Source organism: Lissotriton vulgaris, chromosome 6 (genome assembly GCF_964263255.1).
Source record: "Lissotriton vulgaris chromosome 6, aLisVul1.2, whole genome shotgun sequence".
NCBI classification, from domain to species: Eukaryota; Metazoa; Chordata; class Amphibia; order Caudata; family Salamandridae; genus Lissotriton; species Lissotriton vulgaris.
The window spans coordinates 204819718-205973150 of record NC_141694.1 but is presented as its reverse complement, the minus strand read 5'-3'; the positions used below and the strand labels follow the sequence as shown (position 1 = coordinate 205973150).

Genomic DNA, 1153433 nt, shown 5'->3' with positions numbered 1-1153433 from the left:
CGGATTATCACTAGTACTAATGAATCTATCCCCTAACATTTGTTTATAAGCCCTGATCTAAGGAAAAGGGTACGAAAGTGCATTACTGTGCCCTGTGCATAGGCCCTGTCTATGGTTCTAATCCTTGCACTAGAATGATAATAGACTGGAGTCACCTCCAATCATCCTCCCTCAAAGGAGGGCCGAAAAAGTCGGTCAGAACACATATGTGTTGCTTTATTCTGCCAAGAATTCACAAATGGGTCTAAGTATTTACTTGGAGATCGTCAACAGTCTCAGGTGTATAGTTTTACTCATGAAAAATGAAAATAAATTCAATTTTTGCATGACCAACCATACACATGCATATATTTGCTTGTGCAGAAATCTGGTGCAAATGCAGTTGCAAACAAATTTTCTCTTTGTGGGAGCTACTCCACCCCCCAGAAAACTGCTTCCCTTATACTTGGACCAGTTTTGTGGCCATACTGGAAACGAAAAGATTCCTAATGAGCAAATTCTTACCCAAGTGGGTTAGACTCACGGGATCGGGTGACTTTTGCTATTATTACAAGGGTACCTTCATTTGATACAGATCTTCTACTATGCAGATTACTGCCCCCGCTCATGGCCCGCTAACTCCTGTTTATTATATGATCTTCGTTTTTTACTATGCATATTATTGCCCCACTTATGGCCCGCTTACTTCTGTTTATTGTATGATCCCTGTCTTTTACTAATTTGTTGTTGTCATTACACTCTTGGTCTCTCTTGTAAAGCACTCTGATATCCTGCAGGATCTAGTTTGCGCTATATAAAACTTTTTAAATAAAAAATAAATACAGATCCTCTTTTCACTTTGCTCTTGAATTGTGTTCATTTCTGATCTTTTTAGGATGGGGAGGAATCTGTGTATTCCCACAAATGTACACTTCTGTGAGGATTCACCAACTCACAACACCATGCAGTGCATTTTCCTCATTGCTTGTTAGTAGATATACTCACACAGACATCTGTTTACACATAATATATAAATACACTTCCCATTTTTTGATTTGGAAATAACATATAAATACGTGTCTGGTCTGTTTACATGTAGTACCTAATGCCCATATCTTTCCCATTTCTAGGTACTACAGGGGACAAGTTAAGTATAGCTGTAGAGGGTTTTTAGAAACTTCAGATGGTGTGGGCGCTCTACCTAGATTCAATGTTAAAAAAATTCACTGAACAATTCGTAAGAGAGTGGTGCGTAAAGAGCGAACGGAGAAGCCCTTAACCGTTCACACAGAAAATCAGAAGACTTTCACAAACATCAAACAGCAATGCTCTCGCACACACAAATATAGTGTAACTTCAATTTTCAAGTACAGTAAGACAGTATCTTTGTAAAATAAACAGATGCAGATCTTTGTGTTTTCTCTTTTTAGGTGGGTTGTTTAATCAGTCCACAAACGTAGCAATGGTCCACAATCAGCCAACACGTGTTTCGTAGTGTTTGAATTGAGTCAACACGACTCTTCAGGGCTCGTGGTATGACCCACAAATCAGAAGGTCAAAAGTAATAAATACTTGTGCTTCGGGTAGAACGTTCAGTGTTTAGAGTTAGACGAATTCTAAACAGGAATCATATTTCCTATTTCTTAGCTCTGAGTCTAGAGCAGAGGAGAGGTTCATCTGTGTGTAGTTAAACCGCCAGGTATAGCGGAAGTTCACACGAGTTTTACTTAATACGTGTGTGTATTAAGCTGTACCGGGAGGGGATCCAAACCTTATGGTAAAGAGCAGTAGTTACGTTTAAGTCATTCTATGGTTTACGAACGAAGATATGGAATCCCTCCTCTTGTGTGTTCCTGGTCGCCGTGTTTCGAAAGACGGACCCTCTCCTCTGCTCTAGAATCAGAGCTAAGAAATAAGAAATAAGATTCCTGTTTAGAATTCGTCTAACTCTAAATACTGAACTTTCTACCCGAAGCACAAGTATTTATTAATTTCGACCTACTTATTTGTGGGTCATACCGCGAGCCCTGAAGAGTCGTGTTGACTCAATTCAAACACGACGAAACACGTGTCGGCTGATTGTGGACCATTGCTACGTTTGTGGACTGATTAAACAACCCACCTAAAAAGAGAAAACACAAAGATCTGCATCTGTTCATTTTACAAAGATACTGTCTTACTGTACTTGAAAATTGAAGTTACACTTTATTTGTGTGTGCGAGAGCATTGCTGTTTAATACAGGGGACAAGTTGTTAGACCTGACATCCATGATGTGGTCTTCTCCCAAACCTTTTACCTTTACCCATCCTGTTTTCTGAATTAGTGTTCTCTTGGCACTAGGTCTCTGTGCACTTTACCACTGCTAACCAGTGCTATGGTGCTTGTGCTTTCTCCCTAAAACATAGTAAAATTGTTCTACATCTGATTGGAACATTTAATTTAATTATAAGTCCCTAGTCTACTCAAGTCCTGTAAATTAAATGCTAATAGCAGCCTGCAGCACCCATTGTGCAACACATAAAAATAGCCTTTTATGACATCCCAGGCTTGCCATTGCAGCCTGTGAAGCAGTTTTAAGCTGCCAATTTCGACCTGGCATAGGAAATCTTTGGCCAGGCATAAAGCTTCCTGTTTAATACATATAAGTTACCCAGAAGATAAGCCCTAAACAGCCCCTAGAGCAGAGTGCATTGTATTTAAAATTAGGAGATGTCTTTTCAAGTTGTATTTGTCCTGGTAGTGAAAGACTCTTACATTAATTTTCTAGTACTGTAAGGCATTTATCTCCTATTGTATAACATTGAGTTACATTATTACAATGAATAAATACCGAGTTTTGGCTGGGAACAGTTGGTGAGGTCGAATTTGGACTCAAATTAGTTATACTTTGTTTGTGATCTTCTTTCATGATAACATCAGATTTAAGTCACAATTCTGAAAATGCCAATTTTAGAAAGTTGTCAATTTCTTGTCCAAACCATTTGTTGCCTGCTGCCAGTGTCCTGAGTCACATGACTGTGAATAGCTAAGTTGCTGGGTTTAGTGTATTGGGGGACCACTCAGAGCAAATGCAGATGGCGACATTTGAAAGTGATGGGGCGTAAAAGTTGGGCATTACTTTTATGTAGTGAGCGAAGTGAGCAAGCTTAATTAACAAACGTGAGTTACATCTGGGTTCTCCTCCCAAGGAAAAAAACTGAAAAAGATTGGCAAATTATGCATTTTAAAACAAATTAATTTAGTGAGAAAGCACGGTTTTTAAGGCAGTGGGAAGGTATAGTCCTGAAATATTAAACACATTAAAAATTGCTCCATACCTTATTGCATTAATTTGTTCACCAGTTACTGTAATGTGTAAATTTTTCAATGCAATAATTGTACCTTTTAAAGTATGTGCTTACCCAGTGTCTTGCAATACAAGCATGCCGTATCAACTTTGAAAAAAATGCCCCGAACAGGCTGCGGGAAGCACCCTCAGCTGCTGGCTGCAATCAGTCATATTGAAATATGTGTAGACAGGTCTTTTAGTGGGACTGAAAAGACGGGGCTCTCTAAAGGGGAATATTTATTTTTTAACTGCCTGAACGTCTTTTCTTCTTATCTTTTCAGAGCCTGAGTGGAAATAGGCAATTAGATAGACAGCAAGTGTAAATGGCTTTGAACAAGTGTGATAATTATGCTGGTACAGTGTTTAAAGTCAACCAACCTATTCAAAGTATATAGGAAGGAAAGATTCCAGGCTTGTGACAAGCAAGTGTTCAGGAAGAGACGCTTCTGCAGGAACACCAAAGGCTTACTCAAGCATAGGCAGATACTAAACGTAACAACATTGCTATAATATGACAACGCTTAAAATAACATAGAAACGTGAAAAGAGAATATGATGACATTAATTAATAACAATAAACCCTAAATATGAAGGAATGCACGTGGAACTCACCACAGCCTCCAACTGTGTAAACCACCCATGGGGTTAGGGTGGGAGCAGCGCATTGCAATCAATGGTGCAGCACCTATGATAACATCAGGGCCTAGGATCGTACTGGGTGAGGGGGCAGTGTATCCCAGGAATGGCTGTCTTTTACTATTCAGCTGAGGGGAGGGAGGGCAGTTTACATTTCGCTGCCTTAAGGCTCACAGCATCCTGGCTATGCCACTGCGTTTGGACGCTCTTCACTAGTTGTTTTGCTTGCCTAGGGCTGATGTTTCTCAAAGGCCGGTAGGACTGGGGCCAAAACCTGATGCGGCTGTCTCTGCAGCAGTCCTGTGGCTCTGCTTCAGATACATGTGACTGGCACTGCCCCGTTACAGACGGGGACATTAAGAGGTTTCTCTCGCTCTTCTCATGAAATATATAATCACTGGAATGTCAGAGAAAGCAATTAGCTTCTCAGAATCGAAGTAGCATTAAAGCCACAGTGCAATCGGGCCAGCAGCATGAGGACGTCTGTTGTGTCAGGGCAGTGGACAGGCCGGATGATTGTGACCTCTCAGCAGGCATCCGGTGTCGTCTTCATTCAGCTCTCCTCTCACATGATGAGGGCTCTCCATGATGCGTTGTGCCTCCGGTGTTAGTATCTTCCATTCCTCCTTGGCCCGGTGCCAGTTGCCGCTCTGAAGCGCCATTCGGGCCCTTTGTAGGCAGTCGTCCTTCCGGGTGGCATCCGCAATGCTCGCCAGTGGAATGGGCCTCGGGCATGATCAGGCCGTGACACATCTCACGTATGCTTCGGTGTCTGCCGCATCCTCCATTTCTACTTGAGTGGCGGCTCGCGGGTGTCGTGAAAGGTAATCTGTGGGATTCCTGGACCCGGGTTGGTACTCCACTTGGCAGTTGTAGTCCTCGAGTTGGAGCATCCACTTCTCAATGCAAGGTGGAGGTTTCGTGGAGGTCCCTGAGAATAGAGCAACCAATGGCTTGTGATCGGTGGCGACCACGAACGGCTTCCTGTACACATGTAGGTGGAAGTGCCGGCACCCCCAGTGTATGGCTATCGCCTCTTTCTCAATCTGAGAGTATCGTTGTTCAGTCTCAGTAAGAGAGCAGCTGGCGAAGGCCACCGGGGTTCAATCTTCATAGGCTCGCTGCCATTGCATCCAGACAGCTCCTAGTCCTACCGAACCAGCGTCCACGGCCACGAGTGTTAATTTCTGAGGATCAAAGAACGCCAGTGTGGTGGCGTCTGACAGAGCTCCCTTGATTTCTTGGAACACTTTCGCCTGCTCCGGCCCCCATCTCCAGGGTGTGGTGTCCTTTGTGAGTTCTCTCAGTGGGAGTGGGAGGTTGGCGAGATCCCGGATGAACTTCCAACAGTAGTTTACCATCCACAGAAAACTGCGGACCTCTGTGACTGTGGTGGGTGGAGCAGCTTCCTTAATGTCCTTTACCTTGTCCGGATCGGGGTTGATTCCCTCCGCTGAAAAGGTGTACCCAAAGAACTGCAGTTTTCGTTTCAGAAATTCACATTTTCCCGATGTAGGGTGACAACGGCTGTCCTTAGTTTCCGGAATACCTGCGCTAGCCAGTTGTTGTGCTCCTGTATGGTGCGGGCGTGTATCATGATGTCATCACTGACGTTGATTACACCAGGTATGTCCGCGATCAGGTCTTGTATGAAATTCTGGAATACCTCGGCCGCGCTGGACACACCAAAGCTGAGACGGGTGTACCTCCGGAGTCCCACGTGGGTCGAGAAAGTCGTGATGTTACGTGACTCTTCATTGAGCACCAGTTGGTGATATCCGGAGCGCAGATCTAGTTTTGAGAACCAGCTGGCTCCCGCAATTTCTCCTATGAGGTCATCAATTGTAGGTGTTATATGGCGCTCCCTCTTGATGGCGGCGTTAGGGAGGCACATATCCACACAAATTCGGACGGCTCCTGGTTGCTTCGGTTTCCTTGAGACCACTATGGGTGAGGCCCAGGGAGTAGGGCCCGTCACCTTTTCTATTATTCCTGCCGCTTCTAGCTTCTTGAGCTCCTCTTCTACGAGTGGCCTGAGATGGAATGCAATGCGGAGATGCCTCAATGCTACCGGCTGAAAGGTGTGGTCGACGTGGAGATGTACCTTGCTCCCTGTGAATTTTCCAATGCCCTAGAAGATGTCGGAGAATTCCGTTATGAGTTGTTGAATCGATTCCTGGTGCACCCCAAACGCAAATGTGACTACTCCCAGGTCTTCCGCTGCCCGACACCCGAGCAGCATGCCTTGCCCATCTTCTGACATGAAGATGTTGATGGTGATGGATCGGTCGCCATGCGAGATAGATGTCCTGGACTTCCCTCGGATCCTGAGAGGTGTGTCCTGTCCATATGCAAATACAGTGATGGGTGACGGACTCAGGATCGGTGGCGGGTCCAGCGTTTGATGGAGGGTGGCAGCCATGAGGTTAATGGTCGCGCCTGTGTGTACCACGGCCATGAGCTCTTGTTCACCCTGCGCTGATGCCACACTGAGGCAGTCGTCTAGCTCGGCGGGCCACGGTGCCAATCATGTGCACTTTGTGCACGGTCCTCTCCTCCTCCTCGTCATCGTCCATGTCGCTCTGGCTGGGGTCGCCTTAGGGCACAGCATTCACCACCTGCCGAGGTTTGCGATATTTCTTGGACCGGCATACCTTCTCGAAATGGTTGAAACGACCACACCGGGAGCACCTCTTCCCCCTGGCCGGGCACTCCGCTGCCTGATGGGGTGGTCCCCCGCAGTATCCATAGGTCTTCCCCGTTTTCCCCGCGGCGACCCCCGTGTTTTTCTTGTTCCACTTCGTTGGTGAATTTACTGTTACCTTATTGACTGGTTCAGCCTTCACCGGCGCCTGGAGGGTGGCTTCCATATGGGCTGCTCGGGCCTTCGACAATTATTTGGTTCGACCTAAGGTTAAGATGTCCGCCAGGGGTTTCCCCGACTCTTCCAGGATGCGTTCTCGGAGTTTGGCAGAGGCGCATCCTTGGATGATCTGTCCCCTTATTTCTTCAGTGGCGTCCGCAAACCCACAGGTGGATACCAAGCTCTTCAACCGTGCGTGGTACGTGTCCAGCGATGCTTGCCGGAATATGAATCTCTCATAGTGCTGGTTGGCCTTGGGCTCGAAGTAGGCATTCAGGACGTTTATGAATGAGTGGTGATTTTTTGGCGGAACCTCTACTAGGGTTTTGGCAATATTGTGGACATCCTTTCCCCCTAGCTGAAGAACCATGGCCCATTTCTGGTCCTTGTGGACCTTGGTGGCGTCGAAGAAAATCGACCGCCGGTCTACCCAGTCCTTCCACTTCGGGGCCAGCGACGACGGCGATCCTTCCACCAGGAATGGCTCAATCAGGGGTATCGTGGCCATGCTTGTGGTGATGGTATGCAGTGCAGTAAGTGCAGGCAGCACCCTTGTGATCGCTCCCTGGTTCTCCTGTCTGCAGTAGGAATTGCAAGTGCCAGTGCTTGTTGGCAGTCCCAGACTGCTAGGTCTAACGGTGATGGACGCACTGATCCGGCGTGTGGAGATAGCCTCCTTGTTCTCGTGCCACAGTGAAATGCCTTACTGTGGGCCCCTGTGTGCTTTCCCTTTTGTGCAGTGCTCTGGTGCTCATGGGCCTTTCCCCCGTCTTCAGGGTCGTCTCCCACAATGTGGGACTCTTCTCCTTCCTTTTCGGGACACTCGGCACCTCCCCTGCGGTGTTGGGGGCTTGAGGACGGAGCTCGAGGCTCAGGATGCTTCGCGCGGCCTGCGCGGGGTCAAGGGGGCGTGGCCAGGGCCTTGCTGTATCGCGGATCCTTCCCTGCGTCTTCGCCCAGCAGCGCACTTCACGCATCGGCTGCCTGACGGTATGTGGCGCTGCACAGGACTCGGGCTGCAAGGCCCGAGGGCAGTCGGTGAGAGCACCGGAGGACCTTACTCCTGGGGCTCTGCCGCGAAAGGAGGCGCGGTAATGAGGGAGCAGCTCACCTGACGTCAACGCCGCCACCGGAGTCCCCGATTCAGTTCCCAGTTGTGTTGCCGCACCGCGTGCGGGTCTGCAGGGCACGAGCGCCGCGAGCCGATGGCAGAGCTCGCGGCCTACCCGGCAGAGCAGATACGACCCACACAGCGAGGGTACGCCCACCCTCGTCACCAGCTGTTGTGTCGGGGCAGTGGACAGGCTGGATGATTGTGGGACACCCTACACTCAGGGGGCACCTGGGGTTGTATAGGCCTGACACGTGGCCCCCGCTATAAATGAATCACACGGACACTGGGGAACTGTTGGTGGCTCTGCACGTCTTTGTCAACTGGCGTACTTGCGTGCGGAGACCCCTTTTATTAGGCAGGTCACGTGAGGGTTAAGCTGCACGCTTGTTGCGCCACAGGCGTAAGTAAGCTGGAACACAACAGACATCTGCCGTGGCCGTGCAAGAGGCGTCTGTGCGCAGCGTGGAGATCAGTGGGAGCGCCGCTTTGCAAGCCGAGGGGGAAAGTGATTGGAGAGTGCAGCCCGGTTATTGACATTGCCGGGACCCGCAGCACCGCCGTGCACACAGGGCAAGCCAAGGAGAGACAGCAGTAGCGCCACGCCAGCTGCTGTTTGACCTCCGCAAAAGCTCCCAGGTCCGGGACTAAGCGAAACTGTCCACCGGGAGGAGCTCGCAGTGCCACCTGGCAAAGTTAGGCCTTCACTACACTCTGCTCGCAAAGCCCCGCAGCCAGGTGGTAACAGCCCCATGCTACCTCTTGTATTTTGTTTGCTCACAATTGTCACTTTTGCCTCATGTAACTTAACGTTTGCTGTTGCGTAATTTATTCTCATGTAGTTTTCTCCTCATGTATCATTACTGTTCCTATTGTGAAGCGCTCTGACACCTTCGGGTAAAGTCCGCGTTATATAAAAATGCATAAAATAAAATAAATAAAAATAAAATATGATAACCAAAGGAAATCTCCACACCAGCAGCAACAAGTAAGCTGCTAAGGAAAAAAAAAACAACAACCCTGCAGTGTCACCTGGTGGATTTTACGTGTACCACACCAGCTGGAAAACCATCACTGGCACTGTCTCCCCAGCATGGAATTTCTGGGGAAGGGTCACAGCCCCGGTGGTCAGACTGTCTTGTGAAAAGGGCAGTGGCAGAAGTGGGCGGGGACGGAAGGGCACAGCATGCCCCTACTTCTAAAAATTATTCCAGTACGTTCCCCTACTTCTTACTTTCAAAAAGCATCCCAGGACGGCAAGAATAGTCCTACTTAATAAAAAACGATAACTTTTTCCTTTCAGCTTTCAGGGGCGGCTCGCACTTCTTTGTTGATCTCCAGAGGCTGCAGCAGCCCCTCCCTGAGCTCTCACAGACTGAGGCCCTGCAGCAGCCCCTCCCTGAGCTCTCACAGGCTGAGGGCAGGCCCATTGTCATTCCGATTGAGGCAGATTATCCCCTTTCGAATGACAATGCGCCCGCCCTCTGCCTTTAGCATGTCATGTGCCAGTGAGTTTGGAGTTAGCGATTACAGAGGAGCTTTCCCCGAAAGAGCGCTTTGACACCTCGTTGGGGGTAGTAAGCACTATTTAAGTGCAATTACAATACAATACAATGATTGTATCATGTTACGTGGGAAGGCCTGCAAAAATGCCTTTTCGGTGTATAGTGTTACTCAAGGAGACATTTTTTTTTCACTGCACTAACATTTTTTGCATTGTTCCTCAGGAAGGCAACCCAGTACAATCAAAAGAGACTGAGAAAAACTATTTGTCTCAATTCCCTCTATGCTGACTTTGTTTGTCTGAGACTGCAATGGCTGCACATCTGATTGAAATCGTTAAGCAGCGCAGATCAGTATAGCTTTGTATCTCCTCGTAAAGAGCCTGTGTGCTGGGGAATCTCTTGTTGTGACGCTACAGTGGCTCTGACAATATAATCCCCCTTGACACCGATTTTACCAACTTTTCATGACCTTCCATCACTCACAGCACAATTGGGGCAGGGCTTTAAGTGGGCTGAAAAAACTGGGGGGCTCTCAAAGGGACGTGGCCGATATAATTAAGGATGTGGCTTAAAACATTTATGCTAAAAATATGTGCCCAGCGTAATATGCTGCCTGACTTGTATATTGCTGCTTCTGTTATTGTCCCACATATATAATACAACAAGTAACATTACACCTACAACAAGCCAGGACTATTGTCTTTGTCAAAGGTTCTTGGTTGGAAAAGATAAATATACTACATTCATACAACTATTGCTTTTTTGTATATAATATTGAAAATGCTTTAACTTCCGATTGAAAATTCTTTAGTTTCCGATTGAGGCTGATTACCCCCTTTTGAATGACAATGCGCCCGCTGTCTGCCTCTAGCATGTCATGTGTCAGTGAGATTGGAGTTAGTGATTACAGAGGAGCTTTCCCCAAACAGAGTATTGTGGGGAATTTGCCACCTTGTGTAATTTGTCAATGTTGTACACAGAGTGAACTGGGCAGGAGCAGTGACGGGACAGAAGAGGCGACAGGAAAGGAGAGGTAATAGGGCAGGAGAGGTGACTGGGCAGGAGAAGTAACGTGCAAGAGAAGTGACAGGACAGGAGTAGTGACGGGCAGGAGAAGTAACGGATAGGAGAAGTGGCGGGCAGGAGAGGTGACATGTCAGGAGCAGTGATGGGACAGGAGAGGCGATAGGAAAGGAAAGGTGAAGGGGCTGGAGAAGTGATTGGGCAGGAGAAGTGAAGGGGCAGGAGGGGTGATTAGGAATGGGCAGGAGCGGTAACCAGCAGGAGCAGTGAACGGATACTGGCAGTGAACGGATAAAAGCAGTGAACGGGGCTGGAAAAGTGATGGGACAAGAGAAGTGATGGAGCTGAAGTGGTGATCGGGCAGGAGTGCTGACCGAACAGGAGCAGGGAACGGGCAGGAGCAGTGAACGGGCAGGAGCGGTGATGGGGCAGGAAAAGTGACGGGCCAGGAGCAGTGACGGGGCACAAGAGGCAACAGGAAAGGAGAGGTGACTGGGCCGGAGAGGTAACTGGGCAGGAGAGGTGACCGGGCGGGAGACGTGACGGGCAGGAGAAGTGACAGGGCAGGAGAAGTTACGGGGCAGGAGAGGTGATGGGGCAGGAGAGGTGACGGGGCAGGAGAGGTGACGGGGCAGGAGAGATAACAGGGCAGGAGAGGTGACGGGGCAGGAGAGGTGACGGGGCAGGAGAGGTGACGGGGCAGGAGAGGTGATGGGGCAGGAGCGGTGAAAGGACAGGAGCAGTGAACGGGGCAGGAGCAGTGAACGGGGCAGGAGCAGTGAACGGGGCAGGAGCAATGAACGGGGCAGGAGCAGTGAATGGGGCAGGAACAGTGAACTGGGCAGGAGCAGTGAACGAGACAGGAGCATTGGCGGGGCAGGAGAAGTGATGGGCCAGGAGAAGTGACGGGCCAGGAGAAGTGACGGGCCAGGAGAAGTGACAGGGCAGGACAGGTGACCGGGCAGGAGAAGTGACCGGGCAGAAGAAGTGACGGGCAGGTGACATGACAGGCAGGTGACATGACGGGCAGGTGACATGACAGGGCAGGAGAGGAGAGGTGACGGGGCAGGAGAGGAGACGGGGCAGGAGAGGTGACGGGGCAGGAGAGGTCACGAAGCAGGTGAAGTGATGGGGCAGGAGCAGTGATTAGGCATGAGCAAAAGCGGTAACCGGGCAGGAGCGGTGAACGGGGCAGGAGCAGTGAATGGGCAGGAGCAGTAAACACGGCAGGAGCAGTGAACGCGACAGGAGCAGTGAACGGGACAGGAGCAGTGAACGGGGCAGGAGTAGTGAACAGGGCAGGAGTAGTGAACGGGGCAGAAGTGGCGGGGCAGGAGCAGTAAATGGGGCTGGAGCAGTGAACGGGGCTGGAGCAGTGAACGGGGCTGGAGAAGTGACGGGCCAGGAGAAGTGACGGGCCGGGAGAAGTGATGGGGCAGGAGAAGGGAGGGGGCAGGGGAATTGGTGTTGATCGAGCATGAGCAGGAGTACTGACTGGACAGGAGCAGTGAAGGGCAGGAGCAGGTATTCCCAGGGCGATTGGAAGGGTAGGGGGCCAGTTTAGTTTGGGGGGGACCGTATTTGTACAAGTGCAGGAGTTTTAATAACACTGCAAAGTTATTTGTATATTCAGAAGGTTTCGGTCAACAATACAAGTGCCAAGATAACTTTGGAACTTTGGTGATCAATGTACCTGCTGGAGAGAGATTGGAGCATGTTTTGTCTAGTGGCTGTTTTACTCATCTAAGGTAGCGCAGAAGGGAATATGCCTGCTGTAAAGAACATGTACCATGCATATCAAAGAGCAATATTTTATGTGCATAGTTCAGTGGGTACTGCTTTGTGTTCACTTCCCGAATGAAAGGACAATTGAATACATATGGCCTGGCAGTTCGGGCTGGACTGTTCACATTGGGTGCAGGATCAGGAATGATTTGCACATGGCTGGGTCCAAACTGGAATGGCATGGTGAGCAAAAAACAATGGAATTACGCCCAGATCTCTGTACTGGGGTGAATGTATGATATTGTTCTGCATTCTGTCCGCTAGTTGTTCTTTTTGCAATATTATGGTTGAGCAGCTAGCTGGCTGACATGAATATAAAGGAGCCTTTGTGGGTTTCCATGAGTCTAGATTCTCCTGATGAGTCCCTTTCTCTTCTGAGCCCTGCTTAACACATGTGTACATGAGAAGCCCTGTATTCATGACCTCAATGTTTGAGACAAAAAATATCATGGATTTCTGAACAATGAGAGTAAAAGAATTAATACCTTAACCGCGGCAGCAATTCCGCCGTGGTGCGGGCGTTCTGATGAGTAGGCAGGGCCACGTCGGCCAACGGACAAAGGTAGTGCTCACGACGGCTGTTGGCGGACGGCAGCAACGAAAGGGTTAAGGTAACATGTTGTTCCTGCTTATATTTCACACGCTTTACATAAACCTGTATTCCCTATAAGTGTTTGCTTTTTCCTGAATTAAACCTCAAATAAACATGTTTATCCATTGTTTTAATTAAATAACGTTATAAGCTGTAACTGGTCAGTGAAATGCTAAACGTACAAAAAATTGGTATGTTTTGCTATTTCTAGCCACACCCCTGACTCCGCCCACTGATTCAATCTTTGGTTATTCCTGCCCCTGATTCTCCACCCACAGTTACCCTACTTTTTATTTCCCACTTCGACAACTGGAAAAGGGAGATAATGTAAGGAACACTCAGATGCAGTAAAGAGGCTGGCACTCAGCAGATCAACCCACCAGATCAAGAGCTGAGGTTAAACCACAATCCCGTAGACATCTTACCTACGCAAGCTCAACAGTGTACTCGAAGACACACCACAAAATGGTTAAATGAGTGCCAAACACACTCCTGCAAGCTGCCCAGTGTATGAGGGGACAGACTGTAAACCTTTCCTACACAGAGACCCAATATGCCCAAAGTAGTCCAGTCAACTTAATAAAATCAAAGGCAGCACAGCATAAAGCAAAGCAGATCCCCAGCAAAACACAGAACTGCTGCCAAGTGCCCGAGCAGCAAGGCTGTGCATGAAGTAACACAACACTGCACACAGAATTGGATAAGTAGAAAAGAGAGCAGGCGCCTGCACTCCCGGACTGATCACTTTGCAGCCCAACCACAAGAAGAGTAAAATGGGAGGCTCTGAGCACTGCTCCAGACGTCACAGTTATAGACAGATCAAAATAGTGCCTCCTGCACCAATGGGGTGCCTGTCAGATTGACAGAGAGTGACTGCTAACTTGGCCGAGAGCCTGCATTACACGCGCACATGCGCCACCACGCAAAATCCAGCCAAAACAGGAGCATCAAAGGCCCAAAGCAGCAACGCCAACGACCTCTACCACCCACAAGGACAGAAGACACCAACGTCTCAAGGGGGCCATCCCTGCCAAAGAGAAAAGAAATACTGGTGCAGAGAGCATGTCATCAGCGGCGGCCCACCGCCACCACAAGTGTGAAGAGAGGGCCACATGCCCTGGCGGTGAATGATCACCACCGCAAGAAAGAAGAGCAGGCACGCCAAGTGCCAGAAAAGGGCATCCTAGAGTAAGCCGCACAGCCTGCGTGAACTGATTCTCAAGCCTTACGTTTCTCAGTGTGTTCATCACTTCTCCATCATAAAAGTCCTAACAGCCCAAGAAGTACAAGTACATGGATGCAAGTGCCTCCCCAGAGAACGTGGAGGTACCTGGCCACTCCCTGCCTCAGGTGATCGACTCAAGACTAGACGCCTGCATCCATCAAAGCAAGTCGTCACCCGCCGTTGTCCAGATTCCCCACACGGCTGGCAATGCTACCACGCCAGTCCTCACCACGTGCGTCAACTGACACTATCTCAAACACACATGGAGTGGAGTCCTACGCTATTGCCAAACGAGCCAATAAGAAAACTCAGAGGCTACCTGCTAACCTGGTCTGCACCTGAACTGTGGCAGAGAGAGCGTGTCCTGACCAAGACCCATACACCCTTGAGGTTTGTGCTAGAGACTGGCTACTTGCTCACCGGTAGTTTGCAGCTGCATCCAGCTGGCTCACATGCAGCCCCATCGCAGCCTACCAGCAGTCCCGTGGCAAGCCTGACGAAGATCCTCCCCAGGCGGGAGATCTGGAAGAGACATTGCCCCACCGACAGGTCTCCAGACACTGCAAGACAGTCTAAGAGAGACTTCCGGTGATCCCGAAGTAATCCAGTAAACTTTCACCATGGACTCCAACCATGATCTTGGCGCACCCAGTTAATCACCACATACCATCCTAAATGTCAGCAAAAGGAAGCCACCTGGGACCAAAGGGCATGCATCCACCGGCATGTTACTAGAGTGCAGCGGACATCTCCAAGCAAGCGTTCGTGTCCTGAATCATGCAGGTTAAATGATGAGGGCCGGCCGAGATCGTCCTGCTACCGTCTGAGTCACCTGCCCTAGTCTGCTGTCTTCTGGAGGCCTGACCCGAGAAGCTGATGGACCACGTGGTGTATATTTCATTGTTATTTCTTCCTACAGGTCAAACTATTGAGCTTTTGTTTTCTTTAAAATTTTGGAGGAATGTTATGTCCTGCGAGACACGTTCAAATGTCTCGACAGACACTGAATTAGTAGCCACTCCCCTTTGGAAGTGGGCACATTAGCACCCCCACACACACCCCTCACAGGCATCACGAGTGACGTGAGCCTGCTAATAAAAAGAACCCGAGCGCACGAGCTCGTGGTCAGTTGATTAACCATATCCAGTGTGTTGGCGTCAGTCCTTTAGCAGTATGTGGGCCTAGAGCCCACAACACAACCCCGGCTACCTTTTAGCTGCACTTAGTTCGCAACCTCTGAAATGGTTTCAAATCCTTTTGGTGCACATTCTGTCTCTGCAGTGCTCGGGGGCAGTCACTGTACTTAAAAGATAGTGTCACTCACTCAAGTGCAGGAAAATGAAGCTCAGGACAAAGAGGAAGTACGACAATTCATGAGGAGTTCTCTATCAAGGAAAGTGTGGTTGAACTGTACTTTAATTGCCACGGTGTGCACAGCAGAAGGGGCTCATTCCAAGAAGTGAATCCGCTATCCCTCTATCAGAGGAAAATGGATCGACAAGCACCCCTGCTTCCACAAGGGCCACACATGATGATGAACATGCAATTCTCAAGCCGGTCAACAGAATAAAAACTAAAGATTCATACTTACCTGCTGTTGACTGCCTCCTCGGTGCTCTTCTCCTCCGGTCCCGAGTCTTGACAGTCCATGAGAGTGCACTGCAAAGGCTGCCAGACTCCCCTAGGCCAATCGAGATGCTGCTTTCATGCTAGCATTGCTATTATTAGCCTATGAAAGGCACCGGGATTGGTGTGAGTAGTTGGCTGGTTCTCCGCCTTCACAGGGACTGGAAGCCTGTCTTTTCTCACCCTGGCTGTGCAACACAGCTCGGGTTGGAGGCTCCTAAGTGCGCATGTCAGTTTGGATGGCCTAAGAGAGCCGGCCAGGCTGACCTGCGCACTAAGAGTAAGCATGGGCGGAAAATCAGTTCCGCTCGCAGATTTTGCCGATTTTCGGTAAATTCGCAATCCGCGAACGCTTGCGAATTTACCGAAAATCCGCAAATTCGCACGGAGCGTTTTTTTTTTCTTGGTGATACAATTTTGCGGCGTGCGGCGTAAGTTTGCAATTGTGAACATGTAGGTGTGGTGTGCAGCAACAATCTCGCACTCGCAAAATTACAAAATTTGCAATTCTGCACAAGAAATCCACTAGCAAGCAGCATAGACCTTCTGAAAATGATGATTTTTATCAGAATAACTCCTCAGGTTGACATTTGCTGCACTTTTTTGGATTTGAGGACTTTTGACTTTCTTTGGATCACTTTTGGATTAGAAATCAACTTTCACAAGTAAGTTTGTTAGGGGCATTACAGTTGCTGTTCTGCAGAAAAACGAGTTTTGCTAAACTGAAAGCACTCAGCAGGTGCAAAAGTTCAAATTCATCATTAGTAACCATTCCCTGTAGTGCTTCCTGACTGGGGCCCCTCCAGAGTTCAGTTGCTAGTTGCAACAATTGTATGACCCTGCTCTGACCCTCAGGATCATAGAATAGCTACAAGTAGGCCACAAAGGTACTGGGAAAAAAAATTGCACTGCAACAGAAAGCAAATTACAGATAAGGAAGCAGGTGCCAGACTGGTATTTTAAAACAGTGACACATTAATAAATCAACCCCAAATTAATTCATGTCAGTTGAAGCAGGGCAGGTGTGCTTGCTTTCCCCCCCCCATAATCTACAGTGATGATGATGAACCAGAGGGTGGCATTGATGTACCAGAGGGTGGCATGGGTGAAACAGAGGGTGACAGTGACGAAACAGGGTGCTGTGAACCTGTGATGATGAACCAGACGTAGAAACAACATAGTCGCGACCGTTGCGTGCCGACAAGTAAGTTCGCAATTGCGAACTGGTACAAAATTCTCGCGAACTGGCAGAAACCCTTGCGAACACTATAAAAACAAAAAAATCCGCAAATTCGCGAGAATTCGCGGATTTTGCGGATTGCGAGTTCGCAAATACGCAAATTCGCGAACGCCAGATTCGCAAAATTCGCCCATGCTTAACTAAGAGTGCCCACCACTCCTCCTTCCCCTGTTGCAGCTGCTGTGTGGCAGGATGACCCACCCTACTGGCTCAGCAGCCTACAGTATACAAAATAAAGTGATAATAACATGCTTTTATTATCATTTTATTTTTCATGCTTGAATTTCCTCGCTCTCAGCCAGTGAGGTAACTTGCCTCCATCCTAATGGAGGAGCCTCCGCCGACTCAGAGATTACACTTAGTTGAGCCGCTTTGAAATAAAGTGGCTAGTCCCCCTGTATCCCTAGGGAGTGCCAACACTTTATGCAGTAGTCGAGCCCAGTTGTCTTGACAGATGACGTGCATGATCATCATGCGGATAGAGGCAAAGAATTCCTGTTGATGTTAATGGGGGGTCCCTGAAAGAGAGATAGGAGTTGTGGCAGCACAGTCATCTTTACATCACTCATGTGGCCAAGCCAATTTAAGTACAGTGGGCCCAGTGTTTAGCTTACGCAGTAAAGGGGGGTAGTTTGCTTTGTCAGTCATTTTTGGAGTAATTTTTATCCACAGGAAAGTAATGTCTTTCTTGACCCATTCAAAGGTGAGGAGGATGCTAACGCTTCCATGTCTCTCATAGGAACAGTCAGGTTAAGTAAAAAGGACTTAGGAAGGTTGATAAAGAACCCCGCAACTGATTCATATGTTTGGGGTTCCGTTTGCAGGGCTGCCAGTGATGCTCGTGGAGAGGTAAGAGACAACAAAACATCATCTGCAAACATGGAGATTTTATGTTCAACTGAACTGAAGGCCAGCCTATGGATTGAGGATTCTGCTAATTTTCTGGCTACTAGGGGCTCAATACTGAAAGCAAATAAAAGTGGAGATAAACAGCATGTTGCATGCCCTTCTCCAAATTGAAGTGATCGGAGGCCGTCCCATTTACCAACACTCTAGAATGTGGATGGGTGTAACTTGCTTGGACCATGGCTTTGAAGTGGTCCCCGATCCAAAGCGTCCCAGTGTGAGGGAGAGGAAGTGCCAGTTCACCCAGTTGAATGCTTTTTCTGTATCTAGTCCCAAGAGCACGGTCGGTATAGTTTTTTAGTAGCTTTTTCGACCAGGTGTACCACCCATCTCAAGTTCTCATGAGTCTGTATCATTTTGATGAACCCAAACTGATCTGGGGGGTTCAGTTTGAGCACAAAGTCTTCCAACCTGTTAGCTAATATTTTGGGGTACAAGTGGCAACGAGGTTAAGCATAGTGAATGGTTTGTAAGACGCTGAGAATCAATAATCCCCTCCCGGGTTTTAGGATGGTGGATATCAGAGCTTCTTTCATTGTTGTCTGCATTTCCGTCTCATAATTAAACAGGGCTGCCAGCTGGGGTGCCAGGTCAGAGTCAAAGGTTTTGTAAAATTGAGTGGTAAACCCATTGGGGCCAGGTAACTTGTGCAGTTTCAGTCAAGTCAAGTCAAGTCAGGATATTTATATAGCGCGCTACATACCCATAGGGTCTCAAGGCGCTTGAGGACGGGTGGGGAGTTACTTGTCGAATATCCAAGTTTTAAGTTGCTTTCTGAATGCTAGGTGGTTCTGAGTAAGGCGAAGGTGAGTGGGAAGTGAATTCCAGGTTTTAGCTGCCAGGTAGGAGAAGGATCTACCTCCCATGGTGGTTTTGTTGATGCGAGGTATAGTGGCAAGGGCTTGGTTGGAGGATCGTAGCTGACGGGAGGGGGTGTAGAAGGATAGTCGTGTGTTGAGGCATTCGGGTCCAAGTCCGTAAAGTGCTTTGTGTGCGTGGGTTAGGAGGCGGAAAGTAATCCTCTTATTTACGGGGAGCCAGTGGAGGTTTTTCAGGTGACCAGAGATGTGTGCTTTACGTGGGATGTCAAGTATAAGCCTGGCTGAAGCGTTCTGGATGCGTTAGTGTTTTTTCTGGAGTTTTGCGGTGGTACCGGCGTATAGGGTGTTTCCGTAGTCCAGGCGGCTCGTGACCAGTGCGTGGGTGACCGTTTTTCTAGTTTCGGTGGGCATCCAGCGAAATGTTTTTTTTGAGCATGCGAAGAATGTTGAAGCAAGATGATGAAACGGCGTTGACTTGTCTGGTCATCGAGAGTGAGGAGTCCAGGATGACGCCCAGGTTCCGTGCGTGGTCCGTCGGGATGGGTGCTTTTCCAAGGGCCTCTGGCCACCAAGAGTCATCCCAGTCGGAGGGGGAGGTGCCTAAGATGAGGACTTCTGTTTTGTCTGAGTTCAGTTTCAGACGGCTGTGCTTCATCCACTCGGCTACTTCTTTCATTCCTTCATGTAGGTTGGTTTTGGCGGTGTTAGGGTCTTTGGTGAGTGAGAGGATCAGTTGAGTGTCGTCAGCGTAGGAGATGATGTTGAGATTGTGTTGGCGAGCGATGGCCGCGAGGGGGCTCATGTATACGTTGAAGAGGGTGGGGCTGAGTGACGACCCTTGTGGCACGCCGCAGATGACTTCAGAGGCCTCTGACTTGAATGGTGGGAGGCGGACTCTCTGGGTTCTTCCGGTGAGAAACGAGGTGATCCATTCCAGTGCTTTTCCTTGGATTCCGACGTTTCTGAGGCGCTGTAGAAGGGTGCTATGACAGACTGTGTCGAAGGCAGCGGAGAGGTCGAGGAGGATGAGGGCGTCTGTGTCTCCATTGTCCAGTAGAGTTCGAATGTCGTCTGTTGCTGCGATGAGTGTGGTCTCCGTGCTGTGTTTGGCTCGGAAGCCGGATTGAGAGGAGTCGAGGGATTTGTTGGTTTCGAGGAAGGCGGCGAGCTGGTTGTTGACAGCTTTCTCGATGACTTTGGCCGGGAATGGAAGAAGCCAGATGGGGCGGTAGTTTTTGAGTTCGGTGGGGTCAGCTGTGGGTTTTTTCAGAAGGGCGCTGAGTTCTGCGTGTTTCCAGCTTTCCGGGAAGGTGGCGGAGTTGAGAGAGCTGTTGATGACGTCTCGGAGGTGTGGTGCTATGATGGAGTCTGCTTTGTTGAAGATGTGGTGAGGGCAAGGGTCTGTGGGGGATCCTGAGTGGATGGAGTTTATTAGGCGGATGGTGTCCTCAGTGGAGATTGAGTTCCAGTCGTTAAGGATGTTCAAGGGGGGTGAAGGTTCTGCAGGAGGATGGGTGGGTTGGTCTCCGGGTTGGTTGTCGATGCTGTTGTGGATGTCTGCGATTTTGTTGTGGAAGAAGGAAGCTAGGGAGTCGCAGAGGGCTTGGGAGGGCGTGATGTCGTTGGAGTTGGCTGATGGGTTGGTAAATTCTTTGACGATGTTGAATAATTCCTTGCTGTTGTGGGCGTTGTTATCTAGACGGTCTTTGAATGCGGCTTTCTTGGCAGATCAGATTAGTTGGTGGTGTATGCGGGTGGCGTTTTTGAAGGCGTCCCTGGTGCTGGTGTTTGGGTCTTTTTTCCAGGCCTTCTCGAGGGAGCGACAGTGTTTCTTCGATTTCTTAAGATCATCGTTGAACCAGGAGGCGTTTTTGCTGCCTAGATTGATTTGGCGTTTTTTCAACGGTGCTAGGATGTCGGCGCTGTTGGATAGCCATTGGGTGAGGTTAATGGCTGCTTGGTCTGGGTTTGAGGAGTGGGCGGGGGGGTTTAGAAGAAGCGATGAGGAGATCTGGTCGATGGTGATTTTGTTCCAGTTTCTTAGCAGGGTGGGTTGAGGAAGGTTGTGGATTGTGGTCTTATTGTAGGTAAAGTGAACACAGCTGTGGTTCGTCCAATGAAGAGTTGTGGTGTGACTGAATGAGACATGTTTGCTGGAGGTGAACATGGGGTCGAGTGTGTGACCTGCAATGTGGGTGGGGGTATTAACAAGTTGTTTGAGTCCGAGGTTGGCGAGATTGTCCAGAAGGGTGGTGGTGTTGCTGTCGTAGCTCTTTTCCAGGTGAAAATTGAGGTCTCCCAATAGGATGTAGTCCTCGGAGGGGAGGGCGTGTGGGGTGATAAAGTCAGTGATGTCGTCACTGAATTGTGCACGGGGTCCTGGAGGCCGGTAGAGGAGGGTGCCTCTGAGTGTGGTCTTGGGGTCGGTGTGGATCTGGAAGAGGAGGTGTTCGGCGTTGGCAAGGTTGACGTCTGAGCTGGTTGAGATGCGGATGGAGTTCTTGTGGACGATGGCAATGCCTCCTCCTGTTTGCTCGATGCGGTCCTTGCGGATGATCTTATATCCTTCCGGGATGGCAATGGCGATGTCTGGGGCTGAAGAGGCGTTCATCCATGTTTCTGTTAGGTAGGCGACGTCTGGAGAGATGGTCTCTAGTAGATTCCAGAGGTCGATGGCGTGACTGTGGACCGAGCGGGTGTTGAGCAGGATGCATTTTAGGTGGTTGGTGTCAGGTCTCTGATTGGTGTTCGTGGATGAGGAGTTGGTTTTGGTGCCGTCGAACTTGCAGGAGTTGCAAGAGAAGGGTCCATGGGTGTGTCCAGGAGCGGCTTGGACGCAGTTGGGGGAACGGCCGGGGTTGAGGGCTAGGATGGTGGTGGCATCGTAAGTGATGCGGGTGAGATGGGCATTGCGTGGACCAGGGGGTATGGCGCTGGGTGCGGTCCAGGCGCGGACGGGCGTAGACGGGCTTACCTTTGGCGCACCTTCGGCGCGGCCGTAGCGCGTGGACGCTGCACGTGGGACCATCTGTCCATAAATGGAGAGTGGAGGGGGCGGAGGGTGGGAGGGGCAGCAGGGAGGCGGTAGCGGGGATGAGGGGCGGGTCAGGGGATATCCACAACAAAATGGAGGGTCAAAGGTGAAAGCGAGGCAGGGGCAGCGCCGAGTGAGCAGTCCAATTAAATTAAATAAATAAATATATGCGCAACAGACACAGCGATGCAGACAGTACAGACAATGAGCAAGGCAGCCAGAGCAAGGTCGCGCTAGTATGTCCGTCGGGTAGTGCGGCGCTATGCGTGTACAGCGCTAGAATGCGAATTGTAGTGAGAACGATACTAGAGATGCGTGTGAATCACCGAGCGATGTAGCTGCAGGTGAGCAGGAGCGTGAGGAAGCGACCGTTCTGAGGAAGGTCCAGGCGGTCACAGTTGGGCTGGGGGAGTGGGAGGCTCAGTAAACGTGGGTAGGAGGGGCAGCAGGGAGGCGATAGCGGGGATGAGGGGCGGGTCACGGGATATCCACAACAAAATGGAGGGTCAAAGGTGAAAGCGAGGCAGGGGCAGCGCCGAGTGAGCAGTCCAATTAAATTAAATAAATAAATATATGCGCAACAGACACAGCGATGCAGACAGCACAGGCAATGAGCAAGACAGCCAGAGCAAGGTTGCGCTAGTATGTCCGTCCGGTAGTGCGGCGCTATGCGTGTACAGCACTAGAATGCGAATTGCAGTGAGAACGATACCAGAGATGCGTGTGAATCACCGAGCGATGTAGCTGCAGGTGAGCAGGAGCGTGAGGGAGCGACCGTTCTGAGGAAGGTCCAGGCGGTCACAGTTGGGCTGGGGGAGTGGGAGGCTAAGTAAACGTGGGTGGGAGGGGCAGCAGGGAGGCGGTAGCGGGGATGAGGGGCGGGTCAGGGGATATCCACAACAAAATAGAGGGTCAAAGGTGAAAGCGAGGCAGGGGCAGTGCCGAGTGAGCAGTCCAATTAAATTAAATAAATAAATATATGCGCAACAGACACAGCGATGCAGACAGTACAGACAATGAGCAAGGCAGCCAGAGCAAGGTCGCGCTAGTATGTCCGTCGGGTAGTGCGGCGCTATGCGTGTACAGCGCTAGAATGCGAATTGCAGTGAGAACGATACCAGAGATGCGTGAGAATCACCGAGCGATGTAGCTGCAGGGGAGCAGGAGCGTGAGGGAGCGACCGTTCTGAGGAAGGTCCAGGCGGTCACAGTTGGGCTGGGGGAGTGGGAGGCTCAGTAAACGTGGGTGGGAGGGGCAGCAGGGAGGCGGTAGCGGGGATGAGGGGCGGGTCAGGTGATATCCACAACAAAATGGAGGGTCAAAGGTGAAAGCGAGGCAGGGGCAGCGCCGAGTGAGCAGTCCAATTAAATTAAATAAATAAATATATGGGCAACAGACACAGCGATGCAGACAGTACAGACAATGAGCAAGGCAGCCAGAGCAAGGTCGCGTTAGTATGTCCGTCGGGTAGTGCGGCGCTATGCGTGTACAGCGCTAGAATGCGAATTGTAGTGAGAACGATACCAGAGATGCGTGTGAATCACCGAGCGATGTAGCTGCAGGTGAGCAGGAGCGTGAGGGAGCGACCGTTCTGAGGAAGGTCCAGGCGGTCACAGTTGGGCTGGGGGAGTGGGAGGCTCAGTAAACGTGGGTGGGAGGGGCAGCAGGGAGGCGGTAGCGGGGATGAGGGGCGGGTCAGGGGATATCCACAACAAAATGGAGGGTCAAAGGTGAAAGCGAGGCAGGGGCAGCGCCGAGTGAGCAGTCCAATTAAATTAAATAAATAAATATATGCGCAACAGACACAGCGATGCAGACAGTAAAGACAATGAGCAAGGCAGCCAGAGCAAGGTCGCGCTAGTATGTCCGTCGGGTAGTGCGGCGCTATGCGTGTACAGCGCTAGAATGCGAATTGCAGTGAGAACGATACCAGAGATGTGTGAGAATCACCGAGCGATGTAGCTGCAGGTGAGCAGGAGCGTGAGGGAGCGACCGTTCTGAGGAAGGTCCAGGCGGTCACAGTTGGGCTGGGGGAGTGGGAGGCTCAGTAAACGTGGGTGGGAGGGGCAGCAGGGTGGCGGTAGCGGGGATGAGGGGCGGGTCAGGTGATATCCACAACAAAATGGAGGGTCAAAGGTGAAAGCGAGGCAGGGGCAGCGCCGAGTGAGCAGTCCAATTAAATTAAATAAATAAATATATGCGCAACAGACACAGCGATGCAGACAGTACAGACAATGAGCAAGGCAGCCAGAGCAAGGTCGCACTAGTATGTCCGTCGGGTAGTGCGGCGCTATGCGTGTACAGCGCTAGAATGCGAATTGCAGTGAGAACGATACCAGAGATGCGTGAGAATCACCGAGCGATGTAGCTGCAGGGGAGCAGGAGCGTGAGGGAGCGACCGTTCTGAGGAAGGTCCAGGCGGTCACAGTTGGGCTGGGGGAGTGGGAGGCTCAGTAAGTGTGGGTAGGAGGGGCAGCAGGGAGGCGATAGCGGGGATGAGGGGCGGGTCACGGGATATCCACAACAAAATGGAGGGTCAAAGGTGAAAGCGAGGCAGGGGCAGCGCCGAGTGAGCAGTCCAATTAAATTAAATAAATAAATATATGCGCAACAGACACAGCGATGCAGACAGCACAGGCAATGAGCAAGACAGCCAGAGCAAGGTTGCGCTAGTATGTCCGTCCGGTAGTGCGGCGCTATGCGTGTACAGCACTAGAATGCGAATTGCAGTGAGAACGATACCAGAGATGCGTGTGAATCACCGAGCGATGTAGCTGCAGGTGAGCAGGAGCGTGAGGGAGCGACCGTTCTGAGGAAGGTCCAGGCGGTCACAGTTGGGCTGGGGGAGTGAGAGGCTAAGTAAACGTTGGTGGGAGGGGCAGCAGGGAGGGGGTAGCGGGGATGAGGGGCGGGTCAGGGGATATCCACAACAAAATAGAGGGTCAAAGGTGAAAGCGAGGCAGGGGCAGCGCCGAGTGAGCAGTCCAATTAAATTAAATAAATAAATATATGCGCAACAGACACAGCGATGCAGACAGTACAGACAATGAGCAAGGCAGCCAGAGCAAGGTCGCTCTAGTATGTCCGTCGGGTAGTGCGGCGCTATGCGTGTACAGCGCTAGAATGCGAATTGCAGTGAGAACGATACCAGAGATGCGTGAGAATCACCGAGCGATGTAGCTGCAGGGGAGCAGGAGCGTGAGGGAGCGACCGTTCTGAGGAAGGTCCAGGCGGTCACAGTTGGGCTGGGGGAGTGGGAGGCTCAGTAAACGTGGGTGGGAGGGGCAGCAGGGAGGCGGTAGCGGGGATGAGGGGCGGGTCAGGTGATATCCACAAAAAAATGGAGGGTCAAAGGTGAAAGCGAGGCAGGGGCAGCGCCGAGTGAGCAGTCCAATTAAATTAAATAAATAAATATATGCGCAACAGACACAGCGATGCAGACAGTACAGACAATGAGCAAGGCAGCCAGAGCAAAGTCGCGCTAGTATGTCCGTCGGGTAGTGCGGCGCTATGCGTGTACAGCGCTAGAATGCGAATTGCAGTGAGAACGATACCAGAGATGCGTGTGAATCACCGAGCGATGTAGCTGCAGGTGAGCAGGAGCGTGAGGGAGCGACCGTTCTGAGGAAGGTCCAGGCGGTCACAGTTGGGCTGGGGGAGTGGGAGGCTAAGTAAACGTGGGTGGGAGGGGCAGCAGGGAGGCGATAGCGGGGATGAGGGGCGGGTCAGGGGATATCCACAACAAAATGGAGGGTCAAAGGTGAAAGCGAGGCAGGGGCAGCGCCGAGTGAGCAGTCCAATTAAATTAAATAAATAAATATATGCGCAACAGACACAGCGATGCAGACAGTACAGACAATGAGCAAGGCAGCCAGAGCAAGGTCGCGTTAGTATGTCCGTCGGGTAGTGCGGCGCTATGCGTGTACAGCGCTAGAATGCGAATTGTAGTGAGAACGATACCAGAGATGCGTGTGAATCACCGAGCGATGTAGCTGCAGGTGAGCAGGAGCGTGAGGGAGCGACCGTTCTGAGGAAGGTCCAGGCGGTCACAGTTGGGCTGGGGGAGTGGGAGGCTCAGTAAACGTGGGTGGGAGGGGCAGCAGGGAGGCGGTAGCGGGGATGAGGGGCGGGTCAGGGGATATCCACAACAAAATGGAGGGTCAAAGGTGAAAGCGAGGCAGGGGCAGCGCCGAGTGAGCAGTCCAATTAAATTAAATAAATAAATATATGCGCAACAGACACAGCGATGCAGACAGTACAGACAATGAGCAAGGCAGCCTTGGCAAGGTCGCGCTAGTATGTCCGTCGGGTAGTGCGGCGCTATGCGTGTACAGCGCTAGAATGCGAATTGCAGTGAGAACGATACCAGAGATGCATGTGAATCACCGAGCGATGTAGCTGCAGGTGAGCAGGAGCGTGAGGGAGCGACCGTTCTGAGGAAGGTCCAGGCGGTCACAGTTGGGCTGGGGGAGTGGGAGGCTAAGTAAACGTGGGTGGGAGGGGCAGCAGGGAGGCGGTAGCGGGGATGAGGGGCGGGTCAGGGGATATCCACAACAAAATGGAGGGTCAAAGGTGAAAGCGAGGCAGGGGCAGCGCCGAGTGAGCAGTCCAATTAAATTAAATAAATAAATATATGCGCAACAGACACAGCGATGCAGACAGTAAAGACAATGAGCAAGGCAGCCAGAGCAAGGTCGCGCTAGTATGTCCGTCGGGTAGTGCGGCGCTATGCGTGTACAGCGCTAGAATGCGAATTGCAGTGAGAACGATACCAGAGATGTGTGAGAATCACCGAGCGATGTAGCTGCAGGTGAGCAGGAGCGTGAGGGAGCGACCGTTCTGAGGAAGGTCCAGGCGGTCACAGTTGGGCTGGGGGAGTGGGAGGCTCAGTAAACGTGGGTGGGAGGGGCAGCAGGGAGGCGGTAGCGGGGATGAGGGGCGGGTCAGGTGATATCCACAACAAAATGGAGGGTCAAAGGTGAAAGCGAGGCAGGGGCAGCGCCGAGTGAGCAGTCCAATTAAATTAAATAAATAAATATATGCGCAACAGACACAGCGATGCAGACAGTACAGACAATGAGCAAGGCAGCCAGAGCAAGGTCGCGCTAGTATGTCCGTCGGGTAGTGCGGCGCTATGCGTGTACAGCGCTAGAATGCGAATTGCAGTGAGAACGATACCAGAGATGCGTGTGAATCACCGAGCGATGTAGCTGCAGGTGAGCAGGAGCGTGAGGGAGCGACCGTTCTGAGGAAGGTCCAGGCGTCTTCGGTCGTTATGGGGTCTTCAAAGAGTTCATTTTGGATCACAGACACCCGAGGCAAGTTCACCCCCTCTAAGTCTGCAATTTGCTCTGTAGTATCTGTTGGTTCTGAAGTATAGAATTGTTTATAGAAGTCGCAGAATGCTCGAGTTTTCCCCTCTTCTATATGAGCTATTTCCCCTGAGTCTCCCTGTTTTGACCTATATATTTTTTTTCTTGTTTGGCCCTTGTCTCAACAGGTGCGCACCAACTTTGTTACCTTGCTCATATGTGGTCTTTTTAAGATGCAGAGCAGTGAGTTCTGCTCTATTCCTGTAAATGGCATCAATTTTCCCATGCACAGCCGAGACTTTCCTCTGTAGAGCCAAGGCAGCTGAAGCTTTATGGGCCTTCTCAGCCAGTTAGAGTTCAGCCTCAAGTTCCCGACTTTCCCGAGCCTTCTGTTGAGTAAGAGTGGTCATCAGCTAAATGCATTTCCCCCTGATTTCCTCTTTGAAGGCGTCCCATTTGGTTGATGGGTTAGTGTCTTGGGGATTGTTTATTTGAAAGTAGTCTCTAATTTTTTCATGGCGCTCATCTTAGAACAGACAATCTCGTATGAGGGGGCTTGGAAAGAACCATTTACAGTAACTGGACTTCCGCGCATGCCATTCCAAGATAATCTCTAATAGGGCATGACCTGATATGGTAATGGGGTGAATAGTGCTGGCTAATGAAGATGTGATCTAGTCTGGAATACGTTAAGTGGGAGTTGGAGAAGAAGGTGCAATCTCGTGTGGTGGGGTGAACAGATCTCCAGGCATCCAACAATCCCAGTTGTCGAAGATCTTGTTTCGAGATTTTTAGCGAAAGTGCCTGCATGTGTTCTGTGAGGGTGAATACTATGTGAGTTCTAGATCCCATACAACATTGAAATCACCCATCAGTATAATGGCCTCTTCAGCAAAGCTCCCCAGCAAGGAGAGGAAGGAGAGGAGAAAGTCAGACTGTCCCGAATTGGGTGCTTAAATCACAGCTACTCTGCATTTGCGTCCCTTGATGTTTCCCATGACCCTTATTATCCTCTCTTCTTTGTCGGATTTTCTAACTGTGATTAGGAATTACAGAGAGGAGTGAAAAAGGAGGACTACTCCATTATGTTTAGTGGTGGCCGAAGATTTGTATATTAGGGGATATGACTTGTGGCGCAACCGGTTGTCTTTCTTGTAATACTATGATGTTGAATACTTGGTCAAGGACATACTTCTAGAACTTGTGACGTTTAGCTGAGGAGCTAGGCCCCTTAATGTTCCATGATATGGCATTCAGTACCATGGATGGTTTAGATATGGGTATGTTGCTATAGGGGAACCCCAGTAAAAGTCAGGCCTGTGTCCCCATGTCATATGACAATCCACCGGTCCTGCCCCCTCCCATATTTTCCTGAATCCCTCCATCCCTCTCAGAACATTGTGTCCAGCCATGCAACATATTCAATAACAAAAAACTATTACAACATGAGAATCCAGCCTACCTACAAAAGTACAAACTGAGTCCAAACCTAATTAGCTATGGCAATTTGGACACAAATACGCTGCTGTTCAGCAGCAAAATAGTTTGACAACTGGCTACTAATTAGTCCTAGGTAGTTGCATCATATGATTGGAAGGCAAGTTGACACTATACAGCACTTGACACTATACAGCATTGGCCAATGGCTTAGCCCACTTCAGGCATTGGATCGTGCAAATGGAAAGGGGAGACCACTCGGTCCCCCCGAACGTATGGTTGGGTGCCCCGATCCTCCCGGGAAACCATTTTGGGCGGGGGGCGTGTTTCGGCTGGTATGCCCGAAGCGGCGAAGCCGGGGCGCGCCTTTTCCCGCCCAAGAGGGGTTGTCCTAGACACATACACCGATGGCCACGCCCAGTAGGCGTACCGGAGGAGGGTACCCGCCCTCCTGAAGAAGAATAAATAGAGCGGGAATCCGAAGAAGCGTCCTCTTGTTCCTGTGCTCTGAAGGCTGCACCCACTCATTGCTCGTGAGCCCTCGACGGAACAAGGAGTAATTTTGAGAACTTGTAATTCTTGTGTTTCTCTTTCAGTGACTTTAAAGCGGATCCAGGACCGTGTTGATCGACTGGCAAGAAGGCAGGAAAGGGTTCCGAGACAGACAAGGTGCTACGCATGTTGGTGAACAGAATAGCGGGCATGGAACGAAAAGTCGGACAAGTCCCAGCGCTTGGTCGAGATTTGGCGGTCGTCAAGAAGCAACTGGTCGCAATGAACAAGCCTGGTAACCCTAAGAAGGTAATAGGCCCGGCCTTGCCGGGAATCGTCCCTGAGGGTAGAGGGAAACGGGTCAAGAGGAGGGCGGTTGCAGGGGAGGTTCCGGTCCCTGAGGTGCCCCCGGTCACCCCTCTCACACCAGCTAATGACCCGGTACCAATCCCAGACGCGGGTCAACCGATCCCGGTTGTGATTACGCCCGCTAACGATGAGGATATGCCTCCTGAATTGACCACCCAGTTGGCCGCATGGCTCAATAAAAAGGCAGGGGGTGCTGCGGCGCCTGGAGACACTGCCGAAGAGGCCAAGTTATTAATCCAGCAGTTGCGGCAGTCACGAGATGCCGCGAAGGCGAATCTTCCTCTTGTTTCCCCACAGGTGATACCGGAAGGACCGGCGGCTGGTCGCGAGAAAACGGCGGGAACATCGACCGAACCGGGTAAGCTCGCTTTGCCACTGGCGGGGGAGGGCTCATTACCCTCAAGACGGGAGAGGGTGGTACAACATATCCCGATTGCCACAAAAGAATTGATATGGGCAGACAAGTATGTCAATATGTTTTCGTTATTAACTGACCATCGCGAGATGGAATATGCTAAAACACAGAAAGATTTGTGGCACCCGAGCGCCTGGCGCGCCAAGATGGCGGAGTTCAGGGTGGAGGAGACAATAACGAATTGGGCGAAGGCCTTTGCAATGTTTACTGCGATTATTGGTGAACGTAAGCCCGAGGTATTGACTGAACTGTCTTGTTATCAAACTCGTATAATGGATTTTTATGAAATGTATGAGGGGGACGAATGGAAAGGTTACGACATGAAATTCCGTAAAGCGAAAGATTATGATTCCTCTCTGACATGGGACTGCCTCGACTCAATTTCTTGGCATAAGCAGCTCCTGCCTGGGACGGCAGGGACATCCTCGCCAGGCGGGAGTGGGTCGGGGGTTTCCCGCCAAAGGCCCGCGGTGCCCTTTCGAGCAGGCGCCGGTGGTGATCACCAGCCGAAAACCGGCGGGAATGGTGGAAAGCGGGGGGTCTGTTGGGGCCTCAATCAAGGCAACTGTAAAAGACCGCAGGGAACATGTAGGTTCAAACATGTGTGTGCGGGCTGTGGGAATTCCTCACACCCGGAGAGTTCATGTAGATCGAAAAATAACGGGGCGGGAGGTAAAGGAGGGTCCAAGCAGGACTGAGGTGGATCATTGTGAACAATTGCCTACCCCCGTTGATCTCATGGCTATGACTCCTTGGTTAAACAAATACCCTGATCATGTCTCCGCTGGGGTGCTGAGGAAGGGATTCTTATATGGCTTCTACATCCCGGCGGGGGGATTTTCGTGGGGAACCTTTTTGTAAAAACCAGCTATCAGCGCAGCATAATCCAAGTGTGGCAGAGAGAAAAATTGCAAAAGAAGTGAGTCTAGGGCGAGTGGCAGGGCCTTTTCAGCGCCCGCCAGTGGCGGATTTCATCTGTTCCCCATTAGGGGTGGTCCCGAAGAAGGACCCGGGGGAGTTTAGGCTGATCCATAATCTGTCTGCTCCAAGGGGTTTCTCGGTAAACGATGCTATTGACCCAGAAGTTTGTTCGGTGCGGTACGCATCATTCAATGATGCCGTCACCATGTTAAATTGCCTGGGCCCCGGGGCGCTGATGGCAAAATCAGATATCGAATCAGCGTTCCGGTTGCTCCCGGTACACCCACAGGATCAGCGTTTGCTAGGTTTTGCATTCCAAGGGATTTATTACATGGATAAATGCATGCCGATGGGTTGCTCCATTTCTTGTGCCTATTTTGAAAAATTCAGCTGTTTTTAGAGTGGGCATTCACCGAGGCCACAGGGCATAGGCATGTTATGCATTATCTAGATGACTTTCTGTTCTTGGGAGCAGCCGGCGACACGAAATGTGCGCAGGCGCTACAGGACTTTTGCATCCTCATGAGGGAGTTTGGAGTGCCATTGGCACCAGGTAAGACGGTTGGACCATCTACTTCACTAGAGTTTCTGGGAATTGAGCTCGATTCTGTGGAGGGATGTTTCCGTTTGCCGGTGGGAAAGGTAGCTAAATTTAGGGCTTCCCTGGGACTTTGCCTTAGTAAGGAGAAAGTGACCCTGCGCCAGTTACAGCAAACAGTGGGTCAGCTTAACTTTGCCTTGAGAGTTATACCAATGGCCCGCCCCTTTTCACGCTCTGTTGCACAAGCTATGGTTGGTCTCAAAGAGGGACACCACCGCACGAGACTGTCTGCAGAGGTTCGCCAGGATATGCGCATTTGGTTGGCATTTCTGGCGGACTTCAACGGTCGAGTAGTGTGGAACAAGCCGCCAGCGTCTTCGGACGAGCTGGGTTTGTGGACTGACTCGGCGGGGAGCGTGGGATTTGGCGCCATCTTTGGTAACCGATGGTCGGCGCATACATGGCCGGCGTGGTGGCACTACTGCTGTCTCACAAGTAACATTGGGTTCCTGGAGCTATTCCCTATTTTTGTTGCTCTGATGGCATGGCCGGACGACTTCAGAGACCGCTCTGTGGTATTTTGGTCTGATAATATGACCGTTGTTGAATGCATTAACAATCAGGCAGCACGCTGCAAATGGATCTTGAGATTGTTGAAGGAAATTGTGCTGCTTTGCATGAGACTGAATGTACAGTTCAGGGCGAAACATGTGCCGGGCGTACTGAATCATGCAGCTGATGCACTCTCTCGTTCACATATGCAGGCGTTCAGGGGTTATCTACCTACAGCGGACCTAGTGGCGGCACCATTTCCTGAGGCGCTTTGGGACCCAACGGGTTCCTTTTTTTTGGTGAAAAAAGTCCTTCGCGGCTGGCAGCACCTCGAGGGTCGCAAGCAAGATGAGAGGCGCCCGATTGGATTAGAAAGGTTGTCCCTACTCATGGCGAAACTAGTCGAGACATGCTCCTCCCAATTCGAGGCGGTTTTGTTCCAGGCAGCTTTCCCGTTAGCGTTCCATGGGGCGATGCGGGTGAGCGAACTGGTCACTAGGAATAAAAAAGACGTTGAGGGAGTCCTGTGCAGGAATCACATCCTAATTAGGGGTGATTCGATGGTAGTGACGATAGCCAGGTCCAAAACCGACCAGGGGGCTACGGGAAACAGTGTTATTGTGCAGCGCATGCGAGGGTCCCCACGTGCCCAATACTGTGTGTAGAATAATACTTGGCACTGAGGGCTGCTACGTGGGGGGCAAGTTTGCTGAGGCACAGGGATGGCACACCACTGACGAGGTTCCAGTTTCAGAGGGTGCTGGCGCTGACAATCGCTGCCGCAGGCATGGACCCGAGCGATTTTGGGACCCACTCCTTTAGGATAGGGGCTGCTACTGAGGCTACAGCCAGGGGTCAGAGTGCGGATGAAGTAAAACAGTTGGGACGATGGTCCTCGAATTGCTTCAAGAGGTATGTGCGATTGCACATGTTGTAAGTCAATTGCAATGCACTCACGCTTCTTGTCTTTTGTTTGAATTACAGTTTCACGAGCATTTCATGCGGGGCGGAATTGGCAGTCGACCCAGTACCAGGAGACCAGGAGACCAGCGGTCATGATCACCGTCTGAGGAGAGAGTGGTGTGGGTCGTGTGCCACTCATACGTGAGACGGGCCGGGGACGTATTCAAAGCAGGTGACGCGACTCGCGCAGCTGGGGAATATGGGTACAGATTGGCCTTCCACAGAAGGGGCGGGCTCTGTATTGACCAATTCGGATCTTTTGTTGAGGGTCTCTTAGGGCGGCAGAGGTCACCGCCATCCGTAGTCATAGTACACTTGGGGGGCAATGACTTGGTGACACTGGGTAGACGAGTATTGTTCGAGCAAGTTTTGTCTGCCGTTAGCTGGTTGGCAAAAAGAATCCCGGGGTGCACGATTGCCTGGTCCCACATGATACCCAGGAAGATATGGCGGGGGGGCCTTTCGGTGTCAGCACTGAACCATTCAGTGAAGAAAGTTAACAATAAAATTGGTAGATTGTTTTGCTCTGCGCAGTTGCATAGTATTCCTCATGGGTGTATTTGGGGTGATCACATGTATCTGAATGATGGGGTTCACCTGTCCCGGGAGGGGAATGTTTTACTCATAGGAGACTTCATAGCATGGCTAAGGGGTTTGAGGAAGCATGACCTTTAGGAGGAGTTTGGGGGGGGGCGGATAGCCGGTCAACTATCCGGCCTGTGGCGGTAAGGTCATGATCGGTGAGCAGTAATTTCAAGGTCCCTAGAGGGGGCGCCACCCACTATGGATGGGAGCGCCTAAGGGGAGACGGCCATAGGCCCCTTCCAGGGGAGGAGGCGGCTATATGCCCCTCCTACGAATTTCCTGGGGCCCGGATATCCGCGACGGCGGATAGAGAGTGTGGGGATGGGGGGGGAGTCCACGCTGTCCTTCCTACAGATACCTCACACGGGAGCTCGGACGACCTTTAAGATGGCGTCGAGCGGAAAGGGGGGCCCCCAACAAGACAAGGGAAATTACAGTTTGCAATGAGGGTACAGTCCTCTGCGCATGCCGCAACTCACACCGTGAGGGCGAGGATTTTGGTAGTAGGGATCTGACACCGGTTAAGACCTTGCCGTTGGCCCTTAATGCTAGGATGTACAATTTTAATTTAGAATGTATGTATTTGCAGGATGTTAGACTCGGCTAGGAAACCTTTGTATTAGAGATTTGTTAAGGTTAGCCAATGAACATGTCTTCATCGAAATGTAATAAATGTAAAATTGTACATGATTATGAAACTTTTATTTAATGTTTTAAATTTTGTTTCATATTTTAATAAATACGGCCGGGAGGGTGACTCCCTCCCGCCTTCCAAAAGTTCAGATCTGCGTCCGACTTCCCATCCTTGGGGATTGTGTTGGGAGGGGGTGACGGGCATCCCGGCCATATGGAAAGGGGCGACCACTCGGTCCCCCCGAACGTATGGTTGGGTGCCCCGATCCTCCCGGGAAACCATTTTGGGCGGGGGGGCATGTCTAGGCTGGTATGCCCGAAGCGGCGTAGCCGGGGCGCGCCTTTTCCCGCCCAAGAGGGGTTGTCCTAGACACCTACACCGATGGCCACGCCCAGTAGGCGTACCGGAGAAGGGTACCCACCCTCCCGAAGAAGAATAAATAGAGCGGGAATCCGAAGAAGCGTCCTCTTGTTCCTGTGCTCTGAAGGCTGCACCCACTCGTTGCTCGTGAGCCCTCAACGGAACAAGGAGCAATTTTGTCCCACCCACCAGCCCCTTATGGCGATGTTTGTTTTGCAATAAAGTTTGCTGTGATAGGCCCTTTTTTCCTCTGTATAAAAGTAAATGAATGTTTAGGTTGAGGATGTGCCTTCTGTTTGTAGGATTCTGTTTTTTCTTTTTAGGAGTAAAACAGGCTTGATGCAATTAGACATGCTGATATTTGCTTCCTTAGTAGGTGAACAACTGTCGTATTTTTTTTGGTTGGGCGGTAAGGTCATGATCGGTGAGCAGTAATTTCAAGGTCCCTAGAGGGGGCGCCACCCACTATGGATGGGAGCGCCCGGGGGGAGGTGGCCATTGGCCCCTCCCACTGGGAGGCGGCACCCACTAAGGATGGGTCGCCTAAGGGGAGACGGCCATTGCACCCTTCCAGGGGAGGAGGCGGCTATATGCCCCTTCTACGAATTTCCCGGGGCCCGGATATCCGCGACGGCGGATAGAGAGTGTGGAGATGGGAGATAGTCCACGCTGTCCTTCCTACAGATACCTCACACGGGAGCTCGGACGACCTTTAAGATGGCGTCGAGCGGAAAGGGGGGCCCCAAACAAGACAAGGGAAATTACAGTTGGCAATGAGGGTACAGTCCTCTGCGCATGCCGCAACTCACACCGTGAGGGCGAGAGTTTTGGTATTAGGGATCTGACACCGGTTAAGACCTTGCCGTTGGCCCTTAATGCTAGGATGTACAATTTCAATTTAGAATGTATGCATTTGCAGGATGTTAGACTCGGCTAGGAAACCTTTGTATTAGAGATTTGTTAAGGTTAGCCAATGAACATGTCTTCCTCGAAATGTAATAAATGTAAAATTGTACATGATTATGAAACTTTTATTTAATGTTTTAAATTTTGTTTCATATTTTAATAAATACGGCCGGGAGGGTGACTCCCTCCCGCCTTCCAAAAGTTCAGATCTGCGTCCGACTTCCCATCCTTGGGGATTGTGTTGGGAGGGGGTGACGGGCATCCCGGCCATATGGAAAGGGGCGACCACTCGGTCCCCCCGAACGTATGGTTGGGTGCCCCGATCCTCCCGGGAAACCATTTTGGGCGGGGGGGCATGTCTAGGCTGGTATGCCCGAAGCGGCGTAGCCGGAGCGCGCCTTTTCCCGCCCAAGAGGGGTTGTCCTAGACACCTACACCGATGGCCACGCCCAGTAGGCGTACCGGAGGAGGGTACCCGCCCTCCCGAAGAAGAATAAATAGAGCGGGAATCCGAAGAAGCGTCCTCTTGTTCCTGTGCTCTGAAGGCTGCACCCACTCGTTGCTCGTGAGCCCTAAACGGAACAAGGAGCAATTTTGTCCCACCCACCAGCCCCTTATGGCGATGTTTGTTTTGCAATAAAGTTTGCTGTGATAGGCCCTTTTTTCCTCTGTATAAAAGTAAATGAATGTTTAGGTTGAGGATGTGCCTTCTGTTTGTAGGATTCTGTTTTTTCTTTTTAGGAGTAAAACAGGCTTGATGCAATTAGACATGCTGATATTTGCTTCCTTAGTAGGTGAACAACTGTCGTATTTTTTTTGGTTGGGCGGTAAGGTCATGATCGGTGAGCAGTAATTTCAAGGTCCGTAGAGGGGGCGCCACCCACTATGGATGGGAGCGCCCGGGGGGAGGTGGCCATTGGCCCCTCCCACTGGGAGGCGGCACCCACTAAGGATGGGTCGCCTAAGGGGAGACGGCCATAGCACCCTTCCAGGGGAGGAGGCGGCTATATGCCCCTTCTACGAATTTCCCGGGGCCCGGATATCCGCGACGGCGGATAGAGAGTGTGGAGATGGGAGATAGTCCACGCTGTCCTTCCTACAGATACCTCACACGGGAGCTCGGACGACCTTTAAGATGGCGTCGAGCGGAAAGGGGGGCCCCCAACAAGACAAGGGAAATTACAGTTGGCAATGAGGGTACAGTCCTCTGCGCATGCCGCAACTCACACCGTGAGGGCGAGAGTTTTGGTAGTAGGGATCTGACACCGGTTAAGACCTTGCCGTTGGCCCTTAATGCTAGGATGTACAATTTCAATTTAGAATGTATGCATTTGCAGGATGTTAGACTCGGCTAGGAAACCTTTGTATTAGAGATTTGTTAAGGTTAGCCAATGAACATGTCTTCATCGAAATGTAATAAATGTAAAATTGTACATGATTATGAAACTTTTATTTAATGTTTTAAATTTTGTTTCATATTTTAATAAATACGGCCGGGAGGGTGACTCCCTCCCGCCTTCCAAAAGTTCAGATCTGCGTCCGACTTCCCATCCTTGGGGATTGTGTTGGGAGGGGGTGACGGGCATCCCGGCCATATGCGAGTGATGCCATTGTTCTTGATCATTTTCACATCCACCCAAAAAGAAGCGTATATCAATGCCGGGGCTAGTTGGTCAGTACCTTATTTTTGGCAGTGTTCTTTTGTTTCCATTATTTCTTTTTTATTTTTGTCATCCTTATGTGTCTTCAGGTTACAGTATTTCAAATTGAAAAGTAAACTGTCTTGCTCCAACGAGAATCATATTTTTCAATGATGTACACCAAAACTTAAAAGGATTTCTATGCCTGTTCTAGGTACATTTACCTCCTAGGAAGCCTATTGGATGATATGTGAGGATTACATTTTTTTTATTGAAAAGTTTTAAGGTTAAGGTTTCTTCCAGGATTGGTTTGTTACCTTATGTCCAATTCATTTAATGGTATTCATTATTCTTGTACAGATTATCGTTGATGTTGTTTAGGAAATAATGTACATGTTGTGTAACGAGTTGCTTTTCCCTTTCATGCAGTGATATAAAAGGAGAAGAAAAATGAAATCATGTTGGATAGTCATTCTCTGTCCTTTATTTCTTTTCTTCAATGCATCTTCTGCAAATGCACCAGGATGGAGTGTAAATACACTGTCTTCTGCAGACGTAAGTCTAAGTGAATTATCTTTTTATGTTCTTAGTGTGTTCATATACTTAACTGATCTTGATTACAAGCATGGTAACACACAGGTAAACACTCTGTGAATCTGGTTTTGTATTGCGGAAACCTAGCTAGATGGCAGCAGAGCACCGGATAGGGTCAGAGGCAGTGGAACAATCAACAACTGATTTGAGGCATAGCAGAATTCTGAGAGTGAAAGCAAAGAGTGACTATTTCCACATTGTCACTGATGACATTCCTCAATGCTGAATTCTGCCATATTTCTTATACAAGTCTATGGTAGCTTTAAAACAGTATAACCATAGTTGAGTTCTCTGCAGGACTTGGCATCATTATTATCTCATTCTTGCAGTGGCTATGCTAAATCTGTTTTGATTGGTGGCCTTAGTCATTTGGCTGTCTTTTTTGCCACCATATATTTGGTGAGGTAGAGTGATGTCTGACAGATGCAAGGTTTTGTAAAGAAAACAAACCTTGTTGGTTGATAGAAAATGAGGTTCTGTCAGTACATTCTGTGCATTTCAGACTCAGATTGAGTGGTTATGTATCATTTTGCACTTGTAACTTGGAATTCAGTCTGGCTGGTAGGCCTTGATCGAAGTCCCTTATTAGAACGGGGATGATGCATTGCAGCTGATGCACAAAAGCAAGATTCTGCGGAGGATGCAAAGTTTGTAGAACCCATTGTTAGTAAAGCTAATGTCTGCATCAAGTTTTGATCATTGGCTGAAGATATTTTGGGACAAATATTTCTGAGCCCTGAAGAAGACCCAAGAGGGACGAAACCCGTTGGCTGTATTGTCGAATGTGCATCTGTATTTTAAAGCATGAAGTTTGTGGATTAAAGGAATAAAGAGAACGTTTTTCTACAATCAAAAGTCAACCGTTTTCTTTTTCAATTGGGAAGCAATCTGTTATACTTTGTTCTGTTGTATACTATGGTCTATAATTGCCTTCATAAATAGTCCACTTGTATGTTTCGAGTGCAGGGTCACTTGTGTTTATTTGTTTGTGGTGGTATATATACCGCCTTTATGGGATGCATGTAGGTCACATTCCAGACCCAGTGCACCAATTTGCTATAGGAACACTAAGGCCACACCATGTTGTAACGTCTGGTGCTAGACCTCTATGCTCTGACCTTCTCTTTGTGCCTAATTGTCACAAAACTAGTTGTGATTCACCCTATGCTAAATCTGAAATACTCAGTGGATTTGCCACATATATCCAGGCTACTCAAGTACTGCGGTGTGCATCTGGGTATCATTGTTCTTATATGGTAATCCAGGTTATAGTTGTTGAGGAGAATGTGATAGTGTACATTTTTATAGGAATACAAAGGATATTTTAATGGAAATAGTTTGACCTGGTGAGATTCGTTGGATAGGAAAATCATTTGACTCTACTCCCAAGCAGGGTACATATACAACAGGAGGCAAGTATGGTCACACACAATTAGCTCAGTAGGTCCAACTTTGATTTAACTTTGACAAGTACATATTAACCCCAGGTGCTTGAGGGGACCCGCTCCCACAAGCAGACTTCATGTTGATGAATCTAAGAATACATGGCATCGCACTGCTATTCACCACTGATACCCAAAAGACAATCCTATTGCACCCTATTTATCCAATCATTTGAACTGGGAATGCTCTGTTCTCCAAAATGGATGTTGCTCTCATTTTCTGTAGTGGACACCATTTGCAGTGATCAATGGCTATCATATTGTTCAAAATGTAGCAGCACACAAATTGTCTAAGGCTCTTAACTTCAACACACAACTTTGTCTAAATTAGGCATTTTCTAATGGAAGCTTTTGTAAATTACATAGAAAAGACAAGAAACAAAAGCTGCCAACAGTCATGAAAGAGTAAACAAATCATGAAGATTAATTTTGGTAGAGTACTCAAAAGACTTGCATGAAATATTGAAAGCAAGAAATTCAATATTTCATCAATACAAGAAATTGGAATAGCATGTTAACGAAGAGAAATGTTTGGTAAGGAAAATACATTTTAATATGTATGTTAAAGAGTTGTGGCCCAGTGCACAACAAGAGGATAGTGCACTAAAGTGCTCCTTGCTTTTTTGTGAATTCCTTTAATTTACATACTGTGCACATCCTGATGAAGTGCTGAGCCTTAAGCATTCCTGAGTTGGTATCTGTCACAGAGGTGTGTGTAGTATAGGGGTTGACTCCAGAGTTTTAATCATAAATTTCTGATTGTTGTCAGACTTCCTTCTCCACGCTGCTGATGGCCTTGCCGGACAACCAGGTATGTTGGAGTGTGATTCATTGCAGTAGGTCGGTAAGCCCTGCGAGGTACCCCTTCACTGTGTGTCCTGGTTGAGAATCAGATTGCTAGCAGGGGAAAGAAAACAGCTAAAGCGTGTTACAGTTATGCGGATGCAATATTTTATTTTCCACACTCCCCCTCATGCTGTTTATTTGTGTAATCTTAAGACACGTCAGTATTCATTAGGCGTTTCACTTTCAGTTCCATAGTTCCATCATAATATTACAAAAAAATAAGCAGACTCCCTGTCAGTATTTAACAAGAATTTAGGCTCCATAACTTTGTCTGACCATAATACTGTGGTCGAAATATGTGATTACAAAAATATTGAAGTTAAATATATTGTTTTTGTAGTATATTAAAGTAATATCAAAGTTTAAATTATTGTTTACCATCATTTTTAAATATCGTAGTGTATTGTGTTATGTTTTTATTTCTTTGCTTACTTTATTGTGGTATTTATTTTCTATGTTTTAATTAAAAGGGTGATACTGTCTAATCCATTTTATGTTTGATAGTTAGGGTTTATTGCAGGATTGAATGGTTAGTACTATCTGACTGATATCACTTTATCATTATATTTATTAAGTTGATTGGTAATTATTTACATATTTATCTTTATTTATTGAAAAGGAATATTGATTAATATTATATTTAAAAAAGTGGTCATTATTTTTAGAATATTGTATCAGTTCTCCTATTCTTTTGAAATTGTGTGATTTTGAGGATTTGGGAATAGTGGGCATTTTTAAATAATGGTTTATTAATTTGAAATTGTTATTTACATGTATGTGTCATATATATATATATATATAATTTAATGTTGTATTTTGTCTAATTATGTGTTTTGTCCAAAAATTCCTAATGGGTATTTTTAATATTCCAGGTATTTTAAAATATATTTGTTTAAAACATATCACTTTTTTCAATGTCACATAATAGCAACATAATTCGTTAATAAACAAAACATTTAATTCTTTTAACTAATATGTATAATTTGTAAATTATTTTTACTTTGTGGAAGTTAGATAGTTACACCACCTAAACCCCCCCAACCCCAAAAACATATTTGCACTGTTCGTTGAGACTGGATTTGAAATTAATTCCTACAACCTTCAAGAATACTTTTCAGCTATGATCAAACACGTTTGAATGTAGTGATGTCATTAAATGTGTGTAATATCTCTAAATCTTGTGTAAAATGTCAATGTGTTTATGCATGCCTGGGGAAACAAGTACCTACAATTACACACATTCCTCCTTTGGCACCCAGGACAAATTAAGGTGTCCTTTTATTTGGAAAAGAAAATGTTGTGTGCATCTAATCGATCAGAGCTGAAATCTAAGGTGTGTAAGTTTGCTACCTACTCTAGTACTTTACCAACTTGAAGTATCTCATAGACTGATGTCCCATTCCAGAAATAGAGAACTAATAGCAAATAATTCAGCAGGCTCAGAAATGTCTCTGGACAGTCTCTTGCACAAAGGAGGAGGTCTTGAATAAAGAGTGTCTATTAGCAGACAAAACATAGGCATGATAATAGGCACTCTTGGGGTTTCTGGTTGGCTAGGATATGCACTTAAGCCAGGCAGAATCCACCACTCAAGTCAGGGTAAAGGAGTTACACACACAAGATATCCCCTGCTCACCCCCTTATTAGCTTGGCAGAGCAGTCATGCTTATCCCAGAGGCAATGTGTAAAGCGTTTGCCTAACACACACACACCAGTGACACACTAGGCACACTACAAAAAGAGACTCCACACAAGGTTATAGAAAAATATCCTTTGTATTATGCATAAAAACACATTAGACCACAATCACATAATTCATTTTGTCAACTAGGCTATTGTCATGACATCACTTAGATCACAAATCACTTTGCCATAAGGCAATGGTCATAACATCGCATTTAGTGCAATGAAGTAGATACTCATAAGTTGTACATATCATAGAAATATAATTACTGGACATTTACACAGCCACTTTCTATGTTACATGTTATCTTGGCTGTCCATGGCATAACTAACATCTAACCATGAGTCTGACATGCAGCCCGTAGTCAACGACAAGCACATACATCACTTAAGCTACTAAAACATGTAGGATGCAGCACACTTGCACTCCTACTACATGCTAGGCTGTAATTTAGGCACCAAAGGCAGGGCATAACCGCACCTGCTTGTCTATTACTTTTGAAACGGTAATTGCTTCTGCTATGAAGTGTGGACCTCCTTCAAGGTCTTACCCGGTTCTTTACCACCAGATACTGTGCTTCCTGGGAGGGTACCCGCACTTTCCATGTTGGCGGGGGACCTCCACTCCCCAAGAGGCTGCCTCCCCGTGACCTCAAGGTGCTGGTACACCCAGGGGAATCAATGGGGCTGTCCTCGACCTCGCAGGACAATTGAGGCCCGTAGTGGTACTCCCTCCCCAACTCAGACTTACCTGAGGCTGTTGGGGGCACTTCTGTCCTCAGCGCGATTCCCAAGCAGCTTTCTTTTAGTATGACCGGGCCATGCCAGGACGGGCTCTGTTGTGGCTCTCTGGTTGCCTACGGAAACCCAAAGGGGGTCACTTTGTGGTGTCTTTTCCCCGGCGCAGCCTTCCTGGCCTATTCCAGAGAATAACCCCCTTTCTCCCCTGCACCTGTCTCGTTCGAGGTGGGGGGGAGCAGAGCTACTTTCTCCAGCCAACGTTGTGACTCCTCTCTTGGCTAGGGTGCAGCATGGCTGGACTGCCTTACTGGACTTGTTCCTGCCCACGGTAATGCTTCCTGGGTGGGTGCCGGGCAACACCGGGGGACTCCTTCCGTCCATACCTTTGTCTGCAGGCCCATCCTGCTTGCGCCTTTGCTCTTCAGTGGGTGGGGCTCAGTTTAGAACCCGGGCAGGTCAGGCTGTAAACAGAGAGGCAGCACACAAGCCTTCAAACAGCATAAGAGGTCCCAACCAGCCCAGTAACTGCCCTGGGGAATCTTCCCATACTGCCAAGCACAGAACACTTTCAGTTGGTCCAAGATAAAGGGCTTCACCATGTGCTATAGTTTTCAATAAACAAGGGGCATAACTGCACTCCTTGGAGAGCACTGGAGGTACCAGAACAGGACGGCAGGCAATGATCCAGCACTCAGGGTCCTTTTGGGCAGGTCAGCTCAACGAACAACAACCCCTGGTGTTTCCTCCTGGCAGCACAACAGCTCTTCCTGGCAATATGCAATTTGTAGAGCCAGCAGTGTCTGCTTACAAGTCCACGCAGTGTCTAAAATAATGGGGTCACAGCCCCAAGTCCTGGCTCCAGACACACTACAGGGGTACCGAGACAGCATTGTGAGAGTCAGGCACAGCCCTATTCAGGTGCAGGTACAACTCCTCCCAATTCAGACCAGGCCTATTCAGGAGAAACGGAAACTCCTCCTACCACTCTAAATGCAGCCAAGGCCTATTTAGCCCAGTGCTTAGTCACCCAAGAAAGGCAGGACACATCTCAACCCCCTCTTGTGACTGTCTTGAGTGACTGCACATCCTCTTTTCCTGTCAGTCTAAACCAGATGTTGAATACACAACTAGGCAGGGCATAAAGAATCATGAGCACACAGAAATGCCTAGAATTGTACGGGGAACTTATACGGTGGTGTCCTTCTGCTCAGAAAAGCAATCATACAGTGCTCGCCCAGAATTGTACGGGCACTTATACGGTGGTGTCCTTCTGCTCAGAAAATCAATCATACAGTCATGCCCAGAATTGTACGGGCACTTATACGGCGGTGTCCTTCTGCTCAGAAAAGCAATCATACAGTTCACAGACCTGAAAGGAAAAAATAGGTTTCACTAAGCATTAACAATGAAATGAACAAATAGAACATTAGGGATATATTATTTATTTATTTAGCCGATCCCTAATATTATAATATTAGGGATCGGCTGATCTCTAAATAAACATTGATTTGGTTCTGAGGAGAACCCCAAAATTAAAATAGGGGTACGAAACGTGTCAACCGTTTTTTCTTTCAAGCAGTGTACATAAAAATTGAAATCATCCGTAAGTGTTTCTCACAATAATCTTATTGTTTAAAAAAATTGTATGTAATATGAAACAGTTTGAGTTTGTTCTATACACAATACACTGTTTGTACTTGCTCTAAACAGAAGGTTGAAAAGTTGTAAATAGAAATTACCTGTCTAGGCTTGTTGTTTTGTCATGTCTTAAATGTTTTGTGTTAGTCTTAAACGATATGTTGTAGGTCATTTAATGTGTTTAGTTTATTGTATGTTAACTGTTTGTAAAATGATGTCGTTCGTTTTCTTTTAGGCTGTGACATTTGAGACATTTAAAAAAAATCAAAAAATTATGAACAATGAAAAGAAAAAAGTTTTCTATGGAAAAAATAAAGAGAACAAGAAATAATGATTTCGGGGTACATTTAATAGCTTTTTGTATCCCTTTTTTAAATATTATAGTGAACAAACATCAGTATTGGCAAACTTTATGTTATTTTCACTTCTAAAATTGGCATTTCTAAAATAGTAATAACAAGTCCACTTTCAGTAGTATGGCCATGTCTGAACTGGGGTGGCAGAGTGGGCTAAAGAACTGTGATGGATTAAACCCAGATCTTTTGACTGGGTGTGAGTTTTTGATTGGTTCAGATGCTCCGTCCATCACCACCCCCTTTTGTACCGCACTTTCAGTAGTAAGCAGGATTTATTACTATTATTCCAAACACACCAAACATGGCCACGCTACCACTTTCATATCAGAAATTACCACTGAAGCACATATCCGGGAATTTCCAATGCAAACCTATGAGAGGGCATCACCCACAGCAGTGAGAAACCAAATAGGATGTTTGTCACTAGCAGGACAAGGCACAAGTCCTACCTTTTACCTACACAGCATCCTGCATCCTGCCCATAGGGCTACCTAGGGCCCACATCACTGCTGCAATAAACTGCGCAGACAAGCCCTGCAGAGGCCGGAGACAGGTGTGAAAGGCTACCTCTGTGGGTGGCGCAAGCATTGCTGCAGGCTCACTAGTAGCATATATTTTACAAGCCCTGGGTATATGAGATAGCACTGTACAAGGGACTTACAGGTGAATTAAATATACCAAACATGTGTAGACTAATCTTACCAAGTTTACAAGAGACAGCACATGCACTTTAGCACTGATCAGCAGTGGTAAAGTGCCCGGAGTCATAAAACCAACCAAAACAGGTCAGACAAAATACAGGAGGAAGGCAACAGGTTTAGGGTTACCCCTGCAAAAAAGAGCCAATTCCAGCACAACCCCCTTTCAGCTTCAAGCCAGGGTAGACTAATCAATACCTTGGTGGGCTTCTCTCTTGGGTGATAGAACATGGACCCTGACCCGCAACTGCAGGGGCACATTCCCGTTCTACGCCAATCTGAGCCCATGTGGCTCCCTGTAAAATTAAGACAGTGACTTTAATAAAGAAGAATCACTATTGTTGAAGAGGAAGGAAGTTTAATCCAAGAAGGAAAATGGTCCCATCCATCCTGTGGGTTGAGTCAGGTGCAAATGATCAACTTCACAAACCCTCTGTAGCCACAGGTTCTATTGCCATGGTGCTACTCAAATATCCACAAATGAACACAAACATGGAATTACAAAGGTTATATACTCTACAGTAAATGCCAAGGAGCGTTCATGCATTACAATGCATTAGTACTTACTTTATACATTACTACACACCTTCCCCCTTTACATGAAATGAGGCAAACTAAGTACATGAATAAAAACAAAAACAAATAACCAAAACAATGAAGAGCTCTGTGAAAGCATTATGACATAACATATTCTTTGAATCTAGAGGGTCATTTAGAAACTCTTCTTTCTCTTTGGCATGTCAGTATCTTGTCATCTTTACACAATGCAGACTACTCTGCACCGAATGGCAATTTTAAAGACAATCTATTACTCTGACTCTTTGCAATTGTTTTGTTTTTTATAACTACAACTCTGTTTAAATTCCATACATGTGAGGCTTCAGTCCTAATAGCATTGGTTAGGACCTGAACTACTCTATGCGGTCTCTGAAATAAACTAGACCCCATTCTGCCAGAAGGAGCTCTAGTCATGACAATATCTCCAACTTCGATTGGATTAACTTTTGCACCTTTCTTGGAGTCAAAAGTTAACTTTAATTTCTCAATCTTTTCACATTCTTTTGTTTTCCACTTACCATCTGAAATTGACATACCTCTCCTTGATTCAGCTTCATTAACTCAGAAAGGAGCAATCAAGGTGCTGGGACACCACTGATGTAGGAGGAACCCGCCGTCTGATTCTGGCGGGCCGTAAAAAATGTGCAATCACTTATTTGTCACCTTTTCTTCCAGACCTGGGAGCGTGGATTTAAAATGCTAGGAATTACTGCATATCCATCTATCCTTTGAAGGACTGGGTTTTCTTAAGACCCAGCGGTGCCAGGGATAACCCCTAAAACCTTCGTGGGTAACCTGTTCCGGCGTACAAATGACAGAGACACGGGACACTTCCATCGGCGTCAAAGATTCGAGGTTTATTACTGCAGGGAACACAGAAGTCACAGGAAGTACAACACGTGTAGGTTTGAGGAGTCTGATTCGACTTGCCTCTGTGGATCGCTCCTTTTATACAGTTCTAATGCATTGAATATCATAGTACACAAAGGTTTACAACTCGGTTCCCATCGTAAAGACCATAAGGGGTTACTTTCATGTATTCAAGGCCCGGAACATAAGTACAGAAACGTTTGGTGGTTCCCAACTGTAAAAACCCATCTTCCCACCATTAGTACATTCCAATCAGCAGTAAACAGATTGAGGAAGGGACAGAAACAGGTGCAGAGGAAGACAGAAACAGTGGGGAGATCGGAAAGGGTGTAAAAGGGGTGGTATCGGGAAACACGAGCTGCAGGCATCAAAGGGGACGTGCTTAATGAATGCACAACTAAGACAATAGACCGGCACGGCAAGATGAGCCTCGAGCGGGGCCATCTGCCTCACAGTGCCGTCCCCCTTATCATAAAGACACTTTCAAAGGAAACGTGTCTTCCGCAAGAGTTTGAGAATCCCAGGGTCGCGAAGCGGACAACCGTCCGTTCGCTGGCTACTTGAGGGCAAGAGACAAAATGGATGCCGCATCTAAGATGGAACCCGTGGGCTCGGATGTAGAAACCCACGAAACAAACGAACGGTTTAGGCTAGCACAACGAAAACGCGTACACCCACTAAACTCGTCATTTGCGGTTCATAGATACCAGACTCGACCATATTCGTGCGAGTCGAAAACACCACTGACGATCGTCACGGAACCTCAGACGCTCCTTTTGCCCTCATGTAGGCAAGCACTAGTCGGAATCATATTCGATATTCATCAGACCATCTAGATGTTTCTGTAACATAATTCTATCCATCAGAGTACCTTTGGTAACAGGCGGCTGTCTTATACACGTCGTAGCGCAGAGGCCACATAAGGCAGGACCACACTGCACACAAAGGCAACACTTGAACAGGAATGCTACAACAGCCCCGATGATCATCAGAATTTTCCAACCCCAAGTCGACATCAGGCCCCAAAACCACCCAAGTAGCGTCCAATCCCCTACGTCCACGTGTATGTACTCAGAGATCTTATGCAACTTTTAGATGGCTTGATAGACAGTCGGAGCGTTATCTGGAATGAAAATACAGCAGCTCGAATGGATCACCTTACATACTCCACCTTGATCTGCTAAAACAACGTCTAAAACCATACGATTTTGTAACGTCATAAGCCTATCCGCCTGAAGCTCTGCTGTAATATTACCAAGGGCACTGGCAGTGATATTAGCTGTCGATTCCACCACTCGGGTCAACTGTCTCAGGTTCCTACTATTGACCATAGGTCCCCAAAACGGAAAGAAACCCTTGAAAAAGTCTCCTGCCTCTTGACCGGCAGTGTCCTCTTCGCTAATCACGCCCCTCACAATTCGAGTCTTGTGGTAATCGGAGGCGACTGTAAAAGTCGGCGGTAACAAGTTTGCAATATACCATGTGCCCGCAAAGTCAGAGGGCAACCACGTATATGCACGATCATGACAAACAAAGTACTTACCCTTGGCAGTCAGAAACACAGGGGAAGAGAGCATCGGTAAGACATACGTCTCGGAGCAAGCACTCTCTCCAGGATGAGCTCTCGGGCGTCGGCCACGACCTTTTAGACAGAAATTACCAAGGTGGGGTACGATCCATATTGGAGACGAGCTTTTAAGCTGTCTTTCACCCACGAGCGCACTATACTCAGCCTCACTCAGATCCCTGTAGGCTCGCACCTCTTCCTCTGGGATGAGCGACGGCTCATAGATATCCCTATCTAAATCAGCGATCGCTATAGCCAAAGGCTTGTGGTACGGACCGGGACCAAAGTGCGGAGGACGTGGCTCTCGATTGGGGAAGGAATCTAGTGCACTTCGAAACATTGTTTGGAATGCTCGAGCTGAACCCTGGGAACTATAAGGAAGGACCAAGTACGGAATTCCCTTATCAGTGGTATTTGGCATTAACCCACACACCCAACAATTGGTAGTGTTAACCACCAACTGATGCTGATGAAGGAGCTGAATGAAATAATTATTCATAAATTCCGCACGTCTGACCTGCTCGTGTTGGGATAAGATGTGGAAGGAATGAGGAGAAACAGTGGATGTAGTTTTAGGTTCAGGAGAAGGGGTAGGTGAGGCAGAAGGCAAGAACGTCAATATCAGGTAATACACCCCACCCACCAATAACGAAGAAACAGTTAAGAACAGAAGGAACACTTGAATCATGAAGCATTTTGTACGAGTAATTTGCTGCAACTTGAATCTTTGGGCCTGATCTTTTTCCAAATCCACCAGCTTAGAGAACGGCATCCTCTAAAACCGTCCGCAACGTTTCTTGACGCACTTCGTTCTGTGTAGCAGTAGTCAATCCCCAGGAGTTCCCAGGAACCGACGGCCTTTGACCTAGTGTCAAGACCTACTAACCAGAAGGAAGTACACGCGCGGCCCTACGGTCCACCCGGATGTAAGGTATTTTATTTACAAATATATACAAAATCTCCTAGCTGTGGAAGCAAAAACATATATCTGGAAACAAACTCACAATATTTAAAAAAAACAAAATTATACGAGTGTGTTCAGACTGAATGGTGTCAATGGGGTAACGTGGATGCCAAGGGAGAAAGCAAAAAGCTTTTTATTAGTCTTTGATATTGGATCGCAAAAAGTATCGGCTTCTCCCAGGACGTGTCTGTTCGTCAAACAACTGATCCGATGGTGGGACAGAGTTCTGTTGATCAGTCAATTGTTCAGATCTTGAGTTTTGCGATGGCAAGTGTTCAACAATGTCGTTCTGCTGCACTGAGGGCTCTCCAACAGGCTGAGCGTCGCTAAAAGGGACAAAGGTCTGTGCAGTTTCCGTTTCTGACGAAGCAATGCCCTTCCTCACCCACGAGTCTGTTGGTAAAGGTATCGGTACCTTTTTAGTATGAGTGGCATGCACCCAATTCTTTCGTCCTTCCAAACGAACAGCAGTCCTCGTGGCAAGAAGTACTTGGTAGGGTCCAGTGAAACGTGGCTCAAGGTTGCGTTTTCGTCCGAAGTTCCGCGTTACCACCCAGTCTCCAGGCTGGAGCTGGTGGCCTGGACCCTCCGTCTGCGTCGGCAGTGCTTCAAAGACCTGTTGGTGAATTAACCTCAGTTTAGCAGTCAGATCATGCAGATAATCGATCAACATTGGGTACTCAAGATCAGAGAACACACTCGGTCTAGGGACCCCCCAAACATTTGCAGGGCGGCCGAACACAATCTCGTAGGGACTAAGCCCTACTCGGGAGTGTACAGTCGCCCTAGTGGACAGAAGGGCTAGAGGTAAAGCATCAGGCCACGAGAGACCAGTCGTAGCCTGAATCTTCGCCAACTTCAATTTAAGGGTGCCATTATACCCTTCAACCAAACCTGCTGACTGGGGATGATTGGCGCTGTGGAATTTCTGGGTAATTTCAAGGCCCTTACACACACTCTTCATCACACTCCCCACAAACTCACTTCCGTTATCAGACCATACAATTCGTGGCATTCCATACCGAGGAAAGTATTCCTTCAGTAGGATTTTCGCAGTGGACAGAGCAGTGTTATCTTTGAGAGGGTATGCTTCGATCCATCGGGAGAACGCGCAAACCACAACTGAAACGTATTTCAGGTTATTGCATCGCTCCATATGGATGAAGTCTAGCTGAATCACTTCAAAGGGACATGAAGGGGGAGCAAAATGGCCAGGAGGGGTTGGGGTTCCCTTTCCAGGATTGTACCTCATACATATCATACAATTCTTAACCAATCTCTCAGCACACTTCGTGATACCATCATTCTTCCATACAGGGGACAACAACTTACAAATACCTTTCGCGCTAATATGTGCCAAACCGTGTGCCATTGTCACAACAGCTAGCACATATGCATCCGGCAACATCCACCTCTTATTCTCTGTCAAATCAATCCAACAGCCATTCGCATCCAACTTTCCAGTACTCTCCTTCCACTTCGTCTTTTCAGACTCCGTGGCCTCGTTCTGAATCACTTTCACACTCTCGATGGTATCCTCACACATACCAGTGTCTGTAGGCCACCTAACCGAACTCGTCACATACATTCTAGTACTAAGATTCCGAGCAGTCTCCTTAGCAATTTCATCAGCAAACGCATTGCCACGACCAACATCATCCGTCACCTTACGGTGTGCACTACATTTAATAATTGCCACCTGCTTGGGCAATGAAAGTGCATCCAAAAGATCATTCACGAGCTGTCCGTGTTGGATCTTCGTACCATGCGATGTCATAAAACCTCTCTCTCTCCACAAACGTCCAAAGCTATGTGCCACGCCAAATGCGTATTGGCTGTCGGTAAACACATTCACCTGTTTCCCTTTCGACAACACGCACGCTCTAGTCAAAGCAATCAGCTCTGCAGCCTGAGCAGAATTCGGATTCAATCTCGCAGTCTCCACAACAGTATTCAATGTCACCACAGCATACGCAGTCGTTACATCGCCATTCGGCAACTTAAAATATGAACCATCCACATACAAGGTCCCATCGGGATCGTCTAATGGAGTATTTTTCAGATCAACACGACCTTTTGTTTCCTCTTCCGTTCGCAAGTAGCAATCATGAGGTGCTACTTCATCTGATTCCATACTGATTGGCAACAAAGTCGCCGGGTTCAGGACGTTGCAACGTTTTATTTGAATGTGACTGAGTTTTCGTACGATTAAAGAGAGTGTCAACTGCATGCGGAACCATTACCGTAAGCATATTATCCATGACCAATCCTGCAGATTGTCGGATGGACACCGCAGCTGCCGCTGTTGCTCTCAAACAACTTGGCAATGCTCTAGCTACTGGGTCCAAGGTCGAGGAAAAATATGCACATGGACGTTGCTTACCACCGAATTGTTGCGTCAAAACACTCAACGCACAACCTTCTCTCTCGTGAACGTATAGTGTAAACGGTTTACTGTAGTCAGGAGTCCCTAACTCAGGAGCCGAACACAACGCGTCACACAGTTCAGAAAAACTTTTCTGACATTCTTCCGTCCATGGTAAAGGAGTTGGAACATCCTTGCACGTAAGAGCTACCAATGGTTTCGCTAGCAATGAAAAATTAGGAATCCATTGCCTGCAGTATGACGTGATACCTAAAAAGGCACGCACATCTCTCTGAGTTGTTGGCACAGTCATTCGAGCAATCGCTGCAATTCTCTCTGGGGTCAACCTTCTCCCCTCCTTTGACAATAAGTGACCTAGATAGGTTACTTCTTGACAACAATATTGTAGTTTAGAAGGTGACACCTTGTGATGTAAGTCACAGAGATGCTGCAACAACGACACCGTTGCAAGTTTGCAAATGTTCTGAGTATCTGCAGCCACCAATAAGTCATCGACATATTGGATCAAGGCCGCACCGGCCGGCAACACAAACGCATCAAGTTGGCCCTTCAAGGCTTGACTGTATATCGATGGACTCGCACAGTAGCCCTGAGGAGCACGTTTAAACCTGAAGCTGCGACCACCAAGAGAGAAACCGAAAAGGTCTCTACTTTCCTCAGCAATCGGAATGCTGAAGAAAGCATTCTTCAGATCGATCACTGAGAACCAAGATGCAGAGGCTGGAATCAGAGTCAGTAGCGCCGTGATGTCAGGCACCACAGGGAACTGAGGAATCACAATTTTATTCACCTCCCGTAAATCGATGACAAAACGATAAGCAGGGGGTTTGGATGGATCAGTGCGCTTCAAAATGGGCAGTACAGGGCTATTGCACACGTTTCCCCGAGTCTCCTCGATAACATCTTTCTCAATCAAATCGGAGATGATAGCTAACAACGCTCGTTCACCATCAAGGGAGATACGATACTGGGGAATACGTGGCAGTCGCACATTAGATTTCAAGTGAACAACATAAGGGGAGATGTCAAGCAGGCCCACGTCATTGGGACCTGTTGCCCACAAAGATGCAGGAAGAGAACTCAATTCCGGTGGAAGCTTATCGATGGATAAGTACATAGGAGAGACGACTCTCTCACCTAACGTAAGCTTTACTCCCGCAGGAGAACAATACAAAGTCACATACAAACGTTTTAGCAAATCCAGGCCCAAAAGAGGCAAAGGGCACGAAACCGGATTGCTAACAGGGGCGCCAGAGAATCCAACAGAAACATTTGTTAAGCCAGTCAAAGGTGCGCCAGGGAGTTTCGAATGCATGATGGAACTTTTCGCTGCACCAGTGTCCAACAGAAAAGGCTCAACAACGCCCGAGGTGGCAACTGCGACGTAAGGCCCTCTCTGATCAACCGGAACTGATACTACTCCCTCTCCTTGTCTATGGCTGTCCTAGTAATTACCGTCGTCAGCATCCTGATCGACGTGATAATCGTCCACATTGTACTGAGCAGATCGCCCTTGCGACGAACCGCGCTGATCGAAACAATTATTAGAGTCAGAAGTATTAGTGGAACGTTCGTTTTGAGCACCGCGACCTCTACCACGTGATGTCTGTTGAGGACCACCACGACCTCCTCTAGACGAGTTACCACTATTACAATCATTCAAAACTGGACAATCGAATTTTAAATGACCCTCTCCTCTACAATAGGCACACTGATTGTACCCCAACGAAGATCTCTGCGAAGAGGAATCATTTTGTGATTGTGACCTATTCGACTGAGACTGCGGTCGATTCCGTTGTAGCGAATTATTCTGATTCGAACGTGTGGGATACGCTTGCTGCAACAACACTTTAGTTTTGAGTTCTTTCGTCTTCTTATCGGCACGATCATTCTCCTCTTTCTCTCTATTCTCATAGTATTGGGCCGTGGCCAATATTTGAGCAGAAGTGGAAACAGCCCATGCACTTTCTGAATTTCGCAATTTGTTGCTTAAGTCGGGCAACAAATTTGAGACAAACTTATCCACAAACAATCGCTGACCTCCCTCAGTACCCATATCTTGACCACTATGATCAATGAATGCCTCCTCAAATCTCGTAAAGAAATCAGAAACAGTCTCATCCTTCTTTTGCTTGCAAGCGGACAGTTTGTCCCAATTCACCTTCATGGCTGGCATAAGCGTTTTCATCAGAGCAATAATTCTCTGGTGCAAAGCCGTAATTAATTGGTCAGGCTTGGCCCCAGCGACTTGCAAAGCGTCAGCAGCCCGCAATGCATTCCAATCACCGCCTAGTTCTCCCGCATGATCTTCCTGACGAATCTTTGCCCATACCGGTTGCGGTACGACATTGCCGAACAACATATCGATATCGGCAAGATTCATCACCGTCGCATCCACTAATTGAGACAATTCCTTATAATACCCTGCAGGATTTTTGCGAGGGTCAGGCAAAGACTGCTTTACCTGCAAAACTTCGGATCGTTTCCACGGGAGGTGTATCCACACTCTCTGGAAGAATGGTAAAACCGGAGGATTAGCACCAGGGTTACCTGGCATATACACTGGAGAAACCTCGCGCATGGGGTACTGACCAGGCGCTGCAAGCGGTCCCTCGATGTCCTCTACAAACAATGCCCGAGGCATTATAGAAGGACAAAAAGACAACAACTGTTCGACAGCACGTTGAACATTGGTGCCCACCAACATTCCGCTCGAAAACTGAAGCTGGAGATCAGTCAAAGCAGTCAAAACCTCGTCAGATGCATCAGCCGATATTTGGTCACGTAGAACCTTACACATTTCTTCAAAAACGTATCTTTGTGTCGGTATGTTGAATTGACAAAACGTATCCAACACCGCACGTGGAGGATTTCTAAGGGGGTATTTCATCCCTCCCATCGCCATATTATACAGTGCGGCACGTTCCCGATTACCGGGAAGCTGACTTTGTCTTTGAGGACCGTCCAAACCAGCGGACTCAAGAATAGGTCCAAGAGAATAGAAAAAGTTAGCAGCAAAAGAAGGGGTACGACGTCGGGCAGATGGAGAAGAATAACACAACGGGGTAACCAGAGAAGTACCAGGAACAGAAGAAACAGCAGAAGTAACCAGAACAGCAGGAGCAGCGGAAACAGGAGTATGAGGAAGTACAGGCGGAGGAGCAGTAGGGACAGAAGTTGGTAGAGGAGCAGGAACGGGTTGAGGGACAGGTTGTGGAACAGGAGCAGGAGGAACAGGGGCAGGAGGAACCACAGGAACTACAGTACCCTGTGCATACGGAGGTGGTGACTTCAAGAGATAGGACAACAAGGGGTCCTCTACTGATTCCTCCTTCTTATCCGTACCCGTTGGTAAAGCGGGGTAACACTTATCTACAGACATACGCTGTAGTCTATCGAAAACTTCCTTTTCCTTTTCCGCCTTATCTCGCTGAAACTGCTCTGCCTTTCTTACCATGGTAACAACTCCTTCTCTCTGATTCTGTTTAATCTGTCTGATTTCTCTCTGTTTGGCTTCTTTACGCCACAACCGAAAGGAATCAAACATGGCCGGCCTTGATTTTCTCTTAAACAATTTAGCTTCAAGATTGTCTAGAATCGGGGTCTCAAAACTACCATGAGGTGGCCAACTAAGGACACCATCCTTTTTAGTATAGCGAATCCAACACTCATTGAAGGTAATCGGGCCTAACCCGTGTTTGCTGTACAACTGTACTGTACAACTCATAAGTTGGAGTTCCAACCGGAGGTATCGGACACGAGTCCTCCAGTCGGGAGTCCGCACCACAACGTCTAAAACAACTGAACAAAGTACTACGGCCAGGCATCTTGCACACTAACCGAGTTTCACAAACGTCAAGGGTTATAGGATTAACACTGTCCCTGCAAAGAGCAAAAACCCTCGGTTTTTGGCGACTGCAGACGTCAAATATCACAACAAAGAACCAAGTACTAAGAACCACAAATGCAATGGAACCATGCAATAACTAAGCACCCACAACTAAGGACTCTGGGAGCGACCCACAAATACTTAACTCAAAGATCGATGGCATCACCAGGAAGGCCCGTCAATCGTCTCGCTGTACCAAGGTCTACGCCAGGCGCCAAAACAGGTCTACAGTCAGGGCAGCAGTCCGTCGCAGCCGTCAGGAGGCGGGGATCTTCGCGGGAAAAGTCGTCGGGCCACTTGTTTCGACAACAGGATCGATGAAGCGGGGTGCATCTTCCCTCGGAGATTTCACACGAAGTTCCTCACGATCGTCGGGCTTGGACCGGTACCACTGCTGCAGCCCTACGTTGGGCGCCAACTGAAGGACTGGGTTTTCTTAAGACCCAGCGGTGCCAGGGATAACACCTAAAACCTTCGTGGGTAACCTGTTCCGGCCTACAAATGACAGAAACACGGGACACTTCCTTCGGCGTCAAAGATTCGAGGTTTATTACTGCAGGGAACACAGAAGTCACAGGAAGTACAACACGTGTAGGTTCGAGGAGTCTGATTCGACTTGCCTCTGTGGATCGCTCCTTTTATACAGTTCTAATGCATTGAATATCATAGTACACAAAGGTTTACAACTCGGTTCCCATCGTAAAGACCATAAGGGGTTACTTTCATGTATTCAAGGCCTGGAACATAAGTACAGAAACGTTTGGTGGTTCCCAACTGTAAAAACCCATCTTCCCACCATTAGTACATTCCAATCAGCAGTAAACAGATTGAGGAAGGGACAGAAACAGGTGCAGAGGAAGACAGAAACAGTGGGGAGATCGGAAAGGGTGTAAAAGGGGTGCTTAATGAATACACAACTAAGACAATAGACCGGCACGGAAAGATGAGCCTCGAGCGGGGCCATCTGCCTTACAGTGCCGCCCCCCTTATCATAAAGACACTTTCAAAGGAAACGTGTCTTCCGCAAGAGTTTGAGAATCCCAGGGTCGCGAAGCGGACAACCGTCCGTTCGCTGGCTACTTGAGGGCAAGAGACAAAATGGATGCCGCATCTAAGATGGAACCCGTGGGCTCGGATGTAGAAACCCACGAAACAAACGAACGGTTTAGGCTAGCACAACGAAAACGCGTACACCCACTAAACTCGTCATTTGCGGTTCATAGATACCAGACTCGACCATATTCGTGCGAGTCGAAAACACCACTGACGATCGTCACGGAACCTCACCTTCATCCATGTAAATTCTCATATTTACCCTGAAGAAGTCCTTCTGATAAGGACACAATGCATTAGCTGTGCTTTTGATCATCTTTATCAAGTATAAAAAAAAAAACTTCATTGAATTGAAGGAAGAATTCGGAAGAACACTTGTTGACATGGATTATATTTAATTATTTGTATAAATCAATTTGTGGTGCACCTGCGCTGTTTGTTTATGCTGGGACACCTACCTTTAAGCAATTCAAAAGGAGTGCGCCCAGTTGTGGCAAAGTGGGGAAATCCTGTATATTAAAGCCTTTTTGATAATTTCCTTCTTCCAATCTAGACAATTCTACTTAGCCATGGAGATGGTTTCCTTAAAAACACGATTAAAGCTTACTACTAAACCATTTGCATCGGGATGATATAGCACACATAGTTTGTGTTTAATAGAACAAATTAGTAAAAATGCATCCAACTCTTTTGAAACTAATTGGACTCCGTTATCTGTAAGTATGACTTCAGGTAAACCTTCTCGTCCAAATACATCTCTGAGGAATTAAATAACATGTTTGAAATCTATCCCCTTGGTAATCTTGATTTCCGGCCATCTGGAGTACATATCAGTGAGAACAAAAACATAGTTCTTGCAACCATTCCCTTGTATGGGCCCCAAGATATCAAATGCCAATTCTTCCCAAGGCCCTTGGGACGTTCTCTGACAACCATAGGTTGTACTCTAGGTTTGAGGCTCTTTTCACTCAAACTACACGGCACACACTCACTAAACAATTGTTCAACCTGCAGATCCATACCAGGCCACCAATAATTCACTCTCAGTCTTTCTTTTGTTTTGGACACACGTTGATGACCTTGATGTGCCAAATCCAGGAGTTCTTGACGAAGAGAAACAGGTGGAACTAATCTGGTACCTCGAAATATGAGCCGTTCACATTCAGAAAGTTCATCCCTCGCATTCCAATAATTCGTACAGTCCCGCTTGACTTTGTTAATCCACCCTTCTTTGAGTAACACAGTCAGTTCAGTAAGTTCTTTGTCCAATCCACAATGCTCACGCCCCCTGCTTTCCTTCATGCCGTCACTCTCAATCCTACAAACCCATTCATTGACTTTGTCACTCTCTACATTCATATCACAATCATTGCGTGAAACAAGTCTCAAAAGCGTTTCAGCAACCTTGTTTTTTGTGCCTGGCAAATATTTAACTTCAAAGTCATATCCCTGAAGTGCGACAACCCATTTAGATATCCTACTTGAAATAGCATCAATGCCTTTCTTATTAAACACTTGACAAAGTGGCTTGTGATCAGTTCTCAACACAAATCTCAGACCCCATAGAAGATTTTTTATCTTTTTGACAGCCCAATGCACCGAAAGGGCCTCCCTTTCAATAACTGAATAGCGTAGTTCAGCTCTACCAAGGCTACGTGACAAAAACAGAATCACATTTTCATTGTTACCATCTCTTTGTTGTAGGACAGCCCCCAAACCTTTCATACTGGCATCTGTGATAAGTGTGGACTTTCTAGATGGATCAAAACTCTTCAATTTAGGGGTGTTTCTAAGCAACTTCTTGACTTCTATAAACTCTGCCTCGGAAGCATCAGACCAAACAAAATCAACCCCTTTGCACAATAACTTTCTCATGTTAACACAGTTCACAGCAACATCCTTATTGAATTTGCTGTAATACTCAGCCATACCTAAAAATGTCATGAGTTATTCTTTGTCAACCTTAGAAGCTAAGTTTTGTATAGTACTAATCAAATCACTCATGGGCTCAACACCTTGACCTGAGATAGTGTAACCTAGATAATCGATAGAAGACTTCCTGAATTTACATTTATCTAACCTAACTGCAAGGTTATTGTATGGAACCTTTCAAGCACTTCTTTGAGTCTTCTATCATGTTCAGGCTCATCCTTCCCATAAATTAATACATCAACTTGATAGATTTTAACCCCTGATTGGCCTTTTAACTCCAATGCTCCAATGCTCTCTGGAATACTGATGCTGTACACCAAGCCAAAAGGAAGCCTTATAAATCTAAAGGTCCCAAAGTGTGTAATAAAAGTAGTAAGGTCTTTGGATTCTTCATCCAATTTAGTTGTATGATATGCGGACTTTAAGTCCACAGTGGAAAATACCTTAGCCCCTTGTAACAACATCAACATGTCTGAGATTTTGGGAAGGGGATATTTATCCACAATGACATTTTTATTGAGTTCCCTCAAATCAATGCATAGACGAAGACTGCCATTGGCTTTTCTGGCAGCAACCACGGCGGCCAACCACTGGGTACCTCAATTTCTTCAATTAGACCATCAGCTTTGAGTTTTTCTAATTCGCCTTTCATTTCTTCTCTCACTGCGACAGGGGACTCCACGCACTTTACTAGATATGGGAATAGCTCCTGCAACTAATCTGATTTTGTGAACATAACCATGTAGATATCCTAACTCTTTCCTGAAAACACTGGGGACCTCTTCCTTGAGGTATGAGGTAAAATCACTATTACTATCATTAGATAACACATTTTTTGCACAACAAAATTATCCTTTAACATGATGGGTGGTTCACTGTTAGGATTTAGCATTACACCTAAATCTCTCTGGTGAAACCAACTCAAAATGCTATCACCTTTCTGTGAGACATGAATTTTCCCTGATGTATATCTTCCTTTGTATTCGATCAAACCAGAAGAATATCCCATAAGTTTTATAGGCCATAGGATTGATGTCAGCCTTCAAGATCTTCACATTGTTTACCAAATTGGGCAAATAAAATTGTTTAGACACAATAGTAATTTTAGCACCTGAATCAAAAAGTACTCTTGTTGTTTTTTTCCTTCAACACAGATGGTATCCAAAGGGCCTTTATTAGAGTTGTCACAAATCTGAGAGACAACTTGACCACAGTCAATCTCTGAACAAGTATCAATGTCACTATTACTGTCACATGCAATAGTGTAAATCTTCTCCTTTCCTTTCTTTGCCTTGCAAACAGAAGTGAAATTACCTATTGTAATAGATTTAAGAGCTGGGCACTTCGTGTCATTTGCAAAATGACCATCATGACCACACCTGTAACACTTAAGTTGAAAATTGCGGTGAGCTTTCATTTGCGGTTTAAGATATGTTTTTGCATCAGGTTTAACGTATTGACTTTTCTTCATATTTTTGTCTTTTACATGTCCCTTTACAGAATGAACACTAACATCTTGTGCTTCACGCTTAGTAATGACTTCTACACATTTCAAAAGGTGTTCTATTTGCTGAGCAATAGTGATGAACTCTTCAAGTGATGGCTCATCTTTTTGCCATAAATCACTCCTAACTTTTCTACATTGCACCTTAGCATAAATTGATCTCTAATTCTTTCCTCCAGTAAAGCCCAAAATTTGCATGACGAAGATAATTTTCTTAAAGCAGTAATGTCGTTTTCTACAGATTCACCATCATTTTGCATCCTTCGACCAAAATGATAACATTCTAAGATGGTGCTCACCTTGAGTAAATAGTGTTTGTCTAATCTCAAAATGCATATTTCATACTCATTTAAGCTTTGATCATCAACGTCAGGTAAATGATCAAAAACTTCTTGACCTTCTGAGCCAAGACAATGTAGAAGGAGAGCAGTTCTCCTTTTTGCACTGGGATTAGTACCACAAACTTTGGCATATCTTTCAAAAACTTTCTTCCACTTTTGCCATTGTTTTGGGGGATAACCAGAAGAGGAAAGAAAGAAAGGTGGTGTTGCAACATTTTGCATAGTTCTTCCCACAAGAACCAAAATATTATCTTGAGTACAGGGTAAGGTTAGTCAAACAGTCTCGTTAACGACCACTTACACTAGAAATTTAGTCAAAATCTCATAGAAATGAAAGTGGCCATTAAAATAAAATTAAGGATGAAAACACTTCACATGAATGGAAATGTAGAGGTAATTGTACAAGCAACTAGCCACACCCAGGGTACCATCTGAAAATGAAAATGAATGTTTAGAAAATGTGCATACAAAAGCAAAACAGATTTTGAAAGTAGATGTGGAAATAATTCAACAGTCAACTTCAGTAGAGATGAAGTACTCCTTGACAGATGACAATGAATATTTATTTCGTTAATATAGGTACTGTGGCATGGAAGTTCCTCCAAAGAGTCGCCTTTCATTTACAACAGAGTTTCCACAGAAAAGAGAATAAGCCTGGAAATTTCATCAATAGTAAAGAAAAAATAATATATATATTTTTTATTATCTTACGCGTTCTTGGAAACAGAGCAGCATTCACAGTTAAGGCAGTTACACCAAGTTACACCAAGTTGTTTAACGGGTGTTAAACCAAGTTGTTTAAAGCAGCTGGTATTAGAAATGATGGAAGAATTCACCGGTGTGACAGCTATGCTGTGATGTTCAACACAATGAAGTAAGGTGCAGCAAGATGGCTGCCACGTTATGCACGTACCGTACGTCACGTGGGGTGATGACAAAGGTTGAGTCAGGCACGCAGTATTTGAATTCCTTTCCGTGAGAGCAGCAACTACCGAACAGGGTTCGGCGAGTCGTCACTGAAATTCCTCAAGATCACCACGAAGCGCAACATTGAAGTAAAAACTTGGTTTGTATTCAAATATACACAGCTACCAACGTAGATGTGTTTTCCGCTACTTGTGGCAGAAGATGCAACAAACAAAAATAGTAACGAGCAGAGCCTGTAAGCATTCCCCTCTGAAATTAAGCACACACTTTCACCAACTTTGTGAGTCAGATAGTAGCGTCTTGGAAGTCACTCGAATATGATGAGAAACACTCTGAATTAAACACTTCATGAATGTACAGTGACCTCCCAGCTGCAAGGTGTACTTGTTAATAAATTGTCTTAAGTCAAAAAAGCCAGCACCGGAACCTCCTAACCCTAAAAGTACAGCAAGGGTGAGTTGTGCGGTGGTTGCTTTTGGAAAGACACTCACAGGTGTGTGACAATAGCTTAAAGTTTAAATTAAGGAGGTTATAATAAAAATAAACTTATAGGATGCTCAAAGTTCAATCGTAAGTTCGGGTTGTTGAGACCACTGCCTCTTGTAGATGAAAAAAATAAATAAATTAGAGCGCTTCAAGAAGCTGGAGAAATGGGTTGGTTAGAATCACTACTGTTGAAGAGGAAGGAAGTTTAATCCAAGAAAGAAAATGGTCCCATCCATCCCGTGGGTTGAGTCAGGTGCAACTGATCAACTTTACAAATCCTCTGTAGCCCACAGGTTATATTGCCATGGTGCTACTCAAATATCCTCAAATAAAAACAGACAAGGAATTACAAAGGCTATACATTCTACAGTAAATGCCAAGGAGCATTCATGCCTTACAATGCATTACTACTTACTTTATACATTACTACACTCCCCCTGTTGACACTCTCAGGACCAACTGAGCAAAACCATTGGGACTAACTAGCTATCCATGGCCAGAACTAGGCCTCAGGCCATCCAGGGGTTTCTGGCCCCTGTCATCTCAGAGAGTGGGGGGCGATAGCCCAAGGGACATAGTATCCTTGCTCCACTCTACCTCACACCAGGGCAAGCGTTCTACTCTGCCACTTGTCTTCCAGCCTATGGTCTAGACCCTCAGGCTGGCCAGAGGTCACTTGTGAGATTCTCTTCCCTATCTATTCTTCTGGGGTTCTGCATCCTCCTCCTAGGAGAGGTACTCCCAGAACCTAGAACCGTCAGGGTGCTGCTATCAGCCATCCCACACAATTCTGCCACCAGTTCAGGTGTTCTTCCCTGCAACAGGTCTCCCAACCCAGGGTCCATACCCTCGGGTTGAACTGGGGCCAGGGGTGAGTGCTTCATCCCCCTGCACCCCCATGTAGAGTTCTGCACCCTCCCACCTGGAGTGGTACCCCCAGAAGACAACATGGTAGGGGCACAGTTAGCAGTTGCCCCTCCCTACACTTCAGGGGTTACAGCCTGAACCTCGCCTCCCTAACCAAGGACTACACATTGCGGCTGAGCCTGTGCCTGGCAAGCCGAGACTTCCTGGGGGGCACACTCCCCCCCAAGGGTAACACATTCTTCATGTGTTGCATGACAGTCTGCATTGCACTGATCTTCTGGCTCCTACCTATCTGACAGTGCACGAAGAACCCCCACACCTCAAGCGATGTTATCAGCTTCATTCCTGGGGAACTCTACCCTTAGAGCTGGCCCCTGACCCACTGATTCCCCTACTGGGGACTGCCTCCCTCTCTCACCCCTCCATCTGGGCTTCTGCACCCTCCACTCAGGAGAACTGGTGGGATGCTGGCAACAGACTCTCCCCTAAGTTCTCTTGACACTAGGGGATCCCCCTCAGTGGATGGCCTTCTAGTTCAAACTAGGCCTCCCTCCTGGTATTCACTCATGGAACCAATCAGGCTCTGGGGCTGGGCTTTGTGCAACCTGGGACTCCACCCACCCCCACCCCTCCTCCTCACCTGAGAAGGGACATGGGACCCTCTACCCATCCCACAACACTGGGACCTGTCTGGGCTACCATGAACCTTTCCCACCTCCCTTGGTTGGTAAATACTTGAGCCACTCCATTTAGGATCACTTCAAAATGCCTTTTCAGATCCTCTGGCACTCACCAGAGGTCTGCCTCCTGTGCACGTTCCCTGGGATCAGAGAACTTACACTTGAACAGGTGTTGGCGGAGCCCTAGAAAACAACAACGGAACACGTGCTCTCAGACAATCAGATTGAACAGCCCTTCCAAATTGTTTGCTGTGCTACCCTTCACCAAACCCTCCAGTGCATTACAACAATCCTCCACAAACTCCCCTCAAGACTAGTGAGACAGTTTCCTACTGCCCCTGAACCTCAACCTATACCCTTCAGGTGTGACACTCTCTTCCTGGTAATTAGGTACCATGCTCTGGGATCTGGGAGTTGAAGTTTCTACACAGGACACAACATTCCTGCAACCACTGGACTCCACCCTCACTGGTGAGTCCAGAACACTGAAACTACCATCAGGGGACAACCTATCCTCAAGAGCTAGTTTCTCTCTGGTGAAGACCCTCTCTGCCAGAGCCATCCTCTCCTGCACTAAGGCTTTTCCAACATCAGCCTTTCTTTCCTCCACAACCAGCTGCGCTAACTCCTTGGCATGTTCAAATATGAGCCTTTCCAATGCTAGCTGGTGCTCCCTTTCTTCCCTCCTGTCCGCAGACTCCTCTGGGGACAAAGAAAGGGAGATGACACTACTTCTGGAGAGCACTGGGGCCACCAGAACAGGAGGGCAGGCAGAAATGCAGCACACAAGGTCCTTTTGGGAAGGTCGGCACAACAAACAAACTCCTATGGTTGTTCCTCCTGGCAATGTGCAATTTGTAGAGACAGCAGCGTCTGGTTACAAGTCCACACAGTGCCTACAATCATAGGGTCACAATCCCTGTTCTTATAGTCCAAAGTCTTTGTTTTGGGGGCACTTTAAACAACTTTCAGAAGTGCACAACACCCCCATTCAATCCCAAGCACTGGCTCCAGAAACACTACAAAAGGGCGGAGACAGCAATTGTGAAAGTCAGACACGGCCCTATTTAGGTGCAGGTGCAACTCTTCCTACCACTCTAAATTCAGACCAGGTCTATTCAGGTACAAGGCAAACTCCTCCCACCACTCTAAATACAGCCAAGGTCTATTCAGCCCAGCGCTGAGCCACCCATAAAAGGCAGGACACACCGCAACCAGCTTTGTGAATGTCTCGAGCGAATGCAGATCCCCTTCTCCTGTCATTTTGACCCCTTGCATGCTATTGGTGGCCGGGAGCCGTCACGTGTCACGGTGGGCGTATGCGGAGGACGGCCCCCGGCTGCCCGAATCCCGCCCACTAATAAAACTCCCACACAGCGTGAAAATTTTAAGTGCACGTAAGGGGTTAAACCACAGAGTAAATACACAACCAGGCAGGGCACAAAGAATCATAAGCACACATAAATGCTCACTTCTAAAAGTGGCATTTCTAAAATAGTAATAACAAATCCACTTTTACCAGTAAGGATGATTTATTACTACTATTCCAAGCATACCAAACATGGGCACGCTACCTCTTTCATATCAGAAATTACCACTGAACCACATATCAGGGAATTCCTGATGCAAACCTATGAGAGGGTAGCCTCACAGCAGTGGGAAACCAAATAGGCTGTTTGTCACTACCAGATCATGCCACACTGTAAAGGCACATGTCCTTCTTTTTACCTACACAGGACCCTTCCCTTTAGGCTCCCTAGCCATACTTTAGTGGTGGCCTATATGTAGTAAAAGGGGTGTTTCAGATGTGGCAAACATTTTACATCCCACACCACTGCTGCAGTAAACTGTGCAGGTTGGCCCTGCAGCGGCAGAGTCCTGAGACAGGTTTGAATGGCTACTTCTGTGGGGGGCACATGCAGCACTGCAGGCCCACTAGTACCATTACATTTACAGGCCCTGGGTATATGAGCTACCAATGTACAAGGGACTTACAGGTAAATTAAAAATGCCAAACAGGTGTAGACCAATCTTACCAAGCTTAGAAGGTAGAGCACATGCACTTTAGCACTGATCAGCAGTGGTAAAGTCCCCAGAGTTATAAAACCAACCAAAACAGGTCACAAAAAATACAGGAGGAAGGCAAAAAGTTTGGGGATAGCCCTGCAAAAACGGCCAGTTCCAACAGGGACAGATAACTCTATGGGTCGGGACTTGCTGACATAAAAGATTCCAGGTTGACACATAGATTGTGGCACGACAGGTGAACATTTCCCTGCACAGAAGTTCAACATAGGAGAAGGAAGATTCAATTATAACAGATTGAATATTCACTTTGTCCCATACAGTTTCTGCACTTTCTGATTTCACTTGCCAGTCCATAAGCAGTAGCAGCAACTTAGCTCAGGACTAAGGGCCCGATGTAGGTAAATGGCATTTACCGATTCGTAAATACCGAATTTTACCAATTCGTTATTTACAAATCGGTAAATGCAATGTAGGTATATTTACCGAATTTTTTACAGAGTCTGTAACATTCGGTAATTACCGAATCAGTATTTACCGATTCGGTAAAATAACCGAATTTACAAGGGGGACAGGGTGTCACTTTGACACCATGTTGCACCCCTCATTCAGGCTTGTGTGCCATGTGGCACACATACATGCCCTCAGGGCATGTATGTGTGCCACATGGCACAGGTGTACATGCACAGATGTGCATGTACACAGAAATTCGTTATTTACCATGCAATAGTATTACATGGTAAATAACGAATTCTTAGGGGCCTGTGGCACTGTTTCCAGTGCCAGTGCCACCTACATATAGTTTGACCCATTCGGTAAATATACCGAATCGGTAAATTTACAGATTCTGTAAAATATAGGCCCCCTACATCTCAATCACCAAATACCGGTCGGTAACGGCCGAAATTGGCCGTTACCGACCGGTATTTGGTGACCTACATCTGGCCCTAAATGACTAGTTCTAGTTAGTTCTTTTATGTTTTGACACTCTATAATTTGGTGATATTGGTGCACTAATAAAATGCGCCTTACACCAGAACTCTCAGCTCTTCAGATTTAGGGCATGGTTAGCATTTCCATTCCTCTCTTTCCCGTTTCATTGTATTGCTTATACACCTGCAGTTGTAATGGCAAAATCAAAACCATAAGCATCAGAAGGCAGTGAAGAAACTGATGCTGGATATGATGCTCATTGCTGGCTTGTGGAGCACGAGAGCTTTTGTTACATACAGCTGTCTCTCACTGAAGCTTTGAATACCTCACCTATAGATTACACTCACATATCTCAGCAACAGATAAATAAACCCATTTAGCTATTTTTCTGCAGCTTCAGTTGTGTTGCGCTTTCTTCTTTGTCCACAGCAATATCCAGAACAGTCTAACTTCCCATCAAACATTTGACTCGATTAATAAGCAAAAGGAATCAGGAAAGCAAATCAGAAATCCAAGCACTTTAGTTTTTCTTGTAGAGTGCCCATTTATGTTAAACCTTTAGTGGATTTTCAACGTTTGGTGTTGTATGCCTGGACATTCGAATACATCATAAATGCTGAAGCCTTCTTCTGATACCATGCAAGTAGTCCTGAGGTTAGGAAGAAGACATTCTGATGGAGTAAATATGGTTATACCTCGGTGATATTTTTCGTTTAAACCTTGAACCACCTGAATTTGCAGGTGATTGTGTGTTTTTGATGGTGGCTAAATCTACCAAAAGTTCAGTAGGCTGATTTAAAAAATATATTATTTCTTGGTTACGGTCCCAGTGGTTGAGGGCAGGTGCCACAAGGCTTTGAATAGGGTCAGATTGCACCAACTCACAGATGCCACCTGCTTTGGCACCACCACACCGCACTGGAATGGAATGTCTGTCAAAGTAAAGGCAGAAGATAGTCCATGTATTATGCCCATGCAGCTATGGACAAAACACAAATGCTTTGTGTTATATGGCAGCGAGAGAATCAGGAGAAATGACAATAACTGAAGTATCTCAGCTCGAATTAAGGTGCCAGATAGACTCCTTGGGAGAGTGAAGTATTCATAATGTTGAAGATATCTGTGGTGAATAAATCAGAATTTTCAATGACAAACGATAGGCCTTCTCTTATGACTGCGGCTTAATAGACATTTCACTTTCTGCAGCATGAGGTGGCAGTGGTAAATTTGGAGGTTTACAGGCGTACGAGAGAGCACACAAAATAACAATTACAGTTAATATTATGTGCAGCAATGAAGTGTGATAATTTGAGGCAAAAATTGGCCAGCGAATTATCTTTATTTAGCTGATCTAGGAGCAAAGCTACATGCGCAAATGGGGTGGGGAAAAACGTTATCACTTTTTAAGGTATTTTTGAGGTCAGAGTTTTGCAAGACGGTGGAGTGCGTTAGGTCGTGCAGATTTTTAGCACTGGGTGTTTGTCCAAAGCTGGAAAATCATCAAAAACTGCACCATGCTCAGTGCAAGAGGGCGCTGCTTCTTTCTGCCGCTCGAGTAGATTTTCTACTTGAGCGGTAGCTTCCTCCAACGTGAGCAGTCGTGAACATCTGCAACTGCCCATGTTGAGCAATCTCAAGGATAGGTGGTCTACCATTGGATTTTCCTCACTTGCCAACTTAACTTTGGTGAGGGCAAGCAAGGAATAAACTCCCCTCTTCAACTTTTTTGGAACTCCGCGTGCTTCGTGGAGCGCAGAAAACTCTGCAAACTCCACAAACGGAGTTGAGTTCACTGCCCAGGCCTAGTATTTTTTGCCTTCACAAAAGCCATTTACAGTACTTCCCTCGGAATGCTTATGTTTTGAATCATATCTCTGCATTTCTGTGGATTGAGAATTAGTTTCTGATAGGATATTTTGCTTATGTGCGCACCTGTGTGACACCTGTGCAAACAATGTGAGTGGAATTCTTTTATCCTGCCCCCTAATACTTTCCTCCATATCCAACTAAGTTTAGGTTTTCTTTCAAGCTCATGGCCCAGACGTGAGTCCCTTGCTCACTTTGCCACAGGATTCAAGAAAGCCTGGCTGATGATGGCTGAAATGCCAGAAACCGGTCCTAGGATGCTTGTTTCCGGTCCAGGGAAGTCATGGCTTAGCAGTTTGGGCTGGACTGTTCCCATGAGGCACAGGGTCAGACTGATTTGCATATGGCATGTCTGAACTGGGGTGGCAGAGTAGGCTAAAGAACGGTGATGGATTAAACCCAGATCTGTTGACTGGGTGTGAGTGTTTGATTGGCTCAGATGCTCCGTCCATCACCACCCCCTTTTGTACCGCTTTGTTCGCCATAAGTTGGCAGGGTTTGCTCAGTCGTGAGTCCCTTGCTCACTTTGCCACTGGATTCAAGCAAGCCTGGCTTATGACGGCTGAAGTGCCAGAAACCGGCCCTATGATGCTTGTTTCCAGTCCAGGGAAGACATGGCTTGGCAGTTTGGGCTGGACTGTACCCATGAGGCACAGGGTCAGACTGATTTGCATATGGCCATGTCAGAACTGGGGTGGCAGAGTGGGCTAAAGAACGGTGATGGATTAAACCCAGATCTGTTGACTGGGTGTGAGTGTTTGATTGGTTCAGATGCTCCGTCCATCACCACCCCCTTTTGTACCGCCAAATTCAAATGAGACCAGCTTATTACCCAGATCTTTCTGCGAGGTTTGCCAAAATTTCTAGGTAATATTTGTGAATGTTTGCTCAATCTGGGCTAAGGCCTTACAGAAGCAAATAATCAGAGCTGCAGTGATTATATGTCCTATTATTTTGAACCAATCAGCCATGTAGGACCAGAGTCAAATGTGTATCTCTGTTTTCTATTTGGCACCATATTTACTACTTTATTGAGACTGAGTTTTTTGAAAAATTATTGGGACTTTAGAAATTGGCATTATATCAAAGATTGCTTGGGCACTAGCTTTTTATTAGGCGCAAGAATGTGTGTACGTTGTATACGTCCTTATAGAATGTATCATTCCATTGAATGAACAAAAAACTAACTACAACCATTTATTTTATTTTAGACACAATCCAAAGTGATTCACAGCTCCTTCAAAAGTAGATTGAGACAGAAACGTGAAGGTGAGTAAATCAAAGTTTACTATGCCACGCATTTTCGTCTTTCACGTTGTCAGATTTAGAAATCTTAATTTACACATGTATAGGAAAGCTTTCTCGTATTTTCCTCCACTGGCCCCCAAATTACCCAATACTCAAAATCAGTTTCTTAAAGTTTATCTCAGCAACCGGAAGCTAGTGCTGCCAAATGCCGGGGTTTTTGGATAAGAAGGCTACCGAGTCTTGATCCCTCTTGATACCTCTTCCCTCCCGACCCGCCACATCCTGTCTCCTTATCTCATTCTACCAGTTTGGGTTCCTACCCAAATTCTCCTCTTGTCAAGGTTTTCCTATCTTTATTTTCCTTTGCCTGCCGTTCCTTGTGGGTTAAAGTCAAATATAAAAAAACACAAGTCACTGTCTCCAAAACCACTGGCACAAATTAAACACTGCCCATGGTAAAAGTGCAGGTAATTCAGTTATGACAAATAATATAACTGAGGTTAGGAGTGAAAAAGTTATAATTAGTATGTCATATAATAAAACAAAGCACCCCTTGTACCGGTCTGTCCACTCTACTAAATTCAATTGTAAGCAATGCCCGCACAAAATACCATATGTAAAAAAAAACATTTTCAACTCTCACTCGATTGAAGCACACAAAAATAATTACTTATTTGTCGTCTTGGCCACTTAAACACTGTGTGGCTGTGCATTGGCAGGCTTCTAAAAAAATCTCACTTCCCTACCAACAATGCTGGATCCTAATGACCTGCTCAGACAGGGACCCAACATTAAAGGATGTTATGAATGCCATCTCAGGAGTGCGCTCATCACTAGAAAAAAGGATGGACACTATCACGTCTGAAGTGATGCTGATCAGGGCTGACCTGACTAAAATTGGGGAGAAGGTGAAAGAAATGGAAATCATCACCTCTAGTCTCAAGGGAGATGCAACACAAATGCAACAGGATATCAAAGACCTACAGTTTTTTTCATCAAATTAGCAGAGGATCAGTTAGATAACTATGAAGGTCCCACCAGAAGGAATAACATAAGGATAATTGGCATGCTTGAGAGGGCGGTGGGCCCTGCCGCCGACCTTTTGTGGAGGAACTCATACTTAAGCATCTTCAGACTAAGGGGTTATCAAACTTTTTGTGGTAGAAAGGGCACATAGAGTCTCCCGGGGACAATCGAAACCTTGAGCACCTCCCCGACCAATGTTGGAGAGACTTTTAAACTTTAGAGACAGAGACCTTATACTACATACTTCACGAGTGCCCCCTCTCCAAGGTACGAGAACTCGGAGATCTCCTTTATTCCGGATTTCACCTTAAATGTGCAGCGCAAATGTCGGTAATTTATGGAGCTGAAAAAGAGGCTTCAAGACAAAGAGCTTAAGTATGCTATGCTATGCTATTTCCGGCCCGGCTCCGCGTAGAAGCTGAGGGCAAGGCCTGTTTTTTTTTTATACCCCTGAGGCATCTGCAGACTGGCTGGAGGGTTGGAGAGCGACAAAGGACCATAATGCGTTGAGTGGTGGGCCTGGGCGGTTCGACTGATGGCTTAGTTTGGAACGGGCATGGCGCCTGAGACCAACTCTGAACGTTTAACCAAGCAATGATTCCGATTTGAAGCACTGACAGAACTCATACGACGGACAATGGTTTGGATAATAGCATTGATTGTTTCAGGAATCCTCATGGGTATTATGTGGGTCCCTCTAACAGGGCACAATGTCTTCGGTTCTGAAAAGGGGTTGGGAAGACGGAGCTTTCACACCCCACTATATTCTACTTTTAGTTCAAGTTTGGGCGACAAGCACTCTGCATAGTTTGATTCTTGGCCAGTTTTAGGCCCAGAGTGCAGGGGAGGAGTGTGGGGGGGTGGGGGGGGGGGGGGTTGTTGGGTTGGGGTTGGGCTGTTTCATGTTTTTTAAGAGAGAGAAACATTGAAGATTGCTAGACAAGGGATGGGATATGTAATCTATAATCACACAAATGGGGACACACTAGGATAAGAATTTTAAGCTCCTAAGTTGGAATGTAAATGGACTCGGGGACAATTTAAAACATAGTATCGTATTACAGTATGTTAAGTGGCACACCCCGGATGTGGTGCTCCTTCAGGAGACGCACTTAGTAGGCAATTCCTGCAAAGCCAGGAGTAGATGGGGCTACCAGTTGGTGGCTCACTATGGTTTTACCATGGGCTCCAGGGGAGCGGACATCATGTTAAAAATTCCTTCCTGCTGTCAATGCAACACACCTGGACTGGCGGGATGGAAAGATACATAGCAATTTCAGGACAGTGGAAGGGAAAGACATTTAAGTTAGCATCAGTGTATGTCCCGCCAGGGTTCAGGGCCAATCCTATCAGGACCTAAGTAAAATCTTGCTATCATTCCCTAAGAGCTACCTGGTCATTGGAGGAAATTTTAATTCCGTGATATCTGTCTCCCTTGACAGGTGTCCTCCCCATAATATAAGCCCCTCTCATAGATGTCTCCCAGAGTTCCAAGACGCATAGGGCCTCGTAGACACTTAGAAAGCATATCACCCGGAAAGCATCCAGCATACTTTCCATTCTGGAGCACACAATAGTTTATCTCGCATAGACTACCTTCTCAGTCCAGCCTCCCAAGCAGGAAATAATAGGGAAATTAGACATCTCACTCAAGGCATATTTGATCATTCCCCATTGAGGGCAGAGGTGGTAATGGGTGAGAAAAGGGTGCGGAGAATAGCGCCTATTAACTCCTGGTATTGCCAGAACCCAGTGGTAAAAGACAAACTGTTAACAGCTATTGAAAATTTCTTTCTACAAAATGGGAGTCAGTGCAGTCATCCCAAACCCTGTGGGAAGCCTTTAAAACTGTAATGAGGGGTCAAGCAATCTCACTTATAGCCGGGGTGCGGAAAGAACATTCAAAAGACCTAACTCGCTTAGAAGATGTAATCCTCCTCATGGAGGAAGAAAATGAGGGACTAGGGACTCCAGATAGACTTCATGCCTTGAAGCTTAATAGAGAATAATATAAATCCATTGCAACTAACATGGCCAAATCATTGAGCAGAGACAAAGAAGGTAGGCTGTATGACATGGTGGATAAGGCAGGAAAGTTACTGGCTCGGCTGGATAAAAATGAGCTGGCGAGCAGACTGGTCCCAGAACTACTGAAGGGGTCAGGGGAAGCAATAGTGGATCCGCAAGAGATCGCTAACGAGTTTGCAAATTACTATCGCTCTATTTATCAAGCGGGTTTTTCTTCCACAGAAGAGGACTCAAAAGCCCTGCTCTCAGACATGAAGCCCCCTCTCAGATGAAAGAGACATGCTAGATAGTGACTTTACTAATGACGAAGTCGCCCACACCTCCAGTCAGGTAAAGCACTGGGCCCCAACGGGCTGCCAATCGAGCTCTATAAGCTGAAGCCGGATATAATTGCTCCGCACTTGCGGGCCATGTTTATAGAAAGCTGTGAATCGGGCTTGCTCCCTCAAGAAAGGATTGTCACATTGGTCACTATACACAATACGTGAACGGGTTAAGTTAAAAGTTTGCTGTACCATTCATAAGGCTCTCTTCAATTTCGGCCCGCCTGTCTTGCCGAGAAAGTTACACCGTATCTGCCTTCTAGGTCCCGACGCTCTGGATCTAAGTCTCTTCTTGTGGTCCCCCGAGTTAGGAAAGCCAGGCTGGGTGGGAAGGCTCTCTCTCACCTGGGCCCTCTCTATTGGAATAAGCTCCCTCTACATCTGAGACAATGCCCCAACCACTTACAATTCAGAAAGCAGCTTAAGACTATTATTTTCTGTCTCTGATTATGTTGTAGAAGCTTAGCTTTTCCTGTTGACCGTTCGAAACGCAGAGATACCCTTACAAGGGACAATTCAGGTGCTATATATAAATAAATAAATAAATAGAACCGAGAAACGCATGCTCGTCCTATAGGCCCATCTCTTTATTAAATGCTGAGCCAAAAAAACTTGCAAAACTACTAGCCGGTTATCTGGTTCAAGTGATAGGCAAACTAGTGCACCCAGATCAGGTCGGACTTCATACCTCACCGAAACACTGCAGTACATTTTGAGGAGACTGCATGGTGTGCTGGGGCACCAGGACACGATCCAAGAAGCAGCAATATTGATGTCGCTAGATGACACGATGGCCTTCGACACCATAGGGTGACCATATCTGTTTACAGTCTTGGCTAAGATGGGATTCGGCCCCAACTTCATCGGGTGGGTGTGCCTTTTTTATGCAGAGCCCTTAGCGCAAGTGGTCATCAACAATAAGAAATTGGAAGTATTCGCGATGAGCCGTGGGACTCGACAGGGTTGTCCACTGTTCCCCTTACTTTTTGCTCTTACGCTGGAGCCATTGGGGGCGTGGATTCGTAGAGACCCAGTAATCCGGGGACTGAAGTGGGCATTTCTCTTTATGCAGACAAAATATTGCTTTACCTTGCATCCCCCAAGACATCGATCCACAGAGTACTTAACATATTCACAACTTTGGGAAATACTCTGGGTACACAATTAACCCCTTCTCTGCTCATGACAGAATGGTTCCGTCATGAGCACCAGTGCACCTGTGCTCATGACGGAACCATTCCGTCATGAGGACAGGGGCACGAAATCCCTCTGCTGCAGACAGCAGAGGGATTTTTCTCCCCAATGCCTCGGGAGCTGGGGAAGAGCTTCCCCAGCTTCCGAGGCCCCGCACCCCACCTTTCTGTGAATTGACGATCAGCGCACACGTCACGCTGACGTCATTTCACAGAAACTGAAATGAGCCTTTAGGCTCATTTCAGTTTCCCTTTCTACGTGCTCAGGGGGCTATCTCAGCTCCCTGGGCACATAGAAAGACGGGAGATGTATCATTGGAAAGGGGAGAATCTCCCTTTTCCAATGCTACCCCTCCCAGGAGGGCGATCCCCTAACAGGGATCCACCCCCCTAGACACCAGGGAGGGGGGAGCGGCCCCTTGGACAAAGGCCTTTGCCCCCTCCCTCCCCACAAAATTGGACATTTTCAGTCTTTCTGCCCCCTCTGGAGGTCAGATGAGGGCAGTAGCCCACAATCTGCCCTCAGCCCGGTGATGCCACAACTTTCCTACACAAAAATGTGTGAAAAAAGTGATTTTGTCAGCTAATTTTGAAGTTTGCAGGGGATTCTGGGTAAGAAAACGTTGGGAGATCCATGTAAGCCATACCCCCCTGGAATCCCCTGGGTATCTAGTTTTCAGAAACGCGTGGGTTTGTAGGTTTTCCTAGATGGCCGCCGAGCACGGGGCCAAAAACCCAGGTAACCCTCCTTTTAAAACCTGGTCGTATTGTGATAGGCAATTGTGAAGTTGCCTCAATACGTTTCGCGCCCTTGCCTGTTGCCGGTACTTGGGCCTCCTTCATGAGCGAGGCACCATTTTTATCGGCAGACCCAGAGGAATGCAGGGTGGTAGGAAATTTGTGTCAGCTCGGTGATGCCACAACTTTCCCACACAAAAATGTGTGAAAAAAGTGATGATTTTTTCAGATAAATTTGAGGTTTGCAAGGGATTCTGGTAAGAAAACATTGGGGGATCCACGCAAGCCATACCTCCCTAGAATCCCCAGGGAGCCTAGTTTTCAGAAATGTGTGGGTTTGGTAGGTTTCCCTAGAAGGCCACTGAGTAAGGGGCCAAAGACCCTAGTGACCCCCCCCCCCTCTTGCAAGACCAGGTCGTTTTGTGATAGGCAATTTTGATGTCACCTCAATACGTTTTGGGCCCTTGCCTGTTGCGGGTACTTGGGCCTCCTACACGAGTGAGGCACCATTTTTATCAATAGAGCCAGGAGAATGTTGGGTGGCAGGAAATCTGCGTCAGCCCAGTGATGCCACAACTTTCCCACACAAAAATGTGTGGAAAAAGTGATTTTTCACTACATTTGAGGTTTGCAGGGAATTCTGGGTAGGAAAACGTTTGAGATCAACGCAGGCCATACCTCCCTGGAATCCCCCAGGTGTCTAGCTTTCAGAAATGTGTGGATTTAGTAGGTTTCCCTTGATGGCCGCCGAGCACAGGGCCAAAAACCCAGGTGACCCACTTGTAAAAAAAACAGGTTGTTTTGTGATAGGCAATTGTGATGTTGCCTCAATACGCCTTGGGCTCTTGCCTGACGTGGGTACTTGGGCCTCCTACACGAGTGAGGCACCATTTTTATTTGGAGACCCAGGGGAACGCTGGGTGGTAGGAAATATGTGTCAGCCTGGTGATGCCACAACTTTCCCACACAAAAATGTGTGAAAAAAGTGATTTTTTTCATCTAAATTTGAAGTTTGCAGAGGATTCTGGGTAAGAAGACTTTGGGGAAACCATGCAAAGCCGTACCTCCCTAGAATTGCCTGGGTGTCTAGTTTTCAGAAAAGTATAGGTTTGCTAGGTTTCCTTAGGTGCCGGCAGAGTTAGGGTTCAAAAAGTACAGCTAGGCACTTTGCAAAAAAACTGTCATTTTTCACTGTGACAATGTGGTGTGTCTACCTTGCATTTTGGGCCGCTTCCCATCACGGGCACTAGGCCTACCCACACAAGTGAGGTACCATTTTTCTTGAAAGACTTTGGGGAATGTGGGGTGTGTGGAATTTTGTGGATCCACGCAGATTCCAGAACTTTCCACCACAGAAATATGAGGAAAATGTGTTTCTTTTGACAATGTTTTAGGCTTGCAAGGGATTCTGGGTAACAGAACCTGGTGAGAGCCTATCAAGCCACCCTATCCTTGATTTCCCTTGGTGTCTAGTTTCTAAAAATGCATAGGTTTGCTAGGTTTCCTTAGGTGCCGGCGGCTTAACAAACTACAGCGAGGCACTTTGCAAGAAAAGGGTCATTTTTCACTGTGAAAATGTGGTGTGTCCACCTTGCTGTTTGGGCTGCTTCCTGTTACGGGCACTAGGCCAAACCACACAAGTGAGGTGCCATTTTTCTCAGAGGATTTTGGGGAACGCGTGGTGGGTAGAATTTTGTGGATCCACGCAGATTTTAGAACTTTCTACCGGAGAAATGTGAGGAAAATGTCTTTTTTTAAAAATGTATTAGGTTTGCAAGGGATTCTTGGTAACAGAACCTGGTGAAAGCCTATCAAGTCACCCTATCCTCGATTCCCCATGGTGTCTAGTTTCCAAAAATGTATAGGTTTGCTAGGTTTCCTTAGGTGCCGGCAGAGCTAGGGTTAAAAAACTGCAGCTAGGCACTTTCCGAAAAAAGGGTAATTTTTTACTGTGAAAATGTGGCGTGTCCACCTCGCATTTTGGGCCATTTCCTGTTGCGGGCACTGGGCCTACCCACACAAGTGAGGTACCACTTTTCTCTGAAGACTTTGGGGAACGCGGGGTAGGTGTAATTTTGTGGATCCACGCAGATTCCAGAACTTTCCACCAGAGAAATGTGAGGAAAATCTGTTGTTTTTAACAATTATTTTAGGTTTGCAAGGGATTCTGTGTAACAGAACCTGGTGAGAGCAGAGCCAGTCAAGTCACCACATCCTGGATTTCCCTAGGTGTATAGTTTTTAAAAATGTATAGGTTTGCTAGGTTTCCTTAGGTGCCGGCATAGCTAGGGTTCAAAGACTACAGCTAGGCACTTTGCAAAAAAAGGGTCATTTTTCATTGTGAAAATGAGGTGTGTCCACGTTGCGTTTTGAGTCATTTCCTGTCGTGGACACAAGGCCTACCCACACAAGTAAGGTGCCATTTTTATTGGGAGACTTAGGGTAACATAGAATTGTAGAACAACTGTTATTACCTATTGACTTTCGATGCATTTCTGCCTTCCAAATTAAAGTCAATGTGTAAAAAAGAAGTTCTTTTGAAAATTTACCTATAATTTTCATGCTAGTATAGGTACTCCCAATTTTGGAAATGTGCAAAAATCTACTGTTTCTAAACTCTATATTTTGTTCCCATTTCAGAAATACACAGGTGTCTTTCATACCAATTTTTTCATGTATACATTTTTCCAAAATATTTGCTATATACCCGGTACATAATAAAAAACCACTGCAAGGTGCTGCTCAGTTATTGGCTCTGGGTTCGTCCGGTTCTTGGTGAAGCTATAAGTCCTATATATCCCCACAATCAGAAAGGTCCAGCAAATGCAACGGTATATTGCTTTCAAACAGCTGTCATAATTAAAAGAAGTTACAGGTGAAAACGTTGACACAAATGGCTGTTTTTTTCAACTGGTTTTCAATTTTTCCTATATTTAACTGTTAGTTTCTATGAAGAAACCTTGAAGGATCTACTTAAATTCAGAATTCAGAATTTTGTCAACGTTTCTAAAATGTATAGCTTTCCAGGATCCATTATTGCTTTCATACCCATTTCTACCATTAACTGAAAGTAGGTTGAAAGCACAAAATATAGCAAAAATAGGCTATGTCCCAGAAAAATGCCAAAACTGTGTAAAAGATTTGGTTTTCAGACCAAAGTCTGCTTGTCTCTGAAATCTGGGAAGATGGTTATTTTATCACCACAACCCCTTTTTTGATACCACTTGCAGGAAAAAAACAGACACTTTCATCTAAAGCCCTTTTTTCCACTAAAGAAACAAAATGTAGCTGTATTTTGGCTAATTTCTGGGTCCCCTCAAAGGGAATCCACAAATCAGGGTACCTGTAGAATCCCCACGATGATGGAAAAAAGGACGCAAATTTGGCGTGGATACCTTATGTGGTCAAAAGTTTACAGGGGCTTAAGCGCGAACTACCCCAAATATCCAAAAAAGGCTTAGCACAGGGGGGAAAAGGCCTAGCAGCGAAGGGGGCAAATCCCTAATATATGTCCTCAGTGGCAAGCTGCCTCCCCTACCGAGAGGGTGTCCCATGTAAGAAGCAAAAGAGAGCTTCCAATATTTGGGAATTTTTATCACTGTAGACCCCAAAACTAGGTATGAACGCAACCTGCTCCTCCCGCTGCAGAGATTGAAGCCAGATGTGGCCAATTGGAAGACTCTCCCACTCTCATTGTTGGTAAGGGCTGCGCTGTTCAAAATGATGTCACTGCCATGCTTTCCCTATGCGCTTCAAAATTTCCCAGATCCAGTCCCGGCAAAATATTTCAAAGAGGCTCTGGGATGGTCGCCCTCGTATAGCATTTCCAAAACTAGTCTTGAGTTGGTATGACGGGGAGATAGGACTACCAGACATTAGGAAATACTATTGGGCGGCTCATCTGGCAGCTATAAGTCAATGCATGTACCGTCACTGGGATGACCCAGGTTACAAGATGGATACATGGCTGCTACCAGGAGGTAACTATAACATCCCCTCAAGAAGTAGCAATCTCCTCCAGGCTAAACTGATCCAATTGAAGATTCTCCATAGAATTTACATCACAGGGTCTCAGCTTGTCAGCATGGACAGGACAGATGAGGGCATGTGCAGAAGGCAATGTGGTCAGGCTGGTACCTTTATGCATATCTTGTTAGAATGCGTGTACATCCATAGATATTGGAAGTGAGTACATGGCTGTCTTGTTGAGGTCCTTGAACCAGTGATAGGAATTGAGGCTAAAAGATGTCTTTCGAATGTCTGGGAACACACTGATTTAAGCAGAGAATATCAAATATGTGTTACACTGGGCCTGATGGTAGCGAATAGGAACCTGGCTAGGGTGTAGGGGTGGGAACACCGCCAAAAGTGGAGGCGTGGAAAGCTGACATGAACTGGTGTATGCTCAGGGAAAAAACTGTGTATGTTGCAAGAGGATGCCTCAAAAAATGGACTGATATATGGAGCAAGTGGATCAACTATCGCAGTAACATATGTCTCCCTCCGATTGTCCCCTCTTTAGAAGATCCCATCACGCCATAACGATTGTCACACCAGCATACCATGTATTATACTGTATATCGGTGATATATGAAAATAACAGTGAAATGCGATTTACCCTATCGAATTGTGATTAGAAATGTCCTCTTTTTGTTGTTTAATAAAAAGAATTATAAAAAAAATAATTTAAAAAATACAATGCTGGATCCTGTAACTTATAAGATCAGCCTCAGTGTAGGTCAGTGAGCATGTTTGTTTCACTGGCACTCAATCCTGAACCCACAGGGTTATAGGTGGAAGCTTTTTCAATCCCAAGATGTAGAGATATTTAAAGAAAGGTCCTTCAAACTCCGAATCCTAAATAAATGCAGGTGCCCGTCAATTCTCAGAACACCCAAAAACTCAAGTGACTCGATTAATAGTAGTTTCACATTACCCTAAAAGACGGCGCTCAGTGATAAAATTCAGGAGGGCACTGGGAGCCGAGGGGGAGGTGTACCTCATGGTTATGTGCCCTTGGCAATAACCGTCGCACGAGTAATGGTTGAGGCATCTTAGAAGTGCACAGGATGAAAGAGAAGAGACTCACTGCACCTTTGCCAGGATCTGAACTTCTTCATTAAAGGGACTTCAGCGGTGACTGGGTTTCTTTTAAATGGTGCACAATTGAAAACAAAAGTTGGAAATGGAATTATATTGTGCAGAAGTTGATCTCCTTTCTGGACATGGCGTTAGAATCTCGATCGCTTGTTTAATCAGGTGTTTTTTAAATTTGCAAAATAATTTGTCATTTCAGTTGTATAAAACACATGTGCCAAACATGTAGGATGTTGCCCTTCACTAAGTGATGCATTCATCAAATATATTGTAAATTAGTTGTGTAAACGCAGTCATTTTTAAATTTTGATCTGTCTTGTCTTTCTAAAGTGCACGAATGCAGTGCATGTTTTATTACCAAACATAAGAAATGTATTTTAAAATGACTCTCATCCATTTCACAGAACACAGCTAGTAAGCATTTCTATTAGTTTTAGGTTTCATGTTCAATTTTCGTAGGTAGATATACTTTGCTCCTAACCAGTGTGGTGAGACACAGAGTGAGCAGGGTTTCTACATCACCCAGTAACAGCGACATTTAATTGGGTGGTACAAACAGCAAAGGGAATATGTGGCAGTGCTGACAAGGATCAGAATTTGGCTAAAGACTACAAAGACCAAGATGCTCAGCCCACATACGCCTGGGTGGTACAAACAGCAAAGGGAATAAATATGTGGCAGTGCTGACAAGGATCAGAATTTGGCTAAAGACTACAAAGACCAAGATGCTTAGCCCACATACGCCCACAGGGGCTGGACTTTATCAATGTTTAAAAGAGTGATACCTGTGTTGCTGTTATTCCCACCAAACCAGTGATTAAGGGCTGTGCCTGAAACGCGTATGGTGTAATTTGGCATCGCGCAATCACCACTCCACGCTGTATGTTAGCGTTAAAAGGCCATTTTATTAGGACAGGGTTGACAACAGCAATTTAAACTAAACATCAATAACATATACCAATTCCCAACTCAAAACTTTCATCCATCCGCCATTCACCCACTCAAGATACTCTTTCACAATTCACTCTGCAACCTCTTCCCTACTTCCATTAGCTTCCTCAGTTATCTTTCAACCTCCTTCAGCATCTGCAGCCATCACACTCTTGCATGCCGCACCCCCATCATACACCCGCATCCCCCTCCCCGGAGGGGTGAGTATGCCCGTCATAGACTCACCACCCCTCCAAAGTACTGCTCGCATCACACTCAACTCGTCCTAAACTGGCACATTTATTCCGGGCACATACCCGTTCCCACTCCTGAACATGTAGCATGGTCAAAACTAACTCAACCCTTTCCTAATGGTGCTGAGGGCAGAAAGAGGCTGGAACTTCCTCTCCTGCCCTCCATTAACCCTAACTATGACCCCCACCCCTAAACCCACCCCCTAACCCCCTAACTAACTCCCTGTTCTTGTTATCGCACGAATACCCCAGGGACAGACTTGTCTGCCGACCTCGATTCCCCGCGAGGAGGATGTTTGTAAACCTTGCTGTCTACCGCCATAAAAAGGACCTTATCACGCCGTGTGTGGTACTTTCAGCTTTCCAATGACTCATACGGAATATATATATACCCTGATATATGCTTAGGTCAATTGGCTACCTCATGTAATGTTCAATTTTCGTAGGTAGATATACTTTGCTCATAACCAGAGAGCGGAAGAGGAACAGTAGTCTATCATGTATTGCCACGTTGTGGGTGTAATGAGATTTACACTTATTCAATCACTTTTTGGTTTCAGCTGCACATGGCTTTTTTACTTTACTTGCGGAGTCTTTTGTAAACATAAATTAATAGGGGGTGAGAACCTACCCATTACTTACATGAACTTACCATTTGTATAGCCATGGAAGATCTTCGCATGCGTGCAGACAGGGGCCAGCCAGTGGCTTTGATACTGCTGGACCTGTCTGCCGCATTCGACACGGTCAACCATGGTACGCTGCTGCAGAGACTCGGTGAAGTAGGAGTGGAGGGCACCGCGCTGCTCTGGTTTCACTCTTATCTGCGGGACAGAAGACAGTCTGTCTCCCTCCCCCCATTCCAATCCACCTTTGCACCAGTGCCCCAGGGAGTTCCCCAGGGCTCCTCCATCAGCCCCATTCTTTTCAACGTGTACCTTATCCCGCTAATCAAGTTAATCAAGTCCTTTGGGATAAAAACAATAAATTACGCTGATGACACGCAGCTCACTCTCTCTTGGGAAGGAGAAGACTCCATTCCTTTTTCCACCTTCCACGACTGCTTAAGAGAGACGGCTGGGTGGCTGCACAGAAACTCCCTCCAATTTAATTCCTCTAAAACAGAGGTTCTGTTTTGTGCTGGCACCAACATACCCCGCCAGTTCCCGAGTGAATTCTGGCCTCCAGAGTCTAGAGACAAACCTCTGCCAGTCTCCTCGGTCCGCAACCTGGGAGCCATGCTCGATAACAAGCTGAGTATGGAAACCCAGGTAGCAAAAACAGTGGGGATCTGCACAGCCCTGCTACGCTCCCTGCGTAAAATAATGCCACTTCTCCCTGCACAAGCCCGGGCGTCGATAGTCAGGTGTACGATACTTAGTCGCCTCGACTATTGTAACGCCCTGCTCCTTGAGTCTCCAGTCACGCTGATGGACCGACTACAACGAATCCAATCTGCCGCCGCCAAGCTGGCTCTTGGCTGGACGAGGAGGTCTTCGGCCACAGCAGCTCTGGCCGAGCTACATTGGCTACCCTTAAAACAGCGTGTGGCTTTCAAGTCCCTCTGCATTGTCTTTAAGGCTCTGCATGGACTCGGGCCCAAACCTCTGCAAGCCTTGTTTCTGTGGTACACTCCCACCAGAGACTTACGCTCATCTTCGGCCTGTCTGGTAAAGGTGCCCAGATTTAATAAATCCAGAACCGGGGGCAGATCCTTCAGGGTTGCAGCGGCCAAGTTATGGAACAGCCTGCCCATTGACATACGCCAGATCTCACAACTTCTTCCATTTAGGAAACGCATTAAGACCTGGCTTTTCCCCTAATAAATGCCCGTCCGATAGTTATTCCGGTCATCCGTCAGCAGAGTATTCTCCAGCGCCAGGAAGCCTGCAAGGTATCAGCCGCGCTTTACAAATACTCAAAATAAAAATAATAATAAATAGTCCTTCATCATTCTAATTTACGTGTTTCTTATTGCCCACCACGCCATCCGCTGGCTGTTCCGCTCTTGCTTTGCAGACCTTGCTTGGCATGGACCTTGGACCAAGTACAGCTTCCTGGTTCTGTCCACTGGCCAGGGTCCTTAAGATGCCTACACTCCCTGAAAGTACTTTTTAAATTATTTTCCTTAGAGCACTCCATGTTAGTCTGGGATTTCAGTGGGATGAAAAAACTGGGGGTCTCTTGAAGGGGCGTGGCCGATGTAATTAAGGGTGCAGCTTAAAAACACATAAGCCAAACACCTGTGCTTAGCATAGTGTGCCACCCCACTGGTATTTTGCTGTTTCTGCCATTGCATCCAAATAATATAATACAACAAGTAGCATTACACCTACAAGAAGTCAGGGCTATTGGCTTTGTCAATGGTTGTTAGTTGCATAAGATAAATAGGCAACAACTATGGCTTTGTTGTATATAATATTGAAAGTGCTTTGATTCTAAAATGTTAAGACTGTGAAGAACTATAATGAGTCTCTTTGAAGTTACATCAAAAGCAATGTAAGATGGGACTGGTGCAGAGATAATATTTATTTTTCACACTGAGGGTGAGGGCAAAAATGGAGAGCCGATATGGACCTGCCTCAGCACCCGCTTTTTAGAACTAACGGTGCTAAGCATCGTCATGACCCGGCCCACTTAAGCCCTGATGCCCTTCGCCCTGGTTCTCTTCCCAAGTCGCATAATTCCAGGTGCCCTGACAGAGGCGGTTCCTCCATAATGGAGGAGGAGCGTCGGCCCACATGTCAAAGTCAGCCAGCGAAAAATAAAACGATAATAAAACAATATTATCATTGTATTTTCTGCTGACTGTTAGATCTGGGGGTCTCTAGTTGGCATTGGTATTCACCTTTGTGCAAATAGGGACTCTTACTTCTAAGTCAGGATAAGGGGATTACACTCCTAAATAACCCTTGCTCAACCCCTTGGTAGCTTGGCACGAGCAGTCAGGCTTATCTCAGAGGCAGTGTGTTAAGCATTTCTGAATATACACTGTAATACAGTGAAAACACAACACAGGTTTTATAAAAATAAGTATTCTTTATATAAACTTAACACAAGACCACAAACAACAAAAATTCACAATACTGTACGCAAGATTGACTTAAAAGATGGTAAAAGTTACTTAGTTCAAGTTGGTCATAAATGCGACACAGTTCTCAACAAAGTACCTGGATGCGTAACGCAAAATGAACAAAAGGCTCACAAAAGGGGAGATGTGTCTGTTCCGTGATCCGGGGGAGATGATGCGTCCCGCCTCAATGCTTGCGCAGAGTTGGGGATGCATCGTGATCCTTACCGGTGCAGGGTTGATGCTTAGATTCTCGGCTTGCGGTCCGGTTGCGATGCGCACAATGGCGCCTCGATGCAATGCGATAATCCTAGTGCGATCCGAGAAGATGGTGCCCTTGATGTGACAATGCAACGATGATGCGTAGACGCCCTGGCAGCCTTGCGACGACTCTGTACTTTGGAGCCGCAACAGGCCCTGCGACACGCTCCTCCGGTGATGCGATGACGACTCTCTCGATGGCGTCACATTTCTCCGGTGATAAGACAGCAAGCAGATTTGACGATGACACGCTTTCTGGGAGATGAGGCGGCGGCACGCTTCTCTGGCGGTGTGACGATTTCAGCTACGGTGGCGACACGCTTCTTCTCGTTGAGTCACGCTTCCAGCTCCCAGCGGCACGCAGGTTTCTGCAGTTAGAATTCCCAGCAAGGAAGTTCAGGGGGGAGCTGGAGGTGAAGTCTTTTGTCCCTGAGACTTCAGCAGGAGGCAAGCACAAATTCAAGCCCTTGGAGGATATTATGTAGATGATGAAAGTCCTTAAAATGTTCCTTCTTCTTTTCCTTGGCAATGAAGAAACCACTGCAGGCCAACCCAGCAAACAGCACACTGGCACTGGACATTTCAAAAACTGCTGCAGCTTGCTTGGTTCTTCTCCTTGGCAAAAGGTTTCTTGTTCCCAGAAGTGATCTAAAGTTCTTGGGTCTGAGTCCCACTATTTACACTACTTTTCTCTTTGTTCTCTGAAGCCAGAGGGGCCTTTGCCCAGTCCAAACCAGTTCTTGAGCACTTTGTTTACAGGACTCCTTCTTTCCTTTCACAGTGCAGGGCAGAAACATCAGACCCCCCACAGGAGGTGGGCCAGCATTGTGGAGGGAAAGCACAGCCCTGGAGCACTTTGTTGACATGGTTCCTTCTCTTCTTTCACAGTGCAGGGCAGAGACATCAGCCGCACACCAGGAGGTGGAGCCAGCATTGTGGAGGGAAGGCCCAGCCCTATTCAGGTCCCAGGTGCAACTCCTCCCTCCCATCTAGATGCAGCTCTCCCTATTCACCACTGGGCTGACTCATTCTATCTCTTGGAATCCCTCAGCACTGTCACTCAAACTCCGGACAAGGAATACACAACCTAGCAGAGGCAGGCTTTGAATAGTTAGACAAGAAAATACCTACTTTCTAAAAGTGCTATTTTCAAACACAGAATGTTAAAACCAACTTTACTAAAAGGTGTATTTTATCATTCTGAGCTCAGGCATACTAAATTCGATTTTCTACCATGTTCTTTGAGTCAGTTAGAATTATAAGATGTAATAATCTAACTACCCATTCTGGCCTATGAAAAACTTGTAGCCTTGCAATAGCGAAAAACGAAATGGCTGTAATTCACTATTAGGACATGCTACACACACCAGGGCATGTCCTACCTTATGCTTACAATGCACCCTGCCCCTGGGCCTACCTTAGGGGTGTCTGATATGAAGAAAAGGGAAGGTTTAGGGACTGGCAAGTGAGTGCACTTGCCAAATCGACATGGCAGTCACAGACTGCACACACATGCCTGCCAAGTATCATGCATCAGGCGTGACTCTAATGCATTTCAGTGTGGTGTTACCTCATCACCGCACTAAAATTCATTGTCACTCATTTTTGCCACTCACTGACCGCACTCTTCTGACTGCTGACAGAGCTGAAACAGGCTGCCTACGCCAGGTACTTGTGCGGCCAGGCGCCTCTGACACCTGTGTGCACCCCCGGCCGCAGGCAGAGCAGAAACTGTTAATTTTAAGATCTGCTCAGTGCTGCTCAGAGCTGCTTCAATGTACTCTGAACAAAACTGTCAGTGGTCCCCGCTAATCACCGCTTGGGGCTGGTTCAGCTGCGCTAGCAAGCTCTGGATACATTCACCCGGCGTAGCATTCTGAATCACGGGCACAGGTCACAGGAGAGTGCAGTCATTTGTCCAATGGCTGGGCAACTGAGACTGGGCACTTCAAGGCGTGCTGGGTTGGCGGTAACTATGTGCCGTTTGAGACAGCCACAAGCGACGGAGCCCAGAGCTAAGTACACATGACCAGCCGCCCAGAAGAATCATGATTGGCGGGGCATTTCCATTCATTCCCATTCATTGCCATCGGCCTTCTGGCCGGTCTAGTGGGCTTCACCGAATTGTTCTTCTCGTCTCGCTTGGTGCTAAGAAGTAAGTGCCTCCTGTGTGAGAATAAATTACTTTTTTTTTAATAACAGTAAGTTGCTGCTTGTTGTGCTATAAATTAATTTGCTCCCTTTACTTAAGTTGAGCAGAGACGACCCAGCAGCTCTGTGAGCCAGTGGCTTCTGGCGGAACCGTGCGCGCGGCTTGTGTGATCTGGTGCAGTTGTGGCCGGGACTCTCAGTGACAGGCTGGCTGCCTGTGCAGTGCATCCATGAGCTGTAAACATTAAACAACGTTGGTGTTTTTTTAAATACAGCCAGCCTGAGGTTGTCTGGCTGTGACCTATAATGTGACTCACAAGTTGATTAGCCTGTCTTAGCCTTGTGAACACAGATTCTCAATACTTAATGTCCGGTGTCGTCTGTGGCACCGAGCGGCTCGAGTGAGTCCGCTGACTTAGTCTGACTCTCTAGGCAGCAGCTGATAATGAGATCTGACCGTATTTGTGCCTTTCACATCCTCTTGGAAACTCGAGTTGCAGTCTGGCCCCCCTGCTCCTGTCCTATGTGTGACACGGAGCGGCCTGGAATTCAAAGGGCTGTAATGGATCAGGCGAATATTATTGATTACCAATGGCAGGGTAGGAGCCAGGGGCCCCAGTCGGCGTAGGCTGGCTAGAAGGAAGGATGGCCTCATTGTTTTTCTGCCGGCCTGCAGGCAACACACGTGTCAAACTAGCGCAGATCCGATGTTTTATTTCCTGCTTCAGCCTGTCCTGTGCAGTGAGCAGGAGCACTGATGCCGAAGTTAAAGGACAGCAGTCGAGTGTAATGTATGCCACAACTCTCTGCAGCACTGAGCCCCTGACAGATGACAGTGTGATCACCTTAGCTAGGGGCAGGAGGTTAGTAAACTTCTTTTTCAGGTATTTTGTAGCAGTTTCAATATCTTTTTAGAGCGCCTTATTGCTCGCAAGTGTGTAATTTCTGATATTTATTTCTGTCAATGCACTCATTGCTTGGTTTGACTTGCAAAAAAAGTGGCAATCTAAGTAAGTAAATTTTTATTGTATATAGTTAATTGAAACCTTTACAATTTTTTGCATAAATTAAAATTATTAAAAATTAAAAAAGAGAATGTTCAGACTGGCAAGTAGATAAAAGAAAAAGAAAACATTCTGTAATGTCTATGTGGGTAATATTTTTAAAAGCGGGAATTCATTGTCTCTGTTCATGGCGCTTCACTCCTTCGATTTTGTACCGTTGATCTCCTTTTTCTCAGTTTTCAGTATTAAGTGCGTGGCCTTTTGAAAAAAGCTAGCGGAAACTGTTCAATGCTAACATGACCGCCGGGCGGCATGTTCTAATTTGAAATAAACGAAATATGTGCAGTAGATAGTAGCGTCTCTGGATTGTCAAAGATGCACAGATACACAATATATGAATCAGTGTTTCTTCCGCGTGGCCGCATAGTCTGCAGTCCGAAGTCGGCCAAGTTTGCTTCCATGCGGGAGTCTGGTCTTTTAAAGTATAGGTTCCCAGCCGTAAACTGAGTAGTGTTTTTTGGATGGCTGGTGTTATATGATTGACTAAGTAGGGTTGCGGCACCCTTTTCTCATACGTGGCCAACACCATCCAACCGTGTTTTTTTTCGCTATTGTGACTTTGTCTATTAGCCAGGATTTTTTCTTTGCAGCACCGTTGGCTGATTTTTTTAAAACCGCGAAAGTTTGGTCGGTGTTCCATGCCTTTTCCATGTTAAGGTTTAACAGTGCATCTTCCAATACTGTTTTCCAGGCGTTTTTTGCCTTTGTATGATTGTTCATTTCAATCCAACAGAGACCCAGCAGCGCTTCTTCTTGTGCTGCTCTTAATTTCCAACATGTTTTTAATATGGCCGCTTGTCTGACTTGATGCTGATTTAGTAGCCCGAATTCCAGGCGAACTTGAGCTTGTGATGCGAACCTCGGAAACTGAAAGATGTATTTAAACAGCTCTGATTGTTGTAAATTCAAGAAGTTTGCATCTTTTCCGCTGTATAACTCTGACCCGTATGCAAGGGATGGTAAAAACTTCGCAGCAATCACCTTCAACAGGTGTGAATTGTATGGACATTTTAGTTTCGTTTTTAATAAATTTATGGTGAACCGTAGTTTGTTAGCCTGCGTCTTTCTGTATAATTGGTGATCTTTTAGAGTCCACCTCGAGTCAACCACTACGCCCAGATATTTGTAAGAGAGGGTCTGTTCTATTGTATTGCCTGCAATGTGCCATTTGAAAGATTGCCGCCCCGGCCGCGATGCAAAGCAGATGATCTTCGTTTTCTTGTAGTTAATTTGCAACCCTTGTGCACTGATGTAGTCATGCAACTTAATGATGGAACGTTGTAGGCCCAAAGAGGTCTGGCTGCAAAGTACGATGTCGTCTGTGTACTGTATGCTCCTGATTTTATAGTGGGCTAACTTCGGGGGGTCGCTTTGTATCTCCGAGATGCACTTATCCAAATCCGCGGTGAAGATGTTAAAGAGGGTCGGTGCCAACACACATCCCTGCTTGAGGCCAACATGGGTAGGGTTTTTTTCTGTTGTACTGTTGCTGTCGCCTAATTTTATCCTAACCCAGGTGGATGAATATAAATTTATGATGGCCCGCAGCAGCTTCAATGGTATTCCCCAATTGGCCATCTTTTGCCATAGAGCCTCTCTCGGAACTGTGTTGAACGCCGCTTTGAGGTCTACAAAGCAGGTGTACAGCTTGGTGGACTTTTCCCTTGCTTTATCTACCAAAAGGTTTAACGCCAGCTGGTTGCATGATGTATTGGTTCCGGGCCTGAAACCCGTCTGGGTGATCGGAAGAATCTTATTCGCACTGACCCAGTCTTGCAGAGCCCTCAAAAGATTTGAGGCATATATTTTGGCCTCAACGTCTATGAGCGCGATAAGTCTATAATTTGCTGGATCAGACCTTGTGCCTGCCTTAAAGATTGGATGTAAAACGCTGCCTCTCCATGATGGAGGTATGCTTCCAGTTTGAAATGCATTGTTGTATAATGGATTAAGATATTCTGCCCAAAAATGTTGGTCTTGTTGAAAAGTCGGTTTGGTAAACCATTTGAGCCTGGCGCCCCTTTTGAGCTCAGTTTTTTTAGTACCATTAGTACTTGGGATAGCGTTATCCAGCTTTCATCGAATTGTTGATCTGCTGCTTGATTTTCGTTTTGATGATGGGTCTGATGGTCTGGCTTCCATGCTGGGAAGTTATTTTTTTGAGATTGCTCTAAGTGCTGGATCCAATCTTCCTGTAGAATGTTTGCATTGAAAACCTGGGCAGCTCCGTTTGCTACTTTATTGATTTCTGCCCAAAATTTCCTGTTGTTATTAGATTTACTAGCTTCTAGTAATAATTGGCAAGTTTCTGTTTGGTGTTTTGATTGTTCCGCCCAAACATCTTTTTATAGTTTTGTCTTAGTTTATAGATTTGTCGCGCTGAGTCTTCTCCCTTAGTTTTGGCTATTGCTTGTAGCTTTCTAATTTCTTGATTTAAAATACTTTTCTTGCACACTATTGAGCCCAGTTGCGCCTCGGGTACTTTGCATGATTTTCTTTTGTAACTGCAAGTTTGATGGCCAAATCTATCTGTTAGGCTAATAATCAATTTTTCCCAATTATCCTGGTGTGCTGATGGATCTTCACCGGTGATTTCTGTTGGACTCTTTTCACATGTATCATTATCTCTTTTACGTTCTTTCCGTTCCATGCTAGTCGCTTAAAATTGTAGAGACTTGGAGATTCGGTCAAAGCTTTACATGCGGGGGCCCTTGTGTGTTGGACGCTAAATTTGAATGATTGAAGACTGTGATCGCTCTCCAATTTGTGGATTATTTTATAGGTGGCGATAGTTTGTAAAACCTCTAGGTCCACTATGGTGTAGTCTAGGACAGCTTGAGCCTGTTTGGCTATTCTAGTTGAGGATGCTGGCTGATCTTGTGAAAAACGGCCATTCAAGGCAATCATTCCGACCTCTGCAACCATTTGGGCACACTGTTGACCGATCTTGTCCTTTTTTCAATGATTTGTTATCATAGGAGGGATGGGTTTACTATTCCATTTGTTTTGATTCATGTTTTGTGCATGGTCCTTTTGTAGTAAGAACATATTCAAGTCGCCTGACACAACCAACTCCGCCTGTGGGTAGATGGATTGCATTGATTTAATGAGTTCTTTCAAGGTCAGGATTTTCTCTGATTTGCTCTTAGAATCAGGGTGTATATAAATATTGCAGAATATTATTGACCAAGCCTCTCAGGCCCTCTGCGGTCCTTTGCCGGATTCTTGCATCAGCTCAATTTTGATACACTGGATCCATGGTTGTGCTGTTTCGATGGTAACATAGGTCCAAGGGATACCGGTGTTCAAGTAAATCGATAAGCCTCCAGCAGCCCTTACTGAAAGGCCTCTTATGATGGCATGTAGTTGGATTTCTTTGAAGCCATCTATATGCTGGGATAGTTAGCCAAGTTTCTTGGAGTAGAATGATGTCGAATTGTTTTAAAAATGCCATTAATTCTGCGTCGTTTGTTTTACCCCCCAATCCATTTATGTTCCACGAGCATGCTTTCAAAGTCGGTGTTCATACTTCCACCCTCCTTATTTCCGGTGGATTTAGCGTTAGGGGTAGGATTTTCCGGCACTCTTTGGATCCTCCTGACGGGCCATGATGGATGATGCGTAAATTGGACCATCCTCCCTTACTGCTGTCCTTACCACCAACGGCCCCCCTGAGTATTCCGCCGTCTGGTTTGGATCTTTCTTCCACCAACATGGAGAGTGGGCCCGGGTATCTATCTAGTGGCACTGGTCTGATTTCGATTCCCCATTTGGCGAATTCTTCTCTGTGTAGCCAAACTTCTTTGGCTATTTCGGGGTCCTTCCATGTCGCCACTGTCATTTCTCTCCCGTTTATGTTAGGGATTGGTTTGAATTCAATGCTTTCTATGTGGTTTGTGTTCACATGTTTTAAAGTTTCAAACAGATTAGAGAGTTTTAAAATGGCACTCCGGTTAAAAATGTCATGCTTCCCCCCTGGAACTATAATGTGGGATTATTTTGTGTGTTATTGAGCCAGCTGGGTAGGTTGAATCTAGCTCCTCTTTCTGATCCTCGGACCAGATTATTTTTGATGTCCTGGCTGGTCTGCCCTGGTTTGGGACATTCAACTGGATTACAGGCTTGATGTCAAAAGCGAGCTGCTCGAGTCTTGGTCACTCTGGGCCTTGTGTGGCGAATCTGTGCTGCTGCTCAGTTGCTGGAGATTTTTCTTTTTGTACCATTACCATTTTCGGAAAGTAGTGTGAGATACTTTTCTGTTCTGCGTGCAGCTTCTGCGCCGGTGGGCCGACCGCCAGTTGAGTTGCTGTATGATATTGCATTAGATTCAAGGCTCTTTGGTTACTGACGTTTTCTGTTGATGTGACTTCCAGGAGCGGAATCACAGGCGGGGGAATCTGCCCGCAGTCCCCTTGCTCTTCCTGGTCCATATTGAGCAGCTCTTTACGATTCGGTCCTTGCGATGTTGTACCTATGGTCATATTTGGGTTAATGATTTTTTTAAGATCTTGATCCTGGCGCCTATTATATGGGGCTATTTCTTTTTTACCCTGGTGCTTTTTATGTCTGGCTTTCCTCAGTCTCTTACGTTCACGCTTTGTTAAGGGGTTGGTATGTTTTTGTGGCCCGTTGGGTGGTATCCCTGGGTCTTCTCTCCCCAGATTTTCCAGATGTTCCGTACCTCTGTTGAATTGTTTCCCTTTTTTTGTGATTGCCCGAAATCTTCTCTCCCTGTGTTGGCTGGATCCTCATATACTTTACGATGAGCTGTTGTGGTTTTGGTAATTTCTAGCTGGACAATTGAGGGATGGTGTATTGGACTGCATTCCGTTTGGTCAGCCCTTGTGTCCTCACGATATAATGTAGCGCTACTGGTTGCACTTATCAAGCGTTCAGGAGGGGTTCCTATAACCGGGATTTCAGAAGAATTGTGGACTTCATTTGTTTTGTGTTGTACTTCTGACAAAATGTCAGTTAAGATGGCCGGTAAAACTTTGAGCTGGTTCATTGTTTCAGAGCACTGACATTCATGATACGTTGTGTGCGGGTCTTTCTGTACCCGTTCAATGAAGGAATTTAGCTCAAGTATCTTTTTGTCTATACCCACAACGTGAGATGCTAAGATTTGCAGAATGTCTATCTGTGATTCCAACTTTTCGGAGTGTTGGAGAAGGGCTGAAGAGATGGTTTCCATGCTGCTTATGAGTGGCAGCCATAATGGTGCCTGAGCAGGTAAGCTGTTATCTATAAGATATCTGGATTCATGGGGGCTACTCCGAGCTGTTTCCCTTAGTTTGGGCCTTGCTGAGCCTCGTGGGTCTCGTGGATCTCGTATTTTTGATGTCCTGGCTGGTCTGCCCTGGTTTGGGACATTCAACTGGATTACAGGCTTGATGTCAAAAGCGAGCTGCTCGAGTCTTGGTCACTCTGGGCCTTGTGTGGCGAATCTGTGCTGCTGCTCAGTTGCTGGAGATTTTTCTTTTTGTACCGTTACCATTTTCGGAAAGTAGTGTGAGATACTTTTCTGTTCTGCGTGCAGCTTCTGCGCCGGTGGGCCGACCGCCAGTTGAGTTGCTGTATGATATTGCATTAGATTCAAGGCTCTTTGGTTACTGACGTTTTCTGTTGATGTGACTTCCAGGAGCGGAATCACAGGCGGGGGAATCTGCCCGCAGTCCCCTTGCTCTTCCTGGTCCATATTGAGCAGCTCTTTACGATTCGGTCCTTGCGATGTTGTACCTATGGTCATATTTGGGTTAATGATTTTTTTAAGATCTTGATCCTGGCGCCTATTATATGGGGCTATTTCTTTTTTACCCTGGTGCTTTTTATGTCTGGCTTTCCTCAGTCTCTTACGTTCACGCTTTGTTAAGGGGTTGGTATGTTTTTGTGGCCCGTTGGGTGGTATCCCTGGGTCTTCTCTCCCCAGATTTTCCAGATGTTCCGTACCTCTGTTGAATTGTTTCCCTTTTTTGTGATTGCCCGAAATCTTCTCTCCCTGTGTTGGCTGGATCCTCATATACTTTACGATGAGCTGTTGTGGTTTTGGTAATTTCTAGCTGGACAATTGAGGGATGGTGTATTGGACTGCATTCCGTTTGGTCAGCCCTTGTGTCCTCACGATATAATGTAGCGCTACTGGTTGCACTTATCAAGCGTTCAGGAGGGGTTCCTATAACCGGGATTTCAGAAGAATTGTGGACTTCATTTGTTTTGTGTTGTACTTCTGACAAAATGTCAGTTAAGATGGCCGGTAAAACTTTGAGCTGGTTCATTGTTTCAGAGCACTGACATTCATGATACGTTGTGTGCGGGTCTTTCTGTACCCGTTCAATGAAGGAATTTAGCTCAAGTATCTTTTTGTCTATACCCACAACGTGAGATGCTAAGATTTGCAGAATGTCTATCTGTGATTCCAACTTTTCGGAGTGTTGGAGAAGGGCTGAAGAGATGGTTTCCATGATGCTTATGAGTGGCAGCCATAATGGTGCCTGAGCAGGTAAGCTGTTATCTATAAGATATCTGGATTCATGGGGGCTACTCAGAGCTGTTTCCCTTAGTTTGGGCCTTGCTGAGCCTCGTGGATCTCGTGGATTTCCACCCGGACCCGTGTCTGGTGTAAGTGTTTGGTTTTCCGTTCTGTTCCTGGGCATGGTGCCCTTTGGCGAAGTTGTTTTGATCGGTGAAGAAATGGTGAAGTGGAGAGGAAATAGCCCAAACGGGCCATTTGATTTTTTACTGTTAGCCATTTGGCTGGTTATTGGAATGCCAACACCAGAGTGGTTGGATACTTCCTGCCTTTCTGGATGTGCTGTGTGTTTTGGTGTAATGTTATACTTTTTTGTTTCCTCTGTGCTTGGCGGGCATTCCTTTGGATGTGTTTGGTCATTGGGTTTCATCTGTTCACCTATTAGCTGATCCATATTTTCATTGTCTGTAGTGACTTTGTCCAATGAGTCCTTATTATCCGTTTTTGGGGTTGATCGAGTGTCTGCCCCATAGTCATGAGCCACTGAACCAAAGTATGAACCTAGACTTAATGAGCGCCGCATCTCTGGTGCGTTTGGTGCGTTTAATAATTCCATTGTGCCATCTGAGTGCTCTGCGCATAAATCAACGTGGGTATTGCTCTCGTTATCTTCCTCCCTTGTATTTATTTGCGCTCTCACTGTGTATTGGTTCATCCTTTTGATTGAATTTCTTCGGAGATTTTCCCAAGGACTTTGTGTGGTCTCTTGTAGAATATTACTCTGGGTATGGTTCTGGAGCTGCAAGGCTTTTGTTAACGAAGTCAACGACTGAGACATTCTCTTGATGCCGAAGGAGCTAATGATGTAGATGGGATTAAAAAGTCTGTGATCTTAGAGTTTCTAAGGCCTGCGATTTTCTGTGGCCTCTTGGCGGTGAAGGCGCTAACAGCAGTGTCTGGCTCCTCTAGTGTATCCTCTTCAGATGAGTGGGTTATTTCTTCACTCATTTTCCTGCGATGTGGTTGTTTTCTTTTGTTTGGTTTGGCTGTGGGGTCTGTTCTAGCTCTCCCTGACCTCATAATAGGGAGAGAATATGGATGTTTGCTGCACCCCTTCTCCTTTCGGCCGCGCAAAGCCCAACACCAGTGTCAGTTACCGTAGTGTTAGGTTATCGGCTAGGGTCACAAATTGAGATGGTGGAAGGATCTTTAGTGGGATAGTAGGGGGTCTGTTGTCAGCTTGTGTAGATTTGGAATGTCGACTTGCAGAGGGCAGTGAGCAGAAAAACGTTGGACTGCACGCTCTTGTAACTTAGTTATTATCAGACCGTCCACCCTACTGCTGCTGCTCCGGTTCTGGTCTCCCGCGACTATTTATTCTATTTACTCTATATTACTCTATATTCTCTGCACTGTTCTCTAATCGGCTCAGCTCGGCGTCGGCAGTGCTCTGTCCTTTGCCCTGAGTCCCAGCAAGTACCACAGGGGAGCCGCCCCACTGCCTGCCTTCTACCTTCTGCCTACTGCCCGTTAGACAAAAAATTGCCTCCTCTTCTGAGCCCGTTCACTCGTTCACTCAGCTCGGCATGAGTCTGCACTGGGACTGTCTCTCTCCTGATGTATGGACACTCTTTCCTCCACTTCCCCCCCCTCCGCACTCTGCTTCTTACGGTTCTTATGGTTCTTGTGCGGGCGAGCGGGGGTGGGGGCGGGTGTGCTGTACGCTATGTGCTGTGAGCCACGGGACGTTGGGAGGAGCACAAATAGACAGAGAGCCGGGAGCGGCCGCGAGGGGGGTACAGGAGGGGCACGGGATCACACCAACCTGCACGATATGCTCAGGTCCCGCGATGGCCCCACAGCCCCCGACACCCGGCACTGACTTTCAGACTTCAGACTTCCAGATGAGTCCTCTGCCCTGCTTTGCTCTGCTCTATTCTCGGCCCTCGGCTCTGCTCTGCTCCGCTACACTCCACTCCGCTCAAAACGCTGGCTGCTGCTGACGGGGCTCCACCTTCTCTGGAAATGACGAATCTGTGATCAGAACCAAAGCAGCGATATGGGTGGCAATCTAAGTGTTATTCATGTTGTCATTGAATGCCCCTTCTAAGTACACTGAAATCATGAAAATGTGATACATAAGAAGTCTGAAATTTTGGCAGCAATGTGTAAGTGCCTGCGTGATGGTATAATATCCTAGTTGTACTGGCTTTGTAATTGCTATGCTATAAAATGTTCTTTTTCAGGCTAGCGCACAGTCATGAATCATCAGATTAATTAGATCATCTTCAGACCAGCTGCAGTGCCTGCCTGCCCTCTTTAAGTGAGAACGGCAGTTATGGTTAGTGCCCTTCCATTTCTTGTGCATTTCAGTGGTTTTAGGATCTTCTTAGAGTTTTTTGTTGCTGAAATGGGTGCAATTGCTGCTATTTATATGTTACCCTTGTCTCCATTGCTTGATATTGCTCGGGAGAAAGTGTCACTCATAGTCGTTGACCCTGCCCCTCCCCCCGCCCACGTCACCACCCTACAGAAACACCTACTGCTGTTATGGGCACTAAAAGTATACACCATGCACGGACACTGGAGGGAAAAGGGCGTGTGCCTCATCTGGGCCTGGCTGCCAGGGTGTGAAGGGTGATACCATGCCCAGCAGGGGATGATTTGGAAGAAGCTGAGTGAGAGAGCTGCTCTCAGACGAACATAACAGTAGTAATAAATGTGCCCTGCTTCCGTCACTTGCATGCGTATATGAGGCACAACCTTGGGCTCTCGTATCATATTTCACAAAATGTCATCCATACTTCAGCTATGTATGTAAATAGGCAAATGAGGTTTTGAATTTAGCGGGCATCAGGGCATCGAGGAGATACTTAAGTGTTTTGTCGTGCCTGTGATGCTACAGGCATGCCAGGCACGCTATGTTGGGTCAGGTGACCCTAAACTAATAAACAAGTGGTGCGTGGGCATAAGGCCGGTAGGGGCCACCAGCATAGCACTCAAGCCTCCGAATCATTATTTGCAGTGCACCCGGTCCCTGAACGATCCAGGATCACCCTCGGCAAGGTCACAGCAAGTTGCAACCCGCCGACATATCATCTGGCGACGAGGGTGGGTGTGCCTCGTGTGCACCCGTCCCAGGGCTGCGTGGTGGCCGCAGTGGTGTCGCCCGGACCCTTGGCGCTCACGCCACAGCGCATCTGAGACCCTGGTGAACTGCCACCTCCCCCGGCAGGTGGACTTGTGTCCCGCTGCGGTGGCTGTGCATGCCAGCGCTTCCCCGGTGAGTGGCGGCCGAAACGCTGCGGCGCTTCCCCTGCCACGTGTTCAAGCCTCAGGGGGGTGCGCAACTGCATTGGGGGTGGGGCGCGCCCTGGGGAAGTCACGAGCGCCCATCCAGCCCTGAGTACATACACCTGCAGATTCTGGTGGCCACGGTGCACCAGGAGCACACAAGTGCTTAATTTGTGCAGGAGCTTTCAGGTGCTAAGCACCGGCACTTTTTTAACAGGGCCAGGGCTATTGAATTATTCTCCCCAGTGAGATGAGCCCAATATTAATTAAAAAGAAATGTAGATACCTGTCCTGTGTCCTGTGTCGTCCTCCTTCCTGTAGGATGGCCCACCCAGGTCCAGGCTGATGAGTGCATCACGTTAGTGATGTCAGTAGTGCATGCCTACCTTTAAAGGAGCATTTTCTTTCACATTGGTTAATTATTACAGTTGAGGACGGGCTAATGGGTGAGCTGCGGCAAGGCAGACTGGGTCCTAGAAAGTTCCGGTCTCGGTAATAACCTTAATACAACATCGCCAAAGTGATAAAAAAGTGCTTAGCTGCTGTCTGTTAACAACTTGCATGTACTGAAATGAAAAACCAGCAGAAGCAGGCCATAAATTAGTCCTTTTGACTTGTCATTTGCATTACATGCTGATGCTCTTGGCCTGGGCAGGGGGCCCACCAAATACATTTTTTGACAGCGATATAATGGAGCCAGTGCCAAGGAGACTGCAGATCACATGTAAGAGAGTAGTAGATAGTACTACAACAAGTCACTGTAATTAGCCTGGAACAGATTTACTATTGTTTTTCCTCTTCACCAATTTCTTTGCAGCAAATAAATGTATAAGTTAACTGTCAACTCTGCTTTTTCAAGCTCAGCACCTCGTGACTCGGCGGCCCCTTTCCTCTGCCACACTTGACCTCCCAATTTATGGGTTACCAGAGAAAATTGCCAGTGCAAGTGATTTTCCACATATGTAAACTTGCATGTTTTTCTTTTTGCAGAATCTACAAATGAAAAATGGCAGGTTACAACACTTGTCTGCAGCTGCCGTACAAGTTTTAGGCAGAACCCACTGACACACGTATTGACAGAAGTTCCTGCAGGTTATCTATGTTTGTGTTTCTAGGGCAAATTGGTCCACTGTAGGACCCCAGGCTTTAGCATCTCTATTCTTGTAGTAACCTTAGATGTAAACCATGCAGTTGAATGATTTTTAGACAGGCCTTGTGTGTGAACATTCACAGATATTTTAAATTTGCGCATTTGTCTCAAAGGCCCAGACTGTGCCATGTTTCATGTGGCAGTTTCCGTCTGCACTGCTTCCCTGCCAACACAAGGCAACATCAAATGAATACTACACTCTTCAGGGAAGCTGCTTGGAGAACCTCCAGGCTCAATGGCTCATGGCGACTGATGGAGTTAAAATGAAATTTACTTTTTCCAAAAACAAGGGGTAGTTTCACATTCAAAAATTGTTCTTTTGAGCTTGAACCTAATTAAAACAGCAGAATGCATGCTATATTATTTGTGTTTTGGCCCAATAAAAAAGTACTGTTAGATCTGGGGGTCTCTAGTTGGCAGAGGTAAGTACCTTTGTCCAAGTAGGGACCCTTATTTCTAGTCAGGGCAAGGGGGCACACACTGTTGATAACCCCCGCTCACCCCCTTGGTAGCTTGGCACGAGCAGACAGGCTTATCCCCAAGGCAATGTGTAAAGTATTTGTACTAACATGCACAGTAACCAAGTAAACACCACAAATATACTCCACACAAGCTGCTTATAAAAATAACAATATCTTTATCTGTAATGTAGATCAGATCATCAGCAAAAAATACACATACATATAAATAGGTAGATTTTGCAGTCCTTAAAAATAGTTCTTGTTTAATTGTCCTCGCAAAAGCTCATTTCAGGAATGCACCTTTGCTTCCAGGTTGTCTTAGTCCAAAACGCAGGGACTCAACAGTTCAGTTTTTAAATGGGGCCCGGGAGTTCTGTTCCCGCAATTAGCGTGTGAAAACTGCACTTGGTATCACCCCGGGTACTTGGGTCTTTGATATGGCCCCGCTGCCGCTTTCTTTAAGTGAATGGGACGGGCCGTGTCCGTGTTCCCCCTATGGGCAGGTCCTAGTGTGGGACTTTTACGAGCCACCCACGGCCCAACAACAGCGTGCTGGGAGATCCCTGCAGGAGGCTAGAGCTCCCGTAGGAGAACCGTAGCGAGTTACCTGTCAGGCGGGTACCGGGTCATCTGTGAGGTGCGCTGCGTCCTTCCAGCGGGCCAGGTCCCTCCTTCGAGATTCTCCCCGGTCCCGGTGTAGCTCCGCTTCCTGGCCTGCAAGCGGGGAAGCCCTCCAGGCTGGGACAATCCCAGCGCGGCAGGTGGATGACGTGGTAGAAATCCCTTGAGCGGGTACCAATCCAGACGCGGCACACTGATGACGACAAGGGAATCCCTGACAGCTAGGGCCAATCCCAGCGAGGCACAGCGTGACATCAGCGGCTTCTCTCTTCATCTTGAATTCAGCCTCGGGCACTCACTCGCGGTGCAGCAGGGACCGTTTTGGGACACAGAACGGTGATAGTTTTATAAGCACTTCTCCCCACAGTCGTCCTGGGCCATCAGCGTTGATTCTGGCCCCTTTTTGATGACGGGCTCGGGCACTGCACTCTCGAGCACCGGAATAACCAATTAAAGGCGCGATAGTCCTCCACGAGCCTCACTGTGTGCTGATCATACACCAAGTCCCAGGGTCAGACGGGCAGACAAATTTAGCTGGGAATCCAGGCTGTGCACAGAGATATGCACGCAGTCACTTGTAGAATGTTGCCTTGGGAACCTTGGAGTCCAGCTCTTCCCAGGCCCATGGAGACTCTTTTAAGACACAGCACACAGCAAAGTCTTTACCTCAAGAAGGTGGGGAAAAGCACAGCACACGGAAAAGACCCCTTCTCTCCTCGCGCCAGAACACACAGCAAGGGCAGTCTTCCTTAGTCTCTTAAGCTGATTTTCTTAGCAGAGATTTCTCTTGATTGCAGAAGTAGTCTAGTTTTACTGGGGTCTTAGGTCTTGCTTTTATACCCCAAAAGTCTTTGTTCTTCATGTCAGTGGGGTCTAGGATCCAGTCTTAACCAGTTTTGGGTGCCCTATGCCAGGGCAGGTCTTCTTCCTTTGTGAGGGGTGGCTAGGGCCATCAGACACACTGCAGGAGGTGGAGCCAGCATTGTGGAAGGCAGGCACAGTCCTATTCAGGCCCAGGTGCAACTCCTCCCACCACTCTAAATGTAGATAGGTCTATTCAGCCTAGGGCTAACTACCCCAGCCTCCTGCAGCCGCCGCCAGCCCCTGTCACTCACAAACCAGACCGTCAATACACAAACAGGCAGAGGCACACAGGAAAGTTGAACAGGAATATATCCACTTTCTAAAAAGTGCTATTTTCAAACACAGAATTTAAAAACCATCTTTCCTCAAAGATGCACTATTAAATTCTGAGTTCAGGAATACCAGACTCCATGTGCCTATCTTGCCGCTATGGGAAGATATGCAGGTAAATATGATACACAGCTTTCCCCATGTTAGCCTATGGGCAAGATAGCCTTCCAATAATGAAAAAACGAATTTGGCAGTATTTCACTATCAGGACATGTCACCCACATTAGTCTATGTCCTACCTTTCACATACACTGCACCCTGCCCAGGGGGGTACCTTTGGCCCACCATAGGGGTGCCCAATGTGTAAGAAAAGGGAAGGGTCAGGCCAGTGTAAACTGGCGAGGACAACAGGGCAGTCCACAGACTGCGCACAGGCACTGCGGTGGCAGGCCTGAGACACCATTTTAGTGCTACTCATGTGGCTGGCACAATCGGTGCTGCAGGCCCACTAGTAGTATTTGAATTGCCAGCCCTGGCACCCTCAGTGCCCTTTACTGGGGACTGACAGGTAAAACAAATATGCCAATCATGAATAACCAATTACAGTAATAATTTAACCAGGGAGCACTTGCACTTTGGCACTGATCAGCAGTGGCCAAGTGTCCAAAGCATCTAAACCAGCAAATCAAAATCCAGCACAGTGTAAATTAAAACAGGAGGCAGAGGCAAAAAGTCAGGTGAAACCACGCCAAGGATGCCAGGTCTTGTTGTGAATGTATCTAGGACCCTATTTAAATATTCCCGATTTATGCCCTTATGTGGTTATAACAAATCATATCCTTATAAAGGCATAACAATCATATCCATATTTAGTCATAGCCAATGCAGTCCAAATACCGCAAGGCTACTCCCATAGACTCCTAGAAAGTACAATGCGTTCTTAAACAAACAAAGCCTCCAGCTGCCCGGGAATTTCCCCTGCTTCTGTTTTGATTTGTCCAAGAACTCCTGGAGTCCTGAAAGAACTTCGAGTTCTTAGTGACGTCTTATGTCCAACCTTTTGTCAAACCCGGCACCTTCCAGGTATAAATATACCAACAGCTACCCTAGCAAACACACGGTGGTTTGGAGCAGATCGACTATCTACTTGCCCGACGCCCTGCTGTGGCAAGTGCCGAAGGAAGCCGACCCGCCCATTGACTCACTGGGAGAGACGCTGTCTTTTCTCCTGCTGAGAAATCCAGCTCCAGTGTTTCCAGTCACCCTTGCAGGTTGCTGGGAGATCGAGTCCTGTGAACGAGATACAAGACCTCCTTCATTCTATAAACAAGGTATGGAGCTGAGTAGAGGGGGCGCTAGAGGGCGCACTGCTGCATGGCCGCACTGCCGTGAGGCTCCTGCAGCCCGGAGCTTTCATCCGTCTAACTATCCTGTTAATCATCACCCTACCCTACCCTGATCCTGGATTATCCCTTGGTAGGCTACGGACTGCACTCAATCCAAATCCTGTTCCGATCGGAGGTTCCTGGCCGGAGTTAGAAGGTCCGGAAGATTCACCACCGAGCACTCTGGAGAGCGAGCGCTCCGCGGCCCGGCGTCTCGGCCCACTTTAGTCCGCTGCTGCACACGTGGGTGGAGGCCCGATCCCCTCCCCCTCAGTGTCTCTCCGTGACTGCCCGCCTGGACGCGGCCGGCAATTGTCCCTGGGGCTCGTGACCGGCGCGCGGGGGGTGAAGCGCCACCGCAGGTGTTGCCAAGGACTGTGGCGGCGGAGCTGTGGTGGGGGCTCCAATCTACCCCCTGATTTGGAAGCGGCCATTGCACAGAGAGGAGTGGCGGGGCATATACGCCTGCTCGTGCCCCCGTCTGTTGTGCTGTCCTGACCGACTGGAATCTGCCAGGTACGAGCGGAGGTGTACTACGTTCGGGGAAAAGGCTTATATGTGACATTGCTAATCACCCTGCTGGGAGGTCGATCTTTCTGCATTTGACGCCTTTTTCATCGCAGCGGTTGCTGTATGGCGGAGCCTGCCGAGCTGGATATCGCGACGGACTTCTCCGCTGTTTATGGTGGCTCCTGTCCCATCTGACTGCGCTACCCACTGTTACCCCCTGCTGTGCCTCATTTGCCACACGGTCTTGGATTGTACCACCCTGGTCCTTGTGAGACGACATTGGTGCTGATTCCTGCGCACTGTCCCTGTCGCACTTTGTGTGTGGCGCGGCCTTTACTACTCTGTGGTGTACTGTGGCGGGCCGCTGCAGCGTCCCATCGGGCTGCCTCCTTTCGCTATCATGGTGGCTGACCTTTGCCATGCTGGTGGCGACAGCGTGCTGTGACTGATTTGAGGGTGCTGGCAGCGCTGCGTGGTAGTGAGCATCATACACCCCACTTTTGCATTTTGTTGAGCTGCGTTGTCTGTTGGGTGCATAACCTTGGTGGCCGTGAACTTGTACCCGAGGACCCCCTCGCCCCTCTTTGCACGTTACTGTGAGAACTGCTGCAAGCTGTGTGTGTATAATTATGGGTAAACCGGACAATAAGCAACCTAAGCTCTCCTTTGACTCTACGGCTTCTAGGAGGGGCGCTCGCCTGGTACAGGATGCAGGGAGCTCAAGATCCCCCCTCCGCGTGTCGCTGATGCTATTCCGCAGCCCACCACCCCGGATTTCCAGCAGATGATGCAGGAGATGCGACAGGGTTACGCCACCATTGTGGACAAAGTGGACAAACTATCCTCGCGCATGGACGCAGTGGTACAAAAACTTGATGTCCATGAGGAGCGCCTGACCACGGCGGAGCAGCGTATCTCGGATCATGACGACACTGCGGCCACTCATACCACTCAATTGGCGAGGATGGACAATATCCTGAGAGTGATAGCTGCCAAGAATGAGGAGTTGGAGGCGAGAAGTCGGCGTAACAACATTCGCGTGGTAGGTGTGCCGGAGACGACGTATGTTGGGAAAATGGAGACGTATGTGGAAAGACTACTGGTTGGTGCGGTTGGAGCGGAAGCTTTTTCTACTCAGTTTATTGTGGAGCGGGCACACCGATCACTTGGACCGCGGCCGGCCCCTGGCGCGGCTCCGCGTCCTATCATTGCGCGCCTCCTGAACTATCGGGATCGTGACGCGGCTCTTCGTGGAGCTCGCACTACCTGCTCACTTTCCTTTGAGGGGGTCAATTTCACCATATATCCGGACTTCACCCCCATGGTGCAGGAGCAGCGACATAAATTACTGGCGGTCAAGAAAAATCTTAGGGACCTGCAGGTGGACTACGCCTTGCTATACCCTGCGATGCTAAGGGTGACTCATCAGGCGAAGCAGACTTTCTTCACGAATCCGCAGCAGGCGGAGGACTTTGTGAAGCGTCTCAGGAAGAGCGAGCTGCTGCTGGACGGCAGGACGAGATGGGACAGAAAGACCACCAATCGGCGGGAGAAGAGGAGGACGCCTGACCAGGTTTCTAGAAGTGGGATGGCTATGCTGCACACTTCGCACTGATACTTATATGTCTGCCCTTAGAGGCTGGGTTTCCACAGTCATGTACTGTTGAGGGCGGTTGGGTGAATCGCCGGACTACTCCGAGCGTCCACTAGTTGAGACTGTTATGGAGGCGATGGTTGGTGATAATATTTTGCTCCGGGCACCCACTCCCGCACTGTGCCTGAGTAGGATCTTCGCCCTGCGGCTGGAGGAACGGCATAGTGTTAGGGGGTGGTGAAGTGCAGGACACTCCCAACGGGAATACCCCACCAATGCTAAGAGTTATTTTTGTGCAACTGACTTTCTGGATGGTTGGATGGATGAATGAAGTGTGGGGAGTGGGGGTGGTAGGGGGTCCTGACAGTTTGGGGATGGTCAGGTGGGCGGAGGGAGGAGGGAATGCAATGGTAGTTTCTCTTTCACTTGCTGGTTGTGACGGATGCGCGATGATATCTGGCTGTACCGCGTGCCTGTTGCACAGTTGTGTTTTGTTTGGTTCTGGGAGGGGGGGTTTGGTTCTGTGGATGGAAGACGGTATGGATGACTGTGGTGTGCGTTACGCGAGGTGGAAGGTGTATGCAGCGGTTACGGTCCACTGCATCTGCTCGGGTAGTGTGCCTGGTGCAGGGTTTCAGAGTTCCCTATCATACATTCCTTATGAGTAATGTCAGTCGAGATGTTAGATAGGATATCGATTTTGTCTTGGAATGTGCGTGGGCTTAATGATGCCAGGAAATGTCGTAATGTACTGCACTATCTGGATCGACATGCTATACAGGTGGCTTTTCTGCAGGAAACGCATTTGCGCCGGGCGCCTGCACATGCGTTCGGAGGCCACAGTGAGGAAATTTTCATCGTACTCCTCTTACGCGAGGGGTGTTGCTATACTGATCAAGAAGTCACTTACCTTCCAGGAGTTGGGATCATGCATAGACTCAGACGGGAGATATGTGCTGTTGTGGGGGAGGATTGGGCAGATCACTGTGCTGTTCGTGAATTGTTATGCCCCGAATGTTGATACACCTGCCTTTTTTCTTGCACTATGGGGCCATATTATTGCGGTGGACGCCTCACATATTTAATGGGGGGGGATTTTAATCTGGCAATGAGGGCTCTTGAAGACAGGTCGGAGGGAAGCTCTCAGTACAACGTCCAGGCCAGGGATGTCTTGCGGGGCATTGTGGAGGAGGCAGGCTTGATAGACAGTTGGCGATATGTACACCCCACTGCTAAGGAGGGCACGCATTTCACAGCACAGGCCCGTACCTGGGCGAGATTGGACTATATCTTCCTTTCTAGGGGACTTTTAGCAGGGTTACATGATGTGACACACCTCCCCAGAACATACTCAGACCACTGTCCAGTTAGGGTTGTATTATCGGTGCCTGGACTGCACAGACCACGACCACCTTGGAGGCTTTTCCCTTCTGCCCTGTTGGATCCCATCTTTAAGGCGGAGCTAGGCGAGGAAGTGGAGGCTTTTTTCCCGAGGAATAGGGGTTCTGTAGAAAGTGTGGAAGTGATATGGGAGGCATTTAAAGTTACAATCCGGGGGGTCACAATCTCCAAGAGCTGTGGGGTACTCAGGACTATTGTTCGCACGCTTACGGGCTTAGAGGCTGACCTACGACAACTAGAGCGTGGGTTGCTGGCTGGCCCTGACCCTGATCTCATGCACCAGCTTAGGGATAAACTCTCGGAGTACGAGGAGGAGGCGGCCAGGGAAGCGAAGCATAGGGGGAAATACTGGATGGCTAGGAGGTATTTTGAAGGTGAGAGGCCGGGGAAGGTGCTTGCCACACTTACGAGACACCAAAGGCATAGTTCGGATATGTTGGAATTGGTCTTGCCTGATGGCACACGCTGTACAGACACGAAGGATATTCAGGACACGTTTATAAATCATTACGCACACTTATACACTACCCAGCAATCAGGAGACGTGAGGTATGGGGGGTTTCTGGACGAGCTGTCGCTCTGTTGGCTATCCGACGATCATAGGGCTTTTCTGGGTAGGCCCCTGGAGGTGGATGAAATCAGAAGCGCCATTATGTTTCATTAATAATGGCAAGGCTACGGGTCTGGATGGTCTCCCCGCCGAATTCTATAAATGTTACGTGGATATTATGGCTCCGGTGCTTCGGGAGGTGTTCGAGGAATCTCTTGAGGTGGGGAGACTGCCGGGGTCTATGAGGGAAGTTGCTATCACCTCTTTGCTCAAACCTGGAAAGATCCCCTAGACGTGGGGTCCTATAGGCCTCTTTCATTGCTTAACTGCGATGTTAAAATTTTGGCTAAAGTATTGGCGACGCGTCTCTCTGAGCTAATGTCCGTTATAGTCCTACCTGACCAGTCGGGATTTGTGCAACATCTCATAATCTTCGAACATTATTCTCCTTGATTCCGACCATAGCTCCAGAGCTCCCGGTGGCTGCTGTTTTTTTAGATGCAACGAAAGCGTTTGACTCAGTGGAGTGAGGTTATTTGATATAGGTTTTGTGCAGAATGGGCTTTCCCCGGATATTTATCTCATGGGTCAAATTGCTTTACACTGACCCGGTGGCAAGGGTGGTTGTGAATGGTGTACTGTCCTCCCCTTTTCCGATCACGAGGGGGACCAGGCAGGGGTGTCCTCTCTCTCCCCTCCTGTTTGCCTTTGCCATAGAGCCTCTTGCATGTAGGGTTCGGCAATTGCATCAACAGAGTGCGTTTAATTGTTTTCAGCGACAAATTGGGATATCTCTGTACGCGGATGATGTTACACTTTATGTGAAAGATCCGCAGCTGAACCTTAATGCGATTCTGCGTGGGTTTGTTGCCTTTGGCGGTGTTTCTGGAGTACATATCAATTGGCAGAAATCCCAATTCTTTCCGCTCACTGCAGCGGTTCATCGTTTTCCACTTAACTACCCCCTGGAGTGGTGTGACTCGGAGCTACGGTATCTTGGTATTGTTGTGACTTTGCACAAGGAGGAGACGCTCAGGCTTAATTACGGCGTCGCTATAACCAAGCTAGCAGATAACATAACGAGATGGATGTCTTTGCCACTGTCTATGGCGGGTAGAGCATCTCTGATAAAAATGGTGGTGTTACCCCGCTTCCTGTACTTGTTTCAGAATATTCCATATCACCCTGGGGCGTATTTTTTCACACGTCTCCGTTCGGAGCTGATTCGACTGTTTTGGGGAGGCAAACAACCGCGAGTGGCGTGGTCTACATTGACGCTGCCTTATGTCGATGGGGGCTTCGACGTCCCTGATTTTGAACTATATTATGTCAGCGCCCAGGCACACTACGCCTACCACTGGATGCGCCCCACACCGTTTATGCCTCAGGTGGCTGCTGAACAGTGGGTTGCTCATCCTCTCCCATTGGAGGGCATGGTCCTGGGGAATGTTGGGGACATAGATACTCACCAGACGACGGTCACTTGTACGGTTGATGCCTGGACACGAGTCGCAAGGGTGCTGGATCTTGCGTTCCTCTACTCACCTGCATTACCTCTGGTGTATCACCCTGCTCTGTCTTTGCTGCAGGAGACGGGGTTCCAACGCCAGTGCAAACGTCTTGCGATACTCACCTGGGGGAACCTTTTTCGTGAGGGCACCTTCCGCACCCTTGAACACTTCTTTAGGGGTGGAGCATACTCCCCACTGGAAATGTTCTATTATGTCCGGCTAAGACAAGGCCTGAGGGCGCTGCTGCCTGAGTTCCCCGGTGAGCCGGGCATGGCTTTACCGCTTCACGTGATGTTACTCTCTGATGGGTGTCATTTGGTGTCTAGGTTGTATGGTGCCATCAGGAAACAACGAGTAGCGTCGCCTGGTCGGGTACGTGAACAGTGGAATGCTGAGCTCGGAATTTCTATCTCTGATGACCAGTGGGCATATTGTTGTGGTGTGACTGCCAATATCTCCTCTAGCTGCCGCTTAAAGATCATACACTATAAATTCATACAACGATTTTATTACACACCAGCTAGGAAACTCAGGTTCCGGTTAGCGGAAGACGATAGATGTGCTCGTTGTCATGCGCTGGGTGCCGATTTTCTTCACTTGGCGTGGGAGTGTGGGGCTATTTCAGAGTACTGGGTGCAGGTTCATGACGCCCTTCAGGTCATGACTGAAGATGGGGTGTTATTCGACCCTATGGTCCTATTGCTGGGATATACCAAGGAAGTGCCGGCACTCTATCGTAGATTTGTGGATGTGGCTTTACTGCTGGCGAAGAGGCATGCGGCCTGTTGCTGGGGGCGCGGCAGGGTACCGCAATTGGGGGACTGGCTGAAGGATGTCCTTTATTGTCAAGACCAATATAATATTTACGCAGAAATGATGCCTGTGCGCTGTAGACCTAAGGACTTTTGGAGCCCACTGCAGGTGTACCTACTTACCAGGGCTGTGCAGGATTCTGATTCGGATAGTGCAGATCGAGTTGGGGTGGGTTGATGTAGTTCCATTTGTTGGGACTACACGTCTGTTTACCACATGCCATATGACACAGTGATCGGGAAGTTCTCTTTACACTACAGCTTGTTTACTTACATGAGGTACGCTGTATGATCATCGGGGGGAGGCGGGGATTCACTGCCCTCCCCCTTGTGGTGCTGCTTAGGATGCCTTGACTCAGGGACTGCTGTGCTGTGAGTGCACACCCACTGTGCTGCTGTTAATCTCCTCCCTGTAGGGGTGTATGCTTGTTATCCACATTACTGATGTACTTATATGCTCTGTACAGCTGTGTAACACCTCATGTATTTGCTGGTATCGTGACCCTATTACTGCCTGCCTTGTTCCCCGTTTGGACCTGACGCCTGGACTGTCCATGTACGCTGCTGCATTGCACTATACCTGAATCTTTATATGCTTTGTATATGCGTCACTACTGTCTTTTGATTGTCTTCCAATACCAATAAAAAAAGGTTAAAAAAAAAAGGTATGGAGCTGAGTAGACCCTTAGAAAATTCTTGATTCAGATTCTTGGCAAAACTATTTTAACTTAACTTACTCCTTCCCACGTACTAGGCTTAGGCTAGGTACACCGGGGTAGGCGTATTTTAGAAGCACCAGTTGAGTATGTTTAGTCAATGATTGTATGTATATATATTTTATCCATTTTAAACACGGTATGGCTTAGAAACTGTACCATGCTTTTACAGTATTATTTCATAATACTCCTTTTACTGTACGCACTTTACTTTATGACAAGTATTGCAATTGTGGCAACTCACTTCTCTTGCATGAGAAAGAAGACCGTTCAATAAATAACCACTTTTATTGAAAACGCCCGTCTCTCTATTTCTCTGCGCTTCTGGTAAAACTAAGTATGCACAATTGACTGAGTAAAATAGTTATCTATTGTTTCCGCGACTCTGGAGATATACTCCTTATACTGGAGGGAGCAAAGTTGTCATGTTTATGCGGTTGTCAGAAACTAATCCCTTCTTGTCTATTCAGGAAAGTTAACACCTTCTTGTTTACTCGAGAAAGTTTCTAGTGACCTCTGAGCTAGCTGGCATTCATAATTAAGTCTAACATATTCAATAGAGACCTAGTCGACATCAGTCCTATGTCTAAACTATCGTTTATGTTAATCAAATGTGCAGAGCCTATTGGGAATATAGGAACTACGCTACAGTCTAACAAATACCACTATCACTCTCGCACACACATTTTTGGCACACACTTTGTGCCCCTTTCACGTAATTTACACTGGCGCACCCAGTTATCTTCTGACTGCCTGGTCACTTCATGGTTTGGCAAAGGGATGAATTAGCACTGTTTCTGTTTGAAGTAATTTGTAGCTGCTTGACTTGGTAATTTCTCAGGATGCTGGAAAGGAGAGAGTTGGTTTGCTGATACCTTGAACATTCATCTACACTTTTTCTCACAGTTTACCCAATTTGAAGCTTGGAATGGTTAGAGGGGACTAGAATGTTTTGTTTATGTTCATATGGAGTAATGCTAAACAAAACCGAACATTTCGTGGCGATAAACATCTTAGAGGACCTTATTAAGCAGGAAATTAAATATGAACAGCAAATGTAAAAAGAGCTCAACTGCAACTTTTGTCTGTGAAATATTGGTGCAGCTCACCTAAAAATCATTGATTGTATAAATATTATACATCATATCACATTGAATCACATCTTGTTCTCTGTGATAGGGCCAAGGCTGCTGCTGTATTTAGGGTCCATCGGTTGCGAGACATTACATTATGATCAGATATTGCGAATGCGAGCCTGCGTTCCTACAAGTGCATTGCATTGATTGATGCTTCTGTTTTCGAGGGTCAGGTCTGGTTGCAGCTAGGGAGAAGGGGTGGGGTAGTCAGGTGTGAATAAGTGACATTCCAGAATAAGCACCATCAGAAAGGAACAGCAGGGCTTTAATTTCAGAGTTTACAAGGGTCCGCTCGCTGCAGCACTGGACTCCAGACAGGAGCTCTGTCCTTCGCATGGCTCTCTACCCACTGCCGAGCACCTGCAGGGGTTCTGCAAGTCAGATCTTGACAACCTGTATAAACAGGAGCTAATGGGGCCTTGATGGGCTTCCTGTGGGCTAGGGATGTGGAGGTGAGACGTCATGGGTGTGTGGTGCTCAGTCTTCCACCTCTCTGGGTGGATGTGTGGTGTTTTCAGACTTACACCCTTGTGGGTGACAGGCACTGTAGTGTAGTTCCTATATTCCCAATAGGCTCTGCGCATTGGAATAATATATTCAGCAGTGTAGACGTAGGACTGAGGTTATCTAGGTCTCTACTGACTATATTAGACTTAAGGTTTGCCAGCTAGCTCAGAGGTCACTAGAAACTTTCTCGAATAAACTAGGAGGAGTTTAACCTCCCTGGATAGACAAGCAGGGATTAGCTTCTGACAACCATAAAACATGACAACTTTGCTCTCCCTGAATAAGAGTGTATCTCTAGAGTCGTGTGAATACAAAAGACAGCTATTTCACTCAGTCAAGATGTGCGTACTTAGTTTCACCAGAATGCAGAGAAAAGAGAGACGGGCGTTTTCAATAAAAGGTGTTATTTATTGAGCAGTCTTTTTCCTCACACAAGAGAAATGAATTGCCACGATTGTAATGCTCATGGTAAAGTAAAGTGCGTACAGTAAAAGGAGAAGTATAAAATAATACTGTAAAAGCATTGATATGGTTTCTAAGACATATGATACTTTAAAATAGATAAAATATATACATACATATATACATTGACTAATCGTACTCAACTGGTGCTTCTAAATACGCCTACCCCGGTGTACCTGACCTAAGCCTAATACGTGGGAAGGAGTAAGTAAGTAGCAGCTTAAGTTAAGTTTGTTTTGCCAAGAATCTGACTCAAGAATTCTCTTTAAGGGTTTAGTGAGCTGGGTAATAGAAAGCAGGAGGTCCGGTATCTCTCTTTCAGGACTCGATATCCCAGCAACCCGCAAGGGTAGGCTGGAAACGCCGGAGCTGGATTTCTCAGCAGGAGAAAAGACAGCGTCTTTCCCAGCGCGTCAAGGAGGAGGGGCAGTGTCCATGGGCTCTCGCATAAGCTGGGCTTTCGGAAGTAGATAGCTGCTCTGCTCCAGAATTACCACTGTGTATTTTCTTAAGGCAACGTTGGTATATTTAAAGCTGAATGGTGCCTGGGTTTGACGTAAGGTTGGACATAAGACGTCAATAAAGATGTCACTAAGAACTGGCCGTTCTTACAGTGCTTTACTGGAGTTCTAGGACGAAATCAAAACAAAAGCGAGGGGGATTTCCCAGGTTGCTGGAGGCTCGGTTTTGTTTAGAGAACTCGGTGTGCTTACTAGGGGGCCGGAGAAGTAGCCTTGCTTAATGTGACAGCACGTGCTACGACTGAATTATGGATATGATTATTATGCCGTTGTATGGACATTATTGAATATAACCGGACAAGGGCATAAAATAGGAATATTGATTCAGATTTCCTTGATAACACACTACACCCCCTCCACAAATTAATGTCCATCATTACTAAAATGTAAGCAATAGTAAACATAAAAGGTGCACGTGTATACCAACCCACCCCAAAATACATTTTTGCATTTGAAATGGTGTATGCGAAATACATGAAAATAATTATAGTTACTGTACGCGTTTTAAGCAGTGTAATCATTCATAAAAAAGTATGCATATATATATATCAGCATGAATGATTTGCGAAATTTACACATGAAATGGCTCTTAATACAGAAAAAAGGTGCGAGACCATTCCATCACATATAAATACAGTTGCTGTAAATGTGCTAGAGGTTGACGTGATATATTGTCTTTAAGAGTTCCTAAAATAGAAGCTCTGTTTTCTAAGAATAGTTCTACTTCAAGCAGAGTACATGTGCCAGAAAAAGGGTAAATATTTTGGAATCGGGAAAAATGTTCAGTAGCTTTTGTTTATCAAAGCCGAAGGCCGAATTCAGAGTTCAGGGAACGCTGTGTACTAGTTTGCTTTAAAGTTATTCTTTTTGTTCGGGGGGAAAACATAATTTCAGACAGACTTTCAAAAAAGTGGTTTACCGCTTCAGGTGAAAGTTCGACCAAGTTGGAAAATGCCGCAACTGTGCAGTCGTGAGCATGATTGCTATCATCGAGGCCAGGATCAGCAGTGCTCACACAAGGTCGTACCTGGGTGATGTTGCTTTCCTCTCGTACTTCACTACCCTCTAATCGCAGTGGTGATGTCAGGATTATTAGGGCGGCTTGCGGTCTAGGGCCCGCCCCACGCCACGTGCCATGTCCACGGCACTTGTGTGGTAAAGTGCATGGCTTTCCCTCAAGGAGATGGTGGTTTAATTGTCCATTAAGATGTACTGTACTCCTTATGTTCTCTGTAAGTCCCCCTTGTCCGCCTAATGAGTGAGATTTGGCATTCTACACATGTCCACGAGATGCGTGAGGTTTGGCAACCTCAACGCGTCCGCGACATGCGTGAGAAACGGCAAGCGGCCTTAACGCGTCCGCGAGATGCGTGGTATTTGGCAAGCGGTCGCATCCGCGAGATGCGTAGGCATTTCCAATGGACGCCTGTAAGACAAAATCACCGGGCGTGATCACGTCAATGTACGCGACCACGCCCAGACCCCTTTGCTCACTATTCTGGGGATTTCTATGGTGCAGCAGCTTCCTCCTGATGCTCTTACCTGGAAGAAGAGCTTTGGAGGGTTTTTTGGATCTTTTGCAGAGTTCGAGTAGGTGCCAGCAAAAGGATTGTTTTGGATTGGTGTTAACAGTTGAAGGTTACTGAAAAGAAGCTTGGAGTAGCAGTTCTTTGTGGATTTTGGAGTTCCAGCAGCCACGCCCTTTTCTCAATGTATAGAGTAGGTCGTACTCTATAGGTAGGATCAGCCTAATTATTTTAAGTACAAATTTGGCGCTATTTATGTAAAAGGTTGGCGCTATTTATGTTAAAGGAATAGAAAGTTAAACCTCTGCTTTTAAGGAATAATGTGTTCTTTGGAATATTTTTATAATGTGTTCTTTGGAATGTTTTTGAACAGCTAATTTTGCAGTGATTTCAATGTGAAGAGGCAAAAGAACTTATTTTGCTGTAGTTATTTGAAACGCCAAAAGGATATGTACAAGGTGCAAAGAATTAATACTGATGAAAAGAGAATATTTACATTGTGCAAAGAATTAGTATTGGTGTAAAGAGAATATTTACAATTGCGCAAAGAGTTATACTGATGTAAAAGGGAACTTACAACGCACAAAGTGTCATAGAGTTTTCTTATTGTTTAAAGGCTATTGAGTCTGAGAATACCAATTCAAGATTATACTTGCTTTTGATGACGTTTGAATAATTGTCTAAATAGTCTTTAGTTTTGAGAGTTTATCATTGTTTTTTATTTGCTGTAGAGTTTTCAGGTATCATTAGGAAAAAACTTGCAGCACTAACTTTTCCTTTTCAGATCTCCCTCCCCGCAGTTCCTTTCCCAACACCCTTTTCCCCCCGCTTGATCACTTCAATATTCTGTGTATTTAATACAATCAGAATTGGAGGTATCGAGAGGTGGGCCCTTATATTGACTCAACAGATCCTCAGGAAGACTTCATCTGACAGGTGAAGTCTCAACGAATGCCGTCATCAGGATTGGTAACCTCTGGGGACAACACGATGCATGAGCCGTTACAGGACTTAGCAAAGTATCTGTATCCAATGGTACTGCTGATTGTAGTGTAAGACAGACGTCCAACACGCATTCTTCTCCGCATAGCATACATCGAAGCACAGGTAAGATACAATTCTGCCAGATGGGTCTGAATGAAAGAAACCAGGTCATATTCAGATCTCTGAGCCGGGCTAATCCAAGGACTTTAGTTATGCGGTCCCGATAACGTATAGCTAGGATCGTTTCTTCCATTGTTGCTGCAGTCTTGTCTGCGTTTTGGCTTGCCATAACGAGGTAGGAGAATCAAAAATGAAATTCCTGCTACGAGTCCCAACAGGAGTGGTAGGCCCCCAAAGACAGAATGGACACAATTAGGAGAAATGCCCAGAACTGTTGTGAAGGGTGTTAACAGTCCCGAAAAAATTGTCTTAAATACATGTGGGATACCTCCAGTATCAGACATATTTAGGATTTGGCTTAACATTTCTGCAAAATGTAGGGGGCAATTTGCTGATAAAAGGCTATGTATCTCTGCCGTTGTCCTTGCGACTTGCAGATCATACGTTTCTTTTGATGACGTCAAGGGCACAGATGTCTGCAAAAGGACAGACTTTATTCTGCTTAAAGTATCAATTCGAATAGAAGAGATATTCAAAAATGGCCAAATGTTTTCCTCCCTGTCTGGAGTGCTCTTTGGAAACAATACTTGCATACAGCAAGTGACCATGGAACTAACGCTAACTAGATAAGCTTTTCCTGGCACCATGCCACAACATCTGTGGTCCACTATTAGAATATAGCTCCCTTTAGAAAGCCGTCTAAAGAATGGCTCTATTCGAGTTACAGGTGTGCAATGCTGGTGACATGAAAGGTTATTTGAATCCCCTCACAGGACCCATGGAGGTTAATACCTTGACACAGAAGTATACCACTTAGTGATCTTTTACAATTATTACCACTGAGAAATACATTCTGTTCTTTTTCACTATAACATGTGTGTGTGTAAGGTAATTTCCATGATGACTTATTGTACCCTTTACCCAACCTTTCATACTGGCCGTTCTGGTATATATTCTTGACAGAATTTAAATTTGAAAGTTGTTATCGGAATAGTTATTATTCCGTGTATTATCCATTCAATGACAGGTCGTTCTGACATTGTCAATGGAAATCTCTCTAGTTTTTCAATGCTCAGAATTGTATACTCTGCTCCTTTCTGTGCCAAGCTGATTTGTGTATCAGTAAGGTTAAAGATAGAGAATAATGATGTTGTGTTGATTAAACGCCAAGGCATGTAGCCTGAACGTAGATTTTGTAACGTCCAGCCAAGCTATACAATAGAACGTAATTGGGAATGACCATGTTGTAGCATTAGCAAGTCCTGCTCTATTATATCTATAGCAGATGATACAATACTGTCCAGTGAATATATTCTGGAAGACAGAGTCATTAACCCATTGTCCACAACAGAAAGTGATTTTTCCAAATAATACGGTCAATTTCCCGTATTTTTTCTGCTGTTTCAATTTGCATTATTTTCCAAGCTTCGTTGTAAGCTGCATATATATCGGCTGCTATGAAACCTTTTTGTCGCTGTTTGCGTGGTCCCATTATGAAATCACGCAAGTCAGCACTGTCTTTAAGTAAAGTCAAGTGTTGCTTAATTTCTGCCAGTGTGGATGTGTGTAGCCATTCGAGGCAGAGTTTTCCTACACTGTATGTTGTAACTATCCCTGGATGTTGTCTCTGGGAGTATCTATGGTCTGGCCTGGTCAATTTGAACCCCTGTACTTTGTTCAGGAATCTATCTTGATAGTTATTTGTGTCTGTGGGCCAGATCAACCATTTTTTCCAATCAGGAGGTGTTCTGTTTCGGTTAAAAATATGGGATACGTCTATCTCAACATCCGTAGTGCTATTACTGTCAGGTGTTGGCTTTGGAATAGACGGTTTGTTCAAGTCTTTAATTTTGGCTAGGCCAAGACAGGTTGTCTGTTGAATGGTATCATTCAAGAATATAATTTGTTCTGGGATCATGCAGGCTCTAAATAAAGATTCTATACCTTGGACCTGCCAATCTTTGGTACCCCAGATGGTTTTTGTTTCAATATTGTTTTTCCAAAAATCAAAACCAAATGTAGTCATTTGTTCATAAAATGCTTCTGAATAGATTAATTTAGTGTTTGTCAGCATTGTTTTAATTCCTGTCTTATTTAACATTTTGAAATAAAAGGCGTCTGCTTCACTTGTATTAAACCCTGAGAAGTATGGGAATTTCTCATAAAATGTTTTAGAACTGCCTTTTGGTGTAGTTGCACAATGTTCCCATTGATTATAATTTAAAACATTTCTAGGTTGAGCAGATTTATGCAAATAGTGATGTGCAAAGTGGTTGTAGCAGTACAATTCTTCATAATTAGATGAACCCTGCAAGTAATCATGTTCTGTAAATTTTGCTGACATTACTAAATCTGACATCATATCATTAATACTTTCAAAGTCCCAATCATCAGAAAAACTGCTCGGTTTTACAAAGTCACTCAATGAAATCTTAAACTGGTGTGGATACTTCAAGAGCTCGACCGGGCCATAAATATCGTAATCTGTTTTGTCCCAAGCTACCCCACCGGGTATTGGATTGGCTGTGAGATTCATGGATGATAGTTCTCTTTTTTCGATGTGAGATGACTTGTGTGGCTTTAGGACCAAGTTGATGTTCTGACTTGCTGTGTCCATTGTTCTATATTTTCCCTCAATGAATTTTCCCAAACAAAGAACCATGATGAGCCAAAGCAGGAGGAAAAGTACACCTAACACAATCCAAAATTCAATCCATGGAGAAATCAGATAGGTTTCTTTGAGTTGATGAAAGAGTCCTGTTACTTTGTTTTTAAAAGATTCAGTTGTTGGCCGTTCTTCAGGCTCGCTTGGATCCTCAGAAAAGTCATCGAAATTGATGAAGTAGCCAGATGCAGTTCTATCAATTGTTGGAATCGCTTCTGGATTTTTATTTGCTTTTGGAATTTTCTTTGTTTTATTAGCATAGTCTGTGGCTACATTGTTGTAGACGGGTGTTTCTTGATGAACTGTTTCAATTTGGGTTTCAAGAGGCACAAGTTCCATGGCATTATTGCATAGTCCTTTTTTAATCACTGCAGGTTTATCAAATGTGATTAGTATCTCAGTTTGAACCTCTTGTTTTGTAGCAAACGTTGGTGTTCTGCTATTTCTTGGGAGTCCACTGGGCCTACTACTTATTATCAGCCACATGATTGTGGTTTTACCAGGTCGATGGATACGACTCGGTTCTCCTTTTTACCAGCAAGGGGCGATAGTACAATTGACCTTGTTCCGTTGACAGATAAGACAGGTGCTGCTTTTCTGTAAGAAGGCCCAAATTCCTTCTTCACCGCGATCTTCTCTCTGACCAGCATTTTTCTTCTACCACTGAAGTCTGACTATCGAGGTCCTGAATATGCATTCTTGTCCCGAACAATAGTTCATACGGAGTGAAACCTTTTAGAGAATTTCTTGGCAGATTGTTAAGACTACGTTGGACACTTGTTAAATGTCGGACCCACCCAGTACCCGTACCTAATACCCTCACCGTTATAGATTGCTTTATGTCTCGGGTTTTTCTTTCGACAATCCTGTTTCCCTCAGGATGGAAGGGACAAGAATACCACAATGCAATGCCCATGCTGGTCATGGCCTCCTTATAAGCTCGAGAGCTAAAAGCAGGACCATGATCAGAATGTAGCATGCCAATTGCGTATATATGCCGATATAGACTCGCAAATCTTTTATAACAGTTCTGGCGTCAGCCGAGCGCTGGTGTCTACATTTTAAGTGAATGTAGTCTTAAATAATATACATAGGGACGCATGTTTCCTGTTTAATCATGCGAAAAGATCGCCTTATGCTTTCTATTAGGTGTTCTTGCACTATTTCGGCCGGTTCGCCACCGCGATCTCTGTCGCAGTTTTCACAATTTTGGGGAAATTTGTGATTATCCAAGCTCATTCCCGGCCACCAGTATTCCGATTGTAATTCTGTCAGAGATTCTTTGATCATCTGATGCCTTAGACCTAATCCCATATGTGCTTCGTGTATTAAGAAGATTCTCCTGTTCGTGTTTGGAATTACTCTATCCCCCACCCCATGGATTCGAGCAAAAGGAACGGAGTTTGCATCGATTATGTATGTATAATTGAGTGGATAGTTCACGGTTAATGCTGCACAGTCGCCTTTTGAAGACGTTTTTACTGCCAGCATGGTTTCCCCCTCTATGTATTTTTCTGATTGCTTTTTTGTGGCTACCGAAGCCGGATTAGTTGCTTCCGCTGTGGCTGTCTCAGCCAATGAATTCCCTGCAGCGTGAACGCCATCACGCTGATGACTCAGTGTATGGATCACGTGAGTCTTTTGTAGTTCTTTCTTTACAAGAACTACTTGTTCCCAAAGCGATTTTTGCTTAATTGTGGCACCTGTGTCATCTTTGTAACCGTTTTGAACCCATTTCTGCAAGTCAATATTTCATGATTTGACGCAGGAATGCAAATCGCACACTATTAGTGTCGGGAATTCGCGATCGGCAATGTCGAGCGCCATTTTTAAAGCTATTAATTCAGTTTGTTGACCTGAATTGTCTTTTACAGATTGTGACATTGTTACAAGTGGCATCAATTTACCTCTGCGCCACCGGCATTTGACAACCTCGCACGTAGCGTTATAAGCTTGTTTTCCCCAAACTGAGGGTTCTGCATAACTGTTTGTGTATATTACGCAGGCGTACTGTTGTAGGAGCAAAATGTGGTTAGGCAGAGGATATTCTTTTTCATGTGTTAGCTATTTCAATTTTTTCATTTCCGGGTCAAAATAGTGTTTCACTTTTTCTGTAGCAAGAGAATTTTCCAATTGTATCCATTTTGGATCTAATGTCACAGTAGTTAAATGGGCTTGTTAATGCCTCGAAGGCTGATTCTGCTGTTAAAACAGTTATCCTTTTGCCTTCGGCTTGGGCTCTTTCTTTTGCTACCGCTGTTTGAACCGCATTTAAAATGTTTTCTGTAATACTGAATGTTTTTTCAGCTTGTGAGTACAAGTGTGATTTGCATGCTATTGGTACCTTTTCTCCCTCCTTAGAGGTCAGGTACGTGAATCCGCATCTTCCTGGGATGACTCGGATTACAAGGTTGCGTGTATTATCCCGAGTTTGCAATTTTGTTTTTGCTAACATGTCTGTTTGCAATGATCTCAAAATTTCTGTGTGTTTTTGAGTCCAATTGATTGGTTTAAAATCAGGTTTTATTAATTCATAGAGAGGTTTAACCCTCTCTGCATAATTTAGAATGTAAGTTCTTCCGTAATTCAGGAAACCTAGTATTGATTGTAAGTTCCTCAGCGTCAGTCAGATGGGCAATTCGTGACTTTTTAAAGTTGAATTTGTAACCCTCTGCTGCGAACCCAAGTATTATGGTGTTCACTCTTTTCAAGTGAGTATCCAAGTCATCATCTGTCAGATAGGTGTCATCGACATAAGATAATGCCTCATCATCATACATTTGTAGTAACTCTGTTACTCTTGCTGAGAATAATCCTGGGCTATTCTTGAACCCCTGTGGGAGTCGACAGAAATTTTTTCTGCGAGCCCATTATTGAGAAAGTGGTCAAATACCTGCTTTCAGGTGCAATGTTTTGACAAAAGAATCCTTTAGAGATGTGTAATGTTGTTTTGTATTTTTTGCGCATGATGTTATTCATTAGTGCTGCACTGTGTGAGTTTTGTACTGCAAATGTCTTGCAACATGAGTTAAGGTGCCTAGAGTCCAAAACTAGACGATAAAAATCGTCTGGCTTGGAGATAGGAAACAAAGGATTGTTCATTTGTGAGGGTTATGTTTCAATCACCCCCTGGTATTCAAGTTGATCTAAGATCTCCCTGACCTGTTTTTTAGCTTATTGCTTAATTGGTTACTGCCTTTGTGCAGTTGGTTGACATTTTAATTGGATTTTGTGAGGAGGAGAGTCCTCATCCCATCCTACATGATTTTTATATAATGCAGGAGCTTGGGCTACTGCCCACTTTCTTGCAAGTGTATGTTTTTTATGAATTGGAATGTGATTTGAGAAGGCAGGCATAATCATTCTTCGCTATGAGGGCACTCCCTGACAAACTCTGGTGGCCAGTCTTTTTCAGCTAAAAGGATGTCATAGCCTTTGGAAAGGTAATCCCAAAATAGACCCCTTACTTTCCTAGTCTTATCTCCCTCTATACGTAATGTTATCTCGTATATTTTATGAGGTTTGCTAACTCTGCTGTCTGCAGTTTCCACTTGAATGTATTCATTCGTGTCCACTGTCTCCAGATGATTCATCAGGATCTTGCGAGCTATGGTCACTTCTGCTGCGCTGTCTAGCACTGTCTGGGCCCACTCTCCGTTTTTCAGCTGTGTCCTCAGTATCCTCGGCATGTTTGACTATTTTAATGCTGGCTACCTTCTTTCTTGGAAATTGTAATTTTTACTTTGATGAGCAGGTTCCTTGTCTTTGGACTTGACATGCTCTTCCCTTTGTTCTGACGTCCTCTTCTTTCCGATTTCTGCGAGGAAGTCTGAAAAGATCGAGAGGGACGTATATCAATATCTTGATATCTATCAGGTTTCTTTAGATTATTCCTATTTCTAAGGTTGTATCTTTTCTCAGAGGGCTCCCTCTGGGGAGACTTGTGTCCTTGGTCTGGAGATCTTTCTCTCCGCCGAGGAGACCTTCCTCTGGACTGGAATCTTTTTTTCTTTGGGAGTGGATTGTTTATTTCCATCCCAGCTCTTTTTTGGAGTGTTTAGATTATTTTTAATAAATATATTTTCAGGATTTTCAGTTAGTTGGGGTTTTGCTGGTTTCCCACGCAAACTATCTCTTCCTAGTTCTTCATAGGATTTTTCTATGATTCTGGCAAGTTCAAATGGCTGTTCTGCTATATCTGTTTCTTTCAATTTCTAGCGGATCGCCACAGATGCGGCTTCCCCTTTTATGTTGGCTAATAATATAGCCGAGACCTGCTTGAAGTCTTTTAGTAATTTCATACCCAGAGTTAAAGCAGGTTCTGGACCGTATTCATTTTGAATCTGTCTTAGCACATCGGGCATTACCGCCATGGACGGAACACCATGTGTTTTTGTGTAAATGGAAGCAAAGACTGTGCCCCAAGTGTCACAGCCCTCCACATGTGGTGCGATCCCCATTGGAAGACAGATAGTCAGAATTCTCTGTTTCTCAGTAGGGGTAGTATCCGGAAATACTGCCTCTATTTGAGTGATTTTTTGTGCTAACCAGAATGGAATTTGTTCCTGTTTTATGGGTACTTTACCCAGACATGATTGTATGTTCTGTGGTGTTATTTTATTTGTATTCCCCTGATGAGGGGTCAGCTGTGGAATGTTAATAGCTGGTTGGACTGTTGAAGTCCGCATTACATATTGGACTAATTGTCTATGAATTTTAATCAGTTGTTTTAGCTGTGCTAAAAGTTCTGGTATTGACATTTTTTCAATGTCTGGATGTGGTGTGTAGCTGGCTAGAACCGGCCAAGTTGCTCCTGGTCTACCTAGTGGACCGAGCCTGGTGATGTGATTATTATGTTTTAGGGCGCCTTTAAACCAGAGCAGGTGCTCTTGGTATTTTAATGGGATTTCCACCTCCTTGAAAAGAGTGTATTCATCATGAGTTTCCTCTATTTTGTAATAGTGGAACTCGTGTGTGACAGCATTTGCTGCTGGAAAGTTTACCCCATGAATAGAATACCTCTGTCTGCTGATATTCATGTGCCTCAATAATGAATACGACTATACCACCTCTCGATGTTAGTCCATTCTCTATAAGTTTAAGAGTTATAGTTTTTCTTATGTTGACCGGAATGAGTATAGCATTCGGGTCGGTCGGTAGGAGACTAGGGTCATCCTCTAGGAGCTGAGCTGCTATTCTAGCTGTCTCCCTTTCTTCTTCACTTTCTGTCATTTTTACTGACAGAAAGGTTTTTGTTGCAGATCAGGTTACAAGGAAACAAAGATTAGGGGCACAATATTTTTGGAACACTGTATCCTTCAACGTTGACTAAACCAAAAACTATACATAGAAATCTCTTCCTACTTAGTTCCGGCGGATTTCAACCTTTGACCCACTCCAGACGTCTTTTGGAGTATTTACGGGAAAAAGGATCTGTGTGAAAAAGCACGACTGAGTTACTCTAACGTCTTGCGTTAGATTTATCGCCTTACCAAACGTTGGGCGCCATGTAGTGTAGTTCCTATATTCTCAATAGGCTCTGCGCATTGGAATAATATATTCAGCAGTGTAGACGTAGGACTGAGGTTATCTAGGTCTCTACTGACTATATTAGACTTAAGGTTTGCCAGCTAGCTCAGAGGACACTAGAAACTTTCTCGAATAAACGAGGAGGAGTTTAACCTCCCTGGATAGACAAGAAGGGATTAGCTTCTGACAACCATAAAACATGACACCTTTGCTCTCCCTGAATAAGAGTGTATCTCTAGAGTTGTGTGAAAACAAAAGACAGCTATTTCACTCAGTCAAGATGTGCGTACTTAGTTTCACCAGAATGCAGAGAAAAGAGAGACGGGCGTTTTCAATAAAAGGTGTTATTTATTGAGCAGTCTTCTTCCTCATACATGAGAAATGAATTGCCACAATTGTAATGCTCATGGTAAAGTAAAGTGCGTACAGTAAATGGAGAAGTATAAAATAATACTGTAAAAGCATTGAGATGGTTTCTAAGCCATATGATACTTTAAAATAGATAAAATATATACATACATATATACATTGACTAATCGTACTCAACTGGTGCTTTTAAATACGCCTACCCCGGTGTACCTGACCTAAGCCTAATACGTGGGAAGGAGTAAGTAAGTAGCAGTTTAAGTTAAGTTTGTTTTGCCAAGAATCTGACTCAAGAATTCTCTTTAAGGGTTTAGTCAGCTCCGTGCCTGGGTAATAGAAAGCAGGAGGTCTGGTATCTCTCTTTCAGGACTCGATATCCCAGCAACCCGCAAGGGTAGGCTGGAAACGCCGGAGCTGGATTTCTCGGCAGGAGAAAATACAGCGTCTTTCTCAGCGCGTCAAGGAGGAGGGGCAGCGTCCGTGGGCTCTCGCATCAGCTGGGCTTTCGGAAGTAGATAGCTGCTCTGCTCCAGAATTACCACTGTGTGTTTGCTTAAGGCAAAGTTGGTATATTTATACCTGAAAGGTGCCTGATTTTGACGTAAGGTTGGACATAAGACGTCAATAAAGATGTCACTAAGAACTGGCCGTTCTTACAATGCTTTACTGGAGTTCTAGGACGAAATCAAAACAAAAGCAAGGGGGATTTCCCAGGTTGCTGGAGGCTCGGTTTTGTTTAGAGAACTCGGTGTGCTTACTAGGGGGCCGGAGAAGTAGCCTTGCTTAATGTGACAGCACGTGCTACCACTGAATTGTGGATATGATTATTATGCCGTTGTAGGGACATTATTGATTATAACCGTACAAGAGCATAAAATAGGAATATTGATTCAGGTTTCCTAGATAACACACTACAGCACCTCCTCAAGATCTTGCTGTGCCACAGCTTGGCTCATCTGTGCTTTGATGACACATGGCTAGTGACTGACCCTCATCCACATGTGCACAGTAGAGGGTATAGACTGTCCTGTAGTGCATCCTTATGGCTATGCACATGGCTCATTTCCTGACCTTTCAACCTGTAGATTTTGGTCTAACCCTTGTTATGGCACGTTCAGCATTACTTGTTCTGGGTGTGGGTGGGTGGAGCCAATAGAAGAATTAGTGGAGTCAGTGGAGTGAGTGGGTGGAGCCAGGGGTGTGTGGGTGTGGCCTCCTTAAAACATCTGACCACCTGTACTTAATATTTTAAAAATTAAGCACTGGAGCACACCCTGCTGCATCTTGACCCTGGGAGGAAGTTAGTAGCTCTGGGAGGCCCAGAAATCGGGGCAAAAGCTACGAGGGAGCAGCCCATTAGCCCCTGGCAACTCTCAGGCAGCCTAAAACAAAGTGCAGGTCCCTGCCCCTGCCCAAACCAGCCAAAACAAGCCAGTGCAGCGAAGGGACATCTGCCCAAGGCCTGAAAAGCACTGCACAACTGCGCCATTGCGATTCCCTGGGCCACCGCGCCTGGAACACGGAAGCAGGTACCGCAGCAAGGAACTGTCATGTCCACCATTCCCCCCCATTGAACCCTTCGTGGTAGAGGGTTCCCCAGCAGCCCTTGTGCCGAAATGGAAGGACTGGGTTGAACGGCTACTTATATTTTTCGAAGCTACGAAGGCCCATAAGGACCAGAAGAGGGCCATGCTACTGCACCTAGGAGGCAAGGATATTCACAACATAACAAAGATGCTTGCTGAAACTTTGCCTAAGACCCATCACACATTAATCAATGCTCTCAACGAATACTTTGAACCAATGGCTAATCAAGAATACGAAAGGTTCATATTTTGGCAGGAGCACCAGCTTCCCGAGGAGTCCCTTGACACATTCCATTCCTGGCTCAAGAACCTAGCAGCCACGTGTGGATTCCGAGACGAAACGGAAGAGATACGAGAGCAAATCATTCAAGGCTGCGCATCAGCGAAACTCAGCAAAAGGATCCTAGAGGAGTCCGGTAAACCCCTTGCAGACATACTAACACTTGGTCGCACCAAGGAGCTGCCCTCCAAGCCCCAGTCAAGCTGGAACCAGTAAACGCTGTCACGACAAAGCCAACACTGCGGTAGAACAAGAAGGGAACAGGAAATGCATCTCCTGGACAGGCGAAGACCTGCGGATACTATGGTGGACCATCCCACACAACGTCGGAGTGCCCGGCCAAGGGCAAGCTGTGCTCAGGATGTGGACGGTATAATCATTTCTAAAAGGTCTGCAGATCGAAACGATACCGAAAGCCCAGGCAAGTAGTGAACCCAGTCCCAGGAGGCGGTGGAGAGCCCAGTGATATGGACGATGATGACGAAGAAGATAGGGTGGTGCACAAAGTGCACGTAATTGGAACTGCCACTCAGAAAGCCAGACGACTACCTCAATGTCACGTCAAGGCGGGCTTGCATGACGTCACAGCTGTGGTGGACACAGGTGCCACGATCAGCATCATGGCTGCCGCCTTGTATGAAATGATGGACCCTGCCCTGTCCTACAACCCACCTCCATTACGGTCTTTGCCTATGGCCAGGATACACCATTGAAGATACGAGGCCGGTTCAAGACCCCCCATCTCTCATGGCGCTCACTTCATCACCACTAATGTGTATGTCACAGAAGATGGACAAGGCTTGCTATTGGGTTGCCGTGCTGCCGAAGACCTGGGGTTAGTAACCTTTCCCTTTGGCGTGCACCAGGAGTTTGTTCAACACATCCTGGTGGAATTTGCAATGACATTTGAAGGGATTGGGAGGTTCAACGGCAAGGAAGTGCATCTCCATATCGACCCTACGGTGCAACCTGTAGCCTTGCACCATCGGCGCATGGCTTTTCACTTGCGCCCACAAGTGGGCGCAAGTCGAGCAAGTGGAGACAGGTGGAGCGACCCTCCTGGTCGCTCCACCTGTTGCACGGTCCCCGTGTACCAGGGCCCCCTGCTGCCTGACGCCTGCCTGCCAGGTCTCCCTGCTGCCTACCTCCTGCCCGTGCCTCGCACGTTCCCACGTGCCAGGTCTCCCTGCTGCCGGCTGCCTGACCCCCGACCCTGCTATATGGTCTCCGGGGGCCAGGTCACCCTGCTGCCTGTCTTATCCCTACCCCTGCCTCTTGCCCGCTGCCTGCTAGGGACTGCCCTCAGGCCTCCCCCTCGCCGCTCCGCAGTTTTCTTCCCGCCTCTCCTTTCCCACCACCCCTCCTCCTCCCGCCGTTCTCTTCCCTCCCTCCCCACCGCTGCCCCCCTGCGGCCCGCCCCCTTCCTTTCCTCGACCCTCATTCGCCGCCCCGCTCCCGCCTCCCAGATGCCCCTCCCTCACTCCGCCCCCCCACTCTCCACATATGGCAGAGTGGCAAACGCGCAGCGGGCGCACCCTAAGCGCACCAAAGGCACGCCAAAGGTAAGCCCGTCTGCGCCCGTCCGCGCCTGGACCGCGCCCAGTGCCAGGACCCTTGGCCCCCACAGACACCAGCCCACCCACCGGACCTACAACACCACCGAGCTCAAGCACTCATTGCCGGCCGGATCCCTGGATGCTACCGAGCCACCCCGAGGCTCACCCACGGACCTTTCTGCTGCCACTCCTGCAAGTTCACCTGCATCCGGACCTGCACTACACCAGCACCGACCAAGACGAGCACCAGCAGCAGCCACCTGAAGTGCATCCTGCTCAACACCCGCTCCGTCCACAGACACGCTGTCGAGCTCTGGAACCTGCTCGATACCACAGCCCCTGACGTCACCATCTTCACGGAAACCTGGATGAACGCCTCCTCAGCGCCCAACATCGCCATCGCCATCCCGGACGGCTACAAGATCATCCGGAGGGACCGCGTCAACCAGACAGGAGGAGGCATCGCCATCCTCCACAGGAACACCCCCGCATCACGACCAACACCGACGACACCCTCGCACCCGCCGAACACCTGCACTTCCAGATCCACATCAACCCCAAGACCACGCTCAGAGGCACCCTCATCTACAGACCCCCGGGACCACGCACATAATTCAGAGAAGACATCGCTGACTTCATCAGCCCGCACGCCCTCCCCTCCGCTGACTACATCCTCCTCGGGGACCTCAACTTCTACCTGGAGAACAACAACGACCGCAACACCACCACCCTGCTGGACAACCTCGCCAACCTCGGACTCAAGCAGCTGGTGACCACCCCCACCCACTACGCCGGACACACACTCGACCCCGTGTTCTCATCCAGCAAGGACATCACCTTCAGCCACGCCACCGGACTCCACTGGACGGACCACAGCTGCGTCCACTTCAGCTTCAGAAGGACCACGATCCACCACCACCGGCAACAGGTTGCACGCAGAAGCTGGAACAAGATCACAGCCGACCAGCTCGCGACTTACCTGAGCAAGAACCCTCCCACCGGCGCAACGAACCCCAGCCAGGCAGCCACCAACCTCACAAAGTGGATCAGCAACTGTGCAGACGACCTCGCCCCTCTGAGGACCCCACCCAGCAGACCCGGCAGCAAGAAAGCCCCATGGTTCACCAACTAACTCAAGAGCTCCAAGAGGAACTGCCGAGCCCTCGAGAAAGCCTGGCGCAGAGACCCAACACCGGACAACATGACTGCCCTCAAGCTCGCCACCCGAAAACACCACCAACTGATTCACGCCACCAAGAAAACTGTATTCAAGGAACGACTGGACAACAACGCACACAACAGCAAGGAACTCTTCAACATCGTTAAAGAGGTCTCCAACCCCAATGCCAGAAACAACGACATCACCCCTTCAAAAGACCTCTGCAACTCCCTCGCCTCCTACTTCTACAACAAGATCGCGGACATACACAACAGCTTCAAAACTCAACCGACGCACGCCACGACCGAACCACCGCCCCCCACCACCACCCTCCAGGCCTGGACCCCGATCAGCACCGAAGACACCGTCCGCACGATGAACTCCATCCACTCCGGATCTCCGACCGACCCCTGCCCTCACCACGTCTTCAACAAGGCCGACCCTGTCATCGCACCCCACCTGCGGGACATCATCAACACCCCCTTCGACATCGCTACCTTCCCGGAGAGCTGGAAGCAGGCCGAACTCAGAGCTCTACTTAAGAAGCCATCAGCCGACCCCACCTACCTGAAGAACTACCACCCCATCTCGCTGCTCCCGTTTCCTGCAAAAGTCATCGAGAAGACCGTCAACAAGCAGCTGGCCGCCTTCCTCGAGACAAACGGATCCTTGACCTCTCGCAGTCTGGATTCCGGGCCAACCACAGCACCGAGACTGCCCTGATCGCAGCCACCGATGACATCCGAGCCCTGCTCGACAACGGAGGAACAGCGGCCCTCATCCTCCTAGACCTCTCCGCGGCTTTCGACACTGTCTGCCACCGCACCATAGTGCAGCGCCTCAGCAACGTCGGAATCCAGGAGAAGGCACTGGAGTGGATCATCTCCTTCCTCGTCGGAAGGACACAGAAAGTCCGCCTCCCCCCGTTCAGGTCAGAAGCCACCGAAGTCATCTGCGGCGTTCCTCAAGGCTCCTCGCTCAGCCCAACCCTCTTCAACGTCTACATGCGCCCCCTCACAGCCATCGCACGCCAACACAACCTCAACATCATCTCCTATGCCGACGACACCCAGCTGATCCTCTCCCTCACCAACGACCCCACCGCCGCCAGAGCCAACCTACACGAAGGGATGACAGACGTAGCCAAGTGGATGATGAACAGCTGTCTGAAACTGAACTCGAACAAGACGGAAGTCCTCATCCTGGGATCTTCACCCTCCGCCTGGAACGACTCCTGGTGGCCCCCCACCCTGGGCAGCGCACCCAAACCTACAGACCACGCACGCAACCTGGGCTTCATCCTGGACTCCTCCCTCTCCATGACCAGACAAATCAACGCCGTCTCCTCGTCATACTTCAACATCCTGCGCATGCTACGTAGATCTTCCGGTGGATCCCCACCGAGACCAGGAAGACGGTCACCCAGACCCTCGTCACCAGCCGTCTGGACTACTGCAACTCCCTCTACGCCGGTACCACCGCCAAACTCCAGAAGAGACTCCAGCGGATCCAGAATGCCTCAGCACGACTCATCCTGGACATCCCCCGTCGCAGCTACATCTCCGGACACCTGAGAGACCTGCACTGGCTCCCGGTCAACAAGAGAATCACCTTCCGGCTCCTCACCCACGCACACAAAGCCCTACACAACCAAGACCCAGGATACCTCAACAGCCGCCTCAACTTCTACACTCCCACACGCCAGCTTCGATCGACCGGCCACGCCCTCGCCACCGTCCCTCGCTTCCGAAGAGCCACCAGAGGGGAAGGTTCTTCTCCTACCTGGCCGCCAAGACTTGGAACTCCCTCCCGACCCACCTCGGCCTGACCCAGTACCACCTCGCCTTCAGGAAGCAGCTCAAGACCTGGCTGTTCGAGCAGTAGCGGACTCCCCCCCCCCCCCCCCAGCGCCTTGAGAGCCTCTGGGTGAGTAGTGCGCTATATAAATGCTTTGATTGATTGATTGATTGAAGAGGAACTAAAGAAATTAGAGGTGGCAGGCATCATTGAAAAGGTGACGGGCCCGCTCCATGGGTCTCCCCAATCGTAGTCACCCGAAAACCTAAACAACCTCGAGCAGTGAGAGCAAGGTGTCATACAAATTGGAATACTACGCCCTCGCCAGTTCTGGCGACGGGGGTAGCATTCCACCCTTCTAGAGGGACACAACATGTACCTAACCTGAACCCCGGTTAAAGTTAAACTAGAGCCTCAGCATCACAAAATGGATGCTGCCACCACAGACACAAGTCTGACCTCCGGCTGCTGGGAGTCCTTCCAGCAAGGGCGGCTTGGACAAAGGGTTTCCTGCCTTGGGAGGTGCTAGCACCACCCCAGACAGGATTTTGTGTATTGGGTAGGACAGGGCTGAATATAATGAGACATGCCTGGGGCACACAAGGTGTCCCTGTGCATATGCCAGTTCAAACCGGTGCTGGGGCTCTCCAGCCCCAGTCCTGGCACCAAACTGGACAAAGGAAAGGGGGTGTAACCACCCCCCTTCCTGGTCCCACCCAGAGGCGCTGTGTCCCAAGACTTCAGATCATCCTGAACTCGACTTGAAACTAAGAAGAAAACTGGACTTCGACATTCTGCTGCACAGAAGACTGAAGAGAATCTCCCTTGTGGCCAAGGAGTGACCACCCTGTGAATACAGGCACCAACCAGCAACTCAAGGTCTGCTTTGCCGCTGCCTCCTGCCGGAGCCCGAGCCCAGAGCCCAACAAGACCTGGATTCCCAGACATCTCACAGCCCGATCCACAGTCCCTGCAAAGAAGAGACCCGTGGAGGCATCGAGAGACGTGGGACCGGCCATCTTGATATACCCCTGAGAAGCTGACTGCGCAGCACCCGAGGCTCCCTCAATGCTGTGCTTTGGGGTTTAAGAAGCCCCATCACCGAGCAGCATCTGCACCGAAGATCAGCCCCCCAGCATCTCCACGATCTACGTGGGGCCCTTTTGCACTTTGCCACTCGACGTGCCATCTCGGCCACTTGCCACGTGGCTAGCGGCCATCTTGGCGACGAAATCTACAAACAACACCGCTGGTCTGGTTGCTCCAGACTGGCCCTTGCTCCTCTGAAAAGGATCACCCGCTCTGACCTTGCTGGTCCGAGTAACAAGCTTTTTCCACTTCCTGCGTGGCTTGCATTAGCCAAGGCCTGTTTGCTTCAATCAAGTTGCTGACACCACCATCAGCTAGAGTCTTTGTGGGACAGCTCGTGATCGACTCCTAGACATCCTTGACCTCTTCATGTCCACGTGGCTCCGGAGACAAGCTACACCTCTTCAACTGTTTGCACCCAACATCGCCTGGTTCCATCCTGGTTCCACGGTAGTCACTGGCTAGTGACTTTGAACATTTTCCCCTCTGCTTTCAGGTCTTCACATCCTCATATCCATCCTTGGATCCACCGGAACTCTCCTCGATGACCCGCCTGCAGCATCTTCATCTCCAGGCACCATTGACCTGCGTGACGAAACCCGACACGACTTGGCACCTGTGCACCCGCTTCCTCTGGGTGAGGTAACTCAGCAACGCCGGTGTTCCTACACTGGTACAAACCTCTAGTGCCTAGCTCTAAAGTTTTTCCTTCTAGGTCAGTCGGAAGATTCCTAAAACACTAACTTTGTAACTTTTACGCACCATTGACATTGCATTGGTGCATACGTGCACTTTAAGCACTGCACCCGAGTCCCGCGGGCCTTTCCCGACTTCTTCACTGTTAGTCCCGAACAGCTCCAGCGATTCCCCAGGCCCTAGGCCTCTTTCCTTTCAGATTAGTGGTTCTTATACCACTATTTTAGTATATGGTTTAGGTGGCCCCTAGGGCTCACCCATATTGTGCAACTTTTGTATATTTTAACTGTGTTTTGTTTTAACAGATTTGCTTCTGTGCTCATAAAGAGTTTAGGGGATATTTGTAGTAAATAAATATATATATATATTTTCAATATATATCTGTGTGGTGTCCTTTCATTTGGTATTCAAGGGGATTGTGTATGGTAAAACAGCTTGCTTCACGTGCCTTTACAGAGTTTAGCCTAAGACTGCTTTGTCCACGCTACAGGATAGCTGGTCTATCAAGGTTGACTTACAACCAATCATCATAAGGGTTGCTTGGCATGGTACAAGGTGATCACTAGTGAGCATCATATACCAGGCCACCTTCTCACAGATGCTGAGTACAGTGGTTACTAGTGATTACTGGTTGTACGTTTATGATATGTCTTACTTTTACTAAGTTCACTTTGTGATGGTTCTGACATTGGTCCAGTGGACCCTGTCAGGTGTATATAATCCCCTTTAGATATTACCGAGTGCCAGGTGGCACAATTTATATTATGTGATTACTATTCTAATGTGTTATGAGAATACAAATGCTATTTTTGATATAACCTTGTGTGGAGTTCCTTTTGTGGTGAACCTGGGATGTTGTTGCTGCGTGCGTGCTCAAACGCTTTACACATGACCTCCAGGATAAGCCTGACTGCTCCTGCCAAGCTACCACGGGGTTGAGCAGGGGTTTTCTTTGGCGTGTAACTCCCTTGCCCTGACTAGAGTGGTGGTCTCTGCCTGGATTTTGCCCAAGCCTTAGCCAACCAGAGATCCCATTTCTAACATTGGTGGTCAGCGGTGAAGATAGGTCTTGCATTTGGCTGCACTACAAAACTCAGCATTTTAGATGGCCCCATGTTCGGAATTATTGTTTCTGATTTTGATTTCTCCTCAAGAGTGTCATTTTTAAATGGAGTTTTCTGCACTTTTATGTTTGGTGGCAGAAGAGAGAAAATGACCAGGCAGGGATGCCGGTAGGTGGGGAGGTTCCCATAGATGGGGAGTCCCTCGCTGGGTCCAGTTCCCCATCCCTTTTCCTGTCCCAAGAAGTGTGGGTGGATAGGAGAAAAGAGAAGGTGGGTGGAGGAGAAAAAGCTAGCTCTGGAGGTTGGTTATCCCATGAGTGTAGTTGGAGTTGTTTGGATTCACCTGTAAGGGTTGGATGCAGTGGTGGCAGCAGAAGTGAGTCCAGTGCATGAAGTCCCATTCCCAGTTCCCAGAGGATGGTACCTGGTTCCCGGTTAAGAGGGGGACAGGATGAAATTCAGGGGCAGTAAGATACTGTCTCTCCGTATGTGGATGAGTGGGGTGTTGCACTGGATGATTGGGTGTGAGTTCTTTTGGTTATAAGGAGCTTGCATGGGGGAGTGACCCTAGTGGAATGGTGCAGGTGTCTCCAAACCCGCATGGCGGAGATGGTTCAGAGGAACTGTTAGACCTGGCATCATTAGCGTGGGTCTCCCTTCCTCTTTTCGCTTCCTATCTTTTATGTTGGCTGGATTTAGATGCTCTGGGCGCCGTGCCACTGCTAATCAGTGCCACAGCTGCTCTCATTCTGAACAACAACACAGACGTAGCCATTCTAAAAGAATCATGGCTTAATGACCCATCATCCCCATGCCTCGATCTCTTAATCCCCCCCAACTTTGACATTACCAGACTAGACAGATCACATAACAAAAAAGGTGGCTGAATCGCCTGCATCCATCGCTCTAACCTCCTTGTCACAGAGCTTCTAACAGACTCCACTGGTTCCTGCGAATACCTAGCCCTCTCAGTCTGCAGTAACACCACCCACCTATGTAACCCACACATTTTTTACCACCCCCAGGCACTAACGAATCCTTCATCGACTACCTTATGGAAGTCATCATGACCAAGTACTCCCCAACACCAAAGACATTTTCCTTGGCGACTTCAACCTGCACTGGAATGACCCCAACGACCCTCATGTCAACACCATCAAAGACCTCATGACTGATCTTGCCCTAACCCAAGCTGGCCCCTCCCAACCTCCTCGAAAGGGGCCATTCTAGACGGGATCATCTCCAAGGAGACAACCGTCAAACTCATATCGATCGACCCTTGCGACTGGTCAGACCACCATGCCATCACCTTCCTGCTACCTGGCACAAGCAGGACATGGACACCACAACCGGTGCTCCCTAAACGCTGGGCCAGAGACACTAAAAACCCTAACCTCAATGAACTTGAGATTCGCTGCAAATCCGACCGACCTCCCCCCCACCATATCACCTCGGTCAGTGACCTAAATGATCACTACTCTGTTACAATGTTGAACATCTTGGATGACCTAGCCCCTCTTAAACTAAAAAGAACTCAAGTCAAAGTTAGAAACCCATGGTTCACTGGTTCCCTCAACGACGAGAGGAGAATCTGGAGATAGCACCCCTCGGCAGATCACTCAAAACTTCTTCGCCAGGCCAGAAATACTTACAACAAGAATATCATCAACTCAAAAAAGGAGTTTTTCAGAGCGGAATTAGGAAATGCCCAGAACAGACCTTGCAAACTCTTTGAGATGGCCAAACTTTAATCGAAAAAACTGTCCAAAACAACGAAAGAAACCCCAAGTCTCTCATCTCCTTCGAGGATTTCTCCTCGTTTTTCGCAAACAAAATTAAAGCCCTAGATATCGAACTCAAGGCTGCCTCAGCCCCCCCTCCGAACCTTGACCTTCCAATGTCTCTCCCCTTGCCGCCATGGTCCGCACCAAAGAATCTAGCACACTGGTCCGAATTCACACCCTAAGATAAAGACGCTGTCGCTAAAATCCTCTCAACCCTGAACCCTAACAACCATTTCAACGACCCGCTCCCCTCGAACTGTCTCGCGACCGTTGCCAAATCCATTATTCCCAGCTGGACTGCGATAATCAACGCCTCTCTCCAACAGGGATCAATACCGGCCTCACTGAAAGCTGGCCAAGTCCTCCCCATTCTGAAAAAGCCGTTATTGGACTCAGCTTCCCCAGACAACTTTAGACCAATTTCCAACATTCCTCTCTTGGCCAAAGTGCTGGAAAAGTGTGTCCAAACACAGCTAAGTCACCACATCAACAACTTCCATCTACTCGACGACTGCCAATCCGGATTCAGACCGGGTCACAGCACTGAAACCACCATGCTCCACATTGTCGATGATGCTCTTCTAGCCCTTGACCAAGATAAAACCTGTCTCCTGATCCTCCTCGATCTATCCTCCGCCTTCGACACGGTCAACCAAGAGATGCTACTCGAACGCCTTAAACTGAGAATGGGATTAGATGGTACAGTCCTCGACTGGTTTAATTCCTACCTTCAAATGAGATCTCAGAGATTCTTAATCAACGGTGAACTGTCTGCCCCTTCCATGGTCACGGAGGGAGTCCCGCAAGGATCAACATTGTCCCCCACCCTCTTCAATCTCTATCTTGAACCCCTTGCCGAAGTCCTTCGCACTGCAAATATCTCCTTCCATATGTACGCTGATGACACTCAGATCTACATAAAAATCTCTCCCCTTGCGGAGATCCTCACCTTGAAAGAGGCCCTGAAGCTGACCGTCTGATGGCTCTCCTCAAACCAACTTAAACTCAATGCTAAGAAAACGGAGTTCCTTTTAATCTCCCCGCCCAAGAACAACCCTGAGATCCAGACATGGATTAAAGCCATCACTGCCTTAAACTGTTCTCCAACCATTGTGGATTCGGCCAAATCTCTGGGAATTACCTTGGACCACAACTTGAACATGCGAGACCATGTCAACTCAATGGCCAAATCTGCCAGATTCCACTCGAGCTATCTATGGAAATTGAAACCCTTTCTTGACGCTCCTGACCTAAAACTAGCAGTCCAATCATTAGTTATTTCTCGATTGGAATATGGTTGCTCCACCCTCTCCGGCTTACCTAAGATCTCGCTGGCTCCCTTAAAAGCCTGCCTCAATGCAGCCGCCAGACTACTTACAGGCTCGAGAAAATTCGAACACACCACTCCTCACTTGAAAGCTTTGAACTGGCTTCCCGTAGAGGCTAGGATCCACCTCAAACTGGCATGCATCATGCACAAGGCCTTACACTCTAACTCCCCTGCGTATCTTGCACAGAAGCTTGTGATATCTGGAGGAAGCAGAAACTCACGATCGGCTAACACCCTCCTCCTCCAGCCTGCACGCTTTAGGAAAACAAAAACCTACAATCGAGCCTTCGCAGGATCTGCACCAAGAATATGGAACTCCCTCCCTCCTGACATCAGAACAATCCCCTCCCTTGCACGCTTCAAAAAAGAGGCTAAATCCTTCCTCATGGGTAAATTTCTTGGCTAAACCTGCTCCTCAGCTACCTTAGAGACTATTGCCGCATCCTGCGACCCTGTACAGTACACGTGTTGATTTCCTGCCTATCGTATGACTCGTGTCTCTGTAAAATACCCCGATGTATAGTTTTTCCTTTCTCAAATGTACAGTATTTGTTGGAATCTCCTGCCTACCTTATGACCCTGCAATTCTGTAAGCTCCATGATGTACAGGTCCTGTGATATACTGCGCTCTACACTACCCTTTGAATACGTAGAGCGCTCTGATACCCTCACGGGTCAAGTTCATGCTCCATAAAACCTTAAAATAAATAAATAAATAAAAGATGGCTGTATGAATTAGGATAACCCTAATGCCTAGGTCTGTGTAGTACGTTCTAATAGCGAGATACCCTTCATTTCATTGTTACTATTCCGTTCTCATAGGCCAGAATGGGTAGGTTGAGGATTACCTTCTATAATCCTATCTGACCCCAGGAACCTGATAGGAACTTCGAGTTTGATAAGTGTTATTCTCAGGACATTGAGATACACCTTTAAGTTAGGACCATTTATATATCCCATGTTCAAAATGCCTCTTCTGGAAACATGGTATTTTCTTGCCTAAGCTTTCCTGTAGGCTTTGCTAGTTTGTGTATTGGCCGTCTGGTTTTGGAGTAGCAGGTCCAGCTTGGTCAAACCTGGCTGGAGAGAGAGATCGGTATTCAGAGCATGGGGAGGGGTGACTCTTTGATCTGAGCAAGGCTGTACCTGGCAAGGTGAATGATGGCTCCCCCTCCCACTGGGCATCTGATAGCAGACCCCCTGATTCTGAAAGGGCAGGATGTCGCCTCGTAAACCAAGTGCTCCCTGACCCCACCAAACTGGTTCTGACTGGATTCTGTGATTTGTGTCAAGACAAAATTCTATCTGAGTGAACAGAGGAAAGGACTTTGAAACGTTCACCAAGCTTGCTGAAGAAACTACCAGCGGGTCTGAATCGAGAGTGCCTCCTGCTAAAGTCTCAGGGACATTAGACTTCAACCCGTCAGCCATCGGAATTCCTGTGCAAGGAATTCTGCTTATAGGTGAGGCGTCCGTCGGGTAATCTGGAGCCTCTAGTTCTACTATGAGGAACACGGACTGGGAATCTTCGCTGAATCTGTGTCTGCCGCTGCAGCTAAGAGAGAGCTGCCGCTGCTGAGAGCCTGCCCGAATTTGGACCTTCAGAACCTTCGTTGAATCTGTGTGGGCCACTGCAGATAAGAGAGAGCTGCCACCGCTGAGAGCCCACCTGAATTTGAACCTTCGGAACCTTCACTGAATCTGTGTGGGCCGCTACAGCTAAGAGAGAGCTGTTGCCGCTGAGTGCCCACCATTGTGCCAGCCTGGGTGAGATCATCATTTGTCCTGTGGCCCATCGCAGTTAAGAGAGAGCTGCTGCTGCAGAGTGCCCTCACCTTCGCCAACTTTGCATCATCGTGAATCGGCCTGTGGGTCGCCGCAGCTTAGAGAGTGCTACTGCCGCTGAGTGCCCACACTTTAGCCACCTTTGCATCATTGTGATCTGTCCTGTGGGGCGTTGCAGCTAAGGGAGAGCTGCCGCTGCTGTGTACACACATCTTGTTCACCATTGTCGAGGATTGTTGCTATCGTCTCATGGGCCCCCACAGCTAAGAGAGAGCTGCTGCCACTGTGAGCCCACCACGGAGCTGCAAGACGAGAGTCATCGCCACCACCAGCCTGGGCTGCCGCATGCTGCTGCCACTAAGAGCCCGCCTTTCTCCGAGTGCCCGAATCATTGTGGGTTCACGCAGCTAACCCCTGCAGCCAAGACTTGTGGTCGCTGGGAGTCCGCCTGTCACTGTCTCCGCCTCTTCGAGAAGCTGCCTGCTGTGTCCCCTTTCAACAGCAGGTATCTGGTGTGCAACGGTTCGTAGGCCCCGGCCTTGAACTCATTCAGTGTCAGATTCTGGTGAATACGTTATTGCCTTTTTCAGTCCCTACTGGTTTACGTGCATTGTAGCTTGTTAAAACGCTTTGAGAGTCTTGAGTTAAACCTTAGATAAAGATATTATTTTTCGATACCTACTTGAGTTGTGTCCTTTTGTGGTGTTGTTTCTGCCTTATTGTGCATGGTCATAAATGCTTCACACACTGCTTCTGAGATAGGCCTAACTGCTCGTGCTACGTTACCACATGGTTGAGCAGGGGTTGTCGAAGGGAGTAGCCCACTGGCCCTGACTTAAGAGGAAGGGTCCCTATTTGGGCATTGGCACTAGCCATTGCCAACTAGAGACTCCCATTTCTAACAGGAACCCAACTAGGTGCCTTAGAGTTAGAAGGTTACAAGGCCTCACATCATGTCCTTAGAGGAAGGTGTGAGACTGGGCCGTGATCTGTGCCTCAACCGCAGTTTACAGTACTGGATGGTTCTTAGAGGAAACACCAGGTAAGAAGCCTAGTCTGTCCTGTTGGACTGTTCTTGGTGGGGGATCTCCCCATGGTAGGTGAGCTGAGAGTGATCTTACAAGGAGTGGCTGAGGTGTCTTCCAGCCCAGAGTGGTGGAAGAGGGTCAGAGTATCCCAGCTAGGTCCCGGTGTAGTGGAAGGGGTGTAGGGACTCACGTCCTGTCTCAGAGGAGAAGTATTGAGTGTGGGGCTGCGTGTCTCAAGGTACCCGAAACCCCGTCTCAGGACCTGGATGGTTCCAGAGGATAACACCAGGTTGGGATCCTAGGCTGTATTGATAGGCCATTTGTGGGGGATCTCCCAGTGTCTAGAGGACGTGGAGTGTCTGTAACCAGAGCTCCAGCTGTCCTGGTGTCTTGCAGTACCGCTCCCGTTGGGAGGGTGCAGAAGTACAGAGTGAGGGGTGATAGGGGGAAAGAGTTCCCAGTGGAAGAACCAGTGGGTCAGGGGCCAGCCAGAATGGCTTAGTCACCAATGATTGGCCATGGTAACACCACTTCTGTCCTGGGGGATCTGCACGCACTGTCAGATGGACAGGAGGCCGTGAGATCTGCGCCAGGCAGACTGTCACACAACACATTAGTTATGTATCACCCTCCGGGGGGGGGGGGCATGTGTGCTCCCCGTGAAGTCCTGGTTCGCAGGGCATTTAACCAAATGGTACCATCCCTGGTTTGGGGAGCCAGGAGTAGGTGTTTCCTGACCTGGACCGTAGGGCGACTGTTTTCAGTGTTTGCCTTCTAGGAGTACCACTCTGAACACAGGTGGGGACCATCTTAAGTGAAGGGACCACGTGTTTCCCAGAAGGGGTGGTGAAGGTCTAGCCCGGATCTTTAGGGTCCCTGGCTGAGTGTGGTAGTGCTACCCTGAGAGCAGTGAAGGGACCCTGCTCTTCAAAAGGGAGGGTGCAGAACTCTGGAAGGGGGTGCAGAGGGTGGGAGTCCTTGCCTTTGACCCCAGTGCAGCTGGTGAATGATGTGGATCCCAGGTGGTAGACCAGTTGATGAAAAGAGGTCCTGAACTGGTGTGAGAGTTCTGTTCTGGTGGGTTCTACTCTTGGGAGAGCGCGTAACCCCAGACGCAGAGGTAGGGTGAGAAGATGTTTCAGCAGTGACTTCTGGTCAGCCTGAGGGTGTGGACACTAGGTTGGAGGATCAGTGGTAGTTTGGAACTACAATGAGAGGGAGAGTGGAGAATGGCTATTGTGTCCAGGGGTTGCTGCCCCCACTCGGTGGATTTGCAAGAACCAGTGATGTCTGGGTGGCCTAGTGCCTGGTCCTGGCCGTGGACAACTATGGAGTACCAGTGGGGTAGCCTAGTTGGGCCTGAGAGTTCTTTGTCAAAGGGAACCACGTGGGTTCAGAGTGGCATAGCACCGGAGGGTCTCCCGGCAGTGAGGGCCCTCGTCCGTGTTCTATCACCCGAAGCAGGGAAGTTCATCAAGGTACTGATTAAAAGGATGAGTTTGGGTTAATGGACAGGAAGATCTGGCTCTCTAGCATGTACGATTCTGAGTAATACTTGTGAATCCAAGATGCACGGTGCCAACAGGTCAGGGGCAACAAACCTAGACAGCAAACAACCCCTGTAGAGGTGCAAGACAAGCCTCACACCATACAAGTAAGTCCAAGTCCTGTGCACAAGTATTAGAGTAATAGGTCCTAGTGTCAGAACCAAACAATTGGAACAATGTTTATGAAAGCATAAATAATGTAGGTCAAACTCCAGATTTGCGAAGAGATAAGATTTATAATTCAATCTTGATCAGTACATATGACATAAACCAGCCGACACGTGTTTTGTCACACCGTTTAGAAGATGTGACTCTTCAGGGCTGGGAAGGACATAAAAGAATATAGATAAATAATAATAAAGGGCAGAAATGAAATAAACCTGTTATCAAATCACTAAAAATTATGGATTTAAATGGGTGATGAGGTGAAAATGAGAGCCACCTATCTAACTGTGGAAACCCTATGGTGTGGAAAAACATGGTAAAGTGACATCATTAAACATAGAGACAACCAAAATTTTGTGTGGTGATGTTGTGTGTCAAAAATTTTCAACGGAAAGCAAAGGTGAACAGTGTATAAGGAACACGGTAGTTAAATCACTTGTATAATAGCCCATTGTTCCAGGGCTTGCTCTAAGAGAAGACAAAATGATATGCAGAGAATCGCAAAATGTAACAAAGTGCTGGAATGTAGAGCAGTTGAGAGGTACTAGACACAAGATTTACTGTTTGCCCGGTGTTGGGTTAGGAAAAGAAATCTCAACAGTAGAAAATTCTATGGCACAAAATCACGGATGATACCCTTGACATCATTCAGAACAGGTCCCAATTGACAGTAAGACAGCAATATCATTTGTCCAAATGGCAATAGTGCGAAAGAACAGGTTCAAACAGCATAATATGCAGTTGTTGTATGTTGGTGCGCACAAAGCACCAAAGCAGTCCTGCTGGGCCAGGCAGTCCCGCGAGAGAGCGGGCCGCCCTACGATCGGGGCACAGTGTTGGTGCCCATTCCATGAGCGGCCCGCCTGATAGATGGCTGCTCCAACGGGTGGCATGTCTTTGTTTCAGAGCCCGTGCGGCTCCAGCGAGGGGAGCACCCGATTGGCGAAGGCCCAGAGGGGCCCGGGTCCCCCAGAATAGAGAGGCACATTCTCGGTGCCTAAGTGGGTCCCGCAAGGGAGTGGGCCACTCCAACATTGGGCATTTTGGTGGCAGAGTCCTTTGGGGGGACAGAAGCAGCACAGTGGTGCCAGGCCTTCACTGGAGTTACAGCTGCACAGTACTTAGTGCCAGCTCCTACGTTTAGGCCACAGTTCTTTGGGGGGCATGTCTTGTAAGATGGGAGTGAAATGCACTCCTCTGCCCCAGCGCAATGGCCCCTTTGAAAAGGCCAGTTGGCCAGGTGGTCAGTTATTTGTGTGATATTAGGAAATGTGATGCTCTACAATGATTCATGCCTCTAAATGCATTTGTGGATAAGGTTATTTGCATACTGTGATTATGCTGGTGAGATTATTTCCTACTGCGAGTAATACCTCTAATGTGAGTGATGCTTAGGAGGTTAGGGTCTAATATGTTAGACTGATGAGATTGGCGTGCAAAGTATTTGGTGCCTAATGTGATACTGTGCATAATAGGGTTTATGTTACAGGATGATGCTGAGTACAGTGGTTACCAGTGATTACTGGTTGTACATTTATGATATGTCTTACTTTTACTAAGTTCACTTTGTGATGGTTTTGACAGTGGTCCAATGGGCCCTGTCAGGTGCATATAATCCCCTGTAGATATTACCTAGTGCCTGGTGGCACAATGTATATTATGTGATTACTATTCTAATGTGTTATGAGAGTACAAAGGCTATTTTTGAAATAACCTTGTGTGGAGTTCCTTTTGCGGTGTGCCTGGGATGTTGCTGCTTACGTGCGCAAACGCTTTACACTTGGCCTCCGGGTTAAGCCTGACTGCTTTTGCCAGGCTACCAAGGGGGTGAGCAGGGGTTATCTTTGGTGTGTAAGAAAGAAAGAAGAAACTTTAAACTTTATTGGGTTTTTCAAAATAGCAAACCATAAAAGCAATATTTCAGCAATAAAAAACTGCAATTATATATAAAAAGATATGTACATTAAACATTTGCAGATAATAAAATGTTACAACCCAATTTGAAAATTAATCATATATAAAACGTTTAGGCCCTTTAGAATGTACAAACCTTAAACTGCAATTTGATTAAAATCTTAATTAAAGGGCGAAGTTCCATTAGTTCAAAAGGCTTTTTCTCAGTCTCAATGCGTTTTTTAAGAAGCCAACCACATATAGAGCACTTTCTGGACTCAACATTTGCAAAAAGCAAAGAGCCGGGTGAACCTGAGTAAAATTCATCTTTTTTAACAAAGGTTTTAAGAAGAATCTACAGGGAGCCTCATAATAGTGGCAAAAAAACATAAAATGCATGAAGTCCTGTGGAGATGAAGCATCGCAGCTACAGGGCGACAATGCCTGTCCTTTATGGCTTCCCTTTGGGACAGCAAGTAAAAGGTCATAATGGTTAAACCTAAATCTCGTTAACAAAAACCGTTCATGGGACGAGATGTACCACGTGAGGTATGGTTCCAGCGTAGGGACAGTTTTGAGCATCATGAAGCTACGTACGCTGGGTTTAGCCAGTTCCATCCCCTCTCTGTTACATTTTTGACATAGGGAGAAGTACTTTTTAATGTAGGCCACATACCCAATGGGAATTGTATCAGGATTTAGGAAAAGTTCCGGACGTCCAAGTTCATTGAAACTGGATTTCAGATATTTTAGCCAGGCGATTTTAAGCATGTTATCCATGGTCAGGATCTCTTTAAGTAGCTGATGGTTGAGGGGAAGATCTTGATTTAACCAGCATTTCAACCAAAAAAGTAAAGGCCGCATGGCTATGTTGTCACTAATAAATGGGAGTCCCAATTCTTCATGAATACCTTGGTTTGAAGTACCCTTGGTGACCCCCAATAGTTTTTTTAAGAAGTTGTTCTCTGCCACCTGAATACCCTTAACTGGTGCATATCACCATAGCTCACTGCCATAGCTACCAATTGCAACAATTTTCGCCTGGTATAGCTTCAACATTGCAGCAATTGGGCGCTTGCCCAGTTTGCTAGCAAAGTTGAAGATAGCGGCGTTCGCCCGTGTGATCTCCCCTCTTTTCCTCTCGACTAAGGGGTCCCAGTTTAAATGGTCGTCGAACAGAACTCCTAAATAAGAAAATGATGTAGTTATGGGCACTTTTTCATTATTTATGATGAAGGGGTAGCTACGTTTTGAACAGGCCCCGACCTGCAGTATAAAGGACTTAGAGTTGTTAATGGCTAAATCCCGTTCAGCCATGAAACTACGGAAGGTGTTCAAAAGAGATTGCAGGCCTCTGGCCGCTCTGGCCAAGAGGACGGCATTGTCCGCATAGAGGAGGACGGGAAGGCCCCTACGCCCCACGTAAGGGAAATCCACCCCAGTTTCAATCAGGGTCCGCTCTAGATCATTGGTACATAGGTTGAAAAGAAAGGGTGCTAAAATGCACCCTTGCCTTACGCCCCAGTTGACTGTGAAATCCCTCGATACTCCAAGGTCTTGGGAGAATCTAATGTTTGCCCTGGTGTCCCTGTGTAGGTCCCTTAAGAAGGTAACTAGGGTAACATCCACCCCCATGGCGTCCATGGACTGCCACAGTCTCCCCCGATTGACGCAGTCAAATGCGGAGGAGAGATCCATGAACGCCATGTAGATGACACCCTTACGGGCGACCGAGTACTTTCAAAGGATCAGGTACAAGTTGAGACATTGTGCCAGGGTAGAATGCCCGGGCCGGAACCCATACTGAATATCAGAAATGGCTCTATTTTCTTCAGCCCCGGCAGTAAGTCTATTCAGGACTACCCCTCCCACTACCTTGACAACGGAATCAATTAAGGAGAGAGGTCTGTAGCAGCCAGTACTATTATGGTCTCCCTTCTTAAAGTCTGGGACAATCGTGGAGGTGCCCCACGATGCTGGGCAACCTTCCAACAGCGCCGCATTAAGTACCGCAGTGAGGACTGGTGTCCAGAGAGGCTGATTTGATTTAAAGAGATCTGGGGGCAAACCATCCGGCCCTGGAGCCTTGTTACAGGTCAGGCCGGAGATGCCCTTCTCAACCTCCCCCAGTGTAAACGGAGACAGTATTTCATTGCTGCCTCTCGATTTCGAGTATGTCTTTAATGTAGTGCTAGTGAATATGGACCCAAAATGATGTACCCATTCATCTTCTGTGATGTTTGTACCAATAGTGTCAGCCTCTTCTCCTGCGGAAACGGGTTTGTTGATTATTCCCCAGAATTTCGAGCTGTTACTTAGCATGTCAGGTTCGAGGAGCTTTTTCCACATAGTATCCTTGATTACACATTTCCGAGCTGCAAGTGCCTGTTTGTAATTAAGGCGGAGAAGCCTAATTCTGGGTTGGTCTCTTGGGCTGGACCTCAGACCCACCTTTAACTCTCTCGTTGCTCTCGTGCAAGAACTATCAAACCACTTAGGATATTTAGATAGTGTTTTTTTGGCGCGAGTAGTCAGCCGGGTTCCCGCCTTGTTAGTGATGGACTCAAAAGCATGGAGTACAGCCTCTGGGGAGGAGTCAGATGACATACATACTGCGAAGTCAGGGGCGCAGGATTCCTGGATGTTATCATAGAATGCCATGGGGTCCACCTGGGACCACTTGATTCGGCGCCTACCGTCCGTTAATTTCAGCACACCAGACGTTGCCTTTTCCCCTTGTCGAGACAGTAGGTCACCATCAAGGCGGACACAGACAGGATTGTGGTCACTAAAGATACTGCATTTAATTTTAAAATCCATAGAGAGAGATTGTAGGCCAGTAGATATAAGTATTTGGTCAATAAAGGAGCCCCCGTTGTGACCTTTAAAGGTAGGAACAGGCTGTTTGCTAGAGACAACTACCAATGACATAGCTGAGGTCAAATCTAGCTCATAAAGTAAATTATTATGGACATCTCCCTGTACTGAGTGCTCAAAATGGAGACCCTCCCATCTTTGCACAACCCAGTTCTCCCGTACATGTCGAGAACGGGTCGCCACAGGGTCGCAAGTTGAAATCACTCAGTACTATGAGGCAATAAGATGAAGAACCGCAATGTAGTTTGGCAAATTCCCCCAATAGGGTGATCTTGCAGGGTCCCTCAGAATACACTGCATTATAAAAGTTGATCACACATAAATTTACGTTCCCTTGCTTTAGAGTGATTGCTTGGAGATCAGGATAAGGGGAAGAGGTTTCTTTTATTTTGCATTTCAGGGCTAGTGATGTATAAATAACCAAGCCGCCCTTAGCTCTGCCCCTTGAAGAGGGTAATGCGGGAACAAAAAAAGCTTTATAACCCTCTAGAAATAAATTGCATTCCACGACCACGTCTCCTGTAGACAGATCACTGGAAATTGCTTATTAAACAGAACCCACTCATTCCGACTGTATGCGTTGTCGAGCTGGATTTCCTATTGTCCTTCCTTATATGCTGCTGTTTTTCCATTGCTGTATCTATTAATTGCTGTGCTGCCGCCAATGAATTCTTCTTGTTGTTTTAAAAATGCCAATAAAGTTGATTATCAAAAGAAAAGATGTAGAGCTGCATGTGGGTTCTCGTTGTTCAACTTCTGAGTATGTCGAGGATTTAAACCATGACAATTAACGTTTCTAGTTGGCACGGGGTTGTAAAAAAAGCCTAGAGGGAGAATCTGAATGTTTGATCCCCTATACAGCTGGTCCGGGCGGGATTCCCTCAGAATTCTCTCTGCAATCATACGATCGTTAAAGTTTATGATGATACAGTCCCCCTTCCCTAGTTTTTTAGAGTTGCCCACCCAACCCACACGGCGGAGCATTAGCCCTGTGGCTACGGCGGCATTTAAGATTCTTGTTAAAATTGGGGCCCAAAGGTCTATCTTATTTAAGTATAGGTCCGGTGGAATCCCGTCTGGTCCTGGTGCCTTATTTTTAGTAAGGCCCTGAATACCAGCGGTAACCTCCTCTAAGGAAAATTGTAGTATTACATTCCACCGACCGGCCCCCTCACCCTTTTGTAACTGGTCCTTATGCCTTCTATTGTAAAGAGCTCCGAAGTGCGCTACCCACTGTTCTGGTAGAACAATGGAACCTATCTGCGAGCTATTGGCCTCTTGGAAACAAGGGTTATTAATTATATTCCAGAAAGCTGTTGTATCCTTCAGCTCTGCCGCCTCTCTAAGGTCCTCCCATGTTTGCATTTGGAGGGCTTTTCTACGTCGCTTAAGAAGCTGTTTATATTTTTCCCTACATGGTCGACCCTTTGTTTATCCCTAGGGTAACCCTTCAGGGCAGCTCTCAACTTTCTTTGTGCAAGGGAACAGGCTTTATCAAACCAACGCGGGTCTTTTGTTAATTTTACTTATCCTGATGTTTTTATAAGGGCATCTATTATTTGGCCCATTTCTTTAAAGGCAGCCGGTAAATCTGTCCCTTCCAGTGATAGGTCAAAACATTTCTCTAAAAAATGTCCGCCCTTATTTACAAGTGAGCTATAGAAATTTTCCCCATTAATTCTTGTTGACTTCAGGTGCCTGCCCTGATCTATAATTTTTACCATATTTGAGCCCCCCTCCCTCGTGTTTACCCTACTTCCATTTGGTACTGATAAAGACAATACTAGGGGGTTATGGTTGTTACGTTACGTTACGTTAAAAGTATTTATACCGCGCACGTTCACCAAAAGGTTTCATGGCGCTCCTGACAAAACGGTGACCAGAGCGGAGGATTTACTTAAATGCTGACTGGAACAGAAGGGTTTTTACCAGTCTGCGAAAGCAGTCGTAGCTGGGGCAAAGACGAAGTGCTGTTGGAAGGGAGTTCCAAGTGGTGGGGGCCATGACAGAGAAACTCAGCCCTCCATGCTTTTTCCGTCTGTTTTTGGGAACCACAAGAAAATTAAGAGATGCTGAGCGGAGATCTCTGTGGGGAACATAACGTGTCAGGCAAGAGGAGATAAAGTCAGGGGCTAAATCTGATAAGGCTTTGAAGATGGTACATCCAAGCTTGAAAGTGCAGCGTTTGGTGACAGGGAGCCAATGGAGGCAACGCAGAAGGGGGGTGACGTGCTGATGTTTATGCTGGTGGAAGATCAGGCGGGCTGCCTGGTTCTGCACCAGTTGCAGCCGGTGGGGGTGGAATGCTGGAATCCCGACATACAGAGTGTTAGCGTAGTCGAGTCTGGAGGTAATAAGAGCAAGGATGACTAGAATCAGGGCATCTCTGGTGAGGAACCTGCTGATTTTGCGAATCCGCCTTAGATGGAAAAAACAGGATGAGGTGACTGAGTTGATTTGTGGCCTCATAGAGAGGTCTTCAGAGATGATCACCCCCAGACTCTTCACAGTGCTAACAGGACTGGGCGGCGCCCCCTGGGATGAAGGCCAGAAGGTGGAATTCCACGGATTAGAGGGACCCCCCACCAGTACAAGCTCTGTTTTTGTGGGATTCAGTTTCAATTGGCTGTGAAACATCCACTCTGCAATGGCAAGCATGGTAGACTGAAAGTTAGAACAGGAGGAGGGAAGAGAATCAATGGGAAAGATTAACTGAAGATCATCCGCATAGTTGAAAATAGTGACCGGGGTATTGCGGAGGGAAGCTAAAAGGGGCTGTAGATACAAATTAAATAATAGGGGTGATAGCGCAGAGCCCTGAGGGACCCCGCAAGTTAGAGACGAGTAGGGTGCAAAGAAAGTAGACAGGTGAACTGCCTGAGACCGGTGGTCCAAGAAGGATCTGAGCCAATCGAGGGCCACCCCCTGGATGCCAGCATTGTTGACACGGTCGATCAAGATAGTATGATCGACCGTGTCAAAAGCTGCCGACAGGTCCAGAAGGACAAGGGCCTGTGAGATGTTTTTGTCGGCACCTTTCCTGAGGGCATCCATGACGGCTACTATGACCGCCTCGGTGGAGTGAAGGGGTCTAAAGCCCGCTTGTTGGGCATCCAGGAAGGAGAAGTTCTCGATAAAGGTGCTCAGACAGCGGGTGACATATGTCTCCAAGATTTTTCCCAGATAGGGAAGGAGGGAAATGGGTCGGTAATTGCTTAAGGTAGTGGGGTCAGCATTAGTTTTTTTAAGGATAGGTATGACAGCTGCCTTATGGTTGCTGAAACTGCTTGATTCTATGGCAAAATCTTTTACCCTGTCCGTCCCCTCCCTTTAAAAGTTAGAGTTGCCCGCTTGTTGGGATTTACGGCCAATTGATCCATTGTGTGTTCGAGCGCCTGTTTACCCCTCAGCCTACTCAATTCCCTGCCATCCAGCATGTGCTCGAAATGTGGTCCATCCTCGACGTTACAATAGGACCAGACTTCGTTAATCAGTAGCAGGTTTGGGAACAAATGGCAGTTGTAATCCCCCGTAACCAAGAGCATTGGTACCATTAGGCCCTGCTTCTGCTCCTTCAAGTGGGTTAATCTCTTCTCTAATTCTCTAACTCTTGTGCTTCACGAATTATAAAAATTGACCAAGTTTATGTTAAAATCCCTACTTTTAAATCCCCAACAGGTCTTTCGAGTTCCATTTTAGATCGACCCATTTCCCCCCAACGACACATCTACAAAAATTGAGAGACCACCTCTCGCTCTTGCGGCTGTCGAAGTGCATGCAGTTATCGAGAATGATTTATACCCCACTATAGGGTACTCCGTGCAATCAACAGCCCAGGTTTCTTGGAAGCACATTATTTGGAACTTTCTAATGTATTCCAGCCACTCCACATTCTGTAACCTTCAAGTGTTTCAGCTTCATGGAATATGAAGTGACTTTTCTTCCCGCAGTATAGCAAACCTATAATGCAAACTCCCTTGCAGATGGCATGTGAACTTCTGCGAACAGCTAAAGGCAGGATGAAAAATTAAACACAAGATAAGCTTTATTTTTTAATTTTGCTACTGTTTCTTAGAAGAAGCAAGTATGTTTTATGCAGTGGGAAAGGACTCCAGTTAGTTAATCTGGCAGGCATTCATCTTCTGAAACACACTTATTTCACTCTTCTTATCCAGTGAGTGATGCACCTGAGAACCTTTCATGCTTCTTAAACATAATTGCCCTTATAACGTTGTGTGACAACTTTAACCAGTTCTATATCTTCATCTAACAGCATGTTGCATTCTCGGGCTTGTAGTTTCACTTTTGAAAATTGTAAGTTTGGGGTTCAGAATTCAAAGCATGCAAAGTTACAAACATGGCATGGGGCTCAGGGTTAGCTGTTCGTCTATCTTGGAATGTATGGATCTGACAAATGGCCCCTTTGTAAAGGGCCCCATGTTGGGAGAGACGCAGCGGGATGTGTCTCGAACTTTGAAAATCGGAATGGATGATGCTTCACAAAGGCAGGTGTTAGCATTTGAAACTTGAATTGCGTGGCATGTGTTTCTTTGTTCCATGCGTCTTTCTCAAGAAGGACAAATGAAGGCTATCTTGTTTTGGAGACGCTTTGTTTCTGTAAGTCTTTAGTTACATTTTTTGTTTTGTTATTTCTCATCTCATTGTTTCAGTATCCTGCTCTGTGTGGCTTCTACCCTAATGCAGTAATTTAGGCTATCTCTGAGAATAACTAACTTCTACGATTCTTTGAACAGTAAATATGAAAGAAATGTGTTTAAAAAAAAATATCAGATTTTTTTATCGGTATATCAATCACGATAACAAAGTGTTTTATGTACATTTACAGATACTAGCTGTTTTAAAGTAACAAATGCTTGTGGCTTGATTCCATGCACAACAGATGCTGAGAGAGCTCGGAGGGTTCTATTACCACTGCAATGAGATTTTTATTCCAAGAGGCCTAATTTACTTTATGATTAAATAGCAACACAACCTGTTATTCATCCTTCCGAGGTCAACAACCTTGGTGCTCTTAATTTGTGTAATAACACTTCTGATGAAAGCACATTTGACTGGCCACTGAGCGCAGTGTTAGTGGTCGACCACACACACACATCACCCCCCCCCCCCTATCAGCTTGAAGCTCTCAGCAGAATATATCACATTTCTCTTTTTTGGGGCCAAGTTTAGCATGTATATGTGGGTGTAGCTTCAGGCGATATCCAAGCATTTTTTCACTCCCTGCTGCCCCAAGCCTGGAAGTTGCTGCCGGTTCTGCTCCTGTGAACTCTCGTCCCAAACCCTCTGTCGCAGCCCTAGGTGCGAGGATTGTCCCCCCTCCTTCGCCTACAGCATGAAACGCCGGGAATCAACGGTGGTGGAAAGACCAATTTAAACAAGTTTAGCACGTAGATGTGGATGTAGTTTTAGGCAAAATCCGAGCAGCCACTGCGACCCAGAGGAGCAGCATTTCTTTCTGGAAGAAGCTACCACTATTGTAAAGGAGGGGGGTGTCAGGGCATGGAATGTGTGATAAGGAATGTTTCCTGACACAGATCACACCCCCCTGCTGCCCCCAGGCTGGAAGTTGCTGCTGGTCCTGCTCCTGTGAACTCTCGTCCCAAACCCTCCATCCCAGCCCTAGGTGCAAGCCGAGCCCCCCGCCCTTCGCCTACAGAGCGAAACGCCAGGAAAGAGCAGTGGCGAAAAGCCACAATAAAAAAAATCACTGGCTTTGTCAACTGAAAACTGAAGTCTCACTGACGCGCTGCTTTAAAAAAAACTATAATATTGACATGCGCATAAAGAATATAAATGCACATGGCTGCTATTGTTTACCTCCTATATTAACTGTAAATCAGCATGCTGGACTGCAAAAAACTTAAAAGAAAGTTCCCCTCAAACACATATCAAACACAAAAGCAGACAAAAACAGTAGTTAGGTGCTGCTGCTTCCAGACTAAACAGAAGTCAGTATAGGATCAACAGCCAGTAAAAAAACAGCTAACAAGAGGTATGCCAACATTAAACAAATGGCGAGCAGCAGGAGATATTACCCGGCATTAGGCGGAGTTTCACCCAACATATAGATTACATGATGTCTCGGAGAGACAGCGCATGCGCTGCTTAGGAGAGACCTAAACATGGGAGTCCTCCAGGATAAGAAGGCCCATCAGATCATACAGTAACTGATCAATGCCAAAAATCTTGCCACATAATTGGAACCTTAGATCCTAAGAGAATGTTGGTAAATGACCCTCGATTGGAGAGTCAGAGTTCAGAAAGCGAAATGGCAAATGACCCCTGGCGGGAATCAGTACCTGGATTACAAATTAAGTAACAAAGAGAGAGACAGCCCAGTCATCCCAGATGAATGAACATTATCATAATGCTCATGCACCCAGGGAAACTTTCCTTGTGAGGTGGACCTTAACCCCCAAGAGAAAGTCTTTACCGTCTGCCTTGCTCAGATCAGTGTTTCTAATTCAGTGCAAATTCAATTATACCTTTTGACACAGTTTTCAGCTAAGACGCTAGTCCAAGGTGCTTTAAAATGCCCTGAAAATTCCTTCTGTCATTTCATCTAAAATGCCCTTCAAAACTTTCTTTAAATGATATCAAGTCCTATTGAGTATTACTGAAATGCCCCAGGATTCCCACAAATGTCCCATGGGAGAGCATGAAGTCCAATTGTAAAGTTACTTGTCAGTCTATTCCAGTAAGAGCTCAACCAATTGAGAATTCCTGGCTACACCCTTGAAGAGGACACATCAAAATGTATTAGTTTAAGAGCTATATGTATGTATGCACATGATATTTCTATATAGAAAACTGAGTGAAATACAGAGGCGTGTTGTACATGGTCAAAGACCATCATAAAGTCAACAAGTAATAGTAGAGGAAGCTGAGCTGTGGACAGCCAATGTATTCTGATGAAGTGTTGTTTTAAGACGTTTGTCATCAACTTTTCCGTAAATCAGAGATGCGTTGGGGTGGTCCTGATGAATATTAGGATTTATAACGCGTGGCACAGTGAAAAAGGTTTTTTGGGCTAATTAGGGCAGAGTGTGTAACATTTATACCATGCACTGATACAGTTCTAAAATCTCGCTTTTGTAAGACTGAATTTTGGCCCATATCAACACCAGGTCCTCCGACAGATCGGAGAGTTGATGGGGATTTGACAACATATTTAGATGAATATCCCCCTCATGAGGACCTAGAACGAAGGCACTCAGTTTCTCTATTACTTTGCTTTTATCTATTTTCTTTGAAAGCATATGAAATGGTCAAACAAAGGTACAGCATTGTATTATAACCTTCACACTAGAGAACGCAAATTCAATAATTCACAATAACATCTCAATTATGGAGCCTGAGTTGAGTGGATAGTGCAAGAGACAAAAGAGCATTTTAAAGATCAATGCAAGTACAGAATTTCATACGAACCTACGAAAATTATAGGACAGCGTGCTAATAGCTGGAAATGCTTACTCTCCGGCCAGAAGGGAAATCTGGGGTAATCCTCACAAAAGTATGAGGAGCAAAGTTAAGGAGTCAGCTTACAGACAGCATCAGCTAAAGGAGCTCAAAGAAACAGCTCACAAAAATGCCACACCTCGCCTCGTCTATCGGCAAAGGTCATTTGTTCTGATCTGACCAAAAATTATTGATTCTATGACTAATAGTTATACCCTAAAGTTAAAAAGTCCATCCCTACTCTTGTATTCACATCTGGGAAAGTCTCTGTCCTTATTGGTCTAGAAGTATGGGGTGTTAAGTCACACCACTTCCGTTGCTCTTTTCTTTTAAAAGTTCTTTGTTTAGATTCACGCTATCATGTTCGTCCTTCAGCAAAGGAAATCAAAATCTTCTACTTCCTCGACACACGCGCATTCGAACAAATGATGTAATATTTTATTAGCACAATTATCTACAAAGCTGAATATTTCCTCAGAGAAAAGGAAGTTTTGCTTATACACGTAGCAGACATCGACAAAAAAGAACACAATAGTCAACTATGAAGAATAAAACACATTTTTCTGCATTTCTACGTTTTGCAGCAAAATTAACCCCAATAACAGCGGCCTTCTTTGTTAAAGTGTGCAGTTTTCTCTAGGAGAAATAAACAGATTCTGTTATTTGCTCAAAATAAAAGCTCTATTTCATAAATCAGTTCAATCTTTCACTAGTCTAATATAAACGCCATAATTTGAACTAATATTCTATGTGATTAATATTGTTTAATTAAACGATAGTCGATAAATTATAAACAATAAACACGTTTTCATACCACATTTGCTCATGAAAATAACATTTGCTCTTTGTTTGCTGTCTTTCGTGCAGAAATAAATTGTGGCCTACTTAAACCAATTGTCTTTTCCGCACCTTTCTTATTTTCTTTTCAAAAACAAAATATGATAATAATTTGTCGGTCATTTTTAAAACTTTGTTAATAATTTTTCACACCATAGAAGGTTTAATCTGAGCAGGTTTTATTTACGGAAATTCCTTCTCCATCAATCCCCCTTTGATGGCTGCTTAAGCATTTGATTTGGTCCCTCGAACCAAAATGTGGAGCGCTTTTGTGGATATGGGGAACTGCTGGCCATTTTAGTTAAATTACATGAGTTTAACTATGCACAGGTACGCTGGGGTATGCACAGGAATTTTACGGACAGGTTCTCTGTCACTAAGGGGGTAAGACAAGGGTGCGTTTTGGCACCTACCCTGCTTTCTTTATTTATCAACAGGGTGGTTCAGTATTTTTTACTTATCATGCAGATGCCCCTACATTAGCTGTATGAAGATACCCCTGCTCATGTTCATGGATGATACCTTGATCCTTTCAAAAACACAGAGAGGGTTGCAGTCCGCCCTGTTTAGATTTGAGGTGTTTTGCCGCGATAATGAGCTAGTGGTAAACATGGAGAAAACCAAGTTTATGGTTTTCCACAAACACAAAGCTACAATTGGGAGAGTCTTTATGAACAACGTCCTCCTGGAGCAGACAGACGTATTTACTTATCTTGGGATTACATTAGGCAGGAGATTGAATTGTAAACCCCAGATCGATATGCTGGTCCTCAAGCACGCTCAACTAGCTCATGCACTCATTAAAGAACATAGGCTTTCACAGACTGAGCCCATTACCCTGCCTTAAAGATTTATAATTCTAATATTAGCTCCTCAGTATTGTATGTTGCTGAGCTTTGGGGCTTTGAGGATTCATCATCTCTCACTGCTCCTCAAAATAAATTTATGAGAGCTCTTGTAGGCCTCCCGCAATCAACTTCACTCACGCCCTTATATTTAGATCTGGGTTGCAACACCATTGAGGCTACAGCGCGTTTTAGACCCATAGCATTTTGGAGAAGGCTCTGGACTACTCCAGAGCTATCCTTGTATGCTAAAGCACTCTATGAAGTACGGGGCAGATTGCCCACGTAGGATTTCTTGGTTAAATTAAGTAAAAATTACTTTACTTGACATGGGGATGAGCAGTCTGTGGGAGGACCCCGACAACAACCTATTTCTGCCCAAAAAAGAGTTTAAGGCAGCATATTGGAAAATGGTTAAGATTAAGCGCTTCTCAACCGTAACAATATCCATTTTGTCAAGGGGATTTTTGTAGCTCAAACATGATACTGAGTTTGAAGCTTATTGGGATTTCATTACTAAACCTAGTGACAGCAAGTTGTACCATCAATTCAGGGTGGGTTCCCTCCCTAAAAAAGCTTTCACAAGTAGTTGGCATCCCCCGTCAGATGACAAATGCATCACATGTCTAGCACAGATTGAAACATTAGCTCACATTTTCTTTGTATGCCCAGCCTATAAGATTCCTAGTAAAAAATGGCTCAAACCAATTTGTTCTAATTTGGGAGCAAGATCAGGCATGTAGGCATTAAGGATCTTGAAGACAAACACAGGGATCCTTAGATTGCAGTTGCTTCGTTTTTGAGCTGGATGTGGGTCATCCGCGTTAAAATGATGAGGGTATACCAATCCTGTTAGATTTAATTAATGTCTTAGTCCCAATGCTTGGAACTGTAGTCCTACTTCTCTCAAGACATATGTATTTGTACTGTTAATGTGTGTTCATCTTATTTTTTCTTATTGTTTAAAGAGGGGTCTACAGTGTCGAATAACAGCAAAATAGTGCGAAAAGTATTTGCTAGTTATGCTCCTGTGTTGTTCTATGTATTTTATTATAGATTTATTAATGTTTAAATCATGTTTTTAAGGAATACATGTTTATCCTATTGTGGGACGTTTATAGCTATAAGTCGGTCATGGAATCTTATATATTTTTGTTATTATGTATTTAAATTGTAGTAATATTATGTCTTTTATGATTGTTATAATCGAAATAAAGACTAACTGAACTGAACTGAACTGACTACAATCTGATTTTTTTTGAAGCACAGAGATGCAACATATTCTTGTACATATGTTGCATCCTTGTGCTTCGGAAGTGCCGCAGAGTGAGGCATCCAAAGGGCTTGCGGTGCCACTCTGCAGCACTAATCAGCTCTCTCAAGTCACTCACCTACTAGAAGCATGCTTCCCCGGTCCGCCGCGGCAAGTGCCATTTGAGCGGAGGGAGCCAAGCATCGCCATTTGTAATCCTCCTACCAGCGCAGACAACGGAGGTCAGCGCCATTCTCGATACGGCAGTCCCGCCCACTTCCTGCCTCACATAAGGAAGTGCGCCGAGTGGAGGCTCGTAGCGGCGCGCCAGCAGTGTGCCGAAGGTGCGTCAAAGGCAAGCCCGTCTGCGCCTGTCCACGCCTGACAACCGCCAGGCGCCGGCCACGCTGCTCGTTTGGGGAGTTATCTCCCCAGGGCTATCATACAATACTCTAGTCAGGAGTTGTATTCCCTAAACACAGCACTTGATCATAGCAAGTTAGCCCTTTGCCCCGCATTAATTAATGATGGCACTCCCTTCCTTAAATCCCCCCTTAACAGCAATCTCTTGTCGGCCAGAGATGTCACCAAACTCAACCAATTTAACCAGGCAGCATCCAATAATAAACATCTGACAGGGCTCTATTGTAATGCCTGTTCTCTTCCAAAGCATGCCATAGAAATACGGTCCTTATTGGACATTGAGAAGCCTAACTTCTTTCTCATCACTGAGACCTGGCTACACGAAACTTCACAACCTGATATAGCCATCGCCATCCCTCAGGAGTATCAACTGTCCAGACTGGACAGAAAGGATAAAAGAGGGGGTGGGTTTGCCATTGCTTTCAGGCCCAATATTAAAATCCACATTGTAGAGACGTCTCAGGCAGAATGGGGCGAGATTTGCATTTTCTCAATATAGAGTACCAACTACAAATCTTGGTGGGGTGTTCTTATTTATCGACCCCCTGGCAACAGAGCTCATTTTTCCTGCAATCTTATAGAGGCTATTGCCCCTCAGGTCCCGGCTGTAGACAGTTTCCTTTTAGTAGCGGATTTTAACTTTCATGCGGAGCTTCTATCCGACCCCCACTCAAGTGACCTTATATATCTTAATACCCTAGGACTCTCCCAACGAGTTATGGGCCTACCCACTCGGCAGGACATACTCTGGACCTGCTTTTGACCAATTCCCCCCTACTAGAAATCAACCAACCTTTCCCTATTCTATGGTTGGACCATTATGTGATAAGGATCCGTCTGCAGGGTTCATTAATTGTACCCCTCTCTTGAATAAAACCAAATTAAGTCAACCTTGAAACAAGATCAATCCAGAGTCCTTTGCTGCCAATTTTTTCTCCATCCCTCTGTCTGAACTGGCCAATCCCAATCATGCCGCCAGAGGTCTCGATCTCCCCATCGCCACTACCCTTGATCTCATTGCCCCAAGAAACAAACCAAATGTGCCATTAAATTCTCCTCCTGGTTCTCCCCTAAACTTAATACTGACAAACTTGTCGTCACGAAGGCGGAACATAAGTGGAGGCGCACTAAAGATAGTAGTGACAAACAGCACTATAAAACTATTCATCGGCTATACATGAATCACATAGCCGCAGCCAAAAAAGAATATTTAGGTAACAGAATCACCCTTGCAGGTAATTCGCAGAAGGAGCTTTACATTATTGTTAAGGAATTCACCAACCCTCCCTCATGTCAACAACCGCAATTTGCTTCCCAGGAGTGGGTGAATTCCCTCTCCACCTTTTTTGTCGAAAAGAATAATGACATTCACTGGCTATTTCCCCAATCACCAGAAATCACACCTAGCGGGAGTAATCTTGACTCCCTATCTCTCCACACTGTCCCCCTCACTGATTTCCGTGCTGTTTCAGAGGACGAAGTACTGTACACTCTTAATCGTACCAAATCAGGCTCACCTACCGATCCCGCCTCTGCACAAGTCCTATCCAAAATTGGCCCTGTTCTCCTCCTCTACCTTACTGCATTATTCAACCACTCTCTGTTGCAGTCCACGCTCCCCACCATCTGGAAAGAGGCTATTATCAGACCTATTTAAAAAAAAACTCTGCTTATCCCAATTACCAACCAATATAACTTTTGCCATTTTTCGGCAACATTCTGGAGTCTTTGGTTAATAGCCAACTCACCCATCACTTGGAAAACAATAAACTACTGGACCTCTCCCTGTCAGGATTTAGGGCATTCCACAGCACCAAAACAGCCCTACTCGAATAGGTCGACAATATCAGCCTTTCGCTGGACGCCAGACAATCAGCCATAGGTATACAGCAAGGAGATTTTTACGTTTACCAGAGAGATTGGGCGCACACCTGTATGTCCGCAAAGTAGAGAGTACTGTGAAGTAGCTAGTAAAGGCAAAAGGGCGAGCGGTAATCTCACACAACCGCTCAAGGTTGGACCAAGAAGATCCACACAAATAACAATAGAACAACAATGCCCTTGCACTATACAAAATTTTTAGAACATTTTAGTAATGTTAGTGTTTAAAGAAATAATCAGTTTGTGTACATCCACATTTTCGGAATGACTTTAAGAGAATCAATCATCCAAGTTGAGCTATAAAAGTTCAAAAACGACGTTCTGTTCTTGGTGTTAAGTGCCTGTTTATTGTTCCTTTAGTTATGCCAACACGTGTTTCATCGCAGGGAACACACTGCGAATCTTCAGGGCCTTAATAAAGAACGTGTGACAATTGTGCTGGAAATGTTCGGTTTAGGGCACTGCTTTGGTTAGTATAGTTTCCGGGTGATTCGGAAATCCGTGAACACGCTGACTGCGTAGTTGAGGGATCTTGATCAGTAGTGGCGTGCGTAGTTACCGGGAGGAGTCGACAAGTGTCATGGAGAGTAAAAAATATATAATAACGCTCTGTTTTCTTTAAAGGCGGGTACACCTTATACGTGCTAGGCTCCCTCTTGAGGTTCCCGGTGCCGTTTTCCAGTGACGGTCCTCAACTTGGATGATTGATTCTCTTAAAGTCATTCCGAAAATGTGGATGTACACAAACTGATTATTTCTTTAAACACTAACATTACTAAAATGTTCTAAAAATTTTGTATAGTGCAAGGGCATTGTTGTTCTATAGACAATCAGCCATACTGATATTACTTGACCTGTTGGCTGCCTTCGACACCATTTTGCACAGCATCCTTGTTGATCTTTTTTGTGTATCTGGTGTCGAGGGCACAGCCCTGAACTGGCTCAGGAGCTATCTGACAGACCGCTCCTCCAAAGTTCAAATAGGAGACTTCTCCTGGGATAGCCAAGCTATCGACAAAGGTGTTCCACACAATTCCATCCTGAGCCCTACGCTTTTCAATCTGTACGTGTCACCCTTAGCCAAACCTATTAAATCCTTTGGGTCTCAGCGTCTTACGCAGATGACACGCAGCTGTTAATCACCGTGGGACCTGATGTCCCCAAGAAGCGTTTCAAACTCTGTATGGTAGCCATAAACAACTGGATGACGAACAACCACCTTCTCCTTAATGCCAACAAAACAGAGATTGTGCTCTTTCGGGACGCAGCCAAATTATGCAACAATGACTGGTGGTCCTCTATCCTGGCATCATGTCCTCCACCCACAACAGCTGCGCGCAACCTTGGTGTAATTTTAGACTCAAAACTTTCTATCTCAGATCACATCAACAATCTGGTCCGCATTTGCTACGGACTCATGCGTAGTCTCGGAAAAATATTCAAGTGGATCCCACTGTCCTCCCGCATGCCCCTAATACTGGGACTAATTATTAGTCGCCTGGATTACGGTAACTCTATTCTTGCCTCTACTAATGTAGATCTCCTGGCCAAGCTCCAGGTCATGCAGAACACGGCGGCCAGTTTGGTCCTTAATCTGCCCCCTTGTCCTCCGTCTGCGCCTAGTCTAAGCACACTTGACTGGCTTCCTATCAAAAAGAGGATCCATTTCAAACTTTGCTGTCTGGTTCATAAGACGCTTAACAACATAGGAACTTATTACCTAGCTAAAAAACTCTCTATACACCAACAGGCAAGAACCCTTAGGTCCAATAGCAAATACTTTCTAACAGTGCCGAAGGTCCTTACCATCAGATATGGTGGTGGATCTAAGTATGGGCTGAAAATTCGTTCCACTTGCGGAATTTGCGGATTTTTGGCAATTTCGCGATCTGCACAAAAATCCGCAATTCGCGAATTGGCAGATTTTTTTTTCTTGTTCGCTCTTCAAAAATGCAATCTCACGAAACGCGGCATTGACTTACCATGATTCTGCGTTCGCTGAGGAGTTTTTCTCCCTGTTCGCGTGCGCTGCGAGATTTTGGTAGCTGGCAGAGCGACGCAGCGATTGCGAACACGTCATTGCGACCCGAAACAGGAAATTGCGAACGTGAACACGTCATTGCGACCCGAAACAGGAAAAGGGCATCGCGAGCAGGCTGGTTAAGTAGAAACAATATGTTCACGACCGTTGCGATCGCATGCGCAAGTTCGCGTTCCTGAACATATAAAAAAATCTCGCGAACTCGCAAAAAATAAAACTGGTAGCAAGCTCGCGGAATTTGGCGGATTTTGGGAATCGCGATTACGAATTCGCGTATCGCAAATTCGCAAATTCCGCCCATGCTTAGGTGGATCCTTTTCCCAGATAGCACCCGAAATTTGGAATAAACTGCCTATAACCCTCCGCTTGGAAACAGATCACAAGAAGTTTCCCAGACTCCTCAAAACATGGCTATTCTAGCACAGTCCTTTCCAACTGGCTTTCGCGTTAACCTGTCTGTCCTGAGTATTAGCTAGAGCTATGAGACCTTTGTGGTGACATATGCGCTCTATAAATACCAAATACATACAAATACAAATACTTCTTTGTAGATCTGCCCCAACATCGTCAGCCTTCGTATGGAATGCTATTCCTACTTGTGTACAGTAGATAGTGCAATATATTTTGCACAAGTCTCTCCCCAAAAGGTTAACTGGACTTGGATCACACACCACAAATTGATGTACATCTCTGAAATCTGCTATTTGCACTTTAATTGGCTTTATTACTGGAGTTTCAATCAATTGATTTTAAACACCTACAACTTGGATAATATCTCCAGAGAGGGGTAGGATAGATATTGCCACAATTCTCACAGTGTAACAGGTAGCACCAGTGTCTACAAGGAATGTTATCACATTACCTTGTACTTCTCCATTCACAAAAGGACCACACCTATCGCCCTTTAGGGTTGCGCCAGGCAGGCACTCCTCCCCCCTCAGGCACCGTCATAGAGATTTATCTGAATCACTCTCTTGGGTCTGTGACCAATATTGTGAAGCTATATGTATAAGAGGTTGAGGTATTTGAGGTTGAGGAATTTGTAAACTTTGTCCTCTCCCATCTGGTATTAAATTCCGATTTTGCACGTGTTTTTGCATCTGATTTAACTGATTCTGATTAATATCATTAACTCCTGAACCACCACCAGTATTTGTGAATAAACTCCTACACTCGTGTTTCCAATGTCCAAATTTACCGCAAGCATGACACGAATATTTCTTCTACATATCCTCTTTATTATTTTTACCTCTTGCAATACCACCCTTTGTAACAGTAGCATCCTGAGTATCTTGAGCAACCTGATTTTTGCCCTGAAAATCTGATTGAGAAAAATCCACATTTCTGTGCTGTTTTCATCTAAGCCCACATTAGTTTCTCTTTCAACTTGTTATGTCTTGTTTCAAAATCATCACTACAGTATTTTGCATAACACAATATCTCATCAATCGACTTGTTTTGCTAACAGATTAAATGCTGTTGAATCATCATGCTAATCTCTGGTCTCAATCCAATCACAAACCTATAAAAAAAATGACCCATTTCCTTGTCAGTAATATTCTCAATGCCACTCTACTATTTAAACATTTTAAGAAGTCTTTCATAGTAAGCATGCATTGTCTCTTTAGTTTCCTGTGTATTTCTATCTATTTTAACCCAATCTGTCTCTGTTAGCAAAATCTTCCCCTTCAAATAGATAATGACCTGATTATACTTTTTCATAATTTTATCAGCTGGTACTCCAGTTTTTCCATCACTTGGGTATTCTTCTTTTGGGCAATCTACTGCAATTTTCCACAAATCCGCTGGAACCACAATATCAAAAAAAAATCCAAGTCTTTCCAGAAAACTTTTGAAACTTTCACAAACCTCTCTACTTGTTTGTACTATTCTACTGGTTTTTCTCTCAATCTGGGAAATTAATTTGCGAAAGACAATATACCCTGTCTTAACCATGGGACATGAACATATCCACCTCCAGGTACCTCTCTCATGGGATATATCATTTCAGTCGCTTCTGTAACCGTTTCTCTCACTGGAAACATTGATAAAGCACCTGTATTTACAGCTGTTACTTCCTTCCTTTTAGCCCATCTTCCTTTCCAACAATCTAATTCACCCCATTGTCTCAATGTGTTAATTAACTCCTTAATCTGCAATCACTTCCCTGAAGCATTCAAACTTTCCAGATCTTTGTCACTGAAATCCAATCTGTATGTTTTTGATAAGGCATTTGACTTTTCTATATCTACTCCATACATCTGTGCAACTTCAGAACATTTTTCATGAAGATCTCCTGTTCTCTTTTTTTTTAATTAAAAAAGCCAGGTATGTACAAAAAAGGATATTACTTTCATAGAATAAAGGCAATAAATACAGTACATTACAAAATTCAAATTGCGGATTAAATTGTTTACACAGTTAAATAGAGAACTAGATGCTAAGATACATCAATATATACATACATTATTTCAGTGTGCAGTTTTAAAGATCAATACCAACACCTATATATATAGTAAGCGGTGAAGCCACAGCTGGTATGTGGGTGGGTCTGTATCTTTACATACAGTGGCAATCAGCAACCAGGCCACAGCTACAGTTATAAGTATAAAATCTCTTTAGGATGGGTCTAAGTTGGCATTATATTCATACCCTAGTAGCATGAAAGCTGGACAGATGTTAGTTGCCTTATTAATTGTTTGGAACCAAAAGGCCTCTATGCCTTCTTTCTTATGTATGAGTTTAGTGCAAGAATAAAACATATGTATGCTGTCTGCTGGATCTGTTTGGCAGCTGGGGCAGTTGTCATTCTCCCTCTTCTCCCACCCATATAGCTTGGCCAACGTATAATACAGATTAAATACGGTTTTGTAGTGCTGGGCCTTTAAATTAGCTGACAGGCATATCTTTATCTCCAGTTCAATCAACATATCCAAGTCAACATCCCCTTCATCCAGCTTTTCTGCCCATTTTGCCACAGTTTTTTCTATAACATCAGTAAGGGTCTCAATTAGATCTTGATAATAATCTTTAATCCTGCTATCTTGGCAATTTACAGTTTACAAGATTTGAATTTTAGCAAGATTGAGAGCTGCTGAAAAGGTGCTTGAGACACTCCTGAATCTGTTTATATTTAAATTGTGTTCTATTGTTAACACCATATCTTTGTACAAGCCCAAAAAATGGAATGTTCTCAGTATTATTAAACAGATTTGTAATCCTGTCTATCTATTCCAGTCGGCTCCCAATTCATACCCCTACCATCATACAGTGCAACTTGAAGTAGAGAGGAGCGCCATATGGGCATATACCTGATATATCTGGGGACCTTCAGCAATCTGATGACCTTTTTCCAGATCTTCCAAACTGCCTTAACACACTTGAACCGCATCTTCTTATAGTAGCTTGGTTCAAGTTGTCAGAGGTAGAGCCCTTCCGCATCTTTCCCAATGGATTTGTCGTATATTGAGGGTAGATCAGACTCATAATTACTCATCTGATGGGGTAGTAAAAGAGCAGATTCGGAACTCCCTACCTCCTCATTTACGAAGAAGTGTCACAGTTTTCAACGCATGTCGTGTTTTCTGGTTGCTTCAAATATAATTTGAGAACATATTATTTATTATATTTATAGCTGCTTCTGCAAGTTCAAGGGGATTGAGCGTAATAACAATAATACCTTGGGAAAAAATTTAATTTTCAGTATGTTAGACCCTCCTACTATCATTAGTTGTAGCTTATCTAATCGTCTGAGTTCTAGATGTATTTTGTCTAGTTCTGGGTCAAGATTAATTGCCCATAAAGTATCCATGTTAGATGTTATATTAACCCCTAGGTATGTTGCAGAATCAACTTTATGGGGATCTTGGGTATGGCATTGGGGAGAGCAGATTATTTGTGTCTTGCCCTTATCCAGCAGATACCCAGATTTCTTTCTAAAGTCCTCTGCCATACTTTCAACTTCTCTATTTGCCTTATCTGGTTCTCTGGTGATTACTGTAATATCGTCTTCATGTGCTAGAATCTTGGTGCTATACCCTTTACTAATTGCAGGTTTGATTGTAGAGTTGTGCATAATATGGTTAATAAAGGGGTCTAAATATATGGCGATTAGAATTGGGGAATAGGGGCACCCCTTTCTTGTCCCTCCAGCTATCTCAATTCTCCCCGATGTGTTACCCATCACCTGCAATTGAGCGTACGGTTTGTAGTACATGCCTCGAATAGCAGTTAATAGACATGGTCCTAGCCCACTCTCTGACAGAGCTTCCCAGAGATATTGCCATGATACCCGATCAAAGGCTTTTTTAGCATCCAGGAGGACCACAGCCAGCTCACTATCTTCTGCTTTCGCTATATCTAGTATTTAGATAACAGGCCTAATGTGGTCTGTGGTCCCCCTTCCCGGTACAAAGCCATGTTGCCATGGTGATACTGATGTCGCTATGATTCTCTATAGCAGATTAGTTATGATTTTTGAGTAGATTTTGACATCAGAGTTCATCAGCAAGATGGGGCTGGTAGTGCTGGTGGTTTGTCCTTTTTAGCAAATATCACTATGTCCGTTCCCTGCCATGATGAGGACGGGATGCCACTATATTGCACATCTATAAAGAGGTCATGCATAATCAGGGCAAACTCATGTGCTAGTATTTCATAGAGTTCCAGAGGGATTTTATCTGGACCGGCTGTTTGCCATGAGGGGAGAGAGCCGATTGCTTCCTGAATTTCTTCCAGTACAAACTCTTTCAGCTCTCAAAATGTTGTCTCATCTATTGCCTTCAGTTGTTAAGTTTGCTCCCGGAGAGTCTGCTTTGTATAGCTTTCTATAAAAGTGCCCAAAGACACCAACAATCGTTGCAGGCCTCGTCTCATACTGTCCATTGCTGCTCTTAATTTTAGTTATGGTATTTCTAGCATTTGTTTATCTTGTACGTAGTGCTAGCAACCTCCCTGCTGTCTCTCCATACTCATACATCTCTCCCCTGTATACCTCATATATTTGTGCCACTTTTTCCTGAAAATAGCTGTTAATCTCTGCTTTTGTTATAGCTAGTTTTGCCATATGTTCCTTTATTATCTCATCCTGCTCCCCCATGGTGATCAAGTTCACATGCTCTACCTCTAGTTTGGCCAGTCTCTCTATTAGTGAGTTAACCTCATCCTTCTGGTGTTTTCGACGTTGTCTCACATAGCTAACAACCTCTCCTCTCAGACAAGCTTTAGGAGTATCCCAAACTATTCTGCGTGAATCGCTATATCTGTTCGCATCTAAATATTCTATGATCCAGTGTTTAATATGTGCAAGGAACTCTTCATTTGCTAGCAGTTTCCTGTCAAATGACTAGGTACTAGTAACTTCTAGCAGTAGTGGGTTGTGGTCTGAGAAGAGTTTCGGACGTTTCTTAATCTCAACTTCATTCAGTATTTTATTTGTGGCAAGAAAGCCATCCAGGCGAGCGTATTTTCTATGAGGGTGATAGAAATAGGTGAACCCAGGATCGTTCGTATTTTTTTTTGCCCAAACATCTGCCAGCCCGCAGCCGTCTTTACATGTAGCGCGTGCCCTGAATACTTGGGGTTTCCTCCAGCTATATTTTTCGGCATGATCCCTAGTGCCTTCTAAGTGCATATCTAGGTCACAGATTATCAGAGGTATGGAACAGGAGGCCATGTTCATTTCCAGTTCTTCCCAAATTCTGGATTGACCCGTATATAGTCCCTATCGTCAATCCTGTAGTTAGTGAGACTACCGCCTAATGCCCCCATTTGTCCACCAGTGCATGCTTCAGGGTCCAAGCATGGAGCTTAATATAAATAGCTACCCTTCTGATCATGCAAGTCTGAGTTGAGCATACAGCCAGAGTGAAAGCAAGATGGCAGTGGGCTAAGGCGACCACTGAGGCTCGCAACACCATGACTCAGCAAGACCCATTGTAACGAATAACGGCAGGGAAAAAAATATGCTGTCACCCTTACAAGCCTTACTAGATGCCCTGCAGAGACTACTGGGAAAAACAACAGGAGTATAACCCGTAAACCAGATTGAGATCTGGTTGTACATATGCATAAAACAACAATATCGTAATTGGATTCACTAAAGTATATTTGTATGTACCAGACATTACAAAGAACCTGAACGACAAAGGAAGAGAGACTCTGAATTTTCAGCTTTTAGAAGTGCATATAGGATCATATATATTTAAAGACATATTTTATACAAAGTAGTCAAAAAACAGCACTGGAGGCATAAATTGCGGTGGCAACCCAAGGGCTTTGTACAGTAAGTGGGAGTGAAACAAAAAGTGACGGTGCGAATGACATGTGGGTAAACACAGCGAAAGACACAAAGTGACACAGTGAAAAAATATTATATATACAAGTGGTGGTTCGTCCTCTGTAAATGAGTAATTATTGTTTGATTGGGAAAAAAGAAGATGATAAGCCATGAGCCGCACTGTATTGGGGGTCAACGGCGTTTCAATCCTATCGATTTAGGATCTTCATCAGGACTGGGTTACCGGATTGGGTCAGTGCTGTAAGGAAAGGAAGGGACAAGTCAGGGGTAGGAGGGGGGGTCAGGTACGTGGTGCAGGGGCATGGAGGGAGAGAAGGGCATATGATCGGTGGGATTAGTCACGGTGGGAGGGGGGAACACGCGGTGGGCCGATAGACCACAAGGGGTCGGGTGAAGGAAGGTCAATGTACCTAAATGCAGAGGTGTATGGCCGGTTCTAGAACAGTCTCTGGAGAGTAGTGGGCGGAGTCCTTGAGAAAGAAAGGGGGATTAGGCTAAAGTTGAAGGTGGCTGAAACAAGTCTAGCGTCGGGTATCTGGGGAGACGGTGGAGAATTTACAGATTAAGGGGGTATAAAGGTGGTTGAGGAAGTAACAAGAGGGGTACGCAAGAGGCACTTACAGGGGCGTAAAGGCCCAGAGATGGAGCCCCTCTCTGGTTACAAGGAATTGGCGTGAAAGTGCTGGGTTTTGGACGCTGCAGTGGCTGACCTGTTGAGGGGATCAAAGAGGCAGGCCGGCAACTTAGGGAACAAAGGAATGACATCAGGCACTGGCATCCTCGGTGAGAATGTGGAGGAGAGCGGCAGGAGCAAAGAGCTAAGTAAAGACCGGGACGCAGACAACCAATACTCAACAGCTCCAAGAGATCACCGGAGCAGCGCAGACATTAGGTAATGTGGAAATGGCAGCTGTGAACCTTTTTAAGGAAATAAATACCAATACGGGGGGAATGAGAGAGAAATGGCAAAGGATAAAGCAATAAGCAGTAATCCCACCCAAACTGCTATCCATAAGAGCAACAATGGAAAGGAGGGGGTGCAAGAGATGTTGGAAACTACCTTAGAAAAATTGCAGCAACCCACACAATGTGATCATGATACCCTAGAAAGGTCAGAACAACAGCTAATACAGCAAACACGGAGCAGTGAGGAAAACAGTCGGTACCTGCTCTGCGGACGAGTCAATCACACTTATAGACTCAAGCGAAAGTGAAAGTCCATTGGATACTAGCGGGATGGACTTTGCTGCAACTTTGCTCAAAGCAAATAGAAAATCAAGGCAATTAGAGGACGCTGCAAGAACGAAAAAGGAGGGAAAGAAGATTTAAAATGGGACTACTCTCCAGCTAATCAACTGGTGGGGGCTGCTGGAGGTGCAGCAAAGTAACCCTGAAAATATTGCTGTCTCAGCATTGGATGCCATTCTACAGTCCATTATGTCGCACCGCAGGAAACAAGACAGGAATGTCTCTGCTCCCAATTCGCTCTCTATAAGATGCAAGGCACTGTCTAAAAATTTGCTAAAGTATGCAACAGCATCAGCAAACCTTTAAAAGAGTTGGAACTAGATCCAGAGATCTGAAAGGCTGGAACTGGCCACAAGAGATTCAACGTGCCCACCGAGTTACTTTCAACCTAAAAAAACAGATGGGCCCGATGCCAAGCCTAGGGCCATTCTAGTGTAGTTCGGGAACTACCTACTCTGGCAGAACATCTCTGAAAAGGTGGTAGATGTTGCCTTCTTCACCCACCTTGCTTTTTGTCATGTCACAGTTGAAAGGAGCTGGAGACTGTGACAAATGATCACTCCATTTCAGGCAAAGTGCGCCCAGGCATATTTGATGAACCCTGCAAAACTAAAAGTTGTAATTGGTGACCGGACATGCTTCTATACTTCAGAGATTTAAGTAAAAGAAGCTCTGGAGGAATGTGGGGTAGTAATGGCCCGCTATATGGCAAATGTGATTACAATATGGGGACATGGCCTAAACAGAGCTAGAGTCATAATAGAATCAGGAAAGCTGGGGGGAAAGATGAACTTAAGCGAATGTAAATTATCAATATGGTCAACCTGTGATGCAGGCTAATTCTTAGCCAAATATCTCTATATAGTATTTCTCTGCCATTTTCTGTTTGTTTTTACTTTTTTTCACCTTGGGTGCTATTAGGAGGATCTCACTGATCATGGTGCTATGCTGCTTCATCATGTTCAGACCATCAGTCTGGAAGCTTCCACGGTGGGGAGGGGGCTGGGGGGTGTAGGGGCAGTTCAGGGCTAAGGGTTGGGAGGAGGCGGGGAGGGTCAAGATGGGGGCTGGGGTGTGGGACCAGAATAAAGAAGAAAAAAAAGACAGGAATAGGTAACAAAAAGAGAAAAATTGGAGCAAGAAATGCTAGTACAGCATGGATCAGATGGATAGACTTAAAGATCTGCTCAGTCAATGTTGGGGGGCTACCTGACAAAAGTAAGAGAGACAAAGTCTGTGAAATACTAAAGGCTATTAACCCAGATTTAATCTGTCTGCAAGAAACGCATATTCCATGGCATAATGAAGATGTTCTCCCTCTAAGGGGCTAGGATCTGGCTGTGTGCTCAAGATTTCTTGCTATCATTGTGATATTTTTACACAAGAATAGCAACTCTTCTTCGTGATACCTACTCAATCTTTCTCATCTAATCGTACCCAATATAATTTCTTCCAAATCCTCTTTTAATCTACCTACATCAATGTTCACTTTATTAGATGTCATCCCTCTAATCCTATTTTCCGGTGAAGGCCATATAGACACTCCTGATGTAGGTGTCACTGCCACGCCCTTCATATTCTGTAACAATCTCCTTGGATCAATCTGTACACCACGTTTTGGAGTTTCTCCTGATCTTTCAGATAAATCAATCAAAGATTCTGATTCACTTGTTCCATTACTAATCCTGTCATTTAGAACTGTAGGAACTGTTAGAGCATGCACCTGTGAAACATTGTGTTCATTATTATATAATGAAACTATAGGACCAATAGTTACTGGAACTGTCAGCATCTGCATTCAAACTGGAGAGGGAGAGTGAGTGCAGACACTCCCTCACAAAACCCTCACAGCTCACCTTTCCGCCACTGGTGGTGTGTCTCCAACTACATGTCCGGACATACTGCCGCCCTCCAGCTCACTCATCTGAAACATAGTATAGAATCTGTAATGGCAGAGTAAATAGGACTGCACATGCTTTTATCGCTGTCCTACCCCTGTGCACCCAGACTTCTGCACACCATCCACTCCCACCACCCAGAGGTGTCTGCCTGCCCCTCTGCACCCAGGCTGCTGCACCCCATCCACTCCCACCACCCAGAGGTGTCTGCTTGCCCTTGCGCACCCAGGCTGCTGCACACCACCCACCCCCACCACCCAGAGGAGGCTGCCCATCCCTGCGCACCCAGGCCTCACTGCTCACCTTTAGCCACCGCCGTGTGTCAAAGATACAATTTCCTTAGCCGTGGCGTACACACAGTCTAGACAAGCTCACAATTCAAATGGGGTCTTGATTGCTAGGATGGTGTATCGAGGCCACGCATCCTCGCAGCCTGCACACCCGCTCAGCTCTTGCTGTGGCACTCTGTGACCAGCGAGTGCATGCCACGTGGCGGTAGGCCCCCGCTGTTTAATGGCTTAGGCCTACACTGCCATCCAGCAGTTCACACAAAAGCTGACCTGTCTGGACCGCCGGGGCATACTCGCAGACTGCTCAGGGCTTACGGTGCCCCTACCTCAGTGGACTGAAAGTCACCTTCCCGTGGTGGTGTTCCTCTGCCGGCCGCAGTGCATCTGGTGCCAGCAAGTCTGAAATGGCGTAGAGCACGTGCCCCTGGTCTTTTTTATTGGCATAATCACGTGTACTGTCATGCCTGTGCTGGATGGGTGTGGTGTGGGTGTATACCAGCCATGAGGGAGTGGCTGTGGCGTACTGACAACTAGGCCTGTGACCAGCAGATCACTGCAATGAAAACGTGGGCCATGTAGCGTTGTCGTTCCTCCCTGTAAGCGTAAGTGGAGTGGGCTGGCCTGGTTTATGCCAGTGCTGCTTTATAAGGCTGTGAAGAATGACTTTGGAGTTATGGGTGTTGTTCCGTCCTGAGTTGTATGAGGAATCTCCTGATGCAGGTGTCCCTGTTGTAGTGCCGCCGTCACCCGGGTCGCAAGCGTCAATTGGACCCAAGTCCCACAACGTGGCCAACATGAAAGGTATGGGGAATCAGTGCCCCTACATTCATCCATACTTCCACACATGAAAGATGGTCGACATGACACATCTGTGTGGATATGAATGTTTATTGCACATTCAGTGGAGTGTTGCAGCTGTAGCAATACAAGGCCATTAAAAGTTGAAGTTTCAGTTTTTGGCACATGGAGGGCTGGCAATACAGGCAAGTTCGTGCTCGGGGGTTATGCTGTGCCAACTTATGTACTTATGCAATCTCTCTGCCAATCCCCAAGTACTTATAAATTGACTATACACTCGTGTTGCAGTACTCTAATGATCAAGTCTCTACCTACGTACTTATACAATGATGAGACAAAGTTAAATAACTAAAGTTTTCCACACTGCCAGAGGTAACATGGTTGCATACGGTGTCCACGGCACAATGTAATGTGGTAGGGCCCAGGACATCATCATGCATACATAATGAACACACGGACACAGTTAGATAGATAGTGGAACTGGGTACGGCACATGTGCTTAACTCCTTTTTATTACCAGGGTCACATATCCAGTGACGTCCGTGCTGGATGCGTGTGGGGGGAATGTAAGCCAGCCCTCAGGGAATGGTTGGTGCTGGCAACAAGTACAACAGTAATCATCGGATCACACACAGAGATTAAATCATAAAGGGTCAATGATTTGTGCTGCACTAAGGTAGGGGCACCAGATGTGAAATAATACACAAAAGATTCTATTGTAAAGGGTCCATGACTTGTGGTACACTGAGGTAGGGGTAGCAGATCTGAAATTATACTCAAAAGATTGTATTATAAAGGGTTCATGAGTTGTGGTGCTCTGAGATAGGGGTATCAGAAGCATTGTGCACAGCCAGCGATGATGCGTGCTCCGAGAGGGCCGCACTGGTAGCAATGTCTGTTGCCTAGTGGACTACGTCATCTGCTATCGCAACGCAATCAGAATTGTAAGCCCTGCTGTCCACAGTGTAGATCGAAGCCAGTAGTCAACACATACATCAAGGAATGCTTTTTGTCACTTCCTCTTGACAAAATTTGAGGAAATAGAGTACAATTCTCTCTGCAATAAATACAGCGTGTCTCAATTTAAATTGTGAGCTCTGCTGACCGCAGTGTAGGTGTATGGAACAAAAGATGAAACATTTATGGTATACACTGTCGTAATATGTAGATTTCAGGGACGTTATAGTTAGTTGCCTACTGGACTCTGAAATTAATAAATGAAGACTGAATTTGATTTGTGAGCCCTTCTGAGCACAGTGTAGGCTGGAGTCAGCGATCAGCAAAGGGCCACAGCAATGGGGTGTTCATTTGAGCTGCACAGGTTGGGAGCATTTGGTTTTCTTAACCGAGTATAGTGTCTTACACAATTTTCATCAGTACTAATTTTGAAATGTGAGCACTGCTGACCGCAGTGTAGGCCGGAGGCAGCGGTCAGGAAGGGCCCACAGTCACGTGGCATTGATTTGAGCTGCATAGAGTTAGTGGTAGGTGTGGCGTTCAGTGTGTGCGCATCCAGCGATGATGTGTGGTGCGGGTAGGCCGCACTGGGAGCAATGTCTCTTGCCTACTGGACTGCGTCATCTACAATCGCGACTCGATCTGAATTGTGAGCCTTGCTGTCCTCAGTGTAGATCGAAGGCAGTAGTCAGCACAGACATCAAGGAATGCTTTTTGTCACTTTCTCTTGAGAAAATCCAACGACAGAGTACAGTTCACTCTGCAATAAATAAATCAAAACTGTATTTGAATTGCTAGCTTTGCTGTCCACAGTGTAGACTGCCAATCAGTGTTCTTTTGGACTTTCAAGATGTATTTGGTCATTGTACTAGAGCTATAATTGATATCAAAAAAGTTCTTGAAGCAAGGATACTAAAAGGATATTATGTAGGTTTTAGGGATGTTGTAGTTAGTTGCTTACTGGACTCTGTAGTTAATGAATCAAGACTCGATCTGAATTGTGAGCCCTACTGTGCGCAGTGTAGGCCGGAGGCAGCGGTCTTCAAGGTCCGACGGCCACGTGGCGTTAAGTTGAGCTGCACAGTTAGTGGCACCTGAAGGAACCAGCGTGTGCGGAGCATGCGATGATGGGTGGTCCGGGCAGGCAACACTGGGAGCAATGTCTTTTTTATAATGAATCCTGCCTTAATAAGGCTACGTGGCCATGACTTGTGGTGCACTGAGTTAGTGGCACCTGAAGCACTCAGCGTGTGCGTAACCTGCGATGATGCAAGCTCTGGGTAGGTCGCACTGGGAGCAATGTCTTTTGCCTACTGGACTGCGTAATCTGCAAGTGCAACTCGATCTGAATTGTGAGTCCTGCTGTCCGCACTGTACCTCGAAGGCAGTAGTCTGTACAGACGTAACTCTGTGGTGCTGTGCCACTGGGTTCGCAGGGGGCCTGTGTCGAGGAGGTCCGCGATCTTGGCGGTGGCCACGTGGCAGGGTGAGGGCTGCTGCTCTGGCAGACGGGTTGGCCTTCACAGAAGTGAACCACATCCAGGACCCCGGCCTATTTAGTCACACTTCTACGCTGGAGTGGCGTACCTTGGACCAGCCCACTGCGCTTCCACTTACAGGGAACAATGACACAGGTACATGACCGAGATCTTCCCCACTGCCTGAGGTAACATGGTTGCTACTACTGTCCACAACACTACAAGCACCAGCAATACATGTCCACATGGAGAAGTTTGTGCTCTGCATAGTGAGGTCTGTCCAGCACATCACCGCTACAGTTGGTATTGTGTGCATTATTATTGGTGGGCGACTTGTGTCCTTCACACATGTTTGGTTGCCACATCTCCCAACATTCAGAGATTGTGTGGCTGAAGGGCCGTGCCGTTTTTGGAAGGTCCGCTTTCCTGTTTTTCGCTAACTTGCTGGTAGTAGGAAGGGGGTGGCCCGGGGGGGAGGTCCTGAGGGTGGGGGCAGTGGTTGTTGTGGCCTTCTTGCGTGTCAGAAGTGTGTGATCAGTAGCTCTATGACATGTGTTGGTCTTCAGATGTGATTCTGGGCTGGGCTCCCTTTCACACTGTAGGTAGTTGTCCTGCTTTACACCAATAAAAGGCAGATGTTAGATTCCTATTGCTAACGCGGATTATTGCCTGTTTTTGGATCACACCGCAGATTTGGCAGCTAGTTAAAAATATCGGGAAGTGGTGTTTTCATGTTATTTTTGCATGGGAACGCCTACTCTGCATATTATTAGCGTTAATTGTTGCTCTCATTTGTGGCGATTTTTTTTGCGGAGGCTATTGCTGGAAAACTGGCGATATCGGCTGTTTTCACCATGTTGAGAATAGAATGATAGTTTCAAATCACTGAAAAAACTGTGGGGCATATTAGCAACGCTTTGCGATAAATATCGCAAAGCGTGCTTAGCGAGTATTTTTACATCGCCGGCTATCGCTGGATTTTATCACTGAGATGGCACGTTATTAGCAACGGCTACCTCCACGGCGATGTAAAACCCAGCAATAGAGGTGAAAAGTGGGATTATCGCATGCATTACAGCGATAGTGACCCATCGTTAGAAGGGTGGTTGCTGATAGGCCATGGTGGTCTCAGCCACACAATCCACCCCCCCCCCCCCCCATTGAGTTGAATGGACAAGTCAGGTTTTGAGCAGGTGTAAAAAACTTGTGATAACGGCGGTTAGCACAAATTTCATCGTCCCTAACCGGGTCCCACGGTCACATTGCTGATAGGAGTTAGGTGTGTTTGAGAGTGGATTCCTGTTGTTTTCGTGGGGCATGCCTACTTTGCATGTCATTAGCAATAAATATCGCTGACATGCAAAGTGGCAAGGGAAACGGTCCCTGTCACCGGAAAGCTGTCGCTAACAGCTGTTAGCGACAGCTTGTTAATTGGGCGATAATAATATCGCCGCTTTAGCAGCAGAAAGGGCCGCTAAAGCAGCGTAAATGCTGTTGCTAATATGCCCCTATAGGTTTAATGAACATTATAATGAAAAATTAGCATTTAAAAAACTATTGGAATTCACTGAAATACCATAGGTTTCAGGGACGTTACAGTTAGTTGGGCATTTCACTAGTACAAAACCAGAGAAATTCAACGATTATAGTTAGTAGAGCTAACTATAACTCGCACCCTCGCAATGCACTGCTGATGACGTCACATATTACATCACTCATGACATGGTCAGTGACATCACTGATGACATCTCAAATGACATCACCGACAACATCACTGATGACATCATCCTCATGATAATCTGATGCACCTCCTCGCACCCTAATATAACCTTTGGTACACCCACTCTAAAATTCAGGCTACCATTTTTGAAACCATAGAGAAACCAATACCAGTTACTATTTACCCACTGACTAATTCCTAGCTATACACACACATTCATTCATTCACCCATACAGTTACTCATACATGCAGTCACTCAAAAAATACAGCACATATGTACTCATACACCTATAGAAACACTCATACACCGTCACTCACCCATAGAGTTATTGACACACCTAGCTAGTCTTGTAAAGAATCAATAACACTGCCATTTACTCACCTATACAGTTATACTTTCACTATCTAACCTATTCATACAGATACTAACATATACTTACTCACTTATACAGTTACTGACACAATTACACACTCATTTATACAGCCACTCTCACAAATAATCACTCTCACATATAGTCATTTATATACTCCAATACTCACATATACTGCCTTTCATATATGTAGTTACTCACACATATACCACTGAGACATACATTCACTCTCCAACACACTGATACACACACTCACTCACCTATACAGCTATTTCCGCTTGCACTATTGAACCCATACACCAAGTAAATTATCCACTCACACATGTAGGCAGAAAGTCACACACCCCCACCCACCCACACACACAAACACAGAAGCACCCAAACAGATACTCATGCAACCAATAGGTAACCCACATAGACAGTCATGTACCTACTTATAAACTCATGCAGCAGCTTACACAACAACAGAGACTGATACAGACATTCACACAGTTTAGACACTAACCCATGCATTCAGTAAGACACAATTAATCACTCACTTATACAGTCAGTCACACACCTATTAAATCCTCCACCCACACACTTATACACCAACTCATTCTTCAATACACCTTGGCATTAATATATATAAAATATATTTAAACTTTACAGAAACACATATTCACTGGATGATGTCATCAGTGATGTCATTTGAGATGTCATCAGTGATGTCATCAGTGATGTCACTGACCATGTCATCAGTGATGTAGTATGTGACGTCATCAGCAGTGCATTTGGGGGCGCGAGTTATAGTTAGCACTACTAACTATAACGTTTGAGTTTCTCTGGTCTTGTACGATTGAAATATCCAACTATCTATAACATCCCTGAAACCTATGTTTTTTTGGGGAATTTCTAAAGTTTTTTAAATGCTAACTTCTAACTATAACGTCCCTGAAACCTATGTTTTTTTCAGTATATATATCCATAATCTATACTACTATTATAAAGAGAGAACTGGGAACCTTTGAGGCGGGTAAACTCCAGAAGTACACCACCAATCACGACACCCAATACAGCGTTGTAAAGGGGAGTTCCAGGAGATGGACATAGGCTATACATATGCCCACCATATACATTACGAAGTGCAAACATTAGGGGTAAAGTAGTTCCTTGTGGGCGTTGTTCTGCTGTTAGGGAGTAGCATGGGCGTGTCAAAGTAAACATGTTCGCGGCACCAACTTCACTCTGTTACATGGGCTGCTACTTCAAGCACACAGAAATGGGCTGCTACTTCAGGAACACAGAATACATTGCCAAACCACTCGGCGCTACAGAAAAGATTGCCAAACCACTCGGCGCTACATTCACAGCTTTCTCCAACATAAACAGCATTGTTCTGCTTTTACTCAGTAGCGTGGGCATGTGTAACTAAAAAGGTCGGCGGAAACATTGTCACAGGAGCACGGCACAAAACACAACTAATGCCATGCGACTTGCATGGGCAGTGACTTCAGGCACAAGATCACTAAAACACTCGCGGATATATCACAGGGGCCGTCAATGCCATAAACAAAGGGGCGCGGCTTTTTACAGGGGCGGCAACAAGTAAAAGAGGCACGGCACCATTGCTCACACATGCACGCTGTCATAAGGGGCAGGCACAAGTAAAAGAGGCGCGGCCTTATGAACACAAAAAAACCATCGCCACAAACATTTAAAACACTTTACTTTCAACACTCACAATAATTTTTGCCCATCATCAGTTCCAAAATATGGTAAAAAGTTGCGCACATAAAGGCCTTTCGCTTTCTAAAACATATGCGTTCGTTCATCAGTGGGGTCAGGGTTAAAAAAGGGTCGCGGCTTCCAAAAACAACCAATCACGCTATATTTCACACATTTTGCTATGCAAACCCTTAATGTATTTGGCAAACAACCACGTTCCAAATAGGGGGCTAGACGAGGGAAACAACGCTTCTGAAGGTACAAACACACTCGCATTCTCATTCATAACATTTACCCAACAACACAATCATTACTGAGTGCGGACAGTATTTCGGAATTACGGAAAAAGGCATTCTCTGTACAATTGCTGCGCAAAATAAAACAGACTTTCACCCTTTGGAGTACATCAAACCTTCTCACAGGAGGCTGCCATTACAAAACACATGCCGATTTCTGTACTATCATTTTACACATTTCTTTTATTCCCTGGACAACGTCGGGATGGGCTGCTTGTGCTATTATAAAGAGAGGGCTGAAACCTTTGAGGCAGGTAAGCTCAAGAAGTACAGCACCAATCACAACATCCAATACAACATTATAAAGGGGAGTTGCAGCAGATGGACATAGGCTATACAGCTGCCCACCATATACATAACAAAGGTGAAAGATCCTTAGGGGTAAAGTAGTCCCTTGTGGGCGGTTGCGTTGTGCTGTCAGGGATGGGCGTGTCAAAGAACACTTAACATTAGTCCTTTGTGGGGGTCAGCGTTGTCAGAGGGGCCTGGCCAAAAAAAATCAAAACAAATAGGCGCAGCTTTCACAAGCGCAGCATTCACTGGGCGCGCCATTCACACTCCATTACTATTAATAGTCACAGTACTTGTTTTGGCACGTTCGGACAGGAGCGTCTCCAAACACCAAGGTGCGCCTCATTCACGGCCCTTGCCATTGAGGCGGCATTACTGCTATATGGTGCGGCGAACATTTTCAACAAAAACAAAGCTTTACAAGAATCCCTTGTGGGCGTGTGCCTTCTGCAAAAAAAAGTCACGCCTTTACATATTGCTCCACGGCTCCCGCGGAGGATGAAGCGAGGCATCGTACCAGCCGAAATACCAGAGTTCACTATTTAAATTTAGTACGGGGCTCAGGCGGGGCCTCAAAGCAGTCCCAATACCAGCGTGAATCACACACGTCCAGCCCTCGCAAGCACACTGTCACGCAGGGCACTGGCAGCGTACACAGATTAACGTCAAAGACAACGATCTTGGGGATTCCATAACAAGCCACTCCACAACACCCACAGGCTGCAAAGGTTACCGCTCAGATCATGAACGCTCTTCATATACGGTACAGCTAAGGAGGCACTTATCATGAGCGCTCTTACTAACAGTGCATGAAGATGACGACAAAGAAATTCCACAAACATTACAAAGTGACGTTAGTCTATATGAACAACTTCTCAGGACAGGTAAAAGATGACGTGCAAGATCAATGTTAAACAACGCATAAAATTCGGCTTGCCTTTTCCCAGACTTACGTAATTAATACAATAAATTGTGATTTACTATTACAAACAGTGCACACAGTAGATTTCATCCCCGGACAACGTCGGGACGGGCTGCTAATGTATGTGTATATATATATATATATATATATATATATATATATATATATATATATATATATATATATACACATGTGTGTACATTGAAGATAACCAGATGCATACCACCCTGCACAGAAAGGACACTGCTGGCAACTCAACACTCTTTGCCAGCAGTAGCCATCCCACCCAGTTAAAGAACAGCATTCCCTACGGAGAGCTGCTAAGGATCCGTAGGAACTGCTCAAGGGACTCTGATTTTGAGGCGGCCGCTTCAGAATGCATCAATAGATTTTCCATGAGGGGGTATGGCACCACCTTACTAACAAACACCCTAAAAAAAGTAAGGAAGATGCAAAGATCTCAACTCTTGGCAACTGAGAATACTGTAGTTGGAAGGAACAGAAACTCGAACAAGACTGAGGGCAAATTCAGACTCATTACTCCTTATTCAAAAGGAGCAGGGAATCTGAAAGACATGCTCAAAAAAAACTGGAACATTTTGAAAACGGACAGTGTAATTGCAGACAACCTACCTGCTTACCCTTTAATCACCTTTAGCAGAGCAAGGTCACTTAGTGATATGCTTGTCTCAAGTCACCTAGCTAAATTACCACCAAAAACTAATTCCTTGAAACAGATGGCGGGCTTCTTTCCCTGCGGCCACTGCAAGGCCTGCAGTGGGAGCAAACGGGTGTTATCATTTGATATACCTGATACCGGTAAAAAGGTGCCGATCAAGCACTTTATTACATGCAGCTCCCAGTTTGTGGTCTATTGCTTAGTCTGCCCATGTGGCTTACGCTACATAGGCAGTACTATCAAGGAACTCAAGCTGAGGATCCTGGAGCACCAACAGGCGATCGAGAAAGTAGACAGCTCATATCCGGTCGCCCGGCACTTGGCGGAGGAGCATAGCAAAGATCGCAAACAACTCCGATTCTTTGAATTGGACATCGTCCCAACCAATGTAAGAGGAGGTGACAGGTTAAGGAGACTCCGCAGACTCGAGTCCAGATATATTGTAGATCTTTCAACGAAACAACCTGGTGGGCTCAATAGCGGGGAGGAATTAGCATACCATCTGGGAAGATAATACCACAGGAGGAGTAGATCTCCTTCCCTTTAGGAAATTTGGTACACTAAAATGTCAATCCAACTAGAAAGTGTACATTCCTTGAGGGTTACAGTAATTCTAAAACTGCAAGACCATCATATATACTCTTTCAAATACGTTCCTTCAGTATGTCTTTGATACATACGTCCATGATCTTGATCTATGAATTTCTGTATCCTGAATTTGAACCTCGACTTTGATAATAATGTCAACTGAGAATATATTCCTCTTTTTTCCCCCCTACAGTTGATGACAGATTACCATAGATGTGTAAATATGTAAATAGATATATAATCCAGCTTGAACATATATGTATAGAACATGATATGCATTTAGTCTATCATGTACATGTGTGGAACGCAATATCATTCAGTGCATGAGGGACGATGTGAACATTAATATATTTTTGAACTAATATCTCTGAACTATGTTTGTCCATATCATCATGGATGATACTGTATTACAGTGGAACCAGGACTTTGATGTAGATACTGGAATTTAGATATTTACAATAATTTGTGTCCTGGAAGTATCCGTCTTGACATTCAAAGTTTTGTAGTTTATTCCAATACACACCAGATGGTAGTTCAGGTTCATCTGACTTTTTTTGAACATTGTACATACATTTTTCATTTGTGGGTTCCCTGAACTAAATGAGTATCCTTCTGCTACATATCCCATGAAATAGCAATGTATACTGATTATGACAAATTATGACGAAACATTTTGGTTCATCTTTGTTTGAAGGATAGGAACACCTTTTTCATGTGCCTGATGATCTCCTCTAACTTCCTATGTTTTTTGCACTATTTTTGATTATGTTAGCATTGTACATAATGCCATAGGACACTAGCCGATCCACGGCTTTATTTCTTGACGTGAAAACTTCACGTACAAATCAGATAAAGACCCCTATCTGGATAGAACACCATTCCAAGATGGCGCCCACAGTGGCCAAAAGGGGTATAGTCCTATGTCGATGACAATGCTCACGAATTGTTTGTTTATTTAATGGGTCGCATGATATTGATGAATGACACACTGACGAAGGCTAACGCCGAAACGCATCTGTGCTTTTCTTTTCCCTTTGATTAAAACTCTGGTTCAACGTTGGTCTGCGAGTGCTGCCTCTTTCTTGTGCAAGTGAAGGAGAGTCCGAGCGACAATATATATATATATATATATATATATATATATATTATATATATATATATATATATATATATATATATATACCAAAAATAACGAGTCACCCCATTTAGAAGAGCCACAAAATAGGAAGGTTTAAATCCGTTTATTCCGTGCAAGTGACAGCACACAGGAAGGAAGACTGTCCATAAATCTGCCAGCCTGACGCGTTTCATGCTCCATTGAGCATTTCTTCAGAGGCTTTGATCCAGCAAGGCACGAAGCATCAGCATTACTTGTAACTCCCACCACCTGCCTCAGTGGGCGTCGGCTCTCCCCTGAGCCTGATGGTCAATGTAGTGCTTTCGATAGTACTCCAGTGAGCTGCTTCACTGCGATGCAAACTTTGGAAAAATTGAGACCCCAGTGGGTTTGGAAAGTGTCCCATTACCTTTGCGCTGCAAGTGCCTTCTTGCACTAAACAACCTTCCTGTCCAGTACGCTGCTCTTCAGTTTCAAAGCAGCTTGGTCCACAAACACTCGTGGTAGTGGTCCAAGCTGCAGCTATTGTGCGGACAGCGTGATTTGGAAAGGAAGGTCGTTTTGCAGGTGATTATTCACGGCGCAGGAATGAGGAGTGCAATTTCCTGGCCCACTGGGGTTTGAATATGTGAAAAGAATTGAACATTGTGAGAGCAGCGCACTGCAGCGTGACATTATGACTACATGCACCAGCAAGCACTGGGAGTGCTAACGCCCACCATGGCAGGTGCAAGTGATTAAATAAACTGTTATGCTCTGCGCAGTGTTGAACAGCCTCTGAGGAAGTGCTCATCTGAGCATGAAACGCGTCAGGCATCCAAGATACACAGGACTTTTGCTCGTCCCTCTCTGCACTGTAAAACCTGCAAATAAAACGGAGATTGAAACCTACCTGATTGTTGGCTCTTCGAAATGGGGTAACCTTTATTTTTGGATATATATGTGTGTGTGTGTGTGTGTGTGTGTGTGTGTGTGTGTATGTATATATATATATAGTTGTACATAGTGTATATATATATATATATATATTCACAGAAAAAAACATAGGTTATAGTGGATATATAGTTAGGAATTTGCATTTACAAAACCTTGAAAATTCAATGAAAAAACCATTGGTTTTAGGCCATATATAGTTAGGGATTTGCATTTACAAAACCTTATTTTACTCGCATAAAACCATTGAAATTCCATATATAGTTATAAGCGCTAACTATATATCGCGCACCCGCAATCCACTGCTGATGATGTCACATATTACATCATTCATGACATGGTTAGTGACATCACTGATGACATCACTGATGACATCTCAAATGACATCACTGATGACATCACTGATGACAACATCCAGTGACTGTATGTTTCTGTAAAGTTAAAATATCTCTTACATATTGAAGAATGAGTGGATATATAAGTGTCTGGATGAAGGATTTAGTAGGTGCATGACTGACTGTATGAGTGAGTGATTAAATGTGTCTCACTGAGTGCATGGGTTAGTGACTAAACTGTCTTAATTTGTGCATCATTATGTCTGTTGTTCTGTAAACTGTTGCATGTGTTGATAAGTAGCTATATGAGTAACTATATGGGTTATTGATTGGTTGCCCAAGTATTTGAATGGGATACTGAGTGTGTGTGTGGGAGGCTGGGAGGTGTGTGACTCTGTGCATAGATGTGTGAGCAGTTGATTCACTAGATGTATGGTTTCAAAAGTGCATGTGGAAACAGCTGTATGGGCGGTTGACTGTGTGCATGAGTGTATTGGTGAGTGAATGGATATCTCAGTGCTACATGTCAAAGTAAGTACATATGTAAAACACAGTACATGTGAGAGTTGACATATATAAATAACTGTGCATAAGAGCCAGTGAATGTGTGAGTGGCTGTATGGATCATTGTGAACTTGTATCAGGGATTGTATAATAGAGTAAATATGTGTTAGTATATGTTTGAATAAGTAAAGTTTGTATAACTGTATAGTTGAGGAAATGGAAGTGTGATTGATTCTTTGCATGACTGACTAGGTGTGTGAGTAACTCCATGGATGAGTGACAGTCTGTGAGTGTCTGTTTACACTGATTGTATCTAAGGTTATATTAGAGTCTGAAGAGGTTCATCGTATTATCACATGAATGATATCATCAGTGATGTTATCAGTCATGTCAAATGAGATGTTTTCAGTGATGTCATCAGTGATGTCATTTGAGATGTCATCAGTGATGTCACTAACCATGTCATGAATGATGTAATATGTGACATCATCAGCAGTGGATTGCGGGTGCGCGATATATAGTTAGCGCTTATAACTATATATGGAATTTCAATGGTTTTATGCGAGTAAAATAAGGTTTTGTAAATGCAAATCCCTAACTATATATGGCCTAAAACCAATTGTTTTTTCATTGAATTTTCAAGGTTTTGTAAATGCAAATTCCTAACTATATATCCACTATAACCTATGGTTTTTTCTGTGAATTTCATTGGTTTTTTAATAGCAAATATGAAAAGCTTTAAAATGTCAAGTACGTGATAGATAAAAACATTTTCGTATTTATGCACGCTGATGTGCTTTGAACGCTGCACCCCCCCCCCTCTTTTGTCTTAGTAGTACTCTCTCTTTGCAGATACTGAAGGGTAGTTAACGCAGGCCTTTACCCCCGTTGTAATCCGTCGTGCCTGCTTGTCTCTCCATTTGATTGATTGTTGTCCAAGCATTTACTGTTTTAGAATTGGTTCTCTTTGGATCATTCTCTATATACAAACAAGCACAAAGTCGCAATACTCTGTTTAGTCTTTGAAGATAGTGAAAAATCGTGTAAAAAAATAAAAGTAATCGAGCAAAATCAGTAGGCCACTAATTGGATCTCTTTTTGACCTCGCTAAAATAGAAATATTAGGAACAACCCTTCATGAGAAATACGAAAATAGTGAGATGAACTGAGCTCCACACCATGAGGGCTGCAAGACAGCTCGACTCCATCACCCATCCCGCACAAAATAACGACAAACCCTATGCAAATATTAAAAATATAGACAACACACCAGCAAAGAAACAGGGTAAAACATTTTATTAAAAAACTATTTACATAACGTTGGTTTATAAGATGATGTCAGTAGTGGACCGATGTGTGAATAGGTCGAAAGCAGCACAAGGCTCCAAGATCCGGATGGCAACCTCCTGGATGTTGGGTGCCATAGTTCAGAGTTCTGAGTTTGAGCCTTTTTCAATGCCTGTGCTTTGTTGAATCAAAATGGCGGCTTGACACAAAGCTGACTCAAGCGTTGCTACTGATGCTATGCAGACCAAAACTGGTTTTCAGTTTGTATATTTTTCTAGATTTTTCAATCCAAGTTTGGTTGACTTTGTAGAACGATGGCTTCAAATTTTCAACATACGGTGTGGTGGCGCTGACTGGGAGGGGGCGCTTCGCTCCTGCCCCCTCCCCAAGTAAGATTTTCATACGTGAAAGTACGTTAATGGTTTTGGTCCCTGAGTTGCTTCGATGTCACTGCCATTTTCAAATGTCATAAGTTCTGGATGTTGGGTGCCATAGTTAAGAGTTCTGAGCAGTGCTTGTAACACTGTCTGAAGCTTATTTCCACCTACTGCAGCTTCACTATTCTCAAAGTAAGTGAGTGTCGTTTGTGGACCTGACTGCATTAGAAAACAATGTGATATGTTACCTTCCTAAACAGCTTGACGGAGGCCCCTGAGGGGCGGTGTGATGGCCATGGACTCGGAGAAGACGCTTGGCTCCGACACCCTCCCCAAGTCTTATAGCACTGGTGTAGCCTGAGATCGCCCCCGACATAGGCGGCCGGCTCCCGGGGTCCGGCAGAACTTTTTGCCTTTTGATGACTCTTCAATTCTGAACCTTGTCCCACAATCCGTTTGACCTGAAGACACGCTGTAGTGCGGCGCCCCTTTACCGTTTCAGTTGCCATTCCGCCCGCTTTTGCTACACTGTGCCTCTTCCGCCATTCAGCTGTTTACCGCAAGCTCTTGCGACTACAGCATCTCGCTCATCATGTAGTTGAGTTGCTCCTGCTCTTGCGGTGCAGCGATAGGCGGCTGCCACAGGACTCTCAAAATGGCGGCCGGCTCTTCGGTTTTGTGCCTGGTCCACTAAAATGGCCCTGGGACACCTTTGAACTCGGACGCTTCCCTGATAGGGCTTGGGTCCCATTCTCGAAAAACATCCCCTCAGCCGTGAAGATTCTACAAAAGTCTTGGGGGCCTCCGACTCCCGCAGGCTTCTGGTGGGGAGCGGCTGCCATGATTGCTCGTGGAATGGCCACGACGGAGCTACGAGATGGTAGCGGTCTCATGCTGACGCCAGCTTTAGTCTGAAACATCCAGAAACACTGTAGACTACCAATTCGATCAGTTCCGGTAGCGCCCCAACATGACCCGGAAGAGAAGAACTTGCCCTCCCCTCTTTGACTGATGGTTCTTGTTGCCTGTCCCCTCTGTTGTCATTTAACAGAACTTTTTGGACTGCTGAAAGGGGTTGTGTTCCGAACGCTGGTTGGTGGAGACATTTTGACTATATTCTTGACCTACGTTGTCGCGTAATGCGTTATATGACACGCCGCGTTAGCGCACCCGGAAGTGATCCGAGGCGCGGCGCGCAGCGCGTAACGTAAGCATAACAGGTCATGTGACTTGTTAATAAAACTTTTCATTGGTTCATTTTACTTTTGTTAATTTAATGATGAAAAGCTTGATCATATGACCTAAAAATTACGCTTTTTATTGTTTTCGAACAATATTTTTTTTTCAAACATATGTTATAATATTCCAGGCTAATGTACTTTCCCGGAAAATTTACAACTGTCTTGCAAGTAAAATATATTCCTTTTTCGAGAAAAAGGGCGTTTCTTCCTTCCATGACGGAGCCGTTGAGTAAAAGAGATTCGGCCTGCTGTCTTAGTCGCCGATACGCCTGATTATCAGATTCTTATCGATCACTTTATGTTGCAGACATGAAAAACACAACTGCCCTTGACCATTTATCTTTACTGCGTTCCTACATATTATACCTTTTATCCGTCATGTAATTGGACTGCTTTATTTCACTTGCCTTTTACTGATTCGAAAACAGTGACTAAAAGTAAAAACTTTACCAATGTAAATACTACTACCGTGTTTTGTTTTAAAAACCTTTATTGTGAAAATGTCAGTATACAAATACGGGCCTATAACCACGTGGGCCGGCCACGGAGCAAACTGAAATCGTATATGATGAGGAGACATTTACACTGTAGAAGAACGTAACGAGCGGGCCATTAGGTTGCAAGAACAAAGGTGTCTAACAGTTGCGGAATCGGTGGACGTACATTTTGTAATTAAAATACGACAGGGCCACTTACAATAACATTTTCTAGATATACATTTGCGGGCAAGGAGTTACGAGTCCCATTTATACCGGCGCCATTTTGGGCGAGGCCGGGCAGGTCCAAGATATAGTCAAAATGTCTCCACCAACCATCGGCCAGACCAGAACCCCTTTCGGCCCTTTATGCTACAAGATGGTGTCTTCCATTCAGAAAATATTGTTGGCAGCATTTTGAAAGGAAACAGAAACAGCCGTTCTCCTAGTGAGTTTCACATTGTTACATTTAGGAAGAATGTTGAAGAGTAGTATGTGGAAAATCTGAAGCCATTTTTCTACAAACTCTCAATCAGACTTGGATGGAAAAAAAAAACCTGAAGAATGTACAAACTGAAAACCAATTTTTGTCTGTATAGCATCAACAGTAACGCTTGAGTCAGCTTTGTGTCAAGCCGCCATTTTCATTCAATCAATAGCGTCCCCCTGCACACATTCAGGGACCTGGTCGTGTCTTCAGATGAAACGGATTGTAGGAAAAGAAGCAGAAAGGAAAAGGAAAAAAGTTCAGCCGGACCTCGGGAGCCGGCCGCCTATGTCATGTGCGACCTTTGGCCACACCAGGGCAATAGTGAAGCTGCAGCAGGTGCAAATAAGCTTCAGACAGTCTTACAAGCACTGCTCAGAACTCTCAACTGAGGCACTCAACATCCAGGACTTGCCATTCGGATCTTGGCGCCTTGTGCTGGTTCCGACCTATTCACACATAGGTCCACTACTGACATCACCTCATAAGCCAACGGGGCACCCCACGCCGACTTTCGGCGCAGCATTGTAGGATGGCCACACCAGTGCGGCAACTTGCTGGACACAACATCGGGGCCATCCAGATCTCGGCGCGTTCGACTCACTGTACCGCAAGAGTGACCGCAACTCAGCTGGACACGCCGTCTTTCGGCGCAGCATTGTAGGATGGCCACACCAGTGCGGCAATTTGCTGGACACCACCTCGGTGCCATCCGGATCTCGGCGCGTTCGAGTCACTGTACCGCAACAGTGACCGCAACTCAGCTGGACACGCCGTCTTTCGGCGCAGCATTGTAGGATGGCCACACCAGTGCCGCAATTTGCTGGACACCACCTCAGTGCCATCCGGATCTCGGCGCGTTGTGCTGCCTTCGGCCTATTCGCACATCGGTCCGCTACTGACGCCGCCTCACGTGCCAACGGATTTTCTACGCTTTTTGTAGCCCTATGCCTCATAACAGGTCATGTGACTTGTTTATAAAACTTTTCATTGGTTCATTTTACTTTTGGTTTCCTAAAGATGGAAGTCTTGGTCATATGACCTAAAAATAACACTTTTCATTGGTTTAGAACATTTTTTTTTCCCAAACGATGAAAGCCCCACCTTGTTTCTGGATCATTCAGACTGAAGCTGGCGTCAGCATGAGAGCACCACCATCTCGTGGCTCCGTCGTGGTCATTCCGCGAGCAATCATGGCAGCCGCTCCCCACCGGAAGCCTGCGGGAGTCGGGGGCCCCCAAGACTTTTGTAGAATCTTCACGGCTGAGGGGGCGCTTTTCGAGAATGGAGCCCAAGCCCTAGCAGGCAAGCGTCCGAGTTCCAAGGTGTCCCAGGGCCATTTCAGTGGACCAGGCCCAAAACCGAGGAGCCGTCCGCCATTTTAAGAGCCATGTGGCAGCCGCCTATCGCTGCACTGCAAGAGTGGGAGCAACTCAACAACATGGTGAGCGATACGCTGTAGCCGCAAGAGCGGGCGCAACTCAGCTAGATGACCGCCACCTGGGGAGGCCCGTTCACGCCGCCTCCCCCACGCCCCCCCCACCCCCGGGCCGCCGCACGCCAATTTTCGAAGCAGCATTGTAGGATACCAAAACCAGTGCGGCAGTTTACTGGACATCACCTGGGTGCCTGTCGTACATGTTGTGTCAGCCATGGGACACTGGACACAGTCCCATCAACATCTCAACGCGTTCTGCTGCCTTGGGACTATTCGCACAACAGACCGCTACTGACGAGGCCTCCCCCCGCACCACCCGGGACGCCCCACGCCAATTTTCGGAGCAGCATTGTAGGATCCCAAAACCAGTGCGGCACCCAGGCGACATCACCTGGGTGCCGTCCAGAACTCTGCACGTTGTGCTGCCTTGGGACTATTCGCACAAAAGACAGCTTCTAACCATTGTTGCTTTTTGAGTTGAAAAATGTTTAAATGTTTTTAGTTTTTGTTCCGTTCATTATAGTTAAAAGTTAATAAAGTTTTATAATCTTACTTTGTTGGAGTGTTATCTATTTTTTTAAAAACGGGTGAATAGGGCCTTGAATCGGGTTATTGTCATGTGTGGGCTTTGGAAGTGTGCTGCTGCAGGATCGGACATTTCAAACTCAAATGCACGTTCTTTTTCTTACCTTTCCGAAGCATGGAGCGCAATAGCAGGCAGAGAAAGGGTGATGCACGTGTTGAACACTACCTGACCTGGCAAGTTGCTGGCAGTGCCCCCCCGCCCGCTCCTGAAAGAGGGCACACACACACCGCCGCCCCGAGTACTTCACAAATCTTTAAAAGACCATGCGCTTGTTCATGAGGCTTAAATGGTTTATCACCTCTTCTAGAACCCCTGCATCGACCCTCTGACGTTTCCTGGAAAAATTACCATGTAACACAATACCAAGCCCTGTCAGCTGAAACCCCCAAGGAATCGTGGGGCATATTATCAAGGGGGTTTATCTCCGCTTTTTTGGCTTTAAAAGCCATGAAAGCGGAGATAAAATTATCTCCCTATTACCAAGCTGTCGCTAACACCAGTTAGTGACAGCTAAAAGGAGATAGCGACCATCTTGGGCCCCGCTTTGCATGTCAGTGATACTTATCACTAATAACATGCAAAGTGGCGTGCCAAGATGTTAGCGACTGGAAACAGTCCCTAACATCGCTTTCTCCTATTACCAACTTTTGGAGATATTCGCGCTAAGCGCGAATATCTCCAAAATCTAACACCTGCCCTGAGCAGTTCTTAGCCATGTTATCCAATGGGAGGTGGATAACATGGCTAAGAGCATTTGCTCGATAATACATGAATATCGCTGACTTTTCTGCGATAATAGCAAGGTTTATCTGCAATAAAAATCGCCGATGTGCGGCGATAATTTTTGTCTCTAAACAAGTTAGAGACAAAAATTATCGCTAGTTGTTCGTAATATGCCCCCGGGTTTTTGCTTCCAGAAATCGGGAGGCGGGAGACTAGCACTGAAATCAGTAGTCACACGCCTGAATCGGGAGGGTTGGCATGTCTGAATTCTCTACAGCTGGGGCCATAAACTACATCCGCAGGGGTAGGTGATAGCCTGGGACCAGCCTGGCATCTAAAATGGCTGCCGTGCACGACAAAATTGTGGCATTGGAAAAAAGGCAAGATGGCGCAGCCGCTGGAAGAGATGTATCAACATATATCAGCCTCCTCAGCCACCCTCAGGAAACATAGGGGATTAGGATACGTCTCCCGCACCCCCTTATACCTAGTAATTTAATTAACGAAGCACAAAATGGCGAATTCCCGTTTCGCTACCAGTTTGCGGCCCAGTTCGCGGCCCGTGAAGCGCTTCTACCGTGAAAAATCATTTTTTTTTTCTTTTCCCCACGGGACCCTTTAATAACCCCAACAACATTCCTAGGGGGTCAAGAGGAGGATACCTTGCCCCCTTTCATTAAATTCCCCCTTCGTTTTTCACCTCTTCTTCTCTCTCGATCCTACCGAGAGACAAGATGGCGGCCGCTCCGGACTGTTTAGAATGTTGACAGACACCGGAGAGCCAATCAGCTTTCTGCGCGCAAAGTTCCGAAACGCGAAAAGTAAGCGGACCGGATCGCTGCCCGGAGCACTGTTACAGATATATATCTTGATTTAAACGTTAATTTCTCAAAATCCACTGGAGCACATATATTGAGACCTAGCAAAGGCACATCGGGCTAACAGTCCCTACAATTTTGCCAAGTTTCGTGCAAATCCATACAGCCGTTCGAGCTAAAAGTGAGTCCAACCGCCCTATGGAAAACTCAATGTAAAAAACGCGTTTTGGGACCCCCCTTTTTTCTCAGCCCCCCCTTGACGAAACCCCACCAAATTTTCAGAAACAAAATGTGCCATTTTCCTGAAAATTTCAGCCGATTCCGTCCACAAACGCCAAAGTTATTAGACATAGAATTTTCAAAAATCCCATAGGGAATTTATCCTAACTATATATACCTACTGGCGATAGCCAGTAGGTAATATATATATATATATATATATATATATATATATATATATATATATATATTTACTTACATTAATCAATAATGACAGACTCAGTTTCTCTATTACTTACCTTTTATAATTTTTTTTTTTAAAGCATGTGAAGTGGTCTAACAAAGATACAGCATCGAATTAGAACCATCACTTTAGAGAACACAAATCCAATAATCAATAATAGATCAAAGCAAGTACAGAATTTCATTCGAACCTACGAATATTAGGGCACAGCATGCTAAGAGCTGGAAATGCTAACTTTCCGACTGGAAGGGAAAGCTGGGGTAAACCTCACAAAAGTATTAGGAGCAAAGTTAAGGAGTCAGCTTACAGACAGCATCAGCTAAAGTATCTCAAAGAAACTGCTCACTTAAACGCCACACCTCACCTCTCGGCAAAGGTCATCTTGTTCTGACCTGACCAAAGAAACAAAGATTCTATCACTAATAGTTATATCCTAAAGTTAAAAAGTCGATCCCTACTCTTGTATCAAAAGCTTGGAAAGTCTCTCTCCTTATTGGTCTAGAAGCATGGGGTGTTAAGTATCACCACTTCCGTCACACTTTTCTTTCAAAAGTTCTTTGTTTAGATTCACGCTGTCATCATTGTCCATCAGCAAAGGAAATCAAAATCTTCTCCTTCCTCAACACATGCACATTCAAACTAATGTTGTAACATTTTACTAGCACAGTTATCCACAAAGCAAAATATTTCCTCGGACAAAAGGAAGTTACGCTGATACTCCGAACACGTAGCAGCCATCAACAAGAAAGAACACAATAGTGATCTATGAAGAATAAAACACATTTTTCTGCATTTCTACGTTTTACAGCAAAATTAACCCCAATAACAGCGGCCTTCTTTGTTAAAGCCTGCAGTTTACTGTAGGAGAAATAAACAGATTCATTTATTTGCTCAAAATAAAAGCTCTATTGTAGAATTCATTTCAATCTTTCATTAGTCCAATATAAATGCAATCATGTAAACTATTATTCTATGTAATTAATATTGCTTAATTAAACAATAGTCGATACATTCTAAACAATAAACTAGTTTTCATTCCACATTTGCTCATGAAAATAAAATGTGCTCCTTCTTTGCTGTCTTTCGTGTAGAAATTCTTTGTGGCCTACTTAAACCAATTGTGATTGTACAGCACCTTTCTTATTTTCTTTCCCAAAACAAAAAGTTAATAATACTTTTTCGGTTAATTTCAAAACGTAGTTGATAATTTTCACACAATGGAAGGTTTAATCCGAGCAGGATTTATTTATGGAAAACTCTGCTCCATCAGGATGTATTTCCAGTTCCTGGGTACAAGGATGTAAAGGGCCTCCTACCTTGTTTTTTTACACTGCTTAGTCTACAGTTTGATGGGCTCCTGGCTGTGGGAAAAATCGCCAAAGATGGTAGGCTTATGTGCAAGATGAGCAGGATGCTGGTCGTGAAGACTTTGTAAATTATGCTGCTGGTGTTGAAGATAGTGTTGCCTGGAAAGGGGTGCCTAGCAAGTTTTATCAGGATGGGGTTGATGTGATCATATTTCTTCATGCCCTGGATGACACTTTCTGCGGTGTGTAGGATGCCCTAATACCTTCAATATGTTGCACACTGATGTAGACACCTTTTTGAAAGTTTTTGAAAGTCTGTATTTGTGTGCCAAAAATGTCAATTTTATTAAAAGTTGAATAGCGTTCAATTGAGAAGTCAATTTTTCCTTTTGTTTTGCAGGATACAGAATAACCACTCCGACAGAGACTTCTAGTACAGAGACCCCGAAGGGTGAGCTAATAAAACCATTACTTGCATAATGTGTGACTTCTAAGAAAGGAAATGCCTGCTAGCCTTTTTTATGAAATGGATTTATCCTGTGAAGATTGATTTCCAGAGGAATTAAATCCAACTTTATTTTGAGAGAGAAAACAATTAGAGGGACAGGAAAAAAATTGTCCAATTGTCAACAAGATTAGTTAATTTCATCTTATTCATAAGGCTCCTATAAAGCCTTGCTTTTATTCCTGATTTGACCCCCAGTCATCCGCTGAAATGCTTTACTTAATTTGACTGGTAGGTGGCTCTTCCCCATTTGCATAAGTGGGATTGCTGAGACGCCATTTTACTCATTAATACACTACAGTCCCTTCACATTCATCTTGTTTAAGGGCAGAAGCACAAACACAATCTGCGTCTTACTCTAAGTCATGTTTATTCTCTATATAGCGAACTTATTTCAATTTGAGAACATTCTACAGTAACTCATTCCATGAATATTCACCTGTGTGGTTTGATCTCACACAGTTTACTGTTGCCCTATTCTATTTTGTATATTAAAGGCTCATTTTCCAAAGGATACCAAGAATTAGGAATGACAGTTCATTTGTGCTTTCCGTCTACTGCATATGTTCAGTGTCCTTATTTGAGGATGAATAGTGCACATCTACTTGATGTCACTACATTGCCTAGAGTAAGTTTCTCCATGCTAAAAAAGTTACCTCTCATAACAGAGCTACAGTATGATCCCTAGTGGTTAATTTATGCCAGTTTGCGGGTGCTCGCCACTAGCACTTATCCCTAAACACCAACTCTTATTTAAGACAGCCTACCATATGGTGGCGCTGTGTGACTATGTTTTAGCAGTGCTCTTCACTAAAGTATTGCTACTATGGTGATGCTCATTCTTGAGAAATGCAACAGAGCTACCATGGTGAAGCCCTTACTTGGGGAATCCTGTCAATGTGTATTTAAAATGGATGGGTAATTGTAAAGGCCATTGTATCCTTGCACCCAAAGTCATGCCTTTGACAGGTAGGAGTAATATATTTTCAAGATAATCCTGAATCAGAGAAGGTTTTAACAGCTTCCTTTCGGGAGCATGGGGCCTGGCAGTTCAGGCTGTACTGTCCCCATGAGTAGCAGCCTCCAGACATATTTGCATATGTCTGGGTCCAAACTGAGGTGGCATGGCGAGCAAAAAACAATGTATTGGGATGGGCCCGAGCGATTACCAGTGGCTGAGATGAATTCAAGCATTGCATCCATCACCTTGTTGGTTTGGGATTGTGTATATAAACATTGCTGCTACGTTTTGGGGCAGGATAGCTTTATAAATATAATATAAAACATGGACAGCATAGTAAATATAGATAATATAATCCTACTGATTTCAATGGTATTCTCATACTAGATGACCTACACCTTAACAATGTGAAGTTTATGGTTTCTTCGTAAAAGGTGTAAGACATGTATTTTATTCATGTTATACTTTTAAAAGCAGGCCTTGCAGCCTACTGCAGACAACATGTGTTTTTGTCATGTTATGTATTACATATTCCCTTCAAGCTTATGTTCCATAATAGAACTGTGCAATTTCTGAAAACATTTACACAGAAACGAAGTTGTATTTTTACCAATGTATCTGATATGGCAACTTTACAGCTAATATATATTAATATATATGTTTATATCTGGGTACATGTAGTTCAGGTCTATTCTAAAAGCCTCAAATACTCCAGAGATTAAATATCAGATGTCCCCAGCAAATACATTATGATTGTGATGAAAAACGGATTTCCTCACAGGGATTTAAGAGGGGTGATAAGGTTGGGGAAGGTTACAGCTGGAGAGAAGTGATCAGACTTCGATTTGCTATCTTACTGTGAGGTGCAGTCATCCTTGTAATTGCACTGATGTCTAAGTATTTGAGGGTTATTTTCAGATACTAGGGGCTTATATAGAAGAGCCCTGCATCACCTTTGCACCACAGAAGGTGGTACATATGTGACACAGGGTTCTGAATCAGATTTATGAAGCCACAGAAAACCACCCTGCACCTACTGATATAGATTGTTTGCCACATTAGCATGTAGAAGTGAGGTCAAACATGCACGTTTTTAGTTTATCACATTTGACAGATGCCTTTGGGTGGTTACAATGAAAGCTGCAATAATAGTAATAAAAAAAACCTTTAGGGGCAAATACATCAGAATTTCTGTTTGAAAAAGTAATTACAGGCCTGATTTAGTAATTGGCAGAAAGGTTCCTCCTTCACAAACATGACTGATATCCTGTCCTCCGTATTGCGAGTGCGTTGTATCCTACTGCCTATGTACAAAGCAGATGGAATACCTGTCTAACGGTGTAACCATCCGCCCAACTTTAATAAGGCCCTAGTGCTCCACAGTGGTGAGAAATGGTGACATGACTTGCTGGGAATTCTGGCACAGAGAGGCTCAAAGTTTCCAATGGTAGTTGAACTCGTATTTGTATCACAAGCCTAGAGAACAATTCATGCATCTGGTTTCCATCAGCAGCTGTGACCTATCCTTGGAAATTCAGAAGTAGGTGCAACTCACACCAATGCCCTTTTAAATGTTTGTGATGCAGGTCAACACTTATACTAGGAGGCTGTGTAGATGATCATTTATGGCTTCAAATGATCTTCGATCCTATTAGTGTTTCCATCATCAGTAAAGTGGAAAACAAGTGTAGGGCCATGATTTAGTGACCAGTGAGGTCCAAAGATCTTAACAAGATTCCAATTACCCTTTGCCTACTGCTTCCCTCGAGCAAATGAAACTGCAGGTCATTTTCAAGCTGCCAGGCTCCCAGTGCAAGTGAGATCCCGGCAATGAGCTCCACGTTCAGATTTGAGCAGGATGTCTACTCTTAAAAACCAAAGTGATGGAGTGTTGAGACATCACCACGTTATAGTGCTAGGAAATGAGATGTGGGGCTAGAAGTAATGCTTCTATTGTGCTTCAGTACTAAAAACATATTGCAAAATATTACATGCACCATTGTTCCTATATCACATTTTTTTACCCGGTTGTAATTTGATTGCTCTGTGAGTACATTTAGCAGTATAACTTGTACTCATATCATATCATCCCATTTCTAAATATCAAATGTTTCTTTCTGTGGTGTAAATATTGTTGAACCTTTTTTTACCACTAACATAAATGGGTATATATACTAAGATTTTATGTAGGGTTGCTATCATAAAAGTGATGCAAAACGGCACAATTGTTTTTCTAATTTACCTTCCAGTGCAAAGCTTATTTTGCATTGGAAATTAGCCCAAAAGTAACATAAAGCAATGCCTAGCAGTGGTTTGCATTATTTAGCATTAATGATGCGTTCCATGGGTGAAACGTGACTGTTCCCATTCAGCCACCCATTTTTGATGACAAACCTGATCTACTAAAAAAAAGTAGACAGGATTTTGCAGCAAAAAAGAACACCTTTTTTAAAATAGGCGCTATCAATGAAAAATGCTTTTGTTTCACCTTTCATTTCCCACTTTACCTGTGTGCTGAACTGTGCAACACAGATACAACGTAGGAAAAGTTTCAAATATAGTCTAAGCACACTAGAATGGTGCCCTTTTAGTACAAAACCTATGGCAGACACTATGTACTATGGTGAAAAGGTGTGTGCACCAATTTTAGGGGCAGGGAAGGATAGTACCATATCTCTTTGGATATTTTGCTATTCTGCTCTCCCTTTCAAGCAACACAGCATTTTTGGTTGCTGAGATGTGTTGCCTGAGCCTTTAGTAAATATACCCCACACTTTTCGATCGAGCCAAAGTAGGGCTAATAGACCTCAGGACACATGAAAAGTGGAAGACTAGCGGTACTTAAAACTTCTTATCTAGCTTACATTTATGTTTTTGTTATCATTATGCACCTTTTTGTCAAGAAACAAATATTTCATATTGAAAGGTCTAACATTAAAAAATGTTGTTTTTTGTTTCGTTTCATCCTTTCTGACTATATAGGAAGAAGTTTTATAGTAGCCTTCACCGACAATTATGACTCTCTAGGCGACCTTGCACTGGAGCTGAGCAGTTATGATGAGCCATGCATGGTGCAGGTCACAGTCCCCTCTCCACCCTACAATAAGACTGTGCTCTTGGAGAAGAACAGCACAACAGAGGTGGTCCTATCTTCAGTCTACATACTCACTGCAGGTGAAAGATCAAGGAAGCTAGTGACGGTGAATTCAGATGCAGATATTTCAGTCATTGCATTTAACACACAAGCCTACACTGCTGATGCCTTCACCTGCCTCTCCAAACAAGACTTGAGCACAGAGTACTTCGTTTTCACATCCGGAATGGGGTATGAAAACTATTTTGCTATTGGCAATGGCGAAGATGTTGAGACTCAGGTTAGTATTACAGTGTCCGGCTCCTTACTCGTTGATGGAACCAGATATGAAGACAAACAGATGGCCACCATTACCTTGGCTCCACAGGAGGTCATTCTGCTCAGTGACACTAATGACCTGACTGGCACCAGAGTTGTTTCTTCAACACCTGTGGCTGTTTTCAGTGGAAATAAATGTTACTACTCATGGTTTAGCGCCTGTGACGCTGTAATCGAACAGCTATATCCGGTGGAAAGCTGGGGGCAACAATTTGTTGTATTCCCCCTGATGAGTAAAGGTAATACAGACCGGATTAGTGTCATCGCTGCAAGACCAAACACCACAGTCATTCTTCGCGCTGAAAACACCACACTACAGTACAGCCTTCAGCCTGGTTCTCAGTTCAGCATGGACTTAGAAACCGGGATGCTTGTGGATGCGTCTGAGCCAATCATGGTCGGATATCTCTTCCAGGGGGGCTACAGTCCATTAGGATTCACATGCGATCCTTTTATAATAACCGTTCTACCCAACAGCTTCTCCTGGAGATACTACAAGTTTGTTACCCAAGATTTTTATTACAACTACCTAATTATCGTGTCTCGCTCTTCCTCCTCGTCATCTGATTTTCAGCTCGACTACAGACCACTGAGTTATTATGTACCGACCGCACGGCACCTGGAAGGCTTTACTGGGTGGGAAGTGAATTTAGGAAAAATCGGTGGACAGCATGAAATTTCCCATCAGTCTGAGACATTTGGAATTTACGTGTATGGAGTTGAACATTATATATCTTATGGATATTCACTTGGCCAAGCGTCATTTTCAGGTATTGAACTGTTCTATTTTCATATTGCCATTTAAAAAAAAATTCTGATGAAGTTTCATCTGTGAAAATATTGTTTTTGTAAGCACAACGTATGTACGTGTATTTGTAAAGCGCAGAGCTATCCAGAAAGCAAATGAGTGCTGATTTAAGGTCAGAGCCCCCAACATTATTCGGTATTTTTTTACAAGAAGCAGAATGTAGCGGGAGGTCATGGACGTCAATTCACCAAAATGCCTGGGGTAGCGAAAGTGACTTCACATGCCCCTTGACCCTCACTTTCACTCACACATATGTTTATACATATACACACATTCACATATGCACACACACACATACACACACTGACTTCACATGCACACATATTCACACACACACACGCTCTCTTACATAAACACACTCAAAACTGAAAGCACGCACACATCATACAACCATTTGGAAAAAAATGTTTTACTTACCTCAGCTGTCAAGAAAAGTCACATGCCAGCTATTTTTAATACACTAATGTCTAATAATGTAATAGTTTTTACTATTAGCATATAAAAAATGTGCTAAAAGAAAGGTGAGCGTAGCCCCCTGTGACGTCCATAATGATGAGCTGCTTCAAGTTGCTGCCACTGATGTTACCACTGCTGATGCTAGGAGTTGCAAAAGCAGTGGGTCACAAGGGACATGTCAGGGGTCACAGCAGCGACCTCTAAATAACGTCTAAATAACGTCCATGTGGGAGATGATATCACCATTCCACAACTAGGTTCTTTAAGTAGGAGGTTGGGGCTATTTTGATGTTGACAGAGAAGTTATTCCAGATTCTGAGAGCATAGGAAAGGAAGGGCTGTTATTTGATGTTCTCGTTTTACAGTACTTTGAATATAAGCCATGATGTCTTATCTCCTGCATGTCAGCCCGATGTGATGATCGGGTAAACGGGAGGGCCATTTCTGCCGTCTTGCTCTGTGATCTCCTGGTCTTGATGTTATGTTATTTCATTTCAGCAGTGTTTTTACAGCATGCTAATCACCTGTAAGGGTATCTGGGAGCACTTTAGCAGGTGTGTGAGGCCAGCTCAAGAGGGTTCACTTGAAAAGCCAGGTCATTAGCTTCTGGTAAAAGTCAAGAAGAGAGGAGAAGGCTCTAATGTCTTCTGGGAGGTAGTTCCAAGCTTTAGGAGCCAGATATGAGAAGGGAAGGCTGCTGTGTACGTTGGGTGTGTGCTAGTGAGGGACCAGCAGAGTGGAGTTGTCTAGGTGATTAGTGTAAATGTACATGGCTACTCAGGTAGGCAGGGCCTGTGTTGTGTAGTTCTTTTTAGGTGTGTGTGAGGAGTTTGAAGTGTGTGCTTGTGTATTGTATTGTGTTGTATTGTTATTTATATAGCGCGGTTGCTGCCCAATGGGCGTCCAAGCACTGAAGTGTGGAGACAGAACTCAGAAGACAGAACTGGGAGTGACGGAGGGTTATGATTTGATGGATTTGGCAAACAAGTAGGTTTTCAATTGTATCTGGAGCCAGTGAAGTTACCCACAGTGTGAGCTCAACGTGGGAGGTTGAGGACTAGTCTGGCTGCTGCATTGTGGACAGTATTAGATATTCTTGTGAGCTGGTTGGCTATCCCTGCGTACAGGGTGTTTCCATAGTCTGCTTGTGATGAGGGCTTGGATGATCCTATCCTTTTCCTGGTGTCAATGAGTCCGAGGGCTTTGGTGAGGTACGTTTTGAGTCATCAAATGTCACAATCAGTCGAGCAGCGACTGTCTTCACCCTCAACTCCAGAGTTGAGTTGTGCCATCATTAACACCAGTCTACTTCCTAAACTCAACTGACACCCAGAGACAGTTCGGTATTCAGGATGCGCTAGAGACGAATCATGTTGCATGAAAACCCAAAACCACTAGAAATACAGCATATGGGAAAAGAAAACACAAGGAATAAGGAGACATACCACAAGTACCATGAAAGGTGTAACATGTGACAAAATGACTGAAGTCCTAACATGAATTTCCAAAATGTTCTTGCACTCATTGTTGAGAAGAAAAATCCTTCTGTTTACTTGTAAAGTTAAGGACTTGAAAGACCTATATCAAAATCTGACCTTCAACGCTGAGTACCCACCCCACTAAAGCTCTGACTGACACACACTATCACTGGCATTTGATTTCTATCTATCTTTGCCTCTTTATCATGCTGCAGCTACAGAAAAAAATACTGATTTTCTAAGTTGAGCGCCAGTACAGGCACCAGCACAAATTAACAGGCATTAATAGGAAATCTAAAACATTTTGTACGCTGTACTAAAGCCTGAGAACTCTCAGCTGATGGAATTCTCTCTATCATAGTGATAGAATCCACAATCAATCCACCATCAAATGTTGCTGATGCATTAAACTTCCAGATTTAGCATCTGTCTGGAATCATTAAAGACAGGCAACTCTGGGTACGGAAGATTAAGGTAGCCAAACTTGTCCAGCTTTATCACAGTGCTCACATACATCACTTCTGTCTGTTTAGTTGCTGTCACGTCATCTCACGCCTCCAGCGATGCAAAAGAGACCTCCGGAGTATTTAATGGGGTCTGCAGTGAATTATGTGACAATACACATCAAACCTCAAACAACATCATCACACATACCAAATATTATATTGTGCCTATTGTTGGCGATTGTTAGAAATGCAAGGCTGGGTGAAGAGGACTGCTTTTTTTTCTCTCTTCTGGATGGCCATTTTAAGGTGTACATATGTCATTGTTTCCTTCTTCAGTAAAGTGTGGGTCTCCCGCCCACAGTTTCAGGACACCCATACATTGTCCTAACAATCTCTTTAGAAAACCTAGAGGGACGACCAAGGCAAAAATGGATAATGCAGTTGTAAAATTCCACATCTGTTACTTGTTACTTCCCTAACCAGAGACTAAGGGCCTGAATTACAGTTCGGAGGACGGTAACCTCTGTCACAAATGTGACAGATATCTAGTCTGCTATATTGCAAGTGCTATGGCACTTATAACAGGGCACACCAAACACACAGCAGTTGATGGGAGGAATGTCTGTAATTAGTCTAACCACTGGCAGTCACTCTGGTAGTATTCAAACCGATTGTCCTTTTGCGCCCTGGACCACCTCTGTTATGACCCAGCCATATGCAAATGAGTCTTCACCCTGCTCCAGTACGAACAGTCCAGACCAAACTGTCAGGCCAGGTCCTGCTGAACTGGAACATAAGCAACCCAAGACCAGTTTTGCCCTTATTGGGGCTTGTCCATCGGGTGTAGTTTGGTTCTGTTGATACTGTGAGCAAATGACTAACTTCTGGGCATACCCTGCCATTTAGGATGTGCATCAAATACATAGAAGGTGATATGAAAATTGTCTGCACTGCACCTAACACCTGGCAGACAATCGGGGTAGTATTCCAGCCCATCGTTCCTATGCCGTCCATGGCACTTTGAGTTTTGACCCAGCAACATGCAAATCTGTCTTAACTCTGTTCCAATAGGAACAGTCAAGCCTGAACGGCCAGGCCAGGTCACAAGCAACCCAAGACCATGTTTGCCCTGACTGGTGTCCGTCAGTCGGGTGTAGCTTTGTTTCAGTCTCACAGTGAGCAAATGACCCATGTCTGGGCATACCCTTGCCACTTAGGACGATACATCAAACATGCAGGGATATAAGAGGAATGTTTGCAATAAGTTTAACCATCAGCAATATTTCAGCTTTCCTTCACGCTTGCTGCTTCCTTCACGGCTCCCGTTCTCCCTGCACAGCGGCCGGGCTTGGCTCCGCCTTCTCACTGCAGCAACCGACCGGCCGGGCTTGGCTCCGCCGGCCGGACCACATCTCCCAGCATCCTCAGGGGTCAGCGATGACGCCATTAACCAGCGCGCCAGGAGGCGCATAAAGCACCGGCAGGGGCTGAGTCCCCTGTCTTTCTTTCCTTCACGCTTGCTGCTTCCTTCACGGCTCCCGTTCTCCCTGCACAGCGGCCGGGCTTGGCTCCGCCTTCTCACTGGAGCAACCGACCGGCCGGGCTTGGCTCCGCCGGCCAGACCACATCTCCCAGCATCCTCAGGGGTCAGCAACGACGCCATTAACCAGCGCGCCAGGAGGCGCATAAAGCACCGGCAGGGGCTGAGTCTCCTGTCTTTCTTTCCTTCATGCTTGCTGCTTCCTTCACGGCTCCCGTTCTCCCTGCAAAGCGGCCGGGCTTGGCTCCGCCTTCTCACTGCAGCAACCGATCGGCCGGGCTTGGCTCCTCCGGCCGGACCACATCTCCCAGCATCCTCAGGGGTCAGCGCCGACGCCATTAACCAGCGCGCCAGGAGGCGCATAAAGCACCGGTAGGGGCTGAGTCCCCTGTCTTTCTTTCCTTCACGCTTTCTGCTTCCTTCACGGCTCCCGTTCTCCCTGCAACGCGGCCGGGCTTGGCTCCGCCTTCTCACTGCAGCAACCGACCGGCCGGGCTTGGCTCCGCCGGCCGGACCACATCTCCCAGCATCCTCAGGGGTCAGCGACGACGCCATTAACCAGCGCGCCAGGAGGCGCATAAAGCACCGGCAGGGGCTGAGTCCCCTGTTTTTCTTTCCTTCACGCTTGCTGCTTCCTTCACGGCTCCCGTTCTCCCTGCACAGCGGCCGGGCTTGGCTCCGCCTTCTCACTGCAGCAACCGACCGGCCGGGCTTGGCTCCGCCGGCCAGACCACATCTCCCAGCATCCTCAGGGGTCAGCAACGACGCCATTAACCAGCGCGCCAGGAGGCGCATAAAGCACCGGCAGGGGCTGAGTCTCCTGTCTTTCTTTCCTTCACGCTTGCTGCTTCCTTCACGGCTCCCGTTCTCACTGCACAGCGGCCGGGCTTGGCTCCGCCTTCTCACTGCAGCAACCGATCGGCCGGGCTTGGCTCCTCCGGCCGGACCACATCTCCCAGCATCCTCAGGGGTCAGCGACGACGCCATTAACCAGCGCGCCAGGAGGCGCATAAAGCACCGGCAGGGGCTGAGTCCCCTGTCTTTCTTTCCTTCACGCTTGCTGCTTCCTTCACGGCTCCCGTTCTCCCTGCACAGCGGCCGGGCTTGGCTCCGCCTTCTCACTGCAGCAACCGACCGGCCGGGCTTGGCTCCGCCGGCCGGACCACATCTCCCAGCATCCTCAGGGGTCAGCGACGACGCCATTAACCAGCGCGCCAGGAGGCGCATAAAGCACCAGCAGGTCCCTCGTCCCGCGAGGACGCGCGCGGGACGTGCCGGACGAAGCCCGGATTAAGGGCGGACAGTCTAAGACAGTCCAAGACTGTAGAGATTGGACTGGGCCAGTTACTCTGCCCGAACTCTGGAGGTGAGACTTTGACATTGCCAGGGGTTATTCAGATCACTATTATTACTGTGCCTGTCCTATTGTGGATGAGTTGTGCTGTGGGCTTGTGACTTTTTCTGCTGACGTATCCACAAAAGGCTTCCGGGAGGGCATTGTACATTGGTCTGCGGTGCGTTATGTCTAGCAAAAAGATATCCCCTGCTAAAAACACCATGGACAACTATCTATTCCAGGTAGTTGCCAAAATCAACAGTGACAGGAGATCCTCACGTGGGCTGTGTCCATCACCTAATTCAATTACACTGACTTTGTCGGTACCAGACTTGGCCCAATTCCTTGAGCTAGACAACACCAGCAGCAGTATAGTTGCTATACCTGACCATGTTGATAACACCACAACGAGTCAGTTAGTCTGTGTAGCGTCGGACAGTGAAAATGAGGAGGAGGTTGGCCAACATCTATCCGTGGAAAAAGCCCCCACTCCAGTGCCTGCACCACGTACCACCAGAGGTGCCAGAAAGGCTCAGCCCAAGCGGGGTGGGTTAAGATCAGGCCGGAAAAAGACTGCTTCCCCTCCCAGTAAGACCTTGGTGGAGGACGATGGATCAATAGATGATGTTTGTATGTCTATAACTTATGATAAATTTTAGAATCTGATGGACATGATAGACACCAAGCTACAGGGAATTGTAAAGCCGTTGGTAGGCAGAATAGAGAAGCTTACTAAAGAGGTCAATCGTTTAGGGGATTTATTGAATAACACCTTAGCTGAAGTAGGTAAATTACCTGATGAAGTTGCTAACAAGGTTGAGCTAAAGAAGGGCCCCTCTATGCCGGTGGGTGGCGGGGTTTTCCCTTTATATGATCAACTGGTGGCTCCCCTGGCATCCACATTGGATGGTGTACAAGAGAAAGATGTCCCTCCTGCTGTATCTTCTGCTCCAGAACCTGCGAATGGCTCGGTTGAGCTGATAGTCGAGGCTTCTCCTTTGGTCTTGGTTCTAGCTAACGTTCCCTTATTGGCTCCTGGGCAGGAAGAATCTACTTCATCCCTGCGGTCTAAAGCCTTATACTGGCTGTCAAATAATATGGTAATAACTCCCTGGGGTAAGCAACAGTTGGCAGAAGAACTAGTTAAGGCCAGGAGGGTGGAGTGGATAGGAAATAGAGTAAAAAAATTCCGGCGCGATTGTGTTGTTTTACATTTCTCAGATCCAGAGGTATTAGCCAACATTTTGCCCAATCTTCTACCCCCACAGCGAAGATCCACCGAGATTATCCCACTCACTTTAGATTTCTTTTACCATCGTAATGGGAGGAATTCTAACAAGAGTATGCTAAGGACGAAGTGGAATGTTGTTTCAAAGAAAGGGAGGAGGGTAGCGCAGCCCACAGAGTGGGGACTAAATCTGGAAAATAGGTTCTCAGCTCTTTCTAACTTAAATGACTGCGACTGACTCCCGAAGGGCAAAAGTGTAGCACCCCTAGTTAGTGTTGATCAAAGCTTATCTAGCTTGCCCGCCCAGAATACTAATTGCCATAGTAATGGGATGATGTCTAACTCGGTAGAGATATTAGCAGGCGAGATTTGTACACAGAACCTTACATATGAAGCGCTAGTTGGGTGCGAGGCTGGGGTAGCTAACTTAATCTCCTGGAATTTGGCTGGGCTGTCCTCTAAACTAGATTGTGGGGACTGGCTTGGCTTTGTTACTCTATTTGATATTTGCATATTCCAGGAGACTTGGGCATGTGAACCTGTCTTTGTGTTAGGATACTTGAATTTCTCTATGCCAGCTGTAAAGGGCCCGAAGGGTAGACCAATGGGAGGGCTTACTATTTGGATTCGACAGTCCCTAAACCTTACAATTAAAAGTATAGGTAACTAGTCATAATGATATTCAGTTGGTCAGGATAACTACTGACACTCTTGGGTCACTTGACATTTATAACATATACGTTAGGAGTGCTAAAGGTGGCCGATCTGAAGTACTATCAGCCTTGGATAACTTTCTTGATGAACACTCCTATGAGAACAACATTGTTATAGCAGGTGACCTTAATCGGATGTTTGAGCCTTTGGTTGTTGGGGAGGCCTCCACCGGAGCTGAAGAGGACTCTCTCTGGGGCATTCCTGAGTTACAACTGAAGCCAGTTACTCGCTGGTCTGAGGACATAATAGCCATCAATGCAATGTGTCTCGAAAAAGGTCTGAGAGCTATGAATGGAAGAACATTGCGGGATAAAAATGGCTCCATGACTTTTGATAATGGGAGGCACAAAAGTAGAATTGACAATGTAATTTGTAGTTTGCCGTTGTGGTCAACTCTCTGTGATATGGAGGTTGTCGTGAGGCCAGAGAGTGACCATAACCCTGTATGTGTGACACACAAATGGTGGTCTGCTGAGATAAATTCTACCTGTATGAATGCTCTTGTTCCACCGCTGATTATCCCAGAGAACAATATGCGAAGGCTCAGATGGGATACTGTAGTTAACAACCAACAGGCTATTGATACTATCAATAATGAAACTGACCGAGCTATTTCTGCTATGGAATTGATTAGTGACTCTTCTTCTGGCTTGGGGGACGTGGTTAATATTCATGGCACCCTCTTCGCCAAGATCAAGGCGCACTTTTTAAAACCTGTCAAGCGAAATGAGGCAATGGTCCGCAAAGATGCAAGATGGTATAACACCGATTGTAGGAAGGCACGACTTGTCCTTGGTCATGCCATTAAGAGGAGAGAGCCTGTATCTATCGGTCTTGCCAGAAAGGCTTACAAAGCATGCATAGCAATAGCCAAGAGAGAATGGGACGAGAAACATTGGTGCAAATTGAAAAAGGCTAGCGATAGGAAGCATTCCAGAGCATTCTGGAATATTGTTAAATGGGGCACCGAGAGAGCTGAAGAGTCTCCAAATAACAATGTATCACAAGAGGCCTGGGTAGAATTTTTTAGTTCACAATACACTCTTAACACCCAGGCTATAGATGAGGATAGTTTTATTATGACTTTTTCCCAAGGTAGCCTCTTTACTTATAAAGAGATTATGTCTGCTATTTCTGCAGTAAATAGAGGGCGTGCTCCTGGCTTAGATGGAGTACCCGCTGACATTTTTTTAAATGATAGGGAACGTTGGTGCAAATATATCTATTTGCTTATCATTTTTATTGCTAAGGGAGCTGAGGTCCCTGCTTCATGGAGAGGCGCAGTGATCATCCCTGTGTTCAAAAAGGGTGACCGTGCTCAGCCATGTAATTATAGGCCTATTCGCCTCATCGATACTGTGCAAAAAATTGTCGGTCGTGTGGTCGTAAATAGGCTCCTCGAATGGGCAGAGGATAATAACATCTTATCTCTCTTCCAAGCGGGTTTTCGAAGGGCAACAAGCACGGTTGACCAAGTGTTTTGCTTTCAATTGCTACAGTGGAAGACCGTGGTGCTGGGGGGCAGCCTGTATGCGGCTTTCGTCGATTTGCGGGCTGCCTTCGACCTCGTCCCGCGGGCCAAACTGTGGCAAGTTTTGCATAGTTTGGGGGTCCCGAAGGAACTACTAACCCTGATAATACGCCTTCACGAGTTTAATTTTGCTAAAATCCAGTGGGGCGGCTACGGGATGGTCACAGCTGATTTTCCCGTTTTGCGAGGAGTTAGACAAGGGTGTTCAATGGCTCCAACCTTGTTCACTTTGTTCATAAACGGTGTCGTTTCCCGTTTGGTACCTGCGCCAGTTGACGCTCCTTCTCGTTCAGGCCTAAAAATCCCCATATTAATGTTTGCGGATGACACGCTAATCTTATCTAAAACCCCCAGTGGTCTGCAGCGTGCTCTGTCGATTTTTGAGAATTTTTGTGGGAGCATGGTCTTGAGGTGAACACTACTAAAACTAAACTCATGATTTTTAAGCCGCATCGCAGCTTTAAATCCAAAATTATGATGAGCGGTCGGCCTCTAGAGATAGTCAACTCATTTACATACTTGGGTATCCATATCGCTAACAATAACAGGTGGACCCAGCACTTAAATATTGCTATACTGAGGCATAAGCAATTAGCGGGCGCCATCAACTCAGAACATAGGAAGTCCCTGACTAAACCAGTTAAACCAGCCTTGTTAGTTTACGAAGCTAAGGCAATTGAGTCTGCACTTTACGGTGCAGAAATGTGGGGCTTTGAAAATCTTAACTCTTTGCAAGCCTCAGAAAATAAATTTTTACGGGCACTTACTGGTACACCTAAAAGCACTCCGCTGTTACCTCTCCGATATGGCCTCGGCAGGAAACAAATCAAGGATCTGGCCAGCTTACGCCCGATTTTGTACTGGCGTAGACTCTGGACTACTCCGGAGCTCTCACCTTATGCCGCAGGTTTTGTGGATGTCATCAAGGCTGATGGCTTCCATAAAATTAGCTGGCTTAAATCACTGAAAGCTATTTTGTTTGAGCTCGGGTTGAGTTCTTTATGGCTGGATCCTGCTGGTGCATTATTCCCCTCAAAGATTGTCTTAAAAAATATTTTCTGGGAAAATGTTGCTAGCAGGAATTTTAGCATCTCTAGCATCGGGTCTATGTCCAGGTGCTTCCTTGAGGCCAAATTGTATCCTGCCTTGGAATCATATTGGGATACCATCTCAAAGCCGGGTGACAGGAAGCTCTTATTTCAACTGGGAGCTGGAGCACTCCCCATAAGAGCATTGACTGCTAAATGGGGTCCAGGGGGAAGTGACATCTGCCCAGCTTGTGGAGTGGGGAAGGAAACATTGGGCCATTTTTTGTTTTCCTGTAAAGTTTATTGTGTACCAAGGCGCGTCTGGTTAGCACCTATGTGCAGGAACCTTGGGACCACATGTAATTCTGTAGCTATGCGTATCATATGTACGAGCTCCCTTACTTGGATTTTGATAGCTACAGCAAAATATGTCGGTTGGGCATGGGCGATCAGACAGAGACTGCTAGTTAAATAACTATTCTCTGTCTGAAAAATTGGTCCCCATGAATTTGATACCATTACTTTTTTAACCATTAATGATCTTGTATTCAGCCAGAGACTGCTAGTTGATAACTATTCTCTGTCTGTAATATTTGTTTTTCTGAATTTTTTATCCCTGTTTTTTAAATCACCAACGTTCTACATCTTTAAAAAACTTTTTATCAAATGTATTAATCTCTTTTTATCAAATTTATTAATCTCCTTTTAATCATTCAGCAATTGTTGTAATGTAAATTTTAACTGAATGTATTTTTATAGATCCAATAGTGCTGTGTCATTGTGATTGACTGAAAAATTTAATTCAATTTTAATTTTTTGTGTGTATTTTGCTTTTATGAGTAATTACTCGAATAAAGCACTATTTGACTTTGACTTTGAATATTTCAGCTTAGCTTTCCAACCTATGGTTGTTTTTGCCCATCATGCCACATAACATTGGACCCAGCTTCAATAAGAAAAGTCCAGCGCAAACTGCCAGGCTCGGTCATCCCATCAGGATGAAATTAGTCTTGGGTTGTGTGTGTTCCGGTTCAGGAAGGACCTGGCTTGAAAGTTTGGGCCATTTTAGTAAAAAAAAAAAACTTTGTTAATACACAGATATGAAAGGAAAAAAATAATCTTCTTAAGGAGTGCAATTGTGCGAAGGTCTGACTACTCTGCAATGCAATTTGTCTCACAACGGCAATAAGCAGTATCATCGCCTGTGCAACACAGAGTGGATACCATTTTAAAAATTCATTTTCCACTGATCAAGAAACAAGTCTTCACCCACTACACATGCTGGTGCTATCTCACATATTAACAAAAATGCTGCCTTCTTACATCCTGGTCCATAAGTAATAAAAGGGGGACAGTATTTCACAGGCAAAGTGTGCTATAGCCACATCGGAACATTAGGAATCTTTCCATTCACTTAAAAGCAAGCAAAGGCAAATCTAATGGGTCTGGCGCTGGCCACCATACTTTTTTGGCTTTGTCAGTGCTTACTTTGTCTTGTTATAGTTTTTGGAAAACTTTATTGTGAGGGAAGCTACCTCATTAATCTTAGCAGTCCAAATCCCAAAATAGCATTTTGGCCTGAAAAAAAGCAATTTCTACCATAGTAGTGCATGCCACTTAATGGAATGTGTGTGGATGTGTTCCTTGTGAAAGGGCAGAATATTGTATTCCACAATGAAGTCAGTCATTGACTGACCCATTGTCGCCATCAAGTATGCTGTACTCGAAGGAAGAAAAATGTGAATGCCAATTTAACAGACCAATAGATAAAGAAGGTGGGTGGAAAGCACTTATAAGCAAGCTTATCATACATATAAGTTTTGTCAAATGTAATTGCCTTGGTTAACACCTGATCTAGAACTGAGGAATTAAAATATTTATCCAAATGTGTTGTGCTTAAGAATCATATAAAGTTGATTCGTGTAGCCATAATACCATCTTTGGCTGTCTTGGCATCAATTTATGTAAAATTATGTATCTAGCTACGATGGTTTGCCAGTCTTATTTTTACAAGGGATTACTTTTTAGGGCGAGGTGGAAATGTTCCAATTTGAATGGAAGCCTTCCAATATTTGTACATAATAATCGCTTGGTGCAATATCCCAAAGGAGCTTAGGACCTATCCATCTGTCAGAAAGAAGCTAGTTTGCATATTTTATTTGATTGTTTTCATTTTACTAAGTTGAGGAATGTTATTATAGCACCCTGCATTTGTCGTACAGGCGTTGCTGTTGAGATACCCAGTACCTTGGCATTATAGCCCTTTTATGAACTACACAAATTTGACAGATTGTTCTAACATGTTTATTTTTAGCCACTGACGCTTTGTGGTGATGTTAGAGACCTTTGGAGATCCCACCTTCTCAATATTGTGTTGTTGCGATGCAGTTACTTCACACATTTTTACAACACTATGATCAGTTGATTATAAGTGTGATCTCGCATATTAACCAAGCAGGCAAAGAGTTTATTAATGGACCCCCTTGTGGCAAACCCTTGGGGTAGAAGATTTGCACTTTGAGAATCCTTGTAATAGCGGTTTAGTAACGGTTTTACTTTTTTTTTTTGTCGAAGTAGATTCTTCATGCCTGTGTTACGTTCAATATTTATTTATTATTATTTTTTTTAAAACCTTTATTTACAGTTGCAATAATACATTTGCGGGCCTACAACAACAGGGGCCGGCCGTCGCTAAAACGCGACAGTAACATAATATTACACTGATACACAGCTCTTCAGCCGACAACCCGGGGGTCCGGCAGCGATTCAGCATATTGTTCTTGAAAGCATATGATATTGCGCAGGATGAAATTAAGGTTTTACATTTTAAACATATATAAATAAACAATAAAAATAAAGCAAAAGAAAGCGAGGCAAAAAAGACTATATGGTGAGTGTCCTTCCCAAGAAGGGAAGAGCCGTATCAAGAGAAATATATACAAATGTCAGTAGTTGAAGCCATGGGAAGGGGGAAGGGGGGCCGGGAGCAGGCAATCACAACATCTGTAGGAATCTACACAGTACAAGGAATGTTGGGCTATGGGGACTGCGACATTTCCGGGATATCTACAAAATGAGGAGTACAGATCTCCCCACGATATAGGTTTCACTGATTCCATATTCTCCCCCACTTCTTGAGTCTGCCACGTGCGACATACACAGTTTTTTCCCTAAACATGCCCCAATCAATGTTTTCTTTCCAAGCTAAGATCGTAGGTGCTCTTTGATTACCCCCACAGTTGCGCTATGTCCCTTTTAGCCACCATATTCCCAAGGGTAGCCCATTGCGTCTGTGCCACATTATAATCATTTGGTTCCCACACATTCAGTAAACAGCGTCGGGCTTCGGGCAACAACGAGACTCCTGTAACTTCCTCCATGACAGCATGCACACGATTCCAAAATAACACCACATCCGGGCACTCCCATATGATATGGAGGAAGGTACCCATCCTACCACACCCACGCTTACACAACCCATTGACAGAATAACCCATACGCAGCAGCCGGGGACCTGTTATATAGATACAGTGTAGGATCTTCAATTGCACCAGCCGGAGACGGGCTGGAATCGCGACCTCTTTAGGAGAAGATATCGCAGCCTGCCAGTCCTCATCATCAAGCTCCAGTCCATCACCGGTCCAAGCTTCCCGAAGCTGCAGGAGCAGATCCGTCCGATCATTAATACGTTTTTTATATATTAGGGAAATAGTGCTATCCGGGACGTGTCCGTCAAGCACCCTATCTTCAAGAGGAGAAGATTCTGGGATCAAGGTTCCCGCCGGGAAAACCGAACCAAGTGCGTGTCGGATCTGTATATAACGGAAATATTCCCTATCGCTGAGCGCGTATTCCGCTTGCAGTTCCTCAAAGGTCTTGATCCTATCTTTGACCCAGAGATCCCCAACCTTACTGATGCCAATGAGGTCCCACTTCTTGAGGCCCTTAGTTGTCCACAAACTACCCAATCTATCAGCAACGTAGAGCGGGTCGCTCGAGTCAATCTGTCCGACCACCCCATAGCTGCGTTCACGCTACACCACACCCGCACCGCAACCCTGGTGGGTCCCGTTAATTTTCTGCCAGTCGATTTGGAGTATAGCGCCCTGTTGTAGTTCCCTCCCGGGAGCAGCCATTTATCCATTTCGAATGCAGGGTTTGACATAGGGCCGTACATGGCATGGTTGATTGCACTCAATTGGGATGCCCAGTAATAATGTTTGATGTCCGGTAACGCGATGCCCCCATCGTACCAGGGCAATGTCAATTTCGCTAGGGCAATGCGAGGACGCCCGCCCCATATCAGCTGCCTCTGTAGGCTCTCTATCTCGCGAAAATAGCTGGCAGGTACGAGGTCGAGCGTATTTTGGAGAGCATATAAAAATCAGGGCAGGGACATCATCTTGAATAAAGCTGCCCGCCCAACCGGGGACAACGGCAGGCCACACCAAGCCGCTAGGTCTGATTTAAGCCGAAGAAGCGGAGGAAGCAGGTTGCGTTCATACCGAACCGCGGGATCTAGCGATATGTAAATCCCCAAGTATTTAATGCCGGTTTGCGATACCTGTATCGGGCATATACGCGGCAAGGGTGGTACCTCCCCAGTGAGCGAGTAAACACTAGATTTAGCCCAGTTAATCACTAGGCCGGAGTTCTTTCAGAATGAGCTAAGTACGTCAAACAGTACCCCCAGTGACTTCCGAGGGGAAGTGAGGTATAGGAGGATATCGTCCGCATATAGTGATATGCGGTCTTCAAAGTCCGGGGCCCATCTAATGCCTTTAAGCGACGGTTCCCACCGCAGCCAAGCAGTTAGGGGTTCTAAGGCAAGCGCCAAGAGCAGTGGAGATAAAGGGCATCCCTGTCGCGTGCCCCTCCCGAGAACAATGGATTCCGAGACCCTGCCGTTAACCACCACCTGAGCCAGCGGATCCTCGTAAAGGAGTTTGACCCAACCGATGAACCCTGGGCCAAAACAGAACTTCGTGAGAGCCGGCCACAAATATGGCCATTCCACGGTGTCGAAGGCCATCGTGACATCCAAGGAGACCAAGATGGCCGGCTCATGTAATGACTCTGCTCTCGCGAGGACGCCATGAAGACGACACAGGTTCAGTGCGGTATTGCGATGAGGAATGAATCCGGACCGATCCGGGTGTATCAGGTCGCCAATCACCTTTATTAGCCGGTTTGCTAGCAGTTTTTCCAAGACCTTAGGTTCGGCATTCAAAAGTGATATCGGTCTGTAGTACGCACATAGGTCCCGGGGTTTCCCTTCTTTATGAATTACAACAATGGACGCAAGTCTCTGGTCTCAGGAAGGGACCCGACATCTTGCGACTCCAGAAACATCTCACGGAGATACGGCGCCATTTTGTCAGGACACAGCTTATACAATTCAATGGGAATACCGTTTGGGCCCGTAGCTTTTCCCGAGCGGATGGAGCGAATAGCGAGCGCTATTTCATCGTTGGAAAATCCCACCTCCATAAGCTCTCTGTCGGAATCAGACAAGCAAGGCAATGCGATATCTCTAAGCAATAAGTGCGAGTCCTCCTCCGGTCTGTCTGAGACTGGCGCATACACCGTTTGGAAATGGAGTGCGAAACCCTCCACTATCTCCACAGGATCAACAATACGCACTCCATCCGCTCTCTCAATAACAGGCACAACGCGGTTCAGTCTTTCGTTTTAGTCCAACCAGGCAATCAACTTCCCCGCTTTATCTCCCACATCATACAGTCGCCCCTGTTGCTCACGACTCATGGCCTTGGCAGCATCAGTCACCAGGGCTCTATAGTCAAACTGTTTGAGGTTTAAAGCATGCAGCTTATCCTGCGTGGCACCAGACTCCAACTCTCCCTCCAAGGCAGCGACTTCAGCCTCCCGTCGTACAACCTCCTCATTCTTGCTTTTCTTAGCACAGGCAATCAACGACAGAGTTTGACCCCGGATTACCGTATTGAAGGCTTCCCATAGTGAAATGGAGGAGGACACCGACCTCACATTTTCAGCGAAATAATGATCAATGGAGCCGACCACGCCCGCCCGGGTTTTAGGATTACGGAGATGCCAGGGATTAATCAGGGCCACTAGACCCCCGGTTCCCAGCTGAATATCAATGGAAAGCCACAGTGGGGGGTGGTCCGAAATACCCCTGGCCAAGTGTCTAACCTCTCTCACCGAGACGGTCTGCGCCGCCGGCATAAGGACATAATCAAGCCTAGCGAGGCTCCCGTGTGCACCCAAATGGAAAGTGTATTGTGCCTGTCCAGGGTGCATCAGCCTCCAACAATCAACCAGACCCAGTGTCTCCAGGAAGTTACCCAGCCAAAATTGCGATCTCGCAAGATCCCTAGGGGGGCTGCGATCCTCTCTACCACAGACAACAGAGTTGAAGTCTCCACCCACAACCAAAATCCCTTCGGGGAACCCCAACACCACTTTCCCCAAGTCAGCAAACGTCGTAGTTTGTAAACCTGGGGGAACATACACGGAGAGTATGGAAATCGTCTTCCCCTCCCATCTGCCAGTAATAGCGGCATATCGTCCCCTATCATCTAGGATAGTACCAGCTATTTCCAAGGGGAGGGAGTTCCTAACAAGGACACCAGCCCCCCTCGACTCAGTGGTGAATCCCGAGTGCGCGACTAGACGATAACCTCGCCTATTCATTGCGTGGTATGTGTTCCCTATCAAATGCGTTTCCTGTAACAACACTACATCAGGGGAAAGACGCTTCAAAAGCTGTAGCACTATCCCCCGTTTTATGCTGTCTCCCAAGCCGTTGACATTCCAACTTAGTACCCTCAGCCCCCTACCCCCCACCCCAATAATGAAGGCGGATTTCCCCCAACAGCGAAAAGGACACAAAAGTCAAAATATGCAGTGATACATTGCCTCTGAAACAATACAAAATAAAGCTAAGTTCCCCCCGCCACCCCCAAGAAAATCCCGGAACACATCCCCCCACCCTGCACCCCTGCGTTAGTCCAAAAACCCACCCCAACTTGCAGTGTGCCTGTCGCCCTAACCTAAAACTAGCCTACAAAAAGAGAGAAAAACACCCCGGCAGGAGGAAGAGTCCCGTCTTCCCTGCCGCCTCTGGGTATATACCATTATATTTACAAACACAAAAAGTCAACAAACCACTGCTGCAAAGTCCATGTAGAGCACGCGCCGGTCATCACTCACTCCTCCTGTTCCAATGGGCCACCATCTGCGCCTCCAGATTGCTCTGTGCGGTCTCGATGCGTCCGTAGAGTATCCAGCCAGTCACTAACGACATCAGGCCGATCAAAAAAGAGCGCTAGTTCATTATATTCAATGCGTAGTCGGGCAGGGAAGAGCATAGCGTATTTCAAGCCCATGTCTCTCAATCTCCGTTTCATCCCCATAAATCCCATCCTCTGCTTCTGTACAGATTGAGTGAAGTCTGGGTAAAAGCTGACAGTCACATTCTCGAATTTCGTGGGGTCATTGGCCCTCGATGCCTGCAGGATGACATCTCTATCCCTGAAATTGAAAGTTCTGGCTATTATGGGCCGTGGTGGGGCGCCTGGTTTGTATTTCTCGCCTGGAACTCTGTGGGCACGCTCCACCGCAAAAAAGTTACTGAGGCCCTTAGGGGCGAGATGATTAAGTATCAGGTCCTCCACAAGGAGATCCGTCGTCAATTCAGTGGACTTCTCCGGAACTCCGATGATACATACATTGTTGCGCCTTGCACGACTTTCGAAGTCCTCCAGCCGGCGGGCAAACAGATCATTCGAGGTTCGTAGATTACGAACCTCGGTTTGGAGATCGGACATGTCGGTTGTAAGACTGGCGGTCCTGATATCCAAAGACTTGACCCGTTTATTGGTCTTCGCCAGATCAGTCCTGATCAAGTTGACATCAATAGCCACTGTGTCAAGCTTTAAGGCCAATGTCTCGTTCTGCTGGCCCATGGATGTTTTCATGCTCGCAATGGCGCCCATCACATCTCGTAAAGTCAACTCCTCCGTCACTGGGGAGCCATCTCCAAGCTCGTCCGAGGTTTTACCAATACCACTGGGGGATCCTTTAGGGCGAGTGTAGCGATCCATGATATTGGATTGAATGGCACCCCCTCGGTGCGTGGTCTTGGTTGTCTGTTTCTCACTTTCAGGCTTGTTCGCCATGTTGAACGACGCGCCCCGAAGGGGCCTTTGGGACCTGGTGTGAATGGCTCCTCGCGAATCAAGCTGAGAAAAGTCAGAAGACGAGGCGCAGCATGCAAGCGTACAATCCAATTAGACTATGGGCCAACAAAGTCAGAGGGCAGCCGGTTTTGGTAAACAAGAACCAGAAAACGAAACCGAAAGTACGTCAAGGGCATCAGTCGACTTCCACTGGCCATTGTTGTTCAATTGCCTCCAGGGTATCTCGGGGACTCGAGTCCCGGGCTGCTCCTTGGTGTAGGCCTTCAACTATCGGAGTAGAGTGAGTCCGGTTTCCGGCATCCAAATCGATTCCTGAAAAGAGCTTTTATGTCAGCAGGGTCATGTCCGTAATAACCCGTCGTCTGTATCAGGATTTGTGACAGGATATATGCGGGAGGCGGCTAGGGTCCCGGGAGCCCTTTGCTCACGCGACCATCTTGGATGCGCGCTAAGCTCCTCCGTTACGTTCAATATTAAGTTAAATATAGAAGGATTTATAACTGTGTCGAAAGAGTATGTGCACATTTTATAACATTTATGGACATATATACAAGGACTTAACGCCACCAGAATGTCATTTATAACTGAGTTCTGGTGGCATTAAGGCCTTGGCCTTATATACAAGGCGGTGTTAAGCCACTTAATATGCCTTGTAATAAGGCCCCCTTACATGCAGCACTTAGCGTTAAAGGGGCAGGCAATATGTTTTATGGTGGGCGTTCTGTTGCAACAAAATTTGCTTTTTAACGCTGCCCCCTATTTACAAGGGTGGCATAAATAGGAGGAAGCGCCAAAAATAAGACCAGGGAAAACCTGGTCTTCACCTAGCGAAATTAGGGGAAATATTTAATTTCTCCTTGTTTTTTGCTGTTTCTATGTGCACAGCATTGTGCAGCAAGCATAGAAACAACAAATCGCCATGAATGATTGTTTATGTGCAGTAAGCTGTCCCTTCCTGAATATAAACTATCATTTAAAAAACTACGATTTGCAACTTCTATGTATGCTGCTTTAGCACACATAGAAGATACAAATCACCATCATGGATTGTTTATGTGCAGGAAGGGACACCTTGCTGTATATGAACAATCATCCTCTACAACACCAACACCCTGGCACTGTTTTGCAAGGGTGCCTACATTAGTGCTAAACAGCTAAATTAAGCGCCAGCGCCAGGGGAAGCGCAGGGGTACACTGCATTCTTGTGAATACGGTGCATCAGCATTCTTTTGTACATATGCCCCTAAAATTTCTCCTTGTTTCTCTCAAGGTTGAGACCAGGTTTTCCCTGGTCTTGTTTTTGGCGCTGACTCCTATTTACACCGCCTTTGTAAACAGGTGGCAGTGTCAAAATGCAATAGTTCAAGCTCAAGTTAAGGGATTTATATAGCGCACTACTCACCCAGAGGGTCTCAAGGCGCTTGGGGAGGGGGGGTTAATTTTTTGTTGAATAGCCAGGTTTTAAGTTCTTTTCTGAAGGAGATGTGGTTTTGAGTAAGGCGGAGGTGAGTGGGGAGTGAGTTCCAGGTCTTGGCCGCCAGGAAGGAGAAGGATCTGCCACCCATGGTGGATTTTCGGATGCGCGGGATTGCGGCGAGGGCTTGATTGGACGATCTAAGTTGGCGGGTGGGTGTGTAGAAGGACAGTCGAGTGTTGAGGCATTTGGGTCCTAGTTTGTAGAGGGCCTTGTGTGCGAGGGTGAGAAGACGGAACGTAATTCTCTTGTTGACGGGAAGCCGGTGGAGGTCTTTTAGGTGTCCGGTGATGTGATCTTGGCGAGGTATGTCCAATATGAGTCTCGCTGATGCGTTTTGGATGCGTTGGAGTTTTTTCTGTAATTTTACTGTGATTCCGGCGTATAGTGTGTTACCATAATCCAGTCGACTCATGACCAGTGCGCGGGTGACAGTCTTTCTTGTCTCGAGGGGGATCCAGCGGAAGATCTTTTTGAGAATTCGAAGCAGGAGGATGAGACTGCATTGACTTGTCTGGACATCGAGAGAGAGGAGTCAAGGATGAAGCCAAGGTTACGTGCGTGGTCTGTGGGTATGGGTGCTGAATAAGCATGGGCGAATTTTGCGAATCTCGCGTTCGCGAATTTTGCGGATTTGCGAACTCGCAATCCGCAAAATCCGCGAATTCTCGCGAATTTGCAGATTTTTTTTTGTGTTCGCACGGGTTTCTGCCAGTTCGCGAGGGTTTTGTACAATTTCGCAAAAGCGAACTTACCTGTCGGGTCGCAAGTTTTGCGAACTTGTTATTTCTACGTGTCCAGCCTGTTTGGGACACTCTTCTTCATCACTGCCACTCTCTGTCACCACTGCCACTCTCTGACTACTCATGCCACCCTCTGGCCCACCCATGCCACCCTCTGTTTCATCACAGCACCCTCTGGTTGTCCAGTGTACATTATTGTGGGAAAGCAAAGCACACCTTCCCTGCCTCAAGTGACCTGAATTAATTTGGGGCTGATTAATGTGTCACAGAATATTTTTTTAGCTGGCACCTGCTTCCTTAGTGCTTCCTGATTAGTGATCTTTTGCACTTGCTAAGTGATTTCATTGTTGCAAAATTAGTTACAACACCTGCCCTGCCCCAACTGACAATAATGAATTAGGGGCTGATTAATGTGTCACTGGATTTGAACTTCCAGCCTGGCTCCTGCTTGTCTCGCTGTAATTCAGGACCTTTGTGGCATATGTGTAACTATTCTGAGGGTCAGAGCAGGGTCACATAATAGTTGCAAGTAGGCAACTGAACTCTGGAGGGGCCCCTCGGGAAGCACTACAGGAAATGGCTACTAATGATGAGCTTGAACTTTTGAACCTGGTAAGTAGTTTCAGTTTTGCTAAGATCGTATTTCTGCAATTTAGCTCTTATTCGCGGGGCGCGAAGTTGAACTGGGAAGCCGCGAACTCACGCGAACAGTGCGAGCAAGCCATAAAATCCGCTGCTCGCGGATTTGCGGATTTTGCGGGAAATTCGCGAATCGCGAATTTACGGAAAATCCGCAAAATCCGCGAGCGGAACGGATTTTCCGCCCATACTTAGTGCTGAGCCCAGGGCCGATGGCCACCAAGAGTCGTCCCAGGCAGAGGGTGAAGATCCTAGGATGAGCACCTCCGTTTTGTCTGAGTTGAGTTTTAGGCGGCTATGTTTCATCCATTCGGCTACTTCTTTCATGCCTTCATGAAGATTGGTTTTGGCGGTGTTAGGGTCTTTGGTAAGGGAAAGGATTAGCTGGGTGTCGTCGGCATAAGAGATGATGTTAAGGTTGTGTTGGCGCGCGATGGATGCGAGTGGGCTCATGTAAACGTTGAAGAGGGTGGGACTGAGTGATGATCTTTGTGGTACGCCGCAGATGACTTCAGTGGCCTCTGAGTTGAATGGGGGAAGTCAGACTCTTTGAGTTCTCCCGGTGAGGAATGAGATGATCCAGCCCAAGGCTTTTCCTTGTATGCCGATGTTGCTGAGGCGTTGTATAAGGGTGCTGTGGCAGACTGTGTCGAAAGCGGCGGAGAGGTCGAGTAGAATGAGGGCCGCTGTTTCTCCTTTATCCAGTAGTGTTCGGATGTCGTCTGTCGCTGCAATGAGGGCCGTTTTGGTGCTGTGTTTGGCTCGAAATCCGGACTGAGAGGGATCGAGGGAGTTGTTGGATTCAAGGAAGGCGGCGAGCTGGCTGTTGACGGCTTTCTCAATGACTTTGGCGGGGAAAGGGAGGAGGGATATGGGTCGATAGTTTTTAAGTTCAGAGGGGTCTGCTGTGGGTTTCTTCAAGAGGGCGCTGAGTTTGGCGTGTTTCCAGATTTCTGGGAAGGTGGCAGAGTTGAACGAGCAGTTGATGACATCACGGAGATGGGGTGCGATGATGGAGTCAGCTTTGTTGAAGATGTGGTGGGGGCAGGGGTCGGTTGGCGAGCCAGAGTGGATTGAGTTCATTAGGCTGATAGTGTCTTCAGTGGTGATTGGGTTCCAGGCGCTGAGGTTGTTAGTTGGCGGTGTAGGATCTGAGTGGGGTGGGGAGGTTTGTTCGCAGGGAGTGTTATCGAAGCTGTTGTGAATGTCGGCAATTTTGTTGTAGAAGAAGGAGGATAACGCATCGCAGAGGTCTTGGGAGGGAGTGATATCGTTGGATGCTGCGGTGGGGTTGGTGAATTCTTTGACGATGTTGAAAAGTTCCTTGCTGTTGTGGGCGTTGTTGTCGAGACGATCCTTTAATGCTGATTTCTTGGTGGATCGAATCAGTTGGTGGTGTTTGCGGGTGGCTGCCTTGAGGGTGGCCATGTTGTCGGTGGTTGGGTTTTTTCTCCATGTTTTCTCTAGGGTGCGGCATAGCTTCTTTGATTTTTTAAGGTCATCATTGAACCAGGGAGCCTTTTTGCTGCCTGATTTGATCTGGTGCTTTTTCAGGGGTGCTAATTCGTCAGCGCTGTGGGTGATCCATTGCTTGAGTTTGGTGGCCACTTGGTTTGGGTCCAATGGGAGGGTGGGAGGGTTTTGGTTCAGTGATGTGAGGAGTTGGTCGGAGGTGATTTTGTTCCAGTTTCTCCGAGGAATAGGTTGTGAGCGGTTGTGGGTCAAGGTGGTTTTGTAGCTGAAGTGAACACAGCTGTGGTCCGTCCAATGGAGACCTGTGGTGCGATCGAAGGAAATGTGCTTGCTGGAGGTGAAGATAGGGTCGAGCGTGTGTCTGGCTACATGGGTGGGGGTGTCAACAAGTTGTTTGAGTCAGAGATTGGCCAGGTTGTCCAGAAGGGAGGTGGTGTTACTGTCGTGTTTGTTTTCAAGGTGGAAGTTGAGGTCTCCTAATAGAATGTAGTTCTCGGAGGCGAGGGCATGTGAGCTGATGAAGTCAGTGATGTCATCGCTGAATTGAGGGCGGGTTCCTGGAGGCCTGTAGATGAGGGTGCCTCTAAATGTGGTCCTAGGGTCGGTGTGGATCTGGAAGTGGAGATGTTCGGCGGTTGCAAGATTATCGTCGGAGCTGATCGTGATTTTGATGGTGTTGTGGGGGCCCACCACAACACCCATTGCCACCCGTTTCACACTAAGTGCTGCTTGAAAGGGGGCCTTATTTACGAGGTGGCGTTAAGGTACTTAATGTGGCTTAACGCCGCCTTGTAAATAAGAGAAAGGACTTAACTCCACTAGAACGTCACTAAAAGTGACGTTCTGGTGGCGTTAAGTCCCTGTAGATATGTATCAATTAGGAGAGTATTTGTATGGCTTACTAAAAACGACTCTTAACTAATAATAAACTAAGTGAGTGTGTGATTCCTACACCCGTATTTACACAACTACTCAAAACTCAGAACTGCTGACAATCTGCTCTGGGGGTGGATTTTCCTGGATGTAAATATATATGCGTGCCAGTCTTCTGGTCAGGATCTCTGTACTTCCGCCTGCAGACTTTTTTTTAAAGACCTGAATTTAATTTTAGTGAGCAAAGACATTTGTGAAAGGGGTGCTTGGAGAGTAAGTTGGTGTGAGTCTGATGTGATCTCGGGCGTTGCTGACTGTCAGGAGGTTATGAGATGCACTGCACACCCAGGGGCCACAGAAAGGCTGAGCATCATCTACCGTGGAATATCTGATCTCATCATGTCAGTGTGTGTTCTTTCATTTACAGCTACGCCGCAAGATTATGTCGCCGATATGGAGATTAGGTTTCGGAATTCATCGTTCCTAGAACCTCTCAAAATGTTTCTGAAAAAGCTAAATGATGCCAATGCATTCCCCGCCTCAGATGTGATTAATATAACGGGCATCACGGTTACGACAGGTAAGTGTCTATGAATTATACAAATATGGGTTGTCACTTTTTTAATCAGACTACTATTTTGCATAACTTGTGGAACACAGACTGCAGATAGCAAACTGCCAAATTGAAATGGAAATTAAATACATGTGGATATTTTAAAATTGCGTTTTGGAGCTTTTAAACGCGTTAATCGTGTCTTCCCTTTTGTATGGTATTTTTAAAAAATGTTTGTAGGATATTAAAATGTGCTTTGCGTGGTGGAATAACAAATGAACATGTTTCCATTAAATAACTCATAATTAAAATTGTTTGGCTGCTTTTATGAAAAGCTGTGAAATATGTCAGCAGGCATAAGACATTGTTCAAAAACCCTGTGAACGTAAAGTAATGTAGATCTTCACTGAATGTCACATTACATTTACAATAATTGTTTTTTAAGCAGGTCTCTGGGGTTATAGAGACTCTCATAAGTAAATATCGGAATTTGCTCACAACGGGGGTTGAAGAGGGAGGTTTTATGACTTCAATTGATTTCATAGTGTCCTTCTCCTTAAAGATCAGAATATTGTTAAATTTCATATTGTCCTACAGGAATATCGTAGCCAAAATGTCAACTCTCATATCATGAAGTATATACAAAGGTTAGTATAGACTTCTATTCTTAAGTCCTCAACAACGTATATTGAACGTTGATATGTATATTGTCAAAGGAGCTAAGTTTAGAAAATCTATATATAGAGTGACTCTGACAATATTTTTCCAGTCGATATTCTTGTGGCAGTATATCTGCAAGACAATATTAAATCCACTACAGTCTAGTACTGTATCTGGAGAGAGCCTGATAAATGACAATGCCTATTCTTCTAATAAGGTCTTCCAAGGCTCCGTCTAGATACCTGTAGGAGGCTGGCTTAGTATATCGTGCACATTTATTTAAGTGAAGCACCCTGGACTAATCCCCACAACTCTTATGGTGATTTTCGTGGTCTTAGACCACCATAGAAAGCGCTCTAAATGGGAGCTGTGGAGATCAGCCTTCAGGGTTATCCAGAAGGAGTGCTAAGCAGCGTTTTATTTGACCAGATCTAATCATGTAGTGTAGGTTAAACGCAAAAGAACCACGTTTTGTGTATATCTGAATATGTCAATTTATTACACTGCACTCACTAACACATTTGAACATCTCCTACCCGAAGATATAAACACTAATACACAAAAATACTTAAATTGTAAATAGGTAAGTATGCACAATACACAGTGCTCTCCAGGGGGAGACCAAACCATATACTAAAAAAAAGCGGAATGTGAACTGTAACCGAAGTTGGGACTTGGACCAGGAGACAATAGAAGTCAACGGGAAAGTCACGGTTGCAGTTTTGAAGAAGAAGGACACTTCCCAGTGGACCCTGAAGAAACCCTGTGGAAGACAGAAGGAGGGAGAATCATCCCACCTGTGGCTACCCCAGGAGCCAGGATACCTACACCAGGAAAGCCGGTTGCATAGGTGCAAAGTGACTTCAGAAACCGCCTTAGACCACAGTGGAGGACTTCAGGAAAGATGCTGCTGGCGAAGCCTGTGCAAGAGACCGGTTGAATTCAAGGGTGGATTCTTGAAGTGAAGAACCTGCAAGCAGAGGGTACAGAATTCATGCACTCAGAAATTACCAGGAGGTACGGAAGAGCAATGCCCACCGATGTTGGAAGATGTAGGAGGAATGACAGTGACATTGTTACTACAGCTGTGAGGACCAGGCAATGCTAAGGAAGACCAGGAGCTGCACATGATTTGTCCAATGTTGGAAGTGGAGAACCAGGGGAGTCGGTGTTCAGCGGGAGAACCAACAAGCCTTGGCAGCTGCAACAGGCGTGGAAGGAGAAGAAGGAGCAGCGCTGGGACCAGCAAGGTCCAGGGGACTCACCACAATCAGAGGAGTTAGAGCAGGCCTCAAGCAAGCAAGGGAGCCCACTGAAGCAAAAGAAGACCCTTGAGAGGACCCACAGGCCCAGGGTGTAGGAGTAGCAAGAGGACTTCGAGCAGCTCACCAAAAATGAAGGCCCACGGTGTAGGGAATATGGTTAGGATGCTGATCTTTGCAGGAAAAGATGCTGGAGGCTGGAGCTTCCTGTAGCCAAAGATCTCTGGAGTGCAGAGCCTACAAGCCTTGGCAGCGGCAAGTCAATGCGATGCACTGGGGTTCAGTCCCCACAGTTCCAACGAGGGATACTGGCCTCAAAATTGCAGAGAGGACAGGTCAGTCCTTGAGGGAGTTGCCGAACCACCACCTGTGTTGCTGAGCCTTTCGAAGTCCATGAGACGTCAGGAGCACCGGACCAGTCAGGTTTTTCTCGGTGCCTGCAGATGCAGGGGAGTGACTACTTTACTCCAAGGGAGATTACTTTGGGTGTCCTTGATGCCCACAGTCCATTGAAGATCCTGGAAAAAGCACAGACAATGAAGAAGATTTGCAGAACAGCAAGACCAGGAGCAGCAAGAGTCTTCCGTGATGCAGTCTTGGTGCCAGACTAAGTCCAGCGAAGACCAAGTGTCCATACTGTCAAAGAGTGATGTGGTTTCAGGCTTGAGTCTTGCCCCACGACACATCTGAGGACCCACCCACAGGTAAGCCCTTAAATACCGTAGGAAAGGGGTTAGGATGCCTCAGGGGTCCCTCTCAGGGGAAGGGCTGGACAGAGGGGAGGATATTCCCATGTCCTTTGCCCAGTTTTGGCGCCATAGCAGGAGCCAAGGCCTCCTGGAACTGGCTCAAGCTGGAGTATGCAAGGATGGCATCAAATATGCCCTTCAAAGCAGTCTGTTGGCACTGGCCAGCGCCCCCACCCTGGCCCAAAACACTAAGTCCTGTCTGGGAGGTGTGCACAACTCCCTGTGACAGGAACCTATTGTTCTACATTCCCCTGTTCAAGCTCAGCTCAAGCAGGATAGCAGAATCATGTCTGTGGTCGGCAGCAGAACTAGTTTGCTAGCAGACCCTGAAAGCCATTTCGGAATTTGGAAGACACTATGCTCAGGGGCCATTTTGACAGATCTTGCTGTAAAAAGAGTTGAGAAGCTGAAGATAAATGCTGAAAATCATAATTGCTTAAGTTGCTAAACACCCCATGCTTCAAACCTCTGTGATTTCGATATTTATTGTTCTACTTCCTTCTAGTACAATTCCCGGGACTCCTGTCCCTGTCCCTTCCTAATGGAAGACCATGCTTCCGGCCGCTTTTCACTTCCTGGAGCTATACCTTGCTCCACTCTGACCGCTCCAATTTCTGAATATACCTCTGTGCAAGTGGCACTTCTTCCATCATCATGTGTTGACTTCCCTTCAGATCCATAACGTATTCTTCTACGGCGTTGAAGGTTTTCATTTGTTCCTTTTCTAATAGGCAGCTGGTGGAATTTGAAAATGGATTTGAAAATGGTGAGGCGTAAGAGCAATAATGAATTATTGCGAGCAAGTGAAGCGAACCGGTCATTTAGGAGACGGGTTCGGGAGTGATGTGCCTTTGGTTAACTAAGAGACAAGACAGTAGGCATCTGAACCCTGTATGTGGCCCAGATTCAAATAGAGAAACATTATAGTCTTGTAAATAAAACAAAATATGTTTCTGTACAGCTTGCATTCTAAATTAAGTATCTGAAGCTGCCATAGTGAAGAAAAATTCAGATCAATAAAATAAACGTTCTGCCTAAGATCACACACTTTGGAGTGGGGTAGCCACAATTCATACAAATCAGCCACTAAATTGAACTCTTCTGTTGGCCCCTCATTGTTACCTTAAATGTTAATGTTTTCTCCTCTGTACATGATACTGGTGAACCAAAAATAAATATCCTAGCTGGCTGCTTTTGGCTTCTTCCAACTTACTTTTTTCCCCAAAAAAATTGGCGTACAAGTTCGCTTTTTACTGCTTTGTTCTGTTATAGGAACATTTATTGCTTTACCTTTAACATGCGTTATTTAAAATGTCAAAACAAAAGCGTTTTTCACTCTCCTCTACCAATAGCTCCCATTATCTATGCAAAAGGCCTGTACAAGACTGCAAAGATTCACTCTTGCATGCTTGCATTGCACTCTGACACGCACGTATATAAAGACAATGGGCCTTATTTATGAAGGCCTTGCGCCACCGGTGCGTGTCTTTTTCCCATTTTAAAAGTCACGTAACAGTGGCGCAAGTCCTTCATAAATAAGGCCCAATGTGTCTTTAAATATATTTTAAATACGTGCGTGTCAGGGTGCAATGCAAGCATGCAAGGGTGAATCATCAGTTGTGTACAGTCCTCTTGAATTACGACTGCTAAGATTCACCCTTGCATACTTGCATTGCACTCTGCCACGCACATATTTAAAGACAATGTATCTGTGGAGAGTTGTACTGGAAATAAAAGCAGATAGGAGCTCCAAAGAGAGATGTACGAGGCCGTGGGGGGAATTAGGAGCAATGGCAATCCCTGAAATCAAATCAGATGAGGTCGGGCGGAGACTCAGGCCTCTAAGGCAGCTTGACAGAGGAGGCAAAGAATAACTGTACTCACGCTTTCGGCTGACAGGTGCAATGGCGTTGTTCCGAGAGATGTCCCTCACTTGCAGCTGGTGAAGGAAGAAGGAACATAAGTCACCAAATGCTTCCAGCATCAATGCAGGTGAGTCAGAAGTCGATGAACCGGCCTGAGTGAGAAGACAGGGGACTGCAGAGGCTGAAGGGTGACCAGGTGGCAAAAGACTTCAGCAACGGTTAAGAATTTAGGCACAAGTGAAATAGTTTTCCCCACCATAATCTCGCCTCCTATTCTCATAGGCTGACAGTATCTAGGGTAAGGCAGTCAGAAGAGGAGGCGAGATCCTGGAAGGACATTAAACTATGTAGCAGAGCCGGAAAAACTGATTTCTCAACTGAAGCCCTAGAAATACTGCTGCTTTTAGGCAGCTCCTGACTGCCTTCACCTGTGCCTCACAAACACACATTGCGCATGCGGGATTTGGATGATATTGAAGTCATTCACCTCACATGTGCAGTGTGTGTTTGTATGCTGCTGTGGTGCACTGCTACTTACAGGCTGGTCAGTTTGACTGCCTCAGACCGTCATCCACTCTCCTTCTTCTCCTTCCTCCATGACTAGCGGAGCTCCACCCCCAACACCCTCCTGCAGGAACTGCTGCTGCATAACGGTCTATGGTTGGTATGAGAACTGTATGACTAAATCATGTCCTTTCACGTTTCATCTCGGGCTTATCCCATCAACACTGTTATCGACCTTCAATACAAGCCGTCTTTTCTTGTGGTCCATAACCTTAGATTTCCCTATCTTCCACTATGTATAGATCATTTGGTATTGATAATTGTGGAGCAAAGGGCAGTTAGTCTGATGACATATGTTTTTCAGCCAGATACACACTGGATTTCCAACAAGAAGTCACTATAGCAACACAGACAAATAAACTACAAGCCAGCTCAAGTTTGAGACACGTTTTGCTGTACATCCTCTTTGAGAGGTTTTGTGGTAGGCGATCACTAGAGCAGGACGTACAAGCCACTCCATCCCATCTATCAGCATGGCACATAGATTAACTATTGCAACAGAAGGGAGAAAGGCATGGCTTAGCAAAAGAAGCCATCTAAGCACAAGAGATGGCTTTGATTCCAGGAGATACAGTTTGGCATTTCCCAGTAGTTTTTGTGGCATGTGATTTTCCAGGTATCAGGACATAGTGAATGAGCAGGATCCAAGCACTACATTTTGCGTTAATGCAGCATTAAATACATCTTGAATGCTCCCATGTTATCTAGATCATTGTTCCAGACATTCATATAACTCCTTGAGCTTTATGACGTCCCATTAAAAACCTTGCTTCCAGTCACGTTCTGATGAGAAAACAATGATTGTGTTGGCACCTGCCCCATTATTGTTGTATGGCGTTTTAGGTTCCGATTGAATTTTCCTGATTAATGCTCCTATATAGGTACAATTCATGTTGCCCTTATGTAGGCATAGAATTCAAGCCCTTATTTGGGCATAACCCATGCTACTCAAATACAGGCATGGCTACTTCCACTCGTTCACCAAACGTCACAACGATTTCTTATAAAACCAGACTCTTAAGCAGAAGGGACTTCCTCCAATCTGGATATTGATTTCTCCAAGACCTCTTTTATTATGCATAAACAGCTATTCCTTAGGGGTTCATCCATGACGTTCATATACCCGACTGTACGTCAAAGCTGGCATTCCTAAACACCTTCAAGGTATAAATATACCTTGAAGGGACGCTCACGGGCAGCCATGCGCTCTACAAATCTGTAATAATAATAACTTGCTATGGCAAAGCACAGTGTGGTTCGGTGCAGTTCGACGAACAACTTGCCCGAAGCAGCTCGCTACAGCAAGTGCAAAAGGAAGCCGACGCTCCAGCTGACACACTGAGAAGTAGCTGTCCTCCTCTGCGGAGAAATCCAGCTCCAGTGTTTCTGACTCCCCTTGCGGGGTGTTGGGAAATCGAGTCTGAGACAGACATACCAAACCTCCTTCATTCTAAGGTATGGAGCTGATTAGAACCTAGGGAAACCTTTGGCAATTCTTGGCAGAACTAAACTTTTGCTAAAGACCATACTAACTTCTTCCGTCGTATTAGACCTAGGTTAGGTATATTGGGGTAGGCGTATTTTAGAAGGACCAGTTGAGTATTCTAGCCTATGTTATTTATGTATGTATTTTTATATGGCTTAGAAACCATACAATGCTATTACAGTATTAGTTTATAATACTTATCTCGCTGTACACATTATACTTTGCATTCTGTCTAACGATTGTAGCAGTTCATATGTCTTGTATGAGAAATAAGGCTGTTCAATAAACCCCTTTTATTGAAATGCCTGTCTCTCTATTTTGCCTGCAAACTCTGTAGAAACGAAGCATTCACGATTGACTGAGTAAAATAGTTATCTATTGTTTCCACAACTCTGAAGATATCTGTTCCAGTCCTAGGGAAACAAAGTTGTCATGTTTATGTGGTTGTCAGAAATAATCTCTTCTTGTGTATCTGAGAAAGTTTCTAGTGCCCTCTGAGCTAGCTAGCACTCACTATTAAGTCTAGTATATTCGATAGAGACCTACTGACCTACGTCCTATGTCATATCTATATGATATATTATTCCAATGCGCAGAGCCTATTGGGAATATAGGAACTACACTGCATTATAACTCACATCCAGATGTGAGTTTTCCAGATTACAAAATCCCCCATCCACAAAAGAGTCAGGCCTTGATGCTGAAATCCAGCTTCACACCAATCCCTTCCTCCTTCTGCTGCACTACTGTTGGAAAGTGGTTTATTAGGAGTGATAGGTAGTGACTAACCACTAGTAATAAGGCCACAAACACAATAAAGGGTTCAGTTAGGGTCTCAATAAATTAAATTCTTGCTCAATCCCTGGTAGCTGGCAGTGAGCAGACTGGCTAAATTTAGAAGACAGGTGTGCAAATCATTTTAAAAACACTGATCCATTAAATAAGTAAGACGCAACACTCAACAAAAATACAACACCAGTTTACAAAAATGGGAACTATTTTATATTTTAAATGACATCAAAATGATAAAAATCCAATGTAAGGAACCTGAGATAATAATTTTTAAAGAATAAACGCTTTCTAGTGCTTGAAAGCCAGTAGTGCAAATTTGGGACTTCTGGTCACGCTTGACCGGGACAAAGTCAAACTTTGAGGCCAACCATGGAGGCCGTGGTCAAAATTGAACTTTCGCACTTAGAAAAATTTTCAGGAGATTTTCTATCAACATCGAGAGAGGCTCCTCTTCAGCCAGATTCATGTTGACATCGTCGGCATGATTCAGCGCTAGATTTTGGTCAACTCCTGGAAGTCTTGAACTCTGGACCTTTCAGCGTAATGAACCTGAAATCCAGGCCAGGTCGCCGTAGGAGATCGCCGCTTGACTCTCGTTATTGAGTCGGTCATTTTATGGAGCTTTTTTCCAAAAGTTGCTTTAAAATTCTCCAAACTTCTGGAACGTCTTCCTGAAGTTCTTCTTGTGGTTTCAAAGTGTCCAACACACCAATACCAGGGTCTAGAAGCTCTGAGATGGTACTTGGGATGTTGGGACTACAATCCCCACAATGCACCTGGCCAAATCCTTAAAAGTTCTCTGGACACATTTCAGGATCAGCACTTCTTGGTGGAGATAATGCAGATGAGCTGTGTTAGCTTGTAGCATGCAGTTTGTCTACTCCTTAATCCTTATGAAGCCAGTCAAAGTCCTTAGGCTTGTAATTCCAGATTGTGCAGCATGTGCATTCCTTTGAGTCCAGATCAGTGTTCCAGCAGGACAGTAATTATTCTCCTTGTAGTTTCAGGCAGTAGATGTGAAGTTGACATGCAGCTCTCACATATTTATTCTGTGTTCTTGGGCGGAAAGCTGGAGGTACTCCTGGCGAATGGGATGCAGGGTGCCCCCCAGGGGTATGACCATTTCCTCCAAAGTGTGGCATATTCCTGTACCAGAAAGCACTATTCTTCCAAAATCCAAAATGGAGTAAGTCTCTCCTGAAGAGTTAGATGTGGCTAAGCCAATGTATTGGCGTGGCTAAGATTTTCTAACACTCCCCTTCCAGCCCCTTTACTAATCTAATTACAGGGGCTCCTGTTTTGCTCGGGTGTCGGATGTTGGGGTGAACCTGTGCTGTCCTAAAGTGTCATTCTCTATTTGAGGACCAGTGTGGCTTCTCCATCTCATCCTGCCATTTGCTTCCGCAGCTGCAGTTCTCCACCCACAGGAAATCCTTTTTCTATCCAGCAGGCCACTTCACACCTCATTAAGACAGCTTGGCTCAGCCTGGCAGAGGCTGGCCAATCAGGAGAGGGAAGCGTTAAGGCTGGGTTTGGGTTTATAGAAAACATTTTTATAACTTTTGTTGTAATAGTATAAATCTAACAGTGACAAGTTGTTGGATTTATAATAACATTCATTTTGAGTCTTTGAATTAACTTTTTAGCTCGCTCATGTCAATATTGATACTTAAAAAAATACTCACATGTTAGCCAACAGAGCTTGTTTTCTACAATAGGAAAAACCAAATTGGCAGTTTTTCCCTCACCAGAACCTATAAAACATATTTTGCAATTGTATGTAATGGTCATGCAAACCACTGATGTTATGATTTTTCTATGTATAATTGTTTTTTGAATTATGATTTATGTGTTAACCCTTTCGATGCTGATGACGAGCTCAGCTCGTCATGATGCACAGTTGAGCTGTGCTGATGACGAGCTGAGCTCGTCATGAATACAGCAGAAGAGTAATTTCCAGCACAGGGGGGGAAAACACCTAGCAGCCAAGGTGTTAAAACTACTTTAGGTCGTGTTACAACCTCTTACTGCAAATGTATAAGTAAGATAAACACTTGAAATGAGTTAATTAAGAATGAGTCTCTAAAACCAAATAAAGAGCTCACACTTGCTGATAAATAATAAACAGCGTTGAACCCGAGACCAGGCAATCTTTATTTCCTATTATGAATTTGTCCTGCCTGGTCCTGTAGGACAAAACCCCTCTAGCTAATATATACTAGGGGCATACAGGTAGGCTGTCAGCACCAATTGTAATTAAACCTAATGACCATACATCTTATAATCGGAGCACTGACCCTGGGTCTGGTAAGCAGAGCCCAGGGCACAGTCACAATCAGTTACCACCAGTATCAATCAAAAATGGGGGTGATCAGTGCAAAAAGGATAATTTTCTCAGAAATACCTATTGTTGTCCTTCCATCATATGTAACTCTCTGCTGCATGGTACCTGGTAACATACATAATTATATACCACGTTATCTATATGAATCTCACCATCTGGATTTACTCCAATGTTGTCTCTGTTACATTTCTTTCTCCCACAGAGTTTTAATACATCCAGGGCCAACAGTAATAGTCACCATCGCCATACTGAGTAAATGTTCTAGCAGTCACAATATCAACAGGCAACGGAGGATACAGTGTGCCAGTTAAATGGCCTCATATATGGAATAAGGCAAGGCTGCTCAAATCACTGAGTTGCCTTACTCTACACTCGGGAGGCATTCCATGGGTGTTGCAGTGAGTTTTCCCATACAGCCCTATGGATTTTGACACTTCACTAGATTTAAAAGAGCATATAAATCTTGGAAAACACCAAAACCTTACGGCTCCCGAGGTGAGGTGTAATGATGAGAAATATGTTTATTTCTCCTCGATCTTTCTTCTTTCCTTGTGCGCTGCATTTTGCTGCACACATGGAAAGAGGAAAAAACCTCTTAGGATTGTTTGTAGATGCCTTGCTGCACTTCAATACACCAAATCCGCAGAAATGAGGGCCTATCTGTGCTGCAGGAGCAGTACACATGGAAAGAGGAAAAAACAAGGAGAAATAAACATATTTCTCCTCATTAAGGTTTTGGCATTTCCCAGATTCACATGCTCTCATAAATGTGGGAGAGTGTCAAAATCTGTGTGTTTTGTGTGGGAAAACCCACTGCAATACCCATGGAATGCCTTCCGAGCGCAGGGTGAGGCAACATAGCAATTTGCAATGCCTCTCCTTACTCAATAGCTATGAGGTTGTTCATAGCAACGCATTGTGGCTTTGCGTGGCCTCATAGATGTGAGTTTGTGATTTGTGCCGCCGTAGCATCACAAAAAGGGGCTTGTAAATACGCCCCTCTATATGTAGATCCCGAGCAGAACAAAAATACCCTAAAACTTAGTGGTAGCAGGCTTGCTGTAGCAAAACAAAGAGTGCAGACAGACAAACTTTCACTATGAAGTTGCTAAAAATAAGGGGTGCCGTTGCATAATATCAACATGAGGCACCACAGAATTGAACTCAGAAGGAGCGGACAGCTTTGGAATGTGCCAAAAAGAAAGAAGTCAGCAAAGCATGTGCAGGATAGTACATGGTCACTGAAGGATATCAGATGTGTGGCCATTAAGGTGCTGGCAGTGCACTTTGAGCCATTCGTTGCAAATTGTGACCTCTGCATACATGGATCATTATTGGAATAATGGTGGGCATTATGGGGATATTTTCAGCATGCTGGTGTGCACCCTTGTATTTTTTTAAACAGCTTTAATTAGAATACATTTTCATAATAAAGAAATGAAAGAGAAATTTATTAAAAAAATACAAATTATGAACATCACAGTCACCATAATGTCTGTTCATGTACACAGAGATAACCTAGCAGGTGGGAGGTACAAAAAAAGAAGGAAATGGAGAATGGAAAAAGAAAAGTAAAGCAAAATAGATCTCCCCTCCCTCCACCCTTCACCCCCAGAATCAGACAGCTCTCCCAGCCTTATCATGGCAGGCCCATGTGTTTCACTTTCCATGCACTGGCGTGTACATGCACATTCATGTCTCCTCCTGAACCTCAGTGCTCCTTTCGAGGTATTTTCTAGCACAGAATCACCTCCCTGATCTTCTATGAATTACATTAGATGGTAGTAGACAATTTCACCTGTCTGTTTATTTATTGCATCCTCCCATCCCTATTTGATAGCAATGGGGTTTTAATTAAACCACAAGCCTCTGGGTCTTTTTATGGTTTCAGAATGACACAAGGATGAATTTCATCATGCTACATAAAATTGATCTCGTTTCCAGGAAAGAATGAAATACCTCTGTTAAAGAGGGCGATAATACATGGCTAAATTCTTTGTAGAGGTCAGAAGGTCAGAAACCCATCCTAGTGCCTTATTATATGGAGAACCTTTATAGCTTACCGCACCGTGTCTTCTTTAATTACTTCATCCAGTTTATTTAGTCTTTTGAGTGAAATATCCGAAATGGACACATCCTACAAATATTCATCTTGTCATGTGCAGACTCAGGATCCGCCTTGTAAAGGTCCATGTAAAAGTCTACATATGTCTCTAGTACATCTTACTATGTTGTTTGGGCAATTCTCTCCTTATCTTTAATTCCTTGTATATAATTTCTGATTCTCGCCTTTCCGTATCTTGTATAATAGGAGCCTCTCTGTCTTATCCCCTTAGGTTGCTGTGTTGTTAATAGTTTCTAAGTAGGGCTCCTGGTTTTATGGTATTTTTGTTTTTGACATTTCTGTCTGTATTGATCCATATTTATATTTTGCTAATGTTATCTGTAGTTATCCATATTTATTTTGGGTTTTATAAAAACATTTGAAACCGGTATATTTCCACATTTATGTAACCGATAAATGTGCCTTCATGCTTGAACACCTGATAGGGTTTCAGCGATATGAACACCCACAGATGATAGATTAATACACGTATATGAAAATATGTACATTTTAGTGTCAAGGTTGTCGGTATCTCCTGTTGTTGAACGCTCTTTAGTAACTATACCTGTCAATTCGCAGAACTATTGACCAAGTAGTCATATCTGATAGTATTTAGAATCTGACAAAGATAATCGAATTTCTGTTTTTATCCACATTTAAAAACAGGACAAAGCAAGACAGCTAAATAAAAATTTTCTCTTTATATTTATCTGTAAAAACAGAAAACGTAGCTTTATTTATGAGTAGAGTCCTTAGACAACAGAGACTCTAATTCACCCAAGCTCTCCTCAGCTCCCTATATGTTAATCTTCAGCCACAACCAAATATAATAATAATGCGAAAGATAAATAATCTCCCCTAAGCACAGAGGAGCTTGTCAGAATCTTTGATCAGACAGAATTTAGAGTCTTTCTGATATAAGATAGCACAGGTATATAATCCATTGTGACACTAGATGTCTGCATCTGTCTCGCTTTCATTGCCCTCGTCTTTTTCTTTGGTGTAAACCATTCTCTATTATTCCACAGGCCTGCAAAGCATAATGGGATCGGTGTTGATTAATAGGTAGTCAGTACATAGATTTCTAAAATTGTGTTCTCTTTAATCCTCTCTATTACCCACTATACTATAGATAATTTAATGTAGGATATTGCTAATAAAAGATTTATGTTTTCTTATACTAGTCTTTGTAAAAAATGATTGAATGTTATTATTATGTATCCTACTCTACTCTATGCTGCTTTTCCTTTTAAATGTCATATTAGGAATCATGCTTATACTTACTAATGTGTTGAAAGCTCAAATCAAATCAATCAAACAAAGCTTTATTTGATTTCTGTTTAGAGAATCATAAGGGCGCATAAAATCATATATGTGTTGCACCCGATATCACAGCAAAAAAACATGTATTAAGTAAACGTCATACATTAAGTCATACAGTGTTCTGACATTAAAGGTCATTTGTTTGGAGCCTCTTTACATGTTTAAATTATTGGTCAACAAGACAGTCACATTAATATCAATTTCCTACATGTTACTACACTTTTTAAAAAAATTAATAAAATCAAAACTATACAATCATTTTCTAAAAACAGCAATACTAAAACGGTGGGATTACATTTTCTAAGACAAAGCTTTTTTTGAAAGGGTAAAATCTATTTTTTCCTTTGGACAGTATGAAATTTAAGGAATAGAACAACGGGGAGTGTTGTTTGCTCTGAACAATCATCAAAAGGGCACATTTGCATAACTCTTGAATAATCATTCATATTTGGGAAGCTTATTTTCTATGCAGTGTCCCAAGTCTAAATCTTGTCAATAGTAATCTTTCATAAGTACAGCAGAAAAGAGTGAGATAGGTTTGAATGCTATCTGTGATTAAGATTGTTTTGGTATACAATACTGTGGGCTTCGATATTTCCACTGTTAGTCTAAGTTATTCAAGGAGAGAAAATAATTTTTACTTTCAACACTTTTCTTGACCAACTGGTCATTGTGCTCGGCTCAGTGTACACCTCTGGGTGGCCTAAATCTTGCTTAGAGTCCCACAAATACTTTAGTCATGCAATTCTTAAGGCACCCTCCAGTTCAAAAATATCGTTTCAAATGTCCCTGTTAAGGTTGGTATTTACAGATGTCCACATCCTGTGCCACAGTAAGATTGGCTCCCCTTTTATAAGATCTGTGATGTATGAGCCCCCCGATTCAGAGGAACAGACATATGAAGAGCTACTGGCTGGGACTAGCAAAATATATCTTAAAAACATGTTTTCGACAACTTGCAGGGCCTGAAGATCGGAATATCCCCTGACCCCTGCGCCATCCATAGCCGTCGAGACCCACTTTGCCCTGTATATCTGTAGTAACTCGAGCGGCGGCCTCCTGTCCAGCTTTTTCACAAAATTAACTAGGGCGGCAGAGATTTTCATAAAAGCCAGTTTTCTGGCTTGCAAAGTTTGGGTCCATGGAACATTTTGGTAGAATAGAATGCCCAGGTAGCTAAATCTTTTCGTGAAATCTATTTTCTGTTTATTAATGTACATATCTCTACATTTATGGCATCCAGTGCCACATCTCATAATAAAGGTTTTTGATGTGTTTACCCTCTACCCCAGGTCATGCATAAAAGCCAAAAAACGATTTCATATTCTTTGTAGACCCACTTGAGTGCGAGACGTCAGGGCGGCGTCATCTGTGTACAATAAGGCGAGTATGGGTTGTCCTTCTACTTAGGGGAGGTCTTGGCACTTGGTCGCCAATGCTTGGCCTAAACTATTTATGTAAAGGTTAAAAAAAAGGGGGCCAACACGCAGCCTTACCTTACTCTCATCTTGATTTGGAACTGGTCTGTACATTCTCTGTTAGCCCGTATTGCACTCTTGCCTTGGCGTTGCTATGTCGTTTTCTTAAAAAGAAGATGATTGCGGACTCCACCCCTAGTTCCTGAAGAACCCTCCAGAGCTTATCGTGCCTCACACAGTCAAAGGCTGCAGTGAGGTTGACAAAGGAACAACCTGCCCTTCTTTCCAAGCGTATATCTCCCTATAATAATATTCATGTTTAAGTTTTGTTCCACAGTTCCTAGCCCCTTGCGAAACCCAAACTCTAACTTATTTTCCTCCGCCCAAGTCTTTCGAGCACGATACGCCTGACTACTTTTACCAAGGAATCTAGTAGTGATAATGGCCAATAAAAAGCAAGTCTTGACGATTCCCTTTTTGAAATATTACCACTAACAAGACACCGAAGCTTCACCACCCCACGCAATAAGAAACTGATGCATCACCTCCTCTCTGGTAAGGACCCGACGCATCAACTCCCCTAGGCAACAGTAAGGAACTGACGCATCACCTCCCCCGGCACTAGGAACCAACGCATCACCTTCTCTGAGTGCAAGAAACCAACGCATCACCTTCCCTGTGGCCCATGTTGTTTGTTTGCATGACGCATCCCAGGTACTTTTTGTGAAAGGTGTCGCATCTGCAATTTGCTTTTATACTAAACTATTTCCACCATCTGAAAGTCATATTTTTATTACTGTATTGTGGATTTTTGTCTTGTTTTGGTTTAGATAAATATCACTTATTTTTTTAAACGGGTGTGGTGTCCATTTGTAGATTTTTCACTGTATTGCAGTATGTGTGTGAGCAGGAATTATTTTAGAATAGTATCCCCCTTACACTGACTAGAAGCAAGGGTTCCTATTTGGATAAAGGTACCTACCTCTGCCAACTATAGACCCCCTTTTCTAACAGACACTCTTTGTTATATGCCTGTGCCTGTGGCTCAGGCTGATAAATTGGGTTCAAGGCTTTTAACAACCAGTATATCTGAGGTTGAAGGGATAAATGGTAATTGTAGGAGGCCTTGTGCTGCTTCATTTCACTGTTTGCCATTCTATTGAACTTTATTTCATTTAGAGCATTCTATACTTTTTGGATGGCATGTTTTGATAACATTGTATCCCTCTGTCTTGCACTACGCCACAACTGAAAGGTTGTCTGCCTAGTAGAGGCCCTTGCGGCAGCTCAGACCTGAACTTGAGCCTTTAATGGCCAGCACAGTGTTCGGCAGCAGTCTGTAAAGCTATAGAAAGTAATGGTGGAGGTATTTCAACTCTCAGACTTAGTTCACAAACAATTTTCTTTGTGCTGCTTTAGGAGCACCAAGCTTATCTGAATTGTGCCCTCTGAATAAAGCAAATCAGTTTCACGTGAAAAGGTGTACTTGAATCATAAATGAAACAGAGTAAAGACAATACACATAAGCATGTTCATAAAAGTTCCACTTTAGTGAGGAATAGATCTTATGTTGTTGAGTGTGCCTTTAATTAATTAATTGTAGTGCTTACATTCTAATGTTAAGTATGACACATTGGAAATATAGTTGGGCAGCACATCCTAGTAATTTGGATTATCTAAAATGTATCAGATGTCCTAGGCATATCTTGCTTAACTCCTTTTTTATTTTCTACAGAGTGCTCCCTAAATGCGACTACAATTCAGTGTTCATGCGAAGAGGGATACAACTGGCCCTTTGACACTTGTGTCGCAAGGCCCAACTGTTTCAGCTCACCAGAGGGCTGCAACTGTGTCGAATCATTTCCTTCAAAGGGGGCGTATTGTCTACCGGTACCTGCTACAACTCTGATGACAACAATGAAAAGTACCACTTCATTTACAACAGTAAGATCTGCAATGCCAATAACAACAGTGACCACTACACCAGTACTAACAGTGACCATTGCAACACCAGTAACAACAGTGACTACTACACCAGTAACAACAGTGACTACTACACCAGTAACAACAGTAACTACTACTAGACCAGTAACAACTGTGACTACTACAACAGCAATAACAACAGTGACCACTACAACACCAGTAACCGCAGTGACCGCTATAACACCAGTAACAACTGTGACTACTACAACAGCAATAAAAACAGTGGACACTACAACACCAGTAACAGCAGTGACCGCTATAACACCAGTAACAGCAGTGGCCGCTATAACACCAGTAACAACTGTGACTTCTACAAAAGCAATAACAACAGTGGACACTACAACACCAGTAACAGCAGTGACCGCTATAACACCAGTAACAGCAGTGACCGCTATAACACCAGTAACAGCAGTGACCGCTATAACACCAGTAACAACTGTGACCTCTACAACTGCAATAACAACAGTGGACACTACAATACCAGTAACAGCAGTGACCGCTATAACACCAGTAACAACTGTGACTACTTCAACAGCAATAACAACAGTGGACACTACAACACCAGTAACAGCAGTGACCGCTATAACACCAGTAACAACTGTGACTTCTACAACAGCAATAACAACAGTGGACACTACAACACCAGTAACAGCAGTGACCGCTATAACACCAGTAACAGCAGTGACCGCTATAACACCAGTAGCAGCAGTGACCGCTATAACACCAGTAACAACTGTGACTACTACAACAGCAATAACAACAGTGAACACTACAACACCAGTAACAGCAGTGACCACTATAACACCAGTAACAACTGTGACTTCTACAACAGCAATAACAACAGTGGACACTACAACACCAGTAACAGCAGTGACCGCTATAACACCAGTAACAACTGTGACTACTACAACAGCAATAACAACAGTGGACACTACAACACCAGTAACAGCAGTGACCGCTATAACACCAGTAACAGCAGTGGCCGCTATAACACCAGTAACAACTGTGACTTCTACAACAGCAATAACAACAGTGGACACTACAACACCAGTATCAGCAGTGACCGCTATAACACCAGTAACAGCAGTGACCGCTATAACACCAGTAACAGCAGTGACCGCTATAACACCAGTAACAACTGTGACTACTACAACAGCAATAACAACAGTGAACACTACAACACCAGTAACAGCAGTGACCACTATAACACCAGTAACAACTGTGACTTCTACAACAGCAATAACAACAGAGGACACTACAACACCAGTAGCAGCAGTGACCGCTATAACACCAGTAACAGCAGTGACAGCTATAACACCAGTAACAGCAGTGACCGCTATAACACCGGAAACAACTGTGACTTCTTCAACAGCAATAACAACAGTGGACACTACAACACCAGTAACAGCAGTGACCGCTATAACACCAGTAACAACTGTGACTACTACAACAGAAATAACAACAGTGGACACTACAACACCAGTAACAGCAGTGACCGCTATAACACCAGTAACAGCAGTGGCCGCTATAACACCAGTAACAACTGTGACTTCTACAACAGCAATAACAACAGTGGACACTACAACACCAGTAACAGCAGTGACCGCTATAACACCAGTAACAGCAGTGACCGCTATAACACCAGTAACAGCAGTGACCGCTATAACACCAGTAACAACTGTGACTACTACAACAGCAATAACAACAGTGGACACTACAACACCAGTAACAGCAGTGACCGCTATAACACCAGTAACAGCAGTGGCCGCTATAACACCAGTAACAACTGTGACTTCTACAACAGCAATAACAACAGTGGACACTACAACACCAGTAGCAGCATTGACCGCTATGACACCAGTAACAGCAGTGACAGCTATAACACCAGTAACAGCAGTGACCGCTATAACACCAGAAACAACTGTGACTACTACAACAGCAATAACAACAGTGACCACTACAACACCAGTAACAGCAGTGAGCGCTATAACACCAGTAACAACTATAACAACTACAAAACCGAAAACAACAGTAACAACTACAACGCCACTTACAACAGCAACAACAACAACAACACATGTACCTTTACCTGTTAAAGGTATGTAAAAAAAGTTAACATTTTTTAATTATACAATGTGGGTTTAACAAAGAACTGGAAAGATTTTTTTGCAAAAAACAATTGTTTGCATTGAAGTCCTCTTCTATTATTTGGGTGTGACAAAAGTTAATGAAACTCACAAGTTTTTGCCATCATCCTATTGCTTTTCTTGTCACTTTAAAAGCAAGCATGCCTTGAGGTCCACAGCCTTCCTGCTGCATTCCACTTTGAAGCTGCTGTGCTCCACATTATGTAATGCACACCTGCCCTCTTGGACTCTCCTTAACCTTTCAGGCAAGTTACAATGAGTAGGTCAGATGAACATGAAAACCCACAGATGTGTAAGTCTAAAATATCCCTCAAAGGACAAATCCTGAGGCAGCCTCTGGTTACTCTTGAGTACATGTTAACGAATGAAAATGATGGCTATTTCAAGGTATTTTTTACAATTTAGAGTGTTAAATATATTATACATATATTTCAGGGTTCTCATACTATTATAGGGTATTTTTCTTGCTATCATGTGCTTGTTAATCAATAGGAGATAAATGACACACACTCTTCAAATGTTCACTACAAAAATCATTCCCCTACACCGTGTATTATTGGGCTAGCTAGCATTGTCTGACGACCATTACTAGACACATCCTCAATCTGAGAGAAACTTGGTTTCCTGTTCTTTCTAACCAATGGTTTGAAAATGGATGGCAATGGGTTTCCGTTCATCCCTGCTGCACGTCAGATGTCATTCCAATGATTACAGCATGGTCTATGGCCACTCTATAGGCCTGGGCAGAGCTCACGGAGTTTCACTCTGTGGAATCCCACAGTTACAGAAAAACTCAGTGGAATTCCCCTGCATTGCTTGGGCTGGTGGAGTAAGGCTTCTTAACTGTGTCAAGCAGGACTAAACAACTTATACTGTTGTTACGGTGGGATTTTTGATCTCTTATCAGATCACTATAGATCTAGATCCATACTCAGGTTGACTGAACCTTTGTTACCTGTCATAGAGTAAAAAGCAATCCACTACTAGGTTAATCAGTTTAAGACTTTACACTACTCTGAAGAACAACTTACCACGAATAAGTTTTAAAAGTTTTATTATAAAGCCAAAGATAACTGGAGATACAAACATCTCAATATAAGGTTCAAAAGATACACTGACATTAGTACAAACATGAATTCTCTAAATGCTCTTAGGCGACAGAAGAATATCACCAAAACTAATTCAAAGATCATCAAGGTTGCAAGAATAGACACAAGTTGTAACTTGTGCGACATTTACAAAAGGGAAGGAAAATCCAAATTAGACTGTCCCTACACTAGACTAAGTGACATCCCTACTTAGCGAGATCTTAACCTAAAAAGGTGTCAGCCGTGGTGACTTCAAAAGAAGATCACTCACTTTCCCTTAGTCTTTGTTGTAAATCTGTGTATCGCAGTTATGCGCTATCTGCCTACCCATCCGCTCTCTTAGGTTCCTCAGGTCATCTGCTCTAACTCCACCCAGGGGTGCTGTCCCTAATACAAAATCACAATTACAGTAGAAACGCCCCTCAGAGACGCCCCTCACGTACACCCCTCACGTGGTGTCGGTTCTGGCTTTTTCCATGCTGATACTCCTCTGGGCTCATTGTTAGCGTTGACCTTGCTTCTCAGGCTCTTCTCCGGCAAGACGGTACCCCCCAGGAAATTGATTGGAACCCCCTCGCACCTGCAAACAGACACCCATGAAGTGGGCCCCAAATTCCGGCCTCCAGCTTATCTCCTAAGTCGTAAACCTTCGAGCATGGTCCACGGTTTATGCTTAACACAACCTAATTCTAACTAGCACATGCAGATCAAAAGAATCGACCTTATCTCTTCAGGCCTACTAGAATTACATGAAACAGGCCTGTGCACACTATGAACCCTTATTTCTCAGCCTAAACAGTATTCTAACTTATTACACACACTGGTTATAGGGAACACTTCTATAAAACGTATATTTTCAGTTCTATGATCAATAATACTTTGAATTATGACAACAGTAATCCATATCATGTGAAATTGTAAAGGCATGTATTCTTTCTCAGTGAACTGCCATGAGGCCTACACATGTCTACGTTTAGCAGCATTACATTCTCCTCTGCAACAGCCACATAACATGGAATTTAATATCATTCTAACATCTCTAAACACTCCTACATTAGGTTTTCATACTGATATATGCATTCTGTATTAATTAAACACTCTTATATGTATGCACTCTATAAATTCGACACTCTTATATGTTTCTTTAACTAGACTGGTGCAAGGTTCTTGTAAATATGGTGCACCTCTACATTTTACTTAATTTGCGCTCTCTCACTGTGATGTGGCCAGTTCTGAAAAGAATAAACATGATATAAATATATGCAGAAGAGCATAATTCGCATGTTTTGCTCAGCTATGCGTTTTTCTTTTCACTTCAGCTGGACTCATGGAAATGGTTAAGGGATATCGCTAACTCTCTACACAAACACTTTATGACAAGGAGGCGGGGCAGGCTGACGCTACTTGGCTCAACCGCCTGATTTCATTGCACACTGAACCACTTTCCCTGGGTGTTTAGAATCTGTCCCACTTGGGGTGCCGTCAGTCCTCTTACGTTGACCATTCCCAAGAACTCTCCCTGTACAGAAGTTCCCCTTTGTCATGTATTACCCACACTCAACAGCCCACCTGTGGCACGACTCACCTCGCGAGTACAGGCACTGTGGCGAGTCGAGGTCCAGGCCAGAGCTGACCAGAGAGATGAAGTCCAAGAGCATCGCAAACCAACCTCCAACTTTACCCATTCCATGACCCACTTTTTCCCACACATTCACCTGTGTCAGATCCTCAATCTCATGATGAATTTCAGTGATGTTCTGTATATATTTTTCAAGAGGTTTTGAATTGTCTGGAATGTAAGTGCAACATTCCTGGACCTTCAAAGCCTTACAGACTCCTCCCTCTTTGGCTAACAGAATGTCTAGAGCAAGTCGGTTCTGGATAACCATTGCCCTTATCGATTGCATCTCTCCCTCCACCAGCATTAGTGATCTAGCAGTACTGGCAGACAACCTATCTACAACTGTTGCCAATCTCCTAATCTTGACATCATTCAGTATTAACCCTAAAAGAGGGAACATAGCACCAAATACGTCTCCAATTACCTCATCATTGCTTACATCCCTTCTCCCTCTGGCTTGAGTTCCTCCCTCTATGATTTCTAGATCCTTAATATGGTATATTTTGGGGAAGACAATTGCCAAATAACATGATCCGTACCAATTATCCGGTAATTTCACGTATGCATTTCTTCCACAGACAAAATATACATTCGGGATCACCTGCATTCCCTTCAAGAAATCCTTTGTATAGTATTCTATTTGGAAAGCATGTTCACAACTTTCTTCTCCCACAAACACATTCTCATAGTAGGTTTTACCCCTGTATATACATAGTTTCCCTCTTTGCACTCGATCTAAAGCTATTGGACCATTACTACCCTTCCTTTTGTGTGACTTTTCCTCCTCGGTCCAATCTGTTTTCCATTGGCCCGAAGCCTTTAGGATCTTCTGCCTCCTATATCGATCATCCAGCTGCCCTATAAACTTTTTCTCAATTTCTGACACTTTACAAGTCAAATTATTTCTTCGGGCATATAAAGTTCCAGAGTTCTCCAAGGAATGAAAAATGTCCTTAATCGATCTTCACTATTATAATAATCCCACTTGTTCATATGCTTGTAGGCCGGGACCTCTGGTAAAACACCGTCAAAGTTTGAAAAATAACACTCAAAGCTATCGCGTCCATAAAATATACCATTCAGAAAAGTGGGTGGTGATGAACAGAGTGTCTGAATTAAGCAGACCACTCTTACCCTGTCCAAAGATCAGGGCTTGATCCATCACCGTTATTTATCTCACTGCACCATCCCAGCTCAGAACCTGGCTATATGCAAATCAGTCTGTCCCTGGCCCAGTACATCATGGGAACAGGGCAGACTAAACTACCAAGCCAATTCTTCACCAGAAAGGAGACAAGCTACCGGGAACCGGTTTCTGGCATTTCAGCCTTCTTCGGCCCGGCTTGCTTGAATCCTGATGGTGCAGTGAGAAAGGGACTCATGTCTGAGTATACCCTGCCACACCTATAGTGGCCAAAAACGATTCAGAAAAGGGGGTGGTGATGAACAGAGTGTCTGAATTAAGTAGACCACTCTTACCCTGTCCAAAGATCAGGGCTTGATCCATCACCGTTATTTATCTCACTGCACCATCCCAGCTCAGAACCTGGCTATATGCAAATCAGTCTGTCCCTGGCCCAGTACATCATGGGAACAGGGCAGACTAAACTACCAAGCCAATTCTTCACCAGAAAGGAGACAAGCTACCGGGAACCGGTTTCTGGCATTTCAGCCTTCTTCGGCCCGGCTTGCTTGAATCCTGATGGTGCAGTGAGAAAGGGACTCATGTCTGAGTATACCCTGCCACACCTATAGTGGCCAAAAACGATTCAGAAAAGGGGGTGGTGATGAACAGAGTGTCTGAATTAAGCAGACCACTCTTACCCTGTCCAAAGATCAGGGCTTGATCCATCACCGTTATTTATCTCACTGCACCATCCCAGCTCAGAACCTGGCTATATGCAAATCAGTCTGTCCCTGGCCCAGTACATCATGGGAACAGGGCAGACTAAACTACCAAGCCAATTCTTCACCAGAAAGGAGACAAGCTACCGGGAACCGGTTTCTGGCATTTCAGCCTTCTTCGGCCCGGCTTGCTTGAATCCTGATGGTGCAGTGAGAAAGGGACTCATGTCTGAGTATACCCTGCCACACCTATAGTGGCCAAAAACGATTCAGAAAAGGGGGTGGTGATGAACAGAGTGTCTGAATTAAGCAGACCACTCTTACCCTGTCCAAAGATCAGGGCTTGATCCATCACCGTTATTTATCTCACTGCACCATCCCAGCTCAGAACCTGGCTATATGCAAATCAGTCTGTCCCTGGCCCAGTACATCATGGGAACAGGGCAGACTAAACTACCAAGCCAATTCTTCACCAGAAAGGGGACAAGCTACCGGGAACCGGTTTCTGGCATTTCAGCCTTCTTCGGCCCGGCTTGCTTGAATACTGATGGTGCAGTGAGAAAGGGACTCATGTCTGAGTATACCCTGCCACACCTATAGTGGCCAAAAACGATTCAGAAAAGGGGGTGGTGATGAACAGAGTGTCTGAATTAAGCAGACCACTCTTACCCTGTCCAAAGATCAGGGCTTGATCCATCACCGTTATTTATCTCACTGCACCATCCCAGCTCAGAACCTGGCTATATGCAAATCAGTCTGTCCCTGGCCCAGTACATCATGGGAACAGGGCAGACTAAACTACCAAGCCAATTCTTCACCAGAAAGGAGACAAGCTACCGGGAACCGGTTTCTGGCATTTCAGCCTTCTTCGGCCCGGCTTGCTTGAATCCTGATGGTGCAGTGAGAAAGGGACTCATGTCTGAGTATACCCTGCCACACCTATAGTGGCCAAAAACGATTCAGAAAAGGGGGTGGTGATGAACAGAGTGTATCTAAGCAACAAACTACATGTGATTCCATAAGTCAATGGAAGATGATGATACCTAATAACTTCGTCTACAGAGGCTGGCAATTGCATGCAGACATAGCAGTACTTCGCATCCATAGCATCAATGTATTCATAAAGTAATTTATCATATGCATTTGATTTGAAATTTCCTTGTGATTCATCTACGTGCAACCTACGAGTTTCTGCTGCTAGCAAAGCTTTATCTTTCTCTGTATTGTAACCCCCTTTGACCAGCAGTAGTATGTTTCGGTGTCACTACAACTTTTGCTTCTTTTGTTGCCTTCTCTTCATTTTCATGTCCCACTATATATGATACAGTAACTACTAAAACTATAAGAAAAATTACTCCCACTAAAAGTGTGCCTACTATGCATTTTGCCTTGCGGTTCGGGTTGCCGGCCTCCATGATCTCAAGACAGTGTAGTTCTATTTTTCTGCCACAACTCAAAGTCTCTTTTCATTGCTCCTTCAACTGTGTTTTCTTTGCTTATTCGGTCTTTTCAAACCATACCTGGAAGCTGATAATCCCTTTTGCAAGATCAGTCTTTTGAATTATAGCAACAGACAACCCTAGCCCTTCTCCGTCCACTAAATGGAAAAGTCCCTAAATTTCTTCTTCTTCCACTTGGCGCTAGGTTATCTCTCAATCTGTTTATTTACAAAGTATTTAGCAGTCTGTAATCATGTGGGTTCCAGCGGCTCTAATCACGTATTCTAAAATTTCTAAGCGAAGAATGATCTCCTCGAGTGCTGGTATCATTGGACCAAAAGTCGGAAATTCTACTCTGTTTAAAACCAGTTCTCTTATTCTGCTCAGATAAGGAGGATTGGGGACAGTGAGTGTCAGCAACCCTTCGATCTCAAGTCCAGGTACCAACAACACCACTTCCAATGTTATGATTGGGTCAGTACTGGTCACTGTCACTTCCCTCACCCTCCCAGATCACCGTGCACTGGACATCTGTTGCTAGGTAGGTCCACTCAGGAGTGGCGTATCTTCTGCAGGGCACTCGCACCCTCCTTGATCTTCTTGGACCCTCCTGTTCTTGATTCTGTGCACATTCGTCCAGATCTGAGTCATCAGATATAGGAGCAAGAGTTCTCTCTGGAGTTGGCTTCAAGCTCAGCCTCTTCTTACTTTCAGGCCAACTAGCTTCTCCACGCCTTGTTCTCCTATTTCTTGTCCTCACACTCGGTTCTTGATCACTTTTGACTTGATCAGTGTCTGAGCCGTATTCACAGCAACTTTCTCCTTCTGTGGCAACTTCAGTTTCACTGTCGTCTTGTCTTTCTTCTGCTTGATCTGAAGCACTCCCAGCTTCCTCCGACACCCCCACAGCTTGACTGATCCCCTCTAGTGGTTCGCCGTCCACAGCTGGATTTTCATCTGTGAGAGGAGCTGTTTCTTCCAGGGGTGCTGGAACTCTTCGAGTATGGGAGGCGTGAATCCAATTTGGCAGCCCTCCACACTTTACGGCAGTATTCGTTGTCAGAATTATCTGGTAGGGCCCCTTCCAGCGCACGTCTAGGCAGTTCTTCCGGACGTGCTTCTTGACCAGCACCCAGTCACCGGGGCACAGGTCGTGACATGGGTCTCTGGAATATGGAATTTCAGCAGCCTGCACCTGAAGAGACACAGAATGAATGACATCAGAAAGTCCCTTGCAATAATCCAGGATCACATCATCTGTGATATTCAACAAAGCTGTAGTTGGAACAGATGGAAGTCTCATTGCCCTCCCCATTAGAACCTTGTGTGGAGAGATGCCTGTTCTCCTGTCTGGTGCGCTACGCATACTCATGAGTACCAAGGGCAGGGCATCAGGTCAGCTTAAGGACGTCGATGAACACACTTTGGCCATTCGGGATTTTATAGTTCCATTTATCTGCTCCACGATCCCCGAAGCCTCTGGTCGATAGCTACAGTGCAACTTCTGATCAATATTTAATGCAGAGCAAAGCATCTTCACAACTTCACTGTTGAAATGTGTCCCTCTATCTGATTCCAAAGAGGTCGGCACCCCGAAGCGTGGTATTAACTCTCTAAGCAACAACTTTGCTACTGTGAGTGTATCGCACATGCGTGTAGGGTATGCCTCGACCCATCTGGAAAATATGCATACAACCACCAGAACATACCTGAGGTGGTTGCTTTTTGGCATCTCAATAAAGTCTAATTGCATTCGGTTGAAAGGCCCACCAGACCTCCCAATGTGACTCAATGTAACTGGTGTCCTTTTCCCTACGTTCAATTGCTGACATGTTACACACCTTTGACACACTGCTTCTGCGGCAACTATGAACTTTGGGTTATACCAAGTCTGCCTAAATACCTGCAGCATGGCATCTCTTCCTAAATGTACTGGACCATGTATCTGTCGTGCCATTGGACTCACTAACTCATTTGGTAATACTGCCCTTCCATCTGCTGAAATCCACAAATCCATTTCACTTTTTACACAACCTGCAGTTTCCCATGTCTTTTTCTCAAAATCTGATGCGTTTTCTTGCATGTCTTTTAAATCATCCCAAGTATCAACTGTTTCTAGCATCATGTTTAACTCTGTCTTTTCCTGTGTCCCACCCACTTCCACTTCCGTGAAAGAGTATCCTTGCTCCGCACAGTAGCGAGCAACCTCATCGGCATAACGATTTCCTTGGGACACAAAATCTGTACCTTTGGTGTGTGCTGCAAATTTAACAATGGCAATTGCTGCCGGACCTTGTAACGCTTCTAACAATAGTCGCACAAACTCCCCATTTCGAATAGGCGAACCTGAAGAAGTCATGTAACCTCTCTGAGACCACAATTGCCCAAAGTCATGAACTACACCGAAACCATATTGGCTATCTGTGTAAATGGTGACTCGAATTTTGCTACCTGCTAAACAGGCACGTGTCAATGCAATGATTTCGGCTACCTGAGCGGAGTGTACTCCTTCCAGGTAAGCGGCTTCCACAACTCCAGTAATGGTGCAAACAGCATAAGCTGCTCTCAACTGACCAGTATTGTCTCTTACACATGAGCCATCAACAAAGAAAATTTCATCAGGGTCAGTCAACGGCTCATCCACAATATCTGGTCTTGGCTTGGTGCATAGTTCAGTCACATCAAGGCAATCGTGATCTTCACATTCTTCGTCTTCTATATCATTAGGGAGTGGCATCAAAGTGGCAGGATTCAAAACAGAGCACCTCTTAAGGGTCACGTTCTCCGCAGCAAGAATAACTTGCTCGTAGCGCGTGAGCCTATTATTGGTCAAGTGCTGTGTCTTGGTCCTGGTCATTAACAGTTCTACAGAATGAGGTACATACACCACTAATTGATGTCCCATCACAATGCTTTCACACCTTTCAATGCTGACACCCGTTGCAGCAACGGATTTGAGACACCCGGGCAACGCTGCAACTACTGGGTCTAAAGTAGCCGAAAAATATGCAACTGGTCTACGGGCATTTCCATGAATTTGTGCTATGACTGACAAAGCACAACCTTCTCTTTCGCAACAGTATAGTGAAAATGGTTTTTCGTAATCTGGCATTCTCAAAGTTGGAGCACGGCACAAGTCCTCTCTCAGCTGTAGGAACGACATCAAACAATCCTTGTCCCATGGTACCGGATCACTCACCTCCTTGTGCATTTTTGTAAGGGTTTTGCTTTCAGGGAAAAGTTAGCTATCCACTGTCAGCAATAACCAACCATTCCTAGGAACATCCTGACCTCTCTTTGTGTCGTAGGCGAATTTATCTTCATGATCGCCTCTATCCTGTCTGGTGACACCTTCACCTTTCCTTTTTCAATTCGGTGACCCAAGTACTGTACTTCTGTCAGACAGTACTGCAATTTGCTCGGAGACACCTTATGCCCATTTTCAGCTAAATGGTTCAGCAAGGCGATGGTGTCTATCTTACAAGCTTCTTCTGTTCCTGACGCAACAAGTAGGTCGTCTATGTACTGAACTAGAACTGAGTTCTGTGGTAGTACTAGACTTTCAAGATTTTTCTTCAGGAGCTGGTTGAAAATCGATGGGCTTTCTGTATACCCCTGTGGGATACGACACCAGGTTAGGGCACGATTTTCCAGCTTAAATGCAAAAAGAAACTGGCTCTCCTCATCTAATGGAATTGAAAAGAAAGCCTGGCAAAGATCTATCACTGTGAACCACTCAGCTTGGAATGGTATCTGAAACAATATCACTGATGGATTCGGTACCACTGGACAACATGAAACAACTATGTTATTAACCCTTCGGAGATCCTGTACTATTCTAAATTTCCCGCTAGGTTTCTGCAAACCCATAATCGGGGAGTTGCACGGACTACCCACGATTTCCTTCAGTATTCCCTGCTTACTCATGGAGTCGATCACGGGTTTTATTCCTGCAATCGTCTCCGGGGTCAATTTGTATTGAGGCGTTCTTGGATATTCAACATTTGGTTTTATCATGATTTTCACTGGTTCTACTCCTTTAATCAATCCTATCGCTTCTCCAGTGAAATCCCATACTTCAGATGACCCAGTATCTCTTAAGTTCCAAGGGAGCTCTTCCACCGTCAGGGTAGGATACAGTTCTACGCATACTCTTGAATTTGCAACTTTAAAGGTGGCGTCATCATCGTTCGTCTGTACCTCTACTCCCTGAGGCGTGCAGGATATTGTGCAATTTAGTTTGCACAATAAGTCTCTTCCTAACAGACACACAGGGCTAGAATCACATACTACAAACTGATGTTCATCGCTATAGTTTCCTATTCTCACTAGCACTGGTTCCGTCAAAGGGTTAGTCATTCTCCTATTTGCAACTCCTACCACTTGAATTGTTTCCCCCGACATTGGCAGATCCGGAACCTCGGCTGATCTCAAAGTTGATCGAGTAGCTCCGGTATCTACTAAGAATGTTGTAGGACACCCCGCCACCTCAGCCTCAACAAACGGTCCTCTTTGGTCCACCTCTAGAACTACCCCGAGGGTACAGTCCTCCTCTCTTCTCACACGCCGTCCAGTCAATGGATCAACGTAGTAACACTCTTCTCCTCCTACTAAAAGAGGCATTTGTCTATAGGTCTTGCCCCCTGTCGTAATCTTTGGTGGTTGCGGGAACTGAGCTCGAGGAGCCGAAGTCCCCCCTTTGGCCACCTTACCCTTTGGTACTGTCACCCCTTGGACTGGAACGGTCTGAACTTCCTCCTCCTCTACTTCCAGTTCTCCGTTTTCAGGGTTATAGGGACACTCGCGTTTCCAATGTCCCACCTGGTGACACTGGTGACACTTTGTCGTCTTTTTCAATGTAGCAAAGTCTATTCTAGGTCTCGGATTTTCCTTGTTGTCCCTATTGTGACTATTTGATCTCCTTCCCATCGTCCCTGTTCCCTGTTGCTGCTGTCCACCCTTTCCAGCCGACTGCATCTGAACCATCATCAACTTCTCCTTAAGTTTCTTTGCTTCGGAATCTATTTCATCACTGCAATACCTTGCGTATCTAAAAATGTCATGCAATGGTTTGTTTTGCCAGCAAATTAAGTGTTGCTGAATCATCAAACAAATATCTGGTCTCAACCCCAAAACGAACTTCGATACAAACTGTCCTATGTCTTTGGGTTCCATTACATCTAATCCACTGTATTGTTTGAACGTTTTCAGCAATCGCTCATAAAATTCAGGGACTGTCTCCTTGGGTTCCTGTCTAGTTCGGTCTATTTTCACCCAATCTATATCCTGCGGTGGCACCTTATCTTTCAGCCATGTCATCACCTTTTCATATTTTATCATTACTCTTTCTGACGGACCATTAGTATGAGCATCTCTTTCTGGTTCTGCTGTGGGCCATTCGACACTAACTTTGCATGCTGTCCACAAGTCTCCTGGGACCACAATGTCGAATAAAGTGTTCAAATCAATCCACAGTACTTTTGAAATCTTGACAAACCTCTCTACCTGTTTGTACCATTCTACCGGATTCTCTCTTAACTTCGGAAATGAATTGGTAAACGCAGCCAAATCTCCCCTACTCCAGGGCACATGTACATAACTCCCATTCGCTATTTCTCGCAAAGGGAATGCCTCCATCCGCAGTGGCCCTCCCTCCGGGGACATCACAACCGCGCTCCGCCTGACAGCCTCTTTCTTGGACCACCTTTCTTCCCATTTATCCAGATCTCTCCATGCTCTTATTCCTGTGATCAGTTCCCTTATGTGTGTTTTTAATCCAGTTGTCCTCCTCTCATCCAGGTCCTGATCTGAATAATGCAACCTATGGTTACCCTGTAATGCCTTTGTTCTCGACAAGTCTACCATATACTTGTCTGCCAGTTCAGATAATTTCTCGTGAGTTGCTCTTGCCTTTCGAGTAATATCCTTTGCTATAAACAGCAGCTCATCTTGCTCGTACATGTCAATCCTTTCTAAAGGCAACGCACCATCTATTATCTCGTCCAGGTCAGATTTTAAACTGGTCACATCGAGCCTTTTTGCCTTTATCACAGCTTTCAGTGTCCTGTCTCTAGAGAGCCCATTTATGTCTCTCCCATCACAGCTCTGAGTCCTACGTCTGGGCTCAGGCGTGTTATGGGGAGTCCTCCCATGCTCCCATCTCTCCAGGTCCCATGCAGTTCTATCCTCTCTTGGTGTATGGTGAAACACTTCTCTATTCCCTATAGTCCCACATTTCCCATTCTGCCTGGTTTCTCTAGGTGCATGGTAAGACACTCCATTATTCCCCATGCTTTCGCAATTCCCCTGCTGTCCATGATCGCTCGACGCATGGCAAGGCCCTTCACGGCTCCCCATGTTCCCGCGATCCCGCTCCTGCCCATGATCGCTTGACGCATGGTGAGACCCTTTGCGGCTCCCCATGTTCCAGCGATTCCAATGCTGTATGTTATCGCCAGGTGCATGGAGAGTGCACTTAAAGGTATCCCTGTACTCTTGCGTCCTTCGGTCTCCCTCACTGTGAATGAGACGAGACGCCCCTCCACACTCTGTACTTCTACCTTCTCGCTCCTGCCTACTTCCACCGTGGATATGACGGGTAGCTCCTCTACTCTCCTGACTCTTACCGTCTCACTCCTGACCGCTTTCGCTAGCCCCGCAGTGAGACAATGTCCCATTGTCTCGACTTCCCCATTCAGCTTCCGCTCTTGACCTGTTACTCTGTGTTTCTGTGGCAGCATCCCATTCCCTCAAGTCAGCCCTCAACTCCTTAAAGGATTTCGGCCGTGGTCCTCTCAGATCCATCGGTCCTCTCTGACCCCCCTGTTCTGTTAATGGATCCACTGCTGAATTCAATGGGGTGCTCCATTTTATCGATCCTGGCAATTGCCTCCAGGCATTTGTCATGTTGTTCCTTCTTTCCATTTCAGCTCTTTCTCTGTCTAGCCGTACCTGTTCCTCCTCTCGCACTTTCTCTGGGTTATAAACTGACACTATAGGACCTATGGTAACGGGTACTTGAAGAGCATCTGGCAATTCATGAGACTCAACACGCTCCATTGCTGGCACCTTCTGCACCACAAACCTTCCGACTACCCTCTGTACAGGACTAGGTTGAGGTGTTTCCTCACCTTTGGTAGGTACCCGATCCGTTATAGGGAGTGGTCTATTCTCCTCTATGCCAAACCTATCTTCCCTTGGGAGCTCGATACCTTCCATCTCCCTATTGTACGGAGGCGGTCTATCTATCAACAACCTACTTATTAGGTCATCCTCTGACTCGCTCTTGTCGTCCTCCTCTGGGGTTCCCTTTTCTCTTGTAACCTCTCTCACTGGGTACAACTTATCCACTTCAATAGTCTGTACCCTCCATTACTTGGTTTCCGCATCCCATTTGGCATCTTGTACTGCTCTTACTGATCGTCTCACCCTTTCTTGACGCCTGTTCTGATTCCTGTCGTGCGCCGCCCTAATCCACGCATTAAGGGCCTCAAACTGTGTTGGTCTAGGCAAAGGTCTCAATGAAGACATAACTGCTTTTAGCTGGTGCAACACTTCTAATCTAAACGTTCCGTATTTCGGAAAAGTCAGTTCCTCGTTCCCTTCTGTAATCTTACTCCAAGTACCAAGCCACAGTATAGTATGCAACCCAACATTTGTAGCCATATAATGAGCTGGTGTACCCTCTGGCGGGGCCTCTTCCCCGTAATAAGATTCTCTCCTTTTTTCTCCTAAAGATCGCTCTCAAGCATTTAAAACACTTCATGTTCAAAATCTACAATTTTTTCCCTATTTCCCTGCGTTCGTTTATTTCCTGATGACAATCCACCAATCCCAGCGCGGCTCTCGCTAACCGGCCTATCCCAGCGCGGCTTCACACCAACCGGCCTATCACAGCGCGGTTCGCCTCAACCGGCCTATCACAGCGTGGCTTCACACCAACCGGCCTATCACAGCGCGGTTCGCGTCAACCGGCCTATCCCAGCGCGGCTCTCTCTGACGTCACTCGTCTCCCCTTCGCAGCAGTTCCCCTCCTCTCTCAGCTCGTCTCACGGTCATGCATGCGTCTCATTCATACCCTGAAAAATGATTACTTCCGACCAAGCGATCACTTTCCTTGACTGTACGCCCACAGTCTAACTGTAATTGTCACCTTAACTGACGAAATGTCTTTCCGTGAACGTCCAGACAATCGCCTTGACTGATAGGTTACTTACACACAGTAACTTCCGACCTGCGTCCGTTACCCATACTCTCACTCTTGCGTTCCCCCTATCACGGTCCTGCGGGCGATCAATGGTACCTCATGACCCCCTTTACAATGGTCGACAATTACTCTGGATTTCCGATACACCCGAACCACTTAAGCTCTTCTCTGAACTTAAGATTTTCACCAGATTGCGCGCGCTCACAACCCTCCCTCAATCACACTACAGGCATTCAACTCCGCATGATATTACAATACAGATACAACACAAAACACCGCAATCTGACAAAGCATGACCCTTATTATACTCACTCTCGTCCGACTCTGCTGCTTTTCTCTCGCACCGTCAGCACCTTCTTCGGCAGGCGATTCTTCTGCTGCTCATCACTCGATCTCTAGGGGCCTCGGGGTAATCTTAACCTAGTCTAGATCACCTTCCTCTAGAAGGTAACCATCCTTATCTGCTACCAACTGTTACAGTGGGATTTTTGATCTCTTTTCACATCACTATAGATCTAGATCCCAACTCAGGTCGACTGAACCTTTGTTACCTGTCATAGAGTAAAATGCAATCCACTTCTAGGTTAATCAGTTTAAGACTTTACACTACTCTGAAGAACCACTTACCACGAATAAGTTTTAAAAGTTTTAATATAAAGCCAAAGATAACTGGAGATACAAACATCTCAATATAAGGTTCAAAAGATACACTGACATTAGTACAAACATGAATTCTCTAAATGCTCTTAGGCGACAGAAGAATATCACCAAAACTAATTCAAAGATCATCAAGGTTGCAAGAATAGACACAAGTTGTAACTTGTGCGACATTTACAAAAGGGAAGGAAAATCCAAATTAGACTGTCCCTCCACTAGACTAAGTGACATCCCTACTTAGCGAGATCTTAACCTAAAAAGGTGTCAGCCGTGGTGACTTCCAAAGAAGATCACTCACTTTCCCTTAGTCTTTGTTGTAAATCTGTGCATCGCAGTTATGCACTATCTGCCTACCCATCCGCTCTCTTAGGTTTCTCAGGCCATCTGCTCTAACTCCACCCAGGGGTGCTGTCCCTAATACAAAATCACAATTACAGTAGAAACGCCCCTCAGAGACGCCCCTCATGTACACCCCTCATGTGGTGTCGGTTCTGGCTTTTTCCATGCTGATACTCCTCTGGGCTCATTGTTAGCGTTGACCTTGCTTCTCAGGCTCTTCTCCGGCAAGACGGTACCCCCCAGGAAATTCCTGAACCCTCCTATAGGCCTGTGCCTGTCTCCCAGACCAGAGCTCTATTCATCACTCTCTTGATTGGAACCCCCTCGCACCTGCAAACCGACACCCATGAAGTGGGCCCCAAATTCCGACCTCCAGCTTATCTCCTAAGTCGTAAACCTTCGAGCATGGACCACGATTTATGCTTAACAAGACCTAATTCTAACTAGCACATGCAGATCAAAAGAAACGACCTTATCTCTTCAGGCCTACTAGAATTACATGAAACAGGCCTGTGCACACTATGAACCCTTATTTCTCAGCCTAAACAGTATTCTAACTTATTACACACACTGGTTATAGGGAACACTTCTATAAAACGTATATTTTCAGTTCTATGATCAATAATACTTTGAATTATGACAACAGTAATCCATATCATGTGAAATTGTAAAGGCATGTATTCTTTCTCAGTGAACTGCCATGAGGCCTACACATTTCTACGTTTAGCAGCATTACATTCTCCTCTGCAACAGCCACATAACATGGAATTTAATATCATTCTAACATCTCTAAACACTCCTACATTAGGTTTTCATACTGATATATGCATTCTGTATTAATTAAACACTCTTATATGTATGCACTCTATAAATTCGACACTCTTATATGTTCCTTTAACTAGACTGGTGCAACGTGCTTGTAAATATGGTGCACCTCTACATTTTACTTAATTTGCGCTCTCTCACTGTGATGTGGCCAGTTCTGAAAAGAATAAACATTATATAAATATATGCAGAAGAGCATAATTCGCATGTTTTGCTCAGCTATGCGTGTGTCTTTTCACTTCAGCTGGACTCGTGGAAATGGTTAAGGGATATCGCTAACTCTCTACACAAACACATTATGACAAGGAGGCCGGGCAGGCTGACGCTACTTGGCTCAACCGCCTGCTTTCACTGCACACTGAACCACTTTCCCTAGGTGTTTAGAATCTGTCCCACTTGGGGTGCCAATATGTGAAAAAACAAGGACCCCCTGGGTAGTGATAGCTAGAGACTCCTAGGGCAGGGTAAACAAGTTGTGTGTACAAAAACGTCCTAGGCAATCTATAAGCCAGACCACAGATAATTAGACCAAGTAAGACTAGGCAGAGGCAACCAATAAAAAATAAAACATTAATAAAAATGAATCATGATTTTAATAAACATATTAAAAATCATATAAAGAACAGAATGTTCAAGTTATATGACATACACACCACTTGGGGTGCCGTCAGTCCTCTTACGTTGACCGTTCCCAAGAACTCTCCCTGTACAGAAGTTCCCCTTTGTCATGTATTACCCACACTCAACAGCCCACCTGTGGCACGACTCACCTCGCGAGTACAGGCACTGTGGCGACTCGAGGTCCAGGCCAGAGCTGACCAGAGAGATGAAGTCCGAGGGCATCGCAGCACAGTCCAGTGGGAGGAACACCACCTCGGGCCCTGGGGCAGTGGTGCGAAGTGCCGGGGAGTCCTCCACACGTCACCAGCGTGAGACCATGAGAGCTCGACCATGCATGAAGTTCTGGAACAAGAGAGCAGGGTGAAAGACAGAGAACAATTTCCCGGCTATTGGCGGTTATCTGGGGATCAACATAGCTTGGGGGACAGGATCCGGGGAGCGTGTGCTGGCTCAGAATGAAGATTGAAGAGCCACTTTTCATCTGCTTTGAAATGCAGACATGCGCATGCACTGTTGCCAGGGCTGAAATACAATACAAAACAAGCACAATCCACTTTCAAACGTAGCCCAAAATATTCTCCAACCCAGTTTCCTTAATTCTAGAAAAAAAACACAAAAGCAGCTCATTGTGCTCAGAAATGTCATAGAGGTTTAACATTTGCTGCCTGCAAATAGTGCTGATTCTAAATGCAGGCACGTAATTACTGCATTGTTGTATTGCCCATGAGTAAGCCATGCATGTACTCAAACAACTGCTTTTCTTGCGTTTGCCCTATAAATATCATCCTCTTGCCTTTCAAAGCAGTCTTCTTTGGTGGGTTCTATTTTGGCACAACCTCCTTCTTGCACACAGCCTGGCTCTGTAAGTTAATACTTTCTCCATCATGATGCTTCACAAGTGATGTGATCTGGCTCTGAGGACTTGTGATTGTGTTGGTGGGCAATCTGTGCTGATTCGTAGGTGTTCTACAAAAGAGGTGGCACTGTACGTAGGAGGGACCTGGGCCCATGCATGTCCCGGAGGGCCGGGCCACTTTGGGGGCATGGGCGCACAGTTTTGTTATGACATCCAGGGACTCGCGTGTCGGCTCAGTTACCCTGGCTCAGACTGTGGCCTGCCCCCGGGCACCATGGTACAGCCGCACTTTGAGTGGCATGCATACTGTGTGCAGAGCAGTAGGACCTAACAGGCAGGTGTTCAGCGGAAACTGGGAATAGAAACCGTTCAGGGAACCACGCAGTTAGAGATTGCACGTGAAGCCCACCTTGTTGCAGAACATGAGTCAGTATGGATGCTACCGGGTGCGTTCACGTCGTGTGTGCTACTGCACACATCAGCCTATTCCTTTGACTATAGATAAAAGAACAGGGCCACCTTAAAATATGTGTGCGATCATCGGTACAAGCTCTGAACTGCTTGCCATGTGGAGCACACAGCAGAGGTAACAGGCCACGGGTTACAGGTGATGTAAGGAAGTCAGCTGGCGGCAGACAGGCGAGAAGCGTCCTGTTTAGAACTATTGTTTGTACTCTGCAGACATGTGCTAGCACACTGTGCAGACATGTGGTAAAGTGCTTTTCAAGTTGGGGTGGGTGCCGGCTAACTACGTACAAGAAGAGCATGGAGTAGGCAAAAATCCGTAAACTTTGCCGGCGGAGATGACAACCCACTCCTCATTATAAGACCGTACAGTGGCTGTTCTTTCCTCTATTGAACTTGTGCCTTTGTTTTGTTCCTCACTACCAAGTTATTGTTTGCCATTCATCTCATGTATTACCCAACATGCAAATGTGATGTTTTAGATGCATTTTCTTAATTTAGATTTTTGCAAGAGGAGGTATCAATCAGTCTTGTATAGCGTGACTTATCAACCAGCGGGGTTGATGGTGGGGGAGGTCTCCAGGTGCTGGGGTTCAGTAAGCCTTGGTTGAAAATCCATGTCTTGAGCTTCTTCCTGAAGTCTTGCAGTGAAGGGGCAGTCCGCAAGTGGAAGGGGAGGTCGTTTCAGGGTAAGGAACGACCTCCGCAGCAGATCCGAAGGATGCAGGGGATGCGTGCCAAGGCAAGGGAGGTGGAGCGTAACTCCCTGGTAGGTGGGTGGAGTGTCAGGTGGTGGTTGATGTAGGAGGGTCCGGAGTTGTGGAGGGCTTTTTAGGGGTGTCTCAGGAGATTTAAGAGGTGTCTTTTCCGGATGGGGAGCCAGTGCAGGGTTTTCAGGTGGAGAGTGGTGCTGGATTTTCTGGGAAGGTTGCGGGTGCAGTGTTCTGGACTGTCTGGAGGCAGTTGAGGAGCTGTTTGGTGGCTCCGACGGAGTCAAGGCAGCTAGATATGAGGTCTTGGGTGACTATTTTCCTGGTGGAGGTAGGGAATCCATTGGAAAATCTTGCAGAGCATGCAGATTGTAAGGAAGAAGGAAGAGGATATGGCATTAAGCTGTCGCTTCATGGTCAGTTGGCTGTCTAGGATGACTCCAAGGCTGCCTGTGTGGTCGGTGGGGGTTGTGTGGGCCGATTTTGGTGGGTCACCAGGTGTCGGCCCAAGGAGAGGGCTTTTTCATGAAGATGAGCACTTCGGTTTTGTCCAAATTGAGCTTTAGACAGTTGAACTTCATCCAGGTGGCAACGTCGGACATGGTGTTTTGGAAGTTGGCTCTGGTGGTGTCAGGTTCTTCTGTGAGAGATAGGATGAGCTGCATATCATTGGAGTATGAGATCAAGTTGAGTCCGTGGGTGCAGAAGATGTGTGCTAGTGGCGCCATGTAGGTGTTGAAGAGGGTGGGGCTGACGGAAGAGCCCTGGGGTATGATTCAGATGATGTTTTTGTGTACAGAGGAGAAGGAAGGTAGATGGATCCTCTGAATTTAACCAGAGAGGAAGGATTCTGATTTGGTGGAGTCTGGTAATGAGGGTGTAGTGGGAGATAGTGTGGAAGGCTGCCAAAAGGTCAAGGAGGATGAGTGCTGCTGTTTCACCATGGCAGAGGAGGCATCTGATTTTGTCTGCTGCTGCGATCAAGTTGATCTCAATGCTGTGGCTGGATTGGTAATCGAAATGGGAGGCGTCAAGCAGTTTTTTTTCTTCGAAGTACTTTGTGAGCTTGCGGTTGATGGCGTCCTTAAGACCCTGGTGGGGAAAGCGAGTAGCAAGATGGAGTGGTAATTCTTGAGCTTGCTAGGGTCAGTGGAGGGTTTCTTCAGGATCTGCTTGACCTCTGCGTGTTTCCATGCATCAGGGACGGTGGCATGGTGATCTCTGTGAGGCTGCTGCTAATTGTAGGAAAGTGCCCCTTTTTGCTTGGTTGCCCCCCACTTTTTGACTAGTGTTGATGTAGTGTGTCCTGGGTTCCTGCTGACCAGACAGATACTCACCCTTTACCCAGAGCTGATGAGTTGATAGACAAATTGTGTGCAGCCATGTTTCTTAGTACCTTTGACTTAACTGCAGGGTACTGGCATATTGACATGGCACCAGGAGGCAAAGAAAAACTGCATTCTCCACACCTGATGAGCATTATCAGCTTACTGTTATGCTCTTTGGTTTAAAGAATGCCCCTGCCACCTCCCAAAGGTTGATGAACAAAGTCCTTGCTGGATTGGAGGCCTTTAGTACAGCATATCCTTATAATATGGCTGTCTTTAGCTCCACCTGTCAGGATCACCTGATCCACCTGGGGAAGGTTTTAAAAGCCCTGCAAACCGCAGGCCTAACTCTCAAGGCATCCAAATGCCAGATAGAGCCGGGAACAGTTGTACACCTGGGCCACCTTGTTGGTGGAGGCAAAGTACAACCTTTACAACCCAAGATCCAGGCCATACTGGACTGGGAAGCTCCAACCACCCAGACTCAAGTCAGGGCATTCCTTGGCTTGACTGGGTACTACAGGAGGTTTGTGAAAGGGTATGGGTCCATAGTGACACCCCTCACAGAACTCACCTCCAAGAAGATGCCCAAAAAGGTAAACTGAACAGTTAGCTGTCAAAAGGTGATAGCCAGCTGTATGGCAATCATTCGCCCTCTGAGAAAAATCCTGCCCTTGTTACCACCTACGGCACGGATAGAGGTGGTACGCTGCAGTGTGCTAAGCAGGTTAGGTTACAGCAACGCCCTTTTGCTGGAGTCCCAGAGCTATCTTTTGGATAGGCTTCAGAGACTTCAGTCTGCAGCTGCCAAACTGGCCTTAGGTTGGCCCCCAAGATTCTCTTCTGCTACGGCTTTGGCGCAGCTACACTGGTTCCCAGTGAAGGAGAGCGTGACCTTTAAGTCCTTGTGTTTGACCTTTAAAGCCCTTCATGGGTTGGGGCCGGTGTGCCTCCAACGGATGTTTTCATGGTATGTACCAGCCCGTAATCTGTGCTCCTCCCTGGCCAGGGTGGTGGCTGTACCCAGGTTTAAAAGATCTAGAGCTGGAGGCAGATCATTTAGGATGGCTGCGGCTAAGCTGTGGAATTCCTTGCCCATGGAACTCAGGCATATTGAAGATCTGCCAGTTTTCAGAAGGCAGCTAAAAACGTGGCTTTTTCCATGCGTGCCTTAATCCTCAGCCGCCTCCAACTGCCCTTCCTCTCTGCTTTTTGCCACTGCCAGCGCCAGGATGCCTCTTGAGGTGATAGCGCGCTTTATAAGTGCAATAAATAAATAAATAATAAATAAAAGGCCCTCTAAAAGAGGCAATGTGCTCAACATCAATTCTAAAAGCTCCAGACTATATATCAAGCAGTTCATTTTGCAGACTGATGCCTCTGAATTAGGGATAGGAGCGGTCTTAACCCACACCAATAATAAAAGCCAAGACCAGCCTGTCGCCTTTATAAGCAGGAGGTTACTCCCCAGGGGAAGCGCTGGAGTGCCTTTCGGAGGGAGGCCTTTGCTGTAGTTTGGTCCCTGAAGAAGTTGAGACCATACTTCTTTGGAACTCACTTCACAGTTCAAACTGACCACAGAAATCTGAAATGGTTATTGCAAATGAAAGGGGAAAATGCTAAACTTTTGAGGTGGTCTATCTCCCTACAGGGAATGGACTTTACAGTGGAACATAGACATGCGACTGCCCACGCCAATGAAGATGGACTTTCTAGGTTCTTCCATTTAGACAATGAATACTCTCTAGGGAAAGGATAATCTCATCCTCTTTCATTTGGGGGGTTATCTAGGAAAGTACCCCTCTTGCATGGTTGTCCCCCACATTTTGCATAGTGTTGATGTACTTTGACTGAGTGTCCCCTGGGTTCCTGCCAACCAGGTACTCAGGGCCTATGTTCTTTCCCTAAACTGTACAGTTGAAAACCCCATTTGGCAACTCTACGGCCACAGGTACGTCCCTTGTAAAAGGTACCATAGAAGCCAAGGGATTTGTGACCAGGGAAGAGGAGACGACCTTTACAATGCGGGCGTTTCACTGCGGTAGGTTTACAAGGCGGGCTTTATAACGGAAGTTGTTGCAACAACTTGCGCTGAATGGCGCTGTAAGCTAAGGAATAGTATGGTTTACTATTCCAACACCTTCCCTACTGTACATAGACTGGTGTTGGAATAGTAAATCATACTATCCCTAAGTCCAGCGCCCTCCAGCACAAGTCGTTGAAACGACTTGCGTTGTAAAACCTGCGTTGTAACATACCGCGATCAACATGATCGCATAGTAACATCATACATTCCCAGGGAAGGCTTCTAAGGCCTGCAGAACTTATTGTGCCACTCTTAGAGGGCCTGGACCTTCACACACACACAATGCAGCCTCCGTGATTTGGAGCAGAACAAATTGAAGAGTCAACATGGCACACTTCCCTATGTGAATAAAGATATAAATCCTGTGTCACAAGATGCATTCCATCCATGCATTCCTTGTACCTTTTCATTAAATTTTCAAGAGATCTTTTTTCGTTGTTCTGTAATTTATTTATTGGTAAGGAAGATTTTCAGTATTTGCATATTTCTTGTGAATATTTTATATCATATTCCAAAATATGTTTGTTGCCCAATGCATTTTAAGCATATAGCCTTTCTTCAGGGGACTTCAGTTATATATAGAAACAGTGTGATATGTCAGTCATAGGTACCATGAATTTACAAAGAAAACAAAACAGTACATAATGTATTACATTGCATAAACGTCAATAGGCATATAATGTGTCATTTGAAGCATTTTATGTCAGTTGAAACAATTTGAATGAGTGATTATTCCTTATATCCCCTTGTGAATTCGTGGTATCAAGAACGTGGTTCACAAAATCAACGTGATTCACAAAAATAATGGTAAGAATTGCCGTGGACTGACCTTGATTGGGTTAACGCATGAAGACCAACCAGAAGCACTAAAAGTATTCCTTATGGAATTATTACACTTCACGCTATATCATAGCTACTTTAAATGGGAGGATAACTTTTTTGTGCAAATGTCGGGCACTTCCATGGCAATTGTGCCGCACCGACCTACGCAAACACGTTCATGCACAGATATGAGTTGGACCATATACTAAACAACGAAGAATGGACCAGGAATTTAATATTGTATAAAAGATACATCAATGACATCTTCATATTATGGAAAGGGAACAAAGAAAGTCTCATTAACGTCTTAAATCAACTCAACCAGATTAACAACAGGATACAATTCACATTCACCATCGACAAAGAAAAACTAGTATCTTGGATGTACAATTGATCAACAATAATGGAATCATTACCACAAGCGTATTCACAAAAACCACAGATAGAAACAACTTACTCCATTACTGAAGTCCCCTGAAGAAGGGCTATATGCTTGAAATGCATTGGGCAACAAACATATTTTGGAATATGATATAAAATATTCACAAAAAATATGCAAATACTGAAAATCTTTGTTACCAATAAATAAATTACAGAACAACGAAATAAGATCTCTTGAAAATTTAATGAAAAGGTAAAAGGAGTGCATGGATGGAATGCATCTTGTGACACAGGATTCATATCTATATTCATTTACTTATTAATCTTGGCAGCCCAGCAAGATTACCACCTCATGCACCAACGAAACATAATAACACAAAGGATAAACGTATTACTTTATTCACATTGGAGTGCGGAACCAAATTCAATTCATTTGTATAACACATCCCTATGTGCCATCCCTGCAACCCACTGCCCTGGCCTGGGTATGCCACTCCTCTAGCTAGGTGCACTATACCAGTGGGGAGGGTACAGGTGCATGAGCCCAGTACCCCTACAGTGTCTAAGTCAATTCTCCAGAGCACCATAATGGCTTTAATGAGAACTGGGAAGTTTGGTATCAAACTTCCCAGCACATTAAGCCCACACTGATTCCAGTGTGGGATTTAAAGAAAAATTCACTCACAGGGCGTCTTAGAGATGCCCCCTGAATAACGACCTAACTCTAGTGTCCTGGCTGAGTGACTGCTCGACAGCTGCCACCGCCAGACTTGTTTCTCGATCCCTGGGTCGAGAGCCCGCCACTCTTGGGGTTCTGAAACCAAGACACATCCTGGGACTAGGTCCCTAGCCTCCTCCCCAGGATGGGCAGGGTCCACAAAGGGGAAGCTTCAGAGGCCTGCTGCCTTTGTCATCTTCTCCAGCCACTTGTTGCTCCCAGTAACTGGCCCCTACCAGTTCTTACCCCCACTTTGGGCGGGAGAGTCATTGGGAAAGCCAAGATAGGAAGAGAGGTGGGCTCACCTTTGCCAACCCCACCCCTCAGGTGGCAGGGATCCATTGGTCCTGACTTGTACCTACCTGTAACACTGCTAAATTCAGTATTTAGAGGAAACCTGAACCTTGCCTCCGCATGCCAGAGCCGAAAAGAAGAAGCAAGAAGAAGAAGGATTGAACAGCCGTGCAGAGAGAAGAAGATGGCCCCAAATGACTTGGCTCCAGCCCTACTGGCCTGTTCCGACCTCAGACTCCTCCAACAGAATCTCGGCTTGTCCAGCAGTCAGCAGTCCTCGAAATCCCAGAGAACCTGCCCTGCCTTTGCACTAAAAAGGACATTGTCTCCCATGAGTACCAGACGTGCTCAAAACAACCAACTCTGACCCCGGTCGACCCCGTGAGTCTCCACCACTCCACTCCAGTGCCCCAAGCTTGAGTGACTCAATACCATAAAGAAGTCCCCCGGTGATCCTAGCCTGGATCCCAGTGAGCCCTGAACCTCCATAAGTTCCTAAGTCAAACCTGCAGCCAACAACTGGAAGGTCCCCTCAACCGCAACTGTCCGACCGACTCTGTCACAGCACGCTTGCGGTCCCCGGACGGCGACTCCCAAAACCCCCATTTGCCTCAACAACAGCTGACCGACTCCGAGGGAACCGCAACTGAATCTGCAGCATCAGCCAATGGTCACCTCCTACACCCGGCCGCCCCTGTGGCACTGGTGGTGTTGGCCATTGGGACTTAAGTGCTGACCTCGACCCCAGGAGCTGTGTGTTCCCCAATCTGGTGGCCTGCTCGACACAGTCCCCCAACCCACGACCGTGCTGACTCCATTGGCTAAAGTGTGGTCCCTGCTCTCTGCCCCCAGCCCCCTCTGTGCCACTGGTGGTGGGACTCGAGTGCCCATTTGGCCAAATCTTACCCGCGGACCTGTAAATTCAGTTCTGCCCTCTCAGGACTAAATGTGGCTAGTGAGTAATACTGTAAACCTGTATGAAGTTGGCAAAACGCATTGACTAATTTTTCTTTCCCTCAGGAAATGCAAAGGCCTAGTATCTAGAGATACTTGGCTTTGTAAGAAAAGTAATTGCAAAGTAACTCTGACTGGTGATGAATACAAAGTATTTATACTGTAACTAATTCATTGTATTCAATCTGCATTTAAACGGCATATGCTTGCAATGTATTTCTATACTGACCTGTACCAGGCCTGGCTAGGCTCTAGAAAAAAAATATAACTAAATTATATTTTTATACATGCAAATTGGTCGGAGGTCAGTCCTTGAGTGTGTGAAATCATCTCTTGCCTGAGTTGTACAATAAATGCTTAGCACTACCCTCTGATAAGGCATTACTGTTTGCCCACACTACCACAAAATAGAGAGTAAGGTACTGTCTACTTTTACCTCTGCCAACCTTTGGGGATCCACTAGACTCTGTGCACACTATACCTTACTTTGGTATAGTATATACAGAGCCTGCTTCCTACACTGATTTTTTTCCTTCCTAGGCTGTAGATGTGGTGCAGACAGGGGTCTGTGGATGCCCCAGAATGGATTGAATTCATGATGTTGGTGGTTCTTGGATCAAGATCTGTTTCCAGTCAGTAAGCCAGTGGCTGAGAGTAGCATTGGTTGGTGTGCAGAGGTGGTTGAGCTTGGTGGGTTGTAGGTTGATGTTGCTGTTGATGTCTGTGATCTTATTGTAGAAATAGTCCACCAAGCTTTCACAGAGGGCCTGGGAGGGGTGGATTGTGGGGAGGAGAACTCTCTGACAATGCTGAAGAATTCCTTGGCATGGTTCATGCTCGCTTCAATGTGGTTGGTGAGGGAATCCTTCAGGGCCTCCATGAGGTGGTAATTGTTGAGGGTGGACCTGAAGGTGCTGAGGGTGGTGGGGTTCTTGTTGGAGCATCGAAGTCTTTCCATTCTCTTGCAGACGCTTTTGGGGGTCAGTTGTGCAGGAGTGAACCAGCTGGTGTGCTTGATGGGTCTGTTGTTAGTGCTGTTCCTCATGTGGGCGATGAAGTCTGCAGTGGTGGAAATACAATTAGAAAATCTCTGGACACTGTGTTCAATGGGTGTCACAGAAGTCAAGCTTGGTTTCTTTGAGGGCGGAGCTCCAAAGAGGTTCTGTGACGCTGCTCCATTTTCAGCAAGGCTGGGTAGGTGGTTTGGGAGGAATTTCTGGAGAGCCAGCGTTGGTGAAGTGGACGATGCTGTGGTCTATCCAGGTTACCTTGGTTGCATGGGAGAGTGTGATTCTGTCACTGGTGAAGAAGATGGGGTCCAATGTGTGTCCTGGGACGTGTGTATGTATGTATGTATTGGCATTTATATAGCGCACTACTTACCCGTAGGGTCCCAAGGCGCTTCGACCGCTGCAAAACCCTTCCTGGCTTCCCTGAGAGATGGTCCCTTAATGGGTATCTCCAGGGTGAGACCAGGCATCCCCGGCAGTCTGGTGGGGCCGTTAGTGAAGATGAGGCAAGCTAATGCCCAGAGTTGCCGAGTGTGATCGCTGATCAGAGTGGGCACCGAGGCGAGAGAATTATCGAGTCCGCTGACCCTGGTCCAGAAACCTGCCGCGCCGGGAATCGAACCCTGGTCCCGGGCCGTCCTCTGCTCTCGGGTCTGCCGCCTCTAACCAGTGAGCCACACTACTTCACTTGTGTGAGGGTGGTGGCCAGATGTGAGAGGCCGATGTTGATCATGTACTCCAGGAGAATGGCCGAATTAGTATCGTTGAGGTGGAAGTTCAGGTCTTTCGGGAGGGTGTAGTGTTTGGAGTCTATCACCAGGGGGGCGATGAAGTCTGGGATGGCGTTGCAGAAATTTGCAAGTAATCAAAGGAGAATGAATTACTCGTCTAGTTTATAGCCAGGGTCTAGGGTTCTTACCATCTTTAAAAACCCTCATTCATGTGAAAGCCGTAAGTGCGGTATATCTTGGTTTTCCGGAAGGATTGTTATGTGAAAAGCATCATCATCGGGTCTTTGTAATGCTTTCCTCCACCTGGAGAGAAACCAACTGGTATTCACAGTAGTGATCAGAGATGGTGTGGGTAAGAGTGAAGTGCGTTTGAAATTACTTCCATCTATCAAGGCTAGTTTTTATTGTGTTGATGATGGGGTACAGCTAAAAAGGGATATGATGCATGAGCAGAAAAGTCACAAGCACATGCTGAAAAAAAATGAGTGGTCGACATGTTTCATCCCTTGTGTGCTCAACAGAGGTACTGCTCCCGATTTCGAGGTGTGCACACTTTTCCATGGACCAAAAACGGTCCTATTCTTTCAATCATCATTGTTCAGTAAAAAAATCCATGATAACTTTTTCCTTGTACCATCTTTCTGTTCAATATTTTTAATGATAGTTTCTCATTAAACTCGTTTTTCCAAATATTAGCAGATTTCATTTTTTAACGCATTTCACATCAACCCAATGCATTTCGGGTACAGATGGACCCTTCGTCGGGGGTCTCTATGGAAAGAGCAAAAAACAATTTTGAGCCCAAAGCTATGTGCATCATTATATACAACGTATTTACTTCGAAATAAACCAGTATCACAAGTCACATGAAACACACGTAATTATCCATCTGGGATTCAAAGAATATAACTGCCAATTTCGTGTAATATATATACACACTGTATCAGCAACACTCAAAAGGTTACACTATCCACTTTTCCAAAAAAAACTTTGCCAACATAGTCTCTTTACAACGAGTGACAATGCATTTATACATTTCACAGTTGATTATAAATCGGAACGACCAGCGTTTCGTGTCAGTTACTCACAGAAATGCTGTCTTTCAAACCGCCTCTCTTTTCCTCCAATGACTGCCAGGTTAAGATCACGTACTGAATTCTGGTCTTATATCTATTTTTATTGGTTGGTTTCACGGTCACATGATCGCCACAGTTTCAAAATATCAGCATTTACATGTCTATAAATCAGCTAATGTAATGACTATAAAATAAAAATAACACTCCTGAATTGCGTGTACATTGCTTCCAGACATGCTCTGTTTCATACCGCTATTCAAACTACGTACATGATTCTATCGTATTTTACCTGCCTCGTGAGTTGGTTTCACAGTCAATGAACGTCAAAATTCGAAATAGGTAAAATAAAATCTAGACATTCTATCTAAACAGCATGTCTCAACATCTAGTGGCAAACAACTTAAATCACAGTCATAATGTGTCGGCCATATTTGAAATGAAATGTAACCACGATATTCAATGCATATTATTGTGATCACTAACTTGTAAGTTATGAGTGTCGGACATGTTCAAATGGAATGTAACCCTGATGCACAATGCATACTATTCAAAACAGTGAGTTATATTGTGACGTTCAGTATTGCCCCAGGTAAACACTGTTCACCGAGGTTATAACAGGGCAAATCAAATGTCTTTCTCATAAATTATAAAAAACATGCTAGTTCCAGTCTGTCATTAAGCCCATCCGGCTGAAGACTCCCCATCTTTTTTATCCAAAAATATTCTGATCTAAGTCTCATTTTGTGTGTGTCCAAGTCTGGGCGTGCTTCAACCACTTCTAGCATGGTAAAGCGTAGCTGGGAAATGTTATGTCCTGTTTCTGTCCAGTGTGCTGCCACTGTGGATTTCATATTCTTTTGCCAAATGTTACTCTTATGTTCTGTTATTCTTACCTTGACTTTACGTACCGTTTGCCCAACGTATAATTTACCACAAGGGCATTTGATACCATAAATCACTCCTTTGGTATCGCACGTGCTTGAATGTTTTAATTGAATAGTTTGTCCGGTTCTAGGATGTGTGAAGGACGATCCTGTTATTACATTATTGCAGTGCGTGCAGTTCAATCAATCAATCAATCAGTGACACTTATAGAGCGCGCTACATACCCGTAGGGTCTCAAGGCGCTGGGGGGGGGGGGGGGGAGGGGGGGGTGCCGCTACTGCTCGAACAGCCAGGTCTTCAGCTTCTTCCTGAAGGAGAGGTGGTCTTGGGTCAGGCGCAGGTCGGTCGGGAGGGAGTTCCAGGTCTTGGCGGCCAGGTAGGAGAAGGACCTTCCTCCTGTAGTCGCTCTTCGGATGCGGGGGACGGCGGCGAGGGCGTGGTTGGCTGATCGGAGGTGGCGTTTGGGAGCGTAGAAGTTGATCCAGCTGTTGAGGTAGCTCGGGCCTTGGTCGTGTAGGGCTTTGTGTGCGTGGGTGAGGAGGCGGAAGGTGATTCTTTTGTTGACGGGGAGCCAGTGAAGGTCTCTCAGATGTCCGGTGATGTGGCTGGTTCGTGGGATGTCGAGGATGAGTCTGGCTGAGGCGTTCTGGATCCGCTGGAGTCTCTTCTGGAGCTTGGCGGTGGTACCGGCGTAGAGGGCGTTGCCGTAGTCCAGTCGGCTGGTGACGCGGGCCTGGGTGACGGTCTTCCTGGTCTCGGTGGGGATCCACCGGAAGATCTTCCGTAGCATGCGTAGGATGTTGAAGCACGCCGAGGAGACGTTGTTGACTTGCCTGGTCATGGAGAGGGAGGAGTCCAGGATGAAGCCCAGGTTGCGTGCATGGTCTGTCGGTTTGGGTGCGGTGCCCAGGGCGGGAGGCCACCAGGAGTCGTCCCAGGCGGAGGGGGAAGAGCCCAGGATGAGGACCTCCGTCTTGTCAGAGTTCAGTTTCAGGCGGCTGGTCGTCATCCACTCGGCTACCTCTTTCATCCCTTCGTGCAGGTTGGCTCTGGCGGAGGCGGGTCGTTGGTCAGGGAGAGGATCAGCTGGGTGTCGTCGGCGTAGGAGATTTTGCTGAGGTTGTGTTTGCGTACGATGGCTGCGAGGGGGCTCATGTAGACGTTGAAGAGGGTGGGGCTCAGATGATCCTTGAGGGACGCCGCAGATGACTTCGGAGGCCTCTGACTTGTACGGTGGTAGGCGGACTCTCTGTGTTCTTCCGTCGAGGAAGGAGATGATCCATTCCAGCGCTTTGTCCTGGATTCCGATGTTGCTGAGGCGCTGTACTAGGGTGCGGTGGCAGACCGTGTCGAATGCCGCGGAGAGGTCTAGGAGGATGAGGGACGCTGTTTCTCCATTGTCCATCAGGGCTCGGATGTCATCGGTGGCGGCGATGAGGGCGGTCTCGGTGCTGTGATTGGCTCGGAAGCCGGACTGTGAGGGGTCGAGGGATCCGTTCATCTCGAGGAAGGCGGCCATCTGCTTGTTGACGGTCTTCTCGATGAATTTGGCTGGAAACGGGAGGAGCGAGATGGGGCGGTAGTTCTTGAGTTCGGTGGGGTCCGCTGTTGGTTTCTTGAGCAGGGCGCTGAGTTCGGCGTGTTTCCAGCTCTCAGGGAAGGTGGCGGTGTCGAATGATGTGTTGATGATGTCTCGCAGGTGGGGTGCGATGACAGCGTCGGCCTTGTTGAAGACGTGGTGAGGGCAGGGGTCGGTCGGTGATCCGGAGTGGATGGAGTTCATTGTGCGGATGGTGTCTTCGGTGCTGATCGGGGTCCAGGCGTGGAGGGTGGTGGTGGGGGGTGATTGTTCGGTCCTGGTGTGCGTTGGTTGGTTGTTGAAGCTGTTGTGTATGTCCGCAATCTTGTTGTGGAAGTATGAAGCGAGGGAGTTGCAGAGGTCTTGCGATGGGGTGATGTCGTTGTTTCCTGCGCTGGGGTTGGAAAGCTCTTTCACGATGTTGAAGAGTTCCTTGCAGTTGTGTGCGTTGTTGTCCAACCGTTCCTTGAATGCTGTTTTCTTGGCGGCGCGGATCAGCTGGTGGTGCTTCCGGGTGGCAAGCTTGAAGGAGGTCCTGTTGTCCGGTGTGGGTTCCCTTCTCCAGACTTTCTCGAGGGCTCGGCAGTTCTTCTTGGAGCTCTTGAGTTCGTCGGTGAACCACAGGGCTTTCTTGCTTCCGGGTCTGCTGGGCAGGGTCGTCAGCGGGGCGAGCTCGTCCGCGCAGATGCTGATCCACTTCGTGAGGTTGTCGGCGGCCTGGCTGGGGTTCGCTGAGCTGGCAGGAGGGTGCTGGCTCAGGGAGGTGGCGAGCTGGTCTGCTGTGATCTTGTTCCAGCTTCTGCGGGCGGCCTGTTGCTGGTGGTGGTGGGTCGTCGTTCTCTTGAAGGTGAAGTGGACGCAGCTGTGGTCCGTCCATTGAAGCTCTGTGGCGTGGCTGAAGTCGATGTCTGTGCTGGAAGAGAAGACTGCGTCGAGTGTGTGTCCGGCGAGGTGGGTGGGGGTGGACACCAGTTGCTTGAGTCCCAGGTTGGCGAGGTTGTCCAGCAGGGTGGTGGTGTTGCGGTCGTTGTTGTTCTCCAGGTGGAAGTTGAGGTCCCCCAGGAGGATGTAGTCAGCGGAGGGGAGGACATGCGGGCTGACGAAGTCGGCGATGTCCTCGCTGAATTGTGTGCGTGGTCCAGGGGGTCGGTAGATCAGGGTGCCTCTGAGGGTGGTGTTCGGGTTGGTGTGGATCTGGAAATGCAGGTGTTCGGCGGTGGTCAGGGTGTTGTCGGTGCTGGTCGTGAGACGGATGGTGTTCTTGTGGATGATGGCGATGCCTCCTCCCATCTGGTTGGCGTTGCGGTCCCTCCGGACGATCTTGTAGCCCTCTGGGATAGCGATGGCGATGTCGGGAGCTGAAGAGGCGTTCATCCAGGTCTCCGTGAGGAAGGCAACGTCAGGGGCTGTGGCGTCTAGGAGGTTCCAGAGTTCGATGGCGTGTCTGTGGACGGAGCGGGTGTTGAGCAGGATGCACTTGAGGTGGGTGCTGCTGGTGTTCGACTTGGCGGGTGCTGGTGTGAGGCAGGTCCGGATGCAGGTGAATTTGCAGGCGTGGCAGCTGAAAGGTCCGTGGGTGCGTCGTGGTGTGGCTTGATGGCATTCTGGGAGTCGGCCGGAGTTGAGAGCGATGAGGGTGGCGGCGGAGTATGTCAGGCGGGTCGGTCGGGGTCTTCGGGGGCCAGGGGTCCTGGCGCTGGTCGCGATCCGGTCGCGGACGGGCGCAGACGGGCTTACCTTTGGCGCGCCTTCGGCGCACAATCGGCGCGCCCGCTGCGCGTGACCGCTGCACGTTCGCACGGTCGCCATATAAAGGCGAAGTGCGCGGGTGGGCGGAGCAGCTGGGAGGCGGCAGCGGGGAGGAACAGAAGGAAAAAAGGGGCGGGGCCTGCGGTGGTGGCGGGAAGCGGGGAGCGGGGAGGGAAGACGGAGGGCGGCGAGGTAGGCGGGCAAACAGGAAGGACGCAAGCTGAAAAATAAACAGGCACTAATGGGAAACAAAAAACGCTAACACGGGCAAGAATACAGTTGAACAAGCACAAATGGTGGACAAAACAAAAACAAAACAAACGGCAACAGAGTCAGCCGGCGGCGAGGCAGGCAGCGCGGCAGGGACAAGGCTAAGGGGCACACGCAGCAGCTGGTGGCCGTGCGGCGCGGGGGTGTCCCACAATTGCGCATTCCTTTGTACATTATCTTATTAGAATCCTTTTCTTTCCGCTTCAACAATTCTTTTAAGTTCTTTGATCTGTTGTAAGCAAATGTTATCCGTTCTGCAAACAAAGGTTGGAGATCAGGTTCCTGAGTTATAATGGCCCAATGTTTCCTCATAATGTTGGTAATTTGCGATGACTGCATGGAATATTTAAGAACACACACTGTGAGTTTTTGGTCAGCTTTATCTTTTTTTGTTAATAGAGACTCTCTTGTCATGGCCATGACTTTGGTTTTTGACTCTTGTAATAGTTTGTTTGGATATCCTCTTTTTTCATATTTTTTGATCTGTCTGTCGATAGTGTCAGAAGCATCCATGGCATCCAATGTAATCCTTTTGTAGCGGATAAATTGAGACATTGGTAGATGTTGCTTCAAAGCTTGATGATGAAAGCTTGAGTAATGTAACCCACTATTGCTGTCCGTTTCTTTAATATGCACATTTGTGCATATTCGACCATGTTTTATGGATACTTTTACATCCAAAAGAGATAATTGATGCTGATCAATCTCATGTGTAAACTTGATTCTTTCATGTATCAAGTTTAACCTCTCGATGTTTACTTCCAATTCTTCTTTCTTACCTCTCCACATGATGAATATGTCGTCTATAAAACGTTTATAGACCAACAGTCCTCTCTTCCAATCTGGATTGTCCATAATGTAATCGTTCTCAAATTTGGACATAAATATGTTCGCATACGACGGTGCTCCAGCAAAGCCCATGCTGGTCCCACTGCATTGCACATAGTACTCTTTTTCGCGCAAAATGTAAAATTTCCATCAGGAAAATTTTCTCTGGACCCTCAATCTCATTCTTTAATAGGCACCACTCCATTGCTTCGAGTCCCTCATTGTGAGGGATCGAAGTATATAGTGCGGTGACATCAATTGAACTCAACCAGATTTCTTCATTTTCTGGAATTTTAACATCCTGTAGAATAGTCAAGAATGCTGTAGTGTCTTTTATGTGGGTGCACCAATTTTGGACTAGTGGTTGTAGAAACCAGTCCAAATATTGTCCAATAGGTTCAGAAAGAGATCCGCAAGCTGATACGATAGGCCTAAACGGTGGTCGTGTTGGGTGCTTGTGCACCTTCGGCAACATGTAGAACTGTGGCCTCCTAGGATGTTTTATGTTCAAGAATTGATAAGTTTTGTTGGTGATCCATTTAATCTCTAGAGCTTTATCTAACATCTCTTTGAGTGTAGCAGCAAAAATTTCTGTTGGATCTCGTTCAAGTTTGTGATAAATGTTTGTGTCTTGTAAATGTTGATTGACACTTTCCTTGTAAAAGGTCGAATTCATTACCACAAGGGCTCCCCCTTTATCCACTTTCTGAATGGTTATTTCAGTCTTTTCTTTCAAGGTTTTTAATGTGTTCCATTCTTTCTTTGAGAAATTACTTTTGGTACCACTCTTGTAATTGATGTTCTTGATTTCTGTATTGACTACTCGTTCATAGGCATCAATTGTCTTATGTGATATAGGGGCACAGAATGTGCTCTTAACTCTGAATTCTTTGCTTGTGCTTTCCCCTTTCTCTGTGGGCGGAAGAGTGTTGAAGAAGTTTTTTAACCTCAAGGTGCGAAAGAATTTAAATAAGGATATTTCAGTCTCTTCAGGGTTAGATTTGTACACTGGGACAAATGTAATTCCTTTATTCAATATGATATGATATGATATGAATTGGCTTTTATAGAGCGCAACTTACACTCCATGGAGCATCTTTGCGCTAGTCATCACGTGTCACAGATGAGAAAGAGGGAGAGCTACCTAAACAGACCGGGGGAGGGGGAGAGGGGTGAGAGTCGGGAGTAAAGAGTGAAATTAAATTAACGCTAGGCAGAGTGTGTCAGTGGCCTTGAAAATCCATGTTTTGAGGGCTTTTCGAAATAGGTTCTCTGAATGGATCAGACGCATCTGGGGTGGGAGCTTGTTCCAGGCTCTGGCTCCTAGCACTCCGATGGATTTTCCACCTTTTGTGATTAGTCTGAATTTGGGGACTGTCAATAGGTTTAGGTTGGATGATCTGAGTGACCGGGAGGGAATATATCTTCCAAACCTTTGAGCCAGGTATGTGGGGCCCGACTGGTGGAAAGCTCTGAAAGTGATGAGCAGGATTTTGAATAGCACTCTCTTGTGGATGGGTAACCAATGCAGGGTTTTAAGTGCTGTTGAGGCAGATGATTTCCTGGGTAGTCTTAGCACTAGGCGGGCGGCAGCGTTCTGAACCATCTGCAATTTGTGCAGAACAGCTTTGTTGGAACCTGCATAGATGCTGTTACAGTAATCTAGACGGGATGTGATGAGGGCCACTGCTACCGTCTTTCTGGCTGTCAGGGGGAGAAAGTCAAAGAACCTTCTGAGGCCTTTGATGATGTTGAAGCAGGACCCTGCCACAGTGCCTGCTTGTTGTTTGAAGGATAGGGCTTCATCAAACCTTATCCCGAGGTTGCGGGCCGACGTGATGGTGTTGGGTGGGACTTCGGCGTCTTGGGGCCACCATTTATTAGGGGAAAAAAGGTTGTTTTGGCCAAAAGGGAGGATTTCAGTTTTGCCTGAATTGCATTTAAGGTGGTGAGTCCTCATCCATTCAAAGGTTGCAGTGAGACAGTCTCTCAGATTTTCTTCTGCTTTCGTTGAGTTGTTGTCCAATACCAGGATGAGCTGGGTGTCATCCGCGTAGGATATCGTACTGATGTTGAAGGATGTGATGAGTTCAATCAAAGGGGTCATATAAAGGTTAAAGAGAACCGGGCTCAAGCTTGAGCCTTGTGGTACTCCTGTTTTTAGTGTTTTTTCATCTGAGCAGTGGTTTCCTAATATGGTGACTTGTTTCCTATTGCTTAGGAAGGTTTTCAGCCATTTGAAGGCGGTTCCTGCTAGCCCCGATTCTGCCAGGCGGCCAATTAATACGGGGTGTGAGACCGTATCAAAGGCCGCCGACAGATCGAGCAGGATCAGGACGGCCTTTTTTCCTTGATCCAGTGCCATCTTAAGTGTCTCTACTGTATGTAGAAGGGCCGACTCCGTGGAGTGTTTTGCCCTGAAACCTGCCTGGTTGGGATGTAGGAGGTGGTTTTCCTCCAGATGTTTAGTCAGCTGTTTGTTTACTGCTGCTTCAGTAAGTTTGAACAGCAGTGGAAGCAGCGAAATTGGGCGAAGGTTGGAGAGCGTGGTGGGATCAGCTAGGGGCTTTTTCTGCAGTGGTTTTACAGCAGCTAGCTTCCATTCAGATGGGATGGCGGCAGTGGCCAGAGAGGAGTTTATGATGGAATTTATAGTTAGATTGACCGTGTCTACCAAAGTGTGGTACAGCAGTGGGGGGCACGGGTCAAAAGGGGAGCCTGATTTGCTGGAGAGGATGGCTTGTCGAGTTTCGTCGAGGCTGATGGGGGTAAAGTTTTTTAGCTGAGGTTTACTGTTGGTTAGTCCTAAATTATCATACGGGGGGGTTCTGGAGAGTCTGGGAAGTCTTTGGTGAGGTTCAGTATTTTCTGTTCGAAGTAGTTTGCTATGGAGTTACAGAGTGCCAGTGAAGGCGGTATCTCTTGCCTGAGGATTCTGGGGTTCATGAACTCATCAACTATTTTGAAAATTTCTTTCTGTTTGTTGTTGGACTGATTGATGACTTCTAGGAAATGGTCTTTTTTGGCGCTTTTTATCATAGAATGATATTGTTTCCTAGCGGTTTTATAGGCAAGAACTTCCGTTGTATCATAGTTATGGCGCCATTTCTTTTCAAGGGTTCTGACTTCTGTACGTTTGATTTTTAGAGCGGGGGAGAACCAGGGTGCCGACTTTTTATTCTGTTTTTTCCTTACTTTTTCTGAGTTAGCAGGACCACAGAAGTCTGTGACCCATTTACAGAAGTTGTTATAGTCAGTTTCAGTACACCCGGTCAGGGACGGTTTAGATTCCTCTGCGATGAGGTGCAGATTGGGTGAGTTGGCAAGTTTTTTCCAGTCTTTCTGTATCGAAACATCGATTTTTAGGTTGGCAGTATTAGGTCTTTTCTTTTTGGTGGTTAGTTTGAAGGGGATTAACCAATGGTCGGTCCAGGTTTGGATCAGGGGAGTTTCGACGGTTAGAGTTTTGATGTTGGTACAGATGCAGTCTAATATATGGCCTGCTTTGTGTGTGGGCATTTTAGTCAGTATTTCCAGCCCCAGGATATCAGCTAAGTCGTTAAGCCATATTGCATTGGGGTAGTTTGGTTTATCTAGGTTCAGTTGAGCTTTAGACAATGTACTATCTGAGATGTTTATTACAAGTTCATTTTCTTTTTCTTGTATCTCAGCTCCCGTTCCGCTTCTGACTCCTTTACTTTTTCTTTTTCCCCTCCTGGTTTTGAAGGTTCTATAGTTGCGGATGTTGTTGGTACATTGTTGGCTGCTGGACTTGTATCTAAAAAAGCCTTGTCTGTTTGAGATTTCTGTCCTGCTTGTGCACTCTTCTCTATTGGTCTTCTGTTTTGAGTTGTATCTGACTCTGATACAACACTCTCCTGAGAGGAACTGATATTTGTGGATGGTTTTTGCCATTTTCTTTGATTGTAAACCTCTGCCCAACTATATACCTCCTCCAGCTTATAATCCACTGTGTCTCTTTTGTATTTTTTTACTTTTCTGTCTTCTATTTCTTTCGCATATTTGTCCAATTTTTTATTATTTATAATAAAAAATGTTATATAAAGCTCTAGATATAAAATGGATCACCAACAAAACGTATCAATTCTTGAACATAAAACATCCTAGGAGGCCACAGTTCTACATGTTGCCGAAGGTGCACAAGCACCCAACACGACCACCGTTTAGGCCTATCGTATCAGCTTGCGGATCTCTTTCTGAACCTATTGGAGAATATTTGGACTGGTTTCTACAACCACTAGTCCAAAATTGGTGCACCCACATAAAAGACACTACAGCATTCTTGACTATTCTACAGGATGTTAAAATTCCAGAAAATGAAGAAATCTGGTTGAGTTCAATTGATGTCACCGCACTATATACTTCGATCCCTCACAATGAGGGACTCGAAGCAATGGAGTGGTGCCTATTAAAGAATGAGATTGAGGGTCCAGAGAAAATTTTCCTGATGGAAATTTTACATTTTGCGCTGTTCCATAGTTATCTAGAATGGGAAAAAGAGTACTATGCACAATGCAGTGGGACCAGCATGGGCTTTTCTGGAGCACCGTCATATGCGAACATTTTTATGTCCAAATTTGAGAACGATTACATTCTGGACAATCCAGATTGGAAGAGAGGACAGTTGGTCTATAAACGTTTTATAGACGACATATTCATCATGTGGAGAGGTAAGAAAGAAGAATTGGAAGTAAACATCGAGAGGTTAAACTTGATACATGAAAGAATCAAGTTTACACATGAGATTGATCAGCATCAATTATCTTTTTTGGATGTAAAAGTATCCATAAAACATGGTCGAATATGCACAAATGTGCATATTAAAGAAACGGACCGCAATAGTGGGTTACATTACTCAAGCTTTCATCATCAAGCTTTGAAGCAACATCTACCAATGTCTCAATTTATCCGCTACAAAAGGATTACATCGGATGCCATGGATGCTTCTGACACTATCGACAGACAGATCAAAAAATATGAAAAAAAGAGGATATCCAAACAAACTATTACAAGAGTCAAAAACCAAAGTCATGGCGATGACAAGAGAGTCTCTATTAACAAAAAAAGATAAAGCTGACCAAAACCTCACAGTGTGTGTTCTTAAATATTCCATGCAGTCATCGCAAATTACCAACATTATGAGGAAACATTGGGCCATTATAACTCAGGAACCTGATCTCCAACCTTTGTTTGCAGAACGGATAACATTTGCTTACAACAGATCAAAGAACTTAAAAGAATTGTTGAAGCGGAAAGAAAAGGATTCTAATAAGATAATGTACAAAGGAATGCGCAAATGTGAGAACTGCACGCACTGCAATAATGTAATAACAGGATCGTCCTTCACACATCCTAGTACCGGTCAAACTATTCAATTAAAACATTCAAGCACGTGCGATACCAAAGGAGTGATTTATGGTATCAAATGCCCTTGTGGTAAATTATACGTTGGGCAAACGGAACGTAAAGTCAAGGTAAGAATAACAGAACATAAGAGTAACATTCGGCAAAAGAATATGAAATCCACAGTGGCAGCACACTGGACAGAAACAGGACATAACATTTCCCAGCTACGCTTTACCATACTAGAAAAGGTTGAAGCACGCCCAGACTTGGACACACACAAAATGAGACTTAGATCAGAATATTTTGGGATAAAAAAGATGGGGAGTCTTCAGCCGGATGGGCTTAATGACAGACTGGAACTAGCATGTTTTTTATAATTTATGAGAAAGACATTTGATTTGCCCTGTTATAACCTCGGTGAACAGTGTTTACCTGGGGCAATACTGAACGTCACAATATAACTCACTGTTTTGAATAGTATGCATTGTGCATCAGGGTTACATTCCATTTGAACATGGCCGACACTCATAACTTACAAGTTAGTGATCACAATAATATGCATTGAATATCGTGGTTACATTTCATTTCAAATATGCCTGACACATTATGACTGTGATTTAAGTTGTTTGCCACTAGATGTTGAGACATGCTGTTTAGATAGAATGTCTAGATTTTATTTTACCTATTTCGAATTTTGACGTTCCTTGACTGTGAAACCAACTCACGAGGCAGGTAAAATACGATAGAATCATGTACGTAGTTTGAATAGCGGTATGAAACAGAGCAAGTCTGGAAGCAATGTACACGCAATTCAGGAGTGTTATTTTGATTTTATAGTCATTACATTAGCTGATTTATAGACATGTAAATGCCGATATTTTGAAACTGTGGCGATCATGTGACCGCGAAACCAACCAATAAGAATAGATATAAGACCAGAATTCAGTACGTGATCTTAACCTGGCAGTCATTGGAGGAAAAGAGAGGCGGTTTGAAAGACAGCATTTCTGTGAGTAACTGACACGGAACGCTGGTCGTTCCGATTTATAATCAACTGTGAAATGTATAAATGCATCGTCACTCGTTGTAAAGAGACTATGTTGGCAAAGTTTTTTTTGGCAAAGTCGATAGTGTAACCTTTTGAGTGTCGCTGATACAGTGTGTATATATATTACACAAAATTGGCAGTTATATTCTTTGAATCCCAGATGGATAATTACGTGTGTTTCATGTGACTTGTGATACTGGTTTATTTCGAAGTGAATACGTTGTATATAATGATGAACATAGCTTTGGGCTCAAAATTGTTTTTTGCTCTTTCCATAGAGACCCCCGACGAAGGGTCCATCTGTACCCGAAATGCATTGGGTTGATGTGAAATGCGTTAAAAAATGAAATCTGCTAATATTTGGAAAAACGAGTTTAATGAGAAACTATCATTAAAAATATTGAACAAAAAGATGGTACAAGGAAAAAGTTTTCATGGATTTTTTTACTGAACAATGATGATTGAAAGAATAGGACCGTTTTTGGTCCATGGAAAAGTGTGCACACCTCGAAATCGGGAGCAGTACCTCTGCTCTCATCCATGTTGAATTATTGAATAGTGTTCCTAGACAAAACACTTAGTGAGGAAGTTGCACAAAATTAAGAGAATTTGTAAACATTGGCTATAACAAACAGAAAAAGTGTGCAACTGTTGGAAATTAAAAGATTCATCCCTTGTGTGCCCAGTCTAGTCGTTTGGCTTTCTTCAGGACCAAGTGGTTGCACGTTTACTGTTTCGTAACCTGCATAGGTAAGTGATGCACTTATCCTTCTTCTTACGTGCGTTTAATAGCACAATGACTGGTTATAGGTTAATTGTACCTGTAACTGGAAAGGAAAAAAAACATAAAGACAGAAAACAGGAATCGTTCTCTTAAGATCTCACACTGTAACATGTGATGCTGAAAATAATACGCAAACCATGTGCTGAAAATAGTTCACAAACTACATGCCGCTATGCTCTGGATGATCATGTGGAAATTGTAAGTATGCACATCATGATGGTATAAGCAACATTACAGTAAGTGATTCTCAATGGGAGTAGGTTAATACCATTGTGTTGTCAAAGTAGCTAGAAATTATGCTTAGGAGAGGAGGCAGTAAGCTGTTTGTGTGCCTTGTTATTGGTGCGTATTCTTTAAGAAGAATGGTATCTTCGAGCGATTGACTTGTGCAACTATAAGCATAAAATAGGCTTTTATTGAATTAACAGTTGTTGTGTGTCCATTTTAAGCAGAATGTTCGTTATGTGCCCTGCTGTAGGTGCTGTCAGCGTCAGGCCGTGTATCTGATAGAGACTACTAGCTGCAGATTCCTTCACGTAAAATTATCCCCAGGCGTGACACTGAATCCTGAATCTTTTTTGCCACATCATCCCTGCGCGGCGGGGGCAGGGCGACACCTCGTGACTCGGTACTGGCGTCGTCCGCGTACGTGACATTAGCGAGGTCACAAAAGTCCCACCCCGGCGTGCCTGCATCAGTTTTTTCCTCGGGCAGGCGAAGGCCTCGTCCAAGGCTGAGCTGACGCTGCCAGGCACCGGTGTCTGCTTCGGGCAGCGCCACAGGGGTCGGTGACCTCTCCTCATCCCGCTCTAGGCCGAGATGGGATAGGGACTCCTTGTCTCCATCCAGGCCCTTCTCATCCCTCCCCGTGGGCAGGCTGCCTCATCGAAGGGTGAGTGGGAGGTTGAGTCGTCCTTGGCGCCACCACATGGGTCGCCCGGCCGCCTCTGCAACATTCTGGGCCGAGGCTGGCGGAGGACTTCGGGTCACTCCCCCGGTCCCTCTCATCCCTTCAAGCAGCTGGGTCGAGTCTGCGCCGTTCTGGCGCAGCCCCTTGTCCACTCCGGTCCCCTCTCCAGTCCCTGGTGCGGTATGACTTAGAGGAGCCCTGTCCGGTCTCTCCTCTGCACTAGATGGTGCTTGTGTCCTACCTCAGGGTGCAGACTCCACAGCTCCACACAGAGGTCATGCCGCGGATTCTTCCTTGGACGCTCTCTCTTCTCCGGAGGCTGGCTGCATATTGGTGTCTTCTTCTTTGGAGACTGGCCACCGCGTGGTGTGTTTTTCACCGGCATCGTCGAAAGGTGGCTCCCCGCCTTTTCTGCAGCCGAGGTGCTCGTCAGAGGAGCGGCAGGTTCCTCATTCTTCAGTGCCTTCTGACTTCCAGGACTGGCCTTTGCCAGTCCCGCTTGGCTTCGGGGACGGCCGACTTAGTCTGCAGCCGCCACCCATGGAGGAGATGATTTCTTTTCTGCTGGGCCGTACGGAGGCGAGTGAGGCTTTCGCTCACTTGGTGTCCACAGCTGTGGGCATTCTGCGCATGGGGGACCCGATTGCTCATTTCCCGGTGGACCATCTTTCGGAAGTTCTCCACCAGGGCTCTGGTGGTGAGGGAGATCTTGCTCCCCTTTGAGGCTTCGCTCCTTTCATCCCTGACAGGAGCTTGGGGGTGTCCCACCTCGGGGGATCCGGTGCCTCAACACCTTCTGCACCGGCACCATGCAGACCGCCTTCCCCTCCATGCCGCCACTGTTGACTCCGCCGTCCCGGGAGGCCTGCTGGCTGGACTCTTGGTGGCACAACATGTTTACCTCAACCAATGCTGCCCTGTGGACCCTTAACACCTTGTGTTTATTGGGAAGGGCCTCCTCTTGTCTGTGGGACTCTGGGATCCGCAGCTTCCCAGGAAACTGTTCAGTTGGACTTACAGCATCATGCTTTGGATGGCCAGGAGCTCGCGGCCTTTATTCTACGCTCCGCTCTGGACATCTCAGAGGTGTTGGGCCCGGCCATGGCTTCCTCAGTCGCCCTCTGTCGCCACGCTTGGCTTCGGGACGGCGTGTTCCCTGAGAATATTCAGGAGCAGCTCATTGATTTTCCGTTTGATGGTAGCCTGTTTTTCCATGCTCTGGCTGATTCTGCCATCCAGAGGTTCCTGGTGGGGCTCCGCCGTCCTCCACCTCCTACTCCTCCTCCATTTCTTGGCCATTGAGTCCTCCTTGATGGGACTTTGGCCTTGTTGGCTGCTGGACGGCCCTTGTTCCCTGTGTGTGTGTGTTTTTGCTGGAGTAGTTACACAGAATTAGCCCTGAGATTAGGCCTTCTGTTTTTTTCTTTGGGCTGATGTCAAGCCTTCCGCAGGGTTGTTTTTTTCTCTGTGACGCTTTTGCTTTCTCCTCTGCTGCAGAAGTTCTTCCAAAGATGGTTCCCGTGTTTTTGGACTTACCTTACCCTATGTGGGGTAGTCGTAGCTGTTATATAGCTCTGCTCTGCTATGGAGCGCTGATTGCCTTCGGGTGCCGGTTCTCCATGGCGTCTCTGTATGTTGCTATTGCTTCTTGAGGTTGTGTGTGCAGCCCTTGTAGTGCTAGGTCCGGCCATTGCTCTCCTTCCTGCTCTTGTGCTGAGAGCTGGGATGCTTCAGTGTCCTTCATGCTTCTGGCGGCTTGTGGTTATGGCTGGCATTATGGCTGGCCTGTTGCCTTCCCTCTGGGTGGGCTCACCTCTTCCTGGGTTTCTTCTTTTTCCTCTGTCTGTCCTGGTGTTGGGTGGTGGCTTGGTTGCCCTGGGGGTTGAGTGGGGTGCTTCGGCCTATCTGGCTTTGCCCTTGGTTCCTCTGTTGTGAGTGTATGGGCCTCCGCTCTTCCTTCATCCTCCTTCATCCCTTCTGGGGATGCTGGCGTTTGACTGGTGGGGGTCCTCTTGCCTGGTAGGGACGAGGTTGCCTCCCTGGTCTACAGGGCTGGTACCCTGGGGCCTTCTGTCCTGTCCACACTGGTGGGGTCCTTCGCAGAGCCTCGCTAGGGTATCTATTCTACGTGAAGCATTCTGCAGCTAGTAGTCTCTATCAGATGTACGAGTTACTTACCTTCGGTAACGATGTATCTGGTAGAGACGATTCTAGCCACAGATTCCTTCATGGCTCGCCCTTCCTCTTCGTTCTGCGAGGACCCCTGGGATGGTCCTTGGTACTCGCCTCCAGGTGGGGGGCCATGTCCTCTGTGGGTACCTTCCTTTTCTCTTGATGGTGGTGCCATCTGGTGGCTGCTCTTCCCTCCTCTTGGTTCTAGGAATGTGAGGTTCTGGTGCTCATATGCCCCGCGGCTTGGTTACTCTGGGTCGGGGAGGTTGCCTCCGATCACTCCCTTCCTCTTGCTGCTAGTGGCCTGGGTCATCTACCACCTCTGAGTTGGGGCCCTCTGGTCATGCCTTACCCTTGTTTCTAGGGGGTTGGGTGCCCTCTTGGCTAGGTTGGCTAGAGGTTGGTTGTTCCTGCCTGTTGGGACTGTCTTCCCGTCCTTGTTTTGGCGTGTGGTCATGGGCGTCCGCAGGGGGGGGCAAGGGGGGGCACTTGCCCCCCCCTGGATCACCCGGCCAATGTCTGGTGCTGAGCCGAGTCAGTGGCATTTTTATTTTCCTCTTTAATTCCCCAGCATTGTTTGTTATATATATATATTAAAGAATGGATGATGATTGTCGATCGGAATTTTTAATTTTGTGAGCAGGCAGGCCTCTTTTTTGTATAATCGGCAGCAGCACCATGGAAATCCCTATGACATCATTGTGGCAGACGGAGAGTGCTGCGCCACCTATCTTACGCTGCATGCGCAGCTCCTACGCTGCAAAGTACCGCGCCCGCGCCCACGCGTAAGGTCACACAGCCCCCACCCCCATAGTGGAGTGCAGTGGTGGTGTTTGTTTCCAGGCCAGGGCCGCCCGTGACACCGTAGGAGCAGGAATTCGGGAAAACGGGCGGCAAGAATACAGCGCGATTGAAGGCCCGGGCGTGCCTGCTCCCACTCACGGCTTGAAGTTGAAAGTAAGTGAGTCATCCTCCTGTTAATTTTTGAAAATGTCTCCAGTATCCCTGTGCGCCTTTGCTACCAGGGTCGATTTGAAACAATGACCTTCAATCAAACACGGTAGAGCCAGCAGCGGTGCGTCCATTGGGGCATAGGGGCGTAGCCCCACAAGCCCCATGGACGCTGCTGCAATAAAATAAACACACACACTGACTGTTGTTGTAAAAGTTAATCGCCGAGCAAGCGCCGCCAGGAATCTGGGAAGCACCCGAGTTATCCGGGAGTGCAGGGGGGGCTGGTCTAGACTGCTGTGCAGCTTGAGTGACAGTCCACGTGACGCACTCACTCAGCTGCAGCAGCAGACAGCCAAGGTATCTTCTAGCACGCAAGTGACAGGGGGGCAGAAACTTCCTCGAGCATGCGCATTAGTGTTCCCCCCGAATCCCCCATAGAGAGTGACCAGGGGGGTGTTTGTTTAAGCTGGCCGGCTTTTCAAAGGCGACACAGGGCGAGCAGTCAGTGGGCCCTCCTAGCCAATCCTGGTGCTGCTTGCAGCACCAGGATTGGCTGGTCACCGCGCAGCAGGGCAGGGCAATCCATTATTGGATGCCGCGCGTGGGTGGTGCACACACACTGCATAATGGCCAATCACTGTGTGTGACTTCATGTAGTCATGCAGTGATTGGCCATTTTGCGGTGCTGCTGACTGGTCTGATCCTCTCTCTACTACTCTCCACCAGTCGCCTCGTGTGGACCGTGTGCGGGAGCCAGCCTGTGTGTGCCCTTTCTCTTGACTCGAGAGTGAGTACTTACTTACTTTACTTGATCAGGTATATTTTCATTTACTACTGCACTGCACTACTACTGAAGTGATCAGCATGTTACGAGCAAAGGAGCTGCTTCTGTGTATGAAACAAAGTGTACAACTTAGCTTTTGGAACATGTACTAGGCCACTGCAGCACCAAACTAAACACTTTACAGCTTACTGTTATGCACTTCCTTCAAATGAAATGTATGGAAATTGAGCCGCTCCGAGAGATGTTTTTAAGAATGAAATTTTGAAAAATAGGTTGCCTCTCGTGATCTTTTTTTTATAAATACCGAACAGTGTATCTTTTAAGCATATTTTCGTTAATACTATAGGTAGATGCCTGGCACGTATTTCGAACACGCATTGGCAAAGCCATTGTGTTATGCGTTTTAGAAATGTATGCCCTTTTCTTTTTAAATGTCTGCGCATTGTTGTGTGGTATGGGTTAGAATGCACAAACAGATATCACACTCGTAGGATCGCAAATGAAACACAGGTAGTACACAAATACACAGCATACACTCAGTCACATGTGCATTCAGTCAACACATATGGAGACAGGAAGATACGTGTAAATTGGAGGGATGCATGGATAGAGTGCTGGCTTCATGGGAATATTGTAGATGAAAAGTTGCTGGACACGCTGGGCGCAAGCAACCATTGAAACATGGGTAGATAGATGTTATAGGAGAATAGCAGGGTGGGTGCATGGGTAGATGTGATTGGATGAATGAATGCACAGTCATTTTACATTTGCTAATATTACCTGCTGGCTACGTTTGTTTATTCTATTTGAAAGCTGCCTCTGTGCACCTCCGATTGCATAGTAACCCGACCTTCAACTCGAAAACAGGATCTATTCCTGTTTTACTAGAAAAAACAGTACGGCTATCCTTTATCTAGCAAACCTTGAGCACATGGCTTCGGATGGCAGTTCATCTGTAAGTGCCAGGTGTTTGGTAATGTGTGTTATGCAGCCTGGAAACATTATGTGCACTCCCTATAAAAAGGTTGTCACTATTTCACTCAGTACTGTTGTCAGGGTCCATCCGTAAGGCACTCCGTATGTTCACACAATAATGTATGTGTTGTCTGGGACAACACAAAAAACAGCAACTTTGAATTGTTCGTGTTCTTGTGTGCAACAAGGAAAGTGTACAGCACCACGCTACACACACACACATATATAACGCCTTCTAGTCGCCTTTACGGGAAACGGAATAGTATGATCGGTGTATTTTTCATAAAGCACATAAAGTCCTTCAGCCGCTTCTAGGCACTCCGAATTTTCCGAGAAAGAGGAACGATGGTACACAGGGAGTTAAAGTGAGGTTCACAGCAGCACTCAAATTACACAGAAGGGGACACCAGCAACCCTCCCCCCTTCTCAGCCCCAGTTCTATAAGGGGCAATTTAGACACGAGTATATTTTTCCTTCCAGAGTTTTTGTTTTGTGTATTTTTGGTTACCAGGTGAAAGTCTCAGGAAAAAGCTTTCCTTGCCAAGCAGGTGGCGTTGATTTAGTTGGAAATATCTGCATGAAGTCAACGGTAGGGGGAAAGGAGCACTAATGCTTGTGGGGCGGATTGATGCCCCTCGAGCACGGGGTGAAGGTCACCCTTGCTCGGGGGACTTCCCTGTGTGAAGTGCTGGTCCAAGATACTGCAGGTGTTTGTCGAAGCACGTTAAAAGCGATGCTGGTGATACATTTAGGAATGTTAAGATGATCCTTACTTAGTACATACATATTGTAAAGACAGTGGTTCTTAACCTTTTATTCCTGTGGACGCCCAATTAATTAATCCCCCCTCGATGTATCATTACTGGAAACTGGGAATTCCTTCCCCCCCCCCCCCCCCCCCCCCCCCCCTCACACACACACACACTTAGTCATGACTGCTGGCCGAGGGCTCCAGTCTAAGGATTGTCGACAATTTGAACCGCAAAACAATACAAAAAATACAGGAAAAAACATTCACACAAATGATGACACATTTTATTTAATTCGCTAGCACATATAAATGAAAGAATATATACATTTTAATATGAAGGTTGGAGCTTTTCTAAATTCAATTGAGTTCACTCATCATCATCTCTATTCTGTTTGATGCACTCAGGAATCAATCTGAGGATACATATTTAATTCTTAGTCTCCCATTTTAAATTCCTTCGCATTTACAGTACATTTCAAAATTTTCAGTTGTACATGTAACTTAGTTATTTTTATGAACTTTTATAATCTGTTAATGTTATTTAATTTTCTAAGTAGTCGTGGACTGCCTAAGAAGGCTTTGAAGATCCACAGGGGTCCCCAGACCACAGGTTGGGAGCCACTATGTACGATATATTTGCACAAGTAATACATTTTAGAGTGGGGGGAAAAGACCCAGCTCATCAGAAGACAGGTATTTGGGAAAGCACTGAACCTCAAAGGTGGTTTCTCTGAACTTATCAGGAGAGGCTGTTGTAGCATCTTTTATTGAGTTATACTGTGTGCTGTATCTTGCATTGCATTGTATTATTTTAATATCGTGCTTAGCACTTCTTTGTGGGACACTTAAGCACTTACGCCACATGTAACACGCTACACAGCGTGGTTGGATGGTTGGTTTGAAGTGTGTTATCGTTGCTTGGAGCCTCGATGCCGCGTGTGATCACCACAAAGTCATCATGGTATGTGGCGCAGTGGTTGTCAGCAAGAGGACAGGTGCGTAGATATTGATGGCAGACGGGCACCACCAGTGCCATCAGTCTGATCGCTGCCCAACATGTTTCACCCTGTGCACCCTGCTTAGCTTGATTTTGGTGTAGGCACTACAGTTTGAGCAGTCTTGGCCAAACACGTTTTACATAATGTGAATCTCTCACACACAGTCTGGCTCAGAGAAGTAACCCAGAAATGAGACCTCACCCAGAAGACTGATTTCATCGGCCATTGGGTTTATTTACTATTGCTGCCTTTTGGCTAGGTTCATCCTATAGAAATATAATTTACATACATACATACATTATACTTATATGAGTACAGTACTCATGCCATGTCACTTGTGATATTTGGGGTAGATCAATACAGTGTCTGTCTGCATTTAATTTGTTCATTTAGCCACAACACCGACCACAAGTTGATTGGCCAGTGTTGAACTCTTTCCTTCAAGGGGCTTCAGTTACTACACCAACCACCATCAGGACCACTGCCAAACAGCCCTAGAGATCATGGTTGTCAAAACACCTTTGCAGTGATTTTCTTGTTACACCAAATACCCATACCATTTTATTTCTCCAGAAGCAGAACAAGGAAACAATCTGTCCAGCATCAGATTTCCTGTACCGTATGCACTTAAGGCAGAGGGAGAGTTGGCAATTGTGCAGGTTTCCCACCTCCCAAGGGGCCCATGTGAAAGTGAATTCTTTCTCTAGCTTACTTCTGTCTGCTTCTTTATCTCAACCTTTGGCATATGATTCAATATTGTTTGGCACAATAGGGCTCGAAATAAAAGAAAACAAGCAATAACATTCAGAGTTGTTTTGAAAAGAGGCCCCAAAACACTTTCTTACCCAGGGCCCCAAAAATCTCAAATCTGACATTGCTGAACTGTGCTTTCTGTAGTAACCCTGACTCCTGAGTAACATTTGAATGTGAAAAGTAAATATTTATGAAGCCACTATGCAGTTGTAGATCGAATGTAGACTAGGGCCCAATTCACAAAGGTAAACTTAGACCTGAAGTCTAAGGGCCGAATTCACAAAGGCAAACTTAGACCTGAAGTCTAATGGCCCAATTCACAAAGGCAAACTTAGAACCTAAATTCTAAGGTTACTATTATAAAGTGGGTCCAAAGTAGTTATTACATTTTTGGTATCAACAACATTGTCATGTTTCTTATTGAACACAAGTAAGGCTATGTACAATAAAAGTGTAGCATGCACAACTATTACCTAGAGATCACTGAAAACTCCCACCTCCAGCTCTGCCTTCGCTCTCCATTCATATATGTACCACAAATGTCCTTAGAACTTAGCGCACTTCGTGGTGTGAAAGGAATAGTAAAGTATTTGTGTGAACAGTTATTTTTATGGAGTGGCCAAATATTCCCGTATTAACTTTATGGTATGGATACCGGTATTTCTCCGTTGGGTTCATTGATGTTAGGTTTGAATAGGCCTAAAATACAATTTCTGTCAAGAGCAGAACATGGGGCGGCACAGTAACCACCTGTCCCTTTACCCAGAAGGGCATCTACGGAAACCCTCTGAGTCCATAATTCCTTGTTTGTAGCTCTAATAATGAGTCTTTGTTGAATTAAACATGTCCAATGCAGGCGTGGCCATTGTCCTACCATAATGTGCCTGGTAACAGAAAGAGAGGCATTTCGATAGCAAATTAATTCACATTACTAATAATACCTTGGTTTTGTTTGTTATTGTTTAGTGGCTTTCGTACATTTGTACACACCTGGAAGTGCAGAGTGTACTTTGTGCAGTTCACAGCATATGAAACCTCAAGCCTCCACACTCAACAAAACCTTAGTCAATCAAGTGCATGCAGCGTGCTATAATCTATAATTGGGAAGGTGGTGGGAGGTAATCACACTTTATTGAGCATCAGCCAAACAGCGGAATTAGCGGTGTGCGTCAGAGTCTGAGCTTCAGCCAAACAGCAGAATTAGCAGTGTGCTTCAGAGTTAGGGGCAACTTTGCATGTTATTATACATTTTTAGCTAATTCAAGCCCAATGTTGCCTAAAAATCTTGAATTATAAGTTAAGGTGTATAAATACACAGACAGGGCTGGACTGGCCACAGTGGGCACCGTGCGTTTCCCTGTGGGCTGCCAGGGGGAACGTGTCCATAACAATAGCACAAGGCACATTTTGTATTTTGTTCACTACCTGTGGACCATTGCCACGTAAGAAGACTTAGTGACACTTAACCTGTCATGCCAGAAAAGTTGGCGAGGCTGGAATGAAATAAAACTTTTTGGGACCATTAAAGAGTGTCCTTTCACACACGTTGTCACATCAAGCATCATCCATCCATCCACCACCCAACCACCCACTCATCCATCCACCCATCCATCATTCATGCATCCATCTACCCATCCACCCATCCATCCATCCATCATGCATCCACTCATCATGCATGCATCCATCCACCCACCCATCACGCATCCATCCATGAACCACCCAGCCGGCCACCAGGGTTGGATTAAGAAATATCGAGGGTTGAATTAAGAAATAGAGCCACTCGTGAGTGTCATAAAAAAGCTTTAGCTAGATACGGGGCTCAAACCTTGTTTTCCAGCACCAAAGTCGGCCACGCTAGCCGTCAGACCACACCCTCTCCCCTTTTGTGTGGCCCTGCAGTTTTCACATCTTATGATTTCTGCGAGGCTGCAGACTTATTACAGACGGTATTCTTTAGAATAACTTGTTATTGCGAGGCTGGAATGAAAAAAACCTTTTCCGGGCCATTAAACAGTGTCCTGTCAGTGTCATACATGTTGCCATCACTATAGCCGCAGTTTCTGCGGGGCTACAATGAAAATACTACTTGTTATTGCGAGAGACATCTGAACCATCGAAAGCAGGGGAGTTGAGTTTTTCGGCATAAAGCAGAGTAGCATCAAATTTGTTTTCACGAAGGATGCTAACTGGCCAAAGGTGAGTGCTGAATGGGTGAATCATTACCACCAAGCATGACAGAGGTTGTAGAACACTTCGACATCCTGCCACAAATATAAAGGGACACGTTACGAAGTATAGGATGTGTGTTCTCTCCCAGCTCATGTAAAGCGCTCTGATACCTTTAGGTCGAGTTCGCACTATATAAAACTGCAATTTGGAGAAAGAGAGCGAGGGAGAGGGTGAGGGAGAGGGCGAGAGAAAGAGAGAGACAGAGAGAGACAGAGAGAGACTGAGAGAGACTGAGAGAGACTGAGAGAGACAGAGACAGACAGAGACAGACAGAGACAGACACAGACAGAGACAGACAGAGACAGACAGAGACAGACAGAGACAGAGAGAGACAGAGAGAGACAGACAGAGAGAGAGAGAGAGACACACACATCTGGTGGCCAAATCTCAAAACGTAAAATCAGATAACGTGCAATACCGGCTTCCCTGCTTATCCAAACTGTGTAATCCTAGGCAAACATTTTATTCCACAGAGCCTCATTTTTAGGTTGAAGCCTACCAGACGGTGCAGCTATTTGGTTTGCTCATGACATCGTGGGTAAATTCTGAAAGCTTCTCTGTGAATACATTTCACCTATTGCTTACCATTGTCTTTGTAGTTTGTAACTCACAGTTGCCTGCTTTTTATTTTCTGGTTTTTGTTGCTTTGGGCTGTCCAGCTTGAGTACAAGCGTGGTTCCCAATGCTTTGTGAAGGCTGTTTCCCAACTGCTGTGCAACTTCTTCTACTCTTAGAGCTGAGATTTCCATGAAAGTCTTATAGTCTGAATTCAGCACCTGAGCATAATAGGACGGAATGTATGAAGCTCTGTGGTTATACTGAACAAGCAGCTACCTATGTTATGCCATCTATTGATGTAATAACTGCACTTTCACAATTGCTTTATTAACCTTCCTGCTTTCTCAAATTTGCTTGAAAATGCATGATTTTTCTTCTTTTTTTCAAAATTTTCTTGGGGGGGGGAATCCCCCCAAACCCCCCTTTTGGGTTTCGGGCTCGCTCGCTACGCTCGCTCGCTACGCGTTGTATGCAAATCACTTTGCGCCCCACCATTTGCAAATGTCACCCACCGCCCCTGGGTAGAGCTAGCCTATTAACAAACTACATTTTTTAGTAAATATCGTAGCACTACAGTAGTACTATTCTTGTACGTGTATTGTACCACAAAATGACATTCACAAACCTATCACTGGAGACCTCCGCCTCTCTTTTCTGTGTGAAGAGATCTGCATATATGTAGGATTATACTTTTTGTCGCCTATGTAGGCGGGACAAGGGGGAGTAAATGGAAAATGGGGAACACTTACTCAGGCCCGGTTCTAGAGGGTGGGCCCTTGGCCCTCCTGGTGAATCTGCCACCGATGTACAGCAACAATAAAAAAATGTTCAGACAACTGCGGTGACTCTGTGTGGTAGTTTCTCCATTCTTACAGTGGCAGCAAGCACACTGATGAAAGGCGGTTCTTATTCTTAGACTTGGTATTGACTCGCGTTTTGATGCTTTTCATTCCGTACTTTCACTCTCTCTGACACCTCTTTGTATGCCTCTGGGCCCGAGGTACAGCGTCACGGGCTACTCTCTTTCACAGACATGCATTAAAGAGTTGTTATTGCCCTAGGGCATCGGTGGTCTTGTTTGCCAAATAAACGCATCCGTTTTTGCACCGCTATCAGAGGGTCCCTGCTCCAGGTCCAAGGGGCGGATTCTTTTGGGCAGTTCTCAGATGTTTTTTCCAAAACTATTATTATTATGGGTTCTGGAGGACTTTCTGCGTGCTGGTTGTTCCCTGCTAAGGCAACGTGCACGACAATAAATAGGGGGGGAATTTCAATTATTTCAGTGTGAAGGCACTCCTGGAATTTTGCCGTAGACTGGGCTCATTTTTAATTACATATAGAGGATGCAAACACGTTTTAACAATTATGATTTAAAGCTGTTTTTGTCTTTTCTTCAGACTGTAATGTAATACAAACTGTGTTTGAACATGTAAGCTATTTTGGAAAGCCAACCTTCCCTAACTTGCACAACCTCCTCTCTCTCTCTCTCTCTCTCTCTCTCTCTCTCTCTCTCTCTCTCTCTCTCTCTCTCAAATCTACACACACCTCTATATACACTCACACCCAAAAATCTTAGTCACACGCACTGACTCTTCTTTACACACATAGATAAAACGTCTCTTTTTCTTACCTACCACATACACTTTACTCTACACACCCTCTCTCTAACGCAAACACAGCGCACTGTCTTGTGTTAATTACACGCTCTCACACACACAAGCGTACTATTTCGCACACTCCCATAGTTATTCTCTATCTCTTGCTTAGATGCACACGCATTCTCACTTTACACCCCCCTCTAACAAGCGCATACAATGTTCACTGTCTTTCAAATTAACAATCTCCTACTCTTTTGTGCGTGTGTACAAAAACACCATGCAAAAACTCATCCACATGATCACATGTAGTCTTATCCTGCAAATTGTTTTGTAAACAGTTGCAGAATCCCATTTCAATCCTCAGCAAGTTTCTCTGCACATTACTTTTGAACCTTTTTTTTAATTAGCGTGGAATTTGTCCCACACATCACTGCATGCAAAATGTACTGAAATGACAAAATGCAGCAGTCACTATAGCAATCATACCATGATATAAAAAATATATAAGCTACTGAGCTGGCTAGAAATCATGAAGGGAAGATGCTGTCCCTGAACATTTTGCAAACATCTGAACTTCTGGCATTGTGTTGTATCGGCATGGGCATCTCTATCTGACTTTAGATTTATGTGCTCTCTGTCCTCTCCGCAGATGGCACCATCGCCCAAACCAGATGTAATTCTCAGCAAACTGTACTGTTACATAGTTATTTACCAAAAAAGTACTAAGTCGACTGTACCTGAGAGAATTCGCTTTTCGGAGCAGCGCTCTGGCACAGAGGCGCAACTAGAGCCAATTTTTTTGGGGGGGGGCTACTAAACATTTCAGGGGTTGGGGGTGCTGACTCTTCCTCCAATATGCAGAGTGGAGCTGCAAAGGCTCTAAAAAGGGGTGAAAACACAACAAAGCCTCGTTAGCAAGTGAATGGTCTTTTAAAGACCCGTGAAGTACGTAGGTGCGGCTGTGTGTGTGCCCAAGAAGCTGTCTCAGCCGGGGCTGACCCACACGACGGGGGGGGGGGGGGCTGAAGCCCTTTGAGCCCAATGGGTGTTGCGCGCCTGCTCTGGCATCTATACACTAACGATTTATATGACTCTTTGCTTCCAGTTTTAATGCTGACCGTTACATTTAGTTACACAATGCAGTTGTCTTGTTTTAGCTTTTGATCAACGTTCTAGTGTACATGATTACTGGCATCCGAAATAATGACTACAGAGTCGAACCAGCTTTTGGCAATAACGCCACAGCAAGAATCTATTTCTGGTCAGGCAGGGGCATCTTTACCGCTTAAATGGAGTACCTGGTGATCTAAGTGTCTTCTTTTAAAAGTACAAACAAAGCTGCACACAGTTCAGTTTGTGGTTGAATGCAAATACAGGAGCCTTTTAATTCTATAATTGCTCCAATATATTTTCTAAATGTAGCTGACAAACAATGTGTTCCGTTTTGAATCATATAATTTCTGGTCCTCCAAAAATGGCGTTGGGACTAATTTGGAGAAAACCTGAAAAAGGCATGCAAGGAACGTTCGTGTCACTGCTTGCTCCCGATGCAATACTCCAGGGGAGTGAACTCATGAGTAAAGGTGGGACAGGCAGCCACCATTAGCCATTTGCAGGCTATGATTTTTAAAGGACAACCGGAAAAGCCAATCCAGAGCGTGGGAGGAGTCATCCCCCACAAAGTAAAGATAACAGATCACCTACAGCACAAGTGCTGTTTAGACTCGACCTAAAAACGTTCAGATAACGGGTAATTTTATATATGATCCTGCTGGAGACCAATCATTTGTCTGTTGGTAGTTTTAAAATGCAGATAAACGGAATTGTGTGTGGATAGCTCAGTAGGTTACTGCCTTTGTCACAGAGATCCTTGTGTTACTTGCTGTTCAGAAATTATTATTCTAACATAGGACAGTGACCTATGAACTGTAATCCAAGAGCTGCAAACAAACTTTGCTTTTTTGTTTTGTGATATAGTTAGAACTTCCTCAGTCTTTCATTATTCTAATGTTTTCTAATGTTTCTAAAAAGAGTGTGTTTGGGCAGTTATACATTTTTATCAGTAATGCCAACCCCCAACCACTGGAGTACTCTTTAAATCCTGAGTTTGTGCTTCTCCAGAACAAACCATCATAAAATATACTGCCCACCAGTATGGATGATGTGAATTCTACACCTTGTAATCCTAATTGGCTTATGTGACATTCCTTGTAGACTGATTTATTGTCTCTGTGTAATGTGTGCGTGAAGTAAAGTACTGTGGCACGCTACACTGATATGAGTAGCACTATACAACAAGTGAAATGCATATGAGACAACGGCAACAGAGAGATGAGGGGCACTGATGGAGGGGGGTAGTGAGGGACTCTGAGGAGGAGGTCATGAGGGGGAGTGGCTGCAGAGATATGAAGGGCACTGTTGGAGGGAGTAAGTAAAGATATCTACGGAGAAAGAGGTCATTGGTGGGGCCCATAAAAAGTATTTTGCACCAGCACTAAATCCGGCCCTGTCATGGCCTTTCTATTTTTGTTTATTTAATTATCAGTCTGGTGATTAGGACAACTGTGGAGCATAATTTAAAGTGCATGATAATTAAAATGTACTGCTATATTCAATGTTTAAAGGGGATTTTACAACGTTTTTTTACCAGGACTAATGAAAGTGGAGCCGGATGGTGACTGATATGGGGCTTGGGACCAAGGTCAGCTGCGAGATAAGTTGCACTTGAGAGGGGTGGTAGAGAAGTGGATAATCTGGTCTGAAAGAGAGTGCGCTGCAGAGTCCGGGGTCAGGTGGAGGTAGTAATGAGGGATTTTCTCTGAAGGCTTGCACAGAGGGAGCCCGAGTAGTGTAACTTGCCTTATACTCCCACCTCAGAAACCCCCTTTTCCCACAATTACATGGAAAAAAACACTTTACTGAGAGAGTGATGACATTTAGAAAGAGTTTGGGAAAACAGTGTGTCTTACTGGGCCTTGTAAGACTTAGAACTGATAAAGGAGGGTCCTGAAGCAGGCCTGGGTAGACATATAAGCGCCAAATTGGGCTTGCAGTGGCCCACCCGAATGCACCCTTGGCCCACCCAAATAAAGTTTCCTGGAGCCGGGCCTGGACTTACTCCTAAATGAGAGGGCTTTAGGGCAATTTAATGAGGAATTTCGGAACAGGCATGCTAATACAAACACATCTACAAAAAGTCCACAGCGTCCATCTTAGAGGTAGTACAGGCTCTGGGCAACCCTGTGAAATCAGAAAAGCCTTGCTAGAATCTGTCAAATTTTAATATAGCTTGTTTTTATTATCCAGCTCCACCAATTCCTACTGAGTGTGCACTAAGCTCCAGACTCCTCAGAAAATGTTGACCACAAGGGTAGATTCCGAAGCCAGGATTCTTCCCTTCGACCCAAACACCTAACCATAACCAATGAGTTTAGCACCCTGAGCTTCTCAGGAAACTAGCCTGAAATGTTATTTACTGAAATCTTCCAAGGAAATGTTGCACCTAGGTCCTGAGTACCAGAAGACCGTTTATTCTGATGGACAAACTAGCATGAGTGACTGGGCCATCAAAATTATGAGGTCTGCGTAAACACAGCAGATCTGTCTTGTTTCCCACTGAGTTTTCGGATGTTAAGTATATAAAATATTTCAGGGGAATATGCAGGCAAGAACAGAGCGTTACTAGGTGAATTAAACTCAAATTTACTGATTCACCTGGGCAGACCCATTTCTCATTGGAACCTCTGAGTTCCACTGAGAATAGCCATTACGTCAGCACTCCCACAATTAATACGATCACCAGTAACCTTAACGTTTGGTGAGCTAACTTATAACGTGTGGCTCCAGAGCACTCGTACCGAGGACCCTAGTGTTACAGATAAAGAAAATTTGTTTCATCCAGCACTACAGTTAAACGATAGCATGTCCTATAAACTGCACAAGAGATATCCTTGTGCAAGCCGCGTGGAGCTATCCACACCCTCATATCCATATGCATGTTCCAAAGGTAGCTCAGTTTGAATGCCTGTGCTTTTTCACTTTTGGCCAAGAGCCTCTCCTGTCTGTAGCTGAGCTCTGCTCTTTGCCAGCTTCTAGAAGGTGTGAATGATATCTACCAAAGGCCACAATAGAAAGAGATGTCTGTGGCACAATAACCCTATGGTGTATGAGATCATATGCGGCCTGCTTCCTGCTCCTCCTGCGCCCCAGTTTTTCTTGTGCCCCACCTGGCACACATCATGTCCGAGGATGGTAATGATGTTAACATTTTGCCCCCCCCCCTGGAAAAAATTCTGCGGACGCCCATGCGTGTGGTTGTAGGCCTGCTGCATGTGACATGACTTTTATGCAGGTTCCCTGTCTCCGGGGGAGAGGTGGGGGGTTGCTGTCTATGTATTGGCGGGGTGGCTGTTCAGGGCTCTGCTCTGTTCTTCCTCTCTTTCTCTGCCCTTGGACACTGCCGTGTTGCACTGTTTCTATGGGGTTTCTTTTTTGTATACTCTTTCGCACACTGTTCCTATGCTCCCATAGGTTTTTATTTGGTGGCTCTGCGTTGAGGTGCGGAAAAGTTCTCCAAAGAAAATTGATGTAGGCGCGCCAGGGTGGGGCTTATGTGACCTCGCTGATGTCACGTACGCGGACGACGCCAGGGGGGAGTCGCGTAGTGTCGCCCCGTCCCCGGCACGCAGGGATGCTGTGGCAAAAAAGTTTCCGGATCCAGTCTCACACCTGGGGATAATTCTACGTGAAGGAATCTGCATCTAGAATCGTCTCTACCAGATACATTGTTACCAAAGGTAAGTAACTTGTACGTTAAGGGCGATGTTTTAAATTGAAAACAATGTCTTAAAATTGTTAAGCAGAGCGTTTGCTATGTGCCCCGCTGTTGGTGCCATCAAAATGAGGCAGTGTGTTAAGAGCGGTGACTTGAGTTGAAACCAAACTTGGTGATAACCATATCCAGCTGTATTTGTTTTGCTGCAACTCCCATTTAATATAATTTTGCCATTGTGTGACGATGTGGTTTGGTAAGTCTTGGCAGCATGATGTACATCCCGTTGCCATCGCTGCTGGAAAATACATAAGTATGGGTAGTACGTTTAGGCAGTGATTGCATCAAGTTGTTAGCACGTGCAGTGCTTCGTTAAATGTGAGTGCCGCTGATGGCGCATACTGCTATTCTTTAGAGTATTTGACATAATCATTACTTCTTTTATGTGGCATGTCAGCTCTGTCGGGGAACGGGGGGAGAAAGGCTCCCTCTTTGAGGATGTAAAAATAATAAGAAGAGAGAGGTTACAGCGATGAGGTGCGTTGTGCTGTGGCTGTGTGCGTTCCTCCCGTCTGCCTTGACATACCTCTGAAACGTCTTCCCAGCGACTTGTGCTAGCTCCATCTGTCATGCCCCGGTGACGCAGGCTGGCAGAGGATCCCATTAATAGCAAGGAGCAGAGAGTCGGCATAGTAAGTAGACTCAGGTTTAATGGTAGAGATATTATTTTCTACTTCTGGTATTACTTTTTTTCTGTAGAAATACTAAAAACGCCTCAGCTATGTTGGGCAAGATTAATGTGCCCAGATGTAAAGATTATATCTGGTGTCTCTTATATTGGATGGGTTTTTAAGATTGGCATTGTAGAAAGACTTACTTGATGTTAATGAGGGTTCATTCATGTTTTTGTCAGAAAATTACGTTTGACTCTATATTTGTCAATGGAGTCTACATTCTGTCTATCCAAGGATGGGAAGTGGTATTCTCTGGGCAAATCTTCACACATAAAAGTAGTCTAGTACCTTTCCTGCATTGCAATTATTTTTGAGTCAGTGTGGGAATGTGTGGCAAGGTATATTGTCATTTAACCCTACATCATAAGTTTTCAGATGGTGAACCCATCTCAGTTCCTTTTCAAACAGAATACGTTCTGCATTTTAATTTTTGGTGGTTAGGATTTCTAGGACCACCCAGTTTATTTCTTCAATCATATGTTTTATTTCAATGAAATGGGTGCTTATTTTTGTCGTAATTTTTTAGCACTTGTTGTTGATCCTGTGTTCAACGATTCTCTGTTTGATCTTCCGACAGGACATGCCTATGTATTTAAGGCTGCACGAGCATTTGATTATATAGATAACATGGGTTGTGTTGCTATTCGTTGGGTGTCTTTATGTCAATTTGAGGCCAGGTTTGAGTTGTAGAGTCTTACAGCCTGATTCATCATAGTGCCGTTTTGCGAGTTTGAAATAGCGAATCATAGGGAATCGCTATTTCAGACTCGCAAAACGGCATTTATGTAGGAATCGCAAAAATAAAAGCGATTCCTACATATTCCTTATTTGCGATTAGCAAATTGCTAATCGCAAATAAGGAATACCTCCCCATTCATTCCTATGGGCCAAAAGGCCCATAGGAATGAATGGGGAGTATTCCTTATTTGCGATTAGCAATTTGCTAATCGCAAATAAGATTGCGATTGAAAGGGTGCCAGGGGTGTCCAAAGGACACCCTGTAGCACCCCTTAACAGTAAATACGAAAAGATGTTGCGCATACACATGTCCAAAGGACATGTGTGTGTGTAACATGTAACTTAGAAAAATGCTTTTAAAAGCATTTTTCTAAGTTTTCGCTATTTACCACGAGGTTTGACCTCGCGGTAAATAGCGGGCCGAAATTGAGAATTCGCAATTTTAAAATGAATGATGAATTGCATTTAAGGAATCTCAAATTGAGATTCCTTAAATGTAAATCATCGCAAAATAGCGAAATCGCTATTACCGATTTTTGCATTTGGGATGATGAATCCCAAATGCAAAAATAGAGCTCGCAAAGGGCCAGATTCTCAGAATCTGGCCCTTTGCGAGCCCATTTCGCCTTCATGAATCAGGCTGTTAGTGACTTTTGTTAGTTTGCAATTAGAGAAGGGCCTGCAGGGACAGTGACCAATAATTGGCGCAAGGTTCCATGTGTTTGTTATTGATTCTGTTCTGGGTGAGTTCATGTGAGGTCTTGTGTGGACCAGCCGATCACAGATGCTCTTTGTTCTTCTGTTGGAGGATCTTGGTTTTGGTCATTTAAGGGTCCCTGACAGGAGACAATGGCAGTTCCTGTTTACAATTTTTTTTACTGTGTTGGACGCTGTATTGTATGTTGTTAAGCATGTGAGTATATCTTCTGTGGTGGTATTTGTGGTGGTTTCTAAGAGATTGTGTCTGTGTTGGTTTCTTGCTCTCTTTTGGCACTTCTGTATTACTCTGTCTGGGTAATTTCTCGCTTTCAGTTTTAAGGTCTAGCTTGAGTTTTATAGGCATGGGTTTTGCTGAAGTTTCGTCTGATCCGCAGACTTTGACTGTATGGTAGGTTTTCTCTAAGGGGACGTTGGTGAAAGCTGTTAAAAGAGAGGAGACTGTTCTTTGCACTTGGTTTGTAAAATGTTTTTGTTTTGATGTTTTTGTTTTCTTTGTATATTGTGATGTCCAGAAAATCCAATTCTGGTAGGCTGGCTGGACTGTCATTCCAGATCATGATGATGTAGTTGATGTACCGTTTCCAGAAGAGTATCTTGGCTCTGTAGGGATTTGTGGCATTGAGAATATGTTTTGTTTCAAAATTGCTTACATATAGCCCTGCTGTACTGGGGGCAAAAGAGCTGCCCATTGAAGTGCTGTGGGTCTGTAAAAAAATTTAAGACATCGCCCTTAACACACTGCTTCACACTGATTGCACCTATGGCGAACGTTCTGCTTAACAATACAGACATGCAACAACAGTTAATTAGAAAAAGCATATATTATGCCTATAGTTGCACAAGTCAATCGCTTGAAGATACCATTCTTCTTAAAGAATACAGCACCAATAATAAGGCACGCAACCGGCTTACTGCCTCCTCTGCTAAGTGTAATTTCTAGCTTTTTTGACAACACATTGGTATTCACCTACTGCCACTGAGAATCCCTTACTGTAATGTTTCTTATAAAATCATGATGTGTATACTTACTATTCCCACATGATCATCTAGAGCATAGTGGCACGTAGTTTGTGAACTTTTTTCAGCACATGGGTTGCGTATTATTTTCGGCATCACATGGTACAGGATGAGATCAAAAGAGAACGATTCCTGTTTTCTGTCTTAATGGTCTTTTTCTTTCTCCAGTTACAGGTACAACTTACCTATAACCAGTCATTGTGCTATTAAGCACATGCAAGAAGAAGGGTAAGTGCATCACTTACGTATGCATGTTACAAAACAGTAAACGTGCAACCACTTGGTCCTTAAGAAAGCCCAACGGTACCCGACTGGGCGCACAAGGACTGAAACATGTCGACCACCAAAGTTTTTTTAAGCAGGTACTGCAGAATAGTGACTCTTCTATTCACGCACCATCTCCCTTTTTAGCTTTACCCCATAATCAACACAATAAAAACTAGCCTTGATAGATGGAGGTAATTTTAAACACACTTCACTCCCACCCTGACCATCACTGATCACTACTGTGAATGCCAGTTGGTCTCCCTCCAGGTGGAGGAAAGCATAACAAAGACAGATGATGATGCTCTTCACGTAACAATCCTTGCGGAAAACTAAGATATACCGCACTGACGGCTTTCACATGAATGAGGGTTTTTAAAGACGATAAGAACCCTAGACCCTGGCTATAAACAGGAAGAGTGCTTAATTCTCCTTTGATTACATGCTTATCGGATGGAAGCTGAATTAATCTTAGCGTCTCTCCCTCATTTGATTATAAAAAAAGTTGCAGAAATTTGGTCAGAGGCCCGTGGATCTGTAAGCAAGGGTTTCTTTGATGGTAATTTTAGCATCTATTGAAAGTTGAGGTGTTCCATGATCAGGATACTAAGGTCCTCCGTGGGGGTGCATTGCAGGGTGTCCTTGTGAACGATGGTGATGCCCAGGCCATGTCTGCCTTCATGGGCACTCAAGAATCTTTTAGCCGGGGGGCGTTGCAGTGGCTATGTTGGGCGTCGATGAGGTGGGACCCATGTTTTTGTGATGAACATCATGTCTGGGTGAGGGTGGTAATGATGTCCCAGATTTCCGTGGCATGCTTGCAGAAGTACCGTACATTGAGCAGTGTACAGAGGAGTGTTGAACTGTGAACAGGTGTCGGCTGGGTCAGAATCACGCTGGTTGTGACGTTGCAAGTGAAGCGACAGTGATGGCAAGCAAAATGTCCTACTGTGCTTCTTGTGAGGCATTGCAGCAATTGGTGTCCCTTCCCTGGTAGAGGGCATAGGGACCAGGGTTCCAGGAGCTGGGTGTGGTCCAGGCACTGATGGGAGCAAACAAGCTTGCCTTTGGTGCACCAGCAGTGAGCGTCCACTGCGTAGTCACGCTGCAGCCTCCATAAAGTAGGACCTGTGGTTAAGATGGGCTTTGGGAGGTGTCGTCAGAAAGTGACAGGAAAATTGCAGCATGGTGGGGGCTGACTGTTTACAACAGGAACAGGCTGAATAGCGAGGGGAGGCCAGCAACAATAATTCAATAACCAGGACCTTGAGGGGGGAATCACAAAGCAAAATCACAGAAAAACAATGGCACAGAGAGAGAAGGGGAGGCGAGAATACCATTGTGAGCACCGGAGAAAGCTCAGGACATCAGAGGTGTCGTTGAGAGCTGGTGCAGAACATGTTCAATGGTGTCGTGCTGCAGCCTTCATTAAGTAGGTCCTGTGGTTGGGAGGGGCTCAGGGAAGCGGGAGGCTTCAGCAGAAAACGGGGGTAAAAGTGAAGCCTGGTGGGGGCTGACTGGTTACAACAGGAACAGGTTGACTAGTGAAGGGAGGGCAGCAGCAGTAATACAAGACGTGTGTGGTAATCACAAAGGACAAGCACACAAAAGCAATGGCACAGCGTGGAAAGGGGAGGCGAGAATACCGAGTCGAGCGCTGGAGAGAGCTCAGGATGGCGGAGGCGTCATGGGGAGCTGGGGCAGGACCTGCTCAATGGGGTCGAGCTTTGGCCTCCATTAAGTTGGTCCTGGGGAGTGGGAGGGGCTCTCGAGGCAGGAGGCGTTGGCGGAAAACGGTGGGCTGACTGGCTACAACAGGAACAGGCTGACTAGCGAGAGGACAGCAACAATAATACAATAATACAAGACCTGTGGGTGAATCACAAAGCAAAAGCACAGAAAAAAAGATGGCACCGAGCAGGATGGGGAGGCTGGAATACAGCCTTGATCACTTAAGAGAGCTCAACACTGCAGAGGTATTAGGCCGAGCTGGTGCATCATTGCTAAACGTATTAGCGTTTCCCTATGATGGCAATGACTCTTAACCTGTTTAGGCATATTGTGGGTTAAAGCCACATCTTTTCAGATTGGCTTTGCTTCACACCTTCTAGTCGAGAACCTTGCTTCTGATACCCTAGTGTAGATTCTGCCAACAAAAATGTCCCAAGTCCAAAGGTGTGGAATCCCCCTTCTAAGTCTAAAGTCTTTCTCATTACAGATAATATGTATGTTAACTGGACATTGTACCACCCTAACACAGCAGGATTAATGATGAAGTTGGTGTAGTGAGCCAGCCTAACCACCATACTGAGTCACCATTCATCTCAGGTGCTCTTTGATGTCTTGGAGCACCCTCAATCAGTGTCATGTGGGCGGCAGTGAGAACTACAAGGTTTTGTGCCTCGGTCTCTGAGCTCTTTGGCTGGCTGCAGGCAGCAACAGCAGCAGTAAAGCAAGCCTGCAGATCTTTAACAGGAGCCTTCAAGGATGTTTCGACATAATATGAAATTGACAGCACTCAGATTCACATTCCACAAGCATTAACAGCAGCACTCTTCATGCAGGTACATACATGATGTTTCACTGTATATTTCTAAGTTCAGGCTTTTAGAAAATACCTAACTATAAGAAAGCATCAACACATCATCCAGTTTCAATGGATCAGATCAACAAGTCACCGTTTTCCTTCTCTGGCAGCAGTTTGAGAAATGTGGCTACCCAAAAAAGCATTGCAGCATTAACTCTAAGTGTGCAGACAGCCATGAGCACCATCCAGGGTGAAAATCCTTGTGTGTTTCTTTAGGACAATCCTAAATTAAAGAACTGCATAGAGAGAGTGGAGGCAAGGTTGGAAGCCTCCATCTTGCAAATATATTTTTTACAAACGAAAGAGTTTGAGAGTAGCCATGGGTAGCCCTAAGCATTTAGTTTACACACATTCTAATACCTGTAATCAGTTGCTGCAAAATCCATACTCATGATGTTTATGGTCAACTTATACATACAAAATAGTTATGAGGATCTTATATCCGAAGGGGCCTCTGTCTGCATCAAAACTCTGGACATAATTTACATAAGGAGACAGTAGGCAGCTTCCCCAGTGGCAGCAATGCACACCAAAAAGTATGATTATGTCTCCAACAGCAGGGCTTGTGAAGACTTGGCAAAGTATTGCCTGGTCCCTTAAGATCAAGATTACTGGGTAGAGAGACTAATTTAGCGCTTCCTTCACTCAAAATAGCCGGGGGAGTTCATGGAGCCCACACGTTGTTGATAGGGATGGCACAGAGTATTTGTTTTTTATTTTGTCATTATTCTGAAACAGCTGCCAAATTAACTAATTCACACATTTATGTGCTGTTCATGATGACAGAGCCAGCTCTGAAATTTAGAAACGTTATGACACCATTGCCAAATTGGACAGTGTCTCATTTTGATTGAGGTGTTTCATTCTTAAGTGGAAAACAAACATAATAAAAACATAATGTCCCCTTGAAAGTGTGCAGTTTTTTCGAAGCCCAATCTACACCCCCTTGTTCACAATTTTGCCTTGTATACTGTATTTAATCAGAAAATCGCCCATGTTTCCTGTTCCTCTTTTCTCCTAAAGAGAATCTTAAATGACTAGTATTCATGACCTTCTGCGGTATGTCTTCATTTGCTTTTTGGCATCCTTTCCGCAACATTCTTATCAACACAGTGCCATTTTATCGCATTCCTTTCTGTCAGAGGATGTTTTTTCCTGCTTTACTCAAAGTTCTAAAAATGTCCCCCATGCTTAGGAGTGGCAGTTAAAATATGCAACCTTTGGCCATCAATGAAGCAGACGTGTTTTTTTCTAAATGTATATTTATGTGCAGTAGTGAATAATATTATTTTGATTTTAGATGTAATATGTAAATGACAACCAATTGTTCAAGTTTAAACACATTTAATATGAGGTTTTGAAGAATGTTTATTAATATAGGTTTGTTCTGCCACAGTTATGTGAAACGCCATATTGGATAAAATGGATGCTGTTTCAGTCATTCACTCCTGTACACGTCCCCTCCCATCCTGTTCCTCTGCACTTTTTCTCTCCTCACAAGCTCCTCAGAGTGAAGGTAGTTGATGTAATCTTCTTTTTCACTGTTATGAATTCAAAGCTTTGAATGAACATTCCATGTTTCCTAACCTGTTGCAACTTCAAGACCCTTCCACCTTTGTTCCACTGTGTAGATGGGTCATATTCATTTGTATGAAATTATATTGTAGAAATGTTTCATATTTTGTTTGAAACTCTGTGGGTGCCAGTAGCAAGAAAGATACTCTGGGCCTCATTTATGAAAAGTGAGGCATCTCTGTGTGAAAACAGTGATGCGTCACTTTTCATTGTGCCCTCCTTGCGACATGATGGATGCTTCATATTTACATTACGAAGCATCATGTCGCAAGGAGTTACAGATATGTCAGTATTTATGACTTATCTGTAGGTGCATAAATGACGCATTGCTTGAGTGTGTCACATCAATGGGTCATTTCACATGTGCCTGCGTCAGTCTCACACCTGCTGTGAGGCAGGGGTAAGATATTGACGCATTTGCATCCTAGAAGTGACGCAGTGAAATCTGATAGATTTCACTGCGTCACTTCTACGAGGCTTACTTGCGTCGAAACGCCCACCCTGCATATATTATATCTGGCGCAAGTATAATGTGGCGCACAGCTTTACAAAGTGACGCATCTACCTAGACGCGTCACTTTGTAAATATGACGCAACATGGCACATTTTTTTACCCTGCTGATGCGTCACAAAAAGTGACGCACCTGCGGTGCAAAAGTGACGCAAGGGCTCGTAAATAAGCCCCTCTATGCTTTCTGAAAATGGGATGGCACATATGTGTTAAGGTAACGACTGTCATATTCTTGATTTGCTAAAGAGATGTTACATACGATCAGACCATGATGATTTCCTTGTTTTGCAATTTTTTTATGCGAGAATTGTGTTTAAGAACCCCTTGATTATGGTGGTGAGCCAGATTATTAGAGATATTACTTTAGCTTAACTTGATTCTACTAGGGATGCTGGCCAAACCTTTCTTGATTGTACTCCTCATTCAGGACTTAAAATGGGTTTCTGATTCTGACTTTGCAGTTGAGCCTTTTTGGCATTTATTCTGTTTTGCTTGATTTTGAGATTTTTGTAATAAAACCCTTTAACCTTTCCTTGATCTAGAACTCAGTTATGAGTGGTCCCAGTTACTTGTTTTTGGTACTCTGCTACATTGATGTTGGGGAAGGTGCCTTTTCGTGCAATTTCTTAAGTGGGAAAACCATTTAAGGTATTATTTTTTTATTTTAATTTTGGGGTGTTGTGAATATTGAGATATGATTTTAGCTCCCACAAATTGGTAGAAGAAGATGGTTGCCGTATAAAGATCACCTCTTCATTTTTAAAGGGGTCAGAAAAGTGTTTACCCAGTCACTAATGCACATTCTGAGAGAATATTGGATTTTCTGGAACTCCACCAGTGGTACCGGCATCACAGTTTCTCAGAATGTCTCACTTGCAGTGAGTTCCTGAACGATTTTGCAGTGTAAATATGAAACAGCATGAACTGATGTATGGATGGTGTGTGTATTTCCGGTCTGTATTATTGTTGAAATATGACTTTGAAAAATTGTTATGCATTCTCCGATATATTTGAATATGTAATGCTGATTGTAGGTTCAATTGGTGGATTGATCACAGTAAAGTTGGTGTATTATTCATATTTTTGAATTGATTTTGTTTATTATTGTTTGGTTTGATTATCAGATTCATAGAAATCCAAGATGGCGAGGTATTTTTGTTACACGTATGCATATGGTAGTGTGCCGTGTGAGGTGCCGCTTGCACACCAACAGTAGTTTAAAAATTACTAAGATTTCTTTTGTGGGATTGTGTATCTAATCTATGTTGATTTACTTTGCTACTTAGTACATATGAGTAAGCACAGTGACGAGAGAGGATTGCAGCTGGACTGGGGCTTATCTAATGTGAACTGACATTTTAAAACAATACTGTAAAAGAGTACTGTTGCTCTTTTACTATTGATTGATTAATGGCAGTGCCGTGCAGTGATAGGTTGACCTTTGACAGAGTCACGCTGGGATTGGTTGTTGTTCGCTAGTTTGTGGTGATTTGTCTGAACATTTTTAATTAACAATAATGGTAAATGTCCTGAAAAAGCCTAAGATTTCAGTTGTACCTTTTACCGGGAGTTAGAAAATACCTTAAGCCAAGTAAGCAACACTGCCCCAGAGGCCAACAACGCAACCGCCACTGAGGCAAGAGCCAGGGAGGAGGTGGTGGCCATCAGTATAAAAGAGAACTTCTTAAAATAACAGTCCAGAAAAGAGACACATGGGGAGTAACAGCAGTGCACAAAGAAAGAAGGGACACCTAGCCAATCTACGACAGGGAATCCCACTATAGATGAGAGACCAATGATTGTAGGGAGAGTCCACGTAAGAACCAAAGCCTCAAACCTTAGACCTAAGGACGAAATCCAAGGGTAGAAATTAACCCCTCAAAGGGGGCCATACTTAATCCATGGAAACGGCCCAGATTCAGCACAAGCTGGATCATGGAATTCTCACAAACCCAGAGAAAGAGCACAACAAGCAGTAACCTCTGAAGGGCTGTAGACACAACCTAAAACATGTGCTACCCTGTTCTATCTGGAATACAAGAGCAAAGGCCAGGAAGACATACTAAACCGGGGGAACATCTTACAGCTTCAACCGCCAATCAGCGGTTTGGAGAATTTAAGCTCATGCGACCTGGAATCAATAGAATTTGTGGAGCCTAATAATCACATAGGCAATGAGGCAACTAAAGTGATCTGGGGATTTTCTGGTATAGCTAAGAGGATTTTGAATGAGTAGGAACAACTAAGCGCTTGGGGAATCAAATTGTTGCCCATCTATAAAACAATATATTCGCAGCCCCTGTTAACTAGGCATAAGGACCATCTTAAACTCCACCATGACCATGCAATGGTGCTGTCATACTCCATGCAAAGGGGGGATGGAAGCACAACCAGAGGCACAAGGAGGAAATCACTCATCTAGGTCCTGGGAAATATGCAACAGGAATCCCAGTACCGCAATACTTGCTTTGGCTAGCTAGGACAATAAACGCCTGAAGCCATAATCCCTGGCAAAGTAAGACTGCTTCATCTAAACAAAAACATCCTATGTCTCTGCCCCTGGAATATGAACAGTGTGGTAAATAAGATAACAGAGCTGGATCTGCTGCTAAACCTACAAATGTTCAATCTTATCCTTTTACAAGAGACAGGGCTTGATTAACCAACTCACCCACAAGGATTTAAGTTACACCAACTCCAGCTACCAGAAGTGCCAAATTCGGACAAGTTAAGGGAGGACGGGCAATCTATACCTCAACAAAGCGCATATAAGGAGTCAATGAGCTATCTACCAAGCTAGCACTGCTTAATGCACTACCAGCTCTTGGAGTAATGCTAAAAGGTGCATCTAAAAACCTACATCTTGTACTAATTAATGTTTATTTGTACCCACGAGGCAAGGCCAAGGGAATCAACCAGATGGGAGAGGAACTAACCATAATACTAATGAAAGAGCAAAAATCCAACTTTATAATATCTGGTGATTTTAACATGCACATGTTAGGCACATAGGTTATTTCGCCACAGGATGGGAATAACTGGGGATGACAAATAAAGCTAGCCAAGAAACTCTTAGGGATCCTTAAACACCTCAATTTCCATGCACTAAACTGCCAAATTCTGGGAGATCGATCCCAGCTGCCACTTTCCAAAACACGGCAACCACCACCACAATTGACTACACTTATGAATCATTCCCACTGTTCTGCAAAGTTTCGGATTATCACATAGGAGTAATAGACCACAGCGACCACCTGCCACAAGAGATTACAATGTCCATGCAGTTTACAATACCAATGCAGCCAGTAAACATGTCTAGCACGCTCAACAACATAGGGCTTAAATGCAAACTCTATGACCCAGAAAGGCTGCTTGATTCAGCAAACATTCTCCTGCAGGAAAAATAAAACGCAGAACTTGATGCATTAGCAGGATGGGAAAGCCTTACAAAGGCAGTACGAGCAGCACATACAGTTGGAAATGAACCATGACCAAGGGGAATAGAAGATCCTCGAAATGAGTAGCCCTCCATCTCAAAGAATGTGATGGAAAAGCAGCTTAGGAAATCAATAAATCAAGCAATATGGAGACTCTAAAGATGGCAAAATCCAAAGTGAAGTGAGGCAATTAAAAGCAACGCATAAAAGCTTAATCTGAGGACTCCAAAAAGAATCAGGAGAGAGTTTGTGGGCCAGGCTTCTATACGACATCAAGAGCAACAATATTGCACGATTTTGTAACGTGATCAGCACACAACAAAATCCAACAGCCTAGGAGATCAGTTCACATCTGACTGAAGAGACCTGTGCAAAGTTTCTCGATAGTCACTTCAAGAAGGAACCTGGTGGCAATACTGGCCCAAAGGCTAGGAAACACACAATAACCAGGCATCCACCACAATTACAATCTCTGCCAACCAAATTTCCAAGAAAATAGCCATGGAAGAAGAGAGGGCATGCCGGCCCTAATGGAATTCCATAAATCTTGTTCAAACTAGATCGGGACTACTGGGTGAAAGTGCTGAAAGCAGTCTTTAAATGAACTCTTCAATCAGAAAAAATTCAAGCCCCATGGTGAGGCTAATAGTTATCTCCCCAATCTACAAAAAGGGCGACAGGAATGAGGCCAAAAACTACAGATTGGTAGTCCTGATAGACAATGATGCTAAATGTTATGTCAGGCTCATCTTGCATGACTTGTCAAACTGGGTAAGATAAAATGCAGTTATCCCTCTTAACCAAACAGGCTTCCGTAGACACTTGGGGACTACCACTAATATTTTAACTCTGCTGATTGATGCCATAACAGCAGCCAGGGCAACAAGGGAGGTTTGGGTCCTATCTCTGACCGGCTTGGACAACTCCAATATACCAAACAGAACAAATAGCCAGACAGGTTTACTTTTTTGTCATTTGATCACACCCAGCCTATGAGTAGTGATCTACTATTTTATTTTAGTTTTTTGTCTTATTTTAATTTTTCATTTAATTTTTTGTATGTCATCAAAAGAACAGTTATCAACCAATAAAGAATGCATTCAGAAAACAATGTGCGCAATATATACAAGTGTTCAATATGTACAGAATCAATACTTAATTTCAAAGACACCAAAAATAAGGAAGGAAATGTTGGCGTCATGAGGAACACACCAACTGCAAGACTAAAAATGCAGTATATGCCATCCAGTGTCCATGTGAGAAAGTTTACATTGGAAAGACAACACAGGAGGTGCAACAAAGGATTATACAACATCGTTCTCGAATCAACAATAAAACCCTGACAGCACCATTGGTGTCCCATTTTTTACAACACAATCACTCGGTGAATGATCTGAGATGGACTGTGTTGGCAGTGATCAAAAGCGGCAGTGGGGATCCAGAAACACGCTACTTGCTCTGCCAAGCAGCCTCTGTATGTCTTCTTTATCAAATATTGCTCAGCTTTCAATCGCTTAAAACTTACTAAATGAAATATTCTGCCTCTCTCATTGAAACACTGAGGGGCATATCATCAAGGGATTTATCTCTGCTTTTTTGGCTTTAAAAGCCAAGAAAGCGGAGATAAAATTATCTCCCTATCAGCAACAGGGTGCTAACACGCAAATGTGCATGTTAGCACCCTTTTTCTCTACGCTTCCCCTTGCATCTCTAATGAGATGCAAAGGGGACGTTCCAGAGAAAAATAATAGGAGAAATGTTGTTAAGCGACATTTCTCCTATTATCAAGGATATTGGTAACCCTGTTAGTGATAAAAAAAAGCAGCGCTAACCGCGGTTAGCGCTGCTTTTTTTACACCTGGTATTTTCCTGACTTAGCCATGACATCCTATGGAAGGTAGATATCATGGCTACGTTTGTGAGCCCCTATCATCAAGCTAACGCCAAATTTCGAGAGATTATCGTTGGTTTTCCAGCGATAATCACTCATTTGGCAGTTAGCGCGAGGATTTTTATCACTTCTGAGATAAGCGTTGCTGATAGCACGCTATCTCAGTGATAAAAATCCACGCTACCCGGCGATAATTATCCTAGCGCTAAGTGCGCTTAGCTATAATTATCGCTGGGGCTTGATGATATGCTCCCTAATTCTCCTACGCTCAAACACATGGATACAAACACATGGGTTAAAGTAAAGTTAGGGGCCGGAGACCACCTGACAAGAAAGATTCGAACCACAATTGGGCTGAAACAAGGCTGTGTACTAGTTCCAATCCGAGTCAACCTCTTCATGGTAGTCCTGTCAACCAGGCTAAACAAATGTAATTCCCATGCCCCTCAGATGGGGTGGGGGTCTTGTCCTATCAAACCTACAATAACCTGACAATCTCGTACTCACCAGTCGAACACCAATCGGCCTCCATCGCTTACGAGACACAACACAAAGCTACTCAGATGAAAATGGCTTGAGCATAAATCTGGGCAAATCCAAAGTCATGCATTTGAATCAATTGAGGGCTAAAGGAGCCTACTGCTGACACTTGGCCCAACAACAGTTGGTAGCCATCCATGAATACAAATATCTGGGAGTTATTATAGATAGTGAAGGAACCTTCACTGCCCAAAAGGAAGCAATATAGAGGATAGGCACAGCAACAGCAGTGGCACTGAGGAACCTTAAGAACAAGATTGCTAGCAGAATCTTCTCTTATCTACTTGGAAGACTCCATAGAACAGCTTGGCCTATTGAGGCAGAGCACTGCTGAGGCCACTTTTCAACCTTAAAAGAATACAGACATGCAGGCAGGCAGTAATAGTGTGCTTTTCGGGTGAGGGTGTACAATTAAGCTACCACCAGGTAAGGTTTCTGAGCATAGCCGAACAAATTCTAAATAGCAGAGATGTAGCTGAAGGACTCAGTGATCACCCAGTAGGAACTGTGGATGTTACCTAAAAATAAACTATAACACCCCAGCAGCACTCAAATAATTGTTGGTTCCAAATCTTAAGAGCGCAATAATGATCTTACATCGAATACAATGTGATTTACAGCTTTTGTGTGGCCCTTTTTGCACATGAGCTGCTTAATTTGCACAGATATAATGTAACATAATTTTAACATTTGCGAATTTGCACATCATTGTGCAATTTGCACTTTCTTGCCAAACTCAATCAATAGGAGTCCAAGAGATTAGCCCAACTAGCCGGTTTTGACACAGCTGTTTTATCTTACTTTATCTTAAAACTTAGGTTGGGGTCCCAAATTTTGCTTAGGGGAGAAGTGAATGGCTGTCTTCACATATTGTCAGCTGACACATAACATTTTTATTTTTTATTAGCATATAATGCATGTTGGGAAGCATGCCTTAATGAATCGCTGTCTATTTAGCAATTCTTAATCTTGTTTTATCCACTTTTTTATATATGTTGTTGCAGCTGTTTTAATTTATCATGCAAATAAACGTACTTAGTTACCCTCTGATCCCCCTGTGATTAACTCTTAACAAGTTAATCCTATGTCTCCCAGGTCCCATGATCCAAGAGCGCTGTTTTTTTCTAAGCAAGGAGCTGTGTTATGGCTCCATGGGGTATTTTATTTGTGCATTGATCTGTTTTTAACGTAAAGTGCACTTTACTTGCTGCTTCTGATCCCTTCCAATCAGCGTTTGACGGTACCCGTATGTCATAGCAGGCCGCCATCTTGGTTAGTGTACTACTTGTTGGCCGCATTTTACTAAAAAATGAGCACGCGAATGCACCGAGGCTGTCTGCATCCGTCCATGGCCGGAATGCGCCGAGCGCCAAAACCCTGCTCAAAATCCCATTATAACCTATTCAAAAGAGACACTGTTGAACATGGGAGCTAGAAGTAAGCAAAAAGAATGTAAGCAATTTCATTTTTATAAGGATTTTACTGTACAAGACTGTCCATTTGTAAGTTTGCTAACCATACGAATCATGTCAGTATTCTTAACAACAACACTAGGTCTATTAACCCGACTGTTGCTCGCATGTATGAGTTAAAGGAGACCGCTTTAACATGTGTCCTACTTAATACCAGGCCACACTCCAAACATAAATATGAACTTACTGATTTCTTTGAGCAACATAACCCTGACATAATGTTCCTTACAGTGACCTGGACTAACAGTTCCTCCGAGCCGGACTTTAACACGTCAATACCAAAGGGGTATGATATGTTTAGAATTGATAGAGAAGGACAAAGGGGTGGGGTACTGCTTTTGTTCATCGCACCAACATTAAGGCATCATTTGCTGCCATCCCTCGACTTGAGGAAGAAGCTATTCGGTTTACCCTTAAATGCAATAACATGGTAGCTTTCAATGGGATTCTAATCTATTGACCACCTGGTCCTCCATACAGACCGTCATGGAATCGTGTATGGAATATCCCAATTTCTCCCTTTTGGGGATTTTATTTTCCACCTAGAATCCACGGAATGTCGAGATATCATCAACTTGATCGATGGTCTGAAGAGCTTTGACGTTACAGAACCAACTCACATAGGTAATCATACTCTTGATGGCATTTTTACCAACCATGCCCAGATAAAATCAACAGAGCCCTACCTATGACTTGGACAGATCACAGCGCGGTTTTCTTTGAGTTATCACTTCTTGGACAGCCCCTTAACAAAATCAAACAACAATAGAAGGGTTACAGCACGATCCTGGAGGAAAATAAACACTCCAGATCTTGAATTCGCCTTAGGTGCCCAAAATCCCTGTCTAAATACAGACCTTGATTCTGCAGCCCTAAACTTTGACGGCTGGATTGATTCTGCTGTTGTAAATTACCCCAGAGAGGCATATGCATAAGCACAGAGAATTTGGCAAATGCAAACAATTCAGCCCTGACACTGAATTTTGTAACAAATTAGCTGAGTTCTTCCACAACAAAGTAAATAAGGTTTATGAGGAGTTTGCTAGTTGCCACGTGGGGGACAACCAGGATATGTCAAACAAAGGCGAGGCTACTTTGCAAGCCCGCTTACATAAGTTTAATCACAAAAAATCAGAACAACTTGAGAGGCTCATACTGGCAACAAAATCGGGACCTCCACTGGACCCCTATCCAGCCATGGTCCTTCATACGCAGAACATTTAGCACCCCTCCTTAACAATATTCTGGGTGCTGGATGTTTCCCTAACATCTGGAAAAACTCCTTAGTTAGGCGCATACCGAAAAAACCTTCACATGATCCGATGGAGGTTAGCAATTACCGATCTAGCTCCTGTTTGCAATTTCCTTCACAAATTCTGGAAAAGGCTCTTAATGAAGAGCTGCTTTTTTTAGAGTCTAATAATAAACTAGACCCTGTGCAACATGGATTTTGACCCCTACATAGCACTGAGTCTGCATTGATTGCTGCCACCGAGAAAATTTGGGTCCAATTGGACGGCGGAGGGATGGCTATACTGATTTTGCTTGACCTCTCTGCTGCGTTCGATACGGTTAATCATCAAATACTCATCCATTGCCTGTCAGAAATAGGAATCACAGGCAAAGCTTCTAACATACTCGGATCCTACCTATAGATAGAGAACAGACTAAAGTGATGGGCGAACATAATTCCCAACCCTATGCTCTGCCTTGCAGGGTGCCTCAGGGATCGTCGTTATCCCTAACTTTGTTCAAAGTCTATGTTACCCCATTTGCAAAACTCATTCGATCTTATGGCTTTACTGCCATCTGCTATGCAGATGGCACTCAAATAGTTGTAACTCTATCCTCAAAGCCTGAGGTCGTGGCAGTTAAATTTAATGATTGTATGGTTCATACCATTAGGTGGATGCGGGATAACTGCTTGAAGTTGAACACCGACAAAACCAAAGTGGTTTTGTTTGGCAAGTATACTTCCTTTTGGAACTTATCTTGGTGGCCATAAGCAGCGGGGTCTTGCCCATCCCAAGTAAATAAGGTAAAGAATATTGCTGTCATTTTAGATGACCATTTAGCATTATCTGATCAGGTCAATGGTATTACATCATCATGTTCCTTTACGCTGAAGATCCTACGAACATTTTTACCTTTCATTCCCATGAAATTTAGGAAAACAGTTATCGTTGCTTTGGTGTTATCAAAAATTTACTATTGCAAGCCCTCTACTTAGGGGCAAACAAGAGGACTGTTCGCAAACTGTAATCGTTACAAAATGCAGCCGCATGATTACTACTTAAAATTCCCAAATTCAGTTCTGTATCCCAAAGTATTCAAGAACTGCACTGGCTTCCGGTTCAGGCAATGATTCAATTTAAGTCAATGTGTATTGTGCACAAGATACTTCATTATGCTGGACCTGCCTACTTTACTAAGTGCATCATATGGCATATTCCACAACACAATCTCGGGTCGTCGACGGTCTCCCTACTTGTTGTTCCCAGTGTGAAGACTGTAAAATGGGGTGGCAGAAGCTTTTTTCATCTGGGCCCCAAAGTCTGGAACTCACTACCAATTAGTCTGAGAAGTCAAACCAATAGAAAATCACTAAAAACATGGCTTTTCACATTGAACCCATATCCTTACCAAATTTCCCTCCGGCTTAGCTTAAATTACAGCCAGACGCCTCGGCATACATGCGTTTTATAAAACTTTCATTTCATTTCATCTGGGGAGACTTTTTATTTATTTTCAAGCACTTCCTAGGCTGGAGTTTTTGCTTTACACCTTGGAGTGCGGGGCCTTCTGGTGGCTGGTTCTGTAGCTGCATTCTACGAGGCCTAAAGTGTTGCAAGAAAAACTCACATGGCATGTTGATTTTAATACTTTACTGACAGCATACTGCTGACGGTGGTTTTTGATAAACACTGCTGTGCTGTCTTGACAATAGTGATTACATTTAAACACAATTAATGATTTCAATGATATAATGGTGATTTTAGAACTTGTGGTTATTAGTCTTTTAATTTGGGGACTACTGGACAAAGGCAATAGACATGCCTTATATTTTGATTTGATGACCACTTGAAAAAGACAATTGGCTTGTCTCATATTTTAATGTGGCAACCCACTCCTGCTTTACTTAAAGTAAACCCCCCTTATATTTTGTGTTTTGTTATCTGGTGTAGGGGGAGGGAAGTTATGTTGATTTGTTTGGGGGGTGTTCATGACCCAGTAGGGAACAGATATGATTTCTGAATGTCAGCAAAGGGAATTCTGTTTACTGGATGCATATATTTTTGGAAATTAACGCATAGTCTTCACTGGTGTGTGTAATAAATGTACTTTTAACTTTCTCAAAGAAAATCACTGCCTGAACAATTATGTATTCAGTGGTATTATTGTTTGGCAATGAATGGTACCTTTCTTTTTTCAAAGAAAAGCACTGGCTGATCAATTATTTATTGAGTTGTATTTTTGTGTGTCAATGAATAGTCATGACAAGTCAACACCACCTCCACTGAGTAGATCTTGGACTGCTCTGCTTTGCTACCCTCAAAGAGTCAAGTGCTACAATGGGGTGCTTGGTTCCCAGTGAGGAGGCAATTATGGGCCTGTTGTTGCTTGTGCAGTCCTCAAATTCTGCACAACTAGTTACCTAATTTCTTACAGAGAGGAGATGGAGAAAGCAATCAAAATCTCTTCGAAAGGTAGGAAGCACAGGCAGCCAATTAAGTACCAGTCCAAAACCTATGATACAAGCTAGAAACCTAATGAATGCTTAAGGCACAAAAGATATGGGCCATCATCTAAGAGATCCGGTTTTCTGCCCAGTCATTCAGAAGATGGTTCCAAAACCTGCCAGAATTCATGGGATTATCAACTTTCCTAACTATGCCAGATTAGAATGTTCTTTAGAGGTGTTTGGCAGAAAATTGTCTTTATTCCACAAGAAATGGCAGGAGGAGGTCAAAAACAGTTGAGGAAATCACGTGGTTTTTCAGAATCATGTTTAGAGTTGTTGAGGCATCCTCAGGAAAATAGTTTTGTACTTCTCTTCCAAACAACCCAGAGAAGAGACAGAGTCTTCATCAGAATATGTTAATCCTAATGAAGAAGAATGCAATAGAATTTGTTCCAGAGTTGAAAAAAGGAAAGAGATAATGTTCACGGGGGTTCTTGCTGAAAAGATTGTCTGGACAGTACTGTCTCATATTTTCCAAAAAACAATTGCTATTTTCCTCAAGGGATGCTCGGAGGTATCCGTATCTGCTGATTGGTTAACAGTCCTGAGGGTACCTAATCATGAATCTACAGAAGGTAGTGTAGTATTCATATTAAGGTAAGTTGGATATCTTATAAACAATGAGAAGTTAATTTTGGAGCCATACCAGAGCCTAGAGCACAGATGCTTGGTTGTGATCTGGTGTGGGGCTAGTTTGTCTTCCTCAGGAGAAGAAGTTCAAGTGAATTCAAAGACTGTCAGCTCTCCTACGTCAGGTCTTTTCCTCAGCAAATATATAGGAGTACGGCAGTAGGCTTGCAAATATAATTAGCCTTTTTCTACAGATATAGGCGCTTGTGGTTACTTGGGCACATCTACATCTGCAGGGCATTGGTTCAACACACTCTGCAATATTGGGCACTGCCTTGAAATAATTCTACATTCTGAATCTGGCCTCAAAGGACATAAAGCTTCAGGTGAGTTGGTGAATAAACTCTTTCAATCTGTACAGGGCTGTTCGTCTGTCATCTCAACCACAACTATATTAACCAGAGATGCCAGCTAGTAGGATTGGGAGTGGTTTTGGGATTGTACACAGCCTTGAGTCATTTTGAGGATTGCAGTGACATGGACAAAATAATCCTATTTTTTTAAACATTATACATTAAATTTGGCCTACCGGTCAGAATTGTAGTTTGTTACAAAAAAGCTGAATGCAAGAAAAGGATCATAAGCTGTTTGGTATATTATGATTTTATGCTTGTTGAATAAATATTTAGCATGATTGTCTGATGTGTGCATCTTCTTTATGATGGCGTTGCTTTGATGTTATTGCAATAAGTGAGGATGGCACTAATGTATCACTCTGCAAGTTGTCACTTGTCACTCTTCTTTAGCATGTACTATGCATTTCTGTAATTTTTATATATGTGTCAATAAACCTCATAGAGATTAATATATATTCTTGAGTGAAAGTAGTAGAATCGAATGTGGTACCTAATGTATTTCATTGTTAATGTAGTAGTAATTGTGTTTTACCTCATTTAAGCATTACAAAGGCTTCACTGATGAAATGAAGGCATTCTAAAAACAGTGAGCAGTGTTCAGTCCAAATTAGCATAAGTCATTGTTTGGTTGGAGTGGGGAGTGTGGACAAATATCTGGGTAGCCACTTGTGCTATCTCAGTCCCTAGGTCATTCAGGAACCCATCTTTATCCTAGATAAAGATTTGAGAGTTAATGGAGTCAGACTATCCTTCTGTTCATAAATTTTTTTATGTTTACTGTGGTTGCATTCTGCATATCAATTATTATACGATGTGTTGTACTCGGCTTAATTTGTATTTTTTTCGAGATTTTGCTCAAGGATAAGAGGCTGCTCCATTACTTGCACAGTGCCTTAGCTATACATTATTTATATATATTTGATATGCCATCTTGTAGGTCACTATTATATACATTTGTTGTAAAATGTTGAGAATACATTTTGATCAATTTATATTTGATTTTAACAAGGTGGTGAACTCTCCCCTCATTTCTTTTCCCCTAAATTTACAGCTAACAATATCCAGCTTACAATCTTGGAAAGGTTTACAGCGGATCTAAATAATAAAACATCAGAAAAGTACATCTCTTATAAAACCAAGTTTGAGACGGAAGTATGTTTTCTTTGTTTATTTTCATTTTTAAATCTAAACCCGTGTTATTTTCCTTTGTCTATATACTGAATATTATTGTTCTAATTGTCTTATAGCGGATAAGAACATTTTGGAAAACAAGCGGTGACAAAGCCATTATGTCTTTCTCATGAATGAATGTTTCTTCTCAGCCCTTGATAGGTTTACGCACTCAATAAGTCATCATACATGCACTCTGTCACTCATCTTTCAACCCATGAACCGATTCATCCACCCACCACTCATTCTTCCATTCACTCACTTACCCACCCATAACCCCAAAAAGATAAACACAGCCTCCACAACATAGTTCAAGGTAAATTAAAAGAATAAAGTAGACAAAAGAAAACCCGCTGCAACCATCATGGAGGTTAGACGCATGCAATAACAAATAAAATTAGACATCGCAGCAGGCAGCCTTACAGAAGACGTTACCTGCATCAACAATCCTTTTTGTTTGTCAAATTTGTATCCAAATGACAACAAGCATTGGCACTGAATAGCAGGTGTTAGATTGGTGCAACAAGGAGAAATACTTTTATTTCTCCTCATTTTTTCTCCTTCAATGTGTGCTGAATTTTGCAGCACACATAGAAAGAGCAAATCACCGTTAAAGATTGTTTATGTGCAGGAAGTTGCCCCTTCCTGCACATAAACACGCATCCTTGCACTATGGCACAAGGGTGTTTGTGTTGGCACTAGGCAGCTTTTTTAGCGCCAGTGCTAGGAAAAACACGGGGGTGTGCCATATTCTTTTACATAGGGCACTTCCTTGCATTTTAGAAATGATGCAGCCCGGTGCTGCTAAATTGTGTGCAACGCTGTGCCATTTCCTTGCAGCTATCCCTGATGGACTGTCAAGGGTTCTAAATTAATACACATGGGGAAAAGATAAAGCTACAGGAGAGAAATCGAGACAGCAGGAAGAGGGTACACAGAGACTTGCTAGTGAGAAATAAGATAAGCAGATGCAGATAGCACAGCAGGGCAGAGAAAGTGAAAGAAGACCAGCTAGTGGAAGGATTTGTCTTGGGGACATTTACCTAAAAGCAGCAAGAGGAAGGTAGAGGGGCAGTAGCTGGGGTGAGAAATGTGTAGAGGGTACAGCTAGGGAGTGATAAAGAGAGAGGAATTCAAAGGAAAAATTTACGGGTGCCAAAGGAAGAGAATAATGAGGGCAAGGTTCAAAAGAAACAGCTGTGGAAATAAAAATGCGGAGGAGAAAGGAATTAGAAAAATAGAAAGAAAGGGATGTGCATACAGAACAATTGGGAAGCGAGGACGAATGCAAGAAAATGACACGAGTTAACACAGATACTGTAAAATTCTCACATTGTAATTTAGATTGCTGAGGAAATGGGTCGCTGGTGAGCCAATCCAGCCTTTATGGACTAGTAGGTACTATCGATTACAGGTTGGATGATTTCTAGGCACCTGTTTACCTTTGCCGTTAACTCAATTTACCACTAAGGAATCCATATGCTTAGAGCAGGTCTTCAGGAATTAGGACATTTAAATTATTGGTGTGATTATTCCCTGGGCCCCATGAGACAGAATTCCTCAGAATGAATCGTTATCTCCAGAACACTGATACATTTTAGTGGCCTATTGGATTTACAAATTATGCATTAGAATATGGAGCCTGTGAAAAACTCTCCAAATATATACTCCAAATATATAATTATGTGGAGATTGTCACCTAATTCCAGTGACCATGTCTATATCTAAGCCGTCCAACATGATATGAATGCCATTGGAAGAGCCAGTGGCATTCCGACAAATTTAAGTTCAACTCTATGCGGAAGGTGGTTTTTAAAGGGAAGTTTACTGACAGCAGAAAACCCCCAGGGCCTTCTTACCATAAAAGTGTAACCCTTGAGGACATGCCTGTTAGTTCTTGTTGAAATGTTCTGCCTTCCTAAGGGGCTTCACCCTTTAATGAAAGCATTGCTTAATTTGAGCTGGTGGTTTCCAGTGCTCGGAACCAGCACTTACTTGTCAACACCAGCGCTTGTGACAGTCTGCCACAAGGTGGAGCTATCTAGCTAATTTAGAGATGAATCTTCCGGGGACTCGGAGGAGGGTAGCTGATGCTGACTGGGCCGCCAAACTAAACAGAAGCAAGCGTATCACGCGGCGCCTCCTTGTCACCCGTTGACATGGCAATTCACAGAACTTTGGATCAACACGATACAAACATAGTAGGTAGCATGAACTGTCCCCGCTCCGTGTGGGTAGTATCCACAAAATATATGAATGCTTTTTGTCCCTAAGAACATCAAAAGCACAAAACATGTCAACAACAACGATTTTTCTTAGGGGTGACCACCATTAGTCCCAACTTATTAGACAGGGAGGGCACTTTCCTTAGCTGCCTTCACTCTCGGTTGACTACCTGGTTTCCTCCAAAACCTGAGACAGCCAAACTCCTAAATAGGCTTTTTTTTTTTAGGTCTGGGAGGGTATTCCTACCAATAAAGTGTTGTGCTAGAAAATCCCCTTACCAGTTTTAACTTCACACACCATACCCCATATTAAAAATAACCCCTCCTCACTTGCATTTATCTATACGGCAAATACGAAAAAGATCTCTACGAAAGCGACCCTTCGGGGGACCCATTGGGCATTGCAGCGACGGCCCAACGAGGAGGAACGCCCGATGATGAAGCTTGACATCCTCTAGGGGCTGTGTGAGGGCAACATGAACAGTCTTGTTGACTGTCCACTCCCATCACCCCAGTACAGGCACACTCTACAATTGTGAGGATTCGTGCCCATCTTACTCCTAAACCTCACCAAGGAACACAAGCCCTCTGATTATCTTTTGTACTGATCACTAGGAGCATGGGCTTCTGGACCTCCTAAACTGTCCCCCCTCCTCTGAATCACTTTCTCTCTCTGAAAGGGTTTCTCGTTTGAAACGTAATTTAGAGAAGACCGCAACAACAGTTAGTTATTAATTCAATATACATTAAAAATAACTATTAACTGCCACCCACGCCATTCATATAGCTTTGTGAGTATGAAATAGTCCAAATTGTCACACTTTAAGGAGTGTGATGGTTAGTAGATGTGTTATTAGTATCACTAGCAGCACGGACAGGGGCAATGTGTGGTACAAGCCTCAGTGGCCTTGTAACAAGAGCCCTGACACTTATCTTTTTACAAATTAAGCACTGGGCGAAAACCAAAGTGGGGTGGGAGATGTAAAGAAAGAGTTATAAAAAGTGTATTAAAAAGACTATGGATCACATGTAGAAAACCCTCTTGCATTCACTAGCAGTGCAAATAGCAAAATCCAACTGTTTGCAAAAGCAAAATAGTCTTCTAAGATGTAGGCAAGGCTTTGTAGTCACAATTTTAGGTAATCACGATTACATAGAGTTGCGACTATAAAAAAGGAATCATTATTTACGGTTCTCTAAGCACATGTACAAAGCATTTCCCAAATGCAAACTGGGCATTTAGTAAATGCTATCAACTTTGACTCCTAGTCAATGGTAACCATGTGCAATTTTTGAAATTGCAAAAAAAAGCATTTTTGTATGTGTCCTGTAGTGTACACATGCCCCTAGGGCATGTATGGGCTTCACATGTACACATTTTTTGGGCGGAGCTTTAGGGGGGCCTTAGCCCCCCATGAACCCTTGGATTTGCATTACCTAATTTCCAAATACCAATTAGGTCATCGCAAATTAGGTAATGTAAAAAGCATTCGCACTATGGTCCCATAAGAACAAACGGTGTAGTATTACCTAATAGTGATTACCTAACTGTGATTGCAAATCTTAAGGAGTACCTATTGGGAATTACTTAAATAGCGGTTACCTAAAATTTGCTATTTAGGGAATGTAAAATAGATGTTTGATTCATGTGGCCCTAGGACTAGAGAGATGGTGGGACAGGTGAAGCAATGAGTTATCTAGGAGGGATGGTTGAAAGGGTATATTAAGGGGGAGCTACACACAAGGGAATGAGCTAGAAGTACATTACTTGCATTCCCATGTAGTGCTGAAAATGAAATAAAAAGTTAGTTCTCTGAAAGCAAGGCAGGGTGAGCAGTGGAAGGATAAAAGTCAACCATTCAGAACACTGTGAGACCTAGACGCGACTCAGTGAAGCAAACACAAGAATAAGCAGGCATGCTACTGAATCATGAGCAGGGAAGTGAGGCAGACAACAATCTTATTCAAAGATGAGCAAGTGCCTGGACCAAAGGACCTTCTATGTGTATGAGAAACATTCGGTCTGTCCAACAGAAAGATAAAGATGTCTCTGGTTGAGACCAAAAAATTATATCTGGGTTTGTCGACTGGCCCAACACTAAAATCTAATCAGATTTTAGAAATGACCAGACGTTAAGCAAATATTTTCAGTTAAAACCATCAGGTGCAATTTCTCCTTATATTATTTCTATGTGGATATAAAACCTAACTGAATTTTCCCTGTCCAATTTATTGACCTCTGCCATCAAAACTAGCATTGACAAAGCTAGGTCAATGGTAGATCTATTTTATTGTATGCAAAAGCCACAAAGATAAATATATGAATAAATAAATCATGCTAGTGTCTTCGGGCCAGATGTACGACCATGTCATCTAGTGACTCGCAAAGTGCACTAAATTTTGAGTCGCAATTTGCGAGTCTCTAAATGCCATGCACAAACAGTGTCTGAGACACTGTTAGCGATTCCTAATGGGGTCGCAAATTGCATGCCTCATGCATATTAATGAGGCACTCGCATGTTGCGATCCCAGGAATGACTTGCCCTCCCAGTTATGGTGGTCTGTTGGGTTCAGCAGACCTCCATGTCTGGGAGTGCTTTTAAATATAGCAGTTTTTTTTAAATACAGCCCATTTTCGTTTTATTTAGTAAGAGCAGGTAGTGGTCCTTGGGACCACTGCCTACCCCTAAAAAATAATTACATTCGCAAAGGGAAAGTGGTTCCCTCGGGACCCCTTCCCATTTGCGAGTGCTTTACCACCCTCTTGAAGAGGGCGGTAAATTGTGTGTGTTTTGCGACCGCAATCATGATTGCAAAACATTCTTACATAGGCCTCTGGATCGCTATCAGGAAGGGATGTCCTTGGAACGCCCCTTGCTAATAGCGACTTGCAATTCCTATTTAGCAAGTCACAAAAGAATTGCCACGCACTAAATAGAGATTGTATTTGGGACTATTAGATTTTGCATGAGCAAATGTGTGGCAAACCCGTTTGTACATGCAAAATAGGGTCGTACCTCTGTCCATAAATGTGGCAACTATAGGCTTGGAATAAAAAAAATGCACCATTCTATCTGATATTAAGAGAAAGCCTTGGGTGCTTATTAGCATGCATGTGTACTTAGAACAGTTGTAGAAACCTTTTTTTTAGAATGTTTGAATATCACAGGAAATGATAATCCTTATTGGTGCAAAGAAAATATTATATTGACTGTGAATAACAGCAACTGTGAGACATAGTTTAAAAGCACTGGGACAGTTAAACAAAACAAGTGTAAAGATGGAAAAGGAAAAATATTACGAAATGTTAATCAAGCACCCACTCTAAGTGCCTGCCCCTGCTTCTAACTGCTACACTGGGCAGAGAAATATTGAGGGGGCAATGCATAGCCTCATGTAAATATATGAAAATAATTCCTGAACTAATGCCATCCTCCACTCTGTGCATTTACCTTCTCACCACCAAAATATAATGTAAACTGGTGTCCTGTCAACCCATCACCTTCTACCTCTCCCAAACCTAAATTAAAAAGTAACATCCTGGCATGTTGCCACTCACCAAACCACACTTGGTGCTTTCCAGTCACTAAATCTGAGCTCTGTCCTCTCACCTAAGTGTAGAACTGGTGATGCACAGACTGCATCTCTGTCAAACTCTATTGTCAGCATTGCATGTGTTCACTTGCTAGTTCAGGTCTACAGAGATATGTCCTGACGTGTAATATGGTAATTGGGATAAGCATTCTATGACACACTGATAAGCACTGAGACAGACTTCCACTGTCTCGTTGGTTAAATCGTTAGAAAGAAAGGGTGATGGGAAGGATAAAAAAACAAAGAAAACTTGAATTTAAGGTTTCTGTCCTATGGTTACACCCTTTTGCTTTTTTAGAGCTTCAATACGGGACAAAAACGGCTGTGGTGTATCGAAGAGTCAGCAATGATGCGCCTCGCATGAAATACCAGCATTTGTAAAGGGCACAGCTACCTCCGGAGAGGTGTCCCAGCGCTGGGGGCCGTTGGGAATATTAAGCATGCTATTGCCCAGAGTCACAAGGTGCTGGGCTAACCTGCCACTGGTGCAAGGGATCGAACCATGAGCTCCGTGTTCCGAAGTCAGCCGCGCTGGCCGTTGCACCACAACTCTATCCCTTTAAGATTAGAGAAAAGGGCGCACTCAGGGAAGAGATCTCATATAGAGCAACGTGAAGTGAATGACGACAAAATAAAACACAATTTTGAACAACAGATGGGCTCACATTCTTAAAAAAAACACCTGAAGGCAGAAATGTGTCCCTCCCACACCTGCATGTTTCTAAGTACTGCTTCTGTTTCCATGAGTATTAGCCTTTTCTGAACTAGAGAGCAGTTATGCGCTCAAGAATACTCTACTATATAGACAAACATGTAGATCAAAAACCAACAATTGAGAATAGACTGCCAAGCAGATCCACCATTAAACAATTAAAACTCTGCAAAAAATATAGACCTGCTCTTTCCTAAGCATACACAGCCCAGGAATTTTGTAATACATTTTCAAAAAAGTAAATATAACCATTTAATCATTGATAGACGACTTGCTTACCTCATGTCATTCAGGATATACTATTGCCTGTCAATCCAAGTAAATTTCAAGATGATGTGCTGTTTCAAACAATCAGACAATCACAGCTTCTTCAAAACAAATTGATAGAAAGTCTAACTGTTGTGTGATATTTATTTTTAGGTTACTAATCGAATTACCCAATGGCTAGTTGTATGCAGGCTGCCAGGCTCAGGTGTAACAAGTGTTCCATGGGCCCTCATGTAAGCAAGAATAATCCCTCTCATCCCCTGTTGGGGTATTGAACTGCAGTGAATCCCTCACAAGCCTAATGAATGGTATTAAAAAAGAAATAACACCCAAAAACATGATTTTTCAGAATCTTTCTTCTGGTCGTAAAATACTTACTTAGTGACACTTTCCTGGTGAATTTGAACACCATGTTTTCAGCAGCAGGGTTAATAATAAAGGTGGATTAAGAAGCACACAGAGAAAAACAGATATCATTACACTTAAGTAAATAATGTGTGTTACTATTAGCTGTACTATAGTGTTGGAGCGAAAATCAGGTAAATAAAGTTTCTGGTTTTACAATAAACTTCAGACTAATCCTCAGGCTGACAGATCTTGGCCGTTGTTGCAAGGCGAAAGACTCAATACTAGGAGTGAATCAATGAAGAGAGTTAATAGAATTTTTAAGGATTTTATTAAACTCAATCTTTAGTATGGTATTTATTTGGAAATTTTATTCATCATTAATATCAAATAAGATGAGTAACAATTGTGAATCCTAAATCAATTTCAACCGTGTTCCATAAATGAAAGAATACCTATTCAAAAATTAATGAGCAAAGTGTCTATTAGGACTCATACAGAGCTCTAGGTCGAGAGAGTGAGAGCAAGCATAAAGATTTGGATAATCAGTTTAAAACTGCAAGAGAAATCAAAAGGGAACGTCCCATAAAGAGAAGTTTGAGAAACCCGTTGGAGTCTCAATACAAATAAGCAAAGGGTCTGGGGCAATGGGAAACATTCTGCAAATTGTGAGCCAGCATGAGAGATCATTCTGCATAGAGGAGAGAGGTTGGATAGGGACAGTCGGTCTGCGGCATCAGCAGCATCTGATCTGAGCCAGTCTAGGAACACAAACCTATATAAACCACACATGTTGTTAGTAAGCGAAACATTCTTTGGCCACCGTCTTCTTTTGTCCAATCACCATCCAAGATTCATCTGGAAGCCGGATCACACCTCTCCATTTCTCCATTAGGACAAAGAACTTCTTCACTTTGTTAGCAAAAGTGTTGCAACTAATATTGAGCACTGTTCAGCTCTGCTCTGTGTTGACCTTTCCCACATATTCTTATAATGGGCTATCCTTCAAACTGAAGAAAGGAAGGTAGAATTTAAAACCATCTTCAGAAAAAATATAAAATGTTATGTAGAATTGAAAAATAATTCTGCCGACTCGTAATATGAAGTTGCATAGCTTCCATTTAAACTACACTTTTAATCAAACTTTGACAATACATTCCTTATACTAATCAGCAACATGTCTGAGAAATATGTGAATAATGTTATAAAATGTTAAACCTATTATGAAAATGCATCCTTCAGCAAGAGTCAAGAGTACATATTGTTGTTACATCATTTTCTCCATGATCTCATTTTAGTAAAAATCCTATGTTAGCATTTTCTAAATTAACAGCATTTAGCATTGCATTCAAGCCGCTTGAGGCCTGGTGCATGTAAGTGCGGCAGCTGTGTCTATTTCTTTCTTTTAAACATTTCTTTTACCTTTTATTTGACACATTTTAGTTTCTGCACATTTATTAAATCTATATTCTTTTAATTTATGCAAACGCTCTATTAGTACTCATTTATTTGATGTACTTCAGAAAGATGAAAGGCTGAAACATCTTGTCAGGATTTAAACCCATGACCTTAAGGTTTCATTGTGGGTTTTCTTAATAGCATGATACAATTACATTGAATGGACCTAATGTTTCACTCCTGTGTGCCAAACCAATAAGTGGGCACTATTGCATTTCCAAGTGTGCATTGCTACACTTCAAGTGTGCACTGCTGTGGACAAACATCACTAGTGCCCTCCAGACGGATACAATCTGTGTTTTGGGGTAAAAATCAATCATTGACCTGAATACTAGTCTTTCTTCCCTGTGCAGATTTTTTGTGATATAGTATATAGCATGAGTAAAGCGGTATTTATGCAGCACATCACAATATGTAAGTAAGTTTTGTTAGTACTGGACTACTAAAAATTAATGCAAATCTTAAGGACAAAATATTATCATAGGATAGTAACAGTGCATTTTTGTAAATGTATGAATCTGGAGTTATTAGTGAGCTGTAATGCTACTCAATGTCATCAATATTCCTTTTAATTTTTACTCCAATTTAAAAACTGGTAGAAGTGTGCAGTCCCATCAGGGTTGATAGAAGGAGAATTGCTACCCTGGGTGATGTGAGAATGTCCTGATACCAGTGACACGCTAGTCAGATCTGTACAAACTATGAAGGGATTTGTATATTTCTTACCTTCTACTCTGGGGCATACATGCCAGACCAGCGTTTCTTAAAGTTTTGACTTCTGTGTATCGCCACTTAATCATTACTGGAACCCGGGGACCCCCACTGAGTCATTATAGGTAGCTGAAATATTTTGTCTAATTCACCATCAAGTATAGAAAACCTTATTACATTTCTAGTTTTGCTTCTATATTTCTGCATACTTAATTAAGTGTAATACTATTTAATGTGTTAACAGTCGCAGACCCCCTGAGTAGTTCTCATGGACCCCCAGTCGTCCTTGGACCACAGCCCCTCATCAGGGCCGGACTGGGAACCAGAACCGGCCCTGGCAAAGTGCTCGGCCGGCCCCCCTCCCCCCTCCGGGCCGGTTTTCGGCCGTTTTTGTTACAGGGCCGTTTTTGCAGCATAACGGCCCTGTAACAAAAACGGCCCCAGGGGCCCAAAACCGGCCCCCAACCATGCGGCCCACCGGGGAATTGCCCGGTGCCCTCAACGGCCAGTCCGGGCCTGCCCCTCATGCTTTCTTCAGAGTCCACCATAATGCTTATACTGGCATTAGGATACCATAGCCTAGACTTCCACTCAACTATGCCAACCCAAGACACCATTATAGCTCCTATGGTAGCCCTCATATCCTGTTTGGACCCATATGTGAAAAACAATCCCCAGTGCTGGTCCTCAGACATCCTCCATCTGCACTCAGAACATCAGCATTGCTTAAGAGCTGCCCATGACTAGTCATTAGGCTCTATTGGTGCTTACAGCTTCTAATCTAAACCCAAGAGGATGGTAGACACTGATCCACTTTGTATACCCTCAATGAACTCTAATAGACCCCAGGCACTGTCACCAGTTTCTCACTTTGATCCACCTGTACCGGTACTCAAACAAACCCTTACTGCAGAACCACAATGCCCCTCAACTGGCTGTCAATACATTAACTTGTCACAAGAAGTAATGAATTATTATGCTTCCAACCATCGCATACCCTTAAAACGCATTTGCAATCACACTGTACCTCTTTTGTGCCTTTGTAGATCCTTACCCTCTGAGATGCTCACTACTAGCACTCGTGGCTTACAATGCATAACATAAGTGTGGGACCTGTGATTCTGAGTTCATCGGGTGGGGTCAATGAGCCTGGCGGCAGGGTCAGAGACATGGTTAAAAATAACAAAATATTCTGTATCAGTTGTATTTGCCTTTCAGGTAACTGCATACAAAATATAAGGCCCACACCTTGAACGGAAAATAAATGCAGGTTAATCAGTGGTAAATACCCCATTGAGGCAGGAAGGGTCAGTTAATTAATGCAATCACCCGAGATGTCTCAGTGTATAACTATTTGCCAGTGGGCCTGTTTGGTACACAAGGGAATAGTGACATGTGGATGTATAGTACTAAGAAGTCCCAGCACATCCATGTTAATTGGCTTATAAACCAAAGTCAGTTAGCTGCACCAGTCAGCCTTCCGTTACCGGTTTGTCTGCCACCCACCGGTCACCTAGTCGGTCAATCACTGAGCGGTATCTGGTTGGCCAGCCCAGCATCAAATGACATGGAGCGACCTGGCGACCAGATTCCCCAGGCTCAATCCCCCATTGTCGTCGACGATGACCAGCGTGGCCATGCACGCTGGAACCAGCAATCAGTAGACTCCTTCCTAGAGCCACCCTTTTGCTTCTTGCTTCCAGGCTACTCTGCTTGTGCTTGCTCTGGCCATAAGGAGATCTTGCTAATCTCCAAGGGATCATGCCTCGTCCTGCATGTGGCAGTGCAGGGTGGAAGGAGAAGTCTGCTCTGCCACACTGTACATTTTGAGTCCGCCTCCTATGGGGTACCCAACTTACTCGATGGTTCATTTAGTTGTTTGCCCCTATACCCTGTTTGGAAAACCGACTTGCATGCCAGAACAACTGTGGACCGCCACCAGAGTTTCCTCTAGCTTTTCTCTGCCCAGGCAAAGTTCACCATCTTTCAGGTCCTATCATGCACCCTCATACTTCACCTCCCTGACAGATTGGGCAACTCTGCGGTCCTTCAATCAAGATGGGTCAGGTGGGTAACCGACATCGCTGCAACCCTTTGGCATCTCGCTTGGACTCCTACACCTGGCAGCGCAAACCGTTCAAGGTAAATTGATCACAGTTCGCCCCAGTCAACAACCATGCTGAGTGCAGGGGCCCCCGTCCCCTTTCCCCACTCGGAAATCTGGGTTACAGTGTGTTACAGCCTCCTTCCGAAGCTGCTGCCAGGGGAATATAACACCCTGCTTGAAGAAAAGAGCCACCAGCCATTCCAAAGTCTTCCCAGGTAACCCAGGGTTGGGTGCAGCACACATCCACAGAGGAAATGCACTCTGTAGAGGCCATGTAGAGGCCTTGCATAACTACTGTGTCCTGGGTGACCAACCTTCTTGCCGTATTGAATTCTCCTGACAAAATGCTGTCATGCCCATTTAAATTCTTTCTTCAAAGTTCCTTTCAACGTTTCCCTACAGTAGTCATGGGCTCGCTGCCTTGATCCTGCATTTATCCACAGATGGTGTTTATCGCTGACTTTGAGCAGCATTCCCAAGCAATCCGGCACTGAGAAAAATGAATGCCAGCACTCAGGTTCCGCTGGCAACCAAATACCGTCGACAGGCTGAGTCTTAATCAGAATTACTTGGACTCCAGAGCAACGCCAGGGAGTGGGTCTTTTGTATGGAGCATTTCCCCTTTCCTCTGTCATACGGTTCCTACAAATATAGCAGGACTGTGCCTGAAACCAACACAAACTTCACAATAAAGGGACTCAGCCCACAGATGGCATCAGTATGTATTGGTGGGTTTCAGCTAGTTCACAGTACCATATCCAACCCCTAAACTGGTCAGGGGAATAGATGGTATTGGCAACCTCAAACATGGTTCTCTGATTTCCAGGGAATCGATGGAAACAGATGTAACCCTTTGTTTTGGTCAATCTTGCATGCCCAGGTAAAACACCAGAAAGTTACACCAATGCTTTTTTAAACATTTCTTGAAATGATCATATTCCTGCGAAGAAAACATGAGCTGTGATTATTAGAAATATGATACTTTTTACTGTAATGAGCATTATTAGAATGTTAAAAAATATGAACCATTCAGCAATGTTATCTGTTGCTAACGTTTGTTACTCCTATCTGTATCTAATACAAAGAGAGCATAGCTGGAGTATCATTCTGCCAGATCAAATGGAGTAACTTAACCCCTATCCCTTGATCTTAGGTGTCAGGAAGCTGGTTACAGTGCACAGGTCATATTTCTTAGGAGGATGGGCGTCACAGTCGGCAGGGCTACATCTCAGTCACAGTTCGCAGGAGTTCCATGATAATCCCAGCATGAAAATGCTCCTCTCACCAAGAATTTTCACACAAGCTGTTTATGGACTACTGTTATTATCAACTTTTGCAGAGCCACAGAGCAGCTCATTTGATTTTGTCTAGATAAAATGAAATGTCTCCTAACGAGCACAGAAAGAAAGGAAAACAATGGCATTGTGTTCTGCATATATGACCCTGGAACTAATTGTGCAGAATACAGGGTGTTCCTAACTTTCAGAGATGCATGTACAGCACATTCAGGCATTTAGAAGCAAGCCTGCCAGAGCTCTGACCTTGGGCCAAGTTACCACGAAAAAGAGATTTCAACGTAAGTTGAAACTAAAATGGAGATTACTCGTGAACCATGCACCACCCTTCTCTTGGTCGTGTAGGTGACTTATTAACTAAAAGGTGGGGTCATTCCACTATGGTGTACTCATTCCAATTACAGGGCCTCGAAAGAGTCCTATATTGTTATTTTTGCAACTAAATGCCTGAGCAGGAAGTGGGTAATGAGAAAACCTGTTGCCTCTTTGGAAATGGTAGCTGTTTCTCAGGCTTCCTCTCTGGACTTGAACCCTGATACATCATTACCGTGATCACCATGGTAGGCACAGAAAGTACCATCAAAAGGCAGACATCAAAATGTATCATCACCATCATCGGAACGTGCGTTCACCCAAGATTTCCAGAGGTCAGCCATAATCAGCATTGTTTAGATTTAGAATTACCACAGTTATCCAAGTAACAGATTGAGACATCAAGGGACCCATAGCTGATTTAATGAGCCATCTGCTGTTTCACTGTACTGGCCTGGTGTACTCGCATGTGCATGGCTTAATCATTGGGACAAGCTTATGCATCTGACAGGATCAACCACATAGACACACTTGCTAAATGGGTGATGGAGCTGATGGCTCATCCTTGACTGACCAGCACAGTCCTTAAGAGCCTTCTGTGGGAGGTCCTGCATGTCTAAAGAGGGCTGGGAGGACAAGACAGTCACAAAGGCACCAGCAAGTTCAGCCTGCTCCACGACAACGGAAAGGAGGGGTGGGCCAAGTCACGGCCCGAGTTAGACACAAGGGTGCGGGCCTGGGCTTCTGGTACTTCCTAAAGAATGGTTGTTCTGAGCTGCTTTGGAAATACAGTGGGTGGATACAGGTAATGGCCCTTGCACCTGGTGCCCAGACCATCAGGCAGTATCCAGGACTAGCAGCTTCTGACCCCATCCACTTTGATCAGAAAATTGAGGTGTGGGCTGCACAAGCTGACCAGCAGCTTGTCCTTAGATTTGCTTGGTGGCTTCAACAAAAGACTCACTCTCGAGTCAGGGTGGAAGCTCTTTGATTGAAATAACAGCAGAGGTTTGCCAAGCAATGCATTTCTAAATGGATTACGTATGCTCAATTGATCAGAGTACAATGTTGGCTAGACCATCACCAAGCACGCTTCCCTCTTTGTGATGTCAGCATTGTATCCCTGTCTGCTCACCAGAATTGAAGCTCAGAGAAAGTCCCAGGGGTGGAAAGCAGCCACAGACGCTGTCCCCCTGGGGCCCATGGCAGACTGGCCAAGCCCCTCACCACACCCGGGGAAAGCAGCCAGAAAACAAGGAGGTACCTCATTCCTTGTCCCTAATAACACAGAGAAAGGCTGCTTACCTACTTTTCTTATCATCCATGCATACCGAGGGACTGAGGGGGCCATCGAGAAGAGAATACATGTGATTTTCTGGAGCCCTGGCTTGGCTTGGAGAGTCAAATGAGTCTGCATTGGGATGACCAGAACAGCCCAGCCATCTGGTTACACCATGCATTCCTATGGTACATGACCAGATGTCCTGGCTCAGAGCAACCAGATGGTTGGGTTTGAAGGACGGACAAAAGGTCTCACTGTGTCTTATGATAAAGATTCTGTTCTCACTTGGAGGAGCCAGGGATTCTGTGGGCCATGTTCTTAGAGTCCTACTCCTCCTTGGCAGTGGACTATGGGGGCATCACAGAACTCTGACCAAGTGCTCAGTCAGAGCTTCTTGCCCTGGGTAGGTTGGGGAAGTCTTCCTGGCCCTTCAGGATCATGTCTCAGGCCCTTTTAGACAAGGTGGACAGGAGAACAGAGCTTCAACCCCGAGCCCGCTGGAGCTCTGACCTTGAGCCCAGTCAGAGGTTTAAAATCCAGTCGGGTAAGGGAGGGCTTCCTGGACATGTGGGACCCCATTCTTGGCACCTTGAGATACAGTGAGGCAGAGAACGGACCTTGCTTGGTCAGGGATTTCCAGCTGTCTATAATTCCTAAAGAAAATTTCAGGTTGTGCCTGGAAAAACATGATTGGCACAGTTTTTCAAGTGCAGTCCTGAAAAGTTTGGAAAAATCCTTTATCACATGCAACAATAAATATATGAATTCTTGTATGTAAAAAACTAGCAAAATTTTCTTTTTTTATCCCCATTGTTAAACTCATCCTTCCCCTTACATCCCTACCGGTTTTGAGGGGCATTTATTTCTTGTTCCCACCTTGGAAAGAGATTCCCTCCATCCTTCAACAGAACTAAATATCTGACTTTTTCATACATAAATGTTTGTGTTTGTGGGTGTTCTCAAATTTCGAGGGCATTTCCATACTGAATTGCATACTCTTTAAACAGACGAAGAGGGAATGTACTTTATTTGATGCCTTTGTTGAATAAATCCGTTTGTGAATATGACACTCATGTTTATACATTATTTTGTCCTTTCAAAAATGATATTTGTATGTGACAATCAGATAGCTCTGTGAAAGAGGACACTATAGTTCAGTATCCAAAAGGGCCAATGTGCTTCAGTGTTCCAAAAAATTATATACTACAATCTGGCCCAATGAAAATCATTTGCTATTGGTCTACAGAAAGTTCTACAAGTATTTACTTTTTAGCTGTCCTGTTTTTCCATTTGTCCCCCTTCATATTGAGGTTAAAAAACCGCAGTTGATGACTACATGAAGGCAAAGCAAAATGTTGGTTTTGATCATTTGCAAAAAACTGCAGATACTTACCATTTAAGTAGACAAAACTGACAATCTATCAGAGGCTTATCTGATTGAGAAGTTGTTAAGTAACTATTAGGTTCTCATTTTAAAGGCACATTTTAATTGAAAAAAGTCATGCTTTTAAGATGGTGAGTTATGTTGTATTGAATCATGTGCAGGTAATTGTCTCCAATGTACTTTTAAAACTGTGACCTTATTCAGCATTTACCAGAATTACAATTTGTGCCATAATAGTTATCAGTCATAGTGTAGAAGTAGTACTGCAAAGTGTCTAAAGCACAGAAGACAAATTATTCAATCAATCTACCTGAAAATGTTCACTGTGTATTTTGAATACATATACTTAGGCCTATATTTTAAAATCATCATTTGAAAATGTTCTTTTTACAGTTTTATAACAGTTACCGAACACTAAAAGGATTTGTATCAGCAAATGTCACAGGTTTCAGGTAAGGAAGCAGGTTTATTAATTTGTAAATTTTTGCATGAATGTCATGTGGTATGATTTATATGATTGAAAAAATAAATGAAGAGATATTTAATCATGAAAATAATTTTTTTTCTGGCAGTTCATTCACGACTATTGTAATTTCTAAACACTTTAAGCGTGAGTATGAAGTCACACCGACCCACAAGGAATGCCTCAAATTGAAAGGGACCAATACACTAAACCGTTTTCTTTTTTATGTTTGAAAAGCTTTAATGAAAATATAAGAACGTATAACAAAGGGAAACACCAGCAACAAGGCAATTACTGAAGCGTAATGAGAACAAAATATAGCTGGCATAATAACAGTAATAAAAGCAATTTTTAAAGATTTTAAATATGATGGGAGGGGAAAGAAGGGGAAGGAAGAGGGGGAGGAAAAGGAGGTAAATGAACATGTTAAAACAAAAGATTACAAAGCATAGTAAGGCATGAATAAATCATTAAGCAGGCAAAAATACATGAAGAATCATTATGAATGATAGAGAAAGAGAACAGAGAGTGAATTAATAAAAGGTGGTTTAAAATGTTCAGAATTGTGACATGTCTTAAAGTAATCCAATCTAAATAAGTAGTAAGGGGTAGCCAAAAGAGGTCTCTGTTAAGTGTTGGTTTACAGGAGGAGGCGAAGGCAACAACAAGTCTCTGAAAGTGACAAAGGGAATTCCACAAATGCTGTGTAAAAAGTTTGGTGAGATTTTTCCAGTTAAGGGTAATGTGCTGGAAGGCGAAAGCAAGCATAAGATCAAAAAGACCATGATAATGAGAGGGAATAAACAAAGAGTCAGAGAGGCTTCCAGTAAACAGAAGGGGTATGGAATAGGAAATGGTAAGATTAAAGATACAAGAAATATAGGACCAGATAGATTTCCAAAATGTGGGGACAGAATAACAGAGGAAAAGAAGATGCATGAAATTTGCATCAGAGCAGCCATAGATCCAACAATTTAAGTCAGAGCCCGTAGAGAAACGAGCAATAGAGGCAGGGGTAAGATAACGTCTATGCTAAAAAAGAACATAGATTGAGTAAGGGAAGCAGAACAAAATATTTTTATTGACCTAGACCAAAGTTTGTCCCAGAAACAGATATTTCATTTGCATCCCAGATCAGACTCCCATGAGAGTTCCAGTTTAGATTTAAGTCGATCTGGAGAAGGGGCTAAGAAATACTTGTATATAAGAGAGGCTTTAGATGTGGAGAGGAGGAGTTTGAGTAAATGAACTTGGGAATCATCATGAGACGAAGGAGGAAGAGAATAATATACATCAAGAATGATTGCCATAAGAGTAGTAAATGTATGTAAAAAAGAAGAAGGACAGATAAACAAGGCTTGAAATTCGGGGAAAGAATATGGCGAAATACCATTAAAAAGATTTTTAACCCATATGACATTTGTTGATCTCCAAAAACTCCAGAAAACAGGTCTGTTATTAAGAAGGATAAGAGGATTATACCAAATAGGGGAGTCCAAAAAAGTATCCTGAGAGAGAGAATCTGGAAAAAGTAAAGGACGTAGAAGAGAACAAGTGTGTTTAAACAAGGGGAAGGATATGTGAAAACCGCCACCTCCTTGAGTGAAAATGGTAATAATAAAGTTTGCTCAACGGATAACCAAAGAGGAGTAAAGGGAGAGTGTTTGGATAAGAGCCATTTCGAAGCTTGTCGAAGAGAAAAACATTGATGATAAAGGCAAAAGTCTGGAAAGTTCACTCCCCACTTCGACTTGGTCCTACGAAGAGAAGAAAGAGCAATCCGAGCTTTCTTGTTCTTCCAAAAGAATTTTGAGAGACACAAGTCAATACGTTTCATATATAAGGCGGGAATGTGGACAGGAAGCATGGAAAGAATATAAATTAAAATAGGTGTGATCATAATTTTGATTGAATCTAAACGACCACACCAGGAAAGAAAGAGGGGATTCCAGGAGGAGAGCAGTTTATCAATACGAGACAAAGCAGCATCCATGTTTAGCTTAACCGAGACGGAGATTGAGTTAGCAAAAAATATGCCTAAATATTTAATTTTAGTATCATTCCAGGTAAAGCCTGTGGATTAAATAGAATGGGTGAAATAAAATTTAGTGAGGGGAAGAATTTCTGTCTTATCCAAATTGATCTTGTAGCCAGAAACCTGAGATAAGGATTCAAATTCACGTAGCAAATGGGGAATAGAAGTATCAGGATCAGAAATAAATAAAAGGATATCATCGGCATAAGCGGAGAGTTTAAGTTGTTGCTCTCCAAAAGGAAAGCCAGAGATGGCGCTATTGTTACGGATAGAGGACAAGAAGGGTTCATGGGCTAGAACAAAAAGACGAGTGTATAAAGGACAATCTTGACAAACTCCTCGTTGAAGCCAAAAATAGGAAGAAGTACGACAGTTAACTCATACCTAGGCTCTAGGGGCAGAATATAAAAGCAAGATAAGCGAAATTAGTTTGGGACCGAAACCATGCCAGCGTTATGAGGCGCATAGGAAGGTCCAATCTACTCTATCGAAGGTCTTCTATGCGTCAACAGAGATGGCTGCAAGAGAAGTAGAAAGAGAGAAAATTCTGTTCAGTACGTGACAAATCCACATTGTTCTTTCCAAATAAGGTGAGAAATAATAGGGTCTAATCGCAGAGCAAGTACCGTAGCAAATAATTTATAATCCACGTTTACTAGAGATATTGGCCGGTAATTCTTACAATGCTTAGGATCTCGACCATCTTTAGGAATAAAACAAATTGTTGCTTCTTCTAAGGTGCCTTCTGTTTTACCAGTTAGATAAAAGGAATGAAATAATGTTAAAAGCCACCGCCGGCCCGGAGGATGCGGAAAATCCTCTGCGGACCCACCAAAGACCCACCGCCACATTAGGATGGCTGGTGGGTCCTGGTTTCTGTCCGCAGCTTTTCCGCCGTGGTTGGCTTACAATCGCGACGGAAAAGCTCTAATATGGTGACGGTGTCTCTCAGACACCGTCAGCCAGATTAGGATTGGCTGTGAAACATGCTTTTCCGCTGCGGCTTTTCCGCCGTGGAAAAGCATGTGTAACTTCACTGCGGGGGCACATATGTATATATATATATATATATACATATGTGTGTGTGTGTTTTAAAATTAATTATTATTATTTTTTTTAAGTTACATTAATTATTTATTAATTGTACGTTTATTTAAGTATTTTAAGTATGTTTAAATTAATTGTATTTATTATTATATTACTTTTAAATTACTTTTAAGATATTCAAAAAATTCGATATATATATATATATACATATTATTAACAAAACATATACAATATTTTTTCCATAGGATAGCGAGAGGGTTAAATTTACTATTCACACTACAGAGAGTGCAACAGTAGGAAAAGCGTTGGATAGCATAGAGGTAAAAATTACTATTCGAACTCCAGAGAGCACAACAGTAGGGAAAGCGTTGGATAGGGTAGGGGTAAAAATGACTATTCCCACTCCAGTGAGTGCAACAGTAGAGAAAGCGTTGGATAGCGTATGGGAAAAAACTACTATTCCAACTCTACAGAGTGCAACAGTAGGGCAAGCGTTGGATAGTGAGAGGGTAAAAATTACTATTACCACTCCAAAGAGAGCAACAGTAGGGAAAGCGCGGGATAGCCTAGGGGTAAAAATTTCTATTCCCACTCCAGAGAGCGCAACAGTAGGGAAAGCATTAGATAGCGTAGGGGTAAAAATAACTATTCCCACTCCAGAGAGTGCAACAGTAGGGAAAATGTTGGATAGCGTAGGAGTAAAAATTACTATTCTAACTCCAGTGAGTGCAACAGTAGGGAAAGAGTTGGATAGCGTAGGGGTAAAAATTACTATTCCCACTCCAGTAAGTGCAACAGTAGGGAAAGCGTTGGATAGCAAAAGGGTAGAAATTACTATTCCTACTCCAGAGAGTGCAACAGTAGGGAAAGCGTTGGATATTGTAGGGGTGCAAATTACTATTCCAACTCCAGAGAGTGCATCAGTAGGGAAAGCGTTGGATAGCGTAGGAGTAAAAAATACTATTGCCACTCCAGTTACTGCAACATTAGGGAAAGCGTTGGATAGCGTAGGAGAAAAGATTACTATTCCCACTCCAGTGAGTGCAACAGTAGGGAAAGCGTTGGATAGTGATGTCATCAGTGATGTCACTGACCATGTCATGAATGATGTAATATGTGACAAGATCAGCAGTGGATTGCGGGTGCGCGATATATAGTTAGTGCAACTAACTATATATGCGAATTTCAATGGTTTTGTGTGAGTAAAATAAGGTTTTGTAAATGCTAATTCCTAACTATATATGGTCTATAACCTATGGGTTTTTTTTCAGTGAATTTTCAAGGTTTTGTAAATGCTAATTCCTAACTATATATGGTCTATAACCTATGTTTTTTTCAGTGAATTTCAATGTTTTTTTAATAGCAAATATCAAAAGCTGTAAAATGTATTCTTCTTTTAAAGGAAAAATATATTTTATATGTATTTAATATAATTTTTTTAATGTATATACATTTTTTGAGGGAACAAATTTATCAACTATCATGCTGAAGAAGAGTGTGGGGGAAAAAAACAAAGAGGAGGACTAAGAGGAAAGAACAATCAGTTCAAAAATACAATTGCTTTAAAGCATGAAGTGCTTTTCCACACATTTACATTTAAATAACTCCTATTAGAACATACAAAATATCTACAGAGGAGACGGTGTACATTGAATTTTAGACTCTTCATTGGTACCTACATGTTGGTACTTACATCCCCCACACAACACAACAGCTCTATTCAGAGCTACCCTGCCTCAAAGCACTCTAAAATATTATTTTACTATTTCCCTTGGTTTTCCCCTTGTTACGCTTTCCGGAACAATACCCGGTGCGCGGACTGGGCGCTAACCGTGCGAACATTTGAAAAAAAAAGGTTTTTTTTTTTTTACATATATGGGCCTCCTCAGCCACCCTCAGAAAACCTAGGGGGTCAGGATATGTCTCCCGTGCCCCCTTATACCCATTCCAAACATTGTTTATCCTCCATCTTGTGACTAAATTCGTCCGAAACACAAGATGGCGGACTCCCGTTACGCTACCGGTGAGCTACCCGGTTCCCGTACCGGGTAGCGCTTCCACCGCGAAAAATCGAAAAAAAATGTATTTTATTTTTTTGCCCCGCGGGGCCCTTTAATAGCCCTCACATCAATCTTAGGGGGTCAGGAGGGGTCTACCTTGCCCCTTTCATTCATTTCCCCCTTCGTTTATTTCCATCTCTTGTCTCTCGATCCTACCGAGAGACAAGATGGCGGCCGCTCCGGACTGTTTAGAATGTTGAGAGTCACCGGAGAGCTAATCCGCTTCTCCTCGTGAAGTTCCGTTACGCGTCTGGTACGCGAACCGGGGCGCTAACCGGGACGCTGTCACAGATATATATATTTTTTTGAAAGTTAATTTCCCAAAATCCACTGGAGCACATATCTTGAGACCTAGCAGAGGCACATTGGGCAAACAGTCGCTACAATTTTGCCAAGTTTCATAGAAATCCATTCAGCCGTTCGAGCTAAAAGTGAGTCTAACCGCCCTATGGAAAACTCAATGTTAAAAACACGTTTTGGGACCCCCCTTTTTTCTCGGCCCCCGCTTGACGAAACCCCCCCAAACTTTCAGGGGACGCTCAGAAATAAAATGTGCCATTTTCCTAAAATTTCACCCAATTCCATCCATCAACGCCAAAGTTATTCAACATAGAATTTTCAGAAATCCCTATTCAAAAAAATCCTAACTATATATACCTACTGGCGACCGCCAGTAGGTAATATATATATATATATATATATATATATATATATATATATATAACATTTCTATGGCAAAATGAAACCCCTCATTTTGTTCCTTTGCAAAATAAATGTTTTAAGTGTTAACACTTTATTCCAATCAAGATGACTTCAGGTGTGACATACTTTTGTCATAAGTAAGACTGTTAGCGCTCTAGTTGTTCTTTAGAACACTCTGGGACATTCTGTGACTGGGCTATAGTTGGGCTACATCTGGCTGATATTTGGGCTACATTTGTTTTTTTTGTCTCTGGTGGCCATCTTTGGGCTACATTGGGCTACATTGGGCTACATTTGGGCTCTAACATATATATAGCCCAATATATATTTTTCAAAGTTAATTTTCGTAAAAACCACTGGAGCATATATCTTGAGACATAGCAAAGGCACATCGGGCTACCAGTCCCTACAATTTTGCCACGTTTTGTGGAAATCCATTCAGCCGTTCGAGCTAAAAGTGAGTCCAACCGCCCTATGGAAAACTCCATGTTAAAAACACGTTTTGGGACCCCCCTTTTTTCTCGGCCCCCGCTTGACAAAACCCCCCCAAACTTCCGGGGGATGCTCAGAAACAAAATATGCCATTTTCCTGAAAATTTCTGCCAATTCCGTCCATCAACGCCAAAGTTATTCAACATAGAATTTTCAGAAATCCCTATTCAAAAAAATCCTAACTATATATACCTACTGGCGACCGCCAGTAGGTAATATATATATATATATATATACATATTATTAACAAAACATATACAATATTTTTTCCGTAGGATAGCGAGAGGGTTAAATTTACTATTCACACACCAGAGAGTGCAACAGTAGGAAAAGCGTTGGATAGCGTAGGGGTAAAAATTACTATTCCCCCTCCAGAGAGCACAACAGTAGGGAAAGCGTCGGATAGCGTAGGGGTAAAAACTACTATTCCAACTCCAGAGAGTGCAACAGTATGGCAAGCGTTGGATAGTGAGAGGGTAAAAATTACTATTCCCACTCCAGTGAGTGCAACAGTAGGGAAAGCGTTGGATAGCGTAGGGGTAAAAATTACTACTTCTACTCCAGAGAGTGCAAAAGTAGCGAAAGGGTTGGATAGCGTAGGGGTAAAAATTACTATTCCAACTCCAGAGAGAGCAACAGTAGAGAAAGCGTTGGATAGCGTAGGGGTAAAAATTACTATTCCCACTCCAATGAGTGCACTAGTAGGGAAAGCGTTGGATAGCATAAGGGGAAAAATTAGTATTCCCACTCCAGTGAGTGCAACAGTAGGGAAAGCGTTGGATAGCCGTCCGCGCCAGGACGCCGCCAGCCGCCATACCACTAACATCTCCAGCCAAGGATTTTGGGCTGCTGGAAAATGACCACCATCACATCTCTCCTCAGGTATACTAGGGAAGAGCTTCTAGACTTGAATACATCATGTGCCCAGATACCGGAGGTACTATTAGCAGCCATACGGGCGGCCCCTTGTTCCCGCAGTATAGATCTGACTGTGGACAGACGGATCATCAGGGCTGACCCTAGTTCAACTATTACTGCCCCAAGGAAACTGACTAGAAAGAACAAATTGCCAACTGCACACTTACTTTGGACCCTCTATTTTGAGGAAAAAACCAAGTGAAACTCCTCGGTTTATTTGGGTATATTTTACTCTTACCCTCTTTTGTTTATTATTTTCAATTTTTTTAAACTATTTCACATATGAAAAGGACACTTTACATATTACTTTGTTCACACATAAAAACAATTATTTACAATACAAAACATGTTCATAACATAAATACACCAATTGTATATACAGAGTTATTCGTTTTGATATATACACAAAAAACAAGTATTCATTTTCTTGCAAAGACAAGAGTCACGCTATGGACTCAGAGTTTAAATAAACAATTGACGATTGAAATCAAGAATATAATAGACAACAAGTTAATGCAATCAAATATTCTTTTAAAAAAAATAGACCATAAATTAATTCTTTAGTCTATTAGAAAACTAATGTCTACTCTTTTTTTACGCCAACGCGTTTCAAACCCGGTATGTTCACTCAACGGATTCTCATCAGGGCTCTGTCTTTATAGATTTATCTAGAAGTGTATAAAACAAAACTCATTTTAGCTTCTTTGTTTATGATTTATGGGCTTCCATCTTACAAGTGCCAATGTCACTAATGTTACCTGTTTTCCAGCGTTCGCCGGTCCGCAAGTATTATTTTATTCATGACTGGATTTCTTTGACTCTGCACCTATAGGTAAATAGGGACATAGTGACCTTCTCTACTTTTCCTTTTTCTCGACAGAATAATGTTGGGCACATTTCTGCTTGATATACCTTAATATATTGAGTCTTCACCCCTTTACTGTCTTCAGATTTTATTTCAGTTATTGCTGGTTGGTTGCAGCCTATAATTGATAAGGCATTTGTTTAGAATGTTATTCACAATGAGTGGGAAGAGAAAGCACTCACTACTTGGCAAGGCGTACCTGCTCGGTTTCACTCCCTGCTTCAGCTACAGACACTCTTTTCACTTCAGATTTAATTTCAGTTATTACTGATTGGTGGCAGCCTAGAAATGATAAGTCATTTATTTAGAATATTATTCGCAATGAGTAGAAAGAGAAAGCGCTCACTACTCGGCAAGGAATACCTGCTCGGTATCGCTTCCTGCTTCGGCTACAGAAACTCTTTAGACTTCAACTGCAAGCGCTGCGTGTTTTCAATAATGCTTTTGCTGTCCTGGCTCCCCAGTCGTTTCCCTATATATATATTTATATTTACAAACTTGACATTCAGTCTAAATCAAGTAAGTTGCTACAATGTTGTCTGTTTGGGACTTACTTTGTATTGCGGCAATCCGGTGACTGGCTCATTAGTCTGTGGATGCGGCGGCCATCTTTAGATGGTTTTTTAAAGCTTTCATGTGGACGAATTTTGCAGCGGCCATCTTTTAGTAGGTTTTATGGTCTACGAGAAGGTACATGTCTCATGTCTAGTGCGCAAAGAAGGTGAATTTCTATTTGACTTAGAAAACTTTTGAGCATTATTCACACTAGCGCTTTTAACAATATTTACACTGGTGTTTACCCACTGGTGTAATTGATGCCCCAAGACATTATTTGCAGTGTAGATATTTTACAATCATTGAAGTATGATCCTGTGCTTACAGCCTGGATACTTCAGATAGTGAATTGAGGCCAGTTAATGCACTATTAAATTTCAGTATCAGATACGCCTCTTTTTGTAGCAAGATTTTATCAGGATCCATAGGTCTAGATTGTTGCAACACATAAAGAATTGACCATTTAAAGTCATTTTCAGTATGTTTATTTTCAATAAAGTGTTCCGCCATAGGAGCTGTTAGCACTTTATTTTACAATCTTGATTTATGTTGAGTTATGCGCGTGTTTACTTGCTGTGTTGTCTTGCCAATATACATTTTTGCGCATGGGCAAGTAATTACATCCCCTACATTGCGTGTCTTACAGTTAGAGAAACACAAATGTTTCCACTTTACACTTCCATGTTGGAATTCCTTCCCTTCTATTGTTGTCCCACGCAAGGAAACTGACAGCATTTTATTTTAATGCCAAATCAATTCCCAGGCACGCACTCGAAATATGGAGTCTCCTCGACGCTGAAACCCCTGATCTATGCTTCATATCAGAGACTTGGCTGCATGAGCATGCCACCCCAGACCTCCATGTAGCCTTCCCTCCACAATATAAAATAGTTAGATCAGACAGAAGGGAAGCTAGAGGCGGGGGATTACTGATTGCAGCAAAAGAGACTATCAATGTTTGCATGATAGAAAGTGAGGTTATTGAGCAGACACAAATCATAGTTTTTAAAATGAGTGGCCCCCTAAAGGAGGTTTGGAAAGGGGCTCTGCTCTACCGACCTCCTGGGACTAAAGGTGATTTTCCTGAAACCCTACTAGAAACCATTGCCCCCCATGCATTGACGGCGGACAGGTTTCTGTTACTAGGCGATTTTAACTACCATGCAGATGACCAGTCAGACGCAGAAACAGAAAAACTAATCTCCACCATGAGCACACTAAGTCTTAGTCAACGAATCAAGGGTCCAACCCACTGTGCTGGACACACATTGGACCTCTTATTTACTAACTCCCCTGATATTTGAACAGACTCCCCTATTCTGTTTTTATGGACCGACCATTACTTAGTAAAACTCATCATAAACTACTGCATGTCGGGACCGTCCAATAAGGCCAACTTAAAAGTGTGCAGAACCATGAAAAAGATCACTCTTACGTCCTTTTCGAATACATTCCAGAAACACTCTATAGATTTAACGACAAATGTTAATCTTGCAGCAGTTCATTTAGAGTCAGCGATTGGTAAGGCATTGGATAAGTCTGCCCCCCCCCGCGTATGGTCAAATGCAGGGAAAAGCCATCCCCTGGGTTCACTGAACAGCTCAAAGAAACCAAGTCCATCACAAGAACCGCTGAAAAAAGATGGCGAAAAAGTAAGGATGCAAATGATCGTAAGATCTATAAAACCCTGCACACCAACTATATGAGGGAAATAAGAACAGCCAAGAGGGGGTATCTAGCAGATCGTATAGCTAAAGTTGAAAACTCCTCGAAAGAGCTTCACCACATCCTAAAAGAATTTACTTCCAAAAAAAATCTATCATCTACTCCCGATACTGTAGAATGGACTGAAGAACCTTCTAAATTTTTGGAGGATAAAATCACAACCATATGTGAATCCTTCAGCCCAGATTCTCTGCCTACACAGTACCAAGATCATGATCCTACTATTGAGAAATGTCCCTCTAGATGGACTACTTTCGAAATGTTTGACAAGGACACTACCATTAAAACAGGGCAAAAGATTAAATCAGGCTACCCGTGAGATCAACTACCCCCGAAACAATTTACCTTACTTGCCCCGGCTCTAGTAGACTGTCTCACCAGCCTCCTCAACAAATCTCTGTCTGAAGCAGAAGTCCCAGAGATTTGGCAGGCGGCTAGAATAAGACCAATATTTAAAAAATCAGGAGCTGATGTAAACATTCATGTAAATTACCGACCCATCTCCTTGCTCCCGTATTTCGGGAAAATATTGGAAGCTTCGGTCAACAGACAGCTGGTCAAATATCTTGAAACGAATGACCTACTTGACCCATCACAGTCAGGTTTCCGTGCTGCTCACAGTACGGAGACAGCACTGGTTGAGGTCGCAGACAACATAAGAATTGCCTTGGACAAACATCAATCTTCCATTCTTGTCCTTTTAGATCTGTCTGCGGCCTTTGACACCATCTCCCATCGTATTCTGATTCAGAGACTATGGGAGATTGGTGTCAGAGGGCAGGTATTGGAATGGTTCAAGAGCTAAATCTCAAACCGGACGACCACAGTTCAGATAGGCAAAATCTTGGCCAGTACTCGGCCTGTAAAAAGGGGGGTGCCACAGGGCTCTATCCTGAGCCCCACGTTTTTTAATATTTATATGGCTCCCCTGGCCAAAGTAATCAGAGCGTTCGGCTTCGATGTTATATCGTATGTCGACGATACTCAAATTCTAGCTACTCTTGGCCCGGACATTAACGAGACTAAAGACCGTTTTAAGAACTGTCTGATAGAGGTGAAAAACTGGATGGGTCAAAATCACCTACAGCTGAATGGCAGCAAATCAGAGGTCATGTTGTTTGGTAAAGCCATTGGACATTAGACCCAGGACTGGTGGCCTACACAACTGGGCGAATGCCCAGTCCCAAAGGAATCGGTCCGCAACCTAGGTCTCCACATGGATAATAAGCTTTCCATGAAAGCTCAGGTGAACCACATTGTTGACACCTGCTTTGGCATCATGCGTAGCTTACGAAAGATCTTTAAGTGGATACCAGCTGAAGCCGGTAAGCCCTTAGTACAAGGCCTTATTATAAACAGACTTGATTATGGCAATTCACTGTTACTTGCCACAAATGAATGTCACATCAGGAAGCTGCAGGTTCTGCAGAATACGGCAGCACACCTCGTCCTGGACCTGTCTCGTAGAACCCCCTCTGTGCCGTGCCTAAAAGCCTTACACTGGCTTCCTGTGAAAAAACGGATCACGTTCAAAACATTATGTATGGTACACCAACATATGTATGGAAGGGGCCCAAAATATTGGACCATGAAACTCACATGGTACATGCCAAGGAAGTATCTGAGATCAAGCACTGAGTCACTACTCACTCCTTTGAGAATCCAAACAGCCAGAAATGGAGGTTGCGCTTTCTCCTTTTTGGCTCCATCTCTCTGGAACAAAATGCCTCTCAGCCTTCGCACAACCTCCGATCACACTAGTTTCCGAAAGAAGCTTAAGACCTGGCTTTTCTGCTAATCTTGCTACCTAACCTTTTGGTCAGAATCGTCTGCATGCGCCATGAGACTCCTTTGGACGTGATTTGTGTGCAATAGAAATATCCTGACTTGACTTGACTATAGCGTAGGGGTAAAAATTACTATTCCCACTCCAGTGAGTGCAATAGTAGGGAAAGTAAATACTTCATATATAAATATAAATAACATAAATATTAATACCAATTACAAAATAATTTAGGTATTTTACAATTTTATAAAACATATTAATTATTCAATTAAAATTACAAATAAAAAGTAAATAATAATAAAAATTACCTCCTAATACTAATTATTTACCAATTACCAATAAATTCACTGTTCCGCTACGCATCCTTAAGAAAGTAGCCACCACCATCGTCCCCCCACTTACCCATCTCATCAATGCTTCACTGCTACAGGGAATAGTTCCTTCTAGCTGGGAGGTGGCCGTCGTCAAGGCGCTACAAAAAAAACCCTCCCTGGACCCCTCGGATTTGGCCAACTACAGGCCAATCTCCCTTCTCGCCTGAACCAGTAAAATTGCTGAAAAGCTGAAAAGCTAGTGAACAAAAAACTCTCGCAGTATCTGGAAACCAACAATCTGCTTAGATGCTCGCAGACCGGATTTCGCCCAGGGCAGGGCACTGACATCGCCCTTCTCGCAGCGGTGGAGGAGGCCAGAGAACTTTTGGACGCCGGAGGATCAGTGGCAGTGATCCTCCTGGACCTCAGTGCGGCCTTTGACACCATTAACCATTGGGTCCTAATCCATAGACTTAAGAACATCGGTGTGGAGGGCACTGCGCTGACCTGGCTCACTTCCTTCCTTGGCCAGCGCTCCTTTCAGGTCTGGGAGAATGACACCGTTCCCCCGAAACCCCCCTCCAATGCGGCGTGCCTCAGGGTTCCTCCCTGAGTCCGACATTATTCAATGTCTACATGTCCCCATTGGAGGAGGTTGTCAACCCGTTTGGTGTGAGTATCATCAGCTATGCTGATGATACTCAATTAGTGGTGTCCTTATCTCACCCAAACCAAAAACCATCGGATCTATACAACTGTCTGGCAGAAATACAAGGATGGATGAATAGCTCGTCTTTGAAACTTAATGGCTCAAAGACAGATATTCTCCTCCTTGGCTAGAAGGGGCTTTCCCTCTCGCAGAACATCTGGCCCCCCTGCTTGGGTGAACCCCCTGCTCCTAAGTCTGAGATTAAAAGCCTGAGAATTTGGCTTGAAAAAGATCTGTCTTTCAAGACGCAAGCCAAAAAAATCGCGGGGACTTGTTTTGGGCTCCTCAAATCGATCAAGAAGATTCTGCCCCTACTTCCTCCTGCCTCCCAGAAACTGTTAATCCAAGGCCTTATTTTATCAAGGCTGGATTACAGTAACACCATCTACCTAGGCGCTCCCGAGGCAACCCTTAACAAATTACAAAGGATCCAGAATGCCGCGGCTCGGATCCTTACCAATACCTGAAACTCCTCCACTGGCTTCCAGTGAGAGAGTGAGTGAAGTTCAAGGCTCTCTGTCTGTCTCACAGACTTCTACAAGACAAAGGCCCCCCTATTTTAAAAAAATTCATCAGGCCCTACAAAGCCCCAAGATCCCTCCGATCCGATCAGGAATACTTTATCACCATCCCCAGAGTTAAGAAGGTGCGCACGGGTGGACGGCGTTTCTCTGTTAACACTGCCCGTCTGTGGAATTCACTACACCGCGAACTTAGGACGGAACCAGACTATCTCCGATTCAGGAAGCGGCTGAAAACGCACCTTTTCCCCTGATCTGACTTCCCCCTTCGCCCCCGTGACCCTCAGATGTTTGGGTCTTAGCGCTGGGATACTTACGGGTGACTTCGCGCTTTACAAAATCTAATAATAATAATAATAATAATAAATTAATTTACAATATAAAAATAAATAAAAATTAGACACAATTCAAAATATTAAAAAAATTGAGTTACTTACAATTAAATTACTTTCGAAGCTGTTCCACTATAAGCACACAACCCACTCCAGAAAATAATGTAATAAAATTAACATATTTATCAAATAATCAATTAGAATAAATTACCAATTATATTTTAATTAATTACCAATTAATATTTAATAACAATTAATTGTAAATAAATACCAATAAATAAATTAACATATTTCATTAATTATAATTAAATTACTTCCCACCCTATTCCCCTATAAACCCACAACCCGCTACAGAAAATAAATTACTAAAATAACATATTTATCAATTAATCAATTAAAATTAATTACCAATTATATTTTAATTAATTGCCAATTAATAATGAATTAGCAATTCATTCTGAATAAATACAAACAAATAAATTAACATATTTAATTAATTATAATTAAATTACTTCCTACCCTATTCCCCTATAAACCCACAACCCGCTACAGAAAATAAATTACTAAAATTAACATATTTATCAATTAATCAATTAAAATTAATTTCCACTTATATTATAATTAATTACCAATTAATAATTAATTAACAATTAATTCTAAATAAATACCAATAAATAAAATAACAAATTTAATAATTATAATTAAATTACTTCCCACCATATTCCCCTATAAACCCACAACCCGCTACAGAATTATATTACACAAAAATTAAAAATGTATATTAACTTACCTTAAATTCGATATTTTTTTTTGTCTATATTATGTCTAGTCGATATTATGTCCATTCTATATTTTTGATTCGATATTATGTCCATTCTATTCGATATTAAAATTTTCTACTCGATATTTTGGTCGTCTATATTATGTCTAGTCGATATTTTGTCAATTCTATATTTTTTACTCGATATTATGTCTTGTCGATAATTAAAACTCGATATTTTGTCTCTTTACCATCTGGCAATATAAAAACTCTTTGACCAAGCCAAGAGAGTTGTCGCTTTGAACGAGCAGCAGTCAGAACCAATAACAAATCGGTATATTTAAAAAAAAGGATGATGGCACCACGAGGTCTAGTTAACGCTGGATTTGATGAAGAAGGTGACGCTGAGGAGAGTGGAGGACGAGGACTGAGCCTGTGAGCTGGTTGGATACTGAGAAACGTTGACAGAGTCATATCAAGCAGCTTTGGGAGAAAAGATGAGAAGAAGGCAACAGGATCATCCCCTTCCAGGGACTCAGGCAAGCCATAAATACAAAGGTTGTTCCGTCTATTACGATTCTCCAAATCCTCAGTGTGGTGCTGCAACCTATGAACCTCTTTCTCCAACGAGCTGATTCTTTGAGAGTCAACTTGCACTACAGATATGTGTTGTTCCATTGCAGACACTCTACCCCCCATTGAGGACCAATTTTCCTCCAAGAATTGCATTTTGCTATTAGTCTCTTCCACAATTGGACGGAGCACCCGTATTTCATCTAACAGCAATTCCAGGGAAATAACTGGAGATAATTTATCCAGAGGAGAAGCGTCCTGTTTTAGACGCTTAGGTGTTGATGTAGGTGGAGAGGCCTTATGTTGCAATGACTGTGAAGTCTGGTAACGATTGGATGACACATCAGCCATATTTGTAGACAGTGACGTATTATTATTGATAGCTGACGCAGGAATTGAAGGAGTCTCCACAGAAGAGGGTTTAGGAACAAAAATAAATTGTGGCTTACGTATTCTGCCCATATACAGAGGTCGAGGATATAGCGCACATATAAATATATCAGGCTAATGCCAGTGAAGAAGTAAAGTCTGTGTGAGAAATATCTGTTTCAAAGTAGAGAAACTAATGAGGCCCACAGGAAGGTCTAAAAACGTCCTCAGCAATAATAGCAAGGACGAAAGCACACAGCGCTCAGCAAAATAACTGTTGGTAGTCACAGCTTAGAGTAGCATTCTGAGGTAAAATGTTAACAAAATGGCAGCTGCCATAATGAGCCAGTAATATAAGTAGGAAAATGCCATAAAAACTTTAAAAAACGGCACAAAAAAGAAGCTCACCATGTTCTATAGCAATTTCTTCTCCAGCGACGCCCAGAAAGCAGAATACTATGGCAGGCTGAGGAGTAGGAGAGCTTCCGACGTAAACATCACTCAAAATGGCGGCCGCACTGTGGCAAAGCAGCGGCGAGAGAGTGAAAGGAGGAGAAAGATGCCGTATATACTGCTCAAAGGCCCATCATCGGGTGCACAGAATGTTCCGTTGCTGAAATCGGCGAAGACCACATGCGAGAGGTACGTAGAAGACTTCGGTGTGGCGGAGCTTAGAGGTCAGGCAGCCATCATTCACTGCGCGAAGACCACGCCCCCACTAAAATGTATTCTGACTGTTGGAACTGGTACTTTCTGGTTGCCTGAGGCAGGTCCCTAGCCAGGCAGAACCTCCCACTTCTGTCAGGGTTAGGTGATTACACTCACGTTTTAACCTGCACTCACCCTTGGGTACCTTGGCCCTGAGCAGTCAGGCTTATCACAGAGGGCAATGTGTAAAGAATTGACACAGCACTCTCACACAATATTTACAAGGAGTGTCACAAAAGAGATTTTCACACAGGGTGTGTGTAAACAAAGATAAAGATCAACCAGGTAGGTCATCTCCCCATTCCTCTCAATCACCTCATAGGGCCCGGTCCATCAGTCCTGGAGGGCCCCTGGCTCTACAGCCTACATGACCCACACTTTCTGTCCAGGTGTCAACTTCACAGGAGTGGCGTTGCTGGTGCACAACTCCTTCATGACATCCTGTCTGGCTTCTAAGTTGTGAGAAGCTTGCTTCCACAACCTGGCCATTTGGATCCGAAGGCCAGCATGTAGCTGAATACATCCCTGCAAGTTACTTGGGAGATTGTTCCCACCCTTCTTGACCAAACTCATAGGTCCCCTGACCAGTTGCCCAAATAGAAGTTTGAAGAGATTGCTTCTGGGGGACCTCTTGGTAGGCAAACAGGCACAGAAAGAGGGCATCCCACTTTTTTCACAGGGCCTCAGGAGGGGCTTTGATAGTGTCTTTCAGTCAATCAAACAATCAATCAATCAGGGGATTTATAGCGTGTGCTACTCACCCGTGAGGGTCTCAAGGCGCTGGGGGGTGGGGGGTTGCAGCTCTAGTCAGTTGAAGAGCCAGGTTTTGAGGCTCTTCCTGAAGTTGTGCAGAGTGGGAGATCATCTGATGTTGACTGGGAGTTTGTTCCAGGTCTTTGACAGTCCCCTCTCTGTCAGCGCTTAGAGACCGTTGGTGATAACGTGCTATATAAATATAAATATAAATTACAATTAAACTTGCTGCTGCGTAGGAGAAGGCTTTTCCACCTGTTCTGGATCTGCAGATGCGTGGGGTTTCTGCCAGGGTGAGGTCGGCAGAGGGGAGCATCCTTTGGGGTGCGTGGAAGGAGACTTTTGTTGAGATATTTGGGTCCAATGTTGTGGAGGGATTTGTAGGCATGGGTGAGTTGCTTCAAGGTTACTCTTTTCTTCATGGGGAGGCAGTGGAGGTCTTGTAGGTGCAGGGTCATGTGTTCGAGGTGGGGTTCTGAGTATGAGTCTGGCTGCTGTGTTCTGGATGGTTTGGAGCTTGTGTAACAGGGTCTTGTTGATTGTGGCGTAGAGGGTGTTGCCGTAGTCCAGTCTGCTGGTTATGAGTGCTTGGGTGACAGTCTTTCTGCATTCGGGGGGATCCACTTGAAGGTATTGCAGAGGATGCGGAGGTTGTTGATGCAGGTGGAGGCGACTGCGTTGATCTGGCAGGTCAGGGTGGGGGAGGAGTCAAGGATGATGTCGAGGTTCCAGGTGTGATCCGTCAGGGTGGGTGGGGTTTTGAGGGCAGGGGGCCACCAGGAGCTATCCCACGCAGTGGGGGAGGGTCCCAGAATAAGGACCTCTGTCATCTCTGAGTTCAATTTAAGGCAGCTGTCACCGATCCATACTGCGACGTCTTTCATTCCTTCTTGGAAGCTGAGTCTGGTGTCTTTGGGGTTCTTCGTGAGAGAGAGGATGAGCTGGGTGTCATCAGCGTAAGATTCTATGCTGAGCCAATGCTGTCTGACGATGGCGGCGAGGGGGGCCATGTAGATGTTAAAGAGCATGGGGCTGAGGCGTATCCTTGGGGTACCCCACAGTTGATCTCAATAGGTTCGGAGAGGAAGGGAGGGAGTCTGATCCTTTGGGTTCTGCCAGAGAGAAAGGAGCGGATCCAGTCGAGGGCGGTTTCTTTGTATACGGGGGTCGTGGAGTCTGGCTGTGAAAGTGCTGTGTGAGACGGTGTTGAAGGCTATGGAGAGGTTAAGTAGGATGAGAGCCGCAGTGTGGCCTTGGTCAAGTAGCATGCGGGCGTCCTTGGTGGTGGTGAGGGGGGCGGTCTCGATGCTGTGGTTGCTGTGAAATCTGAAGTAAATAAAGAGAGAGATGGCCCAACTCGTTCCAGGGAACAATGCTCTAAAGACAATTAAGCTGAATAAAAGATCCCTGGAGATAAATCACAAGCACTTTCACTCTAAACACATTCACTCAATGGGCTATATGTTGTCCCTAATGATCAAAAAGTTTATCCGGTACCACTTATCATTGGCATAAAAATTAAAATTACAATTAAAGTCCCAAAACCAAAATGAAGTGCCTACACAATTTTATTAAAAGGAGTTTTTCCTTTCCACTATCAGTTAAAAATCTTGGAAAAATCCGTAGATGTACACAAAACAATAAATAAGAAATCACAATTCATACAGTGCAATATCTTTTGTCAAACATATTAAAACATAAAAAACATAAAGGAAACATAGACCCTAAAAGAAAACACAGTAATAATTAGCTGTTAAAAAATCCATGTGATCCAAATACAAGACATGATCTGTAGGGAACTTTTAGTAAAAAGATTTCTTTCTTATCTAATGTCGCTTGTTATTTTGGATTCTTATTTGGCAAGGGCGTCGACCAGCTGAACATCACCACCTGGAAACCACCCACCACTGAAGACACAGCCATGACCATGAAGAACACCCACTCAGGAGCCCCCACGGACCCCTGCCCACTGCACATCTACCACAGAGCCTCCACCACCATAGCACCCAAACTAGGCCAGGCCATCAACACCACCCACGAATCCAGCGTCTTTTCCAATGACTGGAAGTGGGCAGAGGTCAAGCCCCTCCTCAAGAAACCCTCGGCTGACCCGACCAACCTGAAAAACTACCAGCCAATCTCTCTCCTTCCCTTCGCAGCGAAAGCCACAAAGAGATTCATCAACGCCCAGCTGACCACCTTCATCGTAGAGAACGCCGTCCTTGATTCTTCCAGTTCAGATTTCACAGCAATTAAGCAGAATAAAATATCCCTGGAGATAAATCCCAAGCGCTTTCTCTCTAAACACATTCACTCAATGGGCTATATGTTGTCCCTAATGAACAAAAAGATTATCCGGAACCACTTATCATTGGCATTAAAATTAAAATTGCAATTAAGTACCAAAACTGAAATGTAGTGCTTACACAATTTTATTAAGAGGAGTTTTCTCCTCTCCACTATCAGTTAAAAATCTCGGAAAAATCCGTAGATGTATACAAAACAATAAATAAGAAATCACAATTCATGCAGTGCAATATCTTTTGTCAAACATATTAAAACATAAAGGAAACATAGACCCTAAGAAAACACAGTAATAATCAGCTGTCATGTGATCCAAATACAATACATGATCTGTAGGGAACTTTTAGTAAAAAGATTTATTTCTTATCTAATGTCCCTTTTTAGTTTGGATTCTTATTTGGCAAGGGCATTGACGCGTTTCGGTGGTAAATGGACTTTATGAACAGAAACCACCTTCTTCAGGACAAATATCAACAAAGGGTCACTTTTATTCACATTACAGAGAATATATCTACACAAAAAAGAAACAAATATCAACCAAAATGTCAACAGTGCACAATTTTATCAATAAAATCATTTGTTCTTCAGACTCTGTATTTTGGCCCAATTAACATTACATCTGTTTGATAGTCACAGGCACATTACTCCTAAACAGTCTATATTGCAAACATTAACTTTTCCAAAATACATGTCTTTTGTCTACACTACATTTCAAATTTGGTTTTAATGGATAAACCTAGGAGATAGGAATTTAAAATTCACGGCACAGTATAGCAACAGCAGAGTCAACTTCTTGGACATCAGTATCAAACATGACATCTATCGGTGGAACTATTCACAAAAGAAACAGACCGCTATACTTTATTTCAATACAACAGCTATCACCCGAGATGTCAGAAAGATAGCATACCATTTGGTGAATTTCTTCGACTTCGAAGAAATTGTACATCATTGGAAAAATGTTATAAAGATGTTGAAGAGACCAAGACTAAGTTTAGGGAAAGAGGGTATCCTAAGAAATTGATTAACCATTCCCTAAAAAGGGCTAGATTCTAAGATAGAGAAAGTCTCCTTACGAGCAAAAGGAAAGAAAGTACCAAAGAAAAAATTGTGATGGTGAGTCAGTTCTCCAATATAAGTAACAAAGTGAAGAACATCATTAACCATAACTGGAAGATTCTCAATGATGGCGAAGACATAAATTTGCCAAAACCTTTGTTCGCATATAGAAAAAATAGTAACTTGCGTAATACTTTAGTACACACCTATAGAGAGGATAGGGCGGAGAATCAACTAACTAACTCTGGCGGCAAAGCCATTGGAAATTATAAGTGTGGCAATTGCAGCATCTGCAGCCTCTGTCTAGTCACGAAATGTATCACTTTGAACTCAGTAACATATGAAATCAAAACATAAAATAATTGTAGGAGTAAAAACATCATATACCTCATTCTGTGCCCATGTGAGCAAGGATACATAGGTAAGACAGGAAGGGAGCTGCGCTTTAGAATATTTGAACATAGATCATCGATTAATACAGACAAAGAGAATGCACCCCTGGGTAGCCACTGGAAAGAGAACGGCCACAATGTCAACGACATCAGATGGGTGGTTCTGGAGAAGATCATAGCAGAAAGGAGAATAGGGAACTGTATACAGCATAGAAAACACAGGAACAATGGTTTATGATCAAATTTGATGCCATCAAAAATGGTCTAAATAGCAGGGAGGACTGGGAGACCATTATTCAGTAACAATTTCATTTTTTTTGTTGTTGTCCTCATGCATGCTACCAGATGATAGATACTCTAGATGGGATCTCCCTGTGCCTTTCACACTGACAAACTCAATTGCCGCCCTGGTGTCTGTGTGCGGCGAGCAGGAATCCCCCAGAGGTAGGCCGTCTCCTTGTCCAACTCCCTTTCCCTCTGATGGACCGCCACGAGAACCCGGGAGGACCGAATCACAAACCTCTTGCATAATCATTGAACCATCGTTAGATCTTCGACCAGGCCACCAGTGTAGACCAAACCCTCTCAATACTCGCTGCATCGCAAGCCATATCTGACTTGCTGACCGGCATGATATTTTTTAAACAGTCAGCAAACGTAGGGGGGGCCTCCGACTTCCATTCACTGCAAATTTCTCTCCTTGCTATGACTGTCGCATAGAATAAAAATTGTGAACCAAAGCTATTCATGTTATACTCAGGTGGCAGACCAAAAAAAACAATCTAGGAGAACATATGATCGGTATTGATAGCACCTTCTCCAAAAAGCCGCAAACGGCCTCCCAATATCCGGAGATCTCTGAACATTCTAAAAACATGTGTCGGTCGTCTGCTGCCGGAAGTTTACATCTAGGGCAATGATAGTTATCTAGCGTGACCTTGAATAATTTGGCCGGGGTCAAACCCTGTACGCTGTGAACAGATGATTCCTTCTCAGATTTGCGGGTTTAATTAATCTCTGAGACATAAAAAATGAATCTGTCTACATTTTTTGAACCTCCTCGGGGCTATCAGATAAAACATTACACCAGAGGTTCGCCAATTCAAGATCCAAGGTGTCTTTTACCCCCACAAACGACTTATACCAAAACGATTCCTCCCGTTTCCAAACTCCGCCCCTGCAGATAGAATCTAGGATCCCTGTGTCCCCTTCGATCCCCAGCGATTGCCTTTACCACCAGGCAGAAAGTTGATAGAACTTAAATCTTGTTAAAGACCTGTTGGTCAAAATTGCTAGAGACTCCCAGCTCATAAGACAGGAGTTGACCCAAAGATCCCCCCATTTCTTAAAGCCTGCTGCTTTAAGCGGCTGAGACAGTTGGTCTTGAAGGCATTCCTGAGTGCCAGGGGAATCCCAAATTGGGGCATGTGTATTATAATAAGGAATGTTCTCAGGACATATGTCCTATTCTTAAGTGCTGTCTGCAGAATCTTAAGACAGACTTTTTTATAAACTCTTTTGGTCACCAAATTTGAAAAGAAAGAATTCCAGACCCTGTGGTTGGTCATGCAATAATGCCTGAAAAAGGCCGCCCTTTGAAGAAGAATCTAATTTATTGGCCAGTATTCTAAAATTCTTGAAGTGAAAGGCATGGCAGTATAAAAATAAATCCAGTAGGGCCAAACCACCTATCTTCAACCCTCTCCTTCATTTCTTCCAGGCATTCCTGGGTGATTTTGTAGCCAATATAAAGGATCCAATCTTCTCTTGTAGGCTAGTGCTGTCTTTAGAGACAAAGGCTAGCGGGATAGTGTTAAAAAGAAAGGTTATTTTGGGAAGTATAGTCATTTTTACAAGATTGACTCTCCCATATAAATTCAGCAGCAGGCTTCCCCATCTTGTTAACATTTTAGAAATTTCCTTCACAACAATCTGCCAACTGACTTTGGGGATATCAGTCAATTTTTGAGTAAGATGGATTCCCAAATACCTAATTTTTTGTCTAGCCCCCAGGATGACTGATAAATTGTTCCACCCCATTATATCTGTTTTCTCCTTATTAATTTTGTACCCGGATAACCTTCCAAATTCCTCAGCCAGTTCGAATAGCCGGGGAATTGCCTCAACATGATTGGAAGTATATAAAAGAAGGTCGTCCGCGTACAAGGCAGTTTCGAACTCCAGATCTGCTATTTTAAAGGGTAAAATGATATATTGGCTCTAAGTGCACAAACAAAAGGCTCTATATAAAGATCGAACAATAGGGGGGACAGGGGACATCCCTGCCTGGTGCCTCGAGAGATATTAAACCAATCCGATAGACCTCCGTTTACCAGGACTTTTGCGCGCGGATTCCGGTAGGGATATTTAACTCCCTCCAATATCACTGTTGCCGGCTTCAGCAAAAATGTTGGAAACTCATCTAAACCTTCATCTAACTGCCTTTATTTATTCTTCGGGCTATCTGGACTCATCGCAGCATGGTTTCAGGAAGCACAATAGCACTGAGTCAGCCCTTACGGTGGTCGCTAATAATATCCGTACAAAGGTTGATCAAGGGCAGACCACTTTACTGGTCCTGTTAGACCTGACAGCAGCCTTTGATATCCTATCTCCGTGCATTTTAACATCTCGCCTCAGGGAGATAGGGGTAGAGGGCTCTGCTCTTAGTCTGCTGTCCTCCTTTCTTAGACAGAGAGAGCAGAGGGTCAAGTTAGGAGAGTTTGTGTCCCCTTCTAAACCTGTGTGCTGTGGGGTACCACAGGGGTCAGCTTTAAGCCCCACTCTCTTCAACATATATGTGGCCCCACTCGCCAGGTTGGTAAGATCTTTTGGGATGGATGTGGCGTCATACGCCGATGACACCCAAATCCTGGTCTCGCTTTCCCACTCGGCAAGTACCTCCGCTCTCTGCTTCAGGAACTGCATGGAGGCAGTTTCACGGTGGATGATTTGCAACTCACTGAAGCTGAACAGCGAGAAAACTGAGGTCTTGATCTTCGGGAGAGACCAGGATGCCTGGTCAACTGACTGGTGGCCCCATCCCTGGGAGAGTGCCCACGGCCCAATAAATCCACCCGGAATTTGGGCGTGATGGTGGACACCTCTCTTGCTATGGACCAGCAGGTAAACAGGACAGTCTCCACCTGCTGGGGTGTCATCAGGACCCTGAGGAAAATTACTCATTACCTCTCCCTGAAAGCCCGCAAACAGACTGTAGTGGCCTTAGTTGTCTCCTGGTTAGACTACTGTAACGCCCTCTACTCGGGCATTAACTCAGGCCTGATACAACGGCTGCAGACTGTACAAAACGCGGCAGCAAGGTTCATCCTTGATGTACCCAGCCGCTCATCTGCTACGCTTGCCAGGAAGAGTTTGCATTGGCTCCCGATTCAGGCTAGGATCTATTTTAAGATCCTCTGTCTTGTCTACGGGGCACTATTTGGAGAAGGCTCTGAAGATATTCGATCTCTTCTAGTCTCTTACGCGCCCTGTAGAAACCTGCGCTCCTCCAGTTAGAACCTCCTGACTGTTCCCCGGGTGAGGAGAGCTAGGTGGGGTGGTAGGGCCTTTTCTGTTATGGCCCCTAGGCTGTGGAACATTCTCTCCCTGAAACTAAAGACACAACCTGCGATCGGTCCATTTAGGAAGGCATTAAAAACATGATTATTCTCAGAGGCATACTCGTAAGCTAGCTCCTTGCCTCACACATCTTAGATTTATTCTCGTTAGGCGCCTTGATGCCCATGGGCTAAGTTTGCGCAATATAGAACTGCGTTCATTCATTCATTCATTCAAGATCGGAGGGAACCCGAAACTAGCCATAGCAGCCCAAAGGTACGCCCAATTAACCTGATCAAATGCTTTGGCCGCATCGATCGCTATAATGACTAGTGGCAACCCCCTCTCTTCAGCGAAGTCAATTGCCCCGATCACCTGAAACGTTAACTCGTTTAGCTGCCTCCCCGGGACAAACCCTCTTTGATCAGGGTGTATAATTGTTTTTATAATTCTGGCGAGTCTAGTGGCCAGTATCCCGGAATAAATCTTCAAGTCCGAATTTAACAAAGAAATTGGTCTATAAGACTCTATTTTTTGGGGATCTTTATTTGGCTTGGCTATAAGAGTTATCCTAGCTTCAGACCATGAGGGGGGAATACTATTGCCGTACATAAAAATACTATTAAAGAGTGTGGTAAGCACCGGAACCACTGACTTAGAGATATCTAAGTATATCTCAACCGGCAAGCCGTCTGGACCGGCAGCTTTACCACGGCTCATTTCCTTAAGTTGTTCTCTTATTTCCCCTTCCGTGATCTCACTTGCTAAATAATTCATATTTACTTTGGACATCTGAGGCAGATCTCTCTGGCTCAACCATGCCCTAACCTCCTCTGATCCGATGCTAGTCTCTTCTTGATATAAGCCCTGCATAAACCCCCTAGCTTCCTCCCTGATGGCCCCATCCTCTAAAATTGGAAGAGCTGACTCCCTCTGGATTAACAGTTTATTATTATTCCTGACTCTCTCCGTCCTAGATTTCCAAGCCAGAAGGGCCCCACATTTTTCACCATACTCGAAGTTTTTTAATTTGCTGACCTCCCACATTTCCTTCATGATCTTATCGGCTGCCGCTTTAAGTGATGTTTTGTAGATCTAGCAGCTCTTTCTCCAACTTCGGAATCCTCTCCCTATCTTACAAAGCAGCCAACTGTAGTTCTAGATCTTTTTCTTTTATTGCTTTCAGATCATCTAATTCTTTTTTCTTAATAGTTTTTCTCTAATGAGTCATTTCTCTTTTACCTCTACCTTCACTCTATCATCCAAGAAGAGCGTCCTGTCTAGTGTCCACCTGATCTCTGTGGGCATGGAACTCAACTTAAAAACTAGTTCAACTACTGGGTGATCGGAAATCCCCACCGGAGTTTGGCAAACGGATACTATATCTACAAGCAGTCGCTGATCAGCAAGAAGTAATCTATTCTAGAATACTGCTTGTACTTTTTGCTATAGAATGAATATTCTCTCATAGCACCATATTTGGCTCTCCACACATCCAGCAGGTTAAAATCTTTCATGATGTTTCTAAGTGTTGAGATAGTTTTAGTAGGAGCTCCATATTTCACCCTGGAGGTTCGATCTAAGGTCTGGTCAAAGACCAAAATAAAGTCTCCCCCAAGTATTACGGGGCCCGAAGTCTGTAGTAGCCCTACACCCAATTTCAGAAGAGGACCGGGATTGTTATCATTCGGGCCATAATAGACGGCACAGGTAAAAGGTGTACCGCATATCGAGAGGGTTGCCACAAGCCTCCTGCCTGACTGATCGGTATCCCATTTCAGCACCCTTATCCCCCTATTTGCCCTAACCACGATTGCAACCCCCCTTGTGATCACTTTCTGCCTTGAGCACAATATCTCCTGAACCCATCCCACTCTACCAAATACTTGTTCGCACAGATTCGACTCTAAATGGGTTTCTTGCAATAGGTAGATGTGGGCATCCTATTTTTTTCAGTATTCGCAGACCCTGGATTGTTTCCTCCCTCCCCCTAAACCGTTCACATTCCAGGAGAGGATTTTTATACTTGTTGACCTACTCATGACCCGACCAGTACTTGCCATGCATCTAGAGCTTTAAAAAAATGTGATAGCTTTATTACGTATGAGGACAATTTTTCCATTTTCCCCTCCACCCAGTGATCCCTCCCAAACCCACCCCTGAGGAACCCTCCCATCATACCTGGCGATGAAACCGCCTTTAGGGGCCCCATGAGGACAACCTTTGGCTGGATTATCCTCTGCTAGACTAAAAAGCGACATGCTTTTATGGCTTTTATGGCTGCCTATGCCTCCAGGATATGGTATCTGAAGGGTAGATAGAGGAGAAGAACAACGGGGAGGAGGAGTGACCATTATATATAGGGATACACTTGTTTGCTCGGTGACAGAACTTCATGAGCTAAAAGATGCGGAAGGGCTGGGCTTCAGTGTTAAAATTTGTGAGAATTTCTCCTTTGCTGGGGCACTGATCTATCACCCACCGGGATCATGTATAGGTTTTCTGGGGAGTGTTGGGGAAGCACTTAGTGCACTGATACTTAGGTACTCCAATTTTACAGTGCTGGGGATGTAAACATCTATCTTGAGTCCACACCGGATGCATCTGGTGCCTCCTATAGGGAAATCATTGATGTATTAGGTCTTACCATCTGCAATACTCAAGCCACCCATGAGGCAGGACACACTATAGACTGCATTACCACCAATCTAAATACACTAACAACAGACCATCCTAGACCCCAAACGTGGACTGATCACGCGTTGGTTCCTGTTATGTTTTCTTTTGAGAGTACCAGAAAGGACAAGCATGTGGAAAAACGCAGTCAGCCCAGACAAGATAATTGGAAAGCTGTAATGACCCACCCAGAATTAACTACAATGGCCAGAGAGTGTAGACCCAAGCCAGTAGGACCTCCAAATCCAAATACCTTTAGGGCATGGATGAACGAACTGAAAGGCATGGTTGGACATTGGAGAAACAAGATGAGGCATGGGAAAAAGAAGATTTCCGCCCCATGGTTCGACCGAGAGCTCAAAAATAAACAGGGGGAGCTACGAAGATCAGAACGCAGTTGGCGAAAAAACTATTGCAGCACACAGCGCGGCAAATACAAAAAGATCAAGAGTGCCTATCATGCGCAAATTAAACAGGCAAAAAAGATGTTTTTTAGATCAGCAATAGAAACTGCTAATAATAAACACAAAGCGATTTTTAAAATTGTGAATGACTTCAATAAACCTAAATGTTTAGTGCAGGATATCCCGCCCTCACAGATGCTCTGTGATACTATCTCAGACTTCTTTGAGGAAAAGGTACAGGGTCTGACGAAGGACTTCGAGGTCCCAATACCAGAGTCAAGGAAAGAGAGTGATATAATAGGGCAGGAGGAAACTCAGCTAGCAGCCTTCCGACCAATCAGTCTGGAGGAGACTAAGCGAGCAATTTTGGCAACAAAATCAGGATCACCATTTGATCCGTGCCCCATTGGACTCCTGCACCTTATTGTAGAAATTGCCAATCCAGTAATAAATGACATTGTCAATACCTCACTGACCATGGCCAACGTCCCCCCTGAGTGGAAACTGGCAGCAGTGAAACCACTGCAAAAAAAAACAACTTCCCGACCCCACCACACTATCAAATCTACGACCCATCTCATTAAATCCGGCACTGTGTAAAATCACAGAGTCGATGGTAAATGAACAGCTTACACGTTTTCTGTAAGACAGTGAAGCATGGCATCCTAACCAAGCCGGCTTCAGGACTCAACACTCCACGGAATCGGCTCTCGTGTTCACTACTGAGACTATCCGCGCAGCTCTGGACCAAGGTAAGAAGGCCGTCCTGATCTTATTAGATCTGTCGGCGGCCTTCAACACGGTCTCACATGTCATCTTAATAGACCGGCTAGCAACATCGGGCATCACAGGCACAGTCCTGGAGTGGATAAATAACTTTTTGAATGACAGGAGGCAAGTGGTGACCCTGGGGGAATTCTGCTCCAGTGAGAAACCACTGTCGACGGGAGTACCTCAGGGTACCAGCCTGAGCCCGACATTGTTTAATGTCTACACCGCACCCCTGATAAAGTTGATATCATCATTTGGCATGGATGTAATAGCATACGCCGACGACACGCAACTGATCCTGGTAATGGATAAAGAAAACCAGGTATGGGAGGAAAAGCTTAAATGTTGCCTAACGCCTACATTTGACTGGATGCGGAGAAACCATCTGAAATGCAACGCAGGCAAAACTGAGATCATGCCAATAGGCTCAAAAAACGAGTTTATTTCCAGATTATGGTGGCCAGAGAAGGCAAAAATACCGCCTCACACTACCATCTCGGCCCGTAACCTTGGGGTAAACTTCGTTGCTGACCTGTCCTTTAAACAACAGGCGTCAAAAGTGGCAGGCACATGTTTTGGGGTGATAAAGGGGCTGAGGAAGTTCTTTGACTTGTTGCCTATTGAGGCAAGGAAAACGGTCATGGTTGCACTGGTGACATCACGTATCGACTTTTGTAACAGCCTATATGCTGGCACCAATAAAGTGGTCACCCATAAACTCCAGATGGTGCAACATGCAGCAGCAAGGCTGGTTCTAAAATGGCCAAGAAGATCATCAGCAACCAAGGCCCTTAACACACTACACTGGCTACCTATAACAAAAAGGGTTCTGTTCAAAGTGTTGATAATTACTTTTCGAGCTGTCCACGACTTAGGCCCATTATACCTAAGGAAAAAATTTGTGAGATACTGTCCAACACGACTGTAGACTCAAAACCCGAGGGGGTAAGTCCCTCGCGGTACTAGGTGCAAAAGCAAATACTCTCCCCTCTCATCTGGGAGCATTGGACAGTGAAACAGAGTTCCGTAAACAACTGAAAATCTGGATTTTCAAACTTCAAGACACAATTGCCAGAGACCTAGTGTGATTCCTGATCTGGTCAAGTCAAGCAGTAAGGCAACATTACATCGGTTGGCCATACATGGGCGCCTAGATGCTCCTTGGAGCGATTGTTGCGCGATATAAATGGGCAATTACATTGCATTACATTACATTAGTATAAATGTAACACCTAAATGTAGTACAGGTGTATTTTATATATGTTTTATTATTGTTTTTATCTCTATTTTTTTCTCCCTTTCTCCTCTCTCCCCCTTTTTTTTAAAGACATTACTATAACATCCTACATCCCTGCTATCGCTATTCGTTCCTTCTCTTCTTCTTCATTCATTTGTACTCTTCTCAGATCACAACCCAATTCAGTATCCTTCTTCCCCCCTTCTTCTCATTCTCATTTTATTTCTGTCTCATTTGAGATAGATCATCCACATCTTCTGGCTGGCTGCAGTTGTACATTTAATTCCGCCACATAATCTTTAATAAGGCAGGGAACTTCATTTGAACTTGTGCCCCAAATGATCTCAGTTCGGGCATTCTGGAACCCAGTTCCCACTGCCTCTGGGCTGTTCTTCCTCCAATATCTGATCGAATTTGATATGGATTGTAACGGTGGTGGAGAGCAGGTCGGGATAGGCATCTACCTAAAATTAGCTCCTTGACGCTGTAAGACTGAAAATTAACGAGGATCTTCCTGGGGGCTTTTCTGTCTGTGTGTAACTTAAAGGGGTCCCTATGCACCCTTTGTATCTCCACCTCCAGATCAATATCAAGCCGATCTTTTAAAACTCCATCCCTTAATAACTTACAGACAAATCCCTTGATACCTTCCTGCTCTTCCCCTTCTGGAATCTTCAATATACTGTGATTATTCCTGCGGGCTTGCGTCTCGAATCTCTCCAAGTCCATCGCAAGGGATCTATTCTGAATTTTTAGATTATCAATATCCTTGGAGTTCCCCTGAACAGATTCTGACAAAGCGGTAACTTTCAACTCCAGAGTTCCTGTCCGGGTGGTAATGTCATCCAGCCGCGGTCGGTAGGGGAGTACCTGCCGGGGCGGTGACGTACGGAGGGGGAGGGGCAGGGTGAGGGGTAGTAATCAATGGATAATGGAGGTTTACAGGTAAGTAAACATTTAAATAAAGCAAACAAATTTCGTTGTGTGCACTGCATCCCCACATGCAATGCAGTGTGCGCAACGAAATTAGTTTGATTTATTTAAATGTTTAATTACCTGTAAACCTCCATTATCCATAGATTACTACCCCACCCTGCACCTCCCCCTCCCTACGTCACCGCCCCGGCAGGTACTCCCCTACCGACTGCGGCTAATGTCATCTAATCTAGACTCGAGGAGATCAAACATATCATGGATAGCTTTCTGGTTACTCTCAGAAATTTCAAACTTAGTCATTAGGTCTCCCCTCAGCGACTGAAAAAGGGAGCCCAACCTATCTCCGTCCAGACTATCTGACCACTGCCGGTTCCCCCGGACGTGAACATCCAGCTGAGCTGCAACTTTTGGGTGACAATGGGTACTACCCTCCGCTACGGATAGCAGAAGCGGAGGGTCCGCTATTGTTAAAGACACCTAGGGGGCCTGTAAGGCTTGTAAGGCTCGTGTGGCTTGAGGAGAAGGGGGCTATTTACATTGCTATCCACCAACTGACCTACAGAGGGTTCAACAGTAAGAGTTTTAATTGGTTCTACCACACTCCCCGAGTCCGGCAAGCACTCTAAGTGCGTAAAGCGATTTTCCAGTGGGAGCAGGGGGCAGCTGGCCTCATGAGCTGCCACACCTGTATCTGATTGCGCTCCAGAACCTACAACCTGCTCCATTATTTTGAAAAAGGTCTTAAATAATGGAGTGTTTTTGGAAGCAGTTGAACAGCTTTCAAACCCTTTACTTTTGTAATACCTCGCGCTTTTTTTTCCCCTTATAGGGAGTTCATGGTGTTGGTCCCTCCTTTTCAACAGAGTCTAGCACACCATTTGATCTCAGCTCCTGCTGTGATCTGAGCTGGTATCTATTTCTAAGTCTTCTTGGTGGGGAGATTGGTGAAATTGACAGCTCCCCCTGGCCCCTTGTGGATTTTTTACTACTGGAAGAATGAACGGGAGCGGAACCACAACCAGGAACGGAGTCTAGAGCAAAAACAGATTTTTCAGCCTGCCCCTGCCCCTGCCCCTGGCGCTGCACTACTATCCCCCCCCCCACTCAAGGGGTTAACTGAAAGAGCTCCCGTGAACTCAAGATCCATACAATCACACTGCTGCACCTCCCCTGCCTGAAAACACCTTACCGCAGAAGGCTGTGTTAAAATGCAGCAAGAATGGAGAGGATCCTTACAGACTAGCAGAGCAGGCGAAACTCCAGAGGCTCGTCCGACGATCTTCGAACAGCTGGCCCAGAGAAAAGCCTGCTTTCTGAAGAGACCGCCCGCCTCCGTCACTGCCTCGAAAACCACATGCTCCTCCTGGGTCCTAATGCCGCCGAAAGTGCCAAAGTGCCGCCGGAGCCTCGAAAAAGTAAAAAATGGGCGGATTAATCATTTTCCCCCTCGGGACTTCAAGCAAGCACCATCGTAATCTTACCCCGACGATTACCGGCATATATTCAGCCGCTTCTCAGCCTCTTCTCATGCTGCCTTTTTCTCTTGTGTCCAGCCTAGGCTGCCTGTGGAGCCCTGCCACCAGCGTTCACCTGCCGCCGCCATGTTCCTCCTGGCTCCGCCGCTTCCTTCCCGCCCAATGCAGCAGTAACAATTCCTAGACAGAAATTCTGTGTCAAATATGGTAGGGGAGACTAATAAGAAATCAGGGTAGTGGGTTTGTGGAGTAGAAATCCTTATGAGCAGCCCATGTCCCTGTCCATAAAAAAAAGAGACGAGATAATCGCCAGCGAAAATAAAGTATAAGATTGGGATTATGGAAAGGATAGAAAATATGGGGTGTCTTAAAGAAGATTCTGTAATGTGAAGAAAAGTTACCCTTTATTGATATTTGTCCTTAAGAAGGTGGTTTCTGTTCATAAACTCAAATTACCACTGAAACACGTCGATGCCCTTGCCAAATAAGAATCCAAACTAACAAGGGACATTAGATAAGAAATAAATCTTTTTACTATAATCTACGGATTTTTCCGAGATTTTTAACTGATAGTGGAGAGGAGAAAACTCCTTTTAATAAAATTGTGTAAGCACTACGTTTCAGTTTTGGGACTTTAATTGTAATTTTAATTTTTATGCCAATGATAAGTGGTACCGGATAATCTTTTTGTTCATTAGGGACAACATGATAGCCCATTGAGTGAATGTGTTTAGAGTGAAAGCGCTTGAGATTTATCGCCAGGGATATTTTATACTGCTTAATTGCTGTGAAATCTGTACTGGAAGGAGTCGAGGATGGCGTTCTCTATGATGAAGTTGGTGAGCTGTGACTTTGGCTGCGAAGGGAAGGAGAGAGATTGGCCGGTAGTTTTTAAGGTCGGTCGGGTCATCCGAGGGTTTCTTGAGGAGGGGCTTGACCTCTGCCCGCTTCCAGTCATTGGGAAAGATGCCGGATTTGTAGGAGGTGTTGATGGTCCGGCCTAGTTCAGGTGCTATGGTGGTGGAGGCTCTGTGGTAGATATGCAGTGGGCAGTGGTCCATGGGGGCTCCTGAGTGGGTTTCTTCATGGTCATGGTGATGTCTTCAGTGGTGGCAGGTTTCCAGGTGGTGATGTTCAGCTTGTTGTCGGTGATGTAGAGGGGAGTGGTGTCCGGAGTCTGTTCGCTGAAATTGTCGTAGAGAGCCTTGATTTTTAGATAGGAGTAACAGCTGAGCTTGTTGTTGCAGAGGTCCTGGAATGGTGTAACATCTGTGACTTCGCTGGGGTTTTTTATGAACTGCAGTATAACATTGATTAGTTATTTTCCGTAACTTGCGTTGGTGTGGATCTTGTTCTTGATGAAGGTCCGCTTGGTGGCTCTTATGTGCTGGTGGCATTCTTTCATGGCGTACCTGTAGTTGTTCTGGTCTTCTGTGGTTTACCTGTTCCGCCAGAGCTTCTCGAGGTGTCTGCAGGAGCGCCTGTCTTCTTGGAAGTGGGTGGTGAACCAGGCTGCCTTTATGGTGCCTTGTTTGCCAGGGTGGCGGAGGGGTGGCGGAGGGGTGCGAGCTTGTTGTCGCATCCGGCGATCCAGCGGTGCAATTCTTTGGCTGCGGAATTGGCGTCAGACATCGTGGTGGAGGGGGGGTTGTGGAGGAGGGTGGTGCTGAGGTGTTCCTCTGTGATATTGCTCCAGTTACTTTGCGGTAGGTGCGGGGCTGGTTTGGGTGTGGTGGTGGTGTTGAAGGTGAAGTGTACGCAGTGGTGGTCTGTCCTGAGGGGCTGTTGGTGTGGCTTAAATGGCTGTTCATTCCCCCTGCCAAGATGGGCTTGAGGTTGTGTCCGGCTCTGTGGGTGGGGGAGGTGATGAGCTGCTTCAGTCCAAGGTTGTCAAGGAGGGTGGTGGAGTAGGGAGTCGCTGCGGTTGTCGAGGTGTAAGTTCAGGTCTCCGATGAGGATGTTGTCTGTGGAGGCAATGGCGTCTCTCAAAAAGCTCATTAGCTTGGTTTGGTAAGAGGTGAAGAACTTTTACTCCACACTCCTTCCACATGGCTTTCATATAAGCAGACAGGAAGTTTGTGCCCATGACAGACACCATCCCCTTGGGGAATCCCACTTGGGTAAAAATCCCTATCGAGGTCCTCGTAGGGATTTTTTCTGGGTACTGAGTGGCATGATCCACCAGAACCAGGATGAACCAGTGCCCTGTGGGTGTCTTGGGATCTATTGGCCCTACAATGTCAATACCCATCCTCTCAAAGGGAGTGTCAATAATGGGCAAGGGTTAAAGGAGATTTTTCAGTTTCTGCCTCGCCGTGCCGCAGGCAGAATGCATCTGCAGACACCCGGAGTCTGGGCCCACAAACGTGAGGCAAAAGCTGTGCAAAGGTCTTGTCCTGGCCCAAATGTCCAGCCAGGGAAATGTCATGGGCAAATTCCAGTAGGAAGGCCCTATCACACTGGGGGACCACCTCGGCCCTGCGGACCCCCGGGCAGGAGCCTTAGACTCACTGTACAGAAGACTGTCCTCCCAGTAAAGGTGATAATTCCCAGATTCATCACTGGCTTCTTGGGCCTCAGCTTGCTGCCTCAGGTCCTTGAGGGTGGGGCACTCTCTCTGTGCCCTACAGAACTCCTCCCTGGTGGGGTGTCCTTCCACTTGCCAACTAGCAGGCTCGGACAGGACACCAGGAAGAGTAATGACCTCTACAGTGGACTCTGGTGATGGCCTTGGTTCATTCCCCATCCATCTCACCAGACTTACATTCCGGGGGCGGGTATCCCCCAACCCAATCCTTTCCCCTTCTTAGCAGAGGACTTGACTATTGTCCCAGAATCCAGCCCCTTCTGACACCCTCCTGGGGTAGCCATGGACTTTGTGGGCACAGATCCAGTCGGTTAAACCCACCATCTCCACATGAGCTCGGAGCTCCACTTCCTTCCAGATTGTGTGCTCTAGGTCACTACCCAACAGACAAGCCACTGGCATGGCCGGATTCACGGCGACCTTCAATAGGCCCAACCTCCCCCCCCCCCCCATTCAAATGGCACCCGGGCCACCGAGACACAACCTTCTCCGTTTCAATCGGTCCTGGAAGAGATATATGATGTTAAGAAAATGAATGTTTAAATTAATTAGCCTCTGGCATAAGGCACATTTCGAGGTAAATCTAGGAAGGAACACATGTGAACATTGTAAGACGGTTCAATAATGTAACAATATTCACATTATCATAACAGGCAGATTATAGATCCAGGGCTCACAAAATAGTGAAAAGGAACGTAATGTGATGCGTGAAGGAAATATTTTTTAAAACATAGATCGCATTGACAACATGAGCAAAACTCCTTGATAGAATTAAAAAAAGATGTTCAGTTGTAAAGGGGTAGACGGTGTTTCGTTCTCAATAAATTGAGATCTTAATCAAGACAGAGTTGTGAGCATGTAGTATCTATACGGTAAAGGCAATGCAAGATTCAGAATTCATTAAGTGGTCCCAACATAATGATAACTAACACTGTAGAACAACATTCTTATTCTACATTCTTATTTCCACAGTGGGAAAGTAAAGGAACAGTTATGTAGGATGAAAATGCCAGAAAGACAGAGTAACAAATGTTTTTACAAAATTTCCAAGGTACATGTATGGAGTAAATCGCAAGAGACCGAAAGATATGAGAAGAGAAACATCCCTATATAGTGGTAAGTGCCTAAAAATGAGAGGTTATTATAGCACCTAGGTGATCACAAGGAATTGAACGTGGGTGATTCATGCATTGGGCAGGTGGACAAGACCTGATATGGGAATGCCTGTAGAAATGTCCAACTTACTCAGTAAACCCTAATGTGGTGAAATAAATCCTGGTCTTGCGTGGCGATGGAAATGGTCGATGCCTGAGACAGATAAGTCTTGACAAGGTGAAGAAGATATGATTTATATAAATGTGGAGAATAAGGAAGTACACAATTTATACCAAGAGTTTGTTGGTTGAAACGCATACCTTGATTATTTTCAAACAACCACGTAGGTTTGGTCTAGGAGCTCCGGTGGTCCGATAACTTGAGTAAGAGGGAGACTCCAATTATCAGAAGGCTTCATTGGAAGGAGGGGAATTAAGACCTTGTGCAGGTAATGCGGTACAAAAGGGGGTGGTAATGGATGGAGCATCTGAACCATTCAAACACTCACACCCAGTCAAAAGATCTGGGTTTAATCCATCACCGTTCGATACGAAAGGGGGTGGTAATGGACGGAGCATCTGAACCAATCAAACACTCACACCCAGTCAAAAGATCTGGGTTTAATCCCTCACCGTTCGGTACAAAAGGGGGTGGTAATGGACGGAGCATCTGAACCAATCAAACACTCACACCCAGTCAAAAGATCTGGGTTTAATCCATCACCGTTCGGTACAAAAGGGGGTGGTAATGCAAGGAGCATCTGAACAAATCAAACACTCACACCCAGTCAAAAGATCTGGGTTTAATACATCACCGTCCATCACCACCCCCTGTTGTACCGCCTGTGCAGGTAATAGCAGAGTAACCACCGCGAAGTCGGTGGTGCAGGAATTGATTTAAGGGAAAGGGGCAGTGAGATAAAAAGAAAATAAAGAAAGGACCTATGCGGGGAAAGGTGGGTGGTGGGGTACAGTGCACTTACTGATATTCTGCAGCTAGTCGGTTGAGCAAGAAGACGGACAGCCACTCTGTCTGCCTCTGGGAGGTCACTCAATCCCGAGGAAGAGAAACCAGAACTTCTTATAGGACCAGAAATGTGGCACACGGAGGAACAACTCGACCGCAAACTCTGCCGAAACACTTGTACTTTCACACTGATCAGCAGTGGCAAAGTACCCAAAGCATCTAAATTGGCAACTCTATGTCAGGAAAACCGTCTAGGGGAAAGCAAAAAGTTTAGGGAACTTTAGCCAAAAAGGCCAAGTCCTATACAACCCCCTCCAGCCAAAAGCCATTGTAGACCAATCATTACCTTAATGGAATTCCCGGCTTCGGGCGATATAACCAGGATGCAGGCCCTCTACCACAGGGACACCTTCCTACCCCAGGGAGACTTCTTGATCACTACCCCCTGAACCAACAATGCTGTTCCATGGATACTCCCCTGCTAGGGGGACCCCTCCAGGGGTGCTGGACCCATGCCAACCCCCCCTGTAGTGGTACCCTGGGGAGGCCCAATGGTCAGGATACTACTTCCAATTATCCTGTACTCTAGGTTAAGAGTGGGTTTACCTTGCTCACTCCTAGTGGATCCAGCCCCACTGGCTGGATAATGTCCCACTGGTGTTCCCACTGGGGAACACAATCCTCTCTTGACATTCCATTTGTTTTTCCTGGGCTGCCACTTAGAAATGGTACCCACAAACTTCAGGACGGCAGGAGCCATGACTCCAGACTCCCCTCACCCTCCTGACGCTAGGTGTTCCTCCCCACACTGCTGGCAACTAGGTATGAGGCCTCCGCCCGGGGGCTCTCCTACCGCCCCACCCCCCTAGTTTCCTGGGTGGTGCTGCTGATCCCTTCGGTGCTGCTCACTCTGCCTTACCCTCTTTGGAGAGAAGGGACTAGTCAGCAACCCCTCCTCCCTATTCTGGGATCTCCTTGCGCCAACTGGCCCTCCTTCCCTCTCTGGGGCCACTTCAGGTCCCAGGGCCCAGGGCCCATGACCAGCAGTCCAGTTCTTATTCAGGCTTCCATGAATCACAGAGCCCACACCTTAACCCGGCGTGGCACAATCCTGGAAAATTATTTCTGATCCTAGGCTCCCCTGGGGCCAGATTGGATAACCCCTCTAAATCATTCACCATGCTAACCACTACCCAATCTTCCAGTGCACACTTGAACTCATCCACACTTGGTACTGGCTGCGCGCTGCCACCAATCAAACTGGGTTCTGCTAGTATTCCCTTAAAGTTCAGCTCCTCATGCCTAACTCATGTGTGAAGATATTCTGTTTCTCTTCTAACACGAGAGCATTCCTGCTCTCCTCTGCTTGAGTTTTAAGTTTTAACACCTCCAACTCATGCAGTCTGACCCTTTGGTTTTCCTCCAACTACCTGAATGGCTACCTCCAGCCCTGCGGCTGCACCTTCCACTGGCAAATCCAGTGGACCAAATCCATTCCCTTGGTCATCCTCATCCACCTAACCATCACCCATCTCCTGAGCCTCTTTGGCTTCCCACCAGGCCCTCAAGCCGACCTGCAGCTCCTCCTTCTTTGCGCTACTCTTCATGGGACATCCCAAAGCCCTGCAGAATTTACTCAACTGATCAACCTTGTAGGCAAACAGTGGCTCAATGTCGAACTCTAATTCAGCAGCCATAGCGTCACCGGCTAGCTGGCTCTCCCTCTGAGACATGATGTGTGGATTAAAGGTTACTCAACAATAGAACCACCAAATCAAAAACAATATGTTGTTACGTTGTGGTCTGCAATCAATTTATGATGAACACCAATTACTGTGAGTGATTTTGCACATACACGTTTACTTTATATTAGGGTTGAATCACACCGCTCTGCTGCCAAATGTTGGAAGGGGAGTCCTTATTGCCTACCGCCGCCACCAAATGCTGGAGGCAAGAGTCCCCAACCTCTTGCTTCAACATTAGGCTAAGTAAGGACACCGTCTGAGATAGCCCTGCTCACCCCCTTAGTAGCTTAGCACGAGTAGCCAGGCTTATCTCCAAGACACGAGTGTACAGTATGTACAACCAGGCTCAAGGAAACCCTATGATGTCACCACAAATAGACTCCACACAAGTTTTTATAAAATGAGTATAAAATCTATATAAGAGGTTATGCGTTATGACCACACAATACAAAATCAGTATATAAGAATGGGTAGTATTCTTTCGGTTGGGTTGGGGGGTTCTAATCCCAACCACTACTTCTAACCAACAGTTCAGCTCACTTCTAACCATTTCCAAAAGGTTAGGCTGATCGTATTGCTAGAATCACACATGTTGCAAAAGAAAGGAAATACTGCAATGCATAACAATATTCTCTTGTACTGTGCAACAGAGAAACAATGCAATACGTAGCGCCACAGTCATGTACTTTGCAATAGAAGGAATAATGCAATGTGTATCACTACCAGCATGCCCTGTACCAGGAAGAAACAAAGCAATGCATCACGCAATGAAGAAATAATGCACTGCGCCATGTTATAATCAGAAACTGTGCAATGTAGAATTAATGCAATGCAGCGGGTTACAATCAGGTAATCTGCCAGGGAAAAATAACGCAGTGCGTAGCGCACCAAGCATGTAGTTGGCCAGGCACAAATAAGGTCAGGTGTCATACAACAGTTCGATAGTTCGTTAGCAGCAAAATGCAAAGTGTAATACAACAGTTTAGGTGCTCCGTTACAGTGCCCCTAATATGGATCAATGATGACACAAAAGTACTGCTTCCCACTCCAGCCTAAGGATTGGCCCTCCTTGGGTCAGCACGGGCCGAGACCTGAACTAAAGCAACAGGCTCGCACAGCTGACAGAAGCGAGAAGCTGAGAGAGTGTCCCTCCGGGCCTGCACACCACCCCAGGTGGTGATCCACGTTACCTGGGGGGGGGGGGGGGGGCACGACCCCACTCTACTCTCTGACATCAGCGACGTGGGCCTTGATCCAGAACTCCGTCACGGGGTGCGGCGAGCTCAGGCCAGCGGCTCAGCTCCTCGGGCACTACTGGTCTGGGTCGCTGCTGTCTTCCTCCGAGGGCCCAATGACTTGGCCCTCCTTCCGGCGGTCTCATTGAACATCGAGACCCGCCCTCAGCACTGTGGAGACTTTTTTCACATTCGATGCACACCCTACCCAGGCACTCTTCACCAGCGCCTCCAGTTGCACCTCGACACGCACACCTCCCATCCGAGACTCACCTCTTTTCTGGAGCTCACGATGACCTGACGCTTTTCACCAGCACCTCTGCTTGCACCTCAACACGCACCCGGCGCTTACAAGTCTCTCCTCTTCTCCTGGTGCCCACGATGTCCAGGAAGCTCCTCACCAATGCCCTGGCTGCACCATGAAACGCACTCCGTGCGTCCAAGTCTTACCACTTCTCCCGGTGCACACTATGACCAGGCGCTCCTTACCAATGCTCTGGCTGCACCACGACATGCACTCTGCGCGTCCCAGACTCACTTTTTCTTTCGGTGCACACAATGTCCAGGTGCTCCTCAGCGACGCCTTGGCTGCACCACAACACGCACTTTGCGCGTCCGAGTCTCACCTCTTCTTCCGGTGCACACGATGACCAGGCGCTCCTCACCAATGCCCTGGCCCGCACCACGACACGCACCTAGCGCATCTGAGTCTTACTTCGTCTCCATGTGCACACCACGACCAGGCGCTCCTCACAAATGCCTTGGCGTGCACCATGACATGCACCCAGCGCGTCCGAGACTCAGCTTACTCCTGCGTGCCTATGATCACAAGGCACAACTCCTGAGGTTCTCAAGCTACGAAACAAGGCACACACTGCATTGCCTGGGACTTCTCCCCAGGAACTTTTATGATCCTGTATTTCCAAACAGGGTGCCAGCTAACCTCGGGCCCTTGGGGTTAGAAGACAAAGCACAAAGCCCAGCCTTCTTCAAGCAGGGGAACCCAGCACCTCCTAGCACAGCCCAACAGCCTCTTCCTTGTTGTTTAAAACAGCAAACTGCAGAATAGCCCCAGATCACGAAGCAAGGATTAGTCTTTCCACTGCAGTCTCTTCAGTTGTTCCTTTTTTAGCAGACGTTTCTCTTGACCACAGAGTGGGATAAAGACTCCTCAGTTTCAATCCATCTCTGTTTCATTCCAACATTCAGGGGTTTCACCTCTTGTAGTTATACCCCTTAATGTCTTTGAAGTTTGTTTGCGCTCAGGGCTCCCTGTCCCCTCCCTAAATCAATTCTGGGTGCCTACCCCCCAGTGTCACCTCTCTCCCTTTGATACTGGGGTCCGGATCCTTAATCACTCAGTAGGATATGGGCCAATTGTTTTATAGCACCAGCCCCGGCCTTTTCACCTCCCAGGCTTCTCCTCCCCCTACTGTCCAGATGAAGGGCAGCCTTGTTCCATCTCAAGACCTCTCCCAGCTCCTCTCACCTTTGAGATCCAGACAGACAATCCACATTTCAGCAGTAACACACAGAAATGCCTAGATCACAAAACTTAGCCACATTCTAAAAGTGTGGTTTCTGAACTCACAGAGACAAAACCACCTTCACAGAAAGATGTATTATGACACTGTGAGTTCATTTATACTAAACTTCCCCTCTCCATTCTAAACTTATAGGAAACTAGGCTAACAAACACAACACCCAGCCTCCCCCGTTCTGTCCTATGGGCAGGATGGCCCTTCAGCAGTGAAAAATGAAATGGTGTGTTTTTCACTGTCAGAACATAACACACACCTTAGGATATGTCCTGGTTTCTACCTACACTGCACCCTGCTCAGGGATTACCCGTGACCTACCACAGGGGTGCCCAATGTGTATGCAAAAGGGAAAGTCAGGCCTGACAAGTGGTTGCACTAGTGAGGATAACATGCTAACTCAGCATTCTGCATGCAGACCCTACAGTGCAGGCCTGAATTCCCTTCTCTGCGCGCTTTGCATTACTATCCCTGCTACACACAGTGCACATCACTGGGGACTTTACTAGTAAGGCAAACATACCAATCAATGCCAACCAATTCCCATTACTTTTGGCATAGGGAACACTTGTACTTTGAAACTTACCAGCAGTGGCAAAGTACCCAAGCATCTAAATTGGCAACTCTATGTCAGGAAAACGGTCCAGGGACAAGCAAAATGTTTAAGGAACGTTAGCCAAAAAGGCCAAGTCCTACAACAGGGTTCTAGTGGACGGGTCATGGAGTAACTGATCAGGACAGGGCTCTGGAAGGTGGGACATCTCAGGGTAATTCTGACCCGAACTACTTTGATGATTCTCGAGGAAGACAGTATTATCATGATGATTATGATCTGGACCAAGTGACAGGGATGTCTCACAGCTAGGACAGCCAGGGACAGGGTGAGGGACCATTCCAGATACCTGTAGATCAGTACGGGCCTTATTTCCCCTCAGATTTGCAAGACTCAGTTAAAAAATTCTTTGTGGAAACAGGTGCAAAGAATAGCTCTTTTTCTCATTCGCTGGTCCCTGGGGCAGCTCTGTCTAGAGAAAATAATGTTTTGGTAGGCTTTTCTGGTGTGCCGGTTGTGAGCCCCATTTCTAACCCCTTGCCTTGACTATAGGTCCCTTAAATGTGTATTCGCCGTTTCTGTTGACATCTAATTGTGGGGAAAATTTGATGGGCTTGGATTTCATAAAGAGACTACATGCTACAATTTTTTCTTCCCTGGACGGCGTTTACATGACAATGGGCCCCGACGTTGGTAGCATTACGCAGTGTCTGTCCAAAGATGCACCCCACCCGGCTGAATGTAAGCATGTGCCGCACACGTTGTGGGCCACTGGGGATACAGTTGTGGGACAGTTGACGATTCCCCTGGTTTCCATTAAAGTTAAAGACAATGCTATTTGCCTCGTATTCCCCAGTATAAAATTCCTGAAGCGGTGAGCGAACTTTGCTGCGAATTGTACAAGCTCTCATTGAGTCACGTGTGGTTGAAGAGACGACCGTGAATGTGTGTAATAGCCCTATCTTCCCATTGTTAAAAAAGCTTCTTCAGACTCCCCCAATGACCACCCAGATGTTTATCGTTTTGTGCTTAATTTTCACCAGTGAATAAGATAGTGGTCCCTCAGTTCCCAGTCGTCCCTGTTATTATTGCTCTTCGGACAATTATTCATTCCTCTGCTAAATTCTTCTCTGTCATTGATTAGAAAAATGTGTTCTTTAGTATTCTGATTCATCCTGATAGTCAACATCTGTTCGGTTTTACCCTAGCTGGCAGAAGCTTTAGATTATGTTGGTCTCCTCATGCGTATACTGAGAGAGTCCCAGTATATATAGTCAAGCCTTGAAAGCCCAATTGGACTCCCTTTCGCTTCCCCCAGGTAATGTCTTGATGCAATACATGAACGGCCTTCTTATTGCTTCTGACACTGAAGACTGTTGTTGGAAATTGTTAATGCATTTGGTGCACCATGGACATAAGGTGTCCCTTTCTAAACTTCAATATTGCTGACAGGAGGTCACCTATCTAGGTCACCTACTGTTGAAGGAGGTTAGGAGATTGACCCCAGAGCCTATTAGTGCTATTGTTAAAATGCCTTTTCCTAAGACTCAGAGTGACGTGCGTTCCGATATTGGCATTACTTCTTATTGTCGGCATTGGATTGCGAACTATTCATTACTAACAAAACCTTTGTTGGCACTAACCACTACAGATGTGCATGAACCCTAGCCCTGGATGCATGAATGTCAGCAATCTTTTGAGCAATTGAAAGTTGTACTTTACTCTGTACCTGTCCTTGGTGTGACAGACTATGCAAAGCTGTTTATGCTGTATGTACACAAGACGGCCGGTTGTGCAATCTCCATCTAAACACAGGCCTTTGGAGGTAAGCAGAGGTTGTGTGCTTATTTCTCAGTCTTGCTTGACCCTGTCGCAAGAGCCCTCCCGAGCTGTCTAAGAGCGGTCACAGCTGTGGCCGTCTCTATCCAACAATCGGCAGGGCTTGTACTTGATTCTGATCTCACAGTCATGGTATCGCATGCTGTGGATACCCTTCCGAATAAAACCTAGACACAGCACCTCACCAGTGCACGTCCGACTGGTTATGAGCTAACTCTCTTCGCCCTGCATATCACAATCAAAAGATGTGCCACTCTAAACCCTGCCACGTTACTGCCCCTCCCTTCTGAGAGTGACAAAATAGACATACATGATTGTATTTTTCAGACAGAGGAAGAGACGGGACGAGTAGACCTGACTGATATTCCCTTATCTGACCCCCAAAGTGAACTATATGTTGATGGTTCTTGTTTCAAATTTCTCCGTCAGTCTGCTCAGGGGGCTGAACTTGTTGCCCTTATTAGAGCCTGTGAAGTGGGAGAGGGACTGACTGTTAATATTTATACTGACAGCCAGTATGTCATCGGGTCCCCATCATTTTCAGTGGCTCTGGGCAGAGAGAGGGTTTCTCACTTCCCATGGGACTCGCATCCAGAAGGGCCCCCTTATACATAGGTTCTTGTCAGCTCTGACACTACCTAAGAAATTGGCAATAATAAAGTGCAACACCCACAAGGCAGACACTGATGATGTAGGTAGGTGAAATGTGTTTGCAGATCATATAGCTAAGGAGACAGCACATAACAATAGGAAAAATATGTTTGTGGCGGGTCCTGCTAGGTGGGTGCCCAAAGTTACTATGTTTCAGGACACACTGGACAGTGGAAAGGAAATTCAAAGAGAGGGGACAATTAAGCAGTTGGCAGTCTGGCAGGAGAGTACAGTACGTTTAGATGAGGATGGGTGTTGGACAGATAAGTCAGGGAAACAGAGATGCATGATACCATACACCTATGCCCTCCCTGTAGTTATCATGGCCCACGGGCTAGCTCATATCAGTGCCAAGGGCATATGCAAACTGCTAGACCCCGTATGGCAGAATGACAATATCTCCAAGACCGCTGCTCACCTGGTAAAATACTGTATGGAATGCATAATGTATAACGAATGTATAACGCCGTGAAAGGCACCCCCATGCCCTCTGGTAAATTTGCACCTCCTTCGTTCCCTTTTAATGCCCTCCAGATAGAATATATTGAAATGGAACGAGTAAACAATCTGAAATACATGCTAGTAGTTGTTTGTGCATTCAGCAAATGGGTTAAGGCTTATCTCACTTAATAGGATACAGCCTTGACAACGGCAAAGGCACTCTTGAATGAGTTTTTCCCTGTCTTCAGCTTGCCCCATTTGATTTGGAGTGATAGTGGTAGTCACTTTAATTTGAAAGTCATTCAATTGGTCTGTGATGGCCTACACATTAGGCAGACCTTCCATGCTGCAAATCATCCCCAATCAGAAGGTTTGGTTGAGAAGTACAACGGTACTCTCAAACTGAAATTAACAAGGATTCAGGAGAGAACAGGATTGAAGTGGCAAGATGCTTTAACATAAGCCCTTTTGTCTACAAGAGCAAAGGCTCACTCTAGAAAAGGATTGTCACCGTGTGAGGTCGTGTTCAGACGCCCGGCGAATGTCTGGAGCATCCTGCATCCACGCAGATTCTCTGAAATTGAACACCTTTGGTAGTGGATTACTTGTATGAGTTGACCAAACGTTTGCGTTCTATTCACAGACAGATTCATGATGCCTTACTGCCAACGCCAATGGGTCTAGGACACGATCTTTGATCTGGGGATTATGTTCTAACAAGGCACTTCCAGAGGAAAGGAAGTTTGGAGCCCCGCTGGAAGGGACTTGCCCATGTGCTCCTTGCGACCCGAAGTGCCGTGAAGGTGGCCGGCCGGAAGAACTGGATCCATTCCGAGCATTGCAGGGGGGTGCCCCTGCCGTATGACCAGTGGGTGCTTTAAGGAGTCGGCGACTCCGACACAGAGCTAGTACCCCGTTCTGTTCCTTTCTCGGATGCCTGGCTGCAATGGGTGCAAACAGAGGAAGATAACGATGCAGAGTTGAATGAGGCAGTGCCCTCTGAGATCAGGGCCATCCAGAAGCCCCCATTTATTGACCCACAGGTGCTTGAGCCCCAGTCCATTGGCCCCTCTGAGTTAGAGTTCCTATTTGCTGACCCCTCGGTGCCTGGAGCAGCTAGGTACAATTTGCATCACCGACGGAGGAACAGTGCAACAAAGTAGAAGTCAGACTAATAGGGTTGGACTGGGAGGAAAAAGAATAGGGGGCACCTTGCCTGTGGTACCAACAGTAGTTTATGGAAACGGAGATTGGTGCATTGTTCAGACATTGGACAGGGTAAATTCAAAATGCTTCCCTGGAAAAGGGGGTGTGCACTACACTGAACGACGTGGGATTTCTTCCGAAAGGGCTGCAGCTCCACCAAAAGTGCTCAACAGAACCACTGTAGAAGAACAATAGGAGTCTGCAAGCGAGGCACTGACGGACGTGGGAACGTTTGCCCATTCTCTCGTTTCTTTGCCACCTGCCCCATTGCATTGCATTTTTTCCCTCTAACAACAATGTATCCTTTTGATCTCCCAATTGTTGAGGAGGAAAAGCCTTTTGCAGCACCTCATTCAGAGAGGGACAGGGTTGGTTGGCCCACCTGGTCCAAAAGGAGGAGGATAGTTTTTTATAGTAATTGTTCTGATCACCTTAATAGCAATACTTGGAGAAATGTGATTTCTGGAGGAAAAACACCCTGTGCACTCTTTGATTGGTACAACACCTGTTCCCCCGGAGCACATGTTTGTCTCTCTAGCTCCTAACAAAGGTGAACACAGAAAACATATGTAGATATTGTTTTCTTGCAGATGCTCCACCAGTCGCATGGCACGTCCAATGTCATGAATTGTTGGATCAGTATACTGCTCCCTTCTGTGACCCACAAAAACAATGTATTGTTGTCCATGCCTTTTTCCTGCCTCGGGAGTTGAGTGGTATGGTTCTAATGGTTTACTATGGGATATACTCATTGCCATTTAGATACTATGAATTTTACATTAGCCGATTAGGATACTGTCTTGGAGTATATACGTTTCCACCAAGGGTTTACCCCAGGAGAACAAGGGACCCCTGATACATAGTCCCCGATAGCTTGTATGAATATATATGGGAAAGGACAAAATGTCACATGGCTTCAAAATGAAATGATGGATTTCCAGGGGTTTAATGTCACTGAATAAGTCCTTACATATACCCAGTATTACTCACGATGAGGTAATCCCGGTGGTAATCACAACAGCGGGTTTTGTGTTCAAGGATTTGGACAAGTTAAAGTGGGCGAGAGTAATTGCAATTACACCTATGTACTGAACACAAAAAGTAGTCCACCTCCGCTACCCCCTCACAATGTTTATTTTGTTTGTGAGTCCCAGGCATATGTTTGGCTTCTTCTGGGATGGTCTGGAATATATTATGTCTCATTCCTCCTTCCCCCAGTGTATATAGCACCATCCAACTACAATAGGGTTCATTGATTGCGGCGTAGTAGTGTCCATCTGTCTCATATTAGAAGAGTTATTGACATAGAAGTCACAGGTCAGACATACACTACTTTGTAGCAGTTCACGGATGGGTCCCCATCTCCAATAGCCAGTAGGCTCACTAGGGTGGTGGATGTGGTCATTAACACCACAGCTGGGATCTTGACCAACATTACAGCTGATTTCAGGCTACAAGCCTTGTTGCGTTACAGAACAGGATGGTGTTAAACGTCACCTAGCAGATCGGGGTGGTGCTCGCCGCGTCATTGGCAGTAGTTGCTGTGTGTACATACTGGACCATGCTCCCAATGTATACGCTGCAATACAGAAGTTGCATAGGCTCGCATCTGATATCCACCAAGCGATTGGTACTTGGACACTTTCTGGTTGGTTCTGGGGCTTAGTAGCAACTTGGGGTGGAAGATCCTTATCTTTCTGATAGCAATTGCTGGTGTCATTTTCACATGTTGTCTACGCCTGCATTGCCTTCCTGCTTGCTGTACTTACTGTGTTAAAAAGTTAACACCTACTCCGAAGGCCCCGATACATGATGCTAAGTCCTTGGGCATTATGATGCAGGCTGTCCACGACCGCATGGCCATTGATGAGGGCATTTTTTAATATTATTAATGTGTGTCCCGGCATCTACTATTAGTCCTTTTATTTTGCCTGTAGCATTAAACAAAGTTTTTAGGAAATGCCAAAAGGAGGGTCTGTTGGATTGAGAAAATGCAACTAGCAGACTCCTTCTAGCATTTTGCGAGTTAAGTTAGCTGCACCATTTTGTACTCAACCGCAATTTTGTGTCATGATCGAAAAGAAGATTCTGTCTCATACTGTCTGCCTTGGAAGAAATCAGCCTTATTTGTTTCTCTTTATTACTCGAGGTTGTGTTTCGCTGCACTAATGAATAGCCAGTTCTTTAACTGAATGCCTTTCCCTGGGGTAGACCTGTTCCCACTCTCATAGAGTTGGGGCCCGGGCAGAATAACTTTAAAGCTGGGATAGCATGTGCCTGGTACCAGGAGTGTAGCTCATCCTTCTGTGCCTTCTTTGTTGACCTGCTCAAATTGGAAATTTCCAGTCTGGGCGAGTCCTGTTGGTTGTTGGAAATGTATGATATCTGATGTTATGTTGGTGAGAGTGAGTACCTCGGCAGCTATTTAAAGAGGCTGGTCAGAACGGACTCCGCTCGAGCGCATACTAATAAATAACTTTAGTTTGTCTTCTCTACTGCCTGACCGACTCCTAATTTTGTGGAAGGCTGAGAGGTGGTCGCGAGTGACCTGGGTGACCCTAGGTGGGGCACTTCCTTCAAGCAGTAGCCTGACTAGCTCAAATACCTTTGCAGTGGTTTCATAATGTGTTTGCTGCTAAATATATTTGAAAGTGAAAGAAACTGGCTTTTGCACCTTTATTTTTTCATTTTGTTTATACAATTCTTTACATTGGTTTCTCTTATGCTGCACTGTTATCAATGTGTGTTTGTTATTCCTGATATATATATATATATATATATATATATATATATATATATATATATATATGTGTATATATATATATATGTATGTATATATATATATATATATGTATGTATATATATATATATGTATGTATATATATATATATATATATAGTGAGCAAGGCAGGGAGCGGTGTCAGCGCCTCACTTGATTGAACGTGTGAATTGGTTTCAAATATATATATATATATATATATACACATATATATATATATATATATATATATATATATATATATATATATATATATATATATATATATTCCAACGTAAAGGTTACCCCCAAAAGACATCTTGATTTTTTTACATAAGGTACTTATTTAAAAGCCCCCCGTGCCGCCGGTGCGTCACTTTTTGTGACGCACCAGAAGGGCATTTTGGTGCGTGGCTTTTCCTGTCCTAGAAAATACGGCCCTTTTATGTGCAGCTCTTTGCGTGAACGGTGAGTTTTTTTGGGTGTTGCTCTGGGTGTTACCATCAACACCCATTGAACCTGACACATTTACAGATTTACGAGGAATCTTAACCTGGAAATGCATCTGAATGCTCCGCCTTCCCAGGGGAGGTGTGGGGAGGCGCAGAAAGGATAAATGTATTAATTTCTCCTTGAGTTTTTTCCTCTTTCCATAAGTGCTGCATTAAGCAGTACACATAGAACTAGGAAATCACCTCTGGTGATTGTTTATATGCCGGAGAGCGTTCCTTCCTGCACTAAAACAATCATGTAAACAAAATATGTTTTGCAAGTTCTATGTTTGCTTATGCATTTTAGATTGTTTATGTGCAGGAAGGGACACTTTCCTGCACATGAACAATCATCCCCGTGATGGAGGCATCCTTGCACCATGGTGCAAGGTTGCCTGAGTCGGCGCATAGCAACCAATAATGAGCCAGCGCTGGTGAAAGCACAGGGATGCAACGTATTGTTGTAAATATGTTGCATCTGTGTGCCTTGAAGGTGACTCACTGCAGCGCAGCCAATTGGCATGCTGCACTCACTGAGTCACTTTCATTGTACATTTGGCCCATAGTTATTTTTTAGTTTTTTGCAGTTTTAGCCCTCTTTTTGTGGTTTTTGGAATATCTTTATTAGAAACCATATTACACTGTATATACACCACTGCATGTGAACATCTGCTTGTAGAATGGGGTGGTTGGATGAGTGAGGAGGTGAATGCCAAAGGACAACAAAGAGTTGGAATTATAAAAAATGTAACGAGGAGGAGCGTATGCCTTCAAGAGTTTGTAGTAGGAGATGCCTAGGTTGATTGAAAGTCCAACGCTCACACAAACACAATCAAATTAAGAGCTCCATGCTTATATAATAGGCACATTAGTCTGGTCATGGCACAGGGCCCAGCCCTTTGGACAGCACTCAAAAGTAAGTGGAAATGCTTTCAAGAAGTGAGTGAAGCTTTACCCTATAAAGTTCATCATTGATCAATGAGGGAATTGGGTTATAAGTGAAAGTGCGAAATAAGTAGCAGTGAAAAACACATGGTCGCCATCTTGAGGATAAGTAGTCATTCTAGGGTACAACATTCAAAGGTATGTCACTGGCATACCAAATATTTCCACTAGACAACTTCACACCACACCACACAATTATGCGCCACACAATTGCACAACAAACAATTCCGATCTCTCCCTTGTACTTCCAACAACCCTGTAAGATCTCCCACACACACCCACTGCCACATCATCTCTCCCTCACACTGCCACTAAACCCTCTCATGTCACAATCCCACTACCCCCCTCATCCCTTCCTCACACTCTCTATCTCCTCTCTATACTGTCTGCTCACACATACTAAACACAGTGTCTTTCCCATGCCTTTCACGGTTTCCGTCCCTCAAACCCACGCTCTCTTCCTCTTCTTATGGTTTGTTCTGTATCCAAAGGTTCTCCCTCTTTATGTATCTGTCGCCTGCTCTCCCCTTCCTTCTTTCTTTCACCATGATACATAATTCCACTACAAATATTCACTCCAATCAACACAGTTCCACCCAACACAATTCCACAGCTAAAAATTCCAATACACCCCACATAGTTCCACTCAACACCACACACATCCACTACACCACAAACACCCAAACACATGGGCAAAAAGACATTGTCATTTACAACGCCAGTAGATCTAGCTGTTCCGAATGCGAGACCTATTGCTATGCAAATGCTTGCTATATATTCCAAACATTTTCCAAAACCTCATCCTGGAAAATGTGGGAAATTATTCTGGTCAAAGGATGTGAAGGTCAAGGGAATACAGCACTCAACATTAGTTGGGATAATAAAGTTTCCACATGCAGGAAAAAATAATTTCCCTGAAGAGAAAATAAACCTAATGATTTACAAAGTGTATTCAACCTCTGGGTGTAAATTGTACTTATTTCTTTAAGAGTATGACACATTGCATGTGGACCCTTTGTTTCACATGGTCCATAGATAAGTTTTAATTTTTTTTAAGCCAAGCATAATTTAAGCATAATTACTGGTAGTGAAGGTTACTGTCCCTTCGGGATTTACAGAACAAATAAAAAAAATATGATTAGTGTTGTCTGTATATAGAAAATTTTGTATTGCAACTTTTCCAGTTTGAAAATTTTTGCATCTAAAGTGCAATGTCTCTTTCTTAAGATCCTTCATCGCATTTAAAAAATATACTAGATATTTCTGGGTGATTAACAATGTATTTGTTATTGTTTTTAAGTGAAGGAAGTGTCAATGTCGATTACGTTATCTTCGCTGATCCGCTAAACCAGTCAAGCCTCGATGCTGCAAACACGAACATAGTAAACAATCTACGTGGAGAATTCACATTTCCACCTTCACCATTTGTCCGCTTCATATATGGTGAGTGAAACTGATGACATTATCACTAAAGGACTTTAGTACCATAAGTATAATGTGAAGTAAAAGGCAAAAAACGTAAATGTTCCACAAGACCAACGCTGATCAGTTTCATAAACAGTTTCGCACATTTTATAATTGATGCACCATCGTAGAGGCAATTCAACTTTTTCTGTTTTCTTTCCTCCCATACATCAACACAATGCGGTGCCCTCGGTTTCACCTGCTCCTGTGGGGCATATGGCTTTAGTACAAACTGACAAATATTCTGGAGAGCACCCACAGTTGGAGTAATTTCTTGCACAATGTCAGTTACATTATATATCACAGCCTCAGAGTTTACCAAATGAAGGAAGCCATGACTTGGGAACCACTCCTTATTTTGAACCAAAGCTCCTGGCTAGTAAATTATGACCAGACCTTTGCTCATTTTAACCCCTTCTGTGCTCCCGTCGGCCGTTGGCCATCACATGCCAACGGCCGACGCAGCCCCGCCCACTCCATGGAACGCCCGAACCTACGGCTAAATATTCGCTGCGGTAAATGGGTTAAGGCTATTTTGTTCAAGCAACAGTACACGCAGGGCGCCTTATACTCCGACAAGGTAATGAGGAACTAGTCTCGCATATTAGCTTATTCCAGAACTAGAAAGTAGAGGCTACCTGAACGAATGAAGCTGCCACAGCAGCTTTCTACCATGCATCAAGAGATGAGCACACAAAGTTTGAGTTTGTATTTATTGATTCGTCTACCTGAACCTTTCATGTAAAAGGTAATACCAATCATTAAAACCAATCTGAAAGGCATCTCTTATGTAAATCAGCCTACTGCAGCAATGACTTTAATGGATTTATCTATTGAGATTAATACTCAACACATTTTGAATAAAACTGAGAAAAGAGGGTATCCTTGAGATATGTGGAATCATGCACCAGCAGAGAACTCTAAAACCTGTGTTATTGGGTTCAGTTAGGATTGATATTTTACACAACACTCTGGAGGAGAAACAAAGAACTCTCCATGTATTATGAAAGAGCAATGCATGTTATCCATCAATGACCTTGCGTGACTAGAAAAAGATGAGTTTCTTCGTAGTTGACAGACTTAGGGCAAGCAAGAATTCAGGTGATCCACCTGGCTGTCAACATGAAGTCTCATTCCCACCTCCAAATACCACTCACTTTCTTGTCTTTGAATTGTGTTAATTCTGGAACCTCAGGCTGCTTTACGTACATTGCCTTTCGAAGGAATCGAGCCTTCCAACCAAGAAAAAACTGTCATGTAGAGAACAAAGTCTTTGATGGGCTGCGTCCTACTTCAGGAAAGGTGAAGAGAGAAACTCTTTCCATGTATATGGTCCCTATGAAAATGGACTAGGAGTAACTATTCTGCCTGATCCTATCAACTTAGCTACAGTCCCTGTTTTCATCTGTCTGCCTAGTTTAGGAGACACAACCCCTTGATCAAGTGACAATAACTTTCTATTATGTTCTCCTCAATGCAAAAAACACTGTTTCACATTGCACAGTTTAAAAGAGGTTCTGTAGTGAACCTGCTTTACTCTGAAACATGCCGTCAAGGAAGAGCAGTGACCGGAAATCAATTTGGAAATTCCCCCTTTCAAGCACATCTTTGGAGATTTCATGGATGTCTCCTGCAAAAAAGGAGAAGCCACTTTTCCCCATATACAATTCAAGTATGTAATTAATTTGGGGAGTGGTGCTAAAATCCCTAATGTACGAATTTATCTATTGACAGCCCCAAAAAAAGATTTATTAAAGGGATACCTCAAAGAAGATCTCAGGAAAGGATTCATCTGCCATTCTACTTCCTCAGGGTGGACACCCATCTTTTTCATACCAAAAGCCAACGTCGAGTACAGACCGTGTATTGTTTATCAAGAGCTTAACATAATTCCCATTCAGAGCTATTATCAGCTGCATCTTACTTTGGTATTGCTTGACCAGATAAAAGCAGTAAATATCTTTTCCAAACTTTTATTGAGAAGAGTGTATAACTTGGTCCACAAATATCAGTGTGATGAATTAACGTCCTCTTTGAAACTACAATATGACCACTACCTTGTGATGTGCTTATGTCTTTGCAGTACCCCCACAGCCTTCCAACATTTTGTTAATGATATATTCGGAGATTTGCTGGATGCTTTCTTAGTGGAAATTGTTTGATACTGCATTCTTTTCCGAGAACCTTTAAGATCATTAGGCCCTTTTGTGAGAGGTTTTATCAAGGCTTTTGTACCATCATATACAAAACATTCTGAGAACCTTTTCGGGGATCCTTATTTGTGGGACCAGCATGGACCAATATTACATGAAGGTAGTCTTCTGTGAGTGGCGTATACCAACTACTATCCACATCTCATGAGAGAAGTTTCCTCAGAAATGAATTACATCAAATAGCTCATCTTGAGCCTAAACCTTTCTATAGGGCCAAGATGCAGGATCATACTTTCCAGGGAATTTACTTTTGCACCTATTTGCATCATCCTAATGTGAGTTTGCCTTTCATAGTAGAAACGGATGTCTCTTCGTTTGCGATCAGAGAAGCACTGTCACAGTGTGATCCCTTCACAGAGATCATAAATCCTGATGTTTTCTATTCTCAAATGCCGTATAATGAAGAAAGCAATTATACTTGTTATGATGAAAAAAGCTGCCAACCAAGGAAGTATCCTCCATGTGGCAAAGTTGTCTGAAAGTGGCAAAGCGTCAGGTCGCAGTTTGGAACAAGCTTAATAATGCACAGTATCTGATCTCTGAGAAATGCACCAGTGATAGAGTTTCCTGTGGAAATTATTATTTTTTTGTTTGCATGCCTTGATCACCTATTGGCCCAGTAACAGAGATGGGAAAACTGATTCTTTAGCGGACGCTTTATCTAGACAAGGGAAAGATATTGAAGAACCAACACCAGTGGGAATTATTCTTTTCATTATTTCAGCAAATTATCCTTTCACTTGGTTATTTGAGGATGATCTTAGGGCTCAGAAAACCATCAATGAGAGACAGTGGCTGTCTAAAGATCCTCAAAACTGGCAATCAAAAGGGGAACTGCTATTGGAGAACAATATACGGATTTCCAAAGACACAAGATTGAAGGTGGTGCCATGACTGTCTAGTGGCTGTTCCAGAACAGAGAAAGATTAAGGAACTGGTAGAGAGACATCCCTGCTGGCATGTGCAGGCAAATGTGCAGAAAACGTGATTTGTGCTCTGGCTAATACACTGTACATGAAACCTGCTGATTTACTGCATCCTCATCTTCCCACTCTGTCAACCATGGGACAATGATCTTAGTGGACTTAGGTTGCCGAAGCCCCTCACTATGACAGTTACAAAACTCTCTGGTAGTAGTGGACATTTTACTAAGTCATCCCTCTGAAATGTCTCCCCAGAGTTGGAATCATGGGAATCATATTCTTCTGTTCATGCTCCGATCTAGTTGCAACCTTCCATAAGAAATTGTTGCTCAAACCCTGGCTAATCCCGGATTTGGGGAGAAGCTGGGAGGTTTCTTCAGGAGGTGGGATATTGTTAGGTCTCAAATTAACATAAATAAAGGAACAAGAGTTTAAATCCAACAATTCGCCCATTAAAGCATCACAAATTCCATTACAGGCCTGCAACCTGGTCTGCTGTGGAGCTCATTACAGTATACATATTCTGAACAAACAAATGGCATTGGCGGGCCATTTCATAACTGTTTTTCCATTTATCGTCCTAACAGATCTCAGAAAACTAAAATTACCAACTCATTTTATAGTCTGATTAACCTACGACAGGAAGCTCCACAAATGTACTGATCGGGCTTCTAGTCACATTAATCTTTACCTTGAACCACTTAGTGTTATTCACCGGATAAGACATTTTGTATCACCAATATGCTGATGATAATGATGACACACCGTTTTATCTCACATCACACTTTTCTCTCATGTCCTTCTAATCATTCAGTTTTGCAGGACTCTTATCGTAGTGTTTTCTAAGTATTCCAAATTCCCACAGTATGCTTGGTGAGGTCCTTTATTATTGTTGAATGCAACTTGGTGAATGCTGATACCTATGAATGTTAAGGTATCCCACTAGCCAAGAGACAATCTCAGAGTGCTATGAATGCTGGTTTCCACTTAAAATAATTCTGGGGATCAGACAATTCATCCCTGAGTTGTATATTAAGCTAACAGTTCGCTAGTATGTTCTCTCGAGACATGACTGCTGCAGTTCCTTTTTATTCAGTCTGTCAACTGTACTTCTCGTTCCACCAAAAGCCTTTTCTACATGTGGATGCTTCTTTTGTTACCGAAGCCAACATTTATGACCATCTCACCCGTGTTCTATAAATGTTTCATTGTCATCCTATTGTAGTTAGAGTAATTTAATGAAACATGGTATAATATTGATAAAGCCTTAAACATGAGAAGCCCCATCTAGTTGTTGGGAATTAAACATTTCTGGAGACTAATTCTCTCTGCATAGTGCAGAACCACTTTTACAGGAAGCCCTGAAACAATAAAGAGAGTGCATCTTGGCCAGACCTTTTGTGGCTGGGCAACCAACATGTGGAGCTCAATCCCTTCTGTTTTCTGCAGCACTAATTCTAATATTTCCAGGAAAGTGTTTTCTGTTTGAAAGACCTTTCCCAATTGGGCACACTAATTGCGCATTGATCTTCACTTTCTTCTTAACTTTTGGCTGTATCCTTTCTGACCCACTTATTTTTCTCCTTCTCTCTTGAAAATTTGTTCTTGCCCTCCCTTATACTAACCAATGGTCATCTGATCTCCATTTCTCTGCTCTGGTATACTCACCAACTCCAAAAATGCTTATTACAATATCTTCTTGACTTGATGTCCATTAAGCTTCACTTTCCCATTATTTGCACAAGTATACCACTTACTATTATTAAAAATGTGTCTTGTTTCTTCTATCTTTATTTCAATTATCTTTAGTTGTCGTCATTTTTGTTTATTACATTTCTAAGTGGTAATACCAGATGTTTGATATGCTATATTTGTAAATGTTTGGTTTTATTTTTTCTACTTCTCTCCTATTTATCCACATTGGTGCTCTTGTTTGATTGTTATGTTGTAAATTTCTCCAATGCCTGTGGGACATACTGCATAAATAAATACATCTCTCCCTTGATCTATTTTCCAAGCCTTTGCCCTTATATTAAGATCAAGAGAATAAAGTGATATTTGAATTTTGCTGCTAATGATGAGCTTGATTCATGAACATTTTTGCGGACCAACTTTCTGTTTGAAACAGTCATCCGCAGGTGTAAATAGCAAGTTCATAATTCACAAAACCAAGAGCTGCAGGCATTAACATGCCCCAACTTCATACAGTGGATTTTCACAGTACATAGATGTTCCCAGCAGAGCAGTAATGGGTGGCCTTTTAAAAGATGGTAAACACTTTTAAAGTCATAGGGCCATATGCATCAACACATTTTCCCATAGACACAGAATGGGCAAAACCCTTTGATGCATCTGGCCATAGAGTCTTGGATACTCACAAACGCTCCTAAAGATTGTCACACCCACTTTATTTACATTATGTACATTACGGAGAAGGTAAGCACAAACTAATATTTCATGAGGATACCGGAGAAGGAACTTCCTTACAGGAAAAGGTACTCTGCCTGTGGAGAAAAATAAATGTGGTCAATGCAAATCATAAAATGAAATTTATAATTAGTAGATATCCATGTTACTCTCTGCTTTGTCCATTATGTTGTCCAATACTGTCTCCATTTCCTTGATGAGGCATACCTTTTTTCTGACATGATATGTTTTTTCCTTAATTTATAGATCAAACTTATTTTACAACATCGCCAAACATAGCTTTTCTAGGAGATAACTTGACGCTAACATGCAGCACCAAATCCAACTCCACCTCTGTCAGTTGGACTCAGAATGGAGCTCCTGTCAAGATAAGCGCTACCAACACAATCAAAGATGGCATGTCACAATCAGTTCTGGTAATTCCAAACATCACTACTTCACATGCAGGTACACCATTTTCATTATGACCTGACCACCTCTTTGTTTTGAAAGGGCTCTTTTATGGATGTTGGCAATAAATCTTTGTTACAAACAAATGATAAAAGTTATCTTTCAGTTCAATTGCTAATTAAAGATTACACATTTAAAGCATGTCACCCTGTCACATAAAGTAATGGTACTTGGGGCGGAAGACCCTGACAACCTCGAGAGTGGCCATGAATTTATATTTGTAGCTATGGCAGTCTTGCGGCTATGCCTAGCCTCTGCTTGGCTTGACATGCTACCACGCTCTTTTCAACAGTGGCTAGCCAGACTTCTAGCTGTGCATAATATTGAGATAGCTATATACAAGCAGAAAGGCAGATTGTGACGTAAAAGAGGTAAGAAAATCTGGATCCCTCTTATACAATGGCGAGATGAACAAAACTAATCACCATTACCAATGCTGTTATGTATAATACCGAGATAGCTTTATATAAGGCGAAAGGCAGATCGCGATCCTAAGGGGTATGAAAACCTGGATTTTTCTTACACAATGATGAGATGTATAAAACAAAACTGATAATTATTAATGTTGTTATCTATGTATGTTATAGATTTTGTTGTTTTTCCGTGATATTGGGAATATTTTTTTTTTTAAATGTCTATGATGATTATGTATGTATGACAAGAATAATGTAAAACACATGATGCTAATGTGTAGAATGCTTACCTGTCCGGGGGAGGAGGGGGGTAATATATATATATATATATATATATATATATATATATATATATATATATATATATATATATATATATATATATATATATATATATATATATATATATATATATGTTAAAAAACAATAAAAACATTAAAAAAAATAAAGCATGTTCGGAATTTAACTTTATGCTTTCATTTTGAATAATTACTTGGGTTACCGGTTTGAAAGTGTTTTATCAAACTCTGGGGCATATTACCAACAACTAGCGATAATTATCGCTATGTTGGTTTAGCGGGAATATTTTTATGGCCGAGCTGCGGCGATTTGTATCGCTTAGGAATCTTGCTATTATCAAGGTTTATCTCCTAAGCAATAAAAATCGGCCAAAATGCATGAATATCGCTGAAAAGTCAGCAATATTCATGCATTACCTAGCTAATGCTCTTAGCCATGTTATCCACCTACCATTGGATAACATGGCTAAGAACTGCTCAGGGGCAGGTGTTAGCTTTTGGAGATATTCGCGCTTAGCGCGAATATCTCCAAAAGTTGGTAATAGGAGATAGCGATGTTAGCGACTGTTTCCAGTCGCTAACATCTTGGCACGCCCACTTTGCATGTCATTAGTGATAAATATCACTGACATGCAAAGCGGGGCCCAAGATGGTCGCTATCTCCTACTAGCTGTCGCTAACTGGTGTTAGCGACAGCTAGGTAATAGGGAGATAATTTTATCTCCGCTTTCTTGGCTTTTAAAGCCAAAAAAGTGGAGATAAACCCCCTTGATATTATGCCCCTCTGTTTCTACAGTTTTTAGGTCATACTACAAACAGCTTTAGTTGCCTGAAATACCATGCTATCGATTCTTCATAAAAGTCGGTAAAAAGCAGTACCAGAGTAGTCTTGGAGTAGCCAATGACTTTATAGGTTTATTTTAGAATATCGTTGCTTGAATTGTCAATCTATCAGAAAACTTAAATACCTGAGAAAAACCAGTTCACAGACCTTCGTTCTCACCACCACATCCTCTCCAATATGTCTTCAAACATTGTCATTGATTTCAAGAGGCTCGTCCCACCTCTAGTTTTTTTGCCATCATGGCGTACATAAGCAACACCATAAATACATTTTAGGCATTCCTCTTTAACAGTTTCTGAGGAATTTTTTCTTAGTCTTCGAGTGTGAACTTTCTGTTGTGAGATTTCGATTAATATTTAAGAAAAATCATGTAATTATGTTGGTCCCTCACTATTGATGATATTTTGTAATATATTGGAACTACTAGTACATGATCCTAACAAGAGGGCCGCTCAAAAGATACACTGTGGTACTACTTCTTGATTTCAGAAATTCTCTTTATTCAATGCTGCTGATAAATACTTAATCTGCACTCCACAGAATCGACACAGATCAACAACCTAGACTGCAAAATACACTTCTTAGCATATGGCCGCTACTCCATTGTTGCACTGCAGAAAAGGAGCATGCACTCCTGAGGGCCTTCTCCTACTCTCTGGTACTCTGTAGACTATTCTCATACAATTATTTTAAGGTGTCACCTACTGGCAACCTTGCAATCTGTTGTTTAGTTTTAATTCTAGTGACTCCATTTTACTTAAAATTAAAGGTACCATTTCATCAACACACTAACGATCTTTCTCTTCCCAGCACTTTTAACCATACTCTGTTCTTACATCCCTCGGTCCTATGGTTTTTTCTAGATCTACTATGCTGCACTGGCACTACTTTTTTCTGCACTGAAGAGGTATGTCACGCACCCTGCCACCAGTTTAAGTTTATTTTATTTTTGCATAGTTTAATAAAACCATTGCAATAACACTACAAAATTCTTAAAACATCTTTATTAAAACCAATTAAAAGTCAAAGATGGAAAATTAATTGCAGTTTAAAATCACAGTTAGGTTGTGCTATTTAAGTAAAGTCCATGGGTCGCTGGATGCTATGATGTGCTTGTCTCAGGTTATCTTTATTGCAGCCCTGTTGCCCATTTGTCAGATCAAATTGTCTCTGCTTATTGCAAGATTTGTCCCTCTACTGCTGGTGGGCATCCTTGATGATGTTCGGCTAAGTCCTTTTACCCGTCTGCTAGTCAGCTTTGCGGCGGTGGGCTTTGTGGAGCATTTCTTGGTGTTTTTGGCATCATTTGTTCAGCTATCGTCAGGAATTTTACCAATCTGCAGTTTAGTTGAATATTTACTGGGTTTAAGCAGGCCAGCACTGCTTACCTTCTAGTGCAGATACCTTTCTGTTTAAGAGGTTCTTTTAGGAACTGTTGCCGCGCTTGGTGCAGTTCTTCGCATAGGCAAATTAAATGAAGAATATCGCCATTATTGATGTTGCACAGCCTGCAAGTATTTTGTCCTTTTATCCTCAGCCATGGTGGTAGATGCTGGGTGCATGGTAGTATCCCCAGTCTGTACCTTAGGAAGTTCATTTGTATGGCCCTAGGATAGCCCTGATTAACGTATAGTTGTGGGGCAAGTTATTTTTAGGATTTGTGGGTCATCCAGCCATGAGATCTTTTCAAAAGCTAGCCTTGTCCTCCAATAAGGAGATTCGTTTATGTTTTTCTAGACTAATTTTTTTTAAGTTGAGGTAGCCAAGTTGCTCATCCAAAAGTCCAGAGAGCTTGGTAGATTCCAAGGCTAACTGAAGGTGGTTTCTGGCCTGAGAGAACTCCCTGTGTTGTATAGCGTGCCACAACAGAGAGTTTCTCATGTTTGTTGTGGCACTTCTTATCTTATGCCAACAGATGATGTATGCACCATACCTGGCTAAGACTTGTTGTTGAAGGCCAAACTCCAAGCTTATTTGAGCAAGTGATGTATAGAGCAGAAGGCAGAACATAGTTCTGTAAGCTTTAACCCACGTACTATCAAGCTCCTTAGCGTCACTTCCCTGCCTCGCCTCGCTGCCATAAGGTATCGAGGGGAGAAGTTTGTCCTGAACTACCTTCAATAGCGGGGTCAGAGTTGGTCCCATCAATTGGTTTGCAAGAATGTTGATTGTCAGGGCAGTCAACAGATCTTTCCTACTTATTTCCTCATTCTGGCGCCCAAACGACCCTTCCTTGTCTAATATGACTCCTAGGTACTTATACTCACAAGCTGGGTCAATTTTAGTGCTGCCAAGGAACCAGTTCTTCTGTGTGTTCTTTTAATTATTTATTGACATTGTCCTTGTCTTGCTCAGGTTTATTTCTTAAGTTGTTTTCTGTTGCATATTTCTGCATTTCCATTAATAGGTGTTGAAGACCTACGTGAGTGTGACTGAGCAGAACTACGTCATCTGCGTACAAGAGATGGTTAAAGTTCTCCCTCCCATCCTTGGAGAGTGGGATTTACAGGCGTCAAGCACCTTTGGAAGGTCAGCTATGAATAAATTAAACAGGGTTGGTGCAAGCACACAACCCAGTTTCAGTCCTTTTGTTGTTGGTACTTTTGAGGAGAGGTGGGTGCCACCGCCTAGTTTCACCTGCACCCAAGTGTCCGTGTGTAGAAGCATCAGCATGTTTAAGGTAGTCTGTGGAATGCCCCACCACGCCAGTTTCCCCTCAGTCAACCTCTCTCGACATTGTCAAAGGCAGCAATGAAGTCAATGTAACACAGGTGTAGAGGTAACTTGGAAGCTGTTGCTGCATCAAATATTAGAGAGATTGCAAGGATATTTGTAGATGTGCTAGTCATTTTGCAGAAACCGGTCTGATTCAGCAGTATTATCTGGTTCGTCTCAGCCCAGAGTGTGAGCTCCTCTAATATGGTGCCCGCAAAATATTTCGCTTCATTATCAATCAGAGCCACTAGGCGGTAGTTGTTGGGCTCTGCCTTGTCCCCTTTTTTGTGAATTAGGACTATTGTCGAGCCCCTCCAAGATTCTGGTATTCTGTTTAGCAGCCTAATTTCCAGAAAGAGAGGTTGTGGGATATCCGTCCAATATTCCACTCTTCGCTTTGAATGGGGCAGGTGGCATGTCATTCGGTCCCGGGGCTTCTTCTTTCCTCCCTTTGGCGATCTGCTTTTTAATTAAGAGTGACAGCGGGCAGCTCGCTACGGTTGATTGTTTGATTCCTGTGGCTGGGTACTCCTGCTCCCTTATCTCAGGTACACTTGCTTCAGCTTGTCCCTCTGGAATCTAGCTGTTGACCGTTTGAGCTCCTGCGTTTTCTGTATAGGTATTAAAGTGACAGGTAAGATATTTTATCCAATTTGCTTCTGAAATGAGAGACCCTATGCCCTTAAATTATGGGCACATGATCCCATTCACAGTTTTCCAGAAGCGGGCACTGTCGTATAGGAGTTTTGCCCAGGTTTCCTTCTCGCAATCTCTCTTGATGTTCCATTTCAATCTTTTTAGCGCTGCCCTTTGATGATTCAGGGATGCTCGTGCACTAATGTTCCATGGGGATCTTCTCAGCTTACGCAGAATCAAGTTTATTTATCTTTTGAGTCACTTGAGCTGCACTCTCTGCTCGTTCTGTATTGTAGTTTTTTCATATTTTTTCCAAAAGTTGTCTTTTGTCGGGAGAGAATCTGCAAGCTTTTCTAGCAGTATGGTTGTAAAATGTCCCCAGTAAGCGATTTGATCATTTGTGCTGGAAGCTTGCGAATTAAAATGTTGCATTGCAGCTTCAGCCTGCAAGTTCGAGTTGTTTGTCATGCATTTGATCCTTTTTAGGTTTAAGGTGTGAATAGGCCTCAGGGATATGTCTGGCCTGATTGAACTAGGTACAGTAGTTGTTAGTTGAATTTCCTGGGGGCGATGGTCACTGTCAATTTGTCCCCCATTCTGAACCCAAGGATATATGGGAACAGTGCAAGGCTTGCAAAGGTGTAATCCAATATAGAGCTTGTTGTCGTAGAGTAAAACGATTCGACTGGAGGAGAGTCTTCTGGAAATCTTCCGCTTAGTGCGCGACAATTTAGATGTTCTAGGTCGTTGAGGAAGCGCTGTTGCGACATTTCTTCTTTCCCTGCAATGGGACACATTGGGTGGGAATGTTGTGGATTCTAGTTAGAGCCGATACCTCCTCCCCTTCTACTGAGCCGCTGAGATAATGGTTTAGGTCCCCTGTCAAGATGAACATCAGGTTTTCCATCTCTGCGGCATACTCAGCCAATTGGTTGATGAGTTTGGTCGAGTCTTTCGCTTTATGTTTAGGATGGACATACAAGTTAATTATGCAAACCTCTTCGTTGTCGAAGGCGATTCTAATTGTGGCTGCTAGTATTGCACTTGACATCGAGTCCACAAAGGTTGCTGATGCTATGCTCATCGTGGAAACATACGTAGTCAGCCTCCAGAGCAATGGCCATACCTACCGTCCTTATTGCTGGTGTGGCGAAACATGTGTAACCCTCAATGTGCTGTGGGTCCATAAGCCAGGTTTCTTGCAACATAATTACATCGAAGGTAGTAGCATACTTAAAAAAATCATGTTCCTCTATTTTTGTTGCTAAACCATTAATGTTCCACGAGCATAGACTAAGGGAAGGTTCCTTTACCCTGCTGTAGGCTCTATCTTGTGGGTTGCGTCAATCCTCCTCTGTGCGTATAGTTATTGTGCAAGATAGTGCTTTCCTGGTGAGACCTTGGTTTAAGTAGGCGACTGCCCTCGACTATACATCTGGTCGGTCCCACCGGCTGCTGGTGCTCCATTTTCGTGATCTTCCCCGCCCGCCGCTAAGTATGCTGTTTGAATGTGCTTGGTGTTTTTTTGTTACAGGGCTTACAATGCTCAGTAATGGAAATGGGTAGGCTGGTTTTTGAAAAGGGGCAATGCCCCAGTTTTGGAATATCCCCGGTTTAACTAGGATTTTGTCTGCAATTTTGCTTGTGGTCCTTGTTGTCTTTGTTGCGTCTGTTCTTTGAGGATTAGCAGTAGGTATGAACTCTACGGAGAGTAGATCCTTTGAACTTATGCCGCCCAGGTTTGGAATGGATTTCGTTAGTCTTAGAATGTTTCCTCGATTTAACGAATCCTGATTTCCCTTTGAGGTATATAAAGGATGAAAGACTAGGGGGCATATTATCAAGGGGGTTTATCTCCGCTTTTTTGGCTTTAAAAGCCAAGAAAGCGGAGATAAAATTATCTCCCTATTACCAAGCTGTCGCTAACACCAGTTAGCGACAGCTAGTAGGAGATAGCGACCATCTTGGGCCCCACTTTGCATGTCAGTGATATTTATCACTAATGAGATGCAAAGTGGGCGTGCCAAGATGTTAGAGACTGAAAACAGTCGCTAACATCGCTATCTCCTATTACCAACTTTTGGAGATATTCGCGCTAAGCGGGAATATCTCCAAAAGCTAACACCTGCCCTGAGCAGTTCTTAGCCATGTTATCCAATGGGAGGTGGATAACATGGCTAAGAGCATTTGCTCGATAATGCATGAATATCGCTGACTTTTCAGCGATATTCATGCATTTCGGCCGTTTTTTATCGCATTTGCGATAAACCTTGTTAATATCAAGGTTTATCTGCGATAACAATCGCCGATGTGCGGCGATAATTTTTGTCTCTAAACAAGTTAGAGACAAAAATTATCGCTAGTTGTTGGTAATATGCCCCTAAGACCCCTATTTCTTGCTGTCTAATTCTTGGCATTTTTGATGCCGGTAGCTGTAGGTTTGCTGTGTCCATTGATTCAGTTGGAAGTGTAAAGCTAGTTGCTTTTTTGAGCTGTATTTCGTTTTTTTGCTTGGTCCTTTTACCATGAAGTTCTTTGTGGTAAGTTTGGATGTTATAAACATGAGGGATCTTTGCTTTAGTTCTTGCCCCCCGTTGTGTGCCCTCTTTTCCAGTGGCTTCCAACTGAGGCTGACTTTGGTTGGTATGATAAGCCTTTTAGTCTCTCTGAGTGGTGAGACCTGATTTGGCCTGCCTGTCGTTCCGCAAGCTTTTCTTCTGGGCCCTGTGTTTGAGCTCGTGTTGGTGATTTTTGCTTTTTTTTTGATCAGCCTTGAGGCCTCTGAGTTGCACGCCTCTCTGCGTGCCTGCTGCAGGAATGCAGGTTTTTTGGATAGGTCCCTTGTTTCTCCTCTCAATTCCTGTCTGTGTGTTGACTGTTGGTTGTGACCTCTGTCAGATTTTGTTTTGGAAGAGTGATTGTGGTTTCTTTTCTTTTTACTTCTTTTTGTTCTTTATTGTCCCTTAGTGGGGATCCTTTTCCTTTTTCTTCTCCGGTTTCCGTGTATGCCTTGATTTCAATTGGTTGTTTTGGGGCTGTTCCCTCTACCAGGAAGTGTTTGGAAGTGATTGGAAGCGGTTGTGACTGATTTGTTAAGCTTGCATCTCTGAAGTTGGTGTTATGTTTGTTCTGTGGACCTAAGAAGATAGGGGAGTATTTCATTACGTTTACTTGGGGCTTTTGGTTGCGCCCTTTCCTTTTCTGTTGGCGACGTTGTTTGGCATTGAGTTTTGGAAGCCCTCCGTCACTGAGCCTTCCCGTCTTCTTGATGTCCGCTTCTAGATTGCCTTTATGCGTGTTACCAGTTGTTTTGCTGTAGATGCTATTAGAGATGCCATGGTCTTTTGTTGAGTTTTCTGCTGTTGCACATTTGATATCCTTTATCAGACCATTTAGAATTGAGGGCAAGGTGGATAATTTGTTCACAACCATGTCGCAGTTGCAGCTGAGGTAAGTGTTAGATTTGGCTCTTGTTATCAGGCCATTCATATTTCCCAGTTTTTCGTCAATGCCTGCAGTAAAGACTGCCAGTGTATTCAATAGTGTTAATTGGATCTCCATCTTTTCGGACTGATATTGCAGTGCTTCGACGGCTAGTTGTATTGTGTTCAGTAGTGAGGTCCAAGTGCCAGTGTTTTGTTCCTTTCTTTGCTCATTCTCCTTTGTGCTTTTATTGTTTTGTTCTACCGAGAAGGAGTGCCGGGGAGACTCTTGGGGAGAGTCTTGGGGAAAGTGTGCTCTTTGTTCTTGGTCTGGAGTGTAAGTGGCGAGCATATCCTCGCAATCTTGTGTGTTTAAGTAGGATATGGTCGCCCTTCCCTCCTCTTTCTGGCTTAGGTCTGGTATCCCTGTGCATGATATTCCTTGTTGGATAGGCGCACTTCCGTGAGCAAGGGTTTGTGGGATTGGTGATGAGTTTATGTTTGCTCGATCTGTTGTTTTGATTGGGGTGCTATACCTTCTTATTGTCATGTTGGGTGAGGGGCTGGAGTTAATTTCACTGATTTGTTCCCCATTCTCTCTCCTTGAGTCTGCGCTGGCTTCACTCTTGGCCTTAGTTTTTTTGGTGGTCCTGTCTTCGACTATAGCATCAAGTTGTGATGGAGAATCAGCTGTTTTTTGGGACTTATATTCTGCAGTTAGACTCCTCTGAATGCTGCCCTGTCGGCTAGTTTTTATTGGGGAGCATCCTGAGTTGATTTCACTGATTTGTTCCCCTCCTTCTCTCCTTGAGTCTGTTCTGGCTTCACTCTTGTCCCATGTTTTTTTGATAGCACAGTCTATGACTCTGTCATCAAGTTGTGACAGTGGATCAGCTGTCTTTTGGGTCTTGTGTTCTACAGTCAGACTCTTCTGAGTGCTGCCCTGTCGACTAGGTTTTGTTAGGGAGTGTACTGAGTTGCCAGACATTCCTTCTGAAGCCGCTGGGGATGTGCTGTCTGCCTCTTTCGCCCCCGCCAGGTGTGTAGGCAATTGATCTTTAAGCTCGAATTGCTGGCCTTGTTGCTGTGATGCCCTGCTTTTGTCTTAGGGCAGAAGGCTTGGGATAGGTACTTGCGTTTGTAGAGGTAGCAGTAGCAGTGGCGATTGCAGGCCTTTAAGGGTTGCATTTCTAGAAAAAAGAACTGACCCTGCATCCGCTAGAAAATTTAACTTTGTGTAAATATTGGGTTGGTAAGAGCATGTAGCACTAGTAGATTGCGTCTGTGCTATTGTCTCATTCTGGTCCTGCTCGTTGCGATGAGTTTGTTTTCGGCTTTATCCTGAGCGCTAGAATTTTGTTTCTTTCCTTTTTTTCCCTTTGATTTGGGCGGCATGACCTCTCTCGTTCTTCCAAACCTCATTGGGCCTCCTGGGACCGTTGGATTCCAGAGAAATTTCAGCCCTCCAACAGGGGCTCAGCATGGGCTCAGCAGCTGCCCTTCAACACTCCAGACGCTCCTTTTCCTGGGGTGCTAAACAGGGACTGAGGAACTAAGGAGCTGAAGAGCTAAAGGAGCTGTGGAGTGCACTGGCGCCTTCTTGAGCCCTTGCTCTAAAGTTTACTATGAGCCTTAGCCCATAGAACATCCTCTTTCCTCTGTCTCTCCTCTCCTCACCTCTGACTCTCTGCTCTGAGTCTACCCTGTGCCCTATGCCACTATTTGCTCTATTGCGGCAGAGTCCAAGTCCAAACAGGGACAGCTTGGGTTGCAGGTACTTATCCTGGTGCTGGTGCTTATCCAGCTTTAGCTCAGGACCACCCCCTGGCACCCCCTGGCAGGCAGAGGAGGGGGGCAGCAGGGAGATGTGAGGAGATGTGATGTGATGTGAGGTGCTGCAGAATGCCAGCAAAGGTTACAAAAGTGCCAGCAGAGTTCCAGAGAATCCGGACCTCCCCTCCTTTTTCTGGAATGCCTGAGCGCCGCTGCTGCGGGCCGTTGGTAGCTGCTGGGAACTGCTATTGAAACCGCTCTGAGAAGCGCTCACTCACTGCACATCCGTATCTGTGACCCCATGTTCCTGTAGCTCAGCGCTTAGTGCTCAGCACCCCCGCTTTCAATTCAGCGTCCCATTGTGCCTTCACTGCTGCCTTCTCTGCCTTTGCTGCCCCCGACTTACTGCCACCAGCCGTAAGGTAGAAGATGGGGGGGGAGGTCCGCAACGGTCTGCAGCGGGTTGGAAGACGCTCGAGGCTTAAGGGAACCTCCTGGCTGGAAACTCCTGGCTCTGCGCTTCGCCTCGGAGTCAGCGCAATGCAACACTGCTAGGAAACTGCAGAGAGAGCAGAAAACCAAGACTGGCCCAGAAGTCGAGAGATCTATCCGCAGAAGTCCTCACAGATCCTTAAACCAGAACCAACAGGGTGCTGTTATTTCTCACTGGTCCTTCTGTACATGTTATCTAATAAAACATTTTAACATGTCACTGTAGGAAGCTGGCTCTGTATGTACTATGCCAAAATGTAGTATAGTGTGCACAGAATCCAGTGGAACCCCAAAGGAACGCAGATGAAAAAGTAGATAGCACCTTACTCTCTATTAGTGGTAGTGTGGGCAAGCAGTAAGGCTTTATCAGAGGGTAGTGTTCAGCATTTGTTGTACACACTCAGACAGCAAATGACGTCACACACTCAAAGACTGAACTCAGACCAATTTGTTTGTAAAAAAAATATTATTTAGTTATATTTATTTTCTAGAACCAAGCAAACCTGGCACAGGTAAGTGTAAATGATACTTTTCAAGGCAAGTTGAACAATACAAGCAAGCTGAATGAAAATTACTTTATTACAGGTATGCAAATACTTTTGAATACAGTGAAAATTACTGTTTAATTCCTTTTCAGGTTACTTTATGGATTAATTTTTCTACTCAGTGTGATATGCCTAGATATCACACTGGGACATTTCCTAGAGAAAAGGTAAGTAAAGCAGTTTTTAGATATTTGCAGTTTTTCATGTTCTCATACAAGACCAACTCTACACAGATCAATTTTCAGGAAAGCTATCTGTTTGCAGGTAAGTACAAGTTTGTGGGTGTTGGTGTTGTGGGGATAGAACCAGGGTTCCCCCAGGGTCAAGGATGCACTCTTGAAACACCCTCAGCAACACTAGGGCAGCTGGGTGCAGAGTGCTGAGGCCCAATGATAGCCAATGGAGGATAGGGGGCCCCCAGTTGGTGGCTGCTCATGAGCCGGACACAAGGTTGTGGGAGCAAAGCTCCTGGTGTTAGGCTCAGGGTAAAGGGGGATACCCATGCTAGCACCCAAAGTACACCTGCAGCAGCGCAGGGGTGGCTGGGTGCAGGGTGATTTTCTGATGTTTGGTGGCCTGTTGTTTTCAATGGGGATTCTCCAGTTACAACAAAGACTGCAGGCTCGGGGACGAAGATCTTCTGGACGTTGGGCCACCCAGGGCCGTGGGACGTTGGGTGCAGGGGTGTATTCAGGCGTCAGGTTTTCTTACCAGCTCCTGTCGCAGTGGTGGGGGTCCTCCAGAAAGAGACTGCAGGTGTCGTTTGGAGAGTTGCGGCAGGTTGAGAGATCACCAGACCTTAGATCATGATCGCCTAGGAGACCTCTCGTGGTGTTGGGTCACTCAAACTCAGGCCGTGGGCATCAGGTGCAGAGTGCTGCAGATTCACGGTTTTGACTGTGGCCAGAGTCCATTGGTGAGCAAAGATGGTGCTCACAGGAGACAAAGTCTTTGGCTTGGAAGACAGTACAGGTCCTTTGGGTTCATGAGGCTGCTGGCTGCATGACACAGTGTGATTTTGCTAGAGCAGGTTCGAGGTGGGGACAGACCAGTAGGGCTAGGGCCAAGTCAGTGGGCGTCCTCCTCTTCTTAGTTTCAGCACGGCTTCTTTGGTCCTTCTTCTTCTCTTCTTGTCGATTCTTGTCTGAGGAAGCAAGGTTCAGGGTTGCCCTTAAATACTAGATTTTGGGGGGTTACAGGTAGGTAAAGGTTGAAACCATATGGTCCCTTCCTTGGGGTGGGTACACCCCCTATTATGGCAAACCTCCAATGGGAGAGGGGCATATGCCTCACTCTGGTCGGCTGGGTCCCCCCATCTGCAAGATGGTGGGCATTGAGAGTTGTGTACTCGCCTCCCCCACCTGAGGGGTGGGGTTGGTAAAGGTGGGCACACCTCCCTTTCTCGCTTGGTTTTTCCCCCCAATTCTCCTGACCAAATTGGGGATCACTACTGGTGGGGGCTAGTTGCTGGAAGCAGCAAAGGTCTAGAGTAGCTCACAAATGCTGCAAGCCTTTGAAGCTCTCCCGTTGTGGACCCTGACCATTCTGGGGGAGGAGGCTTTGTTTAAGACCCCCATGAGCAATAGGCTCTCGTGCCAGGGCTCCATAAACATGTATGGTGGTGGCTGCTGGCGAGCAGCCTCTCAGCCTGGATGTTAGGTCGTTTTTCAAGGGGGCATCTCTAAGATGCCCTCTGAGTGCATTTTTCATTAAATCCCACACAGGCATCAGTTGGGGTTCAATGTGCTGAGAAGTTTGATACCAAACTTCCCAGTTTTCAGTAAAGCCATCATGGTGCTGCGGAGTTCGGAATGACAAACACCCAGCACCATATACTCTTAATGGCAGTACTGCACTTACAATGTCTAAGAATTGGTTTAGACACTGTAGGGGTACAGGGCTCAAGCACCTGTACCCTCACCACTGGTACAGTGCAGCCAGCTAGAGGAGTGGTTGACCATGCCAGGTCAGTGGGTTTAAGGCATGGCACAAAGGGATGTGTGTCATATCGACTCTTGCCTTTGTTCTGCACCAGAACATGCAGCCTGCAATGGCAATGTTTATGTGTAAAGGTACAGGGCCTCTAGGGGTGGCAGAATAAGTGCTGTAGTCCTAAGAGGTCTTCCCTAGCAACAGTGCCCTTGGTGCCTATGGTACCATTGACAAGGGACTGCCATGTGGCCAAAGAGTGCCAATTGGGTTTTGTTTAAATGCAGTTTTAGGGAAAGAACATAGGCCCTAGAGTACCTGTTTGGCAGGAACCCAGAACACACTCAGTCAAAGTACATCAGCTGTTTAGCAAAAAGTGGGGCAACCATGAAAAAAGAGGGCACTATCTTACGCCCATTCCCCCAAACGAAAAACAATGAGACTAAACTTTCCCTAGAGAGTCTTCATTGTCTAAAAGGAAGAACCTGGAAAGTCCATCTGCATTGGCATGGGAGTCCCAGGTCTGTGTTCCACTATAAAGTCCATTCCCTGTAGGGAGATGGACTACCTCAAAAGTTTAGGATCTTCACCTGTCATTTGATTTAGCTATTTGAGAGATCTGTGGTCAGTTTGAACCCGGAAGTGAGTTACGGTGTAGCGTTGTCGGTGACAGCGCTATAGCGCAACAACACGCGAGCTTACCTGCTCGTCGGTCTGCCCATCAGCCTGCTGGTCAGCACCCAGGGACCATCAGCCACACGGGACGGGAACCCAGAGCCTCCACCACCGCGCCTGCTGCCTGCTGTCTCCTCCCCCCGCTGCAGCCCTCCACCACCGGGTCTGCAGCTGAGCAGGGGGAGTAGAGACTACAAGACCCAGCAGCCTCCGCGACACGAGCGGAAGTCGCGTAGAGGCTTGGCGCCCGGAGGCGCTGCATAAGGGGCTGGCCTTGCTCGGGAGCGGGTGTCGGTGACAGCGCTACAGCGCAACAACACGCGAGCTTACCTGCTCGTCGGTCTGCCCATCAGCCTGCCGGTCAGCACCCAGGGACCATCAGCCACACGGGACGGGAACCCAGAGCCTCCACCACCGCGCCTGCTGCCTGCTGTCTCCTCCCCCCGCTGCAGCCCTCCACCACCGGGTCTGCAGCTGAGCAGGGGGAGTAGAGACTACAAGGCCCAGCAGCCTCCGTGACACGAACGGAACTCGAGTAGAGGCTTGGCGCCCGGAGGCGCTGCATAAGGGGCTGGCCTTGCTGGGGAGCGGGTGTCGGTGACAGCGCTACAGCGCAACAACACGCGAGCTTACCTGCTCGTCGGTCTGCCCATCAGCCTGCCGGTCAGCACCCAGGGACCATCAGCCACACGGGACGGGAACCCAGAGCCTCCACCACCGCGCCTGCTGCCTGCTGTCTCCTCCCCCCGCTGCAGCCCTCCACCACCGGGTCTGCAGCTGAGCAGGGGGAGTAGACACGAGCGGAAGTCGCGTAGAGGCTTGGCGCCCGGAGGAGCTGCATAAGGGGCTGGCCTTCCCGCGTCGCGGGTCCGCGCGCGGGGACGTGCCCGGGGCTAAGCCCGGGCAAAGGGCGGGCCCTCTGCGGCCCTCAGAGGCCTGAGGAGTCTGGGCTGGGCACTACCCCCTGCCCAATTTTGCACTGACCACCAAGGTATTACTTTTTGTGATTTAAAACATATTGCAAATGGCTCCTACTGTATCCAAATCCACCACCAAAAACATGGTCAAAAAAACGCCTATTAACACACGTTCTGTTGCAAGGATCACCGCCCAAACCAAAACACCATTACCAACGCTAACTGCTATTGACCGCATGCTTCAACAGACAATCGTAGTGGTAGCAAATGCCATCGAAAACACCGAGAGACGACTGTCTCTACCACCCAGCGCTTGTCTAATTCACCGCACACCACAACCTGTTGACAGTACTGTACATAACATTAATATGACAGCATTATCAAATGGCTCCATTCTGATGCAATCTTACACAGGCCTTCCTGGAACTGTGCCCCCTCCCACAGAAGATCCTCCCACACCCCCCACAATATTCCAAGATAGGGACAGTCGTCTGTCCCTAACCCCTAATCTACAGATTAATGCTGCGCCACCCGAGGAACTGGGCCCTAGTTTTGCGCCCAGCGCAATATTGATTTCCTGCGATAATGTAGATACCACTCATACAATAGATCTAGCCAACAATAGCAGCGCCAATAGTACAACCAACCATGGCACTGCCCATCGCAGATCCAGACGTACCCATATTAGGAAATTACCAGCTCCTTTTAGGGGATGTGTGAAACAAAGGGGTAAAAGAAAGAAGATCATTTTACCAACACCCCCCATAGAACAATCAAATGGAAGCGAACAACCAGTGCCAAATCCAGGACCTGCAGTTAATATGGAGTCTATACTGGTCCAAATCATGGATGCTATGAAGCTCCTCATTGCTCCCCTAAATGACAAACTTGAGCAAATAGGTAAAAAGGTGGAGAATCTGGAAAAACTGGGCCTAGCCAAATTAGACATTCTTGAACACCTAGGCCCACAAACTACCCAATCCATCCCAAATGTACCGACCGTGAATAAGGCCAATACGACTGTCCATACTATATCTAAACCACAGGCTCCACCAGTGAGAAATACGAATCCCCCAGCATTTACCGGTAAAACTGCAAATTTACAAAGTAGCGTCACCAACGGCCCATCTTCATCCACTTCTCACAGAGCAACTGGGGAGGTGCCCAAGGACTACACCCCAGTAAGCAGGAACCCACCGGCGCGTAGCTACTATAATAATATTATCCCCGCCGTGATCAATCTCCCACCAGAAAGCAGGCCTTTCGTGGCAATCCTTGCCAATGTACCAAAACTCAAACCCTCCCAATTTGAAAATAGCGAAACCCTTAAAAACAAAATTTTACACTGGCTTGTCCATAATTGCGGTTTCCCCTTAAGTGGTGCAGGCCAGATCATTTCAACCCAAAGGGTAGGGTGGGTGGGCCCTAGCAAAAAGGAAATAGGTGGGTGGGCCCTAGCAAAAAGGAAATAAATGGGGACTGTGTAATCATAAACTACAAAACCACTGAATGGGCACGAGATTCCATCCTGAACGCGCCCATTCCTTCAGACAATGACTACAGCACAACCCTGTTCCCTTTGGATTACTTTTATAGAAATCTGGTGGGGTTCAAGATTCCGGTGCACAATTTTAAACCTCCCAGAGCAATTAACACACCTTACCCACTTGCACAGCAGGCACCTGTACAATCAGCCGGGTATCCCTCGACCCTTCATGACTTTAGCAATCAGCATGTTCCACAACCACCTATGGAATTGTACAGAATGCCTAACCCCAATTACCTTAATTACCACAATGCAATCGGGTCTGGAAATAACATCTATGGTCAATTCGCAGTTCCAACATCAAACAGATTCCAGATATTCAACTCACTAGACGAAAACGATTGACTCGCGAATACACTTGTCGGAGAAAGTGAATCCCACAAAGACACTTCTGCTATAAGCTTAAACAATCTAACCATGACAGCCAACACCATTTGCACTTGTCCGGTTGAAATCCTCCCTGCAAATGAACCTCACATAGATAACCCTGTAATCAGTCCAAACGACCTGTCTATGATAGATAACAGCACTTGTACTGTTGAAAATCACCTGGGCGACCAAACACTATCGACAGCCACAACAGATACTATTCCACCTCAAGTATCCAGGGAAGAGTCATTGAGGGTTATTACGTGGAACATAGCTGGTCTAGCTTTCAAGGTAAACACACCCGCATGGGATGTCTTTCTCAAACAGGGCTATGACATCATATGCCTACAAGAAACCTGGGACAGAGCTGAAGTATATGTCGAGGGATATACCTCCTTTAACGTGCTGGCTGTGGCTTCGCAGGCTGGTCGAGCCAAGGGGGGGTTAGTGACCCTGCTATCCACAACATTGACTGAGTTCTGGGTCAGTGACCATGCAGTTTTGGGAGATTATGCTTCCGTTTTGCGTGTGGCCCACAGTGGACATAGAGACTTAATAATAGTGAATTTCTACAACAACATTGCCGGGCATAGACAGGGGTTGTTTATCTCTGATATCGAGCAGGCCATCGATGCAATGTTATTAAGCTCCTCCAAACCAGCTGTAATCTTGTGGGCCGGAGATTTTAACATCAAAACATGCACTTATGCTCTTAAGGGGGCATGCGGCCACAGGGAGGAATACTCTGGAAGGGAAACTACATGTGTTTTCAATCATTTCCCGCACAACATCCTAGGCAGTGCCTTGAATAATCTATTGGCCAAATATGATCTGGAACTTCTTGAATGTAACATGAATGCAAACAATGTCAGATGTCCAACATTCCATGGAAGGAATAGCCAATCCTTTATTGACCACATCATCGTATCAAGTTCTGTAACTTATATTAATGTCTGGGTAATTGAACAAACGGTCAGTGACCACAACAGTGTATCTGTCGAATTACTGGGCTGGGGGTCAAAAAGGAACTCCTATGGTCAACCTATTCAGAACATCTCCGTAGGAAGGCCAAACGGGACAAGGGTGAAATGGACAAAAGTCGACCCTGCTAAAATTGTCACTAATGTAATTACAAACTGCTATGGAGAAGTGGAGTACTGTCTATCCCCAACACCATGCCCAGAAACTTTGCTGTCTAAATTTTTAATTATTACACAAACCATCGAGAAATCACTGACACGCAAAACACGGGAGCCAAGAAAAGTTAAGACAGTGTGGTTTGATGATAATTGTGCCCAGTCATTAAAAAGGCTAAAAATTTCGCTCAATGCCAAACCAAGAGACCCTTGTAAGATAAGGAAAGAGCGTTATAACTACAAAATCGCACTAGCCACTCGGAAGAGAGAACTACAGGACGAGGCATGGGCTAAATTAGATCAGGCTGCAGAAACAAAAGATCATAAACTTTTCTGGGACACTGTAAACAGCCCGTTCTTAAAGAACGACAACATTCCCGAACTTACCTCGCATGTCAGTTGTCAAGACTGGATTGTACACTTCACTGGGATTTTTAACTCTGATTGTATCTTTGATTCTACTTTGGCTCCAGATCTTAATGTTTTAACTGTAATGCCAATCAGTTTTAAATGGGAGAAATTATTGTTTTCAGTATCTTTAAATGAGGTGCGGGATGCTATTGAGAAAAGCAAGGGGGGGAAAGCCCCGGGCCCAGATGGGGTCCCTGTGGACTTCTTTAAATCCAAGATTGATTTATGGGCCCCTATTTTAACACGCTATTTCAATGCTGCTATTGAGGACGAGCTACCTACCTCATGGGGTCAATCTATCTTGGTGCCACTTTTCAAAAAAGGTTCAAGGGCTGAAGCACGAAATTATCGCCCAATTTCCCTCTTGGACTCGTCACTAAAAATACTGAGTCGCGTGCTTCTGGGAAGATTAGAGTCCTGGGTCGAGGACAAAAATGTCCTGTCACCAATTCAGTACGGGTTCCGTAGGGGCATAGGAACCATGGAGCAGTGTGTGAACCTTGAGCTTATCATCGGCAAGTACACAAAAGCCAAGGAAGGGAATTTGTTCATGTGCTTTGCCGATCTAAGCTCAGCGTTCGATCTAGTGGAACACACACTGCTCTGGCCAACACTACTTGCTATGGGCGCACCCCCCGAAATTATTCATTTGCTGGCCAGAATGTACAGCAGCTTATCAAGTAAAGTTAGATTCGGACCAAATGGAGAATGCACCCCCTTTTTTAAAATAGGTAGAGGGATTAGGCAAGGGTGTGTTCTCGTCCCCTTGCTGTTCTCCCTTTTTATAAACCAGGTCGACCAGTCCCTACAAGAGTCTTTTGCTGACGCCCCTATGATAAATGGTAAACAAATACCCGTCCTCTTATATGCGGACGACGCGGTCCTCATTTCCAGGACCGCGAACGGGCTCCAAAAGCTAATTGACAAATTCAATATTTTTATCAAGGGCAGAAAGCTTAAAATTAACAAGGGTAAGACTATGACCATGACCTGTGGAAAGAAACTAAAGAAAAGTAAGTCATTCTTCCTTGATGGGGATAAACTTGAGTCTGTGCAACATTTCTGTTATTTAGGCATTACTTTCTCAGGGGATGGGAGATGGATAAACGAGCAATCCTGTGTAGGCATGAAGATGACTAGAAATACAAACTGTATCTTCAGATTCGCTTCCAAACTAGGGGGGCGTAGAATAAGAGAGATGATCTCTATTTATAATTCCAGGTGCATGTCCTCTGCTCTATATGGAGCAGGGATATGGGGATATAACTCGCAGATTGCCCTCTCCATTCAGCAGGAAGAAAACAAGTACCTTAAACGCTTATTATGTCTTCCTGCTTCAGCATCCAACGAAATCATCCACAGGGAGCTGGGCATACACCATGCCACAGATTTGATGGCACTACGCCCTCTCTCCCTCTGGCGATCCATTTGGGCTAAAGATGAAACCAAGTTTACTCCGGAAGTAATTTTAGACTGCATTAAATTGGATCAGCACTCAAAAATCCCTTGGCTAAAACATATTTTCCATTGGTATAATTCCCTTTTTGGTCAGGATATTTTCAAAGATACCCCAACAGAACTAGTTTTAACGAAGCGTGACCTTAAAACCACCTATATGGATCATGCAAAAGGGATTAGAACGAAGGGGTATGCTACACAAAGTACATTTAAATTGTACCTGGAATATAATCTAAGCACAGGACTCCCATCTTACCTTACATTTGTCAGTATTAACTCCCATCGCTTCGTTCTGGCACGCCTGAGGCTGGGTATAGTCCACCATTTGGTGGCTTTCCCTACTGTAAAAAAGCCCGGGTCTTGCCCGTGCCCATGCGATGGGAAATCTAAACAGAGTATCTGCCACTTTTTACTACTTTGTAATTTTTATACTGGTTTTAGAAAGTTTTACCTAAAGCAATTATTTTTACAATATAGTACGTGTGATATAAGAGCTGCAATGCAACTGTTGTTTGACCTGTCGTCCCCTAATGTGTGTTACCGTGTAGCCACCTATGTTCTTAAATGCATCGGGCACAGGAAATCAATCATTATATGATCTCCGTTGGAAAAGACACCTATTGATCAACTGTGAGCTACTGTCAAACCTTATGCATTTCTCTTATACATGAACTTTGGTTATTATGTTTTTAGATCCGGATATCGATTGTCCCCCCGGTTCTGCACCTCTCTGGACTAATGCCTTTTTTTTTTTTTTAATTTCTTGTATATAAATTGCTGCTAAAATTCGTAAGAGATTATATAGACATTGCACTTTAGTCATCCTTGCATATTTTGCACATACTACTGCACTTTATGCCCAGCGCAGGCCTCTCTCTGACTTGTACTACCTCACTTGGCATGTTTTGCACTAAATTTCTAAATTGCTGCTAAATACAATGTTCAATTTTTGCATATTTTGCACATACTATTGCACTTTATGCCCAGCATAGGCCTCTTGTTTAGTACCATCCCACTTGCATGCTCTGCATCAAACGTTTAAAATGGCTGCTACATATAAGTGATTATTTTCTACTGTATATAAATGTGATATGTTTTGCACTAAATTGCTAAATTGCTGTTAAATACTATGTCCAATTCTTGCATATTTTGCACATATTATTGCACTTTACGCCCAGCATAGGCCTCTTGTTTAGTACCATCCCACTTGGCATGCCTTGCACCAAACGTTTAAATTGTTGCTACATATAGTGATTATTTTCTACTGTACATAAATGTGATATATTGCAGGTTTTAACTTGATTGGCTTGGATCAATGTAATTGTTTTTAGAAAAGTTTCATTATTCTTCAATCTTTCACAAATGTGACTTCAACTGCATTTATGAATGTTGCTATATGGTTGTACTTTTACAAACCGAATAAAGCATTTTGAAACTGAAACTGAAACTGAGTTACAAACAAGTACGATCTCAGCTTCTTCAGGGACCTAACCACAGCAAAGGCCTTCCTCTCAATGGCACTCCAACTATGCTCCCTAGTGAGTAACCTCCTACTTATAAATGCCACAGGTTGGTCTTGGCCTTCATCATTGGTCTGGGATAGGACCACTTAGAAGTGGTCCTATCCCAGACCAATGATGAAGCTCAGAGGCATCAGTCTGCACAATGAAGTGCTTGGTATAGTCTGGAGCCTTGAGAATTGGTGCTGAGCACATTGCCTCTTTCAGGGTGTCAACGTCCTTTTGACAGCTAACTGTCCAGTTTACCTTTTTGGGCATCTTCTTGGAGGTGAGTTCTGTGAGGCGAGTCACAATGGGCCCATAACCCTTCACACACCTCCTGTAGGAACCAATTCAAGCCAAAGAATACCCTGACTTGGGTCTTGGTTGTTGGAGTTGCCCAGTCCGGGATGGCCTGGATCTTGGGCTGTAAGGGTTGCATTTGGCCTCTACCAACAAGGTGGCCCAAGTATACCACTGTTCCCTGTCCTATCTGGTATTTGGATGCCTGGATAGTTAGGCCTGCAGTTTTCTGGGCTTTTGAAACCTTCCCCAGGTGGATCAGGTGATCCTGCCAGGTGGAGCTAAAGACAGCAATATCATCTAGATATGCTGCACTAAAGGCTTCCAATGCAGCAAGGACTTGATTCACCAACATTTGGAAGGTGTCAGGGCCATTCTTTAAGCCAAAAGGCATACCAAAACTGATAAATGCCCATCAGGTGTGGTGAATTCTGCCTTTTCTTTTGCTCCTGGTGCCATGCCAATCTGCCAGTACCCTGCAGTTAAGTCAAAGGTACTTAGAAATTTGGCTCCACCCCAGTTGTCTATCAATGTATCAGCTCTGGGGATAGGGTGAGCATCTGTCTTGGTGACAGAGTTGAACCCTCTACAGTCCACACAGAACCTTATATCTCTCTTTTCACCCTGCAAATGAGGTTTGGGGACTAGAACTACTGGGCTGGTCCAGGGGCTCTCAAATGGTTAAATAACCCGTAACCCCAGCATCTTGCTGACTTCAGCTCTGATGCTTTTCTTAACTTGATCAGTGTTAGAAATGGGGGATCTCTAGTTGGCAGAAGCTGGCGCCAATGTCCAAATAGGGATCCTTCTTCCTAAGTCAAAGTAATGGGGATACATGCTTTGATAACCCCTGCTCACACTGTGGTAACATAGCACGAACAGACAGGTCAATCTCAGAGGCAGTGCGTGAAGCTTTTATGACCATGCACAATAATGCAGTGAAGACACTACAAAGGAACACCACACAAGTAATTATTGAAAAATAAGCATTTTTATATAGGCTTAACACAAGACTCAAAACGACCAAAAATCTGCAATATGCGTGAGTAGGAATTCTCCTAGAATGCTGGGAAATTATTGAAAAGCGTGTAAGTCGAGTTCCGTTCAAGGCAGGTGTCTATACGACCCGTTTAAGCACAATGTACCTGAATTTAAGAAGCACAACTTCGCGAAGAAGGTTAAGTGATGAAATGCGGACTCTCAGCGGCCACAACTTTCAACTGCAGCCGCCCACACCCCCGTGCGACGGTGATGCCTCTCAGGCGGGGTGGACAGGGGCGGGCGCCCATGGCATGCATTCTCGATGACTCTTGGAATGCGGACACTCAGCGGCAACAGCTCCCAGCTGCAGCGGCACACAGATAGCAATAGCGATGATTCCCTCGATGCGATGACAAGGCAGGCACTCAGCGACAACAGCTCCGAGCTGAAGTGGCCCACAGATAGCGATAGTGATGATTCCCTCGATGCGAAGACAAGGCGGGCACTCAGTGGCAACAGGCTCTCGGCTGCATCGGCCCACAAATAGTGATAGCGTTGATTCCCTTGGTGCGGCCCACAGATAGCGATGATTTCCGGGATGCGATGAAAGTGCGGGCACCCAGAGGCAACAGCTCTTGGCTGCAGCGGCCCACAGATAGCAATAGCAATGATTCTCAGCCAGCGTCCCCGCAGTAAACCATAGGCCCTTGAAATCTCAACAGGAGCCTCACCTACAGTTAGTATCCCCCTCTCAGGAATTCAGAAGGCTGGTGGGTGAAGTCTGATATCCCTGAGACTTCAGCAGTAGGCAAGCTCAAACTAAGTCCTTGGGTAATTGCTTCAGCAAGATTGATTGAAGTGCAAAGTCCTTTCCCTCTTCTAAAGTCTAGTGGTAACCGCTTGCAGACCTTCAGCTTCCTTGGTTCAACGGACAGAGGTTCGTCTTGACATCCAGAAGTAATACAAATTGCAGGAGTTTCAGCACAGATATTTATACCCCAAAAGTCTTTGTTCTAAAAAGTCACAAGTCACTGAAGCCAGCCAGAATCAGTTCTGTGTGGTCCTGGAGCAATGTGTTTACAAGGCTGCATCCTGCCTTTCAGAAAGAGGGGGTCTGCCATCAGATGCACAGTGGGAGGTGGAGCCAGAATTTACCTTGCCAGGCAAAGCCCTATTTAGGTCAAGAAGTCACCCCTCCCCATACTCCAAAAGCAGATCGCTCTATTCAACCCATGTCTTACTCAGCCTGCCCTATCCCTCCAAAACCAGACAGCCAATACACATAACAGCAGAGCACACTGGAAGGCTTAGGCAAGAAAATACCAACTTTCTAAAAGTGGTATTTTCAAACACAGAATATAAAAATATTCTTCACTAAAAGATGTACTTTATTATTCTGAGCTCAGACATACTTAATTTGACTTTCCTGTCTTGTTCCTTGGGCCAATTAGTATTATAGAATGTAATAATCAAACTACCCATCCTGGCCTAAGGGAACAGATAGCCTTGAAATAGTGAAAAACGAAATGGAGTGGACCAAGGCATGCCCTACCTTTCACATACAATGCACCCTGCCACAGGGGTGACTTACATGATGCCAATGAAAGGTTTAGGGCCTGGGAGATGGGTTCACTTCACATTCAACATGCCAGTTCTGGACTGCACACAGACTCTGCAATGGCAGGTCTGGGACACACTTTACAAGCTGCTTCTGTGGGTGACACAATCAGCACTGCAGGCCCACAAGCAGTATTTGGTCTACCAGCACTGGGCACACACGGTGCACTATTCTAGGGACTAACAGGTAAACCAAATGAGCCAATTATGGGAATACCAATACATACGGTCAATTTTACTATAGGGAGCATTCGCGCTGTGGCATTGAATGGCAGTGGCACCGCGCCCAGAGCATCTAACACCAGCAGAAATAGAGGAGACAAAAGCAAAAAATGGGAGGGAGATCCACACCAATGGTGCCAGGTCTAACATGTGTCCCCTCCAGCTGAAATGTGGGGAGAACTACCCACCCCCTTGAGAGTTCTCATCACTAAGGCGTAAAAATCTGGACATACAATCAGCATTGGCATGTTCTGTACCAGGGCGGTGTTCCACCGTAAAGTCCATACCTTGTAGGGAAATGGACCACCTCAACAGCTTTGGATTCTAACCGCCTGACGTACAGGTACTGTGCACATGGCAGTCTTTAGGGTGTCAAAAGCTTTCTGACAGGTGTCAGTCCAGTTACCAATCTTTGGCTGCTTCTTAGAAGTCAGCTCAGTCAAGGGTGCAACAATTTTGCCATACCACTTGACAAACCTCCTGTTATAACCTGTGAGTCCTAAAAAGGCCCTCACCTGCTTCTGGGTCTTGGGGAGTTCCTAAGCCAGGATGGTTTCATTCTTGGCTGTGGGGGCGCCACTAGGTGTCCCAAGTACACCACAGCACCCTGCCCAATCTGGCACTTACTTACCTTGATTGTGAGGTCTGCCCTCCACAGCGCCATCGACACTTCCCAGAGGTGGCGCAAGTGGTCCTCCCAAGAGGAGCTAAACACTGCAATGTCATCCAGGTAGGCGGCACTGAAATCTTACAGCCCAACCAACACCCTGTTGATCAACCTCTGAAAGGTGGCAGGGGCAGTCTTCCTCCCAAAGGGCATCACTCAGATCTGGGAGTGCCCATCTGGTGTGGAGAAAGCTGACCTCTCCTTGGCCCCATCAGTCAAGGTGATCTGCCAATACCCAGACATCAAATCAAAGGTGCTGAGGTACCATGCAGCCCCTCACCAAACTATGAGCTCATCAGCTCTGGGGATTGGGTGAGCGTCAGTCTTGGTGAATAAATTGAGCCCTCAGCAATCCACGCAGAACTGAAGTTCTGGGGTGGCACATGGAGCGGTAGCAATTGGTACCATGACCACGGAGCTGGACCAAGGGCTGCTAGAGGACTTAATCACCCCTAGAGCAAACATTTTGGAGACCTCCTCCTTAATGTAAGCTCTGACCCGGTCAGTCACTCGGTAAGCCGTGTGCTTAACAGGAGGACTGTCCCCAGTGTCCACTTAATGTGACACTAGGCACCAGGGAAAACAAATCAGAAAATTGCCCCAACCTCTGGCAACATTCATTCTGCTGCTCAGGAGTCAGTGTGGTGGAGAGGACCACACCCTCCACTGACCCATCTTGCTCCTTTGCACACAGGAGGTCAGGAATAGGCTCACTCTCCTCCTCTATCCCAGCATCTGTGGCCAGGAGCATGCCCACTTCGGACCTCTCAAAGTGGGGCTTCAGGCGATTAGCATGCAGGACCCGCAAGGGGTTCGGGGGAGACTGCAAGTCCACCAAGTAGGTTACAGGACTCTTGCGATCCACCACCTCAAATGGTCCGGTCCACTTATCTTGGAGCTCACAGGGCTCCACTGGGGCCATGACCCAAACCTTTTGACCCGGCTGAAACTCAGTCAGAGTGGCATTCTGATTGTGCCAACGTTTCATATCTTCCTGGCTGGCTTCCAGATTTGCCTCAGCAAGCTTTCTGAAATGTCGGGTCTGGTTCCTGAAGACCAGCATGTAACTAAACACATCCTGGGGGGATTTCCTAGGAAATTGCTTCCAGTCTTCCTTGACCAGACTCAGATGCCCTCTTACCTGGTGACCATAGAGCAGTTCAAAGGGGCTGAACCCTAGGGACTAAGTTCTGTGGCACCTCACGATAAGCAAACAACAAGCATGGCAAGAGGACCTCCCACTTCCGCCTCATAGACTCTTCTAAGCCCATAGTCATGCCTTTAAAGATCCAGTTGAATCTCTCAACCAGCCTATTACCTTGCGGGTGGTAAGGGGTAGTATACTTAGAAGTTACCACACACTCCTCCCACAGAGACTTCATATATTTGGAAATGAAGGTAATACCCCTATCAGACACCACCTCTCTGGGGAATCCCGCACGGGAGAAAATCCCCATCAGTGCAGGTCCCACCACAGGGCCGTCACGGTCCTAAGCAGTCAGAATCTCTTTGTTTACTGCATTTCATAGTTGTAGCAAAATGTGTAATTTGAGGTATTGCCTCAAATGACACATTTGTCATCACGACAACAAGCCGGATTGTAGTATCTGATGAACATTTTTGCTACAACTATGAAATGCAGTAAACAAACAAGTAGGTCGTAACGAGGGCCCGAAGCTGTGATGAAGGTCTGACTATCAGCCAGACCCTGTTGCCGGATACTCATGAGTTTCACCTTGTAAATTGTAAATTACAAGAGTAAATCTTGGGAGGGTACTACCGTCTACCTATAGTGCACCTTAGGAAGTGCAGCACATAATTGGTCATTTAAAGTTTACTTTTGACCTCACACTTTAAACATATTAGGTCCTGAAAAAAGCCAGATCAGTCTCAAGGTCTAGCTGAAACATGTTGACCACAATGGATGTGGGAGACCATTGCTAACTCCACACACATCCGCCGCCTTGTTTTAACTACTGACAAAGGTCCACTTATTAAACCACCCTCGTGGGTAATGGGACCCGAGGACAGTTGTTAATTCACACTCACACACAATCACAGCACAGTCACTCCTCAAAAACCAGCTCTGTTGTAAACAGGCACTGTAGCACACCTGGTACACGCTCGGTGTCACCTGGTGGGGCCTGATGATAAAGCATGCCTCCAACTAGGGTGGTGGGCGAGGGCTTTCATAAGAAAAAGGTTTTTTTTCCCTTACAAATTAGTTTATTTTGTTCCCTCCACATTGGCTAGTACTTCTTGATTGCATATACGTTTTAAGGGGAAGGGAACTAGCTCTCTTGTTCCGCTCTCTCTTTTTGATATCTAATGCAACTGACATCTACCTTTTTCTGTGCAGTAGCTTGCTGCCTCAAGCTCCCAAGAGTTGAACATATCTGCTGTCCATGGCACAGCTCTTCCCTAGGAGGCCCCCCTGGGTCCAAGAGCTCAAACTGGTAAGGGTCAGTTCCCTCCTGGGCTTCCAAGTCCCTCCCTGAGGAGAGGGGTCCGGATTCTTTTGCTGTTCAGAAGCTGGTTTACAGATCTTTTTACCTCTCCTCTTGGAAGGTTGGGCCATTCTTTCAGGCTCTAACACTTCTTTTTCACCCTGCTATCGGCTCTGTCCTCTAGCCTTGACACACACAATCCCAGTGATGTCCAGCATTGCTGCATGGGTTTTTTATTCTACCTCTGCCCATGCTGAGGTTTCCAGGTCATTACTAAGCAGACAGGCAGCTGGAAGCTTTTGAGAGAATACTACCTATTTCAGGCCAGTAACACCCTGTCTAATATCACCATAGCCATGACATGGTTAGTAGTAACACTGTCAGCGTTGGTGACTGGTAAGATTTCCTAATCGGGTATTGCTCTGGGGAAACCAGTGTATCTCTCACCATAGTCACACTGGCACATGTATCTGCCAGGGCCTCTATTCTTGTCCTATTGATCAAGAGGTATTGCAAATACTTCTGTAAGTTGGGTTGTCACACAGGTAAAGTGGCAAACTCAACTTCACCCTCAGTGACTAGAACTGCTTCAGTGCAAACCCTGATTTGCTCTAGGCACACTGTTTATCCCATTTGGAGACTGCCTACACCAGTAGTAGCAGTAGTAGGCTTCTTGCTAGGACAAGTAGCATTTCCAGCTATGTGTCTCAACTTCTTGCAGTTAAAAACACCCGGCCTTTAGGGGATCAAAGGGGCATATTATCAAGACAGGTGATAAATTTATCACTGTTGTAGTGGCAGAATGTTCCTCACATCTAACATGGGTTTCAATTGGAACTCCATAGAGCCTAATATCGCCGTTTTAGCTGCAGATTTCGGCCACTAAAACGGCGATAAATGTATCGCCTGTCTTGATAATATGCCCCTAAATTCTTCCCTTTGTATCTATTACTGGACAGGGAAGAGTTTTGGGACCCCCCACCTGAGCAGAGAATTGGGGCACTTTAGAAATCTGAGGCTTGTTATCTTTGGGATTCTTTCCCCTGGGGAGGTTTTGTAACCCCGTTCTTTTGGTCACCCCCAGTGGTGTTTTTGTTACCCTTGTCTTGACCCAATGGTCTGCCTTCTTTCCCAATTCTTGGGGAGAAATTAGACCTAGTTCTAAAAGATACTGATGTAACTTTTCATTCGTGCAAATACTGTTACAAATATGTTCCTTCATAAAAACATTGTAAAGTCCATTAAAATCATGCACATTATTTCCAGCTAACCAACTATCTAGTGTCTTGACTGAGTAGTCAACAAAGTAAATCCAGGACTGATTTTGGGTTTTGTGAGTCCCCCTGAATCTAATTTGATATTCCTCATTTTTGAGTCCAAAGCCATCCATCAGAGTGTTCTTCATGAGGTCATAAAACCCACCATCTGCCCCTGTAAGGGTCAGGAGTCTGTCCCTGCAGTTACCAGTGAACAGTTCCCAAAAGAGTGCCCCCCAGTGTGACTTCTTCACCTTTCTCATTTCACAGGCACTCTCAAAGGCTGTGAACCATTTTGTGGTATCATCATCCTCTTCATATCTAGGGACAATCCCTGTCGAGATTTTAAGATCATAAGATTGCTCTCTCTCTTTGTTTAGTAAATTACTGCCACCATTGATGGGAGTTAAGCCCATTTCCGCTCTCTCTTTTTCCAGAGGCAAGAGTCTGGTCTCAAGATGTAATCTTTTTGTCAAACCTACTAAATAAATATTAATAATGAATACACAGTTGAGTACTTTTTTGGGGGCGGGGCAACATCTGGATCCATCGCAACATAGTTTTCGGGCGTGCCACAGCACAGAATCGGCCCATGTCAAGTCGACAGAAGACATTAGAACAGTGATGGATGTAGGAGGGAGAGCCGCCTTGATCCTATTGGACCTCTCTGCGGCCTTTGATACGGTCCACCACAGGTTATTGGTGGACCGTTTAGAGGCCTGTGGGATTCAGGGTAAAGCTCTAAAAATATTTCAGGCCTTCCTTTCTGGCAGGAGCCAGGTGGTGGCCTTGGGAAACTTAGAGTCCTACCCGTTTGTGCTCCCCTGTGTGGTCCCTCAGGGGTCATCCCTGAGTCCAACTCTTTTTAACGTATACGTTTCCACTCTGGCCCCTGTCATTAGATCAATTGGCTTTAAATTAACATATTATGTGGATGATACGCAGATTGTGGTCTCATTGTTACCCGGGGGAGAGGAAGGTACGGCCAACAGGTTTAAAGGCAGTATGCGGGCGGTCAGCAGCTGGATGGCAGGGAACTGCCAAAAGCTGAACTCACCTAAGACAGAAGTTCTCCTGTTTGGAGCCAGAGAGAATTTCTGGACCCCAAGGTGGTGGCCGGAGGAAATGGGTGCTCCACCCTCCGTTGGAAGTGCTAAGGTCTAAAACCTTGGGATCCTGATGGACGATACACTGTCATTCAGACCGCAAGTAAATGCGTTGTGCTCCGCAACCCACTACGCTCTGAAAACAGTGCGCAAAGTCCTGCCTTTCCTCCCAGACGAATGCAGGAAGACAGTGGTGATAGGTCTGATCATGTCACGCCTGGATTACTGCAACAGTTTACTGCTTAATGCTCAACAAGGACTGCTTAACAAACTTCAAATCCTGCAGAATGCAGCGGCCCGCCTGATCACGGGCACACCCAAATTTGCCTCGGTTCCCCAGGATCTGGTGAATTTACACTGGCTACCTGTGCGCAAAAGAATTACATTTAAAGCGCTCTGTGTAGTATTTAAGGCACTCAAAGGAGTAGGCCCTTGCTGTATGGCCAACTTTTCCAGTGGTACATACCAGCAAGATCACTTACATCAGCCGACCAGGGGATGATTGTGGTCCCAAGAATCAGGAAAGCCCACTGGGGGGGAAGGAGTTTCTCCCTGGGAGCAGCAAAAGCCTGGAACGCCCTGCCAAAGGTCCTCAGATTGGCTCCGGATCTGATGTCCTTTCGGACGGCCTTGAAAACATGGCTCTTTAAACAATAAGTTTCAGCTCAAGCTAGGAGCGGTGAGTCAGCGCCAGGACACCGTCTGGTAACAGTGCGCTTTAAAAATGTGAAAAAAAACTAAACGTTGGTCTCCTCATTCAGGCTATCCTCAGAAGCACCTGATCTGCCTGTGTGGGCTATAGGTGCTTTGAGGTGTACTCTTGAAGTTAGGGCCACTGGGGACTTTCTCTACTGATCCAGCGGCCCTATAGGAAATGCGCCTCAACAAAACCACCCAACACAATGATACTCACCATTAATCATAAACACTTCACAAGGCCCATAAATGACTGAGACAAATATTGGCCAACTGAATCATGTGACCTAATTAACCAGAACTATACATGAACTATTTACACTTTATATACAACTGCAGTAAATCATCATCATATTTATTTAAAAGAAACATTTAATTAAGTCACCAAGGCAATGGATTAACTGATGGTAACTAGACTCAAAATAAACAAGACCAGCTTGTCATTTCAAAATCTATTTTATTAATTTTATTTTCAAATAATGAGAATATTTAATAAGAAATCTTTATTAGCATTATCAAAGCAAATTGTATTAATTAAGTAAAGGCACATTAGACTGTCATTTTTAAACAGATCAGCATGATAAGTATTTAAGCAGAAAGGGTCTCATTCCCTAAATTCTATTTCCCAATCTAACTAGTTAGAAACCTATAGAAAAAAGAAAGTAGTTCGGTTTATTCTTACGTGAGTCAAAAGTCCGACAGCATCTCACGCCCTTCAGGAATCAAGAACGAGCCAGCAAAGCTTCTCCCAAGGGGCCAAGTTTTATAACTTTTCTCTATCTTAAACTAACTAAAAGAATACTTTTTTATGAGACATTCAGCACGCTCATTGGCTGACAGCCGTCAGTCCACATTAGCTCATTACCTTTTCGATCCAAAATTGTGCCTTTCTAAAAGATCTTTGTCCTTTGTCCCCAAGCGACATTAGCTTCCGAGGATATTGCAACAACTTATTAAATAACAGTTCGCAGCTTCCTCAGCTTGGCGGTTCTGCCGCTTCCTGTCCTTGTAAATTATACAACACAGAACACATCTTGCACAGTTCCATTAACTTATTTTCTGATGGACATCATTTGTGGCAAGTTTATCCACGTTCTTTAGCTGTGCTCGGCTCATCACGACAGGATTCCAAACACCCATTTAAAAGCTAGGCCTCAGGCCTCTTTTTCGATAGCTATTATGCAAACAAACACAAAACATGAATTAATTTGAGTAATGAAAGTCATTCTGTTACCCACCCCCTTTACTAATGTTAACCCATTAGTTTATGTTATCTGGCTTTAAGCACAAATAAGCAGCATTTATAAAGACCTTCTTCACATGGGCCTCAAGATTCTCCACGAGCCTTTGCCACATAAAAGACATCGACATAGACAAAAGCGCATTTAAAATAAGCAAATGCCATTATTTAAACAGCCGCAATTAATGTTGACATGACGAATAGACAATATTAGTTTATTATTTTTCAACGTACTTGCAAGTGCAACAAAGAGCACATAATGTTAAACCCTCATGTTTGTGAATGCATTTTATTCTAGGTTAATTAATACACACTTGTGCAAAAAAAAAAACGTATTAATTTAATTATTTCATTATGGAAGTTTAACTTCACGAGTTAAAACGTATTTAATTTCTAAAATTCGCTTCATTAACTCCCTTATCTGGTGATTTCAAAATCACCAAACAATACCAAAAATTTCACCAAATTTTAATTTATGATGACATCATGTTTTGAACACTTTCTGTGTTAGTTTTTCTAAATCCCTGTTTCAGTTGTTTCTCTGGAACTCTCATATTGTGCTCTACAAAACTCTTCCAACTCTATCTCCTTCTCCTGTTCCTTTCTGAGTTTGTAAATCCTTCTCTTTTCCCTCACATGCTTCTTCTTCTTGTGAATCATGCAACTGATTTTTAGTAGTAGTTAACCTCATCCCCTCAATCTTCCTCTTCCTCTGAGAGGTCTTCACCATTCCCAGAGAGATGGTCCTTAGCATACTCTGCCAATAGATCCTGGAGCTTTTGTTTGGAGGGATGGGACCCCATGGTAATATATATTTGAGTTTACATAGAGACATTATCTCCCTAAATTCTAAGTGGAGATTAGGGGTGAGGTTATGCTCCTCAACCTGCTTCTCTATGTCATTGCTATCTTCACTAACAGCTGGGTTCTTGTTAAGAGACATTGTAAAAGAAAAGCTTCTAACCGCTCTTATCCCTAACTAAAGTGAGCTTTTATTTTTCTATAATTTCTAAAGGGACTTAACCAAGGCCCTAACAAGACTTTTAGTAATTTGGAAAACATTTGTCCTGTGAAAAGCTGTTGACCAAGTCAGTCCAACAAATGCAAAGTTGTATATCCCACCGCTGATCCACCAATGTAGGAAGCTAACTCTGTATATACTATACCAAAATTAGATTTAGTGTACACAGAGTCCAGGGGAACCCCAAAGATAGGCAGAGGTAAAAGTAGATAGCACCTTATTCTCTATTTGTGGTAGTGTGGGCAAACAGAAAGGCCTTTGCAAGGGTAGTGTTAAGCATTTGTTGTACACACTCAGGCAAAAAATGATGTCAGACACTCAATGACTTAACTGAGACCAATTTGTTTGTAAAAAAATATTATTTAGTTCTATTTATTTTCTAGAACCAAGCAAGCCTGGCACGGGTAAGTGTAAGTGATACTGTTCAAGGCAAGTTGAACAATACAAGCAATTTGAATGAAAATGACTTTCTTACAGGTATGTAAATACTTTTGATTATAGTGAAAATTACTGTTAGATTACTTTTCAGATTACTTTATGGATTACTTTCTCTACTCAGTGTGATATGCCTAGATATCACATTGGGACATTTCATAGAGAAAAGGTAATTAAAGCAGTTTTTAGATATTTGCAGTTTTTCAAGTTCTCATTCAAAACCAACTCCACACTTAGAGCTTGATTAGGATTGCGGTGATTCCGCATCCTCCGGGCTGACGGAAGCCACCGCCGGCCTGGAGGATGCGGAATCACCGCTGCGGTGAATGAAAAGACCCCCCGGCACATTAGGATGCCTGGGGGGTCATCGGCGGACGGGAAGACCGTCCGCCGCTTTTCCGCCGCGGTCGCATTCCGACCATTGCGGAAAAGCTCTAATGTGGTGGCGGTGTCTATCAGACACCGCCAGCCATATTAGGATAAGCTTCAGGACATGCCTTTCCATGGCGGCAATTCCGCCACGGAAAGGCATACGGTCTTTTCTTTGGGGGCCCGTTGCGGGCCCCCAGTGTGAACGGGGGGGTTGCACATGGGGGGTACCTATGGTACCCCCTACAATTGCATGCACAATGCATATTTAAGTTTGCTGCGGGTGCTGCTTAAAGCAGCACCCGCCGCAATGTTAAATATTCGGGATGTGACCGCCAAGGTGGCGGTCGCATCCTAATTCCACCGGAGGGACCACCGCTGCCCCTGCGGACGGTTCCTCCACCTCGGGGTGGCGGACGGACGCAGGTCCGTTCGCCATCCTATTAGGCGCCTAAGAACAAGCAGTCAATACAATCCTATGGAAGGAAATTGAGTTATTGGTTTGCAGGTAAGTACAAGTTGTGGGAGTTTTTATTCTTGGGTAAGAAACTGGGTTCCCCCAGGGTCAAGGATGCCCTCTTGAAACGCCCTCAGCTGCACGAGGGCGGCCGGGTGCAGAGTTCTGAGACTCAATGTTATCCAATGGGGGATATAGGGCCTCCAGTTGGTGGCTGCTCACGAGCAGGACAAAAAGTTGTGGGAGCAAAGTTCCTGATGTTAGGTTCAGGGTACAGGGGGATCCAAGTTGGCACCCAAAGGACACCTGCAGCAGTGCATGGGCGAATGGGTGCAGGGTGCTGTTTTGGCATCTGTGCCCTGTTGTTTTCAATGGGGATTCTCCAGTTGAAACAAAGACTGCCGGCTAGGGGACAAAGATCTTCTGGAGGTGACCACTGGTTGGGATGCCTGGGGATGCTGGGACACTGTCACATGGGCCACCAAGGCTGTGGGACGTTTAGGCGCAGGGGTGTCTTTAGGCGTTGGGTTTTCTTACCAGTTCTGGTTGCTGTTGTGGGTTCCTCCAGAAAGAGACTGCAGGCATCATTTGGAGAGTCGAGGCAGGTCAGAGATCACCAGACCTCAGTCAGGATTGCAGGGAGACCTCCTAATGGTGTTTGGCTACTCGAACTCTGGCTGTGGGCGTCAGGTGCAGAGTTTTGCAGACTTGCAGTTTTGTCTGAGGCCAGAGTCAGTTGGTGAGCAAATCCAGCGCTCACAGGAGACAAAGTCTTTGGCTTGGAAGGCAGGGCAGGTTGTTTGGGTTCTTGAGGCTGTTGGCTGCCAGACCCACCGGGATTTTGCTGGAGCAGGTTCAAGCTGGGGACAGGCCAGTAGGGCTGGGGCTAAGTCAGTGGGCGTACTCCTCTTCTTAGTTTCAGCACGGCTACTCCGGTCCTTCTTCTCTTCTTCTTGTTGATTCTTGTCAGAGGAGGCAAGGTTCAGGATTGCCCCTAAATACTAGATTTAGGGGTCTTACAGGTAAGTAAAGGTTAGGACCAATGGGTCCCTTCCTTGGGGTGGGTACACCCCCCTATTATGCCACCCTCCAGTGGGAGGGGGGCATATGCCTCACTCTGGTTGGCTGGGTCCTCCCATCTGCAAGATGGCAGGGACTGAGAGTTGTGCTTACCTCGCCTCCCCCATTTGAGGGTTGGGGTTGGCAAAGGCGCACACACCTCCATTCCTCACTTGGTTTTCCTGCCGATTTTCCACCCAAAGTGGGGGTTAGAACCGGTGGGGGCCAGTTGCTGGAAGTAGCAAAGGCCTGGGGTAGCTCATAGAAGCGGCAAGCCTTTGAAGCTTCCCCTTCGTGGACCCTGCCCCTATTGGGGGAAGAAGCTTGGCACCTTGTCCTATGATGTGTATTGTTTGAGATCCCCCTCCCCCAGAGCACCAGGCTCTCGACCCAGGGGTCCAGAAGCATGTCTGGTGTTGGCAGCTGACGAGCAGCCACTAAGCCTGGACATTAGTGTTAGGTCGCTTTTCAGGGGGGATCTCTAAGATGCCCTCTGAGTGCATTTTTCATTGAATCCCACACAGGCATCAGTGTGAATTTATTGTGCTGAGAAAGTTTGATACCAAACTTTCAGTTTTCAGTAAAGCTATCATTATGCTGTGGAGTTCATAATGACAAACTTCCAGCACCATATACTCTTAATGGCAGTACTGCACTTTCAATGTCTAAGAATTGGTTTAGACACTGTAGGGGTACAGGTCTCATGCACCTGTACCCTTACCACTGGTATAATGCACCCAGCTAGAGAGGTGGCTGACCAATTCCAGGGCAGTTGGTTGTAGGCCTCGCACACAGGGATGTGTGCCTTGTCGACTCAACACTTTTTTCTGCGCCAGAACACGCAGCCTGAAATGGCAGTGTGTGTGTGTAAAGGTACAGGGTCTCTAAGGTTGGCACAATAAGTGCTGCAGCCCTTAGAGGTCTTCCTTGGCCAAAGTGCCTTTGGTACCTATGGTACCATTTACATTGGACTGTCATGTGGCCAAAGAATGTAAATTGGGTTTTGTTTAAATGCAGTTTTAGGGAACGAACATACGCCCTGGGTACCTGTTTGGCAGGAACCCACGGCACACTCAGTAAGAGTACATCAGCAGTTTAGCAAAAAAAGGGCACATTCTTATGGTCACCAAATGAGAACTGTAGCTTATAATGCTTAGTTTTACCTCAAGTGACTTCAACTTACTTGAATCAAGACCAGGGGTGAGAATAATGTTTCAATCCACCTGTGGAACTGGCAGAGTTTGGCGACTCTGTTGTTGGTCTTGTAACACAGAGTTCTGATAAAATTCACACAATCGCAGTGCGGTGGAATTCGTTCCTCACAAGGTTCCAGAAATGTGAGCTCAATCAAGTTTTAGCATCCTCTACTGCCATTTTCTAATGTGGGTGGTGGCAGAGGGCTGCTTCTTGAGAAGATTTGCTGCAGCTCGAGTAGATTTTCTACAGAAGCGACAGAAAATTCAACACTATAGCTGAGTTGTGCACTCTTGCGCACTACATGGTGATGTTTGCACTGATATTTTAGTGCTTCTCATGCTACTGCTCGCTGGTGTGGGCAGCGCAACATGCATATTTTCTGTCCCATGGCGAACTCCTTGTAATCATGCTGAGTTTTTATGTAGCTCTGTGAGTTCCGTCCAAGGTCAGATTGGTCCCGCAAACCAGCACTGGCAATTAAGTTTGACTTGCCGCAGGGAGGGGGGGATAAAGGTGGGTGCTGGTGCGAGACACTGCTGCTCTTGGTGCAGGGGGCAGATATTGCAGCACTGCTGCAAAACAGACCACCTGTAGCAAAAACGGCTGCCACCGGTCCAAAACCGGTCCCCACTCTTCCAGCCCATTGGGAAAACACCCGGTGCCCGCTATGGCCAGTCGGACTTTGGTTCCGCCCATCCCCTAATCAAGACCACATTTCATGTTTTGAAGCAACTACTTTGTACACAAATATTAAACACCGTTTTTATTATTGCTTTTTGTGTTAAAAGACTCACAGACATATTCTGTGTTTTTCTTAAATACTACAAACTTATCTCTGAGTTTTTATTTTACCATTTTTCAATCCATAAAATGCAATCATTAAATCAACCATAAGTGGGCCTTGCTTTCCAGCTGAAGAGCACAGAGCTCCAGCTCGGAGTACTTAATGTTAATATTAATGTTAACTGGTATTTGTATAGCGCTTTGAAGAGAGAAGTCAGAGCTGCTTGAGGAACCTATATAGTGCAGAGACAGGGTGCTAAACGTTGTGTAAGGCTTCTCTAGACAGAATCGTTTTGAGCTGCTTTCTGAATGGGAGCAGTGCGGGTTCCTTGCGAAGTTGGTTCCATAGTTGTGGAACCAGGACGGAAAAAGCTCTGCCCCCTTTGGATGCAGTATTGCAGCGTGGATGGACTAGGCAGCGAGGCCTTGGCAGACCGCAGTATACGCCCAGGAACATAGTATTCGAGGCATTCTTTGATGTAGGTTGGGGCTTGCCCATAGATAGCTTTATGGGCGATGCAGAGGCCTTCGAATTTTGCTCTCTGCCTGATGGGGAGCCAATGCAACTTAGACAACAATGGGGTGGCGTGAGATCTTCTTGAGAGTCTGAAAATCATCCTGGCTGCATCATTCAGTATCACCTGTAGTTTTTTAATACGTTTCTGGAGGAGGCCGAGATATAGGGCATTGCCATAATCCATCCTTGAGACAATAGTGGCTGACACAATTGTCTGTAAAGGTTGAACGGTGGGGGACTAGTTTCCACAACTGTCTCATGACACCTGTACAAAACTGAGGTGACCTGTTTGGCCACGGAGAGCTCGGAGTCAATTGTTATGCCCAGACTTTTCCCAAACGGTGCAGGTGTGGGGGTGATACCTAGCTCCTGAGGCCAGAAAAGGTCACTCCCGGGGCTGTTTCTGTTTGGGATCACAAGGACTTCCGTTTTATCTTGATTGATTTTCAGTGCATTGGCTGTCATCCAATTCACTGTAAATCTCAGGATGTTTTGTGACAGGTCATGTGCATGGGAGGAGTTGTCAGTACGGAGGATGAGTTGGGTGTCTTCCGCATAGTTGAAGACTCTGCAGTCCTAACTAGCTACGGCCGCCACCAGCAGCTGTCAGCATATAATGAAAAGGAGTGGGGACAGAGCAGAGCCTTGGGGACACCACAGGTAAGTAAGCCGCTGTCAGATACCTGCTCACCCAACTGAATCCTCTGGGACTGGCATGGCAGGAAGGATTCTAGCCATCGATGTGCCGCCCTGCAGATGCCCAGATTAGTGAGTCTGGCAAGCAGTTGTGCGTGGCTGATCATATCGAACACCGCTGATAGGTCTAGTAAAATCAGGGTGCTCGTTTTTTTTTATTGTCGGCAATAATTCTCAGCTCATCAAGTACAGACAGCATCACCAACTCCGTACTGTGGTGGGCTCTGAAACCTGCCTGTTGTCCATGGAGTAGGTGATGTTCTTCTAGGAAAGCCGAGAGGGCCTTTAGAACATGCTGTTCCACTACTTTTGCCAGGAAGGGAAGCTGGGAGATGGGCCTATAGTTTTTGGGGTTAGCAACGTCTGCCCCTGATTTCTTTAACAAAGGGGTAACTCTGGCTTCCTTCATGTTGGATGGCATGTAGCCAGTCTCCAAGGAGTTGTTCAATAGAGAGAGAATCTGCATTTCCAGCCCAGCAAGGGCTATTTGGAAAATTCTAGGGGGGTAGGGATCTGCGGGGATCTCGATTTTGTCCGATTCATCAACGATGTCAGGGAGGCTGAGTCTAAGTTGGGTAAAGTGGTAAGTAACTTACGGGGGGAGGGACTGGGAGCTGAGCCATGGAGCTCTGAATGATAGGGGTATTATCAATTTCGTAGAGAATATCCATGACTTTCTGGAAGAAAAAGTTTTGGAAAGCCTTTGCAGTCAATGGGTGCGGCCGTCAGTTTCTGCTCAGATTTTTGGCTGAGTTCTTTCAGTATTCTGAAAGTTTCTTTCTGTTTGTTTGCCGCCACCGAGATTCTTGTCTCGTAATACTCGGCTTTCCTGGTCACAATAGTTTTTTTGTATGAGAAAGTAAGGTTTTGTAACTTGTCAGCTCGGCTGGGTCATATGCTTTGTGCCATCATTTCTCGGCTTGACAAAGTTATTGCTTCCTTTTCCTCAAGATCTCATTAACCCAAGGGGCTCACTTTCCCTTGTCTCTAACTTTATCTCTCTGTTCTGGTGCCACTTGATCTATGGCTGTACGCAGGGTACCAGTGAGGGCTTCACTTTCTTGGTCCAGATTTCCAATCTCAATTTTTTGGGGCGGAAGCCTGAGTAGGGTGTTTACCAGGTTTGTAGCCTCAATATTTTTCCAGCTTCGCACCTTTTTCCACTCACTTATGGTAAGCTGTCTTTGTGGCATGGATTTAATGACCGAGGGGACCTAATGTTTTCTGTTTCATTTTAAATGTTGCTGGGGGGGCTTCTGCACTCCCTTTAGCCCCCATAACATTAAAAAAAGCTTAGTGGTTCCCCACCCTTTCCAAGAACACCTAAAATCTAAAACAAATTGGAGAAGTGTGGCTCAGGGGTTAGAGGCAAACACAACAGGTGATGGACCGAATGTGGATCAATGTCACACACTCACCCCAGTCCAAAGATCTGGGCCCAAATCCATCGTTTTTTTGCACTCCACACCACCCTGGGTTAGACAATGGCGATATGCAAATCAGCTCTGACCCTGTGCCCCATGGGAACAGTCCAGTCCGAACTACAAAAGCCATGTCCTTCCCAGAACGGAATCAAGCATCCGAGGACCGGACCGGTTTCGAGGTAACACCTCTCATCAGCCCAGCTAGCTTGACTCCAGTGGTGTGGAGTGCCTGGGACCCACGTCTGGGCATCCCCAGCGCACTTAGGGCGGAATATGCAAACACAACAGGTGATGGACCGAATGTGGATCAATGTCACACACTCACCCCAGTCCAAAGATCTGGGCCCAAATCCATCGTTTTTTTGCACTTCACACCACCCTGGGTTAGACAATGGCGATATGCAAATCAGCTCTGACCCTGTGCCCCATGGGAACAGTCCAGTCCGAACTACAAAAGCCATGTCCTTCCCAGAACGGAATCAAGCATCCGAGGACCGGACCGGTTTCGAGGTAACACCTCTCATCAGCCCGGCTAGCTTGACTCCAGTGGTGTGGAGTGCCTGGGACCCACGTCTGGGCATCCCCAGCGCACTTAGGGCGGAATATGCAAACACAACAGGTGATGGACCGAATGCGGATCAATGTCACACACTCACCCCAGTCCAAAGATCTGGGCCCAAATCCATCGTTTTTTTGCACTCCACACCACCCTGGGTTAGACAATGGCGATATGCAAATCAGCTCTGACCCTGTGCCCCATGGGAACAGTCCAGTCCGAACTACAAAAGCCATGTCCTTCCCAGAACGGAATCAGCATCCGAGGACCGGACCGGTTTCGAGGTAACACCTCTCATCAGCCCGGCTAGCTTGACTCCAGTGGTGTGGAGTGCCTGGGACCCACGTCTGGGCATCCCCAGCGCACTTAGGGCGGAATATGCAAACACAACAGGTGATGGACCGAATGTGGATCAATGTCACACACTCACCCCAGTCCAAAGATCTGGGCCCAAATCCATCGTTTTTTTGCACTCCACACCACCCTGGGTTAGACAATGGCGATATGCAAATCAGCTCTGACCCTGTGCCCCATGGGAACAGTCCAGTCCGAACTACAAAAGCCATGTCCTTCCCAGAACGGAATCAAGCATCCGAGGACCGGACCGGTTTCGAGGTAACACCTCTCATCAGCCCGGCTAGCCTGACTCCAGTGGTGTGGAGTGCCTGGGACCCACGTCTGGGCATCCCCAGCGCACTTAGGGCGGAATATGCAAACACAACAGGTGATGGACCGAATGTGGATCAATCTCACACACTCACCCCAGTCCAAAGATCTGGGCCCAAATCCATCGTTTTTTTGCACTCCACACCACCCTGGGTTAGACAATGGCGATATGCAAATCAGCTCTGACCCTGTGCCCCATGGGAACAGTCCAGTCCGAACTACAAAAGCCATGTCCTTCCCAGAACGGAATCAAGCATCAGGGGTTAGAGGCGGCAGACCTGGAGCTCGAGTTTGGCCCTGGACCAGGGTTCAATTCCCCGCCTCGGCGGGTCTTGGGCTCAATAATTCCACGGACTCGTTAATTCTCGCTCCGGTGCCTTCTCGACTCATGGGTTCACACTCTGCGACTCAGGGCAATAGCTTGCTTAATCTCCACAACGGCCCCTCGCGGTGGGATGCCTGGCTTTCACCTTGTGGATACCCTGTCAGGGTTATCTCACAGGGGAATACCAGGACGGGTTCCCTAAGCAAGCGCGGAGATGCCCCAGGGTAAGTCGTGCGCTATATAAGTTTCATTCATTTCAAATTATAAATAAAAAAAGCCCTCGTATGGCATTATGGCGTGTTCTTCCTTTGTATCCCCGTGTCCACCGAGGCACAATTTTTCTATTATAATTGGGGAGGGGGCATGCCCCCCCCTCCCTGCACCCTTAATTGGCCCTGGGGACCTCATGCCCCAGAGTTGATTTGGTGAATCAAGGTAGGGGAGGGGGCATCCCCCCACCACAGCAAAGCCTTGAAATGCCCTGGGAACCCTATCACCAGTAGTCAACACCAATGTTTCCCTGCCCACAACAGAGCAGAGCTATTCTGTATCATCCTACTCTGCAGAAGCTGCAAAAATGTTCCTGCTGGGTAGAAGCAGGCCTTTGTTTCCCTGCCTGTACTCTTGAGGCATGGAAACTCTGATTTCTCTGGTCTGGTAGAAGCATGCAAAAACACCTGCTTCCACAAGGTGAGAGCAATGCCGGTTTCCAATGCACGCAAATCAAAAAAGGGCAAGCCCCAGGGAAAGGGGTCCCCGGGATGTAATTGGCCCAGGGAAGGGGGGCTATGCATCAGTGATGTAATTTAAGATGTCATCAGTCATTTCATTAGTGATGTCACTGACCATGTCATGAGTGGTGTAATATGTGAGGGCATAAGCAGTGCTTTGCGGGGATGCAAGTTATAGTAGCTAAGCTAAAGAAAAACACTGATATTCACGAGTTATAGTTATCTTTTGTAACTATAACTAGTGCCCTCAAGTAACTATAACTTGTGCCCTCACCGTGCCCTGCTAATTACCCCACATATTACATCACTCATGACATGATCTAGGACATGATTGATAGCATAATTGTAACATCTGAAATGATATTATTGATAACAACACTTTGCATGGTAGGGCATATTCCGTAGTTTACTACCCCTCACCCTGCCCCTCCCCCGCCCCACGTCACCGCCCGGCAGCCCTCCCACCACCGACTGCTACTGGTGGTACATATCAATCTGGCATGTGACATATCACAGCCTATGGGACTTGTCACATAATTTTGACATGTTTCATCGATATCAAAAACCTTCCAAATCGTGCTTGTTGGAATTTCCAAAAGGATCTTATTGCACTTTGGTAAAAGAATAATAAAAATATTAAAGTACACACATCTGAAGATGAGGCTTGAAATCTAATGAAATGATTTTCTTATCTATGGAATTTACCATCTTAGCAAACCTTTTGTTGTTCTGAAGACGTAGCTGCATTGATTTTTAAGATATTGATTTTGCAGTAATCCATCTTATATTACTAAGCTGATTTTCCATTACATGCTATAAATTCATAAGTATTTATAATGTCTTTAAAATAAATTACACTTTCTACTTTTCACAGAGGTATTAAACACACACACTTTTTCTCCAAGACCCTCTGTCTATTACTCATCCCACCAACAAAGGGTTTTCTTTCACAGCAAATCATTCTCCCCCTACCAAATACCACAACAAATCACAAAGATCTTACATGTGGCATGCCTAATTATGCCACGAATCTCTCAGACAGAGCTACTGGGTTATTTCCAAATTATACTCTTTCACTTGGGTAATATTAGAAGAATAAAAGCAGGTGTGGTTTGAACCCTTGTCAAATATTACATAACCAGCTGTGTTTATCACTCCATTACCCGCTTTGCTATATTATAGATGCAGCTATATATCTTTTTAACATATAGGTGGCACAATAGTCCTCTTTATATTTCCTTGTACATGCTACAAATTCACAAGTATTTTTATGCCTTATAACCAATTAACAACTACTTCTTTTGCGCTGGCACTGTCCCCCTTTTCCTCCCTATCCTACTATATCTCATTCCAGTCATTAAAGGTTTTCTTTCACAGCAAACCGTGCCCCCCACATGCCACAGCCTGTCACAGATTTCTGACTTGCTGAGCCATAATTAATTATGCCACAAACCTTTTGGGCAGTGCTAGAGGATATTTCCCAGGGATACTACTGCACTTCGGTAAAACAGAATTAAAAACCAATATCTGGAGGGGAGTGTGAACCCTACACAATACATTACCTACTCTATGGCATTCACCACTATACCAGCTATTCTGTCCTATTATAGAGCTGGCTAAATATGACTTCCATATATATTTAGTGCAGTAGTCATCATTCTATTCTATACTGATTGTCTTTTGCATGCCACATATTCACAAGTTTTTTTCATGCATTAAAAACAAATATCTCTTCCTCTTTTTTCACTGTCACACTGTCATCTGGGCCTAAATCCATTGTTTTTTTGCTCACCATGTCATTCCAGTTTGGACCCAGCCATATGCAAATCAGTCTTGACTCTATGCCCAATGGGCACGGTCCAGCCCAAACTACCAGGCCAGGTCCTCCCTGGACTGGAAACAAGCATCCTAGGACTGGTTTCGGGGTTTCATCCCTCATCAGCCAGGATGATCTGGGGTGGCGTGGTGAGCAAAAGAATGATGGATTTAACCCAGGTCTCTTGACTTGGGTGAATATTTTGATTTTTTCTGCATTTCGTCCATCAATTGTGTCTCTTTTGCTTCCTCGCCCTAAGTGCACCGGTTATGCCCAGATGTGGGTCCCGGGCTCACTGTGCCACTGGATTCAAGCTATCCTGGGTGAAACCCCGAAACCGGTCCTAGGATGCTTGTTTCCGGTCCAGGGAGGACCTGGCTTAGCTGTTTGGGCTGGACTGCTCCCATGAGGCACAGGGTCAAGACTGATTTGCATATGGCCAGGTCTACACTGGGGTGGCATGGTGAGCAAAAGATTCATGGATTTAACCCAGATCTCTTGACTGGGGGTGAATGTTTTGATTTGATCCTCATTCTGTCCATCAATAGTGTGTTTTTTGCTTCCTTGTCCTAAGTGCGCCGGGTATGCCCAGACGTGGGTCCCAGGCTCACTGTGCCACTGGATTCAAGCTATCCTGGCTGAAGAGGGGTGAAACCCTGAAACTGGTCCTAGGATGCTTGTTCCCAGTCCAGGGAGGACCTAGCTTAGCAGTTCGGGCTGTACTGTTCCCATGATTTGCATATGGACAGGTCTAAATTAGGGTGGCACGGTGAGCAAAAGATTGATGGATTTAACACCGATCTCTTGATTTGGGATGAATGTTTTGATTTGTTCTGCATTCCGTCCATCAATTGTTTGTCTTTGCTTCCTCACCCTATGTGGGCCGGGTATGCTTAGACGTGGGTCCCGGGCTCACTGTGCCACTGGATTCAAGCTATCCTGGCTGAACAGGGGTGAAACCCCAAAAACGGTCCAAAGATGCTTGTTTCCAGTCCAGGGAGGACCTGGCTTAGCAGTTCGGGCTGGACCGTTCCCATGAGGCACAGGTTCAAGACTGATGTGCTTATGGCCAGGTCTAAACTGGGGTGGTATGGTGAGCAAAAGAATGATGGATTTAACCCAGATCTCTTGACTCGGGGTGAATGTTTTGATTTGTGCTGCATTCTGTGCATCAAGTGTGTGTCTTTTGACAATAATTATTGATCAGAGTGTATATCAGGTTTCTCCAATGAGTAGCTCATGAGCTAAGGGTAGCTCTTCATCTACCAGTAAGTAGCTTTATTGTGTGCACCCCAGCATTCTAAATAAGAACCCTTTTCTTGGAGTGATTTTCATTGAAAACAAGTCAATCAATCAATCAGCAGATTTGTAGAGCACTATGTATCACCTGTGAGGGTATCCAGCCTCTAGCAGTGTCCAGTTGACTAGCCAAATAGCCAGATCTTCAGGGACTTTCAGAACTCTGTAAGAGATGGGGTAGTCCTTAGAGGAAAGGGTTGCTCATTCCATGTCTTCACTGCTGTGTAGGAGAAGGAGCGACCTCCCCTTCTGCTACATCTGATGTGAGAGGTAAGGGTTAGAGAAAGCGACGTGAAGCAGAGGTGTCTGGTGGGCTGATGGAAGTTTAGGCGGTGTTTCAAGAAGTGGGTCTGCAGTTGTGTAGGGCCTTGTATGCACGGGTCAGGTACTAGAACTGGCATATTTACTGTATGTGTAACCGGTGGAGTTTCCTGAGGTAGGGGGTGATGTGGGTTCATCTAGGGAGATCCAGGACGAGTCTGGCTGCAGCATTCTGTATTCTCTGTAGTCGGCAGAGTAGGTGAGCTGCGACCCCAGCATAGAGAGCATTGCAGTAGTTCAGTTTGATGGAGATAAGGGCCTTGGTAATGGTGTGTATTGAGCTTTGGGGTAGCCATTGGATTATCTTACGAAGTATGCAGAGGATGTAGAAGTAGGAGGAAGAGACTGAGTTGACCTGAGTCTTCATAGTTAGTTTGTTGTCCACATTGGTGCCTAGGTTACTAGCATGGTCAGTGAGGGTTAGATTTGGTTTGAGTTTTGAGGACAAACAACAGGTGTCCCTTGGGGAGATTCAGGCACTTGTCCTTCATCCAGTTGGCGACAACTGTCATGTAGTTGTGGAAGTTGGTGGTGGTGTCTTCGGAGAGGAAGAGGATGATTTGTGTGTCATCAACATAGGATATGATGTTGAGTCCATGGGTGTCGATGCTGGTCACGGGTGTCATATACTTGTTGAAGAGGGTGGGGCTGATCCAGGATCCTTGGCTTCTTCACAGATTATTTCCTTAAGCTCAGAGGTACAGGGGAAAGGCGGACGCTTTGCATTCTTCTTCTAAGTAAAGAGGCGATCCATCTGAGAGCAGCTCCTCAGATGCTATGTTGTGCAGCTTGTGATCTTGTGATGAGTGTATGGTGGGAAACCATATCAAAGGCTGCTGAGAGGTCTAGGAGGATCAGAGCTGAAATCACTCCTCATTTGAGTAGGTCTCAGATGTTCTCAGTATCCTCAATGAGGGCTGTCTCAATGCTGTGAGGAGGAGGCTTAATTCCAGATGTGAGGATAGTTGTTGGTTGATGGCTTTGTCTAATACTTCTGCAGGAATGGGAGAAAGAGATCAGTGGGTCGTTGTTGAGTTTGCTGGGGTCTGCTGATGTTTTGTTTAGTAGGGTGTTGATTTCTGTGTGTTTCCAGTCCTTAGGGACACCTTGAGTTGTTGAACAAGGTGGTGAGTGTATGGCTGATTCTGTCTTCTCCTAGGATGAAGATGTGGTAAGGGCATGGTTTGGTTATGGCCCCTGAGTGGACCGAGTTCATGATTGAGGCAATGTCCTATGGGGGCTGACTGGCTCAATTCAGTTAGTCAGATGTCGGTTTTGGGTCTGAGTTGTTGTGTTGCTTGAAGTTGATGATTTTGCGCTGGGGTTTGAAGTTTCTGTAGATTTTGGCAGTCTTGTTGTGGCAGAAGTGTGTCTTAGATTTCCTATGGGGTCTCATGTTGTTTGTTGCAGCTGAGGGGTTGGAGAATTTTTTTATTATTGGAGCTTGATTCCATGCGTGAGGCTAAGGCCTTTTTCTTCAATTCAATCAACTGTCTTTGGTAGAGGTTGAGAGTTGTCTTGGAGCCGGTCCTGTCGGTTGTGTCCTCACTAGTGTGCCATCCCCTTTCCAGTCGTGTGCAGTGTCATTTAGTGTTTTTTAGGTCTTTAGTGTACCAGCTAATTTGCTTGGTGGACCTTCTGTGGGTGCTGTTGCCAACACGAGCGACATTGTTGGTGCAGTTGGTCATCCAATTGTTGAAGTCTCTGATGTTCTGATCTAGGTTGTTGGAGGAGATGGGGTAGGTGGTGTTGAGGGCATTGATCCATCTGTCCTTTGAGACTTTACTGCAGCTGCAGTGGGAGTCATTGGGCAGACTAGAGACAGAGGTCAATGAGCTGGTGATGTTGAAGTGGACGATGGAGGGATCATTTCAGGTGAGTTCTATGGTGTGGCTGCTGGAGATGAAGATGGGGTCTAGCGTGTGGCCTGGGGTGTCTGTGGACAAGTTGCGTTAGTCCTATGTTGTTCATGTAGTCGGGGAAGTTGGTAGTGTTGAAGTCATTGTGGTGGTCGAGATGTAAGTTGATGTCGCTGAGGAAAATGAAGTTGTTGCAGCCTATGGTGAGGGGGCGTGGAAGCTGCAGAAGGCTGGACATTGTCCCGGAGGATGGTTGGGGAGCCCCTGATGATGGTTTTGCTGTCTGTTTGTGGAATTTTAGTTTGCGAACTGAACATCATCTGCGCCATCTTGTCATCCATGTACAATATGTACATAAACAATCCCTGAAGACATGGCTGTTCCCTTGATCCCTTGTGTTCCCTCCGGCCCCTCCCTTGGAGATCTTAGTGGATTCTGTCAGCGCTGGGACGCTCCCGGGCAGCCATGCGCTCTACAAATCTCCTAAATAAATAAATAAATAAATAAATATGCACAGCAGCTATTTTAGGTACCATGGTCTCCCTGTTCACGATCGATCACCAGCGCGCTCCCCTGACCCTGCGAGCATCCCCTGCACACCCTGGCTGCCCCCGCTCTCACATGCACAAGTCATAAACCCTCTCCTTCCGCCTGACTCTGTCCTTGGGAGTTGCACCCGCGCCTGACCAACACTTCCTTTCCTTTCATGAATACCCCTCTTTTGATAAACTCTTCCTCTACGCTCGATTGTCCGTGCAGACCATTCCTTTCATGAATACCTCTCCTTTGATGACCCCTTCCTCTGAGTCCGATTGTCCGCACGGGTCCCAGGCCATCACCTAGCCGGGGGATACAGTTTATTGCCCCCCTATTGTATGGAGTCGCTCCTCTTCAAAGGAGCTACTATTGATCATGCCTATCAGAGAGGCGGCCCCTTACTGGGTTCCGCCACGAGGTCAGGGAACAAACGACGATATCAACCACACAGATGCAAAGGGGAGGGTTGTGTACAATTGGGTTTATCAACCCTGGCATCGACAAGATATCTTAACTTTTAGGCAAACCCTGCCCGATTTTAGAAAGAACCCGACAGCATTTTATACCGAATTAGGCACAGCCTTGGGTTCGACGATAATGACTTTAGCGGACATTGACTTGTTTTTCGGGTTATGTTTGCCGGCTGACGTGGAAGCAAATCCGGAAAAATGACCCCACAGATCTGTTCGGACATACCTGGAATCAACTCGGTGAACTAGATAGACAGCGAGAGCCTGGAAGGAAACCTGTAAAAGACGTACTGGAACTCCCAGACAAAAAAGTTCAGAAGCTAAAGACATTAATCCCAGAGAAAAAGGTAGATTGGTCGATAGTCACGGCTTGCCGTCAGAAACCCCAGGAAGACGTATCGGAATACTTCTCCCGATTTGAGACGGTGTTCTCTGACTACAGTGGCCAAGACATGACCACCGCCACCGGACAACACCTGTTTGTACAAAATTATGTAAAGGGTCTATCACAAGAGGTCTCCCAAAAGTTACAGACGAGCGAGAGTAGTTGGGGGGCCTCCAAACCCGCAGCTATCCTTCAGATGGCTCAGTATTACGAACATCAAAAGAATGAGAGTGATAGGGCATCCAAGAGAAAGAAGAAAGATTTGAAAGAAAGGGTGATGATAGCCCAGATACAAGGGGTAGCGGTCGGAAGAGAACCCCACAGGGGGAACTACCAATCAACCACCCCTAGAAATCCACCTCCGAAAGATTGCACCCCAACACCCCACATTGGACGTAGAGACATTAGCGAAGACCAGTGAGCCTTCTGCAAAGGATTCGGCCATTGGAAATCCCAGTGTCCGGTTCTGTTAGAAATGAACAGAAATAGGGACCCCAAGGACGTAGCGGGTGGACCAAGAAATAGGGGACAGGGACGAGGGTACACAAATGACACCAACAGCGACAGACCAGGGAGATCGAACACGTTTGACCGTCCCCGACAGAACCAGTATCAACTATCCGACAGCGAGAATGCCCCCGACTTTGCATAGGACTGCCAGGGGCAAGGGAGGGATCCAGTCGAGCTCTGTGTTGACCAGCAAGGTCCTTACGTCACCGCTAAGGTCCTGGGTACAAAGTCTCCATTTTTGGTAGACACTGGGGCGACGCGTAGTGTGTTATCAGAATGACTGATTCCAAGGGCACCCTTGTCTGGCTCACACATTACATCGATAGGTTTCGATGGGACGCCTTCCACTAACCCCCTGTCCGTACCTATCTCCTTTGACCTAGAAAACAACCTCACTGACACAACATTTTTGCTCTCCTCCAACTCCCCTGACGCCATTATGGGCATTGATTTACAAAAGCATTTTCGGGCTACCATTAGGTGTTCCCCAGATGGAGTCCGAGTCATCCTGTACGACAACCCGAGCATGTCCAAATCCTGCCCAGCACGACACATGTACTCCATAACTGACGCTGACCTGTCCTTGCTCGACACCCTGCCCCCGTACCTATGGGCCAAAAATGACTCTGATGTGGGACGAATGATGATTGACCCTATACACATAACGGTAAGACAAGACGCAATACTCCCGAAACTCCCACAGTATCGGATATCGCCCGAGGGCGAGAAGGCACTGGTAGCGATCATTCAGTCCCTGGTAGATGCAGGAGTAGTCGAGGAAGTAGTTAGCAATGTCTGCAACAGCCCTATCCTACCCATTGTTAAGAAGCAAGGCGAAGGAGATGAGAAAGCGTACAGCTTCATCATCGACCTGCGGGAGGTTAACAAAGTGGTCGTACCCCAGTACCCTGTAGTCTCAGACATCACCACCATTCTGACCCTCATCCCGCCCACTGCCACCAACTTCACTGTCATTGACCTAAAAAATGCATTTTTCTCTATCCCCATCCACCCAGACAGCCGTTATCTCTTCGGCTTCACCCTAAAATCCCGCTCGTACCGATTTTGTAGAGCTCCCCAGGGCTACACTGAAAGTCACAGCATTTACAGCCAGGCCCTCAAAAGACAGCTGGACGCCATCCAGCTACCAGATGGAGTGGTGTTGATCCAATATGTCGATGATATCCTTTTGACGGCCGACACCACCCCACTTGCAATCACAGCCACTGTCCAACTCTTACACTTTCTTGCAAAAAATGGCCACAAAGTCTCTAAAAAGAAATTGCAGTTCTGCCAGCCTCAAGTGACATACCTAGGCCATCTCCTGTCCAAAGAAGGGAGGAAACTTACGCCCGATCGAATCCAAACTATCCTAGGAACCCCCATCCCAAAAACTCAAAAGCAAGTCCGCTCTTTGGTGGGTCTAACCTCTTTCTGCAGACAGTGATTACTAAATTTCAGCCTCATAATAAAACCCCTACTTTCCTTGTTGACCAAAGAGGTCCCCTTCCCGCTCCCTTGGACCCCCGAATGCCAAACGTCCTTTGAAGAGTTGCGGAATGCCCTTTGTTCAGCACCTGTCCTGGGAACACCAGATTACACAAAGCCCTTCTCCCTCTACACTCACGAAAGGGAGGGGTGCGCTTTATCTGTCCTGACCCAGTCCATTGGCCCAAAGCAAAGACAGTGCGCTTACTTCTCTGCCACTCTTGACCCCGTAGCCAGAGCCTTGCCTGCCTGCCTTCGAGCTGTAGCTGCCGCTGCTATCTCTATCCGACAGAGTGAGGGGATCGTGCTCTCGAATTCCCTCACGGTACTAGTACCCCATGCAGTTGACACCCTCCTGAACCAAACCAAGACGCAACACCTGACGAGTGCCCGACTGACTGGATACGAACTGACTCTGCTCGCACCCCACATCACTCTGAAAAGATGCACCACACTGAACCTGGCAACTTTGTTACCCCTACCAGAGAACGATCCCAATGTGCCCCCTGTACACGACTGTGTGACCCTCACGGACGAACAGACTAGAAGTAGAGTTGACCTCAGAGACACGGCTTTTCCTGACCCTGACGGAGAGCTGTGGGTGGACGGCTCTAGCATCAAACTCTCCGATGGCACCACTTCAGCTGCCTATGCACGGCCCGAACTGTAGTAGAGACAGCCCGCAGTACACAACGATCTGCACAGGCAGCGGAACTGATTGCCCTGACACGAGTATGCATCCTAGCAGCAGAAACCACAGCGAACATATACACCGATAGCCAGTATGCCTTCGGGGTGGTTCATCATTTTGGGCTCTTATGGAGGGAAAGGGGATTTCTGACGTCCCACGGCACACCCATCCTCCACGGGGATCTAGTCTCTGCCCTGATCGAAGCAGTACTACTCCCCAAACGATTAGCAGTGATCAAGTGTCAGGCACACAAGAAGGTGACGGACCTAGTCGGACAAGGAAACGCGCTGGCCGATATCACTGCACGAACCACAGCTGAAAATAGGACAACGACACGCATGTATGTGACCAGGTCACAAGCAGAGAAATGGACTGACGCTAGGGAGACGATTAGAGACATCCAGTCGGCCAGCACACCTCACGAACTGACTGAGTGGGCACGGGTGGGTCTGAAGGACGATGAAGGCTGCTGGCGGACAAAGGATGCGAACAAATGGTTGCTGCCTGACTCATACCTGATCCCCATACTGACTATGGCACACTCCCCCGCACATAGGATCTGCCCCCATGATCGAGCTCATTTCCAAAGTCTGGCACAACAACAAAATCCACGACTCGGCCAAACGTCTGGTCCAGCAGTGCCTTATCTGCTTGCAACACAACCCTGGGAAAGGAACTGTAGTGCCCCGGGGAGGGTTTGGGATCCCCGACCACCCCTTTGAGGTCCTCCAGATGGATTACATTCAGCTAGAGAGATGCCAAAGCTTGAAGTATGTACTGGTCATTGTATGTGCCTTCAGCAAATGGGTGGAAGCCTATCCAACCCGTGATAATACTGCCATGACTACTGCCAAAGTACTACTGAAAGAGTTTTTTCCTCGCTACGGCCTCTGTCGAATTTTATGGAGCGACAACGGCCCCCACTTCATAGCAGAAGTTATCCAGCTAATTTTGAAGGGGTTGGGTGTGAGGCAGAGGTTCCATGCGGTCTTCCACCCCCAATCTGCTGGTTTGGTGGAGCGACACAACGCTACATTGAAGCTGAAATTGTCAAAAATAGTGGCCACCACAGGACTTAAATGGCCAGATGCCCTCCCACTGGCATTGCTATCAATGCGCTCCACTCCCACTAAGCACCATTTGACCCCCTATGAGGTTGTATTCGGGCGACCAATGAACCTTTGGACTGCCCCCAAACCGACCTCCATTCATGACGTCCCGGACGTCCTGCTGTCTGATTACTTGTACAAATTAACAAAAACATTGTCTGTCATTCATCAGCAGGTGCAACAGGCCATCCCGAATGCTTCCAGGGGTCCGGGCCACAACATCCAACCGGGGGACTATGTATTAGTCCGGAATTTTCAACGGGCAAAGAGTCTGGAACCCCGGTGGACGGGCCCCTGGCAAGTACTAATCACCACCCGGACGGCTCTTCGAGTGGAGGGGAAGCGGCACTGGCTGCACGCACACCACTGCAAGAAGGTCTCCTCAACCCTGGCCACCACCGAAGACATCGACAACCAAGAAGAGCTCCTGAACAAGGATCGACCATCACTGAACTGCTATTCCGATACCGAGGCACTTGAACTTGCAAAATTCCCTGATCCCACTGTGCCAACCAGGGAAGGGTATTTCCTGCGTCGAAAGGAGGGAGCTTCGGCTAAGTAGACCACGGACTAAGTTAAATCTCAGAACGGTGACCCAAACACCACCAAGGGTTACCCGGAGAGAAGCTAAACAAAGTCTGTGGTTCTGCCCGCTACCGAGCACCTTGAAGATGATGGAAGCGCCAGATAAGAAGATTATGGAAGCGCCAGATAAGAAGATGATGGAAGCAGCCGGAAATACCCACTACAGGAACCCAAAGACTGACAATATGCACAAATCAAAGACAATCGCCTTCTTCATGGCTTTCCTCTTTTGCCTCCTCCTCATGACTTCCTTCTGGATCTTGGAGGAAAGCACTCCTGCTCATCAGATATTGCTAACCACTGCACAGCCAACCACTATGAAAGAGCATCACCTGATCTCCCTCTCACCTCAGCTCCGAGAGAGGCGTAAGGAGTTCTGGAACAATTCCTTTGTACATCTGTTGCACCAGCACAACCTTGCTGCAAATGCCACCAACTGCTGGATCTGCGGACTGCTCCCGCATGCCACCGGTCACTCCATCCCCTTCATCCCTTCTCCTTTCTCAGTTCATGGCTCCTGCCTTGCCTGGTTGATCCTCATGCAAGAAAGCCACAAGGACAACACCATTTCTGGTCAAACAGTGTCACACTTCTACCATGGGTTCTGGCTGAACACAACCGGAAGGACATCTGCTCCGTTGTGTCTTGTTCCCTCTGGTTCCGCCTTCCTTATGGACATCCCTGCAAAGGAGCGAGTAGAAATGCAGGTGCTCCATAATCCAGCTAGAACCACCTTCTCCCACCTACGGATGCGAACCGCCGCCACTCTGACTGTGGCCCTGTCTGTCATCAACGTCACTGGCCAGGTGTGCATCGAAGGCCTGGGAAGACAGCTGGTAGGTCACAGTGCATGCCACATCACAAGGACACTGGACTCAATTGACCCCCCCTCTTTTGTTGCTTCTCCGAATATGTACTTTGTTTGTGGCACCAAAGCTTACACCTGGCTCCCGAAAGGTTGGAGAGGCACTTGCTACATCGCTTTCGTCCTCCCCCCCACGTATGTAGCCCCTGCTGATCATCACCGGCAGAGACGCGCAAGTGACATTGGACAAGCCGACTCCACTGGAGCACAGTTCCTGGATGCAGTGAAGGGACTTGTTGCTCTGTGGGGCCCGATGGCGAACAGCCGCGCCATCTGACATCTGACCCAGGCAATAGAAACAACCATCAACATCACAGCTGGCGCCCTCGCTAACAACACGGCTGAGCTTCAGGCGGTCCGCCTTGTGACCCTTCAAAATCGCCTGGTTCTAGACGTTGTTCTAGCCGATCGTGGAGGAGCATGCCGCATCATCGGATCTAGCTGTTGCACCTACGTGCCAGATAACTCGCCCTCAGTCTACAAGGCAATTGAGCACCTCCATAGACTTTCCTCAGAAGTTCACCATGAGCAAGAAGGATGGTCGCTGGGAGCTGGTTTTGGGACACTCTGAAGGGCTGGGGATGGAGGTTGTTTACATTCATATTGATACCGATTGTGATACTATGTGGGTGTTGCCTAGGTATTCAATGCTTGCCATCTTTGTGTGCACTCATTTCTAACTGCATGGGCCCTAAGACTTTGGACTTCCGAACTGAGCACATGAGTCCCCTCTACGAGGTAGAAATACATGGCCTTATGGGGATAGACCCGAATTGACAAGTTGGCGAGACATGTTAAAAGGGAGGACTGTGGAATTTTAGTTTGCGAATTGAACATCATCTGCGCCATCTTGTCATCCATGTACAATATGCACGGCAGCTATTTTAGGTACCATGGTCTCCCTGTTCACGATCGATCGCCAGCGCGCTCCCCTGACCCTGCGAGCATCCCCGGCACACCCTGGCTGCCCCCGCTCTCACATGCACAAGTCATAAACCCTCTCCTTCCGCATGACTCTGTCCCTGGGAGTTGCACCCGCGCCTGTCCTACACTTCCTTTCCTTTCATGAATACCCCTCTTTTGATAAACTCTTCCTCTACGCTCGATTGTCCGTGCAGACCATTCCTTTCATGAATACCTCTCCTTTGATGACCCCTTCCTCTGAGTACGATTGTCCGCACGGGTCCCAGGCCATCACCTAGCCGGGGGATACAGTTTATTGCCCCCCTATTTTATGTCACTCCTCTTCAAAGGAGCTACTATTGATCATGGCCTCCCCACCCCCTGGGATACGATCAGGCGCACACATCCTAAGAATCGGCGGAACACTCAGCTGCGTGATAGCCCCCTCCTATTGTATGTGGGGTGAGGACCTCTATTGTGGATACATGTGGGGGTGGGTCTGAAACGAGGATTCCGGGGATGTCTTCTCATACTTCAAAGAGTCTTTTCTGCAATAAAGAATGCTCACATATCATAAACCAGAGTATAAAAGGCCAGGCCTCAGAGAGGCTGTTAGAGCACCTCGAAATGATACCTTGTTGTCTGATCTGATGTGTTCTGCTCCGTCGGAATAAAAACTTCTGTTTCCTGCCTTCCAGTCTCCAGCGCCTGCCTCTTCGTTTGATAACTAGAATGGTATAGAGGCGGTTAGCGCCGGGCAACTTTGAAAAAGGCCATCAGCCCTACCTTTTTCCACATGTTTAGAGTCAGAAATTGAGGTGTTCCATGACTGGGGGATTTAATTTGTGTGGTGCACTGGATAGATTGCTTGATTCCTTGTGTATGATGGCGATCCCTCCGTCAGGCTTGTTGACGTGGTCAGGGTGGGTGATCTTGTATCCTTTGCATATTGCAGAGGCAAAATCTGGTCCAGAATTGAGATTGAGCCTGGTCTCAGTGATGAAGAGGTTTTTGGGTCTGAGAGTAGGATCCTTGGCGCCCAAGTGGTGGAATGCCCTCCCACTGGAACTAAGATCCCTACCCACTCTTCAGGCATTCTGAAGACGCATCTCTTTGTGCAGGCCTATCTGTGATGGTGTAATGCCTATGTTTATGACATGCTTTGTTAGGCTCCTTGATGCCTTTGGGTTATTGTTTGCGCGATATAAATTTTATTCAAATCAAATCTAGGATGAGGTCCCAAATCTTGGTGGTGTGTTTGCATAGTGAGTGTGTGTTGAGAAGGGCGCATGCAAGTTGGTGTTTTTGTTCAGGTGGTATCTGTGGTTGGTTCGGGTGGGGCTGGTTAGTAGGCTGGTGTGTGTATTCTGGCTGGAGAAGCATAGAAAAAAGTGAAGGAAGGAATGTTCAAAATAATCTGAGGCACTGGTAATCATCGGTGTGCCTGCTACATGACTGTGGTACTGTAACTATTATGTAGCAAATGACTGGCCGACACATTCTGGTCTACAGCATGACAGCTCAGTGGTCAAAAATGTCTGCAGTAGTAGAAGCTCTTACTACACAAAAGCACTTACCGCTTGCAGATTTAATAATTTGACATCAGGCCTTACCAGACTACAAACTGCTAGCTCCTTAGCTCAGATTCAATATAATAGCAACCATGTCCTTATAGTTTCTAACAAATCCAAGAAAGTTTTCAAAGGCATTATTAGGCTGATGTCTTCAACCAGCTATTCCCTCTTCCCAAGAACTATGCATAATCTTTCATATTCCTTTCATGTGAAAATTGAAAATACCCCTAATTCAATTCAATCTTTCTCTGATGATCAGCACATAGCTCCTCAATCCCATTCTAATCCAGTACTCCCATTTTTTCCCTCTCATGCTGATCAATTTCCCTCCCCAAGGATCATCGATAATCTTTCAAAAATCATTGTCCTTTGGTTCTCTGCTAGATCCATACCCTGCTAAATATCTTACTCTGTTGGCACTGTATATGTATCACCATGTAAGTAACATGTATAAACTTTTCTTTCATTCTAGAATGCGTATCCCTTTGCTGAAAACAAGGCCTGATTATACATTTCTTAAAAATGTTGACATCAGATGTGTCTGCCTTCACAAATATCTGTCTAATCATGCTTTTACCTGCCATCGTAATGATTAATTCTTTTTTCAAATATCCAGCTCTCCTCTCATTTGTAAACCGCTGAGATCTTAGAACTTCACCAGTCTGGTTTCAGAATCCAGTTTAGTCTTCGAAAATTTCTGTTGTTCATCCTCAAAATCATTTGCATGCAACAAGATGCAGAACACTCATATTACCCAAATTCTCTGATGTTTTTGGTATTGTTTCCAGTTCTATTCTAATCGATGGCTAGATTAATTTCGGAGTTGGAGTAAGGATCCTTGAGCGGTTTGAATATTTTCTCACCAAACATTCTCAGTTATTTCAAATGTTCCCTTTTCTCCCAGAATTTAAACATTCACATGTGTTCCTTCAGAGCTTGTCATTGAACCCAGCTGCTGTTAATCTGCATATTCTCACATTGGTCTCTCTAATAATGTGATTTGTTTTTTCTTAGACGTGCTTAAGTCGATGAACTCATTCTTCAGTTCAAAAAGTGTTTATTAAGCAATAAGATGTGTCAATACAATATACATATATGATACTCATCCTTAAGCTTAACAGTGACAACTCCTTCCTGCAAGACCAATTAAAATTTTCATGGTTGCCATCACCACTTGGATGAATACTATTCGACTGAGACTTAACTCATCGATGAGAACAATTTTGATCTTTGGGCCTTCCTCCCACTGTAATTCCGACTGGTTGCCCCCAGAATTGCAACACACTCCAGAATCAGTATCATCAGCCAAATATCTCAGTGTCATTATTGATACTGTTCTCTCTTTTGAACTTCCCAATTCAAGCTCATCTCCTTTTACTTATTTTTACCCCAGATCGCTAAAAGATCCTAGCGTTTCCACTCTATGAACATTACATTATTGTTATTCAGTCTACAACAATCTCTAGACCAGGGATCTCCAAACTTTTCTGTTATAAATCTGCTAATGTTCAATGAAAATCATCCTGAGCTATAACATTACTTTTGAAATAGTGACTGAGATCGTCAGCAGTCATCACATCAGTTCATCTGGCAGGGTTGCCGGTAGTAAACTAAAGAAAGCATTACCAATTTGGAATGTCTTTAGATGGGTAATACATAACAGCTCAAATTCCCTCTGTCACCAAGACAATAATATGAGTAATAACTCTCTCCAACACCACATGATTTATCACTGAAATAATAGCTTTAAATTTATTTTGGAAACTCAACAATTTTTCGTCGAAAATTAGCTTATGAAATCAAAATATACATATTTCCATCTCAAATTTATGCTTTTTAATTTTAGTATGCATATATTATTTTAACCTAGCTAACGATTTTTATATAAGTAAGCTGTCCTGAGCAAAAGAGAGCTACTCACATGTAGCCGGAGAGCCTCCAGTAGCCACAAGCTACTTCTTGGAGCTACATGCTCTAGACTGTATTACTGTTATTCTTTTCCCATCAATTTTGGCTTAATGCTTCTTTAACCACTTCAGCTGCTGCAGAATGTATCTAGATTATTTACTATTAACATCAGTAAATTTTGCCACATCTCTCTACAACTTGTACAAAGGAGAAGCAGAATGCTGGTTAACCCCCCCCCTCCAACTGAGCTGCGGAGGGGAAGAAAAGCTGTTGCACCTTTTCTTGGATGGAGGCCTGGACCAATTCTTGAATGTACTCCATCAATTCCTTTTTTGGAGTCTTTTTTTTACCTGATGTCTAGTGGCCTTTTGCACTCCTAAGGAGCAAATTGGGGGTAAACCCTCTGCTTGCTTCCTCCTGGGGTTAGAGCGACTATATTCCCTCCTTTGAGCTGCGGGTATGTCAGCTTTCTATCAGCCAGAGGGACAGATAATAGGCAAATGCCCAATCAGGGCAAACCTCCAGTCTGGCCCTGGGACAAAGAAAGATGATGCTGCCCCTTTTGGGATTGGGGGTACGTCCCAGTGCCAGGGTTGTAAATGTAAATGTACATGTATTTATATAGCGCAAATCACCGACCCGGTATCTAAGCGCTTGCTTAGGGAACCCGTCCTGGTATTCCCCTGTGAGATAACCCCAGCAGGGTATCCATAAGGTGAAAGCCAGGCATCCCACCGCGAGGGGCCGTTGTGGAGATTAAGCAAGCTATTGCCCAGAGTCGCAGAGTGTGAACTCATGAATCGAGTAGGCACTGGAGCGAGAATTGTCGACTCCGTGGACTTTTTAGGACTCAAGACCCCGCCGAGCAGGGAATTGAACCCTGGTCCCTGGCGGACCTCTGCTTCCAGGTCTGCCTCCTCTAACCAGTGAGCCACACTTCTCCAGTTGGTGGTCTCATTCTTTTTTAGTTCAGTTTAGTTTAGTTAGTTTAGTTTTTTAGTTCCATTTTGAAATCACTGAATTTGGGCGGCAACCTAATCGGCCTCTCAGGGGGCAGAAAGTCTGTATCGCCGTATTTGGGGCGGGGCATGGCCCAATACCAGACAGGCCTCTACCACCCTTTTGTTCTGGATTCTTTCTAAAATCCCTGGTGTGTAGTGGGTTTTCTACCTCCATAGTGGGCATGTTGTGGGTAAAACCTCAATTTGAACCTACCTTTAATCCGTCCTCCAGGTGAGCAGAAAGATGCTATTGCCCTTTCAAGTGTGTAGGTATGATCTGATGCCAACTAGGCCACCCCACCCTTTTTCTGGCATTGTAAAATCCTTGGGTTTTAGTGGCATCTCCTATCCCAAACTGGGCAGAAAAGCTGTATTGCCCTCTTTTGGATGAAAGCCTGGCCTTCTGCCATGGAGTGCCACCCTTCTCTTCTTTTCCTTCTAAAAAGCTGTCTGCATTTCCTCCCTCAAAGGTGGGGGATTAGCCCTATGTGAGATTGGTCCACCCCAACCCGGTTTGTTTTTCAAATTCCTGGTAGCTATTGACATTTTTGACCTGTAAGAGGGGACGGTACTTTGTGGGTAAACTCCAGCACCCCTAACCCCCCCCCAGGACTGTACAAAGACTCATTAGGCCCATGGCAGTCGAAGCAAGGGCCCATGGCTGGGGGCCTGTCCATCCCCTCCCCAAACGAAATATCCTTGGTGTCTACTGGAGGTGCCAGGTGATCATATCAGACTGCAATCACCAGCTGCTTTGCAGGCCACTAGTGGTATTGCTGAAAAGCTGAGATTCTCAGTTTTCCAGTGATACCGCCCTTTTAGCACACTTCCCTGTGAGTAAGGAGAACAGGGCTGTGATCAGCCCCCTCCATGCTCTAAGGAAAACCAGGAAACCATTTCCTGGAGGCGGGTCCTGCAATTAATGTTGCATCAGTTGAAGGACTGGTAGCATAATGTGTATTTCTAAAGTACAGGTTTACCCATCTTGGCTCTGTATAACAGATTTTATTGTTACCCAACTCAATGGTACTCATTTTGTCAATCTCCTAAGGATGTAAGGCTGAGTGCGCCCACTGGGATTTGAACCTGTGACCATGAGGTCGAACACATACCCCTTAGCTACCAGACCCAAACCACTCTTGGTTAGCGTGGTTGTCTGGCCCGACCCAGGAGGATGTGATTGGGGGTCGAGCCACCAGAGCAGCACACAACAGCTACTGCAATGGTGCCAGATGCCTTGGCGTCACTTCGCCATCAATAGCATTCCACTGTGAGCCCTGTTGACGGGGAGTTAACACCTTGACTGCTAAGGCAATTCCCGCTTGGTGCTAAGCTTGTATGAATACCATTGTTTCATGACGAGCTCAGCTCGTCATAAGCACACGACCAGTGTACTGCATGACGAGCTGAGCTCGTCATGAGCATGGAAGGGGTTAATGCCATTATAGTCCAATGGTTTAAGTTAAAACATCATAGTAAGCAGAATGTGATGGAGCTTGGAGTATAAGCCGTAGGAGAAAAAACTTTCTAAAATGTTGTAGAATAAAAAATAAAGCAATGCTTAATAAAGCACTCAAAAATATAACAGTTTTCTACTCCATCCAGTGATTTAAATTTGAAGGTTCCCTCACCCCTATATCATTATATAGAACTCCTATCCCCTCAATCGTTAGTGGCCCCTCCCCGTTCAATGACTCCTTTCTGAGGTCCCCCTTCCTCTCCTCTTTTAACCCCCCTATTGCGTCTACTTTTTATGATGGCAGTGGGAGCCTTTGCCCACTTCTTTTGTCCTTCCTTGCCCTTCCTAGTGCCCTATTCCTGGTATAGCCTTCCTTTTCCACTAGCTAATGGAAACGGGCCCTGGTAAGACCAATCAGGAAAAACACTGCCATACCTTGGACCGAACTAGCCAATCTTAGGCCCATTTCCCTGCTACCATTCTTAGGGAAATTGACCGAAAAACATGTTAACCATCATCTGTCTAACTACATTGAACTTGCTGGCGGCCTGGACTATTCTCAATCAGGGTTCAGGCCAAAGCACAGCATGGAGTCCACCCTTTTGTCAGTCACGGGCGACCTGCATATGTATCAGGACAAAGGCTATGGCGTGATCCTGATACTACTAGATCTGCCGGCAGCGTTCGACACTGTGTCACATACCATCTTAAATGACCGGTTGGCTAACATTGGACTAAAGAACAAAGCCCTCGCCTGGCTAAGGAGCTTCCTATCCAATCGCACCCAGAATGTCATCATGGTGCATATCACTCAGAGGAGGTAGAGATTTCGAAAGGGGTGCCACAGGGCTCCTGTTTGAGCCCAACTCTTTTCAACATCTACGTGGCACCCCTGGTAAGAGTGATGCGCACGTATGGTTTCATCCCAGTATCATATGCGGATGACACACAGCTCCTCTTCCCTTTCAAAACTCTCTCCACTGAAGTAAAAAGATCCTTCTCAGCAGGCATGAAGGCTGTAGCACAATGGATGTCCTCCAACTGCCTCCAGTGCAATATCAGCAAAACAGAAGTCATGTTGTTCGGGGAGGCCAAAATGCTGTGGACTCCTGATTGGTGGCCACAAGACCTGGGAGCAGTTCCCGAACCTAAACAGGTCGTTAAAAATCTAGGGATACGTCTAGATCAAGAACTATCGCTGAAACAGCACAGCAACTATGTCATAGGCGCTTGCTTCCACATTATCAGCCTGTTGCGCAAAGTTTTCCCCCTGCTCCCAGACTCCTTCAGGAGAACTCTGGTACAGGCTCTTGTGCTAAGTCGGATTGACTATTGTAACGGCCTATTACTTTCTGCAAATGTGTGCTGGCTAAGCTCCAAGTAATCCAGAACACGGGGCCCGCCTAGTCCTGAATCTCCCCCCAAGAACGGCATCTAAACCTCTTCTGGAACAACTGCATTGGCTCACAATCCGGCAGAGAACAAAGTTTAAAATATGCTGTTTACTACATAAAAGTCTAAATGGACAAGGGCCCACCTACCTGGAAAATAAATTTTCTCCATATGTTCCGACCCGATCTCTCAGATCCAGCGACCACCTTCTCCTGGTGGTACCCCGTGCCAGAAAGGCCAGGCACGGTGGCAAAGCTGTAACGGGACCTTCACTGTGGAACAAACTCCCTTTGTCTCTCAGACAATGCTCAGAGCATCTAAAATTTAGAAAGCAGCTTAAAACCCTACTGTTCAGAAATCAGATCTAGTTCCAGCTGATATCATTTTTGCTCTGTCTTTGTTTTCTGGCTCCTAAGTGCAGAGATACTCCAATGGGAGTCGATTCAAGCACTCTACAAACCCGCAAATAAATAAATAAAATATGTCCTTGTGACTCCATTGGTTCCCTCGCCCACCCTTTTATTATTTCCTCTCCCATTGGGGCAACTGTCCTATCCCACTCAATGATTTTTTTTAAAGAAAGTCCTTAGTGGTCAAGTGGCACCTAGCCCTCACCTTCTCCACCCGCTTTGCCATCCATTGAAAGTTAAATCAATTCAAATCAATAAAGTCTTTATTTCGATTATTTAATCATAAAAGACAGGATAATTCAGTATTAAAAAAATATAAAATAGATATTTCATCTCTTAGTGTTAAACAATAAAACCATAGTGATCATAGTTCTTCATAAAATAATCAATAAATATATATCCATTATTAAAACACATGAATAAACATAGTCAATTCTAAAATTAGTTATTAAGATGCAACTTGACATTCAATAATTATCATATCAAATTGGCTAGAACCAAAATACCACCAATTAAACAAAAACCTTATTTCACCAGAAAATCAAAAAAACATTTTTTTAGACTAGTATAAGGTCCCTCTTTGCAGTAACGGTTCCTCTACCCCCGTTTTCTTGGCTCGAATGGCCCAAACCCAGCTAAAAAAAAATTGCCATACCAATTACAATAAGGTCCGTGGTATCTGACCTGAGATTCCTTAAAGCTTCCTTTGCGGTCCTTAAACCCAAGGCCATACAAACGGGTTTGAGCCATTTCGCCCTAGGAAGATGGTAAGCTGGACCGACAAATCAAATGTGGGCTATGGTCTCAATAAGCGCATGGCAAAAGATACATTTATCACATACTGATGAGAGCCATCTACTTGTAAACACTCTTACTGGTAGAGAACCTACTCTGAACTGGTGGTAAAGTTTCCGATCGCGTGGCCTTGAAATGAGGTCCCAATAGGCTTGCAATTTAACCTCATCTTTTACTTCTAGGAATTCCCTAGACAATGTCGGCCTTGTAATGGATGAGAACTTCTTAATTTCAACCATATCCCAGTAGGCTGTCTTGTAGATCTTCTTAAGGGGAAATGCCGTAACATCTGGATCCTCCCACAGGATGCTCATCCCCATGTCGGACAACATGATTTTAATGTTCTTCACCCATGGGATCTCATGCCCCAGCCTCCGTGCTTCTAGTAAAGCCTTGGCGAATAGGGAAAGCTCAGGGGTAGTCCAAAGTTGCCTCCAGAGTGCCAGTGGTCTGAATCGTGCTGCATCCTCAATATTGTGGCAGCCCAGATCTAAAAAAAGAGGCATAAGAGGTGAGGATTGCGGGAGGCCAACCAGTGATCTAACAAACTTGTTTCATGCTAATGCAGGGGGGTTAAATTGTGGGGAGGGGGGGTTAAATTATCAAAGCCCCACAATTCAGCACCGTATAATATTGCAGGGCAAATTTTTGAATTATATATTTGCAAAATGGGGGCAATAGGTTTAGTTTGGAAAAGCCTTTGCTCTTTAACCAGAGCATCTGCTAATCGCACATGTTTTGGGGCCAACATGTCAACTTGGGGTTTCCAGCTTAGCTTTCTACTTAGTGTAATACCCAAATAGGTGAATACGTCAGTTTGGTCCGAAAGCACATTGTTCATGTATACTCTCCAGGTGGTGGCTTTAGATTTATGAAGCACCATACACTTTGTTTTCTCAACATTGACCCTTAGCTCATGATTGTGGCAAAAACCTCCAACCGTTACAGAGCGGCCTGCAACCCCTGTGTTGTCTTAGATATTGTCAGGGTGGCGTCCGTGAACATGAGCAAGGGTATTTTCGTACCTGATAATGTTGAAGCATCAGTGGGTTGGTTAGTAAAATATTGAACCACCCTACATTATAAATAGAGAAAACAGAGTGGGGGCTAGTAAACACCCCTTGGACCGGAATCTTTTCTGTAACTTTCCCCGGCTTACCCAAGCGGACCTGCGCATAAGTTGAGTCATGTAGTTTTACTAAAGTGGCCACCAATTCTAGTCGCATTCCCATTTCCACCAGAGCACTGCACATTTTCACATGGGGAACAAGGTCAAATGCGGATTTTAGATCCACGAAAGCCGCATAGATTGTGCCCCCTCCTATGATAACCACACACCAGTATATTAGCACAAACCTAAAGACCTGGTCGAGGGTACTTGTGTGAGGCTGAAACCCCGCCTGTAATGGTGTTAAGATGTCTGTTTCAACTATCCAGGCCTGGATTCTGCCAAGTACTAATCTGGCTACGATCATCTGGATAGAATCTATCAGGCTAATTGGCCTGCAAATTTCTGGTTGTGAGCGATCACCCTTCTTGTGTATCGGTAGGATTTCTACACCTGACCAAATGTCGAAAATCGGCGCACCACTAGCTATGGCATTTGCCAATTACTTTATATAGGGTACCCAGAACTCTTTTTCCTTAATAAACAAATCTGCAGGTATGCAGTCGGGACCAGGAACCCTACCAATCGGAATTGGTTTTAACACAGATCCAACCTCTAACCTGGTGAAGCACAGGGGTTCACTCAGTAGTGGCCATTGACTGATCTCTTCATTACAGTTCGAGGACTGAAACTGCGCCTCATAATATGCAACCCACTGTACTGGGGTGACGTAGTTACTAGGTATCTGCTTCAATTCACCACCATTCCATTTGACTAACTGCCAAAATTGTGTCATATTCCCCCCTCTACATACCAACAGCAATCCATGCCATCGGTCTTCGTTTCATTCCTTCTTCGCTAGCAACTGCGCTTTCTTATAATTTGCTATGGTCGGTCTAATGTTGCCCAAATCTTTAGATCTAATGACCCTCAATAACATTTTTTAAGCATTTCTACAGGAGTTATTATACCACCAGCCTACCTTTACAGTCCTATTCTTCCTAGGGATACTTCTTTTAATAAAAAACATTTTTAGATTCTTAAATAACTCTTCATGGACTTGGAAAATAATGAGATTAGCATGCTCCTGTGAATCACAGTAAAGTAGTTTGGTCGTTGAACCCATTACCATGTCCCTCATTTGTGCCAATTCTCCCTCATTATTTGCAGTCCTTTCCCACTGAACTCTCCTCATATGGTTGGTTAATATGACCTCTTCAGTACTATACTCAACTTTCTTCGGGCCCGATTCCCATAGAACTAACTGAAGACAAAATACTAAACTTACTACCATTTTGGTATTCAGAGAAGGTACTTACTCATTTTGGTATTCACTGAAGGCACTTACTCATTTCGATATTCGTCCTAACTTTAGGACTCCAAAATGCCTTCTGTGAATACCGAAAGCCCTAAAGTTATGATCTTTCTCAGTTTAGGAGTAGTAAAGTTATGACTCCTAACTTTAGGACTCCTAAATGCCTTCTGTGAATACAGAAAGTCTTAAAGTTAGGGTTTTTCTCGGTTTAGAAGTAGTAAAGTTAGGACTCCTAACTTGAGGACTCCTAAACTGAAAAAATCCTAACTTTAAGACTTTCGGTATTCACGGAAGTCATTTAGGAGTCTTAAAGTTAGGACTCCTAACTTCTGTGAATACCAAAATGAGTAAGTACCTTCTGTGAATACCCACATGAGTAAGTGCCTTCTGTGAATACCAAAATGGTAGTAAGTTTAGGATTTTTTCTTAAGTTAGTTCTGTGAATCGGGCTCCTAGTGTTTGAATAGCACACGTTCATCATATAGTTTTAAGACCAAAGGATTGTGATCACTTTCGGTCCGCTTCTGGACCTCCATATCCAGGATGGATGACCAAAATTCTACCTTGATAAGAATATAGTCTATCCGGCTACTTCTTAATCCATTATCAATAGTATTTGCACAGTTCCTATCTGACTGCATGCTCCCGTTTGCTGCCCTCATTCCCTTTTCTAGACAAAAGCCCTTCAGTTGTAATGCGGCCTTTGTCCATTTTTTAATGGGACCTAATTCTAGTTGGGGGATGTTCCATTGTGCGTACTCCTCTTCACTAAGTTTTTCATCCTCCTGATCCAGGAGCTCAAAGCTACAATTAAAATCTCCTACTATGATCAAGTTACAGATATCCGTACATTATCCAAATAGCCATTAAGAGCAGTAACCACAACGGAACCCCTACCACCCGGCTGCCCTCTTGAATAAACATTAATGATCAATATGTCAAGACCTTTGGTAGATCGAACTCGTATGGCCATAATATCCGGGCTGTCCATAGATATTTCATTTCATTCTCTCCTGCTGTCAACCCACTGATCGATCTTCCTCTCTGTCCTCCGATAGCAGCCTTTGAAAAATCTAGAAAACCTAGGTGATAGACTCTATCCAGGGACATACAGCCTTATTCATGAAGGCTAAATCGGCTCGCAAAGGGCCGGATTCTGAGAATCCGGCCCTTTGCGAGTGCGATTTTTGCATTTGGGATTCAGCATCCCAAATGCAAAAATCGCTAATTGCGATGTCGCAAATGTGCGAGGAATTACATTTAAGGAATCTCTATTAGAGATTCCTTAAATGCAATTCAACATCCAATTTAAATTTGCGAATTCGCAATTTCTTGCCGCAATTTACCGCGAGGTCAGACCTCGCGGTAAATTGCGAAAACTCAGAAAAATGCATCCTTTGGACATGTGTGTGTGCAACACCTCTGTGAAATTTCATTTGAGGGGTGCTACAGGGTGTCCTGTGGACACCCCTGGCACCCTTCAAATCGCAATCTTGTTTGCGATTAGCTAATTGCTAATCGCAAATAAGGAATACTCCCCATTCATTCTTATGGGCCTTTTGGCCCATAGGAATGAATGGCGAGTTATTCCTTATTTGCGATTAGCAATTTGCTAATCGCAAATAAGGAATCAGTAGGAATCGCATTTTATTATGCGATTCCTACATGATTACCGTTTTGCGAGTCCTTAATAGCGAATCGCTATGATTCGCTATTAGGGGCTCGCAAAACGGCCCCTTCATGAATAAGGCTGCAGGTCTCCTGGAATAACCAGACATCAAAACCCTCAATAAATGATGTCCAGTCTGTAGACGTGGTTTTTGATGATAACCCTACGATGTTCCAGGAGACCCTGGTCATGTGGGTTTTTAAAGGACCTTTACGAAAATGATCATGACCACTGGTTACCTCAACACCATTTACACGGTATTATTCCAATAAACCATGGCTGGGAATGCTAGTTATATTATAGGGACGTACTACTGATCTTTGCGAAGTTATATTAATCATGCCACCAGGACTTATTTTCAATGAGGGTAAGCACCCCGCATCTGCACTAATGGAACTGCAAACATATTTACCCTGCAAGACTTCCTCTGATTTAGACAGCCTGACACAGGTGGATGAACCCGAACTCATGTCGACATCCTCTTCACCCATGTGTTCCTTTAAAACTGGTAGTGGGGAGATATTAGTTGTTCCCAGTCAATCTACTTCGTCTAAAGAGGTAAGGATTTCAAATCGATTACTTATATGTACTGGAAAATCAAATTGATTGACTACTCTTCGGGGACCCCGCCATTCATTAAACCTAATTGTGCTCTGAGGTTTGTAAAAAAAGCCTAATGGAAGGATTTTCATATCATCTACTTCAGTAAAAGAGTGCCCAGCCGTTTCCAATATGTTGAACCAGTGTTGGTGATCTGAAACTGAGAACCACGCAGTCACCTGATAGAGACTATTGTGACTATACAATCCAATTGATTCTACGTACCATTTTAAACTCAGAAAACAGATGGTCTCTTATCCCTGTCCTGTTGCCCAACAAATATAGAGCCTTATTTTTTAGTGTTGACCAGTGTTATCAAGCACCAGATGGAAACACCAGATGGAAGCTTTGGGACGTTAGCAAGTGCCACTGGGGGGTAGGTGCAAGGAAGTATGAGGATTCTTGTCACTTGCTTCATTTATCTCTATGGGCCTACTCCTAGCGCCACTGTCCCCTTGCTGTGGCTTCATCCTCCTAGATATTCCATTGATTAAATCAGCAGAACGGTTGGGCTCAGAACATGTGGCTGTTGCATTGGAAGCTGACTTATCGCAGCCATTAACCAGGATTCCCATTTGTGCTATGTCTGGTACCCCCACTTGTTGATTATCTATCCCACTATTCTCCTGTACGTTAGAGTGAATAGGGTTTATTTGGTTTGTGCCGAAGATACAGTGTTCTATCTTCTTTAGTCTATCATCAACCGAGATCAATTTTTTGAGTAAAGGTAGACCATATCTGCTATTTTCACTCCTATCAGTGAGCATAACTCATCAAAATTGAGCTGTGGGGATGTATGAACTAGGTGGGCTGGGCTGGTGGCATGGTCTGCAATGCTATTGATGGAGTTTGCTGCGGGTTGGGGAACACCTATTCTACCGGTGGTAACTACCTTACATTTGGCGGTTCGAGGGGCTGGCAGATTTGACTTTACTGGTCCGCGGCCTTTCCTTTTTTTTAATGGCTGTTCACCACTCGTGTCCCCATTGAGCTTCTTTCCCCTGGTGGTAACCATGGAAGTACTTGGTGGGCTGTCCTGCCTGTGTAGTGTTGCTGGGATTGTTGGCACTGGATCAGTATTTGACGTATGACGCTGAATACTGTGTAATTCCGGGTCGCTGGTACTTCCTATTTAATGTTGGGAGGGTTGTGTTGTGGAACTGCATCTACCAAATGGGATCACAGGGTCAAGTGATAGCCTACGCTCCGTCAGTTGAATTTCAATGCGGATTCTGCCCTGATTAAAAATGCATTGAGGGTACCTACAACCCCACCACCCAACTTCCGTTTACTCATATTTGCAAAACCTTGGCCTGGCAAAGTACACAATTATAACTTATCAACGATACCCAAACACAATATTAGGTATAAAACACAGGCTTACAATTCAATTGTCAATGGTGTGGCCCAGCTTGGCCTCCTTTGGGCTCTGACGGGTGCAGATGGGCATGCCCGCACTGCAGGAGCCCGCGGCCGGCTTTTGAAGCGCCTTCTGGTGCTTCCTACTTGCGTGGGTGGCCATGCGCCACAGAGGGGATGCTAGATGTTGTGGTTCCCCTCAGGGCAGCAGAGATGAGATCGAGGACGCTACAACAGCGGGTGCAGGCAGAAGGATCAATGCGGTCTCCCTGGACCGTTGGCAAAACAGGCAGGTTAAAGGTCAGTTAGCAACACTAGCGGGACCTGGGAGCGGGAACCCGCGGCCGCCTTTTAAAGCGCCTCCTGGCGCTTCCTACTTGCGTGGGTGGCCGTGTGCCACTGAGGGGATTCTGGATGTTGTGGTTCCCCTCGGTGTGGCAGAGATGAGTTTTAGAATGCCAAAACAGCAGGTGCAGGCAGAAGGATTGTTGTGGTCTCCCTGGACCGTTGGCAAAGCAGGCAGGCTAAAGGTCAGTTAGCAACACAAAATCAATTTACCAGGTGGTCTAGTAGTGACAAGCACTGTTAGAAGCCGGCGTTCCCGCGTGCACCGTTGTTGTCAAGTGCGCGACCCAGACCTTCCCGCTCTCACGTTAGGGCAAGAAAGGACACCATCCGAGACAGTCCTGCTCACACCCTTAGTAGCTTGACACGAGCAGCCAGGCTTATCTCTAAGGCACAAGTGTTCATTATGTGCATCCACGCCCACAGCAATCCCAATGATGTCACCACAAATGGAGCTGACCAGTCAAGCGCACACAACAATTGTAACGGTATGGGTAATCTAGGTAAAGTTGTTCAAGGATAAGATCTCACACAGGTGTTCCTTCTATTCTTTTTTAATGGGTGTGTAGATGGACCCGTAAAGAAAGAAACCAGCCTGGTTTCTTTCTTTACGGGTCTCCTTTGATAGGAGGACCATCTACACACCCATTAAAAAAGAATAGAAAGAACACTTGTGTGAGATCTTATCCTTGAACAACTTTACCTTGATTACCCATACAGTTACAATTGATGTGTGCGCTTGACTGGTCAGTTACTTAACATAAGTCTCTTTACCCTTTGGTTTCAGAGTTTCAGGGTTTTCTCTGAACAAGCAGCACCAACCAGCACCACAGTTTTTGCGCGTAACTCAACCACGACCTGTTGTGCGCCATCTAAATTCTGAACACTGATAACCCTTCGCTGAACTGCAAAATGTCACCACAAATGGACTCCACACGAGTTTGTATAAAATTAATATACTTTATATAAAAAGATATACCAAATGACCACAAGATACAATTCCCACATATGTACACTGGGTAATATTGTTTCCGTTGGGTTGGGCGGCCCAAATCCCGAACCACCGCTTCTAACCAACAGTTACGCTGACTTTTAACTGTTCTCAACAGGTTAGGCACGTTTTTTCACTAGATCCACACACGTTGCAAAGTACAAGTAATACTGACTACTTAACAATGGGTTCCTGTACATTTCCACAGTGAAACAATGCAAAGAGTAGCTTCAAGATCATGTACTGAGTCAACACAAGATAATGCAACTCGGTTCACTACCAGCATGCCCTGTTCAAAGAAGAAATACAGCAATGCATCACACTGCAATTCCGTACACTGCGATAGGAAGACGATGCAATGCATATCACCACCTGCATGCCCTGTGCAAGGACGGACTAAGGTAATGCATCACAGTGCAATTCAGTACAGTGCAGTAAACAACCAATGCAGTGCACTACGCTATGATCTTGTATCCTGCAAGAGAAACATAACGTAGCGCGTAGCGCACTAACCCCTGAGTTCGTTAACCACCTCTATTGTCAGACGTTATCCAATAGTTCGATAGTTCATTAGCAGCAAATATGAAAAGGGTTATACGACTGTTTTTAGAAAGTGTGCAATGGTTTCCCCCAACATGGATCAATGATGACACGCAAGTTCCCTCCGGGCCCTGGCCCCTGTACTGCCCCGTCTGGGACCAGCACGGACCGAGATTTGGGCCGCAGCAACAGGCGCACACAAATGCCGGCAGCGAGAGCCCGAGAGAGTGTCCCTCCGAGCCCGCACCCCGCCCCAGGTGACGATCCACTTTACCTGGGGGGGCGCGGCTCCACTCTCCTCTCCTGCAGCAGTGACTTGGCCTCACTCCAGAACCTTGTCACCATGGGCAAGGCACGCTCGGGCCGCTAGTTCAGCTCCTGCGGCACTGCCGGTCCAGGTCGCCAACTTTCAGCATAAACTCCTTCCACAAAGCCTTCCACACGACGCTGGTGCTACCTCACATTGCCTTCGAGGGCCCGATCACTTGACCCTCCACTCCCACGCTGTTAGGACGTCTCCGCTCCCTAGTGCTCACAGCTCCCCGGTACTCCTCACCAGCACCTATGGTGACACCTTCGACACGCACCCCCGGCGCGTACGAGACTCATTTCTTGTGCGCACGATCTTCAGGCGCTCTCCACTAATGCCCGGGACGCACCACGACATGCACACTGCACGCCTGAGTCTCACCTCTCCTGGTGCACACGAGGTACCAGGCACTCTCCACTAATGCCCTGACTGCACTATCACACACCGACCCGCGTGTCGGAGACTCTCTCCTTCTTAGTGCCCATGATGTCCTGGGAATTTTCACTAGTGCCTGGACTGCACTACGACATGCACCCCCTGCACGTCCCAAATCTCGGCTGTCTTTCATAATGCCCGCAATCCACAGGCACTTAAACAAGTGTAGCCGCACCAAGAAACGCATCCCGTGCGTCAGAATCTTTATTTGCTCCGGGTGCCCACGATCACCTTCAGCACCCCTTCGGAGGTCTCAGACTACCACCACACGGTCCCACCACCGCACCACTTGAGACTTCCTGGAAACTTTTATGTTCCTGTGTTTCCGAACAGGGAGACAGAGCAACACAGGCCTGACTTTGGGGTACAGGGCACATCACATAGCAAAGTCCTGATCAGGACGAAGGAGGGACACAACCCACTGCAGCACCCCTTCAGTCTCTCCTCGGTCAAGAGCCACAAACTGCCCACAAGCCCCAGATCACGAACCAAAGCTCAAGTGTCTCCCGCAGCCTATTCAGCAACTCTTCCTGAGGCAGAGGTTTTCTTCCTGATCGGGGACAGGTCGAAGCCGCCAGAGACTCGGCCAGTCCACAGTGTCTTCAAAGCGCTCCCAGCACTTCTCTGAAAGATACAGAGACTGTTCCAGAAGACATCGTCAACACAACTTAACCAAAGTCCTGGGGTTACAGTTCTTCCAGTTATACCCCTCATTGTCTTTGAAGTTTCCTTGTGCTCAGGGGTCCCAACCCCTCCCTAAATCAGTCTTGCATCTGTCCCCCCCAGTGTCATCATATTCTCTTTGATACTGGGGACTTGGACCTTTAATCACTCAGAGGGAGATGGGTCTATTGTTTTATGGCTCTGAACCAGGCCTCTTCACTTCGCAAAGACTCTACTTCTCCCCGCTCCAGGTGCGGGGCAGCCTTGCGCCATCTCTACCCCTCCCCTAGGGCACGACCTCCCTCAGCCTTTCTTACCTCTCCCAGATCCAGGCAGGAAATTCACATTCTGCTGAGACACACAAAAAGGTCTAAAGCACAAACTCAGCCATTTCTCAAACAGCAGTTTCTGGACACACAGCGACAAAACCATCTACCCTAAAAGATTCGTTATGACGCTGTGAGCTCAGACATACCAAACTTCACTGTTCCATTTCCAATTCTTGGGAAACTAGGCTAACAATACTACACCCAGCTTCCCCCATTCTGTCCTTTGGGCAGGATTGCCTTTCACCAGGGAAAATGAAATGGAGTATTTTCCACTGTCAGGGACTAGCACCCACACTAGCACCGGTCCTTCCATTTACCTACACAGCACCCTGCCTAGGGATTACCGAGGACGCCCTACAAGGGTGCCCCATGTGTATGGAAAAGGGAAAGTGAGGCCTGACAAGTGGTGGCACTTGTCAGGACAATATCCTAATTTAGTATAATGCACGCAGGTCCTACTCTGAAGACCTGTGTTCCCTCTCTGCGCCTTTCTTTAGTACTAGCTTTGGAACACACAGTGCACATCACTTAGGGATCGTGCTAGTAAGGCAGACATACCAATCAGAGACAACCAATCACCACTACAATTAATATAGTGAACATCTGTACTTGCTCACTGATTAGCAGTGGCAAGTACCTACAGCATCTAACTTCACAACTCCCTGTCAGGAAAACAGTCTAGGGGAAAAGCAAAAACTTTAAGTGAACTTTACCTAACAAGGCCTTTTCTTATCCCTGGCTTTTCTTATCCACCACTGACCAGCTGGACCCTCAGGTAGACCTCACAAGACAAGCCACTCTCTTTCCCTGAACACGCAGAGGGTTTGAACTGTCCTGCTGAGTCCTCCTATTCTTGGCCACATTCTGCCTTCTTCATTTTGATGGGAACTTGAAAACTAACAGGGCAATTGCTTTGATGCAGGCTGTTTGAGTCCCATGGCAGGTATGCAAACTGTCACTAGAACTTCATCATGCTTGATGACGTGCTTCACTAGTAATTTGAATCATCAGGCAGGGTATGGACCCGGTTTCAATGCCTCACCTCGCCCATGCAAAATTCATTTGGGCTAGATGCCTGGGTGGAGGGTCATTTCTACACTTAAGCCCTTCTTTTGATGATGACTCAAGAGCAGTAGAGCATATTCTGATGACACCCAGCTGCTAATGTCAATGATTTGGAAATATTTCAATAGATTTGATAGGTAAATGCCTGGATAGAGTTCTGTGTATGCATTTGTTTCTGATTATTTTTTACTATATCCATGCAAGTAGTAAACCAGGTTAATGTGACTAATATATGGTGGGCAGGAACTGGTTGAAGATGTTTACTCTGTTCAGTAATTAGTTATTGGAGAAGAACTGGGCCTGATATACTGAAACATTGCTTTGGATGCTCTTGTAATGGTGGGCTGAGAAAAAGAGTGTCTAATGTGCAGAGTGGAGATCATTCACATTTCAGTGGTTTTATTTACAATTAGTTATGCATAACATTTTCAGATTACTGATATACTCTTTGATTTAGATACCATAATTTCATATTTATCTGAGTGTCAAAATTGTTGGTGCTTTTAATTGCACACATACATTGATATTGGATGAAAGGTCAGTTGTAGGTAGTATGGTGCAGTGATGTCACTTGAAGATGTCACATGAAGGGGTCAATTGGTTGGTTTCTGAAGTATTTCAGCGTGTTTCAACCAATCTACGAGAAATGGGTGCTGACATTCAAAGATCTGAGTAGTAGTGAAGATGAGGTTGAGAATAATGACCAGAGAGTGGATTAAATTGATGACATGCAGTGTTAAGATTAAATCTGTTTCCTTCATGAGTTTGGTAGAGACATTCAACGCTAGCTTGAAGGGAGAACCTTAAAATGCAGGTGTCTGACTAGCAGGGATAGCCAGTCATGCCACAGAAAATCTCTTTTCACACCTGCACAAACAATACCTAATAGAAATGAATGTATTTATTTACTAAACTTTATTTATGAAGTTTTATTGAAATAACAAATTATCTTCAGTAAGGTAATAATTGTTGGCTAGTATACAGTCAGGAGCAAAATAGCACCAATATCAATGCATCCAAGCTAGTGTGAAGACAGTGTTGACTAATGAAGTGATCATGAGAACACAATACTCGGACCACTCTCAAGCAACATCCACAATAGCATTGCCGACTTGAGTGTGGTGCAAGATACATTTCGAGTAAGAAAGTATGCCTGCAATAGAGACCATATGTCTTTGCATATGATGTGAGAGGTCTTTTTTCTGCACAGTTGTCCATGGATTTGTTGCAATTGACAAGGTAGTGCAGCCAGTCCTGAAGATCAGGAGTGGGGCCCATATCTCAATTCTTATTTTTCCCATGAGAATGGCCAAAGCAGTAAATCAACCAGAATGTTTGGGTATAGCCCTCACATACTGTAGCAGTGCCTAAAGAGGGAATAGTGAGCATCTCTGAGAGGGATTTAAATATTACTTCCCAGTAAGAGACCCCCTTCATCCAATACCAAGCTAGGTGAAAGTAATCTGCAGTGGAGTGGCGGAATCATTGACATTTAGCATCTTCCAAAATTCCCCATGCCTTCAAATGGACATGAGTGCAGAGTATGTGGTTTATAAATTGGAAATCAAGGAGTCATGACTACTGTTTAAGGATGCTTTCTTATTTTGCAGACAGCAGAAAGTCTGCATCTCTTCTGTTAGTGTGATGTTCAAATATTGATCCCAATTACCTCTGGGTGGTAAAACTTCTCCACAAACAGTATCTACAGTAACATTATATGAACTTGAGATTAAGCCACAGGGAGTGGAGGAGGTAATGGTCAAGGTGTGGGTCATGAAAGTAGGTGGTATATCAGGGAGAGTTGGGAAGTGCTCTTGCAATTCTTTTTGTATTCTCCAGTACAATATTGTGTCCATGAAAGTAGTCCCCTTTCTGTAGTTCCTTTCTGTAAATGACTCTAACTTTAAGAATTTACCTTTAAGGTGGAGTCTTGCCACGGTCTAAGATAGTGACATACTAGTGGAGCTCTGTAAACCTGGGGTCTTCCAAAACAGATTAAGGAGCCTGCAAGAGCAGAGCTACAGGGGGAATGGAGGTTGAGATACTGCCTGCACTCTGGAACACTGAGGAGTGGGCCACTCCAGAGGTTTTTGCACAGAGACACCGGTCCACATGCTCAAACGGGCCCCTCCTCCCCCTCACCTTTCAGCCAGCGATCGTGAGAGACCGGCGGACTGAATACGGGCCACTGAAGTAAGTAACATCTGCCTGGAGGCGTGGCTTGGGCCGGGAAGTGACTGTTACTGCATCAGCATCACCCTTAGTGTCAAAATAACACAGGCCCTTTTCAGCTCCTCAGTGGCAATCTTGACCGGGTTTCCTAGGTTTCTACCCTACCTCTATTCTGCCTGCTTCTACTTAATCCTGACCCAGATCTGTCCAGTGCTTAACCAGCCCTAGTACCGTCAAACTCTTACAGCCGACTGGGAGTCCATAGAGTGCTGTACACCTGAGAGCTGTCCCTCAGTCCACTCCTGTGGAAGAGAGGACACTTATCTCCCAAGACCTACCGCTTGAGCATCTCTTTGGCGAGTGGGAAGGCCAAAGCAGAGGGCTATTGTGAAGCAGCCTGTGGTGCCACTTATGTTACTGCCTCGTGGATCCCAAAGAGGCCGTGTGTCAACATCGCACTCTTACCTCCATGCAATTTGCGGCCGGACAGTTAGTCCTTAGAACTCAACTTACACCCAGTGAGTGGCCCTTCCAGCCAAGCAACACCCTTCCTGGACCTGCTACAACCATAAAGCTTGTACTCTATTCCATGAGAGAACATGCTGATTGGAAACAATGCCCATACCTGGTTATGAGTGCTGACCATACCAGGCATCAAGTTCCTAAGGAATACATCAGTTGCTGGCTGTTGACCCACTCCAGGGAGTCTGCTCACACTTGTCATGAGCACCAATTTGCTCCGTATTTGACAACTGCCCTACCTAAGAGACCTTCTTATATATAATATAATATACTAGCTAGGGAGGGTGAGAATTTGGTGTTACTGAACCCTATTCGTTTTAGCATTTCACCATGCTTTCACCTTTTACATTCTATGGACTAGTGACTATTCTGATTACTTTGTTTCTTATAATATATTTGCTTGTATTAGCTAAGATACTGCGTTTGAGAACACTGCATTAGTAAATAAACATTTCAAATGTGCACGCGTCCTCATTTACTCCTTGTTCTGGATTGAAATGATTGTATAACGAAAAGTTTTCATGTATTCCACGTTACCTGAGGTATACTAAGTCCATGTTCTGGTTTGTCTAAGCATTGGGATAACAAATGAGACACTGTAGCTAGTCTGGTAGGGGATTTGGGGTACTGAGATGAGTTTTGGTACACCCTAATTCACTGAGGTTCCAAGTCTCTATACACAGTTCTGTATGAGAACGGAATCCCTGCGACTGGGAAGGCCTTCACCTTCTACCCGTCGCAAAACAGGTTCCTCATACACAGTGGCCAGTCAGGCTTTAAGATATCTACACCAAGTTAATCGCCCCAAGAGTACCCGGTTGAGTTACCCTACTGGTATTATCATAGCTGCCCTAAACTAAAGCCTTTAGAGACTGGATTCAGAGCTAGTACAGAGTAAGGCATCCGTGAGTTATCTCTCTTTCCCAGGTACCCTTCTCTCCAAGGCAACTCAACAGCTATCCTTTGTCAAAACCCTCTCAAGAGGAGCTGTACAAGTGACTGTGAAGCTGGATGTAGTGATAGAATCCACACTGACACTGGCTATAGTCCTCAAAGAAGTCACCAATATCTTACAAATATGAGCTCCAAAATGTCCACCTTTAATATCACTATCACGTGTTTGGCAACTGACGTAAAATCCCTATGCTCTGACTGAACTCTCTTGTATACACCAGTGCCTCAATTCTATGGATAAAAGGATGGACGGCTTAGACAGAAGGTACAAATCACAACCGGCCTAGGGAACTGACAACCTTTGACTACAGAGAAAAGCCCTGGACTTGGAAAACCGACCCAGCCAACATAATATATGCCTCAACGGGATACCAGAGGGCATGAACTAGACCCAAAGGTATCAAAGCCCTTACCATGAGCACCAGTTGCGTTACAGGTGGACACATGAATTTTTGTTAGGCACGAGAAGAATAAGTGATCTGCCCAGAATTACAGGGTGTTGAGCACCCCTGCGGAGACTCGAATCCAGTTCCCCAGCTATGAGGTCGACCGCCCTAGCCGTTAGGCCACAACCTCTCTCCAAAAGAGAGTTTGACAGTTTACACACACCGGACCAGTTCACTAACTCCCACATGCTCCAGATTCCCCACTTGAGCAAATGAATAATCACATACCATAGGTTACCTGGTAAGGCACTGTTGTGTCTGTGGTCCCCCCATCACTGCTGTGACTGGTCGCAGTTGCGGATGAACTGACCATTCTCTTCATTCTCAGGCATAGCTCCACCACTGGGGCTCCCTCTCCAATCCCAAAAGATGTCTCTCTCCATGTTGTATCAATAAACATGAAAGGAAAGTCCAGTTTTGTTAAGAGAATAGAAATTCAAATGCATCTCTTATATCACAGGACTGTTGCACCTCTCCTGCAGGAGCTTCTTCTACCCCCTACCAAAATAGATAAACTGAAATGAGAAAGAGTCAGGAGAGTAGTGGGCAGCAGCTGCACACTGCCCATAATGACACTGACCCCTGACTCTCCTTCCTACCCAGCCCCCCACAGAAAATATGGGGATGTCATCTTAACCCATAGGTCTTACAATCCTGGATGGATGCAGGTGACAAATATGCTTTTCTGGAACTAAAAATAGTGAAACAGGTACTAATTCTGGAATCAGTGCATGCATCAAACATGGATAAATCTGCTTTCCTTGGCCAATTGACTAGGTTGTTCACAGAATGTGAGAATAGCAAAATAGTTGTGGGTGAATAGATACTGGCATGTGGCCGGCTCACCCGATCCTTACAATGGATCACTGACGGAATATCGATGGACCTACAAGAATATCGATAATTAATATTTATTTGTAAAAGAATATTTCACACTACATTAACTATAACAGTAGGAAAAATGCTGTCTAGCGTAGGGGATACATTTACTATCACTATTCCCACTCCAGAGAGTGCAAAAGTAGGGAAAGTGTTGGATAGCAGAGGGGATTAATTTACTATTCCCACTCCAGCAAGTGCAACAGTAGGGAAAGTGTTGGATAGCAGAAGGGAATAATTCACTATTCCCACTCCACGGAGTGTAACAGTAGGGAAAGTGTTGGATAGCGGGAGGGTAAACATTACTATTTCCACTCCAGTGAGTGCATCAGTAGGGAAAGTGTTCTATAGCGTATGGTAAAAATTACTATTCACACTCCAGCAAATGCAACAGTAGGGAAAGTGTTGGATAGCGATGGGTAAACATTACTATTCCCACTCCAGTTAGTGCAACAGTAGGGAAAGTGTTGGATAGCAGAAGGGAATAATTCACTATTCCCACTCCACGGAGTGTAACAGTAGGGAAAGTGTTGGATAGCAGAGTGGTAAAATGTACTATTCCTACTCCTGGGAGTGCAACAGTAGGGGAAGTGTTGGATAGCCGGTGGGTAAAAATAACTATTCCCACCCCAGTGAGTGCAACAGTAGGGAAAATGTTGGATAGCGGGGAGGTAAAAATGTATATTCCCATTTCAAAGAGTGTAACAGTAGGGAAAGTGTTGGATAGCGATGGATAAAAATTACTATTCCCACTCCAACGAGTGTAACAGTAGGAAAATTGTTGGATAGCAGAGGGGTAAAAATGTCCATTCCCACTCTAGTAATTGCAACAGTAGGGAAAGTTTTGGATAGAGGGCAAGTAAAAAGTACTATTCCCACTCCAGTGAGTGCAGCAGTAGGGAAAGTGTTGGATAGCGGGTGGGTAAAAATTACTATTCCCACTCCAACGAGTGCAACAGTAGGGAAATTGTTGGATAGATGGGGGTAAAAATTACTATCCCCACTCCAGTGAGTGCAACAGTAAAAAGTATTCGATAGCGGGTGGAAATAATTTACTATTCCCACTCCTCTAAGTGTACAGAAGGTAAACTGAGCCGCTACTATGGTGCCGGTGCAGGGCCAAGCTCTGCCGGCTTGATTATAATGTCGGCGGTAGCCAGCCTTTCTGCGGCGGTGGGACCGCCATGGAAAGGCATGCGGAGAATGTCTCTGGTGGCCCATTGCAGGACCCCAATGGGTTGGGGGGTGTGGGTGCCCTGGGGGGGGGGGGTCCTATGGTACATGTCCCTGTCCCAGGTGGCAGGCACTGTGCAGTGCCTGCCATTCAGTGCAGTGATATGCATGACATGCTCCTTTTCACATCAGGGCGGTGCTGCTGGCAGCAGCAACCGCCGCAATGTTAATGCCTGCGATCGTACTGCCGCAGTCGGATTTCGACTGTGGAGCATGCTAATGGGTCCAGCGGTTATGCCGCGGTCCTTGTGGGTGGTCTTTTCCCGCTATCATGGCGGTCGGGCTGATCTTCCGATCGTCCACCTAATAGACCCCTTAATTGCTGTTTAGAATCTGTTGAAGGCAGGAACCTTCTTAAACGTTTACGAGTCAGTGTGAATGTGTGAAAGGTCTTTTCTGTGTATATGTTTTCAATTGAAAATAAATGATTTTGTATTTTATTTTAAAAAAAATAAGAAAACATGTTTGTGACTGAAGGCTTTTGAGTATTACTATTTGACAAATGTTCTAGGCTGAATTTTACCAATTCGTTATTTGGGAATCTCAAAATGCTATGCATGTAGGAATCTCCCAAAAAAAAGTGTGATTCCTTAACATTACCTAATAGCGATTTGGAAATTGCGAATCGCTATTAGGTAATGTGACTGTCTTAATTCCTTTGGGCCAGCAGACCCATAGATATGACTGGTATTGCATTCGATAAATGTGATTACCAAATTGGTAATTGCAAATGGCTATTGCAAATCCAAGGGTCCCCGAGGGCCTAAGGCCCGACCGAAGCACCCCACAAAAAAGGTAAATGTGCACATGTAAAGCACCCTCATGCCCTAGGGGCATGTGTGCACTGCATGGCACTTTGATAAATGGATTTTTATGCAATTTTCAAAGCATGCACATTTTACCATCAACTTGGAGTTGATGATAATTAGCGTTTCCTAAATGCACAGTTCGCATTAGGAAAGGCTACTTGCATCGGCATTAGAGAATCGCAAATTGTAATTCCCTAAATGCTTTCACAATTTAGGTAATCGCTTAAAATTGCGATTACCTAATGTGCGAGTGCCAAAACCTACAAGCATAAGAATCGCCCTGTTTGCGAATGGGAAAAGGATTGATGCATGTGCCCCATAGTTTTTCAAATGTCATGCTGCATTTTGAAGTATAATAGTGTAATCATCAAAAGATTCAGAGCTTCCAGCTCTTCGTAAGGATGGGAACAATTGACATCAAGGCTAACTGTAAATGATGCGAAAGGATACACTGAATAACATATGGTTATCTAGAAACTAAGGCAATTTCTGTTTTATATGATGTAATTACACAGTCACAAAGTGCATATTTTCTCATGCAGGTGAATACAGTTGCTCACTGAATGATACAACTGTCATTTATGTGGCATCACGAAATGTTAGTGTTTCCTTAATAAACACACCATTGGAAAGCGGCAGGTACGCCCTATGTGATGGAAACTTGGCCACAGTGCATCAGTGGTGCACAAACGTGGATATATCACATCTTTCTTGTGGATGTATATCTTCTGGAGGGCTAAGCATTCTTGGTAAGTGGAAATTAGATTTTTATTCCTTATCTTTTCGTAATTTACTACAGTGGTAGTATAGGTTTTCTGAAATACAAACCAATGTGTTGAATGAACACCTGAGCTTGAATTTTAAGATTTGATATTCTATTCAGAAGGCTTGCATTGCAGACACTAACTAATGTTCTTTTGCCACAAGTTAACATTTCTGTGGGTTTCTGAACCCAAAGTTACTGTGGGACAGCAGACTACCTCACACTCCACATCTTCTGTCTTCAAACTTTGACTGAGGCATCTTGGAAAAGACTGGGGCAGTGGAGGTACAACCGGGGACATCTGATGGGGTTGCAGAGACTGCCGCCCAGCTATACCCTAACACACCAACATCACCCACACCCTGCACTTCGACATCAACACGCAGGAGAGCCATGACCACCCTACTGCCCTACTTTACAGATAGTGAGGGTGACTAATCCACAGTGGTAGACATAGGCCAGCCTGTGAAAAGCCACACGGACATCATGACTAAAGCTGTTGAAAACACCTTCCTTCTATGGTGGTGATCCAGGGCGAACCCAATAAATCGATCAGGGATAAAAATTCAATAAATCACATACTTTGGCCCATACTAGTTCACCCATATCCATGATGCGCTGGGGTCAATTTTGTTAACTTTGCCTCAATTTTTACTCTCACTATTCAAGTTAAATCTTAAATATTGTATATTTGGATAATCTGAATAATCTTAATCAACTTTTCATCTACTTGGTCGATGGACCAATTAGTTGAAGAGTAGATGGCAATAGAATTTCTAAAGAGACACAGAAACAATGTAACTGACTAATAACAATTATAATAATAATAATCTTTATTCTGCATATAAAAATATTACCATAAAAGATACATTATTTATGACAAGTACCAGCATCACGAAAACAATCTTTAAAAAGGGTTACCACATACATAATTGAGACCGGTTATATTTGCTATAATTCTCCCTCCTATATAACCTGATATCAGGGTCATTCCTTCCGAGTTTAATACAAGTTAACAATTGTAAAAAAAAAAGCTGGGAGATAATCTTCCCTAACAGTAGACCAACACGTAGTGGTGGGACATGACAGGAATGCCTATAAACTTCAGACCCCCCTCTTTACAGAAGAGTGTAAAAACATCTGATGACAATTTTAAAATTTGCTTCCCCGCCCTAAGTGCGCTGGGTATGCCCAGATGTCGGTCCCGGGCTCACTGTGCCACTGGAGTCAAGTTATCCTTGCAGAAGAGGGGTGAAACCCCGAAATCAGTCCTAGGATGCTTGTTTCCGGTCCAGGGAAGACCTGGCTTTACAGTTCGGGCAGGACTCTTCCCATGAGGCATAGTGTCAAGACTGATTTGCATATGGCCAGGTGTAAAGTTGGGTGGTATGGTAAGTAAAAGAATGATGGATTTAACCCAGATCTCTTGACTGGGGGTGAATGTTTTGAATTGTTCTGCATTCCGTCCATCAATTGTGTGCCTTTTGATAATTTTAAAAACAACAAGGCTACATAAGCCTGCCTAAATCTGACTCTTCTTAAAAGGCCCTTCAGGAAAAAAGTTCTGGGATGGATGTAATACGGGCAAAGTAGAACTAGATGTAGGGTATCCTGTGGAGACCAATTGTCGCAGCCACAGGTTACACTCTCTTAGGAATTCTTAATAAAACCTGCAGGTACTCCCAGTAAATGATGAATAAGATTCAATCTAAAATGAGTCATTAAAAGTCTATCAAGTGCACTGGTTATTAGTGTTAGGTAAGGTTCTATACTCTGTGTTGATTTGACTAGCATGTGTTCTCCCACAGTATGTTTAGAAACTTCTCTGGCTTCACGTTGCGCCATGGCGTACTAAAGTACAAGTCTTTGGTAACTGCCTTATCCTGGGTTCCTTTTCTATTGGGTTTGGTGAACAGGTCTATACGCCCTAGTTTAGGAAAAGAATCCCTGACGTATTCTATCCAGGGAATTTGTAGCGCTTAATCTAAGGAGAGACAATCCTGGATTACCATCCTAGTCAAACCCGCCTCTGCGTTTGACCAAACCTTCACCCAACACAGTAGGGGTTTAACTGCCACCAGGTCGGAGATGAATTTGAGCCCCATTTCTTCATGGACACTAAATGCCGGGGCACTATGAGGGACTTTTAATAAATGCCAGAGATATTTATTCTCTTCCCTTTGCAGGTTATTAGCCTTAACAAATCCCAAAACCTCGCTTCCATATAACACCTTAGAGCACCAAATTGAATTGTATAACTTTAAAATAATTCCCGGAATCCAACATCCTAGTATTTGTGCAAAATTAGCAATAGAACCTGTGGACCAAGTCAGGGCCAGGCACCAGTGGCAGCTGGTGACATTTTCAAGTGGTGAGGCGTAAAGTTCATAATGAGTGCGGGCCAGCGTGCGCAGCGACCGAGCCATACTGTCATAAGGGGCTCGGGGGGTTCTCCCCCCGAGAAAAATTTGCAAAAAGAGTGGGCAATTGGTGCATTTTCAAGCATATTTGAGAAAACAAGAGGGTTAATAAATAAATAAAGAGACTTCATATGATAATGACATAGGTAGGGAGATTGTCAAAAACCTCGGGGGTGTTGCCGCTCCCTCACCAGTAGACCCAGACTGCCAAAGGACTTCGCAGGACCTACGCTGCAGCCAGCCTCCCGCCGCCGCACTCCCTGTCATCTGAGTGCCGCCGCGGTAGAGAGGAGAGCTGAACTGGTGGGACTTCAATTCCCAGCACCCTCAGCGGCCGGAAGCCGTGCACGCAATTTCGCGCCAGGTGGCGCATAAAGACCAGCGCTACTCCCCGCATCGCGGGAGCCGCCCGGGAGAAGCCCGGGACAAGGGCGGGATAGTCATAGAGAGGAAGAGGCAGGGCTGGGCCATATACCCTGGCCAAAATTGTGTCTGGACCCTCGGAGTTTAAGGTCATTTATATCCGGTAAAGTGTCGTCCTGATATATTGTAATCTAATTAGTTTGTACTATATCGGACACATATTTGGTTTTATTTTCACCCCAGTATCATTAATCTAGGCAATAGGATAAACCATGCCAAGTGGTTCAAAGGAGAAATTCACATCGGGGTAGGCCCTATTGATAATTACCTGGTGAAGATGGTAAATAAAATCAATAATGATAGGAGGGCCTCTCTGGGAAGGGGTAGCCCTCCCAACACTACCCAAATTCCCCCGATCCCCTTGGAGAACTCTCAAGAGACTGCTACCCCTGAAATGGATCTCACAGTGGTATCCACGGTCGTAGCCCAGGTTCACACCCTAGCCTCCAGTTGTAGACATAAACATAGCAAGCGAGGACAATGATGATGTATTGCCTACCACTAGACCGGTCAGAAATTGCAGGAAACAACAAAACAAAAGGGGGGAAGGATTCAAAAAGAAGGATAGATACCCCCTTACTAGCACAGAACAACACAGATGAGTCCACTAAAGTACAGGATGAAAGCAATGTGGTTAATAGCACATTAAGTCCAGACCAATATTTCCAACTACTTTGCTCTCTGGGAGCCAAGTTTGAAGCTAAATTGGAACAGTATGTCCAACCCCTAGTGCGTAAACTCGACAGTGTCACTGCCGAAGTAAAGAGGTTAGGAGGGTTGCTATCTAAACACTTATCAATGGCTGACAGTATTAAACAGGTTGAGAAGGGCATAGGAGGGCCAGAGCAGGTAGTTAGAGGGGAAAATCAGCAGCAAGCTACCCAGCATACAGACAACATTGACCCAGTTATAACGGCCCCTACCACTGCAGTGAGTGTAGTTACACGATCAACAACAGGGCCTGATTGTACATCTAGCAATAATCTGGCAAGGAGAAGTAAATTTATAAACCTTACCCTGGAGTGCAGCCCCTACGTAGTTGTTTTAACCAATGTTCCTCCCCAAGATATGCAATCAGCTCAGACACCTGAGGAATCGCATGACTCCCTTAAAAATAAAACGGTGTCGTGGTTGAACAGGAGGTGCGGTTTCCCTACAAATTTTGCCCCTGACATCATAACCACAAGAAGGGCAAATTGGATTGGGTCCTCCAAAAAGACGTGTAAAGGGGACTGTATAATTGTAAACTTCAGACACCCACAACATGTGGCTACAGTTCTGTTAAGGGCAGCCTCCATGACATACGATGCCAACAGTATTTGTGTGCGTCCTCTTCTTTTTTTTTATAATCATCTCACAAGAGTGCCCCCACATAGTGCGAGAATGAGACCTTATACTCCTGGTTTTTTTTTTGTTTTTTTTTATTAAAAAGATCTTTATTGATAGCAAAGCCATTGACATCACCAAATGTATCACACAAGCATAGTGTACCCCCACATACAGTTCCAACTTCACGTAGGCAGCCAATTATCAATTCGTACACAGCCTTTGTGCCGGCATCCCGGAGGCCCGGCGGCGAGGTAATGCATTAATAGTATAACTGTGTCATTTATGAGGTCATATCGCAAGCTACGGGCTCGTGTGGTGTGTCAACTGGCAATCAACTTTTGCAAGCGCAATAAAACGATCTAACATCGAGGCGAGAACAAGAAAATAAACAGTTCCCGCCAAACTCCCACCCCACCCTCTAGAGTGTGTCTGTGTGTCTGCCTACCCTGTCCCAACTAACAAGCCCCCGTGTGTACCTACCCTGTGTCCCGTGCCCATCCCCCCACAAAGAACAATCCTCCCTCAGCAGCCCCCCACTATCTCAGCCCCGGGTTCTCATAGCTATCCCCACTTAACCAGGAACATTCCCATCCCTTCCCTCTTCTGTATCACAGTGAACATTGTCAGAACCGAGCTCCTCTATTCTATCTTGCAGTTCCACCGCCTCTGTGGTGTCAGAGCTGTCCTCCTCTCCTTTCTGTAAATGCTCTTTGTAAAGATCCCAGAAGTTCTTGGGCCTACTTCTGGGCGGGAGCAGGTCGCTGTACAGTTCTGTCTGGGTGCAGCAGTACTGTAGATCCCTCATCCATCTAGATTTTGTGGGGAGGGGCCCTCGCATCCAGCAGGCCGCAACCACCCGTCTTGCCAACAGCAGCGCCATGTCCACCAGGCGACGCAGTCCCGGGGCTACAGGCTTAGAATAGCCGATAAGCGCGAGGGCAGGAGTGCGGGGCAGGGGTTCCCCTAGGATCTGATCAAGTTCCGCAAAAACTTCCCCCCAGAATGCCTGCACCCCAGGACACAGCCATGCCAAGTGGAAAAAGTTGACCTTATACTCATGTTATGGCTCAGACGCTGGGTTCACTTCAGGGACCCGGTGGAGAGAACTATTTTAACTATGGGCCTAACATTCCCATACATAACAGATTCAATGTACTCTCTGGTTTAGAGTTGTGCGATTGACGAGAGGCTGGTGAGGGAACAGGGGAAGAGTCTCCCCCAGTCTTGGTTCCCCGGGTACCGGATCACCCCACTTTGATTCCTCTCGCTACCCACTGTAACCCTGCTGTGTAATGCCGAGGGGGAAACGGTTAAGATGATAAGTTGGAACGTCGCTGGCATGCGTTCCAAGAGAGAGGATACCAACTGGTTAAACTTTGTTAAACAACATGATATTGTGGCTCTCCAAGAAACTTGGGATAAGGACTGTGACTTTTGGATGGATGGTTTCACCTCGTATTTTGTCCCTGCATTAAGATCGTCAGCCGGGAGAGATAGAGGGGAACATGTGCTATTGGTATCTGTGAATGTAAGGGGGAAAGTTAACAGGGTAGATTGTGCTTCCAACTATTTTCTTATCCTGGAACTAAAACTCACAAATAACACTAAATTAATTCTAGTGAACTGCTATAACTCGCAGCAAGCGGATTCCCCAAATGAACATTTGGTGTGGTTGACAGTTGTTTTAAACACTTATACTGTAAAGCAAACCACTTTCTGCCAATATATTTTGTAATTCTGGTCTATTATTAATACTCCCCTGTTTTCGAATACTCAAAACAATGTTTTAGAAGTAAATATAGCAGAGGAGGATTGGTTGAGCCACTTTGAACAAATTTATGGTAGTCATCTAGAGCTAGAAACTTTTGTGGCCCCAGCCTCAGAACCTCCTGTCATGCCAGTAAGGTTTCAATTGGCGGAAGTTGTTAAAGCAATTGAAGGCTCTGCAGGGCGAAAGGCACCAAGACCAGACGGGGTACCCTCAGATATGTACAAGGCTAACCAGTTGTACTGGGCAAATATCTTGACTAATGTCTTTAACACCTCGGCCTGTGTAGTATTCCCTAAATCTTGGTCTCGATCAACAATAATTCCGGTGTTTAAGAAGGGCCAAAGGGGGGACCTTAGATGCTATAGGCCTATATCCTTTCTAGATTCCTCTATAAAAATCCTGGGGAAGGTTATTCTAGCAAGGATAACAGGGTGGGCCTCTGACAATAACATACTGTCAGATGCCCAGTATGGCTTTAGAGCGGGGAGGAGCACGGATGACAAATGTCTGAACCTACACTTAACTATAGCTAAATACACTAAGGCGGCTACGGGCTCTATTTATCTGGGCTTTATGGACTTGTCCACAGCCTTTGATCTAGCCAATAGGTCAAGGCTGTGGACAATGCTCCTGGAGCTGGGCCTTGATCGGCCTCTTGTGTATTTTCTGTCCGAGTTGCACAAGAACCTAAATGCCTCAATTAGGATGACGAATGAGGGGAAATGCACGTCAAGTTTTAAGTCCGGTAGAGGGGTGCGTCAGGGATGCATCTTGGCCCCCATGTTGTTTACGCTGTATGTAAACTCGCTGGAGGTAAATCTGTTAACAGCGACGCCTGACATCCCACGCATGGGAGGTACACCGGTTCCGGTGCTCCTATATGCGGACAACGCTGTTCTTTTAGCAAGGACCCCGCTGGGCCTGCAAAGATTGCTGGACTCATTTGGGGATTTTATGAAAAGCCTGGATCTGGTGGTAAACAACGGCAAATCTCATGTTATGTCACTGGGTATCTCAAAAAATAAAGTTAAGACCTTTTACTGTAGCAGTGAAGAAATCACCAGAGTGAAGGTATTTACCTACCTGAGAGTAGTTTTTGACGATAAGGGTTCATGGTCCCCTCAGCTCTAAATAAAGGTAAATTCGGTGAGAAGTTCTTCAGCTGCAGTGTTAGGCTTTGCTAAAAGGTTGGGGGGGAAACCCTATGAGAGAATCTTGACAATCTATAAAGCCAAGACCATTTCTATCGCAAGGTATGGGGCATCAATATGGGGATTTACCAAACCCGACCCCATCCAAACAGAAGAAAATACATTTCTACGGTCCCTCCTAGGCCTTCCGCAATCTACAGCTACCCACTCTGTCCATCTTGAATTGGGGATAGGTTACATAGCAGATATAATTAAAATAGCCCCTATGCTGCTTTGGATCAAAATTTGGTTGAATCCGAACCTTTCGCTAAATCATATGATCTTAAAGGACTGTATCAACCTTGACAATATGAAGGAAATCCAGTGGTTGTCTTATATAAAAATGTTAGCTATGTATATGGGGCGACCTGAGATCTTTTTCAATCCAGAATCTCTCTGCAAGGCTGACCTAGAGTGGGTAAAAATTAACTTCATCAAGTTAAGGGAGGCAGAGCGGGAAGGAGTAGAACTATGTAAACCATCGGTTAGGGGCCATGTTTTGGTTACTAGGTCATTAGCAATGTCACCTTACTTGCCCATAGTGACAAATCCTTTCCATAGATGGCTATTGACAAAATTTCGGTTTAACCAAATATATACAGTTCTCTGGGATTTGGAGGGTTGGAGTAGACCTGAAGATGCCGCTCCGTGCAAATGTGATGATTTTTCCCTGCAAGACACCATGCACTTTATGATCTTTTGTCCTTGTACCATGATGCCAGGAAAAGGTTTATTCTTCCATTACTGAAAAAGATGACTTTTATCCAGTGTAAACCGGCTTTATTGTTTTTACAACTGTTGGAATCCCCGGTAACTATGTTTTGTGTCGCCAGCTTTCTTGCCGCGTCTGTTAGAAATAAGAGGGTTAGACAGAAAGCTGAACAAGAAATACAATCCTCTTAATATAAAGACAATGTATCCCAATCAATTGCATAAACATAGAAATGATTGTGAATGTTTTTTTAATTAATTTGTACTGCGTTTTTACCTTGTATAATACATTTTAACAGATATTTTTAACGTTTTTGTATATGTATAGCATACTTTCATGATTTTAAATAATCGAATAAAGTGGTTTGACTTGACTTGACATAGGTAGGCGCTTATTCAGTATAACCACAGAACTTCATAATGAGATAACAATGCTGAGTACCTCACAGAAGTTAATTCATAGTATGCTGGGAAAAAGGATTGAATAGGCTCCTTAGTATTTGAATGTTGGCAAATACATGTTAGGCAAAAATAACCATGCTGGAGTTCAGGTGAATATGAAGTTAGGCAGCCTTTAAATATTATCTTTATCTTGTCATATGCACATGATTTGCTGGTGGGTCAAAGACAGAGTTGAAATGTCAGGCAGTGTCTTCTGACAAATTGCTGCTTTTCTCTTCTGATTGACATTGATGTTTGTTCTGACTGCAAAGTGAGAGGATTTTGTAATGGGAAACAAATGTGTGACAATCTAGCTGTGTGTGTTAAAGGAAGTGTGAAACTGAGGAAACGGCTGTATTATCAAAACACATGTGTCGCACAGTCAAATGTAATAAATGCCTTCCAATAAACTGTACATATGTTTCAAAATATATCAACAGTTCGGAAAAAAAAATTACCACACATTGAAAGCTTTATCATTTTATCGGTAGACACACTGCGCAACATAAATCCGCTAACTACCGTCCTGGGAACAACATTGAAGGCAAGGCTGAGATTGCAGGGGCATTTATTGAGTGTCGGGCATGCACATGGATCACTCTACCCTGCCTCTCCTTTAGTTTGGGTGTATCTTCGTGCCCTGGATTGATAATTAGAAGCTTGAGGAACAGCCAGTCCTAGGAGGACTCATTCCCTCCCTGTATACGACTTATATGTGTGGGCAGATAATATGCTGTTTCTGCCTTCCTGACCTGATAGAAGCACACAGCATGTCACTTTATGCTTTGCTTTTTCTCAAATTTCTCTAAGTGTTTACCGGAGGGGTATTTTCGCAGGAATGCAAGCACAAGCTCTCCTAAACTCGAAAAGTAGAATCAAGCGCCGCAAACACCGTTTCTGCTCAACTTCACCTTTATTGCAGTACTTGGATGAGACTGTGTACTGCCCCTTTGTATTATCATTTAACAAGAATGAACGTGTCATCTAAATGTCACCTTGGACAGCCTAAACTTGTTTCTGGTAATCTAATTATCCGTTATATTGACTGAAACATGGCAGATGCATGCACAATGCTTGTAAAGTGAGGCTCACTCATCTTTGAACAATAGATACTCTGTGAGAACCAAGCTAATCTAAAACAGAGCACCAAGCCAAAAAATGCAACCCAAAACAAGACGATCAAGAAATACTCTACTTTCTGGACTGTCTTGTAGCTACACTTCCAGCGAGTTACTGCCCGTCATAGCCCTCGGATTAAGGCAAGAGGAAAATCCAAAACTGAAGGTTTCATGATACAAACTATTGTAACCATGTGCCACAAAAGAATAAAACCATTTAATGACAAACACAAAAAACATTACTATATGATGGCTTTATGCCTGGAACAACAACACCCCTGACTTTGTGCATGTTATTACAATCACAGAAGGACAATTGTAACTATGCAAAGTCTAATAAAAGTTGCCTTAATTATAACAGCTCTAATGACGTTCTTCGCTGCCTGCCATCTAGACACACACTCAACTATATTGCTAACCTCTGAAACCACTCACAAACCACTCACATCACCGAACATCATTTACGATTCACAACGTAACCACATTACGTTGTAAATGGGTCATAAAAAGCTCTCCTAATATAGTACACGCACAACGTAACACTCACTCCTCCCCCACTTCTGACCCCTTTTCTGCCCCCACTGGGCTAAAGAACTTTCGGAATCAGGTTATGTTGTCCAAGGTGTACACTTTTATTCACATCAAATCAGGTGACTCCCCACAAACCATTACAAGAGTAAAAGTATTCTCTTTGGATATATATAATTATTTCATAGCATCAGACTTTAGCGACATCAACCTGTCAAGGCAGTAGGGAAATTAGCAATGACATTACATTTGAACTTTAGCTTGGCCTTACACTAAATTAGAATTTGGCAGACTCGGCCAACCAACGCAGCTGCACACATTGTGCCAGCTGGCCCCAACGCGCGACAGCAAACAGTTGTACATAAGGAGAGTAAAGCATTCTACTTGGATATATCATTATTCACAGCTTCAGATTTTTAGCAACATCCACATGTCAATTTGACTGACTCGGCCGACCCACTCCGCTGTGCACATTGTGCCGGCAGGCCCCAACGCGATACAGCCAACAGTTCATTTACTTGAAATACAGGACACTGCATAGCTTCAATTTGTCCAACTCAGTGAGCTGCGCACATTGTGCCGGCAGGCCCCAGCGCACTACAGCAAACAGTTCATTACTTGAAATCCAGGGCACCGCATAGCGCAACGGGGTACCTGAGCACAGCCAACCTCCCCAAGATTATACTCAGTCCATATGTTGCGGGTGAGGGCAGTTGTTAGACCTGGCACCTCGGCGTGGGTCTCCCTTCCACTTTTTGTTGATGTGCCTCATATGTTTGATGGTGTTAGCTGCTGAAAGCACTGTGCCACTGCCAACCAGTGCCACAGTGCAAGTGCTCCCTGTGTAAATTGCTATATTGATTGGATTGAATTCCCTGTTTGGCTTATTTGGTTTACTGTCAGACATAGTACAGTGCACCAGGAGTGCCCAGGGCTTGTAATTCCAAATGCTGCTAGTGGGACTGCGGAACTGGTTGTGCCACCCACCGAAGCAGCCTTGTAAAGTATTTTTCAAGGTCTGCCATTGCAGAACCTGCATGCAGTCTGGTACTGTCATGCTGACTGGGCAAGTGCACCCACTTGCCAGTCGCTAAACCTTCCCTTAACTTCATATTAGTCACCCCTATGGTAGGCCCAAGGGCAGGGTGCATTGTAAGTATAATATAGGACAAGCCCTGATGTGTGTGGCATGTCCTAATAGTGAATTACAGCCATTTTCGTTTTTCACTATAGCAAAGGCTACCTGTTCCCCATAGGCCAGAATGGGCTGTTAGAAATATTACATTCTGAAATCCGAGCAGACTCAGATAACATGGTAGAAATTCGAGTTTAATATGCCTGAACTCAGAATAATAAAATACATGTTTTAGTAAAGTTTATTTTAATATTCTTTGTTTGCAAATACCACTTTTAGAAAGTAGGTATTTGCTTGCCTAACCATTTCAGACCGCCTCTGCTAGAATGTGTATCGGCTGTCTGGTTTCTGTGAGTGACAAGGCTGGAGAATTCCAGGAGACAGGCTGGGGCAGCCGGGTGGTGAATAGAGATATTTACATCCAGATGGGTGGGAGGAGTGCACCTGGACTCTGAATAGGACTGTGCCTATCCACCACAATGCTGGCTCCACCTCCTGTGGAGCGGCTGATGTTTCTGCCCTGCACAATGAAAAGAAAAGTCAGAGTCATGTCAACAAAGTGCTCAAGAACTGGGCTGGATTAGGCAAAGCCCCCCTGGCCTGAGAGAACAAAGGATTTGGGGTATAAGTATTGGGACCCTGCTCCCAAGAAATTAGATCCTGATTTGCCAAGGAGAAACCTCTGCCTGAAGAGAAGGAGCTGGGAAAGCTGAAGGAGGAATATTGTCCCTGACCTGGGGGATTGGCCTGCAGTGATTGCCTTGCTGCTGAAGGAGAGGAGAACGACTGAAAGACTTTATTTTTTTTACTTGTGCCAAAGATATCCAAGGGCTTGGAAGCGAGCTTGCTCCCTGAACGAAGTCCCAGGACCAGTGGACTTTATCCGCCTCGAAGAGAGCTGTGGAAAATGCTGTTTTCTGTAGTTGCCGAGGCCGGGAGCTGTGTACGCTATCCTACAACCAATTTGTGTCCAGCAACGCACCGTACCCCGCCTGACTGCCTCAATCAAGGCGACTCTGCACCTCAAACAAGCCGTAGTTCGCACTGTGACTGGCCGACGACGCTGCGTACCAGCGCTTTGCCTCATCGCATCATCGTGGTTGGGATAACCTGTACACTGCCGCCGAGTTTGAGTCTGCCGATCGCAACTGGAAGGGGAGTACACTCCGTACGTCCGCATCACACCGCATCCGAGACTGAACGTCACAGCTCCCACAGTACGGCTCGCACGCCGCATCGTAAGCTGAACGTATCGCATCTAGCACAGTCCGCCTCAATCAACACGGCTCACCGCTCTACGCCTCGTACAGGCGACTTCAACGAGCCGGAGCTCGCACCATGACTGGCCGACAACGATTCTGCATCGCCTTCGTTTTTTACATCGCCTCGTCCGTGCCGGACTCATCTCTAAAGTTACTGTGTACGACTCGAACCCCATCCTAGTACGCATCGGACTGAAGCGTCCGCTGCACTGATTAGACTCTCTTGTTATATTTTCCATTGCCGTAGGAGCCGGACAAAGAACACAAATCATACCAGACTTTAAGAACTACGCATTTAACAAGAACTTTGAATTCCTAATAGTATTGTGGTCATTTTTGTCATTATTTGGGTCTTGTTCTAAGCGTTATATAAAAGCTAACCTTTTTTATATAAAACCTGTGTGGTCTCCATTTGTGGTGTTGTCACTGAGTTACTGTATGTGGTCACAAATGCTTAACCTACAACGCCTCTAAGATAAGCCTTGTCTGCTCGCGGCACACTACCTAGAGGGTGAGCAGGGGTTATTTTGAGAGGGTAATCCCCTTGTTCTGATTAGAGGAGAGGGTCCCTGCTGGTCACAAGTACCTACCTGTGCCTACCAGAGACCCAAATTCTAACATTGGTGGTCAGCGGTGAGGATTATGGACTTGCATTTGTGATTCATGTACAGTGATTGGTGAACACTACTTAGTGAGTGCATACCGATAGCGCAACCTCATACTTTTGATTCTTGTTTTGCTGGACATCTCCATTTTTTCAAGTCATGCCTGGTACAGTCAATGTGGAGAAGACATTATCTATAGTCTCTGATGGAATTGAAATACAATGGGAAGAAGAGAGACTAGAGAGCTACACCCAAAACTAGCTGAAGGGCTTCTGCAAAAAGTTCAAAGTGCCCCAGACTGGATGTAGAGTCAAGGCACACTACCAAAAGGCGCTGAGGGCCTGGGTAGAGTCAAGGAAAGCCATTGAGGAATTGCTGGAAACTGAGCAGGCGGAGAGCACCAATGGCTTGGGCAGAGGCCTGTCGCCAGAAGAGTTGGCAGACAGGAAGGAAACCAGAATACATGAAATGGAGATGGCAAAACTTCAATTGAATGGGCAACTGGAGCTGGAAAGCAAAAAGCTGGCTCTGGAAGAAAGAAGTACCCAAATGGAGCATGGTATGGCTTTGAGGGAATTGGAACTAAAGGCCAAAAGTTTAGAGCTTCTTCCCTCTGGTGGCAGCACACCACCAGTGCAGGCGGAATCAAGGGTGTACATTCCAAAAGATGTGGTTAAGGAATTTTTTTAAGGATGATGACATAGGGCAGTGGTTCAAGGCTATGAGGTAGCCATGTCCTCCCACCGGGGCCCTGAAAAAGACTGGGGAGCGGGGTTGTGGGGGCGGTTTCTGAGTGAGGGGCGGGACTCACTGCTAGATTTGCCCTCTGATGTTCATAATTCTTATCCCCATATGAAAGATGCTTTGATGGCTAGGAATGGGATAACTCCTGAGTTGTATAGACAGAGGTTCAGGGGTTGTGCAAAGATTCCTAACAGTACTTATGTTGAGTATGTAACTTTTTTCTGCAGAGCATTGGATGGTTGGGTGAAGGGTAGCAAAGTTGATGATTTTCAAGGGCTTCTTGATTTGATTGCATGGGAGCACTTGTCCAGTAAACAAAGAAGGGTAAGCAGTTCCCCAAAGAGAGTGTTGCACCACTGTTATGTCAGAGAAGGTTAGGACCAGGTCCCAGTGAACGAAGGGGGAAAGGGAGGGGGAATCTCCCTTTCTGGACTAAAATCCTCACCCACCCAGCCGCCTAGGTGTCATGCTTCATCATTTGGGTGTTGCTCCTCGTCAAACTGGCAGTGCAATGTCTGACGGGCTCCCTAAAGGGGCTCTTTATCGGAGATCTTCTGTCCCTGCCAATTGGTGCTTGGGTGTGAGGGCCCAAGGTGAGGTGTAGAAGCCGGGGAGTGGAGAAAATGTAAAAAAGGTTAGGTAGTCCACTCTACAATTTTAATGCCGTGGCTAGCTACCTTATTAAAAGAAAATAGGAGAGGTCACTATCCGGTACAAAGTTCCAGGGAAGTACTTTCTACCTAACGTTCAACATGTTTTATCGCCACTGTGGATGTTACCCTAGGCCCGTGGATGCCATGTGAACTAGCTGGTCAGTGAACTACGGGGTAAAGATGTCCCACAGCTCGATAGCCAAAGAACATGTTGCGGGACACGCAAACATATAGTCCTTTGTTATATCGAGCGTGATGCATCTCACCAGCAGTCCAAGCCCCGACTACACACTCGCAAATCACACCGGGTTCCCAAGGAAAGCACCCGGTTGGGTACCCAAGAACCCTCCCACTTTCTGAAGCCCTGCATGTGGGGCGGAGCAGGAATCGGGTGCTGGAAGTTACCGCGAAATTAGAGATCCACTTACCTATTGCTCCGCAGGAGGCCACAGTACACCCACCCACACATCGACTGGTGCAGAGGAGCCGAAACGGTAGATTGCGGCCATCAGTACGCTTTTTAGTTTGTTGCCGGGCGCCTAAGCGAGGCAGTCACGTGGGACGGGAGCTGTTGCTCGCGCATGCGCGATGAAGTTAGTGGGTGTGTCCGTAGGCCGAGGCCTGCTCGAATGGAGGATGTTGTCATTTAAGGCCGCCATTTTAGAGTGTCTAGAATTGGTGGCGAAGTGTACCTAGGTCAACCAAGTGTTGTAGGAAGACTACCACTCGTGAAGTAATTAACACACCTTGGGGTGTAGAATTAAAAATTAGTGAATATGGGGAGGCCATCAAAACACATGTGACGCCCTCGGTGGTATGGAGTCAGAGCGGTACTATGTGTTAAAATTTCGTATTCAAGTTTTAAATGTCAAGGGGCCCAGCAGTTGCCAGGCAATACTACTAGTAATACCTAATTAGCCTCCAAATGTCCAAAGGTCCTAGTTAGGACATATCATGGGCCCCAGCGCAGGGATAATTGCAGTGTGATGCTACTGGGTCCGGGAAGGAGGGTTCGAAACCAGTGGTCGGAGGTTGGTGTCATGTCATGCTGGGCGGGGGGCGAAACATATCCCCTCAGTAAGATCGCCAGATGCAGCTATGTGGTCAACTGTTAGCTAAAGAGGCCCATGGCTGGACCCCTTGACATTTAAAACTTGAATACGAAATTTTAACACATAGTACCGCTCTGACTCCTTACCACCGAGGGTGTCACATGTGTTTCGATGGCCTCCCCATATTCACTCATTTTTAATTCTACACCCCAAGGCGTGTTAATTACTACACGAGTGCTAGTCTTCCTACCACCCTTGGTTGACCTAGGTACCCTTCGCCACCAATTCTGGACACTCTAAAATGGTGGCCTTCAATGACAACATTATCAATTCCAGCAGGCCTCGGCCTACGGACACGCCCACTAACTTTGTCGCGCATGCGCGAGCAACAGCTCCCGTCCCTCATGACCGCGTCGCTTTGGCGCCCGGCAACAAACTAAAAAGCATACTGATGGCCGCAATCTACCATTTCGGCTCCTCTGCACTATTCGACGTGTGGGTAGGTGTACTGTGGGCTCCTGCGGAGCAATAGGTAAGTGGATCTCTAATTTCACTGTAACTTCCATCACTCGATTCCCGCTCTGCCCAACATGTGGGGCTTCAGAAAGTGTGAGGGTTCTTGGGTACCCAACCGGGTGCTCTCCTTGGGAACCCGGTGTGATTTGCGAGTGTGTAGTCGGGGCTGGGACTGCTGGCGAGATGCATCACGTTTGCGTGTCGGTAATACACGCTGCTCTGTGCCCGCAACATGTTCTTTGGCTATTGAGTTGTGGGACATCTTTGCCCGGTAGTTCACTGACCAGCTAGTTCACATGGCATCCACGGGCCTAGGATAACATCCACGGTGGCGATATGACCACGGGGTCTGAGTGGTTAACAGACCAGCCCTGCCCACATTTCTCTGGCAGCTTATTGGGTTGTGAGGTCGGGCCGCATGGTAGTTCATGCCGAAGGTTACTAGTGGCAACTGGTGTTCGCCGTTTGCTAGTCCCTTACACCATTGTTCCTTGAATTTAATTTCCCTATAGTGTCCTTACTTTTGAAGTTCCCTTACACGGGAGGAGACCGAGGAGGCAACGCTTTCGAACTTAGTAGGGTGAGCTTGAGTCCCTTAATGCACTTTTGCCTCTTCCCTTGGTCTGACTCCTGATCATGGGTTAAAAACTGTCACTCACCCAGGCCTACACCGTTGTTGTTTTAATATTGGACCGATGTTACGATGGGTCTGCTATATGCACGTACCATGCAGAATGTGCGTTATGCTTGAGATATTACTGTCTGGCTACACTTTCTCCAGTAAATCTCTCACTAATTTTAGAAATGGTTTTAATGTTTTCCTGACTGTTGTTGCACCCTCTTCTTTTTGTCACCCCATTCCAGGTTCCACTAAAGAATGGCAGTACCTCCGGCCTGTCATTGAATATCGTGTGGATTAGGTAGTATTGGCCTAACACATTGTGTAGATAGTTTTTAACTTTTAGGTCCTAACGAATTGCACTGCATCACTTTGAGCACAAAGCATGAAACATGTTGAATGCTAGGTAGAGAGTACTTCCCTGGAACTTTGTACCGGATAGTGACCTCTCCTATTTTCTTTTAATAAGGTAGCTAGCCACGCCATTAAAATTGTAGAGTGGACTACCTAACCTTTTTTAAAATTTTTACCACTGCCCGGCATCTACACCCCACCTAGGGCCCTCATACCCAAGCACCAATTGGCAGGGAAAGAAGATCTCTAATAAAGAGCCCTTTTAGGGACCCCGTCAGACATTGCACCGCCAGTTTGACGAGGAGCAAAACCCAAATGATGAAGCTTGACACCTAGCTTGCTGGGTGTGTGAGGGTTTTAGTCCCAAAAGGGAGATTCCCCCTCCCTTTCCCCCTTCGTTCACTGGGACCTGGTCCTAACCTTCTTTGACATAACAGAGGTGCAACACTCTCTTTGGGGAACTGCATACCCTTCTTTGTTTCCTGAGTTATAGGGCCTGTACGCTGGACCTCGGCAAATATATCCCTTTTTGTCCCTCTCTTTTGTTGATTAGCACTTGTCCAGTAACTGTTTTCCTGAGCTTCGTCAGCACCTGATTGATAGTAGGCTGACTAATCCTAGAGAGCTTGCTGAGGAGGCGGACCGCTGGGTCAGTACCAGGGTCCACAAAGGTCACATGGGAGACTCCGCCAAGGGTGGGCAGGGTCCACAGCAGAAGAGTGGGGGGGGACAAGAGTAAACAGAGGCAGTTCCAAAGAAGGCCCCAAAGTAATCCCCAAGGGAACCAAGGGAAAGGTTCTTAGCCCCCCACCCCAGAAAGCGACCGGGCCCCGACAGGTACCCCTGTTCAAAGAGGACCCCTGAAATGTTAAAAGTGTGGTGGACTGGGTCATTTTGCCTCGGATCCCAAGTGTCGCCAGTTTGGTAAACCAGCCCCCCCTGGTGCTCCCCCGCGACAGATAGCTAGTGTAACCCTGGGTGAGAAATGGGGTGTCCAAGGAGGGTGGGGTTCAGCAGAAATGTCTCTTGTCTCGCTAGGAGACTGTGAGGTGGTCCCTGAGAAACAACTGCCCAGTAACACTCAATGGCCAAAAGGTGGAGGCTCTTAGAGATACAGGAGCCAGTATGACTGCTGTCAGGCATCACCTGGTGTCTCAAGAGCAGGTTGTCCCCATGCATGATTCAGAAAAGGGGGTGGTGATGAACAGAGTGTCTGAATTAAGCAGACCACTCTTACCCAGTCCAAAGAGCAGGGCTTGATCCATCACCGTTTTTAGCTCACTGCACCATCCCAGCTCAGAACCTGGCTACATGCAAATTAGTCTGTTCCTGTCCCAGTGCATGATGGGAACAGGACAAACCAAACTACCAGGCCACTTCTTATACTGGGAAGGAAACAAGCTTCCGGGGACCGGTTTCTGGCATTTCAGCCGTCGTTGGCCCGGCTTGCTTGAATCCTGATGGTGCAAAGAGCAAGGGACTCACATCTGAGTATACCCTTCCACGCTTATGGTGGACAAAATGATTCAGAAAAGGGGGTGGTGATGAACAGAGTGTCTAAATTAAGCAGACCACTCTTACCCAGTCCAAAGATCAGAGCTTGATCCATCACCGTTTTTTATCTCACTGCACCATCCCAGCTCAGAACCTGGCTACATGCAAATTAGTCTGTTCCTGTCCCAGTGCATGATGGGAACAGGGCAAACCAAACTACCAAGCCAATTCTTATACTGGGAAGGAAACAAGCTTCCGGGGACCGGTTTCTGGCATTTCAGCCGTCGTCGGCCCGGCTTGCTGGAATCCTGATGGTGCAATGAGCAAGGGACTCACATCTGAGTATACCCTTCCACGCTTATGGTGGACAAAATGATTCAGAAAAGGGGGTGGTGATGAACAGAGTGTCTGAATTAAGCAGACCACTCTTACCCAGTCCAAAGATCAGGGCTTGATCCATCACCGTTTTTTAGCTCACTGAACCATCCCCGCTCAGAACCTGGCTATATGCAAATTAGTCTGTTCCTGTCCCAGTGCATGATGGGAACAGGGCAAACCAAACTACCAAGCCAATTCTTATACTGGGAAGGAAACAAGCTTCCGGGGACCGGTTTCTGGCATTTCAGCCGTCGTCGGCCCGGCTTGCTTGAATCCTGATGGTGCAATGAGCAAGGGACTCACATCTGAGTATACCCTTCCACGCTTATGGTGGACAGAATGATTCAGAAAAGGGGGTGGTGATGAACAGAGTGTCTGAATTAAGCAGACCACTCTTACCCAGTCCAAAGATCATGGCTTGATCCATCACCGTTTTTTAGCTCACTGCACCATCCCAGCTCAGAACCTGGCTACATGCAAATTAGTCTGTTCCTGTCCCAGTGCATGATGGGAACAGGGCAAACCAAACTACCAAGCCAATTCTTATACTGGGAAGGAAACAAGCTTCCGGGGACCGGTTTCTGGCATGTCAGCCGTCGTCGGCCCGGCTTGCTTGAATCCTGATGGTGCAATGAGCAAGGGACTCACATCTGAGTATACCCTTCCACGCTTATAGTGGACAAAATGATTCAGAAAAGGGGGTGGTGGTGAACAGGGTGTCTGAATTAAGCAGACCACTCTTACCCAGTCCAAGGATCAGGGTTTGATCCATCACCGTTTTTTAGCTCACTGCACCATCCCAGCTCAGAACCTGGCTACATGAAAATTAGTCTGTTCCTGTCCCAGTGCATGATGGGAACAGGGCAAACCAAACTGCCAAGCCAATTCTTATACTGGGAAGGAAACAAGCTTCCGGGGACCGGTTTCTGGCATTTCAGCCGTCGTCGGCCCGGCTTGCTTGAATCCTGATGGTGCAATGAGCAAGGGACTCACATCTAAGTATACCCTTCCACGCTTATGGTGGACAAAATGATTCAGAAAAGGGGGTGGTGATGAACAGAGTGTCTGAATTAAGCAGACCACTCTTACCCAGTCCAAATATCAGGGCTTGATCCATCACCGATTCTTAGCTCACTGCACCATCCCAGCTCAGAACCTGGCTACATGCAAATTAGTCTGTTCCTGTCCCAGTGCATGATGGGAACAGGGCAAACCAAACTACCAAGCCAATTCTTATACTGGGAAGGAAACAAGCTTCTGGGGACCGGTTTCTGGCATTTCAGCTGTCGTCGGCCCGGCTTGCTTGAATCCTGATGGTGTAATGAGCAAGGGACTCACATCTGAGTATACCCTTCCACGCTTATGGTGGACAACATGATTCAGAAAAGGGGGTGGTGATGAACAGAGTGTCTGAATTAAGCAGACCACTCTTACCCAGTCCAAAGATCAGGGTTTGATCCATCACTGGTTTTTAGCTCACTGCACCATCCCAGCTCAGAACCTGGCTACATGCAAATTAGTCTGTTCCTGTCCCAGTGCATGATGGGAACAGGGCAAACCAAAGTACCGAGCCAATTCTTATACTAGGAAGGAAACAAGCTTCCGGGGACCGGTTTCTGGCATTTCAGCCGTCGTCGGCCCAGCTTGCTTGAATCCTGATGGTGCAATGAGCAAGGGACTCACATCTGAGTATACCCTTCCACGCTTATGGTGGACAAAATGATTCAGAAAAGGGGGTGGTGATGAACAGGGTGTCTGAATTAAGCAGACCACTCTTACCCAGTCCAAAGATCAGGGCTTGCTACATCACCGTTTTTTAGCTCACTGCACCATCTCAGCTCAGAACCTGGCTACATGCAAATTAGTCTGTTCCTGTCCCAGTGCATGATGGGAACAGGGCAAACCAAACTACCAAGCCAATTCTTATACTGGGAAGGAAACAAGCTTCCGGGGACCGGTTTCTGGCATTTCAGCCGTCGTCGGCCCGGCTTGCTTGAATCCTGATGGTGCAATGAGCAAGGGACTCACATCTGAGTATACCCTTCCATGCTTATGGTGGACAAAATGATTCAGAAAAGGGGGTGGTGATGAACAGAGTGTCTGAATTAAGCAGACCACTCTTACCCAGTCCAAAGATCAGGGCTTGATCCATCACCGTTTTTTAGCTCACTGCACCATCCCAGCTCAGAACCTGGCTACATGCAAATTAGTCTGTTCCTGTCCCAGTGCATGATGGGAACAGGGCAAACCAAACTACCAAGCCCATGCATACTGCTGTGTTGCCAACGCTGACAACACAGAGAGTCGTTGTCCCATGGCTCAGGTTCCCTTTGATTGGGGGGGTCTCTGGTACTTTTCAGGTAGCTGTGAGGCCCGCCATGCCTGTAGACTGTCTGTTAAGAAACGATTTGGAGAGCTCACCTTGGAAGAAGGTGGAGAAGAGCACTCACCTGAGGATGGTGGGTCTGCCTGACTGGGCGTGCGTGAACACACGGTCAATGGGAGCCAGCAGGGATGTTCAAGAAGTCCTGGAGCCTGAGAGGGAGGCCCCAGGACCGGCATTAGAGAGAAGAGACAGGAGGCGCAGGAAACCGGTTCCTGATGTTCCCACGGTCCAGGAGGAAGCAGACCTTCAGGGGAATGCCCTGGAACCTACAGGGGAACAGATAGCTGAACTGGTGGACCTGCCTGAGCTGACCGATTGGCAGTACGAAGGAGGAACATCCAGGGAAGAATTCTGCAGAGGGCATAAATAATGTCCTTCTCTCGTGGGTCTGCAGCAGCAGGCTGCAGACCAGGCCGCCGGTGATCAGTCCGGAACACATTCTATTTATTGGGAGAAAGACCTCCAATATTCAGAGCCTAAGGTTGCTGAGCCTGGGTCAGCCTGTGTGCTGGTGGTACCCCAGAGCTTTCCTACTAGGGCTGGCTCATGACGTGCCATTGGCCGGACATTTGGGCCAGGACAAGATCTTTGAAACGCTTGTCACCCACTTTTATTGGCCCCAAATGCGCAAGAGTTCACACACTCATTGCAAATCCTGCCAGGGTTGCCAGGCAAGTGGAAAGAGTGGAAGGAAGCTGAAGGCTCCCCATCCAGCAATTCCCTGTAGTCAGTACCCCCTTTGAGCGAGTGGGGATTGACATTGCGGGACCACTTGACCCCAGGACAGCCATGGGCAACAGGTTTATCCTGGTCCTGATGGACCATACCACCGGGTACCCGGAAGCCATTCTTCTGAGGACAGTGACGGCCCCCGTGGTGGATCGTGCACAGATGGGAATTTTCTCCAGAGTGGAATTCCCTCTAAAGGTGGTGTCTGACTGGGGCACCAACTTCATTTCCAAGTATATGAAGTCCCTTTGGCAAGAGTGTGGTGTAAACTACAAGTTCACCAAGCCTTACCAGCCCCAAGGAAATGGGTTGGTTGAGAGATTCAACTAAGCATGGGCGAATTTTGCGAATCTCGCGTTCGCGAATTTTGTGGATTTGCGAACTCCCAATCCGCAAAATCCGCGAATTCTCGCGAATTTGCGGATTTTTTTTTGTGTTCGCGCGGGTTTCTGCCAGTTCGCGAGGGTTTTGTACAATTTCGCAAACGCGAACTTACCTGTCGGGTCGCAAGTTTTGCGAACTTGTTGTTTCTACGTGTCCAGCCTGTTTGGGACACTCTTCTTCATCACTGCCACTCTCTGTCACCACTGCCACTCTCTGACTACTCATGCCACCCTCTGGCCCACCCATGCCACCCTCTGTCTTATCACAGCACCCTCTGGTTGTCCAGTGTACATTATTGTGGCAAAGCAAAGCACACCTTCCCTGCTTCAAGTGACCTGAATTAATTTGGGGCTGATTAATGTGTCACAGAATATTTTTTTAGCTGGCACCTGCTTCCTTAGTGCTTCCTGATTAGTGATCTTTTGCACTTGCTAAGTGCTTTCATTGTTGCAAAATTAGTTACAACACCTGCCCTGCCCCAACTGACAATAATGAATTAGGGGCTGATTAATGTGTCACTGGATTTGAACTTCCAGCCTGGCTCCTGCTTGTCTGCCTTAGCTGTAATTCAGGACCTTTGTGTAACTATTCTGAGGGTCAGAGCAGGGTCACATAATAGTTGCAAGTAGGCAACTGAACTCTGGAGGGGCCCCTCAGGAAGCACTACAGGAAATGGCTACTAATGATGAGCTTGAACTTTTGAACCTGGTAAGTAGTTTCAGTTTTGCTAAGATCGTATTTCTGCAATTTAGCGCTTATTCGCGGGGCGCGAAGTTGAACTGGGAAGCCGCGAACTCACGCGAACAGTGCGAGCAAGCCATAAAATCCGCTGCTCGCGGATTTGCGGATTTTGCGGGAAATTCGCGAATCTCGCGGATTGCGAATTTACCGTAAATCCGCAAAATCCGCGAGCGTAACGGATTTTCCGCCCATGCTTAGATTCAACCTAACCCTCAATGGCATGATAATGGGTCTTGAGGAACCCATGAGGTGTTAGTTTGATGTACTCTTACCGTGCCTACTCTTTGCTTACCTTGAGGTGCCACAGAAGTCTCTAGGGTTCAGCCCCTTTGAGCTCCTATATGGCCACCCAGTGAGAGGGACTCTAAGTCTGGTCAAGGAAGGCTGGGAGCAATCTCCCTGGAAACCTCCCCAGAATGTGTATAGCTACATGCTGGCCTTCATGAACCAGACAAGGCATTTCAGAGGACTCGCAGAGGCGAATCTTGAAGCCAGCCAGGAAGAGATGAAGTGGTGGTATGACCAGAATGCCACTCTGGTTGAGCTTCAGCCTGGACAGAAGGTGTGGGTCTTGGCCCCAGTGGAGCCTTGTGCACTCCAGGTTAAGTGGACCGGTCCCTTTGAGGTTGTGGAGCGCAAGAGTCCGGTTACCTATTTGATGGACTTGCGGTCTCCCAGGAACCCCTTGAGGGTCCTGCATGTCATCCGCATTAAGCCTCACTTAGAGAGGTCTGAAGTGGGCATGCTTTTGGTACAGATGCTGGAATGGAAGAGGAGACTGAGCCTCTTCCAGACCTCTTGGCAGCCACAGAGCAAGACGGGTCAGTGGATGGTGTTAACCTCTCTTCCACTCTGACCCCTGAGCAACAGAATGACTGTCGCCATGTGCTGGGACAGTTCTCTGATCTGTTCTCCCTAGTTCCCAGTATCACAGATTGGTGTATCCATGATGTGGATACAGGGGACAGCTTACCTGTGAATCACAAGGCCTACAGGGTAACTGACAGGGTGAGAGCTTGCATCAAGGAGGAGGTCTCCAAGATGTTTGCACTAGGGGTAATTGAGTCCTCTTGCAGTCCTTGGGCCAGCCCAGTGGTCTTGGTCCCAAAGGCTGCAGCGCCGGGTGCCACACCCAAACTCCAGTTCTGTGTGGACTACCGAGGACTCAATGAGGTCACCAGGACTGACACACACCCCATCCCTAGAGCTGATGAGCTCATAGATCGGCTAGGGGCTGCCCAGTTTGATTTAACGTCTGGGTACTGGCAGATCGCCTTGACCGATGGGTCCAAAGAGAGGTCAGCATTTTCCACCCCAGATGGGCACTACCAGTTCTGGGTTATGCCCTTTGGGATGAAGAATGCCCCTTCCACCTTCCAGAGATTGGTTAACCAGGTTTTGGCTGGACTGGATCCGTTCAATGCTGCATACTTGGATGACATCGCAGTGTTCAGCTCCACGTGGGAGGAACACCTGCACTACCTCTAGGAAGTGTTGTTGGCACTGCGCAAGGCAGGCTTCACGATCAAGGCGAGTAGGTGCTAGATCGTTCAGGGTTCTGTGGTGTACTTGGGGCACCAAGTTGGGAGCGGCCAGGTGGCGCCCCTACAACTCAAGATTGATACCATCCTGAATTGGGAGTCGCTCAAAACCCAGACAGAGGTGAGAGCCTTCCTAGGTCTCACCGGGTACTACAGGAGGTTTGTCATGGGATATGGCAACATTGTTGCCCCCTTGACAGCGCTAACTTCCAAGAAGCAGCCCAGGTAAGTGATTTGGACTGACACCTGTCAGAAAGCTTTTGAGACCCTGAAAGCTGCCGTGTGCACGGCGCCCGTGCTCTTGGCACCCAACTTCTCCAAAGAGTTCATCGTTCAGATAGACGCTTCAAAGCATGGTGTGGGGGCTGTTCTGTCACAGATTAATGAAGAGGGCTTTGACCAACCTGTAGCCTTCATCAGTAGGAGGTTACTTCCCCGGGAACAAAGGTGGAGTGCTATGGAGCATGAGGCATTTGCTGTGGTCTGGGCACTGAAGAAGCTGAGACCAAACCTGTTTGGGACTCACTTCCGGGTTCAGACAGACCACAGGCCCCTCAGATGGTTGATGCATATGAGGGGTGAGAATCCTAAGCTGTTGAGGTGGTCCATTTCCGTAAAGGGGATGGATTTCAGGGTGGAACATCGCCCCGGCTCAGATCACGCCAATGCTGACGGTTTGTCCATATTTTTCCTCCTTAGTGATGAGAACTCCCTGGGGTAGGGTAGTTCTCACCACATTTCAGCTGGAGGGGACAGATATTAGACCTGGCACCTTGGCGTGGGTCTCCGTTCCACTTTTTGTTGCTTTTCCTCATATGCGTTGCTGGTGTTAGCTGCTGAGAGCACTGTGCCACTGCCAACCAGTGCCACAGTGCAAGTGCTCCCTGTGTAAATTGCTATATTGATTGTATTCCCTGTTTGGCGTATTTGATTCACTGTCAGACCCTAGTACAGTGCACCAGGAGTGCCCAGGGCTTGTAACTCCAAATGCTGCTAGTGGGCTTGCAGCACTGGTTGTGCCACCCACCGAAGCAGCCTTGTGAAGTACCGACAAACTAAATAACCTATGGAGCTATACTTACCAATAACCCCTAACACCAATTATCAATAATCAGTCAGTTGGCAGTGAAGAAGGTTCAATCATTTATTAGCAAAGACTCTGACAGAAGAGCCTCTCCCGACCTCACGCCTCGAGGCTCGCAGAGAAGACTGCTGGCACATACTCAAAAACTTGCATATATACTGTTACATTCTCAAACTATTACCCAATAAAGGAAAAATACATGTTGGTACTGGTGGTTTCATAGGGAAGACCATATATGACACACAAAGCAGCCTCAGAATAGCTCTGTTCATTATAGCAAGGTCAGAGAAGTTGACTCCCTTCTGCCTAACGTTCGGGAGGGCTCGTATGGCGCCTCCAGGAATGTGCTTATCAGACTCGCATCCACTTGCAACCTTGAAGATCCTAACACAGAGAAGAAGCAACCCTTCCTCAGCTGTCTGCCTGTAACTCAAAGACAAGGATTGTGCCTACTGAACAGAAAGTTATGTGTTCCTAACCGAGAGTTGAGCTAAGGCCACAAAATGGCGTCTACTCGGTTCTGCTGACTACCTAACATGAAATATACGCGTATAAGTGTATGTTACTATATGAAACTAACTAATCGATATGCTTCTCGTATGAGTAAACTGAATATATAGATACATCATGCTAACAACTATATTTATATGTGCACAGGCCCATAACGAGGGGGGAATTCGGACATTTATCCTTCAAATCCACCCTTTTAGTGTGATGTAGCTAACTAGAACTAATCCTTAAAAATCTCCTCGTCAATTTTCATGAGCTCATGAATCTCATGTTGGATCATCTGATTTTTAACAGCTATGGGAGAGGGGAGTAGTGCAGAAAAGAGTTTAGTGGCACAGTAGGAACAACATGCTGGGCCACAATGCATGCAAAAACAGCAGATGAATACAACACCTGCTGCTCCAGCCAACATCATCAATAATTTCCATGCCAAAGTTGAGAGTAATTCCCAAAACAAACTAGAAAAGGACCAGGACCTGTTTTCGGTATGTATTTCAGAGGCCAATCGATGTAACTTTTGAATTGCCAAATGAACGGAAGGGGTGGAGTCTGCAATATATACTCAACAGGAGCTGCCGATCACGCGGCATGCTCCTCCTTGATCGGCTAAGATGACATCTAAAACCATACAATTTTGAAGCGAGAAATGCTCGTAGCCTGAATCTCTTCTGTTAAGTTTGTCAAAACATCTGTTGTGATATTAATAACTTGCTCAACTACCCAGCACAATCGCCTTACCTCTCTACTTGTGAAAATCTGGCCCCATATTGGAAACAATCCTTTAGCAATATCATAAAACTGTTGTAATGAGGTGTCAGTTTGATCCACCTCAGACATTTCAATCTGTCTCCTTTCTCGAATAAGAGGCAAATCGGGATCATATAACTGGTGATCTTTGTGATAATTGGAAGGAGCTATGTAGACTGGAGGGTACAAGAAAGATAAATAACATCGGCCTGCCCATCCACGTGGTAACCAAGTATAAGCATTTACTCTGCATACAAAATATACATTCGGAGGGGTTAGCAACGGAGGACTACTAAAAATCTTCATCCTGTAAGTATAATTGCAAGTACTTTCTCCAACTTGCACATGCCCCATCCCTTGTACACAAAAGGCAGATGTACTGTTCAAGATAGGTATTGGTACAATTCAGTCACTAGTCACATTTCTTGCAATAAACTGCTGAAAATAGTGCGTATGATTGAATTCTATAAAATCTAAAAGTTCATTCTTTAACCATGTGACATTTTGACGAGTAGTATATAAATTCATACAAGCACTCGGGTCTACTGAACCTTCACCATTATTTCCTGTAGGGTCAAATCTTTGATGTGTCTCAATATAAGCTAAAATCATATCATAATCTCGCTCTGTGTATTGCTTGGAATTTTTGACATAGTGCATGTACATAGATGATAGGATCTGAAACCATGCTTCACAACTACCTAAGTATGATAAGGGTAACGAAAGGAATAAGTCATGCTTATGCATGACCGATGGCAAAAGACCACACACCCAACAGTAACATTAGTGGTACTATGTGTCTGATGAAGCATTTCAACAAATACATTCTTAGCATAGGTCTGACGATGTCGTTCCTTATGAGGTGCTAATGTGAAAAACAAGTGTTCTGGGAGTGCAGCCGTAGTTTTCAACATTGTATGCATCGGATGTTGATACTCTAAATATACAAATACACTCATCAGTATTATCAATATTGTATTATCAATATTACTGCAATGACTATCACAAAAGCAAATTTCACACGTGTGGTCCAACTTGAAAACATGGGTACATAAAAAGGCAAATAACGAGGAGCAAAAGGGCGTTCTTCTTCAGGTACAATACGACCAAAGGGATACATTTCTAACTAAAAGTCCAAAACTAAACTAGGGCAATGCAGTCCGACCTGCCAGAGGGTTCTTCTTCCCTGTGTCCGTTTAGAGCCTCACAGGCAGACTCCTATCGTTCATCTCTAGGGGCCAGATGTAGGTAAATCTCATTTACCGATTCATAAATACCAGATTTTACAGATTCGGTATTTCTTACTCTGTAAATGAGATGTAGGTAAAAATTCTGTATTTTTTACCGAATCGGTAAGATTCTGTATTTACCGATTCGGTAAATACCGAATCGGTATTTGCTATTGAATCCTATGGGCCTTGAAGCCCATAGGATTCAATAGCAAATACAGATTCGGTATTTACCGAATCGGTAAAAATACCGAATTGCTAAGGGAGACAGAGTGTCACTTTGACACCCTGTTGCACCCCTGTAACTGGTGTACATGCACAGATGTGCATGTACACAAGAATTCGTAATTTACCATGCAATTGTATTGCATGGTAAATACTGAATTCTAAAGGCCCTGTAGCACTGTTAGAAGTGCTACCTACATCACAAAATACATTTTCGGTATTTTTACCGAATGGTAAATTTACCGAATGGGTAAAATGTACAGAATCAGTAAATTTACCGATTCTGTAATTTTACCGATTCGGTAAAATTACCGAAAATGTACATTTTTGGGGCCCCTACATCTCCAAAGCCCTTTACCGGTCGGAAACGGCTGAAAATCGGTATTTTCGGCCGTTTCGACCGGTAAAGGGCTACCTATATCTGGCCCTAGGTAATCAATTTCTTCATGCTGAAATCCTTGAAAAGCAACATACAACCTGGGCCCTTCTGTTCGCAAGTCTTTCTTTCTGAACAGAGCAATAACAGAGTTTCAGCTCTCAAAGGGTTCTGTCCAGTGTCTCGCTCAGTACCCTCAGATAAGGATTCTAGCAAACCCTAATACTCAAGTCTTTCCTTATCTCCTACCATCACCATCTGGGGTACCGTGCTGTTTTCTCGGCCGCAGGTTGTATCGAACATGGCCAGGCGTTTCCAGATCAGCAAACAACACAGGAGAAGTTGGCTCCACAACATCAGAACTACCAGTAACTTCGTAATTGGTAGCAACAACAGAATCAGGGGCAATTACAGATTCAGCTGGTGTTGCCCCATTCAATCCTGTCACTCCTCCTTCTAGCCCTTGCTCAGCTTCGAGGGCGTCAGAAAAGGAACAAAATGGGTGTCTCTTTCACCTTCCTGTGTCAAAATTCCACCCGGATGCTGCCGATCATATGGAAGCGGGAGAGGCAGGCATTTAGCATGGGAGGCATGTATCCAATGCCGCTTCCCATCCACTTTCACTGCCGTCCGGGTAGCCAAAAGGACTTGGTGTGGCTAGGACCACCTCAGTGCCAGGCTGGTGTCTCGTTGATATTTCTTAACCAGTACCCACTGGCCAGGCTCCAAACGGTGTCCGGGACCCTCTGGCAGGGGCTGCAACACTCTCTGCTCTAAAAGATCTAGGTCTTGGCACTCCCCATACATTTGCTGGTCGCCCAAATACCACCTCAAATGGAGACAATCCTGAGCCGGAATGAGGAGTAACTCTTAATGACATTAGGGCCAATGGTACAGTATCAGGCCACTTGAGTCTAGTACTTTCCTGTATTTTTGCCATTTTAAGTTTCAGTATTCCATTATATTTCTCCACTAGCCCTGCTGACTGAGGGTGCCCGGCTGCATGGAACTTTTGTTTAACCTGTAATCCGTTGCACACATATCTGACTAAATCTACATTAAAATGTCCACCGTTATCTGCCCAGATCAATCGAGGTAAACCAAAGCGGGGAAAAAACTCCTTAAGAAAGGCCTTTGCCGTGGCTAGGGCAGTGTTTACTTTAGCCCGGTAGGCCTCAACCCATTTGCTGAAAGCACACACCACTACCAAAACATAATTTAGATTATTGACGCTCTCCATATGGATATAATCCATCTGGATCACCTCAAAAGGCAGAGTCAGAGGAGCAAAATTACCACTAAGGACAGTTTCCCTCCCTCCGGGATTGTGTTGCAAACAGATCATACAATATCGGACTAAATGAACAGCTGTTTTCTGAATATTTGGATTGTTCCAGACAGGATCTAAAAGGGCACAAATACCTTTTGCTCCAATGTGGGCTGGGCCATGTTTACTAAAGCCTAAACGAAGGCATTCGGTAATAGCCATCGTTGCTTGTCTGTCAAATCAACCCAACAGTTATTCTCATCCAACCTTCCCACTTCCTGTTCCCAATGAGCCAAATCAACAGGGGTAGCTTCTTTTTGTATCTCTTGAACACTTTCCATGGTGTTATTTAACAACTCAGATTCTTCCACCCATCTAGCAGAGGTGGTTACAAACATAAAAGTCATTTTAGACTGAGCTGTTTCTTTAGCAATCTGATCAGCAAAAGCATTTCCTTCCCCCACATCATCCACCACTGCCTTATGAGCACTACACTTTATTATTGCCACCTTCTCTGGTAATGTCAGAGCTGCTAACAATCGTAAAATTAAGGGGCCATGCTGTATTTTCTGACCATGTGAGGTGAGGAAACCCCTTTCCTTCCACAGCCGCCCGAAACTATGGGCCACGCCAAAGGCGTATTGGCTGTCTGTATAAATATTGACTTTCAGTCCTTCGCTCAATTCGCAGGCTCATAATAATGCTCCTAGTTCAGCGGCTTGTGCTGATTGATAGGGTACTCGAGAGGTTTCAACTACTGTTTTTAAAGTGGTGATCGCATAAGCAGCTGTCGTTGTGGCATTTGCTAACTTGAAACAGGAGCCATCCACATACAATTCCCCTTGGGGTCAGGTAAAGGAATGTCTGTGAGGTTAATCCGATCCTTCGTCTCTTCTTCGGTCCGAAATATAAAATCATGTACATCATTTTTAACTTCGTCCGAAGGGAGAGGCAGTAACGTGGCAGGGTTCAGAGTGGCACATCGTTTAATCGTAATATGCGGGGCAAACAAAGTCAATTCATATCCAGTAAGGCGCGCTGTGTCTTTGTCTTATTTAATAATGCGTCCACAGCATGCGGCACCATTACTGTGAGGTCAGAACTTAAAACTAGCCTTTCCGACTGCCGGATGGCCACCGCAGCAGCGGCAGTGGCCCTCAGGCAACTGGGAAGCGCTCTGGCAACATTATCCAATACTGCAGAAAAATAAGCACAAGGTCTTTGCTTACCACCAAATCCTTGTGTCAAAACTGAAAGCGAGCAACCGTCTATCTCGTGTACATAGAGCACAAAAGGTTTACGGTAATCAGGAGTAGCTAAGACGGGTGCAGAACAAAGCGCAGATTTTAAAGAATCAAAAGATTGCTGACAATCATCAGTCCAAGGAAGAGGTTCATGCACATCTTTAGTGGTTAAATACAACAGAGGTTTAGCAAGAAGAGAAAAATTAGGAATCCATTGGCGACAGTAAGAAGTAATGCCAAGAAAAACACGGACATCACGCTGAGTACAAGGTACAGACATGTTTGAAATAGTAGTAACACGTTCAGGAGTTAAGCGCCTTCCCTCTTTCGACAGTAGATGACCAAGATAGGTCACTTCCTGTCGACAATATTGAAATTTCGAGAGGGACACCTTATTACCTTTGGCCGCCAAATGATGCAACAATTTAACAGTGACCTCTTCAGTATACGACGCCACCAGCAAATCATCCACATATTGAAGGAGGGCAAAGTCAAATCATCTAGGACAGCTTTAAGAGCCTGGCTATATATACTTGGACTTTCAGTATAGCCTTGGGGGGTGCGACAAAATCTGAAGCTGCGACCAGCTAACGAGAATCCAAAAATCTGTTGGCTATCAGGATGGATCGGAATGCTAAAGAAAGCATTCTTCAGATCAATAACTGAGAAATACTTTGCCGTCGGGGGAGTCATAGAGTATAGTAGTGATGTCTGACACCACTGGATATTGGGGTATAACAATCTTATTAACTTCTCGCAAGTCAATCACAAAACAATATTTATCAATATCTTCTGATGCTCCATCAATAGGGGCCTTTTTCAAAATCAGAAGAATAGGGCTATTACAGACATTGGCCGCAGTTTCTTCCACTATACCTTTATCAACCAAATCCTGTATTATAGACAGTAAGGCACGTTTGCCTGCCGGCAAAATCTTATATTGTGGTATACGTGGCAACTTCACACCCTGTTTTAGAGTTATATGGATGGGAGGAATGTCCAACAAACCGACATCCGCATCTCCAGTAGCCCATAGTGAAGAAGGGATATTTTTACTAGGAGAATGTATAGTTAAATAGACACCATCAGGGGAACATTTAGCTTTTTTAACAAATCTAATCCCAATAAGTTTTCTCCACAATGTGAAGTCAATAAAAATGGGGAATCAATTGTAACTGGCCTTATAGTAAAGGGAATCGGCTTGGATATGGGCTTACCACCGGAACTCCTGAAAATCCGACTGAAACGTTATTTTTCCCGGACAGAGCAGCCCCTGGGACCAGTGAGCGAGCAATAGAGCTATTCATTGCGCCCGTGTCAATTAAGAAATCTTCAGAAGTCCCAATCAATTGCCCCTTCACATAGGGTCCTTGCTGATCGACGGGTACAGACACTTGGCCCCCTCTCTGTCCTTGGCTGTCCTATGCGTAGGAATAACCTTCTGGTTCCCTAAATTCACAATCCTCATTATAGTACTGCCTACCTTGAGAATTGTCAATACAATTTCTTTTGGTGCTTCCACGTGCCACCTCTTCCCTGTGCATATCACTCCGATCAATACCACCACGGCCACTTCCCCTTCCTCTCACAGCCCTGTTCTGCGCCAACAATAATGAACACTGAGCTCGTCAATGTCCTTCCTGTTTACAATATGCGCACTGATTTATTCCTAGAGCAGGGGCCGGACCTCCGCCTCTTTCAGTCCCCACCCCCCTTGGAGTGGGCCCTCGACTGCCTCTTCCTCCACCTCGTCCTCGGACGACTTGTTGTAATAGTACTCGAGTTTTAAGATCTTTGGCTTTCTTTTCCATTGTATCTTTACTCTCGTTTTCCCTATGCTCGTAATACTGAGCCATGCTCAGAATCACGGAAGGGGTAGAAGTTGTCAGGAATCAACACATTGCTACCAACTATGGGCCATATGTAGGTAAATTCCAAATACCGACTCCTTAATACCGATTCATACCGAATCGGTATTAAGAATGAGGTAAACGTGATGTAGGTAAATATTCGGTAAACATTACCGATTCGTTCCTAATCGGTATTAAATACCGAATGTGACCAGATCGGTAATAAAAATGCATACCGAAAGGCTAATACCGATTCGATGTTACCGAATCCACACCCAAAATCGGAAATACCGATTCGGTAATTCGAAAAACAGCGTTTTGGTGAATCAGCCAATCCTGATACACCCATTTACTCCCCAAACAGGAAGTTGCCACACCCAGCCAGGTGCACAGGGCCTGGAGCTCACTGTGAGGCAGGCAGGCAGGAGAGCTGAGGAGGCAGCAGCAACATAGACCAGAATAAGAAAAGAGAAGAAAAACAGAACAAGCATTGCAATGGCAAGCCAGGACAAGGAGAAGGAGGGAGGTGATAGAAAAAGAAAACTCAAGTTCAGCGACAAGGAGCTTGAGATCCTGATTGAGGAAGTCACCCAAGTGTACCACAAGCTGTTTGGAGCCCAGTCCCACCAAGTGCCAGACGCACAGAAGAGGCAAATATGGAGTGGCATTCGGGACAAGATCAATGCCATAGGTGTGACCCTGCGCACCATAGAGGACATCAGAAAGAGGTGGTACGACCTCAGAAAAACTGCTAAACAGAGGATGGCAGAGAGACATAGGCTGGCAGGGAAAACTGGAGGAGGGAAAAATCGAGCCCCAGTACCAACACCACTGGAACAGATGGTGGAGTCCACCATCCAGCGGGAGAGTGTGAGTGGCATAGGAGACGCAGACAGCTCCGCCAGAGCAGCTAGAAAACAAGGTAAGAAGCATGCCCAGCATGCTGCCCTAACCCCTCCCAAACCCCAACCCCCATAGTGGTAAAAGTGCTCCCACTCCACACCATGTCTTACTGCTTACCTGCAATGCATACTGGGTGATGTAGTCAGTGTGAAATCATGATCAGGACTGTCAGGACAGCTAACACAATAGCATGGTAACATAATTGGACAGTTCAGGATAACCACTGTGCACTGTTGGCATGTACTTTAATGCAATGGCATTGCAGACAGAGCATTGAGAAAATATACATTTGTGTCATTTCAGGCGAGTCATCTCGCAGTGCAGCTGAGGGCAGCAGAGGCAGGTCAGCCAGGCCAGAGGGAAGTGAACACGATGAAGACAGCATGGCTGCAGGGAACACCAGCTCTGCGCCATCGCAGCCAGCCAATCGTTCACCACAGACATCACCACAGCGCCAGGGAGGGCCGCAATCCCCTCTCACTCAGTCACCATTGCGACGTTCACCTACACCACCACCATCACCATCACCACCACCACCACAACCACAGTCAGGCAGGAGGCATGCCGTGATCACCCTCCAGCAGATGGAGGAGTCGGAGGAGGAGGGCAGCCAGCGCCAACAAAGTCCCATTGTAGAGAGATCCAACAGGGAGCGGGCTGGATCAGCATCCGAGGGTGCGAACATCTCATCACGACGCCGCAGGGCAAGGCCGGTCAGTCCAGTGGAAGATGAGCAGGGTGGCAGTGTGTTTGCTGGACTGGAAGGAAAGATGCTGAAGGTCCAGCGCCTGCAATGGAGGGAGATGAAGGCGTTACACAGGGAGGTGGCAGACATTAACAGACATATGCACAAGATGGAGGAGGGTATCAGTGCCATGGGGGAGAATATGTCTGCAGGGATGGAGAGGGTAGCAACCTCGGTGGACAACCTGTGCAGCCAGCTGCAGCAGGACCGTGTTGGCATGCGCCGACTGAGAGTGAGACTCCAAGACTATACTTCGTCGGTGAACCGGCTGGCCAGTACAACAGCACTGATGTGTCGCCGGTCCATCGCCATGCAGGAGAAGATGTCGCATTGCAGCATGGATGTGGCCAGGGGGATGGTGTCCATGACCTCAGTGCTAGAGCTCATGCAGAATGCTAATGCCTCAAATATGGAAGGGGGGGGGGGACAGTGAGGAGGCTTCCAGCCGTGGTAGCGTCACACCCTCACCCACCGAGTGCAGGAGGCGTAGTGGACGTACTGTCCCAGCACAGGAACGGTCCAACTCACAAGGCAGTGTGGATGGGGAACATGCACGTGCAGCACGGGGACGCAAGAAGTGAAGGACTCTGGCTGTCCACATGCATGTGATGGGTGATGTAACCCATGTCCAATTGGACATTGCTCAGAATGCTCTAGGTGTGCCAAATAAACACCTGTACATGTAATTGGAAATGCCTCAGTGTCGTTACTCACTCAGAAGTAGTGTGATGTTATTTCTGCCCGTCTATGTCTCCCATCATGTTCAATTGCAGCACCAGCCGCGCTGGGCTCTGGCTGAGGGTTGTCCTCGTCTTCGTCCTCTGACTCAGTCAGTTCCACTGCAGTTCCTTTTTTGGTGGCCAGATTGTGTAGCATTGCACACGTAGCAATAATCTTGCAACATTTTAAGGGGCTGTACAGACGCGCACCTCCTGTTTTGTGGAGGCAACGGAATCTGCTTTTGAGCATACCAAAAGTGCGCTCCACCACGTTGCGTGTGCTCCTATGTGCCACATTGTATCTCCTCTCCCTTCGGGTGGTTGGGTTCAGATATGGTGTGAGGAGATACGGCCGGAGGGCATATGCGCTGTCACCTATGAAGAGAAGTAAGTGGCATTGATTGGTGTGACCAACAGCTTGTGGCAGGGTGTACATCAGGGTGTGTGACATTTACTTACCTAGTATGTGTCCGTCGGCAAATTCACCAGCAAGCAGACGTGTATGTATGCCACTGTTCCTGAAGATGTAAGCATCGTGGGTACTCCCGGGGTATTTGGCCACAATGTCTGTGATAATGTGTTTGGCATTGCAGATCACCTGCACATTGATTGAGTGGGTGGATTTGCGGTTCCTGTAAATGTATTCACTTGCTGCAGGTGGGCAGATGGGAATGTGGGTCCCATCGATGCAGCCGATCACGTGGGGGAAGTGGGCAATTTGATAGAACTCCAGCTTGGTTCTCTGCAGCTCCACCTGCGTACTGGGGAAGGATATGTAATGTTCCATTCTGTCCATCATGGCGTCTAGGAAGGTGTTGAAGATCCGGGAGAGGCAGCTCTGTGATACTCCACCCACTGCTGCTATCACACCCTGGAAACTTCCTGATGCTAGCAGGTGCAGGCAGCAGAGTACTTGGACATGGGGGGGGATTGCGTGGGCCCTTGGTGTCTGATGCTCCAGATAGGGTGTTAGGTCCCGTATTAGCTCCAGGATGGTGTCTGGGTGCAATCTGTATCTCTCGTGGATTTCAGCGTCTGTCAACTGGAACAGAGTGATGCGTACTCTGTACACCTGCTCCTCACGTCTCCAGATCCTCATTCCTGCTGCTCTCAGCCGTAGGCGCCTTGCTATGAGATAGAGGCCTGCCATTGTGGTCATACCGATGCATTTTGGGTGTGTTTATATAGACTCCTCCTGATTACCACATGCTCCAGAAACGTGGTAATTAGCGAATCGTTATCACCGATTTTGGCCAAATTCGGTAATACCGGGGTTTGCTACATAGCATATTTGGGGGTTTTACCGATTCGTTTCTACCGATTCGGATCTCATTGTTTCGGTAATTCCGATTCGGTGACGGAAGGTTTTTACCGATTCGTTATTATCGATCCTATTCGGTATTACCTACATCTCACATGGCTACATATTTGTCGGTAACACCGAAAATTAGCCATTTTCGGTGTTACCGATCGGTATTTGGCCACCTACATATGGCCCTTAGTGTCTTGCTCTATTTGCCTTTGCCTGCTGACGTCAGTAAAATGTTTTAATCATGTAAAGCCTTTTGGTTTGTAAATTTTCATCTGTGTGTTACATAATGTTGTACATCCTCCAGAAGGTGCCTAGGGCTTGGGCATCATCGTTTGTAATAGTCAGAATTTTTGTTTATTTTTCCCTTCGTATTTTTCTTTCGATAACAAGGTACACGAGTAATATATAAAAAGAATTGTTGGTTGTGCCCAAAAGAACTGGAGTACTCTTTGCAGTCACGCTTGGTAAAACGTGACCAGCAACGCCCAGGGCTGAACTATAAATAGAAGCCAGCCCAGATCACTTCGCTTGACTTCGTTGGCATCCAGACAGGAAGGAACAGATGAGGAGTTGCTGCGTCGAGGGAGATCAGCTGTTCAGGCATTGGATTTCTAAGTACTGCACTGCAAAAGGAAAAACCCGAACTCGGCGCTGAACAACAGTTTCTTACTCAGCTAAGTCCCTTAATTGTAAAGCATTCCATCCTGCGTTTTCGAGCTTTTATTTTTAAGTTTGAAAGCTTTATTGAATCAACAAGATATAAAAACACAACAAGGTCAAGTCAAGTCAAGTCAGAGAATTTATATAGCGCACTACATACCCAGAGGGTCTCAAGGCGCTAAGGAAGGGGAGGAGGATTACTTGTCAAATATCCACGTTTTAAGTTGCTTTCTGAAAGCTAGGTGGTTCTGGGTAAGGCGAAGGTAAGTGGGGAGTGAGTTCCATGTTTTAGCAGCCAGGTAAGAGAAGGATCTGCCTCCCATGGTGGTCTTGTTGATGCGAGGTACAGTGGCGAGGGCTTGGCTGGAAGAGCGTAGTTGGCGGGAGGGGGTGTAGAAGGACAGTCTTGAGTTGAGGCATTCTGGTCCGATGTCGTAGAGTGATTTATGTGCGTGGGTTAGCAGTCGGAAAGTGATTCTCTTATTGACGGGTAGCCAGTGGAGGTCTTTCAGGTGACCAGAGATGTGTTTGTTGCGTGGGATGTCTAATATGATTCTGGGTGAGGCGTTTTGGATTCGTTGGAGTTTCTTTTGGAGTTTAGCGGTAGTGCCTGCGTAGAGGGTGTTTCCGTAGTCCAGTCGGCTCGTGACCAGAGCATGGGTGACTGTTTTCCTGGTTTCGGTGGGGATCCAGCGAAATGTTTTTTTGAGCATGCGAAGAATGTTGAAGCAGGATGAGGATACGGCGCTGACTTGTCTGTTCATTGAAAGTGAAGAATCCAGGATAACGCCTAGGTTCCGTGCGTGGTCTGTTGGGATGGGTGCTTTTCCCAGGGCTTCGGGCCACCAAGAGTCGTCCCATGCAGAGGGGGATGTACCTAGGATGAGGACTTCTGTTTTATCTGAGTTCAGTTTCAGACGGATGTGTTTCATCCATTCAGCAACTTCTTTCATTCCTTCGTGTAGGTTAGTTTTGGCGGTGCTGGGGTCCTTGGTGAGAGAAAGGATCAGTTGAGTGTCATCCGCGTAAGAGATGATGTTGAGGTTGTGTTGGCGGGCGATGGTCGCGAGGGGGCTCATGTGTACGTTGAAGAGGGTGGGGCTGAGAGAGGATCCTTGTGGTACGCCACAGATGACTTCGGTGGCCTCGGACTTGAATGGTGGAAGGCGGACTCTCTGGGTTCTTCCGGTGAGGAACGAGGTGATCCATTCAAGTGCTTTTCCATGTATTCCGATGTTGCTGAGGCGTTGTAAAAGGGTGCTGTGGCAGACTGTGTCGAATGCTGCAGAGAGGTCGAGGAGGATGAGGGCGACTGTGTCTCCATTGTCCAGTAGAGTTCGAATGTCGTCTGTTGCTGCGATGAGGGCGGTCTCAGTGCTGTGTTTTGCTCGGAAGCCAGATTGTGAGGAGTCGAGGGATTTGTTGGCTTCGAGGAAAGCGGCGAGCTGGTTGTTGACAGCTTTCTCGATTACTTTGGCCGGGAATGGAAGGAGCGAGATGGGGCGGTAATTTTTGAGTTCGGTGGGGTCCGCTGTGGGCTTTTTCAGAAGGGCGGTGAGTTCAGCGTGTTTCCAGTTTTCCGGAAAGGTGGCGGAGTTGAAGGAGCAGTTGATGACGTCTCGGAGGTGCGGTGCTATGACGGAGTCTACTTTGTTGAAGATGTGGTGAGGGCATGGGTCTGTGGGGGATCCTGAGTGGATGGAGTTCATCAGGCGGATGGTGTCCTCAGTGGAGATTGGGTTCCAGTCGTTAAGGGTGTTCGCGGGGGGAGAGTGTTCAGCATGTGGTTGGGTGTGTTGGACTCCGGGTTGGTTGTCGAAGCTGTTGTGGATGTCTGCAATCTTGTTGTGGAAGAATGAGGCTAGGGAGTCGCAGAGGGCTTGAGATGGGGTGATGTCGTTGGAGTTGGCCGAGGGGTTGGAAAACTCCTTGACGATGTTGAAAAGTTCCTTGCTGTTGTGGGCGTTGTTGTCAAGACGATCCTTGAATGCTGTTTTCTTGGCCTTTCGGATTAGTTGGTGGTGAGTGCGGGTGGCGTTTTTGAAGGCGTCCTTGGTGCTGGTGGTTGGGTCTTTTTTCCAAGCTTTTTCAAGGGTGCGGCAGAGTTTCTTGGACTTCTTAAGATCATCGTTGAACCATGAGGCCTTCTTGTTGCTAGGTTTGCTTTGACGTTTTTTCAGTGGTGCTAAGGTGTCGGCGGTGTTGGATAACCATAGGGTGAAGTTGGCGGCGGCTAGGTTTGGGTCCGAGGAGTGGGCTGGGGTGTTTAGAAGGAGCGATGAGGAGATCTGGTCGGTGGTGATTTTGTTCCAGTTTCTTTGCAGAGTTGGTTGGAGGTGGTTGGTGGGTTTGGGCTTGTTGTAGGTGAAGCAGCAGGAACAAAATGAGTAGGAGAACATAGGCAATGATAATGAATATTAAAACTACTGGTGTCACAAAGAAAATCCAAGCATTTTCTAATTTTTAAGGGGGGAAAGGGAAGAAGGGAAGGGAAGAGAGGGAATAAAAAACCATGTTAAACAGCAATCATATACATATGTAAGTATAAAAATAAACAATTATCGGCATAGAAAAGCAAAAAACAAGCGCACAATAATTAAAAGCAGAAGTAGAATTATAACGTACGTGAAAAACCTAAACTGTGAAATGTAAGGAACGAAACTGCAGGCAGAAGTACATATGTTCAAGGGGGCTTAAAATTGTCAGAGGAGAGTGGAGTATAACGTTTGTTGACAGACTGATCTAAATACAAAGTAAGGGGTAACCAATAAAGCTCAACATTGCGAGGAGGTTTGCAAGAGGCAGCAAAGGCAACATCAAGTCTGCGGGAGTTACAGAGAAGATCCCACCAACCACGAATGGAGAGATTTGTAAGGGACTTCCAATTGGAGGCTATGTATTGAAAAGCGTGGGCTAGCATGAGATCAAGGAGACCCAATGAATGTGGAGAAAGATCCAGAGAGTCTGAAAGACTTCTTAGAAAGATAAGGGAATTGGAAAAGGGAACAGAGAGTGTAAAGATGTGTGAGATGCAAGACCAAACTTGTTTCCAGAAGACTTGAACAGAGGGACAAAGGAAGAAAAGATGAAAGTGATCAGCTTCAGGGGTATTACATGTCCAACAGTTAGAGGAGGAAGAAGAAAGGAAACGAGACAGAGAAAGAGGAGAAAGATAGAGTCTATGATAGAAGAAAAAGATGGACTGAGTAAGGGATGCGGAGCGAGAGGTCTTCAGAGTTTTAGTCCATACTCTATCCCAGAGAGAGATAGACCGGGAACAAGCCAACTTAGATTTGGGGCGGTCAGGATTAGGAGCAGAGAAGAAACGGTAGATGAGAGAGGCTTTAGGAACAGTGGAGAGTGTGGAAAGAAGAGGGGAAGTGGGGGGAGTTGTTTCTGAAGAAGGAAGAGAATAATAGCTATCAAGGACAATTTCCATAAGGAGATAATATTTCTGTGCAAATGAACGAGGGCAGTGAAACTGCAACTGAAATTGAGGAAAGGAGCAAGGTGAAGAGCCATCAAAGAGATGATGAACCCAAACAATACCTTTCGATCTCCAAGAGGACCAGGAAATGGGTCTATTATGCAAAAGGATAAGCGAGTTGTACCAAATAGGTAAAAGTAGAAAAGATTCACGAGAGATGATCAGCGGAGAAAGTAAGGGCTTCTAAAGAGAAGAAGTATATTTGAACAGAGGAGGGATAGTATAAGGAGATTTGGAAGTAAAGCGAAGAACATCTTGAAATGAAAAAGGTAATAATAAAGAACGTTGTTCATGAAGCCAAAGAGGAGAAAAAGGGGATAACTCTGATGAGAGGCATCGGGAAGCTTGACGAAGAGAGAAGGATTTATGATAAAGTTCAAAGTTTGGAAAATTAATTCCTCCATTTGATTTGGGCTTGCGAAGAGTCGCCAAAGATATACGAGGTTTTTTCTGTTTCCACAGTAATTTGGATATAATAGAATCAATGCGATGAAAGTAAGTGGCTGGGATGTGGACAGGAAGCATAGAAAGTAAGTAAATCAAAATAGGTGCAATCATCATCTTGACAGAGTCAAGACGACCCCACCAGGAAAGGAAGAGAGGATTCCAAGAGGATAGTAAACGCTCAATTCTAGAGATGACTGCTTTCATATTAAGTTTGATAGAAGAGGAGATGGAATTAGTGAAAAGAACCCCAAGATACTTTATCTTATGACTATTCCAAGCGAAGCCTGTGGAGGTAAAAAAGTGTGGGAGACAATATTTATTTGAGGGAAGAATTTCGGTCTTGTCGGAATTGATTTTATAACCTGAGGCAAGAGAGAACTTCTCAAACTCAGCTAACAAAGAGGGGACAGAAGAAATTGGATCAGAAATAAATAAAAAAATATCATCAGCATAAGCCGATAACTTGAGTTGATGGTCTCCATATGGAAAACCAGAAATCAAAGAATTGTTACGAATAGAGGACAGAAAGGGTTCAAGAGCTAAAATAAAAAGAAGTGGGGAAAGAGGGCATCCTTGACGGACTCCACGTTGTGGTGTGGAAGATGAAGTGAGCTGACCATTTACCAGTACTGAAGCTTTGGGAGTAGAGTAAATTAAAGAAATAAATGAGATAAATTTGGGACCAAAATCATGCCATTTTAGGGAAGCGAGTAGGAAAGACAAATCAACTCTGTTGAAGGCTTTTTCAGCATCTACAGAGATGGCTGCCAGGGGGATAGAAAGAGAAGAGGCTTTATTTAAAACATTGAGGAACAATCTGGAATTATCCGATGTGAGACGACCTTTAACAAATCTGCATTGTTCTTACCCAATAAGGGATGACATGAAGGTGTCAAGACGGAGGGCTAACAATTTAGCATATAGTTTATAGTCAACATTAACCAGAGAGATAGGGCGGTAATTTTTACAGAATTTCAGATCGCGACCTTCCTTAGGGATAAGACATATAGTGGCATCTTGAAAGGAACCTTGGGCAATACCAGTAGAGCAAAAAGACTGAAAGAGAGAGAGAAGTTTGGGCAAAAGAAGATCAGAGAAGTGTAAATAAAATTCAACCGGAAAGCCATCGGGCCTGGAGTTTTCCCTTTGGTGAGGGAAGACAATGCAGTGGAAAGTTCATGTAGAGTAAAATCTGTTTCTATGTCTGAGAAGTGAAGTTGGGATGTATCAGGTTTAGGCAAATTATCGAAGTAGGATTGAAGAAGAGTAGGTGAAGGGGGATTTTCGGGAGTATAGAAGGATCATAAAAGGACTGAAATTGGTTCAAAATATCCTTATCGGTGTACAGGAGAACATTAGAAGGGGAATAGATGGAATCTATAAAAGTACGTTCTCTCCACGACTTGAGGTAGTTCGCAAGTAATTTACCTGATTTGCTATGGCCCCCATAGTAGCGAGCGCTGCTACGGAGAAGAAAGGAAGAAGCCGAATCAGTGGTGAGTTTGTTGAAGGTGATTTTAGCTTGGATGAGTTCCGAAGGCATATGTTTGGGGGAGGAAGTATAAAACCGATGTGCCAAGGATTTAATGTGTTCTAAGGCAACAGTACGTTTATGGAGAAATTTATTTTTTTTCTTAGAATCAAAGTCAATAATGAAACCTCGGGCTGTTGCGTTGAAAGAATCCCATAAAATATGCAGAGAAAGAAGAGGGTCAGAGTTAAGTTGAAAGAATTCAGTAGTAAAAGAGCGGAAGGCTGTGGAGAAATTAGGGTCAGTAAGTAAGGAAGAATTAAAACGCCAACAAGATGATTTAGGAAGAGGGGGAAGGAGGTCAAAGTCTGTAACAATAGGAGAATGGTCAGAGATGACAATCGGTTTGATAGAGGAAGATAAAAGATTTTGGGATAGAGAAGAGGAGAGAAAAATATAGTCTAGACGAGAGAAAGAGGCATGTGGGGGAGAGAAGAAAGAAAAATCTAAAGTGTCTGGATGAGTGAGTCTCCAAAAATCAATAAGGTGGGCCTGTGCAATAGTATCCAAGAATTGTTTATGGGGTTTATGTGGGGTGAAGCGTACAGAGGACTTACGATCTAAGAAGGGATCAACTACTTGATTACAATCGCCATCTGGAAGGAAACAATCGTCTTTATATTGGATGCATTTGGAGGTGATTGTGGGCCAAAAGGAAGAATCAAAGTGTGTGGGGCCATAAACATTAAACAAAGTAATAGGAATTGCATTGATAAGTAATTTAGCTAATACCCAACAACCTTCATCGTCTTTTTCTTCTAGTACAATCTTGCATTTGAATCGTTTGTGGATCAAAATGGCAACTCCATTCTTTTTATGTGGAGACGGAGAAAATAACACAGTACCAACCCATTGTCTTTTTAACTTTAAAGATTCAACATCAGAGAGGTGGGTCTCTTGGATAAGAGCAATGTCAGGGTTATAAGCGGAGAGGTGAGATAGTACTTTCTGCCGCTTAATAGGATTATTAAAACCTTTCACATTCCATGAAACAACTTTAAATATTGAAACAGAGTAAACAATTCAAATATAAAAAGTGCAAATATACAGTAATAATGAAGAAACCAAGTATAAAAAAGCCGGAAGTGAGAAAGTATGAGAAAAGAATACAGGAAAGGGGGAAAAGAGGGGAGAAAGGAAAGGAAGAAAAGCTAGAGCGAGAAAAGGGAGAAAGAGAACAGAGAAGACAGTACAAATCCATAAGGATGACTGCAAAAAACATACCTGAAGATGGATACAAGAAGGGATATGAGGAAGTGGTGACGCGTAACAAGACGAAGCAGACCAGAAGCAGAAACAAGAGCGCACTAGGACGTCACAAAAATAGGTAGGGGTGACATAGGATGAAGGGGATATTCGGTAAGGTACAATTCTGCAATGGAAGAAAACAAAAAACAATTAATAAGAAAATCGAGTTGAACAAAAATAAATGGAAGATAAGATATAAACATTGTAAAAGAACAAAAAATACAAGGAAGCGGAATGACAGCGGAATAAAAAATAGAAATAAAGACTACAGCATACTAGAGGAAATAAAGAGAGGGAAAAAGAGCAAGAGACATAACATGCATGAGATACGTAAGCACACGAAAGAGCAGATCAACTAGAAGGTAGAAGCAGGAGAATAGGAAACCAGTTAGCCACTATTCGAAGGGGAGGACTCCATTCCTTCACTATTCTGCAGGAGGAGGAAGTTTCGAAGTTCACCAGGTTCTTGAAAGGTCCAAGTCTTATTTTGGTGAGTCATTCTGAAGGTGCAGGGATGAAACAAACCATACATTGCTCCCATGGGGCGCAAAGAAGGGCGAAGTGAAAGAAATTCCTTGCCTCTAGAGGCAGTTGCATTAGATACATCTTGGGTTAGAAATATACGTTGACCTTGCCAGGATACTTGTCGTTTGGCTCTAGCTGCAGAAAGAATGGATAGAAGATCCGTAAATTTTAAAAAAAGGATGGTGAAAAAAGTGACTGGGTCATCCCACTCAAGAGATTCTGGCAGACCATAAATACGAAGGTTATTCCTTCTATTTCGATTTTCCAAATCCTCCGTATGGTGTTGAAGGGAAAGTACAGTCTTTTCCAAGGAAGTGATGCGTTGTGTGTTAGATTGGACCTCAGGGAGTTGTTGTTCAAGTGACAAAATGTGAGCCTCCATGGTCTCCCACTTATCTTTTAAAAGTTGCATGTCTTTACTGGTTTCCTCCACAAATGGTTGTAACGCCCGGATTTCTTCTAAAATCAAATCTATGGAGGATGAGGAGGAAGACTTATCCGGCGAAGGAGGATCTTGTTTTAGTCGTTTGGAAGACGTGGCTGGGGGTGAGGATTTATTTGAAGAGGTCTGCAATTGTGAAGCTCGCTGAGAAGCAGAGGTCGCCATCTTGAGAGTCTGTGAGGGAGCGAGCAAGTCAGTGGGAGAACCCAGAGGTGTCTTCACAGAGGAAGGAAAAATGAATTTAGGCTTGCGTAACTTGACCATACGAGACGGTCTAGTATTAATGATAACACGAAAAGATGGTTTGTAGAGAACATTTTGTCTATTGAAAATTAGTCCAGTACCGTTACCAGATGCAGGAATAGGAACTGAACAGAGACTTCCACAAAGAAATTAAGCCGCGCTCATGGACTTATGAAAAATCACTGAGAGACACAACAGTCTTGTGGAACATCGTAGAGCTCAGAGCATAGAAGGACCATCCATGACATGAAAAGTAGCCAAAGGCGTAAAAAGGCTGGGACGCAGTTGAGAAGGTATCGCAGAGCACAACATGGAATGCACAATGGTCCTTCACAATACAAATGTTGGGAGGCTTCTAATAGACAGGTACACTGTAGGAAGCGTAGAGGTGCAGAAGTAGAGATACTGCTATATATCCAAAGGAGAGTTCATCATAAGGAATGTTCATACATTAAACAGAGAAGCAAATGTTGTACACTGCTGTATGTAGCAAACATTTCGTAGGTCAGGAAGAGAAATCGTTGTTGAGGAAGGTGCAGCGCGAACAAGACGCGCTCAAAATGGCGGCTACCTGACAGGCAACAAGCGCATTTTGAGTAAAAAGTGGAAATTAGGACATATTACAGGCAGCAGGAATCTCTTCGGCGCTTACCGCAATGTCCGCAAAGTGAATGAGAAGAGAGCGGAGAGTCAACGTTGAAGAGGGCAGGTAAACGGAGAAGTCCGTTGGTGCTGCTGTAGCGCGAAATGGCGGCTTCCCAAAGCGCACGTTTTCCAGTACGCGACAGGCGCGTCACAAATTACACTGGAAAAACGGCTTATAAGGGGTCGTAAAAGAGATGTAGGTGCTCACCGCCGGTTCCGGTGCCAGATGTTGTATGCTGCTGCGAAAACAGGTCCCTTCACATCGGGAAAACTGTTCAGAAATTCTTTGATGCGGCGGAGCTCCGCAACTAGCCGGCTATCTTGCACGGCGTCCAAGCCAAACCCCCGAGCCTTTATTTTTAAACACGTGTTTTCTTTTGTTAAAGAAGTGCTTGGCAAGCTTAGGTTTCAGATGCAAATAGAGACTTTGGACTGTGATAAGAAGCACTTGGCCATGCTTTGAATTGTGATGCAATTTGAGACTTTGGACTCTTGTTAAGAAGCGCGCAGTCACGCTATTATTTCACAAAGTAAATAAGACTTTGGACTGCTGCTTACAAATCCTGAAAAGTTACAATGATAATATGTCATTATTGCTAAGAGCTGATACACATCGTGAAGTTAATGTAAATTAAAAAGACGGTTTCTGGAACGTTTCTTTAAATAAACATTGGGCACTTCTGTGCAGCTTAAAAGATAAAGGTAAAACTATACTTAGTTATAACTAGCAAACATTCAATTCAAGGAGAGTTGTTTTCTGTACCCTACACCAAATTGTTTGTTCTTGTTTCCATTGGAGAAAGTGTAGAATTCCACCAATTGAAAAGAATGTACAAGAAAGAAAAGAACTAGAAAATAAAGCCCAAGTGAACTTAGCAGAGAGCAGAAAAAGGTGACTATTAATAAGAAAAGGTTATAGATGTAATGAACAAATAACAAGTGATAGGAAATATTTATGTTGTTTTATTTCTTCTAGAATAACAGAAGTTAACGATTCAGCCCACACCACCCTGGCTGGCCCAGATAGCAGAATCCAGACAGCAGATTCAAGTAGAGCATTTTTCTCTGTCTCTCTCTCGTCCCCAAAACCCTTTCCCCCCTTGAATATTTGCCAGGACCACTGTCTTAACAATCAGTGTTTGTGAGAGGTATACAGAGGGGTTTAGGCAATATTCATCGCTCCTGTTGATTTCCTGGGTTTTCAGGTGAGTGGTGAGACCAGAACAACAGAAGTAGTCCATGTACTTTCGGCAGCTTGTAACCGAGCAGAGACCTCTGGCAATAGAATGGTCACAAAGCGATTCACAAACAATCGAATCCCACCTTCCTTAGCAAGGTCCTGCCCACTAAAATGTATAAATGTGTCCTCGAACCTGGTAAAGAAATCCAACACACTTTCATCCTTCTTTTGTTTACATGCTGTTAACTTATCCCAATTGACCTTACGAGGTGGAATCAATGAATGCAATAATCTTAGCTGGGAGTGTCGTAATTTCATTCTTCGGCTTATCACCAGGTTTGCGATCCTTATCCCAGTCTTTTAACTGATCCCATGTTCCCCCCAGCTCAGCCACATGATCTGTATCATGTACTTGACGCCATACGTCCACTGGGACTAACAGTCCAAAAAACAACTCAATATCAGCTAAGGTCATCACTGCAGAAGCAGCCCCTTCAGTTAACTCCTTATAGTAAGCCATAGGATTCTTTCGGGGATCAGGAAGTTGCGATTTCAGAGAAAGGACCTCACTCCTTTTCCATGGAGTGTAGACCCATTGTTCCTGAAATCTAGCATCCACTCTATCCCTAGTTACTACATTCTGATCATTTCGTATCTCAGGATGATAAATGGGATGTACCTCTCTCATCGGATGCTGGGAGTCCCAATTAGGACATTTTAAAAATACCCTACCTCGGTATTTTACCACAATTTCTACATTCTTATATACTTCTACGGGGCTTAGCTCGAATGTATGCACTCTGTCTGCAATATCATATAATATCTGAGGAGCTAATCCATCTCGAAAACACCGTTCCCATACACTGATGAGATAACAAGACATTTGATACAAGGCATGCTGCTGCATAACTGGCTCAAAATCCCTCATAGTACTCCAAATATCAGCCACTGTATACAGATTGTTTCGCATCCATTTAGCTGCCTGTTCAGCTCTTAATTCTTTCTCATCATGCCCTGCCGATGCCCTTGTAAATAACCTTCGACTACTTAAGTCCCCGAAATCCCTGGAAGGAGTCAATTCCGCTGATACAGGTATCGTGCCAGCCGATTGAGAAGTCCATACTGCACTCCGGACCGAAAGAATCACACGAGGACCCCCTATTGGTGGCTGTATATCAGGAATCAATGTAGCTGTCTCCCTTACTGAGGTAGAAGGGACTTTAGGAGTCCCTAAAGGGACTGGAGAAACAACTGTAGCAGGAATTTGGGCTGGGGGGGCAGAAGCCAAGTCTAAAGGAACAGCAGGATGCACAAGCTGAGGGGTGTTGGAGTTGGCCCTTCTGGCAGGTTCACCCCTGAACTTTTTGCCTGGTGTTATTAAATAATTATAGTGATGTCTTTGTTTCTGCGCACTTTCACTGTGTCCCAGTGGAAAGTGCGTGCGCACTCTGAGTGCGTGTGGTGAGATAGGCCTGCCCTCCCATAGGAATGCATGGGGAATGTATGTGTCCCTGGTAGTTCCTGATGCGTGGGGTGTAGAGGCTCGAGTTTGGTATGTGCAGACTTGTGTGATTGAAGGCTGCGCAAGGATATATGCAGCATGACTGTGTCTAAAGTGGAAGTGCCACTTCTAGAAGTGTGCCTGTTTGTGTAATTTGTGTCTGGCTTGTGATCGGCTGGAGCTGTCTGGTGAGCCAGGCTGCATGAATCATGATGGGTCTGCCAGGTGGTGAGTGTGAGATTAGCATGCTGACGGCTGGGGAGGAGTGCACCTGGTTCCTGAATAGGGCTGGGCTTTCCCCACACAATGCTGGCTCCGCCCCCTGTGGTGCGTCTAATGTCCCTAACCCTGCCAGTGAATAGAGTGAGGGGTTGAGCACATCAAGGGTGCTCCCAGACCAGCTGCGACTGGTTATTCCCCCATCCTGCACCTTTAGACAAAACATTTGTCTGTATAAAAAGAGGCTGTGACCTCTTGAAATGTTCTTGCTTGCAGCTTGAATCTGCCAGCGGCATGCTGCTGCTGGGGCTCAGGGCCCTGCCCAGCCCCTGGCCTGCTGATGTCCTGGACTACTGAAGGACTCTTGTTGCTGGACTCTTTTTGTTCCTCTAGCACCTGGGGGCGCTTGATTCCTTCTCTAAGCACATGGAAGCGCTTTTTCTTTGCTCTAGCGCTTGGGAGCGCTTTATCTCGCCATTAGCGCTGGGAGTGCTTCTACTTTTAAGCCCCTAGCGCCTGGAAACACTTTCTTCGACCTTGCGCAGGTGCCCACCCTGCGACTTGACCTGAGCCGTTGTGTGCCCCAAGTGAGTGCCCACCTCACTTTATTATTGATTTTGAGGGTACCCACCCCTCGTTTTGGCCCCCAAGATTCACCGCTGCGGCCCGAGCCACGTTAAAATTGCCGCCGCGTCCGCGGCCCGCCTGGTTGTGGGCGGGGCCGCTGGACGGAAGCGGAAGTGCGGCCATCTTGCAGAGAACGGAAGTCCCGGAGCCTCGCAGGCTCCATCTGCTCAAAGTCCCGGTCCCGAGATGGGGGACCGGGTGAAGACCGGCGCGTCGAGAAGGCGGGGCTCTCATGAGGTGAGAGAGCCCCGCCAGCTACCCTGCTGACACCCGCCGAGGCTCCCTTGAGCCAGGGAGAGCCCCGGTAGACCTCGTTGAGTCTGGCGGAAATGGAGAGATGCCTCCCCAGAGCAGCCCGGTGAGTCAGGGCTGGACCAGGGGGGGGGAGAGAGGCAACATTAAAGTGGCCCCGTTTGGTAGTTGGCCGCTCCACCAGCTGGCTAATGATTTGTCTTACAGCTTTGAAAGCTTCAACAGGCCCATTTGTATAAAACCCCTGTGAGGGGCTGGGCCTCATTTAATTCCTTAGAGCCCCGTGGCTCCAACGGTGGCCCCAGTTACCTAAAGGGCCCCAGTGGGGGTCCCGAGGTGCCGTGTTCTTGCCTCTGAGGGCCCCAGTGATCTCCAGTGCCTCGTTGGCTCCATTGTGGCCCCCCCAGTTGGTTTCCGAGCCTAGAGGGCTCCCAAAATGCCCGTTAGTTGTCCTAGAGCCTGGAGGGCTCTCCATGTATTGCGCATTCTTTGTCTCAGAGCTAGAGGGCTACTTAGGTGGTTGTTTTCTTGCTAGTACAGGTGGTGATAGTGAGGTCCTGGTTCCCTGCGTGACCTGTTCCTAAGGTGGTTAGGGTTGCGTAGGTGGTACTTACCTGTTACCAGTGATTACTGGTTGTGTGCTACAGTTGCTATTTTGTGCTATAGTGATTATTATTCTATGTTCTAAGTGCTAATTCTACCAGTGCTAAGTTCTAAAAGTGCTGATTCCTGGTCCACGTGGCCCTATCTTGTACATATCCCCTGTAAGTTCTGCCCGTGCCTGTTTGAACATTGTAAAGTGTGTGTTTTTATCTAATGTGTTTTGGTATAATACAAAGGCTATTTTTATATATAACCTTGTGTGGAGTTTCCTTTGTGGTGGGCCTTGGGTGTTGTTGCTGGGTGCGCGCGCAAACACTTAACTCACATAGCCTCAGAGTTTAGCCTTGCTGCTCGCGCCACGTTACCTAGAGGGTGAGCAGGGGTTATCTTGGCGTGTAACTCCCTTGCCCTGACTTAGGAGTGGTGGTCTCTGACTGACTTTGGCGGAAGCCCTGGCCAGCCAGGGATCCCATTTCTAACAAGGGGCATACGGAGTAGGGGGTCGAACATCCAATAATTCCTCTATTTCATCTTCTGCTTCAGTCCGAGTGACATAACTTTTGTCTGTCTGTAGTCTAAATTGCCAATTTATACAGTCAATATTTTGCTCAGTCTGAGTTTTATCATAAGCGATGACTTTCTGGATGATAGTTTGTCCTGCTTTAATTTTCTGTAATTTTTCTGATCTAATGCGTCTACGTTTTGCTTCTTTCTGCAACATATTTAGTGTATCAAACATTGCCTGTCTGCTTCGTTTAGAGAACAATCGATCATGTAAATTCTGGATCTTTTTCTCATCAAAAGACTACGTCATTGGCCATTGTAATTCCACATTTTCCTTTGTGTACTTGTGCCACAATGTGTTAAACAGAAGCGGAGTAATTCTGAGCTTACAATACAAATCATGACTAGGGCTTTCCTCAGGAGGAGCTGGCTGGCTTTCATCCAATTGTGTGCCTTTTCGGCAAACGCATCCGAAACATAATTTACTGAAGCACGGCATTGTGCTTAATTCCTACTCACAATTTCTGAAACATTCACAACAACTCTCTCTCATACATGGCCATGTTCATACAGACTTCTTCATTTGTTCGCAACAAGCACATTCACAAACAACGTAAAAACATAAACAAAATATAAAACTTATTTCAAAATGACATGTCTTTCCAAACAAAGAGCAGAGCCCGTTGACTCCTGCTCGTGGAGAACTTAATTATTCCCAATTTTTAATAACAAGAACCAAAATCAGATAGTCGCATCCATCGACTACCTAGAGATAGCCACACGTTTTCAACCATAGACCAACCTACGGACCATCCGACAGTATTCCTGGTTTGCCTCCCGAACTTTTCTGGCTCAGCCCGCTATCTAAGCGTTGCTCCAGATCTGTTAGAGGGTTACCCAAGTGCAACTGCCGGCATTTCCGAGAGCAGTCCGGCCGGGTGTGTACTATCACAAGTCACAAAGAAACAAAAAGGTGAGGGAGGGCCTAAGGGATTTTAAAGACCAGGCAGAGACACATTCCCTAACTGAATGCAAAAAACATAAGAGTGTCAGAGGGTCTACAAAGTCTATGTGTGGTTCATTAAACTAACAGAACAGTGTCAACTCATCTAACAGTTATAGAAAAGCATTGGTGGATACCAGTGATCACTAACAGGATATCCATCAGTCACCACTCGGAACCACCCTTCATCATTTGGCATTCCTGTTGGCCACAAAAATTGGTACACCACTGGTTCAGATGTGGGGTCAGTTGGTATAACCTCCTGAGAACCTAGTAGTGGCCAATGGTGGTAGAGTGTCACAAACTACCCATCAATTGAATTAGTGGGTGACTGATTTGCAGTGCTGTGAGAAAGGGTGTGAAAAGTGAGTGAAAAAATGTATAACATTGGTTGAGGGAGCAGAAATAAGACTAACTTTATTCGGTTCTATGCTTGCTCCACCAATATTAAAAGAGCAGCATAAGTAGATTTAACAAATATCTACTTAGATGTAGAATTGGTCAACATGTTTCAGCAATATACTAGGGACTGTAGAGTCCATTGCTTTCATCAGGACCGGATTATATCAAAATGCTACTGCAAAAAGTGAGGTGATAGACCAAAATAGTGACAGAATATTGACATTGCTGCAACATGAAAAAAGATAATCTGGTTTCATAGGTGTATTCTTTTGTTCGCAGAAGGTGTATTTGTCACTACAAGACAAGAAAAAGACACAGACTAATACACGTAAAATGACCACATACATATAGACTACACATCATGTGGATATTCCACATTGGGCTATAAATCAGTATTCTTGAGTTGATCACACATTGGTTCTGTATTGTATCAGCATGAAGATATATAAATATAATATTCTCATGTCATATATTTTACTCCATCTTACCATCAAAACAGTAAAAAATATACCACATGGCACAAAAATAACGACCACAATAACTAAAAGATGTAATACAGAAGTATGCATTACTATGTATAAAACGGGAATAGTGCTGATACAAGCAACTAACAAAGAACTCGAGAAATTTGAGATAACTTTCCAAACCTTAAAGGAATCCATAGTAGGACCAAATCACCAACAAAACATGACCCCACCAGACATCACACCTGACAACAATGACCCTGTCACTAGAGATGCCAATCCAACGGAATGCCGGAATAATCTGATCTCTAACGCCAGAGATTCACCTGAAACTGCGATGGCAATACCGGAGATTGAGTTTGAAAGGATTACGGTGTATAATAACCTTGGAAACAAAGAGAAGAACCAGACCTCAATGGAAGAGCCGTTGCCGCCATCACAAGATGCCAATTCACTTGAAGAGGGTAGCTCAGCTCAGAGTGAATCCCCCGATGAAGAGAACTACGAAAGGAACAAAGTAGAGGCTATTTACCTTCCCCAACCTCCCTCGAATATGAGGCTAGAGTCCCATAGACCTTTACCCACAAAAACACCCCCTACACCAAACAACATAGGAAACAATGGTGACACCCTTAACAGAACCAGGAATCACAACCTAACTAAAGATGCAACGGTAAGATATGTGTCAATGAGATCAGACCATTCACTGAGGAGAGCAAAATGCAGAACGCAAACAGCCAGATCTATCTCACATAAGAAAACATCCGGAATACAGAAAGAAGTCAAGGAGCTCAAGAAACTAATAGGCAACCTGGCTCAAGACTCGATGAAAATCTCACAGACAATTGGGAAAATCTGGGAGATGACGATAAATACGCACACTAAGGTCTCACACATCCAGAATCTTGTACTCCGACCCAACAGACCTAACAGAACCAATCCCTTACCAAATGAAGAAGCCCTTACCCTACTTCGATCTTATGAACAACCGGCTCCGAGAAAGGAAGAGAATATCAAAATTGTACCTATTGACTCTAATAGATTGTCCAGAAAGAATGATAAGAAAGTAATCCACCACAACCTACAACATATCCAAATAACTGCAACCGAAACCGAAAATATAAAGAGCGTTAAATCACAGAAAACCCTGAACTGCCTACTACTTAACTGTCGTTCGGCAACTAAACATGCATCAGACATAGCCGCCCTAATCATTAACAAGGAAATCGACCTGGCTATCCTCACGGAAACATGGATTAGTGAATCATCCTCTCCTACCATGGATCTTCTAGTACCACCACAATATAACATTGTCATGTTAGACAGACCAAGGGGAGTGGGAGGAGGTATTGCGTGCATTCACTGCTCAGAGATCGAGGTCAACCAATTCCAATCCGACCCTTTAGAATCCTGTGAATACCTTGGTCTTAACATAAGATTACTAAATAATCAAAGCTATAACCTACATGTGTTCTACCACCCACCTGGAGATAACGCAAAGTTCACAGAGCATCTTATAGAGATCATAACTGCCAACTCTAACCCGGATGCCAACAACATATTCCTAGGTGACTTTAACCTCCACTGGGACGACGCCAATGACAAACTGGTTAACTCGATTAAAGACTTCCTCTATGAGCTAAACCTTACACAAGTATGTACCCAGCCCACTCACTCACAAGGAGCGACTTTAGACTGGATTATTTCAAGAAACAAAGAGACAGTAATCCTCGCCATAGACCTGTGTGATTGGTCTGACCATCACGCCATAACATTCACGATACCTACAATGAAAAAGGGCAGGACCGTGCAACCCCGTAAGTTCAAAAAACTGACCCGAGATACAAAAGAAGCTAATATTGAACTATTGGTTGAAAGATGTGAGAAAGACCTGAAGCCTCGTAACAACAGACAGAATGTCAATGAGCTGACGGATCACTACATAACCTCGATCGGTAATATAGTTAATGACACCTTGCCTCAAAAATTGAAAAGTGTCTCAGAAAAGCCAAAAAATCCTTGGTTCAATGAGGCACTGAAAGAGGACAGGCGAAAACTGAGAATGGCTGAAAGGAAATGGAGACAACATCCCTCCTCCCCCGAGCTGAAAGCCCTCAGAAAAACAAGGAAACAATATAACAAAAAGATAATCGACTCCAAAAAAGAATTTATAAGGGCTGAACTGGACAATGCCATAAACAGACCACGAAAACTCTTCGAGATTCTAAAACAACAGTCAAATAAACTAACCAAAACGGCTCAAGAGAACCCAAAAAACCCCATAAGCTGCGAGGAATTCTCCTCATTTTTTACGGAAAAAACAAAACTGCTAGAAATATAGCTCACAAGTGCAGCGGCTAACCTCACGACCCTTCCCTCATCTAAAAATTAGGCTAATGCGTCAACGTAGGATCTTCAAACAAAAAATAAGGCTAATTGGGACACATTTGAACTATATGACCAGGGAAAGATCGCCAAAACGCTAGCAGAACTTAGACCGAACAACCACTATCAAGACCCGTTACCGGCAAAATGTGTAAGAGAAATCAGCCACACTCTAGTTCCAATCTGGACTGAGATAATAAATGCCTCACTTGCACAAGGAACCCTCCCTGACTGCCTAAAAACTGGGCAGGTTGTTCCCATCATCAAAAAACCAACAGCGGATGCAACAGACCCGAATAACTACCGACCAGTGACCAACATTTCTTTACTGGCCAAATTCATTGAGAAATGCGTGCAGGGCCAACTGAGTCAACACATCGCTAAGTTTTCATTACTTGATGACTGCCAATCAGGTTTCAGAACAGGGCACAGTACCGAAACTGCGATCCTACATATTGTTGATGACGCCTTACAAGCCCTTGACCAAAATCATGCGTGCCTACTGATCCTTCTAGACTTGTCATCAGCATTTGACACGGTAAATCATGAGATCCTGATGATCAGGCTACAAGACAGGATGGGTTTAACTGGAAACGTACTGAAATGGTTTAATTCCTCCCTGCAGAACAGGACTCAACTATTCCTGGTCAACCAAGCAATCTCCTCCCCATGCCCTAACGCAATCGGGGTACCTCAAGGTTCAACGTTATCCCCAGATCTATTCAACTTATATGTAGAACCCCTCACGGAGATTCTTCGAAAATCACAGATCTCCTACCACATGTATGCTGACGACACGCAAATATATATGAAGATTGCCTGCAGCGATGACATTGACCTAATGAATACAACTCTAAAGAAAGCGTTGCAATGGCTAACAGCCAATCATCTGAAACTTAATGCCAACAAAACAGAATTCCTGTTAATCTCACCGACAAGGAGTCAACCAGAGGTAAAGGAATGGGCTAAATTGGTGACCGCGCTTAACTGCACTCCGACCCTAGTTAACTCAGCCAAATCCCTAGGAATTACATTAGACGAGAACCTCGACATGAAAGAACACATTAACTCTATGGCAAAGAGTGCCCGTTTCCACTTGAACTATCTAAGAAAACTGAAACCCTTTATCTCAGAAGCGGATCTAAAACTTGCCATCCAATCGCTAGTGATTTCGAGGATCGAATATGGCTGCACCACGTTAGCCGGCCTACCGAAAACATCCACTGCACCACTAAAAGCCTGTCTCAACGCAGCGGCAATACTCATCACGGGAACGAGGAAATTCGATCACATATCTCCTCACCTGAAGGCACTAAACTGGTTACCTTACGAAGCTAGAATTAAAATGAAGATAGCCTGTATCACCCACAAAGCGGTCCACTACAACACGCCTAGATATCTAGCCAAGAAAATTAAGCTATCAGGAGGTAACAGACCAACTAGAAGCGCTAAAGAGTTGCTATTGCAGCCGGCCTTCTTCCGGAAGAAAAAGACCTATGACCGAGCATTCTCCGGAGCCGCCCCCAGAGTCTGGAACTCACTCCCTCCTAACATCAGGAAGATTAAAAATTCTGTAACATTTAAACGGGAACTGAAAAGCCACATGATGAGTAAATACCCTACATAGAGATGCCTACAGACCATTAGTATGAACATTTACGCCAAAAGAGGATCAGACTCATCATGAATAAGCTGAAGATCAATAAGACAATTGACTGAGTACAGCTCAAGCCTCGGCTGTACACTTTACTGCTACCTCATATTTATGTGATCTCAACACTGTATCTCACACCCAAAAGATATTACCTCTACCTTACTTTGTTTATCTTTTGATCCTTGCTACTAGCTAAACTTATTCAACTCTTATTACTAATTTACTCAGGTAATTGTACTGATAATAATATGGAACCCTACCTCACCGAGCTATGCAGCTCTAAATGCTAATTACACAGGCGTTATGAATATATTTATCTAATCACCCTAGATAGCATATCACCTTCTACCTTCATATCTGTTTGCTGCTATAACTGTTATAATTGTTATTATAATGTCAATCTGTAATCATCTATGTTAAGCGCTCTGATACCCACGGGTCTTGTTTGCTCTATAAAAAACACTATAAATAAATAAATAAATTATAGTTGAAGGGAGCAAATGGCCCCACCCCGCCTGGCAACGGCTCAGGACTCGAGGGAAGCACCGCTCTAGTAAACGGAAGCAAAAAACAAGGATATGTAATTGCTTCCCGGTCAAACGAAAATAAAGCACATTGAAAAGTAACCACAGAGAAGTGACTCGTATGGAGTTCAGGGAAGGTCATTGATGTTGTTAAGGTGACCCAATCAGGGAAAAAAACTCTACTGACACAACAGCTGGCGTGTCCTGTGTCAAGAACTGGTTTTAGTCACCATTTTATGCAGGATTTAATTGGCAATATAATATTATTCCTCGATAAATTGTAGCAAAATGTACGATTGTCAGCAAAGTCCGTTTTAAGAGATCATGTCTAAACAGTCTGCTAAATAAAATGTACCCCAAAGTCTCACGATCCCTCAATACTCGTGTAGTTAGTAAAATTAGACAAAAGGAGTTGATCTACACGCTCTAGATATCAGTAAGCAGCTTGCCTAGAAACAATGTTTCTAGCGTTTACACCTCACTAGGGAAGAGACAAATAGCGGGGAGAAAGCACTGTTAGCGTAGGAAGCTTGTCAGCAGCAGGTATATTTCGCGCTTAGCTTACCTCTCCGTCGGTACTCCTACACCACCATCTGAGCCGGTTGGGGAGGTACCGATACGGAGTTGAGATTGCAATTTTAGGCTGTATCCTGATTGGTGGGCCATGGTCATGTGACCGGGTCCTCCAATCAGAAATGTTGTTACTCCGTACTTCAACAAGGACCAATCCTTTGTTTTCATAGGTTTAGTGGTGATCACGTGATCGGGCTCAGTGATCGTTTATTGGTCACTAGTAATGTTCGTGGTTGCTTAGAGACTAATGTCAACACCACGCAAAGGAAATGCTTTATCGGTTCCTCGTCAAAAGTACAGACCAAGGCTTTTTAGCTCGGTCCTGCCTAAAGCGGTTTTATGTTCAGTATAGTTTATATTAGGCAAAAGTTGTTATAGACCGATGCTCGATCTCATGTTTGATGTACAGTCTAAAAATGGAACTTAAAGACTAATGTCAATACCACGCAAAAGAAATACTTTTTCGGATCATCGTCCTGCCTAAAGGAAATTTATGTTCAGTATAGTTTATATTTAGGCAAAGGATGTTTATAGAACGATGCTCGATCTCATGTCTGATATGCAATCTATCAAGGACTTAGAGGTGGAGAGGACAGATATTACAGTCTAATTCTACAATTTATATCATTTATGTTTCGAGGAAAAGATGATAATTTCCATTTGTTTACTGGTACAGAGAAGGAGAATTTTAGTATGTGTCACACATTCTAACAAGAATGGTTAAAGGGTGGACCATGGTATGTCATCGTTTAGTCCACCCTTATTGGTCCCCAATTTGTACACCCATTTCTGTTCTTTACGAAGAAGGAAATTGGTGTGGTCTGTTACGTGAGTAGGAATGTATGGTTGTTCGAGCACAGTCCATGAAAAAGCAGTTGGAGCATGTTGTTTTTCCAGGAAATGTGTGGTAAGTTTGGTTGCCTGTCTCTTGCAACGAATCGTGCTCTTATGTTCGGAGATTCGTATTTTTATTTTCCTAGTCGTCATTCCCACGTATTGTAGACCACATGGGCAGGTGATGAGATAAATTAACTTATCGCTATTACAGTTGGTAAATCTAACCTGCTTCCAGGGTCTGTTCGTGCCGATATCGATTTCGGTTGTCCTGGTGGGGTGAGGGCAAGCTTGGCACGACCCACATGGGTGATGTCCTACTACCGGCGGAAGATCCCAAATGGTGCCAAGAGCCCTTGGCATTTTAATCTGGGGTCTGGTGTGGACAATACGATCCTTCAAGTTTGAACCCCGTTTGAAAGAAAAAAGAGGTGACTCAATAGTTTCCTGTCCAGAGTTTAGTATGGACCAGTGTTTTTTTTACTATCTTTTGTATTTTATTAGATAGGGTCCCGAACGTGCTAACACAGGTCAGTCTGTTTGATGTCGCTTTAGGCACTGAGGGTTCCAATAGGGCTAGTCTGTTGTTATTACTCGCCTGCTTCATTGATTGTTTCACCAGTTTAGGGGGATATTTCCTACAGTTAAGTTGATGTTGTAAAGCCCTTGCATGTTTATTATAGCCTTCCTTGATGGAACAGTTTCTCTGTACCCTCAGGAACTGCCAATAGGGCAAATTTTCTCAGAGGGATTTAGGGTGATGGCTATCGAAACACAACAGGGAGTTTTTCGCCATTGGTTTTCTGTATAACTCAGACTGAAGACCTTCTGGTGTAGAAAAGATCCTTACGTCTAAGAAATCAATCTCAGTTTTGCTAGCCTCTACAGTGAATCGAAGGAAAGTGTTCCTACTGTTAAGCCAGTTCAGAAAGGCCACAAGATCTTCATGTGTCCCTCGCCACACAACCAGTATATCATCGATATACCTTTTCCATAATTTAATACACGTGACATATGGATTGGTGTTAGTAAGGACATGCTCTTGCTCGAAATGATGTACATACAAATTAGCCAAGCTGGGAGAAAAAATGCTCCCCATGCTAGTTCCGGAAGTTTGTAAGTAGATTGTCTCCTCAAACTTAAAAAAGTTTTTCTTCATGGCCAAGGTGGCACAGGCCATGATGAAACTGACTGGTGTGATGCTATCCAGATCGCGGGCCAACAAGAGAGAGGAGATGACGTCTTAGGTTTCATCTTGTGGTATAGATGTATAGAGTGATTCTACATCAAGCGATACAAGATGGTCATTGTCTGCATCAAATTGAATGTCAGGAAGGAGTGTCCTTGAGATATGTGGGCATTTCTTGCACCATAGGCCGCAAGAAGTGGTCTACGAAGGTAGAGAGTGGTTCCAAAATGGACCCGATACCCGAGATTATCGGGCAGCCTGGTGGTGGCCTTTGTGTTTTATGTACCTTCGGGAGGCAGTAAAAATAAGGCATCACTGGATGTTCTGTGACTAGGAAGACCGCTTCCTGCCGAGTGATCCAACCTTCTGAGAGTGCTTCCTCTACCATCTCGTTGATTATTTTCCGCATGTCAGTTGTAGGATCTTCTTCTTGGGGGAAATATGCTTGTCTGTTGTTGAGTTGTCAGCAGGAATGCCAAATGATGAAGGGCGGTTCCGAGTGGTGACTGATGGATATCCTGTTAGTGATCACTGGTATCCACCAATGCTTTTCTATCACAAGTTACACCAAGGCGTCCGGTCTATATCTCTATTGTTCACCAAACAAATCCAGATAGGAGCGTTCACCTGTGCAGTCTCAATACTGCCCCGTTGGACCTCCACACAAGTTCCCCGTGGCTTTCCAACCACCAAATCCAAATGACCAAAATCAAAAGACACCAAAAAACACCCCCCTTCGAGGTGTATCCAACACAAGAAAAAGCAAATCACTCACCTGGTGCACTCAGGTTTGATTGTGAATTCTCCACTGCCAACTCCTGATGACCAATACGGTCAGCTCCTGGGTTACGCCCGTAGGACTCCGGCGTGGTGCCACTAGCAGCTGAGGCTCTCTGATCGCGAGAGCAGAGCAACTCCAGAATTCCGGTCAGTCCACCTCCTCGACCAAAGATCTCCCTCTTATTGTCCCTTTCTTTCCCGATTACGGGGCGACGACCCTACACGGAGTCTCGGCGGAGTCGCCAACTGAAGTACCGAAAAACTAATTAACCTATGGAGCTATACTTACCAATAGCCCCCAATACCAATTACCAGTCAGTTGGCAGTGAAGAAGGTTCAATCATTTATTAGCAAAGACTCTGACAGAGGAGCCTCTCCCGACCTCACCCCTCGAGGCTCGCAGAGAAGACTGGTGGCACATACTCAATAACTTGAATATATACTGTTACATTCTCAAACCATTACCCAATAAAGGAAAAATACAAGTTGGTACAGGTGGTTTCATTGGAAAGACCATATATGGCGCACAAAGCAGCCTCAGCATAGCTCTGTTCATTATAGCAAGGTCAGAGAAGTTAATTCCCTTCTGCCTAATGTTTGGGAGGGCTCGCATGGCGCCTCCAGGAATGTGCTTATCAGGCTAGCACCCACTTGCAATCTTGGAGATCCTAACACAAAGAAGAAGCAACCCTTCCTCAGCTGTCTGCCTATAACTCAAAGACAAGGATTTTGCCTACTGAACAAAAAGTAACCTGTTCCTAACCGAGAGTCGAGCTAAGGCCACAAAATGGCGTTGGCTCGGTTCTGCTGACTACCTAACATGAAATATACGCGAATAAGTGTATGTTACTATATGAGACTAACTAATAAATATGCTTCTCATATGAGTAAACTGAATATATAGATACATCATGCTAACAAATATATTTATATGTGCACAGGCCCATAACGAGGGGGGAATTCGGACATCTATCCTTCACTTGTAAAGAGCAGAGCCTGATTGCAGTCTGATAATGTCATGCTAACTGGGCAAGTCCACTCACTTGACAGTCCCTAAACCTTCCCTTAACTTCATATTAGTGACCCCTATTGTAGGCCCAAGGGCAGGGTGCATTGTAAGTATAAGGTAGGACAAACCCTGATGTGTAGGGCATGTCCTAATAGTGAATTACAGCCAGTTTTTGTTTTTCACTATTGCAAGGCTACCTGTTCCCCATAGGCCAGAATGGGCTGTTTGAATAATTACATTCTATTATCCTAGCAGACTCAGACAACATGCTATAAATTCGAGTTTAGTATGCCTGATCTCAGAATAATAAAATACATCTTTTAGTAAAGTTTATTTTAATATTCTGTGTTTGCAAATAACACTTTTAGAAAGTAGGTATTTGCTTACCTAACCATTTCAGCCCACCTCTGCTAGAATGTGTATCTGCTGTCTGGTTTCTGTGAGTGACAGGGCTGGGGAAATCCCAAAGCCCGGCGGTGAATAGATAGATTTACATCCAGATGGGTGGGAGAAGTGCACCTGGACTCTGAATAGGACCGTGCCTTTCCACCACAATGCTGGCTCCACCTCCTGTGGAGCGTCTGATGTCTCTGCCCTGCACACTGAAAAGAAAAGTCAGAGTCATGTCAATAAAGTGCTCAAGAACTGGACTGGACTAGGCAAAGGCCCCCTGGCCTGAGAAAACAGAGGATTTGGGGTATAAGTATTGGGACCCTGCTCCCAAGAAGTAGATCCAGATTTGCCAAGAAACATCTCCCTGAAGAGAAGGAACTGGGAAAGCTGAAGAAGGAATACTGTCCCCGACCTGGGGGATTGGCCTGCAGTGGTTGCCTTGCTGCTGAAGGAGAGGAGAAAGACTGAAAGAATTTTTTTTTTTTACCTGTGCCAAAGATCTCCAAGGGCTTGGAAGCGAGCTTGCCCCCTGAACGAAGTCCCAGGACCAGTGGACTTCATTCTCCTCAAAGAGAGCTGTGGGAACGCTGTTTTCCGTAGTTGCCGAGGCCGGGAGCTGTGTACGCCTCGTACAACCAATTTGTGTCCAGCAACGCACCGTACCCCGCCCGTCCGCTTCAATCAACGCGACTCTGCACCTCGAACGAGCTGTAGTTTGCACCGTGACTGGCCGAGGACGCCACGTACAACCGCTTTGCCTCATCGCATCATCGTGTTTGGGACGACCGGTACACTGCCGCCGAGTTCGAGTCTGCCAATCGCACCTGGAAGGGGAGTACGCTTGGTATATCTGCCTCGCACCGCATCCGAGACTGAACATCGCAGTTCCCGCAGTATGGCTCGCACGTCGCATCATAAGCTGAACGCATCGCATCCAGCACCTTCCGCCTCACTCAATGCTGCTCACCGCTCTACGCCTCATACAGACGACTTCAAGGAACCGGAGCTCGCACCGTGACTGCCTGACAACGCTTCTGCATCAGCTTCGTTTTACATCGCCTCATCCGTGCCGGACGCATCTCTAAAGGTACTGTGTACGACCCGAACCCCATCCTAGTACGCATCGGACTGAAGCGTCTGCTGCGCTGATTAGACACTTTTGTTATATTTTCCATTGCCATAAGAGCCGGACAAAGAGCACGAATCGTACCAGACTTTAAAAACTATGCATTTAACAAGAACTTTGCATTGCTAATAGTATTGTGGTCATTTTTGTCGTTATTTGGGCCTCATATAAAAGCGAATTATTTTTTATATAAAACCTGTGTGGTGTCCATTTGTGGTGTTGTCACTGAGTTACTGTATGTGGTCACAAATGCTTAACCTACACCGCCTCTAAGATAAGCCTTATCTGCTCACGCCACACTACCTAGAGGGTGAGCAGGGGCAGTGGCGGCTGGTGACATTTGAAATTGGTAGGGCGTAAAAGTTGCGATGAGACGCGTTGCGAGTGACCGAAGCGAGCGTGAACGTCATAAGAGGGTGGGGGAGATTATCCTGAGAAAAAAAGAGTGCAAATGGTGCATTTTAAAGACCATTTGACAAAGCAATGCAAAACGGTTTATAAAGCAATTGTGAAAGTGTAGATATACATACTATAGTTGACATCACCCGACAGGGCACAGGCCACTTGCTAAAACAGTAGTTAAACACTGCTCCATGCATTCCGTCAGTCACTCTTGAACTCGTTATTTTTAGAGCTGAACTATGGCTACGATATTTGTTAATTTTTTATTCATCATCTCAAACTACCTTTCAGCTCGGATATGCAAGTATCCAGTCTCTGAAAAATTAAAAGCTGGACAGACTAGAACAGAGACATTGGCAGGCATTCATTCTTTGCAAGGAAACTGATATGTTTGGACAACAAGGAGACTCTGAGATAAACGTTAACCTGTTAACCTCTTTGTGTGCCCATACCCTGGGGAGTACACATGAAAAAGCCTCCGTCCAAACCCAAAAATAACTGTAAAGTAACACTCTACAAAACACACAGACCATAGCGTACAACCCCCCAAAGGCGACAATTTATCCACGAGGCCATATCTCCAGATTCTCCGTTTGTTATGATGCCCCCGGGGCCCAAAAAGGGCCTCGTGTCTATGTTCCTGCTTATCTCTGCTTGCAGCCATTAAGAGGATTCACAGGCGGCATTTCCACTACACCGCGCTTCTTTTATGGCCAGCACTGCAAACAACAGATGTTACTAGTATTACCCAATTTAATGCAACTCACTAGGACAACCTCGTCTCTAATTCAATTTCAAAATACCTTATCACTGCTCCCTTTGTATTTCCGCATCACTTGCAATAATCACACCATATGCTACATCTCGGGTGACCTTTCCCCTTAAGAAGTGAATATATCGTGGTGATCATTTTTAAACGGTAAACATTTTAAATCATTCTTTTAGTTTTCTGATTCATTTGAATCATTTTTATTCACAGTTTCCTTCGTGTTTATTGTGTAATTTGTTATCAGTAGACGTCGACATTAATAAGTACACTAGTAATCCAACTCGTTTCGAAAGAAAAGTTCCATCATCAGAGGCACTTTATCGTGAACTTTTCCCATTGCTGAGAATTATTATAAATAAAAGGTGCGTGTTACTATAAGGAGGCAAGGATGAGTTGGTCGGTCTTTACTTTGATTCAAACTGGTGACCTGCAGATCGAACGCGGCAGCAGTGAATCATGAATAGACTGACCCGTGACCCCTCTTCCCGGCTACTTAAAAAAGACGACCTGAGGGGATGAGGGGGGAGGCGGGAGGGGTTTGGAAATAAACACAATATATATAAAATAAAAGTAAACTTACAATCGGTCGGAGACTCCGTCCCGCCGTCCTGGTTCAAGTCCTGCACGTCATCAGGAAGGCGGCGCAGCCTCCCTCCCCTCCACCGCCTCCTTCTCGATTGGTGCGGCCGGCTGCCCCAGGCTACGTAATTTTCTCTGTATGCTGCTGCTGCAGCATACAGGGAGAGTGAGTGGGTGGTGTTTCTCGAGGGCAGGGGGGAGTGGCTTGGGGGAGTGGCTTTCCCACTGTTGTGTTATACTGTCTGTCTGGGCGGCCTCAGGCTGCCCGGTCAGTCAGTATTAACAACAGTGGGCAAGCCACTCCCCCAAGCCACTCCCCCCTGCCCTCGAGAAACGAAACTAGGAAGTTCTCCTTTCGCGCCGTGCAAGAAGGCAGAAACAAATGGTAGTTATATTAAGGCAATAACTACCATTTGTTTCTGCCTTCTCGCACGGCGAGAAAGCAGGGGGGCGGCGCCCAAACGCCCCCATGGTGGAGCCGCCACTGAGCAGGGGTTATTTTGAGAGGGTAATCCCCTTGTCCTGACTAGAGGAGAGGGTCCCTGCTTGTCACAAGTACCTACCTGTGCCAACCAGAGACCCCCAATTCTAACAGCAGTAGAGTCCAGGACCACCGGCAGGTCAGTCCCCTTCTCGCCTACCCTGTGCACACTTCCATCCTAACCCCTCCTCGGGTCCATCCAGTCGCTGATCCTCCATTGCTGTGCATGCCCCATTGCTGTTATCTGTCAGCATTCCGCCACAGGGTGAGAAGCTCCCTGGCGTACTCTCCCTCCCCACCCTCCAACGCTGACTGTGCTCCACAATAGTGCAGTATAATCTGGATAACGATCTGCTGCCCTTTGTGGGACCATATGCATCCCATCGAATGGAACGACTACCTTTTTCTGGCTGTAGCCAGTTGTGCCGATATCTGCCAATTGTGGCACCGGCGACAATTGCTATGACAGCAAAGCTCAGAAAATGGTGTGCTGACCTGGTAGGTCACCCCCCTAGCCACTGTGTGGTCCTCCCCGTGCTGTGTGCTGTTGCTGCGCTCTGACCGCTGTTGTTCCTTCATTTTTTCCTTAGTAACTTGTGCCTGCGTTTTAGTCGTTTTCCCCTTCGTTCCCCTTTGCCTTCTGTAACCTGTAATTGTTTTCCCCCTCGTTCCTCTTTGTCTCTGTAACTGGTGATTGTTTTCCCCTCGTTCCCCTTTGCCTCTGTAACCTGTGATTGTTTTCCCCCTCGTTCCCCTTTGCCTTCTGTAACCTGTGATAGTTTTCCCCCTCGCTCCCCCTTGGACTTCTGTGCCGCCCCGCTTCCCGCTCTGCTCCCTGCGGCCCCGCCCCCCGCCGTTCCCATTCGCCACCCTGCTCCCACCTCCCAGCTGCTCCTCCCTCCCTCAGCCCCTCATATGGAGGCCGCACGGTGGTAAAGGGAGCTACCCGTGACCCTGTCACCAGGTACGTCGCCCCCCTAGCCACCGCGTGGTCCTTCCCGTGACGTGTGCTGTTGCTGCGCTCTGACCGCTGTTGTTACTTCGTTTTTTCCTTGGTAACTTGTGCCTGTGTTTTAGTCGTTTTCCCCCTTGTTCCCCTTTGCCTCTGTAATTTGTGATTATTTTCCCCCTCGTTCCCCTTTGCCTCTGTAACCTGTGATTGTTTTCCCCCTCGTTCCCCTTTGCCTTCTGTAACCTGTGATTGTTTTCTCCCTCGCTCCCCCTTAGCCTTCTGTGCCCCCCGCTTCCCGCCTCGCCCTCTGCTTCCTGCCGCTGCTCCCTGCGGCCCGCCCCCCCGCCGTTCCCATTCGCCACCCCGCTCCCGCCTCCCAGCTGCTCCTCCCTCCCTCAGCCCCTCATATGGAGATCGCACGGCGAATGCGCAGCGTTCACGCGCAGCGGGTGTGCCAATTGCGCGCCGAAGTCGTGCCAAATGCAAGCCTGTCCACGCCCGTCCATGCCTGGACCACGCCCAGCACCAGGACCCCTGGTCCTCGACGATGCCAGCGCACCCGACGGACCTAAAATGCCGCCACCCTCCACGCACTCAACGCCGGCTGGAACCCCGCCTGCTACCGAGCCACCCCGAAACGCACCCACGGACCCTTCACCTGCCAAGCCTGCCAATTTACCTGCCTCCAAACCTGCACCGCACCCGCCAAGCCGAGCACCAGCAACAACCACCTCAAGTGCATCCTGCTCAACACCCGCTCCGTCCATAAGCACGCCGTCGAACTCCGGAACCTCCTCGACACAACCTCACCAGATGTCGCCTTCCTCACGGAAACCTGGATGAACGCCTCCTCAGCCCCCGACATCGCCATAGCCATACCGGATGGCTACAAGATCACCCGGAGGGACCGCGTCAACCAAACCGGAGGAGGCATCGCCATAGTCCACAGAAACACCATCTGCGTCACGACCAACTCCGACGACACCCTCACCGCCACCAAACACCTTCACTTACAGATCCACACAGACCCCAAGACCACCTCAGAGGCACCCTCATCTACAGACCCCCAGGACCACGCACACAATTTAGCAAAGCCATCGCAGACTTCGTCAGTCCACACGCCCTCACCTCCACAGACTACATCCTCCTGGGGGACCTCAACTTCCACCTGGAGAACAACAAGGACTGCAACACTAACGCCCTGCTGGGCAACCTCGCCAACCTCGGACTCAAGCAACTGGTGAACAACCCCACCCACTACGCTGGACAAAAGCTTGACCCCGTCTTCTCCTCCAGCAAGCACATCTCCTTCAGCCACTCCACAGGACTACACTGGACAGATCACAGCTGCGTCCACTTCAAATTCAGGAGAACCACAACCCACCACCAGGCGCAACAGTTTCCCCACAGAAGATGGAGCAAGATCACCGCCGACCAGCTCACCACCTCCCTCAGCCAGAACCTGCCCACCAACACGACGGACCCCGACGAAGCAGCCCGCAACCTCACACAGTGGCTCACTGACTGCACCGACAAACTCGCACCACTGAAGAATCCTCCCAGCAGACCTGGCAGCAGGAAAGCCTCGTGGTTTACCAACGACCTCAAAAAGTCCAAGAAAACCTGCCGCACCCTCAAAAAAGCCTGGCGCCACAACCAGACAGCAGAGAACATAACAGCCCTCAAGAACGCCACCCGCAAACACCACCAGCTGATCCACACCACCAAGAAGACAACATTCAGAGAACGACTGGACAACAACACCCACAACAGCAAGAAACTCTTCAGCATCGTCAAAGAGCTCTCCAACCCCAGCGCCTGCAACAACGACATCACACCCTTGCAAGACCTCTGCGACTCACTCGCCTCGTTCTTTCACAGCAAGATCACCGACATACACAACAGCTTTGGCACTCTGACCACGAACCCAACCACCGAACCAGCGCCCCCCACCACCACCCTCCGCACCCGGACCTCTGTCAGCACCGAAGACACCACCCGCATGATGAACACCATCCACTCCGGCTCCCCAACCGACCCCTGCCCACACCACATCTTCAACAAAGCCAACTCCATCATCATCCAGGAAGGAATGAGAGACGTCGCAGAATGGATGAAGATCAGCCATCTGAAACTGAACTCAGACAAGATGGAAGTCCTCATCCTCGGACCATCTCCCTCCGCATGGGACGACTCCTGGTGGCCCCCTGCCCTAGGCAGCGCACCCAAGCCTACGGACCACGCACGCAACCTGGGCTTCATCCTGGACTCCGCCCTCACGATGACCAAGCAAGTTAACGCCGTCTCATCATCCTGTTTCAACACCCTGCGCATGCTCCGAAAGATCTTGCGATGGAGCCCTGCCGAAACCAGGAAGACGGTCACCCAGACCCTCGTCACCAGCCGCCTGGACTACGGAAACACCCTCTACCCTGGAACCACAGCCAAACTCCAGAAAAGACTCCAGAGCATCCAGAACGCCTCAGCACGACTCATCCTGGACATCCCTCGCCGCAGCCACATCACTGCCCACCTGAAAGACCTTCACTGGCTCCCCGTCAACAAGAGGATCAAGTTCAGACTCCTCAACCACGCACACAAGGCTCTCCACGACATGGGCCCGAAGTACCTCAACAGCCGCCTCACATTCTACACACCCACCCGCCAGCTCCGATCCGCCAGCCTCGCCCTCGCTTCCGTCCCACGTTTTCGGAAATCCACCGTCGGAGGAAGATCCTTCTCCTACCTGGCAACGAAAACATGGAACTCCCTCCCCACTTACCTACGGCTGACCCAGTACCATCTCTCCTTCAGGAAACAACTCAAGACCTGGCTGTTCGAGCAGTAGCGACCCAGCGCCTTGAGACCCTTACGGGTGAGTAGCGCGTTTTATAAATTTTACTGATTTGATTTGATTTCACCTGGAGGCTACCAAAACCCTCTGAATTAGCACCTCTGAAAGTGCCTGTCTTTTTATGGAGGTATTGAGAACCCTTTATCCCTCAAATTCATCCCCAACGGGTGGTCATCAATCCGCAGCAAGCAGCAGTATCATCTATAATCATTTTAACGTGAAGTGACCAATTACCTAGAGTAGGAATAATCCTTAAAAAACCTCTAACCCGGAGGAAATGACCCAGAACCGGAGACAAGTCAGCAACCAAATTACCTCCTCTACATTTCCAGTACTGTATCTTACTGAAACCTTTTAGGAGCCACAATTTCATTTGATATACAGCTTCCCCTTACTGACCGCTGTGGCTCCCTATGTGGTGGTTGGTGCTCACCTCAACAGGGCTAGGACCCATGGCAAGATGTAACCATGGGGGTATAAAGGGTAGATTCACTTATGATAATATACCACATGATGCGTGATCACCCCGCACCCGGTTGGAAGCCTAACCCTATGGTACCTTATCCCCACCTCTATAAGTGGCCTCACGAAAAAGCACTGCTCTGAAATTGTTCCAGGAAACTTAGCCACCATGGCCACTGGTAAGAGTATTGGGACCGCACATACTGAAAACATCAAAGACAAACAGCTGACGTTATTACTGCCCGGGCACTCAGTCCTGCAGGTCATATTAAATCTGTAAGCAAGACTTAGCTGCCCAGCATTGATGATCGCGTTTTACTTAGAGTGGCAGACCATACACCCCAGTCCTGTCCCCGCCCATGGGGACAGGAAGTTCAGTAAATTTAGCAAGAATGCCTGTTGAGTTTCGCTTTATTATGGTGCAAGGAGAAGGACTGTATGGCGACGCACAGGCCAGGCTAAAAGTACGCCTGAGTCCGCTTGCCTAAACCATACAAACCAATTTCCACAGGGGGCACGCGATCCTTCCCATGCATGCTGGTACTAAGCATGGGCGGAAAATCCGTTTCGCTCGCGGATTTTGCGGATTTTCGGGAAATTCGCAATCCGCGAGATTCGCGAATCTCCCGCAAAATCCGCAAATCCGCGAGCAGCGGATTTTGCTCGCACTGCTCGCACTGTTCGCGTGAGTTCGCGGCTTCCCAGTACAACTTCGCGCCCCGCGAATAAGTGCTAAATTGCAGAAATACGATCTTAGCAAAACTGAAACTACTTACCAGGTTCAAAAGTTCAGGCTCATCATTAGTAGCCATTTCCTGTAGTGCTTCCTGAGGGGCCCCTCCAGAGTTCAGTTGCCAGTTGCAACTATTATGTGACCCTGCTCTGAACCTCAGAATAGTTACACATATGCCACAAAGGTCCTGAATTACAGCTAAGGGAGACAAGCAGGAGCCAGGCTGGAAGTTAAAATCCATTAATCAGCCCCTAATTCATTATTGTCAGTTGGGGCAGGGCAGGTGTTGTAACTAATTTTGCAACAATGAAAGCACTTAGCAAGTGCAAAAGATCACTAATCAGGGCGCACTAAGGAAGCAGGTGCCAGCTAAAAAAATATTCTGTGACACATTAATCAGCCCCAAATTAATTCAGGTCACTTGAGGCAGGGAAGGTGTGCTTTGCTTTGCCGAAAATAATGTACACTGGACAACCAGAGGGTGTGGTGATGAAACAGAGGGTGGCATGGGTGGGCCAGAGGGTGGCATGAGTAGTCAGAGAGTGGCAGTGGTGACAGAGAGTGGCAGTGATGAAGAAGAGTGTCCCAAACAGGCTGGACACGTAGAAACAACAAGTTCGCAAAACTTGCGACCCGACAGGTAAGTTCGCAAATTGCGAAATTGTAAAAACCCTCGCGAACTGGCAGAAACACGGACGAACACAAAAAAAAAATCCGCAAATTCGTGGGAATTCGCGGATTTTGCGGATTGCGAGTTCGCAAATCCGCAAAATTCGCGAACGCGAGATTCGCAAAATTCGCCCATGCTTAGCTGGTACTGATATCACGGTCATCCCGAAATCCCTGTAGTTGCTGTCTTGAAAACATGTTGCCACTATGTTTGCATGGTGCGCCTCCCACGAACATATAAGGGAAGAGAATGGCAAGCCATTAATGTTAGGTGTGCTTCGCCTTGATAATACAAAATCAGATGCATTTATATCCTCGTGACTGAGGAGGCTAGCCCTTATGACTGCACACAGCCAATATGATTGCACACCTACAATATACATACACCAACCCTCAGAAAATGTTGCTTAGATCAAGCTCTGAGACTCGAACCCTGAACTCCCATAAGCTAACTTGGCAGGTCTGGCTGTAACGCCACCTATAATAATTGTTTCCATGAAACCTCCAAAGGTTACTGGTTTGCAAAATATTTGTGACAGATTTCAAGTCTCCAACGCCCACCGAATAGTTATGCATTCTCCTGCATGCATTAGATGTTCACTACATGATTTATCATAATGCCCTAACTAATCTCAGGCTATGACATCATTTGAGTGTATACAACATATTAGAATTACGAGAACAAGCATTGACATTGAGCAACGGTGAGGAATTGCTATAAAAGATAAATGTAAAGTGGAAACATGCCCCCCCCCCCCTATTTTGAGGTTCCTCAGTAAACAAATCATAATGGGAGTTGGAGTTCTGGACTTTTTGGTTCCGTCCAGAGGTGTCAGGGACAACACCCGAAGACCCCGGAGTTCTACCTGTCTCGGTGCACACATAAACAGAAACACGGGCTTCTCGATGGTGGCGTCAAAGACCAAAGGTTTATTACTGCAGGGGCACAGAAGTCACAGAAACTACACACAGGCAGAATCTAGGAGCCTGTTCGATTTGTACAAAGTGGGTTGCTCCTTAAATACTAAATTTTCAGCTTGGGGCAAATTCTTTACATGCTAGTACATTCCTAAACCTTTGTGTCCTAGACAATAAATATTTGGCGTTACACAAGAATCGTCAACAATATCTGATGTCAAAACATTACGAACGAGGGGTTCCCACTGTTCCATCATAATCCTATGTCAACTTTTCATTCAAGAGCCGGACCGCCTCATCGTAAATTTCGTTACCTCCCCCTAATAAAGGCCCAGAAGGAAAGGAGCAGAGCCAGGTGCAGAAGATAGAAAAGCAGGATAAGAGATGTTTGTGGGTCGTAAATGGGCAAGGCTACCAGCTTCGGCCGCCTAATCATGATCAGGCCAACGAACACGAGAACCAGTATAGCAGGACTGGCCTCAGGCTGGGGAGGCAGCTTCTGCCGAGTCATGCAGCCATGGCGTTTTCTGTCCTAAGGTGCACGTGTCACTAGCAAGGTGAATCGCCGGCTAAAGCTTACGTGTCCTTAAGTGAAAGAGGTCACTGCGTGTCCATTGACTATGTGAGGGCAAGAATACAAAATGGCTGCCGTAATCTAAAATGGATGCCATGGGTAAACCAGAAATGTGTTCATAACAGGAGTGCTCTTGCTCGTAGCATAGCGCAAACACCAGGATATGCTAAATGGATCATTTGCGGTTCACTGATACCAAAATGATGAATTTACGACAATGTTGAAAACACAGGTTCAAATCGTCACGGAACCTCAGACCCTCCTTTTGCCCTTACATAGGCAATTACTTAGTCTATATCAAAGTCTATCTCGATGCTCATCAGGTCAGTGACATGTTGTTGCATCATCATCCTTTCTCGTACCTTGTCTCCAAACACAGGTGGTTTTCTGAAACAGGTTGCAGCACAGAGGCTACACAAAGCGGGACCACATTGGATAATAAGGCAGCACGAGAACAGGAATACTAGGATGATACCAACGACCATCAGAACCTTCCATCCCCACGCTGATAGTAGAGTCCAATGCCACTCCATTAAGGACCAGTTTCCCTTGTCTACGTGAATAGAGTCGGAAATCTTGTGTAGCTTAGAGATCGCTTCATATACAGTCGGAGCATTATTGGGAATAAAAACACAGCAGCTCGATTGGATCATTCTGCATACCCCACCTCGATCTGCAAGTATTACGTCTAGAACCATACGGTTCTGCAACGTCATGAGACGATCCGCCTGGAGCTCAGCTGTTAAGTTACTAAGGGCACCAGCAGTTTCTGTAATAGTAGATTCAACTACCCATGTTAGCTGACGTAGATTTCTACTATTGGCCATAGGCCCCCAGAACGGAAGGAAACCTTTGAAGAAGTCTCCGGCTTCCTGACCAGCGGTATCTTCCTTGCTGAAAACACCTCTTGCTACTCTGGTCTTGTGATAATCTGGGGAAGCAGTGTATGTTGGAGGTAACAGTCGAGCAATATAACATGAACCTGAGAAGTCAGCAGGCAGCCATGTATATGCTCTATCCTGACACATGAAGTAGGTACCCCTAGCAGTCAGAAAGGCAGGGGAAGAGTTAGACGGATACACGTAAGTCTCAACGCACTCACTCTTCCCTAGCTGAGCTCTTGGATTTCTCCCATTACCTTGCAAACAGACTTGACCTCGGTGAGGTACGACCCAAATTGGAGCGGAGCTCTTACGCTTACTTTCACCCAAACTAATGCGATACTCTGTAGAATTCCAACTCAAATATACCCGTAATTCATCTCTAGGGTAAGATGGGGTGTTATTGACGTCTTTAATCATGTCAATGATTCCCTTGACTAAAGCTTTATTGGCAGAGTTATATTTAGTGGAACGTGGTGGACGCGGAGGATAGGTCTCAAGGGCATAGGCAAAAATAGTCTGAAAGGCCTGAAATGATCCATTATAGCTAAAAGGCAAGACCAGATAGGGGATGCCTTTATCCATAGTGTGTGGTATCAAACCACATACCCAGCAGTCTGTTGTGTTAACTACCAGTTGATGCAGGAGTTGTACAAAAGTGTTATTAATGAATTCTGACCGTCGAGCTTGTTCATGTTCAGGAAACGAGTGAAAAGAATGATAAGAAGCAACAGTAGAAGAAACGGGATCAAGGGGAGGCACTGTGGTTGTTACCGGTGTAAAAATTAAATGCATACAAAAGACGATTCCACCCACCAACGTTATTAAAACAATCAAAAACGTAATTGCACATTGCATCAGAAAACATTTGTTATGAAGAATCTTGTAAAGTCTATTTCTGCGAACATAAATTACATTCTCTCGGTGTAGCTCAGGAAGCTCCATCTTCTACAACCGCTCGCGACCACTGATGATGTGTACGTAGTTGAAAATGCCTCTATCAGCTCTGGGAGTTCCCAGAACTAACAGAAAGGCCGACCTTGTGTCTGGCCCCCGCAGATTCAGCTAGGCACACAGCCACGACCCTACGGCTACCCAGACCGCAAGGCAATTTAAAACAACATAACAATACAAAATATTAGCAAACTTCCTGGCTGGAGGCAATGTATAAAAATTCAAATATGTAAAATAGGCAGTTTCCTGCTTTATTTGTCCTTTGTGTGAGATCGTAAGTTGTATCTCAATTTTCCTGGAGCTGTTTGATCCGGAAACAGTGTATTTTCAGCAGGGGTTGCAATTTTCAAGTTTGCAGATGGCAAATGTTCTTTTGATGCAGAGGACAAATGTTCGGAGTTCAAAGGAGCAGTTTCAGAAGGGGAGTCAGAGTTCGGTGAATCAGTAATCAGTTCTGCATCGCTGTAAGGAATGAATCTGGGGACTGGTTCAGTTTCAGAAGCGCCGATTCCTTTCTTCACCCAGTTGTCGTAAGGAAGTGGAAGGGGTACACGTTTAGCGTGCGTCGCATGGATCCAGTTCTTTCTGCCAGCCACACGTATAGCAGTCCTCGTCGCCAACAGAACCTGGAATGGTCCGACGAATTTGGGTTGGAGATTTCTCGTCCGTCCAAAGTTTCTTATGACCACCTGGTCACCGGGTTTCAGCTGATGACCTGGACTCTCCGGTGGCTTTGGCAATGCATCGAAAACCTGTTGGTGAATAAGACTCAATTTAGCAGTCAAGTCGAAAAGGTAATCAATTAACATTGGATATTCCAGCTGCTTAAACTCCTTCGGTCTAGGTACCCCCCAAATATTTACAGGTCGACCAAATACAATCTCATAAGGACTAAGTCCTACTCGAGAATGTACAGTCACTCTTGTGGATAACAGAGCCAAAGGTAGTGCATCTGGCCAGGACAAACCCGTGGAGGCTTGTATCTTAGCAAGTTTCAGTTTGAGGGTGCCATTGTAACCCTCAACTAAACCAGCAGACTGGGGGTGATTCGCACTGTGGAACTTTTGTTTTATCCCTAAGCCTGCACACACACTCTGCATAACTTTCCCTACGAATTCACTTCTGTTATCTGACCATACAATCCGTGGCATGCCGAACCTGGGGAAGTATTCCTTGAGAATGATTTTGGCAGTGGACAAGGCAGTGTTGTCCTTTAGTGGATATGCTTCGATCCATCTTGAAAAAGCACAGACTACCACTAGGACGTACTTAAGATTATTGCAACGATCCATGTGAATGAAGTCTAACTGAATCACTTCGAAGGGGCAAGAAGGAGGAGCGAAGTGACCAGCGGGTGTGGGGATTCCCTTGCCAGGATTATGCATCAGGCATATCATGCAATTTCTCACCACTCTTTCTGCACACTTACTAATTCCATCATTCTTCCAGACTGGAGCCAACATCTTACAAATCCCTTTAGAACTGATGTGCGCTGCTCCATGCGCCATCGTTACCACTGCAAGCACGTACGCATCAGGCAACATCCAACGCTGCTGCTCTGACAAATCAATCCAACATCCAATCGAGTCCAATTTACCCGTATTCTCTTTCCATGCAAGCTTTTCCTCTTCAGTCGCCTCTTTCTGAATTTCTTTCACACTTTCCACTGTATCCTCACACATTCCAGACTCAGAAATCCATCTTGCAGACGTTGCAACATACATTCTACTCATCATATTCCTAGCTGTCTGTTTAGCGGTCTCATCAGTAAAAGCATTTCCACGACCAACATCATCCGTGATTGCTCGAAGTGCACTGCACTTCACAATCGCAACTTCAGTCGGCAAGGTTAGAGATTCCAACAAGTCATTAACTAGCTGACCATGTTGAATCTTAGTCCCATGGGACGTAATGAAACCTCTCTCTTTCCACAAACGGCCAAAACTATGGGCCACGCCGAACGCGTACTGACTATCTGTGAACACATTCACTCTCTTTCCCTTAGCTAAAACACACGCTCTAGTCAACGCGATAAATTCTGCAGCTTGGGCAGAATTCTGACTCACTCTTGCGGTCTCCACAATCGTACTCAAAGTCGTCACTGCGTAAGCGGCTGTCACATCACCATTCTCTAATTTAAAACAAGACCCATCAACATACAATGTGCCATCTGGATCTGGTAACGGAGTGTCTTTAAGATCAATTCGTCCTTTCGTCTCTTCCTCGGTTCTGAAACAACAGTCATGTGGTTCCGAATCACTCGACTCCTGACTAGTCGGCAACAATGTTGCTGGATTCAATACATTGCATCTTTGAATCTGAATATGACTCGCTAGCAGTGTCAGCTCGTAGCCTGATAGTCTAGCACTGGTAAGGTGCTGTGTCTTGGTTCGGTTCATGAGTGTGTCCACAGCATGAGGAACCATGACCACTAGCATGTTGTTCATGACCAAACCAGCAGATTGCCGAATGGACGCTGCAGCTGCTGCTGTAGCTCTCAAGCAACTAGGCAACGCTCTGGCTACCGGATCTAATGTTGATGAAAAATACGCACAAGGGCGTTGTTTGTCACCAAATCGTTGCGTCAGAACACTCAACGCGCAACCTTCTCTCTCGTGAACATAGAGCGTGAATGGCTTGCTGTAGTCGGGTGTACCCAATACAGGAGCTGAACACAGTGCATTTCGTAACTCAGAAAAACTTTGCTGACATTCGGCAGACCATGGTACCGGACTCGGAACACCTTTCCCAGTCAAGGCCACCAATGGTTTTGCCAAAAGAGAAAAATTTGGGATCCATTGCCTACAGTATGAGGTAATACCTAAAAACGCACGCACTTCTCTCTGTGTGCTAGGAACATTCATCTGCGTAATTGCTTTTATTCTTTCTGGGGTCAGCTTTCTTTCCTCCTTTGACAAGAGATGACCTAGATAGGTCACTTCTTGACAACAGTATTGCATTTTTGAAGGTGACACCTTGTGATTCAAACTAGACAAATGATGCAATAAGGAAATTGTAGCTGCTTCGCAAGTTTCCTTGTCATCTGCAGCCACTAGAAGATCATCGACATATTGCACTAAAGCAGAACCAGGAGGAAGTACAAAGGAATCTAACTGACTTTTTAATGCCTGACTGTAAATGGACGGGCTCTCACAATAGCCTTGTGGAGCACGTTTAAACCTGAAGCTTCGACCTCCTAGAGAGAAGCCGAAAATATCTCTGCTTTCCTCGGCTATCGGAATGCTGAAAAAAGCATTCTTCAAGTCGATAACTGAAAACCATGTGGCTGTAGCAGGAATCAACGTTAACAATGCAGTAATGTCTGGAACCACAGGAAACTGCGGGATCACAATTTTGTTAACCTCTCTAAGATCGATTACAAATCTATATACTGGAGGCTTTGAAGGATCGGTGCGTTTTAGAATAGGCAATACAGGACTGTTACAGACATTTCCTCTAGTTTCTTCTACTACATCTTTCTTAATCAAATCTTGCACGATCAATAAAAGCGCACGTTCACCTTCACTAGAGATCTTATATTGTGGGATTCGTGGAAATTTGACATTCGCTTTCAAAGTGACTACATATGGTGGAATTTCTAAAAGACCTACATCGTTAGGACCAGTCGCCCAAAGAGTATCAGGGAGAGAACGCAGCTTTGGTGGGAGCGCATCCATTGACAAGTACATCGGAGAGATGATTCTCTTACCCAATGTAAGCTGTACTCCTGCCGGAGAACAGTACAATGTCGCGTACACTCGTTTTAACAAGTCTAAACCAAGCAGATTTTCATTACAACCAGTCGTCAAAATCAAGGGTGCTTTCAATTGACGGGGTCCAACGGAAAAAGACAAAGGACCAGATACAGGGTTGTAAACAGGGGCGCCTGAAAAACCTACAGAAACATTTGTTAAGCCAGACAAAGGTGCGCCAGGGAGTTTCGCATGTATGATAGAACTTTTTGCTGCACCAGTATCCAACAGAAACGGTTCGACTACACCTGATGTTGCTACTGCGACATAAGGCCCACTCTGATCTACTGGAACTGATACTACTCCCTCTCTTTGTCCATGGCTGTCCTAGTACTCATTTTGCTGAAATTCCTCACTAACTTCACAGTAGTCTTCAACGTGATACTGTTGAGATCTATTTTGTTGGGCAGACTGTCCATTTCGCTGATCAAAATAATTAGAAGGGCGATCATTCGTTTGTGGAGGCATAGCTCCTCGTCCTCGACCTCTAGAATTTTGCATAGAAACACCACGACCTCTCTGAGCTGCTGCAGCATTATTTTGTGCTAATACTGGACACTCATTCTTATAATGACCTACTTTCTTGCAGTAAGCACACTGATTCCATTGATATTGCGGTTTCTGAGAACCATAATCTGTCCTCTGATATGACCCTTGCTGTGTGTTAGTCTGATTCGTGCGAGGCGGATATGCTTGCTTTAAAAGAACTTTAGTTTTTAAATCTTTCGTTTTCTTATCTGACTTTTCCTTCTCCTCTTTATCCCTATTTTCATAATACTGGGCAGTTGCAAGTATTTGCGCAGTCGTAGAGACAGCCCACGCACTTTCAGAATCTTTCAATTTATTACTGAGCTCTGGTAACAGATTGTGCACAAATTTATCAACAAATAGTCTCTGTCCTCCTTCCGTGCTCATATCCTGACCTCTGTGATCTACGAAAGTTTCTTCAAACTTTGTGAAAAAGTCGGAGACACTTTCGTCCTTCTTCTGCCTGCATGCGGACAACTTGTCCCAGTTAACGCGCAATGCTGGCATCAGAGTTTTCATTAAATCGATTATTCTTCCGGGCAAATCAGCAATTAGAGGTTCGGGTTTAGAACCACCTATTTGTTGACCATCTGCCGCTATTATAGCTGCCCAATCACCACCTAGGGCAACTGGATGATTTTCTTTACGAATTTTAGCCCAAATTGGTTGAGGTACTACATTGCCAAATAACATGTCAATGTCCGCTAAATTCATTACACAAGCTTCAACTGTCTGCGCTAACTCTTTGTAATATCCGGCTGGATTCTTACGCGGATCCGGCAAGGCCTGTTTCACTGCTAACACTTCGGCTCGCTTCCACTGAATGTGTATCCACACTCTCTGGAATTGGGCCGGAGCCGCTGCAATACCATGGTGCGCATCAGCTTGCACAGCTTTGCGCCAAATTGGAGGAACCTCCCTCATAGGATATTGTCGATTCTGCTTCGTACTACGTTTTTCTAACTCTCTTGGTGAACGAAGGGAAGGATCGAATCTAAAATCTAAAATTAATTCCATTGCTTCTTTTATCTCATGACCAACTATCATACCTGCCGCAAATTTTTGTTGAACCTGGATTAATTCATCTGGTACCTGTTCAGATTCTCTCTCTTCCCATTCTTCACGTAAAAGGGAACACATGACATCAAACACATAGAGCTGTGTCGGTTCCTTCCACTGCATAAATGTATCTAATACATCTCGCACACTATACCTCCCAACTTTCGAAATCCATCTAAGGGCAGTGGAGTCTAATATTCCACGTTCTTCACTACTAGGAAGCTGACTACGTCTCTGAACGGAGTCAGAGACAGGACTCCTAATCAAAGTTTTGTAAGAGGGAGATAGAATATTAGTGACAGAATCAGTGATTCTCCGACGAACAGAAAGCGGAGTCATATAGCTTGCAGAAGTTTGAAGAAGAGTAGTAGTCGGGACAGAAGAGACAGCAACAGTAGGGGTAGCAGGCAAAGTAGCTTGTGAAACAACAGGTATGAGCGGTACAGGCATAGGCAGAGGAGCTGGCAACCCTGGAAGAGGGGGTGCCGGAGGAACATTAATATTGACCACAGGAGGTACAGGAGCTTGATTCGGGGGAGCAGGAGCAGGAATACCAGGTTGTCCAGCAACCGGTAATTGAACATTCGGTAAAGGTGGAGCTGTAGCACCCTGTGCATACGGTGGGGGTGACCTCAACAAGTAAGACAACAGGGGATCCTTTTCGGGGTCCTCTATCTTAGCTGTACTCGATGGCAAGGCAGGATAGCACTTGTCTATCACTAAATTACGCTCTCTATTGGCCACCTCCATCGCTTTCTCAGACTCGTTGAGTTGCAGCTGCTTGGCAGACTGTTCTAAAGTCAACTCTTGCTCTTTCTGTTCTTTCTTTAACTTCTTAATTTCTCTCTGTTTGGATTCTTTTCGCCAATAACGGAAAGAATCAAACATTGCCGGCCGGGCTTTCTTCTTAAATAATTTTATTTCTAAATTATCAAGAATTTCGGGTTCAAAACTACCATGCAGTGGCCAACTAAGGACACCGTCTTTCTCTGTATATCGGATCCATACCTCGTTATAAGATATAGGACCCACACCGAACTTACAATACAAATCATAGAGAGGAGTTCCAATCGGAGGAACCACACATGAGTCCTCCAACCGGGAATCACTGTTGCAACCAAAACACGACAACATACAATTTTTTCGACTTACCATTTTATAATCCGGAACACAGAACAAACACAAACACAAACAAAAGGTGCGCACTCCAACCAAGAACTTAGGCCTACCAAAGCGAACAAATGTATCGATACCCAAACTAAACCAAATGATTATTGTAACTAGAACAACCAGTGATAATCTTACGAAACCAAACCAAACCAAGAACTAAAAGGATTATCCAAACAGGAGCAAACCCTTACGAAGTAACCAAACAACTAGCAACCACTTAATACTTAACTGAGGCACTGAAGACGTCACCAAGGAGAAACCCGTCTTGTCTCGCCGTACTAAGGTCTGCACCTCGGGTCCAAGACAGGGCGACAGTCAAGGCAGCGGACCACTGCAGCCGTCCGAACGGGAACCCTCGTGGAAGAGAACGTCGGGCCACTTTTGCGATATGCCGGGATCGATGAAGTGGGGCGCCTCCCTCAGGAATCTTCACACGAAGCTTCTCGAACTCTTCAGGCTTTTGGACCGGTACCGAATGACGTCGCCCCATGTTGGGCGCCAATTGGAGTTCTGGACTTTTTGGTTCCGTCCAGAGGTGTCAGGGACAACACCCGAAGACCCCGGAGTTCTACCTGTCTCGGTGCACAAATAAACAGAAACACGGGCTTCTCGATGGTGGCGTCAAAGACCAAAGGTTTATTACTGCAGGGACACAGAAGTCACAGAAACTACACACGGGCTGAATCTAGGAGCCTGTTCGATTTGTACTAAGTGGGTTGCTCCTTAAATACTAAATTTTCAGCTTGGGGCAAATTCTTTACATGCTAGTACATTCTTAAACCTTTGTGTCCTAGACAATAAATATTTGGCGTTACACAAGAATCGTCAACAATATCTGATGTCAAAACATTACGAACGAGGGGTTCCCACTGTTCCATCATAATCCTATGTCAACTTTTCATTCAAGAGCCGGACCGCCTCATCGTAAATTTCGTTACCTCCCCCTAATAAAGGCCCAGAAGGAAAGGAGCAGAGCCAGGTGCAGAAGATAGAAAAGCAGGATAAGAGATGTTTGTGGGTCGTAAATGGGCAAGGCTACCAGCTTCGGCCGCCTAATCATGATCAGGCCAACGAACACGAGAACCAGTATAGCAGGACTGGCCTCAGGCTGGGGAGGCAGCTTCTGCCGAGTCATGCAGCCATGGCGTTTTCTGTCCTAAGGTGCAGGTGTCACTAGCAAGGTGAATTGCCGGCTAAAGCTTACGTGTCCTTAAGTGAAAGAGGTCACTGCGTGTCCATTGACTATGTGAGGGCAAGAATACAAAATGGCTGCCGTAATCTAAAATGGATGCCATGGGTAAACCAGAAATGTGTTCATAACAGGAGTGCTCTTGCTCGTAGCAAAGCGCAAACACCAGGATATGCTAAATGGATCATTTGCGGTTCACTGATACCAAAATGATGAATTTACGACAATGTTGAAAACACGGGTTCAAATCGTCACGGAACCTCAGAGTACAGTGGGTCCTTCCCACCTTAGGGGCCGGTGCCACTGCGCCTGTTGCACTATTGAAGGCTACGCCCTGGGCACCAACTTCCCCATAGCCTTCAATGCCTCTCCACTGAACGCCCATGTGCAGAGGCACAGCTTCAGCACTCAACCGACGCACGCCACGACCGAACCTCCGCCCCCCACCACCACCCTCAGCGCCTGGACTCCGATCAACACCGAAGACACCATCCGCACGATGAACTCCATCCACTCCGGATCTCCGACCGACCCCTGCCCTCACCACGTCTTCAACAAGGCCGAAGCTGTCATCGCACCCCACCTGCGGGACATCATCAACACCTCCTTCGACACCGCTACCTTCCCGGAGAGCTGGAAGCACGCCGAACTCAGCGCCCTACTCAAGAAGCCATCAACCGACCCCACCGACCTCAAGAACTACCGCCATATCTCGCTGCTCCCGTTTCCTGCAAAAGTCATCGAGAAGACCGTCAACAAGCAGCTGGCCGCCTTCCTTGAGACGAACGGATCCCTCGACCCCTCGCAGTCTGGCTTCCGGGCAAACCACAGCACCGAGACTGCCCTGATCGCAGCCACCGATGACATCCGAGCACTGCTCGACAACGGAGAAACAGCGGCCCTCATCCTCCTAGACCTCTCTGCGGCCTTTGACGCTGTCTGCCACCGTACTCTAGTACAGCGCCTCAGCAACGTCGGAGTCCAGGAGAAGGCACTGGAGTGGATCATCTCCTTCCTCGCCGGAAGGACACAGAGAGTCCGCCTCCCTCCGTTCAGATCGGAAGCCACCGAAGTCATCTGCGGCGTCCCTCAAGGCTCCTCGCTCAGTCCAACCCTCTTCAACGTCTACATAGGCCCCCTCGCAGACATCGCACGCCAGCACAACCTCAACATCATCTCCTACGCCGACGACACCCAGCTGATCTTCTCCCTCACCAACGACCCCGCCTCCGCCAGAGACAACCTATACAAAGGGATGAAAGAGGTAGCCGAATGGATGAAGAACAGCCGCCTGAAACTGAACTCGGACAAGACGGAAGTCCTCATCCTGGGATCCTCACCCTCCACCTGGGACGACTCCTGGTGGCCCCCCGCCCTGGGCAGCGCACCCCAACCAACAGACCACGCACGCAACCTGGGCTTCATCCTGGACTCCTCCCTCTCCATGACCAGACAAGTCAACGCCATCTCCTCGTCGTGCTTCAACATCCTGCGCATGCTACGTAAGATCTTCCGGTGGATCCCCATCGAGACCAGGAAGACGGTCACCCAGGCCCTCGTCACCAGCCGTCTGGACTACGGCAACTCCCTCTACGCCGGAACCACCGCCAAGCTCCAGAAGAGACTCCAGCGGATCCAGAACGCCTCAGCACGTCTCATCCTGGACATCCCCCGTCGCAGCCACATCTCCGGACACCTGAGAGACCTGCACTAGCTCCCGGTCAACAAGAGAATCACCTTCCGACTCCTCACCCACGCACACAAAGCCCTACACAACCAAGGCCCGGGATACCTCAACAGCCGCCTCAACTTCTACGCTCCTAAACGCCAGCTTCGATCGACCGGCCACGCCCTCGCCGCCGTCCCTCGCATCCGAAGAGCCACCACAGGAGGACGGTCCTTCTCCTACCTCGCCGCCAAGACATGGAACTCTCTCCCGACTCACCTCCACCTGACCCAGGACCACCTCGCCTTCAGGAAGCAACTCAAGACCTGGCTGTTCGAGCAGTAGCGGACCCCCCTCCCCTAGCGCCTTGAGACCCTTTGGGTGTGTAGTGCGCTATATAAATGCTGTGCTTGATTGATTGATTGAGCTAGAGGTTGTCGCATCCCTATATCCGCTTACATCCCCCCAACCATTGCTTTGTTACCGCATGGCATTATTCCTACTATCCGCAAGAACCACAATAGACTCACCAAACCAGAAGTGTAACTAGAACCACATTTCGGGAGGGGCTGCTTAGAATTCGGGGTGAGGGGCTAATTCTTCCCGCCATATGCAGAGTGGAGATGAAGGGGTGTAAAACAACAAAGCATCACAGTTAACACGTAAATGGTCTTTTAAAGACATGTGAAGTACACGGGTGCAGCTGCAATAAGACGTTTGCCAACCTGGTAAGCAGTCTCAGTCTGGGCTGACACAAATGAACCTCAGCCCCATCCTTCCTGCCCCTAAGAACTACACCAACAATCATTCCATGTGCGCCTGTGCACAGCCATAAAACCCACTCTGCTCCCTTTGTTCACTTTATACCACAGGTTGAGAAAAACCTGCCTATAGGGGATGTCAGGGCTTGTTTAAAGAGGCGTTGTGAAAACCCCACCACACTTGTGCAAAGGAGAGACTGCATTTACATTTAAAGACCTCGTTCTGCTTATAATTCTTCCACTTTACATACCAATTGAGAAAACCCGCGACAACCAAAAACAGCTTTTCTGTCATTATTAACACATTAAGTATTAAATACACATTCCGGAGCACAGTGGGTGCATTTAAATGGATAAACAAAATATATATGTATAAATATATATTTTTTTGCACAGCTCCCACCTATCTATGGCAGGAGTCAAATTCATCACCACAGACTCCATAGCTGCCGGTCTTAACCACTGTGCTATTGCAATTACTCACTGCCTCCGCCGGTTTCAAAACAAAAGAACCAACATTAAACAAGGAAAACACACATTGCAGAATTGTGTGTTTCCGAGACAACTACGCTTTGAACAGTGTCCTGTCACTCTTTTGTTAACTGCGCCAGCAGCGCTGTGAAATGGAACTGTAAAGGGGCGTGTGAGTTAATTACAAACTGTGTGGTCATTTTAATTCCCTTTCTGCATAGAGAGAAAGTGCCGGCATCAAATTGCAAACAAAGACATTGATTGCCTTTTCCACCCGCCTACAGCATGTGCGCCTTGAAGCACGCACGATGCTCGGTCACTGGAGCCACGACCCCACCACATACGGGTGCTCTCTCATCATATCATGGCAGCTCGAATTGTAAGCATGCCTCTGCATGAACCAGGCTTACACTGCATGCCTGTATACATTGCACCCCTCAAACAGGGACGCTTTAAGGATTTTGGGTGCCTTGGGCCAACTGTATATTTTTTGGGGGGGCCCCTGTTCGGAACAGCTTTGATATGATCCAGTTTTAGGTCTTTCATGCCTTATTTGGTCAAATTCTAAATGTGTGTACATCTGATATTCAGGGATAGTGATGTGTGTTTTCATTATTGTAACACAACAGCAGCTCACTAATATTACTGCAAATAATCTGTCACACCCCATTGCTCATATGTGAGGCCCTGTAATGACCTAAGAAAGTTTTTATAAGAATGTTGCATGAAACAAACACATTGTGTCTTCAAAATGTCTGAAATAGACTTACACATTAAACATGAATGATAGTAAAACGCTATTCACAACAATCTGTTAAAAGAAAATGATTCAAGGTCATCAGGGCAAGACTCTTTGCAGAACATAGCTGCCTCTATTAGGGGCCCCTCTGAAAGGCTGGGGCCCTGGGCCAGAGCCCAATTTGCCCTTGCCTTAAAACATCTCTGCCCTCAAATCATAGGCCATGACAACACCTGTGCAAACAAACATGGTCAAAACCTAACGTCATTTGCTCAGACATTAGGTCTTTTTTAGACGGTTTGAAACGGGAGTAGAACCCCTCTACCGAACTACTCGACACCCTGCAGGATACTCTTAACTCAGACTGGACAGTGTGACGCTCGGGGACTGTTCTGCAAAAAAGGAGCAGAACGAAGGAAAGCACCCAACTCACCCATACGCCTGGCAGAAGCAATCGCCACAAGAAACACCACCTTGAATGTCAAAAATTTCAAGTCCACCGAATCCAAAGGTTCGAAAGGAGCCAACTGCAAGGAACGTAAAACCAAAGGAAGGTCCCAAGGAGGAGGACACATGATAGGACGGGGGCGTTGGAAAGAAAGAGACTTAAACAGTCTAGCAACCAATGGAGAAACAGAAACTAAAGGGAGGACATGAAATGCCCGAATGGCGGCCCATTGAGCTCGAAGAGTCGAAATGGCCAAGCCCAACACAAACCCATCATTCAGAAAATCCAGAATGCGAGCCGGATCCAAAGAATCCAACGACAGCTCACGACCAACACACCAAGAAGAAAATTATCCCAGTGCTTGGCGTAGGACTTAAGCGTAGAAGGCCGCCGGGACTGTTGAATGACCCCAGCCACAGTCACCGAACAACCCTCACGAATCAGAGAATCCCTCTCAAGAGCCAGGCCCGCAGACCCAGGGAACGGAATACAGGCAGAGGAAGAAGAGGACCCAGCAGAGGATAAGGAACGAACGGCAAGGCCCACCCCGGAGTCACAGCCAATTCCAACAGAAGGGGATACCAAGGGCGACGCCTCCAACAAGGAGCAACCAGAAGCACAAAGGACCCCTCCCTCTTGATCTTCCGTAACACAGCAGGAATCAGGGGAACAGGGGGAAACGCATCCAACAGACCCTTCGGCCAAAGGAACGAAAGCGCGTCCACTCTCCAGGCATCCCGGCAAGGCATAATCGTGCAAAAGTATCGGATCTGGGCATTGTCCTGGGAGGCAAACAGGTCCACAATCGGACAGCCAAACATCACCTGCAACCTCCTGAACATCCATCGTGTGAGGGACAAGGATCCCATGGAAGGAAAAACCGCAGACAATCCGCCACAGTATTCTCCGCGCCAGGCAGGTAAATGGCAGACAGGGACTCCAGATGCAACTCCGCCCGACAACAAATTTGACGGCTGAGGCAACTGAGGGAGCGAACCTTGCACCCCCCTTGATGGTTCACATAAGACATGACAACCTGATTGTCCGTTCGGATCTGCTCGTGGTGACCCCGAACAAGATCAGAGAAATTCAACAGACCCAGAAGGACAGCCTTCAACTCTTTGTAGTTGGAGGAACATTACAACATCGACTGAGGCCAAATCCCCTGAGTTGTCGAATCCCCCATAGTAGCACCCCACCCCAGCAGGCTGGCATCGGTAGTGACCACTCGGGTGGGAACAATCAGAAAGGGGCGTCCCCTGGACAGATTCCCATCGACCAACCACCAACTCAGGACCACCCGAACAGCTTCCGACATAGGAACCAGAACACCCATATCGAGGGAACAGGGGTCCCAATGCGACAAAATGTGGGACACCACCGGGTACATGTGGAGGCGAGCCCACGGCACCGTCAATAATGACGCAGACATCAGACCCTGAACCCTCAACCACAGGCTCACTGGATGAGAATGCCCCACCAACAGGGCACGGACAGCAGACATCAGGGACAGAATTCAGGGAGGGGGCAGGAACACCATCCCCAACTGAGTCTTGAACAGAGCCCCAATGAAAGTCAATTCCTGCGCAGAAACCAGGGAGGACTTCGGTACATTCACAAGGAACCCATGATGTTCCAGGACATGGCACACCCTCTGGACATGTAACTCCGCCTTTGGAAGAGAAGAAGCAGAAATTAAAATGTCATCCAGATACGGAAAAACACTAATGCCCTCCCCATGCAAATGTCCAATAAGAGGAGCCAGAACCTTAGTAAAGATCCTGGGAGCAGAGCAGAGCCCAAAAGGCAATACCTGGAACTGGTAATGACGACCCTGTACGCAAAACCGGAGACCCTTCTGAAAGTTCGGATTCCAAAAGCGCCAACTTTTTCACAGGACCTCTGGGACAAGGAGTGGCCCTGAAACAGTCTGAGGGCGTCTGGGCAAATCCAATGCGCAAACCCCCCGAAATCACTTGAAGCACCCATTGGTCCGACACAGTCTCTCGCCAAGAGTCCATGAAGCAAGCGAGGCGACCCCCAACCGGACCCACACCAGGAGCGATCCAGTCAGGATTTTGAAGCGGGAGCGGAGGAGGCAGACGCACCAGAGAACCGGGACTTATCAAAGGAAGGAGCACCCCGGCCACGCCCCCTACCATGAAAGGGCTGACCAGCCCGACCCCTTTTAGAAGGACCAAAAGACCTCTGTGAACCAAAGGCACGGAACCTGCCAGGACGTTCAGGAGCAAGCAGTTTACGATCCTCCGCCGTCTTCTTCACCATCTCGTCCAGAGGTGAACCAAAAAGCTTAACCCCCGAAAAATGGATCTTCATAAGCAAGTTTTTCTGTGCAGCATCAGCCTTCTATGAACGGAGCCATAACTGACGTCTTGCAGCCACAGAGGACCCAGCCGCTGAAGCCGCCGCTCCCAGTGAATCAAAGGAGACATCCGAAAGCAGACAAACCTGCTGATCCATCATCGCCAGGGTAGAAGAAACATCCTCCCCCTGGTCCAACAACTCTGACAGAGACTGAAAATCCTTGAGCAAGGACTGAATAGTGTAAGACGAATAGGCGCCGCCCTGATAGAAAAATTCGCAGCCGCAAAAGTGCGTTTCACAGCACTATCCACCTTACGGTCAACTGGGTCAGCAGGAGAAGAATCTTCCGAAACAACAGTCCCATGAGAAGACATGCTGGCCAACAAAGAGTCAACCTTCACAGAGGCAGGGTAATTCACAGCAAAATCCTGCAGAGGGTATCTCTTACTCAAAAAATGAGGTAAGGAACCTTGGTCCACATCCTTCCATTCATTCTCCAGGACCTTCAACACCGAAGAATGGAGAGGCAAAGAATCAGGTTCAGGACGATGATATTGTGAAAACAGATCGTCCTCCAGAGGCACAACAGAAGCAGGAAACACCAAGCTATTGCGAATGTGACACAGTACCTCCTTCAAGTCGGCACTCTGCACAAAGCGACCCCTCACATCAACCTCCTCTTCATTCTCTGAATCAGCATTAGCAGCAGTGCCATCAATCCTCACCTTTTTTGCAGGAGGGACAGGCACCTGACCGTGCAATGCACCGCAGAATTGATCATCTGCTGTAAAATTTCCATCGAAGGAATTTGCACCCCAGAACCAGAAGCCACGGCCAAAGAATCAGGAGCATCAGAAGAAACATCCATGACTGCCCGCCTCGTGAATGAGTGCAAGAACAAACACAGGCAAAAAGTAGAACAGGTAGAAGAAGGACCAGAGGTTGCTAAGCAACCCAACAAACCCCTCCTCGATCCAAACTAAAAGAATAAATGCAGTCAGAAAGGTCGCGCGCACACGCAGGGAAAAACGGCCTCAGACTGTTAGTGTGCCGAGCCGAGCCCTGAATGCGCCTCCAACCAAGCAGAGAGTGAAGAGGCAGCAAACCATGCCGACGCACAAACCGGCAACAGGTAATCAAATGACAACGGAAGCCTCCGGCCCCCACAGACATCGCACCCGGCCGCGCGACGTCCGCTCAGCAGGACGCGCGGCCGGTAAAGGGCAAAATCAAAGAAACGGCAGGCAGGACACAAGGCGTCCCGTCCAAACACACTTATAAACACAGCCGCAAACAAATGCCACGTAAGTCCGCTAAGCAGGACACGAGGCACATCGGCAGAAGAAGGGGGAAAAATAATCATAAAGAAGAGACACATGCAAACGAAAAACGAACATACAGCGCAAAAAGCAAGCAAACACTACTTTCCCCCAACTAGATATCAAAGGACAAGGGGAACCGCTAAAGCAGGAACCCAGTCCCACTCACCTGACCAGCAGGAAACACAGCACTCGGAGAAGTGCAGAAAAAAGAACAGGTAGATTAGCTGTATCTGTGTCCCTTTATGGGATTGGCTGGAGCCACTGGGGGCCATATTGGAGGAGGGAGAGGGAGACTAGAGCGCTGTTTTTTATACTTGGAGTTCTGTGTGGAGCCGGAGGCTCATATGTGATTACTGTGGCGAGGAAGACAGGACGAGGAGGTAATGTACTGTTTAGCCAAGTGCTACTACATCTTTCAAGCTGGCACCACTGTGTGTAATTATTTCAGAAAAGGTTTTGAACCACATACGGGCTTGCTCTCAACAACGTGGCAGCCTCAAACCTCTCTGCTTCCCGCGGCGGCCCAACAAAATAATTTTTTTTTGCGTACAGCCCTTAAATCAAAATGAAAATTAACAACATGATATAAAAGAATGTACCTGAAATTAAAAATGACAAATAACAAATCGGCCCATAAGGAATGGAACCCATGAAACAGGGTTCTAGGTACCACTCTATTACCTAACTGTGCTAACAGCTCAATGTTTGTGATTGCTACGCCAGGCCTCCTGATAGAGGCGGCCCAACACTGGCACGTTAAACATGCGGGACATATTACCCTAGCATGGTGCCTGCCAGTAATGAAGCCGCTCGCAGCCGCACGCTTCATCCTCTGCATTCTGAAAAGACGTGATCACATGAGATTTGGCTATGGGCCCGCCCAAACCTACACCGCTACCTGCCGCGACTATTAAAGCAGCTATGCGGGACATATTACCCCAGCAAAAAATGTGCCTGCCAGACAGAAAACTGTTCTCTGCCCAACGCTTAACAGCAGTCTCAAATGGACATGCACAGATGGGTACACCCTCCGCCATCGCGGCAGCCTAAAAATAATAGAAAACTGCTACGTTGCCCATAAGGGGAATCGAGAGAGTACTTAACTGAGCAAACAACTTTCGCCACTATGCCACGGCCTCCTTGAACCCCCGTGTCATACTCCGCCTCGCGCAAATAATCACTCCACGCATGTCTTAGCATAAAAGGCCATTTATTAAGACAGGTATGACAACCAAGTTTCAACATAACATAAATAACAGTTAACAATCCCCCCAACATCATCCATTCACATACTCACTCCAATTCACACCACGACCTCTTCACGCATACAATTCACTTTCCCCTTTCACCTTCATCCTCCTCCAGCATCACCTGTCATCTCACCTCCATCTACCACACCCTCCATCCTGCACCTGTAACCCCCTCCCCGAAAGGGTGATTCTGCCCGTCATGGACTTCCCACCCCTCCCAAGTTCTGCAAACATTCTCCCCCTGTCAACCTGTCCTAAACTGGCACGCTGCATAACTTATAGCAAAACCATAACACTGCCCCTACCCCACACCTGAAAATTTGTAGGGTGGGAGGGCGGACAAACTAGCTTCTCCCTATGGCACCGGGGACAGGAAGAGGAAGGAGTTCCTCCCCTGTCCCCTTTTGTACCCTCCCTAGATCCCCACCCCTAAGCCCACCCCCCAGCCTATCCCTACCTACCTGTCCCGTTATCGCGCGAATTCCCCAGGGGAAGACTGGTCTGTCGACCTCACTTCCCCTTGGGGGTCGCATCGCGCAAATAACCACTCCACACATGTCTTAGCGTAAAAGGCCATTTATTAGGACAGGTATGACAACCAAGTTTCAACATAACATCAATAACAGTTAACAATCCCCCCAACATCATGACCTCAAAACATCATCCATTCACATACTCTACTACTCACTCCATTTCACACCACAACCTCTTCACGCATACCATTCACTTTCCCCTTTCACCTTCATCCTCCTCCAGCATCACCTGTCATCTCACCTCCATCTACCACACCCCCCATCCTGCATCTATAACCCCCTCCCCTTAAGGGTGATTCTGCCCGTCATGGACTCCCCACCCCTCCCAAGTTCTGCCACCCAGGGAACCTCGGAGGGCGGTTACCTGCCCCACCACACGTGCACCTTTCGCACTCACTCTCTCCTACACCAGATAGACTCATTCCACATCAAGCTGATGGTATCCCACATCTCCATTAAATAGTACGCGTTTCCCATGTGCGAAAGGTGCACTTCATCGTCGCGCAAAAGAAAGGGGCTCCTCCAGCCGAAGCCCAACATGTGCCAGAACCTTTATTCCATGAGCATCACAAGAGTCTCATCGCCCTATTCAGTTTCCTCCTTGCCCTCTCAATGGCAGCAGGCTTAAGTGCCCCCCTCCAGATCCGTTGTGGCACAAACTCTGTCCAAACAATACAGGCGCCAGCCAGATTGCTCCTCATTGCTTGCAGATCCCTCTGCATCAGATGTAACAAGGACCTTCCCGACAGTTTAACTAGGTCATTTTCTCCCAGGTGTATTACCAGCATGTCCGGGCAACTCAATCGCGAGACCTTCTTCGTTAGCCAGGGCAACAAGTCGCCCCAACGCATCCCGCTCTTACCTCACCAGTGGACTTCGTGATGACTGCTCCTCAGGCCCAGGCTATGACCGTACACCTGCCTGTCTGCATATTTCGATGCCCAATGTACAAAGGAGTGTCCAACAATCCAGGTAACCGTCTTGGCCCCTGGCCCCCGAACGCAACCTATGAAGAGAAAGAGATTAACACTACAGCAAAATAGACCTGTAACACCACCGCAGCAGCCCCTTTCTTGTTACCCAGCCGCCAACCTCCTTCACTTATGCACATAGCGCTCGCAGCAGCGGGACCTCGAGCACCCAATCCTACGAATCTCCTCCCAGGACCAACCCAACCCGGCCACCGCCATGGCTGCACCAATACGGAACGCATGAGTGCCAAAACGCGCTGGGTCCTTGCCAATCGTCCGCAAAGCCATCCGCAACACCGCCAACAACTGAAAGGATGTCAAGCGCTTCAAAGATGCATGCACAAAAATCTCCCAATCCGACCTCTGCACTTGTCCCAAAAAGGCTGTCCACTCACGCACCGGGCACACATCCGCACACCCGCTCTCCTTCAGCCACACCCATTTGCCTCGACCTACCTGGTCCGTCTTTGAACGACCCAACCAAATACCCAGCCGGGCCCCGTCCAACCGCACGCTCCCAAACACACGCCCCGGTGCACCACGCACGCCCAACAACTCCGACACCCGAAATGCCCCAAAGAGCATCCATACCATGCACAATCTAAACAACACCACCTCCCCATTGTCATAACAGCAGTGGGGCAATTCCCCCAACACTCTCGACAACAGCTCAAAATCAATCGCCTCACGCTGCAACTCCCCCCCTCCCTCTTCCAACCTCATCCGACCCCAACCTTTCAACATTCGAATTAACAAATCCGCCCTAGCCGGATCAAAACCCAAGTAAACCATGCTGTAAAAAGAGATGCCAGCCAGTTTGCCAGCTATCGTAGTTTGTGTCAATCCATTATCCATGCACTCCAAAACAAAATGCACCACTCCCCGTTCACAGTCATTCTGTGGCAACCCCCACGAAGACCTGTTCCAACCCAGAAAGGCCCCAAACTCAGACCATGCTAACCTGTACGCACGCCTCATGGATTCAGCTATAGATTTTTCCACTAAACCCACTACTCTTACTCCCCCCAGTCCCAGATACCCTCCGGCACCTTGGTCTTGCAAGCCTTTGCTCCCGGCGCCAGCCTCCTGAAGCGCTGCCACTGCAAACGAGATAACGCATCCCCAATGTCATTACTCGCCCCAGGAACATGTTGTGCGTGAAAAAGCATATTAAAATGCAAGCAGAGCAGCATGAAACTTCGCAGCAGGCGCAGCACTCGCAAATCATTTGCCTTCTGATTGTTCACCAGTTCCACCACCGTCATATTGTCCACATGAAACAAAACCAACCTGTTCCGGAACTTCGGCCCCCACACCACCAACGCCACCAGCAGGGGAAAGAACTCAAGGAAAGCAATGCTCCTACCCTGACGCAGCCAATGAGCCGGCCACTGCTCTGCACACCAACGCCCGTCTCAGAAAACGCCAAAACCGACTGCACCCGCCGCATCCGAGTAGAGCTGCACCTGCCAAACCATCTTGTCACGTGCGAAATCCAGGGACACACTATTGAATTCTTCCAGGAAAACCAACCAGAGACGCAAGTCTGACCGGACTCCCATTGTGACCCTGACCCTGTGGTGAGGGAGCACCGCCCCCGACATGGCCATGCCGAGGCGCCTACAGAATGTTCTCCTTGCCCTCACCACCCGGCACGCAAAAGTCAGCAAACCGAGCAAGCGCTGCACCGACCTCAAGTCAATCTTGCGAACACCGATCACGTGCGTCAAAACCTCCTGCATCTCCGTCACCTTCTGCACTGGCAGCCGCGCCTGCCATGCCACCGAATCCAACTCAATACCCAGGAAGGTCAAGCAACAACTAGGCCCCGCTGTCTTCTCTGGTGCCAACGGCACCCCAAACTCCTGCGCCAACAACTGGAACTGCCCCAGAGCCTCACCGCACTCTACCGACAACCCTTTACCGACGAACAAGAAATCATCCAAGTAGTGCGACACCAGCTGGTGCCCACTCCTCTCCACAAACGCCCACTGCAAAAAGGAACTGAAGGTTTTAAACAGCGCACAAGAGATAGCACATCCCATTGGCAACTCTATATCCACGAAGATGGCTGCTTCGAATTTCATGCCCAGCAATGAAAAATCCGCCGGGTTAATGGGAAGGAGGCGAAAGGCCGACTTGATATCGCATTTGGCCAACCCTGCCCCCCTCCCGTAAGCCCTCACCAAGCCAACCGCATCATCCACCAACGCATGCAACACCCTGGAATCCTCCTCCGCGATGAAGTCATTTACCGAACTCCCTTCAGGCCACAACATATGGTGAATCAGTCTGAACTCTCCTCGCTCCTTTTTGGGGACAACACCCAGGGGAGAAATGATAAGGTCTGACATAGGCCACATGTCAAACGGGCCAGCAATCCTACCCTCCAAGACCTCCTTCCGCAACTTGCTCGCCACCACCTCAGGCAATTCCTTCGCCGAACGCAGGTTCTTTGCCCAACGCCTCTCCCTGGGACCCTGATAGCCAATCCGAAATCCTTCCACAAACCCCCAATGAAGTTTCAACGCTGCCTCTTTATCAGGGTACCTGGAGAGCCATGGACCCATGTCCTCCACCTTAACCGGAGTAGGGGCCCTTCGGCCCATATTGGCCCCTACCCTTGGTAAACTTCCACTGTTCCGAAGGTGTGGCAAGAGTGTGTGACCGGGTGACACCCCCCACGCTTATACTTACATGGGTGTCGTGTGTAGAAACCTTTATTAAAGTTCCAGCAGGCCCCAGTGGTTCCAGGTTTGTACTACTGTCCAGCAGCCCCTGTCCACGTTCCTTGACTTCCCGCCCCTCCGGACACTCCCTGACCCCCCGCCCCAGACTGGGCGGGACGAGGCTGAAAAGACCGATACGCAATCGGGAGACGACTCGCCGTATGAGTAGATGCCGCCGCCTGAGTAGAGGACATCCACTGCACCCAAAGCTCCTGATCAATGTCTCCCCATGGCTTGTCCAGTTTCACACTAATCCTGGCCCTAAACTCCTTATCATAACTCAGCCAGGCGAAACCCCCAAAATGCAGTTGGGCCTTCCGTATCACATCCATATATTTAAACAGTGCTATCGCCCTGTCTGCATGCTTCTCACAATAGATACTCCCGTATATCAAGAACGCCGACGTCCAGTTCTCCATTGTCACCAGCACTCTCGGCCGCCTCGTCAACTCCCACTCCTCTTCCTTAGACCCCTCCTTCGCCTGAATTTCTCTATGCAGAAGTTTGAAAACATCCACATACTCATGTTTCCAAATCCTGGCCTTAGTCTTTTCCGACAAGTGTGACCCGAGTGGCATCGCCAATCCCATGTACGGCAACTTCTTCCTCAGATTATCCACTCCACCTTCCTTCCCACCCAGATCCTCTGCAGCATCTGTCTGTGTGCTGGCCGTCACGAACTGCTTCTTACCATCCTTTTGAAAGGGCCTCGTGTCCCCAAAGGCCCCCACATCCCGCACAGAGCCATCCCCCACTCCCACCGCCCGACAGGCCTTCGTAAGCCTCCCACGGGACCTTCATCCCAAGCATCCCACCATGCGCCCTCACCTGCAAAGGTCGCTGCAGCACCACGCTCGTTCTTCTGGCCGCCGAGCCAGCTCCATCCGGTGCCGCCTGTAAGACACCAACCCTCCTTGTTGACACTCCCCCTCTCACCCAACACTCATCGTCACGCACTTCACCATCTTCCAACTCCTCATCCTCGTCCTCATAATCCAACCGCTCCTCATCCGCTTCAACCGCTGCCACTCTCCACACCTCCCTCACCACTCATTTTGCACCTTTCCCTCGCACTCCAGGTATAAACTCGCAATCCAGCATTGCAGTGGCGCGATCGCTCGTTGGAGGGCAGGCCGCCGCGGACCCCCCTGCTGCTTCGTCCCGGTGTTTGGAGGCCGTTTTGCGCCCCGCCGGCCCACCCTTGCCTCTGCCAGCACTCACCCCTGGCTTGTTCCCGCCCCCCCGAGCCGTTTGCGCTTGGGGAGGCCCCAGTGCCGCCAGGTCTCTGTGCTGCCAAAGCTGTCCCTGACCCCTCTACCCAGACCCACTCACCCCGCGACCCGGAGGTCGCCCCGCCAAGGCCTCTACATGTTCCCGCCCCACGCGCAGGTGCCGGGGCCCCTTCGCCCCCATGCACCCCACCCGCCCACGCCTCTCTGGCCACGCACAAACGCTGCCACGCATGCTCAGATTCCTCGATTATGCGACGTTGGTCACAAATCCTTTCTTTCTCGGTCATGTGCGCCCACCTGGCATACCGCACGTCCTGCCCAGATGGTTCCTTGCACACATCCGCCTCCCGCTGCGGGGCCAGGTGCCCCCCCTTTCGGGTGAGCCCCCCTGACTGCTGGTACAATGCCTTGTCCAGGCCCTTCCCCTTGTGGACGGCCGACCGCACTACCCCTTTCTTACCGCAGGACAAATCCTCCAGCTGGTCCCGTGATGGACCACCCCCTGCCTCCGGTTCAGACTCCCCTTCCGACAGCGCACGCGTGAACTCCTCACCCGCGGACACCTCAGAACCAACATCGCCCTCCCGGCTGCTGTCCTCACTGTCCTCCCTCATGGCCCCCTCTACCTCATCCAGGTCCAGCACCTCCCCTTCCGAATCCGAGGGGGCTGGGCTGCCAACGTGCATAACCGGCAGTGCGCGGCTTAAATCCGTGGCGCCACTCCCCGCCGACAACTCCAAATCTCCCCCGGCCCCCACCGACACATCCACCAACCGCGCAGGGAGGCTCTTACGCCGTCCTCCGCACATAGGCGCCTCCGACTGCTTCTTGCCCCTGCCCTTCCCTCCCGTGCCTGGTCTCGGCGGCGTCGGCTCGTCCATGCAAGCCACCACAACCGCCGCCACGCCCGCTGACGCAGGCCTCGGCGTCCGGGTCATACCGACCCACGCCTGCTCCAAAACTCCTGGCCGCAAGAGGTCCGCCCTACCAGCCCTCCCCAACACCCGCAGAGCCTCCTTCACTGCCTCAGAATCCGGCGTCGCCATTTCCCTCTTGACCCCAAGCTCTTCCACTCTGTGCAGCGCCTACACTAGCAGCGCCCGCAAAATGCGTGTAAAACGGCACCCCTCGCATGCCCGCGAGATGCGTGAGGTTTGGCACCCTGCGCGATGCGTAGGACTTAGCACCCAGGGCCCGCCCGCGAGATGCGTGGGAACCGCAGCCTCGCGCCTCACGCATAAAGTGTATACGGAGCCCCTGGGGAGAGCGTGTTCTTCGGCAAACGTTTTAAACCCCTCGCTCGGTTTGCGCAAGCTAGTGCTCCTACTCTAGGCCACACTGGGGCACCCGCGTTGCCCAAACTCAGACCTTAAAGCCCTACTTCTACCTAGACACCAGGCCCTGACTAAGCAAACACTAACCTGACCACACAAACTAGCTGCTCCCTACGGCACCGGGGACAGGAAGAGGAAGGACTTCCTCCCCTGTCCCCTTTTGTACCCTCCCTAGATCCCCACCCCTAAGCCCACCGCCCAGCCTATCCCGACCGACCTGTCCCGTTATCGCGCGAATTACCCAGGGGAAGACTGGTCTGTCGACCTCACTTCCCCTGGGGGCCGCATTGCTTGCAACGCTCCTGCGGCTTCCCAGGGATCCAAGGAGACAAAGAGGACAGGATCCCTGGGACGCTTATATAACTTCATGTACAGTTTTGGTTTCATTTATGGGTTGGAGACAAAGATTTCCCTCCTTCAACCAGCCCCCCCAGAAGAGGAGGTTCGGCTCTGTGGCGCAGCTAAGGGCGTACCTCCCCTAGGCGCGGGGGGTGCCTACTCAACAGCGTTATCGCCAATCTAAGTTAACATGATTTTACAGATCTAGCTAGGATGGAAGGCTGCATTGGAGCACCGGTTTCTGCAGGAGGAGCTGAACAAAAAGGACTGCTGTGCTGTGATTTTTGTCAGTCATTCTTCTTCTTTGTGATTTTAAAAATCAGGGTCCTAAAGGTGTCTAAAGGCAGGCGTGGGCAAACTTCGCTAGTCGTGTTTTCTCCTTTGTATTTTGGGACTTGCAGAGCAGCCATTTTGTTATACGGAAAAGGAAAACTACTGGCATCAGAATACGACTTGAAGACAGGGCGTAACACTCGTGTCTAGAGCGACATACCGCTGGTTCTTTTGACCCAAGTAGTTTGCAGAAAGTAATGTGACCTGCAAGACAATTAGCAATGCACTGGGGATCTACAATCACTCATGAATCACACGAGGGTATGGCATGCATTTGTGGAGAAAGACTGCTTCCATGAGTTCGGGTTCCCCACATACCTCAGCTTTCGAGTTGCCCAGGTCCATGAGTGAGTACTGCATCCAGTCAAGCTTTCGATTCCACACAATCAAGATTCATACCAACTCACACAGGAGCCCACCTTCCCAAGACTAAACCTATGCCCTCCTCGAGCCCCTTGTTCGTCCTGTTCTCTCTAAATGTGGTACCTGGGGCCCCGAAGAGGTGGGGTGACACTGGGCAGAAAAAGCATTGGGGCCCATTAGGATGGTGGGCGGTGCCAGCACCGCGGTGGTGGCGGGGCGGAAAAACAGCTCTTTCCACTCGCAAACAGCGGAACTCACATCTGCCATATTAGGATACCAAAATATAGGTAATTTCCCGTCTGCAGCGGAGCGCCGTGCCCCGCCATCAAAGTGCGCCCACAACTGCGGCGGTGTGAGCCAATCGAGACTCACCGCCGTGCGGAATGACGTCCGCACACTACACAAATTAGGATGGCCCAAACAAGCAGACGCACTGCAGCGGAGACACTGCCCAACCTGAGCAGGCGGAAACTCGACAGCGGAGCAAGAAAGCCGAGACCCGGTCATGAACGCGATGGACCCAGCTCTCCATATGCATCTGTGATGTACCTCCTACAACACTACCGTCAAATGGGCTGCCGCGGACGCTGCCGCAGGGACGAAACTACACAAATACAACATACAACACACAGGCCAGAACAGGGTACAATCACCACACAGACACCCTGCTAGGGGTCACTACACATCCACAAGGGCATCCACACATTGCCCACCTTACAACAAGGCACCCCTCAGCATCCAGGACACACATCGGCCGCCAACCAGCAAAAACGTCCAGGTCCCGTCAATGCTGCGGTCAACACATGCCCACAATGCAGAAGGCAGGGCCACTCCAAGGCATGGGCAGGGCACAAAGACCACACCATCCCCAACCACACATCAACACACCCCATCAAGTCACAGACCAGGTGCCCATCCTGTTCCCCCCATATACACCAACAAGCAACAAGCAATGCAGCAACCAAGCACAGTACACACCCTGCACCGCACACCACACAACCAGGGAGACAGCCACTGCAGGAGTGGCTGACAAGGAACACACAACACCAGTATCACACACACTGAAGGCTCACAATCCTTGCCAGCACATACACACACAAGCAAGCACCCTGGGTATATCCACAAACACAACACACACACAGATGTCTGCACAAGAACAACACACAAACACTACAGGAACACATACTGAAGCCCAACAGAAACAGACATTCCTTGTCAGCCAAACTGGGGAAAGGCAATGGGAGCACTGACACAACAGGAGTTCAGAACATCATCACTCAGGAACAAAACACACACACCATAGCACATATCACACAAGAACTGCATCAGGACAAACCTACACTGCCACTTCAAACCAACCACAGATGCTCATGAAACACCAATAAAGCAAACACCACAGGACATCAGGGTATGCACATCAGGCAATGCCAAGGCCACATACACACAGCACTGCATGCACAACAAGCAGTGTGTGCATAACAAGCACAACAGCCAAACACAGACATGATTGACACAGCCTCATCACACACCACAAACCAGCACAGCACAAATACAACAGCAACAGCAAACCCAGGAAGTGAAGCAATACCACAGCCAACACACACATCCAACACAACAACAACACATGTACCACTCTGGGATACAAGAGCCAAGCCATCTCCACCAGAGCACTGGGCAGCACACACAGCTGAAGTGCACATAACCACTACAGAATGACTAATACCACAAGGACAGCACACATACAGCATTGTGGCAATGTCCAGAGTGGAACAACATTCATGGCCCAAGAACTGCACCACAAAGCACAAGCTCACAAATGAAGTTATGGGGAGGCACACACACATTGGAAACCAAGGGGACAGCTGACATCAAAGTGAAATACCCTGCATGTCAGTAGCAGACATGTAAGGGGTGTAACACACACAAATAGATGGAGGGAAGACCCACAATAGCTAGGCACAAGTGGCACACATAGGGAATGGCTTCACACCACACATACCATGCCATGCAGGAGGAGAAAAGCCACCATGTGCCTGCAATGCATGACAAAACACAAACAAAATGCCAGTGTGGAGCAGCAGGGCCACACAGTTCACACAAACACACCCAAGACACATTGAGGATCAAACAAACACAACACTGATGTGCAACCCACACACTTTGCATACTTCTAAATTAACAACACAACAAGGAGGAGTCACACACAACAGCATGGAGACACCAACACACAGCACAGTGCACAACAAACAGCTCACACAAGTGCACACAATCTTATACACAGGGCAAGACAAAACAAACAACAGGCACACAACCCCTGGATGACACATGTGTGACTCTTACAATGCAGGGGCGCACACACATCCACTACAAACTTACACCCTTCACACTGCACACATCTGCTACACCTGAGACCACGCATCACATGTAGCCCTGGGTACCAGGACTAAGGACCAACACAAGGTGACCATACACATACACGGCTGGGCACACATAAATGAATCCACACACATACATCATTACACATCCCAGCCTGCTTCAAAACCTTTGTAGAGCATCACACCATGTGCTGACAGTGTCCCCCAACATTCCATGTGAACATTGTTGCCAACAATAGCAAATCACCAAGAACAAAACTGCATGGCAGGTAAAATAACCATCACAGACTACACTATTATCAGGTTCATAATGGACAGCAGTCCCTGTCACCCCTGTCACAAAATCTGATGCCTGCAAAGAGCTTGGCAATGGTGAAGTGATACACAGAGCATCGGCACAGCCAATCAAATGCAAACACCAAAAGAACTTTAATCAGCAAGGACACTGACAAAACACACAACAGGAGTAACTGCATTTATTCACATATTGCACATATGTAGCATTACAACATTAGTAGTCAACAGCAAGGCACAAAATGATGATCAAATGCTAGATACTATTCACAGGTTAAAAACAAACAGGAAGGCCAGTGTCCATGGCACAGGGGAGAGCCCAACTTAGCAGAGCAACAGGGCCAGTGTCCATAGCACAGGGGAGAGCCCAACACAGAAGAGCAACAGGGCCAGTGTCCCTAACACAGGTTAGAAAGCAAGTACACGAGAGGCTGCACAAGGGACAGTACAGCACAGCAGAGCAACAGGGCCAGTGTCCATAGCACAGGGAAGAGCCCAACACAGCAGAGCAACAGTGCCAGTGTACACAGCACGGGTGAGACAGCAAGTACACGAGGCAGCACAGGGGAGAGTACAGCACAGCTGAGCAACAGGGCCAGTGTCAATAGCACAGGTGAGACAGCAAGTAAATGAGAGGCTGCACAGGGGAGAATACAGCACAGCAGATCAACAGGGCCAGTGTCCATAGCACAGGTGAGACAGCAAGTACATGGGAGGCAGCACAGGGGAGAGTACAGCACAGCAGAGCAACAGGGCCAGTGTCCATAGCACAGGTTAGACAGCTAGTACATGAGAGGCTGCACAGGGGAGAGTACAGCACAGCAGAGCAACAGGGCCAGTGTCCATAGCAGAGGGGAGAGCCCAACACAGCAGAGCAACAGGGCCAGTGTCCACAGCACAGGTGAGATAGCAAGTACATGAGAGGCTGCACAGGGGAGAGTACAGCACAGCAGAGCAACAGGGCCAGTGTCTATAGCACAGGTGAGACAGCAAGTACATGAGAAGCTGCACAGGGGAGAGTACAGCACAGATGAGCAACAGGGCCAGCAACACACCCAGGTTGTAAACAATGGTCAGGACTAGCACACCTGTATGAGGCACAGGCGTATGAGGGGGTTGTTAACTCACTCCTGGCTGTCATGCGGACTTGAACCTGGCTGTGTGTCGGGGACAGCAGGCCCACTTGACTGGGATGACAGAGCCCCAGGTGATTTTGGGCTAACTGTGGCTTTGCAAGCTGGAGGGCTGTGTGGACCAGGTGGCATAGTGGCACATGGAGGTGGAGTCATGCAGACCTCTGACACAGTGTGGGTGGGAGAGGTTGGAGGTGTGCCCTTCCACTTTTTGGGGATATGAAATGGCTTCCCTGTCTTGGGGTTGATGGGAAGTGGTGATGACACAACAGGCACACACACCAACTGTCCCACATCAGGTGCAGACACTGGCACTACCTCTGGTGATGTGCTTGATCCTGCAGAACACTTGGGCTGGCTACACCTCTGGACCACCTTCCCCTCTTTGGCAGGTGTATCCCCTACAGCGCCCTCCTTTGTCTTTCTCCCAGGTGTACCCCCTACAGTGCCCTCCTTTCCCGTTTTGCCAGGGCTGGTCTCTACAGTGCCCTCCTTTTCCTTTTTCATAGGTTTACTCCCTATAGTGCCCTCCTTTCCCTTTTTGCCAGGGGTGGTCTCTACAGTGCCCTCCTTTGCCTTTTTCACAGGTGTACCCCCTACAGTGCCCTCCTTTCCCTTTTTGCCAGGGGGGTCTCTACAATGCCCTCCCTTGCCTTTTTCTCAGGTGGGGTCTCTACAATGCCCTCCTTTGCCTTTTTCTCAGGGGGGGTCTTAACAGTGCCCTCCCCCACCTGCCTCAATGGTCTTTGAATTGGGTTTGATGTGATGATTGGATGTGTCCCTGTGCTCTTCCTAGGTGTACCCCTGATATGCCACACCTCCCCAGTGGGCACAGACACTGCATGGGTAGGTCGGTGTGATTTTTAAGTGACCGGAGAGTCTTTTTCTGGTGATGCCTCTGCGGCATGTGAGCCTGATGTCTGCCTCATTGCTACTCTGGCCTTGCTCTTCCCTGACTGGCTCTTGTCTGTGCATTCTGGGATGGCCCTGCTCTTTAGTGGGGATGGTGTCTGTGGGCGGGAGGGCTTGGGTTGTGTCTGTTGTGTGCTCCTAGTGCTGTATCGTTTTGGTGACGAAGGCGTAATGTAGTCACTGTCATCTGATGTGGCTAGTGACTGGGGGGTGGACAAAGGCACCTGAGCTGGAATGGGAATATGTGTCTGTTGAAGGGCAGACGTCACTGTGGATGACAACGCCTGGACTATAAGGTGTAGGCCACCCACGTCAGAGTGTATGCCCTCCATGTATGCAACCACCTGGCCTAATTTATTGTCATGGTCACTGAAGGCATTGAGCAGGGCGGTCTGGCCCACACAAAGCTGGCGCAGGAGCTCTTCACACTCTGCACTGAGGGCAGCAGGGGGGACAGGTGCAGGGACAGCAGTGCCAGGTGTGAATGTGACTCGTCCCCTCTTAATGACACGGATACGGGCAGCACCAGAGGAAGTGGATGGGTGGCTGGGCACTGGCCGCTGGGTGGTAGTTGATGATGCAGACTCCCCATCCCCTTTGCCTGCCAACATGGATGCATCCCCGCTGGCATCAGATGATGTGGTACTCTGTGTCTCAGCCACGGATTCCTCCTGCATACTTTGGTCCCCCTCAGATGCGCCTGTGGGCTCTGTGTAACTGGCCTCCACTGCAGCTGTTGTGCTACTGTCGCCACCACTGGTTTCTGGCTCATGTTCCTCCGTGGTCTCTTGCGAATCTGCATGAGAGAGAGATACAGGGTTGTGTAAGTGCCATCATCTGGTCACATGAATTCAAATCTATGCAGTACAGGAGAGGCCAAAATCGACATGGTAACCACCACACCCTGCAATCACTGTGCAGCAACACACAAAATACACCACAACAGTGCCTGTAACGCAGAATATCTGCCATGAGTGAGCCATGTTGAGGCCACACAGCACTACACCATGCCCGTAGATGGAGTGCACCACACATACAACTTGCCCTGCCCTCACCTAGGGACTTGATGTGGGTACAACACTTGATACCACTGACAGACCTTCAGGGAACAGGAAGGGACAACACACACCTGTTATGACATTACAGTCCACAATGACAAGTATGCCATAGCAAGCACCATGTGGTATTCCGGGGCACATTGTTTTCAGATGTGTGGGCCTCAACGATGATGGTGCATGCAAAGTAGGCCTTAATGAAGTCACACTCAGAAAGTGGACACTGCTATTCACACTATAATAGATACCCAACACTATCCCAATGATGAATGACCATGGGGAGCCTAACACATCTGGCAATGCGAAAGTACAGCAGGGAGGATCAGCTCATTAAGGCCAGAGTAGCCCAATGCCTCATACAAGCACACATCACAACAGCCACTCACATTACACAGCACAGCACAGCAACACACGCACATCACATGTGTCACCGCTGCCACAGGCCCTGTACATATGCATCCACTCCCAGCAGAAGGCACCATCTCTAGGTACTAACCACCCCTGACTTGCTGCAGAAGCTCCTTCAGATGTGCATCCAGGTCTGGATGAGTCACTGCCAGGATGCGGCCCATCAGTGGAGTCATGCTGTGCCAAACACCCTCTGTGTGGTAGCATCCCCAAGGTCATCTCTGCCACTTGCTAAGCTAGCCTTCTGATGTCGTCCCACCTCTTGTGACAGTGGGTGTGTCGTCTGTTCGATATCCCCAGGGCTCACACCTTTTTTGCAATGGCCCTCCACACAGCCTTACGCTGGTGTACCTTGAGCTGCAGGTATGAGAGAAAAGGAGGGAAACTGACCAGTTGCACAGTGTCAGGTACCAACATCCATCAGAACAGTAGCATGACACAGACTCAGGACCAATTGTAACCTCCCTCCCTCCAAAACTGGGGCACCCCTCACAAGGGCACTCTGCATGGCCAAAACAGATATGATTGCATGCACACATTGGGGCGTTGAGGTTCCATGACAATCTCACAAATGCAGGATCCATCAACACAATATGCATCGACAGAAGTGTGTAAGTGTGCAATTTTACAGGACACAGATGGGACATATCTAATATTCACTGTGAAGGAACTGTAGCAAGGAGCATGTACGTCTGGTGATTTTTCTCGTTTGGTTGGGCAGGCACTGGACCTACTCTCTAGGTCACACTGAGTCACACAACATGGGCACAGTGAAATATTCACACAATCAATTACCGCCCTGGCACCTACATGGCTAACATCCGGTGGCTCTGTATGGCTGACAATGTAACACACCCCACTCACACATACAAGTATAGGCATGGATAAGAGTGACTTCGGCACACACACACTCCCTCGACCTGGAGACAGCTTGTCTGTCAGTATGTGACACAATCCCACACACACAGGCATATACTGCAGCAGCACAACTACACATCTCACACCCCACTGCCCTACAGCTACCTTCATGGTGACTTACCACTACATTGGAACCACCAAGCAGGCTAGGGTAGTGTGCCAGCACCTCGTACACAAGGACCTCCAACTCCTCACTTGTGAATGGACTGGCACGGATCTTCTCTGTCCTTGCCATCCCTGTAGACATGGGACGCCTGTGGTGGAAGTGAGTGGTGAGTGGTCCCAGGCAGCAGGCTCTGGAGGCAGCTGCAGGAGAGGGTCCCAGGCAGCCGGCTCTGTGAGCAGTGGAAAAGTGAGGCTCACTCCCACAGATTTATAGCCCCCTGGGCTGGTTTGTAAGCTAAAAAGCTGCAACAATTGGTTGTCCAGGTCTGCCTCTTTCAAAAGCATCCAATGACCGCCTCTGCGGTGGTGGTGCACACCTTCCTCGATTTTCAAATATGCATCATGCCACCGCTAGCATCGCTGCCATTGGCTGTAGGCAATGCTCCATGGCGGTGATGCACCACGGGTGCCCAGGGTGCGCTACCACGATGGTGCATCTTTCAAAATCATCCAATGACCGCCTCCGCGGTGGCGGTGCACACCTTCCTCGATTTTCAAATATGCATCATGCCACCGCTAGCATCGCTGCCATTGGCTGTAGGCAATGCTCCATGGCGGGGATGCACCACGGGTGCCCAGGGTGCGCTACCACGATGGTGCATCTTTCAAAAGCATCCAATGACCGCCTCCGCGATGGCGGTGCACACCTTCCGCAATTTTCAAATATGCATCATGCCACCGCTAGCATCGCTGCCATTGGCTGTAGGCAATGCTCCATGGCGGTGATGCACCGCGGGTGCCCTGGGTGCGCTACTGCGATGGTGCATCTTTCAAAAGCATCCAATGACCGCCTCCGCGGTGGCAGTGCACACCTTCCACAATTTTCAAATATGCATCATGCCACCGCTAGCATCACTGCCATTGGCTGTAGGCAATGCTCTATGGTGGTGATGCACCGCCGTGGCCAGGTGGTAACTGCCGCCATTTGGGTGGTGGATCATGCCCACAACCAGCTACACATGTCTCCATGCCAATGGCAACCGCACTTGTGAAGGGGGTGGTGTTGGGGTCAGACCGCCGTGGCCAGTCGGTAGCTGCCGCCATTTGGGTGGCGGATCATGCCCACAGCCAGCTACACATGTCTCCATGCCAATGGCTACCGCACTTGTGAAGGGGGTGGTGCTGGGGTCAGACTGCTGTGGCCAGGCGGTAGCTGCCGCCATTTGGGTGGTGGATCATGCCCACAGCCAGCTACACATATCTCCATGCCAATGGCTACCGCACTTGTGAAGGGAGTGGTGCTGGGGTCAGACCGCCGTGGCCAGGCGGTAGCTGCCGCCATTTTTGTGACATTTCCTGGCTATGTCCATCGTGAACACTGCATCGGTACACAGCTGCAACATGGTGAAGGGCACCTCATTGAACACACAATGCCATTCTTCCATCTCATCTACAGGTGGACACACTTTCTGTGTGACTCACTTTGGTCTGTGATCCCTGCCATGTCACTTATGCACTTGATGGTTGATGATGCTTGACACTCTTAAGCTGCTGTCAATGATGTTGCAGTAATCATTGTGTTGTGGGTTAGTGCTGAGCTTGTCAACGCTTGTCTCACTGTATGGTATTGTAACAGACTGGTACTTTCATATCAGCTCATGCACACAAATGAAATGTTTCCATCTACTGTGATCATTGTGTTGTGAATGTGTGCAGAGTTTACATGATGCATTGAGGTGTGACAGGTACAGCAGATGTGTATGGTACAGTCATGGTCAGTTTAGACACATTGGCGGATGGTACAGCACCAGGCGTGCACAGCTGAAATGTGTCGTTCAGTATGTGTGCATTCACACTGACTTGTGTGTTGTTTTTGGCACTTGTGTATTGTTAGTGGAGAGGTGTGCCCTCTGTGTGGCTTAACTGGCCACCCATGTCACCTGGTGTGCCATGCATCTCCCAGGGCAGTCTTTGTTTTGCCATGACGTAGTTGATGGTGAGTGCTGTTGCAATCTCATGATGGTTGTCACTGACATTTGCACATTTACATCTCAACTAGGAGGAGGCCAAATCTCCTACGTAACCTGACAGTGCTGTAGGACATGTAGAATGTTGCAATCATTCAGAAATTCTGCCTCGTCAGACCAACACTGAAGATCCTGTGTGATCTTTTGGAGCCCCACCTGCAGCCTCCCCGCCATTATCCAACAGCATTCACACCCACATACAAGGTGATGGCAGCCCTCCACTTTTTTGCAACTGGTTCCTTCCAGGAGACCATGGCCAGCACTGGAGGGATGTTGCAGCCCATGTTCAGCCAGGTGCTGAGGGATGTTCTTGCAGCCATGATGCTATATAAGAATCGCTACATTCATTTCCCTAGGGGAGCAGAATTGGCCGGTGTGAAGGATGACTTCTATCCCCTTGGGCGCATCCCCCATGTTGTTGGTGTCATCAATTGCACTCATGTAGGTCTGGTGCCACCACAGGCAACTGAGCACATTTTTAGAAATCGCAAACATTATCATTCTATCAATGTGCAGGTTGTGTGCCTTGCGGACATGGCCATTTCCCATGTGTGTGCAAGATTTCCTAGTTCTGCACATTATTCGTACGTCATGGGGAACAGCATGGTGCCACGGATGATGGAAAATCTGCATCCCGAGCGTGCTCGGATTGTGGGTGAGTATGCCTACTGATATGGCGTGCTGTGTGTTACCTGCTGCACTCTGGCTGTGCGACATTGCAGTGGGTGTTTGTCATTCACAGGTGACTCAGCATATCCCAGTAGGCCATGGCTGTTGAGCCCGCTAAGGAATCCCAGGTCCCCGGGAGACGTCCGGTACAATGAAGCCCATGGCAGGACCCGACGTGTAATCGAGCAGACTTTTGGCGTGCGGAAGTCAAGATTCCGCTGCCTTGACAGGACAGGAGGTGCACTGGCATACTCGCCAGGGAAGGTCTGCAAGATCGTTGTGGCATGCTGTATGCTGCACAACCTGGCCATACACAAGGGGATCCCCCTGCTCATGGACGATGGTGAGGAACCAACGCCACCGCCTGCTCAAGGACCTGAGTCCAGTGATGAGGACAGTGGAGAGGAGGAAGGATTTGACTTGCACCAACAGCTCATCGACCGCTACTTCACTTGAAGATGGGTGACGAGGTACGACTTGTACATTGTAGGGTGTACATGCTGTTGTTGTGAATGGCTATACGCGGATGTAACAGACAGGCACATGTGGAGTGACCTAGATGCAAAAATGTGTCAGTGACATTTCACATGTGCCCATATGCAGGACGCAGTTTGTTGACACTTGCTGTACTTTGTGTTGTCTGCCTGTACAGTTATGTTGATGTTTGGTGTTGTGTTATATCTGTGATAGGTCACTGATGCCAGTGACTTTTATTCTGTTGTGTCTCCCTAGGTGCAACGTAGTCATCCTGGCCTACATAATGTACATCTTTTGCAAACATCATGGACATTTTGGACACATTCAAAATAGCACTAAAGACAAGACTGCACAGTGTGTAAGGTGTTTTATTAACAAAGTTGACATGTGAGGGGAGCGTGCATTTTCACATGTAGGTGGTGATGGAGCAGTGAGTTGACAGTCATAGTAGATAAGATGCAAGAGTAGAGTTCACATGAATGTGGTGACCCAGTCCAACAGACATGTGCCTTTCACAAGGCACTGCGGGGAAGGCAGTTCAAAGAGTCAATGCAGTGGGTAAGAGGGTTGCCATCAGGGCTGGCTCCGTGACTGGCGTGTGACTGGTGCTTTGCCTCCAGAGACACCCAGGCTCTTTTTTGGACGCCCCCCTTATCTCTTGGGGGGGAGTGCTGCTTGGCCAGCGGCGTCTGAGGACTCACCCCTCTCTGTGGCCGCAGGGGAGGATGGTGCACTGTCATCCTGTGGCACAACAGAGGGGGGCGGATTTGTTGTTTGGGACTCTGGCCTGTCCCTCAGTAAAGCCACTTGTTGGCCCATGAGGTTCAACATCTGTCCAAGGCGATTGTCAATGGACCACATCAGCAGTATGAGCTCCCGTAATAGATCATCAGACTGGCCACTATGTCCATGGACCTGTTGGTATGCCTCCACAACTCTGGTGAAGTGATCATGGGGTGGTGTCCACTCCTCCTGAGGTCTGGTGGTGACCATGGCCCTCCCACCTGCCCTGCTGCCACGAACTTCTTGCCTCACCACTCTGGGTCCACCCACACTCTCCCTGCCCTCCACAGTTGTTGGTGTGGCCTGGTCATTCCCTGGGACAGGGAGGGTGCTGCAGGTGGTAGCAGCGGTGGAGGCAGAGGGCGTGACTGCAGCGGTCTGCTGTGCTGTTGTTGTTGCAGCAGACGTGGTGGTGGTGTCTTAGGGCCTCTGGATATGTGGCACACCAGATGGGCCGGCCTGGAGCTCATCGTCCAAACTGTCCTGGGAGTCAACATCCGAGAGTCCATGTACCAGGGGTGGAGACTGGCTCTGCTGCTCATTGTTCTGGTCCTCAGCAGTGAGTTCTTCGTCACCTGTGGATTGGATGGGTAATGGTCAGTGTTGGGCAGTGTGCAAGTATTGTGTCATCTGCGTGCCATCAACTGTCTGTACACTACACAATTGTGAAGTCACCACTATTGTTATTCATTGCCACACTGTGCAATTTCAGGGTGCAGAGGAACATCATTTACTCATACATGTCAATTGTTGCTGAGTGTGGGGATGCAGGTCTCACACACACACATCAAGAAGAGTGAAGATGGCTACCTACCTGTTAGGTGAGGGGGAACAGCACAATGGCTGACACATGCTCCTGGGTGGGAGGGAGTGCTCCATGCTGCTGGGCTGTGGGCCAGGGGGCATGCTGGGAGTAGTGATGCCGGCCTCCCACCCCAAACAGGCCTCCCAAGCAAGTTGTACAAACATCACAAGCAAGATGCCTACCTACCTGTTAGGTGAGGGGGAACAGTGCAATGGTTGACACATGCTCTTGGGTGGGAGGGAGTGCTCCATGCTGCTGGGGTGTGGGCCAGGGGGTATGCAGGTAGTAGTGCTACAGGACTCCCACCCCCAAACAGGCCTCCAATACAAGATGGCTACCTACCTGTTAGTTGAGGGAGGACAGTGCAATGGCTGACACATGCTCCGGGGTGGGTGAGGCCTCCATGCTGCTGGGCTGTGGGCCAGGGGGCATGCTGGGAGTTGAGGTTTTGTAATTCTCGAGTCTGACTCCATTTTGTTCTGTGCCACCATTTTGTGTAGCCCTCACGTAGCCCTGTGAAGGTAGCCAGGCGAACAAAGTGGCCTGGCCTTCTTAGTTCATGTATACATCTACTAGGTTTCTTTTTGACTCTGAAATGAACTGTAAGAAACTGACCTCTTCACCTGAAACTGACCTCGCAAAGCCAATTTCCCTGATCGATCTTTGTCTGAGATTGCCAATCAATGTTCAGGACATCGTTAACTTTTAGTTTCCTTGCACATGCCTTATCTTGTTCAGCATCTGTTACTGTTTCTTTTTTATGTTTCTTCATTACATGGGTTATGCTTTCAATTATAGGTTTGTCCGGCTTGTGGAGATTGAATTTGGGACATTCCTAATAATTAACTTTTGGGTTGGGATACTGTAAATTGAGTTTTTGTTATGTGATACTTTGTTTGAAAATGTACCTTATTGGCTAGAATTTTGTGCAGTGGGTGTACATTTATAATGTGAATATTGGGTATAAAAGGAGACGTCTCGCCTTAGTAAAATGAGCAGTCTCCTGAGAATTTACACCGTGATGTATTTCTAGGATCACTGTTACTAGCTGCAGCTAATAAACTTGGTCTCTGATGCCATCCAGAAGTATTCCGTGTCTCTGTATATCAAGACAGGTGAACTCGAAGATCTTAGGCGTGCCCCTGACGCCGCTGGGTTAAACCCTGGTTCTTCAGAGTAGTGATGCAGGCCTCCCACCCACAAACAGGCCTCCCAGGGAAGATGGCTGGCTACCTGTTAGGTGAGGGTGAACAGTGCAATGGTGTTTGGGTTGTATAAGGAAGAACTTATCGGTGTGATGTTTGGCATTTGTTTGTACTTACCAGCCTCCGTGCCCCCGGCTACACCGGTGAGACTTTTCGGAGGGATGGGGGGGTCACTGCCAGTCACGTTCGTCAGCTCCTAGTTCTTGCTCCTCTTCTCCTTGACAACCCTCTTGAGATCATGCCACCGCTTCATGATCTCCTTCTTGGATCTTGGGGTTGTCCCTGGTGCATTGACCCTTTGTACTATCCTTTCCCACATTTGTGTCCTTGTGGCTAATGGTAACTGTTGGACCAGGCTACCAAACAGTTGTGGCTCTACTCTGACAATCTCATTGACCATGACTGTCAACTCACCCTCTGTGAATGTGGGCATCTTCTATGAGGTCATGGTGTTTTGTGGTTGGAGTGTTTGTGGGTGCAGGTGTGTGGGTGGCGGGTGTGGTGTTGGTGTATGACGTGTTTAGTGTTCTGGGGGATTGTTGGTGCTGGTATGATGGTGGTAGTGATGGTGGTGGTGGTTGTGTGTGTGTGCTGTGCTCTTTTGCCTCTTCTGTCAGATGTGGTATATGGCCTTCTTTTCTGGAGTGTTGCAAAGGATTGTGGTCAGTGAAGGGACAGGTTTTATACTCAGCTATGTGGGTGTGTCCAAGTGGAATTTGGCTGTCAGGTGTGTTGTGGGAGTTGTCCTGTGTTTTTATTTTAGGTTTTGGATTTATTTATTTTTTTCATATGTATTTTTTTTATGTATTTGGGGCCATGTCTACTTTGATTTGTGCAATGTTTGACATCACTGAGGTGTTTTCGCATCGTCCGCCATTTTTCTCATGTCCCTTCCACTGCGGTGGCTATGCTGCAGCTCTTCCGCTATCTCTCCCATTCACTCCTGTGTGCGACTGCAGCGGTTCCAACCGCGGGACCCTCTGGGTATCCTAATTTCCCGTGCGGTGTCTCAGCTTTAGTTGCGGCGGGTTGTTGCTTTTCTGCTGCTTTTCCGACCGCCGCGGTCGTTTTTTTGCCATCACCGCCCACATCGGGCGGTTTTATTAGTACCGCTACCGCCACGGTCCGTCTTTTATGGCGGTTGATCCAATTTGGCCGCCGGTTTATCCACGGTCCTGGCGGGCGGTTGTTTCCCGCCTCCATGGCAGTGGGGGTGATTTTCTGCCTGCTATCCTAATGGGGGTCATAGTTCGCACAGGGTGCCTGAAGCTATTTTCACCTGTGATTGGTTTTGATCAAAGCAAATAACAAGCCCTGCAAGTGCTTCAGAAGCAATGGCATTAGAATACTCATGACTGATACGGCCCCAGCCGAGTCACAAGCTCCAAGGCGCAGAGGTCACAGAACTCCAGGGTCGCGCGCAATACTTTGGTAAAGTCCTGTTGGGTTCCCAGTGTCCAGTGTGTGGCCCTCTCTGAGGAATTATCAAGGCGCTTTTGTTGTAATATGTTTTAACTGCTCACACACAGTGATTCATTTATGACAATCATTCGAGCTCAGTAGTCCGGGTCTTTGCTGTTTAATAATTAGCGCCATTGTTTTCATATCACTTTGGCCACCAGCTCGACCGAGTGCAAATATTGCATTACAACTTTTGTACATTATCTCTTTGCTCCTGTTCCGTGCATATTTTAGCCAGGCTCGCAGACTCCGCGTCGTTAGTACATTCAGTCGCTGCAGGGGAGGGGGAGGGAGGAAGGGGGGTTGCGCGGTGGTGAGTGCCAGGGAATTAAATACAAAAAGGAAAACACAGCCGGTCTGCGCCACCTCTGCTCCCCTTGGCGCCTTCATGAATGGCACTGGAGTGGAGTGGCAACCTCTCTCAGCCAATCCTGGCGCTGTCAGCAGTGCCAGGATTGGCTTAGGGCACGGTTGATCTTCGCCCGACGCCTGCCCATTAGGAGACTGAAGGGCTCCTTATGGCCATGCGCAAACAAAAGTGCCATGACTGGGCACAGGCGAAAAATTTGATCACATTCCCCACTCATATGCACTTGTGCTGCTGCCTGTTGCCCCTAGTCTGACAATCATGTCAGTCAACATGACGCCAGACCGCCCACCCCCTTCAGACTCTGAAGGGGTGGGTGGTCCGACGTCATTCTGACTGACATGATTGTCAGTTCTCCCTCGGCATCTTTGAACTTAAGTAAACTGATTCAGTTTACTTAAGTTCAGAGATGCTGAGGAAGCTGCTGGCAGGGGGCTACGCTCCAATGCCTCAATGGACCCACCTTGCCTGCCAGGCACTTCTCCTCTAGTAGATGTTTAAAATTCAACTGTCCATCAAAAAAAAATGCCCAAATATGAAAAGGCTGGGACTTTCCATAGGGTATGTGAACCTATAGTATAATTATAGGATGTACTTGGGTTCTTCCCCATTTCCATGATATATGATTTTGTGAGATTAGGGGACATATCCAGATTTTCCTTAAAAGTCACAAAGCCATCAATTAGAAGCTCCAAACCCTTTGGAGCGCAGGCGAGAAGCACTGCATCCTCTCCATGTGAGATAACTGTGTGCCCTCTTCATCCTATATACTTCAGATAAGGTGAGAAAATATAAAAATGTACAAAGGCCTCAATTGCTCTAGCTAACGTAGTAAGTAAACTCTCGAAAGTATGAAATCTCCAGCAGGCATTATATTTTCGTAAGCATAGACTGCAAAGTAATCACATAGGGCCAGATTTATCAAACAAAAAGTTGCTCGCAAAGGGCCAGATTCTGAGAATCTGGCCCTTTGCGAGCTGTATTTTTGCATTTGGGATGCATCATCTCAAATGCAAAAATCGCAATTTTAGAAATCGCTAAATTGCGATTATTTGCATTTGAGGAATCTCAATTTTAGATTCCATAAATGCAATGCATGAAAGTGTTTAAAATACCGAATTCGCTAATAGGGCACGCAAAATTACCATGAAGTACAACTTCGTGGTAATTTGCAAAAACTTTGAAAACTGCACTAAAGTGCATTTTTCAAAGTTCCATGTTGCGCACACACATGCCCTAAGGGCATGTGTGTGCGCAACATATGTGTACATATCAATTTCAGGGGTGCAACAGGGTGTCCTTTGGACATCCCTGCACCCTTGAAATCGCAATCTCAATTTGCGAACAGCTAATTGCGATTCGCAAATTGAGATTGTCTTCCCATTCATTCCTATGGGCCTCTAGGCCCATAGGAATGAATGGGGAGGTATTCCTTAATTGCGACTCGCAATTTGCAAGTCGCAATTAAGGAATTCTAAGAAATCGCTATTTTATAAGTGATTTCCTGATGCATTCCATTTTGCAATTCCTTAATAGCGAATCAGTATTTTTTGCTATTAAGGAATCGCAAATTATTTTGTTGATGCATTTGGGGGATAGTCCATTGCTGGATAAATCGTTTCTAAGATAAACTACATTAAAATGCATAATTTGTCATTTTTAATAGTTAATTTTTTAACTGTGTTAAGTCACTAATGTTACACACTAGTCAGGTGTTTAGTAAAGCCAGTTATAATTTGTGATGTACACGTTTTAAGGTATGGATCTTCCTGTGAGGGGCCCATTGTTTTACTGCAATACAGACAGTCTATTAATAGACCATAAATGATTTTACATAGGAATCTGAAACTTATTTGAACAAGAAATGCAGTTAGATACAGCCTTTTGGGCAATATGTTTTGGCTGAAATTCCGATTAGAAATGTCTAGGGTTATATGAAATGTATATTCTCTGTTTGGTTGATTTCTAATCCTGTGTTGTGAGTGTGCATGCTTGTGTAAATGCATGACTTCATTTATAAAGTTATCTTTTTATGGAATTTTATCCCACTCGCTTGATTTCTATACAGGGCAAGAGACTGTTAGAACTTGGGGTGTTCTTTGATTGAGGTATGATCCTTAGTCAAACAGCAACCACAATCCTAGTCTACTAAGTGTCAGGCAAGCACTAAATTAACCTTTGCTCACCCTCTGGTAGCTTGGCACAGAGCAGTCAGGCTCAACTTAGAGGCAGTGTGTAAAGTATTTGTGCAGCACTTCATAGTGTAAAACAGTGAAAACACCCCAAGAAAAGATACTACACTGGGGTAGACAAATAGTTCTGATTTTAATTAATAAAACAAGACCAAAAGGACACAGATTCAACAAGTAGACCTTGATATATTGATTTTTAAATGTTTCAAGTAAAAATAGTGCTAAGAAGCTTAAAGCACTAAAATGAAATATCTGGTCGCGCTGGACCAGGAAAAGTCAAAAGGTCAGGTCAAACAAGATGAAGCATGGGCCAGCTACTGGGTCCCAGTTAGGCCACTGAAGAAAAGTACTTAATCTGAGGTTGCGGAGCGCTGCGTGGCTTTGCGTTGAGGATGCTTTGTGAAGCAGAGGCAATTAACCGGTTCCAAGATGCAGCAAGGCGGCGGTGAAAGATCCTGATGCATCGATGTCAAGGAGCCTCTCAATGAGGCTTCTGTTGTGAAGACCAGTGACAAGGATGTGTTCTGCAGCGGAGGCGATGCCTCGGCTTCTATGAGCAGGGAAGCTACGATGCTGAGTCTCAGCATCATTGTAGAGGCAGCCGTTGATGTGGATGCGAGGACCGTGGGCCAGGCAGAGTGTTGTGCAGTGGTGGGTCGGATGGCAATGTGTCAAGTCCGGTCCACACAGCAATAGTGATGCGGCTGTGCCAATCCACGCAGCAGTGGCGATGTATTGGTTCGGAAGAAGGTGTATGGGCTCCGCTGCAGCAAACACCCAAGGCCCACTTTTAAGGGCCCATGACTGAGGTGGCACCACTTGGCAGGGCAGAGTTACAGATGGCAGAGTCCAGGTGCAAAGCAGGGTGGTTAGAAGTCATTACATGCGTCCACAATTTGTTTTGATATACCACATATTCACTTTTTAGGGAATAGATATGATCTCCAGGAGAGCCTATTATCTTTTCTTTACATATACACGCTCATTTTGATATTCTAACTGATGTGTTCAAAGTCAGTAATCGTGTACATTCTGTACTCATATCCTGCAAGGAAGAAATCCCTCATCCCTATGCCTGTGGCCTGGAGGAAGCTACGTCGATGTTACAAATGACGGCCCAAACACTCATTTATGAAGCTGAAGTGTTACCTGTAAGGTTTTGTGCAAGTCGGAAGTTTGTATTAGCTGGTGAATTCATATGCTATGATAAGTGTGATTTCCATTCTACCTTTGTTTCAAACCACTTAATATATTACTATATTAACTACTACCATTGTGACTTCATTCTAGGTATCATAACTATTGGTAGATATTGCCAGAATTTTCACCTCCGCGCATATAGTTCTTCATGCCCAGCAGAGATGTCAAATTACAGATGTTGGTGTTCCAGGGGAGCTAGTGTACTTATCTCAAACACAATAACAGTTGCATTCATCAGAAAAGGTAAAATGTTTATTTGTAAGACGAAAATACTGATGTACATACAATTGTATGTAAATATACTTTCCAGATGTAATGTGCAAACTTATGTTGATGAAACAACTGATGATTCTGAAACCTGAGCTGGGAAAACGTTGATCAAAAATAGGTTCAACACAATAGTACCATTTACAGGTGCAAAAAATGTGGTTATGATTCACAAAACATTAATCTCCATTCAGAACTGGATTTACTTGCAGTTAAATTACATCAGAATGGCAGAATTTTAAGTGTGAGTAAATCTTCCAACAGGGTGTGTGTGTGTGTGTGTTTTATGGACACATTTTCAAAATAAGGTACTGCAAACCTACACACTTGCAAACGTTGGGCAACCCACAATATTGGGAGGGTGTAGAATACGGTTTTTAACCAGTGCTTAGTTTGTAAAATAAAAAAAGTGAGTGCCAGTGCTCGAAGCACTGTTGAGAAACCTGTGTCCACCTCATGCTTCCTCTTCACTTCCAGACACTCCCTGCACCTTTATCTCTCTCTTTCAAGTTCCTACTTTCTCCCTTTGTGATGATTTTTCCATTGCGTCTTTACAATATGTGTATGTGTGTTTACCGTCTATTGTCTCTGCTAATGTATGATGCATAAAAATAGATTCTGTTGGCCCCAAGCAGCAATCACTGTCTCAAATAAGCACTGTTATTTACACAGGAAAAAATCCTTGGGGGGCGAGGGGGAGGGGGGGGGGGGGGGGTGATGAAACTAAGCAAGTGTACATTTACACATGACAAAATTGTAACAAGAGGGACAAATTTGGAATTCACGTAGAAGTTCAAATCTGTCATTCCCAGGAGGAGTACATGAATTCTTTCATAATTTGAAATGCAGAAATCTACTCTCAGTAAAAGTAGCATCTGGCAGAAGCATATTTTGTATGCAGGGCCCTATACGTGTATTGCTGAGTGCCAAATTTGTTTTGTTTTTACAATGCGGAAATGGGAAATAACCACATCCTTCATTTGAGAGATGGAAACCCTGACCCCCTGAAAGCTTTTAAAATAGTGAAGCACAATGTCCTTGAGTAAATACAACAGCGAAAAACAAAAATACTGCGGAAACCAGATAATCAGAAACAAAAAATATGGGATCGAGAAACAGGTTAGTGTAAGACGTAAGAGATAAGTTAAGGAATGGGTAAAACATAAGTTAAGGGTATGGACACAATCAAAAAGGCACAGATAATGGCAGCAGCAGTTACAAGGGGACCCCGATTTTAAAAAGAAGCTAATACCAGTACAACATTTTAATAAGAATAAAATAGTAAAAGGTACACAAATAAAAACTCGGAAAGTGGAGAAATGGAGGGGTCACCCTAATAAATAAAACTCATTTCAAAATAACATTATTCGAATTGCAAATGAGATTAAATCAGCAATATTAATTTTAATTAAAAGTCATAATATTGATCCATAATTTATGAAAAATCTGAAACATAATGCAATTTTTATCGCTCCATGATTAACCTCCATAGAATAATGTTGGTCTGATTAATACACCGATAAAAAAAACTATTTAGAATGATCAAGAGTACCTATTGGACCTGGAACTGTCTGCAGGGTCACCCCCAAACGTTGTGCCTACATCCCCCCTTTTTTCTGCCTTCTCTTTTGTTGACTTTAGGCCTTGAGCACAATAATCAGTATTAAAGTGTATATGATCTGTACTCTAAACAGGGTAACGTTGGTGTATCCACCATTGGCATATTTAACTTACTGGTATGCCCTCAGTAAACTGCACTGTATGTGCCCAGGGCCTCTACATTAAATGCTACTACTGGGCCTGCAGCACTGATTGTGCCACTTAAGTAGCCATAAACATGCTCAGGCCTTCCACTGCAGATCGTGTGTGTGCAGTTTTAAAATGTCATTTTGACTTGGCAAGTTTACCTATGTGCCAGGCCCAATCCCTCCCTTTTATTACATATGTCACCCCTAAGGTAAGCCCTAGGTGGTCCCATGGGTAAGGTGCAGTGTATTTAAATAATAGGACATTTACTGTCAAATTTTACATTTCCTAGTAGTGAAAACCTGCTAAATTACTTTTTCACAACTGCAAAGCCTATCTTTCCCATAGGTTAACATAGGGATTGCCTTAAAACATCTTTTAAGTGTAATTCTCTATTGGGGGCAGATAGGAAATTGGAGTTTGGTGTCTCTAGACTCACAATTTAAAAAACATTGATTAAACAAGTTGTTTTCTTAATTGCATGTCTAAAAATGCCACTTTTAGAAAGTTTTGTCACCAGCGGGGGTTGGGTCGTTTGTCACCAGCGGGGGTTGGGTTGTTTCAAGAAAAAAACTGAATAGCAATCAAATCTCAGATGCGTAATTTTGTCTAAAAGCATCGTACTTAATGTGAAGAAAAAGAATGTATATTCAAACAAACATGCAGTAAATAATGCAAACAAAAAGATATAAATATTCAATGTTCACCTGTCCTACAATTGAAAAAAAACAGAGTGATGAATTCTCAGCTGATGCTATTGGCCTATAGTGAGGGGATCCATGCTGATCTAATATTTGCTTTTAAAAAAGAGTTCCATTGGACTGTGTTAAGTGCAATTCAAGCAGACCCTAGAGGAGGGGATATGGACAGCAGACTCATGTGCAACGAAGCGTACTTGATCATGAAATTTTATACTGTGTCCAGAGGCATTAATGAAATGTCTGAGACAAACAGACTGCTATAGAGAAACTTTTTCTTCACCTGCAGTCACACCACTATCGCCTTGTGTCAATTAAGATAACTAGGCCACAATAGTCCTCTACAACTCCACAGTACTTTGTGGCAATCTCTGAGCTTGAATAAGCTTGCCTCTATTTATAAATACCAATAGCCTGAATAGGGCTATGCCTGTCCCTAAACAAAGAGCTGCATACCCACCTGTAGTGTGTCTGGAGCCAGGGCAGGAAAGGCAGGGACCTTGTGATCTTCAAAGGAGTCTTTGATGTGTCTCTTACTACAAAAGCATATTTGTCTATATGTACTGGACCCCTGACACCATCAAATCAGAACTCTACTGGAACCAAGGACATTCTGCCTGGAAGAGGGATTGCCACTTTGCTGGTACTCTGCTGAGTCGGCTTGCTGCTTCTTGCCTGGGAGTGAGAGGCACTGGACATGCTCCGTACATCATTTAAACCAGGACTCTCCAACGCCGTGCTGGTTTTGCCTCCTGTTCTCCGAAGTCTCAGGGCCACAAAAGACTGATTAGGAATGCATTGCTCTCTTGTAGGATCACTGTGAGTGGGTGCAGGTTTGACTCTTAACACAGCAGCATTGCCACTAATGACTGAGTAGCCCAGTCTATCTGTCTTCGACTCTGGGCAGCTCTTTGCGACCCGCAGTCGATGGCCAGCAACGCTTACCGTGCTCCCTACAAACTCCTTCCATGTGAACAGGACTCTTGGTTCAACCTGAGAAAGGAAAACTTCACCGGGACCAAGTTGGACTTAATCCAGCCCACGCTTCATTGCATTCGGCTTGACTTTTAAGATTTGGCCCAGTCTAGCGTGACCTCAAGTAACCTTTAGCGCTATTGGCTTCAAAGCTCTGTTTTCACATTTAATCTTAAAAAACTCATATTTCGATTTCTACTGTTCGGATCTTTGTCGCTTTGGTCTTGTTTTAATAAGATAAATATGCTCTATTGTTCTAAACTGGTGAGAAGTTTGTCGTGTTTTCTCTGTGTTACTGTATTTAATGTGTTGCACAAATTCTTGTACACATTTCCTCTTAAGTTAAGCTTGACTGCTCTGTGCCACCCTACCAGAGGGTAAGCACAGATTAATTTAGGTTGTGTATCTAACTTACCCTGACTAGAGTGTTGGTCCATTCTTAGACAGGGTGCATATCTCTGCCAGCTAGAGATCGCGTTATCAAGAATGTTTATACATATGAACATGACGTCTTGGAGGAGATAGTTGCCATAATGTATTTGTGAATGAATATTTGTCAAATGTATTTGCTGATAGAAAAGAATATGGTGGGGGGGGGCATGATCTGTCCATGGAGCAAGATGGCCACTTAGTTCCGGAGCTCTGCGCTGTGGGGAGCCTCGGACAGTGACGGAGAGTTCCCTGGAATACAGATGACAGCCTATTCCTGGTAAAAGATGACTGAGTAGCTGGGACTGTTAACACGGCGACCATAAATAATGGTCAAATTGCATAAAGAACAGTGGGATGCCTAGAGTCAAGCGAAACACTGCGGCCTCAATAAGACAGAGCTGACTGGGCTCGTGCTTCTTTTGAACGAGGCCAGTAGCGTAACAAAACTTGAAGGGGCCCGCCTGCAAAGTACGTACAGAGGGGCCCCACACTCCTGATCAAGTCGGAAGCTCTCAGGCCACGGGCCTGCCAGTGCTGGAGGGTTCCCCGCGGAGCTCTGGGTCCTCCCACACCCCTGGGGTTGCAGGGACCTTTGTTATGCCACCGCTTTTCATCATTGTCATATTATAGATGTGGGTGCAGCAGAAAAAGGAAACTGGTAGCCACATTGAATATGTGCCACAAACAAAGAGGCACACTCCAAATTTACACCCCTAATGAGAGGGAAACAATGGTCCCAGGAACTCGTCAGGCCTTTTACTAGAGATAAGTTGAATCGCATACTCTCAGAGTCAGAGATGGAATCATACGGTCTGGTCTGCAAGAGAAGAGTTTGTACCTGCACTGAGAGAGCTATTTTTAGGCTTTACCTAGAAAGGACATGCACTGTCTGTGCACAACATATTGTTTCACACAGTAGGCTTACAACGCCCCCCCAATAGCTTACCATTTGTTAGCCTGATCGTCGTTCTCATTTCCTTTGAAGACGTGTGTCACATCATGCTGGCATTATGTCTTCTTCTTGAGTTTGGCCCTCCCCTGGAGCACAGTCCAAGTATTTGTGTCCATCCACTGCTTACATTTATGGGGCTACTTTTGTATTTGTGCTCAGGCACTCCGTATGATTGCTTGTGTTTTCAGTCCGTCTCCAATATCACCATCCATGTAGCTTTTATTCCCTGCCATCAGTTCCCCTTCATGTTGCTTCTTTTCCTTCCTACACTCTACCAAGTACTTTACTCCACTGCACTCTATGGCACTTTGCTCTTCTCTAAACCATTCTACTCTATGCCACTGCACTTGACATCCTATTGTTTTAAACAGACTTTTATTGGTTTTCAGACACAGCGATACAAACAGACGCATGGGCATCAAAGCAGAGTAGTGGGATAGGCAATATGCGGTACAATAATAAGCATTAGCATCCCTGCGGCCGTCCCAGATGACTACAAGTACAAGTCTTGCCTGAGTCCCCCAGAAACAAACTACTGGGTCCCCGTCATTTCCCTCCAGTTATCCCAACATACAGGTCCATTTGCCTCCATGTCCTTAACAGTCCAAAATGCAGGTTCAAACAAGAAACTCCCAATACCCACCCCACCACTTGTGGGTGCCCCAACAAGACACCCGTCCCAAGCATGCCGCTAGCCTCTAATAATATCCAGGGAATCTCACAACTCTCCTACAAATCTCACCAGAATCCTTGCCTCGTTGACCACAATATAGGACAGACCGGGAACATCTGGGGAGACCATTCCAGGCCCTCACCAGCCTCACCATGCCCCTCTCCAAGGAAAAGTCAGCTCCTTCAGGTGGCCTGTGCGCCCTCCATCTCATCAAGAGCCCTTCTTCATTGTCATGAGGATGCTTAGTCAGTTCCACCAGTGCCACCCATGCCCGAGCCATTTCCATTGATTTCTCGCTCCCATTCTGCCTATCCATGGACAGCCTCTAGTTCCCTTCACTCTCTGCACTTGATGTCCCATGCCACTCTACTCTGCACCACTCTATGCCAATTCACTTTATGCCAGTGTACTCTACATCACTATACTCTACGCTACGCACTCTACTCTTCAATGCTCCATGCCACTGCACTCTGCACCACTGCACTTTTTACCACTGCATTCTGCAACACTTTACTCTGCACCACTGTACATTATTCTACTGCGCTCTATGCCACTACATGCCAATGCATTTTACTCTACTGTACTTTAGGCTACTGCACGCCACGAGTCTCTAGTCAGCACCAATTTACTCTACACACTCTATGCCACTCTACATCACTTTACTATACATCACTGCACTCTATGCCACTGCATTCTACACCAAGCACGTTATGCCACTCTACTCTACTCTGCACCACAGCACTCTAGGCCACTGCCCTCAATGTCACTGCACTATACTCTGCACCACTATATGCCACTGCACTCAACATCACTGTATTCCACTATGCACCAATCTACTCTACACCTACTGCACTCTACACCACTGCACTTTACTCTTTACCACTGCCCTCTACACCACTGTACTCAACACCACTCTGCTTTACACTACTGAACGCAATGCCTGCCAATCTACTCATCACCATTTAACTCTATGCACTGCACTCAATGCTGCTGCACTCTATGCCACTCTTCTCTGCACCACTCTACTCTATGCCACTGAAATCTATGCAGCTACACTCTAAAAACTGCACTCTATGCCACTGCAGTCTACTCGGTGCCACTGCACTCTACACCACTGCTCTGTTCAACACTCTATTCTATGCCTCTGACCTCTATCTAACTCTACTATACTCTGCCCCATTCCATGACACTGCACTCAACACCACTGCACTCTACTCTGCACTACTCCACTCTACGACACTCTAGTCTACCCACTCAACTGTATGCCACTCTACACTACTCCACTCTACGCCACTCTACTCCTGTCCACTCCATTCCACTTTACTCTATGGCACTCCACTCTACACCACTCCACTCTTTGCCACTGCACTCTATGCCACTCCACTCTGCTCTACACCACTCCACTCTACTCCATTTCACTCTATGCCACTCCAAGCCAATCTATTCCACTCCACATAACGCCAATCCACTTTGCACCTCTCTACGCCACTCCACTCTACACCATTTCATACTGGTTTACAAGATGGCTAAAAACACTGGCAAAGCCAAAAGCTCTTGCATAGGCGAAACCTATTGGCTTTGCCAACATTTGTTTTTGTTATGTGGTGAATTTTTCTGGGCCCTTTCATCTGGATGCTTATCGAAAACTGTTCCCCAGTACTATTCATACAGAAACCTCCATTCCGCTACCTCTGTGCTACTGAAAACTTAAAATTAAAACTTATTCAGCTTTGAGAGAAAATATTAGGTCGCACAGTTCCATTCTGTGGAAGAATTTTCAATATAAACTTTATTTGATTGAGTTGGTGGATAGTTATATTAAGAAGCTGGAAATCTTTCAGACTTTCAGTACCTGTGCCAACAGTAGAGCATGTTATTATTTCAGAGGGATGCAGCACTATCGAAATATTGAATCAGGTACTATTTCTATGGATTCCAGGTTTGCAGTATAAGTGAAGGACTACTCTGAATGAACCTACCATCAACCACATGTCTGTTAAACATAGCAGAAGTTTCTAATCGATGGCTCGATGGACTGGCCTGATACTGGTCTACTCAGTGCATTCCTGCACTCATTCGCTTTACTGGGAAGTCCTATTATGAATACTCACAGCCCTATGCAGTGAGCATATTAAAATGCCAGCAGCTTTCCTTCTTGGCACCTAGTAAAAGAAAGGACTATGGGTGGTTGGCTGAAGAGAGGAAGGAGGGAGGAAGCAATACCCAGCCAAACGTGTGGTGTATATTTAAACTAGTAAGAGCTTACGGTTTAGTGAGGCTAATTGTTGATTGATTATTTGATGCTACATGAAACTGCATTACTTTACAGCACAGTGTGTTTTCCATTTACACTGCCTCTTGATGGTACAATTGTGTCTGATGTATACAAAAAATTATGAGTGGAATGCTTGACTTAATCTCAGCCACTGGTAATTACTTGAGGCCGAATCCCAGGACCATTTTCATCCTTTTTAGGACTCATTTTAGCTAGTTCTAGTAGCAAATTTTTCACAGGACCATTGTCTGAGCATACATGTCCTACATATGGCATCCCGGCGTGTCCCCGCGCTGTGGAGAGAGAGTCAGAGAAAGAGAAAGCAGAAACTAGAGGGAAAATAGGTAGGTTTTCAAAAGTTTTCAAAAGTTTTCTGAATTTAGTTTCAGTGTCCGCTAGCCTAATGCTCGTAGGGAGAGAGTTTCATTTGTTGGCTGCCAACACACGAAAGGAGCGGCCTCCCATTCTGGCTTTTTTATGCAGGGAATTTTAAGCAAGCCTGTTCCCCTAGAGCGAAGGGTTCTATTAGACTCGTAGGGGATGGCCAGATCTGTCAGGTAGGAGGGAGCTTTATGCGAGGTGATCCTATAACACATGAGAAGCGCTTTAAATAGGATTCTCTTTTTTATAGGCAGCCAATAGAGAGTGGCCAGGGTAGGTTTGGAGGCTGCTCTTTTGGGTAGTCTGCCGTGTTTTGGAGCACCTGCAGTCTCCTGATGTTCATATTCCGTAGTTCCTAGGAGTAGCACATTGCCGTAGTCTATTCGTGAGGTCACTAGGGCTTGAGTCATGGTTCGTCTGGCCTCAAGAGGAAGTAGGTCCAGAGTGCGGTTGAGGGTCTTCATAACCCCGAAGCATTTCCCTACAACTTTATGGACATGGCTATCGAAAGAAAGTCTGGGGTCAACCCAGATACCCAGGATCTTTGCTTCCTTACAAGGAGTGGGTAGCGGCCCAAGACAGGATGGCCACCATTCTTTGGTCCAGCTGGCATCCATACCTCCTATTACTAAAACCTCAGTTTTGGAGACATTTAACTTCAGGCAGTGTTGAGTCATCCAACCTGCAAGATCCTGCATACAGGTTTTAAAGTTGTCAGCAGCTATGGTGGGAGCTTGGGACAGGGAGATAAGCAGTTGGGCATCGTCGGCGTAGGAGACTAATTCTATGCCGTACGATTGAACCACCTCTGCCAGCGGGGCCATATAAAGGTTGAACAGGGTGGGACTCAGGGCAGAGCCCTGAGGTACCCCCTGTTCTAAGGCTATGCTGTCTGAGAGGTGAGTGCCTCTCTGAACCTGAAAGCAGCGATCGGTGAGGAACGCTTTCAACCAACCCAGTGCCGCCTTGGTGACCCCGGCTTTGTTTAGACACTGTAGCAGGATGGAATGTGCTACAGTGTCAAACGCGGCACTGAGGTCCAGCATAATAGGTGCCATGGTATGACCCTCGTCAGCTCCTGCCCGTAAAGTTTCGGTCACTCTCAAGAGAGCTGTCTCGGTGGAGTAGCCCGACCTAAAACCCGATTGCGAGCTATGGAGAGCATTGTTGGATTCAAGATGTGCCATAAGTTGATTGTTGGCTATTTTTTCCGCCACTTTTGCTAGATAAGGTAGCAGAGAGTTGGGTCGCAAATTTTCCAAGGTGTCCTGGCTCACATTGGGTTTCTTTTTTATAGGGAGTACAATAGCTTTCTTACACTCAACAGGAAGACAGGCCGAAGCAAAGGAAACTTGGAGCACATGTCTAAAGTAAGGCTCCAAAACTGTTAGACTTGCTCCTAGTACCTTAGGAGGAGCAGGATCCCAGGGGGGAACCCGATTTAATACTTTTGCAGATGTTGGTTAGTATTACAGGAGGAGGGACTGAGAAGCATCGTAGGCATGACTCTGTGAGAGTGACACCTTCATTCTCTACAAAGTCATGACCCGATGGCAGGTTACCAGAGAAATTGGCATAGATGTCAGTTATCTTACCAGCAAAGTATTTGGCAATTTTGTTGCACGTTTCCACCGAATCACTGTGGGACGTGTTATCATTGGTTACCACAGAGATTTGGTTGAAGATCTTAAAAAGCTCTTTCGAAGAATTCTCTGCTTCCCCAATGCGATTTTTGTAATGTAATGCTTTGGTGGCACGAATCTTTTTGTTATAATCCTTTTGCGCTTTTTTATATTGAGTTTTAACTGTCGGGCAAAAGTTGGTACGCCATTCTCGTTCAAGTTTTTTGCAAGCAGATTTAGCTATCTGGAGTTCCGGGGTGAACCACGGGGTGGATTTCCTCACCTTCTTGGTGTTTACTAAATTTCGGATAGGGGCGGTGCTATCTAGGGCAGTTAAAATACAGTTCTGTAATTGGTTATAAGCAGTTTCACCGACTGATTCTCCTGGAGGTCCTACAGTTTCAAGTTTTTGGATAAAGGTGTCTAGGGAAAAGTTTTTCCATTTCCGACATCGGTAGCGATGTTCGCTATCTTTTTTAAGCTCAGTCTCATATACCCGGATCTGCAACGGAATTAAAAAGTGATCAGACCATGGTATCGGTAGCGGAGGAAGAGCTTCCACTCCGGTCCAGTACAGGGTCCCACAAGTGTCCTAGTCTATGTGAGGGGTCCTGATTTTTGAGATCTAACTGAAGGGAATGTAGTTCAGACCTGATGTCCGAAGCATCTTTGTCAAGGGAATCATCAAAATGAACATTCATGTCTCCAAGCACTATGAATCTGGTTTTTCTCATGGCAAGGTGAGCTGTAGCTTCCACTAGGCTAGCCGTGAAATCATACAGCCTACCTGGGGGTCTATATACAAGGATGCCTGAAAGGGAGTGTTGAGGCCCAATTAAACTGGTGAAAGAGGCTGCTTCACAATGATCGATCGTCAGGGGAGATATGGAGCATTCCATCGGCACTTTGGTTGCGATTGCAATCCCTCCACCCCTGCCATCCTTCCTGTCCAGTCTGGAGAGGGAATAGCCAGGTGGCATGGCCTCTATAATGTCAGGGTCTGAGTGTTCTCCTAACCAGGTCTCAGTCAAAAACAGGATGTCGAGTGCATCATCCTCAAGTAGGTGATAAATTTGAATGCAATGTTTACTGAGGGATCTGCAGTTTATCAGTGCAGCCTTTATCTGCCCTTTAGAGGGCGCTTTAGTTGGAGCGGCCTCAGGAATAAAAGGACACACTGAGCAGCTGTGCAGCGATACTGCCTCCATGGTATGTTTATATGGTAGGGTGATAGTAGGACAGAGATCCAACAGTTCCTGTCTACCATACCGTACATCGGGGGGCTTTGGTCGACCAGGATTTATGGCCCCGCGCCCCATCCGGCCGCGGACGGGCGCAGACGGGCTTGCCTTTGGCTCGACTTCGGAACGCTTCCAGCGTGCCCGCTGCACGCGTCCGCTGCGCGGTCGCTGGCCAACGCACATTTATATAAGGATAGGGGCAACTAGAGCGCTGACCTGGCAGCCCTGAGCCCGGAAGTGCTAGGCTCCTCCTCACCCTCCGCATCAAATGCCCAGAAATGGATGCGGCGGACAGGGGCGGGAGTAGGCGGAATGCGTAGTCACCGAAGCTTTTAGAATCAGCCCAGAGGTGAGATGCAGTCAGAAATTGTTTACAGAAATTATTACACACAAAATTTTAAGATTTAGCCTAGAATCGCTAAAGTTAAAAACACGCTATACAATCAGCGCTTACTGTGTGATAGTAGTTGAGCACAGCGCAAGCAGATAGAGCCAGCCTCTGCCACCGGCTAGACTCTTCTCCACCTCAGTTTGGACTCAGCCATATACGAATCAGTCTTGACTACACTCCAGTGGTAACAGTCCAGCCCGAACTGCCAGGCTCGGTCTTCCCTGAACTGGAATACAAGCAATCCAGGACTGGGTTTACCCATATTAGGGTTATCTCTGGGGCCAGAGTGTTGTTTGCCAATTGTGGATTTTCCTACGGATTCTGAACTTTCTCAGATTTCCTTCCTTCAATGTGATATAAAAGCTGAATATGTCATATTCGATATCATCAGAGATACAGACCAGTCACTGGACAGGAAATGGATTGGATATAGTGAATTATCTGATGATTGGGAATTACTTCTATCCAATCATGGTCAATCTCTGCAATTAACTTTTGTGGACAAAGATTACACCATATGATTACTCCAAGAGCAGCTATATACCCATTCCTGGATTCAGAGTGGAGCTAAAGTGGTTCCAACTATTTGTGGGTGGTGCTTCCGCCTGATTGGTGTCAAGCACCAACCTTTCTGAACAAACCACTATCCAAGGTCTGCTAAAAGTAAACAATGGCAAGTTTGACAGATTCCTCAGATGACTTTGATTTACTAAGACCTAAAACACTTCACATCATTGATTATCCCTTAATTTTGATCTCCTTTGCAGTACCTTTCCAGTCACATTACGGGAGAATGAGGTTGCTTGTTCCATTTAAAGGGAGAAAATAGGATCGGCATTTGGATGGAACCACCACTTACATATAATAAGAGTATTTTTCTGTTAGGCTTCTTTGTCTGCATTAGAGATGACAAATGGGTTATTTATCGTGTTGTAGAAGAATCATCATACAGGTGATAGGTGACTGATGTAGTGCTACAGATGTAAGGGGTCTGCAAAGTGGTCAGCTAGGTGCCTTGAGGTAGAAAGTCCAGCTTTAAACTGAGTGTGGTGAGATAAAGTAAAAGTGTCACACAGTAGGTATTTCAGAAACTCTAGTAAACACCACATATGTAAACTACATACTCACGTTCGTGAGATGGACAACAGCCATGAAGTTTCAACTTACATTTATATCACAGCTCTACAGTTGATCGATTAAATAGCATATTCTAACCAGCCAAAGACCAAAATTATGTAATTTTCTGAAATCAACAAACACATACCTTTGCTGATGGCCGGCGTGCAGCAGAAGTCTGGGAAATGATCCCAATAATCTGTGCTTTGGTTTTATATAAGGAATGTGGGAAATTGTGCTAATGTGAATTGCAGCTCTCGGGTAGAGGCAATATACTTTTATAGGGCGTGACGTCCCTGTTAAATTGAAGTGCCGGTCCGGACTGTGAACCATGTTGCCCTGGCAATTTTCTCTGACCAGTCCTTGGGGAAGCACTGCCTGGCTCCAGGAGGCTGGAAAGGCTTGCTTACCGCTTTTGTTACTGGGAGCTGATATTGGAGCACTGCTGCAAAACCAGCCCCCTCCTCTGAATAACCGACCCCCACCCTTCAAGCTTCCTGAGGAAACGCCCAATGTCCGGTAGGGCCAGTCCAGCCCTGTAGAAGTGGGTCTCTTGTAGGCAGCAAAACGTGGTCCATTTGAATTGTTGTTCATGGTAGTCGTAATTTGGAAATTTTCTAGATAAGAATCCTCAACTTCACTACAAATATATGCAGAAGGATATTCCAAGGGTATTCCAATTTTAGAAACTAAGGCAGCACTGGGGCACGATAAGGTCAACTCACATTCTAAATGTTAAAGCCTTACCATTTGGAAAATCTAGAGACCCCGAATGGCAAACAAAATCTCATTGGACAATTTGTGTTAATCCAGAGGCAAGAAAGTAATCTCTCTCCGGTGACTGTATTTAAAATCAAAATTCTGAGTTTAAGGCAAGGAATCAGTGAGGTGCTCCTGACAGGTCGTTCTCTTCTTTATGCTACATGGCTGACATCCTGAGAAAGCACATGTCTGAAGGCTCAATAAAGGGAAAAATATTTGTGCTGGGACAGATTACCCAATGCAATCCATGGGCCCGATTCACAGAATGAATTTAAGACTAAATCCTAAACTTACTACTATTTGGTATTCACAGAATGCACTTACTACTTTTGGGATTCACAAAGTGAACTTACTACTTTTGGGATTCACAGAATGAACTTACTACTTTCGGTATTCACAGAATAGATTTAAGACTACTAACTTTACGTCCGCACTCGGGCCGTAAATTCCGACCTGGAGGCGGAGTTTCCGGCTTGGGGGCGGCGCTTACAGCCCGGAGGTGGAGCTTGCGGTTTGGAGGCGGAACTTCCGGGCCGGAGGCGGAGATTTCAGCCATAGCTAAATACCCACCTCCGAGCCAGAAGCTCTGCCTCCAATTTACGGAGTGTGGACGTAAAGTTAGTAGTCTTAAATCTATTCTGTGAATACCAAAAGTAGGAAGTTCATTCTGTGAATCCCGAAAGTAGTAAGTCCACTTTGTGAATCCCGAAAGTAGTAAGTGCATTCTGTGAATACCAAATAGTAGTACGTTTAGGATTTAGTCTTAAGTTCATACTGTGAATCTGGCCCCATATGTCTACAGCACGTCCCTATGTTTGAATAGGAGTGTGGGGATTCATCTATCAATGGACCACCCCATTCACATAGTGTTCAACACATTTCTCAATGCAATCAAAGAGCATTGAGCCTTAAAAAAGGACAGTTCCATCAAAGAAAAGGCACCTCCTTCTCCAAGGGAGGGCTTTGTCCTGCAGCAGATTGTTGATGCTTATTCAACAGACTTTCGGGCCTGGGTACAGACAATAAAGCATCTAGAACAGTGATTACAAATGATCTAATTTCATAGAAAAAGCCTTAAAATAAAAATTGGAGTTTTAGCAAAACCAGACGGTTTTTGTTCCTTGACTCTATTTTAATTTATTTTATTTGCTTGTTGGATGCGTTCCTTCCTTGTGTTTGTTCTAATCTACTCCCACCCAGGCCTGGATCCCCTCAAGGCCTTACTATGTCGAGGTCTCCTACCTGAAAGTATGGTGTTCTGAATCTGCTGTTCATGACCTCACCCATCCTCAAGGTGCCTCTCATGAAAAGCCTCTCTGTCCAGCATAGCACCACCGTTCTACTTTAAGGCACATGCCTTATTTGAAACACCTCATTATTCCATTCGCCCAGCATCTTTCCATTATATCACATACTCTCTTCCAAGCAGAGACCTATCTTACATCACCTCTTTTTCTTAAGTGTCACTCGTCTTTAAACCAAATGTCTATTAAATACCCAATTCCTGCAGCGCCTCTCTTGTTTAAAGCGCCACCCTTTTAATTTCTTCAGTGAAATGTCTCTTTCACTTAAATTACCTTCCTTCCTTAAACCTTCTGTCTTCCCCTAAATTACCTCTCTCACTTCAGAAAAACGCTTCTGTCCTTTTAAGCGCCTCGGTCCTTGCCATGCGCGCGCAGTTTGCATACACAGAATGCCTCTGGGCTACACTGGCCCTACGAGTTTGTACTGAATGGAGTATCGAGCATCAAGAGGCCCACTTTGGACACTGCCTGTGAGTAAAAAGAGTCCTGTAGCTTTAATAACTCGGGAAATAATCCAGGCCAGCCCAGCACCTCCCTCCTCAGTGGCTTCTATCAAACCCTAATCTGGGCCACACTCGAGTGACCTGCCAAGGAGGCACATGCAGAGGGGTTAAGCTGCTAGTGCCTTGAAGACCATTGTTTGTTCTGCAGCCCATCTCCAAAGCCCACTGGCCCCCAGACCAAGCAAACGCAGGAACGGCCTCTGAACAGACTGGTGTGTTCATATGTAAATTGATAAAGCCCTGTACCCTGGAACATGAAAGCAGGCACAAACACGACCCCTGTGCATGGAAGTGGTACGCCCCTCCCTGTTGCTCCTCCAAAGTGCACCCCCAGACTTTTGCCTAGTGCCCACCCTCCTGAACATCAACATAGCTTTATTTGCCTGCTCCAATGCTACTGCGTGGAGAGGGTAGCCAAGGGGCCTTCGTAATGCCCATCTGTAGCTACTCAAACCATAAAAGACATCACATGACCCGGGTCATAGATATCCTCACAGGGAGTGGGGAGGAGAGGGGTGTGGAGACCTGGAGACAATTAAGAAGGGGCACCTGTACCATTTTATCAATGCAGAGAGGGCACTGTGTCTCGTGATTAAGTGTTACCTGTGGAACCTGCGCACCGAAGTTCTCATCTCAACTATCAAGCTACGAAACCGTGTGACAGGGAAGCCCCCAAGAGAGTAAACCATTTGCAGCCCCTACTCGTCTGCGCAGGGCTACTACGGAAACTACGTGACCTACAGCGCAGAGGCGCCCGCCTTCTACTCTCTAGAAAGTGTGAGGGGTGTGTGCGCAGTTCCTGGCAAGGCCACGGGGTGTGAGGATGCCGGGCACGCTCGAGAGAGAGCCACAGTCAAATTGGAGCATAGTTGCCAAAGTTTCAGATTGCCATGTGTGACATTTTTATAATTTCTGTGTAATTATGAGTGACATTTCAACGACTATGAGTGACACTTTCTTGCAAGCAAAATGAAGACGATCGAAACAAACATCAGAAATTACATCCATTTGAGCGGCAAGAAAATCTAAGAAGATCTTAAAACACCAGAAATGGCACAAAGCTGCAAAGTACCAGAAAAGAAAGAGCACTCAGTCATAGCACAATATAGCCTCTCATTGTATAGTAGATGGTTATGTGCTGTGTGTATCCCTCCCTTCCGCAGAGGACAACGGGCCATTTCTAAGCCCCACCATCCTTTGAAGATGCACACCTACAGGGCATAGAAACTGCACCACAATAAACATGGCGCAGCGCAGGCTAAGTAGAAACGCCTTCATACAAAATCCCTGATGAGGTATCAAAGTGCTTTTCGAGGAGTAGCACGTTACTCCAGAACCCAAACAGGATTGGTAGTGAATTTGTATAGGGATATATGAAATTAGTTTGAGCGGTGGAGATGTGAATTTTATAGTGCGTGGCACCATCACTGCATACACCAACAATTTTGGCCACAACAACCTGTGCTTTCCCTGAGGCAATAGTCTACTGCTGAAAGAGAGTGAAGCAGCTATTTGCATAAAGAAGTCCAATGTCACTTGACTAGATGTGGCGGCACATGAGCTGTGGCACCCTTAATTATTAAATCACATTATTGCAATATAACAGCCACATGTTGTCCAATGTGATGATAACAAAAAAAGAAGGGAAAACAGTGACAAAATGCCAACCCACACATTTAATTACAGAGAAAAGTTAATTGTGTTACTGGTTGTCAGTAACCTTTCATAGTGGTGCAACAGAGATCAACTAACCTACAAAAACGAGCAATATGATTAGAATATTTAATAGACATAGAGGTTTTATCATCTTATGCGTAGTAAAAGCGCATAACATTTCAGTGACTGTTTAGGTGTCTCTATTTACCGACCCTTGTTTTCCTGTCACGCTGGACTCAAGTGAAGTCTGTGCAAGGGAAAGTTTTCCTCCTGGATGTATGCTTGCATCCTATGAGTAAAGGAAGTTAGGCAATTTCCAGCCCAGGAACTTGCTTCCACAACGGAGAACGCCCTGACCAACCTGCGGAAGAGGCAATACTAATCTGCATAACAGCCATATTAATGACCTGTTGAGAAACAAGAGCGGGCCTCAGGGTTTTCTGGCCTACATAATGCAAATTAGCTTTTTAGCGGCAGAGCGATCAGCTAGCTGCTTTAAGGGTCGGTGTCTGGACTGGAGCCTCATTTTCTGTTAACCGTGTAAAAAAGAAATGAGACTTCATTCCAGACACCGGAGTGGGTAGACTAGAGTGTCGTAGAGTGGAGTAGTGCAGAGTAGAGTGCAGTGGTGTTGAGTGCAGTGGCATGGAATGGGGCAGAGTACAGTAGAGTGAGATAGAGGTCAGAGGCATAGAATAGAGTGGTGAACAGAGCAGTGGTGTAGAGTGCTGTCGCACCGAGAGGACTGCAGTGGCATAGAGTGCAGTTTTTTAGAGTGTAGCGGCATAGATTTCAGTAGCATAGAGTAGAGTGGTGCAGAGAAGAGTGGCGTAGAGTGCAGCAGCATTGAGGGCAGTGCATAGAGTTGAGTGGTGATGAGTAGATTGGCAGGCATAGAGTTCAGTAGTGTAAAGCAGAGTGGTGTTGAGTACAGTGGTGTAGAGTGCAGTGGTAAAGAGTAAAGTGCAGTGGTGTAGAGTGCAGTAGGTGTAGAGTAGATTGGTGCAGAGAAGAGCAAAGTGGCATAGAGTGCAGTGGAGTAAAGTACTTGGTAGAGTGTAGGAGAGAAAAGAAGCAACATGGAAGGGGAACTGATGGCAGGGAATAAAAGCTACATAGATGGTGATATTGGAGACGGACTGAAAACACAAGCGCCTGAGCACAAATACAAAAGTAGCCCCATAAACGTAAGCAGTGGATGGACACAAATACTTGGACTGTGCTCCAGGGGAGGGCCAAACTCAAGAAGAAGACATAATGCCTGCATGATGTGGCACACGTGTGCAAAGGAAATGAGAACGACGCTCAGGCTAACAAATGGTAAGCTATTGGGCGGGGGGCGTAAGCCTACTGTGTGAAACAATATGTCGCGCACAGACAGTGCATGTCCTTTCTAGGTAAAGCTTAAAAATAGCTCTCTCAGTGCAGGTACAAACTCTTCTCTTGCAGACCAGACCGCCTGATTCCATCTCTGACTCTGAGAGTATGTGATTCAACTTATCTCTAGTAAAATGCCTGACGAGTTCCTGGGATCACTGTTTCCCTTTCATTGAGGGTGTAAATTTGGAGTGTGCCTCTTTGTTTGTGGCACATATTCAATGTGGCTACCAGTTTCCTTTTTCTGCTGCACCCACATCTATAATATGACAATGGTGAAAAGCAGTGGCATAACAAAGGTCCCTGCAGCCCCAGTGGTTTGGCAGGACCCCGAGCTCCGCGGAGGCCCCTCCAGCACTGGCAGGCCCGTGGCCTGAGAGCTTCCAACTTGATCAGGAGTGTGGGGCCTCCCTGTATGTACTTTGCAGGGGGGCCCCTTCAAGTTTCGTTACGCCACTGGATCGCGCTAAAAGGTTAATATGTGGATTGGATTAACACTCCGCTGCACTATCTCACAGTGACACTGTCTCTGTCACTTACTTGTGAGGCTTGCAGCAGCACTTAACAGGCCAGCTGCTGCCCGCAGATTCCTCTGGTCATGCTACAACAGTCACTTCTCCTCAGGTGAGTCTCCTCCAGTACTGACCTGCGGGGCTGGAGAGGCCCTGCAGGCATGGGGCATCAGATTCCAAACTTTCTTTCACAGGCCTGCGGCGGCGGCGACAACTGCGCGCCATCTACTTATGAAAAGCCTTAGAGGCCCAGCTGGGCCGGGTGTGCGCATGCGCACCAACTGTTTAATAAATGAAGAGGCCGTGTCGTGCCCGTACCACTTAATTCATGAGTGAGGGGGCCCCTGGAGCGCGGGGCCCTCCCGCACTGCAGGGGCTGCGGGGGCCTGTGTTATGCCCCTGAACGAGGCGCACTGCTATCGCGTGTCAGGAGCGCCTGAGGCTGTTTCATGCTCTTTGCTGCTGCTTCGTAATCTTGGTCAGGTGAAAAGGGACAACTCTGAGGCGGCACTTCTCTTTTTGTGCGCTTCTCTTTTGGGCAGTTCTCCTCGATCTCAGGTGAGGGGAGTGTGATGCCTAGAGTCAGGCGAAACATTGTAACATCAATGAGGCAGAGCTGACTGAGCTGGTGCTGCTTTTGAATCAGGTGCGCTGCCATTGTGTGACAGGAGCTGGCTGTTTTGTGCTCCATGCTGCTGCTTCGTGTTCCTGGTCACTCGTATTTTTGGGGGCTTTTTGCAGTTCTTTGGGCAGTTCTCCTCCATGTCAGGTGAGGGGAGTGCACTGCTTCAAAGTAACATGTCAGCTCAGTGACTTGCTTCCACTGTGTTCTTCCTCAAGACTATATCCAAGTCGCTTTTAGGCAAAAATAACCCTGTGCCATTAAGGGCATCTGAGATGTTTATGAGCCCCTCACTGAGCCCAACTTCTGGATTTAGGCTCCTCTATTCTGACGACTCTGGAGCAGCATTTGCCTCTTTAGGCAATTTCTTTCTTGCAGGCGACTCTGTTTTGAATTCTCCTCAGTATTAGGTGACAGGAGTGCTGTATTAATAAAAGCAAACAAAGCTCGGTGCCCTTGGTATATCCTCTGCTTCAGACAGAACAGACCGGGTCAGATGCCATGCAGTGTTCCAAACCCTTGGTAGCTGCTTCAAGACCTACTTCTACTGACGGTCTACCCATCAAAGGCGAAAATATTTGACAGTAAAGACAGCTCTACTGGAGTAAGAAGACTACAAAGATATGGCCTGACTCTCTCCAGGGACTATTCTTCGCTTTCTTTCAACAGTACCTATTACTGAAGGTCCCACCTTTATTCTTTATTTATTTAGCCAAGATAAGGCTGAAATCAATCATACACACCCCTGAGGAAAATATAGGCTGTTTTGTTTCCTTTAGAAGGAGGTTTCTTTTTGTGTCTTTTATACTTATTGGATGCAGTCTTAACCTTTTTTGGCACAGTGACTAACATTCTCTCCTTCGTTAGCACCACAAATATCCACATTTATCGTTTACTGCATTGAAGGCCCCAGATAAGAGAATCACTTACCTATTAGAGGATCTAAAACAGGAATGACTGGGAATGCCTCCTGGTAAAGTGACTGGTAAATCCGCTAAAACAGCCCCTCTATTCTGAAGCTCTAAACCAGGGCTGCTCCGCCTCAAAAGTTTGGAATATCACTCCCTCAACTCAAAAATCATTTATCACTGTGATGGCAACTGCACCAGACTCTATTACAGAGTGGATAATCCAGGATATTTCTGCTTTAGGACGAAGCTTAAAGGGAAAGGAGACGTCCATATCTGCTCTTACGGCTAAGACTAAATCCGTACGCACATCACATTGGTCCCTTCAAAGGCGGGAAAAACGTACGACCATGCACACTTATTGTTTGCTGTCTGCGACACGAGCAGGCTTACCTATTAATCAGTGCGGTTCGTTCCCATGGTCCATTTACATTTGAGGCTCATGAGATTCGAGTGGCAGCAGACTTTTCAAAATAAACAAATGAACGCTCAAAAGCCTTTCTCTCTTTTCAACTCTGCTTTTGTCACCTAGACATGAAATATGGCCTCTTTGAACCAGCAAGTCTGCGGATTACTAAGGATGGCTTTGCCAAAGAATTCTTTAATCAAAAAGATCTCCGATAAATCTTATATAATCTTACTACTCAAAATATGGATTGTGCTGAGTCTATACCTGAGCTTCAAACTCCACTTCCTTCAATCAACTCTAAGACATCTTCTGGTGGAACTCAACGCAACCCAGGTTGGTCCCAAAAGTGGGGGAAGAGAACCAGACCGACATGCACGCTCCCTGGGAGATCGAGCACACGTCCTTCAAGCAGTAGATGCTCTCATGCAGGAAAGAGACAGGGAATAATCAAGCTCTCCTCTAAAGACCCATCATCATCTGAAAAGGGTATTTCCTGAATTTTGACTCACTATTTACCTGATTAATATTGAAGAGCAGATGTAAGGGAACTACCTTATGGTCTACCAAAGCCACGATGGGATGAGTACCTGAAAATATACTTATGCTGTTATGCATTACTTGCTATATAATGTCTTTATTTTACTATATCACCTTCCCGAACCCTCCCCTCCCTCTTCTGTCTCCTAACATGCACATATGATAGTTTAACTATTCTCATATTATTCTGCAAAATTGTACTTGAAAACAATGTGTTATAATTATTGGGTCTTTTGGCAGCGGACCCTGAAGGTGGGCATCCAGACCCAGTATTACTATTGGTGCAAAGTATTTAGTGACTAGCAAGTCAGTGCATCTTTAAACATCCCTTGCTGTCTTGTTGTGTATATTGTCTGCAAAATCTTACTTGGTTATATTCTTCATATTGCAAAATGTTATCTGACATCAATTAGGTATGTGCTTATATACTTGAATACCTGCTCAAATGTTATACATTATATGTTTCATGATGTTCTTTTTGATTTCCTTTTGCAAACTCTCTCTCCTCTCTCCTTCTAATAAGTATTTATGATAATATTTGACTATTTTAATATTTAACTGTCATAATATTTACCTATATTAATATTTAATTGGTATTAATGTCATATAAAACCTGCATAATTGTTCTCCATATGAGATACATTTTAAACGTCATAGACTCATTGGCAAATCCACCCTCCGCCTGAGCACACTCCCCGACGAGTCCACAGACCTGATGGAACACCGTCACTTCAAGATACTGGCCAGCCCCACCACCACCACCTTCCAAGGAACACTCATCTACCGACCCCCTGGAGCCCACAGACCTTTTGCCGACTCCATCTCGGACATCATCTCCCCGCAGCCCATCGCATCCACCAACTACACCCTGCTGGGAGACCTCAACTTCCACTGGACCCCAGCACCACATCCCTCCTAGACAACCTCCCCAACATTGGACTCCGTCAGATCATGACACGCACTCAGCAGGACGCACCCTCGACCCCCTCTTCACAAAAGGAAACTCCATCACCTTCAGCCCCACCACCGAACTCCCATGGACCGACCATCGATGCATCCACTTTACCTTCAGAACACCTACCATCCACAGATATCAGCACCTGCTCCCACAAAGTAATTGGACCAGAATCACTGACGACCAGCTAACCTCATCACTCAGCAATCCCTACCGTTTCGAAAAACGACAACCCCAATGTCGCAGCCCAAACCCTGCACAGATGAATCACCGACATTACCAATACCTTAGCCCCCCTCAAGAAAAACAACAACATCCATGCCAAGAAAGCTAGATGGTTTACCACCAAACTTCGAGAGTTCAGATGCATCTCCCACCGCCTAGAAAAGGACTGGAGGAAACCCAAATCCACAGAAGCCCACAACAACTTCAGAGCCGCCACCAAAGTCCACCACCAACTCATCAGAAAAACGAGGAAAAAAGCGATCGAAGACAGAATCTCCACCCACGCACACAACAGCAAATAACTCTTCAACATCATCAAGGAGTTCACCCAACCTTCCAGCGAGTCCACCGACATTAGACCCTCACAAGACCTCTGCGACAAACTGAGAACCTTTTCGCCACAAAATCAAGAGCATCTACGACAACTTCGATGAGGACAACCAACACACTGAACCCTCACCAAACACCCCGACACCGACTGATCGACAACTGGACAGCCCTCACCACCGAAGGCATACTGAAGACTATGAACTCAATCTACTCCAGGGCCCCCACGGACCCCTGCCCCACCACATTTTCAACAGAGCCACCAACACTATCGCACCCATGCTCGGCTACACCATCAACCGCTCCCTGGCAACCGCATCGTTCCCTGATGACTGAAAACACGCTGAGATCAACCCCCTCCTCATGAAATCCTCGGCAGACTCCACCGACCTCAAAAACTACAGACCCATCTCCCTGCTCCCCTTCTCAGCAAAAGTCATCAAGAAAGCCATCAACAGCCAACTCGCAACATTCATCGAGGAGCACAATATCCTCGACTCCTCCCAATCCGGCTTCAGAAAAAAACACAGCACGGAAACTGCCCTCCCTGTCGCAACAGATGACCTCCGCACCCTACTGGACAAAAAAAAAACAGCAGCCCTCATCCTCCTCGACCACTCAGCGGCGTTCGACACAGTCTCTCACCGCACCCTAATACACAGACTCCACGATGCAGGGATTCAAAACAAGGCCCTCAACTGGATCCACTCCTTCCTCTCTGGAAGAATGCAGCGGGTCAGACTCCCCCCTTTCCTCTCACACCCTTCATCAACCACCTGAGGAGTCCTCCAGGGCTCTTTAACGTCTACATGGCTCCGCTCGCCCCATCATTAGAACCTACGGACTAAACATTATGTTATACGCAGATGACACCCAACTCATCCTCTTCCTATCCAACGAACCCAACATTGCCAGACACAATTTTCGAGAAGGGTTTATAGTGCGCAACACTATTTATTTTTATCTTTTCTGCCTCAAATCTGTGGCTCTAGGGAACAAGGGAAAAACGGCCACTGGCGTCCCCATGGTTTCTCTGTAAACAGAGAATACAAGCAAAATGATACAGTCCCCGAGCACAATCACACAAAATTATGAAGAAAAGAATCAAAATATCCGTTTTTCAAGATATTCGACAGTCTTTTTTATTTCTTTTTCTTGTTTTATCTTCTTCTTCAAGGTTTCATCATTCCATAGTTCATCAAGAATACATTGTACAGCAAGCGTAGCCAAAGAAACCAAAGCCAACACGTGTTTCGTCACGGGAACAGTCTCCCAATGACTTCCTCAGGGCATTAAATTCGATTTTCTCACAATTGTCCCAATTTCATCCAATGTGTTATCACTCTTCCCAGGGTAATTTTAAAATACTCATACAGGCTCCATAGGTCAATATTCACAGTAGTTAAATAGGTAGGTTATCAATGTATCGGGAGAGTGCTCCCATCGTCTCTGTTTCAACGCGTCTGGTAATTTTAATTATGAAAATCGGAAATATAACCTGTTAAAGCCAGTGGACATCACTTTATCAGCAGAAAAAAGAAAACAATCTGCAGCCTTCTCTTAATTCTCAGTAAGTCCTACACCACTGACACAAAACAATTCTTAAATCTGCACCTGCATGTAAGGGGAAAACCAGACTCTCCAGCTTGACTTAGGAGTAGGTGCCAATATTTAATGGCTTTTTGTACTACATTTCATTTTTACATCTAGGTCATCATTTGCGGTAATATCGACCTTTCACTTGTTTATGTATCACACAAAGCGAATAACACCAAATTACATTTGAGATAAACTCTTGAACCATGACATCAAATGGAATGATTTGAAGTATAATTGAACATATTTTTCTTTGCAGCAAATGTGACAATAACAGGCAACTCAACTATGTCAGAAAAAGACACTTTGAGCCTCGTGTGCAGTACTGATGCACCAACTTATGAAAGCATGACATGGCAAGTGGTAAGGAAGGCTGGAGGCTCGCCTAACCTTCAAGCATACTACAAAAACAACAATACAGTTCTTTATATGCCAAATGTGCTTCAGTATTGGGAAGGTGAGTAGAAACAGTTACAATTATGTTCTGCATTTTCTTGCAATAAAAGCCTAAGCTAAGCTTCAAAACCTTGCTTGTAATAAACAAAAATACTTGGAACAACCTTTGATGTCACTTGATTGGCTTACAATTTGGAAATTATTTGACTATGCTTGCGAGGTTTGCTAGAAGGAATGAACCAGAAGTTCGAAAGTATCTTGTACCGAAAGCATTTCCTTTAGAAATGAAGTAAATGAGAAGGGTTCTTTTTGTCATGAAAATTATGGTTAATGCTTTAGAGCAAAAAAAAGTCATGTTTTCTATGCGTTCTCAGATATCTTCCTCGTCAATTTTAGTAGGACATTTTGACATCCATGGTGAAACACACTTCAAACACCAGCAGCAGTGAGTTAACTTTCCAGTAATCAATTGTAGACTCACCAGAGAGTTTTAAATAACACTAACATTTTGTTTTTAAGACAAATTGAAGCCTTCCTGAACAGCAATTTGATGGACCAGGAGCTGTTGAAGAGAACTCTGCAGTAAATGATATTTGTGAGGTTAATGCAAGCTTGAAAAAGCATGTTATGTGAGGGGAGGTGTGAATTTGTAGTATTTGGAGACATAATTTTTTAGGGCCCTAGGCCTGTCTGGAGGCCAACTTCCCAATTCCTAATGGTCTACAACTAAGCGTGCATGGTACTGCAGAAATCCCTTGCCTTGATTTTTATGTTTAACTTTCCTATACTGTTACTGTATATGTTGCTGAAATAGACCCATGGAATTGAAAGTTAATTTGTGGACGGCAGCTCGTATTGTGCCATCCACTAGTGCAAAAAAGGAAAACATGGGTTTAATCCTACCATTGTAGCCAGGTTGCTGCAGTTTGACCCCACAGCCTGACCCGTCAAAATAACCCTTTTGAGAAGGTAACCCCTTCCATTTAAATATTAATAAGCACCCTACCATGTAGCACCCAAGGTAGGATGCATTGTATTTAAACGTGGGACATACATACATTTCATATTACCTTGTCACTAAAGTTAGAAGTCCTCAAAAGCTGTTTTCACTCTGGGAAGCCCTGGCTGTCCTATGAGGAATGTAAAGTATAGATTACAATTTTTGTTATTCTGTTATCGGGTTTGGGACCAGCTAGAAAATCATTTAACCACTGTTGCTTGTCTTCCCCTTGCAGGAAGAACAGTTATGAGTGTGCTCAGGAACTTCATTAAAAAAGCTGCCTCTTCAGCAGTAAATGACATCTGGAGAATGGCAGTCCTTGTTCCCCAGGTCGCCAGTTGGCTCAGAGTCTAGCAAGAGGGAAGTATCCCAGAACCAGTTTTATGTGACAGAAATGGAGGGGATTGCTCAATCCTCTGAGCAGACACAAAGGTTCTGCACAAGGGAGAAAAGGTCTCCCCATCTTGGATTTTAGAAAACAGGTGAACTGTGGGCAAACAGGAACTGTTGGAAAATTAGGTAGGATTGCCACAAAAAACGTTTACTCCCATTACATAAAGAGGAACCAGGTGCCCCTTGCCCCCTCTCACTAGCTAGGTCGCACCATAAATGCGGCACCTAAAGGCACCATCCTCACAATACTTTCTGAGCTGTGAAACAGAAAGAGGACTGCACCTGCTGTTTGAGACCTGTGTAGGGACTTGAAGGGCTGGACCTAATCTCGTTTCCAGCTTTACATTTGGTAGTAGAGGATTACATTGACTACACATCCAATCGAGTATAGGGAAGTACAGAAAAAAGCATATAATAGTTGTGGAGGAACTATGTGTATGTAGGTGCTACATCAGGCCGTACCTTTGCTACTTACACACTGCAACAAGAGTATGGTCAGATACCTTGCTTAATTCACAATGCGTACTGTCCATTTTTTTCCGTATTTCAGCCACATTATTTTACCAATCTCATATTGTTCACCCTATCTTCTTTCGCCAGATTGGCCACTCTATTCAAACTTTTCTTCATTTTAGTTTTCTTGTAAAATAATATGCAACCATGCTAAATTGATTCTCTTGTTCTCACTCTAGACAGAGGTTGATAAAAACAGAACATCACCTGTACTCTACTCCTTTCATTTATAAATACCAGGTTTACCCCCAGGTTGGAGCTTCTTCTCAGCAACAAATGCATTTCATTGGGTCCTCTGTGGGAAGGTATCTAAACTTGTGCAACTAGTTGGGGGATACAGCCTACACTCTTGTCCAACTGGAGGATTCTAAGCACTGAAAAAAGAAATGAAGGGCCTGATTTGTATTTTGAAAGAGAGGGTACTCCACAGGAGTACCCACTCTGGCAAAGTTCTGCCCTCCTCATTTAGATTTGGGCAGGACTTCAGTATGTAGACGGTGGAAACTACTGCATCTCCATTGTACAAATACATTTCTGAATGTTACAAAAGTAAGGGCCATCTGAGGTTTGGTCGTGTGTCCGCCCACCCTATTCAGAGTTGGCTAACACAAGGCCAGTTTTAACTGTCCATCAATGCCAGATATAGGAGGTTGATATGCAGTCCTTGCACTGGAACAATTGCCACAGCTGAGGCAATGCATTGTCCCTGTTCTGGGTTGTGCCACACATCAAAGGAGATGAGTCAGTTCTGCTGGATACACAGATGGGCGAAGCTTAAGGCCTACGTCCAAGGGACCAGGACTGGAGTGGCACCGCGTGGCAGGGTAGAACCCACAGTTGCAGAGTCCAGGGGCTGGTTACAAGAGACTAGCCAGTGGACTTACTCTGGTGGGCCTGGGTACAGGTTGCAGGTCCAGTCCTTCTCACCCAGGCAGAAGGACAGCAGGGAAGGCAGTTCTTCAGGGCAGCAGTCCAGCAGAGTGGTAGTTCTTGAAGCAGCACAGCAATCCTCCTTCCTGGAAGTGTCTTCCACAGGTCCTGATGTATACTGAAGAGCTGGTGTCTGAGGTCCAGTACTTGTAACTGGTGCCTGCTTTGAAGTGAGAGAAGCTGCTTGGGTATTTCCGTTGAAGTACATATATTTCCTGCCTCCCCTGACTCCAGACTATGTTATGTAGATATGCAATCCTTTGTGTGAAGTTAGGGAACATCCTACTCAGGTGTCAATAGTGCTGTGCCTGCCTCCCCCTTTCCTTCCTGGCATTGATAGCCCATCCAGGCTCACTTAATCGTGTGACCCAGAGTCAAGTTGCAAGCAATAAATGGCTAAGGCAAGAAAATGCCAACTTTTTCAAAGTGTCATTTTCAAAGAGGGTTTTTCACTACAATTCTAGGGGCACCGATCAAAAACTGTTTACCTGTTCTCATTTGGAAGTTATCCTTATTACATGTGATAAGAAAACTCCAATGTTATCCTATGAGAGAGCCAGGGCTTGCAGAAGTGAAAAATACATTGAAGAGTTGTTCACTACCAGGACGTGCCCAACTATTTAAATACATGGCACCCTGCCCGTGGGCAGGTTAGAGCCTACTCTAGGGGTGACATATGTGTAATAAGAAGGAAGGTTTGGGCCTGATTAGATGTTTAGTTTGCCAGGATGAATTTTCAGTTTCAAAATGCACACACAGACTGCAATGGCATACCTGAAACACCTTTAAAAGGCTACTCGAGTGGGTCGCACTGTTGTAAGCTACAACAAGGCCCACACTAAGGGGCACATTAGGATGAGGGCGGAGGCACCACGCAGTACTGGTTATAGCAGAAAATGCCATTTTCCGCATGCCAGCAGCGGTCTTCATGCCTGCCATATTAGAATTGGCAAACATAGCCCATTTCCCGTCTGCCGCGGTGCACTGTGTACCGCCAAAAAAAAATGTGCCCGCCACCACGGCGGTGGGAGCCAGTAGGGACCCACTACTGTGCGGAATAACATCCCAATTGCCGTACAAATCAGGATGCCCCAAACAGCCAGTCATTCCGCAGCAGAGAGACTGTCCAACCATAGACGGTGGACACACAACAGCGGAGCGTGAAACCAGACTCCTGGTCTCCTCCACCCGGTCCCAACCGCTATGGATCCAGCTCTACACGTTTTCCCGGTGCTGTACCTGATACACTACCAGCAAGTTATGCACTGTCGCGGACAACGCAGCAGGTCCGCAATCACACAACTCCATACATAGCCACAACAAACAGACAACTCATGCGCTGATAAACGGTTCCTGTCCACACCAGACACCCTGGTGGGGACTGGGACACATTCACAAGTGTACACACACTTATTTATTTATTTATTTATATCATTTATAGAGCGTGCTGTTACCAACCGGTGTCCTGGTGCTGTAGTGATAGCTCCCGTCGGTTTCAAGCCTCCTGCCTAGTGATTAAAGAACCATGTTTTAAGATTTTTCCGAAAGGTCATCAGGTCCAAGCTTTGTCTCAGCACCAAAGGTAAGGCATTCCAGGCGTTGGCTGCCCCTCTAACGAAGCTTCTGCCCCCCCCCAGCATGCCTTCCTAATAAGTCTTAATCAGATCCATACTAGACGACCTAAGCTGTCTGCCCCGTTTGTACCATTGGAAATGCTGCTGAAGAAACAGTGGGCCCAAACCATGGACTGCCTTAAAAACTATGCACATTGATTTAAACATAATCCGTTTACGCACTGGAAGCCAGTGTAGCTTCCTCAGCTCCCGAGAAACGGATGAGAACTTGGATAGACCCGTAATAAGACGGGTTGCTGCATTTTGCAGATCCTGCAGTTTGTTAAGCAGCCCCTGTTGGGCCTCCAGGAACAGACTGTTGCAATAGTCAAGGCAGGAGAGCACAAATGCCGTCACCACTGTTTTCTTGCAACCATCCAGTAGGAAGGGAAGGATTTTCCTAATGATTTTCAAAACCCAGTGGATGGAAGAAGTCAACACATTTACTTGGGGTTTGAAGGAGAGATGGTTATCGATTAGAACTCCCAGGTTCTTAACCTTCGTTACAGGAATAGGGGGGGTTCCCATCTCTTCTGGCCACCACTTGTCCTACCTGTCAGTAAATCACCCCTCTGCATCCAGGTCACCCATCAACCGCGATATCAATGGAATGTCCTGGTCAAGTCACTGCAGCAGCGAAGAAGCAGGAAAACATGTGCACAATGTATAAGGCAGGGCCAGCGCCAGGCATGGGCAGTCCACAAAGATCATAGGGCCACACCTCCACCCTCCACACACTAGGCCCCCGACACCCACTAAGGGACATGCCATGTGCACCCTCTGTGCTCCCCCATGCACAATAACTAGCCAGGTGAACCAACACCCAGCACCACACACCAAACAACTAGGGAGACAGTCTCCACAGGTGGGGCTGCTCAGGTACACAGAGCACATATGCTCAGGGCCAGGGCAACCCTCACACCACACCCACACTACACTAATGTCAAGCAAACTGAGTCCAATCACAAAATGAACACACCCAATGAATATGATAAATCACTCAGCTGGACACACTGCCTGTCAAGTCACACAGACACACCCTACACTGACACACAGCCACATACATAGACCAGATGTCAGCAGCAATGGAGGAAAAGAAATGAACAAAGCTAAAGTGAGGTGGACACTAATGTAAAGCCAAGGAGCAAGCCACAAAGCATGTGTACATCAAATGCAAGAGAAGGAACATATAACAGCACCCTTAGCCCATCAAATCACACATGGCTGGCACAGTGAGTAAAATTAAACCACAGTCACCTGTGTGCAACAACCCAGGGAGACAGCAAGGCAACCCATGCATAGACACAGGGATGATAGGAAGTCTCTGAAGTCAAACAGTGATCAGCCGCACATCAGTATCTAATAACCTGACATGTGTGTGTCATCAGCACAACACACAGGGCACTTTTTCACACTCCATGACTGTCAAACACAAGTTGGCTTCACACACAACCCCTCCCCACCCACCTCACACCTGCAACACTCAACACCAGTGTCAAACACACAGAATGGTGCACATAATGTACTGTGAATACACTGACAAACAATCACACCCCTGGGGGGCATCCACAAACATCACACACTCTGGAATGCCTGAACCAATGCTGGCACAAAACAACTGCCAAACATAAAACTCACAAACAACATACACAGAAGTACAACAAGGCCAGACCTGTGCAGAAAAACTGGAAAGGCAATGGGAGCCCAGACAAAACAGGAGTACACAACATCATCACTCAGGAACAATGCACAGACACCATAACCCAACACAGACAAGAAGTGCATCATCTCCAAACAATCATGGACACAAACTGGGAGCAATGGGCCAATAAGAAAACACAGAAAGACATACCACACCACACCACCCATCAAGTCTACTTGGTCTAATAGTGTACCACATGTTTGCCTATGTACAATCCTGACAAGTGACAGGTTAAATATAAAGTAGAAAACACCAAGGTGCACTCCAAACAAGCCCAGGTACAAGAATAGCCCTAAGTGCATGTGACAGACGCACAAGTAATGCACACTACACTTGCAACACACATCTGAATGTATCACAAAGCACAAACAAATCACACACAATGACATGCAAATAGAACATCACACACAGAGCATCTATCAGCTGTAAGAGAGAACACATGCCAAACACTGCACACATCCACATCACTCTTTGTGAATTTGGGCATTTTCTGTGGTGTCATGGTGTGTGTTGTGCAAATGTTGGAAGTGCAGTTGTGAGGGGTGTGGGGGTGGTGTGGGGCTGTGTATGTGTGTTGTTGTGATGTGAGCAGATTTTCCTATTCTTTGTTCTCTGTGGTTGGGCCCTTCAGTTGTGGAGTAGTGGAAAGGATTATGGTCAGGGAAGGGGCTGGTTTTATACTCAGCTATGTGGGTGTATCCAAATGGGGTATTGCTGTCAGGTGTGTTGTGTCGGTTCTCCTTGGATTTGTATATTTGAAGTTGCCATGGGGTGTGTCATCGGGGTGTGTTAGGTGTTTTTGGGGCAGTGCTAGTTTGATATATGCACTTGGAGGCCTTGTAGTATGTTTTTTTCCCCATCGCCATATTTGTCACAGAGCATCCACAGCGGTGGCTGTGCAACAGCCCTTCCACCTACTCTCCCATTCATCACTGTTAGCGATCGCAGCGTCCAAAACAGCAGGACCGTTTCGATGTCACATCGGGGAAATCCTAATTTTACCTGCAGTCACTCCGCTGGCCTGGATGCAGTTTAGTGGGATTCCGCCGCAAATATGACCGCCGCCGACAGATTTTCAACAGCTCCGCCCGCTACCGGCAGTCTTTTGTGGCCTCGTTCTGCCACGGTCTGATTTTTTGGCGGTTGATCCCAATCAGACTGCCGGATTTGCCGCGGTACGGCGGGAGGGTTGATTTCCGCTACCATGGCGGTCAGGGTGGTTTTCTAATCCGCCATACTAATAGACCCCTAAGTCTCAATTTTCAGGTACACTTTTCAACTTGGCACTTTTTCTAAAGGTATCTTTTGTACTTGTTTTGCACTTAAATGATAATGTGCTTATAAATTATAATGCACATAGTTTATTTCCAAGTAAGCATATTAACATGCTGCTTATACACTCTGACAAGTCATGGGACATTAAACGTGATGCCCTTGCATTTGGTTGTCCAGTTGGAGACAGCTCTTAGGCTCTAGATCAACATTCGCATTAGCTCTGCACCTTTGACCCAGTGCAATTGCAACAGTGCTTTGATTATATAAGCTCCCTCTGAGCCACACGCAGATGAGTATCACTTCTTCTGAGATTATACTGGAACACTATGTACTGTGACCGAGATGCAGCCCTGTTTACTCTAATCTTTATCCTGCAAAGGACTGGTCCTCAACAACCCCCACCGCAACCACATCACAGAACCCCTTCGATAAATCCCAATCAAGAAGAGAATCACCTTCAAGCTCCTCACACATGCCTACAAAGCTCTCCTTGATTTGGGACCAGTATACCTGAACCACTGCCTCTCATTCCACGTACCCGCCATACAATTTCGCACTGCTTTACTTGCCCTGGCCACCGTTCCATGAACTTACAAGACCAGAACCGGAGTAGGATCCTTCTCCTAGCTTGCCACCAAGACCTGGAATACCCTGCCCCTCCACCTCAGGCAATCCGCTTTGCTGATCCAGTTCAGGGAGGATATCAAGGGCTGGTTCTTCGACTAAACCTCCAAGCCCAGAAGGATCAGCAGCCCCCCCCCTCCCCCCACCCAGTGCCCTGAGACCCTCCCGGGTGAGTAGCCACACTATACAAATTCCTGATTGATTGATTGATTTAATGATTGATTAATGGAAAGGATGATAGCCAAGCTAGGAATTAGGCCATCATTCTCTGATTTTTACGGACTTTGTCTCCACACTCTGACGATTATGCTGTCCAGATACACAGTTGTACTTAATTTGTTGGAACTGTCTAGGTTCACTAGTAGCATTACATTTACAGACCCTGGGCACGTGTAGTATAATTTTACTGTGACCTACAGATTAATAGTTCATCTCTTGATTGGGGGTGCAGTGCTGCAGCTGCACATGTTGGTGGAAACTTAGATAATGACATTGGACATTGCCAGAACTGTACCAGTATATTAATGGCTTTGATTCTGCAGGTATAAACCACTCATTTTGACAGAGAACTCACCAAGTTGCTGCTGTTGAACAAATGTCTAAACACAGTTAATTTACCCTTTCATGGAACCTAAAATCCAGCCGGTGTACATTTTCTCATCCCTATTTTTATATAAATCCCTATTTTTATGTAATAAAGATACCAAGGAACACGCCTTAGAGGGCCAGATGTATCAAGATACACTTTTGCGATTCTCAAATAGCGCTATTTGAGAATTGCAAAATGGTATGAATGTAGAAATTCGCAATTTTTTAGCGATTTCTTAAAATTCCTTAATTGCGATTAGCTAATTGCTAATCGCAATTAAGGAATAATTTCCCATTCATTTCTATGGGCCAGGAGGCCATAGGAATGAATGTGAAATTATTCTCAATTTGCGATTCGCAATTTGCAAACTGCAAATTGAGAATAATTTCAAGGGTGCAAGGGTGTCCAAAGGACACCCTGTTGCACCCCTGAAATAAGCATGGGTGCACATGGGGTGCACATACATGCCCTAAGGGCATGTATGTGCATCACATGGCACTTTGAAAAATGCAAAAATGGGCATTTTTAAATAAATTTGCAAATTACCACAAACTTGAAGTTGGTGGTAATTTGCGATTCCTTAGGGACAATTAGCAATTTATTTTTGCATCATACATTGCATTTAAGGAATCGCAAAGTTTGCGATTCCTTACATGCAATCGCAAAATAAGGAATCGCAAATTTGTGATTCCTTTTTTTGGATGAAATTTGCTACATTCATACCATTTTGCTCATATGAGTTCGCAAACGCCAACATTTGGCGTTTGTGAACCCATTTGAGCTTCATACATCTGGCCCTAAATGTCTTGTCAATATATAACAAGGTCTTTTCAATATATAGCAATATATCTGCAAATGAAATTGATTTTTAAGTTTGACGCCTCTGAACCATATAACACCTGAATCCATTCTTTTTTTTGTTTCAGGCACATACACCTGCACAGTGTCTCAAAGAATATCAAGTAGCAGCAACAGCACTGTCGTTAAGATTTTGCCGCTGCCTTCAAAATCACAACTCACAACAAATATTGTGGATGGAATATACACCTGCCCATCAACCGTGCCCCTACAATGTTGTACAACAGACTCAAACAAATACAGTTTTCAATTTAAAGTCCAAGGCTCATCAACAGCAAGTAAGTGCAGCATATTTGTATGCAGTACAAACAACCGCACTTTTTTTAGAATATACTTGGGTTCAGTGCTTATCTTTTTGATTTTAACTTTTTGGAGGGAAGACATGTTTTGCTGTACATCATTGATAAACATCAACAATGCGCTGCTGAAAATGCTGTTACAATTTCTAATTAAACTATACCCTTCTGTAATGTAGCTATCATAGCCTGCCAACATGTTTATCGTATTTTAATAATGATAGATACGCAATGTCTTGAAATTCTCAATTTACCCACTCATCTGCAACGCCCTGTTTATATGCCATTTTGTTTGACGTCTTACTTAAGGGCTATTTAATTAAAACTGGCAAATATTACATATTTGAAGTTTTTACATAATGTGTTTGCATACATCAAATTAGCAGCCTGTGAGAAAAGACAGATGTTAAGGCTTTAGGACCACATGTATATAGCTATTTTTCTTTCGCAGCCAGGAAGGTTTGCAGAATCGGCCAGTTTGCAAACGCAAAAAAGCTTTTCCCATGTAATAAACCCTGTTTTGCGATTCAATAACCTGTTACTGAATCGCAGCATCGGTTTGCGATTCCTTATTTGAAAGGGGCGTGTTTAGGGCTTCCCTGCCAAATATCGAATTGCAGCGGTATGTATGAATGTTCTGTGACCAAGAATACAGTCACAAAATATTCGCATTTCGCAACTTCAAGTTAGTGGCAACCCATTTACCAATAGGAAGGGGTCCCCAAAGGACCCCTTCCCCTTTGGGAATTGTGACAAAAAGTTTTTTAAGAGCAGGCAGAAAACTTTTCATTCTTTTCTTTTAAACACAACCCATTTTCCTTTAAAGGAAAACAGGCTGGTTTTTAACAAAATGAGTTCTTTATTGAAGAACAATCACGGACATAGTTGTCTGCTGGCCCTAGCAGGCCACCATGCCCGTGATTGCAGCGAATCCTAGGGTGTCGCACATTACGATGTACCTCATTAATGTTAATGTGTTAGGTCGATTTGTAACCCTAAAGGAATCGCTAAATGAAACTCTGAGTTTTATATGAAATTAAGGGGGTTTTGTTGAGCGCGACTGCTGCCCTTAGGCGTCCAAGCGCTAATAGAAAGGAAACTGCCTTGAGGAGAGTAGCTGGAGGTTAGTTAGTTGCAGAAAAGGAGTGTTTTAAGCTCCTTGCGAAAGGATAACAGATTGGGGTTCGATCTAAGTTGTAGGAGGAGGGAGTTCCACAGCTTGGCGGCGCTGAGCGTGAAGGACCTTCCTCCTGCTCTTGACCTCTTGATCCGGGGGGCTACCACTAGGAATGCGTGAGTGGATCGGAGTTGTTTGCTGGGGCAGTAGGGGGAGAGCAGGGAGTGGTTGATTTTGGGGCCGGTTCTCCAGAAGGCTTGGTGGGATATGCACATGGCTTTACATTTTATTCTCTTCCTGACAGGAAGCCAGTGTAGGGTCCTCAGCCCAGGTACCACTGATACTCCGCGTGGAATCTACAGCAGCGTGAGTGCAGCGCAGTTCTGGGTCCGCTGGAGTTTTTGCAGCACGTACTCCGGTGCCCCTAAGTAAAGGGCATTGTTGAAATCAAGTCGGGACTGGATTAGGCCTTGTATGACAATTTGCTTGGCTTCAAAGGGCAGGAGTGGCAGAATTTTTTTCAGCATCCTGATGATCCCGAAACAGGTTGCAGATGTTTTTGTGGCTTGGGTGTTGAGGGTTGGGGATTTGTCCAGCCAGACCCCTAAACTTTTGATATTGTCTTTCGGAATTGGGGGAGTGCCCAAGCTGATGGGCCATAGGTGGTCGATGGTGGACAGAGCTGGAGGGCCAAGCAACATGAGCTCGGTTTTATCGCCGTTAAGTTTAAGAGAAGATGCCGTCATCCATCTCCTGACCTCTTCCATTTAGGTCGTTAGGTTGATTTGTGCCGGCTCACTGTTCTTCTGTGCGAGGGAGACCACTAGCTGAGTGTCATCCGCATATGTGATGATCTTAATGCCATATGGACGGATGATCTCAGCCAGCGGCCTCATGTACACGTTGAACAGCGTGGGGCTAAGTGAAGAGCCTTGCGGTACCCCACAGTCCAACGGTTTACTTTCGGAGATAGCATCTCCTTCAAAGACTTGAAAAGTCCTTTCACTCAGGAAGGATCTTAGCCAGGCCAGAGCGTCTCCCGACACTCCTAGATCGAGAAGTCGACACAGCAAGGTTTTATGGCATACTGTGTCGAAAGCTGCGCTTAGATCGAGGAGGATGACTGCCACTGATTCCCTCGATCCAGGATCCGCTTGGTTTCTTCTGTCACGGCCAGCAAAGCTGTTTCCGTCCCATGTTTGGGGCGGAACACTGTCTGTGAGGCATCGAGTAGATGGTTAGACTCGAGAAACCTTGTAAGATGGAGATTGATTTGTCTCTCCAGGATCTTGCTCACCCAAGGCAGAAGGGAGATGGGGTGGTAGTTGTTATGGTTTTTGGGGTCCAGGTTGGGTTTTTTCAGGAGTTCCATCGCCATAGCCTGCTTCCATGTTGGAGGCACACTTCCTTTTATCATGGAGTTGTTAAGCAGCTCCATGAGAGTAGGAAGAAGGACTTTACTGGCGGCGGTCATAGTGCTGGGTGGAGCTGGGTCATTTGGGGAGCCTGACTTTACCTGTAATGTCAAGGTTTCCAGTGACTATAGGTTTACCAAGGGGAAGTGATCCAGAGCTATTCGCGGGTGGTACTCCGCCTTAGTAGGGAGCTGAAGTTCAACCATGGGGGCTTCCAAGGTTGGGGCTTCAAATGTTACATAGATTTTGTTTATTTTCTGATAGAAAAATTCCGCTAGGTCATTGCAGCGCGCAATGGGGTTATCATTTGGGACTATGGGAGGGGGCAGCTTGGTGAGGGTTTTTACTATTTGATAAATCTCTCTCGGTTTAGATCTGGCCTTCATAATTTTTCCACTAAAATTGGAGGATTGTGCCGTTTTTATTTCAGTTTTGTAGGCTATAATGGCTTTCCTGTACGTGGTTTTGTCTGCGATGGCATACCCCAGACGCCACTTCCTCTTAAGTTTCCTGCAGATTCGTTTTTTCACTCTGAGTTCATCTGAGTACCAAGGGGCTGTTTCCTGAGGTCTCTTTAAGGTGATTTTGCGAGTGGGGAGTATGGGATCAATGGACTTCCGTATCCAATTGTCGAATTCCCTGCTGTCTGACGAGGGATTTGGGGAGAGTGAGGGTCTTGAGTTCGCTAGGGACCTAGTCCACTGTTCTAGTGGGAGCCTAGACCAGTTTCTCATTTTTCGTGGGAAGGGAGTGCAGGATACAGATTTGCATGTGGACCAGGTAAGAGGGATTAGAAAGTGATTGGACCATGGGAGAGGGGTGATGGGGCCTACCCTAAGGTTGTTGCAGTTGCTGAATACAGGGTCCAGCAGATGTCTTTTGTTATGCGTGGGGGCTCGGACTAGTTGCTCCAGTTGTACTGCAGCCAGGCTCGCAGTTAGATCATTTGCTGTGTTGTCTGAGCTATCGTCGAAATGGATGTTAAGGTCGCCCAGCAAGGTAAAGTTGGAGGGAGACATAGCTAGTTCTGCTACTAGGGAGGGTAAAGTAGTATGAAATTGAATCAGTGGGCCTGGAGGGCGATAGACAAGTGTTCCTGTGAAGCTGTCATTAGGAGTGAGCTTGAGGGAGAAGGACATGCTTTAGCAGTCTGGGATGGGGTCCGAGATGCAGTGGCACTGATATAGGGATTTGTAAATGATTGCAAGACCTCCGCCTTTCCCCTGTGTGCGAGCCCTGAGTGATATTTGATAACCAGGTGGGAATGCTTGTATCAGGTCTGGCTCGGAGTCGGGAGTAAGCCAGGTTTCGGTTAGAAAGACTACGTCTAGTAATAGTTAATTTATCATTAAAGAGATTTCCGTGCTATGCTTTGGGAGGGATCTGCAGTTTAGAAGAAGCATAGTGTAATTCTGTGGATCATTTTTCTGCTGAGAGGTGTTAAGCCTGATGTTACAGTTTGAGCAGAGAGAGGGAAGGTCTAGGGGATGGTAGGGGTGACCACAGCTGGTTTTTAAAGGGGGTCTTAGGTTGTGGAGGGACCCTGAGCTATAATACTTCCTCGATGTTTGAGGGGGATCAGGGATGTGGCCCCTGTCCCCGGCCGTCCGCGGACAGGCGCAGACGGGCTTGCCTTTAGCGCGCAGGCGGCGCACCCGCCGCGCACGTCCGCTGCGCGGCCGGGGGAGACACATCGTTTAAGGAAGTGTGGGTGGGGGACGTGGCCGAGTGTCAGTGGGCGTGTCCAGGAGCGAGGGCTTCCCTGGAAATGGCGGCAATTACCGCGGCAGCGTCTTAGTTGGCTGCGCGGTTCAAGTGTCCCAAAGGATGGTCAGGTAAGAGTTTTATAACACACAGATTATTACACAGGTAATTTTTAAAACAGATTAAAACACCAGCTCCCACCTTCCGCCTTCAGGAGCACGATCCAGTACTAAGACGCGCTGGGGAAAAGGTGCGGTTTATATAGTGTGGGTGGGGACATGGCCGAGCGTCAGTGGGCGTGTCCAGGAGCGAGGGCTTGCCTGCAAATGGTGGCAATCACTGCGGCAGCGCCTTAGTCGGCTGCGCGGTTCAAGTGTCCCAAAGGATGGTCAGGTAAAGGTTTTAAAACACACAGATTATTACACAGGTAATTTTTAAAACAGATTAAAATACCAGCTCCCGGCTTCCGCCTCAGGAGCAGGATCCAATACTAAGACACGCTGGGGAAAAGGCGCAGTTTATATAGTGTGGGTGGGTGGCGTGGCCGAGCGTCAGTGGGCGTGTCCAGGAGCGAGGGCTTCCCTGGAAATGGCGGCAATCACCGCGGCAGCGCCTTAGTCGGCTGCGCGGTTCAAGTGTTCCAAAGGATGGTCAGGTAAAGGTTTTAAAACACACAGATTATTACACAGGTAATTTTTAAAACAGATTAAAACACCTGCTCCTGGCTTCCGCCTCAGGAGCACGATCCAATACTAAGACGCGCTGGGGAAAAGGCGCGGTTTATATAGTGTGGGTGAGGGGCGTGTCCGAGCGTCAGTGGGCATGTCCAGGAGCGAGGGCTTCCCTAGAAATGGCAGCAATCACCGTGGCAGCGCGTTAGTCGGCTGCGCGGTTTAAGTGTCCCAAAGGATGGTCAGGTAAAGGTTTTAAAACACACAGATTATTACACAGGTAATTTTTAAAACAGATTAAAACACCAGCTCCCGGCTTCCGCCTCAGGACCACCATCCAATACTAATATTGGTAATAGTGATTAACTAATTGCTTTTCGCAGAAAATCGCACTTAAGTAATCTCAATTACAAATGTTGATACATGTGACTCTTAGAGTGTACTTATTTAATACAAAAGAAAACTTTCAAGTATTAGACACAATCACTCACACATACAAAAATACTAATATTTGAACCAAGATTTTATTAATATTGTGAAAATACAGGGCCCGATGCACAGAATGAATTTAAGACTCAATCCTAAACTTACTACTGTTTTGGTATTCACAGATTGCAATTGCTACTTTTGGTATTCACAGAATGAATTTACTACTTTTGGCATTCACAGAATGCACTTACTCATTTCGGTATTCACAGAAGTTAGGACTCCTACATTTTGGACTCCTAAGTGCCTTCTGTGAATACCGAAAGTCATACAATTAGGATATTTCTCAATTTAGTAGTAGTAAAGTTAGGACTCCTAACTTTACTACTACTAAATTGAGAAAAATCCTAATTTTAAGACTTTTGGTATTCACAGAAGGCATTTAGGCGTCCTAAAGTTAGTAGTCCTAACTTTACTACTACTAAATTGAGAAAAATCCTAATTTTAAGACTTTTGGTATTCACAGAAGGCATTTAGGTGTCCTAAAGTTAGTAGTCCTAACTTTACTACTACTAAATTGAGAAAAATCGTAATTTTAGGACTTTCAGTATTCACAGAAGGCATTTAGGAGTCCTAAAGTTAGGAGTCCTAACTTTACTACTACTAAATTGAGAAAAATCCAAATTTTAAGATTTTCGGTATTCACAGAAGGCATTTAGGAGTCCTAAAGTTAGGAGTCCTAACTTCTGTGAATACCAAAATTAGTACGTTCATTCTGTGAATACCAAAAGTAGTAAGTGCATTCTGTGAATGCCAAAAGTAGTAAGTTCATTCTGTGAATACCAAAAGTAGTAAGTGCAATCTGTGAATACCAAAACAGTAGTAAGTTTAGGATTGAGTCTTAAGTTCATTCTGTGAATCAGGCCCGCAGTGAGGTTCATTTTAAGTTATTCATCAAGCACTGTAGCACATCCCCTGTCCAGAGATCATTGCAGAGGGAGTGAGACAAATGCAAGTAGTAGATAGAGATCATATTAACCATAAGGTTGAAGTCACAGATTACCTAGTCCCTTCCATTCTAAACCTCACTAGTCTACTTCTCTTTCAGCAGAGTCTTATCAAAAGTGACTTTAACATTTAGGAAAGAGGACAACTACTTTCTTGCTTTTACTATGTAGGCAGGGTCTATAACCGCTCCCTGTAGTTTTATTGATGTCAATACCCTGACCACCAGTAAATATGATACAAAGAAGTGGTTTAGTGTCAACTGTATTTTGTATGGTAAGCTGCGGGGAGCCCCAATGTTCCTGATGTTCTATTGATGTTTGTTTTCTGTGGTTATATCAATCTAAGTCCACAGTAATTCATGATTTATTTTATTTTTGCCCTTTCATAAGGTGCAAACTCAGCCCAAGGGCACCAAATACGGTTCACAGGGTGATATTCATTTCTTTAGGCACATTGAGATTAAATGATTTGATCAGGCCCACAGGATGTTGAGTCCATGCTGGACTGGAACTAGTTCTGCAGTTCCAAAGTCAGCAGCTCCGGTCATAATGCCATAATCTCTCCATCTGAAGAATGAGCTCTCTAATGATCCTTTGCCATGACTCATGTTTCATATATCTACCCTATATTTTCTAGGAGTGTCAGTCACACTAGTAGGCCCCACAGGGGCCAGCAGGTTCTAGGAGACAGTAAATTGGGAGGCTAACTGCGTAAATGCCACTCAGTACTTCCCTATCTCCCCTCAATTCGCTCTTCCTTAATCACTTAGCCCTTCCCCTTCTTCTCACCTCCCACCTCTACCACCTAAACTGTGCTATGCCTGCCCGAGCTCCTCCTTCGCCACCCCACCACACTACCTGCGTCATGCCATCCACTCTTCTCCTGCTCCAGCTTACCACTCCTGCTTCCTACTTCTTTCACCCCAAATTAACTCACTTCTCTTACTCTTCTTCTGGCTCCACTGTATCTATCAAATCCCCTCCTCTTCTCCTACATTTTCGAGAATCCCCCACCGTTCCTTTGAATGCCATCTTTCAGTGTATTCTAGTTCAGTCAGGGTAACGTATGAGATCTGCATCTCTTGGTTGATGTTCTATGTAAAGCGCTCTGACACTCTCTGTAATATAGCACTGTGTTAAATTGTAAAATGAAATAAAACAATAATTAGTTCCGCACCTTATCTGTGGTTTGGATGATAGCATTTTTGTAGTTTCCAGAGAGCCAGACTAAATGAGCTGATGTCAGAGAGATTGTAACACCATTCTCATGACGACTTAGTCAGATATGTAGACATAACCCTGTAACTTCTCAGTCTTGTCTTTACAGCCAGAATCCTAACTTAAGCACTTCTCTCCGTAGATACACATTGGTTGTCCCCTGAAACTTGGTCACATTAGCCTCAGTCAAACTTGATTAGGTGCAGAGTATTCGTCAAGCCCCAGAAAATCCTGACTCAGTTCAACCTACTTGACCAGTGGCAATTTGTTAACCTGTATCTGTTCACTGTCCAATTAGACATGGCACAGTTCATGTGTTGAAATAACAAGGTGCCATCTTGTGCAGCCCTTAACAGTGCAGACATGTCCATTTCTGCAAACCAAAATTGCTCTTGAGCCAAATATACAACATGCTACTCCAAAAATACCAGAAAGGAAGAGGAATGGATTAGTCATATAGGACAGAGGGAAAACACTTGATAGGCTGAGGACCTATTAGATGCTTGTCATAACTAAATGCATCCTCCCCAGAGTGCTAAGTCCCTGCTGCTCAGCCAGTGTGTGAGGTCATGTAGAATGTTGAGAGTGTTTGTGGGATTGAGGGTCAGGTGAAGATGTGGACTGAGCAGCATGGATGCTGCTCCTGGTCGGCTTAGCTATCTACGTACCTACTTGTAACTAAGATCTAATAAACCTTCTTATAACCTACACTACAGCCACCGGATTTCTTTTACAACAGTGCTTTTAGGGATGGATAGATGAGGGACAATCAGCAGTCAGGGTGGCACACAGGACTGAGGGCATACACTCAATTTTCTTTTAGAAAGGTATGTAATTGTATCTGATTTGTACTACCACATCGCAGGTTGAGTCACTGTTCTCCTTGTCAGCGTCAGGGCCATCGCACTCTTCATACCACACTGTGCAAGAATACAAACCAGGCTGAAAGACAGAAGTCGAGAAAGAACAAAGAAAGGAGGCAGGTCAAAGAGGCAGGCAGGAGTGAAACCAAGAGTAGAGAGAGGAATATCTAACCTGAAAGAGGAAGGCAGTCGAGACACAAGGTGGGAGGCAGCAGGTCTACAAAAACATAGTCCCCTCCCAGGATATTCTTTACTACATATATCTTGTGAAAGTGAATAATTGAAGTATTTACCATACAGGTTAGCCTAAATCTACTATGTTATGATGTTTGCCAGATTTGCGAAACCCATCTCGTGATATTTACTCCCCTTGAAATCTCACTTATTCGAAATTGGAACATACTCATACTAAATTTACACAAAACCTGTGGAACATACACTGAAGTAACCCATAGTTAATTAGTTTTTTTATATGCAGAAATGAAACATATTCACCTTCTTGGATCGTGTGTAAATTATGCATAATTGTACTGTTTTTATGAAATTAGCAGTATGCTATGGAAATGTTTGTGAATTTGGACTTTTGTGTTTTTAATTGACTTTAAACCTCTACTTCGGTTCTCACTTGGCTGCCATGAGATTAATAGGAGGAACATGTTATCAGTGTCCTTTCCCCAGCTCCATGGATTAGATAGGCTTTTATAGTTGAAATACAGTGGAAGTGGCTTATACACATTTTCATTTAACCAGCTGATACTAACAAGAGCAATATATGTCTTTTTTTGTCTACAGTAAATGCATCTTTACAAGAACTTCAGTGCTATGAAACTGTCTACAACTACAATAGTTGTGAAAACGCCATGACTGCCATTGACTGCATTGCATCTAACAGTCTGAATTCCATCAACACAACTATAACCCTGAGGCCAATAAAAGGTAGGAAATGTTACATTTGCAGGTGCATCGGATGCAAATTTTAGTAATGCAAATTGTATTAATTTGAGTATTTGTAATCACATCATATACTCTCTTATATTAAACACAACTCAGAAATTAAGAATTAAGGGTTGCAGTGTAGTTATGGCGTGAATGTCTGCATAAACCACATAAAGAAATGTATAAATTAAACTGGATTATAATGTTAAATTAAAAAGAGCAGTTATTTCATATTATACAGCACTTTACATCTTTTGCACTGATTGCGAGGATTGTGGGCTTAGGTGCATATACACCGAAGGGCATATTTACAATAAAGTGGCGAAGTGTGTTGTTAAGCTAAGAAGACTAACGACAAGCTTTGTGAATTTAGAGACGCAGGGCTGAACCATATTTACTAGAATATGGTGCAGCCCCGTGTTCCCGCCTGCGCTAACTTAAGCTGCTAGCCCTAACGCAGGCATGCATGCTGCATAGTGCAAGAGTACCTGTGTTGAGGGGAAGATTGTTTATGTGCAAGAAGGTCCCCCTTCCTGCACATAAACAATCTTTAAATGCCGTTTTGTAACTTCTATGTGTGCTGCTCAATGCAGCACACAAAGAAGTTGCAAAATGGCATTTATTAAAAATGAAAGTGGCGTTGTGGTGGCGATAGCGGCTTGTAAATATACTGTCTGGAATGTCTGGAATGTATATTTTCAGCCTTTATCTCAACACCTGAATCCACCTTCTAGATGTTATTTCCAACCCTGGACATAGTTTGCGAAGTAGCACTACGTGTAGCTACGCAAAGTGCACTTTGCACTACGCGGGCTACGTGTAGCACTTTGCGAACTGCGTAGTACCCTGTTCGCACTGTGCAAGATACCGTTTTCAATGATTGCACAGTGCGGACAAGCATCCGGCACTGTGCAATCATTAAAAACGGCATCTTGCACAGTGCGAGCTGTACTTTGTGCCACTCAAGTAGATTTTTACTTTATCGGCAGCTTTCTCAACGCAAACTGGTAGTTTCTCATCACAAGCGGTCGCAAACATACGCGACCACACGCTATGAGAAACCTAACCTCCCCGCGTTGAGAATCTCGCCGGCAGGTTTATCGTGATGGGCAACTTCATGTTGCTGATCGCAAACGAGGAAAAAGTCTCGTCGGGATGTCATTTTGCTTGCTCGCGGTCGCCAACTTGACGTTGAGGACCGCGAGCAAGAAAAAAATGACCGCTACACTACGCTGCGCTACGCTACACGTTTTTGCACTGTGCTACGTGCAGTTCGCGTAGTGCGAAGTAGCGGAAACTTCCTAACTACGCAAGCGTAGCGCTTTGCACAGGGTTAGTTATTTCCCATGGAATGAGAAATAACTGTGGAGACTCATTTTTCCGTGTAAAATTGCACACAGAATTCCCAGTTCTTTGGGGATTAAGATTAATGTTTACATTTGCCACCTACTCTAAATCGGTGGCACTTTTGAGGGGAGAAATTTATTGGTTGGCTGCCACCGAATAAGGGATAATGTAGATCGCAAGGGGGAGCATTGCAAGTTTATAAGGGAGTTAGGAAAGGGCTGGAGATAGAGGTTGGTCTGAATCTCTTAAACAATTTTACCGGTTAGACGGAGCAGTACCTCATCCGGGCATATCCCTCTATCTAGTTCGTATTTTTATCAGTGTTTGTCTGTCAATAGTATTTTAAAACCACAGTGTAAAACTTGTATCCACTGGAAATGTGAATAGGTTTAGATATTATGGGTGTCAATCTGTCTGCCTGTAAATTATAGCAAACTTTCTTTGTTTTGCGATTAGGGTCATGTAACAATGATCTGCAGGGTAAGCCCATATTCCCAGGGTCAAGCACAAAAGTACTTTTCTGATTCCTGTATGCGATGTAGCAAGCATTTTTTTTAGAAAAGCGTTTATTGTAAACTGTACTGAAGAGGATGTTACAATTAATGGTGAATGCTCACATGAAAAGTGGAAAAACTGTTATTTTCACTATTAAGTGATGTCTGGTAATTGATAGCTATGCACTTAGAGGCATGAATGCTCTCCATCCTTGGGGAGGAGGAAATTCCACCAGATTTGAAATTCTTTCCAAAAGATGGAAATGTCGCTATCCCCATCCAACTGTCTTCTATTATGGGATCAACTTAAATGCAAAGAAAATGCCAACTTTGTATAGATAAGTAAGTTTGTTAAAACACAGAACATTGATAAATTGTGCTGGTTAAGAGTTTAACCCCTTCGATGCTTGTGACGGAACCATTCCGTCATGCCTCACGGTTGAGCTGTGCGGATGACGGAATGGTTCCGTCACGACCACACCCGCGAATGGAATGTTCAGCACCGGGGGAGAATTGGCGCCGCACCACATGTTTTTTACCTTTGATACTTGCACAAGTGCCACTTTTGCCTACGTAATCGTTTGTTCTTGTGCTTGAGTGTCTAACATATATTGCAGTATTATACCGCAAATTATACTCTATTTTCTTTTGTAGCCTGCACACTTGTCACTTTTTCCTCCTGTGCACTTTTTACTACCTCATGTATTTTTGGTAGCCCACATTTTTACTACCTCATGTATTTTGTTTGCTCACAAGTGTCACAATTACCTTGTCTACCTCATGTATTTTTGGTTTCTCACAATTTTTACTACCTCATGTATTCTTCTTTGCTCACAATTATCACTTTACCGTATGTAACGCAACGTATGCCTCTGCAATCTGTTGCTCGTGTAATGTTCTCAGTTTGTACCTTTTCTGTTCCTATTGTGAAGCGCTCTGACACCTTCGGGTAAAGTCCGCGCTATATAAAATTGCATACATAAATAAATAAATAAATAAATAAATAAATAAATAAATAAATAAATAAATAAAGAAAGAAAGAAAGGCAGGCTGCTATCTTGATGTGAGCTGAGGTTGGGCTCCCACATAGCCAAAATAATTAAATTCCTATTAGCTAAACTTGTTTCTGTAGGAATCCTGGTTTCCTTCCAGGTAAATTGGCATAAGTTGCTAAGCCTTCCATAGAGAAAATTACATATGAAACATGTACAACATCACCTTAACAACAACGTATTTAAGAGATAAATAAGATACAAATCCCAAAACAATTTCATTTAAAATGTCCCCTGAGCTCCCAACTGTAGATATCTGGGGGCTTATTTACAAGCCCCTTGCGCCACTTTTGCAGCACTTTTAACATGGGAAAAGTGATGTAAAATTGGCGCAAGGGGCTTGTAAATCTGCCCCCTGGTGCCCTGGCTTTTGAATTGTATAACCCCCAACCAGCCTCTGAATGAAGGCCTAGACCTGTTTCTGGACATGAGTATGGCCCAGGACCTGGAGGGGTGCACCAAGTGCGCGCTCTGTATGAAAGTAAATTACTGTTCCTGTCATGGTTTCAAGCATGCAGCATGATGGTGGCAGCTTAACATGTTTCAGCAATCCTACTGTGCCAAGACCTTTATTATCTGTACCACAGGAGTCGCACCCTACCAGCCCACTTCTGTACAGTTCTGCTGCCATATAAGAACTTTTCCATAGCAGAGGATGTGTATTGAAATCCATTGTCCGTATTCAAGGGAATGCCCAAAACTGGTTGGGGTCCTTCCTCGAGGAGAAGTCCTTCCAAGGCATGGAAGGAAGCCTCTTCTCTGATAGTAAGCCACTCACATGCGGGGTGCCACAGGGCTCTTCACTTAGCCCCACGTTGTTTAATATCTATATGTGCCCAATGACGGACATAGTCCAAGGATATGGCATCTCAGTAATCTCATTAGCTGGTGACATCCAGTTGGTGGTGTCTCTTGACTCCAGGATCAATGGTGTATCAAGCCAGTTAGAGCCCTTTCTTGAACGGGTGGTCAAATGGATGACAGAGAGCTGTCTGAAAGTAAACGGAGAATAGACCAAACTGATGGTCCTCAGCTATGCAGGGTTACCCAGGCCCCTGGCAAGCTGGCCCGCTGCCTAGGGAGTGCTCCAGTCCCAAGTACTGCTATCAAAAATCTCGGCTTCTGGATGGATGAGGAGCTCACCATGGATACCCAGGCAAGCAAGGTGGCAGGTACATGCTTTGGGCTGTTAAGAATGCTCAGGAAAATCCTGGACCTAATTCCCTTACAGCTAAGGAAAATGGTGATACACTCCCTGGTTACGTCCCGCCTGTACTACGGCAACACGCTCTTTTTTGGGCGCTCCTAAGTATCTTGTCAATAAATTACAGAGGGCAGCGGCTAGACTTTTATGTCAGATCTCTATGAAGTAATCAGTTAAAATGCATCACAGACAGCTACATTGGCTCCCTATTGAAGCAATAATTAAGTTTAAAGTACTGTGTATCACACATAGAGCATAAACAACACAGTTCCCAGCAAGATTAGAAATCTAGTCGGTCTATACCTCCCTAAAAGAAACCTGAGGTCAGGCTCTGAGATATTGTTAAACAGTACTAGAATAAAAAGGGCCAGATGGGGGAAAGAGCCTTTTCCCTCCTTGTGCCCAAGTTATGGAACTCTCTTCCTAGGGAGTTAAGATTCACAGAATCAGAATCCATCTTCAGGATGAAACTAAAAACCTGGTTGTTTAACAAGTGCGACTAACCTCCTTCTCTCTCGCTTTTCTGTATTCATGCTTAGCGCTGGAGGCCTACGGGTAGCCATGCGCTCTATAAATCCTAATAATAATAACAATAATTGTTACTGAGGATTACTCCTGGATTGTTTCCTCTGCTGAAAGTGTTATCCAAATATCTAATAACTGACGCAGTAAAGATTTCTGTTGCAACTGCCACTTCAACTTATCTAGAGAACATATACATTAGTACAAGTAATTAAACAGGCCTAGACCCCATACTTATAGGACCTAAAATGCCTAGGGCATTCTTCTCCCATGGTACCATTGGAACATCTCGACATGCCTTGGGCGGTGTTCTCACATTCTTGGATTTGTCCCTTAAAGAACATTCAACACATCCCCATATAATTTGTTTAATTTGCCCATCCATCCCTAACCACCAATAATAACTTTTCAATTTTCTTTTGGTTTACTCTTTCCAAGATGTCCAACATGTGCTAGTCTATCAATCATCTTCTCAGAACATCAGGAATACTAACCTTAGATTTCTTATAAGTAATCCATTGTTAACAGATAATTCCTCCTGTACCTTGCAAAATATGTTCTCTCCCTCATTGGATATATCCAGGCCCCTCCTGTGATAATCTTGTCTTGCACTTTACAGAGAACACTGTCCTTGCCTAACTCATTTTACTATTCAGTATCCGAGATGCAAAATTCAGTAACTTTACGTACTTTGATGTCTGCATCTACCCGCCAATCTTCAACATGGGATTTACTACTATCCAACATGCCAATATTGAAAGACAATCTGCTGCTTTATCTGAAACTCCAGGCACATACTCCATATTAAATTGGAAATCCTGCAATGACGTAGCCCACTTGCAAATGTGACTGGATGCAGAATCTAGTCCCTCTCTTTAAAAAAAATTCATTCAACTGTTTGCTATCACTGTACATGTTAAATCGTTACCCCCTAAAACTTCTTACATTTTCTTATCGACCAATATAATGCCAAAGCCTCTTTTTCAATCAGACACTGTTAATGCCCAGGAGGCAAAGGTTATGGTGTCAACAAAATCACCCTCAACCTGTTTTAATACAGCCCCCATACCCATATCATTAGCATCTAAACAGACCAATCACAACATACAAGGGACAACAATACTCAAATTCCGAGTGTTAGACTTGGCTTTTTCAGCGAGTTTGACTTTGTGGTTTTTGGCCTCCTGTTTTTGACACTGTTTTTGTTGGTTTTAACACTCTGGGTACTTTATCACTGCTGTTCAGTGCTAAAGTGCATATTCTCTTCCTGCAAATTGGGTTAATGGATTGGTGATTTCATGATTGGCATATTTGATTTACTGGTGAGTCCCTAATACAGAGCACTGGGTGTGCCCATAGCCTGTAAATCAAATGCAGCAGCAATGATTGTGCCACCCACATAAGCAGCCTCTAAAGGTCCCTCTGACCTGCCACTGCAGAGTCTGCTCGTAGTCTGTAACTGCCATGTCGACCTGGCAAGGGCATCCACTTGCTACACCATAATCTTCACTTTTCCTACATGTAAGGCACATCTAAGGTAGGCCCAAGGTAGCCCCGTGGGCAGGGTGCAGTGTATGTGAAAAGTGGGACATGTACTGAGGTGTGAGACATCTCCTGATAGTAAAATACAGTGTATTTCGTTTTTCACTATTAAAAGGTTATCTGTCTCATAGGGTAGAATTGGATTTTTAATTATAACATCTTATAACCATAACTTCCCATTGGGACAAGATTGGGAAGTGGAGTTTAGCATGGCTGGACCCGGAATGTAACAATGCATCTTTTAGTAAAGATGATTTGTATGCTCTGTGTTTGAAAATACCACTTTTGGAAAGTCGTATTTTTCTTGCTTAGCCATTATGTGGGCCTCTGCTGGGTTTGTGGATTGACTGTCTGGCTTTCCTGTATGAGTCAGGGCTGGTGAGAATAGACCTGGGCTGAATTTAGAGTAGTGGTAGGAGATTTCAGTGCACCTGAATTGGCTTGGTCTGCTGTGGACAATGCTGTATCCACTTTCTGCCAGAAATTGGGCCAAAGAGGACTAAACTGGTTTGGACTAAGCACACACAATCTCTGCCTGAGAGAGGAAAGGAATTTTGGGTATAGATATTGGGGCCCAGACCCCAGAACTTTAGAACTTGCTGGAATTAAGGAACCTACCAAGAAGAATAGCTGGAAGAGCTGATAGGAAGAGTACTGCCCCTTTGCTGTGTTGTTGCTCTGTAGGCCTGCAAATGCTGCTTCTACCTTGGGCAGTGAAAGGACTGGACTGGACTTTCTTTACTTGTGCTGAGTATCTCAAACGGCTTGAAGTAGAGCTTGCCTCTGTTCTGAAGTCTCAAGGGCTGTAAGGAATTCACCAACCCCTGGGTACTGATTCTGGAACCGCTGTTTCAGTTGCCACAGAGAGAGAGAAGGGAAAATCAACCGACTCCATCACTGACTCCATCGATGGCTCTGTGTCTTGAAGGCACTGCAGACGGCACTGCTGCATCTTGTACCGCAACCCTGGTCTCACCGATGAGGACGACTGCCGCACTGAGCCGCTACTTGCACCGTGACCTGTGGGCGCCGCACTCCACACCGCCTTGCTTCACTTCACCACCCTCACTGATGCCGTCGCTGCACACTGACCATGACCTCCGTGACCGTATCGTGGCTTGGGGCTCGTAATTCACACAACTCACTGCCCCACACCACAGTCCGGACTGATGAACACCAGCTTCCCGCAACCGGCTGTGTCACCTGCACTGCGATCTGTCAGCACCACAACAAGACCCTTCTTCACTCCGCACCGAAGCCTTGATCTCACTGATGCCACTGGACGACCTTCACTGAGCCACTGCCTGCACCGCGACTAGAGGGCACTGCTTCACACCGCATCCGCAAGGGTCGCCACGACCGCCCTGCATCAACATGTTGTCTGCAACAGAAAAGGTACTGTTTACAAGTCTCTTGACATCCCTGACCGACGCGGTCAAACGGAACTGTTGGATTCTGTTGTTTACAGCACGCTGTAGCACCAGACGGATCTACCCACTTCAAATATTCCTGCAAAGTGCTTATTTTGGGCAGACCAGTGGGTGGTCTAGCTATTTGGGTACGCCAACATGTGGGAGTAACAGTGGAGGAGCTCCCGTTGGACAACCCCGATATGTTGGCCATACGGGTAAACTCGTCTTCGGGACTAAATATGGTGATTGTAAATATCTGTATGCGGGGCATCCAAGGGGGAAAATGCTCACCTGTTGCACTCGTGTTGGAGGGTCTCTAAAGTTCATTGCCGGTGAATACAAATAGGGTGGTATTGGGGGACTTCAATACCTGTTTTGAACCTCTGGGGCTGGATGATGGTATGCTCACCGAAGATGAGGATTCTTTATGGGGCATCCCGGGTTTAGAATTACAACCTATTAAGAAATGGTCCCAATCAGCCATATTTTTGAAGGGTCTATGCTTGAATCAGGGAATGCGTGCAGTCAATGGGCGATTGAAGTACGATAGGATGGGGGCATTGACCTACGATAATGGCAGATCTGGCTCCCGCATTGACTATATCCTGGTGAATGTGGAAATGTGGCCCAGTCTACTGGATATGGTGGTAGTAAGTAGAGCCGAGAGCGATCACAATCCCTTGGTTCTATCGATCAAAGAAGGTACCTATGCAGAGCTCTCTGTGGCAGAGGCATCCCTGCCACAGATCTCACTATCTAATAACGAAAGAAGGGTTAGTTGGCCTAAACTAGCCCTTGATGAGGAGGTTCTGTCAAGGATTAGAACCATGATTGGGGATACAATGCGCCAAATCTGTGGGTTCTGCCAAGAGTCGGCCCTTCTGGACAATATCACCACATTACATAGGGATCTCTTTCTAAATCTTAAACCTCTTTTTGTTAAGTGCACTGGCCCAAGAAGAAATAAGTTGAAGCCCCTAACCTGGTTTGACAGTGCATGCAGGGAGTCGCAAAAGGCGCTGCATGCAGCTCTAAAGTCAAGAGATCAGAGCTTAATCCGTAGCTGCATGGCTACCTACAAAGCTGTGCAGGCCACTGCCAAGAAAAACTGGGACGAGACCCTATGGAAGGAACTGTTGGAGGCTTGCCAGAGTAATAACATGATTAAATTCTGGCGGCAGCTTAAATGGGGAAATCGCCCACAGGATACATCCCCCTCAAATTGTGTTGAGCCAAGGGAATGGGTCGAATACTATGGGAACCAATTCAAAGCGAATGTCACTAGTTCTGCCACTCTGCTGCCCATCACTACTGACGAAGCCCTGGTTTTTACCTCTACTGAAGTGAGGGCAGTGTTAAGGGTTATCCCGGGGGATAAAGCACCAGGACCTGACTGCATACCAGCTGATTTGTTTAAGCAGGAACAGGACCTTTGGGTCCCATACATTGTTCTTTTAGCCAATGCTCCGGCAAGGGGTGCGAAAGTCCCTGACTCTTGGCTGGGGGCGGAGATCCTCCCAATTCATAAGAAGGGTGATCGCTCAGTAACGGCTAATTACCGACCTATTAGCCTTATTGATGCTGTACAAAAGATTGTGGCTCGCCTACTTCTGGGTAGGATACAGAGTTGGATCTCTGATTATGATGTTTTAAGTCCTCTCCAGGCGGGTTTTCGGCAACATATGGGGACCCTACAGCAAGTTTTTAGATTTATGCTATTATATTGGAAGGTGGTATACCTAGGGGGAGGTCTGCTGTTTGCGGCATTTGTGGACCTTAGGTCCGCTTTCGACCTAGTGCCTAGGATTAAGCTCTGGGAAGTCTTGTTGGATTTGGGCATGCCCAAAGAGCAGGTGACGCTGCTTATCAATCTGCATTCAAACACCTATGCCAAAGTAAGATGGGGTGGTCCAGGGGAGGTCACCGCCAGTTTAAAAGTCACCAAGGGGGTTAGACAAGGGTGTGTGTTGGCCCCCACCCTTTTTTCTTTGTTTATTAATGGGGTGACTAAGTATTTTTCTAACTTTCCAACGGACGCCCCCTCCCTTGCTGGAAGGAAAATTCCCCTCCTCATGTTCGCGGAAGACACTCTTATTATTTCAAAAACGAGGCAGGGCCTACAGTCCGCGCTGGCCCGTTTTGAGTGTTTCTGTAACGAGCATGAGTTAGAGGTGAAAGTCTGAAAGACCAAATTTATGGTTCTGCGAGGCTCCAAGGCTGTGAAGGCCAAGGTGTCGATGAGCGGAGCCATTTTGGATCAAACGGAGGTCTTTACATATTTGGGTGTCATATTAAGTGAGAACTTGAGCTGGAAACCCCAATTGGATCTTATGACCCTGAAACATGCTCAACTTGGGGGAGCTTTATTGAAGGAGCACGCAAAATCTCTCACTAAACCTCTGGCACCGTTGGTAAAAATCTATGGCTCCAAGATAATTCCTGCAATTATCTACAGTGCAGAACTGTGGGGGTATAGTGATTTATCCACTCTGAGGGTGGCTCAGAATAGGTTCCTCAGAATGGCAACTGGTCTCCCACAATCAACACCTTGCTTACCCCTGCAGCTTGATTTAGGTGTTAAATCTATCGAGGACGTGGTACGGTATAGACCACTGGCGTTCTGACGTCGTCTGTGGACTACACCCGAATTATCCCTGTTTGCTGAGGCCATCGTTGAGGTGAGGGGGCTCGAAGGGGCCTATAGGGTACCCTGGTTCTCTCATCTCAGGATGCCTTTGAAAAATCTGAGCCTGGAGGCACTATGGGCTGATCCAGCACGTGCTACCTTTCCATCACAAAAGGCACTCAAAGATATTTATTGGCACTGGATCGCTGAGAGGAGATCCACCATGGTTGTTGGTCCTACCATGTCACTGGAATTTTTGGTTGTTAAGGATGTCCCTAAATACGAAGCCTACTGGGACTTAATAACCAAGCCAAATGATCGTAAACTGTATCATCAATTACAAGTAGACTTGTTGCCCGTGCGTGGGCTTACGCACTCCTGGTCGACTGGTGGCAGCGATAAGTGTCCTTTCTGTGTAACAGCAGTAGAGAATATTGAACACTTTTTCTTCTGCTGCCCTATGTACTCGTTACCCAGAAAATTTTGGCTTTTACCAGTTTGCTGCTTATTAGGTACTAGATTTGCTGTTGCAGGGACTAGGATTCTAAAAACTGATACTTCTGCTCCTATCGCCATTGGTGTAGCAAAATTCGTGAGTTGGGCTTGGTCAATCCGCATTCGCAACCTTGGTAAATGAAGTTCCCATTGTATATGTTTTTATGAGTTTTTAGTTGCAACTTAGTATTGCTCTTATGTAGTCAGGGGTCCTTTGTGCATCATTGTCTAAATTTAATACTTTTTTTAACATGGTTTTAAAATGTAACATATTTATTATCTTATATGTAAAATCGTATGAACTGTTTTTTTATGTATTTTGTCTTTTATGATGCAAATCGAATAAAGACCTCTTGACTGACTGGCTTATTTTAAAAGTACTGTGTGTTGGATTTTTGTCATTTTGGTCTTGTTTTGGATATTTAAAAATATTGGATACTTTTCTAAACTGGTGGGGTTTCCTTTTGTAGGGTTTTCACTGTATTACTGTTGGTTAAGTGCAAATGCTTTACACACTACCTCTGAGATAAGCCTGTCTGCTTGTGCCAGGTTACCAAGGGTGTGAGCAGGGGTTATTTTAGAAGTGTATCCCCCTTTCCCTGACTAGGACTAAATGCCCCTATTTGGACAAAGGTGCAAACCATTGCCAACTAGAGACCCCCATTTCTAACTCTGAGCTCCGTACAAACGTATATTAACATCTGAAAATTCCTCCCCACATTGTCAATCAAAATCCACACCCTTTCTCAACTATCCTCTAAAAGCACAAGCCCTACTTGCACACTTTGGCACAGAACGAGAATAGTACTCTGACATCCCCAAAAATGTTTGTACATCCTCCTTCCTTTCTAGCCTCAATAAATTCCAGAATATCGTCTCAAGATCGTCCTTGGGCTTAACGCCTTTGGCTGAAATTACATGTTCCAAATACTCAATTTGTTCATGGGCGAACTTACACTTCATAGCCTTGAGTGGGACACTGTTCTCACTTAAAATATCAAGTCCTTTTTTACTCCACCAAAACACTGCTCTTTGTCATATCCAAATATAAAAAATATTATCCTGAAAAAACAGAACTCCCTTCATGCTAACAAACATTCTTGTCATTAGTCTCTAGAATACCTAGGTATCAGAACACAGGCCGAAAGATATGTGATTAAATTTGAACATACCAAAAGGCATGATAAATGAAGTAAAGTCTATAGACCGATCCATGAGTCTGACCTAGTGATATGCCGAACTGAGATCCAGGGTAGTAAACCACCTTGCACATGAAAGAGTTGCCACCATTTCTGTCATGTTGGGAAGGGGAGCCTTGTCATCAATCAACTTCGTTTAAGTCAATACATAACCTAATCTCATTATTGAGCTTGCAAGCTACCATGATGGGACCCAACCATTCCATTGCTTCCGCCTGTTTAATTATTCCTTCATCACACAGCTTAACCAATTCCTGCATGACAGCCTCCCTCATACTATAAGGAATATTTCTTGCCTTGCAATGAAAGAGGACAACATCTGCTTTGAACTTTATATCATACAAGTAATTCATCAAAAACCCCATGATAGATAAAATTATGGAGGGAAACTCTGTCATGCGATCCTTAGGAAATTCGTTCACACAATAAACTTGGACCTGGACCTGTGGATTCCCATTGGGATTAGGAGCCAGATGTATGAAAGTTTTTTGAATTTCATAATGGGCTGAACTGCAATTTCCAATTCAGCAAAGGCTCACCAGGCATTGGCAAGTAAAACGGAGGAGAGAAATTGTGCATGGTAAGACAACCGTTAATTTTCACACCATAACTACTAAATATTTTGTTCAAATAATAATCAACGGACAACAAAAGGACCAAACACCCCTATCCGAATCGACACATAAGTCTACCTGCCTAAAAATAGCTGAAATGAAGAAAAACAATAATAAAACAGCCAAAAATAGAACATCCTCAGTTTAGGGAGCCAACCCTATGGCAACAATAAAAAATAACAAACTTCTTGTATCTTCTCGTCTTCTTTTCGACTTTCTCACTCTTTCCTCCTTCCCCACCATTCTATTAAGGGGACAATTGGATTAGGGGGTCAACCTTGCACGGAAGGATCTGTAAAACTGTGCCGCACAACTAGATGACAGTCACAACTCATGATATCAGTTACAAATGTGCAGGGAGGAAATGGCTAATCGATGAGCTAGATACAATGGCCAAATAGGCAGGGGCGTAAGAAGTGTGGGGGATATTTCCCCCCCAGGTTTTAGAGTGGGGGTCATGGAGGATAAGTGTGGGGTGACGAGGGGACAAAAGAATTTCCCTTCTCCCTTCTGTGATTTGCAAGGCCATTAGCATGCCAAAGACCTATCTATAATGGCCCTGCACTTGACATGTGACCTGTCTCCAGTCACAGAGGCCACCCGCGCTCTGCCCTTTGTTTTGCTGCACCACTTCACAGAAATGACCAATGCCTATAACTCAGACGCTCTGGGATGGGCAGAGAAGGAAATAAGACTCTGTCTCTTTTCCTTCCTGCCCAGAGAAGGCACGGACAGTGTCTACTTCTACTGCTCTGCCACTGACAGCTGCCCTTCTCCCCTCTCTCTCTCTTCAGTCCTCCCTATCTTTCTGTCGCTGCCACAGTTGCATGCTTTTAAGAGACAGCTCTTACTGTCGCTTGCATCTACTCTCCTCCCCTTTCCGATATTTGTTCCAATGTAAAATGGATCCAAAAAAGAAAGAAACACTCAGGCTCAATCTACCTTTATTTTTTACCTTTTTCTATTCGAAAGTGCAACCTCGGGACTGAGAGAAACAAGCATTGGCATAGCCAATAGGTCTCGCCTTTGGGACATTATAAGTGTTTAGCCATACAACAGTTGATGTTGCACCAAGCATATTGTGCTGCATAATTAAATACTTATAAGATCCCAAAGGCAAGACCTATTGGCTATGCCAATGCTTATTTAGTATTTGTTTGGCATTTCACTAACAAGTTACAGATTATTACGGTATTTATTAAATAAACCAATGGATACATGTTTACTTAACATTACTTTACTTAAGCTTTAATATAACCTATTGATATTAATATACATTCACAAAGTGACAAAAAAACATCAGGCACAGGGATTAACAGTATAATTAAAGGGAGAGCCATGTGTCTTATAAGTAGAACTGATTTAAACTGATATATAAAAGATTAAAATATATACATAAACTCCTTAAAAAAGTTGAATAGTTTTACACAGGCTGCTTCGTTTTTCGGGCCAAGGAGAAAGTCACTGGTGAAGTTACATTTTTAATACAGTTTTGTAAAAACTTCGGCTGAAGCCAACGACGACCGCTCAAAACCAATGCTGGACAAACAAGACATGATCCAGGTTCTGAATGCTCAGCTCACAAAAATTACAGATTTTTCAAATTTTCATGCAATGGGACCAATTTACTGTAAAGTTGTTCAAAGGAAAAAGATTCATGCGACATATGGTATGCCATCATTGAACTCCATGTTCTAAATTCCAAGATAAATATTTCTGAGAAATTCTGGGTTGAATTTGTCGTACCTATTATCTTTAACCTCTCTTTAGAGTTGCAAAATGTAATATCTCTATTATAGCTGATCTTACCACTTAAAGTTTTTAAAAAGGATTTAAATCCTAAAGGCGAGAGAATGATCACTGATTCTTCTTGTACACAGAAAACTTTTAGATCCAAAGAAAAATCACGACAAAGGGAATATTTATCTACTATACCCCAAAAAATTCTTGGCACATGAAACCTCTTAATGAATAAGGTGTGCTATTTTTTAACTGATATCCCCAACGTAAAACCTTGGATAAACCTTGGATATAGGTGCTTGTCAAGCCAAGTTCCAATCTAATAGCAGCTGATGGGACTAACGTGTTAAAACTACATAATTTACATAAAATCTGTCCTTCAATCCTAATTAAAAAACTCCAGTCCTTTAGAGGAATTGATTCAATATCATAAAGCAGAGTCGGAGGGATTTTTGCTTTAAAAACCATTAGCTGATGTAAAAAGTTCCTTCCGCCCATTGCACTATAAAAAATATGCAAACCATTAGCGTGAGATGCCACTTTACAAGAACTGTGTTCAATATGAAGTTTATTCTTCGTACTGCCCGCTATAAATTTCCCTGAGTAGAGAAAGGAATCTACCACCTCCAGCTTTTCGTGACCAATTTGCCACTTAAAATTACATGATTTTCTACTTCTGTAACATTTCTTGATTAAATTGTTGCTTTTTGAAGCATTTATCTTCATTAGGGGTTAAGTCCATTACTGCTATATCGTCAGCATATAGGCGACATACAAAAGAACAGCTGCCTATCTTTGGGGCATGTCCCTCTAAATGAAAAAAGCATTCAGGTATATCTGCTATATATAAGGAAAAAAGCAGCGGTGCTAATAAACAACCTTGTTTCAGGCCATTTTCTATTTGTATTACAGATGATAAGCCTTGATTTCCTCCCATAATACCTGACACCAAGTTTGAGAATGTAAGGCCATAATTAAAGATTGCTGAGGAGAGGGCACAACCATCTTGTACAATTTTCTCCATAGTAGTGGCCGGTCTACATTATCAAAGGCCATTGAAAAATCTATAAAGGCTGTATACACGTTTGACCTACAAAAAATCATGTATTTCTCCTCAATTAGTTTCAACATGGAGATGTTATCCAGGGTGGAGTGATTTTTCCTAAAACCTGTATGCTCTATATGGAGGACCTTCTTCTCCACCACCCATTCAGTCAGGTGATCAAGAACACTACCGGTAAATTTTTTCCCCACCACATCTAAAAAGGCTATTTGCAGGTAGTTACCCGGATGATGTCTAGTAACCTTTTTGTACAGAGGGATTAAAATACCTTTTTTTAAATACACTTGTTTAACTGTCTTATGAAACCAGTAGTGTAGGAGTCTCCAGTGCGTGAGGTTCACAATTCATCAGAGATTGTAGTAATCTCTAAAAGAGACGTGTGCAAAGAAATTATGGTAAAAGAGCTTTATTCGCTTATAAGGACTTCAGCCTCCAATCAACTGTCACATCTCTTCAACTCCTATAGCTCTCACTTGATCACAGAATCTAGAAATTAGAACCCTTAACAACATGACATAGGCAATAGCCAGTTACCAAAAAAGCTGTTAAGGTTTTTTTGTGTAGCTTTTTGCATCAGGAGTTTGTTGGGCAATTAAGAACCAACTAACTGAGATAAAGGGAATTCTGGGCCATTGTGAACATGAGTCCCTGTGCAAGTGGGGATGAACTGGCTAGGGCAAGAGAAACACATGTTACTTTGCTGGATTGCCTCCACTGACACGCCTGGACGGCTTACATAGTGCGCTCCCATGCAGAGGCAGAAAGTTCTGGTAGGCTCCTGGTGAGACTGGTGGGTCCCCCACTCTTTGGTAGCCCCCGTCCATAGGATCTACAAAAGTGTGGTTATCCTCCATTACCCAATGGGGAATTAATGAGGTATTTCACTCGTACTACTCCTCGCTTTATAGCCCGGAAGCTACTATAACACTGATAATGCATTACCGCTCCTTTGCAGAGATTCCCCTACCCCAGACACCCAAAGGCCTTCAAGCAGCCCTTGTACATTCCATTACAGAGCAGGAAATCAAAGGCTCCCCTCCTCCTTCTTTGAGAGAAGCCCAGGTGGTGCCAGTACGGGAACCGGATCGAGACTCCACAAGTTTTTACTTGCAGAGGCTAATCTCCGTCATTTCATCTGACTACAAGATCCTCAGTAAGATCCTGGTGGACCGCATTTTCCCCCCCTCCCCATCCTGGTCCATGCTGACCTGAATGGCTTCATCCCCCTACTGAATTTTTGGTGTCTCTACACATTACTAGAATGGGCTCCACTACTGTGGCCCTGGGAGGCATGGCTGTCCTTCGACCTGGAGCAGGCCTTTGATACGCTAAGCTGGGAATATATGCTCTGGGACAGAGGTCTTAACCCCTTCTGTGCCCATGATGAGCTCAGCTCGTCATACAGTACAGTGCTCCTGTGCTCATGATGAGCTGAGCTAGTCATAACCACACCCATTTTTATTAAGGCCCAGCACAGAAGAGGAATAAGACCAGCAGCGATGGTGTTAACATTGTGGGGTGCGCCCCAGAGGTGGACATGGGAACAACTCTGGGGGGATCTAGTTCCACAGAAAGATTTCCCCTTTACATTGTTCACTCCAACGTCTGAGGCATGTTTAGTTCCGTTTATTCTCAATAATCTTCGCCATCGCAAACAGGACTCTCTATGATTGGAGGCAACAGTCTGAGTAACCAATAACTATGTGAAAGCGTCAACTTCCTCCTATTAGAGACACATCAGCATAAAGGCAGGAAGTGGCTTCAAATAAAAAAAAATGTAGCTTAAACACATATATTGCTTTGAAGGGAGAGACGTACTTCTTCCCTGCCCATCAGCTTCTTTGCTGGTGCCTTTTGGCCTTGTTGCTGATGCCTTTTACATCCGTTCATCGCTCTGCTGTCTAGACATTTGAGTCCACTCATAGCTTAAATCTAAACATTTTTCTGCAGGATAATTTCCTTATAACCACATCCTCACTATACTTCTGAGTTTTTCTACCACTGCCAAACATTGTACAAACATTCTGACTCAACAGGTGTTCACAATGTCAGACAAGCAAACATTCTTTCACACATAAACACACACACACATAGGACATGCAATAGTTCCATGGATTGTACATTTATTTGAAACAGTGAAAGATTCAGGAAACTTGGTGGGGGGTGTGGTAAAACACCACCAGAAGGGAACAGAATATTAATGGCTCAGAATGTAATATACAGAAACATAACCCTGCGCTGGTCCTTTCAGATTGCAGCCACCAAATCACTCCAATTCTACAAATTATGGGTCTCATCAAAGAGTACAATTCTGGAGTCACCTCTGTTGACCTTCTCAAGGTCCTGTTGATGCTTTCTTTGCTTACAATCTTTCTAAAAGGGAGATGAACACCCTAATAACCAGACAAAAAGGAACCATTAAATGAAGATAAGCTGAAAAATACAATTGAAGTGCTATGAGGGCTTACACAGGGCATAACTATGCAGTGCAGATGCTGATGACCTAGTGTCCTTGCACTTTGTTGTCAAGGGGGTCTCAGTTGAGAGTCTTATCTCTGTGAGTCCCGGCATTTTAGATAACAGCAGTTTGACCGCTGCAAATCTACTGTGATGCATTTTTTTTTAGAGCCTGAGGCAAAATTACATTTGACCATTTGTCATTGTATTTTGCATATTAACAAGGTGTTTTAGGCAATGTGTTGCAGTTTTGTACCCCTTCTTGTTCATTTAAGATAGTGCTGCCAACAAGCTGCCTGTAAAGCCTTAATGTAGATTTGGCCCATTAAATCCCGATAGTGGCTGTGTATTCCTATCTCAGCTCTTGCCAAGCAGGTAATTTTCGTTTCCTGAAGCAGGGCCCATGGTATCTATACTGCTTTCACATGATATACAAAATAAACATATATGGCAGGGAGAATTTCATTCGATTGAGTTGAATCTTCAGAGCAAAGACCTTCCCCTGAGAATGATGTGGTTGCCAGGTCTGCTAATATTCTGCTAGTTCACTGGATCATGCTGCACGGTAGTGCTGTGGTCCTGAAAGTTAGGGGTGTATGCACTGACCTTGAGGTGGTTTTCCATCAAAAGAAAGTTTCCCATCAACGGGCATTGCATGAGTTTTGTCTTTTTTGGCCAGATTTACAACTCACAAATCTTAACTTTACACAACCTAGCTAATGTTTTGCTGTTACAAAAATGATTTGTCAGCTAACACCTCAGGGTTAAACTGGTTGTCAAAGATGCTGAATCCCAACTTCCAGGAATTTTAGTGATGGAGGGCTCCAACTCCCAAAAATATTGTAGGGGGGGGTGCTTGGCCTAAAAACCTTTGAAGACCTCTGCTGTAGGACATCCGTCGCTTTGGATTCAGCCCACAGATGCTTGGATGAATCCGTCTCCTATTCGCTAATCCCACAGCCAGGACAAGAACTGGTCAACATATCTCTGACTCCTACTGTATATACATAGGCACACACCAGGGCTGCTCCCTGTCTTCCCTACTGTTTGTTCTGTTTGTGCTGGAGCCCCTGGCAGCACAATTGTAGCCAGTGGCAATGACTGGGGTATCCCTCTGGACACCCCAAACCATACTATCTCTCTTTAAGTAGATAATGATGACTCTCTCCCTCCAAGACGTTTATGGAGACCTGACTGACCTATCCTCCATTATATCAGCCTTAGGTGAGATGTCTGAACTTAGGATCAATCACAACAGGTCCCTTGTTTCCCCCTGACTGAGCACCTCCTCGCACTGTCCGGATCGGAGCAGGTCTCCTCACATGGACCTGAGAACCTTCAAATACTTGTGGATTCAAATATATCACATGGTGGTAGACATCCTAGAGGGCCACCTTGGCAGGATGCTAAGATTCCTGTGCTCCCAGATATCCTTCTGGACCACCCTTCCCATCTCTGCAGCAGGCCAGGGGGCTGTTTCTAAAATGGTGATGCTACCCCAACTAATATATTGTTTAGCCAACGTACCAGTGACAATCCCTGGCAATACCTTCTGATGCTAGGTTTGCATGCTTATTGACCTGATCTTGGACCCCAGATCGAAAAGGGTAGCACTGCGGACACTCAGACTGCCCCCTTTGGAGGTTGTATGGGTGCCCCAAATTTTACACACTACTATCTGGATTCCAAATTGAAATGGGTGGCCCGCTGGTTGGTGGGGTACCAGATGGGAGAGAGAGAAGCCTCAAGGACTGAAGTTCGTGTGGGCCTTTTACTACAAGTGCTTCTCCCAGGGTGTCAGACGAAGGGCTCCTACACACTGCTCCTTCACATGGCCTGGAAGTGTTTGCAAAGAGGCTTCCCAAGAGTCAACACCCCAAGACCCTACATCTCGATGATTCCTCTTTGTGGGCTGCCGCTGAGGAAGATAGAATTATTGCCTAATGCCGAGAGATATGGGAGGATGCTGGTAGCATAACACTGGGTGACATGTTCGCGAAAGGAGTATTGTTACGCTTCCTAAGGGGGAGTTTCTGACTTTCTGGGCCCGTTGGGTGACATTAAAACCAACACTGGGGGGTCCATGGCCCAGAGCCATCACAACACCCGCTACTCCAAGCGCTTAACTCAGTGGTATTTGATAGGTGCTTAGTGACATGGATTTACTGCCCCCTTGCATGCGACCCCCTGGAGGTTCTGATACACCAATGGTCTGGCTGGAAAGACTCCCTGGGCCAACCACTCCATAACCCAGAATATCTTAAAGCAATTGAATATCCTAGCAAGATTCCCTACGACCACTGATTCAAATACATGCAATGTTGCCTTCTACATAAGGCCTCCTTGACTCTCCAATGGCTCCACCGAATCTATTCCACGGATGTAGACGTGAGTCCCAGGTGTAGGGCGACATCAGCGGGTGTAGTCTATATGTTTTAGTCCTGCGAGCCCTCACAAACCTTGTGGGATACCATACTCTCAGTCATATCGAGGGCCACGGACATGGAACCCCAGACCACCACCCAAAACTGCCTATTTGGCCGATATCCTCGAACCCAAACTGGCAAAAACACCACCCGCTTGACTGATTTAGCACTCCTCTTGGCTAAGAGAGCAATAGCATTGCAATAGAAATTTTCCTCTTCCCTCGATCCTGTGTTCGGCATGCAGAATTGCACAGGCGGAAAGTACTGCAATCCGCAAGGAGGAATACCGCATCCTGCGGAAGTTCCTCCTAGCCGGCCACTGGGACCTGATCCTTTGTTGTTTCATGCCCCAGCCCACAGATGACTCACAAGCCCTTAGTTGCTCTTTTGTGATTGACGCCTGAACACCTGCTCCAGTATACCCACCAGGATTCCCTCCCTTCCCCTGCCCATATACCCATCATCTCCCTCCCCCTGCCATGAGGTCACCTGGACAATCCCCTTCCCCACACTCCTTTCGGGTCATAATAACTTCAACTCCACTATTCCCTTCCTTGGCTTTTATGTATGAATATGTATCACTCATAAGTTTCAAGGGGGGTGGTTAAGTGAATCTTTTTCTGTTATTTTCTCCTCCTTGTTACTTAAGATGACACTGCAGCATGGACACTGCGACACCCACACATATTGCAATACCCCCTCGCCTATTTAATCAACTTCATTTGCGATGTACAATTACTCTGCTGTATTGAACTCTCCCTTGTACTGGTCAATAAAAATTGGTAAATGTTGAAAAAAACTCCTTGCTTGTAAATGGATGGCTTGCCTCTCTATTTTTGGCTTTGCTCATCTCACAGTAGCATTTCTGTATCAGTGTTTTGATTGGATGCTGTATTGCATCATTCCACTGCTAATAGTTCTTCATTGTAGCCTGGATACATGAAACATTGGTGACTGTGCTGCCTGCTGTTGCCATTGTCCACTACAACATGGCGGCCATCTTTGAACTACATAACTATGTTATATGATACAATAAAATGTCATTCTAATGATCTCTGCTACTTTGGGCTTCACATTTGAAATTTGGCTTAATACTGGTAGGAATAAGCAACCCATTCCATTAATGTTGCCCAAACTGCTATGAAGCATTTTCAATATTTGGCAGCTTCTATTCAGCTTCCTGATAGCTCCTAATGTATACTGGCTCCACCCAGCTTTCATTAGAAGGTCACTAAAGGTGTGACAATGTTTCCCAATATTCTTGCATCTCATCTGATGGCAGTGAACAGTGGTGCCGTTTTGGGAGACAGGGTCACTCAAAGAAGATGAAGGCTTATGAATGGGATAAAGGAGGGCTGTAGCTTGAGCTAGTTCTCCGATACACCCATACACGCAGGCTGCACTTCTCGATTTCTCACTTAGTGAGTGCCATTTGGCAACATTCCTTGACTACAAGCTTATTTCACCTTTGCCCATCAGTCACTAAAAAGTGATGGCTTCATGAACGGTACTTATAGTACTAGTGATACCTAATATATCTGAATAGTTACATGCCCTTGTTATTTCTGACTAGTCCGACATCTGAACTCAGGCATCCACAAACAAGCAATGGCAAAATCAATACATGCAAAGTAATACTGACTGCCATTGTCAATTCTGTTAAAAGTGATGCTTGTATATTTCATCCATATCTGATCTTGGAGCAGGACAGGAGTGGTTTGCCCACTCCTAAATTCCCAATGACTGTTTGATCGGCCCTCTCGGACCACCTAAACCAGTCATGGTGACTTTACCCTTTCCACATGTAGGCTGCATTATAGCCCGCATGGAGAACAAGCCCATACCCCCAATCCCTGGCTGAGCGCCATATCATGTCCCTCAGACCAATCACAACGCTACATTGCAACATTGTATTTGGCTTAGGGGAGGGAGCAGGGCTGCCTACTTCCTGATACTGTTGGAGTCAGAGACAGGAGAGCAGTAGCAGAGACGCAAGACCCGGCCTCAAGGTAATTCTTTTTTATTCAGACTCCCCCGCGTGACACCCCGTGCTCGCCCCTCCCCTCTCGAGAGCTATGCCAGCCGCCACTGCAGTTGGAACCTCTCTTTTCCTGCCTTTACCGCTGACTCTCTCTACCTAATGTAATTTTAAGGATTTCTAGGCAAGGCATATTTCTGTTTTTGTGTGAAAGTTTTTATAAAATTTTTGCCAACAATGCAGATATTGATTTATCAGAAAAGAAGAACAAAAATTCAAAGTTATTCCAAAAGGGATGCCAACAAAAAGTCTTGCCAGGGCCTCAAAAATCGTTAAAATGTCTCTGCCATGGGGCTCTGCATTTTTAAATGTGGATCGAACATTTAGATTGTACACATGTTGTCAAAAAAGTAGTACTGCTGGCACTTAAGTGGAAGAACACTTTCAGAAATGGTGGTCTCTAGTTGGCAGAGGTAGGTACCTTAGTCCAAATAGGTACCCTTGCTTCGAATCAGGGTAAGGGGGATACACTTCTAAAATAACCCATTGCTCACCCCCTTGGTAGCTCGGCACAAACAGACAGGCTTATCTCAAAGGCTGTGTGTAAAGCATTTGTGAACACAAACGGCCGATTCAGGAGGAAGATGTAGAAAGGAGGTTGGGTGCAACTACCCGGAGGCGGCACTGAACACTAGAATATTAGCGTGAGGGTACATGCTGCCGCTACAACGATGCTCTCCTGACGAACAGACATATGACGCAATATGTCATTCATGTACCAGTTAGCAGAATGCCCAGTTCATTGTGCTGTAAAAATTACAAAAATTCTGACTAACTAAATCTGACTCATGTCATTATTAATGTTGTCATGCATGAGTTACGTAATGGGTGTGGGGAGTGGGTGCACTAGAAATAGTTCATGCAGATTTGGTTGCGGCGCCTGTGTCCTTCTGAAGGATTCTCACTGCATGCGTGACGCACATGTGCAGGTGGTCGGTTGTCCCCTTCCGACTCACTGCCAGAGATGTCTACAGGTATCCTGCACTTGGTAGCAATGTTGTGGAGGATTGCACACATGGCCACGATGTGGCAGCAGACCTCTGGCTCATATTTGATGGCCGCACTAGTCTTGTGCAGTATGCAGAATCTGCTCTTCAAAAGGCCAAATGTCCTCTCAATGCAATTTCTTGTACGTATGTGTGCTGCATTGTGATGCCGTTGCTGTGGTGTTGCAGGGTAGAGGTATGGTGTGAGGAGGTACTCACGGAGAGCGTAGCCGCTGTCACCTGAATGATAGGAACAGAGGGTGAGTGCCTGCGCTGCGCAGCTACGTTATCACAGTGTAATATTGTGGGGCATGTGTACTTACCCAGTAGGTGTCCTTCACCAAAGTCTCCCCTGGCCAGTCGTGTGTGAATGCCACTGTGCCAGAATATGAAGGAGTCATGTGTGCTCCCCGGGTACTGTGCCACTATGTCCGTTATGATTGTCTTTGCATTGCAAACCATCTGGATATTGAGGGAGTGGTATTCCATTTGTGCTGGTGGGCAGATGTGGATGTGGGTACAGTCAATGCATCCTATTATATGTGGGAATTGTGCTACATTGTAAAATTGCAGCTTGGTGTCATTCAAGTCCTGTTGGCTGGTGGGGAATGAGATGTAGTGCTGTAGGCGGGTCAGCATGGCCTCAGGAAACTCCTTAGGCAGCGGGACATGGTGGACTGGGATATCCCTCCTGCAACAGCGACTATCCCCTGGAAGCTTCCGGAGGCCAGTAGGTGCAGGCTGCACAATACCTGCACATGGGTGGGAACGGCATTGGTCCTCCTAATTGGGTGCTACAGGAGGGGGTCTAGGTCCCGGATCAGTTTGATGATCATTGCCCCATTTAGGCGGTACTTAGCGTAAATTTGCTCCCTGGTTTGGCCCAGAAGGGTGACCCGTTGACGGAATATCCGCTCCTGGATCCGACGTCTGTTCCGTGCTGCTCGCTGTAGCCTTCGCCGCCTGACCACCATGTAGAATCCTGGCATTGTGAGAGTCCTGAGGCTCCAGCTGCATGTCCTTAAGCGTGTTTTGGTCAGGCCTGCACCTGTTGGTAGTTTGCTAAAGTATTTTTCCAATTTTTTTTTCCTTACTGGTTACCACCTGGTTTGGGTTCACCTTAATTTTGCGCGTCGCAAATAGCGATTTTTGGGTTTTTCGAAATCAGCGATTTTTTATGAATGGCGATTGCGATTATTTTGCGAGTTCGCAAATGATTTCGCAGAATCCATGGTTTCTCGCTATTTCAGAATTGCAAATGGGCTTGTTCCAGGATTCTGCGATTTTTTTGTGAACTCACAATTCATGAATCTAGCTGTAATGCTTGCGCAAAATAAGGAATCACAATTTTTATGATTCCTTATTTTGTGTGCGGGTATTTTCCTACCTACATTGCTCACAGTCAAATTACGATCACAAACACTGAAATTCTGCTAATTTTAGTGTTTGCGATCGCAATTTAGCTTCCTACATCTGGCCCCTAATCATTTAGTGACTGCAGCCTATCTTTGGGTCACATGACTGGGCCATCACTGGCAGGATGGGGGGACAGTGCTAGACACAGCCCTACCTACACTTGAATAATCTGAGTCCTACCTCCACACAAAGGTGTGCATACCCCTTGTACTTAGTCTGAAGCCAGGACAGGGAGAAGCAGGAAAATTAGGCACTTCAAATGGGAATACTCTAGAAGTATCACCCTCCTCAAAACAGGCACCATGTATAAATATTGGACATCAGACACCAACACTTCTGGACTTGTGAAAGACTATACCAGGAAGGCGGACTACTGTTCTGATTCACAGACCGCCACTCTACTGGAATGCTGCCCTGAAGGACTGCCTGCTCTGCTGACCTGATGCACTCCTGCATGGGGAGAAAGTATTGAACCTGCTACCTGTACCCAGGACCAACAGAAAGATGTCAAGAGCCAAGCCTCTAGTAACCTACACATGGACTCTGCAGCTGTGAGGTCTACCCTGCAAAGTAGACCCTCGGAAGTGGCCCTGAAGGTGTTCTGCCAGACCATCGGTGGATCCAGCAGAACCGGCATATCTCCTCTGCTGCTTGGCCCAAACCTGAGCAGAACTGATGCTTATCCTCGGGTGCGTGGACCTTTCTGTCACAAGAATATCCCCCTCACAGCTCACAGGCCCTCACATCACAAGCCCCTCGTCAAGAGCAGACTCGACAGTGACGATGGACTCCACATTTCAGTCTCGTAGCTCCTCAGAACCGCCTTATTGCTACAGCTGCGCAATGCATCTTTAATTCAGGACCTCACCAGGCTGCGCAACCAGATTCAAGGCATTCTTGCTCAGCGCGCTTAATTGGGTCCCTGTATCCAGCACGCGCTGCGTAACAGTTGGCCTGAGAGTAGGATTTCGGCCCATTCTGGACCGAATATCCAAAACTGGTGCTTTTAGGTTCTATTTTCACTCAAATCTATAACACTGCATATAGCTGGTTCTTTTCATTGGATTTGTGTTGTTTTGGTCTTGTTTTATTTATGAAATATTACTGTATTTTTCTAATCTGGTGTGGGGTCCTTGTGAAGGGGTATTTTCACTTTATTACTGTTTGAAGTGTTACACAAATAGTTTAAACATTGCCTCTAAGGTAAGCCTGACTGCTCCATGCCAAGTTACCAGAGGGTTGAGGACAGGTTTATTTAGGGTTTGCTTCTGACTTTGCCCTGACAAGGATTGTGGTTTTTGCTTGAGTAGGGTTTCAACCCCCTCAACCATAACTGAATTTCTTTCACTGAGGTAGTGCTTAACCCCTTCACTGCGGCGGCTATCCCGCCGCAGTGCTAAGGGGGTGGGGCGGAAGAGCGGCAGGCGCTTGCTGGTGACGGAACCGCTCCGTCACCAGCGTTGGTTGCGCTGTGCTTGTGACGGAGCGCTTCCATCATGGCGCCGCCCGCTCAATAGAACGCTCAGCGCAGGCGCGGAATTCGCGCCGCGGATGAGCGGCGGGCGGGCCATGACGGAACCGCTCAGTCATCAGCACAGCGCAACCGCATCTGATGACGGAGCGGTTCCGTCATCAGCATACAAGGGGTTAAAACAGGGCTTCAATACACGTGCCTTGGTAATCCATCCTCCTGTTACCCTCTTCCAGAGTTAATGATAAGGGGAATACCGCTAACTGTGAAGGGGCAATGTTAAGGAGGGGCTTACAATTTGGACTTCTTGGGTTTCATAAGCAATTACGAATTATCAGGGAATCAGTAATTCAATAGCCAATATTCCCTTTTAATTTATAATTTTCCCCTGATTTTCTCCAAACGATTTTAACTATTTTCAGCTGGTCAAATCTCGTGGAGAAAATCAGTTGCTCTCTGGTACAAACACTGACTTCGAAAGTGTCCGATTTTCATGAAATTGCACTTTCCACATCGCATCTGTTTGGTACCAGGATGAAATCGACATTTCAAGTTCCAAAGCTGTTTTGTCTGAAGCTCATGCAATAACTCCCGAATTACCAGGGTAGTGCATGCACTGCTGACTGCACTTGTTCTTGAAAACCGTTCCCACAGTTCATGTCAGCACTTTTTCATAGACAGAGATGGCGTTCTTGATACATACTACACCAGTGCTTTCCAGACTTTTAAAACCACGATCCAAATTTTAGAATGACAAACTTTCATGACCCACCTAGCTCTAATGGACATGAGGAGGGCTATTTTTGTATTGCAACTAAAGCATTGTGTGGTAGCGCGATGTCATTACATTCAGAACATTTTCCAATGAAATGGCCACTAAATGTGCACAGACATACAGTTTTACTGTTAAAAATACATTGTACAGAATTGAAAAGGTGTGGGTCTTTAGTTTCAGTGAACATTTCTGATGTGTACATCACCAAAAAAAGTGTCTTGATTTGTTTCCACCCTACTATTTGTTTCCACCATAACAAACTTCAGAATTGAAAACAATTGTGCTTCATTTTTGCTTTTCTAACCTCTGAATATGTACGGTTAATTTATAAGTATTTACATTTTGTTGTGTGTTACACAAAATGATAGCCTACAGCATTCGGTTTAACACTTCATGTACCCCAGCAAAATTGTCACATAATTCACTTTATTTTACTCTCTCTGATTTCAAAGTGAGAGGCATTTGTAAACAACAATCCCAATTAAAGACCTTAAGCAGCAATTTGTCAGAAGACGTAGCCTGACATTTGCTCTCTGTCACTGAAGTGAAGCATAAGTGGCATGATAAATGCAGAATCTAAAGACATCTTTATTTATTGCTTGGACTTTGGACCCATCATAAATTGCCTTGTGGCTCACCCACAGCTTGAGAAACACTGGACTACACTATTTATAATGGAGCTATGCACTCTGTGTAATAAAAGATTAAATAACTGCTATTTAGTCACCTGTTTAATTGGTTGCTATAGCTGCATGTTTATACTTATTTTTTTTGTCAATCAAAGTTTCAGTCAAACCTACATGTACTGGATATGGACTGGGGCAGCCAGGTGATACCTTAATTGTACCATGCAACAATGATTTCATCGGAACAATCACATACACCTGCAACTCTGATGGATGGGGCAATCCAATCTCAAAATGTATTCCTAAGACGCTAAATCAACTTGTGACAGAAAGTCAGGTAAGAGTGAATTAATGACTACCAGGTATCTGTGTATATTGACACAAAGTGAACTGAATCTCCCAGAAGTGGGCATGTTGGCACTGTGCAAACCTGAAAGAATAACCAAAATGAATAAGAGGTAGATTGAATTTGATGTTGTCATTACCTGAGAACTCTACACAGCACCCGTTCCCTTATGCACAAAACACACTTCAATGCAAAATGACTCATGTCAGTATCTCTGGGTGAATATTTTTAGGACCATGGTATTCAGGTTCATAATAGGTGTCTATGTGTTAGAAGGGTATTCTCGTAATCCTTTTGTTGTTGTTCCCCTGAGAGTGAAAAAAGCATTTTGATGCAAAGGTGTTATGAAAATGGCAGAGGTAGTGGAAGTGACCTAGGGGTAGATGTATCAACATACCCTTTTGCGATTTCTAAATAGCGATTTTTAAGGAATCACTATTCAGGAATCGCAAAATGGGATGTATGTAGAAATTCACAATTTTTTAGCGATTTCTTATTCTTCCTTATTTGCGAATTCGTAATTTGTGAATCTCAATTAAGGAATAATTTCCCATTCATTCCTATGGGCCAGGAGGCCCATAGGAATGATTGTGAAATAATTCTCAATTTGCGATTCGCAATTTGCTAATCGCAAATTGAGAATAATTTCAAGGGTGCAGGGGTGTCTCAAGGACACCCTGCTGCACCCCTGAAATGTACATGTGTGTGCATTTGGCGCACATACATGCCCTAAGGGCATGTATGTGCGTCACATGCCACCTTCACAAATGCCAAATTGTGCATTTTTCAAAGAATTTGCCAATTACCATCAACTACAAGTTGTTGGTAATTTGCGAATTCTTAACCTAAATTCGCAATTCCTAAATGCTTCATACATAGCATTTAAGGAATCGCAAATTTGTGATTCCTTGAATGCTCAAGCAAAATAAGGAATCGCACATTTTTGCAATTCCTTATTTTGCGAAATTTTGTTACATGTCAAAACATGCAAAAAGACCGTTTGCGATTCGCAAACGCCGGAATTCTGCGAATTCCGGCCTTTGCGAATCGCAAACGGCTTGATACATCTAGCCCCTAACCTGCCCGTTGACCCATTACTACATCACAGGAAGTAAAATCACATAACCTCACTCCTGGTGGCATAAATGGAAGTGATGTCACAAAAAGCAGTGATATCACATGACCTTTGATCCTCACGACATCACAGGAAATTACATCACAATCATTAGAAAAAAGTACAAGTGCAAAATGAAGCTTTATGTTCAGGATTTGGAAAACATAGCAAAAATGTTGCCCGAGGTGGTACAAATCCAGAACAAGTACTACATGTTGGACTTAGCCCTCTCTACAGGTTCGCCACCAGACTTTTTGTCCTCACCCTTCCTGTTTTCTGAACCCATTTTTTACGGCTTTTTTGGGGGATGGTTAGACTCTACACACTTTACCACTACTAACTCATGCTAAAGTGCTTGTTCTCCCCTTTTTTTTTTTAAAGTTTGAGTTTAATAAAGAAACAAAAGAAACAGAACATAAATTGAAGAAACAGATAAAATAATAAGCCAGCAGGTTACACGTTAATAAATAACATTACAATATTACAACGTGTATAAAAATATATAAGAAATGCATTCAAAATTGTGTACAGTGAAAAAGCAACGTAAGCATAGCAACATTGAAAGAACTATGAAAAATATGTAATATGTTTAAAACAATAATAAAGGACGTTCAATAAGTGTTATTAAGAAAAAGTCAATGGGAGAGTCAAGGTGGTTTTTGTACTTCGACAGATCTAGCAATGGGGGAAGTGACTAAGGGAGCAGATGAGGAAAAATTATTTACCAAAGGAAGCCAAAGGAGGTCCCTTTTAATTGCTAAGGAGATGGGGGAAACATAATTAGTATCAAGTCGGTGATGAAAGCAAACCGCGTTTCACCGAGCACGAAAAGTAACGTTAGTGGCTTGTTTCCAACAAGCATTTGCAATGCAATGGGTCTCGCATTAGGACAGTTTGAGCTCTTGGTATTGTAAATGACACATTTTATATTGATGTGTTGGTTTTGAAAGTAGCAAAATTAATAGCTTTGTCATTTACAATGCCAATAGTTTTAACTTTCGCAAATGTGACACATATAGCATTTGTAATGCAATATGTTTTGTATTTACCAAAGAACATATACAATGGAAAAAGCACGTAGTACTTTACAACAGAACAGAATACATTTTAGTCCGTACTTTTTAAAGTAAAAACAAATTTTGGTACAGAAAATCATTTCAATGTATTGTAGGAGCAGTGACTGGAGAAAAAAAATGACCTATCAATGTGCAGAGTGTATAAAGATCACAATGCAAAGAGTATAAAAAGTGACCTATCAATATGCAATGAGTATCATCTTAGAAGGCACTAGCAGGGCTAGGAGCAACATTCCTCTACTCTCACATAAAAAGATGCCCATATATGCAGAGGACCTTTTTATTGAAAAATATATTGGCAATCTAAATTCAAAAGAAAATCCAAACATCAGAGAAGGACAGAGCACCAGAAAATGAGTTATTATAAACCTTTGAGGTAACTCCTCATTTAGAAATGGTTCTGTTGAATTAACTGCAAAGTTACCAATCATACAGGGGGTGGTTGGAAGGCCTTTCAGAAAGGAATGCAAGGCTACATGTACACAATGCAATTTCTCTAAATATCTGGCTCAAAGAAATACATTTGGGCGTCACAAAATTGGCTTATGTTTATATGAGGCAGATGGCTCTAAACATCTTTCTGGGCCATTTACTTCACTCAACCAAGAGCAGAAACCCTCCATTCTTTTACAGCCTACCAAATCTGGTCTCAATGAAAAACTGAGCATTCACAGATTATTAAAAGTACATTACCATTCCAAAATTCTAAAACATGGATACGACAATTTTAAGTAGTGAGAGAAAAACTATAAGGGAGGCAAAAGTAAATATAATCAAGTAAAAAGAAAGGAGTTTGTTAGTTGCAATTGTATTTGGGCTATTCTGTCCATAAAACAAATCGAAGCAAGCGAATGCACTACAAAATTATCTAAATTGACTAACATTAAAGGTTAGTAATACAAGCCATCAAAATGACAACTTTAGCAAGAATATCTTTCATATAGTTAAACACCCCTTTTCTTACACATTTAAAACTGCATCTGCAGCAAAATGTCTACTTTTAAACAAAGCTGAAACTTTTCCTAAAATCAGGTAAAATAAGCTTTTACTTCTCTAGAACTTCCAAGTCATCAACAAGGACATATCGCGTATAAGGAACTCCTGTGCATATCAGACATGAACTTGGTTGAGAAGAGTGGTATGTTGAAATGAGGGAGCAGGGTTTTGCATGCATCTGTACCATATCACAACTACAGAATCCACATCAAAATTTTCATAGGCTCCAGGGCAAAAGAACCAGATTTATTGTATACTAGGTTGCACTTATTGAATGACAGCGTAACAGCTGGGTTAACTGTGTAAACAATGCTGCTCTACTGGTGCAAGCTTTAAGGAAAGTTAATTAAACGAAGGGCGTTAGCTCTGGAATTTCTCGATAAAAACATTTAATACAGTCATAATTTCCTTAAATCTTCGCGCAGTATATCCCACAGACTGACTTTGAAATACACTAAACCTGGCGATCTGAAACTGAATCTAACATTCTGAAGAGAGCAGCAATTCAGCAGTAACTTACAGCAGGAGCCGCTCCACATTTGGGCCATTGCCTCTCTGCAGTACAATGGAGGGCCCGAGAGTTTTCATCGCACCAATGCTCTGGGTATCTAAGCTTCGGCCGGGGCCTGCCCCTTTATATGAGTATCCGCACGCTGCACTGATGACCTAAAAGCATTATTGAGCCCGTGAGAAGAAAGTGACAGCACGACACAAGACACCAGGCCAGGAGGAGTAACATTCCTGTCATCTAACAATGTATTATTTAACACCGCCAACTACACCAGCGAGTAATATTAGCAACATGAGCAGAGCTCAGCAGCCCAACTCAAATCAAAGGCACATTTCAAAATAAACATCCCTGCCACAGAAGCCTCATTGCTGATCTGGGTATTGCTAACCAGAAATAAGGAGCTGAAGCGCAAATAACAAGCCTTGGTCACTTAAAATAAACAAGCTCGCACCATGTGTGTGCACCTCTCCTATACTAGGAAAGTGAAAGCTTGTTGATGGGACAAGACGTGAGGAAAACCAAAACCTGGCGTGGGGCGGGACTTCTGTCTTCTGAATCCCTTGCCCACGGAGTGCCTGGCCAGAGTAGCAGTCCGGAGTGGCGCCGAATGTGGTGAGGGGGGAGGGGGTGGCGGGGGTGTCTCTGTGTGCTTGTGTGTGTGTGTGTGTGCGGCGGCGGGGGGGTGGTGTGTTTGTCTCTGTATGTGTGCTTGCATGTATGTGCGATCATGTGTGTGTCTCTGTGTGTGTGCATGCATGTGCGAAAGCAGGGGAAGGTGTGGCTGTGTGTGTTGGAGCTTTCCAGGAGACAGGAGATGTGTAAACTCGCGCGCGGCCCGCTCCAATCCGATTCTTGAAGATGCGCGTGGCCATCTCCTGTCTCCTGGGAAGCAGAGCCGGTGACTAAAGGTCTCTGGCGTAATCACCACGAGACCTAAAGAGGTAATAAGGGGAAAAGCAATAGCTATCAAAAGATCTATGAGTATGTAATGTTGATGGGATTGGGGAAAAGAAGGGGAGGGAGAACCTAGAAAAATGTGAGTAAGTGACCAATTTCCAAAATTGGAGTATGGGGGGCAATCAAATAGCATATGTTTCAAATCTGCATATGGACAAGAATAAAGAAAAAGAAGTCAAGGAGAAAAGTGAGCGAAGAAAAGAAAGAAACAGTAGAAAAACAAAGATGATTAGAAAGAAGTCAAGGAGGAAAAATTGTTAATGAAATAAAGAAAGAAAAGAAAAAGATAAAGAACAAGAAGACAGTACAGGTCCACAACAGACAACTGAGAGAGATACTTATGAGAACAAACGAGAAACGGGGGTGACGGCGCCAAAAGACGATGGCGACAACAACGAGAGCGGGCATCAGACTCCCGACGTATAATTCCGAACAATCAGGAAAACAATGTGACACATCGGGAAAGGTAAGGGGGGAAGAACATCTGTAAAAAAGAGAGAAAAGGCATAATATAAACGGAGGAAACATGGAATCAGGACATTTCGGAGCGTGAAGTAATTACAAAGGATGAAATATAACAACAATCAGAATAAAAACATTACAAAAAAGATGCAAGGACAACAAGACAAAACTGTTATAGGGTCCAGTGGAAAATAAAATAAGAAAAAAACAAAATTACTCATGAGGAAGGAACCCAAGAAAAGACACCTGAGTAAACACAGATGAAACAATATGTGAAAGAAAAAACAACTATAGGACTAACTCTATGAAGAACCATTGAAACAATCAAAGGAAACAATCAAACATGTCCAGAAGTGTCCATAACATCAGATCCATGGTGACGTAGGAAATCTTGCTTGGCCGCTGGATCTTCAAACGTGGTAGTCTTGTCTTTATAGGTAACCTTGAAGAGACAAGGGTGAAGCAGGCCATATCTGGCATTAAGAGCCCGTAACTGAGGGCGCATGTCCAAAAACTTTTTCCGGCGGTCAGCTGTTGTTTTAGCTACATCTTGTGAAAGAAAAAGTCTATGACCTTCCCATATGATTTGCTTTTTAGCTTTATCTGCTGATAAAACTTGTAGAAGCTCGGGGTTTGTCGACATTCTAGGACCAAGTCTGTGGGCTCTTTGAATGTTGATAGTAAATGAGGCAGGTAAATCCAGAATCTTTGGGAGAAAAGATTGAAAGAAGGTAGTAGGGTTTGACCCTTCCGAAAGTTCCGGAAGACCATAAAGGCGTAGGTTGTTCCTACGATTACGGTTTTCCAAATCCTCTGCTTGACGTTTGAGTTGAAGTATATCAGCTTCCATAGAAGGGATACGTGAACAAGGGGTTTGAAGAAATTCCGTCTACTGCTCTAAAATCTAAAGTCGAGAATCTAGTGAAGACCATTTGTCATGTAAAGATTGCAGAGTTTTGGTGGTTACTTCCATAAAAGGTTTAAGTGCCCGTATTTCCTCTAGAATGAGATCCATAGAAGATGAGGCTGAGGCAGAGTTCGGAGAAGGGGGGTCCTTCTTTAAGCGTTTAGTAGGGACAGCTGTTGTTGGAAGTTTGCTTGTATTTTGCATCTTGGAAGATGTATCAGGATGCAAGTCTGATCTAGATGTGGTATTCTCATCCATATCCTGTATTGTGGAATCAGAGTCCGAGTGGGTAGACAATTTGTGAGCCGCAGAGAGCTTAAGGTTGCACAGTTTCCCCATAAGAAGCAAGAAATATTGTGGAATTGGGCTCAAATTCGTTACGCTGTAATGTGCGCCACAAAAATGATATCAATGAACTGCAGTGGTACAAAAATGAGGAGAAACATGTAAAAATCAGTCAAAGTAGTGGCAAGTTCAGGACATAGAGCATTGTGAGGGAGTTAAATGTGCTTTAAGCAATAAAAACAACATTAAAAATGGTATCTAGTCCAAAGACTGAAAGTCAAGAGGAGCAGAAATATGAGGAATTCTGAAGAGAAAACATTCCATAACAACAGCACCTTCCTGAGAAGAAACGCGTGAAAAAACGGAGAAACACAGACAAAATGGCAGCCGAAATCAGTAAAACCGAGTTGCGCCGAATTTAAGGTTGAAGAGGCATCCAAATGTGGCAGGAGTTAGAACGCTACACTCACCTTATATTCAGGCAGTGAAAGGGGATGTTTGCGCTTGAGGTCTTGCGATGATGTCGCCAGAAAGGAAAGAAATGCGGAGGTCTGCGCCGGAGCTCCGCTAGTCTGTTGCCATCTTAGCTGGTGCGCAAGCCACACCCTGTTCTCCCCTTTTAACATGATAACATTGACTTAACCCAGTTGGCACATTATTTACTTGCAAGGCCCTAGTGAAGTAGTGCTACATGTACCCAGGGCCTGTAAATTAAATGATACTAGTGGGCCTGCATTGCTTATTGTGCCACCCACTTAAGTAGCCTGTTTATACAACTCCCAGGCCTGCTATTGCAGTCTATGTGTGTAGTTTTAAACTGCCATTATGACCTGGCAAAATAAACCTTTCCTGACAAGTGGAGCTTTATCATGCTTCATCAACAAGTCGGACAGCAGATTCAGATGATATTCATAGAACTGCATCTTTAGTTAGATAATGCATTTTAATCTGTTTTCATCCATGTTTTATTTTATACATTTCTCATTACTTTCTGCATGCACCTAAAAGGCTTCATATTTCCCAATTTCATCAAATGCTGCTGATATGCCAATCCAGGCCTTTTCCTGTGGCATGTGGGAATACATAATTTATCCTGGGCAGTTGTATTTGCAAGAACACAATGCAGTTTGGGCCTTTCATCAGGGATAGCTATAACATTAAAATCACTATTAATATTTTACAACTTTAAATATAGGGGATAGGATGTTGCCTAACGGCTAGGGTGGTCCAGCTTGAAGCTGGGGAACGAGGTTTGGGTCTCGGCATAGACACTCAAGATCCTGTGATTCTCGACAAATCACTTAATCTCTCAGTGCCTAACAAAAATGAATGTGTCCATCTGTAACGCAACTGATGCTCATGTAAAGAGCTCTGATACCTTCAGTTCTAGTTCACGCTATAAAAAAATATATATACATTTAAAACATAAACTATATCTTAACCCAGTGTGTAAACTATAATCCATACATTTTTGATGTAAAACAGTACTGCACAAACACTTGTGGCTTATAATGCCCCACCATTACCTTGCTGAACAAATCAAACATCATCAACCAAGTGCTCCTTCTGTGTAACTTAGTAAAACCCAGTGTATGCAAATGAAACACCCACAACATGATGTCTTCCCAGAAGAAATAATAATAATCTGTACCTGCACATACTAAACGATGTTGCTGGCAGTTGAACCACCTCATCCACTCCTCATTACACCACCGAGATAGTGTGCAAATAAGCAACTGCTGCCTAGTAGTCACAATTTAGCCCAACTCAAGTCCCACTAACCACTACGCTCCCTTCATTAAAACACGTCCTTAATACATAAACCTAGAGCTTTTCATGTTATATTTAAAACAATATCCAATGTTTTTGTAAAATTGCAAAATGTCCGTTGCAAAGCCATATGAACGATGTTTACAGGAAAGTCTTTTTTAGCAATAAATCTTTTACCATGCCTAAGCCTTCCTCTTTTGTCATCCCCTAGGATAGGCCCTAATAGCCCCGAGGGCAGGGTGCATTGCATTAAAAAAGTTGGACATGAACTTTGAAGTTTTACTTTTTCTGTTAGTGAAAAACTCCTACATAATTTTTTCATTATTGCAAGGACTACCTCCCACATAGGATAGCATTGGGTTACCCTATTACATTTAATAAGTGATAACATTTGGTTTGGAGCAGGTAGGAAAGTAATGTTTGATGTGTGAGGAATTGTAATTTAAAACCTTTAATGGTAAAGTCAGATTTTAAGTCAAAGTTATGAAAAAGTCACTTTTAGAAAGTTGCCCTTTTCTTGTCCTTACCATTAGGTATCAGCTGCCTGTTCCTGTGTTGTAATTTGGCAGAGATCGGGGTTAGCATTTAGCTGAAGCAATCTTGTTTCTGGCAGCCATCTTGTCTGCCATGTGCAACCAAGTGATCACCACATGCTCTGTCCTTCCTTACTGTTGTTTGCTCTTATAGTCTGCCTAGGAACAAACTATATTTAGCCTCTTCCACTTCGCACATGCTCAGTTGTGCTTGCAGCTGTTCATGCAGCTGTCTGTAGTTTGTAACTGTCAGGATGTGTTCACCAGAATTAGCAACTGTTAGCTCCTCCCACTTGTTGACTGTGCATTTTCTGTATGACCTTATATGTACACAAAACCTTCTTTTGTACTTGTACCGCCTTCTTTTGAGCCCCTGTGTGGGTATAAAAGGACCATGATCCCTCTGTTCAATGTACTACTTAATACATTACCAAAGGGTGTTGTGTGAATGTAGTTCCATCTCATGAGATTAATAAAAGATTGTTTTTATATTCCAGTTTCAGTGCCAACTTCTATCCTATTGGTCTGAGGACTTCGTGCAGATAAGGGCGAACCCCTAGCACTGGTAGGCCTGGCTGAGGGCCACCACGACACCTGGGTCACATGACTAGGAGTAGCCAGCAGTTGCCCTTTGTGTATTGCTCTCAGTTAGCCTCACAGTAAAGGATCTGGGTCTTACCAGGATGGGCCACCTGTAACAGGATGGGGGGGACTGTCACCTATAACACTTGCACTTCAAGGGCACTGGCCCAACTCACACGCAAATGACTTTACACTAGCCTATTGTGCCCCCAGACAGAATAGGAAATCAACAAAAACAATTGCCAGTACTGCTCAGCTTATTAAGACCTGTATCAAAATGAGCAACTAATCTCTCATTTCTATAGACCACTCTTTCAGTCCAGAAATAAATCTCAAAAAACTTTTTATTTTGTTTTTAACATTGGTTAAAATTCATTTGCATATTGCAAAAAGACTTTCAATATTTGACTTTATCACTCCGTCCAAATATCCTTCATTAATACATAGGAGGGGGAGGAGGACTCCTAATACTAAAACCTGTGTGTGAGTATTTACAAGAAAGTGATACAAAAGTGAAGTTAGGTATAGAAACTGACAAACATGTTATTCTACTCAGAGTCATACAGCAACTTCATACAACGTCTCATTCACAACATACATACATGAGTAAAAAAGGACTCAGGAAGGAAGGAAAAATGTGGAAAGTGTGTGTGAGAATAATGTCCCTGCACTTATTCTATTTACATTGGGCAGGTGACAAAAAACCACAAAGGCAAAATTCAAGTTGTTTCTTTTTTAGACACAATCTACTATTAAGCCATCATACAATTTAAACATTAACCCAGTGTTCAAATGATTGGCCTAAATAAAGAAAAAAGGTTGACGTGTTTCGAATCCCCAAAGTTGGTGGGATTCTCCTCAGGACCGCATCTGAAATCAATCTGAAAAACATAAATCCAAAAAACCATTCTATCAGTCAAATTCTCAAGCAAAACTCAACTTTGCATTCAGTGCAAATTACACTCAAGTAGTACCTGATCGGCTTCTGATGTCTTGTTTAAGGGTGAAACTGTGGGGGAAAAAATGAGCTGTCAACCTCTTGCAATGTTGGATCATGGCTTATTATAGTGAAAAGAGCTGATACTCACTAAATCGGAAAGAAACTAAGCATGCCGAAGGCGCTCAAAACCGTTGTAATGATCTGGCCGTCTTTTTTTCTCAAAAGATTCAGGCCATATACTCCTCATTTAACATCATCACGGATGATCCAAAATCCCCCATCACCTCTGTTCCCTCTGTTCCTTGCAAGTTTGAGGAAATCCCACTCCTCGACACCCCTGGACTAGACAAACTGATCCCTAAGATTACTTCCGGCTCCCCCTCAGACCCTCATCAAGATCTTGGACGTTGTTCGTCCCGTCATCTTAGACGTTCTTAACGCGTCCATCTCCTCCAAATCTGTTCCACCATCTTGGAAATGTGCGATGGTGAAGGCTCTGTTAAAAAAAACCAACCTCGACCAGAGCAACTGGTCAAACTATCGCCCCATCTCTCTTCTTCCGTGGCTGAGTAAATTGCTTGAAAGGCACGTGAATAACATCCTAATGGACTATCTAGAGTCCAATAGCCTATTGCGTGCCTCTCAGACAGGTTTCCGTCCTCAGCACGGAACCGAGACCGCCCTCCTTGCGGTAACGGAAGAAGCTAGAACGGTGCTGGATCGGGGAGGAAAAGTCGCCATCAATCTACTTGACCTTAGCGCCGCGTTCGACACGGTTAACCATGCAACGCTATTACATCGTTTGGCTGGCATGGGCGTGTCGGGCGCGGCCCTAGAATGGCTGACATCCTTCTTGGATGAGCAATTTTTTCAAGTCTTTGAGGGTGAAGCGGTGTCTCCCAAACACCCACTTAGGTGCGGGGTCCCCCAGGGCTCTTCCCTAAGTCCTACCCTCTTTAATGCCTACATGGAGCCTCTGGACAGGATAGTCCATCTCTTTGGTGTGCGTATTGTCACCTACGCGGACGATACCCAACTGGTGGTCTCATTAGACCACTCTGAGGGTTCGTCCTCCACCTTAGGCCCCTGTCTAGAGGCTGTTGCCAGATGGATGCAATCTTCCTGCTTAAAGCTTAATGGGGAGAAGACAGACATCATCTTACTGGGCAACCCTTCTCCCTCTGCCCTTGCATCCATCTGGCCACCATGTCTAGGCCCGTCCCCTGTCCCTAAGTCTCAGATAAAGAGTCTTGGGATATGGCTCGATAGAGCACTTGACTTTTCGGTCCAGGCTACCAAGACGGCCGCCACCTGTTTTGGGCTAATGAGGATGTTGCGGAAGGTGCTCCCTTTGCTCCCATTCCAGGCGAGGAGGATCATGGTCCAGGCCCTGATACTCTCCCGCCTGGATTATGGGAACGCTCTTTATATGGGAGCCCCGACCTCCGTCACTCAGAAGCTCCAAGTCACACAGAACAGTGCAGCGCGCCTACTCTATAACATCCCTGCTGGCAGTCAGCTAAGAACGCCCTAAGGGAGCTCCTTTGGCTTCCTGTGGCGGCAAGAGTGCAATTTAAAGCCATGTGTATTTTACACAAATCGTTCCATCGAACGGGCCCTGTAATTCTACACCCTATGGTTACGCCATATGTCCCGTCCCGTTCCCTTCGCTCTTGCACCCTTCAGCTGGCAACGTCTGCCAAAATCAAGAAAGCTCGCTGGGGAGGCCGCTCCTTCTCTCATACGGCGGCGAGACTTTGGAACTCCCTCCCACTCTCTCTCCGGGAACACAACAACCATATGTCTTTCAGGAAGGCCCTGAAAACGCACCTGTTTGTTAACACCTGCTAATCTACCCAAAGCCCGCACTAAGTAATCATTCACAAGCGCTGCGAGGCCTCCGGGTAGCTATGCGCTATACAAGTGCAATTTCCATTCCATTCCATTCCATGGGCGAATTTTGCGAATCTCGCGTTCGCGAATTTTGCGGATTTGCGAACTCGCAATCCGCAAAATCCGCGAATTCTCGCGAATTTGCAGATTTTTTTTTTGTGTTTGCGCGGGTTTCTGCCAGTTCGCGAGGGTTTTGTACAATTTCGCAAATTGCGAACTTACCTGTCGGGTCGCAAGTTTCGCGAACTTGTTGTTTCTACGTGTCCAGCCTGTTTGGGACACTCTTCTTCATCACTGCCACTCTCTGTCACCACTGCCACTCTCTGACTACTCATGCCACCCTCTGGCCCACCCATGCCACCCTCTGTTTCATCACAGCACCCTCTGGTTGTCCAGGCAGTGTACATTATTGTGGCAACGCAAGCACACCTTCCCTGCCTCAAGTGACCTGAATTAATTTGGGGCTGATTAATGTGTCACAGAATATTTTTTTAGCTGGCACCTGCTTCCTTAGTGCTTCCTGATTAGTGATCTTTTGCACTTGCTAAGTGCTTTCATTGTTGCAAAATTAGTTACAACACCTGCCCTGCCCCAACTGACAATAATGAATTAGGGGCTGATTAATGGATTTGAACTTCCAGCCTGGCTCCTGCTTGTCTTCCTTAGCTGTAATTCAGGACCTTTGTGGCATATGTGTAACTATTCTGAGGTTCAGAGCAGGGTCACATAATAGTTGCAACTGGCAACTGAACTCTGGAGGGGCCCCTCAGGAAGCACTACAGGAAATGGCTACTAATGATGAGCCTGAACTTTTGAACCTGGTAAGTAGTTTCAGTTTTGGTAAGATCGTATTTCTGCAATTTTGCACTTATTCGCGGGGCGCGAAGTTGTACTGGGAAGCCGCGAACTCACGCGAACAGTGCGAGCAGTGCGAGCAAAATCCGCTGCTCGCGGATTTGCGGATTTTGCGGGAGATTTGCGAATCTCGCGGATTGCGAATTTACCGAAAATCCGCAAAATCCGCGAGCGAAACGGATTTTCCGTCCATGCTTAAAAGAAACACTTCTTATGTGGCCTCCAAGTGCTGTGGCACTCTGATTTTTTCTTTGTGCAACGGAATGAAGGTTCCGTTTGGTCTTTATTGTCGTATCTAAGGATGTAAAAATGAAAACAATGTTTTAACTTAGGAAGCTGGGACAATATTATCAATTTCGTAGTAAGAAGCTGGAGAAAAGCAGGGGCGGGTGGTGCTTCTCCTCCACAATCACGTTCATCGCATGCAAGGGGCTGTCTCTAACAGAGACATGGAGGCATTGTCTCTCTAAAGCGGAATGTGAAAAAAACATGATTTTTGACATCTCAAATCGATGGATATCACGTTCATCATTGGAATCATAGTACATTGTGCGTGCGCGTTCTCTCTAAGGATTGGATGTGACTCGCGTGGCATGTCCAAACTCTAATAGCGGTTCGTTGGAAAAGGGGTATAGAACTGGCAAACACTAAATCTCTGGCATACCTTTAGTTCAAAGCGTGGAGTCTCCTTGTGGCATTAATTGAATCCAAAAGAGCTGTGCTGGCTCTTCCGGGTCGGCGTATATGAATGGGGAACTGTATCCCATTGTGAAGGTTTGCTGGGAGTTGTAGTTTTTGAAAATCGTGTGTCAGTGCGAGCGCAAAACAGATAGTGAATCATGCTGTCTATGGCTATTATTGATTAACATTTAAAAGTTATTTTGAAAATAACTTGCTAATATCCCGATTAACCTTTAGCCCCTTAAGTGCTGCGTCGGTGCGTTGGCCGACGGCAGCACTACCTCCCCAGTGCTGCGCACGACCATTGGACGTCCATTCAGCACTGGTTCCAATGGACAGCGCAGCACTGGGGAGGGATGTTTACTAGCATCTATGAGGTTAAAAGAGGTATGCTCCTGGGAATTATAGTTTTTTGAAAGCACGTGTTAAATGTAAGCGCTGTGCCCAAAGGTGTTTTGAGAATTGTTGAAAGCTACGCGCATTGTACAAAAACGTAATTAGTTCTTTTTTGGAAAAAGTGTAGCAGGTCCTTGTACTGGTATGTCCAAATCAGCACTCTTTGCTCACTGGCTATATCTTGGGTGTGCGTGGACTGTGTGGTGTGGTTTCAGTGTTCTTAATGCAAAAGCTGGCCCGCAGTATGAAAGATCATATTGTTCTTTTCAAGTATGTTTGCATGTCCGGTTAAGATATCAAAGTTCAATATGTCCGTTCGCGGTGGTGTTCTGCGATCAGGCTCAAATCTAATTGAACTGAGGTGAGGTACACATGTCATTCCCACATTCTACAAATTATATCGTTCCGACATCTCATTTAAGCAACTTGTTGCAGTATTGAATTTTAAAATAGGCAATGCTTCTCTCTGTCGTAACTTGGCCTCTAGGTCACCCCCTCTCTGGTCAGGTTCAACCTTGGAAATCACTGTCCATCTTAAGTCGCTTTCTACATGGGCTTCCTCAACCCAGTGATGGACTAGGGGGGCTGTGAGAACTTTTCTCTTGATCCTGGACTTATGCTGAGAAATTCGTTGGCGGATTTCTTGATTGGTCTTCCCGATATAAAGTTTGTTACACGGGCATAAAATGCTGTAAATCAAGTTCCGCGTTTTACAGTTCGTGAAATGGTCGTGTTTCCACGATATTCCTTCATGCTGGAATAATATTCCTTCAATTGTGGATGTACAGCATAGACACGTTGACATAAGTTGACATTCTTATTATTGACCATGAAATTGAATTATATATGAATTCTCCCAGGTCCCTCCTCCCTATCCCGTCCTGAAAAAGACCCATAGCTGAGGTGTTAATCCATGCTCTCCAGACCACTGGAGTCTGCATCTACTCTCCATTCACTATTATCCTCTCATTTCTATCCAGCCTCTAACCTTCTCTCCCTGGTTCTGGCCCTCTTACTGCCACCTCTCGCTTACTTTCCCACAAGTCTCTTACATTTTGTCACTGTTTTTTCCCCCACTTGCCTCCTCTTCTCCCCTCCATGATGTACCCATACCCTAAATTTGCCACCTGCCCAGTAATTTGGTGTCCTATATTTCATTATTTGTAATGACAGAGCATGCTTACTGTTTGTATTTTTAAATACAGACTTGCAAAAAAAAGGAGCTAAATCAGTGCTGATATTTCTTCCAGTAAATAAAAGCATAAACCATTTATTCACTTCAAAAGAACAAATCAATTTCCATGCAGTGCGTGTGTGTGTGTGAGAGTGTGTGCGTGCAGGCGCTGTCGTGCCCTGTAAATTCCGCAAGGCAGCGTTTTAAACTTCATTTCAAGCTAATGGTTATATCATTTCTCTTGATCAGACTGCTTCCCAGCATTAAAAGAGGCAATTTGATTGAAATTGCATGTGGTTCATCAATAGCTGAACCAATTACTTCAAGAAATACAGCCGATTTTTTACTTTACACAAATTTGTGTTAAAATACAAATCCTAAGCACCCATTCCAAAACTGAACAAATATCTGGTATTTTTATCTGGAAAAAGAGGTAACTCTAACTTCAGCTGTCACTTTACTTTTCTACATTCCTCTCTTCCCCTTCATTCTATGTTCATCTCGTTTTCCGACAACCAGATCCATTGCCAGTTGTCACGGGAGCTCATTTCTGGAGCACTGCAGCATTCCCTGCTATGTATTGCTCTTTTGGCGGGGCTACTTGCACACCCATGGATCCGTTGTTGTTATCATGTAAATGCAGCAATTAGTGGTGATGGGTCGCACAAAGGAAAGCACCTGTGCTGAAAAAAATAAACATAAGAAAACCAGATTTGGTAAAAATGTAGGATTGTGTAGAAGTACCACTCGCTTTAGTATGGCTAGGCAATACCCTAAATGGACTGGATTGGTGACCGGCAGCCCCAGGCCAGGCTATTTCATGCACCTGACCGAGAGACGGGACGAAGGAGTGAGGGCTAAAGCACTTTCAACAGAATGGTCCTGGAACGCCCAATCAACAGTGCAGGGTCCGCCTAGACCCTGTCCTGTTAATCACAGTTCTAAGCAAGCCCTCAGAATGTCTCTGCAAAGGGCTACATCAGGTGCTCACTGCGACTGAGATATCCAGGAGCAGAGTGACATTTGTCCCGCATTGGAGGCGATACCAAACCTTAGACTGCCATGCCAACAATCAAGGTACCAGTACTCTCCCTGATTAAAGAAAAGTGCTGGTACTGACTGCTAAAAAATGTGGAAGTGCTTGAACTAGGAATTGGTGAGTACCGGCCCATTTAAAGCACTGGCTGCAGAAACCAAGAAAGATGAAGACAGTGAGGCTTTCCTTCGACTCCACGATGCCCGTTTCCTCCGCTATGCAGCACTTGTTACTTCTTTCTGACACTCACAACCAAAGCCTTCCCTACCCACCGATAGTGGAGACCAGTGCCTTAAGGGTGATGTCGGGTTGAGCGCTCAGGCTGACACCGGCTCACACAGCATCAGCAGCTAAACGCCTTTATACAACATCACTACATCGGGTCGAGCTTAAAAATAGAATGCACTCATTTTGCAGAAAAATAAATAAATATGTAAATATACTTTGTGCACACTAGTTTCAGAATGCAGCACTTTCTCATTAATTTCTGACCTCCTTCATGACAAGCCATCTGAGCCCTTACTTTACCTGCAGGGCCATTATATGGCCTTATCTGGTGAACTGGAAGGACAGACCCTAAACTTACTATACACAATTATCCCTCCAGCCACTCTATCCTCTACTCTTCAGCATCTCACAGAGTTTATCTCCGCCTTTCCTTTGGGTACGACAATAATAGGGGGTCACTTCAATGCAGTTATGCAGCCCTCTCTTGATACAACAGGAGGACCATCCTCCTGGCGCCTCACCTCAGCCAAACGACTTTCGGATTGGGTGACCATGCTGGGCCTATGTGCCTCCTGGAAGATCTGGACTCCCCACAGGCACCAATACACTCACACTTCTGCGGCTCACCACACCCACTCCTGCATCAACCTGCTCCTGTTGCCAGCCACTGACTGTCAATTGGTTACTGACGTCTCCCTTCTCCCCTGTGGCATTTCAGACCATTCCCCAATCTCTCTTCGCTTGGGACACACCTCTGGGGAAGTACATATGATCTAGCGTTTTAATGCATGGTTCTTTCAGGATGCGGAGATCAGGGACACCCTTGCAGTGGAACTAGAACAATACTTCCTGACTAACAAAGGTTCAGTTCCTTCCCTGGGTAAGATGTGGGAGGCCGGTAAGGCTACCATGCATGGTGTGGCTAGGGGTCTGGTTCACATGAAACGGGCAGCACAGACGACCCCGTTTGACTCAGCTAGAGGTCTAGTCCACGCGGTTCAAATTAGACCTGAACGTTGCGGATGATGCTCACTCCTCCCTGCAGTTGGATAAGCTCCGGGAAGAGATCCGACAGGTCTCTCTAGACTCAGCTAAGATGTTATGGCGCTCTTCTGTGGCCCGCATTTATGGGTGGGGGGGACAAGAATGGGAAACTGCCCCATAACCTGGTTTCCTATCCTAAGGCTAACTGCATTATCCCTGAGATCAGTGATGCTCATGGTACGCAGAATTGTACCTATCGCCCAAACCTTTGCGGACTACTATGCCCAGCTCAAGTCCGCCCAGGCCCCAGGGACCTCTCTGAAGGCACTGCTGGAGTGAGCCGAGGTTCGGCTCCCTTGCTTTACCAAGGAGGAATCCACAGACCTTGACCTGCCTTTTACCCCCGAGGAGGTGCAGGGAGCTATCTCCGTACTGCACTCTGGCAAAACAACAGGGCCATATGGCTTTCAACAGGAATACTAAGCAGCATACAGTGATGTACTGGTCCCCCACTTAGTGGATCTTTTTAAACACGTGACGGAGAGCAGCTCCTTCCTTTTGGAGTCCGATGTGGCTACTATTGTGGTCATTCCAAAGTCCCAACCACCCTCTCTCTCCTGCGTAGACTACCACCCGATTTCTCTCATCAACACTGAGATGAAGATCTTTGCCACTGCTTTGGCCCAGCGCCTTCGCCCCCTGTTACATGGGTTGGTCCACCCAGACCAGTGTGGCTTCATGCCTGCTCGGGGTACCCGGCATTGCATACAACGCCTCCACCTCGCCCTTGCTCGACTGGAGCTATCTGGAGGACGTTCTCATCGCAAAGGGCTTTGGCACCCTTTTTAGATGGGCTATCCGAGTCTTGTATTCCAACCCTAGAGCACGAGTCCTAAGTAACTGAGATCTCTCCGCGGCCTTCCCTATCTGGAGATGCACCCGTCAGGGATGCCCCCTTTCGCCTCTCTTATTTGCCCTAGCAATGGAGCTCCTGGCCTGTCTTGTACGTGCTGACCCCCTAATTTGCGGCTGGTCCTGGGATCCCCACCATATAGACAAAATTGCCCAATACGCAGACGATATCCTCCTTTTTTTGGCCAACCGGAGGGCTCTGGCCCACGCTGCCTGGCGGTACTCCGGGCCTTCGAGGGTGTCTCGGGCCTTCGGCTCAACCCGACGAAATCCACTTTGGTCCCCCTCCACTTGTTGAGGACCTGTTTTGACTGGCAATCGACTATCTCCCTGCAACACCAATCATTCAATTACTTGGGGATCTGGATATCCTTGCTCCCGGAGCTGGAATGGGCTCTTAATCTTACACAGCTAGTTACGAAGGCCAAGGCTGATCTCAAACGCTGGCAGTCTCTCCCACTCAACCCCCTCAGAAGAGTTTTTTTTTAAAAATGATGATCCTCCCCAGCGTTTTATATCTTCTCCAAAATATTACCGTTCATCTTCCGGCTGGTTGGTTGGTTTCACGAGTTTGATGGTATATTTACCTGGTTTTTATGGGGAGGTGGGAGGCCTCGTGTGGCCCTGGCTCGCTGCCAAATTCCTCCCTTTGATGGAGGTATGGGTGTGACCAACCTCCATCTATATTACCTGGCCACTAGACTCATTGTAGTGCATGATTGGTTCGCCGGTGGCTTGTCCGACCCGGCTTACCGCACCGCGCTTGGGACCATGGACTTTCCGCAGCTCCTGGCCTATATGTACGGGGACCCCATTTCACACGCCATCCCACCTGTCACTAAAGTGGTCCTAACGGCTTGGTGCTCTGCCCTACGCTACACGCAATGGGACAAGAAACTTACTCAACACACCCCTCTGTGGTACAGCACCTGGCTCCACGAGGCATCGACCCTTTAGGGTTTTTGGCAGTGGGATCGGATTGGGATTTCACTCCTTAGGGATGTCCGGGTGGGAGACCACATAATAACGTTTTTTGACCTGCAGCACTGTCATTCCCTTCACTCCTCCCAATGGGGGGGCAGATGAGGCCATAGCCCACAATCTGCCCCCCCGGGGGGCAGAAAGCCCTCCAGGTTTCTTTTTACTTTGAATTAGGGGTGGGGGCTACCCAATATGAGCATGGCAATGACCCAACCCCTGCCGTCAAAGTACAGTCTTTATGCCCCTCAGGGGTGCAGAAAGCGTACTAGGAACCAGGGATGTATTTCAAATGTAAATTAGGGGTGGGGCCTGCCCAATATGGGCAGGGCAATGCCCCCACCCCTGCCGCATAATTACAGGGGGCAGAACGCCCACTAGACACCAAGGTTTTTCCCAGATGAATTTAGTGGTGAGTGTTTGCTCAAGACGGATATGCCAATGCCCCCACCCGTCCCACCCTGCAAAATCCCAGTCTTTCTGCACCCCTGGGGCAGTAGCTCCCAATCTTCCCCTCCCCGAGGTGGGAATAGGCACCCTCTCTTTATTTATTAGTTAATTAAAACTGCCACATACAAACATCTCGTCAATAAAAGTTTTAAAAGCACATTATAATAGGACTTGTGAAAATTGCAAGTTGGATGCAGGAGTATTTTCTTAAGCTAAACGGTGACAAGACCGAAGTAATGATCCCAGGTAAAGATAAGGAACTATGGGGCCCCCAACATTGGCCACAAGAAATGGGCCTTCTTCCGGTTCCGGTAATGCAGGCCCGTAACCTAGGTATCATTGTGGACGACTCCCTTAATATGCACCAACAAGCAGTGAATACATCTGCCACCTGCTTTGCAATTTTAAAATGGCTTAAGAAGATCTGCTGGATGTTGCCAGAATCTACAAAGAAAACGGTAATCAATGCTTTGATCACATCTAGGCTTGATTACGGCAATATATTATACTTAGGGGCAAAGAAGGAAACGGTTCGCAGACTGCAGACAGTCCAAAACGCGGCTGCCAGACTGTTATGCAAAATCCCGTATACGACATCGACCTCTAAGTACATTCGCGATCTACACTGGCTTAAAGTGGAGAATCGGATTAAATTTAAATCTCTCTGCTTTATGCACAACATCTCCACTAAAACTGCCCCAAAATACTTGCAAAGTCTAGTGCATTCTTACCATCCTTCCCGAGCCCTCCGGTCTGCCTTAGATAAGCATTTTGTAATTCCCAGAATCAAACTGTCAAGAGTGGGTGGAAAATCTTTTTGGCTTCTTGGACCCACACTGTGGAATGCGATGCCACTCTCTGTACGAAATGAGGCTAGCTACATGAAGTTCAGGAAAGCCCTAAAGACCTGGCTGTTTAACATCTGAAACATGCCCAGCTAGAAACAAACCAATGAATCAGTAGCCCCGGGAAACCCTTTGTGGGGTAGCTGTTGCGCGATACAAATGAAATAAATAAATAAATTAATTAATTATAAAAGCAAGCAATCAAGATTAATGACAATTCCTAAGCAGCATTTCTGGGTAATGGCAAGAATGTCAAATGTAACCATTTAGAGCCAGAAGAAAAGTGTGAAGTGTAAAAAGCAATATCAGAAAGTCCCAGAGTTTGTTGCAGCTGCCAGTACATTACTTTCACCAAAGTCCTTTTGTACAGTGGCAATGTAGAAACCGACTTGAGAATGTTTAAACAGCTCTTAGTGGGTTATCTCTGTAAATGTGTTATTCGGCCCTGCAAGGTGATCCGATTTGACCCCCTGGACGCCGCCTCATGTTCTTTAGCTGTATCTTAGTACTGAGCTGTGTGCAATGTCATTAAAATAATGTTAATAAACTTCCCAGCCCTTGCAAGAACTTGAGCGGAGTTGTTGCTAAAACACAAGTCAGATGCTTCCCTGCAGTGCCTCAGCAACTTGTCCTGATAGACTGGGAACAGTAGCCGACAACGGTCGTGAGCGAGGCGGGGACAGCAATATAGCAAGCCGAGACTCATCTGGGTAATTACAAAGCCTACACGATAGCTGTCCATTCCTCTGAGCCCAAAGCAGATTAAAGTTGTAGATTGGAAGGGCTAAAAGCCTCATATAGATAATTTTATTGCGAGTCTGTGTTTGAAGGGAGTAGTTGAAGTATGGTTGATGTTTCCCTTTGATGTACAAGACATCCAGGGCGTCAAGAATGGGGGGCAGATTTACAATTACTGGCTCATCCCTGCATATCGGCAAGGATCTTCCAGTAATTGTGTGCCGCAGCTCCGCTACCCTTGATGCGCCGCATTTATAATGCGGCACACCATGGGGCAAAAATGGCACAGATGCGTCACGCATCTGTGCCGTAATAGGGGCGCATTGCTGGAGTTGTGTCGCAAGCGTGACGCAGCTCCAGCAATGATCCCCATGTGCACAATGCTGCGTCAATCCTTACGCCTACTTTAAGCTGGCGCAGGGTTTTGACGCAGCATGGGCCCTAAAGTGACTGAGTAAAATCTTGTAGATTTCACTCAGCCACTTTTAGGAGGCGTTTCTGCGCTGGATCGCCTCCCCCTGCGATGGTACGCCTCTTCTGACGCAGGGCTTTACAACGTGACGCACCTGGGAGATACGTCAAGTTGTAAATACCCCGCACTATGGTGCATCTTTTGCACCACCATTGAGTCACAAAAGTGACACAACGGCTGACTAAAAGCGGCGCATGGGGCTTGTAAATCTGCCCATGGGTTTTTAGAAAGCCGAGCAATGTCTCTCTCAAATGACACTAAGATAATTTGGCCTTTTATGGGTTTTTTCCACGTTGACAGAGGAATGGCTGGATTTGAGAGATTTGTGATTTCGATCTTCAATGTGGAAATGGCCAAATGCAGCTGACTGTACCAGGGGGAGAGTTTGCCCATGAATATGAATTGAAGTTGTTCTTTCGAGGATTGAGCTGAGGCACACAGGGTGTGGATGTAAAATTTCATTAAATTGCCAAAGCAGTGAAGGTCTACACTTGCCCGGCCAAACTCGGGCCTCAGCCTGGTCCTCCTTGCATGCTGTGGAATGGAAAATATTTTCTTATAGGCCATTATTTGATAGTTCGCAAGAAATAGGTCAATTTTACCTGGAAAAGCCAGGTGGCCATAAGATAGTGCTGGAAGCAATTTGGCAGGTAAGACCCTTAAAATTGGTTTGACGAAGGGGCTGTGCAGCTGCCGTTACAGGCGCCTCAGGCTGTGTATAACCCCAGCTTCCTTGGACCAAAGGTGTTTAAGGTGGAACACTTGATTTGCCCTTTCATTAAACCAGACTCCCAAATAATTGTAGCTGGTGCAGGTGGTTATTTGTGATCCACCAACTCTCCAAGTAAAGACTTTGTTTCTTTGACATTTCCCAAAAATCATGACTTTAGTTTTTGACTCATTCATCAGGAGTTTGTTCCTTATGTTGTACATGTTAAGGGCAGTGAGCGCTCTTTGTAGACCTGTTCTTGTATGGTCCATGATGACAATGTCATCAGCGTATTGCATAATTTGGAGCCGCTCGTTGCCTAGTTTTGGGGCAACCAAGGTTGCACCAATCAGTGCTTTGGGTAAGTCGGCAGCATAGAGATTAAAAAGTAGCAGGGCTAATACGCAGCTTTGTTTTAATCAATTTTCTGTTAGGATTTTTGCAGATACTGTTGTGGCACTGGTTTTAATCCTCACCCAAGTCTTCTGATGTAGTGACATCAGTGCAGAGAGAAGAGTGGAGGGTATCCCCTAAGAATTTAGCTTACTCCATAGCACTCCTCGTTGGACTCTATTGAATGCCGCACTGAAGTCCACAAAACAGCAGAATAAGGGTGGATTGTTGGCCAGAGTAGCCTTCCAGGACAAATAGGCCAGCACAGTTATATTCCCTGTTGTAGAGCAGCCTGATCGGAAGCCTGACTGGGTGCAAGGGAGAATGCTATTTTCTGTGACCCAATTTTCTAATTCAGTCAGCAGGACACGAGCATAAGCCTTGGCTTCAATATCCAATAACGATATTAATCTGTAAATGGCCGGGTTTAATCAGTTGCCCTTTTTGTAAATTGGGTGTAATATTGAGCCCTGCCTAGTAGATGGAATTGCGGCCGTAAGAAAGGCTTGATTAAAAAGCGGCGTGAGAAGTTCTGCCCAAAAGGATCGGTTTGATTTAAAGACTGCAGCAGGTATTCCATTGGGCCCTGGTGGGCCATCGTTCCTCATGCGACTAATGATTTTGATTATTTCAGCTTCTGGAATGTCTGGGGCCTGGATGTTTTCGTGATTTAATGTCTGGGATGATTGGAAGACTAGCAGCTCTCCTCTCCCGCCGCTGTAGAGCTGTATAATATGATTCACCCAGATATTCTCGGGTACCCAATTCTCCTTAGACTGGCCATTGTTACTGAGTTGATTTACGTTTTTCCAAAATGAAGCTGCATTTTTTTCCTTAAGAAGGGATAACATTTTTTAGCCAAGCATCTTCTATTCGTTTAGTACGTTTCTCCCATGCATGTTTCTTATAGGCAGCTCGAAGAGATCCGGTGGCAGCACCCTGCAATGCTTTTGAGAGAGAGATGATTCTCTGCAACAGTTAAAAACTGTGGATTCAAGGTGTTGTCTAAGGAGGCAATTGTTCTTTAAAACACAGTGGACTGAAAGAGGAAATGTGAATTTCAGTACCCGCTGAACCATGAGGAGGTTTTAAAAAGAGCAAAGGAGACGGACAAGTGATTTCCATGACCCATTTAACTAAAGAATGGGTGGGGACAGAGAAATGTCCCTGTACTGGTAGAGAGCAAAGCAAATTCCAGGACCCGCTAAGCCAAGAGATGGGTGGGGACAGGAAGATGTCCCTGGACTGGTAGAGAACAAAGCAAACTCCAGGACCCGCTATGCCAAGAGTTGGGTGGGGACAAGAAGTTGTCCCTGGGCTGGTAGAGAGTGAAGCAAATTCCAGGACCCAACCGAGAGATGGGTGGGGACGAGAAATGTCCCTGGACTGGTGGAGAACATGGAAGATTCCAGGACCCTTTAAATCAAGAGATGGGTGGAGACAGAAGAGTCTCTGGACTGGAAAGTACCGGGAGAGGACATAGGATGTCCCAGGACCGGGGTAGGAGTACCGGGAGTGGACAGACGTCGTCCCAGGACCGGTGGTGGACAAGACTCCCACAACCTGTACCAGGAGAGAATGAAGTGAGGTTCAACACCGGCAGGGTTCATGACCGTGGTTCATGAAGCTCTAGAGTCTGTGTAATGAAATTTTAAGGATTTTGGAAGCCTAAAAACAATCTAAGGCTCTTAACCCAAAGGATAGACCCAGAACCTGCACACCTGGTTCTGATCCAACTTTTTGGTCTGAAAGAAGTCAAGATCCATATTTTCTTCGGGGGTATCCTTCCAGAACTGTTGTATTTTCTATGCAGCTAATATCTGCGATGGACAATTTTTGTTTGAGAAAGTGAACTTTCTTTTTCTGTCTTTGGTGGCCACATTGATGGAAAATAGAGAGTGGTCTGACTCTTCATTTTTGTCTCTTAAGGGGGGAAGGTGGTCGTAGTGATCTTCTTCTTATTTCACTTCTTGATCCTGATTCTTCTCTCCTTGTTCTGGAAGTTCTTGAGGTCTTTGACCTCCTTAGTGTTATACGTTTTCTTTTCTGTTTTCCATGCTTTATCTTCTTACGTGTTTGACGTTTTCATATTTGTTGTTTGTAGGGGGGAAGATATGTTGTACATTCTTACATTGCTTCTTAGCTTCCTTAGTCCTTTCTCTGTGTTTCTGTCTTCTTACATAGCGGTATTCTATCTGTAGTGTTGGGGATTCTACTACTGGCAGTTGGTCTGGTCAGCTGTGGGGAACTACTGCTCTGTGTCTTAACTTATTCTTAGTAACTTAATAAACACAACCTAACTACCAGAAGACGTGTCCTGCTGCCCACTTAATTCTATTTACAACAGCTTTGTCCCCTCTTTGTTTTGCTTTTGGGGCCTTCTGAGTGTTCTGTTTGCTTTCCAGAATTTCCTTATTCTGATGCCAATTTAGCTGGGTTAGACCCTGCTTTTGACAAGCGACTGATGTTCCACCTAGCGCCAGATGCAGATCCGTGAGGAGGATGGGCCAGAAGTCTAGCAGGGCCTGCGGGTTAAATTAAGTATTTAATTGTTTATTTTTTGTTGTCCATACGAATTTAGTGCCAAGGTTAAGGGTCCATTTTATCCTGCTGGGAACTTTGTCACATTCTTCCCCCATAGGTTCTCCTACGGTCGTATACTTGCAAGATGAAATGATGGAAAAGGGCCTGTGGTCACTCTTGGCTCGGTTGTCTATATCAAAGTCATTCAAGTGAAAAGCTAGTGTACTGCCAACAAATATATAGTCTATTGTGGAGATGTTTCTATATGTTGAGAGCAGGCTCATGACTGAACATTTGCTTTCTTAAGATTGTAGGCAGATGATATGGAGCAGGAGTCAAATAAAACTTGCACTGCAGCGACCTCTTTACATTGTATGTTATCCTTTCCTGTCTTATCAAGTGATCTATTATTGAAGTCCCCAACTATAAGGGGATTGTGGTAGGGATATTTAATCAGAAGATCTCTAATAATGGCAGCCCAATCATCAAGTGCTTGGTTTCTCTGGTGCAGAGCTGGATTAACAAAGCAGTTGAATAATAGCAGTCGGAGCTGTTTATTTTGGTTCTTTATTCCATTGATAATTAAAGCTTGAATTCCAGGTGACAGGAGTGTGAGTTTGGTGACCTCCAACCTTCGGGAGTGCTTGATGCATACAGACAGGCCGCCCATTGACTGCCCAAAGATATTACGTCTTGAAGCCGGGACATGGATTTCGAAGTACCCGGGGAGAGTTGTAGTAGATGTTGCCAATGTCTCCTGGAAGCAAATTATATCACTGCTTTGTAGATACTCTACAGCAGATTCATTCTTGACCAGTTTCTGAAGGCCAGCCACATTCCAAGAGATAATCGTTAGGTAGTTATTTTACTCATTCGATGTTGAGGATGTGTTGCCTCTGAGGAGCTTATATATGCCATGGAGCCAAGTGATGGCCGTACTGGACCTGAGGTCCAGGTTGGTTGTTGGTGTCCTGTTTGCTTGAGAAGACTCTTCTTTGATTTGTGGATTAGGTGATCCTCAAAAGTTTGTGTTGAGAAAGTATACTAGAGGGATTGTTGCCTAGACGAGTGCCATGAGCACATTTTAAGATGGAATAGGTTAATATATTTATGGGTTTGATGTCTAAGACTTAAGGATATCTATCTTGAGGTAAATGCTTAACTTCAATGCCCCAGTCCAGAATAGGCACCCTAGACGCCAGGGATTATTTTACTTATAGGCCCGAGGGGGGGGCTGGCTAGATTGGGCATGCAAATGTCCCCACCCTACCCCCCAAAGAAAACAAAATACTTTATGCCCCCCCACAAGTCAGATGGGGCAATAGCCTCTGATCTACCACCCTGGTGGCCAAAGTCCACTAGGCGCCATGGACTTGTTTTATATAGGGTAGGAGTGGGGGGCTGCCCAGACAGGGCATGTCAATGCCCCCCCCCCAAGAAAATGCTGCAGTCCTTCTGCACCCCGAGGGAGATGAGGCAATCGCACCTTATCTGCCCCCCGGGTGGGAGAAAGCCCATTAGCCACCAGAGATGTTTTCTTTCTTCAAAGTTCAGGGTGGGGGCTACCCAGAATGGGCATGTAAATGACCACACCCCCAAAGATTATGCCATAGTCTCTCTGCCAGGAGCCAGATGGGAGCAGTAGCCACCGATTTCCCTCCTCCTCAAGGGGGCAGAAAGACCACCAGGCATCGACTTTTTCAGAATGTGCCTACCTGAGGATTTTGGCTCCTAGCGCAGCCGGCACCTAGGGAAACATAGTAAACCTATACATTTTTTTAAACTAGACATGCAGGGGAACACAGGATGGGGTTACTTGTCTGGCTCCCACCAGGTTCTGCTACCCAAAATCCCTTGCAAACCTAAAACTTTGTAAAAAAAGACACACTTTCCTTACATTTTATGTGATGGAAACTTCTTGAATCTGCATGGATCCACAAATTCCACCCACCCCACATTGTACAAAGTCTTCCGATAAAAATAGTACGTCACTTGTGTGGGTAGACCTAGTGGCCGCGACAGGAAATGACCCAAAACACAATGGGGACCAGACACATTTTCACATTGAAAACTGACCCTTTTTTTGCAAAGTGCCTAGCTGTAGATTTCGAACCTTAGATCTGCTGGCACCTCGGGAAACCTAGAAAACCTTTACATTTTTTAAAACTAGACACCCAGGGGGCTCCCACCAGATTCTGTTACCCAGAATCCCCTGCAAACTTCAAACTTTGTCAACAAAAAAACAACTTTTGCTCACATTTCTGTGGTGGAAAGTTCTGGAATCTGCATGGATCAACAAAATTCCACCCACCCCACAATCCCCAAAGTCTTCGGAGAAAAAAGGCACTTGTGTGGGTAGACATAGTGTCCACGACAGGAAAAAAACGAAAACGCAATGTTGACACGCCAGATTTTCACAGTGAAAACTGACCCTTTTTTTGCACAGTGCTTAGCTGTAGCTTTTGAACCCTCGATTCGCTGGGACCTTGGGAAACCTAGCAAATCTATATATTTCTTTAAAACTAGACACCCCGGGGATCCAGGATGGGGTGACTTTTCTGACTACCCATAATCCCTTGCAAACCTCAAAATTTGTAAAATACAACAACACATTTTTCTCACATTTTTGTGGTGGAAAGTTCTGGAATCTGCGTGGATCCACAAAATTCCACCCACCCTACATTCCCCAAAGTCTTCCCAAAAAAATGGTACCTCACTTGTGTGGGTTGCCTAGTGCCCGCACCAGGAAAGGGCCCAAAATGCAACGTGGACACACCACATTTTGACAGTGAATACAGACCCTTTTTTTGCAAAGTGCCGAGCTGTAGATTTTGAACACTAGCTCAGCAGGTTGTTGGGGAAACCTAGCAAACCAATATGTTTTTTAAAACTAGACGCCCAGGGGAATCTAGGATGGGGTGGCTTGTCTGGATATCACCAGGTTATGTTACCCAGAATCCCTTGCAAACCTAAAACTTTTTTTTAAAAAAACCTTTTTCCTCACATTTCTGTGTTGGAAAGTTCTGGAATCTGCGTGGATCCACAACTTTCCTACCACCCAGTGATCCCCCAGGTCTTGCAATAAAAATGGTACTTCACTCACATGGGTGGATCAAGTACCCGCAACAGGCAAGGGCCCAAAACTTTTTGAGGAGACATCAAAATTACCTCTCACAAAGCAACCCTGTTTTACAATGGGGGTCACCTGGGTTTTTGGCCCCAAGGTCGGCAGCCATCTTGGGAAACTACCAAACCCACACATTTCTGAAAACTAGACACCAGGGGGAGTACTGCGAGGTATGGCTTGCATGGAACCCCCAACTTTTTCCTACCCAGAATCCACTGCAAACCTCAAGTACAGCTGGAAAAAACTAATTTTCCGCATATTTTTGTGGAATCACAGTACCGGCACAAATGTCCTACCCCACAACATTCTCCTCAGTCTCCTGAGTAAAATTATACCTCACTTGTGGGGGGAGGAGGAACAAGGGCCTGCGACTGGGAGAATCCCAAAACATAGGGAATAAGGGTACAGCACCGAGAATTCTAAGCTCTACATTTTTTTTTTAAATACGTTTTTAGCTAATTCTGCATTGGACACCCACACAAGTGAGGTATCAAGTTACTATTCCACCTCTAACTTGGTAGTAAGTAACTTTTCAAAGTTTGCAATGTGGAATAACGGTTAGAAGCCATTGCTACACTGGAATCCATTTGGTATTTGGAATGAACTCTAGGGGCCCGATGTAGGTAAATCTACATTTACCACTTCATAAATACCGAATCATACCGAATCGGTATTTATGAAGTGGTAAATTAGAGGGGGGGAGATGTAGGTATATCAGATTCGGTAAATACAGAATCTGTAAGATTCGGTATTTACCGATTCTGTAAATACCGATTCGGTATCCTCCATTGCTTCCTATGGGCCTTGAAGCCCATAGGAATCAATGGGCATTACCGAATCGGTAATTACCGATTCGGTAATTACCGATTTGTGCAAGGGTGCAGGGGGTGTCACTTTGACACCCTCCAGCACCCCAAAAAAAGGCATGTGAGCCATGTGGCACACAGACATGCCCTAAGGGCATGTCTGTCTGTCACATGGCATAGGTGTGCATGCACACATGTGCATGCACACCTTGATTCGGTATTTTAACACCCAATTGGATTGGGTGTTAAAATACCGAATCTGAAGGGCCTGTGGGACTGAAAGTAGTCCCACCTACATCACAAATTTAAAAAATCGGTAAAATTACCGATTCGGTATTTTTGCGATTCGGTAATTTTACCGAATCGGTAAAATACCGAATCGGACAAAAAAAGGTCCCCTACATCTCAGTAGGCCAAATACCGGTCGGAAACGGCCGAAATCGGCCGTTTCCGACCGGTATTTGGTACCTACATCGGGCCCTCAGAACCTTGCCTTCCAAAAATTAAATCAGTACCTTTTCTTAACACATTTTACGATTCAGAAAAAAGTTGTCCAAATCGTAAAATGTGCTTAGTGCATCAAAAAAATAATTCCCTCTAATTGAATGAATCTTTGGGTTTGTGGCCAGTAAAAAGCTTGCTACATCTTGCCCCTCAGTGGCTAAAATATGAATAGGTTCATGAAGGATATTTGTTGATGCTGAAACTGAAAAGAAGGGCAATGTTTAAAGTCAAGTGCTGAAAATCCCCTAAGCCACGCTAAGTGATGATGTCTGCAGATTGTGGATACCAAATAGCACAAGATTACAGGATGCAAATTCAGAGTTGGCTGAGTGAGGGAAGGGCATTGCAGCACCGACTAAGGTGATGAGGTGTGTTTCAATTTTTTTTATTGAGATTGATTTATCCTGATCTACAGCTTCCATAACCCACGCAACACAGGAGAGCCTGCTCTCATCTTTTGTAGCTCCCGTTATAAATATTTCTCCCCACTGGTGGAGACAATTCACAACATCTTATCACAGCAGACTAAACTACTCACTTGAGAGCGCTGAAAATTTCCGTTTTTCAGGCAAATGAAGTAGTGGTAACCAGTGGCATAGCAAGGGGAGGGGGCATGGGAAGGACACAAAGGCATCGCCAGCACCTCCACCTCCCCACCCCCTCCCCCAACATGTGGCCGCCGCATGGCAGAAAAAGGAGGGGACTGCCTAAGGTCTAACTCAGCAGTCTTCAATCTGTGGGGCGCGACCCCCAGGGGGGTCGTGGAGTCCTGGGAAGGGGGTCGCAGTGTGCAGTTCCTGGCTGATCGAGGGTGCTCACGGTGGAGGCCTGATTCACACCGAGGTGTGAAAAACATCAACGCCTCATTAACAAGTAAAAGGTCTTTTAAAGACCTGTCAAGTACTTGGGTGTGACTGTGTGTGTGTCCCTGAAGCTGTTACAGTCGGGGTCACATACACGAGCTGGGGAAGGGGGCTGGAGGGTGGGGTCTGGGGGGGGGGGGCTGTAGTGTAGCCCTTTGAGTTCAATGGATGTTGCGCACCTGGAGCTGTGGGTCCCGTTACACGTCCCCCGCCCCCAGCAGGGAGGCACAGAGATGCCCTCCCATGAGTGGGAAAAAAGAATGAAGACGACGCAGAGAGATACTGATCTCCCCCCCCCACCCCCCTCCCCCCTCCATGAGAGAGGCACAGAAAAGGTGGGTGGATGAATGATGGGTGAATGGATGGATGAAAGGCTGAAGGATGGATGGATGTGTGAAAAGGTAGGTGGATGAATAATGAGTGGATAGATGAATGAAAGGGTGGATGGATGAAGGATAGATTGGTGAATGATGGATGTATGGATGGAAGGATGAAAGGGTAGATGGATAAAGGATAGATTGGTGAAGGATAGATGTATGGATGGAAGAATGAAAGGGTGGACGGATGAATGGATGGATGAAAGGGTGGATGGATGAATGATGGATGGATGTGTAAAAAGATGGGTGGATGAATGAAGGGTGAATGGATGGATGAAAGGGTGGATGGATGGATGATGGATTTATGGATGGAAGGATGAAAGGGTGGATGGATGAAGCATAGGTTGGTGAAGGATAGATGTATGGATGGAAGAATGAAAGGGTGGATGGATGAAGGATGGATGGATGAAAGGGTGGATGGATGAAAGGGTGGATGGATAAATGATGGATGGATGGATGGATGGGAGGATGAAAGGGTGGATGGATGAAGGATGGATGGATGTATGGATGGGAGGATGAAAGGGTGGATGGATGAAGGATGGATGTATGTATGGGAGGATGAAAGGGTGGATGGATGTATGGATGGATACAAGGCTGCATGGATGAATGATGCATGGATGGATGTGTGAAAAGGTGGGGGGGATGAATGATGGGTGGATAGATTAAAGGGTGGGTGCGTGGATGTATGGATGAAAGGGTGGATGGATGGGAGGATGAAAGGGGGATGGATGAAGTATGGATGTATGGATGGGAGGATTAATAGGGGGATGGATGAAGGATGGATGTATGGATGGGAGGATGAAAGGGTGGATGGATGTATGAATGGATAAAAGGTTGCATGGATGGATGAATGATGGATGGATGTGTGGAAAGGTGGGTGGAAGGAAGGGTAGATGGGTAAAGGATGGGTGAATGGATGGATGATGAATGTATGGACGGATGTGTGAAAAGGTGGGTGGATGAATGATGAGTGGATGGATGAATGAAAGGGTGGATGGATGAATGATAGATGTATGGATGGAAGGATGAAAGGGCGGATGGATGAAGGATAGATTGGTGAAGGATAGATGTATGGATGGAAGAATGAAAGGGTGGACAGATAAGGATGGATGGATGAACGGGTGGATGGATGGATGGATGTGTGAAAAGGTGGGGGGATGAATGATGGGTAGATGGATGATGGGTAGATGGATGGATGAAAGGCTGGATGGATGGATGGATGGATGAAAGGGTGGATGGATAGGTGAAGGATGGATGGATGTATGGGTGGGAGGATGAAAGGGTGGGTGGACGAAGGATGGGAAGATGAAAGGGTGGATGGATGTATGAATGGATAAAAGGTTGCATGGATGAATGATAGATGGATGTGTGAAAAGGTGGGTGGATGAATGATGGGTGGATGGAAGGAAGGGTGGATGGGTAAAGGATTGGTGAATGGATGGATGATGGATGTATGGATGGATGTGTGAAAAGGTGGGTGGATGGATGAATGAAAGGGTGGATGGATGAATGATAGATGTATGGATGGAAGGATGAAAGGGTGGATAGCTGAAGGATAGATTGGTGAAGGATAGATGTATGGATGGAAGAATGAAAGGGTGGACAGATAAGGATGGATGAATGAAAGGGTGGATGGATGAATGATGGATGGATGGATGTGTGAAAAGGTGGGGGGATGAATGATGGGTGGATGGATGAAATGGTGGGTGGATGGATGAAAGGGTGGATAGGTGAAGGATGGGAAGATGAAAGGGTGGATGGGTAAAGGATGGATGTATGGAAGGATGAAAGGGTGGATGGATGAAGGATGGATGTATGGATGGATGGAAGGATGAAACGGTGGATGGATGGATGTGTGAAAGTGTGGGTGGATGAATGATGGAGGGATGTGATGAGGTCTAACAGGCGCATTTATGGTTGTCAAAAGTTGATGATGAGGAGTACCAGTTTCTAGAAACTTTTGTCGGAAGGGGGTCCTTACGCCTAAAAAGGTTTTACAAGGGGGTCTCGGCATCAAAAAGTTTGAAGACCTCTGGTCTAACTAGTCCACTGTCCATAGCCATACAAAGGAAGGTGAATTTACTAACACTAAACTACTGGTTTAGTGCTGCCCCGCAGCATAGCTACCCATTTCTAAATGGTAATAAAATGTGTTTATCCTGCTTGAAAGAAAAGTTTGTGAAAAATAGTATTTCTTTCTACAGTGAAATCAAGAGCTCTCTTGCCTGTAAATCTTGGAGTTCGAAGCATTCATGATGCAGTGTATTATGGGCTTGTAGATGATTTGTAGATGCAGACATGAGTGTCCTTCTCTGGCCATTATGAGTTAGCTGCTTCGATTGTTCAGTGGCTCAGTGCTCCTTCAACAGACGTGGGCTAGAAGGGATTCGCAGATTTAAAAATTGGTGGAGAGAGTCAGCATATGGCCTTAGCATGGCTGATAAAAAGAGTTTTATTAATTTCGAAAATCGTTTTGGTTTTATTTACAGATGTAAAGGCAAAAATTGTGTTAACCGGAACAATACAAAAATAAAATGATTAAAATGTTAGCCATTTTAATAAGCACCTTCTTATTTAAATTAAATGTAGATGGATTATTTCCATGGTGGCTGTAAAAAAAGAAGACATTTTTCCGATATAATGTTGCACGTTTTGTTTAATGTTTTGTGGGTTGGCATCCCTCTGTAGATAACCCTCGTTTTATAGGTCAGATAGGCGTTTAGATAAATATTTATCTGAAAGCCTACCACACCTATACAACGATTTAGTTATAGAAAGCATTTGGCGAATTTATATTTGACTTGTAAATGTTTTAATGCGATTAGTAACGGTGAATAATAGAGTAAACGGCCTAAAAGATCATTTTAAGCAAGTGTGGCAATGTTAGCGTTTTTGATACTCTAATTGTATGCTGGAATTGTTACTGATAACACCATTCTATTCTGTTTTTTAGGAATTGCAGGCAAAGCCGCCATCTGAAATACCAGTTTTTCTTGACAATCTCAGTGCTAATGTAACTGCAGAAGAAACAACCATAAATACATTTGCAACTGTGAATGCAGTAGTTGACATTTTGAAAACTCTTTCAGAAGTTACCGAAGATGTAACTAGCATCATGATGCAAGTAAGCTACCACCCCTGAGGCTTTGAAAGGCCTCGCTTTGATAATGGGTTGAGAACCAGCCTGCGATTTGCTAACTATCTCCCAATACAACTAACATCTAACCCTTTCTAGGGGGCGGGCGCGGCGCTCCCGCGCTGGTGACAGTATCGCTCAGTCATGCCCCTCGGGTGGGCTGTGCTTGTGACGGAGCGGTTCCGTCACGGCCCCGCCCGTTCAATATAACGCGCCGCGCAGGCGGGAAATCAGTGCCTCGCCTGTGCGGCGAGCGGGCTGTGACGGAACCACTTCGTCACCAGCACAGCCCACCCGAGGGGCGTGACGGAGCGGTTCCGTCACTAGCGTGGGAGGGGTTAAAATGCAGTTCTATATTGTTTTTTTTTTATACATACAGGGGCTTATTTACAAGCCTGTACCCCACTTTTCCCATGTTAAAAATGATGCAAAAGTGGCGCAAGCGGTTTGCAGAGCCTCAACACCTTCCAAAGTCAGAACTGCAAAGGTGAAGAGATAAAGGAGGAGAGAGGAATATGAAGAGAGAGTGAGGAGGCTTGAAAAGGAGTTATCAACACAAAAAAGTTGCAGATTTACTGCTTTTTTTAAATCAGTGAAAAACGCTAACTCATCACTGAACGCAATGGTTAATTTAAGAGAAGTGCAGATATCAAAGTGTTGTGTCTTGTGTATTAGTCTTGTGTGCTGTTTGTGTTTTGTGCCAATGGTTTTGTACTCCTGCCAGATTCTTGTTCGAGGTGTCACGTGTTTTGGATGCATATGAGAGATGTAGAAACAGTTTGAAAAGTAGAGAAAATAAAGTGACTGTAAAATGCGAGTCCAGAATATTAACAAGAGTTGGAGTTACTTTTCCTGTTGACTTTATTTAGTACAAACATTTTCTTAGAAATGTCGGGGATGTTGAATCCTTAGACTGCAGGGGCATAAAGTAGGTCCCTGCAGCCCCTGCTTGTAGGGGGCTTGGGTTGGTCCCAGCCCATCAGAGAGACACTAACCTTTCCGGTGAGGCCAACCATTCTGAGGCCAATGAATATCTGTGAGATATGGGAGACTCCGGAGCCCCTAAACATTCTTCAGGGGGGCTCCATCATTTTGCGTGACTCCACTGTTAGGCGGCCTTGTTTTGATTCCACCGCATTCCCATTTTTTCCACCACCCTACACTTTCTTCCTCCTTATCTCACTCCCACAGGCTCTTTTTCATCCTTGATTTCGCCCATTGTCTCTAATTCCGACCTTTCTCTTCCTCCTTTCGCTCTGCCTTCTTCTTGCTTGCTCTGGGCCAGAGTCTGAAGATTATTTTACCTTTACTATTCTCAGGTATGCCTCTCAGACAAGTTCTGTGCTTGCTCCTGAGATCTTTTTCTAACTATCAGTTCAAAGGTTTGAGTTCCCCATAAAAGGCCTAGGCCTCAATTCCTTGTTCTTTGCTGTCAAGGACTTCCCCCATCGCTTCCTCTTTTCTCTGTTACTGGGCCAATATGCATTTATATATTTATTGTACCAGTAACCCTCATGCCCCTCTCAGCTTGCCATGTTCGCTGTACCTGTTCATTGTCACCATGTCCTGTTCTGCCAGGTGTTTTGAGGCAACTTTGCTATGTTTTTGCAAGCCTACCAACAAATACATCCCAGTTTATTTTTTTTTTATAAACCCTCAGGAAATTGCATGCTTGGCCAACCTCCCAACCTGAGGCTGGGAATCTGGTAGACTCTAACCCACAAACCCCCAACACATTACTTGAAGATGGTGATTAAGAGTAACATTCCACCCTGTGAGAATACAGGATTGTTCGTATTAGTGAATGTTGAGCCTCTATGCTCATGGATGATCTACTCACAAACTACATTTTGTAGTATGTTGCAGCTCAAATCTGGAGCACGTTTAGCAGCACAAATGGCCTGCAACACCCTCTTATAGAAAATAATGGAGGTAGGTACTTATAACAGAACTCCATAGGAAATCATATTTAAATAATGGGCAGATTTACAAGCCCCTTGTGCCTCTTTTGCGTCACTTTTAACATTAGAAAAGTGACGCAAAAGTAGCGCAAGGGGCTTGTAAATCTGCCACTAATTGTTTTCAACTTTATATATAATTTGAATGTGTTGTTAATAATTACTTTCAAATAAAAAGTAAATAGTATTTTAGTTTAAATTATTTTAATAAAACTTTTTATTTTAAAAATAGGTGTATTTAAAAATAATTCCATACATAACTTATAGTCATTTCTAATACATACTGATTAAATATAAAACTTTACTATAAGTGTTTTAATAAATCTTAAAATACAATACATTTTTCATTTATTATATATAAATGTATTTTTATTAATGTTTAGCATTAGAATACTTTTACTTAGCTTATATTTTATTTTATGCGTTTATAAAGCGCCTGAATCGCCACAGAGCAGTACAACATAGGGAGGAAGATGAGATTAGAGGAGATAGGTCTTAAGCTTTTTTCTGAATGTCAAGTAATTGTCATTCAGACGAAGGTCCAGGGGTAACTGATTCCATAGCAAGGGGGCTATATATGGAAAGGATTTTCCTCCTAGTCTGGCTAGTTTAATGCGAGGAACCACGAGTAGGCCTTTACCCTCGGAACAAAGTGTCCGAGAGGGAGCGTATTTAGTAAGTTTTTCCGTCAGATAGTTTGGGGCCAACTGATTAAGGCCTTTGAACACAAGGCAACACACTTTAAATTGAATTCTCTTCCGAATCGGAAGCCAATGTAGGTTGTGTAATAAAGGAAGAGATGGGAAACGCCTGGGGGCACTAGTCATCGGACGTGCCGCAGTATTTTGCACTACCTACAAACTTTGTAAGTCAGAGTCTCTAGCAGAAATCAGCAATGATTGGGAGAAAGTGAAAGATCTTAAGAAGCAGGTTCAGTGCGTAAAAAACAATTTGTTTTAGTATTTGCTATGTGGTCTTCTAGGTTAAGGTCATTATTTATTAAGACAGTTTTTAACAACTGTCTTTGGAGTGGGAGCTGTACCCAGTTCTTCTGGTCACCAACGAGGAGACCACCTAGTAACAGCCTCCCTGAAAATCATGATTTCCGTTTGTCCTGCATTTAATTGCAGGAAATTGGTCTTCATCAAGAAAGTGATTGTTTTCATGCCTTCCAAGAACGTGTTCTGGCATTTGAGGGTATTTTTATTGTATGTGAAAATCAGTTGTGTGTCGTCTGCATAGGAAATTGGGAAAAACCAAATTTTCCTAAGGAGAGCTGCTAAATGGGCGACATACACATTGAATAAGGACGGGCTAAGACAGGAGCCCTGAGGGACTCCCTTCATAACCTGTCTAGTCTTAGATTTAAAAGGGCCAGGTTCACTGTTTGAGTACTATCTGTCAAGAAATCTTGTACCCAGTTCAAGGCCGTGTCCTGGACACCTATAAAACGTAATCTTTCCAGCAATAATTGGTGAGAGCTAGTATTGAAGGCAGCGGATAGGTCAAGCAGCACAAGAATTACTGCCTGATCTGCATCCGCTAACATTTGAATATCGTCCGTCACTTTAACCAAAGCAAGTTCTGTACTGTATCTAGGGCGGAAACCGGACTGGGAATAGTCCAGGCAGTTATTGGCCTCCAGAAAGGCAGAAAGATGGACGTTAACATGCTTCTCGAGTAATTTTCCAAATAAAGGCAACAAAGAGATCAGGCGATAGTTAGTAATAGTGTCCAAGGGTAATTTGGGGGTTTCCGGATAGGCATAATTTGAGCGGCCTTCCATGCTTTGGGAAGTTTATCTTCTTTGATAGAATGATTAAAAATAGAGCTAAGAGGTTCCGCCAATTCAGCGGCTAATTCCCTAGCACATTTGACAGGGATTAAATTAGTAGGAGAGCCAGATTCTGCCGATTTTAAAAGGTGTTCCATATCCTGAGGTGTCAACAATGGAAATTCTTTCAGGGTTCCCTGTCCGTCGTAGTCCCATGTTTGGACCGTACCCAGGTCACACTTGTTATTGTCAAATGAAGATATATTATTATATATATCTTTTTTTTTTTAATAAAAATGGTCTGCAATCTTATCACAGAAGAGTTAGGTGGGAACCTCCTCAGTGTCAAGGACTTTAGGGTTAACAAAGGGATTGAGGAGCTGAAAAAGCATTTTGGGAGAGTTGCCCAATTGTTCCAATTGCATAGTAATATGCTGTTTACGTGCGGCTTTAATATTTTTATGATATTTAATCAGTGCCAGTTTATATAGGTTTTTATTTGCAGAATCATGGTGCACCGCCAGTTACGTTCTAGTTTTTTGCAGTTACTCTTCTCCAGCCTAAGATCAGATGTAGTCCACTTAGTCTAAATTCGGCTTGAAGCAATAGTGGATGTTTTTTCAGGAATTAGTACATCCAAGGTGGTTTTCAACCCTATTGTGAAAAGAAACATAATGGCTATCCACTGTGCCAAACCCAAATTCAGGCTCATTCCTAGTGAGCAGTCACCAAATTTATTAGGAGATAGTTTGTGCCAGCGTCTAAAGGTCCTATTAGCCGAAACCATCTTTACTGTCTGTTTCCTAGAGTTTAAAAGATCCAAGGAGATCGCAATATTGAATATTGAAATTGCTATATATAAAGGTAAGGGTAGGCAACGGCGAAAGAAAGGCCTAAAAAGTCTGGAATCCCCTGATAGCTTGGCGACAGGTGATGGGGGGTGTAGAGTAAAGTTTTCACTTTAAGGAAAGACTACTTTGACTAGGTTTATGGTGTGGTTTCCGCTCCTTCTAAACAGTTTTTATATCAGCTCTGGTCGCAGTGTACTAACTGTTATTGTTTTTTTATCTTTTTTTTTTGTTTCTTCTCTGTTGTCAATTTGTGCTCATGTCGTGTGTATTTATACTGTGCATTAAAATTCTACTCTTATGTCTGCCTAGGGGGTGGGGGGGACTCTGGGGTAATGTAATGTAATGTAAGGACTAAAAATCTTGAATTAAAATATATATATATATATATATATATATTTCTTTTTTAAAGAATACTTTTACTTTTTGTTTTTAAAGTTTAATACACGTTTAACCTTTTCCCCTTCTTATTATGGGGAGATCTCTATACTGGTGGCAGAGATCTCTGCCTACATGTGAAAGGTTATAAGTTATAACTTCACACTTGTAAATTAGCCTCCTCACTCTAGTTTCAGGAGGCGGAGACATACAAGTCTATACTTCGTAGAAATGTACACTCATAAATGGTGAGTAGCCAATAGTAGTAAACTTACCACAAAATGTAAATGTAAACTTACACATGTACAAATTTTCACCTGTAGTTTTACTTTTGTGATCTAGAATTAATAGTGATCTAGTGCAGAGTTTATACATAGATGTTGCAATGAAAACAAATAGAATAGTGACAACACAACTGCCTATTAAGGAATAAAATAAGAAGCTGTAATGGCCGGATTTTCTGCTTAGATAGGATCAGCCCCTAGGGGCCCCTCTAACCCAGCCAGAACGTAACCACATCCCTCCTCAGGACCATCTATCCAGGCACCTGGGTACCTACCTGAGGATGGGGAACTCGCAATATACAAGCTCATATTATCAGAAACACCACTAAATCTATAGGGATACTAAGAATACTCACTGATTACTAAGGATATCCATGCCCTACACCACACTCATACCTTATAGTCTCGCGGCCACTCAGACCCAGACTAATCTACCCTGGGGCAGATATGACACACAATCTGGCGTGTCTACACACGTGGGTCTGCAGCCCCAGTGCTCTCCTTTTCCAAACGGTCTACAATCCGGCAGACCTCCACGCTGGTAATCCCCCCCAACGCTCTCACTTACACACGGCCCGCAATCTGGCAGACCTCCACGCTGGTAATCCTCCCCAGCGCTCTCATTACACACCAGTATCCTCCCTGGTGTTCTCATTAACGCCACTTACCAATGACGACCACTTTCCTATGAATACCTTCAGTTATATGTTGGGAAGTCTCTCTCCCTATTCACTAAGGGCTTGCTACTACAATATTAGGAGTTAGCCAATTAATAATATGTGCCTTCTGCTCCTGGCATCAAAGGTCCACTCGCTCCCTATTTATTTGATCACTACTTACCTGATCGGGATTTCACATCCGTTCATGCAAACAACTTTCAACTAGGAACTCCATTTACCCGGATTGAACAAGAATACAAGGCACATGTCAGTTCACTAAGAACTAGGGCTGGTTTATTTTAACAATATAAACACATACACAGATCTGTATTGTAATGGACACATCCACATGTAACTGACAAAGACTATAGATAGAACACACCGCTGCAAAGAAAAGGATTAGCAATACAATAGCCTAGGGATTAAAGACAAGATTAAGATGTAAGTGTAAAGTAAACTAATATGACAGGACCGATATCACCTGATTAGTGTGAAGTCTTGTTCTAGCTGTCATCTGGGTTCCTCTCTCGTCTGTGCCTTGGCTCATCTCAGACTCTCTCTCCTGCACTCTTGGATACACCTCTGCGCTGATCGCTTTGCACTGGACTCCTCTCCCCCACTAACTGTCTCCACCTTCCAGCTTCAGTCTAATGGTTTCTGCCGCTCTGATACTCTTCATTCCACTAGCTTGTTCACTCTGTTTTAAATGTCTCTGTGCCAATGTCCAATTAACTCCAGCTGCTCCCACAGGTTAATCCACGATCTCTCCTCCGTCTCTTCTAAAAGGCATTACTTCAGACTCCAGCTATTCACACCTCCTCCTGATAAGTAACTGCTTCTGACTGCTTCCTTCAGTTCCAGCTCACTGACTGTCTGTTTGTCTTCTCTCTGTTCCAAGCATGTCCTGTCTCTTCTCCTCTTGCAATTCCACTCCTCCAACTCTACCAACACTCTCTGCTCCTCCAATTCAACTCAGCTCTCTCTAGCTTGAACTCTCTCCCTCTCCTACTCCAACAGCTCCTCACTCTTCTACCACTCCAGCTTGACTCCTCTCCGCTCCTCCAATTCCACTCGACTCCCTGACTCCGCCTCTGCACTTCACTGATATAGAATGCTGTTTCCTCATGGAAAGTTCCAGCCATCAGCCTGCCGCCCATCAGATCCCTGCACCACTCCGCGTCAAGGACACACACCCAGCCGGCCGGCCTTTTGTTGTGTCTTCCACACAGAGAATAATACAGCCTACCGATAAGGGCTGGCCCAGACCGGTTCTCTCCAAGTGAACAACAGCTTTAACTATAAACTTTGCCTTTACCCTGCAAGTCTCTCAGCTCCATCAAGATGGAGTCCCTCTAGTTCTAGGCCTGTAGGCCTGAAAGGGATGAAATACCCCTTAGCTCTGTCAGAATACCTACATAAACCATACCAATGTGTAATATAAAGTCAGGATCACAGGATCCAACCTCTACTATAAGCAAGTATATCAAAGCCAATAGGCAATAGACAGATTAGAGTCAAGAATAAGGGATCTATCATCATATTAAGCAGCTATCCTCTTCTAGGTCTGGAAAAAAGGGCTTAAAAGGGCCAACACAAGCTAAGAATACCTATCCTAGATGTGAGCAAGATCAAAGTCTATATCATTGCTAAATAGAGCCAAAAACCCTGCCAAGACAGAAGCATTCTAACATTTTTGATGGTTGTCTAGTCCTTTGCTAAACCTTCTTAATATGAAAGTGCCATCTGAGTTTTAAGTTGCCTCCGACATGCATACCTTGGTTGAATGACAAACCTGTTTTCAATCAGCTTCAATGCTTGGAGAAGGTCACTGTCTTTCTTTGTAATGGTATTCTGACCTGAGAAAAATGCAGCTAAGGCCTGGCAGTAGGAGCCGCTGGCTGTCTGCTAAGATGTATGTAGTACACAGCTTGAACAAAGCTAGGAAGGAAAACTGAACATGTCTCTTTTTATTTCACAGGTGTTATGACTTAGAATTTAGACAAAGACTAAGTTCAGTTCAGTTCAAAGGCAACATTCATTTAGACCGTTGGTCTTCAAACTGCATTAAAACAGCTTATATAAATAGCCTCAAATCGTCCCAATTTCATCAATAATTCCATTAAGATAGGTAACCTATGGGCAAAAAATGAAGGACAACATGAATATCCACACAAAGAGTAACATAGTCACGTAATTTCTTAATGTAAGCATTATCAGCACACCCCCACTGAAAGTAATTAACATTATCAGCACCCCCCCACTGAAAATTGAAAGTTTAAAAGTTTGTTAAAAAATGTATATAATAAATAAGTGCACTCATCCTGTACCTAATTACCCGTGCAGCCGATCTGAACGCTGCCACGGGGTAGGAAATCGCAAGCACCGCCATCAGCGAGCGAGCCTGCTAACAGGCCATGCCCACTTCTCCAGGCCACGGCCCCCCTGATTACATAAAGCGGCGACGCCCAGCCCTTCCCAGAATCTGTACTCCTGAGGCACAGCCGGGAGCTCTGCTCGAAATTGTATCATTTTTAAAACTTGTGTAAATTGATTTTAACAATTGCGCACCTCTCCCTCACCTGCTAGGCTGGTTGGGGCACTCATCCTGTACCTAATTACCCGTGCAGCCGATCTGAACGCTGCCACGGGGTAAGAAATCGCAAGCACCGCCATCAGCGAGCGAGCCTGCTCACAGGCCACGCCCACTTCTCCAGGCCACGCCCCCCATGTCCTCTTCCTGCATAAAACTATGTGTAACACTCGGACGCGCAGCGGACGGGCGCAGCGGGCGCGCCGTCAGCGCGCCAAAGGCGCGCCTAAGGCAAGCCCGTCTGGGCCAGTCCGGGCCCAGCCGGACCCAGGCCCAGGAACTCTGCCGGATTTGCTGCAGGATCGTGTGGTGTACACAAGTGACGTGCTTCGGGCCCTTCACCAGGAAAAAAATCAGGACTGCCACTACGTCCACGCTGAAGGTAAACCCTTTGTCAACTGCGCACGATGTAACCCAGCCGAACACTGCTCGGGAAAGCCGGGGCTACAGATTGGCCTCCTTAACTGTCGCTCCCTCCCTAAGCATGCGAACAAAATCAACTTGTTGATACAGGATCATGGCCTGGCGCTCTGTTCCTCACAGAAACCTGACTCTCTGCCAGCACGGACTCGGATATTGTCAATGCCCTACCCCCAGGCTATCTCACTGAAACCTTACATAGACCTAAAGGGAGAGGAGGGGGGCTGGCAATCATCCACAGAGAACATCTTGCCTGTAGGACTAGCAATGCCAACATTGAAGATTGCGAAAGCTGTCACTTCGCCCTTCAAATTTCCCCGGTACACTCCCTCTCAGGACTGTTGATCTACCGCCCTCCGGGGACACCAGGGAATTTCCTCAACGCCCTCACTGACACGGTGTCACAATCAGCCTCCTCCGCCTCGAACTTTCTCATCGTGGGCGATCTCAACCTTCACCTTAATGACCCCACAGATTCCTCAGCTTCGGATCTCCTTCAGGACCTTAGGTCATGCAACATCCGACTGGTCAACAACGAACCCACCCACGATAAGGGTCACCTTCTGGACCCCGTCCTGACCAACATCAGGGATATCACCTCGGGTCCCCCCATTCCTCTCCCTTGGTCAGATCACTTCCTCGTTCCCTTTTCCTGGCACCTTGCCATAGCACTCCCCCAACCCCCCGAAATCCGAGTGACAGACCGACGTTGGCACAAGCTTGAACTGGTGGAATGGGCCAGTTTGCTCTCAGATTCCACACCTGTCCTCTCCACGGACCCGGTCACGGCCGACGAACAGTTCAATTCCTGGCTCACATCCTCACTGGATAAACTCCTCCCCAATACCACCACTCTCAAACATACGAAAAGAGTGACTCCTGCTCCCTGGTACACTCCGGCACTCAAATCTCTGCGACAGGAATGCAAGAAAACAGAACGCTCCTGGAGGAAGGATAAATCTAACGAAAAGAAGGAAGCCTATCACACCGCATCACAAAACTATAAAACCGCCCTCCGCAATACCAAAAGTCTATTCTTCCAAGAAAGAATAGAACACTCTGCTAGTTCCAGTAAGGAATCTTTCACCATTTTAAAAGAACTCCTCAAAATCCCTGACCCGGGACCGAGAGACCCCCCAGACCCCAAAGCTGATGAGGAAAAGTGCTACAAGTTAGCTAATTTCTTCAAGGAGAAAATCCCAAAAATCCTCGACTCCATTCCATCCACAAGTCCGAGCGAGGAAAAAGAAGCCAACAACTCTCCTACCCCCCCATGTCTCACTTCCTGGGGACAAGTGACGGCAGAAGAGGTTGAAGATACGCTGCATGTCATTAAAAGCGGGTCTCCCAGGGATCCTGCCCCTTTACGTATTCTCAAAAGGGTAGCACCCACGATCGCTCCCCCCCTCACCCACCTTATCAACGCCTCCCTTCAACAAGGAGTCGTCCCCCCCAGCTGGAAGGCGGCAGTCGTCAAGGCACTTCTAAAAAAACCCTCCCTTGACCCTGCCGACCTAGCAAACTATAGACCAATCTCCCTCTTCCCGGGAACTAGCAAGATCGCGGAAAAACTTGTGAACAGAAAACTTTCACAATTTCTGGAGAACAACAACTGTCTAAAAAGCTCGCAGACGGGATTCCGCCCCGGGCAGGGCACCGACATCGCCCTCCTCATGGCGGTGGAGGAGGCCAGAGCACTCTTAGACGAAGGAGGATCAGTGGCAGTGATCCTCCTCGACCTCAGTGCGGCCTTTGACACCGTCAACCACCAGCTCCTTATCCAACGACTCAGGAGTGTCGGTGTTGAAGGAACTGCTCTGTCCTGGCTATCGTCCTTTCTGAGCCAACGCCCCTTTCAAATCTGGGAGAATAACACCCGCTCCTCCAACACTTCCCTCCAATGTGGCGTGCCTCAGGGCTCCTCCCTGAGCCCCACATTATTTAACATCTACATGTCCCCATTGGAGGAGGTTGTTATTCCATTCAGAGTGAGCATCGTCAGCTATGCTGACGATACACAGTTAGTGGTGTCCCTTTCTCATCCTAGACAACAACCTGCGGACCTGTACAACTGTCTGACACAGATACAAGGATGGATGAACAGATCGTCTCTGAAACTTAACGGTTCAAAGACTGACATTCTCCTCCTTGGTCAGAAGGGGCCCTCTCTACTACAAAACATCTGGCCACCCTGTCTAGGCCCGCTCCCAGATCCGAAACCAGAGGTAAAAAGCCTGGGTGTCTGGCTCGATAAGGACCTATCATTCGCAACACAAGCAAAAAAGGTAGCCGGGACGTGCTTTGGGCTGCTCAGGTCAATTCGAAAGATCCTGCCCCTACTCCCCCACAACTCCCAAAAACTGCTGATTCAAGGCCTGATACTCTCTAGGCTCGACTTTAGTAATTCCATCTACTTAGGGGCCCCAGAGGCAACCCTGAACAAATTACAAAGGGTCCAAAATGCAGCTGCCCGGATCCTCACTAACACCCCTGCCAGAGCCTCGGCCAAACCAGCTCTGAAGCGTCTCCATTGGCTTCCGGTGAGAGAACGTGTGATGTTCAAGGCCCTCTGCCTGGCACACAGACTGCTTCAAAACAATGGCCCCCCAAGCCTGAAAAAATGTATCAAACCATACAAAGCCCCTAGATCCCTCCGCTCCGACCAGGAACATTTCATCATCACTCCCAGAGTTAAGAAGGCCCGAACAGGAGGAAGACGCTTCTCGGTCCACACCGCACACCTCTGGAACGCCCTACCTCACCACTTGAGAACTGAACCCAACTACCTTCGGTTCAGGAAGCAATTGAAAACCCACCTCTTTCCTTATCCTGTCTCCCTCCCTGCCCCCGCTTACCCCCAGTTGTACTGATTTTAGCGCTGGGATACTTACGGGTGACTACGCGCTCTATAAAATTAAATAATAATAATAATAATAATAATAAGATTGATAGAATTCATCCTTTAAAATCGCTATAAACTCAGTTTAATTAGCACCTATATTCGCAAATTCATTTTTCGATTAAAAAACTTTTTACGGATTTCATATATCTTACAATTGCAATTGCAATATCAAGATTTGGCATGTCTGTGAGTAGGTCTACAGCGTGACCCTGTGATACAGTGCCATATTTAAAAAAAATAGGGCATAAGAATAATTTCCGCTAGGCTAAAACTGTTACACAATCTACTAGTATGTGCGGAATGTCACATTTCGTTCCCAGCACACATATACAATTGCCATCGGGCTGTATCATTACTGCTTTTAATTTCTCATTTGTCATCCAAGGGTTAATGCCAATTCTCAGTCTTAAAATTTTGCACCTGAGCCAGTAATTAGGTAACGTATCCAGGTATGGGTACCAGGCCTCATTCACACAGGTGGCCTTTATAAATTGAACTGATTTTTTCTTACTCAGGTACTCCCCAAATACCCTCCTGGACAGTTTCTGCCCTTGGGATCTGAGTGTACTCTTGGTAATTTCTGCATGAAGTGATTGTTGACAAAATCTCACCTTCAAGTTTCCGCAAACCGTGTACAATTTCTTTCTAGTCTCCTTGGCCCATTTTAAACTACTACGCTGAATCTTGTTTCGACACATTGAGAGACCTTTTGTAGCGCTACGGGATCCTGTCATTTCCAGAACCTTAACAGAGCCACTTGAACCTGAATACTCCTAGATATCATTCCTAGCTCAATTTTGATGGCCTGATTTATTGCTGGGCCTGGTAATGACAATAGGGATTTTAAACACTTCCTTTCTTCTGGATCCCAGCCACTTTTACCACTTAGGTAAATAACTTCTGCTCCGTACAGTACCTGAGGGGGTATCATTGCACTATAGGCCTTTAACCGCAGTCTATGGGACATGTCTCCATAGTCCCGAATACATTTTTCCAACCCACATGCCGATGTAAAGGCCTTTGCTTTCTGGTCTCCTAAGTTTGTGTGCCACATTAGAGTACTATCAGACCATACCCCAAGGTTTTTGTACTCACTCACAATTTTTAATTTTAATGGGCCCAAGAACCAACTGCACCTGAGGTCTCTGCTACCAAAGCATAGAATTTTAGTTTTATCCAGGTTTACAGTTAAATGCTTTGACACAGTACTTTCTGAATGCATTTAGCTTCCTCCGGAGGCCTAACTCTGATAAAAAATGACTAGATCGTCTGCATACAATAGGCAGGATAATTGTTTACCATTCATTTTCGCGAGGGCAAATCAGCTAGAAATATGGCAAAGAGTAAGCGGACCAATACGCCGTCCTTGTCTGAGACCGTTCTCAATAGCTATTTTCGATGTCAAGGACCCCATCATATCCTTAATGATCTGCACCCACTTCCCTCTATGTAGCTCTTGAATTATGGCCAGCAGACCTTCTGGGATGTTATATTTTTTCAGAGTCTCCCATTGACATTTACGGTCCACTAAGTCAAACGCTGCCCGGAAGTCCACGAAACAGCATTATAGCTGCCCTCTTTGCTCAATAGAGTTCCGTGCCACTGCCCATAGGGCGAAGCAATGGTCGATAGTGGAGTGGACTTTCTTGAAGCTACCCTGTTCTACCGGCACAATCGACTGCTGCTCCCAGAATCCTTCAGTCTACTTAATAATATTTTTGCAAAGACTTTCTCCCCTTTGTCCAGCAGATTGATCAATCCATAATGTTTTGGGCTTTCATGTCACCCTTCTTATGCACCCTTCCAGTTCTTTAGGATTCTTCCTGAAACTAAAATGGCTAAAAACATATGTGACAGACATTCAGCCCACCAATTTATTTGAGACTTTATTATAATAGCTGGTAGGTTATTGGGGCCATCTGCTCTGGTTAGCTTTAACCTATTTATAGTGTTCTTCACATTCTCTACTGTAAAGTCTATTTTTAAATCTTCCACTGGCCCGCCCCAATGCAATGTTTCTCCTACTTCAGGTACACTGCGTGTACCATACAAATCCTTCAAATATTCCTCCCATGCAGCTTCTTCTACCACACAGTTTATGGCCCCAAAAGGTTGTTCTGATGCTGCCTGTATCAGCTTCCAGAACTTCTGTGGTTTTTTGTTTCTATGGTTTCCAACAGGTTTTACCAGCATTTCCAGAGGGCTTGACTATGAGTTTGGTGATCCGATGGATCATCAAACCCACAGGAGCTGCACCGGTGATCTGACCGCCGTATTATGACTTTGGTAGTTGAACCAACTTAGGACCAGAGCTACCAGAAGGGATCCACGATTCCTGGTGGTCTTGCAGTGATCTGAAGCCTCAATATTCTGGCGGTGCAGCATTATGAGTTTTCTGCCCTGCTTTTTATGGTGGTAAGCTTGTCATGGAAAGGGTGGCAGTGAGAAAACTAAGGGGTGCCTCGGTGCACAAGGGTGCATGCAGGGGGCACATGGTGTACCCCCTGTCTTTCTGCACCACCAGTTCCTGTACTGTATGTACTTTACAGACTGTGCCGTGCTGCAACATTCTGTGGCTGTCCCACAGTGCTGCATTTCTAAGGCTCTCCTATGAGCCTTTGTAATGCAGCCCTGTGGGCCAGCTGCCTCAGGACCACCTGCCCGTAATACAGACGGGATCCAGCTGACTGGTCGGTTGTGGAAGTTGGTGGTGGGGAAGCGGGATGGTGGGGTGCAGCCCCTCTTCCACACCATCAATCTAATAATCAGGCCTTACGTTCAGAGCAGGATGCCACGCCCATTGGTGCAGTCACTGAGATTACACTGTTTAGGATTGAGGTGAATGAAGCAAATTCACAAAAGAAAGTAACAGTGATAAGTTACGATAACATCCACAAGCTGTTGGCTTATTTTTTAATCACATTTATTTATTGAGATTGAAAATTCAACAAAAAGTAATTGTTGAATAACATAGCAGATCTAAGGCTAACAAGGCTGTGGATAAGGTGTCCAAGAAAAATAAAAGGCAAGAAAAAGGAAAACTCAAACAAGAACCGTTGTAACGGTCTGAATGTATCAGTCACCAAATACTGATATTATCACAGCATCAGGTACATAGAAACAATTAAATAAAAAAACAAAGAGTATAAAATGAAATATTTTCAAACGTCGGGAACTCCAAGAAGCAACAGCAAAACTTGGAAAATTGTTGAGTCCCACAACCCGGTGCTCAAACCCATACCATCAGCATGGAATGGGTAGAGGTGCCCCTTCCTGCAGGAAGACAATCTCCCCATGACGCAGGCATGCTTGCCCCATGGTGCAAGGGTGCCTGCGCTGGTGCATGGCAGCTGTTTGTGCCCCAGCGCAGGAGAGAGGAGAGGAATGTGACATATTATTGTAAATATTTCAGCGTGGTGCAGCCAAAGGGCTTACGTTGCTGCACTGCGGCACTTCCTTGTAAATCTGCCCCATAGTCTCATTTCCGGGGGTGAAGAAAGCTTTAGGGTTTAATCTAGGCTTGGTCTTGAATTAAATCTGACAGAAGGCATCTAAAGTAAGGTGGGTATTGGCAGTGCCAGATGTGTCGAAAAAAAGATTGATTGCAACATTTCAGTCAGCTTCTACCAAAACCTGTGCCTTGTGAAACGATCCATGGTGTCATGTGAGTGAAAAGAAGAGGTCTGCTATACAGCCGGTGGGGGCATACATTTATCAGACAATGAGGACCATTGTCCTGATTTTGAGCTTAACAAAAATGTAGTGGCCCCCCAGTTCAGCCTATGACTGTATAACTTTGAGGGACAGTGATTTATGGAGGAGTATAGGCACAGTCTTCTTCCTAATTGAGCCCCTTACAGTGTCTGTAGTAGAAGGAGGGTTGACCAACTGGCAAAGATGACCCAGCCCACCCAGTCTCTGCAGAGATTGTCACATATTGTAGGGGTCAAGTGTGTCTCCAGAAGAAATGCTATGTCTCATGGTATATGTAAGTAGAACTCTGAAGATCACAGTAGTCTTAGAGAGAAATTGAGTATAGCATAACTGGTAAGGGATTACGCTATTATGGCAGGTCATAAAAGAAGTTGGGTACTGGGAGTGAGCATAAGAGATTTGAGTAGTAGTATGTCAGAAGCAGAGTGGGGGGAATTGCGGCTGGCACAATATACACACTCACTGAGGAAAGGAGCCTCAAGGGTGGTAAAAGGCAATTGTGAGAAGGTCATCCTTTTTGCCCTGATCACCCCCATTTTTAGATCGAGCCTAGCGTTGCAGCGCATGCGCTGCTCGCTTTGCGAGGCATGCAGAGATACAGTATAGCGTGGAAGCTTCGTGGAAGCCCCACCCACTCTCCGCCCATCTTTTCCATTGAACTAGGTCCTAAATGCTGCCTTCCGATTAGTTTTAGGCCTGTTAGTCCCTCCTCATGACGGCCATGTCATCATTAGTCTCCTTCCACGGCTACTGGACTCTTTACTCATAATACTATTTTCTTCCCTATCTGCACTAAGTGTTGTGGGTGGAGTGCGCCTACCCACCACTAAATTGATATGCAAGCGCGAGGTCCTGCCAAGGCTATTGGAACCTAGAGGGGAAGGAATGACATAAACACAAACAGGTTGAAAGTGGTCAGGCAAGTCATCAGGGACCAACTCACAGAGTGCGGTTCATCTGTCAAGGGTAAGATGCTATAATATGTATGCTCTAAACCTTACCTGAATAGTGAGGAGAAAAAGTTAAAAGGTTTTAAAAGCCCAATGACTGGTGGTCAAAACACAAACGAAAAGTAATTTAAGTGTCAAGGAATGGCATGTTAATAACAAAAGATGGCAAGTAATATCTCACCCGACTGGTTAAAAGAGCTTGCTTCAGTCATCTCCCCAGCGTAAGATACCCCAATTATGGTTGTCCTGGAGTGGGGGAGAAAGGAGAAAAGGTGTGGCGGTACAGGAGAAGCGGGACACAGTGGCCCACTTGGTCAAGAGAGGCTGCAGTGTCCAATGATGACGTGCTCGGGTCCTGTGGAGGCCCCACCAAAGTCGACAATCAGGGAGTGAGTTGCTGTTTGCAGTGGTATCCGCATTGACTGCAAGCTACAAAGCAAAAGGCTGGAAGGGAGCTGGGTAGCCAAACTGGTCTTCATAGGGAGAAAGACAGTACAGGTAGGAACCAGGCTCACTCCCACTTCCTGCACCCCCAGACAAATGGGAGCCCCTGTAATTGAACTAGCAGAGGGGCTGGAAGCGTTAGGGGCAGTTAAACAAAACTGTAGACTGGATTAGCCAGACCAGAAGCTTCAGAAAGGATTTTCTCCATTTTGGTGGAACAGTGCTCTCTAGGGGCCCGATTCACAGAACTAACTTAAGACAAAATCCTAAACTTACTACTTTTGGTATTCACAGAAGTTAGGATTTTGTCTTAAGTTTGTCTTAAGACAGACTTAAGACAGACTTACGTTAGGATTTTGTCTTAAGTCTGTATTAAGTCTGTCTTAAGACAAACTTAAGACAAAATCCTAACTTCTATGAATACCAAAAGTAGTAAGTTTAGGATTTTGTCTTAAGTTAGTTCTCTGAATCGGCCCCTAGGAGAAGAAAATGTCACACTTCGGTTGATGTGGTCATCGCAGAGGGTGGCCCCATTGTCAGGAGTGCCCCCTTGCTTGCAAGTTCAGAAACCTGGATAAATATAGGAGAGCTTCCAAGTAACTGAAATCCCTGCCTAAAAGAAATAAGAAGAAGAAGGACTGCCTTGCTGAACCACTAGTCCGCACCAATAGGACTGCATTCTCAAGGACTGCACCTGCTGCACACTTTGGGCTTCACCAAAAGAAGGACTTTGCCTTGCTATGAAAGTTTAAGGATTTGACTCCCTGAAAGTAGCAAGTTAAAAGAGCTCCACCTGCATCATCTCCATCAGGGCCTATGATGGCGGCCGGAGGGTTGAACCTCTAAGAGGCTCCCAGGCTTGGGATCTCTTTCTAAGTGTATATCCCAGAATTTGGCCCATCCTTTCCTAGTGAGAACCAGTATGTCCCTTAATCTACTGGCTAAAGTGCCTCTAGGTACCTGAATTGTGCTGATCGTCTGGATTCTCTGAACTTCTGCAGAGAGGCTCCGTGACAGTTGCAGTGACCATCGGATCGCTATTCTGCTCTAGCAGCAGGCTTGCAGTCTACGAGCTGGATTGGTCCGCCTCGTCTCCACAGCTTACTGGCCAGAGGGGTTTGTTCGGTCTCCGTTGCCTTCCTGAATTCCTTCCGGCTACCGGAGTCCTGGCTCTGCTTCTGGAGGTGAAGACGGAAGTTCACCATCTTAAGGCAGAGACCCGACATTGCAGTTGTTGTCCTCAGAACTTACAGCTCACGAGCACTTCAGACCCCGATCTCACCTTCCACTGATGCGCTCTTCTGGATGAGGAGTCACGGCTCCCGCATTGCTGGGATCTTTACTCCTTCATCTGCACACTCATCCTCAAGAGGAGTTGCTGCTGTAGTGCACCACTCTCTGCAGTCCGTATGAATCGGACTCCGACCTGCACCTCTGGCGGGGTGGGGACCATCCCTAATCTTCTGCACTCGGTTGCAGCCCTATATGTTGCCTCTGATGGTCGCTTGTACCTGCCTTACTCAATTTGCAGCTGCTCGAACCTAGCTTCATTCCTTATTCTGCGCCCACTGCTACTACCGCCTCATGGTCTCTTAACCTGTGGTGGTAAGTGCCCTCACCTTGACATTTTAGGAGCTATCTTCATTTCTACTCATTGGTTCTTTACTTGCAGTAGTGCAAATCTCTCTCCCCCCGGTCCTGCTCCTTGCTGGATAACTCGCCCGATAACGACTGGAGTGTGATTTATTTTTATTTTTTTCCTCTCTTCTTTCTTCCTCAAGCGGGAGTCAATCCTTGATTGTGCTCTGCGCCGCCCTGCTGTGCTCCTGGAGCCGACCTGCTCCATCGCTGGTGTTTTTTGATTCACCTTCCAATGTCCCCAGCAGTCAGACAGTTGTTAATGTCTGAAGCACTCACCTCCTAGCAGCTCCCATAACAGTTCAACCTGTCCCTATTTTGCCCTCCCATGTTGTTTACCCTGGCTCTAATCACAGCACTTTTGAACAGTTTGGCCTGGGGGTAAGAAAACCCCCTCAAACCAATTCATAGTAGAACTTAAAAGTGGATTTAGTCCACCCCCACACCAAAATAGTGAAATCTGATAAAGGACCTACTAATCCCCTACAGGATTAATAAATGGACTAAGGACTCCTATTTTTAACCTCACAGTTTACTAATTAGTAGAAAAATTGACTTAACCCCTACCCGTATGTGAAGGCTGAAACAAATTGAATCTAGAACACCTGGTGCCTTGTGCATTAAGGAATGAATCAGCAGCACTAGCCCTCTGACACTAAAAAATGTCTCTTCCGAACATTACCGGATACTGCTACCCCCCTGCTCTGGTGACTAAGCCCCTTCAATGTTGTTTTCTATACCTTTCCTCTCCTTTCAATTTTTTTGATTAATGCCCCCCCCCCCCCGAGTTCTGTGCCATCCCCTCCTAGTGCTTCTACTCACCATCGTTACCCTAGTGGTGCTTTCCTCCTCCCCCTCCTCCATTTTCAACTATGTCAACCAATCAAGTTAAGACTGGAGTTATCTGCTTCAAGATCATTTATCACCCCAATTTGTCCAAAGCATCAGCAAAACAGTTCAAACATAACACCCGTGAACAGTTTCCTGATTCCCTCTTTGTTGATCAATACCATTGTGGTCTATATGGGAGGCTTAAAACTGACTTCATTTTCTTCACTCACGATATCCCTTCCTGGACTACCATTTCCAATAACTCTTTCTACGTTACCTCCTCCTCCTCTATCCCACACGGCCAACAGCTAAAAATCTCCCCCGCTACTTGTTTCAGTGGCTCACACACTGTCTCACTCTATAACAATGGTACTGTCTTGATTCAAGCTAGAGACACTTGTCTCTCTCTTTCCGACCACCTCTTTCCTTCCTTACTCCCCATTCCGGGGAATGTGATCTCCTCCCTTGATTCTTCAACTAACTGGTCCCTTTACTTCCTCTCTCCTCCCCCAATCCTCCTAAAATCCAATAGGCTGCTCTCCTGGGAGGCACAGGCCACCATCCTAGCCTACCCTTTAACCTACCTCTCCCCTGCCTTCCCAGCTCCCATTCTGCTCCCTTCCAAATGGGACGTTACCCTTAACACACCAGCATTATCTATGGCCAGCACTCTCCTTTTCCCCTCTTCACCATCCTGGACTTCAGAAGTAACCTTCCTCCCACCAGGCTTATCACCCCCCTATTTACTCCATCTTTCCAACAGCCTGATCTCCCAGTTAACTCTGGAATTGTCCTTCTTATTCTCTCCCTTTTCTTCCACCTTACCCACTTTCCCCCTCTCCCTGTATCCTGAATTCTACACAAACCCTTTGAATCGCTCTTCACCCTGCCATCTCTCCAGTAATTCCACTCAACCCACTATCCTCTCATGGCAATCTCTTCCTGTTCCCTCCCCCTAGCCTAGAAGAACAATACTCTATCTTCAACTACCGTCCAGGTCAATCCTCCCCACTCTGCTTGTTGCCAATCCCCATACACTCACCTCTCCTAGTCCATGTGACCTATCCAGCCCCTACTCCTCTCTCCTCCCCTAACCTCCTGCACATCTATGACTCCTCTCTTCCCCCTGCATTCCTCCCTCCCTCCCACCACATCCAACAGCCATCTCTTCCTAAATTTAAACTAAATACTTCTCCCCTGTTCATCTGCCCAGGTAATTTTCTTTCCACCTCAGATGCACCGATAACTTCTACCAACCACCCACTACCTCCAACTTTTACTCCTGCACCAGAATACTTCTTCCTCAACCCCTCCTCTCCTTGCCCTCCCTCGCTAATTGCACTCCCTCCGGAACCTATCGAGTCACCTAACATTCCATGTTCAGCCCTACTCTCCTTAGAAAACAAACTAGGATTTCTCATCTCATCTAGCTCCCAGCTTGAAGCTAGTGTCTCACTTCTAAGTGCAAAAATGTCCACCTTTCCCAACAACCCAATCCCCCTGGCAAGTACTCACTTCCCCAAACTACCGAGGAGTAGCCTTCTCCTGCGCCCCAAAAAAGTCGCACACAATCTGTCCCCTTCAGACATCTCAAATTTATTGTCTAGTTACAATACTTCTAACAACATACCCCTCCCCCTCTCCTCTCCAGTTAAGTCTATTCTTTGCACTATTCCGACCCTACCTCTGCCCGAACTAAACATCAGCCTTATTCTACCCTGGCACCCTCATTCAAGAACATTATCCCCATCACTCCTAGAAGTCCTAACGCGCCAGTCACTAAAACAGTCTTGTCAGAGTTGCGCTGTTTGCTCCACAACTGCAGATCTGTAGTCAAACACACGCCGGAAATTTCAGACACCATCAATCTTCACAATCTTGATATACTTTTCCTCACTGAGACCTGGTTCAATGACACCTCTCATACCATTTTTGATCTTCTGCTACCCACCAACTATTCCATCTTTAGAAATGGCAGAAATGACAAAGCAGATAAAGTTGGGGGAGGTGTTGCAGCCATCTTCAGAAACTCCCTTCAACAAGTTTTTTCTCAACAGCTCCTTCGGTACATTTGAATACCTTTCTCTGGAGTTTCAAGTGAAACACTGCTCCTCTTTCGGATTTCATGCCATTTATCAACCACCTGGTGACTGCTCCTCCTGACCAATACTCTCAAAGTGACAGACAGATTTTTCGTGGAGACTTTAATCTTCACTGGGGCTTTTTGGAAGACTCAGTTGCCAATAGGTGTGTCACTTTTCTCTCAGTAAATGATCTTATCCAACACTGCATGGAACCAACACACTCTCTTAATTCTTGACCTTGTTATATCCAAACAGATATGTTAACTGTTGCTGACCCAATTCAAGAAGACCGGTACAAACACTTCCTCATCCGCTTCTCTCTGCACCTATCTCACTCTGAAACTCTTGGCCAACCTAAAAGGACTAATACCTGGTTCAGTAACACCAACAACATTGACCTTGACATTCTTTGCAATTCTGCTATGCTATCACTTCCAATGTTAGAACAAAATTCTGATGTCAACGATCTTACCTCCCAATGCCTCTCCAGTCTTGCAGTCAAAACTGATAATGTTGCTCCACTACAAAGCAAAAAGAAAAGGCATATTCCTTCAACACCATGGTACAATAAATTCATTTATGAAAAAAAGGAAGAACTTGAGATTCCTGGAAAAACAATGGAGACAATCTCCATCAGCCTCGAATCTCTCTAATCTACGTTCAGCAAGATCAAACTTCCACAAACACATCTTCTGTGAAAAAGCATCACACTTCAGAACACTCCTAAACTCAGCTAAAAACAGACCCAAAAAACTATTTGACCTCATCAAAAATACAAACTTCTCTCCCTCAACCATCAAGCCAGACGTTCCTCCAAAGAAAGCAGCAGAATTTGCTATATTCTTTGATGATAAAGTGAAATCACTGGTGGATCAGATCATTCAACCTACCCCCCTAGAGGAGCGCAAAACCTTAGTCATTTGATAGAAATTTGACTTCATCACTGAGATGCCCTCCTTAAAAGCATTCACGAAACAAAACCCTCTAACCATTTTTCAACCCCATCCCTAGTGACATCGCCATTGACTTCTAAACCCACACTCTTTCCTATTGAACCAGTCTGGTTAACCTCTTCTTCATCCAGGTCTCCCGTCCTGTTGCCCTTAAAAGAGGACAGGTTACCCCGCTTTTTAAAAAAAGCTCAGCTGATACGAATGACCTCAACAACTTCCACCCTATCACCAACCTCCCTTTTCTTGTGAAAATCACAGAAAGTTGTGTAGCGAAACAACTTTCCCTAAATATCAAGGATAACAATCTTCTCAACGAATTCTAATCTGGCTACATGCAAGACGGCTAAACAACAAATGGGGTAAACCCAGTATCCCTATGAACCTGGGCAGTTAATCAGTATTAACAACAATTGGTTCATTGGGGAACACAAAATTTCTTTTACTTTCTCATAAAATATGTAGAAATTTGAACAGAAAACAGAATCCAGAAACCATCTAAGCATTTATGTGCTATTTTATAAATTTTGAGTCATTCATAAATACTAGTATCATATGTAAATTACAAAGAAGGCTGTACAAAAAAGTGAATAGTGCAGAAAGTGACTTATAGTGCTCAGTGCTTACGGCGCAAAAGTGACAAAAAGACTGTACAATTCGTATATACAATGGGGGGGGGGGGAATTCAGTGTGACCTATACCTATTATACAATTATCAGACTGTACACCGTATTTGTCAGTGCTAAGTACAGGATATCTATGCAAATAATCCACTTATTTGTCGACGTTTCGACCCTCAACAAGCGTACATAGGGAGTCAACAACGGGTCTTCATCAGTACTGTGGGGGACAGCAAACAGCCTAAGGAATTTAAAAAAGATGGTTTGTTTGAGAATGGATTCTGAGAGGGACATTTGGGCCACACAGGTCTATGCCTATGATAACACTCACCTTCATTCGAACCCAGCCGCGTTAAGGTGCGAGTTGAGCTGTATTAATTTGTTCTAATGAAAAGAAGTAGCCCTAATTAGTGCACGCATTTTAGAAAAGTCAATTGTCCTAATTATCAAGGGACTATTTCTTAATTTCTTACCTGTCGGCGTGGCTTTTAATTCCGCCCCGACTATCGTTTTAATTTAAGGCTCACCGATATTGTAAGACGAACTGAAAAGAAGGGGACATCTTTTTAATGGTGTGTCCGCCATTGTTAGTGTAACAGAGATTGTTGCAAGAGACAACAATTGTGGCTCACCTGGGTAAAGATATGGCTATTCTACCCAGTAGGATACAGGAACAGTTCGGGACTGGAGTTCCCAAACCCGCAATCGAGTTGAGCTGTATTAATCTGTTCTAATGAAAAAAATAGCCCTAATTAGTGTTGTCATTTTGAAAAGGTCAATTGTCCGGTGTATCAAGGGACTATTTTTTAGTGTCTTACCTGTCGGCGTGGCTTTTAATTCCGCCCCGACTGTTGTTCTAATTTAAGGTTCACCAATATTAGAAACCGAACCGCAAAGAAAGGGGCATATATTTAATGATATGTCCGCCATTGTTACTATAACAGAGACTGTCACGAGAGAAAACAAATGTGGCTCACCTGGGTAAGGATTTTTCTACCCAGTGGGATTCGGGAACAATTCTGGACTCGAGTTCACAGACACGCAATGGAGTCAATAAATCCTCACTGTAATGGAAAGAAGGGATTCAATGTCGTGATTCTGTCGATAAAGAAACGAGTGGCTACAAGATACACCCAGTTTCGGCCCTCAGGCGGACAGAAGATCATACCTTTTTCTGAAGGTTTGTTGAGGACAACGGATGCCCGGCGCCGGGGAGAGTAATCTTCCTGGGCGGCGCGGCTCCACAACAATTCGTCTTGCGCGACTCTGGCTCTGATGTTATACCTCAGTTACGAAGAGAGCTACTGCGCATGCGCCAGGGCACATCAGACGCACGCAAGCACGTCTGATTGCTCGTTGCCATAGTGATAAGATGCTTTTTCGAGGCATAGCCTAACCAAGATGTGGATACAGATCAGCCATGAATTAGGCTACGGTCAATCAGTAACTCATTCAGGGGAAAAAAGGACTCATTGGTTTGATTTGTACACATCTTGACCTTGGATCTATACATAATATAATATGCAAGTGACCGTCTGACATGTTGTCCAGAAATTATCATTATTCCAATAATGAAAATAAGCATATCTCATTGCCACTGAAAATGCCGTCGTACGATGAAGTGGAATATATGCAGTGTTGGATATGTTGGTCAATAACCCCAAAAAATTTTTAATTGTAAAACTGAAACTGGGTATATCACAATAAAATGTATGACCCCTGTTAGTGACATCAAACGGTGGGACAGTATATTCGCAGTTGTCTTCATTCTCAGAGTTACATCCGGACATAATTACAGTTAGGACAGTCAGTATACAACATTTACAAAAGTGCAACTAAGCATGTCATATCACAACTAATAACCCAAAGTAGAAGAAACAATATTCCCAACACAATCCATGGTGAAACCAGATAAGTCTTTTCCAGGTGATGAAAAAAGTATTTTGCTTGTTCTGTGAATGTTTTATTACTGACGTCGTTTCGGTTTCGCTGGGATCCTCAGAAAACGTATCAAAGTTAATGAAATAGCCAGAGGCAGTTCTGTCAATGGTTGGAATTGCTTCTGGATTCATTGAAATTGCTGGAACCCCTTGATCACTTGTTACTTCGTTGTAGATATATGCATCAGGGCAAACTGGTATTTGTGTTTCAAGAGGAACAAGTTCCGTAGCTTTGTTGCTTAGTCCTTCTTTTCGTACTGCAGATTCTTCAATGGTGATGAGTCTCTCAGTTTGAACCTCTTGGATGGTAGCTAGAGCAGGGCATCTGCTACTTGGTCGGAGTCCACTTGACCTACTGCTTAGTATCGGCCACATAGTGTGGTTTGATCAGGTTTATGGACACAAACCTGTTCTCCCTTTTACCAGAAGGGGCGGCAGTAAAACTGTTCTTGATCCGTGGATTGCTAGGAAAGGTACTGGTTGTCTGTAAGAAGGCCCAAATTCCTTCTTGTCCGTGATCTTCTTTCTGACTAGATCACCAAGCTTTGGGATCCAGACAGGCCTTGCTGAGACGGTTGTTTTTCCCCAGTGGTGGTTGGCTTTAGGAACACGTTTTGTTTTCTTTAAGTCCTGTAAAACAACCAAACGATCTTTGATATCAAATTTTTTTTGATCCACCACTGATGTGTGACAATCAAGGTTGGGGACCAATGTTCTTGTCCCAAAAAGGACCTCATATGGAGTGATACCCCATGGAGAGCCTCCTAGCAAGTTATTAAGACTACGTTGGACACTTATTAGATGCTTGACCCACCCGTCAACGGAACCTAATACCCTGGCTGTTATAGATTGCTTTATGTCCCGGTTTTTTCTCTTCATAACCGAATATCCTTCAGGATGGAATGGACTAGAATACTGCAATGCAATGCCCAAACTGGCCATGGCTTCTTTGTAAGCTCGAGACCTAAACACAGGGCTCTGGTCAGAATGTAGCGTGCCGATTGCACATGTGCCGATAAAGACTCGCAAACCTTTTAAACCAGTTTGAGGGTCAGCCAAGCGCTGATGCCACATCCACATGAACCTTGAACACAAATCCACTGTGACCATGATATATTTATAGTTACTGTTGGAAAATGCTCTTTTTTCATGGTTATCCCGAAGCGTGTTGATTCTTCCTCTCTTGTTTTTCCTGACCCGTGGTTGTTGGCAATAGGACTCTGGGCAATTTACCACTGCTGATCAGGGCTAAAGTGCATATGCTCTCTGTATAAATTGTTATTGTGATTTGTTATCTATGATTGGCATATTTGTGTTACCAGGAAGTCCCTAGTAAAGTGCACTGAGTGTGCCAGGGCTGGTGATTCAAATGCTACTAGTGGGCCTGCAGCACTGATTGTGCCACCCACATGAGTAGCCCTAAAATGGTGTCTCTGGCCTGCCACCGCGGTGCCTGTGTGCAGTTGCAAACTGCCATGCTGACCTGACCAGTGTCCACACTGGCCAGGCCTAACCCTTCCCTTTCTGTACACAATTGGACACCCCTATAGAAGGCCCTAGGTACCCTCCTGGGCAGGGTGCAGTGTATGTGAACAGTAGAGCATTTACTAGTGTGTGTGACATGCCTGGTAGTGAATTACAGCCATTTTAGTTTTTCACTATCGAAAGGCTATCTTGCCCAAGGGCTATCATGGGGAATGCTGTGTATATTGTTTACCTGCATATCTTCCCATAGGAGCAAGATAGAAAAAAAAGTTCTGGGAACCCTGAAATCAGAAGTTAATAACACATCTTTTAGGAAGGATGGTTTTTAAATCCTGTGTCTGAAAACAGCACATTTGGAAAGTGGCTGTTTTCTTGTCTGACCTTTCTGTGTGCCTTGGCCTGTTTGTGAATTGACTGTCTGGTTTGTGAGTGACAGGGGCTGGGTTGGCTCCCACAGGCTGAGTGAGTCATCCCTAGGCTGAATAGCTCCATCTGCATCTTGAGTGGTGGGAAGGGATAGCACCTGTGCCTGAATAGGGCTGTGCTTGCCTTCCACAATGCTGGCTCCACCTCCTGCTGGGCGGCTGACAACCCTGCCCTTCTCTCTCAAAGGAAAGAAGTCAAGTAAACAAAGTGCTCCAGGACTGACCAGAACTGGTTCTGATTAGGCCAAGGCCTCTCTGACCTCAGAGAAAAAAGAGAATATTGGTATAAAAAGGGCTATCCAGACTTCAGAAAATTAGATCATCCTCGATTCAAGAAGGAACCTCTGCCAAGGAGAAAGCTCGAAGGCTGAAGAGGAAGGACTGTCCTGCTGTGTGTTTGTGGGCTGACCTGCATTTGATTTGCTGCCAAGGAGAGGGGAAGGAATTTTCTGTGGCTGTGTCCCCTTGTTTGAAGAGATCTCCAAGGGCCTGAGGAGAGCTGACCTCCTGTTTCAAAGTCCCAGGAACAAAAGGACTTCAACCCCAGCTTCCCCCCTGAATTCTGCTGAGTGAGTTCTGCCCTTCCTAGAGTGTTTCATCTGATTGTGGGGCCTCTGGAAGTTGTGCCTGTTGTTGGGGAGCTGGACAAGAAGAAAAGAAGAAGATCTACAATTTTGACGAATCGCTTCCTTGCGGAGCTCATCGTCGACAGTGCGAGAAAATTCCTGTTGCAGCGAAGATCGTCACAGCGCCTATTGCCACTACAAGAACCGACGCATCATTTGCTTGCGGAGCCCATCGCCCCGGTGCGAGAATATTCCTGTTGCTGCGAGTATCCTCTCAGAGCCTGTCATCGCTGGGTGAGATCATTGCACTGCTTGCTGCCAGATTGCATCACGTCACTGCGAACATCTTTGCAGAGCCATCGCATCGAGGGGCTGCAGGAAGAGAAGATCGATGCTGTGCGCGCATCGCTGCCACACCTGAAATCTTCGCCCCCCCGAAGATCGTCGCATCGTGCCTGTGCGAGACACTTCCTACAGAACCTGAACACCGGAATCCATACAAGGTATTGCATCCCTCCCCATAAAGACCGGATTCACCGCAACATGCCCGCTGCATCCAGCGGGGCTGTCGCATTGCCTCCCCAGGGTCTCAGGAGTGACGCATCGCTTGTTTTTCAAAGCTGCAGCTTCCACTTAGAACTTTTGTCGCATCTACAGGTACTTTGGGCTAAACGTGACGCAACTGTGGATTATTTTGACGCAATCCCTAGAAATCTGTATGTTGGATTTTTGTCGTTTTGGTCTTGTGTAGTTTAGATAAAGATTCTTTATTTTTCTAAACTGGTGTGGAGTCCATTTGTGGTGTTTTCACTGTGTTACTGTGAGTGTTGGCACAAATACTTTACACATTGCCATTGATAAGCCTGTCTGCTCGTGCCAAGCTACCAAGGGGTGAGCAGGAGTTATCTAAAGAGTGTATCCCCCTTACCCTGACTAGAAGTAAGGGTCCCTATTTGGACATTGGTACCTACCTCTGCCAACTAGAGACCCCCAGATGGTATACAACGTTTAGCACGCATTTTTTACCACGCACTACACTTACAACGCAGGCATTACCACGCATACCATTACAACACATTGTGCTGGGGGGCGCTCTAGGATAGGGAATAAGTTTAATTTTATATCCAACACCTTCCCTAGTGTCCACGGGGACTGGAGTTGGAATATAAAATTATACTTACCACTATCCAGCACCTCAAAGCGCTATGCGTTTTAACGGTATGCGTTGTAAATACCGCGTTGTAATGGTATGTGTGGTAATAGTATGCGTGGTAACGTCATACATCCCCCCCAGATCTAACAGTTACCATCCCTTTGTAAGGGACCGCAGTGGTCCAGGTAAACACACGCTAATGGTTTATCTGAAATTAACAGGGGCGTCTGCACAGGACGTTTCACAGTAGAAACGTTCATCTTTTGGCATATTTCACAGTCCAGGATGTAGTTCCTGGTCTGTTTCCTCATGCCTGGCCATCAGTATCTCTGTTTTAATAACGCCACTGTGGCAGATACAACTGCATGTAGAGAGGTGAGCCCTTCATGTGCTGCTAGGATTAGTCCTAATCTATGTTTGGAAGTACCCTATCCCACACTCCAGGGAGTCGAGGAAACGGAACATTGTTTGGATCAGTTATATATGAGTATTTGAGTGGAAACCCTTTAGGTATCACTGCACTGCTGCCTTTGCTTGTAGCATTGACAGCCAGCATTATTTCACTGTCTATTTTCGTTTTTGAACGAGTAACTGCAGCTACGGAAGTCGCAGCCCCCTTCCCGGCTTCGTCAGCCAATGAATTCCCTTCAACGTGAACGCCATCACGTTGATAACTCAGCGTGAGTATCACATGAGTGTTTTTTAGTCCTTCTCGTAACTGAACTACTTGTTCCCAAAGCCTTTTATGCTTAATTGTGCCACCTTTTGCATCTTTGAAACCGTTTTTAAGCCAATTCAGTAAATGTTCATTTTAGGATCAGACATAATAGAACGAATCGCCGCATACTATGAGTGTGGGGAATTTGCGATCTGTTTTTTCAAGTGCCATTTTGAATGCTTGTAGTTCAGCTGGCTAAGCTGTACGATCTCCTAGAGACTGCGTTTTTGTGACCATAGGTCTGAATTTGCCATCCCGCATACGACCTTTAACGATTGCGCATGTAGCACTATTAGCTTGTTAACCTTCCATAGCAGGTTGAGCTGATCTGTCAGTATAAATAATACATTCATACTGGTGTAGAGGCAGCATTTCAGTAGGCAGAGGACATTCTTGTTCGTATTGCAGGAATGCTTGTGTTTTCAAATATGGATCGAAAACATATTCAACATCTGTTGCAGCAAGAGAATTAACCCAGTGTATCCATCTTGAATGTATAGCTTTAGCATTTGGAATGCTCGCTTTTGTCACTGCCTCTAAGGTAGGTACAGGAGTTACGACCATAATGCGTTTTCCCTGTGCTATGGCTCTTTCTTTTGCTACAGCGGTTTGAACAGTTGTCAGAATTTTTTCTGTAGAAGTGAATTTAATTTCTGCTTGAGTGTAGAAATGTGATTTGTATGCGATTGGTACTTTTTCACCTTTGTTAAAAGTTAAGTAGCTGAATTCGCATTGACCCGGAATGATTCAGATCACTAAGTTGTGTACGTTTATGCCTGCTTGCAAATGTGTTTCTTCTAACTTGTCTGTTTGGAGTGAACGCAACATTTCTGTGTGTTTTTTGTCTAATTTACGGTTTTAAATCAAGTTTGATTAATTCATAGAGAGGTTTAACACTTTCTACGTAGTCTAGAATGTAAGTTCTTCCGAAATTCAGGAATCCTATGCCTAGATGCATCAAGGGTTTTTGCATTCGCAAATGGTGCGAATCGCAAAATTCAGCCGTTTGCGAATGCAAATCCTGTTTTTGGGATGCATCAAGCATTTTGGTATTTTCGCAATTTTAGAAATCGCAATTTTGTTGCGATTTCTGAAATTGCGATTGCATTTAAGAAGTCGCATTTCTGCGATTTCATAAAAAAGCAATGCATGATTACTTTAGAATTGCAAATTCGCAATTTGGAAGGGGTAAATTAGCATGAAGTTGAACTTCATGCTAATTTATAGAACACTTTCAAACATGCACTAGTTGCATATTTGAAGGTCTTAATTTACACACACATATGTCCTTGGGTCATGTGTGTGTGTAAATTGCACTACCAGTTCAATTTCAGGGGTGAAGGGAGGGGTTCTTTGAACCCCCCCTGCACCCTTGAAATTGCATTCACATTTTGCGAATCGCAATTTGAAATTCGCAAAATGTGAATGCCTTCCCAATGATTCCTATGGGCCTTTTGGCCCATAGGAATCAATGGGAAGGGTTTTCCTTAATTGCGATTCGCAAATTGTGAATCACAATTAAGGAAAATTACCGAATCAAAAAATAAATTGCAATTTTTTGATGCATAGCATTTTGCGATTTCTTAATTGCGATTCCTTAATTTTCGCAATTAAGAAATCACAAAATGTTACAACGATGCAGGGCTCGAATCAACTGTAAGTTTTTCAGCATTTTTGGAGGTTGGAGCAGCGCACACTTTTTTAAAAAGTTGGCTGCCAGGCTTTTTCCTTCACTTGATAGTTCATATCTTAGAAAAAGGATGTTGGGAGGGGCAATTCTCAATTTCTAAAATTTCAATTCATACCCTTCAGAGGCGAAGCCCAGTATAATGGTGTTCACCCCGTTCAAGTGCTTATCCAAGTCATCGTCTGTCAGATAGATGTCATCGACATATGACATTGCTTCATCGTCATAAGTAGTAACTCTGTTACCCTTGCTGAAAATAACACAGGACTATTCTTGAATCCTTGAGGGAGACGACAGAAGTGACCCTGTATCCCCATTCTGGACAAAGCGGTCAAATACCTGCTTTCAGGTGCAATGTTTTGACAAAAGAAACCTTTAGAAATATGTAATGTGTTTTTTTTTTTTATTCACAATGTTATTCATTAATGCTGTACTGTGTGCATTTTGCACTGCAAATGTTTTGCAACAAGTGTTTAGATGACTGTAATCCAATTCTAGACGATATGTATTGTCTGGTTTGGAGACAGGAAACAAAGGATTGTTTATTGATGTGGTGTATGATTCAATCACCCCTTGGTATTCAAGTGGATCCAATATCTCCCTGACCTGTTTTTAGCTTCTTGCTTAACTGGGTACTGCCTTTGTGCAGTTGGTTGATTTTTTAGTTGGATTTTATGGTGAGGCGAGTCTTCATCCCATCCTTAATTAGATTTTTTATTAATGCTGTGGCTTCGGCAACTGCCCATATCCTGGCATATGTATACCTTAAATAAATCAGAATATGATTAGAGAAGGATGGCATAATGATTTCTTCGCCATGTGGACACTTCCTGACAAATTCTGGTGGTCAGTCTTTTTCAGCCAGAAGTATATAATAACCTCTGGAAAGTCGCTTCCAAAAGAGTGCTTTCACTTTTCTTGGTATGTCTCCCTCCATCCGGAGTGTTATTTCATATAACCTATGTGGAGAATTTACCCTGGTGTCAGCAGTTTCAACTTCAATGTCTTTATTCAAGTCCACTGTCTCCAGAAGTCCCTTCAGGTTCTGGCAAGCTATTGTGACTTCTGCTGCACTGTCCAACATTGTCTGAGCCCATTCTCCATTCTTGAGTTGTGTCCTCAAAATCCTCGGCATGTCTGATTTTTAGACCTGCTACCTTCTTTTTGGTGAATTGAGTTTTCTTATTTTTCTGAATGTGTTGGTCGTCTTTGGACGCCATGCGTTCTTCCTTTTGTGCTGATCGTCCTCTTCTTTCGGATTTCTGTGATGAAGTCTGAAAGGTACGAGAGGAACGTGTATCAGTATCTTGATATCTATCAGGTTTTCTCAAATTATCCCTATTCCTGAGGTTATACCTCCTTTCAGAAGTCTCCTTTTGAGTAGACCTACCTCGGGATTCAGAACGTTTCGCTTTTTGAATTTTGTTTGCTATTTTACCACTTCTTGTTAGAAGTGGTAGAAGTGCTTTTTGTAAAGACCTTTTCAGGACTTTCAGACAGTTGAGGTTTTACTGGTTTGCCACCTAAACTGTCTCTGCCTAATTCTTCATAGGATTTTTTGATTATTCTGGCTTGTTCTTTTAGTTGTTCTGTTACATCAAATTCCCTTAGTTTTTGGCGGATCACCACTGATGCTGCTTGTAGGAGAGTGGGGTCTGCAATCCTATGGTCACCCCCGATTTTTGCTTTTTGCTTCACTGGTTTACGACTTTCCCTGGCTGTGGGCCTGCTAATCAGACCCACAGCCTAGCTGTTCTCTCTCTAAATTGACTCACATGTACCCTAGGTGCATGTACCAATTGGTACTGGGCCACCTTATCAGTCCCTGTACAACATACCTTAGGTATCCAGGGCCTAGGTGCACCCAGGGCCTACCAGGGGCTGCAGCATGTATTATGCCACCCCTGGCTGGCCACTTAAATCTGACACAACTGGCTGCACGACAGCTGGGGCAAGGTGGTGTAATCACCCTTTGCTTTAGATATAGTATACCTATATCTAACCCTAAAATGGACACATGTATTCCTATCAGTCCCTCCTATGGCAGGCCTTAACAATCCTGAAGGCAGAGTGCTTGGAATTATGTGAGATGGTGCTCTGGCATGAGCTGAGCCCGTTTGCAGCTTGCGGAACCAAGTCCTAATAGCTGTTCCATGATAACGCGTACTATATACTCTTAAGTGCATTATAATCCTCGCGGTTATTTGCCAACTTTGGTATCGCTTTATCAAAACATGTCGAGTAAGGTGTCATACGAATTGGAATACTAACCCCTCGCCAATTCTGGCAACGGGGTTAGCATTCCACCCCTCTAGAGGGACACGACATGTATGTAACTGTGAACCCCGGTTAAAGTTAACTCGAGCCTCAGCATCACAAAATGGTTGCTGCCACCACAGACACAAGTCTGACCTCCTGCTGCTGGGAGTCCTTCCCGCGAGGAGAGCTTGGACAAAGGGTTTCCTGTGTGCGGTGCTAGCTCCATCCCAGACAGAGTTTTGTGTATCCCAGGTAGGCAGGGCTGAGAGGAAGGTGACTGCAAGTGGCACCCTGGTGCTCACTGTGCATATGCCGGCTCAAACCAGTTCCAGGGGCACACCAGCCCCTGAGCTGGGGAAAGTCCGGACAAGGGAGAGGGGTGTACCCAATCCCCCTCCTGGTCCCACCCATGGGCAGGACCTAGTCGCGTGCCAGCCCCTTTTCTTAGAATAAAGGTAGGAGCGGGCCCCCTTCCCAAATTAGATCATCCTGAATCTTGAACGAATTTCTACGAAAGGAACTCTTGACTTTCTTTGAGGACTCTCCCTTGTGGCTAAGGAGTAGGAACCCTGCACCCGCAGGCATCATCTAAGCATCGCGGTTTGCTGCACGTCCATCCTCCGGATCAAGACTGCCCAGCTCGACGAGACCCGGATTCACTGGCATCTCTGACCTCTACCTGCATCATCAGCCCAGCTGAGATTCGTGGGTGTGACGAGACCTGAGGGACCGGCCATCTTCTGAAACTGCACGACACTTAACCAGCACGACCGCGGAGTGATCCTCGAGTGAGTGCACTGGGGTTTGAGAAGCCCTAACCCTGAGCAGCTCCAGCACCGAAGTCCAGCCCCCCAGCATCCACGAGATCTGCGTGGGGCCCTTCCGCTCTTTGCTGCTCACCGCGTTGTCCGGTCACTTGCCCGTTGGCTAGTGTCCCTCCTGACGACGTACCACGACGATTTCACCACTGGTCTGGTTGCTCCAGACTGGCCCTTGCTCCCTTCCAAGAGAGGAGCCCCCCGGACCCTCCTGGTCTACTCCAGACGCCATCTTGACTCCACTGCGTGGGCTTGCCTTTGCCAAGGTTTGTTGCCCCCATCTTGGGTCCAGCATCGCCGACAGCAGACACCTGCGTGGGACAGCTCGCACCTCCAGCCTGGTCACCGACAATGCCTCCTAGCCCGTGTGACTGCAGAGTCCAGCGTCGCCCATTCACCTGGTCGAGGTGACTTCATCCGATGCCATCCTGGTGCCCACACAATCACTGGCTAGTGATTAAGAACTGAGTCCCCTCTGCTTTCAGGTCGTCTCCATCACCGATCCAGGCTTGGATCACTCAGAACATCTTCACTGGTCGCCTGCCAGCATCATCTTCTTTCAGGCTCCATAGACTACAACGAGGATTCCCGACGTCTTTTGAATCCTATGCAGCCGCAGCCCCTGGGCTAGGTAACCCGAGCATTTCGGTGCTCTAACGTAGGTTCACTATCTAAGTGTCCAGATCCTTTTTTGTTTTAAGTCTACCTAGTCGGATTCGTCCGAAAACAGTGACTTTAGAAATACTAGCCTCCGTAGACTTTGTCCCGCATCCCGCGTGAGAGTGCACACTCTGCACCCGATCTCCTTAGGCCTCCTGCTCCTAACCTTAGGGTTCAGTAGTGTAGTCCTAGCGATCCTGAAGCCTCTGGATCTTGTTACTTACCTGGTAGTATTTCGCATTCCACTTTTAGTGTATATGGTTTTTCGTGCCCCTCGGGCATTTGTGCAACTTGAAGTATTTTTATAAGAGCTTTGTATTGTGCTTAGCTCCCTGACTCATAAAGAGATCAGGGTAGACTTCGTATAAATAAATATCCTTTATTTTTCATAACAACTTGTGTGGTGTCCTTTCACTTGGTGTTCAAGGGGTATATGTGATGGTAAAACAGCTGGCTTAACACGCCCTCTAGAGTTTAGCCTGAAGACTGCTTTTGTCCACGCTACTAGGATAGCTGGTCTATAAGGTTGACTTACAACCAATCATCAATAAGGGTCGTTTGGTATGATACACAGTGATCACTAGAATAGTGAGCACTATATATCAGGCCAACTTCTCACATTGGTGTGCAGCGGTTGGGATTTGAGCTTGCTGTTGTTTTACCTTGCACGTATCCTAAGAATATCATTTGAAAGATCACATAAGTACAAAGGTACATATAACTTAGCTTAGAATACTCTGAGTTCTACTGAACCAGCTGTTGTAGTGTAACAGGGCTTAGCACACCCTGACTACAACTCTTAGCAAGGGATCAGTAGGCAAACAAATAGTGTAGGTAGGTGCACCACTTACACCTCACTAGAAAAGCATGTCTGACAAAGGAGAGAACTCAGGAGCTCCCCTTGTGTCAGTTGACCCTCCACAGGTCATGTCAAGATATGCAACTATTAGCTTCCAGGAGATAAGACAACTGTGTACCTCCAGGAAGCTAAAACAGGGTTCTAACCCTACCACTCCTTTTCTGATAGGTCTCTTAGAGTCTTATGATGCCAGGAGGGCTTCTAACACAGGCCCCCCTAATCCATATGGGAGCATGCCCCCTTAGAGGGAACCCTTGGGGACCCTGACCTCAACCTCAATGGAACAGAAAGTGAAGAGGAGGAAGAGGAACAGGAGTTGTCAGGGGATGAGGCAGACAAAGGTCAGGTAGTAGTCAGAAGGCTCACCAGGACCAACTTAAGCATACATGAAAATGGAACTGGGGGACCTCCAGGCCCACTTTCAGGCGGGCTTAACATTGGGAGTGGACGAGTTAGGTCTCATTACAGAGGCTTTAACAGATCCATTTATACCAATGGCTCTCAGGCCTCTTCTCACAGAGGGATGACATCCCCTCAGAGAAGAGAGCATGAAGCTAAGATGAGGGAAGTCAATCTGAGGATTGAAAGGGAAGAACTTGCCCTTGCCAAGGAAAGACTTGCCTTTGCTAGAGAGCAGAAATTGAGTGGGGCAGACCCCACTGGTGGCAGCATTATCCCTAGAGATAAGGACAGGAGTTTTGATACTAGACACCTGAGTAAAATAGTGCCCCCTTTAAACAAGGGGATGACATCCACAAATGGATGACTGCTTTGGAGAGGGCCTGCACTGTCCAGTGCATCCCCCAGAGTCAGTGGGCAGCTATTTTGAGGCTCTCCTTTGAAGGTAAAGGTAGAGATAAGCTCCTCACTACTAGACCTGAGGATGCTAACAATTGCCAAGTCCTGAAGAATACACTGATTGATGGGTTTGGCCTAAGAACTGAGCAGTACAGGTTGCTGTTCAGAGACACCCAGAAAATTCAGTCTCAGGATTGGGCTGACTTTGTAGATTGTGCCACTAAGGCTTTTGAAGGCTGGTTACTGGGAAGTAAAGTTACTGATTATACAGGATTGTATAACTTAATTATGAGAGAACAAATCTTAAGTAATTGTCAAAATCAGTTGTTGCATCAGCAGCTTATTGACTCAGATCTGACCTCTCCCCAAGAATTGGGAAAGAAGGCAGACAGATGGGTCAGGACAAGGGTCAAGCAGCAGAACCAGAACCAGGGTGGTGGCCAGAAGAAAGCAGACCAGAAGGGTAATGAGAGTAAACAAAATGACCAGAAGTCTTCGACAGGGCCCCAGCAATCTAAGGAGGGTGGGTCCCAGAACTCCCAGAAAAAGAAGAACAATGGTCAGAAGTAACCATGGTGCCAATACTGTAAAAGTAATACTCACTGGTTTAGTGATTGCACCAAGAAAGTCCCAGCTCCTACCACTACTGACCCTAAGGCACCTGCAACCCCTAGTTCAGTTAGTAGTGGTAGTGTTCCCCCTAAGACTTTAGTGGGTTTGACATTGGTATCTGAGGCAGGCTCTGACCTAGTCAGAGTACCTACCCAGGCTGTTCTTGTTTGTACTGGGGACATGGATTTGACCCCTACAATAAGTCCCAGTACTCTGGGCAAGTATAGACTGACACCCTTAATCAATGGAAAATTGGCTCAGGCCTACAGGGACACTTGTGCCAGTGTCACTATGGTGACACCAAACTTTGTGGACCCTGATCAGGTAATACTAGGTTCAGACTACCTAGTGACCAACACTAGCAATGTCACTACCACCCATAGTATGGCACTTGCTAATTTCTCCTGGGGAGGGGTAAATGGCCTCAAAGGGGTTGTTGTTAGTTCAGACCACCCAGTGGACTGTCTTTTGGGCAATGATTTGGAATCCTCCCTATGGTCAGATGTGGAGTTTAGGACTCATGTGGAGATGTTAGGTTTGTCAGCACATGTCCTTGCTGTGACTAGGTCACAGGCCAAGAAATGCCCAGCTGAACTAGTGCTGGATCCTGGAACAATGGACCAGACACTCACCAAGAAGAAGAACAGTAGGGTTAAGGCAGTGCCTTCCCCCTTGCCTCAAGAAGAGGATCAGCTCTCCCAGGAGACTGACCCAAATACCCCAGAAGGAACTGTCCTAGAAGAACTTGAGCCTGAACAGGTTGAGTTTCTTGGGACAGGGGGACCTTCCAGGGCAGACTTGAGCAAGGCACAGTTAGACTGTTCATCTCTTGAGACCCTCAGACAGCAAGCTGCTGCTGAGGCTGCAGGGAATGCCACAGGTGCCCATAAAGTGTATTGGGAAGATGGACTCCTTTACTCTGAGGCAAGAGACCCCAAGCCTGGTGCTACCAGGAGGCTGGTCATCCCCTTGTCTCTGAGAGGTTTCCTTCTCACCTTGGCCCATGAAATTCCCCTTGCAGGTCACTTAGGCCAGAACAAGACTTGGGACAGGCTTGTCCCACACTTTCACTGGCCTCATATGTCTGAGGACACTAAAGAGTTTTGTCGCTCATGTGTCACCTGTCAAGCCAGTGGCAAATCAGGTGGCACAACAAAGGCCCCCCTCATACCACTACCTGTGGTGGGGGTACTCTTTGAAAGAGTGGGGATTGACATTGTTGGACCAATGGACCCCCCAACAGCATCTGGGCACAGATTTATACTGGTGGTAGTGGATCATGCCACCAGGTATCCAGAAGCTATTCCCCTTAGGACCACTACAGCTCCTGTTGTGGCCAGGGCCCTACTTGGAGTTTTCTCCAGAGTGGGGTTTCCTAAGGAGGTTGTCTCTGACAGAGGTGCAAACTTCATGTCAGGATACTTGACTGCTATGTGGAAGGAGTGTGGTGTCAACTACAAGTTCACCACCCCTATCATCCACAATGCAATGGGCTTCTTGAAAGGTTCAACAAGACCCTAAAATGGATGATAAAGGGGTTACCTGAAAAGCTTAGGCGAAGATGGGACATCCTTTTACCCTGCCTTCTGTTTGCTTACAGAGAGGTCCCACAGAAGGGGGTTGGTTACAGCCCCTTTGAACTTCTTTTTGGGCATCCTGTAAGAGGACCCCTGTGTCTTGTGAAGGAAGGATGGGAGTTACCTCTCAAAAAGCCTAAACAGGACATAGTGGACTATGTACTTGGTCTCCGCTCCAGGATGGCATAGTACATGGAGAAGGCATCTAAAAACCTTGAGGCCAGCCAAGAACTCCAAAAAAATTGGCATGACCAAAAGGCTGTCCTGACTGTGTATCACCCAGGACAGAAGGTTTGGGTGTTGGAGCCAGTGGCCCCAGCAGCTCTTCAAGACAAGTGGTCTGGACCCCATACCATTATTGAGCAAAAGGGAGAGGTCACCTACCTGGTGGACCTTGGAACTCCCAGGAGCCCTTACAGAGTACTTCATGTGAACAGGCTCAAGGCATTTGTCAACAGGGAAGACATGGGCTTGCTCATGGCTACAGATGAGGGACAGGAGGAAGAGAGTGACCCTCTCCCAGACCTGCTCACTCAGAACCCTGATGATGGGTCAGTAGATGGTGTAGTCTTTTCTGACAGCCTCTCTGAGCATCAACAAGAGGATTGTAAACAGGTTCTTCAATCCTTTAGACAAATGTTCTCTCTGACACCCAGTCAGACAAACTGGTGCACCCATGAGGTGGACACTGGTGACAGTCTGCCTATAAAGAGTGAAATCTACAGGCAACCTGACCACGTCAGGGACTGTATCAAACAAGAAGTACAGAAAATGTTGGAATTGGGAGTCATTGAACCCTCAGAGAGCCCTTGGGCTAGTCCTGTAGTTCTAGTGCCTAAACCTCACACCCAAGATGGTAAGAGAGAGATGAGGTTTTGTGTAGACTACAGGGGTCTCAATGCTGTCACTAAGACAGATGCCCATCCAATACCAAGAGCAGATGAGCTCATTGACAAATTGGCTTCTGCCAAGTTCTTGAGCACATTTGACCTGACAGCTGGCTATTGGCAAAAAAGGTTAGCTGAGGATGCCAAGGCCAAGACAGCATTTTCTACCCCAGGAGGTCATTATCAGTTTGTGGTGATACCCTTTGGTTTGAAGAATGCACCTGGCACTTTTCAAAGGTTGGTGAACCAAGTTCTCTCTGGGCTGGATGACTTCTGTGCAGCATATCTAGACGATATTGCTATCTTTAGCTCCACCTGGGAGGATCACCTGATCCACCTGAGGAAAGTTTTAGAGGCTCTGCAAAAGGCAGGCCTCACTATCAAGGCTCCCAAGTGCCAGATAGGGCAGAGTCAAGTTGTATACTTGGGCCACCTTGTAGGTGGAGGCCAAGTTCAACCTTTGGAGAGCAGGATACAGGCCATAAAGGACTGGGCTCCTCCAACCACCCAGACACAGGTCAGAACTTTCTTGGGCCTGTCTGGTTACTATAGAAAATATGTCAGAAATTATGGAACCATTGTGACTCCACTTAATGACCTGACAAGTAAGAAAATGCCAAAGAAAGTTCAGTGGACCGTTAGCTGTCAGAAGGCATTTGATGACCTAAAGCAGGCCATTTGCACTGCACCTATTCTCAAGAGTCCAGACTACTCCAAGCCATTCATTGTCCAAACAGATGCTTCTGAGTTGGGTGTGGGAGCTGTTCTTTCTCAACTGAATACTGATGGTCATGACCAGCCCATTGCTTTTAAAAGTAGAAGGCTGACCCCTAGAGAGAAACGTTGGTCATCTATAGAGAGGGAGGCCTTTGCTGTGGTTTGGGCCCTGAAGAAGCTGAGGCCATACTTGTTTGGCACTCACTTCAAGATTCAGACCGACCATAAGCCCCTCTTATGGCTAAATCAGATGAAGGGTGAAAACCCCAAATTTCTTAGGTGGTCCATTTCCCTACAGGGGATGGACTTTACAGTGGAGCACTGCCCAGGGACTGACCATGGTAATGCAGATGGTCTCTCCCGGTACTTCCACTTAGAACAAAAAGACTCACCTGGTCAAGGTTAGTTTAATGTCCCTAAGTTTGGGGGGGGGGAGGGTTATGTAGGAGAGTGGGGTCTGCAATCCTATGGTCACCCCCGATTTTTGCTTTTTGCTTCACTGGTTTACGACTTTCCCTGGCTGTGGGCCTGCTAATCAGACCCACAGCCTAGCTGTTCTCTCTCTAAATTGACTAACATGTACCCTAGGTGCATTTACCAATTGGTACTGGGCCACCTTATCAGTCCCTGTACAGCATACCTTAGGTATCCAGGGCCTAGGTGTACCCAGGGCCTACCAGGGGCAGCAGCATGTATTATGCCACCCCTGGCTGGCCACTTAAATCTGACACAACTGGCTGCACGACAGCTGGGGCAAGGTGGTGTAATCACCCTTTGCTTTAGATATAGTATACCTATATCTAACCCTAAAATGGACACATGTATTCTTATCAGTCACTCCTATGGCAGGCCTTAAAATTCCTGAAGGCAGAGTGCTTGGAATTATGTGAGATGGTGCTCTGGCATGAACTGAGCCCTTCCGCTGCTTGCGGAACCAAGTCCTAATAGCTGTTCCATGATAACGCGTACCGTATACTCTTAAGTGCATTATAATCCTCGCGGTTATTTGCCAACTTTGGTATCGCTTTATCAAAACATGTCGAGTAAGGTGTCATACGAATTGGAATACTAACCCCTCTCCAATTCTGGTGACGGGGTTAGCATTCCACCCCTCTAGAGGGACACGACATGTATGTAACTGTGAACCCCGGTTAAAGTTAACTCGAGCCTCAGCATCACAAAATGAATGCTGCCACCACAGACACAAGTCTGACCTCCTGCTGCTGGGAGTCCTTCCCGCGAGGAGAGCTTGGACAAAGGGTTTCCTGTCAGGGGCGGTGCTAGCACCATCCCAGACAGGGTTTTGTGTATCCCAGGTAGGCAGGGCTGAGAGGAAGGTGACTGCAAGTGGCACCCCGGTGCTCACTGTGCATATGCCCGCTCAAACCAGTTCCAGGGGCACAGCAGCCCCTGAGCTGGGGAAAGTCCGGACAAGGGAGAGGGGTGTAACCACCCCCCTCCTGGTCCCACCCATGGGCAGGACCTAGTCCCTTGCCAGCCCCTTTTCTTAGAATAAAGGTAGGAGCGGGCCCCCTTCACCAATTAGATCATCCTGAATCTTGAACGACTTTCTACGAAAGGAACTCTTGACTTTCTTTGAGGACTCTCCCTTGTGGCTAAGGAGTAGCCACCCTGCACCCGCAGGCACCATCTAAGCATCGCGGTTTGCTGCACGTCCATCCTCCGGATCAAGACTGCCCAGCTCGACGAGACCCGGATTCCCTGGCATCTCTGACCTCTACCTGCATCATCAGCCCAGCTGAGATTCGTGGGTGTGACGAGACCTGAGGGACCCGCCATCTTCTGAAACTGCACGACGCTTAACCAGCACGACCGCCGAGGGATCCTCGAGTGAGTGCACTGGGGTTTGAGAAGCCCTAACCCAGAGCAGCTCCAGCACCAAAGTCTAGCCCCCCAGCATCCACGAGATCCTCGTGGGGCCCTTCTGCTCTTTGCTGCTGAACGCGTTGTCCGGTCACTTGCCCATTGGCTAGTGGCCCTCCTGATGACGTACCATGACGATTTCACCACTGGTCTAGTTGCTCCAGACTGGCCCTTGCTCCCTTCCAAAAGAGGAGCACCCCGGACCCTCCTGGTCCACTCCAGATGCCATCTTGACTCCACCGCGTGGGCTTGCCTTTGCCAAGGTTTGTTGCCCACATCTTGGGTCCAGCATCGCCGACAGCAGACACCTGCGTGGGACAGCTCGCACCTCCAGCCTGGTCGCCGACAACGCCTCCTAGCCCGTGTGACTGCAGAGTCCAGCGTTGCCCACTCACCTAGTCGAGGTGACTTCATCCGGTGCCATCATGGTGCCCACACAATCACTGGCTAGTGATTAAGAACTGAGTCCCCTCTGCTTTCAGGTCGTCTCCATCACCGATCCAGGCTTGGATCACTCCGAACATCTTCACTGGTCGCCTGCCAGCATCATCTTCTTTCAGGCTCCATAGACTACAACGAGGATTCCCGACGTCTTTTGAATCCTATGCAGCCGCAGCCCCTGGGCTAGGTAACCCGAGCATTTCGGTGCTCCAACGTAGGTTCACTATCTAAGTGTCCAGATCCTTTTTTGTTTTAAGTCTACCTAGTCGGATTCGTCCGAAAACAGTGACTTTAGAAATACTAGCCTCCATAGACTTTGTCCCGCATCCCGCGTGAGAGTGCACACTCTGCACCCGATCTCCCCAGGCCTCCTGCTCCTAACCTTAGGGTTCAGTAGTGTAGTCCTAGCGATCCTGAAGCCTCTGGATCTTGTTACTTACCTGGTAGTATTTCGCATTCCACTTTTAGTGTATATGGTTTTTCGTGCCCCTCGGGCATTTGTGCAACTTGAAGTATTTTCATAAGAGCTTTGTATTGTGCTTAGCTCCCTGACTCATAAAGAGATCAGGGTAGACTTGTTATAAATAAATATCCTTTATTTTTCATAACAACTTGTGTGGTGTCCTTTCACTTGGTGTTCAAGGGGTATATGTGATGGTAAAACAGCTGGCTTAACACGCCCTCTAGAGTTTAGCCTGAAGACTGCTTTTGTCCATGCTACTAGGATAGCTGGTCTATAAGGTTGACTTACAACCAATCATCAATAAGGGCCGTTTGGTATGATACACAGTGATCACTAGAATAGTGAGCACTATATATCAGGCCAACTTCTCACACTGCTTCTCCTTTAATATTAGATAATATTATAGTTGAGACCTGGTTGAAATTGTTATGAAATTTCATACCATTCAGAGCAGGCTCTGCTCTCTATTAGTTTTGAATCTGTTTCAGGACATCAGGTATTACTGCCATAGACGGAACACCGTGTGTTTTAGTGTGGATAGCAGTCCTCCAGGTGTGGTGTGGTCCTTATCGGTAAACAGATTGTTAAGATAATGTATTTCTCATAAGGTCTAGTATTAGGAAATACTGCTTCAATTTGAGTAATTTTATTAACTATCCAGAACGGAATTTGTTCACGTTTTGTGGGAAATTTACCCATGACTGCGTGTGAAGTATGTGGTGTAATTTTTTGATTATTCCCCTGGTGAGGGGCTTGCTGTGGAAGAACTAAAGGTGGTTGGACTGTGAAAGTCCTCATGACATATTGAACCAATTGTCTATACATTTGTATTAACTCTTTGAGGTGAGTGAGTAAATCTTCATCTGACATTTCTTTAATGTCAGGATGTGGTGTATACCCGGCTAAAATCTGCCAAGTTGCTCCTGGTCTACCTAGTGGACCGAGCCTGGTAATGTGATTATGATGCTTTAGGGCACCTTTAAACCAGAGCGCATGCTCCTGGTATGTGAGTGGAATTTCAATATCCTCAAAAGGAATACATTCCTCTGGTGGATCATCTTCTTTGTAGAAGTGAAACATTTGTGTCACTGGATTTGCTTCAGGGAAGACTATCCATGAATAGAATACCTCTGTCTGGTGATATTCATGTGCCTCTATCACAACAACTGCTCTACCACCTCTTGTTGTTAGGCCATGTTTTATAGGTTTTATAGTGATGGCTTTTCTTAAATTTTTAGGAATGATTATAGCATTCGCATCGGTTTCTTGGAAACCTGTATAGTTAAGAGTTTGTATGGCGTTGTCGCCTGTATCTCCACTGGTCCTGTTATTATCTTCATTGGCCATTTTGTTGACTAAAAGTTTTTAGAGCAAGCTTCACGGAAACAAAGATAAGGTGCACAATATTTTGGAACACTGTATCCTTCAACGTTGAACAAACCAAAAGGCTAATACATAGGATTTTTTCGTCCTACTCACCTATGGTGGATATTATCCTTCACCCACTCCAGACGTCTATTGGAGTATTATGAGTAATGGGTCTCTGAGAAAAGCACGACTGAGTTACTTCAGTATCTAGCATTAAATTTGTGCCTTACCAAACCTTTGGGCGCCATCTAGTTTAGTTCTCTATCGAGTATACTAAACTTAATTGTGTGTGCCAGCTAACTCAGATGTCACAAGAAGGGAGTAGTCTCTGACAACCGCATAAACATGACAACTTTGTTTTCCCTGATTTTGAAATAATATCTTCAGAGTCGTGGAAACAATAGATAACTATTTCACTCAGTCAATCGTGCATGCTTCGTTTCTACAGAGTTGCATGGAAATAGTTAGACTGGCATTTTAAATAAAAGGATTTATTGAACAGTCTTATTTCTCATGCAAGAGATATGTACTGCTACAATCGTTAGACAGAATGCGAAGTATAAAATGTACAGCGTTAGCAGTAAGATAAAATAATATTGTAATACCATGGTTTTGTGTCTATCACGTATTCATTAAAATACATACATGAACAACACAGGCTAAAATACTCACCTGGTTCTTCTAAAATGCGCCTACCTAACCTTGGTCTAGTTTGAGGGAGGAAGTAGGTGTTGGTTTTACTTTGACCAAGAACTGCCAACGGTTTCTCTAGGTTCTAATCAGATCCATACCTTAGAATGAGAGAGGTTGTTATCTCTTTCCCTGGACTCAATCTTCCAACACCCCGCAAAGGGAGTCAGAAACACTGGAGCTGGATTCTCAGGAGAAGGATGTCAGCTTCTGGTTAGTGCATCAGCTGGGGAGTTGGCTTCCTTCGGTACTAGCTGTGGCAAGCTGCGTCGGGCAAGTAGGTAGTCAAACTGCACCGAACCACACCGTGCTTTGCCATAGCAAGTGAAGGTGTATTTATTCCTTGAAGGTGTTTTAGGAATGCCTGTCTTGACGTAAAAGTCGGGCATATGAACGTCATAAATGATCCCCTAAGGAATAGATGTTCATGTATAATAGCTGAGTTCTTGGAGAAATGTGGGGAGTGACCTGTTCTCAGGACACCCCCGCGCCGCACGGCCACCAGCTGTTGTGTGTGCAAACTCGCCTCACTGCTGCCCGCAGCCTCGCTGAGCCTGCCTAGCCGATCCCGCCCCCACCGTATTTGCGGGCACTGTTGCTTATATTTTGTTTCCTTTCTATCCCTGCAGCGTATTAATCTTTTATTTGTTTCCCATTTGCTGTTCTTGATTGTTTTGTGATTGCCTGTGCTGTTATACTGTATCTCTGCTCCCCTGTGTCTGCCCGCCCCGCTCCCCGCTTCCGGCCGCCGTGCTAGCAGCCACGCCTCCTTTTCCTTCTGTGCCCTCCGCGCTCCCGTCTCCCAGCTGCTCCTCCTTCCCTCCCACTTGGCCATAAATGGCGACTGCGCGGCGCAGGTGAGTGTCACCTGTTCTCAGGACACCATGGCGCCGTACGGCCACCAGCTGTTGTGTGTGCAAACTCGCCTCGCTGCTGCCCGCAGCCTCTCTGAACCTGCCTAGCCGACCCGCCCCCGCCGTATTTGCGTGCACTGTTACTTATATTTGGTTTCCTTTTTTCCCTGCATCATATTAATCTTTTATTTGTTTCACATTTGCTGTTCTTGATTGTTTTGTGATTGCCTGTGCTGCTATACTGTATCTCTGCCCCCCTGTGCCTGCCCGCCCCGCTCCCCGCTTCCCGCCGCTGTGCTAGCGGCCATGCCCCCTTTTCCTTCTGTGCCCTCCCCGCTCCCGCCTCCCAGCTGCTCCTCCCTCCCTCCCACTTGGCCATAAATGGCGACCGTGCGGTGCAGGTGAGTGTGACCTGTTCTCAGGACACCCCCGCACCACACGGTCACCAGATGTTGTGTGTGCAAACTCGCCTCGCTGCTGCCCGCAGCCTCGCTGAGCCTGCCTAGCCGATCCCGCCCCCCACCGTATTTGCGTGCACTGTTGCTTATATTTTGTTTCCTTTTCTTCCCTGCATCGTATTAATCTTTTATTTGTTTCCCATTTGCTGTTTTTGATTGTTTCGTGATTGCCTGTGCTGTTATACTGTATCTCTGCCCCCCTGTGCCTGCCCGCCCCGCTCCCCGCTTCCCGCCGCCTTGGTAGCGGCCACGCCCCCTTTTCCTTCTGTGCCCTCCCCGCTCCCGCCTCCCAGTTGCTCCTCCCTCCCTCCCACTTCGTCATAAATGGCGACCACGCGTACGTGCAGCGGCGTGCCGATTGTGCGCCGAAGGCGCGCCAAAGGTAAGCCCGTGTGCGCCCGTCCGCGCCTGCACCGCGCCCAGCGCCAGGACCCCTGGCCCCAACCGACGCAAGACGACCCGACAGACCTACGCCGCCGCCGCCCTCAACGCACTCAATGCCAGCCGGAAACCCGCCTGCTGCCAGGCCGCCCCGAAACGCTTCCACGGACCCTTCACCTGCACAACCTGCAAGTTCACCTGCCTCCGAACATGCACCGCTCCCGCCAAGCCAAACCCCAGCAGCGACCTCAAATGCATTCTCCTCAACACCCGCTCCGTCCACTGACACGCCGTCGAACTCTGGAACCTGCTCCACACAACATCACCAGACATCGCGTTCCTCACTGAAACATGGATGAACGCCTCCTCAGCCCTCGACATCGCCATCGCCATCCCGGATGGATACAAGATCATCAGGAGGGACCGCGTCAACCAGACTGGGAGAGGCATCGCCATCGTCCACAAGAACACCATCCGCATCACGACCGACGCCGACGACACCTACACCGTCGCCGAACACCTCCACTTCCAGATTCACACCGACCCAAAGACGACCCTCAGAGGCACCCTCATCTACAGACCCCCGGGACCATGCACACAATTCAGCGAAGACATCACGGACTTCATCAGCCCACACGCCCTCCCCTCCGCCGACTACATCCTCCTAGGGGACCTCAACTTCCACCTGGAGAACAACAAGGACCGCAACACCGTCACCCTGCTGGATAACCTCGCCAACCTCAGACTCAAGCAACTGGTCAACAACCCCACCCACTACGCCGGCCACACGCTTGACCCCGTCTTCTCATCCAGCAAGCACATCGCCATCAGCCACTCCACCGGACTTCACTGGACCGACCACAGCTGCGTCCACTTCAGCTTCAGAAAAACCACTACCCACCACCACTTGCAACAGGTTCCTCACAGAATCTGGAGCAAGATCACCGCCGACCAGCTCACCACCTCCCTCAGCCAGAACCCACCTGCCAGCACACTGGACCCCAACGAAGCAGCCCGCAACTTCACGCAGTGGTTGACCGCCTGCGCCGACGACCTCGCACCACTGAAGAACCCTCCCAGCAAACCCAGAAGCAAGAAGGCCCCCTGGTTCACCGACGAACTCAAGGACTCCAAGAAGACCTGCCGCACCCTAGAGAAAGCCTGGCTCCTCGACCGGACCACTGACAACATGACCGCCCTCAAACACGCGACCCGCAACCCCCACCAGCTCATCCGCATCACCAAGAAGAAATTACTGAAGGATCGACTGGACAACAACGCCAACGGCAGTGAGGAACTCTTCAGCATTGTCAAGGAGTTCTCTAACCCCAGCACCGGCAACAACGACATCACCCCTTCACAAGATCTCTGCAACTCTCTCGCCTCGTTCTTCCACCGCAAGATTGCCGACATCCACAACAGCTTCGGCACACCATCCTCACACCCAACTGTCGAACCAACGCACCCCACAGCCACCCTCCGCACCTGGACCGCAGTGACCACCGAAGACACAGCCCGCACGATGAACACCATCCACTCCGGATCTCCGACTGAGCCCTGCCCCCACCACATCTTCAACAAGGCCGACTCCACCATCACACCCCAACTCCGAGACGTCATCAACACCTCCTTCGACACCGCGCCCTTTCCAGAGAGCTGCAAGCATGCCGAGCTCAGCGCCCTACTGAAGAAACCAACAGCGGACCCCACCGACCTCAAAAACTTCCGCCCCATCTCGCTCCTCCTACAGACAGCTTGACGCCTTCCTCAAGACGAATGGATCCCTTGACCCCTCGCAGTCCGGTTTCAGAGTCAACCACAGCACCGAGACCGACCTCATCGCAGCCACCGACGACATCTGAGCCCTTCTTGACAACGGGTCACAGCGGCACTCATCCTCCTGGACCTCTCCGCCGCGTTCGACACTGTCTGCCTCTGCACCCTAGTCCAACGCCTCAGCAACACCGGCATCCAAGAGAAGGCATTGAAGTGGATCATCTCGTTCCTCGCTGGAAGAACACAGAGAGTTCGCCTCCCCCCGTTTCGCTCCGAGGCCACCGAAGTCATCTGCGGCATCCCGCAAGGATCATCAATCAGCCCCACCCTCTTCAACATCTACATGAGACCTCTCGCAGCCATCGCACGCCAACACAACCTCAACATCATCTCCTACGCCGACGACACCCAGCTGATCCTCTCCCTCACCAGAGACCCCGACACCACCAGAACCAGCCTCCACGAAGGGATGAAAGACGTCGCCGAGTGGATGAAGAACAGCCGCTTGAAACTGAACTCAGACAAGACGGAAGTCCTCATCCTTGGACCATCACCCTCCGCCTGGGACGACTCCTGGTGGCCCCTAGCCCTGGGCACCGCCCCCAAGCCGACAGACCACGCATGCAACCTGGGCTTCATCCTGGACTCCTCCCTCTCGATGACCAGACAAGTAAACGCCGTCTCCTCTTCATGCTTTCACACCCTCCGCATGCTCCGCAAGATCTTCCGATGGATCCCGATCAAAACCAGGAAGACGGTCACCCAGGCCCTCCTCACCAGCCGGCTGGACTACGGAAACACCCTCTACGCCGGAACCACAGCCTAGCTACAGAAAAGACTACAACGCATCCAGAACGCCTCCACCCGACTCATCCTGGACATCCCTCGACGCAGCCACATCTCCGGCCACCTGAGGAACCTGCACTGGCTCCCCGTCAACAAGAGGATCACATTCAGTCTCCTCACCCACGCACACAAGTCTCTCCACAACCTGGGCCCCAAGTACCTCAACGACCGCCTGACCTTCCACATGCCCACCCGCCAGCTACGGTCCGCTAGCCTCGCCCTCGCCGCCGTACCACGCATCCGAAGAGCCACCGCCGGAGGCAGATCCTTCTCCTACCTGGCGGCCAAGACATGAAACTGCCTTCCCATCCACCTCCGGCTGACCCAGGACCACCTCGCCTTCAGGAGACAACTCAAGACCTGGCTGTTCGAGCAGTAGCGGCCCCCTTCCCCCAAGCGACTTGAGACCCTTCCGGGTGAGTAGCGCGCTATACAAGTGTTATGATTGATTGATTGAGAAATCAATATTCAAGCGAGAGGCTTAAGAGACTGGTTTTCCAAGAAATCGCTGTGACGTAGATGAACGGATGTAAGTAGCCATGCCTATATTTGGGTAGCATGGACTATGCCTAAATAAGGACTGGATTTCTATTCCTATATAAGGGCAATGTAAATTATACCTATATAAGAGCATGAATCAGGAAACATGCATACAGAATCTAAATCGATACTGGCCTCCCCAAATCCCACCTTTACCCTTTTACATCCATACTCCATTCAGCGCCTTGTTTTGTCTATGGGGCCAAAATAAATTATCACATCACACCCATACTGTTTTCCATTTGATGGCTTCCGATCGAAGCAAGGTCAATCTGCAAGACTGCCTATATAACCCACGAAGCCTTGCACACTCCCTCCCATTGATACTTGGCAAACACACTTAAAATCTAAGGTGGCTCTAGACCTTCACATAGTGCTGAAAACTTACTGCTCGAGCCCCCTACCTTCAAAAGGGAAAGATCAATGGCTCATTCCTTCTCAGGCAATGGGGTTAGAATTTGGAACTCACTTACTCCATTACTTTGAACCACCACCTCTACCCGGACTTTCAAAACAGACCTCAAATTTCTTCTCTTCAAAAGACATTCCAGAATTAATACATCCCTTTTCATATCTTTCAAGGCCATTTGTCATTCTCCTGATTCCAGTCTTATAAATATGTATTTTATGCCTGTACTAACCTAATCCTAACATTTCTGTTTTCTTTTTTTTGTGTGATTGCCATTTCTTATTTTATTTTACTTTTTCTACTATTCATTTGTATCTGTAACATGTAAGTGTGTAAATCTCCTCAGGTAATGTACTTGGTTCCCTTGTAAAGCGCTCTGATACCTTTGGGTAAAGTCTGTGCTATAGAAAAATGCATTAAATAAAGAAATAAAGAAAAAATCAGGAAGAACACTGCTGACAAGCTGCACCTGAACTTTGAAGGATTTGGCCAGGCATTGTGGGTCTTGTAGTCCCAAATTCATTAGGAGCAACTCAGAGATTCTGGAATGTTGTATTGGTGTTGTGGACACTTTAAGACCCCAAAAGGACTTTCTGGAAGAAGATCCAGAAGTTTGAGGCCGTTTGGAGAATTTTCATCAAAAAGCAGCATAAGGTGACCGACCCATCATTGAGAGTCTAGCCAGCGATGTCAAACTGCAACTAGGCCTGAGATCCAGGTTTGTCACACTGAAGCTCCAGAGCATTTTGCCGACAACGAGACCTCCAGGAGTTCACTGAGGCTTCCTTCTGAAGCGAGCTTCCATAGTGAACCCGCAACCTAGCTTCCCAGGAGCCTCGCAAGACCCACAATGCCTGGCCAAATCCTTCAAAGTCTAGGTGAAGCTGGTAAGCTGTGTTCTTCCTGATTTTTTATCTATGTATTTATTTAATTCGGTTCGGTTCAAAAACTTTATTCGATTCAAGAAAGAATCATAAAAGTAAAACATTTTACAAAACATGATTTACAGATATTTTAAAAGAAAGCAATCTAAAATTACACATTGAGCAGGTTAAAACATTAATTAATATATTCACAAGTAGTTTGACATGGCAGAACATACAGACAATAGGACCCGTACTGATCACTTTAAGTCAGCAAGCGTTATTTCATAAAGTATTTATACTAGAATGGCCATCAAAAGAGCAAAAAATAGAAAACACAACATCCCACAACAGTGAACAGGTCTAAGGCCAAATTAGCCGTACCGTTTCCTAATCAGGAGTGACACTCGTATAAAATTTAACATGGCGCAACTAACTCCAGAAGATGACAGTGATAACAAGTAATCATAACCTTCTTTGTAGTTACATGGTTGCTTCCCCTTCAGAATGGGCTTAATAAATCTGGTTCTCGGATCCTTATATAAGGAACAAAAGAGGACAACATGTATAGTACTCTGACTGACTTTGTTATTACAAGGACAAGGGGCAGCCTCTCACACCAACCCCCTTGTTTAGGAAAGGCAAAAAGAAAATGCAGAATGTTTATCCTAAACCTTGTGAGATAAAACCGCCATTGCACATGGGTTGTAAAAGTTAAATACAACTGGTGGTGTAATTTAACCATACATCCAGATGGCCTAACCAAGGAAAGTTCGTGTGAGGATTTCCAATAACTTGTTTTTATAACGGTTTTAATGTCTCCCTGGATTTTTTCAGGATTATCATAGACATCACCCAGGCCTTTTTTATGAAGCATTTCATTAACATATGATATCCAAGGGATCTGCTTCCCATTTTCCAGGTTTATACAGTCCTGGAGAATATCTCTAGAGAACTGGAGATCCTCAGATAACCATATTTTGCCCCATAATATTAAGGGTGAAAGACGAATGATATCACTCACGTAACTCAATCCCATTTCGTCATGAGAAAATTTGTTTGATGAGCCTGATGGAATTGCTAGTACACGCTTTATAAATTTGTTCTCCATGACCTGTATCGAGGCAGGGCTTTCAGTCCCCCAAACCCCTGCCCCATAGGTGGCCACAGACAGACATTTGGATCTATACAGGGTTTTTAGATGTGCGACGGGTTTTTGACATAACTTACCACAGAAGCAGAACAGACCTTCTATGGAACGACTAGCGCTCTGAACTCGAGTCTTCATTAATGGGGCCCAACTCAGTTTATTATTAAAGAGGTTTCCCAGATTGTTAAAGTTTTCTACCTTTTCAATGATAAAATTATTTACCATGAACTTTCTAGATTTAGTCCCCTTTGGGCCACAGACCATTGCAAAAGATTTTGTGAAGTTTACCTTCAGGTCCAGGTCCAACATAAAGGTATTAAAGGCATCGAGACAGATCTGCATGCTATTTCCTGTAAGGGTCATAAGTACCGTGTCGTCGGCGTAAGAAAGCATGGGTATGCTCCTGCCATTAACCTTCGGGAAGTCACAACAATGGTCCAACAAATACTTTTCCAGGCCATTTGTATACACAAGGAACAAAAAAGGGGCTAATATGCAGCCTTGTCGTACACCCTCAGTTGAGGGGATAGATTTTGTTTTTTCCCCCCCTGGCCCGAACCTTATGGCTACAGTTGTCGCTTCATGAAATCTACGGAGCAATGTAACCAAAGGTTCCTCAAAGCCCATATCACCCATCATTTGCCAGAGCTTGCTTCTACACACAGTGTTGAATGCACTTGAAAGGTCCATGAAGGCAAGGTGGATGGAAGAATTCCTTGCCTTCATGTACTTGCCTATGATTAGTGCCAAATTCAGACACTGTTCGACCGTCCCTTTTCCTTTTCTGAACCCGTATTGGGAATTCACAATAAGGCCCACCGAGTCTGCCCATGTTTCCACTAGCCAAAATGACTCTACCCAACAATTTACATGATGCATCAATTAATGATATAGGGCGATAGCATCGGGGGTCAGATCTATCGCCCTTCTTAAAGAATGGCACCACCACTGCCTCCTTCCATGATGCCGGGATACAGCCAATAACAGCTGCCCTAAACACATTTAGCAATAAAGGTGCCCATACCTTGGTGTTATGCCTGAAGAAATCCAGAGGTACTGCATCAGGGCCAGGGGCTTTTAATAATATGCCTTTCCTCAAGGCATCCTCCACCTCTTGCAGAGTAAACGAGGAACTCAGAGACAAAGATGTCTGTGAGGCCACCAGTTCCCTAGAGTCCTCCAGCGAACCCTGAGATTGAATTGCATTTGGGTTAAAGATTTTTTCAAAATGGGCTTCCCATGATTCACCTGTAATCTGCATCACAATATTATCCTTACCATCGCTCGTAAAAAGGGGACGATTAATTACTTCCCAGAAGAGCCTACTATCTTTTAGTTCCGAGGACTTCTCTAGATCTTCCCATGCGAGGTTTTTTAAATCCTGCTTCCTTATTCTGATGGCCTCTTTATAGGCCATTCTAGTCGTTCTTACCAACTCTTTATCCCTTGGTTTTTGTTTTAATGCCATTTTTAAGGATCTATGCGATGCAGAGCACACAACATCAAACCATCTGGGGCCCTTAGGTTTATTTTTCCCAATTGGTTTTTTGAGGCGCTCGGCCACATGCCCACATAACATTTCAAAATTCCCAATGACCTTTTCAGGGTTGGCTGTAGGCGATAGACATAACTCAAATTCAGAGCTATAGGCATTTAGGATCTCTGCCTCTAGGCCAGCAGCATCTATTTTACCCCATTTCAAGATGACGCCTTGATTCCTGTTATACTTTATGGGTTGCTCCCAGACCAGATGTTTGGATTTAACAGGACAAAGCAGGGATAACATTAGAGGGTTGTGATCACTGGCAGCATTTGCAATTACCTCAAGCTTGTCAACATAGTGAAAATAGCCACTAGACACAATTGCGAAATCAATGAAACTCATTGAGCCTCTACTTCCTTGAAAGGTTGGTATTGGGGATGAATTTGGGACAACCCAGGGCTCCACTATGCATAGGTCGTTTAAGACAATGATGTTATTTAAAGCATCCCCCTGGGGTGTGTGTTTAAAATGTATCAGGGGTTGTTCATGTGAGTCCTTCAAACCACACACGTTCGAATCACCATGTTTACACAATGAACAATTGAAGTCCCCCCACCCAACGTGCCTTGGCTAATGCTTCCTCCAAGCTCGACATTATGGATGTCTCATTATCATCAAAGATATTATAATACCAGTTGACCAATAACAGCGGCTCCGGAAACAGATTTTCCAGCATAAGCAATTGGTACCATGGGGTGTCAACTATCTTAGAGGTTACCAGTCTATTCAATTTAAGGGAAATTGCTGTCATTATCCCACCCTTTGCCCTCCCCGCTGGTGATGGCACCGCCAGGACATTAAATGGTTGAAAGCCATTAATGTTCTGGGGCGTTCGGCTCCATGTCTCCTGAAGACACAGAATGTCATGACCACCCACATAATCCAAACAGGCCTCATCCTTCAATCTAGTAGCAAGACCAGCGATATTCCATGAGATCAGACGCAGCCTTGATTCACATAGTTTATCACCAATTGGTTCTGGTCGTGCTACCAAATCTTGCCGTAGGGTAGGTAAATTTGGTTCACTTTCTTGGGTGATACGAACCTCTGAGTCTTGGGGGTTAATAATCTGTTCATCACAAACAGGGACATCCTCCACAAAAGTATCATTACAACTTTCATCTCCATCCTCCCTCTGGCTCAGCTCTACTATTGGCAAAACATTTCCAAGCAGACTAAATAGTGGTCAGTCCAGCCCCTCCATACCCACAAGTGGATCAAAACGATTTCTTAGGGGAATAATACTTGGCATCCACCCTAGATATTCCTCTCCCTGGATTCTTAGTCTTGGGTCATTATAGGGTGGTTGCAGAAAGTTGTTATTGTTGCATAGCGGTCCCCTAAAGTAACCATCACCCTGGTACCACATTCCCGGGTGATTTTGGGTCGGCCATGCAGCCGTATTTCTCTGTGTCCACCCGGGATATATTTCACTCTGGAAGCTCAACCCAGAATTCTTATGATATGGATTCGGGGGAACATAATTCAAATTCGGGTAAAAGTATTCCAAACCTATGCATTGAATATCCCCAACTCTGGCAAACCTTGGTTTACGGCAAATCATATCTTTTACCCAGGTGCCCCTGAAATTAATCAGGATACAATCCCCCTATAGATCCTTCTCACTTGGCCCCACCCAGGGGACTCTTCGCACACTGAGTATTTTTGTTTTAGAGTCAGGGGGAAGTGGCCTATTATTATTAAGCCAGAATGTTACTTTATTTATAAGGTCCTTATTTGATTCCGATTTATTAGGCATGACTGCTGGGACTCCTGTCAGGATTACCATAAAGGGCAGAGTCTGGAGGCAAATTTACAGGAAGTGGTTTCTTTTTGGGTACTTTGTCACTATCGACTACAGTTCCCTGCGATGGAGTTGGCTTAGGCCCAGAGGTGACTGCCTGCTTAGATGTGGTTGCCTTAGACGTCGATGCTGTGGCTGCCACATTTTGACTTTGGCACCCCACAGTAGCCACCACTGCAGGTTTAGTCCGTACTGATGGTACAGGTGCTACCTGGGGGTCCACAATTGTAGGTGTTTGGGGAACTTTACTTAGATTTTTCTGACCCCCTTTCTTTGATATAATGTACTTATTACCCCCAGTCTCAGGGGATTTACTCTTATTAGCCAATATTTCAAGAGAGTGAGTATTAAGTGAGACAAGATGTTCTAGTTGATCCAATTTTAAATTGACAATTTGCGTTCTCTCTAAGAGGGGCAACAAGAGGGTTTGCACCAGTTTCTCAATATTTGCCAATAGTTCTTCATTATTATTTGGGCAAGAAAGGGTTCTCTGTCCCACATCTCTTGAATGAATTCCCCTTTGCTTAGCTACATTTGCCAAGACTCTTGGTACAACTGACTTAGCTAGTTTGGCTCTACTTCCCTTCCTATGATTCCCCCCTCTTTCCCGTTTATTGGGTTGTGTGACTACTTGGTCACAGTCTAAGACTTGGGCTTGCGTGAGAGTAGACCCATTGATGCTCAAATTACAGTGTTGGGTACTATCCCCCGTGATACTTGATGATATAGGGGCTTCATCTGGGCAGCCCGCTATATCTTCAACAGTAGTTGTCTGGGAGTCAGAAATTACTACAAGAGTTGGGCTGGCTTCCAAATTATTTTCTGTACTCTTTTCGGGGGTAGTTGTTGAGCCAATTCGTCCCAAAGATGAGCGTTTCCCTGTTATTAAGTCTAATGACAAACGCTTTTCTGTAAGGGCAATTTCTTTTTCTAATATCCCCGTTGCCTGGGTAATAAAATCATCTAAGGTTCCAGTTGCTTTCCCATTATTTGTCTTTACAGTTACCTGCCTACCCTTCCCTGATCGTAAGGACATCATATAAATATAAACAGTACAATTTAAGGGATCAGAAGGGACGATAGGTCTATACCAAAAAAAGTACAAAAACCTTAATACCAGTCAATGGGAGGAAGTGCTTATAGACCTCAAGTCCCCGATGAAAGAGAGTGGGCCCCGCCTGACCTTGATCGTCCTTGGACGGCCTTAGAGGGTCCCGCCCTTGTCCCGGGCTTCTCCCGGGACGCTCCCGCGCCACGGGTGGAGACCTTCTCTTAAATGGGTGGACCTATAGAGTGCAGGCGGGGCGTGGTGGACAGGCAGAGCGGCCAGGTAGCGTGAGGCGCGGGTTGCCGAGGCTTCTGGACCTTGAAGTCCGGCCCCACTCGCTCGCAGCCCTGGCCAACACACGCTTTGCAGGGGTGCACAGTCCGGGCTTCCCAGGCGGTGAAAAAGCGCGGCGGGACCCGCGAAGCGGGTACCGCAAGTTGTAGAGTGGAGAAAAGGGTCTGTCAGCGCCCTCAATAGCAGCAGATCAGATCAGCAGAGTGTTCCACGGCGTTTTCTCCTCCCCAGCCTTTCAAGTGTGCAGAGAGGCGTGGTGGACAGGGAGAGCGGTCAGGTAGCGTGAGGCGCGGGTTGCCGAGGCTTCTGGACCTTGAAGTCCGGCCCCACTCGCTCGCAGCCCTGGCCAACACACGCTTTGCAGGGGTGCACAGTCCGGGCTTCCCAGGCGGTGAAAATGCGCGGCGGGACCCGCGAAGCGGGTACCGCAAGTTGTAGAGTGGAGAAAAGGGTCTGTCAGCGCCCTCAATAGCAGCAGATCAGATCAGCAGAGTGTCCCACAGCGTTTTCTCCTCCCCAGCCTTTCAAGTGTGCAGGCAGGGCGTGGTGGACATGGAGAGCGGCCAGGTAGCGTGAGGCGCGGGTTGCCGAGGCTTCTGGACCTTGAAGTCCGGCCCACTCGCTCGCAGCCCTGGCCAACACACGCTTTGCAGGGGTGCACAGTCCGGGCTTCCCAGGCGGTGAAAATGCGCGGCGGGACCCGCGAAGCGGGTACCGCAAGTTGTAGAGTGGAGAAAAGGGTCTGTCAGCGCCCTCAATAGCAGCAGATCAGATCAGCAGAGTGTCCCACGGCGTTTTCTCCTCCCCAGCCTTTCAAGTGTGCAGGCGGGGTGTGGTGGACAGGGAGAGCGGCTAGGTAGCGTGAGGCGCGGGTTGCCGAGGCTTCTGGACCTTGAAGTCCGGCCCCACTCGCTCGCAGCCCTGGCCAACACACGCTTTGCAGGGGTGCACAGTCCGGGCTTCCCAGGCGGTGAAAATGCGCGGCGGGACCCGCGAAGCGGGTACCGCAAGTTGTAGAGTGGAGAAAAGGGTCTGTCAGTGCCCTCAATAGCAGCAGATCAGATCAGCAGAGTGTCCCACGGCGTTTTCTCCTCCCCAGCCTTTCAAGTGTGCAGGCGGGGCGTGGTGGACAGGGAGAGCGGCCAGGTAGCGTGAGGCACGGGTTGCCGAGGCTTCTGGACCTTGAAGTCCGGCCCCACTCGCTCGCAGCCCTGGCCAACACACGCTTTGCAGGGGTGCACAGTCCGGGCTTCCCAGGCGGTGAAAATGCGCGGCGGGACCCGCAAAGCGGGTACCGCAAGTTGTACAGTGGAGAAAAGGGTCTGTCAGCGCCCTCAATAGCAGCAGATCAGATCAGCAGAGTTTATTTAATTCATTTTTATATAGCAAGGAGCTTCCCAGGAGCCTCACTCGGTGTTGAGAGAACAAGCTCCCAAACGTGACAACGTCAAAAGTTAAAAACATGACCCAGCCCTACCACTCATCACTTCAGAACCATGCTCCATCGCGGTTGGCCTGAAACTTTGACTTTGGTCCCATCAACCGGTACCAGATGTCTCAAGTTGGCACTTTTTGCTTTTAGTCACTAGAAATCATTTGACCTTTTAAAAACATATCTCCGGTTCCCTACATTGGATTCTTGTTGGTTTGGTGTTATTTTAATCAAAAAAATATTTCCTATTGAGTGATTGCGGGACTGGCCCCAAGACTAACCCTGGGCGGGCAACTTTGCTACGCCCACGAAGTGGACGTAGTGTTGCCTACTTCGCCCTTTGCAAAGTAGACGAAGCAGGCAACACTACGTCCTTGGGAGTAGCAAATTTGCATGCCACCCGCCTCCCTCCCGCCCTCCCGAACATACCTAATTTTTAAGAAATGGGCACATAAAAAAAAATTAAAGACACTTACTTTGTCCGCGGCGTCCCGGGGCTCCCTCTGCTCGTTCACGACGCCGTCTGCAAACCAATGCGCATGCGCGGGCGGCCGCGCATGCGCATTTTTCGCGAGAAATGCGCATGCGCGGCCGCCCACGCATGCGAATTGGTTAGCAGATGGCGGCTTGAACGAGCAAAGGGAGCAACGGGACGCCGCAGACAAGGTAAGTGTCTTTTAATTATTTTTATGTGTCCATTTCTTAAAAATTAGGTATGTTCGGGAGGGGGGCATGTGGCCCGTAGTGGGGCTACGCGAAGTGCGCAGGTGGGCGTAGTTTCTTGCCCACTTTGCGTAGCTCCACGTAGCCCCACTACGCTCACTACCCCCAGGGTTACCTAAGACCAAGTCTGTGCCCATGGCTTGGAGCATGTGTGGGACCTACATGAAGCCTGCAGCTTCTTAGGTTGAATGCTTTATAACTTTGCATGCCAGTCTCGGGTCATATTCTGATGCATGAGGGCATAATTATTGGGCAACTCAGTCATGTCTGAAGACTTGGCAAAGACACACCTTCTGGTGGTAAGTTACCAATATTTGTTTCCTGCAGTCACAACAAGGCTTGAAACCTGTAATTTTAAATGGGGACATCCTTTTGTAGCACACTGTTGAAACTGTTTAAGAGTTGTCTAAAAACTGACAAAACAACAGGAGCAGAGCTATGGATCCATGTCAGAAGATGCAGAAGGAAAGAAACTTGTGTCAGTGCACCGGAGTGGCACTTATATGTTGTGTGGCGGCATGTGCATAGCCATAAACACCACTTTGCGGCAAGTGGCATCATTGCAATGGAAAAGAATCTTAAGTCAGACAGAGTATTCACCAGAAAGAGTGTTACCAATTGCAAGAAACGTTCGTGTTCGATATACCCTCACATGCAGATTCATTCTTTGGAAACTCTATCACATCTCTGGTGTGCACTGTACTCACACACTTGGTCATGGTCCACTTTGAAGTGTAGTTTACAATCAACTACACAACCCGTTCTTTTAGAGATGATGACTCAAAGGAAGCCATGATGTCTAGATCCAATTTCATCCATACTTCATCTGGAACTCTCAGGGGAGAATGAGGAGCTGAATGCGTTACACAACCCTAATCATTACTGGCACCTAAGATACAGCCCTTGATTTCACACGCACTACCTAGTCATCTACCCGCAGCCAACAACAGAGTGACCTCACTCCGTCCTAGGTTGAATACCTTACTAAATGACCTTTGGGAGCTCAGATAATTTTTCCTTAGGTAAACTGGAGCTAGCAGCCTAGATTCCTTCAGAGGTTCACCCTCAGATAAACTTAGCTCTTCATGCACATTCCAGAAGCCCTTCACCGGTACCAGAAGATCCTTGAATACCAGCCATCCTCTCAATACAAATTCTTTGACAGTGGAATACTACATCCCTCTTTCTTGCTTTGTCCTGTGCCTGAGTCAGGCCCGGAGGTAATTAGTGCGATTCTTACATGTAAACAATTCCTTTTCCTAAAATTGCCTTCTCTTTGCCACATTTACGTTTGACAAAATTTGCATTCATGATGCTTGGACTGGTTTTGAAGAAACACAAACCTTGCTGTCACGGAACACTTTGTGAGAACTGTGTCATATTACATTGGCATTGACATGAGGCCTCTCACATGCTTTATAAAAATGTATCTTATTATTACATCCATAGGGCAACACAGATATCTGTAGAACACAAATAATGGTTGCCTGATCACAATCTTGGCCAGAGGCAAGGATACCATTTTCCATATATAGCCTTTTGTTTCCTAAATTAATCAGAAGAGACATTTCTTCTAACTTTGCATGGTGCCTGAATGCTGACGTTTTCACCTAGCAGCTGACTGACATCTCTGTGAGCGGTGTCCAGTGCGTGACCATCAAGACAGGGTTAGATCATCCATATGGGGGGTTTCTTGGCAGAACTCGCATTCACACTGTAGACACGTAGGTCAGGGTTAAGCATCTTAGGAGTACGCTAGATTGTCATAATCTTTAATATATAAAATGTATCAACAAGATTGTGGAACTCCTTGTATTATCTCTGCGTTACCAATTATGACATTTGTCTGCTTCTGTTCATGAATCAAAATGGACCGCCAGATCCACTCTGTCTCGTCCTCCTGCTTCCACACCCTCCACCTCCTATGTAAGACCTTCAAATGGATCCTCCTCGAACACAGAAAGACCATCACTCACGCCCTGGTCACCAGGAGGCTTGACTACGGCAACGCACTCTATCTCGGCCGGAATAAACAAAAACCTCACCTGCAAGCTACAGAACTTTCAAAACGCCACCGCAAGACTGGTCCTCAACCTGCCAAGCCACTGCCCATCTCCCAGCACCTGCGCACACTCCACTGGCTCCCCATCAAAGCTAGAGTCACCTTCAAGATGCTAACCCATGCTCACAAGGCCCTCCATGACACCGAACCAGCATACCTGAACAGCTGAATCGAATTCCAAACACCCCAAAGGACCCTGCGATCAGCCCAGCTCTCCTACGCCATGGTCCCCGCACCAGAAAGACCAGACCAGGAAGCCGTTCCTTCTCCTTCTGCGTGACCAGTGCCTGGAACGACCTTCCGCTCCACCTCAGACAGATATCATCGCTCCCCATCTTCGCAAGAAACCTCAAAACCTGGCTCTTCGACAGACCCCCTTTTTGATGGACTGGAATTTGAGACCCCACCACACACCCAGCGCCTTGAGACCCTTTCGGATGAATAGTCGCACTTAACAAACACATCATTTGATTTGATTTGAATCATTGACCCCCATATCTTTATTCAAAAATCACTAACGGTGAAATAAATATTGAATATTCCCCTTTGTGTATTAATTGATTATGTCTCCGAGTGATTGAGTGAAAGTTTTAAGTCTGTCACCATGGTCCCTGAGGGAACAGAGTAGTCATCTTCTGTAGTTGCCAGAACTGTTCGCTCTCTGTTCATGTTTAGGGGGGGGATAGTACTGGCACTGCGAGCTTGCTGGTTCACAAGATAATATATCCAACAGAGGTGCAGGAATCAGTCTGCCACCAACCTAAGTTTATGTTACCCGCAAAGGCACAGTTCCTACTAATTAGTGAAACTATGTAACAGCATGCTCCATTCATCTTCACCATTGCCATTCTCCCTCAACCAACTCACTGGCAGTACTTCTAGGACATCGCTTTAACACAAAATGGTCAAATGTGACAAACTGCCTTCCACTCGATTATTGGACCCCTGGAAGGTATTTTACTACAAAACTATATTCCCTCAGTCCACCATTTTACCCTCGGGTCTATCCTTATTTGCGCAAAACCAACGAAATGAAAGATCAATGGTCCATCCTCAAAGTGAAAAGCAAAGCCTACAGAAAAAAAATAAAGTACTAAATTGCCCAGGTGTAAGCCAAGGTATCTATTTTTATGACCCTCGTAAAGGAGCACACAGCAAATATCAATCCTTTTTCCTCCTCAACAAATTGTGATAGGATGGCACCGAGGCTTGTAAGACCTGCATCCATCATCAACATAGTCTTGCACATTTAAAAATGGCCCAAAATATAGATGCTGCTAATAACCATTTTGACAGGCCTAAAATCCTTCTCACCCCAACTAGGCCTCTATTCCACTCCCTTGTTGAGTAACCACCTCAGATACTGTACCAGAAGAGAAATTTGCAATAAAATTGGAATTGAAACCAGAAAGCCAAGGAATGACCTCAACAGGTCTATTCCAAAAGAAGTGGGGTCCTTCACAACACTTTCAACTAACTCCAACTTCTGACTAATATACTTCCCAGAAATGGTGAGACCCAGATAAGATACAATACCTTCATGGAACCTGCACTTTTTGTTATTCAAAGTGAAATCTAAATCCGTCAACCTCTTCATCAACAACCTCAACATTTTATCAGGAACCTCCCTACTCTTACAGAAGACAAGACAATCATCCTCGGAGAACAGGTCCTGTGGGATCCCGTCAGGAGTAACAAAGAAAATACGAAGCATGACTTTGTGATAAGCAGATGATAAATCTACAACACTAAACAATCTCACATCACCAAATACGGCCAATGCATTTGAGATGTTGAGAAGTTCTGAGAGTCTACCTATATCTTTATTTTTAATGGATTCCACTAGCCAAAGATTCCTTACCTCAGAATATCCTCAGGTGTCAGACTGGATCCACAATTTTGTTTGTGAGCAGTACGCCTGCATGTTGGTACGTGCGTCCATTGGCTCTGCGTGGCGTCTTCAACTACCGAAGTGACATGTGTGGTGCCTAAATAGGCACCACCCGAGTGCGCTGACATCAGCTCTTTTCTTTCTACTCTAGTCAGCGCAGATCCTTAGAGAATTCCTATGCTTTATCAACATTTTGTTCATGTTTTTTTAAAGTTCTTCTCCTTCTGTGGCAGGTTTGTCCACTAGGAAGAACGGCTTTGGCAGATGTCAGTGAAGGACAGGCACCTTGTTTACCTCTGGTTCCTGGACTGTGAACATGACGCAAAGACCTACACCAATTGCGGCACTATTCACCCCAAGGCCTTGTGGGAGTGGTCCCTCAAGCTCCTTGCCACCCAAAGAATGACACTGCAGTGGTCTTGATCCCGATCGAGAGGAATCTCCCAGATTTGCCACGGAGTCTAAGATCTGCATCAAATTCAAGGCCATTGAGCCACTGGGGTAAGTCCAACAGAAAGAGGACAAGTAAGGTGTCGAAATGAGTCCTCAGTCCACAGTTGTCCCTGTGCCTGGGTCGGCTCAGCACTTCCCTGGAGCAACCCCCACTTAACTCCAGCAGTTTTCTGAGGCCATGTGCCCCATATTTGAGCGACCCGTTCCCGCCGGCATGCCTGTGGACCATTGGGTTCAGAAGGAGCCCTTATGTGTTCCACTCTGGTGGTCCTCCACTGGTACCAGTCGAGCCCCTTGGATCCACAAATGGATTCGGACTCACGTCTGTCCTACCACTTTGATCTTCTACGGCACGGGTCCTGACACTCTCGGCGCTGCAATTTCCATTTTGATACACAACTCCGACGCAGAGTCGGAGCGGCGTTGCCCGATGCTGACTCCAGTGACTGGAGCTATGCCTTCCAGGCTAGAGCCTGAACCCTAATGCTATGGGCTAGGACTCGAGAATTCGGAGGGGTTACTGAACCCAGATGAATTCCAGCCTTTAGAACCAACCATGGACAGGTGTTAGGTCTTGACAGGAGCCAGTGAACTGGACACTTCTCCAAACACTGGCATGCTTTCTCCCTCCTACCATGGCCACAGATGTGGGAGTTTCCTTTGCAATTGTGGTGAGAAGGTGGGCAGAGGTCCTGGACCTCAGCCTGGTCTCTGTGGCAGTAAAAAACATCTTAATGGAGGTGCTTCAGTTGAGAGTGACCATCTCAGAACCGCTTCTCCCATTCAATGAAGCCCTTACTGGTATCTGGACCAAGCCCTGCACAGGGGTTCATGTAAACAGAATGATTCCCCCCCCCCACCAGGGGCCCCAATTTCCTTACACAATACCTTAATCCAGAGAGCTTAGTGGTCCAAGCCTCTACCTCCATGTATATTCTGAGTGTTGGAAATTGCCCCTTCTGCAGAGTCATCCGCAGATGTTTTGCCTTCCTCTTCCCCTTTTTGCTGAATTCATGTTTGTTGACTTTATGACTCTGAACACTTTACCACTGCTAACCTGTGCAAATGTGCTCATGCTCTCTCCTTAAAACATTATAGAATTGGCTTATACCCAACTGGCATATTTAATTTAATTACAAGTCCCTAGTGCGATGTAATACATGTGCACGGGGCCTGTAAATTGAATGCTATTATTGTGCTTGCAGCACGGATTGTGCCACCGACTTAATTAGCTTTTTAACCATGTCTCGGGCCAGCCATTGCAGATCCTGTGTGTAAAGATTTCACTGCCCTTTCGACCTGGCAAAATAAACTTTTTGCCAAGCCCAAACCTTCCTTTTTAATACATATACGTCACCCCTAGGGCAGGCCATGTGTAGTCCAAAGGGCAGTGTGCTGTGTGTTGAAAAAGAAGGACATGTACTTTTAAGTTTTACATGTCCTGGTAGTGAAAAAGCTCTTGAATTTTCTTTTCACTACTGCACTGCTCTCATAGGATACCATTGGGATTACCTTAGTAAATTCTATAAGTGTAATTTCTAAATGGGAAGATATATTTGATTCAAGTTTGGTATCTCTAGAATCCTAAGTTAAAATCCTAACTTATGGTGAAGTTGGATTTTTATCATTCTAAAAATGCCTGGTTTAGAAAGTTGGCATATTCTTGCATTAGCCATTTGGTGCCTGTAGCCTGGTCACCTGACTGGGTGTAGTTGGCAATTGGGCAATGTGTATTCCACCTAGACAACCACACACAATGTGAGCTTAGTTGTGTCTCAATGGGCTATCTCTGACAGGATGGGAGGGAGGACCTGGACCCAGCCTCACTAACACCTGGTTAGGCAGTGTCCTGTTCTCATACAAAAAGGGCCATGCCTCCTGTAGTTATTTTAGAACCAGGGCAGGGAAGGTAGGGCATATGTACACTTCAAAGACATGTCTTTGAAGTCTCCCATCGTTCAAAGGCACCACTGGTGTAAGTACTGGACCTCAAACACCACCTCTTAAGTACACTTCTGAACCTCTGCATACTGTGCCAGGAGGAAAGAATGCTGTGCTGCTGAACGACTGCCACTCTGATGGACTCCTGTTTGCTGTGCTGATCTTCTGCCTACTGCCCTCTTGTCTGGGTGAGAAGAATTGACGCTACATCACTTGATCCCAGAACCCAGAGTGACTCCAAGGGCTAGTTGGCTGGCCTCCTGATCTGAAGCCTTAGGACCATAACAGGCTTCTGGCCCCTGCACCTAAACTCTGAAATCTGAGAGTCTACCCTGCCAGTTGCTGCCATCCCAGACCTTTGGAAGTGGGCCTAAGGTGCTTGTCAATGGAACTGATGCATCTTCCCTGCTGAGCGACATGTCCCCAAGCAAAAGCGATGCATCTCTTAGCAGAACCAACACACCACTCCTGCTGCGTGGATATGACCCGTCGTAAAAGACTTGCATCCATTTATGTCCTACATCTTGGGACTGACACATTGACTGCAGAACCTCTGCTGCACAACACATTTACTGAGAAATGAGTTTGCATCCATTGAGGCATAACCCAAGATATCAATCATGGCTCCCCCTTAACTTCAGGACTGATATCTGGTGGCAAGAAAGCAATTCTATTCGGCACCCTTAACACCTTGTCCCAATACTTATCAACCACAATGATGTATAGAGAGCTTGAATCGGCTACCAGCATCAATTGCTTGCCATCCAATATGACTGCACAGTCCGACATAACCACCACCTAACAATTGACAGTTCCATCCTTCTTCATACTGAGCACAATTCTCTTCACCCTCTCTGTGACACATTCAACATTTTGAATCGTTCCACCCTTGCCAACACTGTTTTAGTGGCCTTTCTTCCCAAGGCACCTGCAAGTGGAATTCTTCACAAAACATCCAGGGCTGTGGGTGATATGGCCATGATTTCTAAATGGCACTCTGTTCCTTATTCTCCATAGTAATCTGAACATTTCGGGATCCAGAGCCAACACACAGAACTCAATTAATCCCACTATCACAGTCACTTTCTACCTCATCACTGTGGTTTTCTCTCCGTCTCCGTCCCCCAACCTGTCATGTTCTTCATTGTCTTTGAGATCAGGGTTTGTGCAGGAAGGTGCCCCTTCCTGCACAAAAACAATCTCCCCAGGACGCAGGCATCGCTGCACCACGGTGCAAGTGTGCCTACCCCAGCGCATAGTTGCAGTTTGTGTGCCAGTGCAGAGGGAAGCACAGAGATGCAACATATTCTTGTAAATATGTCGCACCCCTGTGCTTCGGAAGTGCCGCAGCATGGCCCAGCCAAAGGGATTGCGGTGCCACGCTGCTGCACTACCTTGTATATCTGTGTGATGCCACCTCACAATCACTGGATCCAAAGTTGGAAAATACACAACAGGAGAAATACCAACCGTTAGCCATCACAGGCACAAGTGTTACACCTCATCTTCCTACTGGTAACTCACATTTCTGCCATTACGGGTACTGGTTACAGGTATTGGAGTCATGGACTGGTTTTTTCACTTGCCCAGAAAACAAAAATCAGCGGACATTGAGGGATACCTCGATGACTCCAGCTGTTTCATAATGTTTTCACCTATTCCCAGAAGTACATTCCTTTTGGCATGGGTTCAATAAACATTAGATTATTGGTGAATATTATCTCCCTCCCAATGCATCGCTCAACACCAATGTTGAGCCTAGTCCAAGCAAGAAGATGCAGTCTGGGTGAGTGTAGGTAGGCCTTTAATAGCTACCTGATACACAAACTAGTCATCTTAGGTGGTTTCTGCAAATGATGCAGTACTAAACTCTCTTTATAGAAACCCCTTTTAACAGAATTTGAAGCAGTCTTTCTCATATTGTCTATGCACAAGCTTATCCCTCCCGCTAAATTCATCTTATTAGAACTTAAAGAACAATCTTGACAATCTACTTTTCCAATGTTACTTCCAAATATGACCATAACTATCCTAGGTTTGGAGGGCGCCCATCGCTTCCTTGCACCAAGACCGATCCCAGGGCAAATCTACATCCCATTATTGCGTGAGTTGTGAATCACAGGGATTGGGATGCTACATTACGTAAAGCCCGAGAACTGAAGACGCTGCGTCATGAGGACTCTGAGTTATCACACAGCAGGTCCAGAAGGCGCAACAATTCTTTGTTCCAGCTGAATGGAAACTCAATGAACTCCAAATGGAATATAGCAAGTTGCGGGCAATATCAAAAGGAAACTCATACTTCTTCACTGATCCAAAACAATTGTTTCAGTTCCTTAAACGGGAGGGAGGTAGCTGGAAGTCGACGCAGGTCTCTACAAGCTACTGCTAACGATGGGGAAGACATATAGGACATGGAAGAGCATTGAAGTAATGCTCAAGTCTACCAAAATGGCAGACATATCCTGAGATACAGGTGGTAGAACTATGCTGAGAATTCCCCATACAGATCACCATGCTGAGACACTCATAACACTTCAGACCCCACCTAAAATGGTGAAGTTCTGTGAGGATTGGATCTGCTCGGGGGGGGGGGCTTAGATATGTGCCTCTACCTGAGACATGGGTATGGAATGCTTGTAAGACCGCTTCAATTGTAATATGGCAGACTTCCATAAACAGACTAATCTTATCGATGGTATGGAGTGCTCTTGCGCCATGTTTCAGCGATTGTTAGGCCCTCCCTTCTCCTTTTTTCTTTATCCTAATTTTGGGTGAAGAGGTGCCATGATTTGGTTATAATTTAGTAATGACTCAATTATTTACACTTTAGGCACACACTATGTTCTGCATTACCTAAATGTGGTTTAGGCTGACACAGAGCTTTGGAGCCAATAACTACCACCCCCATGTGTGTACCATGTCCTCTTTTTATTAGGGTAGTGCTGGGGAGGGCTACTTAAATACTCTGCAAGTTGTGAAATTAAATAGTGTGGGTAGGGTTTTCATTGGAACTGTTTATCTTTTGTTACTAATGAGAAAATATGTTATATATTTTATGGCTGGGCATGGCCGATGTTATTTGACTAGCAATGGGTGATGGATGACGTAGACCAAGCAGTATTGGGCCAATCTGCCCAGCCGCTGAATGGTGGTGGCATACCTTAAAAGGCATAAGATAGATTTCTATGTCGATAAGGTGACAAACATTTGCCTCACACTGACCACAGGAGGTAAGGGATCCTCTACACCTGAAAATGCTTGCCCTTACCCGACCCTCACACTTGCACAACATACTAAAGTAATTCCATTAGATATTACATGACTACCATCTCACCTACACTCTTTGCCTCCTTGGATGTTGCCCGATTCATAGACTTAATAAGGTTAAATCGAGTTCCTCACTTGATCCTCTCCCTCCCTTTAAGATGAGCTCTTTAAGTCCTTTTATCCTGTCTTTATTAGTGTATCTTTTGAATTTCTGATTAAGAGATGGTCACCTACCTAAAGCCTGGAAACACGCCATGGTACCCCTCTTTACTAAAAAAAAACTAACATGGACCCTTCTAACTGGGCCAATTATGGACCCATCTTATTACTGCCCAATTTATCTAAAACGTTAGAAAAATATGTTAACACCCAACTGCAGAAGGGGCGTGGCTTGGACGCCGATCGGGATGGCGGCGTGAGCTTGCAGCTCTGCGCGGAATCCCGCTAATTCTCCTGTTATCTGCACCCTGGGCGACCCGAAGTCGACGCTCCTGCCCTCTGAAGTGTAAGGGGACAGCCGGGCACGATCGGAGAGTAGTTGGGGGACTGCTGGCCCCGAGGAGATCGAGTTGAGGCGACGGCCGAGGTGTTGCCGAGAGTGAGAAGAAAATGGCGGCAGGGAGATCGAGCGGCCCCGGACTTCAGCTTTGGGCCGAGTTGTCGCCGACTGGCAGGAGGTCCCGCAGCCGATAGATCGAGGCACTAGGACCAGTGGTGCCAGATCCAGGGATCAGGGGACAGTGACTCGCCCCCCCCAGGCCTTGGGGACCCTCGCTGGCCGCCATCTATATATCTATCCTTCCCCCCTCAGGCATCCGAGGGAGTCGGCCGAACAGTGCTCGCCAAGCTGGTTATTGATCCTGAGGGCATCGGCGGCGGCATTTGACCCTGCTCGGGGCCGGGGAGTTAGCACTGAACTACGAGTGCTGAAGCCGGACGGGCTCTTGGGCCTGTGACGCAGTACCCTGAAATGGCGGCGGCCGGAGGGCTGGTGGCCGAGGAGCGCGCTGAGGGGGACCCGGCGACATCGACTCGGATGGGCGAGATTCCCTCGCCGGAGTTGGACCAGGAGCAGCGGCTGAACCGACGTTTGGACGCCATACTCGATGCGATCACCTCGACCAAGGAGGCGCTGCACCAAGACATTGCCCAAGTGGCCACGGGACTGGGGCTATTGCGAGCGGACCACGCGAAGCTGGCGGATAGGGTCAAGGACCATGATCAGCTGTTATTGGACCTGAAGCCGTCGGTGGTGACCGTGGAACACAAGATCACGGACATATTGGCCCAGTTGGACTCGCTGGAACGACGGGCGGAGGATGCCGAAGGCCGCAATAGGCGAAACAACGTGCGGGTCGTAGGCCTGCCGGAACGGATTGAGGGGGAGGATGCGGTGGCCTACATGGAGACCTGGTTCCGCACAGTGGTGGCGCCGGAGGGGCTTACTCCTTTCTTTACTCTGGAGCGAGCCCACCGGGTGCCTGCTCGCCCGCCAGGGCTTGGCCGCCCCCCCCCGACCGATGGTGGTGCGGCTCCTCCACTATAAGGACCGGGATTTTCTCATCCAGCGGGCTAGGATGTCGGGCCCGTATGAGGTGGAAAACAGTAAGGTCACGATTTTCCCGGACTACACCCAGATGGTCCAGAAGAACAGGGCATCGTTCTTAGCGGTGAAGAAAGAGCTCCGGGTGGAAGGTATCCAATATTCCTTGCTCTACCCGGCCAAGCTGCGGATCATGCTGGATGGCACTACGCACTTTTTTCAGACTCCGGACGAAGTTTGGCAGTGGCTGGAGTCGTATAGAGCGGGGACGGACAGGTCGCATAAAAGCAGGCGAGATCAGCCAAAGCCACCCCGGATCCGACAATCGCAGCGCATCAGGTCCCGCAACAGGCGCCAGTGGGAGAAACGGGAGGCTCAAATGGCGGCGGAGAAGAGGGATGCGCTCGCAGCGACGGCGGCCATCACGGGGTCGCAACAGAACAGTGAACTGGCAGGAACAGACTCGGGCGGGGAAGGCAGCAGAACGGGAGACGACCTGTCAGAAGCGGAAAACTCGAAGGGGCCGGTGGTGACCCCCCCAGACATCTTGAAGTATTTCGGGGTTCCCAAGGCCTACACGCTCCGGAGATAACCCACTTACACTCAAGAACTGTTGGCACGGAAACTGTAAAAGGCAAAGAACAAGTTTATTAAGACCCCATGGGGTGGTGGTACACTCAAACAGAACCCTTCGGTAATGCAAGAGGTATCACACCGAACATCGGTGCAACCTCATATAATATACAGTTTTGGGGCAATAAAAGATAGGCGGCACAAGTTAAGACACATTTTCGAGACATATATGGTCATGTTTTGGAATACTGCCAGCTCATTGGAGGGGGGCACAACTCCGCTGGTCAGTTTGGTGCACATTCCTGAAGATCTACGGGTCAGTGGAAGCTGCGCATGTGCGGCTTGACCAGTACTAAAAATAGCCTGTTGCTGGGCAGACAAGAGTGGTCAGTAGAACGGACAACGGACTAAAGGGCACGTCGGCCACGAGGCCGCTCATGATCTAAGATGGCCGCCGCAACATTCAAAATGGCGTTTATCATATATAGCCAAGTTAAGGAGGACAACGTGTAGGTTCAGCTAATCGCTAATGCGAACGGGCCAATTACGACAGACGACTCTTTTAGCGTTTAGCTGAATCTACCTCATAATGAACATAGTCAGGATGTTCGTCCTCGATGTCTATTAACATAATTTGTGTCACCTCTTTGTGTAGCATTATTTTGTCGTGGGCAAGAGCTCGCCTCGATGGTAAGCAAGCTGATAGACACATTGAACATAAGGCGGGGCCACATTGAATACATAAGCATATAAAGAACATTGCTCCCACAAGTATACAGAGAATTGTCAACAGTTTCCAGCCCCAAGTTGCAATCATGGACCAGAACCATCCTGAAAGTGTCCAAGTCCCATTGTCCGGGTGTATCTCAGCAGCTATTTTATGCAGCTTGGAAATAGCATCATACACAGATGGAGAATTGTCCGGGACGTATACGCAACAGCTGCTTCCGATAATTCTACATGCCCCCCCGCGATCAGCCAAAACAACGTCCAACACCATACGATTTTGGAGGGTGACAATTCTGGAAATCTGTAGTTCCTCGGTAATATTCCCCAGGGCAACGGCAGTGTCATTCGCAACAGCTTCGACAACGCGTGTCAGTCGTCTGATTTTCCGGCTGTTCAATGCAGCCCCCACAAAGGAGAATAGTCCCAGATTAAAATCCACATACTGTTGTAATGCAGTGTCCGTTTGATCAATGTCCTCTAGGGCAACAGTTCGTTTAACCCTGTTCAAAACGAAATCGTGGTACAATGTGTAATCGTTGTGGTACATTGGAGGGGCAACGAATACAGGAGGTAGCACAAACGATACGTAGCACGTGCCCAACCACCCCACTGGAAGCTGATGGTACCCCTTCGTTCCACAGATAAAGTATGTGTTTCGAGATGCAACAAATGAAATGCCATTCGGGCTATCAAACGTGAGAGTAATGTTACATTCACTTTTCCCCACTGCAATCGTGCCCTTGTTTCTAATACATAAATCGGCTTTTGTAGCAATGACATTTATGACATGAGCACTAGATACATTCACATTTCGCTGATTGCTATATACACGTGGAGCAGATACATTGTCAGGCCTGTACTCTTCCCATTCGAAACGTGTGCCCTCGGCCCGGGGAAACCCATCCTTGTCATGGGAACATACTTTATTCAAACGGAAAAGCACCCCCCCTTTAGTTGGCCATCTCAGAGTAAAAAGGAGGGTGTACCAGGCGTTGCATGACCCATTGTGTGAAAACGGGAGTGGAATAAGTGGGGTGCCCCCTCTCTTCTGGTGCCCAGGCAACATTCCACCCACCCAACAATTAGAGGTATTGGTCATATTATGCGTGTGGTGAAGAATCTGAATGAAGCTGTTATTTAAATACGTTTGGCGATGGCGCTCTTCATGGAAAGGCAATGTAAAACGAAAATGTTCAGACGGTGCCGGGGTAGTCGGCAGCAAATGTTCACGTACAGGTACCACAAGTTCGACTACCCAGGCTATAACAGCTATCACCACAATGGTCAAGACAAAGAGAAAGGCACCCAATATTTTCTTGTCACGAGATGCCGTTGGTGCCATAGTTCAAGAAAGTTTGTGCAAAGTCTCAAGTGGCACAAATTGTTCACAAATTGTTCACAAATTGTCCCAGATACACGTGCGTGTATACCTAAAAAAAAGAAAAATGCGGTGCTGAACTCCGAGGTAGCCGTTGTTTTCTTCTCCGGGCCAAGACGGGTGTCGCTACTCTGGCAGAACTGATCCCCCCCCCCTTGGAATTCCCGGTTTCCGTTTCACAAACCTGGAGCGGTAACCAACCAGTCATTAAAAGGGAACAAAAATCTTCTTATCGTGGACGTAGATCGTAGCGCTCTCTTCCGGTAGCAGATTGGTCCGGGAAGGCTCCCTCCACTTCGGCCGACGTCACAGCTGGGCTCTTTTCTTTCTCCAAGATCTCCTTATAATCAGTCAACACAGCAGGAGTCACCAGATCCGGAGAGACACGGCGACAGTGTGTCGAATGCACCCACCGCTTCCTGTTCGTCACTCGTACTGCGGTGCGGGTCGCCAGGAGGACCTGCTCGGGGCCCTTCCACCTGGGCTCCAGACTGCTTGCTCTCTCAAACGAGCGGACCATTACATGGTCACCAGGACGAAGATCGTGGCCCTCTCCAGTAGAGTTATCAGGGAGCGCTTCTCGAACCTGTTGATGAATAGAGAGCAAATCATTTGTTAATCGTGCCAAATAATCATTCATCATAACACAAGGCACATCATGTATTAATCGCGGCTTGGGCACCCCCCAGATATTCATAGGGCGGCCAAACACCACCTCATAGGGCGTAAGGCCAGTTCGTGAGTGGGGTACTGATCTAAGAGATAGTAGTGCTAGCGGCAACGCATCTGGCCACTTCAACGATGTAGACGCCACAATTTTGGCCAGCTTAAGCTTCAACGTGGCGTTGTACCGCTCGACCAAACCTGCTGACTGAGGGTGGAATACAGCGTGGAACTTTTGCTGAATCCTTAACCCTTTCAGTACATATTCCACAATCTTTCCAACAAAATGGGGCCCATTATCGCTCCACAAAAATTTGCAAACTCCAAAGCGAGGAAAGAATTCCTTAAGCAACACCTTAGCTGTTGTCAAAGCCGTATTGTCTTTCGTGGGGTAGGCCTCAACCCATTTGCTAAAAGCGCACACCACCACTAGGACGTACTTCAGGTTATTGCAGCGCTCGAGTTGGATGTAATCCATTTGAAGCACTTCAAACGGTGCAGAAGGTGGAACGAACCCTCCTTTCGGAGTATGGGTCCCCTTTCCAGGATTGTGTTGCAAGCATACCAGGCAGGTCTGCACTACTCTCTTTGCAGTATTCGCAATCTCGGGATGTTCCCAAACTCGTGTTAAAAGCCGAGTGATTGCAAGAGCTCCGACATGGGCCAGTCCATGAGTCATCTGGACCATCGCCTGTAAGTAAGCCGCAGGCAACTTCCACTTCTCCATGTCTTTGCTTCTCCAACAACCCTCGTCATCTAGTACCCCATCTGCTGCCCAAGCCGCAAGTTCAGATTCTGTGGCTGATTTTTGAATATCCCATATCTCTGCTCTAGCATCACTCCATCTCTCAGCCTGTGATTGTACCACGTACATAGGGGAGCTAGTTCGGGACATAGCCGTCTGCCTTGCTATGCTGTCTGCAAAGGCATTTCCTTGACCCACTTTATCCGTAATCTTCTTATGGGCACTGCACTTCACTATCGCTACTTTTTTAGGGCTAAGCAACGCATTTAGGAGATCACGCACTAGCTCTCCGTGCATAATGTGCTCCCCGTGTGATGTCAGAAACCCGCGCTCCCTCCAAAGAAGGCCGAAATCATGGGCCACTCCAAAGGCATACCGGCTGTCCGTGTAGATGTTCACACATAAGCCAGCACTCAATTCACAGGCTCTTGTTAAAGCTATCAGCTCTGCTGCCTGAGCCAATTTTTGTGGTATTCTAGCTGTTTCTACCACCGTCTTAAGAGTCGTGATCGCATATGCTGCGGAAGTCGTACCATCTGGCAGCCTTAAACACGATCCATCAACCCACAGTTCCCCATCCACATCAGGAAGTGGCACATCCTGTAAATCAACACGACCCTTTGTCTGTTCCTCAGTCAGGAAAACACAGTCATGATGTTTTTCTTCCTGACCCTCCTCGGCCGGATAGGGCAATAAGGTGGCAGGGTTCAAAGTAGCGCATCTTTTCAATGTTATATGTGGCGCTAAGAGTGTCAGCTCGTATCCTGTAAGTCGTGCACTCGTGAGGTATTGGGTCTTTGTTTGATTTAACAGGGCATCTACTGCGTGAGGGACTAACACCAACAATTTGTGTGATAACACTATGCCCTCACTCTGTCGTATGGCTACTGCTGTTGCCGCTACCGCTCGAAAACACCCAGGCAACCCTCGTGCTACAGGATCCAAAATGGCAGTGAAGTATGCACATGGTCTCTGCTTATCCCCGTGCAACTGCACTAACACTGACAACGCGCACCCATCATTCTCGTGCACGTACAATGTGAAAAGTTTCGTGTAGTCTGGTGTTCCTAACACGGGTGCGGAACAAAGGGCCTGTCTCAACTGTTCGAAAGCTTTCTGACATTCATCTGTCCACTCAAGAGGCATCGGTGTAGCTTTGGACAGTAATGCTAGCAAAGGTTTTATGATATGTGAAAAACCCATGATCCATTGCCTACAAAAGGACGTTAACCCTATGAAGGCACGCACATCTCTCTGCGTGCGGGGGACTGGTGTGTCTAAGATTGCTTGAATTCGATCAGATGTTAATGCCCGCCCCTCCTTAGACAACAGATGACCGAGGTAGGTCACCTGGGGTCTACAGTATTGAAGCTTTTTCTTGGAAACCTTGTGATTGTTTTGTGCCAAAAAGGAAAGCAATGCAAGCGTACTCTGTTCACATTGTGCATAGGAGTCGGCGGCAAGCAGAAGATCATCCACGTACTGGATGAGCACAACGCCAGACTGCAATTTAAAGGAATCTAGTTGCCTTTTCAAAGCCTGGCTGTAGATGCTAGGGCTTTCAGTATATCCTTGGGGAACACGACAAAATCTATACGATTTATTATTGAGCGTAAAACCAAACAGATATCTACTATCTGGGTGCACAGGGATGGAAAAGAACGCATTCTTTAAGTCAATAACGCTAAATGTGGTGGCCGTCGGTGGAACCAAAGTAAGCAAAGTCGTGATATCAGACACCACCGGGTATTGGGGAATGACAATTTTATTTATCTCACGCAAATCAATAATAAATCGGTAGATTTTGCCATCTGAGTCTCTCTTAAGAATCGGTAGAATAGGGCTGTTACAAACATTATAAGGGACCTCCTCCACCACCCCTGCAGAAATCAAGTCCTGAACAATATGTGTCAGTGCAATTTCACCTTCTTTCGAAATCTTATACTGTGGCACTCGTGGTAGAGGGGCCCCCTCCTTAACAGTAATGCGTATTGGTGGAATGCGCATCTCTCCCACATCCGTATCTGAAGTCGCCCACAACGTGTGCGGCAGGGAAGCCAAAGCAGGGATGTCTAAAATGGCATAAAATCTGTCAGGGTCAGGGCAATCATCAGGGTCAGGGTAATTGTCGTTCAGAATAACCCGCACTCCCTCTGGAGCGCAGCGTATTGTTGCTCGAAAATATTTAAGCAAATCAATCCCCAGGATATTGTCCGGGGTATGAGGTGATAACAAAAATTGGCCAAAGCTAAAGTATTTGTCAATGCATAGTGCAAGGGGCTTGGACAATGGGCTGGGGGAGGGTGTGCCATCAAACCCTACACACGTAATCATTTCGCCAGACAGGGGAGCCCTCGGAACCAAATTTTTCGACAGAGCGCTACGAGTAGCTCCTGTGTCGACTAGAAACTGATCAGTAGAACCCAAAATACCCGCTGTTACATATGGACCTTGCTGATCTACCGGCACTTCAACTGATTCCTTACCCCATCCTACGCAATCCTATGCATGCACATAATCCTGATGTTCCACATTCTCTCCTTCCGAAATCTGATATTGATTCCGTCTGTCAAACGTATTTCGTTCGTCCTGGCCACGGCCCCTCTCCTCAACCTGTCTACGATCACCTCCGCCACCTCTCGTTCCAGTATAACCTCCTCTGGACCTTCCACTTCCTCGACCACGCTGACTACGCTGCTCCCGAAGTACCGGACAATCTTCGGCCCAATGCCCAAACTCCTTACAATAAGCACACTGATCCTCCGCAATGTCCGTACGACCATACGATGCGTTTCCTCCACCTCGTCTACCTCTATCATTCCCTCTACCCTGTGTTCCCCGAACCTGCGCCAACATCACCTTCGTTTTCAATTCCTTCGCCTTTTTCTCTACACTTTCCTTAGCCTCCACTTCCTGCCGCTCATAATACTGAGCCATAGTTAACAAGGACGCAGGGGTCGCCGTGGCCCAGGAACTCTCACTCGACTTCAATCGCTTTGCGATCTCCGGTAGGAGATTGGCTACATACTTATCTACAAACAAATGCCGACCCGTATCATCAGTTAAAGATTGACCACTGTAATCATGAAACGCCTCCTCGAAGCGTGTAAAGAAATCTGAGACCGTTTCATCGGGTTTCTGCTTGCACGACGTTAACATGGTCCAATCAATCTTTTTGGGGGGAACGAGCGTTTTCAATTTATTCAAGATAGCTGCCGGAAGGTCTAGAATTAACTGACAAGGCTTACATGCTGGTTCTCTGTCCAAATCTGCAGCATTTATGTCTTTCCATGTCCCCCCCAATATCGTTTCATCATTATTTTTACGAATTTGTCTCCACATATCAGGTGGTAAAATTAGTCCAAAAAACAAATCTATATCCACAAGAGTCATCACACAAGACGATATAGCCCCCTCCACCCCCTCATAAAATGCCGCCGGATTCTTTCGAAGATCAGGTAAAGAATTTTTCAATGCCATGACGTCTGCTCTATTCCATGGCGTATATACCCAATTATACACAAAATACCCTTTCGCATCCTTGGACAATTTATCATCATCCGTACCTTCCCCTTTTGGTGGAACATACAAAGGCGCGGCTTCACGCATAGGCATAACATGCAACGCAGAATTCTTATCTGAACCATGGAGAGAACACTCCTTAGCCTGCCCGTTATTTCCCAAGTCGGACTCCTTTTGCCTCCGTTTTCGTTCCTCCCGCAATTGGGTTGTCTCATCCCGCAGCTTGATCAATTGCTTGAACAGGTCGTCAATATCTGAAAGATCAAAATCACCTTTAGCTAAATTCTCCCGATACACTGACAACACTTTAGGCTCTAACGTATCAGAAAGTTCACGATATGCGTTTACAACCTCATCCGCCAGACTGGACAGAAAATACATTAATTCAAGATCCGACCACCCTTTCTTTTCTGTTAACAACTGTTCCTGAGTAACACAATGCTTATTCACTTTACGAGCCCAACTGCGTAAATGAGCGGACCTCTCCGCAGTAAACCTGAGAGCCGATACCCCCTTCTGACTCGACTGATCCTGTCCATCATCCTCGGAATCCGCAGCCGGAGCCGTCGGTGAAACGTACGGAGGCGGTGACCGATCTAACAAAGAAAAATCATCAATTTCATTATTAAGGACAGGATAAAGTGGTCGGCGAATAGGAAACTGACCGGTCGTTTGCAAATTACGTTCCCGTTCCTCCCTTTCTTTCTTCTCCTGAGCCTCCTTTTCCTCAAGCTGTAAAGCCTTATCCCGAGCAGCCTTGCGCTGCTCTTTGTCCGCCAAGGCAACCTCACGCTTCATTCGCTCACGCGCCGCTTTCTCCCACATTCGCACGCAATCAAACATGTTTTGTCTAGACCTGCGTTGAAACATACATTGCTCTACAAATTGTATTTTACTTAAATCATACGACCCGTGTAGAGGCCATTGCAATTCAGGATCGGCCTTGGTGTATTTATGCCATAATTTACTGTACATAATAGGGGGAAGGCCAAGCTTTATGTACATGTCCCTATTTGGAGTTCCCTCTGGGGGAGCCGGCTGTGATTCCGCTAACCTAATTGAGGTACCTTCTCCCAGACAACACATTCCTCGGAGTGTGCTGAAAACAGGCATGTTCAAAAAGTATCACGAAAGCGTGACACCGGACAAAATGGCACTTACAGTTCTCCACACGATTGTGCCGCTCAAAGGAAAAAAAAACAAAATTAGAGAAACATCTCTACATGCCTGCCTATGTGAAGTGCACTACACATATAAGTTCAAAGATCACAAATTCACAATATTAGCTAACTCAAATCAAAGTTCATAGGACTCGGCAAGCGTCCGAAGACTACCTCACCGATCACAAAGCACAGATTTTCAGTAAGCGTCCGAAGACTACCTTACCGAACACAAATCGTAGAACTTCAGTAAGCGTCCGAAGACTACCTTACCGAACACAAGGCTTACCAAATTCTCAAATGTCCAGATTCCAACTGCCAAGGTCTTGTAAGCCAAATCAGCCAAACGGCACTTTCTCAGTGATGCAGACACTTCAAAGACTCAGTCGGAGACCGGCGCCACCTGGAAGGTCAGATCGGAAGGAAAGGAAAAAACACAGTGGCAGCCAAGACTCGGGTCACTCGTGGCAGCGCGCGCCCATGGCGGGTTTCCAAGCCTTCGTCACGACCTCTCCTTCGGGCATCCGAGTCGCCGATGAGTCCCTTCGTGGTCGCCAATTGAAGTATTTCGGGGTTCCCAAGGCCTACACGCTCCGGAGATAACCCACTTACACTCAAGAACTGTTGGCACGGAAACTGTAAAAGGCAAAGAACAAGTTTATTAAGACCCCATGGGGTGGTGGTACACTCAAACAGCACCCTTCGGTAATGCAAGAGGTATCACACCGAACATCGGTGCAACCTCATATTATATACAGTTTTGGGGCAATAAAAGATAGGCGGCACAAGTTAAGACACATTTTCGAGACATATATGGTCATGTTTTGGAATACTGCCAGCTCATTGGAGGGGGGCACAACTCCGCTGGTCAGTTTGGTGCACATTCCTGAAGATCTACGGGTCAGTGGAAGCTGCGCATGTGCGGCTTGACCAGTACTAAAAATAGCCTGTTGCTGGGCAGACAAGAGTGGTCAGTAGAACGGGCAACGGACTAAAGGGCACGTCGGCCACGAGGCCGCTCATGATCTAAGATGGCCGCCGCAACATTCAAAATGGCGTTTATCATATATAGCCAAGTTAAGGAGGACAACGTGTAGGTTCAGCTAATCGCTAATGCGAACGGGCCAATTACGACAATCTGATGGAATATTTTGCGGCTGAGACTGTATTGGGACTTGATGGAGAATTAATGGTAGGGTGGTATCCTGTTGGTGATGAGCGGGTTGCCGGGGAAGGGGGCTACGCGCTTAGTAGGGGATGAAGGCGCGGGGCACGGGCTCCGCTAGCTGGGGTCGGCGGTAACTCACCCCCCTTGGGCCCTTAAGGCCTACTGTGGTGGAGACCACAGGATAGGAGAGTGGGAAGTTGGTTCAAGGTTTGGATGGGGGCTGACATTGGGTTCGTGTGCTCTGTCCTGGGGAGTGGGGTTTGGGTAGTTTTTCCTTTCAGGGTGTGTTCGGGGGGGGGCAACTGCTTTGGGGGGGTTGTGAACCTTTGTTATTTGAATCGGACTGTTCGATGTTGGTATGGGGACATTACCTAATTTGAAATGCCTGACGTGGAATGTCCGGGGGCTGCGCACTATGGTTAAACGCCACAAAGTACACGCATACCTGGTGCGTAGGGGGGTTCAGATCGCTATGCTACAGGAAACTCATCTAACCAAAAAAGAGTGCGCTGCATTGCAAAAAAGATGGCGGGGCCAGGTGTTCGGCACCACTTACTCAGCGTATGCCAGGGGGGTGTTGATCTGGGTGAGGGCGGGGATACCATTTCAGGTGCTGAATCAAGTGGTGGACCCTGATGGTCGGTTTGTGGCGGTGGAGGGGAGGCTGTATGGAAGGGATGTGGTTCTCTGCTGTGTGTATGCGCCGAACACTGATCAGGCTCGATACTTTGAAGGCCTCTCTGGGTCCTTGGCCTCTTTCCTGGCGGGCCCGATAGTGCTAGGGGGGGACTTCAATTCGATTACGGATGTGGCTCTGGATAGGTCCCATCCCCCTCTGGTAGACTCCCCGGTGCGCAGGTTGGCCATGCACAGGAAGGATTGGCAGGACAGATGGGGGTTGCTGGATGTTTGGCGGGAGCAGCACAGAGACACCAGGGATTATTCCTTTTACTCGGCCCTCCACGATCTGCATGTCAGGATAGATTCGGTGCTCTGCGGTGGGTCCCTAGCCCCATTGATTACCCATACGGATTACCTGGCTAGGACCATCTCGGACCATAACCCCCTATTGGTACACATTCAGTGGCAGCGGGAGCGCTCAGCGATACCAACATGGCGGCTCCGGCCGGAGACGCTGGAGGATTCAGTATTCAGCGATGCGGTCCAGCAAGGCATTGACAGCTATTTTGGCGAGAATGAGGGCACGGCCACGAGTAGATCCACTGAATGGGATGCAATGAAAGTGGTGGTGAGAGGGGTGTGTTTGGGTAGGTTCTCGAATGCTCGTACGACTGTGTTGAATGCACTCATGAAAGCGGAAGAGACTTTGAGGGACTTGGAGCGCCGCAGGCCGGCCAGGCCGGACTTACAGACCCAGTTATTAGAAGCGAAGGAAGTGGTCGCCACCGAGACAGAACGTTTGAGGTGTTACGACTACAGGCAGTACGTCATCAGAGCGCATGCAGAAAGGGACAAGGTGGGCACCCTCTTGGCCAGACTTGCTAACCCGGAACTTAGGGGCTGCCCGGTCCTTAGCATTAGCAATGCCCGGGGGGAGATGGTGTACTCCCAGGCAGCGGTGTTGGAGTGTTTCCGGGCATACTATCAGGAATTGTACCAGAGTCAGCTGGGAGTGGAGGTCCAGGAAATAGCAGAGTACCTAGGGGAGAGGCAGCTTCCGGTCCTAGACGAAGAGGACGCGAAGGAGCTGGGCGGCCCGATTACGCTCACTGAAATACGGGTGGCCATTAAACATATGGCTCGTAATAAAACGCCCGGGGTGGACGGATTGCCGATTGAATTTTATCAACAGTATGTCAATAGCCTGGCTCCCAGGCTTCTGGTGGTGTACACGGAAGCTTATGAGGCAGGGGGACTGCCTGGGTCCATGCGGGAGGCCTTGATTGTACCGCTCCTAAAGCCTGGCAGGGACGCAACGGATGTAAGGTCCTATCGCCCGCTGTCCATGCTGACGGTCGATTACAAGATCCTGAGCCGAATCCTGGCTACCAGACTGGCCCCACACATGACGGGCCTGGTGCACAGGGATCAGGCTGGGTTTATACCCACGAGGAGCACGCCGCAGAATATTCGCCGCCTGGTGGGAATAATGGACGCCATCTTGGATGGGGAAGGGGCTCCGGCGGTTCTGTCCGTGGACATCGAGAAGGCCTTTGATAGCTTAGAATGGTCTTTCCTGGATGGAGTGTTAGAGAGGTTTGGCATGGGAGAGGGGTTCCGCCGGTGGACGAGGGTCTTGTATGCCTCGGCGACGGCGAGGGTGCGCTTGGGCGGTCTGGTGTCTGCGGCATACCCGGTGGGTAGGGGCACGCGACAGGGGTGCTCCCTATCCCCCCTATTGTTTGCTCTGGCGATGGAGCCTTTGGCGGTCCATGCGAGGTCGGATGACAGGTACGCGGGATAGTCAGTGGCGGGCAGCAGCATTATATATCGTTGTATGCGGATGACCTGCTCCTGTACCTCGGCGACACGGCGCGGGCCCTGGAAGGAGCGATGGACCTGCTATCGGAGTTTGGCCGGTTATCGGGCCTTAGGGTCAACTGGGCGAAGACCTGTGTGTTTCCACTGAGAGCGGAGTCGCCCGACCCTGGTCGCGATTTGGGGGTGGTCTGGGAGCCATCCTGCTTCACCTATCTGGGAGTCCGCATCTATCACGCGGCTGCGGATCTATTGGAGGGCAACATTGGTCGATGTGTCCGAGCACTGAGGGGCAGCATGTCCTTCTGGTCGACCCTCCCGCTGACGGTTCTGGGTAGGATCGCTCTTTTAAAAAAGTGTGGCGCTCCCCCGCTTCCTGTACTATTTCCGGACGTTGCCTATCTGGATTCCTCAGGGGATCTTCAGAGACCTGAGGACAATGATTATTGGGTTCCTATAGGGGCATGGCCGCCGTAGAGTGGCGCTGAGCACGCTACTTTGCCCCAAGATAGAAGGGGGTATGGCTGTGCCCGACTTCGAGCTATATTATTTGGCGGCGCAGTTACAGGTCCTCACGCAGAACGTGGCTAGGGTGTTCAGGGGTCCGGAGGAGGACCGAGACCGGGGGATACAACGACATGTGCTGTCCTATATTGTCATGCAGCAGAGACTTGAGTTACGGGGCCTTACTCTGAAGGAACGGACACTCCGGCTGTGCTGGCAGAGGAGCCTTAGGAGAGCGAAGGCGACCCGGCCCGATGCACCGGAGATCCCGATCGGCATGCTGACGGCACTGCCGCACGGGGGAGATTGGTCACCATTGCTGGATTGGGAGGAGGTGGGCCTACAGGTGGTGGGTGACCTGTACATCGATGGGGCTCTGGCACCGTTTGAAGCGCTTCGGGACCAGTTCGGGCTGCCCGACGGGGGGTTCCTCCTGCACGCGGCGGTGGTGGCTGCTATACAGAAGCACTGGAAAGGGGGGCTCATGGAGCCGACCACGACTATGGCGTGCCAGTATGTGGTAATGGCGGCGGGTACGTTTAAGGCTGTGACATGCCTCCATAACAGGATGCTGAATGAGGGACTGGAACCGCTCCAGGGGCTCAAGGCTAAATGGGAGGAGAGTGTGGGCCGGCCTATCCCGGACGCGGCGTGGGGCCACATCTTGCGGCGCAAGTGGAAAGGCACGAGAAACGCGCGCTTCCAGCAAGTGCATTTCTACGTGCTCCATAGGGCCTACTTAACTCCCGAGAAAATACAGCGGTACTTCCGGGTGCCGGACGCCCGATGCCCGCGGTGTTCATCTCCGGGGGCGGACATGGATCATTTGCTCTGGGGGTGCTCGCACTTGGAGGCCTACTGGGCGGAGGTGGGGGACCTCCTCAACGATGTGACTGACAGGGAGGTGGAATTTGATATGGCGGCATGCTTGTTGCTCTGGTTCCCGCACACCAAACACACCAAGGTGACGAGCAAATTTATTGACCTGGGTCTGATGCTGGCGCAAAGAGAAATAACGTGGCATTGGAAGTCCAGGGGTGGGCCGTCACTGCGTAGATGGAAGAATGAATTGCTGCGATGGTCTGAATGTGAGAGTGTGCTCCGGATGAAGCAGGCTGTTAAGCTTGGGAACTGCGGGGCGAACGCAAACAGAATTGTAAGTTACACTGTAGTGGATCCATCCAACACGTCGGGATGAGGCATACACCTTTAGCAGTTGCCAGGGGGGGGGGGGGGCTTTGGGGGGGTAGGTTAGTGGGAGTTTGGGGTGGGTCGGAAGCCAAATAGCTGGTCGTCTACTGGGGCGCCTTGAGTTCAGTAGGCCGGCGGGGTGCTGTGCGGAGCGAGGAATGGCTGGGGGAGCGGCCAGGCATGATAGACCTACAGCGCTTGGGGTGGGTCCCGACGTGGACAGTACCACTGATTATGCAACTGGGATGGCTGACGGAAGCAATGTTGAGGGTGGGGGGGTAAAAGCAGATACGTAAAACGACATATCAACCATGGTCCCAATGGGACGCGCACTGTGATGTGTTCCCACTGAGTGGAGTATTATGCCGCCCGGCCGCCGGGATGCGGGCTGAATGGCTGTGTACGATATACGTTTTATTGTTGACCGGGGGGGATGTCACGAGTGGACTGGTTGACTAATTGTATCCTGTGGTTTCTAATTCTGCAATAAAAACAAATTTAAAAAAAACAAAAAAAACACCCAACTGCAGAAACGCAAAATGCACTTCACCCCTCCTAGGCAGGATTCCGAGTTGAGTATAGCACTAAAGTCACCCTGCTAGCCATCACGGAACACCCCCGCCAACTCCTAGAAAGGGGTGTCATGGCCACATTGATTCCTTTAGATCTCAGTGCTTCCTTTGCCATTGTCTCTCATGACAAGCTGATCTATAGACAGGCTCAACTTGGCCTTCAAAATACGACAATTGCTTTGCTTAAATCTTTTCTGGCTAACCGCACCTTTCTTTTTCCACCAGCTTTAACCTCACATTCACTCACCTGGGGTGTCCCACAGGGATCTGCTCTCAGTCCCATTTTTTTTTTACATCTACGTTCATCCTTTTAATGGATCTAGTGGAAAGCCATGGTTTGACTATATTTTCCATCGCCTATGACACCCACATAATTTTCTCTCTGTCGTCTGAACAGAAAGCCGGCTCAGAAGATCTTAACTCCTGCCTCCTCAGCCATGTTGCCAACTGGATGAACTTTAACTTTCTTAAGCTGAATGTGGATAAGACTGAGGTGCTAATATTATGTAAAGACCCACAGCTTTGGGCCCCCCACCACTAACCATCCAACAAGGTAAAAAGTCTGGGTGTCTGGCAGGACCCCACCCTGTCCAGAAAGTTGTAGGAAGCCAAGATTACTTCCTCTTGTTTTAGCACAATTTGATGGCTCAAAAAGATTCTATGTATGCTCCCCTTCTCCACCCAAAGAACAGTCATTCCGGACATGATTCTTTATAGACTAGAACATGGCACCATCCTTTATCTGGGCACTGATAAGGCAGAAATCGGGCATCTTCAGCTGGTTCAAAACACTGCAACACAGCTGCTATTCCGGCTTCCCAAATACTTTTCAGGATCAGGTCTTCTTCACTACCTTCACTAGCTTACCCTGGATAAACGCATCCACAATAAGGCTCTCAGCTTTATGGATAAAATCAAGTACCACATCGGCCCTGAATGTTTACAAAGGTTAGCTATGCCATATCTGCCCTCCCACACACTGCTTTCAAGTCTCTTTTCTCATTGCCTAAATTTAGACGTTCGTGAATAGGATGTCGCTCATTTTCTTTCATTGGCCCTCACTTGTGGAACACACTTCCTGAGTCAATCAGAGGTTACAGTTCTCTGATCTTCTCTGTTCTCTGAAAAACATGGCTATTTTAGGTCACACATTCAGGTTAATTACCTTTGTCCTCCAGCACTGGGAAACATCACATAATTAATGATAATAAAAATAGATGTAGTGATACTACAAAAAACTCATTTAACTCAAGGTAAAAGTGTACTGACACATCTTAGGATGCAGGGCCACTGCAGTGCTGCAAGCTTCACCTTGTATGCCCACAAATTACTTATATGGGTCGACCACAGAGCTGGGATTAGACTACAAGAGGTGTGTGTGGACGGTGGGAGCAGCTTTGTGATAGCCCTCTGCTGTAAAGAAGAATTGGCTATAGGGGGTTAGGGACCTAATTATGACGATCCGCAGTTCTATCACTTTATCAGTGCTACTACTCTAATGGAATGTTCTACCGCAAATCTGGGCTGTGGGGGATTTTAACTATGTATTAAACCTTCAGTGTAATCATTCAAAAGGTGTCCCCGCTGACCCTCTGCAGGGGCAAGAGCATGCTAAGAATTTGCTGACTGAACAGGTTTACTGGACATATGGAGGCATCATTCTCCTGCTGAAACTGGGTACACACACTGTAAGAAACTGGCTCTATATATACTGCACTGTAGTGTAGTTCCTATATTCCCAATAGGCTCTGCGCATTGGAATAATATATCCTATAGATTTGACGTAGGACTTAGGTCAGCAAGTCTCTATCGAATATACTGAACTTAATTGTGTGTGTGCCAGCTAGCTCAGAGGTCACTAGAAACTTTCTTGAATTCACAAGAAGGAATTAGTTTCTGACAACTGCATAAACATGACAACTTTGTTCCACAAGAATAAGAAAGTATCTCTCCAAGTCGTGGGAACAATAGATAACTATTTTACTCAGTCAATCGTGCATGCTTCGTTTCTTCAAAGTTGCAGAGGAAAATAGAGAGACGGGCGTTTCAATAAAAGGGGTTTATTGAACAGTCTTCTTTCTCATGCAAGAGAGGTGAACTGCTACAATCGTTAGACAGAATGCAAAGTATAATTCGTACAGCGCAAACTGTAATATTAAATAATACTTTAGAAGCATGGTATGGTTTCTAAGCGATGTAAAAATACATACATAAATAACATAGGCTAATGTACTCAACTGGTGCTTCTAAAATACGCCTACCCTAATGTACTTAACCTAGGTCTAGTACGCTGGAGGAAGTAAGTGTTGCTTTAGCATAGGTTTCGTTTTTGCCAAGAATCTACCAAAGGTTTCTCTAGAATCTTATCAGCTCCATATGTTATAATGAAAGAGGTTTGGTATCTCTGTCTCGGACTCAATTTCCCAACACCCCGCAAGGGGAGTCAGAAACACTGGAGCTGGATTCTCGTCAGGAGGATATCAGCTGCTGTTCAGTGCGTCAGCTGGAGAGTGGGCTTCCTTCAACACTTGTTGTGGCGAGCTGCTTCGGGCTAGTATGTCGCCGATCTGCTCCGAACCACTGTACTTTGCCATAGCAAGTGAAGGTTTATTTATACCTTGAAGGTGTTTAGGAATTCCAGGTTTTGATGTAAAGTCTGGGATATGAACCCCTAGGGAATAGTTGTTCATTGTAAAACTAACTGAGTTCTTGGAGAAATCAATAGTCAAGCAAGGGGAAGTCCCTAACTACTTAAGCTGGTTTTCCAAGAAATCGTTGTGACGTTTGGTGAACGGATGGAAGTAGCCATGCCTGTATTTGGTTAGCATGGGCTATGCCTAAATAAGGTCGGGATTTCTATGCCTATATAAGGTCTACGTGAATTGTACCTATATCAGGGCATGAATCGGGAAAATCCATTCAGAATCTAAAACGCCATACAACAGCACTAAATTGAGGTACAGTGTGAATAGAGTCCAAGGGTCTCCAGAGGTTAGCCAGAGGTTAACGTTAGATAGAACCTTACTCTCTAAAGTGGTAGCTTGGTCGAGCAGTAAGGCAGTATCAGAGGACAGTGTTTGGGAGCATACAATGCAAGAAAGGGGGTACTTTCTCACACACACTACTCAACAACACATGATATTCATACCCATATAGTTGCCTGGTTGGTCTCGAAAAGTCTGGTCTCCCTTATCCACAAATGTGAAAAGCTCCCACAGACCTATCCTGTTTACTCACCAGTGATATTGGAGCTAGAGCTCCACACACGAAGGACCACTGCCTTAACTTGGCAATTTCCCCTTTATTCCTTATTGGATACCGAATTCAAGGCTGAAATAGCACAAGCCATTTAGACATTCTTTTGCAATAACGTGGGAACTGTTTCATACCAGTCTGGGAGGTCGTTAAGTTTTACATTAGAGGTATTACAATAGTCAAACATGTGAGGGTTCTGAAATCACTGAGAGATATATTATCTTGTCTAGAAAGGGAGATCACAGAGATGAGAGGAGAAACCAGAGTTCAACTGATGACCGTATGATAAGGGTGGTTAAGACCAAGATAAAGGAGTATCTTGAAACAGCTAACAGGGAAGTTAAACACTTGGGCAAATATTGGATAACATAGATCAAATTGCTGAGAGCTTTTGTGGCTACTACGCTGATCTGTATAGCTCATCGCAGCTTCAGACGAAGATGCAATATCCGACTACCTAGTGCATATAGCCATTTCTTGGCTTACTACAGAACACAGGGAACATTTTATGACATCTTTACATCCAACAGAAATACGAACTGCACTCAAAAGTATCCAGTCCTGGAAAGCACCGAGCACAGAAGGCCTTACAATGGCTTTCTAGAAGGCTTTTCAGGATTTGTTGACACGACAGGTTGTCGAATTGCCAGAGGAAATGGTGAAGATATGAACTATGCCCCCCTCGATGTGAGAGCCCTCAATAGTTTGTCTCCTGAAACCTGCTAAACAACCAAATAGCTGTTTCTCTTATAGTCCTCTGTCCTTAATAAATGTCAACTCTAAACTATACGTCAAGGTATTGGCCAATAGACAAGCAGCAATATTGCCCGGTGTAATGTGCCTGTAACAAGCTGGTTTTGTTCAGTGTCGTAGTTTCACATACAACCTTAGTACAGTGTTTGGCACTATCCAACTAATTGACCCAGAGATCAAGGCGGCTGCTGTATTTTTAGATGCCGAAAAGACATTGTCAAATACGGTATTATGCAGGCTGTGTTTCGCTGTATCAGCATGCAGGAGGTGTTCCTACGACTGATCACAGTGCTATATACTAAATACACAGCCCGGTTCCTTGTGGGCAATGTTGTAACATCTCCAATTATGATCAATAGAGGCGCCCGGCAGGATCGCCCCATGTCATCCTTATTATATGCGCTTTTTAAAATGTTTTAAACATTTTATTGTAAAAGTCTTCGCCGCAATACACAGCCATTCGCCTACAACCCTGGGGCCGGCAGCTTATCTATTTAAGGCATTATACACAGCTTTGTAGCCCACATCCCGGAGGCTGGGCAGCAACGCTATTCCGGATGGTAGCCTTCATCAGCGTGTCGTATGCGAATGCTGAGCACCAGCAGTCTTAAACATTGCACAAATGTTATAGCAAACAGAGAGATGTCAACACTAACCACTGCTCTCAAAACACCTACTATGTGCATCAATTTTAACTCTAAAGCCTATGTACCATCGTCCATCTGAACCCAATCCCCCTGCTAGTAATTACCAGTGTCGTCCAGTTACCCACCCAAGTCATCGGCGCCATCTGTCAGTCTGTGCTCGTCCCCTCGTCTCATAGACAGTGTGTGTCCATGTGCGCGAGACAGCTTATCTTCTTCGGTTAGGAAGCAGCTCGCTGAAGTTCTCCGACTGTTTGCAGCGGTAGAGGACATCCTGTGACCACTGTGTCACTGCAGGCAGTGGACCCCTCATCCAACACATCGCTACTCTTTGCTTTGCTTTGCCATCAACAATCCCATGTCCACTAGTCTACGGATCGACCTCTGCAGCGCTTTGGAATATTTCAGCAATGCCACGATTTCAGGGGAAATCTCCGAACCCACTATTGCGCTTAGCTCGCGATGTACTTTTCCCCAATACTCGGAGACGCCCGGGCAACTCCATGCCAAGTGCATGAAATCGGCTGACGGGTAGCGACATCTATTTCAGGTTGCCTCTTCCTTTACGCCATACCTTTGCAATCTTTCTGGAGAGTAGTGCACTCTATTAATGTATTTGAAATGTATAAGTCTGTGTTTGCAGTGCAGTGATATACTTTTCGTGTTGCTGCAGCAATAAGACCACATGGCATTGTCTATTGTCATGTCCAGATCGCTTTGCCAGGCCAATCTGGCCTTAGTGTACTGGTGTGGCCTGTGGGACATTTCCAACTTATATATGTTGGAGGCAGTTTTGCGAGGGGACTTTTTTAGAAGTAGAAATTTCTTTATTTAGATATAACACAGATATCTTTAAAAGAGGATTACATAATTTGCATTATATACAACTCATTAAAAATGAAAACAGCAAGACAGTCAATTAGCCAGCCATAATAAGAATAAGGGTCTTTCGCATCCTCAGCCTCCTAGATCCGTAAAAAACATTTTTTAAAAGAAGGATAAAAACCAGAAGAAAAAGTAGTACAAAAGTTAAAATCTAATATACAGGGAGCTTCACCCCATTTTCTTTACTCTCGCTAAATTGGATATCAAACATTTAAAAGACGACCCAATTTTCCTAGGGGTACTACACATATTCTTTTCATTTCATCCCCCTAGAAGTTTGGGATGTATCGTAAGGATCATTAAGTGATAAAATGGAAAAAGAAAACCAGAGGGAGGATTTAGCAGGACCTCTTTAGCTTAAAATTGCGATATGCTTGCTGGATGAACTTTGTTAGTCTGATATTTAAGTCAGTGTTTTCAGAGTTCAGAGCCACAATAATGGCTTGCCTGCAAGTTCAGACGCCCAACCTGTTCCATTCGGCTTTTAGTTTGCACCTGCGTTGGAGGTTGAAGGCTGGGCAGAGGCAAACCACCTGTAACAATGTTTCGGCTGTTTTACCGCACCCTCTGCAGGTTAGATCTTCTGCCGTGCGTCTCCAGGGAGGTAAGTCTTGCAGAAAACACCAATCACCCATTCTAATGGCTATAAGGCTACGTTTTAGATACAGTGAATATGTGCAGGAAAGGTAAGCGGCGGGGAGTAGCCGACTGTAAGAATTTACAAGGGCCCAAGAATGGCTGCGTTTTGAGAAGAGCGCTTTGTCTGTGATGAGTGATCTCATTCTTACACATTTTTTGATGGCGATTTTAAACGCTGTCTGACTGGGGTTAAGAGCCCATAGGTCACCTGCTGACATGTGTTTGATGTAGTCCTTAAAAAGGCGACCAAACGTTCCACCTGGATTTTTCTGGGAGATTTCTAGCCAGACTAGGGATTCTAATGAGCCTGGGTTAGCCTGTCTCAGCTTGTGACAGAGGTTTAAGTATGCACCAATATTGAAAACCTCATAGTTTGGTAGCCCAATCTCCAGTCTTATCTGTGCAGCAGATGCAGAAGTTAGCAACTGGAGGACCTTTTTATAGATTTTGGTGGTATGTTGGTTTAGGGCCGTATTCAGTTTACCCTTGAATGACTCTATCCCGTATGATAGGGTGGGGCCGATTTTCGCTCTCAGGACTTCCAAGAGGGGCGAAAGAGTTGGACCTGAGAGGTTTTTCGAAAGCTTGGTTAAAGATACTGCAAGAGTCGTGGCTTTAACTGCAATCTCATGGCGCTGTTTTAAAAGGTTGCCCCTTGAATCCAGGTGGACACCAAGATATTTATACGATTGACCTATTGCGAGGCTTATGTTGTTAAAGGTCCACCCACCGCAGACATGTCGTTTCTTCCCAAAGGGAACTACTTGAGTTTTCTTTAAATTGACTTCTAATTGATTCGCTATTGTGTAGCGAAGCAGTGTGTCAAGGAGCCTTTGCAGCCCGACCCTGGTGAGGCTGAAAAGAACAAGGTCATCGGCATATAACAGATTACTGAGTGCCGTGCCGCCCACCTTTGGAGGAGGACTATTGGTTTCATCCAGGGTCAGCAACAGATTTGCTATAAACAGGTTAAAGAGCAGGGGGGCCAGCACGCATCCCTGCTTTACACCTCTCGTTGTCATAATTTTTCATGTGAGATGCGTGCCGGACCCTAACTTCACTCGTACCCAGGTGCGGGAGTGAAGTTGAATCATGGCCTCCAGTAGTTTGTCAGGGATCCCCCACTTCCTTAGCTTTTCCCATAGAGCCGCCCTAGGAACCCTATCAAATGCTGCTTTGAAATCGACAAAGCAGCATAGCACTTTCCTGGATGTTAAGAGTACTTTGTCGACGATGGTTGACACTGCTAGGAGATTGGTCATAGTCCCTGAGTTGGCAACGAACCCCGTTTGATTCATCGGAATCCGGTTGTGTTCCATTGCCCATTGCTTCAGGTCCTCCAAGAGGAGGCCTGCATAGTGCTAAGCCTCAATGTCCAAAAGAGCAATGAGTCTGTAGTTGTTAGGGGCAGCGCAGGATCCTGATTTATAAATTGGATGTATTATTGCACCCCGCCATGAGTCTGGGATGGTTGCGGCTCTCAGGGCGTAGTTGAAAAGGTTTGTTAGAGTTCCTGACCAAAAAGCTATATCAGATTTGAAAAGGTTCTGTGGCAGGCCGTTTGGGCCCGGTGCTCCATCTGATCTTGCTTTAGTCACAACCGTCGCTACTCTGTCTTGGGACACCTGAAAATCCATATTAAGTGAGCTTGGCAGCTCAATGGGTGTATTCCGCTGGATGCTGGCCCCGATCACGGTCTCTCTCAACGGACCACATCCTATGGGTCCTAGATGTTCTGGGGACCTGAAGTGGTCTGTGAAGAATGATGCCCATTCAGACTCATGGATATTTGCTGATCCGAAGCTAGTGGTGCTCGGATTGGTGTGATTAATTAGGGCCCAGAACTTTCTTGGGTTTTTGCTCTTACTTTCCCACACCAGTTTGCACCAAAATTGATTTTCCTGTTTCTGTTTGTCTTTGAAAATCGCCAGCCTAAATGACTTTTGGGCAGCTTGATAGAGATTTAAACATTTGCTGTTCCCAGGATATTTTGCAAGTGACCGCAGGGCCTTATTCCTGGTTTTCTTAAGTAGCTTTGACTGTAATGAAAGTTTAAAATTGTGATGATGAGTTGTCCTTTGGGCCTGCTGTATTACTGGAAAACAGTTAGTCAGATGGGAGCACAGCGTCTTCCATATTACGATGGGGGAGGCATCTTGATCGTTTCCGCCTTTTATACATTCCATGCATACCTGTAGGATAATTGGGCTGATGTCATCGCTCCACTTAAGACGCTTAAGATTTTCCGTATGTGTTCCCCGACACGCTGAAGGTGCGGGTTTGTGCTTCACTGTGTTTGTGTTAAGGGATATGACCTGGGGCCTGTGGTCGCTTCAGAACGTGGAAGGATACAGAAGCTGGTCAGACAATGAAGCAAGTCCGCATTGCAAATGGTGTAATCCAGATAAGAGTGTTTGCTACCATTAGTCCAGGACCAATTCGGGGGATATCCCCCGCCGACCTGCCATTCATTACCAGGTAGCTGGCGCTGTAGAGTTTCATCACACAGACCTCACCCAGACTGCAATAGGCTTGGTTGGTTGGTTTGATTTGTGTCAATGCCTCAGTGATGGGGAATAAGAAGGGCCCATCGGTGTCTGCTAATTCCCCCTGAAATAAGTTGGTATTAAAATCCCCTGTGACAATGCAGTCTGAGTTGGGGTGTTCCGCAGCTATGTCGCTCATTATTTCCGTTAGGCGTGCCAGGTGATCTTTTTTTGTACGTGTGTTGGGGTTGATATATTAATTTAAAAGAAGAAGTGGGCGCTGTTTTCGCCACGAGTTAATTTTGACCCCGAGTAGCCAGTCTTCCTCGATGCTTAATCGTGAGATTGGGCCTTTTAAGTTATTTGATATGTATATTGAAAGGCCACTTTTGGCATGGCCGTAGCGGCTGTCGCTGAGTGCGGGTTTCCATAGTTCAATATAGCCAATGACAGGAAATCCTTCTGTAGCCCAGGTTTCCTGTAGGGCTATTACGGCATGCTCGCATAGGAAAGAAAAAGTATCAGGGTGCGTAATTTTCTGATGAAGGCCGCTAATGTTCCAAGAACATATAAGAAAGATGGAGTCAGCTTCTGGAATAGGAGCGGTTATAGATGGAACTACTGGTGGAATTGGCATTGCTTGGAGTTTGTGGTTATGGGTAGAACACTCTACTTCAGAAGGTCAATCTGAGCTTTTGGTTGACAAGATTGCTGGGAGCCATTCCCAGCCTAGACTTGTGTCGGCATTGGAGACCACAGTTGGAGGAATTTTATACAGTTCCTCGGATCCTGCCGCGTTTTTTAAGATCGAATACGGTCTGAGATAGGGCGCTGGTCTGATAGTACCAACATTTCGAGGAGGTGTGGGCTGGGTTAGTAGGGAGATGGGGTAACCTGGAGTGGAATATGGATACACTCTAATGCCCCAGTCCCGAAGGGTGGTCTTGTGGTTCAAAAAGGCTCCTGCCCAGCTGGCCGACTTGAGTGACACTAGCGTTACCTCGGACGGTTGGGTGCTTCTTGGTGGGAGAAATTCGATGGATTCTATGTCCTCCGATGCCAGGCCTGCGAACCCCGGGATGCCTTCCACAAGTTTTATTATGTTAGATCTGTTGAGGATATCTTGCCGACCCCTTGATTTATATTCTGGTGCCAATAAGATGTGGAAGAGTGAGGAATCATTTTTATTCTCTTCTTTGGGTACGCTTGGGGCAGACTTGTTGATTTTGTTAGTAGACAGGCCTGCGTCTGATTTCTGCTCCTGTTGCATTGGACAATTAGGAACCTTCAATGAAAGATGACTGGTTTTGGGCACAGTTGTTTTTTGGTTGTAAATTGTTTTAGTGAGATTCATTCTTGATTTTACGGTGTCCACGCGGGGAGGGGTTGTGGCCGACACTGGGTTAGATTTTATTAATGTAACTGTGGGCCTTGTTGGGCTCGGCTTAACGGTTTTGGTCATTAGATTTTCCATAGCTATGCTTGATTCTTCAGTTGCTGCTACCATAGCTGGTTCGGTTAGACCTTGGGTACCCCCCGAGGATGGCTGGGTGGCGCTTGCTGGTAAATCCCCTTTTAATTTGGAGGCACTGGGACTTGTTAAAGTTGGTGGGACATCCGTCTCACTTATGGCTTTCTTATCAACTGCCTTCGCAAAGAGGGGAAAGAAGTCCTGGTGTGTGGCATTTGCTTTGGCTCTTGTTTTGTTTCTATGTTTGCGCTGTCGTTTGCGCTCTCTCTTGCTGCATGGTGGCGGGGGGGCTGACAACGCTTCTGATTTGGAGGGTACCAGGGTCACTGGGCTGGCCATTGACCTGGTCGCAGGGTTATCCATGCGGGTTGTGTGTCCGGTGGGAGCCCCGGTGTTTTCACTCGTCACTTCAGTTAGGTCAGAACCCGTTGTTGCTGGTTGGAGGTGTCCGCTTTTTGGCTGATCATTTAGCTGGTTTGTACTTGGTCTGTTCCACCACTTGGCTTAATGCCTTTTTTAGTAATGGGCCATGGGTTAGCAGGGTCTTGGTCCGTTACCGATAGTTTTTGCTGTTGCAGACCAGAATTTGTGGATGAGTTACCCCCCTTCAGCGACTTGACTTCCTTTATGACACTGAATAGAAAGTCTGGAATCGAAGAAAGTGAATCAATGATTGGGGAGCAACAGCAGACCGACTGTACGAGCTTGGTCGAGGCTTGTGCTCCTAATATTAGGTTGTTCAATTTGTCGAGTTTGTTATCTATCCCTGCCGTGAACAGGGCTAGAGTATTCAAAAGGTCAACCTGCACGTCCAGTTTTGTCCGAGTGATAATTTAATGCGTTGACTGTTTGTTGAAACGTTAGGAGGAGTTGTGGCCAGACTCCGGTTGCTGTTAAGTCTTCTTTGTTGGAATTAATGTTTGGAGTATGATTGGGGGATTTTTGGGTGTTTTTGAAGAAGAAAGACAGATCCGCTAAGAGCTGGTCGTTCGGATCGGTTTTCTTGGCTGTTTTTTGAGGGGATGATATTTTTGCTGGTGGTGGTGAAAATGCAGTGTGCTGAGGGCTTGACACGATGTTGTCGATGCGCTGGGGACTTAACGTGGCCAGGTGCTGATTTGATGTGTTTATGACTTGAGGTGAATGGGACGTTTGGAGAGGAATATTGCACACATGGGGATTTTGCATGTGAAATTGTGAATCTCCTGCCCCCAGTGCCTCTCTGCAACTGTCCTTCTCAATGCTGCTTCATCTCTGCCCACAATGCCAGCACATGCTCCTGCCCCAATGCCTCTCTGCAGCCGTCCTCCTCAATGCTGCCTCGGCTCTGCCCATAATGCCTTCTGATGAACTGACCTGGGGATGTACTAGACCACTATTGCACCCCACAGAGGTATCTTCAATTCAGTGTCCACACTTCAGGAGTGAATTGGCGTCACAATCAAACACTCCCAGAGGTCGGCTGGGCCGGGATTGCGCCCCTGTGCATTGTGTTCCACCGCTCCTCGCTTTCCCCTTTGATGTTTGCCGGGCGGTGCCTGCCTGCGGATCTCGGCCCCCTCTTGCTATCTGTGAGCTTGGAATCACCGCCCACTTACAGAAAACTAGCAACTCGCAGCCGCCGGGCACTACTCACGCTGGCAGTGCTGTACTCCGGTCCGCCGCCCTCGCGGTGGGTGTTCACGCTGTCCCTGCCACTTTCAGCCCCAGTTGGGTGCCGCATATCCAGCGGCCCAGTCCGCATCGAAGGTCACCGCACTGTTTGCGGCTCCGGGAAATTCAGAGCTGGAGTCACTCTTCCTTCCTCCTCTTCCGCCCGGGGCGCCCTTCCGTACAGCTGATGATGGGGCTGCCCCTCGCGAGTCGCTGCTGTTACCAGGCTCCCCGGACTAGGGAGCCGTCCTGAGACCGCGATCCACTGCCACACTAATCCGGATTTAGCTTCACCCCCGCTGCAATCGAGCCCGGGGATCCAGAGAGGCATGGCTGATTCTATGTGAGAACTGGGGCGGGGGAGTTCGGGGAGTTCAGGGTGAGCACCGTGCAGTGCAGCCGTGGTCCGGTGCACAAATCTAGTTTAGGCATATACGTTTGAGCAGTGAGCTGCCGCATAATTTGAGGATAATGTGCCGACGTTATGGAGCTCGAGACTCAAGCAGCCATCTTGGTCTCGAGCAAGCTCCGGATAATTTCAGCATATACTGATGATACATTGTTTTATATCTGCAAACCGAAGAGCAATCTTACACCTCTACTTAGAAAAGTAGTGCAAGTCAGAGGTTTTTCAGGCCTCTGTTTTAACTGGGATAAATCTATAATGTTTCCCTCCCCCTCCACGACGCTGATATCATTGGAGTATCCCATACAGTGGATGACAGATTCAGTATGTTACCTGGGGATATAAATCCACACTGGCCAGGCAATAGTGCTTTTAGATGATTATGGGAAGGCGCCACAAAATGAGTGGAAGATTTGGAGCACTGGATTAAACTACCATTGTCACTAATTGGGTGCATATTCACTTTGAAAATGATAGCGCTAACCAGATTCCTATTTTTGTTCCAAAACATCCCAATGCTTCTGCCACGTGCAATGTTCAATAACCTGCATTCCTTTATAAGGCTGTCTTAGGCAAGAAAACAACCGAGAGTACAGTGGAAAGTACTCACCTTGTCTTACAACATGGATGGCCTAAACGAGCCAGATCTAGAGCTGTATTATAAAGTGGCACAGAGCATGCTCGCATACTACTGGATATAGGACCCACATGACTTACCACATTTAGACATTGTGAGAGATCCTATGGACCCTCGTGCACTCCCTCAGACACTGTTTCGAAACCTCAGACGACACCATAGCAGTCTTGACTCCTTGAATGTTACAGTACAAGCCTGGTGGAGTCTTCTGTGTCAGGAAAAAGGCGTGGCACGAGATTCGCACACTATGGGAATCAGTAAGATGGGAAACTTTTTTCAGGATGGATAGGTATGTAGATGGGATTTGAGTCAGGATAGGAAAAAATGCACCTACAGCTCAAACTTGTTTCCAATAATATAGAGCTAAATATACATTACACGACTTATTGGTTGGAACCTCCAGACATGCCGGCGTTGTCCTCCCTATTGCAGGTTGATGTTCCCATCAATTTGACAGTGAAATTCTACACATTTGCACAAGAAGCACAAAGACCTGTACTGCCAAAGACCCAACTTGATTGGCAAAAATATTTAGATAGGATCATCAGTGACAAATGTTGGCAGTACTGCTGTACTATAGTTAAGATGGTCTCACTAAATGGAAGACTAATACATTTTAAGTATGTCAACCGAGTCTACTATGCGCCAGAGCGACTTTTCAGATACGGATTGCGTGACTCAACAGAATGTCATAAGTGTGGGAGAATGGGTCTGGATTTGAACTTGGTGCGTGGTTTGCCGTGGAGTACATGAGTTCTGGCAAATGGAATTTTGCAATTTGGAGGTCATCCCTAGCGTTTGATCCAATGCTAGCATTGCTGAGCTATGATAGGAACATTGACAGGAAAGTCCGGAGATTGGTCGCTATAAGCTTACTGCTGGCTACACGCCGGGTGGCATGCGATGGGCTTGAGGTCCAGTCCCAACACTCGAGGAATGGCACACAGATGTGGTCTACTGTAACACACAATCAGATGTATACAGTGAAATACTCACATGCCAGAGTCGCCCCAAGAACCATTGAGGTCCATACCAGACTTACCTAATAGGCAAAGATACAGGTGAGATGGAAGGAGAGAATGCAGTGATGACCTTGAATGGCTGACAGATATAGAGCATGAGCCTTATGGGTGAAATTGGTCTACATGATCTTAGAGGTACACAATATATGCCACAATAATCTTGATATATTATGAAAATGTTAATTGCTCTACACTGCTTACCAATGTGTCCTTGATAGGTCAATAGACTACTTTCCCAGATGTATTCTGCTATGGTATTTGGTTCATAGTGCCTTTAAGTATTTATTTATGGACGAAATTGTAACAGAATGACTGCGGTTGTGCCTAGTCTCATAGTATGTTTTCTACATTTTGGCAATCATTAAAACTAAAAAAAAAATAGGTTACAATTATTAATGAAGCCCCGATTGGACACAAAGAATACTGCACTAGAGTTCAGTTTAACCTCAGATCTGCCTCCTAATCTCAGAGACTGCTGAAACAAACTAAACCGCGTCATGCTGTCGAAGTCACTTGATTCAATCTGTCATACATGCACTCTGTGCTATTGAAGATTATATGTTACCATTGAAGGTAACCTGCTTCCTCATTTATGTTCTTGCGCCAATTTACTACAGAATGTATTGGATTATTATGTAGCTTTTTTTTTACTTTACGTGGAAACTTTGCATGCCCCTCTGTAAATAGTTCCGTTCCTCGGTGAGTAATTATCCGATTTTGCTTGTTACATTGTTTCTGTGCCTAGAACCTGGGGCCTCTCATTTTCTGCATGCCACAAATCATAAACACTACAGTATGATGCAAAGTTATGATTTCATAGCAAGTCGTTTCCAAGAACTTCTTTGTACTTTTGTTTGCGCACGTGTTGTACGAATTACCAGTGTTGTCACGCAGCCTTATTGTTTGTTTGATTTGTTACAGAAGTTTCTCAATACAGCAAATGTGATTGTGAAGAAGCAAGACACGTGGGCAGCTGTGAATGAAATAAAGAGGATTGAGGGCGTCTCTCGGCTGCTTCAGTCCACAGAGGCATTCTCACAAGGGCTTAAGATAACCGACTCCATCCCACTAGAGACAGAGACCATCATTTTGAAAGGAATTGTTGTCACTAATGAGACTGTCAGCTATGAAAAAAACTTTGCTTTTGGAAATACAACAGGAAAGGTGTTCATTGCTAACGAGACGCTGGCGACTATTATCAACTCCAGTTTAATTACCATTGCTTATTCCGAGCTGAATAACATTTTGACAGCAACTGACAAAAAGTCTGTGAATGCCTTGGTGATGTCAACTGTTGTGACGAGTCAGAACGGCACTAATTCAAGTGAAGATTTTAAGATATCAATGGCGTTTGATAAAATCAACCGCTCCCTATCTGATGCCTCGTGTGTCTTCTGGAAGTTCAAAGCCAACGGATCCGGTGATTGGGACACAGAGGGATGCAGAGCCACTGAACAAGGAAATCAAGTTATATGTACATGCGATCACTTGACTGCCTTCTCAGTATTAATGTCCTCCTCATCCTCCCCCTCGCCCTACTCAACCCCGCCACCTGGGGGCAATACAATACCGAAAGAAAAAGAAAGGGAAGCCTTAGAGTACATCACTTACATTGGTGTGGGCATTTCCATGGGAAGCTTAGTAATTTGCCTCATAATTGAGGCATTGGTTTGGAAATCTGTTACCAAAAATAAAACATCCTTCATGCGGCATGTGTGCATGGTCAACATTGCCCTATCGCTTCTGATTGCAGATATTTGGTTCATCATTGGAGCAAGCCTCACACCACAACTGTCCAATCAAACTTACACCAATGCAACCACCAGCACATCACAAGCCTGTGATGCTGCTACATTTTTTGCCCACTTTTTCTACCTTGCACTTTTTTTTTGGATGCTGACCATGGGCCTTATTCTCTTTTATCGCCTGGTGTTTGTTTTGAGTGATATGAGTAGGACAACTATGATGGCAATAGCCTTCTCTTTGGGTTATGGATGCCCCCTCATCATATCTATAGTTACTGTAGCTGCTACAAGGCCACAGAACTATTACAGAGAAGGCGATACCTGTTGGCTGAACATCATGAATACCAGGGCATTCCTTGCCTTTGTTGTACCCGCCTTAACAATTGTTGCTGTCAATTTTATCATACTTGCTGTGGTCATCATAACACTACTGAGGCCTTCTCTTGGAAATAGGCAAAGAACAGAAGAGAAGAACGCATTAGTCAAGATTGCTAAAAGCGTCGCCGTCTTAACACCATTGCTAGGCCTGACCTGGGGATTTGGAATAGGGACTCTGATAACAAATACCATTGCGCTCAACGTAATATTTACGATTCTGAATTCACTACAGGTAAGTCTGTGCTGTCTTGCCAATTCTTTAATATTTATCGTTATGCATTGAGTGTAATTCTTTGGATTGCAAACATGATAACAATCTTTATAAAAGGATAAAATGATGGCTTCGAAACATCAGCAAGCTTCATCTCACTGAAATCATCAGCTAAATCATGAGCCTTTGTGTAACTAAAACAAACACTTTGCACATGTCTCAAATGTCCCAGTCATGTGTGAGAAGCTCATCCAGTTCAGGAACTTTTCTTTGCATTCCATGATTTGTTGTCCTGTTTCTTCCATTAGAAAAAAAGCATGCTACAATGTCTAGAATTTGTAGAAAAATCAAGAACTGGATGAGCTGCTCACGCAAGGGCACAAGCAATTTGCCAGATTCCAGTATTTCGTTCTTATCACCTTTTTTTTTAAATACTTTCACTGTTGGTTAAATAAATACCCATAGGTACATTACTTATGAAGTGGTAACTCCGACTTTTGTTTTCCTGGAAAGTTCGGATAAATACCAAGAATTGCATTTTAGTTTCTAATTTTTCCCTAGAAGAGACTAAACGGTCATAGTCTTTATTGCCAGTGACACTTTTAGGTATACAGTTAGTTTGACATAATAACCTGTGATTTCACATTTCTTAAACAGTGCAGGCCCCTATTCACAAACTGTTTTTTCTGGTCTGTTTAATAGTACTACAATAGTACTACTTACATAATACAAAATGCTTTCCACTTACCCAAGTGAGGAGACGTCTGGCTTCATCACTCCTTTATTTTCTATACAGAGATCTCTACCCCCGTTGAGGAGATCTCCGAACATGTGCGCAAAAGTTTAATAAACATTTTTACTCTTCTGTATACTTTACCATGGGGAGATCTCTGTCCTGATGGTGATGACCTCTGCCTATGTTCAAAAACTACTAGTAATAGCTTTACACTCATAAATTAACCTCTTTCTCCTGGTTGTTTCAGGGGGGATGAGGACTACATTTTGAAGTAGCTTTACACTTGGAAATAGTGAATATCCAAAAGTAGTAAAGTTACTCCTAAACATGAGAGTACATTTAAACATGAGTAAATTTGAGCATATAAATTTACCTTAGTCAATAGGGCCACATAAAGTGAATCTGTTGACTACTATCATGCACTTTATTTTGTTTTTCTTCTACAACGTAAATAATTAGTAGCATGAAATGGTTAGGAATCTACCATGACGGGCCAGGATTCGAACATTAAACATTACACAACTCTTGCTATCTAAGCCCTTGCACAGAAAATCCATTGAAATAGAAAAGACAGATCATGCCCGGTTGGGACTCACAAACTGTAGTTATATTTGGTGAGAATTAATTTACAAAGGGCTGTAAATAGAAAACAATTTGGTTGCCATATGAACAGTGAAGTAAATGCCACAGCATCAACGAAACATCCTCTCCACAGTAATAATATAAGCCATAATATCATCAAAAAATGATTTCCCTCAGTTAGCCTAAATTATCATTCAAATATCAACATATAATATTTTGGAAATAATCTAATATTGTCCTAGAATGTCCACTTATCACTTTCAGTCATCATTTGTCCCCATCCCAAGCACTAGATTGCCATTTATATTGATCATATTCTGACTCTAATCATTATGCCTTATTACCAGCATTATTTTTTGGGTAAATAATTAATTATCACAACAAAAATTAGAATTTAGTTTTCATCACATACACTTACATGGTTCCCCGGTGCTTGTGTTTAATGTTTAGTAAAAGAAATTATTTCCAGAGTGTTGTGTTTTGAATATGCAATAAACCTGTCCCAAACAAGTGTTTATTATTCACATTTAGTAACTAAATATATGCCACTCTCATGTCCAGGTATTCCAATGTACAGTAGTCAATGCACTCAATAATAGGAGCTCTCAGTTTACTACATACCTTAGGGTATATAATAACCTTTTTATGCTATGTATACTAGTTTGCACTCCTGAAGTATATTCTCCTCTTGCTTACAAATCTTCTAAATTATTTAGTGCACTTGCTTACAAAATCTAAGCATTGTTAAAGAGAAGCACGCATATGTGCATTCATTAACAAAACCTGCTTTTTTGCACCGTGGCTTTTTTTATTTTCAATGCTGCTCACAGTTTGCAGTATAAAATATCCAATCAGGTAGGTGAAGAAATTGAATAATTTATAAATAAAAATTCAATAATATTTTTTACCTTAATAATATTAAAAACATGAACCATTTGATCAACAGACTGCATTATTAGACTTTAGCTGTACCCCACAAAAGTGTTGTGAAAAAATGTCAGATGTCTACAGTGTAAATGATTAACTTAAGTCATACACTGCAGAGTATTGCATTGTAGAGACATTTTACAACTAATGTGATACTGTAATCATCCCACAAATGCCATGGCCGTAATGGAAAACCCATCCAAGTAGTGGCAAACCATAAACACACGTGTAGGGAGTGAACGAAAAGTCCTCTCTCTCCTTATACGTGTTATTAAAAACATTTATTTTTAGAGTGGATGGCATGAGGTCTTTTAAAATTGCATGTTCTCCGTCATTTTTGCTTTCTGTGCCACTGTCTCCCCCTCTTTGTGCCCCGTTTTCTCCTCTGTGCCACTCGTTCCACCCTTGTGCCCCATTTTGCCTTCTGTACCATTATCTCCCCCTCTTTGTGCCTCGTTTTCTGCTCTGTGCCACTCGTCCCCCCCCCTTGTGCCCCATTTTGCCTTCTGTACCACTGTCTCCCCCTCTTTGTGCCTCGTTTTCTGCTCTGTGCCACCTCTTTCCTTCCCTCTTGTGCCCCATTTTGCTTTCGGTACCACTGTTTCCCCACCGCTGTGCCCCCTGCGGTCCTGCCCCCTGCCCACTCGCTGCTCCCGCCTCCCAGCTGCTCCTCCCTATATATGCCAGACGCTGCACGGTGAGGAGAGTGACCCCTGACCCTCCCGGTAGGTCGCTTCCCCTCTACGCAGCTCCGACTGTGTGCCCCTGCTGCCGCTGCCACTGCCTCTGGTAAGTGTCCTGCGTCCTTTTTGCTTTCTGTGCCACTGTCTCCCCCTCTTTGTGCCCCATTTTCTCCTCTGTGCCATTCGTTCCCCCCCCCCCCTTGTGCCCCATTTTACCTTCTGTACCACTGTCTCCCCCTCTTTGTTCCTCATTTTCTGCTCTGTGCCACTCGTTCCCCCCCCTTATTTATTTATTTATTCTTTTTGAAAGTTTTATATAGTGCGAACTAGACCCTTACGGGTATCAGAGCGCTTTACAGTAAATGAGTATAGGTATAACGAAACAATAAAAGTAAGCAGGACCATAAGAATACAATCAAAAAGCTTATTAAAAGAACAAAGGATAGATCAAACATTATGGTTATATCAGAGCGCATTACAATAAATATGTATAGGGATAACAAAACAGTAAAAATAAGCAGGACCATAAGAATAAAGTCAAAAATCTTAATAAATGAACATATGAAAAGTCAAGCATTAGATTGGTAGGTAAGATAAATAGAATGGGGTTCTCCACTGTTAAGCGAGGCAATGTTTACGTAAATTTAGCCATAAGAATGCCCTTTACTTCCAGTTTGAAGGAAGAGGTGGAGGGGTTCCGTCAAATTTCTGGTGGCAGGGCATTCCATATCCTGGGTGCCATTCCAGAAAAGGAACGATTATAGGTTTTTTTCTTATTGAATTTTTGTAGTTTCAGAAGGAGGTTTTCCGCACTTCTTGTTGATCTTGATCCTCCAGATATTGTGAGTTTTTGAGTGATATAGCTGGGAGCACTATGTTGTAGGGCCTTGTGCGTCATGCAAGCTATTGTCAGGTGGATTCTGGCTTCAAATGGCCACCAGTTTAATGATTTTAGATCCGGGGAGATGTGGGCCCTTTTTTTCGAGCCAGTGATGAGTCTCACTGCCGCGTTGGTGGAGGCTCAAATAGGAGCTGTGGCGGCTTTGGGGAGACCGCATAGCAAGACACTGCCATAGTCCATCCGCGGTAGAACTAAGGTCTGAACCGCTAACTTGAAGTCATTTGGGGGTAGGAAGGGCTTAAGCTTCCTTAGTGTATTGATCTGAAAGTTTGCTCCCTTCGTTGCATTACTGATATGCTTCTGCATATTGAGGTTGCAGTCCAAGGTTATACCCAGTGATTTCGCCGAGTCCACAATGGTTGGTTGAACATCAAGTGCTGTAAGGTGTTTTATACATTGTGCATAGTGGGGACTTTGGCGGGAGGAGCAATGAGGAGGAATTCAGTTTTTAAGTCATTCAGTTTGAGGTGATTCACTGCCAGCCAGGTTTGGGTGGTCTTAAGAGTATTGTTGAGCAAGGTAATGTCGTCCAAGGTATTGATCTTGAGGTAGAGTTGGGTATCGTCTGCAAACATGTGGAATTGCACTTTGGATGTTTGTAACAGATCGGTGAGTGGTTCCATGAAGAGGTTGAAGAGTGTAGGGGATAATGAGGAACCTTGTGTTACTCCTAGCGTGAGATGAACTGGTTTGGACAGTGTGTTGTTGATCTTGAATTTTTGAGTCCGGTTTTGCAGAAAGGAGGTGAACCAATCGAGCACTGGTCCTGAAAGACCCATTCTGTGTTTCAACAGGTCTATCAAGTGTTCGTGTTTGACCGTGTCGAACGCTGAGGAGAGGTCTAATAGGATGAGGAGGAATGCTTTGTTACGATCAAGTAGTTGAAGTGCATCATCAATGATGTGTGTCATTGCTGATTCCGTGCTGTGATTTGCATGGAAGCTGGATTGGTGTTTATTTAGGACTTGAAGGGGTCGATATGTTTTGTCAGTTGATGATGAACACATTTTTCCAGAAGTTTGGCCAGGGTGGGAATATTGGAGATAGGGCGGTAGTTGTTGAGGTCCATGGGGTCAGCTGTGGGTTTCCTAAGGATGGGAGACACTTGCCCTATCTTTAGGGAGTCCGGGATGCAGCCTTGTTGAAACGGTTGATGATCTTGGTCCATATGGGTAGTAGCATAGGTGTAAGAGCTTTAACCGCATTTGCAAGGAGAGGGTCAGAAAGGTGATTGGAAGGTTTCAGGGCACTGAGAAATTTGCCTATAGCTTTTTCAGAATAGGAGTGAAAATATGCCCATGTTGCCTCGTTTTTCACGGTAAACCTAGATGGGAATTGTTGAGAGTCGTTTAGGGGTAGGGGGGATTTGGTGAGGGGGCCAGAGTGAGAGATTAGGTACTTGAGGAGATCTTTCTTGATGTTCTCCGTCTTTAGGTTAAAGTGGTTAGAAAAGTTATCACAAAATGGTTTTGGGTGAGTTAGATCAAGAGGGTGATGAGATTGCGTTTTGATTAATTCAAAAAGTTTTTTGGGTCTATTTCTTGCCTGGTCAAGTTGTTGGCTAAAGAAGTCTGCTTTAGTGCGTTTGACCTTGCGAAAATAAGCATTTCTCTTTCTTTTTAGAGTCAGTAGGTTCTTGGCGGATGGTACAAATCTCCAGTTGCGTTCGGCAGTTCTGAGAGATCGTCTGTCCTCGTTAAGGAGACCGTTGAACCAAGGTTTAGATTCTTTCGTGGAGACTCTCTTTAGTTGCAGGGGAGGAAGTTCATTAAATATTGAGGTCATGGAGTCTAGGTAGCGGTTGGTGAGGTCAGTTACATTAGAAGTTCCAGCAGGGGGTAGAAGTAGATTCTTGCTAGAGGCGGGTAAAGTGTTTGTGTTGAGCTTTTTCCAGTCCCTTTTCCAAACCATAGGTTTTGTAGCATGTGCTGAGGTCAGATTGATTGTTTCATTGATGAAGAAGGTGATGATGTGATGGTCAGACCAGTCACAAGGGAGGATCGATTCCGGATGGGTGGAATCAGTCTTAGAGATTATTAAGTCCAAGATTGCGCCTTTGTTGTGTGTAGGGCTATTGCACAATTGTTTGAGGTCTAAGGCGTTGAGGACGTTTTTGAGGCTGTTGACCACTGTGTCGCTAGGGTCGTTCCAGTGGAGGTTAAAGTCACTAAGGAAAATGTGTGTGTTTTGTCGACCAGAGAGTAATGTGATCAGGTCCATGAGGTGTTCTGTGAATAGGAGGTTGTCGCCAGGTGGGTGATAGATGATGTGAAGCGAGCAGACAGGTTTACCATTACTATTGATGTAGAGGCTGATGGATTCACAGGAAGGGAGTAACGAGGATATGGCTCTGTTTATGGTGATGTTGCTCCGGTGTATGCACGCAATACCACCTCCAATCTTGCCACCCACCCTGTCTAGTCTGATGATGTCATAGTTAGGGGGAACCAGGATGTCGATTAGGAGCGAGGAAGAATCTGTAAGCCATGTTTCAGTGAGAATGATGAGGTCGAGGTAATGAGGTCGGCTATGGCAGTTGCATGTTTTAATGCCGATCTACAATTCAGGAGTGAGTATTTAAGACGGGGGTGGCGGGGGATGAGGTGTCTTCCTGGATGAGTTGGACTTTACAGAGATTATTTACGATGATTCCTCTGTTGTTGTGACTTGAGGGCCTTTGAGGGTTTGCAAGGATGGAGGGGAAGAGCATGTGTGTGCAAGGATCGGTCGTTGTAGAGGGCGGTTCCTAGGAGAGAGAGAAGATCGGCCTCGGAGAGAGGGTTGTTAGTACGCGATGGGCGGGAGAGTAGGTTGCGGGAGGGTACTGATACCCACCTGGGAGCATTGTGTTTGGTGCAGGGGGGGTGTGTTGGGGACTTGTTAGGAATGTTGGATCTTGAGAACCATATATGATTCGATACCATGATTTTAAAAGCGTGGAGGTCTTCTTTGATTAGATGGAGTGCTGACATGATCTAATCCAGTCTATTGTCTGCTGGGGTTATGCTGGGGGGGAGAAGTGCTGTGTGTGTGTGTCTGGGGTGTCAGCTAGTTGGGTGAGAGTGCTACTACAGGGGTGCGTGCGTTCAACTGTGCAGCTGTGTGTGTGTGTGGTAGGGATATTGATGTGGATGGTTGGATAGCGGATTTGAAATGTCGGTGGGCAGAAGTGGGAGGTGTGGAGGGGGGTATATGTTGTTCAGAGGGTGAACTGGTGTCTGGGAAGTCAGGGGATGTACCGTGGCACGCATGGCACAGAGCTGTCGTGGACAGGTTGGCTTGTGTCAAGTACATGAAAGGTGTGATATTGGGAGTGGGGGAAGGAAGGGGAACCATGGTGGTTCCCGTAGTGGGTTCTGCTGCTGCTAATGGGGGTAGGTCATTAGAGTAGGTCAAGTTGGAGGGGGATAGGTTGAGTTGTACGGAGTTGATGTTAGATGTGGTATTGTGAGGTGTGACTGGGTTGTGGGGAGAGATGGTTCGGGGGGGATAGAGGGGAAGTAGGGGTGGGGAGCCATGGTCAGGCCTAGAGAGGTAACCGTAGAAGTGTGAGGTGCAATAGTGGTCTCAGCCATGATGGGTAGGGGGAGCATGAGCTGTTTTGGTGTGGTGATGTTAGTAGTGTGGGTGGAGGTGGACGTCCGAGAAACTGGGGACATGGAAGCAGATGAATAAGAGGAATCAGAAGGGGGGGATAGATGGGGAGTAAGGATGGGGAGCTGTAGTCTGACCTAGAGTGGTATCCGTAGAGGTGTGATGTGCAAGAGTGGTCTCGGCCTTGGCCATGATGGGTAGGGGGAGCGTGAGCTGTCTCGGTGTGGTGCTGCTAGTTGTATAGTTCGGGGTGGACGTCCGGGAAACTGGTGGCGTGGAAGCAGATGAGTCATAAGAATCAGAGGCCTGCTGTGGACGGGAGGGGGGGAGAGGAGGGAGGGATATGGCTGTATCATCATTACTAGTGTTGGTGAGAGTGTAGGTGGGAAGTGGAGCAATTTGCGGTTTATCCACTTGTTCTTTAATGATAGGGAAGATGTTGTCTAGGAGGTTTAAACTACGGTCAGTGGCTTGTATGAGGATGGTACCATTGTTATAGATAGTGATTGTTGCTGTAGCTTGAAAGAGTTGGGAAGGGGCAATATATATAGCTAGACTGTGTGCAGATTTTCTAGTGGAGGAAATAGGAAAAGTGGCTAGGAGTACTTTCCTCCATTGTGCTTTCCATTTAGTGTGAAAGATGATGTCTATGGTTGAGTGTCCGTTGCGTCGTGAGAAGTAGGGGTCAACGAATAGGGTTTCAGGGTGCAATTTGATGAAATTGTGTTTGAACCGTTTTGCCGATTTTTTTTGAGAGGCAGCAGGGGGGTAGATGATGTTGTGTGTGTGAGTGCCTGTGAGTAACATGGTATGAGTGGGCGGGTAGGCGAAGATGGAGAAGCACCAAAGAGACTCAGGGACTCAGGGATGCTGGGGCCAGGAGGGGTCCTAAGAAAGAGAGAGGGGGAGGAGGGAAAGTGGGAAGCAAAAAGGTCAGAGGCTAATGAGTATGGGGATCTTATAAGGGACTGTGCTGTGTGGTGTGATGTGTTAGCGTGGAGGTAGCCGCTGTGGCAGCGGTTGGATATTGATCTGGAGGTGGTAGACGGTTAGATCAGTAATCCTAATGATTGATTCAGGGGGGTCAAGTTCAGGGTAGGTTGAGGCGTAGACTAGGTAAAGGACAAGGACAAAGAGGCAAAGAGATCTATTACTTAGAGAAACTAACCTGAAAAAAAGGAGGTGGAGTGGTAGGTGGTTGAAGTTTATGTGATGTGCCCTTGTGTAGTGGCCATTCCAATGTGGCCACTTCCTTTGTAAAGAACCTTATAGGTATCTATGTAGTCCTATGTCTATTTCTATGAAGGTCGTCCTGTTTTACTTTCCATCTGTCTTATGATGTAAGTAGTCATTTTTCAGTGGTTAGTTTGATATTCCATGCAGTCCTGTGTCTGCTTCCATTGAGGTAGTCTTGTTTCACTTTCCGTTAGGCATAGGATGTATTTAGCCATTTTTTTCAATTGTTAGGTTGTGAATCAATGGGTTTGTTGGTGGACTCTGATAAGAGTGAGCACAGTCAGGGGTTGGATCCATCTCCAATGATAATTATGTGGTCGGATAAGATAAGAAATAAAAATAACAGAGAGTACCATTAAGGCTTTCGCAAAGTCGCCGATGTGGTTGTTGTTTAATGGATTAGTTGAGCTGCAGGGAACATCAGGGCCCCCCTACGCACACGACAGCAAGGAGCTCTTCAGCATCGTGAAGGAACTCTCCAACCCCAGCGCCAACGCCAAAAACATCCCGCCCTCACAAGAACTGTGCGACTCACTAGCCATCTTCTTCCACCGCAAGATCGCTGACATCCACAACAGCTTCAACACCACGACCGCCCTGACTAAGCCAGACTCCACCTCCCCTGTGAACAGTGCCAACCGCCTGACCTTCTGGTTCAATGTCAACGATGACGAGACATGAAAGGTCATGAACTCCATGCACTCAGGATCTCCGTCAGAACCGTGCACACACCACGTATTCAACAAAGCAGACGCAGCCATCGCACCCCAACTACGGAAGGTCATCAACATCTCCTTCGAAACAGCGACATTCCCGGAAATCTGGAAGCACGCCGAAATCAACGCCCTCCTCAAGAAGCCCAAGGCGGACCCCAAGGACCTCAAGAACTTCCGGCCCATCTCCCTGCTCCTGTTCCCGGCAAAGGTTATCGAGAAAATCGCCAACATGCAATTGGCCCGCCACCTGGAAGACAACAACATCTTGGACCCGTCCCAGTCCGGATTCAGATGAAACCACAGCACCGAGACAGCCCTCATCGCCGCCCCAGATGACATCAGGCACCAACTAGACAACAGCGAAACATCAGCCCTCATTCTCCTGGACCTGTCAGCTGCCTTTGACACGGTCTGCCATCGCACTCTAAAGACATGCCTCCTAGAAGCCGGAATCCAAGAGAAGGCCCTTGACTGGACCACGTCCTTCCTCTCCGGCAGAACCCAGAGCGCCCGCCTCCCACCCTTCCGATCCAAAGCCACCGACATCATCTGCGGTGTCCCCCAGGGCTCATCCCTCAGCCCGACTCTGTTCAACGTCTACATAGCCCCCCTCGCACAAGTGGCCCGCCATCACGACCTCAACATCATCTCCTACGCCAACCACACCCAGCTTATCCTCTCCCTCACCGAGGATCCACACACCGCCAAAACCAACCTCTGCGAGGGAATGAAGGCCGTTGCCGACTGGATGAGTAGCAGCTGTCTGAAGCTGAACTCAGAAAAGACTGAGGTCCTCATCCTCGGACCCACCCCCTCAGTCTGGGATGAATCCTGGTGGCCGACCACACTGGGAACAGCACCAACACCTACTGACCATGCACGCAACCTAGGATTCATCCTCGACTCCTCCCTCTACATGTCTAAGCAGGTCAATGCCGTCTCCTCCTCCTGCTACAAACCCTGCGCATGCTTCGCAGGATCTACAAGTGGATCCAGACCGAAAGAAGAACAGTGACACAGGCCCTCATCAGCAGCAGACTGGACTACAGCAATGCACTCTACGCAGGAATCCCAGCAAAACTACGACGACTACAACGCATCAAAAACGCCTCCGCCCGACTGATCGTCAACGTCCCCCGCCACAGCCACATCACCTACACTGGCTCCCCATCGACAAGAGGATCACCTTCAAGCTCCTCACCAACGCACACAAAGCACTCCACAACGCCGGACCAGCCTACCTGAACAGCAGACTCAGCTTCTACACCCCCTCCCGCCAGCTCCGCTCCGCCAGCCTTGCCCTCGCCTCTGACCTAGGTATCCAACGAACGACCTCCGGTGGCCAATTCTTCTCCTACCTTGCCGCCAAGACCTGGAACACCCTCCCTACCCACGTACAGCAGACCCAAGACCCACTCGCCTTCAGAAGACTCCTCAAGACCTGGCTCTTCGAGCAGTAGCAGCACCCCCTTCCCTCCCCTCAGCGCCTTGAGACCATCACGGGTAAATAGCGTGCTTTACAAGTACTCTGATTGATTGATTTAGTATGGCTCAGACATGAGGCTGTGACAGTGACACTCCAGCAAAGAGAAACCACTCCCCTGCCATTCTCTGAGTATTTTGTGACTGCTCCTAACCTACACCTCAGTTGGTTCTCTTTGTTCCCTATTTTAGATCATCAAAGCCGGTATGATATTTCAATTATTAATTAAAAATAAGTTTGAGCTGTGTATCCCATAGTGGGACTGCAAATGCTAACATACAGGAAACGATTTAGTGGTAAGAAAGTTTTACTACCAGTGGCAATTCCCAATAATACTAGCTATATTCATAGCACTTCTTTGTTGTTAAGGGTCACATAAGTCTGTTTTACTATGCCAAAAAATATTCACTAATAATTTGCTACTTCTTCCATCCACATTTTGATTTCAACACAATGTATGTTCACTTGGCTGGCATATTCTGGCTTGCTGTTCTAAGACATAACGCTGTCTTTATTCTACATTTTAGGGATTCTTTATTCTGGTGTTCGGCTCACTTATGGATGCAAAGGTAATAATTTACGTTAATTTTGGTACAAATACCAATGAATAGTCTCTGCATTGCAGCTTGTATTTGGTTAGTGCTCAATCTAATTCTGCTGCTCTTTTTACTAAACAGACGCGGGAAGCACTTTTACGCCAGTTCACTCTAACAAGATGGGTTTCCCAACTCACCAAGGTATGTTTAGAATAGTGTAATATGTTTCAGTTGGTTGTACCAGGTGTGGGGTAGTATAAATGGTTGCAGATAGCACACAAAGTAGTAAAGCAATGTTACACAGGCATAGATGTAAGCATATGGGACAATGTCACAACAAATGCCTGAAACAGTCATTGTCCACAAATTGGAGCAAACAGTTTTGTTTATTTTATAACGGTTTATTTCAGCTGCAGCTTACAGTGATAGTTTTTATTGAATATCCTTCTCATCTGACCTACTCTTCATGCACCTTTAAGTAGACAGGATCACAGATAATTTCTAAATTGACTTAAATGGCGAAAGGTTGCATATAAAGCAAGATGGCCGCCTAAGAGGAGCTACTGGATGAAGCTCCGGGGCTTGGGATTACCTTACTGGTGAAAATCCCTGTGTATGGCCCCCTGCCACCCCGCTTCCAGCTCCTGTTAATCAAGGAATAGAACAGGACCATTTCCATCCCAGTCAGTGTTTGCTGAGGGATTTCCTACCTTGTTTTTTTTTTTTTCTCGACAAGACGATTGCTCCTCTGACCTGCCTCGGACCTGGGGCTGCTGCCTTGATGTTTTCCCGACATGGCGATTATTCATTTCGACTGCCTCCGATCTGATGTGGACTCGAACGCCCGAGCCTACTCTGGGTTGATGCCGATTTGCTGAAGAGACCTATGGGCCCCTTCTTCAAGCCAGAGGTGAATCTTGAATGACGCTGCCACATCTCATGAGCCCATCTTCTGAGCCCTCTCTGGTTGGTGCCCGGGCTGGGACGCTGGAGTTTGTCCCTGGCCCTGGAGCTGCCGGCTGGTGTTGTGTGGTGATGAGGCTGTTTCCTCCGGTACTGAGCTGATCTGGGTCCTCTGCCTCTGGCCGGAGGCCGACCGCATGCGGTACTGCCTCTGTCGCGCCGGTGACAAGGCTGGGGCTCTGGCGCTGGCCCTTTCGGATCGCTGTTGAAGAGAAGGGGCGGTCTTCTACCCGTCCCTGCTGCGATCCATGCGGAGCCCATCGGGAGCCCTGTCCGTTGCACAGGACCCTCTCATGATCGTGGGATCGTCCTCGGGCGACACTGTCCGCTTCTCCAGCCCCCTTTTTCACCCAGTGCTGATTGTCGGACGGCAGTCCTTCTCATACGTAGCCTGTCTGGAGACGTCCAGTGTGCCAGCGGTGACTCGGCCCGTTGCTTTGGCACCGCTCCGCAGGACCGACTGCGGCGGCTCTGCCCATCCCCCCTCTGCATCTTTAGATTCGCGTTGAATCCGCGCAGGGACTGCTGATGCTGTGGCCTCATGCCAGGCCGAGGAGCCCGACCTGAACCACAAAGGATTGGTGCACCCCCCTGCCCCCTTTTTTCACTTGAATGGTGCTGATGTCAGGCGGCTCTGCCTTTCTCTAGCGCCCTATTCCGTTCCCCCGCCGTGATGTTGTTTGAAATGGTCCCCTCGACATATGGCCATCAGTAGTGGTCCTGCCCCTGACTCTCTGACTTTGGAATGCAACTGCTGGTGACAGTGCAGTTTTTTTCTTTACAGTTTTTGCTCGTATTTGACTTTTGTGTCTATGGTCCTCAGCCATCTTGACTACTTGACTGCCCCCCCCACTCGGCCTCATCTTATTCCCACTAAAATGGCTGCAATCTGGTAATGGTAACCGAGGTAGGACTATATCATTATGCCCCCTTGTAACAGGAATTGAAAGAGGACTGCACCATATAAATAAACAAGAGGCTATTGCAATTCCCTTAACCAGGCCTGACTAGGTGGCGGCCATCTTCGGAAAGACTCCGACCCGAAATTCTTTATAATTGCCATTGAAAATACACTTCTCAAATCTTCTATCCTTCTTGTATATCCTTATTTATTTATTTATGTATTTACTTATTTATCTATTCACTCATTCTAATGTAATTGCCCCTCTGCACTCTTTATGAGGTCAAGGTCAAGTGACTAGAGTGCTTTGTGAGATTCCCAACTTAGCTGATATCTAGGTGCTCAATATTACAGCCTTGCCTCCCTTAGCGGACTCACATATTTCCCATCCTTATTCCATCACAGTTATTCCTATGTACTATTATTTTATAATCTTATTCTCTGAAGTGTTTTAATATTGCTGACTATTTTAGTTTATTTTTATTACTATGCTTTAATTCCTTTTTCCATTCTTATTCCATGTCCTTTTCTATATTGCAATACTTATCCATTCTATTTTAGTTTACTTCTTATTACGACATTATAATCCTTATTCCATCTCAGATATTCCTTAGTCCTATTATTTTATTACCTTACTCTCCGAAGTATTTTTAATATTGTTATCTATTTTAGTATACTTTTTATTACTATGTTGCTCTTTTACTATCATATTCTCCGTAGTGTTTTAATATTGTTGTCTATTTTATTATTCTTTTACTACTAAATTCTAACTCTTTTATTATTGTTTTTATTCCACTGTCATATTATTTTACGATTTTATTCTCTGAAGTGTATTACTATTGTTGTCTTTTTTAGTATACTTTCTATTACTATGTTGTTCTTTTATTATCTTATTCTCTGAAATGTTTTAATATTCTTGTCTATTTTAGTATACTTTTTATCACTATGTTGTTCTTCTTACTGTTGTTTATTTGACCCGACTTTGCTGTTCCTCAATTTGTTACTCTACTCAGTGCCCTCCCACACTTCCCAGTAATTTTTCCGTTGGGCCTAATGAATCTCTCACATATCTCCATCTTTCCTTTTCCTGCGGTGACCTTTCTTTTGGCTTAATCTGTTCGCCTCCTCGCCCTCTGCCTTCCCTCCTAATCATGCCTCCCCGCTATCTTTCACCTTCCTCCTCAGTATATCCTATCTCGAAAATTGGTCCCAATTCCTGGTCTATCCTCTACCCTGCCCATCTCACCAAACATGGCAAGAAAAACTTCAAACACAAGCTCCTCAGCTTACACCCTGAAAACTTATTTGCTGATTTCCACAATTCAGTCAACCCCCCCCCGTAGTTACTAACTACATCTTTTTCTCCAAGCGCCCCTCTAAATGGAAATGCTTATTTCTCCAACACCTCCCAATCTCTAACTCCAGCAATATTCCTTATGGTGTTAAACTCTCCACCTCCCCCTCTGATTCCTTTCCTGGAAACATTGACATTTCCATCTTCAAATCTGGTAAACTTCTCATCCAAGCGTCTGAAAATCACCTATACATCTTCGAACTCCACTTTAGCGTCCTATCCCAAACCCTCGATCAATCTTTGAACCCCCCTCCTACCCACGCTCCCCCTAGTCCCTTTATCTTCCCCTTTACCTCCCACCTCCCCAACTCTTCTCTCCAATCCTCCTACAACCTCTCTTAACAATGACATCTACTCCCAACCTACACTGTCTACTCGAACTCTTAATACTGATACCAGCATCGACTCCCTACCCACCCCAGGCTCACCCCTCAGGTGCACCCAATCATCCAGCTAGCCTTGTTGCCCTCACTCTTCCTCAATTGTCCCACATAGCGGACTGCATTATCACCAGCTTTGATTCCCTACCACCAAGCTCCCCCTTATCTCTCCTTACGGTCTCCCCCTCCCTACTCCCCATAGGCTCATGTTCCCCCCTCTCTGACTCACCCAACCTTCCTTCCAGCCCAGTTACCCTCGCCCAACCGCTATTGTCTCCCTTAATTGACCACGTCATCTCCTGCTCGGACTCCACACACCCATTCTCCCCCCCTCTTCTCTCTTTTCCTTCTCCCCCTCCTCCTCCATGATCCCTGATGCTCTCTCTCAACCAATACTAACCACTCATACCCCTAACTGTATAAATTGCCCTGACCTTCTTATCTCACGTTCACCCAACTTCTCCGCTTCTCTCTCTCCCACCTTCACTAATGGCTCCATCTCCCCCTTCCCCCTCTTTCCCCTCCCCTCCCACCTCCATTCCCGACCCCCAACCCTTCTCCCCTTGTCCCACTTCCCTCAATCCCTCTTTCATCCCCAACTCCCTACACTACTTCCCCGCCCCCTCACCTCTCAATCCCCCAGTACCACGGCGACACCTCCGACTCCTATATCGCCCACCCCTTGGATGCTATACATCACCTCCCCCTCCATGTCCGCACCCCCCATAATCCCACAGCAACTCTTTCAACACCCCCGCTGCTCAATTCCTCTCACACGCCTTTGCTCTCTCCTCCTACCCTCCTTAATACACCTACTTCCACATCCTGTTTTTTCCCTCCCCTCCCTTTATCCAACGATCGTATTAAACACAATTCCCCAACCTCTCCAATCTCCTTGATCCCTCCCTTCCCTACCACGAAAGATCAAACCCACCATAACTCCCCTTCCCTCCCCCCCCCTGGTTTCTCCTCCCTTCCTCTATCTAATCCTAACACTGACTCTTCACCCCTCCTAAAAACGCCTGATCCTCTCCACTCCTCTCTCCTTACACTATCACTCCTTAATATCGAACTTCTCCTCTCGTCCCTTGTTCTAGATCTCACCTCCCTCAGATCTGAAGTCTCTCTCCTTACTAAAGCCCACTCTTCAGATCACACACGCACATCTGCCCCTTCATTTAAAAGCGCATCATCACTCATCAGCTCCCCCTCTACTTCCCTTAGCAACAACTCCCCTTTTATAGACATCATCTAGCACTCTTCTTTTGTCGCCCTCCTCCCTTCAAACTCCCCTATTTCACCTAAACCCATGGAACCCGCCAATGCACCCCTACGATATACGGATGCCTTGATTTCTTCTCCCCAACATTTTACTGACCCAATATCCTTGGAGATTAACTTATCCCAGAACCCTCCCATCTCCTTTCTTCCCCCACCACCCTCCAGCCCCCAGTTCCCTCAATCTACTATCCCTGTCCTCCTAGGAACGAATCGTCTCCCCCTTCACCCGATATCTCCTAGACCCCCTCAACAACTAACTTCTATCCTCCCTCACATGGAACCCGCCAATTCACCCCTACCATATACGGATGCCTTGATTTCTTCTCCTCAACACTTTACAGACCCAATATCCTTGGAGATTAACTTATCCATGAACCCTCCCATCTCCCCCTTCCCCCACCGCCCTCCATTCCCCAGTTCCCTCAATCTACTATCCCTGTCCTACTAGGAACGAGTCGTCTCCCCCTTCACCTGATATCTCCTAGACCCCCGCAACTACTTACTCCTTTCCTCCCTGATCCCAGCACGTAACCCCCCGACACCGCATCCCTCTGCTGCATGCTGATTAACTGCCGATCCGCTTCCTGCCATGCGACTGACATTGCTGAAATCCTTCTTAATGAAAACATGGATATTGCTTTCCTTACCGAAACCTGGCTCAACCCCCACTCGTCCCCTATCCTTGACCTCCTCATTCCTCCTGGCTATTCCTTCCTCAGAAAAGACAGAATAAAGCAAATTGGTTGAGGCATTGCCCTAATTCATAAAAAGGAACTAAATCTCACTCTCGTTCAACTACAGGACCCCTCTTCCTTTGAATACCTTTGTGTTGATCTTATTGCCACCGACTCCCCCACCATTCGGCTACATACTATCTATCACCCACCTGGAAATACCATCCCCTTCAGCACTGAGCTGTCTGATCTTATCACTCAATCCTCGCTCACTCACTGCAAGAATCTCTTTCTTGGCAACTTTAACATTCACTGGAATAATAACGATGATCCATCAGTCATCCTCCTTAAAGATATCATGGATATTACTGACCTGACTCAACTCTGCCAATCCCCGACTCACTCTAAAGGCGCCACCCTTGATGCCATTATGACTAGCAAGTATCTGGCCTCTCTCTCTAAGATTCTTCCAGTTGACTGGTCTGATCATCACCTTATCCTCTTCACTATGAACTGCTCTACTCCCCTCCCCACTCTTACTGACACTTTACCCTTGAAACTTACTTGTAATCTTCACCTTATTCCCCCTGGTGAGTTGGAATCCTCTATCAAATCCCGCATTCTCCTCCCCCCGTTAGCACAGCACCAATGACTTAACTGAACATTATAATTATTCTATCCTCCAAGTGCTTGACGAGATTGCCCCAATCAAAATGAAAAAGCAAAAAATAATTCCTCCCAAATCCTGGTTTAATTCTCACCTCAATAATGAAAGACGGGTCCTCAGACATTCGGAACGCGCTTGGAGGAATCATCCCTTCCCTGATAACTTGACACTCCTTAGACACGCCAGAGACAATACCAAGAAACACATCTTCGCTGCAAAAGCTTCTTTCTTCCGCACACAACTCGACCAGGCTAAAAACTGGCCCAGAGAACTCTTTAGCATTATTAAAAAACAAACCTCCTTTGGCCCCCCTAAAATAACAGCCACTACCGAAAGATGTGAAGAAGTCGCCAACTTCTTTTCAAACAAAGTCAACTCTATTGAATTATCCTTCTCTTCTCCTCCTCTATCATCCCAATCTACCATCAGCCAACAACTCCCCCCCAACATTCATACCCCAACATGCCCATCTGCCCCTCCATGTCGCGACCCCTCTATACCCCCATCTACTCTATTCCACCCTGAGCCTTTCGCTAAAGACACCTTAACCAAAAACAATGCCGCCTGGATGGAATTTCAGCCAGTTTCTGAATCTACTGTCCTCAATATCATCTCTAAACTCAAACCATCTTCTCACACCAATGACCCCCTACCCGCCCAATTTGTCCAGGAACCTAAACACATCATTGCCCCCATCTGGACTAATATCATCAATTCCTCCCTGGCCACGGGTTGCGTGCCAGCATCCCTTCAACTTGGTCAAATCTCTCCCATCCTTAAAAACCCCACAGCTGATCCTAATGACCTGAACAACCTACGCCTTATCTCTAATCTTCCCTTCCTCTCCAAAGCCCTTGAAAAATGTGTACTTTTCCAATTAGACAAACATATCACTTCCTTCAATCTTCTCGACGTTTTCCAATCTGGTTTTAGAAAAGGTTGCAGCACTGAAACTGCCATGCTCAATATCACTGATGACATTCATCGCTCCCTAGACAAAGGTGAATCCACCCTCCTTATCCTCCTCGACCTCTCTGCGGCGTTGGACACTGTCCACCATCCCACCCTTCTCAATACTCTTAAAGACCGCTTTGGGTTGGAGGGCATTGTTCACCAATGGTTCTCTTCCTATCTCCAAAACAGATCCCAGCAAATTAAACTCAGTCACTGCCTCTCCAAACCTCAACCTGTCACACTTGGGGTCCCTCAAGGCTCTATCCTTTCTCCTACCCTATTTAATTTATTCATGGAACCACTCACCCTCATCCTTAAACAGACCAATATTAGTTATCACCTCTATGCGGATGACACCCAACTTTACTACAAGATTAAATCCCGCCATGACATCCATCTCCTCAACGATGCCTTGAATAAAGTCCAAGCCTGGTTCCATCTCAACCATCTCAAATTGAATCCCAAAAAAACTGAAGTCATTCTTTTCTCCCCCAAAATTTGCTCTCTACCCATTCAAACCTGGCTCCCTCTCCACTTCTAACTCGGTCAAATCCTTGGGCATCAGCATTGATAACAATCTTACCCTCATCCCACACATTAAAAATGCAGCGAAAGGTGCTCTCTTCTCCCTTCTCCACCTTAAAAAAAATCAAACCTTTCGTTCCTGCAGACGATTTCAAAATTGTTGTCCAATCTCTTGTACTTTCTAGACTTGATTATGGTAACTCCACCCATGCCGGCACCCCTAAAGTCCACCTTACCCCAATCAAATCTGTCCTCAACCTGGCTGCTAAACTCATCTCTGATTGTAAACGTTTCGATCACATTTCTCCTATCCTCAAAAACCTTAACTGGCTCCCAATTGAAGGTCCACCTTCAAGTTGGCATGTATTACTCACAAAGCCCTTCACCAGAACACCCCCCCCTTACCTCTCTAACAAACTACAAAAAGCTGGGTGCTCTAGGTCCTTGAGAAGCACCAACGCACTCGTCCTCATCCCCCCGAGACTCAATTGTACAAAGACACAATCACGTGCATTCTCTGGTAATGCCCCTACGATTTGGAACTCGCTCCCCAAAGATCTTCGCTGCAAACCCTCCTACCCTCTCTTCAAAAAAAGACTCAAGGTGCTTCTTCTAAATAAATATTGGGGCACCTAATAGTCCCTATTCAGATTCAGTCCTTATTTCATTCTCCTCCACCCAACCCGTCTCTCTTATTTTCTTACTACCTCCCCTCCTTTTTACACTACCCTTTTCTCTCCTATATTTCTAGCCACCCTCATCCCCCTACCTACCCCTAATTTACTTCCTTTCCTCAATTCTCCTCTTTTAACTGATATGTTTGATCACATGCCAGATTTTATTCACTCTGTAAATGTACTCCATTTTGTTCTAGATGTTTACTTGTTTCTTATGTTTATTATGAGTACTAGTTATGTTTTCTTTTTATATGTCTGTAAAGCGCTCTGATACTCCTGGGTCCAGTAGCACTATATAAAACCTTTAAATAAATAAAATAAATAAATAAATAAAAGAAAAGAAAATACACAATTTAATATAACTGTGGGCTCCACAAAGTTGAATTCTTTTGTCAGAATTAGCGTTACAACTTGTTTAATCCCTTTTTGGTTTGAGATGATACAGTGCAATGCAACTAGTGTTATGCCACTTGCATTGACAACAATGCAGTGAGTAGTGGTCCAAATAGTTAACTGATTCCCTAGAAGCATATGTAAGATTTAAGTAGAACCATTTACTGTTCTCCTGCTACTGCTGCACTCCTTTTCTCCGATTTCAGTCGATCAGCTGCGATTGCTGTGTGGTAGGATTAAGTCAGGCTCTCCTGCTGACTCTCTTAAACCTGACCAATTCAGGAAGATATTGTCAACCATTTTACCCTCTATGATTCAGGTTATCAATAATTCCCTTATTACTGCTACTGTGCCCAGAGTATGAAAACAGGCCAATGTTATACCTTTGCTCAAAAAGCCTGCTCTGTACCCCACAAAAGCAGAATACTATCGGCCTATTTCTCTGCTACCCTGGGCAGCTAAGATTACAAAGGCATATGTGAACTCCCTCCAGTCAGACTATCTTACTCTTAACAACATACTGGACCCCTCTCAAAATGGCTTTAGACTCAGCCACAGCACGGAGTCTGCTCTTCTGGCGGTGACAGAACATCTTTGGTCATCCTAAGAGGGCGGTCAAACCTCGGCTCTGATCCTTCTGGACCGGTATCCCATGACATTCTGCTGCGACATCTGGCAGAGGTAGGAATTGTGAGTCAGACCCTGGAGTGGCTTGCCTCATTCCTTCATGAGAGGTCTTTCTCAGTATCAGCTCCCCCGTTTATGTCCAGAGAATATGGTATCAAGCAAGGGGTGCCACAGGGTTCCTCCCTTAGCCCCCTACTATTTAATATCTATGTTCAACCGTTGGCTGCTGTAGCCTTGAGTAGGGGCTTGACCATGGTCTCGTATGCGGATGACACTCAGTTAGTGGTGGCGCTCTCCAATAACATCGAGCAAGACGCCCTTAAGTTTCAGGGCGATCTTGCGACAGTGGCCGAGTGGATGACTGCTAACTGCCTCCAATTGAATTCCAACAAATCGGAGGTTTTGGTGGTCGGCAGAGACCATGGTCTTTGGAGTGACCTCTGGTGGCCAGCCAGTCTGGGAACGCCCCCTTCCCCCAAGCAAGTGATTAAGAACTTGGGAGTCTGGCTGGACTCTTCTTTAAACTACCAGGTCCACACCCAAAAAATTACAGGTACCTGCTTCTGGCTTCTACGGGGGCTCAGGCCGCTGATGGTCTTCTTTGATGCCTCCACTCGCCAGATCATTGTTCAGGCATGGTATTGTCTAGATTGGATTATGCCTGCTCCCACTACTTAGAGTCCAATAAATCAGAGGTTCAGAGGCTGCAAAGGACACAAAATGCAGCAGTCAGAACACTGTTAGGTCTGCGCAAGTCCTGCTCTGTGTCGAGTGCTATCCGTCGCCTTCATTGGCTTCTGGTGGCCAGGCACATTGAATTCAAGGCTTTTTGCATCTCTTTTAAGGCCTTGAAATTTGCCTCTTCGCCTATTTTGGCTAATCTGCTTTCACCATATGTCCCTTCGCGTCCCCTTCGGTTAGAGGGTCAGCACTTGCTAGTGGTCCCTAGAATACGTAGAGTGCGGGCTGGTGGTCGCTCTTTTCGTTATAGAGCTGTCGCACTTTGGAACACTCTTCCTGCGCGTATTCGTGGCCTTGAGAATTATCTGGAATTCAGGAAGGCCATTAAGACTCTGCTCCTCCCCACTGGCTAGCTGGTGTCACCCTGCAATCTGTTGGTTTTTCTTTGAGCACCAGGACACCCTTTTGCTGGGGCAGCTGTCGCGCTATATAAGACGCCCTAACATAACATAACTGGTAATACCAACTAGTGGAGTATAAAGATGTGAATCTTTTCCCACATTAGGTTTCCAAACCTATTCAAAAAGTTATGCAAGCTTTGCAAACTAAAATAATTCTGGTGAAAAAAATCACAGGGATGTGTTGACTCAGAGCAACAAATGAAACTGCTTCTTTCCTGTTTCAGAATATTTTGTTGGTTCTCAATTCGAGCAGTTCCATCAATTAGGGCAGAAATAGTTGGGGATTGATTTACTACTAGTGATAAAGTGTCCCTGGTTTCCTCTCTGAGGCCTTGAGAAAATGTGGTGAGAGCTGCTTTATTGTCAGCAAACCTTTTATGAAACTGACTGATGTCTGTGAAGAGCTTTTTGTTCCTTTGCCTCAAACTTAATAGTATGGTTTGTCTAGCCTAAGTTAAACTTAAAATTATTTATAACTTGATTGGTTATGTAGCATAGGACTATTATTGAAGGTCGAATGCGTTGACAACAACATGGTGTCCTTGTTCAGATAGAGTAACACAAATGTTATCTTTGTATGATCCTGTTGCCGCCATGCCAGGAAGTGTAATTGGCGTTGTGTTAGAAACTATTGAAAATTAAGGGATTTCCTGTCTATTTGTCCAATGGGCTATTGTCATAGAAGCATGCACATTCTTCAAACGTATATTGGTCGATGTGATTCTGGGATAAGAAAGGTTTGGTTTAAAGCATCGCCTCCTGGTGTATTTTTAGTAGAGGGAGTGTCACATGATGGAATGGTGAGAAACATCAGATTTTTGGGATTTCAAGGAAGGCCCTCTCTTGCAGAGCTGTTGCTAGATCTTTGCAGATCTTTGCTATAGCCTAGGTCATAACTTGCAATGGATGCTCCTTTGTATTCATGGTGGGCAAAAATAAGAAGGCTGCCTGGCGAACTGTCAGGTTTCTGAAATGCCAAACCTGAATCCGATGAGCATTCCTCCACATACATTTGGACCTATTGATAGAGAAACGTGCTATTGGAAAGAGAAACATGGGGTAAAAGAGAGTTACAGAGGAGAGAGATAGAGACAGAAAACACTGCATTCTTCAGTACTGGTGCATTTTTAACATCTCTCTCACCTACACAGGGAAAACAAAACAGATATTCAGGAGGGTGAAATAGGTGCAAACTGAGACTGCTGCATATGAAACAAAAAATTTGCAGGTGCAGAGGAAAGCGGCATTTCATACTCACTGCCATTTGTAACCCAGAAGGCATTGCATAAAGTAAGATTGTAACTTAACTGTGCAAGGTTTGTTTTCACATCCACAGGTGACAAGAGTGAACTTAGTTCAATGCACCAGCAATTGAATGTAGAAGAAATGTTGTTGTAGCCCCTCACAACCCCAAAGTCCGCCTCTCCCATTCCGTCCCAACGCCTCCGAGATCATCTGCGGCGTACCCCAGGGATCCCCCCTCAGCCCGACGCTGCTCAAAATTTACATGGCCCCGCTCGCACACGTAGCCCGACAGCACAACCTCAACATAATCTCCTACGCCGACGACATCCAGCTGATCCTCACCCTCACCAAGGACCCAATCACCGCCAAAGCCAACCTCCACAAAGGAATGAAGGCTGTCGCCGACTGGATGAAGACCAGCCGTCTGAACCTGAACCCGGACTAGTCAGAGGTCCTCATCCTCAGCTCCAACCCTTCAGCCTAGGACAACTCCTGGTGGCTGACGACACTGGAGGTAGCCCCGACACCCACCGACCACGCACGCAACCTGGGAGTCATCCTCCACTCAACGCTCTCAATGACCAAGCAAGTCAATGCCGTCTCCTCCTCCAAATTCAACACCCTCTGCAAGATCTACAGATGGATCCCGACAGATACAAGAAAGACAGTCAACCAGGCCCTCGTCAGCAGCAGACTCGACTACGGAAATGCCCTCTACGCAGGAGCCCTGACCAAGCTCATCAAACGTCTACAATGCATCCAAAGCGCATCGGCACGACTGATCCTTGACAAACCCACGCCACGGCCACATCACCCCCCACCTGAGAAACCTGCACTGGCCCCCCGTTAACAAGAGGATATCCTTCAAGCTCCTCATCCACGCACACAAGGCACTCCACAAGACTGACCCAGCCTACCTCAACAGACGGCTCTCCTTCTACATCCCCAACGGCCAGCTACGCTCCGATGACCTCTCACTCGCCACCGTCCTGCGTATCCGAAGAAAAACCACGGGTGGGAGATCCTTCTCCCACCTCGCTGCCAAGATATGGAACACCCTCCCACTGAGCCTACGACAGATCCAAGACCTGCTGACCTTCAGGAGGATACTCAAGACCTGGCTGTTCGATCAGTAGCGCCCCTCTCCCCCCAGCACCTTGAGACCCTTGCGGGTATGTAGTGCGCTATACAAATGATTGATTGAACCAAAGCATAGTTGTAGTGGCACCTGTGTGTGAGATAGAAAGGACAAGGCACTTGGCCCAGACTGATGTTGCATTAGGTGTTCTTATCCATGCCATTGTCTAGGTGACTTGATACTTTCACAGTTACTTGGAAAGATAAGGGCAGACTACATCTGTTCAAAGCCAGGCATATTGACGATTCTGCAAAAAAGGAGAAAATGGAGTCTCAGCCTGCTCAAAATGGGTCTGGCTTTACAGACTTTGACACAGGGATGGACTCAGACCAGAAGTGTGATGTGAAATGGTGAGTCACTGACTTATTTTTGCGTGTCTGGGAAACCTCTGTTCTCCCTCTCCCACTAACCCTACACTTTTTACACTTTGGATTACAGCAGTCCTTCTCCAAATTTTACGTACTCTTAGTGGAGTGTGTACATGTCTAATCATTATCCCTTTGCCCCTAGCCTCAACAGTAGTCTAGGATACCTGCTGCGGTCATGATTTGACTGCTCAGTAGCCTAACTGCAGCCTCCTGATTGGTAGAAAGCAGCAAAGTCCTGACTAAATCCATATTTCTAATCCTAACACTTAAACCTGACGATATCCCACAGCCTAACTCCAATTGTAAGTCTGCCCTTTTCACTAACCAGTGTTGTCACACTAACCTTAGACATAACCCAAACTCTAGCCCTAACATTTAACGTAATCATAAAAACAAGCTTAACTCTGACCCTTGCTTTAAACCTACTAATGTAATTTATGCTAACCCACACCCGATCAGAGCCCTTAGCCTAGACGTAAATCTAACTATAGTCCTAACGGCGAAGGAAGGAAAGTGGATTGTTAAGCCTAGAGAAGATTGTGAAGAGCTGCGAATTAGCTTCTTCAAGCATAAACAATCTGGCGCCTAATAGATCTAATGATTTCTTAAGAAATACCCAGTTTACAATTTGATGCGTTGCTAAAGCTAAAGCAAAAATGCTGTCAACAGAGAAATGTTGGTGGTACATGCACAGCAATATGTAAACAACATCATAGTTATGAAATAAATAACTTAAAATTCCCAACCCAAGTTACTTAAAAAGGGAAGATAAGGAATAATACTTGATATTGGCATTTGAAATTATTGGAAAAGCAAAAAAAGCTTTCATAACAGAAGCGTCAAATTCAGTAAACCTATATGGATGTACTCACCAGTAAACATCTGTATGCTCCTCTCCATCATCTGACCCACTAAAACCAGAACCTCATCACAACGTGTCTGTGAGCTGAAGAACCATGTCAAACACAGGAACAATACAGACATTTATAAGTTAGAAACGTGATACTTTCTCGTAGTTAGTAAAAAACAAATGTGAATCATTATCCTTTATGTACTGTTTAGAAATGTGACCTGTAGTCCAGGTTGCTGTCACAGTTTTATTAAAAAAGGGAGATGGCCAAGATGAAGTTGCTATTCTTGGCCTCCTCTAACACGATTTCGTCCTTGTGCAAGGTGTATAAGCTGTTGGCTAATATGATTCAAGTGGGAGATAGTAGGAAAGTAGGACCTGATGTTATGGTTACCCTCACTTTTTGCCTTGTACTAGTCTGACTGGGATCCTGCTAATCAGGACCCCAGTCTATTGGCTTTATCCCCTAAATTGTTATGTTCAGTACTTAGGTACATCCCAGATTTGATACTGAGGTACTTTTATCAGTCCCTAGTATATGGTACTAAGGTACCCAGGGCATAGGTACCCCTGAGGTCCCCCATGGGCTGAAGCATGTATTATGCCACCCATGGGAGACCATTTAAACTGTAACTACAGGCCTCCCACAGTGGCCTGTGGAGGCTGGTGCTAGCATCACTTACGAAAGATATAGGTCTCCTATAGCTAGGGTCACTGAACTTAAAATCTATAAGTCACTCCTATAGCAGGTCTTTGCAATCCTGGGGACAGGTTACTTGGTTCTAAGCATGAGGGTGCCCCTGCATGAGCAGGACACCCCTACAGCTTACGGAGTCCATTCTCCTGGGTTGTAAGTGAAGCAGCCCTATACCATATAGAGGGGCACCGCATAAGTACACAATGACCATCTCGAAATTGGATGCAACAAATCCTATCATGTTTGGTATCAAACATGTTGGAGTCATACCCCCACATAGTAAACGATGTGGGAGGTATGATTGCAAACACTGGAATGGGCCTCCGTTAGTATTTCAGTGCTCCCGGTACCAGTCTTCTTGCCCTGGACAGCACAACATGGCTGCTGCCAACCAGAGACACAAATCTGCCCTCCTGCTGGGGAGCCAAGCTCGAGTAGTCGAAGGTAGAACAATAGGTATCCTGTAACAGGGAGGTGTGACCACTTCCGAGACAGGATCTAGTTTATTGTGGAGGGTTGGTGCACTTGCCAGCACCACTCATCCTGCATGAGGGGCACATTTGGTGCCTCCTTTCATAGTCCAGTTCAACCTGCTCTGGCAGCCATTGGCTCCTGCTCTGGTGCAAAACTGGAGAGAGGACATGGGAGTATCCTCCCCCTGTCCATACCCTCCCCTGGGAAGGTCCCCTGAATCTTCCCAACTCTTTCCTTAGGGTACTTAAGGGCTTACCTGGGTGTAGGTCCCTAGATTTGTCATGGGACACGATTCAATTCAGACACCACTTCAACTTCTACCATCTGGGCATCCTGGACTTTGGTGAACTTTGTTTGGGCTAGACTTTGTCTCCCTTCCAGTCTGCTGTATTGTCTGTGCCTGTGCACAAAACAGGAACCTACCAAGGCCTGTGGAAATTCAAGACACCCTTATAGTAAAGGCGTCACTTCCCTGCATCTGCGGGCACCACAAATAAGCTGACCAGAGTGCTGATCCTGAGCTTCCACAGACTCTGTAAGGCTCAGCAACACAGGTGGTGGTTCTCCATAGCTCTCAAGGCCTGCCCTGTCCACTCACCAAGTCTGAGGCCAGTATTCCTTGTAGGAGCCGCAGGGAATGGACCCCTGTGCACTCAGTCAACTTGCTGTTGCAAAGGCTTGTTGGCTTCCTTCAACCAAGATCTTCCGGCTCCGAATAACCACAACTTCAAGCAACTCCAGTGACCAGAATCTTTGTCCACACCGCATTGTCTGCACCGTGGACTGCATTTTATGGTGAGCTGCTCGAGGTCCTCTTGCTACTCCAGTGCCCCCGGCCTGTGGGTCCTGTTGAATGTCACCTTTGTTTCTTTTGGGCTCCCCTGATTGTTCGGGCCTGCCCTGACTCCCCTGCATGTGGTGAGTCCCCTGAACTTGCTGGTCCAACATTGCAACTTCTTCGACATTCATGTTGTTAGCAGTTGCCAAGTCTTGTTGGTGCTCCGGACAGACAACGACCCCCCAACTCTCGGCGTTTGACGTGGGACTGCTTGCGCATGGCTCCTGGTCTTCCACAACATCGCCTGGTCCTCACAGCTGCAGAAACAAAGTCACTGTCAACTCTCCTTCAACTCCCGACATCGGTGAGCATTCATCTTCCAGGTCTCCGGGTAACTCCTGAGTGACATAGACTTTGTTCCATCTGCTTGCAGGTACTCTTCAAATTCAATGCACCTTCGGATTCCACCGGAAACTTTCTCCTTCTCCAGCAGCGGCACTTTCCTGAAGTCCTCCATTGGGTTCAACGACGGTTTCGGACACCACTTCACACCTATGCACCTGGGTTCCCTGGTGTAGGTAACGTGGGTACTAGGGTGTCCATGGTTGGGGTGGCTCTCCAACATTCCGTCTTCCATGTGGTTTCTTCAGGGTCCACTGGGAAGGATCCTTATTTGTTAAAATTGCAACTGCGACTCACACCTTCATTTGTACGGAGCACGCAGTTGTGTTCTCACAGTGCAAATGATCTCCGTGGGTTGCCTAGTCACTCACCTTGGGTGGTTCCTTGGGTCACCAACACTTCTACATCCTCTGGCCCGTGTCCTGACACAAGTCGTGGTTCTTGTACTACTTTCTTATTATATGTAACAATATCTAACAAAATATCCCTGAAAACTCACGTAGGCTCAGTGATCTCTTCCTGCTTTTTTCAGCTGCGTAGGATTAGGAAAATAAGCAGGTTGCTTAACCAAGTGGCTCTGACACAGGTTGTTATAGCCATGGTTCTTTCCCGCCTGGATTACTCTAATGCTATTTACCTGGGTCTATCACTTGGGCTCACAAAACGGTTGCAGATGGTTGAGAACAAAGCAGCCAGATTGATTTATCATCAACCGAAGTGGCATCATGCCTCTCCCCTTCGTAGGAAGCTTCATTGGCTTCCCATTTCCCAACGTTGCGCCTTCAAGGTTGGTTGTCTTGTGTTTAAGTCCCTGCAAGGCAAGGGCCCTGGATTCATAGACAGCCTGATCACACGGTACTCCCCTCACATAACCTTTGTTCGGCTCACGTTCAACTTCTGGCAGTCCCTACGTTCAAGCTGAAGCGACAAGGGGGAAGTAGGTTTGCAACGCTAGCACCCAGATTGTGGAATTCCATCTCCTTGGAAATCAGGTCTAGTTCTGAGTTACTGAAATTTAGAAAATCTCTCAAAACCTTGCTGTACACCACCCAGGCCTATGAATAACTGTTACCGATTCAGCACTAGCACCTCCTAGATCCAGCGCCATGAAGCCAATTGTTGAACGAGCGCTTTATAAAACATTTTTAACATAAGATAGCATAACATATGGTTTAGTCCCCCTCCCGGGGTCCACTGTGTATTCAGTGCTATCACGTCATTTCAATGCAAAGTATTGTATGGACATTTCCGGGTAGGGGATATCTGTATGTGTTAATGAGTATTATATATTATATACATTTTTTTATAAATACATTGTCTGGTTCTTTTTCACTTAATCTATAAGATTGCATTCTGGTAAAACAACCTGCTTTACACTCCTTCTGGACTAAGCCTTAAGGCTGCTCTCCACAGTCACCACTTAGAGAGCTTTCTAATGTTGCCTAAGAACTTCTAAATCACCATAAGGGTTGTCTGGACTGGTGCAGGGTGCCACTTGCATAAGTGTACATCGCATACCAGGCCAGCCTCTCACAGAGATAGTCAAATATTTGCAGTCACTTTAGTCTCTGTAATCAATATTCAATTGTTGAAGCATATTGTAGTGTCTGTGAGGTTCTTCATTGTAAATAAATTCAGTGCTCAATTTCCTTTTACACAATCGCGATTTATGTATTGTTTCTGGCATCGCAGGAATTGCGTAGTCCTATTGTGGATCTGCATTGAATGGAATAAGTCTGTTCTTGAGTGGCAGGCCAGAGCTACTGATCTATGCAGCTGATGCAACCACAGAAAGCACATCTTGTGCATCACCTCTCAATCCACCTATTTGTGTGCTTCTTCCTGAGCATAGGGGAAGTACCAATCTGCCCTCCGGAAGTGATGTGCAGTCCAGGCAGATCTCGAGATCCTACACAAACTCTTGAATTACTCCATTACAGTAATGAGTTTCACAGTTGGTCTGACCTATTAGAAGGGGCATATAGGTGGGACAACAGGCAGTGAAGAGGCTGGAGTATGAGAGGCAGAATTAAGGTGTGAGAAAGAATGAGAAGGAGAAGAAAGAAGAAAGTAGCTGCAAGAGAATTCTGCTCAAACAATTTAGTGTCAATAAAGGAATTTTCATGCTAGCAGAGGAATGTCCTGCGGGGTCATTAGGTTCATAGTCTGTAAGCATCTCAGGTTCATGCTGTCCATCAAATAATAGCAGTTCATTAGAGTTACTTCGAAACTCTCAAAATAGAAGCATTTGATTGTGATGAATATAACCATTGTCCCTTGTATATTACTGATGACATATGGGTGCAGATTGTAGTTTGGGTCCTCCTTGTGCCTGCTATGGTCTTGCACTAATTACACGTCACTAAAATGCATATGTGATGATCTAGCCTAACATTTGCAAAGGAGTCCCAACATTTTGGGTAGTTTGAATTAAGGAAAGCGCCCAATTAACTTTTTTGAGGTGTTATCCCTCCGACGAAATAGGGACTACCTTAGTGTACTACACTGAATTACGAGTGTACACTCTGATTGTTTTGTTCTCAGTAGGGGATTTACTTATCTATTCATTTGTATATTATATTTACATGTTTTTTATATATGAAATGAATGAAACTTATATAGCGCACGACTTACCCTGGGGCATCTCCGCGCTTGCTTAGGGAACCCGTCCTGGTATTCCCCTGTGAGATAACCCTGGCAGGGTATCCACAAGGTGAAAGCCAGGCATCCCACCGCAAGGGGCCGTTGTGGAGATTAAGCAAGCTATTGCCCAGAGTCGCAGAGTGTGAACCCGTGAGTCGAGAAGGCACCGGAGCGAGAATTAACGAGTCCGTGGAATTTTTGAGCCCAAGACCCGCCGAGGCGGGGAACTGAACCCTGGTCCAGGGCCGAACTCAAGCTCCGGGTCTGCCGCCTCTAACCCCTGAGCCACACTTCTCCACTATATATGTTGTACATGTTGCATATATTGTATATATGTAGTGTATCATATATATGAGTGTGATTCAAATGTCTTTGCAATTAATGTGTATATTGTGTATATATGAAGTTTATATATGTTTATGCTTGTTTTGATTATATTGTGCTTTGCCCTGCCACTTGAAACGTATATAAGTTGGAATAGTGAAAATAAATATTTGGTCGATCCCTCTATACCGTCTTTCTTAGAATTTACATTGCTGATGTTCTTTTTCTCAGGTATATGAGGGTGATTTGGGTAGAACCCCTATTGAGTATGTACCTGCTAACGATCTGGCCTGTAGACATCTGCCAGCATACTTCTTGATTTTGCCCTTCATTATGGTATGAAGTGCTCAAACTTGATATGACACCTCTAGTTAGATTCTTCCAGATGATGATGCTTCTTGGTTTATATTTCTTCAGACAAAAACTATTCAGTAGATGTTAGACTTGGCATCTTTTGGCGTGTTTCCCCCGAGTGTTTGCTTTGTGCCCTCTCGGTTTTGACTCTGTTTTTGCTGGTGTAACGTTTCTGCACACTTTTTGCAATGCTGATCAGTGATAAAGCGCTGGTGCTCCTGTGGTAAATGGTGTTATGATTGGATGTGTGACTTACTTGTCAGTCACCAGTAAAGGGGCACTGTGGGTGCCAGGGCTTGTAAGTCAACCACTACTCATGGGCCTGCAGCATGGATTGTGCCATTCACGTATGTAGCCCAAAAAAAGGTATAAGTGAGTGAAGTTTGGTAGACCTGAACTCAGCGTCTAAAGACTCAGCTTAAGCGAGGGTGCCCTTTTTATTCTGTGTTCATAGAGGCCACTTTTAGAAAGTGGGCATTATTTTGCACAGTCATCCTGTGTGCCTCTGCTGGAATGTGGATTGCCTGTCTGGGTTTTGGAGGACAGAAGGCTGGGGGGGGCCAGAGGGACTCCAGATGGTCTGGATAGGTCAGGATAAGGCCTATTAGACCTGGTCTGTGATGTGGGAAGGGGGAGGAATTTCCTTGCACCTCAAAGGGACTGGTCTGCCTCTGACAAAGTCATCTCCACCTCCTGCCAGGAATTCATGCCAGAGAAGGCCCAACTGGTTCTGGCCGGACACCGACACCCTCTGCCTGGCAGATCAAAGGATTTTTTGTGTACAAATGCTGGGTCCCAGACCCCTGAAATTTAGAACTGATCTGGAACAAGAAGACTACCAAGATGGAGAGCCGTGGAAGCTGCGAAAAGAAACAACTGCTTTGTTGGGTACTTTGCTGGGCTGACCTGCAATGGCTGCTTCTGTCTTGGGCAGTGAAAGGTCTGGACTGGATTTTCTGCAACCGAGTTGTTGAGGCTCTCCAAGGGCTTGAGGTAGAGCTTGCCCCCTGTTCACGAAGTCTCAGGAACAGCAAAGACTTCAGGTTCTTTGACCCGCAGCACTGGGGATTGTGTGTGTTCGAGGCATGAGGGCTGCTGAATTCATATCTGTGCATAGATCGCCGCCTAGTGTTGGGTCCGGATGATTGCACATTGTTGTCCTGGAAGAGTCTTCGAAGTATCACAAGATAGGTGGCTCCTCCCCTGGACTACAGTGCGCATGGGCATCCTCTCCATCCCCAGATTGTTTTTTTCCGCCATTGGGTTCGGATGTCTAATCTCAACTCCAGTTAAAAAACTTGTACTCTTTCTATTCCTAAGGCCAAAAGGCCTTCATAGCGTCAGTATTGTCTTGTTCGGTGCCTGGCCCTTTCGGTTCTTCAATCGACGTCGAAAGAAGTATTTCTGTCGACAACACAGGCCCAGACTACATCGACGATGGAACGGACCCCGTTTAAGCGGTGCCCCGTTTGTAATTCCAAATATTCAAACTTAGATGTGCACCCAGTGTGCAATACATGTTTGTCCCCCGACCACGACGAGTCAAAATGTTTCGCCTGCTCGAGGTTCCGCTCGAAGAAAACTATTAAACTTTGACGCGCGGCGAGGCAGTCGGCCCAACAGTCGGCACCAGCACCTGCGAACATCTTCGATGCCGGGGACGAGGAACTCTTCCAAGATGAGGAAGAGGTAGAAGAGGACGTTCCTGAGGAAATGTCGGAACCGGCGTCGGAGCAGGACTCCAATTTCGAGGTGGACGAGCCAGCCGAGGAATTCGTCCACGACCAAGACGTCGTCGAGGTAGGGGACGACGATGAGGCCCTTGCGGCCATTGATGACGACTCCGGTGGAGAACCGAGTCCGCCCGCAGTTACGAGGCCTATCGCGGCCGAAGCAGCGAGGCAGAGGTAGCTGAGCAGTGGACCGTGGAGATTCATTCCCGCCGGAACGTTGTACAGCAACCACTACCGGATAAATAACCGGCTTATATTCAGTATCCTTTACCTTAACCTCTGCAACTAATTATGGACCATCATTGATTATGTTGAACCCTTAGAACTAGCCCTGGGCGTAGTGGGCGTAGTGGGGCTTCGCAGAGCTACGTGAAGTGGGCGAGAAACTACGCCCACCTCCGCACTCCGCGTAGCACCATTACGCACCACAGGCCTCCCTCCCGCCCTCCCTAAATACGTTAAATTAAAAGGGTAAAATAATTAAAAGACACTTACCTTGCCCGCCTCTGCCCGCCGCGTCCCCGGGGCTCGCTATCTTCATTGCAGCCGTCTTGTTTACTAATGTGCATGCGCGGGCGGCCGCGCATGCGCATTAGTACACAAGACGGCAGAATGAAGATAGCGAGCCCCGGGGACGCGGCGGGCAAGGTAAGTGCCTTTTAATTAATTTAAACTTTTAATTTAAAGTATTTAGGGAGGGCGGGAGGGAGGCGGGTGGCGGCCAGCTATGCTCCGTCTGCGGAGCGTGCGTAGTGCCGCCTGGCTACGCCCGCTACGCAAAATGCGGAGTAGGCGGCACTACGCACACTCCGTGCACGGAGCGTAGCTGGCCGCCCACCGCTACTTAGAACTAGAGCTACCCTTTCAAGATTTAAAACTCAAGTCTTGATAAGAATACGCTGATTGGACCAAGCTACCACAGTTTATGCACCTTGTTCGCCGAAATCTGAAAATTAATTCTACTACCTCGTGCGAAGAAAGCTCACGTCCTGATGATGATCTAGAATCATTTAGATTGAAACGCCGTCGACCCACTCAAGGAAACTCCCCTATCCTACTGTATATATTTCTTTGGGGAATACCCTTGTTTGTGACACCTTGTATATAGTTTTTTAACAATATTCACTCAGTCACTATAAGCACCTTGTCACATGTGTGAGCACCTGAAAAGCAAAAAACATAATTGCAAAAACATAAATAAAGTTTTCTATATGTATGTTATCTTACCTTACAATACTGTCTCCCAGGATTAATTCATCTACCTAAATTATACTTTACTCCACTAGGACCTGCTTAGGCCACCCAAAACCATTGTTTTTCTTTAACAATATCATTAACATTCAGCCCACTCCGGCTCCGGTCCAGGCATCGCCGAAAGGCCTTAGCCAAGATCCTTCCTCACGGTCTAAAGCCCGCGACATAGCCAGGCTAAGACCCTTTCAAAGGAGCCATTGGTCGATTCCGCGAAATCGAAACCAAAAGAAACGGAGCCGAAATCGAAACCGAAACTACTCAAGATGGTGGTCGGTTCAACGTCGACGAACACCTCCTCTAAGGCTGTCGACGATCCTTCGGCGCCGAAGATACCCGTCGGCGCCAAGACTGGGACTTCGACGCAGGGCTCAACCAGCAAGCACGTCGCTTTGAAGGGCTCGGCGTCGGCGCCAACGTCGACGACCAAACATGGCGAGAAGGGCAAAGGCCTTCAGTTGAGTAAAAGTCTCGAGCCACCCCTCTCAGGACTCAAGGCTGGGCTTGCAAAGCGGGTCGAAGCCATGACCAAGGACGCCCCGACATTGTCGTTGACGCCCAAGGATGGTGGTGCATCGCGCCGGGAGCTCGATTCGACGCGGTCAAGCGAGCGGCCTACACAGGCGTCGAAGAAACCCGAAACAGCCGCTTCTGGTTCGAAGCCTGCGGGCTCAACGCCTAAAAAGTTTGGGCTTCCGCCCACGGCCCGCCCAAAGCATCTCCAACGCCGTGACACCACCGAGGCTTCCAAGATGGCGAAGGTGTCCTCACATGACCAGGTCGTCTATCATGAGCCTTCTTACGACAACCAGGCAAAACTGTTTATGGACTCGGAGTCGGGCAGGCTTACCGTCCACAAGCGGAAGATCGCGCCTGAACATCCTTTGGAGGGTTACAGGATTCCACTTAAAAAGAAGATGGTCTCTTCTACCTCACCGGTTCTTGTTGAACCTCTTCAGGACTATTCGCACCATATTGTTCATTCTCCAGCACAGAGTGAGGAGGACTTGAATGTGAACTATAGCCAAATGGCCTTCTCTTACAACACTGACACTGATCAGGATGTCTCGAATCAATGGGCAGGAGCTGGAGATCAAGGCGATGACCCTGATGACCCCCATACCACTCCAGACTCACAGTCCTACAATGTGAAACCATCTCCAACTGAAGACACTGCAGCATTTAATGCATTAATAGAGCGGGCAGTCCTTAACCATGACGTCGAAATGCATGCTGAGCCAGTGGATGAAGATTTCTTATTTGACACCTTCTCCACATCTGAACGCTCCACTAAGACTCTGCCCATGCTCAAAGGGGTCCTCAAGCATGCCACAGCCATTTTCAAGGAGCCAACCAAAGCCAGGGTTATCAACCCCCGGATCGACAAGAAATACAGACCTGCCCCAGTGGACCCCACCTATATCAAAGGCCAGCTCCCCTTGGACTCCCTCGTGGTGGCTAATGCGCGCAAAAGGACTAACTCTCAATCCACTGGTGACACTCCCCCTCCGGACAAAGAGTCAAAGATCTTTGAAGCGTCTGGGAAGCGTGTGGCACCGCAAGCCGCTAACATTTGGAGAATAGCCAATACACAGGCCCTGTTGGCTAGATACGACAGGGCGCACTACGACACCCTAGAACAATTACTGCAGCACATGCCTGATATGTACAGAGAAGCAGCAGAAATGGTTATACAAGAGGGGAAACTAATCTCCAATGCGTCAATCAAATGCGCACTGGACGCAGCGGACACTGCAGCAAGGGCAGTAAATACTAGCGTGATGCTGCGACGCCATGCATGGCTGCGCATCTCAGGGTTTAAATCTGAGATCCAAACTACTCTTCTCAATCAGCCGGTTAATCCGGACTTCCTGTTTGGACCGGAAGTTGACACAACACTTGAAAAAATGAAAAAGGACACTGAGACAACGAAATCCATGGGGGCTCTCCAGTCCCAGCAGTTTTGGGGCAGTTCCTTTCGTCGCTCCGGTAACAGGGGAGCAACAAGAGGACAGACTCTACAGCATTCCCAGTACGCCAAGGGCAACACGCAATCTGCCTACACTAAAAACACCAGGGGTGGATACCGTGGGAACAGCGCCAAAGGGAGAGGCCGCGGCAATAACAACGCCAGGTCCTCCACTCCCAACAAACAGTGACTTCTTGTCACTGCCCCCCGACCATCTAACACCTGTCGGGGGGAGACTCCAGCAGTTCCTGCCACTCTGGGAAAACATCACAACAGACAGGTGGGTGAGACAACGTATCCGGTACGGCTATTGTCTAGAACTGACCTCCACCCCCCCACCATACCCCCAAGAAACCGTCCTATGTCCGCAGAGCACACGCACTTATTGCAGCAAGAAGTACTCTCCATGCTGCTAAAAGGAGCCATAGAACTCGTGCCTGTAGAAGAAAGGGGTACAGGGGGTACTCTCTGTACTTCTTGATTCCAAAAAAGGACGGGTCCCTGCGGCCCATTCTAGACCTCAGACCCCTCAACCAATACATCCTTTCGAAGCACTTTCACATGCTAACCTTACAACAGGACCTGCCGCTGCTCCGTCAGGGCGACTTCCTAGCCACCCTGGACCTCAAGGATGCATATTTCCACATTCCCATTCACCCAAGTCACAAAAAATATCTCAGGTTCACAATCGACAATTAGCATTACCAATTCAAAGTTCTGCCGTTCGGGGTCACTACTTCTCCCAGGGTCTTCACCAAGTGCTTAGCGACTGTGGCAGCGCACCTTCGCAGGCAAGGTGTTCACATGTATCCCTACCTGGACGACTGGCTCGTGCAGGCCAAATCTGCCATGCAGTGCGGCCGCGACATGTCACGGACCATTCACCTCCTTCACAGTCTGGGGTTCTCACTCAACTACGCAAAGTCTCACCTGCAACCAGCCCATGTGCAACAGTACCTAGGGGTGACCCTAAACACCCAGTCGGCCACGGCGCAGCCGGACCCGGCCAGGGTCAACAGCATGCAATGCTCATCCGTAGGTTCCAACCTCAGCGATCCCTCGCAGCGCAGGTGTTCATGCAACTGATCGGCATGATGGCATCCTGCATATTCATAGTCCCGCACGCGAGGCTGCACATGCGTCCCCTTCAAGAATGCTTAGCCCGTCAGTGGAACCAGGCTCATGGCCATCTAAAAGACCTAGTGTTGGTGACCGGTCGTGCTTACAACTCTCTGTATTGGTGGAATCCACAAAACCTTTGCAGGGGACGACCGTTCCAAGAGCCTGTCCCACAAATAGTGCTAACGACGGACGCATCTTTCCAGGGTTGGGGAGCGCATGTCCTCCACTACACAGTGCAGGGACTATGGACAGCACAACAGCAGAGGATGCATATCAATGTGTTGGAACTGATGGCGATCTTCATGGCACTGAACCCAAGAGACCATCATGTCGGTAGAATTTTAGGATCGGGGGCATCAGTCCAACAACCTTGAGAAAGCCCCGGCGCAAATCGCCAAGAGAGGGCGAAACACGTGTCGGCTGTCCTTTGCTCTAAGAAAAATAAAAGAAACCTCACTGCAAACAAAAACGTCTCTGTCCTCCATATTATGATCTGAAAAAATGGATATTAATCTCGAAAATTGATGCAATCTTATGTGGAGAACACACTTATCACAGTCATCAGATGCACGAGTGGGAGATCCACCCGTCAGTGCTCCATCCATACTTCCAGCGGTGGGGTCATCCAGACATCGACCTCTTCGCCACAAGCGAGAACGCAAAATGCCCAAACTTCGCCGTCAGGTTCTCACACCCGCAGTCTCAGGGCAATGCGATATGGATGAACTGGTCAGGCAGATTTGCGTACGCTTTTCCGCCAGCCCCCCCCATACCTCTGGTGGCGCGCAAACTGCGACAGCACTCCATGACACTCATCCTGGTTGCTCCAACGTGGGCACGGCAAGCTTGGTACACCACGTTCCTGGAACTTTCAGTAACCTATAGGCAAGAATCTCACTCAAAATTTTATAGTCGAGATTTAACATAGAGAAGGGCTGAAAGCCAGATGGATCCTACAACTCATCTCCTCCCCTTTTACATATCATGACTTTTCAGTGCCTGTCTGGTCATTATTGGTAACATCCCTCTCTGAAATGTATGACTGTAAAACATTACTAATTTGATGTCAATGTTTGTACTTAGGTCTTCTAAAATTCTGCCAAGACGCCGTGTCTGCAGGGTGTTTTCTTGTTTGTAGGGTCTGTTATTGATGCTTTAATCTCTTGACAGGTCATCAATGTATCAAGGCATTCCCTGACATTATGGCTCATTCTCTTATGGCTCAAGCATTTATCCTCTCGTGTATGTCGTTGGAGTCCTGGTCACTGTATAGACTCTTATAGAACTGATGAAAAACCTGATTGATTGCACACTGAGTCCCTGCAATGCTGCACACAATGTCACCCAGTAGGTTTATGACACTAACGATCCTCCCATTTAAGTAGTTGGGCTAGTAATCGTCCTGTTTTATCATCATCCATTTGTTTATGCATCATGCAGTCTAAATAATCCTTATATTTCAACCTATCAAAAATGTGCTTGTGCTCTGCCTTAAGTGCGTACAACGTTTTTGTTCCGTTGTCTAGTGTTGCCTGCATTTTCCATATCCTTTATTCAAGTTTGTCTACTTCTTGGTACATTATCTGTTTATGCCCCTGTGATACAACACCCTCTCATAATTGCTTAAAGGCATCCAATTAGATTGCCATATCTTCAGTGGAACTTTCATTCTCAGTGAAGTATCCATCTATTTCAGCAGTGTTTGTCTACCTCTAGGACCGTTTTGTCAGTGTTAGTATTCTATCCCACTTATGAGGTTTCTGCAACAACTTTGTTGATATTACATGGATTCACAACTGGATTTCAGTGGCTTCCTCAATGGAGTCGTTTATAAAACCATAACTTTGAACATATTCTTTCAGGCTGGTTACAAATTAGTTAATAGTTCTGTGAGTCAGGAATGACAGATCTCTTATGTATCATGATGGACTCCGGAGTACTCTTACGAAAGCTGTTTAGCCTGCTGTACTGGAAAAGCATGACCTTAATTAATTGAATTCTACTTTTCAAGCTTACTGTTCGACCCACCACTCGACCACAGGTAAAAGTCCTTTAACCTTGATCTTAGGGAGAGCCGTGTCTATCTAGTTACCTCAGTGGATCAACAGAAGTTCAAGTACTTAGGAGAAAATCGATGTAAAAGACTTGGGGGCATATTCACAAGGGCTTTATCTCCGCTTTTTTGGCTTACAAAGCCAATATAGCAGAGATAAAACCAGCACCCTAATTACAAGATGGTGCTAACATGCATAGTCGCATGTTAGCACCCTTTTTCCCAATGCCTCCCTTTGTATTTCCAATGAGATGCAAAGTGGGCGTTACTCTGTGTACCCCGGATGGACTACCTTGCAAATATCGCTGATGTTTACATCGCAATATTTACAAGGCAGCCCACATGATTTTAGCACGCATTAGATTGTGGCGAAAACTGCTGTTTTCGCCAAAATGTAACGTCTGCTAAAATCCTGACTTAGCCTTCCGTAACTTAGGGAGTGGATTATGCTGATATGACCCTGTGAGTCGTATCAGCAAGATTATCACCGTTTTGCAGGGAACATCACTGGAAAACCAGCGATGTTCCCTGCGAAAGGGCGATAACCTCGCTATGTATGGAATTTTTATCGCCCTGGAGAAACGCGTTGTTAATAACGCGCTACCAGGGTGATAAATTCCAGAGAAAGCCTGCGATAATATTATTATCACTAAGCACGGCCAGTGATAGTTATCGCTGGCCGTTGATAATATGCCCTTTGGATCATAACATGAAAATGAAGGCTTATGCAGACAAGTGCCAACATGAAAAAGACGTTATGTTCACTAGTGGACTTCAAGTGCTTGTTTGTAAACATAAAAAACAAAAATCTGATTCTCCTTTCGATTCTCAGCCCTTTGATGTTGTCACCAGCAAAGGACACATGGTAATTGCTCAAAATCCTGGGAAGTCCATTTCACGAAATTCTTCACATTTCCATCACGTGGCTCATCACTCGTCAGACACTGATATCAATATACAGACTGGGTCTGAAAGGACAAGTGAAGACCCCTGACTGCTATTGTTTCTTCATCACCAAGGCAGTTCCTTGACACTTCTACTGCCGGTCTCTACTTTTTGAAGACACAATTGGGGCATGTGATCAAAGTGTAACAACGACTAATTGAAGAGCTATGATTGTGTATATATTCGGCAAAAAATTAATTTTGTATTTAACACGTTAACCGTGGCGTACATTCCGCCACGGTGGGGGTGATTTATTGCGCAGGCGAGGCCGCGGCAGCCAACGGACGTGCGCAGCACTACCGAGGTAGTGCTTGCTATGGCCGTTGGACGATGGGTGCAACGTACGAGTTAACAGAGGGTAGATGTAGCGCTGTGTGAGTTAGCAATAAAGAACTCTTATGGCTCCCAATGAACCGTGCCTATATAGTTGTGAGATAAGTGTTAGAGCATAGCACAGTGAATGCAGGTTTAGAATTTTGATTGTTATACTAAGCAGCATGTGTGGCATAGCCATTAGCGAGTACCCGGGGTGGGGAGGACGCAAAAATAGTCTCACTAGTTTTTATAACAGTAGAATGAAAAATTCAAATTTACCTGTTATAGTGAATATTCATTTGAAAGTAAACAGGCTTTCCTTTAGTTTTGAGTAGGATTCACTTTCACCTTCATTGAATTAAAGAATAATATCCCTAGCCTCAGAACCAACACATTGCATTAGTAAATGAAGCAGCTGTCTTCATAATGCCCAATAAGCTAACATGTATTTTTAACTTCATCCTTCACTTGCACCACCTAGAGCCTAGGTTGTCTGCATCTGTGAGACAGAATGGAGGACAGGCACCCAGAGTTAGAGTCTCTAAAGGCTTGTCCACAACAAGAACATATGTGGGCACACCGGAAAGTCGCAATGCGCTTGCCTCAATCATTATGGTGAGCTTGTCTTCTTTGGAAGGCAACATTTCACACAGTTGGTATGACCAGCAGGGAATGCACTTTTTTAATCGTGATGGATGGTGTAGCTGGCATGGGTCAGTGACTGCCTAATTTCCTCTGTAGTGTCTTCAACATTCTTCAATAGAAATACATTTTGTTTTCAATTGTTGTACCCTTTACGCAATCTTTCTTTCTGACATGCTTCTGCCATGTCATGAAGTCAGTATGGAATGAGTCTGTTCTCAACCGACAGACTGATGTGCCTAAGCAATGCGGATGCTTCATTCAGAGGGCGCCCGCCTTTTGCCCCATCCCTTGAGCTTCATTCCAGTGTGTCCCTCCCCAATCGCATGGGAATACCAAATTGCACTGTAGAAATAACAAACAGTCCCAGCAGATCTTGTGACAATATCCATATCAGTCTTTTTCTGTTAAAAATATAGAGCTATAACTAGCAGCATATGAATCAAAGGTAGATTATTGGAAGTCTATGCTTGCTTATGTGGCTAAGAAGAGGTTACCTCCATTAAACTTCATGCATAAGACCATTGCATGAATTGTGACAAAACATTTTGTCTTATCCATATTTCTCCAGTGTTTAGACTTTTGCAGAGCCATCCCTCCAGGTACAGAGTATGTTTCAACTTGTTGAAATAACTCTTAAACCATTGTACAGAAATGTTCCTAACTATTTTATGGTTTAAATCTGTTTATTGAACTTATCAACATACAGTACGTTTAGTATTGCAAAAGCTGTATCGCAGCTGTAGTACATTTTAAACACAGGTCAGAGCTAGGTGATCGTGGCATATGAGGAACGCTGTAAAGTTGGAATTGAACATAACAGAAAACACATGCCATAGCTATCAGTTGGCCTCGACGGGATTTGAGCGGATAAGTCAAGGGGTTTGAAAGGCCCAATAGAATATAAGCTGGAAAGCACAGTATTTGTGTGTCCAAGTGTTTGTCTACCTCATCCAGTACTTGAGTCCAGTATGTCTGAATATGTGAACAGTCCCACAACAGGTATACTAAAGTGCCCACTTTCCCGCAACCCCGCCAGCAGTCTGCTACGTGAGTGGGATCTATTGAGTGAAGACGCTCCGGAGTATAGTACCAGTAGGTGACCAATTCGGTAAGGTTTTCAGTCAGCCCCAAATGGTACACCGAGTGGCGGTCTCGATAATATATCCCCTCCCATTCTTTGTGGCTGAGTGATCTGTCCAATTCCCTCACCTATCTCGCTCTTTATACAGGTGTGTGTGTCTGTCTAGTAGCATTTTGTATAAGCCCAATATGAGGTTTTTGTTGGAGGTGCGGGTGACCAACCACTTCTCCTAAGCATAGAGGTGTTTATTGGCAAATGGCTTCACCTGGGTGTGGAGAGCCCAGTGTCTGAGCTGGCAGTATCGGAGCCTTTCGGTTTCGGGCAGCCCGTAATCTGATTTAAGTTGCTGAAACGGTATAATCCTGTCTATGTCGAAAAGATGGCCTAAAGAACAACATTCTGAGGCTCTCCACCAAGCGAAGGCTGCAGCTCTAATCCCGGTTGAAAGCAAGCAATGGGGTGAGTGGCAAGGGAAAAGAGGTGGGATTGTGTTTGATATTGGTCTGATCCCACGTTTTGAGAGTGACCCGGGTAATAGGAGACGCATATAGATTAAGTGGTATGTCCATCCTCCGGAGGAAGGGGACTCCCTGTAGGGGTCTGGCAGCTACTGCCTGGTCACGAGACCCCCCTTTTCCGGCAGAAGCATCGTCTGTGTCTGCTTCATTCGTGGTTTACGGCAGTTCCATATGAATTGAGCAAGTTCTGATTAAGTCTGTTTTATCCAACCCTGTGGAGGTGGAAGAGGTAAGGTTTGGAACAAATATATGATCCGGGGAAGGATAGCCATCTTAACTACCGCTATTTTACCATGCCAAGAGAGCGGGTAGTGCTTCCACTGGGCCAATTCCTTATGGATTGTATGCCGTAACCGTGCCTAGTTGCTGGCTGCCGTGCCTGATAGGGAGGGAGCCAATTGGATCCCCATATAGGGAATCGTGTTGGCTGTCCATTGAATGGGATGAACTGACTGACTCACTGAATTATTTATTCAGCGCACTTATGCAGAGGCGTCTTGGCGCTATATAATGAATTTAGGATGAAACTGCCCAATTAGGCCATGGTGAAGAACCAGGTTTTTAATGCCTTTCAGAAACGGATCTTGTTTGTTTCTACGTGTAGCTCGGTGGGCATGGTATTCCATAGCTTTGCTGCCTGGTGTGAGAAAGACTTGCCGCCCCAACAGGCTCTCTTTATCCTTGGTAGGCAGATCAAGCCCAGACTACCAGATCTTAGTGTGCGAGATGGCACATAGCGAGGAAAAATAGTTTCCATGTCCTCCGCCCCTCCTCCATTTACAGTTTTGTGGACTAGACAGAGGGCCTTGAACTGCACCCTTCGTCGGACAGAAAGCCAATGGAGTAGGCGTATGCCATTGGATGTCAGGTGACGTTTCGGAAGATCCAACAGTACTCTTGCTGCGGCATTTTTACATGACTGGAGTTTGGAGAGCTGTCTTTCACCAGTTCCTAAGTACATTGGTGAAAGGTCTGGAGTTGTGCACGGGTAGAAGGCGTTAGGGAGAGGTCAAGTGCGACCAAGTTATCCATGTTCACTTTGAACCCAGATACCAGCGTGAACATTTCCAGTTCCGTGAGGCATGCTGGGAGTGTGAGAGGTGGACCCGATAAGGAGATTAGGACGTCGTCAGCATACAGGCTGACAGTGTGGGTATAGCCTCTGAATTTAATCCCGGTGATCGCAGGGTGATGATGGAGGCGGTGGCCCAGAGGCTCAAAATAAAATGCAAAGAGAATAGGTGACAGGGGGCACCCTGTCGCGTGCCTCTCTCTATAGGCAATCGTGAATATGTGTGGCCGTTGACATGGACTGTAGCTGCCGGGAACTTTTAGCAATTGAGGATGTATGTCCGAAACTTCTTGCCCATGCCTGCTCGTGCAAGGACCTGTCCTAATATGGACCCTGTCGAAGGCCTTCTCAACGTCGATAGCGAGCTACATGTACTCCCCTTGCGTCCAAGAGGCCTTCTCAATGAGGTGGAGGTCCCGCTTTGTATTATCACTAGTCTGTCGGTAGGGAATGAAGCCTGCCTGATCCGGGTCAATCAGACCGGGCATGTAAGGCGAGAGACGGGCAGCCAAAATTCTGGTGTATAACTTGAGGTAAATATTGAGAAGGGATATAGGGCGCTAAGCTCCGCATGTGATCCTGTCTTTTCCCGGTTTCGGGATAACGACTATCGAAGCTTTAAGCATTTCTGCTGTGATCGCACTGGCTTCAGCAAATGAGTTAAAAAGTTTAGTTATGACCGGGGCTAATAAGGTACGGAATGTTTTATAAAATATGGCGGAAAAGCCATCGGGCCCGGGGGCCTTGGCGGGTTTTAGACGTGAAATAGCTGCAATGACCTCTTCAATCCTGATGTCTCTGTCCAGGTGGTCTGCATGGGCTTTAGTCAGGGTCGCAAGACCGTCGAAATCAAGAAAGGCAACTCCGTCTGAAAGAGACACTGAAGAGCTGGCATAGAGGCCATTGTAAAAGTCCTGGAATGCCTCAGCTATCTTTGAGTCCTCGGAAAACTGCCGCCCATCCCCCACTGAATCTCCTGGATCCCCTGCTCTTTTCCGGTCTCCCGCAGCTTGTGGGTGAGGATGCGACCACATCTGTTTCCTCCCGTGTAATATGTGAGTCGTAGTCAGAGGGCCGCAAATTCTGCCCTACATTGGTCTAGTGCAGCGAGTTGTTGTCGCATGGCTTTAAGTTGGCGCCAGACCCGAGATGCCCCTGTCCGCTGGTGCATCTGTTCTAGTTTCTTTGTTTTCTGGGTGAGATCTTCTCTCTTACGCCTCTACATTGTCAGCTGTTGAGATGGCCACTAGTTCCCCGCGCATAACTGCTTTAAAAGCTGCCCACTGTGTGGGAAAGGAGGTGTTGTCTTTAGCGTTGTCTTTAGCGTTATGGGAAAAGTAGACTGTCATGGAGCACTGTATTTGGTCTACTACTGTAGTGTGATGTAGGAGGGTGTCTCAGAGACACCATATTCGGGAAGGTCTCTGCATTGGTGGAAGAGTGAAGGTCGCGACGACCGGTGAATGGTCGAATAGAGAGGCTACCCCTATCTCTACGTCTGTTGCCATAGCAAGTAGAAGCTTGCACATCAGCAGGAAGTCTAGCCTAGCATATGTCTTGTGGGCATCAGAATAATACGAATATTTGCGGCTATGGGGATAGAAACATCGCCACAGGTTATTAGGGCCTAGGTCATGCAGTTGGGTCAAACCTGCTGTAGATAATGCATCTGTCTGGGTAGTGCGTTGGCTTGAACTGTCAGGGATGTTGTCAAATCCTACGTTCAAGTTGCTCCTAAAAGGATCCTGCATTCTGTTGTGGCTGTTGCTTCAGTGAACGCTGTGTGTAGAAACTGTTCTTCTCCTTTGTTAGGGGTGTCTATGAAGCATATGGTAAAACTTAAACCCCCCAGGGCAAAACAGTAGGTTAGGAGCCGTCCATTAATTTCGGCTTCCTTGTGAAGGATATCTCCCTTGAACTGCTGGGCGACCAATATGACCCGAGGAAAACAGCTGGGTCGGGAACCTATGGGAGTTTAGGTGGTAGCAGTCTTTCGATAATAGATGCGTTTCTTGGAGCTCACATATGTCCGCATTGGTGTTTTCTAAACAGGATAAGACTGCCTTACGTTTAACTGGATTGTTGAGTCCCCGCACATTTAAAGTGAGTATTCTAAGTGTGGTGGGAGTCGTACATCCAGGTGAGGACGGGTGGGCTCATCACAGAGCTCGGTATCATTGCTGCACCAGTGTTGAGTGGTTGGAATGCTAAGGAGCTCTCTCTGTGCGGATCTGCGTTGTAATGTAAAAAAGGTGGGCAAGGAACCCCAAAACCCCCAACAAATCTGTTGTAAATAACTTATTCATGTAATATGGCTGACAGTAGTCATTAGCCCTTTGTTAGTGTTCTTATCTCCTCAGCCTCCCAGAATACCTGTGAGTGTTCTAACCTATAACAAGGTGTTCTATGGGTGTCAATTATTATTATTATGAGCTGGAATAGTTTGCCATCCAGCTTGAAAATCTATCGAAACGGTTGACCCCAGCTGTAGGAGATATTGCGTTGTCAAAGGTACAAGGTGATGGGTCTGAAGGTCCTTCTCTTATGCGAAGTGATTGCTGCCAATTCTTGATATAGGACAGGGGTCTGGCCCCGGAACATGAGGGGGTGAATCTTTCTTCAGTATGTTTGGTGCGGAAGTCTTGGATGCAGACTAGGATGTCAGATGGCTGGGCTGTGGCAGGATGTGGCGGTCCCACTCTGTGCGCCCTGTCTAGCTTAAGGTCGGCATCGGAAGGGTTACCCAGGATAGGATTAAAAAGTTCCCTGGTTTATTTGAAAATGTCATCCGCTTCCTCATTGGTCTTCACCCCTCGGAACCTGATGTTATGGCGCCAGGAACAATTCTCTAGATGTTCGAGGTGGTATTGTAGATCCATCTGTTGCTTGTGGTTTCGGACTACTTCTTGTTGAAGAGACGACAGCTCCGTGTCTCTACCGACACTTTTCTCTTCCAACTCTGCGACCCTCTCGCCTATGATGTCAATATCTCATCAGACGTCTTTGATTTCCGCCGTGAGGTCCCGCTTGAGTGACTGTAGGTCTTCTCCTAGTGATACAAACAAGGGTTCCAGGAAGGCCTTCGTTATGGGCTCCCCACCTTCTTAAGCCATCTGTGCAGCTTGATCAGGTTTTGAGTGTCTGTCGCCTGTTTGACTTCTACCCTGGGCCTTTGCAAATAGGTCCTCCAGGGTTTTCTCTTTCCCTCCTCGGGAAGAGGACATGTTGCGTCTCTGCTGACAGTCGGAGAATTTGATGACAGGACCCATGCGATTTTAGGCAGAGTGTTGTATAGTGGGGCCAGAGCCCCCTGCCTTCCAGCGACTCCCCTTCCGTGGTGCCTCACGCCAGTTCAGCCCCCCCTGGATTCTGGTGCTTCTCGTGGGCGCTTTATGCTTGTTCACAGTCCGTGGCTGTCTGTGCGTTTTGCCCGAACGGCTATTGCGAGTCTCCAGTGGGTCCTCTCTTGATGCCTGGTGGGGGCTGTCCACAGCGCTCCCCGTTGTCACAGCACCGACTCCCACTGTATTGCCTGTCGCTGTTCTCCCCTTTAGGATGGGGCCCCTGCCACTAATGGAGTCTGGGGGTCACGTTGGCTCCGAAGTTAAGTGTAGGCCACCACTGGTGGTCTCCTATGCGGGCCAGAGGGACCCGTGAGCGGCAGGACACAGTCTGATTCCCGGTACCAGACATTTCTCAGGGCCGCAAATCCCAGGAGTCAAGCGCCCAACTCCACACTCCCAAAGCGCTTTCCTGCTCCCCTTCCCTTCGGACCTTCAGTCTGGGGTGCTGCCATGTCTCTCTGAGCCGATGCTGGTGCAGTCCCCAGGACCATATGCGGCCAGCGTGGGGTCTCGCGCACCCTTAAGTCACCGACCGGACCTCTGTGTGGGGACCACCGTCCATCTTTGCTCTCACCCAGCGCCGATTGCACGCTGCAACTTTCTACCCCAAGCTGGCCACTTGCCTGTGTCTTGGTGGTCGGGGCATCATGGTCCCCAAGCCACGGGGGTATTGCGGGATTGCCGTATTTCGGCCAAGCCGCACCTCAAAATGGCGGACCTCTCACTGCTCCGCTGCTAGCCGCTCGTCAGCAGGAGTCTGCTGGCCCTGTGCTCGGCGGGAGGTGCTCTGGGGTTGCCCACTGCACTCCAGCCATCGACGGCCGACCAGCTCCATCTGCTCCCTCCGTCTCGTTTCTTCCTGGAGGTCAGGGCGCTCTCAGACCCTGGTTTGCAGACGCTACCCTTGCAACTCGAGGCCGCTCTCAAGCCTGACTGCGCCCCGACTGGGCTGCTCCCAGGAGTCGGCGCTGATTGTGACTCTCATGGGTGGGGAACCCAGCGGTCGCTCAGCTCTGCGATCATCTGGGCGTTACCACCTGCTATGTTGGCACACGGTGCTGAAGATCTGACTGCTGTGAACGGCGAAACGCCGGTGCTTTTCCGGGCCGCCGGTGGGAGAGACGGTGCAACACGTCCTCTCAAGCCGCAATCTTGGCCACCTCCTCCTCATAACTATTTTAGAGTCTTGACCTGTTTAGGTCTTTTGCCACTCAAGTCTTCAAGGTGTTAAGTAATTTTCTAAATAAGCCCAAAGAACATTGATACCTTTAATTTAGGATGCAGATACTGGTGCCTTCTCTCTAGGTGCTTAAGTGCCTTGTTTTATTTCATGATTTACAAAAAGGGGGTGGTGATGAACAGAGTGTCTGAGTTAAACAGACCACTCTTACCCAGTCCAAAGATCAGGGCTTGATCCATCACCGTTATTTATCTCACTGCCCCATCCCAGCTCAGAACCTGGCTATATGCAAATCAGTCTGTCCCTGGCCCAGTGCATCATGGGAACAGGGCAGACTAAACTACCAAGCCAATTCTTCACCAGAAAGGAGACAAGCTACCGGGGACCGGTTTCTGACATTTCAGCCTTCTTCGGCCCGGCTTGCTTGAATCCTGATGGAGCAGTGAGAAAGGGACTCATGTCTGAGTATACCCTGCCACACCTATAGTGGCCAAAAACGATTTACAAAAAGGGGGTGGTGATGAACAGAGTGTCTGAGTTAAACAGACCACTCTTACCCAGTCCAAAGATCAGGGCTTGATCCATCACCGTTATTTATCTCACTGCCCCATCCCAGCTCAGAACCTGGCTATATGCAAATCAGTCTGTCCCTGGCCCAGTGCATCATGGGAACAGGGCAGACTAAACTACCAAGCCAATTCTTCACCAGAAAGGAGACAAGCTACCGGGGACCGGTTTCTGACATTTCAGCCTTCTTCGGCCCGGCTTGCTTGAATCCTGATGGAGCAGTGAGAAAGGGACTCATGTCTGAGTATACCCTGCCACACCTATAGTGGCCAAAAACGATTTACAAAAAGGGGGTGGTGATGAACAGAGTGTCTGAGTTAAACAGACCACTCTTACCCAGTCCAAAGATCAGGGCTTGATCCATCACCGTTATTTATCTCACTGCCCCATCCCAGCTCAGAACCTGGCTATATGCAAATCAGTCTGTCCCTGGCCCAGTGCATCATGGGAACAGGGCAGACTAAACTACCAAGCCAATTCTTCACCAGAAAGGAGACAAGCTACCGGGGACCGGTTTCTGACATTTCAGCCTTCTTCGGCCCGGCTTGCTTGAATCCTGATGGAGCAGTGAGAAAGGGACTCATGTCTGAGTATACCCTGCCACACCTATAGTGGCCAAAAACGATTTACAAAAAGGGGGTGGTGATGAACAGAGTGTCTGAGTTAAACAGACCACTCTTACCCAGTCCAAAGATCAGGGCTTGATCCATCACCGTTATTTATCTCACTGCCCCATCCCAGCTCAGAACCTGGCTATATGCAAATCCGTCTGTCCCTGGCCCAGTGCATCATGGGAACAGGGCAGACTAAACTACCAAGCCAATTCTTCACCAGAAAGGAGACAAGCTACCGGGGACCGGTTTCTGACATTTCAGCCTTCTTCGGCCTGGCTTGCTTGAATCCTGATGGAGCAGTGAGAAAGGGACTCATGTCTGAGTATACCCTGCCACACCTATAGTGGCCAAAAACGATTTACAAAAAGGGGGTGGTGATGAACAGAGTGTCTGAGTTAAACAGACCACTCTTACCCAGTCCAAAGATCAGGGCTTGATCCATCACCGTTATTTATCTCATTGCCCCATCCCAGCTCAGAACCTGGCTATATGCAAATCAGTCTGTCCCTGGCCCAGTGCATCATGGGAACAGGGCAGACTAAACTACCACGCCAATTCTTCACCAGAAAGGAGACAAGCTACCGGGGACCGGTTTCTGACATTTCAGCCTTCTTCGGCCCGGCTTGCTTGAATCCTGATGGAGCAGTGAGAAAGGGACTCATGTCTGAGTATACCCTGCCACACCTATAGTGGCCAAAAACGATTTACAAAAAGGTGTTGGATCTAGCCCTGATCTCTTGACTGGGTGAGAGCTTTCTGCTTAATTCAGAGACTCTGTCCCTCACCACCCCTTTTTGTAAATATTTTTGTCCACCCTAAGCGTGGAAGGGTATTCTCAGATGTGAGACCCTTGCTCATTGCACCATCAGGATTCAAGCAAACCGGGCCGAAGACGGCTGTAATGCCAGAAACCGGTCCCCGGGAGCTTGTTTCCTTCCCAGTGTAAGAATTGGCTTTTGTAGTTTGGTTTGCCCTGTTCCCATCATGCACTGGGACAGGAACAGACTAATTTGCATACAGCCAGGTTCTGAAACTGGGATGGTGCAGTGAGCTAAAAAACGGTGTTGGATCTAGCCCTGATCTCTTGACTGGGTGAGAGCTTTCTGCTTAATTCAGAGACTCTGTCCCTCACCACCCCTTTTTGTAAATATTTTTGTCCACCCTAAGCGTGGAAGGGTATTCTCAGATGTGAGACCCTTGCTCATTGCACCATCAGGATTCAAGCAAACCGGGCCGAAGACGGCTGTAATGCCAGAAACCGGTCCCCGGGAGCTTGTTTCCTTCCCAGTGTAAGAATTGGCTTTTGTAGTTTGGTTTGCCCTGTTCCCATCATGCACTGGGACAGGAACAGACTAATTTGCATACAGCCAGGTTCTGAAACTGGGATGGTGCAGTGAGCTAAAAAACGGTGTTGGATCTAGCCCTGATCTCTTGACTGGGTGAGAGCTTTCTGCTTAATTCAGAGACTCTGTCCCTCACCACCCCTTTTTGTAAATATTTTTGTCCACCCTAAGCGTGGAAGGGTATTCTCAGATGTGAGACCCTTGCTCATTGCACCATCAGGATTCAAGCAAACCGGGCCGAAGACGGCTGTAATGCCAGAAACCGGTCCCCGGGAGCTTGTTTCCTTCCCAGTGTAAGAATTGGCTTTTGTAGTTTGGTTTGCCCTGTTCCCATCATGCACTGGGACAGGAACAGACTAATTTGCATACAGCCAGGTTCTGAAACTGGGATGGTGCAGTGAGCTAAAAAACGGTGTTGGATCTAGCCCTGATCTCTTGACTGGGTGAGAGCTTTCTGCTTAATTCAGAGACTCTGTCCCTCACCACCCCTTTTTGTAAATATTTTTGTCCACCCTAAGCGTGGAAGGGTATTCTCAGATGTGAGACCCTTGCTCATTGCACCATCAGGATTCAAGCAAACCGGGCCGAAGACGGCTGTAATGCCAGAAACCGGTCCCCGGGAGCTTGTTTCCTTCCCAGTGTAAGAATTGGCTTTTGTAGTTTGGTTTGCCCTGTTCCCATCATGCACTGGGACAGGAACAGACTAATTTGCATACAGCCAGGTTCTGAAACTGGGATGGTGCAGTGAGCTAAAAAACGGTGTTGGATCTAGCCCTGATCTCTTGACTGGGTGAGAGCTTTCTGCTTAATTCAGAGACTCTGTCCCTCACCACCCCTTTTTGTAAATATTTTTGTCCACCCTAAGCGTGGAAGGGTATTCTCAGATGTGAGACCCTTGCTCATTGCACCATCAGGATTCAAGCAAACCGGGCCGAAGACGGCTGTAATGCCAGAAACCGGTCCCCGGGAGCTTGTTTCCTTCCCAGTGTAAGAATTGGCTTTTGTAGTTTGGTTTGCCCTGTTCCCATCATGCATTGGGACAGGAACAGACTAATTTGCATACAGCCAGGTTCTGAAACTGGGATGGTGCAGTGAGCTAAAAAACGGTGTTGGATCTAGCCCTTATCTCTTGACTGGGTGAGAGCTTTCTGCTTAATTCAGAGACTCTGTCCCTCACCACCCCTTTTTGTAAATATTTTTGTCCACCCTAAGCGTGGAAGGGTATTCTCAGATGTGAGACCCTTGCTCATTGCACCATCAGGATTCAAGCAAACCGGGCCGAAGACGGCTGTAACGCCAGAAACCGGTCCCCGGGAGCTTGTTTCCTTCCCAGTGTAAGAATTGGCTTTTGTAGTTTGGTTTGCCGTGTTCCCATCATGCACTGGGACAGGAACAGACTAATTTGCATACAGCCAGGTTCTGAAACTGGGATGGTGCAGTGAGCTAAAAAACGGTGTTGGATCTAGCCCTGATCTCTTGACTGGGTGAGAGCTTTCTGCTTAATTCAGAGACTCTGTCCCTCACCACCCCTTTTTGTAAATATTTTTGTCCACCCTAAGCGTGGAAGGGTATTCTCAGATGTGAGACCCTTGCTCATTGCACCATCAGGATTCAAGCAAACCGGGCCGAAGACGGCTGTAATGCCAGAAACCGGTCCCCGGGAGCTTGTTTCCTTCCCAGTGTAAGAATTGGCTTTTGTAGTTTGGTTTGCCCTGTTCCCATCATGCACTGGGACAGGAACAGACTAATTTGCATACAGCCAGGTTCTGAAACTGGGATGGTGCAGTGAGCTAAAAAACGGTGTTGGATCTAGCCCTGATCTCTTGACTGGGTGAGAGCTTTCTGCTTAATTCAGAGACTCTGTCCCTCACCACCCCTTTTTGTAAATATTTTTGTCCACCCTAAGCGTGGAAGGGTATTCTCAGATGTGAGACCCTTGCTCATTGCACCATCAGGATTCAAGCAAACCGGGCCGAAGACGGCTGTAATGCCAGAAACCGGTCCCCGGGAGCTTGTTTCCTTCCCAGTGTAAGAATTGGCTTTTGTAGTTTGGTTTGCCCTGTTCCCATCATGCACTGGGACAGGAACAGACTAATTTGCATACAGCCAGGTTCTGAAACTGGGATGGTGCAGTGAGCTAAAAAACGGTGTTGGATCTAGCCCTGATCTCTTGACTGGGTGAGAGCTTTCTGCTTAATTCAGAGACTCTGTCCCTCACCACCCCTTTTTGTAAATATTTTTGTCCACCCTAAGCGTGGAAGGGTATTCTCAGATGTGAGACCCTTGCTCATTGCACCATCAGGATTCAAGCAAACCGGGCCGAAGACGGCTGTAATGCCAGAAACCGGTCCCCGGGAGCTTGTTTCCTTCCCAGTGTAAGAATTGGCTTTTGTAGTTTGGTTTGCCCTGTTCCCATCATGCACTGGGACAGGAACAGACTAATTTGCATACAGCCAGGTTCTGAAACTGGGATGGTGCAGTGAGCTAAAAAACGGTGTTGGATCTAGCCCTGATCTCTTGACTGGGTGAGAGCTTTCTGCTTAATTCAGAGACTCTGTCCCTCACCACCCCTTTTTGTAAATATTTTTGTCCACCCTAAGCGTGGAAGGGTATTCTCAGATGTGAGACCCTTGCTCATTGCACCATCAGGATTCAAGCAAACCGGGCCGAAGACGGCTGTAATGCCAGAAACCGGTCCCCGGGAGCTTGTTTCCTTCCCAGTGTAAGAATTGGCTTTTGTAGTTTGGTTTGCCCTGTTCCCATCATGCACTGGGACAGGAACAGACTAATTTGCATACAGCCAGGTTCTGAAACTGGGATGGTGCAGTGAGCTAAAAAACGGTGTTGGATCTAGCCCTGATCTCTTGACTGGGTGAGAGCTTTCTGCTTAATTCAGAGACTCTGTCCCTCACCACCCCTTTTTGTAAATATTTTTGTCCACCCTAAGCGTGGAAGGGTATTCTCAGATGTGAGACCCTTGCTCATTGCACCATCAGGATTCAAGCAAACCGGGCCGAAGACGGCTGTAATGCCAGAAACCGGTCCCCGGGAGCTTGTTTCCTTCCCAGTGTAAGAATTGGCTTTTGTAGTTTGGTTTGCCCTGTTCCCATCATGCACTGGGACAGGAACAGACTAATTTGCATACAGCCAGGTTCTGAAACTGGGATGGTGCAGTGAGCTAAAAAACGGTGTTGGATCTAGCCCTGATCTCTTGACTGGGTGAGAGCTTTCTGCTTAATTCAGAGACTCTGTCCCTCACCACCCCTTTTTGTAAATATTTTTGTCCACCCTAAGCGTGGAAGGGTATTCTCAGATGTGAGACCCTTGCTCATTGCACCATCAGGATTCAAGCAAACCGGGCCGAAGACGGCTGTAATGCCAGAAACCGGTCCCCGGGAGCTTGTTTCCTTCCCAGTGTAAGAATTGGCTTTTGTAGTTTGGTTTGCCCTGTTCCCATCATGCACTGGGACAGGAACAGACTAATTTGCATACAGCCAGGTTCTGAAACTGGGATGGTGCAGTGAGCTAAAAAACGGTGTTGGATCTAGCCCTGATCTCTTGACTGGGTGAGAGCTTTCTGCTTAATTCAGAGACTCTGTCCCTCACCACCCCTTTTTGTAAATATTTTTGTCCACCCTAAGCGTGGAAGGGTATTCTCAGATGTGAGACCCTTGCTCATTGCACCATCAGGATTCAAGCAAACCGGGCCGAAGACGGCTGTAATGCCAGAAACCGGTCCCCGGGAGCTTGTTTCCTTCCCAGTGTAAGAATTGGCTTTTGTAGTTTGGTTTGCCCTGTTCCCATCATGCACTGGGACAGGAACAGACTAATTTGCATACAGCCAGGTTCTGAAACTGGGATGGTGCAGTGAGCTAAAAAACGGTGTTGGATCTAGCCCTGATCTCTTGACTGGGTGAGAGCTTTCTGCTTAATTCAGAGACTCTGTCCCTCACCACCCCTTTTTGTAAATATTGTTTTATTTCAGGCACTGGAGGAGCCAAAAATGAAAATCCAAAATGTAATGGATAAACTGGAGTCCAATAAAGACCAATCAGGATGTAACAGAGGGCAAATAACAATTTACTCCATATACATATTTCATAGCATTCTCTGTATTTATGTAATGCACTGTATTACTATATAGTTTTGGCAATAGAATACTGTATATTAACAAGTGTTGGGGGACCATACACTATTGTAGACATTATTTAATATGCATATACTTTAATTGCACATTGATGCATGTTTTACAGTTGCATTGCACACGTATTTTGCTAACCTGACAATGACTCTCTCCTCTCCCAGAGAGCTCTTCAAAATAGTGGACTCGGTCTGCACGTTACAGATACAGGACCGTGTTGCAGGCACCCAGGAATTCTGTGATAAAATCGCATGATTCTTCCACTCGAAGATTGCGGACATCTACCTGAATCTTGAAGCACAAAGATCTGTTACCCCTCCCCCGCCTGTCCCCTCCTCTCTGTTCCCGAAGGAGGTTTCTTTCACCGCCTCCAAGAGTCTGTTAGAGTTTCCGCATTTATCCTATCAGGAGCTTGACCTGCTTTTAAGTAAGACAAGGTCGGGATCCCCATTGGACTTGTGTCCCCTTAAAGTCCTGAAGGACTGCAGAGACTCCCTGCTCCCTTTTCTACTTGGCATCATGAATAGGGCCATGAGAGAGGGCATTTTCCCATCTGAATGGAAGAATGCGGTGGTCAAGCCCCTCCTAAAGAAGCCCACACTTGATCCAGAGGTGCTAAAGAATTATCGCCCCATTTCTTTGCTCCCAACACCTGCAAGGATGCTTGAGACTTATCTCAATCAACATCTGGCGGCTTTTCTTGACTCCTCAGATCTCCTGGATCAATCTCAGTACGGCTTCAGGAAACACCATAGTACCGAGTCAGCCCTCACGGTCGTATTGAATAACATCCACATGGAGGTAGACCAGGGACATTCCACCATCCTGGTCCTTTTAGACCTCACGGCCTCCTTTGATACCCTGTCCCCCTCGGTGCTAACATCTCGCCTGAGGGAGATAGGGGTGGAAGGGGCGGCCTTGAGTCTGCTGGCCTCTTTTCTCGACCAGAGGGTACAGAGGGTTAAGCTGGGAGATTTTCTATCTCCATCCCTACCTGTGCAATGTGGGGTCCCACAGGGGTAAGCATTAAGCCCGACCCTGTTTAACATCTACGTGACCCCACTTGCCAAGTTGGTTAGATCTTTTGGAATGGAGGTAGTCTCCTATGCAGATGACACACAGATCTTGGTGTCCCTCTCTCACCCTGATGGCTCGTCCCCGCTCAACTTTAGGAACTGCATGGAAGCAGTGTCACAATGGATGATTTACAATTCATTAAAGTTGAACGGGGAGAAGACGGAGATCCTGGTGTTCGGCCCTAACAATAACATCTGGTCACCTGAATGGTGGCCGTCCTCGCTGGGGTCTTGTCCCACCCCCACGGAGTCAGCGGGGAATCTGGGAGTATTGATTGCACCTGCCTTTCCATGACTTTGCAGGTAAATAGAACTGTTGCTACCTGCTGGGGGATTATCAAAATACTCAGGAAAATAAAACATTACCTGTCCCCCCAGGCGCGGAAGCAAGTGTTGGTAGCACCTGTCGCCTCGCAACTCGATTATTGTAACGCCCTATACATCGGTATGAATAAGTGCCTAACACAGCGTCTTCAGACCGCCCATAATGCGGCTGCCAAATTTGTTCTGGACGCCCCCAGACTAGCGTAATCGACAGCAGCTAGGAAAGCCTTACATTGGCTTCCTATTGAAGCGAGGATCACCTTTAAAGTGCTCCACCTGACTCATAGTGCACTCTCTGGCAATGGTGCAGGAGGGGTCAAGAAACTGCTGGCCCCTTATGTCTCGGGCAGACTCTTACGCTCCTCCTCAAAGAACCTGCTAGTGGTACCTCGCTTCCGTAAGAGCAGATGGGGCTGTAGGTTCTTTTCTTCAATTGCCCCTAAGCTATGGCATACCCTTCCATGTGAAATTAAAGCTCAGCCTTCTGTTCTGCGTTTCCGTAAAGCACTAAAAACATGGCTGTTTGCAAGGGCGTACTTGTAGTCTCTTTTTATTGCTTCCTTGGCTTTTCTGTTAGGCGCCTTGATGCCTTCGGGTTAAGTCGCGCATTACAAGATTCTTTTCATTTCATTTACAATTCTAGGTAGAGAATCAACAATTTTTGCAGAATTACAACTTTCAGTCAAGTGCTTCAGCTGCAATTAGAACCCATGACCATAGGGTTCAACACATGCAGCACCTCATCCTTTGCATACCCAATGCTAAAAACAGATTATCCACCAGACCATGGGCCCGATGTAGGTGCCCTAATACCGGTCAGAAACGGCCGAATTCGGCCGTTTCCGACCGGTATTACGGTTTTCAGATGTAGGGCATGCATTTACAGAATCGGTATCTTACGGATTCTGTATTTACTGATTCGGTAAAATTACCGAATCGGTAAATACAGACTCTGTAAAATACCGATTCTGTAAATGCAGATGTAGCTGGCACATGTCAGAGAAGTGTGGCTCAGGGGTTAGAGGCGGCAGACCCGGAAGCTGAGATCGGCCCTGGACCAGGGTTCAATTCCCTGCCTCGGCGGGTCTTGGGCTAAAAAATTCCACGGACTCGATAATTCTCGCTCAGGTGCCTTCTCAACTCACGGGTTCACACTCTGCGACTCTGGGCAAAAGCTTGCTTAATCTCCACAACGGCCCCTCGCGGCGGGATGCCTGGCTTTCACCTTGTGGATACCCTGCCGGGGTTAACTCACAGGGGAATAACAGGACGTGTTCCCTAAGCAAGCGCTTAGATACCGACCTCGGTCGGTGATTTGCGCTATATAAATACATGTACATTTACATTTACAGAGTGCCACAGGGCTTTAAGAATCGGTATTTTACCACCCATCCTATTGGGTGGTAAAATACCGAATCCAGGTGTGCATGCACATCTGTGCATGCACACCTGTGCCATGTGACACACAGACATGCCCATAGGGCATTTATGTGTGCCACATGGCATACAAGCCTGTAGTTGGGGTGCACCCTTGCAAGAATAGGTAATTACCGAATCTGTAAATACCAATTCGGTGTTCCACATTGAATCCTATGGGCTTCAAGGCCCATAGGAATCAATGGGGGATACCGATTCGGTATTTACAGAATCGGTAAATACCGAATCTTACAGATTCGGTATTTACCGATTCAGAATTACCTACATTTCCCCCCCTCTAATTTACCACTTCTTAAATACTGAATCGGTATGATTCGGTATTTTAGAAGTGGTAAATTAGATTTACCTACATCGGGCCCCATATCTCTTCCCCGTCATGACTTAAATGCTTCAGAAAGCTATTTTGGTAGAACACACAGAGTTGTATTTGAACTTTGAGTGACATGGAATGAAATATAATAACCTTGAATACATTATTAACTGAATAGACCTTTTCCATTAAAAATGAGTTAATGTTGAGACAGGTTTGAGAATGGAAACATGTTTGCCCTAGGATTAAGGGGTTATATCAGTGGTTGGATTTGAGCTTTGATCACTGTAAAGAAGAAAATAAATTAAAAATATATATATTATAATAATTAATATTGTATACATTAAGGTATAAATTTTGGTTAATCTTCAAAGTAAATGGATCCCTCAGATCAACTGAAACCCCTCTGATGCCCTAAAACCCTTAAAGCAAAAGAAAGCAAATGTAACTTCTGGATCAAGGTAGTAATACCTTTCAAGCTGAGAAAATAGATATATTCTAAATAGACTTTAGTACAGATGAAAAACATAGTCAGATAATCCAGTTTGGTGTAGTGGTAAGAAGAGTCTGACACTGCTGATGCAAAGGTAAAGTATGGTGTTTGGGTAGGTGGGGTAACTATTAACGAATTATTGTAAGAAAACATACTGAAATAGGTTTCCAGTATATCTATATATGATTACATTAAGCCTACTTTAACTCTGGTGTATAACAATGATAAACCTTTATATTGCATTTTGAATGGCTTCAGTCATTTAGACTCATTAACTCTGTTCCTTGGAGTGTCTGACATTCAGGATACTGGTAACTCCATTGGGTGGGGGACATTAATGGGCAATGACTGATAGGGTCCTTACTCCTTAGGGCCCACTAGCGAATTCTGGAATTTGGGGGATTTACTATTTCTGTGTCCAATTCCCGCCGTAATTCCTAATCTCCTCTCAGATTTCCTTTTAGAAAAGTATCCTGTTTTCAGGAGCAAAACAGAAGGTCCCCTGTAAAACTGTGGATGTTGTAATTCTGATGGGGCCGAAAATAGGAGTTACCAGTCCCATAGCAAATATTGGGTCTCTCATAATGCACACTTAGTAGAGGTATTTGAATCGGACAGAGGAAGAAATTATTACTACAATAGTGTTCTCCAGGAATATAAATGAGTAATGATGATTATTAGTTTTCTGTTCTCAATGAAGAATGAAAAAATGTGGTGGCATAGATGAATGCTATGCTACCCAAAACAACTGTTTTATGCAGTTTTAGTATATTCACACTGATGAGCTCTTAAAAATGTCTTTGATTACAGCATGAAAAAGATACCAAGAAAATCATATTTCCTAACACTGGGAGTTCAAATGGTCGAAGAGTGTGATTTGTTTGTGTTTTCTCAGTCTTATTCACGATATCGGGCCATATGCATGAACACATTTTTCCATAGACACAGAATGGGCAAAACCCTTTGATGAATAAGTCTTATTCACAAAATAATGCATATGTCTACAATGTATCGCCTTACTCTTAGACAAAGGAGAGATTTACAACATTTTCTAGTCCCCGGCATAAATCTCTTTAAACCTAATGCTATGAGCCCAGATCATCATAATCTCTGAAAATTTGTAGGCATTTGGTTAGGATTACTGTGACTTTTCCCAAGTGATTGCAATTTGTCCTTGAGATGGCAAATCATTTGCTATATTTAAACAAATATGTTTAAATATGTAGGGTAAATTACCTAATTGTTTTTTAGAAGAATTTAATCTGCTATTTAACAAGTACTAGTATCATTTGTTTCAATATTGTTCTGTTTAACATCTCAGTTAGTAAGAGTTTTAATACTAAGTGTTTTTATCTTACAGCGGTCAACCCTCAGTACTTCTCAGACACCACCAACCACCTCAAAATCAACTCCGTCAAAACCAAGAGCGCGCTTCTTTGGCAAACGAGGTATGTTCACAAAAATCTAGTGAAATTTACCTGACTAGTACATTCCAGGTCATTACAGACACTGTTTCAAGTACTGAATGTTTCGACTTCAAATCATTGTTTTCAGTTGTGTTAGTTTAATCGAAACAAAACAAGATTACAACACACAGATTATATGAGGCTATGACACAAAAGTGCAGGATTGTAAGCAGCAGCACTTGGAGGAAAGTTGGTCACACCCTAAGTGAAGTATGATCTTATTTTACTATGCCTCATTAAACCGCCTCCTGCATGCAAAATGCACATGTTCAGACATAATAAAGAGTGAAAAAAGTTTTTTTAGCTGCAACAGTAATCAGTATTATGTGTGTCACCTTTATGCAATTGCATAATATCTAAATACCATTGATGAACTGGAGGTCCATATCCTCTTGTCTCCTCCTTTACACCCTGTTCCTACATCTATCCTCTTAACACCCACATCAATATTATCATGCATGAAACTGTACTTTATTATACAATTGTGTTCTGTCTTACTCTCTGAGATGCTTCTTATTAATATAGAAATACTATTCCCATTATTGACTGCTACAACATTACAATTTACGCTCGGAAATGGCTTCCATTAGGAACGCAAATACATTTTTATCTAATTAAGTTTTAATGCAATGTTACGAACGTGCAAATCCTATGCAAGGGACGAGAGTGGGAGTTGGAAAGCCGGTTCTCCTGGACGTCTGTGCTAATTGCAAATTTGAAGGCATGGTCTTTTAAATATTTCAGAATTCTGTATCCATACAAAGATATGCAAATATGGACACAGACGTTTGTTATCATGGAGAAGAAAAGCAAAAAGTTGCTGATGGACATGCAGCAATAGATTACTTAATAAAATGCACACTTGTTACATTTGTGGATGTACAGATGTTAATTTATTCGCCAAATGCATGGATATTACACTATGTGCATCTGCTTGGAAAGCAGTGATAGTCCCAGCTTCCTGTGAGTATTCCTGCAATTCCTAAAGAATTCCCCAAAAAGTTGAAACATGCTCTGAATGTAGGAATAACCAACCGGAGCAACTTTCAGACTTCGCTATAAATCGAGCCATTAGTAGGAACAGACGTGTTCTAAGAGTCAGAAATTTGCATCTATGGTGGTACTTAAACATTTGGAGCAAATATCTGCTTTTCTCTGACTTATTAAAGAGTCCAGGAAATCTGTGATAGATTTACGTGAGTATTCAAATGTAGAACAATTTTTATCGAGTACGTCGCACTTTCAAGTAGAGAAATATTGTGCTAGAATTAATTTGCACTGTTTATTTGTTTGTTTTGAATGTAGAAAATGTGTTCCTCATAGAGAAATTATTTCCTCTACACTTTCATATTTTATGAGGCTGTTTCTTCCTACTTCACACCCTGAAAATGGATTTACTCACACTTAAAACACATTTAAAAGGACAGCATTCCACTACTGTAGATCCTCTGACTAAGGGACAGGATTATCCCTTCATAAATTCTAGTATCTGATGATTTTACATAGACAACATTGTTAATTAGTTCATACTGTACATCAGTTGCACAATAACTTCTTGGAAGTTGGCATGGTCAGAGGAACAGAAGAATTCATTAACTGCTCCAACCTTGTCTAATCACCAGTATTGAAATCTAAAAAAATGCACCAGGATATTTCAATGTGCACTTTGATCAGCATAGGCTCTCCGACAAATAGGAACTTCATCTAGCCTTTGCTCAACAAACATACATAACTACCAGCAACCATACATTTAACAAAAAATTATGCTAGCCCACAATTAACTTTAGCCTACACATTTTTGGTGAGGCCATGGGTAACCAAATCCCCCCCCCCCCAGGTCTATTTCTACACTTCTTCCAGCTTTATAGTTCCATTCATCAATGTTCCAAAGTGGCCATACCCTAAGGTACCAAATGCATTCAGTATCCTTCAAAGCTCCAAAGAGCAATGATCCATAGCATAACATTTACACAAAAAAGGCCAAATAAAATAAATAAAAATAAAGCATTTAGTTTTATCATACCATATTCACAACCGACACTAATTGTAGCTATGATCACAGAAACTAAACTCTGGGCTTAAAATCAGTGCACTGTTAAATGGCCTGGACCCTACTATTAACACAAATATCTATCAGAGTTAGAAATCATTTTGTAATGCAAATCTACCATCAAACATCCCCAGTAGGTATTCCTATATATGAAGTCTCACATGAGCAACTAGAGACAAAAGTGGAAGAAACACCAAAACAATTTTATTAAAATGTAATGTAATGAATAAAGGATAATGCACTACTAAATCTGAAGAACATGAAACAAAGCAATAATTTTACAAGTGGAGCTTGCGAGAGCCTGGAAGGGCCTGGATTTCATTACACTATGGTTCAACAGTTAGTTTCAGAGATAGAATTAGACCAGAAAGGGCAAATCATTTCCCTAATCTTAAAAAGTTTCTTAATTTCCAGATTGATGTTGATTTGTGAGTATGCTTTTCCCAGCTTCATTCCTTCCATTTTCTAAGTAGGCTCTAACATATAGCAATTAATACAAACTCTCACTAGTGGAGTCTTATGGAGTAAATAATACACGTGTAGCCTAGTTGGTGAAAGTGTACGCAGCTGTTCAGGCATTCTGGTCCTGTGTTGCGTAGGGCTTTATATGTGTGTTTGAGAAGTTTAAATTGACTGTGCCTGTGAATGGGGAGCCAGTGAAGCTTCCTGAGGTGTGGTGTGATGTTGGTGTGGCTTGGGAAGTTGAGTATGAGTCTTGTGGCTGCACACTGGATGGTCTGGAGTCTGTTTAGTAGTTGTTTGGAGATTCCCGCATAGCGAGAGTTGCTGTAGTCCAGCCTGCTGGTGATGAGATCTTGTGTGACCATCCAGCTGGTGTTCTGAGGCAACCATTTGAAGATCTTTCGCAGTATGCTTGGAATTTAGAAGCAGGAGGTGCACACTGCGTTGGCTTGAGCCGTCATGTTGAACTTGTTATCTAGGATGGCCGCTAGATTTCTTGTGTGGTTCAAGATTGTGGATGTTGGCTTGTCATCTAGGATTATAACACTCTTCAATCTTTATGTCGCTCCGATTGCCACCTTAGTAGAGAGTCACGGCCTCAGCTTGGTGTCGTATGCCGACGACACTCAGTTGGTCATCTCCCTATCGCGCGCACCCGGTCTTTCGGCGGACATCTTCAGAGCATGCATGCAAGACCTGGCTGCCTGGATGTCCGCCAATTGCCTCAAGCTCAATGGGGGCAAGACCGAGGTGCTGGTCGTGGGGGGCTGCCAGTCTGCGTGGACGTCGGCATGGTGGCCATCTTCCCTGGGCCCAACACCCATTCCGTGCCAAAAAGCGAGGAATCTGGGCATTTGGTTTGATGCCGCCCTCACCTTTGGCCCTCAGATCAATCAGGTGGTCGGACAATGCTTTGGGACCCTTAAAAGCCTCAGGAAGACGCTGAAGTTCTTGCCTGTGAGAGCCCGACAGACCTTGGTACATGCACTAGTCACATCAAGGATGGACTATGGCAACCTTCTCTATTTAGGAACCCTGGAGAAGAATCTCAGCCGCTTACAGGTCCTACAGAACGCTGCTGCACGATTGGTGCTTAGATTACCCAGAAGAGCTGCTTCTCCAGCGGCTCTCCGGTCCTTGCATTGGCTCCCGGTCAGAAGCAGGGTAGAATTTAAAGCACTTTGTACGTGCCATCGGATCATTAATGGGAAATCCCCTCTCCCTCTACAAGGACTCTTGACACCTTATGAGCCTCCCCGCTCTCTGAGATCTTCCGGCTCTGGACTCCTGGTTGTCCCTAAGGTATCCAGAGCACGGATGGGGGGAAGATCTTTTAGATGCCTTGCAGCCGCTAGATGGAACAAGCTGCCCATGGCGTTACGACTAGAGCCATCTGAGTCAATTTTTAGAGCTAAGCTCAAAACTGCTCTATTCGCTTAGTAGGTGTGCCGCTTTGGTATGGTCCAGTAATAAAGTAGCTCCTCAGCGCGGGGACACGCCGTTGTTGCGTCACCATGCGCTTTACAAAACCCCCTAAATAGAAATAGAAAATAGATTTCTTTAGTGGTCAGTGTGTGTGGAAGTTGGTCCTAGCTCCAACATCCACCAGGTGGAATCCCATGGGGAAGTCTTTTTGCAGAAGACCAACACTTCCTTCTTATCTGTGTTGAGCTTCAGGCAGTTTGTTCGCATGAACTCTGCTACCATGGTTATAGCGTTGATAAAGTTGGTTCTGGTGGTGTTTGTCTTGTCCATCAGTGAGAGGATGAGTTGGGTATCATTGGCATTGGACTTGACAGTGATGCCTTCTTATCAGATGATGTTGGCTATTGGTGTTATGTACATGTTTAAAAGAGTGGGACACACAGAAGATCTTTGTGGGACACTGCAGTTTGTTGGTCTCTGATAGGAAGGGTGGCAACCTGACACTTTGAGTTCTTCCTATGGGGAAAGAACAGATCCATTAGAGAGCAAATCCTTGTATGACAAGTTTGTGGAGTCTTCTGATGAGAGTGTTGTGGGAGACAGTGTTGAAAGGAACAGAGAGGTCTGGCAGGATGAAGACTGCTGTTTCTCCTCAGTCCAGGATGTTTATAATGTCATCAGTGGCAGTGATGAGTGCTGTTTAAGTGCTGTGATTCTTTCTGAATCCTGATCGTGTGTTGCCTCGAAAATTGTGAAGTTTGAAGTGGGTTTTGAGTTTCTTGTTAGTGGCCTTCTCAATCACTTTGGCTGCTTAGGGGAGCAGGAAGATGGATTGGTAGTTGCTCAGTTGATTCAGGTTGGCTGTTGGCTTCTTGTGTAGGGTGTTGGTTTCTGCAGGTTTCCATTCATGCAAAAAAGTGGTGGTCATGATGGAGGTAATGATGATGTAGGCCAGGGTGGTGCTGATTGGTATTGTTCCTAGGTTCAAGATGTGGTGGTGTATGGGTCAATTAGGGCCCCTTTGTGGTCAATCCGCATGGTTGGCGCTCTGTTATTTCTGGTGAGGGTCGTCCATCAGGTCAGTTGGGTGTCTTGGTTGGTGGTGGGAAGGTTAGCAAGAAGTTCCCTGGGGTTGGGTTGGTGTGCGAAGTTGCTATAGATGTTTTCTGTGGAACAAGTTGGAGCGGTTGTCACAGTGTTATTGGGAGAAGCAATGTTGTCGGCAGCGGTTGAGTGCCAGGTGAAATACTTGACAATCAAGAAGATCTCTACACAGCTGTTGGAGCTTCCTTTGAGTAATCCTATAGAGTTTTTTTCTTGGTGTCTCTAATGTGCTGGAGTAGCCTTGCAGGTAGTTCTGTCAGTGGTGTAGTGACTGACACTCCATTTCCTTTCTAGAGGATTACAGTGTTTTTTTGATGTTTTGGTGGTCTTTTGATGTTTTGGTGGCCTGCTTGTTTGATCTACTATGCTTGTTAGGTTTTATGGGTGCAAGAGAGTCCGTGCAGTTATTGATCCAGTTGTTGAAGATGTTGACATCCTTATCAAGATTGCCTGTTCAGCTTGGCTGATCAGTGTTGAGGGTGCTGAGCAAGTCTGCTTCTGTGGTTTACTGTGGCTTGGAGTGCTGAATCTGGTAGGGGTATTGACTAGAATTAGGAATCTAGAGATTTGGAAGTTGCTAATGGAGTGGTCGGTCCATGTGAGTTGTGTAGTCGAGTTGTATTTGATGCTGCCGCTTGTTGTGAAGATGGAGTCAATAGTGTGTCCTGTGGTATGTGTTAGTTCTGTGATGAGTTAGGTGAGTCCAATTTTGCTCAAACTTTCAAGGAGGGCTGTGTAGCAGGGGTCATTTCAGTTTTTCCAGGCCAAAGTTGAAGTCACAAAGGAGAATATAGGCGAATGTTCCACTCAGGATGAGTTCTTTGGAGATTTGCAGCTTGAAGTGCAGGTGATCTATGAATGGGGTGGCACTGTTTGTGGATCCAGTGCATTTAATGGATTCCTTCTAGATGATAGCGAGTCCTGACTTGTGAAGGTGGTCCTGTGACATAGAGAATGCTGTAGACCGGCTGTAGAGGCTGGGTGATGACCGGACCAGGGTTCCTGACACTGAGCATGGCCAGGTGCGGACTGGCAGACCCGAGAGCAGAGGACGGCCCGGGACCAGGGTTCGATTCCCGGCGCGGCAGGTTTCTGGACCAGGGTCAGCGGACTCGATAATTCTCTCGCCTCGGTGCCCACTCTGATCAGCGATCACACTCGGCAACTCTGGGCATTAGCTTGCCTCATCTTCACTAACGGCCCCACCAGACCGCCGGGGATGCCTGGTCTCACCCTGGAGATACCCATTAAGGGACCATCTCTCAGGGAAGCCAGGAAGGGTTTCGCAGCGGTCGAAGCGCCTTGGGACCCTATGGGTAAGTAGTGCGCTATATAAATGCCTATACATTTACATTTACATACATTTTGGCGCACCCGATCTGTGCAGCCCCAGTGAGCATCTATGATGCTATTGCCATTAAGTACGTCCTGGGAGGTGGGAGGAATCCAAGGTGACACAATATAATTGTATGTGCTGATGTGTGATGGGAAATAAAGTCCACTTGCATGCGTTCTTTTAAAGATTGTTTTGGTGGGAAAACCAGTAATGTCACTTCCTGTCCTGATGAATGATTTGATATTTTGTGGTGTTGCCTCCTGTGCTGATGGGTGAAGGGAAATTCGGTCCTCTTGCTTGGCTTTTTTCTTTAAAGAAAGTTTTGACAGGAAAACAAACAGTGTCCCTTCCTGTCTAAATGGATGATGGGAAATTCAGTGATGTAATTTTCTGTGCAGGTGGATGATGGGAGATCCAGTGATGTTAGTGATGTCACTTCCTATGGTGATAGGAAAATCCAAGTTCTCAACAACAGGAATTATTAAGAAAGGAAGCATTACATACAAATAATTGCTAGTGCAAGATTGCCATATATTCCTGTCAAATTGACCAACTTTACAAAAGTAGCATAGCACCATATATATATATATATAGGGCAGTGCATGATATTCAGAGACCTAGGATCATGCTCCATTCTCATCGCACTCTAAGCATCTTATGTTGTCAGTACATCATAGGAAGTCAAACAGCCCTCAGGTGCAACACACCCTTTTCCTTCACAGTGGCTTTTATCTGCCTTGTTCCTTTTCTTTTAATAATTCATCTGGGTTTACAGAGAGTACCCTCCACACCCTAAATACAGAGGTACACCATTATGACCACCGGCAGCTAATTTATGGGATGTTTAGGAAGACTGGGTCCCATCCATGACCAATAACTATTAATGAACAATACTGGGTGAGCTTTGCAAAATCACTTGTTTCTCCAATGGGGAGATACACTCTGCTGGAAACACTTCTTCACTCTTCTTGACATGATATATATGCATGTTGGCAAATTAGATGTCACCACTAGGTTTGCAAAAAATGTGTCTCCCTCTTGTTAGTGATATTACACAAGCTTGTAGTAATATCTTCTTAACTGCTGTGAAAACTCATCTGGCCTCTTTCACTGCTATGGTAAAGTCTGTATAAATTGTACAACAACACATGCTTCTTCTACCAGAGCTAACAGAGAAGATGTGTCCATTCCATAAAGTTGAGAAATCATGAAAAGAGGTTTCAAAAATTGGACTGGTTTATGGCGTCCGATTGCAAGTATTTGGCAAAGGTTTCCATCTTCTCTGGATTGTTGTATTCCCATGATTCCTGTCATTCCAGCAAAAAATTGCATTGAATTCCCCCTACTTCCCCTTTATAAGTTCTAAGATTTTCTAAGGCCTTCTCATTGTTAATCTTTGCATCAGCATCTTAAATCTACATCCTGCCATTTACAGTCAAGTGGCTCGCTTGTCAAGGCTTTACTTCATTTGAGGATAATAGATTAGGGAAATCTCACCAACTACACCCTGCCCAAGCCATGAGAGCAGAGGAGTTTCTCCCAAACCATGTCATTTCTCTGGGCACTACACCCTCCTCCTTGAACTGCAAAGAATGACCACATCTCCATTAGGAACAACAGTCACAATGATACATGTGCTGCGACCACACTGCCTTAAAGAATTCCCTCTGAAAGAATGCATGGTTTGAGATTCACCTCAGATCTTCTTTATTGGATCCCTGCATGGAAGCATCTTCACCCACTTACCCCTTCTACTGTATAAAACGTCATTTAAAACCAGAAAAGGCTAGCTCATCAGTAACACTGATGGGATTTTGCTTCCAGCCACCTTTTTCAGGCCTCACCAGTTCAGACATCACTGTGTATAAAGTAAAGGCCTTCCACCTACCTATGTTGGACATAAGGTCTCATGAGATAGTTTTGACAATGCAGAGAAGCAATTTCATTCTTTTCTTCTACATAACTCAAGCAAACAAAGGACAAATAGTGGTAATCCTGCGCTTTGCTTTTTGTGTTCAGCCAGATGACACCCTCCCAGTGGTCTGCCAGAGGCATTCACCAAATTAACTTTCCAGCTATTGCCTGAGGTCCAACTTCACCTTCAGCAGCAAGTTCTCAAAAGGAGAAGTCACCTGAGAATAGAATTGGGTTTTATGACTCAGTTGATTATGTAATACACTCATTTCGTCTGCGGAAATGGGACAGGGTTAGACATCCAGTATGCTCAATGATTCCTCAAAACTACAGCCAACACATCATAATTGGGGATTACTTCACCTTGATTAGTGGTAGAAGATGTGGTGTCTGACAAGGCTTATATGGCCATCACCACTACTCTTCAGTGTCTATATGAGACCTCTGGCAAGCCTGATGAAACATTATCAAACTCAGGGGCATATTACCAAGCAATAGCGATAATTATCGCTATTGCTTGGTTAGAGACAAAAATTTACCGCAGCGCTGCGGCGATTTTTACCGCAAATAAACCTTGGTATTACCAAGGTTTAACGCAAATGCGGTAAAAATCGCCGCAAATCATGAATATCGCTGAAAAGTCAGCGATATTCATGCATTAGCGAGCTAATGCTCTTAGCCATGTTATCCACCTCCCATTGGATAACATGGCTAAGAACTGCTCAGGGCAGGTGTTAGCTTTTGGAGATATTCCCGCTTAGCGCGAATATCTCCAAAAGTTGGTAATAGGAGATAGCGATGTTAGTGACTGTTTTCAGTCTCTAACATCTTGGCACGCCCACTTTGCATATCATTAGTGATAAATATCACTGAAATGCAAAGTGGGGCCCAAGATGGTCGCTATCTCCTACTAGCTGTCGCTAACTGGTGTTAGCGGCAGCTAGGTAATAGGGAGATAATTTTATCTCCGCTTTCTTGGCTTTTATTGATAATATGCCCCTCAGTTCCAAATATATGTGCATGTTATGCAAATAGACGTAAAAAGTAGCCCAGGCTATCACTACTGAACTGTGAATGCCTGAGGCACAATGTCCTGTTGGAGATCGAGAGCTGCTTATGTCTCCACCAGTCCAAAACTGAACTCATATTGATTGAAACAATGTTTTGCACTTTATTTGGCCTCTTGAAATCAACCTGGCCCACGTTCCTTTTCAGAAAGCAATGGATCTTTGTTAATGGCTTGTATCAAGTGTATCCTTTTCTCACCAGATATATCCTGCTTAATTATTTTAATATAGTCTAGTAAACAGAATACAATAAAAGGGATTACAAATCCCCAAAACTCCAAAATCAGGCAGGTAGCTAGGCTTCATATTAATGGAAAGAAGTCAGAGTTCATTATTCCAGCACTGAAGCAGCTTCATTGTACGCCAGTGGATCATATGTCAACAATTAAAAGTCTTGGTACAATCCAAAAGGCCTAACGTGAAAATATCAGGTGACCGCCATATCGTCCACTAAACTCCAAAGTGCACCCCAAAGTCAGGCTTTGTTAACTTCTACCTCAGTAGGAAGAAAGAATGCAAGAATACCATACGAATGTATCCCTTGCGCCTCCGGAATGCTCTAAATGCCTCTCTGTGACCCGTGCCCAGCCTCTTGGACTTCAAAAAAGACATGCTGGTAATCTTTTTTAAGGATGTCTTTTTTAACTCCTAACCACTCTATGACCACGCTACCATCTCAAATAACGCAAACTCCCAAAATTAGCAGCATACACATTCCGGTTAACCCAACGAGCTTGCCTTTCAGCACTAAAAGGTGACCTGGAAGACATGTCTTTAACACTGTGTAAAATTATATGAAGGTGTGTGAAATTATTCTTGTGAAACATTAAACATGCCTACATGGGCAGTGCGAAATGTGCCATATGTTTGTCAGTTTTGACATTTTCTACTTAAAATAGGCAATCAAAACCTGCAATTTAATTTACCCCTTAACTGCTGAGCCTTTCCACTCCCCAAGTGGTGATCCTTTTTTTGGTTACTTGGAGTGGTTTGTTGTAAGATAGCCATAATTGTTTGGTCCACACAATGTTTCCACTCCAAATTTGTGTCCTTTTTGTCCAAGATCATGGGGATTCTACAGGTGTGCAGAGCTTCTGGATTCCCCCGGAGGAGGCCTAGAAAATAGGCAAGTTATATGTGCGTTTTGAGTTTTTGGGTAAAAATAGGAACACTTTTTTCCCTTTAAAATGGCCTCAACAATTAACAATCTTCCCAGCTTTCAGGAGCATGCAGAGCTGAATCAAAGAGGTTGCCTGTTTTTCCTATTTTCTGTGATTTCAGTCTAATTCCAGTTTGTGATGTAAACCAATCTGAAACCCAGGTTTTCTCCAGGAGAACGGTAAAGGTAGACAGAATTCTAAATTTAGCACGGGGTCATATGTGTCAATCACTCGGGGTTTTCACAGTAACTGTTGAAATCAATATTGAAAATGAGTTGAAAAAAACAGCAATTTGTGACCTTTTCTTCAATACCTTTCTGTTATGATGGCCGATTTATAAAAGCAATATACCTTTATGTCAGCTAGATCCTTCTGGTTGCAGGGATATATAGGGTTTGCAGGTTCTCAGAGAATACTAGGTACCCGGAGCCAACAACTGAGGGCACTGTACAACGGTTTTTCATTGTGTACATAGTATGGACAGATTTATATGGTGAAATATGTAGAGTGAAAAGTAGGTATCAAGGAAACCTATGTATTTCTGAAAAGGGCGCAAAATATAGAGTTCAGAAGCAGTAGCTATTTGTACATTGCTATATTGGTGGGTACCCATCCTAACATGGGATTCAGAGGGGTTTTTAAAAAGGTCTTCTTTCTTGCACACTGGTTAACATTTGGAAGGCCGACATGCAGCAACATGCAATTTGTAAAAACAAATGTTCTACTATTCTATATGTGCACACAACACAACTTCCAATAAAAATGAAACCTCACTTGTGTGTAGGTCTAGTGCCCACGAGAGAAAACAGGGCAAGATGCAACGTGGGTGCATTCCATTTTTCCACTAAAAAGTGACCCTTGTCTGCAATGTCAGCAGCTGTGGATTTTGGGCCCTAGCTTAGCTAGGGAAACCTAGTAAACCTGTAAATCATTTAAAACTGGAATCCTAGGGGAAACCAGGGCAGGGTGATTTGTGTGGCTCCCACCAGATTTGTTTTTTACCTAGAATACCTTGCTAACCTCAAAAAATTGACTAGAAAAACACATTTCCCTCACATTTCTGTGTTGGAATATCCCTCTCTTGAATGCCTCTCTCTGTCACTCAGTGTGCATTGTTTACAAGAATCAGTAGTGATATGGTTGGCATCATATGAGGATCTCTGAGACCTGTTGTCCATGTGCTGGCTTGCCATGTCACCAAATGCATGGTACGAGGTCCATCAATCCTGGGGCAGCTCACCCGCTTGGGCGGTTGAAGAATGTCACCTGTAGTCAACAGAACAACTACTGTCTCTTTAGCTGCATTCCATCTGACTCATACACAGCTGAAAAAGTAAACCTCAATAAAATGTTGCACATACAAATGTACTTCTCACAAGCAATGACCAATGGAAAGTAAAATTTAAAATAATTCTCCTCCTGAGCTATTACCAAAGCAATATCTTAGGATCAGTTCACAAAAAGCGTCCAATTAATATCAAAACACGTCGGAAGAAATCAATCCAGTGTATTTCAAAAACTTCTTCTTTATTTTTCTTCTTTTCCAGACACTCAGTACTTTTTCTTTTCTTTTCCTTTGCCAACACGTGTTTCGTCCTAACTAAATATAGTTAACGGACTTCGTCAGGGCTAAAGAAAAATTAAACAATTATAAAATTACTAAAATTCATAAAAGTTTATGTGATAAAGTATCATCAAGATAATAATTAACATTTTCTAAAATTCTTTCTGCTGTGCAATAAGAGGTCTATTATGGTGGAACTCACTCTTTGTAATTGCAAAACAGTACAATTAATAATTCAATCATCTGGAATGCTCCCATCCAGAGACATTATTAATAGTTCACATCCTAAAAAAGTCATAATCTCATATTTACAGATTTGTCAAATCATACTATAAAATTTTCAACAAATTCTTGACAAAGAGAGGAATCAATGTCAGCAACATTTAAACTTTCTATGGGAGCATTCCAGACGATTGAATTATTAATTGTACTGTTTTGCAATTACAAAGAGTGAGTTCCACCATAATAGACCTCTTATTGCACAGCAGAAAGAATTTTAGAAAATGTTAAGTATTATCTTGATGATACTTTATCACATAAACTTTTATGAATTTTAGTAATTTTATAATTGTTTAATTTTTCTTTAGCCCTGACGAAGTCCGTTAACTATATTTAGTTAGGACGAAACACGTGTTGGCAAAGGAAAAGAAAAGAAAAAGTACTGAGTGTCTGGAAAAGAAGAAATATAAAGAAGAAGTTTTTGAAATACACTGGATTGATTTCTTCCGACGTGTTTTGATATTAATTGGACGCTTTTTGTGAACTGATCCTAAGATATTGCTTTGGTAATTGCTCAGGAGGAGAATTATTTTAAATTCATTATATAGACAGAATTCTTTTGCCTATTTCTACAGTTTATGACAAGGGACTGTATCTCAACCTTTGAGCAGTACTAAGCCAGATAGACTCTTCATCTAATAGGAACACTATAAGCGCAAAAAGCCCCTCTTGTCAAGTTGTTAAATTATCTATGACCAATGGAAAGTATCCCAATGCAACCAGGTGCTGATAGGGCCTGACTAGCGTACACTTTCCATGTAATGTTTAAAACTGAAGGTGTTGACTACAGCACACCTAAAAAGTGGCAATCCTGACTGCACCAGAACTTAAAAGTGGCAATCATAAACAACCTAAGATCATCCTGCAATGTCAGAGAAAAGGAGATTAAATGAGAACCACCACAGTAGTGAGAATATCACCAATAGCCATCAAGTGGAGAAGTGATAACCCTTGACCTCAAACACTCGAAAATATTAATCATCATTTTTTCCTGAATCTTTGAGTGTATTTTAGCTTCTGTTTCATCTCTTCTTTATCTTTACATCCCAGTCATAATTGTCTTGCTTCCCATTGTAAATGCCTCTTATGACATAAAAATTATACATATATTGTTTAATAAACTTACCACTTTCACGCCAAGGCTAAAAGTGGCCAAAGGCTTAATAAAACTGTTAGAAAAAATTAGAAAAATTAAATATTGAAGTTATAATCAGGACAAGAGTTAGAAAAGTGGTGAGAATAAGACCTTTGGTGTGGCCACGATTGTTAGTTGTTTTCGGGAAACAACTTTGTTTAAATTTTCTTCTTTTGGCTACATCTTCCTTCCAGGAGCTCAAACCCTTGACTTTGGGTATTTTGCTCAATGTTGGTCTTGAGCCCTTTCTCATCCTCTCTCACTGTGCTGCACAGCAATGCAACCTTTTGGATTAAGCATGTTTGGCATTCTCTCTCTCAATTGTATGTTCTCTTTGTGTGCTTTCTTTTGTCAAAACGGCCGGATCTCAAACAAACCTGTCAAAACCCTTCTACCCTTTTCTCTCATTAAGACTACAATGTATCTGCACATTCCCTCAGCTGTGGGATAGCCACATTAGATAAATGTAGAGAATTGATTTGCAGAAATTTTCTTCACCAAAACATCTTTTTTCAAATTTACAGCACTTAAAGCACAGATAACAGGAAGCAAAGAGTACATGTTTAGTAAAGCTAGTACTCTGTCAGTTCAGAATGCCACTTTTTATCCTATTGTCTTTAAAATTTTGCAACTGTCTTTTGGGCTTATTCACAAAGTAAATTGCTGCCGAAGTACATAATTTGTATTTTTTTCCACATTTTGTTAGTAATCAAGCTAATCTTACAGTACAAATCTGAAACGTCTTCACGACCACATAATCAATATTTCACAAGTGTATTACATTGTAAGGTTGTCGGTACATAGTTCCGGTAGAGTTCAAGGATTATCTGGTGACACTCTCTTTATGCGGGAGGGGAGCCACTCATTTCCCAACCCATCCCAGAACATTGTAATTGGTACAGCACACAGGAGATTCATGATCCAAATAGCATGTCCCATGAAGTACATATTTTCTCACCTAAAATTGGCCTGAGATTTGTTCAAAGCAAGTGCTGCAGTAATTCCCCTTCAAGGATAGCAAGGAGAACATATCTGAAATGGTGAATTTGCTCAGGGGGCAGAATTCTTGCTGTGCAGAATTCTATAGTGTATAAATCCACACAGGGAATTGGACATTATTGGGGCTGTCGCATGCCATGCCCCATAGTTCACCTGGAAACCTGTGCCTGAGGAAGTTATCCAGGTGTGCTACTGGTCACATTTACGAATAGGAAAACAAGTAATTGTACTTTCATGCTTAACTATAAATCTCTGCCCCTACTTACTCATTTCTCTTGCTGAATAAACCCCTTTGTTTTCTTTCATATGTCACTCAACGTCATTCATTGACGCAGATTAAAACAATATAAGCTGTTCTATTTCAGGACCAAACAAGGCCAGTAAACTTACTTTATCGCGAGAAGCGTAGCTAGGATTTGTACAACAGGTACAGAGGCACTGGGGCCCAGATCCCTAAGTGACCAATTGAGCCTTGATTTTTTTACCCAAACAGCTGTCCATCCATCCCTGCAACTCTACTTTTTTCTCTTATGCAACGATCTCTCTATTGTTTCTCATATGTAAATATCTCTGTCATCCATTTGCAGCAGGCAAAAGGGAGAACATTAAACATTTGCCAGAGTATGATACCTTCGTGATGAATGTTTCCCTTTACCATGCTGGGATAAAGAGTGCCTTTGGCATTCTGCATTTATCAGCAGTACTTGTTTTGAAGATGCTCTTTTCAATGTTCTTCATTTTACTTCATTAAATTCACAGTTTGTAGATCCTGACTTTAGGCAATCGAAAAATAGAAGGGTAGGGACTCATTCTGTAAAGTACATGTTTGATCCTGGGAAGTGCTGGTTTACTCTCATTTAAACGTATTGAAGCAGTGCTGCAAAGTGTAGGTACTCTTCCTTTCAAATTAAAGAATTACTGAGTACTAGAAGTTTCTCAAGCCACCCAATTGCATTGTAGATTTATCAGACCTGAGGTGGCAGCTATAAACACTTGCAGGTTCATGTGTTAAGAGCACATCATTTTTAACTATACTTAAGTGCTTTGCATTTTTGACAACTTATTTGTGATGGGAAACCTCTAAACTAACAACGAAGCAAATAACTCTGCAGTCAGAATGGTAGGTTGACAGCTCTTGCTCTTAAGTAACTACCTAAACTTTTTTTTGTTTTACTCTTTTGCAGGAGCCTATAATATTTCTTCTGATCTCCAGTCCACTTCAAATGAAGATTCATCACATTATTATTCAACATTGCAGTGAAAAGAAGATTTGCATTGATATTTCTACTGAATGATGAAGAAGAGTCCTCGAATAATTCCCTTACTGGACTACACAGCCCTGTACCAACTTGATTAGGTTGAAATTATGAAAGATATAGGAATTGTCAGATGGGACATTAGTCTCAAGTATTCCATGAAAGAAGAGTTTATAGTGCACTTACCAAGGAAAGCTTTTATGAACTGGAACATTTGGTGGAAAAGGTCTCTCCAATCAATGTAAGGGTTCATGGGCTTCTCGAATTGAACAATCTCTGATCATTGTGTCGAAGAATAAACCTACAATCTTCTTCAGGCAGTGAAATGGGCCATAAATGTTTACATTTGCATAGGTAAGAAAAGGACAGGGACAACAGTGACTTATGGAATATATCAATTTCAGTTCTAGACTTTACTTTACTACTCTTTCATGCTGAGCAGGGCAGCAAGCAAAGATACTGCACTGCTTGAAGGGGAGAGAGCAGAACTTCTTCATGTATGTAAGATATGGAGAATATTTTCTCTCTCCTTGGGATGGCACATCGTATGCTGCTTAGCGTCAAACCATAGTGCAAGGGTGTCTACATTAGGTACAGGATTGGTGTGTGCAGGAAGGGATACGTCCCGGAAAAAAAAAAACCTTCAAGTCATTTTCCTCTTTCTACGTGTGCTGCGTGGAAATAATGGGGAGAAATAAAGATATTTCTCTTCCCTTCCCCTCACTGGGGTAGTCATAGCATTTTGACGCATTACCTGGTTTTCTAAATCTGTGACTTCACCAAAATATATGGATGGATACATAGGAATGCTCATGGTCCACCCATGGAACATCCCATAGCTTGAAATGTAGTGCAATGCAACTCAAGTTGCTGTGTTGTTATACATTTCTTTACAAAGCCAAGCAAGGCGGCGCAAATCGCTCCTTTGCGTGTCTTTCCAAATATTACTGAAGCCTTATTGTTGTCTATGGTCGACGTTAGGAAATCACTAAGGCTTGATGAATCAGGGACATAATCATTCGAAATTGCTGCACATTAAACCCTCTGCATCTCTATCTTCGCCCGTCTGTATAGAGTTGTTTATCAGAGCTTTACATATTAATAGTTTTAAAACATTTGTTCAGGTGTGCAAGAGAAACTCTGATTTAATGTTTCCATCTCTGTTTTGATCAGATGTGGCACATATTGACATTCATTTCAAAGAGATGGTTTACCGTCATCTATTATTCTAATGACATTTGAGATCTTAGAAGAGTTGCTGCAGTCTTTGACAAAGCTTTTTTGCATTTAGGCTTTGAGTTACCTCAGGTCCTCATTAGTTAGTCCTAGGGAATGGGAACATATTTGGCTTTGAAGATGTGAATAGTTAGAGGTGTACTTTGTATCATGACGATGTGTGCTAAAAAATATTATTCACTATGACAGCATCCTCTGCTATTTTTCATACCACACAGGAACAAGTAGAAAGTACAAGAAAGCAGTAGTCCTGTCATTACACATTATTCTCAAATCGTTTGCCTGTCATGGCTTTCGAGTATGCTGGAGCAAGAACACGTGTGTAGATGGGAAAGATCATTAGGTTTGCACATCTTTAGGGGACTGCAGTTGCCGCCAGTAGGTACATGTCTGTGGCAGATGGGAGGGTTGCTAGTTGAACATGTACACTGTTGTATCGGGTGTGTGAGGAAAGATTAACAAATATATATGTCACATAGAGGCTAGACAGGTCAGGGTCACAGAATATGTAAATATATAAGTGTTTGGGGATTAGTGTTACAAAGTATTTGTGTATGCACATATGTCGGGTTAAGGTATAAACATAGTACAGTTAGTTCTATCAACCGTTGGATCCTAGAGGGCGAGATCGCCCGATCCAAATATATATTGTTGGAATGTAACAAATATCAGCCTATTTATGGATAGCTTCATAACGATCTGTCGGCAATATCTATTGTAATCCATTTAAAAGAAAATGCATAGATTAGGCATTGGCTATGCCCATTGGAGTATTTGTCTCCCACCTCATGCTGTTAATTGTAACAATTCACCTTCACTGAAGTGCTTGCAATGCTTGAAAGATTATATTTCAAAGTAAAAGTGAAGTTCTATATCATACATGCAATGTGTACAGAAAGCAAGCCTTTTTGTTCAGTTTTTATACTGTATATAGCAGAGTTTAAAAGAAAAAAACTTTTAGTCAGTAGTCACATTTTGCATGCTGGAACAGTCGTTATACACTACTAAATAAACTTTGGTAAAGCCAATAAATCTGACATTAATATACCAACACAGGCTTGCACAAATGCCGTTTGCAACTTAAAGCTGTACCTTTTAGCTCTGCCAGTGCTTGCTTTAAAACATTTTGATATTGATTTCTGTTCTTAATGAGGAATCCAGTTCACAACTTGGAAGTTTAAATAGACAAACAGTTTAACATATGTTTAAAAAATGTAAAATATTTGCAGTAAGAAAGTTTTATTTCTTCAAAAGCTAAGTACTCTTTGAGTAACATACACCTGTGCCTTTCTTAGGTGTGTACTAAAATAACTAGAAAGAAGCAACATGATTACGATAAGAACTTTTTTGGCCTTGGAATCCTCAAGTTGACGGTGGCCTGAGGCCAAACTGCAGAACTGATATACTTTGCCATGCCACTCCTTCCTCACTTAGGGTTTAGATAAACAGTAGTTCAGGGGTAACGAGAGGGCTCATGCAAAGCACATACATTCTTTTGTGACCTCGATGACCATCTGTGTCACGTTGTGGGCAGGATTAAATGAACTGTAGGTCATAATGCCATTTATTTTGGTGTGAGGTAAGTTACAATGCTGCGCTGTTTAGCACCTTATTTTATATTTGTACTTGACGCCCAAGTCTGCACCTTTTTTGTGGTGGCCTGTGTTGTTTTATGGCATCAAAGATGAGTGTAGATATTTTATCCACATTGGACGAAACCAACATTGATTTCTGCTGCTCCAAGCATCATTGATGGCTACAAAAACTAGTGAAGTCACATATCATACAAATTGTAAATACATTTTATGCTTCCTTTTTTTTTTTTAAATATTTTTATTATTGTTAGCCAGCTGACATAAAAAAAAGAAAGAAGACAAAAAATACATAGATGGTATCATACATGTACAAAGAGACATCAGAAAATATATGTTGTAAAACAAATGATTTGATATATGGAGACAGTAAAAAAATTCCTATTACAAAATCAAACTATAGACATATTTTTCTTTACAAAAGGAAAACAAAGAGAGAGTTAACAATTATGCAACGTTTAAGTAAGATTTTACTCAAGAAAGGTGCCCCAGTTTCTATTAAATTTGATCAGTGAGCGTGTTCCCCTAAGATTTGCTAGGGCCAGCTCCATGGCATGTATCTCTGTTACTAGTGTCCACCACTTCCAAACCGTCGGTTGTTCCGAATCGGTCCAGGCCCTAGCCAAGGTTAATTTGGCACAAGAGATGAGTATAGTGGCTAAGGCAGATTGTGGGGGTGAAGAAGGATTGAAGTCTAGTAAGACTGAGGCAGCCGTGATGGTGGGTAGCGAGATGTTCTTTAATCTGAGAACATTCTGTATGTCCCCCAAAAGGTCTTAAGTTTGGGGCAAGAAAACAACATATGTACTAGATTGGCTGCATCGGTTAGACATTTAGGGCATTTAGTACGATTGCTAAAAGAGGCGTTAGGGGACCATCTAGAGATTCTTTCAGGTGTATAATAGAGCATACAGGTCGTTCTAAATTGTTGTAGCCTAAGGCTGGATGACCGTATAGATTGTTAATGTTAGCCAGGGAGTGCTCAATTTGATTTGAAGTGATATTTAAACCTAGTTGAGTGCCCCACTTCGTGGCCAGTTTATCGCCATCATTCGTTTTAAAGGTACTAAGTGTTTTGTATGCCTCGCTAATAACTGATTTGTTTTTGTTTGAATATAGACAGGTCCATATATCACATTCAGTGATATTTTGAATCTTTTTTTTATTAATCAAATAATCGTGCATTTGCAGGTGTTTGTATCTTGTGGCTTCCGGTAAGTCATATATCTGTTTGAGCGTATTGAATTCCAGAAACCCCTGCATGCCGTACAGATCCGCCAATACCTTAATCCCAAGCGCCGCCCAATTATAAGTGATAGCATCCGTGAAAATAGCCGGGAGGCCTGGGTTGCCCCACAGCGGCAGCTTTGGGTGAAAAAAAGTTGTTTTACAAAATTTTAGTACATTGACCCAGATCCTAACGATGTCTCTAGCAGTCTTAAATCTCACCCTCTTGTAATAATTCCAAATGGCTTTGCAGTGCAGATTAGCACAGCTCCAACATGTTACCCCATTCTTAGTAGTGTGTGTTTGGATTTCAAATGAGTTGACTTTCAGAATCACATTTACAGTGGGTGGCTTTCATACATTTTTCCCTAAATGAACCTAGAAACAAATGCTGCATCAGGTGAAGGCAATTGATCTCATAACTGAATCGTTTTAAGTCTGGATCTCCTCAGACCTTTTGTTTTGAAAAAAAGATGTGCATTTAACTTTGAAAAGTGCCCTGCAAACAAGAGTAATTATGCCATCAACCTAGAACAGAAATGTATATTAATTTTAGAAACTCATAACACCACTCTGTAACACCAGCAACTAACCAGCAATAACCAGCTGTGTGCATTGGCCGATAAACACTGAAATCAACAAGTCCTGCATTCAGCTTCCTCTGCCAGACAACCATACTTCTATGTTGCACGTATATGCTAAATGTAACTATTTGGTTCACGGTGGCCAGAAACACATGGATTCATCATGTTGCCAAGGTGACTGCTTTACTCATCAGTTGCTAGGAGAGATTGCAACAGCCGTAAGCCAGTCCTTCTGTAGGACAATGGTTTAACCCACTCTTCTACTTCAGTGCTAAACACATCATAAAGCAAATTGGTTGCAAGGATATTATTTTGCCAGCTCCCCTTTTTTCTCTTTTCCTTAACTCTATGGTCTTAGCACGGTTCAATAGAGCTTACCTCCCTCTCCAAACCTATCACTTAGCAGTCAGCTGGCAGCATCCTGTGGACCAGCAACCAAAGTCCCAGCATGTTCCCTGAGAGCTTGAACTTCTAGAGGTCTGGTTTTAACATGCAAAAAGATGCAAACTCCGGCTATTTTAATGAGCCAGATTTATTGGTTTCGCCAATGCTTCCTTGCTGTAAATAACATTTGAACATGTAATATTAGAAACAGCTACATTTGTTCCAGGTTACTGTGATTAACAACAAAGTGTTTAATTTAAGCAATATTAGCTAAGGGGGTGGGCACTCCGAAATAGTTATTGACCTGTAGAGTGAGGGCTCAAGACGAAGCTGAAGACCCCAATCAATACTGGTCAATATCTACCTGATAGTGCCCTCACTCTTGGATAATATTGCTATTGTAAATGACACCCTTACAAATGGGAGTACAATTCGCTAAGTTGTTGAAATATGTTTTTTAATTGGACTATTTATTTGAAAGATTAGAATAAGCAGACCTCTTGGGTTTCATTTTGGTGATAAGGCCTGCACCTTTTAAGGTCTCATTAAAGTGAATTGTAGTGAATGCCTCCCTTTTCATCACCACCCTCTTTTCTGAATAATTTTTGTCCACCATAAGCGTGGAAGGGTATACTCAGATGTGAGTCCCTAGCTCATTGCACCATCAGGATTCAAGCAAGCCGGGCGGAAGACGGCTGAAATGCCAGAAACCGGTCCCCGGTAGCTTGTTTCCTTCCCAGTATAAGAATTGGCTTGGTAGTTTGGTCTGCCCTGTTCCCATGATGCACTGGTCCAGGGTCAGACTAATTTGCATATAGCCAAGTTCTGAGCTGGGATGGTGCAGTGAGCTAAAAAACGGTGATGGATCAAGCCCTGATCTTTGGACTGGGTAAGAGTGGTCTGCTTAATTCAGACACTCTGTTCATCACCACCCCCTTTTCTGAACCCTTTTAATGCACAGCAAAGAGCCTACAGAAAAGGCAGTTGCAGATTTTACTCGCAATATATATATATATATATAACAATTGTTGGTGTTATCATATGCCTTTTAAGTCTATGTTGAGTTTGAATGTGATTTTCACCCTTAAAAAATGCTGAGCACCCGCTGGTATTTGGAGAACCATATTTGAGAGAAGACAGATTTCATAAGTTTCTCATGGAAACTAATAAAAGTGCTCTAGAAGCTAAAATGAGGGCACATTCTCTATAAATTCACAAATATCTTCTTTATCCATGTGAGATAAATGTCTGGTAAGCTATGTAAAGTATGTAGTTCCACTAGCAGCAGTCTATCAGTTGATTCCTCAGTGTCCTACTGCAGTTTCACCACAGAGTTCTAATGAAAAACTAGAGTTCTATATTCATGATATAGTAGGTCACTTCAATTTGAAAGAGATTAAGAGCTGTGGTATTTACAATTGATCCTATGGAGCTGGCTAAAGTAAATGATCAATGCAGAGTTAATAAGAAATAAAACCTGCTGGTTTCATAAATGTGAGGAGAAGTAGGGATTTGTAATAATTTTTAATCAGTTTTAAAGGGGCTAAAAATAGTTGAGAGAGAGCCCTACCTTAGTCTACTATCTCTTTTCCGCATCTCTCACTCTCTGTTGCTTAATATCTCCTTAATGATAAAATAGTAACATTATTGTAAGACATTGAAGGCTATATTCAATCTTTCATTTAAATGTCAGCTGAGCAATTTATAATAAATTGATTTGCTTCCCTATTGATAGTGATGCACTTCAAATTAGTTGCTATTTTAGACATTGATTTTCTTTCTTTTTAGTTTAGCCCGCACCCTCTTGAAAGTAGTTGCATCTATGTGAATGAATATGCACTGGCTTCAAAATAGTTTTTCCTGTGAGTTTAATACAAGGAAATGATAAAAACGAATATATATGCCCTATAAAAATGCTGCTCTTTATAATTTATAAACGTCTGCATTCAAAGTTTATTAATTGAACTATATTTCAAACTAGTTACATTGAACTTTGATAAATGATCAGATTTCTATTTTAAAACAGTGAAAACTGTCATTGACTACAGAACCTTCATAGACTTGGAACAGCTTAAATATTAAAATTAATGTTTTTAGACACTCATCTATTCCAGGAACTTGTAGTATCAGACATAAGACACATTTTCAAGTAAATATTCAGGTCCAGATTTACTAATATTTGATGCAACACGATACAGCTACGAAAGTTCCAGCACTGCGTTGTGTAAAAGGTAGAGAGAAAAATTGCTCCATAACTGTACAGATAAGTTGTATTTTTTTCTCCCCTAGAGCTGGTGCACTTATGATTGCAGTATGCCAATGCCCACATGCAAGGGTGTGTGCATTCTCTAAACCATAGATCTAGTACTAGAAAGGGACACTTCTAGTACAGTAACTATTGTATAAGTAATTTTCCACTGTGTATGTGTGCTGTACAAAGCAGAAAACATGCCAAGTAGGAAACATATAGAGAAATGAAAGCCTTTGCCCTTGTAATGACTGCCGAGAGGAGATGCAAGGTTTTGGCACAAACACTTGTCTACGAGTGTTATTAGGTAGGTATTTGCGGTCAAATCAATGAATGGCTGCATGGGAATGCCTATGTACCACTACTGGAACATCCCCTTGATGCAAAGTAGTGTGAAGTAGCACATAGCACAGCTTTGCATCACTTGTGGAAAATGGTTTGCTTTGGACAGTAAATGGCATCCCCAACACTTTGTGCTGAGTTTGCTAGTAAATCACTTTTGTTAGTAAATATGGGCCTCAGCCTTCTGCACAGGAAAAGTCTCCAGCATCATGTGTCTCAGCACAGACATTATCAGTGACGTTGGTAAATATTTTATGTATTACAACCCAATGTTACTCACAAGTAGCTGTTAATGAAAGAAGGAGTAATATGTTTTGCTCACATACCAACTATGAATCATCTGGGTAAATATCATCTGGCATGAGCCAAACACAATTCAGCATTTTTGGTAGTGTACAGTTGTTTGATTCTCAATATTACATAAGAACCTCTTCACACAGATGCTGAAACAAGGTGCTTTGCCAATTTTCTTTTTCTTTTTTATAAATCATTAAAATGCACCGTTGACCTCTATTTTTCACAGGTTTATAATCAACTTCAAAAGAAAACATCAATTATGACAAGCACATATTTTAGCCCTTAAGCAGTGCCAAGCATGCTGTTTTCACAATAGGTGTAGCTGGGTATTTTATGTAGTCTTCACATATTGCTCTTCAAAAGGGAAACTAAAGCCAAATGTAACAATTTCTCAGATTTCACAATGGCTCCCTTCTGGCTACTTCACAAAGTCCTTTATCATTTCTCTAATACATCTTTAGTTTATAATGGATGTGCCCTGCCTGTCAGAAAGGACATATAAAAGTGAAAAACATTTCTTGGGCTCTTCAAGACTATAACATGTAAGAATATTTTAAGTTCTTTTTTATTGTCTATTGCGATAGAAATTCAGAACACTTTAAAAAGAGCATACCGTAATTTGTAAACAATAAACTTATTGAATAGTTTTGCACACTCTTTTGGCAATGTTATTTGATAATTTATCAGAGCAGGTTGATATCGTCTTGGGCTTAAATACGCCTAATCAATAACAATACATATGAGCACATATCTGTTGGAAATTATTTCCGTTACAAATACATGACATATTTTTCAAACAGCCAATTTTAAATGGCTAATAGGTCATGAGGTTAAAATGTGCTAGGTTATGTGAAATAAAATAAAATATTAGCAGAAAAAATGCATAGTTCTTGCATAATAACTACAACTATCACATCCAAACAGCATTCAGTGAATTTGTCATGGGAACAATGTGGAAAATAACTCTAACAGATGAATGCACATCACCAATATTATGACCAGGCATATAGTGACTCACTACTAAAGTCTCTGTACACAATTGAAGGCATGTACCTCTAATGACAACAATATATCAGGAACACATCTAGACTCCTACTGATGTGTGTGTGCTTAGGACAAAATGTAAAACTACCATAAAAGTACACTAAGATTATAGTACGACTATAATGGTTGTTATAGTGCACATTCAGTTATTCTGTAGTTTTGTTCTATGTATGTCAGGAATGTTTATTCTAATCAAGTTCATCAGTGATATGATTACAGAGTACATATTTGATGTTATATATCAAAAATATCAACTGTAACTCAGGGAAAAGTTTATTTTTTCTTTACATGCATTGTCAATTTTTTCTCTATCTCAGTACCTCTCTATCTAAATAAATTGCTTGTATTTTTCTGCTTAAAGGATCGAAGAGGCACAGTAGACAATTAGTACACATGTTTTTGTAGCACTATTTTTGTCTGTATTTAATTACTTTTTCATCTATGTGGTAATCACAAGCAGGATCAAAGTAGTAAAAAATGCCATTTGGCAAATTGGCTAACTCGCTGTAGATTACAAAAACAAACCCATCCATTTGCCACCTCTGCTTAAGAAGTACCAGTTATTTGTTCTTGTACTATTTCTGCGGAAGAAATGGCGTAATGCTGTAGTGATAGTTTAGTAATATAGGTAAAACATGTATAAAAAACAGCCTATTAATATGATTCTGCACTCTCCAAATAAAAATAGTCAAACTCAACTTTCACATGCCAAAAAAGATTATCAAATGCAGCAAGTATGTGAGATATAATAAATTATGTCACAGTTATTAACAGGTAAAAAATGTAATTAAAAAACTATGAAGTCACTTGAATTAGATACGTATTAAAAATATGTTGATGTTTCTATATACTTCGTCATCCACTTAAGCATTTATTTAATGCTTGTGAATGTTTCATAGATGTATGTATTCAGTATATTTCCAGATTAAATATCAATAAGCACAGATATATAGATTTAAAGATTGTGTTTATGGACATGGCTGTAATCTACCTCTATGTTTATTGGCTTACTGTTGTTCTGTATACCTCATATCTGTTTTTTTTATCATGTTATTTTCACAAATAATTGTATTCCATGTTTGAATCTGAGCATGTGATTTATGGGTTTGATTCACCATTATAAATTAAACTTAATGAAATGTCACTGAATTTCTTGAATGTAGATAAAGGTGAATGCTATTGTCTATCTGGAATCACATATAATGCTTCGAATAAATGTGTATTGTGTATAACAGTTTGCAAAGGAAAATTAAAGGAGACATTTTTTAAAATTAAATAGGTCCTGTCTAGCAGCTGCTGGACAGCGCAGAAGACTGTGAGAAGAAGAGGTGCCGACTCACCCCTAACCCCCTATACCTTGGGGGCAATTCAACGGGCGTTGAGAGACACGGCGAGTGCTGCCCTCTGATTGCTTCGTCCTCCCGGTGCCTACGACGCGGAGACCGCGGAAGGTGTGAGGTAGCGCGGCCTGCTATCTCGGGACGCTCCGGGAGGTCGCGAAGAGCCCAGAGGCTGGCTGAGGCGCCTCATCATGGCGACGAGGAATCGCATGAATAGGCCAGGGAAGGACGGTCCTGGGAAGGGTCCATCCAGATCGCCCCCCGGCTCTAGCAAGTCCCCGGCCAAGGACGACAGAGAGGGCCCCGTCACGAAGGCCTTTTTGATTGAACTTTTTGCGTCTATCAAGGACGATATCACAGAACTGAAGTCGCAGCTGGCCTCCGATCTACGGGAGGTCCGTCGAGATGTGGACGGCATCGGAGAACGGGTGGCGACCCTGGAGGACCATGATCTGGGCCTCACTGGTGACGTCCATCAACTACAGCAGGACATGCTTCGGCTACGTGAGCAGAACTTAGATCTTCAGGCCCACTGCGAAGATTTGGAAAACCGGTCCCGCCGAAATAACATTCGGATCCGAGCGGTGCCCTGGGAAGGAGAAGGTGAGAGCTTGCGGGAGTATGTGGAGGCCCTGTTTCTGCAAATTCTGGCGGAGGACGACCTGTCAGAGGTTCGCATGGACAGAGTACATCGGGTTGGGCTGCCGCGCGGAACGCGCTCGCCGCCGCCTGACATTCTGGTTTGTGTCCATGATTTTCAATTGAAAGAGAAAATCCTACGGAAAGCAAGGGACACCAACAACTTGCAATTTCGAGGGCACAACCACCAGCTTTTTCAAGACCTGGCGGCTTCCACACAGCAAAAGCGACGGGACTTCCGCCCGATCACGGCTTTCCTGCGGGAGCACGGGGTGTCCTACTCCTGGGGTCACCCCTTTCGGCTCATTTTCAGATGGCAGAACAGACTAGTGCAAGTGAGATCCATGCCCAGAAGTGAGATCTCTGGCAGCCGCCAAGGAACTTCTGGGCATGGAGGAAGCAGCCGTTCCCGCTCCCCAGCGTGGTAGAGAGTGGGCCGACATGGTGTGGCGGAGGGTCCGACTCCATCGGCGAGCCAAAGTGAGAGGGGAGAGGTTTTGGCTTCAGTGGCCCTGGTGACTGAGTCGAGCCGGGTGGACAGCTCTTCAGCAGCCTAGGCTCCCCTAACAGCGGCCCGTGGGGCCAGTGGGGCTCTACCATCTCAAGTACTTTGAAGGACCGTGCTCCATTGGAGGGTTACCACGACCCTGAACTCGAGGGGGGCATTACCCGGGTCTTCTACCCCCGACCCTTATGGTCATGTCTGACTTTCTTTGTTCTTTTTCTAGTTCAGAATCTCTCTTTTTTGTATATTGTTTTGAGGCTCCTTTAGATTGGGGAAGGGTTGTTTTGGAACGGGCTCAGTGGTGGCAGCAGGGGATTTGGTATGAATGCGAGTGTATTTGGTTTGCTTCTAGCACTATGGGGGGCACTATGTGGAGCGGCGGGGGGAGGGTACTGACTAAATGATGCCAGTTACGATAGGCTCTTAACTCTCCTCAAAAGCGTCAGAAAGTGTGGAAATATATTCTTGATCATCATTTGGATGTGGTGGGACTACAGGAAACTCATTTGGCCCGTAAAGACGAATCCAGGCTTAAACATAGGCAATACCCACTGATTTACAAATCCTCTGCCACTACTAAGCACCGGGGGGTGGCACTTCTGTTCCGCTCTACACTTCAGTTTCAACCCATGGGGGTGCGAAGTGACAAGGAGGGAAGATGGCTGATGGTGAAGGGGATGCTCCTTGGTAAACTTTGCACGTGGGTGGTTATCTATGCACCGAACACGGGCCAAAATGGGTTCCTTGAGGCCTTCATGAGGGAGGTGGGGGACTTTGGGGAGGGGGCATTGATAGTGATGGGGGATTTCAATTTGGTTTGGGACAAAAGTCTTGATTGCTCACACCAACAAAGGACGGAGGCGGGCCTCTTCTCCCCTGAGTTGCGCGACGCCTTGGATAGTCTAGGTCTTACTGATGGCTGGCGCGCCCTCCACCCCCACACTAGGGATTACACATTCTATTCCCATGTTCACCACACGTATTCGCGTCTCGATCACATTTTTTTAAATCAGTCTCTGCAGGGGGACTTGCGTGACAGTAGAATATTTCCGCTGTCTGTATCGGATCACAGTCTTTTGGCAGCGTGCTTGACTTGAGCCCCAGAGACGTCCCCACTCCGTAAATGGTACTTCCCTATCTCCCTTACACGTGATGAGGAATCCTGCAAAAAACTTAGGGCAGCCATTGGCGAATTTTTTGAGTTCAACAAGGCTGGGGACACCTCGGTTTTCACCCGATGGGACGCCTTTAAGGCGACGACACGGGGCACGTGAATTGCGTTGAACTCCACCCTGAACAAGCTTAGGCGCGAGGAAAGGGAGGCGCTGGAGGCGGAGCTGGTGACACTTGAAACTGGGCATAAACAGAAGCCTTCTCGAAAGACTCTTCGCCCTCTTGCTGCGGTGCAGGGTAAACTCTGGGCCCACTATAATATTCGGGCGGAGTATACCCTCTTGCGCCTACGGCGCCTTTCCTATGCTCAAGGCAACAAAGTGGGGAAACATCTGGCTCGGCAGCTCCGTGATAAGCGTGAGAGGGAATATGTGGGTGGCATCCGGGCGCCCTCCGGCTCCATGGAACATAGGGACGCGGTCAAGGCGGAGCTTTTCGGCGACTTTTATGCCGCCCTATACTCGGCACACCACCTGGCTCCTGCAGAACAGCAGGAATATTTAGGGGCTTATCCACTTCCGCAGGTTTCCAAGGAATGGAACGACCTTCTGGAGGCCCCCTTCACTAGGGAGGAGGTGGTGACCGCCATTAGGTCCCTTAAACCGCTCAAGGCGCCTGGCCCAGACGGTTTTACGGCTCCCTTCTATCAAACATTTGCTTCTGAGCTGGGGGATTTTTTGGTGACTCTTTTCAATGGAATGAGGGAGGTGGGCCAAACTACGGGCACCATGGCAGAAGCAATGATTTCGATTATTCCCAAAGCCGGGAAGGATCCCTCTAAATGTGAGTCATACCGGCCCATAGCCCTGTTAAAACGTGGATGCTAAATTGTACTCCTCTATCTTGGCTGCCCGGCTCCAGGACCTCATGCCTGCTCTTATTCACCCCGACCAATCGGGATCCATAAAAGGTCGCCAGACCCACGACAACACCAGAAGGCTGATTCACCTGATCGAGAAGGCTAATCGCTTTAAGATCCCGGCTGTCTTGGTGGGCCTTGACGCTGAAAAGGCGTTCGACCGGGTGGACTAGAACTTCCTCTTTAGTGCCTTGAAGGCCTTTGGTTTTTCACCCAAATTTATCGATATGCTGCGGGCCAACTACCATGGTCCACGCTCGAGGGTTATGGTGAATGGCCATGTTTCACCCTTCTTTGCACACTCCCGGGGTACGAGGCAGGGCTGCCCCCTATCTCCCCTACTCTTTGCGCTCAGCATCGAGCCTCTGGCCCTTAGGGTACGGGAGGACCCGGATATTGATGGTCTCCCCTTTTCGGGGGAGCAGCATAACATATCCCTCTTTGCTGACGACGTTCTATTGTCATTAGCGGACCCGGGGAACTCCCTCCCACGGGTGCAAGAAGTGCTCTCTCAGTTCGAAGCGGTGGCGGGTTTTCGGGTCAATCCCGGCAAGTCAATCATCCTCAATCTCACGCTGCCGCCCGCTGAGGTGGACCGCATCCGACCACTCACGCCCCTGTCGTGGTCCAGCTCCTCCATACAGTATCTTGGGGTCAGGTTGACCTCATCTGTTGCCACCTTGTATGCGCCCAACTTCCCTCCCCTGCTGACCCAGATACATACCGAGCTTAATCGTTGGAAACCCATGTTCATCTCTTGGATGGGTCGCGTACATGCCATTAAGATGTCGCTGCTTCCCAACCTCTTGTACCTGTTCCAAGCACTCCCTATCACTTTTGGAGGGGGATTTTTTTAGGCGCCTTAAATCCATGATTCTGCGCTATATCTGGCAGGGAGGCCGCGCTAGACTTTCCTTTATTACGCTCCGTCGGCCTCTGAGGAGGGGTGGGGTCGGCCTCCCGGACATGCATCTCTAATATAAGGCGGCGCAACTCCGAGTGCTGGCCGAGTGGACCCAAATGGAGTCGGAGAAGCACTGGTTGCATATGGATAGGAGTGTGACGGGAAGATCGATATGGGACCTGGTTTGGAAGGCAAAGGGGGATCGGCCTCGCAACGCCTACATTAGCACTCCTACGAGTACCACTCTGACGGTCTGGGACTCGGTCTGTAGCGACGAGAGGTGGACCTCCTTCCCATCCCCCTTCACACCTATCCACTTTAACCCGGCTTTTCCGCCGGCTCTCGTTAATGGCCCCTTTGATGGGTGGAGGGCGGGGGGTTGCCACGCACTCACACACTTGTTCCATGGGTATGAGCCGCTCACCTTCCATAATTGCATGCGTGATTACGCGATGCTACCTTCTGAGCGTTACCGGCATGCCCAACTGCTTCACTGGGCGTTGTCACCGGAGGTGCGGGATGCAGCGACGAGGCCTCCCACAGATTTTGAATCCTATATCACCCGCGCAACGTCTATGAAGGGAGTGATCTCATTCCTCCATGATCTTCTATTGACTACTGCTATCTCGCCTCGCCCTAGATACATGGGTCTGTGGGAAGAGCACTTAGGGCGAGATATCTCCGACGAAGAATGGACTCACCTCTGGCGCGAGTTACACAAATTCAATCATTCTATTGATCTCCGGGAGGCCCATATGAAAACAATGCTGGATTGGTATCTTTACCCGACCCGATTGAAAAAGATTTTTCCCTCTGCGTCGGATAGGTGTTGGCGAGGCTGTGGTTTCCTTGGGGATTTTCGCCATATCTGGTGGTACTGCCCTATCATACGCCCCTATTGGGGGGAGATACTGTCTCATATTAAAGATGTGTTGGGTTACCCGATTCCGGACTCCATAGGCTTCGTGCTCCTGGGTCTTCGAGACCCGCTTCTAGAGCATCAGACCAAGGCAGATAAACAAATCCTTTGGCTCTGCATAGGTGCGGCCAAGTTGACCTTGGCTGCGGCTTGGAAGAAGAAGGAGGCCCCTGCACTTTCCCTCTGGTTTGCTAAGTTGTGGAAGCTGTTGAGTGTGGAACGTATGGCTGATGTTTTCAGGGGTGACTTTAAGAATTTCACCTTCAGGTGGGGCCCGCTAGTCTGCTTTCTTTCTCGAGGTTTGCCATCGGCGGTCTGTCCACCCACCTTACGTGCACTACATTTGTTTCAGGTGTGAAGACTATTTGAGTGAATGCCTGCTGCTGGACTGCCGCCACTGGGGGGAGGGGGGTTGGGAGGTGGCTGGAGCCTTTGGGGGGGGGATTTGGTTTGTTTGTCTCAAGGGGGGGGGTTTCGTTATACCTCGCTGTAACGTCTTTCTCGTGGCCAAGACACATGGAGGCTCAACTTGAACTGGTCGACTACGCCTCTGACTCGGACAGCTTTTGCCTGGTGCCAATGTGGATTGATGCCCCTCCAGGGTTCCTCGTTGGGCACAACGCTGTTGGCTGGCGGACTTTGAGACTTATCCTGCCTAGGGCTGCCGCGTTGTACGAATCTTCAACAATGATACTGCTTCTTGGCCATGTGGAGTTAGCTCCTGCGAGGGCTCTTATTGCATTTCGTATGTTCCTATCTTTTCTCTCTTCTATTATTTCTTCCTTCCTGTACTCTCAATAAAAATATCTTTAACAAAAAATTAAATAGGTATAAAATGGTTGGAAATCAGGAGAGTTATGTCTAAACACAGCCCAATTTATGAATTATTTTATGTTGTTTTCCGAAGGCCCTGGACAAAAATACTATATTCGGTTTGAAAAAAACAATGCACGTTTCACTAGTGTTATACGTTTCATAAACCAGAAGATGGGTGGACAGATTGACTGTTAAATGAAAAGATTAAATACAGTAACCACAAAAATATTTGCACTTTACAGAGTTATGTTAAATGGAAGACGTGAATGCACTTAAACAGTTTCCTGTAATGGGCATCAAGTGCACACTGCCAGAATATTAATAGTCACCTTAGGGGCTGATCAGAAACCAGATGATTAGAATAACCACACAAGATACAGTGCATGCAATCCATCCATGTTTAAATCATGTAGAGAAGAACTGTCCTAGGTAGTCATTGAACATAAAGAGTAGAAATTCTGCATTCACTATTCATAACATCCTTTGACACAAATATAGAGACTCACTCAACCTAAAATGCAATGGGAACATCTATGTAACTGTTCTCACAAGTTTTACTGTAATTGTACAGTTATAGAGCACTTTAAGGCAATCAGTGGAGTGTACTAGACAAACAAAATATAAAATGAAAAATGTGCTCTTTGGTTGGTAAAACACATGTACTGTCATTTAGGAATATTAAATGTCAGTCATACCCAGGACATTCATCCAGGGGGCCACTGGGATTATTCAATCATAATGTTTTTAGGATAATTATAGATTTGTGTGCTTGCCACATAAATCTGTCTGCTCCATAATTTGCAGATTTCAGCAGAAAAAAGGTTTCTCTTCCAAACGGCTCACATGTAATAACTGCACTTTCACAATTGCTTTATTAACCTTCCTGCTTTCTCAAATTTGCTTGAAAATGCACGATTTTTCTTCTTTTTTTTCAAAATTTTCTTGGGGGGGGGGGGTAATCCTCCCAAACCCCCCTTTTACGGTTCGGGCTCGCTCACTGCGCTCGCTCGCTACAGTGCTGTATGCTAATTACCTCCAGCACATCTTGATGTAGTGCTGGAACAGCAACTCTGGCAAAATAGAACCGGCTAGGAACCTTCCATTTAGGGCAGACTGTTGACACAAATTATAGAAAACCCACCCCTTCCACGAAAGAAAAAGGGAGAGGGTCCAGCGCTAGCATTTTAGCCAGCTTTGCGTTATACAGACCTGCCATTGGGTGCTTGTGTTCAAATGGCGCCTCCGACCATAACATGCTTCTAATGGTGGGCTGGACCGTTTTAAGTGATGAAGATGATGATGCAGACTTCAAACCAGTTAGGCTTATTGATGGGTTTTTTTTCGCATTGGTTTCTCTCCCAGACTCTTAGTGTGCCTCATACATGTTGCTGGGCTAAAGTGTGTGGGCGCTACCACTGCCGTGCTGCTGCCAGGGGTACTGGGTGTACCAGAAAAAATGTTGGTCGGCTCTTGACGTCCCCCCTTCACAATCAGCCCCTCGTCAGCATCAGATGCAATGTGAATGGATACATTTGGATCAGTTCTACTTTGGGCTTCCCGGATGTTCCTTAGGTGCGCATCCCACTGGATAGTGTGGTGTTTTTTGAGATGACCTCTCTGGCCTCTGGTACCATAGTTGGTACCAAGCTTACCCCGACTAACTAATACTTTACAAACTGAACAAACGGCCATGTTTTCCGCATTTTCGCTAACAGTAAAGAAGTCCCAAACTGGGGACTGGAGATGTCTGATGGTGGTGGAGGTGCTACTTTGACTTTCAATGCCAGATGAAGTGGAGGATGGGCGTGGCTGAATTTGTTTCTGTTGTTCACTTACAGCACCACTACTTCAGGTCGAGCTGGATGGAGGTCCCTGCCGGCCCTTCTGCCTAAAAAATATGGAAGCTGTAGGTCGTGTTGGTGTTGCAGTTAACTGCATTGGTGGTGGTACCAGTGCCACGCTGCCCACATCCCGCTCAGCAGCCATTCGGGATAGGGTGAAAATGTCTGTCTGTTGCATGCCCGCTGGGGCTGGAGTGACGACTGTGATGACTGGGTCATCCTCAGACTGTTCATCAGCAGCAGAAGACACCACTTCTTGTTCGTAGTCATCACCCATAAGTCGAAGCCTTGCGGGAACCTTCCTTTTAGGCTAAGCTACCTTTGTCGGCTCATGGCGTGACTCACTCTCAGACTGCAGTGCTGGGTTCCAATCAAGATCATCAGAATGAAGGGGGCTTGAAGAAGAACTTTTGTAGTAGTAGTAGCCCTCCTTGACATTTTCCATGCAGGGGATCTGGAAGACAATGGATCACCATCAGGAGGAGTGGCTTCCTTGGATGATACCTCCGCTTGAATATCAATTTCCTGATGTGTCCCTACTTCTGGAGGAACAAGTGTTGTAGGCAGTTGTGCCGCTCCATGAACCTCTAGTTGCACCTCTCCATGCACCTCACAATGCTCCTCTACGTGCGCCTCTACTTGCACCTCTCCTTGCGCCTCTTCTTGCGCCTCTCCTTGCGCCTCTCCTTGCCCATGTACTTGCGCTTGTACTAGTTGCACCTGTGGTTGTCGTTGTGGCTGTGGTTGTTGAACACTCATCAGCTGAGTTACACCCGGCGTTGATTGGATGGTACTTTCTTGTGATGAGCCAACATCACTGGTCGATGGTGATTGAGAAAGTAAAGTGGCTGCCTCCACAGCACTCATGGTCTTGGACCTAACTTGGCGTGGTGGCACTGAGCCCAATGAAGTGGAGGTGCTGCTTCCAGCTTGGTCCTCAGCGGACACCGCTGCAGCTGCAGGCGTTGTTATTTTTTTCCCAAAAAAGGTGTCGGTGGGCACACCAGTCTCCTTGGTAGGTGGTGCCACTTGCTTCTTCTGCGACTTCTTACTGGCATTGGCACTGGCAACTTTTGTCGCTGAGGCACTACGGCCACCTCTCTTTGGGCCCATCTTCTTCAGATGTCAGAACAGCAGTCCGCAGTTGCACAAGTTGCAGAGATGTCTTGTCTGAGGCCACACATGATGTCACGTGACGTTGTGCTGCACACACCGCTGCAGGACTTCTTCCTGGCACTGGTGGTTCTCTTATGCACCAAAAAGCAATGGAAGCCAGAGGAACATCAGTTAAACACCCCAAAAAGTTGAAAAACACACAAAAATCACCACAATCCCATGCCATCCATGCCCTCAATGATGTTTAAATTCAAGACACCCCACAGAAAGACTTGGCCCATGCACCACTGAGCACCCCTGGGCCTAATGGAAGAAAGCAAGGCAAACTGGGTGCAGGCCTGAGCACACTGCCTGGCTTCAAAATGGGCCCTTGACCCCCAGCTACCAGGTCCAGGCCCTGCCTGGACCAGGCCTCAAAATGACCCCCACCGACATGGCCAGGCCCCAAACAACACCCCAAAAAGTCAAAAAACAAACTAATATCAGCACAATCCAATGCCATCCATGCCTTCAATGATGTTTAAATTCAAGACACCCCACAGAAAGACTTGGTCCATGCACCACTCACTACCCCTGGGCCTAAAGGAAGAAAGCAAGGCAAACTGGGTGCAGGCCACAGCGCACTGCCTGGCTTCAAAATGGCCCCCTGACCCCCAGCCACATGGCTAGGCCCTGCCTGGACCAGGCCTCAAAATGCCCCCCACCCACATGGCCAGGCCCCAACAACACCTCAAAAAATCGAAAAACACTAAAATCACTACAATCCAATGCCATCCATGCCCTAAATGATGTTTAAATTGAAGACACCCCACAGAAAGACTTGGTCCATGCACCACTGAGTACCCCTGGGCATAATGGAAGAAAGCACGGCAAACTGGGTGCAGGCCTGAGCGCACTGCCTGGCTTCAAAAGGGGCCCTTGACCCCCAGCCACATGGCCAGGCCCTGCCTGGACCAGGCCTCAAAGTGGCCCCCTCCCACATGGCCAGGCCCCAACAACACCCCAAAAAGTCGAAAAACACACACAAATCACCACAATCCAATGCCATCTATGCCCTCAATGATGTTTAAATTTAAGACACCCCACAGAAAGACTTGGTCCATGCACCACTCACTACCCCGGGGCCTAACGGAAGAAAGCAAGGCAAACTGGGTGCAGGCCACAGTGCACTGCCTGGCTTCAAAATGGCCTCTAGACCCCCACCACATGGCCAGGCCCTGCCTGGACCAGGCCTCAAAAGGGCCCCCACCCACATGGCCAGGCCCCAACAACACCCGAAAAAGTCGAAAAACACACTAAAATCCCCACAATCCAATGCCCTCCATGCCCTCAATGATGTTTAAATTCAAGATACCCCACAGAAAGACTTGGTCCATGCACCACTGAGTACCCCTGGGCATAATGGAAGAAAGCAAGGCAAACTGGGTGCAGGCCTGAGCACACGTCCTGGTTTCAAAATGGGCCCCTGACCCCCAGCCTCATGGCCAGGCCCTGCCTGGACCAGGCCTCAAAATGGCCCCCACCCACATGGCCAGGCCCCAACAATACCCCAAAAAGTCAAAAAACACTAAAATCCCCACAATCCAATGCCCTCCATGCCCTCAATGATGTTTAAATTCAAGATACCCCACAGAAAGACTTGCTCCATGCACCACTGAGTACCCCTGGGCCTAATGGAAGAAAGCAAGGCAAACTGGGTGCAGGCCTGAGCACCATGCCTGGCTTCAAAATGGGCCCCTGACCCCCAGCCACATGCCCAGGCCCTGTCTAGACAAGGCCTCAAAATGCCCCCCCACATGGCCAGGCCCCAACAACACCCCTAAAAGTCGAAAGACACACTAGAATCACCACAATCCAATGCCATCCATGCCCTCAATGATGTTTAAATTCAAGACACCCCACAGAAAGACTTGGTCCATGCACCACTCACTACCCCTGGGCCTACTGGCTAGTGAGGCTTTACAGGCACCCCAAATTTAAAAACAAAAATCAACCTATAACAGTGAGCTAAAATTCCATGACATAAATGAGAATTAAGTTTAAAACAAAATCACAGAAACAGTTGTATCATGCACCCATCACTAACCCTGGGCCTACTGGATACTGTGGCTACCCACAATATATATTTTTTTAAGTTGTCAAAACATTTTTAAAACTGCAGTAGCAGCAACTGCAATGCCCCAAACAAACAACACCCCAACTTACTTGTAAAATCTCAAGTCCAAAAGTGATCCAAACTCCAAAGTCCAAAAAGTCCTCAAGTACAAATATCCAGCAGCAGCCACAAAAAGTAATCCTTCCAGCTCCAGATCTAAACCAAAAGTGACCAGGACATGGACAAAGCACTGGGAGGAGCCTGCTGGACAGGAACAGGAAGTTGAAGACTCTGGGGCACTTCCTTCTTCCCACCCCCCCAAAAAATGGACTCCTTGCACCAAAAAGTGCAGCCAAATGTAAATCTGAGGAGTTATTCTGATCAAAATCATAATTTTCAGAAGGTTTATGCTTCCTGCGGTTGATTTCTTGTGCAGAATTGCAATTTTTGCAATTTCGGGAAAGCGAGCTGTTCAAATCTCCCGCCGGAAGTCAACTGTGCGCCTCATCTACGTGTTCGGCATTGTTTATTCCCGCAATGCGTGATCGTGGGCCGTTATGACATACTCGCGTTGTCAAACTCTAGCTGTGCAAGATGGCGGGCCGCAATGACGTAATTGCATTCGAAAAACTCTCGCACGATCACGCAGCAAGATCCAAATTGGCGCAGCACACACAAACCGGGAGAAAAACAACTCGGCAGACTCAGAATCACGGTAAGTCAATGCCGCGCGCGCGATATTGTATTTTTCAAGCGCGACCAAGCCAAATAATTCGCAGCTTGCGAATTTGCGGATTTTTGGGCAAATTCGCGCAATTAGCCGATGGCGAATTTGCCAAAAATTCTCGAACGAAACAGATTTTACGCCCCCGCTTAGAGGTTACAGTGTTAGTGTACTTCCTTCAAGAGAGGCTGACACTGAGTTAGACCTGCTTCTTAATTCACGCTCCGTAATAACTCCTATTGCACCTACCCCTATTTCAGTTAATGCTACCATCATGGAGGTGGGAGGAACGGAGGGCATGGTGTCCGACCAGAATTTTGTCTGCAAGGAAGATCGGTTCCATCTAAACTCATTGGGAGAGAGTGTTGCTCTAGAAATGATGATGTATGTTTTTTTCAGGGGACCTGGGCAGTGGACAAAAGTTTTATCGATGGATTTGTTTCATACAGCGTGGCAGCCCTACCACCAAGACATTCAGGGCGCGCAATGGGGGGGACCTATTGATATTGGTAAAGACCAACATTTTTGGGACCAATGAATTGCTGAAAGCAGATTCACCTGCTTTTATTGGCGTTATGCTAGAATTCCCAATGGGTATGTAATTAGTGATATTCTATACATATGCTGGGCCGATGCCCTCAACAAGCGAATCTCCCATTCTATCACTTTTAGATGATTTGATTGTTAATTTACAGCAGAATGCTGAAGTGATTGGTGATTTTAATTCTTCATTTGATCCCTCTCATTCTCTTAGTATAATAATAGAAAAGGAGGATGAGTAGTAAGGTATCCCTAGCCTTGAGGGCAAACCTCATAACTGCCTCTCCGTTATTACCCTACAAATTGCATCAGTGACGGTGGGGCACAGTCTGACAGCATGTAATGGGAGAGACAGCTCTGGCCAAATGAGAGCTGCTACATTGGTATACAACTGTTACAACGCATTTTTTACAACGCAATACCATTCAACGGATCTTTTACAACACCAATACTGTTACAACGCATACTTTTACAACTGAAACTGTTACAACGCAGGTACTTTTACAACGCAGGTACTTTTACAACACATTTTTTAATGATATGTTTGGATTTAATTGATATAATTATATTTTTTTTAATGAGTTTTTTTTTATAAAAAAGGGTATTATAGTATCATTGTTTTATTAATATATATTACTATTTTTTATTATTACTATTTAATATGTTATTTTTTCTGTATTTATTTATTAATTTGTAAATTAGAGTATTAATTTGGGTAGCATAGAACTAATTTATATATATTCATCTTTTAATTAAAAAATTGATTGATTTAATATTTTTTATTTATTAAATATTACTATTATTATTTATTATAATGTTTTATTTTAAATTGGTAGTATTAATTTATTTTGTAATTTATTAGAGTATTAATTTGTGAACTATTGAATTTAAGGAAAAAAGGGTATTATAGTATTAATTTTTAATTTATAAATATTATTATATTTTACAATTACATTATCTTATTTTATTTTTATAGGATTAATTTATTAATTAGAGTATTATGTTGGGTACTTTTTTACATGTATTTTTAAGGATTAATAATTTATTTAATTTATAAGGTACTTTTATATTTTTAAATTTAAAAAAATCATTTAAAAAAATTCATGTTAGTTTTTAAAAAGAGTACTTATTTAAATTAAAATAAGGCTACTATTGTAATAATAAATATTGTATTTTTTTAATATTTAAAATCCGTATTATTAATTATTAATTTTAATAATTAGAGTTTTAATTTGGGAAAAATACAACTATATTATATTTAATTATATAACTTTAAAAAATTGGATTTAAATAGAATTAATTTCATAAAAATTAAATGGAAATTTAGTTAAAAGATTGATTTAATATATTGTTTTTTTAAATAAATAGTAAGAAAAAAAATTTAGTATTTTAAAACTAATTTATATTTTTAAAAAATGAGTAAATATTATTTTTAATAAAAGGGTAGAAAAGTATTATTTAAAAAAAATTTAGTTTATATTTTGTAATTTTACACATTGAATATAAATATGTTTATCACATTTTAACATTATGGTTCCCATGGTTTAACATTGTTTTCAATGGATCTATTTGTCCTTTATTTATTTTCATGATTGCGTGTTATGTGTGTAGCGGTCCGGAATAATAGCAAAGTCAAGCATAGGAAAGAATCGGAAAATAAGGGAAAAGAAAGAAGAAAACAGGTAAGTAATGAAAGTAGATAATTTAATTGAAATTTGTATCGGAAATATACAATGCATTACCAAAAAAAAACAATAAATCAGTACTTTAATATGTTTTGTTTTTATTTCAGTTGTGATAAATTATTTTAAAAAAAACATCCAATCTTTAATAATTTAATGCATATTTTTGTACATTTGTAAATTAAATGGAAATATATATAAAAAAATAACTTTATTACAATATATGTATTAAATATAAATGTACAGTAGTCCTTTGTTTATTGTTGCAGCACATCCTGACGTCATGACGTTTACGTGAGCGTCATCGGCCATTTTGTGGAGTATCGGAGTAGGAAGCAGCTGGAAGCTGATCTACGTCCAGGTAGGAAACCACTTAAACTTTAAATAATATTTTAATTGATAAAAAGATTAACATTTATTGTAAGGATAGGATAAGTTGAGGTTGCTCTATTTGATAAAAATGTAAATAAGAAGACATGTCGGTACTCGTATTTCTAGAATATGCCTATGTTGGGTCGGAGGGTGGGGGAAGATCGGTAACTTTATTTAAGGAATACTTTAGTTGTATTTAATGAAGATTAAGTGAATTATAATGTATTTATTATAAAATGGAAATCTTTTGGTATGCAATGTATTAAAATGCATTTTTGTGGGAAATTAAAGATTTGCAAAATGATGTTTGAGAAAGTTAGTTTCACGTAATTGTTGATAAAACATAAATCGAAAGTAAACAGTGATATTTCCAATGTTGTTTTCGTGCTTTGTGGAAAGGCAAAATGTTTTTTTTTGAGAATCAAAGTGTTGTATAATGTGGAAAAAAGACATTATGAAAGGCCCAATTGTATATCATTCTTTTTTTTTTTTTTAAATGTGTTGGTTATATTTATGGTTTATATTTGACTTAATACATTTCGGGGAAAAAAACCAATTTTGCTACTTTCTTGTTATGTTGATTTTCAAGCGTAGACAATTTATTCTTAAAAAAGATTGTACTAATGAAAGGCCGAATTGTTGTTCATTGTTATTAGAAAAATATGGTGAAGCATATATTTATGGTTTATTTTGGAATTTCTTCATTTTGATTAAAAAAAAGGCTAGATTGGTTTTTGGCTACTTTATTGTTCAGTTGTTTTTTAAGCTGATATAATTCATTCTAAAAAAAGATTGTACATATAAAAGGCCAAATTGTTTTTCACTGTTTTTAGATAAATAAGGAGATTCTTAAATTTATGATGTATTTTCGTGTTACTACATTTTGAATAAAAAAAATGGCTAGAATAGTACAAAAAATAAAGAGGTTTTTTAAAGAACATAGAAGATTTTTGAAAAAAAGTTTAGAAAAATCTGGCAAAATAATTTGCCTATATCGGTAAGGTAATGGAAATATCAAGTTATTGCTTTAAGAAATAGTTTTATCAACAATTGTATGGTGTAGATAGGAAAGAGGAAGACTATAAGTAATCAGAAATGCATTTATAACATATGCAAAGTAATGTGGAAAAGATTAGTAATAATGCAATACATTAGGTTTGCAAATAATCTTTTCAAATTATTGGAATATTTTTATTTTTTAAAGTATAAAAATATTTTCTTCATGTAAGGGGATGATTATAAAATTGTTTAAAAAAAATCGACATTAATAAAAAGATAGGTGACCCAACTTTAAATTTAGAATTTTTTTTACTAAAAATGTTTATTGCCAATCAAAATTAGAAAGGGAGTAAATTTAGAGCAAAGCAGGAAAGTAATGTGAATATGTGTTTAAAAAGAAAGGATGTTAGCAAGATTCTCAAGGTAATCTAGAGCCACACACAACGAAAACTGTTGTATAAGTCCCAATAGTCGTTCTGATATTTCCTTAGTTCTTTGAGTAATCCGTGAGTTTAGACTACCTGTGAGAGTTTGTGATATTCTCATTTCTTGAAAGCTTTGCTCCTTCTTCAAAGTTTCAAGAAATAAATAGAAATTTCGGTGGGGTTTTCCAATTACATGATTGAAGGAGTTATGCCATCCCTCAATGGCATTATTTGTTTTAGCCTCTCCCTGTAGGCAACTCGAATAACAGTTTCACCACTCCACATGGAAACGTGGCTTCCTCCTGCGACCCGATCTGCCTAGGTGTCCAATCCATGTGTCTTCCATATAATTTAGAATTGGTGCCAATTTATCTTCGTTTGTTAAATAATATTCAGATTCTGTAATGGCAGTGTAGTACTCGTCTACACTTTCGGGAGGGACAAAACAAAGAGCTGTTAGTTTTTTTAATTCAACTTGAAGCTTGCTGTCTGTTGAGTATTCTGTAACTAAGGGTGTTTTCTGTAATTTACGCCAGAATGCCTGGGAAAAATGGAAAAAACACCCCTGAATTTGGGTATCCGTGTACATTTTGTTGATCACATTGATCATGCTCAATTCAAAATCCATTATTATTTTCCTAGGGCTTTGATTAGTTTTTGATTTATTCACAGTTAAAAATTCTGTGTAAGTTGCAGAAGTCTTATCAGGCAGCAAACTATACACTAGGGGTATTACACTATTATTAATTTTTGCGTGTATAGTATAAATTTGGGTGAATGGATGGGGCGTGCTTTTAAACGTCCCATCCATCATCCAAATTTCACTACTTTCAAGCTTTAAAAGGTTGCGTGGAGTACTAAAAATTAAGATACACTTTAGAGGGTTTTCATTGTCATGCAGAAGGAAAGGTTCATTATTAAAAGAAATAGTAAGTTTGTGTTGAATATTTATATCAGAATAGCTATGTGGAGTATTAATTTGAGTATTACTTGCCTGCTTTTGACGTTGTATAATTCTACGCAAATTATGAATGGTAGGCATATTACTAGCAACATGGGTAGGGACATGTTGAGCAACCTCTCTCAAAATGGATCCTGTGTAATCATTGGAGGTGCTTGCAATAACTTTCATCTCATTGACTGTTTCTCTTACATCAACTTCCATTGCAGAGGCAGAGTGATTATGGTCGTTTTTTTTTACAATAATGTCATCGACCGTAACCGCTCTGCCGCTGCAATGGGTTGTAAAGTATTGCACGCATCTCCAATGATTCCTTGGAAAACTTATCCTTTCCTTACAATAAATGTAACCTGCATGATTAAGGAGTCGGTTTCCTTTCCTGGACTTGATATAGTTAGCGGTAGGATGTGTAGACATTTTCTGAAAAGAAAAATAAATGATATTACATTTTTGAAAAGTAATTGATCATTATAATTTCTGTAGCATTTACTAATATGTTGTTTTTAGTTTAAGAAATTTGTGTTAGATTTCTGTACAATATATTCATATCATTGATGGTAACTTTACTTCTGAACCATTATCAAAGATTAAAAAATGATTTTTAAAGGTTTCACTTTTCAGGTTTTACCCTACTTACTAAGTAAGTTTTCAATTGAAGCAGTTACTTACTATATAATTTTTTTTCTGTATACTATACAGCACTTTCCCTACTGCAGTACTTACTTGGAGTTGGAATAGTACTTTATACCTCTAGACTATCATGCATTTTCCTTAATGCAGCACTTACTTGGAGTTGGAATAGCATTTTATACCTCTAGACTATCCAGCACTTTTCCTTCTGCAGCACTTACTTGGAGTTGGAATATCACTTTATATTTCTACACTATTCTGTACTTTCCTTAATGCAGTTCTTAGTTGGAGTTGGAATAGTACTTTATACCTCTAGACTACCCTCCACTTTCCCTAATGCAGCACTTATTTGGAGTTGGAATAGCACTTTATAACTCTAGACTATCCAGCTATTTCCCTACTGTAGCACTTACCTGGAGTTGGAATACTAATTCATACTTCTACACTATCCAGCACTTTCCCTACTGCAGCACTTACTTGGAGTTTGAATAGTACTTTATACCTCTATACTATCCAGTACTTTCCCTACTGCAGCACTTACCTGGAGTTGGAATAGTACTTAATATCTCTATACTATCCTGCACTTTCCTTAATGCAGCACTTGTTTGGAGTTGGAATAGCACTTTATAACTCTAGACCATCCAGCACTTTCCCTACTGCAGCACTTACCCGGAGTTGGAATAGTAATTCATACCTCTAGACTATCATGCACTTTCCCTATTGCAGCACTTACTTGGAGTTGGAATAGCACTTTATTCCTCAAGACTATCCAGCACTTTCCCTACAGCAGCAGTTACTTGGAGTTGGAATAGCACTTTATACCTCTAGACTATCCAGCACTTTCCTTACTGCAGCACTTACCTGGAGTTGGAATAGTAATTAATACCTCTAGACTATCCAGCACTTTTCCTACTGCAGCAGTTACATGGAGTTGGAATAGCACTTTATACCTCTATACTATCCTGCACTTTCCCTAATGCAGCACTTACTTGGAGTTGGAATAGCACTTTATACATGTAGAGTATCGTGCACTTTCCCTAATGCAGCACTTAATTGAAGTTGGAATAGTAATTCATACCTCTAGACTATCATGCACTTTCCCTAATGCAGCACTTACTTGGAGTTGGAATAGCACTTTATTCCTCAAGACTATCCAGCACTTTCCCTACAGCAGCAGTTACTTGGAGTTGGAATAGCACTTTATACTTCTAGACTATCCAACGCTTTCCTTACTGCAGCACTTACCTGGAGTTGGAATAGTAATTAATACCTCTAGACTATCCAGCACTTTTCCTACTGCAGCAGTTACATGGAGTTGGAATAGCACTTTATACCTCTATACTATCCTGCACTTTCCCTAATGCAGCACCTACTTGGAGTTGGAATAGCACTTTATACATGTAGAGTATTGTGCACTTTCCCTAATGCAGCACTTAATTGAAGTTGGAATAGTACTTTATATCTCTAGACTATCCATGTACTAATGATATGTGTATTAATTATGTTGAATTTTACTTACTTTTGAAATTGGAGGTTTTTTCACTTGATATGTGTCTTTGATGTAGTTTGTTCGTTCAGCTGTTGTTTTTTCGGATTTTGCTTCTGATGGGTAGTACTCTGGAAATAATATATTGAAAAAAAAATGTCAATTATGCTTACTGATGAATGAGTTTATTTTAAAGTACAATGTTTATCTGATTTTCTATTTATTGATCATTTGATTAATGTACAGTGATAGAGTTAGTTAATATTTAAAAGATGTTAGAAATCAAATTTTTACCTCTATACTATTCTGCACTTTCACTACTGCAGCACTTACCCAGAGTTGGAATAGTACTTTATACCTCTATACTATCCTGCACTTTCCCTACTGCAGCACTTACCTGGAGTTGGAATAGTAATTAATATTTCTACACTATCCTGCACTTTCCTTAATGCAGCACTTGTTTGGAGTTGGAATAGCACTTTATACCTCAAGACCATCCAGCACTTTCCCTACTGCAGCACTTACCCGGAGTTGGAATAGTAATTCATACCTCTAGACTATCCAGCACTTTCCCTACTGCAGCAGTTACTTGGAGTTGGAATAGCACTTTATACTTCTAGACTATCCAGCACCTTCCCTACTGCAGCAGTTACTTGGAGTTGGAATAGCCCTTTATACCTCTAGACTATCCAGCACTTTCCCTATTGCAGCACTTATCTGGAGTTGGAATAGTAATTAATACCTCTAGACTATCCAGCACTTTCCCTGCTGCAGCAGTTACTTGGAGTTGGAATAGCACTTTATACCTCTATACTATCCTGAACTTTCCCTAATGCAGCACTTACTTGGAGTTGGAATAGCACTTTATAGATGTAGAGTATCCTGCACTTTCCCTAATGCAGCACTTAATTGAAGTTGGAATAGTACTTTATATCTCTAGACTATCCATGTACTAATGATATCTGTATTAATTATGTTGAATTTTACTTACTTTTGAAATTGGAGGTCTTTTCACTTGATATGTGTCTATGATGTAGTTTGTTCGTTTAGCTGTTGTTTTTTCGGATTTTGCTTCTGATGGGTAGTACTGTGGAAATAATATATTGAAAAAAAAATGTCAATTCTGCTTACTGATGAATGAGATTATTTAAAAGTACAATGTTTATCTGATTTTCTATTTATTGATCATTTGATTAATGTACAGTGATAGAGTTAGTTAATATTTAAAAGATGTTAGAAATCAAATTGTTACCTCTATACTATTCAGCACTTTCACTACTGCAGCACTTACCCAGAGTTGGAATAGTACTTTATATCTCTATAATATCCTGCACTTTCCCTACTGCAGCACTTACCTGGAGTTGGAATAGTAATTAATATTTCTACACTATCCTGCACTTTCCTTAATGCAGCACTTGTTTGGAGTTGGAATAGCACTTTATACCTCAAGACCATCCAGCACTTTCCCTACTGCAGCACTTACCCGGAGTTGGAATAGTAATTCATACCTCTAGACTATCCAGCACTTTCCCTACTGCAGCAGTTACTTGGAGTTGGAATAGCACTTTATACCTCTAGACTATCCAGCACTTTCCCTACTGCAGCAGTTACTTAGAGTTGGAATAGCCCTTTGTACCTCTAGACTATCCAGCACTTTCCCTACTGCAGCACTTATCTGGAGTTGGAATAGTAATTAATAACTCTAGACTATCCAGCACTTTCCCTACTGCAGCAGTTACTTGGAGTTGGAATAGCACTTTATACCTCTATACTATCCTGCACTTTCCCTAATGCAGCACTTACTTGGAGTTGGAATAGCACTTTATACATGTAGAGTATCCTGCACTTTCCCTAATGCAGCACTTAATTGAAGTTGGAATAGTACTTTATACCTCTAGACTATCCATGTACTAATGATATGTGTATTAATTATGTTGAATTTTACTTACTTTTGAAATTGGAGGTTTTTTCACTTGATATGTGTCTTTGATGTAGTTTGTTCGTTCAGGTGTTGTTTTTTCGGATTTTGCTTCTGATGGGTAGTACTCTGAAAATAATATATTGAAAAAAAAATGTCAAATATGCTTACTGATGAATGAGATTATTTAAAAGTACAATGTTTATCTGATTTTCTATTTATTGATCATTTGATTAATGTACAGTGATAGCGTTAGTTAATATTTAAGAGATGTTAGAAATCAAATTTTTACCTCTATACTATTTAGCACTTTCACTACTGCAGCACTTACTTGGAGTTGGAATAGTACTTTATACCTCTAGACTATCCAGTACTTTCCCTACTGCAGCACTTACCTGGAGTTGGAATAGTACTTAATATCTCTATACTATCCTGCACTTTCCTTAATGCAGCACTTGTTTGGAGTTGGAATAGCACTTTATAACTCTAGACCATCCAGCACTTTCCCTACTGCAGCACTTACCCGGAGTTGGAATAGTAATTCATACCTCTAGACTATCATGCACTTTCCCTACAGCAGCAGTTACTTGGAGTTGGAATAGCACTTTATACCTCTAGACTATCCAGCACTTTCCTTACTGCAGCACTTACCTGGAGTTGGAATAGTAATTAATACCTCTAGACTATCCAGCACTTTTCCTACTGCAGAAGTTACTTGGAGTTAGAATAGCACTTTATACCTCTATACTATCCTGCACTTTCCCTAATGCAGCACTTAACTGGAGTTGGAATAGCACTTTATACATGTAGAGTATCCTGCACTTTCCCTAATGCAGCACTTAATTGAAGTTGGAATAGTACTTTATACCTCTAGACTATCCATGTACTAATGATTTGTGTATTAATTTTGTTGAATTTTACTTACTTTTGAAATTGGAGGTTTTTTCACTTGATATGTGTCTTTGATGTAGTTTGTTCGTTCAGCTGTTGTTTTTTCGGATTTTGCTTCTGATGGGTAGTATTCTGGAAATAATATATTGAAAAAAAAATGTCAATTATGCTTACTGATGAATGAGATCATTTAAAAGTACAATGTTTATCTGATTTTCTATTTATTGATTATTTGATTAATGTACAGTGATAAAGTTAGTTAATATTTAAAAGATGTTAGAAATCAAATGTTTACCTCTATACTATTCAGCACTTTCACTACTGCAGCAGTTACTTGGAGTTGGAATAGTACTTTATACCTCTATACTATCCTGCACTTTCCCTACTGCAACACTTACCTGGAGTTGGAATAGTACTTAATATCTCTACACTATCCTGCACTTTCCTTAATGCAGCACTTGTTTGGAGTTGGAATAGCACTTTATACTTCAAGACTATCCAGCACTTTCTCTACTGCAGCAGTTACTTGGAGTTGGAATAGCACTTTATACCTCTAGACTATCCAGCACTTTCCCTACTGCAGCACTTACCTGGAGTTGGAATAGTAATTAATACCTCTAGACTATCCAGCACTTTCCCTACTGAGCAGTTACTTGGAGTTGGAATAGCACTTTATACCTCTATACTATCCTGCACTTTCCCTAATGCAGCACTTACTTGGAGTTGGAATACCACTTTATACCTCTAGACTATCCAGCACTTTCCCTACTGCAGCACTTACCTGGAGTTGCAATATTAATTCATACCTCTAGACTATCCTTCACTTTCCCTAATGCAGCACTTACTTGGAGTTGGAATAGCACTTTATACCTCAAGACTATCCAGCACTTTCCCTACTGCAGCATTTACTTGGAGTTGGAATAGTAATTAATACCTCTAGACTATCCAGCACTTTCCCTACTGCAGTAGTTACTTGGAGTTGAAATAGCACTTTATACCTCTATACTATCCTGCACTATCCCTAATGCAGCACTTACTTGGAGTTGGAATAGTACTTTATACCTCTAGACTATCCAGCACTTTCCCTACTGCAGCACTTACCCGGAGTTGGAATATTAATTCATACCTCTAGACTATCCTGCACTTTCCCTAATGCAGCACTTACTTGGAGTTGGAATAGCACTTTATACCTCAAGACTATCCAGCACTTTCTCTACTGCAGCACCTACCCGGAGTTGGAATAGTAATTAATACCTCTAGACTATCCAGCAGTTTCCCTACTGCAGCAGTTACTTGGACTTGGAATAGCACTTTATACCTTAAGACTATCCAGCACTTTCTCTACTGCAGCAGTTACTTGGAGTTGGAATAGCACTTAATACTTCTAGACTATCCAGCACTTTCTCTACTGCAGCACTTACCTGGAGTTGGAATAGTAATTAATACCTCTAGACTATCCAGCACTTTCCCTAATGCAGCACTTTCTTGGAGTTGGAATAGTAATTGTTACCTCTATACTATCCTGCTTTTTTTATACTGCAGCACTTATTTGGATGTGGAATAGAATTTTTTAGTTTTCGGGTAATCAGATCTTTCTCTACTGCACTATCCACTGCAGCACTGACCATGAAATTGAGTAGTAATTTATATCTTTAGAATATGTAAATACAATAGGTGATGGATCGAATGTTTATAAATGTTATACACTCATACCATTTTAAAGATATAAAACATATTAATTATTTAATTTAGGATTTACCTTTGGAAACGAAGCTTAGATGTATGATTTTTCAAGAAAAAGATGATTTTTCTTAAAGTTTTAACAAGCCTTTGTTTTCGTATCTTAAACAAATAAAAAAATATAATTAAATAATCTGTTTATTGTTTACATGTTTACAAATTTATTGCTGTATTTACTCTTCTATAATTTATTTTAATTTACCTTTTTTCAAAGATGTTGAGTCACTATATTCTGTCAGTTATGAAGTAGAATTTATTTTTGAAGTGAATTCTCTGTCAAAATAATTGAGAACATGTATTTATAATGTAATTTATTTCTACTAATAAGTTTTAAAGTTATTTCGAAATTATCGACTATGTACCTTAATATAAGATGACAAAAACGGTTCGTAGTCTCGAATGCAATATTTTTCGTGGTCACTCGTTTTGTGCGGCTATGAACTAATATCTATAAGTAAAACATTAAACACATTTTAACTTTATGTTTACGCAATTAAATGTTATTGCGTTTTATTTTTCTACTCATCAAATATAGTTGCATATAAAAAAATATATTTAGCGTTCTTTCTCACTATGTGTTTAGCGTTCTTTCTTACTATGTGTTTCATTCACGTTTGTTTTTAATAAATCTCAGTAATATTATCAAAATAAGAGTTAAAATCAGAAATAAAAATCATATTTATTATTAATTTTTATCGACATTTCCTTTAAATAAAATCTACTCATTACTTTAGCGTTTTCTATTACGGTTACCCACTTGTAAATCTTTTAATTATTTCGCTCTGTTTGTTAAACTGATCACAAAAGGTGAAAAGGTCAGAGGTTCAGTTTTCACGTCTGCTCTCTCGGGTAGTTGAGGATCAACTGGTTCTAAAATGGTGTCTGACTTATATTTATAAGTTTCGCTTACTAACTCAATTTTATTATTTAAAATATTCGTTCGAAATGGTTTTGTATTTTCCATTTTTTTCTCTGTAAACGTTTATTTTAAAAATTAATTATAAGTAAATATTTTCGCGTTAATTCTTCCGTTTTGGCATCCATTTTGGATACTGTGTTGTGGTATTAAATCATTGAAATAATAGTAGGACTTATTTATTGAATACCTTCTTAAAATGGCGTCTATTAATCATACCATACTTGTTCAAATATCTGTGACAATAAATATCGTGAAAATAATTGTTGTTTGAGTATTATTTATTTATTTAAAAATGAAATGTGGAAAAATTGGTTATTTTTTACCAATCGGAGTATTAATTTAAGTTCTCGAGTATTAATTTTCATACTCGAGTATTAAATTATTTTTTAAAAATTTAGTTTTCGTTATAATATGGTAGTTTTTTACTTCAGAATTTAAAACACTTCCCCACCCAAAACCCCTATTTTCCCTGCATCCCGTGCCAGGTTTTATTGTACAAAAAAAATATATATATATAATTTTTTGGGCGTTGTTATGTTATGTTATGTTAAAAAATGTTAATACCGCGCTCATACACCAATTGGTTTCTTGGCGCTCAAGACAGTGGAATAGGACGCAGGGGGTGTGGACAGCTACCGTGAGCAAGACGGAACAAATGAGTTTTTAAAGATTTGCGAAAAGTGGGATAGTCAGGGGTGAGCCGAATAGGGAGGGGAAGGGAGTTCCAAGTGAATGGGGCAAGGAAGGAGAAGCCAGCACCACCGTGCTTCTTACGTCTGAACCTAGGGGTGACCAGCAGATTGTGGGCAGAGGATCTAAGGTGTCGGGGAGGAGTGTAAGGGTGTAGGCAGAGAGAAATTAAAGCAGGAGCAGAAACAAAGAGAGATTTGAAAACGGTGCAACCAAGTTTGAAAAGGCATCATTGCGCAACCGGGAGCCAGTGCAAGGTTTTTGGTATACGATGTTATATGTTGCGTTGTAATGGTATTTTTACTATTAAAGTACTAATTTGCGTTGTTATAGTACTCGTTGTAAAAACATGCGTTGTAACAGTATTTCCGTTGTAAAAGATGCGTTGTAACGGTATGCGTTGTAAAAGGACGCGTTGTAACCTCATATATCCGCTAGAAAGTCCTATGCAACATTTGTGTCAGGCCTCTTAATTCCCAAATAGTCTCCATGCTGTGTAATAAAGATCATGGGTGTGCTGTAGAAATGCCATAGCAACTCTCTCTGTAGCATGTAGTAATCATTTCAGTGAATTTTCATTTCTACATTCCCAGTCCCACCTGGACCCCCTACACTGTTTGAACACTACTGCACTGCTCTAAACCATGAAACAGTACTCCCAGCAAGACTCTCTTTCACTGTAGTAATTATTTTACTGAATTGTAAGGGATACTGTCATGTGTCTAAGATCACAGTGTGAGTCAGTATTCATTTCCGAAAATTGTGGCAGAATAATTTGCTTAGTTGATGTGTTTTACAATTTGGAATACATGTAACCATGAAGTGAGCCAGGCTTTAGGACATGTAGTGCTAGAAAGTTCAATGCAGCATGTGTGTCAGGCCTCCTAATTCCCAAATAGTCTCTATGCTGTGTAAGAAAGATCCTGGGTGTGCTATAGAAATCCCATAGCAACTCTCTCTGTAGCAGGTAGTAATCATTTCAGTGAATTTTCATTTCTACATTCTCAGTCCTACCTGGACCCCCTACACTGTTTGAACACTACTGCACTGCTCTAAACCATGAAACAGTACTCCCAGCAAGACTCTCTTTCACTGTAGTAATTATTTTACTGAATTGTAAGGGATACTGTCATGTGTCTAAGATCACAGTGTGAGTCAGTATTCATTTCCGAAAATTGTGGCAGAATAATTTGCTTAGTTGATGTGTTTTACAATTTGGAATACATGTACATATGAAGTGAGTCAGGCTTTAGGACATGTAGTGCTAGAAAGTCCTATGCAGCATGTGTGTCAGGCCTCTTAATTCCCAAATAGTATCCATGCTGTGTAATAAAGATCCTGGGTGTGCTGTAGAAATGCCATAGCAACTCTCTCTGTAGCATGTAGTAATCATTTCAGTGAATTTTCATTTCTACATTCTCAGCCCCACCTTGACCCCCTACACTGTTTGAACACTACTGCACTGCTCTAAACCCAAAAACAGCACTCCCAGCAAGACTCTCTTTCACTGTAGTAATCATTTTACTGAAGTGCTAGGGATACTGTCTAATGTCTAAGATCACAGTGTGAGTCAGTATTCATTTCAGAAAATTGAGGCAGAATAATTTGCTTAGTTGATGTGTTTAAAAATGTGGGAATACATGGAACCATGAAGTGAGCCAGGCTTTAGGACATGTAGTGCTAGAAAGTTCTATGCAGCATGTGTGTCAGGCCTCTTAATTCCCAAATAGTCTCCATGCTGTGTAATAAAGATCCTGGGTGTGCTGTAGAAATGCCATAGCAACTCTCTCTGTAGCATGTAGTAATCATTTCAGTGAATCTTCATTTCTACATTCTCAGTCCCACCTTGACCCCCTACACGGACTGAACACCACTGCACTACTCTAAACCCTGAAACAGCACTCCCACAAGACTCTCTTTCACTGTAGTAATCATTTTATCGAATTGCAAGGGATACTGTCATGTGTCTAAGATCACAGTGTGAGTCAGTATTCATTTCAGAAAATTGTGGCAGAATAATTTGCTTAGTTGATGTGTTTAAACATTTGGGAATACATGTACTTATGAAGTGAGTCAGGCTTTAGGACATGAAAGTGCTGGAAAGTCCTATGCAACATGTGTGTCAGGCCTTTTAATTCCCAAATAGTCTCTATGCTGTGTAATAAAGATCCTGGGTGTGCTGTAGAAATGCCATAGCAACTCTCTCTGTAGCATGTAGTAATCATTTCAGTGAATTTTCATTTCTACATTCTCAGTCCCAACTTGAACACCTACACGGACTGAACCCCACTGCACTACTCTAAACCCTGAAACAGCATTCCCACCAAGACTCTCTTTCACTGTAGTAATCATTTTACCGAATTGCAAGGGATACTGTCATGTGTCTAAGATCACAGCATGAGTCAGTATTAATTTCAGAAAATTGTGCCAGAATAATGTGCTTAGTTGATGTGTTTAAAGTTGTGGGAATACCTGTACTAATGAAGTGAGTCAGGCTTTACGACATGTATTGCTAGAAAGTCCTATGCAGCATGTCTGTCAGGCCTCTTAATTCACAAATAGTCTCCATGCTGTGTAATAAAGATCCTGGGTGTGCTGTATAAATGCCATAGCAACTCTCTCTGTAGCCTGTAGTAATCATTTCAGTGAATTTTCATTTCTACATTCTCAGGCCCACCTGGACCCCCTACACTGTTTGAACACTACTGCACTGCTCTAAACCCTGAAACAACACTCCCAGCAAGACCCCCTTTCACTGTAGTAATCATTTTACTGAATTGCAAGGGATACTGTCATGTGTCTAAGATCACAGTGTGAGTCAGTATTCATTTCAGAAAAGTGTGGCAGAATAATTTGCTTAGTTGATGTGTTTAAAAATTTGGGAATACATGTACTTATTAAGTGAGTCAGGCTTTAGGACATGTAGTGCTAGAAAGTTCTATGCAGCATGTGTGTCAGGCCTCTTAATTTCCAAATAGTCTCTATGCTGTCTAATAAAGATCCTGGGTGTGCTCTAGAAATGCCATAGCAACTCTCTCTGTAGCATGTAGTAATCATTTCAGTGAATTTTCATTTATACATTCTCAGCCCCACCTTGACCCCCTACACTGTTTGAACACTACTGCACTGCTCTAAACCCAAAAACAGCACTCCCAGCAAGACCCTCTTTCACTGTAGTAATCATTTTACTGAATTGCATGGGATACTGTGATGTGTCTAAGATCACAGTGTGAGTCAGTATTCATTTCAGAAAATTGAGGCAGAATAATTTGCTTAGTTGATGTGTTTAAAAATGTGGGAATACATGTAATCATGAAGTGAGCCAGGCTTTAGGACATGTAGTGCTAGAAAGTTCTATGCAGCATGTGTGTCAGGCCTCTTAATTCCCAAATAGTCTCTATGCTGTGTAAGAAAGATCCTGGGTGTGCTGTAGAAATGCCATAGCAACTCTCTCTGTAGCAAGTAGTAATCATTTCAGTGAATTTTCATTTCTACATTCTCAGTCCCACGTTGACCACCTACACGGACTGAACACCACTGCACTACTCTAAACGCTGAAACAGCACTCCCACAAGACTCTCTTTCACTGTAGTAATCATTTTATCGAATTGCAAGGGATACTGTCATGTGTCTAAGATCACAGTGTGAGTCTGTATTCATTTCAGAAAAATGTGGCAGAATAATTTGCTTAGTTGAAGTGTTTAAAAATTTGGGAATACATGTACTTATGAAGTGAGTCAGGCTTTAGGACATGTAGTACTAGAAAGTCCTATGCAGCATGTGTGTCAGACCTCTTTATTCCCAAATAGTCTCCATGCTGTGTAATAAGGATCCTGGGTGTGCTGTAGAAATGCCATAGCAACTCTCTCTGTAGCATGTAGTAATCATTTCAGTGAATTTTCATTTCTACATTCTCAGTCCCACCTTGACCCCCTACACTGCTCGAACACTACTGCACTGCTCTAAACCCTGAAACAGCGCTCCCAGCAAGACTCTCTTTCACAGTAGTAATCATTTTACTGAATTGCAAGGGATACTGTTATGTGTCTAAGATCACAGTGTGAGTCCGTATTCATTTCAGAAAATTGTGGCAGAATAATTTGCTTAGTTGATGTGTTTAAAAATGTGGGAATGCATGTACTTATGAAGTGAGTCAGGCTTTAGGACATGTAGTGCTAGAAAGTCCTATGCAGCATGTTTGTCAGGCCTCTTCATTCCCAAATAATCTCCATGCTGTGTAATAAATATCCTGGAAAGGGGCGACCACTCGGTCCCCCTGAACGTATGGTTGGGGGCCCGGACCCTCCCGGGAAACCATTTTGGGCGGGGGGCGTGTCACGGCTGGTATGCCCAAAGCGGCATAGCTGGGGCGCGCCTTTTTCCCGCCCAAGAGGGGTTGTCCTAGACACCTACACCAATGGCCACGCCCAGTAGGCGTATCGGCGGAGGGTTCACGCCCTCCCGACGAGGAATAAAGAGAGCGGGAATCCTAAGAAGCATCCTCTTGTTCCTGTGCTTGGAAGCTGCACCCACTTATTGCACGTGAGCCCTCGACGGAACAAGGAGCAATTTTGAGAATTTGTAATTCTTGTGTTTCTCTTTCAGCGACTTCGAGGCTAAAAGATCTAGGACCGTTTTGATCATCTTAGAGCGACTACTCGAAAGGAATGTCTGGCAAGAAGGCAGGAAAGAAGTCCGAGGCTGACCAGATGCTTTGGATGTTGGTGAGCAGAATCGCGAAGATCGAACAAAACGTTGGTATGGTCCCAGCGCTTGGCCGAGATATGGCGAACATGAAGAAGCAGATGGCTGCAATGAACAATCCGGGTAAACCAAAGAAGGTAATAGGCCCAGCATTGCCGGGAGTTGCCCCGGAGGGTAGGGGGAAGCGGGTCAGGAATAGGGCGTATGGGGGGGAGGTCCCGGTCCCCGAGGTACCCCCGGTGAGCCCTGCCATTCCGGTCGAGGCCCCGGTACTCCCAGACGCGGGTCAGCCGATTTCGGTTGTGATTACGCCCGCTAACGAGGAGGACATGCCGCCTGAATTGGCCGCCCAGTTTGCCGCATGGCTCGGCAGAAAAACAGGGGGTTCTACGGCACCTGGAGACACGGCCGAAGAGGCCAGGTTACTAATTCAGCAGTTGCGGCAGTCGCGAGATGCCGCAAAGGCGAATCTCCCTCTTGTCCCCCCAAAGGTGACCCCGGAAGGACCGGCAGCTGGCGTGGAAAAAACAGAGGGAACGTCAACCGAACCGGGTAAGCAGGCATTGCCAATGGCGGGGGAGGGCTCATTGCCCTCTAGACGGGAGAGAGTGGTTCAACATATCCCGTTGGCCACGAAAGAATTAATTTGGGCTGACAAGTATGTTAATATGTTTTCTCTGTTGACTGACCATCGCGAGATGGAGTATGCTAAGACGCAGAAAGATTTGTGGCACCCGAGTGTTTGGCGAGCCAAGATGGCGGGATTCAGGGTGGATGAGACTATAACAAATTGGGCCAAGGCCTTTGCGATGTTTACTGCAATTATTGGGGAGCGTAAGCCCGAGGTATTACCCAAATTATCTTGTTATCAGGCACGTATAATGGATTTTTATGAAACATATGAGGGGAACGAATGGATGGGTTACGACATGAAGTTCCGTGAGGCCAAAGAGTACGATTCATCTCTGACGTGGGATTGTCTCAACTCGATTTCTTGGCAAAAGCAGCTCCTGCCGGGCGCGACGAAGACGTCCTCGCCAGGCGGGAATGGGACGGGGCTTTCCCGCCAACAGCCGGCGGTGCCCTTTCGAGCGGGCACCGGTGGCGATCACCAACCAAAGACCGAGGGGAATGGGGGAAAGCGGGGGGTCTGTTGGAGCTTTAATAGAGGTAACTGCTCCAGACCGCAAGGGGCATGTAAGTTCAGGCATGCGTGTGCGGGTTGTGGGAATTCCTCGCACCCGGATAGTTCGTGCAGATCCAAAAATGGCGGGTCGGGAGGTAAAGGAGGGTCCAAACAAGACTGAGGGGGACCACTGTGTACCGTTACCTACCCCGTTGATTTCATGGCAATAATCCCCTGGCTAAACAAATACCCTGATCATGTCTCCGCTGGGGTGTTGAGGAACGGATTCTTATATGGTTTCCACATCCCGGTGGGGGATTTTCGTGGGGAATCACTTTGTAGAAACCAACTATCGGCTCGGCATAATCCAGCGGTGGTAGAGAAGAAGATTGAAAAAGAGGTTTCCCTGGCCCGGGTGGCGGGCCCATACCAGCACCCTCCAGTAACAAATTTTGTCTGTTCCCCGTTGGGAGTAGTCCCCAAAAAAGACCCAGGGGAATTTAGGATGATCCATAACTTGTCAGCGCCGAAGGGTCTCTCGGTGAACGATGCGATTGACCCGGGAGTTTGTTCGGTGCGGTACGCATCCTTCGATGATGCCGTCACCATGTTGAATCGCCTGGGGCCGGGAGCGCTGATGGCGAAGTCAGATATCGAGTCGGCGTTCCGGTTGCTCCCGGTACACCCACAGGATCAGCGTCTGTTAGGCTTTGTGTTCCAAGGACGTTACTACTTGGATAGATGCATGCCAATGGGTTGCTCCATCTCTTGTGCTTATTTTGAGAAATTCAGCTGTTTTTTGGAATGGGCGTTCACTGAGGCCACTGGGCATAGCCATGTTATGCATTACTTAGATGATTTTCTGTTCTTGGGGGCAGCCGGCGACACAACATGTGCGCAGGCGCTACAGGAGTTTTGCATCCTCATGAGGGAATTCGGGGTGCCATTGGCACCAGGTAAGACGGTGGGACCATCTACTTCACTCGAGTTTCTGGGAATTGAGCTCGATTCAGTGGAGGGATGTTTCCGTTTGCTGGAAGGGAAAATAGCGAAATTTAGGGCTTCCCTGGAACTGTGCCTTAGTAAGGAGAAAGTGACTCTGCATCAGTTACAACAAGCAGTGGGTCAGCTTAACTTTGCCCTGAGGGTGATACCAATGGCCCGCCCCTTTTCACGCTCTATTGCACAGGCTATGGTCGGTCTCAAAGAAGGACACCACGCACGAGACTGTATGCAGAGGTTCGCCAGGACATGCGCATTTGGTTGGCATTCCTGGCGGACTTCAACGGTCGAGTAGTGTGGAACAAGCCGCCAGCGTCTTCGGACGAGCTAGGTTTGTGGACTGACTCGGCGGGGAGCGTGGGATTTGGCGCCATTTTTGGTAAGCGATGGTCGGCGCAAACATGGCCGACATGGTGGCACACCAGCGGTCTCACAAGTAACATTGGTTTCCTCGAGCTATTCCCTATTTTTGTGGCTCTGATGACATGGCCGGACGAGTTCAGAGATCGCTCTGTGGTATTTTGGTCCGACAATATGACTGTTGTTGAATGTATAAATAATCAGGCAGCACGCTGCAAGTGGATATTGAGATTGTTGAAGGAAATTGTACTACTTTGCATGAGACTGAATGTACAATTCAGGGCGAAACATGTGCCGGGTGTACTGAATCATGCTGCTGATGCACTCTCTCATTCACATATGCAGGCGTTCAGGGGTTATCTACCTACTGCGGACCTAGCGGCGGCACCATTCCCCGAAGTACTCTGGCTACTAGGTGCCCCGGATTACAAGACCTCGTGGCAGCAAGCTTAGCCCCCAGGACGAGGAAGGCATACAAAGGAGCGTTTCGTTCCTATTGTGCATTTTTGGGTCCGGCAGGGGATCAGAAATGGGGTCAGGAGGATTGCTTCCTAAGGTCTCTGGTAGCATTACACAGGGAAGGCCGATCAGTGGCAACGGCCAATAGGCACCGGGCGCCATTGCATTCATGGCGCAGGTGCATGGCATCAAGGACCCAACATCTTCCTTCTTGGCAAATAAAGCCCTTCGTGGCTGGCAGCGCCTTGAGGGTCGTAGAGTAGACGAGAGGCGCCCGATTGGGTTAGAAAGGTTATCCCGGCTGATGGTGATACTACCCACGACATGTTCCTCCCAATTCGAAGCAGTTCTGTTCCGGGCCGCTTTCGCATTAGCTTTCCATGGGGCTATGCGGGGAGCGAACTGGTCGCAAAGAACAAGAAAGATGTGGAGGGAGGTCTGCGTCGGGATCACATCCTGATCAGGGGTGATTCAATGGTAGTCACAATAGCTAAGTCCAAGACTGATCAGGGAGCTATGGGAGACTCTGTTGTTGTCTAGCGCATGCGAGGGTCCCCCATGTGCCCGATAAAGTGCGTTGAGGAATATTTGGCGCTGAGGGCGGAGACATGGGGTGGGAGCTTGCTGAGACACATCGATGCCACCCCACTGACGAGCTTTCAGTTTCGGAGAGTCCTAACAATGGCAATCGCAGCGGCGGGCCTGGACCCGTGCGATTTTGGGACCCACTCCTTTAGGATAGGGGCTGCTACTGAGGCTACAGCCAGGGGTAGAAGTGCCGAAGAGGTGAAACTGTTAGGACGATGGTCCTCGAACTGTTTTAAAAGGTATGTGCGATTGCACATGTTGTGAAGTCAAGTTACATGCACTCACGCTTCTTGTCTTCTGTTTGATTTACAGTTTCGCGAGCATGTTATGCGGGGCGGAATTTTGCAGTCGGCCCGGCACCAGGGGACCAGCGGTCAGAGATCACCGGCTGAGGAGAGAGTGGTGTGGGTCGTGGGCCACTCATACGTGAGGCGGGCCGGGGACGGATTCAAAGCAGGTGACGCGACTCACGCAGCTGGGGAATACGGGTACAGGGTGACCTTCCACGGAAGGGGCGGGCTCTGTATTGACCAGTTCGAATCTTTTGTCGAGGGACTCTTAGGGCGGCAGAGGTCACCGCCATCTGTAATTATAGTACATCTGGGGGGCAATGACATGGTGACACTCGTTAGGCGAGTATTACTCGAGCGAGTTTTGTCTACCGTTAGCTGGCTGGCGAAAAGAATCCCGGGGTGCACGATTGCATGGTCCCACATGATTCCCAGGAAGGTATGGCGGGGGGGCCTTTCGGTGTCAGCACTGAACCATTCAGTTAAGAAGGTCAACAACAAAATTGGTAGGTTGTTTCGCTCGGCACAGTTGCACAGTATTCCGCATGGGTGTATTCGGGGTGATCACATGTATCTAGATGATGGGGTTCACTTGTCCCGGGAGGGGAATGTTTTACTCATAGGAGACTTCATAGCATGGCTAAGGGGTTTGAGGAAGCATGACCTTTAGGAGGAGTTGTGGGGGGGGGGCGGATAGCCGGTCAACTATCCGGCCTGTGGCGGTAAGGTCATGATCGGTGAGCAGTAATTTCAAGGTCCCTAGAGGGGGCGCCACCCACTATGGATGGGAGCGCCCGGGGGGAGGCGGCCATTGGCCCCTCCCACGGGGAGGCGGCACCCACTAAGTATGGGTCGCCTAGGGGAAGACGGCCATAGGCCCCTTCCAGGGGAGGAGGCGGCTATATGCCCTTCCTACGAATTTCCCGAGGCCCGGATATCCGCGACGGCGGATGTGATAGACAGTGTGGGGTGGGGGGGGAGTCCACGCTGCCTTCTTACAGACACCTCACACGGGTCCTCGGACGACCTCTAAGATGGCGTCGAGTTGAAATGGGGGGCCCCCAACAAGACAAGGGAAATTGGAGTTGCCACAGAGGGTACAGTCCTCTGCGCGGCCGCCACTCACACCGTGAGGGCGAGAGTTTTGGTAGTAGGGATCTGACACCGGTTGCGACCTTGCCGTTGGCCCGTAATGCTAGGATGTACAATTTAATGCTAGGATGTACCTACATTTGCAGGATGTTAGACTCGGCTAGGAAAACCTTTGTATTAGAGATTTGTTAAGGTTAGCCAATGGACATGTCTTCATCGAAATGTAATAAATGAAAATTGTACATGATATGAAACTTTTATTTAATGTTCTAATTTTGTTTCATATTTTAATAAATACGGCCGGGAGGGTAACTCCCTCCCGCCTTCCAAAAGTTCAGAACTGCGTCCGTCTTCCCATCCTTGGGGACTGTGTTGGGAAGGGGTGTCAGGCATCCCGGCCATATGGAAAGGGGCGACCACTCGGTCCCCCCGAACGTATGGTTGGGGGCCCGGACCCTCCCGGGAAACCATTTTGGGCGGGGGGCGTGTCACGGCTGGTATGCCCAAAGCGGCGTAGCCGGGGCGCGCCTTTTTCCCGCCCAAGAGGGGTTGTCCTAGACACCTACACCGATGGCCACGCCCAGTAGGCGTATCAGCGAAGGGTTCACGCCCTCCCAACGAGGAATAAGGAGAGCGGGAATCAGAAGAAGCATCCTCTTGTTCCTGTGCTTGGAAGCTGCACCCACTCGTTGCACGTGAGCCCTCGACGGAACAAGGAGCCATTTTGACCCACCCACCAGCCCCCTATGGCAATGTTAGTTCTGCAATAAAGTTTGTTTTTCTGATTAATATCTTCTTCCCTCTGTGTTGCGGTATATGAAGGTCTAGTTTAATGAGATGTTGTCTGTCTGACGGTACTGTTTTTTCTTGTAGTATGGACAAATATTGCAAGTAGATAGGATGATGTTTTTTCCTAGTAGGTAATCAAATGTCGTATTTATTTTTTGGTCGGGCGGTAAGGTCATGATCGGTGAGCAGTAATTTCAAGGTCCCTAGAGGGGGGCGCCACCCACTATGGATGGGAGCGCTTGGGGGGAGGTGGCCATTGGCCCCTCCCACGGGGAGGCAGCACCCACTAAGTATGGGTCGCCTAGGGGAAGACGGCCATAGGCCCCTTCCAGGGGAGGAGGCGGCTATATGCCCCTCCTACGAATTTCCCGGGGCCCGGATATCCGCGACGGCGGATGTGATAGACAGTGTGGGGTGGGGGGGGAGTCCACGCTGCCTTCTTACAGACACCTCACACGGGTCCTCGGACGACCTCTAAGATGGCGTCGAGTTAAAATGGGGGGCCCCCAACAAGACAAGGGAAATTGGAGTTGCCACAGAGGGTACAGTCCTCTGTGCGGCCGCCACTCACACCGTGAGGGCGAGAGTTTTGGTAGTAGGGATCTGACACCGGTTGCGACCTTGCCGTTGGCCCGTAATGCTAGGATGTACAATTTTAATTTAGAAAGTATGCATTTGCAGGATGTTACATTACACAAAAGGGGGTTTAACCCATGCAGTCGCGGGGACCTGGGCGCTATGTGGTACAAGAGGAACAGGGGGTCCCCGCAAGAGGAAAAAATTAAAGGGAGGTTTGGGAGAGTTATTAAAAAAAAATTTTTACAACCACTTTGTCACAGTATTGCAATTTATTAACAACACTGGATACATCCAAACAATGACATCTGTTCAAATGGTCAATCGACGAACTTAAGAGGCCCAAGGGAAAAGGGAGGAAGGAAAGGACAGGGGGTGCTCATTAGAGGAAATTACAGGAAAGTGATAGTCATATAAAATCAGACCAATCACAAAATTCAAAGACAATTGAACATTTCAAATGTAACATCCTAAACATTGGGAGACTAAATTAGGTACAATTACAGGGAAAACATTCTACGGTACAACCATGTCAATGGTAATGTCAGGGACTTGGAACCGGATGTCTGAAACCAAACAAAAAGCCGTCGACGTTTCGACCCCTGTATTTATAGGTCAAGTAGATTCCTTAAATGGGGTCTTCATCAGGACTGGTAGGATAGAACGGGGAGGAGGGGGCCAAGATCTGGAAATTAAAAGAAGGGTAGGGCAAAAGTTAATTATTTAGGAGCTGAGTGTACTTTAGTATCACAACCTATTTAATCATAGACGTCGATGAACCGGCGTCAAAGTATGAGTATGCGCAGTTACCATGGGCAGCGGGCTACAACGTGCTCAGCTGGGGGAGAAGGAGTATCCCAATCAGTCGTAGAGGAATATCCAACGCGAAACAAAAGTCGCAAACTACAGAGGAATAATATAACAAACAAAAGGAAGGTAAGTCATAAGTTTCTGAGGGGGAAACCAGTATTATGGTACAAAAACTCTGATAACACGCAAAACGTTCTTCAAACAGAGTTTTATGTGGTATCCCAAATGGTGGAAAAGGGTCCAACCAGAGATTAATATCGACCCAACCACTTAGAAAAAAACACGGAACACCAGAGGAGATCACTTGAAGCTCACCTAAGCATAAGGTCACGTGGGGCCTTGAATCAGTGCAAGCCACAATTATGCAACCGGATAACCTGTATGACTTAAACAGGGAGCCGGTGTTTAAATAGAGGGGACACTGTAAAAACAGAAGAAAGATACTTCACAAATTAGAATCAAGGGTTTTTTTTAAAAAAGGGGGGGGTTTGTTAAAGATTAGAGATTAGGGGACCATACTCACTAGAACAATCGAAAATTCATACGCTTCAAAGGAGTATTTTCTAATAAAGAGGAGACAGATCGCCTTGTCTGTGTGACTACATTCTCTACTCGCAGTAACGAGATCAAGCGGATCATCAATAAGAACTGGCACCTTGTGGCCGAAGAAATCGGACATTTAAACCCACCACTCCACTCCTTTAAAAGGGCCAAGAACATTCGTGATATGGTAGTTCACTCTTATTTGGAGCCAGTCAGCCAACCTTCCCTCACTACATTATGGAATTTACCCAGTCTAGTAGGGCATTATAGATGTGGGACATGCATCGCTTGCGAGACAACTATCCAAACCAAGAGTTTCCAACATGGCCAACGCACATTTCACCTCAAACACTACACTAATTGTAACACAGCAGGGGTTATTTATATTATCAGGTGCCCGTGTAATCTACTATATGTGGGTCAGACACAACAGAAGATCAAAGCAAGGATCTCTTCACACAGAAGTAGACTTAGATGTAAAGTGACAGGGGCTCCTTTGGTTGACCACTGGATGAAAAGTGGCCATCAAGTAAACGAACTGAGATGGTTCGCTGTAGAAAAAGTCACACTGAGTAGGAGGGGAGGAAATCTGCTGACCATACTCAATACTCGAGAAGCTAAATGGATGTCCCTTCTGGACACCATCAAAAATGGGGTTAATGAACTAGATAGTAGCCTGTCCCAAATGGCAGCACTAGGCTAATTTCTTCTCTTTGATAATACTAAGATGCGATTAGTATTGTGTAAGATTTAAGGACTTGCTTCTCGGCTCACCCTCCTGTGTGAGAGGTGCCCGAGTATATACTTGACGGTTTGACTTATTAGAGTGCAGGATTACCACCCTTTTACTCTCCGGCTCACTCTCCTGTGCGAGAAGTGCCCGAGGATCTATATGATTGCTTAACTATACAGAGTGTTGTATTACCATCTATCTGTTTATTTTTAGATGAATATTGTTGCTGAACTTAGTTGGTTCCTCACATATCCGTTTACAAACTCATGTTTTGAGAATTGCACGGACTATATCCACATTATGCAATAGATGTAGGAGTATGAGTTACTTTGTAACTATATTTGGTATGGAATTGCTGGTGTGTGTGCATAAAATTTAACTGTCCCCTACTGCCACATAATGCCCTCAATATCATCTGCCCCTGATCATCTCTCATATGAATCCCAAGACGAGTGAAGTATTTCTTCACTTTTTCCGATATGAGGGACACGTGACCTTTCAGGCTCAACTCCGCGTAGTGTTAGTTTCACTTCGCGTCTGCTCCCGCTACACTGCTGAATGGCGTACATGGCGGAGTAATCCGACCCAGTTCCCGTGGCTCACGGAGGCCCATCGCTGGAGGGCCGTGCTCGATCTCCATTATTCGTGAGTTTTTGCCACCATTGCAAGCACAGATGAATGTGTCATTTTCTGAGCGGTTGTTTCTGCCCGACTTGCACCCGGGCTGACGGACCTCTGTTCCGTTTTGTTTCCACTTTGATAGAGAGTGTGGCTTTGAGGCCCTGACCTGTATTCAAAGGATAATCGAGCTGCACCGATGGAAGTCGCTGCTCCAGGCTAATTAATTGTGAGTGTGTTGGCCATTATTGCGCATGCAGATGAGTCTGCTATTTTCTAAATAATATGCCTAGTGGCATCAGGGCTTACGAAGTGTGTTCCGTTTTTTGTTTACATTACTATAGTGATTGTGACTTCGAGGCTCATCAAATATTCGTCGAGCCCTGGATCCAGCCTGATGATAATTTGATCACTTTCGCACAGGATCTAGTAAGTGGCCTTGTGTCATATGTGATGTTGTAGACACCTTTATAGCCAGCACTAGACTCTAAGGTCGGTTCAAATTTGTTTTCTACAGCCACGTACGCTACCCTGCAAATTGAAAATACTCCTTTGAAGCGTATGAATTTTCGATTGTTCTAGTGAGTATGGTCCCCTAATCTCTAATCTTTAACAAACCCCCCCCTTTTTTAAAAAAAACCCTTGATTCTAATTTGTGAAGTATCTTTCTTCTGTTTTTACAGTGTCCCCTCTATTTAAACACCGGCTCCCTGTTTAAGTCATACAGGTTATCCGGTTGCATAATTGTGGCTTGCACTGATTTAAGGCCCCACGTGACCTTATGCTTAGGTGAGCTTCAAGTGATCTCCTCTGGTGTTCCGTGTTTTTTTCTAAGTGGTTGGGTCGATATTAATCTCTGGTTGGACCCTTTTCCACCATTTGGGATACCACATAAAACTCTGTTTGAAGAACGTTTTGCGTGTTATCAGAGTTTTTGTACCATAATACTGGTTTCCCCCTCAGAAACTTATGACTTACCTTCCTTTTGTTTGTTATATTATTCCTCTGTAGTTTGCGACTTTTGTTTCGCGTTGGATATTCCTCTACGACTGATTGGGATACTCCTTCTCCCCCAGCTGAGCACGTTGTAGCCCGCTGCCCATGGTAACTGCGCATACTCATACTTTGATGCCGGTTCATCGACGTCTATGATTAAATAGGTTGTGATACTAAAGTACACTCAGCTCCTAAATAATTAACTTTTGCCCTACCCTTCTTTTAATTTCCAGATCTTGGCCCCCTCCTCCCCGTTCTATCCTACCAGTCCTGATGAAGACCCCATTTAAGGAATCTACTTGACCTATAAATACAGGGGTCGAAACGTCGACGGCTTTTTGTTTGGTTTCAGACATCCGGTTCCAAGTCCCTGACATTACCATTGACATGGTTGTACCGTAGAATGTTTTCCCTGTAATTGTACCTAATTTAGTCTCCCAATGTTTAGGATGTTACATTTGAAATGTTCAATTGTCTTTGAATTTTGTGATTGGTCTGATTTTATATGACTATCACTTTCCTGTAATTTCCTCTAATGAGCACCCCCTGTCCTTTCCTTCCTCCCTTTTCCCTTGGGCCTCTTAAGTTCGTCGATTGACCATTTGAACAGATGTCATTGTTTGGATGTATCCAGTGTTGTTAATAAATTGCAATACTGTGACAAAGTGGTTGTAAAAAATTTTTTTGCAGGATGTTAGACTCGGCTAGGAAAACCTTTGTATTAGAGATTTGTTAAGGTTAGCCAATGGACATGTCTTCATCGAAATGTAATAAATGAAAATTGTACATGATATGAAACTTTTATTTAATGTTTTAATTTTGTTTCATATTTTAATAAATACGGCCGGGAGGGTAACTCCCTCCCGCCTTCCAAAAGTTCAGAACTGCGTCCGTCTTCCCATCCTTGGGGACTGTGTTGGGAGGGGGTGTCAGGCATCCCAGCCATATGGGTGTGCTGTAGAAATGCTATTGAAACTCTCTCTGTAGCGTGTAGTAGTCATTTCAGTGAATTTTCATTTCTACATTCTCAGTCCCACCTGGACCCCCTACTCTGTTTAAACACTACTGCACTGCTCTAAACCCTGAAAGAGTACTCCCAGCAAGACTCTCTTTCACTGTAGTAATCATTTTACTGAATTGCAAGGGATACTGTCATGTGTCTAAGATCACAGCGTGAGTCAGTATTCATTCCAGAAAATTGTGGTAGAATAATTTTCTTAGTTGATGTGTTTAAACATTTGGGAATACATGTACATATGAAGTGAGTCAGGCTTTAGGACATGTAGTGCTAGAAAGTCCTATGCAGCATGTGTGTCAGGCCTCTTAATTCACAAATAGTCTCCATGCTGTGTAATAAAGATCCTGGGTGTGCTGTAGAAATGCCATAGCAACTCTCTCTGTAGCATGTAGTAATCATTTCAGTGAATTTTCATTTCTACATTCTCAGTCCCATCTTGAACACCTACACGGACTGAACCCCACTGCACTACTCTAAACCCTGAAACAGCACTCCCACCAAGACTCTCTTTCACTGTAGTAATCATTTTACCGAATTGCAAGGGATACTGTCATGTGTCTAAGATCACAGTGTGAGTCAGTATTCATTTCAGAAAATTGTGGCAGGATAATTTGCTTAGTTGATGTGTTTAAACATTTGGGAATGCATGTACTTATGAAGTGAGTCAGGCTTTAGGACATGTAGTGCTAGAAAGTCCATTGCAGAATGTGTGTCAGGCCTCTTAATTCCCAAATAGTCTCCATGCTGTGTAATAAAGATCCTGGGTGTGCTGTAGAAATGCCATAGCAACTCTCTCTGTAGCATGTAGTAATCATTTCAGTGAATTTTTATTTCTACATTCCCAGTCCCACCTGGACCCCCTACACTGTTTGATCACTACTGCACTGCTCTAAACCCAAAAACAGCACTCCAAGCAAGACTCTCTTTCACCGTAGTAATCATTTTACTGAATTGCAAGGGATACTGTGATGTGTCTAAGATCACAGTGTGAGTCAGTATTCATTTCAGAAAATTGAGGCAGAATAATTTGCTTAGTTGATGTGTTTAAAAATGTGGGAATACATGTACTTATGAAGTGAGTCAGGCTTTAGGACATGCAGTGCTAGAAAGTCCTATGCAGCATGTGTGTCAGGCCTCTTAATTCCCAAATAATCTCCATGCTGTGTAATAAATATCCCGGGTGTGCTGTAGAAATGCTATTGAAACTCTCTCTGTAGCATGTAGTAGTCATTTCAGTGAATTTTCATTTCTACATTCTCAGTCCCACCTGGGCCCCCTACACTGTTTGAACACTACTGCACTGCTCTAAACCCTGAAACAGTACTTCCAGCAAGACTCTCTTTCACTGTAGTAATCATTTTACTGAATTGCAAGGGATACTGTCATGTGTCTAAGATCACAGTGTGAGTCAGTATTCATTTCAGAAAATTGTGACAGAATAATCTGCTTAGTTGACGTGTTTATAAATGTGGGAATGCATGTACTCATGAAGTGAGTCAGGCTTTAGGACATGTAGTGCTAGAAAGTGCTATGCAGCATGTGTGTCAGGCCTCTTAATTCCCAAATAGTCTCCATGCTGTGTAATAAAGATCCTGGGTGTGCTGTAGAAATGCCATAGCAACTCTCTCTGTAGCATGTAGTAATCATTTCATTGAATTTTCATTTCTACATTCTCAGTCCCACCTGGACCCCCTACACTGTTTGAACACTACTGCACTGCTCTAAACCCTGAAACAGCACTCCCAGAAAGACTCCGTTTCACTGTAGTAATCATTTTACTGAATTGTAAGGGATACTGTCATGTGTTTAAGATCACAGTGTGAGTCAGTATTCATTTCAGAAAATTGTGGCAGAATAATTTACTTAGTTGATGTGTTTAAATATTTGGGAATACATGTACTTATGAAGTGAGTCAGGCTTTAGGGCATGTAGTGCTAGAAATTCCTATGCAGCATGTGTGTCAGGCCTCTTAATTCCCAAATAGTCTCCATGCTGTGTAATAAAGATGCTGGGTGTGCTGTAGAAATGCTATAGCAACTCTCTCTGTAGCGTGTAGTAGTCATTTCAGTGAATTTTCATTTCTACATTCTCAGTCCCACCTGGACACCCTACACTGTTTGAATACTACTGCACTGCTCTAAACCCTGAAACAGTACTCCCAGCAAGACTCTCTTTCACTGTAGTAATCATTTTACTGAATTGCAAGAGATACTGTCATGTGTCTAAGATCACAGCGTGAGTCAGTATTAATTCCAGAAAATTGTGGCAGAATAATTTTCTTAGTTGATGTGTTTAAACATTTGGGAATACATGTACATATGAAGTGAGTCAGGCTTTAGGACATGTAGTGCTAGAAAGTCCTATGCAGCATGTGTGTCAGGCCTCTTAATTCCCAAATAGTCTCCATGCTGTGTAATAAAGATCCTGGGTGTGCTGTAGAAATGCAATAGCAACTCTCTCTGTAGCATGTAGTACTCATTTCAGTGAATTTTCATTTCTACATTCTCAGGCATACCTGGACCCCCTACACTGTTTGTACACTACTGCACTGCTCTAAACCCTGAAACAGTACTCCCAGCAAGACTCTCTTTCACTGTAGTAATCATTTTACTGAATTGCAAGGGATACTGTCATGTGTCTAAGATCACAGCGTGAGTCAGTATTAATTCCAGAAAATTGTGGCAGAATAATTTTCTTAGTTGATGTGTTTAAACATTTGGGAATACATGTACATATGAAGTGAGTCAGGCTTTAGGACATGTAGTGCTAGAAAGTCCTATGCAGCATGTGTGTCAGGCCTCTTAATTCCCAAATAGTCTCCATGCTGTGTAATAAAGATCCTGGGTGTGCTGTAGAAATGCAATAGCAACTCTCTCTGTAGCATGTAGTACTCATTTCAGTGAATTTTCATTTCTACATTCTCAGGCCCACCTGGACCCCCTACACTGTTTGAACACTACTGCACTGCTCCAAACCCTGAAACAGTACTCCCAGCAAGACTCTCTTTCACTGTAGTACTCATTTTACTGAATTGCAAGGGATACTGTCATGTGTCCAAGATCACAGTGTGATTCAGAATTCATTTCAGAAAATTGAGGCAGAATAATTTGCTTAGTTGATGTGTTTAAAAATTTGGGAATACATGTACTTATGAAGTGAGTCAGGCTTTAGAACATGTAGTGCTAGAAAGTCCTATGCAGCATGTGTGTCAGGCCTCTTAATTCCCAAATAGTCTCCATGCTGTGTAATAAAGATCCTGGGTGTGCTGTAGAAATGCCATAGCAACTCTCTCTGTAGCATGTAGTAATCATTTCAGTGAATTTTCATTTCTACGTTCACAGCCCCACCTTGACCCCCTACACTGTTTGAACACTACTGCACTGCTCTGAACCCAAAAACAGCACTCCCAGCAAGACCCTCTTTCACTGTAGTAATCATTTAACTGAATTTCAAGGGATACTGTGATGTGTCTAAGATCACAGTGTGAGTCAGTATTCATTTCAGAAAATTGAGGCAGAATAATTTGCGTAGTTGATGTGTTTAAGAATGTGGGAATACATGTAACCATGAAGTGAGCCAGGCTTTAGGACATGTAGTTCTAGAAAGTTCAATGCAGCATGTGTGTCAGGCCTCTTAATTCCCAAATAGTCTCTATGCTGTGTAAGAAAGATCCTGGGTGTGCTGTAGAAATGCCCTAGCAACTCTCTCTGTAGCATGTAGTAATCACTTCAGTGAATTTTCATTTCTACATTCTCAGTCCCATCTTGAACACCTACACGGACTGAACCCCACTGCACTACTCTAAACCCTGAAACAGCACTCCCACCAAGACTCTCTTTCACTGTAGTAATAATTTTACCGAATTGCAAGGGATACTGTCATGTGTCTAAGATCACAGTGTGAGTCAGTATTCATTTCCGAAAATTGTGGCAGAATAATTTGCTTAGTTGATGTGTTTAAAAATGTGGGAATGCATGTACTTATGAAGTGAGTCAGGCTTTAGGACATGCAGTGCTAGAAAGTCCTATGCAGCATGTGTGTCAGGCCTCTTAATTCCCAAATAATCTCCATGCTGTGTAATAAATATCCCGGGTGTGCTGTAGAAATGCTATTGAAACTCTCTCTGTAGCATGTAGTAGTCATTTCAGTGAATTTACATTTCTACATTCTCAGTCCCACCTGGGCCCCCTACACTGTTTGAACACTACTGCACTGCTCTAAACCCTGAAACAGTACTCCCAGCAAGACTCTCTTTCACTGTAGTAATCATTTTACTGAATTGTAAGGGATACTGTCATGTGTTTAAGATCACAGTGTGAGTCAGTATTCATTTCAAAAAATTGTGGCAGAATAATTTGCTTAGTTGATGTGTTTAAATATTTGGGAATACATGTACTTATGAAGTGAGTCAGGCTTTAGGGCATGTAGTGCTAGAAATTCCTATGCAGCATCTGTGTCAGGCCTTTTTAATTCCCAAATAGTCTCCATGCTGTGTAATAAAGATGCTGGGTGTGCTGTAGAAATTCTATAGCAACTCTCTCTGTAGCATGTAGTAATCATTTCATTGAATTTTCATTTCTACATTCTCAGTCCCACCTGGACCCCCTACACTGTTTGAATACTACTGCACTGCTCTAAACCCTGAAACAGTACTCCCAGCAAGACTCTCTTTCACTGTAGTAATCATTTTACTGAATTGCAAGGGATACTGTCATGTGTCTAAGATCACAGCGTGAGTCAGTATTCATTCCAGAAAATTGTGGCAGAATAATTTTCTTAGTTGATGTGTTTAAACATTTGGGAATACATGTACATATGAAGTGAGTCAGGCTTTAGGACATGTAGTGCTAGAAAGTCCTATGCAGCATGTGCGTCAGGCCTCTTAATTCCCAAATAGTCTCTATGCTGTGTAATAAAGATCCTGACTGTGCTGTAGAAATGCCATGGCAACTCTCTCTGCAGCATGTAGTATTCAGTTCAGTGAATTTTCATTTCTACATTCTTAGTCCCACCTTGACCCCCTACATTGCCTGAACACTACTGCACTGCTCTAAACCCTGAAACAGTACTCCCAGCAAGACTCTCTTTCACTGTAGTAATCATTTTACTGAATTGCAAGGGATACTGTGATGTGTCTAAGATCACAGTGTGAGTCAGTATTCATTTCAGAAAATTGTGGCAGAATAATTTGCTTAGTTGATGTTTTTAAAATTGTGGGAATACCTGTACTCATGAAGTGAGTCAGGCTTTAGGACATGTATTGCTAGAAAGTCCTATACAGCATGTGTGCCAGGCCTCTTAATTCACAAATAGTCTCCATGCTGTGTAATAACGATCCTGGGTGTGCTGTAGAAATGCCATAGCAACTCTCTCTGTAGCATGTAGTAATCATTTCAGTGAATTTTCATTTCTACATTCTCAGTCCCACCTTGACCCCCTACATTGCCTGAACACTACTGCACTGACCTAAACCCTAAAACACCATCCCTAGCATAACCTGCTAAACTCTTTCAACACTACTGCACTGCTCTAAACCCTGAAACAGCACTCCCAGCAAGACCCCCTTTCACTGTAGTAATCATTTTACTGAATTGCAAGGGATACTGTCATGTGTCTAAGATCACAGTGTGAGCCAGTATTCATTTCAGAAAATTGAGGCAGAATAATTTGCTTAGTTGATGTGTTTGAAAATATGTGAATACATGTAACCATGAAGTGAGCCAGGCTTTAGGACATGTAGTGCTAGAAAGTTCTATGCAGCATGATTGTCAGGTCTCTTAATTCCCAAATAGTCTCTATGCTGTGTAATAAAGATCCTGGGTGTGATGTAGAAATGCCATAGCAACTCTCTCTGTAGCATGTAGTAATCATTTCAGTGAATTTTCATTCCTACATTCTCAGTCCCACCTTGACCCCCTACACTGACTGAACACCACTGCACTACTCTAAACCCTGAAATAGCGCTCCCAGCAAGACTCTCTTTCACTGTAGTAATCATTTTACTGAATTGCAAGGGATACTGTCATGTGTCTAAGATCACAGTGTGAGTCAGTATTCATTTCAGAAAATTGTGGCAGAATAATTTGCTTAGTTGATGTGTTTAAACATTTGGGAATACATGTACATATGAAGTGAGTCAGGCTTTAGGACATGTAGTGCAAGAAAGTCCTATGCAGCATGTGTGTCAGACCTCTTAATTCCCAAATTGTCTCCATGCTGTGTAATAAAGATCCTGGGTGTGCTGTAGAAATGCTATAGCAACTCTCTCTGTAGCAAGTAGTATTCATTTCAGTGAATTTTCATTTCTACATTCTCAGTCCCACGTTGACCACCTACACGGACTGAACACCACTGCACTACTCTAAACCCTGAAACAGCACTCCCACAAGACTCTCTTTCACTGTAGTAATCATTTTACTGAATTGCAAGGGATACTGTCATGTGTCTAAGATCACAGTGTGAGTCCGTATTCATTTCAGAAAAATGTGGCAGAATAATTTGCTTAGTTGAAGTGTTTAAAAATTTGGGAATGCATGTACTTATGAAGTGAGTCAGGCTTTAGGACATGTAGTACTAGAAAGTCCTATGCAGCATGTGTGTCAGGCCTCTTTATTCCCAAATAGTCTCCATGCTGTGTAATAGGGATCCTGGGTGTGCTGTAGAAATGCCATAGCAACTCTCTCTGTAGCATGTAGTAATCATTTCAGTGAATTTTCATTTCTACATTCTCAGTCCCACCTTGACCCCCTACACTCCTCGAACACTACTGCACTGCTCTAAACCCTGAAACAGCGCTCCCAGCAAGACTCTCTTTCACAGTAGTAATCATTTTACTGAATTGCAAGGGATACTGTCATGTGTCTAAGATCACAGTGTGAGTCCGTATTCATTTCAGAAAATTGTGGCAGAATAATTTGCTTAGTTGATGTGTTTAAACATGTGGGAATGCATGTACTTATGAAGTGAGTCAGGCTTTAGGACATGCAGTGCTAGAAAGTCCTATGCAGCATGTGTGTCAGGCCTCTTAATTCACAAATAATCTCCATGCTGTGTAATAAATATCCCGGGTGTGCTGTAGAAATGCTATTGAAACTCTCTCTGTAGCATGTAGTAGTCATTTCAGTGAATTTTCATTTCTACATTCTCAGTCCCACCTGGACACCCTAAACTGTTTGAACACTACTGCACTGCTCTAAACCCTGAAAGATTACTCCCAGCAAGACTCTCTTTCACTGTAGTAATCATTTTACTGAATTGTAAGGGATACTGTCATGTGTCTAAGATCACAGTGTGAGACAGTATTCATTTCATAAAATTGTGGCAGAATAATCTGCTTAGTTGATGTGTTTATAAATGTGGGAATACATGTACATATGAAGTGAGTCAGGCTTTAGGACATGTAGTGCTAGAAAGTCCTATGCAGCATGTGTGTCAGGCCTCTTAATTCCCAAATAGTCTCCATGCTGTGTAAGAAAGATCCTGGGTGTGCTGTAGAAATGCAATAGCAACTCTCTCTGTAGCATGTAGTACTCATTTCAGTGAATTTTCATTTCTACATTCTCAGGCCCACCTGGACCCCCTACACTGTTTGTACACTACTGCACTGCTCTAAACCCTGAAACAGTACTCCCAGCAAGACTCTCTTTCACTGTAGTACTCATTTTACTGAATTGCAAGGGATACTGTCATGTGTCCAAGATCACAGTGTGATTCAGAATTCATTTCAGAAAATTGAGGCAGAATAATTTGCTTAGTTGATGTGTTTAAAAATTTGGGAATACATGTACTTATGAAGTGAGTCAGGCTTTAGAACATGTAGTGCTAGAAAGTCCTATGCAGCATGTGTGTCAGGCCTCTTAATTCCCAAATAGTCTCCATGCTGTGTAATAAAGATCCTGGGTGTGCTGTAGAAATGCCATAGCAACTCTCTCTGTAGCATGTAGTAATCATTTCAGTGAATTTTCATTTCTACGTTCACAGCCCCACCTTGACCCCCTACACTGTTTGAACACTACTGCACTGCTCTGAACCCAAAAACAGCACTCCCAGCAAGACCCTCTTTCACTGTAGTAATCATTTAACTGAATTTCAAGGGATACTGTGATGTGTCTAAGATCACAGTGTGAGTCAGTATTCATTTCAGAAAATTGAGGCAGAATAATTTGCGTAGTGTATGTGTTTAAGAATGTGGGAATACATGTAACCATGAAGTGAGCCAGGCTTTAGGACATGTAGTTCTAGAAAGTTCAATGCAGCATGTGTGTCAGGCCTCTTAATTCCCAAATAGTCTCTATGCTGTGTAAGAAAGATCCTGGGTGTGCTGTAGAAATGCCCTAGCAACTCTCTCTGTAGCATGTAGTAATCATTTCAGTGAATTTTCATTTCTACATTCTCAGTCCCATCTTGAACACCTACACGGACTGAACGCCACTGCACTACTCTAAACCCTGAAACAGCACTCCCAGCAAGACCCCCTTTCACTGTAGTAATCATTTTACTGAATTGTAAGGGATACTGTCATGTGTCTAAGATCACAGCGTGAGTCAGTATTCATTCCAGAAAATTGTGGCAGAATAATTTTCTTAGTTGATGTGTTTAAACATTTGGGAATACATGTACATATGAAGTGAGTCAGGCTTTAGGACATGTAGTGCTAGAAAGTCCTATGCAGCATGTGTGTCAGGCCTCTTAATTCCCAAATAGCCTCCATGCTGTGTAATAAAGATCCTGGGTGTGCTGTAGAAATGCTATAGCAACTCTCTCTGTAGCATGTAGTACTCATTTCAGTAAATTTTCATTTCTACATTCTCAGGCCCACCTGGACCCCCTACACTGTTTGTACACTACTGCACTGCTCTAAACCCTGAAACAGTACTCCCAGCAAGACTCTCGTTCACTGTAGTACTCATTTTACTGAATTGCAAGGGATACTGTCATGTGTCCAAGATCACAGTGTGATTCAGAATTCATTTCAGAAAATTGAGGCAGAATAATTTGCTTAGTTGATGTGTTTAAAAATTTGGGAATACATGTACTTATGAAGTGAGTCAGGCTTTAGAACATGTAGTGCTAGAAAGTCCTATGCAGCATGTGTGTCAGGCCTCTTAATTCCCAAATAGTCTCCATGCTGTGTAATAAAGATCCTGGGTGTGCTGTAGAAATGCCATAGCAACTCTCTCTGTAGCATGTAGTAATCATTTCAGTGAATTTTCATTTCTACGTTCACAGCCCCACCTTGACCCCCTACACTGTTTGAACACTACTGCACTGCTCTGAACCCAAAAACAGCACTCCCAGCAAGACCCTCTTTCACTGTAGTAATCATTTAACTGAATTTCAAGGGATACTGTGATGTGTCTAAGATCACAGTGTGAGTCAGTATTCATTTCAGAAAATTGAGGCAGAATAATTTGCGTAGTTGATGTGTTTAAGAATGTGGGAATACATGTAACCATGAAGTGAGCCAGGCTTTAGGACATGTAGTTCTAGAAAGTTCAATGCAGCATGTGTGTCAGGCCTCTTAATTCCCAAATAGTCTCTATGCTGTGTAAGAAAGATCCTGGGTGTGCTGTTGAAATGCCCTAGCAACTCTCTCTGTAGCATGTAGTAATCATTTCAGTGAATTTTCATTTCTACATTCTCAGTCCCATCTTGAACACCTACACGGACTGAACGCCACTGCACTACTCTAAACCCTGAAACAGCACTCCCAGCAAGACCCCCTTTCACTGTAGTAATCATTTTACTGAATTGTAAGGGATACTGTCATGTGTCTAAGATCACAGCGTGAGTCAGTATTCATTCCAGAAAATTGTGGCAGAATAATTTTCTTAGTTGATGTGTTTAAACATTTGGGAATACATGTACATATGAAGTGAGTCAGGCTTTAGGACATGTAATGCTAGAAAGTCCTATGCAGCATGTGTGTCAGGCCTCTTAATTCCCAAATAGCCTCCATGCTGTGTAATAAAGATCCTGGGTGTGCTGTAGAAATGCTATAGCAACTCTCTCTGTAGCATGTAGTAATCATTTCAGTGAATTTTCATTTCTACATTCCCAGTCCCACCTTGACCCTCTACACTGCTCGAACACTACTGCACTGCTCTAAACCCCAAAACAGCACTCCCAGCAAGACCCTCTTTCACTGAAGTAATCATTTTACTGAATTGCATGGGATACTGTGATGTGTCTAAGATCACAGTGTGAGTCAGTATTCATTTCAGAAAATTGAGGCAGAATAATTTGCTTAGTTGATGTGTTTAAAAATATGGGAATACAAGTAACCATGAAGTGAGCCAGGCTTTAGGACATGTAGTGCTAGAAAGTTCTATGCAGCATGTGTCTCAGGTCTCTTAATTCCCAAATACTCCCTATGCTGTGTAATAAAGATCCTGGGTGTGATGTAGAAATGCCATAGCAACTCTCTCTGTAACATGTAGTAATCATTTCAGTGAATTTTCATTTCTACATTCTCAGTCCCACCTTGACCCTCTACACTGCTCGAACACTACTGCACTGCTCTATACAGAAAATTGTGGCAGAATAATTTGCTTAGTTGATGTGTTTAAAAATGTGGGAATGCATGTACTTATGAAGTGAGTCAGGCTTTAGGACATGCAGTGCTAGAAAGTCCTATGCAGCATGTGTGTCAGGCCTCTTAATTCCCAAATAATCTCCATGCTGTGTAATATATATCCCGGGTGTGCTGTAGAAATGCTATTGAAACTCTCTCTGTAGCATGTAGTAGTCATTTCAGTGAATTTTCATTTCTACATTCTCAGTCCCACCTGGACCCCCTACACTGTTTGAACACTACTGCACTGCTCTAAACCCTGAAAGAGTACTCCCAGCAAGACTCTCTTTCACTGTAGTAATCCTTTTACTGAATTGCAAGGGATGCTGTCATGTGTCTAAGATCACAGTGTGAGTCAGTATTCATTTCAGAAAATTGTGCCAGAATAATTTGCTTAGTTGATGTGTTTAAAAATGTGGGAATACATGTACATATGAAGTGAGTCAGGCTTTAGGACATGTAGTGCTAGAAAGTGCTATGCAGCATGTGTGTCAGGCCTCTTAATTCACAAATAGTCTCCATGCTGTGTAATAAAGATCCTGGGTGTGCTGTAAAAATGCCATAGCAACTCTCTCTGTAGCAAGTAGTAATCATTTCAGTGAATTCTCATTTCTCCATTCTCAGTCCCACCTTGACCCCCTACACTGCCTAAACACTACTGCACTGACCTAAACGCTAAATCACCATCCCTAGCAAAACCTGCTAAAGTCTTTCAACACTACTGCACTGCTCTAAACCCTGAAACAGCACTCCCAGCAAGACCCCCTTTCAGTGTAGTAATCATTTTCCTGAATTTCAAGGGATACTGTCATGTGTCTAAGATCACAGTGTAAGTCAGTATTCTTTTCAGAAAATTGTGGCAGAATAATTTTTTTAGTTGATGTGTTTAAAAATTTGGGGATATATGTACATATGAAGTGAGTCAGTCTTTAGGGCATGTAGTGCTAGAAATTCCTATGCAGCATGTGTGTCAGGCCTCTTAATTCCCAAATAGCCTCTATGCTGTATAATAAAGATCCTGGGTGTGCTGTAGAAATGCCATAGCAACTCTCTCTGTAGCATGTAGTATTCATTTCAGTAAATTTTCATTTCTACATTCTCAGTCCCACCTGGACCCCCTACACTGTTTGAACACTACTGCACAGCTCTAAACCCTGAAACAGTACTCCCAGCAAGACTCTCTTTCACTGTAGTAATCATTTTTCTGAATTGCAAGGTACACTGTCATGTGTCTAAGAACACAGTGTGAGTCAGTATTCATTTCAGAAAATTGTGGCAGAATAATTTGCTTAGTTGATGTGTTTAAACATTTGGGAATACATGTACATATGAAGTGAGTCAGTCTTTAGGGCATGTAGTGCTAGAAATTCCTATGCAGCATGTGTGTCAGGCCTCTTAATTCCCAAATAGCCTCTATGCTGTATAATAAAGATCCTGGGTGTGCTGTAGAAATGCCATAGCAACTCTCTCTGTAGCATGTAGTATTCATTTCAGTAAATTTTCATTTCTACATTCTCAGTCCCACTTTTACCCCCTACACTGACTGAACACCACTGCACTACTCTAAAGCCTGAAATAGCACTCCCACCAAGACTCTCTTTCACTGTAGTAATCATTTTACTGAATTGCAAGGGATACTGTCATGTGTCTAAGATCACAGTGTGAGTCTGTATTCATTTCAGAAAATTGTGGCAGAATAATTTGCTTAGTTGATGTGTTTAAAAATCTGGGAATACATGTACTTATGAAGTGAGTCAGGCTTTAGGAAATGTAGTGCTAGAAAGTCCTATGCAGCATGTGTGTCAGGCCTCTTAATTCCCAAATAGTCTCCATGCTGTGTAATAAAGATCCTGTGTGTTCTGTAGAAATGCCATAGCATCTCTCTCTGTAGCATGTAGTAATCATTTCAGTGAATTTTCATTTCTACATTCTCAGACCCACCTTGACCCCCTATACTGTTTGAACACTACTGCACTGCTCTAAACCCAAAAACAATACTCACAGCAAGACTCACTGTAGTAATCATTTTACTAAATTGCAAGGGATACTGTCACGTGTCTAAGATCACAGCATGAGTCAGTATTCATTCCAGAAAATTGTGGCAGAATAATTTGCTTAGTTGATGTGTTTAAAAATGTGGGAATACAGGGAACCATGAAGTGAGCCAGGCTTTAGGACATGTAGTGCTAGAAAGTCCTATGCAGCATGTGTGTCAGGCCTCTTAATTCCCAAATAGTCTCCATGCTGTGTAATAAAGATCCTGGGTGTGCTGTGGAAATGCTATAGCAACTCTCTCTGTAGTATGTAGTAATCATTTCAGTGAATTTTAATTTCTACATGCTGAGCCCCACCTTGATCCCCTACACTGTTTGAACACTACTGCACTGCTCTAAGCCCAAAAACAGTACTCACAGCAAGACTCTCTTTCACTGTAGTAATCATTTTACTAAATTGTAAGGGATACTATCATGTGTCTAAGATCACAGCATGAGTCAGTATTCATTTCAGAAAATTGTGGCAGAATAATTTGCTTAGTTGATGTGTTTAAAAATGTGGGAATACATGTACATATGAAGTGAGTCAGGCTTTAGGACATGTATTGCTAGAAAGTCCTATGCAGCATGTGTGTCAGGCCTCTTAATTCCCAAATAGCCTCCATGCTGTGTAATAAAGATTCTGGGTGTGCTGTAGAAATGCCATAGCGACTCTCTCTGTAGCATGTAGTAATCATTTCATTGAATTTTCATTTCTACATTCTCAGTACCTCCTTGACCCCCTACACTGTTTGAACACTACTGCACTGCTCTAAACCCTAAAACTGCACTCCCAGCAAGACTCTCTTTCACTGTAGTAATCATTTTACTGAATTGCAAGGGATACTGTCATGTGTCTAAGATCACAGTGTGAGTCAGTATTCATTTCAGAAAATTGTGCCAGAATAATTTGCTTAGTTGATGTGTTTAAAAATGTGGGTATACCTGCACTCATGAAGTGAGTCAGGCTTTAGGACATGTAGTGCTAGAAAGTCCTATGCAGCATGTGTGTCAGGCCTCTTAATTCACAAATAGTCTCCATGCTGTGTAATAAAGATCCTGGGTGTGCTGTCGAAATGCCATAGCACCTCTCTCTGTAGCATGTAGTAATTTTCCAAAGAGCTGGTAGGTAGAGTCGCTGATTTAACTATTCAACCAGCACTGAAGCACCCTTCCCTTACTCAGTTTCAGTCAGCCACTGAAGATCAGGTCAACGCACTTGTTGGCAAGATTAAATCAGGCTCTCCGTTGGACCCATGTCCCCCAACCATAATGAACCAACTACACAATGTTGTTACCCAGCCGCTGACCAACATATGCAACTCCATCTTTAAGACAAGTGTCTATCCACAGATCTGGAAGAAGGCTATTGTTAAACCTTTGATTAAGAAGCCATCCTTAGACCCTACCATTACTTCCAACTACAGGCCAATTGCCTGCCTTCCCTTCTCTGCCAAAATAGTGGAGGCAATAATGAATAAACAGCTCTCTGAGTTTATTGAACAACATAAACTCATAGATGACACTCAGTTCGGGTTCCGGAAGGGACACGGAACTGAGACAGCATTGATAAAAGCCTCGGATGAAATTCGAGAAGATCATGGACTCAGAAGGTGCTGCAGTGCTCATTTTGTTGGACCTGTCAGCTGCTTTTGACACGGTCGACCACGTCATCTTGGTCGACCGTGTCGCAGCCCTTGGAATTAGTCATCTGGCTAAAGATCTCATAGCTTCCTTCCTAGCTAATCGCAAACAGGCAGTCAAATTGGGCAACTACTACTTGCCCACTTCTGAACTGCTCTGTGGGGTCCCTCAAGGATCCTCGCTAAGTCCCACGCTTTTTAATATCTATGTTGCGGACTTAGCGAGGGTTATTAAATCACATGGGGTGCGATTACCTACCTACGCGGATGACACCCAGCTTGTGTTGGCGGTACATAAGAACGGTCCAGTGGTAGCAGCTAAGTTTCCGGTCGGGTTACTGGATGTACAATCATGGATGCACAGTAACTGCCTGAAACTTAATGCAGAGAAAACCGAAGTCATGACCTTCGGTAAGATCTCTCCCGAATGGTCCCCAACATGGTGGCCCAGTCAGATGGGTTCCCCCCCGATTCCAGCTGTTAAGGTTAGGAATTTGGGAGTGATCTTTGATAACAGGTTATCTTTTCGTTATCATGTCAACAAGGTGGTCTCTGCTGCATTCTTCGTGCTGAAGAAATTAAAAAAACTCATGCCATACCTACCTGCTTCGGCAGGGAAAACACTGATCACCACCTTAGTGTTTTCGAAGCTAGACTATGGAAATGCACTCTTCCTTGGAACACACAAATACATCCTGAACAAACTACAGTCTGTGCAAAATATGGCAGCACGGATCCTGCTTAATATTCCTTGGCGACACTCCACTTCAGTAGCCATACGCCATCTACATTGGCTAAGAGTGGAGAGCAGAATCAAATTTAATGCTCTCTGCATCGCCTATAAGGCCATTCATCAGACTGGACCAAAGTTCTTAAAGGAAGCTTTTCAGGTGTACATACCTGGAAAGAATCTAAGATCAGCAGCAAGCTATCTATTGCATGTTCCCCGAACAAGAACGGCCACATGGGGAGACAGACGTTTCCTGGTAGCGACCCCCATACTGTGGAATACACTCCCCTTGCATATTAAATCAGCACCAACACTCATTGCCTTTCGTAAGGCCCTGAAGACTTGGTTATTCAATCAATAAGTTCGTGCCCTGAATTTTGTGTATCCTAGAGCATCTCACTGCGCCTAGACACCCTAGGGTATTAGTTGCGCATTAAAAATCCCATAAATAAATAAATAAATAAATAAATACTCATTTCAGTGAATTTTCATTTCTACATTCTCAGCCCCACCTGGACCCCCTACACTGTTTGACCACTACTGTACTGCTCTAAACCCAAAAACAGTACTCACAGCAAGACTCTCTTTCACTGTAGTAATCATTTTACTAAATTCCAAGGGATACTGTCATGTGTCTAAGTTCACAGTGTGAGTCCGTATTCATTTCAGAAAATTGTGGCAGAATAATTTGCTTAGTTGATGTGTTTAAAAATGTGGGAATGCATGTACTCATGAAGTGAGTCAGGCTTTAGGACATGTAGTGCTAGAAAGTGCTATGCAGCATGTGTGTCAGGCCTTTTAATTCCCAAATAGTCTCTATGCTGTGTAATAAAGATCCTGGGTGTGCTGTAGAAATGCTATAGCAACTCTCTCTGTAGCATGTAGTAATCATTTCAGTGAATTTTTCTTTCTACATTCTCAGTCCCACCTGGCCCCCTACACTGTTTGAAGACTACTGCACTGCTCTAAACCCAAAACAGCACTCCCAGCAATACTCTCTTTCACCGTAGTAATCATTTTACTGAATGGCAAGGGATACTGTGATGTGTCTAAGATCACAATTGTGAGTCAGTATTCATTTCAGAAAATTGTGGCAGAATAATTTGCTTAGTTGATGTGTTTAAAAATGTGGGAATGCATGTACTCATGAAGTGAGTCAGGCTTTAGGACATGTAGTGCTAGAAAGTGCTATGCAGCATCTGTGTCAGGCCTTTTAATTCCCAAATAGTCTCTATGCTGTGTAATAAAGATCCTGGGTGTGCTGTAGAAATGCCATAGCAACTCTCTCTGTAGCATGTAGTAATCATTTCAGTGAATTTTCTTTTCTACATTCTCAGTCCCACCTGGACCCCCTACACTGACTGAACACCTCTGCACTACTCTAAACCATGAAACAGCACTCCCACCAAGACTCTCTTTCCCTGTAGTAATCATTTTACCGAATTGCAAGGGATACTGTCATGTGTCTAAGATCACAGTGTGAGTCAGTATTCATTTCAGAAAATTGTGGCAGGATAATTTGCTTAGTCGATGTGTTTAAACATTTGGGAATACATGTACATATGAAGTGAGTCAGGCTTTAGGACATGTAGTGCTAGAAAGTCCTATGCAACATGTGTTTCAGGCCTCTTAATTACCAAATAGTCTTCATGCTGTGTAATAAAGATTCTGGGCGTGCTGTAGAAATGCTATAGCAACTCTCTCTGTAGCATGTAGTAATCATTTCAGTGAATTTACATTTCTACATTCTCAGTCCCACCTGGACCCCCTACACTGTTTGAACACTACTGCACTGCTCTAAACCCTGAAACAGTACTTTCAGCAAGACTCTCTTTCACTGTAGTAATCATTTTACTAAATTGCAAGGGACACTGTCATGTGTCTAAGATCACAGCGTGAGTCAGTATTCATTTCAGAAAATTGTGCCAGAATAATTTGCTTAGTTGATGTGTTTAAACATTTAGGAATACATGTACATATGAAGTGAGTCAGGCTTTAGGACATGTAGTGCTAGAAAGTCCTATGCAACATGTGTTTCAGGCCTCTTAATTACCAAATAGTCTTCATGCTGTGTAATAAAGATCCTGGGTGTGCTGTGGAAATGCTATGGCAACTCTCTCTGTAGCATGTAGTAATCATTTCAGTGAATTTTCATGTCTACATTCTCAGCCCCACCTTGAACCCCTACACTGTTTGAACACTACTGCACTGCTCTTAACCCAAAAACAGTACTCACAGCAAGACTCTCTTTCACTGTAGTAATCATTTTACTAAATCGCAAGGGATACTGTAATGTGTCTAAGATCACAGCATGAGTCAGTATTCATTTCAGAAAATTGTGGCAGAATAATTTGCTTAGTTGATGTGTTTGAAAATTTGGGAATACATGTACATATGAAGTAAGTCAGGATTTAGGACATGTAGAGCTAGAAAGTCCTATGCAGCATGTGTGTCAGGCCTCTTAATTCCCAAATAGCCTCCATGCTGTGTAATAAAGATCCTGGGTGTGCTGTAGAAATGCCAAAGCGACTCTCTCTGTAGCATGTAGTAATCATTTCAGTGAATTTTCATTTCTACATTCTCAGTCCCACCTTGACCCCCTACACTGTTTGAACACCACTGCACTACTCTAACCCCTGAAATAGCACTCCCAGCAAGACTCTCTTTCACTGTAGTAATCATTTTACTGAATTGCAAGGGATACTGTCATGTGTCTAAGATCACAGTGTGAGTCCGTATTCATTTCAGATAATTGTGGCAGAATAATTTGCTTAGTTGATGTGTTTAAAAATGTGGGAATACATATACTTATGAAGTGAGTCAAGCTTTAGGACATGTAGTGCTAGAAAGTTCTATGCAGCATGTGTGTCAGGCCTCTTAATTCACAAATAGTATCCATGCTGTGTAATAAAGATCCTATGTGTGCTGTAGAAATGCCATAGCAACTCTCTCTGAAGCATGTAGTAATCATTTCAGTGATTTTTCATTTCTACATTCTCAGTCCCACCTTGACCCCCTACACTGCCTGAACACTACTACACTGACCTAAACCCTAAAACACCATCCCTAGCAAAACCTGCTAAACTCTTTCAACACTACTGCACTGCTCTAAACCCTGAAACAGCACTCCCAGCAAGACCCCCTTTCACTGTAGTAATCATTTTACTGAATTGCAAGGAATACTGTCATGTGTTTAAGATCACAGTGTGAGTCAGTATTCATTTCAGAAAATTGTGGCAGAATAAATTGCTTAGTTGATGTGTTTAAAAATTTGGGAATACATGTACTTATGAAGTGAGTCAGGCTTTAGGACATGTAGTGCTAGAAAGTCCTACTCAGCATGTGTGTCAGGCCTCTTAATTCCCAAATAGTCTCCATGCTGTGTAATAAAGTTCCTGGGTTTGCTATGGAAATGCTATAGCAACTCTCTCTGTAGCATGTAGTAATCATTTTAGTGAATTTTCATTTCTACATTCTCAGCCCCACCTTGACCCCCTACACTGTTTGAACACTACTGCACTGCTCTAAACCCAAAAACAGTACTCACAGCAAGACTCTCTTTCACTGTAGTAATCATTTTACTAAATTGTAAGGGATACTATCATGTGTCTAAGATCACAGTGTGAGTCAGTATTCATTTCAGAAAATTGTGCCAGAATAATTTGCTTAGTTGATGTGTTTAAAAATGTGGGAATACCCGTACTCATGAAGTGAGTCAGGCTTTAGGACATGTAGTGCTAGAAAGTCCATTGCAGCATGTGTGTCAGGCCTCTTAATTCCCAAATAGTCTCCATGCTGTGTAATAAAGATCCTGGGTGTGCTGTAGAAATGCCATAGCATCTCTCTCTGTAGCATGTAGTAATCATTTCAGTGAATTTTCATTTCTACATTCTCAGCCCCACCTTGACCCCCTACACTGTTTGAACACTACTGCACTGCTCTAAACCCTGAAACAGCGCTCCCAGCAAGACTCTCTTTCACTGTAGTAATCATTTTACTGAATTGCAAGGGATACTGTCATGTGTCTAAGATCACAGTTTGAGTCAGTATTCATTTCAGAAAATTGTGGCAGAATAATTTGCTTAGTTGATGTGTTTAAACATTTGGGAACACATGTACTTATCAAGTGAGTCAGGCTTTAGGACATGTAGTGCTAGGAAGTCCTATGCAGCATGTGTGTCAGGCCTCTTAATTCCCAAATAGTCTTCATGCTGTGTAATAGAGATCCTGGGTGTGCTGTAGAAATGCCATAGCAACTCTCTCTGTAGCATGTAGTAATCATTTCAGTGAATTTTCATTTCTACATTCTCAGTCCCACCTTGACCCCCTACACTGCCTGAACACTACTACACTGACCTAAACCCTAAAACACCATCCCTAGCAAAACCTGCTAAACTCTTTTAACACTATTGCACTGCTCTAAACCCTGAAACAGCACTCCCAGCAAGACCCCCTTTCACTGTAGTAATCATTTTACTGAATTGCAAGGAATACTGTCATGTGTTTAAGATCACAGTGTGAGTCAGTATTCATTTCGGAAAATTGTGGCAGAATAAATTGCTTAGTTGATGTGTTTAAAAATTTGGGAATGCATGTACTTATGAAGTGAGTCAGGCTTTAGGACATGTAGTGCTAGAAAGTCCTACTCAGCATGTGTGTCAGGCCTCTTAATTCCCAAATAGTCTCCATGCTGTGTAATAAAGTTCCTGGGTTTGCTGTGGAAAACTATAGCAACTCTCTCTGTAGCATGTAGTAATCATTTCAGTGAATTTTCATTTTTACATTCTCAGCCCCACCTTGACCCCCTACACTGTTTGAACACTACTGCACTGCTCTAAACCCAAAAACAGTACTCACAGCAAGACTCTCTTTCACTGTAGTAATCATTTTACTAAATTGTAAGGGATACTATCATGTGTCTAAGATCACAGTGTGAGTCAGTATTCATTTCAGAAAATTGTGCCAGAATAATTTGCTTAGTTGATGTGTTTAAAAATGTGGGAATACCCGTACTCATGAAGTGAGTCAGGCTTTAGGACATGTAGTGCTAGAAAGTCCTATGCATATTTACAACAAGGGGTGGTGAGGGACAGAGTCTCTGAATTAAGCAGAAAGCTCTCACCCAGTCAAGAGATCAGGGCTAGATCCAACACCGTTTTTTAGCTCACTGCACCATCCCAGTTTCAGAACCTGGCTGTATGCAAATTAGTCTGTTCCTGTCCCAGTGCATGATGGGAACAGGGCAAACCAAACTACAAAAGCCAATTCTTACACTGGGAAGGAAACAAGCTCCCGGGGACCAGTTTCTGGCATTACAGCCGTCTTCGGCCCGGTTTGCTTGAATCCTGATGGTGCAATGAGCAAGGGTCTCACATCTGAGAATACCCTTCCACGCTTAGGGTGGACAAAAATATTTACAACAAGGGGTGGTGAGGGACAGAGTCTCTGAATTAAGCAGAAAGCTCTCACCCAGTCAAGAGATCAGGGCTAGATTCAACACCGTTTTTTAGCTCACTGCACCATCCCAGTTTCAGGAACCTGGCTGTATGCAAATTAGTCTGTTCCTGTCCCAGTGCATGATGGGAACAGGGCAAACCAAACTACAAAAGCCAATTCTTACACTGGGAAGGAAAAAAGCTCCCGGGGACCGGTTTCTGGCATTACAGCCGTCTTCGGCCCGGTTTGCTTGAATCCTGATGGTGCAATGAGCAAGGGTCTCACATCTGAGAATACCCTTCCACGCTTAGGGTGGACAAAAATATTTACAACAAGGGGTGGTGAGGGACAGAGTCTCTGAATTAAGCAGAAAGCTCTCACCCAGTCAAGAGATCAGGGCTAGATCCAACACCGTTTTTTAGCTCACTGCACCATCCCAGTTTCAGAACCTGGCTGTATGCAAATTAGTCTGTTCCTGTCCCAGTGCATGATGGGAACAGGGCAAACCAAACTACAAAAGCCAATTCTTACACTGGGAAGGAAACAAGCTCCCGGGGACTGCTTTCTGGCATTACAGCCGTCTTCGGCCCGGTTTGCTTGAATCCTGATGGTGCAATGAGCAAGGGTCTCACATCTGAGAATACCCTTCCACGCTTAGGATGGACAAAAATATTTACAACAAGGGGTGGTGAGGGACAGAGTCTCTGAATTAAGCAGAAAGCTCTCACCCAGTCAAGAGATCAGGGCTAGATCCAACACCGTTTTTTAGCTCACTGCACCATCCCAGTTTCAGAACCTGGCTGTATGCAAATTAGTCTGTTCCTGTCCCAGTGCATGATGGGAACAGGGCAAACCAAACTACAAAAGCCAATTCTTACACTGGGAAGGAAACAAGCTCCCGGGGACCGGTTTCTGGCATTACAGCCGTCTTCGGCCCGGTTTGCTTGAATCCTGATGGTGCAATGAGCAAGGGTCTCATATCTGAGAATACCCTTCCACGCTTAGGGTGGACAAAAATATTTACAACAAGGGGTGGTGAGGGACAGAGTCTCTGAATTAAGCAGAAAGCTCTCACCCAGTCAAGAGATCAGGGCTAGATCCAACACCGTTTTTTAGCTCACTGCACCATCCCAGTTTCAGAACCTGGCTGTATGCAAATTAGTCTGTTCCTGTCCCAGTGCATGATGGGAACAGGGCAAACCAAACTACAAAAGCCAATTCTTACACTGGGAAGGAAACAAGCTCCCGGGGACCGGTTTCTGGCATTACAGCCGTCTTCGGCCCGGTTTGCTTGAATCCTGATGGTGCAATGAGCAAGGGTCTCACATCTGAGAATACCCTTCCACGCTTAGGGTGGACAAAAATATTTACAACAAGGGGTGGTGAGGGACAGAGTCTCTGAATTAAGCAGAAAGCTCTCACCCAGTCAAGAGATCAGGGCTAGATCCAACACCGTTTTTTAGCTCACTGCACCATCCCAGTTTCAGAACCTGGCTGTATGCAAATTAGTCTGTTCCTGTCCCAGTGCATGATGGGAAGAGGGCAAACCAAACTACAAAAGCCAATTCTTACACTGGGAAGGAAACAAGCTCCCGGGGACCGGTTTCTGGCATTACAGCCGTCTTCGGCCCGGTTTGCTTGAATCCTGATGGTGCAATGAGCAAGGGTCTCACATCTGAGAATACCCTTCCACGCTTAGGGTGGACAAAAATATTTACAACAAGGGGTGGTGAGGGACAGAGTCTCTGAATTAAGCAGAAAGCTCTCACCCAGTCAAGAGATCAGGGCTAGATCCAACACCGTTTTTTAGCTCACTGCACCATCCCAGTTTCAGAACCTGGCTGTATGCAAATTAGTCTGTTCCTGTCCCAGTGCATGATGGGAACAGGGCAAACCAAACTACAAAAGCCAATTCTTACACTGGGAAGGAAACAAGCTCCCGGGGACCGGTTTCTGGCATTACAGCCGTCTTCGGCCCGGTTTGCTTGAATCCTGATGGTGCAATGAGCAAGGGTCTCACATCTGAGAATACCCTTCCACGCTTAGGGTGGACAAAAATATTTACAATAAGGGGTGGTGAGGGACAGAGTCTCTGAATTAAGCAGAAAGCTCTCACCCAGTCAAGATATCAGGGCTAGATCCAACACCGTTTTTTAGCTCACTGCACCATCCCAGTTTCAGAACCTGGCTGTATGCAAATTAGTCTGTTCCTGTCCCAGTGCATGATGGGAACATGGCAAACCAAACTACAAAAGCCAATTCTTACACTGGGAAGGAAACAAGCTCCCGGGGACCGGTTTCTGGCATTACAGCCGTCTGCGGCCCGGTTTGCTTGAATCCTGATGGTGCAATGAGCAAGGGTCTCACATCTGAGAATACCCTTCCGCGCTTAGGGTGGACAAAAATATTTACAACAACTGAATCGATTTTGGCCACTATAGGTGTGGCAGGGTATACTCAGACATGAGTCCCTTTCTCACTGCTCCATCAGGATTCAAGCAAGCCGGGCCGAAGACGGCTGAAATGCCAGAAACCGGTCCCCGGTAGCTTGTCTCCTTTCTGGTGAACAATTGGCTTGGTAGTTTAGTCTGCCCTGTTCCCATGATGCACTGGGCCAGGGACAGACTGATTTGCATATAGCCAGGTTCTGAGCTGGGATGGGGCAGTGAGATAAATAACGGTGATGGATCAAGCCCTGATCTTTGGACTGGGTAAGAGTGGTCTGCTTAATTCAGACACTCTGTTCATCACCACCCCCTTTTCTGAATCGTTTTCGGCCACTATAGGTGTGGCAGGGTATACTCAGACATGAGTCCCTTTCTCACTGCTCCATCAGGATTCAAGCAAGCCGGGCCGAAGACGGCTGAAATGCCAGAAACCGGTCCCCGGTAGCTTGTCTTCTTTCTGGTGAAGAATTGGCTTGGTAGTTTAGTCTGCCCTGTTCCCATGATGCACTGGGCCAGGGACAGACTGATTTGCATATAGCCAGGTTCTGAGCTGGGATGGGGCAGTGAGATAAATAACGGTGATGGATCAAGCCCTGATCTTTGGACTGGGTAAGAGTGGTCTGCTTAATTCAGACACTCTGTTCATCACCACCCCCTTTTCTGAATCGTTTTTGGCCACTATAGGTGTGGCAGGGTATACTCAGACATGAGTCCCTTTCTCACTGCTCCATCAGGATTCAAGCAAGCCGGGCCGAAGACGGCTGAAATGCCAGAAACCGGTCCCCGGTAGCTTGTCTCCTTTCTGGTGAAGAATTGGCTTGGTAGTTTAGTCTGCCCTGTTCCCATGATGCACTGGGCCAGGGACAGACTGATTTTCATATAGCCAGGTTCTGAGCTGGGATGGGGCAGTGAGATAAATAACGGTGATGGATCAAGCCCTGATCTTTGGACTGGGTAAGAGTGGTCTGCTTAATTCAGACACTCTGTTCATCACCACCCCCTTTTCTGAATCGTTTTTGGCCACTATAGGTGTGGCAGGGTATACTCAGACATGAGTCCCTTTCTCACTGCTCCATCAGGATTCAAGCAAGCCGGGCCGAAGACGGCTGAAATGCCAGAAACCGGTCCCCGGTAGCTTGTCTCCTTTCTGGTGAAGAATTGGCTTGGTAGTTTAGTCTGCCCTGTTCCCATGATGCACTGGGCCAGGGACAGACTGATTTGCATATAGCCAGGTTCTGAGCTGGGATGGGGCAGTGAGATAAATAACGGTGATGGATCAAGCCCTGATCTTTGGACTGGGTAAGAGTGGTCTGCTTAATTCAGACACTCTGTTCATCACCACCCCCTTTTCTGAATCGTTTTTGGCCACTATAGGTGTGGCAGGGTATACTCAGACATGAGTCCCTTTCTCACTGCTCCATCAGGATTCAAGCAAGCCGGGCCGAAGACGGCTGAAATGCCAGAAACCGGTCCCCGGTAGCTTGTCTCCTTTCTGGTGAAGAATTGGCTTGGTAGTTTAGTCTGCCCTGTTCCCATGATGCACTGGGCCAGGGACAGACTGATTTGCATATAGCCAGGTTCTGAGCTGGGATGGGGCAGTGAGATAAATAACGGTGATGGATCAAGCCCTGATCTTTGGACTGGGTAAGAGTGGTCTGCTTAATTCAGACACTCTGTTCATCACCACCCCCTTTTCTGAATCGTTTTTGGCCACTATAGGTGTGGCAGGGTATACTCAGACATGAGTCCCTTTCTCACTGCTCCATCAGGATTCAAGCAAACCGGGCCGAAGACGGCTGAAATGCCAGAAACCGGTCCCCGGTAGCTTGTCTCCTTTCTGGTGAAGAATTGGCTTGGTAGTTTAGTCTGCCCTGTTCCCATGATGCACTGGGCCAGGGACAGACTGATTTGCATATAGCCAGGTTCTGAGCTGGGATGGGGCAGTGAGATAAATAACGGTGATGGATCAAGCCCTGATCTTTGGACTGGGTAAGAGTGGTCTGCTTAATTCAGACACTCTGTTCATCACCACCCCCTTTTCTGAATCGTTTTTGGCCACTATAGGTGTGGCAGGGTATACTCAGACATGAGTCCCTTTCTCACTGCTCCATCAGGATTCAAGCAAGCCGGGCCGAAGATGGCTGAAATGCCAGAAACCGGTCCCCGGTAGCTTGTCTCCTTTCTGGTGAAGAATTGGCTTGGTAGTTTAGTCTGCCCTGTTCCCATGATGCACTGGGCCAGGGACAGACTGATTTGCATATAGCCAGGTTCTGAGCTGGGATGGGGCAGTGAGATAAATAACGGTGATGGATCAAGCCCTGATCTTTGGACTGGGTAAGAGTGGTCTGCTTAATTCAGACACTCTGTTCATCACCACCCCCTTTTCTGAATCGTTTTTGGCCACTATAGGTGTGGCAGGGTATACTCAGACATGAGTCCCTTTCTCACTGCTCCATCAGGATTCAAGCAAGCCGGGCCGAAGACGGCTGAAATGCCAGAAACCGGTCCCCGGTAGCTTGTCTCCTTTCTGGTGAAGAATTGGCTTGGTAGTTTAGTCTGCCCTGTTCCCATGATGCACTGGGCCAGGGACAGACTGATTTGCATATAGCCAGGTTCTGAGCTGGGATGGGGCAGTGAGATAAATAACGGTGATGGATCAAGCCCTGATCTTTGGACTGGGTAAGAGTGGTCTGCTTAATTCAGACACTCTGTTCATCACCACCCCCTTTTCTGAATCGTAGAAAGTCCTATGCAGCATGTGTGTCAGGCCTCTTAATTCACAAATAGTCTCCATGCTGTGTAATAAAGATCCTGGGTGTGCTGTAGAAATGCCATAGCAACTCTCTCTGTAGCATGTAGTAATCATTTCAGTGAATTTTCATTTCTACATTCTCAGCCCCACCTTGACCCCCTACACTGTTTGAACACTACTGCACTGCTCTAAACCCTGAAACACCAGTCCCAGCAAGACACTCTTTCACTGTAGTAATCATTTTACTAAATTGTAAGGGATACTATCATGTGTCTAAGATCACAGTGTGAGTCAGTATTCATTTCAGAAAATTGTGGCAGAATAATTTGCTTAGTTGATGTGTTTAAACATTTGGGAACACATGTACTTATCAAGTGAGTCAGGCTTTAGGACATGTAGTGCTAGGAAGTCCTATGCAGCATGTGTGTCAGGCCTCTTAATTCCCAAATAGTCTTCATGCTGTGTAATAAAGATCCTGGGTGTGCTGTAGAAATGCCATAGCAACTCTCTCTGTAGCATGTAGTAATCATTTCAGTGAATTTTCATTTCTACATTCTCAGTCCCACCTTGACCCCCTACACTGCCTAAACACTACTGCACTGACCTAAACCCTAAAACAGCACTCCCAGCAAGACCCCCATTCACTGTAGTAATCATTTTACTAAATTGTAAGGGATACTATCATGTGTCTAAGATCACAGTGTGAGTCAGTATTCATTTCAGAAAATTGTGGCAGAATAATTTGCTTAGTTGATGTGTTTAAACATTTGGGAACACATGTACTTATCAAGTGAGTCAGGCTTTAGGACATGTAGTGCTAGGAAGTCCTATGCAGCATGTGTGTCAGGTCTCTTAATTCCCAAATAGTCTCCATGCTGTGTAATAAAGATCCTGGGTGTGCTGTAGAAATGCCATAGCAACTCTCTCTGTAGCATGTAGTAATCATTTCAGTGAATTTTCATTTCTACATTCTCAGTCCCACCTTGACCCCCTACACTGCCTAAACACGACTGCACTGACCTAAACCCTAAAACAGCACTCCCAGCAAGACCCCCATTCACTGTAGTAATCATTTTACTGAATTGCAAGGAATACTGTCATGTAATTAAGATCACAGTGTGAGTCAGTATTCATTTCAGAAAATTGTGGCAGAATAATTTGCTTAGTTGATGTGTTTAGAAACTTGGGAATACATGTACTTATGAAGTGAGCCAGGCTTTAGGACATGTAGTGCTAGAATGTCCTATGCAGCATGTGCGTCAGGCCTCTTAATTCCCAAATAGTCTCCATGCTGTGTAATAAAGATCCTGGGTGTGCTGTAGAAATGCTATAGCATCTCTCTCTGTAGCATGTAGTAATCATTTCAGTGAATTTTCATTTCTACATTCTCAGCCCCACCTTGACCCCCTACACTGTTTGAACACGACTGCACTACTCTAAACCGAAAAACAGTACTCTCAGCAAGACTCTCTTTCACTGTAGTAATCATTTTACTGAATTGCAAGGGATACTGTCATGTGTCTAAGATCACAGCATGAGTCAGTATTCATTCCAGGAAATTGTGGCAGAATAATTTGCTTAGTTGATGTGTTTAAACATTTGGGAATACATGTACTTATGAAGTGAGTCAGGCTTAAGGACATGCAGTGCTAGAAAGTCCTTTGCAGCATGTGTGTCAGGCCTCTTAATTCCCAAATAGTCTCTATGCTGTGTAATAAAGATCCTGGGTGTGCTGTAGAAATGCCATAGCACGTCTCTCTGTAGTATGTAGTAATCATTTCAGTGAATTTTCATTTCTACATTCTCAGCCCCACCTTGAACCCCTACACTGTTTGAACACTACTGCACTGCTCTAAACCCAAAAACATTACTCACAGCAAGACTCTCTTTCACTGTAGTAATCATTTTACTGAATTGCAAGGGATACTGTGATGTGTCTAAGATCACAGTATGAGTCAGTATTCATTTCAGAAAATTGTGCCAGAATAATTTGCTTAGTTGATGTGTTTAAAAATGTGGGAATACCTGTACTCATGAAGTGAGTCAGGCTTTAGGACATGTAGTGCTAGAAAGTCCTATGCAGCATGTGTGTCAGGCCTCTTAATTCACAAATAGTCTCCATGCTGTGTAATAAAGATCCTATGTGTGCTGTAGAAATGCCATAGCAACTCTCTCTGAAGCATGTAGTAATCATTTCAGTGAATTTTCATTTCTACATTTTCAGTCCCACCTTGACCCCCTACACTGCGTGAACACTGCTACACTGACCTAAACCCTAAAGCACCATCCCTAGCAAAACCTGCTAAACTCTTTCAACACTACTGCACTGCTCTAAACCCTGAAACAGCACTCCCAGCAAGACCCCCTTTCACTGTAGTAATCATTTTACTGAATTGCAAGGAATACTGTCATGTGTTTAAGATCACAGTGTGAGTCAGTATTCATTTCGGAAAATTGTGGCAGAATAAATTGCTTAGTTGATGTGTTTAAAAATTTGGGAATACATGTACTTATCAAGTGAGTCAGGCTTTAGGACATGTAGTGCTAGAAAGTCCTATGCAGCATGTGTGTCAGGCCTCTTAATTCCCAAATATTCTCCATGCTGTGTAATAAAGATCCTGGGTTTGCTGTGGAAATGCTATAGCAACTCTCTCTGTAGCATGTAGTAATCATTTCAGTGAATTTTCATTTCTACATACTCAGTCCCACCTTGACCCCCTACACTGTATGAACACTACTGCACTGCTCTAAACCCTGAAACAGTACTCCCAGCAAGACTCTCTTTCACCGTAGTAATCATTTTACTGAATTGCAAGGGATACTGTCATGTGTCTAAGATCACAGCGTGAGTCCGTATTCATTTCAGAAAATTGTGGCAGAATAATTTGCTTAGTTGATGTGTTTAAACATTTGGAAATACATGTACTTATTAAGTGAGTCAGGCTTTAGGACATGTAGTGCTAGAAAGTCCTATGCAGCATGTGTGTCAGGCCTCTTTATTCCCAAATAGTCTCCATGCTGTGTAATAAAGATCCTGGGTGTGCTGTAGAAATGCCATAGCATCTCTCTCTGTAGCATGTAGTAATCATTTCAGTGAATTTTCATTTCTACATTCTCAGCCCCACCTTGACCCCCTACACTGTTTGAACACTACTGCACTGCTCTAAACCCAAAAACAGCACTCACAGCAAGACTCTCTTTCACTGTAGTAATCATTTTACTAAATCCCAAGGGATACTGTCATGTGTCTAAGCTCACAGCGTGAGTCAGTATTCATTTCAGAAAATTATGGAAGAATAATTTGCTTAGTTGATGTGTTTAAAAATTTGGGAATACATGTAAATATGAAGTGAGTCAGGATTTATGGCATGCAGAGCTAGAAAGTCCTATGCAGCATGTGTGGCAGGCCTCTTAATTCCCAAATAGCCTCCATGCTGTGTAATACAGATCCTGGGTGTGCTGTAGAAATGCCAAAGCGACTCTCTCTGTAGCATATAGTAATCATTTCAGTTAATTTTTATTTCTACATTCTCAGTCCCACCTTGACCCCCTACACTGTTTGAACTCTACTGCACTGCTCTAAACCCTGAAACAACACTCCCAGCAAGACACTCTTTCACTGTAGTAATCTTTTTACTGAATTGCAAGGGATACTGTCATGTGTCTAAGATCACAGTGTGAGTCCGTATTCATTTCAGAAAATTGTGGCTGAATAATTTGCTTAGTTGATTTGTTTAAAAATGGGGGAATACATGTACTCATGAAGTGAGTCAGGCTTTAGGACATGTAGTGCTAGAAAGTCCTATGCAGCATGTGTGTCAGGCCTCTTAATTCCCAAATAGTCTCCATGCTGTGTAATAAAGATCCTGGGTGTAATGTAGAAATGCCATAGCAACTCTCTCTGTAGCAAGTAGTAATCATTTCAGTGAATTTTCATTTCTACATTCTCAGTCCCACCTTGACCCCCTACACTGCCTAAACCCTACTGCACTGACGTAAACCCTAAACCACCACCCCTAGCAAAACCTGCTAAAGTCTTTCAACACTACTGCACTTCTCTAAACCCTGAAACAGCACTCCCAGCAAGACCCCCGTTCACTGTAGTTATCACTTTACTGAATTGCAAGGAATACTGTCATGTAATTAAGATCACAGTGTGAGTCAGTATTCATTTCCGAAAATTGTGGCAGAATAATTTGCTTAGTTGATGTGTTTAGAAATTTGGGAATACATGTACTTATGAAATGAGTCAGGCTTTAGGACATGTAGTGCTAGAATGTCCTATGCAGCATGTGCGTCAGGTCTCTTAATTCCCAAATAGTCTCCATGCTGTGTAATAAAGATCCTGGGTGTGCTGTAGAAATGATATAGCAACTCTCTCTGTAGCATGTAGTAATCATTTCAGTGAATTTTCATTTCTACATTCTCAGTCCCACCTGGACCCCCTACACTGTTTGAACACTACTGCACTGCTCCAAACCATGAAACAGTACTCCCAGCAAGACTCTCTTTCACTGTAGTAATCATTTTACTGAATTGCAAGGGATACTGTCATGTGTCTAAGATCACAGTGTGAGTCAGTATTCATTTCAGAAAATTGTGGCAGAATAATTTGCTTAGTTGATGTGTTTAAAAATCTGGGAATACATGTACTTATGAAGTGAGTCAGGCTTTAGGACATGTAGTGCTAGAAAGTCCTATGCAGCATGTGTGTCAGGCCTCTTAATTCCCAAATAGTCTCCATGCTGTGTAATAAAGATCCTGGGTGTGCTGTAGAAATGCCATAGCAACTCTCTCTGTAGCATGTAGTAATCATTTCAGTGAATTTTCATTTCTACATTCTCAGTCCCACCTGGACCCCCTACACTGTTTGAACACTACTGCACTGCTCTAAACCCTGAAACAGCGCTTCCAGCAAGACTCTCTTTCACTGTAGTAATCATTTTACTGAATTGCAAGGGATACTGTCATGTGTCTAAGATCACAGTGTGAGTCCGTATTCATTTCAGAAAATTGTGGCAGAATAATTTGCTTAGTTGATGTGTTTAAAAATGTGGGAATGCATGTACTTATGAAGTGAGTCAGGCTTTAGGACACGTAGTGCTAGAAAGTCCTATGCAGCATGTGTGTCAGGCCTGTTAATTCCCAAATAGTCTCCATGCTTTGTAATAAGGATCCTGGGTGTGCAGTAGAAATTCCATAGCAACTCTCTCTGTAGCATGTAGTAATCATTTCAGTGTTTTTTATTTCTACATTCTCAGTCCCACCTTCACCCCCTACACTGTTTGAAGACCACTGCACTGCTCTAAACCCTGAAACAGCGCTCCCAGCAAGACTCTCTTTCACCGTAGTAATCATTTTACTGAATTGCAAGGGATACTGTCATGTGTCTAAGATCACAGTGTGAGTCTGTATTCATTTCAGAAATTTGTGGCAGAATAATTTGCTTAGTTGATGTGTTTAAAAATGTGGGAATACCCGTACTCATGAAGTGAGTCAAGCTTTAGGACATGTAGTGCTAGAAAGTCCTATGCAGCATGTGTGTCAGGCCTCTTAATTCCCAAATAGCCTCCATGCTGTGTGATAAAGATCCTGGGTGTGCTGTAGAAATGCCATAGCAACTCTCTCTGTAGCATGTAGTAATCATTTCAGTGAATTTTCATTTCAATATTCTCAGTTCCACCTTGACCCCCTACACTGCATGAACACTACTACACTGACCTAAACCCTAAAACACCATCCCTAGCAAAACCTGCTAAACTCTTTCAACACTACTGCACTGCTTTGAACCCTGAAACAGCACTCCCAGCAAGACCCCCTTTCACTGTAGTAATCATTTTACTGAATTACAATGAATACTGTCATGTAATTAAGATCACAGTGTGAGTCAGTATTCATTTCAGAACAATGTGGCAGAATCATTTGTTTAGTTGATATGTTCAAAAATATGGGAATACATGTACTCATGGAGTGAGTCAGGCTTTAGGACATGCAGTGCTTTATAGTCCTAGCCCTTGCATGATACCATACACTGCCCACACACAACTGAATTGCTGTAAACTCAGAAATATCAGTCCCACCTTGATCTCCTACACTGCCTGAACACCATTGCACTGACCTAAAGCCTGAAACACCATCCCTAGCATAACCTGCTAAACTCGTTCAACATTACTGCACTGCTCTAAACCCTAAAACAGCACTCGCAGCAAGACTCTCTTTCACTGTAGCAAGTCATGTGTCTAAGATCACAGTGTGAGTCAGTATTCATTTCAGAAAATTGTGGCAGAAGAATTTGCTAAGTTGAAGTGTTTAAAAATTTGGGAATACATGTACTTATGAAGTGAGTCAGGCTTTAGGACATGTAGTGCTCGAATGTCCTATGCAACATGTGTGTCAGGCCTCTTTATTCCCAAATAGTCTCCATGCTGTGTAATAAGGATCCTAAGTGTGCTGTAAAATTCCATAGCAACTCTCTCTGTAGCATGTAGTAATCATTTCAGTGAATTTTCATTTCTACATTCTCAGTCTCACTTGACACCCTTCTAAGATCACAGTGGGAGTCAGTATTCATTTCAGAAAATTGTGCCAGAATAATTTGCTTAGTTTTTGGTATTTACTACACATTTGTGAATACATGTACTTATGAAGTGAGTCAGGCTTTAGGACATGTAGTGCTAGAAAGTCCTATGCAACATGTGTGTCAGGCCTCTTTATTCCCAAATAGTCTCAATGCTGTGTAATGACGATCCTGGGTGTGCTGTAGAAATGCCATAGCAACTCTCTCTGTAGCAAGTAGTAATCATTTCAGTGAATTTTCATTTCTACATACTCAGTCCCACCTTGACCCCCTACACTGTTTGAACACTACTGCACTGCTCTAAACCCTGAAACACCACTCCCAGCAAGACTCTCTTTCACTGTAGTAATCATTTTACTGAATAGCAAGGGATACTGTCATGTGTTTAAGATCACAGTGGGAGTCAGTATTCATTTCAGAAAATTGTGGCAGAATAATTTGCTTAGTTGATGTGTTTAAAAAGTTTGGGAATACATGTACTTATGAAGTGAGTCAGGCTTTAGGACATGTAGTGCTAGAAAGTCCTATGCAGAGTGTGTGTCAGGCCTCTTAATAGTCTCCATGCTGTGTAATAAAGATCCTGGGTGTGCTGTAGAAATGCTATAGCAACTCTCTCTGTAGCATGTAGTAATCATGTCAGTGAATTTTCATTTCTACATTCTCAGTCCCACCTGGACCCCCCTACAACGTTTGAACACTACTGCACTGCTCTAAACCCTGAAACAGTACTCCCAGCAAGACTCTCTTTCACTATAGTAATCATTTTACTGAATTGCAAGGGATACTGTCATGTGTCTAAGATCACAGAGTGAGTCAGTATTCATCTCAGAAAATTGTGGCAGAATAATTTGCTTAGTTGATGTGTTTAAAAATTTGGGAATACATGTACTTATGAAGTGAGTCAGGCTTTAGGACATGTAGTGCTAGAAAGTCCTATGCAGCATGTGTGTCAGGCCTCTTAATTCCCAAATAGTCTCCACGCTTTGTAATACAGATCCTGGGTGTGCTGTAGAAATGCCATAGCATCTCTCTCTGTAGCATGTAGTAATCATTTCAGTGAATTTTCATTTCTACATTCTCAGTCCCACCTTGAACCCCTACACTGTTTGAACACTACTGCACTGCGCTAAACCCAAAAACAGCACTCCCAGCAAGACTCTCTTTCACCATAGTAATGATTTTACTGAATTGCAAGGGATACTGTGATGTGTCTAAGATCACAGTATGAGTCATTATTTATTTTAGAAAATTGTGGCAGAATAATTTGCTTAGTTGATGTGTTTAAAAATGTGGGAATACATGTACTCATGAAGTGAGTCAGGCTTTAGGACATGTAGTGCTAGAAAGTCCTATGCAGCATGTGTGTCAGGCCTCTTCATTCACAAATAGTCTCCATGCTGTGTAATAAAGATCCTGCGTGTGCTGTAGAAATGCCATAGCATCTCTTTCTGTAGCATGTAGTAATCATTTCATTGAATTTTCATTTCTACATTCTCAGTCCCACCTTGACCCCCTACACTGCCTGAACACTACTGCAATGACCTAAACCCTAAAACACCATCCCTAGCAAAACCTGCTTAACTCTTTCAACACTACTGCACTGCTCTAAACCCTGAAACAGCACCCCCAGCAAGACCCCCTCTCACTGTAGTAATCATTTTACTGAATTGCAAGGGATACTGTCATGTGTTTAAGATCACAGTGTGAGTCAGTATTCTTTTCAGAACAATGTGGCAGAATAATTTGTTTAGTTGATATGTTTAAAAATAAGGGAATACATGTACTCATGGAGTGAGTCAGGCTTTAGGACATGCATTGCTTTATAGTCCTAACCCTTGCATGATACCATACACTGCCCAGACACAACTGCATTGCAGTAAACTCAGAAATATCAGTCCCACATTGATCTCCTACACTGCCTGAACACCACTGCACTGACCTAAAGCCTGAAACACCATCCCTAGCATAACCTGCAAAACTCGTTCAACATTACTGCTCTAAACCCTGAAACGTTTTTGGACACAAGGGAACCCAGTAGGGGACCTTCGGACCGTGGGTTACTTTAACTTGTTATAGAGAACAGGGGTCCTAAGGGTTCAAAATATCACATGCAGATAATAATATAGACTACAGTCAGTACTATATTTTTTGGAAAACGTCCAGCCGGACGTAAATTTATTCATAGGATAACATAGAGTTGTGTTGGCCCATGGAGGGGCCACAGATAATGGCAAGATAGGGTACAGTCCTGTACCTATCCCGAAAGGTTTAGAAGAGATAAACCAGGAAGAAGGAGATAGAGCAAGGAAAAAGTTTTTCAGGCAAGCAAGAAGTTTTTGAGCCAAAAGGTGACTTGTAGTTACAGTAAATACAGTTACAACAAATTCACCCTGCAGTGTCAACAATTTCAAATAAACATATTAAGTAATATGCTACACTGCATTTTGCGTCGACGTTTCGATCCCTAAGGGCTCATAATACAATTGGATCATCATCAGGACAATTTTTACAGTTAGTGCCTGCAGTAAATATAGCCTGTAAAAAAAGGGGGGGAGAAATAATTACAATTTTTAGGCCTAGGCCCACAGAGAGAAAAAAGATTCAAGAAAGCTTAATACTTGACAGGGCACAATTTTTTGAAAGGCCATTTCATTACTTGCACTCGCCGATTCTAGGCTGGTGTGATTGTGAATTTTAAAAGAGAGATGCTTACAAGTGAAAAAGTGCTGAAAAAACGGCGCAGTGACATGGGTGTCATTTATAGTTGTGATATATGCGTGGTAACATGGGGGATGCTACTATTGCATTCTAGTGCTCTGTGATGATGTGACTTGGTGAGTGAAACAGTGCCTAGGGGCAGTCACCTTCCAATGAGAGCAAGAGTCATACCTTGCCGAGGCCGAGATTTCAGGGTAAATCTCCCTGTTCAGGGAGAACGGTGCTGCCAGGTATTGAGTGGTTCCTATGTCTCATTAGCACTCAATAGTAATGCTTACCTTGCGCTACTGCTAGTCGCCTATAATTGGAATAGCGCTTCCTACCGGTGGACGAGATTTCAGCCGGTTTGCAACATCATTTGCTATGAGATAATTGTAATGTTGCCATTAGACTGGGGCTTGGATTTAGATCATTAACAGCTTTTCACAGAGGATTAGAGGCTTACCTGGCCACATGTAGTATGGGCCGTGTAGCGGTGGGGAGAATTATCCGTGTTTGACGAGGTTTCCTACAGATGGGTCCTCGTGGTTGCTGGGGATTGCCTAGCTACGTGTGCTGCAGCCGGGAGCGTGCAGTTGCTAGGGAGGAAAGAAAGCCTAATGAGAGACCGGGCTCCGTGGCTGACGGAGTATCTGGTTAACCGGCGCTTTACACAAGGGCTTACCTTGCTTCTGGGACGAAGCAGCGGCGGGTTGGAGGCTTGGAATTAATCCGGCCAGATGCTGGGGAGGGAAAAACATAACCTAATAAATGACCGGGCTCCGTGAGTGACGGAGTGTTCTATTTATCGGCGTTCAGATCGCGAGCTTACCTTGCTTCAAGGTGGAAGCAGCGGCGGGTTGGGCGAAGCTCGATCGGCTTCTGCCCTTTCACAGTGGCAGCGCGGGTCCGCTGTGTGTGAAGTCCTCGTGGGCTAGGCTTATGTTGTTGGATAATAAAAATAGAAAAGGAACTAATCACATTTGTTGATGGCAGACATCTTGGAGTGGTCGGTGAGCTACTCTCAAGTGGCTGTGGTTTGGCGGACATCTTGTAATGGTTAATTCGGCCGATTACCCAATACTTTCGAAGTGCACAATATTTATGCCTCTGATATAAAGGCTCTATAAATTGTGAAATGGGCATTAGTTAGGTGATGTGACATATGGTATTGTGGCATGAGGTGCTGCTACCCGGGGGTGAATAAAATTTGTGCAGATACGGCGAGTAGTGCTGGCCAGCTATGCTCTACATACATACAATTCCGGTTGACAGGATAAAACATCATTGTTTTCAGATTTCTGGTGTTCACATCATATTATCACACAAAGAGCATATTAAATACAGTGAAGGGCTGCATACAGTTGTTTAGAGGAGTGATGTCCAGTCCTCTGTTCGGTTAAGTCCCTTGTGAATAGAGTCCAGTAATATTATACATTTAAGCTCTTCTTTATTCAGTAGGTGGGACATGCTGCCCCCTCTTGGTGGAAGCTTCAATGACTTCAGGATAGTCCAACGAATGTCATCCTCATTGTGATTGAATTCCTCGAAGTGTTCAACCAATGGGGCGTTTGGTGTGCGGCATCTGATGCGGCTCCTGTGTTGACAAATCCTGGTTTTGATTTTCTGAGCAGTCTGTCCTACATAGTTTTTCTTACAAGGACATTGGATCAAATAAATCACGTTGGTGGTGTTACAATTTGTAAGTGTATTACACTTAAAGGTGACGTCATCAAATACAAAACTTTTTCCTTCAATTGTGAAATTACAGACTACACACCCACCACATTTCACGTGTCCAACTGTGGGGGACAGACCCCAAGCGGGTTCAAGAGTAGAGGCGTTGGTAGGACTAGGGAGAGCAGCCCGGACTAAGTGGTCCTTAAGATTTTTGCTCTTTTTGAATGCAAAGAGTGGGCGTTCCAAATCCAGAATTCCTGCATTTATTATTGGCCAGTGTTTCAGAATCATTTTTCTCACATTATTAGAGATGGGAGAAAATGTTGTAACACAAGCTATTTTGTCCTGCTTAGTTTTCTGGTTAGGGACAAGAAGTGTCTCTCTTGGGCGATACCACGCTCTTTTGAGAGCATTTTTAACAATCTTTCCCGGGTATCCCCTATTTTTAAGCCTATTTGACAGAATGGTGCTTTCGCGGAAGTAATCCTCCTTGCGAGAGCAATTGCGCCACCTTTAAGTGTAATACACTTACAAATTGTAACACCACCAACGTGATTTATTTGATCCAATGTCCTTGTAAGAAAAACTATGTAGGACAGACTGCTCAGAAAATCAAAACCAGGATTTGTCAACACAGGAGCCGCATCAGATGCCGCACACCAAACGCCCCATTGGTTGAACACTTCGAGGAATTCAATCACAATGAGGATGACATTCGTTGGACTATCCTGAAGTCATTGAAGCTTCCACCAAGAGGGGGCAGCATGTCCCACCTACTGAATAAAGAAGAGCTTAAATGTATAATATTACTGGACTCTATTCACAAGGGACTTAACCGAACAGAGTACTGGACATCACTCCTCTAAACAACTGTATGCAGCCCTTCACTGTATTTAATATGCTCTTTGTGTGATAATATGATGTGAACACCAGAAATCTGAAAACAATGATGTTTTATCCTGTCAACCGGAATTGTATGTATGTAGAGCATAGCTGGCCAGCACTACTCGCCGTATCTGCACAAATTTTATTCACCCCAGGGTAGCAGCACCTCATGCCACAATACCATATGTCACATCACCTAACTAATGCCCATTTCACAATTTATAGAGCCTTTATATCAGAGGCATAAATATTGTGCACTTCGAAAGTATTGGGTAATCGGCCGAATTAACCATTACAAGATGTCCGCCAAACCACAGCCACTTGAGAGTAGCTCACCGACCACTCCAAGATGTCTGCCATCAACAAATGTGATTAGTTCCTTTTCTATTTTTATTATCCAACAACATAAGCCTAGCCCACGAGGACTTCACACACAGCGGACCCGCGCTGCCACTGTGAAAGGGCAGAAGCCGATCGAGCTTCGCCCAACCCGCCGCTGCTTCCACCTTGACGCAAGGTAAGCTCGCGATCTGAACGCCGATAAATAGAACACTCCGTCACTCACGGAGCCCGGTCATTTATTAGGTTATGTTTTTCCCTACCCAGCATCTGGCCGGATTAATTCCAAGCCTCCAACCCGCCGCTGCTTCGTCCCAGAAGCAAGGTAAGCCCTTGTGTAAAGCGCCGGTTAACCAGACACTCCGTCACCCACGGAGCCCGGTCTCTCATTAGGCTTTCTTTACTCCCTAGCAACTGCACGCTCCCGGCTGCAGCACACGTAGCTAGGCAATCCCCAGCAACCACGAGGACCCATCTGTAGGAAACCTCGTCAAACACGGATAATTCTCCCCATCGCTACACGGCCCATACTACATGTGGCCAGGTAAGCCTCTAATCCTCTGTGAAAAGCTGTTAATGATCTAAATCCAAGCCCCAGTTTAATGGCAACATTACAATTATCTCATAGCAAATGATGTTGCAAACCGGCTGAAATCTCGTCCACCGGTAGGAAGCGCTATTCCAATTATAGGCGACTAGCAGTAGCGCAAGGTAAGCATTACTATTGAGTGCTAATGAGACATAGGAACCACTCACTACCTGGCAGCACCGTTCTCCCTGAACAGGGAGATTTACCCTGAAATCTCGGCCTCGGCAAGGTATGACTCTTGCTCTCATTGGAAGGTGACTGCCCCTAGGCACTGTTTCACTCACCAAGTCACATCATCACAGAGCACTAGAATGCAATAGTAGCATCCCCCATGTTACCACGCATATATCACAACTATAAATGACACCCATGTCACTGCGCCGTTTTTTCAGCACTTTTTCACTTGTAAGCATCTCTCTTTTAAAATTCACAATCACACCAGCCTAGAATCGGCGAGTGCAAGTAATGAAATGGCCTTTCAAAAAATTGTGCCCTGTCAAGTATTAAGCTTTCTTGAATCTTTTTTCTCTCTGTGGGCCTAGGCCTAAAAATTGTCATTATTTCTCCCCCCCTTTTTTTACAGGCTATATTTACTGCAGGCACTAACTGTAAAAATTGTCCTGATGATGATCCCATTGTATTATGAGCCCTTAGGGATCGAAACGTCGACGCAAAATGCAGTGTAGCATATTACTTAATATGTTTATTTGAAATTGTTGACACTGCAGGGTGAATTTGTTGTAACTGTATTTACTGTAACTACAAGTCACCTTTTGGCTCAAAAACTTCTTGCTTGCCTGAAAAACTTTTTCCTTGCTCTATCTCCTTCTTCCTGGTTTATCTCTTCTAAACCTTTCGGGATAGGTACAGGACTGTACCCTATCTTGCCATTATCTGTGGCCCCTCCATGGGCCAACACAACTCTATGTTATCCTATGAATAAATTTACGTCCGGCTGGACGTTTTCCAAAAAATATAGTACTGACTGTAGTCTATATTATTATCTGCATGTGATATTTTGAACCCTTAGGACCCCTAAACCCTGAAACAGCACTCCCAGCAAGACTCTCTTTCACTGTAGCAATCATTTTACTGAATTGCAAGGGATACTGTCATGTGTCTAAGATCACAGTGTGAGTCAGTATTCATTTCAGAAAATTGTGCCAGAATAATTTGCTTAGTTGATGTGTTTAAATATTTGGGAATACATGTACTAATGAAGTGAGTCAGGCTTTAGGACATGTAGTGCTCGAATGTCCTATGCAGCATGTGTGTCAAACCTCTTAATTCCTAAATAGTCTCCATGCTGTGTAATAAAGATCCTGGGTGTGCTGTAGAAATGCCATAGCAACTCTCTCTGTAGCATGTAGTAATCATTTCAGTGAATTTTCATTTCTACATTCTCAGTCCCACCTTGACCCCCTACACTGCCTGAACACTACTGCACCGACCTAAACCCTAAAACACCATCCCTAGCAACACCTGCTAAACTCTTTCAACAATACTGCACTACTCTAAACCTCAAAACAGCACTCCCAGCAAGAATCTCTTTCACCATAGTAATCATTTTACTGAATTGCAAGGGATACTGTGATGTGTCTAAGATCACAGTGTGAGTCAGTATTCATTTCAGAAAATTGTGCCAGAATAATTTGCTTAGTTGATGTGTTTAAACATTTGGGAATACATGTACTTATGAAGTGAGTCAGGCTTTAAGACATGTAGTGCTAGAAAGTCCTATGCAGCATGTGTGTCAGGCTTCTTAATTCCCAAATAGTCTCCATGCTGTGTAATAAAGATCCTGGGTGTGCTGTAGAAATGCCATAGCAACTCTCTCTGTAGCATGTAGTAATCATGTCATTGAATTTTCATTTCTACATTTTCAGTCCCACCTTGATCCCCTACACTCTTTGAACACTACTGCTCTGCTCTAAACCCAAAAACAGCACTCCCAATAATAATCTCTTCCACTGTAGTAATCATTTTACTGAATTTCAAGGGATACTGTGATGTGTCTAAGATCACAGTGTGAGTCAGTATTCATTTCAGAAAATTGTGCCAGAATAATTTGCTTCGTTGATGTGTTTAAAAATGTGGGAATACATGTACTCATGAAGTGAGTCAGGCTTTAGGACATGTAGTGCTAGAAAGTCCTATGCAGCATGTGTGTCAGGCCTCTTAATTCACAAATAGTCTCCATGCTGTGTAATAAAGATCCTGGGTGTGCTGTAGAAATGCCATAGCAACTCTCTCTGTAGCATGTAGTAATCATTTCAGTGAATTTTCATTTCTACATTCTCAGTCCCACCGTGACCCCTACACTGCCTTAACACTACTGCACTGGCCTAAACCCTAAAAAACCATCCCTAGGAAAACCTGCTAAACTCTTTCAACACTACTGCACTGCTCTAAACCCTGAAACAGCACTCCCAGCAAGACCCCCTTTCACTGTAGAAATCATTTGACTGAATTGCAAGGGATACTGTCATGTGTTTAAGATCACAGTGTGAGTCAGTATTCATTTTAGAAAAATGTGGCAGAATAATTTGCTTAGTTGATATGTTTAAAAATATGGGAATACATGTACTCATGGAGGGAGTCAGGCTTTAGTACATGCAGTGCTTTATATTCCTAGCCCTTGCATGATACCACACACTGCCCAAATACAACTGCATTGCAGTAAACTCAGAAATATTATTCCCACCTTGATCTCCTACATTGCCTGGACACCACTGCACTGTCCTAAACCCTGAATCACCATCCCTAGCAAAACCTGCTAAACTCTTTCAACACTACTGCACTGCTCTAAACCCAGAATCACCATCCTCAGCGAATGCTCCTATAATGTTTAAACACCACTGCTCTGCCCTAAACCCTGAAACAGCACTCGCTGCATGATCTCCTACACTGCCCGTACACTGCTACTGTGCCTTAAACTTACTTATGGAGTGAACCACACTTTACAACATATAGTGGTTCTAATTGCGATTTAGTATGCTAGTAGTGGTCTATAATTGTAAAAAAAAAACATGTAACACGTTTTTTTTTCTTCACAACAGATTTTAATTATCTGCAGAAAGAAAAACCATTATGCCTTCAAAGACTGAGAAAAGAAAAAGATATAAACAGGCTTACTTTTCCAAGAAAAAAACAAGTACACGATTCATCTAAACAACAATGTGTGGGAAAAAAAGAAGAAAACTCCTTGTAAGAGAACAAAGGATTTTATAAGGAAAATAACACAAACTAAAAAAAGTGTGGAGAATCAGGAAACAAAAATATATCTGTAACTACTAAGAAAAACCAGACCAAAAAGAAAATTGAAGGAAAACTATGTGGTTAAGATATTGTGTATAGTAATAGACGAAAAAATCAGTTTATTGAAATTCGGAAGCGAATGTTTTATAACAGAGTTGTTTTAAATTTATTACAAAATATAAAGAATTGTAAAAGAAAAACAGCTTTTTTTATAAGAAAAAGAAACATATAGAAACAATTGTTGAGAAGGCTTTTGAATTAAAAAAAACAATTGTTCATTTTAGTAATTAATAGGATTCAAACACTAGATAAGCCAATCAATGTTATGAAGGCCAAAAGTAAGTGGAAAAGACTAATTAATAGAACACATTTTTGTAAAGTTTTTTCTGGAGAATGGAAACATAGTTCAAGTTGTGAGCCGTTTTTTAATGAAGAGAGTTACCTTCAGAGTAATGATTTGTTGCATGCAGTTGACACCAGTGGTCGAGCCTATGAGGTTAAGAATGGTTGTCGGATTGAAAAAGAGAAAATGGTCCCTAGAAATGCAGAAGAGGTGTTAGCTAATGACGTTTTAGGGAGACAACCTAAGGCTCCAGTGTACACTTGGAATTGTAGTAGTATTTGTAGTGTACGACAGGATACAATTTCTTACGTAAGTATACTAAGAAAAGTGTTAAACAAAAGATGAAGATGTTGCAAGAATTAGACCCCTGCAGAGTGCGAGAAAAAACGGGTTTGCAAGGTCATTCTCTGGCTTGTCTTTCTAAAAAAGTATGTCAGAGTGTTTTTCACCATTTCAGGATGTTAGCAGTACATCATACTGAAATGAGGAAATTAGTGAGAAGGTTGCAATATGCAAAAAGTCCAGCACTAATGTTTAAAAAGTTAAATAGTGCTCTTTTGCATGGATCTGTCTTAGATGTAATCAACGTTTGTGAAGAAATTAAGGTTAGTTGCTTTGGTCCTGAAGAAGACAGTGCAGAAACATATACATTAATAGAAGGAAATGTGGAAGAAAATGTACAGAATTTTAGTACAGAAAATTTTGAGCAAGAAATAACGAGGTTTAAGGTCATTTCGGGTGAAAGGCCAAACTTTTCTTGTATTTGTTGAAGACTAATTCATTATAAAAATCAGACCAGGTTAGTAGATCTATATTTAAAAAGTGAGAAAGAGAATAATAAACAGTGGAAGGAATTTGCAACTTATTTGTTGGTAGAGAATTGTTTTGATTTGGGTTCTGATCAACGTATTTGTAAATATTGTTATAATAAATTAAATGAAAACAAAATGCCTGCTAGAGCTGTACATAATAATGTTGAGTTGGTAAATATTCCTTCTGAACTGATGGATTTAAATACTAATGAGTCTATTCTTATTCAATGTTTGCATCCATTTCAGGCTATTGTTCATATGGAGCGTAAGGCAGGGAAATATCCTCCTTCAGATTTACAGAGAGGATTAAAAGGAAGAGTTGTATATTTGCCTCTAGATTTAAAGAAAAATATTGAAACAATTGGTGTAGAAATTGTGGAAGAGGACCTCTAGTTATTCTAGTTAATGGCGTTCCTACGAAGAGTGAAAAAATCTGTCAAGAATTAGTGGATGTTAGGAAAATGAAAAAGGTAACGTTGTATTTGGTAAAAAATAATCAATAATATAAAAATGTATATGTATGAGAAGAGGAAACAACTGTAGAAGAGGACAGTGATTTGTCAACTGGACAAATTGAAAAAGTGGATGTGTCCAGAACTGAAGAAATTTATGAACATTATAGTGTGCATCCACTTCACTCTAAAGAAGTGATGGGGAATACTATTGAGTTATTCCAAATGAAAGAAGCGAAAGGAAGTCCTATTAGTGTATGGGAAGAAAGCTTAGAATCTCGTTGTTTCCCTCAGTTATTTCCAACAGGCAAAGGTGGATTATATGATGAACGACCTGTGCAGATTCCTGCATCTGAATACCGGACATCAAGATTATATGCAGAAGATCCAAGGTTTCGCCAATGTATTCCATATTTGTTTCATCTTCTGTTTGAGAGTGACTTGTCTGGACTTTCTTATGCAGTGAACCATATACTAAAAAGTGGAGTAAATCAGCTAAATGTTTTCAGCAGAGGACTTTATGGATAAAGTCCAACAGAAAGATACTGTTTTGGAATCTCAGATAATTAATCTTATGGCATGTCAGCATGGTACTAATGAGTATTGGTACCGTCGTCATGGGGAATTGAAATGTATGCTAAGAAACGTAGGAACTACTACATGGTTTCTTACTCTAAGCTGTGCAGAGTATGCTTGGGAAGATTTACTTCAATTTCTTCGAGAGCCAAATGCAAACATAGAAAATATAGAATATAAGACACTTGGAGAACTGTGCTCTTTGGATCCAGTTAATGTATGTAGGTATTTCAATCATAGATTTGAAGCTACAATGTCTTTTATCACAAACAAAAAAAATCCTCCTCTTGGAGAGGTTCTTTATTTCTTTTAAAGAAAGGAGTATCAAGCAAGAGGTGTTCCTCACATACATATGCTGCTATGGATCAAAGATGCCCGCAAATTTGGAACAGATTCAGATGACACAGTGATGAGTTTTATTGAACAATATTCTACATGTGCTGTACCAAAAAGTACAGAAGAAAAGAATTTAAGACATCAAGTCTTACAGTTTCAAACCCATCGTTGTGGAAAATACTGTTGTCGAAAGTACAAATCTAAGGATAAGTTCTACACAAAATGTCGATTTGGATTTCCACGTCCAGTAATATCAAAAGGAAAAGTGAACAATTTTATGTCATCTTTGCGACATACTGTCACAAGAAAATCACTGAAAAATACCTACAATTTAAGAAGAAATGAAGAGTCAAAATACATAAATGACTACAACCCAGTCATTTTGTTCATGTGCAATGCTAACGTGGATATTCAATATGTTGCAGACAACTCCATTGCTGTGGCTCGATATGTAACGTCTTAAATTACTAAATCTGAAAACACGGAACTAAAAGAAATGTGGGAAGAAATTTCTCATGAAAAGAGCCTAAGTAAGAAATTATACAGCTACAGTTTGAAGATGTTGTCTCATCTAGAAATCGGAGCAAATTAATGTTCAGATCGCTTATCATCTGCAAGTCTATACTCCAAATCTAGAACAATCATTTGGGTGAGTTTAGGTCTTGCAAGAACACGAAACCGAGTTTTGAAATCTGTACAAGAAATTGAGTATTTAGCAGAGAGAGAACCAGACAGTACAGATATTTTGAACACAAATATGTTGGATACATACTATCCAAATAGAAGTATTCATCTTGAGAACACTTGTCTCAATGAAGTACTGCAGAGCTATACTTTTAAGAGGAATATTACAGAAGATATTAATAAAGGAGTATATGCTGTGATTGGATATGAAGGATGTTTAGTGAAACAAAGAAAAGGACATTTGATTAATCACCGAAAACTGAGTTGCGAAACTCCTGACAAAAGGGAATTTTACTATTTAGCTCTTTTCTAACTCTTTAAGCCATAGCGTACAGAACTGAAACTACTTGGAGATTTTCAAAGTTATGAAGATTCATTCAACGCAACTAAAATACTATAGAATGTCCTGTTTTGACTAATTATCTGAAAATTCTGAACAACGAAATACAGCAAGAAGCTACAATTGCAGCAGAGATTGCTAGAGACAGTTCTCAAGACCGTCAAAGTTCTGCTTCGTTGAGTCAGGATCCACTAGGAGAACCACTTATCCAAAATGAAGCAGCAACTGCCATGGATGAGGTGGAAAGAGCAATGCAACAAGCTCAAGGGATACTGTCATGTGTCTAAGATCACAGTGTGAGTCAGTATTCATTTCAGAAAATTGTGCCAGAATAATTTGCTTAGTTGATGTGTTTAAATATTTGGGAATACATGTACTTATGAAGTGAGTCAGGCTTTAGGACATGTAGTGCTCGAATGTCCTATGCAGCATGTGTGTCAAACCTCTTAATTCCCAAATAGTCTCCATGCTGTGTAATAAAGATCCTGGGTGTGCTGTAGAAATGCCATAGCAACTCTCTCTGTAGCATGTAGTAATCATTTCAGTGAATTTTCATTTCTACATTCTCAGTCCCACCTTGACCCCCTACACTGCCTGAACACTACTGCACCGACCTAAACCCTAAAACACCATCCCTAGCAACACCTGCTAAACTCTTTCAACAATACTGCACTGCTCTAAACCTCAAAACAGCACTCCCAGCAAGAATCTCTTTCACCATAGTAATCATTTTACTGAATTGCAAGGGATACTGTGACGTGTCTAAGATCACAGTGTGAGTCAGTATTCATTTCAGAAAATTGTGCCAGAATAATTTGCTTAGTTGATGTGTTTAAACATTTGGGAATACATGTACTTATGAAGTGAGTCAGGCTTTAGGACATGTAGTGCTAGAAAGTCCTATGCAGCATGTGTGTCAGGCTTCTTAATTCCCAAATAGTCTCCATGCTGTGTAATAAAGATCCTAGGTGTGCTGTAGAAATGCCATAGCAACTCTCTCTGTGTAGCATGTAGTAATCATTTCATTGAATTTTCATTTCTACATTTTCAGTCCCACCTTGATCCCCTACACTGTTTGAACACTACTGCACTGCTCTAAACCCAAAAACAGCACTCCCAGCAAGACACTCTTTCACCGTAGTAATCATTTTACTGAATTGCAAGGGATACTGTGACGTGTCTAAGATCACAGTGTGAGTCAGTATTCATTTCAGAAAATTGTGCCAGAACAATTTGCTTAGTTGATGTGTTTAAACATTTGGGAATACATGTACTTATGAAGTGAGTCAGGCTTTAGGACATGTAGTGCTAGAAAGTCCTATGCAGCATGTGTGTCAGGCTTCTTAATTCCCAAATAGTCTCCATGCTGTGTAATAAAGATCCTAGGTGTGCTGTAGAAATGCCATAGCAACTCTCTCTGTGTAGCATGTAGTAATCATTTCATTGAATTTTCATTTCTACATTTTCAGTCCCACCTTGATCCCCTACACTGTTTGAACACTACTGCACTGCTCTAAACCCAAAAACAGCACTCCCAGTAAGACTCTCTTTCACCGTAGTAATCATTTTACTGAATTGCAAGGGATACTGTGATGTGTCTAAGATCACAGTGTGAGTCAGTATTCATTTCAGAAAATTGTGCCAGAATATTTTGCTTAGTTGATGTGTTTAAAAATGTGGGAATACATGTACTCATGAAGTGAGTCAGGCTTTAGGACATGTAGTGCTAGAAAGTCCTATGCAGCATGTGTGTCAGGCCTCTTAATTCACAAATAGTCTCCATGCTGTGTAATAAAGATCCTGGGTGTGCTGTAGAAATGCCATAGCAACTCTCTCTGTAGCATGTAGTAATCATTTCAGTGAATTTTCATTTCTACATTCTCAGTCCCACCTTGACCCCTACACTGCCTTAACACTACTGCACTGACCTAAACCCTAAAAAACCATCCCTAGGAAAACCTGCTAAACTCTTTCAACACTACTGCACTGCTCTAAACCCTGAAACAGCACTCCCAGCAAGACCTCCTTTCACTGTAGAAATCATTTGACTGAATTGCAAGGGATACTGTCATGTGTTTAAGATCAAAGTGTGAGTCAGTATTCATTTTAGAAAAATGTGGCAGAATAATTTGCTTAGTTGATATGTTTAAAAATATGGGAATACATGTACTCATGGAGGGAGTCAGGCTTTAGTACATGCAGTGCTTTATAGTCCTAGCCCTTGCATGATACCACACACTGCCCAAATACAACTGCATTGCAGTAAACTCAGAAATATCAGTCCCACCTTGATCTCCTACACTGCCTGGACACCACTGCACTGTCCTAAACCCTGAATCACCATCCCTAGCAAAACCTGCTAAACTCTTTCAACACTACTGCACTGCTCTAAACCCAGAATCACCATCCTCAGCGGATGCTCCTATAATGTTTAAACACCACTGCTCTGCCCTAAACCCTGAAACAGCACTCGCTGCATGATCTCCTACACTGCCCGTACACTGCTACTGTGCCTTAAACTTACTTATGGAGTGAACCACACTTTACAACATATAGTGGTTCTAATTGCGATTTAGTATGCTAGTAGTGGTCTATAATTGTAAAAAAAAAACATGTAACACGTTTTTTTTTCTTCACAACAGATTTTAATTATCTGCAGAAAGAAAAACCATTATGCCTTCAAAGACTGAGAAAAGAAAAAGATATAAACAGGCTTACTTTTCCAAGAAATAAACAAGTACACGATTCATCTAAACAACAATGTGTGGGAAAAAAAGAAGAAAACTCCTTGTAAGAGAACAAAGGATTTTATAAGGAAAATAACACAAACTAAAAAAAGTGTGGAGAATCAGGAAACAAAAATATATCTGTAACTACTAAGAAAAACCAGACCAAAAAGAAAATTGAAGGAAAACTATGTGGTTAAGATATTGTGTATAGTAATAGACGAAAAAATCAGTTTATTGAAATTTGGAAGCAAATGTTTTATAACAGAGTTGTTTTAAATTTATTACAAAATATAAAGAATTGTAAAAGAAAAACAGCTTTTTTTTATAAGAAAAAGAAACATATAGAAACAATTGTTGAGAAGGCTTTTGAATTAAAAAAAACAATTGTTCATTTTAGTAATCAATAGGATTCAAACACTAGATAAGCCAATCAATGTTATGAATGCCAAAAGTAAGTGGAAAAGAATAATTAATAGAACACATTTTTGTAATGTTTTTTCTGGAGAATGGAAACATAGTTCAATTTGTGAGCCGTTTTTTAATGAAGAGAGTTAGCTTCAGAGTAATGATTTGTTGCATGCAGTTGACACCAGTGGTCGAGCCTATGAGGTTAAGAATGGTTGTCGGATTGAAAAAGAGAAAATGGTCCCTAGAAATGCAGAAGAGGTGTTAGCTAATGACGTTTTAGGGAGACAACCTAAGGCTCCAGTGTACACTTGGAATTGTAGTAGTATTTGTAGTATACGACAGGATACAATTTCTTACGTAAGTATACTAAGAAAAGTGTTAAACAAAAGATTAAGATGTTGCAAGAATTAGACCCCTGCAGAGTGCGAGAAAAAACGGTTTTGCAAGGTCATTCTCTGGCTTGTCTTTCTAAAAAAGTATGTCAGAGTGTTTTTCACCATTTCAGGATGTTAGCAGGACATCATACTGAAATGAGGAAATTAGTGAGAAGGTTGCAATATGCAAAAAGTCCAGCACTAATGTTTAAAAAGTTAAATAGTGCTCTTTTGCATGGATCTGTATTAGATGTAATCAACGTTTGTGAAGAAATTAAGGTTAGTTACTTTGGTCCTGAAGAAGACAGTGCAGAAACATATACATTAATAGAAGGAAATGTGGAAGAAAATGTACAGAATTTTAGTACAGAAAATTTTGAGCAAGAAATAACGAGGTTTAAGGTCATTTCGGGTGAAAGGCCAAACTTTTCTTGTATTTGTTGAAGACTAATTCATTATAAAAATCAGACCAGGTTAGTTGATCTATATTTAAAAAGTGAGAAAGAGTATAATAAACAGTGGAAGGAATTTGCAACTTATTTGTTGGTAGAGAATTGTTTTGATTTGGGTTCTGATCAACGTATTTGTAAATATTGTTATAATAAATTAAATGAAAACAAAATGCCTGCTAGAGCTGTACATAATAATGTTGAGTTGGTAAATATTCCTTCTGAACTGATGGATTTAAATACTAATGAGTCTATTCTTATTCAATGTTTGCATCCATTACAGGCTATTGTTCATATGGAGCGTAAGGCAGGGAAATATCCTTCTTCAGATTTACAGAGAGGATTAAAAGGAAGAGTTGTATATTTGCCTCTAGATTTAAAGAAAAATATTGAAACAATTGGTGTAAAAATTGTGGAAGAGGAACCTCTAGTTATTCTAGTTAATGGCGTTCCTACGAAGAGTAAAAAAATCTGTCAAGAATTAGTGGATGTTAGGAAAGTGAAAAAGGGAACGTTGTATTTGGTAAAAAATAATCAATAATATAAAAATGTATATGTACGAGAAGAGGAAACAACTGTAGAAGAGGACAGTGATTTGTCAACTGGACAAATTGAAAAAGTGGATGTGTCCAGAACTGAAGAAATTTATGAACATTATAGTGTGCATCCACTTCACTCTAAAGAAGTGATGGGGAATACTATTGAGTTATTCCAAATGAAAGAAGCGAAAGGAAGTCCTATTAGTGTATGGGAAGAAAGCTTAGAATCTCGTTGTTTCCCTCAGTTATTTCCAACAGGCAAAGGTGGATTATATGATGAACGACCTGTGCAGATTCCTGCATCTGAATACCGGACATCAAGATTATATGCAGAAGATCCAAGGTTTCGCCAATGTATTCCATATTTGTTTCATCTTCTGTTTGAGAGTGACTTGTCTGGACTTTCTTATGCAGTGAACCATATACTAAAAAGTGGAGTAAATCAGCTAAATGTTTTCAGCAGAGGACTTTATGGATAAAGTCCAACAGAAAGATACTGTTTTGGAATCTCAGATAATTAATCTTATGGCATGTCAGCATGGTACTAATGAGTATTGGTACCGTCGTCATGGGGAATTGAAATGTATGCTAAGAAACGTAGGAACTACTACATGGTTTCTTACTCTAAGCTGTGCAGAGTATGCTTGGGAAGATTTACTTCAATTTCTTCGAGAGCCAAATGCAAACATAGAAAATATAGAATATAAGACACTTGGAGAACTGTGCTCTTTGGATCCAGTTAATGTATGTAGGGGTTTCAATCATAGATTTGAAGCTACAATGTCTTTTATCACAAACAAAAAAAATCCTCCTCTTGGAGAGGTTCTTTATTTCTTTTAAAGAAAGGAGTATCAAGCAAGAGGTGTTCCTCACATACATATGCTGCTATGGATCAAAGATGCCCGCAAATTTGGAACAGATTCAGATGACACAGTGATGAGTTTTATTGAACAATATTCTACATGTGCTGTACCAAAAAGTACAGAAGAAAAGAATTTAAGACATCAAGTCTTACAGTTTCAAACCCATCGTTGTGGAAAATACTGTTGTCGAAAGTACAAATCTAAGGATAAGTTCTACACAAAATGTCGATTTGGATTTCCACGTCCAGTAATATCAAAAGGAAAAGTGAACAATTTTATGTCATCTTTGCGACATACTGTCACAAGAAAATCACTGAAAAATACCTACAATTTAAGAAGAAATGAAGAGTCAAAATACATAAATGACTACAACCCAGTCATTTTGTTCATGTGCAATGCTAACGTGGATATTCAATATGTTGCAGACAACTCCATTGCTGTGGCTCGATATGTAACGTCTTAAATTACTAAATCTGAAAACACGGAACTAAAAGAAATGTGGGAAGAAATTTCTCATGAAAAGAGCCTAAGTAAGAAATTATACAGCTACAGTTTGAAGATGTTGTCTCATCTAGAAATCGGAGCAAATTAATGTTCAGATCGCTTATCATCTGCAAGTCTATACTCCAAATCTAGAACAATCATTTGGGTGAGTTTAGGTCTTGCAAGAACACGAAACCGAGTTTTGAAATCTGTACAAGAAATTGAGTATTTAGCAGAGAGAGAACCAGACAGTACAGATATTTTGAACACAAATATGTTGGATACATACTATCCAAATAGAAGTATTCATCTTGAGAACACTTGTCTCAATGAAGTACTGCAGAGCTATACTTTTAAGAGGAATATTACAGAAGATATTAATAAAGGAGTATATGCTGTGATTGGATATGAAGGATGTTTAGTGAAACAAAGAAAAGGACATTTGATTAATCACCGAAAACTGAGTTGCGAAACTCCTGACAAAAGGGAATTTTACTATTTAGCTCTTTTCTAACTCTTTAAGCCATAGCGTACAGAACTGAAACTACTTGGAGATTTTCAAAGTTATGAAGATTCATTCAACGCAACTAAAATACTATAGAATGTCCTGTTTTGACTAATTATCTGAAAATTCTGAACAACGAAATACAGCAAGAAGCTACAATTGCAGCAGAGATTGCTAGAGACAGTTCTCAAGACCGTCAAAGTTCTGCTTCGTTGAGTCAGGATCCACTAGGAGAACCACTTATCTAAAATGAAGCAGCAACTGCCATGGATGAGGTGGAAAGAGCAATGCAACAAGCTCAAGGGATACTGTCATGTGTCTAAGATCACAGTGTGAGTCAGTATTCATTTCAGAAAATTGTGCCAGAATAATTTGCTTAGTTGATGTGTTTAAATATTTGGGAATACATGTACTTATGAAGTGAGTCAGGCTTTAGGACATGTAGTGCTCGAATGTCCTATGCAGCATGTGTGTCAAACCTCTTAATTCCCAAATAGTCTCCATGCTGTGTAATAAAGATCCTGGGTGTGCTGTAGAAATGCCATAGCAACTCTCTCTGTAGCATGTAGTAATCATTTCAGTGAATTTTCATTTCTACATTCTCAGTCCCACCTTGACCCCCTACACTGCCTGAACACTACTGCACCGACCTAAACCCTAAAACACCATCCCTAGCAACACCTGCTAAACTCTTTCAACAATACTGCACTGCTCTAAACCTCAAAACAGCACTCCCAGCAAGAATCTCTTTCACCATAGTAATCATTTTACTGAATTGCAAGGGATACTGTGACGTGTCTAAGATCACAGTGTGAGTCAGTATTCATTTCAGAAAATTGTGCCAGAATAATTTGCTTAGTTGATGTGTTTAAACATTTGGGAATACATGTACTTATGAAGTGAGTCAGGCTTTAGGACATGTAGTGCTAGAAAGTCCTATGCAGCATGTGTGTCAGGCTTCTTAATTCCCAAATAGTCTCCATGCTGTGTAATAAAGATCCTAGGTGTGCTGTAGAAATGCCATAGCAACTCTCTCTGTGTAGCATGTAGTAATCATTTCATTGAATTTTCATTTCTACATTTTCAGTCCCACCTTGATCCCCTACACTGTTTGAACACTACTGCACTGCTCTAAACCCAAAAACAGCACTCCCAGCAAGACACTCTTTCACCGTAGTAATCATTTTACTGAATTGCAAGGGATACTGTGACGTGTCTAAGATCACAGTGTGAGTCAGTATTCATTTCAGAAAATTGTGCCAGAATAATTTGCTTAGTTGATGTGTTTAAACATTTGGGAATACATGTACTTATGAAGTGAGTCAGGCTTTAGGACATGTAGTGCTAGAAAGTCCTATGCAGCATGTGTGTCAGGCTTCTTAATTCCCAAATAGTCTCCATGCTGTGTAATAAAGATCCTAGGTGTGCTGTAGAAATGCCATAGCAACTCTCTCTGTGTAGCATGTAGTAATCATTTCATTGAATTTTCATTTCTACATTTTCAGTCCCACCTTGATCCCCTACACTGTTTGAACACTACTGCACTGCTCTAAACCCAAAAACAGCACTCCCAGTAAGACTCTCTTTCACCGTAGTAATCATTTTACTGAATTGCAAGGGATACTGTGATGTGTCTAAGATCACAGTGTGAGTCAGTATTCATTTCAGAAAATTGTGCCAGAATATTTTGCTTAGTTGATGTGTTTAAAAATGTGGGAATACATGTACTCATGAAGTGAGTCAGGCTTTAGGACATGTAGTGCTAGAAAGTCCTATGCAGCATGTGTGTCAGGCCTCTTAATTCACAAATAGTCTCCATGCTGTGTAATAAAGATCCTGGGTGTGCTGTAGAAATGCCATAGCAACTCTCTCTGTAGCATGTAGTAATCATTTCAGTGAATTTTCATTTCTACATTCTCAGTCCCACCTTGACCCCTACACTGCCTTAACACTACTGCACTGACCTAAACCCTAAAAAACCATCCCTAGGAAAACCTGCTAAACTCTTTCAACACTACTGCACTGCTCTAAACCCTGAAACAGCACTCCCAGCAAGACCTCCTTTCACTGTAGAAATCATTTGACTGAATTGCAAGGGATACTGTCATGTGTTTAAGATCAAAGTGTGAGTCAGTATTCATTTTAGAAAAATGTGGCAGAATAATTTGCTTAGTTGATATGTTTAAAAATATGGGAATACATGTACTCATGGAGGGAGTCAGGCTTTAGTACATGCAGTGCTTTATAGTCCTAGCCCTTGCATGATACCACACACTGCCCAAATACAACTGCATTGCAGTAAACTCAGAAATATCAGTCCCACCTTGATCTCCTACACTGCCTGGACACCACTGCACTGTCCTAAACCCTGAATCACCATCCCTAGCAAAACCTGCTAAACTCTTTCAACACTACTGCACTGCTCTAAACCCAGAATCACCATCCTCAGCGGATGCTCCTATAATGTTTAAACACCACTGCTCTGCCCTAAACCCTGAAACAGCACTCGCTGCATGATCTCCTACACTGCCCGTACACTGCTACTGTGCCTTAAACTTACTTATGGAGTGAACCACACTTTACAACATATAGTGGTTCTAATTGCGATTTAGTATGCTAGTAGTGGTCTATAATTGTAAAAAAAAACCATGTAACACGTTTTTTTTTCTTCACAACAGATTTTAATTATCTGCAGAAAGAAAAACCATTATGCCTTCAAAGACTGAGAAAAGAAAAAGATATAAACAGGCTTACTTTTCCAAGAAATAAACAAGTACACGATTCATCTAAACAACAATGTGTGGGAAAAAAAGAAGAAAACTCCTTGTAAGAGAACAAAGGATTTTATAAGGAAAATAACACAAACTAAAAAAAGTGTGGAGAATCAGGAAACAAAAATATATCTGTAACTACTAAGAAAAACCAGACCAAAAAGAAAATTGAAGGAAAACTATGTGGTTAAGATATTGTGTATAGTAATAGACGAAAAAATCAGTTTATTGAAATTTGGAAGCAAATGTTTTATAACAGAGTTGTTTTAAATTTATTACAAAATATAAAGAATTGTAAAAGAAAAACAGCTTTTTTTATAAGAAAAAGAAACATATAGAAACAATTGTTGAGAAGGCTTTTGAATTAAAAAAAACAATTGTTCATTTTAGTAATCAATAGGATTCAAACACTAGATAAGCCAATCAATGTTATGAATGCCAAAAGTAAGTGGAAAAGAATAATTAATAGAACACATTTTTGTAATGTTTTTTCTGGAGAATGGAAACATAGTTCAATTTGTGAGCCGTTTTTTAATGAAGAGAGTTAGCTTCAGAGTAATGATTTGTTGCATGCAGTTGACACCAGTGGTCGAGCCTATGAGGTTAAGAATGGTTGTCGGATTGAAAAAGAGAAAATGGTCCCTAGAAATGCAGAAGAGGTGTTAGCTAATGACGTTTTAGGGAGACAACCTAAGGCTCCAGTGTACACTTGGAATTGTAGTAGTATTTGTAGTATACGACAGGATACAATTTCTTACGTAAGTATACTAAGAAAAGTGTTAAACAAAAGATTAAGATGTTGCAAGAATTAGACCCCTGCAGAGTGCGAGAAAAAACGGTTTTGCAAGGTCATTCTCTGGCTTGTCTTTCTAAAAAAGTATGTCAGAGTGTTTTTCACCATTTCAGGATGTTAGCAGGACATCATACTGAAATGAGGAAATTAGTGAGAAGGTTGCAATATGCAAAAAGTCCAGCACTAATGTTTAAAAAGTTAAATAGTGCTCTTTTGCATGGATCTGTATTAGATGTAATCAACGTTTGTGAAGAAATTAAGGTTAGTTACTTTGGTCCTGAAGAAGACAGTGCAGAAACATATACATTAATAGAAGGAAATGTGGAAGAAAATGTACAGAATTTTAGTACAGAAAATTTTGAGCAAGAAATAACGAGGTTTAAGGTCATTTCGGGTGAAAGGCCAAACTTTTCTTGTATTTGTTGAAGACTAATTCATTATAAAAATCAGACCAGGTTAGTTGATCTATATTTAAAAAGTGAGAAAGAGTATAATAAACAGTGGAAGGAATTTGCAACTTATTTGTTGGTAGAGAATTGTTTTGATTTGGGTTCTGATCAACGTATTTGTAAATATTGTTATAATAAATTAAATGAAAACAAAATGCCTGCTAGAGCTGTACATAATAATGTTGAGTTGGTAAATATTCCTTCTGAACTGATGGATTTAAATACTAATGAGTCTATTCTTATTCAATGTTTGCATCCATTACAGGCTATTGTTCATATGGAGCGTAAGGCAGGGAAATATCCTTCTTCAGATTTACAGAGAGGATTAAAAGGAAGAGTTGTATATTTGCCTCTAGATTTAAAGAAAAATATTGAAACAATTGGTGTAAAAATTGTGGAAGAGGAACCTCTAGTTATTCTAGTTAATGGCGTTCCTACGAAGAGTAAAAAAATCTGTCAAGAATTAGTGGATGTTAGGAAAGTGAAAAAGGGAACGTTGTATTTGGTAAAAAATAATCAATAATATAAAAATGTATATGTACGAGAAGAGGAAACAACTGTAGAAGAGGACAGTGATTTGTCAACTGGACAAATTGAAAAAGTGGATGTGTCCAGAACTGAAGAAATTTATGAACATTATAGTGTGCATCCACTTCACTCTAAAGAAGTGATGGGGAATACTATTGAGTTATTCCAAATGAAAGAAGCGAAAGGAAGTCCTATTAGTGTATGGGAAGAAAGCTTGGAATCTCGTTGTTTCCCTCAGTTATTTCCAACAGGCAAAGGTGGATGATATGATGAACGACCTGTGCAGATTCCTGCATCTGAATACCGGACATCAAGATTATATGCAGAAGATCCAAGGTTTCGCCAATGTATTCCATATTTGTTTCATCTTCTGTTTGAGAGTGACTTGTCTGGACTTTCTTATGCAGTGAACCATATACTAAAAAGTGGAGTAAATCAGCTAAATGTTTTCAGCAAAGGACTTTATGGATAAAGTCCAACAGAAAGATACTGTTTTGGAATCTCAGATAATTAATCTTATGGCATGTCAGCATGGTACTAATGAGTATTGGTACCGTCGTCATGGGGAATTGAAATGTATGCTAAGAAACGTAGGAACTACTACATGGTTTCTTACTCTAAGCTGTGCAGAGTATGCTTGGGAAGATTTACTTCAATTTCTTCGCGAGCCAAATGCAAACATAGAAAATATAGAATATAAGACACTTGGAGAACTGTGCTCTTTGGATCCAGTTAATGTATGTAGGTATTTCAATCATAGATTTGAAGCTACAATGTCTTTTATCACAAACAAAAAAAATCCTGCTCTTGGAGAGGTTCTGTATTTCTATTAAAGAAAGGAGTATCAAGCAAGAGGTGTTCCTCACATACATATGCTGCTATGGATCAAAGATGCCCGCAAATTTGGAACAGATTCAGATGACACAGTGATGAGTTTTATTGAACAATATTCTACATGTGCTGTACCAAAAAGTACAGAAGAAAAGAATTTAAGACAGCAAGTCTTACAGTTTCAAACCCATCGTTGTGGAAAATACTGTTGTCGAAAGTACAAATCTAAGGATAAGTTCTACACAAAATGTCGATTTGGATTTCCACGTCCAGTAATATCAAAAGGAAAAGTGAACAATTTTATGTCATCCTTGCGACCTACTGTCACAAGAAAATCACTGAAAAATACCTACAACTTAAGAAGAAATGAAGAGTCACAATACATAAATGACTGTAACCCAGTCATTTTGTTCATGTGCAATGCTAACGTGGATATTCAATACGTTGCAGACAACTCCATTGCTGTGGCTCGATATGTAACGTCTTAAATTACTAAATCTGAAAACACGGAACTAAAAGAAATGTGGGAAGAAATTTCTCATGAAAAGAGCCTAAGTAAGAAATTATACAGCTACAGTTTGAAGATGTTGTCTCATCTAGAAATCGGAGCAAATTAATGTTCAGATCGCTTATCATCTGCATGTCTATACTCCAAATCTAGAACAATCATTTGGGTGAGTTTAGGTCTTGCAAGAACACGAAACCGAGTTTTGAAATCTGTACAAGAAATTGAGTATTTAGCAGAGAGAGAACCAGACAGTACAGATATTTTGAACACAAATATGTTGGATACATACTATCCAAATAGAAGTATTCATCTTGAGAACACTTGTCTTGAAGTACTGCAAAGCTATACTTTTAAGAGGAATATTACAGAAGATATCAATAAAGGACTATATGCTGTGATTGGATATGAAGGATGTTTAGTGAAACAAAGGAAAGGACATCTGATTAATCACCAAAAACTGAGTTGCGAAACTCCTGACAAAAGGGAATTTTACTATTTAGCTCTTTTCTAACTCTTTAAGCCATAGCGTACAGAACTGTAACTACTTGGAGATTTTCACAGTTATGAAGATTCATTCAACGCAACTAAAATACTATAGAATGTCCTGTTTTGACTAATTATCTGAAAATTCTGAACAACGAAATACAGCAAGAAGCTACAATTGCAGCAGAGATTGCTAGAGACAGTTCTCAAGACAGTCAAAGTTCTGCTTCGTTGAGTCAGGATCCACTAGGAGAACCACTTATCCAAAATGAAGCAGCAACTGCCATGGATAAGGTGGAAAGAGCAATGCAACAAGCTCAAGAGGATGTAATAAAAAAAGAGTGCTCATGTATGTCCTTTAAACCTGTCCGACTGTTCATGAGTGGAGAAGCAGGAACTGGAAAACCTTTTCTAATTAAAGGAATTGCAACTTATCTACAGAAAATAACAGAGTCGTCACTCTCTTGTGTTGTTACTGCTCCAACTGGGTTGGCAGCACATAACATTAAAGGGATTACTTTACATCATTTATTGATGCTGCCAGTAGAGCATGAAAATACATTAGAATACCACAAGCTATCTGGAGAAGCTTGTTGTGAAGTTTCTAGAGTCTTGAAAAAAATGAAAGTTCTTATTATTGATGAGGTAAGCATGGTATCAAATTTAATGCTTGCCTTTGTGCATTTAAGAATGCAACAAATCTTTAGAACAAAGTATGATGTGTTATTTGGAGGCAAACATGTCATAGTTTTTGGAGATCTACTACAACTAACTCCTGTGAAAGGACAGCCAGTATTTAAAACAGTTACACATGAAGACACCAGAAAGTGCCTGGGAAGAATTGGACATGTTAATATTTGGTCATATTTCGAATATACAGAACTCATTACAAATATGCGACAGGCAAAGGATGCTGATTATGAAAGTTTTCTTGAAGATATAAGAATTGGAAAAGTGAGTGTACATGGCAAAGAAGCTTTACAGGCACGATTACTTTCAAATTTGTTTCCAAACGTAAATATTGTTCCAGAGAATATATATAAAAAATTGCAGAAAAGAAATCAATGATATGCTTGATGGCAACTCTGCAAGAATGTTCAATATTCAATGAAAAAATGTTAAAGTTAGAAAATCAAGAAATTATAAAACTGGAAGCTATTGATAGAATAGAGCATGTAGGAGCTGCTATTATTTTATCAGAAAAGTTTAAGTCAAAATTGGATTCTTTAGAGAAATCAATATCTAAAACTGCTGGTTTAGAAAAGAATCTATATGCATGTATAAATTGTCGGATAATTTTGCGATGTAATTTACATGTGGAAAGAGGTTTAGTAAATGGAGCAATGGGTAATGCTGTTGATTTTGTTAACTACCCAAATAGAGATGACATTGAATTTTTGAAAATCAAATTTGATGAAATTGAAGAAGTACAACAATTGAGTTGTTGTTCAGCTCGATTTTTGCTTGTAAAAGATTTATATGTCCGCCGAAAAGTTTCCTGTTTGTTTGGCATATGCAGTGACTATTCATAAATCTCAAGGTTTAAGCATAGATTGTGCTTTGGTGAATATTGGAAGTGCTGTGTTTAAAGAGGGTATGGCATATGTTGCTTTATCTCGAGTCAGAACTTTATCTGGATTATACCTGATTGATTTTGATGACATAAAGATTAGTGCTGATGTAAATTGTGTAAAAGAGTATAATAGGTTAGGAAGAGAACATGCTCCCAATTTACCTCAATATCCTTTATTTGAAAGGCGTGGGTAGGTCGAAAAAGAGGATATGAGAAAAATTGTAGCGGGGTTGCAGAGAAAAGAAAAAAACTAGATGAACCAGTGATAGTAAGCAAAAAGAAAATGGATACTATTGAAGAGATTGTTGGTTTTCAGTTTAAAAATAGTTCTGGTGTCAACTGCTATGCTAATGTAGTGGTTAATGTTGGTTTTTTTCTTGAAACTTTACAACAACACATTTTTGAAAATCAGGACAAAAGATTTTGTTGTTTGTTGAATTCTGTGTTTGAGAAATGAAGTAGTGATAAAACTAAAATAGAAAGTGTTTCTGATATTCGAAATGTTTTAGACATATGTTCTGGTTTAAATCAATTTTCACGGAATATTCACCAATATTATCAGGAATTTCTAATGATTATGCTTGTTGTATAGCAAGATGAAGATATAGATATTGAAAATCTTTTTGGCCTTTCTTATAAATGGCAACATGATTGTGACAAATGTTCGTTTTCAAGTACTACTAAAATAGACACTGAAAGATTTATATATTTGACTTTACCAGACTGCAAATCAGTGTCTTTTAATAATCTAGTTAGAGAAGCAAATCAAAACATGGTCTGTACCCAACGTTACTCACAAATGTTATCAACATTATTTATACAAAGATATGGACAGTATGTAATTTTAATGCTGCAACGATGCAGATCTGATGGAAGAAAACTGACAACTTTAATAAAAAATGTGTGGCCTCTCAACTATCAATATCAGGAAGAACTTTTGTACCTGTAGCAATTATTTTCCATGATGGTCCTTCTACAACATCAGGACATTACACAGCTTATTTAAAATGTACAAAAGTCTGGACTCATTGTAATGATACTCAATTGATGTTTAAACAACATTTGCCTTATGACTTACCAAATTCTTACCTAGTGTTTTCCAACCAAAATTTTAGGGAAAATAATTGGCCTGGGAAAATTACTGCTGTTAAGAAATGGTAGTCTGGTGTTGAAAAGTACTTTTTCGAGTGAGGGTGATCAAGTTAAAAAAATTATTGTAGTTAACGTAGAGGTAGTGTAAGTGTATCTGATAGTGGGTGATGTGGCTATCACAGAAGATGTTGATTTAGATTTGTTGTACTTGTTGGAGATGTAGGTAACATTTTGTATTCCCTTGTAGAGGTTTCTTTTAATGGTATACAGCTCCAGATAAAGGATGAGCAGAGTGTCATCAGCATACCAGATGATGTTGAGATTCTGATTGCATGCTAGTTGTTTAAGGTTTTATGTACATGATAAATAGCATCAGGTGGAAGTATAACCATTGTTAGATGGTACAAAAGATGTCGGTGCTTTTGATTCGGAAGGTTGGGAAAAGGAAGCTTAAGAGTACTATTAAGTAACTTCTAAACTGAGGATTTTAAACATACTATTTGGCCATGCGGAAAAGTATTTGAAACAAAAAATGACTATTTCTGGTAAATGTTGTTAGCATATGTTTGTACATAGCTTTATTTAGGGTGTATAAAAAAGAAGTAATAATGTTTTGCTACTTTGTGATTGTTGGACATGTTCTATATTTATGTAAGAAATTGCTGTTTGAAAACAACATTGAAGATATGTTTTTTTCTAATTTTTATATGATTAATGAAAATGTTGAAAGGGTTTTTTTAAAGACAATCTTATTGACTGTCTTTTTTTTTGCCCACTGTTATATGATGAGTACTATTGAACTCACTGTTTTCAAAATAAGATACAAAACATATTGCACAAATTATTTTGTATTGTAAATATATATTATAACTCAATTGTTTCTTCTCTTCCACAGAAAATATATTTATAAAAAATAAATTATTAACTTGTCATTACTTATAAGGTAAGTATGATAAACAAAAAAAACGTTTTCATCAATCTCTCGCTTCTCATTCCCTCTTTCCCTATCTTCACTCTCTCCCTTATGCCCCTTCCTTTACTCAACTTACTCCCCTTCTCTCACTCCCCTTACTCTCCATCAATCACCTTTACACTCCTTCTCTCACCATCAGTAGCCTTCTCCTTTTCCGTTGTTTCCCCTCTATGTCCCTCACTTCTCTTTCCTTTCTTCCTCCATCACTACCCTTCTCTTGCTGTATTCCTCACTCTCTTCTCACTCCCACTCACTCTCTTCCCTTCACACCATCCCTCACTCACTTTCACTTACTCCCCTTCTCTCACTCCATCACTCCCTTTTGCTCACTCCCCTTTCTTTATTCCCCCTTCACTCTCCTTTCCTCCATCCATCTCTAAGTCTCTTCCTCTGTCTCAGTCACTGTAACTGCCTCTCTCCCTCACAGTTCCTCACTCTCTCTCTCTTTCTGTTCCTCATTGTCTCCCTCTCTTTCTACCACTCTTCCTTTTCTTTCCTCTCTCTTTCCATAAATCCTTCTCTCTCACTCACTACCTTTTCCTCTCTCTTAATATGCTTCTTTTTCCCTCACTCCCCTTCCCTTACCCTCATATCCCATCCCTGACTGTCACTGCCCTTCACTCATTCTCACTCCTCTTCCCCTACTTCATGTTCTCCTCTCTGTGCATCACTCCCATTCCCTTTCTTTTTTCCCATTCCCTCACCCCTCAATCATTCTCTTTCACTCACTCCATCCATCCGTCAGTCCCCTTCCCTCACTCCCTTTTGCTAACTCCCATTCCTTTAGTCCCTCACTCCCATTCACTCCATTTCTCTCTACCTCTCTCCCTCTGTCTCACTCAGTCTAACCACCTCACTCCCTCTCAGTCACTCGCTCCCCTTCTCTTTCTCTCTCCCTCACCCTTCCTCTCTTTCCGTTTCTGTTTCCTTCACTCCTACTTTATCCCTCAGTCCCCTTTCCTCTCTGTTAATCTCCTTTCTTCTCTCTCATTCCCCTTTCATCACCCTCATACCCCTTCTCTCACTGTTACTGCCTTTCACTCACCATCAGCACTTTTCTCTCACTCCACTTCCCTCACTCCCGTTCAATAACTCCTCTTTCCTCACTCCCTCACTCCATCTCACTTACTCCCCTTCGTTCACTCCCTCCCTCACTTTTTTCATCCATGTTTCTCTACCTGTCTCCCTCTGTCTCACTCACTCTAACTGCCTCACTCCTTCTCAGTTCCTTGCTCTCCCTCTCTCTCCTTTACCCTTAATCTCCTTTCCTCTCTCTTTCTATCACTCCTCCTCTCTTCCTCACTCACATTCCCTCTCCCTTAATTTTCTTCCTTGTCCCTCATTCACCTTCCCTCACCCTCATACCCCTTCCCTAACTGTCACTGCCCTTTACTCACCGTCACACCACTTCCCCCTCTCCACTTCCTCCTATCTGTATCTCTCACCCCTTCACTTTCCTGCTCCATTTTCCTCACTCCCCCCGCTCTCCTTCTCTCACTCCATTCCATACTCCCCTCCCCACACTCCCGTTCCCTAACTCCCTCCATCCCCTCATTCCCCTTCTGTGTCCTTCACTCCCATTCTCTCACTTTTCCTTACCCCCTTTTCTCATCCTCATACCCCTTCCCTCATCATGACGCCACTTCCCTTTTCTTCGATCTCCTTACCCTGCTCTACTTCCCCCTCTCTGTCCCTTACTCCCCTTCCCTAATTCCATCCCCAGCTTCCTTTCTCTCACACCCCCTCCCTCACTCTCCTTTCCTTACTGCCATTCCCTTACTCTTTCACTCCTTACCTCACTCCCCTAACCTTAGTCCCCTTCTTTTAGTCACTCTTTCCCTCCCCTTTCCTCACTCACCATACTCCCATTTGCTCACTCATTGCCTCAGTCTCTTCCTCCCCTTCATTCAGTCATTTCAGTCATCCATTTATACACTACACATTCATTCAAAAAAAGACAGCATATTAGAAATATAGCTCTTCTTGGAGAAGTGAAGTTAGTTCTTAGAAGAACTGCTTTTTTGTCTTTTTTAGTTCTACGTGTTTTTGTGATTTTGTGAAATATTTTATATTTTTGGGGATTTTCTGTAACAAAAAAGAAATCAGGTATCCAAAAACTGCTCAACAGGATCAGGAACAAAAATAAAAAAAGAAAGTTAACGGCGGGAGCATTTGTGCTGCCTGAACTTTGCCACAATTAAGTCAATGCTTTGTTCTCCGTAGCACAATATTTTGTGTGTGTACATCTGCAAAATCCAGCTGGATATCTAAAGCAGTTGCAGATGGAGATGCTCTCGCAGAAGAGGTGCTGGGGACAGCAGCTGGAGGATTGTCTCTAATGTCTTGAGTTGATGCCCGAGCAAAGTTGATTGGATGCAGATTTTTAACATGCTGAATCATTGTAGCACTGCTAAAAGAATAATATTTGGTGGCATCACCTCTGAAAGGATGCTGCCACAGATTTTGCATGTAACTTTGGAGGCATTAACCTTCTTCTGCCCCTCTGGATAGGTAAAAAACTTCCAAATAAATGATTCCTTGGTCTTCTTTGGAGGTGGCTGCTCAGGAACAAACTGCATATCGGAATCAGATGAAGATTGCTGTGGCTGCTGCTGTACTGCCATTTTCAAAAGTTGAAAAACACAAGCAATTCCTTCTAGATAGTGCTCCCTGGAAGGTGAAACAGCTTGTGAGGGAAGTGGGTGGGATTTTTGAAGATTTGGAAAAGAAACTACTATAAACCAATCAAAAGTGTTGTTTTCAAGTCACATGACTTTATGTGCGCCCAAGGTGCGCGCATGCATGCGCGCACGGTTTTCGCGCGCGACGCATATGAATGATGTTTTACCTGATTTTCGTAAATGCTTCTAAAGCTAATATATGGTTAGAAAAATTCAAAAATACTATTTTTACAGTTATGTCACAGAATATCTTGGATTATTATGTACATACATGTACAGAAACGACTTTTTGGAATGAAACATTTTTCGCGGGGTGCGAACACCGTGCACGCATGCATGCGAACACCTTGGGCGCATGCGTGCGAACGCCGTGCATGCACCATAAAAAACACCACGAAAAAAAATAAGACCAGAATTATTTAAAAAATCAGAAATTAGTACATAATAATACATACATAAAAATAAAAATTTTAATATTGTTAAAAATATGAAACATTTGTATATTAACACAAAAAAATAATAATTGATACCTTTTAAAATTAGCATTTAAAAAACCTTTTAAATTCACTGAAAAAAGTATAGGTTTCACACACGTTATAGTTAGGAATTAGCATTTAAAAAACCTTGGAAATTCACTGAAAAAAACATAGGTTTCACACACGTTATAGTTAGGAATTAGCATTTAAAAAACATTTGAAATGCACTGAAAAAACCATAGGTTTCACGCACGTTGTAGTTAGGAATTAGCATTTAAAAAACCTTGAAAATTCATTAAAAAAACATAGGTTTCACACATGTTATAGTTAGTTAGATATTTCACTCATGCAAAACCTTTGAAATTCCCCCGTTATAGTTAGTTCAGCTAACTATAACTCGCGCGCCCGCAATGCACTGCTGATGACGTCACATATTACATCACTCATGACATGGTCAGTGACATCACTCATGACATCACTGATGACATCTCAAATGACATCACTGATTGGTTGGCTTGGAGGGTCAGCGTACCCTAAGCGCAGCCTGCATGCACCCTGCCGTGCACAAGCTGTATTTTAATTGGCTGTCAACACTCTAAATCAGGAAGTGTTGGCAGCCATCTTGTGCCTCAATGGAACCGAGGCACAAGAAAACCATAACAAACGCTGCAAAACGCGAAAAGGCCTGCTCAGGGGGTCCCACCACAAGGACCCCCAGGGCCCAAAAATGTTTTTAAATCGCGGGATGCGCGTAGGATCCGCGCATCATAGTGATATAACAAAAAAAACGCGGTCTCCCTCTGTAAATATTTTAATTTGCCCCCGAGGGGGCCAAATCCCAGGGGCATTATTAAAAACAAAAGTGGGGGGGTCTCAATCCCCCGCACACTGCCCCGGGGACCGCCACCCCTGGGGCTTCTATCGAAAGGGTGGGGTGGGCTCTGAGGCCACTGAGACTCTAATTTAATATATGTGGGGGCTCACAGGGCCCCTCCGCAGCCCTGGGGACTGCACCCCCCGGGGCTTCTATAAAATGTGTGGGGGCCTCTCAGGCCCACCCAGTCCCAGGGACAGCCACCCCCGGGGCTCTAATTAATATATTTGGGCTCACAAGGCCCTCCGCAGCTCTGGGGACCGCCACCCCGGGGCTTCTATCCAATGGATGGGGGGCTCTCAGGCCCCCAAGCCCCGGGGACCGCCACCCCCCAGGGCTTCTTAAAAATGTGGGAGTGGGGCCATGTGGTCCCTCTCCTGGAGCCTTCGATGGCCCTGGGGACCGCCACCCCCAGGGCCGGCTCCTGCAGTGTCCAGGGGTGCCCACCCCAGGACACTGCTGTTTGCAATGGCAGGGTGGAGCCCTCATGGCTCCCACCCTGACATTGCAATCTGCTTTGCTTCATTGAAGCAAAGCAGATTGCTTTTCCATATGGGGAGCAGCATTTTAGCTGCTCCCCATATGGAAAAGCAATGCCGGTTCCCGCAGGAGGCGGGGAGATGGCAAGACCATGGGGGGATTGGGGACCCCCACTGTCCTCAATGGTGAGGGCCAGCCCCCCGGAGGATGGGGTCCCCAGTGCCTTGAAGTTGCTTGAGGAGGGGGGCTATGCAGCCCCCTCCATAAAAAAGAAAAGAATAATTGGTCATGCCCCGGGAGATGGGGTCCCCGGGGCCGGAGTTGGCCACGGGAGGGGGCCACGCAGCCACCTTCCCACAAAAAAAATATATTTGGGGTCAGGGCCTGGGGGATAGGGTACCCAGGGCCCAAAAAAAGTAAAAGAAAGGGGGGCCACCCAGCCCCCCTTTCAATATATATATTTTTTTAAAAGACGCAATCGTCCCTAGGCCCCGCCCCTCACAAACACACTCTGCAAACACACCATGTGGCGCATTTTAAATTGGGTAATTAATTCCCCTGCAATACTGGGGGTCCCTGGGGGCCAACTAGCCCACCAGGTGCCTCCAGTAAGTGCCACAGGGCTGCGTTGCAGAGAGGTGCTCCAGGCCACGCCCCTTTTTGCAGCCTTGTGGCGCTTACTGGAGGTACCTGGTGGGCTAGTTGGACCCCAAGGACCCCCAGTATTGAAGGGGAATTAATTCCCCAACTTGAAACACGCTACAGGCTCCTTTGCACAGTGGTGAAGGGAGGGGGCGTGGCCGGAGTTCACATGTGTGCAAACATACCCTGTGGAGCAGTTTAAGTTGGGGAATAAATTCCTTGTCAATACTGAGGGTCACTTGGGGCCAACTAGCCCACCAGGTACCTCTAGTAAGCGCCACGAAGCTGCGTTGCAGAGTGTTATAAAAAGGGGCGTGGCCCTTGAACACCTCTTCGGAACGCAGCCCCCAGGCGCACACTAGAGGTACCTGGTGGGCTAGTTGGCCCCCAGGGGACCTCTGGATTCAAGGGAAGTCAATCCTGCAACTTAAAACGCGCCACAGGGCGTGTTTACACACATGTCACCTCAGGCCCCGCCCCCTTCCTTCACCATTGTACAAATATTCCTCTAAAATCAGCCGAAATACGAATTCCGATTTACTCACCTGTTATAAGGAGAGAAATCTGTGCTGCATCTTTTAGCCCAGCACTGACCCTGAAAAGTAATTCTAAGCGTACTTACCAGTAGCTTGTATTTCCTTCCATAGGAATCCATTGTGTGGTTTTCAGCAGAAAAAGTTTCTAAGTGTTGATTTTTGAAACGTACAAATATTCCTCTAAAATCAGCTGAACTACGAATTCCGATTTACTCACCTGTTATCAGGAGAGACGTCAGTGCTGCATCTTTGAACCCAGTACTGATCATGAAAAGTAATTCAAACTGTATTTACCAGTTACTTGAATTTCCTTCCATAGGCTAACATTGACTGGTTTCACTTGGAAATTCTTCTAAGGATGGAGTTTTTGAACTTAAAAAATTCCTATAAAATCAGCAGAACTATGAATTCCGATTTACTCACCTGTTAACAGGAGTGACCTCAGTGCTGCTTCTTTGAGCCCAGTACTGATCCTGAAAATTAATTCTAAATGTACGTACCAGTAACTTGTATTTCCTTAAATAGGAATCCATTGTCTGGTTCTCACCAGAAAAGTTTCTAAGTGTCTATTTTAACAAACTAAAAATATACCTTAGAAATTGCTTGTATGAATTAAACACATTCTTTCAACTGTTTATAGGGGATGCACCAGTGCTGGATCCAGGATCCACCACTGAGTAATAAAAAGTAACGTTAACACTGCTTACCTGATACCTGAATTTCCTCCCATGGGATAACATTGGTGATTCTATGTGAAAAAGTTTTGAATTGTCATCTTTTAAAATAAAGTAATATTCCTTAAAAAGTCACTACTGTAACCAAAACGCTTCTACTCAACTGTTTAAAGGTGATGTCTCAGGAAGGACTGAATGTAGGATCCAGTCCTGTGGTTAGAAAAGTAATCCAAAAAGTAATTAATTGCATTTAAGTAGAAATTCACATTGACCTCAATGTTGCATTGTATTTGAAATTGATTTGCCCATTGCAGCAACTGTAACTACTGTACTTAAAAGTCTATTGCCTATTTGCAAAGTATTTAAACTAAAGTATTGCATTCTGAGAAAGTAAATTTTGTAATGTAATGTATAATGTAAGTGTAATGTAATTTAAAAAGTAAAATATCTAAAAATAAACTGTTTAAAAATGTAGAAAATCAGTATAAAACAAATTAAAAATAACAATAAATACATTTAAAAATTATCATTTACAAAACCTCTGAAATTTACTGAAAAAACCATAGGTTTCAGATATGTTATAGTTAGAATTAGCATTTAAAAAACCTTTGAAATTCACTGAAAAAACCATAGGTTTCAGACATTGTATAGTTAGGAATTAACATATAAAAAACCTTAAAAATTCACTGAAAAAAACATAGGTTTTACGGGTGTTATAGTTACCCGGACATTTCACTCGTATAAAACCATCGAAATTCCCCCGTTATAGTTAGTTGTGCTATCTATAACTCGCGCAACCGCAATCCAGTGCTGATGATGTCACATATTACCAATTTGAGATCCAAAAACAATTTAGGAACATGAAAATATCTTGTCGGACCTGAAGAACATACACAAAATTATGACATGCATGTACCATTCATTTACAAAAATATATATTTTTTATTTTTTTTGTGATGTTTTATGAATTAATCATATTAAATTTTGTATAAAATAGCAATAACTCCAGTGTCAGTTATTGCACAAAGATTCACAGAAATAGTTATTCCAAGATTTGTCTTTCCAAATAATAAAATACTGTTTTTTATTCTAAAGTTCATTAAACATTCACTGAATCAATTACTGTATGTAAATTGCGACTCAAAAGGAGAACTTGTCATCATGGGCGATTTTAACTGCATTATGAACTACCAACTTGACACTACCAGGCGCGATGCTTTCCAATGTATGCGTAGAACTCGGGCGGCCATCTTAGAAATAGGACGTATTCACAATATTAAAGATGTTTGGCGTAATATTCATCCTAAGGTGCCCAGCTATACATATATTTCTGCCCCTCATAGACTTTGTTCCCATATTGATATGACCTGGGCATTGGATAATCTGGTGAATACTAGCTCTATAGAACTTTGCCCACGAGTCACATCAGATCACAAGCCCATTTTACTTTCATTTAATATCGAACACAATTATACAGCACTCCGGTCGTTTTCTTTCCCTAGGCATCTGTTCACAAATACTTTGTTTATCTCTCAATTTAAGCTACATATTCTAGATTTTATTAAACCCAATCTTAATTCCACTTCATGTATTATTGTTTGGGATGCCTGTAAGGCTAGTATTCGGGGTTTCATTCAGCAATTTCTTTTTCGACAAAATTCTGAGTGCCGTAAAACAGATATAACATTGATTAATAATATTCTTTCAGCTGAACTTCTATTGGCTGATGCTCTTCGTTTACGCTCCTCCAATGTGTTGGAATTAGGATTACAGCTAGGGTGATTAAAATCTGCTCTTAAATCAACCTTTTGGGAAAAAGTAGTATAAAACTACACAAATTCCATATCACCCAATATGAGAGTGGAGACAAAATTGGGAAACTCCTAGCTTATAAAGTAGCGGATGAAATCACCAATGAGGCTAGCAGATTTGGAGATGTCTCCAGGTACAAATTAAATTTAAATAAAACTCAAATAATTGCTAATCATAAACCAGCAGCTGCAATATTAGGATTATGTCAGATGGCCACTTACTTGGGGGTAAAAATTTCTGCTAAAATTAAGGAAATAGTAACAATTAATTACGATGCTCTAGCTAAAGCTACCGCCATATTATTAAAAAAATGGCATATACTCCCTTTAAATATCATAGGTAGGATCAATCTGATTAGAATGAAAATATTACCTAAATTTCTTTATTTATTCCGTTCTATTCCTCTTGCACTTAGCAATTCTTTTTTTAGAAAACTGGACGGAATATTTAGTAGTTTTATTTGGGGATATCGTGAAGCCCGCCGGTCTATGGTGCTGCTCAAAGGTGCATTTGACCACGGGGGCTAAACTTTCCGGATTTCAAGCTATATTTTTGGGCAACCTTCCTAGAACGTCTACGGTGTCTACTTAACACAGATAACCAGCTTTACTTTTTTACTTTTATGTTAAATTCGGACTCCAATATGTTTTTGTTAAGGGTTAATGATCCCAATTATTTTAAAAGGGTCAAATTAAGGACCGCCAAGGACCTGGTTAAAATTTGGCGTAATATTTTGGCTTATTGCCACACTTATTTTTACCATCCTAAACTTTTGTTGTGGGGTAACCCTGGACTTCTAGGAATCTTTAGTGATGGCGTGACAAATATTTGCCTAGCCCATGTTATAAAGACACTTGGAGATTTATATGGTACGCAAGGCTTTTTGAGTTTTGAGACACTAAAAATGTTATATAAGGTCACAGAATCAATGAGGTTTAAATATATACAAATATATAATTTCTTTATTCGTAAGATGAAACTTTTTGATATAATGGATTCGGATATTTGGGACTGGTTTTACTAATATAAGAATAAATCTTTAATTAGTGGTGGCTATAAATGTCTCAATACTTACAAAGTCAGTGACTGTTCTGAATTAGCGGAAAAATGGAGCAAAATGCCGGGGAGTAACATCACCCCCACTATGATTAACTTATCTCTTCGTAATATTAATAACTCTGTTCTCTCTTCTAGCTTAAGACTCCAGCAATTTAAGACCACTTGTATCCTTTATCATACTCCAGAAATGATTTCAAAATGGTCTACGAATGTCTCATATAGTGACCAAACTAAATGCCCCAAATGTGCTCTTGCTGCTGCGGATTTGGTACATATGTTATTTTCCTGCTCTATGCTATCTGAATTTTGGATGGCTTTGGACAGGATAATGATACAAAAATTGATTTGTTCACCCCTTCTTACAGCGTCTTTAGTTTTACTCCACACTAATACTACCTATGTCCCACAGCAAACTATAATCACTACTATACTATCATGTGCTAAATTGACAATTGCCAGCGCTTGGATTTCGCCCAGTCCCCCACAAATCATGGAATGGTGGTCACTGTTTAATGAAATTTACTCCATGGAACTTGCTTTGGTTGGACTTAGAGGTACACAATCTTTAATGAAATTTGATAAGACTTGGGGTTAATTTATTATGTAAAGGTCACTTTGTGTTTAAATTGTGGCTTTAATTTTGTGGTTGGTTCCTGCAATGTGTATATTTATCTTCATTTATGCCATCACTGTTTACTGTATGGTCTGATTTTGCTACTAATGTAATTTTCATTCTGTTTCTTTGTTTTCCTCTCTCGTATATTGTTTGGTTTTGTTTAATAACATGTATCTTTCTCCTATGAGTTGCGAATAAAAACATATAAAAAAAAGAAAGCAAATTGCGACTCAAGATCAGAACATGGGTTTTCTATTCATAAATTCCAAATCGGAACAACATGATGATTTAGGGCATGGCTTTTCTATACATTAATTCCTACATGCGCTTCGGGCCAAAGCCTTCATCAGGATGCCATGTACATCTCATATTCTGAAACCTGAAAAGGGTATATGCAGAAAAAAACACATGTCAATATTACAAATTGGTCATGTTTACATGATTGCATTTACAATTGAAAGTTTGGCAACATACTTTTTTATTTAATCAAAAGGCCAAGCTAAAAACACTAGTCACTCAAGAAAAGATAAGAAATCCAAGGAAAGATTTCAGAAAATATATTAGAGTAAAGGGCGAGCTTTCAGACTTAAAGTAGTGTGACGTGTCAGTTTAATGAAAAGACCTATTTTCGATCACCAATGTGTAAAACCTACCAAAATACATATCGATGTAATTTGATGGGAATGGAATGGGAGAAGGGGGGGGGGTGGGAGGTTGTGGGGGGGAAGGGGTTTTTAGGTAACATGTATTTATACCATTCTCCATATTTACTTATAACGGTGAGTAACTTAGTTATTTATGTTGAATTATTAAGCTTCCTCATTGGGTCTACAAAAGACAGTTATGTTCTGTAAGTAGTAAGGGAGAAAATTAACCTTGTATGTTCCGAATTTATATGCTAAAGACTATTTCAATATGTGAGTGAACAACCATTACATGTGAATAGGCTGAGATGAGGCCGACGTTCGTGTGCTCAAATCGCTTATTTAAAAAAGAGGGAAGAAGAATCCAGACTATCTGCTGTTTGTTATCTGTCACCACAGTCTCTATCTAGATGGAACAAAGATGTATTTAAATATATTAAAGAATCTACTGTGAATAATTATTGACCTCCCTAAGCTGTTAGTTCATAGCTATGCATGGAGTACGTTAAAGTGCAAGCTAAAGTGAAAAAAACAGCATTTTAGATGAAATTGACGAAAGCCTGCTCTTACTAAATTGTACAGAACCAGAGTTTGGCAAAGACCTACTTTTACTTTATTATCTATAACCCAGACTGTATAACAAGGGAATATTCATTCATTTCCTGCTGATATTTATTGACACAGAACTAGATTTTAACAGAGGCCCACTTATACTTTATTGTCTGGAACCCGGACTGTAAAACCTAAGACTATTCTGTCATTTGTTCCAATAAGGTAATAATTCTTGTTTAGTGTTGTTCATTCTTGAAAAATTAACTAAAGACATTCGTTGCTATCCTACCTAGATGATTTATACAGTTTATTAGAAAACAAGTAAGCAGTTCCCTGCACCTGAATATTAAAGGTCTGAGCCTCATGGGACACATAACTGGTGAACGAAACTTGTGTGTTAAATAACTCTAAAAATAAAAGTGAAATAAATTGAATAAAATTAGGTAGTGTGTTGGATGCATTAGAATTCCAGTTATAGGCCGTTGTTTAAAAAAGAAATGTAAGACAGACATGGATATACTTTTGAATCTGTGAAGTAAACCACACCTGCTGGATATCTTTTTGAAGTAGCATGTTCCTTCTTGTATGCGCTGTGCACCTGTGAATGGCAAACTTTAATTTCCTATTCATGACTATGTAATAAACTGTTGTGCAGTATTTAAATAAAAAAACTGAATCTAAATATCGATTTCTCAGTGAGGATTGCGAACACGCAGAGACAGGAACCTTGTTTTAAAACAGAGCAAAGGGTTAACAGATGCCAAGCATTCACAAGTGGAGATACAGTATTCTAAAATGAAAGCCATAATTTCATTTGCTGCCTTTCTCATGATCATAAAGTGGAAAGTTGAAGAGGTTGCCATTTTATAGTTGCTATCTATGAGAGTGGTGCACCATTCTTGTGCTTAATTTTTACAAATTTTAACCGTCTCAAAACTGTCCAGAAAGAGCTAAAATAACAATATAATCTATGCACTCAATTCACTGGAATATATATAACTTTTTAATGATTTAATGATCGCCGCCTATTCTCCATCTGTTCCCCTCGGGGCACCAAACACTGAGCCATTATGCACCATTCCCCTTACTCCCAAGCGCCCACGTGATCTCGCCCTTGCACCCACGTGATGCCCCTTCCGGCTTCCATTTAAACCGGATTTGTCGTGCAGTATGATTGTGATGCTTTACTCATCCCACAACCGGATTTAATCCTGGACTTTCACCGTACTACACTGCCGATACATCGGATCCCCCTTTCTGTTCTGCGGACATCCTGCTGATTGATTTCACACCTAGGTAAGCCCCTAATGCTCCCATGCACCCGCCTCTCCGCCTGCCCCAGCGCTTACCTTGTCCTTATATCACACTCGCTGATAGTGAACCCGGGCTGTTTTCCATCCCAACTTCCAGACTACAGCCACGCTTTGCAACTGCTGCATCCCACCTATATGGACTGGAATAAATAATTCACTACCCAGTTACTTCGGATCAACGCCCTACAGGTAATTTCTTGGTTAAGATCTACACACTATTTCACACATTGTTCCCCTGCCCCCTCCGATCCTTTATTAATTTCACAGCAGGTCCAGACTCACGGTTTCCTGCCCTCGATTTTCCCCGCACAGATTTCTCTGCCAGAGTGACAGCAGGTACCCCATCTACTTTTCCATTGCTGTCCGTGACACCCTGTTTAATTAATGTATTCTCCTACTGGGCTCTATCCTTGTTTATTATTATCCCTCCTTCCCCCCCTCTTTACTGACTCTATCGAGCACTTCTCAAGAATTTTGGAACCGTCGTCTTGATGATGACCTTGATTTAAATAGGTTGAAACGCCGTTGACTTCACAACGCTATTCTTGGCAACCAAACGGGTCATTTTTAAACCATGAAATCATACCTTTAATTGTAAATACCTTGTTTGACCACCCCAAATTTTTGTTCTTTATTGTTTTCTTCGCCGCTTCACGTTGTTCCTTAATCACTTGTGTTATTGCGCCGTTCACTCACTTCTACACTCCCCGCACATTTGGTTGTTATGGTTACTGCAATCTACTTGTATTATAGTGCTTCTATATGCAAATAACAACCCTTCCACCTCATTTGGTCTCCCTCATCCTTTTGCCCCTGTGCTATGTGATTGACGCACTCCCTATGAACAGTCCCCCTGCATGATTTTCCAGTTGAGACATTGTTCAATTGTTATAATACTTACCCGGTCTCAGCTGGGTCAACGGGTGTACTCCTGTTTCTGTTTACTAGGTTCAGAAATGTCTGGGGTTTTTACGTTCTCTAGATGTCTACAAGCCTAGGACCAAAACCACAGGTGCTCACCTTTTTTTTAAAAACACAATATGGACAGTGGACCACTTTTAACAACCTATAAGCACCAATCCAATTATTGCCAATATATACGTTTAGGTTGTCTTTCAAATAGCGTGCAATTTTCAAAATACTCCCTGTCCGAGGAGTATATCCCAACGACTTTGGGAAAAATAGTGTTATACCAAGTTTTGAAATGCACCGCTTCAACAGTCAGATTTACACCATATGTCGGTGAAAGAGTCTATGTTCAAAAGAAATGTTCCAAATAAGAGAACGCTGAGTCCGTAATTGCAAACAAGTGTTCAGGATTCCTTTAATATTCCAATTTGAAAAACCAGCCAACGCGTTTCATTCCGTCAGGCGGAACTTCTTCAGGGCGTGATGGTAGTTGACGAATGTAGAGATTTTCTGAGCCGGGATCACGAGCTGCTGTAAATATCTATGTCCTATGTCTGGATATTAGTGACTAAGTTAAGTCACAGGATGCCAAATGCGAAAATGGTAGTCACCTTATATCTTCAAAGAGAAATGCTCCTTACAAAGGCCTTCCTACTGTTTTTTCGTCCACAGTGACGATAGGCTGTTGACCTTAGAGTATAAATAGTATACGTATTATTCGCTGTCACTTATTTAGGTTCGTAGATCCCTAGTCGGCTCTGGCGAAGCAGTCACATTGAGGTAATTACCTGTAAGGGTCCCATTCGATGCCCCCAGTCGGCGTCTCTACAATAACAATAACGCGCCAAATCTTCTCCGACCGATATGCCGTTTTCAATTATTGCACAGTGCCGGATGCTTGTCCTCACTGTGCAATCATTGAAAACGGCATCTTGCACAGTGCGAACAGGCTACTACGCAGTTTGCGTAATGCTACGCGTAGCTCGGGAAGTGCACTTTGCATAGCTACGCGTAGCGCTACTTTGCCCAGGGTTATTCTATATATAAATAAAAGAATGTATGAGTAAGAAGCGGGCCACATACTAGACTGTGTATGTTCCAATCTCAATACCATCAAAGTATCCACTCCCCTGCCCCAGACTTGGACCGACCATAACTTTATACCATTTCATCTTACAACGGAAGAAACTAACAAGGTAAAACCTAACGGGCCCAGAATGAATAAACCAACTCCCTGTTGGACAAAAATTATCGAGCATCCGGACCTACCAAAGTGGGTCAAAGAAAACAAACCAATGATAACTGGTAATGTGATTAGCGACAACCTTCATTACGAAAAATGGATAAGATCCATAGGGGAGAATATGACCTCTGGAGGAGCTAAAAAATCTAAACCCAAACAAGGGAAAATTTCAGCCCCATGGTACACCGAGGAATTAAAAGACCTATTACGTACAGTACGCAAAATGGAACGTAAATGGCGTAAGCACTACAACAAGGATGACCACGTTTTAAAGCAGCTAGACGTAACTATCATGCACAAATCAAACGCACTAAGATAAACTATTTTACAAAGAAGATAGAAACATCTCACAATAATCACAAGGAGATATTTCGTGTGGTTAAGAGCTTTCGAGAACCAAAGTTTCTGTCTCAGGAAATACCTCCATCACAAGATTTCTGCAATGAGATTGCAGATTATTTTGAACAAAAAATTGTTAACATTACGAGAAATTTCCCAGACATCCTCTCAAATAATGAACAAATAATCCCAGAAAATAATCCTGAGACAACCAGATGGCATACCTTTGCCACCGTTGATCTGACTGACACCACACAGACAATGTCAAAAATTAAATCAGGCTCGCCACTTGACCCATGTCCCCCAATACTGGTCCATGCAATTAAAGATGAGGTGAATCCCATGATCAACGCCATTGTTAACGCATCTCTCCAATCTGGTGAAATCCCCAATAACTGGAAGACAGCAATTGTAAAACCATTGCAGAAAAAACACCTACTTGACCCATCTGTTCTAACCAACTTAAGACCCATATCTCAACTCCCTGCTCTATGCAAATGTGCGGAAACCCTGGTAAACAAGCAACTCTCAACATTCTTAGAGGATAATAACATCTTACACTCAAACCAGGCAGGTTTTAGAGCTAACCACTCTACTGAAACAGCACTTTTGTCAACAACTGAAATCATAAGAGCTGCACTAGATCAGGGGAAAAAGGCAGTCCTAATTCTCCTTGATTTATCTGCAGCTTTCGACACGGTGTCCCATGCCATTCTATTACATCACTTGGTTGAAGCTGGCATAGGGGGCAACGTGTTGAATTGGTTCAAAAACTTTCTACTACATAGAAAACAGATAATCAGATTGGGCCAATTCTACTCAGAGGAGAAGGAGATCAGTTCAGGGGTGCCTCAGGGCTCTAGTCTGAGCCCTACCCTTTTCAATCTGTACATGGCACCCCTGATCAATCTTATTGCTTCTCATAATGTAAGCACAGTTGCTTACGCAGACGACACCCAACTGGTCCTAGTCTTGGACGAGGATACAGACAGGGCCGAACAGGTCCTGAAAGAGTGTCTGACTGCGACCTTTAATTGGATGCATAACAACCATCTCAAATGCAACTCTGCTAAAACAGAGATCCTTCCTTTTGGAAAAAACAATATCTTCTCCCCACACACATGTTGGCCTTCGGATGAGGAAGCTCCCCCAAACACCATCAGTGCAACACGAAACCTAGGAATAAAATTCGACGACATGCTATCCTTTAAACAGCAAACTAAGGAAGTTGCCGCCGTCTGTTTTAACATCATCAAAGGCCTTCGCAAATTCTTTGACTACCTACCCTTGCCTGCCCGTCGTACAGTAGCAATTGCTCTCATCACCTCGAGAATTGACTACTGCAACAGTCTGTATGCAGGGGTGGCAAAATCTACCCTGCATAAACTGCAGATGGTTCAAAATGCGGCGGCCAGGCTGGTTTTGAGATGGCATAGAAGGTCATCAGCATCAGCCGCTTTGGACTTGTTGCACTGGCTCCCCATCCAGAAACGTATCTTATACAAGATCCTCTTGATCACTTTCAGAGGCTTTCATAAGCGCGGCCCAAAATATCTGTCTGATAAATTTCACAGATACCATCCGAACAGAGAACTCAGATCAGCTACGGCCAACCTAATGTCCATTCCTAAGTTCAGATTGGCCACCAAAGGAGGAAAATCACTGGCAGTCTTAGGTGCTAAAGCCTGGAATATACTTCCGGCTCACCTCAGAGCATCTTCATCAGAAAAAATCTTTAAAAAATCATTAAAAACCTGGATCTATGGACTGTCCGATTCAAGATGCAAAACCCTTGTTTAAATAACATCTCAAAGCTCAGTTAATATTTTTTTGACAATCTATTAGTAATGAAGTCACAGCGCCAAGATGCTCCATGGAGTGTGCGTGCGCTATATAAAAACACATAAACATCAAACATCAAACATCAAACATCAAGTCGAAGCCCGAGGTACCGACGGACAGAGCGGGGCCTCCTATTGACCTGGCGAGTGCCAGGCGAGGCGAGGCTTTTCCCCATAAACTTTTTGGGTGAGAACTCACTGACCTACCAGATGTTACACGGTAGGCACCCACAGGGTGTTTTTTTCTATTAAGTGATTGCCTATTTTGCAATCGTTGCAGTAGTATCCCATATCATAGGTCCTGAAGAAAGCCTTTATAGGCTGAAACATGTCGACCAGATCCATCTGATTGATAGTAATATTTGTTTTGATACTATCCACATACTGTTGCTTTTAACATTACCTCTGTGATGACCCACTTAATAAAGTACTTTGCCGTGGAATCACACTAGGTAATTTTAGTTCATGTTCTTTTTTCACTATCTGTTTCACTGCAACTCCTCCCATCTAGCCATGTTACTCATACATTCTTTTCGTCACTGGAGGATCTGTTTCTAGGTCTACTCACAATATCATCAGGTGAGAGACCTAACAGATACCAGTCTTTGTACAAAACAATCCCAAATGACGATACTCCGCCAAATGGTGGGCTGATGGGAGTATTTTCTGTCTTGTTCTCACACTTTTCTCTCTTTTGTGATCAGACACTTGTTCATACATGCGTTATTTTTCACATTAACACACAATATTGAGCCTTTGATAGACCTCTAGTGTCCCTTGGGTGGATTATGATGCCCAAGTTATACAAATTTAAATTTAACCATATTAAAATTAAAAATTAATAGTATGATTTTAGGATGTCTGCTTAGTTTGCTTTGCATTTGCCGAGACACTTCGCTCAGTGATATGTCTATCAAAACATAAAGCACGCCCTGGATAAAATATATAAACCATAAGAAATACCATCGGAGTGCTTGTGCATAACTGTTAGGTTGATCTGACAAAACATTAGACTAAAAGCAATTCTCTATGTTATCAAGATCGGTGTTTGCCTCTGTAACAGGATTTCTGTAACAGGGCACAAAGAAAATGCTTAGTGCCGATCATGCACTCATTCAATCACCCATTTAGTAGTGATATGCTCATTCAAACACTCAGGCAGTAGCTATGCAGATAAGGAAGGAGTTTTCACATACTCAGTGAATCACCCATGCACTACCAGTATCCTCAGGCAATCTCCTAAGCACTAGCAAGGGGCCCATTCAATCATCCAGGGAGTATTGATGTTTTCAACCATAAACACATGTAGTTTTAAGTTTTAGTGAAAAATATGTAGCCTATTAGAACCTCTGGTGAAATGTGTATTGGACCTGTCACACACTTGTTTCATGGACTTGGAAGAATAAGTGAGCTATATGCTCTGATGGAGTGATGTGCAGATTTTTGTATGCACCCTTTTACAAAATTTAAATGTTATACTGTTAAGTAGAAAAGAACTGAGATACTTAATACACTAGTGGCACAGTGGTAGAAAAACATACATTGGTATTAGCTTGTGTTTTTGGATTTACAGTGTTGATGCACTTGTATGTACTTCTGAACTTTGGTTGTACTACATAGTCAATGGAGACCTGAACCTCCAACTCGACAACCCCAGCGACCCCAACTCCACTAACCTTTGTGACAACCTCACCAGCATCAGACTTAAACAACTCATCAACACACCAACCCTCGACCCCATCTTCGCGGCAGAAACCAGCATTCAATTCAGCCACACAATGCAGCCGCCATGGACTGGCCACCACTGCATACACTTCGCCATCAAAAAACCCAAGGCAACCAAAGCAGCCCCAAACCCACCACGAAGGAACTGGAGCAAGGTTACCGATGAGCAACTTAACTCCATCCTCATCCGAGACAACCACACCTGGGCACCCAACGCAAATGACACAATCAGAGAACTTCACATCTGGATCAGGCAAGCTTGCCGCACTACACAACCCCGACAGACAGTGCCCCAGGAAAACAACCTGGTTCACTACTGCTCTCCAAGAAGCCAAATTGAACTGCAGACACCTGGAGAAGAACTGGAGAAACACAGAGACAACCGAAAACCACACCACCGACAAGGACACCATTACGGACTACCACTACCAGATCAGAGCCACCAAGAGGAACTTCATCCACAACAAAATCCTGGCCAACTCCACCAACTCCAAGGAACTTTTCAGTGTCATTCAAGAGTTCACCAACCCAAGCAGTGAAGCCACAGACATCACCCCATCTCAAGACTTCTGTGACAAGCGTGGAACCTATTTCCAACTCAAGATCAAAAACCTCTATGACAACTTTATCGACCATCTACCAGGCACCACAAAAGGCTCCCCAGAAACATTAGCTAGCTTACCATCTCCAACTGGACACCGATCACGGCCAAAACACCACCTCAACCATGAAAAGCATCCAATCAGGGGTCCCCACGACCCCTGCCCCCTCACATCTGCCACATAGCCGTGGCCGCCATTGCGCCTGAACTACAATGCACCATCAGCACCACCTTCAAAACAGGCACCTTCCCAGATGACTGGAAGTGCACAGAAGTCAAGTCAGACCCCTGCTCAAAAAGCCCACATCTGACCCCAATGACCTCAAGAACTATTGGCCCATCTCGCTCCTCTCCTTCGCAGCCAAAGTTTTAGAAAAAACAGTCAACAGGAAACTGACACAATTCTTCGAAGAGAACGCCGTCCTCGACCCATCCCAATCCATATTCTGAAGGAACCACAGCACAGAGACCACCCTACTCACTGCCACAGACAACATCCGCACCCTCCTGGACAAAGGCCACTCCACAGCCCACATCCTACGCAACCTATCAGGGGCCGTCAACACCATCTCCCACCTCACACTAGTTGCCAGATTAACAACGCAGGCATACAAGGAATAGCCCTGGACTGGATCCGATCATTCCTCACTGGAAAAACCCAAAGGATCAGGTTTCCACCCTTCCTCTCAACCCCATGAAAATCACCTAAGGAGTCCCACAGGGTTTTTCACTGAGCCTCACCCTCTTTAACATCTATATGGCCCCCTTCGCAGCCATCGCCTGACAACACGGCCTCAACATCGTATCCTAAGCAGACGACACCCAGCTCATCGTCCCCCTCACCAAAGACCCCACCACTGCCAAATTCAACTTCCAGAAGGGTATAGCGGGGTATAGTATAGCGGCAGCCAATCTCTGGAATAGTCTCCCTACTGCTATCAGGAAAACAGACAAACTGATGGCATTCCCTAAAGTCTAACTGCCCCAGAATCAAATGACCATCCATCCTACCTATGATGCACATCGTTCCAGTTATACTCTCACAGCGCCAGGATGCCCGTAGGGTTGCAGAGCGCTTTATAAATGCCATAAATAAATAAAATAAATAAATGCAAGACATAGCAGTCTGGATGACCAACAGCTGCCTGAAGTTCAACGCTGAAAAGACGGAAGTCCTTGTCCTCTGTACTACCCCTTCTGCATGGGACAGCACCTGGTGGCCGACCACCCTCGGAAGCCCACCTACCCCATCAGACCACACCAAGAACCTCAGCATCATACTTGACTCATCAGTCACCATGAACCGACAGGTCAATGCTGTCACTTCCAGCTGCTTTTACACCCTCCTCATCTTCCGCAAGACCTTGAAAAGGATTCCCCAAAGTCAAGGAAGACAGTCACCCATACACTCATCACCAGTAGACTGGACTATTTAAACACACTTTTTGCCAGCATCAACTAGTCCCTACTCTGCAAACTCCAGACAATACAGAACACCACCGCCAGACTCGTCCTTCGCATCCCCCGACACAAACACATCAGCCAACACCTACAAAGTCTCCACTGGGTCCCTGTGGAGAAAATAGTTGCTTTAAAAATGCTCCCTCATGCCTACAAATGCCTACACAACAACGGACCCAAATACCTCTACGACAGAATCAATTTCCATATACCCAAAAGAAACCTCCATTCTTCCAACCTCGCACTGGCCGAATCCTTGCGCATCAACAGAGCCAGAGCAGGTGGAAGATTCTTCTCTCACATTACAGCCAAGACCTGGAATGAGCTACCGCCAGATATCAGATGTGCCCCTTCCCTGAACACCTTAAGTAGGACCCTCAAGACCTGGCTCTTTGGCTAAACAGATCTGCAGCCTCCCCCTCCTCAGCACCTTGAGACCCTCATAGGTGAGTAGCGTGCTTAGAATTCCCTGATTGATTGATTAATATACAATTTACTACAGAATGGATAAACTTGTCTTTCACCATGTATAAGTGAAAACTGAGATATGATGCAGCTGTATTGTATGAACTGGTGCTATAATGTTAAAAGGTAACTGATATATGAAGTTTTGTGTTTTGCTTTGGGTTTCGTATATTGAAGTAAGTGTATGTAGTTATGTAGCTAGGTCCATCTGTAGATTTAAAACTGCAACATAACACAAAAACTGTTTTTCTATTATGTGTGAGTCAGTGGTAAAGTAGTTGATACTGCCTCACAAAAGGGGAAAAAAGCAGAAAAAGTGGTAAAAGAAAAAAAAGCTACTGGTATGAGGACAAAGTAATTTATTAAAATGATATCTGTACAACTGCAAAGGGTTAAAAATAATGTAAATAAAAACAAAGCTATGAGAAACAATAAGAGTGAACAAAATCTATATTACAAGAACAGGAAAGAATGTAACAAAGATGGACACACACTTTAACCAGGACACTGTAGCAGTTTAGCAGAAGAGAACCAGATGTTTTCAAGTATAGAGGTTGTAAATGTAGTGAGAAATATAAAGAAGTATCGACTGATGACATCACTGATGACATCCTCAAGTTACTATGAGTGTTTTTACCAGAGTGTTAAATATATGCGATGTGAGGGTGGCGGCACTCCCAATCAAGACACAGACGCGAGCAAAGATGGACATAAAAAGAAGCTCTCTTCAGCATCTAAAGTTCACAGAGCCAAGAGTTGCGGGACAAAACAGGTGCACTGGAGGGCTAGGACCATTGATGTAGTAGGTAAAAAGCAAGCATGTGTATGTATGAGTGGAGATAGTTCATTTGGCTGCAAAACTGTCTCATCATTACTGAACGAGTGCAATGTGATTCTTCCCCTTGCATCACTCATTCTTCCATTTTTAACAACTTAAGAATGTGACTACCGGGTGACCCCTGTAGCCGCAAACACTCGTGGAACAAGAGGCCTAACACCGGCTGGTGAGTAGCTTCACACTATGATGATGAATGGGTTGCAGCGTGATTGTGACATGATCAAATGTAGAGACCTCATGCACTTATAATGGATGTGGAGAAGTGTGGCTCAATGGTTAGAGTGGCAGACCCTGATGCAGAAGTCTCGCCCGGGACCAGGGTTCAATTCCTGCCTCGGCAGGTCTTGGGCGCAATTTCCTCGGACCTGATAATTCTCGCCTTGGTGCCTATTCTAATCATGGGACCCTCTGGGCAATAGCTTGCTTAATCTCCACAACGGCCCCAACAATGCTAGGATGCCTGGCTTTGCCTTGATGGTGCCCAGAAGTGGACACTTCACAGGGAAAAGCCAGGAAGGGTTCCTCAGCAGTATTCGTACAAGCGCTGAGATGCCTCCGGGTAGTCGTGCTCTATACAAGTACCTCTACATTTACATTTACGATTGTAACAGGATAAATGTTTAATGAGCTAAACTTCTTGTGGGAGTAATGTAGATATGTTAAAGACACAACACAGACTTCCAGTAATTTGTGTGATGAGTCACCACAAGATAAGCGTAAGTGTGGTGCAATCACAGCCACATTTCTTGAGTTGAATGGATAACAAAGATCCCATGTCATTATAGAATGAGCATGCATCGGGTAATGCATGCCTTGATATTGAATCTCGCTCAATAAGACGTTTTGACCAGTCACAAAATTCAAAATTGGCACACACAATTACAGTCGCCAAAATGGTATGTCTTTTAATTACAGGTTGGACCTACAAAAGAACACAAAACAACAATGAAAAAGGGCAAGAATATACTTGTCCATCTGCTGCAGGCAGGTACTTGCACATAAGTCTTATAAAGTTTTGAAAGTTCTTGAACTTTACACACCAGGGAAGTGAGTCTGATCAAACTGATAAAAGCCTAAGACCCCTTATGGCCATAGAGTAGGGCAAACACATGTTGGTTTTAGGGCCATGGGACCATCATATCCTCAATACCAGAAATTCCTCTTTTTTTAATATCCCCAACAACTCCATTAATAAAGGGATACCTATGATCAGTTTAGAGAACTTCTAATATTTATATCCCCGGTCTACTTCCCTTAAGTGCTCCATGAAATACAGTCAAGCTCACCCTGGCCTTTATGAGTTGAGGTGAACCGGATGACGAAGCATGACATTATTAGAGTGTGTGAGGGTTATTAAAGAAAATGAATCCTTTCCTTTCCCACCTTTAAATAGGCAGTGTACCACCTAAAGAGACTAGTGCCCCGCGTGTTAGACATCTACAGGTTGGGATACTCTTTGTTTATCTGTACTAAATTGTGAGGACGTATCCCTCCAGTACCCCTTCCATAAGGTGGAAGAACCTCTCTACCCTCTTCACTTGAGAAAGGGCTCAACTCCCTTTCCCAGGCCTTATTTGTACCTGTTAAATATATATACCAAGGTGTATTGGTGAATCAGTTGGTGTATGAGTGCATGTATGAATGGTTCAGTCTGAGCATGACTGACTGTATAAGTGAGTGATAACGTGTCTCAGTGAATGTATGTGTGAGTGACTAGGTTGTGAGAATGTCTGTATCAGTCTATCAGTTGATGTCTAAGAGGCTGTATGAGGTGGCGAGTGGGTACATGATAAAAGTCTGTGTTGGTGGATGATAGTGTGTGTGACTGCCTATATGGATGAGTGAGTGGGTGAGTCAATGGCTGGATGGGCTAGTAAGTGCATAGGTAAGGGGATGTATAGATGACTGAGTGTGTTGTTGACTGTGTCGGTGAGTGAATGGATGTGTCAGTGGTATATGGGTGAGAAACTGCATATGTGAAAGGGAGTTTAGGTGAGTGTTGGAGTATGAGTGACTGTATGTGTGAGTGAAGGATTGTGATAGTGGCTGTATAGATGGGTGTGTGCCTGTGTTAGTGACTGTATAGGTGAGTGAGTATGTGTTAGTATCTATATGAGTGAGTGAGTGAGTGAGTGGATGTGTGTGTATCTGTATGGGTAAGTGGCTATGAGATTGGCTGTATGGGTGAGTGAGTAGATGTGTGAGTAGCTCTATGAGTGTGTGACTTTAAGTGAGTGGCTGTATGGGTGTATGAGTGGATATGTCAGTGTCTGTATTAGGGAGTGAGTGGGTGCTTGAGTGGCTGTAAGAGTGGGTGAGTAGATGTGTGTATAGACTGATGAATCATTGAGTGGGTAAGTATGTACCAGTTTGGGTGTGTCAATGGTTTTGACAATGGTAGTGTGGAAGTTGGAGTGGATGTATTAATGGCTATATTGGGGTGTGAGTGCTTCAGAGATTCTGTGGAAGAAGTAATAAGTGATGTCATCAGTGATGTCACTGATCATGTCATAAGTGATATGCGAGGTCATAAGCAATGCATTGTGAAGGCGCAAGATATAGTTTTCTCAGTTAGCTATAAATGCTGAATTCCACTGGTTTTGCATGAGTGAAACTTCCTCCTCACTAGAACGTCCCTGTAACCTTTGGTTTTATCAGTGAATATATATAAATATAACCTATTGGCGGTAGCCAGTAGGTAGTTATAGTTAGAACATAATTTCCATAGGAAGAGCGCTTTTTTGATTTGCTAATAACGTTGGCGCCGTTTGAAGAATCTTCAAGACATTTTCAAAACAAATTGTTTACTCAGGTCAGCACCTGTCTTGACATTGTTGGCGTGATTCATCAACCAGGGGTCGAGAAAAAAGGGGTCTCAAAATGTGCTTAAATGGTGTAAATCCATTCAGTAGTTTTTTTTGGATCAAATTTGTTTTTATTGAGTTCAGCTAAGCAGTACAATACAGCATTTGGACAACATAACAGTGCAAAGGATTTCCAATCTCAAGCGCCGCGTATACCTCATATATCAGAGCATTGGGGAAGGATTGCATGTGTCCATGTAGGCTCGTAAGGTGGAAACCTGAACAGACATTGCAAGCTAGAACCCTCGTACCTATACCTCCCTCGTGACCCTCCCTAACCCCAACTGCGTCCCGTCCCCGGTTCCCAACCCTCTCCCCCTACCACCCTCCCCTTGGTGTGTTCCAGCGAACCATTGGTAAGTGCCTAAAGGGACCAGTTCTAGACCGTGCGTTTCTCCTCTGCTGTCCTGTTGTGTAATGCATCCGTTAATCTGAGGACTCTTAAGTATTTAGGGCATGTAAGCTCATTAAATTCTTGGGTCAGCAGGGAAATGATAGGCTGCCATATGTCCTTGAAAGTATCGGATGTTTGTGTGAGCAAAGCCTGTATTCTCTCCATCCCCATTATGTACCATAGTCTGTGTAGCCACCCTGTGTGCGTAGGTTTTCTCGACGTGCCCCATAGGGAGAGGATGTGTTGTGTTGCAGCTCCTAACGCCAATCCCATCTGTTTCCCTCAAATGGATTTGAGAGGGAACATGAGTCTATTAGGGAGACCGAGGATCGCGTACGCCGGGAAGCGGGGGAGCTCTGTCTCAAAGTACTTATCAATGTTTCTAAGTACCCCCTCCCAGTATTCCTGCACCTCCACGCATTCCCAAAGTATATGTATCATGGTCCCTGTGTCCCCGCATCCCCTCCAACATGTGGGGTCCCTCCATGGGTTACCTTGATGCAGGCGTTCCGGTGTCAGGTGCCAGTAGTAGGCCACTTTCACCGCCGATTCTTTGCTGGCTGTGTTTCTAGCAGTGTGGTGTGCTCGATAAAAGATGTCTTGCCATTCTTTGTCTGAAAGCGCGCGTCCTAGTTCCTTCTCCCAGCGTTTCTCACCCGCTGATCTTGTCGTGGGTGGGAAGGGAGTCAGCAGTTTGTATAATTCCGTGATGGCCCGTGAGTCCTTGGATTTAGTGAGAAGCCACCTCTCGTATGGGGTGAGGGTACGACTGACGAGGGGTGCAACGTCTTTGTGTGTGAGCCAGTGCCTAAGCTGAAAGTACTGAAAGCGATGCGGTTTGTCAATCTCATTTGTGTCTTTTATCGCGTCTAACGTCATGAAGCCCTGCAGGTCAAATAAATGTCCAGCTGAGCAACATTCGGTCTGCCGCCATTGGGGAAAGGAGCCCGGGGGCACCCCAGGTGGGAACACCGTAATATCTAGTAGGGCCTCATCGGTGACGGGAAGGACGTTAGACCTCTTGGGACCACCACCACGTCCCATACCTGGAGGAGCATCTTGGTGATGGGCGACTTCCGGAGGTAGGTCGGCCTGTCCGGTCTCGCCAAAAAGGGGACTCTCCAGAGGGGCATACCTGCCATTGCTCTGTCTTGAAAAAGCCAGCGCTTTTCGACGAGAGGCCGGGACCATTCCAAGAGATATCGCATCTGTGCTGCCTGAAAATAGCGCTGCAAGTCAGGCACCCCTAGTCCGCTTTCGGCCGTCGCTCAGGTGACCAGGTCGCGCTGTAGCTGGGGGCGTTTATTGGCCCAGACGTACTGTAGCATGGTGTCCTGCAGCTTCTTGAGCATGCCCATGGGAGGGGTTACTGGAATGGTCTGGAAAAGGTATAGCACTTTCGGCAGCAGAGACATCTTGACAGCAGCCACACGGCCCAACCACGAGAGCGGTTGTTGCCGCCATCTTGAAATGTCCCCTTGAATGCTTGTCAGGAGTTTGGAGTAATTTAGTTCAACTGTCTGGGCTGTCGAGGGCGTCAGGTCAATCCCCAGGTATGGCAGTGTTTGTACGGCCAACCCCCCTATGCGGAGCGTTCCCCTGTTGGCTTGACGGGTGTTGCTGCCGAGGGGAAGAATAACGGAAAATGAAGCCCGATATCGCCCGAACCGTTCCATCTCCATAAGAAATGCCGGTATCGACACTCTAGGATTGTCCACAGCGACTAGGATGCCGACCGCATATAGACTGATGGTCTGCTCTTCCCCTCCGAATTTTATGCCCGTGATGTCTCTGTTGTTTCTAACGTGTTGGGCGAAGAGTTCTATATAGAGGGCGAACAACAGCGGCGAGAGCGGGCAGCCCTGCCGCGTGCCACGGCGAATGTCGAACGGCTTGGAGCTTATCCCATTTACTTTGATTGTCGCCTGGGGTGACGCATAGCAGCTAGCTACCCAGGCTCGGAACCTGTCTCCCAAGCCAAATCTCGCCAGTGCGTTGTCCAGATACCTCCAGTCAACCTTGTTGAACGCCTTTTCGGCGTCGACCGACAGCAGAGCCGCATCTGAAGCATTCAAGTGTGCTTTGTCGATGACGTGCATCAGGCGTTTAGCGTTGTCCGCACTCTGCCGGGTGGGCACAAAGCCCGCTTGGTCAGGTTCTATTATACCAGGCAGACATGGGCCCAGTCGCGCAGCCAAGATCCCCGTAATTGAGGAGCGACATTGGCCTGTACGCCGCGCATTGAGTCAGGTCTTTGCCCAGCTTCAGCAGGACGATAACGTCTGCCTCCAACATCTCCCTTGGTATCGAGCCCAGGCCTTGGAAGGAATTAAATAGTTTCGTTAGTACAGGCGCCAGGAGGGGGCAGAACGTTTTATAGAAGCCTGCGGAGAATCCGTTAGGCCCTGGCGCTTTTAGTGTTTTAAGTCTAGCAATCACTGAAATCACCTCATCGAGGCGTATCGGGGCGTCTAATGCTAGGGCGCTTGCTTCGTTGACAGCCGTGATGTCCACGGTCTCTAGGTACGTTGTCCCTGCTTCGTTATCCATCGCAGGATCTGCCGTGTAAAGCTTGGCATAATAGGCTCTAAACGCCTCCGCGATATGGTCGTCCCCCCGAACGTCCTCTCCACTTTCTGTGTGGACAACGGGGATCTTGGAGTGGACAGCCTTTGCTTTTAGCTTACTAGCCAGTAAGTGGCCAGTCTTGTCCCCCCCAACATAGTACGTGTGGCGGAGGTGAAGTGCTGCGTACTCCGCCTGGTCCAAATCCAGGCTCGCGAGCTGCGCCCTGGCTGCGTTCAGCTTACGCCATATTCTTAGGGCCCCTGTCCGGCAGTGAACCCTCTCCAATTCTAACATCTGCTCCGCCAGTTCCTGGCGTCTTTCCTTCTGCTCTCTGTTGTCCGCTGCCGCGATCACCATTATTTCTCCACAGATAACTGCCTTTAGCGCCCCCCAAACTGACGACTGGGCTACTTCCCCTGTGTCGTTTTGACTTAAGTAATCAGAAATACTCTGGGACAGTTGCTGTGTAACACCCTTGCGGGAAAGTAGATTTTAGTCGCCATCTGCCCCTGTGTGCCTGTTTGCGTGGGACCCTCAAATGAAGGACCACCGCGTCATGGTCTGACAGTGCCGCCGGGGTGACCTCTACATCCCGTACCATGGGGGTCAGTTCTGTGGAACCAAGAAAGTGGTCTATTCTGGCGTACATGTGGTGCACATGGGAGTAGAAAGTGTACCCAGGGGCGGTGTGATGTATCTCTCGCCATTCGTCTACCAGCCCCCTGTCGGTCAGCCATTGTTTCACCTCTGTGGATAGAGCACCAGAGTCGCCAAATCTCCGCCCTGACCAGTCTACCACATTGTCCATGACCAGATTTATGTCCCCCCTATCAGAATGTGTCTCATGTCACTGGCCAGTACATCGGATATCGCTCCCTTAAGAAAGGCCTCCTGTTTGGAGTTGGTTGCATAAATCGACCCCACTGTGAGTGTCAGATTACCAAGCAAAATAGTGTGGGCCAGGAGTCTGCCTTTGATTTCTGCCACCCTGCCTCCAACCCGCCCCTTGAAGTGTCTAGCTACTAAAAGGGCCACCCCTGCCTTCTTCTCTGTGGTGGAAGAGTAAAATTGGTGTGGGAAGGCCCTGGATCTCATGCGGTGCCAGTCTTTAGCTAATAGGTGTGTCTCTTGGAGAAGACATATATCTGCTCCCGAATGTTCCAGGAAGGAGAGGATCGCCCTCCTTTTAACTGGGTTGTTGAGCCCTTTTACGTTAAGGGTGAGAACCTGGATGGGCTGGTCAGCCATAAGGTAGTGTGTGCCCTGCCCACATTAGCATTGGCCCAGTGCCGCCTCCTGTTCTTTTGCCGACCGCCTGGTCAAACCGAACACACCGAGTCCCCTGTCCCCCACCCTCCCACCCCTCTCCCCTCTCCCGAACTCCAACTTTGAAACCCCAACTGGTGAACATTGTCCAAGGCCTATCTGGTGATAGTCCCGGCCTGTGGTATAGAGTCTGGTGAAGGGAAAGCATGTCAATGAGAGGCCTGAAGCCCCCCATCCCGCCCCCCCATGGCAGTGCTGCAGCAAAGCGATCAAACACCCCCGCACATGTCCTCTCATGATCCGGCATTTGTGTCTTTGGAGACCTCTTGTATTTCCGCTGCGTGCTCGTGCGCCACGGTCTCGGGATCCGGTTTGAACCCTTTCTTGGGTGAGCGTCTGCCTCTCACCTTCTGCCATCTGTCTCTTGTCGGTTGCAGAGACTTTGACTGGGAGGGTCGCTGTCCAGAGTCGTCGTCCGGTGTGCCCCCCTCCTGGGGAATGCCTAGAACGGTGCAGGTGACGGTCTCGGGATCCGGTTTGAACCCTTTCTTGGGTGAGCGTCTGCCTCTCACCTTCTGCCATCTGTCTCTTGTCGGTTGCAGAGACTTTGACTGGGAGGGTCGCTGTCCAGAGTCGTCGTCCGGTGTGCCCCCCTCCTGGGGAATGCCTAGAACGGTGCAGGTGTCTCTCAGGGATCTGAGCTGGTGGAGGGCTCCTTTCCATTTGAAAATCAGTCTGAAGGGATGTCCCCAGGAGTATGGGACCCCATTATCCCGTAGGAAGGTGGTTGCCACTTTGAACGCCCATCTCTTCTGTAGAGTAATCGTGGACAAGTCCTGGAAGAGCTCGAGCATGTGATTACGAAAGCTAAGGGGTTGTTTTTGGCGTGCTGCCTTTAGGATGCTCTCCTTGAGGGGATAGTCAGACAAAAAGACCAGGATGACCGGAGGGGGGCAGGCGTCCGGCGCGCTAGGCCCACCCGTTGGGCCCTATCGATTCGGATCTCAAAGTCTTTGCTCTCCCCCAGTACCTTGCGGAACAGATTCTGCAGTTATGCCGTGATGTCTCCCCCCTCTGCTTTGGATGGCACGATGCGGACCCGTATATTGTTGCGTCTAGAGCGATTCTCCAAGTCCTCTGCGTGTGCTTGTAGGTCCGTTTGCTGGTCATGGAGCCTGATGATTTCTTGTTGCAGGATTTCCACCTCTTCACTCCGGGCCTGCTCCGTGTTTTCCACTGCTGCCACTCGTTCCCCTATTTAGTCTATGTCGTGTCGCAACTCTTTATAGCCTCCCGCCATATCGTGCTTGAGGGTTTAAATATCCTCCCTGAGAGATGCGAATAGGGTCTCCATTAATGATTTCGTCGCAGGGGCTTCTCCCTCGTCCTTGTCTATGACTTTCGGTTGGCTCAGTGGCGCTGGTTTGTCGGGGCTCTTCTCCCCTTTGGGCGTTCCTTTGGCCAACATTTCGGGGATTGTGCGCCCCCCTCTACGATTCGTGAAGGACATGCTTGGCTTTCTTCCTGTCTGGTAGCTCTCCTATGACTGCGATGTCCCCTGGTGGGTCTTTTGAATATTGGTGGGCCTGGGAATGGAGCGGTAAATGGAGGCGGTGTGGTGGACCCGCGGTTTTGTGCCAGACGTCTTTCCCTGTAGGCCTGCCGGTAGGTCCCGGTATCCGGGAGTCCATCCCTCTCCGCGGGGGCCACCGAGGGCTCGGCTGCCGCTCCTTTGAGGTGTCTCTGTCCCTCTAGCGCCCAATCTGTGACCCCAGCGGGGGCGCACCTCCGTGTCTCGGGAGCCCTGCGGCTGTCCCTCAGTGCTACGGCCTTGTGCCCAGGATGAGGCCGCGGGGGCTCGTGGTGAGAGTTGCCCTCCGGGCCGACCTGTGGCCCTGGCCGCTTGATCCCGGCTAAGCCTGGCGAGGCCTTTTTGCGCCGCTTCTAGGTGATTCTCTTCCGAGGGCTCGATCCCAGGCCCTCGGGCCGAAGCTCCTCTGCGCCCCTCTTTTTTGCTCTACCCCACCGCGCCACGGCCGTATCTGATCCCTCTGGCCCTACTCCACACTTCTCGGGCCACACTGTCATATCGCCCTTTGCCAGGGGTCCGTTGGGTGCCCCCCGAAGCTGCGCCTTCAGCGCTTGGGCCTGTCCTCTGTAGCGCCGCTTTTTGCCCTCCACCGGAGCCCGCTGCAGCACTGGCCAGGCCGCTCAGGTCTGCAATTTCCACGGCGCCCGCCATTGTTCCGTGGCCCGACCCCTAGTGGTAAGGCCTCCTGCAGCGCTGTTCCGGCCGTGGTGGTCCCGATCTCCGCTGGGGGCTTGATTGCCTGCCCCCCGAGTCTCAGCCCCAGCGCGCTCCAACTGCCCGCTCCTCACCTCAAAATCTTGGGTTGGCAGCGGGCGGCGGGGGCCGCCGCAGCCACCTCCGCAGAGGCCCAAGCCTGGGCCTTGGGTAATGCTTCCCGCCATCTGGTGCCACTGGTAACCCCGCCGGCTCATCTGGGCGGCTGGCGGTCGATTCCTCCCACCCATCTTCCCGCACTTCTTCCGGCTGGTTGGGGTTGTTGCCCCTCAGAATGGCGCTCGATAGGCGGCGGCGCAGGGCACAGCCAGTCGTCTCCGCCCCGCAGGCTGGCCTCGCTGTTCACCTCTCAGGCTGGGGATGGCGGGTTCCGTTGGCTATGGAGCCGCTCTCTGGTCGCCGGCACTTGCGATCGCAGTCGAGGTCGCAACTGGAGTGCCGCACACTGCTTATGATCTCTGGAGCACTAATGGGGGTGAGAAAAATGCGTCTTTACGGAGACCGTGGGGGATTGGGACGAGGAGCCTCTGCCGGTTGCGTCCTCTCAGGCCGCCATCTTGGCCACGCCCCCATTCAGTAGATTTTGGGATATTTAAAGATTTACAGATATTGATATTTGAGAATTGTGAGATCTGATTGGCTGAGCCCTCCCGAGCACGAGCTTGCCTCTGTTTGGCTACCAACACTTCAAACCAGGCAGTTTTGGCAGCCATCTTGTGACTAGGTATAGAGGGAGAAGGAAAAGGGTGAGCGAACATTAAGAAACAAGAAAAGGGGGCAGGGTAAATACACCCTGACCCCCTAGGCCTGGTGAGGGGGTCCCACAGAGACCCCCAGGGCCCAAAAAAGCAATTTAAAATCAAATTTCAGCCAGATTTGCACATTCTGCGTGACTCTGGACAGAATTCTTTTAAAATATGAAGCACGTTCACCCAAGCTTCGTTTCCTAGAGCCCCTGGGTGGGCCAGGTCCTGGGAGCAATCCCAATTTATGTAGCGAGGGCCCCCACAAACCCGGGGACTGCCACCTCCCTGGGGCTTGAATAATAAATGCGTGGGTACTCGATTTGTAAAGATGAATCATTACAATTATTGAATGAATTTGAACAAGGCTATGTAAACTATGAGGCTGTCTTCAGTATTGGCTACATGGTAGTTTTCACGTGACATGCACTAAAAAAATGTTTAAACGTTGGCTGGTAATTGTGCCTCTGCATTTGTGAGCAAGCCTGCTGCACAGTCAAAAGGCCTACAATGGTGGCCAACAATTAAAGATCCAAAAAGAATCTTCCACACTAGGCTTCATCATCCTTTGAAAAGGAGTTTGGTTATTTACAAACAATCCATCTCTCGTGCGGTTTGTCAAGATGACGTATCCTTTGGTCAGGAGGGAGCGGGTTTCTTAACAAGAGAAATACAGATGTATTTTAAAATATGTATTTAGTTTTTTTTAAAACCTCGAAATTCCCTGGAAAAAAAGGGTTACAGTAACATTATACTTAGGTGTAATAATAATATGAGATTTTGATTAGAAAAAACTTAGAAATGAATTTGAAAAAAACAAAGGTTCAATTAACGTTACAGTAAGGTGACTTTCTCAGTGTTTGAACAAAAAAAACTGTGCAATACAGCAGTTATAGTTAACAGCACTATAGGAGTGCGTAGGAGTGTTTTCCCATTTAGAAATCAGTCAGAATCATTCCATTATGTTCATGAATCTACTTTAATTATAAGAATGTGGGATCCATATCCAGGATCATCCAACACGTGTTTCAACGCCTTGGGCTAGTGAGTCTAGGGCTTTCTTAAGGCTGTAATATTAGGAAAGAATGAAAAAGTACAACCTTAGGGCCAGATGTAGGTAGTCCAGATTTACCGATTCTAAAATACCGAATTTTACCGATTCAATATTTTAGAATCGGTAAATGGGATGTTGGTATAAATTCGTAAAATTTTACAGAATCGGTAAAATTCTGTATCACTCATTCGGTATTTACAGAATTGGTATTTCCTGAATCGGTAATTCCCATTCATTCCTATGGTCCTCCAGGCCCATAGGAATAAATGGGAATTACCAATTCAGTAAATACCGAATCGGTTAATACCGAATCGGCTATTCAAAAAAAGGAAAACCCAGGAGTTAGCCAATCAGGTGCAACCACCCCCCTCCCAACCAGGAAGTGGCTACACCCAGGTATGTGCAAGCAATCAGAAGCTTCTGGAGAGGCTGTGAGAGCAGAGCAGAGTCCCTGAGCCACAGAAAAACTTTACTGCTTTGGAAAGTGTAAAAATGGCAAACACCAGTGAGAAGGAAGGTGCAGAGAGGAAGAGAAAAATCAAATTATGCAGCATGGAGCTGCAGGTCCTCAAGGAGGAGGTGGTAAAGGAACACCAAAAATTGTTTGGGAAGCAGTCCCTGACAGTGGCAGAATTTGCCAAAAGAAAGATTTGGCTTGAAATACAGTCAAAGGTAAATGCAGTTGGAGTGACCTCACTGGAGATAGACGATCTGAAGAACAGACGGTACCACCTCAGGAGCTTAACCAAGAAAAACATTGTAGAGCTCCACAAAGAGGCAAACAGTACTGGAGGAGGGAGGAATAGGGCACCTGCCCTGACAGAGATGAGGAGCTGGTGGAGTCCACCATAGAACCAGAGAGCGTCTGTGGAGTGGGAGATGCAGACAGCTCAGCCAGAGCTGCCACCAGAAAAGGTAAGAAGCATGTACAGCAATCACCCCCACCCCATCACCTTCCCTTTCCCCTATGTGGCAGTGTTAACCCCACTCCAGTAGAGGTAGCAATATACACCAGCAATGCAGTATGGGAGATGTAGTCATTGAAACACCTACCATGTCATACAGCACACCAAGGAACAAGTTATACGACACACATCAGTGATAAGCAAGCTGAGACAATAGCTACAGTGTTTCAGTGATTAGAATTTAATTGTATAAGCACTGCTACTAATGTACGCTTTTATGTCCACAGGTGAGACATCTTGCAGGTGTACCAGGGAGAAGGAAGGCAGTGGACCACAGAGGGACAACACCCAGGAGGTAGGCACAAGTGCAGGGAATACCACAGAGGACTCTGGTGCACCAACAGCACAACCAGCCTCCCAAGATCTGCAAATGTCTCCACAGCTGCAGGCCTCCCCAGAGCTTTCTGGCTTCCCTCTGCTACTCTCCTCACCTGAACTGCCTGCTTCACTGCCTCATACAACACCTGCAGTTCAAAAGAGCAAGAGGCATGAAGTTGCCACACTAGAACAAATGGAGCCATCAGCAGGTGACATGGTGGGGGATGAGACACCAACCTTGGCTGGGGAAGAAAGCACTGCATACAGCAGTCCAGCGCAGAGGGTGCCCGCACAGGTACCAGATGCAGCAGGCCCACATACAGCAGTGCTGCAAAACATGTGGAGGGGCCCAGTGTCTTCCATGGGCTGGAGGGTAGCATGGTGAAAATACAACGTATGCAGGGAAAGGCCATCCAGTCGGTGCAACGCCAGATGAGGCACCTGAATGAAAACATGGCAAACATAGGAAAGGGCATCAGTGCATTGGTGGATGAAAACAAAGAGATGGCATCAGGCATGAGGGAGATGACTGCAGGGATGCGGAACATGTCACAATCTGTGCTGCTCTTGTGCACAAAACTGGACCAAGACAGGACAACAAGGTGGAAGGACAGGCAGCAAGCACAGCAACACACTAAGGCAGTGAACCGCCTTACCACAGCCACTTCCCTTCTTTGCAGGCGATGCGTGAACATGCAAAAGGGACTAGCACACATCAGCAATGAGGTGTCCAGGGGCCTTGCAAGGGTTATGAGTTCTGTAGAAGTGCTGCTTAATGCTCAGTCAGCACATACTGCTGCTCTGGATGTACCTGAGAGCGAGGAAAGCACAAGTAGGAGCAGCATGACAAGCCCGCCTGTTACTGTGACATGGAGGAGCAGCAGGCTCCATGGTGCTCCCACTGCCAACACACCTAGTGAGGACAGCCAGCTAATTTCATCTGGCACTGTTAGGCGTGGCCGAAAATGAGTAATGTTGCCCACACTCCATGACCTTTAATGGGGAAGTGAGCCAGGACACCATTTGTGTTGCACATTTGTGCCTTTGAGTACTTGCGTAGTGCCAAAAATTAAACTACGTTGGGTACATACTCTACCTGTCTGTGTCTCTTTACTTACTTGAAAGTAGTTGCGCATGATCTCTGCCCGTCTCTGTCTCCCATTTGTTGTTGGCGCCACTCCTGCTGTGTTGGGGTCAGAAAGTGTATGTCCATCATCGTGGTTCTCATAATCGCTCAATTCCACCTCCGTGCCTTTCTTTGTAGCAAGGTTGTGCAACATTGCGCAAGTTGCAATGATCTTACAGCAGATGAGTGGTGAGTACTGCCGTGCGCCTCCACTTTTGTGGAGGCAGCGGAACCTGCTTTTTAACAGTCCAAGTGGATTTGTGTGCCACGTTGTATCATCTCTAGCTTGGGTTTGATGGATTGAGGTAGGGTGTCAGGATGAACGAGTGGACGGCATATGCGCTATCACCTATTTGAAATGAGAGAGCCATTAATCACATGCGCATATACACATACATCTGCAATATCTATCAGGGTGTGTCACAGTGTTTTACTTAGCAGGTATCCTTCTCTGAATTTCCCCGCTGTCAGGTGTGTGTAGATCCCACTGTTCTGAAAGATGTAGGAGTCGTGGGTGCTTCTCGGGAATTTGGCCACAATGTCTGTGATAATGTTGTTAGCATCACAGATTACCTGCACATTGATAGAGTGGGTTGACTTCCTGTTTCTGTAAATGTACTCTTTGGCAGCAGGTGGGCAAATTTGGATGTGGATGCCATCGATACAGCCGATGACGTGTGGGAACTGTGCCAGTTGATCGAAGTCAGTCTTGGTCTTTAGCAGTTCCGCATGTGTGTCAGGGAAGCTGATGTAAGGACGCATTCTCTGCATCATGGCCTGTTGGAACTTCCGGAAGAAACAGGACATGCAGCTCTGGGACACCCCACCTACTGCAGCAATCACCCCCTGGTAACTCCCAGATGCAAGCAGGTGTAGGCTACAGAGCACCTGCACATGGGGTGGGATGGTGTGCGCCCTTGGTGTTGGGTGCTCCAGGAGTGGGTGCAGGTCTCTAATCAAGTCCAGGATGGTGTGGGGGTGTAGCCTGTACCTTTGCAAAATCTCTGCTTCAGTGAGTTGGAAGAGCGTTATCCGCTGTCTGTAGACTTGCTCCTTCCATCTCCAGACCTTCTCTCCTGCTGCCTGTAGCCGTAGCCGCCTTGCTATCATGTAGAATGATGCCATTCTGGTCACACTGTTGCATTTTGGTGGCCTTTTTTATAGCCTGCACCAGGTTACCACCTGCTTTCAATCCATGGTAATTACCGACTCTTAAATACCGAATTTCATGAAATTTGGTATTTTAGAAGTTACCTACATCTCAAATATAATTTTTTTCCATTTCTTATTTACCGATTCGGTAAAGTCTGAATCAGTAAATTTGGATTCGGTAAATTCCGATTCGGTAAATTCCGAATCGGTAAATTCCGATTCGGTAAATTACCGCTTCGTATTTACTGAATCGGTCTTTTTTGGGCTACTACATCTGAAAAGACCAATACCGGTCAGTAGCGGCTGAAATTCAGTATTTTCGGCCGTTACCGACCGGTATTTGGCTACCTACATCTGGCCCTTAGCTCCTAATTCAATATTAATACAGAACCTACTATAACTTACGACCTGCCATGCATTGCTTAAGACCTCAAATATGAAATCACTCTGGACATGCTCTATGGCATCGTTTATGACATCACTGATGACATCTCAAATGAAATCATCAATAACATCACTGATGACATCTTCCAAACTTTCTTTCCCCACACATTGCTGTGGCTTTACATGTACTATAGTTCACATTCACAATCAGCCACAGATATGGTGGACACCCTCAATCTGTGTAGAATTGTTCAAAGAAGGCCAAAACAGTGAATGCCAATTACAAAACATATTCACTACCATGACCAGCTATTATGTGCATGAAACCCCCAACACCCAGTGAATCTGCATTAAGAAATGAAGTTGCTATCAGGAGAGAACTGAATTCTGTAAACAGTGTTTACTCTATGGCACAGTGTTTGCAAACAGTGAAAATCTCATAAGTAATACATCACAAATTACTGAAAAGAATCTACTAAGAAGAGTGTACATTCTATGCCATAAAGAATTGAATTTATATTTTGTAGAGGATTTTATCACATCCCTGCCAGCAATATTCTGGTTAAAGATATGGCGAAATCCCGCTGCGATTTTAACCCAACAGATAATTGCGGACTGTCTAAAGTGTGACAGAGGTAGCAGCATACCTTGGCTTAGAGCAGTAAAAAATAGCTTAGCTAGCGTGAATCTAGAGCACATTTTTCACTACCCATCAGCCACAGATGGCATAAGTATAAAAACAGTGAGGGGGGCACTGTATGACCTATATCGTAAGGAAAGAGGAATTACTGGGCATTGTAAACCATCAATTGTTAGATACATTCCTATTTTGGTGACATAAAGCAATGAATACCATATGCCACTGGAATATCTTAGGAAAAATATCGGGAGATGGAAGAGGAGCCTACTTTTCCGTCTCAGGGATGGCAGCATAAAATATTCTCTTTGTTTTCCTATTGGATTCAATAATAATCTAGAGAAGTTGTGCTGCCCATGTGGCCTTGCAAACACAACAGGTGATGGACAGAATGTGGATCAATGTCACACACTCAACCCAGTCCAAAGATCTGGGCCCAAATCCATCGTTATTTTGCACTACAAAAGCCATGTCCTTCCCAGAACGGAATCAAGCATCCGAGGACCGGACCGGTTTCGAGGTAACACCTCTCATCAGCCCAGCTAGCTTGACTCCAGTGGTGTGGAGTGCCTGGGACCCACGTCTGGGCATCCCCAGCGCACTTAGGGCGGAATATGCAAACACAACAGGTGATGGACCGAATGTGGATCAATGTCACACACTCAACCCAGTCCAAAGATCTGGGCCCAAATCCATCGTTATTTTGCACTCCACACCACCCTGGGTTAGACAATGGCGATATGCAAATCAGCTCTGACCCTGTGCCCCATGGGAACAGTCCAGTCTGAACTACAAAAGCCATGTCCTTCCCAGAACGGAATCAAGCATCCAAAGACCGGACCGGTTTCGAGGTAACACCTCTCATCAGCCCGGCTAGCTTGACTCCAGTGGTGTGGAGTGCCTGGGACCCACGTCTGGGCATCCCCAGCGCACTTAGGGCGGAATATGCAAACACAACAGGTGATGGACCGAATGTGGATCAATGTCACACACTCAACCCAGTCCAAAGATCTGGGCCCAAATCCATCGTTATTTTGCACTCCACACCACCCTGGGTTAGACAATGGCGATATGCAAATCAGCTCTGACCCTGTGCCCCATGGGAACAGTCCAGTCCGAACTACAAAAGCCATGTCCTTCCCAGAACGGAATCAAGCATCCGAGGACCGGACCGGTTTTGAGGTAACACCTCTCATCAGCCCGGCTAGCTTGACTCCAGTGGTGTGGAGTGCCTGGGACCCACGTCTGGGCATCCCCAGCGCACTTAGGGCGGAATATGCAAACACAACAGGTGATGGACCGAATGTGGATCAATGTCACACACTCAACCCCGTCCAAAGATCTGGGCCCAAATCCATCGTTATTTTGCACTCCACACCACCCTGGGTTAGACAATGGCGATATGCAAATCAGCTCTGACCCTGTGCCCCATGGGAACAGTCCAGTCCGAACTACAAAAGCCATGTCCTTCCCAGAACGGAATCAAGCATCCGAGGACCGGACCGGTTTCGAGGTAACACCTCTCATCAGCCCGGCTAGCTTGACTCCAGTGGTGTGGAGTGCCTGGGACCCACGTCTGGGCATCCCCAGCGCACTTAGGGCGGAATATGCAAACACAACAGGTGATGGACTGAATGTGGATCAATGTCACACACTCAACCCAGTCCAAAGATCTGGGCCCAAATCCATCGTTATTTTGCACTCCACACCACCCTGGGTTAGACAATGGCGATAATCAAATCAGCTCTGACCCTGTGCCCCATGGGAACAGTCCAGTCCGAACTACAAAAGCCATGTCCTTCCCAGAACGGAATCAAGCATCTGAGGACCGGACCGGTTTCGAGGTAACACCTCTCATCAGCCCGGCTAGCTTGACTCCAGTGGTGTGGAGTGCCTGGGACCCACGTCTGGGCATCCCCAGCGCACTTAGGGCGGAATATGCAAACACAACAGGTGATGGACCGAATGTGGATCAATGTCACACACTCAACCCAGTCGAAAGATCTGGGCCGAAATCCATCGTTATTTTGCACTCCACACCACCCTGGTTTAGACAATGGCGATATGCAAATCAGCTCTGACCCTGTGCCCCATGGGAACAGTCCAGTCCGAACTACAAAAGCCATGTCCTTCCCAGAACGGAATCAAGCATCCGAGGACTGGACCGGTTTTGAGGTAACACCTCTCATCAGCCCGGCTAGCTTGACTCCAGTGGTGTAGAGTGCCTGGGACCCACGTCTGGGCATCCCCAGCGCACTTAGGGCGGAATATGCAAACACAACAGGTGATGGACCGAATGTGGATCAATGTCACACACTCAACCCAGTCCAAAGATCTGGGCCCAAATCCATCGTTATTTTGCACTCCACACCACCCTGGGTTAGACAATGGCGATATGCAAATCAGCTCTGACCCTGTGCCCCATGGGAACAGTCCAGTCCGAACTACAAAAGCCATGTCCTTCCCAGAACGGAATCAAGCATCCGAGGACCGGACCGGTTTCGAGGTAACACCTCTCATCAGCCCGGCTAGCTTGACTCCAGTGGTGTAGAGTGCCTGGGACCCACGTCTGGGCATCCCCAGCGCACTTAGGGCGGAATATGCAAACACAACAGGTGATGGACCGAATGTGGATCAATGTCACACACTCAACCCAGTCCAAAGATCTGGGCCCAAATCCATCGTTATTTTGCACTCCACACCACCCTGGGTTAGACAATGGCGATATGCAAATCAGCTCTGACCCTTGCCCCATGGGAACAGTCCAGTCCGAACTACAAAAGCCATGTCCTTCCCAGAACGGAATCAAGCATCGAGGACCGGACCGGTTTCGAGGTAACACCTCTCATCAGCCCGGCTAGCTTGACTCCAGTGGTGTGGAGTGCCTGGGACCCACGTCTGGGCATCCCCAGCGCACTTAGGGCGGAATATGCAAACACAACAGGTGATGGAGCGAATGTGGATCAATGTCACACACTCAACCCAGTCCAAAGATCTGGGCCCAAATCCATCGTTATTTTGCACTCCACACCACCCTGGGTTAGACAATGGCGATATGCAAATCAGCTCTGACCCTGTGCCCCATGGGAACAGTCCTATCCGAACTACAAAAGCCATGTCTTTCCCAGAACGGAATCAAGCATCCGAGGACTGGACCGGTTTCGAGGTAACACCTCTCATCAGCCCGGCTAGCTTGACTCCAGTGGTGTGGAGTGCCTGGGACCCACGTCTGGGCATCCCCAGCGCACTTAGGGCGGAATATGCAAACACAACAGGTGATGGACCGAATGTGGATCAATGTCACACACTCAACCCAGTCCAAAGATCTGGGCCCAAATCCATCGTTATTTTGCACTCCACACCACCCTGGGTTAGACAATGGCGATATGCAAATCAGCTCTGACCCTGTGCCCCATGGGAACAGTCCAGTCCGAACTACAAAAGCCATGTCCTTCCCAGAACGGAATCAAGCATCCGAGGACCGGACCGGTTTCGAGGTAACACCTCTCATCAGCCCGGCTAGCTTGACTCCAGTGGTGTAGAGTGCCTGGGACCCACGTCTGGGCATCCCCAGCGCACTTAGGGCGGAATATGCAAACACAACAGGTGATGGACCGAATGTGGATCAATGTCACACACTCAACCCAGTCCAAAGATCTGGGCCCAAATCCATCGTTATTTTGCACTCCACACCACCCTGGGTTAGACAATGGCGATATGCAAATCAGCTCTGACCCTGTGCCCCATGGGAACAGTCCAGTCCGAACTACAAAAGCCATGTCCTTCCCAGAACGGAATCAAGCATCCGAGGACCGGACCGGTTTCGAGGTAACACCTCTCATCAGCCCGGCTAGCTTGACTCCAGTGGTGTGGAGTGGCTGGGACCCACGTCTGGGCATCCCCAGCGCGCTTAGGGCGGAATATGCAAACACAACAGGTGATGGACCGAATGTGGATCAATGTCACACACTCAACCCAGTCCAAAGATCTGGGCCCAAATCCATCGTTATTTTGCACTCCACACCACCCTGGGTTAGACAATGGCGATATGCAAATCAGCTCTGACCCTGTGCCCCATGGGAACAGTCCTATCCGAACTACAAAAGCCATGTCCTTCCCAGAACGGAATCAAGCATCCGAGGACCGGACCGGTTTCGAGGTAACACCTCTCATCAGCCCGGCTAGCTTGACTCCAGTGGTGTGGAGTGCCTGGGACCCACGTCTGGGCATCCCCAGCGCACTTAGGGCGGAATATGCAAACACAACAGGTGATGGACCGAATGTGGATCAATGTCACACACTCAACCCAGTCCAAAGATCTGGGCCCAAATCCATCGTTATTTTGCACTCCACACCACCCTGGGTTAGACAATGGCGATATGCAAATCAGCTCTGACCCTTGCCCCATGGGAACAGTCCAGTCCGAACTACAAAAGCCATGTCCTTCCCAGAACGGAATCAAGCATCCGAGGACTGGACCGGTTTCGAGGTAACACCTCTCATCAGCCCGGCTAGCTTGACTCCAGTGGTGTAGAGTGCCTGGGACCCACGTCTGGGCATCCCCAGCGCACTTAGGGCGGAATATGCAAACACAACAGGTGATGGACCGAATGTGGATCAATGTCACACACTCAACCCAGTCCAAAGATCTGGGCCCAAATCCATCGTTATTTTGCACTCCACACCACCCTGGGTTAGACAATGGCGATATGCAAATCAGCTCTGACCCTGTGCCCCATGGGAACAGTCCAGTCCGAACTACAAAAGCCATGTCCTTCCCAGAACGGAATCAAGCATCCGACGACCGGACCGGTTTCGAGGTAACACCTCTCATCAGCCCGGCTAGCTTGACTCCAGTGGTGTAGAGTGCCTGGGACCCACGTCTGGGCATCCCCAGCGCACTTAGGGCGGAATATGCAAACACAACAGGTGATGGACCGAATGTGGATCAATGTCACACACTCAACCCAGTCCAAAGATCTAGGCCCAAATCCATCGTTATTTTGCACTCCACACCACCCTGGGTTAGACAATGGCGATATGCAAATCAGCTCTGACCCTGTGCCCCATGGGAACAGTCCAGTCCGAACTACAAAAGCCATGTCCTTCCCAGAACGGAATCAAGCATCCGAGGACCGGACCGGTTTCGAGGTAACACCTCTCATCAGCCCGGCTAGCTTGACTCCATTGGTGTAGAGTGCCTGGGACCCACGTCTGGGCATCCCCAGTGCACTTAGGGCGGAATATGCAAACACAACAGGTGATGGACCGAATGTGGATCAATGTCACACACTCAACCCAGTCCAAAGATCTGGGCCCAAATCCATCGTTATTTTGCACTCCACACCACCCTGGGTTAGACAATGGCGATATGCAAATCAGCTCTGACCCTGTGCCCCATGGGAACAGTCCTATCCGAACTACAAAAGCCATGTCCTTCCCAGAACGGAATCAAGCATCCGAGGACCGGACCGGTTTCGAGGTAACACCTCTCATCAGCCCGGCTAGCTTGACTCCAGTGGTGTGGAGTGGCTGGGACCCACGTCTGGGCATCCCCAGCGCACTTAGGGCAGAATATGCAAACACAACAGGTGATGGACCGAATGTGGATCAATGTCACACACTCAACCCAGTCCAAAGATCTGGGCCCAAATCCATCGTTATTTTGCACTCCACACCACCCTGGGTTAGACAATGGCGATATGCAAATCAGCTCTGACCCTTGCCCCATGGGAACAGTCCAGTCCGAACTACAAAAGCCATGTCCTTCCCAGAACGGAATCAAGCATCGAGGACCGGACCGGTTTCGAGGTAACACCTCTCATCAGCCCGGCTAGCTTGACTCCAGTGGTGTGGAGTGCCTGGGACCCACGTCTGGGCATCCCCAGCGCACTTAGGGCGGAATATGCAAACACAACAGGTGATGGACCGAATGTGGATCAATGTCACACACTCAACCCAGTCCAAAGATCTGGGCCCAAATCCATCGTTATTTTGCACTCCACACCACCCTGGGTTAGACAATGGCGATATGCAAATCAGCTCTGACCCTGTGCCCCATGGGAACAGTCCTATCCGAACTACAAAAGCCATGTCTTTCCCATAACGGAATCAAGCATCCGAGGACCGGACCGGTTTCGAGGTAACACCTCTCATCAGCCCGGCTAGCTTGACTCCAGTGGTGTGGAGTGCCTTGGACCCACGTCTGGGCATCCCCAGGGCACTTAGGGCGGAATATGCAAACACAACAGGTGATGGACCGAATGTGGATCAATGTCACACACTCAACCCAGTCCAAAGATCTGGGCCCAAATCCATCGTTATTTTGCACTCCACACCACCCTGGGTTAGACAATGGCGATATGCAAATCAGCTCTGACCCTGTGCCCCATGGGAACAGTCCAGTCCGAACTACAAAAGCCATGTCCTTCCCAGAACGGAATCAAGCATCCGAGGACCGGACCGGTTTCGAGGTAACACCTCTCATCAGCCCGGCTAGCTTGACTCCAGTGGTGTAGAGTGCCTGGGACCCACGTCTGGGCATCCCCAGCGCACTTAGGGCGGAATATGCAAACACAACAGGTGATGGACCGAATGTGGATCAATGTCACACACTCAACCCAGTCCAAAGATCTGGGCCCAAATCCATCGTTATTTTGCACTCCACACCACCCTGGGTTAGACAATGGCGATATGCAAATCAGCTCTGACCCTGTGCCCCATGGGAACAGTCCAGTCCGAACTACAAAAGCCATGTCCTTCCCAGAACGGAATCAAGCATCCGAGGACCGGACCGGTTTCGAGGTAACACCTCTCATCAGCCCGGCTAGCTTGACTCCAGTGGTGTGGAGTGGCTGGGACCCACGTCTGGGCATCCCCAGCGCACTTAGGGCGGAATATGCAAACACAACAGGTGATGGACCGAATGTGGATCAATGTCACACACTCAACCCAGTCCAAAGATCTGGGCCCAAATCCATCGTTATTTTGCACTCCACACCACCCTGGGTTAGACAATGGTGATATGCAAATCAGCTCTGACCCTGTGCCCCATGGGAACAGTCCTATCCGAACTACAAAAGCCATGTCCTTCCCAGAACGGAATCAAGCATCCGAGGACCGGACCGGTTTCGAGGTAACACCTCTCATCAGCCCGGCTAGCTTGACTCCAGTGGTGTGGAGTGCCTGGGACCCACGTCTGGGCATCCCCAGCGCACTTAGGGCGGAATATGCAAACACAACAGGTGATGGACCGAATGTGGATCAATGTCACACACTCAACCCAGTCCAAAGATCTGGGCCCAAATCCATCGTTATTTTGCACTCCACACCACCCTGGGTTAGACAATGGCGATATGCAAATCAGCTCTGACCCTATGCCCCATGGGAACAGTCCTATCCGAACTACAAAAGCCATGTCTTTCCCAGAACGGAATCAAGCATCCGAGGACCGGACCGGTTTCGAGGTAACACCTCTCATCAGCCCGGCTAGCTTGACTCCAGTGGTGTGGAGTGCCTGGGACCCACGTCTGGGCATCCCCAGCGCACTTAGGGCGGAATATGCAAACACAACTGGTGATGGACCGAATGTGGATCAATGTCACACACTCAACCCAGTCCAAAGATCTGGGCCCAAATCCATCGTTATTTTGCACTCCACACCACCCTGGGTTAGACAATGGCGATATGCAAATCAGCTCTGACCCTTGCCCCATGGGAACAGTCCAGTCCGAACTACAAAAGCCATGTCCTTCCCAGAACGGAATCAAGCATCGAGGACCGGACCGGTACCGAGGTAACACCTCTCATCAGCCCGGCTAGCTTGACTCCAGTGGTGTGGAGTGCCTGGGACCCACGTCTGGGCATCCCCAGCGCACTTAGGGCGGAATATGCAAACACAACAGGTGATGGACCGAATGTGGATCAATGTCACACACTCAACCCAGTCCAAAGATCTGTGCCCAAATCCATCGTTATTTTGCACTCCACACCAAGTGGCCTTGGTAGTAAACAAACACTGTTACATTTTCTATTCTTTTGCAAATACTATGTTAGATACACCAAACAGTATCTAATTCCCTACTTTAGGGTAAATTCCATTATTGATTTTAACCTGGCATACCAGGAAATATTGCGGTTGGGAAGTGACAAGATGATTTTTCGAGTAAGCCTATTCCTGCAAACTGTGGAACGCTCGCGAGCCTCCATGAATACCCTTTAAACATGTAAATATACACGCACACCGCATTTTCATCAGCCTAGATGTCAAATATTTGCACCATTTGCTTTGAAAAGAGTTGTATTGCTTATGGCTAATGGATTTAGTAACAACTCATATGATGTTTCAGCTTGTGTACCCCAACACCTTGATGTGTACTATTGATGGGTACTGTTGATTGATATATTGCACGCTTTAGAACTCTATTCACAGTTTACTGCTACTTTGCACATATACTGCCCTCCTGAGGATTCAACCAACGGACAACTGCTTATTTTGCATATTAACTTAATGTTTACAACTTGCGATTTTACATGATGTTGCTGCTAGTTTTGCTGCTTGTTAAATGTATGTATAGCACTTTACCCGCATTATATTACCATTTTCTCTTATCATGGTTATATGCTATTAATGATGTTAGACCTGGTATGCCCTATCCGACTCATGCAGTTTTTTTAATGTATTGTACTATGTTCTTTTGATTGAATATTTTATGTCCTATTAGTGGTGATGATTTGTACTTTTATGGATATTTTGTCCGAATAAAGATTATTTGATTTGATTTAATTTATAAAAAACAGAGACCTTGAGGCTTATGTAAGGTGCTTGTTTTGAAGAGTTGAAGTTGTTGACAATGTAAGGGATGCCTGTCCACAAACTGTAACAGTTCTGATTATTAACGATGAAATAACTATCATTGGAAAGCAAAGTAAGAGTTGGAATAATAGCTGGAACAGGTCTTCGTTTTAAAAAAGATGCCAAATTAGGTGCAGAAACATTGCAAGTGCTGTGAAGCTTTACTTGCTGGAACACGAGGGACAGGTAAACAGTGGAATCAAAAACCTCCCCTGTAAGAAAAACCTATTTCTCTGTACACTGACAATGAAACATGAATGGCAAGGACCACAGATCATGTATGTAACTGCTCCCAAGTGGTTCATATCTACCCACCGAATAATGTTTCATGCAATCCGTGAATTGGAACAGTGAAATGGTTAATGAAATAACTCCACGTATTATACATGCCACTAAATCTTTCCCTGTCACAGTGAATACTGTTCTAGTTTCGCAATATGTAACATATTGTGAGTAGCATGTTTTGTGGCCATTAATTTTTGTTTGTCCATCAAATTAAAGGGCAAACTCAATGCTGATGCTTCCAGGCAATCCTATGGTACCCTCTCATGCTTATGTGTTTGGAATGTCCACCCAAATTGCATAACATATTGAAGTTGACTCTGACCATGATACAAAGTAGACATTTTTTTCTGAAAAATATCAATAACAGAAGCCACAATATTATCTCAAGTGTATATTTGAGATGATAATGTGTTAATACTGTTATCAACAACTACAAGAACCTTTTCCAAATGTTCTTGATCTATTTGGCATAAGCGTGCAGCAGCCTCCATTTGTGATCATTTCAAAAATATATTATAGGCTACAGAAACAAAACATTTAGCACAAGGGAGCCTTGGGCCCAGAAGGAAGTCAGAAAAGAGAAAGATGGTGTTTTACAGAAGACAGTGCTGATTACTCCAACCATTGTTGGCACAATTTACCAACTGCATAAGTGATTACCGTATTAGAATGTAGGTAGTGGGGATCTGGTCTATGTTGTCTAAATATACTTGTAGTATTCATAAAACACAAATGACAAGCATTTGTGTCAGTGGGCCATAAAACCCATCCCTCTGGATGTACAATGGAGGAATTAAAAGTAAAAATTTTTATCATACAGTTTAATTGATTGGCAGTGTAGTTGGTATTTTTGTGCCATTGTTATTAAAGTGTCAGGGAAGGTATAGTGGGAGTATTAACATTTTTAATTGTAGCCTATCTCAAACAAGTAGTTTACTGGACCGTCTGATTTAGAAATATCATTTGAGTTGGTATCAGACATGCACGGTACAAGGACTCAGTACCCTGCACTTGCCAAAACCTAGTGCCCCATATAGCTTTCAACTTGACATTCTCCTTCCAGTAATCATAACACTTCTGGGTCAAATTGGTAATAAAGGATGAGGATTAAACTAACTTAGTCTGTGTAAGCATGTATTTGTTTGATGTCGGGACAACCAATTTAAAGAAATAGAAGGCTGGATCCTAAAGGTTGTAACCTGTAGAATATGTATACTTTTGTTTTTGTGTTTCAGAACTCCTCTAAGATGTAGTGGGGCAATGTTCTCAATGTGTATAATTAAAATGTGGACGCTGAGAGTTTGTTTTATGTAGAAAGTGATGCCCATGATGTGCTAACAAAATAAATCAGTGCAATTAGCAGAATTCATACATAAATCTTTTGTATCAAAGTTAGTGTATTATTGCAAATCAGAAAACAGCAAATTTACTGCATTAAAATCCCAATCATCTTAATGCAATTCAGGTATAACAACATCACCTAAAAGAAACACTAAAGACATATGGTATCTGTAGGGTGTCCGTTGAACCACATACATCGAATGGCACTTTAAACCAAACAATGCCATCAGCAATTGGCCAGCTGAAATGTTCACAAGAGCTTGGACTCTTTTTATTTTATGGAAGGAAGAATGTGGGGCCAATACTCCGTCCACTAGTCCCACTTTAGAGTTCTCAGGTAGGATCTACATGAAGAGGAACACCATCCAAGAAGTGATCATAATGTAAGTCAAAGGTAGAACCAGATAGGTTTGTTTTAACCATGCGACAAAAACACAAATCCGTGCAGGCGGCAATGAGATAACCGAAGACAACGAAGAGGTGTCCGATGATAAATGATCTTGATCAATATAATAACCACTGTGAAAACAATGGGGGCTGTTTTGATGTGAAGTCATATCTGTCTTCGCCAATGGGGATTCAAAAGATATGGGATTCAAAAGATGGTGACGCATAAGCAAGTTCCAGGGTAGAATATGTCGAAGGTAAAACTGATAACTGATCTACTGAAGTCTCCTTTTCTGGTAGTCAGGGAGAATTAGTACTAACAGAGTTTATAATCTGTAATGAAATATCCCAAAGTAGGATGTTTGTAGGCATACTATTGAGTATTGGCCATATGGTGTAACTTGACATGCTCAATTGAAATAAGGTGATTGTTTACATCCAGGTAGTGGAGGTAAAATCACAGTTCAGGTGCCCTTAAGACCAAGGAGAAGTGCCAGAGCACGATGTGTGGGACCAAATTGTTTCTTTTTGGCAAACTTATCCCAGACCAGATTACCAACTTTCAGGAGCCAGCCAGCACCAGGAATCAGCACAACTGCATCCGTAGGTGACGGCAAATTGTTTTTTGCCAGAGCATCTCAAGTCTTTTGTAGTTCCTATAACATAGCACAGTTTTTATCAAGGTCAAATGTTGCATCAGCCCCCAAACATCTAGACTGTCAAGGTCTGGCACAAACATCTTATAATTTTTTTATTTATTTGAAAGGGTTTATAGAGCGTGACTCCTATCAAGGAATATTAACAAAAAGGAAAAAAGCAAAAATCAACAGTTGATGCAGTTAAAGGAGCTATTGAGGACTAGATCAAAAAGAAGGTAATAGAACATCAGTTAAAATACTTCAAGATTTTGGTTATTAACATAACACACGAGCATGATCAACGTGTTAACGTTCCTTCATTGGTACTCTTTAGACCAGTTTTTTAAAGGAAGTAGTGGAAGGATTTGATCTGAACTCGGATGGCACGGAGTTCCAGATACTCGGAGCAAGGCCAGTGAAAGCACAGTTGTACAATCTGTTCTTTTTGAATCTAGGTGGTTTCAAAAGAAGGGTGGAGGTACTTCTGAGGTACCGGCTGGAACCCAATATCTCAAGCTTATCTGCTAGCTAGTATGGGGTATTGTGGTGGATGGCTTTATGAGTCAGACAAGCTATCCTGAGTCAGATTCTAGCTTCAGTAGATAACAAATTTAGCTGCAAATGGTTGGGTAAAATGTGATCAAATTTCCTAGAGCCTGTTTATAAGTTTGGCGATGCGTTCAAGGTAGCGCTAAGTGGGGCCAAGCTAGCTTTGGGTAGTCCTGCGAGGGTCACCAGCCCATATTCCAATCTAGGGATAGTAAGGGATTGAACCGCAGGCCTGAGATCTTAAGGGGAGAAGAATGTTTGATTTTCTTCAGTGTGTTGAGTTGGAAATTGGCTCCCCTAGTAGTAGCACTGATGTGTGCTTGCATGTTTATATGTTTATCCAAGGTGATACCTAAAGATTTGAGGTGAGCAGTTCGAAGCAGTTAGGCATTTAATCCAGTCAAGGGTAGGATCTGAGTGATTAGGTGAGGGTGATCAAAAGAAATCCAGTTTTTAGAGTATTTAGTAGGAGATGGTTCTGAGCTAACCATTGTTGAGTTTGGGCAAGTGCAGCATATAAAGTTTTTATGTCCTCTTGTGAGGAGATCTTCAGGCACAGTTGGGTGTCATCCGCATACGTGTGCTATTGAATGATCACTCTCATAGGTTTTAGAGAGTGGGAGAGAGAGTAGAACCTTGGGGGACTCCAATCAGGACAGGGGTACTGGAAGCGAGAGCATGATTAACTTTGATCCTTTGCGTAAGTTTTTGAAGGAAGGAGGCAAACCAGTTCATGACCGGGCCCGAAAATCCCATCCTATGTTGTAGGAGATCAATCAGTTTTTCATGTTTGATGGTATCGAAGGCTGAGGACAGGTCTAGTAGGATTAGGAGACAAGGGACATTTTGGTCAAGGGCTCTCACGGCGTCATCAACAATGTGAGTTAGTGCTGTTTCAGTGCTGTGTCCTGCTCTGAATCCTGACTGATGAGGATCGAGGAGTTGTTATGTCTCAATATGTTTGCAGAGCTGCAAATGTACGCATTTTTTAAGCAATTTAGCTAGAATCATGCTGCTGGTGATAGGTTGCATTTTAATTGGATCTAATCGGTCCGTGTTGGGAATGGTAGTAACTTGCCAAACTTTAAGGTAGTCCAGAATCCTTCCCTGTAAGAGGGATTCATGTATGATCCTGGACCAAAGAGGGGGGGAAAGCTGAGATTAAATCGTTATACAGTTTGGCGGGTAGAAGATCACCAAAATGGTCCAAGGGTTTGATGGATGTCATGGTGTGAAGTATCTCAGTGCAGGTTGGTAGGAGAAATCTGTTCCAAGATGCGTTGTTTTTGAGAGAGCTGCCCAAACGTGAGTATATTGTCATGGATTCTGCCACCTCCCCTATTCCTGCTGGTGGTTTCTTGGATAGCAAAGTTGGGGTGGTAGGCTCCAGCTCTACTTTCATTGTTTTTTCAGCGAAGTGAGCTGTAAAATCATCACCACGATGGCACCCACACTTTGCTTTATGTTGGAAGCGGGGAGGTGGCCGTTCCTGTGCTGCCACGCTGGAGGGATCAGCATTTTTCTGTGCTCCCACCTTGGTCAGATAGTGTATAGTGGAGTAGCGTGCTGTAGAGTGGAGTGGTGTGGATTGGAGTTGTGTGTTGTAGAGTGGTGTGGCATAGACTCGAGTGACGCAGTCAAGTACTGTGTTGTACAATAGAGGGGATTGCAGTACAGCAAATCAGCATAGTATGCAGTGGCGTAGACTAGAGTCTTGTAGAGTCAAGTAGCGTGTTGCCACAAAGTGGAATAGCTTAGAGTTGAGTGGCATACAGTGGAGTGGTGTGCAGTGCATTGGCATTCTGTGGAATAGCATATAGTGGAGTGCCAGAGAGGGAATGGCATGCATTGGAAAGTGTACAGTGCTCTAGCATAGAGTGGGGTGATGTTGAATTTATTGGCACACAAAGGAATAGCATAAAGTGGAGTGCTGTACAGTACAATACAAGAGTACAAGAGTGTAGAACAGAAGAGTGGTGTATAGTGGAGTGGCGTAGAGTGGAGATACATGTAGTGGAATGGTCTAAAGTGGAGTGGCTCACAGTGTGGTGGTGGTGGTGTACAGTGGAATGCCATTGAGTGTAGTGGCATAGAGTGGAGTGGAGTAGAGTAGGGTAGAGTGGAGCGGCATACAGTGGAACACCATAGAGTGGAGAGACATACGCACGAGTGGCACAGATTGAAGTGGCATGATGAGGAGTGGCGTAAAGTTGAATATCATACAGCAGAATGGTGTAGAGTAAAGTGGAGAGGTGCATCATAGAGTGGAATGACGTGGAAGGTCATATTGTGGATTTGACTACTGCAGAGTAGTGCTGTGTATTGTTGACTGCAGTGACTTGTAATAGGGTGAAGTGGTGTGTTGTACAGTGAAGCGGAAGTGTGTGTTGTATAGCAGAGTGTTTTGTCATACAGCGGAGTGGCATGTCATCTTGTACAGTATAACCTAAACTAGCGTAGTTTGAAAATGATTGAATGTACCTGACATTTAGCAGCAGTGTAAATTATGTTGTACAGAGCAACACATAGCAGTGACTTGCACTGACTTGTGTTTATCCAGATTTTCCAAGCACAGCAAATTCATGGTATCGAACCGTGAGCCCCATGCTCGGAGTCCGTCACTCTGACTGCTGAGCCCAACCTTCCCTCTTGATTTTAGTGTGGAAGGACACTAGGATTACCATAGTACACTTCCCCCGCCAACACTCAAGCCCCAGGTTTAGTGTGGCTGAAAAATTTTGTAATCTTGAAAATGCCCAAAGTGGGATGGAGAATTTATACTCCATTGGTTATGTTATGCCCGGGGCTCATTCCCACCCACTATCGCATGACGGACATAAATGTCACATCTCCAGGCGCCCACTTCAGAAATCTCTTGGACCTGTGGAAGAATAGAAGAGGACTAGCCCTTTGTCTGTGATTCCAGGACTAAAAAGTGAGCTAAAAAGTGAGCTCTAATAGATTGACTGACTCTTCAAGCTACTGGGATACAAGAAGATGCAAGAGTCCTTTCATGTAACTGCCCAACCAGTGGCAACTGGACCTGGACTGGAACCTGCTGTTGCCTCTGCCTGACACCCTGTGAGTCTGTAAGCCTCTGCTGAGGTCCTTGGTTGCTTTAGAAGAGCTCTATGGCCAGGACCAACCTGGTTGGTGAATCTGACATGCAGGTCAAATTGCTCCTAGATCTCGGTCTACCACAACCGTTAACTAATATTGGCAAATTATACTTTGCAGTGCTATTAATGCTACGAAATTTAAAAATTCACATCTACTGGTCCACTGATTGGATATTTTTCATTTAGGTGTCATTTTGGTTATTGAACTTTAATTCGATTTTTCTGATTTGGTTTAGGTTTTTTTTATTTGCATTCCAACTTTATTACGTTTTTGTTACTGCATAAATACTTTACAAATTGCCTCTAAGTTCAGCCTTTCTCCTTACTGTCATTGGTATCATGGGGTTGAGCTCAAGTTCATATAGTGGCTTTAGTGATATTCTCTGGCAAAGATTGTGATTATTACAACCTTTTGTCTAAAATCCCCATAGTTCTGACTGGAGTTTGAAGTTTGATTTTTTCCATAGCCTAGTCACTTTAGTTAACTTGGAGGCAGCTGATGAGGGCAAGCTAAGGGGAGGTTGAGGTTGACATTTATGATGAGATTTGGTGATAATTTCAATCAATGAAATTGTTTAATTTTTATCTTGGCTGACAAGTGTTTAGTTATTAGTAGGAAGGAGCAGGAAATTGTTTTTCGAATGAAACAATGGACACGTAAGGACTCAGACTCTGATGTGAAGTAATATTTCATAGGCAGGTAGGAAAGGAGTTTCTGGATGTCACCAGATGTCCTAGTCACACTTCTTTTGGGGATATTTCTGAGGAGGGTTAGGTAGCCTTTAGGGAAGGCCACGTGAAGTACTGGTGAAAAGTCTTCTCCTAGGCACTTTAATCTTATGAAGAGGAGGTTTAGGTTGTGGTCTGTTATTAGGTTGTAGATGTCTTTTCTCCTCTTACTTAAGGATCATTCATTCAAGTGTGTCTATGGCTGGCTCAGTAATTTACATTTTCACTTGGTAGTAAGACAAATACTTTAGAAAACTGTTTAAACATCTGTAGATATTGATCATGTTCTTGCTATAGGATCTTGTTTTAATTTGCATTTGTATCTCATTGTCTGGGTGCTGCTGCGTGTCACACTGTCACACCAGATAAGAGTCCCCTGTGCCCCGTCTTAGCTGGCTGGTTGCTTTAAGGGTTACCTCACTACATTAGTCACCTTGGAACATCAGGGCGGATGCTGGCCTTTGATGAATGGCAGCACAATAGGCCAGACATACAGACTTGGTCAAGGCTGTTGCTAAACTTGACCATTTGAGTTCAGGTGAATGATCTTCGGATATTTCCGCCACTTGTCTGCAGGTCGATGGAATCTTCATAGCTATCCCCATTAGCGATGCCTTCCACACAGCAGAGATACCTAAGGATAACCACCGGAGAGCTGTGATGCCATAAGGTACACAAGAGGGCCATATCAAGGTCTGTCACCCGCCTTTAAGTAACAAAGAAGAAAGACTCACCTGGCTCAGAACAGCCAGTGGAAGCAGGGCTAACGTGGTTCACCTTTTTGGGGACACTGCTAGCCTCATGTGGTAACCCAGCAGCACCAACATTTGTTTCAGTATTTTAGCTGTCTGGTGATGTTGCGACAGCTGCAAGGAACTTTGGGGCATATTACCAAGCAATAGCGATAATTATCGCTATTGCTTGGTTAGGGACAAAATTTTACCGCTGAGCTGCGGTGATTTTTATCGCAGATAAACCTTGGTATTACCAAGGTTTATCGCAAATGTGATAAAAATCGGCCGCAATGCATGAATATCGCTGAAAAGTCAGGGATATTCATGCATTACCGAGCTAATGCTCTTAGCCATGTTATCCACCTCCCATTGGATAACATGGCTAAGAACTGCTCAGGGCAGGTGTTAGCTTTTGGAGATATTCGCGCTTAGCGCGAATATTTCCAAAAGTTGGTAATAGGAGATAGCGATGTTAGCGACTGTTTCCAGTTGCTAACATCTTGGCACGCCCACTTTGCATGTCATTAGTGATAAATATCACTGACATGCAAAGTTAGGCCCAAGATGGTCGCTATCTCCTACTAGCTGTCTCTAAATGGTGTTAGCGACAGCTAGGTAATAGGGAGATAATGTTATTTCCGCTTTCTTGGCTTTTAAAGCCAAAAAAGCAGAGATAAACCCCCTTGATAATATGCCCCACTATTCTGCTCGTCAAGCCAAGGTCCAGTATTCGAATTCTGTTTATTAAGAAAGTAGTGTCACAGAGACTATGGCCCCTCTCAACGCCTTCATGTGTGTCACAAGCTTCACCCCTTGCACTGTAGTCCAGCTAGTCGAATCCATGGCAACCAAGCAGCTAATAAACTAGTAAGGAGAAACTGGCCTCTGGATGGGTACATTTGACTTTACTAAGCCATTTTACCTTTTGATGGTTGGTTTTTGAGGGGGTTTACGGTGGGCACTTCTATTTCCATCCCCTACTCCCCTCAATGAAGATTGAAAGAAATCTTCACAATAAGCGCATCTGTTTACCGACATGATTTGTTGTTTGAAGAACCCTACTCACTGATCCCAGGGACAGTAGCTCATCTTCGCTGGATTTTTGACTTGCCAATAAGGCAGAAAATTCAGAACAGGTTCAAAGTGTTAATAACTCTCTCAAATCAAATATGGCTCAACCACAGCGGAGAAAAACAGTTTTTTGCTCGGTGTCTTTTATCCATTTAGTTTGTTGGCTTTCTACGTTAGAAAATGTTAAAGACTATATTAAATATTTTATTTAACACTCTCTGCACCGCTGCACTCTTGTAAACATCGCATTTGTTATCTGATTGATCATTAGTTTGATTAGGAGGTCAATTTGTGGAATTATTGAAGGAGAATACGTGTGTTTCCATACTTGGATTCAGAGTGAATTTGCAGTGCAAATGCCCCACATGAGGTGCGTGCAGTATATGTTTACTGAACTCTATCACAGTGGAACCATAACATTGTATTCTAAGAATGGGGCAGTGGTCCTAACTGCAGAACAATAGTGCATTGAAATGGCCTGTCAATGTTTTACAAGGGCAGAGACGTCAGAGAGGAGAAGGATCGCAAAACGTATCCATATCACTTTTTCAAGGCCATTTCCATCCTGGCACTGTAGTTATCTTATCGTGTGTTTTTTTTTATATGTGTCTACTTGTTCTGTGACGATTCCAGGTGCAAAGAGGGAGAGGCGCGTTTGCATCCTTCATGCAAATTACGCCCGCCTACAGAGAAGAAGATTCTTCCTCCAGGGGCGGCAGCTGGAAAATATATCTGCTTCATCAATGGGCCTTTTACATTGAGAGTTAGACACCACTCCCCAGGCAGCTGAGCCAGGACCTGGGGCCTCATTTATGAGGCTGTGCATCACTTTTACGCCGCCGGTGCTTCTCTTTCTGTGACGCACCAGTGGCGTAAAATATGCGCCTTGTTGCGCCATATTTACAAAGTGATGCATCTAGGTAGATGTGTCACTTTGTAAACCCCTGCGCCACATTATACCTGCGCCAGGGGGGCGGATTGACGCAAGAAAGGGTCATGGTGTTGCAGTGAAATCTATGAGATTTCACTGCCCCACTTCTAGGACTCAAATGCGTCTAAATCTTACACCTGCCTCACAGCAGGCGTAAGACTGACGCAGGCCCTTTCACATGGGGCTTGCCCCATGTGAAAGGACACAATGCTGGAGTTGCGTCACTTTTGTGACACACTCTAGAAATGCATCACTTTTGCGCCATAGATACGTCAGAAATACTGACATATCTGTAACTCCTTCAGCAATGATGCGTCATACTGTAAATATGATGCATCATTGGTGTCGCAAGGAGGGCGGAATGAAAAGTGACGCATCGCTGTTTTCACGCAGCGATGCGTCACTTTTCATAAATGAGGCCTCTGGTGTTCTACATAGTGCAGGCATATACTAGTCCAATCACTTGAGTGCAGAATCAGGTCAGGGAGTCAAACACAATGCAGATGTGTTTAATAGCGGATTCCTTACAGCGTGCTTTGAGCAGGCCATGTCTTATGATAGCCGCCATCATCGAACTGTTTCTGTGTGTCATTCCGACTGTGCAGGCTAAAGGCAAACGCATTACAAATAAGCCGCAACCTTAATCAATCAGACATAAGAACTGGCAGAAGTAATGTTCAAAAGCATCATAACTGTGCCTAAATAAAGGATTGTGCATGCTCAACGAACGCTCTTGGTAGATACGATTGCCTATGGCATACAATGTTAATTTTCACACTACAAACCGAAAAGCCTCTCTGAGCTGCCAGTGAGCTAACACAACAGATGGAGAGAGGAAGGGAGAGAAGGCAGTGATGTGCTACACATGATCATGCAAGTTTATCAAGTGGGGAAACTGGAATTCAAAGCAGTTCTGGTTATGCTGAGATGTTATCTAAGTCCCTTGTCATCATTACCTCCTAGGCCAGACTCCGCCCTGTCCTTGCCTCAACTGTATAAAAGGCCCACTTTGTTTTTGTAAGATTATTATACCTGACTTGGTCACAATAACCCTCTTGATCATGCACATACTTTTAAGATGCACTCCAAAAATTGAGCTTCTGCATCGCCTGGGAAGAGTCTTTTTTTGTTATCTGGTATACTTTGTAATTGCACCCTGTAGGAAATCTACCTCTTCTACATGATGACCCTTGATTCTTTGCCTTTTCCAGACCCTGCGTTAGCTGTACTTAGATCTCTGGTCATTTGTGACTCCAGCTTAACAGTAATGAAGTGCCTGTGGTCCCCCTTTATTTGTGGTTTAATTGGACTATTTCACTGATTGACTTATTTACCTTGTCTAAAAGTATTATAATGGTTTTCAGAGCTTTTATTTTGTGCTTTAATAATGATGATTAATATTTTCTTTTTACACATAAATGAATATGTAGACTGCATTGACATAATTGCACCTGAAAAGAATTTCATATGATGTGCAAAAACGTATTTATTAATGCGTTTTTGTTTTGCCAGATTTTTCAAGCAAAGCTCTTATGTCGACAAGATACTCTGGGGCACTTCTGTGATGCAGCGGTGGCGTAAACCATGCGCCATGTTGCGCCTTATTTACATAGTTACATTTACACGTTGTAAAGCCCTGCCCACATGAAACCTGCGTTAGGTTTCATGTGGGCATTCTGGCGCCGGGTGGGCATTCCTTCTCACGAACGCCTCTTAAAAGTGATGATTTCACGGAGTCACTTTTACGTCCCTGCTGCATCAAAACCCTGCGCCTGCTTTAAACAGACTTAAGGAGTGACGCAGCATATTAGGATTAGGGCTCCCCTGAACATTGCTAGAGCCGTGCTGAGCTTGGGACAGGACTCCAGCAATGCGCCGCCCTTACGCCATAGGATGCGACACGCATCGCCCTATCCTTGGGCCACGGTGCACCACATTGTAAAAGCTAGGCATTTGTGGGGGCGGAGGAAGGGAATTGATTATCGCATCTTTTCTGGTGCATCCCTGCTGATTTGCAGAAATGCTTCGGAACTCGTAAATCTGCCCCTCTGTTTTCCCCTCTGTACACATCTCCCCAGATGCTCGTCAGGGCACAGTCAAGCTGACTTGCAGTAATTTATTTCCAATTACTATTCAATTGCTTTCCGTGAACTTTTCCTTTGTTCTCTATGACTTGTAACATTTATCAAGATCTCTTCCGCTTGCTTCCACTTTGAATACTAGTCTATTTCTTCTATGAAAGTTTTCATTTTTCAGTGTTTCATATTTGTTTGAACATCTCTAGATGACATTAGTATAGAGGGTGTTGAATATTTTTTTTTGAAAATTGGGATGGTGCTTATGTGTTAAGGTAATGATTGTATTTACCTTGATGTTCCATTATCCGAATTCATGGAAAATAGTTAAAATGTTGCCATTGCTAAAAAAACGTAATTTAGATTACTCAGGTCCAATAAATTACAGGCCCATTTATGGTCTTACTTTTACAGCAACGCTGGTTGAGCAAGCCATCAATCAGGAGCTGACTGCTTTTATAAATAATAATCACTTATTGGACCTGTCTCAGTACGGCTTCAGAGCGGAGCAAAGCACAAAACTAGTTTTGACTGCAGCATCAGAAGACATCAGACGGAGGCTGGAAGAGGGAGGAAATGTGGCACTGATTTTGTTCGATCTCTTGGCAGCATTTGATACTGTCAGTCATTACCTACTCATTAAACATCTCATGCCCTAGGTATTGGAGGCACTACTCTTGCTTTATTAAAATATTTTCTTTTTGGACGTGACCAACATGAGGCTATGGATGAATTTGTCTCTCATTCATTCTCATTCCCTGGCAGTGTGTCGCAAGGATCGTCCTTAAGCCCCACCTTATTCAATCTTTATGCATCCTTGTTGGCCCATCTAATTAAATCATTCAGAATTTCAGTGGTGTCCTATGCTGATGACACCCACATTGTGATGTCAGTCTCTAGCAACCCTGTAGATACGGCAGTAACATTTTATGATTGTATGCTACAGGTCAGCAAGTGGATGAGCGGAAATTGTCTAGAGCTCAACTCGGACAAAATCGCGGTTTTTCTATTTGGAACCAATACCTCAGTCTGGTCACCTATATGGTGGCCGCAAGAGTTAGGACATTTTTCTATTCCAGTCTTTAAAGCCAAAGATTTAGTATTCCTTTTTGACAGTAATCTGTCTTTCGAAAACCAGATCAACGTCAATATTGAAAATGCTAAGAAAGGTATTTTAGTTTATACCACAAGATCTGCAGAAGTCTGTGGTACCTGCCCATACAGAAAATAACTTTACAAGTGCTGCAGAACACAGCAGCTCACCTGGCCCCATCCCTAAATATAAACCAGCCTCACACGCCTTGATTAAACTACACTCGTTTCCTATGAAAAAAGGTAGTGCCTTCAAAGCACTTTGAGTAGCCTTTAAAGCATTGCATAGCCCTGGTCCTGTTTATCTGAGGCAAAGTTTCAGTAAGTATGCTCTCCCCTACTTTCATCCTCAGCAGGTAACATAATTGTTCCCAGAGTTAGAAGGTCGAAATGGGGAGGTAGAAGTTTAGTGACTTGGACCTCTAAACTCTGGAATACTCTTCCCCATGATCTATAAAAAATTACACAACTGCTTATTTTTCAGAAAGGGTTTGAAAACGTGGCTTTTTAGTCAATAGTTAGTATGTGCTGTAACATTTTTTTGGCTTCTGTTTTCTTTTTTGTTGGGTCAGCGCCTAGACACCTCTGGGCAGTAGTGTGCTTTATAAATTCACATTTCATTTCATTCATTTTAATGGGGCCCCATATCCACCTAATAATATATTTCCCGTTCAGCACTCACCTAATTTCCACCCGTTTCACATGCGGTACGTCCCCTACTTATCACATAGGCCACTGCAATTGTGCAGTAGCATAGTACAGTTTATTGTTTATAATCTGAACATCGTCCGCATTTAAGGAGACAGCAAGCCATCTGCAAAATTCATTTAAACTACATTCCAGGGCTCTTTGTTGTAAGTCACATGCCAGGGTCTCAGTAGAGAGATCAAAGATGAGTGAAGAGAGGAGACACCCCTGTCTATTGCCTCTATATATGTCACAATAATTCAATATAGTTGTTCCTGACTTTGGTTGTAGAGCGTTCAGACCCATTATGTGAATTTAGGGTCAATGTCCATTCTCTGAAGGACTGCCAAACAACAGGACCAGCACAGAGTATCAAATACTTTTTTGATGTCCTGCACACCGCCAGACAAACTTCATCACTCCCTGCAACAGCCCCATCAGACTCATGAGACTACAGATATTCGGAAAAGTGTTCCTCACTGATATAAACGCATTATGATTGGTGAGAATGTTATTTCTGACCACTCACATCAATCTATTCACCAGTAAATTTCCCAGAACCTTGTAATCTGGGTTAATCAATGACAGTGGCTTCTATGAGCGCACAGGTTGCATCCTTGTTCGAGTAATTCCTTAATCAGTGCCTCTCTCATTGACTCCGAGAATTGATTGACCCATCTTGCCTCTTTGTATATCTGTACTAATTTCGGCACCACCTGTGCTCCATATGAGGAATATAATTTGATGAGTGGGCCTTCTGTGCAAGGAGTTTTATTTCTCGTCATCTGAGATATGGCTCTGCTAACTTCTATGGGTGGATGGAACTTGCGGCGTTTCACTCTGCAGAATTCTACAGAGTTACATAAAAGGTCTGCGAGTCTCTGAGGAGTTCCACCAATGGGCTGAAAATATGCATGTTGCGCTGTTTGTACTGTGAGTGGTGCCATGTGGTGCGCTGCCATTCAAATTGATTTTGCTGCCGCATGAGTAGAACGTCTATTTGAGCGCAACAAATCTACTCAAGGAGCAGCTCTCTGACTGCTTGCAACCCCGCACAACTGCCCATGTTGGAAAATGGAGCTAGTAGATTGCAAATCTCACATTTGTGGAACCTCTTGGGAAAACAAATCCACAGGATGATTGTCGGAATATGTCCAGAACTCCGCAATACAAGAGTAATACGGAGTCACTACATTCCACTGACTCCAGGGATGAAATAAAACATTCTGTCAACCCCTACTAACTTCGTCTACTTTCCCAGGTCACTGCGTTATAAGGGATTGAACAAGGGGTGGCGTATTTTCCGGATATAATCATGTAGTTGTTCTGTCGTAGGCTAAGTGGCCAAAATGTATAGAACACTATATTTTTCTACAAAAGTTACTTTTAGGCTCCTTGTGTGTTATGTATGCCTCCTGTAACTGATCTAAGCACCTATATCAGTGGCTGAGCTGTTTCACCCCTTAATAGCCATGCCAGCAGCTGCCCGGTCTTCTCATCATCTCCTTGCTGGAGTACTATATACTCCTCTCTGTAGTTGATGCTTCTGAACCTGCAACACATGCGGATGAGTGTCTCAGGTTGTGTCACTACCAGCATTTTTGACTGTTCCAACTGTATTTATCCAAATTTATTTTTTGTAATCTTATTGGTATTTACCCATATTTATTTTGTGTTTTGAAAATAAATTGACATTCACATATCATGCTCAATATCAGAATGTTTCCTAAGAAGTGTCTGTTTAACACCCCACATGGTTCCTATGCATTGGCCACGAATGAACACTTTGAAGGCCTCCTATTCCCTGGCTCTGGTGGAGGCTAAGCTCTCATTGTGGGAGTCGTACTGTGTTATGCATGCCCCTGTGGTCTCACAGAAAAGTATGTAGTGCAATGCCTCTGTCTGAAGCCTTCAGGTCAGGATCTTTGCATGCCTTCTGCCCCACTGGAGCATTATTTGTAGTGGGCAATGATCAGGTAGTCTGCATACTAGATATTACAGGTATTTTATATGTGAACATAGTGTGTCAGTGCAACACAACCTTGAGTGAATATTATGGGGATTAGAACAAGTATAACCTAAGGTCTGGGTGCATCATCCTCCATGTGCTGTATGCTCTACTGATCTTCATCCATTCTTGAAAGTGTTGCATTGTTCCATGGAACAGGGCTTCCACAAGGGTAGGGACCAATCTATCTAGTTCTACATATGTGACTCAATTAAAAACGCATCCCCAAAGGCAAAGTGTCTGTGGATTGTGCAGGAGCACAGGTTTTATCTTACCTTAAAAGTCTGAATGATTATTGTTATGGGTATAAAGTGCTATCAGAGTCAACTGATCTCCATCCATTTGTCCCCCTACTACCACATAGCGCCCCCTGTGTCTGCCCTGTTGGACTTGATCACAAATGGGAACCCTGGTGTTATCCAGACGAGCACAACTCACACAAAGACTGAAAAGGATGTGCCTCCTTAATCTCCTAGGTAACTTTCCAAGCAGGTAGAGTGCCAAGTGTTCTTCTTTTAGGCATACTATATGAATGGGTTGATGTCTCAGGAATGTGATACGTAGTGTCTTTCCTGGGTGTTTCTTTGCCACAATTATTCCACTTCAACACATTACTTGAAGGGACTAAAGATTTTACTGCTTCACCCATCCTGGTATTTTAATACTGCTAACCTACCTTCCAACCATCATCGTGTTAATGGAATTCCACCATTATTTTTGCCTGCTTCGGTTTGTGTTGCTCTCAATTTACACACTGCAACCAGCTCGGGCCCTACTTTAGGACTTGGTTGCTGTCCCTGCACGTGTACCTCTATGGGTCCCCACCCACTGACTACAGCCAATATCCAAACATCGTAAACAACACCATTCCCAACTCCCCACCCATGACAGTTTTCTTAGCAGGAAAACGGCAAAACAGCATGCATGCATAGGTATTCAACTAACAATTACAACAACCTGTCCATATTGGAAAGAATGCATATGTGGTGGGTTAGAATTCTGATGGTCTGATAAAAGACAGGCCCCAGTGCAGTCCAGCAGTGTCCTGCCCCTCATCAGCCCTACCCGCCATCCAGCCATGTTCAGGGCGCCACCTTACCTATGTATAGCAGTTAGCCACCACACAGACGATGTTGTGTGCTCCTTGCCAGGTGCAATCGTCTGCCAAGCGGGGTATCAGTACTGGTCCCTCCCAGTCCAACACCAGAAACATGGGACCTGGTGGAGTCTGAGTTGGACTCTGAGCTGCAGTCCAAGGCCAGGATCTTGATAGTTTTCTGGTTAAGACTTGCAACATCAACCACTTGTTGCTTTCTTCCCATGGCTGACTGTGTATTCAAAGTGCGGCCTCACAGTATGCAACATTGGTTTTCTTTTTGATTTCCTCGGTCCCCATCCTCCTCCTGTAGTGTCCTCTGCTGTTCGGACCAACGGCAGCCAGGCCCTCTTCCACCTGTGTCTGAAAGAAGAGTGTGTTGTCTCTTTCCACCACAAGAAACTTGGCAGGCTAAAGGAGAGCATTTTTCAGCCTCATGTAGTGCAGTCACTGCTTAATCCTGGCATAGGAGTTACGGAGTCTCTGGACTTCTGGTGTGTAGTCCAGACAGGCCATACTTGTGGCCTCCTGAAATTGCCATGGGTCTTTGATCATGAATAATTGCAAAATGTGATCTCTGCCCATCAAAATGAGCAGCCAAGCAATGTGTAATTCCAGGCTAACAAGGGTGCCCGGGTAGTGGAACACGCTTTCAATGGACAAGAACTTTGCGGGCTTGCCTACAGAACTGTGTTCAGCAAACAATGTTTTAAGAAGTGGTCCATGTTTGGTCCATTTGCCCGTTCAGGGAAGTCCAGGAGTTGAATACTGTTGTCCTCCATATGCCTCTGCAGTTCATGGACCTCCGCCTTCAGGATTTGCAATTTAGAGTATAACTCTGCCAGGTGGGGGATTGCACGCAGCCAGGCCCATGTCACAGCGAGCACTGCCTTCTTTGTGGCTGCACCATATGCGACTGCCAACAATAATCCCTCTCCTGGTTGCCAGAGTCTGGAGGGGAACACCACCCCTTCTCACAGCTGCGGCAGACCCAAGCCTCAGGGACCCCCAGCGCGTCCGGGGGCAGAGTCAGCACAAGCGGCGTAGGATCCCAGACACGCGGCTCTGAACCTCCCCGATGAAAGCTGCAATCTCCACATTAGGGGGCTCTCAATACTCGAGTGGCTCAAAATTTGACCCTCATTTCCATTGAACTCCACATAATACGTGTGAGTAGAACATTTATGTTTGTCTGTCCCTTTCCGTCCTGACGAAAGCCCCGTAGACTCCTTTGAGCCAAAGGGGGCTGAAACATGTCGACACCCTTGTAAATCTGTACTTCTGGATCCCATAATTCGATCTAGGACAAGTACCCATTGGTTTTACTATAAGATCTACACCATTTCATTAAAATTTTCCTAGGTGGTGATCTTATTTTTAACAGCCTAATTTTTCATTTTTCTTTGCACAAACCTTTTTTCCCTGGCCACTGCAACCCAGACCAGAGGAGCCTCTGGTTGAGGCAGGCACCCACACTATCTATGGTACCCAATGATAACTGCCAACGAACCACAATGTAGGGGCGGAGGAACGATATATACCGCAAAACCTATTCACATTGGGTCTTTTGAGGGTACCATAGTTTTTCCAACCAATGGTCTGGATTTGTTACAAGTGTCCATTTTTTCACTTGATTAACTCTGATATTACTTGGGGAAATAAATGGACACATTTTCCTCGTCCCTCCTTTGATTATCTCGATCTCCGTCCTCCATATGCCTCTGCAGTTCATAGACCTCCGCCTTCAGGATTTGCAATTTAGAGTATAACTCTGCCAGGTGGGGGATTGCACGCAGCCAGGCCCATGTCACAGCGAGCACTGCCTTCTTTGTGGCTGCACCATATGCGACTGCCAACAATAATCCCTCTCCTGGTTGCCAGAGTCTGGATGGAAACACCACCCCTTCTCACAGCTGCGGCAGACCCAAGCCTCAGGGACCCCCAGCGCGGATCCCGCACTTTGTCCACCTGAGCGGGTCGAACTCTGGCATCAGCCTTTCGATCAGCTCCCCTGACGCACCCCACTCCAAGCACTGCAGGCCGCAGCACTTTCTCTGAATGCAACCGCCGTTGGTAAGAGGTTTTCAGGCATGGCAGAGTGGCCATTCATCTGTCAGTGGATGCAGCTAGCAGGATTTTGAAGGAGTAAGTGGCATAGCATAGCACTGGAGCCACCATCTTGGCCACGCCCCTCCCATAATCCACTTTCTAACGCGCCTTCATAACCTTTTATCACATAATGTGTCAAACCATAATTTTCTTCCTTTTTTTACCAACATCTTTGGGATTCTAAAAGTATCCAGGGTTTGTGGATTCCTCTGCCGTGGATGGCTAAAATATAGGAACATTTAGATGTTATGGGAAAATAAATGGGGAAAAGCGCAGCAAAAGAAAGTGTATGGCTTTTTCCTAAGAATTGCATCAATGAAGATTTGCTGTGCTAAGATTACCATTGTCCCAGCTTTCAGGAACAAGCTTTAACAAAATGTTTTTAACACAGTTTATGCATTTTTATAAGACATGTATATTGTTTCCTATTTGTTGTGGTTTCACCCTACTTCCAGCTTGGGGTGGAAACAGGTATGAAAACCATGAGTGAAAGCTGCACATTTCCGACAAATTATGAATTCATAAAGGGGCCACGTGCATAGTTAGATCCCTCAAGGTTTTCTCAAAGAAACACATTGTAGAAAAAAATACTGAAAAAAAGTAAGAAAACATGGCCATTGAAGACAATGTTTCCATCTGTTATTTTTTGAATTTTTTACACACTCACTAAAGGGTGAAGCAAATCGAAGAAACCCCACCGGAGATGGCAGCAGAAGAGATTTAGCTTACACCCTCGCCCCCTTTGGCGATCTGATGACATTGGTCACTCAAATGGTGTGCCGACGTCATCAAATACAGTTGCAATGCACTGTAAGCCATTTGTTATCAGGGCATCCTCGGGCTATGACATTATTTGGGGGAGTCCTTCTCCAGAGGGGCTTGGTGGGGAGAAAAATAGACAGAGGAGGAAAGAACAGAGTTTTTCTCTTCCACCTTGTGACTGTTTGTGGTCGATTCCAGCTCCACGATCGCGGTTAGGGATCATGGAGCAGGAATCCACGCACTGAACCACCAGGAATTTTTTTTGTGTGGAGGGAGTGACCCCTTTGACAAGGGTCAAGCCCCAAAGGGCAACACTTGTATACATGTTTTGGCCCCCAAGTGAGGTAGATCGGCCTTGTTTTTCAGCCGATCTGCCTCCCAGGGGGGCTGAAACCCACTAAAACACCTGGGACATTTTTATATGCAAATATTTGATGGGTCCATGTTGCGTTTTGGGCCGTTTCCTATTGCGGGAACTAGGCCCAATCACACAAGTGAGGTGCTATTTTTATTGGGAGACTTGGGGGAATGTTGGGTGTAAGGAAGTTTGTGGCTCTCCCCAGATTTCAGAACTTCCCATCACAGAAAGATAAGGAAAATTTATTTTTGAGACACATTTTGAGGTTTGCAAAGGGTTCTGGGTAACAGAATATGGTGAGAGCCACACAAGTCACACATCTTTTTATTCCCCTAGGTGGCTAGTTTTAAAAAATGTACAGGGTTGCTAGGTTTCTCTAAGAGCCGGCTGAGCTAGGGCCCAAACTCCACAGCTAGGCACAGCTAGGCACACTGCAAAAAAGGGTCAGAATTCATTGGAAAAATGTGACATGTCCACGTTGCATTAGGGCAGTTTCCTGGTGCAGGCGCTAGGCCTACCCACACAAGTGAAGAAGACCTGGCAGCAAAGGGGTTAAGAAAACCCCACCCTGCTTTTTTAACTCCCCATGCTGCCTATCTCCTTAGCTGTTGTACTAGAGTTTATTGAGGACAGCATTGAGAGTCACTAACAAGAAGCAAATATTTTATATTTTTCCACTTAAAAAAATTAATACAGAGAGGAAACACATTGTGTATCTCAAATGAAAAACTTGGGGCCTTATTTATTTTGTGATTCAGAGAACATGTTGCAAAATGTGCTCATTCATCCACACTTGCTTGCATTTGGAAGCCAAAAATGGAGAGAAATGTAAATGATAATAACAAATGTTCCACTATTCTGCACTCCCACATGTCTACTGATAAAAAAGGTACCACACTTGTGTGAATGGGTCTAGCAGTCACCACACAATACACCCCAAAATGCAGACTGGAGATATCCCATTTCACCCAGCAAAATCAAAGTGTTTTCAGTATATGTGTGGCTGCAGAATTTGGGCCCTGGCGCAGCAGCCCCCTGGGAATCCTACAAATAATAGACATTTCTCAAAAATAGACAACCACAAGAGTCAAGGGTGGTGTAAGTTGCATGGTTCCCATAAAATGTTCCTATCCATAGTGCATTGAAAGCCCTAATACTTCAGTTAAAAAATGCATGGTCCTCACATTTCTTTGAGAGAATGTTCACCAAGCTGTTGGAATGCACAAAATTCCAACCACTCAGCGTTATCACACATCTATGTAGAAAAGCAGTAACCCAGTAGTGGGCAGGTTTCATGGTTGCTGGCTGACTCAAAGCATGAATAATGCAACAATTCAGCATGCAGGACAAGGACACTGAAATTGTAATTTACACCCACTCCGAATGCCTGCTTATAAAAGCTACACATAAGGGATTGACACTGATATGCTTGCCTTGGGGATAGGAATGTAATAGTCCTCATTGGAGCAGATTGACATTTGGGGCTTTAGAATTGGAGGTGGGGCCTGATTTCAGGATGGGCTGGCTCCACCTCATTATGTCTTTAAAAGATACATTGGCATCCAGTGGGCTTTATGCTCCCTCATTGGGTAGATTGGAGGAAAACTCCCCTTCTCTCACTGGGGGCAGAAAGACTGTGATGCCACTCTTGGGGTTGAGGTATAACCCAATGTCAGGGTAGGATGCTCCACTGTAAAATCCCTGGTGTCTAGTGTGATTTGTACCCCACCCAAATTAGGGGCAAACCCAGAAAGAATCGCTTGCAACATATGGCGGTGGCCCAATGCCTTGGTGGGTCACCCCCATTTTTCTAATGCCATTTCGCAATCCCTGGTGTCTAGTTGGCTACCTACCCATTCGGGGGGAACCCACCATTTGCATCCACCCCGTCATAGAGACAGAAAGACTATGTTACCTCTTAAGGAGTGAAGCAAATGGAAAAGGTGTGTAATGAGTGAATGAATTTGTATATTGTTGGTCATCCAATGATTACACTAATTGACGCATGGCATGTGTCCTTTGATCACAACTGGGAATGGATCTAAAGTAAAATTCCATTAAACTCTTGAAGGCCCTCAACTGATCCTTTCCTTGAGGAACAGGTGCTTCCATAATGGCTTTAACCAGACTACCCTTAGGTCCCATATCCATTGCAGATAGTTTGTGACCGAGGTAAATTATTTCAGGTATGCTAAATTTGCATTTGTCTGCTCAGAGTGGGATCCCTTTTTTTCTAGGATACCCAGAACATGAGCTAGACGCCAGTCATGGTTGTCCTTCATGTCCCCGAAAACTAATACATCATTTTGGAAACACAAAATCCCTTCAGCATCTTTGAATAAAAAGAGCAGATTCTGAAGCCAAACAAACAAAAGGCATTCTTTTTTAACCAAAAGGCTCCTTCTGAGGTGATGAATCATGTTAAATGTTGTTAAATGTTGTGAATCCTCATGCAAAAGTTTCTGATGATAGGCAGAGGTCATGTCTAGGGTGGAAAACCAATTGGCACCCTCGATCAACGATAACATCTCTGCTATGTTGGGTAAAGGATGATGATCCACCCTGATTTTGGAGTTAAGATCTCTAAGGTCGACACACATCCTCAAACTCCAATTAGGTTCCCTTGCAAGAACAACAGGAGATAACCATTCAGAGAGTACAATTGGTTCTATAATGTCTTGTTGTTGTAACTTATCTAATTATTTTTAAAGATCTGTTCTGATAGCCAAAGGAACTCTCCTCACCTTATGGACTACAGGAATGACAACATCTTTAAGCTGTATTTTATGCTTAAAACCCTCTAGCTTCCCAAGAGTTTCATTAACGACCGTGGGAAACTTAGTTTCCAATTGACACAAGTCAAAATATAATTCCCTTTGGGCGAATTACCGTAGAAAAACAAATTCTTACAAACATATACATATAAACTCACCAATATCAAATCAAAACAAGGAAACAATAAAAAATATATAAAAAAAAGCAGTGAAAACACTATAGTAAAAGTAAATCTGCACAGTTTATTAGCATACACTATATTTTGTTAAAAATGGGAAACATATCCAAGACGGAACACTATAAAAGATATAAATCCAACATTCCTATAAAACAGGAGGTACAAGAAAAGGACTAAATTCCAACAAGAACTCAGAATTTTCCTTAATTTCTCTTTCTCGTATTACTCCTTGTGCATCGACGCGTTTCGGCGGTTGTTTAATGTTTAACCACCTTCATCAGGACAATTACAATAAATGTTTCCCAATGGTTCTGAAATTCAAACAAAACCAGTCTTAGTTACATTTAATTCTATCTTTGTTTTAAAAAAACATAATGTATACAGATTTCTACACCCTGGGCACATACAATATCAATTACATTGCTTCCATATTACACTAGACAAACAGTACATTCTATTACAACATAACAGTAAGTATTATCTCATATATATAAAAACAACCAAATCATAGACCCTATCCCTTTGGTTCTGGGGTCCCTCTCTCTTTTATTAGAGAAACTTAGTTTCCCATACAGAAGATTGAATTTCATGAACAACAGTGTACTCATTTTTTCAGCATTACCTGTTCTGGGCTATTGGGATCTAAACTTATACCTACATTTCTTTGTTCTAGCCACCCCAACAATGATGACCCATGTTTGGCCACATATACAACAGCAGAGTTTATATTGCTTTTGAAGGAAACTTTAGTATTAAACTCACCTAAAACCTCCATATTTACCACCATAGGCTATAGGTTTTATAAAAGACTTTGTCAAGGTCACATTGTTAAAATGTTTCCAATCTTCTGTACTAATTAATGTGAATGGAACCCAAGAATCTGCCATGATGTTGATTTCCGTGTTACCTAGTGCTATGAGACAGCATGGCCTTTTGATGGTATTCATTTCCATGTGTATGACATCGATGTCTACTTGTGACTGCGATTGTTATTACATAGTATTACGCTTTTGACACTCAAATCAGATCAATTACAATTAGAGTTTTGTTCACATACTGTACTAATCGTTTTGGGTTTTAAGGTCTTTATTTGGTTTGGATCTGCATACCTGCACAAAATGCCCCTTCTTTTTACAACCAGAACATACTTTGTCCCGGGCAGGGCATGATAAGGAATTTCCCAAATGATTAGCATTTCCACACCTATAACAAAATAATTAGATGTTCTTTTTAGGCATCTCCTTTCTTTTTTGGTCACAAAAACACATGACAGATGACGTACTCTTAGAGGTTTCGCCTGTTAGAGACATTTGAGACATAAAAGTTGCGGTGCTTTCAATTCCAGCAGTCAATTCAACTACTTTGTGTAGTGTGAGATTAGGTGTGGTTAGCAGGATCTTTTGAACCTTTCTGTTATTAGTGTGTTCAACTATTTGGTCCCTAATCAATTCTTCTTCAAATTCTTTATATTTGCATGAAGAGGCTGAGGACCTTAACACCCCTACATATGTTTCAATTGGCTCACCAGGAAGTTAGTGAGGCTTCTGAAATTTGTGGTGTTCTATAACAACATTCTTATGAGGTTTAAACCTCATGTACAACATTTTTAATGCAGACATGTATTCATCCCAATGTCACCTTCTCCTAAAATGGATTGCTGTGGCCAGTGTTTTTACATTTTTCTACCTCAGCACCTAATCAATGACGTAATAATGCATATTTCTTTTTATAGGTTAAATCTTCAGCATCAAAAGCAGTCATGTAAGCTTCAAAACTATCTTTCCAGGTCCCAGTCTACACTAGCATTAGTTGTGGTGGGAGAAAATGCAGGTGGTGGTACAATACTTTGCAGCATTTGTTTTTTATCATGGTTGGCTTCATAAGCCAAAAGTGTTGTGAGTAATTAATACAGTTGTTGTTATTAATTAATAATCATACAAATGTCACTGATGAGTGATACATAACCATACCAATATGCAAATAATGCAAGGCAGTGCATGTAACCAAAAAGTGAATTATATGTTAGAAATAGAAAGCTTAAAAGTGGTGTGGGTGTCACTGGAATTTTAACACACAATCAATTATGTTGCATTATGTGATTAAATCACTGGTGTGCGTATCACTGGTAAATAACAAGTAATGGACTGGTGAAACTGTGCCAAAATGGGTGAAGGAATAAAGTTTTTTGAAAAGCAACACGCGCTGAGGAATTGACGCTCACTTCCTAGTTTCTGTACCCTGAACCCCAAGCACAGTCTAATCTTGTGTACACAACTTCTTGCTTTTAGACAATCCTTAATACCACCTTTCCTAGATGAACACAGTTATAGATGATAAAATTGTAAGGTGTTGTTGATGTGCGTGTCACCGCAAGGCAACAAGCGATGTTGAGATAAGTCAGGCACTCCATAATGCCAAAGTCAGGCAGAACACAGGAACTGATGACCGAGGGTGTGGCACCAACAATGATCACTTACTCTGTGATGCAAAGATCAGGCAGACGAAGATAGTGATGTTGCGCATGCTGAGAGAGAACGCTCCAGCAACTCGACAATGTCACGGGTGAGCTTGAGCAAAGATCATGAGCCACAGCTTGAGCCAGAGGCACAGAGAGTAAATAAAATATCTTTTACTCACCACCAATGCCTCCAGCACCCTGCCTCTGATGCCTCCAGGAATTTTGAAAGTCCGAACCACAGTGGAGATCAGGAACTCTGGAGCAAGTGAATGATCCGCAGCAGACTGCCTCTTGTTTCAAGGCACGCCGAGCAGGAAACACTGAGGAGGAAATGCTGTGGACACTCCTAAAGCCACTTTTTTAAATCCATGGCTTAAGGATTTGCAGCGATGCTATGACCTGTTTTTTTACTACTGTGGTCCATTCATAATTCGCATGAATTGGCAAATGCTTCAAGGTGGTGCAGGACTTGCTAATTTTTTTTTTTAAATCAGCGATGAATGCCGATTAACACAATGAACCTGGCATCCTGGCTTATCTGCAACAGATTTTTATATGATCTTTTATGGAATGACTGCTGATCTTAAAACAAGTATTTTTTTTCTCAGATTACCTAAACTAGGGATGTTTACATGGTCCATAAAGACCTATCTATTTCAATGCACAGTCCACTTTGGTTTACTTGTAATTGATTTTAAACAATCTCACTGGCACTGTTTTTAAACAATCACACTGTCATCAACACAACCATAATTGATTTTAAAATATTTGTCCTACCTTTTATTTCTGTATGTCATGAGGCATTACAAATAACTAACTACCTTTTAATTCTTTTTCAAAATGTTCTATATTGTTAAGGTTTTAATTAATCATACAATCATACAATAAAATTATTACTACATGTGCTGCCAAATTTTAGGCTGCATGTACCTACTGGTAGCAGGCCACTCTTGTTTATGTTCTCCATTCCTACTTTATCGTTTACTTCTTTTGTTTACTTCTCTCGCTTTGGGCTATGGTATTCTCGTCGCCTATTTTACTTAATGTTACACATTCTTTCAAAGGTGTTCCTCTACAACTTATTATACCATATACTATTGGTTCTGTTGCTATTACACACCTGAGCACATTTCATTCTCTGTTTTTATGATGCACACAACAGTCACAAACTAGGGTGCAAATCCTACCTGTAAAGCAGTATACTTACTGCATATTGTTGCATTTTAGATTACTGTGGATGCCATTCTACTTGTGAAGAACATCATACTCATGGAATTGACTTCCCCTGACGAAGGGTTTCTGTAGTAAACCCAAAATGCATTTGGATTTTTGAAAAAGAACATTATTAACACGCAGTCACATGTTTAAGCACAATGTTATGTTTTTACACGAGTATACAAAAGTAGACCGTTTTGTTTAAACCCATGATAAGTGGTATGCAAATAATGCTTGTAATTATTTGTACATGAGCTATTGTTGAAACACTGACTAAACCTGATAATTTCAAATGAATCTTGTCGCCCTTGAGCATTTGTTAATATTGTTTAAATTCATATATGAAAAGCTTGTTTTGAGACATTAAATCCCTTGACTGTGCACTCCCTTAACAGTGGGTGATCCCACAGTTCACTTTGCTGTTCAAAAGAATGGGAAACTAGGGTCCTTTTCCATAGATAAAGGGAATAGCACGCAATTCCTTTACATAACTTTTAAACTACTCCAAACATTTTGTTTAATTCATAACTAAAACGCTTTAGCTAAGGTGTGCACCTGCACCACCCTTCATTGCATTTTATGTAGTGCACATTTGTGTGTGTGGTGACCATTTTCGCTTTGTTCTCTATTCCTCCTTCTTTGCTGACTATGTGGTTACCACCACTTTGTTGACCCAGTGAGAGTGTGTGCGTTTATAGAGGCCATTTTGTCATTGATATCTAAGCCTCTTCCTTTGCCTGCCATATATTGGATGAGGGAGCTAAAACTATTTTGTAAGGAAAGTGTATGTTTAATCTATTGATTCCATATTTGAAAGCCATTTTCTAGTAACATTGATAGAAGAATCCCATGACATTTCATTTTTCCCTGCCCCTGCCTCCTGCATGGGACCAATGACCTCTGGAAGGGCACCAGCAATTACTAAATTCATTTATTTGATTTTTGTCTGCCTCCTGTAGCATTCCCATGGTCCCCTGAGGGACAGCAGCAAGTATTTAAGTCATTTATTTGATTTTTGCCTGCCGTCTGTCTCCAATAGGGCCCCATGGACCCCGAAGAGCCCCAGCAACTATCTAATTTATTTATATGATTTTTACCTGCCTCCTATATATGGGCCCTGGAGGGACATCAGCAATTATTTAATTCAATTAATCAATGTTTGCCTGCCCCTCTCACAGTCCTCCAATAGGCTTTCCATGGGCTCTAGAGGGACACCATTGAATATTTAAATACTTTATTCAATTTTTATCTGCCACCCTCCGGACATAGTGTCCCCAGGTGCGCTAAAGGGACACAAAAACTATCTAATTAATTTATTTGATTTGTACCTGCTTCCTATAGTGTCCCCCTAAGCCCTGGTGCGACATTAGCAATTATGTACATCATTTGTTTGATTTATTTCCTGCCACTCCCCACAACCTTCCATGGACTAACTACGGAATACCCAGGGAGGACACCAGCTGTCATCTAATTTATTTATGATAATTTACCTATCTCCCAATGGGTAGCAATGGATGCTGGAGGGATTCCAAGTTAACCTTTCCTGTGTAATGCATTTGTGAGGATAATGATTTATATTACATTGCCTTGATTGCCCAAGTCATAGTGACTTCCTGCTTCATTTGCATAGCCTGCAGGTGCATGAGATACCATGTCACGCACAATACTGAAGTCTGAAAGATTGCCGTCGGCAACACCATACTCCTCTGCTAAGTGCTTCTGCTCGTGCTCAGTGCTAACCCATATAAAAAGTAAAGGAGATGACCCTAAAGAAGAAGGTTCATGCCAAAAAAGTGGTCAGTGAAGCAAAGAATAAATTTGCCAGTTCAACTAATGGCATCAAACCCTCTTAATTTTTCCAGAAATGTGACATATTTGCTGCATCCACACCCAAAGTCTTGCCTGGGGATCCTACAGCAGAGCAGACAAAGTGACCAGACTGGGCACCAGGTAAAACTGAGAAGAAGCCCATTGACTCATGCTAGCTCCCTGGCCTGGACTGGGTGACCCCCTCCATTCCACAGGTGGCACAGATATGTGGACGACTCATCTGCAATTTCTACCCATACCAATCTAATATAAATTAAAACCTGTATCATTGACCAGGCTGGCACTGCTAGGGCCTTACTGATTTGAACTATGTTGCGACAGGTTGCTATGGCCTGATCTGGGTGTAATTGAATTGCAACACACATATGTAGTTATAAACATACTAATTGTAATACATATTTACTCTTGCATGATTCAGTGATCAATAGTTACATGACTTTTCCTCTTGTGGTATTGTGGAGGGAGGAATATTAAGGGCCTGTTCCCGCGAGGAAAAGGAGAGAAATTGTTAGATACACTTGGCTCTGGGGTCCCTGAGTACAAAGAATGCATTTGAATCCATAATGTGTCCCTAACTGTTCGAGGTCCTTAACCAAAGAGCTTTTCATGATTATGGGATATGCAGAACAACCCTTCTATAGACATTTGATGTGAGCTTGAAATAGTCATGTTGTCTCTCAGTAGTGTCCTATCTCCAGAGGTAACAGACAGGACTACCCCTTATACCCGGTATTGTTCGCATTGGTGATGTAAACTTTGGTAGTGAGCTTCTAGTTGAGATCTGAAGTGTGGGGTATATGTGCCTTCCAAGAAGGGATAATATCATTGCATTACAAGGAGACAACGACCTATTGGTCCTTAGAGACTCACTGCGCCATCTGATGGGAGTGATGCTTGAACTAATACAATTTGTTAATTGTTCTGGAATTAAAATTAACAGGTAATGGTCGTGTATTTTACCACTTCAACCTAAGGAAGGTGCCTTCTGAGCATTTGGGACTGGTTGACACAATATTTATAATGGAGGCAGGGTCATTCTGATACTTGAGTATTCAGATCTATTAAGATATTGTGCGAATCAGGACTTTGCAAGCTGAAACAAGCATAGGGGTATATTTATGAGTTCTGGCGCATCTCTGCATATCAGCAGGGATGCTCCAGAACAAATGCATCACGCAAAACTACCCTTGCGTCACGGCGGATGCGCCGCATTTACAATGCGGTGCGCCGTGGCGCAAGGGTAGGTAGATGCATGATGCATCTCATGACGTAAGGGCGGCGCATCGCTGTATTCGCGACGCGACTCCAGCAATGCTCGGTTGTGCCCTATACTTAACGTGCTGCATCAGTCCTTACGCCTGCTTCAAGCATGCATAAGGAATTGATGTAGCAGCGTCGCACGAGTGCCTGCGTGAAACCTTGTAGCTGTCACGCGGGCACTTTTGCGAGGCGCACCTGCCCCGGAACGCCCACCCTGCGCCGGAACGCCCACATGTGGCACAGGGCTTTACAACGTGACGCATCTGCCTAGATGCGTCAAGTTGTAAATGGGTTGCAGGGATGCGCCACTTTTACGCTGCCGTTGCGTCACGCAATGGCGGCGTAAACGTGGTGCAACTGCCTTGTAAATCTGCCTCTTAGTGTGGCCCCGAAGTGACTTTGCATTCTAAATTTGTGCAAATGAGCAGAGTCAGCTACAGTCTGTTTAACAATTACCTCCTGAGCTCCTAACTTTACCTTTGTAAAAGTAAAGTCGCATTGCCAGATCCACTTGCCTTGAACTGGAGACGATAGAAAGAGAGATGCCCTCACTTTTATTTTGTTATTGTTATTAAATATATGACAAACATATCTCCAAGGATTAGAATTGCATTTAACAGAGAATGTTTGCATCATGACATTAACAAAGGTGCTATACATTAACCATTGTGTTTGTGTGTGGTGTACGGTTTCCAAGAAGAGATGGGGAAGTCAATTAGGAAAATGTAATTGGTGTAATACTAGGAAGAATACTTACTGCATCGGACACATTTGCATTGCATTACATATTTGAAGCACTGATAGATAAAGTGATTTTCCTAAAATCACACTATTTTTGTCCATGTGCTAAAGCCCTCATGGGTCTGAGTTAGAATATAATGAACCCACACAAAATATCCTTCTACAGTTCCTTGTAGGCTGCGACCTTGTTTAGAGATCTCCTGAGTATGCCTGCAGACCTAGTGGAGACCTTATTTTGCTGTAGAGCTCTGCATTCTTCTATGCCTAGCCGGAGTACACTGGACAGAAATTGACAACCTGGTAGCTGTGTGTACCTGAAGACAGACCTGACTGATCCCTACATGTTAGTGCCTGTGTCTAGTTTTAAGCTGTACCCTGGTGAGAAAGCAGCGTCTGACCATTCGCCGCCTCAGATGCAATGAACAACTGGACTGAATTTGTTAGACCTGTCCTGAAGACTTACTAAACATTTCATAGGTAGTACTCATATTACCACCAATGTACTACAGAGGATTATTTCAACAAGTGGATGAACTTTAATTTTGTGAGTAAAGCTCCACAGGTCAGAGTTTGAACTGGTGGTGCTTTTCTGACTTAAGCCGCACCTGGTTGGTTTCGGAAGGACCATGTCCTACTAAGAGATGCATGAAGCTCAGGAAAGGTACTCATATTGCATGAGTATAATCATTGCTCCTCCCTGGAACCTGAGTGCACTGCAAAGAACCTGCAAGCGACTCCCAGAGCAGGTGAGCAGTGTCCGGTGTGTTTGCTTTGGGTGTCTACTGATGGAAGGATCTTTGTCCTTTCTGCAGCATTTGTTTTCAATATTTCTGCTGGGTGTTCCCTCAGATCATATCAGACACATAGAAAATAACTTGGAAATATTTTAAAGAAATGGAGTCTACTTTTCGTAAAGCATAACTTTAGAGTTAAAAATGTGAATGTGTTCATTTTTTTCAATTAGAAAAAACTAAAATTGGTCAACCTAATAGAAAACAGCAATAATTACCATAGACGATAATTATCAAGATATGATTTAAGTGAGAAAGAGACAAAGTGTAACCACAAACTACAAAGCAAATTATAGGTTCTCCCGGAGAATGTTATCCCAGGTTATCAACACATTCATAAACGTTATCCCAGACTCTGTCATACTTGATTCAAGGCGAGAGATTAAAGCAAAGGTTCATGATGCATAATAGGTATAGATTTTTGTATTCATTAGAACAGATTGGCTTCTATGAAAGAGCTCCATATCTGGGTGAATAAAAGTCGTGTCTTCAGTGAACCCCTATCCTAGGCCCTCCCTCCACCCCCAAAAATGGTTATCCAAGCAGGCAATTCCTCTAACCGAGCCGAAGGATACAACCAGGCAAAGCCTTGCAATGGTCAGGATCTATCATTGTGCCAAAAAAGCATTTCCAGTCTGTGAAAAAATGACAATACAAAAATCTTTGAACTTCTGGCACTCATAGATCACTTGCTAACAATTCCTAAGAACGGCAATGTTTGTTACTCGTTAAATATGGCACAGAAATGTTTGTGTTATTAAAATTGAATTTTGATGGGAGAGTATGAAAAAAAGATCTCTCCAACTATGAAGGCAAGGAAGAAAGGGTTTATGTTAATGTTAATGTTAGGCTAAACTTATAAAGCGCACTGACACCATGAGTTTCCTGGCGCAGAAATAATGATTGTAAGGTGGCGACAGAAAGACTAGTTGGATTTAGAAAAGAGCCACGTTTTTAGACTCTTTCTGAAACTCAGCAGGGTGTCAGAGGTCTTAATTGCCAGGGGGAGGGAGTGCCACAACTTGGGTGCCAAGTAACTGAATCTGCGACCACCCAGCTTTTTAAGTTTAACCACAGGAGTGACCAGAATTGAAGATGGACTGAGAGAAGATTGAGGGCCGGGCAGTATGTGGCAATGAGTGACTTCGAAAAGTCTGGCCCTCTGTTCAATTGGCAGCCAGTGCAGTTTGAACAATAAGGGCCTTTATTAATGAGCCTTGCTGCCTGGTTCTGCACAATCTGTAGACGATGGAGTAGGGACTTTGGAAGACCTAAGTAAAGAGAATTAGAAAAGTCAAGGCAGGAGAGAACAAGGGAGTTGACAACTTGCACTATAATAATAATAATAATAATAATAATTCTTTATTCGGTTAATCACGAAGAAAACCATAAAAGAAACAATCAGCATAAAAAGACAATACATACATAAGTTAAAAAAACCATATCATGGGTGCATTTATGCAATAAGGAAAAGGAAGGGAGCAAAGTGTCATTTGTTTAAAAAAGAGAGAGAGTTTTTGCTTCAGAGGATCATCATCAGATTGTTAAATCATTATATATATATATATATATTTTTTTTTTCCTTTTCCCTAGTGCTGTGTGCTAGAGATTTTTTCTGTGATTCAGAATACATTTTAAAAAGTTCAAGACCAGGTAACAGACTTCTTCAGACTCTAGGGTTTGCAGTCTTAGGAAGGCCGGCCGACATTGTCTGAGGCCCCATCGCCTGCATAGCGGAAGTATCCAATGTTTTCTGTGGGGATGATAAAATTTACAGAAGAGGATGACGTGGATATTGGATTGAGTTGATTTCGCGTCGCAGGGGCACGGGGGCAGGTTTGGGTCCCAGGCCTTATTTAGGGGAAAAGCAACCAGTCTAAAGAAGAGGTTCAGTCTGAGCCTGGTGAGCAGCATCCTCTCGTATGTTTTAATATCAAGAGTAAGATACGGTTGGATGCCAAACGTTTGTTGGACTGTGTTCGCGTGAACCACTGAAGGTTTTGCTGACTCATTTGACAGCCTTAGTGTTTCCAGGTGCCGTAATGCAAGTTCCTTGAGTTCCTTTTTTGGGAGAGCAACTAATGATTGTGGATGGCGGTAATATTTTTCGAGGCCAAGGTCGGTGAGAAAATTTTTAATGTAGCGAAGCCATTTTATTCTGAGGGCGTGGTCAAGTGACATTGTGTCGGTCACTATCAACTGTGATAGCATGTTAGTGTCCGAGGTCCATATACGCCTCCACAAAAGCAATGGCTGGATTTTAAGGAGATCCTGCAGATACGGGATTCCCAGTTCCATGTGGGAGGCGTAGTTTGATGAGCCTTTTGGGGTAGCGAGAAGAAATCTTATAAATCGGTTTTCGATTTTTTGGAGGGCTCCAACGTCAATGTGGCCCCAGACCCCTGCCCCGTAAAGAGCAATCGCCTGACACTTGGCATTGTAGATTCTTAGCAGTTCTACTGGACGCCTCCTTCCCAGTTTCCGAGAAAAGGTCTGCAGGGCTGCTATTGAGCGCTTAAAGATGTGACATCTCGCTTCTACTGCTGGTTTCCATGTTAGGTTATCGTCAATCAAAATCCAGAGGTATGGATATTGTGTGGCGGACTCCAGTGGTTGGCTATCAAGTAAGATGTTTTTTTTTACTTTCTTTGCCCCCCCTGTGATCATGACGAAGGTTTTTTTTTCATTAACTTTTAGATCCAGGGCGTTCATGAAGGTGGTATATCTGTTTAGTGAATGCTGGAGTTCGCGTGGGGTTCGGGCCAGGATGACGGCGTCATCCGCGTAGAGGAGCGCTGGAATCGGTCTCTGTTTCATTTTTGGGAGGTCCTGGGCCCCCCTCAGCATCGCCTCCTCCAAGCCGTTTGTGTAGAGCGAGAAGAGAAAGGGGGCCAGGACGCAGCCCTGCCTAACTCCTCGCTCCACACCGAATGGTGCTGTCAACTCTCCATTCTTTCCGAACCGGACTCTGGCCGAGGCCCCGGAATACAACTCTCCAAGAAGGTCCAGCAATGAGGGATCCACATTCATCTCTCTTAGGACTGTCCATAATTTAGAGTGCGCAACGCAGTCGAAAGCGGCAGACAGGTCTACATAGACCATGTATACCGTCGATTTCTTTGCGTGCATGTATTTGGCCATTATAAGGCTGAGATTAAGTGCCTGCTCAACTGTCCCAAGGCCTTCTCTAAAGCCGAATTGTAGGTCCGAGATGATGGCCTTTTCCTCACTCCACAGTTGCAGTCTCTCCAGAATGACCCTCCCCAACACTTTGCCAAGAGAATCCAGGAGGGAAATGGGACGATAGCATTTTGGGTCCTGTCGGTCCCCTTTCTTAAAGATGGGGACCATGATTGATCTAGTCCAGGAGTCCAAAATGCCCTCACTAGCTGCTGCTGAGCATACTCTCGTTAAGATAGGTGCCCAAAGCTCCTGGTTGCATTTGAAAAGGTCCACAGGCACACCGTCCGGGCCCGGGGCTTTTCCGGTTTTACTTTTATCCAGAGCCGCCAGGATTTCGGAGATGTCAAAAGATATAGAAATTGGGTATTGTACTTCGTTGTGGTGATGAGGAGGATGGTCTATGGTTCCTTGGTCTTTGAATATTTGTTCAAAGTGAGCTATCCAGGTTCCCTCATCTATAGCCACCTCTATCTTGGGAGAGTTGTTGTCCGAGAAGAAAGGGGATCTGATCGTTCTCCAGAAGTCCTTACTGTTTTTTGATAAAGAGCTCTTATCTAGGTCATTCCAGAGTTTCTCTTTCATTTGTTGTAATTTTAATTTACGTTCCAGATTGTATTTTCTTCTCAGGAATTGAATATGGCCCACGTCCCTTGGTTTTTTGTGGAGAGCAGATTTTAGGTCTGTTAGAGCTCTTGTGCAGTTGTGGTTGAACCAACCTTTCCTTTCTGTGTGTTTATTAGTTATTTTCCCCGTGAGTAGTCTCTTGGCTAGTGTCAAGATTTCTGCAAAGTTCTGCAGGACCTCGGAATGATTTATGGCTGGGTCCAGGCAGTTGATGATATATGGATATGCTTGATTAACTAATTGTTTTATGAATTTTTGTGGGTCAGTCTTTTCCCATTTTATGGAATAGCCATTATGTTTACACAGTTGCAGGCTATCTTGAGTGAGGGCAGCTGCAATGTCCGTGACCTTAGATTTATATTCCGATAGGTGAAGTTCAATCTTTAATGCATAGTGATCACTTAGTATGTTGTCGAGTACTTGGTGATCTGTGACTTTTGCAGCGAGACTATGGGACATCAGGATGTAGTCCACAGTTGTCTGGTGGCCTCTAGCTACATAGGTTGGATTAAACTGATTTTTCTCAACCTTCGGAGAATTAGAGATGAATAAGTCAAGCTCTGAGAGTGTGCTATTCAGAGCGTTGCCAGATTTATTGTGGACGAAATGTGCAAGTGGGGTATCGTTGTCGTCCACAAGTCCGCAGCATTGAGTATCTGCCATTGGGCACGGATGTGTATTGAAATCACCTCCCCAGATAAGGTGAATCGTTTTGGAATTAGTCTCCCGATGTTGGGGGGATCTTAGCCTCTCCTGCATGTTATCAACGAAGGTGAGGAAGTCATTCTCCGTTAGATTATTATATGAATTGACAAGAGTAATGGTATCTTTGTTTGCAAAGGAGAGAGAAAGTATCTGGCAGTTAGAATCAGTGAAAAGATTAGACACTTTCAGATGGGAGAGAGTGTTGGCAATGTAGATTGCTAAGCCTCCTTTGGGTCTGCCTATTGGGCTTTGAGTAGCAGGTGAAAAGTAGGTTTTATACCCTAATAAATGTAACTCTGAGGTTGCCCAGGTCTCTTGCAGGCAGATTATTTTTCCTTGCTCCAGGAAATTGACTGCCCCAGGATCATCGATCTTAGTTCGGAGACCCGCCGCGTTCCAAAATAAGAAAGGTATTGTATGGGAGTTGTCTTTCAGAGCTGGGGTTGGTGAAGTTGTGACAATGTTGTTACTTAGGGGGGGGGAGTATGGCGAGTTTGGGGTGGTTTGTTCTAGATCCCTTGGTGGTCAATCACCATTTCTAGGGGACTGTATCTATTTGTTGTTGGAATGTTATACCAGGGATCCCATCCAGGTGGTGCTTTACGGGTCCTCCTCTGTTGTTGGTATCCCCATTCTCCCCAATTTTCTCCCTGCTGGCGTGGATTGACTGTTTGCCAAGGATTTTCCTGCTCTCTAAAGCGAGAGGTGCCATATTGTCTATTGTCGGGGAAAGTTAGTTGGCGCTGTGGTGGTTCAACCCAGGGGAAAGCACAAAGAAATTACTATTTGAGGTTTGAATGAAGGGGTAAAAGAATGAAAGGGGTTTAATTCTTATACTTCCCTTTGGATTTGGTTGTTCCCAAGAGGTAATATAGTCAACCACCCATGGGTCCTCAAAGGTGATAATAATGCAGTCCCCAGGGTATTGTTTACTCCCTTTCCCCACCCACGGAGTCCTAAAAAGTGAGGAGATCCTGCCATGGCAATTTGGTGGCATGGGGCGATTTGTCTGCAGCCAATGATGAACTTTGTTTTTTAGAGACCATGGCGGTTCCACCGTATTAGGAGGTAGTTCGATTACTCCGATCATGACTGCTACATAAGGGGCGGCCTCCGGAGGAAGCTCCGTGTGGGCTCTGGCTTCTCCTATCTCTTTTTGGGTGTTTCTTTGGGCTGGTTGGGTAGAAGAGTTGTGTACCGGGTTTTGGGGGGAACAGTTTTTCTTGGGGCTGGTTGCGGCCGAGTGGTTGTGAGTGGATTAGTTTTAGTTTGTTTTGTTGTAGTTGGACCTGCAGTGGTAAGGGTTGGTGTACTTTGAGTCAGAGTAGCTGGAGGTATCGGAATGGGAGGGGGAACAGTGGGTACTACTGTCTGTGGTTTAGTTGTGTGAGGAGTAGAGGGTTTTGCACTAGTGCCCAGAGAGTTTAAGGGAGCGTTGTGAAAAGGATTTGCGCTCCCTTTCTTCTTTGGGGGGGGCCCCTGGGGATGTTGTGAGGACGAGATGAACTTCGAAATCTGTGTTTCTATCTTTATTAACTTGAGTTCTACAGGTCGTAGTACTTGTTTGAAGATTTCTGTTATCTTATCTATGAGTATAGAGTTATCTTGATCTTCCAGGCCCTTTGTGTATGGTTGCGATGGTGAGTCCAATAGGATGGGTATAGAGCCTTCCTGTTGGTCATGGTGAACTATTGCAGTAGCAAGTTTTTGCTGTGGTGGTAGTAAGGGAATTGGTGGCGGAGTTGGTATAGCCTGAGAAATGGTCGGGGGAGGAGCGGGTTTAGATGTGATAGGATTATTTTGAGAAAGCTTATTTTTACTAATCGCTCCTTCTCTCCTTCCTCTTGCTTGTATATCCTCCGAGGAAGGTATCTGGGTAGGGGATTGGGGTGGTAACTCAGGAGTTTTTTCTAATTCTGAGCCTAACGGGGAATCAGCAAGGTCGGATACGGATAAATCTACGTTGTTTGGAAGGCTGCGTCTACCTTCGTTCGCAGTACCTGGTGCTTTTTTGTTTGCAGTCGGGACGGGAGTTCTGGCTTCTGCAAGGTTGCCCAGGGAGGATCGCTTGGCAAATTCTAAATCCAGTGAGACTCTTTTTTCCATGAGGGTGATACTTTGATCGATGAACGAATTAGCCTTTGCAAGGAAATCGTCCATGGGTCCCATTAACTTCCCGACGCTCCCTGGAGCTAGTGTTTTTTGTTTTGTCCCTCTTGTGGCTACCATCTTACAGTACTATGGGATGATGTAATGGATATTTGTTCCCGTGGTTTGAGTGTCGATGTATGATACCTGGTGGTAGATGTTAGGGGGGTGGGTAGATGTTAGGGGGGTGGGCCCAGCCCAGTCTCCTCCGGTCTGCGACGGGCTTGGACGGGCCCACCCTTGGCCCAGGCTTCGCCCCGGGCTCCGTCCCGCGCGCGTCCCGCGATGCGCGTTTGTGATGCGGGTTAAATGGATATCGGGTGAAAGGGGGCGGGGCACTGGGAGGGGGCGCGGCTCGCACGGGAAGAGGCAACAGCGGATGTAGCTGAAGGCTGAGCCTCGCAGTCCCGGAGCCGCGCCTCGCGCCTCCTCTGCGGCCACGCAGATGTAGTTCCTCCTCTCCTTCAGGGCAGAAAACGATAAACAGGCAGCAAGCTACTCCTGTAGCAGCATGGAAACAGAATGTCTGGCAGCAAACCTCACAGCGAGCGGCTCCCGCATAGCGGGGGCTGCGAGAGGTTAAGAGTGATTTGATGGGGGCGGGGCACTGGGAGGGGGCGCGGCTCGCACGGGAAGAGGCAACAGCTGATGTAGCTGAAGGCTGAGCCTCGCAGTCCCGGAGCCGCGCCTCGCGCCTCCTCTGCGGCCACGCAGATGTAGTTCCTCCTCTCCTTCAGGGCAGAAAACGATAAACAGGCAGCAAGCTACTCCTGTAGCAGCATGGAAACAGAATGTCTGGCAGCAAACCTCACAGCGAGCGGCTCCCGCGTAGCGGGGGCCGCGAGAGGTTAAGAGTGATTTGATGGGGGCGGGGCACTGGGAGGGGGCGCGGCTCGCACGGGAAGAGGCAACAGCTGATGTAGCTGAAGGCTGAGCCTCGCAGTCCCGGAGCCGCGCCTCGCGCCTCCTCTGCGGCCACGCAGATGTAGTTCCTCCTCTCCTTCAGGGCAGAAAACGATAAACAGGCAGCAAGCTACTCCTGTAGCAGCATGGAAACAGAATGTCTGGCAGCAAACCTCACAGCGAGCGGCCCCCGGGTAGCGGGGGCCGCGAGAGGTTAAGAGTGATTTGATGGGGGCGGGGCACTGGGAGGGGGCGCGGCTCGCACGGGAAGAGGCAACAGCTGATGTAGCTGAAGGCTGAGCCTCGCAGTCCCGGAGCCGCGCCTCGCGCCTCCTCTGCGGCCACGCAGATGTAGTACCTCCTCTCCTTCAGGGCAGAAAACGATAAACAGGCAGCAAGCTACTCCTGTAGCAGCATGGAAACAGAATGTCTGGCAGCAAACCTCACAGCGAGCGGCACCCAACTTGCACTAGTGCATCATGCGAAAGTAGATGAGAGATTTTACGAATTTTTCGTAACTGGAACAAACTGGCCGAAATAACAGCTCCAACATGGGTTTTAAGAGAAAGGTCGGAGTCAATAGTAACGCCCAGGCTCTTGACCGAGCCAGAAGGGCTGAGAGGTGTACCTAGCTCTGTTGGCAGAACTGTGGGCCCCAGTGAGTCGCACTGTTGCCAGGCAGGATGAGTTCCGTTTTCTCCGGATTTAATTTGAGCTGGTTGTGGATCATCCATTGCTGAATGTGAAGCATCACTGCCTAAAAATCAGATACGACATCAGTGGAGTCCAAGGGAAAGATAATCTGCATGTCATCAGCATAGTTGAGGACAGTGCATTTCCAGTTTCTCAATGAATGGATTAGTGGCCGAAGATACAAATTAAACAGTAACGATGAGAGGGAGGATCCCTGCGGGACTCCACAAGTTGTGGACACCTGAGTTGCTGTAAAAGGGCCTAGGTGGACCGTTTGCCCTCTGCCCGAGAGGAAGGACTTAATCCACTCCCGGGCAGGACCCTGGATGCTCGCCTGTCCGACATGGTGGAGAAGAATGTCATGATCCACCGTGTCAAACGCGGCCGACAAATCCAGGAGTACCAGTGCCTGTGGGGAACCCCTGTCTGCATTCCCCCGAAGAGCATCCAGGACCTTCAGGATGACCGCTTCAGTAGAGTGCGCTGGCCTAAAGCCAGCTTGGTTGGGTTCCAGAAAGCCGGAGCTCTCCATGAATGCCGACAGGCATGTGGTCACATGAGCCTCCATAAGTTTAGACATGTAGGGCAAAAGGGAAATAGGCCGGTAGTTGGCAGGGTTAGCTGGGTCCGCTCCCGGTTTTTTCAAAAGGGGAACTAATATGGTCTCCTTGAACGCACTGGGGACCATACCAGTACTCAGAGAGGCTTTTAGCAGGGGGAGAATACTATCAGTTAAGGAGGAAAAAACCGCTCTAAGGACTGAAGGGGGACAGCAATCCTTGGGAGATCCTGATTTAATACGGGTAGTAAGCTCCGAAAGAATGCTGGGGGTTATAACTGAGAATTGGGTAAAGGAGCAGGAATTAAGAGAGAGGGAATCTAGCAGGCTAGCAGGGATAGGAGAAGAAATGGTATTCTTAATGTCAGCAATATTCTGAATAAAAAAGGTATTAAGCGCATTACAAGTATCTTGGGCCGGGGCCTGGGTGGGGAGAACTCTGTGATCCGATGAGAAGTCATTCATGATTTTGAAGACTTCCTTAGATTTATTGCGGGTTGAAGAGATTCTTTCAGAGATATGTGAGGCCTTTGCTCTAACAATTGCATTTTTGTGTTCTTTGCGGGCCATCACGAACAACAATCGGTCCGCATCGGAGTAGCCACGCCTCAAGTTGCGCTTTAATTGGCGTAGCTTCAATTTATGCCCGAATGACATTAGCAAAAAGATCGTATGGCAGAAATGCAGGGGTTGTAGGTGGGTGTAAATTGTCTTTTATTAACTCTAATATGATTATATTTGTATTAATGGTACTTAGGACACAACATTTCTGTCAGACAATATTTTCGATATTATATTATTGTACCATAATTGGGGAATGATAGAAGTAATATTTTGTGAGTTAAATGATACATGACTATAGGAAATACGATCCCATCTCACCTGCACTCAGAGATCTAAAATGGCTTCCAGTCCAATTCTGTGCCACCTTCAGTACTGCCTGTCATCATGCATAAAGCCCTGCACACAGGAAAACCTGACTACCTAGCCGCCAAACTCAAAAGGGCTGGTCAGACAAGGACCGGCAGGTGCTCCAATACCCCACTACTCATCCCTCTGAAAACACAGCAAGGTCCTTCGCCAGAAATGCTCCCAAAATGTGGAACTCCATCCCAGCAGATATCAGGACTATCCCGTACTTCACAAATTCCCCAAAAACCTAAAAGACCTCTTACTCAAACGCTCCCTCCCGAACAGATGGCCGCCGCCCTAACGCAACTCCCTGCTCGTCGTAGCTCCCCGACATTGTATTACCAAGTCCTACCTGCTCCTCCCCCTTGACCGCTACCTGTTCTCTCCCCCCTCATAGAGGTTCAACCCAAGACAATGTGCACTCAATGAGACTATCTCAGGACCTACGTACTACCTCTATGCTTCGCAGCGCACTTGGACTTCTGAACCAATTTGTATACTACTGCTCTACTGTATGACTCCTGCACTAACTGTTGTAAAGCGCTCCGATACCACCGGGTCCAGCCAGCGCTATATAAAACTCCATAATAAAAACAAATAGACTATAAAACTCTGGGAAGAGAGAATTTACATGTATGCATTTGATTCCTTTTTTTGTATCTTCTTTTCTACTATGGTCATGGTTTGCCATTTTGTTTGTAACTGAGCTCATGTGGTCATGAGATACTTTTGTATGAAACCCCAAAAAAGTTAGAGCTTGTGTTAGACGTGTCTAAGGGCTGGGTAAATATAATTGGAAAATACGGGCATTTATTTAAATGGCTGATCTCTTGTCGTCAATTTTAATAGAGGTAAGAAGAGCAGGTGAGCTTTGGGTCAGTGCCTTCAGGCATCAGCTTTCATATATTTTTCCTGGCTTGGTGTGGCCTGGACGGCCTGGACGGCCTGGACGGCCTCTCCAGCGAGGCCAAGGTGCTTTGTGAATGATTACATAGTACAATTTGTGTTTCCCTTACCAGTTGGTGGTGGGGATCGGGTCATCTTTTTGTTGAACTACAGATACAACATGATGCAAGGCTTGCAATTACTACGGAATGTGTGCTCTTTAATGTTTTTACTTTGCGGGTACAATTATATTTTAATTGCTGTTTGGATGCCTTATCTCGTCATAAAGACAGTGCATGTCACTAATCATCTTTGTGCACTCACTTACTTTGCTCATGACAACGTGTTGTTGGATTCCCCTGCAGCATGGGATAGTGGGTCAGTCCACATCAGCAATTGCCTCTTCTGCAGTGTATATGACAGTTTTTGTATGGCCTTCATTATCTGAGCTAGTAGAACTCCACTTTATTTGGTAGTGTTTTTTTCTTTCCATTCGTTATACTTAGGTTAGTCATCATTTTGTGTCAACGATGTCTTCACTTTACACCAGTTGAATGTGAATAACATCGTTTATTTGTACCACTAAGACTCATATTTTTCTGTGCTGTATATTAAACTATACAGGGTCTTTATACCTCTTCCATGTACATTTGCCTTCGATGTAGCATCTCTACTGTTGTATTAACATTTTAGGCAGTTGTTATTTGTTTTTAATTGAGGTAAATTTTCTTTTATTCTTTTTTATTTTTGTGACATATGCCTGAAATAAAAGCTGAAAAAACTAATAAACGTAAGAACTTTCAAGGCCCACCACTATTGGCTTTATCAATGCTTGTTAAAAGATGATGAAGAGCGCCTTTAAGAATCTTGGGAAGGTAGCAAAGCTATAGAAATCAATTACAATCTGCAAGGCTATCTGGAGACATTATTAAGAGGGCTGCAAATTGTGTGAAAATTCATTCAGATAAAGGGAGAATTGAGAATCGAAGAAATACAGTGTCTGATATATTTTCAAAATTGACAGAGAGTGTATCAGCAGTAGTAATTTGGAGCCCAATATTTGTGCTGACAAGATCCATCAGTGTGAGTCAATAGAAAATAAGGCATTATTTTTCACAATTAAATTATTATTTTTATATTTAGCGACTACAGAGGATTAGTAAATCCGTTTTTATGCGTATATTCAGTCATATTTTATACTAAGGGGCATATTACCAACGAGTAGCGATATTTCCGCAGAGAACGCAAAATTGACAAAAATTCTGCAGTTTCGTAGAATTTTTTGCTTGTTTGCACTTTCAAAATGCGTGTTCGCAAGATACTTCCCCCTGAGCACACAAACAGCGTTCGCAAAAGGAAAAAAGCATTGCAAACAAGCAATTCAGTGTGTTCGCGGAATTTTTGCGTGCTATTGGAGATTTTTTACCTTTTCGCTGAGCTTTGCATAGTGCAACTATGCAAATTCCGCCCACCCCTAGTTACAGGGACTGTGCTGTGATGCAAAGGTCTGTATTGGGTCTATCCAGCTACCTATCAGGACCTGCACAGGGGTGAAATGCAAGGCCCTTGCTACATTCTGTGCTGTTGAGCGCTGGGCCAGGAAGCCATCAATCATGAGGTGCTGTGATGTGAGGTCCTGCATTTGTATATGCTGCACCGTGTCGGTTCTCATGGAGCAGCTGATCCGGAGCTGCTGGATGCTGCTTGAAAGGTCCTGCATCGGTCTGCTCTGTGTCAGTTTTGGTGGAGCCACTGTTTAGAGCTGCAGGCTGCTGTGATTTGAGGTCATGTGCCACGTTACACAGATAAAGTGAAACCTTCAATTGAGCATCGCACGCTGACTCCAGCAGAAGGTGCAGGACCTGAAGAACAGCACGTATCTGGCTGAGTTTGAACTAGGGGCAAACTGGTCCTGGTTTGCTTGTGTTCCGGTTCAAGGAGTACCTTGCCTGGAAGTTTGGGTTGGACTGTTTCAATAGCAGCAGGGTCATGACTGATTTGCATATGGCTGGGTCCAAACTGATGTGGCATGGTATGCAAAAAACTATGGATTAGTATTCGGCTGAGTGTTTACCGGTGCCTGAGATTATTTAAAGCCTTCCATCCATTACTTTTTTGTATACTTGAGTGTGTCAACCTAAGTGGGACAGGTATGGTCAGACATTGATCCCATACACACTGTGTCACTGGACACAAAATGTGCCTGGCTGGTTGAGCTCTAATTAGTGCTAAACTGGTCCTGTGTTGCTTGTGTTATGGTTCAGGGAGGACCTGGCCTGGCAGTTTGGGCTGGACTGCTTCTATTGGAGGAGGGTCCAGGCTGTTTTGCTTATGACTGGGCCCACACTGAGGTGGCATGGTGAACACAATAACAGTGGACAGGGATGCACCACCAAGTTATTACAGGTGGCTTAGATAAATTCAAGTATTCCATCCATCACTTATTTATATATTTTATTATAAACTTTCTGATAGTGGCTTTTGGGAAATTGTAAGTTAATGAACGATTTTACCATTCAAGTAGATTTTAAATTGCAATTCAAATGAGTGGAATAAGTATTTCGCTCTCTGTTTCCAGACTGAAGTTTTCACTTTTTAAGTGCAATAAGGTAATCCAATGTTTGCATATGGGAGAGTTAGACTTGTTGCAGAGAAAAATTACTTTCAAGGTTTTTCACTCCCAGGACATGCACACCTTAAATACAGCTGTCCTACTCTTTAATTACTAGGCACCCTGATCTATGAGCCTTCAGGGCCTGCCTTAGGGTGTCTTATAAGTATTAAAAACTAAGGGTTACCCCTGTCAAAATGTATATTTTGGCTTGCCAAAATGCCAGTTTAAAAATGCACAGGAGGCTGCAGTGGCATGCCTGAGACGTGTTTTACAGGGCTGCTTCAGTGGATGGCACAAAGAGTGCTGCGGCCCAGTAATAACTTTTATTATACAGGCCCCTTTACTAGGGACGTATTTAAAGGTGCCAATTGAAAGTCCTCTGAATGGTAATGGACGTGTACCCCTGCCCTACTGTGCTGTTGTCTGGATCCCGAATTTTTGTTTTCATAAGCAAAGACAGATAATGTGGGTTTGCCATGACATAGGCTTCTTTCACATATTGTTAGACCAGGAGGTTCGCCCAAAGCACTACCCTCATAGTGGTGAAAGGTCGCTGCATACAGACACTTGATGTATGTTTAACTTCGGGGAGTGCAGTATATGAGAGATGTAGTACTCCTGCAGCCTATGCATGCATGCTGAGGGCATGTACTGTATGTATGTACACCTGCAAGGAGTACAATTCACGATGGGAATAGTGTTGTGCAGCATGTATATGGTGAATGTGTGTGATGGCTATATGTATGGCTGAAGGTGGCACAATGCAGAATGGATACAGTACTGAGCAGTGCATGCAGTGTGAATGTCTATGCTGAATGAGTGGTGGCACAATACATTGAGGTAACAGTGCTGAAGGTGTGGGTGATGTGCACATACACTTTTAATGGTATATTACATGAAGGATCCTGGGTTCCAGTTTGGAAAGCCCATGAAGACATGAAGAGTTACAGGAATTCCATCAGACAGATTTGTGTATTTCTGCATTCCAGTGAGCTAGATGAAACACACTAGATAAGGAGAGATAGACTCCACCTGTACACTTCACATAGGTGCTCTTTGATTCAGTGAGAGATCACAAGGAAGGGTCCTGGACACATATCCGGAAAAGGATGAGGCTGATGAGGGAAGCATTAAGAGTAGGTCTGAGAGCCTGGTATTAACCTTTTGATGCACATATCAGTGTGACTGACATCCAAGTGTGAACTCTAGTCACTCCCATGGCCCGTGTTGTGGGACTATCAGATTTGGAGTCTCTCCTGCTGTGACAGGTGACCTTTTAAGAGGAAGAGGGAGAGAAGAGGAGAAGTACGTACCTTAAAAGAAGCATAACCCCGACACTATACTTCAGACTCAGACCCTAAATCACCTAATGTGTCTGGAAATGTAATATAAAAAGGGAAGATTAAGACCCCAAAAATTGTCATCTCTCAAGCAGGCTGTGTGAGGAGGGGAAGTTCTGCAAGACTTCTTCCTGTGACCAGGGCAAGTGGGCCAAAGCCTGCTTGTCTTCCTTCTCGGTGAGCGGACATCACCTAGGGAAACCAAGACCACCTGCTCTGGAGCCTGGAGCACCAGTGCCTACCTGCTTGTCAAGACCAGTGTGCCCTATGAAGAAGAGGAGAGCATTGGAGGTAACAAGGTTGAGTGAGGAGCTCAGTCAATTTGACTCCCAGTGCGAGGTGTAGGGAGCGCACTGCTACACTAATCGGGATGTTGCTCATGTGCAGATTCAAGTTGGTGACCTCCGTATGCCAGGAGAAGACCGCGATGGTTTGAGTGTCATGCAGTAAGGCATAAGCCTGTACTGCACAGTTGCTGTGACAATATTTACCATGAGTAGCCACCATGAAATATACTTCTTGTTGCAGATGGCCAAAACCTGTGTGTGACTGCAGCATTGACCCTGTATGCCTAAAGGGGCCACTGTGGTGCAGATTGTTGTATGGTAAAGGTCAGTGCCTTGGGTGGAAGTGTTGTGCAACCCCATATGTCAGGAGGGGCGGCTGGAAACAAATGTGCCGTGCAGATCCGGCTGGAGCCCAAGAAATGTGAACTGTGGTGAACTGTGGGTCATGAGGAGCAACAAGGACTACAACTGACCTGGCCCCTTGGACCGTGTGGGGGGATGCTGCGGGCACATCACCTAATCACTGGTATTGATATCAAGAGCATCAGAATAAACCCCCATTACTAGGGAACATGGAAACTTACCTTGCAGGAGGAGCAATGAAACACCTCTGATCACTTCTGGAGCCGACCATATAGGCACAGAGGAGAGCTGGCCCCTGCTGAGTGCTGCTGTGCCTCCTGCATGTTGTTGAATCACTGGGAAGGACTAAAGCTGTGAGAGCCACCGTGGACAGGGCATTCTCCATGACGCTCAACACTTCCTCTCTGAGACTGAGCATGGGCCTACTGAGCCCTAGGGACTCACTGCTAAGAGCTCTACAGTGCCAAGCCACGTTTGACTATATACTAAGAGTCAGAGTGGACTTTTGAGTTAAGGCCTCCTAGTGAGCAGTCCCTGGATGCAGTTATCAGTAAATAGGGAATAACCCAATCACACTGTAAGGAGCGGCTAGGACAGGAATTTGCCATTGAAACACTAGAGCCCCAACCTCAAAAGGGAGTATGTTGTTTTCTATAAATGATGTTCCCACCCTTTGCATGAGTAGAGTTAGAAATAAAATACTTTTTTATTATAAAAATAAATATATGATTTGACATTGATTTATTGCTCCTGCTATATGCATTTTGAGTTATGAGTCATGTTCACTGATCTGTAACCACGGTATATTACTGTTACATAGCAACTTTTACATCGGAATGCTGTTACAACGCAGCTTTTACAACGCTGGTTCCATTACATCGGATGCCATTACAACGCAGGACATTACATAGCAGATGCTATTACAACGCATACCATTACATCGTAAGTATTGGTAAGTATATAATTTTTTTAAATTTTATTTAATATTATATAATTAATTTAATTAATATTAATTATAAATAAATATATTTATTTATGTTTTTTAATATTATAAATTAAATATATTAATTTAAGTAATTTTTTAAATAAGTATGAGTATAGGAGTATATGTTTTGGGGTACCGAGGTATATGTTTTGGGGTGTTTGGGTATTTTTAGGTTTTAGGGCTGGGTTTAGGTTTTGGGGTACAGGGGTATTTTTAGGTTTTAGGGCTGGGTTTGGGTTTTGGGGTACAGGGGTATTTTTAGGTTTTAGGGTTGGGTTTGGGTTTTGGGGTACATGGGTATTTTTAGGTTTTAGGGCAGGGTTTGGGTTTTGGGGTACAGGGGTATTTTTAGGTTTTAGGGCTGGGTTTGGGTTTTGGAGTACAGGGGTATTTTTAGGTTTTAGGGCTGGGTTTGGGTTTCGGGGTACAGGGGTATTTTTAGGTTTTAGGGCTGGGTTTGGGTTTTGGGGTACAGGGGTATTTTTAGGTTTTAGGGCTGGGTTTGGGTTTTGGGGTACAGGGGTATTTTTAGGTTTTAGGGCTAGGTTTGGGTTTTGGGGTACAGGGGTATTTTTAGGTTTTAGGGCTGGGTTTGGGTTTTGGGGTACATGGGTATTTTTAGGTTTTAGGGCTGGGTTTGGGTTTTGGGGTACAGGGGTATTTTTAGGTTTTAGGGCAGGGTTCGGGTTTTGGGGTACAGGGGTATTTTTAGGTTTTAGGGCTGGGTTTGGGTTTTGGGGTACAGGGGTATTTTTAGGTTTTAGGGCGGGGTTTGGGTTTTGGGGTACAGGGGTATTTTTAGGTTTTAGGGCTGGGTTTGGGTTTTGGGGTACAGGGGTATTTTTAGGTTTTAGGGCTGGGTTTGGGTTTTGGGGTACAGGGATATTTTTAGGTTTTAGGGCTGGGTTTGGCTTTTGGGGTACAGGGGTGTTTTTAGGGTTTATTATTTTTAAAGTACGACTTTAATTGAATTAAATTAATTAAATTAATTGAATTTAATTTAATTTATTAAATTATATTAATTACAATTTTAAGTTTTATTCAATTATATTAATTAAATTAAATAAATTAAATTAAAATAATTACAATTATAAAATTAATTAAATTAAATTAATTAAATTATATTAAAATAATTAAATTACATTAATTCCATTTTTAAATTTAATTAGACTAAATTAAATAAATTACATTAATTACAATTTTTAAATTGATTTCATTATATTAGTTAAATTAAATTAATTAAATTAACTTAATTACATTTTTTTAAAATAGATATACTTACCTATACTTACGATGTAATGGTATGTGTTGTAATAGCATCTGCTATGTAATGTCCTGCATTGTAATGGCATCCGATGTAATGGAACCTGCGTTGTAAAAGTTGCGATGTAACATCATAGATCCGTAACCACACCTCCTACCCTGACACGAGGGAGCCTCGTTCGTTGAGAGTCAAGTACAGAAGGGGTAGTTGGCCCAGTTGCCCAGGATCTATAGTAGGTCAGGTCCCGGGAAATTAGGAGTAAAAGACCTCTATTCCCAGGTCCTGTCCTCAGGACACCCACACGCCGCACGGCCACCAGCTGTGTGTGTGCCCCTCGCCTCGCTGCTGCCCGCAGCCTTGCTGTGTCTGCCTCTCTGTTCCCTTCCCCTCTGCCGCATTTTGCATGCGTGTGCTTTGCTTCAACTGTATTTAACCTTTATTTCATTTTGTAATTGTTTTTTTCCTTTTGTATATCGCCACTGATGTCCCCTGCAAGCCTTTTATGTAGGCTTCATTGTTGTTTCAGTCCCCCTGTGCCGCCCCGCTCCCCGCTTCCCGCCGCCGTCCAAGCAGCCACTCCCCCTTTTCGTTTTGTGCCCTCCCCGCTCCCGCCTCCCAGCTGCTCCTCCCTCCCACTTCGCCATTAATGGCGACCGTGCGTACGCGCAGCGGTCACGCACAGCGGGCGTGCCGATTGTGTGCCGAAGGCGCGCCAAAGGCAAGCCTGTCTGCGCCCGTCCGCACCTGGACCGTGCCCAGTGCCAGGACCCCTGGTCCTCAGCGATGCAAGACGACCCGACAGACCTACGACGCAGCGGCCCTCAACGCACTCAATGCCGGCCAAAACTCTACCTGCTGCCGTGCCGCCCCAAGACGCACTCACGGACCCTTCACCTGCGCAACCTGCAAGTTCTCCTGCCTCCGAACCTGCACAACGCCCGCCAAGCCAAACTCCTGCAGCGACCTCAAGTGCATCCTGCTCAACACCCGCTCCGTCCACAGACACGCCGTAGAACTCTGGAACCTGCTCGACACAACATCACCAGACATCGCCTTCCTCACTGAAACATGGATGAACGTCTCCTCAGCCCCGACATCGCCATCGCCATCGCCATCCCGGATGGACACAAGATCATCAGGAGGGACCGCATCAACCAGACCGGAGGAGGCATCACCATCGTCCACAAGAACACCATCCGCATCATGACCGACGCCGACGACACCCTCGCCACTGCCGAACACCTCCACTTTCAGATTCACACTGACCCAAAGACGACCCTCAGAGGCACCCTCATCTACCGACCCCCGGGACCACGCACGCAATTCAGCGAAGACATCACAGACTTCATCAGCCCACACGCCCTTCCCTCCGCCGACTACATCCTCCTAGGGGACCTCAAATTTCACCTGGAGAACAACAAGGACCGCAACACCGCCACCTTGCTGGACAACCTCGCCAACCTCGGCCTCAAGCAACTGGTCAACACCCCCACCTACTACGCCGGCCACACGCTTGATCCCGTCTTCTCATCCAGCAAGCACATCAGCTTCAACCACTCCACGAACTCCACTGGACCGACCACAGCTGCTTCCACTTCAGATTCAGAAAAACCACAACCCACCACCACCCGCAACAGGTTCCTCACAGAAGCTGGAGCAAGATCACCGCCGACCAGCTCTCCACCTTCCTCAGCCAGAACCCACCCGCCAGCACATCAGACGTCAACGAAGCAGCCCGCAACTTTACGCAGTGGCTGACCGCCTGCTCCGATGACCTCGCACCATTGAAGAACCCTCCCAGCAGACCCAGAAGCAAGAAAGCCCCCTGGTTCACCAACAAACTCAAAGACTCCAAGAAGGCCTGCCGCACCCTCGAGAAAGCCTAGCTCCACGACCGGACCATTGACAACATGACCGCCCTCAAACACGCCACCCGCAAGCACCACCAGCTCATCCGCACCACCAAGAAGAAATCACTGAAGGAGCGACTGGACAACAACGCCCACGACAGTAAGGAACTATTCAGCATCGTCAAGGAGTTCTCCAACCCCAGCACGGGCAACAACGACATCACCCCTTCACAAGATCTCTGCGACTCCCTCGCCTCGTTCTTCCACCGCAAGATTGCCGACATCCACAACAGTTTCGGCGCACCATCCACGCATCCAACCACCGAACCAACGAACCCCACTGCCACCCTCCGCACCTGGACCACGATGACCACCGAAGACACAGCCCGCACGATGAACACCATCCACTCCGGCTCTCCTACCGACCCCTGCCCCCACCACGTCTTCAACAAGGCCGACTCCACCATCGCACCCCAACTCCGGGAAATCATCAACACCTCCTTCAACACCGCCACCTTCCCGGAGAGCTGGAAGCATGCCGAGCTCAGCGCCCTACTGAAGAAACCAACAGCGGACCCCACCGACCTCAAAAACTTCCGACCCATCTCTCTCCTCCCTTTTCCCGCCAAAGTCATCGAGAAGATCGTCAACAAACAGCTTGCCGCCTTCCTCGAGACGAACGGATCCCTCTACCCCTCGCAGTCCGGTTTCAGAGCCAACCACAGCACCGATACCGCCCTCATCGCAGCCACCGACGACATCTGGGCCCTGCTCGACAACGGGGAAACAGCGGCACTTATCCTCCTGGACCTCTCCGCAGCATTTGACACTGTCTGCGACCGCACCCTAGTCCAACGCCTCGACAACACCGGCATCCTAGAGAAGGCACTGAAGTGGATCATCTCATTCCTCGCCGGAAGAACACAGAGAGTCCGCCTCCTCCCGTTTCGATCCGAGGCCACCGAAGTCATCTGTGGAGTCCCGCAAGGATCATCACTCAGCCCTACCCTCTTCAACATCAACATGAGACCTGTAGCCGCCATCGCACGCCAACACAACCTCAACAGCATCTCCTATGCCGACGACACCCAGCTGATCCTCTCCCTCACCAGAGACCCCGACACCGCCAGAACCAGCCTACACGAAGGGATGAAAGACGTCGCCGAGTGGATGAAGAACAGTCGCCTGAAACTGAACTCAGACAAGATGGAAGTCCTCATCCGGGGACCATCACCCTCCGCCTGGAACGACTCCTGGTGGCCCCCAGCCATGGGCACCGCCCCCAAGCCAACAGACCACGCACGCAACCTGGGCTTCATCCTGGACTCCTCCCTCTGGATGACCAGACAAGTCAAAGCCGTATCCTCATCATGCTTTCACACACTCCGCATGCTTCGCAAGATCTTCCGATGGATCCCGACCGAAACCAGGAAGACGGTCAACCAGGCCCTCGTCACCAGCCGACTGGACTAAGGAAAGCCCCTCTACGCCGGAACCACAGCCAAGCTACAGAAAAGACTCCAACGCATCCAGAACGCCTCCGCCCGACTCATTCTGGACATCCCCCGATGCAGCCTCATCTCCAGCCACCTGAGGGACCTGCACTGGCTCCCCGTTGACAAGAGGATCACGTTCAGGCTCCTCACCCACGCACACAAGTCTCTCCACGACCTGGGCCCAAAGTACCTCAACGACCGCCTGACCTTCTACACACCCACCCGCCAGCTACGGTCTACCAGCCTCGCCCTCGCAACCGTACCACGCATCCGAAGAGCCACCGCCGGAGGCAGATCCTTCTCCTACCTGGCGGCCAAGACATGGAACTCCCTCCCCATCCACCTATGGCTGACCCAGGACCACCTCACCTTCAGGAGACAACTCAAGACCTGGCTGTTCAAGCAGTAGTGAACCCCTTCCCCCAAACGCCTTGAGACTCTTCCGGGTGAGTAGCTCGCTATACAAATGCTGTGATTGATTGATTGATTTGTTGAAGGTTGGGCCCAGTAACCCCTGCATGCCCTGTGTCCTTTTGGAAGGGGTTCTGACAATACCAATTTTATGGCAAGACCGGAGGCTCCTATTATGCTTTCTTATCTTGCATTTATTATCACAGCAGCCAAGATAAGTGAAAAACGACAGTTCCCAGAGGCCCAGGTAAACAAACTGGCCAATGGTAATGCATGAGAAACGAGACCTCATAACCAATCATAACATAGCAACCTATAAAACGTAATTTTTGACTGCGTAGCTTCCTCTTTTCTTGCTGCTCGCAGTCAGATAAGTATTTTATCTTTGTGCTCTCATTGTTTCATATAATGTTAAGTAAATATTTTCATTTATGATGTTTATTTATTTATTCTGTATTATCGTTGCTTACTGCGAGTTGTCTCTGTTGCCTTAACGTGTTTGTTTACGGCGTCCGCGCTGACCCGCTCTGCTCCCCCCGCGGGTGCGGCATCGTTGGTTCGCCCCATGGCGCAGTCCCGGTCCACGCTCTCTGAGCGTCTCAGGCGCCGATATTTCTCCTACACTGCTATCTTGAAGGCTTCTGCTTTGCTTTTCAGCGCGCTGCACGGTCTATTCTCCTTCTTGTCAGCAGCGCTCTCTGCCCGGTCCTCCCGCTCGTCTTTCTTAACGTTAGCTCGTCTAAGGGCTGAGGCAGGACCCTTCAGGGAGTGTTTTCCTGATATTTCCTCCCTCCTGTAAGGCAGTTAACCCCTTCCTTCCTTCCCCGCTCGTTCTTTGATTAAGACATGGAAATAGATAGCTCTCAAGAGCACATACAAATGAATGAGGAAGGCGAAGCCTTCAGGCACAATTTAAATACATTTATCAATTCTTCTGTTGAGAATGCTGTGGAGGTGTCCATGAAATGCATGTCTAAGGGCATGGAAAACTCCATGTTGAGTCTCTTGTCCACAGCATTGGCCCAGTCTGCGGGGGATAGCAGTAAAAGAAAGATGGTTTCCTCTGCTCCTTTTCATGAAACAAAAAATGTGTCTTTTGGGACAAGCGAGGTTTCCTCGCTTTTGAATGAGGACCAAGTGCCTCCCAGGTCTACTAGTAAGGAGGGGTTGTTAGGTTCCGAGGGCAAACACAAATGTAAATCTAAACATGCAGAGTTACCAAGGAAATTGGTTATTTCCACCATAATGGACACTAATGACGACATGGATGACGCAGATGACGTTTTGGACCTTTTTGATATTTCCGACCCTTCTTCCCCCCCTTCTAAAAAATCCAGGTCTGATTTTTTTACTTTTGAGCCTGTTATGGATTCGGAGGGCATGCTGATGTTTGACTCTTCCTCTATATACCATCCCAACTCCAGTGAATGGTTTCCTGACCCTCATGTGGGTGAATACATAACGGCCAGACTACGTCTTCCCTGGAGTCCACGGTCAGGTCACGGATAAAATCCAAATGTTTTGAAACCTCCTTGGCGGAGAAGATTGCCATGGTTCCTTCTATAGACCAGCCTCTACTTTTTTCTCCAAATTTGGAAAGGACCCTCATAAGGGTGCGGACAAGGCTTGGTCCACTTGTCAAGATAAGCTACTTGATGTGGTAGGCCCTTTTGCACGTATTTTTGATATGGCAGAATCTGCCTGTCTGGATGGTTCTGACCTTTTGGCGGAAGATGTTTCAATGTGGGTCCAGCGAGCCTTTTGTCTTCTGGGCAATGCCAATGCTGCCATCACACATGAACGCCGTAAAGGGCTGCTTATTAAATTAGACCCCAAGTTGGCCTACTAAGCTCCTCAAGATCCAGGCAATAAGGCTAATGGTCTTCTCTTCGTAGACTCTCTGATCAAAGACCTTAGCAGGTTTGTGTCCACCTTCGCCTGTTTAGATAAGGCACAACAATCCATAAAGAATGTATGTATAATAATAAAATGCACAATATTCACTCCCCACTCGAGGCAGATGAACTTCTGACATCTATTTATGACCATCAACAGGGGAACATCTAGTGGTCAACATAGTAGGGACACATTGAGATAAACAATATGGTAAGGGGAAAAGAGGGGAGAAGAGGGGAAAAAAAAAAAATATATATATGAAAGGAAATATATAACAACATTTTTTTTAAAAAAAATAAAAAAATAAATAAAATAATAGGGAGAGTTTAAGAGGTATATTTTACAGAGGGTGTTTAAAATTGGAAAAAAATGGAGGGGGAAAAAAAAAAAAAAAAAAAAAGAAGTAGAAAAGGAAAAAAAAAATATGTATATATATATGTATATAAATATATAATATATATGTATGACAAATGTATGTTATATGTATATTAAAATAAAAGGAAAATTAAAATAATGGAACAAGAACTCCGACCCGAAAGTCATGTGGAAAGTTTTGTGATAAACTTTAGTACTATTACTCTCTATAATTATGACAGTTTCCCCAAAAAAAAAAAAAAAAAAAAAGAGACCTTATCTAAGTATGCCGACCAATACTTTAACTATGTAACAGACCTGGGCAAAGGGAACCCCATAGAGAGACAAATCTGGCACCAACGGCCAGAACAACTAAGGGGGGGTTTTCCAGGGAGGGATGGGGGAGGGGAAGGGGTAAAATGATAAAATATCCTCACTGTTCAGTCACTGTTCCAAGATCACAATTTTCATTAAATATACTTTTATCTCTATTCTGTTTAATTTGCATTGGGAGATGCAACTCTCTATCGAGTTGGAATAGGGGTTTAGAAATTAGCTGATGGGAATAAAATTTTTGTCCTGGAATGTCAATGGCCTGCGTGTCAAGGGTAGGAGGTACAGAATATTGCAATACCTGAGGGACTCTCCAGCGCAGGTCATTGTCATTCAGGAAACACATCTCCTTCAACACGAAGTGAAGGATATGTTGAGTAGAGTCAGATGGGTAGACTGTTTTATATGCACTAACCATAATGCAAATATCCGTGGTATACTAATTATTTTTAAAAAACAAGTAAAAGCTCAGTTTATTACATATGAGGAGGATTTCAGTGGGAGATGGTTATACGCTAAAGTTAGTCTAGACAACAGTTTATATAATTTGGTTGGTTACTACGGTCCCAACCAGGACGACCCCACATATTTGAATAAAATTCACAGTCAGCTACTAACAACTCAAGGTCCAATAATTTGGATGGGAGACTTTAATGTGGTACTTAACCCAAAATTGGATAAATCCCCCAATTCAAAGGCATTAACTTTTAAGAAATCCAGGCAGGTATTGGGGGATGTTATGTCGGCACTCGGATTGGCAGATCCATGGAGGGAGAGAGCTGGGGAGGTACTCGGTGTATCATATCATAACTATAAATATAACCATAAGTCGAGAATTGATTACGCCCTTTTCAGTTATTCATTAAGAGATCCCCTAAAAGACTTAACATATTTGCCCTCACACTTATCGGATCACTCCGCTATATCTTTCTCTCTACAATCGGTCCAGAAATCCTCTCAGACTTTATGGTCATTTGACGGCACGATTCTCTTAGATGAAGAGGAAATAGACCTCCTCATCCAAGAAACAAAAATGTTCATGGATATAAATATTAACTCTACTCAGCTAAATACAGTATGGGAGGCCTATAAAGCGTATTTGAGAGGTTATATTACCAATAGGGCCTCTTACAGAGGGAAAATTTATAGAGCAAGGATCGCCAATATCGAAAACGATATTGCATATTTGGACCAACGTATTGGTTCCGGAGATGGGACTAATACGGAATTAGAACAGAGGAAAGACCTAAAAGAGAAGCTAGAAAGCATTCTTCAGGAAAGGGTTGCACTGAGATGGGAAGTAAGTAAGCTCTCCAACTTTGAATATGGTGAGTCCGCAGGTAAGGTCCTCGCCTGGAAAATTAAATTGGAGCAGGCAAAAAAACATATAAAACATATTATTGTAGAGGGCGAGACATTGGAAAGATCATCTGTTAAAGAAATTGGAAAATCTTTTTTGGAGTTTTTCCAACAAATATATAAGGAAGAAACTTCGGAGGACCCCATCTCAAAACTTAGATGGTTGGAGAAGATTACGCTTCCCACTCTCAGCCTTGAACAAAGAGATCGTCTCGATAGGCCCATTTCAGAGGAAGAAGTGAGGGAAAGCATCAAAAAGGTGAAGAGGGGTAAGGCAACTGGCCCGGATGGTCTACCTGGTGAACTATTACGGGTCGTAGCACCCGAAATAGTCTCGGTGCTGACAAGACTCTTTAATGATATTTTAATAAACGGTGTGACTCCTCCTAAGTCATGGGGTGAGGCGATTATTGTCCTGATTCCGAAACCCGGGAAAGAACCAACCAAGTGTGGCTCATACAGGCCTATCTCGCTTCTAAACAGCGATTATAAGATCTTTGCAGCGGTGTTGGCGAATCGGTTGGGAAGCGAGGCTGGCTCAATAATCCACACTGACCAAAAGGGTTTCATAAAAGGTAGACAACTTTCAGACCTTACCTATGACTTAATTGGGGCAGTGGATATTGCCTCTACGTTCTCTCTTCCTTTGGCTATTATGACCCTCGACGCTACCAAATCCTTCGACCGTGTAAACTGGGCATACTTAGCCGAAACCATGAAGAAATTCGCATTTGGTCCAAATTTTCGGAGATCAATTGATCTCTTATATGCAAATCCTAGTGCAAGGATTATGGTTAATGGTGTATGTACCGAGCCCTTTTTGATTACTAGGGGGACAAGACAGGGATGTCCCCTGTCCCCTTTACTTTTTAACATATACATTGAGCCACTTGCACAATCTTTTAGGGACGACTCAAGAATTTCCCCATTTAAATTTGATGGTTGGGAAAGGAAAGTAGGGCTATACGCCGATGACATTGTAATCTACACCAGTGACCCAGTAAATGCTTTTCCCATAGTGGTAGAAAAAGCCAAGGAATTCGGAACTATATCAGGCTACGACATCAACGCTGATAAGACTGAGTTAATGACATGGAACATTGCCAATCCGGGTGTTGGGGTGACGCCCTCAACTAGCTCAATACGTTACCTTGGAGTTAAAATAACACAAGACATTGAAGCCTTAGCAAAAGAAAACCTAGACCTGGTTGCCAAAGAGTGTAGGGCCCTTCTGAGATCCTGGGTAGGTCTTAGACTTTCAATTTTTGGGAAGGTTAACATAGTAAAGATGTCTATCCTCCCGAAACTGACTTTTATTTTCAACACAATTCCTATTGCATTTGACCCCAAGCAACTTCTTAAGTGCCAACAAGAAATAAATTCTTTCATCTGGGGCTATAAAGCCACGAGGTTGGCTTGGAAAAAACTGAGGAGGAGGAGGGAGAAAGGGGGATTGGCCCTCCCAGATTTGCAATACTATTCTTGGGCGTTTCAGCTTTCCCATTCAAGAATGCTATTGAAGTCACCAGATCTTACTTCAAATGGGAAGCTATTTAGAGCTATGCTGGTAGGGGCAAACCTCCCATTAGATGGGTTTTTATTCAAGTTCGGAGATCGAAAGTTTTTCAAGAAGGTGAGGCTAAAGACCCTACTATCACAATTAAAGTCATGGGTACAAATTAGACGCAGAGTGGGGTTGGCCTACTATTCTAATTATGCTCAAATTTGGGATTCCCCCGGGCTGCCAATGTGCCTACAGGATTCTCTGGCAACCCCCCTAATCACAGCTGGGCTTTCTAGATGGGGTGAACTGCTATGTGGAAATAGCTTGATACCGTGGGAAGTTCTTAAGGAGAAAGTAGTGAGGTAATATAAATTCTATGGTCATGTTGTGTTCCCTAGCGAGTACCCCACCGACTCCATGTACGAGTTAAAAGTGCATGTAACTTCCCTCCTGTATCAGCTATGAAGACGCAAATACATTTGCGTCCAACGTTAACTTGTCCTCTTTCAGACCCACCATGAATGGGTTTGATGGTCCGTTCCTAAGTATGCTATGCCAACGTCTTTTTGAAGTGTACTCCTACGTCTTTCAGCCTGGCTGAAAGTAGGCCCTGAATCTCTGCCACCGAGCCTCTTCTCTGGCTTCTGACTGCGAGGGCCTCTGCCCGAGCAGCCCCCGTACCCGTGAACTCTGACTTACTTCTAGCGCGGCCCTCCGTGCTCAGCTCAGCCTGCTGCCTGCCAAGATTGACTATAACCTTCGAGTTATCTGTTTTCCTCCCCGAAGATACATTCCAGCCTGCTAGCTTCAGTAAACATCCTTCCTCAGCTACAGGGCTAAAGGGCCGACCTGTCTTTATGCAAGTAATTCATAGCCTCTGTTGCCATGCTTCCATGGAAGGCCCCATGCCCCACGCTTCTCATACAGACACTCAGGCGCTTATACACGCATTCACAGCAAGTATAGAATAGCTTCTGCTCTAGAGACCTTTCTGCCCAGATAGCTCAGTTCCTAAACATCAGATATCAGATATGATAGAAGCACAAGTTGATCTGACATGCCAGACTTCTGTCTCTTTCCGTCAGTGTAAATGTCAAGTCCCCTGCACCCCGTCTATCACACGTCATGCAGCTGCGCGCGCATCCAAGCTTCCGATTTCTGCTGACATTGCAACATTCTGTTAGCACCACCCCTTGGTGCCACCCACTTGCGTCACCTATCAGTGACGTTTTCTAGCACACACCCTAGTTCACGCCTAGTTTACGCCTCTTGATGATGTACTAGCACCACGTGTATACTGTTATCTTGTCTTCTCTCAGCTGTTACGCCTCTTACATTGAACATTATGATGTAAATCAAGTATATAAGCTATGTATTGTCAATAAACGACAGCGCGCTCATCTATCCCTTCTGACACCCTGTGTGGTGGTCAGAACATGATATCCTGATTCCTTTATGAGGAATAAAAACCCTTAGAAACTCTTACACCACGGACTCTGTTTTCCTTCTTTCCGATTGAGTTATTATTGATTAAGTACTTACCTGCATAGAAATTAAGAGAGTAAATTAATTATTTACATCATTTTGGCGCCCGAATAGGGACCCCTCCCCCACCTCACGCGCCGGAAGGTGCGTTGCAATCCGTGTCCCCTGCCATCAGTTAGACGGACAACACGTGTACTGGCAGGATTTCCTGCATCCCCCTCTGACACACGGAGGTGACGAAGACTGCGATCAGTGCCCAGACGAGGCGGTGAGGAGTGCGGAGGATCCCGACCAGAGCCCAGCCGAAGGAAGCAAGGTCCGAGGTGTGAAGAGGCCCACCAGTTTTCCGAAGTTTTCCGAAGTTTTCCGAAGTTTTCCGAAGTTCCGAGTCGAGTCCAGTCGAGTTTCCGAGGCCTTCTGTTTTCCGTGCTTCCCGGTGAGTACCATTGCTGGGTCGTATCTAGACGGGTTTGGGTACGCAAGTCCGGTCTGCACTGTTTTTAGGCAGTGTATCTGTACTGTTTAGCAGTATATAAAGTATTCCGAATTTCTGCACTGTTACAGCAGTGTATCTGTATCGTTGAGCGGTACATTCAGAGTAGGGGGAAGTTAGCTATGTCTTTAAATGTTTCATGTGATTAATGTCGTGGTATGAATGTGATTGTTTTTGTGCATTATTGTGTTTTCTTGTTTAAATAGTTACATGCTAATTAAGTATTTAGGATCAAGCATTTCAGTATCAAGTAGGCACAATGCCGTTTTTCAACAAATTAAAGCAGATAGGAACTAGGAAAGGGATGTTAGAGGAAGAAATTCCAATCCCCCCTAGGGACACTCCAGGTAATTTTATGTACAATAAACATGGCATAGACGCCATCTTGTATCTAGAGTTATGGACAGATTATACCAAGCACCTAGAAGAAAGATACCGATGGCCAGTTAACGGAACATGGGATGCCGAGTGCATCATAAAAGTAGAAGAAATATTACGAAAAAAGAAAGCTAGACAATCTCAGAAAGACGCCATAGAATTTTGGCGTAAAGAATCACGTAAACGTGCTGATAGAGCACTCCGTAGAGAAGACAGGCTTAAAGAATCAGAAAAGGCCCAAGAAAACGAATTAGTCACTGAGGGAATTCGAGTAAAAGTAGAACAAATAGATCGAATCCAAAATGGCAAAGTGAACAACATGTATCTTTTGGCCGATGGTACCCCTGACGCCATTTCAGAAATACCGAAAAATTTGCCGTCACCATTAGTTCCAACTAAAGTAATGCATAAGACTACTAAAGACATATTCCTAAATTCATACCTCGAAGATGTAGCGCCAGCTTACACCAATCTGCCTGTTCGTGCCCTGCCTACTGACGGGGCCGGGGGTGGTACTGCCCCCCAAGATCACTCTCAGCCGACACCGAAAAAGACTAGTTCCGTTCCGCCAGCCCCGCCACTTCCCTCACCTAAAACTGATCTGCCGAAACCACTTCAATCAGATCCTACTAAAAGACAAATTCAGATACTGACTACACACAGAGATAATGCCCAAGCTTCCGCTTCAGAAGGTGCGACCGCGGGTCTCCAGACCCCGCCACCGACTCACAGATTAAATCTCAGAGGTCTGCAGAGTCCTCTTACGTACAGATCCCCCCGTTCTTCTAACTCATCCCGTCTTGATGCACTAAAAGAAAATATGTCAGTTTGTAGATACGATCCAGAACCTGGACAGGACGACTTAATGGTATTAGCGTCTTTACGGTTAAGATCTGCTACTGATAGTTTGTTATGTTATGCAGGAATGAAGGAGCGCCTAGATAGAATATATGAGTTCGTTCAAACGGGAAAGGACCCCGACAGTATTAAGGATGCCCTGGAGAAACAGAAAGTTAACATGCAAGCACTGATACTACGATTTTTCATAAATTGTCTAATAAGAGAACGAGACAGGCCCGGAACAGAGCAGAGTGAATTAGATGCATTGAACAAGTGGGGTCAAAATATAGCCGACGGAAAACATGACAGACAAAATTGCATAGAGGCCATGTATAAAAAGATTAAGAAAGCAGTGATAGCAGTACACGAGAAAGAGAAAGAAAAGGCTCCCTCCGAGGAGGAAGGAGAATCTGAAGAACCAGAACCAACTACAAGCACTATAGCATATGTAGGTAAGGGAACTTATCTTAGGAAGGGTATCCGTCCAGAAAGCAAGAGAGTTTTCTTCTCTGCCTTAACGAATCCGAATTCTGCTGAGCATCAGTTCCAGGAAACTGATAAACGGCTTCGAGATCGAGTTGGGTACCATGTACTCAATTCTATGGATGAGCAAGAACTAGCCCGATCAGCGGTATCATGGGCCGAAAATGCAAACATATATAATGATGACACGGTAGCACAGACATTTCTGAACCTCTCCCCCGACGAACAGAAATTAGCAGGGGTATATATGATTCAGCACCTTCTCATCAAATACAGAAAACATTATTCCGATCCAGGTCCCTTACATGAGACACTAGAAGCACTACTGATGGATAGATGGAGAGGCCTAAGCACTAAATTAGTTCAAATAATTCTAGAACAACGACGCAGATATGATACTTTTGTAAGTCCTGAATATGTCCCCGCCCCACCTCCAGAAAGGAAAATGTACCATATGCAGTGCGGGAGTGGTATTGAAAGTCAGAACCCCTTACGGGAAGTGCACCCTGTTATGGGTGAGGATAAAACTTTGAAACGCGTGTATGTGCACACGCCTCTGACTAAATTAGAACTGTTAGAAATGAAGAAATTAGTACCATGCCATGATAAAGACCCTGCAGGTTTCCATAGAGAGCTTAAAGACATGTTATTAATGGGGGACTACACATATGATGATATCATGAAAATGTTGAAAGTATTATTGCCTACGGGAATATTCGAGAAATTAAAGGAAAAGGAATGGGAGGTGGGAGACACAAAGATTGCCTGGGCAGAAATAGAAGACGAAGAGAAAAAACGGGTTCCAGGGTTAGGCCTTGGGGACAAAACTAAAGCATTACCAGGTTTGATAGTACAGGTCCTGCCCAGATTATTGACAACTAGAAAGGAGGATTGGGATGCAATCTCGTCCTGTAAACAGAAACATGATGAAGATACTAGCGATTTTTATTCAAGATTCGAGAAATGTTTTATTATCAATAGTGGCCTCCAGCCAAGTAGCGAGTCGTACCCACATCTTTTCGTATCAAAGTTAGTAGAGAATTCCCTACCGTTAGTTAAAAATAGAGTGTATAAAGTCGAGAGTACATGGCAAGCAAATACGCCATCCCAGATGTTACAAATGTTACAATATCACCAGAATAGAATTAGGGAAGAACAAGATCAGGAACAGAAACGTATGAAAGACACGAAAATGAAAATGTTAGTAGCCCAGACGGTTCCATCCGACAGTCACAGAAAAGGTACGACCCAGACAAGTCACACTGCAGCTCCTGTTAAAGGGACATGCAATTATTGCAAGCAGCCAGGTCACTACGTACACGAATGTACAGTTCTGAAACATAACATAGCGACAGGTAAAACTAAAGAGAGACCGCATCCGCCTAGACAAGACCATAACCAGCATCAGTCTACACAGAATACACAGCCCATGCATGCATCTGCACAGACAGCACAGACCGTAGCAGTACCACAGCCACAGCCCATTGCTGCAACCCAGCAAGTCTCACAACAGATGTACCAGTATGCCCAGTCTGCTTACCCCGAATATTCCCGATATACATGAAACAGCCTAGAGAGGGAAGGTGGCTTGCCTCTTATCGAGATTCCTGTAGATCAAGAAGGTCCTTATGTACACAGTCAAGTATTGGGGAAAGATAGAAAGTTTTTAATTGACACAGGGGCAAGTCGCACTACAATAAGTCATGACGAAGTTCCAGGGGCACCCCTCTCAGGCTCACAAAATGTTTCCCTTGGTTTTTCAGGACAACCTATTGTAAATGAAGTATCAGAACCAGTTCCCCTGGCTGTGGGTCCATTATCACGTGTTACAGACCTGTTACTAACAAAATCATGTCCGGAAAATCTGTTAGGAATTAAAACACTGAAGGCTCTAGGAGCTATAATATGCTGCTCCCCGGAGGGGGTTAGACTCTTTCTGCGGGATTTCAAGGGTCATTACGTCCTTCGTGAGTTTGACGTCAGATTGAAAAATGTACCTGATTACTTGTGGGCAAAAGGCCCAACTGATGTAGGATGTATGCACATTACACCATACCGCGTTACCCTCAAGGCAGGTGTTGTATTACCCAGAATCAGACAATACAAGTTACCACCCGATGCTGTAGCGGCTTTACTGAAAATCATTGAAGAGCTCATTGCCCAAGGAGTGGTCGTCGAGACCGACTCCAATATCTGTAATTCACCCATCATTCCGATTCTTAAACGTACTGATCCCAATGCACCGCCAGTATATCGGCTGGTGATTGATCTCCGAGAATTGAATAAATGCATTATCCCACAGTATCCTGTGGTCCCCGATATATCATCTCTATTGACTGCTATTGATTCAGAAGCAACGTTCTTTACTGTAATTGATCTCAAGAACGCCTTCTTCAGCGTGCCTATTGATCCCGAGAGCCAATATCTCTTCGGATTCTGTTTAAATGGACGCAGTTTCAAATTTTCGCGCGCACCTCAAGGATTCACAGAAAGCCCCAGCATCTATAGTCAAGCACTGAAAAGACAACTAGATTGTATTCAAATGCCAGTTAACACCGCTTTACTACAATACGTCGATGATCTGCTGATCACCGCACGAAGTGAGCCCGAATGTGAAAAAGCATCACTGACAGTTTTACATTTCCTGGCTGACAAGGGACACAAGGTGTCTCCTTCGAAGCTACAATTCTGCGCTCAGCAAGTTGTGTACTTGGGTCACTTACTGTCCAAAGTGGGGAGACAGCTCACTCCCGATCGCATTCAGTTAATTGTGAACATGCCGCAACCCAAGACACAAAAGGAAGTGCGGGCCTTCATAGGCCTCACCTCGTACTGCAGACAATGGATTCCCCAGTATGCATTCTTAGCTAAACCACTCATCCAGTTAACGACACAGGAGGCAGCGACTTCGACTGTCCTCCCTTGGACTCAGGAACACACACAAGCTTTTGAAGAATTAAAGAAAGTTTTATGCCAAGCACCAGTTTTAGCGACACCATGTTACAGCAAACCGTTTACACTTTTTGTTACAGAACGTGATGGCACAGCGTTATCTGTCCTCACTCAAGATCAAGCAGGTTCACATAAGCCTTGTGCTTATTTTTCTAGTACATTGGATTCAGTAGCTCAAGCACTCCCTGCGTGCTTAAAGTCAGTAGCAGCAACAGCGTTAGCAATAAGACAAAGTGATTCAATTGTTTTAGGTCATCAGTTAACAGTTCAAGTACCACATTCTGTAGAGGTTTTGTTAAACAGAACCCAGACTCAACACTTAACTATAGCACGACTGACAGGTTATGAATTAACACTATTCCAGCCACACATAGAAATCAGACGTTGCAGCATCCTGAACCCAGCAACACTGTTACCTACAGTTATGACAGATCCAGCTCCGCATGATTGTATAGAAATAATTAATGCAGTAACTAAGCCTAGACGAGACTTAACAGATGTCCCATTGACAAATCCAGACCTGACACTTTATGTGGACGGTTCATGCATGAGAACAAGTACAGGAGAATTAGTGGCCGCGTACGCCGTGACCACTGAAACTGAAATTAAAGAAACACATCGTATTGACACACTGTCTGCTCAAGCAGCAGAGCTCATCGCTCTGACCCGAGCTTGTATTCTAGCCAAGAACAGAAATGTTAACATATACACAGATTCCCGCTATGCCTTCGGAGTTGTACACGACTTCGGAGTCCTCTGGCAAGAACGAGGTTTTCTGACTTCCCATGGGGCCAAGATACAACATGGCCCCCTTATTCAAGCACTGTTAGAAGCAATACATTTGCCCTCGGGCATATCAGTCATGAAATGTAAGGCACATACCAAAGTCACAGATTCCGTTTCCCAGGGTAACGACCTGGCAGACCAGACAGCAAAACATACAGCACTGACTCACACCCAGACTACTGATGTGACAAAGACAATAGTCCAGACCCAGTGTATGGCAGTTAGAGATCCCACCCTAGATGTAATTGATATCCAGACACATGCTACTCCAGAGGAGATAAAGAAATGGACTGAACTAGGAGGGATTCAGACAGATCAAGGTTGGGTGACGAAGGGAAAATCTATATGGTTTCTCCCCGACTCAATGGTTCAAGTCATAATAAATACAGCACATAGTCCTGCCCATCTTGGAGAGAAAGCCATGTTAGACAGTTTACAGAATCTCTGGTACAACAAACACTTACGAGCAGCAGCAAAACAGAAAGTGCGTACTTGCATGATCTGTTGTCAGTTCAATCCAGGTAAAAGTGTCCCTGTTGAGCAAGGTGGATTCCATCCTCCCGATCACCCTTTTGAAGTCCTCCAGATGGATTATATCCAGATGAATAGCTGTAGAGGATTTAAGTATGTCCTTGTAATTGTTTGTGCTCTGTCCCGCTGGACCGAAGCATACCCAGTCCCAGACTACACGGCTCCGACCACTGCCAGACAGTTGGTTCGTGAATTCTTCCCACGGTACGGTTTGCCCCGTGTCGTGTACTCAGATAACGGACAGCCGTTCTCGTCCGAGTTGATGAAACAAGTTTCCCTCTTGCTAGGATATCAGTGGAGGTTCCACTGTGTCCGACATCCCGAAGCAGCTGGCCTTGTAGAAAGGCATAATCAGACACTAAAAATCCGTCTTGCCAAGATCTGTCAGGAAAAAGGGGTCGACTGGATAGTCGCCCTGCCCGTGGCACTATTCTACATGAGAATGGTTGCCCACTCGAGATCAGGGCTATCTCCGTACGAAGTGGTCTTTGGAAGACCGCCGAATATGTGGGGGACGCCCGTTCCGAAAAAGATCACTGATATTGATTGTAACATGTTGACAGATTACCTTGCCTCCTTGATGTCTGCACTCCAATCATGTCGTTCACAGGTTGCCGCAGCCTTCCCTGACAACACCGATGTAAAGGCGCATGAGGTCCGTCCAGGGGACCTGGTAGTCGTCCGGAATTTCGACCGGAAAAGTCCGCTGGAGCCCCGCTGGAAGTCTCCAAAGACCGTTCTGCTTACCACCAGGACCGCCGTGAAAATCGAGGGGAGAAAGGGGTGGGTCCACACGAGTCACATCAAATTATGCAATGAACTAAAAAACGGACTGAAACAGGACTCTGACTCGTCCACCCCCACCAAAGACTGTGTCGAAGCACAAGACGTTACTGTGCCTAAGAGAGAAAAGACTCCTCAAGAACTTTACCGAATGAAGCTTCGATCTAGCAAGTCAGACAGTTTAATTGTTTAAGTCCTCCCCTAGGTGAATCGGTTAAATAGTTTCTGACATGTATCCCCTAGATCGAGTTAGAGAGAGAGAGGAAAAGAGAAGAACATATTGCAAATCACTTCGTAGTCACTGCATAGTGACACTAATAATTATGTTTATTCTCAGTATACTACTCATTATTGCCAGCATTCTGCTTCCTATGTACTGGCCTATTTTCAGGCGTGAACAATCTGCTTACAATGTCTCTGCTGAACACACTTTTAGTGAACTTCCCGCACATGAACTATCTTACAGACTTGCGCTGCGCAACAATACATTTATTAGTATGTTACACCATTCCCATCAGACAAATAATGCTACAGACTGTTGGATATGTGGCCGACTCCCTCCCTACCAGAATTACAAGGGAGCTCTGCCCCTCTTTCCGTACCCATTCACTCACAATGGCTCCTGTGGAGCATGGTTTAAAATAATTAATTCTTTAGATCCTGATATTGCTGTTTTCGATGGGGGCTGGGTTTGGGGAAACTTGAACTTAGTCCTGCTCAACGTCTGTTATCCGGATAAAGAGGGACTTCCCACTCGAATAGGAACTGATCTAGAAAATGAAGTATATGGATTAGGTAATTACACAATCAGCCTTATGATCCTCACTGTTGAATCTGAAACTGCTCCAGTTTTGCCCCATATGTTAGTGTTACCAGTCACAGGTGAATTATGTGTTAGCAAGAAAGGTTCAGTACACGTAGGTCATAGTAAATGCACTACTGTGGTCGAGTTCAGTGACCATGGTAAATCGTCTTTTAAAGCTACCAGTCATTCCTATTTTGTTTGTGGTCATACCGCATACATACGTTTGCCTCCAGACTGGGATGGTACCTGTTACATTGCATTCCTTCTGCCACCTGTTTTCCTAGCTCCTCCTGATTACCATAGAAATACGAATCTAGCACCGAATAGACCCAAAAGAGATATTCCCCTTGTCGACTACACAGAAACGGCATGGGAACAGTACACTGATTTCAATAAAGGATTCTTTTTCTTCCTAGGACCTGTCCAAAACAGTAAATTAATACGCAGATTAACGAGAACACTTGAAGCAGTAGTGAACGAAACTGCCTCCGCTCTAGGTAACTTAACAGAGGAGCAGTCTGCTATACGGACTGTTGTCCTTCAAAATCGTCTCGTGATTGACGTCATCTTGGCAGATAGAGGTGGAGCCTGTAAGGTCATCGGGTCAAGTTGCTGTGTTTTCATTCCACAAAATGCACCATCTGTCTATCAAGCTATCACCCGTTTACATAAAATTGCAAATCAGATACATCAGAATCCAGGCACCTGGACTTGGTCCGGTTGGTTCTGGACTACGTTAACGGCTTGGGGATGGAAGATCTTATCCTTCCTAGGCATTGGTCTTGTTATAGTATTCAGTTGTTGCCTATGCCTGCAGTGTGGGCCAGCGATATGTGGACTGTGTGCCACATCCTGCATTGAGCATTCCAGTTGTCTTTCAAACAGTCAAAGAAAGAAAGACGAACATATAATGTTACAAGAACAAACCGATCGATTTATGAGGATCGACATATCATGAAGGGTCCGTAGGGAACAAGGAGGGAATGAGGTAATATAAATTCTATGGTCATGTTGTGTTCCCTAGCGAGTACCCCACCGACTCCATGTACGAGTTAAAAGTGCATGTAACTTCCCTCCTGTATCAGCTATGAAGACGCAAATACATTTGCGTCCAACGTTAACTTGTCCTCTTTCAGACCCACCATGAATGGGTTTGATGGTCCGTTCCTAAGTATGCTATGCCAACGTCTTTTTGAAGTGTACTCCTACGTCTTTCAGCCTGGCTGAAAGTAGGCCCTGAATCTCTGCCACCGAGCCTCTTCTCTGGCTTCTGACTGCGAGGGCCTCTGCCCGAGCAGCCCCCGTACCCGTGAACTCTGACTTACTTCTAGCGCGGCCCTCCGTGCTCAGCTCAGCCTGCTGCCTGCCAAGATTGACTATAACCTTCGAGTTATCTGTTTTCCTCCCCGAAGATACATTCCAGCCTGCTAGCTTCAGTAAACATCCTTCCTCAGCTACAGGGCTAAAGGGCCGACCTGTCTTTATGCAAGTAATTCATAGCCTCTGTTGCCATGCTTCCATGGAAGGCCCCATGCCCCACGCTTCTCATACAGACACTCAGGCGCTTATACACGCATTCACAGCAAGTATAGAATAGCTTCTGCTCTAGAGACCTTTCTGCCCAGATAGCTCAGTTCCTAAACATCAGATATCAGATATGATAGAAGCACAAGTTGATCTGACATGCCAGACTTCTGTCTCTTTCCGTCAGTGTAAATGTCAAGTCCCCTGCACCCCGTCTATCACACGTCATGCAGCTGCGCGCGCATCCAAGCTTCCGATTTCTGCTGACATTGCAACATTCTGTTAGCACCACCCCTTGGTGCCACCCACTTGCGTCACCTATCAGTGACGTTTTCTAGCACACACCCTAGTTCACGCCTAGTTTACGCCTCTTGATGATGTACTAGCACCACGTGTATACTGTTATCTTGTCTTCTCTCAGCTGTTACGCCTCTTACATTGAACATTATGATGTAAATCAAGTATATAAGCTATGTATTGTCAATAAACGACAGCGCGCTCATCTATCCCTTCTGACACCCTGTGTGGTGGTCAGAACATGATATCCTGATTCCTTTATGAGGAATAAAAACCCTTAGAAACTCTTACACCACGGACTCTGTTTTCCTTCTTTCCGATTGAGTTATTATTGATTAAGTACTTACCTGCATAGAAATTAAGAGAGTAAATTAATTATTTACATCAGTAGGGCCGACACTGTCAAGATTTAAATACACACAAATTAGCAGCTGGGCCAGAGAAGTAATCAGGAAGGACCCTAATACTGGGAAAATCAGTCCTTTAGAACAACGGCTAGTCGAAAAACAGATAGGAGGTAAGGAGGTGGCTCTTTGGTATTGGTCCATACTGGAAGAGATAGACGGGGATTTTCAACTTCCAAGGGAGCTATGGGGCAGAGAAATTGAGGCATTGGACGAGGATAGTTGGATAGATTCCTTTACCCTTCTGTATAAATTGGTAAAACCCGCTTGGCTCAGACGAAATCACCTGTTCACTTTACACCGGGCATATCTTACCCCTTTACGTCTATCCAAATATCAAGAGGGGAAATGTTGCAATAAATGCCAACTGCCAGCAGCTTCCGACATACACATGTTTTGGGACTGCCCCCGAATAGCTACCTACTGGATGGAGATTAAAGTAACTTTGGACTCAATTATCAAAACCAACATTTCCTTATCCCTACCATTTGTCATTCTTGGCTTCGACCGGAACATCACTGGGGCAGCACGGTAATTTTTGTTTTATGCTATCCTGTTGGCAAGACGGCAGATATGCATGCATTGGGTGGATATCACCCCTCCCACTCACTCAGCATGGCTAACCTCATTATACGAAACCTCAAAGGTTGACTTGAAAAGATCATGTAGAGTCCAGAACCTCACATTCTGGAAACTTTTGACAGAGTGGAAGTGAAGCTCTTTTGGGTTTTTTTTTAAAATTTTTTTTTATTTTTTCCCCAAATATCCGATGATTAAGCCCATCTACTCAACAATTCAGTATAATGGCCTGCCTAGATTTCGACATGTATATACTGACTTCACTGGCACGAAGTTGCCTTGAGACATCGTCACAAGATATATGGATGTTCAACCAACCCATAAAAATCTCTGCCTAGCTGTGTAGCGGCTCAATTTCCAGGGCATTGCTCCCAATGGCGGTGAGCTGGCTGGGTGGTTAACTCCGCATCTAAGGGACGTGAGTCGGTCAGATGAGGATAAAAAAAAAAAAAGAAAAAAAAGAAAAAAAAAAAAACAATCCATAAAGAAGGTTTTCTTGCCCGGATTTTTGGACGGGCCGGCAGAGGCAGGGGTCACTCTTCCGGCTGTCCCTACAACAATCAAGGCTCCAGAGGTTCCTTTCATTCAAATTCCCAGGACTACAAGCACCAATTCTATCCGCAACGGGGCAGAGGTTACAGAGGTCGGGGTCAAAAGAGCTACCGCACCAAAAACAACAACCAGCAAGGTATGTCTTTCGCCTCATCCGCCCCGGTGGGAGAGCGTTCAAAGTTATTTCTTCCAAAGTGGCAGACTACCAGTACAGATCCTTGGGTGTTAAATACCGTTCAAGGTTATCTTATAGAGCTTTATTCGCCACCTTCCCAGACTGTGTTCCCTTCTCCACTGGTTTTTTCAAACGAGATGTCCCAATTGATCTCACCCGAGGTCCTTGCCCTGCTCCAAAAACAGGCTATAATAATTGCTCCCTTCGATCCTTCAGGCTTCCTAAGTTCCATTTTTCTAGTTCAGAAAAAGAACAAAAAACTGCGTCTAGTCATTAATCTAAAATGGTTCAACCAGTTTGTGGTGTATCGCCACTTCAAGATGGAGACAATCATCCACTTAAGAGATACTCTTCATCCAAACGATCATAAGACTGGATCTGCAGGACGCATACCTCACCATTCCCATTCCAAGTTTCTTCAGTTCCAGTGGTTGGGCATGACTTATCGCTTCACCTCCCTCCTTTTCGTCCTCTCCTCAGCACCATGGCGCTTTACAAAACTCATGAAACCGGTAGTGGCTTTCCTTCGATTGCTTGAGATCAGGCTCATTATATACTTGGATGACATTTTAATCATGAACTCGAACAAGCAACTCCTTCTGTCCGATCTCAACACCACGCAATCCGTGCTCCTGGATCTGGGTTTCCTTCTCAATCGGACTCGAATGTCCGTCCGACTCATTTAAAATAAACATGCTCAATGAATGCAAGTCAACAGTGAGCACCCACGAGATAAACATTTGGTTCACACAAAGAAGAAGAAATTGAGATAAACAAAGGTGTGCAATACGTTTTTGGTATGATGTTTAAATAATTTAGCCCCATCGCGTTGCACCCGCATGAACAAAAGTATGATGAAAACGGAAAGGATGTTCTTTTTTCTCCTCGCAAGACGGAAGACTCTGGTTCATTGAGCATGTTTATTTTAAATGAGTCGGACGGACATTCGAGTGGAAACTTAGGATTTACAAACATAATTCTGAGCGCAGAAGAATCAAGAACCTCGAGTGCTGAAAAACATAAAATAAAAAATAGACTAATGTATTATGGCACTGGTGAAAAACATGATGCACTATGGTATTTGTAGTGTTCACTGCAAGTATTGGGTGGCTGAGGGAGTTTCTGGTAGGGGAGGGAACAGGAAGTGAAGTTACAAGGAGGGGTTAAAATACGGGGGTTGACAAAGAACGTCGCGATCTATGCCGGGGAAGTGAGAAGAAAGATGGAGTAGCAGGTAGGCGGTGTGGCAATTGAGAGGGGGTGTTGGAAGATGAGGGTTTGAAGTGCACAGAGGAATTTTGATCCAGCTTATATACGCAAGAGGGAGAGTGGAAACTGTAAACACAGTAGCCAATGTGGAGAGTGGGGGTGTCGGTTGGTTAACTAGAACTGTCACAGTGTAAGGCGAAAATTTTCTGAGCACAGCGTTTTAGCAACTCGGTTGTGAAGGGTGAATGGGAGAATGGTTGGAATAAGGAGGGAGGGCATTCACGGCGGGATAGTGGGGCATGACGGAAGATGGAAAGGGTTAGGGGAGAATGGAGCTACAGAGAAAGGGAGGTTAATCGCGATCATGAAAGTTTGACAACTTGCAGTGATTAGTGCAATACATGAGGCTGGCTTAAGAAATTTTGAAATTTAATTAGTATATACACTTGTGCATTTACTGATGAGTATGTTTGATTGATTTTACAGTTACCCCTGACGAAGGACCCCTGGGGTCTGAAATGCATTGGGTTAAATAAACTGCTTTTTAATGAACTATGCTTCAGTACGTGTTATTGGATAGAGGTTCGGATGGCCCGCTGTAACATGAGAAACCCAGAAAATTGCAGACTCTTGCTGGAGGTGTTAAATGAATGAGATTGAGAATAAATAAAGGACTAACAGGATGAAAAAGAAGTTTTGAAAAAATGGAAGAGTTAAAGAAATGGATGCAATTGCAAATTTAAAAAAAGCTGTCGCCACTGATGTTGAGGCAAAAGTTGCCCCAAGTTTTGATGAATCGAAAATAATTTGCCTGCTAAGAGCTGCCTCCTCATTGATCCAAATCTTCAGCCAGACTGGAAGTGGTCTAATCTTTATTAAATCTTCAATGAACTCAGCACCTAATTCATCGTGTATGATAAGGACTGATGTGCTTTGCAGGGTTTTTAATACCTCTCTGAGGTATTTGTTTTCTTCCACTTGTATCTTTTCAGTGTTTACAAACCCCCAGACTTCTGCCCCATAAGTCACTTTGGAGCAACAGATTGATCTATAGAGATTCATCACTTGTTCGGGCGACCATCGTCCCAACCTCCGCCCATAGTTCGTTATCGCCCCTGTTGCAGCCACCAATTTAGAGCAGTGTTTTTCAACTAACAAATTGAAGTTTAATAACCCATCAAATAATAAGCCCAGATAATTAAAAGACTGAACCCGGCCTATTTTATGGGTACCTATCCTAGACGTAAAATTCGTGCAGGCTTTGGCCCCTGCTAACATTACATAGGATTTATCCAGATTTACATATAAATCAAGTGAGGACATGAAACTGACGAACCCATCAATCAGCTTCTGCAGGGCCTTTGGGGTGCGGGCTAACAGCACCGCATCGTCCGCGTACAGCAGAACGGGAACAGGGCGAGAACCTATCTGAGGGGAGTCCGTCCTTAATTTGCATAATTCCATATCCAGATTGTTGATATATAAGGAAAATAAAAAGGGGGCTAAAATACAACCTTGCCTAACCCCGCTGTTACACGGGAAAGGCAATGTACAACCTCCTCCTGCACTAAACCGCACTTGGCTGTTGTATTCCAGTGCAAAGCTTTTAATATATTAATCAGGTCAGGTTCGACCCCTAGTTTTGTCATCAGGGCCCACAATTTTTCTCTGTTGACATGATCGAAGGCGGCGGATAAATCCATAAACCCCAGGTACACTGCCTCATTACTTGCTATTGTGTACTTGGCAGGCAAAAGGTAAAGATTTAGGCATTGATCCGTCGTGGACCTTCCTTCCCTGAACCCATATTGAGTTTCAGTGATAATATTAGGTGTGTCAGCCCAGACCTTAAGGCGATTCAGCACCACGCGCCCTAGTACATTCGCCTTTACATCAATTAAGGATATCGGGCGATAACATTGAGGGTCCTCCCTATTCCCTTTTTTGAATATGGGGACTATTACTGCTATTGACCACGAGCGTGGGAGGCCCGTCTCTGCTGCTGCGTTCAAAACCCTTGTTAATATGGGCCCCATTGTTCCACCTTACTTAAGTACAGGTCGGGTGGTACTCCATCTGGGCTTGGGGCCTTGTTTTTAGATAGGCCCTGTATTGCCCCTGCAATTTCTTCCAGTGTGAATTCCGGCCTGGCAACCCACTGGGTGCCTGGCTCAGTGACCTCATTAGATGCTCCTGTGTGGTTATTCAAGTCTTTAAAATGAGTGTACCATTGGTTCGGGAGTATTGTATTACACATCTCGGGGGCGTTTGTGTCCTGAAAACATGGTTTATTAATAATTTTCCAGAATTCCGTAAAATCTCTGTTCCCCGCCGCCTCCCTTAGATCCTCCCAGATTTGCGATTGGAGCGATTGTTTCCTAGTATATAATACTTTCTTATAAGTGCTTCTACATTGGGCGATGTGTAGCTTATCCCTCGGGAGTGCTTTCAGGCTGTCTTTCAGGTTCTTGTGGGCCTGTGAGCATGCTTTATCAAACCATCTAGGGGCACTAACTGGACTTGCCTTTTTGGTGTTCGTTAAAAAGCCCTCAACCAGGTGCCCTATTTCCTCAAATGCATTTACCACAGCTGCACCTTCTAGGGAATGGTCCAAACACACTTTAAAGGTGTCTCCCCCTTTATCCAATAGTGATTTGTAGAACCTTGCCCCGTCTATTTTAGCCCACCTCAGGTGCCGCCCCTGGTCCATAGCTTCTTCGATATTTTCCATAGCCCTGGAGACCCTTTTGGTGGGGGGTATAATAGCTTCAGCACTAAGGGATTGTGATTGCTATGTATGTTCCACTCAATGTCCGCTCCCTTCACCCAGGATCTAAACAATCTCAAAACCACAATAAAATCGATAAAGGAACGGCAGCCTTTACCCTTAAAGGGGGGTGCGATCTCCTCTCCTTCTTCAGCTTTCACTAAATCAATAGTGTGTATCAGGTTTGGCCTTTCATCAACCTGTCCATTTCCATCCCATCTGTTGTGTGCAGAAAGTGTGGCCCATTCTCCAACGTACAACGAGACCAATCACTAGTAATAGGTCTGAGCGATGGACAAATGTGACAATTAAAGTCGCACGCAATTATCCGGAATGTAGCCACTGCCCTTTTCCCATGAACGGGCTCAGTGTTAAGGAAGTTATCAAGTTCTTCAATTATGGTTCCCTTCCCATTATTCCCCACTGCATTATAAAGGTTAATTATAGTGAGGTTTAACCCTTTCATATGTAGCCCCAGGGCCTGCAAGTTATGTGATGGCCAATTGAGGTCCGTCCACACCCCTTCAATCTGCAAATCCACGTAAGTGATCAGGCCTCCCATGGCTCTTCCTGATGGTGACTTCTGGGCAGGGGTAATAAAACACTTATAGCCTGATAGAAAAAAAGGGTTGAAATCAGTAACCCAGGTTTCTTGCAGGCATATTATCTAAAACCTCTTTGCCCCTGACGTGACGCAGCACCTCAAATCTGTTGGCTTTTAGGAAGGGCCTGAAAACTTGGCTTTTTGCTTCCTAGTTTTTCCGTGTTCTGTTGACCCTGCTTTCTTTTTAATCTGTTGTGTTGTGTTTGTCTTCCTAAGTTGTCAATAAAGCGCCGGGACACCCTTCTGAGTAGCCGAGCGCTATAAAAAACATAAAATAACAAAATAACATAACATAATCCCTCATAGCCCTTGTTGTTAAATTTCATAGCCAGACCCGCTATATTCCATGACAGGAACTTTATCCCCGTCTTGGTAGAGGACATACTCATCTGTGGTGTCTGGTTACTAATTTTTACAATTTTCCCTTACAGGGCTCCCTTACCCACTGATATCGAATACTGGGAAGATATACCATTGCTACCCTGACTTTTTATTTGGGGGTCTAACGGCAGCCCTTCTTGTATCACCTCTCTAGGTTTGCCCACCCGGACGCAGGGGGGGTCTAATAGTACATTTACCGGGCTATATTGGGGACTCTTTTGGACGGAGCTGTTCTTCCCTAGTCAATCTAGTTCTTCCAGAGACATCAGTGAGTCAAATCTATTCATCAGATATACACCTCCTTGATTCCTGACCGGGGCATATGGTGCAGATCGTCGTGGTCCCACCCTATTCCACTCACTCCTACTTTGCACTACCGAGTCATAATCTGGGCTAAGCGTAGCCCTTGGATAGAAAAAATGTAAGGGCATGGCTCTAATGTTGGTGTATTGTGTGGGTGACTCCCAATGTATGATTTTGTCAGCAATACTGGGGTTCCTAAAGTTCACCACCACAGAGTCCCCACTGATGTCTTTACGCCTTTTCCCCACCCAGTTCACCCTGTGTACCAACAGAACTTCCCCCTGCTCGTTCTCTTCACGGGGTCTAAACTTATTTAGCCAAAACATGACTTTGTTTTTAAGCTCTTCATGGGTCTCAGTCTGTTCTGGCCTTAGCTCGGGCACCCCTGTAAGGATACTTACATATGGGGCAGCTTGCGGGGGCAGATTTAGACATGGTAATATGTTCTTGGTTGCCCTGGTTGGGGATCTTTCTGCCTGGTGCCTTGGCGGGGCGTCTAAGACGGTCTGCCTATGGACTATAGCCTGATGCATGATCTTAGGCCCAACCCGATTTTCCTCCCTCGCAATGGCAGTATTCTCCTTCACAACCTGGGTTATGAGTGGCCCCTGTGGACCAACCGACATGGGCGGGGATGTAGTGGAGGTAACTTGTCCTAATGCAGAGTTACTATCTGTCACCTTCATCAAATTTGTGGGGATAGTCTCCCTTACTGATATACTATTTGGAGTAGGGTGATTACTCCCAGCGCCCAACCCCTTTGCTTTTACCATGGATACAGCCTTGTTCAACCTACTAATAATTAGTTTCATTTGAGTATTAATGACATTTTCTAGGTGGGCCTGAAGATCTGAAATCATTTGAGCAGCTCACATGGGGGGGGACTTGAGTGTGTGGTTGCTCCGTGCCCCTTGGGGTACTCACTGTACCAGGCTTATTACTCCCTGTTATAACTGAGGTACCCTTCCTTTGCTTTTTAGTGAGGTTTAACATCTTCTTTTTATTGCCCCTTTGGGTCGGAGCCTCCCCTTTACAGCCCACCTGTGTTTTTAACTCCACCTCCTGGTCACAAGGTATGTCCGCTAAGTCAGGCTCTGGTAAGGTGTATGTATCAGTTAGAGGCTTTTCCAGTTCGAAATCTACTTGTGAGGTTGTTAAATCAATTTGTGGGGTTAATGATAAACGCATCTGTGCTCGCTCTATTTCCTCTGATACTACCATCATCGCTTTGGACAACATTTTATCTATTGCTGTGGGTTTATCAGGTACCATACAGTACACTCCCTTTGATTTGCCAGACGAGCGAAGGTCAGGGGGAGTACGTAGGCTCTGCCTAGCCGACCTGGTTTGCACTGTACTGGCCATTTATAATAGAAATGTTCCCAGTTTAATTTTGAGACAGTGACTACCAGATAAACTGGATAGGTTACCCACCACAAACCCCCTCTCCGCTTATTCCTTTACGCTTTATCAACTTCTGCCCCAGGCCCTCACCCCTTCCCTGGTTGCCCTTTGCTTCAAGTCCACGGCGCTGTCCCGGTCCCACTTTACTGGAAAAGGTCAACAGTACCTTAGTTGATTTAGGGTAAGAATTATTAGAGGGCTGGCCCGGCCTCCTCTGGCCCCCGATGGCCACAGATGGTCCCGCCCTTGTTCCGGGCTTCTCCTGGCGCTGCCCGCGCGCGTCCCGCAGGATGGGGTGGCGTTCTGGTCTTTATTGGCGCCTCCGGGCACAGCCTGTGACGTCCCTGTGCACCTCTGTCACTGGGGCACCTGAGAACTGTAGTCTGCTGCTGGCATGTTGGAGCGGCCGTTTCCCTCACTGCGCTGGGTGGTCAGCAGGTGAGCAAATGAACACGTTCAGCGCAGAGCCGTTGCCCTCACGGCGATGCCGATGCTGCTCCGGTCAAGAAATGCCCCCCACAGAGCGCTTGGCGCTCCGGTCTTTATTTGGCCCTCCGGGCGCAGCCAGTGATGTCCCTGGTGCGCCTCTGTCACTGGGGCACCTGGGAACTGTAGTCCGCTGCTGGCGTGTTGGAGCGGCCATTTCCCTCACGGCGCTGGGTGGTCAGCAGGTGAGCAAATGGACACGTTCAGCGCAGAGCCGTTGCCCTCACGGCGATGCCGATGCCTGCTCCGGTCAAGAAATGCCCCCCCTTTGCAATCCAAAGCCTTTCAAAGAACAGAGTGCGATGTTCAATTCTCCTTTGTATGGGCAATGTTTCTGCGGTCAATTATATCAATCATCTCGGTGGTACCAAGTCCAAAGTTGACGAAGAGTCTTTGGGAGTATTGTCTGACAAACCAACTTTCCCTGACAGCGGAATATTGCCCGGGTGATCTCAATGCAGTGGTGGATTGGCACTCTTGTTATCTTCGAGACTCCAGCGATTGGAAGCTGCTGCCATCCGTCTTCCAATCCCTCTCTCTAAAATGGGGTCCCTTTTATATCGATCTCTTTGCTTCCCGCCTCAACGCCCAGTTACCCCGTTTCTTCAGTTGGCGACCAGATCCTTCAGCTTTAGCAACTGATTATTTCCTTCAGGGCTGGTCCCTCCATCTAAATTACGCGTTCCCTCCTTTTTTCATGATCAGCATAGTGCTCCCAAGTTCGTCGGCAGGCTACAACCCTGGTCATTGTGGCCCCCTTTTGGCAGTCTCAAGTTTGGTTTCTGTCCCTGTTGGAAATGGCTGTGGATTTCCCGGTGCTTCTGCCGGCTCGCGAGGACTTACTTCTGAATCCGTTGGGATGTCCTCACAGCCTGATCCTGAACGACTCACTGGTGCTGTTGGCTTGGAAAGTTTCCAGCCTGTCCCTCCTGACTTCCTCCTTTTACAAGAAGCTTCTCTCTTAATCAGCAAGGCCTGGGCGCCCGGGACCTCTAAAGCTTACAAGTCCGCCTGGACTCTTTGGGCAAGCTGGTGTATGGAAAGGCATATTGATCCCCTTTCAATCCCTCTCAATTTTGTGGTCAACTTCTTGGCCTCTGGGGCTAGAGCAGGTACGTCCTATAGGACGGTCAATTTGTACAGGTCTGCCATTTCCCTTAATCACTCTCCTATCGATGACAAGCTGGTGGGTGTCCATCCTTTAATCTGTCATCTCCTGAAAGGAGTTCGTTTTTCCAAACCTCCGTTGGCTAAGTATTCTAGTTCATGGGATGTTTCTGTTGTTCTGAAACTGTTTGGTGATTGGCCAGATAATTCTGCACTTTCTTTAAAGATGTTGTCAGCCAAGCTTACCATGCATTTATGTTTAGTTTCCATTGAACGTGTTAAAGCTTTGGATATTTCTTCTCGTCAATTTTCTCCTACAGGTGTTGTGCTCCAGGTTCATAGGCGAATTAAGACTAATTTGAATACTGTGTTTTATCTTTATTTTCCATCTCCTTATAAGTTATGCATAGGACAATGTTTAAAAGTGTATGAACAACGGACTTCTGATCTCAGAGCGCCCTTGCATTCGCGACTCCTAATTTCTTTCTGTAAACCCATCTTCCTGTCTCTTCCGCAACCCTGGCCCGGTGGGTGCGTTGGATTATGTCCCTTGCGGGCATTGACGCCTCCGTTGTTGGAGCTCACTCCACCAGAGGGGCCATGGCTTCTAAAGCCTGAGATCAATGGACTGGACTAATGAAAGTGTTTTTCGAATGTTTTACTGCAAACCTGTTGATAATGTGGCTTCTTTGGTGGTTGATATGCTTTGAAGAAGCATAATGGGAGCCTCTGGTCTTGCCATGAAATGTATATTTTCCTAGGTATTATAACGGAAAATCTTAATTTTTATTAAAGACACGGAGGCGAGTATTATCCCACCTCTATCTACACGGGTAATCTGTGTTCTCCCTCCCTTCAGCAAATCCGGGCCTGCCGCCTGCATCTTCGTAAAGGTCCTGTTCCTCAACGGATTTGGTCTCCTCCTCTGCAGTTCATCTCTCAGTCCGGATTGGAGTCATCTGCGACGAATTCTGTTGTTCATTTCTCCTGGATGAATGTGGCTAAAGAAGTTTGTTCCTGGACTTTGGCTCTTTCTATTGTGTTGGCAATTGTTCCACTGTTTTCGGACTTTATCTGAGCTGCTCGTCAGCAAAAAGAGGAAGCTATGCAGTCAGATATCACGTTTTATAGGTTGCTATGTTATGATTGGTTATGAGGTCTCGTTTCTCTTGCATTCCCACTGTCCAGTTTGTTTTCCTGGGCCCCTGGGAACTGTAGTTTTCCACTTATCTTGGCTGCTGTGATAATAAATGCAAGATAAGAAAGCATAATAGGAGCCTCCGTGTCTTTATTAAAATTAAGACTTTCCATCATAATAGCTAGGAAAATCTACATTTTACCATGTTTGAAGGAGAGAGCATGAACGCTTTACCACTGGTTAGCAGGGGTAAAGTGCACAGTCCTAAAGTTAACAAAAACGAGTTCAGCAAAAAAAGGGTAGTGGAGGCAAATTTTCTTCATAATATCACACAAAGGGCATCAGGTCCAGCATTGAACAAGTCCTATTTAATGATATGTTCTCCTGGAACACAGCCAGAGTTTGTCCTGACAACCCATTGGTGGTCTGATGTACTATTCCTATCTTAAACCAGGGATGTAAAGTTTGCACAGTGACTGGTTTGTGAATGGGAAAGCAATCTGTAATGCAACATGATGTAATAGGTGGCATTGCAGATTTCGAATTTTGTAGGGGATCGCAAAAAGACTTGCCTAATTGTAATAATAATTATGCAGGTCAATTTTGCAAACCCATGGGATTCCCTGAAAACGCAGGGATAGAGGTCTCTAAGGGAACAGCAGACTGTGGGACATATGTACAAAGACTTAACACCAATGTTGCATCAATTTCTTGACGTTACGTCAGCTTTTTTTCCATTGTTGTATTTACAAGTTGCTGCTAACTGCAGTTAGCAGCACTTTTCCTGCGTTAACGTACATTTTTAAGTTCGCCACTTCTGTTAGCAGGAATTAACAAAAATGAGATGCAAGGTGGACGGTCCCGTGCAAAAACTGATGCTAATCCCACTTTGCGATATTTACAAGGAATTCCTTGTTTGGCGCAAAACCCCAAAAACTGCCTCTAACTTCAGTTAGAGGCAGTTTTTGAAGACCAGAAAATAGCTGGTCTTAAAATTTGAGCAACCACTTCAGAAGGTTTTGGTGCTGGCCAGCGCTGCAAGGAATGTTGTTGCGCTGCCCTGTGACAAAACTACACGGCCAAATGCACACCATCAATAAGATAATGTGCATTCCTGGGCCTCGCTCATGAAAAGTTTTGCATCGCTGTGTCAAAACAGCGGTGCAACACTTTTCACTAGACCCTTCTTGTGACACCATGGATGCGCTGTGTTCACTGTGCGGGCTCTATGTCTCAATTAATGACATATACGTCTGGAATCCTGACTTATCTGTCAGCGCTAAAGTCACACATTGCTGCAGTTGTGTCACAAGCATGACACAGCTCCAGCAATGCATGGGGCCAGCCTATCCCTGTGCCACTGCGTCACCCTTATGCCTGCCATGAGGCAGGCATAAGGCACTGATGCAGTGCTGTCCTACAGTTCTTGCAGTGAAATCTGATGGATTTCACTGCGCCACTATTAGGAGGCTTTGTTGCGTGGGAATGCCCACCCTGCATACATCATACCTAATGCAGGTATAATGTGGCACAGGGCTTCACAAGGTCACGCATATGCGTATATATGCATCACTTTGCAAATACGGCGCAACAAGGTGCACAAATCACGCTACAAGTACGCCAAGAAAATGATGCACCAGCAGGGTGAAACTGTCAGAAGGGGCTCATGAAGAAGCCCCCCTGTCTTTTTCCCCTATGTTGGTGCACAATGGCTGCCATGCGCCAACGCAGACACCATTGTACCATGGTGCAAGGGTGAATATGATGCAGAATTGATTAACGTTGTGGCTCTATCTCTCCTCGAGACGTCTTCAGGTGGAGCTGGACTAGTGGAGGGCAGGAGAGAACCAGTTGGCCTTCTTGGAGTGTTGTTTGCCTAGTCTTTTCTTAAGGGGCGCTAGGATGTCGGCGCAGTTGGAGATCCATCGGTGGAGGGTGCGTGCTGTGGTGCTGGCATCTGTAAGCATTGGCAGAGTGGTAGTGCTGAGAGAGTTGACGGGAAGTTCTTTGGAGGCCTTGATTCAGCTGCGACAGGGGGCAATGGTGGCGATGGTGTACGGTGGGCGTTGTGAAGGCGTGATGTAAACAATGCTGGTCGGTAAAAGAGAGTCCTGTGGTGTGGCTGTAGTTAAATTTCATGCTGGTGGTGAAGACGGGCTCGAGCGTGTGTCAGGCTATGTTTGTTGGTGCGATGACTAGCTGCTTGAGTCAGATGTTGGTGAGGTTGCCCAGGAGGGGGTGGTGTTCACTGGGGTTGTCTAGGTGGAACTTGAGGTCTCTGAGTAGGATGTGGTTGTTGAATGGGAGAGCCTGGGGTGCGAAGAGGTCTACAATGGCATAGGTGAATGGGGGTTCATGGCCGGGGGACCTGCATATGAGAGTGCTGTGGAGGGTGGCATTGGGGTTTGTCCGGATCTGGAAGTGGAGGTGTTCCATGGTCACCGTCAGGTCATTAGAGTGCATTGTCAGTCGAAGTATGCCTTTTTTAGACAATGGCAATGCCTCCTCCTGGCCACTTGGGAAGGTTTGTGTGGGGGAATTTGTAGCCTTAGTGGATGTGATGGCGATGTCCGGTCCGGAGCAGAAGTTGGTCCAGGTTTCCATGAAGAAGGCGATGTCTGTAGAGGTGGCATCAAAGAAGTGCCAGATTTCTGTTGCGTGTTTTTGGAGGGACCCCACATTGAGCAAGATGCAGTTGAGCCGGTCAGCTGCGCTGTTGGTCGGCAGGAGGCACTGGTGTGCTGATGTGGTAGAAGGTGCGTTTGCAGTTTCGACAGGCACAGGGTGCAAGAGAATTCTACATTGTCGCTACATGCAGGCAGTGTGGCGTCCAGGTTGATGACGAGGAGGGTACTGGCGTCATAGCGGTGGAGTGTCTGAGAGGAAGGTTCCTTGGTGCTGGGTGCCGTCCAGGGGCGGACGGACGCAGATGTGCTTCCTTTTGGTTCACCAGTGGTAAGCCCGCTGCGCATTACCGCACAGCAGTCACCCTTACGTTGTGCTGCAGGGGGGACTGGACAGCTTGGAGGCTGGAATTGCTGAAAATGACACTGGAGGGGGTGGGGACGTGTGAGGGGAGATGGGGTTGTAAATATATATTTGTTTTAATTCTTCCCTTTGAGGCCTGGTCCCACATCTCTTGTGCTCCTGCTCTCCTTAGTCTGCTTCCAGGAACAGGAAGCAGGCAGCCAGACTCTCTCCCTCAAGCCAATCATAATGCTGCAATGTGGCTTTGTGATTGGTCTTTAGCACCGTGACAAGGCGTTCAGCCAGGGGCTGGAGGGGTGGGCATTTTCTCCAGGCAGGTTGTAATGCAGTCTGCATTGCAAACAGGGATGTGCACATGACTGCTTTGGGCGGGCTTAGAGGAGCGACCAAACAGTCATTGTGCACTTCAGTGGGCATATCACCCCTGCCCTGCTCCAGGAGTAGAGCACCCCACCCACCCTCCCACCCGCAAAGGAAATATAGCATGAGTACATCAGAAAGTTATCATCGTGCTATGTCTCCTCTTCTGCTATAGTGGATGAGCTGCCACTGGGGGTACGTTACCCTCAGGTGCTAGGCCTGGACCCAACTCGACCCTCGAGCCTACTCTGCTACGGGTCCCACCATCTCCTCACTTGGACATTGACACTGTGGTGCAATCTGCTGCACTCTCTCAAATCTGTGACTCAGCCAGACGAGATTTCACAAGCCTGGGTACAGCAGTCACCGCCAAGTCTGCTGGTGAACCTACTGATGCAGGTCATGCAACAGGGCTCCCGTAGGTGTGAAGTTGCTGCGCTCCTGCCACACAAGTTTGGTGCAGCTCAGGAGCCTCACCCTCCACGGTGTCCAGCCAGCGCAATATCCTAGCCTGTGAGGCAGAGAGGTGTGGCCCACCATTGGTATTCCCCTCATTGCCCCAGTGTAGTGGTGGCACGTGGTATGCAATGCAGACCTCCATATATTGGTGTGCATACACAGCTCTAATGTTTACAGCTCCAGTCTTTTCACACATGTCAGCAACGTGCCTCCATGCGACCTTGCAGACATCACCACCAGGTAAGGGAGATCGCCAACGCCTCAATGTCTACCGCCACTGCCCAGCAACTCCACAGCACCTCCCCATCCCACTCCGGGTCCCAGACGCAGGCTCAGGGAGGCCTCCAGGCCCCGGGTAATGTCCACGCTCTCAAGGTTTTGAATGCTATGGTGTTGCAAGGAGTGTGCAATGATAAGTGATGGATCACTGGTTTTTCCCAGCGATGCACCTCTTTTCATGGTTGTAGCCCTGAATTCCCTCTTCCTCTGGGACTCTGGCTTATCATAATTGCTGTTGGGGTGTGTTGGGCTTGTTGATCTGTACTGCTCTTGGCCCTGACTGCTAAATTCTGCATTGCATTGGTTTTGTTTCCTATTTTTAATTGGAGGTGGACTTATAGGCTATGTGTGCCTCTAAAGGCCAAAAAAGTCACATTGGGCTGACTAACTTGAGTTTTTTTGCCGCTAAGAGGCCTTTCTTCAGTTTTCGCCCTTTAACGCCAGAATTTATATTGCCTTCACACTAATGTTAGTGACAGTTTTCACTGCGGCTACCTGAAACTATTGCCATGTAACGATGTATTGTAAATACATCGCTAACAGAGCAACAGTTTTTTGTGATAAGCTGCGTTAAGAAAACTGCTGCTAACTAACGCTAACGCTAGTTAGCGGCATATCTTGTACATGTACCCCTGTGTTTGCAGTCCCATTCTGGAAATGTTTTTTTTTTAAATCACCCCATGTCCATTAAAGGCAACAGTGCTATTTAAAAAAAAATATTAAAAGGTCCTGTTGCAGGTCACAGGAGAACTTACCTGGCATTTTCCACTCTGCCCTTGCCGTGAGCGGAACGGCTGCACCGGAGTGTGTCCCGCCAACGCTGTGAGGGGAACGGCTGGACTACATTCCCAGGTGCCCCGACGGGGCACACCTGACGCCAGTGAGACCGCGCCCGGAGGCGCTTGAAAAGCAAGGAGCGCTGAAGCGCTCTTTGGGGTTGCAGGTCGCAGGAGAACTTGCCTGGCATTTTCCACTCTGCCCTTGCCGTGAGGGGACCGGCTGCACCGGAATTTGTCCCGCTACGCCGTGAGGGGAACGGCTGGACTACATTCCCCAGGTGCCCCGGCGGCGCACACCTGACGACAGTGAGACCGCGCACGGAGGCGCTTTTAAAGCAAGGAACGCCTCCCGCAACCGCGGGCCGCGTGCGGGACATGCCGGACGAAGCCCGGACAAAGGGCAGACAGTCTGCGACAGTCAGAGACAGAAAGAGACTGGGCTGGGCCAGAAACCCTGAATCATTTTAGCTGGCAATATATGCAGTGAGAATTTATTGTTTTCTATTTTAACTAGTGACTATACCAGTTGGTGGTTTGATATATTTGGTTTCATTTCTGTGTTAAATCGAAGAAGCTCTTCATCGGTTCTTTTAAATAGCGATTATGTCTAAATTAAAGGCTACCCAGGTGCCTCATACCCTAGACAATTATTTAGTGAAGGTTGTGAGCAAGATCAATAATGAGAGGCGGCAGTCGCTGGGTTTAGCTAGTCCCCCCCGCCATCCATCACGGAAGCAGTGCCGGTTTCACTGGTATTGGATGAAAGTAGTAGCACTAACAACCCAGAGGCCTCTGCTAAAGATATATCTGGGCAGGACATCCCTAACTTGGTTTACTTGGATGGCTCTATTAATACCATAGCACAGCACCCACGTACTCCCGTTTCTAGAGTGGTAAGGGCATGCAGAAAAGTTCAGACTAAACGGGGAGTGTCACGCCCTATAAGGAAAAGAGCAGTTACCCCCCCTAATATTTCAGACAAGGATGATAACATCACGGTTAAAGATGATGCTGTTACACTGGATGCTGAACTAATTAAGAATTTAGTGGGTATTATTGACTCTAAGATCAAGGACATTTTAAACCCCTCATGACTAAAATTGACCAGCTAACTGCTGAAGTCAATAGATTAGGTGGACTACTTAAAAAGTTGGTAGAATTAGCGGATAGTCAAATGACATTACCAATAAGTAATCGCGATAATGAGGATGCTGCCCCTCAGAGAGATGTAGGCCCTAGTGATAACGGTACAAGTAACCCATCAACTCCCGCGCCTCCAGTCAGTAATGACAGTCAGGCTGTAACAAAAGCCGATGGTAATGAAGACTGGACCGAAGTAAGACATAGACATAGGCGCGCTACTAATTTCCCGCCTGATTGTGCCCCATACGTGGTAGTTTTAACCAATGTCCCCCCAGCTGAGAATGGTAAATACCAAGAAACACATGAGACCTTAAAAACTAAAACGGTATCTTGGTTGCACAGATACTGTGGTTTCCCAACTGCATTCTCAGACCAAGTCTTGATGACCAGAAGGGTGAACTGGATTGGGAGCTCTAGGAAATGTTTTAGGGGTGAATGTGTTATAATAAATTTTAAGCATCCACAACATGCAGCCACTGTACTTTTGAGAGCTGCATCCCTACCGATAACTGATGGTAATGTGTGTGCCTGCTCACTTGGGTTTTTCTATAGTTCTCTTGGTATTTCCCCCAGTGATGGTAGAAGAGGTAAACCCTGGACGGTTATACAGAGGCCACACCCTGATCTCGTGATGCAAAACCGATACCAGATTCTAAATTCTATGGATGCCAACGATTGACCCGAGCAGATAGGGAAATCTCAACCTCAGGAGTCTATTAGCCCTCTTGTGGCTGTTTGTGAGGGCAATAGTGTGGTTCCAGAGTCTATAATTAGTGTGGCTCCAGAGTCTATAATTAGTACAGATATCGATCAGGGGCTGGATGAAAGTGCCTTGTTTGAATGTGGGGACCTAAGCAAAACAATGCAGAATGAGAATGGGGGGAGAAATAATAGTCTGGTGCATGACAGCGACAGTGCTAGGGAAAAAGGCACAACAATTATCTGCTGGAATGTGGCGGGGCTGACAGAATTTATCAATGCCCATGATATCTTATGTTTTCAGGAAACGTGGAGTACGAGTGAAGGTAACTATGATGGATTTGTTTCCTACAATTTATTAGCGATGGGTGGGGGACCAGGTAGACCTAAAGGGGGTCTCCTCACACTTGTAACAATTTCACGTCCTATTTTGGTTACCAGGTATATACCTATAAATGATCTTGTACAGATCCTTTGGCTGATAGAGGGCAAAGAGCGTAATATCTTGTTGATCAATTACTACAACAATATTTTCGATGGTACTAGGGCTAAATTAGTAATAGATTTGGCCGCAGCTATTGATAACTTGTGCCAGGAAGCAAATGTTGTATTCGATTTTATCTGGGTAGGGGATTTTAATATTGCATTGTGCGAAATGTCAGCACAGAAGGTTTGTGGGGTTACCAATAATGTGGGGTGTGATATTTTGCATTTTGGACACAGTGGGTATGGCGAAGCATTGCATAAGCTCACGGGTTGTTATGATTTGGAAATAGTGGAGTGCTGTAAAGATGTTAATGGATTGCCCATCCCTACCTTTAAAAATTGGCATGCCACTTCTGTCATCGACCATGTGATTGTGTCGTCTAACATAATCCCTTACTGTGCCCCCCCACGAATTGAAGTCTCTACATTAAGTGATCACAATTGAATTATTTTGAATACCAGCCTTTGGGTAGGTTGCTCGTCTGTTGTAGGTAATATAATTACAAATGTGGAACCACACAGGACCAACGGGGTTAGGCTTAGATGGGTAGGAGAAAACGCTAATGAACTATCTAGTTCTATAACTAAGGAGAGCCTGTCGAACATTATTTTTTTATTTTAGAAAATCGATGTGATCCTGAAAGAGTTTTACTACTTTTTAATGTAATTAATAAAGCGATTGGTGCCAAATTTACGGGACGTAACAGTAGGCGATGTAGGAGTGGACCGGGTTGGTTCAACCATCAATGAACTGCCGCAATAACCAAACTCAAGCAGGCATTAGCAGACAAGCCCAGGGACAAAAACGTAATAATTAATCTGAGAATGGAGTATAAACTTGCGCTCAAACAGAGGAAGTTCGAATTACAGCATCTGGCTTGGGACTCTCTTAACCAAGCGGCAGAGCTCTCTAACTGCACCCTATTTTGGACCACTGTTAATCCCCCCTTCCTAAAAGAAGAAAAAACACCAGAGTTAACATCTAATGTATCGAGTGAAGGGTGGATTGCCCATTTCTCTTATATTTTTGATTCAAATAGAGCCTTAGAGACTTGTCCAAATCAGTAGGCGGTCTTGCCGCTTGATATTTCAGTTCAGGAGGTTGAATGCGGAATACGTAATAGTAAAGGAGTGAAAGTCCAGGGCCCTGATGGGGTACCTATAGATGTATATAAGGCAGCGCCAGAAGTGTGGGGACCTCTTCTTTCAACTGTTTTTAATGCAGCTGTGTGTACCGAGCTCCCTGCAACCTGGGGCGAATCGATTATAGTACCAATTTATAAAAAGGGTGTGAGGTCTGACGCAAAAAACTACCGCCCAATCTCTCTCCTTGACTCATCAGTCAAGGTGATGAGTAGAGTTATGCTTGTGAGACTGGAGGATTGGGCCGAGCAGAATGGTATACTGGCTGACAGTCAGTTTGGTTTTAGAAAAGTCCGGGGTACGCTCGATCAATGTATTAATCTTGATCTATTGATCTGGAAGTACACCGAAGCTAAACCAGGTTCAATGTACCTCTGCTTTGCAGACCTGAGTAGTGCTTTCGATATGGTAGACCATGCACTACTGTGGCCATCGCTGTTGAAGCTAGGCGCACCCGAAGGTATAATCTTCTTCCTGGCCAGGTTATATGAGAAGTTGAAAACTAGTGTGCGCTTTGGTACTAGAGGAGAATGCACCCAAAAATTTAGTGTCAGAAGAGGAATTAGACAGGGCTGTGTTTTGGCTCCCCTCCTATTTATTTTATTTATTAATGAAATTGATGTCATTTTAAAAAAAGTTAATGCTGATGCCCCTCAGATCAATGGTGTACCAGTGCCGGTGGTATTATACGCCGATGACGCTGTTTTACTATCTAGGACCCCGGTGGGACTACAGCGACTAATGGACAGTTTTTCCTCTTTTATTAAAGATAGAAAATTGGTGATTAATAAAGGGAAGCCTTACACCATGACCTGTGGAGCTAAAGCTAGAGTTTTAAATACTTTTTTTGTAGATAGAGAGAAGGTGCAACAGGTGGTAAAATGTTGTTACCTAGGTATTACTTTTTCTAATGATAGGAAATGGAAAAATGAATTTACTAATATCCGGAATAAAATGGCAAAAAATGCCCATGGCATTTACAGGTGTGCTGCAAAGGTAGGGGATCGTCGCTCCAGGGATATGCTTAATATTCACCAGGCTAGATGTGCTACTATAGCACTGTATGGGGCAGGAGTATGGGGCTACAACTGTGTCTCAGAACTACAGCTGGAGGAAAATTTATTTTTAAAAAGGCTCCTTTGTTTGCCCATGTCAGCTTCGACTGAATTAATTCATCGAGAGCTAGCAGTCAATCACTTAGCTGACCTATTATGCCTTAGGCTTTGATGACTTGGCGGTCTATTTGGCTAAAGGATGATAAGCAATTTAATAAATCTATTGTTGAGGATTGTCTACACCTGGACAAATACCAAAATATTCCCTGGTTAAAATATGTTGTTGCTTGTTTTTCAGCTATTTTTAATCTCAATCTTTTAGATGATCCCGGTGCAGCATCTATGATCTCCAAGTCCGAAATGAAAAATACTTTCTTGACATTTATGGGGAGAAAACGGGCAATTGCAGCCGGATCTCTGTCTACCGTTATTTTCTATAATAGTTATATCACAGTGGAAGGTTTCCCTTCGTATTTAACCATGGTAACTAGGAACTCTCACAAATTTGTATTAACCAGGCTCCGATTCGGAATGGCCCACTATTTGGTAGCCCATCCTAATATCAAGAATCACCCAACCGGGCCTTGTAGGTGTGCTGATGTATCCACCCAGAGCACTGTACACTTTCTGTTGTTTTGCAAACTGTATACGCACTTTCGTATTGCTTTTCTGAAACCTATATTTTAACTTGGAATCAGCAGACATCTGTTTTTATACTGCAACGTTCTTAAATCAGTGCATCAACGCTAGGAAAAGCATGATTTTTTAAAAATATTGATCAATTGGTTAGATATGTCTTTCTTTTTATTGTAAATAACTACATCTTATTTGATATGATGTTATGAAATATGTATTAATATCATTTTTTAACATGTTGTAATCTGTTTGTGCTTTTATGGTCATCAATTTGAACTGAATAAAGCTTCATGAAATGAAATGAAAAAGGTCCTGTTTGGGAAAACATCAGGTGGAGCAAACTGTGGTGCCTTGGACTTCAATAGGCTTTCACCCAACATTGCTGACATGATTTTTAAGGGGGAAGGTGACACTTTCCCCTTTGTTTGTCAGTAACTTGGCTATAATCAAAAGTGTATTTTGACGCTGTATTAACATGTATGTAGGTATGCATATTTATTGTAGCATATTTTAGTATTTTGGCAGATCTACCAATAGACCCCATCCTTGCAACTCTTCAAAAAATATGAAACATGGATCTATGTTAAAATAAACCTTGGAAAGATTGCAATAGTTTATATATCATCTAGCTCCAAGGATCAAAAAACTTTTTTTATGTAATCGCTGATGTGCACAAATGTAGTCACACAAATTTCTCTTCACATGAACATGCACCTTTCCCAGATTTGCAACTAAATAACTACTCCGAACCCCAACGACTTGAACGCTGCTATTGTTCTTGCTGTAATTACATTTCTTAGGAGGGATAGCTATTTTTAAGAAACATCTAGGATAATACATTATTTTTAAACTTTCACCAAAGGCATGTTAGCAAGTTAGGCATTTAGCCTTTCGGCAATTCTAGAATCAGCACGCTCTCTGGTCCACATGCTAATTGTCAGATTGAGCATGTTACTAGGTCAGCCGTTTTGACTCATTGTTGATGCCTAGTTCTGTAAATTCTAATTGCCATGATTTTAACAGGCCCTGGATGCATTTAGTACAAAACTAGACCGTCAACACTCAGGTGGCATTAGGCGGTGACAAAGAATAAAAATGGCCCACCTCGCACCACTCTCTCTAATTATTAGCCTGCAGACTCTAGAACTGATAAAATCCGAAAGTGCTAATGTGCCTTCCTTCAAACTTAAAAAAACATACAGCAATATTATTTCAAACCACTAAATAGAAAGTCATTCAAAAATGGTGTCTCAGTCTTGCATCCTACAGCGTCTGTGCACTTGCCTTGATTATAAAGGGTGCAGGATGCATTCAGTAAAAAACTAGGCCATCAGACCTAAGAAGTTGCAGAACTAGGTCATCAGGATCTGCGCCTCTCGTGCCAGGGACTCCCCTAAATACTGTATTTATTATGGGTTCACTACGTCACCTATATGACCACTTCCTGTGGGAACTGGGCATAACCCAGTAATAGAATTCCTAAGTATGCCATCAATCAATCAATCAATTAATCATTTGTAAAGCGTACTACATACCCGCGAGGGTCTCTAGGCATGGGGGGGGGGGCGCTACTGATCGAACAGCCAGGTCTTGAGTCTCCTCCTGAAGGTCAGCAGGTCTTGGGTCTGTTGTAGGCTCAGTGGGAGGCTGTTCCATGTCTTGGAGGCGAGGTGGGAGAAGGATCTCCCACTGGCGGTTGTTCTTCAGATGGGTGGGACGGTGGTAAGCATGGGCTGAATATTCGTTCCGCTCGCGGAATTTGTGGATTTTCCGCGATTTTGCAATCCGCGAATCTTGCAAAATTGCGGTAAAATCTGCGAATCAGCTTGGACAAATTTTCAGTAAAGCACTTACAGGGTTACAGCAGTAGGTGCAAAAGTTGAAGCTAATTTTTTGTAACCTTTTACAAAAGGGTTACAAAAAAATTAACTTCAACTTGGGCACCTGCTGCTGTAAGCCTGTAAGTGCTTCCTGGCGCCTCGTTGCCTACTTGCAACTATTCTCTGACCCTGCTCTGACCCTTGAAGCAGGGTCAGAGAATAGTTACAAGAAGGCAATGAGGCACTTGTCACGAAAATTAAACCTCAACAGGAAGCACTGACAGATATAAAAACAAGCATTTGCAATTTATTGGGTCTCGCATTAGGGACGTTTGAGCTATTGGTCTTGTAAAGGACAATTTTTTTTATTTATGTGTTGGTTTTGAAAATAGCTAAATTAATAGCTTTGTCATTTACAATGCCAATAGTTATAACTTTCGCAAATGTGACACCTATAGTATTTGTAATGCAACATGTTTTGTATTTACGTGACTTAGATGTATTGATATTACAAATACAATGGCTTTTAATTTTTTTAAATAATTAATACTTAAATAAAAGTGATTTTAATTTATAATGGCAATAGCTTAAACTTTTGTAAATAACTTTTGTGAAGATTATGTTCAGTGTATTTTATTGTGACGAAAATCCAAGACCAGAAGTGAAATATTAACATCTTTTTGTGACATTTGTAATAAAGCTTGAAACATTGAGAGAACATATTTGAACCAGTTGTTGTTGAATGGTTGTGCAGATTGATGCTGGGGTGGCGCTGAGTGGTGCTGGGGTGGTGCTGAGTGGTGCTGTAGTGGTGATGATCGATACAGGGATGGTGCTGAGTGATGTTGGGGTGGTGCTGAGTGGTGCTGTGATGGTGCTGAGTGATGCTGTGATGGTGCTGAGTGATGCTGTGATGGTGCTGAGTGGTGCTTTGGTGGTGCTGAGTGATAATGTGGTGGTGCTGAGTGATGCTGTGGTGGTGCTGAGTGGTGCTGTGGTGGTGCTGATTGGTGCTGTGGTGGTGCTGAGTGATGCTGTGGTGGTGCTGAGTGGTGATGTGGTGGTGCTGAGTGATAATGTGGTGGTGCTGAGTGATGCTGTGGTGATGCTGAGTGATGCTGTGGTGGCACTGAGTGGTGCTATAGTGGTGCTGAGTGGTGCTGTGGTGGTGCTGAGTGATGCTGGGGTGGTGCTGAGTGATGCTGGGGTAGCGCTGAGGGATGATGTGGTGATGCAGAGGGCAGAAAGGCACAAAAAGCAAGTCTAACAGAGGACAGAAGGGCAGAAAAACAAGGGAAAAACAAGTCTAACAGAGGGCAGAAGGGCACAAAAAACGAGTCTAACAGAGGGCAGAAAGGCACAAAAACGAGTCTAACAGAGGGCAGAAGGGCACCAAAAACGAATCTAACAAAAGGCCGAAGGGCACAAAAACAAGGGAATAACAGAGGGCAGAAGGGTGCAAAAAACGAGTCTAACAGAGGGCAGAAGGGCACAAAAATGAGTCTAACAGGGGGCTGAATGAATCCCGCCCTGCGTGTTTGTCCACGAAGATGCCACCTTTTTGTGCAATACCTCTACTCAACTGGAGTACTTTCTACTGTCTAATCAGTAAGTGCTCCCTCGTAGGCTATATGTATAGGGGCAGATTTACAATAACTGGGGCATCCCCAGGGATGCGCCAGTTATTGTGCGCCGCAGCTCCGCCACCCATGGTGCGCCCCATTTACATTTACAATGCGGCACACCATGTGGCAAAAATGGCACAGATGCGTCACGCATCTCTCCCGTAAAAGCAGCGCAATGCTGGAGCTGCGTCGCAAGCACGACGCAGCTCCAGCAATGCTCTGAGGGGCCCTATCTCCCCAATGCTGCGTCAAGCTTTGCGCCTGCTTCAAGCAGGCGCAGGGTTTTGACGCAGCATTGGCCTAAAAGTGACTGAGTGAAATCCTGTAGATTTCACTCAGCCACTTTTAGGAGGCGTTCCTGCACAGGAACGCCGCCCCTGCGCCGGAACTTCTCCTGATGGCGCAGGGCTTTACAACGTGACACATCTCTCAGATGCGTCACGTTGTTAATACCCAGCACCATGGCGCATCTTTTGTGCTGCTGCTTCGTCACAAAAGTGACGCAACTGCGGCGCAAAAGAGGCGCAAGCGGCTTTGTAAATCTGCCCCATAGTGCTTTTACTACACTGTAGCTGCGTAAAGGGCCAGAAGATGTGTCTCCAGTGACCATGTGTGCCTGTGCCTGTGTTACAGGCACACATGGTCAGTGGAGACACATCTTCTGGCCCTTTACGCAGCTGCAGTGTAGTAAAAGCACTACACATTTACCCAATGAGGGAGCACTTACTGGATTAGCCAGTAGAAAGTACTCCAGGGCAAATCGCAAAAATATCAGCGATTTCGCTGGAAAATTCGCGAATTCGCAGATTATGACGACGGTGACATGCTTAGACGGTGGCGAGTGAGAGGTCAGCGGAGCATAGCAGGCGGTTGGGGATGTAGAAGGAGAGCCGTCTGTTGAGGTAGGCTGGGCCAGTCTTGTGTAGTGCTTTTGTGCGAGGGTGAGGAGCTTGAAGGATATCCTCTTGTCGACGGGGAGCCAGTGCAGGTTTCTCAGGTGGGGGGTGATGTGGCCGCGGCGTGGTACATCGAGGATCAGTCGTGCCGAGGCATTTTGGATGCGCTGTATTTGTTTGATGAGCTTGGTCGGGGCTCCCGCGTAGAGGGCGTTTCCGTAGTCAAGTCTGCTGATGACGAGGGCCTGGATGACCGTCTTTCTTGAATCTGTCGGGATCCATCTGTAGATCTTGCGGAGCATGCGGAGGGTGTTTAAGCAGGAGGAGGAGACTGCGTTGACCTGCTTGGTCATTGAGAGCGTTGAGTCGAGGATGATTCCCAAGTTGCGTGCATGATTGGTGGGTGTCGGGGCTGCCCTCAGTGCCATCGACCACCAGGAGTCGTTCCAGGCTGAAGGGTTGGAGCCGAGAATGAGGATCTCCATCTTGTCCGAGTTCAGCTTCAGATGGCTGGTCTTCATACAGTCAACAACGGCCTTCATTCCTTCGTGGAGGTTGGCTTTGGCGGTGATGGTGTCCTTGGTGAGGGAGAGGATCAGCTGATTGTCGTTGGCGTAGGAGATTATGTTGAGGTTGTGCTGTCGGTCTACAAGTGCGAGTGGGGCCATGTTAATGTTGAACAGCGTCGGACTGGGGGAGGATCACAAGGGTACGCCGCAGATGACCTCGGAGGCTTTGGAACGGAAGGGGGGGAGGCAGACAATCTCTGCTGGAGAGGAAGGAGGTGGTCCAATCCAGTGCCTTGTCTCGGATCTCTGCAGCCTGGAGGCGTGCACGTAGTGTGTAGGAGGATGAGTGCTGCGGTGTTGCCGTTGTCCAGCAGGGTCCTGATGTCGTCGGTGGAGGCGATGGGGGCAGTCTTGGTTCTGTGGTTGCTGCGGAACCCTGACTATGAATGGTCCAGGATTCTGTTTTCTTTGAGGTATTGGGTTAGTTATCTGTTGACGGTTTTCTTGAAGACCTTGGCCGGGAAGTGGAGTAGAGAGATGGGCCGGAAGTTCTTGAGGTCTCTTGGGTCTGCCTTAGGTTTTTTGAGTAGGGCGTTGATCTCGGCGTGTTTCCAGATCTCTGGGAAGATCGCGGTCTCGAGGGAGAGATCGATGACGTTGCGCAGGTGGGGTGCGATGGAGTTGCTTGCTCTGTTGAAGACGTGGTGCGGGAATGGGTCTGACTGAGAGCTGGAGTGGATTGAGCGCATGGTCTTGATGGTGTCATCGATGCTCATGCTGGCCCAGGCTAGCAGGGGGTCATGGTCGATGGTGTACGGAGGGTCTGTTGTTTTGCGGGGCTGTCTGGGTGTTGAAGCTGTCGTGGGTGTCTGCTATCTTGCGGTGGAAGAAGGTGGCGAGGGAGTCGCACAGGGCTTGCGACGGTGGAATGTCGTTGGTGTTTGAGCTGGGGTTTGAGGGTTCCTTCACGATGTTGAAGAGCTCCTTGTTATTGTGTGCATTATTGTCGAGGCGGTCTTTGAAGGAGGTCCTCTTGGCTGCCCTGATGAGGTGGTAGTGGTTGTGGATGGGGTCTTGTGTGCTGCGTGGCTGTCCAGAGTTTGTTCACTGCGCCATTTCTTCTCTAGTTTCCGGCAGGCTTGCTTGGAGGCTAGGAGTTCTGGGGTGAACCAGCTGGCCCTCTTGCTGGTGTCTCTGTAGGGGGGTTTCTTGAGTGGGGTGAGGGTGTTGGCGCAGTCTTTGATCTAGCGTCTGAGGCTGTGGGCAGCTTCGTCTGTGTTAGAGGGTTTGGTGGGTGGGCTGAGAGCGAGGTTTGCGTGTAGTTGGTCTTCGGTGATTTTGCTCCAGCAGCGGCGGGGGATCTGTTGCGTGAGGTGGTGTGTGGTGGGTTTCTGGAATGCAAAGTGGATGCAGCGGTGATCGGTCCAGAGGAGTTTGGTGGTGTGGCTGATGTAGACATACAGGCTTGAGGAGAAGACAGGGTCGAGCATGTGTCCGGCAGAGTGGGTGGGCGTTGTGACGAGTTGCTTCAGTCCGAGGTTGGTGAGGTTATCGATCAGGGTTGTGGAGTTGTTGTTGTTGTTGTTCTCAAGGGGAAAGTTCAGGTCTCCATGGAGGATGTAGTCGATGGAGTTCAGGGCGTGTGGAATAAGGGTTTGTGTGGATCTGGAAATGCATGTGTTTGACGGTGCTGAGCGTGTCGTCGGTGCTAGTCGAGACCCTGATGCTGTTCTTGTGGACAATGGCAATTCCTCCTCCGACTCTGTTGGTGCAGTCTCTGCGGGTGATCTTGTAGCCATCTGGGATAGCTATGGTGATGTCAGGTGCAGAGGAGTCGTTAAACCAGGTCTCTGTCAGGAAGGCGACGTCCAGGGATGTTGTGTTGAGCAGGTCCCAGAGCTCGACGACATGCTTGCGTGTGGAGTGGGTGTTCAGTAGTATGCATCGGAGGTGGTTGGGGTCTTTCTTGGCGGGTGGTTCGTCGGCTCTGAAGCTGGTGTAGCTGCAGTTCCGGCAGGTGAAGGTGCCATGTTTGCATTTTGGGGCGGCCTTGAAGCAGGTGTGGCTCCGTCCGGAAAGATGGCTACTTCTGAAAATGTATTTTCACCTCATTGTAGCACACCTTAGGGTTGGTTCTAGACTGGGGTGGCACACCAATCTGACTAGCTGATTTTCCCATCCGTCCAGGTACCAATGGTGTCCTGGACAAAGGGGGTCAGCTTCCACTCCTTTGAGTGGAGCTAGATTCACATTATAAAGGTGGCTGGTTCTTTGAAGATTGCAGCTCAAGTAAGGTAAATCAGCAGGCCATCCTGTAAGGAGGGTGTTATATCCTTTTTCCAGATAGGCTTTTGTTCTTGGCCTCTTGAGAACAAAAGTCTCTCATCCTAGGAGGTCAGAACAGCATCTTGCCTGGCATGCTGGCTGAAACCAAGCAGCGAGCACACCAGAGGCTTGTAGGTTTCCGGGGGCACCTTTATGGTACCCTCTGGGTACATATATTGATAAATTCAACACTGGAATCTGTGTGGATTATCAATTCAAAATGTTTGCTTTCAAACATCCCTATCTTTAGTGAAGCCATCATGTAGCTGGGGAACTCGTTTTCACCAGTTTCCAGAATATGTCTTAAAATGGCTTCCACTGGTCACTTGCACTGACAGTAATGGAACTGACCAGCACAGGGGCATATCTCCACATACAGGCATGCCCTAACATGTATTACTGAGCACCCTGCTTTAGGGGTGACTTACAAGTATCACATGCAGTGGTAGTAAACATTGCACAGGGATATGTGACATGTCTCGCAGTCTGGCTTCCGGGCCAACCACAGTACCGAGACCGCCCTGATTGCAGCAACCGATGATATCTGAGCCCTGCTCGACAACGGAGTAACAGCGGCTCTCATCCTCCTGGACCTCTCCGCGGCCTAGTGCAGCGCCTCAGCAACGTCGGAATACAGGAGAAGGCACTGGAGTGGATCATCTCCTTCCTCGCCGGAAGAACAAAGAGAGTCCGCCTCCCCCCGTTCAGATCAGAAGCCACTGAAGTCATCTGCGGCGTACCTCAAGGCTCCTCGCTCAGCCTAACCTTCTTCAACGTCTACATGAGCCCCCTCGCAGCCATCCCACGCCAGCACAACCTCAACATCATCTCCTACACCGACGACACCCAGATGATCCTCTCCCTCACCAACGACACCGCCACCGCCAGAGCCAACCTACACGAGGGGATGAAAGAGGTAGCCGAATGGATGAAGATCAGCCGCCTGAAACTGAACTCAGACAAGACGGAAGTCCTCATCCTGGGCTCCTCGCCCTCCGCCTGGGACGACTCCTGGTGGCCCCCCGCCCTGGGCATCGTACCCAAACCAACAGATCACGCACGCAACCTGAGCTTCATCCTGGACTCCTCCCTCTCCATGACCAGACAAGTCAACGCCGTCTCCTTGTCGTGCTTCAACATCCTGCGCATGCTACGGAAGATCTTCCGGTGGATCCCCACCGAGACCAGGAAAACGGTCACCCAGGCCCTCGTCACCAGCTGTCTGGACTACGGCAACTCCCTCTACGCCGGAACCACCGCCAAAATCCAGAAGAGACTCCAGCGGATCCAGAACGCCTCAGCACGACTCATCCTGGACATCCCCCGCCGCAACCACATCTCCGGACACCTGAGAGACCTGCACTGGCTCCCGGTCAACAAGAGAATCACCTTCCGTCTCCTCACCCACGCACACAAAGCCCTACACAACCAAGGCCCAGGATACCTCAACAGCCGCCTCAACTTCTATGCTCCGAAACGCCAGCTTCGATCAACCAGCCTCGCCCTCGCCGCCATCCCCCGCATCCGAAGAGCCACCACAGGGGGACGGTCCTTCTCCTACCTCGCCGCCAAGACTTGGACTCCCTCCCAACCCACCCCGCCTGACCCAGAACCACCTCGCCTTCAGGAAGCAGCTCAAGACCTGGCTGTTCGAACAGTAGCGGACCCCCCCCTAGCACCTTGAGACCCCCCGGGTGAGTAGTGCGCTATATAAATGCTTTGATTGATTGATTGATTGATGTTGTACTATCATTGTTGTCTAGACCCAGACACGCTGCCTACAATGTCAGCCTTGCATGTGCTTGATGAGGGGTCCCTTATGGTAGCACAATTTGTGCTCCAGCCCTTGGTTGACCCACCTTTATTACCCATAGGTACCCAGGTCCCATCTACTAGGGACTTATAGTGGTAACTAAAGGTTTTCCTAATTGGGGAAACAATTGCACAGTATTGGGAAAGAGCTCTGAAACTGGGGACCTGGTTAGCAGGAACCCTGTGGACTTTCAGTTGAAATCGCACCATTTGCCAGGCAAAAAGTGGGGGTGCCCATGTCAAAAAGGGATGCTTTCCTACATATCCCCCCTAAATGAAAGAGGATGAAACTAACAGTTCTCAAGAGAGTATTCATCTTCTAAGTGAAAGAACCTGAAAAGGTCATATGCATTGGCATGGTCAGTCCTAGGTCTGTGTTCCACTGTTAAGTCCATTACCTGTAGGGAGATGGACCACCTTAACAGTTTGGGATTTTCACCTTTCAGTTACATTTGCCATCTAAGAAACCAGTTGTCAGTCAGAACAAGGAAGTGTGGCCTCAGCTTCTTCAGGGATCAAATCAAAGCAAAGGCTTCCCTCTCAATGGCACTCCAGCCCTGCTTTCTGAGGAGTAGCCTCCTGCTAATAAAAGCAAAATGTTGTTCATGGTCATCATCATTGGTTTGGGATAAGACCACTCATATCCCATGTTCGTAGGCATCTGTCAGCACTACTGTTTTATATAATCTAGAGCCTTTAGAATAGGTTCCGAGAACATTGCTTCCTTCACAGTGTCAAAAGCCTTTTGATAGCTCACTGTCCAGTTCACTTTCTTTGGCATCTTCTGTTGAGTGAAGGAAGCCACAATGGACCTATGTCCCCTCACAACCTCCTGTAGTACCCAGACAAGCCAAGGAATGCCCAGATTTGGGTGTGTGTTGTTGGAGCTACCCAGTACAGAATGTACTGGATCTTAGGTTGTAGGGGGTGAACAAGCACACAACCAAGCCCTACCCTATACGGCACTTACTTGCCTTGATAGTGAGGTCTGCACTTCTCAAAACCTCAAGTCAAGTCAAGTCAAGTCAAAGATGCTTTATTCGGTATGAAAGGATACAACCATATAGCAACAGACATAATAAACAAAACAACATACATATGTATCAATTTTTTGGGGCATACTTCCACTAAAATATGTACAGAATGTGTCAAAGTAAAGCGCAAAGCATTATACAATTTTTTTCTGTGTACAATATATACAAAATAGCAGCGTTTGTCCGACATTAATATATGTGCAAATTGGCTTGATAAAGTGCGAAGTGTCGATACTATCCTTCCTAAAGTGCAATATGCATTTAGCAACACAAAACCGAATACTTAAAACGTCAAACTATGTCAAAATAAAGTGCAAGCACTATATCATTCTTTCAGTGCACAATATACAATAGCAGCAATTACACAACGTTCATATATGTGCAAATTAGCATGATAAAGTGCGAAGTGTCAATACCATCCTTCCCAAAGTGCAAAATGCATTTAGCAGCACAAATCCGAATACTTAAAAATCTAACTCACTATGTTCATCTAACCATAAGTAGTATAAGTGATAGAAGTATTCATTTCAACATAGTAAAAAAATTTAAAATAAAGTTTAAAAAAGCATCATGAAATGAATTCATACGATAATGAATTTTCTTACAGAAATACATTTTAAAATATAAGTGGCCACATGAAAACATACATCTGGGGTCTCTAGATTAAACATCAGTTGCATCGCTGTTTGTATACCACGCGTGTTATATTTTAAAAAGATGGGTTTCAAATAAAATTTTCCAAAAGAAGTATAAAAGTTACAAGATAGCATGTTTGGATTTATCATCACAGGGACAGGGACAGGTGCCGGGTTTCTTAACCACAGGAAAGGCCACTAAATGATGCACAATTCCCAAGCGGAGACGGGTCAATAAAAAATGATGGGTATTAATACTAACAACAGTAAGATAAGTTTGGAAGCCTTCATTAATATTATATTCCAAATAGAGATTAAACGTACTTTGTTTTACATATCTTTCCATTCTAATCCCAGCTGTGTATTTGAGAAGTGAAACTTTAAGCTCCCGCTTCGACAGAGTAGACCCTGTTGTTAGATCTTTAAAAATGTTTAGACCATACAGTGTCTTATACCAATGTTGTATGTGGCTTAGCCAGGGGATATTTGATCGGCGGTCGAGTTTAATACAATCAGTAATTACATCCTGTATAAACTTTGTCTCCTCCTTTGCCCAAATTGAGCGCCATAGGGACAGAGGACGTAAAACAATTAAATCATTAACATAATTTATGTCAAGTTCCCTATGTATTATCTCAGTTGAAGCCGTAGCCGGGGCACAAATTAATTTTTTTAAAAACACATTCTCCTCACGCTGGATCAAATTACCACTCTGGGCATCGTGCCCCCAAACCCCGGTCCCATATATAGCTGAAGATATACATCTTGCATTATATATGGATAACATTTCATAAATTCTGCGACCCCCTAATTTGGCAGCAAATCTAAAAATACAACTTGTATTCCTAACCATTTTAAGAAAGACACTTTTTTGTTCATTAACCCATCTCCCGTCTCCTGAAAAAGTAATGCCTAAATAACAGAAACTACTGACAGATTCTAATCTCTCCCCGTCTAAGAAAAAGGGCTTGCATTTTCTTGGTTTCTTACCACATATCATTGTAACCGTCTTCCCTTTGTTAATTTTCAGCTTCCTACTTTCAGTAAATACGTGGAATTGATTAATTAGATGTTGCAGTCCAATAGTGGAGTGGTGTGGCTCACTGGTTAGAGGCGGCAGACCCGTAAGCAGAGGACGGTCCGGGACCAGGGTTCGATTCCCGACGCGGCAGGGTCGTGGACCAGGGTCAGTGGGCTCGATAATTCTCGCCTCGGTGCCTACTCCAGTCAGGGACCACACTTGGCAACTCTGAGCATTAGCTTGCCTCATCTTCACAACCCCCCCCCCAGACCGCTGGGGATGCTTGGTCGCACCTTAGAGATACCTATTAGGGACCATCTCTCAGGGTGAGCCAGGACGGGTTCCCCAGCGGTCGAAGCGTGGAGATACTCCTCCGGGAGTCGATTCTAGCGCTATATCAACCCGCAATTAAAATTAAATTAAATTATGAGTCCTATAAAGTAGGACCGCCCCATCCGCGTATAAGAGGATTGGGATCAGGTTACCATTAATGATAGGTGCATCTGCATTAGTCTGTCTTAAAATTTGATCAACCTGATTTATAAAAAGGGAGAACTTTAGAGGGCCAAGTACACATCCTTGTCGGATACCTCTCCTGATGTTAAAAAAGGGGTGCATTCTCCATCTGTTCCAAATCTAACTTTACTGGACAAATTGTTGTACAGTCGGGCAAGCAGATGGATGATTTCAATAGGGGCACCCATCGTCAACAGAGTAGGCCAGAGCAGTGCGTGTTCCACCAGATCGAATGCTGAACTCAAGTCGGCAAAGCACAGGAAAAGATTACCAGCTTTAGCTTTGGTATACTTGCCGACTATGAGTTCCAGGTTCACGCACTGCTCCATTGTACCCATCCCCCTACGAAACCCATACTGGACTGGGGATAAGATGTCTTTTTCCTCAACCCAGACTTCCAATCTCACTAATAGGACTCCACTAAGGATTTTAACTTCGAGTCCAAAAGTGAGATGGGACGGTGGTTTCGGGCCTCGGACCTAGATCCTTTTTTGTAGAGGGGTACAATAAATGACTGACCCCATGTCAGTGGTAAGCTGTCTTCCACCGCAGCATTAAAATAGCGTGTTAAAATTGGAGCCCATAGAGTCATTTCATGTTTATAAAAATCCATGGGTACCCCATCAGGCCCAGGTGCTTTACCCCCTTACTATTTTTAATTGCCTCTGTGACTTCATCCAAAGTTAGAAATAACTGCATTTTCTGCCATTTAGAACATGATGCTGTATCTGTATTAAAAATAGACCCATCTAAATTAAATCAGAGTTAAAAATGTCTGAGAAATGAACAATCCATGCGTGGCAGCTGACGTGAGAAATGACTTCGGGAATAATGTCATTCTTTAGGAAAGGGCCATTAATAGTTTCCCAGAATAGTTTATGATCTTTTGTTTCGGCAGCCATATCCAGTTTGTACCAAGCATCATTTTGCAACTCTTTTTTCCTGGATGCCAAAGCAGACTTATAATTAATTTGTTCTTCTCTAACTCTTTCTTTGTCTCTTGGTTTATCATCAAGTACTATTTTTAGCTTTTTTAGAGTCCGGGCACAATGTTTATCAAACCACACAGTTTTATTTCTCTTGGGCTTTCTATTTCTTACGGCCAAAGAGTTCTCAACAGTACTCGTTATTTTTAGAAAGTTAGAGAGTAAGGGATGCGCGGTCACATTCGGTGCTAGGCAATAATCAACCTCTCTACTACATTTACAGATAATATCCTTCGTCAATTTATTGGGGTCTATTTTGGTCCATTTGATCCTCATGCCATTCGGTCTCTCAGCTGTGATCCCTTGGACATGCCTGCCATACACAATTGTTTTTGGGCCCCAACCCATTAGTTCCACTGAAATACTATTATGGTTACTCACTGGCTGCTCTATTACCCAGACATTGGAGTAAGTAGAGCCATTGGACACCAGAATATGATCAATATTAGAGTGGGCGTCCCTCCCTCTAAATGTGGGGCACTTTTCGTTATTTTTATTCTTTGTACATTCTAGTAGCTCCAGGTTTAATTTAGCTACCAGATTGTTCAGTGCACTACCATAATTACTGTGTGGGAAATGATTAAAAATAATATTGTCACCACCTGGGTACTCCTCCCGATGTCCACAAATCCCCTTAAGGGCGTGACTACTTGCTTCGATATTAAAATCTCCTACCCAGAGTATTACAGTGCTTTTGTTTGAACGTGCGATTGCTTCTTCTATTGCACACTCAACATCCGGAACAATCTTACCCCGGTTGGGCCCCACAATGTTATTATAAAAATTCACAATAATTAAATCCCTGCCTTTACTGTGTGTTAATCGCAAGACTGACGCGTGCTCACCCACCTCCACATATCCCCCAGCATTAAATTCCGTTAGTTTAGTGGATACCAGAGTCAGTAGGCCGCCCTTTGCTCTACCAGCCTCAGATGCTACTGCTGCCACACTATAAGAAGTGCAACCATCAACTTGTATTAGAATATTGGAATCGACATGGTTGCCTCTTATAGCCTCAGGATGGTTAGTCAATAAAGATGTTTCTAGACTCGCTATCATATTAATATCTGCAGTTCATTGCTAGTCAAGTTTAATTTTAACTCAGTTACAACTTCTACACGGCTTTGGCCCCCCAACTCTTTTTCCATAGTCACTATATCGCCAGATGCAACAATTTCAGGATGTGGGACCATAGATGATACGTTCAGTCAATCATTCTCCTCTAATGAGTTGAACACCTGAAATCTGTTGTAAATCGGAACTGTAAAGTTGTTAAATATTATAAACAGTGAAGAAGGAATGGGGGAACATTAGGGTGGTTGATATGAACAGCTCTTGGATGCTGGTAAGAATGTGTTGTAATTTGTCTTCCTGACTGGTTCCTATAAAAATAATCAAGTGGGTTATATTCATGATTGGATGGTATGGGTGCATTTAAAATCGAATCTCTCGCCCATTCAGTAGTCCTGTAATTTATAACTATACAATCCCCATTTATCTCCTTTTTATTTGGTCCCACCCATCCTACCTCTGCGTGGAAATTATCTGGCTAGCCCCTCGTATTGGGAAACCACAGTTTTTCACTAGCCAGTGCAGGGTTTTATTTTTTAGGGTTTCCTGATTTTCAAAATGGGTAGGCTGCAGTTTGGGTACATTTGCAAGGATAGCTACATATGGTCTGCATTCCGGTGGTAGATTAATTGTAGCTGGGATGATATTATTAGTGTGGCGCCTGGGAACTGGCAAATTCTTGTTGTTATGAGTGTGATCACCTGTATCCCTTTGTCCCTCAGCGGCTATCTGCCCAGTTGTTATATTTGGGGAGGTGGTCGCTAACCTATTCGTTCCACTTGTGGTTGCTACCGAATTCACTACTGTGGTGGACACACTAGGAACGCGAGTTACTATACTTGATGTATTTTTGCTCGGTCTCCCAGTTGGTGCATTAATTGTAGGAGACCTGGCTTGCGTACCCAGATGTTCTAAAACATCCAAGTTAGCTATGCCCAGTTTTTCCAAATTCTCTACTTTTTTACTTAGGGTTTCTAGAATTTCTGTTACTGGTGCAATGTAGGATTTTATCGTTTTCTCCAAATATTGCACCAGTCCCTTGATACTGGTTGGAATTAGTGTTTCCTTTGAGTGTGTATTTCCACTATGTTGGTGTACCTCACCCTCCCTCTCATGGTCTACTGGAATTTGTATTACTCTCTTCTTTTTGCGTCTATATGTCTTACCCTGCTTACTGATTATCAACCTTTTCCTACTCTGGGTAGATTTCCTTTTAGGCCGGGCAGACCCATAATCGATTTCACTACTTAACAAACTAATGTCACTTGTTTCTACAATGGGGATAACACCATTGGTGTCACAGCCATCTAATTCCCCTATGTCATTAGACACATCATTCAGTGTTGTGGGTTGTGGTATGACACTTGTTGTCAAATAGGGCGTTATTGACAGTCTGCTCTCCCTAACACAAAACACAGTAGGTTCTAAAGATTGTGGTACAACAATTTGATTTTGATAATTCCTTGGCAGGCCTGCAAAAGGTTGTAACAAAAGAGAGTCATGTGATAACTTTGTTTCATTTGTGATATTAGCAGGTGTACTGACTACTTTTGGCGATTGGGTTATTAAACACATACTGGCTGGTAAAGATAGTCTTCTTTCCGTATTTTCAATGGCGTTAACAACAACCCCAATTGTTTGCTGCAGCATTCTATCGATTGCGGTTAGGGTAGGTAAAGTAGTTGGCACCAATGTTTGTTTCCTTGTAGCAGAACGTGTATGCATAGGAGTTTTTTTTTACCACCGCTCTACTTTTACTTTTACCCTCCATCAGGGCTAGTACAAAACTGCTACTCTTTATACTCAAACGCGGGAGGGGATTACCTTAGTTAGGGTCTTGACAAAGTCAAGGGGGGTGGCCCAGCCCAGTCTCCTGCGGTCTCTGAGGGCCTCAGAGGGCCCGCCCTTTGCCCAGGCTTAGCCCGGCATGTCCCGCGCGCGTCCTCGTGGGACGAGGAAGTGGGTGTTACTTTATGCGCCTCCTGGCGCTGCGCGATGATGATGGGGGAGGCGTCCTGGCCACAGGGCTGCTGGGGCCTGAAGTTTCGCTATCTCCCGACCTGCGGAGCCAAGCCCGGCCAGCCGGAAGTACAGGGAGATGCGCTGCGGCGGAGCGAAACCCGGCCGCCCCACAGCCACGGAGAACAAGCTGCACGCCTCAGTGGAGCCTCAGCAAGCAGGAGGTAGGCTCAACCGGCATGGTGACCCTACCAAAGACTGCCACCCGGTCCTCGGCAGTAGGTGTTACTTTATGCGCCTCCTGGAGTTGCGCGATGATGATGGGGGAGGCGTCCTGGCCACAGGGCTGCTGGGGGCTGAAGTTTCGCTATCTCTCGACCGGCGGAGCCAAGCCCGGCCAGCCGGAAGTACAGGGAGATGCGCTGTGGCAGAGCGAAGCCCGGCCGCCCACAGCCACGGAGAACAAGCTGCACGCCTCAGTGGAGCCTCAGCAAGCAGGAGGTAGGCTCAACCGGCGTGGTGTCCCTCCCAAAGACTGCCACCCGGTCCTCAGCAGTGGGTGTTACTTTATGCGCCTCCTGGTTCTCAGAACCTCAAGGATCTGCCAAGGTGAGTCGGGTGAGCTTGCCAGGTGCTCATGCAGGTATGCCCTCACATGTAATACTGAGCATCCTGTCTTAGAGGTGACATACAAATATCACAAGCATTGGTAGGACACGGGGCACACACGGATATGTGACATGTCATGTTTTAACTCTTGTCTGCACCAAGACACGCAGCCTGCAATGTCAGCCTTACATTTGCTTGGTGAGGGGTCTCCTAGGGAGGTGAAAAATCATGCAGTAGCCCTTGGGGGACCCTTCTTTAGTACCCCAGGACCTAGATGATAGATTACCATCTACTAGGGACTTACAGTGGTAACTAAAGGTTTGCCAATTGGGGAAACAATTGCACAGTTTCGGGAAAGAGCTCTGGCTCTGGGGACCTGGTTAGCAGGAACCCAGTTCACTTTCAGTCGAAAAAACATCATTGACCAGGCAAAAAGTGGGTGTGACCATGTAAAAAAGTCCCTAATAGAGTGCACTCTAAATGCACAGGACCTGTAAGTTTGATGCTACTTGTGGGCATGCAGCAATCATTGTGCCACCCACTTAGGTAACACACAAAAATGATTGATGGAATACTGGACATTGTCAAACATTCACCCCCAGTCACAGATCTGGGTTAAATCAACGTTTTTTTGTTTACCACGCCATTTCAGTTTGGTCCCAGCTATATGTAAATCAGTCTTTACCCTACTCCCCATGGGACCAGTCAAGCCCAAACTAGCGAGCCAGATCCTCCCTGGAACAGAAACAAGCCTCCTGGACCGGTTTTGGGGTATCACCCCTCATCAGCTGGGGTAGCTTGAATCCAGTGGCACAGTGAGCACGGGTCCCATGTCTGAGCATAGCCTTCCCACTTAGGGCAACTATGAAAACACAGAAAAATAATGGACGGAATGCTGAACTTTGTCACCCATCCACCCCAGTCCCAGTACTGGGTTAAATCAAGTATTTGTATGCTCACTGCTCATCATCCAATCCTAGTTTGGACCCATACATATGCAGATCAGTCTTGATCCTGCTCCCCATGGCTGATGAGTGGTGATAACCCAAAACCAGTCCCAGGATGCTTGTTTCCCTTCTAGGGAGGACCTGGCCCGGCAGTTCGAGCTGGACTGTTCCTATAGGGAGCAAGGTCAAGACTGATTTCCTTATGGCAGGGTCCAAACTGGGGTGGCATGGTGAGCAAAAGAAGGATGGATTTAACCCATATGTTAGATATGGGGGTCCCTAGTTGGCAGAGGTAGGTACCTTTGTCCAAATAGGGACCCTTGCTTCAAGTCAGAGCAAGAGCGAAACACACTGTTGATATTCTCTGCTCATCCCCGTAGTAGCTTGGCACGAGCAGACAGGTTTATCCCCATGGCAATATGTAAAGTATTTGTACCAACACTCTCAGTAATATAATGAAACGCCACGAAGGACGCTACACAAGTTATATATAAAAATATAAATCACTTTAGCTGGCTTAGGCAGAGTTAAAACTACATAAACCACACATACAAAAAAAGATTCTCTCCAAATAATGGGTTATCAATAAAGAGGTTCACTGTAGTAATGTTCTTTTGTGTAGAAAAATGTCCCTTTGCAAAAAAGTACGAGTAATAATAAATACTCCTGTATGCTCAGTGTGGCTGAGCCCTTGTTGCTAGCGTGGGGAAAGTTACTTCAGAAAAAGACAAATACGGTGTTCCTCACAATGCCTGGTGTCTGGAGAATCCCTGTAGAGATTGGTGCTCCCATGACAAAATGCCCCCACTGTAGCATGGAATGTGCTACAGTTGCATACTCAACTTAAATCAGGGAAATCACTTCCTTGTGAAAGTGTGGGATTGCTCCAGCGGCCCAAAAGGATTTAACGATTCCCAAAGCGGGTTGCCAGCAGCGTGTTGCAACACGGTTTCCCCCCTTTTGCAGGCTCTGGTTACCATGTGTATGCGGAGGAGGTTGGGCAGTTCATGCCAATTTTCAGCGCGGCAGCTCCTTCCACGGCGGCGCTCCCTGGCTTCCCGGATCTCTCCGCCCTTGATGACTAGTGTGGGGACACCTCATGCTACGCGTTCCTTCCTGCGGCTCTGCCGGGACAAACCTCCTCATTGTTAGGGGAAGCCCTTGATGCGGGGACCAATACCAGCGTGGCTTTTCCTTGATGTCGGCGAGGGGGGTGGAACCAATGCCTGCGAGGCTCCTGGGCCGGCAGCGGTGATTTTTCCTTATACAGCGCTTCTCTCCTCCTTCCTCAGACCGAGCCGGCAGTGTGATTTCAGCCCTTTTGATTATGCCTGGGCACACACTCTTGAGCGCTGAGTCAGTCCTTCAAGGGATTTGCGGTGGATGCATGGCAGACCCTACACAGAGCCCGTTGTGTGCCGACAAGCGCACCGAGTCAACACCACAAGGGCAGGCAGGGCAAAGGTTACAAGGCCACCTTCAATGAGCAGCAACACGCACTCAGCGCTAAAAAGATGATTTCTTCTGCAAACCTTTGTGTCCCTGAGTTTATAACAGGAGGCCAGCTCTCCTCAGGCCCTCGGAGACATGTATACTTCAGAGGAAGGCAAAGCACACATTATAGCTCCTCTTCAAGAAAGGTATACACAGCACACATCAGACAGTCCCTTAGTCCTCTTCCTCAGCAATAACAGCAACTGCAGTTCAGCAATGGGAGCACTTTTTTCTCAGTCTTCCTGGCTCTTCTACTTTTGCAGGGATTCCTTCTTGATCACAAAGTTTTTCCTAATCTAATTTTACAGGGGTTTCAGCTCTACTTTTATACCCCAAAAGTATTTGTCCTTTTTGTGTGAGGGGTCCTGGACCCCGTCCAAACCAGTTCTGGGTGCACTCTGCCAGTGCACATCGTCTTCCTTTGTGAGTGTGGGCCACACCAATCAGAGGCACCGCAGGAGGTGGAGCCAGCATTATGGAAGGTAGGCACAGACCTACTCAGACCCAGGTGCTACTCCTCCCACCACTCTACATGCAGATGGGTCTATTCAGCCTCGCGCTGACTCACCCAGTCTCCTGGAGCCACACCAGTCCCTGTCACTCACAAACTAGACAGTCAATCGACAAGCAGGCAGAGGCACACAGAAAGGCTGAACAAGAAAATAGCCACTTTCTAAAAATGCTATTTCTAAACTTAGAATTTAAAAACCATCTTCCCTAAAAGATGTGTCATTAAAGTCTGAGTTCAGGGATACTGGATTCCATATGTCTATCTTGCCACTATGGGAAGATATGCAGGTAAATATGTTACACAGCATTCCCCATGTTATCCTATGAGCAAGATAGCCTTTCAATAGGGAAAAACGAAATTGGCAGTATTTCATTATCAGGTTACCCACACTAGAACATGTCCTACCTTTCACATGCACTGCACCCTGCCCAGGGGCGAACCTTGGGCCTACCATAGGGGTGTCCAATGTGTAGGAAAAGGGAAGGATCATGCCTGGCAAGTGTGTAAACTGGCCAGGACAAAATGGCAGTTAGAAAATTGGCACAGGCACTGCAGTGGCAGGCCCGAGACACCATTTTAGGGCTACTCATTTGGGTGGCACAATCAGTGCTGCAGGCCTACTACTAGCATTTGAATCACCAGCACGGCACACACAGTGCACTTTACTAGGGACCTAATGGTAAAACAAATATGCCGATCATGGATAACCAATCACAATAATATTTTAACCAGAGAGCACATGAACTTTGGTACTGATCAGCAGTGGCAAAGTGCGCCAAACATCTAAACCAGCAAAAACGAATTTCAGCACAGTGTCAAAAATATAGGAGGTAGAGCCAAAAAGTCAGGGGAAACCACGCCAAGGATGCCAGGTCTAACACCATATCTCTTGACTGGGGTGAGTGCTTGTAAAGTTTCAGCAGTACGTCCATCATCTTGCTATGCTTACCCACTTGCGTAGCCTATTAAACATGTCTCAGGCCTGCCATTGCAGAGCCTGGATGTGCAGTTTTAAACTGCCATGTCTTCTTGACATGTTAAACCTTTTGCCAGACCAAACCCCTCCTTTTGACTACTCCAAGGGTAGGCCCTGGACAGTCCAGAGGTCAAGGTGCAATGTATTTAAAAGGCAGGACATTTTACTTTTAAGTTTTCAATGTCCTGATAGTGAAAAACTTAAATTCCTTTTTACCTACTGCAAGGCCTATATCTTCCACAGAGTAACATTGGGATTATCTTATTACATTTTGCACGTGTAATTTCCAAATGGGAAGATATGACTCGTTCATGTTTGGTGTCTCTAGAACCCTAATTCAATATCCTGATTTTAAATTACGATTCTGAAAATGCCAATATTAGAAAGTGCAACTAACACAACAATGCAAAAACTGACTCTCTTTTGAAATCTACAATAAATACAAGAACTCTATATTCAAATAAAGCGGTCACTATTTAATCTTTATACATCATACAACCCTTTCATTTTTATTATATTCTTTAGTCAAACATAGAAAAACCATATACATATGATCAGCAATATTTTTAACCCTCCCACCAACATCAATATGAACAAACAAAAAAATCAATTCACACAAACACATACATAAAAAAATAACATTAAACACATAAATACATTATATCAATAAATCAGTTATTTTTTATATTGTCCAGAGCACAACCTAAAGGGAAATACATTGAATACCCTTTTAAAACAAATAGGCAAAGTTCTAATATTGTATGATTAAATGGACAATGAGCCGGATTAATTGATATAATGTATTTAAGTTTTTCATGTGCTTTTTTTATCTATGCATTTGTGTGAATTGATTTTGTTTTTATCCACTGTTGTGTTTATATTTTTGATGGTGGGAGGGTTCAAAATATTGCAGATCAATTGTATATGGTTTTGATATGTGTGACAAAAAAATAATAATATAAAAATGAAAGCGAAGGTGAGATGTATAAAGATTAAATAACAACCACTTTTATTAAACATAGCGTTCTTGGATTTATTGTAAATTTCAAAGGAGAGTCAGTTTTGGCATTGTTGTGTTTGTTGGATTTTCAGGTGGCTCAGCCTAACTGACTATAAGATCCCAACCATTTTATAAAGTCTCTGGTCACATGACTGGGTGAAGTTGACAGTTGGGCTTTGTATATTCCACCTAGTCAGCCACACACAATTGGAGCTAAGGTGTGACTGAGTGGGCTATCCTGACAAGATGGGAGATTGGAGCTGGACATAGCCTCACGTACACCTGAATGTATTCTATCCCTACACAAAGGACTGCCTACCCCTTGTAGCTAGTCTGGAGCCAGGGCTGGCAGGGCATGACATCTGTGTACTGAACACGCCATAACTCCAAATGCACTACAGAGTATAAGTACTGGACCTCAGACACCACTATGTCTGTACACTTCTGGACTTGTAGATGCTCTGCCAGGAAGAAGGACTTCTGTACTACTGAAGGACTGTCACTCTGCTGGACTGCTGCTCGCAAAGAACTGTTGCCGTGCTGTGCTGAACTGCTGACTGCTGTTCTCCTTGCCTGAATGAGAAGGACTAGACCAGCATCACTTGAACTCAGAGTGACTCCAATGGCTCGTTGGCTGGCCTCCTGATCTGAAGCTTCAGGGACATAACAGGCTTCCTATCACCTTCCATCTTCTCCCAGACTATGCGATCTGTGAGTCTACCTTGCCAAGTGGTGTTACACGAGTCCTAGACCCTTGAAAGTGGTCCTAATGTGCTTACCAGTGGAACCAATGCAGTTTCTTTACTGTGTGGTGCATCCTCAGGTTGAACTAATGCATCTCCTTCAATCAATCAAAAAAACTGGATTTGTCAGAGTAGCTTATCACCCAAGAGGGTATTCAATCACGGGAGGAGCTGGTGTAGGGGTCTCAATTGAACAGCTATGTTCTAAGTCCTTTTCTGAATTCCAGCAGGGAGGATGAGGCTTGTAGGTGAAGTGGGAGGTCATTCCAGGACTTCACGGTGAAGTGTGAGAAGGTACAACCTTCACTGTTGCTGTGGTGGATGCAGGGGGGTACCGGCGAGCCAGAAGAAGGTGGTGCACAGGTGTCTGGAGGGAAGGTGGAAGTTTAGTCAATGGTTGATGTACGTAGGTCCCTGGCAGAGTAGTGCATTCTCAAGATGAACCATTGCTTGGATTGGGCCTGGCACATAAGGTCCGCTTCACTCTCACTGTCTTCGGAAACTACACGTCCCAAACGGCGTGACACATGTCCGATCCGGTTCCTGGCATATTTGTTGACCGCAGCTCAACAACAACCCTGGCCCCCGCATTGCAGATTCATAGTTCTCTGGAACATTCGTATCGCTAGCTGTGCACTGCATTCTCAATGCCCAGACCTTATATCGCAAGCCTTATTGACGGGATCCTCAACAACGACGCAACAGGACCCTCCACAGCAGCCTCCCCGCATCTCAGAACTGGTGCATCACTTCAAATACGCAACGCTTCTTCGCCTCAAATCCATGCAATGCTCAGTAACCAGAATGTAGGGTACTTTGTTTATTGGGCCTAAATGGGTCTCTGTAGCCGGCCTGCACTTCATCGCAGGGGCTGAACTTGTGACTTTGTCCTGGTCCAGCGCAACCAGATATCCCTTGTTGCCACTTTCCACTGTTTGCTGCTATATTTTACCCTAAAACTTTGAAAATCAATTTCTATGGTTTCCCTGAGTGTATTTGTGTTGTATTGGTCTTGTTTTATTTATTAAAATCTATCTGTTTTCTAAACCTGGTGTGGAATCTTTGTGTGTAGTGTTTTCACAGTTTTACTGGTTGAAGTGTTGCACAAATACTTTAGACATTGCCTTCTGGATAAGTCTGAATGCTCTGTGCCAAGCTTCCAGAGTGTGAGCACAAGTTAATTTGGAGTTTGCATGTACAGTGTCATCTAACAGTCTTGTACTAGTCCAAGCTTTTCAACTCTAAGAGCACAATAAGAAATCCTCTGGTTGTCCATTTTAATCCTGGCCCTAGTTCCAAAAACCAGTAACTGGGAAATTAGCAATTTATCTATGGTTTGCGATTGCAACTCTGCTCATAAACAATTGATACATTACGTCTATGAATCAGAAATAGGAGAAGGATGCCCCTTTCATGCACTCTACGAATTGTGATTTCGAGAGAATAGCAAAAGACCTTTTATGATTTGGAAATTTTTATCTAACTCATAAGAGGACTTGTGTACATCAACAGGTGAAAACGGTGTGCTTTTGCAAATTGCAGGGCTTGCGATTGTAAGGGACTGTGCACATCAGACCCAAGGTTTCTTCCAGGTTGGCCATGCCACTTATATCCAGTCAGATAAAGCACTTTATTGTTCATATGCAGAATAAGTTATTGATGTATTTGAAATAATGTGCATATTTTGTAACATGTCACCTTTCTTATTCATGCAGTCTTATACAAAGAAAAGAAATATGAATTCATGCTGGATAGTCATACTCTGTCCTTTATGTCTTTTCTTCAATACACCTTCTGCAAGTGCCTCAGATTGGAGTGTAAACAAACTGTTCTCTGAAGAGGTAAGTAAACTGAATGATATCTATATGTTTTTGTACTTTTCAACTAGCATTCATGCAGAGAATATTGAAACATAATCATCTGATCAATGTATTTAATATGTATGTGGCATATATCTAGAGCAAACATACCAGAAGGGCAGCAGAGCACTGTACAGGGACTGAGGCAACCGGATAGTCTGCATGCACTCTGAGGGGTAGCCGAGTTCTGAGGATGGGAACAACTGTTTACTGTGACTAAGTGGTCACTGGTTATATTGCTCAATGCCCAATCTCACACCTTTACATATAAGTGGTCCTTCCATTCGCAAATGGAAAAGGCCCACTTTCAGTTTTATCTGTTTTGGATGTATGCGTTTCGAATCTGGTGATGTCTTGGCTTCTGTTGATGTGTTGTCCCGTTGATGGTCTTGTGATTTTTTTGACAAGGTATTCAAGGATGCCATTTATGCTAGCCTTGTCCTTGATGCAATTGGACGGATCGGGAGGATATTAACCAATGCAGCTCTGTTAATGTTGGATGATGTGGTCAAACTTCATCAGGTCATGGAATGTTCTACACCAAATAAGATGACTTTCAGAGTGCCTTGAGGGGAGCATTGCCCAGTGCAGGCGAGAGAGGACTAAGGCTCTGCCAGAAAGTCAAATGAAAAGCAGGGTGGCACCAGGCTCGTTTAAACCAACTTTTGTGGGCTCTGTCCTGTCTGAGCCTCATCAATAATTTGCTTGGAGCCTAAGAGTAGGGCAGGACCTTTCGCATTGCTTATATTGACTGAACCTGCCCAATGCTAAGGGTGGAAGCTGATTAGCTGATATGCTACATCAGGGTCTCGTCCTCTCTTCTTGAATTTCACAGGAAGGTGAAGACCTGGCTTTTGAATTAACCAAATTACCATAGGCAGAGCTGGGCTCACAGACTCCCTCAGCACCAGGATACCCGCATGGGTGATAGTGCGCTTTACAAATAAACATGACATAATCTAGCATAACCTCAACTAACTTAACACAACAAACCACGTCACACTCCTCCACAACACAACATACCATAAGATAACATGACATAACATATTTCCTCCTGTACTGTGGGGCTGGGAGGAAAACAAACAGATGTAGAAGACTGTAGAAAAGGCTTTCATCCCCTGTTTGATTTATTGCCTTCTCCCTGCTTTCTAAAAAAAGACCATCTGAAGTTAATTGCTGCATAAAAGCTACTGGGAGAAGATAGACGCATGCATAAGCGGCAACTGTAATATGTATTTTTTTTGTACCCGATATGGCACCAACGCATTATCGTTTTAAACTCAAAACATTTGTTTTACTACTTGGCCAATGGCTCGTTTGAAATTTACCAACCATGCTAATCTCCTTTCATTCCAAAATGCATTTATTAAGTTATTTGTCAACTATCATGTGTTTGTGTGTTAAACTGAGATTAATTTACAATAAGTGCGATGACTTGTTCTTTTCATTTTTCAATTTTTGATATTATCTAGTCTATTGGATTTGTACAGTGTCCAAGTAGTTTGGGGCCACTGTGATCCCTGCATGTAAAACAGCGCTCATGTTCCATAAATAAGTGAAATAGACATTTGCAGTCACTGATATTAACCAAATGAGTTTAAATACTGGAGGCTGGGAGTAGCGCATCAATAATTAAGCAACATTTGTATTTCGACGCTTGTGTTCAATTGCTTTGAAAGTATTATTGACTGTTCTGAGATGTTGCATTTGTAATGCTTGCTTATGTGTTTATCAGACATTCACTGTTTTGCAGTGACAGATAGATGAACATGGCTGTGTGGTTTATTTACTGCATGTTATCCATGTAACATATGCTCATAGCTAAGCTTGCTCCTCATCTTCGTCTGCAGGGGACGTTATGTTAAGTTTGAAGAAACAGAGGGGCATATTATCAAGGGGGTTTATCTCCGCTTTTTTGGCTTTAAAAGCCAAGAAAGCGGAGATAAAATTATCTCCCTATTACCAAGCTGTCACTAACACCAGTTAGTGACAGCTAATAGGAGATAGCGACCATCTTGGGCCCCGCTTTGCATGTCAGTGATATTTATCACTAATGACATGCAAAGTGGGCGTGCCAAGATGTTAGCGACTGGAAACAGTCCCTAACATCGCTATCTCCTATTACCAACTTTTGGAGATATTCGCGCTAAGCGCGAATATCTCCAAAAGCTAACACCTGCCCTGAGCAGTTCTTAGCCATGTTATCCAATGGGAGGTGGATAACATGGCTAAGAGCATTTGCTCGATAATGCATGAATATCGCTGACTTTTCAGCGATATTCATGCATTGCGGCCCTTTTTTATCGCATTTGCGATAAACCTTGCTATTAAAAATCGCCGATGTGCGGCGATAATTTTTGTCTCTAAACAAGTTAGAGACAAAAATTATCACTAGTTGTTGGTAATATGCCCCAGAATTACTGCTCTGATTAGCCTCCATCCTTTTTTGGTAGCAAGTGGGGGCTTTTAGGGGAGGGAAGCTTTTATTTTCAGAGCTGGTTGGTTGGCTACCAAAATTAATTAAGGTATCCATATTTCTGATTGTCGTTCACTTCAGTTGCTTTCTAAATGGGACTGTGATAGACTTGGGACAAACACTTCGGGGGAGATTCACATTCGTTTTGCGCTGGATTTGTGTCACAAAAGTGACGCTAAACAGCACAAAATTGTTTTTTCCTGATCCACTTTCAAGTTCAAAACTTGTTTTGCTCTGGAAGGTACCCAAATGTAACGCACAGCAGCGCAGAAAGCTGCTATGCATTACTTTGCCTCAAGGGGGTGTTACATGGGTGGTATGTGGGTGTTCCCATGCACCCACCCATGCTTTTTGATGCTATACCCTAGCTACTAACATTAGAAGACAGGGGTTAGCACAAAAAAGTAATGCAGCTGAAAAGCAGGTGTAATAAAAAGGTGAACTGTTTTCATTTCTCTTTTCTTTTCTGACTTTGCATGTGTGCTGCACTACACAGCACACTACAAAGTACAAAAATGTTTTTCATTTGTCTAGCCATAGTATGTTGTACAGGAATGGTACCCTTCCACTACAAAACTTATGGTAGACTCAGGGACTATGGTGCTAAGGTGTGTGCCTGGCAAACGGCAGCTGAAATCAGTGCTGACGCTAGGGAGAGGGGCGGAGCGTGCAATACCTCTGTAGATATGGTGCTCTCCGGCTCTCTCCCTGTCACGCAATGCAGCACGGCCTCTTAGGCTGCACTTTGTTCTAAGACACCTTCGAGAATCTGGGCCTTTGTATGAGAACAGCTGTATGACTCTTACAAAAAGAACACTAAACTAATTATCTCTGCTTGAAACAGTTGCTTCAGCCTTTATCCCAATAAGGGCAGTCAGGGTTCTTTTCTCTCTTTTTTGAAGGAGTATTCTACAGTGCAAAAGTTGGGTCCAGTGTTACACTTCCTTCAACCAGGACAGTGCCACACTACGGAGGAAGTGACATTGTATAGATACTCCACCCTCTCTCCATCAGACCAGCAAAAAATAAATATTGGGTCAAGACAACAGACACAATTCATACATCGAGACTGAAGATCTCTTCAGCAGTGCAACGCTGACCACCAGACAAGTGTGATGCGTAAACAGAGCAATTCAGCCAGGACACAATCAGACTGCAGACTAACAAGTGTAGAGATGAAAAAAAGAAGGCAGCAGGTCTTTTTTATCTATGCACCCAGGATATTTAACAACCTCTCTGTATCCATCAAGAAAATCCCAGCTCTGCTCTGATTCAGTAAGGAGGTGAAGAAGAACCTCTTTAAATGATACTGCATCACAATGCATTAGTAGTCCACAAAATAAACTCTGACCACTTTACTCTAAATCAGGCTCTATGTTTTCTAGAATCTTTTTAGGCTTATGGTCCAAGGTGGCAATAATTAAAGGTCCCACACTTTTAGACTGCTCTGCTAACATGCCATATAGTATGAGGGCCACTTCTAACCCCATTTATTATGTCTCGGTTACAGACAGCTTAAGCTAGTTAATCCACACCTGTTTTTTTCCAATGCATAATATGTACTTAAAGTCAGCTTTGAGACATCCCTTTACTTGTAATTTGATGGCTGTGTTGTCTATCTAGGTTCTCTGATCTAAATTGCATTGCTTTCCTCACTATACTTAACATTGTCCCATCCAGGAGCATTTTGGTCTTGCAGTTTTCTGATTCGATAAGTGTATGCTTTCTCTGCTAACATGCGTGGACGTTCTGGGGCAAACTTAGTAACACTTTGCACTGTGTTTGCTTCACAAAAGTGACTCAAACCTAGCACAAAATGTTGAGTCGGTATTTACTTTGAAATATAAGTGAAAGTAACACAAAATTGTGCTGGACTCTACTTTGCATCAAGAGGGCATCCTTTCGATGGTACATGACCATTCCCGTGCAACCAACTATTGGTTTTGAGGCAAATACCCATCTAACATGTGAAGACCGGGATCTGTGCCAAAATATTACTCATCCTGGAGGGAGGCATAACGGTCAACACAGGGCTGCTGAGGAAATATAAATTTTATGGTCAAGTAATGTTCCCTAACGTGTACCCCACCGTCTCCATGTACCAGCTTAAAGTGCATGTAACTTCCCTCCTGTGCCAGCTATGAAGACGCAAATACATTTGCGTCCAACGTTAATATGTCCTCTTTCAGACCCACCCTGAATGGGTTGAATATTCCGTTCCCAAGTATGCTATGCCAACGTCTTTTTGTGGTGTACTTTACACGTTTTTCAGCTCTGGCGAAGTAGGCCCTGAATTCTGCCATCGAGCTTTTTCCCTGCCTTCTGACTCTGAAAGCCTCAGCCCAGGCTGCCTCTGTACCCGTGACCTCTGCCTTACTCCCTGTGCGGCTCACGGCGCTTAGCCCAGCTTGCTGCCTGCCAAGACTGTATTCAACCTTCGAATTATCTGTTCCGCTCCTCGAAAATGCATTCCTGCCTACTAGTTTAAGTAAACATCCCCCCAGCTGCAGAGCAAGGGGCCCGGCCTCACTGTCTCCGTGCAAGTAATTCATAGCCTCTGTAACCATGGTAGGCCCATGCCCCCTCTCATCTCATGCAGACACTTAGACGCTTATACACGCACTCACAGTCAGTATAGAATAGCTTCTGCCCCAGAGACCTTTCCCTTTCAGATAATATGGTTCCTAAACATCAGATACCAGATATGATAGAGTACGAGTTGATCTGACATGACAGACTTCTGTCTCTTTCCGCCAGTGTAAATGTCAAGTCCCCTGCACCCTCCGGTTTCACGTCAATCACACGTCATGCAGCTGCGCGCGCATCCAGGCCTCAGATTTCTGCTGACATTACAAGATTCTGCTTTGTTGCCACCCACTTGTGACACCTACCTGTGACGTTTCTAGCACACACCTCTATGTTCACGCCTAGTTCACGCCTTCTAATTACGTATCACTACCACGTGTGTGTTTTATCTTGTTTCTCTCAGCCGTTACGCCTACTGTATTGGTTTCTATAATGTGACTTAAGTATATAAGCTATGTATTGTCAATAAAATATTGCTCTATCCCTTCCTGCACCCCAGTGGTGGCAGGAACAAGATATCCGGTCATGACCATTCCTTTTTAAGGAATAAAACCCCTAAGAACTCTAACACCACGGACTCTGCCTCTTTCTTTCCGATTGAGTTATTATTGATTAAGTACTTACCTGCATAGAAATTAGGACGGTAAATCAAATATTTACCACACTGCTCTAAAAAGAAGTGTATCATATAGAAAATTCCTAAGTAAAAAGCAAATGCTCGGAGGAGAAAGACTTTGAGGAATAGTCAAGAGAGATGACCCAAAAGCTTGTTGATGCTTTAAAGAGAGTAAAACAAAAGAATAGACATGATTTTTTAACACCAAAAAAAAGGAGTCTCAGTGGAAAGTGCCATAGTAGTTTTTGTGCTGGAAGTAAAACCTATACTTGACAGCATTCACACAATGCACTATGGATAAAGGGC

General features: G+C 45.2%; 2 protein-coding genes across 2 annotated transcripts; one reads left to right on the top strand and one right to left on the bottom strand.

Moving 5' to 3' along the window:
- Window positions 1–190888: 190888 nt before the first annotated feature.
- On the top strand, window positions 190889–877180 carry LOC147707026 (uncharacterized). The gene is made up of 20 exons (XM_086925617.1): window positions 190889–190933; window positions 194931–196130; window positions 219738–219890; window positions 236166–238511; window positions 317861–317961; window positions 334065–334126; window positions 385524–385666; window positions 391497–391697; window positions 473214–473420; window positions 590838–590990; window positions 615469–615666; window positions 625171–625380; window positions 634612–634755; window positions 662425–662597; window positions 696637–696807; window positions 796568–798001; window positions 809366–809407; window positions 809516–809575; window positions 858079–858166; window positions 873864–877180. The coding sequence occupies exons 2-20, from the start codon at window positions 195017–195019 to the stop codon at window positions 873938–873940; spliced, it is 7077 nt and encodes a 2358-aa protein (XP_086781743.1). The 5' UTR covers window positions 190889–190933; window positions 194931–195016; the 3' UTR covers window positions 873941–877180.
- On the bottom strand, window positions 245649–250844 carry LOC147707027 (uncharacterized). The gene is made up of 2 exons (XM_086925089.1): window positions 249595–250844; window positions 245649–245748 (listed from the first exon to the last, which is right to left on the bottom strand). Exons 1-2 carry the CDS (start codon window positions 250842–250844, stop codon window positions 245649–245651), a joined length of 1350 nt encoding a protein of 449 aa, XP_086781215.1.
- Window positions 877181–1153433: the final 276253 nt, after the last annotated feature.

Coding starts and splice junctions, on each gene's coding strand:
- LOC147707027 (XM_086925089.1), bottom strand. CDS start 250,844: ATGGGGAATAATGGAGTGTCTTACCATGCACCTAGAGAAACCAGGCAG. Junction 245,749..249,594: donor GACATTTTTAGATACGCAAG/GTATTGCAGTGA, acceptor GTGTCTCTTCAG/GTGCAGGCTGCTGAAATTCC.
- LOC147707026 (XM_086925617.1), top strand. CDS start 195,017: ATGGTGCAGGTCACAGTCCCCTCTCCACCCTACAATAAGACTGTGCTC. Junction 473,421..590,837: donor TGGAGGGCTAAGCATTCTTG/GTAAGTGGAAAT, acceptor ACTTCATTCTAG/GTATCATAACTATTGGTAGA. Junction 634,756..662,424: donor AACCCTGAGGCCAATAAAAG/GTAGGAAATGTT, acceptor TCAAAGTTTCAG/TCAAACCTACATGTACTGGA.